This window comes from Equus asinus, chromosome X, assembly GCF_041296235.1.
Source record: "Equus asinus isolate D_3611 breed Donkey chromosome X, EquAss-T2T_v2, whole genome shotgun sequence".
Lineage (NCBI taxonomy): Eukaryota > Metazoa > Chordata > Mammalia > Perissodactyla > Equidae > Equus > Equus asinus.
Window position 1 is genome coordinate 8,313,226 of NC_091820.1, and position 1,153,433 is coordinate 9,466,658.

General features: G+C 40.7%; 6 protein-coding genes, 3 long non-coding RNA genes and 1 other non-coding gene across 33 annotated transcripts; 6 read left to right on the forward strand and 4 right to left on the reverse strand.

The window, feature by feature from the left end:
- Positions 1–624: 624 nt before the first annotated feature.
- Positions 625–65,281, reverse strand: LOC139042806 (uncharacterized). Of its 2 annotated transcripts, XR_011499945.1 has the most exons (4): positions 65,152–65,281; positions 62,045–62,105; positions 1,509–1,563; positions 625–894 (listed from the first exon to the last, which is right to left on the reverse strand). It is a non-coding gene; the product is annotated as an uncharacterized lncRNA (long non-coding RNA). The 2 variants fall into 2 exon arrangements; XR_011499944.1 differs by having other exon boundaries at positions 62,045–65,267.
- Positions 65,282–65,538: 257 nt separating this feature from the next.
- Positions 65,539–80,811, forward strand: MSL3 (MSL complex subunit 3). 3 transcript variants are annotated; one of them, XM_044764421.2, is made up of 13 exons: positions 65,539–65,810; positions 67,113–67,195; positions 67,584–67,679; positions 68,006–68,106; positions 68,675–68,760; positions 69,292–69,414; positions 70,002–70,162; positions 70,928–71,086; positions 72,922–73,184; positions 74,026–74,135; positions 77,444–77,543; positions 77,905–77,989; positions 80,009–80,811. In XM_044764421.2, the coding sequence occupies exons 1-13, from the start codon at positions 65,709–65,711 to the stop codon at positions 80,106–80,108; spliced, it is 1,569 nt and encodes a 522-aa protein (XP_044620356.1). In that variant the 5' UTR covers positions 65,539–65,708; the 3' UTR covers positions 80,109–80,811. The 3 variants fall into 3 exon arrangements, with proteins under 3 accessions (XP_044620356.1, XP_070359407.1, XP_070359408.1); XM_070503306.1 differs by having other exon boundaries at positions 65,700–65,874; XM_070503307.1 differs by lacking the exon at positions 65,539–65,810 and adding an exon at positions 65,994–66,196.
- Positions 80,812–352,905: 272,094 nt separating this feature from the next.
- LOC123282836 (U6 spliceosomal RNA) lies at positions 352,906–353,010 on the reverse strand. Its single transcript, XR_006523123.1, has one exon. It is a non-coding gene; the product is annotated as a U6 spliceosomal RNA (small nuclear RNA).
- A 27,163-nt stretch (positions 353,011–380,173) lies between these two features.
- On the forward strand, positions 380,174–887,293 carry FRMPD4 (FERM and PDZ domain containing 4). 6 transcript variants are annotated; one of them, XM_070502473.1, is made up of 17 exons: positions 380,174–380,340; positions 701,606–701,722; positions 797,137–797,297; positions 801,565–801,667; positions 843,608–843,653; positions 851,045–851,149; positions 853,769–853,876; positions 857,875–858,006; positions 861,931–862,050; positions 867,963–868,099; positions 870,933–871,059; positions 873,361–873,450; positions 874,014–874,196; positions 876,224–876,362; positions 881,098–882,162; positions 882,520–883,809; positions 885,429–887,293. In XM_070502473.1, exons 1-17 carry the CDS (start codon positions 380,309–380,311, stop codon positions 886,751–886,753), a joined length of 5,280 nt encoding a protein of 1,759 aa, XP_070358574.1. In that variant the 5' UTR covers positions 380,174–380,308; the 3' UTR covers positions 886,754–887,293. The 6 variants fall into 6 exon arrangements, with proteins under 6 accessions (XP_070358574.1, XP_044620323.2, XP_070358577.1 ...); XM_044764388.2 differs by lacking the exon at positions 380,174–380,340 and adding an exon at positions 381,396–381,565; XM_070502476.1 differs by lacking the exon at positions 380,174–380,340 and adding an exon at positions 381,397–381,565 and having other exon boundaries at positions 885,424–887,128.
- On the reverse strand, positions 741,088–752,481 carry LOC139042740 (uncharacterized). The gene is made up of 3 exons (XR_011499807.1): positions 752,204–752,481; positions 747,973–749,778; positions 741,088–745,016 (listed from the first exon to the last, which is right to left on the reverse strand). It is a non-coding gene; the product is annotated as an uncharacterized lncRNA (long non-coding RNA).
- A 67,112-nt stretch (positions 887,294–954,405) lies between the features above and the next one.
- PRPS2 (phosphoribosyl pyrophosphate synthetase 2) lies at positions 954,406–985,141 on the forward strand. The gene is made up of 7 exons (XM_044764430.2): positions 954,406–954,620; positions 960,901–961,084; positions 969,201–969,299; positions 969,998–970,122; positions 979,377–979,550; positions 980,707–980,866; positions 982,589–985,141. Exons 1-7 carry the CDS (start codon positions 954,499–954,501, stop codon positions 982,679–982,681), a joined length of 957 nt encoding a protein of 318 aa, XP_044620365.1. The 5' UTR covers positions 954,406–954,498; the 3' UTR covers positions 982,682–985,141.
- Positions 985,142–1,008,670: 23,529 nt separating this feature from the next.
- On the forward strand, positions 1,008,671–1,033,095 carry TLR7 (toll like receptor 7). 2 transcript variants are annotated; one of them, XM_014868719.3, is made up of 3 exons: positions 1,008,684–1,008,819; positions 1,009,150–1,009,250; positions 1,028,911–1,033,095. In XM_014868719.3, exons 2-3 carry the CDS (start codon positions 1,009,248–1,009,250, stop codon positions 1,032,058–1,032,060), a joined length of 3,153 nt encoding a protein of 1,050 aa, XP_014724205.1. In that variant the 5' UTR covers positions 1,008,684–1,008,819; positions 1,009,150–1,009,247; the 3' UTR covers positions 1,032,061–1,033,095. The 2 variants fall into 2 exon arrangements, with proteins under 2 accessions (XP_014724194.1, XP_014724205.1); XM_014868708.3 differs by lacking the exon at positions 1,009,150–1,009,250 and having other exon boundaries at positions 1,008,671–1,008,819.
- Positions 1,033,096–1,045,506: 12,411 nt separating this feature from the next.
- TLR8 (toll like receptor 8) lies at positions 1,045,507–1,076,081 on the forward strand. 14 transcript variants are annotated; one of them, XM_070503209.1, is made up of 6 exons: positions 1,055,129–1,055,254; positions 1,061,429–1,061,579; positions 1,062,174–1,062,240; positions 1,062,967–1,063,036; positions 1,067,894–1,067,948; positions 1,068,869–1,076,081. In XM_070503209.1, the coding sequence occupies exons 5-6, from the start codon at positions 1,067,946–1,067,948 to the stop codon at positions 1,071,989–1,071,991; spliced, it is 3,126 nt and encodes a 1,041-aa protein (XP_070359310.1). In that variant the 5' UTR covers positions 1,055,129–1,055,254; positions 1,061,429–1,061,579; positions 1,062,174–1,062,240; positions 1,062,967–1,063,036; positions 1,067,894–1,067,945; the 3' UTR covers positions 1,071,992–1,076,081. The 14 variants fall into 14 exon arrangements, with proteins under 14 accessions (XP_014724140.1, XP_044620388.1, XP_044620393.1 ...); XM_044764453.2 differs by lacking the exons at positions 1,055,129–1,055,254; positions 1,067,894–1,067,948 and adding an exon at positions 1,045,522–1,045,558 and having other exon boundaries at positions 1,062,967–1,063,023; XM_044764458.2 differs by lacking the exons at positions 1,055,129–1,055,254; positions 1,061,429–1,061,579 and adding an exon at positions 1,045,537–1,045,558.
- A 13,263-nt stretch (positions 1,076,082–1,089,344) lies between these two features.
- On the forward strand, positions 1,089,345–1,106,415 carry TMSB4X (thymosin beta 4 X-linked). 2 transcript variants are annotated; one of them, XM_070503215.1, is made up of 5 exons: positions 1,089,345–1,089,461; positions 1,096,210–1,096,330; positions 1,104,258–1,104,352; positions 1,105,421–1,105,534; positions 1,105,975–1,106,415. In XM_070503215.1, exons 2-5 carry the CDS (start codon positions 1,096,278–1,096,280, stop codon positions 1,106,007–1,106,009), a joined length of 297 nt encoding a protein of 98 aa, XP_070359316.1. In that variant the 5' UTR covers positions 1,089,345–1,089,461; positions 1,096,210–1,096,277; the 3' UTR covers positions 1,106,010–1,106,415. The 2 variants fall into 2 exon arrangements, with proteins under 2 accessions (XP_070359316.1, XP_044620387.2); XM_044764452.2 differs by lacking the exons at positions 1,089,345–1,089,461; positions 1,096,210–1,096,330 and adding an exon at positions 1,103,864–1,104,087.
- A 34,898-nt stretch (positions 1,106,416–1,141,313) lies between these two features.
- On the reverse strand, positions 1,141,314–1,149,379 carry LOC139042715 (uncharacterized). Its single transcript, XR_011499774.1, has 3 exons — positions 1,148,903–1,149,379; positions 1,143,107–1,143,264; positions 1,141,314–1,142,621 (listed from the first exon to the last, which is right to left on the reverse strand). It is a non-coding gene; the product is annotated as an uncharacterized lncRNA (long non-coding RNA).
- Between the last annotated feature and the right edge of the window lie 4,054 nt (positions 1,149,380–1,153,433).

The window sequence follows — 1,153,433 nt, forward strand, 5'->3', positions numbered from 1 at the left end:
TTCACCACCCCCGATGCTGCTCCAGTACTTTTAAGGTTTTCCGGCTGTATCTATGTAGTGGTGGACACCTGTTACTCCTCACCTGAACTCCTCATCCCCACCATCCTCAGTTACCTCTCCAGGCTTCTTGCTACCTTTGTCCTCAAACTACTTTGCCCTAGGTTGGGTGTACAGAGTCCCCCCTTCTTCATTGCCAAGATGCAACTCAAAGAAATGCTGTGTTATATAGCAAAGTCTACCAAAGATCGAAGAAAGTGGAGAGGAATTGCCACATAGGCCCAGAAATCACTTAAAATTGGACATCAACACTCTTCTGGATTTCCCCAGCTATAACTGTTATGGAGAAAGCTCTCTTTTTTTTTTTAAGATTCACACCTGAGCTAACATCGGTTGCCAATCTTCTTCCTTTTTTTTTCCTCTTCTCCCCAAAGCCCCCAGTACATAGTTGTAAATTCTACTTGTGAGTGCCTCTGGTTGTGCTATGTGGGATGTCGCCTCAGCATGGCTTGATGAGCAGTGCCATGTCCACATCCAGGATCCGAACTGGCGAAATCCTAGGCCACTGAAGCGGAGTGCACTAACTTAACCACTCGGCCACGGGGCCGGCCCCGAGAAACTTCTTATTGAGTCTCTTTCCACAGGCCTTAGCCTCGCTCCTCTGCCCCTAGTTCTAAGACCTCAAATCCGTTTCTCCCAAAGCACAAAGCAGGTAGCTCCATCTTCCTCAAACTCCTGATCTGTGACTAGGTCCAGGGACAGAACTTTGCAGAGCCCAAAGGCCCATTAAGTGTTCTCCTAAACCAAAGAGCAGTTATTTTCTCAAGTTCTATCCCCTAGCATACATACATGACTGCAGTTTTAAAACACAGCACCATTTTTTCCCAGGTCATGGCCCTGTTAAACAAAATGAAAATCAGACCAATCAAAATCATCAATCCAGAGGCCTTCTAGTCAACTTTCAGATCCATTTGTGGTTTGCAAATTAATTTTGCTCTGTGGATACCTCTCCAACCCATCCCCTTCTCTGCATCATCACTGCTATTGCCGTGGGCTAGAGGCCCTCACCATTTCACCCTTGACTCCTACCATCGCCTCCTAAACTTGTCTCCCTGACATCAGCCTCTTCCTCTCCCAGTTGCATTCACTTGGCCACCAAAGTTTTGTTTCAAAAATTCAAACTTTATCAGGACACTCTCCCAGTTAAGCACCACGATGACCACCACCAGCTCTCGGAAGCATGTGTTGTCTTAACCAGTCATAACCTACCCCTAACTTAGTCTTCCATCCTCACACCCTTCCATTTTCCTAAGGAGGTGGCCTGTCTGCTATTAAAACACAACTTCTCTTTTCACACCTTGGTATCTTAAAGAGGCCTTTCCCTCTTTGTGGAATGTGACCTATAACATCCTTAAAAATGTCTAGCACTTACACCTACTTTAAGAATCAAGGCCCAGCTTGAACATCACTCCCATGAAGTTCTCTTGGTTCTCATAACCTTCAGTACGTACCTTCATTATTGCATTTTCACATTATGTTGTTCATGGAAGTGTCTCCCCTATGAGGCTATAAAGCAAAAAGGAACATTGGCTTTAACTCATCTTGGTTTCCTAGTACTCAGTGTGATACTTAGCTCTGAGTAGTTGCTCGAGACAAATTCATTTAATTGAATTGAATAGACTTAGTTTTGGTGAGCCATATCAAGAAATAAAGCAAGATATTTAAGGTACTGTGTTAAGCATTTTAAATTAATTTCAACTTAAACCTCTTTAAAATAAGGAAAGAGAAAAAACCCTGATGTATTTCCTTCAAAACCAATGACAATAATGTTTCTTGGATAATGCTGGGAAAATTGGCTCTATTTATGAAGAAAAATAATTTGTATTGATATCTCAAACCATAGTGCAAAAGTGACCCCAAAATGAATTAAAAGCCCCAAAATGAAAGCCACCCAATGATCAGAAGTAATGAACTAAAAGTACCTTAAAATGAATAGATCTTAAAAACACAGAGTTAAGTAAAATCATGAGAAACAGAATTAGATCTAGAATACAACAGCATTTATATAAATAAAAATCATAAATATAAAAATACAAAACAATGAATATTTTCCCAGAATACATTCTTATCCAAAGACATATATTAACCATGTTAGGGTGCTTGCCTCAGGCAGGGTACAGAATGAAGAAGAAAATTGACAAAATAAAACAAGAAAGAAACAGTGCCTGGACTGATGATAATAGTGGGCCATGAAAGAGGATTTTTCAAGGGTATACTCATACATAGAGACATATATTGAACCTGTTTGGGTGGTGTAGTGTGAGAGGAAAATAAAATTTTTTAAATGGGCAACATAGGGGATAGTATATTATGCACTGTCAAATATAAGTTACTCAGTTGTGGATCTAAGGTCTAAATAATGAAATTAAAAGCTTAAACAAATGCAAGAGAATATTCAAAGTCTAGTCTCACAAAACGTTGAGTGTTTAGGGCAGCAGAGGGTCTGCCTTCATGATATGATGTTGCATTCTGATATCTGAAGATCAGCTGGTGGCACCTTTCTGAAGGCAGTGATGCAGAACAGGCTGGGAACGGAGAGGAGATTCAAGCTCCTGCTCTATCTGGGACTTGCTGGGTGATTCCAACAGGCCACTCCACTCCCCTGAGCCTGCTTCCTTATCAGAATGTCACAGATAACAATACCAATGTCTCACCACAGAGGGCTGTGAGAGAGCAAGCAGAAGGCACTGCACCTTATGAATGCTTTCTTTCCCTCCATATATTAAATACACTAAACAAGTAGAGGGAACTCCAGCTCCAGGTGGACAGTGGTGCCTGCCACCCATTGTCAGAAGCCTACAGTCACTGTATCGGAATCAGGGAGGGAGAGAGAGTCCTAAGGAAGAGAAACAGCCCATCCATTGAGCCCACCTAACTGTTGTCTCTTAGCTTTTCTCTTTGGATCTGTTGAAGCTCACTTAGCTGTCTGTGTGTCTTTGGGGAATTATCCAGATTCTGGGGATCTATGGTCAATATAATGCAGACCCTCTCAATTACTGGACTCCCTTGGCCCCCATTTCATCTCCAGAGAATGGAGTCAGATGGAGGTCATGTGATAACAGCCTGAGTCCTACATTTCAAGGGGCTAAGAAGACAGTCCTCATATGGAAGGGTCGCCCTCGAAACTTCCTTCCTGGTTTTTTAGTTTTTTCTGAATAAGGTTAGCCCTGAGCTAACATCTGTGCCAATCTTCCTCTACTTTATATGTGGGTCGCTGCCACAGCATGGGTGTGAAGTAGTGTAGGTCCACGCCCTGGATCTGAACCCGTGAACCCGGGCAGCCAAAGCCGAGAACCCTGAACTTAATCACCCTGAACTTAATCACTAGGCCACCGGGCCGGCCCCTCCTTCCTGTTTTGATGGAAGACAAATTGTTAACTGCTTTTGTGGGACTAAATGGAAGCTTCACCTGTTTTGCTCATCTGCCAACATAAATAAGGAAAATCCTCATTCTTTTATGTGGAACAGTGCATCTGGATTTATTAAATATTATTGCTATTTTGACATAATTTATAGTGTGCCCTACAATTTAGACTGAAGGCAAATATTTATAAAATGTGGGAAATTAGTTTTTAAATGAACTCCAAAATTAGTTGTATTCAGCCAAAAAGGACAATAACTTTTTTAACCATTAGCAGTTTGACCTGCTGTGCTAAAAACCTGAACTCTTCCAGAAGTACACTGAAGAAGACTTACACTGATAACGCCTTAACCATTAGCTTTCTCTCTGGGAACTTGGCACTGTTTTCATGCCATTTTGTACACAGCTGTATAACATGCCCTGGGAACAGGTGAGTGACCAATGGAAAAAGTCATGAAGGAAAGAGAACATTGACTGTTGAAATTCCTCATAAGATTTATATTCTAAGAGCTGGGCCTAGAACTCAAGCCTCTGACTTGATCTTGAAAACCTGGGTTGATCTTGTTGCTTTATGATACCAATTATTCTTTCTATGCAGGAACAAAAAAAGGCACATTTTTCTTGATGCAAAACTTCCTGACTTTGAGCTAAAAATGAAAAAGTAGTGCTCTCCATATTGGCAGATGGACGGACAGCTTGCAAAGGGCTCACTCATATTTTGTCCTTGAGTGTGAGTGTTGTGATGCAGTTCTACACTGTCCACACAGAGGTAAAGCAAGCAAGGAACAGGAGGCCAGCAAGAGAAGAGAACTTTATCTGTGACCTATTGAGCAGTTTTTTGAAACCTGAATTATCACTTTGGGGTTGGCGCATGGGAAAGGGCCAGGAAGTGACAAACAAAATAAATGATGGAATCCAAATGGAAAAGCACTGCTCTGTGAGCTACTGGCTGCATAAAGAGGAAGATGGATACAAATGTTTATCCTACCAATGTGCGTACAGTACTTGGACAAATCAACTTCTAGACTGAAGTACAGTCATGTGATGTTCTGTTCATTCGTTCTGTGCACGAGCCTCATGATGCCATAACCTTAAAGTGATTAATAAACCTGCTACTTTCCATTAAATTGACACAGTCACGTTCTGACAGCAGAAAAGATTTTTATACTGTAAAGCATCAGGAAAGAATAGCGGTGACATAAATTGAACTAGATAAATCTGGTGGCTCTAGTGCCACTGATGTTATTCCTTGCTTACAGCATAGGAAAACAAAACCCCTAGTTCCCAGCTAACTCAATTCAACTCATCAGCAAGATGTTACCCTAATCTTGGGAGACAAGCACAGAAATAAGCTTATAATAAAGAAGAGAGGGATCAATCATCTTATTGGATGTGAAGAATCTTCTATGACTATTACAGGTGTACACAATTTCTTTAAATATCACTCAGATACTAAAGCTTAAATAATAAACTAAAGATAATAGTGTACACCCCAGTCTAGTGCTGTTTTTGTTTAATGGATCATCGAGAAATAGACTCTATAGAGTAGGAACCATATGTTTTCTTTAACACATAATATATATTAAAGATATTAAACATTGATAAAATAACTGCCACTTATTGAGCACCTATGAAATATTAAGTGGGTTTATTAATCTGTTTCCTGAATCCAACAAACATCAAATGAGCAATTATCATGAGTGAGGTAACTCAATTTTCTTTTTAAAAATCTGTCAGCTGAGTGCGTTCTCCAATATAACCACCAATGGAGGTAATGGATATTATGTTGTTATTGCTTAAAATATGTGAAAACCCTTTATACAAAGGACCTCCAATGTCAGTTTAGAATCAAATAATGCTTGTTTCTTTACTTTAAAATTACATATTACTTTGGTTCAAAATATATGTTTTTCACCTTCACTCATCTTTCTTATCAGGGTTGATCCAAAGTGGCTTTTATCTGAGTCAAAAAATTAAATACGTTCTCATACACTCACCACTATTGTGCTAAGCATGATTTCAAAAGAGGGGTTGCCCGAATGCTCTGGGCGAAGGCGTCATCGCCGCTAAGTTTAATGCCTCCCAAGTCTTCGTCAAGGAGAATGCCTGTACTTCTTTTACAGGAGCAAATTCTGATGAGAATGCACAAAAAAGATCGGTCACAGTGGTTTGCAGGATAGTTAAGGAGCTGTAGTCTCTATCTGCCCTCTTCATTCTCTTCTGAGGTCCCTGTCTCTTATTTCACTGAGAAAATCAGACTTCCTCCTTTTTGTCTCAGCATTAAATCTAGGCCATGTACTCTTCCTTCCAAACTCTCCTGCGGAAGAGCTGCCCACGCTCTAATCCAGGGGTTCTCCTTAGCTTTTAAATCTCTGTGGCAACTATAATCAGCCCTCTTTATATTTCTAATAGTGGGATTTTTAAATTTGCCTTCTTTATTTTATGAATTTTGTCAGTTGCTTGTCACTACTGTTAGTCTTTTAAAACAAACAACTTGGCTTCTATTTTAATCTACTTTATTACATCTTTCTTTTAATTTATGTTATATTTATTATTCTAATTCTTCTACATTCCTTGATCCTATTCTGTGTTTCTTTTCTAACTCCTTAGTTTGGAGGTTTCATTTATTTTTAGTCTTTTTTTCTAATATAAACATCCCGGTCTATAAACTTCCCATTAAATATCACTTTCACTGCATCCCCCAAATTTTGTGTGTAGTATTTTTAATATCTTTAAATTATAAGTATTTTCAAATTTCCAATATGATTTCTTTTTTGAACTGTGTATATATTTTTAATGTTTCTTAATTTCTAAAAGTGTGGGGTATGTTTTTGTTTTGTTTGTTCTTGATTTCTAATGCAGTTGTGATCAGAAAAGATGAGATGTATGATAACGGTTTTTTGAAATTTGTTGGGATTATTTCATGTTCCAGTCTGCAGTTAGATTCTGTAAAGTTCCATGTGTGCTGGAAAAGAATATGTATTGTCCAGTCGTTTGTATAGTGTCTCTCTCTCTCTCTCTCTCTCTCTATATATATATATGACCAAGCTTGTTTATGATAGCTTCCATATCATTACAGTTTTCTTCATCTATGAATTACTAAGAAAGAAAGGTGAAAATGATCCCTATGATTGTAAGTTTCCTATTTTTCCTTAAAATTCCACCAAAATCTGTCTTACAGATTTTGAAGCTATGTTATTAGATAATATATTTTAAATTGTCAAAATTTCTGATGCATTACACCTTTTATTAATATTTAATGGCCCTCAGTAATAAATTTTGCTGTAAAGTCTATTTTGTCTGATATTACCATGGATATACCAACTTTCTTTTGATTAATATTTGTCTGATATAATCTTTCCAATCATCTTACTTTCAACATTTCTGTGCTCTTTTGTTTTAGATATGTTTCTTGTAAACAATATAACTTAGAAAAAGATTTTAAAAAATTCAGGCTACTAATCATTGCATTTTAAATCGAGGATTACTTACAATTATTGTGATTACAAACTATTTGGGCATTTTCCCATCTTATTGTTTGCTTTACCTTTACCCCAATTTTTCTCTTTCTCTTTTCTCTACTCCTGCTATCCTTTGGATTAAGCTTTCTCTCTATTTTATTTTTGCCCTCTCCTAGGGTCTGATGTCTGGTCCTGCTAGATTGCTGTGCACTGCCCTAGAGACCTGCACACTGGCCACTGCTTCTCTTTCCTTGAGTTTTCACCCAGTAAACAGAGCTCCAGCAGGCCTGGGGTACATCTGCTTGGACAGTTGCTCACGTTTGCATAACAGCAATTCCAGGTAGTTGGAGAAATATTTGACTTCATTTTCATTCATATGGATAAATAGACCCAATCTAATCTCTCTTTTGAGGATATTTCAACTGCCATGAATGGTATCAGCTAGAATATTCTCTAGACTTCTCAGCAGATGAAGCCTACTTGAGCTTAGTAGTTTACTAAGCTGATGAAGCAAAAGTATTTGCTAGTTATATTGCTTAGCAAATGTCAGTTGCTTTCTTGGGGTACAGAGTGTAAGTCCATACCCCCACTCTTGGCAAGTGGAAACTCCATTTGGGAAGAAGAACATTCCATGCTGAAAACAACAGCAAACAAGAGAAAGGTCTATGATTAAGGACTAAGCTGGGTGGTAGAAGGCTGTACTACTAGAAAGCAGGCATTCAGAAATAGGAATTGTGAGCTGGAGTGGGTGGGAATGGCTTCATGGAAGACGTAGCTGAGCCCAATGAGTAGCACTTGAATTGTACATTCATCTATTGCATAATGTACCATTCTTTATCAGATATTTACCTGTCTATCATTGCTTACTCTGAAGTGCTTCTCAGAATACGAATCACCTGGGAGTCTTGTTAAAGGGCAAATTCTGATTCACTAAGTCTGGGGTGGGACCTGAGATTCTGCATTTCTATAAGGTGATGGGAATGTTGACTCTGCTGGTCCAAAGATCACACTTTGAGTAGCAAGGTGATGGATTATTAGTTCTCTGAGGCAGAGACTATATTACATTCACCTTCACATTCCCAAAACCTAGCATACTGCCCAGCACGTACTAGGCTCGATAAATGTTGAATGAACTCATGAACGAATAAGGATTAAAAAGAAGGAGCATCATTCCAGTGAAGGATTATTCAGAAGGGCAATGGGAAAGGGCAATGTTGATACAAGGAAGACAAAGTGTTAGTTTAACAGGTGTAGACAACTGGGTCAGTTAGGAGTAAATTATGACACTACATGAAAACAAAGCCTAGAATTTTATCTTTGAAAAGTCTTAAAAGGTGGAATCAGTAAGGACTTTGGACACAGGACAAGGATGATGAGAGGATTTTAAAGGTGAATCTTTCATTAAAGCATAAAACTGAGAAATTTCTTCTACCAATAACTGCCATAATTGCACATCAAATACTAACATATTCATGTTACTCAGTTACAGGATTTCTGTAAGATGGGTGCTGACCAACTCATATCTTTTTATACACAACCAAGTCTTTACCACCAGGGCTGGACTAAATATGCTCTCTTACTTTTGGAGTCTCCATTCTACATTATATAAAACATATTAAAACAAACCCACATCCCACAGGAAGCATAATTTATTGCTGTAAAAAAAGTTAAGGATTTTATAATTATGCTTTATGATATTTGGCTACAAGTAACTTTTGATTTATGAATTGGCTATAATTTCTCAGCAGTGATCATGCATACACACCAACTCTCACAGAGTGAGAAAATGTAACTTACAGATGGTTTTCAATGTAATGAAGTGTTTATGGATACTAAATTTATTAATTATTGAAGTTGACACAACGTTAGGTTTTGTGGATGTTTAATCAAACATTTATTCATTTCTATTTTACAGTTCTCACTTTGTATTTTTGAGCCCATAAATTTGATTTCTTGTCTTGAATATTTTTAAATCCCTGGAAAGCCCCAAAGCCTTAATCATGTGCTCATAGGATATAATGAATAAATTGGCCCTACCTCTATCCCCTGCCAGCTTTAATCCTGCATCAAGAATATGATCAATCATTTTTATGACCTTAGAAACAATTGGCAATGCCAATCCCTGTATCATAAAAGAAGAAACCAGCCTATGTGATATTGCTATAATGGCGAATGGGCCAGTTTTTTTTTCTTTTTAAGATTGGCACCTGAGCTAACATCTGTTGCCAATCTTTCTTCTTCTCCTTCTCCTCCTTCTCCTCCTTCTCCTCCTTCTCCTTCTTCCTAAAGCCCCCCAGTACATACTTGTATATTCTAGTTGTAGGTCCTTCTGGTTCTGCTATGTGGGATGCCGCCTCAGCATGGCTTGATGAGCAGTGCTAGGTCTGCGCCCAGGATCCAAACTGGTGAAACCCTGGGCCACTGAAGCAGAGCACGTGAACTTAACCACTTGGCCACGGAGCTGGCCCCAGAATGTGCCAGTTTTACTTCAAAACATCAAGTAGGAAGTTACTTCTCATTTCTGCAGTGTTGGTACACCCACTTTCTTTAGACATGATCTTTGCTGCCCAAGTTCTCTCTGCTATAAGACTTCTTAAGTTCAGACATTAACTGACATGAATTTTTAAAAAGACGTTACTTAAAGTATGAAGCAAAAGAAGCTGTCCTTGAGCCTAATCTAGTCTATGGAATTCATCAGCTCTTAATTATGTACTGTATGGCAAAGTTTGCTAAAGGTTGAGACTTCCAAATGACGAAAGAGCAGAGAATTGTAAAATCATTTACATTTTCTTTTAGATGTTATTTTAGTCTTTATCTCAGATGTCCTAGGGACTTCCAATACTTTAAAATAATGGAATCATTGTAGTAGGATCTCATGGTCTTCCCTACTATGCTTCCCCCCAAAGCACCTTTCTGATATTCTAACAACAGAAAACCAAGCAACAGAAAGCAGAATGAGTGTTCTCTGAAAGGTACAGAGAAGGAAAGAAGAACGTTTTTGAGGGCCTACTGCATGCTTGTCACCTTACCTACATCCTCTCGTTTAACCCTGAGGACAATCCTATGTGGTCAACATTGGAAATAAGTGTGGAAATAGTCTGGGGTCAGCCAGCTGAAGAAGGTGGCAGATGCAGGTTTTAAACCCAAAGCTGGATCTAAAGCCAAAGCCATGTCTTTGCACATCATCTCTGGAAATGGACTTTTTTTGGGGGATTCATGCCACCCTAAGACACAGAGGTAATTATGTAGACTTAAACTTTTAGTTTCCAGCATCTACTAGACTATTTAATGATCCAATGTGTATTGACTGACTGATTCATTAAGTAAAGTTGGTGAAAATGTCAATATAGTCTTGAATAATTGAAATCTGATTTTATTGATATTTAATATTAAAATTAATTTAATATTGATGGGAATTTTGTTTCTGTCTCCCATTTCCAAAGAGTTTGTTCAACTTTCTTACAAAGTAAATCTGCTTGTCTTTTTCATGTTAAGAATTATTTTTTACGCAATTTTATTAGACATCCACTAATTTATTTGCCACTAGTTAAATATATTACTGTAACATGTATTATTTCTTAAAATAGGACCTGGAGTTATTTTGACTAAAATAATTCCTCCTTAGAAGTCCCATTTGCAGAGTCTATTTCAGACATGCCTTTTGAACTTAGTTTTGATCTGTGTTTACTGTGTATCACTAGTCTTCTATTTATAGCTAGGGGATTAACATTCCCATGTTCCCTTTGACCTATTATTCCCAACATCTAATTCCTTCACTGAGACCTAATTAAATGTAAATTAAAGTATTTGAGAGTCCAAATTACTTAAGTGAAGTGATGTGGTCTGTGTTCAGTAAGAATTTGAACATTTTCTTAAAGAACTGAAAGCTGATTTTATTTACCCACAATTATATTTTGTGTAATATTGAAGATCATATTAGTCTCGTTTGATATAAGAACTGTAAAAAACAATTGATCCATTGGAGCAGCTAAGTAAATCTTTAGTGTTACAGGCTTAGAGCTTTTAGGCTCCTGTTACAGAATACCCTAGCCTGGGTGGCTTACAAACAACAGAAATTTATTTCTCACAGTTCTGAAACCTGGGAAGTCCAAGATCAAGACACCAGCACACTCTGCGTCCGGTGAGGGCTTGCTTTCTGGTCCACAAATGGCCATCTTCTTGTCATGTCCTCACATAGAACATGTGCAAGGAACAAGCAAGCTCTCTGGGGTTTCTTTTATAGGGGCACTAATCTAATTCATAAGGGCTCCTCCCTCATGATCTAATCACCTCCCAAAGGCCCCACTTCCAAATACTATCACATTGGGGATTAGGTTTCAATTTACGAATTTTGGAGGGACACAAACATTCAGTCTATAGCAGTTCCTAAGTATCTTTTAAGTATATATTTAGAGGTTAGGTATCAGAGAAAAGCTATATAGAAGTTCTTTAACAAAAGTAGGATGAACCTAGATAGAACAGTTCCTGCTAGTTGCCTACTCAATACCCATTCTCTCCTTCTTCCCAGAAGACTCATTTTCCCAAACTGTCTTGGAGCAAGGGTTGGCCATGTGACACCAAGATGATATGTGTAACACAAGACAAAGCTTTCAGAGGGTTCTGAAAAAGCTTCTGCTCTTGTGATTAAAGAAAACAGCTGGCATGGGCCTTCTCTATTCTTACTGCCTTGAATGTGATTATGAAGTGTGAAATTGCAGCATTCATCTTGTGGTCATTCACCAACAAGCATGAGGGAAAAGCAAGAGAATCACAGCCATGCTGGACTTGATATCATGGAGCCACAAAACCAATGCTAGTAGCCATCTGCCACCTCTAGATTCCTTGATACGTGAGAATAAATCCTGATAAGACGCTTTCAGTTGTTGTGTTACGTGCAACTGAATGCATTCCTAACACTACACTTGTGAACTTTCCTTCTAAGACTTTGCCACTCAAAGCATGTAGTGCATGAACCAGCAGCCTCACCGTCACCTGGGAGCTTGTTAGAAATGCAGAATCTCAGGCTCACCTGAGACTCTCTGAATCAGAAACTGCATTTTAACAAGATTCCTCAAGTGATTTGTATGCACATTAAAGTTGGAAAATCACAGTTCTAGGACCTTATGGAAACAGGGAAAAAATATACTCTGTATACACACATAGAATAACAGTAATTTTTCCAAACAAGGAATAATAAAGAAAAAAAGGGGATCAGAAGGTTTAGTTTCAACTATTTGTCTGGGTATTTGTCTGTATATCACCTTTTATGTATCAGGCATTTTATATGTATATACATACATATACGCATACATATATATACACATACATACATACTACAGTTTATATTCATTATATTATATAAACCTCAGCTATAGTAAGCATTTAGTCATTGATTCATGTGGTATAGATGAGAAAATGAGGCTTAAAAAGTGAAATAATCTCCTGAGCCATCAAGACAGAGCTGTTTTTTGAACCTGGGTCTTCCTGACTTCAAAGTCCACCTCTTTCTGCTATACTACACTGACTTTCTGGCTACAGGTTGAAAAGAGGTGGAAAATGAATAAAAACTTTTGAAGGGAGGGAAGATGTGCTTTAATGGTGAGGGCCCAATAGAACAGACTGCTAGGGTCTGCATCTCTGGGCATAATTTGGGAGATTAGGGAGATCAAAGGCTCCTGGAGGAAAAGGGAACAAGATGGGGAAATATAGGGGAGAAAGGAGTTGACATTGTGAATGGCAAATTACAGGCACACACAATTCAGACAAACTAAAGCTGTTAAGAATAAAGAAGCAACCAACGTTATGAAATGGACTTGTTTCAGAAATCCTCAGCCAGAATTCTAAACTCACGCAGTTGTTTTCTGGCATGATGTCCAGGAGATCACTTCTTATCTGAAACACTCATTTTTGCTCATATTCATAGGCAATTCTGCTGACTATGCTGTTGGCTTAGCATTGCACATCTGGTCAGGGGGCCTCATATGGCAAATCTGAACTGCCTAAAATGGTGTCGATTCACATAACCTGTGAAAACACAGACTGAAATCAACAAGCATTAGGACATATTTATTTTTCCTTAAGAACCGTAATGTTCAGTGGAAATGACTATGAAGGAATGTGGACAGTCACTGACATTGTATGGATCAAGGGGAGGCCCATTTTCCAAAAAGTATTGGCTCCTTCAGCAACAATCATGAAGAAAAACCAAAAGAGAAACTTCCTGTTGACCAACACTGGGAGGGCGATAACTTGCCTTGACTTCTCACTTTTGTACTTGGATCAAAATCTCTATCATTAGAGATCCTCTTAATTAACTTAGAAAACAAAGGTGAAGAGTTGTCCCCAAAAAAGCTCCACTTAGTAAATGTTTTATAAAATGTTTTATAAAACTCAGAAGAGGAGAGGAGGCCAGGAGACTCCTCTTTCCCATTGGTGTCTGACTATTTATTAAGCCAAGATAAATGGAACTTCCTAAGACATTGTTTTGATAGCGTTATTTCTTTGCTTTAAAAAAATATGATTCAGAGGCCGGCCCAGGGGAACAGTGGCTAAGTTCATGTACTCTGCTTCAGCAGCCCAGGGTTCACAGGTTCAGATCCCAGGCGCAGACCTGCAGACTGCTCATCAAGCCGTGCTGAGGTGGCATCCCACATACAAAATACAGGAAGATTGGCAACAGATGTTAGCTCAGGGAGAATCTTCCTCAGCAAAAGTAAATAAATAAATAAATCCTCTTGCTTACACTAATGGAATACTATGCAACAGTAAATCCAAGGGTCAGAAAATTCTCTATGTTCTGATGTGGGAAGGTGCCCAGGTTACATTGTTGAGTGAAAAATGCAAGGCATACAACACTGTATATAGAACAATACCTTTTGCAAAGAAAAAGTGGGAAATAAGAATAAATATTTATAGGAGTAAAACTTCTCAAGAAATAGAGTTTCATGTATTTTGCCTTTTAAATCGAGTAAATCTATGAGCTATTCAAAAATAGCAATAAAATGAAATAAAACCTATTAAAAATCAAGTGAAACAGGTTTCTGATCTGGTTAACAAACCATAAAGTGACAATTAAACCGTGAGCTAAAACTACTATTCAAATATCTTTAAGTGTACAATTCAGTGGTTTTTAGTATATTTACAAATTGTGCGCCCATCATACTAATTCCAGAACACTTTCGTCGTTCCAAAAAGAAAGCTGGTGCATTAGCAGTCACTCCCCATTCCCCATTCCCCTAGTCCACTATTAAGTTTTTGAACTATAAAACACTTAAGCACAACATGAATTCCAAACAACACTCAAAGCTGGTTTTTAAATAGCACTCGTTACAGTAGCACTCGTGATCAATATCTACAACATGATTTCTAGCAGATTTAAGTGTACTATTGAGCTCAGTATCTCCATCATCATCTCCCCCTCCGCCTCCTCCTTCTTCTTATTACTATCTTGAGGCCAATTTGCGTCCTGTAGAAGCACAATGCTCACATTCACACAGTGTTGCCAGACCTACCCCCCCCCCCTTTAAGTCTTCATCACTAAATTCTCGTCATCTTGTCTTCTGCTATAGGCATACTTGGGAATTTACACATCATTATAATAAACACCTAAAACTTTTGCTGTCTATTTGGTTTGGGGTTTTACATTTTAATTAGAATGTCAAAGTGAATTTCCAAAAAAGGGAGAAAGAGGAAAGAAGAGGAAAATAAAAAGAATGCTTCCTATTCCTGACATATTATTTTCACGTGTTACAAATTGTCCATATCTACTATAGAAATTCAAATGTTATAAATAAAACCAAAGTTAAAAAACTTTTCTCTGTAAGATAGAGGTGTGAGAATGGCAACTGAAGAAGGTTAGCCTAATTAAGGAAGTCATTCAACAAATATTTATTGAGTACCTAACATGTGCAAGGCGTGGTAAGAAAGTGATAGGAAGAGTGTCACTGGCAGACAAGAGAGAAGGTGAAATTGCCCCCAACCCACTATGTCTATATTTCTCATTTTGTAAAGGATCTTTTATTCGGTTGTCATTTCTTACTTCTCCCCAGCTTCTGGGTGTTCACTAAGCTTTTTTATTATAATGCTGAACCTCTTGGCATCTCCTTTTCTTTGCCTCCACAGCCATCACATTGGTTCATGGTCTTACCTTCTCCCACCTGGATAAAGAGATGGCTCCTCACGTGGGTCTCGCACAGCCTCAAATGCCCTTCTCCTCCAATTCACCCTCTTCATGGCTACCAGAAGCATTTATCTAAAGCACAGACCTATTCATGTCAATTCCCTCATTAAAATCATCCAGTGGCTTCCCCTAGGCTGCAGGATAAATTCTACTCCTTAGCATGGCATATAAGGCCTCCAAACCTAGCCATAGCCCACGTCTCTAGCATGAGCAATCACATAGATTGCCCTCCCGACTCTGGGGCTGCTCACACAACTAATTCCCTTCATAGCATTCCCCAAGACAGGTCATACAGTTCCCCACATCCAAACATCTAGTCTCCTCTTTACGCTGTTCCCCATGTCAACGGTTCCTCCCCATCGCTGCCCACTTAGAACACTTCCTCTCACCCCCTAAGATCCAACTCAAGTGACACCTTGTCTCTGATGCCTTCTTTGGTGGAAACGTACCACCATCACAGACGCAATCCTTTTAGAAGGATTCAAGACTCTCACAGGATTTATTTAGTACCTCCTTCCAAATTCTTGATGTTCAGGAGCAGAGTTGGGTTATACTCTGAGGATAATGAGTTTTCATTTTGTGTCTGGTTGCTCTAGATAATAGGGAAGAGTGGTTGGGCACCCAGTGATGTAAGCTAAAATAATTATGGCAGCCCATCCTTTATGAACCTTAGGGAGTGTTTGATAAGTCTGAAGGGAACTGGAGAATGTCACCAAAAACAGTCCAATGGTTTGGACTGTCCAAAGGACAAGGTTTTCACGGGTGAAACAGAATGTAATTCCATATATTTGCCATTATTTTCAGTCAGCCTAAAGAAACCAGGTATAAAATAGCAGACTGTAAACAACAATACCTGTAGCTTCATCCGTTTTCTGGTAGTTTTTAAAAAAATAAAGTTTAAGCAGGGTTAAAAATTATGTTTTTCATACTTCTTCATATTTCAGATGAGGGTAAACATCTGTACTGTGGTAATCTTTCGTAAAAAGTTAACTTTTCAATCAGGGTCCAGTCAGGAAAAGGAAAATCACACCAGCTATTTTATCAGAAAGAATTTGACATAAGGAATTGGTTGAACAGGTATGGAAGTACTGAAGGGACATAAAGGGCCCACTGAGGTAAGATGTAGTAACTGCAAGAACCCTAGGGCTGAGGGAATGAAGGGAAGAGTTTGGGGTTATCAGAGCCTAGAAGATTAGAGGAGGAGCTGCATAGCACTGGGACCCAGGCCTTTGAAGAGGGGCACTGGTTGGCTGGTGCTGGTATCTCTGAGGCAGCGCAATGAGGCTGGTTCTGGGAATATGAAAAACAAACCTGGAAACTTAAAACAACTGCCACTGCCAGGTGAAGAGCCATTGCCAGGGTGGTACTGACAGGAACAAGAAGCAAATAGTAAAGAGCAAACCCCTCCAGCCTCATGATCTCCCTGCAGCCCCCAACTCTTTTGTCTAACCACAACAGGGAAGCAACTGGAAAAGAGAAATGAAGCTTGCAGACTCTCAGTCCCACCATCTGAGAGAAGAGTGTAGAAGACTGAGTTTGGGCTGAGAGACAATAGCTTAGTGATTGGTGCATTTCCTAATTTAGTAATGTTTAGGTCCATGTTTAAATATAAGAAAAATTCCCATGTAGGAGCAAATGTACGCAAATTTAAATTCTAAAAATCTATCAGCTTTATAATTATAAGTTAATTATAAGTTATGTGGGGGCCTGGAATTGGCCACCCCAAGATATGTCTCTTTGGCATGATTATTTGAGGCTGGTTACTTTGCAGACAGGAAAGCAACTTAAGAGTAGAATTTACTTACCCTTTGTAAGAGACATTTACATTGTAAAGGAACTCTCCATCTGTAAAGATATCTCCCTCTCTACCAGGAAGAAGGGGGGATGACCTTATCTCTAGAAACTCTTAATCAATGGGGAAGGCAAGGACTTAAATCTGCATTTGTTTATTGTGCTTGTCTGGTAACCTCCTGTAAGTGACTCCCCCCACCCCCAACATCCTCCTTTGTCTTTAGCTGGATATGATATTTAAGTGAGGACTTCAGCCATTTTGGTGAGTTGTTCAGCTTGCCTGAGCCTCTCCCATGTATACATGTTATAAAGCTTTGTTTAATTTTCTCCTGCTATTCTGTCTCACGTGAATTTAATTCATCCTCCGGCCAGATGAACCCACATTGTGTAGAGGAAATGTCTTCCTCCCCTACAGTTACATAGTTTGTGTGTTAATGTCTTGGATTCATGGTTTCAGGGCTCCCGTCAGCTCTCAGTAACAGATGCCTTAAAAGTTCTAAATCCGACTTGGAAATAGGATCAATGTCAATGAGATGTGTACCCAACTGAACACACATTTCAAGGTTAGCATCCCTGGCCGCTACCCACAAGATGCCAGTAGTGCCCTTACCCCTAAGTTGTGACAACCAAAAAACATCTCCAGGCATGGCCAAATGTCCCCTGGGGGCCAAAATCACCCTGATTGAGAACCACTGGTTTACCACCACATGAGTACAATGTTGGTTAAATGTTTTTGATAATCATAAAGAGAAATGAGAAATAATCTTCTTATTTTTACCATCCCTAACTGAAATAGCCTCTCTGCTAACTCAGTGTGAAATTTGTATCTGTTTTTCAAAATCCTGTCAGCTTTATTTTGGAAAAAATTATTTCTCATCTTTGGGGAGACCATTCCTATGTTTGGATCAGAGTCTTTTCATCAGTGCTTGTAACTGAACAGAGAAGATTCCTGAATCTGAGTGTGCTTTGTTGCATTCCCAAGGACAAAGCTCAAAATACTGAGTTATGTTTTTTAAATGCTGCATACTATTTATCCTAGGCTTTTGTGGTCGGAAGCCAGAGTTCTAAGATGTCTGAGTCGTGAAAACTCTCAAACTGGAATTTTTAAAAAAAGAGGTGAAAGCAGAAAATAATTTCTCTCAACAATCAGTTTTTAGATTCATTAGTCAAGGAACCATTAAATACAAATAATAAAAATGGAAGAAATTTGTCTCTGTTTAGCCAAATACCTAAGAATGTTTGAAATAATTGTCACTGATATTTGAAATGTTTGTTTCTCTTTTTCATATACTTTCAAGAGAAAACCCAACAGAAATAAATACAACACAAAGAAAATGTAGGCTTCCAAAGCACATTTGGTTAGGTGCACTAATAACTAATTTTGCTTAAATTTCCTTAAATATGGAAAGAGGGTCATTTATCCCACCAGAGCTATTCCATACAATTAATGAATATTCCATACAATTAATTAATTCCATACAATTAATGAAGCCAATATTAATAGTCATAAATAGTTCAATCAAAAGCATGTCTCTCTATTCACTGATGTTATTAAAATAGTTTCTGTCCAAGGAGATTTGGTCTCTCCCTTTTCTTTTTCTCCCCTTCCTCTTTGTAATGCATAATACACACTCAATGTGGAAATTTACAAAACACCAAAATAAAGAAGAAACTACTCTCAAAAACCAGACAATATTTTAGTGTATTTCATTCATCATAGCATTTTTTTCTCTCCACTAATTTTGTCGATGCATTCATTTATCAAAAAGGCATAGCTGTTAATTGGGATCATACTTTCTTTAAGTTTTATAGCTGAATTTTTTATTGAAAATTATATCATGAACATTCTCATAAGGCTAAATATTCTTCAAAAAGATAAAGTATTTTCAACTTGTTCATGTTGGAGTAACATACTTAATTGTGTTTAGTTTTTTCTAAAAGTATTAGAACTCATGGAATTAAGCTTCTTTGATGATTTATTCAGTGTCTCTATGACTTTTAAATCAAGTTCTAAATTTACTGTAAAAAAAATCTCTAATTTTCTGTTGCCTAGGTTCTCGTCTTTATTTTCTGCATCCAAAACAAAGCTGAGATTTGGGAATTTGTAAATCACTTCTTGCTATATATCACCGATGTAAATCACTCCTGCTTATGTACAGTAGTTATCACAGTGCTTGGCACATAGTCAGATTTCAATGAAAGTTAGTCAGTACTATTCTTAGAATTCTCATGATTATTCTACTTGAAACTTCAGCTTTGAGAATGAAGTAAACTCCATAAAAGGAGTACCTAAATACGAATTCACACATGTTAATCTAGGTCAGGGTTTCTCAGTCTCAGCATGACTGAAATTTAGAACTGGATAATACTTTGTTGGGGGATTGACCTGTACATTGTAGGCTATTTAGCCGTATCCCGGGTCTCTACCTACTAAATGCCAGTGGTACTCCCCCACACACAGTTGTCACAACCAAACATGTCCCCAGACATTGCCAACTCCCCCTTGGGAGGCAGAATTGCCCCAGGTGAAGAACCTCTGCTCTAGGTAAATCTGTCTGAAGCATGAAAATATCCCTTTATAAAGACCTTTTGCCATCTCCAAGCCTTTGGCATGAGTGTTTTATTCTAAAATCTCTATACAGGGTAAGGTTGCCTTTTTTCCTGAGACATCTCTTAAGCTTCCTCATGTTCTTCTTGAGATACCAAAATGTGGATGGTGCCAGAACTAGTCACCAGAGATGTCTGAGCCAATAGAATTGAACAAAGAGGCACACAATGAAGATATCTGGCTGAAGGTCTGTGCACTTGGAAACCAGAACATCCTTCCATTCTCCTCTAAAACCATACAGGACCGCATGATGTTGGAATGATGAATGAAAAGAAAATACCCATGAAGAACACACTGCCTCCTCCATATTCTTAATCTTCTCCTTATTTGTGCAGTATAAAGACTGCAAGTTACTTCACTGTTAATAGCAATGTAAAAGTAAGCAAAAAATTAGTTTTAAAACTTAAATTACTAATATAACTAACATATCTGGAATACATAAGGCATTTTTACTTTGGAGGAAATACAGTATATAGTATCTATCCCTATAGTTTGCCCAAAGTTGGGATAATATATATATTTTTGCTTTCTTTCCATCATTAGCTTAAAATCATATTGGAATTTAAAGGTTTATTTAGCAGAATATCAACTTCCATGAGAATATAAGGAAAGGAAAACCAATCATGACTTTTGAGCATATTAGAGTGATGCTAGCTGTTGTAACAATAAACCACTTAAATTTAATGGCTAAACTAAACAGGACAGAACTTTAGTTCTCACTCATAGTAGACCAATTTGGATATTTCCAGTCCCTGGGCAGGTAGTTTTCCTCCATGGAGATCTGCCATTCCCTAAGGCCTCAGGTCCTCTGTCTCAGGAAAAGAGAATACTAGAGGTACCAGTGTTTTTGAAGACCCAATCTGAACGGAGAAACTCAATTTGATGCACATTTCATTGGTGAGAGCTAGTGGCATGGTCATATCTGAATCAAGAGCAGCTGGAAAACAGCGCCAGGCTGGGCAGCTGCCTTGCAGTAGTCACACCTCATGATGAAAGGGGAACACAATTGTTGGTGGACAGTGAGCATCCTGCCATAATGAATAAACTTCTTTAACTCAAAGCAATTTGAAAAAAAAAGATTTAGTAATTGCTATGGGTTGAATTTTGTCCCCCCAAAAGATATGCTAAAGTTCTAACCCCCAGTACCTCAGAATGTAACCTTATTTGGAAATAGAGTCATTGCAGATATAATTAGTTAAGATGAGTTCATACTGGGGTAGAGTGGACCCTTAATTCAATATAACTGGTGTCCTTATGAAAAAAGGGAGAGACATACAGGAAGAAGATAGCTACATGATGACAGAGGCAGAGATTGGAGTCATATGTCTACCAGCCAAGGAATGCCAAGGATTTCTGGCAAGCACCAGAAGCTAGAAGAGGCATGGAAGGACACTCACCTAGAAGCTTCAGAGGGAGCATGGCCCTGATGATATCTTGATTTCAGACTTTTGGCCTCCAGAACTGTGAGAAAATTAATTTCTGTTGCCTCAAGCTATCCAGTTAGTGGAACTTTGTTACGGCCACGCTTGGAAAGTAATACAGCAATCAAACACCAACATGTAATATGAAACAGTCATGTGAACACTCCCTGGGCCTGCATATTCTGTCTACCTTTGACTTTTAAGTATCTCTACTTTATTTTTGCTGAAGGAAATCTGGCTGATGGCGGAAGAAAGTGGAGGGGAGCTCGTTGGAGAAACAGAGCTCTTTGGTTATGATTTTATTGGCCTCATCCATACTCCCTCAGAGAGGCAGTTACATCTCAGTACACATCTTTCTCCATTGCTGTTCCTTGAATTTCTTGAAAATGATCCTCTGTATTTTGCCTCTTGGGGTTCTAAGAGGGCCTCCTTTGGAAAAGGAGTTATTATAAGAGGCAATAAACAATATTGGGACAGGAGCTGTTCATCCGCGCAGATTCCCTTGGTGCTTTCAGAACGTGCTTCTGTCTCCTCATAACTCCTATGCCATCTCCCTCATGGCACCTCTGCTTCCTTCTGTCTGCTCTGTTTTTCTTCACGTCCTGCCCAGCCAATGCTCATTGTATTTTCCCATCCAGATTTCACCTGGAGCTAATCTCATTGGCTTAACTAGTTCCTACTGCCTTATTAGGCAAAGCCTTTACACCAGGTCATCTCAGGGGACTCCCCACCCTGTAGAGACTCCGCCCTTTGTTCTTGGGCCACCTTGGCTCCAACCAGATGGCCTCTCCTGTGCTAAGAACAGGCCATCACCAATTCCCCATTAGGATGATGTGTATGAGGTGTGGTCAGCTAGGAGGAGACTCTGCACTTTGCTGGTTAGTACATCTGACATGTCCAACACAGACCCAATATATGCTGCTAGTCTCTCCACTATCTTAATTGCTTATTCTTGATGCATGTCATTTTATCTTTTGAGGTGATGCAGTTACTCAACACAAGTAAAGGCACAAAAGCAGAGCCCAGGCTAGTTCAGAGGCTAAGCGATGGGAGCAATAATGGCTCCTACTAATAGCTAACTCTTATAGAGAACTTTCTAAGAAGCAAAGAAGCAGGAAGTCTCCTAAACCCTTCACATGTATTAACTCATTTAATGTTCACAAAAACCCTCCAATTGGGTACCATAGTACCCCCATTTTATAGGAAAGGAAACTGAGGTAAAGAGAGATCAAGTAACTTGCTCACACGTGTGCATTAATAAATAGCTAAGAAGGTATATATAAGGTAAAAAATGACAAAAGGCCTTGAAAAACCAAAGACATCTGAACTGAATTTGGTAAGACACAGACACTGAGGTTTTTGAAGCCAGAATGATCAACAAGGGTAGATGAAACAGAGACTTTTGAGGCTAGGGGCAGAGGGCTCAGTCAGGAAGCTCCTGCAGAAATCCAGCTTCTGGGCTGGCCCAGTGGCATAGTGGTTAAGTTTGTGTGCTCCACTCCAGTGGCACGGGGTTTGCAGGTTTGGATCCCGGGCCTGAACCTACACACCACTCATCAAGCCATGTTGTGGCAGTGTCCCACATACAAAATAGAGGAAGATTGACACAGATGTTAGCTCAGGGACAGTCTTCCTCACCAAAAAAAAGAAATAAAGAAAAAGAGAAATCAGGTTCAGGGGACAGGTTCTGAACTGAGCGATGGCAAGGCAGTTGAGATAAGAAGCAGGTAGTCAGAATCTCAGTCCTGTAGGACTCCCAGAGTAATGAGAGCAGCTGTTAACAGTCAGGAATCAATAAGAGAAAGGGAAGTGCTAGGAGAACAATATGAATTGAGTTGTATCCCCCCCCCCAAATTCATATGTTGAAGCCCTAATCCCCAAGGTGGTGATATTTGGAGACAGGCATTTGGGAGATAATTGGGTTCAGATGAGGTCACAAGGGTGGGGTTCTCATGATGAGGTTAGAGCCCTTATCAGAAGAGACTCCAGAGAGCATACTTGCCCTCTTTCTGCCCATGTCTCTCTCTGTCTTTCTCTATCATATGAACACACAGCCAGAGGTGGCTGTCTGCAAGCCAAGAAGAGGGTCCTCACTAGAACCTGACCATGCCAGCACCTTGACCTTGGACTTCCAGCCTCTAGAACCGTGAGAAATAAATTTCTATTGTTTAAGCCACTCACTCTATGGTATTCTGTTATGGCAGCCCAATATGACAAAGAGAGAGAGACAGAGAGTAAGGGATGACTTATGGAGGATAAGCCTCATGCAGTCGTGGGAGCTGCTGGAGCAGTCCACACAGACCAGCTATGGGGAAAGAAAACTCAATGCTGTTGGTGAAGCCAATACCCTTCACAAGAGAGCCAGGTGTCTGCACACTTTGGCCCAGGCTTTGAGGAAGCTGAGAGGAGCAGTGGCAGGAACTGAAGGAGCTATGGTCTGAGTGCTGCCCCCATGCCAGCAGATTGGTGACCACGTGTTTGGGTTGCCCCAGGGCCTGTATCCTTGCAGAAATCTTCAGAGTGAAGCAAGATATGACTCTTGCTTCAATTCCAATTTCCAAATTGCACACAAAACATCCTGCATGGCCAAGTCTACCCAGAAGCAAATGAGGAAGGGAATGCTGGGAAACCTGGTCCTATCTAAATTGACACAGTACGAAGCCAACATGGCACTGGATGACAAAGAGGGGAGAAGTGAAGCTTACTCCAAGTTTTTGTGTGTGATTGACTAGAAAAATGATGCTGATCCTAGGAGAATAGGATTTGGAGGAAGAAGATGGCGAGTTTAGTTTTGCTGACTTTAGTTCTTGGCATGTATGTGCAAACAGCCAGCAGGCAACTGGAGATTTAAAGAGAGGACAAGCCTGGAAATAAAGACATATGAATTATCAAGGAAGAAGTGAGCAGTGAAGTCATACACACTTCTCTATTCCCTACGGTCTTGAAGGAAATGATGTGAAAAGAAAGAGGATGGAGACAAGAAAAAAATGGGATTTTATTCCTTTTAAAATCAAACTTTAGAGCCAGCACTGATGGCCTAGTGGTTAAAGTTTGGCGTGCTCCACTTCGGTGATCCAGGTTCAGTTCCCAGGCTCAGAACCACACCACTCGTCTGTCAGTAGTCGTGCTGTGGTGGCAGCTCATGTAGAAGAACTAGAAGGACTTACAACTAGAATGTACAACTATGTTCTGGGGCTTTGGGAAGGGAAAAAAAAGAGAGGGAGAGAGAGGAAGATTGGCAGCAGATGTTAACTCAGGGTGAATCTTTCCCAGCAAAAAAAAAAAAAATCAAACTTTATTTTTTCTTTTAATGACCGTTTTTGAGCACCTGTATGAGTTCCTCATAGTGGTTCTAAGGTAGAAAATCTAGGGTCCTGCAAACAAAAATCATTTTAAAATGTCTCAGATCAGGTGGTTAAACGGTTTATCTATGTTTTGGAAGCTTCTTTGAAAATTACACTTGGAAAAGAAAGGAGAAGGCACTTTAGAGGATCGATATACATGAGATGTACAAATTTCTGCATTTATTCTTTATAACAAAATGTTACATAGTTTTTGGAATGGATGTATTGTTTTGAGTCAGTGAATTGAGAGAACAGACCCACTAGAATATCGCAAGAGAAAAATGCCTACCAGGAAGTTTCTTTCCTGCCTCTCACCACCCGAAGAGTTAAAGGAACTTTGACATTCAGGCTGTGGGCTCAGCCTGGCCCACTCCTACCTAGGCCAGTCCTAACTTAGTCTGGCATCATGTAGTTCAGGATGGCTCTTGATGCCCCTTCACACAGAGGTCATCAGTCCCTCTAGCTTCTCCCCAAGTTACGTCCCAGCCATACTTACCCCCTGGGAGCCCTGTCTAAGCACCACTCCATTTGGATGGGGACTTGGCAATCCTTTCAGTCCCTCTCTCTGGGCACTGAAACATGAGAGGACTCCTTCTCCACTCCTGCCCACTAAGTGGGCCCCAAGGTCCTTGCTCCCCATTGGACTTTGTAATTTTGACAATCATCCATCCTTCTAGCCAGGCCTTCTTAGAGATAAGACATCTGAAATCAATATCTTTAAATCTGTGGTCCTCAGACCACCTGCATCAGAATCAAATGTAGTGCTGGTAAAAAATACAGGGTCCTCAAATTGCTGAGGCAAACTCGCTAACAGCGTGGCTTGGGGGTAAAAATACCTTTTAGCAAGTATTCTAGGTGATTCTTTGTACGTTACAGTTTGTGACCACTGCCTTAGATCAAGCATAGATTACTTACTCCTGAGGCGCTCTCACCTCCCCGAAAGCTAAGATTTAGGCCTCAGCCTGTTTTGCCACAGAGGCTATTCTGAGTTTGACATGATTTACCTGATATCTAAATTCAGGCTGTTCACAAAGTGTTCTCTTTAAATAATGCATAAGGTATCTCTATAAGTAAATGTTGATGAATCTTTGAAGCATCATTGGAGTCGTCATCTGGTGGTCATAGTAAGGAATAGCATATTTTCCTGAGAGGAAGAGATAAGGGACTTTGTAAAACTGTGTGAGTTTTAAACATTTACTTGGTATCTTAAGGGGTTGGCAATCGCAGTCTTTGTTTTTTATCTTATGTGCTCTGAGTTTTTCTTTTTATTAGCAGAGAATTTTGACACAGAGCTGTGGAGTGTACTTTCACTTTCAAACAGGAATGATTTCAATTAGATGATCTAGCCCCGCAAACTTTTTCTGTAAAGAGCCAGACAATACATATTTTAGGTTTTGTGGGCCATATGGTCTCTGCTGCAATTACTCAACTCTGTCTTTGTAGGATGAAAGTAGCCACAGACAATATGTACACAAAGGGGTGTGGTGGGTTCCAATAAATCTTTGTTTATGGACACTGAAATTGAATTTCGTGTAATTTTCACATCATGAAGTGTTATTCGTATTTTGTTCACAGTTAATACCACAACCATTCTTAGCTCACAGGCCTTGCAAACACAGGCAGCAGGCAGGATTTGGCCCATGGGCCATAGTTTGCTGACTACCTGGTCTAGCCTACAAACTGCCCTATTGATTGCCTTACTTCAGGATTATTGTGAAGGATACCTACTGCACGTTTGCACTGGGGGGGTCTTTTGTTTGTGTCTCCACATATTAAAGAAATGTGGCCTGTGAGATTAATGTTCCATCTGCTCTAGAAACTTCGAACCCTGTAGAGCCCTGACAATGACAACCATGAAAAGCACATAATAGGCTAAGTAAAGGATCCCTATAGTTCATTTCTTCCAAAGATGAGCTCACAGAAAAATTTACAAAACATGTGAGGAAATCAAATGCCACAAGAAATAACAAGGATAGATAGGTAACAGACGAATCTGATTTCATCATTAAAATAAAGGATTCAGAAAATTAGTTGAAGAGTAGGGTAGACACGGGTGAATAGAGAACTGTGAATTAGAAGAGAGATCTAAAGAGAAGACCAAATCACAGTGCAGAGGGTTAAAAACATGAAAATTTCTAAATAGGTGCTAAGAAACGAGACAAATGAAATGGTGAGCTCCTCCATACAATTAATAAGAGTTACAGCTAGAAGGATGGCGAGAAGGGGAGAGAGGCAATAAATTGAAGGGATAGTGGCTGAGATATTTCCAGGAAGCATTCTTGCAGGCATGTATAAATTTTAGTATAGTGGGGGGTTTGAAAATGTGGACTTTGAAACCAAACAGATTTTGGGTTGATTGTGGCACCGTCATTTGCAATCTGAGCTCTTGTGCAAAACACTTAAGCCTTGATTTTCTCATCTATCAATCTACCTTCCATAGGAAGATTATGACAACTAACGTAGGGGAGACTTACCAGGGGCTGGCTCTTGTTAGCCATTACTATTATTGTAACTGGGAAGCACATGAAAGATCTCAGTTAAAGGGTGGAATTGATTTTGGAACTAAGGTGGCACCTTGGATTTCCTCACTTCAATTCTTGAAGTGTTCTTCTCTCCCACAATGTTCCTGCATAAATCATTTTTATTTGTCTTAATTTCTCTCTCTCTCTCTTGAGGGAGAGTATTTTGTTTTCTTTTTACCCTCCCTGTCGTCTCACTCTGAGTCCTCATCATGGCCAAATGTCCTGGTGAGAACTGTCACGGTATCATTATTGAGGTATTCCATTTGGATCCTCCAGTGCCACTTGGATATCTGGTGGTTCATTTGTACACAGAGTTCTTTTTATTTGTTATCCTCTTGTCTCCAAGTTAGAGCCTCCTGGGGCCTTTAAGAAATGAGAAGTCCATGTCACTTAGCCATCTCTGGGACAGCAATTAAAAATTAATAGATTTCTTGGAACACCAAGTGGTTTCTGATTCTTAAGTGACTTTCCAGTTTCATTTATTTTCTTTTTATGGATCTTGAGGTAATACTACTCTATCTTGTTCTCACAGATTGCAGCAGGAAAGGATGCTTGACTCACAGGGAGGAACTGGCTGCCCTCACTGTGCCATTGTCCCAGGATTAGCACCTCTACTTTGATTCTTTACATCCATCCCCACCCCACCCCCAATGTCTTCTATAAAACGAAGTTATTCTTTTGCAAAAAATAATCAACTAAAGTGTTGCAGAATAATTAGGAAAAAAAATCATGCCATAATACCCCAATTTTAGCTGATAATGGGGACATCAGTTTGGGTAAAATTGAAACTAGTAAAAACCTTTGTTCATTATTGAGAATCAAACTAACAATTAATGGCTTTGGTAAACTTGGGCCACAATTCTTGTCTTCACTTCTTTGGTACTTCACCTCATACAGAGTTAAGAGTGGAGAATACCTGAAAATCATACCATCCTTTGTTCTTGCTTTGAAAATCAAACAGTAGAAGCCCAGAGAGATAAACTGAGAAGCACCTCCCACCTCCTCCTCTCTGCACTTCTGCTGCTGTTCCTCTGCTCCTGTCTTCTCCAAAGGCAGCACATTCAATTTCATTAGTCAAGGGTATGATTTGGGATGACAAAATATTGATTTAATCTCACCTTCCCCCTTTGACAGCTGTGGATTTTGGGGTCCACTGAAATGAGGTAGATTATAATAGCAAGTGCATTTGCTTCCTATGGCTGGTGTAAAATATTACCAGAAACTCAGTGGCTTAAAACAACACAAGTTTATTATCCTACAATTGTGGAGGTCAGAAGTTCAAAATGGGTCAACAGGACTGCCTTCCTTCTGGCAGATCTAGGGCAGAATTTGTTTATTTGCCTCTTCCAGGTTCTAGAGGCCGCCTGAGTTCCTTGGTTCATGGCTCTGCCTTACTCTGATTGGCTCCCCTCCTCACATCTCCTTCTCTGCATCTGAACCTCCTGTCTCCATCTTAGAAAAACACTTGTGATACCATTGGGCCCACACAGGTAACCAAAATAATCTCTCCATCTCAAGAGCCTTAATTTAAGCACACCTGCCAAGTGTGATTTTCCATGCAGGGTACCATATTAACAGGTTCTGAGGACTAGGATGCAGACATCTTTGAGGGGGCATTATTCTACTTAGCACATAATTATTGGCTGTACTTGTCACTGATGACATGACTTCCATTAATGTTTTGGTGCATAAGTAAAACATTGCCATCTTTTTCAAGTGTATGTCTTCTTGCCACCATTATTAATGTAGTTTCCTTAAGGGTAGAGACTCTTCCTTAGGTGCCTTTTGTCTCCTCCAAGGTCAGAACTTCACACATGGCAGTTGCTTGGTAATACTGATGCATCCAATTTGATTTTGTCTAAGAGTACACCACATTAGAGGATTATCCAGATGTAGGTCCCTGATATTATCCTCCATAGAACATATGCATCAACTTCAAAAAAATTTATAAGGGTTAGTGGCAACAGCACATTTACAAAATGACTATTGTAGATAAAGAACAAGGCACAAAATAAGTATTTAATCTTCCTTATTAAGCTGCTTCAAATTTGTAATTCTTCATTCTTGTGTGTTTTCTCTACATTCATCTACATTTCCTTTGGCTGGTTGACTCTAAGTCATGAGTCAATCCCTCACATGTGAAAAGTTAATTATTGTCTTCACACACTGAAACTTAAGTGATGCTTTACGGAGATGGTGATGTATGACCAAAATGTAATATGACAGTCAACATATGCAAACTGAGCAGATTCTATTTGTGAAGTTTCCTCATTATCAATGCTACTCATTACCTCCTTAAACATTCTGAAGTAAATGGAAAAAATGGAGTCTTAGAGGTGATCAAAAATGGCTCCAAAGCTTGTACATATGAAAGTGGATTTCTAAACAGACCAGCAGTATTTGGAGAGTGAGTGAGGAACTGTCTCTATACGTAGGACATCCTAATATCTCACTTCTACCATTTTGATAAAATTACATTCAGCATTTTCAAGACAGACTAGCACCTAGATAGATTCCTGGCTGCTAAGTATCAGGGGCTGGTAGAAACTCACACTGACCATCTATCTCCTTTGAGAACCATTTTTTGTATATTAAATATATATAAGATGTCCTCCCCTCTGTGTACAGAGATGCTTTTACTGACCCCAGACACCAAGGGGTCAGTTGAGGATAAGCAGTGGTACTGATTCACCCTTGTCTTCTTGCTCCTTCCCATTTGTAAACAAAGACATGGAGTTTTCAATGATGAGCTGGGATCCACAGGTAAAGAATAAAGGGGAGTGTACCTGACCCTACCTGATGTCAAATATGGACCTTTAAATTCACTAACACCCTAAGAAACTGTAAAATAGAATATGAACAAAGGGATGAAAATAATGCTCATATTCATCTGTTAAGGTATATAATGTGTACGTGCATGTGTGTGTTCACACACCTCACAAACCAATTCAGAAATAAATTGATTAATTTACAGAGTTCTATCAATTAATGTTTATGAATAATCCAACCAAGAATGATGACGATGGTGCTGAAACTCAACACATACCATCTGTGTGAATATCTGTGCTTATAAATGGCCTTAGTTGTAGAGTTCTCTTCAAGTTGCTTCAAGGGTCCTCAGTTCTGGCATGACATTATTCAAAAATAATTCACCCCTTTCCTGATGATCCCTTTCATTTTAGGACACAAGACAAGGTTCCTGGGTTGTATGTTACAATCTCCTAAGTGGACTCAGTCAGAGGTCAATAAGCATCATTTTTGCTAGCTAAGAACTTATCACAGGTATGTTTTGCTTTCCACTGAATTGAATTAGAGGGAATTCTGAATAATTCAGGGTTCTGCCTTCTTACAAATAAGTCTTAATTTAGAGGAAAATGCAAATTAAGGCAGCTTTCCCTGCTCTTTATTCTCAGCCATATTTCTTTTCTCCCACTTCTCTTCAACTCCCTAGCTGTGTTCCATTCTGGTTCATCTTCTATGTTAACTAATAAATAGCGTTAGCTGAGTAAGTTGCTTAAGGAGGAATCTCAAATAGAATGTTTGTGTCACGGTAGGAGGCAAAATTTCTGAAGAAGATGGATATTATTATGAAATTACAAGAGGTAGGGTGGACAACAGGGTCTGGCGTCCTCTCCAGGACCCCTGAAACCATACCATGTGCACTTCATGGTAGCTGCCTTCTCCACTGGTCCTAGAATGCAGTTATTGAAAGCTGGACTGTTTTTATTTTTAAGGTACCTCTAGGAAAATCCAGTTAGAAGAATTACTTTCTTCTCTAATATATTTCACAAAGTAAAGGAAAATAAGCAATTTCATACATTTTTTAATGTTTTGGAATCTCTCTTTTTCCCAGCTATCTCCCTCATTCTCTCGTTGGACCTACTTTTTTCTCTAAAAGAAAATGATTGTAGGACTGACTAGCTGGCATATACAGACTAAAACATCTGGGTGCCAGACTGGAACAGATGCTTTTTATGGATCCTGTTCTGTAGCAAACTCCACAGCAATTCATTTGAAGTGAATTGAGCAGAAGACCTGCAAGAAAAGGGGGGTGAGGGGCACGAAAGTTCAAAGTAGAGGTTAAATGTCTTTGTCCTCTGTTCTTGCCTGTTCTCTCTTGCTCTTCAAAGTTCTGTTGTTCTGCCTCTCCTCCTTGCTCCTGTTTCTAGTTTTAGATCACTGCATTACAGCTTAGTAATAATGAATAATGTGTATACAAATGAGCTATTTTTTCAGAGAAATTCTTTGTATAGATCATTCTTATCCTATGAATTTTTCCCTCCTGTGCACTCTGAAGGTTTAGAACAGGTTTAGTACAAAGGTTTAGAACAGGTTTTCTCAACCTAGGCGCTGTTGACATTTGGGGCTGCAAAATTCTGTTAGGGGGCTGTCCTGTGCACTGTAGAATGTTTAACAGCATCCTTGGCCTCTTATTAGATGCCAGTTGCACCTCCCCCCAAGATGTGACAACCAAAAATGTCTCCAGATATCACCAAATCTCCCCTGGGGTGCAAAATTTCCCCTAGTTGAGAACCACCGATTTAAAGGGACATGTATTTCTTATTTCCCCCGGGTTACAATAAATACAATTAATTAAAAATATAAATTTTCTACTAAAAGTCTTGTGCTGCAGCTGGATATTATTATTCTTAAAAATCAGAAGTGGTTTTATATAATTCCAAGTGTCCTTAACAGTCTTTCTAGTCTAATACATAGCCCTTATAACGTCAATAGACTGTCAAATACAGTTCATGTTGCAAGTTTGACACTCCTGTGTGGTGAAGCCACAGTCCTAATTACCATTTCTCCTGTATGCTCACGCTTGCACACCAACCTATGTCTCAGTCACGGTGACAACATCTGGACTTCCTCCCCTGCCTTTTTAATGTAACTACATCTTCTATTTTCCATTCTGTCTCATTCTAAACTTTTTGTTTTGTTCTCTAGCCAGTTTCTCCTTTTTTCCCAGGGTTCCATCAAGAATTCCCGCTGTCTTGGGTTTAAGCAGCCCATTAGATGGAACAGTATCAAAGGCTTTCTGAAAATTGAGATTATCCATGTTGCATGCATTACTGTTTTCCAATGTGTCTGTAAGCTGCTCCAAAGTATACAAAAGAGCCAGTGAAGTTAGATAGATAAAATTTCTCTACATAAAACCTCCTCACTCTGTCTTCTTGAAGCCAAAACACCCATCTGAAAGGGAGAAAGATGCTTGTCTAATATCTTTTGAATGTAGTCCAAATATTTGGATGCTTGGCATCATGTTGACAGCCATCTGGAAGGCTGATAAAACTTTTCTTCTAGATACTTTGGTGGTACGTAGCCAGAGTTTCTGAGTCTTCTTGGAATACTAGTGCCTGTGGCTAGTTCAGAGTTAACTAACATTTATTGAGCCCTTACCAAATATCACACATCCAATAACTATTTGATCCTCATGAGCATTCTATAAGGTATGCGTTTTTGTTCCTATTTCACCAACTTGAGAAATGGGTCTCAAAGATCGAGGTTACAAAATAAGTGGCAGACTCAAATTTGAACTTGATTGTTCTGACTCCTACTCCAGTCTCTCTCCTCTACAACACAGAGGAAGAGCACAGAGTCCTGTGCCCAACAGATGAGTTTTAATTTTCATTAACTCTCCATTGCCACTACGCAAAATGTGATCCTTGGACCAACAATGTCAGCAACATCTATGAGCTTGTTAGAAATGCAGAATCAGGAGTCCACTGCAGATCTACCTACAGAACCAGAATCTGCATTTCAACAAGATCTCAAGCTAATTTCTATGTACATTAAATTTTGAGAAGTACTGCTCTTCAGCTCTAGGAATATGGAAAGATAATCACCTAGTTAGTCACTATGCTGTGTCCCTTTGCAATACCAGGTTGACCAGCTACTCAGACTCTTCCTGTTGCCCCTGCCTGCCTTCCTCCACTGTGGTACTCCTACATCCTCCTGGTCATGGCATTCTGTCTCACATTCTAGGCCAGAAAAGACCAAGAGGTTTCAACTCGTTTGCCAACACCAATGAATCTGCAGTGGTTTCCTAGAGCTTTGTGTTGAGAAGGATTCTGAGGCTCTATCTGGTTTAGGCTGGCAAGAGTCTGATGTTTACCAAGGGTGTGGGAAGTGGAAGAGGAGAGCATGCATACGTTAGATTTGCCATTCTTGTTCCAGACATTCCTTTCCTTCTTCTCACTATCAATACTTATGCATTTATTACCTCATTGCCTCAATACAATTCTAAGTAACTGCATAGAAAATCTGATGAGCCAATTCTAGATAAAAATTGATCAGTGATAATAAATTACTTATAATTCTCAAATAACTATGTGCATTTTGATAGGACCCTTTAATTTTTTATATAAAAGCATAATTATGGCAGAATTGGGACTCATTGGGCTTTTCATCATCTTTCAATTCAAAAAACTTAGGATCACAATATGCTGGGCACCTCAGCTTCCCCATAGTCTTATAAATGGGCAGCAGTAGTGAGGAAGGGTAGCTTGTGAGGGAATAAGGACCAGTTCACATCCATCAACACCACTAAGGAGAATGAAGCAGGACCTGCTTGACAGGAACAGAATGAAAGGTTGTGTGGGACAACTGATTCAGCTACAGAGACTGGCCCTACCAAGGGCAGTTCAGGAACTCAGGCCCAGCGATGAAGAACACTAGCAAGTCATACGAAGCTGAATGATGGTAATTACAGGTCACATCTTCATAGACTGCCACCATGTCCAAAATACTTTCTCATTTTCTCTGATTGATCTTCTGACTTTTTTGCTAAACCTTACTTTGTAATAAATATATTTTTTAGATTTTCTATAAATGTTTTACTAGGGCTAGAGTCAGGATAACTGAATGTGATTCTTTTAAGGTGTATTTTCATGAGAGAAACAAAAGGATTCACTGAGAACCCTGATTCTACCCTAGGAAGTGAATGAACAAATAGTATGCAAATAATAGACATACAGGGGCCACAATGACTATAAAACCTCAAGCAGTATTTATACATCCCTTCTGTGTTAGTCAGGGTTCTCCAGAGAAACAGAACCAATATGGGAGACATATTGTATATATTTATGTAATATATAAAATATATCTATATCTCATATACAATAAATCTCATTCTAGATAGATACATTTATATCTATACATAGAGAGAAAGAGAGAGATCTAGAATGAGACTTATTATAAGGCTGATGTGACAGTGGAGACTGAGAAGTCCCATGATCTGCCATCTGCAAGCTGGAGACCCAGGAAATCTAGGGTGTAAATTCCAGTCTGAGTCCAAAGGTCTGGGAAGCAGGAGTACCTATGGTGCAAGTCCTAGTCCAAGGGCAGGAGAAGACCAATGTCTCAGCTTAAGCAATCAGGTGGAGAAAGAAAATTCAACCTTCCTTCACCCTTTTGTTCTCTTCAGACCCTCAAGTGATTGTATGATGCACACCCATATTGAGGAGTGCAACCTGCTTTACTCAGCTCACCAATGGAAATACTAATCTCTTCCAGAAACCTCCTCAAAGACACACCTAGAAATAATGTTTTACCAGATATATGGGTATCCTGTGTCACAGTCAGGTTGTCACATAAAATTAACCATCACAAGCCCACTCCTTGTAAACTCGGTACTCATAAGCACTTCATTAAACCACATTTAATCTCAAAATATAATAACAAGGTCATAACTCCACCTAATGTGATACATCTGTCCTGTGGACAACCAAAAACGTACCAACCCCTTCCCCAAAAGAGGAGGTAAAGTCCTTGAGCGATGTTTACTCTTCTCCTTGATATCCAATAACTTAAATACTATGTTGTAAAACTAATAATATTTAAGTACAATGGTGTAGAGTCGATATATCATATGTTACATGAAAATGAAATGAGAGAAAATAAAACAAAGATATTTGCTCAATGTGGGTATGTGTGTGTGTGTGTGCGTGTGGGTGTGTGCCTGTGAGCATGCACCACTACAAGGAACAATGATAGAACCAGAGGAACAAAGATGAATAACAGAGTGTCTTCTCTCTGAAAATTCATGATCTACCCTGATTCTGCTCCAGATTCTTCTTTCCTCATCTTGCTATTTAATGTTTCTCTTTGCCTTGCTAATCCACATCCAGGCTGATCATGTAGGCCTTTGCTTGTAAAGGCATTCGCTTCCTTTTATGTGGGTTGATTTATGAATATTCCCAGTTCTCAGTGTTTTGGTCTTCAGTTCATCAACATTCAGCTTTTGAAGTATAGACACTTTCTTTGAAAATTTATCTTTAATTACATGATGGCTACATTCTCATTTATAAGATGGTCGACCATATGGCTCCATTCAAAGTCACCTTTGGTATTCCTGCCACCTGTGCCCAGAGTCTGAGACTCTTCCACAGAGGTGATGACTGTCCTCAGTCATTCCAGACTCTTCAACATCACTTTAGCAAGGTCCGTTCTTATTTGCATGTCACCAAACGCTAAAATACACCTGGCTTAGCTAATGTTGTCTGTCAATGCCTTCTACAAAAGGCTTTCCCTGACTGTGCTTAGAGAATGACAGAACTCTCTGCCTTGAAAGAGCAGGGGATTGGGGGTAAGGGGAGATATCTTCAAAACTAAGTGTTACCTGAAGTTTCCCCTTTCCTATAGCCTTTAAAGAGTTTTCATTTTCACCTCTGCAGATTCCCCTGAGCAGCTATAGGCTAGAGTTACAGCTGACCCTGGTTGCAGAGTTCTGCCTTGCTGGAGTCTGGCTGCCTGATCATATTGCCAAGGTAAGTATATCGTGTGTTTTCTTTCTTTTTTTACTTTATAAAACTTTATATAAATGTATCCCATTAAGATAGACTTGTATATTGTATTGTCTGGACCTGTGATACCAACGGTTATGACACCAGCAAATTTGTTAAATTCCCGGAGCTACGTTGTTGCTGCCTTCTCTATGGTATACTACGTATTAGTTTCCTATTGCTATTGTAACAAATTACCAAAAACTTAGTGGCTTAAAATAAAGCAAATGTATTTTCCTAGAGTTCTGGAGGTCAAACGTCCTAAATGAGTCTTAAGGGGCTAAAATCAAAACCTCTTTGGTGAGGCTGATTCCTTCTGGAGGCTCCAGGGGAGAATCTATTTCCTTGCCTTTTCCAGTTTCTAGAGGAAGTCTGTATTCCTCAGCTCCTGGCCCCTTCCTCCATCTTCAAAGTGCATCACTCCAACCTCTGCTTCTGTCATTCCATCTCCTTCTTCTTTCACCTCTTGCCTCTCTCTTATAAGGACCCTTATGATTACATTGGGCCCATTCACTTTGGTATTCCCAAGTCTGGAGGTCAAGAGAAGGATCCAACTGGACACTCGGGAGTAATAAAGATACAGAAAGCAATGGAAGCCATAATGGGTGATGGGACATTGCGTGGAACAATAGTCCTTAATCTTTTTGGAGAATCTAATGGATCCTACAGATCTTTACTTCAGAAAAATAAAAATTCATACCCAACTTCACATGCAATTTAGGGGGTTTAAGTGCTTTCTAGGCATTCATGAAAGCCAAGTTAAGAACTCTTGATCTATAGTCATCTAGGATAACTATTCAGTTTGGATTCTCACCTCACACTTCTCACCAAAATACATTATGATGGGTCAAAGATTTGATCATCACAAAAGAAAGCATGAGGGAGTTTTAAAAATAATCTCAAGGTGATAAAGGTCTTTGTAAACATAAGACAAAAATCTCCAACCCATGAAAGAAAACAGTAGCAAATTCAACCACATAGGAATACATGCATGTGTATTTGTGTGGAAATTAAACCATAAACAAAACCAAAAGGCAAATGACGAAATGGGGGAAATATTTGCAACTCATATCAAAGACAAAGGGCTAATTTTTGTAACATTAAATGCATTCTTCAGTTGATAAGAAAAAGACCCATAATTTAATAGATGTGAAAAGTTCACAGATATTAACATAAAATCATTTTATCTAACAGCTGAAAAGATGCTCACTTTAATTCATAATAAAAGAAATGCTGCTTTCAAATACTAATTTGAAAAATATCAAGAAGATTGAGCACAGTCTTGGTGAAGGCACAGGGAAAATATCAAACATATATTGCTCCTGGGAATGCAATATGTACAACCTCTAGCCCAGTGCTTATTAAACTGAAAAGTGCACACAAATCACTTGAAGATCTTGTGAAAATGCAGATTCTGATTCAGCGGGTTGGGGGTGAGGCCTGAGATTTTACATTTCTAACCAGCTCCCAGATGAGGCCAACACTGCTGGTCCACAGACCACATTCTGTGTTATAAACTCTAGCAATTAGGCAATGCTTAATAAAAGTTCAATGCACATATCTCTTAAACCAACAATACAATTTCTAGGAATTTATCCTACTTTTATTCTTGCATATTTGGAAAATAGTGTGTGCACAAAGATATTCCTCAGGAGATTGGGTGTAATAACAAAAGATAGTTAGCAACATAAATGTCCATCATCAAAAGGGTGCTAGCACAGAATTTTCTCACCCTCTTCTTTGTTCCTACTTTGTATCTACAGGGGTTTAGAAGACTAAAAACTATATTTACCAGACTCTTATGCAGCTAGGATTTGTGACATAATTTAGATTTCATCAATGTGTATGTGTATTAAATTTAAAATAAAAATGAGACGTCTTCCTGATGCTTTGGAGTCTGAAAAGGAAAGTGAGGCAGACATGAGCATTTGCAGCATCTGGACTCTACATTCCAGGGTCTGCTCACTAGCTCCATGCGTAAGAGGCTCAACTGTGGTGACAATAGTGACAGCAGCAGTAGCAGCTTCCCGAGTTTGTATTCACAGCGATTATAGTGTGAGCTTTGAAACTTTAGCCCCTGAATTCAGCTCCTGACTTGCTTCCAGTGAGTTTTCAAGCACTTAATTTTCTATAGTAAATCCCTTTCTACCTGAAATACCTAGAGTGATTTTGTTTTTTGTTTTCTGTATGTAACTCTGACTAAAACAGCATTTGGCACCAAGATGGAGAACTGGAATTAGATATCTAAACTGTTTTGTTTTCACGGCAGTGATAACTTCATCACCATACTGGCTTATATCATCCCACCATATAAGTAACCCTAACAAGCTGAAATATTATTCAAAGGCAAAAGGAACATGGAATGCTAAATGAAGAAAGAAATTTGTAAACACCAAGTACAACCTCATGAGTAGTTGTCAAATTGAGGAATATAATAGGTACATATTTTTTTCCTTGCCATTTTATGTATATACATTTATATATTAACCAAATTCCTTTTCTTCCTCCTCCTTTCTACTATTATTTTATGCCAAGATGTGTAAATAGGGGTTATTTGTATCATTTAGTCCTTGAGTTATAGGACATAAAAGTTCAATTGTGAATAATTTAAAAAGAGTGTTAAAATCACCCAGAGATGAATTCCACAACTGATAGAATTGGTTCTCTCTTTTATGGGGAAAGAGTGAATATATTTTCACTTACATAAGATATAATTACACTATATTAGGCATGATGACCATATTGCTGTTGCACTTTAAGGACAGGTGGAAGACTGGGTATTCACGCTGAATAGCCAAAGGGTTGGACAGTGTTGGGCAATCAGCCCTTAGTATTCATTTCAACTCCTCTTTCTATTTTATTTAAAGTCTGCCATGAGTTGCTCTAATACAACAAGAAAGTGAGTCCAAGCTGGAAAGTGTGCAAGCTGAAAGTGAGACAAGGGCCATCTCTCTGGCATTGCTCAGGCTGCAAACAGTTAGACAGGCACGTGTGTGTGGCTGCTGGCCTCCATCTTCCAGGGTCTATTCTCCAGCTTCACGGGTGTGAGACAGCAGTTGCACTTGTGTCTATGGCAACAGCAGCTTCTGGAACTCTGGATCATGGCTATGGCTGTGTAACTTTGAAATCATCAGTCCAGCGGCAACTCCATGACTTTCACTCTTTTGTCCCTTTTAATTACTTCATTGTCACCTAAATTCCTTCAATAAATCTTTTTATGCTAGAAATAGAGTGAATTTCTACTTCCTGCATTAAACTCTGACTGATACAAGAGGGCCAGTTAAATAAATTATGACACATCCATATGTAGGCATACTTTACATCCACCAAAAAAAAAAAAGATGCAGCTTTGTATGTTCATATATGAAACAAGCTACATGATACATTATTAAACAATTGCTTTAGTCCATTCAGGCTGTATAACAAAATACCATAAACTGGGTAACTTAAAAACAACAGAAATTTGTTTCTTATAGTTCTGGAGACTGGAAGTTGAGATCAGGACACCAGCATGGTCGGGTGAGGGCCCTCTTCTGAGTCAGAGACTTCTCATTGTAACCTCACATGGTAGAAGGGGAGAGGGATCTCTGTGGGATCTCTTTCAGAAAGGCATGCCTCCCATTCACGAGGGCTCTTATACCAAAAAAAAGTTTATGGAAGAAAGAAATGATAAAGAACTGCTGGTGCAGGGTGAGAAGAAAAGAAGGCCTAGAACAAAACTCTAAGGAATATCAACAGATAAGGGAAGAGAAGCAGACAAAGGAAACTGAGAAAGAGTGCCAGAAAGCTTGGAGAAAGAATGATGAAACAGAAGAAAGAGAGCAGGGCATCTCAGGAAGGCAAGAGGCATTAACTGGGTCAAAGGCTGTGAGAAGGCCAATAAGATCAAGACTTATAACTGAACCGTCCCTTGGTGTAGCAACAAGCTCATTGGAGGTCTTGGTGAAAGAAATTTTAATAGAACGCACACTCCATCACTCTGAGAAATAAAAAGAGGTTGTTCAACTGAAAGAAGAGATACCAGTGTACTTTTTGCCAAGGTTGTATTGCTGGTTTAAATGCTCAGAGTCAGTTCAAATGGACTCCAAAGATTCAAATCATTTTGGAGACTCTTCTATACTATTAATACATACATACTAATAAACTGCTGTGGTTGAAATCCCTATATATTGCTTGCTAAATGAAATTAAGTCACTTAGGCAGAGCAGTCATTGAGTGAAATTTAGAACTAAATTTATGCTAACTTCCTAGGAAATAGATTGGTTATCCAGTAGGATCTGGCCTTCCATCTCTAAATTATAATCCTAGCCCTTTACTACTGTCTATAAAGTCTTTATGAGGTTGGTGATTGCTAGTAATATCAACGTAATATGCATGGCTACCTTCAGTTTGTATAATGAGATTCAAAGGATTAAAGTGTTCTTAAGGCTAAAGAACAGGTCGTTAGGAGGAAACAGTGATGTCATGGGTTCTAGATTTATTTTATTTTGATTTCTTCTGCTAAATTCATATTAAAGCCTGCCATCTCCATTTGTCTTACAGAATAATTAGATAACTCAGAGTAATTTATCAGCTACAAATTTTGCCCCTTGGAACTTAAAATATAGTATAAACAACATTGTTATGTATATTCAGTGATGCAAACAGCATAAAGTTTAAATTCTATGTAAGTTGAAAAAGTATATATATAATGTATGTAATAATATACTTATATGTATATATTTCATTCCATAAGCTTTATCATCCTCACTCATGAAAGAACTTAAAAATCAGAACACTATACATTTTGCTGTTTTCATGCTCCTTTTGGAAGGTCTATTCGTCTCAAGTCTGTAAGAGACCTATCTGCAAAATAACCAGTCCTCATTTTTGAATCGCCTGGAAAATGTTATTAAGCTAATAAAAGTGAATTAGTATTTAGGTCTACTTGAAATGACACAGTTTAAACAACGAGTAAAGAATGCATGACTTGTCCCAAGTGCTATTTTATAACATCAGTTTATTATAATCCTAAAAACTGTTTTTTAAACATGGTTGGATGAAAATTTTAAAAGATTTCCAAAAAAGGGAAGTTTGATAGCACAAATCTATCTGGTCAGAGACACTGTCTTTATAGGGAATCTAGGCACTTTCTGTTTATAAAACGAATCCAGTATTATTTGTATTTTTTTCCTTTGGGATATAAACAAGGAAAACTATGATAGAAAAGATTCAATACAGTAAACTATAAAGTTACCACGTTTAATCTATCGATCTCAGTGAGAAGACCCAAAGATGTTTATAAGATAGGTGACTTACGTCAGCTACAGTCCAATGTAAGGATTTAGGAAACAGCAAGCTGACGTGACATTCTTGACCACATTTTTCCATTGCTAACTGTGGTCAAAAAGGCCAACCTGGGCATTAAGCAACTCCTGAAGCTCTTTCTGATGTCTAGACTTCAGGAAAAGCAGGCTTTGCTCACATCTTCTAAATTTTTGCACACACTTTTCCCGTTTAGCTCCACAACCAACGTTTCCTCTCCAATTCCTTCTTCTCTTTCAGCACAATTGTCTCCTCCAGAAAACCCTTCTGTGACCTCGGACTTGAAATTCCTTGCGCATCTATGTGCTCCTCTAGCACTCTGTACTTCCTTTATCCTTAACGTTTTTTTCTTCACTGGGTTTGTAGATTCATCTGTTTATCCAACTAGTCTCTAGTTTCATGAGGTCAGGAACATGCACTTGTGCTGTCGTCTACTCAGGCTGTCTTCTAGTATCTAGTGCCTACTAAATACTTTTTGGATGAATTAATGATCAACATGACCACACTGCATAACCCTCTCTTTCCTATTTTCATCGTCTCTCAGTCACTGTGTTTCTCCTCCTAGGACACATATCTCTTTCAAAATGCAGAATCTACATTACAGATTCATTGCAACACCACCTTTTCTCCTTGGTATAAAAGTACTGCTAGGTAGAAAAGGTGTGCAGTTGTCTTGAGCACTCTCAAGTTCTAAATTGTACCCACCATAAACTTTTATGTGTTCATTTCAGTATTAGATCAGGCAAGTTTACACGAGCCTTGTTTTACACAGTTTTTGTGTTTGCTTGCCCATACATTCCTGCAGAAAAGGAAAGTCTTGAAAATAGTGTTCATGTCTATTTGTAGGGCTTACATTTGACAAAGCTCATAAGGGATCTAAGGAGTAGAATAAAGTGATAGATGATGATGATGATGACACAGTGAACAATTACATGTGCCAGGCTCTGTACCAAGTACTTTACAGTATATCATCATTGAATCTTCCCAGCAATCCGATGAAGTAGATATGAATATCTTAATCAGCATATGAGGAAATTGAAGTATATGTACATGTACACAACTTACATGGAATATGGAATACAGACTCTACCACCTGCTGTTTGTGTGTGCCTCTTGGAACGGAACTTGGCATATCGGGGTTTTCCAGGTGCTGACAATGCTATGTTTCTGGTCCTCAGTTTCAATTACATAAGCATTCACTTCATGATAATTTGTTTAGCTATATGTTTAGGTTGTATGCAGTTTTTGTATGAATGTAGTATTTTACAATTAAAAAACTGTTGAAACAGAAAAAGAAGAGAGAGGGGGAGGGAGGAAAGAGAGGAGGAAGGGTAGGGAGAGGGAGAAAAAAAGAGCAATAGGGAGAGGGTGGGAAAGGAAGAGCCTGACATTAAGTAAGCATTATATAACTTTCAGCTATTATTGTCTGAAAACAATCCCCTGTGCTTTTGGATGCATTTCTGACTGTAAGAACGAGATATTGATCAGTAAGATATCTCAGGTGGAGTGTCATCGGCACAGACGTATAACTAGCTCTTTTTTTGAGGGAGGTTTACTTTTACTGCCAACAGCTCAGTGTTTCACCTCTTATTCCTGTTAACTCTTTGTTCTGAAATATTACAAACATACAGAAAGTTAGAAAGAATAATATAATAAATACCTGCATACTTACCACACAGCTTTATCAATTCTTTATATTGTCCTTTTTCAGTTATTTTTAAGTAAAAAATGATTAGTTATACAATTATGCAATTGGAAGCCCCCTCCCCAATATGTGCCCCTTCCCTTATCCTGTATGTCTCCTTTCTTGGAGGCAACTGTCATTATGAATTTATTGTTTATTGTTGCCATGCATTTTTATACAAATATCATATGTCATATACATTATTGTTTTGCTTGTTTTTAAAATTGTGTTTTCCTCGTTATTATGGTTTTGATACAATGGCTGTATGCTATTTATTTTATTTGCTGTACAGTATTCTATTGTACACACATATGATAAATATTTTATCCATTCTCCATTTATTTCTATTTAGATCATTTTCATAATAACAAACAATACTAGAAAGAACATTCCTGTACTTGTCTCCTGTTACATAAAGTTAAGAATTTTTCTAGATATCTCTCTAAAAATGGAATTGGTGAATCAAAGGATAGTGTGTCTTCAACTTTACCACCTATGGCCAAATTGTTTTCCAGAGTAGTTTTTCCCATTTGCACTCCCACTAGCAGCATATAAGAATTCTCATCTCTTAGTATCTTTACGAGAACTTTGTAATATCTAGGCTTTACATTTTTGCCATTTGAGAATGCAAATTTAATATTGTTGTTTGAAGATGTATTTCCCTAAACGCTAACAAGCTTATACATATTTTCAAATTCTTCTGCCATTATAATTTTCTCCCATGTTAATTGCCTATTTATTGCTTTGCCTATTTTTCTTTTAGGTCATTAATCTTTTACTTATTGATTCCTAAGCATTCTCTAAAAATTCTTCTCTGACATCTTATTTTTCCTTTCTGGTAAGCAAATTCTCTAGGTAAATTTTTTAACTGATATATAACATACAGACAGAAAAGTACAAAAATCATAAGTGTACAGCTCAGTACATTACCAGAATATCCTCTTTTGTCCGCTTCCCAAGGGTAAACACTATCCCAACTCCTAACACTATGAATTATTTTTCTGTTTTTGAACTTCATATAAATGGAATTACCCGCTACGTGCTGCCTAGTGTGTAGCTTCTTTCGTTCAATAATATTCTTGAGACATTCATCTATGTTGTTTGTTCTCTTAGATATATTGTATTCCATTGCACTAATATATTACAATTTATGTATCCAGTCTACAGCTGATGGATATTTAGATAGCTGACAGTCTAGGGGCTAGTACAAAGAGTACTACTATGAACATTCTTGTACATGTCTTTTGGTAAACTTATGTATGCATTTCTGCAGGAATACAATAGCTGGGTCATAGGGTATTATATGTTCAACTTTAGTAAAGCCTTCCAAACAATTTTCAAAAGTAGTTGTTTCAGGGGGCCAGTCCCAGTGGCCTTTACGTAAAGTTCAGCACAGTCTGCTCTGGCGGCCTGGGTTCGGTTCCCAGGTGCAGACCTACGCTGTTCTGTTAGCAGCCATGCTGTGCTGGTGGGCCACATACTAAAAAATAGAGGAAGATTGGAATGGATGTTAGCTCAGGGCAAATCTTCCTCAGCAAACAACAACAACAACAAAAAGACAGTATTTGTTTCAATTTATACTCCCACTTGCAAGATATGAGAGTTACACTTGCTCCACAGCCTAGCCCAAACTGGCATTATCTGTCTTTTCCATTTAAGGCATTCTGGTGGGCATGTAGCAATATCTTGGTAATATGCATCTCCCTGCTAACATTCATCACTTTTCAAATATCCTCTCCCATGCTGTGACTTGCTTTTTCACTATTTTTATGCTGCCCTTTGATGAACAGAATTTCTTAATTTTAATAAAGTATACTTTTATTCTTTTTAATTAGTGTTTTTCTGTTAGAAAATATTATTTTGCTACCTCCAAGGTCACGAAAACACCTCCTATGCTTTCTTCTAAATGTTTTATTGTGGGGCCAGCCCGGTGGCACAGCAGTTAAGTTCGAATGTTCCACTTTGGGGGCCCGGTGTTTGCTGGTTCAGATCCCAGGTGTGGATATGGCACTGCTTGTCAAGCCATCCTGTGGCAGGCATCCCACATATAAAGTAGAGGAGGGTGGGCACAGATGTTAGCTCAGGGCCAGTCTTCCTCAGCAAAAAGAGGAGGATTGGCAGCAAATGTTAGCTCAGGGCTGATCTTCCTCAAAAAAAGTGTTTTATTGTTTTTACCTTTTACATGTACATCTACAATCCATCTGAGATTGATTTTTGTGTATGGTTGAGTTAGGGGGTCAAGATCTCTTTTTCATACGGGCATGCAGTTGACTCAGCATCATTTATTACAAAGACCATTCTTGTCCCACTACACTGAAGCAACCCCTTTCTCATAATTCAAGTGACATGTGTGGGTCTATTTCTGGACTCTCTGTTCAATTTATCTGTTTATCTATCCTTATGTTAATACCACAGCATCTTAAATGTCACAGTATGTGATGACACCTTATAAGTTCTCTAGGTTTGTTCTTGTTCTTCAAATTATTCTTGACTATTTCTGGCCCTTTTCAGTTCCACACAAATTTTGGAATCTGCTTGTCAATTTTTTAAAAACTGCTAGGATTGCACTGTACTTATGAATCTATAAATCAAATTGGGGAGAACTGGCATCTTTACAATATTGAATCTCCCAATTCATAAACATGATACATCTCTCATATAGGTTTTTAAAATTTCCCTCAATAATGGTGTGTCTTCTGCATCTTTTATTAGATTTATTCCAGGTGTTTGATGTTTTTGATGCCATTATAAATGGTATTTTAAATTTCATTTTCTACTTGCTTATTGCTGGAATATAGAAATACAATTGACTTTGTATGCAGCAACCTTACTAAATGTATGTATTAATTTATTCTTATAGTTTATCTACAAATAGAACTTTTGGACTTTTTCTTTTTTGAGGGAGATTAGCCCTGCGCTAACATCTGCCACCAATCCTCCTCTTTTTGCTGAGGAAGACTGGTCCTGAGCTAATATCTGTGTCCATCCTACTCTACTTTATATGTGGGATGCCTGCCACAGCGTGGCTTGCCAAGCAGTGCGTAGATCTGCACCCAGGATCTGAACCAGCAAACCCCAGGCCGCTGAACATGTGAACTTAAACACCATGCCACTGGGCTGGCCTCTGGATTTTATTTTTTTTTACATAGACAATGGTGTCATTTGAGAATAATGATAGTTTTATTTTTTCCTTTTCGATCTTTTGCCTTTCACTTCTTTACTTGCCTTATTGCTTTGGCTAGGACCTCAATATTGACTAGGATTGTGGTATAATGGGCATTATTGTCTCATTCCTCATCTCAGAGGAAAAGCTTTCCATAATTCACTGCTGAGTGCAATGTCCTTCAACGACTTTTTTCTGCAATGATTTTTTATCCTTAGATCTGTAATATTCATTACATGAGTAGTTTGCTTCATTTAAGAATCTCTCTTTTATAAAAGGGACCATTGAACTTTTTTATAGAGAATATTCAGTACTTGATAAATTTCTGGCAGGTGATTTCCATTTCGAATATCAATGTAACTTTTACTAAAATCTGTTTTGTTAAGGGGTTTATCCCTATTTGTTGTTTGGATCTTGCCTTTTTATTGCATTTTGAGAAATAAAAGGAAAACAAAAATATATAGATTTAAGTTTATATCAAAGCTATTCAGGTCACTTATCCATATTTTTAATTCAAACTAAAATGAGATCAAGATGACTTTTGAAGGCTAAAGATCCCTTGATTCATTCTTTTCATTCAACAAGCAATTCTGGAGCAATTGCCATGTACCAAGAATGATTCTAGGCTCCGGGAACTTTGAAGGGTGAACATTCACTAATTAAGTAACTAATTCATATACTTAACAAGCATTTTTTGAGAAATTATGGTATGCCTGGAACTTTGCGAGGCCCTGGAGATACAGAGGCGTTCTCAAGGAGGTCCTATTGCACAAGGAGAGACTGAGACACAGATACTCATCCTGCAGCATGGGAAGCTCACTGACAGACATATGCACATGATGATACTCAGAGGGGCAGCTGGCATCTGTGAAGACTTTGCACAAAAGGGGATGAATGAATTGAAGCTTAAAAGATAAATATAAGTTAATTAGGCAAATGGGGAGTAGAGGTAGAAATATTACATCATGAGTAAAGGGTCAAAAGTAAGCAAACAAAACAGCATCATTAATTCATTCATCAAATACATATTGAGTGCTTCCTATGTCACAGACGTTGTATTAGGCACAAGGTACCTTATAAGTAAAAAGAGATATAGTCCCTGCTTTCCTGAGTAACTCTAACATGAAGGATAAGAGGCATTTATAAAATGATATATAAGACTTTTTGCCTAGGGGCCGGCCCAATAGCCGAGTGGTTAAGTTTGCACGCTCTGCTTGGGTGGCCCAGGATTTCTCTGGTTCGGATCCTGAGCGCGAACATGGCACTGCTCATCAGGCCACATTGAGGTGGCGTCCCACATGCCACAACTAGGAGGACCCACAACTAGAGTGTACAACTATGTACTGGGGAGAAAAGCAAAAAAAAAAAAGATTGGCAATAGTTGTTAGCTCAGGTGTCAGTCTTAAAAGAAAAAAAAAAAAAAGAAAAAGACTTTTTGCCTAAACATTCATTAACCTCCAAACACGTACTCATAATATTGTAAGTGGTGGTTAGGTTTATCCACCAGCCCTCAAAGCCTATTTAATGCATAATACACATGATGTAAAGTATTAATAGTCCTATTTCAAACATACTGAATCACCATTATGTCACGTGTATGGAAAAACATAAGGTCCTGGGAATACATTGTAAAAAAAGACATAGACCTGGGTCTTGTAGAAGTTACAATTTAGAAGAAGAGATAAATAACTTAACAACTACATAAGTGAATGTGTAATTACAATCTGAGATGAGTGCTCAGATAAAATGAAGGGACCAGTGGAGATATAACGAAGCACCTGACCCTACCCCTGAGGTCTGGGAAGACCAACCTGGCAACCAGGCTCGGTGTGGGTGGTATAGGAAAAGAGAGGAGGAGAGTAGCATGAGAAGGCCATGTCCAAACTACACAATGCCTTGTGAGCCATGTCATTTTTTTCCTAAGAGCAAAGGGAAGCCCCTGAGAGATTGAAAGCAATGGAATATCATGGCAGATTTACATATTAAACAACTCATCCTGTCTGCACTGTGGAGAAAAGATCGTACAAAGTCCAGATTGGATGCAAGGCATCCAGTTAGGAGGTTATTGTGATGATCCAGGAGAGAGATGACAGTGGCTTAGACCAGTGTGGCAGCAGCAGAGATGGAATAAAGTAAAAACAGATATAGTCCCTGCTCTCCTGAGTAACTCTGAGTAAAATGTGTCTAAAATAACAAGGCTCACTGGACAGCTATTTAGGTGCTGGGCTTTAGTGCAGGATTACTGAGAGGGTTAAGAGAAAGGGAGTGTCGAGAATGAGTCCAAATTTTAAGAGCTCCTTAGGAAGTAGAATCGATTGAATGCTAAGGGTGAGGAAGAAAAGCGAATGGGTGGTATCAAGATATATGGTTTGACTAATAGGGCGGATGGTGATTTAGCCACTAGATTCACTAAGCAGGAAGTTTAGGAAGAAAGGTGATGAGTTCCATTTTGGACATTTGAGATGCTTTGGGCATTCCATGGGTACAAGGCAAGCAGGCAGTTTAGAGACAGGAGTCTGATACTTGGGAATAGAGCATCTAGAGTAGAGACAAAAGTATAGGAGTCATGAGTTTGCAGGTTACAGTTGGCCCCATTGGTGGGGTTGAGATGGGACTCTGGGGAAGTACCACCATTAAGAACTAGGCTTGCAGGTCTGACCAACTCTTGCATTAACTAGAGTTCAACCTTTTTGCAGCCATATGTTTATATAGCCCCCAAATAATTCATATCTTGTCTGTGCCACCTCCCCAGATTTAATTACAGCCCTTCCTAGGTGGGCGCATAATGATTGAGAATCAGATTCACTAGTTATTACTTTCCTCCAATGGAAACCAAGTATTGAATAAAGAGGAAGAAAAGAATTATTTTCATATTTTAGCCTCTTTTGCAATCTTTCTCTTCCTATATGAGAACTGGTCTTCCACTATCTTTTCTAGTCTCCTACTGCAACATATCAACATTTATGGAATAATATGCACAAGCCAGGCTTGTGTGTACCACTCGCAGAAAACCATTTACAAACCCAGGATGGGAATAGAACACTCAATATAGCTAATACTTATTTTTCTTATTAAACTTTAATTGGATGTCAATAAAGTGGAAAAATTAAATTTGGTACAAGGCTTGTACAATAAACCCTTTATATTTCAAACCTCGTTAAAAATGTGTCTAAAATAACAAGGCTCACCTTCCTGCTTTTGCTATATACATAATAGTGGCCACATCAGCAGGTACTCAGTATTTGACTATTATATTCGTTAGGACTCTTGGTCACAAGCGACAAAAACCCATCTGAAAGCAACTTAAAGAAAAAAGAATTTATTGCTGTTGATAACTAGGCAGATCATTGAGTCTAAGAAAAAGCTGCAGAATCTGAGAATTCAGAGACCACCACCAACAGGACACTTTACCCACTGGGATTTCAGCTTGTTTCTGTTTCTTTTTATGAGTCAGTTTCATACCTTGTTATTACAGATCATCCTCTCCATGAGGTGGGGAAGATGTCAGCCCAATCCCAGTTTAGCTGCTTCCTTTCCTCTTGAGTAACTTTCTCCCCATGTCCAAGAAGCAAGAGCAGGGAATGATTCTGTTTGGCCCTGCACCCCACCAAGATGGCTGCCTTTTTGTTCAATCACCTTGGTGGGGAGATGAGATATTTCACTGGGTCAAGCCTGGGCCATGTGTCCATCCTGTGGCCAGAAGGAGAGATCTGCTACCAGAATAAGGAATATGGCAAATCTTGCAACTAAATACAATCACTACCATACACTCCGCACAACAGTGATGCCAAGAATCCAATCTTTCGGGTGGCAATGAAAAAAGATGTGGGGCCGGCCCCATTGCTGAGTGGTTAAGTTCGTGTGCTCCTCTTCTGCGGCCCAGGGTTTCACCAGTTCAGATCCTGGGCGCGGACATGGCACCACTCATTAGGCCATGCTGAGGCGGCATCCCACATGCCACAACTAGAAGGACGCATAACTAGAAAAATATACAACTATGTACTGAGGGGATTTGGGGAGAAAAAGTAGAAAAAAAAAAGAAAAAGAAAAAAGATGTGACAATACCTCAGAATCATCATTGTGAATGATAATTCTCATTGGGGAGTATTGTGTATGTAGACAGAATAACATTGGGGGCTGAATCCTATATGTCACTAAGTAGCCTTAGAAGTTTGAATGTTTTTTAAAATATCATATTTGTAGCAAACTATTAATCATTGAAAGAAAGAATATGAAAATCATTTTCAGTTATTTTTGAGCTCACATTTGCTATTTTTAGTCCAGATTTTACTACATGAAATACACATATAATAAAAGATAACCTGGGTCAATAACTTTTAACTTGGTGATTGAGCTAATTTTTTTTATGATCCATTAATCACATACTCATATGGTGTTCTCTTTATGAGATTCTGTTTTAAAAACAATGTCAACATGACATCTTATAAACATGAAGTATAGATTTGAGTAAAGAGGAAGCACACCTATAACCATGACTCCTGGGAGAGCTGAAAGCTAATAATAAATATTTACTGTAGCTCAATTATCTTTACCATTCCTTCTTCAAAAACTTAAAAAACAAATTAATTACAGGGACCAAAAAGCCACTTTTCAAACATGATAAAACCAAAGAACGCTGTTTGATTTCAAGATTCATTGACTGCAATGTGAACACTTAAATGATCAAGAAACTAATACATTTCAGAATATAGTTAACAGCAAAATTTACAGTTTATGTGAATTTTGTTCCTCAGTCAAGGTTCACCAATAATTCACAATATACAATTAACAGAAGTAGTTTTATTATTCACAATACAAAGTCATTTTTACGTGAAATTAGCTGAGGATATAATCATTTTACTCAGAAACACCATCTGAGTCTTAAGTAAAGCAAATTTGACACAAATAAGACAGTTGACGCTCCCTTTAAAATTCTTACACTCAAACTTGAATTAGGCTTTAACATTTCAGAGGCCTTGGCATTTGGAGACTCTCACTATTATTTAAGTTAAATTTTTAAAATATTGATTTGCTGTTTTGGACCTTCTATAAAACTATTTTGTGGAAATCTAGCTGTAAGGAGACTCTTCTAATCTGGCTATTGTAGCTGATATGACTTCATATCATGAAGACTGAAATGATTCTCTGACTGTAAACTCAGTGTCCTTTTGTCATGCAAATGATATTCTCTGTGCTAGCACTAATGTGATATGTCACAGGTGCAGAGAGCATAGCAGTATAAAGACGTAGACATTTGAAACCTCTTTAGACTTTCGCATGCCTTTTTCAAAGCTTGTAAAACTCGTTAGGATGTTAACAAGTAAACTGAGAAAGTAGCAGGACATGGGAATGGGAATCGGAGTGGAAGACACATTTATTGACGCACCACCTGGGGCAAGTCCCTTAACGTCCCTGAGCCTTCGTTTTCTTGTTTTTAAGCAGAGACAATACCTACCTTGTAGGATTTTTTATGGGACTAAATAAAATGACAAATGAAAAACTTGGCATGTCGCCACTTCATAAATAGCTGCTATTGTTATTTAGTTCTATTACATGGAGTAAGCCTCCACTTTGAACATTTAATCTTAACTAAGAAGGTTGAGAACCAAAAGTTATTTTTTGGAACTGTCACTAGGGACAAATCTAATGCCAATAGTGGCTTTACTCAAAGTTGCCAATGGATGTAAATAATCACTCGCACCGTCTTCAAAAGCACCAACTGACCCTCATTAAGTATAACGTCCAGAGAAAATGTCATATAGCCATGTCCCACAGCTCTGAATTCATCAGAACCCAACTGTATGCTCGGTGTTGGCCAGTAACATTCTTGATCATACAACAGGAAAGCCTGACAAGTACCCGCCTCAGTTTACCGCTCAAAACACTAGGCTCAGCCTGTATAATAAAAGTTCGAGTTCTTGGGTGCACAAATGCTGGAGGCTCACCGTCAATATTTTGTCTCAGTGCGTCTAAACAAAGCTTCTCAGGTGAGCAGAAATACAAATTCTCTTTTGTAATGCTTTTTGTCATTACTATTTAACAGTTTTTCACGTCAATAATTATTTTCTATAATATAATTTTTAATGGCTTCATAACATAGGTGTGCTGCTATAATTTGTTTCAGACTTGTGATTGTCTTCTAGTTCAAGCTAGACATCACCTATATTAATACCATTGCTATTTATAAAGCGACTTTGACTTGAGTCTTACAGCCCAAGCACAGCCTTATGGTTTTTTGAGAGGAGTGGTTAAGATCATCCCGGGATCTGGTGTCAGCCTGAACTCACATCCCAATCTTGAGTAAATCGGTTAGCAATTCAGGTCCCAGTTTCTACATCTGTTAAATAAGGATGATCACAATACCACCTCATAAGGCTGTGGGGATGACTCAATCCAAATAAGTAAAGTGCTTAGCACAGTGCCTATCACAGTGTAAACACTCAATAAACCTTAACTATTGAGAAAAAAAGAAGAAAAAAGCAGCCTCTAATATCCAGGAGCTGGCTTGGGCTTCACAGCTGGGCCTGGCTGTTCTCCTACTGACCATAAACAATGTCACCGAATATCAGACAAGATCACTTTAGTGACCATGGTCACTAGGTGACCCACTCTGTAATCATGCTTGAACACAGACAAAACACGAATACTGTCCAAACCTCAAAGCATGGAACAGTCTCTGCCCCAGAAAATGAGTGACAGCTGCTGCTTTGCCAATTACAGCTTCAGCCTGAGTCTACTCTCCTCCTAGGTAAGATGCACTCAAATACCCAATCATAGAATCCCCTCTTCCTGACACTGTGCAATCCAGAGCAAAACCCTTCTTTCTTAACCCCTCCCCAAATCACCTAACACAAGCCCAAGTTCTCTAATAAGTCCTTTCTGCCTCTATCACTGAGACTCCCCACAGCTCTCCATGGTACACCTTCTCCCTGGCTGCAGTGAGCAATAAACCCAACTTGTTCCCTTCAAGCTGAACAAGTGTGTTCCTGGTGGTCTTTGGCTGGAGGGCATTGACAATATTACTCTGAAACCCTTTCTTTGTAACGGAACCACAATGTAGAGAGCTTGGCTTCACCTTGGAACTACATTCCTGTATCATTTGAAAAACTAGGGGTGGAGACCAAGAAGGTCATCCCCACTTGACTTGAGAAGCACCAACACAGATTCAGGATTAAGAAGCATTGCAGGGGCCAGCCCCGTGGCCAAGTGATTAAGTGTACATGCTCCACTTCAGCAGCCCAGGATTTCACTGGTTTGGATCCTGGGTGCGGACCTAGCACTGCTCATCAAGCCATGCTGAGGTGGTACGCCACATAGCACAATTAGAAGGACCTACAACTAGAATATACATGTGGGGAGGAAGACATTTCCTCTACCCGCTCTGGGTCCTTCTGGCTGGACATCAAATTAAATTCACATGAGACAGAATAACAGGAGAAAATTAAACAAAGCTTTATAACATGTATACATGGGAGAGGCTCAGGCAAACTGAGCAAATCCCCAAAATGGTGGAAGTTCTCACCTTAAATACCACCCTCAGATAAAGACAAAGGAGGATGTTGGGCATGGGGGGAGTCGATCATGGGAGGTTAGCAAAAAAGCACAGTAAACAAGAGGAAGGTTATAATGCAGATTTAAGTCCTTGCCTTCTGCATTGATTAAGAGTTTCCAGGGGCCGGCCTCGTGGCTCAGCAGTTAAGTTTGCAAGTTCTGCTTCTGAGGCGTGGGGTTCACTGGTTCAGATCCTGGGCATGGACCTATGCACTGCTTGTCAAGCCATGCTGTGGCAGGCGTCCCACATATAAAAAAGTAGAGGAAGATGGGCAGGGATGTTAGCTCAGGGCCAGTCTTCCTCAGCAAAAAGAGGAGGATTGGCAGCAGATGTTAGCTCAGGGCTAATCTTCCCCAAAAAAAAAAAAAGTTTCTAGAGATCAGATCATCCCTCCTTCTTCCTGGTACAGAGAGGGAGACACCTTTACAGATGGAGATTTCCTTTACAAATGTAAATGTCTCTTAACAAAGGGTAAGTAAATTCTACTTTTCAGAGTTTCTTTCCTGTCTGCAGTTTTTTAAAAGTAACCAGCCCAAAATAATCCTCATGTCAAAGAGACATATCTTGGGGTGGCCAATTCCAGTCCCCCACATACAATTATGTACTGGGGGGCTTTGGGGAAAAAGGAAGAAAAAGATTAGCAACAGATGTTAGCTCAGGTGCCAATCTTTAAAAAAAAAAAGCATTGCAACTTTTGTAAAAAGATCACTACAAGTTTTTTTATCAGAATATTTGTTAACCACAAGACACATTCTTAGAATGTAGATCTGTATATTACCCAAGACCAAAATAAGACAAAAAAAGTATGTAGTTATAAGGTCAAATTTGTAAGGCCATAGGTTGTTCCAATTTATAAATGGATTGCTCTAGAAATTCATTTAAAGTTTGTTTCTAACATAAAATAGAGATTCCAATTGAAACTGTATTATAAACAGTTGTTAGATTTACCCTTTATCCCTAAAGCCTATTTAATCCTGAATATATGTGAAGTGCTGTTTCAAATGCACCATCACTTACATCTTGATATCCAGGTAAAAGTGCATTCTCACTGTGGGAGATCCATCTCACCAATATCACCAAGATTAGCAGCACAGATCATGCCAGATGCCAGTAACTTTCTACAACTGCAGAAGAAGGGTGATGAGAGCATAGTTTTGGCTGCACCAAGGTTTATTATACTGCATAGCAAGAAGCCTGGAGTTAGCCAACAGGGATGGTTAATTCAGTGAGTCAGAGCCACAACAGTGCTTCAAGGACCCAGGTGAGTGAGCCCACCCTAACTTTTTGCCCTCGTCCTCAGAGCAGCAGGGATGGCTGGCTCCATGCTGCCAAGATGGCTGCAGCACTTACCCACATTCCCACACAGGAAATTAGGCCCAGTGAAGAAGAGGAGAGTTTATACCATATTGATCTCTTTTTTGTGGAGAGAGGGGAATGTTCTTTTCCAGAAGTGCCCTCCTCACCACTTTCCCTTACTATGGAAACTTCTCTCATTGGCAAGGAGTATATCACATGGTCATGCCAAAACCAATCACTGCAAAAGCAATGGTTTGCAGGCCTACCCGCACACTGGAATCACCTGGCAGCTTTGGAAACAAAATTCTAATACTCCACACCAGTAGGTTTTAAAAGTTCCCCAGCTGTTCCAAATGTATACTCAGAAGCTGGCCCTACTGCATCAGCCTAATCAAGTTTTACCCCTGCCTGAGCTCTGGTGGGAGGTCTACTCTGAGAACTTGGGAGGGCAAACACCTGAGCAAAACTGGGGCTCTGTCAGCTCTGATGGCCAGGAACAGCCCAAGGCCAACCGTGAGCAATTAACTCCATCTGCCACATGGACTCACCTTGCTATAGCTAAGAGAAGGGATCATTGCAGGTCCATCACCCACTAGATGACGAATAATGAGGAATAAAAAAAGATTTCTTTTAGAAGAGATTTGATTTCTATTTTAATCCTCTAATTCCCCGTAAAAACTGGAAAATACCTTATAAACTTCAGCTCGAGTGCTAAATTAGTTAAACAAGGAGACCATTAGACTGAGGTGGCTCTAACGTCATGGTGGCCTATGTAAGCAAACCAAAATCTAAGCCTTTAAATGCCTCAAAGTTATGAAACCAAAACACTAAGAACCACCAATCACAAACAGCCAACTAGGCTTGGAGCTATCACCAATCAATAATTTCCTTACCTTGCTCTCACCTTTTCTCTCTAAAACATCTCCCTGAGCTTCTGTCCGCGGAGCATGCCTTACCACTTCTGGTTCGGCGTTGCCCGATTGCAATCAATTTTTGCTCAAATAAACTCTTAAAATGTTTAATATGCCTCAATTATATCTTTTAACAGTTCTCCTGTCAGAAGAGGGAACCAAAGGAGACCCCCGACAGCCCCAGGAACAACAGCAATGGAGCATAGGTACCTGTTGAGCCCTTTGAGCTCACTGCTGTTTTGCTGCCTCTGGAGGTGGTGGGCAAGTCCCTCTCAGGTCCTGGATCCCAGCCCCGCAGCTTTTGTGTTATGAGCTTCTAGACTTGACTTGAGCATTTCTTTTTCCAGACTGGGTCCAGAAACTGGCCTGAGTTGGACTGGTTCCAACTTAGAAACCAGACTGGGTCCAGGGTCAGATTGGGCCCACTTGGAAACCAGACTGGGTCTGGGCATGGGACTGAGTCTGACTTAGAAACTGGATGGGTCCGGAGACAGACTGAGTGCGACTTAAAAACCTTACTGGTTCCAGGACAGACTGGGTCTGACTTAGAAACCAGACTGGGTCCAGTGTGAGGCCTCAGGTGAATAATATTTCAAGACTGAACAAGTAGGTTAACCTTACCAAAGATAATCTTGAATTACCGCCTATCTTTACTTATGTGACAGTGGCCACAGTGGAGAAATTGTAACCATCTTTGATAAACTTATCTGTTTATGAGGTGTCCTAGAGAAAAAGGGATCTCAGCCAGGCACTTACTAGAAAGGGTAGAGGGAAAATTATTTTTCCTCCTCTACAGTTCTTTTAAAAATTTTTATTCAAGTTATTTAAACTAAAAAAAGCCCACTTTACTCATTTCTCCCACCCCCTACCCCTGCCTCTTGCAACCACCAATCTGTTCTCTGCATCTATGAGCTTGGTGGTGGTGTTCGTGTTTCTTAGATTCCACATATAAGAGGGACCATATGGTATTTTTCTTTCTCTGTCTGACTTATTCCACTTAGTATAATGCCCTCAAGGTCCATCCATGTTGTCGCAAATGGCATGATTTCATCTTTTTATGGCTTAATAACATCCCATTATATACCACAATTTCTTTATCCATTTGTCCATCGATGAACACTTAGGTTGCTTCCATATCTTCGCTATTGTAAATAATGCTGCAGTGAACATAGGGGTGTAAATATCTTTTCAAATTAGTCTTTATGTTTCCTTTGGATAAATACCCAGAAGTGGAATTAGTGGATCATATGATATTGCTGGATCTATTTTTAATTTTTTGAGGAAACTCCATACTGTTTTCCATAGTGGTTGCACCAATTTACATTCCCACCAACAGTGCATTAGGGTTCCCTTTTCTCCACATCCTTGCCAACACTTGTTATTCTTGGTTTTCTTTTTTGATTATAGCCATTCTAACAGGTGTGAGATGGTTTCTCATTGTGATTTTGGTTTGCATTTCCCTGATGATTAATGATGCTGAGCATCTTCTCATGAACCTGTTGGCCATCTGTATGTCTTCTTTGGAAAAAAGTTTATTCAGATCTTCTGCCCTTTTTCAATCAGATTGTTTTTTTTTTTTTTTTTTTTGCTATTGAGTTCGAGTTCTTTGTGTATTTTGGATATTAGCCCTTTATCAGATATGTGATTTGCAATTATTTTCTCCCATTCAGTAGGTTGCCTTTTCTTTCTTTTTTTTTTTTTTGAGGAAGATTAGCCCTGAGCTAACATCTGCTGCCAATCCTCCTCTTTTTGCTGAGGAAGACTGGCCCTGAGCTAACATCCATGCCCATCTTCCTCTACTTTTATATGTGGGATGCCTACCACAGCATGGCTTGCCAAGCGGTGCCATGTCCGTACCCGGGATCCAAACTACTGAACCCTGGGCCGCCGAAGCGGAATGTGTGCACTTAACCACTGTGCCACTGGGCTGGCCCCTGCCTTTTCATTTTGTTGATGGTTTCATTTGCTGTGCAGAAGAGTTTTAGTTTGATGTAGTCCCACTTGTTTACTTTTGCCTTCACTGTTTTTGCTTTTGGTGTTAGATTACAAAATCATTGCCAAGACCTATGTCAAAGAGCTTACTGCCTATGTTTTCTTCCAGGAGTTTTATAGTTTCAGGTCTTAAGTTCAAGTCTTTGATCCATTTTGAGTTAATTTTTGTGTATGGTGTAAGATAGTGGCCCAGTTTCATTCTTTTGCATGTGGCTGTCCAATTTTCCCAACACCATTTATTGAAGAGACTGTCCTTTCCCCATTGTATATTCTTGGCTCCTTTGACATTAATTAATTGACCATATATACATGGGTTTATTTCTGGCCTCTCTATTCTGTTTCAGTGATCTCTGTGTCTGCCTTTATGCCAATACCATGCTGTTTTAATTACTATAGCTTTGTAATATCGTTTGAAATCAGGGAGGACGATGCCTCCAGCTTTGTTCTCCTTCCTCAAGATTGCTTTGGCTGTTCGGGGTCTTTTGTGGTTTCATACAAAATTTAGGACTGTTTGTTCTATTTCTCTGAAAAATGTCGTTGGAACTTTGATAGAGATTGCATTGAATCTGTATAATTGCTTTGGGTAGTATGGACATTTTAACAATATTAATTCTTCCAATCCACGAGCATGGAATATCTTTCCATTTATTTGTGTCTTCTTCAATTTCTTTCATTAATTTCTTGTAATTTTTAATATACAGGTCTCTGACCTCCTTGGTTAAATTTATTCTTAGGCATTTTATTCTTTTTGATGCAATTGTAAATGGGATTTTCTTAATTTCTGTTTCAGATAGTTCATTATTAATGTAACACAAAAGATTTTTGTGTATTGATTTTGTATCCTGCAACTTCACTGAATTTGCTTATTAGTTCTAACATTTTTTAATGGAGTCTTTAGTGTTTTCTATATATAGTATCATGTCATTTGAAGATAGTGACAGTTTTACGTCTTCCTTTCCAGCTTGGATGCCTTTTATTTCTTTGTCTTGCCTAATTGCTCAGCTAGGACTTCCAATACTATGTTGAATAAAAGTGGCAAGGATGGACATCCTTGTCCTGTTCCTTATCTTAGAGGAAAAGCTTTCAGCTTTCCACCATTGAGTATGATGTTAGCTGTCCTTTGTTATATTGCGGTACATTCCCTCTATACCCACTTTATTGAAAGTTATCATAGGTGGATGTTTCTGGTGACCAGGATGAGACCTGCTGGGACACCCCACTCACTCCAGAGCCTGCAGACACCATCCTGGAAAAACTCGCAGAAGTCAGCAAAGGGTAAGAATTCTTACCAAAGCCAGTTCTCCCAGATCACTATCTGTGGTGCCTGGTCAAGACAGGAAGGTAAAATTTCATGTTGTCCTTTCCTTTCCAAATTAAATTGGCAGGAAAAAATATTAGTTGTTGATCCTTGCTCCCTCAAGTATAGCTATTGCCTTCTTGTTTGTCTCATTTCGTGTCCCAAGAACTTGGTTTGGCAATTGTCAGGTTGGGGGATGCCAAAATATAACCAGAGAGAAATATGGGTGGCATCTCATTTGTGGCCAGATATGGCTGGACAGAAATGTGGGTGCACTCCATTTGTGGCAGGGGTCCTACCGACTGTTGCCAGCTCTCAGGAGAATTGCCTAAGTCTTTCTTTTCGTTATCTTTGCCAGTGGCTCTGGATCTTGGGAGGGTAGTATCTTTTGCACCCTCTTTGAGGATGACCACTCTTGTATCCGTGGGATTGCTCAATACTGCCAGGAATATTTACTGTTTGTCCCGGCTGAAACCTGATAAGATATTCAAAAGGATAGGGCTTTTTTTCTTAAGTAGCTCTATGGTCAGAAGTTGGCCAGATTGGAAACTGATGTTCAAAGCGTGATAGAAGCTCTTCTTTTAAGTCTTCTCCCCTAAGCTAAAATGAAACTACGGGCCCAAAGGGAAAGAAAAACATTCTGAAGCCACTGTGGAAGGACTTACTAAAACATTCCAAAGAAACACAGCTATAAATCTAGAATATAGGAATCTTTTGATTTCCATCTTAGCTGAAGATCTTCTCCCTGATGTGAAGAAGCAAATTGAGGATAATGTAGTTGGATGGCTGGGTCAGTGTGTAGATATCATTCAGATTGCAACCCAATTCTCTGAGGAATTAAAAACAATTGGGGTCGGCCCTGTGGCCAAGTGGTTACGTTTGGGCACTCCGCTTCAGTGGCCTAGGGTTTTGCCGGTTTGGATCCTGGGTGCGGACATGGCACCACTCATCAGGCCATGCTGAGGTGGCATCCCCCCTGCCACAACTAGAAGGACCTACAACTAAAATATACAACTATGTACTGGGGGGACTTGGGGAGAAAAAGCAAAAAAAAACTGCTCTTGTCTTACAAATTGAGTCTTTACAAAAACAGAAATGCAGCTCTAGAAACAATTCAAAGCCCTTCTTTTTTTGACCAATCTGAAACCTCTGCTCTTCATCTCAAAAGGCTTGCAGATATTGTAAAAGATCTGGATTTAGAAAGCAAACGCCCTTCTTGAAGAAACTTGCATCCTTTTTCTCTGTGCGTTTGAGATGTAAATGTTCTACCTGATCTTCTTTAGGAACCCAGAGCCATCTCTTGAAATGCAAATTTCAGGGAGGTAATTCTTAGCAGAAAAAAAAGAAGCAGCAATTCGGAAATTGAGTGAATGAAAAATCTGAAAAGTTTTCCCACAAATATTAGTAAAATCTTTAGCCATCTGAGCAGGTAACCTTAACTTATCCTATCTGCCAGAAGCACAATTTGGATCCAACCATTCTTTTATAAACTAGTGAGTTTTGCATTGTCATACCTTTCTCATAGCTAAAATTTTAAAAGCTATAAGGTCTTTGTCTGTCTGTATGTTTATGTATAGCTATAGAAGTATGTTATAGATGTGTGTAGGGGGGACTGGTCTTGGCCACACCAAGATATGTCTCTTTGGCATGAGGATTATTTGAGGCTGGTTTCTTTGCAGACAGGAAAGCAACTTAAAAGTAGAATTTACTTAACCTTTGTAAGAGACATTTACATTGTAAAGGAACTCTCCATCTGTAAAGATATCTCCCTCTCTACCAGGAAGAAGGGGAGATGACCTTATCTCTAGAAACTCTTAATCAATGGGGAAGGCAAGGACTTAAATCTGCATTTGTTTATTGTGCTTGTCTGGTAACCTCCTGTAACTGACTCCCCCCACCCCCAGCGTCCTCCTTCGTCTTTAGCTGGATGTGATGGTTGGGGGGATGGTTTTGGCCATTTTGGCGGGTTGCTCGGCTTACCTGGGCCTCTCCCATGTGTGCATTGATGGGTAAAGATGGCAAGCAGTGAGATATATTGGAGTACATGAGGAAGCCATTTGGTGTAAACCTAATTCGGCCTGACCTTGTCTTTCCAAAAGGGCCTGACCGAGGAGGCCGTTGAGCGTGCATTGTATATCTACTTTAGATATTCCCTATGGCAAGAACAAAGGCCCTTGAGATTAAGGTGCAACTTCCCTCCCCCTCCCAACTTTGGCATTTCTTTAAGGATTAAGCATCTTTCCTTAGGCTAGGAACTGATTGCTGGGCTCACCTGTGACCACCCAGCTCGAGACAATAGACTTGCCTCCTGCTACACCCTCCAAGATAGCAGACCCACTACCTGCTGTGTCCATCAAGAGCTGTGCCGACAGGGCAATCTTGTGACTATTGTGGGAGGGACATTTCAATCACATGTGAAACATCCTGTTTGGGGGTATATAACCACTCTGTGCACCCCACTTCGGTGTCCTTTCTTCCTTTGGGAGGAAAGGCCCCGGGCCATGGTCCTTATAAAGCTTTGTTTAATTTTCTCCTGCTATTCTGTCTCCTGAATTTAATTCGTTCTCCAGCCAGACGAATCCAGAGAGGGTAGAGGAAATGTCTTCCTCCCCTACATGTGATATTTTTCTGCCTCCAGATGGTATTGCCAAAATGAATTTGTAAAGAGCTCTCTTTAATAGGCTTAAAGACAAACAAGCATTTATATAAATCAAGTATATGCTCAGAAATACAGAAAGTAACCCAAATGTTTTTCAAGTTCATGTGATCTAGGATAATCTTTGGTAAATAAAAGCTAGTTTAAGTTTGTTGGCTTAATTAAAACAGGCATGCCTTTAGAGTTGTCAGCATTAAATGTAATACTTCTATTCTACCTAGGTTTACTAAAAGTTGAATAAGCTCATGCTATCTCTGTTACAGAATTTGTCAGCAAGAAAGTTAACTTAAGATGATGGTTAGCCATTTAATGTCTCATGAAATTTTCATGGCTAACTCAACATAATTTTTAAGAACAAGTAAATTAAATAGATGTAAGTAAAAGTTTATATGAACTTTTCAACAATAATTATGCTTTATGATATGTCTACTTAAAAATAGTTTCCAAAATCTTTTTTGGTAACTTGAAGGCTTAAAGTTATACTGAGATAAGTTAAATGACAAAATATTGAAATATCAATTACTGAATATGAGTTTATCCACTTTTGGCTTTCATTTACAGAACTAAAGATATTTGGATCTATTAGTAAACATGTTTTGTGCCACATTGTAAAACTTACTGTGAGGAAGAACATAGGGCTAGAAGTTGTGAAACGTACTTACAAATTTGCCAATCCACAGAGTGCTGGTGCAACAGTCCACTTCACTTACTTCTTAGTTTTCACTGAAAATAAACGATTCTAAGGGTTAAGAATTTTAATTAATATATGTAATTAAATCTTCTTAGAAATAATAACCATGAAAGGAAACAACTGTGTATCTGTAAACTGAACTGGATCCTGAATTCTCCTGGTTTCCTCAAATATCTGTCTGCTAGTGTCCAAACCAATGTTTCCAATTTTCTCCCACTTTTCTGATGCAGAATCACTAAGGACGAAGACTGCTCTTGAACTTCCTTGGAAGGGACCACACAAGGTCCTCCTCACTACCCAGACGGCAGCCAACCTTCAGGGTCTTAAACCTTAGGTTCACATCCCTCAATTAAAAAGGGCTCCTCCAGACTCTTGGAAGCGCACACCAGCTGGAGACCTAAAATTAAAATTGACTAGAGAGGTTCCTCCCCAGAAGCAGACGGCGTCTTGAGGTGGACAGCTCTCCCAAGATCATGGATCAAGACCTTCATCTTCAATATGAAACCTTTATTCCTTTTGCCTTTCTGCTATTTGTTTTTTTCTCTTAACGCATGGGAAGACAGTGCTCCTTAACTCTGGCAACTATCACTGAATGTACTGCTAAAGGCCATAGTTACATAACAAAAGTCCCTCGACTTTCTTGCTAAGGTAGTTTTAGATAATAGAATTGCTTTAATTACTTCTAGCTGAACATGGAGTCTGTGCCATAGCAAATAGCTCCTGCTGTACCTGGATCAACGCCTCTAGTATTGTAGCAAATACAGGAAATTAACAAAAAAGCCACTTGGCTAAAACAGGTTGATGCCTCTTCAGGTACATTCTTTGATTTATTTGATACCAATTGGCTTGGTTCCTGGGGGCCCTAAGTCTGTTGGTATTATCCTCCTAATAGTTGTCATTGTAATCTCCCTTGTGCACTATGTTCTCTCAGAGATCTTAAATGCATGTTCACAGCCATCAGCAGTACATCAGGTGGGCTCATCGTGCCTGGACAAACAGAAACGAGATGAACGGCAAAAAACAATTCTTCCATGGCTCTGACATCATAACCTATGAGTTTCACAATGAGACAAGAGCAACTTAACTCTGATGGTGACTGAGATTGGCACTAACATCAAATTTTTGGTCAATCTCTCATGTATGAAATGATGACCAAAAGAGGGGAATTGTTAATTAAGCAAGGAGGCCATTAGACTGAGGTGGCTCTAATGCTGTGGTGGCCTATGTAAACAAACCAAAATCTAAGCCTCTAAATGCCTCGAGGTTACAAAATCAAAACTCTAAGGACCACCAATCACAAACAGCCAACCAGACTTGAAGCTATAGTCAATCAATAATTTCCTTACTTCTGCCTCTTCTCTATAAAAGTCTGCCTGAGCTCCTGACAGTGAAGCACTCCTAGCCACCTCGTTTGGCACTGCCAGATTCCAACAGATGTTTGCTCAAATAAACTCAAAAATTTTAATACACTTTAGTTTATTGTTTAACAAGTGACTTCCTCTCTGGAGCTTTTTACGACACTCTCCCTCCTCCTCGGGGGATGTAAGCACTTGTGTCTGCTCTCTTCTAAACCGGCTTTATCAGAGCACGTATGAGGCTTGCACTTGCTTGCATGCTCCTCTGCCCCTCCTGAAATGTGTCCTCTTTGAGGCCGGGGACAATATCTGTATTCTATTCTGTGTGTTTAGGATCTAGCACACAGGAGGCTCAATAAATATTTGTTGAATGAATGAATGGGGGAGGAGAAATGATCCAGAAATGCCTAATATTAATAACAAGCATTTACCCAGGACTAATTATACGGCAGGCATTACACAAAGGCATGTATGCTGAATGGACTGATTTATTCCTAAGACAGCCCTATGAAGTAGGAGCCACTATTATCTTCACTTTAAATTTAAGAAAAGTACATCACAGTGAGGCTAATCACTTGTCTAAGGTCACAAACTAGGAAGTGACAAGTGTGGCACTGGATCCCAGAGCCCATCATGTTCTTTGCCTTTACACAGAGAGGGAAAAGGATGCTCCACCCGCATTAGAGGTGGAGACCTCTCTAGAGGGCCCTAATCCAGGGGAGAGCTGCAAGGGGTGCTGCCATTGGTGGGATTTGTAGCTTTTAGGATCCTGAAGGCTTTTGCATTCTTGGACATTTTACGGGGACAGGGAAAAAAGCATTTCTCAAGGACTTAAGAAGGGATGGCAATGGAGAGAAACAAAAGATAGCATCTAAGGTTTTGCTCTAAAAGGTTAGAATCTGGAGAGAAAACCTCCATTCACTGGCAAGAAAAGTAAAAACACTAACGCTGGGGCTGGCCCCCTGGCCGAGTGGTTAAGTTTGTGCTCTCTGCTTCACGGCCCAGGGTTGTTGGTTCGGATCCTGGGTGCAGACCTGCACACCACTCCTGAAGCCATGCTGTGACAGCATCCCACACAGAAGAACTAGAACGACTTACAACTAGTATATGCAACTATGTACTGGGGCTTTGGGGAGAAAAGAAAAAAGAGGAAGATTGGCAACAGATGTTAGCTCAGGGCCAATCTTCCTCACCAAAAAAGCATTTTTAAAAAAACACCACTTAAAAACAGCAAAAAACCCCACTAATGCTTCAGTTATGGTTTAGCCATGACATGCAATACTTGCGCCCCAGAGTTCCTCCTAGGAACCCAGTGAAGAAGGAGGCAAGTGAAAATTTCTGGAGGCAAGAACAGAGAACAGTGTGTGGAGAACTGGCAGTTAGTTCACTATGACCTCAGAGCCTCAAAGCTGGTCTCCAGCCCCGTCTTAATCCAGTAACTACGCTACCCAAAGACTTTCCATTTCTCAAGGAAAAAAAAAAACGAGCACGTTTGCCCTTCAAGAAGTCTCCCAGCATTTGTCATTCGTTCGTCAAATATCTCCTGAGCACTCTCTCTGAGCAGGTACCTCCTGCCTTTAGGGAGTTTTCAATGCATTGGAGAAGAAAGACCTGGAGGGAGCAACTCTTGAGAGTACTGAGGCTGGGAAATGAGGCCGGAAGACGAGACTTAAGATGTTAACGGCCTGAGAAGGACCCAGCAGCCTCCCCGCCCACTGCTCACCCGCTGTCACCGGGGGAACTCCAAGCCTGCCACCTGCTTGTCCTTGCCCAGGGGTGCCCTGCTGCCTTATTCATGCCTCCGCCCAAGGCCACTGCCCATCTAGACCCGACTCCAGCCCGCGGTCCTCCCTGCGGAGCCACGCAGCACGGCCCCGGAGCTCCCCGCGAGCAGTCGCCCCAGCGCAGCCAGGCAGGCTCTCTGCTAAGCGCCTCCCACGTCCCGGCCGCACAGCGCACGCCCGGCGCGGAGCCCACGTCAGCCGCCTTTCCCACGAGGACGGGAGGCGCCGCTCTGCGGGAAGCCCGCCTTCCCCAAAACCTGGCGGGGACCCGCGGAGGCGCGCTCGAGCGGGAGTGCGCGCGCCCGGTGGCTCCCAGGTCCGGCAGCGGCGCGGGGCGGGCAGAGGCGGGACCGAGGGCGGGGCGGCCGCAGCCTCCGCCATTCCCCGCTCCCTCCCCCATCCCCGTCGCTGCGCGCCACCTACCCGCCCCCACCCCTCTGCCCCACCGCGCGCGCTCCGCCCGCCCCGGAGCCTCGCCCTCCGCCACGATGAGCAAATGAGCGCGAGCGAGGGCATGAAATTTAAATTCCACTCAGGGGAGAAAGTGCTGTGCTTCGAGCCTGACCCCACCAAGGCGCGAGTGCTGTACGATGCCAAGGTGCCGCCGCGGAGGGCCAGAGGGAGGCGCGGGCCGGGGGCCCCCGGGACGGAGGCGGATGCGGGTGCGCGGAGCTGGGGAAGCGGCGGGGCCCGGGCGCTCCCTGCCGGCGGCTCCTCGGCCTGCGCGGCGCCGCGCGCGCGGCAGGGGGCGCTCGCGGGGCAGTTGGGGCCAGGGCGCTTCCGCTTCCGCCCGGCGCGCGGGGCTATGCGTGCGGTGTCGCGAGGCTGGGGCCGCGGCGTCGGTTTGCGCGCGCGACGCCAGCGAGCGCCGCGCGTCGAGGAGGCTGCTCGCCGACGCCTCTGCCTTGGCGTTAAATCTCTCCTCATCCTGCGCGGTCCAGCGCCGTGTAGGCTCCCGTGCGACGCCCTGACCGACCGAGCCAGGTCCTAATCCATAGCGTCACAGCGCTGGCCGTCGATTCGCGATATCGTTGCCCTGGGGCCCTAGTCGTGTCTAGGGCCTACCCCTCCCGCAGGCCACGACTCCCCCTCCACCTCGAGGGCAAGGTTGACCCGGTGCCTCGTCCTTCGGGCCTTGCAGCATTTAGGTTTCCAATCCCCGAGTCGCGCCCCTTGCCTGTCCCCGTAAGTCTCGGGGGCGGCGGGGTCGCGGTATGAGTCACATCCGCAGCTCCTCAGGTCCGGATGGCGAGAGGGTGTGGGCATCGCGGTCCGGGGGTGGGGGCTGGCGCCGGTCCCCAGGGCCCCAGGTGCGTCTGGGCGGTGCTGCCCTTTGGGGGACTTCCCCAGGCCTCCGGGCTCTGCGGGTTCTACTCTCGGGCTCCGCCCCCGCAGCTCCTGTCTCTGTTTTCTGTCCCTCCTCCCTCCCTGCCTTTAGTCTCCCCAGGGGTGCCACGCCCCATCATTTGCCCCAGATGTTCCCTGAGGGGACACCGCTGGGAGGGATGGCGTAATCTCCTGCCAGCCTTCCCAGGCCCTGGACGCTGCGGAGCCGGGGAGACTACAACTCCCAGAGGTCTCAGGGCTGTGGCTCTCTTGTCTGGCATGGACTCTCTCGTTAGTGACAAATCGGCCGGCCAGTGGCTTCAGACGCTGCATCCTCTTCTCACGATCAGAGACCAATCAGGGGGTGGTTGGAGGGATGTTTCCTATTTTGAGGCATCCACTCAGGGGAAAAAAATGGAATTGAAAGGAAAAATGTTTCAACCCAGTTCTCGGTCTAAAAAAGGAGAGAATACTTTCTTTTCTTTTAGAAAAAGGTCTATGATCTAGTTTTTCCGATCTAGCTTCTAATATTCTGCATGTTCTGTCATTTGTGGGCAATATTTTCTGGTTTCAGATTGTCGATGTTATTGTTGGGAAAGACGAAAAGGGCAGAAAGATCCCAGAATATCTAATCCATTTTAATGGTTGGAACAGAAGGTGAGTGTATTTGTTAAACCAGACTGAAAATTGATAACCTCTGCAGCACAGGAACGTTGCAAACTTCTTTAAGTTTTACAGACACTTGTAGAAAAGCTTCATTTCCTGTTTTTGCTTTTTCATCAAACTTTGCTATTCTGAAGAATGATTACTTTTAAGTAGATTATATTTGGATTCTCTATGGGTAATTCTAGAAACGCCAGTTGCTTCTGTGTCTGAATGAGTTCCTTTTTCAGTTTATTTGCATCTTTTTTGTATGATTTAAAAATATTTAGTTTTCTAAAATGTAATTATGGGACACTTCTGTTCCTGTGAGGTGCTTTTAGCATTTGTTTCATATCAAACTGAAATACTGAATTTACATCCTTTTCCTTTTTTGTTTGATTAGCTGGGATAGATGGGCAGCTGAAGATCATGTCCTTCGTGACACCGATGAAAATCGGAGATTACAGCGTAAATTGGCAAGAAAAGCTGTAGCTCGCCTGTAAGAATACAAAAATCATGATATAAATGTTATTCAATGTGTTTTCTCTTAGTGTTTAGAATTTTTATGATTTAAAGGTAAAAATATGGCAAACATGGTTTATTAATTTTACATATTTAAAGTGTGTTAGTGTTTCTATTGTAGTCTAAATAACTGCTGTGTTTTCAGAGAGGTTATTGTATAATATTCTGAAATGAAGAGCGCCGTTTATGTTCTAAAGTTTAGTTTTTAGGTACTTAAGAATCATGTTGTTATATGTGGTTTTTCCCTCCAGACCCATATCAGTCAAGGTGAAAATTTATTTCAGCCTTGTTGACGTTTTTCAGGAGAAGCACAGGAAGAAAGAGGAAGCGACGCAGATTGCCTGGCGTTGACTCTGTCTTAAAAAGCCTCCCCGTTGAAGAAAAAGATGAAAATGATGAAAACTGTGAGTGGCTTCACTTCATGTTCTCTGGCTAAAAGAAGTGTTATCTAGTTCTTTTATATCACAGGATTGAGGAGGAGGATTCATTGAAATTTTAGACAGGGAAACATTTGAAGCTCATTACATGTAACATTTACCCTTTTGTTTTTGACAATTAAAGTAGCAGTCAATAAGTTCGTAATTTGACCTCATCAGTCATGCTCATGACCACTGCCTTCTTGGCCAGTGTGTTTATACTAGCCCCTTAGGGTCAGTTAGTAGAACCCCTTGTGTTTTCTCCTTAGCACCTCCCGGGCCTCGGCCGCACTTAATGAATGCAACAGAGAACCATAGGATCCTAGGTGACTAAACACTTTTAGATCATTAATGTTGTGGTTTTTGCAGCCACTGAAATTGGTGTTATACTTCTCAAATTTTTATTCTGAAAGGTACAGTATTTTCAGCATTTAAAACACATGCAGGACTGTAGTTTATTATTGCCAGCAGTAGGACACACACTCCACCTTAAAGAAGTGTAAGGGTCAAGGAAGTATATAATGCAGGTTTGCCTGATATTTTCTGTTTTACCTAGCAATAAGCAGTTCCTCTGGTGACAGTAGTGAAGAAAAGGATGAAGAAATAAGTGAAGAAAGTGATATTGAAGAAAAGACTGAAGTGGTATGAAGTTTTTGTTGTAAAAAAATCTTTGTCCCTGGTATTTTTGTAAAAATACTTTTTTTAACCAAATATTATAAAGCTATACTTGATGCTTCAGGGACCATACCCTTATTTATAGTCGCCATATGAACCTCTTCGTGGCTCATTATGCTCATAATGTGTTTTCATAAATCATAGTTACCTCTTTCCAATGAAATTGTGAACTTTACTTTTATAATGGTGATTAATTTTTAAATGTTGTGTATCAGAATTTGGCATCTTCTGCCTGCCTTTAGAGTTAATGTAAATCCCACTGGTAAACTTAAATGGGGAAGAAACAAAATAAGCATTTGCATTGTGGTTAGTGCCCTAAAACGAGTTAACTTTTGACCTTTAATGTACTTTTCATTAGAGCATGTGACATCATTACTGGTGTAAACATTGAGGATTAACTGAGTTTGTTTCATAGTAGGTTCTCATGTGTTAGTCTTTCTTTGGATATAAGCTCTCCTACTATTTTAAGTAGTTAAAAATGGAATTGTGATATTGCAGAAGGAGGAACCAGAGCTGCACAGAAAAAGGGAAATGGAAGAAAGAACAATAACTATAGAAATCCCTGAAGTTCTGAAGAAGAAGCTTGAGGACGATTGTTACTATATCAACAGGAGGAAACGGGTATACAGGGGGAACACACAAAACATGGATTTGTAATGGAGCTTTCATTTAGCCATATTTTGCAATCACAGACTCAAACAATTGAGAATCCTGGAGGAATGAAATTCATATTCTATGTTTTGTGTTGAGTTGGGTTTTAAAATTCTCTGTCTGTAGTGATCTCCTGCTAATTAAATTAAGGCGTGCACAGTCTTTCCCACCCCTGGCTGTCCTTTAGAATTCTCTAGGGAGCTTTGCAAAATCCTGATGCCTGGGCAATTAAGAGGTTAAGGTGTAATTGATCTGTGGTTGAGGCCGGCTGTGGACGTATTCTTAGAGGCTTTCCAGGTGGCTCTAATGGGTCACTAAGATAAGAACCACTGCTTATGTTTATTTTAAAAATTAATACTATAATCCACATGGGGATATGATAAGTAGAAGAAAAAAATCAAAGAGCTTCAAAGCATATTTGTTTAAAAGATTCTCTTCAAACAGCATTGGCTTTAATTTTGACTTAAAAAAGTGATATAGACAAGATCACTGTTTCTTGGAATATATGGTTTATATAACGAGATGCATACATCAGATGTCTATATTTTTTATGACAGTTAGTGAAACTTCCGTGCCAGACCAACATCATAACTATTTTGGAATCCTACGTGAAGCACTTTGCTATCAATGCAGCCTTTTCAGCCAATGAGAGACCCCGTCACCATCATGCTATGCCACATGCTAACATGAATGTGCATTATGTTCCAGCAGAAAAGAAGTGAGTTGGGGAGGGGAAATTGCTGTCTCATGGTTTTTTGTGGATTAGAGAAGTGACTTCCATTTAGAACAGGTAACACTGTCTCCGTTTTTATAATTTGGAGTTCATTTAATATATCACTTAATAATAATTCATTTAATATCAAAATATTGTCCCTTTTTCAGAATGTTCAATAACTTCAGGTATCTGGTCGGGATGCATTGGGTGTATGTTCTGCTTCAACACCCAGACCAGTTGTTTTTCAGTGATGTAATTTAGGGAGAGAACTTTTCCTCGAGAAGCACCAGAGTGGGTGATAAGAATTGTATTAAAGCTTGTTTACAAGCAAGTCTTTATTCCAGTCAGAGTAATCGTCCTCATTGTCTGCCTTGTGCATGTGACCCAGCTGGAGTAGAGTCAGAGGTAGATTGGTTGAGTTGAAACAAGTGTTAGGAGTAGTTCATCAGGTCCACCCCCTTCACCTCCCAGTGATTGGGGTCTGTCCGCCTGCAGGACAGGCTGCTTGGGCTCCCTTTTGTGGCACTGACCGTGTTCACTTGTGTTCAGTGTGGTTAGTTAACATTACTAGTGTACTTTCTGCACTTTATATTATAGATCTATTCTCACATTTAGTTCTTTATTGTTAGCATCTACAAATTCATTCTTTGGGTAGGTGTAACATATAGTGTTGTTTAAAACTCTGCCTTATTAAAAATGTGCAACTTCATTATGACACTTTGGAAAGTATTTATTGCATCTCTAATCTCTTCTTTTTAATCCTCCCAGCGTTGACCTTTGTAAGGAGATGGTGGATGGATTAAGAATAACCTTTGATTATACTCTCCCATTGGTTTTGCTCTATCCATATGAACAAGTTCAGTATAAAAAGGTGACATCATCCAAATTTTTTCTTCCAATTAAAGAAAGTGCCACAAATACTAATAGGTAAGTTAAACAGCCTGCAGGTTGACCATTAGATGTCAGCAGTCAAACAGTTGGATCTGTTTTTGAAGATTGCCATTTGATGCTGTGGGGCCAACATCTTTGGAGGAGAGAGAACATTGAAAACTACTTATACTGGTGGGTTTTATTCCTGGGTCAGCTAGGTCATCATTCGCTTTCACATGGCTCTGGAAGATTTTACCAAGTGAAGATTCCAGTGTGAGAACTTGGTTAGATTTGAGCAGCTTTCCCCATCTTTCCAAAGACAGTGGGGTGAAGAGGGCACAGGGTGAGAACGGTAGAAGATGTGGGTTTGAATTTAGCTTCCTCACTTATTGGTTGTATGACTTGGGGACGTACCTTCTGAGTCTCTTGCTTCTGCCTCTGTCCAGTGGAAAGAAAATCTGCCTCCTTGGGTAGTTATTATTAAATGAGAAAGTTTGTGAAGGGCTGGCCACCTTTGGCCTTCATGTAAAGGTTAGTTCCCTTCTCATTCTGCTGCATCACCACTTTATTCCCGCAGTGACCAAGCATGCCCAAATCTGTTCTTTGAGGGAAAAAAAAATCCCCTCACCTAACGTCTATACCTTTATCTGTATAAGCTACTTCCCTATCTCCCTCATGCCTCTCTTCCTGAGAGGGTGGTCTGTTTTTGTGAATTCCACTCATCCATCTCCTTTTTTTTTTTTTTGAGGAAGATTAACCCTGAGCTAACTACTGCTAATCCTCCTCTCTTTGCTAAGGAGGACTGGCCCTGAGCTAACATCCATGCCCATCTTCCTTTGCTTTATACGTGGGACGCCTGCCAGAGCATGGCTTTTGCCAAGTGGTGCTGTGTCCACACCCGGGATCCGAACCTGTGAACCCCGGGCTGCCGAGAAGCAGAACATGCGAACTTAACCGCTGCACCACCGGTCTGGCCCTGTCATCAATCCCCTCTTGCCTCCTTATCACCTGCCTGTGTCTACTACCACCCATTCTCACTCTGCTCCCTGAGGGAGAGCACTAACAACTTGCCACTTGCCATATACCATGCTCTGTATCGGACACTTTTCCCCTCTGTCCCCTTCTCCCTTCCCTTTGTGGCTCCTGTCTCCTGGTTCTGTCTGCCTCATGATCATCTCTTCTCAGCCTGCCTTTTTTTTCTACATTGGTTTCACCCCAGGTGAGAGGCCTGTGCGACTCACTGGGGACCTGTGTCAGTGTCCCCATGCCCTACTCCAGACTTCAAGCTTCCCAGGGTCCGAGGTGGACTGTGTCCCACAAAGCTCAGCTGATGCTTCTGGCTTTTCTAGTCCTGTGAATCGTTACATTGTGATGAGATAATGTGCTGTTCTTATTGTCTTGACCAGGGTTTCCTCAAGCTTGGCCCTCTTGACTTTTTGAATGGTATCAGTCTCTGTGGTGGTGCTGTCCTGTGCACTGTAGGGTGTTGAGAAGTGTCTCTGGCCTCTACCCACTAGATGCTGGTAGTACTTTCCTAGTTGTGACCACCGAAACTGTCTTCAGACAATGCCAGTGTCCGCTGGCGGGACAAAATCACTCCCAATTGAGAAGCACTGCTCTAAGACAAATATAAAAGGGCCATCATGATCTTTAATCCCAGCATGCCTCATGGAGTTAGTGAGAGGATTAAAATGATTTCATATGTCTAGTTACTCTTTAAGAAAACATTTGTTTTGGCACATTTGGAAGTGAAAGCTTATAACCCTCCTGGAGTGGAGTTGAGAGTGTGTTGTCTGTTCTTTCTGAAGGAGGACATTTGTGAACCACTCCAGGTTTTGCAGAGATTATCTGCAGGCCAAGCGTGTGTGATGCTCTCCCCTCTTTCTTCACAGGAACCAGGAGGAGCTCTCTCCGAGCCCACCTTTGTTGAATCCATCCACACCACAGTCCACGGAGAGTCAGCCAGCTACAGGTGAGCCAGCCACCCCCAAAAGGCGCAAAGCCGAGCCGGAAGCCTTGCAGTCTCTGAGGCGGTCCACACGCCACTCTACCAACTGTGACAGGCTGTCTGAGAGCAGCGCCTCACCTCAGCCCAAGCGCCGGCAGCAGGACACGTCCTCCAGCATGCCCAAGCTGTTCCTGCACCTGGAGAAGAGTAGGTCCATTCCTGGGTATGGGAAGGCCATTTCCTTTGTGTTTGGTCTGGGCTGGAAATTGAGCTCCTAAAAGAAGTCCAGCCGGCAGGTGGGCTGGGGAAAGAATGGAGGTGAGTGCACAGTCACACGCAGTTTTGTCCACTCGGCTGTGGGAATTCAAGTCAGGAGTTTACCCTCCACCGAGGCTCATGAGGCATTTTCCCTAGCCTGCAAGCTGGAGCAGCTGGCAGGAGAGAGGACCCACCACACCTTCAGCTCTGCAGTTGGATGCTTGGCGCCTGCTGGTTTAGCTCTTTTTTTTTTTTTTAAGATTTTAGTTTTCCTTTTTCTCCCCAAAGTCCCCCCCCCCGGTACATAGTTGTATATTTTTAGTTGTGGGTCCTTCTGGTTGTGGCATGTAGGACCCCGCCTCAGCATGGCTTGATGAGTGGTGCTATGTCTGCACCCAGGATCCAAACTGGCGAAACCCTGGGCCACTGAAGCAGAGCACGCGAACTTAACCACTCAGCCACGGGGCCGGCTCCTAGCTCTGCCTTAAGAGTCCCTTAGCAGTTGCTCCCCACTTCCCCTCCCAGCCCTAATCTACCATACTAGGCAACCACTAATTTCTTCCTGTCCCTATGGACTTGCCTTTTCTGGGCATGAATTTGTATCAAGGGAATCATACAATAAGTGGTCTTTTTTTTGCCAAATAATATTCCTGGTACTGTCTTTTATAATAGAGAACTGTTATTGTTGAAGATTAATAACTTCTCTGATTTTGTAACCGTCTTCCAGCAGTCTTTCATTCAGTACCTGTGTGATTTACAAGCAAACAGTTAACATCTTTTTCTTTTGAAGAGACACCTGTGCATAGCAGATCATCCTCACCTGTTCCTCTGACCCCTAGTAAGGAAGGGAGTACGGTGTTTGCCACCCTTGAAGGCAGAAGAACAAATGAAATAAATGAGGTAAAGCGTTAGTATTTGCTGTCATCCCCAGCGTGTCCTTCCTTCTGTGGTTGCTTAAGTCCTGTGGGAGGAAATTGGGTTTCCTTAGAAGCATTATGTTGCTCTTGCTGTGAATATTAACAAAATTGTTCATGTGATGATGTTTAACATTGTGTTTTTGATTTTTAAAATGAGAAAATTGTTAGCGTTCCAGCCCTACAATTAGTCATATTTTATCTTAAATAAGTGCAAGTATTGAAATATGAATATTTTCATTTTATAGAACAGGTGTCAGCACACTTTTCCGCAAAGGCCAGAGTGTAAATATTTTAGGCTTTATGGGCCACACAGTCTCTGTCAAGACTACGCAACTCCAAAAGCAGCTATAGACACTGTGTAAATGAATGGGCATGCTGTGTTCCAATAAAATTTTATGGACACTGAAATTTGAATATCAGATGGTTTTCGTATGTTATGAGATATTGTTCTTCTTTTGGTGTTTTTCCAACCATTTAAAAATATAAAATCCATCCTTAACACTAATTAATAGCCATCCCTTTGAGGGCGTGCCGTATGCCCAGCATTGTGCCAGGCATTTGACCTAAATTACCTCAAATTCCCAAGAACCACCTTGCCATCAAGTTTCCATTTTACAGACAAGGAAACTTCATTTAAAAACTCTATTTTTAAGGCCTGTTAACTGATGTTTAGGTAGTGAGTGTTTCAGGGGTTCAGGAGATGTCTTAGTCCCTGGGATATTTTGTTAATCTCACCTAGGAGGTGGGATTTCCTTGTTTCTGTGCACGTGGGAGATGGCTTTACTAGGCAGGGAGAACATTTGATGATGAAGGTTGGCAGACTTTCTGTAAAGGGTCAGATGGTAATTATTTTCAGGGCTGCGCACCATACAGCCTTCTTTCAAGACTACCCAACTCTGCTGTTACAGCATGAAAGTGGTGTGGACAGCTCATAAATGAATGGGGGTGGCTGTGTGCCCCCAGAATTCATTCGTGCACACTGGTAATTGAATTTCATATGATTTTCATGTCATGAAATATTATTCATTTGATTTTTTTAACCGTTTAAAAATATAACAACCATTTTTAGCACAAGGGGGTCAGACTGGATTTGGCCTAAGGGCTATAGCTGGCTGATCTCTGATAGAGAAACTAGAAAACCCAATTTGTTTTACAGTGATGTGTTGAGGGAAGGTTAGGACATTCCTAGTACTAGCAGTCCCTAATGTCCCGGGTTTTTTTTCTTCAGAGAAGGAAGCCCTGCGGGTGTTATTGTTTAAGGGGAATCTCCTTTCTTTTAAAAATCTGGATGTTCAGGCGGGGGCCGGGGGGGGGGGGGAGGGGGTGGCCATTCCCACTCTGGTCAGTGGTGCAAGCCCACCATCTAGTGGTTATAGGTACAGCTGCAAGCTCTGGTGAAAAAGCAGGGTTTCTGGTAAATGGTGGGGGAGTGCAGCCGGCTCTCGCGGTGATTCATGAGACCTTAGTGAATTCCCACCTTCGGAAGAATCTCTATAGCAGTGTGTTCTAACTGGGGCTGTGCACCCAAATCACCTGAGACTTTCTCCCAAGGCTGTTCGCTGACCCATGGCATCAGGGGAGGGTCTGGACGCACACATTTCTCCTTAAGATGCACAAGGGGTTTCTGTGCACACTCCAGTTGAAAATCCCTTCGGTGGAAACCTGTTGGTTTCCGCCACGAAATGTACCTTTGATAGATAGATGTTACACTACTTTGAAATGTAGAGTTGAGTGAGTGAGGTCAACTGGCTTGCTAACTGGCTAAATGACCTGCTTTTGCATGTGTGCTTCGTGCTTCCAATGATTGCAAATTCCCAAATGTTCACTTCGGGTATCACTGTCAAAATAGTTCCCGAGCTTCAGCTGTGTGCACCACGGGGTTAGGTGCTGGGGATGGCATAAAGATGCTGAAATCATATCCCTGCCGTCAGTCTACAGCACAGAAGGGTGGGGTCAGCAAGGCAAGAGCTGAAGCCAGGGCCTTCAGCATGGAGTCATCAGAACCATGGTGGTACTTGTTAGCTTCTACAATTTCATTTTGTTAAATTGACTACTTCAGCTTCCGGGGTGGTTTTGGCATTCTTCTGCTTTGTCTTGTAGAGGGTTTCCTTCGGCCCTACTATTTCCAGATTAAACTTGACAGATCCCGGAAGGTGAAGCAGCAACTCAATAGAATAGGTCTGTAATTTGCTGAAGTGTTTCTACAGAAGCTCAGCAGAGAGTTTTGAAATACAACTTACTTTAACAAAAGTCCGAAATCCACCTGTTCTGAAATTCAGAGTGAAGGAAAAGAAATCAGTTACGAGAGTTGAAGTCTGTTTTCACTTGATTCAACGTGTCAAATTAGTTTCCAAAGTGAATCTAACGTAGCAGGAAATTAGGGAATCTTGCAACAATGGTAATATTACTGAAAACATCTTTGGATTGTGTTTTACTGCTTCATTCTCTAATACAGCAAGATTTCCAATAAAGGAGGAGGGACAAAGTGACCAAATCAATTATAGCTAATTTATAGGTAGTAGCTGTTGAGAATTAGGAAATCAAATATTTCCTTAATCTAACTTTGAGTCTTCCCCCCTCATTTTTATTTGCTTTCATAGGCTTTTGCTTATTTTGATGTAGTGGCATTTTTTTCCTTTACATACAATTTATTGTCATAGTTTTTAGGTGATTAGAAGTGTCTCCATGTTATCAAGGAAGATGGATCCTCCTGTGATTGATTTAAAAGGCAAAACATGTTTTGAAAATACTATAGTAAAAAGGATGTAATATGCATGCTAACATGTAATCTATGTGGGAAAGACACACCTCTATCCCCCGTGCCCCATAAATCATAATTCCACCACTGAGAAATGAACACTTAACATCTTGGTATTTTTCCATGTATTTATATGATAATTATACACATTATAGTGTGTATTTACTTTTTTGCAAGTGTATTGAACTTAATTATTTTGTAGCTTCATCCTCTTCACCATAATACATTATACTCTCCTATATCCTGAGATCATACCCCGAACGAGCTTCATGGGAAGTTAGAGGGGCGGCTTTAGAAGTTCCACATCCGTTTATTGTCACCATTTACTCCCATTTTCTGGTCCAGCTTGGAAGCAACTCCTGAGGTGCCAGAGGGACAGGAAGCTTGGGGGTGAGAATGTGACGCTGACGTCTGTCTGTCTGCTGGCCTGATAATGTCAAAGTATGCGTAGTGCTGCCAGGATTCCAAATGTTAGTGTCTGTTGATAATGGAGTGTTAAGATAAATAAAGCGTTTAATTCATGCTTTTCCCAGGTCCTCTCTTGGAAACTGGTACCTGACAGTTACCCCCCAGGTGACCAGCCACCTCCACCCTCTTACATTTACGGGGCACAACACTTGCTGCGATTGTTTGGTAAGGAATCCTGGTCCCTGCTTTCTTCTCCCCCCCCCCTTTTTTGCTTTGGTTTTAACACTCTTGTTAGCTTATGTACATCTTTTGGTAATTTGGGGGTCTAAGAAAAATCATTGAAAGGTAACCTCTTCCAAAAAAAGGACACTGAATAAATCTTAAATTTCATTAAAAGTGTGTTTGTAATATTTGTACTACTACTCCACCTTTATCTTCAGTAATAGTTTTTGGTTTTGTTTGATAAGGTAGATGTTAATTTCAGGTCGAATAAGGATAAACAGGGACCCAGACAATCCCTGAGTGTGTCCTGCCCATTGCCAGATTCTGCCAATTATAAATGGTTTTGCTTTTATTTTTAATGCAGTGAAACTTCCAGAAATCCTTGGAAAGATGTCCTTTTCTGAGAAGAATCTGAAGGCTTTACTGAAGCACTTTGATCTCTTTCTGAGGTATTTTTATTCCTTTGTCAAAACTTAGCTCTGCCACCTTATATATGACTTCTCTGAACTCTTTAACAAATGTGAAAGCTAGCTCTGGTATTTTAAATAGTAGCAGTATTACCTAAGTATGGTTGGTTCTAACTGTAATTGTAACATAGGGGATTTTTTCCCTATTTCTTTTTTCCATAATTTATCTGGTTTCTGAGTCAAGGGTATTCATTGTACAGAGATAAAATTTTTTGTGTCACTAGAAGAATCTAGTTGGATAACCATGTGAATAGAAAATTAATTCTTTACAGTAGGAATGGTTGATAATTTAGTTTTAGATTTTTTATTCAGGAGTATCTTAAATGTTAGACTTTCCTTCATTGTACATATTATAAACTAACTTAAATATTAGCAATTACAGGTTGGATTTTGGTGTTTCCTTTAGAGTTAAGATAAATGACCATTAGTCTTTGCTGACAGTTTGTGAATTCAGAGAAAGGTATTGTTTTCTGTACCTGACAGAGCCTGTCATTTTATTATATCATAGGATCATTTGCCCCGAGTCTCTTCGCCACCCCCCCCCACTCGCCCCACCATGCTGTAGGCCCCAGCTTCATTTATGCCTGTGGCCCAGCTCTCTCCCACCCAGATATCTATTGACCAGTTCCTCTCCTTGGGTTTCAAGGCTGGTCATCACCCTGCCTCACCCAGCTCATCCTATCTTCCTGACCTTGTTTCTTCCTTCTCTTTAAAGGGGTCCCTTTTCCTTGTAGTCAGGCCCCAACCTAAAGCACTAATCAAGTAGGATTTACCACATAGTGGAGAGCATTCCAGTCAGAGAAATCGATCTTGGAGTTTTTTAAAGATGCTTTTATGTAGGCATTTTGAATCAAGTGTTTGTGAATGAAATTAGACTTTATAGCATTTTATTAGAAATAACTTTCAAAAATACCTTTTTCCCTTTTAGCCTCCCCCTCAAACAAACCCACAACTCTGTTTAGCATAAAAATTTTATAAGCTGAAATCAAATATTGCCAATAAAATGTGAAGAGATAGCTTCAAGTTAGCATAAGAAAGCCTGCTAATTTTGAGGTATGCCCAATACAAAATAGAAACTAGGGTTTTAGGAAGTAACTTAGAAAGATTCACAAGTAAATATAGTAATTGGTTTTGAAAATGTATCCAAAGGTATCAGCTAGAGAATCAGTGGACTCAGTAATTGCCATAAAAAGGGTACAATCAAAGAAGAAAAAGAGTTAGCTCTTGAATGAATTTTGACTCAGTTTTTACTAAAGAAGGTATTGTAGAGGTTTATCCTTACATTTTTAGGAATTTGGACAGATGGGAGGAGGCTGGGGAAACAAACATGAAGCTAATTAGGTTACTAGTTAATATGGCTCATGTGAGAATGTTTTAGCCCTCTATGGTGAAATCTTTCACACTTCAGAGTCAAGACGGTATCTGTGTATTGCAGACTCTTGAGTGACTGGCCATATTTTAACATTCAAATGTGTCATACGTCAGTCAGTCTCGTTTACAAGTTTTGGTACTGCTGGACCTGTAACACCTTTTGGCATGGCAAATTAGGACACAAAACGCTCTTTATTAGTTATACCATTCAATTGTGGTTTAACTTAGCCCATATAAGCATTGCAGATTTCTCAAGTGACCTTTGTTGAGTTTATAATTTATTTTTTATAGTTTGTTTTTGAAGCAGGAAAATGTAAAAATAGTCACTGAAGCCTTTTTTGCACAGAAGTGTTTATATAATCAAGACTGCCACCTAGCGGAATTTGGGTTCTATTCTATTTCTATTGTACACTTCATAGTGAAAGGATTCTGATGAAATAGTAATTAACATAGAAGCTGGATGTGTGCAATGAAAGTAATCAGTATATAGACATCAGGATTATATTCATTTTTTCTCTTCCCAATACCAAGTAAGAGTGAAAAGTTAGAGTGGTTGGAAGTTAAGATTTTGCATGCTGGTATTTAGTCCTTACTGTGATGATCATCAGGGCCATTTTTTTCTTTTTCCAGGTTTTTAGCAGAATACCATGATGACTTCTTCCCAGAGTCTGCCTATGTCGCTGCCTGTGAGGCACACTACAGCACCAAGAACCCCAGGGCTATTTATTAAGGTTTTTAATGGTTCTGGAAGAAGAGCTTCTCTGTCGAGCTTTGTGTTCTCGGTTCCCAGTGAAGAGCTAGGGAGATGGTGGGCCTTCAGACAGAGTACACGCAGTGCCCTCCCTGGGGAGCTCTGACAGGCAGGCCCATTAATTTGAGTTGCTTACCTACTGTAGTTATTTCTGTTAAGGATTACTTCTTAGGTACCTGAACGGCCTCCAACATCTGACCCTTGCCACTGTACACGTGATCTGTGATGGTGAGAAAAGAGCAGCTGTGTTCACAGTGAAACGTTGATGAAAGTGTGTCTAGGTTAGGCTGTTTCAGTAGACGTTGGAGTTATTTGTTGGCAATAACCACATTTTTTAGTTATTTGTTAGCATTAAGCGAAATTGTTTTCCAAACTGTTTTCATTCTATGATGAGGCCGAGCAACTCTGTCCAACAGATTTTAGTTTTGCTTGGAAACCGCAAGGTAGTCCCAGAATATTTTAGAGGAATTGATATTGATGGCAAAAGAAAATTTGCAGCTATACATTTGCTTGTTACAGTTCATTTTCTCTAAAACCTTATTTTTGGTGATCTAAATAAAGCATTTCCTGTCTTGTTTGAGATTTTACAGCTGTACTTTGTTGTGTAATGTTATGGTTCCCTTTCTGTAAAACCTTATTTTTGGTGATCTAAATAAAGAATTGCCCATCTCGTTGGAAAGAACCAGGAGAGAGTTTGCACTCTGGCTTTGTCTTCTTTCTTTGTTGCAGAGGAACAGTAAGGTGACCTTTTGACTCATAACTTTTTGTTTTGTTTTGCTTTTGTGCCTTTTTTGTTAAGGCTTTTTGTTTTCCTTTCCTTCTTTGATTTTGCCTCACTTGGCGGCTTGACTAGGAGGTGGTTACTAGAAGTTGGTGCAGCTCTTTGCTGTCTTGTTGCTGTACTCGTGGCTGGTCTGGGACCAACACATTTATCCTCCTCCATCGTTACCAGCTGTTGGTCTCCGAAGTCACCCTTCTACTCATCCTTGTTTCTTACATGCCTCCCCCAAGCTCGCTCTCCCGGGATGTTTTAGAAAGTTCTAACACAATTGAAGGGATACTAGTACCACACAAGCCTTGAATAGAGCCCCTGCCTTTTCTTATAGGTCAGTTCACTTGACCTTAACTTCCAAGATCACTGATCATGAATGACAAGGGCCACGGGAAGTTTTTTTTAAAGCTATAAATGGTTCCATCAGAGAGACTTATGCATGCACTGATCAGTGAGAATCATAACCTCTAAATCAGAGTAGACATCATCTCAGTGCACTTAGTTGCTAAGTAAGACTTGGGTTTTTGGTGTCTAATCTGGAGTAGCATTTGGATTCATCCTAGGTTTCATCTCCATTTGGTTTATGCAATGCATGTTTAAATCTGGTGCACCTGCAGCATGCTCTGAATTATTGAAAAAATTTAATCACTAATTATTCATGGCCCAGAAAAGAAGAAAAAAAAATTCCCTTACAAGAATCTACTTGTTAAATGTCCCCAATGAAATGAACACAGACTGTCTCTTGGAGCATTCATATAGTTATATACCTTGAGTTTACAGTTAATTCAATTTTTTTTTGGTGAGGCAGATTGGCCCTGAGCTAACATTTTTTTTTTACCCAAGGAAGATTGTTGCTGAGCTAACATTTGTGCCAGTCTTCCTCTATTTTTTGTGTGTGGAACACCACCACAGCATGGCTTGATGAGTGCTGTTGTAGGTCCACGCCCAGGATCCAAACCCGCAAACCCCAGGCCACACAAGCGGAGTGCATGAACTTAACCACTATGCTACCAGGCTGACCCCCTCGTTTTAATAATGAAAAATTTTCTTCCCTCAAAGACGTTTCTTTTCTTTTTTTTTTTTTTAAGATTTTATTTTTTCCTTTTTCTCCCCAAAGCCCCCTGGTACATAGTTGTGTATTCTTCGTTGTGGGTTCTTCTAGTTGTGGCATGTGGGACGCCGCCTCAGCGTGGTCCGATGAGCAGTGCCATGTCCGCGCCCAGGATTCGAACTAACGAAACACTGGGCCGCCTGCAGCGGAGTGTGCGAACTTAACCACTCGGCCACGGGGCCAGCCCCTCAAAGACGTTTCTTAATAACAACTTCCTTTAAGCTGATTATTTGCAGCTTAGGTTGATTTAAATAACTTCAAAATATTATGCCTTTATTGTATATTACTAATAAGTTTTCAAATAATTCATCATTAAAAATATGATTTAAATGTCTAGATTATCCTTATAAAAGTTATACATTATTCTCCTTTTGTCAATTTTTAAATTGCTACTTTCCTAAACTGCCAAACCTTGCAGTTCAGTTATCACATTTATGGTGTTAATGTTTTAAGTCATTTAAAGGTGTATTCAAAATAATATTTCAATAACTCGTGTATCAGATCCTTGTATTAGGACTTTGAAAAAAACGTGAGGGCAAAACACTTCTGAACAGAAGTAGATTATAAATCCATAGTACAGTGTACACAAAAAAAATTATGAGTTGACATTTGTCATTAGATTATGTTATCAACTCTAAACGTGAGGAAGTACAATTACCCTGTTTTGCCATTATTTTTTTAATAACTCAGTGGCCTCTGCCCTTTAATATTTAGTTTATCAATGGTAAGTTTATCTGAACATTTATTGACAACCACCTACTGTGGTGCCAAAAACTGCTAGGTATCGGAAAGATGAGGAGGAGTAAGGCATGGTCCTTGGTGAGAGAATACACTGAAGAGAATTTCTACAGCCGTTGACCATCATATTTTTTTTTAATCAGGTTCTATATTAAGGAAATGTGTTACTTTAACCAGTTCTGAATTTTAAAAGGTATAATGTAACCTTAAATGGCAACATTTTCCAAAATTAGTCTTCCCATTGTCCAAGAAAGAATGGATAATTCTACTATTTAACTGATGTGTGGATGTCAGTTTAGGTAGGTTTGATTATTAATTTTTCACCAGTTGTAAAATCTGGCAAGGTGGTGGTAAGGGATCTGATACCCATTGGGAAAGGAAGTTTCAACAGATTAAAATTAAAAGTAGTAACTTGGGGAAGTCATGTTTGCATCCCAGTGAGAGAAGATTCCTCAATAAACCAGTTAAATCCTTTTTTTTTTTTTAAGCAATGCAGTTGGAGAGACACCTTTTTATTCTAGCTTCTGCTTGTCTTATGCTTGAGCCAAATTCTTCCAGATGTTCACTTGGGACAAATCCTTAGATAGTGCATATTTAAGCTAACTGAATTGTATTTTCACCTACTTCCAATAAAAGGAGAATGCTATTCTCTGCCTCTCTCCTCCCTAGAATACATCTAAACTCAAAGTGAATTTGTAAATGGCCATTTCGTTGCTTCAGCTTTCTCTCTGATTGGTGTAAATAGTGGGACCAACGAGCAGAATGTTAAGTCCCCAGTGAATGTCTGCAAGGCCTGAGATGATGTGCTTAGCCAGCTTCGCTCTCAACTAGGAGGCCAGCCCAGATCATCTCATCAAGATTTTACACATTGCCAATGTATCGCACGCATTGAAAGCATATGTATTACATCTGTCCTCACACAGCAAGGAATACAATTACTATAAATGGGTGAATAAGCAAGTGTTCATGTGTTGTTGAAGTTGAGTTGTAAACTCAAGGGGATGGCACAGATTTCTGAGGACAAAAGGAAAAGAAAAGCAATGAAGGATCTGCTTCAGAAAAAGGATTGGGGGCATTTTTGCTGGGTGACTTGCAGTGTAAGCCTTCCCTTCTTCTAAGAGACCTCTGCCAAAATGTCAAGCATTCCCTTAATGCTTCAGGAGATGGATTTGTACATTTGACCTTTTGTTGGATGGGTTGCCAGGCTGGGACTGACCTCCAGGTAGGCAGGGAAAGAGCAAGGGCACCCCAACAGTTGGTAACATCAGGTTCATAAGTTCTTTCGCTCATCAGATGGGTTCTAGGGAAAGGGTTCCCTCCACGAAAGGCTGTGTATTGTATGATTCCATTTACGTGAACTGTCCAGAATAGGCAAATCCATAGGGACAGAAAGTAGATTAGTGGTTGTCACAGCATGGGGAGAGGAGGGGATTGGAACTGACTGCTAATGGGTCTGAGGTCTCTTTTTGGGGTGATGGAAATTTCTGGAATTAGACAGTAGTGTTTGTTATACCACTCTGAATTTACTAAAAACCACTGAATTGTACACTTTTAAAAGGTGAATTTTATGGTATGTGAATTATATCTCAGTTAAAACAGGGAGATGTAGGGATTGAGTTATGCTTAAACTCAAGAGAAATACACCATGAAAATCAGTTTTTGAGAACTGAAAGATTATTTGATCCAATACTCTAGCATGGCTTCTTTCATGCATCATTGCCTAGGGCAGACCAAGGTTCATTTTCTCACTCCACTGAGTTCACACTTCACCTGAAGGTCAGAAAACCTAGTGCTGTGCCTTCATAAAATTGCATTCGTAGGCAAATATGGAGCTGACAGATCTTCAAACTTCTTTGACTTCCAAATTCTTCTGCATGGCAGGGCACAAGGAATAAGTATGTACTGATATTATGATATAAGCAAAAAAGGTTAATAAACAGAGGTTAGTGACAGCAAAAATAACACGAATAAAGAATAATGCAAACCATAGCCAGTTCATCTTTACAAGTCTTCATGTTTTGGAATTCCTTTGCAACATCAATCTTCATCCTTCTAGAAGGTCATGAAAAATCATAGGTAGTAAAGTGCTCACCTGTGTTTTTCTATTGATTTGTGCTTTTCTCATTCAGATTTACAACCTTCGGTGGAATGATTTAATAAGTCATTGTGGAGATCTGCTTTGGCACAAGTAAATTACACCAGCCTGCAGGTTCTATTTACTACTCAATCTTCACTATTATAAAGGTGACTTTTGAGACAATTTCAAGTCATCATCCTCTATTGGTTGTCCATTATTATCCAGAAAATAATTTTGGGTGAGATGATTTGTGAGCTGTACAGAAACACACCTATTAGTGTCAGAGGATGAAGGCTGTTTCAATGTGTTTGGACAGTACAAAAAGTCTGAAAACCAAAAATGCTTTATTAGAGGGAAAACGTAGTAAGATCTTCTTTTGATATGTGATAGTTCATCTTTTTTTTTTTTTAAAGATTTTATTTTTTCCTTTTTCTCCCCAAAGCCCCCCGGTACATAGTTGTATATTCTTCGTTGTGAGTCCTTCTAGTTCTGGCATGTGGGACGCTGCCTCAGCGTGGTTTGATGAGCAGTGCCATGTCCGCGCCCAGGATTCAAACCAACGAAACACTGGGCCGCCTGCAGCGGAGCGCACAGACTTAACCACTCGGCCACGGGGCCAGCCCCAATAGTTCATCTTTTATATTCTGTAGCACATAAATCTTAACCAATCACAGCATTGAAACCCTTTGTTAATTTCGTGGTCCATAACAAGCTATGGTGTGGTAGACGGATTGAAAAATGTTTCTAAATCTTTACATACACACACACACCCACCCACACACACCCCATGTCCTTGTTCCTAACCTTTGAAATGTGAATTTGCAGTTTCTCTTATCAAGAGGTAGGATCTGTTTTCCTTCTGCTTGAATTTGGTCTGGCTTTTATTTTCTTGTGTTGAGGGCTGACTTCCAATAGATAGCAGCAAGGGAGCTACTCTGCTATGTACGAAACTTGGGCTAGTCTGGCTTTGGGACTTGTTTGAGGCAGGAAAATATGGAGAAGTGAGGCACTTCCCTTCTCTCCCTTCGAACTTTGCTGAGATGTGAACAAACCTAGGCTAACCTGCTGGATGATGAGAGACATGTTGCCTAGTTGTTCTCATCACTTAGCTAACAACCTGCCAACTGCCCAACATGAGTGAAACCATTTTAGACCAGCCAACCCCCAGCCTACCTACCAGCCCACCACAGATGCACAGACAAGCCAACCAAAATCTGCCGAGCCCAGCAGAACTACCCAGCTGACCCATATTTTGTTGATATATGCTTATTGTTTTAAGCCACTGGGTTTTGGGGTGGTTTGTTATGCAACAATAGCTAACATCGCAATGTGCTTTTGTGGTGTATGTGTTTTGTACCCTATCTATGAAACAGCTCAAACTTCATTGCCTTGGCTGAAATTCTGGCATGTTCAGAAGCCATCAGCTAACCAAAGGAACATGTACCTGCTCCCGCTACCACTCAAGTAACGGGAAAGAAAATGGAGACAGCAACACATCTTTGGGATCTTGTAGCTAGGACAATGTGGTTTTATTTTGTAAAACATTTAAAGTTTGCAGAAAACTAGAAAGGAGAATATAAAATACATTTTTGCCATAAAATTAACAACTATTATTATTTTTTAATATATGTTGCCAGCCACTGTTTTAAAAAGAAGTAAAACATTTTGGATTTGGCTAAAATTCCCTTTACCATTACCTGGATCTCAAGCCCCTGCCCTTCTCCCAGAGGCAATAATACCCTGAATTTGGTGTATTGTGGACTCACATTGTGCACATGGAACTTCTTCCTCATGTGCTCTTCATCATATTTTTGATATATATGTAGATGCATATTTACACATACATACATATACATGTATAAATACATATATGTATAATATATACATTAATGCTATGTATATAAACATAACTATCAATTTTTTACATATACACACAGTTTAATCTTTTAACTGCTGTCTAGGAGTCTAGCCCGTGGATATAATACCCTGCATGAATCTCTTTACCATTGTTGGACATTCAGATTGCTTCCTTGTATACGAATGCCAGTCTTTCTCCAGATCGTACACCCAGAATTGCTGGATGGCCACACACATGCTTTTTCACATTTTCTAGAGTCTAAAATTACCCCATTAGACAGGGATCTCGCTTTACAAGAGTTCCTGGGTGTTAAGTTTCAGGGCAGTTGTCTTGTGGGACAGATTTATAACACAGGGATCGAAAAGAAAAGAAAAACTGCATGAAAACTTGAAATCTCTTTGAAACATTCTCTATATTACCTCATCTCACATCACCTCCCCCCCCCGTGTTTTTATTCAGTATTGAGGATTGCTATTTGATCTCATAGAAATTAGGAATTAAAAAGTTAACTTTACAGTGGTAAAAAGTAGGGGAGCATGGTCTGCTACTTTGCTCGCTAATTGGTTTCCAGGGCAAGTGTTAATGACATTATGGAAAGGAGTTGATTGGTCACCCAAGGAATATTTCAAATATGGTGTTGAATGAGGCAAACACACTACACTAATTTCTCAGGGGCCTCGTGTTCATTATTCAGTGAGGCAAATTCCTTCTTTAGGTTTTCTCAACTGGGAGGTCAAGTTTAAAAACCTGCATTTTACTACGCCAAGACATGGCTTGGTAAACATGCCAGGGTATGATCAAGGTTAGGTCAAACAACATTCTCTCTGTCAACAGGAGAAAATCACTGTTGTTGCTGGAGCAGTAGGTAGCTAAGTGTTCTTGGATTTTATACATCCCCTATCAAAAGTGAATTAGTACACAAGAAGCCTGTCCTCATAATAAATGTTCTTCTCAACAAATTGTGTGTACCCTTTGGCCTTTGGGTTCTGTCCAGACCAGCTGGTCATGATAGGATGATGTCAACATCACCCTATTGCTTTCACGTGTAAGCATATCCGTGCGCTGCCGGAGGTTTGTCGATTTATGTCAGGTTACATTATAGATGCTCTGTAATGCAGCTGCTCTTAGTTTAAAATTCTTACAACTGGTGAGAAGAATTGCTGGTTTGTAGACGTAATACTCTATTATGCATTTTGTATAGAAAAGTGAGGAGAAATAAAACTATTGGAAAACTACGTCCTTGTCCTCAAAACTTCCAAGCCAGACTGATCACAAAACCATGATTAAAATGAGTAGTAAAATAATAATGTTAACGAAATAAACTCTTGCTTGCTCCCAGAAATCACTCTCAAAGGAACGTCTGATGCTAGTTTTTTAGTTCTATCCTTTAAGATTTTTGGAATCGAGGCTCTGTTTTGGAAATGTCCAGCGTATTTTGTACACCTGAGGGAAGTATTCTAAAGGGGTTTCAGGTGTTGCCAGTTTTTCAGTGATTATCTGGCCGCTCCAAATCCACTACTCTCTGCTGTGCTCCGTTTTTCTGAAAACGGGAGTCTGCAAACCACGTTTTCCTATGCCCGCTTGCTTCCTGTTTCTGCCAGCAGAGGGCACTGGAGAGGGAAGACAGGATGGGAGAAGGCTTCGTCCTGACCGGCCTAGCTTTTCCTGTCCCGGATGCAATGGCACCTCGCCCTGGCGGCGGCAGCTGGTTGCAGCCTACGCCTTCTATCAGCACTTCCAGAAGCAGCCTCCCGCGAGGCGCCCCTTTCCTCAAAGGCCACAGCCTTGGCTCTCAAAGCCCCTCCTCTAGAACCCTGGTCCTAGCAGCAGCCCGGTAGCAGCGCTCCCTCCTCCACAGGTACCAACTGTATAGACATTTTTAAAGTTCTTGATACATTTGCCAAGTTGCTTTCCGGACGAATTACTGTGATTTACACTCTCATGGGTTATGTGTGAAAATGCTTCTAGAAAGCCCTCTTCCGTACAATTGTTAGTTAATTCGTCCTTGGCTTTTAGTGGTTTTTACATTTAACTCTCAAATTCAGCGGTTCGCAAATGCTAGTGGAGACCGAGCGGTTGCGACAGAGACTGTGTGACCCACAAAGCCTAAAGCATGTATCATCCATCCTTTACGGATAAAGTTCCAAAACTGATCTTGATTTTGAAACATATAACTATTATGCTTGCCTATTTTTTACATTTTCAGAGGGATTTTTCAGTAGCTGTTGTTAAGGTCTATTTTAACACTCATGATTTATTTAGGAGCCGTTTTCCTCCTTTTTTATTGATTATATTTGTCAAAGGTGATCACATTTATCATTTTTCCCAAGAAATTTACTCTTGGATTTATAAATAATGCTGTATTTTTCTGTTTTCTAATATATTTATCTTTATGCTTTAACTATTTTCTTCAAACTACTTAAAAAATCATTTTCTAAAAATGTTAAGGTAATTATTATTAAGCCAACCAACCCCCATTTCTTTTAAAGTCACATAATACTAACATTTTCAGCCCCCCCAAAATAAAACCAAGTTAAAAACTAAAAGGCACAGATGCATCAAAGCTCAATTATAAAGAATGGAAAAAAATCGTCCCTCCTCCCACCGCCACAGCTAGTTGCCATAATCATTTTGGAGTTTTTTCTTTTAGTCTCCTCTCTGAGGCACGTGTGTCTCAATGGTTAGCTGAAGTCTCTCTGTTCTTTGAGGTTTAAATTAAATTTGCCTGAGCCCTCTGTTCCAGGTGCCATCGAAAGGCGAATCCCCTGCTCCACGTTTCTGCGACGCCAAGGGAACTTTTATTCTCATGTCTGTATCAAATTTTTCTTTCATTGCCTTCCTCTCCTTAAGCATTTTCTGTTTTTTTCTGGAAGTAGTTATCAACTCTGATCCTTTTATCACTAGTCAAATTGCAAGTTACCTCTCATCAGCAGATTTAAATTCAACTACTATGTTTTTGGTTTCCGTGAAGTCTTTTTTTCTTCTGACCTGTTTTCTGTTTAATAAGATAAGTTAGAATGGGAAAAAATGCTTTCTTCAAAGATGAGATTCGGAAACCCCTGACACTGAGACGGTGGATTTAAAAAAAATCTTTCTAGGGTTTAGAGTGTGCTTATATTTTGTGTCTTATTGCTGTTGCTAGATGATTTTGCTCTCTTAGTCTGATTCTCCACGTCTTGCCTGTAGTTTGAGAGGCATTTTTCATCCAACCTGCTCACACTGCCATCTGAACAGAATGATGTTTCTTGCTTTTAAGATATGAGAAGATGATGGAATTGGCTTGTTTTAGAACTACTTTTAAATATCTTAAGGAAAGTTTCGAAATACTAAATGAAATATCAAAAACCTTAAGTTGAGCTCATTTATTGCTATGTAATGACAAAGGTTGGTGGTTTAAAACAACAATGATTCCTTCTCACCGCCCTGTCAGTTGCCTAGACCGATCTAGGCACTTCACCACGTGGTGTTGGCTGTGGCCACTCCTGTGGCTGCCTTCAGCTGGGAGCTTAGCTGGGTCAGGGACGTCCAAGATGGCTTCACTCAAGACTGGCACCACAGCTGGAGTGCCTGCTATGTCTGGGGACTGGTGGGGCCTCTCTCTCCAGCAGAGGAGACAGACTTGCCACCTGGTGACTCTGGGTGCCAAGAGCAAAGCAGAAGCCACCAGGCATCTTCTGCCATATTCTGCTGTCAGAACAAGTCACACGGCCACCCCAGATTCAGGGGAGAGAAAACAAACTCCATGTCTTTATGGAGAGAGCAGAATGCAACACAGCGAGGGGAGGACTCTTCGGCAGCCACATTTGTAGAGACAATCTACCCAAACTTAATGTAAATCCCATTAATTACATTCAGAAAAATAACACACTAGATGTTAAAATTTTACATATCTGGTATTTATTGTGCTATAGGGACAGTGAGGATAAATAATTAAATGTCTAGTGCATCGTTGGTAAAGGACCAGATAATAATTTAGGCTTTGTGGGCCATTCGGTCTCTGTGCAACTACTCACCTTCTGCTATTATAGGGTGAAAGCAGCCACAGACAATATGTAAATGAATAGATGGGGTTTGGTTCCAATACAACTTTTTTTACAAAAATGATTTGGTGGGCAGGATATGTCCTGTGGGCTGTATTTAGCTGTCCTCTGGTCAAGAGAAATAGTGCTTTCCCTGCATTCTAAAGGGATTTACAATTATGTAGGAAGGAGATTTTAGATTCTAATAATACCCTCGTAGACTATCTGAAACTACACTTAGTATAATAAAGATCACATAGTGAGCTTCTACTTCCTATTTTTGAATCATTAACATCGCCCCATGCTAATAGCATCAAGCAACATGTGTGGAATCTGTTTATTACTTGAGAGTGATGCATGGCAGCACATCCTTTCTCTTTTCTTGCCTTTTAGAGTCTATAAAATCACTTAATGACCTCAGAGAAAGGATATTTGATAATGTGAAATCCTATTTGGTAAGCAAAAGGCAAACAGTGGGATAGCTGCTATTTTCAAAATACATTTACCAGCTTTTTGTTTGCATGATTCCAAATATTTAAGTTCTTGTGTTCTTAATAATGAAGCAAAAGCAAAGTTATGACTTCAAAACCCTCTTGACTACTTTTTGTAGTGACTGATTTTTTTTTTGACCTCTGCGCTTTTCTATAAAGCCTCAACATCTCATATTCCATCCGTGATACATTAGTGCTTTGTGAAGTCAGTTTGTTGGATTTTTTTCACATCCACACATGTCCATATGGTGTGGAAATTGTGGAGAGTTTTTCATCAGTATGCATACCATTTAAAAATACAAGAGATCCCAGGGAAAATAATTTCCATCCTCAGCACCAAAGATACTTCTTTTCATCTATTTATGTATGTGCCTCATATAAATCAAATATGCCATTCTTCTCATTGCTATAATATGGCTTATATTAAACCCAAAGAGAAGTATTTCTTTTTAAATTAAAATAGGCAAGCTAAACAATATGCAATCTATTAAAAAGTAAATATTTTAAATGTTTTTCAAAATTGTATTCATATTATTGCCCTTTACAACTCTCAGATATTACACTGCAGTTTCATTCTTAATTAACATCCTTTGTTTTCTACCTGCAAATGACACACCAGAATAGAAAAGCTCTTGCTGCCAGCTGGGCTTCCTTTTCTCAGGTACTAACTGACAGGTACTACCAGTCTAGAAGAGCTAATGTCAAAATGCTGTCTTTTGTTGTCCTGTTGTCACATTTTCCGGCTTGCCACTTGATTCAGGCTGTCACCCCATTTCTACCCCTCCCCCACCAGCTGCAGAGGGAGGGGCTTCAGGCATAGTTCCAGGTTGCTGTCCCCTGGGAAGTACAGCAGAGGTTTGGAGAGAGGTGTGTGCCTAATGTGTGCACGGAGGGGGTTGAGAGACCCAGGCATCTCTGGAGAGTTGCTTTTCCTAAGTGCCTGTTTTGTAAGTGTGAAGGGGTTTGTTTAGCTTCTCTTGTGTATCCTTGTCTGTGTAGCTCATGTTTGATTCAAATAGCATTGGGTATTCAGTGGCTTCACGCAGACAACGCGTGAAGTGCTTTAGATTGAAAATTTAGACATCACTAGAATAGCAGGTATTGCCTGAGCTCCTCCCACTCCTGCCACAGAAAGCGCCTCTTCTCAGCTTGTGTGCTCACCATAAGTCTCTCCAGGAACTGTCTCAAAAATAAAAATAAATGGAATCCATTTCTAACCTTTGTTTGGAAGTGGGTTTTGCCTTCCTCCTGAGAGCTTTCAAATTGATGTTTCCTTTGTATTATCTTTTCATTTCATGATTTTTCTCTTCAACTCTGAGTACTCAGCCTGACGTTTGGCTCCTCTCCTCCAACTGGACAGGATCAGTCTTCTAGAACCCTGCACAGAGCCAGGGTCTCTGAGAGGGACTATTTTTCTTTTATGCTTCCTTGAGGAAAATCAATCCACAGCGACGCACAGACCTTATTCTATTTCATTCACCAGCCAGCTGACTGGCACTTTTTTTATACATACGAAATTACCATGCATTGGGTTAGTTTCTCTAAGCTTCCTTTCAGAGCTATCTCCTTTGATTCTTGTCTTATTTCCTTTTCTGCCATCTGTTGAAATATCTTCTTTAGAGATACTGAAATTGAGTCGTTAAATATGCTTGTGAGACTGATGGCTGATGTGGGTGACTCAGGGCTTGAGAGAACAGTCAAGGATCCACTATGAAACAAAATACAGTAGTCCCCCCTTATCTGCAGTTTTGCTTTTCAGGGTTTCAGTTACCCACGGTCAATCACGATCCAAAAATATTAAATGGAAAATTCCAGAAGTAATTCCTGAGTTTTCAATTGTGCGCCGTTCTGAGTAGCGTGATGAAATCTCGGGGCCATCCTGCTCCGTCCTGCCTGAAACATAAACCATCCCTTTGTCCAGCAGATCCACACTGTACATACTACTCACCCCTTAGTCACTTAGTAGCCGTCTCAGATATCAGATCAACTGTTGCAGTATTGCCCGTGATTTTGTTCAAGTAACCCTTGTTTTAGTTAATAATGGCCCCAAAGCACAAGAGTAGTGATGCTGGCAGTTGGGATATGCCAAAGAGAAGCCGTAAAGTGCTTCCTTTAAGAGAAAAGGTGAAAGTTCTCCACTTAATGAGGAAAGAAAAAAAAATCTTATCTGAGGCTGCTAAGATCTATGGTGACTTTTATTACATTATATTGTTATAATTCTATTTTATTATTAGTTATCATTGTTAATCTCTTCCTGTGCCTAATTTATAAATTAAACTTTATCATAGATCTGTATGTATACAAAAAAACATAGTGTATGTAGAGTTCAGGACTATCTGAGGTTTCAGGCATCCACTGGGGTCTTGGAACTTTTCCCCCATGGCTAAGGGGAGACTACCTCTTTTCTTCTATTTTCTAGAAGGCACAGAGTAGTTTGAAAGTGCCAGTAATGAGTTTTTTGAAGACGTAGCAATGGTAATTATTTCATTTCGATTTCCTAGATGACTGTGTAAATTGCTACCTCATAAGGATCTGGGCCTTGGCAGGTGGAAAATGAATACTGTACAACATGCCATTCACTTTTCAGCCTAGTTTACTTCATAGAAACGTCTATATGCTTTCCGTGGACACTTCACAGTATATATTTTTGAGAAATTATTCTTCCAATAGACCGTTCAATACTTGTAAACTGATTGTTTTATCTTTAATGTCTCATTGTAAGCAATAATTTTAAGGATATTCTTTCCCCAAGGATACTTTCCTGTTTCCCTGATTTTCTATATTCAAGTGAACCAAATCTAATCTTTTCCTGTGAGGCACCACAAAATTACTGAAAGAGTTAAACACAGATTACCATATGACCCAGCAATTCCACTTCTAGGTATATTCCCAAGAGAATTAAAAATATGTGTCCATACAAAAACTTGGGCACAAATGTTCATAGCGTTATTCACAATAACCAAAAATTGGAAACAATGCAAATGTTCATCAATTGAAGAAGAGTGAACAAATGTGGTGTATCCATACAATGGACTATTACTCAGCCACAAAAAGGAATGAAGTACTGACATGTGCTACAACATGGATAAATCTTGAAAACATTATTCTATATGAAAGAAGCCAGACACTAAAGAACATATAGATTATATGATTTCACTTATGTGAAGTATCCAGAATAGGCAAATCCATAGAAACAGAAAATAGAAATAGAAAATAGGTTAATGGTTGCCTAGGGTGAGGAGAAGGCCATAGGTGGGGGAGTGGGGCGGGTTGGGCTCTGGGGAGGGAGTGCTAATGGGGACAGGATTTCTTTATGGGGGTGATGAAATTGTTCTACAATTAGATAGTGGTGATAGTTGCACAACTTTGTGCATATACTAAAAACTGCTGAATTGTACACTTTAAAGGGATGAATTTTATGATATGTGAATCATATCTCAGTCTAAAACATGCCATGGAAATAAGAATATCTAATCATACCAAAAGAAAGTAGATATATCTACTTTGCCACTAAAAGCTTGAAGAGTTAGGGCAGGCATGTTGATCATTAAGGTAAAATGGTGAAATGTTTTAAAAACATCTGTTATAAAATTAAGCAACGAGGGGCTGGCCCTGTGGCCGAGTGATTAAATTTGCGCACTCTGCTTCAGCAGCCCAGAGTTTTGCAGGTTCGGATCCTGGGCGCAGAAATGGCACCGCTCATCAGGTCACGCTGAGGCGGCGTCGCACATAGCACAACCAGAGGCACTCACAACTAGAATATACAACTATGTACTGGGAGGGCTTTGGGGAGAAGAAGAAGAAAAAAAAAGATTGGCCACAGTTGTTAGTTCAGGTGCCAATCTTTTTTAAAAAATATTAAGCAATGAGAAGAAGATATGAGAATTTATTTGCTATCTTCTGCCCAAGTCAAATTTAAGATTATCAGGCTGAATCATTTTTATACCAGTTTTCAAAGATGCAGCTTGCATTTTGCTGCCTTGAACACCGGGGATCAAGCATAAGATTACCTTTTCTATTTTGGTCCAGGATAATTACTGCATGCCTTGGTCATATTAGGTATCAATAAGCATTTGTTAACTGCATGGATAAATCAATGTTCTTACTATAATGTTTTCTTAAGACGCTGGATGTGTAGGATTATCCTCCCCCTTAAAATGAATGATTTAAGAATATTGTATTTGTCTACTTTAAAGTTTCTCCTTTATTTATATGTATATGCTTAAGTCTTCTTTTTTGCAATTTATCTTTTCAGATCAGGATTGAAATAATGTTCAAACATTGTAATTGTTGATTAGTCTCATTTTAATCTGTAGGTTTTCTCCCTCCCTCTCTTTTTTCACCCTCTTGCCATTTACTTTTTGAAGATATTAGTTCTTTGTCTTGTAACATTGCTCACAGTCTGGATTTTGCTAAAGGCATTTCCGTGGTATTGTGTAACATGTTCCTTTGTACCCTCTAGTTCCTGTACATTAGTAGATAGAACTGGAGGCTTAATCAGATTCAAGTTCAAATTTTTTGACAAGACTATTTCATAGCTGCCGTTGTTACTTTAGTGGTATTTCATGTCTGGTTGTCTCTGTTGTGATGTCAGCTGCTGTTGATGATTATAGAACAGATCTATTATTTCACTGGGGTTTGAAAAATGTTGTTCCTGGTAGCCAGTCTCTAAGATGGCCCCCAATGCTCCCTGCTGCCTCATATTCATGCCTTTGTGTGGTCCTTCTGCATTGTGTCTGGGTTGGTGTCCTGACCAATAGAATACGGGAGAAGTGATGGTATGTCACTTGAGAGTGTAGCTTCTGACTCTCTCTCTCAGGCCACTTGCTCTGAGCAAAGCCAGCAGCCATGTCATGAGGACCACTTGGAGAGGAACTAAGGTCATCGGCTAACAGTCCCATGAGTGAGCTTAGGAGTCAAGCCTTCAATGGCTGTAGCCCCAACTGGCATCTTGGTTGCACCTCCTGAAAGATCCTGAGCCCTAGCTCCACCACTCCTAAATTCTTGACCCGTAGAAACTGTTGTCTTAAGCCTCTATGTTCCAGGGTAATTTGTTACTCAGCAAAGATAACAAATTCAGTGTTATTCTTATCCTTTCATTCAACCTTCATTTATTAGCTGGAATATTTCTATAAAGAGAAACTTTCCTTCAACAACAATTTGATTACTCGGTGGTACTGTTGGTCTAGTTACTCTTTTAATTCTTTTAATTCTGAATTATAATCATACCATATATATGTTTTTGTATAGTTGTATACACATATTGTGTAGATGATGGGTGGATGGATAGATAAATAGATTGATAGATAAATTTAAAGAATTTAGAGCATTTTCTTATATTTATATAGGTTGTCCTGAACATCATATGTTACTGGTGGTATGACATTCCACTGAGTTTATTTAACCATTCCTTTTTGTTTGAAATTTGATTCGTTTCCAGTGTTACTGCTAAAAGCCTATCAGTTAGAAATATTTTTGCGTGAGGCTTTTTATGACTTTAAGATTATTTTATTAGATCAGACTCCTGAAGATATAATTGCTGAATCCAAAATTATGGGCCTTTTTCAGGCCTGATACATTTTTCTAAATTACTTGCCAAAAAGAAAATACAGTTTCTACTGGCACCAACAAAATCTGTGTGGCCATTTCACTGCATTCCTGTCAGGCATCTGTGTTATTTATCCATTCAATATTCATACAACAAACATTTGTAAAGTGCCTACTATGTGCTGTTCATAAAAAAACTCAATTTCTTTACTTGTCTGGTCCAATAGTATCTCACAGATTTTGTTTGAAATATTTTATATCTCCTTTTAAAATATCTCAGTACCTCTTCTTTTTTACCCTCTGAGTCAGGCAGGTATTTATTTGTGTCTGCTCACCGCCGCCAGCCTTGCAGTCTACTCCCCTGAACCTTTTCTCTCCATCTCTCTCCTACTTCATTTATTTTATTTCATACAGGCTGGGAAGCCAGGTCACCATCCTTGTAAGGACAATGAATTAAAATGAGGTGACTTTGACTCATCTACTGCCACTATTCATTCTTGTAAATGGAAGTGTAAATCCTTTGTTAGGCCATATTTTATTTAGCTTGATTTATTATTTTTCACAAGAATAGCTTTCCCTGAAAGTCCTGAAGAGAGAGTAACTTTGTAAAGATGCAACAAGACATTTTCTAAGAAAGAATCTTTTGTAACATAGACTGTCATCCCCTAAGCTAAAGAGACATGGACTAGTTTCTCTTTTAGCAACATTTCGGGTGATAAATTGAGAGCAAAGATTAGATTCCTTTAAAATCAGTATCTCATCGATTACATCTTTAAAGGAACCAGCAGTTAATTCAAGACCAAATCACCAAGTAGATTTGTTTCTTTTGAGGGGCTGCCATTTGGGTGGTTTCAAGTTCATTTTAGATAATAACTATCCCCTCCTCCATTCTAAGGGAAAGGTAGAAAATTCGTAAAGTCAGAAGAGTAGAAAGAGGAAAATAGCCATTGCCTACAGCCCCACCACCCAAACATAATCACCACCAATATTACAACTTACATCTGTCATGCAGGTGGTTTCTCCGGCTGCCTACGAGTCATGTAGCAAGATTTGGGATTAACCGTACGTTACACAGTATGGGATAAGGCATAGGTCCCATAGGGAAACGGTAGACTTATATAAGACCAGGGTTGGCAAGAGACAAGAGGCATGGGCACCCCATCCTCCCAATATTCCACAGAAAGGAGTGCAGAAGTCAGGGTTTTTTGCTGTATATGCACTGGAGATCCATGTCCTAGTGGAGTCACTCTGTCCCTCGTGAATTTTCATTCTCATAGGAGAACATGACAGTGACCATGTCAAGGGCTGAATAATCCAAAAGTTGGTGCTGGGAAGTCTAGATTTGGGTGAAGCATGTTTGCAGGGCTTGTCTGGAAATGCCAGCAACCCAGGACCCAAGGCCTTTGGAGTCCATGGGAACTTTTGGCCCCTTCTGTCTCAGCAAGGGAGCTGATGGGCCGATGGAAAGCTAAGTTCAGGTGAGGCCCCTCTCACTGGGAGAAGGGATGGAAGCATCTTTCTTTCATAAAGCATGATCCCAGCTGGGGGTGGGTGGTAGGCTCCTGGGTTACTCTTGTACCCTAATTTCCTTTTAACTGGTTGTGTGCGTTTGCCTATTTATCTGTCTCTCTATACACACACACAAATACACATACACACATATTCTGCACAGTTTCCAAAGTGAATTCTAGTTCACTTTCAGGCACAGAGTTCTTCAGACTACTTCCATAGTTGTAAGCATCCTATCAATTCTGCTTTTAGCATGCTCTTAACTTACAATAGTTTTTGCTAATGTTATAGTCTTATTTTTAAATTAAAATAGCAAATAATCATCTTTAAGTGTAAAAGTTTTTGTGTGTTTCTGAAAGGTAAGCACAATCCAATATATGAAAACTTGATTTATTCGTACCTTTCCAGGGACAGATCTTTTATGTCAATCAAGCCATACATTCTGTCAGTTTCTATTTCTATCATCAAATCTGGCTACTTCTCAGCTCTTGGGGATAAAATGAGAAGGAGTGAGGTCCAGGCTGTGGCTTCTTCTTTTACCTCAGTTTATTTCATTCAAAATTGGGATTTTTCCGTGGGGAAGCAGGAGGTAATTATAAGATCATTATATGATTTCTATTTAATCCCTCACACAGAGAGAACAAAGCATGGCTGAATTATCTGGCAGGAGATTTTAGAAATTTAGAGGCAAGGTCAAGGAGCAAACCTTGGCTAAGTGCCCCCTAAAATGTCTGCTCGTGCAATCTGGCTAGGGGCTTGTGCCAAGAGGAGGGGAAGAGGGGAGAACCACCATTAGTTTAGCACCTGCTGGGCCAGAGCTTCATACACGTGCTCATTTAAGCCCCCAACAGCTCCTGAAGGGGCCTGTGTCCCTGTTTGGCTGACAAAGAGACCAAGACACAGAAAGAACATGTAGCTAATAAGGGAAAAGCAGGAATCTGAACCCAGATCTGTCTCCCAAAGACCATGTATTTCCTACTCCCAGGGCCCGTGGTACCGAATCATGGGCTCCATCCTCCACAAAAAATTACTAAAAATTTTATTTCACTACTGTTTGGGCATAAAGACAAATATAATCCAGGCTGGAGTCGTTGTTATATATATGTTTTTATTTTATTCTTTTTTTCTTCTGATTTTAAAAGAAATTAAAATGAAAATACTTTTTGTGGGCCTTTAAACATCTTGCAGGCTGTGGGCCCTGGGCTTATTGTGCCTAATGGAGAAGTTGGCCCTATCCACGCTAACACAATTCTTCTTACCATTTCTTTGTTTTATAGGAGAAGGGAAAGTAAAGGGAAGCTAGAGCTTTGAGGTCAAAAGAAGTGGAATGAGTCATAGAAACAGAATATCTAGTACTAAGCAGAGTTTTAAAGGCATTGTGATCAGTCGTTTTTCAAAATCTTTCTTTAGTGTTGGCACCCTTTATTGTATAAAGATGAAACCTTTTTACAATGCTATGTCAGTATATAAAATTGGTCAAAGTGGGCAGATGCTAGAGCTCTCATTCCCAGCTGCCCTCCCATTCTGAGGGGCTCTTGAGGGACCTTCGCTGACCCTTAAGGTGCAGTGGAACATAATCTGAAACCTCACCTCTTTCCCAGGGAGTTCAGTGAGATCCAGAGAAGCTGAGCTGCTCGCAGTTGCTCAGCGGTTCAGTAATAACACTTGGACCCAGGCCTGGGTATCCGGACCCTGGGCCGGGGCTATTTCCACTAGCCGCCTCCTCCACTTACGCCTACCTGGGTCCAAAAGGTCACAGCCAAATCCAGTTGTGAATCCTCTAAACATGATTCAACTGAAAATATGTGAAAATAATGGTAAGTCGGCAACCTTCCCTTCATCTCCAGATGACTTTTGAAACTTTAGTTTCCTGTTCACTTAACATGTTGCTTTGGGACCAGGCAGCTGTGCTGAGTCAGGTGCAGGAATCGCAACCGCCCCTGTCCGCGCTGTGTGGAGGGTGTTCCGAGGGCTCCCTACTGCCCGAGCCCTGACCATCTGATGTGGAGAAGGTCTCCAACACACTCTTGTACAGTGGGGTCTCATAGACAGAAGCTAGTCCAACTCTGCTGCCAACCCTCCCCTCTGATCTTTAGGTGCCACGGCCACCTGGCAGGTTTCCCTGAGGATAATGTATGTGGTGGCTCAGAAAGCAGTCCAAGCAGGGCGCTCTCTGGTTGTGATGTGGGAGTCACAGATGGGGTCACAATCCCTTGAATGATAGGTTTTGCTTGACAAGTGTGCTACACATAGTAGCTGATTAATTAATATTGAAAATGAAGGAAAGAATGAAAGGTGAAGACATTCAAACACCAGGAGAGGTTTCGAGTTTTTTGGGAGGTCTCCTTTGGGCTTGAAGCTCAGGCCATCAGGTCTTCCTCATCCTCCCTGTGATGGTTCCAGCTGCCCCTGTAAGATTTGTTTCTGAAGATCTTGGGAATAACGAAAAGCTGGAGAGGAAGATACCTCATCTAGGGAAGGGCAGAAGATTCTAGAATGTGAGTACAGACTCACACAAGTTCCTCCGTGTTACCCTTCTGTCAGTGCCAGTTCTGCTCTGGGCTTCATTGTCTTCTGCATCTGGAGGCTTCTAAGGAGTTAATGAGGTGTGAGCTTCAGAAAGTATAGACATTCAAATCCAACTCTGCTGGGTGACCTTGGGCAATTTCTGTGATCCCTTGAAGCTTCAGTTTCCCCTTCTCTACTATGGAAAACAATGATGCCTATCTCACACATCATTGCTGTGAAGATCAGTTGTGATAATATCTAAAATAATACTGAGTAATCTTTCTCCTGGATATTTCTCAGGGAAATTCTCACACAGATACATAAGTTACATTTTTGAAGATGTTCATCATGACGTTTATAGTAGCGGAGTGTTGGAAACGCCACCACTGGTGGGAGTGGGGGAGGTTATTAGTAAACTGTGAAGAAAGCATACTCTGGGATATCTCTTACCAATTAGAAGGAGCATACTGGATTTGCACACTGCAACAGGGGTAGATCTTAAAAACGGTGCTGTGTGGGGAAAAAAGAAAGAGACTGATATGGGTTTAGAGCCCAATGCCATACATGTAACATAAAATACAGGTATCCAAACACACCCCTAAATGCTATACAATGTCATGTACAAATAAAAGGATACATATCAAATATATTAGAATGGTGGAGTAGGGGAATGAGGATGGAAAATAAATAAGTAAAACAAAATCAGATCTTGTAGAGTCTAATGATGAAAATGTACTGTAAACCAGGGAGTCTGATTGCTTCAACCCTCTGCATCTGAAACCCCAAAATAAAATTGCTTAGTAGTGAGCCAGTCACACAGTAGGCCTAGTTATATCTAACTAGTTATACCTGACTAGTTATGCCTAACTCTGGAGCAGGATTTCTCAATCTCAGCACGATTCACATTTTAGACTGGATCGTTCTTTGTCATGGGGAGCTAGCCTAGGCATTGTAGCAAATTTAGCAGCATCCCTAGTCTCCAACAACTAGATGCCAGCAGCATCCCTTCTCCAGTTGTGTCAATCCAAAATATCTCCAGACATTGCCAAATGTCCCTAGCAGGGCAGAGTCACTGCTGTTTGAGAACCACTGACTTAGAGAGTGGTGATAGAGAAACTGAAGATGGGGTACCAGAAAAAGTCTTACTGCTATGTGCTGGGTGAAGGTATAGCTCAAAAATCTGTATTTGTTATGAAAAAGGTATGTCCAGGCAGAGAAGCAAAGAAAGAAAGAAATAGGAAGAACAAAGTATCAAAAACAGTCAGACCTCCGTACCACTGACAAACCAGTTTTCTTTTGAGGGTATTCGCCATTGGAAGACAAGCATATTTCATTTGTAACAAAGTTAAGAAAAAGCACTTCCTCATTATTAAGGTGTGTGTACATACATGTGTATACACATACACATATGTGATTCCTCCTTCACTTAGTCATTCATAAGAAGATAGTATCCTGAACGTTCTTGTTTCTTCCCCTGTTGGTTCTGAGTATGGTGAAATATTATACGTTTCTTCTTGAGTCATCTTCTGAACAGATAGTCTGTAATTTGGTAGAGTGAAAGATGATTAATTCTTCAGGAGAAATTTAGGAACTTTCTATCCTATAGTGAGTGTTCAATAGATACCAACTAGACAACATCTGTGACTTTGTCTGCTCTGTGGTATATATTTTAATGCATTCTTGTGTACCTTGTAGTCTGTCAGTTGTAATTTATGTCCCTTTGGAAAGGTAAATCTTACATTTAAATATATTATTAGCGTCTCTTGAAAACATCTGTTTTGTAAATATCCCATCAAGTCTGTTTCCACAACATGTTTATGATCAAATTGGAAGATGTTAGAAGAGGTAAGGAAAAGGGGAATAAGGACGTTACAGGTTTCTAAAACTCTGGCTTGTGTTAATTGAAAATGAAGGTGCTTTGATTCCCCTTGTCATTTTGATGTATCTCTGAATTTTTGTGAGCGGATTTTCTTTTAAGCTTCAGAGATTACAAGCTATGCAATATTCCACCTCAGCTGCTGTAATTGAGTAGCCACATCTTCCATTTTAACAGTGCAGTGACTAGGGTGAAAAATAATAGATTGAACTTCAGTCTGTTGCATTTCAGCCTGAGACAAAAGAGTTTCCTTTGAGTGTCTATGTTTCTCTTTGACATCAGTGTTTTCAAGTGTGATGCATACTTAATTTTGCAGAAACTATTCTTTTTGTTTCAGTCTATGAAGACGTGCTACTTGGGTTTTGCTGTAAACTAAGGTTAGTTCCTCCACTCAGATAGATGGGTAGAAGACCAAAACAAGACCTCTTTATTTTTAGACAATAAGTTAGCTCAGGGTCAATAAATGTATCTGAAAGAAAATACTTTTCTCAGTTAACAGAAAAACATGTCATTTTCCTGATCCAGTCCTTTATTTACAAAAATCCATTATTATCCCATGAGTATGTCTGTAGAACTACAACATTTTAAAGAAAATTTCCCTTCAGATATATACCTAAAAAAACACCAAATTGAGGAAAAAAGATTTCAATGTATCAAAATTCCAGTGTGAGCTGCCTGCCTAAAGTGTTGTATAAGGTAGGGATTTTCCTAACTACATTTACAAAATATGAAGAATTGATTTACAAATTTGGGATAATGTAAACCTGCTAATCTTTGACTTCTTTAAACTTTTCTCAGATATTAAGCTTTCTCATCAACATATTCCTACTTGTTAAACATCATTTCTCAACCTTCATCAGGAGCACATCCAGAGTGATCAGTGATAGTGGAGTGATGGCCCCGTACCTGGATGAGTGATGGCCCCGTACCTGGATTGGGGTTTGTAATCTGCAGGATGGAATGTGGGATGCTCAGAGCCAGGTGGTCTATTAAGGTCCAAGCCAAGGTGGCAGCTGAGGTTCAAACTCCTTGACATTTCCTTCAAACAGCAGGGCCAAAGGGTTAGAGATGAACTAGGCAGAGGTCAAGACTTCACAGTTCAGAACCCAGTAAGGATAAGATTAGAGGTTTGGGAGAATGAAGAAACCACTGTAAGCATCCCTCCTTGCATGTTCTCGAGTTGTCCTCCAATCCCGGTTCATGGATATATGCCACAGTCTAGGGAGAGGGGACTGAAATCTGTCTTTTTTCAACTGATGGAGAGCCCCCATGCGCTGCTGAAAATCCGGGAGGCCTGTTAGGATTGTCTGAGGGGGTTACTGTAGAGGCCTAGGGGGCCACAGCCGCCTGGACACACAGCCCCATAGCAGACTACTAAGAGCTGCACGGTTGTCATGATAGAACGCAGGCATAAGCTGTCACGGTGTGTGAGGCCAGTGAAACTACATTGTTGAGTATAGGTGAGCTGCGAAGAATGCTGTTTGTTCTTTTTCACATGACCTCGTGCCTGCATGCTCTCCATGCTGTTATAGCCCACAGAAATGTGCAAAACATTAACTTATTTTCATTACATTCTGCCTCTTTTATAGAAGGCAAACATTAGTAAAACAGTGTTAGAACAGTTGCCATAATTTCTTAAGATGTTGCTCTATTTGGAGCCTTTGAAAGAAATCTAGCTTACATTCTAAAATCTAGACTGTCCTATAAAGATTCTGGAAAATTTCTTATGAATGGGGAAAACACAAACAATGTATGTTATCCATGAGGAAGAAATTTCTATTGAGGCATAATGTACAGGCAGTAAAATGCAAAGATCTTAAGTGCACAGTTGAGTGAATTTTGACGAAGGAAAATATCTGTGTGCTCATCATCTCAATATGGAACATTTCTATCATCCCAGAAAGTTCCTTCATGGCCCTTTCCAGTTAAATCTACCTCCAGTTTTTCCATCCCCAACCCCAGGCCACCTCTAGTTGATTTCTTCAATATAGAAGTTTTGTTTGTTCTAGAAATTGATATAAATAAAACCATACAATATGTACTCTTTCACATCTGGCTTCGTTCACTCAACATACAGATTTTGAGATTCATTCATGTTGTTGCATGTATCAGTAGTTTGTTCCTTTTTATTGCTGAGTAATATAACATTGTATGAATATACCACAATTTGATTATCCACTTGTTGGTGGAAATCTGTTTCCAGTTTTTAGCCACCATGAATAAAATTCCTATGAACATCTACATATAAGGAATACCTAAGAGTAAGAGTATGGAAACTTTATAAGGATGTGTCAAACTCTTCTCCAAATATGTTACATACCATTTTACACCTCCACCAACAATGACTGAGAATTCCTGTAGCTCCACACCCTAGCTACCACTTATTAATTCTAATCTTTTCATTTAAACCATCTTACTGGGTTTGTAGTAGTCTCTCCTTGTAATTTAATTTGCATTTCCTGATGACTAATAATGCTGAGTATCTTTGCATGTGCTCATTGGCCATCTATCATCTTCTCTTGTGAAGTGTGTTTTCGAGTCCCATTAAAAATATTAAGTTGTTTGTCTTTTTACTATTGATTTATAGTACTTCTTTTTATCACCTGGATTCATATACTTTGTCATGGATTATGTATTACAAATCTGATCATAGTCTGTGGCTTGCTTTTTCATTTTCTTAATGGTGTCTTTTGGTGAGCAGAAGTTTCTGATTTTGATGATGTGCAATTTATCACTTTTTATTTTATGGTTAATGCTTTTTGGGTCCTGTTCAAAGAAATCTGCTTACTACAAAGTCAGGAAGATATTTTCCTCAAAAAATTGTACATTTTTTGCTTTTACATTTAGGCCTATGGTCCTATGAAGGTATTTCTTATTTATATACAAATCTGTGTGGGACATGAAAAACAATTTATATGACAAAACAGCTCTTTGTGAAAATAATTGCATGCAAAACATATGTCCTAAAAATAAGTTATTCATAGTGGCCTATTAAATTGCAATCATGTATTAGTAAGCAAGTGATTTAGAAAATCAGCTGTCTTTCATTCTGCTGGGAGAGCTTGCTAATTAATGTAAAACTCGATTTGTAATAATATGGGAAAGATTATCTAGTTGAATTCGGTTTTGCTGACAAAAGAATGTGCAGGTTTCTACATGCATTTCTTTTACACAGATGCATTTCGCAATTTGAAATAATTTCTTATCAATGGCATATTGTCTCTAGAAATAGTTACGGTTTTGGAAAACCTCTTTCCTCAGCTTTCATGCAGAACTCATCAGCCCTTTTCTTCTATGAGAGGCGCGTGGTGAACCCTCCAAGAGGTGCTGAGGATGGTCTTTATCAGCAGCAAGGCCAGCTGTTATAGATGACCTCCGTCTCTATTTCCAAGCAGAAACTCCGGAAAACTTCAGTTTGCAGATTCCTCCCTCCCTTCCTCCTTGCATTTATCAAAGATTTATGAAGCACCTCTGATGTACCAGGGTTAGTAGACATAATTAGAGGAACACCAAGGATGCTTCTTGATCATTAAATGCAATTTTCTTCTTATTTTTTACCTATATGAAATATTTGAATAAATGTCAGTCAAGGTTCTCTAGAAAAATAGAACTAGTAGGATATATGTGTATGTACATGTTTATGTGTTTATGTGTATGTATGTCTCTGTGTGTGTGTGTATATATATATATATATATACATACATTAAAGAGATTTATTTTTAGGAGTTGGCCCACATGATTCTTGGGTTTGGCAAGTTTGAAACCTGTAGGGCAGCCTGGAAGGCTGGAAGCTCAGACAGAAGTTGATGTTGTAGTCTTAAGTTCTAAATGTGTAGGGTCGGTCAGCAGCAGGCTAGAAACTCAGGCAAGACTTCTCTGTTATAGTCTTAAGGCAGGATTTCTTCTTCTCTGGGAAACCTAAGTTTTTGCTCTTAAGGCTTTCAACTGATTAAATAAGGCCCACCTGCATTATGGAGCGTGCTCTCCTTTACTTGAAGACAACTGATGGTAGATGTTAATCACATCTACAGAATACCTTCACTAAACTAGTGTTTGACCAACCAACCAACCGTTACCTAGACACATTGACATAAAATTTAACCATCATAATAATATTTAGCAGATTCTTGAATATGAGGTTATTTGGAACCAAAATATTTTATAATAAAGTCCAGTTTTTCGAAAAGCAATACAATTCATCACAAATCTTGTGATAGAGGACTGCATACAGTCAAAGCTTTGTATAAGAAAAATATCTATTTCTACTTACTTGAAGGTAAACAATGTCTGCCATAGGCATAAAGTTGTGGCTTAATTTCTATAGAAATGATAAAGGGGGGGTAGGGTTCTTTCTCTTAGATCCAGGCAGCAAATATACCTACCCGTGGATAACCCAAGCCTTATCTTTTCTTCTGGAAGTAAAGCTGAAGTGTTGACCTGTCTGATGAAAAACAAGACTCCTGAATTCCGTCTTGGTGCTTGAGCTCATTCTCCCTCACCTCTCTCCCCTAGCCCCAGGGATCATCAAACTCCATCTTGTCTGTGAAACCAATGCTTCATCTTAGAAAATTTTTTTCTCCAGAGATAATGCCACCCCATGGGCTAGCTGGAGATCACCAGGGCTCCCTCCTGGGCTCCTTTCTCTACTCTTACTCCCTAGGGGACTTTATCCAATCTCATAGTTTCTGCTACTGATGATGATGTTGATGACTTGCAAATTTACAACTCTAGCCCAGACTTTTCTCCAGCCTCGCAGGCTCAAATTTGTAATGTGATACTGCCCTGTGATTGTCTAAAGAGCATCTAATGATTCTGGTACCCAATTCCAGTGTGTGTGTGGAGGGATTTTCCCCACACCACCAAGCAATTCTCTGACACCAGCTGGATGTCCTGTGATTCAACTCAATTCTGACACTACGTACCTGGAGATAGCATCAGACTCCACAGGTTAAGGGCTCAGTCCTACAAGACTGCCCCCTCCTCCCACTTCAGATGCCAGTCACAGTCCAAGTTGTCACCTGGGCTTCTGACCAACCCACTTGACTGACACACTATCGACCAGAGGTTTCAACCACCCCCTCCTCGGATTCAATTAATTTGTTTGAGTGGCTAACAGAACTCAGATAAACATTTTACTTACTAGAGCACTGGTTTATTATAAAAGGATGTGAGTCAGGAACAGCCAGATGAAAGAGATGCACAGGGCAAGGTATGTGGGAAGGGGCTCGGAACTTCCATGCGCTCTTCCTGCATGCCATTCTCCCCGAATTTCCAAGTGTTCACCAACTTGGAAGCTCTCCAAACCTTGTCCCTTTGGGTTTTTATGGAGGCTTCGTGGCTTAGATATGATTGATTAAGTCATTGGCCATTGGCGATTGATTCAATCTCCAGCCCCTCTCCCCTCCCTGGAAGTCAGAGGTGGAACTGAAAGTTCCAACCCTCTAATCACATGGTTGATTCTCCTGGCAACCAGCCCCCATCCTTAGCTGTAGTCCAAAAGTTACCTTATTAACATAACAAAAGACATCTTTATTACTCTCATCTCTTAGGAAATTTCAAGGGTTTTAGGAGCTCTGTGCCAGAAACAGGTATGAAGACCAAATATACATATTTCTTATTATAAATCACAGTATCACAGCATCTCAACCTTCACATATCTAAGAGAAAATTACGGAAGTTTTTCTTCAAATATCCTCCCACTCAAGTTTTCCTTAGCTTGGTAAACAGTAACAAACCACCTGGTTGCTCAGGCAAATATCCAGGCATTATCCCTGATTCCTTTCTTCCCTTCCAAGAGTTACAATCCATCACTAAGTCCTGCCAGTGTTACTTTTGGAATATATCCTGATCTGTCTAGGTTTGTCCATCTCCACTAATATCACCCTGGTCCTGGCCACTATCATGTCTCGCCTAGACCACCAAATACTTTCCTAACTCTTCGTCCTGCTTCTGTTTGTGCCCCGACTCCATTCTCCAGTTGCCTGTTATTTTAATAACTATGGTACTGTGATTTTACTAGATAGTAAGGATATGAAAAGACTACAGGGTTCACTCAAATCTTTAGAAGTAGAGGAGAAGGTATTCAGTGTCTTCATGAGCTGAATATATTGAAAACCTGATCATTTAGATTTGGGGAAGGGCTTTCAGTAGCAGACTCAAGAATCAGATTACATGGAGTCGAGCTGTGAGACCCCCCCCCTTGTAGAGAGCATTAACTTGTCAGCTATAAAGACAGTTCAGTGTGGCCCTTGAGGGTTGTGTGTGAGAATCTCATAGAGGCTGAGGGATGGGCCTCTTTTCAGGGAACTAGATAACAAGCCCAAACATCAGCTAGGGAGGTGACGCAGCATTCTCAGGGGATGCCACGCTGCTTGAATGAAAACATTAGGATGCTCAATGCTTAAGGAAACAGTTACGTGTCCTTAGTGGATAAACATCTTTTAATCCTAGGAAAAGTTCAAATTTAGAAAAAAATTTAAGAGACTCAAAACTATAGCATTATTGTGTTTAAGAATAACCTATACATATTTGGTATTTTAGCTGTTTTTAATGTTTAAGAGGATTTGCCTATTAAAATAACCAGTCAGCTTTGTGATACCAATTCAAAAATGCATATTTGAGTTATTGATTTTAACTTGTGATTTTAATTTGAAATCTTATGAAGTTTATAAGCAATATTAGAAAAGTCAGGAAAACTTAAGTTTATCAACATATTCACAAATTTAATCTGTTAGATTTATAAATATTACTTTAGTACTTGGGAAGGTTTGTTACACAATTGAAGCATGTAAAAAAGGAATAGAATATATTAGAATTTTAAATGCTGTTTAATATTACTAAAGGAAGTCTAATCAACTATATTGGTAGTGGGAACAAACATTAATTAAAGATCCCCCAAGAGTGATTATTAAAATTTGGTAGATTTATAAATACAATAATATGATTAGTAAATTGAACGTAAAAGCTGAGAAGAACTAGTTTTTGAGTCGGAAACTTTACTAAATTGATTACTTTTTAATCTCAAAGGTAATTTTAAATACTATTTTTTTTGTGTGTAAAAACTGAAATGAGAAAAAGCCAAAAATATTTATTGACATTTAATAATTAACCTTACTGCTTTCGAGTAGTCAGGAGCTATCCAAGGATTATGACTCAGCTCTTAACATATGTATGTGAACCAGAAGGCTCGCTAAAATGGCCCCTCCTTCCAACAGAGTCATTTGGAAGGACAAATACCTGCAGTAATTAAGGAAGCAGATTTCTAGAAGTTTGCTTACTGCTTCTAATCAGCAAATAGTCAGAAATGTTGAGGTTGAGTCTTGGAGTGTCTTGCCATACTATTAACAAGTGTTTTTTTTTTTTAATGATGAGAAAATAATAACTTGTTTAGCCCACCCAGTAATTTATAAAGTAAGCACTATTATTCTCCTCATTGTCCAAATGAGGATGGAGAGATGCATCCTCAAGTTTACGTGGCTTGCTAAAGTACACCGCAAAGAGTGGAACTGAGATTCACCCTCAGGGCTCCAGAGAATGAGATATTACCTGTCTGGCTTAAAATTTCTTATTGTATTGAGTACGAAGCAAAAATACAGAAGTAGCTGATTAATCATTGAACAACTGGAAACCCCACCTGTGCAGAGTTGTGGGGTCATTAAGTTCCAGTCCTCCTACTTCTCAGCTTAACCTTTCTGTGCCCTTTTTCCTAATTCTTTAGAATCTGTCATCCTTTCCTTGCATGAGAAGGTTAAGTCTGTGATCTGAGTCCCCCCACCTATTGGCTGGTAAACTTTTCCATTTTCGGATGTATCAGTGTTTATTTCCATTGTCATTTTCATTTGTTGTCTCTTATCTCCAGTTGGGACTTTCGCCTCAATATTAAAATAATTCCAGCCTTCAGGATGCAGGTGGATAGATATTGGTGAAGCAAAATTGTTCCTAAAATCTCAGATAATCCCTTGTTTCCTGCCAGAGGCTCTTCTAGCCGGTTCCAAAGGCCTGTTTCTGGACCTCTTGGCAGTTGTCAAAGGGTGGAAGGTCTGTGTTACTTGTCAGCTTCTTACAGGAAATGGAGTTTGTCTTAGGTCTACCAGCAAGCCTGCTCTGGTCTTTGCCTCTTCTCTCATGCTTTATGTGATGATTTAAAATATGTCCACAAATTCTTTGACACATTCTTCAAAAAGTAGAGCCTAATTTCTCTCCCCTTGAATGTGGCCTTGACTAAATGTCTTGCTTCTAATAAATAAGGTGGAAGTGATAATACATGACTTCTGAGACTGCATCATAGAAGGCATTGTGGCTTCCTCCTTGCTCACTCTTGGATCATTCACTCTGGAGAAAGCAAGCCATCCTGCTGTAAGGGCACTCAAGTAGCCCTATGAAGAGGTCAATGTGGCAAGGAACTGAGGCCTCCTGCCAGTAGCCACCATCAACTTGTTCACCATATGAGCTATTTTGGAAACAAATGCTTCAATCTCAGTCAAGCCTTCAGATGACTGTAGCCTAACCAGTCCCATGACTGCAATCTCATAAGAGAGCCTGAACCAGAACTACTCCCCTAAGTTGCTCCCAAGTTCTTACCCACAGAGACTGTAAGATAATAAATGTTTGTTGTTTTAAACCACTGATTTTTAAGGTAATTTGTTATGTAGCAATAGGTACCTAATATACTTTCCTTGGTTGGACCCCAATCCAGGCATCTCCACATACTCACTTACTCCTAAATTACTCTTCCTCACAGGGACTTACTCAATGCTCCTAAGAACATATCTGTTCTTTCCCATCACCTTTGAACATCTCATATTTAAGATAATATTTGTATCACAAACTCCCTTATGTTATTTCTTAGACTGATTCTTACATGATCAATGCTATATTTTCTTCTGGTATTAAAGCTTTAAACAATGTAGCATGTTGTTGGAAATCTTTCTCATTCTTCAGAGGGGAATTCCTATAATTTTTGGGTAGTTTTAATGTATTATGTCTATTCCATATTCTCCTTCTGCACGTTAAGAGTTGACGGACATGACTTCACTCTGATAAGGCCACTTGGACCTGAAGGAGACACATCCTCCTACTTTGTGGTCTGTGGTTAAGACAGATGAGTAGATACGTCATATGCTGTATGCTACAATTTTAGATCAGTAGTATTCAACCCTGGGTATACATTAGAATCACCTGGAGAGCTTCATAAAAATTTAAATCAGCACCTCTGTTGGAGTGGGGGCCAGGAATTTATATGTTTTAAAAGGCTTCCATATGCCTCTATTAGGCAGCCGAGGTTGGGGACCACTGGTTTGGGTCATACCCAGTGTAGATTTCAGTCCTTCAGTACTAGCTCTAAAGAAAGCACAGTGCTGGTGGTTCTGCTACTAGTTAACTATGCCATCCGAGGAAAGTCACTTTACCTCTCTGAACATCCATTTTCTGGAATAGAGTAGTGGTTCTAAACCTTCACTACAAAACAGGAGAGCTTTAAAAACACCGATTTCTTGAGTTCTACCCCCGGAGATTCTAATGCAACTGTTTTGGGGTGTGCTCTGGATATCAGAATTTTAAAAAGTTCCCCCTGGTGATTTCAAATGTGCAGTCAAGATTGAGAACTAATAAAGAGAGAATTGCTAAGATCCTTTCCAGGTCTGTTTTTATTCTCAATGCCTGTGATTTGGATTGACACAATCCATAATATTAAAATATTTTATACTCATGGTGAGAAGGAATTCTCAAGCTACATAGCTGACTCTTAACATATATGTAGCATTATTCATGAGCTATTTGAAGTTATTCAATAAACAGGTTGGAACTAGAGAGGGTTAATCTTGGCACACTTTCAGAGGAGTTGAGTTTTTAGCAAAATTGGGAAATCAGGGAGAACTATGGAACAACTAAGAGGACTAGCTCTTCTGACACCACGTTTCATGGATTGTGCATGAACACAGACAAAAGGCCAACTTACTCGATTTTTCTGAAATTAGACATTGACTATGATTTTTCCCTGGCTGTCCCCTTAACTACCTTATTGTCTTGATACTGCACCATGGCAACGAATAAAGTACACATCATCTTTTATTTTTTTCCTTAAATGGTATGACAAAGGAATCGTTGTTGTGCTTCCATTTCTAGAAGCAGGAATGGAAGCAGTTCTGTGGTCACTTCACAAAATTTCTAGTGCAAGCTGGCTTGAAATCAGTGATCTCAGTAAAATATGCTTGTGGTCTCTAAGATGGCCCCAAAGATCTCCACATCCTGGTATTCATGCTTTTGTGTAATCTCCTCTCCTTGAGGGTAGGCTTGGCCTAGTGATATGCTTCTAACCAACAGAATATATCAAGAGTGATTGGATGATGCTTTTGAGGTTAGGTTAGAAAAGACTGTTACTTAAAAAATATTTAGACTCTCTCTCTCTCTCTGACTCATCTCATGCATTGGCTGTGATGAAGCAAACTGGAGAGGCCAACATGGCAAGGAACTGAGGATGGCCTCTGGTCAACTCCAAGCAAGGACCTGAGGCTCTCAGTCCAACAACTCTTGAGGAAGTGAATCTTGCCAATAACCACCTGAGTGAGTTTGGAAGTGGATTCTTCCCCGTCAAGCCTTCCAATGAGTCTTATATCTTGATTGCAGCCCTGTGAAAGACTCTGAAACCGAGGACTCAGTTAAGCTGTGCCCAGATCCCTCACCAATGAATGTGTGGTGTTTCAAGTTGCTAAGTTTTAGGGTAATTTGTTAGGCAGCAACAGATAACTAATACAAGGAAATCTGAAAATGTTCAGAAGGAAAAGCAAAAACAGTAGCAATGCAATAGACCTCAATGTGCTAGCCCAGTATTTATTAGGCTGAAATTTAGCAAATCTTCCTCATATTTTGCCCCTATCAGCCACCACTCTTTTGCCTACAAAAGATTGTAGAAATAATATGCCAACATAAAAGGTTTGGAAAATAGAATAGAAAATATTCACCCATTATTCACCCCTCTAACATTTTACATTTTAATATATTTTCTCCATCTGTTGAAAACCGTATGTGATAGGAAGAATAATGACCCCTCAAAGATGTCCATGTCCTCATCCCCTGAACCTGGTAATTTGGTTACATGAAAAATTGGAAATTAAAGTTGCAGATGGAATGAAGATTGCTTATCTCTGACCTTAAATAGAGAGATTAACCTGGATTATCTGGATGGGCCCAATGTAATCACAGGGTCCTTAAACATGGAAGAGGAAGGCAGAAGACTCAGGGGGAAATGTGACTATGCAAGGAAGTCAGTGATGCCATGTGAAAAGGACTCAACTGGCTGGCCTTTGCTGTCTTTGAGGATGGAGGAAGGGGCCGAGAGCCAAAGAATGTGGGTGCCCTCTAGACGTTGCAAAAGGCCACAAGACAGATTCTCTCCTAGAACCTCCAGAAAGGAATGCAGCTCTGCTGACACCTTAAGACCTGTGTCGAACTTCTAACTTCCAGAATTGTAGGATCATACATGTGCGTTATTTTAAGCAGCTAAGCTTGTGGTAACCTGTTAAACAGCAATAGGAAAGTAATGCACCATATTTTTCATAGTTATATCATGCCTAAATATTTTTTTAATGTTGCTATGGTTTTTATAATTATTTGAATGGCCACACATTATTCCATGGAGCTGAAGGACTGTCATTTCCTTAACCATACTCTTTAATGGAACATTAGATGTGTGAATAGCTTTCTGCATTTTTCTTTTTTCATAAGCTTCATTATTTCCTAGGATATTCTACCAGAAATTAAATTTGAGCTTTTTCTGGGCTACTGATTCTCATCTATTAGTTGGCTTCTGTCTGTTCTTGAGCCAGGATTGCCCTGTTGGAATTCTTGTTGCTTTGTAAGACATGTACGTTCTTGTGAGGACAGCTCTTCTCTCTTATCACATTTTAGTTTAATTTTTTAATTGATTTTTTTAGATGAATCTTAATTTATTGTTTCTAGCTCCTAGAAAAGTCCCACTGAGAGTGTCTGATGTCCATTGCCTGGGCAAACACTTTCAAAGACCTTAGGCTTGTGGTCAAAGCCCTCAATGATGTGACTCCACTTTTCCTATTTCTGTTTTCGCAAACTGCACTTATGGTTAGGCCATTTCTTTCGTGTCTTCCCTGTTGATTGTTTTCCATTTTATGAGTCTGTGTGTATTCTAGTCCCAGTCCTGATTGTACGTCTCACCGTGAGATGATCTGTGATTTGTCTCACAAGCTCTTCCTCAGCAGCTCAGTATATGAGGAGTGTGAACATTGCAATCAGACAGCCCTGGATTTGAATCCCACCTCTGTTTCTTACTAGCTCTATGGCCTTGAATGAGTCACTCATCCTCCTTGAGCACTGGTTTCCTCTTTAAAATAAGGTCAGCATGTTTTCTTTGCAGAGTTGTCAACTGGATTATAGCTAATCATTACAAAGATTCTAGCAAGATCCTTGGTACTTAGCAGACAACCAGTGAGTATCACTGTTCATCTCATGACCTTATTATCCACCCTCATTAAACATAAATTCTTTAAAAGTAAGGACAGTTTATTATTCTTACATGTATACCCCATGGAGCCTAGGATATAATAGATGCTTAATAAATATTTACTATTTAAGTTTTCTCTCCCTTCTCCCTGTCTTATTAAAATCCCATCCATTTTCCAAGGCTACCACTGCAGCCCCATCTCCTTTATGACTCATCCTTGTCACCTTCACCACATTTGACCTAGTGGGTGAGTGCAGCTGAAGGATGCAAAATAGAGTATAAGGGAGAAAAATACAGATTCATGGAGAGGATCTATTAGATCTCTTCTAGCTTTAACTTTTATATAATTTTGGGATTTTATGGGGAAAGAGTTATTACTGAGCTCTTGTTAATATGCCCAAATGTTCCACATATGCTAGGGCTTCTCATCAAGCCACTTAAAACTCATCCCAGAATGAGAAGACAAGCCATACACTGGGAGAAATTATTTGCAAAAGACATATCTGATGAAGAACTGTTACCCAAAATTTACAAAGAACTCTTAAAACTCAATGGTAAGAAAATAAAAAACCCAATTAAAAAATAGGCCAAAGACTTTAACAGACACCTTATCAAAGAAGATATGCAATGGCAAATAAGCATATGAAAAGATGCTCCACATCATATATCATCAGAAAAATACAAATTAAAACAACAGTGAGATAACACTACATACCTCTTAGAATGGCCAAAATCTGGAACACTGATAACACCAAATGCTGGCAAGGATGTGGAGCAACAGGAATTCTCATTCATTGCTGGTGGGAATGCAAAATGATACAGCCCCTTTGGAAGGCAGTTTGGCAGTTTCTTAAAAAATGAAACATTCTCTTACCATATTATCCAATGACTGCATCCCTTGGCATTTATCCAAAGGAGTTGTAAACTTATATCCACACAAAAACTTCACATGATGTTTACAGCAGCTTTATTCATAATTACTAAAACTTGGATGCAATTAAGGTGTCCTTTGGTAGGTGAATGGATAAATAAACAGTGGTGCATCCGGACAATGTAATGTTATTCAGCACTAGAAAATGAACTATCAAGCCAAAGAAGCCATGGAGGAAGCTTAAATACATATTACTAAGTGATAGAAGCCAATCTGAAAAGGCTACATACTGTAGGATTCCAATGGTATGACATTCTGGAAAAGGCAAAGCTATGGAGACAGGAAAAAGGTCATCAGTTTCCAGGGATTAGGGAGGAGGGAGAGAGGAATAGGCAGAGCACAGGATTTTTAGGACAGTGAAAATGCTCTATATGATACTTTAATGGTGGGTATGTGTTATTATACATTTGTCAAAACCCATAGAACATACAACATCAAGAGTGAACCATAAGGTAAACTATGTACTGTGGATGATAATGATGTGTCAGTGTAGGTTCATCAGTTGTGACAAATGTCTCACTCTGGTAGGGGATATTGATAATGGGGGAGGCTATGCATGTGTCGGGGCAGAGGGTATATGGGAAATCTCTGTACTTTCCCCTTAGTTTTGCTGTCAACCTTAAACTGCTCTAAAAACATAAAGCCTTCAAAAAAAACTCAAACTCAGCCAAACCCTTACCATGTTATACTCATTTTTTAGAAAAGTAAGTGAAGAGACAGAGAAGTTAAGTAGCAGAGCCTGGACTTTTATCCCAACTTTTTTGCCTCCAAAGTCTATGATTTTTCTACTCTATCACACTGGAGAGACACTGGCAGTGCTCTGCCCATGGCCTCTCAGTTCTTACTCTTTGCTTCCAGGCCTATATCTTCCTACCAGGGACTCCTGTGCTTCTTCACCTTCTTGGACTGCAGAAATGTACTTGGCCCATGTGCCAGGCCAGAAGGACCAGAGTCAATGTCCTGCGGAGCAGCCCTTGATAACGATGGACAGGTATCAGTGGATAACTGTCCCAGCCTCCTCACCTGGTGAGGGGGACAAGAGGGCAGTGAACTGTGGTCCAACCTGTCTGTGGCTGAGATTAAGGGCCCGACCTGTCTGTGATCAATTAGGTGAAGAACTTCAGAGTAAGCATTTAGAAACTTTTATAGCAATTGAACACAGACATTGTGTGTCTTTTGATTCTAATAATTTTTAAAAAGACTTGCTTTTGTATGTCTTTTTTAAATTTCATTTTTCTAATGATTCATTTTTGTTGTATTTACAAAAGTCTTGTTTTGCAATGGGTTGGACATTTTTTTAAAATTGATTTTTCACCACAAGAGTTTGAGAAACCCTATTCTATAGCAGCAGACTGACAAACTATAGCCCTTATGCTGGCTGTCTGGTTTTGTAAATAATGTTTCATTGGAACACAGCTATACCTATTAATTTACGTTCTATCTATGGCTGCTTTTTCTCTGTGATGGCGAATTGAGTCATTGTAACAGACATCGTGTCCCCCAAAGCCTAAAGTATTCACCATCTGACCCTTTACAGGAAAAGTTGGCTGACCCCTGTTCTACTCTGTCTCCCCCATTCCCCAGCTGGATTGAGCTCTGAGGCCCACAGTGCTAACTTGCTTGCTAACATACCTTCTATTGCCTTCTTTCCCTTCCCTGTCTCATTTTCTCATTCTTCACCAGGGTTTCCTAGATCTCCTCTGAAATATTATTCTCCCCCACACCCTTTTTTGGGGTGAGGAAGATTGGCCCTGAGCCAACACCTGTTACCAATCTTCCTCTTTTTTTGTTTCCTTCCCAAAGCCCCAGCACATAGTTGTATATCCTAGTTGTAAGTCATTCTAGGTCTTCTGTGTGGGATGCCGCCACAGCATGACTTGATGAGCGGTGTGTAGGTCTGCACCCAGGATCTGAACTGGTGAACCCGGGTTGCTGAAGCAGAATGTGCGAACTTAACCACTTGGCCATGGGGCCGGCCCTCATACTCACATTCTTGACTCAAGGTTGACTTCTGGGGGAACTCAACCAGTGCACCCAACATGTCCTTGTTTGTCCTAATCCTAGGCCAAACTTGCTAGTGGAGTAGGGACAACTTACTAGCAGTGACAACCTCAGCACATCAATTAAGCTATCACACTGCCCCCACCTCCACCAGCCTGTCTCTTCTGAAGCACCATGTGAAAATTCAACTTTGTGGGCATGAATTTTTCTGATTCATTTACTCTATCTTATCAAGTGCCACCTCTGCACCAGGGATGGTGGAGGAGAGGGTAAAGAAGGGGAGGAGAAAAGAAAATCCCATCTTGCCCTACATAGGATGCTCCCTTTTTATAACAGCAGCCTGCTTAGAGCCGAGCCCAAGGTGTCCATGCACCTGAGTTGCAGCTAGTTGTTTTCAACCTCACAGGACATGGCCAAGTCATTACCCACCCCCACTTTATTGCTGCTGCTTTCATTTGTCTCTGTCTGCCCCTCCTAATTACTTAGGTCACTTCAGACTTTAATTCTGTCTTCTAAAGTGTAACACAGCCATAATTAGGCCATATGTTAATTAGCAAGATGACATCTTGTCACTCGTGAGAAATGTGGATCATCCCAGAATGTACCATAGAAAGGGGAGTTCAGTGAGAAGGGGAAGTCTAAGGAGGCTGGAAGTGACTCTCTGCTCAGCCAAAACTGCCTTAGAAAGCAGGAGAAAATGGCGGGATGCAAGAGGGGGAAAGGATGGGGTCACACAAAGAAAAAGAGCTAGAGTTGACCATTTCTCCACTCCAGGAATGAGATGTAAGCCAGGAGGCAAACCTGAGGCCACAAAGCCACCAGGGATGGCAGAATCTCCTGAAGGACTGGAGGTGGCCAGGGCTGAGGTCAAGGCCCCGATGGAGGCAAGGTGAGTGTCAGGCATGTCCTCATCTCTTATCCCTAGAAGCCTGTAGGGATGCCGTTCAAAAATCAAGGCCAATCTCTGTCTCTATGGCCACTCTAAGTGCCCTCCAGGAAATCTGAAAGAGTGGGGTTCTGGGAACTTGGGGACTATTTCTACATGCTATTTTACTAACATAATGTTAGTTCCCCCATTTTCTGTTAACTTATTTTCTGACATTCTTGGGATAAGAAAATGGAAAGAGGATTGGGCAGGTCATGATGATTTCCTGTTTCAGATAGTGTCACCTTTATCACTCAGGAAACAATTTTCCAGGAAACTAATTACTCAGGGAATTCATGATTAGGTTCGATGACGTGTGAATTATAAAGATGTTAACCTCCCTCCAGTTTGCTGTCAAAACATGACGTGATGGGAACTTGTTCTGTCATCACCCAACCTATAGGTGAAAGGGACTGGGACAGGATTCTAAGTTGTGTATTTGTCTGGATTTCAGAAAAAGGCATTTGACACAGGAACTCTCAAAGCATACCAAAGGGGAAATTTTGAGGGATAAAGCTTGTGCTAAAAATAATATTCATAAATATTATTATTGCTAATATTTGTTGAGTTCCTACTATATTCCAAACCTTTACAGATAAACTTCAAATACTCCTAACAATCCTTCAAGTAAAGTATTATTATCCCCATTTAATTAGAAGCTTACAGACATTGGATCTTACTCAAAGATCACACTGCCAGCTGAGACAAAGCTGAAATCCATGTTTTTTTAACTCTAAAATTTGAGCTCTTGTCAGTATACTGGAGTGAGCAAACTTTTTCTGTAAAGGGCCAGATAGTAAATATTTTCAGTTTTGCTGGCTGGACGGTATGTGTTGCAAATACTCGATTCTGTTGTTGTAGTACATAGGCAGCCATAGACAATACATAAATGAATGAGTGTGGCTATGTTCCAATAAATCTTTATTTGCAGACACAAACATTTATTTTTAATATAATTTTCACATCATGAATTATTGTTCTTTGGAATTTTTCCGAACTGTTCAAAAATGGTAAAGTCATTCTGCTCACGGGCCATACAAAAACAGGTGGTAGCCCAGGTTTGGCCCACAGACTGTAGTTTGCTGACCCCTGTGCTATACAGAGCTGCCTATCTAACAATGACTTATGAAAATAATGAAGTGACAGCAACTGGGCTACATATTTTACCCAAGGGAGGCAAGTCAACTACAGAAAAGCTTATTGGACCTGAAGCTGTAGGAAACAAAAGTTCTCATTCTGGCTCTTCCATCACATTAAATGTGTAGATTTAGATACATCTCAAAAACGTCTGGTTCTTGGCTCCTCATCTCCCAAATGAGACGGATCCCTAACAGCTCCACAGTTCTTTGATTTAATCACAGTATGCCTCCACCAAATGATTTCCATAAAATTGGAATTTGAATCTAAGATGGTTACTTGGATGGTGCCATCATTGAAGACTAGGGGAGAAGCAGGTTTGTGGATGACAGCAAAAGCGTGGTTGTGAACAAGTTACATTTGAGGCATCTAGTAGACATAAGCGGAGACAGCTGCATATAAGAACCTGGAGTTGAGGGAGAAGGCAGGACTAGAGACTGAAATTTTCATCAGCATGCAGACTGAATCTGGGTATATCATGGCATTGAATAAGGTCTTTTAGGGCAAGATTTCATAGCCTTGGCACTATTGATGTTTCGGGTGGGATAATTCTTTGTTGTGGGGGCTGTCCTGTCCTACAATGTACATTGCAGGGTGTTTAGTAGCATCCCTGGCCCTACCCACTAAATGCCATTAGAACACCTCCCCCGCCACCCCCGCTGTGACAACCAAAATTGTCTCCAGACATTGCCAAATGTCCCCAAGGGTAAAAATCACCCTTGGTAGAGAATCACTGTTTTATGAAAAAGACTGAGGATGGTCCCCAAGAACTCCAACTTTGGTGATCAGAAAGAGGAGGAGGAAATGGGAGAAGAGACTGAGAAGGAGTGCCCAGTGAAGTAAGAGAAAGTCTCATGTGTGAGGTCCCAACTGTTTAGTGTGAACTTGGTTTAATAGTTGGTGAAAGGCAGAGGTGGAGGAACAAGAAGTAATGGTCCATAGCTCAGGGCTGAGCCCTGGCGGGCTCCACCGTATTTCCTTTTTGAGACCCCCAGTGGTAGTAGAAGGGACAGAGGCACATGAAGCATTAAGGTCATTCATTTTCTAACTGCCTGGAGCCTGAAGATAGTGCAATGGATGGAGTGTTTTCTAGTAGGGAATTAAACTAAATAGGAGGTTAAGAGTAACATTTAGAAACCAAAGATAGAGACCTTTACATGTTTCTTCTTTCTCATTTTATTTTTAGAAATAATTCCCGAAGGATAAAAATGTTGTTGTCTGAGTGCAGGAGAAAAACAAGAGCAGAAATAGAGTTGCTATGGTTTTGAGGAAAAGCAAAAGGGACTTAAGACCTGGAAGTTTTGCCTTCCTGAGCTGCGGGATGGACCCTCTTTGTTTTGTGGCCTCTTCACTCACTTCATGCCTAATAGTAGTAAAAAAAAAAAAAAGTGAACAGATTGTGTGAACTTTCTCTTTATACGTTTGAAAATGGAACAGCTATGACTTAGTAAAGTCCCAATATAAAGATTTAAAAAAATCAGTCCCTCATATTGAAATTAATGTCATTAGACAAGTGTGCCTCTTAGCCGCAGGCTTGATATTAAAGGACCAAAAGAAGGAGAAATATCTGCTTTGTCATCTTTATGTAAGTCTTCTCACTCCAAAATGGACATAATAAATTTACCTCATAAGGTTATTATGTAAAAATGCCTAAAAGTGTGTAGTGCATAGTTGGGCTTCCATAAATGTTTAAAAGTAATGGCAGTGTGTGTCCTGGTTGTGGTGGTGATTACGCATGTCTAAACATGCAATGAAATTCCATAGAACGAGACACTGCACCTCTACCCCCCAAAAAGTGCAGCAAAAGAGTGAAACCCAAATAAGATTATTAGTTGAGTTAATAGTATTGCATCAGTGTCAATTTCCTGACTTTGGCCATGTGCTGTGGTTATGTAAGATGTTCTCATTTGGGCAAGCTGGGCGTAGGGGACAGAGAACTCTATAGTAGTTTACAACTTCTTGTGAGTCTTAAACTATTTTAAATAAAATTATTGAAAAGAAGCAAATAATTAGATGTTGAAATAGACTGAAAAGACCTTCTGTTTATGATTATTGTATTCCTCAGGATCATTGCGTTTTATGGTCAACTTTACCTTGTAGATTCATTTTTATTTTAAAGAGACTTGTATCATGAGTAAGCCAAATTATCAGGTTTTACTTATAAATGACAAAATAGAATGTGATCAATATATGTTCAGGCTAATGCAATAGGTTATAATCCAGAGCATGAACCTAAATTGATCTTAATAAACATGCAGTGACAAAGCCCAGTGATAGGTGAAAATCTGAAATTAAACAGGATTACCATTTAGTCTTTAGTTGTGGCATATTTTATTTTTGGATAGTCCAAGACTCATCTAAGTTTGCCAAAGATTGAAATTTTCACACTACACATCCTTAAATTCCTTGAGAAGTAGAAAGTAGAGGTGGCTTGCCTACTGTTTTAGGTGAGAATTTCTACTTCAGCAGACTTTGGAGAGGGCAAACCTCCTCTATCTTGCTGATATGCCCAAGATGTGATCTATTTATATTACAAACCATATGCAGAGCCTGGCAAGTCTTTCTGTAAATGAGCTCATCCGCTCTGCCCTAAAATAGAGGCTGGGAGAGGGGCGCCAAAGACATTAGGGACCTTTCATAACCATTACGCCTCTTGGTGCTGATTGAACAGGAAGCATGAACAAAATCTATGAGTTCTGATAGGAAGGATAAATAATAAATACCTGTCAAGGGGAACAAGATGTCCTTGGTCTTCTTTGCGGGTCGTCAAAGTCAAGTTCTTAAAGACTTGAGTACTTTTTAATGGGTTTTCTTTTTTTGTGTATTGTAAAAATTGCAAGTACAGATAATTTAAGATTTGTCTTACTGATGGGCCTCCATCAAAGTGGGATGAGTTTTATCTAAAGCTTCATTCAAACCAGCCAGTATTTATAGAACATTTATCCAGTGTTAAGTAATTAGATTTATCTGTAAGGAAATAGAGAAGAGCAGTTGCTGACCTCAAAAGGCTCCTAGACAAGTAGGAAAGGGATGAGAAAACAAAGTCTCTTACAAAATGACAGGCACAGCAAGAGAGGCACGTGCAAGTTTCAGAGAAAGGTGTAAGGGAGAAGTGATTAACTGTTTAGGACAACGTGGCTTAAACTGGGCCTGCAAAAGGATGTGTTCTTGGCGTATGTCGAGTTTGCTACAGTAATTTCAAAATTTTGTGTTTTCATTTAGATGGAAATTATATGTTTACATATATATATATATATACCTACAAACATTTTTCCAGTTATCTGGATGAGTCTGTAACTTTTTAAAAAATTTTTTATTGTATTAAGAACAGTTAACATGAGATCTACCCTCTTAACAAATTCTTGTGTCCAATACAGTATTGTTAGCTTATAGGCACAGTGTTGTACAGCAGATCTCTAGAACTTATTCATCTTGCATAATTGAAACTTTAAACCTGTTTTCCCCTCCACTCAGACCCTGACAGCCATTATTGTACCCTCTGCTTCTATGAGTTTGACTACTCTGAGTTCCTCATATAAGTGGAATCATAGTATTTGTCCTTCTGTGACTGGCTTATTTCACTTGGCATAATCCAGGTATATTCATGTTGTCAGATATTGCAGGATTTCCCTTTTTTTAAAGGCTGAATAATATTACATTGTATGTATATGCCAATTTTCTTTATCCATTCTTCCGTCTATGGACATTTAGGTTGTTTCCTCATCTTAGTTATTGTGAATTGGGTGAGCCTGTATCTTATTGAATACTCATGGCCACATGGTTTTAGTGTATTTGCATCTACGTACTCTTGAAATGAGTATTTTGCTTTAGTTTGAGTAGAGGGAAGTGGATAAGAAAACTGAGTCATTCTGCAGCATGTCGTAGTTGGGAATGTGGGTTTCAAAGAACCTGGACTAGAGCATCGGTGGCATATTCCAAGTTCAATGGATGGCTTACAGAGATGCCATCTTTATTTGTCCCAGCTAGCAAAACTTCCTTAAAAGGAAATGTAGTAGTACATATTCAATGAAGAATTTGTGTGCTCCTAATTATGACAACTAGTTAAGATATCTGTTTAGTGCCTGAATAATGCCCCACTGCTTACTCTGTCTTTAAGTGAACAAGAAAGCTGTGCCTGTGACAGACCCTTTCCCCCTTTCCCATATTCTTGTCATGAACAAGGCAGCAGCGGTTTTAATACTTTAGTGAAAAGACCAAGAGAGCTATAGATACATTGGCAATGTATCAATCAGAAGTTACATTCAGCTGCCAGTGATAAAAACTCAGGAAAGGGTGGCTTAAATTAAGGCTTCATTAAGTCCAGAGTGGGTAGTCCGAGGCTGTTATGGTAGCTACATGATATAACCAGTGACCCATGCTCCTTTTGACTTTGTGCTTTGTCATCCTAATCCTCCTGTTCTCAAAATGGATGTCAGAGCTCTAGCCATCATATTTTCATTTTGGGCATAAAGAAGAGGCAGAGTGAAGAGAGAAGAAGGCATATGCTGTGTTAAAATTCCCTTAAAATTGCCTTCCTGGAAGTCCCCTTCAGTGACTTTTACTTACATCATACTGACCAGGACTATCTCAAATACTCCTAGTTGTAAGGGAGACAGGAAATTTCATTTTTAGCTTGTCACATTGTCTCTTCAAATAATCTCAGGGTTCAAGTAATACAGAGAAAACAGATCTTTGGTAGACAGCTAGTAGCCTCTGCAACACTGGGATCTTATTATCATTGAGTTCTTGATCCAAATTCTGCAACTACCCAGTTATAGACATCTTGATATATGAGAGAAAGAAACCCCTGTTTGTTAAAGGTACTGTTATTTAGGTGTTTATTATTTGCAGCTAAACATATTCCTAACTGAAACAAATATAAACACTGTTGATGTTTAACTTTTAGAATTGACTCATTTATCTGGAATCACAAATTCAAATATATTCAGAACTAGATAGTGTGAGTGAGTGGCTTTCATACAGGATTGCCAGCCCACGGTTACAAGATAAAAATTTCAAGAGAACCAGAAAGCTGGATCTTTATGCATATTGCAAGGTCAGAAAATTTTTTTCATACCGCATTATAGATATGAAGAAAAGAACCTCATTTCTTTATTTAGCCTGTAATGGTGGCCTCTCCTAATCTCCCTTCTCCTGATTAGAGGAAAAACACAAGAAAACACCAACAGTGCCTAAAAGTCAATCTTGTTTAAGTGTTAGTCCACTCTGAAAATTTAGGAAATTTAAGATATAATTCAAATACCATAAAATTCGTCTTTGAAAGGTTTAAAATTCAGTAGTTTTTAGTATATTCACAATGTTGTGCAACAATTGCCACTATCTAATTCCAGAACATTGCATCACCCTAGAAAGAAAACTCATCCCCATTAGTAGTCAGTCCTCTCTCTGTCCATATGTGTTTGCCTACTCCAGACATTTCTTATAATTGGAATCATATACTATGAGGCTCTTTGTGACTAGCTTCTTTCACTTAGTATAATGTTTTCACGGTTTATCCATGTATAACATGTATCACTACTTCAGTCCTTTTTATATATGAATAATATTCCGTTGTATGGATAACCCACATTTTGTTTATCCGTTAGTTTGATGGATGTTTGAGTTATTTCCACTTTTTGGCTATTACGAATAATGCTGCTATGAACATTTGTGCACAAGTCTTTGTGTGGACGTATGTTTTCACTTCTCTTAGGCATATACCTAGGAGTGAAATTGCTGGGTCACATGGGAAGTTTGTGTTGAACTTTTTGAGGAACTACCAAACTGTTTTCCAAAGTGGCTGTACCAATTTACATTCCTATCAGCAGTGTATGAGGGTTCCAATTTCTCTGCTTCCCCGCCAACTTTTGTTACTGTTTGTCTTTTTGGTTATAGCCATCCTACCAGGTATGAAGTAGTATCTCATTGGGTTTCAATTTTTATTTCCTTAATGAGTAATAATGTTGAGCATCTCTTTATGTGTTTATTGGCCATTTGTATACCTACTTTGGAGAAATGTCTATTTAAATCCTTTGCCTATTCTGAATATTGGGTTATTTGTCTTTTTATTACTGCATTGTATGCTTTTTATATAGTTTGAAATATGTTATTGTCACATTTTCAGGTCACAAATGGTTGAAAATTGGCAACTAATATGGTTCAAACTAATAAAAATACCCAGTCTCCTCTGCTTTTCTCTCTAGAAGAGCACTGAGATGCGTGGGCTAGGGTATAGCTCTTGTAACCTCCTTATAAGAAGGCTCTTTGGATTGTCTTCGTGGCTCCTAAAGCAATGTTATTTGTCCACTTGGGTGCTGCTAGCTTGGCTGACATTTGTGGCTCACATCTTTGATGGGGGAACTGATAATCTGGCCACTCTTGGCTTTGTGAGGGTCTTGTGTTGTTCTGGCTGCTTTGGCCTCGGCTCTGCCTCTTTAATCATTTCAGACTCCCTCCCCCCCCCCCCCCAACCCCGAGTTCTGACCCTGACTTCCGTTTGATCCTGTCCTAGTCCATTCGGGCTCTTATAACAAAATATCACAGACTGGGTGACTTATAACAACAGAAATTTATTTCTCATAGTCCTTGATGCTGGAAGTCCAAAATCAGGGTGCCAGCATGGTCAGGTGAGGTCCCTCTTCTGGGTTACAGACTTCTTGTTGTACCTTCACATGGTGGAAGGGCCTGGGGAGCTCTGTGGGATCTCTTATAAGAGCACTAATCCCATTCATGAGGTCTCCACCTTCATGATATAATCAGCTCCCCAAGGCCCCCACCGACCAGTACCATCACCTTTGGGGGTTAGGATTTCAACATATGATTTTAGGGGGGAACACAAATATTCACACCATAGCAACCCTGACTCAAGTGGTCTTCCACAGAATCTTCAGTGGATGCCACCTTACCCCCACTGTGGCCATTCCATTTAGCAAACTCCACCTCTAGAAACTCAGCTACTTTCCATAGTGGAACCCAGGGCAACTTGAGCAAGCTGAATTTCAGGGTCTCCTTTTGCATGACTTGCTTGCCGGGCAAAGTGATATGATTGCACTGCAGAGTGGTATATGGAAGCTCCATCACCGAGTCCCAGATCCTCTATATTCTCCTCAATTTGTCCATTTTGTCTCTCCTTTGCCAAGCACAGGCTAAAAAGAAAAAATCGGGAGACCCAACTGCCCACTTTGCTCTCCTGCTTTTTTCCTTCTCCTTCTCACAATTCCTCAGATCAGAAGTTAGGAGGGTATATTAGTCAGGGTTCTTCAAAGAAACAGAACCAATAGGATGTGTGTGTGTGTATGTATAAAGATATTTACTATAAGGAATTGGCTCACACAATTATGGAGGCTGACAAATCCCAAGATCTGTAGGTGAGTTGGCAAGCTGGAGACCCAGGAGAACCAGTGGTTTAGTTTCAGTCTGAGTCCAAAGCCCTGAGAACCAGGAGAGCTGATGGTGTAGTTCCGTTCTGAAGGCCAGCAGGCTCAAAAACCAGGAAGAGCCTATGTTTCAGTTCAAATCCTAAGGCAGGAAAAAGCCAACGTACCAATTTGAAAACCATCAGGTTGGAGGAGCTCTCTCTTACTCGAGATAACATTTTTGTTCTACTCAGTCCTTCAACTGATTGGATGAGGCCCAACCACATTTGGGAAGACATTTACTTGGACTACCGATTTAAATGTTATTCTCGCCCCAGAACACCCTCACAGAAACATGGAGAATGTTTGACCAAATATCTGGGTACCCTGTGGGCTAGTCAAGTTGACACATAAAATTAACCATCACAGAGGGCTGTCCCTTAACTTCCTTTATAACTAGGATGGCCCATAAAATGTATCATCTTATCTGGAACACATTTGTGTGAAAGAAGACACAACTGGGTGGGGTGCATCAACAAGTGTAAACTGTGATTGTACAAGTCAAAGCAGCTTGTATAGTGACTCGACTTATAACATGTCCTCTTCACTGCCAAAGGATGTGTCCAGCTGGCACATATGGAAGATTGCCTATTATCTATGAGGCTGGGTCCTCCAAAATTGTCCCTAGGAAAACTTAAGAGGGACAGAAAGTAAGCTAGAAAAGCCTCTCTCAAGAAAAAAGCTAGTTTTGGAAGATTAGTGTCCTGCTTCATAAGCCTGTTTTTGAAGATCAGAAGATGAGCATTCCCTTGGACTTTCTCTTCAAATTTCCTCTGTAATGAATTCTGGTCTCTCTCCAGGCAGCTGAATGACTGAGCATTCTAGGGTGAAGGTCATGAAATTGATAAAGCAAAAGAGTAAAAAACAAAAGGAATATTAAGAAGATAGTACTTCGGTTACAGGTGAACTCTCTCAGTTTAAAATACTGGGAAACTAATTTAATTTATAAATTTCTATTTAAACCAAACAAAACATCTATGTCATTTTTTACTCAGGGGCCAACAGTTTGTGACCCTTGCTGGACAAATCACAGATGAATTTTGTTAAAGAATTAGGTTGGTGGGAATGGGAAAGGAGCAGCGGAGGGAAAGGAGAGAACATTACTGCTTCCCCTTCCAGAATTAATAGCCAAGAGACACTGCCTATGGTGGAGAGAACATGAAACAGAGAAGGAGAAGTGTACTTACTTACTAGCAGCATTGACCAATGGAGGTCTTGATCTGGAGATATAGCTAGAATATATGCCCAAATATAAGTCGACCCTGAATGTAAGTGAAACTGTCATTTCCCTAAATGAGAAACTTTAAAGCAACTTCTCTTTTATCAACTTGAATATACAATACTTAGGGACAGAGTTGAAATGGCCAGACGTCTATGTATATATTTTAAAACTCATGTTATATATTGTTAAACAAAATTGCTCTTTTTCACTCTCACATCTCATGATACAATTTTTTTAAAACTCTATACATGCACATTGACATTCATTTCTCCTTCATCTAGAGCCACTTGAAAATAGGGTCATATTCGCATCCACTAAGTTGTTGATTGCAGCACTTTTTGAATCTGAGCATATTGCTGCCATTAGGACTTTTATCATGATTCACATATGCCCATTAATTCATAGTGAGCTCCACATCATAAGCATTTAATGTATTGTAATAAACTGATTTTTTTAAAAAGGCTTGGACACAATGGCACCCAGAGCTACAGTTTGAAGTCATTTCTCCAGAAATGATGACTCAATCTGTGTTAAATTTATTTACCTTCCCCCATCATGTCAAGTGACCTCTATAAGCATCCAAACTGAGTTTGATTGAGGTCGTTTCAGGTTAATGTATCTTCCCCAAATAGTACTTTGTTGTTCAAAATTAAGTAATTGAGAGACTGCCTGTAATATGAAAGTCTTAATAAGGACTTTAGTTTTGATGGGATAATTTTGAGGAAAAATCTTACCTTCTAGTTGGGTATATACAGAATTTTGGGAAGAAGGGCTACTTGAAATTTGTGAGAGAGAGAAGAAGGTTAAATCTTCAGCTATAGTAGCAGAAAATTAATAGAAATTTGATTTTAATAAACCAAGAAATTGTGACATGAAGCATACTATCTACAGATCTTGATGCAAATACTAGATAATCAAACACCAATAATAGTTTCAGTTAGTGGCTTGTGGGGAGCTAGACTGGGACAAGGTAAGACCAAGTCAAGAAACTTGGCGTTCATTATAAAGGCACCTAAACTATAATATATTATAATGAAAAATGTAAAAGTGAAAGCAGAATATTACAATAGTCCAAATGAGAGATGACGACCCATGTCATTGATGATGAGGAGGGAAGAGGCAGATTTTAGAGTTGCTTGGAGGTAGAATTGATGGGACTTTATACCTGGATTATGGGAATACATGGAGAGGTAAGAATGCAAGGTGCTTCTGGTTTCCCAGCTTTGGAGACTGGGTAAATATGGTACCAAGTTGGAAATCCATGAACAAGGGAGTGAACGACAGTGGGATCCATTGTGAGCACACATACTCTTAGTATCTGTGGCCTGTTCAGTAGAGATGAGTCAGGAGTGCAGGACAGAAGCTCTTGGAGAGATACACATTTGGGATTCATCAACGTATGAGTGTAGATAGAGCTTCCAGAGTGGCTAGATTGCCCGGCAAATGTTTTGTGTAATATAACAAAGCTGGGGATGGGGCTTTGGAAAAACTATCACTATTAGAAGGCAGGGGAAAGAATCCAATGAAGGAAGCTGAGAGAAAATGGGCCAGAGATAGAGGTCAAGACAGAAAGGGGCAAGTGTCAATGAAAGAGTATTTAGTCGTGTTGGATTTCAAAGGAATATCAAATGAAATAAGGAATGAGAAGTATCTACTTGATTTGGAAAAATTCTTTTGTATTTTCTAAATAAGGAAGTGATCTCAGAAAATAGATCTTTCTGTCTGCAAACAGTTTAGAAGAACCTTTTGGGGAAGGTACGATTTAGGAATAGTTAGTTGTGAAATAAATTCAGTATTTGTCAAGAGGATGATGACACTGGTAAAAACAAATGAATGTGTCCTTTGCCCAAATTTGCCTGTGGCCTTGCACAGCAATAACCTCACAAACACCTAAACTGAGCCTCTGCCTTTGTCCTACAGGACCTCAAGGTCACTCTGAGTCTAGCTTGCTGTCTGTTTTGGTTCTGTCTGATTGCCCCAGATCCCTGCCTCACTTTCTTCCAATGTCTACTTCTATGGCAAGGGATTCACATTTGTTGGTGGAATTTCTGTTGAATAGATATCAGATTTGTCTCCAGATACCCACTACTGTCTTTCTGATTCCCATGGATATCTCTAAAGGGTGGAACGATGGGAGACAGATTGTCTCAATGCAAGGATGACTCTCAGACAAAGTGATTCAAGGAGGTATTGAAAGAGTTAATCAAAGAGGCACCAAATTTCCATTCTCTGAAGATCTTCCAGCACAGACTAGATGACCTTTCAGCAGTCATGCCGCAGAGAAAAGAATTCATCCATTGGATGACCTTTAAAATCCCTTCCTGTCCTAAGAATCAGTGTATCCCGACACCAAACAGAGCATAGAAATCAAGGAACCTCAGGGTTGGAAGGGACTTTAAGAGGTCATCTGATCCTTCTTACCAAATAAAAACATCCTTTCTACTGCCTTACTGAAGAGGAGCATTCCCAGCTTTTCTTTTAATTAATAAACTTTATTTTTTAGAGTCATTTTAGATTTACAGCAAGATCGAGCAGAAAGCACAGAGAATTCCCATATACCCCCGATCCCCACACAGGCACAGTTGATCTCCCCACTATCAACATCCTGCACTAGAGTGACAGTACATTTGTGACAATCATCAACCTATGTTGACACCTCTTTACCACCCAAAGTCCATAGTTTTCATTAAAGTTCACTCTTGGCCTTGCACACTCCACAGGTTTTGACAAATAATGACATGTGTCTACATTATAGTATTTACAGAACACTTTCACTGCCCTAAAAATCCTCTGTCTTCTTCCTATTCATCCCTTCCTCCCCCCAACCCCCGGAAACCATAATCTTTTTATTGCCTCCATAGTTTTGCCTTTTCCATAATGTCATATAGTTTGAATCATACAGTATGTAACCATATCAGATTGGTTTCTTTCACTTAGTGATAAGCACTTAAGGTTCCTCCATGGCTTTGCATGGCTTGATAGCTCATTTCTTTCAGTGCAAAATAATATTCCATTGTTTGGATGTACCACTGTTTATTTATCCATTTACCTACTGAGGGACATCTTGGTTACTTCCAAGTTTTGGCAATTATAAATAAAGCTGCTATAAACATCTGTGTGTAGGTTTTTGGGTACACGTTAAGTTTTCAGCTCATTTGGGTAAATAACAAGGAGCATAATTGCTGGTTCATGTGGTAAGAGTGTCTTTACTTTTGTAAGAAACTGTCAAACTGTCTTCCAAAATGGTTGTATCATTTTGCCTTCCCACCAGCAATGAATGAGAGTCCCTGTTGCTCCATATCCTTGTCAGCATTTGGTATTGCCAGTGTTTTGGATTTTGGCCATTCCTTGGCTTCTCTTTGAATGCTCATACAATGATAATTCACCATGTCAGAAATTCAGAATGTATTTAATGGCCAGGCAAGGAAGGCCTTATAGCAGAGTAAGCTGAGATAAAAAATGTTGTGGCACCTTCACCTGGACACAGAGTCCTATCTGGGCTTGGAGCAGCGCACCTTTCTGCAACAGAGAGCTCACCAAATGTCCATTTTCTCCCCTACATTTCCTAGCCTCCCTTGTAGTTAGGTTGGGGCATGTGACTGAGCTTTGGCCAATGGGAATGTCTGAAGAGGTGAAGCCTCACTGTAGGTCTGAGTCACTTAAAAGTCTCTGTGTTCCTGCCTTTTCCTGTTTCTTATATTCAGAGACCTTGGAGCCTCTGTGATCTAGATGAAGCAGCTGTAAGGCACCAGACCTCTGTGAGCCTGGGCCCTAGAATGACTGTGTGGAACAGAGCTCCCTACCTACCTGCCTTGGAAAATGTATTTTGAGCAATAAACTTTGTTGTATTAAGCCACAGAGATTCCAGGGTTAAGTTGTTACCTCCACATAGTCTGACCTAACCTGACTAGTATACCTCTCTTTGCTGACCCTTAAGGTCTCTCTTGAATCCCAGTCCCTTTCTCTCTATTCAGCTGGAATTCCGTTCTATGTCTGTGCTAAACTTTAACTTCAGACCTCTTTAGTTATATTTGGCAATGTGACCCACTTCAACAAAGCTTTTGGAATCTGTCCCATGTCAATAAGGTTTCCCAGACTCTCAATTCACTCCTGGTAGCCCATCTTTGTCTTTGGACTCTGTGGGAATCCCTCTGTTCACTCTTCCATCCAGTCATTTCATAGGCTCTCCACCGATTCCTCAGAGTCTCACTAATACGAGGTCTCCAGTCATGAGCTCCCTCAGTGACAATACCTCTCACTTGACAATTACCAAATAAGGCAGCCCATTCTATTTTTAGAATGGTCTAAGTGACATTAAGTTTTTCCTTTAGTGATTTTAATGTGCCTGATGAAAGTTGTCTTGTATTTGTTCAACCTGCATTGTCTGGAGTTGTGAAAATATCTTCCTCCTTCTTCTTTGTGTTAGACTTCCAGGTAACTGAAGATAGAAAGCTATCATGGTCCTCCTAATTTCTTCTCTCATCTAGGGTGTCTGTTTTTATCCAGGGGGATATATATGTATTTTTACAGAAGTGAAACCTTCCTGATAATAAGAAAAGGGAATGATAAAAGGATATATATTTCAGTACATAAATATAATAATAACTAATATTATACATTTAACACAAGAGAGATGAACTTGTTTAAAAAACCATAACACATGTGTAGGCTGTATGATTATACCTATAATCCATCTGCTTTTTATACATCTTTCAGTTTTCTTGTTAAGATTTCACTTGGGGTTGAGACTTGGCAAAGCCTCAGTCTGACAGCAATTTTTAAAATACAAAATGTGAGAAAAGGAGAAAAGGATCCGTCATATTTTTCAATTACAAAAGCACTAAGGCAAGGAATAGTTCCTTTATCTTCTTTTTCTTTTTATGAACTCAGAAGTCAAAAAAGGGAGAGTTAGAAGAATAAAATCCTAGAACCTTTCAACTTTTCAAAAAAAACTTGCTCTAGATATTTAAATGAGAGAAGTAACCAATGACCCATCAGAAGTCAAGGAGGCCACTGTAATTTAAAATTATACTCAGAAGAGCTCATTCTGCCATGACGTTTTCCCAGTGTTTCTTGTCTTCTAAAGCCAGAAGGACTACATCTTTCTTTCAAGGTTCAGAGGGATTCTGGAACCCTATTATTGCCATCTTGTTCTATTTAGCTCAAATGCCTTTTCCTATTTAATCTCATCTCATCATTATTGGGCTTTCTCACCCTCATCCTTCTCGCTCCTTATCAGAGCAGCCAGATTACACCAAGGCAGCAGGACTAAGGGAACAGATGTGTATATAAACAGAGGGGATGAAAAGTGGGCATGTACGATGTGGCATCATAGAAAGTGGAGTGTGAGGTAGGGTGTTGGGAAGAGCAGCACTGAGCAAGGGTTCTAGAGGGTCAGGTGGCAGATATCAGAGGCCAGGTGGGGTCAGCCAGGTGAACACTTTCTTTTCCTTTCTCTTATCTTCTTTCCTTGCTTTCCTCCCCTTATTTCATTTTCTCTCTTCCTTTCAACCATTTTGTCCTTTCTCCGATTTCCCCAATTCTTATTACTTTTCTTCCCTGTAACTTTTGCCCTCTTCTCCCAGTTTATCGCTTGCCATGTGTGCAGGGAAGAGTTAACATAGCAGGCCTGAGGCTGCTGTCTTTAAATGGCGTTCTTATGGCTGGCATCTGGGAACTGCACCTTTGAAACATTCTCTGAGTGATAGATCGTTTTGCCCATCTGGTGCACTGGACACCTGCTTCCTTCTGGGAATCTGGAAATTTGGCAGTTGTGGAAGATCATTATGCCTAAGTGAGAAACCCCCAATAAAAACCCTGGACTCTGAGTCTCAAGCAGGCCTCACCAGGCAGAACACTGCATACATGTTGCTGCATCTCCTTGCTAGAGGAAAAAACGTATTCCTTCCTGGTGCTAGGGAGAGAACAGAGGAAATCTGGGCACGGATTCCTCTAGACTCCTCCTGATGGGTCTTTTCCCCTTGGTGATTACTGTAATGTGCTATAACCATGAGTCCAACTGCTGCTGAATCCTGTGAGTCCTTCTAACAAGTCACTAAATGTATGAGAGGGCTTGGGACTCCTGAAACACATACCAAGACCTATGTTTTTCCTGGCCCATCTTTGTGACCTTCGAAGTGGCATTTAAAAGCCAGATAAACGACTGCTGATTTTTTTTACCTTGTGAAAATTATTACTGTTTGCAATTGGAAAGAGACTTATTTTAAAAGAAGAGATGAGAGTGAATGGAGACTACTGCATTCCAGGCACTGTGCTAAGTGGTTTATATACATTGTGTTATTTAATCAACCAATCTGTGAGGTAGTTATTATCACTCACTACTTTGAATGTAGAAAGCTGATTTATCAAAGATTACAAAGATGGGAGTTGGAGGAGGCAGAGCTTCAGTGGTTTAATTCAGTTTAATGAACATTTATTGAACAAATAATGTATATCAGGCAACGTACTATGCACAAGAGAAAAAATGATAAATAAGACCAAGAACCAACTATAGAGTTGCTCACTATTTAGAGAGGAGAAAGATTAGCCTAATCATTATGCTCTGGTGAAAGTTTAAGACAAATATGTGCCTGGGGTACTGTGAAATTTGAATCTAAATAATTTTGTTGGCAAAGTTTAGGCTTTTTCTTTTTAAATTCATTATTGCTAAAGCCCCTCCCCCTTTCTTTCAAGGGAAATGCATATGAGGAAGTGAAAAAGCTTTATTTTGTTCTTTGATAATTTTTATTAGGTTTTGAAATGTAAAGGAAGTAAATGTTCATGACAAAAATGTCTGACAGTTGAAAAAAGTAAAGTGAAACACATCCATTTTTCAATAATTTCCTCCAGTCCATTCCCTAAAGAGAATCACTTCTCCATTTTCCCGTGTTCCACTCACTCCTTAATACCAGGAAATATCAAATAAAAAGATATGAGCCCAACAATACCTAAATTTAATCCTTAAAATAATAAATCACTTTCCTCACAGCCTTTCTGGGTAGAGTTTAAGCATCCAGACTGCCCATGGCCGTGTTTGACTGAATTTGTGTTTCTGACTACAAATTATATTTCTGACTATAAATTATATTATGGACTATGAATTATACTTTAGTTTACATTTCAGTTCCTTTTTAAACTGACAAAAGAGATTTGTATTTCAATACATTTCCTTTTCATTTTTCAAAAAATCCTACTGGTCAATCTTTAATTTAGGAATCTTTAATATTTATGTTGATGTTGGATTTTGAGGAAATTATTTTGAAATGTTCCTGGATTCAGTTTTTCTAAAAGCTGAGATTTTGTTTCTTCTATCCTGGGTCTGAAAAAAATCTTACTTTCAGGATATGGTAAAAGTGTGACAAAGATAGATTCATGCTTAACTACTTCAGAAATAGATAATAGTGAGCAGAGATAAATAATAGGAATAATCAGGGGTCGTGGTTTATGTGAGAACTGGAGGGAATCTCAGAGCTCACCCAGCGTGTCCCCTCATCTTACATATAGGACTCTCCATACTGCTAATGATGAAAAACAGAAATAAATATTAATTCACAATGAGAGTACAGTTTGTGGTTTATTTTTTTGTTTTTAATCCTAGAGGCTATTTTCTGTTTGCCCTGGATGTGAGTATTCTGTCTATGTTTGGGGAATTTGCAGCAGTACAAGCTGAGTAATTAAGGAGTGGAAAAGCCACTATGTTAGATCCGATTCAGGAGAATGGCTCAGTCTCACCAAGCTTATTCCTATGAATTTAAATCAAGCAAGTTCAGTTCAAATTAACTTATCAAGAATCCAGCACAAATTCTTGCCCTATATTCTATGGTGCTCTTAATCCCATGGGAAATAGAATCTTCAACATGAAAAATTAGGAAGTAATATCAGAATTCAAATATGAAACACAGACAAAAGGTACTGGAAGGGTATTCAAGGATATTTTTATGGGCTGAAGTAGGCAATTTTCTTATTTGTAAAATAAAGATTTTACATTAAATTGACCCAAAGTTTTTTTTAATTTTTAGTTACAGAGTATGTGTAACCATCATCACAATCTTGTTTTAGAGTTTTCACTTGAGCCCATTTCTAATCCATTCCCAGACCTGTACCCCGACCCCCACCGGGCTCAGGCAAACACTGATCTTCTTCCTATATCTGTGGATTTGCCTTTCTGAAACTTCATATACATGAAATTTCATGGTCTTTTGCATCTGACTTTTTAAATTTAGCATAATTTTTTGAGGTTCATCCATGTTGTAACATGTATCAGTAGTTTGTTTCTTTTTATTGCTGAGCAGTATTCCATTCCATGGATATACCACATCGTGTTTATAGAGTTACCAGTTGATGGACATTTAGGTTATTTTCACTTTTGGACTATTATGAATAATGTTGCTGTGAACATTCACATACAAATCTTTGTGTGGACATATGTTCTCATTTCTCTTGGGTAGATTCCGGGAGTAGAATTGCTGGTTTGTATGATAAGTTTATATTATTTTTTATTTTTTATTTTTTTTTTACTGAGGAAGATTTGCCCTGAGCTAACATCCACAGCCAGTCTTCCTCTTTTGTTTGTATGTGAGCCGCCACCACAGCATGGCCACTGATGCACGAGTGGTATAGGTCCACACCCAGGGACCAAACCTGGGCTACCAAAGTGGAGTGTGCTGAACTTAACCACTAGGCCACTGAGGCTGGCCCAATAAGTTTAATTTTTAAAGAAACTGCCAAACTGTTTTGCAGAGTGGCAGTACCATTTTACATCCCTACCAACAGTATATAAGGGTTCCAGTTTCTCTGAACAATGATATACACATCCTTTCATATGCTTATTATTTATTTGTGTCTGTTTTTTGGTGAAATATCTATTTAAATCTTTTATTCATTTTTAAGGTATTGAGTTACAAGAGTTCTTTATGTATTCTGAATACAAAGAATTAAGAAATGAACTTTTAATTTTTTTTTTAAAGATTGGCACCTGAGCTAAACATCTGTTGCCAGTCTTTTTTTTTCTTCTCCCCAAAGCCCCCCAGTACATAGCTATATATGCTAGTTATAGGTTCTTCTAGTTGTGCCATATGGGATGCTACCTCAGCATAGCTTGATGAGTGGTGCTAGGTCCGTGCTTAGGATCCAAACTGGGGAAACCCTGGGCTGCTGAAGCTGGAGTGCATGAACTTAACCACTCAGCCATGGGGCTGGCACCTGAACTTTTAGTTTTTGAACTCATCTTATGGATTTTGTTAATAAAGGGTTTTAGGAAGTATTTGACTTTAGCTTTTGTATGATGACAATAGAAATTTTCAGAATGGCTAAACTCACACACTGGAATGTGAATTATATGCAGTTTACCTACAATGACTTAGGTATAAATATACAGGAAAAAAACCTCTAACAGATATACAGTGAGGTTCTGTTATCTTCTAGTTCTTTTTTTAAAATTTATTTTATTGAGGTCACATTAGTTTATAACATTATGTAAATTTCAGATGTACATCATTATATTTCAGCTTCTGTATAGACTGCATTGTGTTCACCACCAAAAGCTGTCACCATACATATGTGCCCTTTTACCTGTTCTGCCCTCCCCCACCCCCTCTGGTAACCACCAATCTGTTCTCCTTATCTCTGTGTTTATTTTCCATATATGAGTGAAATCATATGGTGTTTGTCTTTCTCTGTCTGGCTTATTTCACTTAGCATAATACCCTCAAGGTCCATCCATGTTGTCACAAATGACATGATTTCATCTTTTTTTATGGCTGAGTAGTATTCCATTGTATATATATATAGCACATCTTCTTTATCCACTCATCTGTTGATGGGGACTTAGGTAGCTTCCAAGTCTTGGCTATGGTGAATAATGCTGCAATGAACATAGGAGTGCATATGTTTTATTGAATTAGTGTTTTCCTGTTCATTGAATAAATACCCAGAAGTAGAATAGCTGGATCATATGATATTTCTATTTTTAATTTTTTGAGAAATCTCCATACTGTTTTCCATAGTGGTTACACCATTTTGCATTCCCACTAGCAGTGTGTGAGGGTTCCCTTCTCTCCACATCCACTCCATTTGTTATTTCTTGTCTTTTTATTAATAGCCATTCTGACAGGTGTGAGGTGATATCTCAGTGTAGTTTTGGTTTGCATTTACCTAATGATTAATGACGTTGAACATCTTTTCGTGTGCCTGTTGGCCATCTGTATGTCTTCTTTGGAAAAATATCTGTTTAGATCGTCTGCCCATTTTTTGATCATGTTGTTCATTTTTTTGTTGTTGAGTTGTATGAGTTCTTTATATATTTTGGATATTAACTCCTTATCAGATATATGATTTGCAAATATTTTCTCCTAGAAAACCTGGTGGATTGGCTTTTCATTTTGTTGATAGTTTCCTTTGCTGTGCATGTAGTCCATTTGTTTATTTTTTCTTTTGTTTTCCTTGCCTGAGGAGACATGATATTCAAAAAGATACTGCCAAGACTGATGTCAAAGAGTGCACTGTCTATATTTTCTTCTAGGAGTTGTATGGTTTCACCTCTTACATTCAAATCTTTAATCCATTTTGAGTTAATTTTTGTGTGTGGTATAAGATAATGATCTACTTTGATTCTTTTGCACGCTGCTGTCCAGTTTTCCCAGCACCGTTTATTGAAGAGACTTTCCTTTCTCCATTGTATGTTCTTGGCTCCCTTGTCAAATTAGCTGTCCATAGATGTGTGGGTTAATTTCTGGGCTCTCAATTCTGTTCCATTGATCTGTGTGTCTGTTTTTCTGCCAGTACCATGCTGTCTTGATTGCTATAGCTTTGTAGTATATTTTGAAGTCAGGGACTATGATACCTCCAGCTATGTCTTTTTCCTCAGGGGTGCTTTGGCTATTTGTGGTCTTGGTTGTTCCATATAAATTTTTAGGATTCTTTGTCCTACTTCTGTGAAAAATATCCTTGGGATTCTGATTGGGATTGCATTGAATCTGTAGATTGCTTTAGGTAGTATGGGCATTTTAGCTGTGTTTATTCTTCCAATCTGTGAGCATGGAATATCTTTCCATTTCTTTATGTCTTCTTCAATTTCTTTCAATAATGGTTTGTAGTTTTCAGCATATTGGTCTTTCACCTCCTTGCTTAAATTTATTCCTAGATATTTTATTCTTTTTGTTGTGATTGTAAATGGGATTGTATTCCTCATTTCTCTTTCTGCTAGTTTGTTGTTAGTCTATAGAAATGAAACTGATTTTTGTATGTTGACTTTGTACCCTACAATTTTACTGTAGGGTTTTCTGTATATGTAATCATGTCATCAGCAAATAGTCACAGTTTTGCTTCTTCCTTTCCAATTTGGATACATTTTACTTCTTTTTCCTGTCTAAATGCTCTAGCTAGGACTTCTAATACTGTTTTGAATAGGAGTGGTGAGAGTGGGCACCCTTGTCTTGTTCCTGTTCTCAGAGGGATGACTTGCAGTTTTTCTCTGTTGAGTATGGTGTTGGCTGTGGGTTTGTTATATATGGCCTTTATTATGTTGAGGTACTTTCCTTCTATTCTCATTTTATTGAGCGTTTTTATCATATCCCTGCATCCCTGGAATAAATCCCAATGATTGTGGTGTATGATCCTTTTCATGTATTCTTGTATTCAATTTGTTAATATTTTGTTGAAGTTTTTACATCCGTGTTCATCAGTATTATTGTCCCATAATTTTCCTTTTTTGAGTCGTCCTTGTCTTGTTTTAGTATCAGGTAATGTTGACCTTGTAGAACGGGTTGGGAAGTATCCTCTCCTCTTCAGTTTTTTGGAAAAGTTTAAGAAGGATAGGTATTAAATCTTTTTGAATGTCTGGTAGAATTCACCAGAGAAACTAGTCCTGGACTTTTGTTTTTGGGAGGTTTTTGATTACTGTTTCAATCTCTTTACTTGTGATTGGTCTATTCAGATTCTGTTTCTTCTTGATTCAGTTTTGGGAGGTTGTATGAGTCTAAGCATTTATCCATTTCTTATAAGTTATCCAATTTGTTGGCATATAGCTTCTCATAGTATTCTCTTATAATCCTTTTATTTCTGTGGTATCTGTTGTAATTTCTCTTCTTTCACTTCTCATTTTATTTATTTGAGCCTTCTTTCTTTTTTTCTTAGTGAATGTGGCTAAGGGTTTGTCAATTTTGTTTATCTTCTCAAAAAACCGGCTCTTAGTTTCATTGATCTTTTCTATTGTCTTATTAGTCTCTATTTCATTTATTTACACTCTGATTTTTATTATTTCCTTCATTCTACTGACTTTGGGCTTTGTTTGTTCTTTTTATAGTTCTTTTAGGTATTGTATTAGATAGTTTATTTGAGATTTTTCTTGTTTCTTAAGGTAGACCAGTATTACTATATACTTCCCTCTTAGTATTGTTTTTGCTGCATCCCATAAGTTTTGATACGTTGTGTTTCATTCCCATTTATCTCCAGGTATTTTTTGATTTCTCCATTGATTTCTTAATTGATCCAATAGTTGTTCAGTAGCATGTTGTTTAGTCTCCACGTATTTGTGACTTTTCCAGCTTTCTTCTTGTAGCTGATTTCTAGTTTCATACCTTTATGTTCAGAAAACATGTGTGATATGATTTCGATCTTCTTAAATTTATTAAGGGTTGTTTTGTTTCCCTACATATGGTCTATCTTTGCAAATGTTCCATGTGCACTTCAGAAGAATGTGTATTCTGCTGCTTTTGGATGGAATGTTCTATATGTATCTGTTAAGTCCATCTGGTCTGTTTTTTCATTTAGGGACAATATTTCATCATTAACTTTCTGTCTAGGTGTTCTATCTAGTGATGTAAGTGGTGTGGTAAGGTCCCTTACTATTATTGTGTTGCTGTCAATTTCTCCCTTTAGGTCTGTGAATAGTTGCTATGTATGCTTTGGTGCTCCTATGTTAAGTGTGTGTATATATTAATAAGTGTTATGTCTTCTTAGTGGAATGTCCCTCTTATCATTATATAATGTCCATCTTTGTCTCTTGTTATCTTTTTTGGCTTGAAGTCTATTTTGTCTGATATAAGTATGGTTACACCCACTTTTTTTTGGTTGCCATTTGCTCAGAGTATCATCTTCCATACCTTCACTCTGAGCCTGTGTTTATCTTCAGAGCTGGGATGGGTCTCCTGGAGGCAGCATATTGTTGGATCTTGTTTTTCAATCCATCCAGCCACTCTGAGTCTTTTTATTGGTAAATTCAATCCATTTACATTTAGAGTGATTATTGATATATGAGGGCTTAATACTGCCATTTTATCTTTTGTTTTCTGGTTGTTCTATCTTTCCATTGTTTCTTTTTCCTTGTATTTCTGTCTGCCATTTCAGTTTGCTGGTTTTTTGTGATAGTTTTCTCAGTTGCCTCTTTGTTTATGTTTTGTGACTCTGCTCTGATTCTTTGTTTAGTGGTTACCCTGAGGTTTGTATAAAAGATCGCATAGATGAGATAGTCCTTTTTCTGTTGCTAGCATCTTATCTTCATTATCCTATGCAGGTTCTGTCTTTTTCTTTTTCCCCTTTATGTTTTTGTTGTCACAAATTATCCTTTTTTGTGTTATGAGTTTGTTACCCAATTGAAGTTGTTGTAGTTATTTTTGATGCTTTCTTCCCTTTAGGCTTTACATTGTAATTGTTTACTAACCTGTTCTGATATACAGTTGCAATTTTCTGCTTCTGTCTATCACCTTGCTCAAAGCTTTGTAAATCTTTGCCCTTTTGTTTTGGGTATGAGGGCTCCTTTCAACATTTCTTGTAAGGCAGATCTAGTGGTGATGGACTCCCTCAGCTTTTGTTTGTCTAGGAAAGCTATTATTTCTCCTTCATATCAGAAGGATAACTTTGCCGGATAGGGTATTCATGGCTGGTAGTTGTTGTCTAACTTCTTAATTCTTTATCACCAGGAAGTTAATGAAATCCCTTCATCTAGTATGACTAACGTCCTTATTTTTATCCAGTGACAAAACTTCCCTCCTCATTGGATATTATCTGAAAATAAGAGTCCAGCCTATTGGGCTGAAAAGTGGATGATGGATGAGGAGGAGGTTGGGATATTCCCATTTAGCCATTTCATGCTATTTGAGCCACACAATCATTCCTTCTATTTAGGAATTACTTGTGTGTCAGTAGGAGGAAGCACCAGGCTTCATTAGTAAAGTGGGCCACACTCCACTTTCTCAGAGTCTATGGTGGGAACACACTTTATATGATTTCCACCTTTTCAAATTTATTGTGACTTGTTTTGTGGCCCAGTCTATACTCTATCCTGTAGGATGTTTCATCTGTACTTTAAAAGAATGCTTACTGTGAAAACTCTTATAGAAGAAAAGAAGTTGATTCTGACTATAAAGTATCCTGTGAAATGTACTTGGAATCAGTTTATGATACTCTTGTGTAAATGAGGCTTCCTCCTATTCTCCTAAGGTAAATTTACAGGAAGATACATATTTATGGTGCAAGTTATTAAGAAAGCAAATATTATACTTGCAGAAATCCTTTAAAATGTAGCTGTCAAAATAATTTATTTTTTTCCTATCCCTGGTTCTAATAAACAGTTGAAGGTGTGAAAATATTATTTCTTTCCTCACCATGCTCTTCAACACTTGTGTACATAATATTGGCTTATTAAGGCCATTCCTATACTTGAACTGAACTATTTGACATTTATTTAATTAAAAAATTATTCATTTGCTGCACATGGGAAGAACCTCGCTTTCAGACAAGGACAAAATTATCAAGGATATCAATTTTTATTCTCTGCAATATGAAGTTGATAATAGCTAAAAGCAGGAAGCACAAACCAGCAAAGCACAGCATTATGCAGTGTTTTGAGGTTTTGTCATGCAGTGTTAAAAAAGAATTTCAGGTTTTCACGTGATGAAATTTTGAAAAATATATTTACTTCTGTTCTTTCAAACTTGGAATTGATCATTTTGAGACAGATTCTTGAGATGAGGTGGACATTTTCTAAAGTAGTTAAAAAAAATAAAAACCATATTAGAACCGTAGATTTCCTCCATTTTGTGTAAAGTGAGGAAGGCCTCTTTCTAAGACTTTGAGTTTCTGCCTTTTCATGTTTTAGAAGCTAAGTAGTTAAGATTGTTTTGTTATTCAGTTTATCACTATTTTAGAAATAATTATGAGGTTCGAGGTCACAAGGGAATTACTGAAATTGCTTTTTCCATGTATTTTAAGAGTTTTGCTTTTGGGGTTATCTTTTCTACCACCCTGCCTCCGTCCCTTGTTACATTAAGTGGTTTCCCATAGAGTTTAGACGAGCTGCTGCTGCCACTTCAAATGAAAAGCTTTCTGTTTCCTGATGTTTTCACTTTGCCTATGTCCTTCTCCTTCTTTGGGGACATATTCATATTGTGAGGTGTGCTTTTCCTGGTCTTTATACTTAAGGATTTGGACTGTCACAACTTTGCTTAACTTCTGCCTTTGTGTTGCAAACTTCCAAGAATTATTGTTGACTTCAATGAGTCAAATTAGCAATTAAATGCAGCAAGGATATTCTCAGGACAATATAAAATTAAGAACACATTTGCCAGACCACTTGAAATCTACAATAGGCATATATTTTGGAAAGAATAGTTTCTCAATTTCTTTTCTCTTTAAGAATGGGTTGCTGTGTTTCTTGGCTGTCCATTTTATTCTAAGGAAACATTACATGTGGTTACTATCTCTCAAGTTGATCAACTTTCTGAGATTGAGGTGTAAGGAGAAGAACTTGGTTGAGGCTTTTCTGAAGGTCAGCTTCCAGTGTATATCTAGACTGTGTGGTTGAAGCCACCTCATGACTCAGGTGGCATTGACAATCCTGATTCTTCCATTACCAAGCGGTATATTTATGCCAGAAAATGTCTCCTGATTATCATCAAGGGTCCCTCTGCTCAGATACACTTGGTTTTTCCAGGAAAGGGAGTTGGCAACTTAGAGCCAGTTGGCACCTGACTAGCTATTAGTAATGTGTTCTTCTATCTCTGGGTGTCAGCTCCCCAAGGGTCTGCGCCAATCACACTTTAATGATATTTAAAAGAGATAAATTGTCTTGGAGAGAATGTTTCTGCCTTGGAAGCATCTTATGAGGTTCTTGAAACCTGATTTTAAATGAACCTATGAAAGAGATAAAAGTTTTATAAGTCAGTTGGATTTTTCCTAAACCAAGTTAGGAATAGATTATCGCTTTGTTGCTTCAGGTGAGGTGGGAGGAGCTTTAAAGGTTTTCTGTAAAGCTCAAATTCCTGGTTATCCTCAGAGATGAAGATTGATTAATCTTCATTTACTACTGATTGTTCTTTTATTGAAGAGTTTACAAGGTTCTCTGTTCACTAAGAGTAGAATCAACCTGGAGATTTTCTTTTTAGTCGAAGACTCTTGAATTCAATTGAAATTTTTCCCAAAGTATTTAATTTTTTTAGTAAAGAAGAAGTTAAATCTCTGCTGTGGAACTCTTAAGCAACTTCAAGGCATTTAATGATTTTATTTCTTTATATTAATTGTGAATATATTTGGTACAAAAGTGATCAAGAGCCAAAAGCTCCGATAGGAGGTTGACACTGAGATCTGAGACAAGTGATATCTGATGAAAAGGAGATAGATAGCTGAAGAGGTATTATTAGGATTGTTAAAAGATAAACTGAGGCATATTAAAATTTTTAAGAGTTTATTTGAGCAAAAGTTTATTTGAATCAGGCAGCGCCAAACCAGAAGTGGTTAGGAACACTCCACCAACAGGAGCTTGGGGAAATATTTTGGAGAGAAAAGGCAGAAGGATAGTGCTAAGCCTAGTTGGCTGTTTGTGATTGGTTGTCCTTCGTGTTTTGGTTTCATAACCTTGAGATATTTACAGGCTTAGATTTTGGTTTGCTTACTCATTAGAGCCGCCTCAGTCTAATAGCCTCCTTGTTTAACTTAATAGGATCTTATATTTAAATCTCTCACAAAATAGTCATTTATTGGGTTGATTTCTTATGTCAGCTAATTATACTGTGTGGATTTCTCCATGACTGAAGCAGTGATGATGTCCCGTCCCAGGCCTATGGGGGTTTTTGCCTTGAATGTTAGAATCAATATTACTTTGGGTTTGATAATTCCTGTTTATCTTATAAAATTTTTAAAAATCACATACATGAAAATAAGAAATAAAGGTCTTTTAGCTTTATTTTTAGTCTGGGGTCAGTAGCTATACACCAGACCAGAATTTATCTTTCATTAATTCATTCATTTATTCAATTTACTGTTTGCACAATATTATAGGAATAGAAACTTGAAATGTGTACAATCCTTCCTGGGGTTTGCTATGGAGATAAAACTTATAACAACTAAAATGAGTAGAAAGTGCTTAATACTCTCAATGCCCATCTCCAAGTTGGTGAAGTCCCGTGGAAGTTCTGAGGCAGGAGAGAACCTTCGTACTAGGGTAAGGGTTGGTCAGATAGGGTAGGGGAAGAGTTTTGAGGACAGTCTCAGTGTTGCATTGGCATTGCAGATGGACCTTACAGAGTAGGTAGGATCTTGAAAAGAGGGTTTTAGGTGAGGAAAGTATTAGAGGGAGGAAACAGCATGCGAGAAAGATTTTTGATCACCTGTGGGGCTCATAAGGGGACCAAGGGGGTACTTAGACTAGTGTAAAGGTGTCAAAAAAGGAAGTCCTAGCAATTAAGGTTTGCTTGTAGGTTAGGTGGACATCAGAGAAATTTTGGATGCCAGGTTCAAGATTTATTGTACAGCTGTAAACTTTTGAATTTCTATTTATGAGTAGTGTGTTGGACCTGAGAATGCACCTCTCAGACCTCCTACATAGGGAGCAGTTGTCCCAGGGCCCCAGCTTTTGTACTCTGGAATCCGTTGTGGATCTTGCCTCCCATGGGCTGCTCCCCAACAATGACTGGGTGGAATGGGGATACTAAGGCATACTGTTCCAGGAGACAGACACTTTGTGATTTGGGCTCAAGAACTCCCAGACAGCTTTGCTGAACCTTCCTTAGACAGTAAGGGGGTCTAGGATGCTTCCACCCAAATGAAGGTGGGTCTGTCAGCTCTCTTAACCTTGCCTGGCTCCATCCATATTTCCTTTCGCACAGGCATTTCTGCTAATAAAATCCTTGTACGTTTAATCTCATCTTGACTTCTGCATCTTAGAGGAAGGACCAGGAATAACTCACGGTGTTTAGAGGTAGTAACCTGGTTGGAGGTGTATGGCTACAGAAATTGTCATGAAGATGTGTTTGTATGGCAAGCACACTGCTTTTATTTAGGTTGTGTGGATATTTGAGGAGATTTTGGTGGAACTAGTGGATATTGTGAAGGTCTGTAGCACCCTCTAGACTACCCTGGGTGTCGGTAGTGGGGAGTCACTTAGTTTTTGACTTATTATAATAATGATGACACAGATTATTTCATAGTTCACTCATAAGCTATGACTGAAGTCATATATGTTGTGTATGACTAAAGAAAACATTATTTCAACTCTAGTTAATTCAATGTGAACTAAAAGTAATGAGTAATAATAATTTCTGCCTCTAGTTCAATGCTTCTGACTTAGAAAGAACTGATATCGTAAGTGTTTGACAAAGACAGCTTAGAAATTCTTTTCTCAGTTATTTTTTTCCTCTCAGTATCCTTTTAATACATTTTATCAGGAATTTGGCATGGCCATACAATTTCTTAATTTACAGTGCTCCTACTTTGTATAATTTGTGAAAGAACTCTTATGACAGCCAGAAATTACTTTGACTCAATTTAATACTAATAAAGACATATATTAAAGCATCTGCCTTGTTCGCCTGTTACTTAGCTTTGTGTTATGCTTTGTCTTGCATTGAAATAATTCTATGTTTAGGACCATTCTCTTGGTTGCCTTGGATATCATGGTACTGTCACAACTTTAGGCTGTGAGTTTGCTGCAGGTGCTAATGGGAGGAGACAATAGGCTGCCAGGCAGAGACAGAGGAAGGGAAAACTGGTTTCCTACACATGCTGTGGCCTTGGCAAGTCACGCATGTTGCATGACTATGTGAAAATAACTTCTACCAGGAATATGTGCCATAAATAAACAAAGACTGCTCAGAAAGTTAACAAGAGTGAAGGAATGAGGGAGGAAGCAGGAAGGAGCCTGGGTGCAGACTGAGGGCACTTGAAGGACATTGCGTTGGCAGTGCTGAAAGGGTGATCAGACACACCAGAGGGGAAAAAGATAGAGGAGGCCACCTAGGAGGTGCCAGAGCCCACGAGCGTGAGCCAAGACTTGGAGAAGGGTAAGTAGAAAAGATGAGGAAAATGGCCAGTAGTTTGGATTTGCATGCACAATTGGAGAATAGATTTTGGTATCCTTTGGGGAAAGGTGTACTTCCTCCTGAGTGACTGACGGGTTAGTTAGCAAACAAACGCAGTCAGGCCTCTTGTCTTTATATGCACAAATAAAACAGCCTCCTCTGTCATTCTTTTGTTGCTCTGGGAACATCCTAGAGAGCTGATGCCTCCTTTATCCATGAAGACTTCACCCATCTGCTAATCCCCTAAGAACAAAGATGCATTCCAGCATTGAAAGGAGTTTAGTGGACACTTTCCATTGACCTTATTGCTCTTTGATTTTATTGGCATTCTTGACTCCTGTTTATAGTAAAATGGGTTTCCCTCTATAGTAAAATGGGTTTTTCTCGAGTAAACGTTTTTTCTCGTGCAGAAAAATGTGAAAGAAGCCTTATAATTCATTGTTATCATAGTTTAATCATATTTAAATCATTTAATCATTATTTAAATTGAGGATGGTAGAGGTAGAAAAGTTAGAAGAACGTCCTTTTGTGACATTCCCAGGAGAAGAATTCTTGCAGTGAGCAAAACTGAGTGAATTATGCTGTTCTTTAAAAATGTATAACACATTTTGTACAAAGAAGATAGTCGAAACCAGATATCATTTACCTTATAGGTGGATGGAAGAGAGACCAAGAGAACAAATGAGTGACTTAATAACCTCACTTTACCCAGAGAATGGAAAATAAAATGCAAGATTCCAAACCCTGCCCTTTCATTTCATCTATGAAAAATACAGGTGAGTGCTTATGTTCATTTTGAAAGTTGACCTAGTGGCTATGGAAACAGAAAGTGGCCAAGACAGCCGTGCCGATCTAACTTGAGGATTGTTTTAGTTTTCTTGCAAATATAAATAGGATGGTATTGTTTTCTTATTCATGAATTTAAAAATGTGTGACTTGATTTTTTTTTCTCTTGACAACAAAGAAGAATGGCTGGGGTGTGAAGAGGTGGGCCCAGGCTGCCAGGCCAGTCTGGATTTTACCAACAATAAATGACTAATGCCTCCTGTATTTGAACACTTCTGGGAGTTTCTTCCCAGTCCTTGCACCTTCCCAGCCACCCACAGTGAACATCTGGCCATCTGAAGGTTGCCTAGACTGGACACTGTATTAAACCACCTTAGCAAGCTGTGATGTTCCCGCCCTCATGGTAAGTGGCATTGGGAACAAACTGCTGCATTATTCTGGAGGATGGGACACTGACAGTGTCCAAATTTGTGTGCTGGGGAGGGATGGGGCTACACCCCTAATCAGAGGTGACCAGTAAGCCCCTCTGGCTCTCTCTTACTACTCCACAAGCCTCTGGTAGAGAGTAGATGGGAGCTATGTATCCCAGCAATCGTCTCCTCTAACCTGCCACATCTTCCCTTTCTCCTCTAGGCTTCTAGGCTGCCACACTTGTCTGGTCTTCCTCCCACCCTGCTCCTCTACTCACTGCTCCTTCTCTACCTCATTGCTGCTTTTCCCTGTACCAGAGTGCCAGAGGCTGAACTCTCCCAGGTGTCTGGGCTGAGTCACTCACTCTCAGGACTCAGGATTTTGAATTTTATGTGTATATGTGTGTGTGTATATTAATATTCAAAGCCATGTATATATAAACATAAACACATACATGTATTATTTAAATTCATGCATGTATGTATACGAATGCATATATGTTTTTCCCTTTATAATTGTTTTCAATTTATTGCCCTGGGTCCATCCATATTATCATAAATAGCAAGATTTTTTCTTTTTATGGCTTAATAATATTCCATTGTATATGTATACCACATCCTCTTTATCCGTTCATCCATCAATGTATGCTTAGGTTGTTTCCATATCTTGGCTATTGTAAATAATGCTGTAATGACCATGGGGATGCAGATATCTTTTCAAGTTAGTGTTTCCATTTTCTTTGGATAAATACTCAGAAATGGAATTACTGGATCATATGGTAGTTCTATTTTTAGTTTTTTGAGGACCCTCCACACTGTTTTCCATAGTGGCTGCACCAGTTTACATTTCTACCAGCAATGTACAAGGGTTACCATTTCTCCGTATTATCTCCAACACTTGTAATTTCTTGTCTTTTTGATTATAGCCATTCTAACAGGTGTGAGGTGATACCTCTTTGTGGTTTTGATTTGCATTTCCCTGATGATTGATGATGTTGAGCATCTTTTCGTGTACCTATTCGCTATCTGTATGTTGTCTTTGGAAAAATGTCTATTCAGATCTTCTGCCTATGTTTTAATCAGATTGTTTGTTTTTTTGCTATTGAGTTATATGAGTTCTTTATATATTTTGGATATTAACCCCTTGTCAGATACATGATTTGCAATTATTTTCTCCCATTCAGTAGGTTGCCTTTTCATTTTGTTGGTGGTTTCCTTTGCTGTGTAGAAGTTTTTAGTTTGATGTAGTCCTGCTTTTTTATTTTTGTTTTTGGTCTTTGATTCAAAAAATCATCGCCGAGACCTATGTCAAGGAGATTACCACCTGTGTTTTCTTCTAGAAGTTTCATGGTTTCAGGTCTTACGTTCAAGTCTTTAATCCATTTTAAGTTAATTTTTGTGTATGGTGTAAGATAGTGGTTGAGTTTCCTTCTTTTGCATGTTGCTATCCAGTTTTCCCAACATAATTTATTGAAGACACACTGTATATTCTTGTCTCCTTTGTCATAAACTACTTGACCACATATGCATAGATTTATTTTTGGGCTCTCTGTTTTGTTCCATTGATCTCTGTGTCTGTTTTTATGCCAATGCCGTACTGTTTTGATTACTATAGCTTTGCAATATAGTTTGAAATCAGAAAGTATAGTGCCTCCAGCTTTGTTCTTCTTTCTCAAGACTGCTTTTGCTTTTTGGGGTCTTTTGTGGTTCCATACAAATTTTAGGATTTTTTTTTATTTCTGTGAAAAATGCCATTTGAATTTTGATAGAGATTTCATTGAATCTGTATATTGCTTTGAGTAGTATGGACATTTTAACAATATTAATTCTTCCAATCCATGAGCATGGACTATCTTTCCATTTATTTGTCTTCTTCAGTTTCTTTCATTAATATCTTGTAGTTTTCAATATACAAGTCTTTCACCTCCTTGGTTAAATTTATTCCTAAGTATTTTATTATTTTTGATACAATTATAAATGAGATCATTGTCTTAATTTCTCTTTCTGATATTTTGTTATTAGTTTATAGATCACAACAGATTTTTGTGTATTGTTTTTGTATTCTGCAACTTTACTGAATTTGTTTATCCTAACAGTTTTTTTAATGGAGTCTTTAGGCTTTTCTCTACAGATACCTCGTTTTGTCATGTTTTGCTTTGTTGCAGTTCACAGATACTGCATTTTTTTTTTTTTTTTACAAGATCCTCCACCAGCAAAATGATTACAACTTGCTGAAGGCTCAGATGATGGTTGGCACTTTTTTGGCAATAAAGTATTTTTTAATTAAGGTATGTGCATTGGTTTTTTTTAGACATAATGCTATTGCACATTTAATAGATTACAGTATAGTGTAAAAATAACTTCAAAAAAAATTTTTATGAGAGTATTTTTTTTAAAGATTGGCTCCTGAGCTAACATCTGTTGCCAATCTTCTCTTTCTTCTTCTTCTTCTTCTTCTTCTCCTCCTCTTCCTCCTCCCCCTCCCCCTCCTCCCTCTGCCCCTCCCCCTCACCCTAAAGCCCCCAAGTACATAGTTGTATATTCTAGTTGTGAGTGCCTCTGGTTGTGCTATGTGGGACTCTGCCTCAGCATGGCTTGATGAGTCATGCCATGTCCATGCCCAGGATCTAAACCACTGAGACCCTGGGCTGCCAAAGCAGAGCGCATGAACTTAACCACTCGGCCATGGGGCTGGCTGCTAAACATGACTTTTATATGCACTAGGAAACCAAAAAATTTGTGTGACTCACTTTATTGTGTTATTCACTTTATTGCTGTGGTCTGGAACTGAACCTGAAATATCTCCAGGGTATGCCTGTATATTATATCATGTCATCTGCAAATAGTGACAGTTTTACTTCTTCCTTTCCAATTCTTTTTCTTGCCTAATTGCTCTGGCTAGGACTTTCAGTACTATGTTGAATAAAAGTGGTGAGAGTACGCATCCTTTTCTTGTTCCTGATCTTAGAGGAAAAGCTTTCAACTTTTTACCATTGAATATGATTTTTTTTAAAGCACATCTATGTGAATTATATACAACATATGAAGATGTGCTACACAGAACTAAATCTCCACAGGAAAGACAGCTATGACAGCAGCCACAACTAATGGAGTACTCATTCTATGCTGAGAAGTGTGCTAAAGTGCATCCCCTAGATTTTCTAATTAATCCCTATAATAGGATTACATATAAGTATGTATTTTCAGCATTTTATGAATATGAAAACTGAGGTAAAGAGAGGCTAAGACATTGGCTGAGGTTCATGTATCTAATATGACTAGTCCAGGTTTGTTTATCTCTCTCTAAATCTCCAGTGCGGATTATCTAACTGGTAAACTGAGTAATGATTGAGACATACCAGATCCTTTCACATATTTGATTTTTCTAAAGAATAGCCAGATTGTGGAGTAAGTAGAATCAAAATGCACCGATTCGTACAAGGCTTGTGCATGGGAATAACTATGATGTGACCTGGTCTTATGATGTCTTATGTCCATCAATCATTTGCTTTGGGGAGAAGGACTTCACAAAGTAGGTACAGTTTCCAGGCTGGTCGTTCAGGTAATAAAGGACTGTGAACATTGAGTTTAGACAATAACAGGAGAAACAAGGTGGAAAAGCACAGTAGTCAGTTCTAGGGTCCTGGAAATCCACTGACGGATAATGAAGGTACAGGGTAGACAAATTCTGTGAGCTATAATTGTGGTCTCCAAACTTATTTGTTCATACATCACCTCAGCAAAGAAATGGTAAGACTGTCCATATATGCCTGTGCCTGTGTGTATATATATATATGTTTACAGATTATATACATATACTACTGAATTAATAAGAGATCTTAAAAGAAACTTTTAAATATGCATCAAGTTTAGTAAAATTTTGTAAAGTAGTGAATTTAGTGTTGTCTATTGGTTTTTAATATTACTGAAAAATATGGTAGTGGTTTGTTTTCGTGGTCTGGATACTTAGTTTTTTAAATATTTTGCAAATTGTGATGACTTCATGCTACCATTAGCCAATTTCTAAGGGGAAAAATATGCTCTTGTGGTGAGATTGATGGTTAACAGTAATGGATGTTAATCTATATTTAGGTAGTCTTCTTAATTTTAATTTTGTGTGGCTGATTTCTCCTTGGATCTGATTGTATAGGTATTTTTCAAACTGCATATCACAACTTACTGATGAATTATAATATTAATAATTAATATCATTTTTAATAGAAGAGAAAATGTCAGAGTACATTGTTAATAAACATTGTTTTGAAAGACTTATTTCAATTTTATATGTTTATATCTGTATATATTTACATGTATATGTATACATATCTAAATACTGAATCACGATGTGGAACACTTTTTTCAAACACTTTTGAAAGTATTGAATTAGATCATTATTGTTTTTACCCAGGTCGTGTTGCTGTTCAAGAGCTTATACTAGGGGAAGAAGAAACATAAACTCTACTGTTTTCTTTCTTTTCTCTTGTGCTTGCATTATTTGCATTACTTTCAATCCTTGATTTGTTTGCATAGAGCTTTTTGAGCCATTCATGTGTTGTGTGAGAGTTCATTTAGTTACAACTAGAGAACATAATCTGTAAATTCACTTAACAAGGCACATATCAACTGCAACAGAACAAAAGTATTGCAGATGCCCTACAGACCCTTTGGTAACTCTTTTCCCTCAGTAAATTTCCAGTAAGATACTTGGTTCATGACCTCCAGACATCCTAAGAGAGAGCACCAGTGGCAATCTTTATATAACCTATTAACACAGCTTAATTTTTCTATTGTTTTAGACAAAAAATACATTTAAATAAAAGTGCTGATATTTTTATCCTGCACCCCAATTGGTCATCTAGGGTCATACCCTGTGGAGCACATATCCTGCTTTGTAGATATTGACCCATAGGCACAATGGCCAGGGGTTGCAGCCACCTCTGCTTTCCATTTTGACCTCATCTCACACCATTATTTTGCTTACATACCTGCACTAGTCTAACCACACTGAACACACCAAACAAATTCCTGCCTCAGGACATTTGAACCTGTGGTTCTTATTATCATGATCCCTACAAGGCTGGCTCTTTGTCATCATGCAGGACTTATCCCAAAAGACACCCTCTTGAAGAGGCCTTCCCTGATCACTGTATTTTACATAACCCCCTTCTCTCTCTACACAGCCCCAGTCACTCTCTATTCCATTACTCTCTTTTATTTATTTATTTTCACAGAACTTATCACTAATGCCTCCCCCAACTCTACTTTTAGCCCCTCTATAATGGGATCTTGTCTCTAGACTTCACCCATATATCCCCAGAATGTTCTTGGGGCTGGTAAATATTTGTGGAAAGATTCAATAAATGACTCAATGTTTCTCCTGTCCCTCTGCTTCACTTGAGCTGGTCTCTTTGGATCTAGTCTTCCCATTGGTCTCTGAAACCAGCTCCTCCCATGATATCATGTGGCAGAGACACTATATTAGAAAGGATTAAGTGGTTGTCGGGTGAGCCAAATGCTGTGAGAACTCCGTGAAAAAAACGCTCATGACCCAGGGGTGGGGTAGGGATGCTGATCCTGGAAATCCTGATGACTCATTTCTGGTAATAAAATTATCAGGCCACCTATGCATTTGGGAACAGAGACCTACAACTGCAGATGTATAAAGGACCTCAAATTTGTGTGTCCCATAGACAATATCTATGATCAGAAATTTGATCTCCAATTAAAGATGTTTTCTTGAGGCATAACCAGTGGAGACTGCTAAATTTTATCCCTGTAGACAAAATATTACAGTCTGACCTTGGAGTTAATCAACTGTGCCAGAATGCCCTGCCATCCTGCCTCGTATCTGACACTCAGTAGACTCTTTTTTTTTTTTTTTCAAAGATTGGCGCCTGAGCTAACAACTGTTGCCAATCTTCTCTTTTGTTTTTTTTTCTGCTTTTTCTCCCCAAATTCCCCCAGTACATAGTTGTATATTTTTTAGTAGTGGGTCCTTCCAGTTGTGGCATGTGGGACGCCGCCTCAGCATGGCTTGATGAGCAGTGCCATGTCCACGCCCAGGATCCGAACCAGTGAAACCCTGGCCCGCCAAAGCAGAGCACTCGAACTGAACCACTCAGCCATGGGGCCGGCCCCCAAGTAGACTCTTAATAGGTATTAGTTACATGAATAAATAAATGAACATAGCCAGTCATGGAAGCTGGGTCTGGCCTGGCTATGACAATATTCAGCTGTGCAATCTAGATCAGGGTTTGGCAAACTACGGACCACAGGCCAAGTCCAGGCCACCACCAGTTTTTGTAAATAAAGTTTTACTGTAACACAGCCACTCTTATTTGTTGAAGTATTGCCTTTCACACTATAGTGGCAGAGCTGTGTAGTTGTGACAGAGACTGTAGGGCCCTCAAAGCCTAAAATATTTACTATCTGACCCTTTACAAGAAAAGTTTGCTGACCCCTAGCCTAGAGAAAAGCACTTATCTTCTTCGGGCATTGATGTTGTCATTTGTAAAATGAGTTGAATGGACTCAGTGGTGTCCAAGATCCTTTTCAAAGCTCATATCTGAATTGCCTGGACTCTAAGACACTATGTCAATAAAGAAACGCAAAGTGATATGGAGTTAAGGTTACATTCATTATCTTCCTATAAGACGTACGATTTCAAGAAGTTATGTTCTCACTAAATGACCTAAAGATTTTACCACATATATCTTGAAGACATATCGAATATTCCAGGTTGAGTTCATTTCTGTGGTTTAATGTTTAAGGGCTTGGAGCAATAGATTCATTATGCTGTTTAGAACTTATCCCCTGCTTTCCCCAAGGGCTTTACTAATTGTAAAGTAACTCTGATAAATGGGTTTGCTTACAATGTGTAATTCTTTAAGTGTGGGTCTGGCCTATTAAGAAGTGAAAAATAATGTTAAATATGACATTAAAATCCCAGTTGAATTTCTTTTCCTTATTGTGAGGTCATTTATGAGCCAGATAAGAAAAGTATTAGTTGCTACATATTGCAGAGAAAAAATTCTGATTTGGGAGGAAAAGTTTGGCTTTATTAAGTTAGAATCAATTTCATTTCTTGATTGGTTTTCTTGTTTTGGTTTAAATTATAAATGCTTAAGTAAGTAAAAGCCTCATGGATACCTTTCAAAGATCATTAGATCAGCAAAAAATTTTTTCACATCATAAAGTTTGCATTGGATATTTCTTTCCATACTTCCAATCCTCTTCCTTAGCCACTCCTATTACAATTGACTGCACCCTATATCAGAGGCCACAGAATGTGAAGAACATCACCATCAAATCGTGTGGTCAAGTGTTTCTAACAAACTGAGCAAAAAGAAGTAGAATACATTGATTTTCATGTGAGGATAAGCAATAAGTTGCAATTTACGGGCTCTGTTCCTCACTCGTTAAACATTATTGAGCATTTACTATGTGGTAGTTCTGTGCCAGGAGCTGGAATATCTTAGTTTTATTATATCTTTTTAAAAAAAAAATTATTGAGGTCATATTAGCTTATAACATTGTGTAAATTTCAGGTGTACATTATCATATATCAGTTTCTGTATAAATTGCACTGTGTTCACAGCCAATAGTCTAGTTCTTATCTGTCATTGTACATGAGTACCCCTTTAGCCTTCCCCTCACCCCCTTCTCCTCTGGTAATCAATAATCTGTTCTCCTTATCTGTGTGTTTATTTTCCACATATGAATGAAATCATATGGTGTTTGTCTTTCTCTGTCTGGCTTATTTCACTTAGCATAATACCCTCAAGGTCCATCTATGTTGTCACAAATGGCACAATTTTGTCTTTTTTGTGCCTGAGTAGTATTCCATTGTGTATATATATCTATATATACACCACATCTTTTTTATCCATTTATCCATTGATGAACACTTGGCTTGTTTCCATGTCTTGGTTATTGTGAATAATGCTGCAATGAACATAGGGGTGCATAAATCTCTTTGAATTGTTGATTTCATGTTCTTTGGATTTATACCCAGTAGTGGGATAGCTGGATTCTATGGTATTTCTATTTTTAATTTTTTGAGAAATCTCCGTACTGTTTTCCATAATGGCTATGTCAGTTTGCATTCCCACCAGTAGTGTATGAAGGTTCCCTTTTCTCCACATCCTTTCCAACATTTGTTATTTCTTGTCTTGTTAATTATAGCCATTCTGATGTGTGTAAGGTGAAATCTTATTGTAGTTTTGATTTGCATTTCCCTAATGATTAGTGATGTTGAACATCTTTTCCTGTGTGTGTTGCCCATGTGTATATCTTCTTTGGAAAAATATCTGTTCATATCCTCTGCCCATTTTTTGATCAGGTTGTTTGTATTTTTGTTGTTGAGTTGTATGAGTTTTTCATATATTTTGGATATTAACTCCTTATCAGATATATGATTTGCAAATACTTTCTCCCAGTTGGTGGGTTGTCTTTTCATTTGGTTCCTGGTTTCCTTTGCTGTGGAGAAGCTTTTTAGTCTGATGTAGTACCATTTGTTTATTTTTTCTTTTGTTTCCCTTGCCTGAGTAGACATGGTATTCAAAAAGATACTGCTAAGGCCAATGTCAAAAAGTGTACTGACTATCTTTTCTTCTAGGAGTTTCATGGTTTCAGCTCTTACATTCAACTCTTTAATCCATTTTGAGTTGATTTTTGTGCATGGTGTAAGATAATGGTCTACTTTCATTCTTTTGCATGTGGCTGTCCAGTTGTCCCAGCACGATTTATTGAAGAGACTTTCCTTTCTCCATTGTATGTTCTTGGCTCCTTTGTCAAAGATTAGCTGTCCATAGATGTGTGGGTTAATTTCTGGACTCTCAGTTCTGTTGCATTGCTCTGTGTGTCTGTTTTTCTGCTAGTGCCGTGCTGTTTTGATTCCTATAGCTTTGTAGTACATTTTGAAGTCAGGGATTGTGATGCTCCAGCTTTGTTCTTTTTTCTCAGGATTGCTTTGGCTATTCAGGGTCTTTTGTTGTTCCTTATGTTATCTTTTATAGATAGTAAGTTTATAGAAATTTAGAGGTTTCACACCATGATCCCACTTGATTTTCACCCAAAATTTGGGAGGGAATCAGAGCAAGAATTCTGTCCACCTCTAAGGTTTGTGTGAGACCCCTCTGGAGGAATACCAGAGTGATAGAGTGGAAAGGTGAGGCAAGGGCTGGCACTGTCTGGAGAAGCTCCATCCTCCCCTAGGCAAATTTCTTTATATGAAATCTAACCATAGACTGTGGAAGGCGGGCACCTTGATGACGTGAGGATGGGGAACAGAAAAAAGACAGAGACATGTCTCTGGGGCAGGGCGACCTCTGCATAGAAGAGGCCTGATTCCTAATTCACATCCTACTTTGCCTCCTTGACTCAAGCAGGAGGCCAAGTTTTCAGCTTATGGTGACAGGGGCCCTTCTGAGTCTGCATAATGCCCAGATAACTCTGGTTCTTGCCCAATACCCCACTCCTAACCAAACTCAAAGTGCTGCTTCTCCCTTGGGTGTGAAAATGTGAAAATTCTTTGCAAAGCATCCATCACTGTTTGATGGATGACCTGACAACAATAGAAACAGTATCTTGGACCTGCCAATAGGTAACTCTTTGCCTTTGGATAAGAAACTCTCTCTGAGACATAATGTCCTGATCTGTGAAATAAGGGAGTTGGATGAGATATCTTTGAGGTCTTTCCAAATTCTTACTTGCCATGATTTTTGGACTTACACTTGACTCCCAAATTAAGTCAGTTTATAGGGGCTCATGATGCAGAGAAATCATTGTAGCAGATGCTGTCACAGCAGTGCCTGTTCATATTTCCTCGGCACTCACCATTTCTGCTGGCTTTGCTGCAAGCACCTATCACTCTCTGCCAGAGGCTTTCCTCTGGCTGCTGAGACATGCTTGGCTGGAAATGCCAAAGACTTAAAATCCCCAGGAGTGATCCTCAACTGATGCCAAATGTGAATTGAAGGAAGATTTCGCAGCATTCTTGTCCCTTGGAGGAGACGTCTCTGAAGTGGGTTCTCACTTATCCACAGCAGTAACCTTTTGGTTAATGTACGCCGTATTGGCTTCCTTCCCTTCCCTTTTTTGTGTCACTTCCCAAATAAACCACTTGCACTCATATTCTTATCTCAGGGTCTGCTTCTGGGGGAATTCAACCTAAGACCAGCCCCAAACAAATTCTGCTGTGATTCGCCTAGTATTTGCCCTGACTAGGGTTACCAGATTTAGCAAATAAAAATGTAAGGTTCCAAGTTATATCTGAATTTCAAATAATATCAAATAATTATTTAATATAAGTACGTCCCATCCCAAATATTGTGTGGAATATACTTATACTAAAAATTTATTGTTTATTTGAAATTCAGATGTAATGGGAGTCCTGAGTTTTTTTTTTCCAAAGATTGGCACCTGAGTTAATAACTGTTGCCAATCTTCTTTTTTTCCCTGCTTTTTCTCCCCAAATCCCCCAAGTACATAGTTGTATATTTTAGTTGTGGGTCCTTCTAGTTGTGGCATGTGGGACGCCACCTCCGCGTGGCCTGGCGAGCAGTGCCATGTCCATGCCAGGATCCAAACCAGTGAAACCCTGGGCCACTGAAGCAGAGCGCAGGAACCCAACCACTGGGCCACAGGGCTGGCTGGGAGTCCTGTATTTTATCTGTCATCTTTAATCCCAACTCTCTTTGGGAGCATTGGTCATTGCAACTAGACCAAATTCCAGAGCTGAGGGATAGGGGTGGTGTGATTGGGACTGGTTTAGAAGATGTAGAGTGTGGAGGGAGTGAGACAGACCTGAATAGCAATGCCCAGGGATAAAGCCAGGTCAGGAACCAAATAGTAAATGGGTGTGGGTTGGTGGATAAGGAATTATTAATTCAAAGGGCTTGGACAGGGAGGCAAAGACTGGATACAACAAAAGTGCAACCACCAGTCTCAAACATTGTGGGGAGGGAGATGCTGAATTCGCTGAACTTGCACAGACATCATTCATTTCTCTAGCCCTACTGCCTAGCACAATGCCTGGGTCACTCTTGGTGCTCAGTAAACATTGAATGAATGGTAGGGAAGGAAGATTGATGGAAATGTGAAATTCTACCTTTGTGAGTTTTACGGAAAATGGTACCCACGGGAAAATGCACAGGGCCTTTTTGAGCAATGACTTGCATGTGATTATAGATGCATGGGAAATATGAATTGCTATGTGAATTCTAAGTAACGAGCTTTTCTAATCCTTTTCTCATTTTTCATTGCAGGTAAAATTCAACTTAAATCTTTCATGGCTAGACAGGTTTTTTAAGTGCCACTTGTATGTTCAAAGCTAATTTACTTAATAGCCAACTTATCTGAACCTTGAACACTATTACTGGAGCATTTAAATTGAGAGAAAGAGTTTGGGAGGAAAATTCCCCATTCCATTTCAAAAGACTGTAATCAATTTATGTTTTTAATGACATTTCCTTTTCTTTCTGCAGGAAGGGTAAAATCTCATTCTGTGTTTATTATTTCTTGCTATGAGTTCAAAGTTGAAAAAGATTGGTCTTATTCTCAGCAAGCCATGTGGTATTTTCCTTACTCTTTTACAGAGAAAACAAAGGAAAATAGAAAAATAAATGACAGCATGTAGATAACAGAAAAGTAGTGCCAACATTTCCTCAATTTTCATTAAAGTCAGCTTTTATTGTTAGTAGAGAAAAACATTTTTACAAAACACCAAGCAGGCTGCTCTCCAAGGAGTGATTTTAACTTAAAATAATTCATTCTGTAGCTGATGTGTTTTTTTGGAGTTAACATGTTCATTCTGTTAACGCTGTGTCAGCCATTTGAGAAGGGCAGAAATCTGTATATGGAGAAGTACTAAAAATGAACCTAGGAATTCAAAATAATATATATTTTGATGTAAATTTAAAGATGTACTTGTTCTGAGCATTCTCTCAAAAATAAAAGTTTCCCCGAATGCCGCAGAGTCACTGATACTACCTTGAGGCTTATTGTACCAACTCTGTGTGGTACTATCATGGAAATTTGTAAAAAAATAAATAAAAGGAAGTCCTGTTTCTAGGAGTGGCAGGGCTAGTTATTTAGATTAATTCTCCGGATAAAATATTTTTTAAGAAGCTTAAAATTACTGAAGAGCTGACAAAAGTACAAAAGTGAAGGAAAATGTTAAATAACTGTTGGCGAGGATATACAGAATTGGAACCCTTGTGCTCTGCTGGTGGGAATGAAAAATGGAGTAGCACTGTGGAAAATAGTTTGGCAGTTCCTCAAAAAGTTAAACATAGAAATACCATATGATCCAGCAATTCCACTCCTAGGTATATATTTGAAAGAATTGAAAGCAAGGACTCAAACAGTTGCTTGTACACCAATGTTCATAGCAGCATTAGTCACAATATCCAAAAGGCGGAAACAACCCAAGTGTCCATCAGCAGATGGATGGATAAACAAAATGTGGTATATCCATACAATGGGATACTATTCATCTGTAAAAAGGAATGAAATTCTCATACATGTTACAACATGGCTGAACTTTGAAAACATTGTGTTAAGTGAAATAAGCCAAACAGAAAAGAACGAATTATGTATGATTTCACTTATATGAGTACCTAGAATAGGCAAATTCATAGAGACAGAAAGTAGGATAGAGGTTTCCAGGGGCTGAGGGATAGGGTGATTGGGAGTTATTGTTTAATGGGTACAGAGTTTCTTTTTGGAATGATGAAAAAGTTCTGGAAATGGACAGTGGTGATGGTGGCACAACAACATTGTGAATGCACTTCATGCCACTGAATTGTATACTTAAAAATGGTTAAAATGGTAAATTTTGTTATGTATATTTTACCACAATAAAAAAAGAAAAAAAATGTGAAGGAAAAAATGAGAAACCTGACAGGAAAATGAGCACGGAAGCTGCTTTTGGCCCGAGGGAATGTACCATTTCTCAGAAAATTAGGGCCTTTTCTTTACAGCCTCCGCAGCAAGAGAGACAGAAATGAAAGCCCAGTGTCTTTTTGTTGGGTTTTTAACATTCATCTTCATTAATTTTATCCTGAATGTGTCCATGAGGTTTTCTGAATCAGAGACAGACTATCATTAGTGTTATTTACATAATAATCACTGCCTTGGCCCCCTTGCCCCAGACTTTACCCTTGGGGCATCACAAAGAAAGCCAGATGGGAAAATCTCTTGTGTGAGGGCCCAGATAATCCGTAGATGAGGAATGGAGAAAAATGGATTTTCTCTGCCTGTATACAGGAGAAAGAGACAGCTGCCTCCCCATCTTCTCTCAAAAAGAGGGAATAAAACTTGTGCTCCTTGGAGATGGGATGAAAGGATCCTGGCTTCTTACTCTAACCTTTTGGAATGTAATTAAATCTTTTTAAAGACTAGATAAGCCTGAATGTCTCTGACTCTCCATGGCCCTGAGCCTCATTTTCTTGTGAAATATAAACACATACCTCCAGAGTTAGATAAATCTCTCTGGAGTTCTCTCAGTATTTATACAGCTATACACTCTATACAGCATAGAGACAGTATCTGTACAGTTCTTCCCAGAGGTTGCTCTCAGCTCAGGATCCCAAGTTTTCAGCAAAATTTATTCAGAAATCCTCAACTCTGCAGAAATACAGAAATATTTTCTCTATATCACACACTGTTGAAGACTACACTTTTAGAATTTTGATCTGTATATGTTCAGTTTATCAACTCTTTGTACTACTTAAGAATGCTTTCCCCATAAGATCAGGAACGAGGCAAGGATTTCCATTCTTACCACTTCTGTTCAACATTGTACTGGAGGTTCTAACCAGTACACTAAGGCAAGGGATGGGGCGTGGGAGGAGAGAGATTGGAAAGAGAGGAAGTAAAACTTATTTCATTTGCAGATTACATGATCATCTATGTAGAAAATCCTAAAGTATCTATCAAAAGCCTACTAGAATGATAAGTGAGTTTAGCAAAACTGAACACAAGTACGTGCAATGTAAGGCAGAGTGTGATAACTGCTTTTACAGAGGTACCATGTCCTTTAGAAGTACTGAGGTGGGGAGATTAATTCTCTTGGAGAAAATGGAAGGCGTCATAGGAGGTAGGCTGTGAACCAGGTGTTCGAAGAAGGATTGATTTGGGCCAGGAAGAAGGGAATTTGTGTTCTAATGGGAAGGAAGAGAAAAAAACCCAAATGTTTGGTGGTAGAAAATCATGGGGGAGCTCATTGCGTTTTTTAATACACAGTCATCTCTCGGTATCCGCAAGAGATTGGTTCCAGGACACCCACAGATACCAAATCCATGGATGCTCAAGTCTGTTACGTAAAATGGCATAGTGTCCTATGCACATCCTCCCATATAGTTTAAATCATTTCTAGATTACTTATAATACCTAATACAAGGTAAATGCTATGTAAATAGTTGTTGTAGTATATTGTTTGGGGAATAATGATAAGAAAAAAGTCCATACATGTTCAGTACGGAAGCAACCATCATAGGCCTTTCCATCTGTGGTTGGTAGAATCTGCGGATGTAGAACCCGCAAATATGGAGGGCTGACTGTAATTGGCACTGGAAGTATGAGAGAAAGCAGAAGGAAAGGAGGGCCACAAAGGAAGGTTAGAAAGAGGTGGCAGAGGCCTCAAAAATCAGACCCCAAATTAAGTACTTTATCTGAACAACTTAATACTCAATACCTTCCGTAGAGGGGAATAAAATTATTTTCTCAACTATAAAAATAGTAGTCTTCTTTTTCTATTGGCTGGTCAAGAAAGATGATTATGTTCATAAGTAATTTTAAAGTCGCTCAATTAAACTGTACCTTTAGTTTTGTAAACTAGGCAAAACAATCCAGTTTTATGTGAAAATATAAAATGAAAACATGAAATGAAATCTTTCAAATCTGCCGCTCTTAGTTATCATCTCTCTATATAGTCCTAGACTATAAACTCTTGGAGGGTAGCAACCTGCGATCTAAGTCTTTCATATACGCCATTGTGCAGGCCATTTTGTAGGTGTTTAATAAATCCTTGGTATCCAGCTATGATGTAAAAATGCAGTAATCCCATTGGTAGTTCTTGACATTATTAAGAAATGAGTGTATCTAAGTTAAAAGGAAAGAAAAGAAATATCTACAGCATAGAGCCAAGGAATAAATGTGAGAAATAGGCTAGAAATAAAGAGATTTTATTTCTTGAAGACCCTGCCTCTGGGACCCAGCACTCAAGTGGAAGGTCCTTCCCCCATCCAGGCCACATTGAGCACCCTGGGCATTTCCCAAGCAGACAGCTCCCTCCTAGAATCCAGTCCATAGAAGGGATATAGTTTACTCCTCTCAGAACACCATTCTGCTTTATTAAAAACGCTTTTTCTCCTTACCCCAGAGGAAATGGGGCAGAGCCCCTCTCATTCCCTGCCCACTCAATACCCTTTCCCATAGGAACCTCGAAGCACAAACCTTAGCCCTTCAAAGGCTGACCCCGCCACAGTAATTTCCAAAACAAGTCTTACAGTAACAGACAGCCATACTGACACAATTTACCACGTGAGGAATTCGCCTTCTTTTGATCACATCCACTCGTACTCAAAAAGGAAATTCTGAGGCTTGGAAGGCTATTCCTTCCCCCAAGACAATTTCCCCTCTGCATGGTTTCTGCCTTAGGCACGCCATTCTTCGTAATGAAAAGATGTCCACTATCACCTGTGAACTTGCTGAACTGCGCTTTTGCTTTTGAAACCATCTGCCTAATTTTCTCAGTGTGGAATTTAAATAGACTGCTGTTATTGTATTTAATTGAATAATTTTTCACTAATTTAAGGCTCATAAGGAAACTTCCCAACTGGAGTTGTTAAAGGTTACATGACTAGGCAGGCAATCTATATCCCCATTATCTCTGCCTTGATTTGTTTTGCTGTCAAAGATCAGCTCAGAATAGTTTGCCAGAACAAACTCTACTTGCAATGGGGTGACAGAAACCAAGGTAAAATAAAAAAGATGTAACTAAGGAGAAATTAGCATATTCCGAACAGCAGGTTTCGGAGACTTGGAAACTATAGTAGTGTATTAATTAGGATTCTCCAGAGAAACAGAGCCAATAGAATATATATACACACATACACACATACATACAGAGATATATGTATGTATAAGTATAGAGAGAGAACAAGATTTCTTATAAAGAGTTGGCACACATTATTAATGGAGGTTGAGAAGTCCCATAATCTGCCTTCTGCAAGCTGGAGACCCAGGAGAGCCAGTGGTGTAGTTCCAGTCCTGAGAACCAGGAGAGCCAATGGGATAAGTCCCAGTCTGAGTGCAGAAGACACATGTCCCAGCTTGAAAATAGGCAGAGAGAGGGAATTCTCCCTTACACCACCTTTTGTTCTATTCAGACTTCCAATGGATTGGGTGAGACCCACCCAAATTGGAGAGGGCAATTTGCTTTATTCAGTCTGCTGATTCAAATGTTGGTCTCATCCAGAAGCACCCTCACAGACACACCCAGAATAATGGTTAACTAAATATCTGGGCACCCCGTGGCCCAGTCAAGTTGTCACATAAAATTAACCATCACAGGTAATGAGCAGTTTGGCACATGTTATTGGAGAGTTGGTATTCCCCACTTTAAATGTCTCCACTTTTACAAGTGGAATTGACCATTTGCGTATGAGTCCTATGGTTCACCCAAAGCCTTGACTACTTACCTACCACCTGTCTTTGGCATAAGCCTACCTCAGATGTAAATGACATTCCTCCTTTTTTGAAAAATTTCACTAAAGAAATGGATCTAGAGCGGTCATTTCAACCAAGTGTGATTCTGCCTCCCAGGAGAGATTTGGCAATGTCTGGAGAGATTTTTGGTGGTCAGAACTGGGGAGATGCTACTGGCATCTAGTGGGTAGAGGCCAGGGATGCTGTTCAACATCCCCCAGTGTACAGCCCAACGACGAAGAAATATCCAGCCCAAAATGTCAATAATGCTGAAGTTGAGGAATCCTGGTCTAGAGAAAAGGAGACATTCCATACCACTCAACACAGTGTGCCCCAAATGTCCCCTGTCTATGGCATAGGAAGCCAATGCTTTCTAAAAGCTTTCTGGATCAGCATTTTCCCACTGAGTTTAAATTACCGGGTAGGATCTAGCATTAAAACTGGCAACTTTGGAATAGCTTTAAGGGAGATGTGTTAAAACTCTAATTTAGATGAAACACAAGAAAGCCATGAGAGAAGTTAGCAGCACTCTGAAATCTAGGGGAGCTGTGAGAATCGCATGCAGGTGGCTTTATTCCAGCTCACAGCACCAAATATCCCATAATGAGTTCTCAGATGGGGAGGAGCAAATATTCATTTTTGTCAGAGGCAAATGCTGAAACTGCAGTAATGGCCTCTTCAGGCCTTCAGAAGGTGCCACTTCATTCCTGGTGTAATATCACTTCGATTCTAACTGTACTGGGTTGTCCTAATTCATAGGGGTCAGTGACGGAACATCAGAAATCTTGTTTCTTGACTTGTCAATTTATATGCTCCGTGACAAACCTGATTGCTTTTTTCTTAAATGAGTAACCTATGCATCTTTGCTTATGGTCAGGAAAAAAGTCCCTGTTAATAATTTACAAAAGACAGAGCTACTCCTCTTTTGCATCCTCAAATCTCTCAAAGCACGTGATTGTCTAAGCATATCTGGTTTCCAAGTAGCTGAGTGATGAAATATGATTGGCCCCTTAGCATCGATTCCTCCTCTCCTTCCTCTCTCACTCTTCTTGTCTGGCAGTTGTTTGTTATGTTGCAATCATTCTTATTATAAAAGAATAAAGAACAGAGTTCTTTCTTTCCATCCTTAGGAAAAGGTGGGCTGTTTTGGCTTCCTACCATGGATGAGGATCTTGAAGGAGAAACTTGGCAGACCTTCTCTATTCCCTGGGGCTTCAGCAAGGCGGTAGAGGATGAAGAAGAACATATATGCCAGTGAGTAACAGTCATTAAGTAAAAATAGCAGGGGTCTTCTCACTGCTTTCTGAGATTAGCTCATGTTTTTCGGTAGGATCAATCTGGACAAGGGTTGAAAGCCATGTCTCAGAATTATATAAGAATGATGACTTTGATAGGAAAGTGATGAGATCCTTCTGAGTTTTGTCCAGGTAATTCTAATATTTAAAAAGAATATTGGATGTGAGGGAAGAATATCCTGTAAAAGAAAAGTACAAAACCATACGCTACTTTGGTTGTTTATTTCCTTAAGACTAAATGTCCAGAGGTACTTTTGGGAAAAGAGAAAGTGATTCTAGCTGCTTGTCCTTATATATGGTATTAAAATAGGCTATCATTCACAGGAAACTTTTGACTGCACTTTTTGCAAGGGGAATTGGACTGTGCCGTGTCTATTTTCTTTGAAAAATGGTCTCTTCTCAGTGACAAATGTATCTTTCAGGATGAAAAGTTTTGATTTTTAAATAGAAAATGCTATGTTGGCTATGCAAGTTGGTTTGTGTTTAATTGCTTCTTTACGTTCAATGGTCTTGATAAATAAGTTTTTCTCCTTTGAGAAAAACCATAATTTTATAGAAAGCTCAGATTATTGCTGAGTGGCTTATGGTTTATATAAATATGTAATTCTTTCTTGTGGTTGTCTAAATTTCAAATATGAGAAATCTGTCAGTAATGCCTACATTTTGGTATGCTGATTGGGAAGTTTTCAGTCCTTCTGCTATTTAATGCTTTCTCATTAATCACTGACACTGTGTATTATAAGCCACTTACGAATTTATTTAAATGCTATTCTTTCAGTGGATTCTGATTATTGAATGTTTAGGCATTGCAATAAGAGCATTATGTGGAGGCCCAAGTATAAAGGAACTGCCACAGGTTAAGAGAAGCTCTTCAAATGGATAAAACTCATTACTCTTCACTTTGACTACTTGGGACTTTGAGCCAAATATTTTTTAGAGTTACCATAATTTTTCATAACAGTAATCACTTGGTAGCACTATTTGTTTGAAAAGTTTTGAGAGTTTGCATGAGTGCAAATGAAACCTCTTTCTGTTATGTAGTTCACTGTAAGGAAAATTTAGGAGTTAATGTTGTCATTCTATGAAACCAAAACACACAGAACAGTCTGACATTTTGGAACTAGCAGCTATGATCTCCCAAAACTACTGTTTGCTTGTGACGTAACTTCACTGGATAACTTTTCTTTTTAGTGCACACATTTTCCTCTTGATTTCATACCTGAAGGATGAAATGATTGAATATTAGGGCTAAGGAAAGTGACCGCTGAAGACATACGATCCTGGGATTTGTGTCTCTTGCTTGCCTAGTCAATAACATGAAAAGAAATAGATTCAACTTCAAGCTCATTGAAGCATATTGTTTATGGGTTTAGGAGAAAGTAGGTAATAAAAGACATAAGAAATATTTTAAATCAAAATACTAAAGGCAAACCACTGAATTCCAGTTCAATAGTTTGTTGGTCATAGTTTTAACTTCATAGATCCAGTGAAAAGTTTAGTGTGTCTTGTTTGACTTGAATTAGTGCTAGATATGTCTCTAAAGATTGAAGTTCTATCTTATCCCTGGATGTGCTTTGTCATTATATGATTTAGGTTAGTATATTAATTTTATTCTTTGTATATAAAATACTATTTTATTTTTATGACTCAACATAAAAAGTAACCATTATTGTAACTTCAGCTCATGTCTCCAGTGGAGGATGCTCTCAAGTATAGAACTCTGCAAATATGGTTCAAGATTCATTGGATGGGGATAATTTTCACAGAGCAACAAGTGATGCTGGTCCAGTTTGCTCAGCTGAGTCCCGCTCCTGCTGCTGGCTTCACAGCAACAAGATCTAAATTCCTTAGCCTGTCTTCCATTCAGGCAGTGCAGGCTCCCCAGACTGGGGGTCCCGCATCCCCCATACATATGCCTCATTGCTTATCTGAAGGAGCCATCATAAGACTGATGTGAAGAGGAGAATGGTTCCCTTTCCTGAAGTTTTATAACTCTTTGAAATTAAGGTGACTTGAGATTGTTTTGGTTATTTTTGTTTTTGATTGAAGAGCAGCTGGTTCCTTTGCCCGACAGAGCAGCCACATGGAATGGTTACAACTATGGTTTCCTGACCCGGCCTGACCTGGCTGTGCACCCTAGTGCCTTCACTAACTGGCTGTATGACTTTGGGCAAGTTTGTTAGCTTCATTATACCTCAGTACCCACATCTGTAAAATGAGGATAATACCCACCTCATGGGCTTTCAGGGGCTAAGTGAGTTACTATGGGAACGGCTCCTAGCTCATCCAATTATCTAATTACTGATGGTGATTCTTGTTGTTAGTACTAGTAGCAGTGATACTAGAGCCTTTCAAAAGCAATTTCGTTTGCAAGCCTTCAAGTTCAGTTTGAGTGAATATATATTATGTTGCCATATCAATCTTCTAGTAGGAAGAATGATTCATGTAGGACTTGAGAGAAGTGAGTACAGGAAGGTAGGAGGGAGTTTAATACTTCTATGCAGTTTCTTTGGTTTTTAAACACAAAGCTTGGTAGAAAGTATAATGAAAACATTAGTGAATTTTAAAACACGAATTAAAAAACAGGATTATTTTATTTCAGTTCAACAAATATTTATTGAGAACCTACCAATGTGCTAAGTGCTGGGGTACAAAGAGAAAAGTCAAGGCTACAATGAGATACTACACCACACCTACTAGAATGGTGAGAATGAAAGATGCTGGCAACGCCAACTGCCAGCAACTGGAACTTTCATACATTGCCAGTACCATGTACCAGCAAAATGGTATAGTTGCTTTGGAGACCATTTGGTAGTTTCTCATAAAGCTAAATATACATCTGCCATAAAACCCATATAATCCCATTCCTGGGTATTTACCCTAGAGAAATGAAAACTTGTGTTCACAGAAAAAGCCTTCACAAATGTTTATAGCAGCTGTACTCAAAATTGCCCCAAACTGGAAACAACCCAAATATCCTTTAATGGATGAATGGATAAACAAACTATGTTAAATCCTGACAATGAAATACTCCTCAGCAATAAAAAGGAACAAATTATTGATACACACAATTTGGATGAATGTCAAAGGCATTATACTGTGTGCAAGAAGCCGATTTTAAAAGGTTACGTGCTGTATGATTCCATTTATATGCCATTCTCAAAAAGACAAAGCTATAGTGACAGAGAACAGGTCAATGGGTGCCAGGGGTTGGGGTCGGGGGAGGGTGTGATAGCTCCTCATGTGATGGAACTATTCTGTATCCTGATTGCAATCATACTTACAGGGATCTATACATGTGATAGCATTTCTAAAACAATTCTAGAACAGTTTCTCACAATTCTAAAATTGACATAAAAAAAGTCAATTTTATTGTGTGATAATCTAAAACATGGAAAATAAGAATACAAGGTTCTTGCCCTTGGAGAGTTCACAGGTGCAATGAGGGACAAACACAAACACAAGTAATTATAATACACTGGGGTGAATATAGTGATTGTGACATGCTGAATGTAGTGACTGTGACATACTGGTATGCTATGACTGGGTTACAAGTGTACCCAGATGTTGTTGCACAAAGACTGTGGTGGCCTGAGACCCAGGCCACTTGCTTATGGCCATGCATAGCCTTGTCCATTTACCCTCAACCATTTTCTGTGTATACCATGGTGTGGAAGAGCTTGGGAAGTCCTGGCTTTGGATATTATGAAAGCGCAGAGGAAGGACACTTCGCCTGGTTGCCTGGGAGGTGGGGGTACCCGGAAAAGCATCCTAGGGGGTAACACCTGCAGTGGGGATTAAAGGAGAAGGATGAGATAGCTAGACAAAAGAGGGCTTCTCCAGGGGAGTGAGAGGCCGTTCCAAACAAGCCACCCCTCACTTAAGAAAGGCACCAGGAGAGAAAGAGTGAAGTGGGAGTTGGGAGCTCTAGGGTATTCCAGATTATAGGAATACGAAGTATGAGCCACAGCTGGAGAAGCGAAACTGTGAATAGATTTATAGATAGTCTTGTACAATAAAGAAACATTTTGTTTTGATAGTATATTTCGAGCAAATTTAGAGGCAGATGGGGATTAGGCAGCGGAGAGGGCGATTTGATAAAAGAGAGGAGACTGGAGAGATGAGATAATGGGAAAAGAAATAGGGTTCAATCTTAACTGTCACATGTTGGAGAACACTCTTGTAACGTGTAGCATCAATGGAAAACTCTCTCTCCTGATCTATGCATTTATTCATCATCAATTTATTCAACAAATCTTTATTGAATACCCACCTGCATGCTAAGCACTATTTTAGGTCTTGGGCATCCAACAGTGAACAAAACAAAGTCTGAGCTCTTAAGGAGCTGATATTTTAGGGGCTAAATGAGCTCAGCTTTGGACAATTTTGAAGTATGAAGGGTCTCTGAGGTAATAACACCTAGTAGATGGGAGCTGCAAAGAGTGGTCTGGACTGAAAATACAAATCGTGAGTCACTGGCACAAAGAAATTAGAGCCCTAGAAATTGGTTGAATAATCTATTTTTTTATACCTCTATAAAAACTAGGGGAAAAATCTAGTTTTTTCACCAAAATTCTCAATGATTTGCCATCAAGATTAGTCCTTCTGTGAGAAAAGGAGAGATGTATCTCGCTTATGCCATAATCTCAAGGGTGCTCATCCACCCATATTCCTTTTTTGTGACATCCTGATAAACCGTTCTCTAATCTTTTTGGAAGAGACGGTCTTAAAATTAACAAATTTCTCTGACATGCAGAGCATTATACTAAGCTTTGTGAGGGGGTGGGACAGGAAAGAAAGGATAGACATGGTCTCTATTGTGAAAACACTTAGAATCTACAAGGAGAGATAGTCTGTGTACTCTTTGTAAATGTTCCTGGTGCTTGAGAACAGCCATAAGCAAACAAGCAGAAATTCCAGGTTGCTAAGGGGACTGAATCTTCCAGTATGTACACACAAGCAGAGTTGTAAAGCAATCATAAGGACTCTTTCAAAAGGAGTAGGTGCTGAAGCCAATTATCAATGACCTGAATCTGCAGCAGCTTGGGATGACATAGGCCAAGTTCTTGGGCTTGACTTTGGATAATGTAGATGGGCACATGTGTTTTGAAGAGATTTATTATTATTATTATTATTATTATTATTATTATTATTATTTGGTGATGAAGATTGGCCCTAAGCTAACATCTGTTGTCAGTCTTCCTCTTTTTGCTTGAGGAAGATTGTTCCTGAGTTAAACATCTGTGCCAGTCTTCCTCTGTTTTGTATATGGGATGCCACCACAGTGTGGCTTGACAGCGTGCGTAGGTCCACGCTTGGGATCTGTACCCACAAGCCCCAGGCCACCAAAGTGGAGCACGTGAACTTAACCACCATGCCACCAGGCCAGCCCCGGAAGAGATTATTTTAATGAAACAATTTTGACCCAGCTGTGTTGTTAGAGCTATTGTGACTCAGGTACCTATTGATGCCACCATGTTGACATGGCCCCAAAACCAAATCATTAAAATTCCAGCTGTTCTGATAACCAGGAAATAAACAAATGGTCGTCCTTTCTCCCTCCTAGGGCCTCATCTCCCCTGTGGTGGCCTTAGGACAAGGTGGGAGTCGGAAGTGGGGAGTTGAAGGGGGAGGTTCAGACATCATCTGGCAGGCAAACTACCCATGACAGGGAGTCATGTGCTAACCATTGTCCTTGGCTCATAAAGGACTTTTCGTTATTCTAAGCTGAGTGACTGCTCATTCTTGGAACTCTCCTGGACATCTTGAATGGTCTACATCTCATGTTAATTCATTTCACCCTGGAAATTTCAATGGCTCTCCTTATTTATATTCAACAAAGAATTATACTTATTCAACTAAAAATTTAACTTATTTCATTTTCCATTTGATAATTCAGGGCATAGACACCTCTGGTATTTTGATGGCTTCTTGAGTACGTTCACTTTTATTGATCAGTTTTATTTGTTACTTCGATTCACTGAAATAACACTGTGCTAGGGCTGGCTTAGCGGTTAAGTTCAGCATGCTGTACTTCAGTGGCCTGGCTTCAGTTCCTGGGTGTGGACCTACACTGCTCTGTTAGTGGCCATGCTGTTCTGGCAGCCCACATACTAAAAGATAGAGGAAGATTTGCAGGGATGTTAACTCAGGAAGAATCTTCCTCAGCAAAAAAAAAGAAAAAACAAAACAAACACTGTACTAAAAGCATGTTGCTATAGCTTGTTAGAAAAATCTATATATAAGTTGTTTTTGAACACTTCACTACAAGCATTTCAGAGTGTGTATCCTTTCCATTGACCGAAATAACACTGGCGTTATGTTGGGCACTAAGGGGAAAGAGGAGGAGGTATTTATGTGTCCTTATTCTCAGCTCCATACTGCACAGAAGGTCTTCAAATTTCTAACAGATCTTCTAATATATATATTCATTTACCAACATTCATGTTATAAATTTCCTTTGAATCAATGGTCTTAAGAGCTAGTCGAGATACTCTTACATATTTAGTTCTAACAGACTTTAAAAGAGCTTTATTGCCTTTTTATTATAAAATTAATGCATACTTGTAAAAATTCAAAAAAGACTGAAATGAACAAAGTAGAAAGTGAAATTCACATAATTGAGGAAGGGTTAAGTATAGAATAAGGGTTAGGGAAGTCTGTCACATGCATGACTTGGTAATGATACACCAATTTCATATTTTGGAGAGGACCTTTTGACAAGGGACCTGACTCAGGATTGCTGAGTTGTAGTGTTCCTTGCATCCAAAGGGCCCATCAAAATGGCTGCATCAAAACCATTGTGTCATTCCACTTTTGTGTATGTATCTAAAAGAATTGAAAGCAAGAGCTTGAAGAGATATCTATACACTCATGTTTTTAGCAAAATTATTCACAATAGCCAAGAGGTGGAAGCAACCCAGTTGTCCATTGACAGATGAATGGATAAGCAAATGTGTTCTATCCATACAATGGAATATTATTCAGCCTTTAAAATGAAGGAAAATCTAATTAATGTTATGACATGGATGGATCTTTAGGATATCATGCTAAGTGAAATAAGCCAGACACAAAAAGACAAATACTGTGTGATTCCACTTATATGAGGTACCTAGAATAGTCAAATTCATAGAAACAGAAAGTAGAATGGTAGTTGCCAAGGAGTGGGGGCTGAGGGAAATGGAGAGTTGTTGTTTAATGGATATAGAGTTTCAATTTTGCAACATGAAAAGAGTTCTGGAGATTGGTTGCACATCAGTGTGAATAGACTTAACACGACTAAACTGTACACTAAGAAAACGGTTGAGGTGGCAAATTTTATGTTATTGTATTTTATCACAATTTAAAGAAATTTCTTTTTTGAGGAAGACTGGCCCTGAGCTAACATGTGTGCCCATCTTCCTCTACTTTCTATGTAGGACGCCTACCACAGCATGGCTTACCAAGCGGTGCCGTGTCCGCACCAGGGATCCGAACTGGCGAACCCTGGGCCCCCGAAGCAGAACGTGCAAATTTAACCAGTGCACCACCAGGCCGGCCCCCTAAAGAAATTTTTTTAATGTTTAGAAAAAGGCTGTATGCCAACACAGCCTGCTTGAGTGTACACTTCACCTATGAAATTAAAACTCTTCTAGTGCCGTGCAGATCTGAGATGTTACTATTGTCACGTTCTTTGTCTTCCAGTGTCTCTAAGGCAGGGGCTTTAACAGTAGACCCAGGGGATCCATGAACTCCTCCATGCTTAATGCAAATTCTTACCTATTTAAACATTTGTCTGGGGAATAGGGCCTATCACTTTCTTCAGTTTCTCGAAGAAGTGTATGTCTCCCTCCCCCTCAAAAAAAGGCTTAGAAGTGCTGCCCAATAAGTTGCTCTATTCAATAAAGTTTATTAAATTAACTTTGCACAAAAGCTATTATTTCAAAGCTTTATGTTGAATATATACTCAAAGAAAAATCTTATTAAGGCTCATTTAAGCGATTGATTATTCCATCTATGCTTTCAGTGGCTGGGCTGAATTTGTGGCCAAATACTTGTAAAACCAAGGTGCCCCTGTGAGATGCCCAGCTTAGAGAGTGCTTTATTCCGCAGGGATGCAGACGCTCTTGACGGATCGTATTTGTTATTTCTCAGCACTTCCCACACAAATCAAGGTGTATCCAGTAGTCATGCTTCAAACCCCACCAAATTGTCCTCCCCATTCATGATTTTCCTCTGATATGCACCCCTATTTTCTGAAGATTTTTAAGATGACAGGGAGTCTTTTACTGTCTCAATGAAGTGGATTTCTAGAAGGAAACATGTTGGAATTACAGAGAGAAGATTGACTTAGACAAACCATTTTTTTTCTGATAACAAAGCACAGACAAACTCAGTACTCTGAAAAGCAAACAGAGATGTCAGAAGGTCTTTCCCCAGGCAATTCAACGTGCACTTGAAGGACCCTTCTCGGACAAGGACTGTGCTTTGCCCTTTCAAAGCCAACTCGCAGGTAAAGATGGTTATCCTGTATTACAGATAATTGCTGACGGGATTGAACACAATCCTCCCAGGGGACTGTAGCTAATGGGTTGGAAGTTCTGTGTCTTTAATATATTTGCCAGGGGAATACCATCTTCCCTTCCCAATACAGAACTCACACCCCTAAAGCAGGGAATATGCACACACATTCACACAGAAGCCAGCTCCGGTAATCACATCTTTTATTTTTTGTTCTTTCTTTCTTTCTTTTGCTTATTCTGTTTCTCTATTTTTTAATAGTATTTTTGCTGTTATCTGATAACCATATCTCAATACCAACTCTCCTTTCTGACTCAGGATTTTTGTGCTAATTGTTCCCTTTCTCTGGAATGTTCTATCACTCATTTCTCTGCTCAAATATCTCCTCCTCGGAGAGACTTTTCCTGAATACTTTACCTAAAAATTGTTCCTGCTCACTCCTCTCCTCCTCTTGATGCAGTTTGAATTTTCTTCAGAGTACTTGCAGTCACCTAGCATTCTTATATGTTTAGTAGGTTGTTTATTGTCTGTTTTTCCCCACCAAAGTGCAGGTACTCAACAAATATCTCTTTACTCTGATTTTAAGTTACTGTAACTTTTTCAATACTGGCCTTTTAACTTCATCGTTAAATGGATAAGTGAAGGAATGTTCAAAGGAAGATTTAACTACAAGAGGTTGTCCAAAAAAGCCCTATACTTTCTTACTTTCTCTATCCAAGACTGTCCTTGAGAAAGCTTGCATGCATTGACATTTGTTCGTTTAACAACTCTATTTGACATTTAATGACTCTGTCAAGTGCTAACTATGTACCTGGCTCTGGTCTATATGTTAGTGGGAGGGTAGCATTATACCGTTACTAAGCCAGTATTTTATCTCTTTGTGAATACTTGAACACTCTACTAGGATGTGGGGTTGGAACTTTCCTCTAAACTGGGTACTATTCTGAAGTCTCACGTTACTAGTATATCAGGATTGTATTCTTTCCCCTTGGGTTTCCATGGTGAAAGAAGTAGAAAAATGATATCATAGATAAATGGAGTTTTGAAAAGGCACCTACAAGATTAATTTCCTTTTCTAAAAAAATGAATTGGTTTATTTTCCAGTACAGTTAAAACACGATTTATAAGTGCATAATTTCCTTACAGAAAATGCTCGTAAAGAATGTGATAAAAATAAGTATAATTTTATTTTTCTTACGTCTTATTCTTAAACACTGAACTCATTTTATTGGAAATCTTTAATTCTGAGGTTTCACATTACCAATAGCAAGCACTTGAAATAGAAAATATTTTCCAAAATGAAGCACATTGTAACTGGGATGTGGATGAGAGGGCTAAAGATGATCAATACATGCATTAAATCCTGTATATTTATTTCCCAATTCTATTTTGTGTACACTTTTCCCCTTCAAAGTTCTATGTCGTCACCTTTTGGCTTTCACACTAAACCTTCACAATTTTTACCTGCGTTACATCTCTGAAATTCTACTATTTCTATTTATGTAGCATATGTTCTATAATATTCTTGAATCCTCTCAATTTACTAATTCGGTGAAATTATGTGTACGATGTGCCATAGCAAATAATAATTTTAAAGGTCTATTTAAAGTTGTTGTTCCCTGTATAAAGGACTTTGAGAACTTTCTAGAATGTATTTGTCAATAGGTCTGACTTTTTAATTTTTGTATAGCAAATTTTAACACCATTACTCAATTGTTACACACTTCTTTTTACTCCTTCATTTATCCAGGTTTAAGTTACACATTTTCAAGTGAACTGTTCTCTGATAACTCCAGAATACACTGACTGAACTCCTTCTAGGTGTCCATAGAATTTTATTGTTGATGTTAAAATATTTTGATTCTCAAATATATGTTCAGTGCACTATTATTAATTAATGCATGCTTTCTAATTGTTTTCTTTGTAACATACAGGCATACCTTGTTTTATTGCACCTCGCTTTATTGTGCTTCACAGATAATTGCATTTTTTATGAGACCTCCCACCAGGAAAAAGATTATGACTTGCTGAAGTCTCAGAGGATGGTTAGCATCTTTTAGCAATAAACTATTTTTTTAAATTAAGGTGTGTGCATTGTTTTTAGACATAATGCTATTGCACACTTAATAGACTACCATATAGTAAAAACATAACTTTTACATGCATTGGGAAACCAAAGAATTCATGTGACTTGCTTTATTGTGATATTTGCTTTATTGTGGTGGTCTGAAACCAGACCCACAATATCTTTGAGCTCTGCCTGTACTAGTATTCCCAAATATATTGCAAGTTTCTTGGAATTATGTCTCCAACTTTTCTCACAGTAGCACTCAATACTTATTAAATTGAATTGAATACAGAAGAGAGATCCTCGTTAAGAACTCTCTAAGTGTAAAGGTCAGCTCTTGGCATATATTCTGCCCTCCGGTTGGTAGGCATGTTTCTTTATGGTTCTTCAAGCATTCTGGCCTTGGGAATTCCTATTATTTCTGTTATCTCCTATGTGAGTAGAACATGTGTATCAGCTATTAATTGCTACGTAATAAGCCACCCCAAGTCATAAGGGCTTAAAACAACAGAGATTTGTTATTTCTCATAATTCTGTGGATTGGGCTCAGCACAGCGGTTCATCTGCTGCATGAGATCTCAGCCGGGGTCACTTGTGTAGCTGCATAAAGCTAGGAGGTCACCTGGTGCTGGAATGTGTGGGACGGCTGTGCTCACGTGTCTGGCCCCTCGGCTGCTGTGCCTAGAGCTAGGCCTCCTTCTCATTCGGCAGTCTAGCCCGAGCCTCTTTACACGGCAGCTGGGTCCTAAGAAGGCAAAAAGGAAAGCTGCTAGGCTTCCTCAGGCCTAGACCTGGAAGTCACACAGCTTTACTTCTGCCACATTCTCCTGGTCCAAACAAGTCTCAGTACAAGGCAGATTCAGGAGAAGGTCTCCACCTCTCAACAGGAGGAACAGCAAAGTCATTGCAGAAGAGCAGGTGGGATGGGAGGGACTGTTGGCAGCCATTTTTGCAGATAATCTATCACAATGTGATAGCATGAAAGGAATGTGAAATTATCTAGATAAACTTAAAATTTTGCATCTGAGAAAGCCAAAGCCTAAAGAAGTGAGATGGCTTGCCCAAGGTACCACGGCTGTTTTCCCAGACCCTCGCTACACAAAGTGTGGTCCCTGGACCAGCGACATCAACATCACTGGGAATTCATCAGAAATGCAGACTCTCAGGCCCCACTCCAGACCTGCTGAACCAGAGTCTGTCTTTTCCCAAGATTCCCAGGGGCTCTGAATGCACATCAAAGTGTGGTGAGAAGCTCCGTTGCTCTTTTTACTTCCAAAACTGAGACGGAAGACCTACTACCTATGAAAGAAGAATGTTTTATAGTCAGAGACTTGACTCAGCATGGAAAAGCCTGTGTTTTACTTAATACCTGTTATTTTTTTTAAAGCACTGCCCTTAGCTCTTAACAATTATTATTAAATTTCATCCTCACAACAACCTTGAGGGGTAATTATTATAATTTCCGTTTTACAAAAAAGGAAACTGATACTCAGAGACCCATACTTATACGTGGACAAAAATTCAAACCTAGGATTTTCTGACTCCGAACTCCATGCTCTTAATTACGGGACTGTATACACTGGCAACTGCCATGTGGCAGCAGTGAAGGAGTCTAAATGTTTAGAAGAAGAGCTTGTTAGAAGGGAGCCACGGCATGTGGCTGGCTTGGTGAGCTGTTGTTTCTCTCCTGATGCCTCCCACTCCCACCTTGCCTGAAATGAAGAGGCTGGCATGGGCATGTGACAGATGGCTCAGCCCCGCTCTGCCGTATGTGTGCTGCTCCCCGTTCCAGGGCACACAGCTGCCTGACACAGGCCTTGCCAGTTGGGCAGCTGCCTCTTGAGGTATCTCCAAGGGCTGTTGCTCAGAGAGTGCAGTCCAGCATTTTCTCTGCTTTCCATTTTAGACATGTCTTCCCTCCGCTCCTCGGGTCTCCACCTGGAGCAGAGAGCACTATTTGGGCTCTGACTGGGAGCCATGCCAGACCTTGAACTGCACATAACAGGTGGCATGAGGATGAAGCTCGTCCAATAGTGGGCGAGCCAAGGCAAGGAGCAGGGAACAGCTTCTCCTGGATTCCTGCTTCTGGGACAGCTCAGTGCTTGCCAGAGCTTCTCTCCAACAGCTGTGCGTGGGATGGAAAGGCAATTTCCTCCTTGCTGTTCCCTTTCCAGGAATGAGAGAGGAAGGAATGAGGAATGAGGAGCAAGTGCAAGCAAGGGCACTCCTCTTCCTAGCCCTAGAAGCCATGGGGAGATGGAGCCAAGAAAGAAAGCTCCAGAATCCTTCCATATTAGAGTAGAGAGAGCAAGATTTATGTTTGCTTTGGTCCTATCAGCACTTTATGCCCCCCCCCCCCCCCGGATAGGGTAGTAGTTCATATCTAACACTGAATGTGCAGTATTAGCTAGCTCAGGTGCTGCGATTATCCTCTCTGGATTAAAATCCATGGGCTATCACTTTCCTTGGATAAGTTACTTGATCTTGATAAGCCTCAGGGTTCTCATCTGGAAACTGAGAGTAATAATTTTATTTCCTCATATGGTTGCTGTGAGGAATAAATGGGAAAATACATGTAAAGGGATTACATAGCCCAATAGCTGGCGTTTAATACGTATTTGATAAATGTTATTTAGCAATGTTAAAGTTTTTGTGAGGGTAAAATGTTTGTCTCGTCCACTGTTGTCTTCCCAGCTCTCAAAACAGTTCTGGCACATAGTAGATACTCATTATGTGATGAATGAATGGATGATTTGGTGAATGGGTTAATGAACAAATTCTATAATACTCTAACCGTTATTTTTGTGTTTGATCAGAGGACTCAATAGCTTTAGGTATAGAGAGTTGAGCACTTATGTGTGTGTGTGTGTAGGTATGTATGGGAGGCATACAAATGTACGTATATATGGGGATAGACAGAGATTTTTCAGATGCTGCTCAGTTGGTCAGAAATGACACTACCTTTTCTTTTCCTGGAACTAGCTAGCTTCCCTCCTTCCTTTCTGCCTGCCCTCTTTCTTTCTTTGTTTCTTTTCTTTCTTTATATCTTTCTTCCTTTTCCTCTTCCTCTTCCTTTTTCTCTATTGTTCTCAGTTTGGCTTTGGTGTTAAAATTCTGCCTCGGACCATATCTAAATGGATTGCTTTCATGCTCACAGTAGAGCAGAAAAGAGTAACTTGGATAGAAGCCCAAGGTCTTTGCCCAGTGAAATAGTACAGTCTTTCTGCTCTAAAGATAGTCTTTCAACAATGCACTTGCTTTTGTTGTAGTTCAAACCAAGTGCCGGGAGAGTCATCCCACAGTCCTCCTTGGGTGAGTGAGAGGTTGGCGAGTGTGGAACTCCTTTTAGCCTATTGGAGGCCAAGAGGCTCTGACAACCAACCACCTGCTCCTTCACTCCCACGTGTGCTGGAAGGAAGACAGGATGAACTAAAAGACATGTGCACTAGACTACAACCAGAGGCATAAGAATTAGTACATAAAAATCTGCTGCTCAGAGAATGGAATTACCCTGTTCAATAATTAAGTTCTGAGATGGTGAGACTGAGGGGACTTTTCACAGTTAAAGAAGGGGCATAGAATGAAAGAAGATTCATCTTGCATTTCCTAGGATTTTGCTGCTTTTGGTTGGAGATTGAGGGAAACCAACAAGGATCCTGGGCATAGGTTGCTCTCTCATCCCTCAGGCATCCTGTGTTTCCTGAAGGGATGATTTTATAACAAGAATTGGGAATAGAATATGTTATTTTAGAAATGAAGCTTGGGATGGGTCCCAATCCTGGGGTTTACTTCAGAATCAATGAGAACCTTCTCAATATGCACACATCTGGACCTCAGAAGTTTTTATTTATTTATTTATTTTTTGCTGAGGAAGATTCACCATGAGCTAACATCTGTTGCCAGTCTTCCTCTGTTTTATTTGTGGGTTACTGCCACAGCATGGCTGACGAGTGGTGTAGGTCCACACCCAGGATCCAAACCCACAAACCTGGGCCACTGAAGCAGAGTGTGCCAAACTTAAAAGCTGTACATTGGGGCCAGCCCCTGGACCTCAGAATTTTGGTCAAAATTCATGGAGGTTCATCCAGGTTTGTTTTTTTATTTTATTAAATAACCCTTTTTATTTTAGAATAATTTTAGATTTACAAAAAATTGCAGATAGCCCAGATAGTTCCCATGTAGCCCTCACCCAATTCCTCCCATTGTTAACAGCTTAGATTCCCATGGTACATTGGTGTATGTCTATTAATTAAACTCCAGACTTTATTTAGTGTTCACCAGTTTTTATACTACTCCTTTTTCTGTTCAAGGATCCCATCTAGGATACCGCATTGCATTTAGTTGTCATATCCCCCCAGTCTTCTCTGGTCTGTGACAGTTTCTCTGTCTTTCCTTGTTTCCCAGGACCTTGATAGCCTTGAGGAATCCTGGCCAGGAGTATGTTTACTTTTTAAAAGTTTCAACTTGATTCTGATTCTGAAGGGCACCTCTGTTAGGAATTCCTTCCTGTATAGGTGCTTGAGCTTGCATTTCATTTCTGTATATATTTTTTCCTGAATTCTTATAGATTTTATTAAGATTTCATACTGCCTGTCAAGTATCTATGACATTTTGGTGACAAATAACCTACTTTTGGTTAGGGGTGAAAATATATTTTGGCTATAATATAAGCCAACGTAGAGTTGAAATTGAGACTTGACTATTATATACATTATATGCACAAGCACTTTGGTATAAGAATCTGGCTAAATAAACTTTTACGTCTTTGATAAGGACAATAATCACTTACTGAGTGCTAACTATGAGTGAGGTACAGTCCTCAGTGAGTTAGGCATGGTAGGGCATTTAACTCGGTGATGGCTTGGATGTTTCAACTTGGCTAAGCTCAACTACATTCCAAGGGTTCCCTTCTAGGGAATTCCCTTTCTGGTTAGGGCAGGCTACAAGGGATATTCTCTAGAGAATCAGAGGAGGAAAGGGAGCCAGTAACTATTTTGTAACACACACACACACACACACACACACACACACACACACACACACGTATACGTACACGTATCTTATCCCAGTTATTCAATCAAACACTAATCTAGATGCTGCCATGAAGAGATTTTCCAGATGTGGTTGAGAACCATAATCAGTTGACTTTAAGTTAATCAAAAGGGCAATTATCCTGGGCGGGCCTGACCTAATCACCTGGAAGCCCTTTCAAAGAGAGCATAGGCCTCCCTGAGTTAAGAGACATTTATAGACAACAAGCTGAAACTTGTGCCTGTGGGGCTGCAGTCTGCTTGTGAGCTTCCCTTCTTGACTGCCTGCACTGTGGACATCAAACTTGATAAGCAGCCCCCCAATTACATAAGCCAATTCATTGTTATACACACATGTACACACACACACACACAAAATCTACTGGTTCTGCTTCTCTGATTGAACCCTGACTGATGGAAGCACTCATCATATGAGGTAGTTATTCCTGTTTACATCTGGAGAAGTTAAAGCACAGAGAGATTAAATACCTTTCCCAAGATCATATGATTAGTAAGCGACAGTTAGAATTCAAACCCAGGGAGTTTAGTCCCAAAACCAGGCTCTTCACTGCTATATTATACTGGCTCTTCTGTAGGCATTAGAATGTACAAATGAAAGAAGCCAGTTTCAACCATAACGAGAATGATTATCCAGAGTAGTGGTTCTCAACCTCAGCCACACATTGAAATCTCGTGGGAAGCTGTAGAAATCCCAAGGCCCAGGGTGAACCCCAGACCAATTCCATCAGGCCCTCTGGGGGTGAAGCCCAGGCATTGGTGTTTTCAAAGCTCTCCACGAGATTCCACTGCACAGCCAAATTCAAGAATCACTGCTCTAGACTAGAACAACATGTCTCAGACTTTGATGTGTATGAGACTTACCTGGGCATGGTGTTAAAATGTGGATTCTAACTCAGTAGGCCTGGGGTGGGGCAGAGATTCTGCATCTGTAAGGAGTTCCTCCAAGGCAATGCTGATGCTGTCAGTGTAGGGACCACACTTGGGTAACAAGCCTCTTGAGTGTGCTTCAAAGTGAAGGATATCTTAGAGGAGGGGAGAGACTGAAAACGAGGAAGGTATCCTTGGCTGTGAATAATAGGATATGGAGCAGTCTACATGCAGCCTGTGAGAGAAGGCATTGGGGACAGACCGAGCAAGTGGAGGCACCTACCTGATGGGTAGACCCAGGCTGGGTGCAGGAGCTGGGGGCTCAGGGAGAGTCATCGGTAAAAGGTCTTAGAGCCTGCTCTCAGAAAAGTGAACTCAAAGGACCAGAAAGATTCCCAAATGGTTGGTTTGTACAAGATGATTCTTGCTCTTGTACAACAGATTATAGTAGAACATGGTTTCCTAACAGCAGCACTAATTGAAATTTAGGGCCAAATGATTCTTTGCTGTGGAGCTGGCCTGTGTATTGTAGGATGTTGAGCAGCGTCGTTGGCCTCCTCTCACTACATGCCAACAGTACCCCCAAGTTGTAACAACCAAAAATGTCTCCAGACAGTGCCAAATATGCCCTGGAGGACAAAATCACGCCCAGTTGAGATCCACTGGAACAGACTGAAGGTTAGCACAGGGCTATTGCACTAGGTTCCAAGACAAATATTTAGAGCATTAATGAAAACTGTTAGCAAGAAAGAATGAATGACAGATCCAGTCACCACCCTGGGGGACAAGGAGCACCTGGTCCAGGGGGAGAAGGAAAGAAGGACAAAAGGCCTTGAGTTCATCTAGGCGATTTAAGGATACCAAAACAAGGGAGTAGCCTGCTGCTGCTGGTACCATTGCAGAGGCCAGTGGATGGGAAGATGAACTGTTGCAGTGTGTAGGTTCATTTTACTGTGTGTTAAGATAAGGAATGTCTTCTGCCTTTTAGTCTTCCGTTAATGCCTGTCCAGGAGCCCGTGTGCCTTGTTGTTCTAGAAACCTCTCAACCATGTAATGGGGAGAGCTCTACCTCACACAGGTTGTTTTCTTCCTGCAGCTGGGTCAATGTTTATGGTTCTGACAGAGCTGTGTAAGCAACCCTGAGATTTGATAGCCATTTTAAAAGTCACTATTTATATTTGCTCCTGGGTTCTTTTTCCAATATTTTTTTATCCCCTCTAATCAAGCTACACTTCTGCTTTAGATGATTATGTAAGAGCTCAAGTGTTCTTTTCTTTAAAGGAACTGTCCCTTATCGATGCTCTTCAATGTGATTTCTCAATTTCAGGCTTCCAGTCATTGAGTTCTGAATGATTTCCCCTGTGTAATTGCATACAAACCCTTCTTGAGCTCTTTAGGCTATCATAGTTTAGATAATACAATTAGCTTTCCCAAATCTCAGAGGCATATGTATTTTTAAGAAAGAAATTCAAACTTAACTACATGCATTGCTTTCTCCTGCAGTTTTCCTTTCTTTTCTTTCCGCCCCCTAGAGCCAAACTGGGGTTTGTAAAGAGGCTGAGGTGATACTAGGAGTCTTTGCTTAGTTCATGTCAAGTGACCAGCAGTAGAGAAATGTGCTCCAGCTGAGCCTTGACACAACAGTCAGCATGTGGCACGAGGCCTGGGCTACTGAGCTGCTCCTCAAAGAGTATTTAAACAGGTGCTTCTTGAACCAGAAGGTGCCCCCCATATCGCCTGGGCATCTTGTTAAAATGCAGATGCTGATTCAGTAGGTCTGGGACAGGGCCTAGGATTCTGCATTTCTATCAAGCTCCTAGAGGATGTTGATGCTGCTGGTGCCCAGAACAGACTACAGTTTGTGATTGGAGGTTTGGAAGCTGCTAAATTCAGTATCTAAGTTAACCTGGGTGTAAGTTACTTATTCATTTCACCTTGCTTTCCTCAAAAACCTTGATAATTACCATTCCAGTTTTCTACTTTTTTTTGTTTTTGCTGAGGAAGATTGGCCCTGAGCTAACATCTATGCCAGTCTTCCTCTACTTTTTCTATGTGGGATGCTGCCACAGCATGGCTTGATAAGCCATGTGTTGGTTCATCCCGAGATACGAACCCATGAACCCTGGGCCACTGAAGCAGAGCACACGGACTTAACCACTATGCCACTAGGCTGGCCCTCAGTTTTCTACTTTAAAATGTGGTATGAAACATGGATGAGTTTCAAAAGCATTATGCTGAGCAGAAGAAGCCAGACACAAAAGAGTACATACAGTATGATTCCATTTACGTGAAATTCAAGAACAGGCGGAACTAAAGTGAAAGAATTTAGATCAGCGGTTTCCTGGGACTTGGGCTGGTCATGATGGTGGAGTTGTCCAAATTTGTTAGGGGTGATAATGGTCCTTATATTTTAGAGCTAGTACTCATACATTTACAAATAAATGATACGATTCCTAGGAGTAGCTTCAAAATAATCTGCTGGGGGAAATGAGTGGAAGTATAGCTAAAACAAGAGTGGCCATGTGTTGATAGCTGTTGAAGCTGCGTGTTGGGTACATGGCCCTCATTGTACTATTTTCTACTTTTGTATATATATGAATATTACCAGGACACAAACTTAAAAAAGAAATGATTTTCTGTTGGGGTGTTACTTGTCATGATAAGCTTTTTATGAATGTATGACATGTTACCACCAAAGACTACGTACATTCATTTATCCAGCATACTTTCATTGTGCACCTTCTATGTACCATGCACTGTGCTAGGTAATGGGGATACATCAATGAATGAAGCTGAAAAAAAAAAAGTGCCTATTGTCACAGCATTTGCATTCTGGTGCAGAAGACAGTCAGTAACTGATTAACATAATAAATAAGTAAATAGACTGTAGAGTATGTAAGACATACATGCCATGGGAAAACTAGAACAAGATAAGAGGCTCAGAAGTGGTAGAAAGATGAGAGGGTGAGAGGGACAGGTGAGGGCTCATTGAGGAGTTGGGTGCTCAGGGTAGGCCTTCCTGAGATGACATTTGCTTCAAGTCCTAAAGGAAGTGAAGGATTTAGCCCGTGCAAATAATGGGACAGAACATTCTAGGCAAAAACAGCCAGTGAGAAGGCCTCAGGCAGGAGCAACCTGAGGCTCTAGCAAAAAAGAAGAGGCCCTTGTGACTGTGTGTGGGACGGGAGGGGGCAGTGAGAGAGGGGTATCAGGGAGGTGACAGGTCCAGATCAGTCATTATAATGACCAGTTTTTACTCTGAGTTGGAGGCCACCCGAGTTTTGAGCAGAGGGTGGCATGATCTGACTTCTCTGTTGAGAACAGACTCTAGGGGGCAAGAGTGGAAGTAAGGGGGGCAGGCAAGCAGGCAGGTGACTCCACTTGCTTGGACTGTCCGCAGTGCCTTCTCTCACATGCCGCATCCTATTATTCTGTATCCTAGACTTCTCTGTATCCTATTCTTCACAGCCTCTTTTCCAGTCGTTCCCTTCCTCTCAAATATCCTTCAAATTGAAACACCTTCTAGAGCCTTGCTTCCCATGTGTGGTCCCTGCACCGGCAGCAACAGCCTCACCTGGGGGGAGCCTCAGAGATGCCCCATCACTAATCCAGGTAAGAGACAATGGGAGAGTCAGACAAGATGGAAGCTCTGGAGGAATAAAAAGTTGGATTCTGGAAATAATTTGAAAGTAGACCCGGGATTTCCTGAACAATTGGATGTGGGCTGTGAGACTCCCCGTGAGTGAAGGATGTCTCCAAGGTTGGAGCCTGAGTAAATGGGAAGATGAAATTGCCTTTGAGACGGGAAGACTCCTTTGGGTGTCTACGTAAGGGTTTAAAGTTTGTTTGACTAAACCTTCCACTCTGCAGTGAACGTGACATCTAACTTCCTTAAAGACAGACTAATGTTTGTGCAATAGCTTCATAAAAACTACAAAATGGCTTTTCCATCAAAGCAAATTTGAGAGGTATTGAGGAATGCAGGAAGTGTGAACTATAAATTTGTTGGGCATTTTGTGTGATGTAGCAGCTAATGGCAATATGCTCTACATTCTTCTCTGTGGCATCCTAATTTTTCATGCCTGAAATGCACCTGGGTGATTGAGAATGTATTTGCTTCCTTTCAGGAAGTGGCTAGTGACTGTAGCAAGAGGAATGTTGCAGAATAATTTGTTAGTACAGAAAAAAATGGCTGAAGAATTCATCGTAGACTAAAACCTGACATCAATCCTAATGTTATTTTCACTTGCTGTGACTCAGGAGTGATGTTGACTTTTTTTGTAGCTGACACTTTGTGCTGCCAACCTCTCCTTTTATTTCTTTGTTTTTGCTTTTTATTGTCACCCCATTGACATCTTTCTCATTCTTCTCCTGAGAGCTAAGGATTAAGGTTTAAATGATAGATAATATAATATGTTAATGATTATTTCACCATGGTCACTGAATTACCCAATAATACTTCCATTTTTATAAGGAGTTTTGAACACAGGTACAGTTCACTTAAATGGAGTATTATGTGAAAGAATTTTTATGGGTCATTTTGTACCAACAATAGAGAGCACAATTCCAAATTGACAGTATTCCTACCTTTCCATCAATTTGTTATATGCTATCAGTAGAGCATAATACTTCCCTGAATCCTTTTTTGCTATTACAACTCCACAATAATACAAAAGCATTGGTTACCAAAGAATTATCCAAATACTTGGTCTTTGGAAAAATATTCTGTTAGTGATTTAGAGGTCCAGGCTTCTGAACAATTTTCTTTAGGTCAGTTTCTTTCAAGTCTGTCAGGAGACAAGTTCCTTGTTTCTCTTTTGCTTTTTCATACAATTGTAAGCAATCCTACATGAAAGATATAATAATTTGACAGGTTATTAAGTTGCCTTTCAGTGAGATTTCTTATATAAGTCTCATCTCAGAAAAATTGAATTACTGGGAAGCTGCTCTGTGGCTGCTCACACTTGGCATAGGAGACCATCTCCTAGAATGGAATGGAAATGGCGATGGCCGCTTACCTCCCTCTCACACCCACTGTCGGGTAGAATACCCAGAAGGAAAATGAATGGCTGGGCAGAGAGCAAAGGGGAGGGCCAGGAGACTGGTTGGGAGGTTATTGCCACAGTCCAGGGGAGTGATGAGGGAGGCTGGCCCCACTGGGCTGGCTGTGGAGCTTGTGGGAGAGAGGTAGATTCTGGATATGTTTTAAATATAGGGCTAACAGGATTTGCTGATGGGATAAATAGATGATATAGTTAAAGATGCCTCTCAGGCTTTGGGTCTGAGTAACTGGAAGAAGATAGGCAATAGGCAAGGTATTCTCTGAGGCGAAAAGAAGGGAAATCAAGGCAGGCAGGATTTGGAAGAATGAAGTGGCATTGAGCAGGAGACAGTTGCCATTTTTCATTTTGCTTACAGTCCTTAAGTGTGATTACTAGTCTAATTCACCACTGGACGTTTTCCAAAGCTTTCTAGTCAACGAAAAATGCTGGGAAAGATAAGAGAAATGGAATATATTGCCCTAGTTTTCTAAACTATATTTTCAATTTTAATATTTGTCATAATATAATAGTCCTATTGAAGAAAATTGAATCAAACTCTAGTTGAAGAGCGAATTAAATCAAATCACACTTAGATATAGTTTAAATTCTTTGAGCCAGAGCATCAAAACATTCAGTGTAGCTATCAAATAATGAGGCTGATTAATAAAACACACAGAAACCCATTTTTAATTCTTTATAGCCCTACTTCCTTTTTGCTTTAAACCCAAATCACAATTCCATTTTGTTCAAGTTCCACCTTTTAAATGCCATGCTTTCTTGTTTTGAGTCAAGACATTTTTAAATAGCAAATTTAAAAGTCATTAAATTATATCAGAAACCCAATACTTGAATCATAGTTGTAAATTTAGATTCTATGTTCTCCAGCGAAAATTCCATAGAAATTTCTCTTTGTAGCCCTCCTGCTTGTCTTTTTTTAATTATTCTTATTTTAAATCCTGTGCTGTTTGAGTTTTAATGTGTCCTGATGTTTTGAGTCTAATTTTGAGAATATTAAGTGAAACACCAGGATATTGCAGAAGCATTATCAATTTATTTTGAAATGGTCACATTTATCCCCTCTATCTTTCTCTTTCAAATAGGTAGGTACAAATAGTCATCATTTGGTTTAAAGCATTGTCATTTTTGTTTTTTACAGTGTCTATTTTAAGAAAAAACAGCCAGAACCCTCTATCATGAAAGGTAGACTTCATAAAGTGCTGCCTTACTCACTGAATTCAAATAATTAAGGTGAGACTTTGCCACTAAACTCCAGGCTAAGGAGGGTATTCATCTCTTTCATCAAATCCTGTTGATTATTGACCTTTTTAGTTGAAGGGCAAGGGACGCTGTTAAAATGTTGGCTTCAAGGAAGGCAAGAGCTTGATTTGGGTTTTAAATTTAGCATTCAATTTTGTCCTACCAACATTGAGTCAAGTGGTTTCACACAATTAGCTGAAACCAATATCAAATTTCCTGTCTTGGCCCTCACTTTCACCCTTCTCAGGAAGCAAGTCGGAATTGACTGTGCATCAGCCTTGACCTCAAAGACCCATGGGAAGTCAATACTCCTCAGCCACCTTTTAGGAATACCAACAATGACCCTACTAGGACAGTCATCATTGATCCTTTGATTGCTGTTCTCACTTAATGTTAGGACTCCGAGTCTTGACCTTGTCCACATAGTTCTTGAGCTTTTATAACATGATTATTTTTAAAGATACAATAGAATTATTGACATGTAAAGAATACATCTATTTTTGGTGATAATGGAAGTAGATCCTCAAATAGCAAGACTGTGTTTTTTCTATTACATTCTGTGGCAAACAAAGTTGGTTGTATCCCTGGTAACATTTCCCCTTTTCCTTGCCACCAGGAGCTCAATTTTGTTTAGGTGGCAGTGTATGCAAGGGGATGAATCCGAACCAGTAGCCTTAACTGGTGGTCTAAATAAGTGCATGGTAATTCCACTTCCCTTGGACAAATACTCCCTTTTCCAGCCCCTCTTGCAAACTAGGTGGCCATGTGGCTTTTGGCCACTGAGACACAAGGGTAAGATTGCTGAGGGATATCCACAAGAGATTTTACTGCCTGACAAAAGAGAGAGTTTGGAAGGACACCTCCTCTGCACTGCACTTTCCCACTTCTTCCTGCCTTGAATGTGGTTATAAGATTTGATGCCTGGATTTACAGCATCTATCTTGCAACCATGAGGTTACAAACTAAAGTAAAATGCTGAGTATGGTAAAGTGGAAAGATAAAAGTGATCCAGGGATCTTGGTGATTTCGTTGATCTAAGGCATCAAACCAAGAACTCCCTACCTTCTTTTATTTTGAGGTAATAAAATATATTGATTATTCACATTGTTAATAATTCTATTCCTTAGTAAGAAACACTCCTTATTTATTCAGCTTCTTTTGTATTCTTCAGGCGAATCATCCACATACTTCACTGTTTGGAAGCAAGCATAGTCTACTAGGAAGAGCTCTGAATTAACCCAGACTTGGACACTAGTCTTAGACCACTTATATTTGAATGCCTACTATTCATCAGATTCTGTGCTACATATTGGCGGTATTAAGACTGATAATATGTGCTCTTAACCCAAAGGATCTTAGAAAGAAGTGGAAGAGATTGGCTTTAAATAGGTAATTTTGATACAACAAGTCAAGCATAATAACAGATATGTTGACTAAAAGTTATGGAAGCAAAAACTGGGGTTATGGACGCATGTTGTGAGGCACAGAGAAAGCTTCTGAACAGAAGATAAGCTTTTTTTTAGATGAGGAAGATTGCCCCTGACTGACATCTGTTGCCAGTCTTCCTCTTTTTGCTTGAGGAAGATTATCCCTGAGCTAAAATCTCTGCCAATCTTCCTCCATTTTGTATGTGGGATGCCACCACAGCATGGCTTGATGTGTAGGTCCATGCCTGGGATCCAAACCCGTGGACCCAGGGCCACCAAAGCAGAGCACGGGAACTTAACCACTACACCACCAGGCCGGCCCCAATAATCTTTTTTTAATGTTTTATTGAGGTAAAATTTGTAAACAATAAAATTCACTAAATTTAAATTTAAATTTCATGTACAATTGTGAAACAGCCACCAAAATCAAGATATATTTACATCACTCCGGAAAGTTCCCTTTGCAGTTAGTCCTCTCTCCAAATCCCCTGATTCTGGCAAACGCTGACTTTCATTCTGTCCCTTTAGTCCTGCCTTTTCTAGATTGTGAAATCAATATCTTTAGTTCTCCCTCATTTTCAAGATTAGTTTTGCTGGATTCTTGGTTGACAGTTTTCTTTTTGCACTTTGAATATATCGTCTCACTGCCTTCTGGCCTTCATTATTTCTGATAAGAAGTCAGCTTTTTTTTTTTTTTTTTTGAGGAAGATTAGCCCTGAGCTAACATCTGCCGCCAATCCTCCTCTTTTTGATGAGGAAGGCTGGCCCTGAGCTAACATCTGTGCCCATCTTCCTCTACTTTTTGTGTGGGACGCCTGCCACAGCATGGCTTGCCAAGCGGTGCCATGTCCACACCAGGGATCCGAACTGGCAAACCCCAGGCTGCCAAAGCGGAACGTGCGAACTTAACTGCTGTACCACCTGGGTGGCCCCTAAGAAGTCAACTTTTTTTTTTTTTCCTTTTTCTCCCCAAAGCCCCCCAGTACATAGTTGTATATTCTTCGTTGTGGGTCCTTCTAGTTGTGGCATGTGGGATGCTGCCTCAGCGTGGCTTGATGAGCAGTGCCATGTCCGTGCCCAGGATTCGAACCAATGAAACACTGGGCCGCTTGCAGCGGAGCGCGCAAACTTAACCACTCGGCCACGGGGCCAGCCCCAGAAGTCAACTTTTTGTTATATATATTTTTATACTTTGTATAATGAGCTGTTTTTCTCTTGCTGCTTTCAAGATTTTTCTTTCTCTCTGACTTTTAACAGTTTGCCTATGCTGTGTCTAGGTACAGATCTCTTTGTGAGAATCCTACCTTGGGTTTGTTGGAGTCTGTAGATTAATGTGTATTATCAAATTTGGAAAGGTTGCAACAATTATTTCTTCAAATATTCTTTCTATTTCTCTCTTTCCTCTCCTTCTGGCACTCTAATTACATGTAGGTTGGTACACTTAATATTGTTCCACAAGTCTCCAAGTCTCTGCTAATTTTTCTTCCATTTTTTTCCCTTTCTATGGTCAGATTGGATAATTCTGTTGATCTATTTTCAAGTTCACTGACGCTTTCTTCTGCCATCTCCAGTCTGCTGCTAAGCCCATCTAGTGAATTTATCATTTCAATTATTGTACTTTTCAACTCCAGAAGTTTTATTTGGTTATTTTTAATATAGTTTCTATTGCTATATTGTTATTTTCAGTTTCTTGAGTCGTTGTCATGACATTTTTCTTTAATTCTTAAATAAACATGCTTTGAAGTCTTTGTCAGCTGAATCCAACATCCATATCCACTCAGAGTCCTTTTTTTTTTTTTTAACTCCTTCCATTTTCCTGTGTGTGAATTCCACTGTCCTATTTCTTGGTATGTCTCATTTTTGATGTTGTTGAAAATGGGGTTTGAAAGCTAGATGTTTTAGACAATACATTGTAGAAACTGTGAGTTCTACGTATTTTTCTCTTACGGTTATTGTTTTCGCTGATTTTTCTCTTTTGTTTTTTGTTTGTTTGCTTAGTAACTTGCTTTGCTTTGGTCTGTGGAATCTTTTCTACCCCTCCCTTACTCCCCATGTTTATGGCTGTGATGTCTCTGCTGTTTATTTTTTTTCTTCTTATTTAAAAAAATTTTTGACCTGGCTTCCTATGGGTCACTCTTTTGTCTGTATAGCTTAGTTTTCAGTCAGTGATTGAATAGAAGTTGTGCTTGAACATGTTATGCCAGTAAGGATTCTACTTTCTGCTGATGGATCTGTGTGTGTGTGTGTGTGTGTGTGTGTGTGTGTGTGTGTGTATGTGTGTATGTGTATGTATAAGCACATTCAGAGTTTAAGCAGTTTCAGTCTTCCTTAATTTTTTTTGCTGGGTCCTCTTATAGAGTGTTTCTAGCCCCTATGTGGCTCTCTAATTTTTGGAATCTCCCTGTTAAATTTCTGGGTTTCCAGGTGGTCTGCCACTCACCCCCAGTGGGACTACAACCACAGGCTAACAGAACTGTGGACTTTCCTTTTTTGTTCCTTACTGAATTTGCAATTTTTACTGACAGTACCACTGGTCATGGGTTTTTCACCCTCTGCTCCAAATCAAGGCAGCTCCATCTAGCAGCAAATGTTCTGTTTTACACTACCAGCCCCACCTGACACTACTACAAAGTATCACTACTTTGCTGGTTAATCTGCGTGAATGGATGGGGATGTTTGTGATCAATTCCAGGCAAGAATGCCACAGACTCACACTATTTTACTCAAAGTTCACTAGTTTTTCATGAATAAATACATCTCAATTTGTTGTCTGCCTTTGGTCTATTTTGAGAGCCTTGAAATGGTTGTTTTTGGCAATTATCCAGTTTTATAATTGTGTTTTGGGAAGAGATTTGCTGACTGCTTTACTCTGCTGTCACTAAAAGCCTTGCTTTCACATTGATTAGTTTTTTTAATGTTAGATCTTGTGTTCTTAGAACAAACCCTACTTGATCATGAAATATTATACTTTTTCTGTATGGCTATATTTGATTTACTAACATTTCATTAAGAATTTCCCTGTCTATGTTCATAAATGATATTTGTTTCTACTTTTGTCTGGTTTTGGTATCAAAGTAATGTTAGCTTTAAAAAATGAGTTGGAAATACTCCCCCATCTTCTAGTTTCTGGATAAGCTTGTGTATAATTGGCTTTATTTCTTCTTTAAATATTAGGTAGAATTCACCAATGAAGCCATCTGGGTCTGGAGTTTCTTTTGGGGGAAGGTTTTTAATTGCAAGTTCAATTACTTTAATAGATATGGGTTATTCTGTTTCTTCTTGAATGAGCTTTGGTAGTTTGTGTCTTTCAAGGAATTTGTCCATTTCACCTAAGTTTTGAAATTTATTGCCATAAATTAGTCATAATATTCCCTTAACACCCTTCAATGTCTGTAGGATCTATGGTGATGTCTCCTTTTTCGTTCCTGATATTGTTAATGTGTATATTCCCTTATTTTCTTGATCAGTCTGGCTAATTTTTTTCAACTTTATTTATGTTCTTCATAATGGTTTCATTGAATTTATTTATTGTCTTTCTATTGTCTGTTTCATTAACTTCTGCTCTTTATTCATTCTTTCCTTCTGCTTATTTTGGGCTTCATTGCTTTTCTTTTTCAGATTTCCTCGTGGAAAATTATAACACTGATTTGAGATCCTTCTCTTTTTTATAACATATTCATTCAATGCTATAATTCTCCCTCTAATCACTGCTTTAGCTTCATTCCACAAATTTTGACATGTTGTGTCTTCATTTTCAAAATTCTGTTTAAAATATTTTCTAATATCCCTTGTGATTTTTTCTTCAACCTATGATTTATTTAGAATTGTGTTACCTAATTTCTAAATATGTGAGATTTTCCCAGTATCTTTCTCTTATTGATTTCTGGTTTAGTTTTGTTATAGTCAGAGAACATACTTTTAATCAATCATCTGAAATGTATTGAGACTGATTTTATGTCCCAGAGTATGCTCTATCTTGGTGAATGTTCTATACATACTTTGAAAGTATGTGTATTCTTTTATTGTTGGATGGATTGTTCTGTTGAAGACAATGATATCAAGTTGGTTGATAATGTTTGTCAAGTCTTTTATATCTCTACTGATTTTCTGCTTACCTGTTCTATCAACTTCTGAGAAAGGAATTTTGAAAGTTCCAACTATAATTTTTGATTTTTCACTTTAAGAAATCTTAATATTAAAGATGTGAAGCTTTTCTACTCACTAGCCACATGATTGTAAGCAAACCTCTTAAGCTTCTTCCTGGTTAAAATGCTGATAGTCTCTCTTCTCACCTCAGATTGTTGTTGTGTTCACCAAAATAGATAAATCAGGAAGAGGCATTATATTGGGGCTGGCCCGGTGGTGCAGTGGTTAAGTGCGCATGTTCCACTTTGGCGGCCTGGGGTCCACGGGTTCGGATCCCAGGTGCAGACATGGCACTGCTCATCAAGCCATGCTGTGGTAGGCATCCCACATATAAAGTAGAGGAAGAGGGGCACGGATGTTAGCTCAGGGCTAGTCTTCCTCGGTAAAAAGAGTAGGATTGGCAGATGTTAGCTCAGGGCTGATCTTCCTCAAAAAAAAAAAAAAAAGAGGCATTATAAACCATATGCCACTATGTAAATATATTATCTCATTAATGCCAACATTATACAACAATGCATAAACATAGACACAATAATTTATAGAAGTATAGGACTAGAATGTATGACTTTACATTTGTAATGTGGCACTCCTACCAAAGTATCAAGTCTTCTTCATAGGTCTGTGACATGTCAACACAGGATGATGCCTGGTAGGACTTAAACATTTGTCTTTTGTGATTAATATTAAGCATCCGTAATAAACCTTCAGAATCATCTTTTTCATCATTATTTTTCAAGACATGTAGTTGTTTTTGCTGTTACAAAGAATTGAAAATGTAAGCCACAAATAAAATCTGCCAAGAATCACTATAGAGGTACTGTCTATTCTACTTAAGTGTTGTAACAGCATATTTTTTGGCTTGCTGTTGTTAGTCTAGCACAAGGGTCAGCAAACATTTTCTGTAAAGAGACAGATAGTAAATGTGTTAGGCTTTACAGTCTCTATCTCAACTAGTCAGATCTGCTGTTATAGTGCAAAAGCAACCATAGACAACATGTGAAGAACTAAGCATGGCTGTGTTCCAATAAAACTTTATTTATAAAAACAGATGGTAGGCCTGATTTAGCCTGTGGGCCGTAGTTTGCCAACCCCTGGCATAATAACCTCTGCTTTGCCCTCCCACAATTCAAATGCTGAATTTGTTTATCTCTATACATAGATTTGGTAACTGAGAGAGGTGTGAAGATATTCAGGGAGGGTGACAGGTAGAAAGGACAGAAGGATGAAAGAGGTTATAATGGCCATTTGGATTAGTTTTGAACTTCCTACAGTAACAGAATCATTCAAGAACTTTAGGAGACCCTGGGCACAATTACAGAAGCTTTGGGAGACTGACTGCCAAAGAGTGGCACTGTGTTATGGCAAATGGCTGTTCTGTCCTTCTGGATAGATTCCAAATCCATTCTGGCACCTTGAAGAGCAGCCACAGAGAGGCTCTTGGCATAATTTTTGTGGGGCCTGGCTGCAGGGAGGCTTCTCCTGGAGACTGAGTGGACAGGGAATTGAGACCAGGTCAGCGAGAGCAAGAAGGGAGAACAGGGTAGACATCTTGGGTGGACTGCACCTGGCAGGTATTTTTGAGGACACATGGGAAACATCCTCTTGAGAACTGAGAGATACTGTGCTGATAACGATAGGAGAGAGTGGGGGCTTCAGTCCAGTTGCTTCACAAGTGAATGATACTTATCCAGAAGATATTTAAGCAGCAAGAGGAAATAGCTGAGATGAGCCAAAGTGGTGCCGCAGCCAGATTTGGCCAGAGCATAGAAGATGGGCAGGCAAGACCCATACACCTTCTTTCCAGGTGCTTTGATGGTAGCATCCTGGCTCTGTTTGTGGGTTTAACTGACTGGCTGGTTATCAGGAAGAGATTATAAGTGCAGAGAAAGGGGAAGGCTTTCATGGGCTACTTCAACTGCAGAGGCTGGCTCCATCTGCTCAGAAGCCACCAAAGAAGAGGAAGAAAATGCCCCTTGGTTCTCTCAGTTGAAGCTGGCAGTTGAGGGGAAGAGTTTCTGTAAGCCACTCCCAGCCTTTTTTCTTACTCTTTGCCTCTTAGTTGGAAAGTTGTAGTATAACCAGGTTGGCCTCACATCATTATATTTAGCTCAGCCTTAGAATGTAACTCTTAGAAATGGAAACTCATGCTTAACACAGGAGAAATTGTATTTTCCTCTTCTCCAAGATCAAAAAGATCATTTAGCAGGAAGATGTTTTCCTCCCAGTCTTCCATCTAAATGATTGACACAATGAACAGACAGTTTTAATTTACTACTGCTCTTGTAGGTTAGATAGCAAATGGCTTGTTGGGATAATAACACATAAAAGAAATATAAAGGCTTCAATTCCTCCAAGGACAAAAATGCCACTTGACAGATGAGTCCGCTGGCCTGACAGGCTAGTGAACTCATCTTGACCTATGGAGAAAAAAATATCCGAGGTATACATGATGACAAAACAAGATTGTGGGACTCTGCCTGTGGATTTCCTTTTGGTCATAAAGACATCTTTAAAAAGCACCATCAGTTCTTGTAATTGTTTTTTTACATATGGAAGCGTTCTGTTGTCCAATCACAATTGTAGGGCATGACAACAAATTGCTTGTTTTCCAATATTGATAGCAGAATAAATGAGATTACAAAAAAGGAGACTGCTTCTAGACAATAGCAAAATGGGGGAGGGAATTTCTGGATCACCAGCTCTGCCCCAGCGTGGGACTGGGTGCCATAGTTTTATTACTTCATGTTATTTCATTTAATTCTGAGGTGGTTACCATTACCCTATTTTAGAGATAAAGAAACTAATGCTAAAAGAGCTTAAGAAACTGACCTTTAAATGGAGTCTGTAGCTTAAGTGGCCCAGTTGAGATTCCTACTCATATCTGCCTCCAAAGCCAATAGTCCTTGTAGTTTTCTGCTTTTGTCTATCCTGTGCTTCACAGTCTTTATTGGGCCTACATATTTCAGAGAGAGTTGGGAATATGCAGATTCCTGGCCCCTGGCCCCAGAGATCCTAATTCTGTTGCTTTTTTGTGAATGCAATCAGAAATTCCTATTTTTCCAGGCATGCCCTGTGATTGTGATGCTGACCGTCTGAAGACAATACTTGGAGGAATGCTAGTCTGGACCTGAGGTTCTCTATATTGTCTGCACGTTGAATCACCTAGAAGGTTTACAGAATAACAATGTTGCTGTCTCATCTTAGATTCTCTGGAGCGGGGCCCAGGCATCAATATGTAAAAGTAAAGTCCCATCCCCTCTGGGTCATGGTCATTCTGATGGACAGTGAAGGTTGTGAATCTCTGGTCCAGCTGGTTCTGGTTTCGCTTTCATCATTGAGTAACTGCATGATCACTGATAGTCCTTGCTCTTCCATAAGGTATTTGACTGTTATGGTTAATTTTGTGTGTCAACTTAACTGGGCTAAGGGATGCCCAGAAAGCTGGTAAAATTTTATTTCTGGGTGTGTCTGTGAGAGTGTTTATGGAAGAGATTAACATTTGAATCGGTAGACTGAATAGAGTGCCCTCACCAATGTGGGTGGGCATCACCCGGTCTAATTCTACTAGAATTCTGTGACTTGAAGAACACACAACTCTGTATTCCATAAATATTTATTGGATGAATTGATTCCTCCAGATTTATAGATGGTTCATAGATGCAGAAAGTGAATATGTCCTTTTTCTTTAAAGGATTAATACATCTAGCATGGTGAACTGATGGTGTGTTGCATCTGAACAGCGCATTTCACAGTGTCCTTCAATTATGATGTCATTTGACTAATAACTAAGTAGGGGTATGACTTTTTTGGAAAGCATGTAAGTGCTCTGAATAAGAAGCGGAGTACTGCCTGCCTAACCAGAGATTGCAAACTCAAATGCCTACAGGGGGCCAGGCAGGTGAACTAGGTAGGAGTACTGAGCAGATGTAAAACAAGAAGGGATGATGGGAACTATGGGAAGACTGAGCACGTAAGTCCTATCTGAAAGTGTTCAAATACACATTTCTTTTTTTTTTTTTTTTTTTTTTGTTTTTTTTTTGGAGGAAGATTAGCCCTCAGCTAACTACTGCCAGTCCTCCTCTTTTTGCAGAGGAAGCCTGGCTCTGAGCTAACATCCGTGCCCATCTTCCTCTAGTTTATACGTGGGACGCCTACCACAGCATGGCTGCCAAGCAGTGCCATGTCCGCACCCGGGATCCGAACCAGCGAACCCCGGGCCGCCGAGAAGCGGAACGTGCGAACTTAACCGCTGCGCCACCGGGCCGGCCCCTCAAATACACATTTCTAAAAAAAATGCATAGGTGGAATAAAAGACATCTAAAGGACACCACTTTGCAACGCCTGGTCCAAACAAAGCCAATTAATATCCTGTTGCAGGCTTGTATTGGATAGCTTTAAAGCCATAATCCTTTGAATTATTTTTAAATTCTTTGCAATTTTTGCCATGCCCCTTTGTTGCCAGGCTCTTTTCTCTCCCTTAGAAAGAAAACAAAACTCAAAACACACAAATAACCCTGTGTGTTCTTTAAACTGTAGCAGCTGGTGGCTAAACATGGTAAAATTATTTCTATGGCTATTATTATTTGTGCACTGTGCGGGGAGAAAAATTAACTTTTTTTCATGTATACGTTAAATAACATGGTGTAGACACAACATATGCTGCCTTTGTCACTTATATATTTTCACATTGAGTAGTGAATAATGTTCAGAAATTTAAATTAATGTAACTTCTTGATACAGATATCTGCCAAAGTTTCTAAGTATAAATATCCATCGGATGTATATTTTTTAGGGATAGAAGAAAAAAAGAGCTTTCTAGCAACACAAAACTAATAGCTTTCAAGATGTGCTTGTCTTTACTGTAGTTTACTTTTATTTCCTATTCCTTGGCACAATGTACTGACCTTATAAATGTTATTAGATGTTGATCCTGTAAATATAAATAAGAATCGTCAACAAGTGGAATTGTATTTCTGAACACAGGGGTCAGATTCTCCTCTAAGCTACGTAAGGTTGCTTCGTGAGCTTGTAGTATCAAAAAGTAATAAAACATGTTTTTGAGAAGCGTTTTCAATTAGAGTAGCTAACCAAATTTTCTAACAATAGAGATTATTCAGCATATGCTGCAAAATGGGAACTCAGCAAAATAGTCTTGTCCCTCAGTTGTAGGGGTAGAAAATCTGTCCTATATTTTTATGTCAGAGAAGGAAATAGGCCTATTTCAATCTAACAAACATCAAAGCTGGGTCCTGTGGTCATTTGGTAATGCACAAGCAATAGTCTGTGCTCTCACATGGAGAGGAATATGGTACAAAGCCATATTGTCCAATATGGTAGCCACTAGCCACATGTGGCTGTTTAAATTTTGCATTAAATTAATTAAAAGTAAGTTAAATTAAAAATCCAGGGGCCAGCCCCGTGGCCGAGCGGTTAAGTTTGCGTGCTCCACTGCAGGTGGCCCAGTGTTCCGTCGGTTCGAATCCTGGGCATGGACATGGCACCACTCATCGAGCCGCGCTGAGGTGGTATGCCACATGCCACAACTAGAAAGACCCACAACTAAGAGTATACAACTATGTACCAGGGGGCTTTGGGGAGAAAAAGGAAAGAAAAATCCAGTTCCTTAGTCACACTGGCCACATTACAAGTGTTCAGTAGCCACTTGTGATTAGTAGTTAGTGGCTACCATATTTGACAGCAGAGTTATAGAAGTGTCCATCATCACAGAAAGTTCCATTGGACAATGCTTGGTGTAGGGATCATGAACTCATTTCTGAAGTCCGATTGACTGAGTTTGAAACCAAGAAGCGTTCCTTGAGATCACTGTGTGCAGGTTTCCCCATCTGTAAAATGAGGATGATACTAATAAGAGGGCTGCAGTGAGGATTAAATGAGTTTATCACATGAAATACTTTTATAAGTACCTGGCCCATAGAAAGTGTACACTAGATACAGTGGAGGCATTTCTCAGTAGAGGTTCAGCAGAACTTTCTGGACATCCAGAAAAGGCCACAAATTAATTCTGACACAGATTGAGGAAGCATCATGGAAATGATGACATTTAAGTTGGACCTAGAATGATGAATTTTAACAAGTAAAGAAGGGAAGTGGATGGGGAGGAAGGGTACTCAGCCTATGCAAAGGCATGGAGCATGAAATTCTGTGGCACACAATTTGTGGAAAAGGGGAAAGGCGGAAGGTGAGGCTAGAAAGGCAGGTGAAGAAAGACTGTGCAGTGGCTTGCATGCCACACTAAGAAGGCCATATTTTCTTTTATAAAAAAATAAGGAGCCAAGAAGGGATTTTGACATGACTACATCTAAGTTTTGGAAAGGTAACTATGGTAATATTGTGGAAGTTGGATTGAAGTTGGGGTCCAGCAATCAGGAAGGGAAAAGGGGAAAGATGAGGTCTTGAACTAAGTTTGTGATCTTGAGCTAAGGCTGAGAAAGTATCGAGGTAGAAGAGAAGAGGAGTGTTGATGAGTCTTGGAGGTGAATCACATGTGGAGAGATGGACAAAGGGGATTCAAAGACAATTCCTTGGGCTTCTGACTTGGGTGGAGATGCTCTTACTGAAACAGGGATTTCAAGAGAAGGATCAAGCATCACATATCCCATGAAGACTTCCTTAACCTCTCCAGACAGTGCTGACAGCTCCTGTTTTGGGTCATGCGTTCTAGCTCTGGATGGCAGCAGCTACCAGCCACCAGCAGTGCCTAGTGCTAATTTTATTCTCCCTGCTATAGGCTGTGAGTTCCAGTGAGGAGAGGACCAGGCAGTGTTTACACCATGGGGAGAGGACCAGACGGTGTCTACACTGTCATGTGCCTTCTTGCGGAACCTCTCACATCCTCTTTCTTTCCAGCAGACACCCCCTTCCACTAAAATGCCTGATACCTGTGTTCCCAGCCTCCCTTGCAACTAAGGCACGGGCATGTGATTCAGTCCTGGCCAATGTGAACTGAGAGAACTATTGGGGCTGGGGCTAGGCAAAAACTTTCTTCCTTGAAAGAGAAGCAAGTTGAAATGGGAAGCTTCTCTCCTCTTCCTGCTTTAAGACATTGTTCTGTGAAAATGTAACAATTAGAGCTGTGGCTGCCATATTTTCATGATGAGGCAAAGGTGAATACATCATAGAAGCTGACTCTGAACCCTGATATTTTTGAGGCCCTGGACCAAACATGGAACTGCCCTTCTCCTCACACTTCCCCCAACTCTTTATATCCCCTTTAAATAGGTGTCCTCTTACTCATGTCCCCTGGAAGGCAACCTCACTCCTAGTTGAGAGCTACTGTTTAAGGCAAATGCTTCAGTTATATGTCAAAATCCAAAGAGCAAACAATAGGAACTATACAAATGTCTGTTATGATCGCTGGTGAGTCCATGAGGATCCATCGAACAGCCTACCAGATTGGATGGTGGGGAGGACAGGGTCCCTGGGGAATGGGAGGCTGTGCACAGGGGCCGGGGGGCCAGGTGAGACCATGGGTGCTGTGGAGGGAAGACTGGTCTGGCTGGAATGTTTCAGGGAACGCCTATGGAGTCAGAGTCAACAGCAGGCCCTAAGAAATGGAGCTTGGCAATTATCATTGGAGAGGTACAATGACATCTCCTCCCTACTTCGAATTGAAGTCAGAGATGAGAGTGGAAAATGCTGCCCAAATCAGGAGTTCCACCATGAAAACTAGTTTATGTTTCCAATTCAAGGCTATTAATTTTAGCAGGCTCATTATATTTAATTCTCTAGGTTTTAAAGCTTGAACAGAGTAGAGCATCTTTAAAAAAAAAAAAGAAGCCTCCCCTCCTTCTTGCTCTTCAGATATTGTCATTTTGTACATGGTACAGGGTTTAGCATCTGTGACAGCACTGCATGCTATCTGCTGGGTAACTATTAAGCTATTCTGGAATTAATACTGAATTGCTGAAGGACAATATGGCAGTGAAGGATATGGAAATGGATATTTATTAGTCAGTAAATCTCTTTTTAGTTCTGTAATTCCTGAATTAAAAACAACACAGCTGGCATCCTTTTATGAAACGTTACACAAGCGCCCCAAACTCTCCTCCCTCCCACCATCTAAATTCCTGATATGATTTCCAAAAAGCACCCCTCCTCGATTTTGTTTCTAATAAAAATAGAGAATTTTTCTTCTGGGCTTGATTGAGATTCTGCATTGCTAAGGCCAGAGGGAAAATAAGGGAGAAAAAGAAGCCAAGCCTGTTTTCAGCTTTTGCAGGAAGTGGGCTTTAATCACAATTGATGATGAATGCTACCATCTTTATTTAAATGGCAGCGTTGCTCTGACAAGTAAAGTCCAGTCAGCTGCACAGCGGCCTGTTAAACACATGCCTGAACCTCTCTTCTCGCCTGCAGCTTGGCTCCAACAGCCTCCATTCTTCCTTTCCCATCTCCACACTCTCCAGTCCCCAAACGATTAATCACCCTATCTTCTATACAGTAATTAGTCCTGTAAGATGAGCTCTGATTTGAAATAGTGATTTACGGAACAAAGGAAAATGTCTCTTTTGGTAAGACTGGTACGTGCTAAACTTTAAATTCCCCTCAGGATGAATTTCTTTAGTTCCTAAGAAGAATTTAGGAAGACAGCAAAATAACATTTGATGAAAACCCACTGTGTGCTAGGATTTTCTCTCATTTACTTCTCACAGCAACCCTGGGAAGCAGTTAGTGGTATTCTTATTTGACAGACAGACAAAGTAAAATTCAAAGAGTTAATGGAATTTGCCCAAGGCCACAGCACTAGTCAATGTTGAAATCAGGTTCCAGGGACAAAGTGCTATAGTTTTGACACTTGTCTCTTCCGCTGGGGCCAGCTGCTGCTCACTCTGTGAAGTCTAGGAGCAGAGTCAGCCCTGGACAAATGGAGAAGTAAAGGACGTTCTCTCTTTGGTGTCCCCCAAACTGCCTTTGTGCATGTGTCTGGCTAGGCCCTCCTGATGCGTCTGAAAAGTTAGGGTAATACTGGCCAATGACCAACTGCTTTAACAAACATCCCCCAACTTCAGTGGCATAATGTGGTAGATGGGTTAATAGTGGGACTGTTGTTTGGTGAATTGTTTAGTCTCCTACTATGTAAGAAGACTAGCATCCTCATCCATTGCTGTGTAACTTGAAATGCCTCTTTGTGGGAGTGGATTAGTCTGCTAGGGCAGCCATAGCAAAATACCGCAGACCGGGTGGCTTAAACAGCACAAATTTATTTTCTCACAGTTCTGGAGGCTCGAAGTCCAAAGGTGCTGTCACATTTGGTTTCTCCTGAGGCATCTCTCCTTGGTTCATAGAAGGCCACCTTTTCATTGTGTCCTCAATGGCCTCCTCTCCCTGTCTCTTCCTCTTCTTATAAGGACACCAGTCTTATTGGATTAGGTCCCTACCCTTATGACCTCATTTATCCTTAATTATCTCTTTAAAGGCCTTATCTCCAAATATAGTCACATTACTGGTTATGGCTTCAACCTATGAATTTTGGGGGGAGATAATTCAGTCCATAACAAGGGATAAGCAGAGTTTCCACCCTGCTAACTGAGGCTTGGCCATATGATAGGCTTTGGCCAATGGAATGAGCAAATGTGATAGATGCCACATCTGAGCAGAAGCTTTGAGAGCCTTGCATAGTGGCTCTGTTGTTGGTTCATTTTCCCCTGTGCCATGAAAACAGCATGTCCCAAATACCGGCTGATCCTCCAGCCTGGATGGAATAAAGAAAACATAAGGAGCATAACCACAACCAAACAGAGTTATCATGAAATATGGACCATAAATAAACCTTTGTTGTCATAAGCTATAGAGATTTTTGGAGTTGTTTGTTACCACAGCATAACCTAACAAAAACTGACTGATACATGTAACAACATAAAAATTTACTTCTTGCTCAGTTACAGTCTAATGCAGGTTGGATATCTCTCCTTTATGTTTCTCTTTCCAAACAGTGACTCAGGAACCTGAGCTCCTTGCATCATAGGGTTCTGTCATCTTGAAGTCCTCATTTCCATCCACACAAATGGAAACAAGAGAAAGCCAATGATCTCTTGGGAGATTTTAGTAAACAGACCTATAAATGGAGTATATCACTCTGCCTTCATTTCTTTGATGAGAATGAATCTCATGGTCTAAACTTAAATGCAAAGGAGGCTTAGAAATATAGTTTTCCAGAATGCCCACGAAAAGGAAATATTGGTGAGCATTTTGTCACCCTCTGCTTGAACACCTATCCTCAGTGTTTAATTTCTGAATGGAGTCTTCTCCTCTAGCTGCTAATAACACCCCAAGGGTGTTAACTGGCTATGGCATAAAGTGTTGGATACGCATCTCTTTTAACAAAGGGTGTTTAAAGGTTAGAAAGCCTCATGAACACCAAAGGAGTAAAATGCCAGTAATGTATCTGATAGAGGGGGTTAGAACCTATATGCATCCATTCCTAAGCCAAGCTGGACCCAGACTGTTCAGCGAGTATTTATTAAGCACTTAGCTGTGAGTGAGACGCTGGACAATGTGCTGTGGGAAGTGGGAAGTGACTAATTTTGCCTGTGAGGTATTAAGAAGGCTGTATGGAAGAGGGGACATTTGAACTGGCCCCAAAGACTTTATTCCACCAGAGAAGGTAGCAAATGGCATTCTAGTGAGAAGGGCACTGTCATGTGATCACCATCATATGGAAACATGAAAGAGCAAAGTGTATCATGGGAAATGCAAGTGCAAAGAGTATCCAGATCACAACATGCATTGGGCCAGGAACAAAGAGGAGAAAGAGATGACATGGAGAAGTTAGGTGTAAGGGGTTGAATGCTGGCTCCTAAAAGATATGTCCACCTGAAACCTGTGGATATGACCTTATTTGGAAAAGGGGTCTTTGCAGATACAAATAAATTAAGGATTTCCAAATGAGATTATCTTGGATTACCCAGGTGGTCCTAAATCCAATAACAAGTGTCCTTATAAGACGAAGGGAACATGCACACACAGAGAAGGCCATGTGGAGACAGAGGCAGGGATTGGAATGATGCAACCACAAGCCAAGGGATGCCTGGAACAACCAGAAACTGAAGGAAGCAAGGAAGGATTCTCCCCTAGAGGCTTCAGCAGGAGTGCCGCCCTGCAGACACCTTGATTTCAGACTTCTGGCCTCCAAAACTGAGAGAGAATAAATTTCTGTTGTTTTCAGCCATAAAATTTATGGTAATTTGTTATGACAACCACAGGAAACTAATACATGAGGCTATGAAGAATCTGTTCTATGTCTTACTGAGGAGTTTGGACATCATCCTGGGAGCAGGGTTTGGGCAGAGGTGGCGATATTGGTAATCTTTAAGTTGGAACTGATATGATCTGCTTTGTACATCAGAAAGGCAACCCTGGTTGGCTCTGAGAGGTATCGGACAATTATTATTAGTCTGCTTGTGCTTGGGGAGTGGGACCATGATAAGCTGTGGGTGAGCCCTCAAATACAGTGGAGCTGAAGCTGGGGCATCTGCCTCTGGAGACACTGGTTGTGCCTTGGCCGTGAGGTTCCATAGTCTCTTCCCAACCAGTGAATTAACCCAACACCCTTTCAGGGGATACTTAATGGGCTGCATTTACCTGGCTTCCAGAATAACCAGTTCATTACCAGAGGGAGGGGAATGATTCCCTTTCAGTGATTCCCTTCTGAAAAAGACAGAAATTTTGTAATCATCTGGCTATACATTGCCTCTTCTGGAATACGACCTCAGGAATATTCTGAACGCAACATATATGTGGGAGTACCCCACTAGTGAGCCCCCAAATTCCATTGAGGCTTGTTTATTTATTTATTACTGTATGACAAACCATCCCAAAATATAGTGGCTTAAAACAATAGCCCTTTTATTCTCTCTCATAGTTCTGTGGGTGACCCAGCCTCAGCTTTCTGCTGGCTTTCCTTGGGGCCTCTCATAGTTATAGTCAGATAATGGCTGGGTCTAGAGTCATCTAGAGGCCCACCTGGGACACGGGATGGCTGGGCCTCTCTCCCTCTCCACATATTCTCTCCAGAATGGAGTGGGACTTCTTACATGGTGGTTTGGGGTTCTAAATGTAAGAGTTCCCAGAGGGAGGAAATGGAAACTGTTAGTACTCTTAAAAGCAAGGTCTGAAATTGGGACAGCCTGACTTCTGCTGCGTGTTTTTGGTTAAAGCAGTCACAATAAAGCAGATTCAAGAAAGGAGAAATGACCTCCATTTCTTGATGGGAAAGACAAAGAATTGGCAGCCATCTTTAATCTATCTCAAGGCTATTTTCAAAAAGTTGCACTTTTGTCATTGTCTTTAAGCAGAACAAATGGGAGTGGAAGTGGCACAGTGTAGGTATTCAATGAGTATTTGATGAGTAGACCGAATGAATACGTGAATGCACACATGCAAACAGTCAGCTATGTTTTGGAATTTCTAAGTCACTTTAAAAAGAGGATTTGATAATAGCAAGGATGGTACTGAAATTACCCAGAGATATTGTATAAGCATTAGATTAGATAAAAGAGAAAATCTTATCTGGTTATGAGTATAATGTCAGCATGGAGTGGTATTAGTAATTAAATCATGTTGTTAATTGCAGGGTGGATATATATCTGCCACACTGCTGAGCCCAGAGAAGACACTGTGTTTGCCCCTTGCCATTTGGACAGGAGACTTGTTACAAAGAAATATTAATGAAATTTAGCTTCTTTTTTTAATAAATTCTGATCCAACGGATAAAACTGCTGCACGCATGAATTAAGAAAGCTATTCACTTAAAAACTTCATAAAATTAAAAAGGTTTAAAATCAATATATGCATTTCATCTTTACTGAATAATTCTACATTCATAAATCATATTATTTCCTTTACTTAACTTTTTCTAATCTTTACCTTTCTCTTTCCTGTAATAGGAATCTTGAAAGTCATAAATTTTCTAACTTAAGATACCACAATTGTTTTAATATCATAAATTAAATACTACCAGTTATATTAATGACTCAGGCAGCATATAAAAAGTATATCAAAATCCTGGGGGAAAATATCAATAACTATTTTGGAAAATGTTATTCAAATTAAGAGATTGGTTAACTGTCCAAATGGCCATGTCATTTTAAAGCAGGAATCTCCAGCTGAATAATGTGTGGTAAAATTCTTCAACATTTACCCTTTGAGTTGGGTGTCTCTAACCATGTACCAGGTATTAAATACCCAAAGAAAGTACTGTTCTCCTGTTTGAACAAAGGTAGGTCTTCAAGAGGACCAAAGAATAAAACAGGAAACATTAAAAAATGCCTTGAACTCAACAAACATATTCCTGGATGCCTTTGCCCAGCCTGCTCTTTTCCCATATCCTCTTCTGCCTGGAACTCACATCTTTGGCAGGACTTGCCCCTGATTCCATTCAGAGGCCTGCTCAAATTCCTCCTCACTCACCAGAGTTGCCTTTCCTGACCACCCTTTCTAAAATAGCATCCTCGTTATTCTGTTTCTTCATGGCACGTATATTGAGTGGTTGGTTTCCTGTTTGTAATTTGTCTCTCTCCATTGAGAGCAGGGGCATTGCTTTCTCACTGCCACCATACAGTGCCTGACACATAGCAGTTGCTCAGTAAATACTTGTGTATTATTCATAAGACTAAGTCCCAAAATGATGGCTTAATGTAATGCACAGGAGTCGAGGTCTCAGACACTCCAAACTCAGGTACACGTTTCCACAAAAGAGAAAGATAAACACCGCCAATATAAGTTCCAACCCTAAATTCCAATGTGGAGATACCTGCACCAGTTGTGGGAAAAGCTGCAGTTCCAGATTGGCCTCATTATTCGTGGATCATAAAAAAGAATTGTTTCTTCCTCTTGGAGGATGGCTCATCATCAGTATTTATCGTTTGGTACTAATCATGCCCTTGCAATGCTCTTCGTGAAGGTGGGCTTCCTACCTTTCATGGCACTCCCCCTCTCCCACCACTGGCTGTTCCTTTTTGTATTTAAGCTATGAGCTATCTCAGCATCCTCAAATGATTGGTTGGAAATATCCTTCATTTGGATCATTGAAAGTTTTCCAGATTTGTGGAGTTGCAGTAAACCAGGAAAAAGTCAGCAGAAAATCAAACATTTTATTTTATTGCTGCAAATGATTTTCAATTCTTCCGACACCCAAATCAGTGCCCAGAAATTCCAAAGGATCAAAAACTTCGTTGTTTCTCAGTGGCTCCACCATCAATTCTATTTCAGGAACCAATTGAACCCACCCACTCTCAACTGGGGAGAATAATTCTATGCATTTGTAGGATTGAAACTGAGTTTCCACAATATTTGGTGATGCTGTTGAGGTTAGCTTTGTTTCTTTAGGGACGATCAATATCTCACTAGAATAAATGTAGCATCAAATTGCATTATTTCAGTGGCAGAGCTTCTAATTATGATTCAGTTGATAAGTCTGGTGCTAAGCGTGCAATAACCTCGCCCCTTCGTTTATGTTTGCCTCTGTGCTAATTTTCTTTTTAAATTAAACTCTTCAGAAGAGAGCTTAAGGTGTAGAATGTTTATTTCAGTTAAATAGTCCTGCCTCATTCATAGCATATACCTAGCTCTCCTGGCCCATTGCTTGTCATACTTAAAGAGTGGTTGAGCTTATTGAGATGGTTTGATAATGCCAGGCAACTACTCTATTACCTGATAATTCTCAATTTCAAAGAATTCAAGCAAGAGGTGTGGATTTAGTCTACTGTGCTGGCTAGGTGGGAGGACCACTGCATGCTTACTGGGTCACTGCATTGGGTCCTAAGACTTGAAGTTGTTGGGCTTTTGTCTGTTTGCTTGCCTTACTTGTATCTCCATAACTTTTGAAATAGGAGCGTGTCCTTTAGTTCTCACATAAGCATGGTTCTGCCAGCCAGCATGGCAGTCAGTCTACATAGAAACAGGAAGTTGAGAGCTGGAAGGAACATCTTGACTCCCAATCTTGACTTGTGTTCCCCAAGCACAACACCCATACAAAGCTTATCAAGAAATGGAGTGCATCCCTCTAGCTGCTTGGGACAGTGGTTTCCAGGCTATAGCCACTCCCAGGAAAGTCCTCGTAGTAAAGGTGGTTTACTTAACGCATATGAGAGACTGGCCTTCATTATAGCAGTTAGGGGAACATTTACTGTTCCTCCATGAAGAAGTAATGTGTTCTTGCCAACTATAATTGGGTGGTGTTTAGTATTTTGAGAAGATAACTTGATAAAGGAAGCCTTTGTCTTTTCTAAAAACAATTACTTGTTTGTAATGACTTACATATCTGTATTTGTGCAAGATTGTAAACTCTTTGAAGTTATGAACAATGTCTATCTCTCTGACTGCTGTATCCCCAACCTAGAACAGGGTCTGATACATGGCAGAGTGTCAATAAATATTTATAGATTGAATGATGGAGGGATGAATGACATCTTTGAAGTTAATAACAATTTACTACCCAAGATCATTTTTGTTGTTGTTGTTTAAGTTAATTTGTAGAGGAAGACGAACCTGCACCATATTACATGAATGACAAAACATGGGCAAGACAAATTACATGTAATTGGTCTTCCTTGTGAATGTTGAAGATCATATATACCAGTTTGCCAATAAACTTTGGCCTTTTGTGACACTAGATTTCTAGTAGTACAATAAACTATTGGTGATTTTTTTTATAGTACTGCCAGGAGGTTTTAAGAGATGATTATTATGAGAAATGCCATATCTTTATCTGTAGGCCATTCTGGTATTTGCTGGTAACTGCATTCCGCACAGCCCCCAGCACTTAGTGAAATATAGAAGTATTCTTCCCTCCCACCCCCACAGTTAGCCATATGCCACTTCACATCCATAGGTAATTCTTACACATTACTCCCTCTTGGGAAAGAAAAATAGCTCCCATATATGAGGGCTCACTCCAAAATGAGAAGCATGTAGAGTGTTTAATTTGTTTAAGAAATACTTCAGCCTCAAGTATTTAACAGCTTAAAGGGAGCAGTACCTTTGTTGGAATAAATCCAGTGTTCAAAGTTTGAAGAAATCCAGTCGACTTCAAGCAAGCCTCTAGATTTATCCCCTAGTTGAAAAGACTTAGGCAAGGGAGACAGAAGGCATGGAAGTTATTTTTAGCACTATTGAAGTCGTGGAGGGACACCTTTATTGCTCTGCAAGTTGAGAAGGTTTTTCTGCTCTGCTGAAAACATCAGGTCTTCTTCCTCCTTCCTCAGGCAGTGCTGGCTTCTAAGCCAGTGTGCATGAGGCTAATAGGAGCCCTGTTAGTCATCAGTCCTCAGTTGTCAGTTGTGACCAGGGGCTTCCAGGAAGGTCTTGTGCAGTGGAGAGGTGAAGAAAACACACCGCCCAGAGGCATATGAATGCTAAAGCTTTGAAGATGGACAAAGGCTAAAGATCATTGTAAACTGGCTTCTGGTTTTGATGTGTATAAAATAGCAAGGTAAAGGCCTCTACTGATCCCTCCCAGTGTAAAACCTATCTTTGAAAGAATTGTACTTTGGTGGAAAGGTATGCTAGATTTTGCATTTTAGTAGTAACTTTACTTCAAACTCTTACCCTATGGAAATTTTCTGGGCAATTATGTTGATTATTATTATAATTGTAAGATGCATTTTTAAATTTATCATTTCTTAAATAAAAGCATTTAATTTAAAAAGTATTAAATAAAAATTAAGGCACAGAGGAAGCAGAAGTAGAATTCTGGCTGTAGTAGAATTAAGGGAAAAGTAGTAACCTCCTACCCCGTGAAATCAACTGGAAATGAGAAAGCGGAGGTTTCCCCAAATATAGTGGCATTTATTATCCATTTAGGACCAAATTTTGTGTCTGACAAAGTGGTGTTAAGGATTAGCTTGTCTTCCATAATACTGGTCTCTTATTTTTAGAATAAGTAAAAAGAAAGCACATGGGATCATTTTTTTTATTGTGGTAAAGTACACATAAAATTCCATTTTAACCATTTTAAAGTGTAAAATTCAGGGGCATTTAGTATATTTACCATGCTGTGCAACCATCAGAACTAGCTAGTTCTGGAACATTTTCATCACCCGCTAAGGAAACCCTGTACCCGTTAAACAGTCACCTCCTTTTCCCTCTCCTCGCAGCCCCTGCAGCCAAGTACCGGACTTAGACAACCAGTGAAATATCCTTTTTGTCTCTTTGGAGTTACCTGTTCTGAATGTATCATATAAATGGAATCAATTTGTTCAAAGGGGAAAATCCAAACCAGCAATAACCATCATTTGATAAGTGGAGTTGAAGCAAATGGTTGGATTTTGCAATCTGGTACCCTCCCTTCTGCCAGCTGGGTACACAAGAAGTAAAGGACAAGCTGGAGAATCTTTATAATTGAGCAGAAACCAATGCTGGAATACCTAGGTACTGTGTAGATGAAAGTCTAGAATTTCAGGTGAATTCCTACATCCTAAAACCGGAAAATTGGGCAAAATTCCATAGTGGAATCTCAAATCATTATATTGACCTAAGTCTGGAACTTGAAATTACCCATGCTGAGCTGTGAGAATTCGACTTTCTCCAACTCTCCTACCCTTTCTTCCTTCTTATCTGTTTTTATTTTTTTTCTTCTTCTCCCCAAAGCCCCCCAGTACATAGTCGTATATTCTAGTTGTAGGTCCCTCTAGTTCTGCTGTGTGGGACGCCGCCTCGGCATGGCGAAACGCTGGGCCGCCGAAGCAGAGGGCGTGAACTTAACCACTCAGCCACAGGGCCGGCTGCTCTTTTCTTTTTTTTAAACAAGCTTTATTGAGTACATAGTATGGTTAGCACTATGGAAACAGTGGTGTATAAAGCAGGCATTGTCTCTGCCCTCACTGAGTCCTACACTTGTGTGGAGACAGACAATAAAATAAGTAGCAACACTTGTGTTATAAGTGTGGCGAAGGGAGAGAGCACTGTACTATGAGTGAGAATAATTGAAGTGGGAAGCTCCTTTAGACGAAGTGTTCAGGAACAGCCTTTCTGAGGATGTCCTATTCAAGCTAGGATCTGAAGGATGTAAAGGAGGCAGCTGTGTGAAAAGTGGTGTATGAGAGTTCCTTCTGAGTAGAAGAAACACCGTGTGCGCTGGCACTGTGGCAAGAAGGAGCATAGCACATTTTACCAAGACAAGACCAGAAACCTAGTGAGTGAGATGAAGCTGGAGAAGTAGCCAAGGGCCCAGTCATGCAGGACTTTATAGTCCATGGTACAGAATTTATTATAAAAGCAATGGCCAGTCATTGGATGGTATCAAGTAGGAGATTGACTTGATCTGATTTTTTAAAATAAATTCACTTGCTGTCGTGAGGAGATAGGATTAATGAGGTAAGAGTAGACTCAGGGAGACCAGTTAGGAGGGTGATGAAAAGGTCCAGCTGAGAGATAATATATCTCACCTGATAGTGGTGGCCTGGACGAGTTGGAGATACATCTCTTCATACAATGGTCGTCTATGGAGTCCTACAGCTGTGTTAGGCAAAATGGAATAAGCATGGGTATTCGTATTATTGGGATATTTTGTCCATATAACATCCCTCTCGGGGACTTGGAAACAAAGAAAATACGAATCAGGAATCAAATTGGTAATCTGTTGCAGTTTAATAAACATTTATTGAACACCTCTCTGTGCCAAGCAGAAGATGGCACCATTTTCCTTCAGAATTCTGAAGGCATTGCTCCCATGTATGTCTTCTGGGTCCCAGTACTGCTGTTAAGAAGACCAACACTGTTCTGATTCTTGGTCCCTTGCATTGACTTAGTTTTTCTCTCCAGAAGCTGGAAGGATCTTCTCTGTTCTGCTCTTTCATGATGATGGGCCTTAGTTTAGGTCTCTGGTCATCCATTTTACTGGGCACTCACTGGGCCAATTCAGTTTCAACATTCATGCTTTTTAGTACCTGAAATTTTAAAAATTATTTCATCAATGATTTGCTGTCTGCCATTTTCTTTTTGCTTTCTGGATATCTTATTACATTCAGATATTAGACTACTAAACTGATCCTTTGTCTTTTTTTTTTTTCTACTTTTGGGACATTTACTCAATTTTATCGTCTAACTCATCTGTTGAGCTACTTATTTTTAATTTATACGAACCCCCTCCTTTTTTTAATTTAATCTCTGGATGTTCCTTTTGTACAGGATCTTGGAAACTGGAAATCTAATTGCTTCTTAAACATACTTTTAACCAACCCTGCGCCCCACCTCTGTTTTATAACTTCGCCTTCTCCCCAATTCCCTGAGGTACTGGATACTGCCAGTACCTGAGCCTTTGGAATAATCTGTGGCAGGGATCAGCAAACTTCTTCTCTAAAGAACCAAATATAGTAAATATTTTAGGCTTTGCAGACCATACAACTGCTTGTAACTGCTCAACTCCACTGGTGTATCACAAAAGCAGCCATAGACAATACCTAAATGAATGGGCATGGCTGTGTTCCAATCAAACTTCGTTTACTGACCGCTGGTCTGTGATGTAAACTGGACTGTGGTCTGGCTTTCCCAATTGCTATTTTAGGGTTCAGCTTCTTTTGATCTAACTTACCAGCTTCTTATCCATCTGCTTTCCAGCTTCCAAAATTTTGTTGCTGTCATTTGTCCCCTCTTCAATTCTTGTTATTTTGAGATTATATGTTTTTAATGCTTTTACAGTGATTTTACTGGAGTTTCAGGAGTGAAAGTAAATAAACATCTTGTCTCTTCCATCATCTTTACCTGGACACCCGTAGCTAGGCATTAATAAAAGGTAGCGTGAGGTGTTTCCGTTACTTATTTCTGTAATTTGACCCAGACACTATAGGTCATTTTAATGATTTTACTTGTTTCACCCTTTTGTAGAGTCCACGAATTCAGGTCTTTTAATCTTTGTCTTCCTTCCTTGTGACACAAATTTTACTCTCATTTCAGCCTTTATCTAGAAATCTGTTTCCAGCAATTGGTGAGATCTTAGCATTTGTAATTTCATGTAAAATTAATAGAACATAGATTTTTTTCGGCAGTGCAGTCAATGTATGAGACCAACTTACAAATGGCAGGTGAGAAAAACAGCTCTTCCAAGGAGATGCCAGCACTAGCCACATAGGCTCAGAGAATGTGGAGGCTGTTGCTTCCATGACCACCCACCAGAGGTCGAATTAAGGCCACCAAGAGCAGTTGCTAGTCCTTGCACTCTGAACCTTGAGCCCTGGTGGCAAATAAGACAGGAAGCCACTCTCTGAATCAACACCTCCCAATAAACTGGGAGTAGCAGCACATATGTCCTCAAACCATGATTACCCTCCAAAATTCCCTCCCTTCCTCTCCTAGAGTAAAACACAAAAGTTTTCAGTGTGCTATTGCTGAGGAAAGAGAGCTGAAAAATAAATTCACTGTTTTTCCAACTAGAGAATACTGGTTCAATGTTTCGGGAAATGCCATAGGAGCAGCGGCTTTCTAATATGACTGCACATTCGTATCACCTGGGGAACTTCGAAAACTCCTGATGCCCAGGCCCCACCCCAGATTATTTACATCAGACTCTCAGGGGGCAGGGCCCAAGTATTAGCATTTTAAAGCTCCCTGTGTGAGTTCCTTATATATTTTTTATATTAACCCTTTGTCAGATATAGGGTTTGCTAATATTTTCTCCCATTCTGTAGGCTGTCTTTTCATTTTGTTGATAATTTTCTTTGCTGTGCAGAAAGCTTTTTGTTTGATGCAGTCCCACGTGTCTACTTTGCTTTTGTTGCCTGAGCTTTTGGTGTAATATCCAAGAAATCATTACCAATGTCAAGAAGCTGTTCCCATAAGTTTTCTTCTAGAAGTTTTACAGTTTCAGGTCTTACATTTAAGTCTTTATTCAATTTTGAGTGGATTTTTGTGTATGGTACAAGATAAGGTCCACATTCTTTTGCATGTAGGTGTCCAGTTTTCCCACCACTATTCGTTGAAGAGACGATCCTTTCCCCGTTGTGTATTTTTGGCTCCTTTGTCAAAAATCAGTTGACTGTATATGCTTGGGTTTATTTCTAGACTCTCTATTCTGTTCCGTGAGCCTATGTGTCTGAGTTTACACCAGTACCATGCAGCCAGGCAAAGGATTTGAACGGATATTTCTCCAAAGGGGACATACAAATGGCCACCAAGAATGGTATATGAAAAGGTGTTCCACATCACTAATCATCAGGGAAATGCAAATCAAACTACAATGAGATATCACCTCACACTTGTTAGGGTGGCTATTATCAAAAAAATAAAAGATAAGTGTTGGAAAAGAGGTGGAGAAATTAGAACCCTTGTACACTGTTGGTGGGAATGTCAAATGGTGCAGCTACTGTGGAAAACAGTATGGAAGTTCCTCAAAAAATTAAAAATAGAACTACCGTATGATTCAGCAATCCCAGTTTGGTATATATCCAAAGGAAATGAAATCAGGATCCCAAAGAGATGCTTGCACTTCCATGTTAATTGCAGCATTATTCATAATAGCCAAGATACAGAAACAATCTATCCATCGATGGATGAATGTATAAAAAGCATATGAAATATACATACACAATGGAATCTTATTTAGCCCTTAAGAAAATCCTGCCATATGCAACAACATGGATGAACCTGGAGGACGCTAAGTGAAATCACGTAGTTACAGGACAGATACTGCATGATTCCGCTTATATGAGGAATCTAAAATAGTCAAACTCATGGAAGCAGAGAGTAGAATGGTTGTTGCTAGGGGTTGAGGGAAGGGGGAATAGGGAGACGTTCAATGGCTATAAAATTTCAGTTAGGCAAGACAAATAAGTTCTAGAGATCTGCTGTACAACATTGTGCCTATAGATAATAATGTATTGCACACTTAAAAATTTGTTAAGAAGGTAGATCTCATGTTAAATGTTCTTAGCACAATAAAACAAAAACAAAGAAATAACAAGTAAAAAAGAAGATTCCCCAGGGTGATTCCAGTGTACAGCCAGGTTGAAACCTTGTGTTTTAAAGCCCAACCTTATTTGGGAAGTCTTTCTGCTTGAGTTTGTCTCCCTATAAGGCTGCTGTTTTACCTGTAATCCCAAACATTCCTTTAGAGCAGTGGTTCTCAAAGTGTGACCACCTGGCCAGAAGCATCAATGTCACCTTGGAACATGTTAGGCAGAATCTTAGACCCCACCCAGACCTGCTGAATCAGAAACAGGTGGGGCCCAGATCTTTGAGTTTTAATAAGCCCTCCAGGTAATTTGGATACAAACTCAAGTTTGAGAACCACTGCACCCTATTTAAATGTGAAAATGTCATGGGGTATGGGTGGGGGGCATGGATTTGCTTATCAACTCACATTCCTCAGCAATAGTAAATTGACACTAGGATGTGACACAAAGCAAAAGGATGTTTTGACTTGGGAAAGGAAGTGAGGAAACTGTAGAGTATAATTTTGGATGATGTCTTTATGGAAAAGATTCAAATTAAAATAAATAGAAAACAGCAAAAATATAAATCTCTGAGCACAGCACATGTCCACAATCCTTTATTTTAATTATAAAATGCCCAAAGCTTAAAAAACAGTTTTATAAGTTTGGCCGCAACACTCATTTGTCTCCAAGACCTGAACCAATGTGAGGTCATGCATAACCTCTTTTTACTCCCATTAGTCTAAATATTCACATTTTTTGTGGCACAGTGACTGGGTTTTACTGCTCCTTGCTGTGGTAGACTCGGCTGGGGCTGTTACATAATATATGGCTGTGGGAATCCAAAGGGCTGTGTGCTAAATATTTCTAGCTCTCCACTCTCCTGGCACATTGTAGGGTTGTGCTTCCTTTCCCCTTTGAAGTTATGTATGACCATGTGACTTGATTTGGCCAATGAAACGTGAGCAGATGTGATATATGTCACTTCTGAACAGAAGATTTAGGAGGCAGTTTGTAATTAGCTTTAGCTGTCTTACCCTCTGGAACTCAGACAAGCAATGCTCCTGACAATGTTTGCTCCAACAACCTGAGACCTGGGAGTGATGGAGAGCAGGGACCCCAGGAACTTGGATTTTGGAGATATTTGTTACTGAAGCATAATCTAGCTATCCTGACAGATACAATGGTATAAGTACCACCTTACCTTCTCAGATCTGAAAGACTCTGAATTATGAAACAGATCTGGCACCAAGGGCTTCGGATAAGAGGTTATGGATCTTTACTTGAATATTTGAAATCAGGATATTTTCCCCAAGAAAATTTGAACTGTGCCATTGCTTTGAGCACTGCTATTTCCTGAAAAGAGTAAACTAGCATCTGAGCGATGTCCTCTGGACTGAGCTCTTGGAAATGAGGGATTGTCTCACTTATCCTGGTAGCCTCAATGCCTGATGTGGAGGGAACACTTGGTAAATAGGTGCTGAAAAAAATTGAGGACACAAAGATAATATGGAGCTTGAGGCTCCAGGGAAAAGAGCAAAAGAATATATAAGTGGTGACGGCAAAAGTTATCTATTTCATCTAGTTCACAATTTTGCCTTGGACGATATAGTGACTCTGAGTAAATGCTCATGGCTAGATGTCAAGATTAACAGAGGGTTCGTGTCTACTCAGGGATGCCGCCACCCCCCCGCCAAAAAAAAGATTAACTGAGGTAATTTGAATGAGTAAGGCTCTTAGCACAGAATTGATTTATAGTTAACTTGTAGTAATCTTAACTATTATTAATATTAATTTAAAAAATAGGTAGCAATTCTCATGAAACTCTGTATAAGAGAGGGGAATTTGGCTAACACTACGGTTTTCAAAATGTGTGTTACTGTGTTCTATGGATTCTGAAGCACCTCTTTAATACCCCGAGGATGGGAAATCTCAGAGCCCTGGGGAAGACAAGGGGCATCTGAGTGGATAGGACCTAAACCATCAATGCCTGCTCCAACCTCAACAGCTCTGCTTTGCAGCCATGGTGTATTAGCTTCCACATCAGATTTTCTTTGAAGAAAGTGTTCTGTGGGGGAAAAAAAATCTTGAAAGCCATTAAAATAATATATTTTAGAGAGACCTTTAGCAGCAAGTGTTGAAAACCAAGGTTCTTTTTGATAAATTTCATTTATAAATAAATGAATTAATAAGTTATTCATAGTGTCCTGGTATTCTGGCTAATTAAGGTTTTGATGAAGCATCTTGACATAACATTTTAAAAAATATTTAATGCTCTAGCAATCATGAGCACATGGATCCTTACAACATTTTCTCTGCCTCTTCAAAAACCAAATGGTAGATTTGGAAATTTGTAGGTTAATCACATGAGATCTTTGCTAAGCTAGAATTTGATGAGACGTTACTTAAAGCGACTAGAATCTCCCCCTACCTCATGAATTAGTGGCTTTGAAGGGCATACTATTAGTTTTCTGATTTAAGGTAAAATTAGAGACTTCAAGAAAAGGCCATTGCGTGGGTTCCATTTTTGAGGTCCCATTAATGTGATGAATGTGATGTCACTGAGTAATGCTAACTGAGTCTGGCTTTCGAATTGTGTGGGGTGTGGGGAGGGTGTGTGTACCAGATGGGGTCTCCTCATGAACTGACTGACCCATAAGGTCTCACAAGAAGATGCTTTTTCTACTCACCCTTCTTCTGCATTCATGCTTCAGGGATTCCTGTCCTGGGAACGCTTGTGGGGAAAACAAAAATGAGACTAAAAACCTTCAGAGTATTTGTTCAGAAGTGGAAGAGGAAGGGGAGGGCTGCTTAGCACGCCTACTCAAAGTTAGAGACTTTTAGGAGGTGGCAAGTTTCCCAAGACAAATCTGATGGTTTCAAAATTTTGTCTAGAGCAAACCCTGGAGGCGTATCTATGTATATGTTGGTGAGGGGTAGCTGGAGAGGGCGTGGAATCTTGCCTTTTTCTTCTTTTCTCCTATCCAGAATGCCTCTGATTTCCAGGATTCTCAAGTGTGACCAATATCATTAGAAGTCTGCTCCAGGTCAAGTACAGGCTCAGCAAGGGCTGTGGTTGTCCTAGGACCATGGTCACCATGAGCAGCGTTATCATAGGATGGGGAAAAGTGCAACCTGAGCCCAACCTGGCTTAAAATGGACTTTTGGAACAAGCACTGAGTTCCATGAAGGAAGGAATCAGTGACAGGAATTTTCACATCTCATCTTAGTCTCTTTGGTGGTAATTATTAATATTTCCATTTAATATGAAGTTGAAGAAACACATTTTGAGAGTCTAAATGACAAAACTTAAGTTTAAACTCAAAATGTCTGATGCCAAGTTCTGCCATTTTCCTCTCACTTATGGGAAAACCATTCCTATGTTTCAAACACAACTGAAAATATTCCCTATTCAATTGTATTAATTCTGTTGGTGATGCGTACAGTGCCTGATAACACCGAAATCACGAAGCCTCAGAGTGTAGATCTAGTAAAATCAAGCAGACTTTTCATAGGCTTGATTGGTTTTGGCACACCATTTTTGGCTACTACTTCTAGTGTGAGTTTTGTCTGCTATCCCACTTCAGTATTGACTGCTAAGAGAAGTGGGTTTTTAAGAGGCTTCCATCTGGTGCTCGTTTGAGAAGGAATAGGAACTAACTTTTAAGACATAAGTATAGCTACCAGTTAGGCTGTTTCTAAATGGCTGGAGACCGGTTGCTTGAAGAAGCATTCACACTCACACTGACCCAGAGGTCCGAGTGGGGCACGTGGGCTGTGGCTGGGCAGAATCTGCAGACTCTCCACTTGCCTATGAGTTTCTTGTTGGCTAAGACTGTGTCAGATTCAACCTTAAGACTTCCAGAAGGTGCTCGGTTGTTTTTGGTTTTGTTTTTTTAGATGAGTAACTATTATAGGCAATTCCATTTCTTTTTTCAAATTGAGATATAATTCACATACCATAAAATGTACCCCCTTTTTTTTTGAGGAAGATTAGCCCTGAGCTAACATCTGCCACCAATCCTCCTCTTTTTACTGAGGAAGACTGGCCCTGAGCTAACATCCATGCCCATCTTCCTCTACTTTATATGTGGGACGCTTACCACAGCATGGCGTGCCAAGCAGTGCCATGTCCGCACCCGGGGTCTGAACCAGCGAACCCCAGGCCGCAGAAGTGGAATGTGTGCACTTAACCGCTGCGCCACCGGGTCCGGCCCCCAAAATGTACCCTTTTAAAGTGTCCAATTCAGTGGTGCTTAGTATGTTCACAAGATTTTGCCCGAGGCACTAAGCCTCCTGTGCCTAGTGGGTGAGTCATCCTTCCTTTCATGAAGACTCTAGTCACTAGTCAGTGATATGGGTGGGCCCAGGGCCCATGGGAGCTTTATCTCTCTAAGGGGAGCTTTAAGGGAATAACAGGATGCAGGTCCCTTCCAAGTCCAGCTAAGCTTGGCACTTTCGTTTCTTGAAGGTCCAAAATCAACACTTCTTGGGACATCAGGATAGGAGTGTTAAATCACAGGGCAACCTCATCCTTAAGTTTATCTCACATGCTACAGTTTGCATCCCGGGGAAGCAAAACCTAATTTGCTTTCCCCAGAGCCCAGTTATAATCTTTGAAAGGCAGTGGGAACTGGCAGCTGTCCAGCCAGTGCCTCCCTTCTCTTTCCATCACAGGAGGTGAATGCTTCAGATTGAAGCAGTTACTCAAAACTCAAAAAGTGCATTTGAAGGGCCCTGATTTTTTGCATTTCCTCCTGTCCTAGAGACTAGGAGGGGAAAAGCTAGCCCTAGGGACATATTTGCAGCCATTACCCTACCCACATCCTATAGCATCCTACCCTGAGACCAGTACCTTCCTTGGGGATGACTGCCCTGGCCATGGGACTGGGGACTCCTTGTTCAAGGATGGCAGAATAATGAATAGACCAGTGCCACTCAAGGTGGGGACCATCAGCAGTGTCAGCATTGCCCTGAAGCTCGTTAGAAATGCAAAATTTCAAGCTCCACCAAAGTCAGAAACTGAGAGTGATGTCCAGCAAGCTGTGTTTTAACAAGCCCTCCAGGAGATTCTTTTGCACGTTAAAATTTGAAATGCACTGAGAAGACCTTTGATCAGGTGGGACTCAGAGTGCTAGACATAACGAGATGGCTCTGAAAGCTAGTGCAAAACCAACAAAAAGAAATCAGCTGACCAACTCCAAACTTCTGAAGCTTGTATATACATGGCCACAAATACCCACACGTTGTACCATTTTCACGTAGGCTAAAAATGGATGAGACTTCCCCTCTCCTATCTGTGTCTGTTGATTTATCATTTGGTCATATTCTTCTTCCTTCAAGAAGCTCTTTATTATTAACTTTATTGCAAATAGATTAAATTCAGAAAAGAAGGAAATATTGGGGAGGGACTGAAAAGAAGGGAAATTTTTTTTAAACCCTGGGATTTAGGAGTCTAAGATTCCTAACCATGGTACTATTTAAAATAGGGGGAGAGGACTTGGCAGTACGAACAGTCTGGCCATAAGAACTGCAGGCATCTCAAAGGCCAGGCAGAAAGGAATTTCCTTTCATAAAGAGGAGTAAACAAGGCTAGAAAGGACCAGCTATGGTAGAGTGGGATGAGCGGGTGGGATGATCCAACAGTTGAGCAGGAAATGTCTTTCCTTGGGCTCAGCTGATTCTCACGAGGGGCCAGTAAAGAGGGATTGGTTGCTTGGTATTCTGATGCTGTTAGCAGGTATTTTGTCCAGACTTCTCAGGGGGTACAACCAGTTCAACTAATCATTTGTGGCAATGAACGGGAATGTGGAGAGTCTGTGTCTGGCCTTGTCCTAGGTAAATTCAGAAGTCTTATCTAAGTCATATGGGGAAGGTGGTTCTCTGTAATAAGTAAACTATTTCCCCAGAACACAAAAGGGTGGAGGGATTTCTTAACCTTTGCTATTTTCCAGGCCCCCAGGGCTCAGGTAAAGTTTAACATCGTTACTGTACTGTATATCATTGAAACATTTTAAAACACAAACCTCTTAGCATTTGTCCAATAAAGCAAATTCTCTTTAATATAAAACACATTTGTTGACTTCATTTTGGTTAACTTACATTAACTCTTTAATTAAAATTTGCTTTATTGGATAAATGCTAACCTTCTCTTTTAGGAGAGGAACCAGTAACCAAACTTAGCATTAAACACATGCAAATACATAGCATAGATTTTTAAAAAGTACTTTGAAGATAGAATTGAGTGAATTATTTAAAGCTGCATTCAAGAGTTGCAACTGAGAAGGATACTACATATATTTTCCCCTGTCAGTAAATCTGGTATACACAATATGTGACTTTGGTGAACAAAGAAACGCCAAGAAGTCATTAATTACAGTAAAGACAGAACAATGAGACTGTGAGGGTTTTCACAGGTTGTCCCATTAGCAGCTCCTAAAAATAATCATCATGGCTGAAGTGCTTTTTTCATGTGGAAAACGTTAAAACAAAACAATTAAGAGCAGGGGAATCTTTAAGTAGAGGTGAGGGAGGAAAAAAGGTTAATTTTTTTAACATCACATTTTTTCAGTGTTGTGGCCCCCTATGACTATCAGCTGACTACAACTTCTATAAAATAATGTAATTTTTTTTCTAATATCATCCTGGAGTCTTGCCATAGTGTTCTATAGTTTTGGTCTGTTGTTCTCTATCGTTCTATCTTTCATTGTAGGATAATAAATTGATTGTAAGAACTGTTAATTCCTCACTGAGGATTTGTTCTTGACCTTGTTGGTGACCTTGAGGGCTTCTTAGCAGAATAGGAAAGTCTTATCACAAGGGACAAGTCTAAAACTCCTCCAAAACAATGATAATAACAACAATAACAAGAAAACCATGTATTAAGAATCAGCCAGACACTGTCTTAGGCAGTGATAAGTTAATTAATTTATTGGAACCCACAAAATGGAGGCCGTCCTGTGGCCCAGCCCTTGTCACTAATGTAAACCTAATTCAGCCCACACTTACAGGAAACACCTGTTAAGGAAACCTAATACTGATCACAGTCCTCCAACTCAGCTTTAACTAGCTCACCTGACCCTAGACAACAGGACCTGCTGGCCTCATAAGGAAATCCCCGACCTCCCAGCCAATTGTGTCCTGTTTCCACATTGCCTGTTCTAACGCTCAATAAAACTCACCCTTTCCCCAAATCCCTCAGGAAGAGGGCTCCACAATCTATGGATTGTGTTCCCTTGAATAAAGAACATCAAATTCTTTACTAACTTGTTTTAATTTTGTCACTTGACAGCATTTTTTATTTTATTTTATTTAAACCTCACAACTTGTTAAGTGAGTATTGTTTCACCTCAGGTATGGCAAAATTGAACTTCAAAAAGATTAGTCAGTCTTTATACTATAGGAAAGTTTTAAAATGCATGGCAAAGAAAGGGGTTCCACTTTGAGCCCAGATTTCTGAAGGACAAGTAAGGGGCCATGGAGGGAGTGGAGGTAAGACTGGTCTTTCCAGCTTCTTTCAGCTGTGGGCCTCAGTGGCTTCACATGTTAGGTTCATTTTTGCCAAGTTGCGGAATTAATTCTGACACAGGTAGGCAGTATGTTAATAGTTATGGGGTTCAGGATACACTACCCTGAAATATAGCACCTTGGCCTATTGAATATTTTAAGCTGAAGGAACTTGAGAAATGGCAGGTGCAGGAAAGACTCTCAGACCTTCCACTGAAGCAGGTCATAAGACCCTCGTGTGAGAGGTGCCCTCCCCATACCCAGAAGAAAGGAGTGTCCTTACCTCTGAGGATGGAGGGATGCCGAAAGGAATCTGAATGAACAGCCCTTGCTAAGTTTCTCCCAGTTTACTACCCTTAGCTCATACCCTTTTGTCCAGTCACATTTTCCCATGACTTTCCACTCTCAATCAAAACGAGTATAAAAACACTCAGGTATAATCACTTCTTCAGGTCTTCGTTTTCTTATGAAGGCTCCCGTGTCAAATAAAACTTGTAATAGATTTGGTTGCTTTTCTCTTGTTAATCTGTCTTGTTATAGGGGTCCCAGCTGAAAACCTGGAAGGGTAGAAGGAAAAGAGATTTTCCCTTCCTTACAAGGGCTCACACCCTTTGGAAGATGAGCTCTAGAGTTCTTACTGTCTGCTGTGTACTTGATCACTGGTGGCTCCAGCAAACCAAGAGCCTTCCCCAACTCTACCCAGCTCTCCATGGACGTAGAACTTATAGCCAAGTTCTGCTCATGTCATTTTCCCCACTGGGACTGGAGCTACCCTGACTCTAATCTATTTCTTGCATTCCAAAAAGTGGTATTATAACAAATTCAATTAAAGATGTATGTGAGGTTTGGAGAGAGGAGGACTGTTTTAGAGTACATTAGCTACTAAAATATAAGGTTAAGCCGTTACATTAGAAGACGGGGAATATAGTAACGAGGAGCTCACTTCACTGTTAGTATATAGTTATATTAACCCTTAGTGGAATTCAGGGATGCTGTGGTCCCATGATAAGTGTAGGCACTTTTTAAATTATCCTCTAGTGTAACGAAGCTCTTCCTTGCTTGTGGACAATTCCTCTTTTATCAATATGCTTTCTTTTGCGTAGAAAACTCTCTGAAACATTCTTCTGTACCAGTTTTAAATAGCATCTTTGTTCTTTCTCTTTTTCATCCTTGGCCTTTCAGAAAATAAACTTAGAACGTTTCAAGAGCTTTAGAATATTTTTTTCTGTGTTGAAGTTAGAGCACTGAGATAGAATTGTCACCAAAGGAGGCAGGCTGCTACTAACATATGTTCCAGGATCTGGTCCACAGGTTTGGAGTTTCAGAAAAGGGAATTGTGTGATGCTCAGAGTCCATCAGTCTTAAACATAGGCTAATCATACTCACAAGAACCTGGTTCATCATCGGACTCACAGTTTATGTGCTTACACTGGGAAAAACACTTGTTGTATCTGGGCATCACATTTTCTCCCTTATAGAAAATCTGTTGTTTTTGGTAAACCAGAGAAATAGAACAAGGAGCAGCCAGATGAATTCACTGGTTTGTGTCATCTCTCTCTAGATCCCTTGAATATTAACAACTTCCTGGGAAGAATGTGTTAAAGGATCATTTTTAACAAAAGGCAAAATCATGACTCTCATACAAATATAAAGTGAACACACAAAATATTTTGTTACTTATTAATTAAATGAGGGCCCCAGCAAGATGCTACAACCAATTTAAAGTAGAATTAATGAACCAATGATTCGTATGAAGTAAAGAAATGTTGAAATGAACTTACAAATGGACATAAAACTGGCTTTTTCCCCAGGGGTGTGGTTGAGGGAGTCAGTTGAATTGCCACCAGATAATTTATTTGCATGTCTATAAGCAAGAATTATTTTACATTTTTATTAGTTACCTATGACTTATAGAGTTGTAAAATAGCTCAAGGAAAATGAAAGGCTTGAATCAGATAGCCCAGAAGGTTGTGCTCTACACAATGCATAGTTTTCCCATTGGAGAAACCCAGTAATCTTTTTGCTTATTCCAAATTGTTATCAATTTGTCTGATCTCTTCTTTTGACTGACAGTCATTATCTTGAAGGTCAGTTGTAGAACTGATTTCTCCTGGCCTTAGGACACTTTTCTTGCCTCCCTTCTCATTCACTTGCCAACAACTAAGCTTCCTTAACAATATACCTTAAGGAAGTAGCTTATATATTTTAAAGGATCCCTCAATTGGTCCTTTGTGCACTTAAAATTAAGCACTTAATACACTGATTCCCAAACCTGGTTGATCAGAATTATCTAGCTAGGTTTTTAGAAATATAGACACCCGGGCCCATCTCTGGATTTTCTGATCCAGGCTCTTGAGGCTTGGAGCCTTGAGACATATATGTCTTTAACAAAAATTCATGTTAGGAGTCCGTGGGTATACTCTGGGTTAGAAACAAAGGGGCCTGAAAGGAGGAAATGTCAGTGTTGATGGAGAGGAGGGTTGGGCTAGAGGAATATATGAGGTGAAATTGGTGGGACCTAGTAACAAATTAAATAATGTAATGGATGGTGGGGGAGGAGGAGTTTTCATGAATTGAGGATAACCTCCCTTCATTGAGCAACTTGTTGGATTGTGGTAAGGCCCATTATCTTCTTTGTAATATTTGAGTCATTAAGACAGTCACATTAGTACAGCTTTTCCCTCCAGCACCAATCTGGAATTAATTTCAATGTTTACCATCACTTTAGAAAGATGCATTTTGTGATAGAATGTAATCCTCTATATTGCCCATACAGTAGTTCCCCCTTATCACTGGTTTTACTTTCCGTGATTTCAGTTACCCTCAGTCAACCACAGTCTGAAAGCAGATGATCCTCATTCTGACATATCTCTTCATCTGGCTGTTAGAGTCCTTGGATATCCTTTGGAATAAGCTGGTCATCTAATAAAACTGGTTTCCTGTTCTGTGAGAGCACTGCTCTAGCAAATTAATTGAATCCAAGGAAGGAGTTGTGGAAACCTCCAATAAGCCAGAAGCACAGGTAGCAACCTGGACTTCCTATTCGTGTCTGAAGTGAGTGAGTGAGTGTGTTTTGGGGGGTTGGAGGCAAGGAGGGAGCGGTGATCTTGCAGGACTGAGGCCCTAACCTATGGGATCTGATGCTACCTCAAGGAAGATAGTGTCAGAATTGAGTTAAATTATAGGACACCCAGCTGGTGCCATTGAATTATTGGATGTGTGGAAAATCCACACATCTGGTGTCAGAAGTGAAACAGTATTGTTGTAGAGTAGTGAGAGTAAAGGAGACACAGGAGTGTCAACACAAATAATAACCATTCTATAGATGAGAGATAAGGTGAATTTCACTTGAGCCAAGCTGAGGATTATAACCCAGGAGAGCCACCTTCAGAAAGGAAGAAAGTGCTCCAGGGAAGCATGGTTTTCAGTATAGTTTTATACCTTTTTAGGACAAAGAACATACATCAAACATGCCCAGGATACATATTCATCAAAGTTTCAAAGAGGTATTCAGTTGCAGACTAGCAGATCAACATGACCCTGATGTCTGGGGAAGGAAATTTATCTTCAAGGGAGTACTGACACTGGCATTGTACAAAAGAAAGTATGCATCCTTATCTTAAGATTGCATTCTTTTACTTTGAGATAATGTTTAATGCATTCTTTACTTTAATGGTTAAAGAAGATATACAATATAAATTTGATAGGCCATAAGTCAGGCTTCTTTAGGTCGAATCAGAATTGAACTTTGTTCAAGTGCTACCATCTCAAGAAATAAACCAGAATAGCTACCCCATAACCTCAATATGTAAACATTTCTTATTTTTCCCTTTTGATCAATAATCTTTTGATAGAAAGCATTGAAGATCAAAATAGCGTCCCTTGGAGACAGGGTGCTTGCTGCCTGCCCTGGGTCCATCATGTCTTCAGTGCTAGGCTTTTATTTCATTGATTTGCCCAGTTATCCACACTAGAGGGAAGTAGTCAGATAAAGTGGAAAAGCATAGAGGTATCTATTGACAGGGGAAGCATTTCATAGATTATGTAATTTGTCAATTATTTACATTGTCACAAAAACATTGTACATGTGCTTTTACCTGACTTCTTATGATTACATTATTTATAACAATTATAGAACAGATATAGTAATAATGGTAATAGATTTAATACTTGAAATGATTAGTTTAGAAGAATGAGTTTTAGGCATAGTGTTTATCAGGAAAAGAAATTTATCCAGAGATATAAGATCAATTGACCATCTTAAGTCATTGAGCAGTCATCACTCTAGCCTGCATGCCAGTCTTACAACAAAGGTTTTAAGTGAGGAGATATAACCTTGGAAAGACAGGCCTGGTCCAGAGTCTTGGGACAGCTGTCTACAACAGATGCCATCTCCTTCTCAACCTGGTTTGGAGGTATTTGTCTTGGTCAGTTGAAGTCAGGTGTCAGAAACAGGAGTTGAAATCCATTCAGGCAGAGGGGCCATTTTAAAATGAGAAATGTGAATCCATGAGTCTATGCCCTTTAATTTTGCAGCACATGGATTGGTTAAAAGTACCTGATATAGTCCTTTCCAATGGGGTTGCAAAGAGTCTTTAATTTGCTGTCTCTTCCAATAAACAAAAATCTCCAAGTTATAGTCTATGATCCTTCAGGTCTTCATCTCCTAGGAGTTCACTGTGAAAGGAATCAGCTACCAACCTTTCATTTCTTTTAAGTGCCTCAATGGGACCCTGACAATAATGTAATATATCTCCCTTGAGCAAAGTTGGTTCATACACTCCCTCCTCTAATTGCATAGGCTGTGCTGTTGTTATTTCAAAAGGAGACACTCGATGTTTACCAAAAGGTGTAAATCTAAGATTGAGAAGTACTAGCAGAGGACCTTTTGGACATGAGAGATTAAATGTGTCTGAAAGTTTTGCCAATTGAGTTTTGATAGTGCCACAGGTTCCTTCCAGTAATCCCAAGGACTGAGGATGACAAGCATGGTGAAAATGCTGCATTATTAGCCAAATGTCACAGATAGATTTAATTACGTGTCAAATGAAATGAGTTCCCTGGTCACTGTGTAACTTGGTAGGAATTCCCCAAACAGGAATTACCCTTTCCAAAAACAATTTACATACTGTTAAAGCCACTGCTTTTCTGCAAGGAAATGCCTCAACCCAATGTGAAAACATACAAATCATTAGTAAGATATATCTATTTCTTGAGATGGTAGCATTTGAACGAAGTCCAATTGCCATACCTCAAAGGGTCCCTTAGGAAGAGAAAGGTGACCTTGTGACCCATGAAGTGTTTCCCCGGGCTTATATTTAGGACATATAGTACAATGAGCATGTGCTTTATGAGCTACAGAGGGAGGAAGGTTCCAAAACTATTGTTTACCCCATAATCATCATTTCAGGTGCCCAGTGAGTTGAATGATGTGCATGCTGGAGTAATGGCAGTTGTGCTCCAACAGGTACTATAGGTTTTTTTTTTTTTAATCAGATCTAAACCACATTTGTGTGGCAGGGTCAAAAATTCCCCCCTTTTTGGATTTATGCACCCCTATGTCTATTGCAGCATTATTCACAATAGCCAAGATGTGGAGGCAACCCAAGTGCCCATCCACAGATGAATGGATAAAGAAGATGTGGTATATATATACAAGTGAATACTGCTCAGCCATAAAAAAAAGACAAAATCATGCCATTTGCAATAATGTGGATAGACCTTGAGCATATTATGCTTAGCAAAATAAGTGAGACAGAGAAAGACAGCAACTGTATGAATTCACTCATGTGTGGAAGATAAACAAATACAGAAATAAAGAGAACAGATTGGTGGTTACCAGAGGGGAAGGGAGCAGGGGGAGGGTGAAAGGGGTAAAGGGGCACATATGTATGGTGACAGATAAAAGCTAGAATATTGGTGGTGAACAAGATGCGGTCTATACAGAAATTGAAATGTAATAATGTACACCTGAAATTTATACAACGTCATAAGTCAATATGACCTCAATGAAATATTTTTTTAAAAAAATTCCCCCTTTTTGTTGCCATATTTGTTTCTCTTATTCCCTGGAAATTTATTAAGCCTGTAGGAGGAAATATTTCACTGGGTTAGCAGGGTTAACAGAGAGCAATGGGCATTCTTGAGGCTGGATGGGATAAGTATTTAAAGCTGCCTGCTTGGCAGCAAGTTGATCAGATTTGGAATGTCCTGGTATTTTAATAATTTCTAATGGTTTTGGTATTTGTATAGCATTTAACAATTCTGCAACCTGTTTTTAATTTTTTTATAACTTGTACTGAAGAGATTAAGAACACTCATTGTTTCCATAGCATTCCAAGTTGTGTGCAACTCCAGAGACATAACAATTATCAGTATAAACATTAAATATCTGATCCTTAGCTAGTTGACAAACTTGGGTTAAGGCAATTAGTTTGGCCTGCTGTGCTGATTTTATTCCTGGTAAATAAGAGCTTTTAATATGTCTACTGTGGATGTTATTACATATCTAGCCCAGTAATGTCCCTGCGCATCCTTTAAATAGGACCCATCTGTAAACCAAATTTACAGCATTAACAGCATTATCAATAGGAGTCTCTTATATGTCATTCCTAGGAGTAAGAAGATAATCTATTAATAAAATGCAGTTATGGTCATTTTCCTCCTGTGGTGCTGGAAGCCAGGTCTATTCAATTAAATCAGACTGATCAGACTTGAGTAACATATATAAAGGTTGAACAATGAGTGAAAAGTTAGGTACCCAATTCCTGCAGTATCCAGTCAGTTCTAGAAATCCCCTCAATTGTTCTTTTGTTAGCAGTTTTATGAAACTATCAGTTTATCTGTTAGAAACGGTTTCTCTTACCCAGTTCAGTTTTAGGATCTGAAAGTTCATCAGAAACCTGTATTCTGGAGTAAATGTCAGAGTCCTTGCCATGAATCTCTCTGAAGAGGAAACATATTTGTGAAAGCATCAGAGTAAAACAATAATTATCTGTAAATGACAAAAGACTTAACATCATGATGCAATTGACAAGGAAATTTGGTTATAACATTTTAAGATAATAACTAGAATTATACAAGGACATATCAGATTTTTAGGAATTTTATATAAGTTTTAGAACATTTTTATCAATAACATTTACCCACACAATATAACCTAAGAAGGTTTATCATCATTTATTTGACATTGCTTCCCATGCAATGTAGTATATCCAGTTAACCTAACTGACAAACAAACCAACCTAATTTGTTTAATATCTCCCTCTTTATAGGAAGAGAACAAATTCTTCAAGGACCCCCAGGGAACTGCTGGAAATTCTCAAAGTTACTTTCAGGTCAAAAGAAAGGCTTTATATAGGATTTGAATTTTGGGGAAGGTTGTCAAAAATATTAAAAGGTTTTAAAACACTTGGCCAAACAGGATCATGGGTCACTGTGAAACAATGCTTACTTATCCATTTAACCATGGTGACAAAGATTTTCAGGCAGATACAGAAATTTAAATAGCTGCAAGAAAAACCTTCGCTCCTGTGATTAAAGACCTGATTAAAAACAAGACAGGAAATTTATTTTGATAGAACATGAAATCCCTGCCCTTCTGGTAGACTACTCAAAGGTACAGAAAAAAAGCTTTCATAATCTCTTTATCAAGAGCAGATTAAAAGCCAAGGAAAGTTATCCTTTTAAGAGAAAGAAAACCAAATTCTAATTTTTCTACCAGCTTACTTTTGATATTAAAGCTTATTCACTTAATTAAATTCATTTTACTCCTAGCCACTGACCATGCACAAGACTCTTTCCTCAGGGTTCTTCTTCCACAGACCTTCTATAACTTTCTTTTTATATTCAGAATTTATCCCATGTCTTCCCTCCTTCCTAATACTTTAGGACGAATTTACCTTTCTTAACAAAACAAACAAAACATCTCCATTTCTTATACCTTCTTTACTAAAAACATACATTTCACTTTTCTTGCATACAGAGATGTTTCTCTTATTCTCTTACATTAGCATCCTGTGGTTTGGCAAACCCACAAATACGGTCTAGAAACATGCTTCCTCATAGAAAATTTCTCAGCATGGCACGAAACATTTAATACTGAATATTTTCCTAGATCACATATTCTGAAATTCATTTGGGTTAATTTCTTAAATTATATTTATAAATAATTTATGTAAGTGCTTACTTTAAGCTGATTGAATAGAGCTCTCTTATAAACTAGTCTTAATACCATCCAGAGGTAGAAAATATCACATTTATAATATATGTATATAAACACACAGACAGATGCAAAGATTTTAAAGCCTCCATTTTAAAAATTTTCCTTAGATTTTTGGGCAAGGGTGCTTCTGTAGCCATCTACACCTCCAAAAGCCTCTTTCTCCCTTCTTTTCTTCAGTCTTAGGAATCTGGGATGGTCTAGATAATAGCTCCTGGAGAGGTTACAAGTTTTTGAGATAAACAAGGGAAGTTAGTTCTTTACCAAAGGACTGACATGCCCATCCAATTACCTTATCTTTTATTTGCTTCTTTCCCTCTGGGTACCTAGTTTTATCATAACTTAGGGAAGAAGGCCTAAAAACATTCCTATTAGGCTTTGAATATCAGCTTCCAATTTGGCAAATTTTTGTATCATAAGTTGCTAAATCCTTTCAAATATTTTGTCAGGTTTCATCTGGGAAAAACAATAACTATTCCTGGCAGCATTGAACAACTCCATTAATTTTTTATTTTAGTTTCCCCTTGACTGTTTAAGGGAATAACATAGGAGTTTCCCAGAAAATCTCTGAGAGTCTCATTAACTCTGGGAGGGGCTCATATTGGGCCCTCTTTCAAAAGTAGATTATGGGGTGTCTGTAAAGCCATAGCTTAATAGACTTTTCTTTTAGGTACCTCTTATAGGAATTATTTTATTAGCTTTTTGCAACAAAACTTTCAATAAAGCTATTTTGGAATTTCAAAGCCTTTGCTTTTAAGTGTACTTCTTAAATGATCTTATCTAATTGGGACATTCCTTCTAATGGCCAATGTAACTCCCTTGAGGCTGGTGGCAGTTTGGTAGGACCCTAGACACAAATGGAGTGCAACCCACACTTCTGTCCAACCATATCTGACCAAATGGAGTTCAAATGAATTTTTGCCCAACCGTATTTTGGGGCCCCCAACTTGAATATTATCAAGCCAAGCTCTCAGGACATGAAACAAGCTTAGTAAGATTTTGCTGTTCTTTGTAAATCTTTATAGCTTCTGGAAACTTTAGTTTTGAGCAGTTGTGCAGGAAAGTGGCTCACTTGACTTTTTGGGGATTAAAGATTGCATTTACTCTGTCCCACAGATCTTAAATATAGTGTGCAAAAAGGCAAGTTTTGGAAATTCAAAGGAGCCCCAAAATAGCCACTGTAATTTTAAATTATCCCAGGTTATCTTGATCCAAAGATCCAGCCATTTACAGTTTTCCCCCATTTTGTTAAGCTCTTGCAAGTGTCAACTCCATACGTATTGTACATGAAGCCAGCCAGATTCTAGGGGAGGCTGCCCATTTGGGTCTGGTCAGCTTTAGAAACATGATTTCCCATTTTCTTTTAGTTTCATTTTACTGTAAAGTCTAAACAATTTCTAAGGACATTGTAGTGGGTCAGAAGTGTGCTGCTTGTGAGTGCCACTTCCTAAAAGGCTGTGAACACTCTTACATGGTTTGGTTTCTCCCACTGATAGTCTAAAACTACTATGGGGGCTCAGAGCACTGGACAACAAATCTTTATGTGTTCATCACCAGACAAGTTGTCAATTACTTCAAGTGAACGATCATGATACAATTCCCTATAGGACTGTTGCTCATCATGAGGATCAACCTCAAACACTCCCAACTAGGTTCTCAGTTGCCTGAGAATGCCTTACAGCCAGAAAGAGCTGGTGTCTCTTCTCTTCAGAGCTGAATGAGTTCAGTCTCTCATTTTATTTGTTTGTTTGTTTGTTTGTTTATTTATTTATTTTGAGGAAGATTAGCCCTGAGCTAACTGCTGCCAATCTTCCTCTTTTTGCTGAGGAAGGCTGGCCCTGAGCTCACATCCGTGCCCATCTTCCTCTACTTTATATGTGGGACACCTACCACAGCATGGCATGCCAAGTGGTGCCATGTCTGCACCCGGGATCCGAACTGGCGAACCCCGGGCCGCCGAAGCAGAACGTGCACACTTAACCACTGCACCACTGGGCCGGTCCCCAGTCTCTCATTTTACTATTGAACAATTTGTTCAGACTTTATAGACACAATTCTTTCCAATTTAAAGCCAAATTAAAAAGGCCAGTCTGCCTCATTCACTCCAAAGTTCCCCCTAGGCTCCCCTGGCCTAGGAAATTCCCCCTAGGCTCCCTTGGCCTAGGAAATTCTCCCTAGGCCCCCTGGCCTAGGATATGTACCAGTACCCCCTTAAAACACTTAGTCTTAAGACTTGAAGCAGCTCAGGGAAAAGTCAGGACCTAAAACTTAAATAAGGAGGTCCAGATTTCAGGAGAACTCACCAAGGTACCTGAAGAGTACAGTGAAGCTGGAGGGGATCAATGGGCCTGTGCTAATAAAAAGCACCAATTCAAAGTAGATTCCAGGTAGTCTCAGATGGGTTTCTCTGAAATCCTGCCAATCCTACACCAAGAAATGTCAATGCAAACAACCAATAATGATTCTATAGGTAAGAGAGAGAAGGTGAATTTTACTTGAGGATTAAGCTGAGGATTATAACCTGGGAGAACAGCCTTCACAAAAGAAGAAAGCTCTCTGGAGAAGCATGGTTCTCAGTATAGTTTTATACCTTTTTAGAAAAAAGAACATACAGCAAACACGCCCAGGATACATACTCATCAAAGTTTCAAAGAGGTATTCAGTTGCAGATTAGCAGGTCAACATGAACATGATGTCTGGGAAAAGAAACTTATCTTCAAGGGAATACTAATATTGGTATTACCATACTGGAAAGATACGTAGGAAAGAAAGTATGCGTCCTTATCTTAAGAGTGCATTCTTTTACTTTGAGATAATGTTTAATGCATTCTTTAACAGTTAAAGCAGATGTACAATGTATATTTGATAGGCCCTAAGTCAGGCTTCTTTAGTTTAGGTCGAGTCAGATTTAAACCAGAATAGCTACCCTATAAACCTCAATATGTGAAAATTTCTTATCAGGAGTGTTCCTCTTTAGAGTATTTTTTAAAACAGTTTCCATAAATAAAGCATACATGCCTTGTTCCCTACAACTATTTTCTGTGAAGGATATAAAAGCCCTTAATTGACATATGCTCTATCTCATAGGGGGAAAAAAATAACCTCATCAAACTGTAATCAATGATGCCAAAGACAGCTCTGTTGGACGTTCAAGTTTCTCAAATAATGGGGCATCACTAAACAAATTCAAGAAACCGTAGTCCATCAGTGTTGAAAAGGAACAGCATGCACAGAAAGAAGCAGGTGTGTTAGCCTTTCCAGCAGATGGGGTATGCATCCCAGAAAAAGTCCAGCATATTGCATCACTGATTATTACATTGTTAGGAAATAACATGTCAATACCAAGCAGCTTCCTTGTGGAGCATTTAGGACTTCCTGTGTTTCCCCTCCCCTCTCCTCCCTTCACCTTTCCTCTCCAGCTCACATGCATGTTGCCAGGGACCATTTGGATTTTAAAGGCTTAAAAGTAAGTCAAGTTCTTTCTCACTTGGGGTTGACCAGTTACCAGCAGCTGCTTCCTTCTTCTGGGTGTCAATGCATTCAGTCTGTCATTGGGAAGGCCACATGTTGTCATCAAAGAGTACCTGAGAAGCAGTCTGAAACTCAGACGCACTATCCACCTCAAGGGATTTTTTTAAAAAACAATTATCAGTTATGTTTTCTGGCACAATGTTTTAGGGATTCTTTTGGCTTTAAACATGGTTAAGAGTTTTGATGTCCACATAGATATTTGAAGATTTAAATTCCTATAATACAGAGATGGATGTTCCTTATATGATTTCAGTCTTATTTTGCCTTTATTCTCTAGTCTAATCCTGCAGTTTACTCTTTATAAAACTCTGTCTTGTGCGTGTCATCTACTCGGCAATGGATGTACATCTTGACGTAGCATTCATCACAGCGTATTGAGGCATATTGAATTTCTATACATATATACATCTGCTACCTCTGTATAAGACACTTCTATTTATTTTTATATCCTCACTATCCAGGACTATGCTCAATACATTTGAATCAAATTTAATTTATTCCCTATTGCCTTAAGGAATGAAGTCCAAACTCCTTAGCCTGGTAATCAAAGCCTTATTTAGCTTCTCTTCCTTATTGTCTTTGATTACCTGCTTATAACCAATATGTGGAACAAGAAAGACTTAGGGGATAGAATCGTAAGGCGACTTTAGTTTTGCTTCCTTTGTACCTTTAAATCTGCTCTGTGGAGTTTTTACTCTTGTCCTTGGAGTTGTCTAGCCACTCTTTGATGATACAAATTCCTATAGTCACTTTGGGTTGCACAATACAGTCTCAATCCAGTAATTCAAATGTCTGATGCCATCAGACTTCCTGCTAGAACTTAGGCCCACTGCAGGCAGGAAGTCTGTAGCTAGAGAATGTGCTTGATTAGCTTTTCCTCTTTCCTCCTCTGGCATTTCTCCTCCCTGCTAACGATGGTTTATGATTCCTCCAGAGTGGAAAGGGAAAAAGAAGAGGGGTAAGCAAGACACTTTTTGTGTGGCAGCAAGCTATTTATTAGGAGTGTAATACTGTCTACTTCCTTTTGTAAGACTTGAAAAAGATCAAAATGGGATAAATGTAAGGTTAATACTAAAGATGATTCAAATGCTTAGGCAGCATTTCCCTCTTAACTCTTTCACAGGTGTAAAAAAAGTCAAAATTGATGAATAGCATAAATTCAAAAGAAAGAATTTTTTTCTGCTGAAAAAGGAGGACATCCACCTCGCACAAATGATGGTCTGGTCTACAGCAAGGCATTCCTGGTCTTCGTCTAGACCTGGGGCAGATCATTAACTTCCCTAAATTACAACTGAGTTGCTATTTCTAGGTTTTTTGACACATCTTTAAGTGCCCCCACTAAGTCCTGTAATTGTTCCATGTTGCAACTAAAACTAATCTGAATGGGATTGGGAATCAGCGTTCTCTACATTTAAGGTCACCAAATACGCAGGTCTGTACCTCTTATGAAGTTGATTGGTCTTTATCTGATATTCTCAGTGCCAAGAAATATCAGTTATATGAGGGAGTGGTCTATCTATGCTGAAAGATATAATAATTTTGTACATAACATCTATAGAGAAACGTTCAGTATTTCATGAAAATTCTTACTTGACTGATACTTCCAGAGAGGTCTAGCCTTGGTATCCTCACTTGGTGGGGATATCAAGTTGATTTTTTTATATCTTGGGCATTTTCATCTGTCCTTGTCATTGATTTATTTCTCAGCCCCAATGAATCTGGAAATACCTCCAGCTTTTCTCTGCTGTCTATTTGCCCCTCACAGTTGTCCTCTTATATAGGATTAAACAGTGCCATGCCAGCTCTCCCTCGTACCATACTTGACATCTAGTCCCTGGCCAGCACTTCTGCGTTATCCTTCCTAACAGATGCCAAGAGTTCGGGTCCACCCCAGTGATCCCCTCCACTATGCAGTGGCTTCAGAGAAGTTAGCCAGCTCGCCTTTCACCCTTCAGATTTTTCAAGTGTGAGTCAAACGCTCCAGCTGTAGGGCATTCATCTTAATCCCCCTGAGTACTCCTTAGGTGATCTTTTCCCCAGGCATCCCTCCACATTCTACTCCTGATCAGCTTGGCCCAGTCAGGAGAAAGAAACCACACGAGCAATTTGAACAGAGTATTAATATGAAACATTTAACATAACTTTTTATCTACCTAACAATTTAACTACTGAAGAGATAAAAGGAGGACACGAGGAGGTGGCAGAGCTAGCCATTGCTAAAAGCTCCCACCATCTCTACAGCTGAGGGATAAAAGAGAAGAGGTTGGAATTATTAGAACTTAGAAACTAAGGGAAGGAACCTCATAAAGCTAGTGTCTCTGGGACTAATACTTCTGGGGAGGGGCACTGCTCAGCCACAGGAGCAAACTCCTGCTGCTGCAGTGATGAAACGCTACTGAGGTACCACTCACAGGAACTGCATGCCAACGGCTGGCCCTCAGGAGAGCAAACCTGTCTTCCTCCTCCAGGCTTCCGGTCTCCCTCTAGTGCCCCTATTGAAAAAGCCTATCAGGGAGAGGCTGTGAAAGCAGAAATATACACAGAGACCCTCATGACAGAGCAGAGTGTGGAAGGGTTGGTTTTCAGCTAAATGACAATAACTTCCCCGGCAGAGCAACTTTTGGGGCAGGGCTTGACTCACAGCCCGTCAACAGGATAATCTCTTCAACAATCCTTGAAGCCCCTCTCATGAGGCTTGTGGTCCCTCCACCATTCCCCCTTGATGAGCTGGGGCTCTCAGCAGAATTATAGTCAATGTGGGTGGGGGATTTAAGAGCCAGGTAAGGTCGAACACTGCCTTTTTAAATGTGATCTTTATTGTCTCGTTGCCCTGTTACGTACCTTAACTACCTCCAGCTACCTCGATTTCTTCATTATCTCCCTCCTAGTAGGCCCTTCTGCCTAATAAGGACCACTAATAAGCAAAGTTTGTGCCATTGCTCCTTTTGGCAATATCTTTCTTATTTTTTATTTATCTAGCTTCTGTCAATACCCATGCTGGGGTGGGCAAGTGAGATACCACAAAGGATAGAATTGTCAAGTCAGACATGAATCAGAGATCTTAATTTCCAAGATACAAATAATCGTGAGGCACAGGTGACACACGGAGAGGGCTGGAGCAACTCACTCATCACAGGTCTTCTTGTGCGGGATCCACTGTTAGAGACTCAATATGTGAGGCCCAAAATCATATATGCTGCCTCATTGATTGCACAGTAAGGAGCTGCTTTGGACACAGATCATTTCCATTTTATATTTAGTTACATGGCTTAGATGACATTTCCATGCCCTATAAATCAGTAGATTCCAGGCCTGTTTACCATAAGTAATCCTAGACAGATCAGATATAACTTGCTGAAAGATATATAGAGATATAAGATAAAGATATATATATAGATAAGGAATCTCACCAGCCACTAATTTGCCTGGAAATCTGTCATTAGCATGCTTTCAAAGGGATTTATCCAAGTAACCTTTGTTTTAAGAAAGACAATGGACTGCAGGCCTACTGGCTGACCATTTCTTTCTCAACAAGTGAGGTGGACCTGACAAGAATTAATGCTAAACATGTTGATTGAAGACAAGTGGAGCAGAAAGCGGAGAGCCTAGATACATGGGCAAGCTAATTTGTGCTGGATCTGACAGGTATTTTCTTTAAGAAGGTAGGGAGAGTCTAGGCCAAAATTGGTAAACCTCAGGCAAGGAATTGGAGCAAAGCCAGTGACTCTCAACAAGAGTAAACAGATAGGGGCCGGCCCGTGGCCGAGTGGTTAAGTTCGTGTGCTCCTCTTCAGTGGCCCAGGGTTTTGCCAGTTCGGATCCTGGGTGCAGACATGGCACCGCTCATCAGGCCATGTTGAGGTGGCATTGCACGTGCCACAACTAGAAGAACCCACAACTACAAAAATACAACTATGTACCAGGGGTCTTTAGGAGAAAAAGGAAAAAATAAAATCTTAAAAAAGAAAAAAAGCAGATAGATTGTAAGGGAGCTTTGGAGGTGGGGTGGGGGATGATAGGAGCCAGAGCCAAGTTCAAACTCGGACTGCAGAGATTAAAAAAGTGTCCAGAGATCATATAGGCCAAGCACTTCGTTTTAAAGATGAATAAACTACATTGATTTGCTCCTGAGTTGCTCCAAGTTGGTTACATGTGCCACAAAAGGTCTCCTAGATGTCTCCCGAACTTGGCTGGTCCTAAGATTCACCTGGGAGGTGGGGCAAACTTTTTAAAAACGCAAAATCCTGGCTCCCACCTCACACCTACTTGGGTCAGAATCTGGGGGTGGGGCTGGAAAATTTAGTGTTTTTAAGATACTCCCCAAGAGTATCTTCTACTAAGATCTTTGTGGCTTTGGCACCTCGTCCCTCTACCGCAGATCAAACGTGATAGGACTTCCCATGTTGTCCTGACTGGGAACTGCAACATCCGGTCTGTAGGACTCCAGGCCCTTTGGGAGAGTAAACCTTTCCCTCAGAGTGCTAATACCTTGTGAAACATGCAGTCTGTACCTTTTGGTGCTAGGGAATTACTACTGCAAATAGTTATTTTTCTATTTACGATTATATCTGTGTTAGTTTTCCGTTGTTGCTGTGATAAATTACCATAAACTTAGCAATTTGCACAATACAAATTTGTCATCTTACAGTTCTGGAGATCAGAAGTCCGAAATGGTTCTCACTAGGGTAAAATCAAGGTGTTTTAGGGCTTCATTCCGTTCTAGAGGCTCTAGGAGAGAATCTACTTCCTTGTCCTTTCCAGCTTCTAATGGTGTCAACACAAATAATCCATAATCAATCTATAAATCAAAATTGGGGGGACTTTATTATGAGCCAGGTTTGAGGACAATAGCCCAAGGCCTTCCTTCCCAAAGAAGGAAGGGCGCCAGAGAAGTGGGGTGTAGAAAAACAAGTCCAGGCCAAATTAGTTTTAAACCTAACGGCTTCCTCATATACTCCACTATATCCTATTGCTTTTCATTTATTTGTCAATGGGCAACCATATTCCTTGGCTTGGGGCTGCCTTCCTCCATCTTCAAAGCCAGCAACAGCAGACTGAGTCCTTCTCACACTACCATTTCTTCAGTTCTTCTCTGCCTCGCTCTTCCAATTTTAAGGACTATTGTGATTATATTGGGCCCACTTGGGTAACCCAGGATACTCTCCCTATTGTAAGGTAAACTAGGAAATTTAATCCATCTGCAACGTTAATTTCCTTTGCCAAGTAATGTAACATATTCACAGGTTCTGAGGATTAAGGCATGGACATCTTTGGGGGGCATTATTCTGCTTACTTCATGTCCTGTTTTCCAAATTAGATTCCCAAGAGGACAGGACCACGTGTTATTCTTTTAAATAGAAGGTTGTTTTGCCAAAGTAATCGTTTAGTAGTTAATTGTGGAATGGTTGGATGAATTTGAGCTAAATGCTGAATAAAAGTGCCTTCATTTTCGACTTTTATTCCTCTGAAAAGGATTTCTTCATGTTACTTAGTTCATACTCCAGAATAATTTTATTTATTAAGTACATTTAATCAGGAATAAGACTCATCAATTCTCTATAACTCATCTCTGTCCAAAAATTTATTATTTCTGCTTATTTAAATCAATACACATGCTACCAAAGCTGTTGTCATTTCTCCAGGACCATGCTCTTCTCATTGTCTGATTCTGTAAATGTTTCACTCCTTCACGAGTCCCTGGAATGTCTGGCAGGATAAGAGTCCAGCAAAATCATCTTCCTGTTTAATCGTTGTTGGGAAGAAAAATCAGTATTCTTTTGCCAGTAGTACATAGTTCCTGTCTGTTGCTTTCCACTCTCTCAGCACCTTAAATTAAAAAAAAATCAAACAACACATGAATACAAAAGAAAATGGTATTAGCTATTTTTTACCTCAGTATGTAACTTCAATAGTGTCTTGATTTGACTGTTATTTAGAAGCAACCTGCTTATATTCTGTAGTCTTGCAAGGCAAGAAGTTCTTTCCTCTCTAACAAGGCAGAGATAATAGTTTCCTTCTATTCTCTCTCTCATACTTCCTGAACTCCATATTGTAATATTTAGTGAATCAGTTCAGGAATACTTTTTAAGCACTGTGCTTGATAAAAGACATCTAAGACACACACCCCACCTAAAAGAGGCTTAAAATCTAGTATAAATATATACAAAGTTGGAAGGAAAGAAGCTTCTATACAAAGAGTAGAATTAATTAGACCTTTTCTATGCCATGGAAACATGTTTGCATGTAATAATCATAATAATGTTATTATTTTAGCCTTAATTTGCCTCAATTTGCCATGGCAATGGGTTGAAAAGATAGCATAGATATGTAAAAATCACCTATGATATTGAAATGTTTCAAGAAAGACAATTTTCTCACAAATCTGGTATTTTTCTAAAGCAAAATCAATAATTAAAACCAACTAAGTTGAATTTCACTTTCTCCCATTTAGCCTTTCAGTAATGTTTTCAAGTAACTATTCCTTTGATTCACACAGACTGTTGCTTCCATCCCAAATCCTCCTGAATGCTTCATTCTTTAAATCTCCAGTTTCATTTATTTTTAAGAGACTAACTTGTATGAAGGCAGTTGATTTTCTTCAAATGGGATAGATTAAATATTATAGGTGGCCACACTTATTTGGATTACACTGGAGGATTCTCTGCTAATCATGCTCATTTCAGCCCCCACTTCCCCTGCCATCAGCAGGTAAGTGTCTTGGGTGTGAGTTTTAATCACTTATCTGGGATGCTTTTCATGCTTTTCATGGTAAGAGGTAACAGCAATTTAAAAAAATGCTATTGCCATCCTGGAGTTTGAACTGTACAAAGACTTTAGATGTAAATATATCTTATCCATGTTCAGGCTTTTTCCCATTTCATTATGTAGGGGAGGAAGAAATTTTACTCTACCCTTCTAGGTTCTTCTGGCTGGTCTAAGAGTTAAATTGACAGGAGGCATTAACAGGAGAAAAATCAAACAAAATTTAATAACATGTATACATGGGAGGGACCCAGGAAAACTGAGTAACTCCCCAAAATGGCCGAAGCCCTTACCTTAAATACCATCTTAAATACCAGCTAAAGACAAAAGAGGATGTTGGGGATAGTGGTTTGGGACATCAAAGGGAAGGAAGGCAATTCAGATGGAGATGAAAAGCAAATGTTTGGTAATCAAAAATTTGTTGGGCCATCTAGAGACAATGGGACAAAGAGGACTTTGATCAAAGGGTCTTGCTAGCTTCCTCCCTTTCTACCACACTTAGTTCATATACTATGGTTATCTATGGTGATAGCTCCCTCCTGAAATAGACCTTCTATCTTAAATTCTTTTAGGCAGTTAAGGGGAGGGTCAAAGTTTCTTCCTGAGTCTTGTTTCTTAAAAATAATCAGCCCCAAATAATCCTCAAGCCAAAGAGACACATTTGGGGGCAAATTCTGCTCCCCTACAGTTGTCTTCGGAAATTGGAGACAACACCTTTCCTAACTGTAACTACTGAAAATGTATAAAGTAATGAACTATTTTTCCTGGATAGTGCTGTTATATGCTGGTGTGTTGTGAGCCCCTGACAGATGCATTTTTGTTGAGTTTAGCTTTAGAGTCACTATTTATGGATTCAATTTAGAACTGTGCCTCCCAAGTCCCTGAATGACTTTTATTTGCACAATACATTCATAGCAATAAGCTTTTGAATTTGTAAATTTCCAGTGCCTTGAGCTCTTACTGTAGGACCTGAGCATTTGCATTTTTACAATGAGTACCTGGTCTTGCCGTTCCTCAGCAAGGACCAGATCCTGGTCTTACAGACTCAGGAATGGACAGGAAGCTCACCAGCTTCCTTTAGCATAGACCTGGACTGACGGGAGGCTGGGATACACTGAGAAGTGAATGATTCCTCAGCAATTGCAGTTTTTTTTAAAGAAGCTGACCAGCAGCAGCTGGAGTAGGTTTGTTCATTGCAGATGCTACTGTCACTGTCCTCTTGGTTTTTTCTGAGAAGCAGAAGTGGAAGATTGGCAGGAATCTTCAGGGAGTGATGTGGCCAACATCTAAAATTCTGTGTCCCCTTTTTTGTCTATTTGACCACATAGCTCCACCAAGTTTTCCATTCCATCTTCTCTTGCATTTCCTTTTCCTGTGATCAGTTGGGGTCCCCTTCGCCTCTTCCCTCTCCCCCCATTGTTTTAGCCTTGGGTCTAGTTTATGATAAAATCTGCTATTTTATGCCAGGCACTGTGCTAATATTTGCAACAGCCCAATGAGGAGATGCTTTAAATACATGCAAACTGGCGCCAGCACCCATGTTCTAAGCCAACAAGCTAGATTGTCACTCACTTATGCTACTACATGCCACCTCTGCCCCATCCTTCCCAGTTATGTGGGACAATAAAGCTATTTATTTCTCCCACTTGAAACCTCATGAAGCTTGATAAATAGACCAACCAAAATCCCATTTGCTTTCATTTCAACCCCTTTCTTATTCTCTTGTCAGAAAAAATAAGGAACCAGTGGGGGATTTACCTTCAAATATTTAGGCTGAGTAAAGTTTCAGCCTTCTCTTTGGTCTATATAATATTCATTGCAATCGAGATAGTCTTTCAACTGATATATGCTACCTTCATAAGTATTACTATAAATGAGAGTTTCGTGGAGGTGCTATTAGCTATTGTTTAGTTGTTATAGGGAAATATTTTTTAAAGGTGACAGGTAGTCCTGAGGAAGACAAGACAACCATAAGTTTGTTGGAAGGGAGGAGAAGGATGCCTGTTGGGACATAGGAAGCTCATACATTGTTCCATGAAGAAATTTAGAATTGTTGAAATGAGTTTTCCCTGAAAATTTTGGTGATTACCTAAATCACCTGCTAGTTTTGAACTCACTGTGCTTTGGTCAAAGATGCCTATCATTTATCTCATACTACAACAATTGAAGCAGAGAAATATATCCCCAACCAAGAGTCCCCTAGAAGTTGGATCACATTTTGGGGCAATTCGTGGCCTTGGAGTTGTAAAGAAACTTAACAGGATGCTGGGGTGGGAAGACAGTGTATAAGACCACTTCAGGCAAGTTTATTGTCAAAACAAAGCTTACCACCAGGCAGGCCATCATTAGGTGTGAGAACAGTAAATGTTGTCTTGAACAGTCTGAATCATTGGATCTTATCTCCAGGTGTATTGTGTCAGTGGAGACTTGACTTAAAACAAGCTACTTCTCATCAACATTTCTTCTCTGCAACAAGACTTCTAAGAGGGAACCCTCTTAGATCTCTCGGTATGGCAAAGTGCCTTGAAAGTCTTCTTGAACCTCTAGCACAGTCCCTAATCCATTTACTGAAACCAGGCCGAGTTATGGAACTTTCTCATCAATATTGATGTATTCAGCTATGGAGAAACATGCCCCCAGAACCACCAGAAAACAAGTGATAAAATGGCAGCATTAAACCATCATATATCAATAATCACTCTAAGTATAAATGGATTGAATTCTCCAATCAAAATACACAGAGTGACTAGATGGATTAAAAAACAAGACCCAAAATACACTGCCTCCAGGAAACACATCTCAGCTCTAAAGACAAACACAGGCTCAGAGCGAAGGGATGGAAGACAATACTCCAAGCAAATGGCAAACAAAAAAAGCAGGTGTTGCCATACTTATATGAGACAAAGTAGACTTCAAGATAAAAAAGGCAATTAGAGACAAAGAGGGGCAGTGTATAATGATAAAAGGGACACTCCAAGAGGGCATAACACTTGTGAAAATATATGCATCCCACACAGGAGCACCAAATTACATAAGCAACTATTAACAGACCTAAAGGGAGGAATTAACAGCAACACAATAACAGTAGAGGACCTGAACACTCACTCACACCAGTGGGTAGATCATCCAGACAAAAATTCACCAATGAAATAGTGGAATTAAATGAAAAACAAGATCAGATGGACTTCATAAATATATATAGGACACTGCATCCAAAAACAGCAAAATACACGTTCTTCTCAAGTGCACTTGGAACATTCTCAAAGATAGACCATATGTTAGGAAGCAAGGCAAGCCTCAATAAATTTAAGATTGAAATCATATCAGGCATCTTTTCTGACCATAATGCTATGAAACCAGAAATCAACTACCAGAAAAAAGCTGGGAAAGTGAAAAATATGTGGAGACTAAACAACATGCTGCTGAACAACCAATGGATCAAAGAAGAAATTAAAGGAGAAATCAAAAAATATCTGAAGACAAATGAACATGAGACTACATCATACCAACTCATATGGGATGCAGCAAGAGAGATCCTTAGAGGGAAATTCATAGCAATACAGGCCCACCTTAACAAGCTAGAAAAATCTTAAATAAGTAATCTTTTTTTCTTTTAAAGATTTTATTTTTCCTTTTCCTCCCAAAGCCTTCCAGGTACATAGCTGTGTATTTTTAGTTGTGGGTCCTTCTAGTTGTGGCATGTGGGATGCCACCTCAGTGTGGCTTGATGAGTGGTGCCATATCTGTGCCCAGGATTCGAACTGGCAAAACCCTGGGCCACCAAAGCAGAGCACATGAACTTAACCACTAAGTAAGTAATCTTAAACTACTCCTAACAGAACTAGAAAAAGAACAAAAACTGCCCAGAGTCAGCAGATGGATGGAAATAATAAAAATTAGAGCAGAAATAAATGAAATAGACCAAAAAAAAAAAAACCAGTAGAAAGGATCAATAAAACTAAAAGCTGGTTCTTTAAGAAGATTAACAAAATTGACAAACCCTTAGCCAGACGCACTAAGAAAAAAAGAGAGAAGGCTCAAATAAATAAAATTAGAAATTAAAGAGGAGAAATTATGATGGATACCACAGAAACACAAAGGATTATAAGAGAATGCTATGAAAAACTATATGCCAACAAATTGGACAATATAGAAGAAGTGGATAAATTCCTAGACTCATACAACCTCCCAAGTAAAGAAGTTGAAATAGCAATCAAAAACCTCCACAAGAATAGAAGTCCAGGGCCAGATGGCTTCTCTGGAGAATTCTACCAAACATTCAAGGAAGATTTAATACCTGTCCTTCCCAAACTGCTTCAAAAAATTTTGGAAGATGGAACTTTCCTAACTCGTTCTATGAGGCCAACATTACCTTGATACCAAAACCAGACAAGGACAACACAAAGAAGGAAAATTACAGGCCAGTATCACTGGTGAACATGGATGCAAAAAACCTCAATAAAATATTGGCAAACTGAATACAGCAATATATTAAAAGGATCATATAACATGATCAAGTGGGATTTATACCAGGGATGTAGGGATGGTTCAACATCCACAAATCAATCAGTGTGATACACCACATTAACAAAATGAGGAATGAAAACCACATGATGATCTCAATAGATGCAGAGAAAGCATTTGACAAGATCTAACATCCATTTATGATTAAAAACTCCCAATAAAATGGGTATAGAAGGAAAGTACCTCAACGTAATAAAGGCCATATATGACAAACACACAGCCAACATCATACTCAATGGTGAAAAACTGAAAGCCATCCCTCTGAGAACAGGAACAAGACAAGGGGGCCCACTCTCACCACTCTTATTCTGCAGAGTACTGGAGGTTTTGGCCTGAACAATCAGGCAAGAAAAAGAAATAAGAGGAATCCAAGTTGGCAAGGAAGAAGTGAAACTCTTGCTGTTTTCAGATAACATAATTCTATATATAGAAAACTCTAAATAATCCACCAGAAAGCTTTAGAAATAACAACTACATCAAAGTTGCAGGGTACAAAATCAACTTACAAAAATCAGTTGCATTTCTATATGCTAATAATGAGCCAACAGAAAGAGAACTCAAGAATATAATCCCATTTACGATTGCAACAAAAAGATAAATATAAAAATATCTAGGAATAAATTTGACCAAGGAGGTGAGAGACCTCTACAATGAAAGCTATAAGACATTATTGAAAGAGATCGATGATGACATAAAGAAATGGAAAGATATTCCATGCACATGAATTGGAAAAATAAACATAGTTAAGATGTCCATACTACCTAAAGCAATCTGGAGATTCAATGCAATCCCAATCAGAATCCCAATGACTTTCTTCACAGAAATAGAACCAAGAATCCTAAAATTCATATGGGGCAACAAAAGACCCCATATAGCCAAAGCAATCCTGAGAAAAAAGAACAAAGTTGGAGGCATCACGATCCCTGACTTCAAAATATACTACAAAACTATAGTAATCAAAAGAGCATGGTACTGGTACAAAAATAGACACACAGATCAATGGAACAGAACTGAAAGCCCAGAAATAAAACCACACATCTACGTACAGCTACTCTTTGACAAAGGAGCCAAGAACATACAATGGAGAAAGGAAAGTCTCTTCCATAAAATGTGCTGGGAAAACTGGACAGCCACATGCAAAAGAATGGAAGAAGACCATCACCTTACACTGTACACAAAAATTCACTCAAAATGGATTAAAGATTTGAAGGTAAGACCTGAAACCATAAAACTCCTAGAAGAAACTATAGGCAGTACACTCATTGACATCGGTCTTAGAAGCATTTTTTCAAATACCATATCTTCTCAGGCAAGGGAAACAAAAGAAAAAATTAACAACTGGGACTTGATCAGACTAAAAGGTTTCTGCAAGGCAAAGGAAACTAGAAACAAAATGAAAAGACAACCCACCAACTGGGAGAAAATATTTGCAAATCATATATCTGACAAGAGGTTAATCTCCAAAATATGTGAAGAACTCATACAACTCAACAACAAAAAGAACCCAATCAAAAAACGGGCAGAGGATATGAACAGACATTTTTCCAGAGAAGACATACTGATGGCCAACAGGCACATGAAAAGATGTTCAACGTCACTAGTTACTAGGGAAATGCAAATCAAAACTACAATGAAATATCAACTTACACCTTGGAATGGCTATAATTATCAAGACAAAACATAATAAATGTTGGAGAGGATATGGAGAAAAGAGAACCCTCATACACTGCTGGTGAGAATGCAAATTTGTGCAGCCACTATGGAAAACAGTATGGAGATTTCTCAAAAAATTAAAAATAGAAATGCCATATGACCCAGCTATCCCACTACTGGATATTTATCCAAAGAACTTGAAATCAACAGTTCAAAGAGACTTATGCACCCCTATGTTCATTGCAGCATTATTTGCAATAGCCAGGACGTGGAAGCAACCCAAGTGCCCATCAGCTGATGAATGGATAAAGAAGATGTGGTATATATTTATATTTATACATATATATATATATAATGAAATACTACTCAGCCGTAAAAAAGACAAAATCATCCCATTTCAGCCAACATGGATGGACCTTGAGGGTATTATGCTAAGTGAAATATGTCAGACAAAGACAAACACCACATGATTTCACTCACATGTGGAAGATAAACAAACACATGGAGAAAGAGAACAGATTAGTGGTTACCAGAGAAGAAGGGGGTGGGGGAGTGGGCATAAGGGGTAAAGGGGCATGTGTGTAAAGCGACTGACAAATAATGATGCACAACTGAAATTTCACAATGTTACAAACTATTATGACCTCAATAACATTTTTTTAAAAAGTCAAAGTTCCCAGCCACCCCCAAAAATACCCAATTGTAGGGAGTTGTCCTGCAGCTTGGAAATTGGGTCCAAGTCTAATGTTGCCTTGATAAATGCTGGTGATTATCAGAATCAAACAGGAGCCCAAAGCCATCTTGATATAGACCTACTAATAAATTTAAGTGTGAAATGCTATGGTCTGTGAAAGGCTGGCTAAGTTTGGGATTAGGGAGATGCAGAAGATTGGAATCTATATGATGTAGTAAAGCATTATCTTTGTTATTTAAAAATAGGTAACAAACATGTCAATTCAGTCTTACTTATGTCTTTCAAAGTAATTAGTCTAATAGAATAAAAGGGTTACTTTACTTCCCTCCCAGTCCTGCCTCTCTCCCCTCCCACCAACCCTCATTGGAATATCCAAAATATAGGTTGTCTCATTATGGAGTTACAGTAATAAACTGTTACTAGTACATTCCTCCTCTATCGTCAGATCCAGTAGCTATGACACTTTGGAGGTTTCTAGGATACAGTAGCAAAATCAGAGACAGATATAGTTTAGTGTATTTTTGGAAACTTTACTAATTTTGCGATGCCTGATGGCACGAACAGAGTAGGGAATTTGGGTCTCCTGCCCAGACCAAAGAGATATAGTTTTCCTAAGGTCTCTATCATTACAGCTCTTCTTCATTTCCCTTTTATCTCAGTAACCTTCACCCCTCCTGTGAGCATAACAACCTTTATCCAGTAATAAGCAGTGGTTATCAAGAGAGGGTAAAGAGGAAAGCTTCTCCCGGTATCTTTTGCTTCTCTTCCTGGGGTCCATCTGGTGATCTGATCTTCTTGCAGGCCCTTTGCACTTTGTAATAGATGATTGCAGCCATTAAGCTTGCGTTCCCAGATGGAGTCTGATGCTGCCACATTGTGTGCAAGCTTTTCGATCACTCTTTTGTCTCTCCATTGTCCAGAGACAACATATTATGGTCAGGGTAAATGCTTAATCACACCGACTACCTAGAAAATGGGGGAGAAGGTCTTGGTCCCTTGGGACACTAACTATGTCCCAATCACAAAAATTAACTAATACTGTTCTAAGCAAATGAACTGCGGGATGTCACTGCTCTTCCTGGATCTGAGCTTTACAAAAACTACCAGGGGAACAGAAAGAGTAGATGTTCAAGCCATGTCAGGAGTAAAATTTCTGCTGACTGCAGATCTCTGCCACTTTAGCTGGGTGAAATGATTTTTCCTGGAAGGTTTCGGTGATTGCCTACAGCACTTGCTAGCTTTGCTAATGTGGTTGACCTCACTGGGGCTCTCATCACAAATGCCTGTCATTTATCTCATACTACACATAGCTGAGGCAGAGAACTTATTCCCAACCAAGAATCTCATAGAAATTGGATACTCACCCTTTGGTTCAACCCAATTTCTTTCGATTGTCCTCTGGTTTAAACCTGCCCTACACATAAATATCGTATTGATCTGGTGGCCAGTATGTGTAATTGGCAGGTGTTCTTCCCCTCTTCCAGATCATTTGTGTGTCTTGCATGGTTTACAATGGCTGAATTTGTCCAGGGTTTTTTCACTGGGCTTCCTAAATTTCTGCAGGTCATGATCTGCTCCCCAGGGTTTCTTTATTTCCTGCCTTTCTGGAATCGATGAGTCACTGAATGTGTCTTAGCCATACGCTGGTCTGCCATTCTTACTCCAAAATTGGAATCTGAGTTGCTGCTTTACATGCACCAGATTTTGTTAGGGCCAAGGAAGTATGTTTCCTTTCACTTGCAGCAAAGCTTTTTTAGTATAACATTCCACATAACACATTATCTATGGCCTTGCCATTTCCTGTATTTGATTATTATTTGGTAATTATTCATAGAACATAACAGGAATTATTACAATATTATAATTTTATTGCTTATGAAGAAATATATATATATGATTTAACAATGTAAATAAGTACTATAGAGTGTGAGCTGGTCAATGGCAGGGTCTATATCTCATTAATCATTTCTATCCCAGCACCTTGGAGAGTACCAGCTCATAGTTAGAATTCAGTAAATGCTTTCATTTTAATGAATAAATGAGTGAGTGAATAAAAGAATGAATGACTTTGCACTATTAGATTTTTCCCTATTGGTATGTGGCTAGTAACTTAAAGAACATTTCAATTGTCTTCCCAACATTCCTTCCACCCTCCCCCATGGGAAATAGCAGTAATGTATTTGGTGCAGGGATTGGGGACTCTCCAGTTCTACGGATAATTCCTGACTGGTCTGGGCCTAATGTCCCAGTGTTAGATACCAAAAAGGGTTTTTAGGTACCATTAAGGAAAAATGAGGGAAAACCCTCGCATAACTGTACATCAACTATAAGATGTATTTTATTTCAGAGATGTTACAATATGAAAAATATGCATCCTACAATGGACGAAATATGATGAGTTGGTTAAGAGTGAAGCTCAGGACTTTTGTTTGATAGTTTGGGGAAGAGATGCCCCTGTGCTCAAGTGCACAGGAGGAAGCAAGTAGCCCTGAAAGTCCCTGGCCATCAACATCCTATGACTCTGAAGGGGGCTGGCCCTAGATGTGGCCAAGAGTTTCTATGGCAATGTGGAATGCTGAAAAGAAAATGGATTCTTCACACTGTCCTGTCTCAGGAGTTCTTTAGTTATGTGGTTTAATACATGCCCTTTATCATTTAAGCCAGTTCCGGTTTTATTTTCTAAATTTAGAACCTAAAGCATCCTGAGTCAACTAGGATTTTTAATAAAGGATAGTGGGCTCAGAGAGAACAGGCCATACACTGAGCAGCAATTAGAACTGTAGGGAAAGAAATCTAAACAATAATTCAGTATAGAATGTGAATGAAAGAATGACATGTAAATGGAATAAAGTATCCCTTCTATGTTCTCACTTTAGCTGGATTCTCAGATCATGACTAGTTCCTGCTTTTGAATCCACTTGGAGGACTTTTCATTAGAATTCTGGAGGAATCTTCCAGAGAAGGTTTATAAGAAAATAAATTGGAATTGTCCAGTTTGGAAGAAAACAAAAGTAGTAATAGAGAGGCAGAATAGTCCAGCTTTAGGCTAGAGTCAGATGCCTGAGTTCACGTCCTGGCTCTGTTGCCCACTCCTAAGACCTCAGGCACCTTGCTTACTTCTTCCTTTCCTCTTTCCTCATCTGCCAAATGGGTCTAATGGCGTGCCTACCCTTTTCTTCATTAAGAGAATTAAATGAGATTGATTCATGTAAAGCACATAATGAATGCCTTACAAATTCTGGTCATTAATATTGGGAAAAATTTAGAAATCATTTTCCATTATGCTGTATCCAGAAGAGATAGTAATCAGGCACCTTAGCCTCATAAGTATGTAAGAATAAATTAGTTTATATTAAAGCTCAGAGATTTAGGTTGATAAAAACTGTAAAACTTTTCAGCCAGTAAAAGCTGCTAGACCTCAAGATAGATAATAGACAAGTAAGATTCTTATTCGTCTAGATTCAGTAAAGTCCTCTCTGGAGTTGGCACAGCACAACATTCTGCAGTAGAAGGCTTGACTTGCCTCCCTGTCCCATGGAGTCATGTCTTTTGGGCTCTTTCATTCTTTCAGCGGCAGAATTCAGTAACTTTAATTTTGCCTGGATGCCTAGTAACCTCTACTTCAATGCCTCTTTCTAATTCACACTTTCTCAGTCCTTTCTCCTCCTTTTGTTGAAATAAAAACCTTCTGTGTTTATTAATTCAGGCTCCCGTCCATAGCTATGAATAAAGATTTGATTTTGCTTAAATGTATTATAAAATGTGATGTTTCAAGGAAAAGGGCTATGGTTTGAACTGGAGAGCAGGGCTAGCTAATCTTGTATGTACTGCTTAAGAAAGTATAAATCCATCTCCTTGTATTGGTAGATCTAGGACTTTGCTGCTCAAAGTGTGGGCCTTGATGTAGCCAGGGCATCACGTGGGAGCCTGTTAGAAATGCACCCTTCTTCCCATCTACTCAACCACAGTCTGCACTTTAACAGGTACGTCAAATGACTGTGAAAGTTAGAGAAGCACTGCTCTTGGGAGCGTCTCTGTACAAAGGTGGGGAATTGGCTGTAAAGCTCATCTTCAGATTGGAAGAAGGCCTTTGTATGATTTAGTGCTGACAGGTGTTCATTCTGTTTTCTCTGTCTTTTGTATTATTCTCCTTTGTCATTAAGAGAAAAAGCTAACCATTTATTAAGAAAGAAACTAGAATGGTAGAGACACACTGGTGCTAAGGAACGCTATATAACATGAGGGAATAGGCAGTAAAACACGTCTTCTGCCAAAGAAAGCTCAAAGGCTATAAGGATGGCAGTTAATTTGTTCTACTCAAGTCTTGAGGAGAATCAGGATTCAATCCAGCAGTGATTGGCAATGATTGAAGGTTCCTGTGCACCCTGAGATGAAAGGGAATCAGGCCCTTGGCACAGCTCAAAGAAGTGGCCATTGTCATGTCCCAGGAGGGGCTGGAAGCCAGGAGTCAGACTTGAACTAGAGATCTGGAGTGAGTGGTTTGGAGTGGAACTCTGGACAGCACAGAGTTGAAGAATTTGCAGAGAGAAAATGTCAAAGTCAAGAGGCAGCGATATGCAAGTGGTGTAGGAAAGAGTAAAGAAAAAGGTTGAAAGTCCAAAGCAATAATCAGAAACCAGAAGATCCCTGGGAGTTGAAGAGGTAGGAAAAGTAAGGTAGGAGATCTGGGGCATCGGCACTCTGAAGAGCTTTGCTAATGAGAATCTCTCTCAGTCAGCAATATGCTGCTGGTGAGTGCAGGACATTGAGCCTTGCTTGTAGTTCACCAGGAATCTAAAGTTATTATTAAATGGGAGCTCCAGGCTAGAACAAGGAGAAAGGGTCACAAAGAGAGGCTGCTACTGACCGGGAACTGTTGACCCATGAAGACCTCTGTGGTGTGGGTGGCAGTGGGGCAAGGCTGGGGCAGAAAAGATGAAGTCCACGAGGTCAAAGAAGCTACAGTGAGAAAGGTTAATGGAGGAGCCCTGCTTTCCCCAGTGTGCCAGGCTGAGGAGCAAAGAGGGCCTGAAGGATTGTTGGGTGGCAGGAAAACAACAGAAGGAGGTCAGGTCAGGTCAAAAGGTGAGAGGAGTCAGGCAAATGAGGCTGTTGGACTGGGATGCTGAGATTTGACTGTTGGTTCTCTGTGCTCTTTCACAGAGTCTGATGGGCATAGATGACTCTGAGCACAAACCACACCACAAAGGAGGGCAGAGGCTTGCAGAGAAAGAAGAGCAAGATACCTCAAGTCAGTGAAGCCTGTACATCGGCTTAGTATTTTCAGTTAAGTCTTAATCCAAAGAAGATGATGCCATTTTGAATATAGGACAAAGCATGCTATCAAGAAAATTTGCAAGCATTGCAATCAGACATACTGGGGCTTTGGAAAATTATCTTTGAGCTTTAGTTTCTGTTTCCATAAAATTGAGAAAACACTACCTTCTTTGTAGGGTTGTTGGAAAGGTTTAAAGCATGTAGGACATCTATCTTAGTAACACCAGCACATAGTAGGGGCTCAATAAGATCCAACAAAATAATTATGAGGAGGAGAAAGCATTCATACTTGCTGCCTGACACTCCTACCTACTATTGTCTCATTATGGACCTTTCATTAGTCTTTTTGCATTTGGGGATACTAAATTTTTTTTTTTTCATTTACTGCATGAAGAAGATGATAATTCTATTTCTGGTGGGTAATGGATGAGGATAAATGTAATTCCTGGTTAAAAATATAATTGATAGAGGGAAAGTTGAATTCCGCCTAGAAGCTGCACACAGCACAGCCCTTGGAACAACTCTCATTTACTGCCCGCTTCCCTGTTGGTGGGCAGAGATCCTCAAGAAAAATAACAGCTTCTTAAGTGCTAGTCCTGAAAAATCCACGTCTATAAAATGAGGGCCAAATCTCAGCTTACATCAGTCAGAGAGCTGCTATTTATTTGGTGAATTATGTGTAAGGCCAGCTGCTATTGAAGTTAGTGAGTAGGTATAGGAAAGTACCCTACCCCTTCCAGACAAGATATTTGCATTTTAACAGGGATCTCCAGGGAAAAATGCCACCATGCAAAGTGCAGTGACTCCTAAACTGGGAATTTTTGATGCTGTGACAGATCCATGGGAGAGCAGTTTGGGGACGGGGAAACTTGATGATGTTCCTATCCTCAGCGCTCCTGAATGTTCCCTCTCTAGATGAGCCTCTCTTCTGCCAAGTTAATCCTAAACTTGCCTGATGTTGAGGAAGGGAATGGATTCTCCCCAGACTGTTTTTTGGCCTGAGATTTTAGGTTCTGCTGGAGAGGTATCTGAATAATCTGTAGCTTATCACACACAAAAATTTAAAGACAAATTCTCCATGAAAAAGTAAGGAACAAGGGGCTGGCCCCGTGGCCGAGTGGTTAAGTTCGCGCGCTCCGCTGCAGGCGGCCCAGTGTTTCGTTGGTTCGAATCCTGGGCGCGGACATGGCACTGCTCATCAGACCACGCTGAGGCAGCGTCCCACATGCCACAACTAGAAGGACCCACAACGAAGAATATACAACTATGTACGGGGGGCTTTGGGGAGAAAAAGGAAAAAATAAAATCTTTAAAAAAAAAAAAAAGAAAAAAGAAAAAGTAAGGAACAAAAGAAGATGGGCCTACTGGCCTTTTGATAGTGAATACCACAGAAGATAAAAGAATTTCATCTAAAAGCTATTTTTTCTTTAAAAGAAATCATGCAGCTTTGATGCTCTGGTGCTGTCTTCCTTTAAGAGCAAAAAAACCCTTAAAACACAACACTTTTGACTACACGTCCATTTTCAGGTAAGCTGTGGCCTTGACCAATAAATCGATTTTTATTTAAATGGGAAGGAAAACCTACTTTTCTAAGAAGGGCATCGATCTGATTGACCCACTGAATGTGTTAATTACAATTGTCAAAGGAATTGGAAGCCATAGCTTTAAATATTAGATCAATTGATCAATTATAATGTGATTCCTCAGATCACACACTTCTGTTTTGTACCAAACAAGCCCGATGCTATTCAAGTTGTTGCCTTATGAGAGTTCATGCCAGACAAATTACCAATGATTAGCCAATTTAAGAGATTAACCTTGCTCTAAAAGAGCCCTTGAATGACTGTGATTCAGCAGTCTTCATTAGACCCAGTTCTTTCCTCCTTATTTACTATGACTCAGCTTTGATGGGACCGGTTCTGATTATTTTCACTTTATTTTGTCCTTTCTTTTGAATTGCGTCAGATTTTTATTTTAATTTTCCATTGCAAAGGATCATATTTATTGCAGATGGGCTTTTTCTTGTAAACAAACAAACATCAGTATAAATTCTGGCTCGTGGAAACAGGGACAAATTGTACTTGACTGCTAAGCAAATAGTGTTTTTCTCGTGTATAATGAGTAAAAAAATGTAAAGACATTTAAGTTGATAAATTTTGCTGCTTCTTATTAAAAAGTAGCTGGAATAGTGGAAAAACAAACTGAGCCAATGGCTGCATTTGTGTAAATTTGCTTTTTACAATTTTTCCATTGTGGTCCTGGGTCTCAGAAATGGAATCTGTGTACAGAGTGGAATCAAGGGCATCTGTCAGCCCACGTGTTTTTATTCTCTGGTGCTCTGATGGATACTCAGGACAGTCTGGTGTCATTGGGGCTTCCCACTGGTTCTTCCTTCCGGAAAACCTCTGCAAGGCTGAGGTCTTTCCCTATGATTCAAAAGGGGGTGGCTACCTCTTTCAAAAGGGTAAAATATGTTAAATGGTGTTAAGTGGAGATATGAGTAGAGAGCTATATCCAAGAAGACTGCTGCATATCTACTTTAGCAAGATTGAGATATCCAGGGCATTTTGTCTATTTAAAAAAAATAAAAGCAAAATACATTTGGAATTGAAAACCGATCCAAAGCATATATGCTGTCCATCTTAGAGAGGAAGGAAAAGAATTCCTTCTGGTAATTACTTCAGGAGAAATCTAAACTGAATCACTGAAGTAATGAAATGGTTATTATGAGCACTATAAGTCACGACTGCCAGAAAAAATGGAGTCTTAATGAGTAGAGTGTGTTTGTAGAGAATAAGTCACACCCCACAAAGACAAACATTTATTCTGAAGCAATTAGAAAATTAAAGGACAAAAGAAAAGAACATCTAAGATTTTAAAATTATTATTCTTTACTTTTTCCCGCTGTATTGTGGTATAACTGACAAATAAAAATTGTATATATTTAAGGTGTACAACATGATGTTTTGATATACGTATACACTGTGAAAAGATTACCACAATCAAGCCAATTAATATATCCATTACCTCACACTACCTCACCATTTTGTGTGTGTGTCATGAGAACATTCAAGATTTACTCTCTTAGAAGGTTTCAAGTGTACAATACGGTGTTGTTAACTATAGTCAGCATGCTATATATTCGATCTCCAGAACTTACTCATCCTGCCTAACTGAAACTTTATACCCTTTGACCAACATCTTCCCGTTTCCCCCACCCCCCAGCCCCTGGTAATTACCGTTCTCCTCGCTGCTTTTATGAGTTCAGCTTTTTTAGATTACACATGTAACTGAGATCATGCAGTATTTGTCTTTCTGTGTCTGGCTTATTTCACTTAGCATAATTTCCTCCAGGTTCATCTATGTTGTCACAAATGGCAGGATTTCTTTCTTTTTTAAGGCTGAATAATATTCCATTGCACGTGTGTGTGTGTGTGTGTGTGTGTGTGTGTGTGTATCACATTTTCTTTATCCACTCATCCATTGACAAGTACTTAGATTGTTTCCATATCTTGGCATCTTAAAGGTTTTAATTCATGTTAGAGTCAGTGCTTTTTCTTGAAACTCAATGTATATAGAACTGTAATGTTTCCTGTCTTCTCCCCTCACCACACCAGCCCCCCCCAATAACTCACCCTAGAATAAGTCCCTCTTTATTCCCATAGTACCTTATTCTTTGCAGCGCAAAACACTTTTGTAGTTATTGCTATCTTTGAAAATTAATTATGGTGAAATATGTCAACACCAGGACTTGGCACTCACTGGGGGTCACCTTAGGCTCTATTTGCTACAGAGTCTAATCCTTATCAGCAGTCCAAAATGAGGTCCAATGTTTCAGGCATAAACACTTCCAAGTTATGACTCCATGAACTTATCATGCAAAACAAGGATCCAGCCTTTTATCCTTGCCTGTAAAGATCTCATACCTTTGAATCTATTTTATCTTTTTCTGGAAACACAGAAAAAAATGATAAGATGCCTCAATAAAAGACCATGTAGGATCACACTGTTGCAGGATGTCTCATTTGGTACCTCTCTTCCAACAACAGACAGGGATTTAAATTTAGACGCTAATTGTAGTTGAATAGACTTTTAAATTCAAGCTTAAGGATAGTGATTGCTTCTAAAAGTCCCACCCTTCTTACATCCTCTTAAATCTGAAGTATTTCTTCTGTGCTTTGAGCAATAGGAAAAATTATTTCCTTTAAATTTCAGTCATTTGCCTTCTAGTCACCTGAAAATATTTAGAAATTTGCTCCTCTAAATAGAATAGGAGACACTACCCTTGATGTTAATAAAGTATGTATTTCAGTTGAAATGCCTTATAAGAACTCAGAAGAGTTGAGTTGATTTTAGGTTTGCTTGCCCTAATTGCAAAGAGTGGCAATTGAAATCACATTGAAGTTTTATTGCAAGTGCACTCACATCCAGATCACAGGGAACCCTTGTATTTTTATATCTAGACTACTATCCAATGATTTGGAAGATAGATCTGCTCTATTTTTATTCAGTATGTTCTTTCTGAGTGCTATAATAGGCTTTTGTTTGTACGCAGGCACCTAATTAAAAGAGGGAAAAAAATTCCCTTGTTAAAATCAGCTGGGAATAATCAGAATGATCATTCTGTGGTTCATAAATATCACATGAGCAATATGGGTGCATCAGTGATATTTAACTATTTTCCAGTTCCACTTAAAACTTTTTGTTCTAAAAGTCTCCAAGCCCAGGAGAAGATTGGTGCTTCAAATTCTTAATCACAAAGAAGAGCTCGCAGGATTTCTATTTGGAGTGATTTGGCTCATTTATACACTTTCAAGGATTATTACAAAAGCCAACATGTTATTGCTGTGGCCACGTGTTTAGTCTCTCAGGGAATCTAGTGTGGCTTACTCAGGGTCCCAAGGGTAAGATGCTACATTTCCTGGGCTATTTCACCACCACCCGTGTTTTGTACCTTAATATTTTGACTTTTATTTTAATAAAATTTTATTTTTATCTTAAATAAAATACTTAACGTCTTGAACTTTTTTGTTATTTGAATTCCACTGAATTTAGAGAACTTGGAGTAATGGGATATGGTTACATAAATCTTCAAAAGAAAATTAAGTCAAATCAGAGCTCTCGTTCAAAAATGTTACCTGGAATTCCAGAAAAGAGATACAAAGAGAAAATAAATAGATGGTGAAAAGATTTACTTAAAGGGGGAGGAAGATTCAAGCCCCACTGGAGTTCTCTTCATTGCCCACTGTTTGCTGTCACCCTCTAGCATGGTGGCCTCTGTGCCCTCAGAAGGCCCTTCAGTATTATTGCCCCTCAGGTTGCTGCCTCCTGATGGAGGACAAGCTGGTAGAGGTAGCCATTGAGGGTGAGGAAAAGCGCCTCGAGCTCCCCCTGGAGGTTCCAATGCGTAACCAACAAATACTCGTGCAACATAATCAATGATTTATGACTTTCATGGTCCTTGTTTTTTGCAAAATGTTCTAATTCATTTAAAAGTAGGATTTTATTCTAACCCTACTTTAATGTTTTGGTTTACCAAGAATTTTTTAACCAAAAAGAATAAAGTTATTTCTTTGTCTTCTCCTTCCAAAGAATCAGATTTTTCAGGTAGCAGTTACATGGGGTACCTGCAGTGGATATAGCCCTATACTTAGCATCATGGTCATCAAACAAATGGAGAAGATGCGTGTACCATCCTTTTCCCATAGATTGTAACCAAATCAGGGGCTGTGAGTGGGAATTCTAATTATGTGTCCAGACAGGGATTTCTCGGCCTTGGCGCTATTGATTTTGGGGCCAGATAATTCTTTGTGGTGAGGGCTGTCCTGTGCATTGTAGGACGTTTAGCAACATATTAGTTGCATTCCTCCTCTCCCCCTCCCTCCAAGTTGTGACAACCAGAACTGTCTCCAAACATTGACAAATGCCCCCTGTTGGGGCAAAATTGACCCCAGTTGAGAACCACTGGTCTCAGGAAAGCACAGGGGATAGAGATGGGGAGTACAAAAAAAATAAGCAAAAATAAACATCCATTTTAAAATCAGTATGTTCTATAGATTGCTATATCTAACTTGAGCTAGAGACGTGCATTGTACAAGTCAGGGACCTAATATTAGCATTTTTGTAAAAACAAAGCTCTGACCCTTCAGGTGTTCTTAAAAGTTATTTTTCATTTGAACAGTTTTTGTGATGCAGTAAATTCAAAGGCTACAGTGAGTCCAGAGGAATATAGTCAGCTGTTTGCCCTTTAATGCATTTTCAAGTAGATATTTGTAAATAAGTCTGAGGGCAAAGAATGTGACAATGTATTGAGTCTTGGCTTAAAAATATTATTCATGTGTAAATTTTTCTTCAGTGAAGCAAGAACAAAAGCTCTTGACTGGAGTCCCATTCTGCTAATTATTTTGTGACGAACAGGTTTCCTGTTTTGTTTTGTTTTTTCCAAAGACTGATTTATGTACTAATAGCAACTGTATAAGAATAAAAAACAAAATCTGAGGCAATGAATTTCAGATTATTGGTGGGTGTTTGCAAGGAAGGCCCGTCTTCACATAGACCAGCAGTTCTCACTTGGGTGATTTTGCCCCCCAGGAGGCTTTTGGCAATGGCTGAGGGTTTTTGATTTTCACAACTCAGTAAAGCGATGCTATTGGCATCTAGTGAGTAGGGGCCAGGAATACTACTATACATCCTACAATACACAGAACAGTCCTCCATGGCAAAGAATTCTCCAGCCCCAAACTTCAGTAACACCTTGGTTGAGAAACCCTGGTATAGAGATAATGGGAAAGGAGGGCTTCATCACACACGTGACTTGAGGGTCAGAAGAAAGTTATGTCTTCCAAAAAATTCCTCCCCTGTTGGCCTATAGGGGTTCATTCCTTTGAGTCTAGCATAGACTTCTCTCTTGTTTTAAAAGGCAGATAGTCTTGGGGGAGGTAAGATATTGAGTTACTAAAATACAGTCAGAACCTTCCAGATGATTTGCTCTTATGGTAAGAATCTGGTAGGATAGGGCAAGTATAACAACTCTGTTTGCAGAGTGCATTGGGAGTGGCAGAAGTCTTTGAAATGAGGGAGAAGCTACTGAAAGGGGCTATGTAGTCTGTAAGGTTGAACTCCATTATTTGCTTCATTTCCTTATGGTTGGTTGTTTTCTGGAGCATCCTTAAATTCATGAACATACAAAATGGCAAACTGTGTTTGGAGGCATGTGTGTGTATAGGATTTGCATCTTAGATTAAATTTAAAAGATTATTCCTGTAAATGAACTTTCCATGCTTTCTAATAATGGGTGATAATGGAGCCTATTCATCCCAATAACTCGAGCACCCCAAAGTCTATGTTTAGCTCATAGACTTCTAGAAGACATCAATTCTGTTGGAAGCTCTATGCTTAGTCCTTCATTCCAGCTCTGCTTCTATGTTCTTTCTGTTCATTGTTGCATATTTAATGACATACGTCTGCTCTGAAGTAGGCCCAGAATAATTTGAAATACTGGTATCACTTTAAAAGAAAATCCTTTTTCCCCAGTCACTTTTCCACTTAAGACTCTAAAATACTTGCAACAGCTCTTTCCTTTTTCTCTTAGAACATCTTGAATATGTGGTCTTTGGACCTTTGCTTTTCCCCCAGATTATATATTTTTTCTGTGTAGTGAAATGTTTCTCCTTGCTAAATTGTAGTTCTTTACAATGAAAGTCGGGTTTGACTAAGAGTTTGGTAGGAACTTTCAAAAGTGATTTGAAGATCAAAGACAATCATCAAGAATGTCACACTACAGTGTGCTACTTTGAGGCACAGCTTCCCCTAAAATTTGGGTTTCCTGACATCTGTTTCTTACAGTGGCATACTGTAGCACTTTAATTTTTTTTCAGTCACAGATCAGCCTGGAAGAGATCTCAGAGAAATTTAATTTTGTCATCTCAATCTTTCCCACTCTTACTTGGGTCCTGCTATCTTTATTTTTTTTAGGTTTCCCATTTTAGTTGCCAGTGAGCTGTAAATAGAGTTGAATCCTCAACATTTCAGACTTCTTTCCCCCACCAACAGGTGCAAGGGAAAACTCTACTGTCCTTGGAAAACACTCCGTAAAATTGAAAGATTGAGAATTGAGGATACTGAATTTTTTGATGCTCTTTCACCAGTTAGACTTTTAAACATGCAGTTACTTAAAGTATTAAGAAAACTTATTTAGGGGCCAGCCCCTTGGCCGAATGGTTAAGTTCGCACGCTCCGCTGCAGCTGCCCAGGGTTTCACTGGTTCGGATCCTGGGCGCGGACATGGCACCGCTCATCAGGCCACGTTGAGGCAGCATCCCACATGCCACAACTAGAAGGACCTGCAACTAAGATATACACCTATGTACCAGGGGGGATTTCAGGAGATAAAGCAGAAAAAAAAAAAAAGAAAACATTTAAATTGTTAAAATCTCACTGTGCTTGTCACTGTAATTGTTAATGTTATCCTTCTTGGTCATTTGAAGGCTTTTACCCAATAGGGATATCAACTCCTCTTATTTGGCATACCTGAGGACCATGGTGGACTTGGACTAAAAGTGTGGGCAAAATTGTTCACTTACATAGTTAAACATCCATTCCCATAATTAGTATCAAATTGCATTTGAAATATACACCACACCAACTCTTATGTTCATTAATAGGTGGTTGCAATATTGGAGGCTGAAAGTGGTCTTCAATTAAATTTTACTTTTCATAAATGCATCAATGCTACTTTTCAGAATCTTTTGGCAATGTTACTTTAAAATTCTGTTATTGAGTTCTATTTCATAACCAACAATAGGACTTTAAATTTTCCCCAAAATGTACTGGTATGAAGATTCAGTTATTTAGATAGACTCTCCATTTATAAAGAGAAAAAAAAAGCAGTCTACCTAGAAAATGCAATTCCATTAGTTAGTGCATTGATTTTGTAACATAACACACTGCCTCTTTGATAAATTATGGAAGTTGCTACATTTCTGTCAGATGACAAGGGGAAAATTAAGAAAACACATTTAAATATTTGTTTCTGGTAAACTGGAAAACTGCAGTGTGCTTTAGCAGAAGATCTCCCCAGATGCCCGTTTGGCCCTCCCTCACTGCCTTTGTAAAGAAAATAAATAAAGATTGACAATCATGTTCCCAGAGTGGTGGCAATTAGGTTAAGAAAATTCTTTGGGTAAGACATGATTGTGAGTTCAGGAAATGCATCTGTTGTGCTCCTCTTCCATCTTTTTAGTCTGGCAATAGATATAAACATTCAAAATATATGCAGCAAATAGAATGAAATTCCTTCAGAGGAAAACAATAATGTTTCCTTTTGTATATTTATTTGTTATTGCTGTAAATTGTAAAGCTCTTGAGGCCATAGGCGATGGTTGATTTCTTATTTTTCAGCCATTAATATCACATAGTCTGGCACATAGTAGGTGCTTAATCGCTATGTATTGAACAAATGAAAGTTTATTTTAGAGTATCAAATATCCATTGTCTCTTGTGTCCAGCCATTCTGCAAAGAACTTTTGGAGGAAGGGGCAAGAGAATGTAGTAAAATTGGATGTAGTTTTAGCTTTCAAGGAGATTTCAAGGTAGTTGGGAAGATAAGATATATATATATATATACACACTCATACATATATACAAAGTCAGTGCTTAACTAGATGCTCCTGGGATGTAAACTAAAAATGTCATAGGAATGTACTTGCAGCTCTAAGAAGTACGGGATGGGTGATTACTACATGAAAGAAAGGTGGCTTAAAATGAAACTTTGTAGATGGGGTAAAAAGAAGAAGTGATATTCTAAATGGGGTTCAGGGGGAGAGGTTCTCCTGTCTGAACAAAGATATGCCATAAATAAGTAGTCTGAGATGCAAACAGTGCAGACATTAACTATTTGGTGGTGTTTGGAAATAAGGCAGAATTTGAATCTGAAATGCTATATAATGGGATTGTGAGATGAGATAGGACATATCTCATATATATTAGTCAGCTATTGCTGCAGTAATGCTGTGTAACAAATCATTCCAAAACTTAGTAATTTATAATAGTAAGCATTTACTTGTCTTGTTCATAAGTCTTTGAGCTGGCTAAAGTGGCTCTTTTTCAGGTTGCAACTTGGTAAGGCTTGGATCCAAGTTTTGGAATCCATGGACCAGGCTTTGAACTCCAGGCTTCACATCTACAGCATGGATCTCATTATGGGGCCCAGGCTGAAGGGACAGAGGCTCCCTAGAACGTGTTCTTCTCATAGTCATCGTAGGAGGGCAAAGTGTACATAATGCTTCTGTTAGAGTTATATTCCTTTGGTCAAAGTAAGTCACATGATAAAGCCCAGGTCAGTGAGGCAAGGATGTATATATTCCACCACAAGGAGAAAGAAGGTTAAGTGAATATTTTTTCGGCAGTAATCCAAACTTTCAAAACTGGTATAATTTTTTTTAAAATGCATCTAGACAAGTCATTCAAGTGGCTCCCTACTTGAGTAAAGGTCAGACTTAGTAAATAGAGTTCCTCGTGATCTGCTCACATTCCCATCCCTTTTCTGCTACATTCTCTCATCTATCTTTCACTCTGATTACACTGACCTATTTGCAATTCACCATGAAATTTTATGCCTTCTCTTCACACACTGTTCCTTTCTGCCTAGAATGCTCCTCCTCTCCTTTCAACCCTTCAAGTCTCAACCTAAGTGTTGTCTTCTCTTAAAGGATTTTCTGACCCCTTTGGGAGGCTGTGATTGATCCCACTTATCTTTATTCCCAGATATTTTATGCATAACTCTGTCACAACACCTACCACATTTTAATGCTATGCCCTGGAGGTTGTACATGTGGCTTGTCTATCTGTATCTTCCTTGCATGTATTGATTGAATGAGGCTAGGATAATAGTGGTACCTTTAGAAGGAATTAGGAACTTGGGAAGCAGAACCAAAGGTTTTCTTTGTTTTGTTTCTGTTGTTGCTGTTGTGTGAGTGGATCAGGGGTAGGAAAATTAAGAGCTTTCCCTTTGGGCCTTTTTAGGTTTGAGGTGAGGGCAAGACATCCAAGTGGCTCTCTATAGCTGAAAGTCTGGGACTTAAGCAAAGGTGAGAGGTCTGGGATAGAAAGCCCAGTTTGGCAACCATCTGCATTAAACCTCTACTGAAATCTTGATTGTGGTGATACAGTCTTTCCTGCCTAATTTTCACCTAAAATTCTGTTTTTGAAAGTTCTGCCATAAAAGAGGATTTTTTTAAAGACTTTATAGTCAATTCATAAATCATAGCTAAATCATAGGAAATGTGTGATTGCTCATACTCGGAGAAGAAACGATTGTTTTATCAACTTGACATAGCCTACCTCCAAAACTTTTATTTTTTAGTGTTGATGAAAAGTTATGGAAACTTCGAATGCTTCTTTAGGAAAGAACTTGTTCTTCCCAAACAGCTTGCATCAGAAACAGCTGTGCAGTCACTTAAACGAACTAGTTGACTAAGTGCTTTTCAGTTTGAATGGGAAGATGTTTTTCCTTTGCTTAATAAAAGAGAAAAAATCTGCTTTGGTTTTTTAAAGCGAGGATAGCTCAGGATCCCTATCTAAATGAGCTATTAGTCTTTGCATAATTTCGTATATCTAAGGGACACACAGTAAATAGCAGTTATCATCGGACTGCTGGTGTATAAGGATCTCATCTAGAAAGCCCTTCCACACGCTACTTCCTGGAGAGGGCTCCAGTGATAGATGGTCACCTGTGGAACTACCCCACCTACCACATCACTTTATCCTGGGTGCCAACATCCTGCCTCTACCCATGTCCACAGGGCTCCCTTGAGGTTTGCCATATTTGTCCATGACCTCCACTCAATCCAAACGCAATAAAGACCTTGCTACCTATACCAGACGAAAACTGAATAGTTCAGCTTGCTACTTCTCTATGATAAGAGTTCTAAAGAAACTCAAGGAAGAAAGAGATCTAGAAATGGCCCAACTCCATAAATTAACATAGAGTTTTAATAAGGAAACAATAAAATTAATAATTGAATCAGAAAACTTTCAAGTTGAATAAACGTTTTTTAGCAACTCTGACAAAAGAACATACATACTACAAATAACATTGGGCATGTTGCAGCTGTTCTCTCAAGATGTCATTAAGACATATTTGAAACTTGATGAGGGAAGTTATAGACGTTACCGACAAATTCACCACGGCAAGATGAGTTAGCACATGCGAAGTGACACGTACACCTGTAACAATCACCGGGGAACTGGGCCTGCATCTCCTGCTGCTGAGCACATCAGAGACTCTCAAAAGGCAGAAAGCAAGTGTGAATGGGAGATTACAGAGAAACAGGCAGAGGAAGCAATTAGCAAATGGAGCACAGCTCTCCCAACTAAAAACCTCTTCTTAAAATGATTATGAGCATCTGTGAATGCCATTGATGGCTATGTCTGTCTTTGGAGCCCATCAGTGATATTCAAAAAGTGGTAAAGATGAGTCTTTCCTTGTTAACACACTGAGCACATCCTGAGAAGATGTTCTATGCTTTGAATTCTCTTCCACTTTTTGAGGAAAACAACTCTACTTACTGACATTTAAAAGGCCCATGTTTGAGAATTAAGCTCGAAGTGATAAAATGATATGCCTTCTCAGATTTATTATTTTTGAATTATACCAAATCGCCTGTTCCAATGATAGTTTTAAAAACCCGCTTTACTGTATCTTACCTACTTGAGTTATTTTACCATCTCAGCTATACCCACTCTCTGCTCCTACCACATGAAATCTTTTCTGTGGGTTTTGATACAAGTTTGGATTATTTTTTCCCAATTAATTTGGCATAGAGTAGAGCTGTGAAATCTGTAAAGATTTTGAGTTACATGGAGGTGAGGTGGTATGTAAGCCAAAGATTTGCTTATTTGAGTTTCAATTCTTATTTTAAAGTATCCTCAGAACAGTGATTGGAATTATGCAGGAGAAACAAAGGTAAGGTCCGTTAAGGTGTAGTAAAAGGCTACTTTGACATAAATATGCAGCAATGTTTAACAGAAGAAGTGTAGTATCATAATAGAAAATAGGTGGTTTGCTTGTAGAGAAATTGTCGAACATGGTGCTGAGTTCAGCTTATTCTGAGCATCCTCTACTCAGTCCTTCCTGATCATAGTAGCTACCTTGGAACATATTTTCCTTGCCTAGAACATTCTTCCCTCTCTCTTCCCTTCTTCAGATTACATTCAGACTATTCAAGGCTGAGCTCAGGCATCGCTCTCCGCTGGAAAGTCTTCCCAAACATCCAAACTAGATTTGGCATCTTTTCTCTCTGCAACTTTACCACCCTCTGGCTAGCTCCTTTATCACACACTTTACGCATTTGTGAGCTCCTTCCCTATAAAACTGTGTCTTTCCTTTCTTGAACCCCTGGCACCATAAAAGTTTGTTGGAAGAATGGTTCTTTTATCTGTAAATCTTACTTTCCTACTTGAAACAATTTGTAACTCATTGGATGCATTTAAAAAACAGACGTGAATCTATTTATAGTCTTTATCTTGCCAAGTGTGAATATTGGTGCACTTATCTGCAGAAATATAAATGTGCTTAAGTATAACATGCTGTTCTGGACTCTACTGATGGCTTATGTGATAAATGGTATATGCACTGCTCACCTTTCTAAAATGAGAAGAAAAAGGATGAATTCAGGTATGCATATGACCTAAGAGTTTCAGATAGAGGCTGGTGGATCTCTCCACATACACACAGCTCCCTGGCACAGTACCTATACTTAGTGAGTGGGCATTTGCGTTAGTTGAGGTTAGTTGTGCTAGCTGCTGTAACAGAGACTGAGACAACCATATCCGTTATATGATGCCTCATATTCCTTTAAGGTGGACTACATGAAATTGAACTGAGCTGGAAGTGCAGGAGTTTCAGTTAGTTGCCTTTTCTGATGATTTACTTGACAATCACACAGAAGCGTAATTGAAAATGTAGGAAGGTGATAGGTGATAGATAGTTTACATTAAGAAAGAAGGCAACCTGGAGAAAGAAGGGACTATATAAATGACCGTATACTTCTCAGCTATTTTATGAGTGTGGACAAATATTGATTTAGGAAAACAATGTTGCTGAACCATCTCTTCCAACCCAGAGTGCCTGAATCACAAAGAAACCAACATTGTTAGAAAACAAACGAACACACAAAGCAATCAAGCTATTAAAGAGGAGGGGGGAAGTCATCCTATCTGGTACACTCAGAACACCAATTTTCAATTTTGAATTTTTCCTCTGAATTAGAGGCTTGCCGGAATGACTTGACTTGCAAAATTAATGCATTTTTATCTTTGTAATTAAACGAGACTTCTGGAATTCCTCCCTGTAAATGAATTCTTCAGAATGGCCATTGAATTAATCATCTGCCCATCGGCTTTTCCCAAAGATTATTGGTTTTGAATAAAGATTGACTTGCCATCATTAACAGACTAGACCCAATGCCTAGGCTTTCAGAAAATATGATCTAGAGTGGGCCATGAATGTAATGTCTGTGTGTAACCAGAATCTAGGAAGTAAATGATAATAATTGTGGCTCTCACTCTTCCCAGGGACCAGCAGAGCATCCATTGACACACAAAGCTCTGTGTTAAACACAGGATTAGGCGGATCCTTGGAGGCCCATTATCATAATGCTGGAGAGGAAGATGCAAAATGTGACCACAGAGCATTGGACTGACTTCTCCGTGTATTCTGCAGAGCATTTATTACCCAAATTCTGGACATGAAGGATGTGTTTTAATTAACTTTCTCTCTCTCCAGTGAGTTCTTGGACCCCTCACTCCCCTTTATATGGCTCAAATGATATACAGGAGCAATAGCCTGCCTGCTTCTGCTCATGTGGGTCTGAGAATCCGTTATTTTCCTAGGCTTGTTCATGGGCAGGCTTTGACTGTGTGTCAAGTCAGCAATTCCAAGAAACTCAATAGTATTACTCCTAGAATTGTATTTCTAATCGCAGGACAATGCCATGGACTGATTTAAAGCAAGTATGTAACAGAAAAGCCAAGTAAAATTAAGTAATGTTCGAAGTTAAAAGCTGTCATACTACATTCTTATTCCTCTCTACCTTATGCCCAATTTTTAGGCCCTTAATCTGAGTGCAATAGTGTTCACAACTGAGAGCCTTTGTTTGTGTGCATTGCTATATCCCCACTTCCTGGAATTGTGCATGGTACATAGTAGGCGCTCAATAAATGTTTGTTGAATGAATGAAAAAAATCTCTTGGAAACTGGAGAAGGAATCCCCTGAGGGGTCAGCTCTGTATTTATTCATTCATTCATTTGTTCATTCATTCAACAGACCATTATTAAGAAGTTATTATGTGTCTTATAGTGTTAGGCATTGGGGACGCAAGGCTGAATCCTGCATGTTTGAGTTTCTCAAGCCTAGAGAGGTAGGATTCAGAACACGTAGACATGTTGACATAACATATTTACTAAAGTTGCTGCAGTAAACATGCATTCCAGTAGTCCCACTTACAGAGGACGGAATGGGAGTTTCTCTCCCAAAGACCCAGGCCCTGAGACTCCTACTGAGTGGAGTTTTAGTAAAAGAAGCAAGGACTCAGTAGGTATCTACCAACTATTCTAGAAGCTGCTTTGGCATTAAGCTACTCTTATCAAGTCCCCACCCATTCCAGGAACTCAAACTCAAAAACTGCAACAACCCAGGAGCAGCAGCAGCAGCATTGAGCTGGGTTTCCCCTGGTGTTCCTACCTGTAGCAACCCGAGATAGTAGAAGAAGGTCAGAGATCCGAGAGGGTTGATTTGGAATGCTAGCTCTGCAAATTGCTTTACCTTATGTAAGACTTGATTTCTTAATCTGTAAAATAGGGATATAATAGGATTCACAGGGACGGTCACAGGACTGAGGAAAGAGATCTATAGTACCTTACTTAGAGCGTGGTACATATACACCCATCAGTTTCATTCAGTTCAACAGCTGTTAGTCACCTTCCCCATTTGTCACCTGATTCTGGTTCTTCTTACTGTGCCTTTTTTATCTGCCCACCATCACCCAAACACATCATTAATATTATGAAATACATATTTTTTTTCATTATACTTTATCTCAGATTGCAGACAACTGATTGAGTCTGGGTGTTTCAGGCACATGGGTTCCTAACTGGCACAATTGAGGTTCCAGTTACGAATCTGTCCCCTCTCTCCCTCCAACTACATTCCCTAAGGCGTGCTGGGCCAGGACTGGCTTTTACTCCCCTCCCTTCCCCTCCCCTTGGTTCTCAATGCTGGCTGCATAATAGAATGACTCGGTGAGCCTTCTAAAAATACTCCTGGGTCCCATCTTCAGCTACACAATTGAAATTTATCTGAGCCTGGACGTCATTATGTATTAAAAATTCCAGAGACTGAGAGCCACTGCTCTAAAGCAGAGCTCTATTTAGGTAAGATTAGAGGACATCTACCTGGGCCAAGGTCTGCCAGTCTGATTCAGGTGAATCCTGCTTCCAACCTAAAGCAGTAGAATTCTGATTCAACTGGCACTTGTCATTGCTCATCTGTCATTGTGGAACACTTGAATGGCAGTTTCCTTGCTTTGGACACACAAACAGTATACTTAACAATTTTGAACATGATCTCTGATTTACATTGCCTTGTTTAATTGCCACACAGCCCACATAGTACTTGTCTGGTTATATTCACCATCAGGCCTGGCCCACACCACACTATGAGCCAGCACTTATTAAAGTTAGGCCCCCAGCCCTTATATTGTTTATCACCTTGGTGTTGAGCCACTTAAAAATGGGAACAAATTGGAACAGGTTAGATTTTAAGCTTCTAATTGTGTGTTTCTGCTTGCTGTCCATGATCTTCGATTGTATCTATGTGAACTGTCTGGTCCTGCTGCCTCTCACTGCCAGGGGAACAGGTCTGTCCAACCCAACCCAGCGTCTTGGCCTCTGTACTAGGGCCAGGCGCTCCGCCATCCCAGGAGTAGGAACCATGCTCTGCTGGCCCTTCCCAGGAGTAGGAACCAGCACTCTGCCTGACTTCTTCCTCACATTGTTTAGATCCTTAGCACCCCATGCATAATCTTCGTCACCATTTCCTGATGTGTGGAGTACACCATCAGTAATTTGGGGACAAATGATTTTTGTAACTGATCTGTGAACTTGTCAAGTTTCATTGATTAGCATTTATTCAGCTCCTGTCAAACTTTAGGCAATTTCCTAAATACCTAAATGACGATGAATTACACCTCACTTTATTATGCATTCTTTAGAGTTAAGGCAGAGTAAACCAAATGTCTCTTTTATTATTTTTCCTCTATCCACAGTCTGAATTGGGCTCCTCACACTGTAGCATGATTAAGAATCATATGGAGGGCTGGTAAAACACAGATTGCTGGACTCCACCCACAGAGATTCTAATTCAGTAGGTCTGGGGTGTGGCCCAAGAATTTGCATTTCTAACATGCCAGGTGATGCTGATGCTGCTGGTGCGCGGACCACACTTTGAGTAGTACTTGCTTAAATCACAGCTATCCCATCCCAGGTTGACAGTTTATATTTGAACTTAAGCTTGACCATTATTGAGAATCCCCAGCATGAAGAACTTGTGGCAAGATAATCATTTGCTTGATTCTCTTAATTTTACTTCATTTTTATCATATTTTTTTCCAGTCTAGACAGAGTCTATTTTATTTCCGGTGTTTCCTTTAATCCCTAAGTACCTGGAGATACAGAACCATTCTATAGAAATTTATTGTCCTAGTTTTTACCTCGATGAATCATCCTTTAACAGATATGTGAGCCTTCACCAAATGCATTATGTCATCCTTCTGAGCTCTGCGGAGAGAACTGATATGCCTTTGGGTCTGATGTGAAATGATGGCTTCAGCGAGCCCATCATGATTTGGGAGGGTTCCCAAAGTATGACAGAAAACCCTGTGACTGGTGCCAAGTGGGGAAGGGGTGGCTTGTGACTCTGTTACTCAAGCATCCTAACTTCATGCTTATGTGAGCAGTTCTGTCTCCTCCCAGGCTGCCACATTCAAAAGTGGGTTTATTTTTAGAGAAGAAATCATTAGTCATTAGCCTCTGAAGCTTCTTTTTTTCCCTTTGGGCAAATTTTAAGAGCCTGATCTTTATAAGAAAATTTTCAGGCTGTTAGAAGAAATGGTAAAATGATTATAGCCTTGGTACAATGAACCCATTTGCCTCTCTTCCAGACAAAGGCAGACTTCCCACAGGAGTCACTGCTTTCGGTCCCTACATCTAAATCAGCTTTATCTTTCACGCATTATTAGAGAGTCCTCTGACTCTTTTGATTTTCTGGCCCACTCAAACCTACGATTTCAAAAACTAATTTTATCGCACACTGAACATTTGCTCTTTAAGCCCATTATAAAATCTCACAATGGAAGTTGATTGTTAGCAAAATAGCCCTCGGGCTTAGTTATGTACAAATTTTCACTTAAGAACAGAAGGATTTAATAGATATAATCTATACTGAAGCAGAAATAACTGAAAACAAGATTTCTCTGATATCTTTAAATTCAGGGTTGTGTTACAAGAATTTTTTACATGCCTCAATTGCCTTGGGCTAAATAAATGTAATGTTAATGGTTTTACTACCAGAAAAACCACCAAAATAGCCAATTTTTGTTTTTAGTTGAATTGTGTCTGTAAATGTGTAGTTGGAGAATGTCATCATTTTGAAGCATACCAAAAATTCATAATCACCTGGTGGCTGATAAAGTCCAGCCATCCCCTGGAAGAAAGAGACACAGCACATTTCTTTGCATCTCTCTCTCCCTCCCCACAGCTGTAACATTTTGGTTTTACAATTTAATCTTACTCAGAGAGACAGAGACCATCAATTTTAGGAAAGCAGGAGGTAGATTTTTCAAAGGGATACCAGAAACTCGAAGTGAAAGGATCCCAAAATATGACAACCTGAAGTCCAAAGGGTTTCTGTGGTCTTGAGGCTAGAGGAAGGGTTCCATCATTATGAGGTAGCCAATCGCAGCTCCCCTGCTTTGCTGAGGTGATGGAGAAGTAGGAGAGAGAGGTTATGAGTTCCAGTTAGTCTTCTCCTCTTCTACTTAAAACAATTGAGTGTGGCAAGTTAAGATGGCCACAAATTCTTTGGCATGCCTCTTGTTGGAAGAAGATTCTATGTCCCCTCTACTTGAATCTGAGTGGGCTTTGTGATGGCTTGAATAATAATACACAGTGGGATGTTGCTGTGCCAGTTTCTGGGCCTGGACCTTAAGAGACATGAAGTTTCTGTTTCCTGCCTCTTGGAACACCCATTCTTGGAACCTAGACTTCATGCTGTGAGGAAGCCTAAGAAGCTCTGTGGAACGGCCCACATGGAGAGAACTGAGGCCGGATTACAGCTAACACCAACTTGGTAGCCATATGAGTAAGCCATGTTGGAACTGGATCCTCCAGCGTCAATAGAACTGCCCCAGCTGCCACCATGTGGCACAGAGAGAAGCCTTCCTGCTAAGCCCTGCCCACCTTGCCGATTCAGGAGCAACATAAATTTTTGTTATTATTTTAAACTGCTGAGTTTTGAAGTCATTCTTTATATAGCAATAGATACCAGAACAGTTAGCATCCCCTTTTTCTACTCCTTCCCATGGCTGCCCCAAGAGGTACTGCCAAGATGAGGCAAATAGCTCTAATGCCAGAGCCTTTCAGACAGGGTTCTGCCGGAATTTCTAAAACCCAGGATGCCCTTGGATGTGTCCTCCAGGATCTTTTCCCTGGCAAATGCTGCAGTCCAAATGCATCCTGTACCTCCCCCTAGCTCCTCTAGCTGCATACTGTTGCCTTCTCTAATTCAGCGCCCACTGATTAACCAAGAAATGTGTGTGAGGTCAAGAGCAAGAAGTAGCCTGTGGGGGCCGGCCCCAGGGCCAAGCGGTTAAGTTTGCACGCTCAGCTTCGCTGGCCCAGGGTTTTGCCGGTTCGGATCCTGGGCGTGGACATGGCACCACTCATCAGGCCATGTTGAGGTGGCATCCCACATGCCACAATTAGAAGGACCCACAACTAAAAATGTACAACTATGTACCAGGGGGCTTTGGGGAGAAAAAAGGAAAACGAAATCTTAAAAAAAAAAAGAAAAAGAAAGTAGCCTGAAATTTCCAACCTGCTGCTAGTAATCATACCAACAGAAAGCTTTTATCAAGATTAAAAGCTTTTCAGTCTTCTGTATCTGTGTCACTTAGGTGACATAAATATGCTTTAAGGGTGTAGCTATAAAATGTATGATGTTAAATTCTGAGCAGGGATTGATGACAATCAGCTAAGAGTAAGGATTGGTCTGTTGGTAGCCACAGGATGGGACCTTCGCCCTGAAGAGTGCTAGGAGGGTAAGGACACTCACCATTAAGAGGAGGAAGGAGAGATACACTGAGAAGGAAACAGGAAATGGGGAGGGCATCAAAAACACACTTAGGTGGTTTACACTGACCAAGGGAGACTGTACTCCTGAGTCACTACTTGCCAGGCAGAAACATTACTATGATTAGTACTAATACCCCTTCTACTTGCTGATAGAGTGGGGCTTTCTTTGTGCCAGGTACCGTTCCAACACCTTGTGTGAATTAAGGTGGGTACATTTAATATCCCTGACTTATGCCTGAGGAAACTGAGGTGTTGAGAGGAGAGGACACTTGGCCAAGGTCACATGGCATGGTAGTGCATATTCAAATTCAGAACCAGGATTCGATCCCAGGGGATCTGGCTCTATCATCTGTCACCAGCTTTGCCTGACATCAGAACTCTAGGCACAGAGGCTGTGGGAGGACCAATTTGAGTTCACAATACACTTTTAGTCTTTGGCTCACATCACGCATCATGTCACAGTAATGTCATGTGGGCTAAGAGATGCTTCTTTTTTTTTAATTTTAAGCTCATTTTAATCTCAAACGTATTATATGTGCCTTTGCATTGTTTGAAGTCATTCTCAGAAGGCAGAGTATAAATAAATACACCAAGATAGATTACAAAAGCAAATGTAAAAGACAACAGGGTAGCCCCATGTAATAAGAATTAAGATTTTGGGGTCCAGCCCATGGCCCCACTAGCCCAAAGGCCTTTACTGTGATGAACCAGGAAACTAGGTCACATCTGCATTAAGCATATGTTCCTGAGTTTATAGACATTCTAATAACCCTTATCACAGTGGCTTTAAAAAATATTAATTTTTGCTTTAAAAAAATAGACATAGTTTTTTCGTCTATAAACATTTATTGGTTGCCCACAGAGAGTTGAATGCATACTTCATGATATGTATTTTGCCAGTAGGATCGCCTCTAGCTCAGAGAACCACCTGCTTATAGTGAAACCTTTCATTTGTATTAAGTTGCGTGCATAATTTAAACTGACTGTAACACCTCAAAGAGGCTCAAAAATGAATCCATTCTTTCTCACTAGAGAGAAATAAGTAGACTTTCCATAACTGTAAAGAATGTGACCCATTTCAGAGAAAGGGGCATTTAAAAAAATCCTATTTGTGTATCAAAACCAATGTAGTTATCTAATATAAATGCAAAGACATTACAAATATTGTTTAAAAATTCATGAGTCTACTGTTTAATATATTTAGAATAAAGTCAGAAGGTTTTTACAGGAAGAAATAAAACAAATGTCCTGTATTCTTACCACTCTGCTTTTTCCCCATTTTTCATATAAGCTGTGTAAACAATCGATACTGAAGGGTAAAGAATGGACTTGAATTAGATAAACTTGGCCTGGGCAGACTGAACATACCATTGTGGCGTATTATTCTTACTTATGGTTTAATCTGATAGCTACTAACTTGAAGTCAATAGCTTTAAGATGTTGAATGAAAGAGAGCACAGCTGCCTTTGTCAGGAGGACAAACGGGGCAGGGAGAATCAGTGTGACCAGCATGGGAAATGTACATTTTCTGTATTTTTTGAAGTTTTGAAAAAAAATTCCCTCCATTTTTGAGGGGAAACTTAGTTTTTGCAAAGCTTTTTACATCTTAAATTTTTTAATTTTATTTTAAAATTATTTTTTTAATCTAAAAATATTTTAAAATGACTAGTTCCCATAAAAATAGGTGCATTTCTATTAAAAATAAGCTTGGCTTATGTGGGCCATGATTATTAATTTACTAGCTAGATAAATATATACGTTTTTATTTTGGGTTTTGTCGGCATCTTAGTTCAATTTAAGGGAAAGCAGATAAGCACTGAGAGGCAGAATGAGGAAGGTCAGAACCAGAAATCAGAAGATCTGGATTTATGACCCAGTTTTCCAGCTCCTTACTAGCTCTGTGACCATAGGCAAGCCTCTCTTTGTGTCATAATTTCTCACGGTGTACAATACAGATAATGAGACCTACTTTCTCTGTGTCGGGAAGTTATCTTGAGTAAGTGGGAAATTGGTTGGGATAATGTTTGCAAATAGAAAATTGATATACATAAGCAGACATTACTATTAATTCCTTATAAACAAAAAATTCATTTAAAATATTTATGACTTTACTGCTATGTGTAGAGCAATACTCTAGATTTTGTGAAGATTAAAAAAATAAATCAGATATAATTCCAATAGCCCATTCCAGAAGCTTATAGTAATACAAGATCAGCAAACTTTCTGTGAAGAGCCAGATAAGAAATATACTAGGCTTTCAGGCCAGATTGTCTCTGTTGCAACTACTCAACTCTGCCAATGTAGGGCAAAAGCAGCTATAGACAATATGTAAAATAATATGTATGGCTGTGTTCCAATAAAACTTTATTTACAAAAACACGCAATGGGCAGATTTAGTTCATGAGTTGTAGTTTGCTTACCCTGGGTCTAATCAGAAATGTGATATGCACATAAAACTCTAATATGTGGTCAGAATACTAGATGTTACAAATGAGACTGATGAAGAAATGCCATCCAGCTTAGGCAAGAAAGCCTTCCCGGACATTGTAGATTGGAGTTAGGGCTTTAAAGATGTGGTCATGTTTGTATTTATGGAAATGGAGGAAGACATTCTCAGAAGAAAAGACGGCCCAAGACAAAGTATAAAGGTGGAAACATGAAGGAAGTACTTAAAAAAGAGCAAGCAATTTGCCAAATCTGTAGGGGTAGAGTTAGAAGCAAGAATTCACTGAAGTAGCTTAAGAGAGGAAAAATATATATAGTCACTTTGGCTGTATTATTTCTGACCTCACTCCTTAATAAATGCTAAGCTATAGCTGTTAGGAAAGCATTTTTTATATGTTTGGTTGGTTAGAACACTCTTACACGTTTCTATGTTGCAGAATCATAGGTATTTCTAAGGATGTACTGCAACTTGTGATCATTCTCATGGGTGGGTTGTCTGTCTGTATGCTACTACACACATTACTCATCAATCAATGAAGCATCGCACATAGGTTTTCCACTCTGAGGATAGAACACTGAGGAGGAATGTCTGATTCAGAGCAAGGACTAAGTCTCTAGAGCTACATTGTCCAACGTGTTGGCCACTAGCCTCATGTGGCTATTTAAATTTAATTTTAAATACAATTAAAAATTCAATTTTTCAGTTGTCCTAGCCAGATTTCAAGTATGCAGTAGCCATTCATGTCTAGTGGCCACTGTACTAAACAATGCAGATATAGAGCATTTTCACCATTGCAGGAACCTCTATTGGACCATGATGCTCTTAAGAGATAAGAAACCAAGCAACCATTAAGCACTGACTTAGAGTCCTAGGGCTGGAAATTTGGGTGATAGTTATAACATTTAGTAACTGGCTAACAAATACATCACTTTCTAAGTATTGATTTTGTCATCTGTGGTATGAGACAATAATAATACTTACCTTACAGATGGTTATGAAGATAAAATGATGCATAGCTCTTCGGAAGCTGTAAAACACTACATAAATATAAGACATTGCTGTTATTTCAGTGATATCATCTCTGTGCTTTGAGCAATTCCCATTATTTCCATGTTTGCTTCTATGTACAAAATCATGTCAATTACTAATAGAGATAGTTTTGCTTTTTCCTTTTCAATCTGGGTGCCTTTTATTTCATTTTCTTGCCTAGTTGCTGTGGCTAGAATCTCCAGCACAATGTTGAATAGAAGTGGTTAGAGCAGACATTCATGTCTTGTTCCTGATCTTAAGAGGAAAGTTTTCAATCTCACCATTAAGTATGATGCTATCTGTGGGTTATTTGTAAATGCCCTTTATCAGGTTGAGGAAATTCCCTTCTTTTCCAAATCTGTTGAGGTTTGGTTTGTTTTGTTTTATCATGAAGATGTGTTGGTCCTGGCTCCTTTCTGCTTGTTCAATTTGTGTATCACCTTTTCTTAGATCCTTCACTTATTCTTTTCCCTCTTAGCTCCTTCTGAAGCGAAAAGCAGCTATGTGACTGATTATATCTGCATCCCCTAGAGAATCTCCTTTCTTCTACAATCGGGAAGCCCAGATAAGAGTATATGGACAGACTAGACAAATCCATGGCATATATGTTAAGACTACTGCTAAAGAATCCATGCAGAATTCGTGTCCTACCACAGTGAGAAACATAATATCTTTTGGCAGAAGAACCATATACCATTAGTGTTTCTAATTTATTATTTTGACATGAAAAACAATGGAGTTTGCTTATTTATGTGGTGGCCTGCTATAGGGGAGAAGAGGGCAGAAGAAGAAGACAAAAGAAAATGAGATGAAGCGTGGGAAAGGAAGGGACTCCAAGTTAGCAAAACTGCATGAGCAAAGACATGGAAGTGGAAATGATCATGGAATATTCAAGAACTAGTGAGTGATGAGACTGAACTGATGTATATGGGTTCAGGTGTTTTTGCAGCATAAGTAGGTAGTGTGTGAGTCCTAGAGGTCCTCCCATAAAACTTCAATTTGTGGATAGATCTAATGAACCCAGATCTGGAATCCCATTGTTCACAGTGGCCTCGTGGTTGAGATGGAACCATTAAACAGTCTCTGCAATTCTAAGGAAATTGTCTCTCAATAGAACCAAAAGATAACTCTAGTTCTTGATAATCACCATTTGAGTAGTACATTCCAGTGTTTCAAAGCCTTCTCTTTCTCCAGGAAAGGTAAACAAGTTTTATTGTGCTTTCCTTCTTCCAATATATGACCAACCTTCCCTTATTTTCTGCATGTTAATCTGAGGAGTCATCAAGCCCTTTATATCCATGGTCAAGGACAGATTTTATAGTCTCCCAAAGATCTCACCATTGTGGAGTCATGGTAAGCATCATTTGCAGGGCCCTTATGTATTATATTCCTCTTTATCCAGCTCAGCGTCAAACTTACTTTGTTTTAGTGGCGGTGCCAATTTACTGACTCATATTTAATTTATTTCACTCCAGACTATTTTCTTAAGCTCTGGTGATGTCTTAACTGCTGTATCAGTGGAAGGCTAGAATCAGATTCTTCATTGCTCATCTTCCCTGTCTGAGATATTTACCATTTTTACAACTCCCCTGCCATCCTGTGTATCCAGCCTTGACCTGCCTTCCTCTTGATTCCAAGAAACCTTATATGTTTACACTAAGGTATGAAGAGCTTCATATGTTATCTGACCCCCAAGTGAAAACATTTTAAAACAGGATATCAAGGAGTTATGGTATGGTAGGCAGCTTTTGACACGGCCCCTGATGAACTTTGTTTCCTGGTATTCACTGACTTGTGTGATTCCCTCTTCTTGAGTATAGGATGGACTTAGTGACTTGCTTCTAATGAATAGAATTCAACAAAAGTGATAGGATGTCACTTCTTTGATTAGGTTACAAACGATTGTAACTTCTGTCTTGGTGGACACTCTCTCTATTGCCTTTTTGACTTGAATGCTTTGGTGAAGCAGGCTGCTGTGTTGGGGAGACCCACATGGCAAGGAACTGAGGGCAGCCTCTGAACAAGAGCCAGTGAGTAAGCCAGGATCTTAATTTAACAGCATGCAAGGAACTGAATCGCGCCAACAACCACATGAGCTTGGAAGTGGATCCTTCCCCAGTTGAACCTTCAGATGAATCCCCAGACCCTGAGCTGACACCTTGATTTCAGCCTCATTAGAGACCAGAAAGCAGAGAACTCAGCCAGATCACATCCAGATCCATGACTCACAGAAACTGTGAGATAATAAACGTGTGTTGTTTTAAGCCACTACATTTGGGAGTAATTTGTTATGTAGCAATAGATAATTAATACAAGCAGATAATACCTAATTGAAAGTAATGACTTCTAAATGGTGAACATCCAGGCATCTAGAAGCAACAAGGGCAATATTTTCAAGCAAAGGCTGTCCCTGGCTCTGCCCCATGGAGACTACTGCTCATTCTTTTTAAACATAAGGTCATCTTTACTGGTAGTAGCTAAGAACCTTACAATCCTTAATAATCAACTCTTCAGGATTTACTTCACTTAATTTATGATTACCGTTAGTATGTATACCTGACATAGGCTAATTTCTGAGGTTGTTCATTTTTCTTCCTTTATAATTTAACTCAGACATGTTGTCATTGACCTACACCAGGTTTGTACTCATACAATTCTCCAACTTGTGAGAATTATTTCAACTGCTTCTCTTCAGCTGTCAGCCACATTCTCTAACATGGCATTGTTAGGAAAATATTATGTAAGTGTATTCTTTAAGCTCCTTACCCAAATCACAAAGAAAGCAACTTTATGGAACCTACTTAATACAAATTATATGTTAGTACTTTGAAAGTGAGCCTCAAATCAAGTATATTCTTTAAATGCATATTCTTAGTTCTTCTGAAAAGCATGAAATGTGCTTATCGAAAGCCTCACTGGACCTAGGTCTCCTTTTCCTCTGACATGTCCAGCAAGTCAAGAATGAAAAGGTGTCTGCTCAGGTTTCCTCCACACCTTCATCCAGAGGACACCGTACTCAGCTTGGGTACTATGGCTGTCAACAATGCCTCAGTGTATCCCTGGTAGGAAACAGCTACAAGAAACAGGGGGCAGGAGCTTCTTAAGGTTTATCGCTCTGTCTCTGCTCAAACAAGAGAGAGGACAACTGCTGCCCATAAAGGACCAATCTGCTATCCCTCTAACTCATGGCATTCATCATTCTGTTACACAAGTGTATAGTAAATGACCTGTTTTTATGCTATTTAGCTTTTACAACGCCAAATGCGTGCCACCTGACTTAATAGTTATACGTTGTTATTTTTAAAGCTACATTCTTGTTTTGTGAGTCTGGAAGCTCACTTCTGAAAGCTTAAACATTTGACCAGGTTTGACTTGTTTGACTAGGTCTGACTTGCATGACAGGACATAGGCGTCCCTGTCAGCTTGGTGCCTGTTTTGCAGAGAATTAAGTGCGGTATTGTGGGAAGTAGGAAAAAAAGCAAAACACAGTATTCTTCCATCAGACTTTTCAGTGCTTCGAAGAGGAAAGAACAGAACCAAAAAAAAGTCTATGGATACAAAAAAATAGAAATATATACATACTTGATTGTGTGCATGTGTGGTGTGTGTGGGTGTGTGTGTGTATGTTTAAGGAATTCTAGAGAGAGAGCTGTGCCTGAATAGCTGCTGAAAATATGCAGCATCGAGTGCTCTGTGGTTTTATTGAGTGGAAGCTTCAGTAGAAGCAATAACTGTATAAGGACTGCAGGCTGTGACAGAAAAGTGAGATGGAAGGATCTAAAGGTGCAGTTATGATGATTAAATTGCATCTCTCCCTCCATTTCCCAACAGATAACAGTATAAAATAACATTCTAGATGGTAAAAGGACAAATAAGTCAGGTGGTTGGACCCAAAGATATATAAAGAAGAGCACGAGTGGGTGAGTTTTCTTTGCTGCATTTCTGTAACTGGCAACACTATGCTGGATTTTGAGAAAAGAAAAAAAATCTTGCATTTTTTTGTTCAATTCCAAGAGTGTGGTCAGACAAAGGGATTGATCTTCATGTAGATTAGCTTTGGTAAGATTGTGATCTCCAAGTTCAGAAAACTTAAAAATAGCACCCCTCACCATGTTGTAGTTCACTTCATAGTAAATTTTAAAAGCTTGAGTTCCCAACTGTGGCTGTTTGGCCATCTCCTCGGTTTGAAGATAGCAAGGAGAGAACACAATGCCCCCTCATCTAGTTAATTCCTATTTATTTCTCAGGTTTCACTTATCAGTAAGTTTTTTGTGATCATCTCATCTTCCCTATGTTAGATCACATTGTGTCATTATTTGGTCTCATATCAACCTGTACTTTTTCATTTTACCATTTATCAAGGCTTGTCATCCTATATTTTTGTAATTATTTCCTTTATACCTATCACCAGATAGTTGATATTTATTGTGCCCCCTTTTTATTGAGATATAATTGATATATAACATTGTATAAGTTCAAGGTGTACAACGTGTTGATTTGATACATTTATGTATTGCAGTATGATTGCCACCCTAACCTTAGCTAACACCTCCATCACATCAGTATCATCTATTTTTTGTGGTGAGAACATTTAAGGTCTAGTCTCTTAGCAACTTTGAAGTATATAAAATAGTATTGTTAACCAGAATCACAACGCTGTGCGTTAGATCCCCAGAACTTATTCATCTACTAATTGCAAGTTTACACCTTTCACCAAGATTTCCCCATTTCCCCTACCCCCCAGCCCCTGATAACCACCATTCTACTCCCTGTTTTTACAAGTTTAGTTTTTTTAGATTCCACATATAAGTGAGATCATACATATTTATCTTTCTCTGTCTGACTTACCTCGCTTAATATAATGCCCTCAAGGTCCACCATGTTGTCACAAATAGCAGGATTTCCTTCTTTCTCATGGCTCAACAATGTTCCACTGTGTGTGTGTGTGCATGTGTGTGTGTGTATCACACCTTCTTTATCCATTCATCCACTGATGGACACTTAGGTTGTTTCCATATCTTGTCTATTGTGAATAATGCTGCCATAAACGTGGGAGTGCAGATATCTTTTTGATATCCTATTTTCATTTCCTTTGGATATATACCCACAAGTGGGATAGCTAGATCATATGATAGTTCTAGTTTTAATTTTTTGAGGAACTGCCATACTGTTTTCCATAGTGGTTATACCAATTTACTTTCCCACCAAGTGGGAAGATTAAAAAAGATTAAAAAATGGGCAGAGGATCTGAATAGACGTTTTTCCAAACAAGACACACAGATAGCCACAGGTACAAAGATGCTCAACATCGCTAATCATCAGGGAAATGCGAATCAAAACCACAATGAGATAGCACAAGATTAGCAGACATTTGGTCCATAAGACAAAAGGTCCTTGACATTTGGTCCTGTCCAAAGTGTCCATTAGACATTTGGTCCGTGCCAAAATGTCCTTGATATTTTCTCCTGTCCATAACCATTTGGCATGGACCGAATATGCTCATGGATGTTTTGGACAGGATCAAATGTCCTGCAAGGGTGCACAAGGGTTCCCTTTTCTCCACATCCTTACCAACACTTTTTCTCTCTTGTCTTTTTGATGATAGCCATTCTAACAGGTGTGAGGTGGTATCTCATTGTGGTTTTGATTCGCATTTCCCTGATGATTAGTGATGTTGAGCATCTTTGTACCCTGTGGCTATCTGTATGTCTTCTTTGGAAAAATGTCTATTCAGATCCTCTGCCCATTTGTTAATCAGATTGTTTGTTTTTTTGTTATTGAGTTGTATGAGTTCTTTATGTATTTTGGATATTAACCCCTTATCAACTATACGGTTTGCAATTTTTTTCTCTCATTCCATAGATTGTCATTTCATGTTGTTGATTGTTTCTTTTTGCTGTGCAGAAGCTTTTTAGTTTGATGTAGTCCCACTTGTTCATTTTTGCTTTTGTTGGTTATGTTATTGCCCCTTTATCTAAAAATAACTCTATTTTGTTTAGAGTGGAAATTTTCCTATCTAAAATCTACATTTCCTAGGCTCTTATGCATATATAGCTGGCCTTGTTACACGATGCAGACCACTGAGATGTGGGTAAAATTATACAGTGAAGCGTCAAGGAATGCTCTTTAAAATGGCACAGACCCAGCTAATTTGGGTGGCTTTTGCCTATAACACTCCCTGTTTTCCTGCTTAGTGCACAGTCACAATACTGGAAGAGAAGCAGCCACATTGCAACCATGAGGCAACAAGCATTAGATGAAAGTCACACACTATGAGGCTGAGTAAAAAGATTAATGCAGAATGGATTCTCCAACGGTGTTGTAGAGCCACCATGCTCCTTGGGACTTTATTTTAATGCAAGAAAAATAACCACTTTGCTGATTCTCATTGCTATTTTTTTTTTTGCAGTTTCTTTTTCAGTAGTACAGGAGGATAAGCAAAGAAGCAATGATATTGACTATTTTGCCTAGAGAAGGTAGTTGAGTTTCATTAGACTGGGGAATAGTATGAGGGAAAGTTATATCCCCTTCCTAGGAACTCATGACTGAAGAAGTCACGAGAAGAGAAGAAAGTGGAGGCTGAGGCCAAGACAATACTAGAGAGAAATGGGAAAAGTACTCATTGAATGAGTTAAGTCAAAGGAAATAGAAAGGAAATTATGAGAGTCTGTGGGATATCTAATGTTTCTGTTATTAAGTGTGGTTGAGTTGGAGGAGAGAGGCTCAATGTTGTTAGTATACTTATAATGTGCATTAAGCAGACCAGAGTGCATTAAATGTGGAGTGAATTGGTTTTACACAACTATCCTCTGCTATCTTTTTAGAAAAATAATGACTAATGCAACCCTGCAAATGTGTTTCTCCGGAAAAGCTTTTGGGGAAGGGAGATTTATTTTACCTAATCCCTTTTATCTATGTTATAGATTACTTAGTATTTTTATTTGACCTTGAGAATTATACTTCTGGCCATTAGGCAAAGGAACGCTAGCCTAAGAAGAAAAATTATATTGAGCACTATCCTTACAAAGTCAGCTATTTAGGTCAATTTTTTTCCCATACGTAAATATGTAGAGTGCACTGCCAGTAAACAGAAAACTGCTTTTGGAAGGTAGGTTCTACAAGTCAAAGGCCATGTTAGGCAGCTCAGCACATGACTCTCTCTACTCCTCCCTGCCCCCCCATTCCTTCCTCCAGAGAGATTTTCCCAAATGACTCCTGCCATGGGCCTCAGACTGTCCGAAGTAGGGAAAGGCCCAGCCTTCCCACGAAGCAGGCCAAAGCCTCTCATTGGAGGCAGACTCTATTCTCACTTCTCCAGAGCTTGCATCTGACCTCCTGAGTTTTACACTGTTCCTCTATTTTCTCCATTCACTAGGCTATGGTTCGCCTTAGAATAGTGCTTGCCCCATATACCAGTACTATTTATATCCTCCTGCTTCTTGCTGATTGACCTAGCTTTGGAATCCTTACTTGCCCTGATCTTGGATAGTTGTGTGTGCCTCCTTACTGGCTTGCATTGTGTCTTCCGATCCATTTCCTGCTCTGACTTCCAGTGCTTGCTCAATCAGTAACATCCTGCCTCTGCTTCCTTGCTTCCTTGGCTTGGGCCTTGCAAATTGTTGAGTACTTTACAGGGTTAACTGCAGAGAAGCAGAAAGAGACAGACTGTTTGGTAGGAAATTTGTATGAACACATAACCTGCATATATCCCTGCCAGACTTCCTGCCTGTGGTTGTGTTTATAGCAGCCCTTTCTCAGCCAGCTAGGAACAAGTTAATTCCTAGAATCTGATTTTATGAGTAGGCTTAATTTCAGATGTCCACATTTCAAGCCCTTAGCAATCAATTCCTTTCCTTTTTTTTTTTTTTTTTAACACTTTTATCTCAAAGGACCATCAAACTCAGCCCTTCATACATGAATTTGTTCAGGCCAAATAAATGGTCAACAAAGGATCAAGAGTCTATTGTCCAAAAATAAGGGAGAGGTTTATGGCACAAAACTATTACTTTTCCTATATGTTCTTTTATTAAGACTTTATTTTTTCTAGAGCAATTTTAGTTTCACAGCAAAACTGAGGGGAAAGTACAGAGGTTTCCCATATACCCCAACCCCACACATGCAGAACCTCCCCCATTATCAACATCCTTCCCCAGAGTGGTACATTTGTTACAATTGATGAACCTACATTGACACATCATTATCACCCCAAATCAATAAATAGTTTACATTACAGTTCTCTCTTGGTGTTGTACATTCTATGGGTTTGGATAAATGTATAATGGCATGTGCTTTGGCTATTCATTCCTTTCCTCCTAACCCCTAGCAACCACTCTTCTTTTTTTCTGTCTCCATAGTTTTGCCTTTTCCAGAATGTCATATACAGTCATGTGTCACTTAACGACAGGGATACGTGCTGAGACATGCATTGTTAGGCAATTTCGTTGTTGTGAAAACATCATAGAGCGTACTTTACAAACCTAAATGGTATAGCCCACTACGCACCTGAGCTATATGGTACTAATCTTATGGGACCACCATCGTGTATGTGGTTAGTTGTTGACCAAAACGTTGTTATGTGCTGCATGGCTGTAGTTGGAATCATACAGTGTGTAGCCTTTTCAGATTGGCTTCTTTCACTTAGTAATATGCATTTAAAGTTCCTCCATGTCTTTCCATGGCTTCATAGTTCATTCCTTTTTAGTGCTGAATAACATTCCATTTTCTTGATGTACCACAATTTATTCATTCACCTGCTGAAGAACATCTTGGTGGATTTCACATTTTGGCACTTTATGACTAAAGCTGCTATAAACATCCATCTACAGTTTTTCTGTGAACATAAGTTTTTAACTCCTTTGGGTAAATACCAAGGAGTGTGATTATTGGATCATATGATAAGAGTATGTTTCATTTTATAAGAAACTGCCAAACTGTCTTCCAAAGTGGCTGTACTGTTTTACATTCTCACCAGCAATAAAGGAGAGTTCCTATCGCTCCACATCCTTGTCAGGATTTGGTGGTGTTACTGTCCTGGATTTTGGCCATTCTAATAGGTGTGTAGTGTCCTATACATTTTTTTGGTTTGTTTTGCAATTTATTTCCTGTTGACAATGCTTTTATTGTTTCTAGGGAATAGAAAGAGGATTATGTGGTTCTCTGTTTCTAGTTCAAATTCAAGTCTGTGGGTCCTAATCTTCTCTCAAGTGTTTCAATGAAAAAAATCAATGAATCAATACATGTGAAGCACTTTGGAAAGGGTCTGGTGTAATACAAGCACTGTGCCGTTTGTTGCTGTTATTTTAACTAAACATCCATCTGCATTCATGAGAACTGCTGGCAGCATGCACGCCATGAGCCCATTTGGTGGCACAGGAAAGTTGCTGAATTGAACCTTTGTTGGTAGGCAAACCTCACTCATTTCTTGCTGAAAGATACTCATCAAAGATTTTCAATACTGGGATTTCTCTCAGAAATGGACCTGAAGATGAAAGACTTCTAGATTTACTCAGCACCGTCTCTTCCCCCCTTACCAAGAGCAGCTCACTCATGGGTCATTTTATGTTACTGAATCAACATGGAGCTCGGCTGGGCCACAGTGCCCCGGGCCTTCTCAGTCATGGTCAAGACATCATCAGCATCATTATGTCTCTGAAAGCACAGGTCTGTATGTCTCCTTGGTAATCTCCCTTGAGACTCAGGCTCTCTCCTATGCTGATGCCTTTAATCACAGCATCCTTTATAGTTTTTCCCAACTCAACAAGAGTCAGGCACTAACAACATATTTCTTCTTCTATCAGTTCAGTCTTAGCTTTCAGTAGGTTATTCAGCTCAAACTCCTTATAAGAACAAATCAGAGTTGAGAAGGAGCCCTTGGGCTTTGTGTGCAGCTGGCTGGGTCACTCTGCTTCCCTCCCATTTTCCCTCCCTCCCCACCCACACTCACAGCCTTGATGCCATTATCGATGTGCCTTGACACCATCAGATCAAATCTCGTCTTGTCCTTTATCCCTGTTTGAACTGGGAGTCACAAGAAATTCAGATGCCCCAAGGCATCCCTCATCTCCTGGACTCTCATCTCCACACACGTCACACGTCACCTTATCAGTGAGTGTGTCCCTGCTCACTGGATTTTTAACTTCCAACCCTTCCCCCTAGTGCTCATCTGCTTTTTATTTTTCTAAATTACCACTGCTTATAGTGTCTTTCATTGTTACATGTCTCCTCCCACTGGAATATAACTTTCACGAAGGAATGGACTTTGTCTTGTTCGCCATGTCTCCCTAGTGCTAAGAACAGTGCCTTTCCACATGGTAGGAACTTGAAAGACAATTGTCGAGTGACTCTCTGCTGGTAATGGACACATGGCGCTTGGGAAAAGATTTGTAGGACTTTATGCTCCCTCATCCGCCTTCAAAAATTCTGCTCCATTCCTTCTTTTCAGGACCAACTCCCTTTAAAGGGAGGAATTTAAATTCCTCTTCAGGGTCTCTGAGCTTAGTTTCCTTTTCTCATCCTAGTCATAAGTATAATAAACGATCCTCTTTAGGCTCTGCCTCAGCCTATCTTTTCTTGGTTAAGCAGTTACTGAAGAGATGCCCATTCTTTTTGTTTCCTTTATGCTTTTTGGGGGGAGGGCAGTGGTGGAAAGAGTGGAGCTGGAAGACTACTCTCTTTTGAAAGTCACATAACTACAATCAAGACACAAAGTTTGGCCAGCTTCTGAAGATCTTTTTTCTTTTAGTTTCTCTGTACTAAAAAGGAGATCTGAACACTATTTGGCAGTTTTCCCTGCCATTTTCTTTCCTCTTTCATTTTCATCTCTTTTTTTATTTTTTTTTTTGTAATCTACATGCTAGCTAAGCTCTGAAAGATTGTCCTTTTTCAGCCCTCACTGTACAGGATGAATTATAGTTATTTATTTATTGCCTGCAATACATTCATCTATGCCTGTATATGTGTGTGATCATATTGCTGCCCAATATACTAATGATTTCTCAAGAAATTAATATTGAGGATCATTCTTGATCAGAGATGCTTCCCAACTCATCTGTTTGAGAATTTTCCAGCATGGTGCAGAAATTATTGGTTGATTAAGTTATGCATGTGTCATTATATTCCATCATCTGACTAATTATTCTCTTTTCTTCTTTAATTACACTCTTCATATGTGAATCTCTAGGGATGGGGCCTTAAATGCCAGAAACTCTGGCTCAGTATTCTTCCCCACTTCACCATCAAAGAGTTTTGGCAAATTGTCAAGATTGCATTATACTTAGCGGAAAAAGGCATAAAATTGTTCATGTAGTATATACTGAATGGTATATATATCATGTTATAAATCATGTCCCAATACAAGCATGTAATGATGTAGGATATCTCTTTAAATTATTACATCTATTTTTCTCTAGAATGATAAAAACTCTTAGAATCGAAATGGAGACTTTTACTGGTCACTGGGTTCATTCTCCCATGTAGTGTGGGGATTTGCCCTATAGCCTTCATAACCAGTGATCTTCCAACCTCTGCATAATCGTTTCTAGTAATTAGCAACTCGTACCACAGAAGGCAGCTCATTTAATTATTACAAAGATGAAATTGTTCTAACTTCTTATATTGATTAGAATTCTACTTCCTTTTGACTTATGTCTGTTGGGCCTGTTTACTTCTAGCAAAACCGATTAATTCTAACCTAAGGTCCATTGCTGCTCTGTAAATTCATATCAAAGGCTTAAACCCCTCATGACTAGGGATTTTTATTAGCACCACACTCTAACCAACAGAGCTAACTGGCCTTCTGAATAAAGCTTTTTAGGTAGCTTATTACTTTTATGTCCTCAACATTTACTCAATTTGTTCTCACATCAGTCCAATGGATTCTTCCTAGCAAGAGACAATCTTCAGATCTTAAATTGTGAGAAACTATAATTTCCTCAATCAGATAGATGTTTGATGCTATCATCTGATGTGAGCAAGCAATCCATGTGAGGACAACTAGAATCGGCCTGAAACAATTCCCTCCTGTTCCATGGAGTGTGACAGAGTGATCAGCAAAAACTGTTCATGGAAGTCAACACTCATTCCTCAGTCCTTGCTTTCTGAAAACACAGTTGCTGAGGTATAAATAAGACAAGCAGTAAATAAGTAAGAAAGAGAGTCGCAATGCCAAAAAAAGTCAAACAGAAACATCTCAGCCCTTGCTTCTTGTAAATTGGACTTTGTGATGCGTTTATAGGTATCTAATGTAATATTTTGAACTAAATTGTGCCTTCTTTTTCTAGTCAAATTAAATATTAGTAAAGCTAATATCTCGGATGTTACCTGTGCAGATAAAATTATTCCTGATAAATGGTCAGTGTAGTCTTAAATGTATAGGAACCATTTGCTTATAAACTATATAGTCTTTTTCTATTGTTGGTGTTTAAATATTACCCACTTCGTTGAGGTTCCTATAAGATGGAATAAGCAAGTTTATTAAATAGGTCACTGGTCTCCTTCTGTTGCCAACCATCGAATTTTTATATCAAAACATTAAGGATGCATTAGTTTTCAATTGCTGCATAATAAATTGCCACAAACTTAGTGGCTTAAAAAGCATACAGCTTATATGAGCCAGGAGTCCATGCATGGCTTAGCTGGGTTCTGTGCTCAATATCTCACAAGGTTGAAAGCATGATGTTGACTGGGCCGCATTCCTTTCTAGAGCTCAGGGTCCACTTCCAAGCTCATGTGTTTGTTGACAGAATTCAGTTCCTTGCAGTTGTATGACTGATAGCCCCACTTTCTTCTTGGCTGTGAGCCAAGGGCTGCTCTCAGCTCCAAAGCCCCTGTGGTTCCTTGCGACTTGACTTTCTCCTAACATGTCAGCTTACATCTTCAAAGTCACCAGAAAAATCTCTCTGATCTCTAGACCCTCTTTTAAAGGGATTACCTCTTTAGGTCAGGCCCACCCAGGACAATCTCTTTTTTGATTAATTTAACACCAACTGATTAGGGGCCTTAATTATATCTGCAAAATCGTTTTATCCTTGACATATAATGTAACCTAATCATGGGAGTGACTCTCCCATCATATTCACAGTCCACATCTAAGAGGAGGGGATTGCATAGGGCATGTACACCAGGGCAGTGGGAATCTTGGGGAACATTTTAGAATTTAGCCTACTGCATTCCATTTGCTCATTTCTGGTCCTAACATCTTTGAGCCTCACTTTTACCATCTGTCAAATGAAAATTGTTGCAGATCAAATGAGAATTGTTATAGATATTAGGACCCCACTCCCAGCAGCAACTCTTTCTCTTTATGCTATTATGATAAGGATAGAAATCAATCTGGCTTATAGAATCATAAGAAATTTTCCAGACTTCTTGAGGCATGCCGGCATCCTAGAAGGAGAATATTATGTCTTCTAGATCATCTCAAAGGACCAGCCTTTCCAGAAAACTTAGTATCTACATTGTAGCATCTTTCACAGTCCTCTTCTGGTTCAGTGCCACTGCCATTAACACAATACTCCACAATAAATAGAAGGGACACCCACAGACAGGATGATGGAGTAAGCCTCTAAATGAAACCTTCTCCCCCAGGTAAATCTGTTAGTGTTTGGGTTCCTTTCTAACTGTTTTGGGGTCTCTTGATTATGGCCATCAACATGGAAAGCCTCATCTTGAGCTATTCAGAGAGACCTTATTTCTTGGCAATTGAAATGTCTTCAAATCCAGCATCAATTGATAAGACAGATAATGAAAACAGCATATATTCTCTATGGTAAATCTGGGAATGGCAACAAACAACAGGCATCTAACCATTCCTTAGTTACAAAAGGAATCTGAACCACTGTAAGACAAATGGGCAGGAAAGTTGTTAGAGAAGGCACTATCCGTTAGCACTAGTAAGGAGAAAAAAGAAAATGAAACCAAAAATGAAGTTGGAGCTAGCCATTGACTTACTGTAGATAAGGAAAGACAGAATGTTAGTTGAAACAAAGCAAAAGGGCGAGAAATGAAGGCTATGTTTTGATAGTAGACAATTTTCTCTTAAGCTAAGTGCCTAGTATTACTCACCCCAAATCCAACTGAGCATCCCCTTTTCTAGGATACCCTAACAGATGCCAATCATGCCTCTATAAATGAGTTTGGGCAAGGAACACTGATAATGTTTGTAAAATGCCTACCATACTGCCTGGCAGATAATGAATGCACATTAAAAATGCTAATCTGTAGTAGTTGGAGATGAAATAATATGAGTGGTCTACAGTGCAACCTCCCTAGAGGGAAAAACTATAAAGTAACAACACCAATGTTCACAGTAATTTATGGGAGGACTGGGGAGAGGAGTGAATACAGAAAGCATGTTTCAACATACGTGGTCAATTTTCAGTATCAGGAGTGGTTGTGCTTTCCCCCAGAAGGTCAGTCTTCTGGTAGAAACTGTAGTGAATAGATGTCTGTATCATCTGTGCCCATATGAGGAAAGCCATTCAGAGCAAAGAATTATTTATAAAAATCTTCTGAAATTAAATCTGCAAAGGATATTTGTCAGCTTAAGAAGAAATATGGAGGGATAGAGGAATGTCAAGAACAAAAGCTTAAAATGTTGAAGGAGAAATGTCCACGGGCGTGAATTTCCCACAAGGCCAGTTGCAAGGTGGAAATGATCAGTGTAGATGATGACCTGGGAGGGTGAAAGCTGAGGAGACATTTGCTTTCAATTACTCTAGGTCACTGGTTCTCAGACAGGGGTGAATTTGCCCTTCAGGTGGCATTTAGCAGTGTTTGGAGATGTTTTCAGTTGTCACAACTTGGGGGAGGAAAGGCAGTACTACTGGTATCTAGTGGGTCAGGGATGCTGCTCAACATCCCACGATGCACAGGACAGCCCCTACAACAAAGAATTATCCAGCCCTAAAGGTCAATAGTGCCAAGGTGTGAACCCCTGCTCTAGGTATTTTAATTCTATTATTGGATCAAGTTGAACCAGCAAATGCTACATCCATGGACTGTGCTAGTTTGGCCCCCGTAGAATCACAGAGTTGCAGTTTGATGTTTTGCCTTTTACCTTTGGCAAAATCCACCACTACAAATAAACATACAAAATTTAACATGGCATTTTTAACTTTTAAAAAGAAGATATTGTTCATGCCCTACACGAAACATTTAACGTTAATTTCATTGCTGGTAAAAAAGAATACCCTTTGCTGAGGAATTTTCATGCATTTCCTGTTGAATAAGATCCATGTAATAGATCTTCTTTCCATTTTTGCCTTAGTAGCCAGGAAATTCAGGGTTAAACTTGAAGCTCAGTCATGATTTTTGAGCATTTGAACATGATAGCTAGAATAGTTTGCATCTTTCTTTTCTTCAGTTGTGATTTTTTTTCTTACATTTCCTTTGAATTAATATTCATAGAGATGAATGTTATATGAATATTCTATATTCATATATATGATTTTCTTATAATCAGACAGAACCTCCCCTTGCTTTATAGAGTTTCTAATCATTCTTAACATGAACTACCTGGATTATTTATACATAAGTTGTTATTGTGAGTCCCTTCTAAGCAGTGTACATTCAGCAATTTTATGCATTAAATACATTACTGGAACGTCAGACATAGCACTTACATCTGGCAATTGCTGTAGGAATTGGAAAAGAGGTATGATCAGAGAAATAGAAAGGATTACCAGTCAAAGGAGTTCTGAGGCCCAGTTAAGGCTGGTTACCTTCAAGGTGGTGCCAAAATCCATTCTGGTTTGGATTCCCTATAGCAGTTGTCAGCATCTTGGTGAAGCCGGTGTCAATGTAGAGAGTTGGGTTTATTAGGGCTAAGGTTTGCCAAGTGGATTGGAGAGAAGGGGAGTAAAGGAGAAGTATTGTGGAATAAATTTCCATAAAACTAAATGAAATGGGGAAGGAAGTGAAGACAGAATGGGGGATGATGGATAAGGAGAAAATAGTAGAATCATCAAGGAAATAGAGGATCCCTCCGGGTCAAAGAATAGCTAACTGAAAGAACTGGAGGCAGAGGAAGTTGTACAAGAAGAGCTATTCGAGTTTAAGATTTCAAACATGGAGGCATTCTAGGTGAAGACTATATAAAAATGTAGCCATAGGGGCCGGCCCGGTGGCGCAGCGGTGAAGTTCGCACGTTCCGCTTCTCGGCGGCCCGGGGTTCGCTGGTTCGGATCCCGGGTGCGGACATGGCACTGCTTGGCAGCCATGCTGTGGTAGGCGTCCCACGTATAAAGTAGAGGAAGATGGGCACGGATGTTAGCTCAGAGCCAGGCTTCCTCAGCAAAAAGAGGAGGACTGGCAGTAGTTAGCTGAGGGCTAATCTTCCTCCAAAAAAAAAAAAAAAAATGTAGCCATGGGTGAAGGCAGAACTGAAGCAAAGGTAGAGGTAAGTGCAATTGCAGGTGAGGAAGCCAAGGACTTGAGAGACAACGTTGTTGAATGCAATGTTCAAATGAACGTGAACTAGAGAAGTAGTCATTGTGGACTATTAAAGAAGAAATACCTTCATGGAATAAGGAGAGAGATTTAAATAGCAAGGAGGACAGGAGAGGAAGGTGGTGCTGGGTGTCAACCACAGAGGAGGTATTTTAAACCAAGGGTGCAGGATTGACGGTCTACAGAAGTGGCCTTGCAGAGTGAGGAGGTCATAGATCTATTTCTCAACCACACTATGAGATGTGGAGACTCCACAGATTTCACTTGTAAGACTTCAAGGGAACACATGGGAGAGAAGAAGAAAAAGTCAGCCATTATTTCACCGTCCTGAGCAATCACAGTTAACACATTTAATAAGATTGCACTAGAGACGGTGTAAGAATTGGTCAGAGTGGGGAGACGCAACTCGGACACAAAGACAATGAAGTCTTGTGTCTAGGGCTATGGTGGTGTGGCTAGAGATGGAAATGGATACAAGCAAGATCAGCATTCAGATGGTCAGTTAATTTTCCTACCTGCTAATACCAATTTCTGAACGTTATCTGTGTTCAGAAGGCCTGCAACTTCTTGCAGTATTCCTCTTCCTTATCCTTCATTCTGAGCCCCAGTCCGTGTAGCTCTTGCCACCTGCTGCTTCCTTCCCTTGGGAGTTGATTTAGCTGGAAACATTTTCATCTGGTACCTAATCCTGTTTTACCTGGAGCTTCAGGTGAAGCCGCTAGTTTTACCAATGCTTATTTTAGCACTTGCGAATAGAGCACCAATTGCAATACAGCCGAACCATTTGCCTCCACTCTTTCTGGTTCTTTCACTGGGAAGGTACACTCAGCCACCATCCTGGTAGTCTAACTCTTCAAGAATTGCATTAGATGAACTCAAAAAACAGCACGTAGGCATTACTTGAAGGGAGTTACGCTTTGGTTTGTTCTGATTTGTTCCTTTTTCCCAGAACTATTGTGTGTATGCGTACACATGCATTTGTGGACGTGCATACACACGACTGATAAAAGCAGCCAGTGTTTGAGTGTTTCTTATAGTCCTGTGTATAGGCAGCTCCAGCATTAGTGGACTGACAACCCAAGTTAGCAGCTGTTCCTCCTAAAACGGTACTTCGCTCCATGAAGTCAGCATGGAAAGCAGCCTGGTTCTTAGCATCATTAAAATTCTGTTCTATTCAGTTTCATTTGTACAATCAGGATGTTCCATTTTCAGACATTCAAAGCATTGAAAATTCTTTAATAAATAGATTTTTGTTTGGCATCCAATCCAAGTTGAATGATTTTTCATGTGGGAAATAACAATATAATTTTATTTTGGAGGGCATTTTCCTCTCTTTGGCTAACATTTCTAAGTGCCTTATGGCTGCCAAAGCTCTTTAATGCACGATATATTTTCTTGCTTATACAACCTCCCAGAGTTGGTACTGTGAGCTCCAATTTAAGGATGAGTAAATGAATTTTCAGAAAGGAAAAGTGAATTACAAAAGACTAGGTTTGAGTGATAGAGTTACAATAAAAACACTGGTTGTCTTAAATTCTAGGGTTCTTTCATTATTATAACACGCTAACTTTGAGCAAGTGGGGTTTCTAGTGTGTTACCGATATGTATTGTAATAAACTATGTTCAACTTGGTCTCAAACTGTATTTCAAGATTAACATTTTATGCGTGGAACTAAGTCATTAGAGCTTAGGCCAGGGGCTAGGAGTTTATCGATCCAGTCTGGCCTCTTGGGTTTCTGGATATTTGGTGAGACGGTGCATTTGTCAGTACATTGGAAAAGCATTTTGTTTCCTCCCGAATGAAGAGCACTGCTTTTGAATTTTAAACAGAAGAAATGACGATCCAACAGAGCTCATGAGCACAGAGCATAAACAACAAGCCTCTTGCTGGTACAGGAAGAAGATAGGCAATTTCTGTAGAGCCCTTCTATCAACATCTACTTAAATCTATGCCTTAAAAATAATAGGAATATATGATAGCCTCTGAAAATCTGCATAGTAAGTAGCTTTATTACCATAGCTTTATTACCAAAACTATATCTAATGAGGTTATTAGTGGTTAAATGTGTTTATTTTCAAAGATATACTTTACAATGTCATATTTTAATGTTAGAATATATGTAATGAAACTAAATTATGAACTGTCAAAGCATTTCTACATGGATTACTTATTATTACAAAGGGTAAAGGATCCCTTTACCATGGAGAAATCGGATGAACACCACCTGTACCAAATGATCCAAGATAACACCTCGAATACTAGGCAAATGAACATCCTGAACAGCATGAAGGACAAAACATCACGTCTGTGAGATACCTGCCTAAAATGCTTAACCACAAGCGAATCAATAGAAACATCAGACAAACGCAGATTGAGGGACATTTTACAACAAAACTGGGCCATACTCTTCACAATGGAAATGTCATGAGAGACAGAAGAGCTGTTACAGATGGAAGGAGTCTGAAGAGACATGACAACTAGATGCAGTGAGTTACATCTGAATCAGAAAAAAGTTCTGTAAAGGGTATTATTAGGAAAATTTGCAAAATAAAAAGTTGAGCAAGACAAAAGTGATATCTTTACAAATAATTGAGAACATTTTGACATTTCTTTAGAAATAACGTGAATTGATTTGAATGTTATTTTGAAAACAGTCTAGAGCTCAGGAATGAACAGCTTGCAAGAAGCCTTTGAGTTCACTTCATTATTTCAAAATGCAATAAACATAAGAAATTCTGCCTATTTCAAGTGAAACAAACTTATTACAGAACCTTATTTCAGCTCCAGCGTTACCTAACTTTCACAGATCAATTTTACTTGCATAGAATTTTAAGATTTGTGTAGAGTTTCTTTATTTTGATTTCTCTCTTTTAATCTTTAAGTGTGTCATTTGAAAGACATTTTGTTCTTTATACAAGGTCCCTTTTTAAAAGTGTTTGTTTACTGATGTGACAGTACGATTATGTACAAGGATTATAAAATGGCCATCCCTGCACCATTGACCCAGTAGTGTGAGGGATTAGGTTAATTTATAGACTCCTCTGTTTTCATATTTTACCATTTAATATTACACCTGGCAAAGTATCTGAGTTTGGCTAAGTATCTTTGTTAGAAACCTCCTCACACAGGCAATGCACTGACTTGTGGAACTTCTAGGTAGTTCTCCAATGTTCTCAGCTGGGTTATAGGTAAATAGGTAAAGTTTTTAGTGTGAGAGGATGAGGAGACCTACTTCTAAACCTGTTTTCTCATGAGGATTATATTTGTCAATAATCTTTTTTCTACTTTTGTACCTATTTATTTATTTAAGATGAATTTTGACAAATGTATACAGTCACGTAACTACCATCACAATCAAGATATAGAGCATTTCTATCATGCCAAAAAGTTCCCTGGCACTCCACACGTATCTTGTCTCCCTCTCACCCCTGGCCCCTGATCTGATTTCTGTCTTTAATATTTTGCATTTTCCAGTGTGTGATATAAGTGGAATCATATAGTGTGTGACTATTTGGGGCTGGCTTAATTTAGCAAAGGACTTTTGAGATTCATCCATGTTTTTGTATGCATCGGTAGTTTGTTCCTCTTTATTGCTGAATAGTATCTCATTGTATGAATGTACTACATTTTGTTGTCCATTTACCAATTTATCGTGTACTTGTGTTTCCAGTTTTTGACCAATTATGAATAAGTTTATTATAACCATTCATATGCCAGTCTTTTTTGACATATTTCATCTCTCTTGGGTAATTATCTAAGAGTGGGATTTCTGGGATGCATACTAAATGTATAAGTCTTTAATACATGCACCACCTGGCATCCCCACTAACAATGTGTGAGATTTCCAGTTGTTCCATATCCACACTAGCGTTTGATATTCTCAGTCCTTTTCATTTTAGCCATTCCAGGACATGTATAGAGGTGGAACATTGTGGTCTTAATTTCCCATCCAAATGTCCTTTTGTTGGCTCATTTATTTGAGTTGTAGTAGTTCTTTATGCATTCCAGATATAAACTCTTTAATAGCTATGTGTTTTGGAAATATTTTCTCCCAACTCTATGGAGTGCCTGTTCATTTTCTTAACAGTATCTTTTGTAGAGCAGATATTTGACAAAGTCCACTTTACCAGTTTTTTTTTTATAGTGTGTGCTTTTTATGTCTACATTTAATAAATCGTTGTGTAACTTCACAAAGATACCCTCCTATGTTTTCTTCTAGAAGATTTAGTTTCAGTTCTTACATTTAGGTCTATCATCAAAATGTCTCCTTAAGAATTTGTCTATTTCAGCTAATTTACATAATATGTTAGTATAAATTTGTTCTTAATATTTTCTTATAATCCATTTAACTTCCCTAGAGTTGGCAGTGATAGCCAATATTTCATTCCTGAATTTAGTTATTTGTTGCTTCTTTTTTTGGTCAGGCTGACTAGAAATTTATCAATTTTAATGATTTATTTTCTTTATTGTTTTTCTGTTTTCCATTTGATTGATTTCCCTTATGACCTTTATGATTTCTTTTCTGCTGGCTTTGGGTCTAATTTCTCCCTTTTTCTAATTTCTTTAAGTGGAAACAGATTATTGGTTTGAGACCTTTCTTTTTTTCTAATATAGGTCTCTAGAGCTATAAATTATCCCTAAGTACTACCTTAGCTATGTCTAATAAATTTTTAATGTATGTGATTTTGTCTTAATTTACTTCAAATACTTTCTAATTTTCTTTGTGATTTATTTACCTTTATAGTATTTAGAAAAGTATTGTTTAATTTCCAAAGATTTGGTGATTTCCTAAATTTGTTATTGTCGTTTTCTAACTTAATTCCATTGTGGTTGGAGAACATACTTTAAATCGTTCAATACTTTTAAATGTATTGAGACTTCTTTTGTGGACTAGGATATGGTCTAGTCTGAGGAATGTTTCATGTATACTTGAAGAAAAATGTGTATTATGCTGCTTTTGAGTGGAGTGTTCTATAAATGTTAATTAGGTGTGTGTGGTTGCTCCCCTCTCTGCTCATATTTTTTCCTAATTTTAATTTTTATCCTGGATATATAGATGCCACTGCTCTGTCTGCATAACTTAACACAGGCAGTGATTGGGCAGAGGTTGTACTCAGACACTTCAAGCTGTTTGCCTGCCACGGTCTGCCAAGGAATTTGTGCGTGAATCAGGAGCACATTCAAAGTTCAGGCAATTTTAAAGTCTGTCTCACCTTTTACTTTCCACTGGGCCCTCTCGGCTCTCCCTGCGCAAACACATAATTTTCCCAGTCAGTCAGAGGTGTGTGGAGAGCTTTGCTTGCACTTCTAAGGCCATCTCACTTCCAGGACTACCTCCTTGTTAAATTTCTGCCTGCTTCCTGTTTGCCCTGGAACCTGAGGCTGGCAGGGCTGTGGGTTTTCCCCTTTTGTTTCCTACTGAGTTTGCTACTGTTTCTGACAACACTGCTGGGAATGAGTTTTGGGCTCTGCCCCAGATCAAGTCAACCCTCTCCTGCAAAGCTATTGGTTTTCAGTCTGGACCCAAACAACTACCATTCTTCTCTACTGAACCAGGCAGTGGCAGTGGGAGCAGCCCCAGGCAAGCAAGTGCACACAACCGTGGTTGGTGCCTGGGAGCTTTTCATGACTCGGTGCTTCTCTATTTGTTGTTAGCCTTGGTCAAATTTTGGAGCTCTGAAATGGTTGTTTGTGACCATTTTGTACGGCTTTATATGTGTTTCTTGAGGAGAGGATTTGTCAAAATCTTCGCTGTTGTAGATGGAAGTTCTGCCAATTATAAGAGTTTTAAAAGAAAAATGTATGACTTTGTTTTGGTGAGAGAAATGATGTATGGCCAATTTCGTGAGCTAATGATGAAAGCCTGTAAATCAAATGAGATAATTGAAATTGATAAAGATGTAAATTAGAAAGTAAATTCAATATCAAGTTTAAGAAAAAAGTTAAAAGCCTCTGAAAGAATAGTCTTTGGTGATCTGTTATGAGGCTTGCTATAAAGGGAAGAGGCATTTAATATATAATGTTTCAGAGAAATAATTTAATTATGGTAAAAAATCAGAGTTGAAAGAGACCTTGGATCCTCTCTAATCCAGTAGACCCCAAACAGTGGGCTATGGATTATCAGGGCCTTTGGGACCTGTGGAATTTTTTTCTCCAATCTGTAGCACAATGTTAAAACTAGTAACAATTTAACATGCTTTTCATAAAGCTAAATCTATTTAATTTAAAGGACTACATTTAACCAGCATAACATTATTTTCCTACATTTCGATATTAAAATGTCCTTTCTCTTCTGTGAAATGATAGCAATAGAGGAATATACCTATCATGTTCTTATTTACAAAAATTAAAAATTTCCCACCGCCTGTTGTTCTGTAGCATTGTGAAAATTTACTGCATGTCCTGAGAAGTTGAATGCTTTTCTCAATTTCACTCAGTTTTTTTAAGAGGAGAAAATATCATCTTATGATATTAGAATATAGTTTGTTCTTTATAAGAAAGGCTTTTTATATAACTGACAGGAAAAATGAATTACTACCTTCCTTTCTGTGTAATTTAGCTATTTTAGTTAATTTTTACCAATTTTCCGAATGATGAAATCTTATTTGGGCCTAGGGAAAAAAATCACCCATAGTTCTTAAATCTCTCTTTTAAAAATCAATTTGGCATTGATTAGATGACTTTATAATAGGCAATCCAGAATCATAGTCATATAATTTTGTTATGCTCTCATCACAATACTTGTATTTTAAAGATCCTGAGCTTTGTATGAGTATGCAAGGGATTTCTATATCATATCATTCTTCTTGTATTGTATGATAAGCGACCAGTTCATTCTTATTCTGTCAGTTGCTCCTGTCTACTGGAAATACATGAGCTTGGGCTCTATGGAGGCCACATTCATTCATTTAATAATCTTTAAATGAGCCATTTCCAGATGTTGGCTTCATTGGTCTAGATATGAGAGATAGGAAGGTGAATAAGGAACACTCAAGTGAGAGAGAAAAGCAAAAATTTGCAGGGCACTGATAAGTGCTACAGGGAGTACATGCAAAGAATAAAGTGAGTTCAGATGACAGAAGCATTAATATTGGACAGTTCAGGGAAGGAGTCTGAGAGGAGGACCAATTTGAGCTGGACTTTGAATGATGAGTAAGGTTTTCTATGCCACTCTCCTAGTGTCAGACACTAATCAAGTCAAACATTTCGGGTCTCAATGATATAAGTTCTAGTTCTAAAGTTCTGCTTTCCCAGATCAGTGAGGACCTAATCCTCTTATTAGATCAGTAAATAGGAAGCTGTGATCTCACATACTCTGAGCTCTCTGACTTTGCCCTAAGTGGTATAGTAAGAAGCTTTCCTTGGCCAGTTTGTCTGCTGGGAAAATTGCTATGGAAACAAAAGTATGCTTTTTAAATTAGTGATTATTAATGCTGCTTAGTCTGTTGATAATAGCAAAAACAGACATTGCTTTCTACATATTAGAAAATATTCTAAACCAGAGGTTGGCAAACTTTTGCCTGTGGGCCCAGTCTGGCTCCCTGTTTTCAGCCTGAGAGCTAAGAATTTTTTGTTTTTACATTTTTAAATGTTGAGAAAGAAATAAGAATATTTATTGACATTTGGAAATTATACAAAATTCAGATCTCAGTGTCCAGTAATAAACTGTTATTGGAATGCAACCGTACTCATTCATTTATGAGTATGAGTCCATGATGCTTTCATGTTAAAATGGCAGAACTGAGTAGTTGCAATGGAGATCATATGACCTGCAAAGCCTAAATACTTAATACCTGATCCTTTATAGAAAAGTTTTGCCAGCCTCTATTCTAAACGTATAATAAGGAATCTTTTTGAGGCCTTAGCTGAAGATATTTCTCTCCAAATATATTTTGTGTTTATTCCCAGGATTACTATCCTTCAGAAACTATCTTTTAAAATTATTTCTTTCTTGGGTTGGGATTTCCAAGGATTTTTTTTCTTTACTTCTAGGGACATTATGAATAGGGAACCATTTTTAATTATTTATTCTTTCCCTCGCTTGGAGGGTCCTAGATCACATCAGTATTGAACATCTGAAGCCCAAACCCATGTGAGGGCTGGTCTGTGGTTTCAAATTCCAGAGGAAGACTTCTTTTTTTCCCTGCAGGAGCCCATGTTGAGATGGACACATTTCCCTGTTTCCATTGACCAGTGTGGGAATTATTTTCTAGTCTATCTTTTTGCTCAGGTCTATAGACTTTCAAGGATCCTTGGCAAGACGGAAATTAAACTCAAAATAGAGATCTAAGAAGGAAAAATGAGAGAAAAATATCACTAAACAGGTGGGTAAATCGAAAATATTATGACTATATGAGACAATGTTAATGTCCAGATTTTAGGGACAAAAAAAGCAAAGAGACAATAAATTAATGGGTTACAGTGACATATTAAATGGATGGGGGTATTTTTTTAAAGATTTTGTTTTTCCTTTTTCTCCCAAAGCCCCCTGGTACATAGTTGTGTATTTTTAGTTGTGGGTCCTTCTGGTTGTGCTGTGTGGGATGCTGCCTCAGCATGGCTTGATGAGTGGTGCCATGTCCACGTCCAGGATTCGAACTGGCAAAACCCTGGGCCACCAAAACAGATCACGCGAACTTAAACACTTGGCCACAGAGCCGCCCCCAGATGGGGATATTTTGAGAGTCAGATTGCTCTAAGGTTTCTGTACACTTGGGAAGAGAGAGACGTGTTGATTGATTTGTGGCAAAATATGCTTTAAGTCAAAAATCACTATTAGGGATAAACAGAGTCATGACACAATGGAAAAAGAGTACATGTCAACCTAAAGATATACACATTCTAAACTTTGATAAAGTAAGAACATAATCTTAAATATATAAAAAGCAACTATTTATAGAATTATAAGGAGAAACTAACATTCATAGTGGGAGGTTTTAATACACCATTCTCAGTAAGTGGAACATTTACAAAAATTGACCAAGAAATAAGCCTCAGCAAATTTCCAAATATTAGTGTCATGCAGACCTAATTTTTCAACAATGATGTAATAAAGTTAAAAATCAATAACAGAAATATAGCCAAAAAGTGCCTGTACACTTGGAAATTTAAAAGCACATTTTTAATTAACCCATGGATCAAAGAAGAAATCGTAATGGAATTAGAAAACATTTGTAATTAAACAATGATAAAATAATACTATATCCCAGAACTTGTGGGATGTAGCTAAAGTGGTTCTTAGAGGGGAAATTAATAAACCTAAATTCTTAGATCAATAAAAAGAAGAAACCTAAGAATTAAAGAGCTAAGCATTTCAGTTAAGATGTTAGAATAAACCCAAAGAAAGTAGAAAGAACTAATAAAGAGTTGAAATGCAATAGAAAACAGAAATAAAATAGAAAAAATCAACAAAGCCAAAATTTTTTTCTATGAAAAGGTTATATATATACACACGTGTATACATATGTGTGCGTGTGTGTATATACGTATATAAACACTCATGCAAGATTGTTCAAGAGAAAGCAAATATTATTTAGAATTAAATACTTTCTACAATGTGAAAAGCAAAAATTTTAAATTTTAAACTTCTATATTTTAAAGAAAATACAGGAGCCTAATTTGAGACTTTAGGGAAAGATTTCTTAAGACACAAAAAGCACAAACTATAAAGGAATAGATAGATACATTAGCTATATTAAATGTTAAAAGCCTCTATGCATCAAAATACATTGTAAAAAAGAGAAAAGATAAGCCACAAACTTGGAGAAGATGTTTATTATACAGGCAGACCTTGGAGATACTGCAGGTTCGGTTCCAGACCACCACAATAAAGCAAATCACATGAATTTTTTGGTTTCCTAGTGCATATAAAAGTTATGTTTACACTATATTGTAGTCTATTAAGTGTGCGATAGCATCATATCTAAAAAATATATATACATACCTTAAATAAAAAACATTGTATTGCTAAAAAATGCTAAGCATCATCGGAGCCTTCAGTGAGTCCTAATCTTTTTGCTGCTGGAGGGTCTCGTAAAAAATGCAGTATCTGTGAAGCACAATAAAGCGAAGCACAAATGAGGTATGCCTGTGTATAACACTGACAATAAATTATTTAGAATATATTAATATAAATAGGAGAAAAAGCCACAAATAACCCAAATCAATATAACCAAAGAGTATAAACAGGAAGTTCACAAAAGAAGCCTAAAAAGGCAGCAGACATGTTTATCCTTATTAGTAATCAGATAACTGCAAATTAAAATAAGATACCAGTACATACCATTGAGATTAGCAAAAATTAAAAGTTGATAATGTTAAGTCTTGGTGAAGATGTGAAATGATCAGAACTTTCACATCTTGCTGGTGGGCATACGAATTGGTACAGTCACTTTGGAGAGCAGTGTGGCGATACCTAGTAAAGTCAAAGACACTCATATCCTATGACCTGATAGTTCCAACCCTACTTGAAAATGATTCACACTTGTGCAAAGTACAAGAAGACTTGTATAAGATGTTCATATTAACATTGTTAGAGCCAAATATTGTAAACAAAATAAATATCCATCAAGAGGAGAATGGATAAATAAATTGTGGTATATTACTACAATGGAATACCACACAGCAGGAAATATGAATGAGCTAGAGCTGTATGTATTAACATGGATAAATCTCATGTTGACAGACAAAAAGCATGTTGCATAAAGATACACATGGTATAATACCATCTATATGAAGTTTAAAATCATGCAAAACAGTACTATCTATAGTTTCAGCATTCATGCCTATGTAGTAAAAAGTGTAAAACTGGGGATGAACAACAAATTCAGAATAATGCGAACTTTGGGAGATGTAGGGAGAAGTGTACATGTAACACTTTAAATATATTTGTAATATGTTATTCAGATGGGTGATGGGTACACAAGTAACTTTTATAATAGATGTCATACTTTTTTACGTAGACTGGGTAGCAAAGGAAACTTTACTATAGAAGGTGTGTGCTAATTTAGAAGGGAAGCTGTTGGATAAAACCTAACATGGTGTTGGTGGTGGTAGTGGTTAAATGTTATAGATATCACAACCATATAACCATCTATCCCTCCAGCCATGCATCCATCTGTCCATCATCCATCCATCTGTCTATGAATCCAATAAATGCCTAATATTGTCCCAATCACTGGGGTGGTTAAAGTGATGAAAATGAAATAAACCATGCTCCCTTTCCTCCAAGTCTAGCAGAAAGGAATGTAGGAAAGTAAATAGTTACATCATCATGTAAGTAGAGATATATTCCAAATGCTCCAGAAGCGCAAAAGAGGGACGTTATAACTTGGTCAGTGGAGGCAGTTTTCAGCTGTGTTGAGTATAGAGAATATAAAACAATTCTTTTCATTAAATGGAGCCAGCGATTTTGTTCATTAATCATTTAGACATATTTTATGGTGTACCTCAAAGATATTTTTGATTTTTTGAACAATATAAGATTTGTCGAATAAACACAGCAACAAGGTCTAATGGCATTCGGCCATTTTGATGTCTTGTGCTAAATAAGGACATCAAAATTTTACCAGGCTCCGTATTCTTGAGATTATTTCTGCTAGTCGGAGGTAGATTCAAATGAGTCCTTTGTAAATCACTGTATCAGATTTATAGAGAAGAGAAGCTTGTAAAAGTGTTTCTTGTGGTCATTAAGTGCCCTTTGTCTCCTGCCTGGAGCTTGCTATATTGATGGTCTAACCAAGACATCAAAGAAATTTATGGAGTTATAGCTTTGATCTCACTCAGTGAGAGAATCAGAAGGGAGTGGGGAGAAGAGGACGTCTGAGTACTCAAATAATGTCTTTACAATATTTCTACAAATACAATGCTTTGTGTGTCTTTGGGTGGGTAAAGGAATGTATACTTTGACTCCCATAGCAAAATGGGCATAGTAGAAAAGCCCTGAAATGAAAACCAAGGAACACGAATTCTCTCGTCTTGTTAGTTCTGTCACTCTGTGACTCTGGGCACATCAATCAGCCATTCCAAAGTAATCACTGAGTATCTAGGTCTCTTTATCTGCTTTATCCCACAACCGCTCAATTACCGTGGAGGCAGGATTTCCCCCAATATGTGGAGTTCTTTCCAAGTCTCTCACTTAGGCATTCTCTCAATTACTTTATTTTAAACAACCAACAACAAAAAGGCACCTATTATAAATTAACAATAATTTCCTAACATTAATATTAATACACCCTAAATCGCAGTATTTAGGGCCAAGAACCAAGATATCAAGGAATGTAGAGGAGTGTTTATGGGAAATGAAAAGTTTAGTCTAAGAGAGTAGTCAACATAAAGATATTTTTAAACTTGAACCATGTTTTCTCTGGCTAAATGTGTGACATATTGCAGGATTCCGGATTCTTGTAAAACACTCTGTTAAGAATTGAACTTAAGCTGAAGATTCAGGTGGGAAACAGTTTCATATGGGGGCAAGCTCAATCAAGGCCTACATGTCACATATGTAAAAGGTGAGAAGAGAATGTTTAGGTGAACAACCTAACTGTGGTCAGTCCTTAATTGTAAGCCTCTCTAAACTCTCTCTTGATGATGATGACATTTGTGAAACAGAGACTAATTGCCACTCCATTCTAGTTATGGGCTCCGAGTGAGGGACCTGACTGTCTGCTCTTGCAGAGCCACAGACAATGGTTTAAAGGACAAGCAGGTAGGAATGGGGGACAGGAAGACATTTCCCCTCCCACAGGCCAGTGTCCCCCCTCTGCAACTCGGACCTGTCCTCAGTATTATGGTTGGCCCTTGATTTGTTCTGGTTCCTCACAACTTTGTTTAGTTTCTTAAAAGTCTAATTGACACATGCACCCTTCCCCATTCTCATTACCCTGTTCTTCTCTTCCTATTCCCCCTCTGTACAATTTACTGATTTATTATGTCTGCTGCTTAAACGTTTGCCTTGTCTCCCTGGAGTATAATCTTCATGAGAGTACCCGTGTTCATCTGGTCACCATCTTCATTTTGGTCACCAACTGGTCGGGAAATATTTGTTGAATTAAGCTTAATTAACTCTGATCAGCTGAAAATGGAAAGGTTTTAACTGGAACAGATCTTACTCCCAAGAAGCAAATGGAAAAAAAAGTACAAGTCAAAAAAAAGTTAACCTAACTAAAACATGATTGATACTAAAAAAAAAGTATAGAAGTATTATGTGACAAATCATCATTGATTAATGTATAACTGTTTCCAGTCTCCCCGCCTGAGCTTATTCAAAGAAGAAAGGAATTTGCCTCCTTTGGCAGAGAGTTTCTTAGAGCTTTTTGGAGTGAACTGGAGAATGAGTAGAGAAGATGAGGCATAACGGCTTGAGGCATAGGGGCAGGGAAAGATGTAGAATAAACTACATCTGTCTCAGCCTGGTTGCCTTTAGTTCATAAAAGGCCACAGAGCAAGAAGGGTAGTGGACTAGGAGATGATGGGGAGGGGCGAATATGATTCATGTTTCTGGGGGTTCGGACTTGAATCTGATTTGACGTTTGCAAGATGTGTAATCAGACAGACTAGAAATGAGACGTTTTAAATAGTTATTATTCTGTTTGTATGGGCCTTGTAGGGTCAGAATACATAGGGGTTGTAGTGAATAAAAGAGAAATTTCCCAGGTTCCTCCTTCTCCTCATTCCTTATTTCCAAGTTTATCTTCTCTTAGCAGTTTGGTTTTTTGAATCTTTGCTGCTTTATTCTCACAAACCTTATATTTTAAACCTTTTCCTGTGCACAAAATATAAATATGTACATAGTATTTTTTAAATAAAAATGTCATCAAACTATATCGTATTGCAACTTTTTTCATTCAATAAAATATTATGGATATGTCCATGTCAATACATTCTGACAAGCTTATTCTTTTTAATGGCCACATAACATTCCATGATATGAATATACCCAAATTTATTTGACAGTCCCTGTATTGATGAGTATATGGGGTGTTTCTGTTTTATTATAACAAATAATGTTGTAATGATCATCTTTATTTATTTTAGCAATTATGCAATTATATCTATTCGAATGACTCCTACAAAGTATGGTTTAAAATAGTAAAAAGCTTATTTGAGAATAAATTATGTTTTCTTCCTCTTTTTTTTGCTACTATATGTTTAATTTTTTAAAAAAATATTTTGATACTATAAAATTCTTTGAAGCAAAGAATACAAACACCATGCAGTAGTTGTATGACAAATTTAATGTGTACGTAATGAAGATAGGCATTTATTTTAATTACCCAAATTTTGGCAGATGTCCCTTCTGCTTTCATTTGTCGGTTAGTTACATTACTTATAATGGTGTTTTTGAACAGTGCATAATTTAGTCTCATCAGGATCACTGAAAAGAGTCAAAATCAGAGTTACTATTTTTAGTTATTTCTCTTGTGTCATTTCTTATCTTTGTCATAAATGGAATATATTTAAATATTTAGATTTCGGTGTACTGCCCTATGTTATGTATTAATAATATATTGTAAGAGGTGGTAAAATACAGAAAACTGTCCCCTTCTCACCAAGCCTTGTTGGGGTCTGAGATATTAGAAGAAAATGAATTTCTAGATATAATAATTGAAGTTTCCTTTTTCAAGGGCTCAAAGAGTTTAACCATTTTAATGGAAGTTATCCTAAATCGATATTAGTCACCTCCTACCATATTAGTTTTCTATTGACACACTTATTATCTCATTAGTTTCTGTGGGTCAGGAGTCCAGGCGTGGCTTTGCTGCATCCTCTGCTCAGGGCCTCTCTGGGCTGCAGTGAAGAGGGTGGAGATCATGGAAGCCACTTTAGAATTCTGCTTTCTCAAACAGACCATATTGCATTTCATTTAATAATAGTATGAATATCCACTCCTGTACTTTGCTATTCCACAGATATTAGAGTTATGCAAGAGCATGATTCGATATTAGCTTTGAGTTAGGATGACAATCAGCTCTTCTGCCTCTGCCTTTGTATCTTTGCTTTAGGGTTTGTTTCCCAAGGCTTGAATTTACTGGACTATCACTAGATAAGTAAGAAATTCTTGTTCTGGGCTGGTAGGAAAGAATACCCACTTCTTCTCACAGTATTTCTATAAATCCTTTACGTTGTTTCCTCTCACCATTTCAAATTTTCCTAGCAATGGGTTCAGGACCAGTAAATTAAAATGACACAGGGAGCACAGAGGGTGTCACATATCATTCACAAGTAGAAATTACTTCAAGAAATATTGTCATAAAACAGAAGGATTTTATGTCATATAAGACTCTGTCATCTAATAAAATGACTTTAAGTTCGTTGAAGGGTAAGTAGGAAAAGCTAATAAGTAAAAATGGTACACCATGATGTGGTATATCATTTTTCATGCATTGGTTTCGTAAATAGTTTTAGTAAAGTAAAATACACGGGGTTGCTTAGTATTGGTAGTGTTAAAACACACTTGCCCTACAAATGAGTGTGTCTTTTGCTTCATCATTTCTGGGGAGTGGGTCACAGATTCATTTAAAAAATATTCATGAGGCTGGCCTGGTGGTGCAGTGGTAAAGTTCACATGCTCCTTTTCGGCAGCCCAAGGTACACAGGTTTGAATCCCAGGCATGGACCTAAACACCGCTCATCAAGCCATGCTGTGGTGGTGTCCTACATACAAAATAGAGGAAGACTGGCACAGATGTTAGCTCAGGGAGAATCTTCTTCAAGCAAAAAGAGGAAGACTGGCAACAGTGTTAACTCAGGGCCAATCTTCCTCCAAAAAAAAGAGAAAATGTTCATACCCTTTGATTGAATAATTCAACCTAGAAGTTCGTCCTAAGGAAATCATCAGTTTTCCAACCAAAGACTTTTGTACAAGTGTTTCTTATGTATCATGAAACAAATTAAAAGGTGATGAAACTAAAATGCCCTATTATATATAATGATTAAATTAAATTATTATATGTTGTACTATTTTAAAATCATTAAAAGATGCATTTGGAGAATTTCATGACAAAGGAGAATGTTCATCATTTTGCTAAGTCAGTGATTTTTCAAACTAGGGAGGCAATTTTGCACACACTCCCCCACGACCAGGAGGCATTTAGCAATGTCTGGAGACATTTTTGGTTCTCACAACTAGGGGACAGGGGTGATCCTGGCACCTAGTGTGTAGAGGCCAAGGACACTGCTAAACATCCTACAATGCGCAGGACAGCCCCCCACAACAAAGAGTTATCCAGCCCAATAGTCAATAGTGGCAGTCAGTAGTGCTGAGGTTGAGAAACTTTGCACTAGGTGAAAGTAGTCCACAAACCTATATTAAGTGTGAGTCCAATACAGTGAAAAAGGTCCTAACTATATATTTCCCAGGCTATCGCTATAATATATCTTTAAAGGATGCAACTGTTTCCCCCATATCTATAAGTTTAAGCAGAGAACATTGTTTTACATAGAAGTTGGTGCTGAATGGATCTCTGGCCTGGAATGAAAGAGTAAATCCAAGAAGCTTCTCCTTCCTCACCCCCTTCACCTGCTGTGTGACTCCTTCTTCCCCTCTCCTGTTCATCTAAAATCTGTTTAACAATAGTATATTTTGTAGTCATGACTCTCCTATGGAGTTATGATATGTGTTTTGTATTTACATGTAATGAGTCAAGATTATCTATGTAATTTAATGTGCTGTCTATCCAAATTGGCTCCTGCACATTTTTCTCTGACTCCTTGCTGTTTGGGAATAATAGGCATTTACATATTTTGGTGCAAAATTTTTACTGTGTGCCTCACTTAATCTTCCTGTGTGGTGGGGAAGATTATTATACCCATTTTAGAGATGAGGAAAGTAAGACATAGAGAGATGAAGTTCACCAATTAGGAAGTAATGGAAACTGGAATGGCCAAATGGGGTCCTAAAATTAGGAGAAGGGACACAAAGAAGCAAACAAATAAAAACATAAAAATATTAAATCATGTTTAGTTTATGTTCACCACATGCCAAAAGCAGGTGGCATTTTTTTTTGAAACTTGAAAATGAAGATTTCACATTTTTATAGTAACAATAAATGTGATGATAGGGATGTTTGCTTTGAAAATTCCATTTTAAAAAATAGTTTTCATCCACCTCTCTGTTCCATTGTATTGAGGAACATTTTTGTTCCCCCAAAAGCTCAAAGTCTAACATATATTTATTATAAGTCAAGGTGTGTTGATAGATTAGGGAGATTTCATTAAAATCTCTTTTGACCTAATTTGAGGACACTAATGTTCTTATACTCAGAAAGATGAGAAACACACAATTCGTATCTGAAAGCATTTAGAAGAAGCTAATAAACAATTCTTTATTAAGTCGTTAATATCCTTAAAGTTTTTAATTAGAAAAATAAAACTTGTTGTAAAAATACGAAGAGTGCGGTCATAGGAATGAAAGACACTTCTACTTCCCTGCCCTCATCCTAGCCCTTGTGTTCTCCATGATATTACTGTTTACATACGGCCTCTGGGTCTATGCACAAACACACACGCTCCAAGTTTTTTCTTTTTTTTTTTTGGCATTAATGGAATCATTCTGAGAAACTTACTTTGTTCCACTGGACAATGTATCATGGTTGTTTGTCTTTGTCAGTACTTATAAATCTACTTCACTTTTTATAGCTTTATAGTACTCTAAAATATGTACATAACCAACAACCATTAAGATAGATTATCTTGATGAGAAATAACTATTCTTTTCAATATTGAGTCTTCTCTTCCAGGAATATGGTCAGTGTCCCCTTTAATTACGATCTTTTTGGAAGCACTTCAATGATATTTTGTACTTTTATTCATATAGGTCTTCCACATTTCTTAAGTTTATTCTTAGTTTTCTAGTATTCATTTCTTCACATAAGTGGCTGGATGAGTGGATGGATAGATGTGCAGAACAGAGGTTGTTTGTGCTATTGTGAGAAAGTCCTGCCTATTTTTCTTAATTATGTTTCCTAGTTGGTTATTGGTGGTATATAGGAGCACTTTGGTTTTGTAAGGTTTTCTATCTCACTATGTTACTGATATTTATTGTTAGTTTTACTGGTTTTTCTATTGAGCCAGTAAAATTTTCTAGGTAGAAAATTGTGTCAGAGGATGATGACAAAAATATTCATAATAGCTTTTTCTGTAATTTCTCAATATTTATATTTCTTATATTCTTTATATATTGCATTAGATAGGACTTCCAGTCCAATGTTCATTAGTCCAGATGAAAAAGTTGATGAAAGATGAAAAGTACTGCCTTGCTCATAGCTTTATGAGAATGCTTCTGATATTTTACCACCGAGAATGAAGTTTACTGTAGTTTTTTGGTAGACATCTTTATTTAAATTACGAAGATTTCCCACCATTCCCATATTATTTAGTTTTTTTAAGAAAAGATATGGAAATTTATCAAATTATTTTTATTATCTATTGAAAAGATAGTATGCTTTTCTGCTTTAACAGAGTAATGTAGTGAAATTCATTCACACATTTCCTAATATTGATTGCATGGTATTGGGATAACCAAATCTACAGAATGAAATTGACTAATATTTTGCTTCATAACTTTGTATATGCAGTGACAAGTGACAGGGATCTGTAGTACTTCTTATTTTGTGCTGTCCATTTTCAGAGGTGTTTGGCCTGGTAAAAAGAGAAAAGAAATTTTCATTTTTGTTTATATTCTGTACTACTTTAAATAATAGAAATATATGATCTTTGCATATTTGTTAGAGTTTGTCTATAAAACTATCTATGCCTTTGTGGGGGTTGATTTTTACTGCATTTTCAAATTCTTCTGTGGTTATTAGGCAATTCCTGTTATCTGTATCTCCTTGACTTAATTTTAAAAATTTAGATTTTCATAGAAAACTATTCAATTCTTCTAGATTTTCACATTTATCAGTGATGTGTATAGTGAAAAGCTAAATGGATTTACTTTTGTTTTAATAAAGACATCTGAGGGGCCGACCCGGTGGTGCAGCGGTTAAGTGCACACGTTCTGCTTTGGTGGCCCGGGCTTTGCCGGTTCAGATCCCGGGTGTAGACATGGCACTGCTTGGCAAGCCATGCTGTGGCAGGTGTCCCACATATAAAGTGGAGGAAGATGGGTGCAGATGTTAGCTCAGGGCTAATCTTCCTCAAAATAAATAAATAAAGACATCTGAATTCCACCCAGACTGTTACCTATGGTGTTTTCGCTGTTGTTTTTGATGATGACTGTTTATATCATAGTGCTATTTTAGGAAGCACAACAAGCTATTGAGTCTCATATATTTAGGTAGGGGCTGACTGAAGATCAAGATGAATGATTAGTTTAGCTCTCCCCTTATGTTATACCCATCTGGCAGACCATATTGGTATGCAAACATTCATTTATTCCAAGCATTTTTCTAGATGCGTTATGTGTATAATCTCATTTAATCCTCTAAGCAACCTGATTAAGTAGATATTAACACTAACATTGTGCAGATGATTAAATGCAGACTTAAGAGAGTATTGTATTTATTCAACATTCCAGTGCTGTTTAATAAGGTTTGTTATGCAGATTTAAGTGGAGTCTTTTCCCTTGATAGAAGTTGTTAAGAGTCCTCTTCCTGGTAAGAGGGAGGGAAACATCTCTATAAATGGAAATTTCCTTTACAAAAAGAATACTTGTGCCCTGTTTTTGGAGCTTTGGCTGGTTCTCAGTGGCCTTTAGCTTGAAATAATCCATACATCAAAGAGGCATATTTTGAGGTAGCATAATCAGGTACCCCTCAGTACCATGTCCCCAGCACAGATTTGAATTCTGACTTTTCAGGGATCTAGATAAATCAGTATATTCCCAGAATATGTCTCCCTGGCCTATTTCAAGCCTGACAGACACCTGGCCAAGAAATGTGTCTGAAATGTGAATTACTGGTCAGGTATCTTTTTCTAGAGTTGAATCAAGGTATGTTTTAAGTCTATCACAGAAAATACTTGAATGTGGAAGTTTGGAATTGTTGATAATCAAAGTGAGGTGCAGAAGAATGAAAAGTGAGGAATACTGAGGTTAATCTATGTAGGAATAAGAAATCCATCATCCACTTTATTAGGTGATTTCTCCAGAGCTTTTTTTTTTCAATGTGTGTTTTATTTTATTTTCCCTTTTTCTCCTCAAATCCCCCCAGGACATAGTTGTATATTTTAGTCGTGAGTCCCTCTAGTTGTCGCATGTAGGATGCCACCTCAGCATGTCCTGATGAGCGGTGCCATGTCCATGCCCAGGATTCGAACCAGCGAAACCCTGGGCCGCCAATGTGGAGGGCGCAAACTTAACTACTCGGCCACGGGGCCGGCCCCTCTCCAGAGCTGTTTTAAAAAAATGGAAATATATCATAGGAATCCCTGACAATATGTTCTAAGAGAAAACTTATTCTAGGGCTTGATATAGTAATTAAATGAGCCCTAAGAAAATTGAGAAAATGTTCATTTCAGTGGATTAATGTAAGTATTTTTAATATAGATTACTAAAAATTTTCTGTCTGGATTAACAAAAATAAGCTAATTTGTGGAGGAAGTTACATGATTTGAACACTTCAAGCTAGTAATAAGCACACAGAATTCATATGGTTTTAAATGTCAGTATGCATAATTAATAATCTTCATTTACTAAATGAAGAGGAGGCAGTTAACATGGAAATAGAGTAATTAGATTTCCGTAGATTGTAAAAGGACGTAAAGATTCCTATTTGCAAATACTATTGAATTTTAAATCATTCTCAATTGGCAAACTGAGTAAGTGTTGTGACTTTTAAGAAGCTAGTGAATACTAGAAGGAAATAAATCATTAAACCTTTAAAAGGATTTCTGTATGAGCTCCAGGTATTCTGGTTTATCCCTTTCAAACAGAGCCGTTCCTGGCCAGGCTCAGGTATGAGCCACTGTGAGGAAGCCAGAAATGCATAGCGACTCATGGTGGCAGAAGGCAAGAAAAGGAAAGTGTGTCTTCAGCCAACGCCAAACAGTGGTGGCAATTTCCTATTGTCATCAAGGGAACCAAGGCTTATTCAAATGCATATTTCAGAACCTAGGACAGTTCCATTCAAAAGGAGCAGGCAGGCAGGCAGGCAGGCTGGCAGGCTGGCTAGGTGGATCAGGTGTGGCTGCCTGATGGCTATATGCCTCCTTCCTTCCTCTCTACTTCCATATCAACCCTTGAGGCTGCATATTGAATGTGAGTATCTCTTCTCGCTTTGTACACATATTGCTGCAGCAATCTACCTACTACGACTGCTCTCATTTCTGCTTTTGGCTTTGTGGTTCAAGGCTACCTTTTATGATTATTTTAAACAAAATATCCCCTGAATACTAATATTACTGCAGGAGATGGGGACATAGACACACCTTATCGTTTGCTCTTGGTTCTTATACCTTGAGAGATGGCTCTCTTTGTATCAAAGTAATTTTAATGTTTATAAGTTTAGTAATCCAAATTTGTACGTTGGGGCTATATGGGAGATTATTCTTTTTTTCAGTCTATATAAATCTTATTTATGCTGTATTTCTAGTCTTATTCATTGTTAAGTTTCAGAAATTAGCCACAATGTTCAAATATATAAATCTAACTGTATTCCTCTCATGGGAGCTATATTATGTCACAGCCATTGGCTTAAACTATGAGATATTTCATGTGTTTCAGAAATTTAAATCGTTTGGTTGGGGCCCAAGATTAACCTGCTAGATAACAATATCCTGCAGTGAATTAAGTTTCAGCAGGTTTCCTAATTTTGTTTCTTTCTCCTGCTATTTTTATTAACTTAAATAAATTAAATTTCCTTTCAGAGAATAACATCCACCCCAGATCCTTCTTTCAGGATGTCTGCTCAAGTCATTTTCTGTCCCTGAAATTTACACTGAAATTTATGTAGTTTCAGGATCTTCATCCATGTGTAGGAGCAAAATGATGAGGCACGGATACCAGATTTGAAGGAGTGTTACCTAGGAAACAAATCAAATTCTAAACTGTGTTTTCTATAATCGTCCATGATTGGAGATGAACCCTTGAAATTTAACTTCCCAGGAATGAGTCTTTTTGTGAGCATGGTGTGCACAGAAACAATTGAAAGGATCAATTAAGCAAATATGTTTGATGAGATATTCAGCATTTCTTTTCTGCTTTTTGCCCTTTAAACAACTTGAGTTCTGTTTGCCCTTTACCAAATATAACTACATTGGGCTTGTTCATAGGGAAAGAAAAATTTAATTACTGGACGTTTAGGGTTTTGAATATTTGGGATGCTTGAAGAGCAATAAAAGCTATGGGATTCATATATTATACACCATCTTAATTCATGAAATAATGTTTTATTATAATTTTTTTAAATTCTGGATAATTTTTTATAGAAACAGTATAAAGTAAGCATTATCTGAGGGGAAAGCACTATCGTAAAACTCAAACTCTAGTTCCTATATTTTATAACTCCAGCTACCTTAAAAACAGAGCAAAACAAAATGAAACACAAACATAGCATCAGCTCCAAGATTTTAAAGAAGCACTGAACTCCATGGCAAGTTTCTGGCACAGTGAACTTCTTTCTTATGAGAAGATGAGAAGATGGCCCCTCACCCCTGGCCTCCCCTCCTCCACTGGCTTGCAGACACTGTCCAGGTCTCAGAAATGCCCATGGCCAGTCAGAGCCACCAGTGCTCACCGTTTCTGACCTTGGTCACTCAAAACCAAGCACCAAGTGGAGTATTTTTTCATGTAAATAATTTGTATATTCTCAAGTTCTGCTGCAGTTCTGACAAGCCTAAATTACTGATCTGATGACTCAAAATAGTGTATCTTTTCCTCTCGTTCTCATAGTGAATGGCTATTGTAGGTAGCGTAATGCCATCCCCGCAAAGATGTCCATGTCCTAATCCTGAGTATGTTACCTCACATGCTGAAGGGACTCTGCAGATGTGATCAAGTTAAGGATCTGGATATAGGAAGATTATCCTGGATTATCTGGGTGGGCCCAGTGTAATCACAAGGGTCCTTACAAGAGGGAGGCCAGAAGATCAGAGTCAGAGGAAGAAATGTGATCACAGAAGCAAGAGAGAGAGAGAGGGATTTGAAGATGCTACTCTGCTGGCTTTGAAGATGGTAGAAGGGAGCATGAGCCAGGGGATGCAGGCAGCCTCTAGAAGCTGGAAGAGGTAAGGAAACAAAACCTCCCCTAGAGCTTCTAGAAGGAACACAACGCTGCTGACGTTTGATGGTAGCCCAGGGAGACCCATTTTGGACTCTGGCCTCCAGAACTGTAAGAGAATAAATTTGTGTTGCTTTAAGCCACTAAGTTTGTAGTACTTTGTTACACGAGCAAGAGGAAACTAATACAATGACAACTTTATGTGTTTCAAAATAGACAACTTTTTTTCTAATTATAATAACAAGCTCAGATTTTTCAAAAATATTTTCTCTTCAAAAAAGTATAAAGGGAGGAAGGAAACCATCACTTGGAGAACATAGCAGTCCTGGTGAAGAGGGATCTGTGAGCCTCAAGCCCCTCCTGCCACTTTCTTATATCTTGAAGTCTAATGAATACTATTTACATATGCCATAATATATATGCATTTTAGTTAAACCATGGAACTATACTGCTTATTTTTCTAACTTTCCCCTTGACTATGAGCTCTTGGAGCTCAGTTTCCTTTTGTTTCATTCCTGGCTTTTAGCAAAATTCCAAACACTCAGTAGGTCCACAACCAACAATTGCTGAGCTCATTGATTAGTTGATTAATTGATGGAATGCTATTAAAACATAGTACTCTATATTCATTAAGCATCAAAGGAAATATTTAATATTTGTTGATTATCTATTGTGTATCAGGCACAATCCTAGGCACTGTATAAAAAAGAAGCCCCTTCCCCTCAGGTGCTTACATCTGGAGGGGATGCACAGACAAGAAAGAACAGGTAAAACCAAAAGAATAACGTATTTCCAGCAGTGATCAGAGCTTTGAAGAAAAATAAATGGTATGTGGGATAGAGAGTGTTGGGTTGCTGCTATTTGTATAGGGAAGCAGGAAGGCCACTCCAATAAGGTGACATTTGAGTAGAACCTGAAGAAAATGAAGTGAGCAATGTCACCGTCTCAGCTAAGAGCAAGGGCCCTGAGCCAAGAGGATGCTTCGCATATTCAATGAGATACAAAGAGATGCCTGTGGATAGAGCCCAGTGAACAAGGGCAGAGTGGTGGCAGCGAGATCAGAGAGGTAAATGGGGCCGGTCATGAAGGCCATGGTTAGGACTTTGCCTTTTACCCTGAGTGTGATGGGAGGCTTCAGGAGACATCATGATCTGGCAGTCTAAAAGTATCACTCTGGCTGCCATATGGAGATTAGACTGCAGGTAGCAAGGCCGGAAGCAGAGAGAACAGGAATCTAGGCAAGAGGTAGTGGTGGTTTAGATCACAGTTGCTGTGGCAAAGGTGATGAGAAGTCTCCATATTGTGGATATATTTCCAAGGAAGCATCAATAGGATTTTCTCATGGATTGGATGTAGGATGTGGGATATGAATCTGGAGTTCTGAGAAGTCCAGACTGAAGACATAAATTTTGGGAAGTTCCGTGGATAGATGGTGTTTCAATCCAGGTGGCTTGATGAGTGCACCTAAGGAGTCAGCATGCAGCGTGAAGAGGTCTGGGCCCAGAGCATCTCAATGTTTAGAGGTAGAGGAAATGAGGAAACTGAGAGGGATTTGACAGTCAAGAAGGAAGAGAACCAAGAGTGGAGTCCAAATAGTTTTGAGGGGCAGGGAGGGATCTGCATGTCAAGTATGCAGATCAGATGACAGAGAGGGGAGGAAAGTGTTGATTGTGGGCACTGACCTCAGGGAATTTATTGATGACCTTGAATGAGCAGTCCAGGTATAGTAATGGAGACAAAAACTTGATTGCAGTGGGTCCAGAGAAAAGGGGTAGATAAGAAGTGGAGACAGTGAGTGTAGGCAAACCTTTCTAGGAATTTAGCTGCAAATGCAAACAAGGAATTTAGGCAGCAGTTGAAGGACAATGAGGGACCATGGAGAGGCTTTTTTATTTTTAATATTGGAGATATTACAGGCTGTTTGAGTACAGATAACAATGATCAAATAGAAAGGGGGGAAGTGAAGAGGCAAGAGAGATGGGAGATGATTGCTAAAGTGATACACTTGAGTGATCCAAAAGAAGGATGGAGTCCAAGGGTCCTGTGAAAAACTTGGCTTCAAAAGTGGTGAATGGACAGGTCACATATTTTCTGAACAATTGTTTGGGACATATAGTTTAACAAAGGATTTTTGTGCCACTTTTTACTGTGAGAGGCATTTCAAAATATGTGGTTTTGATGCAAAAAAGATAAAGATAGAAAATTCTGGAAATTTTCATGGTTTAGAGGGGCCAACAGGACAGAACATTTTTTTAAACCCTGGCTTTCACAGAAAACCCATATATACAGACAACTATCAGACTGAGTGGTAGTTATTATATCTGGTTTGTTTAACTCGTTCTGTTAGGACGTTAAGTCAAGGCCATGGTTCAGGACTCCTACCCAACGTAGTTCTGCCGGCTTTAAACAGATAAATAGTTGTTCTGTAGCTGTGGACTGCACCACTAAAGTGAGCCATATAAATAAAGGTTGGGGGGGCATGAGCACACAGGGCTGATTCATTGCAGGATCCTCCTCACTACTGGAAAAAACCAGCTCCAACGACAGCATGTCAGCATCATTATCTCATATAAAAGATGACCCGTTGGGCCAAAAAATAGATAACGTATTGTGGAACTGATACTGTCAATGTAATGGAACAGCCTTTTCAAAGATGAGGTACAACTGAATTAAATCATTTAAAGTGCAATCCTTAGAGCTTCTTGAACATTTGTGTTGCAAACCACTCTTTCCTCACAGCACTAGGCTGCTTTGGTCATTAAAACCTTCAGGGGAGTGTGTGCTCTGGATTTACTTTGGAGAGTCAACTTTTTGTCTTAGAAAATTACTTTGCAGTATTTTTGAGATACTGGTTAAATTATCTACACATTGCGCTGACAATAATAAGACAGTTGACTTACCTGCCCAGAGCCAATAAAGGGTCTCTGAGTATTGATGAGACCTACTCAAAATTTTCCTCTGGGGTGGTAGACAGGCTTCACTTTTCCGTTCCTCCTCCCTCCTTCCCTCCTATCTTACCTCTCTCCCTCCCCCTTTCTCTCCCTTCCTTCAACCTCCTCCCCTCTCCATCCTCTATCCTCCCGCCTCCATCCTCCCTCCTTATCCTCTCTCCTTCTTCCCTCCTGGCCTTTTTCTGCCTGCCTCCCTCTTTCCCCATTTTCCTCCGCTTTGTAAATCCCTGGAAGCATGGCATATACCGCACAGATCAGTGGAAATGGTCTCACTAACTTGCACATTACACGAATCAAAGCATCTGGTAGAACAGCTAATATCTTTACAGAGCTTAACTTTTTAAAAGCATTTTTGGCAGAAGTGTTCCTTTAAAACATTCCACAATCCTGTCAGATAGATATTTACCCTTAGTAGCTTACAATTTCATTCATTTGGCCTTGGAGAGGACAAAATGCTTACCCAGGATTGCACAAACAGCAAGTGACAATGCTGATAAGGAAATCCAGGTTGCATGGCTGCAAGACTCTTGCGCTGATGCTGCATAATCTCTGCTCCTCCTTGCCTCCTGGTTAGTGAAGGCAAACAGGCACAATTGGGAAGCTGAGATAGCTTGACAAAACACCATGTCTGCAGCTTTCCCTTTCTCCATAAATTTTTCCTTACAAGGTGGTGAAAACTTTCCCAGTGCTCCACCTCCACCCTTACCAGCAGAAGGAAGAACCCATCAGGCAGGGTTTGACCCAGCAACGAGTGATTATACAAGGACCCTAGTCTCCATGAACACTCTGGCCCCAGCGAAGAACCTCAAACTCCCCAGCGTTAAGATAGACAGTGTAAGTTTCCCACCTCATCTGACATCATTCTCATTAGTATTTAATCGTGCCTCATAGCAATATCCCTCTCGACTTATAGCCGGGAACAGCACATTTCTATTTCTTTTCCTGACACTGCTGTCGGAAACGAAGCTGTTTTTCATTCAGCGTGTCTGGGAAATGCACACTCTTTATTAACAGAGGGGTGATTGAGAGATGGCTCATTCCTCATGAAATATATTGCTACTGAATTCTTTTCTATCTCTGTTCCAATATTCATAAAGCATTTGTCTGGGGTTACAGCAATTATTTTGTCACCTATACCCTATAGAGTCATGGTAATTAGGTGGGTAGTCAAAGAACACGGCTTTATGGACTATGTAATTAATCATGCCAGCTGGTGTGCATTTCTTAGCACACAACAATGCAGGGCTGACACTAACCAAACCTCCTGCCTGACTTCCTTCCCCAAGTGTTATGTAATTCAAAGGGCATTTACAGAAGAGGTTGTGGTCAGCTGAAAATGTGGACAATAGAAATAACAGCGAATGGAGTAGTTTTGTAATTCAGAAATAATATTTTAAATTATGACAACATTTCATACATTTCAAAGATATAGAGAACATTGCAATAAACACACATTATACCCATAGTAAGCACATTGTTTCTTTTTTATTTGCTACTGATATTTCTTCTTAAAGCAATAAAGCATTATAGATGCAGATGAAAGGCTCCATCTCATTTCCCTCTCTCCTCCTCTGCAGAATTTTCCTATCCATATTTTTATACTTTTATTCTCTTTCTTAATGTATATCTCCATATACTTCATATTGTATCATTTAGGGTATTTTTTTTTAAAGATTTTATTTTTTCCTTTTTCTCCCCAAAGCCCCCCGGTACATAGTTGTGTATTCTTCGTTGTGGGTTCTTCTAGTTGTGGCATGTGGGACGCTGCCTCAGCGTGGTCTGATGAGCAGTGCCATGTCCGCGCCCAGGATTCGAACTAACGAAACACTGGGCCGCCTGCAGGGGAGCGCGCGAACTTAACCACTCGGCCACGGGGCCAGCCCCTCATTTAGGGTATTTTTTAGAAAGTATATAAGTGATTTTATACTGTATCCTTTGCAACATTTTTTTTTTCATTTAACATTCAGTATTTAAGGTTTATCCAAGTTAATACATGTTGGTCTACTTTTTAAAAACTATTAGAATTCATGGTGTAAATATACTAAGATTTATTTATGCAATCACTTCTTTTTTTTTTTTTTTTTGAGGAAGATTAGCCCTGAGTTAACTGCTGCCAATCCTCCTCTTTTTGCTGAGGAATACTGGCCCTGAGCTAATATCCATGCCTATCTTCCTCTACTTTATAAGTGGGACGCCTACCACAGTATGGCTTGCCAAGCGGTGCCATGTCTGCACCCGGGATCTGAACTGGCGAACCCCAGGCCGCCGAAGTGGAACGTGTGCGCTTAACTGCTGTGCTACCAAGCTGGCCCTCAATCACTTCCTAATGGGCGTTCATGTTGCTTCCAGTTTCTTTCTAATACAAACAACACTCCAGGGAACACTCTCACACATCCTCCTTGCACACATGTATGAGAGTTTCTCTAGGGCCAAGGTGTAAATTTTTTCTGTAAAGGACCAGATAGTAAATATTTTCAGCTTTGCAAGCCAGATGGCCTCTGTCACAACTACTGAACGGAAAGCAGCCATAGACAATACATAAACAAGCAGGCATGGCTGTGTGCCAATGAAACTGTATTTACAAACGCTGACGTGAATTTCACATCATTTCCACGTGTCATTATTATTCTTTTGATTTTTTTCCTCGACCATTTGTAAATGTTAAAACATATCTTGAGTTTGTGGGCCATACAAAAACAGACATTGGGCCTGATTTGACTGACATTATGATTTGCTGTCCCTTGCTCTAGGAACTATACCTAGAAGTGGCATTACTGTACCAAATGGTATGTGCAACCCCATCTTGACAAGATAGGGCCAGATTACTCCTCAAAATGGATGTATTAATTTATCTTTATATTCCTACCCACATTTTCCAATAGCCTCACCTACGCTTGGTATTATCAAACTTTTTATGTATTCCCAATCTGATGTTTCTGAAATGGCTTGCCATTTTTGTTTTAATAGGCATTTTTCTATGAACTGGCATTTTCATCTTTTCATTCATGCAGGATTAGTACGTAATATTTCATATGTTCATCAGCTGCTTGGTTTCTCTTTTTGATTGATTTGCCTGTCTCCTTTTCAAGTTTTCTATTGGATTTTTTGCCTTTTTTCTTACTAATTTTTAGGATTCTTTATATATTCTGAATACTAATCCTTTGACAGATATAGACACTACGTTGCAGATGTCTTAGGTTTGTGTCAAGTCTTTGTTGTACTAGAATAGTTAATGTAAAATTCATCAATATTTTATTGATGGGTAGTCTTTTTTGTAGAAGACATTTCCAGATTAATTTACTTGCTCTAAAATCATTGATAAATGTTAAAAAGACCACCACCACTACCACAGGTTCTATTCCAAAATTGAGAAGGAGCTGACGCTTGTCTTAGGTGAGCCCATTCTTCTGACTTTTCACCCGTGTCTTCCCTCCAGCTCCAGCTCCATCTCCCAGAACTGCTTGTTCCACTCATTCTTCTGTGCCCCTTCTCTGGTGTGTCCTATTAAATCCCGCTTCCAGGTCCCCATTTAGATACAAATTCCTGATACCTACTTAGAGATTTTTCCAGACAGAGAGATCAATGTCTTAATCTAAAGGGATAATTGACTGATGTAAAACTTTAAGCATCAGTCAATAAAAAAAAAGGATTTTCTTGACTCCCTGAAATCAAGCCAGTTAGACTGCAGTAGACCTGCCTTACCATTGCAAGATGAATTAGCTTATTCCTTTAACACAGCATATTATTGATTCAACATATGGTTCTTATATTCTATTAATGAAATTTGAGATAATAAGAATGTGAAAGTGTTCCAAAAATGTATTACATGTTTTGCTAGCTTTCCTCCAGTGATAAGAGATTGAAACTACATTTGCTCTGCATGGGTCTTGCACCATGTTGAGTGACATAATTAAGATAATCTCTATTATCCTATAATTCTTATAACAATGTTCAGAGATATTCTTCCCCAAATGCTTTAAATTATGGTCTTTCAAAGGAGAAGTGCAGTGTTTGTAAAGGAAAGAAGGATCTTGCAGCCTGTGTGGGAAGAGAGTTGTAACCAGTTATAAAGACACTGAAGAGTGATAAGCTTGCAGGTAGCAGAAGACAATTTACTTAGCTATATCATGTCAAACATTGGGGATTGAGTTTATCTGATGCCTCTGCAGTCTATGATTGGAATCCACCCTCCAGATCAGTGACAGAATGTCTGCAACCTGGAGGCAGTCCATGGCTTTGCCTGGGCATAGAACGAACCAGTTGATGCTTTTCTTTGCTCTGTCTTTCATATTTTAAATTGAAAATTATTATTTTTATATGCCTGTGTTCATTGAGCATGTGAGAGGTAGTCAAAGATCAAAACATAGGGAATTCTAGAGAGGAGGAACTTTGGGCCAACTCTACTGTCAATGCTATTGAAGTTTGGGAGGGCATGGGCTGCCCTCAGAAGGCAACTCTGAGCCAACTCAGTGCCAGCTCAGAGGCTGTGACCTGGAGGTTTCTAAAAAGAGAACAGGAATGGTGATGGTGAGATGTGGGAAGAAACCAAATGTACCTTGTAGAGAATCTGGAAATGACTTTCTTCCTGCCTACAAGGAAGGAACAATGGTACAACTCAGGACCACAGAGTGGAGAGAAGAAAGAACGGAAGTCTGAAAAAAACTGATCTAAACAGATTTCTCCTCTTCTTGTGGGTGAAGGATGTTCTGGATGCCATCAGGCAACCTCAGGGAATGAGTGCACCAAGACTCTCCAGCCTGAGTCCTAGAAGGAAAGGAGAGAAGCACAGTGGATGTTACAAGTCAGAGGGATGGAAGTGGAAGCTCTTAGCCTTCTCTAGATTTAATGTCTAATCAGTATCACAGTGGTGGTGGTGGTGATGATGGTGATGGTGATGGTAAATGATGATTCCCAAGGGAGGATGGGCAAGACCTTACTGCTATACAGAAAATATATACTAGCAGTACTGAAAGTTAAATAAAGGGCAGTTGTGCTTCGAAAGATACAACCTGTGTTAGTGGCCTGGGAATTTCATAAAAGGGATGGTCAGCACAAGTGTTATTATTAGATGTGATTTTGAAATGGAGACTTGACACTTCTTCACCAAATTTATGCTTTCTTTCCATTCAATCCATCGAAGTAGCCATTGTTAAGAAACTAGGAGAGAAAGACAGAAGACCTGCCCTCCCTGAGCTCACGGTCTAGAAGAGAAGATAGACGAGGAAACACATGACAGTGCAGTGGGACAGGTGCTGTGACAGGAGCTTTCTGTTCGGCTTTATTCCTAGAATTTGCCTTGCCACTCTCTTCAAACTCTCCCCATCCCCACCATACACACCCAAATATAAAGTGGCTCTTTCCTCATATACCCTGCCATTGGCCCAAATACCCAGGCTAGGAAGATATATTCAAAGCTCTGGCGATCTTCTTTTTAAAAACTCAATCTCATTGTCAATATAAGCCATTAAGTCTGTAAGGAAATAGCAATATTAAAATATAATAAAGTACTTATAACCTGCCAAACACTGTGTTGAGCACTGTACTTAAAGTATGTCATTTACTCCTAAAAATGTTTTAAAGCAGGTGGAATAGTACCTTGTACTGTCTCTAAGAGCTAAGCTGTCATCTAACTGCACTAAACTGCAACAGTGCCTGTCATGTGTTTTTGGGGTCTTAAAATAATTCTTTGGGCCTTGCGACTAGGTGTGGGTTGTTGTAGGGACCTCACAACCTAGTCTGCAGCACTACAATCAGCACGATGGTGCTGCCGCAGGTGCCTGGGTCTCCTGCTGCCAGCCCACCGGTATTGTGGGAAAGTTAGCTTTCTTGGCCAGAATTAAATGATAATTACACAGCAGCAAGTTACTTTCCAGACTATTTAAAATAGCAAATTAGCAGCGAAACGGTGAATGACCGCAGTGGTTGCTGAATTAGTTTGCCTGGACTGCACTAGCTTTGCATGGATCTTGATTGCAAAGAGCACTGGGAGAATGAATCTGGAATTGCAGAATAAGACATTTCTCATTTGGCAAGTCCTCTCCTTTCCCTACCCTGTTGTTAATAGTGCTTTAACTCAAAATTCTGGCCTCTCCTATAGTAAATATTTCAGAAAATGATTCTATGTATTCTTTTCGAAACTGTTGCTTGCCTTTTGCTTTTGTTTTTTGGGTTTTTTTTTTTTTTTGAAACATAGCTGTAAGGAATGATTTTCATTGCTTTCTTCCCTGTACTATATTAGGAATAGACATGGGGTAGAGAATTAAGAACATTTCTTGGTTCTATAGGAGGTTGGCTAAAGCATGTCAAATGCATGAATAAAGCATTTGATCCCTCATCCTTGACTCTTACCCTCTACAGAGTAGCACCAACTAGTGTTCCATTGGCACGTTAGCAGTCCTGAAATTGAATAAGACTGGGGAAATCATCAACTGCAGCTTCAACCCTTTCCTGAAAAAGAGAGAGAGAATCCTGACCTGTTGCCAGGGTTCATAAGACAGCTTACTGTCTTGAGACAGAAATCTTATCTAAAAGACTCTAAAACTTACCTTCAAATCAAAGTCCATTTGTCAGAAGCAAGTATATTTGGGAAAGAACTCCTCTTAGCAATCTAACAGTCCTATTTGAAAACTACAGATGATCAAATAGACACTTCCTATTCCCACTTTCATCTGGAAATTTCAGATTTCCCCTTGGCAGCCCATGGAGATCAAGAACCTTCGATGAACCACAATTGAAGGCTCTCTGATTGTCCTTCCTCTGAAGAGAGAAGGTTTACCCCCACTTTGTCTACTCATTGATGATCTTTCCTTAGCACTTGCCCTTGACTGCCCTTGCTTCGAGAAACTCCTTGTTCGAATTCCACAAATTGACTCTATGTCCATTCTCTCCCTGCTTCTTTGAATAGATTTTTTCTGCATCCTCTCTTCTCTCCTTTTCTTCTGCACTCATCCTTTTCTATCCCTACTGCCTCCAGTCTTAGATAAGTTTATATCACCTCAAGTTTCTGCTATCCCTGACTCAAGTTCTTTCTTTTAGTCACACAATGCGTCGTATTTCTTCTTAATTTGTTTCCTTACCGCTGCCAGCACTCTTTTCTTCTAATACTTTTTTTTGTTAATTCACTTTTCCTTATGATCTTACAGAGCCTATGTTTTCTTTCGTTTCCATCAGAGTTTGAGTCACTTATGTTCTTTTGTTTACTTGAATAAATCTTCCCCTGATTATTCACATCATCTGTCTCCTCCATCCAAGATTTCTTCTTTCCATTAAAAGCATTTTTTACTTAGATCCCACATTTCCTTTTTGTTTGTTTTGTGTGCTTTGAATTGGGACAGTTCTGCTTGCACGCCCCCCGCCCCCCCCCCCCCAACTTCGTTCCCCGGTAAGTAGCACCAACAGAGTTTCCTTGATTCATTTATATTTTTACGTGAATTCTACTTGACTCTTCCTCTGGGAACCCTTGATGGAGGACAGGGCACTGCTGTTTGTTCATCTGTGTTCAGTCCCTCAGTTTCCTAAGGGCATGAGGAGGGAGTGCGGGGCTTTGCAGCTGGAAATGAGAATTCCATCTCCTTGAAATTTCCCTCCCCGCCTGGTGAAACTCCTCTACCAGGCGGTTCCTAAGTCAGGAATTCTCTGGTCCTTTCTCATGGAAAAGCATCTCATGTTTCTACCCACTTAGGGATGATCTGGTCACTTTGGAGAGAAAATGGGTGAGGGTGAAATCTGGATGCTTTCCATGATTTTGTTTGGTGAAACAGTGTGGGATTTTCTGTATGTAGCTCCCTTTGATCCACTGATGCCAATTGGCCTCCAGATACCATTTTATAGTGATCCTAAAGCCAAGTATCACCCCCAGACCTTCTCTCTCTCTCAGTTAGGAAGTCAGATCAATGAAGAAGAGTAGCACATGGCTCCATACTTTTTCTTTAGCACCACAGATACTGCTCTTCCATCGTGAGTTCATCCTGTTGCTGCATAACAAATTACCACAATTTTAACAGCTTAAAACAACACACATTATTATCTCACAGTTTCCATGGGTCATGTTTGAGCACAGCTTAACTAGGTCCTCTGCTCAGGGCCTCACAAGCCTGCAATTCTGGAATCAGGCAGGGCTGCAGTGTCATCTGAAGCTTGACTGGAGAAAGATCATCTCCAAAGCTCCCTCAGGTTGTTGGCAGGTCACCTCCTTGAGGTTGTAGGACTGAGGTCCCTGGATTCTTACTGGCTGGTAGCTGGAGGCTGCCCTCAGGTCCTAGAAGCCTCCTACAGTTCCTAGATATGTGGCGCATGTCATAGACTATTCACAACACAGCAGCTTACTTCTTCAAGGCCAGCAGGAGAATTTCTCACTCCAATCTTCTAAGACAGAGTCTTATATCATGTAGCATAATCATGAGAATAACATCCCATCAACGTTTCCATATTCTATCAATTGGAAGCAAGTCACAGGTCCCAGCCACACTACAGAGGATGGGATTCTACAAGGGTGTGACTCATTGGAGGTCACCTTAGGGTATGAAGAATGAGAGGTTGGCCATTTCTTTTTAGTAGGGCCCCTAAGAATTTCCTCTCTCCCTTCCTGTGCCAGAAACACCTTCTAAAGATCTTGCAACCCTTTGAGTAGGGAACATCAAGTTCCAGATGCAGTACATTCCCACAATCAGGAAACTAATTGTAAAGGTATCTAATTTTACAGCCCATAGACATCAACATAAATTGGATTGGATGAGGAATTAAATGGTGGGTTCCATCCCAAGAAGTCACTTGGAAATATAGTGATAATGTCTAGGATGGGGTTTCTCAACTGCAACACCATTTGAGGCTGGATAATTCTGTGCATTGTAGGATGTTTAGCAGCATCCTTGGACTCTGCTCACTAGATACCAGTAGCAAACTCCCCCTCCCAGGATTGTATCAACTAAAAATGTCTCCAGACATTGCCAAATGTCCCATGTGTGGGAGAGCATAATCAACCCCAGTTGAGATCCGCTAAGCTAGGGTCTTTCCCCACGTTTCCATTAAGGAGACAGTGGGCATCTCCTGATTGCAATAAAACCCATGCAATGTAATTTCATGGAAACGTAATTAGGATGAAATTGGTATGAATACAGCTGTGAGTCTATCCAACAGCATTACAACTGATGATATAAGGCAGTGGGAAATTTAGAGTTGCGCCTCAGGCAGCCTAGTAGGGTCTAAAGGATTCCAGTCCTAGTCTAGACTGTAACTTCTCTGTGCTTATGTCACTTCATCTGTAAAATAAGGTGTATTTTACACACTTCTGTAAAATAAGGGTATTGTAATCACAGAAACAGTACTTTGATTTGAAAAGTGCTGCTGCATCCATTGAAACCCCTACCCCCCCCCCCCACCCCAACAATGTGCCTGCCAGTTGAACTATCTATATTTACCATTTAAAGTCTCAGGATGTTTCTTTTAACTGAAGGAAGAATGAAATTTCACAACTTATGTAATTAAACAATAATAAAAACTCTTGTGAAAGATACAGTTTGCTTATTGAAACTCTACACATGATCCATTTTCCAAACGTTTGTTTATGTCCCCATTTTTGCTCTTTAATTTGACTCCGATTTTCTAGCCCTTCAAATGATAATAAAATGTACACAAGTGGAAATGAAAGTCCTCACACACATGTTTGGTAATCCATTAGAAATTGCCATTTGTATAGATGACCCCATAAATCTAAGTTATTGGCACTCGTGAAAGATTATTTCCATTTATTTTGTTTTATTGTGCAATATTTTTCATTCAAGCTGAGGTAGTATTGAGTCCTGCCAGTTCTACTGTCAGAACCTGATGATTTCATTTGTTTTGTAAATACCTGCAGTCTTGGACCTACCTCTTCATGTCATTCTGCTATTGGCAGTGTTAATTGAAATATATTCTGCAACAGGGTCTTAAAATAGAGAAGGCCTGCTACAATATAAATTGGCTAGAAACGTGAATATCTCTTTCCATTCCAGAGTTCAAATGCAGAGTAAAATCAAAGATATATTAAACCTTAATGTGCCATTTGGATTATTAACATATTTGTGTAGAAATGAAATTCTTACATTTTAAAAATTGTTGCTGAAGCAATTACTTTTGGAGCCTCTTGGAGATCAGGCATCATATCCTTTCAATCAGTAATGTGCTTTTTTCTCTGAGTACAGACAGAATGAGGACATCCTCCCCAATGAGGAGAGGATGGTAATATTATTTACCAACTCGATGACTCTCTCTGCTCTCCGCTTCACAAGTGAGCGAATTCTGTTTCTTGGTTCACTTCAGTTACTAGGGACAAATTCACTATTTCTAACTTTAATACCTGGAATGCCCATTCATCCCTGCCTGCCCAGAACAGTCCTGGTTTACACCTGTTTTCCAAGTGTCATTATTTGCAAAACCACCACTTACTCTCAAAAGCCTTCTGGTTTGGATGATAACACATATGGTCCTCCTAACCATCGCTACTTGACGGAGTCCGGAGAAAAAGCAATCCATGTTTCTATTTAGGTGGTATCACCGTAGATGTCCACCAGGGAGTGCTCTTGTTTCTGGCTTACATCCCTCAGCTAGAGAAGGTTTTTTCTCCTGGCAGATTTTAAGAAAAAGGGAAGAGGAGCTAACCCGTGGATATCTGTGGGAAGACATTATTTGGGCAAAAAGCTCTCAGGAGAACTTCTGAAACTTGGAAACAGAAAATAAAAGCACAGTCTACACTGAAAATGCCAGAAAAGATCAGAGCCTGAAGAAAGAATAGAAGACAGTCGTTGCTAAGAAAAAAAAAACAACAAAATAAGAGGAAGCATCTAGAATTCTAGAAATTATTTATGGTGGGATTATTTGGGCATTATAATCCAAAGAGAATTTATGAGCTTGTCCCTTCCAGTAGTGATTACAGCTGCCTTTCTAGGTAACTGTGGAAGGTGAGTGCAATGTCGTAATAGATTTCCTGAGTAACTCAGCTAAACAATGCAAAGCCGAATTGTTTGTTTATAAGGGCATGAATATTGCATTTCATTACCTTCTGAAAATGTGTCAGATTCAACTCTTTTGAATTATTTACCTACTTGCTTGCCTTTCCTCTCATTCAAATGGCTGCTTATTTAAAGCTACCCATGGGAAACTTCATCATGGCAAATCTTTCCTGGCTTTCTCCCATTGGTTCTTTTCATGAACTAAGTCACCTTATACAGAGCAGACTTGCACATGACCAAAAGATGAAATTGTTCTGGTCTAGCATGGCATTCAGCCCAGCACAAGACCCTGGTCCCCTCACACGCTAAGACCCCAGAGAATGAGAATAAGCTTTCATTTGTTGCATTTATTTTTCTCTTGCTTGTAGATACAACCTGTGTGTTGTAATTCAGTTGAGGTTAATGCTGACGGCAGTTTCTTCCACTCTAGGCTAATGGTATCTTTCTTTTTCAATTAAGATTTTCCCAGAAGCTACATGGTAGGAGGACTGAAAATATATTTACTTACAATTTAATAGGAGCAGAGTCGTCTTCGTCAGGCAGTCTTCAGATCGTGGTTTTATGAGTGGTGAACTTGTCATTACAGTAGTTGTGATTTCTCTTTTCCCGGGCTTCTTTCTCTGCCATGAGTTTGACCATTGCCTTATATACTCTACATACTGAACAGAAAGGAAGGGAGCGTGCAGATCTAGTAACACGCTGAGAAAGAACAGCAAAGCTGCCCAAACCTTACTCATGCCTGAAGACACTTGGATTGCTGCTTTCTGAATACCAGTTTCTTCTATTTAATTCTTTCAGTATAATTTTAGATTCTAATGGGGAGGGAGAAATATATGACTTTGGACTCTTCTAGGAGTTGTGTTTTTCGTTTTTTATTACATTTGAAATCCCCTAATGTCACCAGAATTGACAGCTCCTACCTTCGAAAATTTCCTCAGTATTCTCTGCTATGGGATGGAACAAATTTCCTCGTTCCTATGAAATTTACAATGCTAGGAAGGAGCTACCATAAATATTCTTTCCTCTCGCTGTGACATTATTCAGAGAGTTGGTGAGTTACACTTTTGAAATTACCTGATAAAGCCCAACTCACAATATTTTTTAGTTTGTTTCTTCCAGGAATCGAGCACAAGTCATTTTCTATGGGAGACTAATTGTTAAAGCAAAATGAGATTTTAAGCAAGTGGGATGATAATATGAGATGCAGTGAATTCTTTATTATTTATCGTTTCTTTGAGAACATCTAATCATATTTATATGTGGTTTTGTGTCTGCATGTGCTTTCTGAAGCAAACTTCTTTTTGCAAAAGGCTTGTATTTCGCAATGAGTAAATGTATGAAATATTCAGACAGTTTTGGTGCTCTGAATGAGTGATGGGGAATTTCTGATGTTAATATTGAGTCTTATTTTTGATCATCAAAAGAAAGCTAAACATTTTGATGGTTTGTTATCTGAAACAATGATCAATTTCCAACATAGCATAAAAACAAGCAATGGGTTTTAAAATTTCTTGCCTTGCCTCTGTGAATGAAAGTAGAATGGTATAATAGGTACTTAGAAGAATCTTCTGGCATAGGAAACTGCAGAAGAGAAGCCACATTGGGTGGAAGCTTTGGAAAGACCAACGACTTCAGTGTGAAGTCCTCTTGTTGTCCTCGATGGCATGTTGCATAGGGCAATATGCAGATTGTCAACATAAAAGCCTTGAGACAAACTCACATATGACATCTTGAATTTTGATAGAGCCAGAAAAATGTTGATGTTTGGATATCATCAGGGGATCATAAATAGTGGAAGAATAGAAAATTTAAAATAGCAGTATATTTAAAACTCAGTGCTGAGGATAAAAGAAATCATGAGATACTAATCTCAGTTAAATAATTAACTCTGATAATGCTATTTGCTAATATCCCATAATAGCAGATATACCACCAGATGGCAAATTTTTCCCAGTAAATGTAGCTTCAAAGAGTTCAATTAAATGAAGTCTTCTTGTGGATGTACCATACGGCTATTATTGCACTAAACATGTATATTTCAATTTTTAAAAATTGAAACATAATTTAGATGTATGAGAAGGTTCATGTTTTATAGAAGCCTGTGGGCATCTTTTAAATACTGAAAAAAATTAGTGGATCTGATTGTATTATGAATAATCACCCCTTAATTTTTTTTTTCTGGGATTGGATGGTATTTGAAAAGAGAAGGCATCAGTTAGGTCACCAAGATGAAGACATCACAGCAGGACTGGCATCTTTATCTGTCCTTAGTCCTCATCTTCCCCTATCGCCATGCCTCCTCAACTATTACAACCAGTTTTTTTAATTGAGTTCATAATAGTTTACATCATTGTGAAATTTCAGGTGTACATTATTTCTTGTCTGTCACCACATAAGTGCTCCCCTTCACCCCCTGTGCCTATCCCCCACCCCCCTTCCCCTGGTGACCACTGAACTGTTTTCCACATATGAGTGAAATCATCTGGTGTTTGTCTTTCTCTGTCTGGCTTATTTCGCTTAGCATAAGTCCCTCCAGGTCCATCCATGTTGTTGCAAATGGGATGATTTTGTCTTTTTTGATGGTTGAGTAGTATTCCATTGTATATGTACCACATCTTCTTTATCCGTTTATCAGTTGATGGGCACTTGGATTATTTCCATGTCTTGGCTACTGTGAATAGTGCTGCAATAAACATAGGGGTGCATATGTTACTTTGGATTGTTGATTTCAAATTGTTTGGGTAGATAATCAGTAGTGGGATAGCTGGGTCGTATGGCTCATATGGTATTTCTAGTTTTAGTTTTTTTGAGGAATCTGCATACTGTTTTCCATGGTGGCTGCACCAGTTTGCATTCCCACCAGCAGTGTATGAGGGTTCCTTTTTCTCCACACCCTCTCCAACATTTGTTATTTTTAGTCTTAGTGATTATAGCTATTTTAACAGGTGTAAGGTGGTATCTTAGTTTAGTTTTGATTTGCAATTCCCTGATGATTAGTAATGTTGAACATCTTTTCATGTGTTTATTGGCCATCTGTATATCTTCTTTGGAAAAATGTCTGTTCATATCCTCTGCCCATTTTTTGATCAGATTGTTTTTTTGTTGTTCAGTTGTGTGAGTTCCTTATCTATTATTGATATTAACCCCTTATCAGATATATGATTTGCAAATATTTTCTCCCAATTGGTGGGTTGTCTTTTTGGTTTGATCCTAGTTTCTTTTGCCTTGCAGAAGCTCTTTAGTGTGATGAAGTCCCACTTGTTTATTTTTTCTTTTGTTTCCCTTGTCTGAGAAGACATGGTGTTCGAAAAGATCCTTTTATGTACCATGTCAAAGAGTGTACTACCTATATTATCTTCCAGGAGTTTTATGGTTTCAGGACTTATCTTCAAGTCTTTGATCCATTTTGAGTTTGTTTTTGTGTATGGAAAAAGATAATGGTCTACTTTCATTCTTTTGCATGTGGCTGTCCAGTTTTCCCAACACCATTTATTGAAGAGACTATCTTTTCTCCATTGTATGTTCTTGGCACCTTTGTTGAAGATTAGCTGTCTGTATATGTGCGGTTTTATTTCTGGGCTTTCAGTTCCGTTCCATTGATCTGTGTGTCTGTTTTTGTAGCAGTACCGTGCTGTTTTGGTCATTATGGCTTTGTAGTACATTTTGAAGTCAGGGATTGTGATGCCTCCAACTTTGTTCTTTTTTCTCAGGATTGCTTTAGCAATTCGGGGCCTTTTGTTGCCTCATATGAATTTTAGGATTCTTTGTTCTATTTCCATGAAGAATGTCATTGGGATTCTGATTGGGATTGCATTGAATCTGGAGATTGCTTTGGGTAGTATGGACATTTTAACTATGTTTATTCTTCCAATCCATGTGCAGGGAATCTCTTTCCATCTCTTTATGTCATTATCTATTTGTTTCAATAATGTCTTATAGTTTTCATTGTATAAGTCCTTCACCTCCTTGGTTAAGTTTATTCCTAGGTACTTTATTCTTTTTGTTGCAATTGTAAATAGAATTGTATTCTTGAGTTCTCTTTCTGTAAGTTCCTTATTAGAGTATAGATATGCAACTGAGTTTTGTAGGTTTATTTTATACCCCACAACTTTACTGTAGTTGTTAACTATTTCTAATAATTTTCCGATGGATTCTTTAGGGTTTTCTATGTATAAGATCATGTCATCTGCAAACAGCGAGAGTTTGACTTCTTAACTCCTTATTTGGATTCCTTTTATTTCTTTCTCTTGCCTAATTGCTCTGGCAATCACCCCTTAATTTTTTAAAAATAATTTCTGGGTTGGGATGGATACATGCTAGCTATTCTCCCTAATTTTTTTGAACTTTTAGAAGTTGTTTGAAAACAATAAACATTAGAGAAAACACCCTTAAACCCATTATATAATAACTACTGATATAACTGTCATTTATAGACATTCTACTTGAGTGTCTTCTAGTCATTTTCATATATGTACATATGTGTGTATGTGTGTGTGGGGGTGTCTGCTCTCTGGATTAATATCTTATGAGATTCTGCATGTACACAAAAGCATACACACTAAAAAAGGGAAGGATGGGGCCAACCCCATGGCCTGGTGCTTAAGTTCAGCATGCTCTGCTTCATTGGCCTGAGTTTGGTTCCTGGATGTGGAACTACACCACTCATTGGTGGCCATGCTGTGGTGGTGACCCACATACAAAATAGAGGAAGACCGGCACAAATGTGAGTTCAGGGTAAATCTTCCTCAAGCAAAAAGAGGAAGATTGGCAACAGATGTCAGCTCTTGGTGAATCTTCCTCTGCGAAAAAAAGGGGGAAGTGAGGAGGAAATGGCTCTGAAAGTAAATAAATTATAGAAATGCTGTGTGTTTATCTTCCTGTGTGGATGCACAGACTTCTTTAGGGTGCTAAAATCTCTAGAACTCTTGCAGTAAAGGAACTTGCTTAACTTTGCTTTACTTAGCATTTCCCAAACATATTTGACAACAGAACTGATTTTTTGTTTTGTTTTGTTTCTATAATTCAGGGAACACACCTGGAAAAATACTAAGGTTTTCTGTTAAAAAGTTTATATCCGGGGCTGGCCTGGTGGTGCAGTGGTTAAGTTCGCATGTTCCACTTCGGCAGCCCAGAGGTCGCCAGCTTGGATCCTGAGTGCAGACCTATGCACTGCTTGGCAAGCCATGCTGTGGTAGCATCCCACATATAAAGTAGAGGAAGATGGGCACGGGATGTTAGCTCAGGGCCAATCTTCCCCAGCAAAAAGAGGAGGACTGGCAGTAGTTAGCTCAGGGCTGATCTTCCTCAAAAAAAAAAAAGTTTATATCCCTGGAATGGATAAATGACCAGGTCATCTTCAATAATATGTCATGTCTTCTTCGATTTCTTTCAATTGTATCTTATAGTTTTCAGTGTATCAGTCTTTCACCTCCTAGGTTAAATTTATTCCTAGATATTTTATTCTTTTTGTTGTGATTATAAGTGAGATTGTATTCTTGGCTTCTCTTTCTGCTGGTTTGTTATTAGTATATAGAATGCAACTGATTTTTGTAAGTTGATTTTGTATCCTGCAATTTTGCTGTAATTGTTCATTATTTCTAATAGCTTTCTGGTGGATTCTTTAGGGTTTTATATATATACAATCATGTCATTTGCAAACAGAGTTTTACTTCCTTTCCAATTTGGATACCTTTCATTTCTTTTTCTTGCCTAATTGCTCAGGCCAAACCTCCAGTTCTATTTTGAATAGGAGTGTTGAGAGTGGGCACCATTGTCTTGTTCCTGTTCTCAGAGGAATGGCTTTCAGTTTTTCACCATATTGGCCTGTAATTTTCCTTCTTTGTGTTGTCCTTGTCTGGTTTTGGGATCAGGGTAGTGTTGGCCTGATAGAATGAGTTTGTAAGTATTCTGTCTTCTTCAGTTTTTTGGAATAGTTTGAGAAGGATAGGTATTAAATCTTTCTTAAATGTTTGGTAGAATTCTCCAGAGAAGCCATCTCATCCTGGACTTTTGGTTTTGGGAGGTTTTTGATTGATGTTTTGATCTCTTTCCTTGTCATTGATCTATTCAGATTCTCTATTTCTTCTTGAGAGTCTAAGAATTTATCCATTTCTTCTAGATTGTCCAATTGTTGGCATATAGTGTTTCATAGTATTCTCTTATAATCCTTTGTATTTCTGTGGTATCCGTTGTAATTTCTCCACTTTCATTTTTATTTGTTTGAGCCTTCTCTCTTTTTTCTTAGTTAGTCTGGCTAAGTATTTATCAATCTTGTTTATGTTCTCAAAGAATCAGCTCTTAGTTTCATTGATTCTTTCTGTTGTTTTTTTAGTCTCTATTTCATTTTTTTCTGTTCGAATTTTTATTATTTTTCTGACTTTGGACTTTGTCCCAGAACTTGTTAATCTTATAACTGAAAGTTTGTCCCCTTTGACCGGTATCTCCCCATGTCCCTCCCTGCCCCAACCCCTGGTAACCACCACTCTACTCTCTGTTTCTCTGAGTTTGGCTTTTTTAGATTTCACATATAAGTGCAATCATACTGTATTTGCCTTTCTCTGCCTGACTTATTTCATTTAGCATAATGCCCTCAAGTTTCATCCAAGTTGTTGCAAATGGCAGGATTTCCTTCTTTCTCACAGCTGAATAATATTCCATTGTATGTCTTCTTTATCTGTTCATCCATTGATGGACAGTTAGGTTGTTTCCATATCTTAGTGATTGTGAATAATGCTGAAGAACATGGGGGTGCAACTATCTTTTTGAGCTCCTGTTTTCATTTCCTTTGGATATATACCAGAAGTTGGATTGCTGGATCATATGGTAGTTCTATTTTTAACTTTTTGAGGAGCTTCCCTACTGTTTTCCGTAGTGGCTGCACCAATTTACATTCTCAGCAACAGTACACAAGGTTTCCCTTTCTCCACATCCTTTCTAACACTTGTTATCTCTTGTCTTTTTCATGATAGCCATTCTAACAGATGTGAGCTTATTGTGGTTTTGATTTGCATTTCCCTGATGGTTAGTGATGTCAAGTACCTTTTCATGTACCTGTTGGCTAGCTGTATATCTTCTTTGGAAAAATGTCTATTTAGATCCTTTGCCCAGTTTTTAGTTAGGTTGTTTGTTTTTTTGCTCTTCAGATGTATGAGTCCTTTTTATACAGTCATGTTTTGCTTAACAATGGGGAAACATTCTGAGAGATACATCATTAGGCAACTTCATTGTGTGAACATCAGAGAGTGCACTTACACAAACCTACATGGTATAGCCTACTACACACCTGGGCTATATGGTACTAATCTTATGAGACCACTGTTGTATACGTAGTCCATTGTTTACTGAAACACCATTATGTGAGCATGACTATATTTTGGATATTAACCTCTTATCAGATATATGATTTGTAAATATTTCTCCCATTCTGCAGGCTACCTTTTTATTTTGTTGATTGTTTCTTTTACGGTGCAGAAGCTTTTTAGTTTGATGTAGTCCCACTTATCCATTTTTGTTTTTGTTGCTGTGGTTTTGGTATCGTATCCAGGAAATCACTGCTAAGACCGATGTCAAGGAGATTTTTCCCTATGTTTTCTTCTAGGAGTTTTATAGTTTAAGGTCTTATGTTTAAGTCCTTAACCCATTTTGAGTTAATTTTTGTGAGTAGTGTAAGATAGGGATCCAGTTTCATTCTTCTGCATTTGGTTATCCAGTTTTTTCAACACCATTTATTGAAGAGACTATACTTTACCCACTGAGTATTCTTGGCTCCCTTGTTAAATATTAGTTAACCATATATGTGAGGGTTTATTTCTGGACCTTTGATTCTGTTCCATTGGTCTGTGTGTCTATTTTTAAGCCAGTACCACACTGTTTTTATTACTATAGCTTTGTAGTATAGTTTAAAATCAGGAAGTGTGATGCCTCCCGCTTTGTTCTTCTTTCTCAAAATTGCTTTGGCTGTTTGGGGTCTTTTGTGGCTCCATACAAATTTTAGGATTGTTATTTCTATTTCTGTGAAAAATGTACTTAGAATTTTGATAGTGATTGCATTGAATCTATAAACGGCTTTGAGTAGTGTGGATATTTTAACAACATTAATTCTTTCAATCTGTGAACACAGGCTATCTTTCCATTTGTTTGTGTCTCCTTCAATTCCTTTCACCAAAGTCTTGTAGTTTTCAGCATACAGATCTTTCACTTCCTTAAATTTATTTCTAAGTATTTATTGTTTTTGATGCTATTGCAATTGTTTTCTTTATTTCTTTTTCAGATGTTTTGTTGTTAGTTTATAAAAATGCAACTGTTTTCTGTATGTTGATTTTGTACCCTGCAACTTTACTGAGTTCGTTGATTAATTTTTGGTGGGGTCTTTAGGGTTTTCTGTATATAAGATCGTATCATCTGCAAACAAAGACTTTTACTTCTTCCTTTCCTATTTGGATGCCTTTTATTTTTTTTTCTTGCCTAATTGCTCTGGATAGGACTTCCAGTACTGTGTTGAAAACAAGTGGTGAGAGTGGGCTTCTTTGTCTTGTTCTGGATCTTAGAGGGAAAGATTTCAACCTTTCACCATTAAATATGATGTTATCTGTGGGCTTGTCATATATGGTCTTTATTATGTTGGGGTATGTGCCTTCTATACCCAATTTGTTGAGAGATTTTATCATGAAAGATATTGAATTTTATGAAATTCTTTTTCTGCTTCTATTGAGATGATTTTTATCCTTCATTCTATTAATGTGGTTTATCACATTTATTGATTTGTGTATGTTAAGCCATCCTTGCATCTCAGGGATAAATCTCACTTGATCATGGTGTGTGATCCTTTTAATGTGCTGTTGAATTCAGTTTGCTAATATTTTCTTGAGAACTTTTGTATCTGTATTCATCAGGGATATTGGTCTGTAATTTTCTGGTAGTCTTCTTATCTGTCTTTGGTCTCAGGATAAATGCTGACCTCATAAAATCAGTTTGGGAGTATTCTCTTCTCTTCAATTTTTTTGGAGGAGTTTCAGAAGGATTGACCTTAATTCTTCTTTAGGGGGACCGGCTCCGTGGCCGAGTGGTTAAGTTCGCACGCTCCGCTGCGGCGGCCCAGGGTTTGGATCCTGGGCGCGGACATGGCACCGCTCGTCAGGCCACGTTGAGGCAGCATCCCACATCCCACAACTAGAAGGACCTGCAACTAGGATATACAACTATGTACCGGGGTGGGGGGGGGGGGTTGGGAAATAAAGCAGAAAAAAAATTCTTCTTTAAGTGTTTGGTAGAATTCACCAGTGAAACCATCTGGTTCTGGGCTTTTCTATGTCGGGAAGTTTTTGATTACTGACTCATTTTCCTTACTCACTATTGGTCTATTCAGGTTTTCTATTTCTTCATGATTCAGTCTTGATAAGTTGTATGTTTCTAGGAATTTATCTGTTTCTTCTTGGTTATCCAGTTTGTTTGTGTAGAATTATTCATAGTAGTCTCTCATGATCCTTTGTATTTCTGTGGTATCACTTGCAATATCTCCTTTTTCATTTCTGATTTTGTTCATTTGAATCTTCTCTTTTTCTGATTTTGTCAGTTTTGTTTATCTTTGCAAAAAACAGCTCTTAGTTTTATTGATCTTTTCTATTGTTTTTCTGGTCTCTATTTCATTTATTTCTGCTCGAATTTTTATTTCATTCCTTCTTCTACCTTTGGGTTTTTCTTCTTTTTCTAGTTCCTTGGGGTGTAAACTTAATTTGAGATATTTTTCTTAATGTAGGCATTTACCACTATAAACTTTCCTCTTAGAACTGATTTTGCAGCATCCAAAAGATTTTAATAATTTGTGCTTCTGTTTTCATTTATTTCAAGATATTTCTTGATTTCCTTTTTGATTTATTCTTTGACCCATTTGTTGTTCAGGATCATCTTGTTTAATCTCCACATATTTGTGAATTTTCCAGCTTTCCTCCTGTTATTGTGTATTGTTTTCTGTTGCTGTGTAATAAGTTATTACAAGCTTAGCAGGGAAAACAACACACATTTAGTATCTTACAGTTTCTGCAGGTCAGGAGTCCAGGCATGCAATCTCACAAGGCTGAAATCAAGGTGTCAGTGGGGCTATGTTACTTTCCTGGGATCCTCTTTCAAACTTACCTGATTGTTGGCAGAATTGTTTGTTGGTACTGTAGAACTGTGATCCCAAAATTTCTTGCTGGCTGTCGGCTGGGACCCCTCTCACTCCTGGAGGCTACCTGCATTCCTTGCCATGAGGCTGTCTTACAACATGGCAGCTTACTCCTTTAAGGCCATCAAGGGAGAGTCTTTCATTCCAACCCACTAAGGTAGAGTCTTACATAACATCCCATCACCTTTGCCATGTGACATAACTTTATCAAAGGAGTAACATCCTACCATCTTTACCATATTTTATTGGTTGGAAGCAATTAATAAGTTCTACTTGCATTCAAGAGGGGGGAATTATATAAGGTGGTGACTCTTTGGAGGTCACCTTAGGGTGTGTCCACCAAAAACACCAAGCATCTAAGCATGGGAGGTGGGGATAAGAGGCTGGGGGGAAATCAAAGAGAGGAGAGAAGTTCAGAATGTGACAACAACAGGCTTTCAAGCCAATTTCCCTTCTTTCATAACTGGGCTCAGTTCCATCCTGCTCTACAGCCTGTATTTGATGGACAAGTTTATGCACTCAGTGCTTTCCTCTTAGAACTCCTTGCTCATTGTTGATATCACCCAGGGTCAGCATCGAGATTCAGGAAGCCTCCCAGGTAGACGGATTTGTTTACCCAGGCTGGGTTATGTAATACTTTGGCCTCTTTTGTAGCTTCATCTCTTCTTGGCATCAGTATGCACTAAGCAGAGAAGAGATACAAAAGCCTTGTTCAAGGAGAAACAAAACATACTTGCATGGTTAATTTAAACATGTTTTCCTTGAATACAAAATATAATTTTTTTGCTTTCAAAATGACAAGGCAAAGAATTGCTTGTAAGATTTTTCTCTTCCTCCTAAAGCATGTAACAACGCTACAACACAATGTACCGTATAATTACTAACCAAGTACTGGGTTATGATTCTGCTGTTCAGCTACAGAAATTAGCACATATATATAGTCTGAAAGAAAAGTTGGCCCAAAAGAAAATTAATAAATGTGTCCTCTCCTATTAGATTCCTGTAAAGTTTTCATAGAAAAGTATGTTGATGGAGAATTCTTGGTGCCTTTGCTGCAGGCAGGCATATTTTTTTGTGCTCCAAGGATGGTCAGCTGCCCCAGGAGGGTATAAACCATGGATCTGTCCCATGAAGCTTTGCTAATTCCTAGCAAACAGAAGAGGCAGGAGTGTAGCTGGAAGGCAGGGGTTCTGGGACCATGCTCCCACCTCAACTGTGAATTGACTGTGTGGTCTCAGACCAACAACTCGACTTTTAGAGTCTGTTTTGTTGCCTGTAAAACGAAGTCCTTTCAAATTCTCAAGTGCTGAGCTCTGCGTAAAGAATGACATGTTCCAGCGTGCTTAGCAAAAAACTGGAGGTGGTGAACTGGTGCTAGGGAATGGAAGGGTTTTGTGACAGTGTGATCAGAACAACTGTTCTTTCACTATGGGTTGCTCTGTCCAGGGAATGGTGACTTTGTTGCCTACATACTATATACAAAACAGAAAGCTCTACCTGGAAATAAAGGAGAATATTGCTAATTTACTCCTATTTAAGTCAACCAAAATAATTTTAACCTTGTATTGAAGAATAGTGTACATATAGAAGACTGTCCATATTTTAACTGTACAGCTTAAAGAATTTTCACAAATTGAACACACCCATATAACCAACACTCGGATCAAAAAAATAGAACATTAGCAGTATTCTCAAAAAAGATCACTCAAACTCTCCTCTGCAAGGATAACCATTTTCTTAACTTCTAACAGCATAGGTTTGTTTCACTAGATTTTGTACTATATATAAATTGGATCATACAGTATATACCCTTTTCTGTCTAGCTTCTTTCACTCAACATTATGTTTGTGAAATTCATCCATATTGATGAGAGTATTGTATCTTGTTCCTTTTCTTTGCTGTGTCATATTCCATTAGAAGAATATAAATGTTTCTTTCTTTATTCTACTACTAATCAGCATTTAGGTGGTTTCTAGCTTTTGGCTATTATGAATGGTGTTACTGTGAATACTATAGTATTTACTTTTTAATGAACATATGTATGCATTTCTCTGGAGAATAGACTGAGTAATGGAATTGCTAAGTCATGGGATCTGCTTATGTTGAGATTTGTAGATACTGCCGAACAGTTTTCCAAAATAGTTATATCAATTCGTGGTGCCATCAGTTGTGTGTGAGAGTTCCAGTTGCTCTACTCCTTCCTCCTGCATCTTATTATTTTAGACATTCTGGTGAGTGTATAATGATAGCAACACGAAGTTTTAATTCATGATAACTAACATAGTTGAGTATCTTTTCATATGTTTGTTGGCCATTTGGATAAGCTCCTTTGTGGAGTGTCTGTTCAAGTCTTTCACCTGTTTAACTATGATGTTGTTTGCTTTTTCATTGATTTGTAGGACTATATATATCTATATATCTGTATCTATATATCTGAGTCCTTTATTGAATATATGCATTGTGTCAACCAATATAATTTTTAATTAATTAATGTGTTTGGTTCCTACTAAGAGTTCCCCCTCTAAGCATAGTGCAACGGGAGATACACATGAGAAGCACAAGGTAAGATCTTTGCCACCAGTCATTTAAAATTTGGTTGGGAAACAAGGCAGCCACACGAGCAACAGTTGAGTAACAGCTGCAGTGAGTGTGGGATGAAGTGCTTTGTCGAGAGGTGAAGTTCTCTGAGTACTTCTAGAATTAAAGAAATAGTCTGGAGAGCATGCCAAGGGTCACGGGGCAAAAATAAGTATCTAAGCTGACACCTGGAGAACAAACAGGAACTGGAGAAGCAGAAACAACCCAAGCAAATGCTAGAGGACAGGCAAGAATTGAATTTGCTGGTATACAGTGAGGCTCCAGGTCTAGTCAGGGTGGGTGATTTGTGATGGGGATATATATGCATCCGGGCCCACATAAGTGCATATTATTAACTGAAAGCCCTTCCTTTATAGGAGTTTAAAAATAAGACAGGGGAGGAGAGAATGAAAAAAGAAAGCATAGCCTTTCTTAATCTGAAATGTCCAGAAAGTATGTAAAGCCCATATGAGTTTCACTACAAATTTGTGTTTCTCCTCTTGGGTTTTCCATCAGATACTTTAAACCCATGTTTTTCAAAGGCATTTGATTCTCCCCTTCTTTCTTTGAAATTAGCACATCAAATATTAGGGAGAGATGATTGAATGAGAGAGACTAACAAGTTTATTGGGCGTGAGAGATTTTATTCTTTTCTGGGCAGATTTTATAGATATAAATCAGTCCCTTAAAAGGTAAGATCACTGTGTTTTCTTTGTTTCCCTTTGAACTTGAAGAGTGTTATAATGGCAAACATGTATCGCGTGCCAACAACCTTCCCCAGACTGTTCTGAGCACATCACATGACTATTTATTTAATCCTCACAACAACCCTAAGAGTTTGGCACCATTATCATCAGCCCCATTGACAGATTAGGAAACTCACGCACCATGAGGTTCAAGGACTTTGCTGGAAAACATATTGGTGAGAAGCAGCTGAACTAGGATTTAAAAACAAGCAGCCTGCCTCCAGATTCTACCCATGCTATAAACCAAGGATCAACAACTTTGTCTGCAAAGGGCCAGAGAGTAAATGTTTTAGGCTTGGTGGGCCATACTGTCTCTGTTACAACTACTCAACTCTGCCTTTGTAGTGTGAAAGCTGCCATGGACAATATGTAAATAATGAGCATGTCTATGTTTCAATAACATTTTATTTACAAAAACAAGTGATGGGCAGAATTTGACCTGTGGACCATAGTTTGTCAACCTCTGCTGTAAACCATAAGGATAAACTGTCCCTTATGTATGCAAAAGTTTTAACTTAGATCTGTTTTTTCACTGCCTTCTGTTTCTGATTTCCTGGTCAGACATCAGTAGTTCTCAGCTTGAGGTGATTGTGCCTCCCAGGGGACATTTGGCAATGTCAAGAGACATTTTTGTTGGTCACAACTGGGGGTTGCTGCTGCATCTAGTGTATATAGGCCATGTATAATGTTAAACATCCTACAATGTACAGAATAGCCCCCCACAGCAAAGAATTTTGTGGCCCCAAATGTCAACAGTACCAAGTTTGAGAAACCTTCGCCTAGTTGAATCAGATTCATCTTTCAGCCTATAGAATGTCCCCTCTTCTCAATTTCTCTCAGCATGATGACACTCTTCTCTTTTACTGCCTTATAGGTAGATCAACCCTTCCAAGTAACAATGATGATGATGGTGATGGTAGTGGAGGTGGTGGTGGCTGAAATCTATTGAGCACCCATGATGGATTGGATAATTGTATATACAATATCCCACTCTTAAAATATCCTCTTTCATTCTAAAATAAATTAAGTAGTTATTATAATTTTGTTTCTCCATGTGAAGAAATACAAGTGCCTATATCCAAAGCCTGAATCTTTCCATTCCACCCTGCTGCTCTTTCTTATTATTGTAATGAATTATATCATAGGACATAAGGACTTCAAGGTTTGGACAGCCTCCATAAACACCAGCTATGCCTAGGAAACAGCATTAGATTTGTGTATTAAAGTTCTATTAGTAAGTTGCTTTTCATCATTAGTTCATAAATAGCTTTTGTGAGAGTCTGGGATTGAAAAATTGATGTTTGCCTCCTTTTTCCACATCAGGAAATAAGGTCAGTGGTCAAGCTCACACCTTCCCTGTTGATAATAGCTTTTGCCTTCCATTAGTACATGCAGGCATTTTCTCTTTCTGTTGCTTTGCTTCCTGCTTAATTTGCCTGGGATGGAGCTCCCACTGTCCTGTAAGGGAGTAACATGTAGACAGAGGTTGTAAAGGGAAAGAGAACTGGAAGATCAGAGCAAATGTGGACTCTGGAGAAGGCCATGAACATGAGATTAGAGCAACAGCCCAAACACCAACCAGGAAAAGCAGTGGGGCTTGAGGCTTCTGAGCCGAGCCTCACTCCCATCTCATTGTGCTGCCTTAGTTGTGCTCATTCATCCAATAAACATTCATTGAGCCCATGCCACGTGCCTGGCAGACTTCTAGGTGCTGGGACACAGCAGTGATCAAGACAGATGAAAGTTCCAACTCCGAGAGCCTATAAAGTACAAGTAACTTTTATAGTATAATGGAAGATAACAAGCACTATGGAGAAAAATAAATCAGCAAAGAGGATGGTGAGTGCTTGTCAATAAGATGGTTAGAATAGGCCTATGAAAGTGACTTTTGGCAAATTTGAAGGAGGTAAGAGAGAAAGCCGTCAGGATATCTAAGGGGAAAACTTACAGAAGGAGGGAAACATAGGATATAGATCTTGAGGATAGAAGGTACATAGTGAATTGGAGGAGTGGTAAAGAGACTTGTGTGGCTGGACTGGAGTGAGCCAGGGATAGAGGTCAGAGAGGTGAGTGGGGAAAAGGCCAACTCGTACAGTGTCTGTAGGTCATGGGGAAGATTGTGGTTTTTACTCTGGGTAAGATGGGAATCATCTGGAGGGTTATAAGCAGAGGAATGTTAAGAGCTCCATTGTTTGAAAATGGATCCCTCTGGAAACCGAGCTGAGAAGAGAATGTCCATTCTATAGGGAGAGAAGGATCTGGTCACATAAATTGCCTTCTCCTTTGAGACTCTCTCCCCCTTTTGCCCCCAGGCTATAGAATAACCACCTGTGTGAGAGTCTGCTTGGGAGTCAGAAGAGTGGTATTTATCCAAATCTCAAGGTCGGAAGAGACATTAATAACCATCTCATCCTGTTCTCTCGTTTTCCTGATGAGCAAACCAGGGACAGTTTATTACTTATTGTTGTTTGATGTTTATTGGGAGTCCACAATCTGCTCAGCTTTACAGTAGTGACAGGCAAGACCATGACAAAAACGTCTTGTCCTCAAGGATTGTCCAGTCTACCAGATGAGCAAATCAACAATTTCAAAAGGGCACTTGTAGACTAATAGAGGCGTGCTTGTTGCTGCTGAAGTACAGAGGAGAGACACCCAACTCAGCCTGGAAATCAGGGAAGGCCTCCTGGACGAGGGAATGAAAAATCAGCGTCTACTTAAATTCTTGGCCGAGGCCTCAGCCCAACGAGCAATCCTGCTCCATCTGTCCGGTCCTGTCCTTTCTGTAACATGGTACCTTCTAGGAGGCAGAAGACTACCTTCATGCAAAAAGAACTCCTAAATGCAGGGAGTTTATGCTCCAAGTACCTAGAAAAAAGGCAGCACAGAGGCAGAAAATGGTCCTGTCATTCCTGTGACAGAAGTGTCAGTTGACAGAAATAGGAAGGAGATTTCAAGATTGTAATTCTTGGGCTCTGCAAACCTTCTGTCGCAGTGACCATCTTCTCTTGGCATTTAGACTTGATTTTCTCAGGGTGATATGAATAGTTCTGAGAATAATTAATACATTGTTGTTTATTCATAAAGCCTCGCAAAGACCAGGAGAGTGACAATTTAATAAACGCAACAATAAATACAAATCAACAGCCCTGTTGTACTTGTTCTTGACTTTTTTGTTCCCATCTAAAGACCTCAAGCGGTTTATTGGCCTTAATTAATTTACTCAACACCCTTGGGTGAGACTGGTGAATATTAATATTATCCTTCAATTGACAGAAGAGAAATTGAAGCAGAGCTTTCCCCTAGGCCAAACTTTTGGATAGGCAGAGTTGATTTTCTTCACTTTTCTAGATCCTCTTTTTATTCTGTCTTGCTGCCTTTCCACATTCACCTGGTATCACTAGTTCCAGAGGCTCAATGCTGTGCCCACAACCATTTCCCAGAGTTGCCAGTCAGTGAGCTGCCAATCTTCACTCTAACTGTGGCCATGCCCAGCTCATCTGTTACACTGACCTCACGGCACGCAGAGGGTGTGGTGAAGTGTGGCCTGTGGGTCAGATTGAACTCTGCTCCCAGCACTGGCCCCCTCATGAGTGTGGGCCAGTCACCTAACAGTTCTGCGCCTCAGTTTTCTCACTGATAGCACAGGCACGACCAGAGTGCCCACCTTCTAGATTTGCTGCAGACATGAACCAAAAGAACACACAGAAAAATGATTCTGGGGCCAGGCTGCCTGGGTTCAAATCCCAGTTCGCTATGTTGTTGCTGTGAAACATTCTCTATCCTTCGGTCCCAATTAACATTACCTATAGTTTTAATTATTGGCAAAGGGGTAATGAGTTTAAAAGGACGTGCCGTGTCTTTCAGGTTTTACTCAAACTCAGAGTTGCAGAACTAGAAGCCAACTCCAACATCATCTAGTCCAGGGATTGACAAACTACAACCCATGGGCTAACTCCAGCCCATTGCCTGTATTTTTACAGTCCACAAGCTAAGAATTGTTGGGGAAAAATCAGAATAATATTACATGACATGTGAAGATTATATGAAGTACAAATTTCAGGGTCCATAAATGCAGTATTATTGGAACACAGCCCTGTTCATTTATTTACTTGTTATCTGTGGCTCTTTTCTTGATACAGTGGCAGACTCGAGTAGTTGCCACAGAGACTATATGGATCACAAAGCCTAAAATGTTTACTGTCTGCCCCTTACAGAAAATGTTTGCCGGCCCCTGATCTAGTCCAACAAAAAAGTCATCTGCTTGAATACTTTTTGTGTTGGCAAGCTCACTACTTTACCAAGCCATCTTCTCTGTTATCCGAGGAAGTTCTCCCAAATATCCACACAGAAAGTCGGCTCCCTTGTAATTTCTCCATATTGGTGCTAATTCTTTGGAACAGCAAGTATAAGGCTGATTCTGTATCCACATAAGTACACTTCAACCACACCCCATCAATTCTTTCTTGCCTAGATTATCCATCCATAGACTTCTCAGCTATGCCTTACTGTTTGCAGACCCCTCACTACCCAAGTTACCTGCCTATGAAAGGACGACAAGGCTACGTCTACCCTACCTGCCTCTCATGAGCTCTGCCCTCTCCCTCTATAAGACTTGCCATGCTGGTAATCATGACTCAAGACCTGCCTTCTCTGAGAGCTCATAAGCATCACAAGGACAAGGACCTTGTTTTTTTTGTTTTCCTATGTTCCCAGTACCAAGCATGGTCTGCCACAGATGGCTTAATTATTTGTTGAACATTGTTGAATGACTGATCTGTAATATACCTCTAAAAATGTTACATTCAGAAATAGGCATAATACTCCAAATGTCATCTGAGTTCTGTACTTCTGTTACTGCTGCCATGACCATATTCTTTTTTTTTTGTTTTAACTCAGGAACATTCGCCTTGAATTAAATCACTGCCAATCTTCCCCTTTTTTTTTTGCTTGAGGAAGATTGTCCCTGAGCTAATGTCTGTGCCAGTCTTCCTCTATTTTGTATGTGGGTCGCTGCCACAGCATGGCTGACAAGTGAAGTAGGTCCATGCCCAGGATCTGAACCCCAGCTACAGAAGCAGCGCGCACCAAACTTTAACCACTAGGCCACGGGGCTGGTCCCCATAATATTATTTTTACAAATAAATTATATATACAATTCATATGGAAATTGTTGGCATGTAAAATCCTCAGGCTTCTTTCAAATGAGTGGTTGTGAAACCTGGGTCTCCTTCATCTGTTCATGTGAGATGGATTTATTGAACTTTATTGAAAACTATTCTTATTTAATTTTATTTAGTTTGTTTCAGCACTTTGTTCCAGCTTGTGGAGATACTTTTTAATCTTCACTCTATTGTCTAATATATTTCCTGCCCCTCTTATCCTTCAATAACTAACAAATTGACTGAGGAGTCTATATCTTCAGCAGTGTTGATAACGACCATGGTCTTGTGGCAAGCCATGGGAATCTTCCCTCCAGCTTGATCAGAATCCATTAATCAAAGCACTTGTTTAGTATACATTTGACAGCAACTATTAGAATCAATGCCTAAGCCAAAAGAAGCAAAGGGAGTTGGGGACAGAACAGAAAGAACTCTGGGCGTGAGGACTTTAAGTGCTCCTGAATCCTCCAGAAAGTAGCTACCACTTACTCTACTAGAATGAAAGATTGCCTTCTAATTGATATACCCATATATGAATAAAGGAAATTGATCTGAGATTCCATTATATGTCACAGCAGCAATGGAATCAGCACCTGTAAAACTTAATATCATAGCTCAGTCTCATTAATTTTGAGGATACAGAGTTAGAATGGAAGGGGACATAGAGATATGGACAAATTTCTCATTGTTCAGACATGCATTTTCAGGCCTGATGAATGGAAAGACAATGAAAGCTTACTGATTGAGTTTCCAGCCTAGTAGGTGAACCTCAATTTTCATTCAGGTAGGGTTTTATCTAGACCTATGCAATATATATTAATTAATGTGATATAAATTATATATCATAAAATTCACCCAAATAAAGTGTACAATTCAATGGTTTTTAGTTTACTTACAGAATCGTGCAACCATCACCATGATCTAAGTTTAGAACATTTTTATCGCCCCCCAAAGAAACTCAATGTATGTTAGCGGTTATTCCCCACCCCTACCCCCCACATATACACCCAGCCCCAGCTAATCTACTTTCTGTCTCTATAGATTTGCCTATTCTGGACATTTCATATAAATGGAATAATGCAGTATGTGGTCTTTTTTTATTGAATATATTTGACATATAACATTGTGTAAATTTAAGGTATACAACATGTTATTTTGATGCATTTATATATTGTAATATGATTGCCATTGTGGCAAAAAAATATGGAAGCCTTCACAAATTTCTCCATCATCCTTGCCCAGGAGTCATGCTAATCTCTGTATCATTCCAATTTTTAGTATATGCGCTGCCGAAGTGAGCGCAGTATGTGGTCTTTTGTGGCTGGCTTCTTTCATACAGCATAAAGTTTTCGAAGTTTATCCATACTGAAGCATGTATCAGTACTTCATTCCTTTTTATTGCTGAATAGGATTCCATTGTATGACTATAACACATTTTGTTTATCCGTTCACCAGTTAATGAACGTTTGGGTTGTGTTCACTTTTTGGCTATTATGAATAATGCTGTTATTTGGGTACAAGTCTTTGTGTGGACATGTGTTTTCATTTTTCTTAGGCAGATACCTAAGAGTAGAATTGCTGGGTGTAATGATAAATTATGTTTAACTGTTTAAGAAACCGCCAACCTATTTTCCAAAGTAGCTATACCATTTTACCATCCCACCAGCCGTATATGACAGTTCCAATTTCTCTACATCTTGACTAACACTTGTTATTGTCTAGACCTAGGTAATATTTTAATTAACACTAGAATGACATTTATTTGAGGACTGGTTACTTTTCTATTGTGTTTTTCATGTAATTGAATTTTAGTTAGGGAAGGCAGAGGTGATAGAAGTTTTGAAATGTTGATATGGCAAATTCCAAGATCATTTAAAATATGTAACAAACAGAATGAAAAAGAAAAAGAAGGCAGAGAAAACAATGTTGATCCACAGAGCATTAATATTGACATAAAACCTATTACAGTGAATGACAAATGATACTTGGTACTATAAAAAATATGTCAAGAGAGCATGTTAGTGCATACTTAAAATTTCCAATGAGTTCAAAATAATGGCTACACTTCAATAAAAAGGTGGGGCTGATGGGCTCGTGGTCCTTAAATAGAGCAGAAGGAAAGTGCTCTGACTAGATCTCACACGGACTTATCTTCTTCATTCTTTTTTTTGGACTGGATGTTAAGAAAAACCCAGTATCAGATGGTTTATATTCTAACCCAGTGCTTTTCAATGAGGGCAGCTTTGCCCCAAGGGAACAGTTGGCAGTGTCTGGAGACATTTTTTATTGTCACGATTCGGGGCAGGATGTTACTGACATCTAGGCTGTCGAGGCTAGGGCTGCTGCTGCACATCCTACAATGCACAGGGTAGCTCCCACCGCAATGATTTACCCAGTTCAAAGTGTCAACAGTGCTGAAGAGGAGAATCCCTTCTTTAACCAGTACGTCTGAAAGTGGAGTAATTAGAATCCATTGAAGTATTTATTTCTCCTTATTTTGTTTCCTAAGAGCAGATGCCAAGTCATTCCCTGACCCTACTAAGGGAGTCTTGAATCTTGGGGTGGTAGGGGTGAAGGCTGGGCTGTATATTTGTAATGAAGATCTCCAGTCGATTCTGTTACACTTTTTCTATTCCTTCTCTTTGCAATCCAGTTGAAAACTATTTCGTAAATGCCTGTGGACCCATCTTTAGAGGAAATGAATGTTTGGCATAAATAATTGGAAGAATGGATATTTTCTTATTCCCATTTCTTGTTCTATAAAGTATCAATATTTCCTTTGTCTATGAGGATGCATTGGATGATTGGGGCAAATCTCTAGGTTGTTGAAGCTTGAATAAGAAAATGTTTACTAGCGTTTTCCAGGAAATTCAGGTTAAAATTACTTTTTGACATTCATGTAATAATTCTTCAGTTGATTTTGGCAAGACCAACTTCTCACTGAAATAATACTGGCAAACCCTTTTGAGACTATAAATTTTACAACGAGCATGGGCCCTGGAATCTTGATGTGTTCTACTTCAGTTATTTGGGCACCGTTTGTGTTACAGAGAAATCGTGCATTTAGTTGAGCAGAATTTCTCCCCTGAGCCGTAAATTTTGCTTTAAAATGGCTACAAAAGGTATGATGCCAATTAACACAACTCAGTGTGGAGGAAAGAACATGAGCTCTGGGATATATGGTCCTAGGTTCAAACCTCAGGCCTGCTACTTATGAGCTGAGTGACCCAGGGCAAGTTGCTTGAGCACTTTGAGCAATAGTTTCTTAATTTGTAATTTGGGAATACTATCTAGCTCAGAGGTCGACAAAGTACTGCCCACAAGCCAAATCTGGCCTGCTTTTGTAAATAAAATTTTATTGGGACACAGCCATGCCCATTCGTTTACATACCGTCTAGTGTTGCTTTTGCACCACTGAGGCAGAGCTGAGTAGTTTAGACAGAGACTATCGGTCTGCAAAGCCTAAAATATTTACTATTTGGCCCTTACAGAAAAAGTTTGTTAACTGCTCAAAGATTCAATGGACTTAAATAGGGTTAGTATATGAAAATGTCATTTCAGATAGGATCTCAAAATATTAGTACCTCTTCCTTTCTAGATTCAATAAGTTGTTTTTAACAACAATAACACTAAAGTTAGGATTCATTCAACAGCTATGAGTATGTACCTACAAATAAGAAGATACTTAATTCTTACAACAGCCTATGTAGGCATAATTCTCATTTTATATATGAAAAAGTAGAGTTTCATGGGGCTGGCCCCGTGGTCGAGTGGTTAAATTCGCGCGCTCTGCTGCAGGCGGCCCAGTGTTTCGTTGGTTTGAATCCTGGGCGTGGACATGGCACTGCTCATCAAACCACGCTGAGGCAGCGTCCCACATGCCACAGCTAGAAGGACCCACAACAAAGAATATACAACTATGTACCAGGGGGCTTTGGGGAGAAAAAAGAAAAATAAAAATCTTTATAAAAAAATAAATAAAAAAAAAAGTAGTGTTTCAGAGATGTTAAGTAACTTCCTCTAGGTCATACAGCTAATTAGGAAAATTGGTGATGAAAATAAAAATATCACAGCTGTTTTGGCGTTTCTTTTTCTTCCTATTTAAACAACCCACTTATACCATCGAAGACCTTTTACAGGACAGTTTTTGAAGCATCTAAAAAAAGTAGCTGACTATTTAAGCAGAGGAATAAACCTCAAAGACCAGAGTGTAAATTTATTTTGAATGTTGCCATCAGTTGTTTTCTAAAAGCTTTTATTTCTATTAATTGGCTGCAATCTTCCTTGTTTTCCCTGCTTTATCATCCCTGATGCTCCGTTTTCCTTAATCTTGTGTTTCCTTCCTTCTCCTTTGAACCTCTCCCCATTTTTTCTGAATTGAGAGCATTTTGTAAGGGAGGGTAATGAGGATCCTCTGCATCTGTGACGCCATAAAGCAGGTGGTTGAAAGGAGCAGCCGAACATTACCATGCAACTCTTCTGAAGCTAATTGTCATCAGTGCTGTTGATTTCAAGGCATTCTTCATATTCATGAAACACTGCCATCCCTAAAGACAGGCTATTGGCTTTGTGGCTTATTTTAGGACATATCTCACAGCTCTGAAGAGTATCTTTAAGGATGGAAAACTAACTTCATGGTCACTTCTTATGATGGATTCTTGGCAGGAAGGACATTCAGGATTGGGGTGTGTGTCTCTTTATATGTTCATTGGCATCTGGATATATATTTCCATGTATGGTCATTGGCATCTGAGAGTGTGTTTCCTTGTGTGGTCATCCAGCATCTGGGTGTGTCTCTATAGATGGTCCTCCAGCATGTAGAGGTGTGTTTCTATAGAAGGTCATCTGAAGGTGTGCCTCCACAGAGAGGGAGCCCTATCAAGGTTTTTAGCACACTTTCATCATGAGAATGTATTTCCTCCTCTACTGCTTGTCAGTGGACCTCCTTTTTCTCAGCTGTCTATTGATCCGAGTTCTTCTTGCTGAAGCTACCTGGAAAAAGGTCTCATCCCTCCTCTACATGGTTGCTCTTCTGAGTATTTGATGAGTCTTACCTCATCCTCCAAAACTTTCGGTTTTTTTCCGTGATAAAAATTGCGCAATCCTTCAAATGTTCCTCATAAGACAAGATTCTGACCCTTTGTTATCTGGGGATTGCTTATATTGATCCATTCTAGTACATCAATGCTTTTCTTTTCCAAGTATAACTTTTTTCTGATTTCAAAGATAATGAATATTCATTACAAAAAAACACGGACAATATATAACTCCAAAAGAAAGAAAGTAAAGGAAGAAAAGAAGGAAAGAAAGGAGAAAGGAAGAAAATCCCATTACCTTACTACCCAGATAAACACTTTAAAAATGATCATCCTTATTTTGCAGTCTTTGTGTGTATGTGAATGTGTGAAGGAATAGTGTGTGTTTACCATAATATTCATGAACATTGTTCTTAATGACTACATTTCATGCTATTATATGGATACATGAGAATCAGCTGTGCCTTTTTTGAAGCGTAACTGACAGAAGCCGCCACAATGTTCCAAGCTGAACTGACCATGGCAGAGGCACAGTGGGCTGGCCCCTGCCTTGTCCTGCTTAAACCTGTAAATGTGCATCTTGAAATTGACTTAATTTTCTTAGTTCTCAAGTCAAGCTCTTCCTTAGCATCTGAGCACATTTAACCTATAAATCTATAGTGGACAGGCCAATTTTCAAACGTGATGATGTATTTATATAGGCTATAAAACATACCAGAGACAGAGTAAAATAATTTAAAATGAATGCCGTCACTATGTTTGATTTAAGTTGTCCCATGGTGTGTATGTGTGTGTATGTGCATTGTGCCCTTGTACAAGTAATAAAAAGTAATTCAAATGGTCTTAACACCCCATTTTCAATCATTTTATGCTTTGTTCCTCCTTAGTACCTATTCCTTTCAAGGTGATAAAATACATTTAGATATTAGCGTTTTCTGTTTTGTGCACATAAGTGTGAGCATTTTAGAAAACTAACAGCACAGTTTGTCTGCTGCATTACAACACATTTCAGATTCCCAGTCATTCTGTGTGGTCAAAATAAGGAGGAAATACAGTTTGTGTGTGTGTTTTAATGCTCTAAAGCAAGAGTTCTTAACCTAGGGTTTGTGGATGCCTCAAGGTCAATGGATATTTTGAGGGGAGCTGTTTATGAACCCCTGGAAGTTGAATGCAAATTTTTCCCCTGGAAATAGGGTCCTTACCAGATTTTCTCTGGTGCATGATGGTTATCCTAAAGAGTAACTTAGTACAACCCTCCTGAAAGGCTTAGTTGGTATGCTCAGAGTGATGCTGTCATCGTGGTGAAACGATGGCGAAGATGAGGCTGTAATATGAGATTGTGTTACACTTTCAAGGTGATGGCTTTTTTCTTACATGACTTGTCTCATGGCATATCAGGTATCAATTTATATATGAGAATGTGCTTTCAGCATCCAGCAGTCTTTCCTCCCAATTATTTCTGAGATTTCCCCAGGAGGTGTGTTGAAACTGTTGAGATATCCCCTGCCCCCAACTCATGGCACCTGTCACCTTTTCCTCTCCTTTCTGTCTTTCCTTGATGCAGACAACTGAGGCCTTGACAAGGGAAGGCTGTGAGCCCCCCAAATACCTTCTGGTCCCCATGGCAAGTGACCTCTCAGTGTGGCTGTCACCGCCCTAAGTCCATAGAGCTGGAGCCTTGGAAGCTGCTTGGGTCCCTTCAGAAGTGTGTGGGATGCCTTCTCTCCCTTCCCTTTCTTTGTATCACTTTGACACCAAAGAATCCTCTTTATTCCCTGCTGTTGTATAGCATTTTCAGTAAAAACAGCTACTTTCCATTTGGCCAACAGGTCCTATTTCTATTTCCCTTTCCGTATCATCTTCTTTCTTTCTCTACTCTCTTCTTCTTCCTCCTCTTCCTCCTCCTCCTGCCTCTAGGTCTCCTTGCATCTCCCTCTTCTGCCTCCCGCTCTCTTTCTCCCCCTGGTTACCTCTTCCCCCCGCCTCCCCTCCTCTTCCCCCTGCCTCCTCCCCAGCTGCTTCCTCCTCTCCCACCCTTGCCATTCTTTCCCCTTCCTCCTCTCCCTTTCTTCCTGCCCCTCCTCCTCTCCCAGCTCTTCCCTCCTACCACCACCCCTCCCTCTCTGACCTCCTTCTTCCCCTCTCTGTTCTGTCCCTTTCTTCCCCTCCCTGCTTCCCCTACTCTCTTTTTCTCCTTCACTGGAGTCTGTGAGCTTGCCTAGAGGACCAAACTTTCAAACATTTGCTCTTCTCCCACCCATATCCCCTCCATGCCCCCTTTCATGTCCTGTCTCCAGGAATCAGAGAGTGACCTCTGCTTTGCTCAAGCCTGGAGCCCTGTCACAATAACAGCATACAACGCAAGTACTCATCAACTAGTCTCCCTCTGCCAAAGTCTTAGGGAAGTCTCGTTTGCCTTCCTGGGCCAAGTGGAGAGGTAAAGGTGAGCGGCAGCTGGATGTGATAGCACAGGGAAGAGTCATCTGTGCTAGGGTGGGGAGGAATTTAGTTTTTCTCAAGCACTATGTGGCCAAAAGAATAGCAATGGGAAGACATCCCAGGTGGGCCAGGAGTTGGTGACTTCCATCTTGAGGAAAACCAAGGCTTGACATATTTTTCAAGCAAAAAGTGCCACAACACAAAATCCTGCATTTTAGAAGACTACAGTGTCCTAGAGATCATGCAATGGGAAAACTTGTTCGACAGTCAGCTTCATGGTTAAGAGCACAGGTCTGGAGCTCAGATTTCCTGAGTTCTATTCCTGGCTCAAATCATATGAATGATGAGTTTCCTCGTCTATAACATAGCAATGATAATAAAATCTATGTTTTAGGGCTGTTATGAGGACTGAATTTAATATATGTAAGTTAATATGTGTGAAGCACTTAGACAAGTGCCTGGTGCACAGTCAATACTCAATAAAGATTAACTATATGTCTACAAATAAGGCAACTTAGGAGTTAAATGGCTTCCAAGCCATCACAGGTAGGGAGTGGCCCACTTGCAATAAGTTTTTCATAATAGGCAGGCCATGCTTGAGAATTTTCTTCAGATTGACTAACTCTGGGGTCAGCAAACTGTCTGTAAAGGGTCAAATAGTAAAGATTTTAGACTTTGTGAGCCATGACGTCTCTGTTGCTACATTCAACTCTGCCATTGTGATACCAAAGCAGTCGTGGATACTACGTAAACAAAGGGGTGTGGCTGTGCTCCAATAAAACTATTTACCAAAACGGAGGACAGTCAGATTGTACTTTGCAGTTCTCTGCCGCTTTCTCCCTCTTACATAAAATAAGAAGACACTACTTAAGTATCTTCTGTTTCTTAATGCAAAAGTAAATATATTTATATATTAGAAAGTTTATAAATTATCTATAAACAAAAAAGTTGAAAAATAAAAATCACCTATATTCTACCATCCAGAGATAACCGGAGTTTATATTTTTATGAATATTCAATGAATATTCTTCCAGTAGAAGGATGTTGTTCCTAATCTCTTCTCTTTGTAGGTCTCTGGGAGCTTGGTTTATTTGTGACTTAAGGTTGAATTATGGTAATTAGTGGGTGAGGCTACTGGCTGGGTCTAGCACCTATGACACTAAAGGCCAGGGAAGAGGTGGTGAGATAATATATTATAGATTTACTCTTTTCAGAGTCATCTTCTCTCTTCATTGACTAGCAAACTTCCTTATGTCACTTCAAAACTGTTCAATATCTATGGGGCCTGGACGTGTATCAGTATGTAATGTATGTGCTAAACCCCCTTTTAATCCATATCCCGTACGCTTTACATATGCACACATAACTAGCTAAATTTCTTAATGATTTTAAAAGTTAATGTGGGGGCACATGCATGCACTTATCTTTGTTTTTATCATACTTATATCTCTGAGAATCATTATTTATTGAGTACTTGCTATTTACTAGACATCATGCTAAATACATGTGTCATTTCACTGAATCCTTCCCAATACTTTATAATATAGACATACTGTTCTCATTTTACAACAAGTAAACTAAGGCTTCTAGAGGTTGAATTACTTGTCCAAGACAACACAGAGAGTAAGTGGCGGACCTGGGATTTGAACTCAAGTCTGTGGGCTACTCTTTAGTCTGCATACTTGATGTAGTGTTGCCTGGTGCTAATTATCTCCCTTCATTTTTGTTTCAGATTGTGGCCTTGTTTAGTAGGGGAAGTTAAAATCCCAGCCTCGAATTACCTTCATCACTTTGCAGGCAGGGACCACATAAGACGGAGTTCGGTTATTTGCATAGTTATCAGTATCCTAGCGAAGTCCTCTCTCACACTGTGATTCCTTCCATCACATTTGCCGTTTGCTTTTGCACCTGAGAAAAGCCATCTCTCTCTCCTGGAGGATGCTGAGCTTTTCTCTCTGCTTTTGTTGATTGAGACATCCCAGCCCTGCTTTCCTTGGTACTTGCTCCTCCAGCTATGGTGTTGGCACAAACTCTACCTGCAGCATCATGTTACGCTCCTGTGCTAAAAATAACCAAGATCCTGGATGAGACTTCGTATATAATTCATGGTTTTGACTTATTAATCTCTCCATTAAGCCAGAAAATGACATTTTTGTTGGATGCATTCCAATCTGCATTATCTTAGACATTTAGAATTTGCATTAACTTGAATACCCTGTGTGTGTGTGTGTGAGTGTGTGTTTATTTGTGGTTTTAGTAATATCAGAATCTCGCTGTGTGTAACTCCCTTAATCTTTCACTTAACCCCTGACTTCAGACCCATAACACGAATGTAATATCTGAAAGAAGCAAACATCAAATGCATGTTGATGATAATAAACATACATAACCAGAATGAAAAAGAATAGTTTTGCTTTTTTGTATAGCCTTAAAGTTAAATTTATGTTCAGCAAGTGAGGAAGGGCAACACTTTGAAACCAGTTTATTCATTATGTATTTATTGAGCGCCTCTTAAGTGCTAGGACATGTGGAGGATGATCAAGATGATTAGAGTGCTATAGATGATAGATCAACTTTCATGCTACCCTGTAAGTCTTTAAAGTAAATTAAAATCCTTTCCCACTCCCATACTTGTGTCAGTGTTGGTTCCATTCACCTGAGATTTTAAAAGCCACCTTAAAAAGAGTGAACACATTTGAATTGTTACAAGATACTTCTCTGAGAACTACACTCTGAGCGTCCCTTCAACTTCTTGGACTCCACCACCTTCCAGGAAACCTTCAGCACCACCACCATTTTTCCTTGGGCATAACCAGGGTCTTCAAAGCAGGAAGAGAGGACACTGTGATAACAGGTCAATAAATGTAGGAGGCGACCCACTCATCAGAGTCCTGATGATCTGCCATCAGACTCTACCAACCATTGACTCTTCGGAATTCTGACACTCTGGCGTCCCAAGCCCCCTTTGAACAGTGACCATGTCCTTGTAGGGGCAGCTTTGCCTTGGGTTGAAAACAATGCCACTTAGATATTGCATTTTGTAATTGCCTTACCTGTTATTCATGTAATAATCGTCCTTCTTACTGCTGTTACCGAATTCGCTTATTAATATAGATTAGGTGGGTTTTTTAGGAGCTGTATCCATAACGGGGATGGGGTGGATCAAGAGCATTTATGAAACCTAACGTGTCATCAAAATCTGGAGTATTGTTTTCATTTTATAACAATGTTTTAAAAATTATATAATCAATATTCAAAGGAAGTTGCAGTATCAATTTTGAAATTTTTGATCAAATATTGAATATGTACTTTTAAAATAGTATGTTGTGTTTTGTACCCAGTGATAGCTATGATTCTTCTTTACTTGATATCCTTTCTTTTTCCCTCTTCTAGTCACAGCACCCACCTTTCTTGTGGGAACTTAAGTCCATGTGGTTTCCATGGGGCTGACCCTTTCCTACCCTACCCCAACCATAAGGGTGGGAGGACCAAGACTTAGCCAATTAAAGTACTGCTTACCCCTAGCTAAACTTTGATTCAAGGAAAGGGTGTGGCCTGTGCCAAGCCAATCAGACTACCCCGTCAGCTTTTCTGGAGTTTGTGGGGTGAAAAAAGCTCTTGCTTTTCTTCTGAGGTTGCTAGCTTTAAGCAGGGCCACCACCCAGTGTAGTTCAACGGATCCCCATTCGTTAAGGACAAGGAAAACCTTGAACTGCCTGTGTTTATCTTTCTAGATGTGGGGAGGAACTGCCTAAAAATGAGACCAGTGCAGAGGAAAGTCTTGCTTAGAGATTACTGTAATAGGTCCACAACATCAGCTGAACTGTCGGATTAAAATGGGCCAGAAGTTAGTTATACTCCTTGAACTTCCTGGTTACATGAGTGTATTAGTTTCCTATTGCTGCTGTAACAAATCATCATGAATGTAGTGTCTTCAAACAGCACAAATTCATTATCTTGTAGTTTGCAGGTCAGAAGTCTAAAATGGGTCTGCAGGGCTATTTTCCTTCTGGAGGATCTAAGGGGAGAGTCCATTTTCTTGCCTTTTCCAGCTTCTAGGGGCCGCCTGGATTCCTTGGCTGGTGGCTCCTCATCACTCTAACCTCTGCTTCTGTCATGACATCTCTTTTTATGACTCTGGACTTTCTTGCCTGCTTCCCCCTTTTCCCTTTTGGGTCTCCTTGTGATTACATTGGGCCTACCCAGATAATCCAAGAGGATCGCTCCATCTCAAAACCCTTAACTTAATCACATCAGCAAGAGTCCCTTTTGCTGTGTAAGGAAGGATATTTTAAGAACCTAGAGATTAAGACATGGACATCTTTGGGGACTTAATGAGCAAATTCATTCCTTTTTGATTTAGGCTGGTTTGAGTTGGAATACTGTCGTTTGCAACCAAAAGTCTTGAAAAATACTATATTAAAGAAAATGAGATAGTGGGGCAATTTCAGGACATTTATATAGATATTTGGAGTTATAAGGCATTTTTTTTTCTTTTGGAAAGATGAAAGAATTGCGCAAAGAACATTAAATTATACATGTATCTTTAAATGGCTCCAATATTTTCCTGTCCTTTAATCTCTGTATCTTTTTTAAACACCTTTTCACTTCTGTCATGCTACCATCCGGGAATTTTCTTTCACATAGTCTTATTCTTACTCAAGTTCACCTTTAAAATATTTTGCTTCCCATAGCCTGTTGTGAGCTACAGAGCCTTTCTGCAATACTTTTCCTCTTATTATCCATTTTTCTTCTTTCCTCTCAACTGTCATCCTCCTCATTTTTCAGCATATTCATCTTTTCCTCTCTTAAATTTGAGCTGTTCTCCCCCGTTCATTGTTTCCGTGAATTTTTTTTTCTGTATGTCTTTGGGAGTGGGAAATAGGCTCAAAGCTTTTTAAAAAAATTTGTGTGCTTCTCTTATTCCAGAGAATGTTTTGTGATAATTCTCATGGCTGGTATCAAATAAACATGAATTCCCATTTCATACTAAATGACTAAATAAATCTCTTTCTTCCGGAGTTGTTCTTATCTGTGGCTGTTTCTATGTAAATAATATAGCCTTATATTGCTTTCCTGAAAAGCTTATAAAATCATATTTTTAGTCTTTGAGTACTCATGCATATTTCAATCTCATCTTTTTTTTAATTGAAATATAATTTTACCAGTCCAGTTTAACTTTCTGCTCATAAGAATACATTGTGCAAGCTCCTTATTTACTCAGTGGCTTTTAACTCTATTACTATATGGCAACTTAATCCAGTAAATGAAAATTCTTTTCCTTGTAATATCATGCCAGAAATAACTTTTATATTTTATTTTTATTCACTATTTAACCATCTTTAAAATAAACATATAAATAACTACGTAATTGAAAATAAAAATACAAAATAATATAAAATTTAATCTTATTTACCTGTAAGAGTCTATGACCTCTTTCCAATTCCTGTTCTAGTACATTCGGGGATTATTTTTTCTTTTTCCTTAATTCATGTCAGGTATCTTTTTGGGTTTTGTTCTGCTTTATTTGTTTATACGATGAGCACTACAGCTATAACCAGTCTTGAATACATTTTAAGTAACTCCTTGGGAGAGATTCCTAAAAGTAGTGGACCATGCCAAGCAATATGGTCATAACTATCACTAGTATACTTTTAGTGCTGTCAGAATAAATACCCTGGAGAGTAAATAAGATTTTGATGGAAGGAAGGTAACAGGAAGAAGCAAGGAGATGTGGTTATTCTATGTCATATGAACAAGATTAGAAGTGTTTGTTCTTTATTTAAATGAGACTAGGATCTGAGGGATTTAAGGGACAAAAAAATGAAATGTATCTCCTTGGGGTGGATGTTTCTGGTTGTTGTAACTACTTCCCCTTTCTTAAGTCAGGCTTGCATGTCACCCCCCACAACATTGCACCCTTGACATTCTCTTCTTGCTCTTCTGTCTCCTCTGTTGGCTCCTTTCCTCACTGCATCCCCTAACTTTGAGTATCCCCCACTGCTGGCCTCTTCCTTCTTTTTCTCACTTACTGCAGACTGTCTTTATGTCACATATAGCCCGATAATTCTATAGATCTGTGAGAGTAACTCATGACCCTTCCTTTAGCCTTATTATCATTCCTACAATGTCTTTTCCCCACTATTACTACCACCCCTTTTTGCAAAACCTTATCCTTTATCACCTGGATGATTTAAATTCATTCCTGGATGGTTTCCTTGCCTCCTGGTTTCAATCTTCACTCTTCCCTTGCAAACTGTGCCTGTCTACACTAGTCACTGAGACATTTCTGAATCTTGATTTATATACATAAATCATGTATGAACAGCCTGTTGCCCCTGCTGTATTTTATATATATAAAGAGTTTCCTTACTCTTCTAGGCTTTCCTTCTTATAACTCATCCCCCATCAATATTCCTATTGGGAAAAACAAGTCTGATCACGTCACTGTCAAACTTTACTAACTTCAGTGACTTTCCCCGGCCTAGAGGATAAAGTCTAAATTCTTAGTGAGGACATGTCAGGCCCTTCATGGCCTGTTCACATTTCCTACCTCATCTTCTGCCCTCAACCCCCAGTCTCACTATCCCCAGCCCCATCACCCTTCTCACCATTCCCAAACATGCCAAGCTATTTCAGTGTTCTGTCTTTGCACATGATGATCTCTTTTTTGCTGGACTTGCAAAAATCCCTGATTTTTTCAAGATCCATTTCAAAGCATCTCTTTTTAAAGCCTTCCCAGATACTTGTACCCTCCCCATGCTCCTGAGACTTTAAATCTTGAGCAAGTAAAGCAATAATTTTGGAACAAAGGCAGTGAGTAGTATGTGGCCAGGACCATCTTGTTGTGATGACTTCTGCTCAGCTCTCAGACAGCGTTTCTCAATTGGGGTACCTCATTTGAACTACAGAAACTAAAGATTATTTGAGTGACAATTTCCTCAATTCTGCCAAAGATGACGCATAACTAGTACCACGTTAGGTGCGAAGGAGAGGAGTTAAGTCCTTATATGTAATGTATGCTGTAGGGTGGTGGAGCTTAATTGTCTCATGGAGCTCAGGTTAGAAAGACTGCTCTTTTGGCTCTGTCATCTTTCTAGGTCTGATCCTTCAAGCTCTCACTGATGCTGTAAGCCCCTGATATTATGATAAATTTCCTTTGTGCCTAAAATAACTAGATTCAGTTTGGGTTGTTAACAAATAAGACCCTTCTCGGATATAACAACATCAGAGAATATATATTTGTTGCTGTATATGTTTGTTGAATAATTAATTGGTTGAATAACATTTGAAAATTTTCCTTTTTTTCTTTTCCCCATACCAAATCAGTCACCATACACATTAACCTTTATTTATAGTGTTGCTTAGACTCCATCCTTTCTTTTAATTTCTACTACCACCATCCTTGTCTAGGTTTTTATTATCTCAGCCCACATTCCTCCATTTACCTCATAATGTGGCCATTTACCTCTTTCACTCTCTCCCTTCAAAAATACTGAACCCAGATCAATATTTCCCCTAAATAAAAGGACATATCATCATTTCATTCCCAAATATACCAACTGGCTTTCAGATTAAGTTAAAACTCATGAGCCTGGCTCTCAAGGCCTCCCATGATTTAGCCCCGTATGCTCAGTCCAGCGTGCTTCCTTCACTCTACTCAGACAGGCATGTCATTCTTCTTTGAACACTCTTTTGCATATGCCGCACATGCCATCCCTTCCTCCCTGCAACCTATATTATAGACTTTAAAAAAAATTATTTATCAGATTTTGCCATATATTTCTCCCAATATCCACGTTCCAACCATTTTGTTTCCTGAGCATATTAAGCTGTATTCATTGCTTCTTCCTCTGCCTGATATGCTTTTTCCCCCCCCTATTTCTCATACTTCGTTTCATCTGGGTAATTCTTTTTTTTCATGTTTAAAATATTTTTAACATAGCACACATACAATGGTCAGGAAAAGTAAGCAAAGGGCGAATTACAGCGTTCAAATTCTTTTTTTAAATTATTACTGACTTCTAAAACCCCTTAGTACTACACCAAAATCTACCTCCTTTCAAAAGCCTACTTGACTCTCTTTGACCTAAACACTCACTCTTTCCTAATTTTACTTCTTACACTCCATTGTTGCCTTGTCTACATACTAGTAAGTGGAATTATCCACTGGAACTCTCTTCATTAAGAACCATTAATTAACCTAAGTATGCACTTAAGTGGACGGCAAAGAAGACAGACTTTTCTAAAAGTGTTTAGAAGTATTCTTATCCCAGTTTCTTTTCTTTTTTATACTGAACTGCTAAATACTTTTTCTAAAAAAAATGTGAAAGTCCACAGCAGGTTACTGCTGGCTATTAACAAACCTGGTAATGAGCAAAACCATTTCCATGTCACCATTAGGGCATTGGCATTGTCAATGGAAATAGAAAGGCCTCCTGTGTATGTCTGAGGGACTCACTGAGAACATCTTCTGCCAATGAGGAGTAGAGGTGGAGGCAGGGTTGTCTTGGATGTTCAGTGCTGTGTCAGACTTACAGCATCATGACTCTGGTGATGTCTGGTGGTGAAGTTGTTCTTAGCTGGGAATCATTTTGTTGCAAGAGTTAGAAATCTGCTCACGCTAGCTCATGGAAAGAAGGCAGTTGTAGTACATTTACACTATGTAATCACTTAGATTCAGGAATCAAAATGTGGCCAAGCTCCCCACGAATGGGAGAAGGGAAGACTCTGATGTGAAGCTCTCTCTTTGTCCCTCTTCAACTCTTTGTCTGTTAGCAACCACAGGACCTCTCTGATTTCTGCTTCACTTCGTCTTTACTCTCCAACAATGTTGACCGCTTGTAAAAGACTCAAAATGGCCCCAGTTACATGACCTTACAGCTCTATCACCCACCATTGACTGACTGCATTTTCTGTGACTCTGAGTTCAAATTCTCAAGTAAAAGGATTTAGCTAATCTTTGGTTTGACAGTCGTGGTTGACCTCAGGCCAGGTGGTCATTCTTGGTCCACAGCACTGTGTCTGAGATTGGGGCCACATATTATAAAAATAAACATTTGATCCTGTCCTTTCAAGGGGGCTTTGAGTGGAGTCACACATGGGTCCCAAAGCTTCCACTATAAAAAGTTCAGTGTGGTATATGTATTTGAGATTTATCATTGAGTAATATAAGAGAAGAATAATTTATTTAACACCCTAGGGCTGTTTATTTGCCTTCTTTCAACTTTAGTAGCTAGTTCAATATGATATACAAGAAGAATTGTCAATTTAATCTTAAAATTAACATGCTACTGATAACTAATGTCATCAATATGAAATGAGGAAAAATTATGAATTAATTCTTATAATCAGATATGCCATATGTTACATGGTTAAAAATCAACCTTATTAGAGGCTGGGTGCAATTTGGGCCTGCAAATTTAAAGGAGCATATGGAAGAATTGAAGGGGGTCTATGGAGAGCTAAGGAAATGATAAAAGGGAAAGAAAATAAAATGTGAGTTTCAAATTAAAGAAGATGACAGGCTTATTTAGCCTGGAGAACACTAAGTAATGATGTGAGAATTTCCCCAAACATATGAAAGTGAAACAGGGATATATTGAGCGCATCTCTATTGCCTTGATGTAATATGCAACAGAATGTAGATTTTAATGACAGCATAAACTCAACCTTTCAGACTGCAATGCTAAGTGTGGAGAAATTCATGGACTCTTCCTTATATATAAAATGTATAAGTGTATCTGCAGGAGCAGAATGTAGTATCATAGTCACAGGAGTATAAATTAGAGGACTTCGTTGAGATTGCCTCAAGCTCTATGAGACTGGGTAGAAATGAAAGCCACTCTTCCCAGCTGTGACAACCAAGAAAGTTTCCAGACGTTGCCAGATGTCTTCTGAGGGGCACAATTGCCCACAGTTCAGAACCACTGGAGGCAAGTAGTGGCCCAGAGGATAGTTACTATCTCCTAAATTGGTTGGGTTAAAGCACTCGTCTAATGGGCTGCTGTGCTTGTGCTTCTTGGGGTCAGTAGTGGAGTCTGTTCTTGGTTTGTACCTTTCTTCATTCTCTACTCCCCAACCCTGGCCACCCACCCTGGGAATCTCAGGAGTCGATATGTCACTGGTGTTCTTCAAACAAATTCCTATGACTTCCATCACTCTTTAGAGGCCAGTATCACTCCAGTGGCCTGTGGGTCCTCTACCTCCTCTCTGACCTTACCAACTACCACTCTCCTCCATCTCATTTGTAGTCCAATCCTTTGTACAGCCCATGATCCTTCTCTCCTTTGGGACTTTGCACATGCTGATCTCTCTTTCTGGAATGTTCTTCCTGACTTCATTCCTCTTTAATTTTCACTTATCCTTCAATGCTCAGAGCTTATCACTTCAGGAAAACTTGTCCTAACACCCTCCTCCTCCCAAGACAAGGTTAGATCCCGAGTTCAATCCTAGTAGAACATCTTATACATTCCACCCTAGCTCTTATCATAATTTAAAATGTATACACTATTGGATAATTCAGTAATTATGTTCTCTCCCACATTAGAAGGTAAGTTCCACAACAGGAGGGCCCATTGGGGTTGCTGAATCTCTTACATGTCAGACCAAATACCAAGGGCTTTCAAGATTTTCAAGGTAGGTTTCATAATTTGAACCTGAGGGGGAAAAAAGGATATTGGCCTCCAATGTATGAAAATAATCTGCAAAATTAAAAATAATACATGAATAATTAAATGTCTACAAAAATTAATGATATGATATAGCAACCAGTTGGCTGAAACCTAATTCTTATATAGTATATGCAAACAGAATTTAAATCACAAGAACAAACTGAATTTTTTATTCTGAACAAAATTCAAAATTATATAGCAAGCCCTGATGACCTAGTGGTTAAAATTTGGGGAGCTCCGCTTCGGCAGCCGGGGTTTAGTTCCCAGGCACAGAACAGCACCACTACTCTGTCAGTGGCCATGCTGTGGCCGTGGCTCATATAGAGGAACTTGCAGCTATACACAGCTATGTACTGGGAGTTTTGGGGGCAGAAAAAGGGAGGAAGATTGGCAACAGATGTTAGCAAAGGGCGAATCTTCCCAAAATAAAAGAAGTTCAAAATTATAAATATTTTGAAATTTTTTTGAAAAATTGTATAGCAACATCTATTTAATGTGTGACAAGTGTGCATTGTAACATGCTTGATATAATGTGGGGTGGTGGTGGTGGTGGAGCTCCAATGTGGAACACCCCCTGGAGTGTAATAGTACTAGAAGCTGCATCTGTTGGGCTCACAGTTGTAGCCACAACACCTTGTACAATGCCTTCCATGTAGTAAATGCTCAATAAATATTTCTTGAATGAAAGAATGAGTGAATCAATGAATCAATGAATGTTCTCTACTGCCAAGTCCCACTGCTCAGTTTCTGCTTTGCAAAGTATGTTTTCCAGCCTGCAAATCAGCTGGGAATCTTTTCACTCTCATTCCCCTTGAGACATAGTGACCTGCAGGGGCAGCCCTGCAACCTGGCTGGGTTCTTAAATCATTGTGCAAATAATGTGTTGGTGATCCTGAGAGCATACTTGGGGCCCCAGAGGCTTTATAAAAGCTATGTCAGCTCTTCCAATAAGTCCATATTGAGGGTCCAAAGCTCTCCTCCACTGTGTCAATACCTTCTGATATGGCCATAGCTTATATTTGTAACCAGTGTAGGTCGTGTTAGTTTTCTGGAAGATTCTCCTGGAGCCTGGTCATCTTGAGATATCAGTCATCTAGAGTTAGAAGGATATCCCTTAGATCTTACAACACTAGAAGGAAGGCTCGCCAGGGATGTTACCAGAAAGAAAGTAATCTTATTATTGGCTCATCTCAAATATACAGGAAGCCCAGAGGATGGTGCCCAACATTATTTTTCTCATTGAGAAATCTTTCCATCTTGACAGTCAGCCTCTGATGAGCAACTGGGAGGTTTTTAAAATTTTTTCTTCTTAATTTTAGTTCTCTATTAATTAATTTTCTCTTAATTCTCTTAATTTTTCTACCCCCGGTCCTTTCTGGAGCCTTCCTGGCAAGCACATTGGGCTGAGGTGGGTGGAGGCTGTCTTTCCCAGCTCTGTTCTGTAAGGGATCCCATGCATCCCTCCAGACAGGCGGAAGTCCTCTATAGGAATAGAGTCATTCATGTCTTTCAACCTCTTCAGAGTGGAACGATCACAAGACTAACTTTCCACTTGCGGACACTGATATCCCCTCATAACAAGAATTCACATGTTATTAAGCTTAAGCAAACAAACACAAAACGCCTCCAGGGTGAAGTGAGCAAGGATTGAATAGGGTGGGGGCAGAGAAAACTGCCTTGTCATGCTGAACAGCTCTGAGGAATCCAGCTTAATGGCCCTTCTCCATTCCCCATGCTTCTGTCCCCTCAGCTCCCCCCTCTTACCTAGTGTTTTACTTTGGCCCACTCAGCAGGATCCTGTCAGCTGACCCCTCCCCCGAGTCCAAGGGCATTCCCAAGACCAAGGATGCATGGGAGAATTTACGTCTTTCCATATACCAATCCCCTAACAATTGTGATGACATTTTGCTAGGTTACTTCTGGGTGATGGCAGACAGGGCCTCAGTAATAATACCTTGGGAGTGTAACATGTCTGTAATTAGACTGTCCTGTAATTAGGGAGCTGACAACTTAGCCACAGCTTGTCACTAGCCAGTGACACAGCAGGACATAGGAAGAACCATAGAGAAGGACATCTGTCTGCCAATTGATGGCGAGGATCCTGAGGAAAGCCAGAATGAATAACATCATAATAATAATAACAAAAAGCCATAGAGAAGAGAAGATCACATTTCTTGATCAGAGACAAAGCTAGTGCCTCAGGAAGAAAGGGTTCATGGATCTCCCTCCATCCTGCTGCTTGGAAGGCTAATGTGTAAGAGGTAGATTTTAGCATCTCACACAGCCAGGCCCACAGCTAAAGATGGATCTGAAATTTTGGGGGTGACTACAGGAAGGGTTATTGGTCCCACGTCACATGCAAACTGGACCAGTCGCTCAAAAACAAGCCCTCTGAGTGGTTCTCAGAGGAAAGTTTGATTTGATTAAATTAAAAGTTTCTTCCTAGGGTGATAAGGAGCAAGTGGACTATCATGTCTGTTATTGAAAGAGATTTGGTTAGTTTCTGTCTAGTCAGGGGCTAAGATGCCAGAGTGCTGTGTTAGAAAGACAGCGTAAAAGGGAATCCAGGTCTGAGAGGTTTAAAATGAGCCTGAAATATTAAAATATGTCTTCGATAGATATGAGCCTTTATGGTTTTCTTTTTATACAATATTGTTACAGGGCATATCACAGTAAGAATTCATATTCTGAAAATTATACACCAGCAGAATCTTTTAAATGACCTCCTCCCCCTTTTCCTTCCCTTCCTCATCAGACAAAGGGAGATTCAGTGGGAAAGCAGTAATTATAATCCTTCCTACACTGACAGACTTGTGGTATATGCCTGAGCAAAATGGGTGAGAGAGGGTTGGGATAAAGATATAAGGGAAATTAAGTGACTGAATATGGCCTAGTGGAAGGTACACACAGCAAATGTGGTTCTTAACCTTGAACCGAAGTTCAGCTTATAAGAGGATGAGCTAATAAATTTCTATTTTATAGTTATATGATTGACTGGTAAAAGTCTCTGATCTTGAATTTGTTCCTATAGAACCTAGCCTTCTTTTTTTAAAATGTTTTTAAAATTTTTATTTTTTTTAAATGAGATATAATTGATATATAACATTGCATTAGTTTTAGGTGTACAAATAATGATTTGATATATGTATATATTGTGAAATGATTACTATAATAAGCCTAGTTAACGTGCATCACCACACATAGTTACAAATTGTGTGTGTGTTTGATGAGGACTTTTAAGATCTACTCTCTTAGCAACTTTCAAATACGCAATACAGTATTGTTACCTCTTGTCACTGTGTTGTACTTTACGTCCCCAGGACTTATTTATCTTATAACTGGCAGTTTGTACCTTTTGACCACCTTCATCTATTTCACCCACCCCCTAACCCCCCCTTTGGCAACCACCAGTCTGTTCTTTGTATCTGAGTTTGTTTTATATATGTTTTTAGATATCATACAGTTGTCTTTCTCTGTTTAACATATTTTACTTAACATAATACCCTCAAGGTCCATGCATGTCACAAATGGCAGGGTTTCTTTCTTTTTTATGACTGAATAATATTCCATTGGATATATATACACCATATCTTCTTTATCCATTCATCTGTCAGTGAACATTTAGGTTGTTTCCATGTCTCAACTATTGTAAATAATGCTGCAATGAATATGGGGGTACAGATATCTTTTCTTGATTATAGAATTACCAAGGTAGATGGGATCTCAAAATATCATACATCTCTTGGCCTTTAGGAAGATTCACTTGTGTATCTGCGTTGCATGGGGGCGAAGGGAATGGGAACATACAAACTTAGAGATGGGGAAGCCAAAAACTAAGAAAGCTAAGGAATGCCTCAAGGATCATTTCTATTTACAGATTTTGGAATGGAACCGAGAGATCTTAGTGACTTGTCTGTTGCTCTTTCTGATGCCCCATATGGCATCTTTAATTTTTGAGTCTCCTTTAAAATAATCAAATATGGGAGAAAAAAATTGAATTATATTGATAGAACTTGAGAGATTTTTCCCCCCCAATCTTTATTTAAAATTCCCCTTGTCTGGACCAGCCCGGTAGTGTAGTGGTTAAGTTCGTGCACTCAGCTTCGGTGGCCCAGGGTTCGCAGGTTTGGATCCCAGGCTCAGACCTACACACCATTCATCAAGCCATGTTGTGGTGGTGTCCCATATGCAGAATAGAGAAGATTGGCACAGATGTTAGCTCAGGGCCACTCTTCCTCAAGCAAAAAGAGGGAGATTGGCACAGATGTTCACTCAGGGCCAATCTTCCTCACCAAAGAAAAAAAAGTTCCCCTTCTGATGCTAGACTTATCCCCAGGAACCAATGCTTCTCATAATATAATAATCCTCACATTTTGTAGTAATTATTATTATCATTTAGCTTTTCCTATCTCACCTTTGTCATCACCAAAATGCGATAATAACTTTATTGTCTAACTTTCAGGGCTATTTCAATGACTAGTGGAACAAAAGCATTTAGAAAAATGAAAATTTACAAATGTCCAGCATGATTCACCTGCTTATTTAATACTAATAAAAATAATAATCTTTAAAATCAGCTTGTCTTGCCTTCTAACCTCTAGTCCCACCCCCTATTCCTGTAGAATACTAAGACATACATGCAAGGTAAAGAGTAAAAAATGAAAGGAAAGAAGGAAGGTAGGAAGGAAGGAAGGGAGGGAGGGAGGGAGGGAGGGAGGCTGGAAGGAAGGAAGGAAATAAAAATAAATAATCGTTCCTTTATTACTCTTATTAGTTTTTTTACCTCATTTCTCAAGAATCCCATTGTCCTTAGATGCCTAGTCCATTCATTCATTTATTCATTCAACAATATTTATTGATCCCCTTCCTCCTTTATGGAGCTTACATTCTAGTAGGAGAAATAGGAAATTGAAAATGATTTAAAATTATCCTATGGTATGAAGTGCTATGGGGAAAAATAAAACAACGAAAGAGGAGTAGGGAATGCTAGAGAGTGGGGTATTCCTGTTTGAAATGGAGTATTATAAAAGAAAGGCCTCTCTGATACCTGGGAGAAGAACCTTCCTGGCAGAGAAAAGTGCAAAGGCCCCACAGCCAATTAGTGGAGTAACCAAATGGTCTGTATGAGCAGGGAAGAGAGGGGCAGGAGATGAAGTCAGGAAGGAGCAAGGAACCTTGTGAGTGAGAGGGGAAACTGTTGGAGGCTGCAAGCAAAGACATGGCATGATCTGCCTGCTGTGTTAAAAGGAGCCTGCTAGTTATTGAGCGTAGGGGCAATGGGAGAGACAGGAGACCAGTTAGTTAACCATTGCAGTTATCCAGGAGAGAGATGGTGGCTTGACCATAGGTGGTCGTGGTGGCATTAGTGAGCTGTGTAAATAGTGTGGATCTATTTTGAAGGCAGAACTGACAGTTTTGATGACTGGCTTGAGGTGAGGTTTAAGAGAAAAAAAGTCAAAAGTGATACCTAGGTTTTGGTGCTAAGTAACTAGAAGGATGGAACTGACATTAATTCAGATGGAAACGGCTGTAGGGAGGAGTCTTCTCTATGGGAATTAGTTTTAGGATATGTTAGGTTCAAGGTACCTATTAGACATCAGATAGAGATGTTAAGCAGGTGGTCTGGAGTTGAGGAATCCAGTCCAGATATAAATGTGGGCGTTGTCAGCATACGGATAGGGTTAAACATAAAACTCAATGAGGTCACCTAGGATGTAAGCATAGGCACTCCAAGAGAAGAAGGTATAGGACTGAATCCTGGGACATTTTAGTGTTTAGCATTTGGCAAGATGAGGTAGTGACAGAAGAATAACAAAGAAGATATGGAGAAGCAGCAAGGAAGGAAGAAAACCAGGGGAGAGTGATGTCCCCAAAGCCAAGTGAAGAAAATGTTTCGAGGAGGAGGGAATCGTCAGCTGAGTCAAGTACGATAAAGACTGAGTCATTGGCCACTGGATTTAGCTACGCAGAGTCCCTGGTTACATTGACAAGAATAGTTTCAATGGAGTAGTGATTGTAAGTATGGTGAGAAACCGTGGATGGAGTGGATTCAAGACACAGTGAGAAATAGCAAATAGAGACCACTTTTTGGAGAAGTTTTGCTATAAAGACAAACAGAAGAATGGGACTTAGCTGAAGGGAGATGGGGGTAGGGGTTAAGAGATTTTTTTTAAAGGTGGGATAAAGAGCAGCATGTTTGAATGCACATAGGAATGATTCAGTAGTTCAGGAAAAAACACTGATGTAGGAGAAAGAGACCGTAAGTGCTCGAGTGAGCGTCTAGAGCATGCAAGAGAGGTGAGGATCACACATCAGCAGGTGGGCCTCCAGAGCATGAGAGTTCATTGAGAGGAACAGAATGCATGAGCGCAGAGGCAGGGAAAACCCTTCTGGTTTTTATATGTCCAATACCTGATGAAGGGAATCAGGGCATTTTTTTAAATAACATGAATTAGTGAGTCGTCCTTGACTCCTCTCTTTCCTTACCTCCCACATCCGATCCATCAACAGATCCTGTTCAAAATGTATCCGGGGCGTGGCTACTTTTCACCACATCCTTGTCATGTTCCTTTCTGAGCCACTGGCAACAGGCTCCTGAATTGTCTCCCTGCCCCCATGCTCACTTCCCTCAAGAACAGTCATTCAAAATATAAATCCAATTTTGCCACATGCATGCTAAAAACCTTCCTATGGATTCCCATCCCACGATAAAAAGCAGGTGGCTTACTGTGGCCTACTGTGCCCCGCTAGATCGTGCCCCTGCCTACCCCTGTAAATTCGCCCACTCCCACTCCATTTAACACAATACCCCTCACACAGTGGCCGCCTTCTGATTCTTCAAACATACAATAGCTGTTCCTGACTCAAGGACTGCATTCTTATTTGTCCTTGCTGGTCCTTCTGTGTGGAATGCTCTTCCACATGAATGTTGAGTGGCAGCCTCCATTTAAATGTCATCTCCTTAGAAAGGTCTTCCTTGACCACTGGTTCCTACATAGACACCTAGTCACTCCCTTTCAATCAGAGTGATCTTGATTCTCTGCACATGACCAACTGCTATTTTTCTTATGTTATTTTCTTATTTTGTTGTTTATCATCTATCTTCCTTATTAAAATGTAAAGTCTATGACAGCAGAAACTTGTCTTGTTGCCTGATGTATTCCCCAGTGCCTAGAACAGTGCCTGGTTCATAGGAGACATTTCTTAAATATTTGTTGAAGTAATGGGTACCTTACTTTTATTTACTCCCTTCTGTTTTCAAGACCGTGACCAGATGGTCAAGATGCTACAGTCCAACTGAGAAATGCATGGAGCTCTCTCTACTATAATTTGTAGCAAAAGAACCCTCAGCTGCCATTCTGTATGAAACATCTGGCCCAACAGCAGATCCCCGACACCAGCTTGAGATAAGGCCTTAACAGTGATGGGGAAATGCCTCCCTCTTTCCCCTGAGAAGCCCCCAGAGCATAGAAGATACTACTGCTCAGGGCTTTGGTGACTGACCAGGCAACGATGAGATTGATTTTTAGGCAAAACACTCATCTCTGATCAATCAAAGCAAATGTTTTCACCTTCAAAGTAGTGATCATGGAAGCTGAAACTTTTCCTAAGAGTACTGCCCAAAGCTCAAGATAGTTGTGGAAATCCTTTTGGAGTTAATATCCATGTGCCTCAATCCGCGTGTACACCGCTCTGAATTGGTGTCCAACTTCAAGGGCTCGTTCTAGGTAAGGGAGGGATGTATTATCATTTCCATTTTACAGGTGGGGAAAGTGAGTCTCAGAGAAGTTAAATGACTTGCTCTGGATCTTATTTTTTTGAGTCTCTTATTCATGAATACATTCAATAGTGTTTGAAAGTGTGTTTGATTTTCAGAAATGACTAAACGTCACTTGGATCCAAGTAAAGCAAATGAAATATATTCTTAAGGCTGGGTAATACAGTTTCCAATGAGGAAATCTCTACAAGATCTAGAAGGGGCCTTAGAGATTAGCCAGGTTGAAGACAAAACTTCAGAAAATCACATATGTACTCAAATGCCACTCATTGGTTTTTGCTTGTTTTAGGCAGATCTGTTTCATGCTAGACAAACCGATCCCAACCTCTGCCGCACACACCTGGCACAGAGAGGGAACAGAGTGAGAGACCAGCTACTCAAATCTTTTCCTCTGCCAAGAGGGCTTAAAAGGCTAAACTGGCTGTGTTAGCATGTTTCAAGGGAGCAGATTCTTCCATTTTTGCCTTAATGAAAAACAAAGGAGGAGGGGGAGAATCTCTTGGCTTTAGAAAAAGACATCAACATTAGAGAACATACTGGATAATCAATATATCAGAGGAGTATAAAGACCTAGAGAAGTGAGTTGTTTCCCTTGGTGTCTGGTAGGCTGTGGAGTGTGGGCATCTGCACCATTCATAACTGGAGTGCACAGATTGGCACAGATTGAAGCCCAACAGCAAGCTGTTCCAGGTAGACCAGGTGTCTTGAAGGGAGACTGTCTCTCTACAAGTAAACATAGTGCCTATTTCCTGTCACTTTCACTGTTGAGTAACTAGCTATTTGCTATCTGGAATAATTCTTGATTAATAGGGTTATCTTTTTAAGGGCATCCTGACTATTCTGTTCTCCGAAGCAAGCACTTTTTCAAAACACATTCTCCAAAGGCATTGCTTTATTTCCCTTTCCCAATCAAGAGCTGCTCTTGCGCTGCTAGATGTTGACTCAGAGATGAGGGAAAGTGTTGGTGGCCACTCTCTTCGGGAAAGGTAGAAAGGGCGAAGGGGGAAATAACTGGAGAATATGAGAGGGCCTTCATTGCCATCATTAGCAATCCAAAGGAGGATGAAGGATGCTGGGGATGGAGGAGTGGTGGGGAGGTAGAAACACATCAGCAATGAGGTCAGAGAGGGAGCAGTACCCACTGGGGATGCTTGGCCAGTGTTGGTTTGGCTGTGAATCTAATGAGCATAAAATTTATTCATTCAACAAATATTTATTAAGGTCCTCCTACATCCAGGGAACTGTTCTAGGCATTTGGGACCCATCAGTGAAAAACACCCGAAAAACAAACAATAAAGACCCCTGCCCTTGTGGAGCTTTTATTCTAGCAGGAGAATCAGATAAGAAACAACAAATAATAGACATAAAAACAAATTATGTAATGTACTAGTGGGTGATAAGCACTATGGAAACAAGGGGAAAAAAAACAGTTCATGGGGCCTCGGAGTCCAGGGTGTGGGGGCCTTGCAATTTTAAATAGGCTTTTCAGAAGTAGCTTTTTGGAAGTGATATTTGTGCAAAGACTGGATGGGGTGAAGGAGCTGGCCATGCAAATATCTGAGGGAAGAGCATTCCAGGCTGAAGGAACAGCCATTGCAAAGAGCCCAAAGTGGGAGGCTATCTTCAGAGTTTGAAGAAAAGCAAGGAGGCCAGTGTTGCTGGGGCCCCTTACGTGTAGGGGTGGTGGCCAGGGGGAGGGAGAGGGAGGTGGAGAGTAAGAGATGAGGTCAGAGAGATCAAAGGCAAACATCTAGGGCTTTGTTGGTCATTGTAGGAGTACAACTTTAGCTTGAAGGCGAATGGAGAGCTTTTGCACAGTTTTGGTCAGACAAGTAAACTTATCTGATCTACGTTTACAACGCATCTCTTTATCTAGTACGTTGAGAATACATTGTGGCATAAAAAAGAAAAGATTTCTCTTTTTAAAACATGTTGACTTACTTATATGACAGGGTTGCTATGAGACTCAAATGCAAATGTGCTTTAAAAATCATCCAGCACAGTGCAGACCCGGGCTCTAAGTATTTTACACAAACAATGGGAGGGAGGTTCAACAGCCAAGGTCCCTCTTGCCTTCTCTGATCCAGGAGTAGTAACCCTGTTCATGAAATTAAACTCGTCTGTCTGTAAGAAGCTCAAGGAAAATTGATTCTATTTATGTTTTAAATAATGTAATTTTGTGCCTGTTTCAAATCATTTACATTTTTCAGATTGCTACTGATTTTATGTTTAATTTTTGAAAGAAATGCCTTTAAAAAAAAGTGGAAGTACTAGGCTTGAATACTGAAGACTTTAAATACAGCAACAGACCAGGATAGGAGCAGAAGTCTGGGAACTTTAAACCTATTTCCTTTTCCCTAATCCCCTTGGAGAGCTGGAAGCGCGCTGGTCAGATCCTCCAACATTTCGGGGGTGGCATCTTTTCTTTGCGGTGGCCCTGCCTTCAGGTGAATGCTTCTGGGTGGGAGAACACACACTTTGTGCAGCCAGCTGACCTTCACAGAGCCTGGGGAGAAAATTTAAAGGATTTTGGAGAAGAGGCCTTGAGACTCCAAGAGAAAGAACAAGAAAAAGGGACCCGAAGAAGCCTGAGCCTCCGGGGAGATAGAATTGAGTTAATGAAGAGGGGTGATTATCCCAGATAATTATGTAAAAGAGAAGCCTAAGAGTTCTAAATGGCTGCAACTTGGAGTTTACTCTGCCTAAGGTGAGTGTTTATGTTTTCGTCGTTTTGTTTTTGAGTAAGGTTTCTTGTTTTTCGTTTTTTGTTTCCTTCCCTTCTCGCTCTGCCTGCCAGACCCTCCTTCTCCTCCCTTCTCTTCCTTTAGATTCTGAACCCCATTCAAATTAGTCTCCGCGCCACTGGCTCCTGGACCCTCATCTCTATGCCCCTCTAGTAAGAAGCAGCTGTGTCCCCTCCCTCCCCCCCCAAGCCTCCTGTTCTTATTTTCTTATTTCTCTGAGGCTCCCCTGGTGCTGCTGTCCAAAGACACACCTTCCCAGCTAACCCGGCTGTCTAGTCTCTCTCCAGCGGTTCAGGGGAAGCAGAGGGAACCCTGCACTCTCCAAATCCAGCCAGCTGCATTGGGCATCTCCCTCCCCTTCCCCTTGACAAACGATCCAGCCTCGATCATCCTTGCTCCTTCCCGGTTGCTAGTTTTGTTTATGGAACAAACCAAGGCTTTGGGCAACCTGCGGTTGCACAGCTCTCCTTAGGTTTGCGGAGGGAGGGGGTAGTGTTCACGGTCCCCGTGTGCCCAAGACTGTTAGATCAGATCTTTTAGATCTGGAGGAACAGGCAGCGGGTGACACGAGAGCCCCCCCACCCTCGCGGGTGGGGGTGGGGAGAGGAGAAAGGACTGGGCTTGGGGAAGGAGGCAGAGAGGCAGCTGCAGTGCCGGGAGGGGTGCGTGCGAGTGTGCCAGGCTCGCCCGCCGCCTCCCGGCTCAGTCTGCGCTCCTCGGCACACGGGGCAGCCGGGCCGGCTGGCCGGGGAGCAGGAGCAGAGCAGCGCCCCTCGCCCGGGCCTCACTGCCCAGGGCGCCCGGCATTCCCCCGGGCGGGTGCACGGGGCGGAGCGAACAACCGGGGCTTCGCTCCCCGCCCCCGCCCCTGCACCCTGCCCGGCCCCCTCTCCATTGAGTTTTCCCCACACCAGCGCCCATCAATGGTCCTGCTCGGGGATGCACACGCAGCTCACGGCCGGAGGGGGGTAGCAGTCACCGCCGCCAGGTGCGGGCTCTCCCGAGCCGCCGCCGCCACTCGCCGCCGCCGCCACTCAAGCCCTGGGGTGCGCTGAGGTCCTGGCCGGCCATGGGGCTGTCTAGGCTGCAGTTGCTGGCTTGAGAAGGGGCAACGGAGCCACCGCGCTCGGGGTCCCCAGCTGCCTGCATGGATGTCTTCAGCTTTGTGAAGATTGCAAAGCTCTCGAGGTAGGGGCTGCGCCGGTTCATTTGCATCCAGGGCCACCGCCGTGGGCAACTTGGTGCTTTATTTTTCGGGAGGCTGGGGGAGAAGTAAAAGCTAGAGAGAGCAGCGGGGCTTAAGATAGGACTGCAACGAGGCGGCCAGGGGCTGCTGCATTCAACTTATTTCTCACTGGCTGGTGGAGCTTCTGTATCCACGGGTGTAGACCACACACACACAGATACACACGCCCTCACGCACACGCCAATGTTCACGACAGTTTGTTTTCCCTTAGGAAAAGCCCCAGTGGTACTTGGGGTCACATGTATAATTCAGGACTAAGAGAAGATGGTTGTAATTGTTACTGCTAGGCAAAGGCAGAAGTGCTTAGAGCTTGGCTACCTGCTTTCCAAGTAGTAGTGAGCAAAAGTGTCGGTTCCCCGCTACCCCGCGTCCCCTTGCATTAGACCTCCACACCCTGGAAAACTTAGCTTGTAGGTTGACCCAGGTAACCGGTCAGGTGTTCCCAGCAGTGACCTAGATGCTGAAGTCATGGAGACAGAACAGAAAGACCTTTAGCCTTTCTTTGGGTAACTATGTAGTCCTAAGCCTTGAAAGATTTAGAAATTTGCTTCCAAGTGGCCATGTTGTTGAAGCAGAAGAAAAGTCACCAATTCAGGCAGCTTTCTGGAGCAGTGCTGAGAGAGGAAGAACATTTCCACTTTTTGGCCACCTAGGTATTACCTGGACAGAGCATTCGTCCTATATCTTCTGCCCTGCTTCCCTTTCCATAGTCTTCATCGAACCCAGAAAGTAGGTCTGTGCTTCTTGCAGTGTGGCATTACTGGGAAGAGCCTGGTATAAGAAGTCTTAGGAAATCTTGCCCCATCTTCTCTGCCCAAATCTCTGGAAGGACTGGCCTTCTGCCCCGGGAGCTCTTTACAGCACTTACCACCAGGACCTTGGGAGGTAGACAGTAGGTGTTTCCCAGGACACAGTGTGGACTTGCTTTCCAGACTGAGAGAATAATTCTAGGTTTTCCTTCATTCCTTAGTGTCACAGTGGGGCATGATTGCATCAGGCAAGAATGAGCAGCCTCAGATAGCCCGAGTCAGGAATGTATATTGACTTTGTTTTGCTGAATTACATTTGAGACATTTCAGAAGCAGTCACTTTGGATGTGGCCATTCAGATGTGCCTCTTTGCAACATCCACAGGTCTTTATTTGTTCTTCTTGCCTGTCTCCACCTTCCCTCTCTACTTACGTGGGTCGGTCTTAATGTCACAAGCGGATTGCCCAGGGAAAGGGCTCCAGTGTAACTTAGTTGGGGTAGACATGAGGTATACAGTTGAGGGATAAATATGTCTGTCACGGAGAAGAGGTGTTACCTGGCACATCAGAAGACATATGTCAAGCAGTGGATGATTATAGTGTGGCAAATTGTTTGGTTTCACGCCGATATCACAGAGGGCCATGGCTTCACACCTCTATTCTCTTGACTTCCTACATGCTTCTGCCTGTGGCTGGTTTATCAGCAGCTGTCAAATCGTGGCCCGTGGATGGGAAATGACTGTGAGCAACAGTTTAGCGATTGCCTGATGCCATATGTGTGATGGACAGTGAGATGGCCAAAGGGAAAGAAGTTCAACCAGTAGTGTAGTTTAAAATAACCAAGATAGATTTCAGTGGCCTCGAATGCTAAACAATAAGATTAATGAAACATCTAGAGCCTAGATTTAGTTCTTAAACTTTGGAGCTTGGGAGAGGACAGTGCTGTGTGTCAGTGAAAAGATGTTTTATACTCGTTTTACTAAATTCTAGAGTGTCTTCATGATATTCACAAATCTGAGTTTTTGCAAAACCCAAGCCAGGCTGTGGGGGATTAGTATCTTATTTTAAAAAGAGGTTAAAATTTAGTAAATGAGTGTGAATTTCACTTTCTATCCTTAACGTGATCCAAATAGAGTGTTTATTCTAAAGAGAGAAGCTGCACATGTTCTGAGCTTATGTGCCGATTAAGAAAGCTTCCATCCATAGGCAATCTACTCGTTTCTCAGTGTGAGCTCAGTGATGGTCCCCAAGCTGAAATAGAAGTACCTGTAGAGGGTCATCAGCATGCAGAAACATGTGTTTGCAGCTGCTTGTTTCTGCCCTTGAAGGAATAAAGTCCTGTGTGTGTGTTTTAAACACTGTTACAGAAATCAAGTTCTTTTCTCAAAGGTGAAATATAAAAGTGCTTACACTGCAGGATTTTCCTGATTTCAGAGTGGATAATCTTCCTAAAGGATTTAGCTTTGATCAACGTGGTTTCTTGAGTGCTTAAAATTCTCTTGGTTTAGAGATGAACACACATAGTTACCCCCGGCCTTAGGCTTGTCTTTGGTTCCCAAGAACTTGAGTTTCTCAATGTTAATTCAGAAAGCATTTGCTGTAGAAAGCATACCTGATATTTTCTAAATGTCCTATCTGTGAGTAGAGAGAGTGGTAATTACAGAGAATTACAAGAGAATACTAATCCACACTGGAATTAATAAACAGCACATTTTGACTTTTCAGAGTACCTACATTTAACTACTTGTTGCTGGAATCCATGCCCTTTTAATCATGTGAAGAATAAGAATTCAGATTGCCCCTCAAGAACCCAGTGCTGTCTTATGCTCATCACTGAAAAAAAAATACTGCCAAGCATTGGCATAGCTGGCAAGTTTTGACCCTTTACATCTTCTTTTTTGAATTGTGACCCTTGGTTGCGTCCATCATGGGTGGCACAATGTGTCATGTTTCTATCTGGAGATTTTTTTCTTGCTCTTCTAATTTTCTGGTTATTAAACTGCTTGATAGTTTACATGCAATTTTATTTCACTGTTTCCTTGGTAACAGTTATATATCACTTTCCATCCTTGTAGATGAGAGCATTACAGATGATTGCCTTATAAACCAGGAATAGTATAAAAATAGGCGTATATTTTTATTGTTACTGTTCTTTGTATCGACTGTTTCATTTGTAAAGCAGATGCACTCTTTGAAGTGTTTATAGAAAAATGCAGTTCAGTAGGAAAACATATGATTATGCCCCCTTCACCCGAGGGAAGTGATTTGAAACCCAAAACTCATAGGGGTGTTATTAAACTGAGCGATGTGTTCGTGGATTGAATAGACTGACTTCACTTCTATTCTTTAAGCAAAATAGCACACTTTGAAATAATGATTGGGTCCCAGTTATTAATATGAAGAGTATTTCTCATACTGGGAGGTAAATTTGGGGGCTGCTTTATTTTACATTGTCTCATAGTTTCATGGGTTATTTTGTGGCACATAGCAGTGATTAATATTTGTAATAATAAAGTGCGGTAATTTTGTTACAAATGTCATGCATTTGAGGAAGAATCAAAAAATCTGTATTTGTAGTTTCCTCAGGTTTTTATGCAAAACCTATTTAGAGGTTACTAAACTTCTATTTTTTACCTTTACCTTTTTCGGAATTAAACATTTCCTGGAGAAAAAGGCAAGTTAAAGAAGCAATGCAAGAGGTCAGATTTTTCCCATCTCTTTGTTGACCTGAGTAATTGCATGAATGTTGCTGATAATAGTGAGCTGTGGAGGCCAGCAGTGAAAAACTCCCAAAGACTCTGGATTTGAATTTTATTAAAAATGCTACTTGCTCATCGTCTGAGTCCTTTCTGAGTTCTGCTGATTTTCGTGGCTGTCAGGAGGTGAAATGATGAACAGTTTCATAACAGAACTAGATTCCTGTTTTAGGAATATTTAACTCTAGTTTCCCAGGGGTTGCTAGTTTGCAGCTGTGAAAGTCTAGTCGATAGCGGTTCTGTAGGCAGATGTCTACTTCAGGCGAGGCACCGGTTCAGGCATCTCTTTCTCTCTCTCTCTCTTTGGGGCAAGTGAATTTCACCTTCTTGCTATCAGAATTTGATATAGATTGTCAGCTTCAGTGAAACTTACTTGTAATTTAAAAGCATGCCCTGGAAATTCTCACTTTCTGCTTATGGACCTGTTCATTCTCTCTGTCCATACACACACACACACACTGTTCATTATTCATTTGGAGTTTGCCATGGAAGTTTAGTTGTGAGAGAATATACATTATTGGTGAACTAGAAATTTATCTTTAAGGAGTGGACTTAACGTCACTGATTTCATACTTGGCTCAATGAGAAAAATTGAGAGCATTTTTTGAGTTTGCTTTCCATCAAATGATCTTGAACTTTGAAACCTTATCATAGTAAGGAAAGAAAATTATGATTAGGGTAAACCAGGGATTGGTAAACTATGGCCTATGGGCCAAGTCTGGCTGGCTGACTGTTTTGGTATAGCCTATGAGCTAAGAAAGATTTTATTTTATTTTTTAACTTTTAAATGGTTCAAAAAAATCAAAAGAAGAATAATATGGAATTAAAATGTCAGTGTCCATAAATGAAGTTTTATTGGAACACAGCTATGCTCATGCATTTGAGTATTGTCTATGGCTGCATTTGCTCTACAACAGCACAGCTGAGGAGATGCTACAGAGACCTTAGAAGGCCTGCAAAGGCTGAAATATTAACTATCTGGCCCTTTACAGAAACAGTTTACTGACCCCTGGGTTAAACAATGCCTTTTCCTGTTTTCTCTTCTTTACTTTATCAGCACGTGTGCGTACAAGTATAACCAAATACACACTGTCAAAGATCAACAAAGCCAGACACTAGTTAAAGTGGTCATGACAGATTTTAATCAGTAATATACTACTGTAATAGGAAAAAGAGGCCAGTGTGAACTCACCACAACGTCCATTTATATGGAGGTGCCTGGGAATTTTAAAGGGAGAATGAGGGAATGGGAGTAGGGAGGCTTGGCTGAGTAGAGGCAGGGAAGTGAAAAATTACAAAAATGCGAGAAGGGGGTGTTGCTCCCTGTGACGCCCATCTGGGTTTGCTAACTGGTGCTTATCCAAGTTAAGCTCCTCCTCTCCCACAGAGGCTGGGAGACAGGGGCCCTATCTTCAGGTGTTGGCTAGAAGGAACAGTAAATTCTTCTGGCAGCCTTGAATTTTCTCAGGCAGGCATGTTAGAGGGACTAGAGTCATCCTAGGGATGTGGCCTTGAGCTGTTAGGAGCTAAGTCAGTGTTTGTTCAGGTCTTTATAGGCCAAGGTTGAGGCCTAGTGGAGAAAGAGCTCAGAGGAGCCTGGCTAGAGTTTGGTTAAGGAGAGAAACTTTGTCAACACATGTCAAATTTAGCACATTAAGTACATGAATTCACCAGTGTGCATTCCCAATTAATGTAGACCTTATTTTTATTTAAACTTATGATCTCTTATCTATTTAACTGTTGGAACACTGACCATTAGGAGTGAATATAACTGCCTTCTTGCTATCTGTTGCACTGGGGATAATTTTTGCATGCTTATTCTTTGGTCACTAAGTTAGCCTGCTTTCTCTGGGCTGGAGAGTTACCTGTTAGAGTGATGCTTGCCTTCCACAGGCTCTTACGCTTCTAGTTTAACATGGATGGAAAGAGAATGAACAATAATACTTGTATAGTCTCAACCGACATGTGCCGAAGAACTGATAAACAAGTCCACAGGAGAATGCCTGGTATTTCCTTACAGTACACTTGAGCCATCTGGTCCTAATGGCTGATGACCTTCATTAATCTTTTTCCAAATGGAAAGAAAACTAGATAAGTGGATTTCATTGTAGGCAGAGGACTGTATTAATTTGGGGTTGAGTATAACCCAACTTTCTTATGATTTGATTGAGAGCATTGTAATGAAAACTTCTAAACTACCTGTAGTTCTTCTTAGCAAAAACATATCAAAAGTACGCTGCCTTGCTCCTGAGCAATTTGGATCATTATGTACTTATGCCGTGAAAATTATCTTGAAGAAATCTAAGCCTTACTTTTAGATAACAAAGTTAACTTTCCGATTTTTTCCTGGCAAAAAGATGACAAGGATTTCCTGCCTGAACTGTTCTTTTAGAAATATATTTTCAGGAATGGTTTATAGAATTTGGCATACGATAAATACTCTATACTAAATAATTAGTAAAGTCATATACAACCCATTCTAATACTTCCTTCAAATAAATTACCATAATTTGTTCAGCCAAACAGTTATCATGATCAGTACCTAAGTTACAAATAAATGGCCTGCCCTTGGACTAGGTCTCTGAGAATAAACTTTTATTTCTGTTTTGACATTTGAAGCATTTTTTTTCTGTGATTGATGGTTAAAAATTCATCAACTTGGACTTCTAAGAAATCTGTGTTTTACTGCTATAAGCTCAACAAGCAAAATTATGATTATGCTAAAATGGGTTTTTATAGATGTCAGTAAGTTTTTATTTTAGGAAGTCCTTTTTGAATGATAGGAAAACACTATCATTTTTATGAAAGAAATGTTTCTCAAGTTTGAAAAGGAAAAGCAATTTCCCTACAATTACAATTTACTATAGGGTTTTAATTTTTATTTTGGTTGTTTTTCATATGTTCCATAAATTGTGGGAGATTTGCTTAATTGAAAATAAGAACATGATAATTATCTCACAAAGATGAGCTTTAAAGTAAACAATGAGCCAAAGTTCATAAAATTAATGTTAAAATTCGTTCAATGAATGTAGGAAGGAGCTTATTTATATATTTAATTGGAATGCTTATTGAACTGGTGGAAGACTGCTGTGGTGGAGAACATGAAGCCATCTGGCTGATTTGAGGCTGTTCAGCATTGGATCCTACGTCCAACCATGGTGACTTCACAGTGGCCTCTCCAACTGGGGTCCAGGGTGCTTGTCTCTTATGAAATTCACATTCCTGGTCACCAGTCTGGACCCTGGGGCAGGGGAAGTTAGCAATCCAGGTACACAGTGGGTGAAGTCTGGGATTAGTTTTGTCACATTGTGGCTCAGGGCAATGCCCCCCTCTCTGGCCTAGGGCACAGGTTAGCGCACTATAGCCACCTGATTTGTTTACTTTTATTTTTATTTACTTATAATAGCTGTCTACCAGTTTTATAAATAAAGTTTTATTGGAACACAGCCGTGCTCGTTTATTTATGTATTGTCTGTGGCTGCTTTTGGCAGAGTTGAATAGTTGTGACAGAGGCCACATGGCTTGCAAGGCCTAAAGTGTTTACTCTCTGCCCTTGACAGGAGAATTTTACTGTTCTTCCTTGATCTCACTGCCCAGTACTCAAATTCCCCTCTGGGGCTTGAGCTGCGCCCTGGGTGTCTGCCTGTTTTTCTGGGAGGGGGAAGGGTAGATGTGGTTGAGGGGCACTTGTACCCTACCAGGCCCCTCTGGGGCATTTACCTGTTAGGACTTACTATACCACTTGGAGGTTAATTTAGAAGCTTTCTAAAGTGAAAATCTGATCCTCTCTATCTTCTCTGTCTCCTTGCTCCTTAATGCCCATAGGGAAAAAATCCTCATTCTTTATCTCCACCCTTTTAGAGTTGGCCCCTGTTTCCTTTGGGTATCTTATTTGTGGACACTTGTTATTTCGCCGTCGCAGCCTTAACTTCCTATTCAACGCCCGAACACACACAAACACACACACACACACCCCCCTACCTCTAACTATGTTGAACCTTTTACAAGTCCTAAATGGTGTCACACCTCTGAGCCTTTACATAGACTCTTCATTTCATCTGGAACAATCTTTATCTCGCCCCCTTTTCACCTAGAAAACTACTCTTTGTCTTTTATGTTTCAGTTTGTAATCTAAGATTGTTCTGTGCAGCCTTCTCCAACTCCCCTGTCCTGGGTGAAGTGGCTTGACCAGCATCTTTTGTTAGTTAAGATCATCTAACTGCTTTAGCAGATTAACCCCTCAATTTGTAGTGGCTTGTTTCTTGCTCGCCTGGAGCCCCACACAGGTGTTCCTGAAGGAGTGAGGGAGCTCTGCTACACATGCTCAGTCAGAGAACTTGAAAGACAGAGGCTCTCTCTTCTTTGATATGAGATTCAAGGTTGCCCTGCCCTCTAAGGTTCAGCTGACAGATGAGGGGAGAGACATGGGGGAAGACTGGGTGGGAGGTTTTGGAGGGCCATGGCTGGAATTAAAGTACATCATTCTACCCACGCTCCATTAACCAGAACCATGGCCGTATATAACTGCGAGGGCAGCTGGGAAAGTTAGTCCAGCTGTGTGCCCTGTCTCTGCTGGGCATCTCGTGCTCTATCTTTATCATAGCATTTCTTCGTTATGTGGGAGATTGCACTTTTTTTGCCAATTTTTAAACCTTCCCTGAATTCAAGCCTTTACTATGTGACATTACAGTTCCTCTTGCTAGAGGTGGAGTGTCCTTCCCTGCCCCGTGGCTCTTGGGCTTGTGACATGCTTTGGCCAATAGAACACGGGCAGGAGTCAGTATCAGTTTTGATAGAAGGCCTTACAAGGCAGTGTGCATTTCTTTTTTGCTTCTAACATTGCTAATGGAGAACTGCCTGGGTTACCCTGTTGGTCCAGAAGCTAGATTCATGTGGCACAGCACCATCCTGCAAAGCTGTGAGCATGAAAACATGCTTATTGTTGGGTGACCCTGAGTTTTGGGGAAGTTTGTTATGCAGCATTATTGCAGCAATAGTTGACTGCTACGTATTGTGTTATAATCGAGTCCAGTTTGGGATTGTGTCTCATTTATGAGCTCTTTAGGGCAAACCCCCTTTATGTGAAACCTCTTTGGTCCAGAGTAGATGTTAAGTATTTGGTGCATTAGGAATCAATCAGAGTGAAACCACACTGCATTCCGCATGAAGTCATGTTAGCACAATGTGCCTGCTTCTGTACTTCATTCAGCAGATCGGAGTGCCCTGACTTTTAGGATGTGCTGCCAGTGCTCATGTATTGTGCCTGTTGGACACTCAGCAGTGAACTCCTGCTCATCCCTGGAGCTTGGGACCCAAGCCTGTATCTGGGCCCAGATCCTCTCACATTCGTTTTCTTTCCCTTCCTTCTAGTCCTGAAAATCCTGGTCTTCTCCAATTATACACATTATTTTTCTACTGCCAGGAGAGAATTGATGTTTGTAACATACTTAAAGATTCGATCATGAGAGTTTTGTGTAATTAAATGTGATATTAAAGACCCCATGATCAGGGTTTCTTTCCTACAGTATATTGGGAAAAGGAAATAAAGAAATAGGAAGTGAAATACTCACTATACTTAGTGAAAGGTATTGTCTTGCCAAAGTGCACATATTTAACCTAGAGCTAGTTTTTATATTGCTGTTTTGAAATATCATACCAAATGAGTAAATTTTAAGAAATGGGTCCATGAGAACTTTGCTTAAAAATTAATATGAAATGCAGTGCAGCTGTGGGGAAAAAAGAACAAGGAAATGCTCTATGCAGTGATCTAGAAAGATCTTTGGATATATTTATTGTTATGTGAAAATAGTAAGGTACAAAACTAAAAAGGACGGGGGATTGAATATATATATTTTTTGTGTTTGCATAAAATGATCCGAAGGATGCACAATAAACTAATAATAGTATTTAACTCTGTAAATCAGTCATACAAGAGATTATTTCTGAGAGGGCTGGATAGATAGGGGACATGGGTGGGTCCCCCACACTTTATATTTTTATTTTATTTTGATTTTTGAACCCTAGGAATATATTAACTTTTAAAAAGTATATATGAATTTCAAAAAAGCGATAGGATACCCACATAAATCCAGAGGTCCAAATAATAATATCAACAAGTTTTTAACATGTTTTTTCTGATTGTAAAGGTAGATAAATTTATTGTAAAAAGTTTTGAAAATATAGAATATATAAAGGAAAATATATAAATATTTGAAATTCCACCAGCCAGATATAATCACTATCAATTTTCTTTAACCTTTCCATCTATTTTACATAATTAATATATATACACAATTCTGTACTTAAATTTTTAAAAAATATTATGTGTCCATATCATTAAAAATTCTTCATATACCATAGTTTACTGAATGGCTTCCTATTTAATTAACATTTAGATCATTTCCAGTGTTTTGCTTTGGATAATAATGTAATGAATATCTTTGCAACGAAGCCTTTGGATTTCATGGGCATATCTTTTATGACATTAACAATAGCATACTGAGTATTTCAAAACTCATAAAAGTCAGAAGGTTGTTTGAGATGCCATTAAAATGATATTCAAATTTTATGCTAAAATTATGGGCATTCTAGTTTCTCAAAGGTATTGAAGTTGACAAGCAGCATTTGTCATGGAAGTTAACCTAATGACAAGACTTGAAGCAGTTGGTGATGGGAAAGTTTGAATAATGGTGGTTAGAGCATCAGCTGGATTTTTAGCAAGTCAAACTTTTGTTTTCTTGCGTTTTTAAAATGGAAAATTATGCGATATTCCCTCTAAGTTTAATTCTGTTTCTAAACTTCCATCGTTTTACCATAGAATAAGCAAATTCTAAGAAATGCATCTGTGGGAACTTAGATTAAAATAGCATGAAACACTATGCTGCTGTCGAACAGAAAGAACAAGGGAACATTCGGTGCAGTGATAAAGAGTGATCTTCAGGATATATTTATGAAGTGAACATAGTAAATTATGCAACAGTAAGTATGCTTGTATTTACATTAAAAATGCTGAAAAGATACATAAGAAACTAAAAAAAGGTGTTATTAGAATGGGGAGAGGTAGGAGGAGAAGAAAGTTTACTTAGACAAAAGAGAGAAAATTGGGTAAATATGATCCCCCAAAATGTGATAAAATGTTGAAAAATAAGTCCTAGATGAAAATATAAATTGCTAACTTAGTTCTAACCTATAATTTCTTAGTTTTTGCTATTTAGAATGAATAAAACATAGAGTTAGTTTATTATGTTAAGGATATATATCAAAAAAGTGTAATAGAAATTTCAGATCTATAAAATTTTAATGGTAGTTTTTATTAGCAAATTAAGATAAAGCCGGAAGATCATATATTCTAAAAATGGTCTCATTTTGTATAGAATTGAGTACTCTGAAGCAAAATTCCTTCAGTTTTGATATCTAGATCAGGCTTTCTCTGATATGAATATAAGCAGAAAAAATACTTTTCTTTTGTTGCTCACCCCCCAACAAGGAATGTGTATGTGTTTTAAACTTAAGTTTTATTAATTTTTGACAACAATCCTAAAGATCTTATCCTCTGATAATATTTCATTCACCAACAGGGACCATTTGGTGTTTTTTGGAGAACCAATTTCTGGGGATATACTGATGGATGTTTCCTTTCGGACTGTAATTTGATTTGCTGCCATTAGTTCATAATTTGGCTTTCTGGTTGGGATCATGTTGACAAGCTGAAGAATAGAGTGCTATTTAGCTAAGTTGATGAAACACACATAGGAGGCAGTAAAGTGCCTAATCCTTCTCTACTGGTTAATCCTTTAGTTTATCTCACTTTAATACTTATGTGGTTGTGTATAACTCCATAAGCTTTTGTTATCTAGAATATAGTGATGTGTTTAATCAAATAATCCAGCGATTGTAGGTATATGTGTTAACATTTGTAAAAGATCATCTGGATGCAAGAAGATACGTGCATAAAACTATACTGGACTTCATTCATAGTTTTAATGCTAACCTAGAAGTCATTTCAAATTTTTTCCTGTGTCCTAGGTGAGGGATCAGGGTTTGGTAAAAACCTGTGTTTGTATAAAGCTGATTTGTATAAAGAATGGTTTTTACATTTTTAAACGGTTCCCAAAAATCAAAAGAAGATTTCATGACATGTGAAAATTATATGAAATTCAAATTTGTGTCCATAAATAAAAGTTTATAGGCACACAGCCATGTCCGTCATGTATTGTCTATGGCTGCTTTCTCCATACAGTGGGAGAGCTGAGTGGTGCTACAGAGACCAGATGACCCATGAAGCCCAAAATATCTGCCCCTCTGCAGAAAGTTTGCTAACCCTGCCCTACGTCATCAAATATCAAGTGGTTCTTGATGGGAAGAGAATTACAAATGAGTATGTAGATACAGATTTAGATATATAAATATATTTATCTTTCTTGTTTTTTTTTGAAAGTCTGCATAAATGGGAGGTTAGACAATATCACTTTGCACTTACAGGTGATTCTCTGTATAATTGTTCCTACTGTGAACAATCCTTCCTCTTCCCAAATAGATTTTAAACAACTTGAATAGGAATTGTGTTGTAAATGTTTATATTCTCCTGCCGGGCAGCAAGCCATGCTTGCTTTCTTTCCCACGAAGAGGAAAGACATAAAAACACAAGGAATCACCCACACATGCTATGTAGTAAAGGAGTCAAAGCGAAAGGCTGATCAGCTGTTTCTCGTTTGTCCACTGGTTGCTTTGCTGTGACAGGTGGATGCTTTGCGGGAAAGTGTGGCAACCACACTGGAAAAGTAGGTTTGCTTAAGAGGATGGAAGAAACAGAAGAGGATGTGGACCCTGGGCCACCCCTACTAGGTTATCCTACTATGTCTGCTTCCTAGGAAGTAGACTACAGTGTGGGTAGTTTATTTAGGAACACCTGTACTTAGTAGTTCATGTATAACCTAAACGGCTTCTATGTTTTCAGGTTAAAAATGCCATCCTTATTTTGCTTTCTTATTACGAGTTTCTTATATGAGTTTATCAGTTAGGATATTTTAGCTGCAAGTCAAGGAATGCTTGACTAACTGTGGCTTAAACAGTATATTCTAGAGGTAGGTGGTTCCTGGATTGGGCTTCATTGAGTCATGCTCTTTCCTTCTCTCTGTTCCACCAGCTTCGTGCTTGTTATCTCATGGGTGTAAAGTGGTTGCCATAGCTCCAGGCATCATATGACTGGGTTCGGGGTGGCTGTTAGTATTTTCCTTGTGTGGCTCTTTTTTTTTAATCATGGAGGAACATCTTTTGCAGAAGCTGAGACAAAGGGCAATGAGATGTTCATTTCTGGATTTCTGGCTCATACTTATTTTCTGGTAGAAATATATGACCCTTACTGGTTTATGATGAAATTGAAAGTGTATTCATTAGGATGCTGTCAGCAGCAAGTAATAGAATACACAACTACAAATAGCTTAAAGAGGAGGACAGTTGATTCTGTCACATGAGAAATCCAGAGGTAGGGTCATTTTAGGGTTGGTTAACTGGATTCAAGGGCTCAATTTTGTCATCTTTTTCATATGCCATCTCAGCATGTAGACTGCACTTCTTGTGGTCACAAAGTGACTACAGTAGCTCCAGCTATCATATCTTCACACAAAGAAGACAAACGTGAGGAGAAAGGAGCAGGGCATGTTCTTTCCATGCCTCCCTTTTTGAGAGTGTGGAAAACTTTCCCAGAAAGCTTATAGCAGAGTCCCTTGATCTTGCGTTGTTCACAATTATCACGGTGTCCCATGTCTTTCTTAACTCTGCCTGGTGAGGGGAATCACCATGGCTGGTTTAAGCTTGCGGACACTGGCAAACTATGCTCTCTGGACTGAATATAGCCCACAACCTGTTTTTGTAAATAAAGTTTTATTAGAACATAGCCATGACCATTCATTTACATATAATTTACAGCTGTTTTTGCACTACAATGGCTGAGTTGAGTAGTTGCAACAGAGATCATATGGCCCACAAAGCTTAAAATATTTACTGTCTTGCCCTTTATGGAGAAAGTTTGCCAACCCCTGGTTTAGAGAAACAGTGGTTCTCAATGGGAGATGGGAAGCGTGTGTTGGGCAATGCTGCCCCTGAGTGTTCTAGTTGTTTATAATGTTGGCGGCAGGGGTCTTAGGGGCACATAGTGGGAAGAGACAAGGGATACCAAGCATCCTAACATGAGCAAAACAGTTCTGTATAATGAAGAGTTCTCCTACTCAAAATAGCAGTGGTACCCCGACACTGACAAACACTGGCTTGTATTAATTCAGAGTCTGTTTCTAGTGTGGGAGAGGGCCTCAGCTCTCGCTACTCCCATCTCACCCCCAGCCCAGCATATGGCTATCTGATACCTCTGCAAAATTGAGACTCTGGGAGGAGAGAAGGAGAGGAAATGACTTTGGTTAGGCAACCAAATCACAAGCTCTGGAGAGCAGAGAGGATTTGCTAAATTGATCTCCAGAAAGGGATGGTTACATGGGTACCTGATAATTAGGGACTGACTCATCGGCTGATGACAGTGGTTGCCCTGATGAGGAACAGCTCATGGTGCCGGAGTTTTACATGAGTGGGAAATGTACTTCCCTGCATTCCATATACTTCAGGATTTGAGTTTACGTGAACTGAAAAGGTCTTTTCTTTCATGCTGTTCTGTAATGAAGAAATTATTTCCAACAAGAATGTATTAATTGTGTGATTGAAAGTAAGTTTTTAAAGATAATTATAAACAAATTAAGTAATTTAAAATAATTTTCTTGGTGTTTCTAATAAGACCAATTTATTAGGCACTTTTGTTTGGGTGTTATTGAAAAGAAATTTACAAGTCTGCATTTCTTATTCCTAACCATTTTCTCATTGATTGAATAAGGTGTGATAGTTCATAATAAAAATGTCTCAGCTATACTTTTTTGTATGTCTGTAGCCTTAATCACATTAAATGAAGGCATGAGGATAGGTATGAAATATATACTAAGCATTCCTATGGATAGGTAGGTATAGATGCTTATATGTTAAACAAATCTGGTGTTTGATGATTGCCTAGAGTATTGTAGCACTCTGATATTTTTTAAACCAAAACTCACAGTAAGAAATTTGTTTTCCATTGTTACTCAGTACACACGTATACTGCGCACGCACACACACACACACACACTCTGACATGTAATTAAAACAGAAGTTTCACAAAATGGTATTGAGTTAGGTACAATCTGATTCTGTTCTGTTTTATCCTTTTTCATTTTTTTAATTTTGCTGAGTGCAGCCCACTGAAGTAGTTTCACGATCTTTTCCCCTCTAATAAGTTGTAGTCCGTGTTTGAAAAACACTAGGGTCGTGGATGTGTGATTTTTCCCCTCCTGGGAAGTCTTCCCTCCTCTTGGAAAACCACTCCTCTTCCTTTGGGCACTTTTTCTTCCCCATGCCAACCATAGCATATGGGAGTGGCTGTTGAGCATCAGCCCTTGTGACTCAAACTGAGCCAATGAGAGCTCTTGCCCAGAGTTTTTTGAACTTGAGCTTGCAAGGAAGGGCTTTGTTCCTCTATAGTGACAACTTGAAGAATGTAAGCCCAGAGTTCCCTGTAGCCATAGGTGCCCTCCCAGGGGACCTCTGCCCAAGAGCCTGAGTCAGCATCTAGTGAGAGGCTGGGAGAAAGGACTCTGGTGGCATCTGAGCTCTGGATCCAGCTGTGTCAGAGGCTACTACACCTTGGTAGGTTTACTTGTACAAACCAATATTTTGTTTTTTCTTAATCTAGTCTAAGATGGTTTCTGTCCTGAAAGGGTTCTAAGTAACACACATCAACCAGTACAGAAATGGTGAGCCCTGGAGATGGCCATGTATTGATTTCATGACAGGACCTGAGCGGCAAAGAATCTTCTCTTGCATCTGAAGTGGCCTAAGCCTTTTGAACCATACAGCCATTGCTTGCCTCAGTGAGTCAAGAGGTATGACTGTATTAGATTTTTGTAGAAGATAAACCTACTGTATATGTATGTGTGTGCATGTGCTTCTGTGTGTAGATAGAGAGTGAGAGGGCAAAAATGAAGAGGGGGAAAGGAAAAAGGAGGGAGGGTAGACAGGGAGAGTTATTGAAAAAAATTGATGTTATCATTAGCAGAGAAATCCATTTTCCCCGTAATTCTGCTTGTACTCTTTGTAGTATCTGGGTAGATGTGCCTCCTGAGGACTCAGAACCTAAGGCTTGAGGGTGTACTTAGGTTGTAAATAAAGAATTTGTTGTTTGAATTGAAGGTTATCAGACTGAGCTACAAGATGAGGAAGTAGGTAGAAGGTCGCCGTAATTGTAAACGTCCCACCAGAAAAAAATCTTTGCCTCTCACTTGCCTAAATCAGTGCAGTTGACACTGTGGACACATTGAATCTTTGAGTTTCTAATATACCTTCTTCAAACTGCTGTCCTAACGAAAGTAACACTTGTTATTTTTTAACAAACTGTGTATTGAAGGACAATAGTCATTTACAGTTAAATCATAAGTGAGTAGACTCAATAAATTTTCACAAACTGAGTATACCATGGGACAACCACCCAGTCCAAGAACTGGAACATAACTTGAACTCCAGTGGCCCTCCTTGGAAACCTTCCTGAAGTTAACCTCTATCATGACTTCTATCACCATCCGTTTGGCCTGTCTTTGAACGTAATACAAATGGAATCACATGAATGTGTCTGGCTTCTTTCGCTCAATTAATGTTTACCAGACTCATGTATGTTTGTGTGCAGTTGTAGTTCATTTCTTCTCATTGTTGTATAGTATTCCATTGTATGTAGATCCCCAATTTATTTTTGGCAGAGTTTCCAGTTTTTACATTGAACAGAGATGTCCTAATGATTCTTGGGCCTTCTTTTGATGATCATATGTATGTATTTCTGTTGTACATATTCCTAAGAGTAGAATTGCTGGCTCTGTAACTGTCTTTTGTAGTCACTCATGTCTTTGTTTCCCCTGCTAGACTAAATTCGTTGAAAGGAGCGACTGTCTTATTCACCATTATCTAACCCCTACACTTAGCAGAGAAGCTGTTGCATAGAAAGTGCACAGACTTCTTGAATACTCCTGAAAATGCTCCTGCATTACCTTTAACATTTAAGCTAGAACAGGATACAAGTGCTCAGGCAGCCTCTGTTGGCCAGCCCATCTGGATTTAATAAGTTAAGGTAAAGCTGCTGAAACAAAACAACTCAGAAATGTGTAATGTCTCCAGTACCAAAATCGTTCACGTCTTGCTCTTGTAAGATTTCCCCCAAGTGGTGATATAGGGACCTAAATTCCTTCTGTCTTGTGGATCTGTCACCTTCAGTATGCAGCCTCTAAGTCATCATGCTTGTCTGCATAAAGCAGGCGGAGTTTGAAAGGAGGAGAGAGCAGAGAAGGCACAAGTTTCACCTCTGCTCTCATCCGTTAGTGAGAACTTGTTCTGAGGCTGATCTAACGACATGAAATGCTGGGAATCGTAGTCTCGTGGGTATCGTGTGTAAGGGGAACTGGTCTAGTGACCAGAGTCCTTTCGGGAGTTCCAAGAGCTTTCTCATTGTTGTTGCCTCTTCATACTCCTGTAAGAGCTCGCTGCCCTCTCAGTGCCCTGTTCTCTGAGGGGTGAGAAAGTCTCCATCTCAGGGACTGTTGCAGGTCCCCTCGACAGTTGCACTAGGACACCAAAGTCTGTGTCCATGCTCTATGTTCCTCCTTTAGAGAAGTTCGGCAGTAACATCTCTCCCTTATACTGGGGAAGATTTGGAAGACACATACAGTCAGTTCTGCTATAATGCAACACATGCGTTCTTGAAATTATAGCACAACTGCAAAGGTGTGTAACAAAAACCACCAGGCTTATGGGGAAAATGGGTGAAGGGCATGGCATTTAAAATATTAAAAAATGTTGTCAGTGGCACAATAAAAAAAAGATAAGAACCTGATAAAAGTGATAGCACAGTTTTACACAAGTTAAATGATTAAGAAATACACAAATACTACAATGCATTTTGTTACTTTCCCTCCAAGATCCCTGAAGTTGGCTTGTGGAAGGGGGTGGAGGCAGGGTTGCTGCTTGTGTGGCACTGTGAAGGGCTGAAATCAGAGGGGAGGTTGTAACAGCAAGTGTAGATGGACGTGGCTCCTAACACATGCTGTGAACAGAGGGAGCTGTGGATGTTGGGGGTTGTGTATGCACACGTGTTGTGTATTCCTGTGCAGCTCTGTTCAGCTGGGTGCAGTTTTCTGAGTTCATAGTGCTTCTCCCAGAGGAAGCTGTGTATCAGCAAACAGGAAATTTGCGTTTACTCAAATTGTTCCCTGATGTATCAATCCCATTGAAACAAATTCACATTTATAAAGCAAATGCGGTCTGGGAACTTACCACACCAGGACAGTGCAGGTGGTTACCAGTAACACAAAGCGGACTCCGTTCCTTGTAGTAAAGTTCCGATAGCACATGTGGATGTTTTTGCAGAGTGTTTTGACCAGCATCATTCTCAAACCAGATAGCTTGTTTCTAGGTAATCAAGAATTGACTGTAGTTTAGCAACTATTGTTGCTAGAGTAACATGCTCTTTTTTTTTTCTGTTTCAGGTGTGTTCCTTTATTCTTTTCACAGTAACGTTTTCTCCTCATTGGTAATCTACACAATTCATAAATAACCCTTACTTTAATGGTTCCTCTGTGGATTTCATTCTCTTTTACCTGCATGAAGATTGCTCTCTTTTTTCCTAATGCTCTCCAAGATGCGATTTTCGTCTTTGAAAGGAAGGCAGATGGGTATCACACTCTTTAGAATACTCCTGTGGCTGAAAGAAATGATAATTTCCAGTACAAAATAGTTTAGTTTTCTATTGCATTATTTTTATTGACTGTGCAATGATTTTCAGGGCCTCGAATATTAGTATAATTATGGCTACTGGTAATAGTAATGCTCTTTGTATTGCTAATCACCAATGATATTATTAGAAATAGTATTAGTATTAATAAGAATATTAGTAATATCGTTGCTAATATTAATATTGTTGCTTAGTTCTGTAATTTTATTACTAATACTACTTCTTACTATTTATATTAGTAATTATTTTACCTCTTTCAACACCTTTTGGTGATATTACTCCTAACTGCTACCTCCTCCCCCTCGTCCTCCTCCTGCTGCAATTGCTGCGTCTAACTACCATGATTACCTAAAATGTATTGAGGGCTTACTGTGTCCCCAGGCACTTTGATAGGCATTTTATCAACAATAGCACCGGTATTTATCTTCACAACAACCTAGAGAGAGAGGTTCTATTGTTATTCCTACTTGCAGAGGGAGACACTGAGCATCAGAGAGGATGAGTACTAACCTATCCAAGGCAGATGCAGGCTCGGGATGTGACCATTGCTCCAGAGTCCCTACTTGTAACCACTATGTGTACTGCAGAAATTAATACACTTTGAGGTGCTGTAGTCATTTGCCTCTTATGATCACATGGAGCTGCCTTTTTAAATAATAATACTATCTTATAGCAAAGAGAATATTTATATTCTTTGTTGTATTTTATATATTTCCAGGGTTATAGAATCAAACACTGGTGACCTCATTTCCGATAATGTGGATATTAAAGAAAGGGCTTTCTCCCTATCTTTTACAGCGGAATTATTTTTGTTATCACCACCAAAGGAAATAGAGCAATTAGGCATTCCAAAAACCCTGAGTAACCTTCTTTCTAGATAACCGTCCTGTTACATATCCCCTTCATTCCTTTGAACTATACTGCCTTTGTACATTTTGTTTCTGAATTAAATGAATGCAGTCTACTCAAAAGAACAATAGCTGTCATGAGATGTCAGAGAATATCAAAAAGTCTGCATTGTGGAGGTAATCTGAAATTGCAGGTAAAACTAGTTATTTTCCTCCTGGAATAACTGGTAGAGGGTCTCATTAAGAATTCTCAGTGGCATGTATAATTACCTGTAGGGTGGGAAGAGGTTTCTCACATTTAACAATGTTTATCCAGTTGGGAACAATGTAGAACTCAGCATTGATTAGGTGGAATTGTCTGGTCCTTTTGGGCAACACCATATAAAGCCCAAGAAAGTTGCTGATGGTTTCCTAGAACAACATCAAGAGCCTTGTAGGAACAGAGGCTTGGAGATTCCTGCAGCGCCTTCTCCTTGGAACAGATGCGGTTGTGTGAGGACTGTTTGTTGGAAGACCAGATTCCCCACTCAGGGTGCAGTAGTAAATCGAATCCAGACTGCTCTATAAGTAGATGCTTTTTTTTTTTTTTTTGGTGACTTGCTTCCTGTTTATCGTTTTCAGTGACATTTACAATTAGTGCCCTTGAAACTGAGGACCACGAGTGCCAAGGAAAGTTAGTCTGTGCAGCAGTGAGTCACTAGTGGTGATAACATATGCTTTGGGATTCACTGCCCACCACAGACACCCTGACGGCAGCATCTGGGATCTAGTCCCAGGCAACCCTGGGAAGACTCCTCCACTTCCACCCCTAGCGGGTGGCATGTCCCCCTCCCTGTCGTGAACATGGCATTTTCAGGTCAGGGAGATTCCTTCTTGACCCAACACATGATCTGCTTATGTTGCAAAACAGTGAAATTTGGTAGATTTCTTTACCCTCTAGTTTCAAATGTTATGATGAGCCATAGACCTTATCCAGCTACAGTCTTCACCTTTGTGAATTTCTCCGGTGCTGAAATGTCCAGATTCATTGTGTTAAGTAAGAATTTCCTTCATCTTCGTGTGCATATCTCACTAGTAACATCTTTTTTTTCCCTTTTTTTTTGAGGAAGATTAGCCTTGAGCTAACATCTGCTACCAATCCTCCTCTTTTTGCTGAGGAAGACTGGCCCTGAGCTAACACCTGTGCCCATCTTCCTCTACTTTATATGTGGGACGCCTGCCACAGCATGGCTTGCCAAGCGGTGCCATGTCCGCACCCGGGATCTGAACCAGCGAACCCTGGGCCACCGAAGTGGAATGTTAGAACTTAACCGCCGTGCCACCGGGCCGGCCCCACTAGTAACATCTTTTGATGCCTCCTCCTTAGGTCATATTGTGAAAGGAGGAGGAAGGAAGGAAGGAAGAGAGGACACATTTTTTGTGCTCAGGTGAAAATGAAATAGATGGTTGTTAGAAGATGATTTCCAAATGATAAATGGAGCCATTAGCTTCCAATTAGGGACTCTAACCTCCCCAGTGTGTGGGTGGCCTGCAACAGAGATATCCGGGATCTAATGATATTTGTTGGTGAGATTTCCCCAGGACTTTGAGCAAAATAAACTATTCCAATTATTCCTTCTCCTTCTCTGGAGTGGTGTTTCTCCCCATGTTTCCCACTCTTCCAGCCTAACATTATTATTGTTGATGTTTTTGCTTATATGCCCATCATTATTTGATCATTCTTGGTTGTCATAATTTTTCACAATTGGCTTTATTGGTTCCAGTGACCTTGTTGAAGAAGAAAGTGGTGCTTAAGACCTTGTGGTTTCAAAGTTTAATTGTGACAGCAGCCTTCATTTGAAGTCCCCTGACGCAGGTGAATTGGAGCTACTAGGGTTTAGTGCAGTGCGGGGCAGTGTTTACACTTGCCAGTGTGCTATTCCTTTGCCTCTAAGATAGTACTCTCCAAAAAATGACTTCATTGGCTCCAGAATGTGCCGTTTGTAGGAAAAACATTATTGGTTGTAAATGTACTACTCTTTCCTAAGCAACCACTAAATGTTGATGGGACCGTACAGAAGACACAGGCCTGCCTTTGATTGCTTTTCAGCAGCTTTACATCAGCGAGAATGAGAGGTAGTACTGTTTTAAAGGAATTAAGATCATATAAGTAATTATCAGGGGTTCCAATGTTTGGCTTATAAGAGCCATTTTTACAATCTCATGGGATTTGGTCTCACTTGCAGAAGTGGTTTTATGCATAGATTATTGCCTTCCATTGGAGAGGAGTTGAGAGGATAGTGGATTTTTAAAGGGAGAGGGTGTAAATATCAAGTGGTACCTACTGAGGTCTGGAAAAACTCCCAAGGGAACCCATTTTACTCAGGCTTTTAAAGAATTCTTATGCAATTCATGGATGGAAGTTGTTCCTATGGCCAATGAAATGGTTCTGAAATACTTATGAAATAATTCAAAGCAAGGCGACAGGGCACTTGTTAAATGAGATGATTAATGGACTTTCCAGCTGAAGAAACTTGATTTAATAATAAAAGAAACTTTTAAAGTAAATAAATTAGTCTCCCAGGAATAAATAGAACACATAATCTCTGATGAGTGATAATAATGTTTTAAAATAAGTCAGTGGTTCTCAATGTGGGGAGGAAAGACTTTTGTGCCCCCAGGGGACATCTGGCAGTATCTGGAGATATCATTTTTGTTTGTCACAATGTGGGGAGGGCGGTGTTTGCTACTGGTATCTAGTGGATAGAGGCCAGGCATGTTGCTAAATATCCTACAATGCTGGGGACAGCTCCCTACAACAAAGAGTGATCTGGCCCCAAAAGTCAGCACTGCCAATATTGAGAAATCCTGGTTTAAAGGTTTAGAGGAGGCAGAGCCCGCAGAAGGAAGGTGCCTGGGACTCTGAACAACTGTGTAGAGCAAAAAACAACCACTCACCTCCCCCACCCCTCTATAATTTCACTGGACTGGAAAAACTAACTTTGACAAAGTTAAGCCACTGATACTTTGGGATTGTTTTGTTATGACAAATAGGCTCTCCTGCTAATAGAGATTCAAAGCTAGATTGAAAAACAATTCTCTCTAACCGGCAGTGTGATCAGAATGCCACATGGATATAACTTAAATGAATGGTACACGACCTTGTTGTGATGCTATCAAAGAAAAAACAGTCAGAATATATAACATTTTGAAAACTTCTTTTTCTTTTTTTAAAGATTGGCACCTGAGCTAACAACTGTTGCCAAAATTTTTTTCCCCCTGATTTATCTCCCCAAATCCCCCTGGTACATAGTTGTATATCTTAGTTGCAGGTCCTTCTAGTTGTGGCATGTGGGACGCCGCCTCAACATGGCCTGACAAGTGGTGCCATGTCCGTGCCCAGGATCTGAACTGGCGAAACCCTGGGCCACCGCAGCGGAGCTCGCGAACTTAACACGGGGCTGGCCCCTGAAAACTTTTTAAAGATTTTGTTTTTTTCCTTTTTCTCCTCAAAGCCCCCAGTACATAGTTGTATATTCTTCGTTGTGGGTCCTTCTAGTTGTGGCATGTGGGATGCCGCCTCAGCATGGCCTGACGAGCGGTGCCATGTCCGCGCCCAGGATTCAAACCAACGAAACACTGGGCTGCCGCAGCAGAGCGCACAAACTTAACCACTCGGCCACCGGGCTGGCCCCTGAAAACTTTTTAAATGCTCATGTTGAAGCAGGGGAAACAGATTTTTATTAGAGAATAAGGAAATGTAACTTTCTGAAAGTTATTTCGCACCCTTTTGAAAATTTTGGAAGGTAAAGACAAGGATTCTTTATTACCTTATTTCACTTAAAAGTCTTTCTTTCATCTTTGACAAAGCACATCCCTAATACAACTATTAAACTTATTATTCATGATGAGGCATTTGACTCATGTGGAGGTAGCTTTCTAACACCAATAGACAAGAATATTAGAAGAGAGAGTAATAAAGAAAGAGGCTAGGAATATGGATATGTGAGAAGGAGATTGCTAAAGTAAGTAGTGATTAGTGAAATCAAGAAGAAAGGGGAAACACTTTATATATATGATCTCCCTCAATAGGAAGGAAAGAGGTGGTGGGAAACAAAAGATGTTGGGTTTTTTCTTTGACTGGGCAACAATTGGTGTCATTGGCATATATATCAAATTTCATGGAATCTAAGAGCTCACCAATTGCTAGACATCTTTTTCTGTGTACCACTAGGAAATTAAGACATAGTATTTTATCACTTTGATCATAGGTTGGCAAATTGGCCTGTAGGCCAAATTTGGCCTACGGCCTGTTTTTATAAATAAAGCTTTATGGGCACACAGCCACATCCATTCATTTACATATTGTCTATGGCTGCTTTTCTGCTACAGTGACAGAGTCGAGCAGTTGCAAAAGAGATTGTATGGCCTACAAAGCCTAAACCATTTACTATACAGTCCTTTACTGAAAAAGTTTGGCAAGCCTTTCTACTTTTATATTTCTTGAGCTAACTTTTAGGCTTAGGCATAGATTTTAATCATGTAATACTTTTGTGCATACAAAAAAAGTGAGATATAAGCAAACAACTTAAGGTATTCCTCCAACTTTTGTACATAGAACATACAGAGCTTGACTTTTGTGAATCACTTTTCAATGTAGTAAGTGATGTCCATGATTTTCCACAAAATATTTTCCTTGGTGCCATGGCAAGCCTTGGTGATGCAGCATTTCTTGAATGAGTACTCCATCATTGGCTCTAAGATTTTCTTCCAAGTTGCTGAAGCCCATTCTGCATGCTTTGAGGCAGGCACTTTCTTGATCTTACCCGAAGTTTGCAACAGAAATTTTTTTTCAGGGACAACCTGGTCTCCTATTCCTTCCTCAAGTGGTCATTAGATAGTTTGTTGGCTGAAATGGGGAGGAATTGTGGTTGTCCAGTCACGACTTCACGAATAAATAAACAATTTTCCTTGCTCCAGGAAGGCAGGGATTCAAAAATTCATTATAAGTTGAACCTGGAGACTTTAAAATCTGAAAGGCACGTGCTTCTTAGACTCGTGAAATATGTTAGCTTGTTTGTTTGCCAGCAGGTAGGGAATGGTTTGCTTTCTGGTTAATTGAGGGGAGGGAAGGAAAAATGAATGGATCTAGTCACATGTTTCTGCAGGTCTTTGTAAGCCAGGCACTACTTGTATACTTGAAATGTTCTGTTCATTCTTTGCTTTACTTTATCAAGCTAAATAGACTTCCTACCAAGGCTCAAAGTGAAATCTCATGGAAACGTTCTTCATGAGTCTCTGAATTTTAAGCTGCCCCACTCTTCCGGGGGCCGTGATAATTCGGATTGATTACAGCGGGGCGTGGTGCTGACAGGGGAGCTCGACTCCCCCGGCTCAGGCAGCGTGGCCCTGGAGCCTAAATCAGGCTTCTGCCTCAGCAGCCACAGCATCTGATGTGAACTTTACAGCTTGACTAATCCCTCTCCTCTTTCCTGTGTGTAACATCAATGTCCTATGAAAGTCTAGAAGCCCCTTGTTGGGTTAACAGGATGAGATCATTCTCTGAGTGGCTTTCCATTCACTGGTGTGGTTTAGAAGAGTTGTGCCTAATGAGCAGGTGTTTCCACTCATTCTCGGATTTCTAGCTGCTGGTGCTGCACTGCAGAGAAGTTTCCCACAGTGAATGATTGTTAGCGTGTGAGGGTCTGTTAAATAAAGCTGTTCTCCTCCGTCTCAAGGCCCCCCAACATTTGGGGTTTAGAAACCCCTTTTTAATTTCCCTGGCAGTTGGAGTTATAATACGACGTAACCACAAGTACAGTGGAGGAAGGGCTGCTAATTTCCAGAACTCTCCTTGTGGATGAGACCCTGCAAACTGAAAAGGCAAATGATTCAAGCCAATAGGGGGCCTGGCCAGATCAGTCAGCTTTGGAATGTGCCATGTAAGGACCAGGGGCCCATGTTAGGGCCTTTCTACTGATTGTACATCCCAGTTTGGGCTGCAATTTCTGTTTTGTTTTTTTTTCTTTATACCAGATATGGTTATATAAGCAGCTTTCAAAATGAGAAATAGAGCTTTTGATTTTCCTGTGCTTTGCTTTTGTGGGATCCTGGAGGCCTTTTAAAGAACCGAGGCTATTTCCCACAGCAAAAACAGAAGAGAGAAATCGTTTGCACTTTAGACTGAGCTTGGTGTGGGTGCTTCTAACTTGTTCAAGTTGAAGAGCTACCTTACAACTTGGCAAGATACCAGAGATGAAAGGCAGGGTTGCAGGATTGCAGTGGTTACAGATTTGATTTTTCAGAGCCCAACAAAACCCAGCAAAAGCCATCGTAGACTCGGAAGCCAAAACCTGGTTGAGCTGTTCTCCATGTAAGCCGATGAGCGTGAGACTTCATACTACCCAGTCACCACAACTTAAGGGTAACCCAGAGACTTCTTGGGTCCGTTAACTTGTGGAAACAAAGAAGGTCATACCAGCAGTTACCAGAGATGTAGGGATGAAAGAAGGGACTAACAATAGCGAAACCCAACCTGGCTATTCTCAGATCTCAAGAGGCTGGCCTCAGAGGTTCCCTTTCTGCTTGGCTCCTGGTCGTACCACTAATCCCAATTGCCATGGGGGTAGCCCTCCAACACCCCAAACACAGACGTACACTGGCTATGCCCTTTGGTGCAGCTCTCTTCCCTTGAATTCCTGGTGGCATACAGAGCTGCCGTGTCAAGTCATCATTGCCTGATGTGGGTACCTGGTTGATGCTTGGGGTTAGTCATGTCTTAACAAATGCACAGGCTGTCTGTAGAGTAGTCTAGATTGGTGCTGAACCAGCAGGCTCTAGTTCCTCTGTTAAGGTCTTTTCTCTAGCGTAAAGTGACGTTTAGATCTCAAGTCTTTCCCCAAATACCTTGACCCCTGCTCTGTCCTTGGACACTGCTTCAACAAGACCTTCTCCTGTGTACCAAAGTCACCTTGAAAGGCTTGTTAAAATGCGGACTGCTAGGCTCACCCTCAGGGTTTCTGATTCAGTAGGTGTGGAGTGGGGCCTGGGAATTTGTCATCTCAAATGAGTTCCAGAAAATGCAATGCTGCTGTTCGAAGGACCACACTTTCAGAATCAAAAACAGGAAGAGAACAAGAACAGAAGAACAAGGAGGAGTTGGAAAGAGAAGAGTCAGAAATCTGAGGGTGAGAGAGACCCATCATGGCTGGTTGTGAAAGAACGGGCTGTGAGCTAGGGAATACAGACGGCCTCTAGAAGCTGAATCCAGAAGCTATGGGCAAAGGGGAGCTAAGTCCATCAGCGATAGGCAACCTTTCTTTAAGGCAAATATTGTCTATCTGCAAGGATTCGACTGTGCCTACAACCACTTTCTCTTTTGCCACTATTGCAGTTTTAGCATTTCAGACCTCTCCTTTACTAATTATAGTCTCCACTTTACATTTGCATAACTAAATGGCCCATTCAAGCAGCTTTTGCCAAATGATGTAATCCTCTGTCCAAAGTGTGTGTGCACTTTCTACCCAGAAGATCCCAAACTGCTGCAGCTCTTGATTCCAGAGATATAAAATCCAAACTTTGGACTGAGTCCAAGCTCAAGGTCTCTATGACTTTTTCTCTGACCAGAAGTTTCTGGAAATGGGAAGGTTTTCTATGGTGAGGAAGCCTTAAGTGACTTCTGCTTAAAATAGCTGTGGTTGTATGAGGCAGGTAATTGGAAGATATTAACAGATCCTGCACCCAGAGTGTAGTAGTAAATTAAATCTGGGCTGTTCTCCAGCAGATATATTTGGAGCAAGGCATCGCCTCCTTGCAACCAACCTCAGTGGGGTGCAGTGCTGAGACGGAGGCCACAGGTGTGCTTATCCATCTTGCTCCAGGGATCACCAGCTTTTCCATCTAGCTGTATGTCACTGAGGCCAGAAAGAAAAATGGCTTTAATATTCAAATTCAAGGAGAGCCAACCAAAGAGAAGGTCATCTGAAGTATGAGCAGAGTGTTGGGAAGCCAAGGTCTACCAGGAAATGCCAGATTTCTCTCCTTTCCTAAATCAAATTCAACCTGGCTTAGCCACCGCCTGCCTGACTGGAGGAGTGTGCGGGGCACAGGGTCCCTGCTCCTACACTTAGGCTCATTTAGGAATTCTAGGGATTAAGCAGGCCAGGACCGTTATCTGGTCTTCGTTTCATTGTGACTGCTACTGTGATGCTTAGGGCCCAAGATGGCATCTGCAGGTAGATGCCTTTGCTGATGGCCTGTTCTCCCTCCTGAGAAGCTTAGCCTCTCTACCTTCCTTGCAGCACACAAGGCTACATATCTTGGGGGCCTTTTTCTGAGCCATTGCCCAGATGGTTCTAGAAGACACCTGCTACCTCCGGGGCACAGGCTAGGGCTGAGACCAGGTCTCTGGGTCACCAGCTCTCCATTGTACATAGAAGCCAACAGTTGGCTGGCCCAGGCTGGGGTATCTCTAACTTCTCCTGGGCCTGGGTCACTCCTTTCTCCCTCGCCCTTTAGAGTCTTCTCCAGCTCTAGGCCTTCACAGGCTTAGCCTTTAGAATAGGGGTCAGCAAACCTTTCTGTAAAGGGTCAGCTCTGCTGCCATGTAAGTCTCTGATGCAACTACTCAACTCTGCCTTTGTCGCAGGAAAGCAGCCACAGACAATTCGTAAATGAATGTGTTCAGCTGCGTTCCAGTAAAACTTTTTTATGGACACTGAAATTTGAATTTCCTATAACTTTCACGTGTCACAAAATATTATTATTTTATTTTTTTCAACCATTTAAAAATGTAAAAGCCATTCTTACCTTGTGCACGGTACAAAAGCAGGTCGTGGGCCTGATTTGGCCACTGGACTGCAGTTTGCAGACCCCTGCTTTAGAAAACCAAGGCTTTTTGACTCTCCTGAGGAACAGTGGACATCCAGATGGTCAGGAGAAGATATAAACAATTCCTCGGTTGTTTTTTTTTTTAAACTTAATTTCAAATCATTCTTTGTGGGCTGGCCCCAGTCTTCTTTCAAATCCAGCTCCTCCTTCCCTCAGGGGCCCTTGGTGCTACCCTAGCACACCACATCTGGTCATGATTCTCTGAGTGAGTGGTCCTCCAAGCTTGGTGTAGACCAGAACCACCTGGAGAGCCAACAAAGAACACAGAGGCCCCCAGAGAGGGCCTGCGCATTTGTATTTTTACCAAGTTCCCCAAGTGACTCTGATGCCCACCTGATTCTGAGACTCACTGGCATCAGTGTGTTGCTTTGTGCCATCCTGCCCTTAAACCAGCTATTTGCTTTGCCTGAAGTGGTTTGTCTCCTTCCTTCCTCTGGTCTACTTAACTTGGCTCTTAATTATCTTGTAAAGACACAAGTCAACTGATAGTGCTTTTGGGCAGACTCCCTGATTCCTATCTTATTTTGAACTCTTGAAGCAAGCTGCATATACCTTTATGATGGCACAATTACCAGACCTTACTTTGATTGAATGTTTAGTTGCTTGACTTACCAACTAGGATGTAAGCTTCTAGACTGGACCTTGTCTCCTTTGATCTTTTATTTCTAACCTCATATCATACCAGACATATAATATAGACTCAAGGAAAAAGAGTGGTAGGAATGAATGAATGAATACACCCAGGGAAGGGAGGACAGTGATTAGGAAATGTCAGGAGATGAAAAGTGTGAACAAATAGAGATGTCTAGTATTTAAGTTTTGTTACTCAGCTTTTATTGTGAGCAGTCATCTATTTGGGTTTATTTTGCTTCATCTCAATGTCTAGGACCAAGCGGTCCACTTAGTTCACACTCATTAAATGACCTGGACCAGTGATTTTCAAAATGTGGTTCCTGGACCAGTTTCACCAGCCTCACCTGTTAGAAATGCAGCTTCTGATGCTCCATCTCTGATCCACTGAGTTAGAAACTCAGTCAGTGTTTTAACCAGTCCTCCAAGTGATTCTGATGGCCTGCGAGTTTAAGGACCACCACATCGAGATCACTGGTTCTCAGACGTGGCTGCACACTGAAATCATTTGAGGAGCTTTAAAAAATACTGATGCCTGTGTCCCTGCCTCTGCTCTAGTGATGTGCAGGTAAATGTTTAACAGTTGACCCCCTGGAAGATACAGAGCCCTGATTTATAGTGTCTGCCCATTTCTGTGGTGTAAATACTCCCGCCATTGCCAACTTCACGTTACTAACATTAATGTCACTGAACATGGAGTTGGGAAGACATGTGTGCTGTTGGCTCTTGAGAACTATTGGGAGCCAAGCTGGCTTCAGCACACATTGCTGCCACCCCCAGAGATCCAGATTAAAAGGTCCAGATTGTGACCCGGGCACGAGGAGGTTTTAAAAATGCTCCAGGTGATTTCAATGTGGAGCAAAATTGAGAGCCACAGCAGTAGAGTACTTGTGAAATATATTTGTTAGTAAATATAATTCCTCTCGCTCAGCAATGAGCAAAATACTTACTGCTCCTTTGATTTCATTCCTTCTATATGACAAAGCAGCTTCTATAAGGAAGTCGCTGATTTTCAAACCAAGAAAAAAAGTTGTGTAAGAATTTTATGCATTTCCTCAAATTTTCTTCTCAAAAAAAGTTTGTGTAAATATAAGACTAAATGTGATGTAAAAAATCTGTATAATTAAAATCAAATTTAGTTTACATTCAATAATTTAAATCAAAGTTTTAGATCATAAAATATATTTTAGACAAGATAATTTTTTCCTCATTATCCAAGTGTATTTCAAGATAACGATTGATGTTATGTCTGTTTTAAAATTGGTTTTAAATAATTAAACATTTAATTAATGTGATATCTAAACTTCAGCAAAACAACAATATTTTGTATTCTAAACATTAGAATAAACTACAATTGTGATTTATAGTTTGACTAAAAGGCACAAAAAATATAGACATGTGGCATTTTGAAAAATCTAGCACTACTGAAAAAGATAAACCATAAGGTGATTTTCTTTTATGTGCTTGCCATAGTCATGTTTGAAAAATGTGATTCCTCAGAGCCTTGGGAAGAAAAATGGCTTAATAAGAGCAACAAATAAAAAATTGATTAAAACAAAAATGAATCATTTATTCTAGTGTGACATTTGATTTTCTGTGGGTGAGTAAAAACAAAAAGCCATTACGAGTGATTCTTCATATACTTAGATAAAATCATCCCTAATAAAAGGATGCTATTAATTAGTTTCCATTAAGTGCAAATAAATCTGGAAAATTTGCATTATAGGTGATAGTGATTAACTGGATCTTAAACCAATTATTCATTCCAAAATTTTCATATAGTGTGGGAGGAGGGAAAGTAGACGTGGTTTTCCTGAAACAAGATTGAACAAGAGTGGATAATTATTGAAGCAGAGTGATAGTCACATAGAAATCCATTAAATTATTCTCTACTTCTATATATGTTTGAAATTTTCCATAATAAAAGGTTTAAAATATTCATTACAATTTTATTGTTTATACCTGGTGTGCTAGGCAGAGTGTAAAACATAGGAAAATGCAAGAGACAGTTCTAGCTCTCAAGATGCGAGGAAAAATAAAGACACGTTCCAGCTTACTCATCTGGCAGTCCATGTTCATACATTTTTTAGATGAATGAAGATTAAGATGTATGTGTCCAAACTTTGAAAAATAATTTTAGTGGATTTTTCCCCAAAATGTTACCTCCTGCCTTGTGTTCTTAAACTTAGTATACTGAGTGTATTTTAACCTTTATGGATAACTCAGATCCATTCTCACTTTCATCATCGGTCTTTTCTGTGCCATCTGTGGTAATTGCCTTGAAGGTTGTTAACTCAATCAGCAAACGTTTACTGAGCGCTGAGGGTGGGCTAGAAACTGGGGCTGTAGAAGTAAACAAGGGAGACAGCAATCCCAGCTTTTGTGGCGCTTATATTCTGCTGGCTGTTGAGATGTTTAGGGTGGCTTAGGTGAGGACTTTGAGTGAAAAGAAACTCAGCGTCCTGTACTTTTTCTGCTCTCTTGTCAGTTCTTTGTAGTTAATTTCATTCATCTCCTTTCTCTTTCTGAGTTGTCATTTTTGTTACCTCTCAGTTTGTCTACTGTGAGGGATTTGTTTTTTTAGAAGTGTTGATTTAGGGGGCTGGCCCCGTGGCCGAGTGGTTGGGTTCGTGCGCTCCGCTGCAGGCGGCCCAGTGTTTCGTCTGTTCGAATCCTGGGCGCGGACATGGCACTGCTCATCAAACCACGCTGAGGCAGCGTCCCACGTGCCACAACTAGAAGGACCCACAACTAAGAATATGCAACTATGTACCTGGGGGCTTTGGGGAGAAAAAGGAAAAAAATAAAATCTTAAAAAAAAAAAAGTGTTGATTTAGGCTTTCTTGCTCAGCATTCAGATCATTGCTACTGTAATCTGCATGATATGATCACTAGATTTGTTATGAATGTGTATAAAATAAGATACACTAGGCTTTGAGTAAATTCCAGAGTTGTGGTTGGGTGGCTCTTGCCTTGCCGTCTTCTGTATCCTCCCCCCCCATTATTTTTGTGTTTCTGTGTTTCTAGATAGCTGAGGTCTCTAGATGCGTGATTCATTCATTTGGCATTTAACAAATAGTCACTAAGCGCCTACTATGTGCCAAATACTATTCTAGGAGCTGAGGATACAGAGTATGAAACATAAATACAGTGTATGCCCTGAGAGCCAGGAAAAGGTACAAGAGTTTGTAATACCCTGTGCTAGACAGAGAAGCGTTTTCAAGGGGCCTCACAAGGCTGGGGCATCAAGGAAGGATGTGGAATCTGGAAAGGGATGGGGATGCGTTTAATTGTGATCTTGTAAAGTGTGATGAGCCTCTGAGACATGCAAGTGGAGACATCCTGGAGACAGTTGGAATTTCTGTTATCTATTGTTGCATCACAAACCACCCTAAAACTTAATGGCTTAAAATAACAACAATTTATTATTTCTCACAATTCAGTGGGTTTTCTGGACCGTTCCACTGCTGGTTTTGCTTGAGCTCACTCATATGGCTGCATTCATCCAGGACGGCAGCTAGGCTAGAAGGTCCAAGAGAGCCTCACACGGTTGTTTGGCAGTGGCTCTCAGCTGTTGGCTGGGGCACCTCGGCTTTTCTCCATGTGGTCTCTGATCCTGCACGACACTAGATTGGCTTCCTTCTTTTCATGGTCTCTGGGCAGCATTCCAAGGCTGTGGAAGCAGAAGCGGCAAGGCCTCTTTAGGCCCAGCTTTGGAAGACACGTAATGTCATTTCAGCTACAATCTTTTGACCGAACAATTCCCAAAACCAGCCCAGATTGAGATTGGGAAATAGACTCTTTCTCTTAAAGGGAGGAGCAACAAAGCACACAGGATGGGAAGAATCCATGGCCACGTTTTGTAATCTACCACACTTGCATAGATGCTTCTGAATTTCAAGAGAGTAATTTGGATGGAAAATAACAGGGGCGGTTTTCCATATGTTCCACATGCAATAATGGCGATTCTTATGCAAGAAAGATATGCCCCAAAATTTTGGGCTGAAGAACTCAGGGCTTCATAGAGAAATGAGACTTACTAGAAACTAAGGAGTGAAGAATCCAACTTTACTTCCTGCAGTGATTCCATGAAAACTAGGTCAAGAAATTGGCTTTCATCCCTAGTCCTAACCATGAAGTTCAGTGCCCACACAGGGATTTATTGTGTTCAATAAAGAATTTGTAATAAAATTAAAACTTAATGAATTTCCTAAATAGCTTCTGTAGTGTTCTAGTTTGCACGCTGTCTTGCTAACCTAGCCTTTTTTACTGGTATATTTGTTTCTTTGCTAGAATCCTTTCAAACATGAGTTGGATTCAAAGCCCTCATTTGCCGTTAACTCCCATGGACAAGATGGACTTGAGCCTGCCAGTCATCTGTTGGTGTTGGATACCAGAGAAATGAGGGAATTCTCCCAAGGCAGTTATAGCAGAGCCCCAGAAGAGCCTTGAACAGGAAAATGTTCCTTAGGGAGCACAGAACTTTACGATTTCTTAGTGTTCTTAACTTTCTAATGCTGTCCTTTCTAATACAGTAGCCACTAGCCACATGTGCATATTTATATTAATTTTAAGTCCTTTGAGTTACATAAAATTAAAAGTGGAGTTCTCAGTTGAACTAGTCATATTTCAAGTGCTCAAGAGCTACATGTGGCCAGTGGCTACCATCTTGGACAGTGCAGATGTGGAATATTTCCATCAGTGTGGGAAGTTCTGTCAGACAGCACTGCTCTGACATTTCTTGTCCAGTTAAGAATAAAACTGGTAATGCCAATGTTGGACCCCCATGTCATGGATTAAAATTAAGGGTGAAGCGTAGTTAGAACTTTCTGTCTCGGTCAGTCCTGCCATGGAACCAGCACTTTGTTTAATAGGCTCTGCTCAAAACTTGACATTTTTAGTGAGATCATGGGTCCAATGCCTGGAAAGGCAGAGAGAACCAGGTAGCAATAGGACCATGTAGAGTTGTAGTTGTAATGGAGTCACCCCCTATGCAAATCAGTTCAGCCAAGATACTCATTCTAATCCAGTGGTATGTGACCTTATTTTTCCTGTCACATTTGACATCTTTGGGGATCTGAATTAACTAACAATTTTATCCCAGTCGGTTTATCAGGGGAGGCAGGGGACGATTGATTATAGTCTGCCCCTGCCATAGTTCCATGCCGCTCATGGAGAACCTTCTCTGAAGTTGGCTGTACCGAGGCAGAAGTTAAACACAAAGTATCTGGAGCCAGACTTCTGGGATTTGACGCCTGGTCCTGCCATTCAAGAGCTGTGTTTCCTTGGGCCAGTTTACCTCTCTGAGCTTCCTTTTGCTCATCTGTGGAAATGTCATTGTTGCTATCTATGTATAAGCCCACACCATGAAAACAATAGAAAGTGCTTGCTTCCCCAGCTCTACCACACCTGCTGAGATTCACAGGGTACGTTTTTCTGGGTCATTCGACTAGGATGCTACTATAGCAAATGAGATGAGAATGCCTTGACCTCCTCTTACTATAAATAGGCATACATTTACACTGGTTGACTTCCACCCCAAATCTGTCCTTAACCAGCATGGCTCATCCCCCCCAGATCCACAAGGCATACATATACATTGGTTGACTTCTGTCCAAAACCTGTCCTTAACTAGCATGGCTCGTCCCACACAAATCCACGAGGCATAAATTTACATTTATCGAAAGCCCAAGATGGTAATCATTTTGCCTCATTTCCCCTCTCTCAAACAAAGGTCCTCACTAGAATAAACAAGTCCTAAAGCTTTTGGAAAAAGAAGAACTATTTCAAGGAAGACTCTTAGTTTTCTAATGTTTCACCTAGAGTTTGAAACCTGGTCTAATAAGTACATCAAAGAATTTTTCCCCCACAGTATCTGGATTTTTCCAGTTTACATGTTTGGGCTTAGCGTTGCTTGGCCTTGAAGATTTTGAGTATAAATTACAGACTATAAGGGCTTGATCCCCTCCTGCTATCCTCCACGGAGGTGACTTGAACATGTCTTCCCGCTGAGAGGCAGTGACAGTCCATGGCTTTTTAAGACATGCACACCAGTCTAGTGTTCTTCAGAATATAAATAGAAGCATTGAAAATAGTCTTGGAGCTTTCTAAATTGACTTCCCTGAACGAAGTTAGAAATTAAAGTTGGGCCGAGGTGCTTGTTTTTGGCTCATTAAGTCTTGCAACATTTTCTCTTGAAATGGCAGGTCTCATCGGAGAAATCAAGGAAATTTCTCTCTAAATTCCCTGAAAATCATAAGGGCACAATTTTCCAATAATTTTTAATTATTCTTTACTAGGACTGCGTATTGAAAATGGAACATATCTGAGTAGATAAAGAAACTAGATGAAAGAAAAAAAGGGAAGAAAACATATTTATATTTGTGTTAACTAGTAAGGTAGTCTGCAGCGCAGTTGGATTTTTTAAAAGTCCCAAGCTACTTTCTCGTCTTTGCTAACAGAACTACCCTGATTTAAAACATACCGCAGCGTTAGGGAGCAGGAATAAAAATCCTGAACATCAAACAAATACACATTTGGAGGAAGCCTTTTGAGAAATATTTGCCTGCCTAGATATAGAGAGATGGCACTGAGCTTCCTGTAAATTACTAGACATAACCTACAATGCATGGTTTGATTTCAAAGTTCAAGTCATTGTCTCTGGTGGCCACTCACATGCTGAAAGGGATAAATATCCCTACTATGTACTCAGCCTTGAAACAAATTGTAGTAAAAGCCATCACCCAGAGATAAAAAGTTACAATAAGAATTCTACCAGTACGCTTTCCTTCCATGAGCCAGAGAGTGCACCAACGTTGCACGTTTACCCCACTAAGTGCTCATTTCAAACTAAGGTCCGCGTTATATAAGAATATTTCATGGCCAAACCAATGAATGAGGCAACACACAACTCTTTAGCTCCTACTTAAAAGGATTCATTCATTTCTTAGATAAAGCGTGTGCATATTCAGCAGAGAAGTGGTTATTGACCACAGGTGAGCAAAGAAGTCACATGTGGAGACTTTAGAGAGTACAAGTGTCCAGGCCCCATCCCACCCCCACTAAATCAGAATTCTAGGATTGGTGTTCTGGCATGGATACAGAGTTAACGCCCCCAAGTGAATCACCTTAAGAGTTACTGGAGCAAGATGAAACCAAGAACCTTCTCTTCCACCATTAGACCTTAGGCCAGGGCTAACTCTTCCAATAGTCCTTCTACACCCATCTTTTTTTTCCCCTTGGCTTACTCACTGTCACGATTCCTGGAATGGAAAACACCTCAAAGTGGGGAACTGTTCACCAAGTCATTTTTAAAATGTCTTTGCAAATGTAAGCAGTTCTGGCCTCACATAAGTAACAATGGGAAAAAATGGAGTGCTAATGGTAGAGAGAGTTTAAGGAACTCAGTTTATTCCCAGGGGCTCCATTCATCAAATATCACTATAACTTTATTGCATATTCACCAGAAATCATTACATTTTGGTAGTTTTTGAATTCCATTACCTGGGGTCATAAAATCCCCTCTAATAAGAAATCACGGCTGTCAAGTCCAGTCTGAATAAAGAGAATGACAGATGATCTGCAGCCTTAGAGGTGGTGTTTTTGGCTGCCCATTACTTCACATGTGAAAGATGATTAAGTGATTATAAAAGGAAATCCATAGGTACAATTACAGGGTCCCACCTCATAAATAATTTTAAAGGCAAGTAATCTGCGTTTTTTCATGTCTTTTATTGTTTGCATACAGTTCCTTGAATTGCCTCTACCCCAAAGCCTTTCAACTCTCTACTTCATGTAAAATACCTTTTAAAAATCTCATGAACCATACACAATACCTTAACCATAAAACTTATGAGTTAGATTCCTCCCTGCTAATAAGCTAGAATGCCTGTGTGTCATGAAGCATAGCATACTTACCAAACAAGAAACCAGTGACAGTTCACTCTTCCTTCCCACTGTCTTACATTCATAGTTCCTGAGAGTGAGTGGGGTCATTTGGTTTAAAAAATGGCTCCATGTAATTAGTTTTTAAATGGAATCTCTCAAAGTGCTTTTTGGTGCTGTTTTCTATTTTACTTATTATATGTCATGTAATAATACAATAGTATCCCAAAGAAAGGACTTAAATAATTTTTGATGATGATAGCATTAAGATATTTTGATACCTTGGCTGTTCAAAATTGCTAATGGTGATTTCTTAATACGAAAATATTAAAGCTAAGGCTCAAATGTGTCTTTGGCATGTGACATGACGATAAAAAGAGAATCTCATTAAGAAGAAAATAACGCTTTTGTTCATAGAGTGAGCACTGGGGTTGTGAATTCTGGAAAGGAAATAAAATGATGTTATGACTGTCTTTTTATGTGGTTTCCCCTCTCTCTCCACTTGCACCATTGTACAATATTTTTTTTCTCCAACTTTTGAGAGAAAAGTGTATCCACAGATGTGTCAATACTTCTTCATATTTTCCCTGTAACCTTTCCTTTATATCTCAGCAAAGGCCATCCACAGTGGGGGTGTAGGGAGCTAAATTGATTATTTTGGGGGCATCTGGAAAACCTGAATTTATCTTCCCTGTATATGGAAATACAACATTATTTTCTCTCCTCTGATTGTTGAAAGAAAATATCAAGTGGAAAAGGAGGCAATGTGTAAGTAAATAGGATTTTTCGAGGGACTGTTTTAGAAGACACTGACCAGCAGATAATAAACAAGAAGTATACCCACATCCTTATGCCATGAATGCGCTTGCCCATCTGCCCCCATTCCTATAGATCCTTCTCAACTGGATTCCAGTGTCACTTTGTTTCTGATGTGGCTTTCCCTAACTGCTCCTTACTCCCATGTATTTTCCACTAGCCCTTCATAAATGTTTTGTCTTATCAACCACGTTGTAATATATTTTAGTTGTTTCCAAGTCAGTCCTCTCTAAACAAATATGTGTTTCGTTCAGGCAGAACTGGATTAAATTTACTTTTGCTTTCACAACAAAACCAAAATCTGGTTCCTTGAAAAAAAATCAATAAAATCAATATGCCTCTCGCTAGGCTAACTAAGAAAAAAAGAGAGAAGGCACAAGTTACTAATATCAGAAATGAAAGAGGGCACATCACTACAGATCCCATGGACGGTAAAAGGATAGTAAAGAAATATTATGAAAAACTCTGTGCTCACAAATTTGATAACCTGGATGAAATGGATCAATTCCTTGAAGGACACAATCTGCCAAATCTCACACAAGAAGAAATAGACAATCTGAAGAGGTCTATAACTATTAAAGACATTGAATCAATAATTAACAACCTTCCCAAACAGAAAGCACCAGGTCCAGATAGGTTCACTGGTGAATTCTACCAAACGTGTAAGGAAGAAATTATACCAATTCTCTGCAATCTCTTCCAGAAGATAGAAGCAAAGGGGATACTTCTAACTCATTTTAGAGGCCAGCATTATCCTCGTACAAAACCAGACAAAGACATTACAAGAAAAGAAAACTACAGACTTATATCTCTCATGAACATAGATGCAAAAATCCTCCACAAAAATGTTAGCAAATCGAATCCAAAATGTATAAAAAGAATTATACACCACGACCAAGCGGGATTTATCCTGCGTAAGCAAGGCTGGTTCAACATTTGAAAATCAATTAATGTAATCAATCACGTCCACAGGCTAACAAAGAAAAATAACATGATCATATCAAAGAAAAAGCGTTTAACAAAAACATTGCCCATTCATATGGGAACTCTGTGTACTTTCTGTCCAATTTCGCTGTGAACTGAAAACTGCTCTAAAAAAGTCTATTAAAAATTAATTAAACCAAAAAACGCTTAACTCTTTCCTTACTAGGGAAGTTTCCCCTCATGGCATTAGTCTGCTTTGGGTTTGGCTTGAATGAGCTGTCTCTTCTTTGCTGTTTGAATCAACTTTATCATATTTTGAAACACAACCAAAATTTCTGGGCACATTTCTCAAACTGGGGCACAGAGCATTGTAGTGGCACTGCTGTGACATGGAAACCCGTGACAATTTAATTAACTTGCCTTTCTAGTTTTTGTAGTGGTATTGAGGAGAGGTGGTATTCTTTAGTCACCAACAGGTGTTTTGAAACTTTGCCTATAGCAAGCTGTGGAGATGGTGGCTGATAACTGGAGAGCATGTGCGAAGATGGCAGCTGCATTGACACTGGAATGAGGTCTGTTGCACTGGTGGGAAGGATTTTGTGAACTTTGCATGATCCCTTCTCCTTCACCTTGCCATTCAAGCATGACAGAAGGATGAACCTCCTTGCCATCTGCTTTCCCTCCCTCTAAAGACGACAACTTGGGTACATCTATAGTCAGTGTTTCCAAGTTTAACTAAGTGTGTGCCAAATGTTGAACAGTGATTCCCAACTTTAGTGTACATCAGAATCAACTAGAGGGCTTGTTATAATCAGATGGCTGGATCCCACCCCCAGAGCTTCTGATTCGTTAGGTCTTGGGTTGGGCCTGAGAACTGCATTTTTCGTTATCATGTGGTGCTAATGCTGCCGGTCTAGGGACTACGCTTTAAGAAGCTCTGCTCTAGAAGAAGGCCCACTGAGACAACAGAGGAAGAACTTAGTGGAAGGTGTTAAGACGCCAGAAAGTAGCACATGTGTTTATCTGACTTTGTTTTTCTAATGGATAGATAGCTCAGAACATTTTGTCTTGAAAGAAAATATAATGAGTGTTCCAGATTTAAAAAAATAGTGTGCAGCTTCCGTTTAAGGCATTGGCAAAAATGCTATGAAATGAGAACAAAGAGCTGGCAGGAGGTGGAGAGCATTGTCAGATATGAAAAATAGGACCTTTTGCTGCCTGATTCCAAAGCAGTTCCTGGGTTTTTACACCTATTTGTCCATCTCAGGATTGCTAGGTGGTTTTCCCGATTATTCTACCTGCCTAGTTTATATGCAACACGTAATAAGCTTCTAAAATAAATCTATTGACTTTGATAGCTTTGTCATTTTTTGCATATGACTTGATGGCCCTCTCAAATCGTTGGTAACTAACTCCTCTCTTTCCTCAAAAATATTATCAAACATTCCTTTAATGTCAAAAATATCCAGGTGCCGTGCATTCGGTTATTAAAACAGGCATATATGCCTTTTGGACAAAATAGGGCCCCAGGTCTGTGTGAAATAACGGATGAAAGAATAATGGTAAGGGGGTTTATGCTAATTGGATAATTTAAAAATTGTCTATTTGTCTGATAAAAGTCTGACAAATAGAGGTAGGGGAGATCTATATCTCTTTTTTCCATGACCTTGGTAGTAGGTGGTATGTTACAATGTTATAATGAAAGCAAGTCTCAGATCAGAGTTTGTCTAGATATTAGCTAGTGAGCTGGCAAAAAGAAAGAAAGAAAATGACAAAAAAGAACAGATTTACTACAGATACTTTAGTGAAGTCCCTGCCTGAAGAGTTGTCTTGGAAACAGACGTGGTGTCAGATGTTTAGCTGGACCAGACACAGAGTCCTCTGTCAAGTGGGTGGTGGGTGAGGGTGAGGGCTTGGACACAAGACCAGATGGCATGGCAGAATTCAGAGTATTTCTCTTGGGCGTTCAGCTCCTGGTTTTGCCCAATTCTTACTCTTTTCTCAAGTAAGGACAATGGGGCCTGTGTAGTCTTCCAGGCTACTACATTTCTGGAACACCACCCATTTCTTCAATTAAAAATGACTTCTGACACCGCTTATGCTGCTTAACAAACCCTGTGGTGCAGATTTAGGTAACACCTTTGAAGTGCTTGCGTTGGCTGCCTTTGAAGTGTGGATTCCTGATTAGGGGCCTTCAAATGTGACCTAATTGTTCTTAGGTTATGGGTTAAAATAACTTATGTACCCACATACACATCACTGTTTTATGCCAGTTATAAAAAGAAGCTAGCAGAGGTGAGGTGTAAAGTTCTACAGGTTAATCACTGAGGGGCTTAAAAAATTGGGAAGTGCTGCCCCATTATCAAGTGAACATGTTACAGGTATTGGGAATAAAGAAAGAAATTTGGGGGCTGTTAATGTTTACTGAAGTATCATTATATAAAATTTGGACTTTTTGTATGATTTAAGTTAGTATTTAAGAAACGTTATAAAAATGATTGTAGCATCTTCTAATTCCATCTCAAAGACCCAGGATTTTAGATTCTCTAAAGCAGAAAAGCTAACAAGAGCAAAGGCATGCTGAAAAAGCCGGATGGCTCTTTCTCAGAGGGAATACTGTTTCTTTTCACGCTTTTCTATTCCTAGCACAACACTTGGGTAATGCTGATAGCAAGCCCTGTATTTAATTATTGAAAACAATGCCGACGTGAAATGGAAGTTCCCAATGCCGGCTTTCCCCTTTTATCCAAGATCATTCAATTTGCCAAATAACTTGAATGAAAGATTGAGGCTTAAAGGTTAATAGAAGCCATGTTGCCCTTGGCTTAAGTCCGTCTTTTCTCTTTACGTCATTTGATGTTCAACTCAAACTTTTAAATTCAAAGACTTGACAACATATATGTGTATGTGTGTGCATACATATGTGTGTGTTAAATATTGTATAGATTTTCTGTTTTTAAAAGCACTGGCTATACAAGCAGATGAGTCAAAGTTAAAATGAACTTGGCAAAGTAATTTATTTCACCTGCTTTTAAATTTTATTTTACCCCCCAAACTCTCAAATTCACTGACTAGTTGTATGGAAGGGCACTAATGTATAAATACCAATCCAAATAGTAGACTCTTCACACAATGGGATCGTTTTGGTGTCTGAAAGACCACCCACACATTTGGTGATTTTCTAGAAGAACTCTTGGGGCCTCGGCATATAGTCCTGCTTATGGTTTTATTTATTTATTTATTACAGCTACGCAACAAGGATATACGTTCAGATAGTGAGGGAAAAAGGCACAGGCAGGGTCTGGAGGAAGCCATGTGCAGGCGCCCGATGCTGCCCCTGAATGAAGCCCCACAGAGCCCTCTCTGCCCCAGCAGGAAAGCGCACTGAGTTCAGTGTTTCCTGAACTTCTTCGGGAAGCCCGTCTGAGACTCCGTGCCCAGCGTTCGTGTTGGTGTTTGGTCACATCATCACAACGACCAGCCACGACTACTGAAATTCAGAACTCCCCTGAAGAAAGCAGCCGTTTTGTGCCCCCGGTGGGCAAAACGACCTGCTGGTTTAGGGAAGTTCTCAGAAGCTGAGTTCCCAGAAGCCAGCCAAGGGCCAGCCCTGCAAGCTGACCTTTCTCACGATAATAGCTCAGGTCTGCTAGGTTAACCCTTTCCTGCAGAGGTGTATACTTTTTTAGTGCTGTTGCAGTATCTTGCATGCAATAGTCTATAGGTGTATGTTTGAATAAATATATCAGACTGTCAGCTCCTTGACGGCAGAAGTCACAGCCTGTTTATCTGTGTTTCTGTGGCACCTGGGATGACAGGTGGACCCCAGGGGAAACCCAAAGAATATTTCTGGAAACATTCTAGAAATGTTCTGAAAACATGAATGAACGCATCAATATAAAGTGGGATTTTAGTCTTGTGTGTAAATTAAAAGTTGGATATTTCTCAGATTATAATTTAACTGTGGGTATACTTTATAGAGGATAAAATTCTCATTTTCTGAACAGAATTCTGGCAGCCTGGCCACAATAATCTTAAAATGACCTCACTTCTGGACTCTCCAAGCTAACTACTAAATACCTACTGTATTGTAAAATTTCCAACTTCTAAGTCAGTTGTAAAACAATGATCAGAAACATCTCCAAGGATGAGAATGGTTGTGGTGGTTCAGCAGTTCACACGGAGCTGCCTCGCGTCGCCCCAGTCCCCACTGCCATTGCGTTCATCTTCCGGCTTAGGGTGGAGCAAATGACTATCACCAGGAAGAGCTTATATTTAGGGCAGAATATCACAGTAATTACTTCGGGGGTGAAAAAGGCAAATAAAAGAAGAGGATATGGCTGTTTACCCACCAAATCTAGGCCAGCTGAAGTTCTGGACTGTTTGCAGAAACCTGAATCAGATTTATTTATTTTTTATTTATTTATGTTTCTTTTTTTTCCTGCTTTTTCTTCCCAAATCTCCCCAGTACATAGTTGTATATTTTAGTTGTGGGTCCTTCTAGTTTTGGCGTGTGGGATGCCGCCTCAGCATGGCTTGATGAGCAGTGCCATGTCCGCACCCAGGATTCGAAGCGGGCAAACCCTGGGCCGCCAAAGCGGAGCACATGAACTTAACCACTCGGCCACAGGGCCGGGCCCTGAATCAGATTTAGTACAGACTTCCCATCCAGAATGTTTGTTATTTATATTTTTTTTTTTTTTTGAGGAAGATTAGCCCTGAGCTAACATCTGCCACCAATCCTCCTCTTTTTGCTGAAGAAGACTGGCCCTGAGCTAACATCTGTGCCCATCTTCCTCTACTTTATATGTGGGACGCCTACCACAGCATGGCTTTTGCCAAGCGGTGCCATGTCCGCACCCTGGATCCGAACCGGCCAACCCCGGGCCGCTGAATCGGAATGTGCGCACTTAACCTCTGCGCCACCAGTCCGACCTCCAGAATGTTTGTTATTGTGAAAAGAAATTGTGTGTGTGTGTACACGTACGTACATATTAAGAGGAGCATGAAACTGTGTATGGCCATGTAAGTATGGAGTAATTGTTTACGAAACAGAGCCTCTGAACAGAAAATCAGCAGACATTTTAATGTGTTTCTTTCACTTTTTAAATTTAATTACCTAGAATGCTAATAAAAACACACAGTTGAATTGAATTATTATGAAAATTAGGAGCCTCTTTAACTTTCTAGAAACTATCTTTACAAATGTGTAGGAAACTGTGTTATCCCCTTCACAAAATGGAATGTTCTAGTGTTAAAAAGTAAACTGAAGCATATCAAAAATTGTAAGAGTTTATTTGAGCAAAAATCAGTTCAAATTGGGCAGTGCCAAGCTAGAAGTGGTTAGGAGTGCTCCACCAACAAGAGCCAGGGAAAAGAATTATATAGAGAAACTGTGGAAGCAAAGAAAGGAGGTGACTGATTGGTGATAGCTTCAAGCCTAGTTGCCTATTTGTGATTGGTGGTCCTTAGGTATAGGTTTCGTAACCTAGAGGCATTTACAGGCTTAGAGTTTGGTTCGCTTTCATGGGAAACCATGGCAGTAGAGCCATCTCGGCATAATGGCCTCTTTGTTTCATTAATGTAACACTAGTTTATAACATATTACGGTTTAACAAAAGTTAGCATGTATGTGTCATTTGTATCATTTGTCAAATACATATATTTAATTGTATATTTTTTAATTAAAAATCACTATTATGGTTTTCTCTGAATGTGGGGAGAATATCCGTACTACTTTGCCCAGATGGGTCTTGGGAAACAGCAAAGTGACTGCGTAGGGACTCTGGAAGTCCGGGCTGACCCCAACATGAGCTTAGTCATGATGCTTTAAACCTTCATTTCCTCATCCATGAAATAGGGCTGTACAGACCCAATGACACAGAGACTCATTTACCAACTGCAAAATACTAATATAATGTAAGAGGTTATTGCTATTGTCAGAGCAGCAGCAATTAGACATTTGAAACCCTCAGGAGTATGCTTGCTTTTGGTCTTTTGCTCAGTTTCCTTTGATTGCTTGCTGAATAGAACCAGGAAATTTGGGAGAAGGAGGAAAAGAGAAGTGGGCGCATGGGTGGACTGGGAGCTGAAATAAGGCACCAACAAGGGTACACTTGATGGTGGCGCTTTAAGTTCTCTCAAAAACCTTGCTGTGCTCTCTGGCTATAAATGTGATTTTCTTGTGTATATTTTGAGGGTAACTTTTGTACACAGAAAAGATTATTTAAGGACAAGTTTTTGGACTAACTTAATATCCAGTATATTCAAGTTTCATATTCAAAATCCTGTTTCTTCCTTATTTTTCTTTAATTTTTAAATCTAGCAAAATTTCACAGTCACTTTTAGGAGGACTTATAATTAAATTCCCTTCAATGTTTAAAATGTAATTTCTATATTTCTTTTAAAGGCCTTCAATTATCTAACAAACCCTTCCAAGTATTTAACTTACTCTTATAAAGCTAATGTTTTAAGCTTGTAGACAGAAGTGGTTCGTTCTCTTAGATGTTCCAGCCCCATTTACAAACTGTCTTTTAATATATAGGCCCAAATCTAAACCAGTTACTCAAGTACACATTTTACATTAGAATTCCAAGGCTAAATTAGATATTCTCTATGTCAAATTCTCTTAAATAGTATAAGGTACTTGTAATATCAAATATATACAGATTAACTCTAAACGTAAGACAAAAATATTAATACTGTGGGATTGATTTATTCAATCATTTCTATACTTGATTCTAAACCTTTCTCGGGTTAAAAGATATCCAACAAGGAAAAAAATCGTTCTTACCAAGGCAAGCTGGGGTTCCTATCTCAATTCACTCAGTTTTTAATTCAGCCAGGGAGGCACAGGCCTGGTCTTTATTCTTACTTGTGACACTGATGAGAAATCCGCATCACTGTTGATAGCCCTGTCCCTATTTCTCGAGGAGTGCTTCTCGGTCTTTAATGTGTGCTCAGACCCCCTGAGGGTCTTGTTGAAATGAAGGTTTTGATTCGGTAGGTCTGGGTGGGGCCTGTGACTCTGCATTTCTCACAAGCTCCCAGGTGATGCCTAAACTGCTGGTGCAGAGACCATACTGAGTAGTGAGGTCTTAGATTCAAGGGGCATCTTACATAATTCTCCCTTCTGTTCGCAGATGACTTCCTCCCCCATTGAGTTATCTAACTTCCTTCACAGTTTGATTGGTTTTGCATTTCTTTGACCCTCAAGACATTCAAATGTCATCCCCATTAGACTCTGCAGACTTCTCCAGGCTTTGTGTCGCTGTGGTCATAAAATTAAAAGAACCCTTGAAGATTAAAATTACTCTGAATTATTTAAAGAGAACAAAATGATTGTTTTGAAATAAATGCATAGAAATATTTCACCGGAAAAAACAATTAGGAAGAACAGAGATAAGGTTGCCAGAGTGATAACTATCTCTCTTGAGTTTTATTAATATAAGGTACAGCATTTTAAAACAGTTGGTTCCTGTATCTAAATGGTCTTTTAGATTGTTTCTAGATGCTTTGTATTGATTGAAGATACTAATTCAGATGCAAGTGTTTTGGGTTTGGTTTTGTTTTAACATAATGGCTGCGCCTCCTCCTTTCCCTTCCCGGGGAGTCCTTACTTGGTCGTCAGGGAATAAGTTTGCTGCTGCACGACCTTTTCTCCCAATTATCTGAGAAGCAAGGAATCTCATAGACTGAGCTTTTTAGTTAAACTAGCTAAAGCCAGACCAAATTTCTCACTAACATTTCTTTACTCAATAAAGTAGACAATTTAAATTTTAGGAAAACGTGTGTGTGCGCATGTATGTATTTTTTCTTCTTTGAATGCCTTTGGTGTTGAGCGCTTGGGAGCAGGCAGTGAGCACTCTTCAGGTCCTGACATACATCATTGCTCTGTGGTCTTGCAGAAGGCCTGAGTAACACATCTCTGTTACCTGCCTGGCCTCGTAGGCAGTTCAGTTTGCTACCCTACTAGAAATGAGTCCTTTCATAGAGTGTTCATCGGTGTGAACTTGTGTACAGCCTACCAACAATAGGTTTCTGTATTTAGATTTGCAGGTGTTTTGACCCAGCAATTCCACTTCTAGAAATCTGCCCAAAGAATTAATTGGACAGGTGTGCAATTTTGTTCAAGGATGTTCACTGTGGTATTGTTCACCATAACAAAATATTAGAAACCACCTAAATACTCATCAGTATGGAACATTCACGCAGTTGCAGTAGTATGCATTCGTTACAAATCTATATTAATCATCATGGAAAAGAGGCTATGATGTATTGTTAAAAGAATAAAGCAGGCAACAAAGAAGTACTTGTAGTGGGATCACATTATTGTAAAAAAATAAATAAGGTGTGTTAAAGTATAATTTTCAAAACAAAGTAATCATGACTCTCATACAGATATAAAATGAACACGTTAAATATTTTATTTATCTTGTTATTAGTGAGGGAACTGGTGAGATGTTAGATCAGTTCAAAGGAGAATCCAACGAACCGACCTATTTATGGATCAGGAATATTGAAATGAATTTGCAAATGGTTGCGGAAGTGGCTTCCTCAGCATTGGGAGAGGGAGGCAATTGCACCTCCATTTTGCAGACTTTCTTTACTTGTCTATAGAAAAGTGTCATTTTGCATTGCTGTCAGTCATCTACAACTTACAGAGTTGCAAAAAAGAGTTCAAAGGCAATGAAAGGTGCAGAGCCTCCAGACAGTCAGAATCAGATAACTTGGAAAGGTGTGTTCTAAAGTTTAGAGCCTAAACAATGCATAATTTTCCATTAAAACACAAATTTTGCCTGCATGTGTGTATATATCAAAGTCTGGAAGGAGAACAGAAAAATGATTAGTTGTTATCTATGGCTGGTATGATTTTGTTATTTTTGTATTTTTTCTATTTTTCTGTATTTTCACAGTATTTCTGAAAGAGTGCATAATATTTTTTACAGTCAGAAGAAAAGCCTACTTCTATATTGAAAAATAATTACAAATCATGCTTTCTTGTCTTCAGTGAATCCTTCAACAACAGCAACAAAGCAATGAGTATGCTACGCATCTGCTGCCTGTAGGGCACTGTGGTTAAGGTTAAGATGGTAGGTGAGAGTGGGGCCAGGGAATGTGGGGTGGTCCACAAACCTGCTTGCTAACCTGCTATTTCTGGTTGGTCTGCCAATTGATTGCTTTGTGTTCAGGCCTAAAATATTCCCACTTACAAGAGCTGGTTATGAAACCAAGGTGCACTGGCGTGTAAGAGGTGCTTTTGGCTTTAACACTCAACAAATGAAGTGCCAAGAAGTTACTAATGTTTTCTGTGCCTTTGTAAGTTAAGGCAGGAAAAACCCTGTTTACTATTGAGCAACTTCCGGGTGGAGGAGGGGAGAAGGACAATGGCTCAGCATGATGTGTCCCAAGGGAAGATGCTTCCCATAACTGTGTGCAATAATAGTTATTAATGAATAAATTGTTCTGAGTTCATGCAACCCTCCTCGGGTTAATGTGCTTATTTATAGAACTGATTTGAAAATTAAACAGAGCTGTTTCTTTCCCCAATTTTACACTTGTAAAGAGAAAATAAACATGCTGACGGCTTGTATTATTCCATAAGTATTTGCCTGGGTATTGATTATTGCCTAGAGATTTGTTGTCTTTCACTGCTCCGGGTGTTTTTTCTTTTTTTTTTTTTTTTTCTCCTCTCATGCCATTGTGTTTCTGGCTATAATCCTCATTTCCTTACAGCCTGCCAAACTGCAGCTCTTTTTGGGTGCCAGGTTTTTCTTATAATCCTCATCCTGACTGATGAGAGATTTGCAGAGAAGTTGGCCCACACATAGAATACAGTGTGTATCTTATTGACAGTGCACATGGAACATTTGGGATAACGGTAGAAGGTTATATTCATCGCCCGTTGTATGAAAATGATTAAGATTACCTCAATAATTAAACAACAGTCTCTTGCTCGTCTTTGGTTTATCTCGGAGTTGTGTGCATGTTGGTGCCAGAATGTTTTTATTAAATGAGTGAACTGAACAATGTTTCTTTACATCAAGCTATGTATCACCTTTCTGGAGTAGCAGTGTGTGTGGCTATGTAAGCATCCTGCCCTCAGAAGGAATAACTTCACTATAAGAAACATTTGGGGGGACAGTGCTCATATTTCATTTGGAGGTTTAGTTCTAAGGACACTACATCTCCTGCAATGCTGGGCATACTTCCCGTGATGCTCAGGGCACCAGCCTTTAGGGCAAGTCTAGCCTTGGGAGAGAGGAAACAAGAAATTTAGCCTTTGATGCCTGTACTGAGTGGAATAATGTCCCTCTAAACTTCATGGCCTGGTACCCATGAATGTCACCTTATTTGGAAATAGCGTCTTTGCAGGTGTAATAAAGTTAAGATGAGGTCATACGGACAGGTGAAGACACATGCACACAGACACAGAGGGAAGAATGCCATCTAACAATGGAGACAGAGATTGAAGTAATGCAGCTACAAGCCAAGGAATGCCAAAGATTGCCGGCAACTACCAGAAGATAGGAGAGGGCAAGGAAGGATGATTAATCTAGGATTCTTCCCTAGTGCCTTCAGAGGGAACATGGCCCTGCTGACACCTTGATTTCAGACTTCTAGTTTCCAGACTGTAAGAGAACCAATTTCTGTTGTTTTAGGCCACCCAGTTTTTGGTCATTTGTTATGACACCTTAGGAAACTAATACAATGTCCCCTACTTCATGGGGGTGTTCCCCTTTCTTTCTTAGTGTCTGCTACTCCCCTGGTATCCTGTGCCCTGATCTTGTAGCTTTATCCATGTATTAGTCAAGGTTGAGCAAGGTAAGCAGAAACTGTTCTAGGTATATTGAGCAGGAAGGGATTGAATATAAAGAGTTACCTGCTGACATACTGTTGGAGGAATTAGGTAGTGAAGGTCAGGGAAACCTTGCTAGTATAAAGAGCTTAGGAAGTGCAGGGAAGGCAAGAAACCACTACCCAATATCTTAGCAGCTTTCAGCACTTAACGGGGTGATTTTCAGGAAGCTGCTTGGAAGATCCCAAAAAAACTCTGCACATGTCATCTGTTGATGTCCACACATCTACTCCTGCTGCTGCCAGTGAATAATATCTTCTCTCTCTTCCCTTACCAGGTCTCTGTGAATGCCTTTCATTGACAGAATGTAAATTGAGCCTTACTGCTAAGGGATGCTGGGAAATGTAGTTTCCAGGCTTTCAGCCCCAGTGACACTGGAGAGAGTGTTGAAGGGTGGCGGCAGAACTAAATAAAGGAGATGATATCTTGCTCACTTATCTTAATTCCTTTCTCTCAAAACAAGAACAAAAGTACTTGCTTCTCTGAAAGATTCTGGTAATCTATTCATTTACAACAAGGTATTAAGGGCCAATAATACCTTAGCATGTTTTTTCTCCCAGGACTACTAGCACTTTTACAAGATCAAGCATTTAATTCAAAGAAGTGAATCCATTTATTTGATACATAGTTGGAAGAGGACTGACTTACAATGGTGTAAGGGGTAGGGGTCCTCAGAAGTACAAAGAAATTTTAGGTGGAAATCTTTGCTCTTGAGGATTTTAATCCAATTTGGCTTTTTCTTTGTGCATGCGATGAAATTTGGTTTTGTTGATCTTTTGTTTTTATACAAATATGTAAATGAGACAGGTTCATTCTGGTTAAATGCTTCTTAATAGTCTCTTACTAGTGGTTTTTGATAGGGCACTGGGGCAATTTTACCCTCCCCGCCGTACCCTCAATGGGTTGAGGCCAGGGATGCTGCTAAACATCCAACAGTGCACAGGACAGCCCCCACGATAAAGAATGATCCAGCCCCAAATGTCACTAGGTCTATTCTCTTCTCTTCCCTTTAATGCTCTCCCCATCACCCCTGTCCTTTGCCAAATGGTCTGTGACTTGACATTTTAAACGTTCTCATCTTCTCTACATCAGCTGGAGAAAAGCTGATGCCATGGAAATCTGCTCTTCTCCCCAAATCCCACCCCGCTCATTTCCATCCACTTGCTCCCTATGCCCACAAGTACTTATCCTGAATTTGCACAGGTTGTAAATTGCCACATTTGTGAATTGGGCTAATTGTATTTATTTGTTCATTTGCTTAATTCTGGAAGAGTCACTTCCTTGGAGTACTAAAGACTGTAAATTCTTAGAGGGCAAAAACAAGGTCCCTTTAGTGCTCTTCGACCAACCTGGACACAAAATCAGGGTGAATTAGATTAAACTAAAGCAAGGCTTTTTGATGATAAAGATGTTGATAACCCATGCTGGAAAGGACTTTGGAAACCCACTAACCTTGTTCCTGGTGCACCTCAGCAGACAAAATCATCCGAGATAGATGAGGATCTAACCAATTTTCAACGATTTCCAGAGAGGAGAATTTCCCAACCTGTTCCATCTTAACTACCCAGTTATGAAATACTTTCCTTTATCTAACCTAAATCTTCTGCCTCTTAAGGAATTAACATTGTGTAAAAATATATAGTAATAAATTTTGAAATAGTTAAGATGTTCTTTATATATAATAAATTTATATAGTACAATTTCCCTTCAAGTTAAGAGGATTTTTATTTTTATCTGAAAAAATTGCTAAGGTAGGGCTTTTGGCAAGGGGATGGGAATTCAGAATGAATGAGTAGCTTGAAAAGACCATAGATTGTATGAGGTAAGAAAAATAGTTTAGTTCTTTTTCTATACTCTCAGGGTATGACTGCACAGCTGACTTAGAATGCCTAAAGCTCTTTTAAGATGACTCATATATTGGGGTGTTTATTTCTTTAAAGGCATCATCTCTCCTGTATTAAAGTGGTTCATTGTATTGTTTCTTTCGTAACTTCCTACAGGGCAGCTGTTAAATTATGCAACTTCACAGGGCAGTTCTGTCTCCCTCAGCATTCCCCCTTTCATTGCAGAAATGAATTTTCAAGGTTTGTGCAATTTATTCAGCAAACAAGGATTGAGCTTCTCTTGTGTGCTCAGGCACCATGCGGGCTAATTATAGATTTAGAGAAGAAGACGCTGTCTTGACCTGCAAGGGGCTTTAGAGTCAAGCAGGGAATTTAGACATGTAAATAAGGAAGTTCGGGAAAGGGCTATGAGCTCTGTGAGAGCAGTATATGTAAAGTACAACGGGAAACATTTGGTGCAGAACGTTCTAATAAGTATGCTTTCCGTGGTCTTCAAGAACATCTGACTTTGAACCAAGATAAACCTGGTGACCAATCTGGTCTTTATCACTGTGTGATCTTTCTGAACCTCAGAATCTACCCTTGCAAATGGAGAGAAATCATATCTGCCTTAAAAATCACTGTGGTGATTAAATCAAAGCAAATTAAGTTAAATGAGATAATGTGCTTTAAAAATGCTAAGCAAAGGACCTAATACTGGGTAGGTATTTAATAAATGTTGTTTTTGTTTTCTCTCTTTGATGATTCAAGGATATTTTAAAGGACTTTTATTCTTTTCTTTAGGGGGGGCTAACCTCCTAGTAACAAAATTACCTTCCTGCCTTTGGGGACTCTCCTAAGTCATGAGGTAGAGCCAATCCTACCACGGTGTCTGAAGATGCCACAGACCCCTCTTTCCATCCTTCCTTGCAGCTAGCAATGGGGCATATGGCCATTCAGACACCCCAACACCTGTCCTTGAATTAGTAGCTCATGTTTGGAGAAGCAGGATCCACACAGAACACAGTCTGATGAGTTGCGTTGGCAGTAGCCACTGTACCTGGTTTTTTCAGATCTCAGTTGCTGCAGTTATAGCAGAGGCAGCTCAAGTCCACATTGGTGGTATCCACGGTGGCAGCAGTGGTGTCCTGATCTGTGATATGACTTTTAATGTTGGCCCTGGGGGCGTTGCCTCTAACCCTGGTTCTCATGACCTTCATGAACAGTCTTCATGAACAACCACATTTCCTTTTATTAATCCCTTTTGAACTCGTGTATCCACATTCTGTTTCTCTTGCTCACAACTCGAACTTTTCACTGATAAAAATATTGTTATAAATATCATGAGTTTGATTATACAGTGATGTCTTACGTGCTATCAAAGAAAGAAAGACTGTTCCCTTCTGCATTAAATAGACCCTTATTTTGATCTCTTTTCAATTAGTTTGCATTTTTTGTTTTTAAACCTTTCTACATCTTCCTTTGCTGTCACATGTCATTTCTTATTAGAAAAATAACAGTGTCCCAAAGTTTCCGTTCTTGTGATGCTACATCTACATGACAGGGAGATATACCTTGTAGAACTGCCAGAACCTATAATGCCATACGCAGAGAGTAAACAACTCCAACTTTCTGTTTTTGGCATGAGAAAAAATGCCTCACGATTCTTCATTAATATTCTATTTTAAAACTTGGCTATTAAGCCTCAGACCTCTTTATCAGAGATAGAAACTTCATAATATTTTAAGCAAGGCTATGTTAGAAAAAAGGGTACTTCTTTAATTAAAGAACAACAAACAACAAACAGTTAATCAAAAAGAAATCACTGAGGTTGTCATTCCAATATTGGCAGTGTAGTTTATGTTATACTAATCATCACTGGACTAACCATTTTACTGATAATAGTTATAAGTTTAGAATTAGAAACTGTAAAAACAATTGTTTGAAAGTCGTTTGGAGAACAACAAAAGCAAGCAGAAACTGCAGGAGTTATGATCCTTGAAAGAGGAGGATCACGTTAGGTGAGATCCAGTCTTAACTGGCTTTTCTGCAGAGGGTGCTTCCCAGGTCAAGTGGCATGCAGAAATAGCAGTGTAGCTGAAAGTAACAATCTAATTAAGTGGAGGAGTCAGAGGTTAGAGTTCAAGGCTGCTGAAACACCTGGAAATTGAGAGGGAATCTCGGAAATGGGGAACCTCCAAAGCTACGTACGAATCCTTGGTTGACTCCTACACTGTGCATGTGCAGGTGGGACTCCAAGGAACACAACAGAAAGCAGTAGTTGAGAAGTTAAAGACCTGAGCAGAGATTTTACCAGCTGCCTAGTGCTGGGAAAACAGAGATTGGAGTGCAAATTCTGCCAGATAATTGGGGCTTGGTAAATACTTCAGGGTTTTCATTGGAGCCCCAAAGTAGCCACACTTTAGGAGTAGAGACTGTGTCTCATGAATGAGGACTATGCCCTTGAAATAAGGACAAAACTGAAATAGAGCCATGCTAAGAAGACCTAAAAACGAAGCCTCCACAGAGTTAAAGTTATCCTCTGGTAATATAATTGCCTGCTACAACAAAAATCAACACTCTTCAGAGGAAGATAACAGAATCCATACTATATACAATATATTATCAATGATGTCAGTATATAATTACAGATTATTAGACATGTAAGAGGTAGGAAAATGTAGCCCATAATCAAGAAAGAAAATAATCAATAGCTGAAGATCCACACGTCACTCAGATGTTGGAATTAGCAAAGACTTTAAAGTAATTATTATAATGTGTTTAAAAATTTGGGTAAAAAGATGAGGAATTTCAGGAGAGTGAAGGAAACTCTAAAAAAAGAACCAAATAAAAACCCTAGAACAGAAAAATCAAAATTATATCTTCATTATTCTTTCTGATGCCTTTATGCCAAATAGAATTGTTTTTGCATAGCTGATTATTAATTACATTTAAAAGATAAATTTTTTAAATCCATAAATTTGGATTTCCTCCTTTAACTCATATAAGAATCTACAGATAATACCTTACTATACTATAATAAAAGTTTATGGTAAATTAAAGTAATAATATGTCTGAGTAATTTTTGAGTACAGTTGAACAAATTATTTCAATTAAGCCACTCGACCAAATTAAATACAATCATCTATTGCATTTACTACCTGTATCTAAAATGTAAAGAGTAAAATTATGGAAAAATTCTATTTAGGAAATCTTTGGCAAAATTATGAAATAATTGGAAGAAACTACAGCAGTGATCATGAATCCTTCTGGTAGGGTTGTTTTGCCTATTTAGAATCAGCTAACTGAAGTAAGCTGGCTTTCAATAAAATGTTTAATTTGCCAATTTTAATTACTGAACTTAAAAACCATTTGTGAGATTAAGCGTCACAAAACCCAACACAATTAAATTCTAATGGACTTTTGACTTTTTAAATTGGTGGAGTTGCTAAAGTATCTTTTTTTCAGCCCTGTTATGAATCAGTCCAGTATATCTTGAATCAATATATAAATTAAGTATTTACAATCATAAAATATTTCTTTAAATATCTATAATGTAGTACGGAAGTTTTTTCTTTTTCTGCTTTATCTCCCCAGATACCCCCGTACATAGTTGTATATCTTAGTTGCAGGTCTTTCCAGTTGTGGCATGTGGGACGCCGTCTCAACGTGGCCTGACAAGCGGTGCCATGTCCGCGCCCAGGGGAAACCCGCGAACCGGGGAAACCCTGGGCAGCCGCAGTGGAGCGCGTGAACTTAACCACTCAGCCACGGGGGCTGGCCCCCGTACAGGGAGTTTTAATCTGGAGTTCATAAAGCTGAGAACAGACATCCCCATTTTTTTTTATTTTACAAAATAATATATTAAAAAGTATGTTTTTTGAGATCAACTCTAATTTTATTTTATCAATTTTATGTTGGATATTTGAAAGAGCAAATCAAAAACCAATATCAGGGGCCGACCCCGTGGCCGAGTGGTTAAGTTCGCACGCTCGCTGCAGGCAGCCCAGTGTTTCCTAGGTTTGAATCCTGGGCGCGGACATGGCACTGCTCACTGAGCCATGCTGAGGTGGCATCCCACATGCCACAACTAGAAGGACCCACAACTAAGAATATACAGCTATGTACCGGGGGGCTTTGGGGAGAAAAAGGAAAAAAATAAAAATCTTAAAAAAACCCCCACCAATATCATGTACTGTCTTCACGTTGTAAGAAAAATAACTGTACAGAACCAAAAATTAATTTAGGAAACCATAATGCTAAGAGAGACTGAAATCCTCTGTAAGCAAGGACCGTAGATATTTTGTAGCCACATCTATTTATATATAGAACACGTAAACCTCATTTTTCTTTTTCCGCTGCAAAATATTGGACACGTTCTCGCTCAACACAAACCTACAGATTACCATTTGCAAACCCCTGCTGTAGTGTCATGGGCTTCAGTGTTGCAGATAGGTGTGGTGGGTGGGGGTGGGTGGGAGCAGGTGGGTCCGTGAGTCCCTTGAAAGTGTTTGCAAAATTTATCTTTCGGTGCACACTGGTCCTTTCCTGGGAAGAGGGTTTGTAACTTTCAAATGATTATCACTTGTGTTCTTGATTACAAAAAGGACAGAATCTCTACTAATAGTCTTTTCCAGTTATTGATAGAGGTGAATCTCTTCCATTTCCTCATTGCTTCTAACTTTTAATAATTGACAAGAGAACTCAGTTTAAAGGGATATTCATTTGGTCATTTCTTAGAATCATTTCACTTATAACAAATGAGATGAATCTTTTCAGGATCAGACGTAGCTATTACAAAATATGAAAGCCTCTGCCATGTTTTCATGGGTTCCACTTAAGTGACAGTTGCTTGGTTTTCTTTGTATGGCAATGTCTTTATGAATAATTGTTGGCCTTGTGACTTTGAGCATATCAATGTATTTATGCCCCACCTTATTCAAGAAAAGACTTAAAACTGTTCCTAACAACGTTCACAAAACAATAAGACAAAACGTAAAGTAGGGGGCCAGTCCGGTGGCGCAGCACTTAAGTTCGCACATTCTGCTTCGGCAGCCCAGGGTTTGCCCGTTCAGATCCCAGGTGCGGACCTACATGCTGCTTGTCAAGCCATGCTGTGGCGTCCCACATATGAAGTAGAGGAAGATGGGCACAGATGTTAGCTCAGGGCCAGTCTTCCTCAGCACAAAAGAGGAGGATTGGTGGCAGATGTGAGCTCAGGGCTAATCTTCCTCAAAAAAAAAAAAAAAAACAATCTTTAAAAAAAGTAAAGTAAGTCATAAAAGCAAGTGAACAAGAAACTCAGATCAAAAGAAAAGATGATATGAAGCCAAGTGTTTGTACATAAAACATGTGCCTTAAGCAGCTTCACTTTTGCTAGACACGCGCTTCAAAATTGGACCAATCTTCCTAGTGGTCAGTACAAGGGGGAAAATTTGTTGAGTGGGAAAGAATGCAGGTCAGCAAAACTAACTCAAACCAGCAGAAGCCAGTGTGGGCTAGCACAAGCCAGTATGAACTAGTTAGAAATGGCATGAGTTACGCATCCTTCCCCCAGCGGTAGAGTGCTTCTGGCTTCTGTTCTCATGGAGAGCTCCTGGGACAGAGAGCAAGGGAGCGCGGAAACCTGCTCCTTCTGAAGCCCCAGGAGTCTGTTGCACGGCTCTCCTGCCACTTCACTCCACCATCTCATCAATGGCTGTCTCCCTCCCTCCTTTCCATTCTTCCTTCTGTAAATATTTCCTGAACCTCTTTTTGGTGCCAGGTTCTCCGCTGGATACTGGGGATATAGCATCATGGCATCGTGAGAAAGCTCCTGAGGAAGCTGACCGTCTTCTTGAGAAGTCAGCAGTAACGTGCAGCAGTGAAAAGTGATCTAAGGAAAGCAAAGGGTACTGTGGGAACCTGCCTTCACACTGTTGTGTGTTTCTCTGTAAATGATTGGAATATTTGGCAAAGGGAAATCCACATATTTGAGGGACTTTAGGTTTGCACCGACTGGTACTACTGGAGCCTGAAATAACCCCAAGTTTAAATATGCGCCAAGAATCTGATTGGGAGTGTGGGGTATAGACTTGCGAAGAAGGCTTTCTGAAGGGGCTAGCCAGGCAGAAAGGGTAGACCAGGGTGTCCTCATCTTTCCTAAAAGACAAGGAGGTGTAGATTCTTAACAAACGTTTACAAAGAGCTTGGCCATATTCCCAGTGAGCACAGTCTGATGTTCTGGAGACTCTGCAGGCAGTCGTTGTGTGTCAGTGCTGGAACTCTCACCTCATACACACACGGTCAAAGTAGGGGGAAATGAAACCAGACAACCCGCAGCTTGAATTTAGATGTATGAGAGAAAGTGACAGCCTTAACAGTCACCAAATTTAAAGAGACAGCATTCAATGGTTGTATTTCAAATTCAAGTTGTATTTTAAAATATCAAACACTGAAATCTTAGACTTTCAGAAATATGAAGGTTTTCAAATGTCAAAACTAGGCATTAAACTTCTGCAGATATAATTTCAAAATGACAAAATGAGATAGAATCTCTCTCTCAAAGGTACTTTTGTAAAAATAAAAGTGTTTGCTTTCAATGGGTGATTGTTTCATTGCTCTGGTGTTTATTTTACATTCTCAGCAAGGACCTGGGAGAGAACAGCTTCATGTCCTATGATAGAGTGGGATTGACTGGCGTTTTTATAGTTCTCATTAACAGGATTGAATCCTCTGAGACACAAAGGGCTGGTTGCTTGAGCCTCTGGCGATACCCAAATTTTCTTTGAGAAGCCACTCTGTGAGGAGCTCTGGCAAGAAATGGTGGGACGTAGGACCGGGCAGAGCAGCGCTCATCTTCTCTAGACCTGGAGTATGTCTCCTGCTTTCTCTTGCTCCACTTGCCAGATCCTCCCCTCCCTGTGCTCCACTTGGCTTATAGGTCTGTTTAGCAGTCCGTGAGCTCTTTGATGTCTCAGGGAAACCTCTGCATATGGAAAGGATTATTTACAGTAACTTTGCTTTTAACTTCAGATTGAGTTTATTACAGTTACGCTTGCGAAAATCCTAGTTTTTCTTGTGTTTTGAAGTTCAGTGAATAAATCTTATTATTCTGTTTTTAAATCTAGTAAAATAAGGTCAATCACCTTCACGTTTTCTTTGCCTAATATTTAATTAATTCATGTCAAACAAATGATATTTATAATCAGACCCGCTTTCAAAGGTAATTAAATTTTCTTAAATATTTTACACTGCAATTATACATTTAATATGTTATATTTTCCTTTGAAATGTTTCCAGTGACTGACAGGACAACGTGATGTGCAATCAATCAAAAGAGTACTCTTATAAATATAATAAGTTAAACTTACAAAGCAAACAAGCTCTATGAAATGTTCTAATTCTGTTTAAAAATATGATCAATTTTCTTATTCTTTTCAGCTTAAAATAGAAAGCCTCATACATTAGAATTTCTTAAATCACTTATATAACACATAGATTGTTCATAAAATTTACTAAAAAGTACTAATTCTATGAGCTTGTGTGATTTCACTTGTTTACTTAATTCTAAATATTCCCAATATCGGAAAGACATTTACCACTGCAGCAGAAACTTCCGGTATCTCCCCTATATCCATTCTTCTCTTCCTCTATAATAAGCGTTGGCAAACTTTTTCTGTAAAAGGCCAGATAATAAATATTCTAGATTTTGCAGACCATATAGGGTCTCCATCACATCTTTGTCTGTCTTTTTAACCATCATTTAAAAACGTAAAAACGATTCTTAATTCTCTGGCTATAAAAAAGCAGTCAGTGGGCTGATTTTGGTCTGTAAGCTGTAGTTTGTTGACTGTCGTTCTATAACTTAAAATTCTTGTGTTGTTCTATAATTTAAAGTTCTCGTACTTTTTTTAGTGGAGCACGCTTCCCAGACTCCCTGTAGCTGGGTGGCCATGAGACTCATTGCTTTCCTCTTTCTCTTGGGAAGGAATGCAGACCTAGTGGTGCACCATCCCGGACCTGTGGCCAAGGACAGCACCGTGGGGATGGCAGAGCATAAGACAGAAGGAGGCTGGGCTACACGGCCCTGTGGGATGCCGTAACACTCCGACAACTTCGGGAAGCAATGTTGACATACCAGCCTAGACTTTTATGAGAGAGAAAAATAAATTTCTATCTTGTTTCAGTCACTGTAACCTGAAGCCAAATCTGTTTCTTAAATAACCCACTTTCTAAGGGGACAGATTTCATAACTCAGGGGATCTCAGGTTAGTGAGTCAAAAATTCGTAACCACCTTATAGTTGTCATTAAAATTAACTAATTCTTTAGTAATTGCTAGTTGCTTTCATCTTTTCCTCATTTTCGTGATAAAATCGTGCACGCTTCACCCACATGTATAGAAATTTTAATGCTATTCCATTGGATTTTTAAATTCACTTCATAGTTTGTTAGAAAGCCCAGTGACATTGTTTTGGTGCCTTGTGTGTTGGGTTGGTTGGCTGGTTTGTCCTAAGAAGGCAGGGCTACTTGTGTGTGAGGACATGAGGACCCTGGATGCCTCTGTTGTAAATTGTGACCTGAGGCACGGAGGACGTTGGGACTCTACTCCTAAGCCTCCCTTGCTGCCTTCTTCTGAGACCCAGTGCCTGACTAATAAGGCCATGGCAGTAGCTGCATTTTTTTCCTGGTTCCTGTGTTTCTGAGCCTCAGTTGTGATAACGTGTTCTGACTTCTCAGCTTCTAGAGCTCTGGCTTATGTTTGCTGGTCTCCTTCCAGAATGGAGTTTATTCTATCCCCAAGTCTTTGTTCTGTGGTATGGTTCTCTTTAGAACGAAGTCCCTGGCTTATAGCAGAGACAATAAAAGTTAGTTCTCTTATCCCTAATGCTTTTGAAAACTAGAATAAAGGCCTAACTTTTGGTGCCACTTCTCATTGCTGGCTTTAAAAATAAAATTATACAATATAAAAGCATTTTGCCAGAATTAATTAGTCTCTTCACACGTAAAAGTTGAAGGATGCGTAGAAAGCATCTAGAATTTGTGGAAAATATTTTGTCATAAAGAAGCTGGGACATATTTCCTCAAAAGACGCATTGACCTCCTGAGAGTGCTTTACCTGAGTGGCTCAATTTTCGCTATGAGTTCTAAATGACGGACAGGAATTTAATCATTTTGTCTGATAGATGTTTTTCAGTTGAGGTTCTTGTTGGATGAGTATTGACCTACAGAATTCCTTGAAAAATGGCTTGCATCTCAATTTTAAGAGTGTGGACTTTACATGTTTAGAGAAGCCTTCATGTATTGCTTTTTACCTGCAATCTTAGGATGCTTTACTTTCACTGCGTAAAATGAGAAAGGGTAAAAATGTATGGCTTAACCAAATTCTGCTAAGGTGACTTCTTGAATTATTATGGCTTAGGTGTTGGTCCTCAGTTATTTATTTCATCTATTATCCTTAAAACCTCTCTGTTACTCAGGTATATATATCAAAGTGCATTTCTCTTAGTACATTTACTGACTTACCTTTGGACCACATCTTTTTAAAATTTAGTCAAAAGTGGAGTTAGAAATATTTATTGAGAATCTGTAGCTATTTTATTTTGGAATATTGAAATTTAAGGGAATATTAAAAGACGTGTTTAAATTTTCCTGTGTTGCCATATAATAGTAGCTTAATAATAATGGTTTATTAAGTTCTTTATCATCAAGTTAGAAGTAACTTGATGATATATATATATATAAAATCAAAGCTCTTTAGCAGTATGAATGGTTGAAGTTTTTCTCTGTATATTTTTTTCTTGGCAGCTTGCATCTTGTGTGTGTGTGTGTGTGTGTGTGTGTGTGTGTGTGTGTATGTGTGAGGAAGGTTGGCCTTGAGCTAACGTCTGTTGGCAATCTTCCTCTTCTTGCTTGAGGAAGATTCTCCCTGAGCTAACATCTGTGCCAATCTCCCTCTATTTTATATGTGGGATGCTGCCACAGCATGGCTCCGTGAGCATTTCATAGGTCCACATCCAGGATCTGAACCTGCAAACCCTGGGCTGCTGAAGTGGAGCACGTGAACCCAACCACTATACCACTGGGCTGGCCCTGTAACTGGCATTTTTGAAATAGCTCACACCTGATTATTGGCATTTATTTATTTATTTATTTTGCTGAGGAAGATTTGCCCTGTGCTAACATCCAGTGTAAATCTTTCTCTTGTTTTTGTATGTGAGCCACCACCACAGCATGGCCACTGACAGACAAGTGGTCTAGGTCCACATCTGGGAAACAAACCCAGGCTGCCAAAGCGGAGCATGCCAAACTTAATCACTAGGCCACCGGGGCTGGCCCTGATTATTGACTTTAAAAAATACCAGATAAACTTGCTGAAGAAGTGCAAGGTTAATGCAGTAAGAGATTCTCTTGCCATTGAGTAAACACAATATTGTTTTGTTTTGTTTTGTTTTGTTTTTTGAGGAAGATTAGCCCTGAGCTAACATCTACACCCATGCTCCTCTTTTTGCTGATGAAGACTGGCCCTGAGCTAACATCTGTGTCCATCTTCCTCTACTTTATATGTGGGACGCCTGCCACAGCATGGCTTGACAAGTAGTGCATAGGTCCACACCCAGGATCTGAACCGGCAAACCCTGGGCCGCTGAAGTGGAACCTGCGAACTTAACTGCTCCGCCACCGGGCAGGCCCCAATATTTTCTTTTTAAAATCTTGTGTCGCTTAGCTTTACCAGATCCCAAGTTCCAGACTGGGGGAAAGTTAGAACTTAGTTTGTACTCAAACTCGACTTATGCATGTTTTTTTATCTGTTATGATTTATACCCTGTTGTAGATCAACTTACTACTGACCAATGAATCACAGATAGAGACAGAATATAAAATTTATTGTTTATGAGAAATCAAAGTAAAGAGTCAAAAGAGACCTCAGGGCAAAGAGTAATTTTGGAAAAATAGGGCTCTATAAAACAAATGTCACAGAATTTTTTTTGCCACCTTTTAAATAGAGCATCAAGTTGTCCCCAGTTCCTGAAATCCCTGCAGAGCCGTAAAGGTAAAATGGGTGTCGTGTTATTCATAGCAAGCCCTTTCCACCACAACTGTGTTTATGTTAATGAGGTGACTTTTGGAAAGCACCTAAGGATGGGGGCCACTTGCCAGGGAAACCAAACTTGATTAGAGGTTGGAACTTTCAGTTCCACCCCCTGATTTCCAGGGAGAGGAGAGGGACCGGAGGTTGAATCATTCACCAGTGGCCAATGATTTAATCAAGCATGTCTATGTAATGAAGTCTCCATAAAAACCCAAAAGGATGGGTTTTGGAGAGCTTCCGGGTTGGTGAACATGTGGAGATGTGGGGAAAGTGGGGCACCTGGAGAGGACAAGGAAGCTCCGTGCCCTTTTTCCACATACCCTGCCCTCTACGTCTCTTCCGTCTGGCTGTTCCTGAACTACATCCTTTTATAATAAACCGGCAATCTAGTAAGTAAAATCTTTCTCTGAGTTCTGTAAGCTGCTCTAGCAAATTAATTGAACCCAAGGAGAGGGTTGTCGGAATCTCTGATTTATAGCTGGTTAGTCAGAAGCACAGGTGACAATCTGGGCTTGCAACTGGTGTCTGAAGTGGCTGGGGCGAGTGAGGAGAGGGGAGCTGCAGCATTCTTAGGGGACTGAGCCCTTCACCTATGGGATCCAATGCTATTTCCAGGTGGATAGTGTCAGAATTGAGTTGAATTGTAGGACACCCAGTTGGTGTCCAAGAATTGCTTGTTGGTGTTGGGAAACTTCTCCTCTCCGCATGTTGAAATTGGGTCCCAGAACCCAAAGAGCATCAAATTCTTCATGCAAGCCCTGAGGATTACTCCCAGCCTCTAACTATGCTCCTTTTGTGTGTGTTGTAATAAATGTATGTGTTTGTTTGTTTTTCTGAGACCCAATCAAACCTTAAAATCTGCAAGTGGCTGCCTTTCCTCCCAGAGCCTAAGCAAGGCCTCTGCTCTGCCATAGGTTTAAAATCTTCATTATTCCTTTCTGAGGCCTGCAGAAATTCTATGTAAAAGGGATGCAGGTGGCAGTCTTGGATGACATGAAATGTATGTATGATAGGAGGAGACCAGGGGACTTGTCTTAAATCTGAGTTTATTGCAATACTTCACACACAACTAAAAAATGCCTATGGACGTTATTTTAAAAATTGTAATTGGTGGGATTGGTGTCTTTATGCCATCCTTTGGCTCTGCCACTGACTTCCTCATTTTTGGACTAACCTCTTTGTCAGGTGCAATTTTTCATTGTCATGGAAAGTAAGCTTTTGCAGGGTTCCTTTGAGATTTACCAAAAAAAAAAAGGGAAGAGTAAAAGAAAGTTAGAAAAGTTGATCATAAACACCTCCTGTTGGTCTGCAAACTAAACCTGTCAGTAATAGTGGGGAGTAGAAAAAGAAACTTTCCTTTAATATTTTAATGAATTCATTTCTTTACAGAAAAGTATAAGAGCAGGAAATACATTTTTGATGTTCTACCACATAGGTTCTTGGGATAATAAGCTTGATATTCTTAATTGGCAAACTGGATATTCATTCTAGTTCATCTCAGGAAATAACATTTTTGTTATTTATGTGTTTTCCTCCCTTATAAAATTTTCCATCCACGTCAGGGGCCTGCAGGCCAAATCCAGGCCTCCACCTGTTTTTGTGAATAAAGTTTTTTGGGCCTCAGCCATGCCCATTCATTTCCGTGTCAGCTCTGGCTTTTCACACTGCAGTGACAGATTGACTAGTTGGGAGAAAGATCATATGGTCTGCAAAACGAAATATTTGCTTTGGACTTTTACAGAAAAAGTTTGCTGGCCCAAAGCATATGTTGCTACTTAAACTAATTTTTAGATTTCTTTTTCCATTTAGAGGTCAGATAATACAGTGAATCAATCACATGGCAAATTTTAGTAGGCATATATTTAACTCTCCACTGAATAATGTAATTAGTCAATACAAGGTGTCAGGAGAAACCAAGATACCTCTTCATTTTGGTACTTATCTGATTGGACCTGAGAGATAAACTCTCTAAAAAAGGATTTTAGTCATAAGTTTTCATTAACATCCTTAATTTTTTAAACATCTCAAAAGAATTGATGAGAAAAAATAAGAGGTCAAGACAAGAATTTATGAATCTATGAGGTGAACTCTTTAGAAGAAGCAATTAAGATTCATATCATCCTATTAATGTACAATGATATTTGATTAAAAGAAGTGTGTGAAAAGATTCCCAATGACTTTCAAAAATGGTTGCAATAGTGAAACTCCTTGACTCTAATAGCAGCATATTAAGTAGTGTAGAGATCTGCAGACTGTGATGATAGGAGTCCCGTGTAGGCCCAAGGTGGTGGGAAGGAGGGGCCGTCACCTGTGAGCGGCTGTACTCAGAGAAGGATAGAAATCCATCTAGTCAAAGAATACAAAATTGTCTGAGGACTTAGATATGGTGGTTTATAAAATCCATAATCAGAGTTAATAGATTTTTATTGAATTTGTTTTTCTCTGCTTCTAGCATAACCCACCCTTTTCCCCAAATGGGAGTAGAGGAAATAAATGAGCTCTAAAAATGGCAAAATGGTAGAGTTGACATTAATTAGAGGATTTTGAGGATGATAATCGGGACTGTCAAAATTTCAAGAGATGAGCTAGACCAGGGTTTTTGGACTCTGCTCCGGGTTCCTTGGTTCTGTGTGTTCTGTGGGGCACCCTCGGGGGCTGTTGGAGCAGAGTGTATCAGTGTATGCTCCCTCTCTTCTCCAACCTGAACAGCTATGCTTTTGTTTTCTATGTACTGCCTTACACGTAAGATATGCTTTATGATGAGTGCTTAGTAAAATGTTTTGAAACCACAGATCCTAGGCCAACTCTTCAAATTTTGCAGATGAGGAAACTGAAGCTACAATAATTTGGGTGACCTGGCTTGGGTTATACATTGAATTACAGGAGAACTACAGTTAGAATCTAGCCTTCCTGTGCTCAGTCAAGAGTTTTTTTCTATGACTCTGTAATAAGGAGAAGCAGACTCCCATGCTTTAATCCACTGAGACAAAGGCTAAACCTTTGAATGTATTTTTAATACCCTTAGGTAAGGGTATTACCTTTAATACCTAAGGGTATTAAAACAAGAGTTTAGTATTTGTCAGCTATTGTGACTTTTGTTATCACACTATAATAATAGTTCTCAAATTTTAATATGCAAAAGAATCACCTGGAGAATTCATTTAAAAAAAATTTGGGTTCCCGTTTATCTTCCTAGAAATTCTGGTGTGGAATATCTGTATTTTAATCAAACATCCCAGGTGCTTCTGATACAATGGTCCATGCACCATAGTTTAAAAAATACTGTCTTAAAGCTTTATAGTTGGATCTTGAAGGCTACTAGTACAAACATTATTAGTTGTTCCTTGGTACTGTGCCTTCTATTTAGGTGAACTATTACAAAGGAGATGATATTAGCCTATTGGGCTATGCCGCAGTAACAAATCAACCCCATGATTGGCTTTCTACAGAGACTGCTTCTATCTCACAACTCTCATCAGAAATGTGTGGTGTTCTAAGTGACCATAGAAGGGGAAGAGGCTTGTAAAATCATTCTTGATACACTTGTGATTGAAGTATAACAGGCATACAGAGATATGCACAGTCATAGTGAGCAGCTCAATGAGTTTTTACAACTGAGCACACTCTCATAACCAGCATCCAGATCAAGAAACCGAACATGTAAAGAAACCTTTTGTGTCCCTTCACAGTCTTTACCCATCCCCATCCCCAGTAAGTGTAACTAACATGCAGGACGTTTTTGAGTTCAGGTTTAGAAGTGCCTTATATCTCTTCCCACCACATTCCATTGGCCAAAACACTGACAAATGGACCCCAACCTGACTGAAAGGGGCACTGAGAAATGTTTTCTTCCTTTGTTCCCAGGAAGTGAGTCAATGTGGCTAACATATAGTATTTTCTCCATTACAGTTAAGATTGTAACCTAGAATAATCTTATGATCTAAATAATGATACCTTCTATGCTTCGTTATGGGTGTGGCAGATTAAATAAAAATTTGTATGCTTTGTAGCTTAATTATTCTTTTTCTTTATAAACTAACTTCATTTCCAAATAGCTACATATTTATATTAATAATTTCTTGAATGCTATTATATGGAGTTGTGAATGGCTAGTAATTTGGAGCAAGATGGAAAGAATGTGAACTTCTAGGGAAAATTTGCATTTCAAACATACCCTGAACACTGTATCAATTTCATGGGAATGAGCATTTATCCCTGGGCTTCTGAAGAATGTCCAGGTATGCACTGGGTGTGTCTTTCTTTAGATCACAAGATTAATTTCTCTGCTTTACTTTCTTCTTAACCATAGCTCTGACATTTGAGAGTGGTAGTTGTCTACTTTTTGTGAAACACTTAAGCTTATTCATTAAACACTTGATGTTCAGCTATGTTGTTTCACATATAAGTAGTTTTGTTCCTTTTTATTGTGTAGTAGTATTCCATTGTAGGTATATACTACATTTTATTTATCCGTTCACCAGATATTGGGCATTTGGATTGTTTCCAGTGATTAGCTATTATGAATAAAGTTGCTAATATACGATATTTAGCACCATCCCTGGCTTCTATCTTGTAGATACCAGTAGCACACCCTCTGTCATGACAACCAAAAATGTCTCTAGATATTGCCAAGTGTTACCTGTGGGACACAATTGCCCCTAGTTGAGAACTAATGGTTAGGAAATTGATATGGAGTCAAAGGAAGTAAAGATCAAAGGTATGTCATAAATGTGGAACTGAACTTAGGTATTTTAATCTAAAAGAATTTGGAAAGGTAGAAAGAAGAGGGAGAATTTTGGTGAGATATTTCCTTTTTTTATAACAAACTTTTCTGCTAAAGCAGTTTTGCGATGTTAGAGATTTAAGAGGGGAATTACATCCTCCCATCCTGACAGCAGTGTAGTTTCCTTCTGATCTTTATCTAGAAGTCTCTCTTGGTAAGCAGGGGACTGCACATGCCTTTTGGGAGACATTTAGTTTGGCTCTGATTTTGTGCTCTTATGTCCAGTCTTTCAGTGTTGCTCCTCTGTTCAGATAGTTTTTATTTTCTTTGCTTGGAATTATTTTCCTGGAATGAATATCTGTGAATACTATTCCTGGGATAAAGGACGTAACTTTTTTTTATGGATTTTATTATGTACCGCCTCTTTGTTTTCTAAATTTGTACCTGTTAAGAAATGTCCATTTCCAATTTGTGTAGGCCCTGTTGTACCAAAGATAGTCTCTGAATAAGCCATTCTTTCTCTATGTCTTGAGAAGCAGCTGTGCCAGTTTCTAAGCGTCTAACACTAATAGTCTAACACTTCTCCTTTCTTAAAGATCCTATGCATGAAATAAACAATATGCTAAGTCAAGATTTGTGCACTAAATAAAATCCCCATGACAGACGAAGATTTGGAGTATGGGAAAATAGGAAATAAGTTTAAAAAGATAAATCTACTTGTGTGCCAAGTAAGAATAGTACTTTATGCAATAAAACCTCCTTAAGTAAACATTTGATGGAAGGAATAAAATCTCACCTGCACATAAATCTTTTTTATTAACAGTAGGGATGTGTGAATAGATGAGTGCTAATGTACCCAAGGGAAGAGGAAATAGAAGGAGCGATTATAGCAAATAAGATGAGGGCAGAACTGTTTCTCCGTTCGTCATAAATTGGTCCAAAGTTGTTTAACCAAAACTAAGGGAAGATAGATGGTCACCCTGATGGCACTTTACATAACAGAGTGAAGCTAATACTTAGTCAGTTACAACTTTCTCTAAGGGCTATGAGTGCTCTAAAAACCTAATGTAATCCAGGCACAAATGGAAAGTCCTTCTTGCCCTTCTCATTTTCGATGTCCCTATCTTAACTGAAAATGGAACGATAGCAAAAAATACACACCTCACGTGAGTATTGTGATTGCAGCTCTGCTTCTTTTATACAGAGCTAGCAACCTTTCAGTGGGTGGAATTTTCTGGAGTAGTATGACCTGAAGGCACTTGGACAAGGAAGAGCCTCACTCTCCCTTGGAATGAGTTTTCTAGCAATTCATGGCATTTCTCAAACAAGTTCCGTTTTAGAGGTGTGAACAATGAGGGATAGTATAATTAAGTAAGTGAGAGAAATGAAAAAAAATGAAGATTAAAACTTCTTGGGCCTTAGTGGTGTGCCCTCCTGGGTTTCAGTCCGTATCAGCCTGCCCGTGTTGGAATGATGGTAACTACCTCCTCGGGTTGTAAGCATTAAATAAAAAAATTGGTGCCTGGCACAGGAACTCAGGAAGTTTCAGCCATTTGTTGTTGTTGTGTTTACTATTTTTTTAGTCGTAGGAAACTTAGAACATCCAGGGGATTGGGGGAAGATTCATCCTAATGACAAACTTGACTCACTGTCAAAGTCTCAGTCCTCCTGAGGGACACTTAAGAGTAAAATGATGAATATCACTTGGAGTTTCTTCTAGTTTAGTTCCATAATCTGCACTGAGATCTTAATTTCAGACAACAGCTCCCTAAATGTAAATGTCAGGGTCTGTGAAGGGTCTGAGATCTTTTTTTCCCTCAATTGCAAGCTAACAAGGTAGCCTGCCACAGTTTCATGGATGCTGACAGGAGATATGATACCTGTGTCAGAGACAAAAGACAGTTTATTACTCACAGCAAAGCAGTACCCACAGTATCAGCGTTTGTGTCAATTCCCTGAGCCCCAGTTTCCACAGGGCAACGTGAAGAGGACCAGATGGATGCCAGGCATGCAGTGATTTCCATTACAGGAAAGGAACCCTGAGCCTAGAGAACCCAAATCTCTTCTAATGGGCAGTAATCACATATACTGTTTACTTCAAAGGGTGGCACTATCTCTATCTTCCCAGGCTGCAAGCAAATCTGCCCTCTGCTTGGGAGGGAGGGAGATACTATATCTTACAAATCTACTCCCTATACAAACATCTTTGAAAAATTAGTCCAGAGCAAAGACAATCAGGGCCTCTGCTGGAAGGATACATAGAAATGGGAGAAATCCATGGAGAGTTGACTTCTGATAGTAAAATCTGAAAGCTATGTTTATATTGAAAGATAGGGAAGGATGCAAAGAAACATTGCTTTGATGTCCTGTGTGACAAAATGTAACATAAAGGGAAAGAGAGTGGTCATGACACATTGAAGACCCCCAAGTACACATGGCATCTCAAGGACAGCATGTACAGGTATTTGATGGCACTGGTCTCATGGTGATTCTGGAGGTGGCGGTACCTGGTGGTGGCATCAGGGGTGCCTGGTGGTTCATCATTGGAACTCCGTGGGAAGCAGCTCCTTCATGACCCCTGGAGGCACTGAGGAGGGACCTCCATACAGATGTGCAGGCAAGAGAGGGATACATGGTGGATACTGCGTAGAGGCTAACAGGATTTATTGAAGGCGCTTGCTGAGGGCTACTAGAAGTAATTGAAGTCCGCTCTCTAAGGAACTATGGGCTCTCCAATAGTTGGAGGAGAGTGAGATCCAACAGAACATGGGTTAGATTTGAGAATGGCTCCTGCTACTCCTGATTTAAAATACTATTTCTACTGTGTGTAGGTGTAGGAATGGAAATTTGGTAAGAAAAAATAAACAATGATGAAGTAGTGAGACACAATCAAATTGATTTACCACTGTTCACTAATTTTCTGTTTCTGATCCAGATTTTATCACTGATATGTAGTATCAATTGCACATTTCAATGTGCCCAAAGTATGTTTTGGGAACCCCAGGATGCCCCTTCAGATACCCTGCAAAAGAGAAAACCTTTGGCCAAATACATTTAGAAAATGCTGAATATCATAACCCCCCTTTAGGGAGTCATACTTCATGATAACATATTGAAGACTCTTAGTTGTCCTGCCTTATAGAATGTTCTTGAACTTTGTTTAAACCAATCTTTGATCAACTCACATGATCACAGCATCCTATTTTTACATAATATTCATGAAATTCTCATGGAACTAATGTTTGGGAGAGCACGTTGTGGAAAATGTTTTGTGGTGATATTATGACATCACTGTCACAATTCAAGTACTAATAAATCATAAGGGAAGATTTCAGATTCTTTAAGAGCTTTTCAGTGATACCTGCTGTTTCACTTGTGCTTGTATTTCAGGTCGGTTACAGACTCAGAATCTTTCAATCCTGGTGCTTCATTGTATTCATCCCTAATAAGAAGGTCTCTTTCACTAGACATGGTCTGGAGTTTCTGATATGGACGTTAGTAGTTAATCCAAGCTTTTAATAAGCCACAGTTACCATATTGAATTGATATGACTCTGGTGAAAGGCATACATGCTTGGCATTTCATTGAGCTTGAGAAACCTTATTAAGGATAGATTCCCAATTTTCAACAAGTTTATGGAATATTAAAACCTGCTTACAAATAGCCGTTTGTGAATTTCTTGATGGTATGGGACACAAGGTTGATGACTGTTGGATAAGAATGTCTTTTTTTGGGATCCATGGGGGTTTTTAAAACTTTGTCTTTTTTGCCAGGTAAAATATTAAGAATGAAGTTGAGAATTGGAGAGCAGCCTTGGTTTTCATCTTTAGAAGGCTGAGTCAATTGGAGGATTTATTCAGTGTTTTTCATTATGTGAAGTGGAAGATAAGTTAGTTTTTTATCTCTGGTTTGCATAAATCATATATCAAATTTTATACATGACAGCTCCTTTTGTAGTTATCTCTTTTAAAAAAACAAGAAGTGAGATAAGACCAAGTTGGTGGAATTGGTAGGAGGTATTCTGGCAGGAATTATCACATAGTCACAGTGAATATTGTGATAAATTTCACAGTGGCTGAAATTGTGATGTGGACAATTTTTTCCCCCAGTAACACCTTTCCTTTTTCTGTTTCATCATGCATTCAAGTCAGGGAGACTAGGAAGGTGTGTCTTGCAATCCTGGATCCATCATGGAAATTTACTTGATGTTTGTGAGCCTCAGTTTTCTCTTTTGCAAAGAGCAATATACTTATGTCATAGGATGTTAGGTGCATTAAATAAAATGTCAACAATGAAGGACCCAGTATAGTTCCTGGCATATAATGTATGGTCTTGATGTGCTCATTAATTGCCCTTCATCCCTTCCCTTCTCCACATTTCAAATCCTTCCCATGCTACCTCTTGGCTGAGCTCCATGTGGGTCTCCCCACATCCTCTATCCCTACACATTTCTTTTTTCTCTCATCCTTATTTGAATGGTTTTTATCTTCCTTTGCATTGCCCTGTTCCTCAGCTTTATCTTTATTCTCTCTCTCTCCGTTGGCCTTTCTCCCAGTTTTCAATCATACATTGATCTCACGCCTCTTAAAAAGGTCTTGGTTCTGCTTTGTTCCTCCCTCGAGCTACACATATTCTCTCCTTCACTTCTTTACTGAAACCCCGCGAGGCCAGCTGTTTCCATTTCTCTACTGTTTATTCCTTCATAATTCTTAGCATTTGCCCTATATCCTGCTATTTTTCCATAGCATCTCTCTTGAAGGTCACAAGAAACCATTTTGCAAAAGTCAGTAACATCCTTCTTCCCTCACCTTTCTGCTGCATTTGTTTCTCTTGACTCCCCTTAAATGTGTCCTTTCCCTTCCACTGAAAATTTAGCGTCCAAATCCTTTTTCTCCCTTTCTAACTACTGTTGTTTTGTGGGCTTTCCGTGCCTTCTTCCTCCTGCTGCTGCCTGTTTACCCAGAGGTTATCCCTGGCCTGTTGGCTCTGCCCCATATACTGCAATTCAATAGGATTAAATTGTGTCTGCAGATGAGTATGAACAGCTGTTTTCCTCTCTTGTTCATGTTGTTATCACTTGAGAAGTGGCCCATGGGGAAGCGATCCTTTCCAGCCCGACTGGCTGTGAGTAAAATTTTGGTGTTGCCATTACCTTCCTGGCATTCAAGTCTCCAAAAATGACTATGCCATCATGCCCATAAAATGTATAAGGGGCTGAACCCTGGCAAACTGAGACCAAAATTATTCAGACTACCTTTGGGCATATAAGCAGGAGGCATATCACTGTTGTCACAGGATCTCCATCTTGTTTTTGAGCTAAATCAACAGTAAGCTTTGGAAGTCGGATCTAGCCCTTCCCCCACCCATCCATTGTATTCTACATAGTAAATTGAACCTTTTTGAATCAAGATACGGAGAGCAACAAAGTCTTTATAAGGAAGACTAACAAGTTGGTGAGACTGGCTGGTAGGAAGGTATGGTTTCAAATGGGCTGCTCTGCCCCAGAGAAAGGCTTGCATGATGAATAGATAAATTCAAGACTTAAACCAAGACATAAACAAATCTTTCCTGTTTGCACCCTGTTGTTTACCTACAATTTCTAGTTTCTTCTATTCTGCATAGAACTACTGACTCAATGAGTTTTCTCAACACTTCACCCTTACCTCTGTTTCTGTTTTTTATTTTTTTTTCTAGGCCTAACTACAAAGCACTGTTAAAAATGTTTCTAATTGAAATAAATATTTTGTGCATAGAGAGTATAGTAGATATATTCAAGCTCTGGAGTTAGCTCGAATCTAGATCTGAGTGCCTCTGTTGGATATCTAACTTCGAGCAAGTTAATTAATTTAGTATCAGCCTCCTCATTGTAAAAGGATTCAGTGACGCAGTGCTTGTACAGCAGCTAGCACGTGGCTTGGCTGGTCCCCCAATAGTGTGTTTCCTCTTAGCTTAATAGTTCTTTTCTTCCTGTGCTCCAAAGAAGCACTGGTGAGCAACCCGCTGGGTTCAGGGTTACACAAAAGACTCCTGTGTAGCTCAGCTTCTAAACCTCTAGCCCCTTACAGCCAGAGCTTAGGCGATTAGATGAGATTAGTAGTTGCCAGCTACTCACTTGCACACAAGGCTCAGTTGGGTGAAGTTTAAAAAAATGCAGATTTCGGGGCCAGCCCGGTGGCACAGCGGTTAAGTTCACACGTTCTGCTTCTCGGCGGCCCGGGGTTCACAGGTTTGGATCCCGGGTGCGGACATGGCACTGCTTGGCATGCCATGCTGTGGTAGGTGTCCCACATATAAAGTAGAGGAAGATGGGCACGATGTTAGCTCAGGGCCAGGCTTCCTCAGCAAAAGGAGGAGGACTGGCAGTAGTTAGCTCAGGGCTAATCTTGCTCAAAAAAAAAAAAAAAGAAAGAAAAAATTTTTTAAAAAATACAGATTTCTTAGCCCTACCCAGATTTGCTAGATAAGAACCTCCTATGGAGGGGAAATACTGTTGATTCTGTGTGTTTTTGAAACCTCTTGGAGCCTAGGTGAGTCTGATGTGCAGTTAGCCTTTTTCCCATGATTGGCAACCGACTGATGAGATTAAAAATCCACCACTTTCCACCTTATGAGTCTATTTTTCTAGTTTCTCATTCTTGAGTAGAGCAGAGGAGAAGCCTTGATTAGCTGGGGTATCTTTATCATGAATATTCTGAGGACAAATGTTTGTGTACTCTATTTGGGTACTTCCATACTACCTCCCTATTTAAAATGAGTTCTAGAGTGTTCTGAGTAGGTAGCATGACCATCAAAGCAGGGTGTTCTGAGAGTGAAAGGGGGGACTATTAAAAATTATTCTGGGACAACAGACTTAAGCCAGAACTGTCCCAAGCAAACAGATGTATGGTTACCCATAAGAACCTGGCCTAGGGGCCGGCCCCATGGCCGAGTGGTTGAGTCCATGTGCTCTGCTTCAGTGGCCCAGGGTTTTGCCTGTTCGGATCCTGGGCATGGACCTAGCAACTCTCATCAAGCCATGCTGAGGTGGCATCCCACATGCCACAGCTAGAAGGACCCACAACTAAAATATACAACTATGTACTGGGGGGCTTTGGGGAGAAGAAGGAAAAATAAAATGTTAGAAAAAAAAGAACCTGGCCTGAGTCAAAGAAGGAGAGAGAAAAGTGAGAGGAGAACCCATCGGGAAAGGTCACACAGGAGTAGATCTGCCATGTTTTGTCTTCTCTCTGCTTCTCTTTTATTCTTCTCCCTGATGCTTTATTTGATACCTAGTGTAACATACTGGGCTTGCCTAGAGAGGTTAGATTGGCAAACGCCAGTGTTAGGTATGGTTGGGTCAGTGAGGGAACAATGTTGGAATATCTATGAACTAGGTTATGCTGAGCTGTGCAGCCTTTCAGTTAAATCCAGACATACCAACTCAGTCGACCACAAGAGGGAGCAAATATTTATGCTTATCTACCATATAATCAGGGATGAGCTGGGCTCTGGGAAATAAGGATAAATGAGAGATTCCTTGCCTTTAGGGAGCTAACGTAGTAGGAAGTATAAGCAAGTGCCATTCAAATGCCTTGTGAGGTTAAGTACAAGCTTCCTTCAGAAAGAAGTAATGCAGTAACTCATGCTGCAGTCAATGTAAACCCAGAAATCATGTTCAACAGGACCCCAGCCACTACCAGGAGCGCCGTCAAAATTCCCCCTTGTTTCCTGGCCTCTCCTATTTCTTTTCTTTACTTTTGGTGGCCCATTTTTACTTTCTGAATGTGTTTTATAATCTTAAATTCTATGTAGCCTTACCCAATGCTAAAGATATAAATGCTTCAAGCTCTAACTTCTCCCACTCTACGTTCTTGTTCCCTGTTTGCAAATACAGTTTTCTGAGGCCATTAATGCTGGGTGAGGACTGTTTAGAATAATTGACATGAGGATGTGACCCTCCTAGGGACTATTTTTAATTAAAAAGTGAGATACCTTAACCCAAAGGAATCTCAAAATGGTTTATTTATTTGTAGGGTTGCCAGATTTAACAAATAGAAATACAGGATGTCCAGTTAAATTTGAATTTCAAGTAAACAATGAATAATTTTTTTTAGTAGAAATATGTCCCGTGCAGTATTTGGAGCATACTTCTACTAAAAAAATTCATTGTTTATCTGAAATTCAAATTTAACTGGGTGCCCTGTATTTTATCTGGCGACTCTACATATTTGGGGAGCGGAGTTTGAAGCAAGAACTTTCTGGAACTCCTTTTTGGTCTTCTTTTTTATAACCTCAGCCGTAACTGTGCCTCACCATGAAATTATTTTCTTTCGTTCTTTCAAAACCGTTAATTAAACCTACTGTGATTCAGGACTCAGAGATACAGAGGTCACTGTGATGAGTCGGAGGGAACAGGGAAATTGCCGAATGGGAAGTGCAGGTGCCACGTGTGTGCAGTTGGTGACATGCAGCGTGAGCGGTTACTGAAGCTTCCGTGGAAGGCAGGCAGTGGTTGGAGCTGGATGGAGATGACCAGAATGAGTGGTAGATTTGTAAATGGAGCCAGACAACCATGGGCCGTGTAAACAAGGCAGAGATACTTCTTGAAGGCAGAACTTGTGCTTTATTCGTTTTGTATTGCCACATGGCTTAAACAGTCTTTGTACATAGCAACTGTTCAAATATTTGGTGAATTAAATTTCCTCTTCCAAGGGGGTACCTTCTGTCTTTTCTTTCTGTATAATCCACTGGGAAAAATACTAATTTCTTTCTTTCTTTCTTAAAGATTGGCACCTGAGCTAACAACTGTTGCCGATCTTTTCTTTTTCCTGCTTTTTCTCCCCAAATCCCCCCAGTACATAGTTGTATATTTCAGTTGTGGGTCCTTCTAGTTGTGGCATGTGGGATGCCACCTCAGCATGACTTGATGAGCGGTGCCATCTCCGCACCCAGGATCTGAACCAGCGAAACCCTGGGCCGCCGAAGTAGCGTGTGTGGACTTAGCCACTCGGCCACGGGGCCGGCCCCTACTAATTTATTTCTTAGCTGGCTGCTGCATGGGATGTACTTCCCTTCTTTAAGTTTGTAAATGGCCCCATGGGGTTCAGCAAAAGAATTAGCATGCATAAGAATGGATTGATAGACTATGTGGCCAGCCAAGCTAGGCAGAGGGCTTCCTTTTAACGCAGGGCCGAGTATGAGGGGGTGTGTGTGAGTGTGTGTGTGAGTGTTGAAAGTGATAGAGAGTGTGTGAGAGCTGTGCTAAGGATAGATAGCTATGTTGACATTTTACAATATAAAACTTTCATTAGAACCTCTGAAGTACAGATTAATTACAAGATGAGCTAAAGTCACTCCTGAAGGCGAGAAATGACCTGGCGTTAAAGACGAGTTATGCAGCAGGTCGCTGAGCATTTGCTCTGGCTTGAGCAGAGAGGCACATAAATACCACCGAGAGATGATTCTACAGAGCAGCACTCCACGTCGTCTCCTACTCCACTTTCTGGCAGCTCTGATTTGCAGCCTCCTGGAACATTGTCACCCAGGTCCAGGGGTGTTAGGAAATAGCGACAACAAAGTTAAAAGAAAATAAATCCACTTTCATTTAAAATGCAATTATATCTATATCACTTTTAGGAGCAGTGGGATTGGGTGTTGGAAAACCAGACAAAGCAATGGGCAGCAATGTTATGAATTGCAAAGCTGGAAAAAAAGAAAACATGCTAACAGCTTGTTAAGGGATTAAACGCTGCTGGGGGGGAGATGGAAACCGAGATTAGAACCAGCCTCTACATTTAGTTTTCATCAAACTCCTGGGAATTCACCTCTGTTCTTGAACTGTCATCTGCAAAATGACTTGCCTACTACTATTTGATTTTTGATCACTTGTTTGTTTGTGATTCATTGATTCATTCATTCCTCATTTGTGTGCTAAGTCTGTGCTAAACATCAGGCTTAATAACACATAGGATGGTTTTAGAAGGGTTCTTTTAACACCCCCATATTGCCATCCCATCTACAGATGCTGTCCTGGCCTGCACTGGGAGCTGGGGAGAGGGTGCAGCATCAGAGGGTGGAATTCAGTGAGCTCGTCAGTGGTACCCACTGAGGGCCTGAGTGTGCAGGGGCGCTGCACATCTCTCCTGGGGAAGATATGGGTGCTAATGGCTTTGAGCATGAAATGTATATGTGCTGACCTCAAGGACAAGTTAGGGTAAAGCAAGGAGAAGGGAGAGGATGAAATGTTCTCTCCTTTTACAAACCTAAATTTAACTGTAGCTAATAGCAGTTGGCTTTCCATGTGCCCTTCTGTGGGGAGAGACGCCAGAGGGGTTGAAGATTTGGGGTAATTTGATTTTCAACTGACCATCAGATAACTAACATGTTTTTTAGATATCAAATCATGCTTTCTCAAAGTCAGAAAAAATTAGTTTTTTGGGCATACATATACATAACTAATGAGGTATATACATACTAATGAGGTAATTAGTACCATTAAGCTTCTTTAGAAGATTAACCATCAGTAATTATGAAAGTAAGTGTAAATTAAAGGGCAATGCTTAGATTTCAGTATAGTATTTTATATCTAGTACTCAGGAATGTACTTTTTATCCAGTATTGTGTTTTATGTAGAACAATTTCTCATTATATGTGTTTGAAAGTCAGAGTAGAATCATAGAAAGAACATGGCTTTTTACCAGAAAAAAGACAAACAAGGAGACAAAATTTGGCGTAGAAAAGCACTGAGTAAGAGTAGATGTGTACATACTTTTCAAAAGTTATTTTATTTAGGGGCTGGCCTGGTGGCTGAGTGGTTAAGTTTGTGCACTCCGCTTTGGAGGCCCAGGGTTTCACCGGTTCGGATCCTGGGCACGGACATGGCACCGCTCATCAGGCCATGCTGAGGCGGCGTCCCACATGCCACAACTAGAAGGATCCACAACTAAAAATACACAACCATGTACCGGGGGCCTTTGGGGAGAAAAAGGAAAAATAAAATCTTTAAAAATTATTTCATTTAAATATTCAGTAAAGATATTTTAAAAATATGGTTAAAGTCTAAAGAATGATACAACACACAGCCATGTATTCACAATCCAAATGTCTATATACTTTTATAGTCCTGATACAAAAGTATCATTGTGAAGTCAAGAAAAAAACTTTTTTTTCTTTTGCTATGGAAGATTTGCCCTGATCTAACATCTGTGCTAATCTTGCTCTATTTTTTTGTAAGTGGGACACCTCCACAGTGTGGTTGGTGAGTGGAGTAGGTCTGCACCTGGGATCCGAACCTGTGGACTCGGGCTGCCAAAGTGGAGCGTGCAGAACTTTAATCACTCAGCCATGGGGCTGGGCCCAAAGCTAAGTTTTTTAAAAAAAGAAATCAGAGGCAAGTAGAAATGAAAGAGGAGAGGTAATATGAAAATAATTTCTACATTTGGAAATTAGTCAAAAACCCTCATAAATTATTTCATTGGAAAAGTAGAAGTAAGTGGTTTCTATTTAAATCGTGAATCCTGGGCAAATATTTTTCAAGAAATGAAAAAAAAAGGAAAAGAAAAGGAGCAGTTTTAGTCACCTTCTTGGGCAGTTTATGAAGATTTTTTTTTTCCTGAGATGCATTAGAGATGCTCTGCCCCTGTCTTGCTGTCATGTGTTTCTCTGTAAATGATTAGAATATTTGGCAAAGAGAAGGCCACATATTTGAGGGACTTTTGGTTTTCACTGAATGGTACTGCTGGAGCCTGAAATAACCCCCACATTAAATATGCACCAAGAATCTGATCAGAAAGAATGCTTAACAACATGCTTAGGTATAAATTAGAAATCTAAAGACTAATATCTCGTCATATTCAGGACTTACGAGATAACATTGGTTTCTGTAAGCCTGCAGGTCTTAGCATATTGCAGTGTTGATGGATATTAATTTCCCTTGGATATTAGAACATGAAATGATCTACACCAGTCATTCTCAACTGTGGGTGATTTTGCCCCCGGGGGACACTTGGCTGTTTCTGGAGACATTTTTGGGTTGTCACAACTGGCAGCAAGGGTGTTGCTACTGGCAGCTAGAGAAAGTAAGGACCAGGGATGTTGTTAAACATCCTATAATACACAGGACAGCCCCCACAACAAAGAATTATCTGGCCTTAAATGTCAATAATGCTGAGGACTTTGACGTACACAAGAGAAGAACAAAGGTTTAAATTTATTTCCTAAAATTGGTATATATGAGGATGTTTCTTTTTTTTTTTTTGAAGATTTTATTTTTTTCCTTTTTCTCCCCAAAGCCCCCCGGTACATAGTTGTATATTCTTCATTGTGGGTCCTTCTAGTTGTGGCATGTGGGACGCTGCCTCAGCGTGGTCTGATGAGCAGTGCCATGTCCGCGCCCAGGATTCGAACCAACGAAACACTGGGCCGCCTGCCGCGGAGCGCGTGAACTTAACCACTTGGCCACAGGGCCAGCCCCATGAGGACGTTTCTTATGCATAGTTTTTCTTCTGGTACTAATAGACTGTGTTTGATAGAATAAAAATTATTTTTGCAGGTTTGTCTTTACCTCTAAGAAATATATTTTTGCATCATTGTTACAATGTATACATCTAAGTTTTATTGCAAGTGTTCTTTTTTTCATATTTCTTTTGTGCTGTATCAGAAAATAGATGATTTACTATGTTCAGATATGCTCTGTTCATCCTGATCATGAATGAAATGTCTGCCAGAAAAGGGTTATTTCATCTCATATTTCATGTTGGCAATCAGGCGTGGTCTCTTTTAGTACTGTTCTTAACATTTGCACAAATATCTTTCATATTCATGAGGAGGACGATTTATTAAAACATTGCCAATTAAATTCGATTTTGACAACATATTTTATTTACTTTTGTATTATAAGACTTTCATAATTGACCATAAATTTAGAAAGGGAGGCTATATTTAGTTATTAACCCTGAGAACTTCTGGAAAATTCTTCATCAAAATATTTCCTATTACCCCTTTCTCCTTGCTGTTTGCTCCAAAGGTTTTTATTTACCCAGATCTAGTTAATTCTCAACAATCCTCATGTTTTTTTTTTAAATTGCACTTAAATATTAACGATTACTTAATATCAACTATGCATTTAGTGTGCAAATCTCCAATTGTCTCAAAGTTTTTTTTGTAATTTATTTTTATTAGAATCCAAATAAGGTCTTCACATTACAGGTGGTTGATGGGGCTCTTAAGTTTCTTTTAATCTATAGGTTCCCCCTTATCTCTCTCTCTCTTTTTCTTATAATGTGTTTTTTTCAAGAAACCAGGTCATTTATCCTGTAGAATTTCTACTCAGTCTGGATTTTGCTGATTTCTTTTCCATGGTAGGGCTTAACAGCTTTCTTTGTTCTTTGTATTTTCTGTAAATCGATAGTTGAATCGACATCATTTAATCTTAAAATCGAGAAAGAAAAACCATTCTCATGTTTTTTAAAAATCTTTTTAAAAGTCTATTTTTGGACAGGGGTAAGGACTTGACACAAAAGTTCTAGAAACTGATAAGGAGATTAAAGTATATCATTATATATTTTCTAAAAATTATAGTCCTTAGAATTTTATTCCTAAATACCAGTGGTTTAAGAGGTGATGCTATTGCTTTTTTAATATACTCTTTTAGGTTGCCACTGGGAAGCAGTTCAACAGGAGTTGACAAATATACAGCCAGGGCAGGGACCTGCTTTGTCAATAAAGTTTTATTGGATCACAGCCACAGGCGCACTGATTTCCACATTGCCTGGGGCTGCTTTTGCACTACCACAGCAGAGGTGAATAGTGGCCACAGAGGCAGAATGGCCCACAAAGCCAAAAATATTCACTGTCTGGCCCTTTACAAAAAGAAAAACAGCTTTCTATCCCTGGCAGTACAAGATTAGATCTTTGGAAAAGTGATCTATAGTCTCTTATAAACTGTTGATAAAATTTTTCTGCAAAAGCTTGTGTCACTATTATCTGTTATAATATACAATTAAAAAGTGTAATCATTATTCAGTCATGACAAATTTGTACTTTATCATCCTAAAGTTAGTTTCATATCTCTTTACATCTCAAATGTAACATGTGTACATATTTAAAACTTCAATAAAGTAAAAACTCATTAAAATTTCTCAGAAAGGAATTCTTCTTGAAAAACTATGTATGCTGTGAGGTAATATGGTCTGATAACCTTCAAACTGACTATAAATATTTTTATTAATTAGTCTCTTCTGTACACTCCTACTGTCCTTAAATACTCCCTTTAAAATTAGCAATACAGATATAAAATCTGTAAAATAAGGAATGTTGAGGGCTTAATTACAGTGTCTGTTTGGAGTATTCTTTAGATAGTGGAATAATAATGCCTTAGGAACAGTATTTTCTGAATTACATGAAATGGTAATTTTGTCGTTCCATCTGAAGATAAGAAAATGACTTCTTTGTGTATGTCATTGTCTATGAATTATTATGTGCTATCAATTCATCACATTAAGTTGAAATCAACAGCATTGCCAAGAATGAAATTCTGTCTTCTTTCTTTAAGACAAATACCGCTTGTGTTCTCAGGTATCCATTTGGAAATTGGTCTCTGGCGGGATCTGTCTCAAAAACACTTGAGGAGTTAGCCCCTCAGATTATCTTTGACAAATGTTCAAAAGGGTGAGAGGAGGAGGCAGAGTAAGAGAAAAAGAAACTCCTGCTTAAAAATTATAAGTAAGTCTTCAACTTCGGGGCAATCTGGATGCTAAAGCTTGTCACAGGACCCAGATGGGAGCATGAGTGTTTCTCGAAGGAAACCCTTTATTCATTTCTGAGATGGTTTGTATGATATCTGTTCTTTTCAGCATGGTCAAGATTCTGCCATTACTTATGTATTAGTCAGGGTATTCCAACTGGTGTAACAAACTGAGACTTAACACAATAAAACTTATTTCTTACTCATGTCATTGTCCGGGGAGGGGCGGGGATGGGGGAAGAGGTTCTTCTCCACACAGTCATACAGGGACCCAGGATCTTTCGGTCTAGTGGGGACAAACTATGGCCTGTGGGCTAAGCATGGCATTTACATTGATCCAATGTTTAAATGGTTTAAAAATAAAAAGAATAATATTTTGTGACACGTGAAAATTGTATGCAATTCACGTTTCTGTGTCTACTGTGGGTTGATTGGCACACAGCCATGCTCATTTGTTTACTTATGATCTATGTCTGCTTTCGTGCTACAAGGGCAGGGCTGAGTGGTTGTGACAGAGACCGAGTGGCCTGCAGAGTCTAAATATTTTCTGTCTGCCCTTTACAGAAAAAGTTTGCCAACCCCTGATCTAGGGGCTTGACCACCTTCTAGAGTGTCACAGTAGCCCACAGTTCCCACTGGAGAGGGAAGAGAGTCAACCTGGTATTTCACACAAGAGCTTTGAGGAGAAGGCTAATATGTGACTCTGCCTACACAGTTGGCCAGAACGCAAACCTGTGTCCCTAATACCTGCAAGGGAGGTGGTAAATGCAGTTTAGCAATGTGCTGTGGATGAGAGAGCACAGATGCTCGTGGACAATAGTCAATGTCTGCCGTTTTATATGAGAAATTTATTTTTGTGGACTCACCCTTGAGGCCTGGCCTCAACTCTGACTTCAAGTGATTTTAAGTTCTATAAATGCATGAGCTCTTTTATTCCCCTCTCCATCCTGTCATTATTTCAGCTCATCACACTTTATTTCCTCAGTGTACATAGTCACACAGTGAAAGACAGGTTGTTTGCTTTTTGTTTTTAGATTTTGTTTTTTTTAGATCAAGATGAGCAATTTGATGAAAACTGCAGGGGTGTCCAATAATTGAGTTGGGTTTGACAGGCTCATTTGTGTATTTACTGAACTAGTCATGCAATAGGTGTTTGAAATATCGATCAAAGCAATGTTTTATTTTTCTGGATCCTGTCATCTTTCTTTTTGGTCTGATTGCACCTGCTGATGTTTGTGAGTTATTGTCAAATGGGCACCTTCCCAAAGGGTAATGTTTCATTGGAGTATAAATTTCATGTGAGAGATAGAAGCTCCGATAAATTCCAAGATTGCGATCAGCCAGATTTTTCTTTCAGGACAGAAGAAAACATGAATACAGCAGTCAGAGATTTTTATATTTCTAAAGGGAGGACTTTCATAATAAAACCCAGTGGAATTCTTGGTTTTCTTTGGGTTCCTGGGAATTTTCTGACAATTCCAGCAACAAGAGGAGTTATAAACATTTATCAGTACACCAAAGGCAGTGTATAGAATTGGTGTTTGACTCAATACATTCGGGAGATTTACCTGTTTTGGACTCAAATTGGAACAGGACTGACTCAGCCCTTGTCCAAGTGGGTCACTTTTGTGCCATCAACACTGGGTCTATGAGAGTGCTTGGAGGGCCTTGGAAAAGTCACAATTGCAGGGAAAGTGGGAGGTGGAGGTGCGTTTCGACTAGCAACTCAATCTTGCCTAGAGAGAGGCCTTTGCACGTGTCATGTTACTTCTTCAACCTTCAGTTCCTTTGTGTAATTTGTATTGTTTCAGGCCATTCCAGCCTGGACTGCCTTTGCTCCACATGTGCTACTGCAAGTCTTTCAGCCTCTGGCAAACGCCTCGACCAAATTCCCCAACAGGGCCCAAGTCTGCAGAGCGCTCCATGCATACTCATAAAAAAGTCCTGACAGCTACAGGCAGGGCCTCCCTTTTCTGATTCCTGCTTCTGAGGCTTCTGGGGGCTGAAACTAAGGGATCCTATGCTGTATGTACCTTCCATCTAGTTCAAAGGTTCTCACCTAGGGGTAATTTTGTCCCTGGAGACATTTGGAGTATCATGACCGGGGGCTGGAGGGTTGGGGGAGGTTGAAGCTACTGGCATCTAGGGATGCTACTAAACATCCTACAGTGCACAGGACACCTTCCCACCACAAAGAATGATCTGGCCTAAAATTGTAGTCTAGCGCCCAGGTTGAGAATCCCTGAGTTAGGCAATTCCTCTAGGCCGAGTGACTCCAGACCACGCTCAATTCTCCAGTTATGAGCAAAGCTTATGCCCCCTAAGTAGCCGAACCTAGTGACTGAGTTCCTGGCTCCTTCCCTTTGGGCAGACTGTGTCCTGTCAAGGAGTCGGGCTGTGCATTGAAAGGTTGTCATGATATTCATGATTGATTGCCTCTTCTTCCTTGAATAGTATCCCCACAGTGCTGCACGTTGGAATCACCTGGGGAGCTTTAAAATAATTCCAGTGCCCAGGCTGCACCCCAGACCAATTATACTGGACTCTCTGAGGATGGGCCCCAGCTGGGGTATTTTTTTTTAAAGGTCCCCAGATGAATCCAGTGCACAAGCCAGGGTTGAGAGCCACTGCTCAAGCCCGGCCCTCCCACTGCCCAGCAGAGTTCTGTCATCCTTATTTCTGGAATGACTGTGGACCCCTAAAAGCACCAGGTGCCAGGGCAGCCTCTGTCCTACACAGAAGCAGCAAATGTACCTTGTTTGTCATTTATAGCTTTGTAAGTTAAAGCATATCAAAGTGATGCTGCCAAACCCCAATATGTGAGATTTTGCCGTGAAAGCACACTTCCAACTTTTGAGTAGAGCTCTCTCTATACTGTCATCATAGGGAATCTGACCCCTGATGGGGGCTGCTACTCTACTGAGTGTAAGACATCTTGAGGTGGACTCAGAATTGCTCCTCAGGGGCCCGCAGGTAGAGGGAAAGAAGAAAAGGAAATTTCCTGGACTCTTCTGGCGCTCGAAGGCCTCCTCTCACAGACTTCATTGCCTCTAACCTTTTGGTAGGTACTCCATCCATTTTAAGGCTGTTACCTGACACAGACATTGTGACTGAAGATCAATGTGAACATATCTATATTTTAAAGCAATTACTATTTTCCAGCTTGTAATTAAGAAGATTTAATGTATCGGACCACATGGCTAACCCACTATTCTCCAAATAACTATACATTTCTAATAAAATAAATGATCATCTCATTTCTAATGAAATTAATGGCTATCTCTGCTCACCAAAGCTGTTATCTTATTGATTTCATCCCTTTCAAACTGACCTGTTCTGAAAAATGTGTTGGCTGGTGGGTTTATATACAGGAAGTCTGTCTTATTTTATTTTAAAAAGGAAAAATAATAATGTATTCCCAACTCATCCAAAAACTCTGAATGATTTTCCCCAAATATCACTAAAATATTCTGTAACATTCCACAATGGATTTCTGCATATCACAAAGCATATACAACAAAAATTACCAAATTATTTAACATTTGACCAATGCATTAGTGAGTATATGTGCATATATATGCAAATTAATTATGGCAGCTTTTCGGCTAGGTGAATTGGAGTACTTGCAAGTTTATAGCAGATATTTCGGAGGAAGAATCAGAGACACTTCTAGAAGGCTGTTTTTATTCACAAAATGGGAGATTTTCTTTTCACTGGATAGCGTACTAAAGCTTCTGCAGATGGAGGAAATATATATAGGTTGTTTTGTTGAGGGACACTTTTCTCTAAGACTGAGTGGGAAGATGAGGCAAGACAATCGTTTATTCCAGTAGCTGTGTGGCCATCTTGGACCCACATTCCCAATACCGGAGCGAGCAGCAGGCAGAAACAGTTGTCCATTTCTTCAGGGACTTTTTCCTTTTTTTTTTTGCATTGTACATTTATTCTTCCAAAGAAAGGAAATGTACCCTGAAGCTGCTTGTGGTTGGGCCGGCTGGCTGTCAGTCAGAATCTGGCCCGGCCTGGAGGATTCTACTGTCTAGTTGGGTAAGTATCCCTTGCTTAATCCCTGTGGCTGAGGGAGGGGTGGTTCCACCTCCCTTCAGGGCCCCAAGGGATAAGCATATGCTCCTTCAGACCAGGTCACTCCACCATTTAGTGGATGTGAGTAGGGTTTGCTTTTTTCCAGTTGAGGTCTCTCTTCTCTTTAGACAGTGAAAGAAATTTTCATTTTGCCAGTTAAGGAAGGAATCCACTGTGGACAGCTAAGTTAACTGGTGCCCCAATTCTGATTTGTTGGAGCCCCTGTGTATTGTTACACGTTTTGTTGTCAGATGAGGGCAGAGCAGGGAGTGTAAGAGTGGGGCTGAAATCCAGTCTAGCTGCGCCTTCTTGCTCTGGACACGGCAGCAGTGTAGTCTTTAGACCAGCAAGAAAGCAGGGGCCCCACACCCTGGAACAGCACTGTCCAGTAGAAATATATTGCCATCCACCAGTGTGAGCCACATATGTAAGTTGAAGTTTTTCTGTAGCCACATTGAAAAAGTAAAAAGAATAGATGGAATTAATTTTTTCTGTCTTTTTGTTTTTGAAGATTGTCTCCTGAGCTAACAACTGTTGCCAATCTTCTTTTTTTTCGCCTGCTTTTTCTCCCCAAATCCCCCCAGTACATTGTTGTATATTTTAGTTGTGGAGGAATTAATAACATTTTATTTTACTCAGTGTATTCCAAATATCATTTCATTATGTAATCAATACAAAATTATTGAGATATTTTGCATTTTTTTTGTACTAAGTCTTTGAAATCTTGTGAGTATTTTGTGCATACCGCAATCTCCATTTGGACCAGCTGCCACATTTCAAGTGCTCACTTGCCACATATGGCTGGTGGCACCCATATTGGACAGTTCTAGGGGCCCCACTTGGGTTTTCCTCCAGGCATGCCTCTTCCAATGGTTCAGGGAATTTGCTGGACCAAGGGGATGTGTCTTCCTGAGCCCACACCCTCCCACGTTCTAGAGCTAGCACCAGCAAACAATGGCCTATTTATTGTAAATAAAGGGTTCTTTGGAACACAGCCACACTCATTCATTTATACATTATCTATGACTGTTTCCCTGCAATAATGGCAGAGTCGAGTAGCTGTGGCAGAGATAGTATAGCCTGTAAAGCCTAAAATCTTTACTCAGAAATTTGGCTCTTTACAGGAAAAATTTATAAGCTCTTGTTCTAGACCGTGTGCTGGGTGCCTGGGACCCTGGAATTCCTTGTCCCAATGTTCCTAAGTCTGCCCTCAGGCTCCTAAGGGTGGGACCCATCAAAGATGGCCAAGGGGGGCTGTTTGCAAAGGGAAGGCAGACAGAGCTGGGGTGCATGGGCTGTAGCGTGGACCTGAGCATGAGTGGAGAAGAGGGGTGGGCTGTGGCGCCCCTGGGCTCTGTGTCCTCAATGCCGCATGGTGAGGTGGAACTCTGATGCAGACTGTGCCCAAAGGGAAGGAGAGAAATTCTCGCCCGGGAGGGGTTTTGCTCCTGTCCCCCAGGGCACATTTGAAAGTGCCTTGCATGTTGTTATGAGAGTATATTTGTCAAGTTAGGAGGAGAAGACATATTTAACAGATTATTAGCTCGATTTGCAACTTTTACATATTTAGACGTATAGTATGTGAGCCTCCATTCATGTTCTTGCCCAGGCCCATAAATGTTGAGGGAGGGCCTGCCTGGAAGAGGTATAAAGGCACTTGTGTGCAGAGGGAGGTAGTTCCTGGCTGAACCGCCCTTTCATCTGGCCCTGTCTTCCTTTTAAAGCACCCCTGCCCAAGAGATGCTAAGGAAGGCAGGGAAGCAGTGGATTGGCATTCTTTGCTCACAAACCAACTGTCTGTGGCCTGCCCTGGGTTCATTCAGCCCAGAAACTTCTCATCAAGAGGAAGAAAACCAAAGGGTTGAGAAGTACCAGCAAGTCCTTTGTCAACCCCCAAATATTTACCATATTCTCCCCCAGAGCAGTAATGGTAATTGATGTAACCCCCTCAGTCTTTTTTCTCAATCTCTTCTTCTCGCTCACGTACTCCTTTTTCCTTTCCCCGGGGCCTTGGCTCAGTCTCATAGAGGATGTCCAAATGCAATCACCATGGATGGATTGCCATGGAGTTGCCTGCGCTGAAATTCGGTTTCTGTACCTTCTAATCCAGCCAGACATGCCAGTAGTGTCCTGCCCCCCTTGGGCTTTGCAAACAGATGTTTTGACAGCTCACCACTGCTTCTGGTGATTCATTTCCTCGGAATTACTGAACCCCGGACCCGATGGGGGTTCTGAAAAGAAGGCTTCACAGTCTGATTGCTGCTCTGTTAAAAGCCGAAGAAGTCTTGGTTCACATTGCATCAGAATGAGATGATCTCTCCTCCTGTTTCTAAAAGCTGACTGTGCCTTCACTTGACTGAAATGAAGAGTTTCAATTTCCCACCATCTTCTCCTATGTAAAGGTCTTAGCAGACATTTCTGTGCTCTTAGCAGACAAAACGCTAAAATGGTAAAAAAAAAATACAGGATTATTCAGCCCTCAGCATCATTTCTTCATTGATGGTCCAGGGTACAGTGACCTGCTCTGTGAATTCAGGGTGAGTCTGTTAATTTCCCTGGGCTTTTTGGTGTTCAATTCCTTGAAATTTGAATGAGACTAACGGTGAGGTTATTTTTAAGGATGTAGTTGTCACGTTCTCTGATAATGCTGTTAAACCGCCTAGAGTCATAGGAAAAAAGCCATATTTTTTCTTTGCATAATTCTTATGGTAATTTTTTTTTTTTACTGAGGAGAAATAGTGCAGACAAAAGGAGATACATATTGCATGAGATTCCTGAACCAGTTTAGCATTTTTTTTAGCACGTTTTAGTATAATCTTTCCTGGACTCCTTAAAGTTAAGGTCTCACTTTCCATTAATGTGATGGCCATAGATGGGGTTCTTGTAATTTAAAAAGGAGGGGATGGAAAATTCAGAAACAAGATTTCTATCAACCTAAGTATATGATTTCAAACTAGAAGCGTTGGCAACTAATAAGCCTAGGAGAAGAGTTTTTGGTCTAATGGACCAGCACTTCGTGCCAACTGCACTCTGAAGGGGGTTCACAGAGTAGGTGAGATTTGTCCTGGATTTTCTCACCTCACTCTTCCCCCCCCCCCCCCCCCCCCCCCCGCTTTCTGATCTCTGGATCAGGGAGTCTCAACCTCAGCGCTATTGACATTTAGGGCAAGAGAGCTCTTTGTGGTGGGGCTCTCTTGTGCATTGGAGGGTATTTGGCAGCACCCCTGGCTTCTGCCTACTAGATGTCAGTAGCATCCTCTCCCCGGTTATGACAACTAGAAATGTCTCCAGACATTGTCAGATGTCCCCTGGGGGAGAGAAGCAAAATGCCTCCCAGTTGAGAACTTCTGCTCTAGCGGCTTCCAGTCGCTGGGTACTCCATGCTACTTTCTGGAGTTCTGAACTTGTCACGCAGGTAACCCGTCCCCAAGTGCCCTCCTCTGTGGCACCCTTGCTCCAAAATCATTGTTCTCTCCCCCTAAGGTGTGACCCCCATTGAGGAAGGGTGTGATTTCTCACCTGTTTAAAGAGGTTCACACTGCAAGAATGTCTCATGAGCTGAACTCAGACACATCTGCCTTTTAAAAGAGGAGTTTGTTAAACTAAATGTCTAATACATAAGAAACCATCTATAGCTTTCCTATTTGTCACTTGGTCTTTTTTGAGACTGACAGCAATTTTAGCTTACCTTCTAGTAAGGTTATGGAAGAGGGAATTGAGAGTCAGGGCATTTATATAATTTGAACAGGGCCAGACAGCTTGGTGTAACAAACAGGAATGCCATTCAAGTCTCTTGGATCTTAGCCTAGTGTTCAAGGTATTTTGAAATGTCAGGAAAGTCCTAGGTGCTCCCCAGTTGACCCAAGCGATCACCAATACTCTTCCTTCTCTGCCTCCCACCTGGCATAGAAAACCATCTTCTTTTATACCAAATATTGTTCCTTGTAAGTCACAAAAAGAGTGTATGAGAGGTGAAAGAAATTCCAAGAAACTGATACATACCGTTTTGAGCTTTATTGTAGTTTGAGGGAGAGGGTTATACAAAGAAGAATAATTCCAGCTGCTGACACTCAGTAATTTGCTATATAGGCATCTCTTTCCAGTTTCAAGCCTCACTTACTGCAAACACAAGCAAGAACAAGCTCTTCTTCTTACTCCTCTTTTGGAGATGATGACATACTTGTTCTCAGATATGCTCTTGCCTAAGCCATTTTCATGAGAGGTGCTCTGATAGTCCTTACAGAGTCCACTTGACTATCCTGGTAATTGATTTCTTGGTATCCGAGGAAGACGTTAAGGGATTCTGTAACATGTTAGCAAACTTCCAAATCCTGGGAAAAGCTGTTAAGAGTCACGTGTGTTAAGAGAAAAGGGAAAAATCATTAAAAGTCATGTTAACCGTGATGAAATTATTTTTAAAGATTTACTTTTTATAATTGTATTGTAGCAAATTTGGAAACAATGTAAAACAGCAAATTACCCATAATTCCACTGCTCAGTCATAGCCACTGGTGACATTTCAGTATCTGTCCTTTTAGTCTTTTATTTTCTGGTCATATATATGTATTAAGAAAACAAACACATTGGAATCATAGTAGTCATAGTATTTTTATGCATGCAAGATTGCAGGCATGTTGTAGAATCATCATGTATTGGATTTTGATGACTGCATGCACTCTGTTTTATGTCATATCATATGATGCTGTCTGTATTTGAATATATTCTTCTGTTCAAATCTTGAACATAATAAGCATGAAAGGCATAAATGGCATTTGGGGGGCGTACTGTAGACCCTACGTGGCATTAAGTTTTGTTGGGGAAATATAGAGAAGGTAGAGGAAAGCATGGATGCATGGACTTGGGTTTTTGTGGAAGTCACAGGTCTGACGAGGAACCATAGAGGAAAGGTGGTGTTAATTTCAGCAGTCATATTTAGTAGGGCAGCATAGATTGACTGGAGAAGTTTGGGTAGGGCTAGCTGATGGTGAAGAGAAGGAAGGATAGCCCAAGAGGATGAGCTCCTGTTTCCTGGGGCCATTGCAGGGCGTTGGTGTGTTGGCACAGTCGGATGGAGGGGAAAAGGGAGAGAGGCTACTTCCTATATAATCATGCTTTCTGGGGCAAGAAACACCACCATCATCATTCCCAACATACAAAATATTGACTGTTTTCTCTGTTCAGTGGTCCTCTACAGAAAGTGGTATGCATTTGAAAGTGTCTGCTTAGTAACCAGAAATAGATGCAGAGAGAAAGAAGACCATTTGGGCACTTTTTACAGAGACTTGAGCCATCCAAATCATTCCCTCAAAAACTTTTATGAATTATCAGAAGACAAAAAAAGTTATTTAATGAGTTGTTTAATGTTGGTTAAAATGGATATGTTAGTTTTAGGACAAAAAACACCAACCTTGGCAGGTTGCGTTTTGCAGTGATGGGTGTAATGGGTAATGATAGCCAGAGCCCCTTGTGCAATCATTCTGCTCCTTTTGTAGGACTTAGTTTAGAATATAATTTTTATTGAATGGAGTATACATATTTGAACTTATTTTGTGTTGGTTTTAATGATTCATTATTATATGTATGACTAGATCCTTCTCAAAAATTTGAATGTAGTACACACAAAAGGCATAAAAGGATTTTTTTCAGTGTGCTGAAGGTCCTTTGTGATATTATTCTGCGAGGGAGGTTTGCTTAGTGACTTAATTTCCAGGAACACACTGTGATACCAACTGGAAACTGCTTGTCCGTGGAGTGAGTTCTAACGGGGCATTTAACCATGTTCTCTGCCATCCCTAAATGAAGTTCAAGAGTTGTTTTTCTTAACAGTTTCATTTGGCAATGATGATTTTCCACGCAAAGTAGACTAATGCAGTCACCAAACATGTCTAAACTTCTATTGCGTAGGTTGTAACATCTTATGAATTTTTAAGGTACTTTTCTTCAGAGTATCATATTTAACTATTTCACTATAAAATCATAATTTCCAGGTTTGACCAGATATTTCTTTGGGAAAATTCACTGCTGATGCACCCTGGAAAGGTAAAAGAGCTTTGGGGAGATTGGTGCATATTATAGAATTAATTTCTTAGGATAAAACATAACATAGAAATCTCTTAAATGGATAGTTTCTGTATCTCAGTCAAATTGACTACCCTAGGGAAAGAAAATAAAGATTTCACTAAAGTACAATGAAAATTAAAATCATTTAAATTAATTTAGTGACTTTACGTTGTCAAATCTTTAATTTAGCTTAGAACTGCTATTAAAATGAGAAATCAATTGAGGCCGGCCTGGTGGTGCAGTGGTTAAGTTCGCACGTTCGGCTTTGGCAGCCCAGGGTTCGCCGGTTCAGATCCCGGGTGCAGACGTGGCACCGCTTAGCAAGCCATGCTGTAGTAGGCGTCCCACATATAAAGTAGAGGAAGATGGGCATGGGTGTTAGCTCAGGGCCAATCTTCCTCAGCAAAAGGACGAGGATTGGCGGCAAATGTTAGCTCAGGGCTAATCTTCCTCCAAAAAGATAGATAAATAAATAAATTAAAAAATGAGAAATCAATCCTAAAAAAATACAAGCATCTGTTCGCCTAATCCTCAACCAAATGGTCATAAATGCCAGGTTGGATGCGAGCAGCACCCCTTGTGTGGGGGTTGTAGAATTGCAAATGGAGAACCCAGAAAGTGCCTGCTGTATTTAGTTGATGGCTGAGGTCAGATACCTTGTTAGAAAAGCCCCTTGACCTCCACCCTTCTGTTCCCTTGCTCCTGTTGGCCCCTGCTGGAGGGGAGACCTTTCCTCCTGGAAAGTCCAGCCAGGCTCAGGGCCTACCCTCCCATTATCCTCTGGCCAGGACACCAAAGCACACAGCTGGAGTTCTGTTGTTCGCCTGTGTGAAACTAGCCTCACTGTGAGCACTGTTCTGCCATGGAAAGAATAACAATTTCAAACATTGCAAATAGAATTTAAGATTGACTAACATTTCCTGATGTTCAGAAGTGCCCATTAATGAGTCGCAGTCTCAGCCAGTTCCCTTGAAGACTTAGGAGACCCAGTTGATCAAAGAGCAAGGAGCAGGTGTCACCCACAGGGAAGCTGGGCAAATGGTCTGCGGTTCCCACGTAGGGCAGATGATGTCAGGGTCTGGCCTGGATCCCTTCATATCATTTTTCCTGTTTTTGTGCCCTCTTTTAACCCTTTCTTGTTGATTCCCCTTGACTACTAGAACCCACTTTGAACCCACTTTGCTTGATTGAATAGAAAGCTGGAAGTCCCTGGGAGTTTATGCCCCTGCCCTTGCCCCCTACACACCAACACATAGCTCTTGACCAATGATTGGCTGGTGCTGGAACTCAAAAGCCCAAGTCCTTTGGTTCAGGTCAACACAACTCTGAGGTAGAACTCACACTCCAGAGCCCCCTGTGGGAATCAGGCTGAAGTTATCCTGTAGGAGACATTTCCTGGGAGTCCTGCCTCCTCGCCTCCTCCGATCCAGATGCTGCTTCCTCTCCCCCCTCACTAAGTATTCCCAGCGGGTGCTGCCTTTGTGGTCACTTGCCTGCAAACCCTCATTTCAGTGTTTGCTTCTGGAGAACCTGGACTAAGACAACAGGTCAGCACATATATTTGGGGAAGGAAGGAGAGCTTTTGAGCGTTGACATTAACACTGCCAAGTTGCATACGGCCATTCAGGCTAATGGTTAAGAGCAGAAGCTCTAGACTCAGAAACCTTGGTTCCACTCCCTGCTCTTCCTTTGGTAGCTTTGGAATATTAGGCAAAATGGCTGACCTGTGAAGCTTAAAAGAAAGAATGGTCAAAAACATCTGTCCTTGGCACATAATAAAACCTCAATAAATGTTAGCTTTATAGAAAATTCTGCTCCTAAGATTCAAAGGCATCCATATGTCTAGGTAATTCTCTATATCACAACTCAGAGAAGCTTTATGAGATAGAGCAACAATACGTGCCTCCATTTTGTAGGGAAGGAGATGGGCTCAGAAAAGTTAAGCGACTGTGTATTAATTTGTGCAGTTTGCTGTGGTCTGTGACCAGGACCCAGGGCTCTGGACTGGTAGGGCACTGCTTTATCCAGGGCACACAAAGCCTCTAGGCATCTAGTGGTCAGACATTTTGGGAATTTGTTTGCTTGAACCAGTAAGCACGTTGAATTCCAAGTGTAAAAATGGCCATGAGATTTTTAAAGATCAGAAGTAATCTATGATTAAGGAAAGAGGCGTAAGATAAAGGAAGAAGGAAGAAGACAGTAAGAGTGTGTCCTCCCACCATTCTTTGAATGCCATAAACAATAATATTTATTAAATGAGATTCCTTCTTCATTTTAAATTATTCCAATCTCTGGTATTGATTCTTCTGTCTTATCTAGAATAAATGAAAGAGATTTTTTACGATGGTGTTCTCAGAAGCTCTTGAATCTGTGAATTTGAAAATGTCACATGAAAAATGTGAAGGTCATGTGCATAAATCTACATATGATTGTATTTATATATGTGTTAATTACTTCCAAAGAAATTCGGATCAAACATATGGAAAACCATATGTACCGGGAGGAAAAAAACTCAGGTGTGTTTAATATATCAAAGCACAGAAAGTTCACCTGGTCAGACTGATGTTGGAGGACCTGTGTGAGTCAAGTCTTTAATGTATAACAGAGTGAAAGTGACTGCATTTCACTAGTTTAGGTGGGAAGGTCAAAGGTAGGAAATCTGTTTAGAAGTAGGACTTTGAATAATATATAAAGGGCTTCAAATTATATTTGAGGTTCCTGAAGAGTGTGGTTTGCCGTGTCTGAGAGACTTCAGCTATCTGTGAGAACATCCAGAGGACAGCACAGTAGCGGGGGGGGGGGGGGGTGGGGGGGGGTGGGGGGGGGTGGGGGTGGTCACAAAATAATGTCATGTAAGTAAGGAGTCTTTACTTTTTGTTTGTTGGTTTGAGGCAAGGTGCAAATACAAGCAAGAAATACAGGAATGTGGGAATATTCTTCAAGTACTGGGAGGGTTGTGATCCCTGGGAGGGTTGAAATCTGGTTGAAGGTGTAGGATTCTTGCTGGGGCTTCTGAAAGGTAGAACGAAAATTGGAGGAGGAAAGCTTCAGTGAGTTAACCGTAGGATGCACTTTCCTACAGCTCAGCTGGCAACAGTGGTGAGTTGCCCATCTCTACAGGTGTTTTCCACTTATCAACGATGTTCTAGAAAGCTTCGGATAAGATCTGACTCTCTCCAACTTCTATGAATATTTTATTTTAATTTTCATAATCATTTATAGTACTTATAGTTGAAACATAATCAATGTTCTTAATAAGATATTTTTTAAGTGTCATGAATTTTATACCCTTGTGATTTCTGTGAGTCTAGTTAAGAAGCTGTCTCTTGAAGTCAAATATACCATGCATAATGTCATTACCCTCTACTAAAAGCAATGGATATTAATTACTGATGCTACTTCTCATATAAAAATAAAGATTATATTTTCTTCAAATGGACAATATTATTCCAAGCATATTTCTGGGTAAAGTAATTAGAATATGTGTGTGTATAGTGTAATAATATCTTCGAAGTGCTGAGAGAGAGAGAGAAGGAGGGGAGGGAATGAAGGGGGGCCTCCACACCAATAATTATGTATCCAGAAAAACGATTTCTCAAGGATGGGTTGAAAGAAAAGATATTTCCCAATAAACAAAACATGAGATTTTCTACTTAGAGATGACAACTAAGGAACATGCTCCAGGAACCAAGGAATATTATCAGGAGAGCCTGTAAATAAGTTTTATTTTTTTTCTTTTTCCTTTCTCCAGAAAGGGAGGGTAACCATGAAGGAATTAGTCCAGATTCCCCATCAGTTCCGTGGTGTGGAGCCCAGAGTCAGAATATAATTTGTTTTCCTAGAAAATATGGTGGTGCAGTATTTCTTGGTAAAAATTAGATTGGACAGAGGCAAGAGTGGCTACAGAGAGCCAGTTTGTAGGCTACTGCAGTGATTTGGGCGTTGGAGGACAAAAGTAGAGAAAGTAGAGGAAGAAAGTGTTAGACTCGACAGGACTTGGTGACGAACAAGGTGTGCGTGGTAAAAGGCTAGCCTGGAGGTCAGGACGAGGGCCTAGGTAGATGTTGGTGCCTTTAAGCAAGATAGGAAATGGACCAACTTGGGGACAAGACCATTAGTTTAGTTCTCAGACTGATTACAAGATATTTGTGAGACAGCAAGTAAAGATATCAAATGGGCAGATGAATACATTGGTATAACCTGGAAGGCAGCTGAGGCAACTTGCTTTGGAATTCAAATGAAATTGTGTGGAACCCTAATCAACACAGGGTGGAAGGCCCACAGGCTTCCCAGGCTCTGGGCTTCTTGATGGCAGGACTGGCGGTAGGGAGGCAGGCGTGCAAATTCTTTTCTGCTCATCTCAGTCTGAATTTCTGCTTCCGCTCAATTTGTTCAATAGATTGATTGTCTCCTTGTTCTCATGTACTGTCTTTCTCTTCTTTTACGTTGTCCCAAGTATGGAACACAGCCCCGTTTTATTGATAGCATCAACAACGGTCATTTACACAAGGCATTTATTTAGCAAACTTGAAGTTCTGGGGAATTGGAGGGTTGACATTAGATCAATTGTCATCGAACTTCCTTGTTTTTCTGCCTGTCCACCAGACTGTTCAGCCATCTTCTTTCTTCTTCAAGACCTTTTCTTTCACCATTTTATGGATCCCTCTTGCAGGCTCTTCTGGGAAAGTCTCTTCTCACTCCCCACAGCACAGGACTTCATCTCCTCATAGTTCTCACTCTTACCTTTCCCAGGTCTCATTAGTATTTTTTCCTACACTGAGATCCAGGCCCTGCCCTTGTATAGCCCAGAACTGCCCGAGTCATTGAGATTCAGCCTTTTCCCTCTGGGATGGGAGCAGAAAAGCACTTAATTTCTCCCTTAAATAAAATATGGCAGAAGTAGCAAAAATTTTGATCTTAAGTAACTTTTATTCCATGTACCATTGAGTCTTGAGCTCAGAAAAGAAATCAGGACTAGGAATACAATTTTGGATTATCAGCACACAGATTGCAAAAAGGGGAGGGTCTGGGATGGGTGATGACACTCCTAGCACAAGGTAGCAGGACGAAGGAGAATTGTCAGAATTTTCTGCTCAACTTGCAAAAGGGAAAAGATTGAGCTTTTCTGGGCCCAAGCCATATTTTCCAAGAGAACCCTGTGTGGTGGTGGTACAAGAAAGGGTAGAAGGCAATTTCATGGTCAGAATCTTGAGGAATAAATGTTGTCAAATTACAGCCCTTGATTGATCAACTGCTGTATTATCTCTGTCATTAGAGTGGGAAAAATATTTTATGAAGCCCTGTGCTTCTGGAATATCAATTCAGTTCAATTGAGTTTCTGTTATATGCAGGCCTTTCTTTAAAGAATCCAAATATTCAACAAATACACAATTATTCCAGCTCTGCTTATTTTTAAGTACTTTGTAAGTTTAAAAAAAATCCAATATTTAGGTATTCAACATGAACTATTATTCTCTAGTGTAGTTAAAGGGAAAATTTGACCATGTAATTCAGTGCTTGTTCATCAAGGTAACAGGTTTGGAGATGGAGGAAAGAAGCACCTCTCTTTCTTTGGTGTCTGTCAAAGTGGCCATGCTGCAAATGGGTGTCGTACTGTTAACTTTATTTTGTGAAGATGCAGAGAGCTGGAAACAGCAAAGTCAGGCATAGTGGTACTGGTCTGGGCATTTCTTGTGTTTTGGGTACTTGATTCCTGAAGTTGAAAGCCAAGTTCTATCTTCCGTGGCTAGATCAGCAACCTGACCTCGCCAGGTGCACAGGCTAGATCAAGAGATTGGATACCAACATCAAGGGCAGGTAGCCAGTTACAATCACTTGTGCTTGACCATTCCTCTGTTGGGAGACCCTCATAGGGTGGAATGTAGGCATGCAATGAAAGTGAGATTTCTTAGGTGGTTGGCCTTTATGGATTTCTAACCCAAATCTCTGGGGTGCTCTTGACAGACTCCCTGGGGATGTTGGCAACATAAATCTCAGACACTTTCATGTTTCATCCAGTGATGTCCCTTCCCCAGCCAGTCCCCTTTCCCACAAACAGGAGAAGAGAGTAGAACATAAGATGATAGACTGGAGCTACATGTCACCAAGTAGACCCCGCTAGAGCCTATGCCTCAGGAAGCTAGCTAGGACTTCCTTAAACTAGTTTGGTCCATGAGCAGATAACTAAGACCTGTGCTAACCATCCCCTAGGGGGCGAGGCCAAGGTTTGAACCTAGTCAAGTGTGACTGAATGACTATAATCCTTGGGCCCTCATGGCAGAGCGTTCTTGATTAACCTTGTAGATGGGACGATCTCAAAGGCCTATGATCAGGAAACAGTCATAAGCAGACCCTATAAAAGTGGCCTATTCATAAAGTCTATTCATGATGGCAACAGCTCTATTTGTGTGTATGTCAGTGCTTGTCAGCCTTTTCATATCACGACAAATGTGGAATCCAGTAAATGGGTGAGGTTATTTGTGGCAGAAGGTACAGACCCAGAGGCTGCCCTAGGCTCCTTCCTCTGGTTAAATATCTCTGCACACTTATGACCCATTCATAGCGCACCAGTATACTTAGGCATTGTACGTTATTCCACAATTCTTCCTCATCCTCTAAATGTTTGTTCCACCACCGTTGATGAAATCAAATTGTTATCTGTGTTCTCATTTATTTGATGACCGGGGTGTGGTAACTCTTTAAAAGTATTTCCCAGGAAAGATGTTCACTGCCATGTGTTAATAATGCCATCAGCTTCTTCTTTAAATTTTAATTACCGTACTAGTTGAAATTTCTTCAGAGTTGATGTTTCTTACTTGGTTTTACTGGTGTAGTGTCTCTTGCCAACATTTTCACTTTCTTTATGCTATAATTGTTTGGTACTTACAAGTCATTCTATTTCACCAATATTTGGCTTTATAACCTTTACTTGCAAACTCTCAAGGCCCTCATGCCTGGATGAGGACAATCTCTTGATTGAAAATGTTATCTTAGGTTTTATTACACTTGTGGTCCCTTGGTTTTTTGTTCCTTTCTCACCGTCTAACAAATTCTAGGTATGTGATTTACTTGTTCCTCTGCCTTCTAACACCAAAAAAAAAAAAAAAAGTCATGCTTTGATTCTTGACTCATTTTCCATGTAATGATGCCTGGGGCTGAAGACTTTTTTTGTTATTTTATTATCTTGCCATTTCCAGCTTCATGGAAGTCAGAATAAATCTTCCATTTGCTTTCACTTCTTCCTGTTCTTATTTTGCCTGTTGGACCATGAGAAGTGTTGTGGTAAACAAGATTAAATGAGAGACCTCTCTAATCTGCCAGATGTATTGAAAAGAACATGGTTTTGTTTTGTTTTGTTGGTTAAATGTGCCTGGATTCCGGTCTTGACTCTATTATTTATTAAGTGTATGACGTTGGAAAAGAACTTATGCTCTGAGTCATTTCATCACCTGAAAAAGAGAAAATCCTAATGCTTGCTTTATGTACCTTGAAGAACTATTTTAAGGAATATGTGAGAAAACAATTATCTCGCATTGTGCCGGGGACATAGTAGATGTCAATAATTATTGCTTATATTCTTGTGACATTTTCTACTTACAAAGACCTCCATACATGCTTCCCTCCAGTTTCAGAGGATAATGTGTCTCTTCATTTTTTGAAGTTACCCCTCCATCTGTATTCCTGATCCCATCCCCTCTCACCTTCTCCAGGGTCTTAACGTTGATGAGGAAGTGAAAGATGGTGGCTACCAGGTACCAAATACCTGCTACTTGCCAGGCACTAGGCAAGGTGCTTGATGCTTATTATCTCAAACTTTCCCAACAACCCTGCAAAGTAAGGATTATTATCTCTTCTCAGATGACACTCTCCTTGCAACTCAATTCATTTTATTTCCATGACCCCACCTAACTCTCTTGGGTTTCTGTGAAATAGTAGAAAATATATATATTGGTCTCTTCCCTGAGTTCCTGACACCAAGCTCCTAAATCCCTTGGAATTTCGTAGGTGATAGGAATTTCTTTTTGTTCTACCGAAGTGACTCTTGGTGGGCTCCTGAATGGGGGCTGGTCACCAGAAAGACTATGCCGTGATGAGAAGATTAGAACTTTCAGCCCCACCCCTTGTTCTCCAGAGAGGGGCCGGAAATTGAGTTAATGATAGATCATGCCTACATGACGAAGCTTCCGTAAAAATCTCAAAAGTAAGAGGCGTGGGGAGCTTCGGAGTTGGTGAACATGTGGAGGTGCAGGGAGAGTGGTGATCCTGGAGAGCGTGTGGAAGCTCCACACCCCTTCCCACGTACCTTGCCCTGTGCATCTCTTCTATCTGGCTGTTCCTGAGTTGTATCCTTTTATAAAAAACTGGTAGTCCAGTAAGTAAACTGTTATGCTGAATTCTGTGAGCCACTCTAGCAAATTAATTGAACCCAAGGAGGGAGTTACGGGAACCTCCAATTTATAGCCAGTCAGTCAGAAGCACAGGTGACAATTTTGGGTTTGGATTGGTGTTCGAAGTGGGAGGAGCTTGTGGGACTGAGGCCTTAACCTGTGGAAATGATGCTATCCTCAGATAGATAGTGTCAGAATTGAGTTAAGTTGTAGGACACCCAGCTGATGTTGCAGAGAACTGGTTGGTGGGGCAAAAACCTCCACACATCTGGTGTCAGAAGTGTTGTGCGTGTGGTAGTAGTATGAGAGTAAAGAAGGAATACACAGGAGAAGTGAGTTTTTCCTATTCAGTTTCCATCTCTTTGAGTATTGCTTCATTGTCACTCTTGTGGTCTCTTCTCATATCAGCATCTTGGACTTGGCTGTTCCCTGGTTGTGATCTTGGCCTTATGTTCTTCTTAGTCAACATGCATTCCCTCTGTGACCTCATCCTTTAGTGGTTTTATCTGCACCTGTATGGTGATGACTCCAAAATCTATATCTACATGTCTTTTACCTGAACTTCAGAATGATATGTCCAAACACCTACTGCGAATATCCCGAATACTTAAACCTCAACCTCTCCCAAAAGGTACTTCTCCAATTTCATCCTAAGAATTTTCTTCCTTCTATATTCTCACAGTGCATGACACTACCCAGTCACCCAAAACAAAAAACTAGTGATAACCATCAATTCTTCTGACTCTTTACCCATGTTACTTCCTCTGTAAAGCTTTGAACTAGCTCCCTCAGCTTCAAACTATCCACTGCCTAGTTCTGTCTTATTATTCCTCGCTGGATTTTATTTCAGTAGCTCTTGGTGGTCTCACTTATTAATCTTGCCTCCTTCAAATCTATTATCCACAGTACTTTTCTGGTACCAGAATGTTCTATCTGAAATGCTAACTGTATACAATTGTTCCCTGTTCACTCATCACTGATTCCCTTTAATATACCAGTCCAAGCTCCTTAGCCTGGCTGTGAATGACCTCTCTCTTCTTGACTCTTCTTCAGCCTCATGTTTTATCCTCTTCACTGTATTTTATGCTCTCGTAATAAAAAATGTTCTAGTTCTTCCAATATGCCATGCTGTTTCATGCTCATCTATGCTTTTGCTGAAAGCAGTGCCTCTCCCTAGATGCCCTTTTTTTCTGCATGTAGCAAACTCTTCTTATCCTTCAAGGTGACTCAAGTATCTCTTCTTAAGATGCCTTTAGGTTGGCCCAAATCGTCTTCCTCTGGGCTCTACTCACACCCCGTGGTTTTCTCTATCTTTGCACTTACAATGGTAAACAGAATCTCTATGTGTCTCCTCCCAAGAGCGGGTTCCCTGAGGGCTAGGAAGCATGTCCATAGTACCCGAAAGAGTAGTTCCTAGATTATAGTAGATACTGAATAAACATTTGCTGAACAGATCTGAGCTTCCTGCAGAGGACAGGATCACCTGGTTAGATTTTCAGCCTGGATGTGACCACAGATGATTGCTCATCACTCTCACACCCCCAAAGGAGAAAAAAGATGCCTTACTTAAAAATGCATTTCAGAATCATTAAAGCTGACATGAATAGAATGCAAAATAAAAAGCTCTCAGTTCTGTCTGATTCTCTGGGTTTTATTGATTTATGAAAAAATAAAAAGGCAACCATGTTTTGATGCTTCCTAGAACCTCTGACTTCAAAAGCTGGTGATTTGCATTTATCCTCTTAAAATGCCATCAGTGCATCTTTCCTGCCCAAAGCACATACCACCAGGACTTGACATTTAGGGAAGAGGCTATTGGATGCCAAAGGGCTGGCAGACATTATTTTGGAGATAAAAAAACTACAAACAGCTTAGCCCAGCAAGAAGTCAGGAGGAAAACAGAGCTAGAGCCCTCCAAGGAACTTAGGGTACCATGCACATTGTAGTCAACAATAAGTAAGGCTTTCATGTTTTTAACTCTTTGTTTTGAAAAATTTGAACATACATAAAGTAAGCAGGATAGTGAAGCAGCTCCTCATGTCATCCAGCTTCAACAGTATCAACATCCTGCCATTTCTGGGTTGTCTCTACACCGAGACAATCCACATTCCAAGTTCTTTTTTCTTTTGTGGTAAAATTGAGACTTTCATTATATGTATTTAAAAGCACAAGAGCAATATACCTATGTTAAAAATATTTCCATTATGAAATTAATAACATTATAAATATGAAACGTTAAATATTTATTGCTTTCAATTATAGGAGTATAACTTATTTTTTAGTTTACTTGATAAAATATATGGCAAAAAAACCTCACAATAATAATCAGTCACTGCTCATATGAATGACATCATTTGCACTTCTAAATTGTTTCTGGAAGCATTTGAGTATAGTGAGTTACAGTAGGAGCCAGTATACTCCAACCCACTGGCCAAATCCAGCCCCTGCCTGTTTTTGAAAATGAAGTTTTATTGGAACACAGCCATGCCCATTCATTTGTGTAATGTCTATGAGCTCTTGGGCTCATTTGTATAATGTCCATTGTAGCTCTTGGGCTACAATGGCAGAGTTGGCTATCTGTGACGGACTGTGGGGTCCACAAAGCCTAAACCATTTTCTCTCTGGCTCTTTACAAAGTTTGCCAACCCCTGGTTAAGAGTATGAGCTTCCTCTTACCATCTGTGTGGCCTTAGACAAGTCACTTCACCTCTTTGAGATTGTTTAATCATCTGGAAATAGGAGTGAAAGTCAAATCAAACTCATAGGATTGTTTCGAGGATCAACAGAGTTAATAGATGTGAACACTTAGAAGGGTGTTTGGCACATGAACAATAAATGTTAGCTTTATCACCATTATTATCATTATCAATATTATTGGTGATGGTAATGGTAGTATTGGAGTCAGATAAACCATTGGGCTTCAAATTGCAACTATGACATTTAGGGTTTGAGGAAGTAAGTTATTCTGACCGAGCTTATTTCTGTATCTGTAAAAGGGAGATAATAGCCCCTCCCTGTGAGACCATAGTAAGGAATGAAGATGACAATGCCTTGGGACATGGCGAAGGTTTGTGAAATGGGGCTGTGGTTATTAGTGTGTTTCTGTAGGTATTCTCCATTTGGACAGAGGTTAGGGCATGTGGATCCTTGTAGAGATCTGTCTGACAAGGACTCAAGAGACCTCATGGGATAATACTCTAAAACTTGGTTAAATTGCTATAGTCTGGACTCTAGGCCTCAGCTTTGAAAGTCTAGGAACCTTATTTTGTTATTTCTTTAAGAGCAAATTTCTCTCTCTTGAACATACTTTACATCATGAGACTGATATATTAACCTATAAAGTCTGGTTATACATTTCATTTAAAAACTACAGCTGCTAAAATGTTTGGGCGCTTGCATCCCCAGACCACATATTATCATCCATCCAATGCATATTCCTCCATGGAAGGTTTCCAGTAGATCCGGAACAAGGGCCATTTCTTAAATCATTTGCTTCTTTAGTGGATACTGCCTAACAGAACTTCGTCTGCACCTCCCACCAGGGGCTGTGCCTTTGCATGGGCTCAGACAGGGCTGGGATGGGAAGTGCTAACCTTCAATTGTTTGAGCCTCCACTTCAAGCACAATGGGGAGTTGACTGGTACTCTTTCTCTCGCTATGTGTATACAGTGAGTCAGGTTATGGTTCGCTCTGCAGAACTGTGGGCAAGTCCAGGGAGCCCCGAGGTAGGGGAACTGGTTGGCCCTGGGTAGAAAGTAGTCATGCACTGATGTGGAAGGAGTTTGATATTTTACACTGGGATTTGGTGTACTGGTTGACGAGCAGCTTATGCCCTGAATTTTATAAGCCTCAAACTCTGGATGGCAAAATATATCCAGAAAGTGAAATCAAAGCCAATATTCATAAGAGGGGGAAAAAAGAAAGCTGTTAGGAATTTTACCATTTATCTTCATGAAATAAACATTGGCCTCTTAAAATGAGATATTTATTTGGGAGGAAAACAAAGAGTCCTCCAGCATATCCTTGCAATAATATAAATTTGTTTATGAAACCCGTTGTGGGTGAAATGAGGTGGTTGTGGTTTCTGATGTGCATTGTACCTGATATACTGCCGGTCTTTAATGACAAGAAAATGTATTAAACATCTTCCCCCCGCTCAGATGAGTTGTTCATGTCATTAGGATGTTGTTGGTGGGTGCATTATAATAATTAACTTATATTGTGCTTGGAAAAAAATCTCAATGTGCTTTTCAGAATTGTAAATGGATTTTAATGCATATGAATTTAAGGACAAATAGCAAAATGCATTTTATGTCACGCTAACTGCCCATTTTCGGTCCATCTTTCCTAGGTAGACTTTGGCTCAAATTTCAAGTTTCTTTTCTCTCACAATCACTAAATTTTGTATGTGCCATGGATTTTTCTAATCTTATTGATTATAGTTCCTAAGATCATTAAGGAATAGCATCAATCTCGTATTGTCATCTTGAAAGAACATTGTCATCTTTGAATCATAAATATTCCCTGGAACATTATTATATAATATAAATAATTATTTCATTTAGCAAATATTTACTGAGCATCTACTGTGTGCCAGACACTGTTCTAGATTCTGGGAATATAGCAGTAAATAAAAGAGCTCTCATGGGCTTACCTTCTAGTGGAGGAAATAGGAAATGAAACCAAATAAATAACTAGCTATAGAGCATGTTAGATGGTGATAGGGCTCAGAGAAAAAGAAGGCAATAAGATGGGATAGGGACAGATGGGAGGGGAAAGGAGTCAATTTTAAATGTAGGTATTGAGCTAAGACCCAATGTAAGGGAAGAAGAATGCCAGTGAAGGTGCCGATGAAGGTATCTGGGAGCAGGAGAGGGAGGGTGACCAACATGTCTTGGTTTGCTCAGCACTTACTGGTGTTTAGCACCGAAGGTCCCGCATCCTAGAAAACTTCTCAGTCCCTGGTAAGCCAGGATGGTTGGTGACCTTAGGAGAGCTGAGAGTGTGTCTGGCATGGATTAACAAGCAGACAAATGTGGCTGGAGTAGAGTGAGTGTTGGGGGAAATGACAGACAATGAGATCAAGGTGCGGTGGGGCATCAGATGTATAGACCTTGTCAGGCATTTTAAGGACTAGCTTTGACTTTGAAGGGAATGCAAAGCCAATGGAAAGTTGTCATTGGAGTGACATGGGTTGATGTCTCTTGCTGAAGGTCCAGGTCCATGGTGGCTTTGGTTTTGAAAATAGAGAAGGCAGCAAGGGCAGCAGCAGGGGGACAAATTGGGAAGCTCCCACACTACCTAGGCTCAAGATGATAGCGACTCAAGATGATGGTGCCTCGGGCCAAAGCTCGAAGTAGCTGAGAGGAGCTACCATAGTGACCCAGGAGCAAAATAGTGTTGCCTCAGGCCAAAACCAGGTAGCCATGGAAGTGAGAAGTGATGTGATTCCAGGTGTACGTTGAGGGTGGGACCAACAATTCCCTGGCAGTTTGGATGTGGAGGGAAAGAATGACAGGAGTGAGGAGTGACTCTGGAGCTTTTGTCCTGAGTCACTGAAAGGAGAAAATTGCCATTTCTTGAGACTGAGAAGAACAGCTTTTTAAAGGGGAAGATCAGGAGTTAAGTTTGAGATACCTGTTAAGTATGCAAGTGGGAGTGTTACATAGGCAGTTGGATTTAGAAACCTGAGGTTTAGAGAAGAGCAGAGGGTTGAGTGTTGTCATGGAGGCTCAAGACATTCTCCATGCCCTCAGTTCATGATGGGGGCTGGTATTTCACACTGCAGCTGCTTTCCACAAATGTTACAATTCTGCCCCACATTAATACATCTAAAAATACAATGATATAATAAACCCATCTCTCCACAGCAAGTGTTGATTGGAATTAAGTGAGATGTAAGTGTAGGCTAGTGTATGTTTGTTTTCCCACAAGGCTTTAATGAGTTCCTCTGTTAGTTTAACATAAATTTTTGAATACCAAGGAGACATTTGATCCTGCCATAGTATGTTCTTGAAGAATGCCTAAAGCTTTTGTTTGGTTGATTTAAAAGCGTTCTACTAATTTTCAAGAGACACAATTATTTTGAATTATTCTGAATTGGGGAAATTAAGATGGGAAAATATGGAGCTGGGTTGTGTTAAGCCTAGTATCTGCTGTGAAATCTATTAGTGAAATCTACTAGTGGGGTCAGCTCTTCTCCTCCTTTCATCTCCTAAATAGGCCCAGGGTGAAGTGCTGTGTGCAAAGTAAGGCAGTTTTCAGTAGAGGAGAATTGAGGCCTAATGCTGTACATCACCATGCTAATATATTGCAGTAGAAGAAAAAGTTGCCTTGTTGACTTTGCATTAATAGAAAAGCAAGGGTCAGCTGTGTTTTGGTTTCAGCCTGTAGAAGTAATCAAAGACAGAATAGTTCTCAACCTTGGTTGCGCTTTGCAATCACCTGAGGAGCTTTGAAAATACCTAGATCCCACTCCCGAAGATTCTGATGTAATTGATCTGGAGTGTGACCTGGGCATCAGAATTTTTTAAATCTCCTCAGATGATTTTTAATGTGCAGCCAAATATGAGAACCTCTGGTATAGAACAGACTGTGATACTGTGATTTACTAGTTCATTCGACAGTGAAGATTTTTATAGTAAATTGATCAACTTCTAAGAAGGAAAAAGGAAGAAGCCCAGCAAGTGTAATGAGTCTTCTGTGTTTGTATGGATTCTAATTCCGTAGAAGTCTTCCGTGGGTGTATGTAAAACTTTGCAATAAGGTGGGTATGGTCCATGCATGTTTTTGTGTTTTTATCCATTCCTCAGAAAATAATGTAGGAGATACATCTCCTATGATTGTATGTTCAGAATGGCCTACAGCAGATTTGGGAGACTGAATTAGATGTCCATATAATCAACCTTGCCCTCTTTCTTTTTGTAGATCTATCCATTTAGATGAAAAAATATGTATTTTAAGTATGACTTTAAAAATGTCTCCAAATTTTTTCTAGAATACTAAGTACTGGAAATTTTACTAAGCTTGGTTATAATGACAGCCCATTTTCCCCCTTTTGTAATGTAAAAAAAATTATGTAGTGCTCCAAATAGCTACTTCTTTTTTCTAAGACAGATGGGATGCTGGGAAGTGAAATCTTAAAGCATGGTTATTAGTGTAACTCTTGGTAAATTCAGTAACAAATTATTGGTTCACTTTTGGGTTACTGGCTGTTGGCAGAGTGATGATAAGCTGTTATTTGTCTTGTTGGTTTACACATATTCTGTACGGAAAATGTTTGGGAGGAGGGGTTCACTGGGATAGTATGGGGTCTCCCATAGTTATGTGAAGAGAAGCTAGTGTTCCTTTTTTCAAAGGCAGCTCTCACTAGGAGTGTTGCTGAAGAGCAGGCTAGTGGGAAAGTCGCTGGGAAGTGAAATTCTTTAGCAGAGGTGGAGAGAGCTTTACAACAATGCATACCAGCCTGCTGGGCTTCCCCACACAGGTGGACGCTCTACTTGGGACTCTGCGGAGAACGTCTGTAGCTCCATTCTATAGGCCGAGCCCCTAGAAGTTCCCTGACAATTTGCTCCACATTCCTCTCCCCAAATGTGTTGCTGTCCTAGTTGCTTTTGACAAAAGCAGTGGTAGTAGTTAAGGTAATTATACCCCAAATCTCAGTGGTTTAATATGATAAAGGTTTATTTCTTGCTCACATCCCTGGCCAATGCAGTTTGGATCAGAATGGCCCAGCTCAACATGGTCATTCAGGAATCCAGGCTTCTTCTATCTGGTGGATCAACCTTTCTCTAGATTTGTAGCGTCATCTCCATTGAGCTAGCAGGTTGGGGAAAAGAGTGAACACCTCAAGTGGGAGATTTTCACTTGATCAGGCTTAGAAATAGCTCATTCACTTCTTCTCACATTGCATTGGCCAGAGTTAATCACATAACCATGGCCAATATAAGGGGAGGCTAAAAAACCCTAGCCTTCCTCTTTGCCTAGGAGGAGGAGGAGAATGGGAATACTCATGAGTGGTAGCAGGCTCTGCCATAGCAACGGACAGGAAAATTTCGGGAGTACAAGTATTGCAAACACCCAAAGGGCAGGAGCCACCTGCTCTACCTCTCGAGGCAGCCGAGGCATAGAGCAAAGAGCAGTGAACTTTGCAGCAGGGAATCTGGGCTCCAGTCTCTGCTCTGCACTCACGAATGGTTGGAGGTTCATCCCTCATTTCTTCACTTATAAAAATGAGGGTCTTAACCTCTTAGGATGATCTTGAGGGTCAGAAAATTACTTTGGAAGTATCATCTTTCTGTTGTAGTTTACCGTCTCTTGCACAGTGCTAGGCATAGCCTATAATTGCCTTTCTGTGACTCTTTTTTTCCAAATAGAAGTTTTCCATTTCATTGACAAGTGCAGCACATCATTAGTTCCTTAGAGTGCACAGCCTTCTGCAAGGAGTTATGTTTCTAATTTGAGGGGCCCTAACTGCAATACTGAGGGAGTTTTGATATAAATGTCACTTTGAGTTTTACCTTCTTACTGAGAATAGTCCTAAAGATTCCTCCCTTTTCTTTAAAAAAAATATCTGTAGTTCTTTCCGTCCACTGGCAATTTGACCATAACCTGCCCTAGGGTGAAATATGACTGTTCTTTTTGGTTCTCTTGCCATTTCCATTTTTTTTTTTCTCCTATTGCTCACCGGTGTGGAAGACTGGGGCTGTGGCCTTATATCACTTAACTAGGTAACCTATCAGTAAAGTGATAACCTATTGAATTACGTGAATAAGAGTTTAGGAGAAGCCAGGGAGGCCACCCGGGGTAACTGGACTAGAAACCACACAGCTTGGCTCCTTGGGTGATTGTGGAAAAGTGCTTACCTCTTCAGAGGACCTCAGTTTCTTCATTAATCAAATTAAAAGGAGTCTTCTCTGAAGCTCTTTTAAACCTTCCAGCTGTAGGCTCTATTCTATTGGTAGACTGACAAGGTGGGGAAACAGTTTTTTAAAGCTGGAATGGAAAACGTATGACATATTTGGGGTCCACTCACATCATTTATAGATACTGTTTCTAATCACTTCACACTATTTCTAGTTTATTGTTAAAAGGACTGAGTTTTTGTTTGAAAGTCCGTCTAAGCAATATCACTATAACAGTGGTGGTTTTCTCCTCTCCCCTCAGCAAACATTTGCAATGTCTGGAGACATTTTTGGTTGTCACAACTGAGGGGGATGTTACTGGCATCTGGTGGGTGGAGGCCAGGGAGGCTGCTAAGCACCCTGCATTGCACAGGATAGCCCCACCCTTACCTCCGGCAAAGAGTTATCAGACTCCAAATGTCACTACTGCTAAGGCTGAGAAACTCTGAATTAGAGACAGAATGTGGACGCTCAGGTTCTCCGGCTTTGTGCTGTTGGGATGGGGGATACATTTTCATGAGGAAATGGGTATTTGAACTATGTGTAAACTAAGTTTGGCATAGATAGGTAAGGGGAGTAAGAAATATAGAGAATACAGAGAAGATGGCCTTAAATCACGTACTTGGATTTGGTAAGAGTTAATTCTCAACCTTGTAACAGACTAGTAGAAAGTTCTCTCTGGTGAAATTACTGATTCCTGGATCCTTCAGAAAGAACTTCTGGATGCAAAAATACCCGTGTGCTTCCTATACCTAATATCAGCTACCGGCTGTGGCCCACATGTAGAATTTTTTCTTTACATTAGTTTTATCAGTTGATGATTTTTCCAGAGCAATTCTTTATTATGTCATTCTGATGAGGAATATTACTTAGCATGCCAAATGCCGTTGTCTTTTTCCAAAAAATGCTGTTAAAAATACCTTCTTTGGTTTGTCTTGGATGAACTGCTTAATTGAGCCATGTGTCAAATAATTTTCTATTCTCTTAAAACTTTATGACCATCTGGTTGAGTCATAACTCCTGAAAACTGAAAACAGTTTATTAATTTCACTTAAGGAATTGCAAGAGGGGAGAAGATACAGAGCAGTTCCGATATTGCAGTTAGGGTGCTGGTAAGACTAAAGGATTATGGTCAGGTTATGTGACAATGTTGTGAATAGGGAAAGTTAATTTGCAAGTTTACCTAATGATTATTTTACTCTTCAACTTCAGATAAACATATAGAGATATAGATATGTACACATATATATGCGTGTGTACCTATATACAGATTTATATGTATATGTGTATATATAGATTTATATGTATATGCCTATATATCCACATATGTTTATGTATAATATAGAGAGAGTAATGTCTAACAGTCAAAAACTAAACAATACATTCTTTTAAAGATTTTTATTTTTCCTTTTTACTCCCCAAAGCCCTCTGGTACATAGTTGTGTATTTTTAGTTGTGGGTCCTTCTAGTTGTAGCGTGTGGGATGCTGCCTGAGCATGACCTGATGAGCAGTGCCATGTCCGCACTCAGGATCCGAACTGGTGAAACCCTGGGCCGCCGAAGCGGAGCACGCGAACTTAACCACTTGGCCATGGGGCCAGCCCCAGCAATACGTTCTTATTGCATTTGCTTATACATAGTTTCTTTTGTTAGTCTATGAAGAGGGCCACAAAGTATGATATTGGCAGCTAGGACAGAATATTCTTGCTGTTGAAATCTCGGTAGAGTCTATAGTCTAGTTAATAGTATTGTGCCGATGTTAATTTCCTGGTTTTGACAATATACTATGGTTATGGAAGATCGAGTTTGGATCTTGGAGCATTTGGAGAAGCTGGGTGAAGGGTACATGGGAACTCTGTATTATTTTTGCAATTTCTTGTGAGTCTAAAATAAAGTTTTTTAAAAATCAAAACAACTAAAGTGGTCTTCCTGCTTCCAACAATAAATGTTAAATAATTTTCTTAAAAAGAGAGCATCTCCTGGGGCTGGCCCCGTGGCTGAGTGGTTGAGTTCGCGCGCTCCGCTGCAGGCGGCCCAGTGTTTCCTTGGTTCGGATCCTGGGCGCCGACATGGCACTGCTGCTCATCAAACCACGCTGAGGCAGCGTCCCACATGCCACAACTAGAGGGACCCACAACGAAGAATGTACAACTAACTATGTACTGGGGGGATTTGGGGAGAAAAAGGAAAAAAAAAATAAAAATAAATAAAATAAAAAAAAATAAAGAGAGCATCTCCTGCTTTTTTGTTAGAAAATGTAATAATGCTCCCATATGTACTATGTCATTTGTACCACTCAGTTATAAAAATTATGTTGTGTATCTGTTAGTGACACTATTTTATAGAAATAGTAATTTTTTAATGTAAACTTTTATCCAAATATAACATGCATGCAGAAGTCCCAAGTCTACAGCTAGTGAATTTTCACAAATTGAACACACTTATGTAACTAGCACCCAGATCAGGAACTGGAATATAACCAACCCCCAGAGCTGCCACCACCATCACCACTCCTTCACCGGTGCCCCTTCCAATCCCTAACTGGGCCCCACCCCTGCCAAGGGTAACAATATCCCGACATCTGGTACCGTACGATAGTTTTGACTGTTTCTAACTTTGGCCTAGTGGAATTTCAAGTACCTCACATTTTCTGCCTAGAGAAAGGCGGGCGAAACTAAAGCAGGGCTGGGAACCCCAGACTTCCTTTAATTTTGTAACTTAAATTTTAGACTTCAGCTTGTCATTTCAAGATAAAAGTAGGAGCTTGTATTCAGATGAAAGTGAGAGCTTTTGCCTGGTGATCAAAAAGTCAGTAGTGTATCTTTTGTCATTAATAAGTTACTTAGACAAGTGCATATCCAACTTTGTGAGCATCAGACTCCCTTGGGGATCTCTTTAAAATTCAGATTCTCACACAGTAGGTCTCCAGTTGATTCAAGGATTCTGCATTTCTTTCTTTTTTTTTTTTTTTTGGAGGAAAATTAGCCCTGAGCTAACATCTGCTGCCAATCCTCCTCTCTTTTTGCTGAGGAAGACTGACCCTGAGCTAACATCTGTGCCCATCTTCCTCTACTTTTTTGTATGTGGGACGCCTGCCACAGCATGGCTTGAGAAGAGGTGCCTAGGTCCATGCCCAGGATCTGAACCAGCGAACCCTGGGCTGCCAAAGCAGAACGTGTGAACTTAACTGCTGCACCACTGGGCCAGCCCCAAGGATTCTGCATTTCTACCAAGCTCCCCCTGATACTGGCACTGTGGGTACAAGGACCACAGTGATGTAGACGTTTTCTTATAACCAGGGGCAGCACTGTGCAGTGGTTGACAACAGGGACCCTGGGGCCAGATTGCCCAGATTTTCATTCTTGTTCTGCCATATACCTTTGGACTTTGAATAAGTTTCCTAATCTTTCTCTGCCTCAGTTTATACGTCTGTGAAGTGGGGAAAATAATAACAGGGTTTTGTGAGGATTAAATGATATCATACACGTAAAGTGCTTCGAGCAGGGCCTGGCACATAGTAAGCACTCAGTGAATGTCATCATTACTATTCAGTGATTGGGTATCTGGGAATATTCTCTGTTAATCGCTGACATTGAACTTGCAGCCACTTGGCCTTCTAGGTAGGTGTGTATTTATTTTGGGGAGAAGTGTTGAGGATAGAGTTCAGTCTTGGCATTTGGATTCAGATGGGCATCATGAAGGCATTGACAGTGCTGCAGAACCTGGAGTCAAATAAATGACAGGGGAATGACTGGAATCATTTAAGCAGTGAGAGTACAGGCTCTTGATACCTGAGCATTACCTGATGAAATAAGAGATTATGGAGGGGGGGTCTAGGATGACTTGTAGAAGGGGCAGTTTGTAGGACTTTTTATTAATTCATCTTCTCTGTAGATCATCTCATCTCAAAGTTTAAAGGTTGAACCTTGACCTACTTGAAATCTGTAACAATTCTTAGCTAGTAATGATTAGCTAGCTTGTGGGGAAATAAGTCAAGGTGGAAAATAAATATCACATCCAAGATATTTTTAAAAGACAAAGCAATTCTTGTGTGAAGCCCCAGCTTCACAAAAGAAGAATGACTGTCATGTTAGTCGCCAGTGCTACTGACATACCCACTTGGTCTTTTAAGGAAATTCAGCTCCTGCCCTCTACCAATTGTGTTCTTGTTCTTCTAGATAAAGATGACTTTATGGAAGAGTAGGTACTTTTTGTTTGTTTTTGTTTTACAAAATGAACTTGGTTAAAAAGCATTCAGAAAGTGCCAATGAACGTGGAATTTTGAAAGTATTAACAAGTGTATATCTAAAATTCTTAAAAAAGAAGGTTGCTGTCCATTTTACTCATTTTGTTTGTATTTTCTGCCAAAGTATAGTATGACTTTTTTTTTTTAGCACTTATGGTAATTTGGCTTTCAAATCAGACACATTCAGAGACACTAGAAATTTTACAGCATAAAAGTTGACACAGATTTATTTACCAAATACAGATTGTTCCGGGGATAAAAAAATTGAAAATGATATAAATAATATTTTATATGAATGCAGTGTTTAATCATATGATATGCTAAGATGATAGCACCCTCTTGGTTTATAGAAGCTTCTGGTTCCTTGCCGTGCCAGTCTCATTAGTGGGGTGGCATTTTAGTAGAAATACGCTAGAGTACATAATGCCAGTTATTAAGCGTATTTTTCATGTTTTGCTCTTTAAGTGTGTGCCCTGCTGAGAGCATGAATGTCTGTATGTAGCTCTTTTATGCTTCATGTACATGGAATTTGGGGAGGCTTTCCTGTTTGTACTTCATTTGCATTTCTGGGTATCAAAAATATGTGTGATTTAATTTGTCTCCTTGACCGAAATGTTTCTTTACTGGGTTGTCACTGTCACTTTGCTTTCTTCCACAGAGGTGACAGTATTTCCATGCTACTACGTCATTTTTGTAAAAGCACCTATTTCCTCTTTATAGAATAGTACGACATCATGAAATTTCATTTATATATTCATTTATTTAGTCATTTATTGGTTGATTCATTCAATAAGTGTTATGGGTCTTCCATGTGTGGAAGGGGGGACCTACTAAGAGTGCAGAATGTGCAGTCCACATATACATACCCATGGGTTTGGAGGCCCCTAAATGGCCTCTAGGATGCATTTTTTTTAAGAATGGGAAAAATAGTCTTAGGTGTCTGCTCTTTCCAATTAAAAATTAAAAGAGAACTAAAATTAGGCAAAGATCCAGGTTTTGTTGAGCCAGAAGCTGTTACATTATGAGGAAGAATAATACAAAATTATGAATACAAATTGCCGGAACCCCACCCAGAGCCTCCAAAAGAGCCTTGAGATTAGGGCCCTTAAAACAGAGACGTCATTACCCTCACAGGGCATTCGCTTGGGAATAAAAGACCACTTCACTCTGAACAAATGCATGTTGATTCTTAACTTACAAAAAGATAGTGCTGATAGAACAATAAAGCAAAGAAACAATATGATTGAGTTTCATAGCTTATGTCAGCAACCAAGTCATCCATTGGATGAGGCCCTCTTTTGTTGCATCTGTTGCTTCTGTAGGATTTGTTTCTGGGCAGATGTTAGAAGGAGGAAGCAAGGCTGGGCCCAGTCTGTGGCGTTCCTGCCTTCAGTGTGGAGCACTGTGCTAGTTCCACGTGGGATACAAAGATGGGCCCTGCTTTTCAGGAGTGAGTTCCAGAGATGAGACATACACAGAAGTAACCATTGCCCAAGATAGGATGCATTCCTTTTTATAAGGCAGCGAGACATGGTGTTAAAGAAACCCAGAGGAACTAAAATTACTGCCAGCTGAGGAAATTCGAGCTCTCACAGGAAAGGTAACATTTCAGCGTGACTTTGATTGATGGGTGACATTTGAAGGTGCAAAGATGCAACAAAACGGGATTTCAAGACTTGATGCAAACCACGGAAGAGGGAAAGACAGGAGATGAGCTCCTTGTGACAGAAATGCAGGGAACGGAGGGCAGAAATGGGAAAAGAGGCCCCACCGTGGAGGGCCGGGAGGGCTAGGTGGAATTTTCCTTTTTGTTGAGTGGGTAATGGGAAGCCCGTGAAGAATTTTGAGTTGGGAGTGACAAGGACCTTTGGGGAAGATTAATTGATAGTATTAGGTGATTTGGAGCTAGTTTAGCTCAACCTCTCTCTTTATAGATGAATAAACTCAGGCCCAGAAGGGGCAGCAACTTGTCAAGATCACAGTGTGAGTTAGAGAGTCAACTTAGGTTTCCAGATGGACAATTTTCCCTTCTTCCCACCAAGACGTTATGGGTAGGGTCAATCTCCAGCCCTATAACTTGGTTCACAAAAGCCTTGTCCCTTCCTGTATCAAGGGAGTGGAAAGGGGCAAGATAAAACTGTTTGATGGTTAGCTAAAATATCAGATATTTATTTGACCATAAATGTTAATTTTCAAGTCCTTTTTTTTGTTTGTTTTTATTGAGGTAACAGTTTATAACATTCTATAAATTTCTAGTGTGCATCATTATATTTCGATTTCTGTGTAGATTACATTGTTCACCACCCAAAGACTGATTACCATCCGTCACCATACACATGTGCCTAATCGCCCCTTTTGCCCTCCTCCCTCCGCACGTCCCCTCTGCTAACCACCAATCCAATCTCTGTCTCTGTGTGTGTTTGTCGTTTGTATCTTTTATTTATGAGTGAGATCGTATGGTATTTGACTTTCTCCCTCTGTCGTCCTTTTTTTATATAAAACAGCACTGTCTGGTAGAAATGAGACATAAGAAATTTAAAAACTTTTGGTAGCCATATCAAAAAAGTTATAAAATAGTAAAGTTAATTTTTTTTTAAAGATCGGCACCTGAGCTAACAACTGTTGCCAGTCTTTTTTTTCTTTTCCTGCTTTTTCTCTCCAAATCCCCCCAGCGCATAGTTGTGTATTTTTTTTAGTTGTGGGTCCTTTTAGTTGTAGTATGTGGGACGCCGCCTCAAAGTGGCCTGATGAGCGGTGCCATGTCCGCGCCCAGGATCCAAACCAGCAAAACCCTGGGCCACCGAAGCAGAGTGCTCAAACTTAACCACTTGGCCACAGAGCCGGCCCCTAAAATAGTAAAATTAATTTTGATAACATATTTTACTTAACCCAATCGATCCAAAGCATAACCATTTAAACACATAATCAAAATTTAAAAAGTCATTAAAACATTTTACTTTTTTTTTTAAAGCAGTCTTTGTAATTTTACACTCATGGCACCTCATTACTCGAACTCACCACGTTGTATGAGTTCAGTAGCCACATGGGGCTGATGCTACCATATTGAACAACACTGGTATAAAGCTTTAGACTAAGCCTTACAGGAGGGCGATTTCTGAATTTCTAGTAAGGCATTTCATATTCCAATTGGTCTCACTTATGTCTGATCTTGCTAGTCTTAGGAATTGCAAGCAATAACTGAATAAATGTCCCCAAAGTCAGACCTCTGCATGAAACATGGAATCTCACTTTTTACTCTCTAATTAGAAATCTGGGTGAGGGCCCTGCATAGATCTCAAGTCTATGGCCAGTCTTTCCCTTGGCTCACTGGTCTCAAAAGGGTCCATTCTTGCAGGAAGGTGTTGAGTACCTTTTCTTAATAAATTTTTTTTCCAACCTAAAATTCAGGGTTCAATATTAACAAAAACTCCAAAGAAGTACCAAGCCTGTTTTTTGACAGGAAACACCAGGGGAATGATTGTTTTTTTCCAGCCTCTATTTGATTTTCGGCCATTTCAGCTGCTTCTTCTGGTCACAGATGCTCCCAGCCACCTGTTCTCTGAATATATTCTTTCCCCAACTGGCTTCCCCATTTGTTTTGATATTGGGCAAAGCAGATTCCAGCCGTCACTCGTTTATTAAGCCCATTCAATCTGAAAAGCTTTGTCCACATGCAGCCAGGAAGACAAAGTCACAGGCATCATTTCCAAATCTAATTCTAAACCTTCAAAAAAACTCATCAGTGGGATGTAGCCAGCAACTTAACTCCTAATGGGAAAATAAGGAGGAAGGAAAGGTGTTTGTCTCTGACTGGAGCAGAGGTATAGAGGCAAGGCTATGAAGGGCTTTACAATGCCTTAATTTTTATGTCACCCATGACTTGGTGTAGTAAATGCTTTCAGGCCCTGCACAGAAACTCTGGACACTCACTGTAGCTGGACATGCCGAGGGTTACTGGTTGCAAGCACCTGGGATTCACTGTGTGAGAGCTTTCTTTGTTCTGCTCTTCCATGGGGCGGGCCGAAAGTGCTGGGAAGTTGATGTTCCTGGCAACTGCCCTCAGCTAATGACAGAAGGGAGTTGGAGGGTAAATACCCCAGCTCCCTCCCTCCTCAGGTGGAACAACTCTGAGGCTTGTTCTACAGAGTCTCGCAGGAGTCCCCAAGCAAGGCTGTGCTCCAGTTGCCCGCAGCAGTCATTTGATTATCAACACGCCTTTTGCTGCCTTCCCTTCCCTGTCCCATTTCCCCACTCTCTCTATTAGAGTTTCCTGGAATCATCTCCCAAATAAAGTGTTTCCACCCAAATGTTTGTCTCAGAGTCTGCTTCTGAGGAACCCAGCCTAAGACATCTGCCCTTGCCAGCATTGCTCTGTAGTCACTTGTGTTTGTTGCTGATGCAAACGCATCGGTCTTGGACTCTTGAGTGCCCCCAGTGTAACATTGAGAATCCCAAGTCTTTTCTCTCAAAATTCCTTCTCTTCCCAGCTGTACCCAGGGATGGGTCCAGCATTCTTCTTGGTGGACTCAACCTTCTCTTCTGCCGTTACTTGTGCACCCTCCACTCTGCAGCCATGTCTGCCACCTCGCATTCATGGCAGTGCAACATTTGCTGCCTTCCCATTGACCTGGGCACTCTTGCACTGCCTGTGCTTCCTCTTTCAAGCATAGAAGGCTGGCTGCTTTCAGGTATTACAGTGAATTTTAAGCTTTCGAAGAGGGTGACCTTGGTCTCTGTTTCTTAAAGACCACCTTGTATGGGCTCGTCTTAGCCACTCCTGACAGGTTCCTTTCAAACCAGTTGAGGTAGGTTCCCTGGGGATGAAACAAGGCACACCTTGCCTTGCATCTCCTCTGACAAATGTGTTTCATTTCTTGGCACTCTTTTCTTCCATGGGAGGTCCCAGCTCACCCCTGGCCTGGTCCAACATACCAGGGGATTTCATTGCTCCACATCTCAGTGTCCTAGGGAGTCAAACATTCTTACTCCCCTTTGCTCCAAGAGGTTCCCAGTGCAGAGATGGCCTGCTTCTCTGTGCAAGCTGGAAGAAGGGTACGATGACCGAGAGCACAGACTCTGAACAGAACCAGACCCCCTGGGCTCAAATCCCGATATCGTCTCTTCTCTTCCTAGCACGTGACCTGGGACCTCTCTATGCCTCAGTCTCCTCATTTATGAAATGAGTATAATAACGTGCCTTACCCCATAGAGTTGTTGAGAAGATTAACAGAGTTTACAAATGTAAAGTATGCAGAACACAGGGCACAGTGTTGGCTTGTCATTTAGCATGCATGCACATGCGTACACATCTACCCTCGAATCTCAGACACACTAGCACACGGCCTTGCAGTAAAAACTAGTCTTAATTGGTTAAGTTTCTAGGAAGCTTTTGCTACCAGTGCTTCCACTTAGTAAAGCTGCTTTGAAAACAGATAATAAAACCAAGTTTATGAGAGAAAAGCAAAGCTGTCTAAGGGAACACATCTCTAGTATAAATGTTGACTCAGAGGTGGCTCCGATCTGGAGACCCAGGTTATCTTTTGACAGGAGTGGTCAGGGAAGGGGGGAGTTGGGGTCCAGTTCCTTGGTCTTGAATCTCCTCCTAGAACCTGAAAGAACCTCTATGCCATTCCCGAGCAGCCAGGCCTCTGGCCTCTTTATTAGAGTGTGAATCCACAGAAAAAGTCGACTTACTTCATTGTAGCCATAATAGGCATGAGGGTGGTGTTCACATACCTTGAAGCCCCCAATATCTTAGGGGAAACAGTACCGCCAGGCCACTGAGAGGGGAAATCTTCCCATGCTGTCGTGTAGGGGTTTTGGCGCCCTCATCTAGGGTCTTCTCTTCCCCAGGCCCTAGCTTTCCCACTTACTACCCATCACTGCAGACAAGCTACACATCTCTCAATGTTTCAGCCTGGCCGCCTGCAAATGGAGGTACAGATATCAAACGTACAGAGCTGCTGACACCATCATCACCAGAGTCACTGGCCACATTGCCATCCTCTCATTCTCGTTGGCCTGCTCCTTCCCTGATGGTGAGTCCATCTGCTTTCCGGCCTCTGGCTCCTTTCTGTAGTCACATAAGACCCTGATACTGCTCCCCGAGGGTCTTCTCTCTCAGCTTGTGCCAATATTTTCCTAGACTTCTGTCTTCCATTACTTGGGAGCAACAACAACAACAAAGAAGCCCCAAGCATTATTAGGAAAAAAGTAAACAAAACGAAGCAAATCAAAAAGCCAGCAGCTGCCTCTCCTTTGTTTTTAGTTGTGAGTGCTGATTCCCCATCCCAGGGGGCAGGGAAGTTTGGGTGATGGGAGGCCGACTTCCCATTCTCTATAGAAAGTTCCACATAAAGTTAGGGTGAAACGCAGCTTTCTTTCTTCTTGAATTTCATTTCCCAAACCAAGGCACTATACAAAAGGATAGGGAATCTGCCGTGATCATCATGAATTACATTTTCAAAGCTAAGAGTTCCAAGCCAGTTGAATCTTTACTTAAAAAAAAAGTCCCTTCCAGACCAGTGACCTTTTGTCATTTTTGTTAATTTTAATATTAGTAATGAGATTTATTGTGTGAAAGGCATTGTGCTTCACAGACATTATCTTATTTAATTGGGGTCACAATCTGGTGAGTTAGATATTATTGTATTTCAGTGAGTTATTTGAAAATTGGGGTTCAAAGGTGTTACGTAACGTTTCTAAGGTCACAGAGTTAGCAGTAGACCCAGGATTGGAATCCTAGTTAATGAGATTCTAAAACCCAGGTTCTTGACCTGAGTTTCTCTCTATACCCACCCTGTATGTAGCCACAAATTCTGTGGTTTGATTAATATACATCATGTTACCTGGGAAGCAGGGAATAATGGACTATCGCCACAGATAAGATCATAAATTAAGAAGCTTGAGGGATCTCTCTAGCTATCATTTAATTGTTATTCTAAGTATTTTTAAAACAGATGAACTCAGAAGTTGCCAATTTGAAATTTCTGCCTGGGCTGAATGTATCCGTTTCCCTCATTGGGAAGCCCTCACCCCTCTCTGACCCACAGACCTTCCATGCTGCCTGCCAAAGGGCCCACAGGAAGTCACAGATCTTAGAAAACTGGCTGAGGGACTGCAGTACCTTTATTTCTTTTAAGCAGTGAAGAAAAACTAAACCTTGAGGTCAAATAAAGTGTTTTAATATAAAACACTAATATATTTGATGTCTTCTACCAAATGCAGTTATAAAATATAATTCTTAGTATTTTTTTTATGAATGAAGGATGCACAGAGGCAAAAGTGCCTTGGGGCCCATAAAAAGTGTCATGTGGCACATGGCAACTCAAACCAAAGCCTGAAGCAAAAACTAGCTTCAGGAAAATCCACTTGTATCATTTTCAATGCGTATAGGCATTTGAGGTGTCCTGTGGCTGGGCTTGGAGAAGCTCAGGAGAGCACCCATGTAGTGATAGAATAACAGCAGCAACTTGCCATCTGCAAAACCAAAGGAAATTAGCATCACCTATTATGAAGGGAGAGAGTAAATTGTGTTAGAACTACCTCTAGGGCCCGCATCAGCTTGCTCTGGGCTTGACCAGTTGGCCACACAAACTCTATGCTTCAGTACTACAAACAAATGGGTGCCCATCATCAGGACAAGTCTACAATGGGGAGGCCCAGAAATCAACAAATAGGTCAATGTGTGTACCTGCACTGTCATATACATGACCATTAGCCACAAATGGCCACTGAAATTTAAATTTAACTAATTAAACTGAATAAAATTAAAAACTCAGTTCCTCAGCTACACTAGCCACATTTCAATAGCCACGTGTGGCCAGGGGCTACCCCATTGGACAGTGCAGATATAGAACATTTCCATCACTGCAGAAAGTTCCATTGGACGGTGCTGGTCTATACTGTATTGAAAACTTGTTTAGGATCATTGGCTTTGTGGTTTCGCAAGAGCAAAACCTTACGTTACAGACTTCGCAGAGAAGAATCCTCAGGCTACCAAGTCTTGTTTCTGCTTGTGTCAGTGCTGCTCCTTCAAAGTTCCATCTGTTGCCATGAAGATGCAGTGGTGTTTAGGGAGAAAGCCAAGTGGAGAACCAAGTGGGTGCGCCTGCTTTAGTGAAAAGATTAGAATGATTTGCAGTCAATTCCGTCATTATTTCTAAGTGAGTGTTTTTCAAGTCCTTGAGATCAGTTTGTTCTCGTGGGCAAATTAAGCATGTCTTAGAAATCTCGTTTGTGCCGTTAAATTGATGAACACACTCTTCATATTGAAGAGATAAATTTCAGCTTTGACAGGGTCAACCGATGACACGCTAAATTGGTGGGTTCTTAATTAATGAGGTTTTAGTAGAACTATCATTTTCTCTAGTAAACATTTCATTTCAGTCGCGTTTTCAGAGTTTGAGTTGCCTAGGTGACTAACATATAAGAGACATTGGATTCCTCTGTAACTATGTGAATGATTTTCTTTTTTTCCTTTGCTAACATTTGTTCATTTACTAGACTGGCACAAAAAAATGATGAATAACACCCTAGGAAGGCCCATATTAATATTAATACGTATAATATGTGTGTTTTTAGGACTCTTGTTCTTGGTATTCTCTTAATATAAACTTAAGAAGTTCTGAAAAATCTATTTGAATGGAAACAAATTATTAATAGCTTTTATCATCTAGATGCCTTAGGAACTCTCTCTTATAGTTCATTATACCACCACAGATTTTCCCAAACTATGTTTTGAGCTACCCTACAGTTCCATAAACTGTGATAATAGGTTTTCAGAAAAAATAAAAAAGCCCATGGACAATTAGTATGGTAAACAATGCACATGAATCTAACAAAGTTTCTGATAAATACTTCAGTAAATAAGTCTATTGAAGATGTTCTCATTCAGCATTTCGTACATTTATTTGGTTTCAGATCACTCCATGTGAAAGTCATTGAGCAGTATGTTAATGTTATTTCTTGAAACTTAGGAAATATAATATGGGCCTCGATACAAAGTAATGAACTCTCCCCTCCTTCTGTTTACTAGCTCCCTCTGAAGTAGGAGCCTCGAATTTGGAATCTTTGTTTTATACAGAACATTCCTTCTGCAAGGTACTCTGCATGCCAGACAGATTAACCTTATTGCCCCTTCACCACACTCCTTCTGTCCCCTCAAAGTCCCTGTGTTCCCCGAGTAGTGACCAGTTCAGTTGCCCTTTGGGATAAGAGGAGTTCTTTCTGTAAATCGACCAGAGCAGGGGAAAATGTGTTTGCAGCAGTTAAGACCTGGATTGCAGACAAGAATATGCTCTCCTGAAGTGTTTTAGGCAGGGGTTAGGAAAGCTGAAATAGCCACATATTCCATTACATAGAATGGTGAAACTTGCCAGGTGGGGCCCAAATTTACAGCAGTATTACCCTGTCAGTTCACGTTCACCTTAGAGTCCATCTGAGTGCCTAAGTATGTTCAACATGCATGGCAGTCAAAACACGTATCCTATCTCCCTCCCCACTAAATGCATATAAAGATGTATTCCTGCACTTGCCTGCAGAACACTGCATCTGTCGATGTTACATTTTGTCTTGCTAGATTTGGCCTATCCTTCCCAGCTGTCAAAATCCTTGAAGGCAGTTTAGGGAAGAGGTTAAAAACACAGACCTCTCTAGACAGCTTGTTTTCTAATTCTGGCTGTGCTCCTCAGGAGCTGCATGAACTTGGCAAAGTTTAACATTTCTGTAGGCCTTAGTTTTCTTATCTGTAAGATGGAGAAAATAAAATGACCTATATCGTAGGATTGTTGGGAGAACTGTGTAAAGCGTCTAGAAGTATAGCTGGCATAGGAGAAGTGATCAGTCAAGTCACCAGCTATTAGCATTTCAAGCCTGACCTTTCACGAATGTATTACTCAACTCTCCTACCTTTTCACCCTCTGTAAACTTGATCAAGTTTCTATCTCCATCCACATCCAAATCATCAATAGAAACATTGATTGGGGAGAAGTATTTGGCGTGCCACCTGAGAGTGCTTCCCAGGTGGTACAGATCTAATCATTGTTCAGCCCCTTTTGAGCGTGGCCATTCATTCAGTTGGAAATCATCTTACAGCACTTCTTCACACACACATGGCTTCATCTTGTTCCCAAGAACAAAGAAGATTTCGTCAAATGTAACATTTGTTAACAAAGATCAATATTAACTCAAGTAATTTTAGATCAGTGGTTGTTCTGGTGGGCCAAGGATAGGGATCAGAATCATCTGGGGAGGTCTTGGGACTGTTATTTTATTTTACCATTTTATGTTTTGAGACATAGTGGAGGAGTTTTTAAGAGCAGAAAGAATGAGATGAGCAAACACATAGTAATGTGCATGATATGTTGAGAAAACTCAGGCAGGTGACTTGATGTGTGTCGTTGTGTGTGCAGCTTAGGTGTCTCATATAGGAAAGGAGAGGAGAGAAGGGGTGGGCAAATTGGAGAGTGTAGAATGAGATAAGCCTGGACATAAAGGGCAGGTCTGGAGGAGAGATTAAGTAGGTTCTTTAGGCTGTCGGTGACCCAAATATTTTAAGCAAGGAATCCTCTAATCAAATTCCGGAGAAAGATTATGGAAAAGCATTTGAATACTGACTTGCTTTTTATTTCTCTTCTCAGAAGAATTTTCATCTGATATCTTTCTTATAGGAGCCCAGCATTCAGTGGCTGAAATGCCAGGTGTATCTGAGGACTAAATGTGCACGGATTACACTCCTCAAATGATAATCCTCATGCAAAGCATCACATGTACTTGCATTTAGGACAATTCTGTGGACAAACAAGTCTGATGTAGGAAATTTCCGGGTTTGGCCTTTAGACCCAATAGTGGTGTAAATGGATAAGCACACATGAAATTTCCCTCTTAGCCAAGTATTTTGTGACACATCCCGCTTTTGCTAACCCCAGCACCAGGAGAGAACAATAGCCTACTCATCGTTGGTGGTTCTTTTCATTTAAATGATCAAAGTACATTTTATATACATGTAAGTGCCTACTAAAGAAGACAAAGTAGGTAAAGGTAAAATTTTGCTATATTCCTTCCACCTGTATTCAGACATATAACTGTACTTGACAGATGAATTTTGGGGTGATTATTTGCATTCTAGAAGGATTTTGATTTCTGTGAAAAAATCTTGCTATCATTTTCCTCTTAATCATGGACTCTCCCGTATACATAACAATATACATTGTAAATGCAGCCCAATTTTGTCATCATAGTGTTATAGCTTTGATAAAAATGGGTCACAGACTGGACAGAGAATTCTATCTTGTGATAGACTTTAGAGGCCTCATTTGTCACTGTGTAGACAACAGTGAGTTGATCAGAAAGCTAAAGAATGTGGGGATTTAAGAAAGTCAAGTGCATGACATTTTGATATCCTTTAAGGATTAAACAAAATGGTCCATTGATTTTTTTTTTCATTATAGCAAATGCAGAAATGAAGGAGATAGGGTCATTTGGCACATTTCACAGCTGGAGTATAGCTGGCCTTCAGGTCCTTGGAGCCTGCATGGCAGAACACCCTCTCTGGAGGTATCAGTCCTGACTTGGCCTAAGTCAAGAACACCTGGGAGAATGGGTCAGTTCCATATGGCATCTTTATTGATTTACAGTTGAGGCAGGATGTGAAAGAAGGTCCATCTGTTCATGTATTTATTCAACATTGTTCATATATTGAATGTCTAATGTGTTCTTAGTGCTATCTAGGTGCTGGAGATACAGTGATAAATAAAACAAGGCCAAAAGTTTGTCCTTGGGGAGATGATTGCATTGGGCACTGAAAGATTGGGGGAAGACAAGTAAATAGGCAATTATAAAGTTAAAGGAAGAACTGTGTGAAGTGGGAGGCCTTTAGAGGGGCAGCTAGATGAGGTCCTGGTGAGTTGGGAAGGTTTGCATCCTAGTGGAACTAGTGAGAAAGGTGAGTTCCAAGCCCAAGAAGCAGTTATGTGCAATGAGGGCTGCGGGGGTGGGGTGAGCCTTCCAGGTGAAGATTGTATGCCAGGAATTGGCAACAAAGGTGACCACTGCACATTTGGGAGCCTTGTCAGAATGCAGAGATTGACTGCAGCAATGGGCGTGGCTGGAAGCCATCAAGGGCCGGCTCACAGAGGATTTTATAAGCATGTCACGGAGTTTGGGTATTACCTGGTTGGCAGTGGAGAATCACAGGGAAGCTCTAAGACAGAAAATTCCATTATTGGATTAGGAATCAAGGCTTGGAAGCAGTGGACCAAGTACTGAGCTTGTTGAGTTGTTGCAGTCATCTAGGACAGATGTGTTAGTGACCTTAGTTTTGTTGGAGATCATATAGAAAGATAGATTCAGGAACTGAATTGGATTTGGGTGAAGACTTAAAAATAATATTTTACTGCTAAATAGTAAGTATTGCATCATTTAGGATAGTTTGGCTGCTAGTGAAGAGTACCCAATTAACAGTGGCTAAATGTTCCAGGCCTTTACAATTCACATATTAAGAAATTTGGATGTTGATAGTGGAGTTTCTCAGTGACATCAGGGCTCTGGCTTCCCCAAAGTCCATTTGGCTTCTGTCTCAGAAGTGCAAGGTAGCTGCCACCCATCCAAAGAGCATGCATGCCCCCTTGTGACAACATCCAAAGGCAAGCAGATGGAGTGGGTTTCTCCTCACTCATCTCTCTCTTCTCATGGAATATGATCTCCCCCTCAATTCTGTTAGGACTTCTAGCATCTCATCAGCTACCATGAAGTCACGTAATCATGGCAGGAAGGACAGGATTACTGTGACTGCCTTAGACCAATTATGATACGTGCCTTGAGTATAATGCCATCCAAATCATAAACAAAATCCAAGTCTTATTAACAGGGAAGAAGGGGAACCTGGCTATGGCTAGGAAATCCAACAGAATATTCGAAAACTATTAACAACTCGCAACCAGAGAAGTGGAGTGGATTAAAATGGAGTTGCCACTAAAAACCAAGAGAGAAAATCTCCCCAATTCCTCTCTAAAGCAACAAATATCTCCATTCAAATTGTTTTTTAGTATAACACTAGTGCTTAGGCATCATGACCAGCGGTTTGGTGCATCTATCTTAGGTGACTGTGATATCATAAAGATGTATGTTTTAAGTTCCCAGTGATACCTAAAGGAAGAAATGAGAAAGCTCCACTGCCCTGGAAAAATTATACTTCCTACTTTCCAAATTCATCCTGTCACTTCAATTTTGTAATTTTGCGCTGAATTTTCCTGCCTTATCCTTTTAGAATTTTTCTCTGCTGAGACATAACATCTCCAGTTCATTCCAGACCTGCCGTCTCTTGTTGATAAATGAGCTATAACCCTAGGTTGAATATGTTATACTTTATCGTTTGACCTGGAAAAGTAAAAGTGTTAGTCTCTAACAGAATTGAGTAGTAAACACTATTTGTTCCTCCTTTTAGAAAGAGGGCTTTGATGATTTGTTTTATTATTTATTAAAAATTTTTATTCACACATATTCAAATTTTGCTTTGAATCTTTGGGAAGGCATGCGCACATGGATGTTGACCAGTATGGCACACGGTTTTCAACTTCGATGTCAAGAAAACAGTCTCTCTGGCTGTGTGTAAAATGGAGCTAATATTAGGAGAGGAGTTGACACAGCACAGTGCTAGGATGAGCTCAAAAAATGATGAATATTTTTATATTCTTACCCGTTTGCTTCCCTAGTTTTCTGAGTAAATTTGACAGAAGAGAATTAGTGCTTTATACCTCATTGTCTTTCTTCTTCCTTTTCTTCTGAGACTTGCTTCCTCTCCGGGCCTCACAGCCATGGAATTTCTCTTCCTTGGATTTGTCTTCCCACCTCACTTCCTCTCTTTCTTCCTCTTATTTAGTCTGGGTTTGAAATGCCAGCTGCATTAGAAAGGGTTTAAAATGTTAGTGTTGTTATTTTCCCTCTGACTTTTTTCAGAGTTTTTAAAGTTTTCTGACTTTCTTTCTCATTTGCTTTGCATTTCTTCTCCTATATATCACTGGAATTGAGCTTTCTTATGGTTACATTGTATTCTAATTTCTAGATCTATCTAGTCCAATACAATAGTTACCAGCCCACGTGTAGTTATTGAAATATTTTAATTAATAACACAGAATAAGTAAAAGAAAAAATTGAGTTTTCCTGTTGCACTAGCCACATCTCAGTGTTTAAGATCCACAGGTAGCTAGTGGCCATCATGCTGGACAATACAGTTAGAACATTTCTATCCTCTCTGAAATTTCTATTGGAATGTGCTTCTCTCTAGATGCTTGCCAGCCATCCCTGGTGATCTAGTGGATAAGATTCAGTGCTTTCACTGCTGCGACCCGGTTTCATTTCCCAGTCAGGGAACCACACCACCTGTCTGTTGGTTGTCATACTGTGGTGGCTGCGTGTTGCTGTGATGCTGAAAGCTATGCCTCTGGGATTTGAAATACCGGCAGGGTCACTCATGGTCAGCGGAGCTTCCAGTCTAAGACAGACTAGGAAGAAGGATCTCGCTCCCCACTTTCAAAAAATTGGTCATGAAAACCCTATGAAAAGCAGCAGAGCATTGTCTGATAGTGCACCGGAAGGTGAGGGGATGGCATAAAAAGACCCGGCGAGGTTCTGCTCTGCTGTGCACAGGGTCGCTAGGAATTGGAATCCACTTGACAGCACTAACAACAATAATACTCTTTTACTGAGACACTCCGTGGTTCTCCATGATGTACATTCTCCTCGTTGCAATGAGCAATAAAGCTAACTTGTTCAACTCCAGGTGTGTTCCTAGTGGTCACTGTCTGGAAAGCATCTTTTTGCCATGCACAGATCTATGAATTTTTATTCCCTAGGCAACAGAGAGCAAAAAGAGGTTTTCAAGCAAAGAAGTGAGATAACAAGTGTTGTTTGGGAAAGTAGCTCTTTTTTTAAAAAAAATTTGAATTTTTCCTTCTTCTCCCCAAAGCCCCCTAGTACATAGTTGTATATTTTAGTTGTGGGTCATTCTAGTTGTGGGTCATTCTAGTTGCGGCATGTGGGACGCCGCCTCAGCATGGCTTGATGAGCGGAGCGCGGTCCGCACCCAGGATCCGAACCAGCAAAACCCTGGGCCGCCGAAGCAGAGCACACAAACTTAACCTCTCAGGTACGGGGCCGGCCCCTGGAAAGTAACTCTTAAGTAATGTGACAATGAACTGAACTGGGAAGAAGCTGGTGGTATTAAGACAGAGTAGGAAGCAACAACCCTTAGTAGAGAGGATGAGGCTAAGACTAAGGCAGTCAGTGCCATTAGGAGGAAAGAAGACTAGACTTGAGACACATGTCCAAGGTAGAACTAAGAAGGGACTGGTGACTGAGATAGAGATGGAGAGACCCGGCAATGAGAATGACTGTGATGTCTGTTGAGGAAACTTATGAGTGAATTTTGCTACCACTGACTGAGTTCAGCAATGCAAGAAGCAGAAGCAATTTGAGAGAATAGGTCAATAATAAAGTTTGGCAGTTATAAAGTTGATATTGCTGTAGGATATCCATGTAGAAAACATCTTGTATTTGGAAGTACAGATCTGGAGACTGGGAGAGAATCCAATGCCAAAGATTCAAGAGTAATTAGCATACAAATGACATTTGAAGCCATGAGGATGGATAAGATCATCCTTGGATAGAATGTACTATGAGGCCCTAAAGGGAGCCAAGAACAATCCTTGGGGTATCATAATATTTGATGGAAATGAAACAGCCAGCAAAGAATGATAAGAGTCAAAGAAGTATAAGGAAAATTAAGATAAAGCAAAGAACTTGAAATCAAAGAGAGAGAAAGGTTCAAGAAGTAAAAATGATACTGATAAGTGTTACAAAGTGGTTCAAGGAAAATGAAGATCAAAAACCAGCCTTTGGGCTTGAAATGAAGGCTCCTAGGGGAACCATTTGGAAGAGAGACAAGGGTAGCAAGGGAGATAGGGGAGTAAAAGACACTTTCATTCGTTTTTTTTAACCCAAATGGAATTTGACCATGCTAATTGATCTTGGTGGTACAGCTAGGGAGCTGGAAAGATTGAATATTTTGGAAGAGAAGTGATAACTAAAGTCATAAGGTAGACAGGAGGGAATCCAGGGCTTTGGAAGGGATAGCATTGTAATAAAGAAGGTCCCTTTTCTCCCAAGACAAGCCATGACAAAGTAAGGAGTCCATCCTGATGTGTTGAGGGAACATTTTGCCTATTACTTCTATTTCTCTGTGAGATATAAGGTCATCTATTTGTATGTATATGTGTAAGAGGTGGTAGAAATTGGAATGGGGAGTATCAAGAAAGATTACGTTAAACAAAGCAATGTATGGGTACATATACATCTTTCTGCTTGTACCATGTAAATATGTTTTCAAATAAGTTTGATCAATAAAAATAACTAATAGACATATAGTATGTGGGAACTACCGAACCTTGAGGAAAATATTATGCTGTGCATCTCATTCTTGCCTTTTCCAAAAATGCCAAATATGTGTGAAATGTTTTACTGCTTCTAAAATGGAAACTCTTCAATATGTGGAAGTGGCTTTCCTGTTAATTTGAAAAGCAATGACAAAATAATATACTACCAGCACTGTACTAAGTGATTTACATATTTAGCCAAGTTTAAAAGAGTTTTAAGTTTCATTTCCAAGTTATAGAGGAGGAAACTGAGGCTCAGTGAGTTTAATCAATGGTAATACTGGTGAAGGGGCAGAGCCAGAAAATGGACGTATGGGTTTTGATTTCAAAACCTCGTCTTTTTCTTCTACCTTTGGGCGCCATAAACAAAATTAGGTCAAGCTACCACAAGACTCCTTTTTGGAGTGAGAATCGGAATAAGTTAGTGAGTAAATTCTTCATCATCTCTGCTCCCATACAGCATGAAGCAAGTATTTGATAGCTTTGACTTGCTGATGCTAACGCAGAAATCCACTTGATTTCTCTGAGGGAGGAACTACTGTTTGCAGGCTTCAATAGGCAGCCTCTGTGACTGGGCATTTCCCAGGCTGGTATGGGGGAGTGGAACCCTGAACTTGCAGGGCCACAGTTACAAAAGATGGGTGGCTCTGGGTAAAATTCCTTCTCTCTTTAAAAACAGAATGGCTCCAAAACATATCCCAGTGTTTACTCTGTCCTCCCACTCTACACTACGCCAACCAATGGCAGGGCTTCTTTACCAAGATCCTGGTGTGCAGATTGCTTTGAGACCCCTCTCAGGAAATACTGTATTTGTCTGGATGTAATGGCTGGGTCTTGGCCTAAGGCTCCCACGCCTGCAAGAAGGCATTGGGCTTGCTCAGTATCCACTTGTGCCTTCTCGTGTGCTGAAGAGTTTCTTCTCTTCTGCGTCTGCACCAACGTTCAATCCTGTGAACTGTGGGCTTGGACACTGTTGAGAGCCAGGTCAGAAACAGCCCCTCGCTCCTGTAAGTCCTCACCTAGAGACTCATCTCACTGCCTGAACCCTGTACAGCCCACACATTCCGAAAGAATTAAAAAGGCAAGACTGGCAGGCATCTTTGTTGTTGTTGTTAGTGCCATTGAGTTGATTCTGACTCCTAGAGACCCCGTGGACAGCAGAACAGAGCCCTGCCTGGTCTTTTTGTGCCATCCTTTCCCCTTCTGGCACTGTATCATACAATGCTCCACTGCTATTCATAGGGTCTTCATGGCCAATTTTTTCAGAAATGGGTGGCCAGGTCCTTCTTCCTAGTCTATCTTAGTTTGGCAGCTCTGCTGAAACCTGTCCACCATGGGTGACCCTGCTAGTATTTGAAATCCCCGTGGGATAGCTTTCAGTGTCACAGCAACACACAGCCACCACAGTATGACAGCCAACAGACAGGTGGTGTGGTTCCCTGACTGGGAAATGAACCTGGGCTGCAGCTGTGAGAGCACGGAATCCTGATTCTTTTGCCAGCCCTGGTGGTCTAGTGATATTAGAAAGGACTTATGATAGGATTTGAGCTCGTGTTAGGTGATTTAGGGGAGTGCTCAAAGAGGCAGGACTTTGCCCTGCATTGGATGCCTCGGAAGTAGCGGCAATTAACAAATTGGATCTATGAATCGTGTCTATAAGGAGGAAGAATGAATTGAGGCTAAAGTTAATTAGTAAAGAAGCAGCAGGCACTCACATTAGTCAAGCTAGAGTGATGTTTGGCCGATTTTATGGTTTGGACAGTGTTCTTGTTTTGTCTGTATGTAGACATCATTACAGAGTCGTCTTTTTGTCTTGATCTGCTGTGGTCACAGAGTGGCTTTGTCTCATTCGGGTGTTCTGTGAAATTGTTCCTGTTCAGCCACAGAGCACCCAGGCCCAGCTGTGAGTATCCACCAGCCCTCAGGTGTCAGGGCTACTTTCCTCTTTTCATGTCTAGTCCATTGCTTCCTGTGGCTCCCTCTAGCCTTCTGCTCCATCCTTGGCCCACAATCCCACTTGCTTCTACTGGTTTTCCTGCTTTGCATCCTATATTTTTGCCACACTGAAGGTCTCAGTTTTCTTAACCATGCTGTGACATTTTTTGCCTTTCTGCCTTTGGCTCTTTCTGAAAACTGACCCTCATAATCACTCCTATATTTCTGGCTGGAAAATGCAAAGTAATCAAGTGTCTCCTTCTCAGCAGAGGTACATTATGGTACTTTCTACCTTGCATTGTAGGATATTTGTTTCACTCACTGTATTATTTACCTTTCCCAGTGAATAACTTGCCAGCTGTACAACGTTGAGCCAGTTACTTAACCTTTAACTTCGTCAGTTTGCTTATTTGTAAAATGGGAATAATAGTAGTAACCAACCCAGAAGTGTTGTTGTGGGGTTAATATGTACTAAGTGCTTAGAACATTGCCTGGGTCATAGTAAACAACAAATAAGTATCTATTATTATTCATGGCATTGAGGGCTTAGGGCAGTGCTGTGTTTTTTTTTTTTTTTATCATTGCTTTGACAGTCTTGCAACAGGGAATTCAGTGCCTAACCCACAAAATAGTGGTAGAATAAATGTTTTGTATTTATATATTTCTTTTTTTTTTTTTTTTTTTTGAGGAAGATCAGCCCTGAGCTAACATCTGCTACCAATCCTCCTCTTTTTGCTGAGGAGGACTGGCCCTGAGCTAACATCCATGCCCATCTTCCTCTACTTTATATGTGGGACGCCTAACACAGCATGGCTTGCCAAGCGGTGCCATGTCTGCACCCGGAATCCGAACCGGTGAACCCCGGGGCCACCAAAGCGGAACATGCACACTTAACCGCTTCGCCACTGGGCTGGCCCCTATATATTTCTTTTCAATGTAAAGTACTTGTGTGTGCATTATTTGACTTAGATTTAGGACAACAATGTAAGGGAATTCTTTTCATCCCCAGTTAGTAGTTGAGGAAACAAGTGTGGAGTTGTTAACTGGCCTGCTCATGATCAGCCTCAAAAAATCGAGGTGTGAGGCTTGAGCCGGAGTCTTCTCGTACCTGATTCAGTGTTTTTCAAACTGAATATGCCAGTTTAAATGACAACTTTTCCGTGTGCATCATTGTATTCAAACTCTACTTCCCGGGTTATGAAGTCTCTTGACATACATTAGGGAAGTATTGAATGGTCTCAGTCATTTTAGTGTATTGGAGTGTAATTGAGAAAACTAAGACAAATGTTGCATCTCTCCGATGAACCCAGTCCAAGTATAAAGGAGTTTGGTGTATGGGTACATACACACAGGCACACGTACACATTTCAATATTCTGCTATGGAATAGAGAATATGGATTTTTGGAATGAAAGTTGGATACTGTGACTGCATTTTTGTTCTTCCCATCACCTAGGAGGTGGTTAATGCTAAGTGACTGGTGTGTTGTTATGAAAATTTCAACTGTATTTTTGGCTGACTCAAATATGTACTTCCAGAACTTTGCAGCTAGAGAACTAAGCTAGCAACTTACAATAATAAGAATATAGGGGTGTGGAAAGCAGGGCTGGGGAAAAGAATACTAAGAATTAGGTAGCAGAAATGGATCAGATCTGGCAAATAGATTTATTTCAAGGGAGTCCATTTGCAACATTGCAATTGGTATGCAATGTAAATTATTGCCTGGAGAAGGGGAACAATTCGAAATCTAACGGTAGAGAATAAATATGCAAATTGCTTCATTCTTTGAAGTATCAAGAAAGAATTATACCTTAATTCACTTGTGGTGTCACTGTCCATTTTAATAGTCACAGAAACACTGGATTCTTTCTACATTAAATTTGTTCATTGTCTTTCCTGAAATTATTCTTGTTGTAGTGGATGGCCACTGCCGTACAGCAAGAAAGACTAATAAATTAAGAATGACAGCCTTGTATTGCATAAGCCAAGGCCACTGACTTTAGAATTAATATTAGATAATTTTGCTTGAATTTAGTGCAAGTGAACTCTTGTGATTTTTAAGTATTTTCAGTTTTAGAATTCATGTGGCATTTTTTTTTAAATTTTGTGTAATGTTTTAGTATTAATTGTGCTATGAATTAAATATTTCTACTTTTGTCTTTCAGTTGCATGCTATTGTATTATATATTACTAAGCATAGGAATTGTTTTAGAAACCTAGTTTTTTCTGCATACATAAAGTTGATTAAATGTTTTCTGTTTTTGCCAATAAATTTCTTTTTCATTAAATGTCTCTTTGACTAAGAATAGTAGAGAAGCCTTTAGAGCAATGCATTATGCTTGTAGAAAGACTAGACTACGCAGTCAGGAAGTGTTTATTGGGTACTCCTTGGTCTATGGTGGTGATTAGGTGCTGAAACAGAGCATAAGAAATAGTCCTTTGACTCTTGAAGTTAACACTCTGCATTAGTGTTTTGTAAATCCCTTTCCTTTCTTTCTTCTTTCCTTCAGGCTCCAGAATATGTTGTTCGAACAAATTATTACCAAATTGCTTTGTTGCCAGAAGGCATGATGGTGGGGTTGAGGATGGCGCATGGCTTGCCCAGGTAGCCCTGAAGGGTGCCCGCAGAACTCTGAGGTCCCTTACAATAAGGTGTGAAGACTGTTGTCCACATGATGAAATAAGATGCCTTTTGAAAAGCTAATGACAGTTCATGGCAGCAAAAGATGTACACCAATGAGGGTCGTAGATATGAAGCCCAACAGGTGGTAGAAAATGAACCCTGAGACCTAAGTAATTAAATTTGTTAATCAAAAGAAGTAATTGAAACATTGTATGAATACTAAACACTTTAGAAAAACATGATCATAAACCCCCAGCTATAAACACACACATACACATAGCTTTGTAATGGGTTTTTCTTATGCTTGGTATGTAACAGTTAGATAAAATGTATTTGACCATGATGTTACCCTACATGTGATGTGTATATATCACAGGGATTTCACTAGATGGTGTATAATCTTTCTAGAGATGTCTTTTTTTTTTTTTAATGATTTTTTTTTTTCAAGATTTTATTTTTTCCCTTTTTCTCCCCAAAGCCCCCCGTTACATAGTTGTATATTCTTCGTTGTGGGTCCTTCCAGTTGTGGCATGTGGGACGCCGCCTCAGCGTGGCCTATGAGCAGTGCCATGTCCGCGCCCAGGATTCGAACCAACAAAACACTGGGCCGCCTGCAGCGGAGCGCGCAAACTTAACCACTCGGCCACGGGGCCAGCCCCTCTAGAGATGTCTTTAATCTAATTTCCAAAAGGTTAGTGATAATATTGAGGCTTCCCCCACTAGAGAGGGTACCTCCATCAGAGCAGGGGCCATGTCACCTAGTTATGCCTGTATTCTCACTCCTCACTGCTGTCCCTGGTAAATATCTGTTGAATGAAGACATGAATTCAGAAGGCCAGGTGATAGCCGTGATCAGGAACTGGTCTTCAAATGCATAGTCTGGGAATCAGGTTTTGTTTTCATACTGAGCATAAATTGGCCTGTCAAGGATGGAATCCTGTTAATCAAATTCATAGAACTGAAGTATAAATTTATTTTATTTATGTAAACATAGAGACTATATAGAGAGAGGTTTCTATTGAAATGTCAATGTATGAATCTACTATGAGAAAGAAATACTGTTCTCAAACAGACTAGAATATTAACTTTCTCATATCAATACCTTCTTTCCCTGTAGGCAAGCTATGTAATAAGTTAACTTATAATCAGACTTTCAGTTTATAGAAATGTATTGAGAACTCTTGAGTCAACTGGAGGTTCATGTCAGCTTAACCTGCTCACTGTTGCCTTGCAGAGAATCTGCAGCAGAAACCAAATTATCAAAAAGCTACTTTGCTGAGACTGAAATCAGAAGAAGCGTTGTGAGTGATATCAGTGGACTGTGTAATTGCAGCAGGTTTTTATAGTTCTGGACATACCTATCAGGAAAGGTGTATTTTGTTTGTCTGAGGGAAGCCTGTCCCTTTTAGCCAGTGCGTGCGTGGTCTCTGCTGTAGTCTGCCTTTGAGAAAGAGCTGTTTCTTATACTAGTAACAACCTCATAGAATTTTTGTGAGCATCACATGACACAGCCTTTGTAAGGTACTTACTGGGAATTTAATAAGTATTTATTATTTAAATCATGTGGATTTGTTATTCCTTCTCTGTACCTTCCTCGTTTTGCCCCTTTCCTTGTTCGTCACCCTTCTTCTGAAGTCTGTCCTCTTTCTCTGCAGGTGTTGATCTCTTCTCACTCTTCCCTTCAGTCTAGGAGACTTTTTCCACTTTAAGGAGTGTTTGCACATCTCTGATCTAATTTGGTGTCTCCATGTTTTCAAGTTTAATTCTCAAATGTCAACATTACTCATTTCTAAGTTTTTAAGGATTGTGAGTAACTCCACTTTAGCATCTGCATGAAAAGAAATTTCTGTCATTTAGTGGGGAGGGCTGGCAGTGTCCAATGCCTGATGTGCTGCCTGGCAGGTAGTAGAAATTAAATAAACATAGATTGAATTAGTTGTGGCCTTTAAAAACCCTTTCCTTTAGAGCAGGCCCTAGTGACATTTGGGGTAGAATTTGGAACTGGATAATTTTTTGTTGTGGGGGCTGTCCTGTGCATTGTAGGATGTTGAGCAGCAATCCTGGCCTCTACCCACTAGATGCCAGTAATATGTCCCCCTCCCTCCAGTGTGACAACCAGAAATATTTCCAGACATTGCCAAAAGTCCCCTGTGGGTCACGATCATCTCTGGTTGAGAATTAATGCTTTAGAGCAAAGATTGCCCATTAGTGGTTTTCACATCTTTATTATCTCCTCATATTTCTCAAATTCTCCCAGCAAAAAGACGTGAGAGGAAAGGGTACTTACACTAGTATTGATGAGTTGCCACTAACCTTAAGGGCAATAGCATTTAATGCTGAATGCCACTAAGAATCACAGCCCCCAACAATATTTCTAATTTTGAGGTACAGTGTGATGAGCTGCTGGTCTGAGATAGGAAACCAAAACAGTATTCTTTGAGCCAGAAACTTTTGCTATGAAAAATATGTCATCTAGGGGCTGGCCCCGTGGCCAAGTTGTTAAGTTCATGCGCTCCACTTGGGCGGCCCAAGGTTTCGCCGGTTCGGATCCCGGGCACGGACATGGCACTGCTCGTCAGGCCATGCTGAGGAAGCATCCCACATGCCACAACTAGAAGGACCCACAACTAAAAATATACAACTATGTACCAGAGGGCTTTGAGGAGAAAAAGGAAAAAGAAAATCTTTAAAAGAAAAAAGTCATCTCAAACACTGTGCTTACTGATATAGTAGTTTTACATTCTAGTGTAAGCTTCTTATCTCATCGGACCTGTGTCACTGCCCACTGTCACTTAGTTCCTGATGTATAAATGGATAGTCACTGAATCCGTCAATAAGCAGGCATTGAGAAAATAAAGAAATCAATGAATTATCCAAGAGTGAGCAGTGAGGTTTGCAAATCCAGGAAAATGCTCGGGTCAGTGCGACCACGAGGTAGAGCACAGTCTGTGAACTGAGCACTGCTGTTAGGACATATTTTGATTAACACTGATATATAGGATAAATGCTTAATAAGTATTTTAAACTTCAGAAAACTCATAGACAAGAGAAATACACACTTAAAGACATAATTTTGAGGGGAAATGGCAAACCGAGGGAGAGAATAGAATTGTGGGAGAGAGGTAATTGTGGGAGAGACAAGGAGTTGTGGGCAAGAATCGACAATTGTGGGAGATGGAAGATTTGAGGAAAGATGGGGAATTGAGGAGAGACAGGGAATTTTGGGAGAGAATGGACAATTGTGGGACAGTGCATAGAAGTGGATAACAAGGAATTGTGGTAAAGAACTGAGGATTGTGGAAGAGATGAGGAATTGTGGGAGAGAACGGAGAATTGTAGGACTGTAGGGGAAATTGTGGGAGACACAAGGAATTGTTGGAGAGAAATGGAATTGTGGGAGAGAATGGAGAGCTGTGGGACAGTAGAGGGGATTGTGGGAGCGAGATGGAATTATGGGGAGAGAATGGAGAATTGTGGGACAGTATGGGGAATTGTGGCTGACACAGTGGATTGTGGGAGAGAGGTAGAATTATGGTAGAGAATGGAGAATTGTGGGACAGTACAGGGAATTATGGGAGGGAAATGGAATTGTGGGAGAGAATGGAGAATTGTGGGGCAGTTTGGGGAATTATAGGAGACAAGGGATTGTGGGAGACACAAGGAATTGTGTGAAAGAAATGGGATTGTGGGAGAGACAAGGAATTGGGGAGAATGGAATTAGGTGAGAGAATGGAGAATTGTAGAACAGTATGGGGAATTGTGGCTGACACAAGGGATTGTGGGAGAGAAATGGAATTATGAGAGAGAATGGAGAATTGTGGGAAAGTACGAGAAATTGTGGGGGGAAAATGGAATTGTGGGAGAGAATGGAGAATTGCAGGACAGTACAGGGAATTGTAGGAGGGAAATGGAATTATAGGAGAGAATGAAGAATTGTGGGACAGTATGGGGAATTATGGGAGACACAGGATTGTGGGAGAGAAATGGAATTATGGGAGAGAATGGAGAATTGTGGGACAGTATGAAGAATTGTGGGAGAGAATGGAGAATTGTGGGAAAGAACAGGAAATTTGGAGAGAAAATAGGTAATTTTGTGAATATAAGGGTAATTGTGGGAGTGAAGGGAGAGTGATGGAAGAGACAGGAATTGTGGGAGAGAATAGAGGAGTGTTGGATAGAGCAGGAATTGTGGGAGAGAATGGAGGAGTGTTGGATAGAGCAGGAATTGTGGAAGAAATGAAGGACTCTGGGAGAGAACAGAGAATTGTGTGAAAGAATTGTGGGACAATACCAGGAATTTTGGGATACACAAAGCATTGTGGGGTAGAACTGAGAATTGTGGGAGACAATAGAGGATTGTAAGAGAGAAATGGAATTGTGGGAAAGAATGGAGAATTGTGGGACAGTTCAGGGAATTGTGGGAGACGTGGGGGATTGTGGGAAAGAACTGAGAATTGTGGGAGAAATGGGGAGTTCTGGGAGAGAACAGAATTATGGGAAAGAATGGAAATTTGTGGAAGAAAATGGAGATTGTGGGAGACATGGAGTAGTGGGAAAGAACTGAGAATTGTGGGAGAGAAAGGAGAATTGTAGGGTAGATTGGAAGATCTTGAGATGGAACAGAGAATACTGGGAAGGAACTGAGGATTGTGGTAGAGAAGAGTGGGTTAAAGGAAAGAACAGGGACTTTTGGGATACAATGGAGCATTGTGGGAAAAAGCAGAGTATTGTGGGTCAAAAGAAAGCATGGTGGGAGAGATGAGATACTGTGGAAGAGTAAAAGAATTGGCCCTCTGGGCTCGATCCTTTCTGCAGGGCTTCGCCCCTCAGTTCTAGCCTTGCCACCTGTGCTCAGTCCTAACCACTCCCCTCCTGCTTCCCCTACCCAGGTTCTCCCACCAGGGCCACTCCTCTCCTACTCCCCACATGCCTACATGGCCACGCCCCTGTGCGCGGCTAGGCCTTGTTCATGATAGATTTGGAAAGTTGTTTTTCTCTAGCTAGGAATGACAAAAAATGTAATGTACCTCAAGGCGCTTCTCTATCGCAACACTCTCAACCTTCTTAGTGCTCCAATTTATGATTAAGATTAATCATTTCAGTTTGATTCAACAATCATATGTTGATGGGCCATGAGATATGCAAAAATGAACAAAATATAGTCCTTGCCCTCCAGGAAGTTTCAATTTTGTAGGACACAAAAGTAAATCGTGTTGGCAGTAGATACATGTAAGAATGTGAATTAAAATGCCATGAGAACATAGACCAAGGCAAAATCAAAAGTAAGTGGATTCGACAAGTCAATTATAAAACTCTGCAACAAAGGCAAAAGAAAGGAAAAGTTTCTCAAAGGTGGTCGTTGAGATAGACTTGGAACAATAGCAGAGATGTTTAAATATTAAAAATGAATGCTCACGGTATTGAAGTTAAGGAAATAGGGTGAAAACACACACAGAGGACAGGTAGCACGTGGCCCACTGCAGGAATAGCTGATAAAATGGCTCAGTGGAGGATGGGGAGGGCACATCCATGTAGATGCATATGAAAAGCCAAGTTGGGTTCAGATCTTAGAGGCCAAAGAGTTTGGATTCTCTGACATAGGTCCTGGGGTTCTGATGAAGATTTCACTGTGACTGACTTCAATGGAAATGACAAGGAGGAGGACAATGGAAGGTAGGAACCGCATTTCTGTGACGGAGAGTTTTCAATGTGCTTGTTGGACTGGCAGCCCATAGTGCTCGGGCATCCAGGGGAGTGCTGGTGAGACTCTGCAGGCAGGGCGGCGAGGGGACAAGGATTTTAGAAGGAAGAGTGAAGGGGGATACAGGAGAAGGGGAGTTTGGCAATAATAGGCAACAGGGATTTATGCCACTCTTTCTGGATCTCAACTATGGTTTACACTTATAAAGTGACACTCAAGACTAAAGGATATATTAGATTTCGTTCAGGTTTACTAATTCTACACTGTTCCGTAGCATTTCAAATTATGAACAGATGTGAGACAAGAGCAAGGAGGGCTGAGGTGGGTGCTGGGTAATCTGAAGAACAGATCCTGAACTAACAGAGTTGGGAGAGAAAATAAAACCTCAAGAGTGAGGTGACCGAAAAAGCACTGAGAAGGAAAACTTTCTTCGGATGGTGGTGGGGAGGGGGTAGTGGAACTGGTAGAAGATCAGATCCACAGAGTCTTAATCCAGGCGAGTCTGGACCTGGCTTGGAACTGACTTGGAACAGATGGATGGATTTCAGGGCCACAAGGAAGAGGTGAGCATTTCAGCTGCCTCCATCCACCTCACTATCCTGGGGGTCTCTCAACCTTAACGTGTCTCCAACTGGCATCATTGCATTCCTTTCGCTCCTGCCCCTTCTTCTGTATTCCATGAACAGGGTGGTAGTGTTTCCATCCGCTCAGTTTTCCCAGGCTAGTGATCTCTGTGGTACTTGACTGCTTTCTCTTCCTCACTCTCCATAATCAATGGCTAGGAAGCCCTGTAGATTCTGCCTTCTAAAGGTCTCTTGACTCTGTCCTCACTTCTCCACGCCAACTGCCACTGTCATCACTGATGCACCACCATCTCCTCCCTGGCTCATTACAACTGGCTTATGGCTGCTGGCATCTTGGCACCAGTCTCTCCCACACCCGTGCACTGTGCCGGTCCTACGGGCAGATCTGGGCGTGTCTCTACTAACTTAAAACATTAACTGGCCTTTCGCTGGCCACCAGATGAAGTCCAGACTCCTTGGCAGAGTCTGTAGAAGCACTTATTGCCTGGTCCTAACCTGCCTTTCCCGTTCCTCATGACCCCTCGCCACCATCCCATGCTGCACCCATCCCCAGACCATATACGGACATTCTGCTCTGTGTCTCGACACAGGGTCTTTGGGTTGTCTTTCTTCTCCTTCTCCCACAATGGTCTATCCTGCAAGACTCAGCCTGAACATCACCTCCTCCAGAAACTCTCACCGATGCTCTCCCAAAGCAATATAATAGCTGCAATTTCTTTGTTCTTTTAACATTTCACAGACTTTTTAAAAATAGAAAATAGTATTGTACTTACTTATTTGTTAGTTTCATACGTTATACTTGTCAAGGACACTTGCCTCTCTGGCTAAAATGGTGCTTACCATGTAGTGGATGCTCAATGAATATTTATTTAAGATCAGTTTCAGCTACCTTGTGAGCTATCCCTAGTAAGTGCCAGACCTCATGTCAGTTAATAATGGAAGCTCAATGTGAGCCTTTTGGCTTTGGCAGGAAACCTAGTTGTAGACACTTAAGGATATGATAAACAAGTCAAGCTTCATAATGGCAGTTTAAATATGGAGAAGCCTATCTGTGTTACTGTAGGTAGTTTGTATCTCCGGGCTTTCCCCCAACATATTGCAAAGTATTTCTTGCATTATAGATAAACTCCCTGCCTTTACAGAAAAGACCAAAATTGGAGCAGCTGAAAAGAAGGAAAAAGGAGATAGACCAAGACTAACCCATGTCTCAGTCCCAAGATGACCACTTTAGGAGAGAAGGCTGCCCGTTCCTTTGGATTCTGGCAGCAGCACACTGCCTGTAGTAAAATAACAGGAGTTGGCTGGGTGGGATCAGTGCCCTGGGCTGATTTGCTTACCTGTATCCGGATCTCTAGCCCAGCTTGCTCTGCCTTGATATTTTAGATGCAGATTGGAAAACTTCACTCTGCTGTTTTGCTTGTGAATTCTACTCGCCAACATTGTTTCATTTTCTTTCTCGAAGCAGATGATTTATTAGAGAAATGTTAGACATTAGATAGCATTATTATTGTTAGTATTTATTGACTGCCTACTATGTGTCAGGCAGTCACTATTTAAGCACGTAATGTACTGTATTTCACTTAATACTCACGAAATCTTATGAGAAATTATTGTCATTAGCGCCCTGTTAGAAGTAAAGAAATACTAAGTAGGGGCCGGCCCCCTGGCCTAGTGGTTGAGCTTGGCGCACTCAGCTTCGGTGGCCTGGTTCACAAGTTCAGATCCCAGGCATGGGCCTACACCACTTGTCAACCATGCTGTGACAGTGACCCACATATGAAACAGAGGAAGATTGGCACAGATGTTAGCTCAAGGCTAATCTTTCTCAGTTAAAAAAAAAAAAGAAAAGAAATACTAAGAAAGATTTGTAAGAAGGGCTAGTCCTTCGCTTGTTTGAATGAGTCTGAGATGAACAGGCCTGGGCCCAGATGCCACTAACCCTTTTTTGACTTTATCATGACAGCTCTTGCATAGAAAATCTATTCCTCATACTTAGATCCTATGGTACCTAGCTTCTGATAAGCTTAATAAATATTGCTACTACTCAAAGAGTTTACTCATAAAATTTTAGTTAAAATAAAAAGTATTTCAGAAGACCCTAACTCTCATATTGTTAAGAAATTTTTTAAAACTTAGAATCAATTATTCTTATTTTCCAGCTATGCCTTTTGGAGCCATGCAGTACATCCAAAGCTACACAAAATCAAATTTCCCATCAGGAATTGTAACTTAATAATATTATTACATACAGCTGTTGGACATTCATCATGTGCGAGGGCCAAGCATTAGGTACTAGTGCAAGATGGTGAATGGAATGCTCAGTGATACTGGCAGTGTTTGTGCATTTTGGTTAAAGCTTTCAAATAGCCCCAGTGTAATAAACTGGTGGATGTTAGGGAAAAGGAGGGTCTGTAGGCCCCAGTGGGGACACAGGAGGGGAGAGGCACCCTTCTCCCCAGAGGGCATTTGTCAGAATCAACTCACTGTTCCCAAGAAGAAGGTGCTGCCAACATGGAGACTCTTTTTCTAAAAAATTTCAATTTTGTTACTCAATGTTAACAGTAAAATGTTCATTCAAGGAGAACCTTTCAAGGAGATAAAATCTGAATACATAATTTATCTTAAAAATTAAAGCAAGATCTTTTCCCACAAGCCTTAAGTAAAGAAAGAAAATGAAATTTTTATTTCAGGCAGGTCAGATAAAGCAGATGACGGAGAGTAGAATTAATCGGTTCTGAAAACAATGACATTAATTGAGATTTAATTGAAAATAGAGATCATAGGTTTGTTTTATTCTTTCTCATTAACCATGTTAATTAGAAGATAAATGAACTTATTGTAATAGTAAATTCAAAGTATAGAACAAATGGTAGATTATAAGCTTAGAGCATGTTTGATGACTATGAATATATATACATATATATACTTAGATATACGTAAGATTGATTTCTCATTTTAACCAGTATCCCATAGGTGTATTAAATTACAACCTTTAGAGAAGTATTTCGGCCTTTAACTGATATTTTCTCCCTCTTGGTTAGTTGGATTAATGGAAATAACCGAAATAAGAAGAAAAGGAGTTTAAAAAGGGGAACAGAGAGGAATTTATAAATTGATAAGTTAAGCTGATGGTGACAATATTGGGGGGAACTCTCATAAAAATAGAGCTTTGAACAGCCAAAATGCTATGGCCACCATAGAGGAAGATAGATTTTAGAAAGACAGAAACTCGAGTCAAAGCAAAACCTCATTGGCACCAGCAGTGTAAAAGGTTAAAAGCAAACTACATTCTTTTCAGTATAAGGCTGACGTGTCCAAGTTGAGAACTCTTCAAGGTAGACTGTACATTCCCAAGAAAAAGCTTCTTTGCAGTGGTCAAGACCAAACCCGATCATTGGTACCTAAGCAGGTATTGAGAAAACTCGCTACTCCTACAGCTAGGAGGTTTTCCTCAGAATGTGACATATGGCTTGTTTATTTATATGTGTGAACAATAAAAGTAATGATGCCAATTTACAAGGTCTCAGTGCCAAATACCATCTCCTATATACTAGGTCCTAAGTTGCTAATTCTGATAATGGGAAACTAAGAAGGACTTTGGGGTCCATTACCCCAAAGCCTTGCACTATGAAAGTGGTAACCTTAGGTTAAAATAGGATCTCTCAGCCTTTGCCCTCTTGACATTTGAGGCCTGATAACTCCTTGCTGTGGGGGCTTTGTTGTTTGTCCTGTACACTGTAGCATGTTCAGCAGCATCGCCGACCTCTGCCCACTAGATGCCAGTACCCTCACCTCCACCACACTGTGACAACCAGTAACGTCTCCAGACGTTGCCTAATGTCTCTCAGGGAGCAAAATCACCCGTGGTCGAGAACCACTGCTTTATAATAAGCCTGTAATAATACAACCTATATTTTCCTTTTTGTCCCAAGATATTATAAGTAAGAAAATAAGTCAGTGATGGGGCCATGGAGGTGTAGATTCCTGTCACTGTTCATTATCAACGGAGACAGGGCAGACCCATTGTCTGCCTTTGCCCAGTGGCGCTGTTTTAAGGCAGCCCCTCCCATTACTCATTCACTCCCTTGAGGAAGAAGCCACCCTGGGAAAATTTTTGTTTTACAATCACATATAAAATATAGATGGCCAGTACATGATTTTGAATTTTGACTTGATATGTGTCATATGAAATGAATTATTCATGATGAAGATATCACACAATCTATTGTAGAACGATATACTGCAGAGAACCTTCTTAATTGGGTGACTGTCAATAAAATATGAACATTGTAGGTCAGCTCTTACTCTGCCATTTTACCGATAGTTACAGCCCACTGTAAAATTATGGGTGGAGATGATTAGAAACTAGAGATTAGGAAGCATGATTGATGGGAAAAAATTCTTTGTGCACCCTGACTTAAATATGACTCTTCAATAGGAAAATAGTTGTTTTAAGGATTTCCCCCTGACTTTATGCACTGAAAGTAGCATCATCTGCACACTTAACTCCCTCAAATTCAGCTCTATTTAGTGAGGGGCCTGGTAGGTGGAGGAGGGGAGGATAGGTGATGACTCACCTGGTCCCACGGTTCCCTCTGCCCGGCTTTCCATTAACGAACCTTGCCCACAGGCGGGGAGGGAGGGGAACTCGAAACGTTCCCGCAAGTTGGCAAAGTCTCTGGAAAGAATATTTGCAGGACATTCGAGATTCTTCCACCATTGACAGAGAGGTGAGGCGTGGTCTCAGGTGACAGGCAAGTGGCCCCAGAGACACGCTGGCCAGGGAAGAGTTAGAGGGAATCTTAAAATTGTCCCCAGAGGACAACGGTGATGACAGCCAACGGTCAGATGTGGGATCTTCGTAAATGTGCTGAAGTGTTCTAGGCAGCAAAATACTTAAGTGATTTAATGATTGAAATCTCTCCATAGTTCTTTTTAGATTAATGTATGCAAATTCCTGCACAGCGTTATGCTATAAACTGGTCATGATTGTATCTTATGGGCAATTTTAAGAGGTCCCAAAAGTGACCAGATGCAAACTTAAGACCCTAATGGCCACCTCAGCTGGGTCTCCACTTTGTACTTGTGCATGAGATTTTGGTCGTTAATTTTACAAACCTTCCCTGTGCTTCAAAAAATCCCCCAGAGACTGACCTCATAGAAGTTAGCTAATAGTGTGTCACCGTGGGTTCTAAATGGACCACAGCTCTTTTTACAGAAATTCTTTTCAGAACCGGAAATACTGATTGCATTTCTTGTTTTTTTTTCAAAAAGTGTTCCTTATGTGCTTTCTTCTTCCTCCAAGCTTTTCTCAAACCAGTAATTCCAGTGCTTGTTCTGTTCTTATCTTTTTATTTTCTCCAATGGACTGTGAGATCCTCGAGGGCAGAGTTTACAGTCTCTGGTCCCTACCCCTAAAAGCCCCCAGCACAGCTCCTTGCGGTGATCAATGTTTAGGAAAAGAGCAAGGAATGAATATTTATTATGAGAATGCAGGCTGGATATAACCAGCCATCCTTGCCTGTTAATTCTTCTCTTTCTTTTATTGTGTCCACAGATATCAATGTCTTTTAAAGCCCCATTTTATTAAAATTAACCAAGAACTGAACATCATCAGCTAATTTATTTCTTCTTGATTTGCCAAACACTCCCACTGCTTAAGTGATTAAATGATTAAGTGAACGTTTGCTTGCCGAATGGAATTGCAGTAACCCAAAAAAAGGATGTCCTTAGGAACCTGGTGTAAGTAGCATCAGAAATTTGATTGAGAATAGCAGACAACCCTTTGTTCCATCCAGTTCTCCAGGTAATTATTGTGAAGAAGTCACCCTGGTCAGTACTACCATGCCACAGGAAGTAGTTGCAGAATCTGTAAATGTCATGGGCATCTAAGATGGGAAATAGGATGTTTTCTCATGACTTTCTGGAGGAGCTTGCATTTTTATATGAGCCTAGAAGGTTGTGGACATTTTCCATGGGCATAAATGAATGTAGTATGGAGGTGGCATCCAGGGCCCAAGCCACTGCAAAAACAAAGGCCTTTGAGTGGGAAAGTGAGTGGGATGTGCTTGAGCAGTGATGAGAGATTGAATTTGGCTGAAGGAATGCAAACATGGATGGCAGAGATGAGCCATAAAGGCTGGACCATGAATCGAAATCAGTAGCAGAAACTTCTGAATGTTAGAACAAGGAGACTAGTTTCATTTAGAAAGCCAGCAAGAAGCCATTGGTGCTGTATGTCCTGTGGAGTCATATAATGGGAGCTTTGCTGTGATGATATCAATTTGGCAGCTTGCATAAGAAGCGATGGGGTAGAGATTGGAAGTCAGAGACCAATAGAAGGCCACTGCAGGCTTTCTCCATCATAGCCCTGAACTGCAAACAATTTAAACGTCCATCAACAGTAAAATAAATACATTGTCATATAGTAGTCTGCTGTATGCATATACCACAATGAAAAAAGAATGCATCATCGCTACATGCAACAACGTAGATGAGTCTCACAGACCAATGTTGAGCAAAAGTCCAACATGAATTGTATGAAGTTCAAAAACAGGCAAAAGTACTCTACAGTGTTAGTCATCAGAATACAGTCATGCACCACGTAACGTCTTTTAGGCCAACAGCAGATCAAATATTCGACAATGGGCCCATAAAATTAGTATTATATAGCCTAGGTATGTAGTAGGCTTTACCATCTAGGCTTGTGTGAGTACACCCTATGATGTTTGTACAACGATGAAATTGCCTAACGATGTATTTTTCAGAACATGACCCCATCGTTAAGCAACACGTGCTGTAGTATTTACCTTTGGGAGGAGTATTGACTGAGAAGGGGCATGAGGCGTCTTCTAAGGTACTGGAAGTAGTCTGTAGACATGAGTGTATCCATATGTAAAAATTCATCGAACTGCGTACTTAAGATCGGGGCACTTCCCTGCATGTATGTTGTATTGCAAGAAAAAAGCCTAGGAGTGAAAAAAATAAAGCTAAAAAAAGCTAGTATAATAGTTTTGTGGAAGGGAAGAGGGCCTGAACTAGAGGCCAATGAGAATAAGCAAGAGCTCAACGTGACGGCATTTGTGAGATAGACTGAGCCAGGGGCTTGGCAAGTGACTGCATGAGGACTCAGAGGAGAGGAGTTAAAGAGGGCTCCATGGTTTTCAAGCACAAGTAAGTGTAAGGCTGTATGTGTGTGTGTGTGTGTTGCTATCATAACTAAAGGGGAGATGATCACACTGTGTTGGGTAGTATATAGTTAGGATGACGTGATTTTCAGCGATATCACAAGGCTTGCAGAATTTACCTGGCTCTGAGGTCCTAGCGTCTTCTGGCGCGCTCCTGCTTCCTTTGTTCACACATGTGGAAATCCAAGGACTCCCTGGCGGTACTTCACACTCCGTGCTCCTCTATATCTCATTAACATCCACCTTGTATTCTATAAAGATCCACTCTTCACTCTGAGAAAGTTAAATAAATACAGTTTCACCAAGGGCATTGCAGAGCTTACACAGAAACCACTCTGTATCCAGAAGATTCTGCAGTCTGCAGTTATAGGAAGCTTTGTCTTTTCAGGGTCATTATGACCAAAAATTTTGATTCTTGGTAGCTAATTTTCAAAGGATGCTTGGATTCTGTTAACGGCGACCGCAGAAGGAGAGCGTGAATATGTGCTGCCCGTTCCTGTCTCCATTTCCGTGTGTACTGCTGTGCCCTGGAGAAACGGGTTTGGGGCTTCACACATGGCTTATTTGCCATGTTTGGGGCCTATGCATTTGAGTTGAACAGTAAGTTCTTGAAGGAGTGACTGCCCTGGCAGTAGTTTGGGGCTTCCTGATGAACCAGCTGAGAGTGCCATGACAGACACCATAGGGGGGTGGATGACAAAGGGACCAGGTTTTCGCAGGAAGGCAGCAAACTCTCCAAGAAGTCGTTGGGAACAACCTGTGCTCTTCAGAGCAGTGCCCTGATCCCGGCTCACCAAAGCAGTGAAGGTGGCCCAGCAGCCGCGTTGGCATTTGATAAGGGAGAAAGGTGGGGATGGTTTAATTATATGAAGATAAATGTTTTGTTTTAATAAAAGTCTTTATCACATAACTACCTAGCCAACTCCAGGGAGCCAGCTTCACCTGCACCAGCTGCTGAAAGGGCCTTTTTCCCCAAAGCTATTCAACATTTGCCCCTGCGTGGAGGCTAAAACCGTTTTACATATGGCTGAGAAACTGCCTCCCTGGATTCCCTCTAGAGCAGCTTTTCCTGTAAACCACCACATAGTAAGTGTGTTTGGCTTTGTGGGCCGTATGATCCCTTTTGCAGATACTCAACGCTGTCGTTCTAGCATGAATAAATATTGTCATTAAATGAAATCAATAGTTTTTCTTGAGGTATATCCAGCATAAAATAGCATTTATCTCGAGCAAAGAAGGAGTCACTGTTTATAAAGCTATATTATCCCTAAGCCAATGCAGCTAGGTTGACTTAATTTGAGAAGTTGATCATAATGGGTAACTGTTTTCAACTTGAGTAGCTGCATCCCCCAATATAACCAGAAATCTTTATCTGCCCAGCAGGGAAGATCAATAATTAGTTTAAGTTTTCTACTCTATTTCTGCTGGTAGATAGATGTTCCTCTTTAAATTTCCTTGTTTTATTTATCTTTTAACGTTTTTCTATAGGCTTAAATTTGATGTCTCTTATAAGCAGCATAAAGTTGAAGTTTTAAAATATTTAATCTAATTTTGTCTTTTCACCCTCATTTAAATCTACCGTCTTATTCTGTGCTTATATTTCTCTCAATGACCATGTCCCTTGTCTATCTTTTGTTGCCTGTTTTATGTTTGATGGAGGATAATCCGGGCCTATGAAGACAGGGGTCTTTGTGCCCCCCATCTATCTGTGCGTCTACTGCCTTGATGGCTGGGTATGGGTGTGATGCTCCAGTGCCATCCTTTGTCACAGCTTGTTGATTTGGCAGGTTTCTATCCTTTTAGTAGTTACCATAGAAAACAAAACATGAATTGTTAGCTATTGAAGTCTAAAGTTAATTAATGCTTTCGTTCTCCTCCAGCGGAATAAAAATAATATTTAAACTCCATTTGCTTTCTCCCTCATTTATACAGACATACCTCATTTTATTCTGCTTCACTTTATTGTGCTTTGCAGATATTACCTTTTTACAAGACCCTACACCACTAAAAAGATTATGACTTGCTGAAGGTTCAGATGATGGTTAGCGTGTTTTAGCAATAAAGTATTTTTTAACTAAGGTATGTACATTGTTTGTTCAGACGTGATGCTATTGCACGCTTAATAGACTACAGTATAGTGTAAACATAACTTTTGTATGTGCTAGGAAATCAACAAATTCTGTGCCTTGCTTTATTGCAATATTTGCTTTATCACAGTGGTCTGGAACCGAAGTCACAACATCTCTGAGATATGCCTGTGCACTTATATGCTGATGTTATTATTGTACATTCTAGCTTATCCCACAATATCACATGAATTTTGCTTTATTACTTGACAGTCATTGTTTGTTTAGTTATCCAAATATTTACCACTTTCTTTGTTCTTTTTTTCTTCCTGCATCTTGGAAATTTCTTCTGGCATCTTCTCCCCATTTTTTTTACCTAATTCATGCACATGCTTTAGAACTTCATTTAGAGTGACGCTGTTGGTGGTGAACTTTTTTCATTTGTCTAAAAATGTATTTATTTTGCTTTTGTTCTTGAAAGGTATTCTTTTTGATTATATTATTCTAGGTTGATGATTATTTTCTCTCAGCTCATTCTGTGTTATTCTATTGTTTTGAACTTTCATTGTTGAAAAGTCAGCTTTCAGTCTAATGTAATTCTTTTGAAAACAATCTCTCTTTAAGTCTGGTTACTTTTAAGAATATATGTATTCCTAGGTATGCATTTATTTTATTCTCTTTGATGATTTTTTGGGACTTCTTGAAAGTGTGGAATATTGTCTTTTATCAGAGTAAATATTCTCAGATATTATCTCTTCAAATACTGCTTCTGCTCAGTACTCTTTAGTAAACATAGGTTAGGTCTTTTAACTGGATCCTGTATATCTTTTACTCTCTCTTCTTTATTTACCAACATGTTGTGTCTCTGTACTATATTCTGGATAATTTCTTCTAATTTATCTTCCAGTTCACTAAGTCTTTCTTCAGCTCTGTCTGATCTTCTGTTAAACTTGTCCATTGAGGTTTTAAACTTAGTTTTTATATTTTTATTTATATATTTTCTATCCATTTCTTTTTCAAATCTGCTCCATCAATTCTTATAATTTTTCCTTGTAGATTTAAGTTGATGTTTTTGTTTGTTTTCACTTTTTCAGTTGTTTTCATCCAGAAGACTGACACAATAATTAGATTTCTCATTATTAGAAACTAGATGCCCTTGTTTTAAGCATTCTTTCCCCTTTTTTGGAAAACAGCATCCTGGGATCCTTGATTTCGTCATCCTAATCACAGATGCCCTGAAATTATAAATTACCTCTTTTGAGACACCAAGTATATTCTTAAGGTGGGCTTCCCCTGCAAACTGACATAATTTCTGCCCCGACTACAGAGTAGAATAGCAGGCCAAGAAACCATCAGTGATAATTCAGGATGTACCCACTGTGCAATGGGAGCACAAAAAGAAGAACCCCAGAGCCTTGGCAAGAGGTGTCAGAGAAGACTCTCTGGGAGAGTGATGGTTAGAGAAAGGATGAAATCAACCAGTAGAACATGTCCCAGAAGAAGAGAGAGAGACTAAGTCTGGAAAACCCTTATATCTCATGGGTGAGGTGGAGAAAGAGGGGCCAGAAAGGAGGATGAGAAGTAATATTTAAAAATCAGATGGACAGTGGAACTTGGCATTCTGGAAAGTTTGAAACTTGAAGACTGGAACAGGTAATATGACCAGGCTGTTTGGTGGTCATTGAAGATCTCTGAGAGAATTTCGGAAGTGGTAGGCACAAGTCAGGACTCCTGGGGTCAGTGGTAGTAACATAAAGGAGGGTTTATAGATAAGGGATGAAGCAGTGAGATAGTGCCTTCAGGAGATTACATCAGAAGTTGGCAAACTATGGCCTGAAGGCTAAATCTAGCCCACTGCCTGTTTTGTAAATAAAGTTTTATTGGAATGTAGTTGTAGGGGAGGAGGACATTTCCTCTCCCCAAATGGGGGTTCGTCTGGCTGGAGAACAAATTAAATTCACACGAGACAGAATAGCAAGAGAAAATTAAACAAAGCTTTAATGAGGAACCATGGCCCGGGGCCTTTCTTCCTGAAGGAAGAAAGGGCACCGAAGAAGTGGGGTGCACATAGTGGTTATATAGCCCCCAAACGGGGTGTTTCACATGTGATTGAAAAGTCCCTTTTACAATAGTCACGAGGCTGCTCTGTCAGCACAGCGCTTGATGGAAATGGCAGATAGGTCTGCTGTCTCAGTGAGCGCCGCAGGGTGGCAGGTGTGTTGCCTCGGGCTGGGGGGTGTCACAGATGAGCGCCGCAATCGGTTCCCAGCCTAAAGAAAGATGCTTAATCTTTAAGGAGATGCCAACGTTGGGAGGGTGAGGGAAGTCAGTTACAGGAGGTTACCAGACTAGCACAATAAAATGCAGATTTTAAGTCCTTGCCTTTGGTATTGATTAAGAGTTTTTGGAGAGTCGGTCATCTCCTTTCTTCTTCCTGGTACAGAGAGGGAGGCAGCTTTTACAGATAGAGATTTACCTTACAAATGTAAATGTGTCCTAAGGAAGGGCAAGTTCCATTCCTCAGAGCCTCCTTCCCTGTCCCAGTTTATCAAAAGCAATCAGCCTCAAATAATCCTGATGCCAAAGAGACATATCTTGGGGTGGCCAATTCCAGGTCCCCACATAGTCATGCCAATTTTTTTAACCTAGTGTCTGCACAAAAGTTGAGTAGTTGGCACACAGACTGTATGACACATAAAGCTGAAAATACTTACTATCTGGCCCTTCACAGAAAATGTTTGCTGACCTCTGAACTACACAGATAAGTAATTTTGCCTGTTTCTTTTCAATAGGACAGAGGAGCGTGTTTTAGGCCAATTCGAAGGGAAAAGTAGAAGGGAAAGGATGAAGGTTGTAGTTGGAGAGTGGTTAATTGACGGGGACGGTTCTCAAGGAAATGCGATCCAAAGGCTGGCGGGAAGATCAGCTTTCAAGGAGTTGGGATTTGCTCTGAGTCACTATACAGGTGAGAGAGAAGAGAGAATGACTGTATCTACTAGAACTTTGAATTGAGAAGAAGGAATTTTGAGAGAGCTCATGACCAAAGTTTCAAAGATCTCTTTCTCTTTTTTTTTTACCGAGGTATAATTGACATATAACATTATATTAGTTTCAAGTGTACAACATAATGACTTGACATTTGTATATATTGTGAAATGATCACCACAATAAGTCTAGTTACCATCAGTCACCTCGCATAGTTAAAAAAATTTTTTTTCTTGTGATGAGAACTTTTAAGATTTACTCTCTTAGCAACTCTCAAATATGCATTTTTCTCTTTGTAATGTAAGATATCCAGGAAGTTGAAAAACCCCAACCTTTGAAAGGGTAATGCTTCCTAAGTTCTTTTCCTCATTTCTTTCATCTTCATCACCTACTCCTTTTAATTTCGTGATTGGTGGATAGTTTCATTTTTATTGTGTAAATCTGGTTCCTGACTTGCACCTTCCACTATTTTTAATTTCTGTTTTTTCCCCTCAATGGAGCTGACTCCCTCATCCTCCATGAATTTTTCAATATTTCTCAACCTTGGAGAGTTAAAATGGAGCTTCTCCAAAATCTAATATAATATCTGTAGTGTAATGTAATGTACATAATTTAAATATATTAAACTACAAAATGGAAATCAGGCCCAAGGAATGAAGGGTGGCTATAAATATTGTATCTGTAAGTGATGCTAAAGCTGCTTTAAGGTTCAAATTTGGCAAATATTTCTGGAATTCAGGGTAAAACCCAACACATTAAAACTTAACTCTCAGTATCAGAAATCTCAAAGCGTTTATTCAATCAACTGATTACTGATTACCTTCTATCAATTAGGCATGGAGAAATGTGTAAACCTAAGACACCCTCTTTAAGTAGTTTAGAGTGAAGAGCGAGGAAATAAGTGAATCAGTTCCACTACAGACAGTAAGGGCAGTGATATAAGAGAACTCAGGGTACCTTGGAAGTACAAAAGATGCGCATTTAAGCTAGCTTTGAGTTAACAAGCAGGCTTCCTTGAGAAGGTGGGCCTAATTTATCTTAAAGCTGTGGTTTGCAAACTTTAGGGCACCTGAGAATCACCTGGAGATCTTGACAAAAGTGCTCGTTTCCAGACTTCTCCTCCCCGAGCTTCTAAACCAGTCTAGGAGTGAGGCTGAGGGTTCTGCGAGGTGGCCCAGTGGTCTGTGGACCCTACAGTGAGCAACTGGGCTGTAAAGCATGCACAGAAGTTATCCAGTGTTGCTCTACATACCATCCCACTGAGATGCTCAGAACATAAAAATCTCAATTTCAAATGAGATTATAGCTGCTTTGGGAAAATCTGAGGTTATGAACATTGAGTGCTTATGGTTTATGTATGTTTTATGACTTTTTTTTTTTTACTTGGTAATAGACTTGTGAGGCCTGTGTGTCTCTCTCCCTCCTGAATGTGGCGGTGGTCCACTTAAGAGACAAGTGACTCTAGGACAGCGTGATTGGAGAAGGAGTCTAATTAGTGACACAACTAACACCGCGAAAGCAGAGGCATCTGCTATAGTTGCTAAATATAATTGCTAGAGAAAAGTTTATAAATATTCATTTAAGTGTATTTCTCAAAGGCTCATGTTTGGAGCCACAGCTGCTGAGTTGCCTAAAGAAACACAAATGCACCACAATTAGTGTGTTCTTAAAGGAAGAAAAAAAGCTTTATCTTTAATGTGCAGGCATTTGAGTAAATACCATGGATCAGCGATTTCTATATCTGACATTTTCATGTCATATTTATTAGACGGTGTTACTACTTATACTTTAGATATTCAGTAGTTTCTCTGATTATGGCTTTCTCAATTTAACAGTTATAAATTTAACTTGTGCCGAGTGACTAATATACTATTTAATGTCTTGTGTGATTAAGTTTTGAGTTTGCTTGCCAGAAAGTTTGGCTAAAGACTGTTAAAATGAATTTCATTTTCTTTTAAAACAGAAATCTACGAAACTCATTTCATTTTAAAACTCCAAACAAATGGGGTTTTTTTGGTAAATAGTTTTTGATGGTAATCTTCCATTTTGTTGTCTTTAGATGAGTGTAGTAATGATTATTTATTGACCACTTATGCCTCAGTGTGTCTCCAAATATGAATTAAATGACAGCATTCCCGTGACAGTGTCATATTGTAGGGGAGGGAAAAATGCTTTTTTCTACTATTCTCCTGGGTTCTCTTGCTGGGACCCTGTAAATGGGACTGACAAAAGACAAAGTAATAAGAGAAAAGCATACAAATTTGTTTAATAGAAGTTTTACATGACATGAAAGCCTTTGTAAGGAAATAAAGACCCAAAGACACAGTTAAACCTGGGCATTTTCATGCTAGGTTTGACGAAAAGTGGAAAGTCCTGTAAAAACGGCATAGGACAAAAGGGTGTGAGCTAAGGGGAGTAAAGTGGAGGAAACTTAGCAAGGCTTATTTGTCCTGAGTCCTCTCCTAGTTCCCCATCTGCGGCGATAACCATGCTCCTTTCCTCCAGTAGGGGGAGGGCACCTCTCACTTGAGGGTCTCATGACTTGCCCCTGAGTAGAAGGGGGAGGTCGGAGAGTCCTTCCGGCACCTACCATTTCTCAAATTTCTTCTGCTTAAAATATTCAATATGCCAAGGCACCAGAGTTTGGGTAGCATGTTCTGAACCCTATCAATATCATGTCATATATTGAATTTGGTAGATTTCTGGGAGGGAACATAGTAAAGAGCACGAGGCAGTGACAAGCCTGGGAAAGCCAGCTGGTGATAGTTAGGGGCTATATGGGTGCCTGAGAATAAGATGGAAAGGCATGGATTAAAAAAATGCAGATTCTCAAAGGTAAAGTAGGCAAGACACATCAATGGCATCCTTACCTGAGGCCAGAGCAAGGCAAAAGGCAGAATTCATGATGGCCAGATGAGAATGAGAACTAGGCACCAACAAACAAAATGTTGTCATGTGAGCTTGATACTGATGCAAGATTTGGCCAAAGAAGATTTGTGCCTGTGGAGGCTGTCAAGCTAAAGTAGTAGTTCTCAACTGGGATACTTTTGTCTTTTGGGGAAGATTTGACAATGTCTGGAGACATTTTTGGTTGTCACTAATTCGGGAGAGGTGGAGGTGCAGCTGGCATCTAGTGCGAGAGACCAGCGATGCTGCTAATAAACAGCCTACACTGCACAGAACGGCCCCCCCCCCCACAAAGAATTATCTGACCCAAAATATCAATTGTTCTGAGGGTTAAAAATCATTCTCCTTAGCCAAGGGGCTGACATGAGACAAAGCTGGGATTGAAGGTAAACACAAACCTCAAATGACATGTTAGGTTTACTAAACTGGATAAATTGTTACAATATGTGTTCATTTCCAGATTTCTTAAAGAACAACATCTTAGGTGGTAATTGCATGATCTGCATTCTGGAGAGAAAGATCAAGTTAAAAATATTCTCAATCATTATGTGTTTGAAGAGGATGTAACCATAACAGCTCTTATTAAACTCAACTGAAAACTTGATTATATTACTTGTTTTTTATCAAGCATAATGAGTTTTGTTGATGCCTTTCACGTTTCCCTTTTCTTCCCATCATTTTAGATCCACTTCTGAAATGTATTCCTTCCCAAAGGTATGCAGGTAAAATCCACCCTGTGGTGTGCTTGCTTTCAGCATTACAAAGAGTACCGTAAAAATCCTCAAGGGTTCTATGGCATTCTCTTTTACATTACAAAGGTTAGTTTAAATTCAGACATATAGCTGCTAGGATGCACTGATCATACTGTCTGGTTTGGAAGTAAAAATCTTTTATAGTTACGAGGATCATCATGGAAAATGGCATGCACAGTTTAGCATTTTTTAATGTTACTAAAATGGATAAAATTTATATTCAACGAAGAATGTTTAGTTCTGATTTAATGAACTTCCTATTGCCATTTTAAGATCTGAATATAGAAGCCATTTGAATTTTAAGGTCTTTGACGACTGCATAAATTCGATTTCAAGTAAATGGCGAAGACTTATATGCTGTCTTGTCACTAATAAGAAACATATTTCTTTTATTCTGTTTTGTTCTTATAAGAACATAGGGGAAAGTGTCAAAATGTTTAGGTGAAATGACAGACAACTTGAAAATTGTAATTTTGGGGGTCTCATTTGACTTTCTTTTCTGGCAAAGTCTGAGTTGTTTTGGATGAGAATGTGATGACTCTGTTTTAGCTTACCAGGTATTGAGGTAAGTTTCCCCAAAGCATGAACTGTGCCTAGTTAGAGCAGAGGCGAAATGAGAAATGGATTTCATCTCAGTGCCCTGACTGACTAATTGGTAGTAGGTGCCTTAGAGTCCTAGAGGCTGAGAAGCATTCTGATTGATTTGCAGTGTCTGCCACTGGCACAGAAAGGGGGTGTCAGTGCCTGTTCCATGTATTGACCATCCTTACTAAGCCCTTGAACTTCTCCTTCTAGATCAGTGGGCTCCAAAGCTGAGGATGCAACCGGTTGATTCAGTGTGGGGCTTTATGTTTGCTTTCTATCTTAAAAACTTTAAGTAACATATAACATACAAATTGATGTGGAAATGCTCATTTTGGCCTGTGTCATGTGTGATCATGTATCCGCAGGGATATGTGAAAGTTTTATAACATGGAGGGGTTGTCAACCGTATTGGCACTCCCTTTTTTTTTTTATTTGGCATTCAGTGTTTTTGCAACATGTTGAAATTGACACCCTGTAGGATATCAATACTGTGCCTCGTTTAATTAAAATATACTTTAAGTAGTAGAATCCTTATTGAACTTTGTAATGAGATGGGACATGGCCATGAAAATCTTTTGATTTATGCTGAGGCTTGCTCCTTATCTCATGGCAAAGTATTTCTTTAAAGTGTTGTCAAAATTAAAAATGTTACTTTTTAGTTTACAAAAATTATTTTCAGATATAACAAGAGGGTGTTAATACTATACTAATAGATCTTTTTGAGACATAAACATATTTTCTTTGTTATTTCAAGATAAAATTTTAAACAGTGAACAAGCAGTTAGCTCCTTTTCAAGAGAAACGAGTTTTAAAATTCTGAACAATTTTGCAAATGGATATTTGTCAATGTTTCTATTGTTATATATTCTGGAATAAATATATTGTTGCTGAAAATGATGAGTGTTACCTATCAACATTCTCATAGCTGCATTCTTAAAATCCTTGGAAACAGAATTTTCTAACCTGTTTAAAAAGCTTCCAGATTTAAGGTTTCAGTGGGTTCAGAACTCGTGTATTAAAAATTTGAAAATTAATACATTCCAATTAGTTTCCAGGACAACTGATTGTTGCCAGGGACGATGGACTTTTGCTGTCAGAGGTTCAACAAAAATGATTGCCTGGTTGGTGGGCATGGGTTAACAGCTGAGATTCGTGAGTTAGAAAATTCAGCCAGTCAACATTTGGGTCAACATATCTCTGTCAAATTTTCCTTACAGTCTGAGAGCCACTGATCCAGGTTTTACAATGAACTTCATGCCAAACATTCAGATTGCCGTATCATAGACTATGAAACCAAGATTTTCAAAACTAATTAAGCATATTAAAACAAATTGCTCTCCCTAAAAAATATTAATAGGAATGGTTCCGTCGGAGCACATTCTGTGCTATTAATAGTAAAACACACAGGCATGCATTTATTTTGTCTATTTAAAATTTCCATTTGTGTGTGTACGTAATATACAGACACATAATATAATGCACATAACACATTAATACAGTGAGACTTGGAAATAGTTTAGCATAGTCTAGGTCAGGGGTTAGCAAAGTAGGATTCCAGGCCAAATCTGGCCCCACTGCCCCTTCATTTACATATTGCCTCTGGCTGCTTTTGTGTTGTAAATGAAGGCTTGAGTAGTTGCTAAGGAGATTGTATGGCCTGCAAAGTGGAAAGTATTTACTGTCTGGCCTTTTACAGACAAAGTTTGCTGACCCTTGGTCTAGGTTAATAAGGCCACAATGGAAAAGCGATGTCCCGCCCTTTCTTTCATTCAGGTAATATTTTTCAGAATGCTTTATAGTACTGGTTCTCATATGTGGCTGCGCATTGCAATAGTCTTGACAGGTTTAAAAAATATTGATGCCTGGACCCACCCTTAGGGATTCTGTGGCCTGGACACTAGGATGTTGAAAAGCTCCCCAGGGGAATCTCATGTGCAGCCAGGTTTGAGAACCCCTGCTGCCTTGTGCTGCTGGATACTCCTGATGGGAGGTGAGTTTCTCTCTGCAGGCTCGAGCTGCCCCCGAGTAGCATTACAGGAACCATTCTTGCTGCATGTTCTGGCTAAGTAATGCCTGAGGCGAGCTGTCCCCACATTAGTGGAAAGAGGACAGGCTTGGGATTAGCAGCTCATTGTCAACCGTCAACTTCTCAGGGCTATGGCAGGAAGAAATGAGATGGGCAATGCAAAAATACAGTGATTCTCCAGACTTTGGTGAAATGTAAAACCCAAGGGCTTCTATTGTCTGTTTTCAGTGCTTTCTTTGGTTCTCTGGTGCCTATTTTTATCACTGAACAAAGAAAATCTATTGGCAGAGCTCCTGGTAGTTATCTTCCATTCAAATGTCAATGGAAGATGATCTGAAGTTCTAGAAGTTTGGCCATGGTGCGTTTCTTTTCCTGCATGGTTTACGAACTAAGGATTATTTCAGTAATGATCCTATTTCTGAAGGCCTGCCACATAATGTTATTTTCCAGCTCTGTTCATGGCTGTGGTTGTAAACACTGTTTATAGAACCTTTATCAGCATTTGCCTCTAGAATTTATAAAGCACTTAGCATAATTTGCTGTGAAACCACTGGTGTTTTTTTTAGCTTAATAGAGTCGCACATATGGAGTATTCAGAAGATAGCAGTTTACATCCTATAAAATGGCTTGCGAATCTAAAGCACTTTTATCTTAGCCATTTAAAATGATTGATTAGTTAATTCACACAGCCAGGTACTGTTCTAATTTTACAAATGAGGGAAATGAGGCAAAAAGAGGACAGGGGACTTCTTCAAGGCCACGCAGCAAGGCAGGGGCAGTTGAGAACTGGAACTCAAGGTTCTAGCTCCTCAGGCTGAACTTTCCCATCCACTGCTTTCCTCCACCATAAGGCAGTGATGATGCTCCATTGGCCTACATCCTCTCTGAACACAAAGTGCCCCCAGCAGATGCTTGTGGTTAAAACACAGGACCAAATCACAGCTCCTGCCTTGAGGAAAACTACTTCAAACTTTATTATTATATTTTGCTTGGAATGGCATAAATGCAAATGGATCCATTGAGAAACAGACGTTTTGCTTTTTAAAATTAAACCAGGACTCCAGGGAGGTAGCATCATCCACACAGCAGTTAGGAATTAATTCCATCAATGTTCTATAGGGAAAGGTGATAACCAGCGGTGTGTTTCTTAAGTGGTATGGTTTAGCGTGTGGTTATGCTGTTTATTTCATTTAGAAGGCTTTTAAAAGAGGTACTGTGAAACCTTGATTAGCCAGAAGATAAGGAAAAAAGAAATGTACCCAGCTTAACGGTACCTGGAAAGAATAAAACCATTGAAAAAAAATCCTGTTAGGAGTTTATTAAAAATTTTAATTTCCAGACTAAGTACTCTTTCTGTACAAGGTAATCATGTTGAATATTCATGGCAATGACCCTGAGGGGAAGCAAGACACTCAATTATCAAACAAGATTCACTTCTCTTTGTACGCTTTCTAAGGCAGCAGGATAAATTTTTTAAATTGTGGAAATATTCCATCACCATGGCTAAGCCATGCTTATTCACGAAGAACTCCAGTTAATTGAGTTTATTGTTTTGATGCTTCAACTATAAGCATCTTTTAACTGTAAGCATTTATTGTCTCAAGCAAAGCCTTGAGACAATAAATTTGTCATGCAACATATTTTCTGGAGAACACATTTTTGTAAAATACGACTTTTTTGCACACCCTATAAAATGGCTAAGGGTTTCCATAGCAGGGTGTAGGGGCCTGGAATTGGCCACCCCAAGATATGTCTCTTTGGCGTGATGATTATTTGGGGCTGGTTACTTTGCAGACAGGAAAGCAACTGAAAAATAGAACTTGCTTGCCCTTTGTTAGGAGACATTTACATTGTAAAGGAAATCTCCATCTGTAAAGGTGCCTCCCTCTCTGTACCAGGAAGAAGAGGGGGATGACCTTATCTCTAGAAACTCTTAATCAATGCCAAAGGCAAGGACTTAAATCTGCATTTGTTTACTGTACTTGTGTGGTAATCTCCCATGATTGACTCCCCCTCCCCCCCCCCAACATCCTGCTTTGTCGTTAGCTGAAGATGACATTTAAGGCGGGGGGGGGGGGGGGGGGGGGTGTGCTTCAGCCATTTTGGCGAGTTGCTCAGCTTGCCTGAACCTCTCCCATGTATACATGTTATAAAGCTTTGTTTAATTTTCTCCTGCTCTTCTGTCTCATGTGAATTTAATTCGTTCTCTGGCCAGAAGAACCCACATTGGGTAGAGGGAATATCTTTCTCCCCTACAAGGGGCATATCTGGATAAAGAAGAGAAGCGCAATTTGTAAATTACAAACCTAGTGGATAGAAGTATACATTTATATTAGTTACGATTGTATTATTACCTGCTCTCTGTCCTTATGAGGCTTACAGTCTAGTTGAGGGAGACTGGCAGTAAGCAGAGAATCAGGAAGTCCAGATGGGGTTAATGTTATGAACGAGCATCAGGCAGCCCCTAAGCAGCAGGGTAGCTGTTGCTGACTTTCCACACTTGCATAAATTCAATCGTAGGGAAACAATGAACCCAAATAGATTTTGACAGTTATTACTTGTGGCACAGCATGTTTGCCTTGGTTCCCTTGCCCCCTAAGTTGCACAGGGTGATGTAGAGGGGGCCCGGGTAGATGCTGGGAACACAGTGGGATTGTGTCACCGCTTGGAAACACCCAGTTTAGGAACCTCCCAATTCTATAAGGGAACACTGGCTGACCTGCCCATCCTCCTTCCAAGAGAGAGTCTCTTTGTCAGCCTGGAGTGAATGTAAGCAGATCTCTGGGGAGAGAGGGAGACTTTCCAATCCTTTAATGTCTCAGAGTGCAGGGAAGATGGGGAGGGAGCTCTACCTTTACCCTCCTGGTCAGGAAACAAATCTGTGACTCAGGGCTACACCATCTCTAGCTTCCAAGGGTGGTTGCTGTTCAAATATCCTTGGACAAGGCTCTCAGTGCCCTTGACCCAGAAGATGTGCAGAAACACATGAATTGTCTCCTAAAATTGAAACGAGGCTGATAACATTTAAGGTGACTGAAGAGAATTGAGAATGGGGGCCAAACTTAGAGCTGATACATGACAAGAGAGAAAATTAGGGCATAACTCAGGAAGGGTATTTCAAGAGAGGACAGCATGAGATGGGCAAGATGCTTGGTGTGTTCAGGAGACTTCAAGAAGAAGAGCATGACAGGAACCTTGTGGGCAAGAAAGAAGATAGTGAGGCAGGTTTGGGAGGTGCAGGACAGAGGTCATTCAGGGCCTTCTAGGCTGTGATGTGAGTTGGGAGTCCATCAAAAGTGTGGTGGGAAGCCAGCCTGCCTATAGGCATTTAAGGGACCTTCTGTATTTTCAAATTACAGTTTCAAACCATGCAGTGGGCAAATAAATAAATCAATTTATCTCATCACGGGTAGAATTTTTAAATAAAGAAATAGAACAGGACAGAGAATATCAAAGTGCCTTATATGTAGTGGAGTATTGTTTCATGAAACTTTTGTTTTCATATTCTTTAATATTAGGTTGCACATTTTTCCTATTCTGACATATCTTCCAAAATCAAGGTGGTCTCACAAATCAATGGAATCTAAGATTTGTTGAAATATGGTATAAATGTTTTACATATACATGTGTGAAATTGGTATGCAATATTTATTTCTGACTGTTTTCACAGTCCATATATATTACTTCCAGAGCCCTAGTTAATGGTAGCAAGTTTGGGGCAGCCTAGGGGAGGTAGAATACCATGTAGAATTGGATACCACCATTCTGAGTGGGATGATTCAGAGGAGATAGAAGTTGCCTTGGGCTCTGGAAGCAGATACAGTTGTTACTCAGGCCAACTATATCAGACAAGTGTGATCAAGCCAACAAACTCAGGCATTGACAACCGAATGTAACAGGATGGGGAGGCTGCCCAGTGCACAGAGGGAGTCTGGAAGCTCACAAAGCTTGGGGCTCCTCATAGCACTGCACCCTGGTTGGGAAACCAGCAGGAGTAAAGTCTCAGCCTTTAGTGGCTCATAGGTACAAGGATGGTTACTAAAACAAGGTCTGTGATGGAAAGAACCAGGCCCCAGCCCCCTTATAAAGCATCAGACAGTCAGGCTGTGACACTGGGGAGCCAGCCTCAGGAGAAGGAGGCTGCTCTTTACTGGGGTCACCTCTTAGACCACTTCTCAACCAGATCCAACATTTGACTTTCTCACTCTTCCTCTTTACATTGTAGTCTTAATTGTCTCTACAGAGGGATTACTTATGGGAAATATGTTTGGAGAGACCCCACCTGACTCTGCTTTGGGAGTCTAAGGTTTGGGGACTGGGCATCTGGGACTAAATGGAAGCTAGGCCAAGTTCCTTCTAGCTACGAGGGCAACTGGAGACCCATGGTATTATGTAAATCTTATCTGTATACATCAGAGTTCATTTCCTTTAAGAGCAAGGTTGACCCTCTGGGGGAGATCAGTTGGTTTAAGGAAAAAGAGGAATGACTTGGCTGGAATTCTAGTGTGGTTTCCATCCTCTCGTGTCTTGATGAGTGATGGGTGTGCTGATGACTACAGGTGGGTTGAACCAACAACTATAAGGAAGACATAAGACTCTGCATGTCATGACTTCCCAGTAAAGCCCTATACTTCTTTTCCTGTCCAAGTTCTCTCTGCAAAACCCTATCTTCATTTCTCCAAGGTAAACAGGAAGACGGAACAAAGAACTATCTTTTCAGTATTGAGGCTGGGTGGCAGCCCCACTTTCGCTAACTGCCTCTTTGCAGCCTAATAATGTGTAGTTCAAATTGTGTAACCTTTCCCAATGAACTAAATTTAGTCATCACATATCATTCTCCAACTTGTACTCCAAAATATGCCCTTTATTAATTGTCAGCAGATTATGTCTAAAATTAATCAAACCGCTGAAGGCTGTCCAGGAGCAGTAAATTAGCATGTGATAATTTCTTCTTCACCTAATTCTTCATTCAGACCATGGCTTCTGCCTTATGTGTGGGCTGTGCAACATCCAAAGGCCTTTCTTGAGCTTGACAAAGTGACACATTTTGCTTGTGTTTATTAATTGTCCTCAAGGATAACTGTTGGAATTTTTTAACATAGTCTTAATGTATTATGACGAGAAGGCCATTTTAATGCATTATGAAACACAAACTGCCGATTAACTGAAAAGCAGTTTGAAAATAAACATGTTACAGGGAAATTTTCCTAATTTTCTTGTTATTTTGGCTTATCTATAACAGATTGAGTGCTTTTATGTTCTCAAATATTAAGTTCCCAGACTATTTCACTTCTCTTTTTACTGACATGAGACTATATTCATAAATAGATATGTTGATGACTGCAGATTAATTACCTTCTTCTTAGTCAATATATTTAGAAAGCAATTGCTATTACTAATAAGTTTTCTAATTAAGTAAGATAATGGATGTGGATTTTTTTCTGTAATAGCCTTTTGCCAAGCACAAGATGGCGTTTCACAGTCAGTTAATATTTGAATGACAAGAAAAGTTATACAGATTCAATAAATTCTGTGAGGAGAGAAAACAGTTTTGTTTGATGCTTTGTCAAAGCTGTAAGCTCTTTAATGAAATCTCCATTGGGTTTGTTTTTATTTCTATGATGCTTCCCTCACCCAAAGCACAAATTCAAATATGTCAGAAGAGGAAAGTATTTTAAATGTATCTAATGTTTTCCTTTTTCTATTCTGGAAAAATATTTGTTGTGAAATATTATGTAAAAGTTTCATATACTATTGTATCTTTTTTGTATTGGGCTGATGTGTAATATACCTTTTTAAAAAATGTTCAATGAATACTGAAGAGGTATACAGTTGTCCCTCCTTATCTGAGGTTTCAGTTACCCGAGGTCAACTGCAGTCCAAAAATATTAAATGGGTGAGAGAGAGAGAGACCACATTCACATAAATTTTATTATAGTATATTGTTATAATTGTTCTATTTTATTATTAGTTATTGTTACTCTCATACTGTGCCTAATTTACAAATTAAACTTTATCATGGATATGTATGTATAGGAAAAAAAAACCAGTGTATACCGCGTAGGGTTCGGTACTATGGGTGGTGTCAGGCATCCACCTGAGGTCTTAGAACATATCCCCCATGGATAAGGGGGAGCTACGGTAGTCTAAATTTTCTAATTCTTGAGCATTGGGACCTATCTAAGCTGATTAACTCGGTTTCACTTAGAGGCAGTTTTACCTTTGAAGGGAATGGTAGCAGAGACCATGAGGCATGGAAAGCCAAAAATATTTGCTATCGAGCCTTTCACAGAAATTGTAATCCAGAGGCATTGTTAGAATTCTTTCAGTATTTAATTGGATTCATGGAAAGTAGTCCTTAATATTGAAAGTTTAGCATTACTGCTCTGGAATTGTAACACTTAGAATGACCATGCTTGCGGGCCACATGGTCTCTGTTGCAGCCACTAAACTCTGCCTTGTATCACAAAAGCAGCCATAGATAACATGTCAACAAATGGATGTAGCTCTGTTCCAATAAAACTGTTTTCAAAAACAGGCTTCAGGCGGGGTTTGGCCCACCAGTTGTTTGCCAACATCTTCAAATGCTTGTTATTCAAAGAAAAACCCCCACACTGGGAACATCAGCCTTCGCTGGGGCTCCTTAGAAAGAATAGCAGGCTCCACCTCAGACCTACTGAATCAGAATCTATGTTGTAACAAGATCCTCAGGAGATTCCTTAACCTTGGAGGAGCACTGGCCTAAGCTGCTCTTCAAAGAAAAGTAACAAGTAGCTACTAAAGAAGCTCTGCAATGTGTAGATATTTTGACTGACTTAACTTTGGGCTGAGTGGGTAGGGCACAAGCTGTTTCACTGTGGACTTCTAAATGCTAGAATATGGAGACCTTGATGTGGGAAACCAATAACCCCCACTTTCTGACCTGGATCTTCTCAGATGGTTTATTCCATTTCTTTAGGGAAGAATCTCCCAATTTCTTGCCCTGGAAAATATTGGCTGTGGGCACTTCTGCATGAGGGAATGGATGGGGTGAATTATTTCATACAAAGATGTTTAACTCTTCCTTCCATTTTCTGTCCAGGGCTTGTGCCACCCAATTCTGTACCTGGCATTTGTGAGTCCCAACCTTTTTGTTGTTTTTCCAGTCGGATTAATTTTTCCCCCCATTGTAGGTCCCTCTGACTATATCCTAGCCTCTGTGCTGAGACTCAGTGATGGGCTTCAGAGGGAGTACTATGGGATTTCTCAGCCTCGGCATTATTAGCATTTGGGGCAAGATCATTCTTTTTTGTGGGGGCTGTCCTGTGGATTGTAAGGTGTTTAGTGGCATCCGTGGCTCTCATCATTCAATGCCAAGAGGCCCCCCCTTGCCCCCCTGCAGTTGTGATGGCCAAAAATGTCTCCAGACATTGCTAAATGTGTTTTGGGGGACAAAATTTCCCCAGACTGAGAGCCACTGAGTCACAGAGATGCTGAGAAGTCAATGCCTTTCCGGGCGATCTCAGGGCAGCTAGAGGCCCAGGACATTGGCCTTCAGCCTCAAGCATTCTCTCTGTTCATCCGGTGAGGCATAATAATGTGATTTTCCATGTGAGTCATGAGATTGAAAGTTTGGGAAGCACAGTAAAAGCCACAGCATCCGCACTCTGCTTTTTCAGGCCCTGCCCCTCCATGAGCTCTTCATCCTCCCAACCCTTGTTGCCCTCTCTCAGCTGCTGATCCATCCTCTTTGCTGTTCTCTCTCGGTATCAGTTCTTATTCCTTGTTCTTCTTTAAATTCACTTTAAATAATCTCACGTGGATGAAGAGATAAATATGTATTAGCTGTCTGGCATTTTGAACTGAAATCTCCATCATAGTGTCCTCTAAAGTAATTTACTGGAGACTGGGAAACACATTAACTTTGATAGTTAGAATTTTGCTATTGCTTAGTTTTCATTATGTGGTCCATGGTATATTTTTAAAAAATCATCACCAAATGACTTAATTTCTGTGGCTGATTCCTCTGTCTGGCTCATCACAGTCAGGCTGGTAATATGCCTGTCCTCTGTGAGGAAGCAAGCTGGCATTTTTTCAGTTTTGTGGTTGTAACGATGGCCCTCAGAAATCTTCCCAATCTGATCAAACCTAATTCATTTACTCTTATAAAAAAATCACTTTATCTTATACAGTGATTAAAATATTAAGTTTTCAAATATTGAACTTCTTTCCCATTTGGTTATTTCCTGAACTTGTGGTATGCAAATTTGCAGTTGATTCAATTGGCTGTAATAAGGGTTGCCAGAGGGAGTAAGTCTGGGTGAGCCAGAGACCCAACTCTAATCTACCTCCTGAGATGAAAGTACTGCATAGCAGATCTAATTTACAGTTTCATTTGGGTATTTCATCATTTTCCAAAGAGAAAAACAAGATTGCCTCTAAACCAGTGCTCATGCTACGACATACCATGCCTTTGTGAATATCGTAGATTGATTACAAAATTGGTTCCATTTCTCTATCTTTGCCTTTGTCCACATTGGTTGCACTGTGACTTTTCAGCTCCTTCCATCAATAGTTGGAGTCTGTTCCTCCTCCCTTTGAATTTGGGTTGGCCTTGTGTCTTGCTTTGGCCAATGGAATGCAGGTGCAATGATGGTGTGCCTGTTCTGAGCCTAGTCTTTAAGAGGTCCTGTTCACTTCTGCTCTCTTTATCTTGGAACACTGCCCAGCTCTCATGAGAACAAGCCAGGGCCAGACTGCTGGAAGATGGTAGACCACATGGGATAGACAAGAGCCATCTCAACTGAAGCGACATTAAACCACCAGTCCTAGCCAACCCGATATTTGACTGCAGATGTTTGAATGAGCCCAGCTGAGACTAGAAGAACTGCCCAGCTGAGCCAGTCCAATTGCCAATCTGCAGCGTTGTGAGCTAAGTAAGGAGATGTAATACATAGTTGTTGTTTTAAGCCACTAAATTTTGGGATGGTATGTTATTACAGCAAAGCTAACTAAAATGGTGAGAATTGGAAGATTTGGGTGGATGAGTTAGATAATGAATGGCACCCTTAATCTGGCACAGGACTTTCCAGAGTGCACACTTTTAGCCCCTCCCTCTGGTTTCTTTATACAAGACCACAGCATTCACAATTGGAAGAGGTAGCCATGAAATTGAGAGTCAGGTTGCTGCATTCCACCCTAGGCACAGCCATATAGAAGCTATGTGATCTCGAGGAGGGGACCTCATCTCCATAAGCCTCTGTACTGCTTTTGCAAGTTTGGGTGTCTGAAAGTACTCAAGGACTACCCAGAATGCACTCACCTGAGGCTTTTGTTTAAAGGCAAAGGCTATGGTACAGCAAGAGAAAGCAAATGTGGGTAAGCATCAGAGTCTGAGAGATGTTCCAACAACCCACACTCTCCAGGGTCTTTTCCTTTGAGCACGCAGGGCAGCACTGTCACTGGCTTGAATGCCAAGATCTGCGTGAGGGATGTTGGCCAGGGGAGAGTTCAGAGTCACTCTCAGTGCAGGGTACTCCTAAATCCTCTTGGTCTTAATACAGCAAGGGCTGTCAAGCCATTTAGGGCAGTTGCAAACCATCAGTAAAGAAACTGGCCATAAAAAAAAAAATCAGAAATCCTATTGCCCTTATCTTGGCCAAGAGTCAAACAGCAGACGTTCAGCATCCATAGAGATAAAGACAGAACTTTTTCCCATCCAGCTGTAAATCAGTTCCATCTGCACAGCCTCAGTTTCCTTTTTTGTAAAATGGAGTTAATTATAAACCTTTTCATAGGATTACGTGACTTAATTCATGCAGAATAGGTACTTACTACAAGTGCCTGAAACTTAATAAACACTAAAAAATACTGTTACTCTTATTAATTAAATGAAGAACACTCAACTAGGAGTTAGGAACTGAATTCGAGCTGTGTGAGCTGAGAGACAGCACCGCAGCTCTGCAGGCCTGTTTCCTCATGTGAAATGAGGGGAGTAGCGATCAGGTTGGTCCTGTCCTGTGACTATGTCATGAACACTTCCAATTGCACTGATGTTCCAAAACCCAGGTAAGAGAGCGCTTTGATTATCAAAAGTTCATGTGGGTTAGCATCTAGTAGGTGGAAAAACTAGAGAAATGACTTATTTTTTCCTAATTCTAAGGGGTGGTGCATAATTATGTGGTTAATCTAGTAAGCAAACTTCAGAGAGCAGGTGAAGTGAAGAAGGCTTGCAGATTAGAAAAAGCTGTTGAGAAGAGGGTTGAGAAACTTCTGACAGTGAAAGTCTGGGTATCACAGAAAATACAGTAGTCCCCCCTTATCCTCGGGGGACAAGTTCCAAGACCTCCAGTGGATGCCTGAAACCGTGCATAGTACTGAACCGTGTATAGACTCTGTTTTTTCCTATAGATACAGACCTATGATAAAGTTTAATTTAAAAATTGGGCACAGTAAGAGATTAACAATAATAACTAATAATAAAATAGAACAATTATAACAATATACTGTAATGAGTTACCGTAGATCTCAGCAACCTCAGCATCCGATTTTTTTCCTTTCCTTATTAAGTCGAGAACTTTCACCTTTTCAGTTAAAGGAGGCACTTTACAGCCTCTCTTTGGCATATCTGAATTGCCAGCATCACTACTCTTGCCCTTTGGGGAGCCACTGTTAAGTAAAATAAGTGTGACTTGAACACAAGTACCGCTATACCGTGACAGTCGCTCTGATAACCAAGATGGCTACTAAGTGACTCACGGACGGATGGTGTCTACAACGTGGATCCCCTGGATAAAGGGATGACTCACGTCTCAGACTGGACACTGAGAGATTTCATCACACTACTCAGAATGGCGTGTAATTTACAACTTATGAATTAGTTTATTTCTGGAATTTTCCATTTAATATTTTTGGACCATGGTTGACTGCGGCTAACTAAAAGCATGGAAAGTGAAACCCTGGGTAAAGGGAGACTGTTGTGATCTTTTTAGGGTCACTTTGGTGGTGGGGCGCCATTGTGGTCCATGAACCATTGGTGATCAGTGAGTTTTCACCAGCGGTCAGTGGACTGATGGAGACCTTAAGTTGGGATGTCACTTTCTAAACCCCCATGAGTACCTGAAAGGAGAATAAAGCCATAAGGAAAAGCTTGCTTCACCACAGGGCCCTTCTTAACTAACACTTGATTTCACCTCTGAAACAATGTCATATATCTGTATACATTTTATATATATATTCTGCTTTAATATACATTTTATATATATTTCATTTTAATATTATATATATTTTTTAAAAGCCCTAAAAGACCTTGAAAGGTTGGCATTTTGGTATGTAACATAAAACTTTTATTGGGGAAAACGATTAAATGCTTTATGCTAAAATTTGTTTTCCTGGTTTTGAAAGCATCAAATATATTGAATCAGTAGCCTCACTGAATCTAAAGAAATAAGTGAGTTGATCAAGCATGCTCCTTGGGTACACAATAAATAGATGAAATGCAAATACTTTCTGAAAAATATGATTAAATGCATGATGTTTTCCAGGTCACTTTAATATTTATATTGGAATTAATTTTCTTTTAGGAAATGGATGGATAAATTGTAATTTACTTATTTTCACCCTGCCTTGGATTGAAACTAATACTAAAACTTAGGATCTTGGGTTCATAGGTTAATTGAGAACTCGGGAAATAGTTTTTCTTTTTTTCTGGCACTTTTTAAAAATAGAATTTTTAAATTGCTTAGCATAATTTAACATTATAATTTAACATTTATAAAGTAAAAATGAAATCCGCTAGTAAGCCGACTATATTGTTTATTCTTTCTTCTTGAAAAGTTCACCCTTAAAATACCGCATCCGTAAGCAAGGTGCCCTTGTAGTGTGAAAGCAACATATGGGTAGAGTGAATATAAACTTGATTAAGCTCCCTATTTTATATAGAATGGCAATATAGCCAGACATTTTAAATACCTGCAACTTGTCAACCCCTAATTTGTGGTTTCCCACAGGACTAAGGCAGTATGGTATACTTTTCCTAGCTACAGATGTTTGCCATTTTTAACCATAATACATGTACCCAAAGTTTTTAAAGCATTATATTTTTCTACCCCATTTAAAGATAAACATCTGTTTGCTTTAAAATTGGAATAAAGTCTATGAATCATAGAAAAAGTGACACATTTTATGGGCCATATGCACAAACTCTCGAAATGGGCTAATTTTCAAAAATTATTATGGACAGGCAATTATGTGCTCAAAATTTTGCAAGCACGTATGATTCATTACCTAAGCCACGTTGAGTGCTTTTTGCATTTAGAATGTTTTGGTAAGAAGGCAGCCACTAGAGGACATTTCTTTTTTGGACTCATATTTACAGAGGCAGGGCCAAAGGTAACTGAAATTAGCCTGTGTTTATGAAAAAGGAGTTACGATCTTCAGCAAAGGTAGCTTTAGACGTAATAGTGCCAACAAAATGAATCCTTATGATGCGGGGTCGGTGAGCCGAGGAGTCGAAAGAAAGATTTCTTAGACTCTTAAGATCTGGAAGTAGTGCTCTTTTATTTAGAGAATACAATAGCATGGGGACAGGACCCATGGGCAATCAGAGCTTCTGCTGCTGCCGGCATGGGGACAGGACCCATGGGCAGTCAGGCTGCTGCGTGGAGACAGGGCCCACAGGCAGTCAGAGATGCTGCTGGCATGGGGAGCTGCTGCTGCCGCCACTGGCATGGGGACAGGACCCATGGGCAGGCAGGACTGCTGCCAGCACGTTGCTGTTGCTGCTGCCGCTGCTGCTGCCGCTTCTGCTGCCAAGTTGGGTGGAGAGTTAGGCTAAATTTAAGGCATAGGTATGTGAGTTATCTCTTTACAAGACAAAGGGATATGCAAAAAAGTTAAAACGGTATCAGTGCCCATAGGGTCCGGCCGTTTGGCAGTCCCACAACTTTTAGATAAGAATCAAACCCGATTGAGTAAATGGCAGAAGTCACTGCTTGAATATTATCCTCAGCTAAAGACAAAGGAGGATTTGGGGGGGTTGGTCAGTTACATGAGGTTGCCAGACAGTAAACAACTTAAGTTCTGGCCTCTGGCATTGATTAAGAGTTTCTAGAGATAAGGCCATCCCCCTTCTTCCTGGCACAGAGAGGGAGGCATCTTCACAGATAGAGGTTTCCCTTAGAAATGTAAATCTTTCCCAACAAAGGGGCAAGCAAAGTCCACTCCTCAGAGCCTGCCTCTCATCTGTAGTTTTAAAATTAACCAGCCTAAAAATCCTCATCATAAACCATTTTAAAATTAACCAGCCTAAAAATCCTCATCACTTATTCCTCAGGTTAACTAGAAAAAGAGATGTGTAAGAGGATACTGTGTAACCTGAGTTGTATTTTCACTCGTGAAAATTAAATTCAAGGCTACAAATGGGTCCAGTTATACTTTATAATTTATGCAAAATTTGGATTTACCTTTCACGACCCTGTGTGGCCTATGATGGCAAGCAGAATAAACTTGTGAACATAACTTTTTCAATGAAAAATTAGAATCCTGATCCTCCCTTTCTATACTTGAACAAGCCACCTGACTGCAGTGTGTTTGGGGGTGAGATTTAATTAAAATTTGGGGGTCTTTCTGGCCTTCCACATAACTGATGTAGAAGGCACGGATGCGCCTGACTGGAAGAAATATATTTGAGTCTGTCACTTTTTATTGTTGTAGTCATCTCCAAATTGTTTTAGTTTGGGGCAGAAAACCATAGTAATGTCCACTTTCCAAACATATGCACGTTAGGTATAGATGATGAAGAGGCTTCCCTTGGTCCTTAGATACTGGGTAGACTTTTCTGATGTGTGTAAGGGACAAGCCAAATCTACAGTTCTTCATTATCCTCTTCCTTTAAAAGATCCCTTTTGTCTACCGTGCCATCATAGACTTTTCTCAGGGAATCGTGGGAAGAGCATTTACTTCTCTTGCCCTTTAAATTGCAAAATGTTACTGAAGTATCATTAGTATCTGCCTTACACCGGAAAGTAAACTTGCCAGTAGGCTTTATCCTGCACTTTGGTCTTACTTCGGGGAGAGAACAAGTCCTGCATTAAAGTGGTTTAAATGTATGAGTTAACTACTGGAGTATCAACTTGGTTACTCAATTTGAATGCAAATTGAATTGCCTCCAGTCCTTCCTCCCGTCCTAGCTTCCTCCCTCCCTCCCTCCCTCCCTTCCTCCTTTCTTTCTCTTCTCTTCCCTTTTCTTTTTCTTTCTCAGATTTATCTCAGGGCCGAGGTGCTGGAAATCATCTCCCCCTCACGGGTCTGCCTCAGTGGCTGTGTAGTGTTTCCTGCACAGACAAGTCAGTGAGTCTAACAGGTCAGGGGCAAGAGCAAGACTTGAATGCTATGCAAACTCATTCTGAATGTGTACTTTGTATAAAGGCATACATTCTTGGGAAATGAGACAAGTTTCTGCATCGTCTAAGTTATTAGGCCTCTTTGCACTCCTCTGTGTATATAGGTATGGTATTTGCAAAACACAATACATTGGTAAATAAGCCAATTTATATTTAGGTAGGTTGCTAGAAGAGGTATTTTGGCCATTGTGGTTATTAACTCACAGTTCTAATTCCTTAAGTTCAATTCAACAAACATTCATTGAGCACTGGTATGTGCCAGCTGTACTGTGAGGATGGATGATACATAGCACCTACGCCCAAGGAGCTCACAGGTTCAAGGGGGAAGAGACACAAAGGCAGCTCTAGTACATTTTGTACAGTTACTATTACTTAATTTGCTAAAATGATTGTTTTAATAAATGCTAGAGATTGTTTTGAGCCCTTGACATACATTATCTCATTTAATCCTCCAAATAATACTATAACGATTATTATCCCATTTTACAGATGATACAACTGAGGTTAAATAACTTTTTGAAAGTCGCTCACTCCCATGCCTGCTTCACCTGTAACTCACTCTGAGGAGTTGTTGGTTCTGCATTTTCGTGCAGAAGGCCCTACATTTGGATTCTTTGCTCTGTGTTAGTTTGTGCACCCTCCTTAACTTCTTGACATTTTTATAAAGCTTTTTTGATTTTAACTAATAATTTATTTGAAAATAATACATCTCCTCTCCTCCAACACAAGGACTTTATTATGGGCCTCTTTCCCCTCAGACTCTGAGTCTAGCCTACTCTCATTTTCTGGGGCCATCCCTCTTCCCACTGAGATGCTTTCACCATCAAATCTCTTCTCCAAATTCCTGGACGCCCAAACTTCAGTTTCTATCGGGAGGATGAGCGTACTTGTTACCTGCTCCAGCAGAACACATTTTGCCACCTGTTTCTCTCAGCCTCTCATAGCATTAGCCTTGAAGCTAAGCTTTGCATAATCTCAAATTCCATTAAGGTGTTTTCCCAAACTAAGGAGTGGCTCTCTCCCAGGGAAGAACTTGGCTATCCTCTTGGAGTATTTAGCTTCCAATGCAGTCAGCTTTGACAATGTCATATTTTTTTCCTCAGTCACCTCACTTGTAACTCTAATTTGCACAAAGGCATTGGCTGCATCTTTTCAAAAGAAACAATGGACTCATTTTAATGTTCATTCTTGGTAACTGAGTCTGCCTTGTTGGGGTTCTAAATGCAAAGGCTTTTATCTCAGCTTATAATGTTTTTTTTCCTATGAGTGATCTAGTTTAAGGAAATTAATTTCCTCATCGCCAAGATTGTTTTCGTTGTTGTCATAAAAGAGAAAAATATGGCGGAGACCAAGATGAGTGGCCCATTTTAATCTCAGTCAGAGTTGAGAGATTGTCTCCAAATTCGAAGATTGATATAATAAGGACTCCCTTTGTTTGTATGTCGTTTTGCTCCTTCTAAGGTGACGATGACGAAGTTTAAAGTTTAGAAGTCACTTGCTAAGATGTGTGTAAACTGTTTCACTGTCTGATATCAACTGGACAATTATTAGAGCTTTGTAAATTCTTTGTGTCCAGCGGTTGGCATAACTGTATATGGAGACCTGAATGTCAGCATTAGCAATGGCCTTGCCAAAGCTCAACCTGAGAGCCCTGGGCCTGGGAGGATTATTTCTCTGTGGGTCACTCCTCCAGGCATAATAAGGGATAGGATTTGGAGGTTGAATGTTGTCTTTGCTGTCCTAGGCACCTCGTCTCAAGAAGAGGAGGTGTTTTCTGAGTAGGGCGAGACAAATACATCTTTTCTTAAATAGGGGCCTAGAGGGGTGCCTGGCACATGGCTGATTCATGTGTGGAGCCACATCAGTGAACATCACGGATGCCGTGTGGGGAACTGGAACATTGCACACAGGAAACCTTAGCTTGGGAGAAATGCCAAAAGAATCTTTCGCCATATCATCTCTTATGGACTTTCTAAAACTATGTTTTGGATTCAGTTGAACAAACTCATCCCATGCTGAGCCTGAAAGGTCACACAGCTGGTCCAGGAAAAAGGTCCAACTGCAAAATCAAGCTTTCTCTCATGCTGCGAGGATAGGAAAACAGGATCCAAGAAGGTGAGCCGCGTGCTTGACAGCCCAGAGCTTTTGATGGGGAATAGCAGTGGAATGAAGCGAGAAGATAAATAATCTGGTCGAGGAGCAGGTCTGGGCTGTGGGGTAGTGGGAAGTGTGCTGGCAGGGCTTGAGTGAAACTAAATGCTGAAAAGTGGTGCATGGTGTGTGTGTTAGGAGGGGGCAGATGGCTAATGCAGAGAAAGTCGAGCTTTAAGAGGTCAGGATGTGCAGAACAGATTGAAGGGGTGAAAATCTGGAGACACTTTGACTAATAAGGAAGGAATTATAACAATTCACAAACAAACAACCAAAAATTATCGTTAAATCCATGCAGTATACATTCTGTGGCTTATGATTAATCCTAAAATAAAAGGTGATCTTTCTGGAGGCAAGTATTCATTAAGAGAATTTTCTGTTAGGTTTTTTTATTAGCTCAATATCTTTTTAATTGCAAAAGTGAGATAAAAAATTATCATTACTGCCATTGTTCAAGGACATGGGACTATTTAGAATTGTTAATTGGGCAGCCAGACAGAAATTGTATGTACCTGACTAGAAAAATACAGTTAGGATTTACAAGGAATGCACACATATTCTAGCAGTATGCTGGGTAATATTTTTAAGTGTCCAGTTTATGATACTTGTTTCGAATTTGGATTTGAGATAATGAAGTACACTGTTATGATTATGTAAGGTAAGGAAACTGTCAAGGGCTGTTGTTTTCCGTAATAGGTGATCTGATAACCGACGCCCCCTTTAAGCCTAATGAGAGCGTAGATGCTTTGCAATAGTGATTTATACTCTCTAGTCAGAGTAGGTGATGAGGTCAACAGTGGCTTTGCAGAATGACCTTGAGGAAGATTGACAATTAGAATAAAGGTAATTGGTGAAAATATTTCTTTATTTGCTTATGTTGCTTTACTGATAATTTCTGCTATTGGGTCCTACCTTCATGATAATAAAGTCCTTATAAAGAACAATATTATTTCATTCTGCATTTGGTTTGGTTTGACTTAGAAACATAAAGAAAAGGAGATATGTGTGCCCATGGGCAGAAGTGGGTCTAGTCATAGATGTGTGTTCTGGATGGCGCATAGTCCTATGGGAAAGGAAGATGAAAAGCAGCTTCGAAGGGGGATTAAAAATCCTTCTACAGGGGCCAACCCGGTTGCATAGCAGTTAAGTTCGTGTGCTCAGCTTTGGTGGCCCGGGGTTCACCAGTTCGGATCCCTAACGCGGACCTATGCACCGCTTATCAAGCCTTGCTGTGGCAGGTGTCCCACATATAAAATAGAGAAAGACAAGCACAGATGTTAGCTCAGGACTAATCTTCCTCAAAAAGAAAGAAAAAGAAAAAATCCACCTACATTATTCATTCTGCCATCCGTTCAGTAAACATTTATTGAGCACCCATTGTAGGCATTGATTGAACACCTACTACATACCACTCAGTGTGTTTGGTGTAATGCAAATACAAGGATGGATAAAGCTGTCTCTTGTCTGGAAGAATTCACACACTATTGGGGGATACAGGCATGATTTTAAAAGCTACAAGTTAAGTTAGGTATTAGAAATGTATTTAAGATATTTTAGAAAATCAAGAATGGTTTCTTAATGTTCCCCAAGGAAATGAAGCCATTAGAGGGGAAGACACAGATGTGGAATGTATACTGCCTGGCTGACCTTTGCCAGGCGCTCGGTGGAGTATTTAAGTTTCACAAGGACGATAAGGTAGCATTTTTGTGCCTTTTTACAAATAAAGAAAGAGAGACTTCCAGAGGTGAAGCAGCCTGCACCAGGGCAAAGGCCTAACCAGGACTAGAGCCAACATTTCAACTCAGTCCACTTCATTCTGGAGCCCGTCTTGCCAGTGCTCCCTGTTGATCTTGAAGGATAAGTAGGAGTTCAGCAATTAGTGAGTAGAGAAAAGGAAATTTTGACTTGCAAACAGAGCCTGTGGAAAGGTCTTTAAATGTCAAAAAGTTGTAGAAGCCTTTTGGGGGAAGGGCAGCAGGAAGGAAGGAACTGGGGACGGGAGAGGGGGGATTACAGGATTATCAGAATTAGGGGTTACGGGTTACAGTCCAGGAGGGAGAAGGAAGAGAAGGGCAGGGAGAAGGCTGAGCATCCCTCTGTGACCAGAGAATTGTTCATTTATTTTAGGCTCTCTCCTATGGATTTTAAAAGAATTTAGCATGATTTCAACTTAGATAAAAATTATTTTATTGAACCCTAAATCTTGGGTTTTTGGAAGTTCCAAGGCACTTTTCTCATATTTGACCATGATGCATATAAACGCCAGACTTCTATTTATGGACCATAGCTTGCATGAAATTTGGTTTTGTCTGTTTCTTTCTTTGTTCTTGCCTTTATGCCTCATTGTTTGATGTCACTGTGTCATCTTTGCTTTTTACGCCTTTAGCTCCACCGATGACATTCTCACTAGGCCTGCTAACTTGTGTCTGTGGGCATGTCCACAATTTGCTCAGTAATTTCTGGCATATTTCACTCTCAGCATTTCTAGGAACATATGAAGTGGGAGATCAGGCGTAGCCTGACCAACTTCTTGCTGACGTAGCACAGTAGTGCTGGAAGAAGTTTAGTTATATTACTTAACAAACAAATTTGAGTAGCAGTCAAGTCACTCAATGGCAAATGGGATTTCCCTCCACCTGCTCTAAGACTTAGTCCCAACTTTCCTTCGAGTTGTTCTTCCCGATGGACTACAGTTTTACAGCACTTCCTGTGCTACAGTAGGCTTCCTATTAGTGGCACTCAAGGACTGGGTTCTCAGATTGCCAAATATTTCTTAGGTTGATTACAACCATCTTACCCCAATCCAGTGTTGATTATACAATAAAAGTTGTTAACTATCCCGTAAATGTCCTTTTTTCCAATGAAAGTGAGTACATTTCAATACTGCACACTTTTCAGACACACTTAAGTATTTGCATGCACATTTAGTTATGAGGAAAATGGTCTATAGAGGGTTGTCGAAGAATAAAGGCGGTAAAGACTGGATTTCTCTGAGAGAGGAGAGAGGGGAAAAAATCAGTCTAGGAACAGTGAATGTCGGTTGAAGTTTTTGCAGGAAAATGATAAGCTGGCTGACAAAGAGGTCAAAGTGAACATTTTGTCCTTTAGTAGGCCAGCTAGGGTTTTTAAAGAAAATCATCTCGATTCTTACAGATGCTACAGAAAACCTTGAGATTTTAGCTGAGAAGGACACATAGCTAGTTGTCTCTGTGTTAAGGCATGTGTAGTTTGTGGGCCTTGATTTTAGCTTAGCTTATGCGTGTAAGGGATATGATTTTGACATCGACAGTGGGCTCCAAACCTTCCTTGCCGGTGTCAGTTGCTCTGCCTTTTAAAGATGTGCGTCTGTGTAACCAGGGGTCTGCCTAAATGACCTGCTTCTCGGAGGTGACTTTTCGATCCTTTACTTTCCCATTACTGCACTGAAAGGTAAATGACATTCACATCATATGAGGTGAGCTGACCGGCGTTTTCTGCTGTCAGCGTGCTGGCTTGAGAATTGGAATCTCTTAACTTACTCTTTACATCAGGAAAATTGCAAACTTCATTTTATTTATAAACTTCACGCCTCCAGCCCTCAGCTTAGTTTAGTTTTGTGGGGGTTTTTGTGTTTGTTTGGTTTTTGTTTTCAAGTCAGTTTCTTTATTTGTAAAATGTCGAGGCTTGAGGCTATGATATTTCAAGTTCTCTCGGTCTTAAATTCTGTGGCTAGGACTATCCTTCATGAAGACTTGCCTCCCAAAGCGTCCCCCTTTATCTTCAAGGCATTTGAAATAATCTCTCAGAATTGCATTCTTTTAGGAAATGAATCTAAAACATTGATCAGAAAGTAGTGATGCATAGAAGGGAAGCGTGCTGAACTATCACCCGATTCTGAACCGCTTGTATTTTTTCTTTATGGCTAAGTTACTGATTCTACGAGAACCCAAGCTGTGATGGCTCTCTAATTCATAGGGATTTTTGTATCTCAATTACTGACTCAAAAGGAAAGACACAGTTTGCTTTCCCAAGTTATTATGATTGTGTCATTGTTATTGTTATTAACACACATTGTTTACTGTTTGTTACTTTTCAGGCCCTCTGCTGTTTTAGAAGACAGGCATTAGTGTCTTTGCTTGCAGTTAAGGAAACTGAGGCACAGAGCAGTTCAGTCTCATGAGCTCACACAGCTGGCAAGTGGCAAATTTTAAAACTCCAGGAACACCATAATTTACCAGAACTTACCGGAACCAATTCATATAGAATTGCTTTCTGCCCTAGTCATATATGGACTATTTAAGAAGGCTAATTGAAAGAAGATAATTCATTAACAAAATACTGATTTTTGCCTCTGAATTTTGCTGAATCTCCTATATCTTTAAGAATTGATGTTCAGTAGAATAGAATGGAATTCAGATTTGTGTACCTGAGCCACACGTTTGCTTTGTTCCAACTATTGACGCAGGTGAGTTGACTGATATTCATTCAACAAACACTTGGTTTTTGGTAGTGCCTTCTTCAAGCCAGATACAGTACAAGACAGTGTAAAAGGAATAAAATAGCATTTGTCTCCAGGGTTCCACAATCTAAAAAGGGAGACATATCTGAAAGCAAGCAAGTATATTTCTATATGCAATTGCTAGTATAGTCATGTGCTGCATAATGACGTTTCAGTCAACGATGGACCGCTTATACGACGGTGGTCCCATAAGATTAGTACCCTATAGTCTAGATGTGTAGTATGCTGTACCATCTAGGTTTGTGTAAATCCACTCTGTGATCACCTAACAATGCATTTCTCAGACCATATCCCTGTCACTAAGCAACATATGACTGTACTTACTAAGTGTTTCTCTAAGCCAGGTACTGTTCTATGCTCTGTACATACACAACAAGTCTCACTTGGTGGACAAGCCCTTTAAAGAAGGTGCTATTTTAATCCCCATTCTATATTTGAGGAAGAAATTGAGGTATGGGGAAGTTAAGTGACTTGCCCAGGGTTGTAGAGCTATTGGTGAAAGAGCAGGAAATTCAAATCTAGACAGCATGACCCGGAACCAGTGCCCTCAATGGGGTCGTCGGTGGACGTGGTCAACTCTAGCTGACATACCTTATGGAGGAGAGGAGATTGGAGTTTGGTTATGACTGACAAATTCACACTTGCCATCTAGACCCCAGAAATGGGGCTGAGAAGGCCACTCCAAGCTGAGGAAATATTTGGAAAAATAACAGAGGTGGAAAAGTATGAAGAAAAGATTCTGGGGCAGCGAAGCGTCAATGTGGTAGGAGTGGGTTGTGTGTGAAGTGAGGTGGCTAAAAGGTGGGTGATGGTCAGCTTTTAGAGGGCCACGCAGACCAAACTGGGCAAACTACCTCACAACCTCTTTAGCAGACCTTTACAGTGCACTAACCTTGTGTCCACTTTACGTGTGTTAATTCATTTCTGCCTCATAATGAGGTTATGTGTCATTATCGCCATTCCTGTTTCACAGATTGAGAAACTAAGGATACTGAGAGATTAACTTGCCCAACATCACATATCTAGTACGAGGTCGAGCTGGGATTCCAGCTGCAGAATTGTGGTTTCAGAGGCCATGATTTTAACGACTGTGTTGTTGTAGATATTATTTGGAAGAGGAGAGATGTAATCAGTGCTCAGGACCTATGAGTGAGAACCTCTGAATAGGAAAGGAAGAAGAAAGACAAGTGACAGGAGAAGGAGAGGCCAGCTGAGGTTACTGTCGCACTCCGAAGGAGCGTGAGATGAGGGAGATTAATGAGATAGAGTTGGGACTTGGAAGTAGGAGCCCTGGGTTCGAATTTTGGCCCTGTCCTTCAGTGGTTGCTGTGTGACCTTGGGCCAATGGATGAACCTCTGGGCTTTGATTTCCTTATTCACAAAGCAGGGAAATATGGCAGAGCCAGGGGGAATTAATTCTATTTTGGCCCTGCTGATTTCGAGGTACCAGCAGGCCATCCATCTGGCCATGCCCAGCAGGTCAGTTAGAAATCTGGGTCTGGAGCTCAGGAAAGAGGTCAGGGCTATAAATGGACTTAGGAGTCACCTCCAGGGACGTGAGAGTTGAACTTGTTAAGACGGGAAGCCTAGCAGCGAAGAGAGGCAAAGAGAGGAGGGAGAGCTGATGGAAAACTCCTGAGAACTGGTCAGCGCTGATAATGAGATTACTGGGAGCATATTACATTTTTCTAGCTCCATTGTTCTGCAGTTAATATCTTTTTCGGTATGTGAAGCTGTCGCTGAGCTATTTCCTCACGTCAGCGTTTTTCACCCGTGCACCATTCATCATGAGATTGAGGTTGTGAGTGCTAATGACACCTCTTTATTGGTCTCCACATTTGCTGTTTCTTTGGATAAAATCACTTCAGCAGCATGACCTCAACATAACCTCATAGTTACTAAATCCATACAGAAAACCTGAAAGCAGGTTTTCCAGTCACTTGTCATGTCCCAAGGTCATTTTCTTCTTTATGGGGCATCATATGTTGCCGGTGCAGTGACGATGGTGTGATATGGGGTTTTATTAATGCATTCACTCCCTTAATTTAATTTGGAATTCGAAATATAGCATGCGATGAAAGTTGTTTGGCGGAGCGATTGCCCAAAAGAGCACATTTCAGCAGTGGACTTTGAATTGTCTCTGTTAGTGCCTTTTTGGTTTTTCCTCCAAAGGCCCTTATTCCACATCACCCATGTCTATATCGGCTGCCTACTCTGGCCTTAAGGCTCACCTCAACAGGCTGTAGCACTCAAAAGAAACATAAACAAGACCTCAAGAAGCCTTGCAAAACAGTGGAGGTCCTTGTTGAAGGTCTTGAGGACATGTGTGTGGGCGGGATGTGGGGGACATCACATCTCACTGCAAAACTGCCCCCAAATCCTCATTAAACTCCTTCTCTTTCCTCAAATCCCACTCCTGTCAGAACCTGATCAAATGTCCCCTTTTCTTCTCCCTTCTCCCTTCTTTCTGTCCCCCAGCCAGCACGGCCTCCCCCACTTTTTAAATCTTGGGATATTACACCTTACTTCTTCTGTCTCCTCACTTGCATCCCCGCTTGCCATCCTTGTCAAAACCAACACATTTTCCTTATTATTCATCAAAATTAGTAGGTGGCAGGAGGAAGAATTGTAATGCTTTGTCCCTGTCACACAAATATTAATTTCATCATGCTAATTGTTGAAATAGAACTGAGCCACATGCAGTAAATCATGTACTGTGGATTCATAGCCAAAGAGCATTTGCAATTTCACTGCTCTTTGCAGGCTGGTGGTGCTGACTTCCTTTGGAGTCTGTTTCTGCCTTTTAATTTGTTTTGCAGGCTTCAGTAGATGGCCAGTGCCAAATGTACCCAAGTGTTTGTAGACCTCCCCAGACCCACCACATTGTGGAGGGGGGGTAAATCTAACTCTGAAATTCTCCTTTGCCCCCTCCTCTGATCCCCCTCCTCAGCACACACAAAGCAGGAAAAAATAATCATAGAAATGCCTTCAAAGTTTTTTGTTTGTTTAAAGATAAAGTTAAACCCACTTAGAAATGAATACAAGAAATTCCAGGTATCATCCCAGTGGGCATTTTGTGGGCAGGTGGATTACAAATGGATGGGGGGAATGGACCTGTGGATGGGGGGATGGATGGATGGATGGATAGATGATGGATGGATGGATGGATGGATAGGTGGATGGACTGTGTGAAAGGAGGTGATCCTCCTCCCTGTTTAATGTGCAATGGTGAGAGATGGGTTGGTGCTTATGGCCTGGTTATGAATGTATGTGAGCTTGCACCTCAGATCTGTTTAGCATCAATTCAAGAAGACACTTTCTTTTCTTCTAGCTGTTGCACTTCTGAGCCCTTTTCCCACAAAATTTAGGAAGGTTAAGTAGATTTCCCAGTGACCCAGGCCCAGTTAGTGGTGGACCTGGGCTTCCTATCCAGAGAATCATGAGCTATTACCCAGGGCTAATGAATACTTGGAGAATTCCAGAACCTTTGTAATTCCTCATGTTGCTGATTTTTCTTGCTCGCTGCCAGTTTCCCAGTGGATAAGCCTACATTTTGTGGTTTGGATGCATGATTTGTGGCATATTGGGAGGCTGGGAGGCATGGTGGCAAAATCTAATCTGTCACTAATTTAGCCAATTTAGTTCAATCCTGTTAATTTTGTACTTTATTGAACACTAAATCTGCTCACATCTTATAAAACATTATTAATCTCTCCAGCTCTCTAAAATACAATATATGATGTGCTTAAGGCATAGAAACTTGACAAAGAGCCCAAGCATTTTTTTTCTCTGAAATTATAAAAACCATTAGTTAAGCTACTTTATGAACAAGAAATCTATAAGGAAAAAGGAAAGGAAGCATCTTCACTATTTCTCTTAAGCTTCAGAATATAATTTTGCCTTTGAAATACATTTTGCATGAGAATCTTTTAAATATCTAAATTTTTAAAAATGTATACTGTAAAGGAAAATACTTAATAAAGATAGTGGATTGACTTGGACTACTCAAAATTATGAAGCCAATGTAGAAAAATCAGTAAGCAATGTTGTTGGGATGGCAAATTGATGGTTAATTGAAAGTTATCATTTATAAAATAGCATTATGATTCACCACGGAATAAGTGGAGGGTGTTTCTTGGGGAGATAAAGTTTTATAAGAAAAAAATTAGGTTGCATTGGGATTATGTAAATAAAGGACAGAAAGGCAGAGCTCAGTCTGAAATGTCATATTTGAGGGCTGCTGAATAGACAGGGCTTGAGTATGATGGCCTTAGAGAGAGCCCCGGGTCTGAATTCACTATCTTCCACTCACTCTTGCTGAAACCTTGGCAAAATTATACAATTTCTTCCCTTAGATTGACATATCTGTAAAATTGGCAAAATAATACCTTCTCTCCTTCAGAGAATTGCTGTGTGGATTATTAATTCTATAACAATTCCTTCCAGCTTAACTCTTGAACATACTCAGCTGCTTTTAGTACCCCCTACAAATAATTTGGAGTCTGCCTCTTAGTTTTGGCAAAAATGTAGTATGCATTTTTTATTCTCCATTCACCTTCTTGTTTTGTCCCTTTATTTGTTGAGAGAGGATACTAATTCCTTGATATTTTCTTTCTTTTCTTTAGATTAAAAAAATAATAATTTTAGTGATTTCGATGAATGCTTTCATTATCTTCCTGAATAACAGAATAATGATACCCCTTTCCCTTAAAAAAGGGATCATTTTATCAACTTAAATCTTAAAAGACTTTTTCATTAATTCATACTAGTAGAATTGGCATTTACAACTTAGATATGAAATGTGGGATCTATTATCTAATATTCTGAGACAAGTAGTTAACATAAGTAATATTTTTCACTGTCACAAAAGTGGTTGTATAATTTTCTTTTCATGTAGTTAATTGGGAGTCATTGTGATAATATAGTGATTCAGCCTAGTTAGGAATATTCTGTTTAATGATACAATTTGATTGAAGAAAAGCTACTTTCTCTGGATTTGGGCATAGGAATGCAGGCTGGATCAATTTGACATTCCTTCTGGAACATACTTCCGCTCTTGAAAATATATCTTTAATATTTTATATATTTAACCTTTTCCATGACCATCTGTTATAAAACTTCTGGCAGTATTTATCTTTTTTTAAAATGTAGGATTAAAAAACAATCTTATGAAATTAATACAAAATTTTCACCCATGATTAGTTTAATTATATCTATGAAAATATAGATGATTATTTTTTAAAAGAAATATAAATAAATAGTAGATAATAGTAAGTTAAATTCTTACTCTTCCTAATTATTTTATAGGTTTCAAAATATTCAATTTGACTTTGTAATCTAAGGTGGTATCAATTTATTTAAATTATTATTATTTAAATAGTTCATCAAAGTAGAGATAGTTATTTTAGAATATTATACTGAAATGTGACTAGTATTACTTTTGGATTTTCCATGTAATTTAAATTAATACCGCCAATTTTCCTTTCTTGAGGAAATGTATGCACATTTGACTCTTTTCTTTCCTGCTGGGGTAATCTGTGAACAGTTGTTTAGAGGGAACATTCTTAAAGTATTAAATGGAGTTTTCACTAGATTAAATTCATGAGAGCTGGTAACATAAACTATTCCTTTGTAGTCACTTAAAAGTATTTACAAACTCTTACATTGCATGGGCTGCAACTTATTTTAACAAGGAACCAAGGTTCAAAATGAAATTGTAGATTTTATATTGATGAAGTGTTCCTTTTAATCAGCTGATGACACTCTTTAGACGGTCAACACTCGCCACTAAGTTGACCTCTGACATTTCTTAGGCCATAAGTAAGTAAAGGAAAATATAAGAGCTGTGTCCATTATCTGTCATATTTCCGTGAGTGAGAGAGAAGCAGAGAATGAGGATGCTTCATGATTCTGTTTCTCAAGTTGGGAGGCATAGATGAAATCGGAGCTCCCCAGGAATTCCAGACCATACCCAAAGGGAGAGTGGAGAGGAGGAACCAGGTGGTTTCATTACTTCCTAGAGTGAGAACTGAAGACACTTGCCCTGGGTCTCCCCTTTAAAATGAGCAAATGCTGAAGGCAATTCTTCCAGGAAAAACAGTGGACCTTGAATGAGTGTTTGCCCAGAAGCCCTCCAAAAAAGCATGTCAAAAACAAGCTTTGATCGTAAATGAAACTAAAGAATCAGTGCTCCCTAGGCTGAGCCTGGGTACCGCTTTACTGAATCCAACACTTTTCTAAGTGGAATAGCGGAGAAATTTGCTTAAAGATGTCAGAGTTAGGGTGTTCTGACCCCATTCTCCTCTCATAAACTAATGGAAAAAACACCAAAAAGAATTCTAAACTGAGAAGAAAACTCTGTCTATGATGAAACCAAGGAATCGAGCTGTGAAAGTTTGTTAAACAAACAAATCCCAAACTACCAACCACGACATGGAATTGCCACAGCGCAAATTAGCCTAAACTGAGGGGGCCCTGGAGGGATGACAAACATCTCAAGGAAAGGAGCTCTCCTTAAATGCGGTCACAGGTGTGAAAGGGCCAGTGCGTGTCCCCAAGAGAGCAGGACCCAAGTGTGGCTGTCTCTTGTCTCTGCCAGAGAGCAAAGAGCGAGGTGGGCTTGAAGGAGAAGTCACTCAGGCGTGCCATATTTACAGAAGGCCAGGCCAGCTGGCAGAATGGCCTGGCGGAGGAGAGACAGTGGGTGGCAGTCAGCTATGCAGCAGCTAATCTCAGCCAAAGATAAATAAATAATTTAAAAGACATGAAATCACCACAAATACATGCAAACCTTGTGACATACAAGGCTTCCCCACAAGCCATATGCAGACCTTCTGTTTGCACCGAAAATGGTAAGGAGGATAAAGATTCCTGTAAGCCCTCTGCAATCAGAAGCGAGTCACCTAGGAGGAGGTTGGTATCAGGGTCAAGCAGTAAGGCTGCTTCCAGAATTCTCCATAGCTAAGCTCAGTCCTGAAGTAGCCTACTATCTGCAGCACCATGGGAAGAGAGAGCGAAAGCCAAGACTCTTGTGTTGAGCCAAGTTGTCATTCAGGTATAAAGGCAAAAGAGACATTTTTGAACGTGTGAGTGTGACATCTGTGAGCTCTTCTTGGAAGCAAAGACTTGATTTTGAGATTTATTTAATCAAGAATTTATAGAGAAGCTGAAATGAGTACTACGTCCATTTCAGTATAAAAATCTAGACATTTGTGGGAATTAAAGTTACAGAAGAGTATGCAAATATTTTATGTCTTCCTAATGGATCATTAATCATATAATTTATATAATGTGAGAATGTGGGAGAAGTTTAGGAGTGTATATTTCCACATATTTCATAGCCAAGAGTAAAAAGATAATGCCTGAAATGAATACATTAAGCAATAGAGACTTAAATTATAAGTGTATTGTTTAAAAGTACAAAGATAACCAGTAGAAGAACCTAAAACATACTGTAATAAGTCAAAATTTTCAAGTGGAGCAAGGAGGGAACTTAGGAGGAAGCATATGTGCATTTATTTCTTAGAGTTGGTAGTTAATAGACTTTGTCTGAAGTTACTAATGCATGAAACAGATGTTTGGATATATAGGACACTTAGAAAGGTAACCACTAGAACATCTAAAAATTGACTATAATATGTCCAAATTGTCCGGAGCAGAACTCAAAGAAAACAGACCATATTGTAAGATAGTGTTGACGCTGTATGAATGAGGTCTGGGGTGGGAGGGAGGGACAGTATTTTTTCTTTTGTTCTTGATCCCCTTTGTTCTGGAGGATCTGATTTTTCGTTCTGCTTTTTAATTTCATGGGCCTGTTTTGTTTTCATAATTTGAAGACATGAGTAGAGAATATTTTTTCCAATCTTGGAATTCCAGATTTGCTTTAATGGTTGTATTGTTCTTTAAGTGCAAAGCTTCTGACATGTCCTCTGCCAGATTTCAGAAGATGAGTCACCAGATTCCTATGTGAGAATTGTTTATAGAGCCCAGCATCTGCCTTGGTCTTTGTGACCTCATCTTTATTGAAAAGGAAAGTTGTTTTGGAACTACAATAGTGGGCAGAGATAAACTGTCTCATATTTAATTAAATTTTCAAACTGCTTTTCATTAAAACTACCCTGATAAGAACTGTACATTGAAACAGGTGAGACATCTCAGATTAACTTTGTAATAAGTTAAAAACAGGACAAGAAACAGGAAATGAAAACTGAAGGTGAGCAAGGAAAATCTCAGAGTAGCAAACGGTTCCTGGAAAGTTCGTCCAGAATGAGTGTTCTTAAAGCTCTTGATTAAACCTTTGAGAGAGGGTACACCATGACAGAGCAAGAGGTGCCCAAAGTAGAAGATGGCAGGAAATGAGAAAGAACATTTGGATTAAAGGTGTTTGCCTATAATGTGTGAATTTGCTACAGTTCTTTCCAGAGAGCACTGTATATGGAGACTTCTCAGAAATTTGTAGATGCTACTATTTCTAAAGTCTGCCATTTCTGGTGACTTATTTCATAGCTCCACTGGTATAGGTCTCTCCTAAAAATAGAGGACAGCAGCCTGGGGTTCACCGGTTCGGATCCTAGGTGCAGACATGGCACTGCTTGGCAAACACCATGCTGTGGTAGGCGTCCCACGTATAAAGTAGAGGAAGATGGGCATGGATGCTAGCTCAGGGCCAGTCTTCCTCAGCAAAAAGAGGAGGATTGGCAGTAGTTAGCTCAGGGCTAATCTTCCTCAAAAATAAAATAAAATAAAATTAGAGGAACATGTAACTTAGTGCTTTATGCTTGAGTTTCTCAGCAGCCTGTAAATAAGCAGTTCCCAGATGGGGATTTCGCAGTCTTAGACATTTTCTTTTAATTGGGGGACTACCATAGTGACAATCTCCATCATTTCAAAAAAGAAGGAACATTTTAAAGAAAACTTTTTGTTAAAGTGTAATGTACAGACAGAAAAATGTACAAGTCACGAATGGACAACTCAAACAATTTTGACAGAGTGAGCACACATGTGCAGCCAGCACCCAGAACAAGAAAGAGAACTGTGCTAGCCACCTGAAGCCCCTCGTGCCTCCTTGGAGCCACTCCCCAGCCCAGGTGTAACTTCTATCCTGACTTCAAACACCACACATTAGTGTGGTGCCTGTTTTTAACTTTATGTTAATAGAATTATACAGCGTGTGTTCTTTTGTATCTAGTTTCTTTCACTCAACATTATGTTTGTGAATTTCCTTCATGTGGTGGTGTGTAGTTGTAGTTCATTCGTTCTCAATGTTATTGAATTCCATTGAATGAATATACCACAAATGACTTAGCCATTCAATGGTTGATGGATATTCAAGTAGTTTCCAGTTATGAGCGATTACAGATAGCATTGATAGGTACATTCTACCATGTGTCATTTGGTGAATGTATCTGTCTATTTATGTTGAGTTCATATCTAGGAGTGTAATTGTTGGCCCACAAGGTATTTTTTATATGCTCAGCTTTAATGCTGACTTCCAATTTTCCAAAGTGTTTGCACTAATTTATACTCCCACCAGTAGTATATGAGAGTTCCAGTTGCTTTCCACCTCTGCCCAACACTTCTCATTGTGTATCTTTTTCACTGTAGCCATTCTGATGGGTGCGTAGTGGTATCCCATTGTGGGTTTCAGTTGCGTTTCCAAAGAAAGTACATTTTAACAGCAAAATTAGAGAGTATAAATCCAGAAAAAGATAAAATCCTTTCCCAAAGAGAACAGTTGGCAATTTTTGTTGACCTGTGAATTTTCAAACATACATACTGAAAATATGAATGCTGAAAAATGACAACATAAAATTTCCATTTTACCATTTGACATGGATCTTGGTTGTTTTCTTGACATGACTGTGTTAAATTGGAGATTTTTATTAGCTAGTTCAGTATAAACCCAGGTAGTGGAAGCTGGGTATTCAATTTGTTCTGGTGTTTCCATTGTTATTACATTCATAATTGAAAATGGAAAGAATATCTATATACTGGCTCTCTTAATCTAGAATATTCCTGACCAGACCGCGAGAAGCTGTGGAATAACAGCCTATATGCCTGAGGTTCTCTGCAGGGCCAAGAAGAAAGTGTGGGTTGGCTGGCTAGTCAAGAGAAAGGGACCTCTACTATGCACGTTCCTCCTTGTGTGGGCTTAAAGAGTAGATGCTGGTCTGACCTGGACCCATCCAGCTTAGACAGAAATGTGTCTCTGTCTGGATGCTGCCACCAGGAAAGGGCTTGCCATTGACCAGCACAAGCCCACAGACTGGCTTTTAGAAACAATGGCCCTAGCTGATTCTAGAGGCTGCTTTTCATCACACAAGCGCTTTTCTTTCTCTGCGTGGGGTTGCTCCCTTTTAGCTCATCACTTAACAACTGGTTTGGTGTCCTATTTTTATCTATCCACTAGACATTCTTCCCAGCAGAGTGACTTCTGGAAACCAATCGTGCTGGACTCAGCAGCTGAAGCTCAAAATATTTGGGTTGCTCATCAGAAAGTTGTGTAGAGACAAATTTGCCATGAAGTTAAAGACCCTTAAGCTTTAGAGCTTTTCACTTGCACAGGCCCCTTATAAGACCCTGTATATAATTTTGTGTTCATAATTTTGTATTCTTGCTCTTGAAGCAGTCCTACTCCAAACCATATGAACTTTAGGTCCCAGAAAACCTGAATAAGTGCCTGACTTCAGATGTCTAGCGTCTGGTTTGATTTTTTTGGTTAATGAGAAGAGTGGCCACAATTCACTGAGTGGTTATTTTGTGCTAAGTACTGGTCTCAACAGGATTTCATTTAATGCTCACGACGCTCATAGGACAAAGACACTATTATTATCCTCACTTTTGAAAGGAGGGAACTGAACCTCTGAGAGGTTAAAGTAACTTGCCAAAGTCATGTTTCTAGAAAGTGGTATTGCCAGAGCACTTTGCTTTTACTAATAAACTACTAATATTGTTTTCACTTGCCTAACAGGTATGTCCTCTGTTGGGAAACAGCTGTGTCTTATCCAGGCCGTGTTCTCTGATGAGTCCTCCAAAAAAGGCAGTATGTTCCTATGTGGACGCCAGCCATTTTCCTGTGGAGGACAAAACTTAAGAACAGCTAAGCTGGAATACCTACCTGCCACAGTTTCAGAGGGGATAGGCATGGCTACCCCCTGAGGAGCGGGAGATTGACTCGTGGCTTGATGCAGTGTCAATTGCGTACTCTGCCTCCAACTCAGCTGAGCTCAGGGCAACCTACAAATCTTAACAAGCATGGAGAAAATGACTACACAAAAGCCTGAACCAAGCTGAAGTCATTTCCATGGTCTCAATTGTCTTTCCCACTTTGTTCAATTCTCCCAAGATTTTACATCATCGGACACTATAGAGTTAATCTTGAGCTTTGGGTTTGGGCCAAGATCTTATTTGTTTGCTACCTAATGAAAAGGTTTCCTGGCTCTTTAGACCCAAATCAGACACTGCTCCTGATAGTTTAGGCCTTTAGAAAATTTAATACACTGTGATTTTTTTTCAGGTGGCTGTATGATCACTATTATAAATCTTTCTGCTGAAGATCACATCAAGTGGTGCAAAAGAATTCTGACCAAAACTATAAAATCTATCCGCGGATGTCGAGTGACAGATTCGGATGTCATTGCCTTTTTTCTTCTTAGTGAAGGAACAGGGATTAAAATGCAGTGAGATTAAAGATGATTGGGGAGAATATTACCAAATCTCACTTTATTGTGTGCAATTTCTACGTATTATGGACTCCTAAGCTTTGCTTTTCCTTGATATAATACACCTGGATTTAATGTACATGAACAAAAAAGCCATTTGGAAAACTTATAGTATGGCTAGTATGGTATTTTTCCTCTAAAGAAGAGGTAATGGAATAATTTTTCCTTCTTGAAAATTGATTATCGACTTAGCACATTATGGATACATTTTCTGCACTGAGGTTTGCGTCTGCAATGTTCTAACACTAGTGAGACACTACTTTAAATATACCTACACATACTTCCATACATGTTTAAAGCATATTTTACAGCTCTCAAAGTAGCTGCAAAATTTTAATGAAAGTGTGATAAACGGCACGCTTTATCATATTAGGAACATGAGGAAAGTGGTATAAATGAATGAATGATTTTCCTCCAGAATGGAAGACATTTTCAAGATGAATGTGGGTAGGTGAACTATTTGATGCTTCCTGTAAAGTTTTCTTTTGGAATAGGACTATAGTTTCCCTCAGGAAGGAAGGAATTGGTAACTTTCATATTATTCTGTGCTTTCAGTGTATTAGGCAGCTAAATCAATGCCAGTATTAAAAAAAGTGGCTTAGGGGAAAGATTCTGGGCTCAGGAGTCATCACATTTAAGTATGAGCTACATGTGTGTTGTGTGACACTGAATAAGTCACTCGTTCCTTTTGCACATCCTCAAGCAAAATGAAGTTAGGAATATCTGCCTTATATGAAAACCGTTAGACCTTAATAAACTCTTAATTGCTATACAAATAAAAGGTGGTATTACTTATTTTTATGACGAGTAATTTTCTTTTAATTTCAAAGGAAAAAATAATTCAATTTTCTTAACCTAAAAAAAAGATTGACAGGCAACAAAAGGAAAAACATATAAGTTGAAATAAAATCAAAATAAATATAAAAATTAAAAACATTTGTTGCATCAAAAGACACTATCAACAGAGTGAACAGCAACCCTTGGCATGGAATAAAATATTTGTGTATCATATCTGATGAGAGATTGAAATCCAGAATATATAAAGAACTCCTATAACTCACCAAAAACCCAAACAACCTGATTAAAACATGAGCAAAGGACTTGAGTAGCTATTTCCCCATGAAGATATACAAATGGCCAATAAGCGCATGAAAAGATGTTCACCATCACTAGCCTTGGGGAAGTGCAAATCGAAAGCACAGTGAAATGCCACTTCAACCCGTTAGGATAGGTATTATTAAAAATAAATAAATAACAACTATTGGTGAGGATGCGGAGAAATTGGAGCCCTTGTGTATTGCTGGTGGGAATGTAAAATGATGCAGCTGCTATGGAAAATAGTATGGCGATTCCTCAAAAAATTAAAAGTCGGATTGCCATATGATCCAGTAATTCCACTTCTGGGTATATACCTGAAAGAAATGAGAGCAGGGGCTTGCACGTATTTTTGTACGCTGATGTTCATAACAGCGTTATTCACAATAACCAAATAGCAGGAGCTATCCAACTGTTCATTGACAGATAAATGGATAAAGAAAATGTGGTATATACATATATATACACACACACAATGGAATATTAGTCAGGCTTAAAAGGAAGGAAAGTCTGACACATGATACAACATGGATGCTCCTTGAAGACATTATGCTACGTGAAATAAGCCAATCACAGATGAACAAATATTGTATGGTTCTACTAATATGAAGTACCCAGTGTAGTCAAATTTTTAGAGACAGAAAATAGAATGGGGGTTGCCAGGGGCTGGGGGCAGGGGGAAGGGGGCGTTAGTGTTTAATGGGTACAGAGTTTCAGTTTGGGAAGATGAGAATGGTGATGATTGTTGCACAACAATGTGAACATGCTTAATGCCACAGAACTGTACATTTAAAAATAGTTAAAATGGTAAATTTTATTTTGTATACATTTTACAACAATATAAGAAAAGAGAGATTGATATGTTCAGCTTAATATTCATTCCTAACTACTTTTGCCTTGAGAGGTTTCAGAGAAATACCACCAAGATTTTAACTCACTTTCCTTGAAGAGCCCAACAGTCAGGGGAGTTCAGGAGCAGCTCTGTCTTTAATGCTTGGCTTAGGTGTCTCTGTGCTCCTGGGGCCTCCTGGGCACCTCAGAGCAAATATGATGAAAAAGTTCAGATTCTGAAGAAACAGCGAAGCATATGGGGAGGTTGTGTACCATGGGAGTGGGACTCCGTGTACCAGTGATCAAGAGAGATTTTGAAGCCACTCTTGATGCGTAAGAACTACACTGTCCAAGGCAGTAGCCACTAGGTACATGGGCTATTTAAATTTAAATTAGTTAAAATGAAACAAAATTTTAAAATCCAGTTATTCAGTTGTACTAGGCATGTTTCAAGTGATCATTAGCCATACATTTCATCAGCTGACTAATGGATTAAAAAAAATTTTTGGTCTATTCAAACAATGGAATATTATTCAGCCATAAAAACGAATGGAGTATTGATACATGAATGACTGGATGAATCTTGAAAACATTATACTAAGTGAAAGAAGCCAGCCGCAAAATGCCACATATTATATGATTCCATTTATATGAAATGCCCATTATAGGCAAGTCCTAGAGATAGTAAGTAGATTTGTAATTTCCTGGGGCTGGAGGGGAGGAGAGAATGGGGAGTGACTGTTAGTGCATATGGGGTTTCTTTGGGGGTGATGAAAATGTTCTGGAATTAGTGGTGATTGTTTCACGACCTTATGAATATAATAAACACCACTGAATTATACACTTTAAAAAGGTGAGTTTTATAGTATGTGAATTGTATCTCAATAAAACCATTATTTAAAAAGTACGTATAGGGGCCGGCCTGGTGGTGCAGCAGTTAAGTTCACGTGTTCCAGCCTGGGGTTCGCTGGGTCAGATCCCGGGTGCAGACATGGCACCGCTTGGCAAGCCATGCTGTGGTAGGCACCCCGCATATAAAGTAGAGGAAGATGGGCAAGGATGTTAGCTCAGGGCCGGTCTTCCTCAGCAAAAAGAGGAGGATTGGCAGTAGTTAGCTCAGGGCTAATCTTCCTCAAAAAAAAAAAAATAAAAAAAACTCAAAAAAAAGTATGTATAGCTTTGTAAAAATATGCAATTATTTTGTGTGCAAATGTCCTTTTAATTTAAATAAATACCATTCCGCTGTTTATAAAAAAAAGAAACATAGCCCCAAGTGGCTAGTGGCTAGTGTATTAGACAGCTCAGATAGGACCATTTCCATCATCTCAGTAGGTTCTATCAGGCTGCACTTCTCAAGAGAGAAAATGCTCTGCTTTACAGATAGTAGGTTCTCAGAATATTACCCCCTCTTCTCTCTACAGTTCATTCTTGACCTCACTGCCAAGTACACACATTTGTTGAAATGGCTGATTTGAAATCATCTATAAGGCTTGTTTCAGCTCTAATAAAATTCTACCAGAAATCTTTAGGGGATGGATATTTCTTTGTCCCACGATCCATTTCTCCAACTCTATTCTTATTTTTAAAACTTCCCTTGGCAACATTCGATATTTCATGCTTGGGGTATTGATGTTGTAGGCAACTAATTTCATCCCAGTAGGTGACACAGGCACCGTATTTAAATTTGACGAGTGAACATTCTAATGATTTGAATGCTGCCTCTTGTGCAAACGTAGGTTTATGTGGCTGCTTCTGAGGCTTTGGCCGTATTCTGGTTCTTTCAAGCCATGGCTGGACAGGCAGTCACTTACGTTAAAATGAAGTCCTGATGGTCTGCAGCCAGCTCTGGCAGGATAAAGAGAACACTGAGTTACTGCTCATTAGCTCTCAGTACTTCACTGAATTAAAAATATCTCTGAGTTAATATTGATTCCTTCATTGTGATTTATTCATTTTTGAAGATACACAATGTTTTACTATCTTTAAGGACTAATTTTATAAATAACCCTATTACAACATAATTAAACTACATAATTAAACAAGAAACATAATTAAAATACTTTTAAAAACTCACTCTTAGCTACAAAAAGACATGGAGGAACCTTGAATGCATTTTGCTGAGCAAAAGACACCAGCCTGAAAGGCTACATACTGTATGATTCCAGCTTCATTACATTCTGGAAAAGACAAAACTATGGAGAGAGTAAAAAGGTCAATGGTTGCCAGTGGAATGGGGGAGGGAGAGATGACTAGGTGGAGCGCAGGGGATTTTTCGGGCAGTGAAACTGTTCTGTATGATACTGTAATGGTGGATATATGCCAATATACATTTGTCAAAACCCACAGAATGTGCAACACCAAGAGTGAGCGCTACTGTTAATTGGAACGTTGTTTGATCATGATGTGTCAATGTTGGTTCATCGATTCTAACAAATATACCACTCTGGTCCAGGATGTTGATGATAGGGGCGGCTGTTCGTGATGGGAGGAGAGGGTATGTGGGAACTCTATTTTTCATTCAGTTTTGCTGTGAACTTAAAACTGCCTTAAAAAATAAAGTCTATCAATTTAAAAAGCTCATTCATATAATTAAAAAGTTCTGGGGCTGGCCAGGTGGCGCAGCAGTTAGGTTCACACGTTCCGCTTCGGTGGCCTGGGGTTCGCCGGTTCGGATCCCGGGTTCGGATGTGGCACCGCTTGGCAAGCCATGCTGTGGTAGGCATCCACGTATAAAGTAGAGGAAGATGAGCATGGATGATAGCTCAGGGCCAGCCTTCCTCAGCAAAAAGAGGAGGATTGGCAGCAGTTAGCTCAGGGCTAATCTTCCTCAAAAACAAACAAAAAATACCCAAAAAACCCAGAAAAAATTAAGTTCTAATGCATCGTAACTGAATATGCAATTATTTGTTCCTATTCAATTTGGTAGCATACCAGGTGCTGTACAGTGAATTTTATTTTCCTACTCTTTCTCTAATTTTTTTCACATTGAATAATACTAAGAAATTCCAGTGTTATCAAAGAAATCAGTAGATACCTTTTCTAGTAATACATTTTGTAAAACTGCATGTTATGTCATTGGCAAAAATCGTGAGTGTTTTCATTGGAAAATTAGCTCTAAAATATTTAAAATTCCTTAACTATATTCAAAGGGCAAGAAAAGCAGCAAGTAACATATTTTGAATGTGGTCTATGTGCCAGGCCTTGCTAAGAACTCTATATGTAGTAACTCATTTAATCCTCGCAACTCTGTGAGGTAGATACTATTATCCTTATCTTAAGTGGAGCATAATCTTTAGCATCTGTGGTCTGAATTCCAACTGTGTTCAAATCAGCTGTCGATCTAGGTAACCCACATCCAGGACAACAGGACCTGGCATTGAATGGCGTCCATCCTTAGCCACAGGAAATGAAACCTAATGAAAGTGTAGATGATGCAGCTTCCTGTGTGGTCACATGTCCTCGCAATTTACTCATGTCTTTAAACCATCTCTCAGAATTGGGAGCATAGAATGAAGTCAAATGTGCTTCAGCACCAGATGTGAGCAACCTGAACCCAAAAGCCCATCTCTGTGGGAGACGACCTACAGAGGCACACTTAGCCTGTCTTATGCCTTTGGGGACTTGCTCCTTTATTTATTTTTAGAACGACTTTATTGAGGTATAATTTACATTCCATACAATTCACCCATGTTAAGTGTGTAAGTCAGTGATTTTTAGTAAGTTATTGAGTTATGCAAGCATCACCATAATCCACATTAAGATCCCTTGTGCTCATGTCCAGTTCATCCCCGTTTGCACTTTTAGCCCCCAGCAATCACTACTCTACTTTCTGTCTATACATTTGCCTTTTCTGAACATTTCATGTAAATGGAACCATATGAGATGTGGTCTTTTGTGACTGCCTTCTTTCACTTAGCGTGTATCAGTACTTGGTTCCTTTTTGTTGCTGAATGTGTTCCGTTGAATGGATAGACCACATTTTGTGGATCCATTCTCTTGTTTATGAATGTATGTGTTGTTTATACTTTTTTGGCTATTAGTAATGCTGCTATGATGATTTTTTTAACTTAACTAATGTTTTCCCAGATTATGCAATCTACACACAACCTATTTCTCTCACAAGCCTCTCCCTGTCCCCACATCTTCTATGTATAGACAAGGAATAAGTTGAGACCCCAAGGCCAGCAGAAATATCTCCTGCCTGGAGAAAATGACTAGCAAGTCTAGTCCAGGGCTCTTGGATGCTAAGGTCAAAGGGTTTGTGCGTTTGGAACAGTGACTATCTTATGCTGTATATTGTTCTATGTGTTTGGGGACAGAGACAATATGGTGGGTCCCACGTTGGTGGCTGTATGTCTCCATTTTACAGAATTGCACAGTAAAGGCGCTCACATTGTGAGCCCTTGAGACTCGTCATTTACTTGGACTTTATAATTCTGCCTGAAGACCCCAAAATCTTAGTTCTTAAGGTGATTTTACTCATCTTTCCTAAATCCCTTCCCTTGATAATTAATTTTAGAGTACAGTTACTGGGAGCCTCTGAGAGAAGTCTTTACTTACCATAATTTAAATTTAAGGAGACATAGTTGTGAAATATAGAGAAAGAAAATTCAGCTATAGTTCTCAAAGCAGAAAAGGGATGGCTTCAAAAATTCACTGCTGGATGTCCATAAGAACAAGTGGAGAAAACGTCTACTGAAAATCTTCAGAATGTAGGTATCCCTTGCTTTCTCTGTTTTTTATAATTTGATTTTTGCCTCCCTCAATGTGTCATTCCTAATGACTTTTAACTGAATTTCCAGATAAACATTACTTCTCTAACTTCACCAAAATTGTAAAATATGCTGCAAAGCCTGACCTGAAGGGAACCATTGCCTTTTGGTTTTTTTAAACAAGGGTACAAAATGCTGGAAGCTATCATCAATGCTAGATGGAGAGAATGTGATGTCTGTTTCCATGATGCTGCAAATGTGATTGTTGGTAGATCTATTAATAGCCCAGACTTGATTTTTGACCTTGGATTTGTTAAATTAAAGAGGCTATAGAAATAGAGATGAATAAAATGAACTGAAGCGGAAGCCCAGGGCATATTCCCCACTTAACAATTTTTTCTTAAGAATATTTAGCATATTGTGTGTGAGTGGGTAGCCATATATATATATATATAATTAGTGTTTTCTTTGTACACCATTTCAGAATGTAAATATTCCTTTCAAGTTAATCTGATTGAAAATAAGACCTTGTAGATCTCATTCCTCTCATCTTTCCACTATTATGTTTGTTTGTTCACAGAGAACCATTGCTGTGTTTTCATCAAAGGGCCACCATCCTGTGGGAGGGTGGGAAGTGGAGGGGGGCAGTTTCCTTCTTTCCCGTCTCATGCTAATGCAATTGGTTATGGTTCATCTGTTGGGGGGCAAGGCTGGAGACTTCAGTGTCTCTTTTTTGACATCCAAGTCTCCACTTCATCTGGTGATGACCACAATAGCTATTTTGAGCCAGAGCCTTAATGAAGCCTGTTGAAGCTGCCCCTTCTGAGATTTAAGTTTAGACTTCATTCTACTTTTCTGTATTTCAATAATGTACTTGGATTTTTTAAGGTTTGCTTTTGCTTTTATTTTTGTTTTTCTGGCGGGCTTATCAAATCAAATATTGTAAAAATAGCAGTCCAATTACGTACCATTCCACTAGCTCTTGATCTTTAAAGGAATTGGATATTTTAGATATGTACCCAATTATATTGCTATCAGCCCTTTAGTCCTCAAGTGGGAATAAGTTCATGTATGTCTATTCTGAATCTGATTGAGATTAAGGGAGATTGAGACCAAATTCCTGTAATTGCAGAATTTTGCAAAAGATTGGCCTACTCAGTGAGTTACACTGAAAAAAATAATGTTTGTTTGTGTGTGTGTGTGTGTGTGTGTGTGTAGTTCATTGGGACCTATGAGGATCGTTTAATGGGAAATTGTCCTTGTATGTACATTGGCAAGCCTGATATTTTTACCTTCATTTTCTGTATCAAAACTAAACATGTAGGAAAAAAATGAAGAAAGAAAAGGTTCCTGTGTCATTTCCTATTTACACAAATTCCAATTCTGAACAAGTCTGAGTCACTATTGGTCAACAATATTCTGAGTTGTTAAGAGTAATCACATTTGTTGATTATATCTTAGTAAAGCTGGGGGTAGGGTACAGTAGTTATGCAGGCCAACTGATGAAAGTTCCTTTCACTCCTCCCCAAAACTAAACAGGTCCTATCTTCTCATAATGCTCTGGTTAATTCCTGACATTTTCTTACTAGTTAAAAACTGGTTGGTTACCAAACAGTTTATGTTGCCCCATAAAGAGGGTGACCACATCTTTGGAAAACTATTTCAAGAGATAAGTGTATTTAAGAATGAGTTTATGCTCAGACAATATAGTGGTTTTTTCCTGATAGTTCTACTTTGTATGTTCATTTGTCTTCTAACTATTTGGAGGAAACAGAGATGTCTGTGGCTTTTTTGTGTTTTGTGGCTGCTTTGCTAAAGTCTCCAGTCATGTAAAGGAGGAACCAGTAAGCATTTTGAACTCTGCAGGCCTGAATGGAGCTCTGAGGCTTTGGGGAATGATCACAGAAGTCCCTCAAAATTGCTCTTGTTTTGTCAGCTCAGGGTGATTAAAGGAAGATGGAGTTTCTCTGACAAAAGTAAGAGTCAATGTAATGGAATAGTTGAGTTTAATGGCCTTGTCTTACAAAATAATGCAAATCAGCTCTTTCTTGAACTCTGTCAGACTGTGCAATCCTGATGTTGCATTTTTCTGAATCTAACGCATAAGGTACGTTTTGAAGAATATTTATGTATTGGGTAAGAGATGGCTTTTACAAATAGCCGGAGCAGTGAAAGTTCAGTTGGAATATTAAGGAACTCTTCTCTGTAGAATGCATAAGCAATAAAATATAATTATCAAGGGGAGTATTGGGTTTTCCAGCTCTGGAAAGGGTCCAGGCTGATCTGACGTCCCCTCTCTGTGATAATTTAGGAACCACAGGAGCAGGCAGAGGAGCAGGCAGATGAAGCCCCCAGCTTTGCTCGGAACACTGATCCTGTCCTTCTATTTGATGTCACTTAAGATTTGATCATTTAGCGTTTTTGCTTGCAGGGGAAAGAGCTAGATGCAATAGTGCACAGTGATTTTTCAAATATCTTCAGACAAGGACACATTTTTGCATCATTATTTGTGCCCTTTGGACTTTGAATGTACATATGACTGCATGGTAGTTTCCTACGGTTGCTGTAACAAACTGGGCAGCTTATAACAACAGAAAGGTATTCTCTCACAGTTGTGGAGGTTGGAAGTCCAAAATCAAGGCGTTGGCAGGACCACACTCCTGAAGGCTCTAGGGGTGAATCTTTCCATGGCTCGTCCAACTTCTGGTGGCTCCGGGCATTTTTTTGCTTAGGGCAGCGTGACCCCAATCTCTGCCTCTGTCTTCCCATGGCCTTCTCCTGTGGGCTTTTTCCTGTCTGTGTCCACTCCTCTTTATGTAAGAACACTAGTCATTGAATTTAGGGCCCAGACAGTTAATCCAGCATGATCTCATCTTGAGATCCTTAATTTAATTATGTCTGCGAATACTGCTCTTCCAAATAGGACTTGGACACATCTTGTTGGGGATCACAATTCAACTCACTACAGACGGTAAAGGAGCCTCAGTTAAGTTAGTATTTAGTATAAATCTGTCCATTTATTTTCTTCCAGCTCATGTCGGCAATCTTAATCTTCTCTGTGTCTCTGAAAATATTAGGAGGGAAAGCCCATTATCCAGAAACTTTCTTTACCCTATCCCATAGTAACTTACAATTCTAAATGACGTTCCTATTAGTAGAATATTTTATTCCTTCAAAATACTTGCCTTGTTGGAATGATACAGTTCCACAGGCAGTGTGTCAAGTATTCGCTAAATGTTTGTATTTTCCTTTGAGTCCTGGGACTCGTAGGGCTCCGAGGGCATAGAAATCAGTAGTGACTACACCTCAGACAGTGTAAGGCCCAATAGCTCAGGCACTGGGCTCAGCTCCTTAGGTAGGTAGCGTTCCACCAGCTGGAGTGCCAACCAAATGTAATTGTGGGCATCTGTCATTGCTGTCATTTGGCACATGAAACAACTTTGACACCTGAAGTTTGAGTCACTGTACAGCGGATCATTCCATTGTTGTGGCATGTATGTTTTTTGAGGAAGAATTTGACAGCCTCTTTGGGAGTGCAGTGACAAGTTGTCAGCGTGACGGCCCAGAAAGTGGCATCCTGCAAATGGAGAGGAAGGTGATGCCCCTGGCATTAGATCCTCTTGGTTAGAAGCAGGAGAGCACATTAGGTGACAGCACTCTGGAATGAGGTCGGAAGACTCCTAAATCCCATTCAGACATCTCTGCAAGTTCTTTACAAGCCAGAGGAACTTTCACTTGTTTATGTTTGGAATCTATTAGGCATTGGGAGCTTGTAGTTTCCATATCAAGAGAAAAATGAAACTTCCATTTTCTCTGAAGATAACTGGAGTATCAGATCCTCAACCCACACCCACACCTCTGCCACCACACACACACATACACACACACAGAGCTCTAAAATATAGTGCATTAATAGAAAATTTGAGATATGGCAAGGCTAACAGGTCAGGAGATGATTGGTCTTGAAAAGATGCTTTATTACAGGTCCTAAGAAGAGGGGGCATATCATGCCATTGGGGGCTACATGGGGGAGCACCAGGGTCGGTCAGGAGGCAGAAGGAGCAGGCGAGCTATAGCAAGAGCCCTTATTCTTGTTGTCATGGGAAGGAACAGGTGAGGCGGAGCATGCAGGCTTAGGATTGGCTGATTTGATTAATTTCCGCAGGCTCTGTGTGTAGGGTTGTCTCTAGTTGTCTGGTATTTGGCCCTGGGGTGATTAGGGCAGGGGAATAGTGGCCTGGACATGACAGCCCAATAAAGGAGGTGGCTAGGGGTATGGACCCTGGGTTGGTTGGTTTGTATTTGAAAAGTGTGCTCCCCGGAAGAGGACTACCTCTTAGGAGGGATGTGAAAGATGAGGGAGGCAGGAGGCCAAGGCAGGGTGGCTCAGGCAAATCATTATGTTGTCCAGACAAGGAGTGTCTGGCGTGTGTACGTAGGGCACTTGTTAAATAAAGCACCAAGTTTACAGAAGCTAGAAACATGGTTAATAAACACATACACAAACACGCACTTGTGCTGTTATTAGAAGGGCTTTTCCAAAAGCAAGAAGCCAGTTTGGAATCTTGCTGCCGTGGTCACAAAGCCGCAGAGACTGGCTTAGTGAGTTCATATAGCTTTCCTTGGTTGAAGACTACTTGAAATAGTGGGAATACCCATTGATTGGCTGATTCTTTTCTTTCTTTATTCACCAAAGTATATCAAACTACACACCAGGTGGGGAAGCTGTACGTGGTGGCAGGTTTTCAGCTCCTGCCCTCACCTCTGCATGTCCTGGACTAGAGGTCTGGTGCATCCAGCTGGTGTTCTTCTGAGATATGGCCTTTATTGTGATTCCATGTCTTTGTAAACAGCCCAAGTGAGAACAGATCTGGGGCTTGCTTCCCTGAGACCCAGATCAAGAGGGTAGATAGGAAAGAGAAAGCTGAAGATACTGGTAAACTTGAATCTCCTTCTCAGTGTGAAGGGTCCTCTGCCTTTCTCTGCAGCTTCTTGATGCTGAGACATTTTGTGGGAGTTAAGGGGGTGAAAAGAAGCCTGACATTTGAGACAGAAGACCTAGATTCAAATCAGAGTCCTGTGATTCCCTTCTATGGGGTCTTGGGCAAGACACGCCTCTCGGCCTTGGTCTCACAGCTCTGAAATATGGGTAACAGTGACTCCTGTTGGAGGGGTTGATGAGATGGCTTGGGAAATGGCTTTGCAAACAAGACAGAGCTCTATCCATGTCTTTCTTGGTTGTGGCTCTTGGTCCCGTGGTTGTAGGGACAGGTAGTTGGCAAGTAGCTAGTTTGTCTTTAGTACACCTGGCTTCCATCTTGCTGTTCCTCTTCCCCGTCCCATAGCTCTGTTTACCTGGTTCTAGAGCCTTCCTGCTGTCCTCCAGTCATCTGGGCCTGTCTCTTTGGGGACAGATCTCGTTCTTTACTCCCATAATTTCATGGCCTATATGTGTCCTCTTCTCCTCCATCCCTCATAATTGACCTGGCTTGGCCCCATTCCATGAAGCCATTCCAGACAGCAGGATAGCTGCCCCTACCACCCAGGGGAAGGGGCAGGTAGCAATGAGAGCTGGTGGAATCAAGGGAGGAAGTGCTAGGAGTTCTTGTTTTTGCGTCTTTTCTTAAGCTTTCCACCTTATTCCTCTTGCCCTCTCCCCTTATTTTCTGCCACATTTTCTCCTCCTTATAAGTCATTCCTAGGTTCTTTCATTTGTTCATTCATTCATTCATTCAATAACTTTGTGCGTCAGGCTCTGTGCCCAGCACTGGAGATAGACAGATAAATATGGACCGTAGTGTCCTCAAAAGCTCAGATTTGCAACAAACAACTAAATAAGTAATGGTCTTCCAATGCGTTTTGCCTTATGGTAGGGGTTGCGATAGAGAGTTGTAGAAATTTAGGGCAGGAAGCTACTAACTCAGATTCAGGGTTCAGGGAAACATCAATATGAGTAACTTTTGACCTGGGTCTGCTCAGCACGAAGGGGTTTGCCAGGCCTGGAAGGGGCGAAGACTTTTTAATCCAGACAAAGAGTGCAGCCAGCCTTATAAGGAATGAAGCAGAAGTTTAGCGTAGGTGGACTTTGGGTGGGACCGAGAGGCCATGTGAATTTTAGCAAGGTGAAGCTGGATGATGAAGAATTTCATACGCCATAATCAGGGACGTGAAATGTATCCTGTGGGTCATGGGCATCCGGTGGGATTGAGCAAGGGAGTGAGAAGACTGGACAGGATGACATTAGCAAAACCCAACCCCGCTGGCCATGCACAGGGTGGACTCGAGTGCTCAGAGACTAGTTTCAGAGTCCAGGTAGGAGGTTGTGCAGTTGTCCAGAATAGGGATGAAAATGACATAAATTAACCACAGCATTAGCAATCTTCATGCATTTTTTTCATTTATAGGAAGTGATGTAGGCACTAGATAGGAATACACTCACCCAGTGTCCCCATGGGCCAGACTCTATGTCAGCTCAAAGAATATAACACCAAGCAAAAGTGACATGGTCCCAGCTCTGATGGACACACAATCTTGTAGGAGAGGGGCATTGGATCCAATGGGCACATGGCTAAGTGGAGTATACCAGTGGCCTTGACTGCATTGAAGGAAACCTGCAAGGGCAATGGGGACACATCCCAGGGCACTGGACCGAGACTGGCATTCAGGGATGGCTTTAAGCCAGTGCCACTTGGTCTGAGAGCTAAAGAGGACTGAGTGTGCGTTAGCCAGGTGAGAGGAGAGCCGTGCATCCAGGCTCAGGGAAGCCCTGCTGCAGAAGCCCCTCGGTGGCCACAGTGCCAAACACCAGGGGAGAGGGGTGCCAACCCAGGTGGAAAAGGCAGCGGGAGCTACCTAATGCTGGCCTTTAGCCGGTGGGGGTGGTCCCTCTTCTGCTCTTTCTCCCTCTCTGTAGGCTGCCATCTAGGGGGATGACAAGGGTGGGAGCATAATTAAAGACCAGGCATCTGGACTCTGCCCACCAGCCAGCTCCCTGGGGCATCAGGAAACAGTGTTTGCTTTTCCTAGTCCATGGCTTGTCCTTGTGCAGGAGCAGGTGAAACAATACGGAAATACATGAGCTTGCTTTTTGATTCACTTACCTACCCAGAGTCAGTGGGAGAAGAACAGAAAGTCTAGAAGTTCTCAAATGCTTTCTACAAACTCCTAAATTCCCACTGCCCTTTTTTTGTTTTGCCCTCTTTCAATGCAGATAACGTTTCTAGCTCGTTGTCCCACCTCTGGGCAGGTGGTGCTGCCCACTCTGCTGTCCCAGTTCGGCTTGCACATCCAGCACGCAGCTTTGCATTTCTCCAGGAGTACCTCCACATTTTATTCTAATGAATGGTGCCTCCGCGAGCATGACATGGATGCGTTGCACATAGTGCCCCCTGGAGTTGTGTAGTGAATCACGGGCAGCAACTGCCCTGAGGCGGGTTTTCCACTTTGACAAGGTCTTGGTGGCTGCAGGGTGGAGAATAGGGATTGGAGGGCTCGGGGGGAGGAGAGGCACAGGGGGCAGGGGGTGGTGAAAGGAGTCCAGCTGTGGGGAGGGTTGATGGTACTTGGGGCAGCAGTAATATCAGATGCTGTTGATAGCAATGGGGAAAGGGGACAATTAAAGATACTTTCAGGAGGTAAAATTGACAGACTTAGTCAGGGATTGCATGTGGAAGGTGAAGAAGATGGTGTCAAGGACCAACCTTAAGCCAGGTGATATAACGGGCTGGTGAGAGTTTTGTAGAAGGGATTTATTATGTTAATTAAGAAGGAACTAAAACGGAATAAGTAGGATGACTGTTCCTCCATCTTCATTAAAAAGAAGCAAAACAAAAAAAATTCCTCCCAGGAGGTTCAGACCCCTGACTATACCTGCTTACCCTTCTCATCACTGATGCCCCCAGATCTTCAGACAACTCCCCAGGCTAGGGTCCCGGCTCTCATTCTTTCTCACCCATCCTGCTGGCTGACTGCGGCATCCACACAGACGCTGCTGCATCTAATGCAGTACCTTAAATTACCATCCATGCCAGAAAGCTTCTCCTTGGTCAGCCCAGAGCTTGGCCTTTCACCTGGGAGACAGAGAGTGGTAGTTAGGAGCTGGCCCCTGGGGCAGACTGCCTGGCTAGAGCAAGCAGCTCCATCTCTGTGCCTCAGTTTCCTCCCCACAACCCTGGGGAGAAGAGATCTCGTAACCCAGTGCTCTGGCCTTTCCCGTTTTGGGTAGCTGGAGATGAGAATGTATACAAGAAGTGACATTACGAGGGAGAAAGAAAGAGGCTGAATACAAGGTACCACTGAAGTGAGCAAAATCAGCTAGTATAAATTATTCACACCATATTCTTTTCAATAAAGTGAAGGCCAGCGCTAAACTGAGAAAGGAATAAAAACATAAAAGAATGGTTTGTACATTGCTACCCAGCAAGGGAACATGTTTTACATTTTCCGCTATTTGCTATTTTTTTGCAAGTCAATAGATTAAAACATTTAACAGAACCTGTTATCTAAAAACATTGTATGTAATAAAAGCTATAAATTAACACCAAATTTACAAAAAAGTATATGATAGATTCTGGCCTAATTTAAATGCTTTCTGCCTCTCTTTCTCTTTGTCTCCATCTCTGTCTCTCTTTAGAAAGTAGCTCCAGAACATAGAACTTAGTGGCATTGTCTCGAGTTTTCATTCTCTGATTTTGCAACACCTCCCCGTGTCAAGGAGCATTCTGGTCTATGTAAGGGCATTTTTAAATTAAACTCAAATTTATTTTCATTTTGAGACTTCTTCAATAATTTATGAAACCGTGCAAGTATTTGCAATCACACTGGTCCATCTCCAAACCAGAATTAAGAAATACTATTTTTTAGCATGGGCTCTATCATGTAATTAACTCAGGCCTCCTTTTTGTCTGAATTGATTTCTAATTCAATTCAATACATATTTACTTGGGCTAGATATTGTCTCAAGACTGGAGACACAAAGACAAAGCAGAATGGGAATTGTGTAGTCTAGAATGGGAAACAGATTCAAATGCATAACTCCCCAATGTGAGAAGTGGCATAGGTCTGTATGAAATGCCATGGTGGCTAATTGCCATGCCTAGGCCTTTCTAGGGAGGCCTCATGGAGGAGGTGGTGTTTAATCTGGGTCTTGAAAGATACGTAGGAGTTCAATAGTTGGAGAGAAATGGTGACAGTCTCATAGTCAGTGGAAACTGCTGTTATAAAGAAGGACCCTGAAGTATAATAGGCACGATGGGTTCAAGGAACTTAATTTGATATCGTACAACTAGAGAACAGTGAGGGAGGGTGAGGCCACATTCCAACAGGCCTTGTCCCTATGCTATCGAGTTTGGACTTAGTTATAGTTGGTAAACTAAATCATCAATTCAGAGTACTGATTCCTGTGCTCTATTTTATATATGTACAGTCATGGGTCGCTTAACGACAGGGACGTGTTCTGAGAAATGTGTCGTTAGGTGATTTCAGCATTGTGCGAACATCATGGAGTGCACTTACACAAACCTAGATGGTGTAACCTACTACACACCTAGGCTGTATGGGACCAATCTTATGGGACCACCGTCGTACATGCAGTCTGTCATTGACTGAAATGTTGTTTTGAGGAGCATGACTGTATGTATTTTATATGTGACTGAATTTCCTCTTCCGTTATATATAAATATGTATAATATATGTTTCATCTATGTGTGTGTATATTATATATGTAATTTTTGCCTTCTCTGTAGGATTTAGTGGCTCTATGTTTATTGGCCTGAATTTTTGTAGTGTGAAAAAGTTTTCTAGCATTGAGCAAATGCTCTTTCACTCCTTGTAATGTTCCTTTTTTTTTAAAAGAAAATCTATGCTGTTCAATAACTAACATAATTCACAAAGAGAATGTCCACAGGGAATTTGCTTCAAATTGATCGCTTCATTCAAAGGTTTCAAACTGGGAAAGCAGCAGCAGAAAAGTAACAAAAAGCAAAAGCCAAATGGGTTGGGAGTTCCTCTAGCTATTTCTCCCAGGAGGCTCACATCAAAACTCTGAGGGAAGACAGCGACCCTCTGTCCTTGGGCTCGGCCATCTGGTGCCAGGAACCCTTGTGGAGCAGGAGAACCTTCTGCTGGAAAGGCGATGGAGTGAGAGCCGCGTCAGCCCCAGGGCAGCCTCCCTCCAGGAGCCATCCGGCGTGCTATGAAAATCTAGTCATGCCAGAAGGCAAGGATTTGGGAAGGTGCTTGCAAAACGTTACAAGTGTGCTAAAGAAAAATGTATTAGGTGAGAATAAGGAAAAGCTCTGGTGAACCATGGACTGTAATTATAATTTTTCATTTCAATCAGCCAGACCCCTGGTCTTTTCCAAAATCACTAGAACCTTCTTCCTTAAACAGGTTTTTAATATTTTTTCTTGATTGCTTTGTGTTCAGGAATTTTATCCTTAAGAATACTTGGGGGGCCAGCCCCGTGGCTGAGCAGTTAAGTTCATGTGCTCCGCTTCAGCGGCCCAGGGTTTCGCTGGTTCGGATCCTGGGTGCAGACATACCACTGCTCGTCAGGCCACGTTGAGGTGGCATCCCACATGCCACAATTAGAAGGACCCACGACTAAAATACACAACTGTGTACTGGGGAGATTTGGGGAGAAAAAGCAGGGAAATAAAAAAGAATACTTGGAATTCAGGATGCTTCTGTATCTTTAGTAAAATATAAATATAGACTCAGTCTACTAGTATGTCATCTGGGGAGCCAGGCGATATATTAATCTTCTTGCCAGGGGGAAATTTCTCTCTCCTGATAAAGTGTGTTTCCTGTTATTAGACAGGGAACCAAGTAATAGACTGTGTTTCCTTTTTAATAGATTGTGTTTCCCTTTTTGCCTCGACTGCTGGGAAACACGTAGTTATGTTTTACATTAAATTGCCATAGCTATCTTCAGTCCAGGTTTTCTTACAAAACTATCCCATCCCCTATGCTACTTGAATTTTGTACTTTTATACCTGTTTTAGTGGTTTTGTAGTATCTGTGTTTCTTAGTATGTCATCCAAATAACATGTAGATTTCTCCCCAAAATTACACAATAAGGAATTAGCTACCCATATTTTATACTCTAATGACTATCTCCTGCCCCCACCATGTCACAGCCAGATCATCTGGTCACAATCACATCTGAGAATTATGGTGGGCCACGATGTTTGAGAGGCCCACCATAGTGTGACAAGAAAAGGGAAAAAAATGCATGAAAGTTGAGGGAGAAACGTCCCGAATTAAATGTTATTTTCTAAACTAATTTACTTTTAACTTAAAGAACTGAGGCTGGAATTCCTGTATGAAGGGTTTCTTTTGGTTTTATTTTCATATGAGTATTTCAGAGACCCACCGAAATCAACCTGTTAGAAAGTCATGGCAGTAATGATCGCCACCATTTTAGGAGTCTATCACATGCCAGGCACCGGGCTTCGTGCTCTGTAGACTCTTAATTAATTCTCATTACATCCCCTAAGAAGCCTCCTATTGCCTAGAGAGGAAATGAGGCCAAGAAAGACTAAATTATTTGCTGCAAGGCCCACTGAAAATGGTTGGGTTGGCATGCATACCTAGGTCAGCACCCCGACATTTACCCACACTTACTCAACAGGAGGCAGGAGAGCTATTGGTCTCTCAGGAAAAGAGCTCTTCAAGGCTCAGTCTTCACATCTGCACAGTGGTAGTTTCTTTGAAGATTAAATGTGCTATAGTATGCTAAATGCTGAGCCCAGTGGCTGGTACATGAGATCAATAAATATGCCTGTGATAACAATGAAGACTAAATATGAGTAGTGTGCCCAGATGTAGCAAATAAAAACACAGGATGCATAGTTGAATTGCAGATAAAGAACAAATAGTTTTAGTATAAGTATAGCCCATGCAATATTTGGGATATACTTATTCTAAAAATTATGATCCCTTACAATATTTGAGATATATCTATACTAAAAAATTATTTATTGTTTATCTGAAATTCATGTTTAGGTGGGTATTCTGTGTTTTAGCATGCAACCTCAAATAAGAATAGATGTGGAATGATGGCCTATGATAAATACTGGGCTACTTCCAGAAACCAGCCTTCCTCCACTGTGGGGAAGACTGTCCCACTTGGCATCTCGGCTGCTGACCCAGGACAAGCCCAGGCTCCATCACAGTTTCTTAGCTTGATTTGGATTTACTGTCTCTACAGTCAGATTAACTTCAGTCTTGTGCAGCCTCCCAGTGTTTGACATGTGCTAACTTCTGGAAGCTGCCGGAAACCTGTCAGCCTTACTTTGGTGCTTCCCAGCCTTGGCTGAATGTTAGCACCTCCTGAAGATCTTTTAAAAGTCCTGATGCCCAGGTCACAGCCTAGACCAATTACGTTAGAATTTCTGGGGTGGGACCAGCCGTGAGTATTTTTAATGCTTCCCACCTGATTCCAATGCACCGCCTCAACTCACAGGCCCTCTGAAGCCTTGGCTGAAGCACAGCGAGGTCAGCCCCTCCTAGCCCCTGATGGAGTGTTTTTTCTCTCATTCTAGCCTGCCTATGGCCATCAGCATCTCCTCTCCAACATGGTCGAGTTGGATCAAGCTGCAAAGACCAGAAGTGTTGGGTTGCCACAGCAGTTTGTCTAGGCTAAGCCATTGCCTTTTGCTTTAGGTCTGTAACTTGGGCCTGGAAATGGTTAATTAAATTCTAAAAGACTGCTAGGAAGGTGACGTGGCCTTTTTTGTCATATGCTGACAGAGCTGGTCTCCCTTTCAAGAGGGTTTGAGGCACTTCCTCAGAGAAGGAGAGTGAACTCTGAGTTATGGAAGTGTCTGTATCTGATTAAATAAAGACATCAGTCCTGAAGCGCCACAGGGCCTGACACCATCTGGGACGGTCCCCAGGAGAGGCTGAGGAGTCAAAGGACTGAGCCCTGGCCTCATGGTGCCATGCAGTAGCGAGAAGTCCTCCGAACTTTGGGAAGCAGCCCTGCTGCTCCAGTTCTCTTTTTCTGCTGCCTCACCAGGTGCCTCTACACCTAGACAGTTCGATGACATTTTGGTGTTTGTCAGGTACGAAACTTTAGAAACCTTGCATATCTTACCCTGGATTGGTAAGGTCAAGTGCGTAATCGCACATGCAGGATTTAATATTTTCCCAGGGCAGTTTGCCTCACGCACTTTGCTTTGTGTATTCTGTTGGATTACATATTGGAGTTCTAGCTGATTGCTTCATGGAAAGGAAATAATTCATTTTGCAGAGAGAATATTACATTCCCCATGCTTTAACCTGGGTGTTTAAAAATTCAAATTCTCATATGACATTGTGTTGCCTTTTTTGTATTTTAATTATTATGGAGCCTTTAAAAGAGTTCCATCATTAAGTACAAATCAGATGCTGATTGCTTAAACTCCACAATGTGTTTGCCTTTAAAAACCTCAATCTCAGATAATAAATGGTGGGAGTTTATCAAAGCAAGTGGCATATACTTTTCCTCTCTATTTTGATTCAGATGTGTAACAATTTCTACCTGCTGCTTTAAATTGGCCCTGAGAACACCTTTTGTGTTGAGCCCACTCACAGCTAGAAGGAACCAGCATCAACCTGACAATAGAATAATATTATCTCCCAACTAAACAAAGCCAAAAAGCCAATGGGGACAAATTGTTCTGCCAATAATCCAAAGCTCAAACTATGTGGTCTCCTGCTGTTTTTAGAACTTGAGGGGAAAAGAATCCTCCTAATGTAAAAGTGATCCAATGGAATATGAAGTCTGCTATTGGCAAGCTCAGCGTTTCCTTTGAGCACCGTTTTGGGAACCAGTGTTCCTTTCTTGGAGCAGAAATGAAGCCCACGAAGGTGGCAGTCCTCGAAGGAAGAGCAGAGGGTCCTGTGTTCATTGGGTAGCCTGCACCACACAGGTCATTCGGTGGGTCTGCCGAGCTGCATCACCACCTTCAGGAAACTGCAGAAGTCATTTGACCTCATTATCCCGAGAAGACAGAAACACTTCTAACTCGGACTTAGCTCTCCCTGAATTTTGCCCAAATCTTCATTTCAGTTCGCCTTTATAGATGTGTTGATGTCCAGAATGGGAACTCTGTAGATTTTCTGAACTGAAATTATTCTAGTTGAGCAGTAGAGTAGATTAATACTTTGAACAGATTTAAAGAAAATAAAGCTGAGCATTTATAAATCTTTATGCAACTTAGGAACCGTTGATAACTTTTGGAGTCAGGCTGCCCTTTCATAAAGATGCAGCCTTATCTATAGAATCTTAGACTCTGAATTTTAAGACTAGAAAGAAGTGAGAGAGATTTTTGTCTTGTGCCCGAATTAGAAAGCAGAAGTTAAAATGGCAAACAGTTTTGCTGATGATCCGTGCTGAGCTTGGACTAACTCCTGCCCTTCCTGGCCCCCACTGCCTGGTCCCCTCTGCGCCGTCTTCACCATCATAAGGCACGTGAGGCACTCCCCTGGGGAGCAAAGTTTAAGAGGATGCCAAAACATGCTGTAATCAAGGTAAATAATATTTTAACGCAATATTTAAAAAAAATCAAAATGACAGCAAAAAAAAATCCAAGATGAACAAAATATCAACATCTTAAATAAAGACAGAATACAACATGGATGAGACTAGGGTGAGGTGAGCGAGGCAGGGTTATGCAAGTGCAGGATGGGAGCCGGTCTTTATATGAAACATTGATATTTTGGTAATTAATAGTTTTTCTTGGGGCATGGTACACACACAGCTGGCAGCTTGGGAATTCACACCACCTGTGGCTCCAACGGCCCCCTGTGCCTCCAAATGGAAAGAATGGCTTTATCCTCTGCTCCTGGCTTCTTGCTTAGCTCTGCGTTGCCTTCTAGTTAGTTGCCCTGTCTCCTCCATTCTATTATAACGCCCTTGAAGACAAGGATCTTCCTTTACTTGCCTCTAAATCCCCAGAACGCTGCACAGTGTCTGGGAGGTATTTGTAATATGCTTCCCCCTCTGCCCCATCAGTCTTGGAATCATCTTCCCAACCTCCGGGTGTTGGTATCCTGACCTAGTGTGTTTTGGGCTTGGCTTGTCCATTCGGTGACATCTGTGGCACTGGTAGGGGTTACCCTCCCCATGGGTGAGCCAAATGAATGGAGACAGTTTGCAAAGCAGGATGATTAGTTTGTAGAAGATCACCTACCTTGGCGATAGGCATAGCTGGCTTATTAGTTATCTGTTGCTCTGTAACAAATTACCACTAACTTAGTGATTTAAACAACCCCTATTTATTATCTCACAGTTTTTTCGAGTCAGAAGTCCAGCACGGCATGGCTGGATTCTCTGCTTAGGGTCTTACCAGGTATCAGCCAGGGCTGTGGCTCTCAGCTTCTAGAGCCTGGGTGATCCTCCAAGCTCGCTGTTTATTGGCAGATTTCAGTTCCTTGCAGTTGTAGGACTGAGGTCTCCATTTTCCTGACACGTGCCCCCTTCATCTCCAAGCCAGCAAGGCTTTGAGGCTCTCTGACTTCATCTTCCACCTTCCTCTTCCACCTTTAAGTGCTCAGGTCATTCCATTGACCCACTCACGTAATCCAGGATAATCTCATTTTAAGGTCTGCTGATTAATAACCCTTGTTACATCTGCAAAGTCTCTTTTGCCATCTAACAAAACCACAGGCTGACACTAGAAGGTGAAGGTCATGGAGACAGCCAATCATCTGCAGTTCCTCCTGGTACTTCAGGGGCCAACTGTCCTTGGTGTCTTCTCAGCTTCTCTCCCCCAAGGTATTTGGGAAAATTAGGTTCAGCTGTTTAGAACTGTAGCCCTATTACTGATGGGTCTGAAATGCCTCTTGTGGAATCCTATATTGTCATATTCTAGGACTTTGGCCAAAGTATTTCTTTGAGAAATGAGGAAAGGCATCCCGAGGCCTAAGACCATGAACCCTATCTGGTCAGGAGGCCTGATCTGTTGTTCATTTCTGTGTCCTCCGATGGGCAGCCTGGAGCATGGCCCATGGGAGGCACTCCAGAAATGCTCATTTGAAGAAATGTATGGATAAATTAATTGATCCATCCTGAGCATCTTTTATTAGGAGTTTTTGAACTGATATTTATAGTCAACACTTCCAACCAGCTCTTTCCATAGTCCCCCAAATGCTGGAAGGCATCCTCTAATTGTCCAGGCTATCTGTGAGCAATCATAATCATAAATACCTTCTGAGAGGACAGGATGGAATGTTGGTCTAAAAGTTTTCTTTCCAAATCATTGATGCTAACATACACATCTGTTTCTCCTTCCCATCACTGCTCATGCTTCCCAGTCTTACACTAATGGCTTCAAATGTCTGTGCTAGGATTAGAAATTGAATTTGTGTACGTAGGTTTGTTGTTGAGTCAAAGAATGTATTATGTTTTATTTTAACTTATTGATTTATCAACTCTTTGTAAAGCATCTTAATATTCTTTATTTCCCATTGACTCCTAGGGTGAGATTTATGTAACTTCATATTTATTCTCGTGCTATCAATGCATACACATACACACACTCACTCTCAGCTCACCTGCACACACAGTTTCTGGGTCCATGGAGAACAAATTGGCTACAGTTTCAAAGAGAAGCTCATAGAAGGTAATGTAGCCCAACGATATTATGCTTGGTTTTGTACTAGATTTATTTTTTCTTTCTGTTTTTTAAATGTCCTTCTGTGCACCTGAAATCCAAAATGAGAGTAATAGGAAGCGACCCCCTGAGTGCCTGAATCCGGGGGAAGAGGTGGAGCGTGTGTCAAGCTCTCTTGGTGGATTTGAAAATTCTGGTCATTTGAAAGACATTTCCTTTATCAAATGTTATTTATTGTGTGAGTTATAATTTACAAATTATAATTTGGTTTATACATCATTCTCTTATGAGTGTGGTGAGCGTGACTTTCCAGAGATCTGCATAAGCCCTGCTGCAGTGACCAGAGTTGCTTGACCTGCAGATTAAATCAGAATTCCTTGCACCCCAGTGACAACACTCTGCATTTCCCAAAGAAATACTGCCAGCGTTCCAGGGTACTCCCTCCCAATGGCATGCTCGCTGCCCACGTGGAGTCTCTGACAACCTCAGTCATCACACTCCTCGTAACAAAAGTCTCGGAAAAATCTCTCTGCTACATCCAGATGCATGTTACCAAACCCACGGGTGGTAAAAGAAGGATAAGAAAAGTCCCTGCCAGGCCACACCAAGGTTCTGTCCTCAATGCCTGGACACAAAAGCACATGGTGAAACACAGCCATGTAAATTTAATTCGTAAACCATGCTAGACAGTTGAAGCAGTTTTAAGGAAGAAAAATAAGCACTGTAACAACCTTGTCTTTGCAACTCAATCAGCTATGAACTGCATGCGAGGGGGAAATGTAAAATTAAATGTAGCAAAAGACGTGCTTTCACTCACTGCTGGTAGCAGGTCATTTTAATCAGATGACATATTGGCAGTGGCGGTAGCCACATGTTATGTTACGTAACATCACCCACTTTTTTAACAGAGTTTTTATTGAGCTTGTATTCAATGTTATATATCAAGATGAATTAAAGCTATGGTGGCCCGTTCTCATGAATCCATTTCTAATAAAGGCCCCCAGAGCAGTTACTTCTCAGCAGAAAGCTGACACACCGCAATACATCTGGTGCTCATTTTCCCCGGTCTTGCAAGTTGCTGATTGAAAGAGAACAGAGAAGCGTGGCAGAGTCAGCGCACTCACCATCACTGTCGCCCGGCGTATCCCTGGGTGCAAGATGGGAGTTTGCAAAAGGTGCTTCTCTTTGCACAAACATCACAGTGTTTCATGTGTGTGTGAATGTGTGGATGGGATGTTGGCTTGAAGTCACAGTGCTCGCAGAAGTGCAGCGGGTGCTGGCAGTGGTTCAGGCAGTGAAATGTAAGCTAGCCCTGTAATAAAATCTCCTGGGAATGCAGAGGATGCCTTGGCATTAAGCATTCTCCTCGTGTTTCACATAAATGCATCCTGTTCTCAGGAGCGGACGAGCAGTGCGTTTGCACTGGCTCATTCAAATTGAATGTTGGTAAAAGGAGAGTCCTGAGCAAACAGAACACGCTGGCATCTCCGAAGGGAAGAGCAAGGTTAAGCTGTCGGCTGCGTTCTCTGTTGTTTATTGGATGTTTATTTGCTGGCCTCATGCACACCCAGGGCATGTTGCAAAGAGGCGTCACTGGGGTGACCGATGCCTGCATGGCACAGGCACCCATGCAATTTTTCCCAGGCTCTGCTGGGCAGTAAAGTTCAAGGCTTCATACGTGGCTTCACCTGTTGTCCCCAAGCCTGCTGTGGATAATGTTTTGCGGGAAGAGAAAGCTCCTCTGGAGAGGCAGTCTATATTGTATGTTTCTTTTGTTCTTTATCAGTGCTGCAGCTTTTCCTTTGTCACAGCAAGGGTGAGAGCGAGCCTGTAGAGAGCTTTTTGCAACATGCTTTCTCCATTAGTTTTAACAGGAGAGGAGCATCCCCAGCAGCAGTGCTCGCTTGCTCTCTAGTCATGTGCTATGAGGAATAAAGACACTGTAGGGCAGTGAACCTGAACTTGGCCCGTTCATCCATACTGCATTGAGTGATTGCATGGAGTGGAGTCAAATGCCACTTGGGGGTGAAGAGCAAGCATCATCTTGCATTCCTGCTGGATATAGTAGGAAGGACACTTGACAGAATCCAGTAATTAAAAGGTAAACCTTGAAGTGCATGCTGTGCATAGGAACATGTGGGCCGAGGGGCGATTGTTCTGAGAAAGGGGGAGTTACATTTCATTTTATTTGGAATGATACATTCCTTAGATTTTCCTGGCCAATGGATGAGAAGAAGGGAAGAGATTTCCACTTGCTACTAACTTATATAGTATAGTCCAGAATTCACTGTTACACATCACGATAACTTGTCTTGTCCCCAAGTACTCGGAACTGTATTGGACTTCTATCCCAGAAGCAGTAGTGTTCTCAGTGGAAATCCTGATGAAAAGAAAAGTTTTGACCACAGAACTGAATGAGCATACTCTTTGTCTGTATTCTCTTGGGTGAAATTTCCTCTTGAGAATTCATTTGGTTTTGTTAGTTTGTTTTTCCAAAATCTAATAAGAAATGGCTTTTAGTGACACAAAAAGACTGGGAAGTGTGCCATTTCCCTTAGGTTCCTTTCTAAAGGCATATATACTTACCATCACGCCTTTAGGGAGAATCTTGACGAGAGGGTGAAGTTCTAAGTTAAAACATGTCATCTGCTTAATGAAGTTTAGTACTGTCTTTTGTAAATCGTTGTTGCGTGTGTTGACTTTCTCTTAAGAATTTCTGAAGTAAGCAATGTCTCTTGGCAATGTGTGTTCTATGCAAGTTATTGATGAATTTTGCAAGTGTAAACTTAGGTTGTGCCTAGTAAATCTCCTGACTAGCTCTTTTACAAGCTGCATTAAAAAGAGAAAGATAGATTTTTAATTAAATTAGGTAATGTATTTGCCCTCAGGGAGATAAAATGCTGTTATGTGGGCATGTGGACAATGTGAGTCTGTTGTTTCTAACAGACTGTTCATATAGGTTGCAATTTTAAAATAAATCTGCTGCTCTTTAGATCTGTGGGGTATTTTCTTTTATTACCCTATACAACTGAATATCTTTTTCAATTAATACTCAAATTGAATAAACACATAATGATAATTTCTGATATATATGTATACCCATTATATATCCATTATATATCTGTATTATTTATTGATATACTCATATATGTGTGTGTATATATATATATACATATATTTGTACACACATATGTATACATATCTTCCAGAAGATTTTGTTTACAAGGTTAGGTTGAGAGCAGTGCAATTTGTCAGCAGCAGAGTTAACAAGACTTAGAGTAAAGCATTCTTGGCATATAAATGTGGATTCTCAAAAAGGAGAGAGATGCTCGAGTATGCATCATCCAGTGGTATTTCACTCGAGAAGCAATGCTGGTGATTCCCCAGGAATTCATCATGGCATGACATGTAGATCGTTATTTCTGTGCCAGAAACTGTGCATCTGATCTGAGGATGACAGGACGGGAATGGGGACAGAGATTTAGAGGAGGGGGTGCAAAGTCTTTAGGGAAAATTGGTATCGGAAGTAGTAGCTTCCAGTGGAGTCCATGCCGGCACAGGGATCAACTCTATGGCAACTTGACAGGAAAGACGATTTTGATTGATGGCAGAATCTTCATCATTTCTAGCTTATAGAAGTATGTTTACCACTCTTTTTGGTTTATCTGTTTAACTTCTTATTTAAGGTACCAGTTAGCTTTTTCTAAGGAATTCCTTTTTAGTGAGTTTTTAAAGGTATAAACATACAGTTTTATGGAATATTTCATAGTAAAATGTTAAAGTAAAAAGCAAATATGTTATAAAAGATAAGTTACTAAATTTTCAAAAATCGACTTCTGAGTAATGAGTACTGTGTTTATAAAAGGGCAGCTGTAAGGGCAGACTATAAGAGGATTCAAACTAGTTATCCTTAATTTTCAATTGAAATTTAAATTTTATCATCTTAATACCTTTAATTAGAGTCTATATAGCTGTGTAAAGTTGAAAGTAAGGAAAATAAGCTGGCCCTATATTCCAGAATGTTTCAGTTAATTTGGATGAGCAATTGAGTTTTTGTTGTGTGGACTATTTTGCTTGAACTAAAGCAAGTGTCTGGTGCCTTGAGGAAAGGTGTCCCAAATTCCCCTGGCATGGAAGGTTGCTGCAGTAATCATTTCTTTTAGGGTCCAGCCTGGCCTGGCTCGTTAAAGCAGACAAGGAGAGTTCCGTGACGCTGGAAGTCAAGAATGTCTGTGCTTGATTTATTTCCTAGACTGATTTATCAAAGCAATTGTGATATCTTGTCTTTACAGAGCAGCCTTTTGTGAAGAGGTCAGAGTGTTTTTTGGACATTGTGTAATTATCAGAAAGCCACAGGGAAATAGAGAGCTCATGCTCTCTCCACTCTACAGTTGAGATGACAGAGGGGGAGATCTGTAAAGCCATTAATCCAAGATGATTCAGAAAAACACTGACTCATAGCTAGGAAATGAGGCAAGGTGAGCTCTGTGGATGAGTCTGGGGGCTTTTTGCCTCTAAGACCACCTTACCTTACCAGCCAGCTCTCACTGTGCCCCTTGGGGTCCTCAGCCCAAGAGGAACTTTTTCTAACTGAACTTCGTGGACCCCATCCCCACAATTTGCGGTTATAGGATTCCGGTGACCAGCCCAACATCTGCAATGACCAACTGGAGTGAAAGCAATGAAGGACATGTCTGGGGGCTGCAAAACTGGGGTCGCAGAATTAGCAAATGTCACTAGAGGTCTTTACAACCAATGCGAGAAGCAACAGTCTTCCATTGTGTTTAGACTTGAAAGACATTTGAACCCTCTCTAGAATCCCATCAACTGTCAAGTAAAGACATGGGATGCCTTCTCTCTCTTGGTATAGGAGTCAGGAAACTGATCATTGTGATACACACTTCCTTTACTATTCCAGTTTTTAGGCAGCAAGACAGACTAAGCTTGCTCAGAGTTGAATTAAAATTATTGAGGAATTATAAAAAAGCTTTCTCATATACTCATGAGGACTTATTCTCTTTATTCTATTAAATGGTTATTTTGGAAGAAATTTTGTCCCAGTTACAAGATAAGAAAATGATTTCACACTCATAGAAGTTATGTATATCCTATGTTTTTTTGTACAATTTCAACTTTGAAATAGACACCAAAGAATATTATTTAGATTCACAACAGTTGGATGACAAGGTAAGACTGAGGCTGTTCTGGCTATGGCCAGATTGAAAATGCACTACTAGTAGAGATAGATAAGAAGTAGAATCCAGAGGTAGATAGAGTCTGGGCAGATGGATCCTTGGAGGAAGGTCTGCAAAATGGAGTAACTATACCAGGGGATTAGATAAAATAATCCATAAGAAGGTCTTACCCCATAACCTGGAACCCAGTGGTGCTCTCACATGCTAGATCTGAATCTGGATGGGTGGGGGAACCAAGCTGAGAGGGAGGTGGCTTGGAAACAGCCACTGGGGAGAGTGAACAAGTCCTGGAGACTTTTAGAGAAGGAGGAGAGACCAAAGACCTGGAGACAAACAAGATCTGGTGGAAATTGAACGAGCCCAAAGCATCCAGAGAGATATGTGTGCTCATATATAGGGAGAGAAGCACGAAGGCTGGCAGGGAGGGGTCTCTTTGCACTCTCAGTGAAAAACCTTGGTCTGTTGCAAGAGGATTTCTGAAAGCAGAACATAAAGGCCCCTAACAAGGTGGTTTTAAAGGCTGCAAGCAAAACTACAAGAGGCACATGGGGAAAATGGGAGAGAGAGAAAGGACTCGTCTCCTGTGATTGTGGGTACTGAGTAAAGCAGCTTAGACCTAAACAGGGGTAAGGAAGATGAGGTGACCCAGAAGTAGAGGACAGAGATCCAAAGGACCAGCCCAGCAGAGACATGTGAAGCTGTGAGCGTTGAGAAGTGGGGAAGGCTCGGAGGGGCCTGTTGAAGGCTTAAGTCTTGAGCACCAGCGTGGATTAGGCACTTGGGGAAGCTGTGACCCAGGGAAGCTGGGGCTTTTCTCCCCTGCACTTGGTGACTCACCTCGCATAGGGTAGCATGCAGTAATTGTTTGCTGAACGAAAGCCAGACTTTGTGCTTGGTGCGGCTTACTTATGATGGCCGCTGGTCCTCAGGAAGACCGTGCTCAGGCTTACTGGGGCACGTGGGGAATGACTTGCGCCTCGTCCCTGATTATAAAATTGTGTCCAGCGCCCAGCCCCAGCACTCCCTAGCCCTCCCTCTTGCTTTCTCTTAATCAGGGGCACTCTCCACCATCTGACGTTCTGTACGTTTTTGCTATTTGTTAAACGTTAGAATGGAGGCTCCTCCTGGTGGCAGTGATCTGTCTTGTTTACTGCCTTCTCCCCAGAGCCCAGAATGGTGCCGTTCGTTCGCATAATAGGAAATGTTTGTTGAATGAATGACTTGCTCCTAACTCATTTGTTTATAGCCCTCTTCTGGAACTTGTATTCTGTGCTCCACCCCTTCCAAAAAGATTGTAAGCCTCAGAGGGCAGTGAATTATGTCATACTAATTTTTTTAAACCCTCAGAGAATAGTATAGCACCTTAAACTTGTGCAGGTAACTTAATAAATATTTACAAAATTGAAATTATACCAAAAAATAGGACATAATTGCTATCTTTAAAATTTTATAGTCGGATTTATTTAGGGCATAGCACATAGAAAATTCTCTAAAAATAAAAGAATATATTTAAATCATTGGTCCTCAAACAAGGGTCATTTTTACCACCCCATCTCGGGAAGATACTTGGAAATGTCTGGGGACATGTTTTTTCCCCATCCCGTGGGGTGGAGGTGCTACTGGCATCTAGCGAGTAGAGGCCAGGGATGTTGGTGAACATCCTACAATGCCCAGGACAGCCCCCCATCAGAATCATCCAGCCCCCAATGTCAGTAGTGCTGAGGTTGCAAAACCCTGATTCAAAATAAAACCTTTATCACATTGGTTTAGAATGATTTTTATTATTTGTCTATATTTTCCATTACACTCGGCTTCTGCGTGGCAGTGGTTTGTCTTACTCACGTTCATGTTCCCCAGGTTCAGCATAACACCAGGCATGTTTTAGCCTTTTAATAAATGACGGCTGCATTGATGAATGGATGAATATTAATGATGCCCAAAAAGGTGCTCCAGTATCCTCTTTGAAACGACATTATAATTAGAAACTGCATTTCTAATCAAGGCCTTCACATGAAATGATCAATAAAGTCAATGTCAGGTTGTAAAAGCAGAGACACAGCAGCCACCCATTCTTGTCTTTATTTAAGGCCCCACGTCATAGAATATTAGCTCTGAAGGGGACCCGACAAGTCATTCACTTAAATTACACGTGAAGCAATTGAAACCTCAGAAGGTTAAATGACTCGCTTAAGGTCTCACAGGTAAGTGGCAGAATCAGCAGTAGAACTATTTCTACCTCTTGATCTTGGCGTGTTTTCATCATGCTCAGCCATCACCATTATATCAGCCCAACGAAAGTGGGCTCAACAGGTTGCTCGTAATGATTACATGAGGCACCACCCTCAACGTAGTACTGTACGTAACGCATAAAAACGATATCTTTACAGTCTTCCAGAATTTGACCTTAAACTAATATGCTAGGCATTGCTATCATTAATAGAGCCTAAAATAATGGAATGTTAGGCTGGAAGAAATCTTGGTAACCAGCTGCTCACCCCCTGGATTCTGGAAAGGAGTAAAGCAAGGGGTGCAGAGGAGAGCTTTATGTAGACTCATAGAAAGGGGGCGCCGCAACTCTCTGCTCTGTGCTCTTCTTTGCTACCGGAGTGTTTTCTAAAATGGAATATTGGTTGTAAAGGATATTAGAGGAAAACAGTTATACAGATAAATTCAGCAAATGCGAGGGTAAACCAAAATCAGCAGGTGTGTTTGCGAGGGGCCATCTTAGAGTTTTTCATAGGTGGTGTACCTCTCCCGGAGGGAGCTCTAATACATGGTTCCTCTAAAACTTAGTACCTAGGCGATCACTTGTATTACCCACCAGTGTTCCTCAGAATATAGTTTGAAAAATGCTGTACACTTCTTCCAGTCTATTTAATTGATAGGAAAGTGCCAGGTCTGCTTAGGTTTCAGAGGGACTTTTAGGTAGACTTTTGGGTGGCCGTGTTTTTGCCCCCACACACCACCCCCGTGTCTTTTTGAAAAAGCTGTCAAAATTTCTCACAGTAAGTTTCTCCATTGCAAGCCAAGGTTTCAGAGAGAATTGTTCCTGTGACCAGTCTTGCAGAAAAGGTATTGAAGCATCGTAAAGCAGAAAGACACTGGGCTCAAAATCAGAGGACGTTGCCTTCACAGTCAGCTAACATCTATTGGTTATCAATGAAATCAGACATGAACGGTCTTACATACAGAATTTCAATGTGATCAAGGCAGACAATAGGGCTAGTTAGTTTAAAGAATGTACTAAGAAATTCCGTGTTTTCCATCCTGTCTGCACGATGAAACTTGTCTGTACAATGAGCCCCTTGGTATAGAGAGCCCAAGTTTACTTTGTGACCTGCTGCCTGATGATTCCACGTTGCTAAGATTACAGACCTTGTTCTATAATACCAAGGACCTCGGTGAGTCCTCAGTTACTTTCTGTAAATGTCACGAGGTCAATATTTAAATTGACTTGAATTTCTCATAAAACTATTCCCTTCTGGGAAAGCACACGAACAAAACACTGCCCTTTATGCATCAAATCTTAGGGAACTGGATTATGCCAAAAAGTGCAGGGCCAGCCCTGGTGGCCTAGTGGTTAAGTTCTGAGTGCTCTACTTTGGTGGCCTGGGTTCAGTTCCCCAGTGCAGACCTACATCACTCATCTGTCAGTAGCCATGCTGTGGTGGCAGCTCACATACAATAAAAGAGGAAGATTGGCAACAGCTGTTAGCTCAGGGCGACTCCTTCTCAGCAAAAAAACAAAAAAAGTGCATATTTCACATGCATGTTTACCACAAGAGCCTTTGGTGAATTTTAAGGAAAGTATATTAACATGTAACGAACAACAGTGAAAAAGAAGGAGAATCTAAGAGCTTCTAATAATAATCCCGATTGGCATTAAGCCAAGTGATAGGTAAAAATCTGCACCTTAATCTATAAGAAAAGCAGTCCAGAGAGAAAGAGGAAGTATTGTTTGAAAAAGCTGTCCCAATGGTGCCTTGTTTTTCTCTTGGTACATTTCCTCTTAATTATAACCCAAGCCTTTAAAATCATTTGATTGACAATTCTTTCAGAAATTTGGAAAGTATACAGACACAGATACGAAGGACTTTGCTCTCAGGTGAGCTTTGAGTGGACTCACCTCTTGCTTCTCTTTACTGAACTTGCTGACTTTCAAGTTCACCAGGATCAAAACCTTACTTAGGAAATCACGTGAAGAACACGAGTGTCTCCTCATGATTGGAAACAAATCCCAGTCCTTCAGAGTGAAAGCAGATTTTCGATGTTGAATTTCATCACATCTGGAAGGAGCTCAGTGCAGCTTAAATTGCCACCAAATGAAATAACCCTCTCAAATGATGAAGTATGAAGCAACAACCCATTTCTGTGGAAGATTACATGAGGGAGAAAAGCTTGGGAGAGTTGGTACCCAAATATAGACTAAGTGGTTTATGCAGTGAGCCAACAGAGGAAAATTTATGGACAGCCAAGGACGAAAGTGTGCGGATGGATTGATCAGGAGGGGCTTTTTCTAATTCTTGTGGCTCAGCCTTGAGCTTGATAGATGGGCTCCTCAAAGCATTGTGGGTTCTACCTAACCTTCTCAGAGCTTTGTGCATCATGGCTGATTGCTTGTTCAATAGGTACACCCTTTACCTCTTCAGTTTGCTTCGAGGAAATAAAAAGAACCTGAGTGAATTATCTGCTCTCTGCTTGTTTTACTGTAGCCAACTCATCATCATCTTTGCATGGAAATGCCTCAGCAGTTCTTGTCTGTTTACCTAATATGTCACAGGCTACAAAGGGGCTGAGAGCGTAGAAGCGAAGAAAGAGGTGTAGCTCAAAGGACAAAGGCTTTTCATCATGAATAGTAAATGGAGATAGTGATAAATAAATGAAAAGACAAGAAATTTGTCATTAAAAAAGGAAGTTGAAATAAAGAGATAAGCTATTCTCGTGGAGGGGGTGCAGTTCACCCTAAAGAATCATTGTGGCCAATTTGTTTTTTTGTGCTAATTATCTGTATCAGGAGAAAAATACTTAGCTAACATTTAGCAGTTATACTAGAAAGGAATCAAAACATGCAATTATTGGCAAACAAGACATAAAGCAAAGCTTTTTAAATTTTATTGAAGGCTATTTTTCTGTACTGAATTTAGTTTTAACTATGTGTTCATGGGGTTGTGCTATTCTTTTAATTACCGAGTTAAGAACATCATAAAACAATAGAGAAGTCATCCTTTCTTTGTCTCCATGTGCGACAAATGTCTAACGATATCAGCAAGCATTTTTGTAACAAAATTTGCAAACGAAACCTTGATAAATATTTTTCACTGTTTTGGATCCCACAAACATCCATGGGGGCTCAGGTACATTACACTTAGGTTAACACCATTTCGGGCAAACCTGGTAATTAAAGGCTGTTCATTTCCCTCTTATGGCATTAAATCTAAGCCTCTAGGAAATTCTAAGACGGAGTAAATCATGTGAAAGCAGCCGGCTGAAAGATGCACAAAGGAACACGAGGCTTATTGATTATAAAGTGAAGCGAATCTCTGTCACAGGCAGGACGATTGCGGAAGGAAAGTAATGTCTACGAAGAAACCTTTTTAATAAGCTGTCAGGATTCAAGAGAGAAGTTTAAATCAGGTAAATAAGAAAAACATAATTAAAACAAATTAATCATGCATCAACATCTTGCTGGAAATCCCTCTTGTTTATGAGATTCAACAAAAATTATATTAATAATGTTACTGTTCCTAATTTGATGTACTTTTATCATTTCAGGAACTTCTGTTTTTTCTTATAATATACATGTCTCTGGGAACTAGATGAGCAGTATGGTATGATATAAAACAAATTCTGAGATCATCCGGTATTTTCCACCCTTCTCTCCCCTTCTCTTCTTCCTCATGCGTATGATAGGTTTGTCTTGGTTGTGGTCTTAGTTCATCTGGTAGCCAGTGTCTGTGTCCATCAGTGGTATAGCCGTCTATTGACCACCTCCACTGCCATTGCGACAACTCTTCCTTTGCTAGCTTTACATTACCTGTGGAGTATGGGAATCCTCCCCCCTCACACACACACACACACACACGCACACACACACACACAAAGTAGTATAGTCATACAATGAAACACTATACCACAATGCAAAGAATGATCTACTGTTGTACAGGCATAATGTTTGAGTGAAAGCAGCCAGATAAAAATGTGTATAGTGCATGATTCCATTTACATGAAGATTAAGAACAGGCACACCTAATCTACATGATAGAAGTCAGAATAATGATGACTTCTCGGGGCCAGTTGGATATTGCTCGGGGGAAGGTGTATGAGGGAGCCTTCTGGGTGCTGGATATAGTCTATATCTTGGCATGGGTGTTAGGTACATGGTGTATACATATGTAAAAACTCACTGAGCTGTACACTTAAGATTTATATACTCTATTGTATATATGAAACTTCAATAAAAAAAGTAAAAAACTATTCACACGTTTAGACACAAGATACGTTGTAGTGAATGTATAGAAGAGTGTACTTTTTAAGCAAGAAAGGATCTCTGAATTGTGAATATACTATTATTTCGTTCAGTCCTGTATTGCTTAATGATGGGGATGCATTCTGAGAAACGCGTCATTAGGCAATTTCATCGTTATGTGAGCATCATTGGGTGCACTTCCACAAACCTAGGTGGTATAGCCTACTACGCACCTAGGCGATATGGTACTAATCTTACAGGACCACTGTCTTGGGTGCAGTCCTTCATTGACCAAAACATCATTATGCGGTACGTGACTATATAATTAATAATGGTAGCAGAGACCCTTGCTAAACACTTAGCATATATCTCCGCATTTCTCCTGAAGCCTTGCAGGATAAGCAGTCTCATTCCCATTTTATGGATTGCCACCAAGAGCAGTTCATCGCTTGCTGTCCTGCAGCTACTAAGCGTGACTGTGCCCAGATTTAACCCCAGATTCCTCTGACTCCAAGTCCATTGGAGGAGTTAATGAAATTGTGACTGTAGTAAAAGTCAAATTGCCAATTGAGTCTGATAAATTACTAGCTTTGATTGGTAGTTTCTAGTCTTTCGAGAGTATTTCTAATGCAGCTAACATAAGTAGCAGGCTACAATATGAAACTTCAGCTTTCTGAAGGTCATGCAGGAATCAGAGGTAGGTTATCAAAACTCAGGGCCATCATGGTTTTATTTTTTTGGTCTAAGGATAGAACCTGTCAATGGCATGAAAGAGAGAGTGTGAATAAAAAAATAAAAAGAAAGAAAAACCCCATGAAATATAAATTAAATTGTAAATATTCAAGAGATGAAGTTTTTCTCTTTACTTGGTTATGACCCCTTGTTAGCTTATGTGGGTTTCTCAAAAGCTCCGGTTTATACCAAATCTTCATTTGTGAGATGATTACTTTTGCTTTCAATTCTTTGGCCTTTAACAAAACTGTAGATTTCTGCTCAGTGTTTAATCTGTATTACTTGTGCTCTCTAGAATGTTTGATATACCTAGACAATGCAACGGAATGTGTCAACTTCACTTCAGGAGTCGTTTTGTCCATCACCCTAGAATGGCAGAAGAGTGGAATGGGACTGGGTCCTTAGCGATCACATTTGGGACCACCTCATTTCAGAGAAGAATGGAAATTGGTGTCCCCAAAGGCACAGTACGTTGTTTACATCTGTATTGCTCAGGCTTGATGAAGGCAGGTCTGAAATGAATTCCTTAGGATGTTTATCACTTTTTTCTGGATCTGCGATGAGTTGCTCCAACTTATGGTAAATTTCTAGAGGCCAGTAACTAAGTCTTATGTATCTTTCAGAAATCCTTTCCTATTTGCTTTCTTCTCACATATTTCTGATTTCAGCGTAATGGCTCAAGAGGTACTTTAAAATGTAATCAAGAAAGTGTTGATGGAAATCATCCAGCAAATTCATTCCCTCTTATGTCTCAAAGACTTCACTGTGATTCAGTAATCACTGAGGTTTCCAGATCAGCATGGGAAGAACTATCAGTACCTCATGGAGTCAGTCCTTTAGAACAGAAGGCCTATAAGAGATGCTTAATGCAAACCCCTTATCTTACAGTGAGACTCTTTGAGACATATAATCATAAACTTCTCACAGACTACTTCTTAAGGGAACACTCTTGAATTCTGTTAATAAGGAAAATTCTCGAAAGAGAATGATATCCTTACTGTAGAGTCATTGCTTCCCATCTACCCCTACCTCCTTGTTCACGTGATTGAAATGGGGAAGGGGAGAGGAGAATAACACAAATCAGACTCCTGACGTTTAAAGTCTCTGTCGAAAAAGAGAAATAGCTTCTCCAGGGGCAACGTCCTGGATGGGAGTTATTGCTACCCACAGACATCTATGAGTAATGAGTCCACGGCATGATGCACTGCCCTTTCAGAACTCATCGGGTGTCCATGATGATGGGAAGTTAATTAGGAAAGGAGCACTTCTGGTTATTCTCTGGATTTGCTTATGCTCCCTGGGACTCTAGTCCCTCAGTGCTGCTCACCCATACAATCATAGCGTTTGAGAGCCAGAGGAGCCTTTGGAAATCATCCAGTATCTCGTCCTTATTTTAGAAATGAGGAAACTGAGGTACAAAGAGGTGAAGTAACTTGCTAACTGGTGGAGAGCTTACCAGGAGGCCAGGTTCTCTGACTCCTGCACCAGGGCTCTGTCCTTGATATCACCTTGCCACATGCTAAACCTCTCTAGCTGGAGCCACCTAGATGAAGTCCTCAGGGATAAGGAGCTTCTGGAGAGAGAAGGGGTACAGGGGCCCCACCTACTACAGAACTGCAAAAACAACAATTCTGACTAAGAGGAATATTACCTTGAGGCTCCGCGAGTCCTGAGCACTGCCTTTTATGCCACTGTCCCAGCTACACGGAATGGCACGGCTCTGTGCCAGGTAGAGTTTTAGTAGACTCTAGGCCAACCCTGTCCAGTGAAACTCTGCAATGGCGAAAATCTGTGCTAATAGCCACGTGTGTCCACTGAGTGCTTAAAATCAGTAGAGCTGTGCAACTGAGGAACTAAACTTTTAATTTTATTTGATTCTAATCAATCTAAATTTAAGAAGCCACATGTGACGAACAGGTGCCTTCTTGGACACGGTCTCTTTCTTCCTTCCTCTGTCTGTTTCAACTCAGATCTAAGTGTCTGCTTTATTTTCCCTCTGCTTCCCATATTCTGAAGATAAGAGCAGTCCAGTTAATCTAAACTAAGTCTAAATACAGTGGAAAGATTTTAAATAATTACTTTTGGTTCCACTTCAGTGTACACTTACATCATTTTTGAAGGTAAGAAACTTAAAAGTTCATAGATAAGATGTGAACAGGTTTGCGTCAGTGGTCTAGAGAACAAAGAATGCAAATGCAATTTGGAAGCTTTGGAACTGTCTTCTCTGTGTCTTCTGTGTCTATCAGTCTGTGCCTTGATTTCCCCAGTTCTTAAGGAGAAACAAAGGACCACTAGTAGAATGGCCAGATTTAGCAAATAAAAGTCCAGGATGGCTTGCATGTTTATCTGAAGTTCGAATTTAACTAGATGTTATGTATTTTATCTTGCAACCCTATTGATCTCTGTTTTTAAAACATCTGTTCTCTCTTTCTTTCTTTCTGTTGCTTCAAAGAGAAAGAAAGAAAAACTGGAAAAAATTCTTAGACAAATTTTTATCATTTTTTCATTCATATTTCCTTAATAGGATTATCTTGACCAAACAGGTAATTTTTTAAAAGACACATGATTAATCTAAATTAAGATAGGCTTGGCCTATCTTGCCCTCTGGGCTGGAAAACAATTATTGAGCTGAAGTGTAAAGAACTGTGAATTTCTAAAGAGTCATTATATTCCATTAATGTCCATTCTAAATTGCTCATGTGTACAGAGGCCCCATTTTTAAATAACTAAACCATTGATCTATTTTTCTTTTTAAAGCAAAAGCATTTCTTTTGTTGTTGCTGATTTTAAAACAAATATACCTGGCTTTTCAGTAAAATTATAGAAGATGACATTGCCTTTTGACTAATGTCTGTCTCCAAGAAGATTAAGAATTTGCACATACTTTATCGCAAATAATCCTTTTGTCAAGAGAGCATTTTCATCCCTGAGGGAGTACAGGGCAGTAAAATATTTCCCTATGGATCTACCAGATGCATTTTTAAAAACCAGAGCTTTTAAAGAAAATCTTAGATACTTGACTACTTAGGAAAAATAGGAACTATAGCCCTTCGGTAAAACTTTAAGAGAAATCACTGTATGTGCGTGATAATAAGAATGGGCAATATTGTTGACATCAATATGGAAATGTCATGACTTGTTCATTTTGCCATCATTGAGTGAGAGCTGTCACAACTAGAAGTAACAACCATTTAAAGAGGACAGAATCACAGTGCAACCCTAGAATTTCAAGGTGAGAAAGTTGCTGAAGCTGAGAGATGGTGAAATGAGAGAATTTTAAATAAGTATTTAGGACGATGAAACAGAGTGGTGGCACCATTTTAAGGCCAAATGACAAATGAAATTTGTTTAGGCCTTCACCCAGTAACCCTTTTTCCCCTCTCATGAACTTTTCCCTTCTTATTGAGGTATTCTCTTAATTGCATTTCAAAACAAAATTAAAAAATATAGTTCCTAACAAATGTTTTTGAAAAGTTGGTAGTGGTTGTTCCTTGACCTTTTTAAAGGAATGATTTAGCTTTCTTGTTGACCTACTTACAATTGAAGAATTACACTGTGGACAAACTCTGGATGTCAGCAGTATTCTTTTCTCTCTCTCTCTCTCTCTCTCTCTCCCTCCCTCCCTCCCTCCCTCCCTCCCTCCCTCCTTTCTCTGGCATGGCAGTCAAAGAGTCATTTGTTTTATTCATCAAGTATAACATGGAACAGCCTGGAAAGAGTTGCAGTGCATTTGTTGTTTTCATCCCCACGTTTGGATTTATTTGTGTTCTGACTCAGAATACTTATCTGTGGCAGATATACAGTGCAGAATACCCCTATATAAAGATTCTGGGGGGTAATGTTGCACACTGGGTTTGCATTTGTTTCACAACTGCTGAGGTAGAGATGACTGAGATGCCCAGGCACCTCGTATGCTTCCGGCATATTGTAGGTTGGCACTTCCAGGATTCAGAGGAGCCTGGATCCAGCTTGCCACATCTGAAGCATGAAATTCTACTTATCTGGCTGTGTTGACAAATTTAACTAACAGACATTTGTTGGTGTAGGTGTTGGGCACTGACCAATAACAATTATAGCCTCCAACTGCTAGTGTGTGGCCTAATGTAGAATTAGTTAAGCTCTATCGACAAGCGTACATTAGATTAATTAGTCCCTGGAGGCTTCTCTGGGAAACTGAGGGATTGTGGACTGTAAGGCAGGTAGGCCTCCAACCTAATCTTTTCATAGGGCTGGCTTGACTTGGAGAATGAGCAGAAGTTCTTTTGAAGATATAAGAGCCAGTAAATTTGCCCCTTACGTGTTTGAGTTTTTTTCCTGCAAAGATGATGATATGAACTATGTTGTAATTACAAAGTTTTCACAAAATTAATGGGCAAATTTATTTCCAGTTACTCTTCCAAACAAGGATGAATTTGATCAATTTGAAAATGATTATATGGATGTCATTAATAGGCATTTCATTTGTATTACCTGGAAAATAACATATTTTCATCTATCTTCTCTTCTTTGACATAATTTCCCTTGAGAGTTTATTTGAGGATCTAGAGCCCTTTCTTTGCCTCAGCTGTAATTGTGGCTGCATATTTTACTAAATGTCTACGTACAACTTAATATTGGTTTAAACCGGAAGCAGTGATGACTATGCTTTTGTAAGAATACAAAACTGCAGAGATTAGACAAAGGTGGAGAATTTGACAGCTGCCTAAAATTAAGCAATGTTTTCAATTTTCGTCTATTTCATGTATGTTAGGATGTTCACATGTTAGAATAGTATTCAATTCAATATTCATAGTATAATGTCCTACTATATAAACAGCAGAATTAAATGGCAGCTTTTTGTATGGATTACTGGGATATTATTTAGGATAATGTCAGTGGCTGTGACAAATATACTCCAAAATCTTAGTGGCTTAAAACAATATAAGTCTGTGTCTCACAAACATAATGTCCAACCAGTGGCAGGTAAGTCTTTGCTCCATTCAGTCATTGAAGCCCCAAGGCTGATGGAGGCCCTGCTGTCTTCAAATTGTGTGGGTTCTGGGGTTGCCCTGGGCATTGATATTCAGCAGACGGAGGGAGAAAGAGAAAGCATGGAGACCTGCGTGGTTTTTGGGCCAGGCCTGGAAGTGGCAGACGTTTTGCCCATATTCCATTGCCCAGAATTCAGTCACGTGCCTTCCCTAGATACAGGGGAAGCTGGGAAATGTAGCCCCTGGCTGTACAGCTATGTTCCAACAACTCTGCAGTATGGAAGGGGGGCATGAGTTTTTGGTAGACAGCTTGCCGTCTTTGATACAAATGGTTAAAGAAAACCTGTTTATGCTAGTAGAAGCTGGCATATGATTGCCATTATGTTCTGGCTAATGACTTCCTAATGACTATGTTTTCTTGTTGAGTAGTGTGGTCTGTACTATTTACAGGTCTTCTTAGGAATCTGCTCTAAGATTGCTCTTGACAGCATGGTCTGGCCAATGGTCTGAAGAATCTTCAAAAAATAAATGTTTACGATTAATCTTGAAAATAATTTGTGCTCATCAAAGATGTTAGAAAAACATAGAAAAGTAGAGAGCAGGAGTGAAGGGAACATTAATGCACAAGTCCCATCATCCAAGCGTAATCACTGTTATTAATGGTTGGTAGGTTTCTTGCCTTTCTTATTCTACATAGGTTTGTAGATTTTTCCAGAAAAAATTACCCTCAAACCATAAATGCAATTTTGTTTTTTGCTTTTTTAACCTTTTATTATAAGCATTTTCATGTTACTGTATTCTTTTTAAAAGCACATTTTGATGTGATTGTTGCTTATTCCATTAATGAATGCTCTATATTTTGTTTAATCATGAACCTATAATTAGATGTTTAGATTGACTCTAATTTTTCACTGTTATTTAAAATACTTCAATGAGCTATATCTGTGTGTACAATTAAATGTTTTGGAGGATGAGAGATAAATTCCTTGAAATGGCTCTAGATCAAAAAGCTATAAACATTTTTAGGATATTCATACATATATATGTGTGCGTACATAGACACATACACATAATATGTATATCTGTGCATGTATATATACACACGTACACAGGCTATGTGTATGGGTGTGCCTGTGTCTTCAAGTTACTTTGTAAAGAGTTTCCATACTTTCTCTCCTCAAATTGATTTGTAAGAGTTTTTTACCACCATCTTGCCAATTTTGGATTTTTTCTCTCTTTACTAATTTAAAAAGAAAATCATCTCATTACCATCCATATTTCTTTCACTACCAATATAAGCACAGTCCTTACATTTGCTGATTTACCTTCTTTCTTACATAGCCCTCAGTGGGACTTGTGATGACGTTCGTAAGTTTACCAAGAGTTATTCCCCAGAGTCTGAGGAGGCCAGCACAACGCTGGCTCTACAGAGTTCACAGGCATATATGGCTGAAATGGCTCTAGTAGGAGAGCCCTACTAAGCATTCCCCTGACGCGCCTTGATTCTGAGGGATGGATTGTCCTTGGTCCTTCACCCTCACACAACGAAACTTTTCATCCTGAAGAAGGGGCAGGACCTGAAGAGTGTGCAGGACCCCCAGGCTTGTGTAACACCTCTCCAAACCTGTAACACAAAGAGTGAAGGATGAGCGGTATTTTTCAGAACTTTTTTATTAAAAAACCCACAAATTTATAAACAAATTTACGTCCCTCAGAACTAGCATTTTGTGGAACATGTTTTGGGAAACAGCCTCTGTGTTACAACAATCAACTCAGGCATGAGTGGTGCTAGAGCAGTGTGAGCAAAGAAAGAAAATAAAACGCAGATCTCAGGTGATGAGCATGCCAAATTGATTTCAAATTACAACACAAGAGTAATTGTTGTTTAAATTACACAATTTTGGAAAATGGATACAGAGGTCATGTTTGTATTGTAACAAGGATATTAAAAAAACTTGTCTTGGTAAGATGGATGATTTTATTGATTTCTTTGAATGTCTTAAATACCTAAGTATTCTAGTCATGTGTTGTCAGGCTATGACTTCGGTGGCCATAGGCAAATAGGAAAGACATTAGGGACCTCAGCCTCTCTCCTCTCTCCTCTTCTCTGCCCCTGGTTGGCTCCATGGTATTCTGCAGTGAGGACTGGAGTAATGCGAATGCTTCTAGGAAAGTGCCAAGCTGTATATAAATGTCTGGAAGCACAGTTGCTTTGCACAATAATTACATAATGTAATAAGAAATGTAAACTACAAAAGGGCAAGGGATTTTTGTCTCTTATCTACTGTAACCCCAGCAACTAAAGCAACACCAAGCTTGATAGCTATTTGGTAAATGAATTAACATACTGCGTGCATGCATTGGTCTGCAGAACTGGTTACCCCATAAAAGAAGACAGCAGTAGGAATCCGTAGCCTGTGGAGGCATCATTTGTTGACAATTCTCCAGTCTTTGGGGTTCCTTTCTCCCTACCAGTTAGGTAACTCTGGGTACCACGCCCTTGGTTTGACTATTTTTGAAAACTGTTTTATTTTTAATTAACACACCAAATCGGTACAATTTGGTACATCAGTTCTAACTGAACTTTCTCAAAATTAAAATCTGAGAGAAGCTACTCAGTCATGGTTTAGTAACCAAGAAGATGGAGTGAATGTGAGATTTTTCTGATTACTTTGTGCGGCAAAATTAGAATTTAAAACATATTCTTGAAATATTGGCAGTTCCTACAGAGAGGCTTAGCTATATCTAGTGTATAAAATGTGAGCTTAGAAGAATTCCATGTGAACTAAGAAAGTCATGCCTTCCCCTCCCTTCAATTCCAGGGGAGTAGGGTAATGGGGGTGTGTGGGCGTAGGTATGCTGCAATGATAATAATTGACTTCTATGGTGTGTATGGTTCTAGGCTCTGGGTTAGGAGTTTCACGTACTAAGATTATTATCTTTGTCCTTCCTGGACTTAGAGGTTAGTCAGAAAGATGTGGTGAGTGTTAAAATTCCAGTGCCATGTGGTCGCCGCTTTAGAGTTCTAGGTATTTTTGCTGAAAACATCTTTGCTGCAAGCATTTTCGCCATAACTAATTGGCCACTAAGCAATTTTGCCATAAAAGACCAGATTCTGTTGGCACAAATACCAAATACCAAAATTCTATCTACATCATGTTCTCCACTAAAATAGAAAAAATTTTCACCATTTTCAAGAAAATTAAACACATCAGGAATCATGAAAACATTTCTTTTTGGGGGGGATAGGAGGAGCTTGACTCTTCATTTTGCCTGCAACTTCTAATATTGAATGATAAATTTGGTAAAGACAGCATTAGAAAACAAGCTGTTGTATCTAAATTAGCTAAAGAATGAATAGTTATGCTCTCAAAGACTGTTGTGAATAACTAGTGGCTTCTTTTATATTTGCCGTAGCTTGGTAAACTTTTGGTCTTGATGGGTGCAAAGGATGACTGCACGGAAGGGTCTGCACATTGATACATTATCATTTTCTAGTATAGTGTGCAGTCTAGCTTTACACTCTCTCATTTCACACTTACAGTAATTTTATCACCGTATCTTCTATCAAGTTGATATATGTAGTTATCATCCATTTTAAGAGTGCCAGTCTACTCGTGCCTGTATAGACCATTATGAGGGCTAAGATTTATATAGTATAAAAATGAGAATACTGTCAATGGAGAAATGAAACCAAACTGTCAAACCAAACTATCAACCAGTTATTTTTTATCTTTTACGGCAAAATTGCCTTATAGCCAAAATGCTTGCAGCGAAAGTACCAGACACGATTTGGAACAACTACTTTGCGAGAAAATCTGCAGGTATGTTTTAGGCTGTAATTATCTTACACGGGATAATGATGACATGCTTTTCATGTTTCATGATGTGAATGTTCTGTGTGTTCCAGTCCTTTCTTTAAGAGGCTGACAGTCAGCTCAAACATATATGTGGACCTGCCTCAAAGTTGTATTGTAAATGGCTCATGCTTCCTGTTCCATATGCAGGGCAGTAAAATGAGCACTGAACCAGCAGTCCTGTGGGGACCGAGGCCCAGCCTCCCCAGGCCATCCCATTTCTTCTAGCTCCCTTCACCTGGCTAGCTGCTTTTCAGCCTCCGTATCTCAGTACAGACAGCATCCCTGCCTGGACCATGTCTTTCCTTAGCCCCCAAGCCTGACTTAGCTGTTCCTCGGATGTGAGCCTCCAGCGTCCTGTCCATGCCTCCATCTGAGTGCATAGGTACTCTGTTCTGGTTGTATATCACCCTCTGGGCAGTAAGTGCTGGGAAGAAAGAAACGTTCGCGTCCACCTGGTTCACTGGTGTATGATTAGTGCTTAAGACTGTTCCCAGCACTTAGTAGGTTCTATGTAGATGTAGATATACATGTAAAGGAAGGTGTGGGTGGGGAGAAAGAGATAGAGATGTGGATATAGTTGTAGATAGTCAATATTTAGATTGTTTGAAAAGCATCTTCTACATTCCTCAAGGCCACAAAATGTGACAACAGTGTGGACATTGAAGCTCTATCCCAAATATTTATGCTGCAGCATCCCACTTGAATGGAAAGAGGTGATGTTTGGTCAGAGGGCATTAGCTTTTCCTTTGTGCTTGACCACATGCTTTCCTGGGTATTCCTTAGTTGTAACAATGTTTTCCCACATCAGTTTCTCAAGTCTTCATCTGAAAGGTATTCTTTGGAAAAATAGCCTTAGAGGGAACTCAATGCAAATATTTGCACTTGCTTGTCATTCCTCAGATGGGGAAGGTGATGCCCATACTTCATTGGTTAATAAACCCATTTTCTTGAGAGGGCTGCATAGCAGTGCCCTGCCCCCCATATTGAGGTGACGTGAAGTCCATGTAAAAGAATTAGTGACATTAACCTTCAATGAGACTTTTACGAAGTAAGTTGAACCATCTGCTTCTTCATATTTGTCATATTTAATTTTCCAGGATGGCTTTTTGATTAGAAAATGGGCAATCACTGTATCCTTTTGGGAAATCTGCCTAAAGCAGAGAGACAACGCCAACTGGCAGAGTGCAAAGTCTAAAATTATTGGAGGAGTTATTAATTCTAATGGGTCCCCCCTTGGATGTCACTACATGTTTGAATGTCGCAAGCACTGTGACATTGGTGAATCAAGTTCATTTGGTTTAAAGGAAAGTGACATTAACAACAGTCATCTCACAACTATAACGTGTGCTTTTGAGAGCATTACTTCCTTGCATTCTCTACCCTTACTCTTGAGATTATTAGTGCCCTTTTTGACCTAGGATGGATGCCAAACGGCCACTTTAATTTATATGACTTTTATGCCCTTTCAAGTTGTTTTGCAGTTTGGCTTTCAATCAAGTTCAAGCCAAATACCAAGATCATGAAAGTCTCATTTTGTTTAATTAGAGTTTGTTTTATTCCTGTTTCTGTTTTAATAGTTTAAGGTCATTAAAGATTTTGTGATGACACTGATTTGAAGAGAACTTGGAACTGATGTTATGACCAACAATTAAAAAACACACACAGAATCCTGAAATTAAAAATCTCATAATTCCATTTTTAGCAAGCCTCATAGAAAGGGCTAATTCTCATATTTTGTTGAAGGAATAGAAGAAGAAAAATATAATTAAATTTCATGTCCCTTAGCTTAAGCCAGATCTTAGCTGAAGAAAATCTGTCACTAGAAGAAAATCTAATGTTCAAGTTATGTGTTCATTTAATTTTTTTCTAGAGAAAATGGACAACTTAAATATAGTTGAAATCAATTCATCGGTTGATCTTATGTGTTTCAATCTTGATGAGACTTGAAAAGTGAGTTAATCTCAATCTGTCTCTCTCTCTTTCTCCCTCTCTGGAGAATATAATTTTCCATCTATGCAAATAAAAATGTTCATGAGGATACTGGCTTATTTCAGCAGCTCATGGCAGGTTGAGTGAGGACAGTTGCTTCTAAGAGTTCTTGGCTTATGTTGCTCCCCATTTCTGGTCTTCATCATGTTCCAGCTTTTCCTGGTTATTCTTATCCCCCAGCACTCTCCCTGTCTTTGGGAGGACCAAATGTGCCAGAGATAAATTTAGAAACAAGAAAAGAGGAGTAAATATCTAACATAAGCTGGATATGTCGGTTAATTTTGGACAGACTATGATTAAAGCATATTGGTTTTATACAGACAGTCAATTAGCCTTTAGATATGTTATCATATGGCTATTTCTTAGATGTGAGAATGATTTATGTGATATTATGGTAAATCTGAGGGCTGATGGCTCCAGTATTTACAGATTTATCCATTCCTCAAGGAGTCCATTTGCAAAGTACTGCAAAGTGGTGTTTGTTTAGTTATTTATAAAGTAGTGTACTAGATACTGTGGGAGATAAAAGTGAGTAAATCAGTGACTCCCAAGGTGGCCAAAAGGAAGAAGAGGAAGAAAAGGAAGAGGAAGAAGAGGAGGAGGAGGAGACTGGCTGGGCTAAGGACAATCAGCATTTTTCCCAATTCCATACCCACCCTTGGCAAGAAGGGCCCCAATGCTACCTCTCAAGTCTGCAGTGGAGCAATTTTCTGAGATGAGATCCCCTTGATCTTACAAGCAGGGTGTTTCGTTTCTGCAACACACGAAACTTTTTCCTGCCTCAGAGACCTTGGACTTCTATTCCCTCTTTCTGGAATATGTCTTCCCTCATCTCATTAGTCAGGTCTATTCTGAAATGCTACTTTCAGAGAGAATTTTGTCCTGACAACTCTGTCTGCTTTCTTGGGCTGGAGCAGCGGCGGAGAGTGGGGAGTAATACCTGGCTTTGTTAGAGACAGCCAGGATCACAAAGGACCACCACCAGCAGTGAATGAGAGTTCCTGTCGCTTCCTTGGTGTTTTTAAAAGCTCTCCAAGTGATTCTGATGCGCAGCTACAGTTGAGAAGCACTGGTTTAAAGGGAGTTACCTTACCAGAGACAAGGAGTTGCAAGGTGAAGTAGATGGGCACGTGAACAACTCAAGCTAATAAAAGACAGAGTGAAATAATTGTCGTGAGAGAACAAGAGGGAGCCCGTAGAAAGAAGGATAGGGAGCATCAGAAATGTTTCCTTAGAGAGTGACAATGGAGCCATCTTTGACTTCCGAACAGATTTTGATTGGTGCAAAGGCGCTATCCATCTCTGGTCAAATTTCTGCAAAGTCCTGTCTCCCTAATTAATGTGAAATCAGGAATATAACGAAGAATTAAAACCTGTACCCAGGAGCCCTTGTTTATTTGCACGTTGTCATTATCTTATTCTTCTGGAATTAGTATATCAGTGACTAATGGCAAATGAATAATTAAATTATATTTGTTTCGGTTTTTTTTAAGGAACTGAAAAAAATCTGAGATCTAAGGACCAATGCAGAGACAGCGGGGTGCGTTCGACATGCTTGCCCAGAATCCATTCTCTCAGTATTATTTCCCAATGCCACTGCTTGTTACGTTTATTTATTTTTGATGGGAGGGGTATTCTGGGGAGTGATGAGGGGAATAGAAATACATAACAACGTGATGGAAGTAAACTAAAAAAATAAGATTTGTTTTCGATTATGCTGGTGGTTCTCAACCAGGGGAAATTTTGCCCCTCAGGGGATATTTTTGTTTGTCACAGCTAGGGCAGAGGGTCATACTGTCATGTAGTGGGTAGGGGTCAGAGATGTTCCTAAGTATCATACAATACACTGGACAGCCTCCACAACAAAGAATTATTTGCTCCCAAATGTCAATAGTGCCAAGATTGAGAAACTCTGGATTATGCTAATGTATTCAGACACACACAGCTTTTCAGGAAAATTTCTGCCTGGTATTTCAAAGAGTACTTATATAATTATCCTTGTAGGTCAAATTTTTAATGATCTCTAAAGTCACAATAATATCTTTTAACAAAGTAGAGGGCAACGATAATAACATCTGGAAATCTAAAAGTTAGATTTTGGATGCTAGAGGGAAAAAATCAGATTGGAGGAAGGTCTGCTATTACTAAAAAAAAAAAAAATCCTCATTACACTCTCTTGCCCTTGGGGGCAATACGGTATGCGTGAGCTGGCACTTGCTCATGCTCACTCGCTCTCTCCCTCCCTCTCTTTCTCTCTCTCTCACCAATATGCTGAACCTAGTGCAGTCAATATGGGCAATCAATCTCAGAATTCCTCCTCGCTAGTTTCCAGGTAGTTACTTAGACCAGAGGCTATTTCTCAATGCAAACCCCACCTAACTGTGCCTTCCCATGCTGTGTAAAGCTTCACCCATTAGCTTGAATTAGAATAAATCCCTCTGTTGCTGCCATTTTGTGTGTACTAAAGTATGGCTCAAGTAAGTAAAATATGGCCTGTGTATGAGTTTCCTCTGGCTGCTGTAACAAATTACCACAAACTGATTGGTTTAAAACAACACAAACTTATTATCTTACATTTCTGGAGTTCCGAAGTCCAAAGTGGATTTTACTGGGCTAAAATCAAGGTGTTGGCAGGGCTGGTTCCTTCTGTATTCTCTAGAGGAGAATCCATTTTCTTGACTTTTCCAGATCCTACAGGCTGCCCACATTCCTTGCATTGTGGCTCCAAATCACTCCGACCTCTGCTTTCATCATCACATCTCTTTCTCTGGCTCTGTCTCCCGCCTTCCTCTTTCACTTATCAGGATCTTCTGATTACATTGGGCCCACCTGGATGACTTAGGATTATTTCCCCATCTGAAGATCCTTAACATAATTACATCTGCAAAGTTCCTTTTGCCATGTAAGGTAACATATTTACAAGCTTAGCGATTAGGACTTGGACATCTTTGGGGGCTATTATTCTGCCTACCATAGCTTGAAAGTGATCAAATATGGTGTCAATTGGTCACAAATTTTAATTCTATTTCACAGAAAAGCATGCAGCTTGCCACAGAGCTTGCGCTCCGGAGGCAAGGATCTGAATTCCCGTACTGGCTCCACCAACAATGAGCTATGTGGATATGGGAATGTTACTTCACCTTGCCTCAGTTTCCCTGTCTCTAAAATGGACATTCCAATAATACCTTCCTGGTAGGGTGATTGTTGAGGGCAGTCAATGAAATAATATACTTAAGGCAGTAAACATAACACCTGGCACTTAATAATTGCTTGATGTGCATTAACTATTAATATTGTCACTCATGAGGCTGTTGGGAGAATTAAACAAGATAATTCAGGGGTCAGTAGACTTTCTATAAAGGGCTACATGGTAAATATTTTTGGCTTTGTAGACCATATAGTCTCTGTTACAACTACTCAACTTGTGCAATAGGACAAAAGTATCTATAGACAATATGTAGATGAATGCATGTAGCTGCATTCCAAAAAAACTTTCCTTTTCAATGCAGGCAGCAGAGGGGATTTTGCATGCACAGGTCCTAGTTGGCCAGTCTCTACTCAAGAATGGTGGTACTCAACCCTGGCAACATATTGGTATCCGCTACAGAGCTTTTCAAAAATGGTAATGGTATCACATCTAATTTTCAGTTGTCTTTTAATTAACAAGATGATTCCTCTTATTTTTCCACTTCTGATTTCAGATTAAGTGCCCAAGAACACTGTCTTTTATATATTAAGTGTTCAATAGCAGTTTGTTGAAAAAAATTATGATGATACGCAGGCCCCAACTCAGCCCAATTGAATCCAAATCTTTGGGGGTGGGACCTAGGTATTTGTTTTTTGAAAAAGCTCTCCAGGTGATGCTCATGGCAGCCTGAATGAAAAATGTGTGCTCCACAACCTTGATTCTGTTTCCTATAACAAGAAGAAGAGTATGTTTCCCATACTGGGCACCAGATAAGTATCTACTGAATGTGAGTGAGGAGACACATGATATGCCATCAGCACAGAGCCCAGTCCATACTCAAACCCAGTCAGTGAGAGTTGATCATCTGTGGTCCTTTGATTGCAAACAACAAAAACCCATGCTGACCAATTTAGCCAAAAGAGGACATTATTGAAAAGATATGGAGGCTCTCAAAGAATTCAAAGAAGATAAGTATCAGAAAGGACAAGAAGGAGGGCAGCTTGCAAGGTCTGAGAAGCAGCAATCAGGAGGGCTTTTCAAGGATTCTTTAGGAGGATGAGTACCTCTCTTTCTTCTTTCTTTCTTTTGCTCAGGCAAAGAGAGATTATCTACCCCTTGGCTAGGAGAGCATGAGACACCTTGACTCTGAAGCCTCACCCTCATTCTGACCGATGGGAGTTTGTCTCCCAGGCAAAAAATTAGGAGGCTTTTACTAGAGGAAAGCGTAGGAGGCAATGCAGTAAGCTACTGACAGCTGATTGTTGCTGTTAGTGTTTGTATTATTCTTCTTATTAAACACCTTCGTAATGAGATAGCATCAAAAGTACTCCCCATGGTACCAGGCACACAGTGGATGTTCAGGTCGTTTATCATCAGTGAACTTTTACTGAACACTGGTAAAACCAGTGAGTCACGGTCCTTGCTCTCCAGTGGATTTCAGTGTATCTCTTTCATTTCTATTCGGCAGTGGTTCTCAGCAGGGGGATATTGCCCTCTCCCCTGAAGGCATTGTGGGGGCCGATTGTTACTGGCATCTAAAGGATCCAGGCCAAGGATGCTGCTAAACATCCAACAATGCACATGACAGCCCCATCAACAAAGTATCATCCAGCCGAAAATGTCCACAGGGCCAAGGTTGAGAAACTCTGATGTATAGTAAAGTAGATGTGTATTTGTTGTGTTGATGCAGTTTCACTTTTTCCAAGTAAAAGGAATGTGCTTTTTTCCAGTTGATAAACTATTTCTCTTTGTGTGCCCCACACCCTTACTTTAGAGATTGAGTTTGATGGAAATGAGGAGTATTTGAATCTATCCATTTATTGAAGACAACAGAACTCTGAAGGAGTTCTGAAGTTGAAATTAGAACAGTCGTGCAGGGAAATAGGAAATGTACGACAGGTTTCCAAAATTTACCTCATGAGGTTACCCCAGAATCTAACTTGCTGAAAATTAATTAGCAGAAGAAATGAAATTTGAGTAAGTATATGTTAATGAAATGCAGAAGAATATTTTAGTGGTCAAATAGAAAAGATTTAAAAATAAATTCAATTAGGGGCTGGTCCCGTGGCCGAGTGGTTAAGTTCGCGCGCTCCGCTGCAGGCGGCCCAGTGTTTCGTTGGTTCGAATCCTGGGCGCGGACATGGCACTGCTCATCAAACCACGCTGAGGCAGCGTCCCACATGCCACAACTAGAAGGACCCACAACGAAGAATATACAACTATGTACCGGGGGGCTTTGGGGAGAAAAAGGAAAAAATAAAATCTTAAAAAAAAATTTAAAAAAATAAATAAATTCAATTAAAACTAATCGGTGTTATGTTTTTCAGTCTTACTGAAGGAATTGTTTCATGAAATGAAAACCATATTTAGCAAAATTCACACAATATAATGATATTTCAGTTACTGTTTTGGGGTGGGGAGGTGCTGAGCAGTATCCCCTTTGAATAGCAGTGAATTTTCATTAATCCTAAAAGGTGCTTTTTAAGTTCATTGGTCTTCGCTAAACATTTGACCTCCTTTTTTTTATATATGTAATAGTTCTACAATGTGAATAGCACCTCTTTTTTTCTCTCCTGAATTTTACAAAAACAGGGCTTCAAAATATCCTATTGAGGCTTTATGTCAGTGCCAATTTGAACTTCCAATTTAAGCTGAAACTTTTTTCATGGGTGGACATCAGGTTGAGTAAATTGTTTTATCACTTCCTGACACATTCTCATCACTGATAATTAGACTTTTTCCTGTGGTTGGATGAATAACTCATTCATTTCCTTTTATCCCTTATGCCACTCCCATTTACATATTCGGGTGATTATTCTGCTAAGTTTAGTGTGGATCTTTTTGTATGCATTTGTTTTTGCAAATGAGTCTTATTGTTTTACATACATTCATTTCAGATTGCACAACTTTTATTGAGTGATATGTATCATTGTGTGCTTTTTCTGAGCCCTGGGATTTTAAGAACCATCCATGTTGCTGTGAGTACTTCTAAGCTGTATTTTTCTAACTGCTACATCATGCTCCTTGGTGTGCAGCAAACTTGGTTTTCGAGATATAAGCTCTTTACACAGTACCTTGCAGTTCTGCCTTTGCCCCTTTCTGATGGAGTCATAAAAGTGTAATGAAAGAAAAAGCTGCTGGCTGTGAATAGCAGCTAAAATGTCAATTTCAGGTCCTGCAAAACTGATCCTGCACACAATCCCCTAAAATGCTTACTTTTAATCCCAGTGAAAGAAAAATCTCTTAACTCTCAACTTCCTCTAAAGGCTATTTAGTTTATAATTTTGCCAAGGCAGTTACCTCTACCAAATACCACTTAAATATAGAGGTTTAAGGAGTTCCCTTTCCTTCCTTATCACCTTTATCAGGCCCTTTTCATCTTTTTACTGACTTACAGAAAGGGTCTCTGAATTGTCCTCTCTGTCTCCTTGTCTCCGTTAGAGTTTTTATCATGTATCACTGTCAAACACATATAAAAAGGAACATATACACAAAATAAATTGGTTAAGATATTCCTACAACTTCTTCACATTCAAAGCCCCTTCTGAATGCCTTTGTGACTCAGAATCACTAATTTCCACACTTGTTCATACAGTATTGCCTTTTCTGCCATCAGTGGTGTTGGTGATGTGGCATTTCTTAGGAATCTTCACTATTGTCTGAGATTTTCTTCCAAACTCCTGACACCCACTCTGAAAATTTTGATGCTTGGGTCTTTCTTGCTTGGCCTAGGATAGACAATCCTTTTGTAAATATCTTAGTAGCACACTATAACACAGTTTCATCTACTTGTGTGAATATTTTCCTGGCTTATATCCTGAAAGCATTTGCCACTTTAGTAGAAAATGTGAAAATGTGTTCGCTTCTTCAACAATGAAGATTTGCTTTCCTTATATCAAATGCATGGCCTGCTGCTCCATTTCCGTGCCTTTCTATGTACCAGTAAATTTCCATTTCAGTATTGAATCATAGTGTAATCTTTTGGAAGACATTTTATTTTTTTAAATTTTTTTTCTTCAGGGAAGGATTCACCTTGAGCTAACATCTATTGCCAATCTTCCTCTTTTTTTTTCCTCCCAAAGCCCCCCAGTGCATGGTTGCATATCTACTTAAAAGTCCTTCTAGTTCTTCTATGTGAGCCGCCAAAACAGCATGGCAGCTGACAGGTGAGTGGTGTGGTTCCTCAACCGGGAAATGAACCAGGGTCACTGAAGTAGTTGAGAGTGCTGAACTTTAACCACTAGACCATCAGGGAAGACATTTTAAATGGGATTTAAGCTTAACATGTGTGGTATCAACAGTAGACATAATTCAATTGAAGACCATGTAAATAGCAATGAGTACGTTGTTCACACATGTGCTGGGCAAACAACTGTTGCTTGGTGGAGAGTAATTTAAAACACCATCAATTGTAAGACTCATCCAAATTTTAAAGATGTTTAAGTGTGGAAAAGGTGCATTTTGTATAAGACAAGTCCAGAGGTTGGTACTCAAGATTCAATATGTTGGCTCCATAGTCCATCAGAAGCCTGAGCTCCTTCTCCCCTCTGCTGTTGCGTCCTTAGCACATGGCTTCCATTGTCCAGGTCACTGCAGGGTCCAAATGACCTAGTAAGCTCCAGACATCATGTCCAGCCAGAAAGGGAGGAAGTCGAAAAGGACAAAAAGCTGAAGGATCTACAACTCATTGGACACCTCTAACTTGAAGGGAGGCTGCCTGGGAACTATAGCCTTCTACTTGGGCAGGTTTGTCCCCTGGGAAAAAATTGGGGTGTTGATATTAGGGAAGAAGGAGCGCATGGATGCTGAGTAATCAGCTAGGAGGCTTTTCACCATATTCTTTTGAAAGGCTCAATTCCCATGCAGCATGACTCAGCCCACTTCAGCTTCGTTTCAATCATATGACAATTCAATGTGTAATGCTTTGTGACAAATCTTCACCTTTTGTTCTTATCATTATATGTGATTCAGAAGTAAGCACAAGTCTGTAATAATTGGTATATAACGTGACTAAGCCACTTTTTCCTGAATCTACAGATTCCTTGAGGCAGATCTGTCTGGTACATCTCAGTCACTTCACCCATCCCATTGCCCACTGTCTGAATTAGTTTACACACAATAAATGCTCCACACATAGAGTTGAGATCATCTGGCTTCTGTGACCTCCATATGTGATGATTGCTGCTTCCATCTGATTTGATGTCAGAAGTTCCCTCTTCGAGTCCTTGAGGAATTTCTTAAGTTCAGCAGCTTGAGAAGAGGGAATTTTTGAGAGTTTGCTTATCTCCCTTGGGAAATTTTTAATTCATGTTCTGGTTGGCATCAGGATTCTTCTCAGGGGATGTCTGATACTTCTTAGCTGACTTGCTAAGATTGTTACTTCTGGATGAGGCATTTCTATGGCATTCAGATTAAATAAACTCAGCTGCAAACTGTTGTGAGATCCTCAGGGTCATGCCTGATAATGGCAGGAAAGTGGGCGGCAGTGGATTTTATGGGAGTCAAGATTCAGTGGTTCCTCGAGGAGGAATTTGTCTTTGGGGTTGGTGGTGGTTTGCACTTCATCTCACAGGCACACAGCATACAAAGGCAAATAATCCCAGATTTCTCAGTCTGAGCGTTTCTGGTTGAATCTGAATCATCATAATGATGATCATCAAATGTTATGGATGCTGGGAGCATCAACAAAGGTCCTGGTAGCAGGACATAGGCATAAATACCTGGTAGCATTGGTCATTGCCTCCATGGGTAGTGATAGTAATAATACTGATAGTAAAAGTAAATAACATTTATGAAACTCTTTCCATGCGCGGCTCTATGCACTTTATGTACGTTAATTCATTCAGCCCCACTCACATCCCTTGGATCATACCACGTCATTGTGTACTAGAAGGTTTCCAGCGGCCAGTCTCTGCATCTCTGTGGCTGAGAGATTTTTCTGAAATTGTTGGTGCTGCTGTACTTTTGTCTGGGAGCACTTTAAAAATGACTGACAAGAGTTGGTGTATAAATGCGCCAGCTCCCTTGCTCCTCAGATGGGATATTTCAGAGATATGAGTTTTATCCCATTCCCAGAGTTTCCTGGCAGAATTAATCTCCACTCACTCACTGTGGTAGCTGGCTGGATAATACATTCTTTATTGACTGCTTTCTCTTCCCAGTGCAGTTTCCCCACACTTGTGCTAGAATCCTTGTCTTGGGGTCTGCTTCGGGGGAAACCCAAATTGAGACAAATAGTAATATGAACCCTGTGAATTACATCTTATTATTACATTTGTTTTACAGACAAGTAAATTGAAACAAAGAAAGGTAAAGGAAGGGGCAGAGGTGGGGTTCAAACCAACATAGGACATCTGGTTTCTGAGCCCATGTTCTAGCTGTACTGCATAAACGCTACATGAGCTAAGCAGAGAAGTGTAGAGAATTTTCGTTTCAAGTGGAGACTGATCTGGGAGAGCAAAGGTTGCCTGATGGTCTGTAGATTCAGTTACTTTTCCAAAACAAAAATGTCTGGTCAAGTGTGGAGGGTGTGTTATGCAGACTATTGCATTTATGACTTGGTTCCTGGAACATTTCATGCCAGCCTTTAAATGGGCAAACTCTTATTTTGAGGACATGGCGTGCCCACCAATTAAACCACTTGGAGGGTTGTTATAAAATCTGGCACTATTTTGGGGATGTTCAGCTCTCCCAGCCAACAACCCTTCATCGTCAGTAATCTATAAGGTGATATTTTTGTCATCTACTTCCTTCAACTTAATTTAGTGTCTGGATGATAAATGTCTTTTAATTAAAGCCTATAGGGCTATGGATTTACTGTTTGTGAGATGGTGGCCTTTGCTGTTAAACCAGCATTGGTCTGTGTGACTATAAATAAGGGTTTCAGTAGTTTTATATGAGTATATCTTGGCTAAGTGAAAAGGAATTAAAAACTTAGTGCTACAAAGACTTCTTTCAAAAACACTTAGTGATAATTTAATATCCATTACTTCTACCTTCCACCTTAGTATCCCTATGTGGTAAATCAAATGGGTCCTTACCAATCCTATGCATACAACACATCATGATTCGTTAACAGATTCCTATCAATGTAACTTTTATCTTCCCATTTTCAATTTTTGGGCTGTCTACGTTTTGGCAGATCATAGTTCGAAAGGTCCATCATTGATTCAGCATGAAATTTGATTTTGAGACAAAGATTTATTTGAATTACTTAAAAAAAATTTTATGAAGTGAAAACGTTGTTGTTTCTTAGCCTCAGTTGATTCATTTTGCTGTTATTTGATCCCTCTCAATTTAATAATGATATCATCCTGAAAATACTTGTGTCAGCATGGAGATCTGTGGGATATATATTTATGCTTTCCTGTTACAGAAAGGTCTAGGGAATTCTGAAACCCAGGGTTGTGCTTATCTCAGGGATTGGAGAGCCACCAGTATTTGGAGGCCCTGAAAGCTTTCATTGCAGGGTGGGATTTTAGAGAAGGAGAGCCCAAAAATAATGAAAGAGAAACTCCAATACAGAGAGAAGACCCAACATTTATTGAGAGCTCATTCTGTTCTGAGCCTTGCCATGTTGCTTTACATATCACTACATCTTCCCCCAAACCGCAAAGAGATTAAGGTGTTTTCCCAAGTTCGTGACAACTCTAGAGAGATTTTCGAGTTCATCAAACACAGGTCTGCCTGACTCCATATTGTTCTGTTTCCATTCGTGAGTACCAGGTTATATTGAAAGCCTCAATGCTAAATGGTAAAGCTTTTCTTTATTAGAAGGATGGGAGTGTATAGTTTTTCTGCTGGTCCCTGAAATGACATCATGAAGGAATTTGTCTAAATTTCACGATGCTGCTAGACACTTTAGGTGGTGAGCACTACAAAGGTATGGAGGATGTCAAAGGCCTGGGAAAAGCATTCTGAATGCATTGGTGGTCCTATTTTCTATAAGCCCTTCTAAATGACACATTTGACCCTGGGTTTACCCATGTTCTATTTTAGCAGCAGACTGATGCTCAGGTGGAATGTCTCCCATTGGAACTATTGGGGACAGACACAAATCCTGAGATAAGAGGGTCTTCATTATAAGTACAGCCCTATTGAACATCTCTGGGCATGGCCAAAGTTGCACTGGATAAATAATATTGCTGGACAATATATGTTGGTTTCGTAGAGATAGTCCTGATCCCTGAAACTGTCACCTTCTCCTTCCAGTCTCTCCTCCCCAACTGAATATTCTCATTCCTTTAGTTCTTAGTGTGAACAAAAATATCTGATTAAAGTAATATATTTGGAGAAAATCTTACTAAAGGATTTTGTACCAGAATCCCTCTCCCAACACCTTTTTGACCCCTACCAGCTCCATTTTCTATTTAACCTGACTTACATTTTTATATGATATTTTCAGGTGATATTTTTGACAAGAGGCTTTTTCTCTTAATCATCCCCACTCAGCACACACTGTCAACACTGGGAGTTGGACACAAGAGGGGTATGTATGGTGCCCTCAGAGGGATAATTGGCTACCAGACAACAGTGGCTAAAGAGTTTCCCCTTGGGAGCTGAATAAAATCAAATTAGCTGGGCTATTCAAGAGCAAAATTATTATAAAGCACGTGAAATGTGACTTTAGACCTTTCTATTTCCTTTCCCGTTTTAAGTTTTGACGACAGTTATAAGGGAGATGAGATTGATTACTAAGGCTCCTACCATTGCTACAATTTTATGACTAGCACCTGATTGCCATTTACATATTATGATTATAAATAGTATAATATATTTGAGACGAGCTCCTTCTTACTTTGTGTTTGATTATAACGCCTGGGGTTGTATATGGCTGTGTCCAAAGTCTTCCTGGTTTATCGCTCGTGTAGCCAAGCCTGCTGTTTACAATGGTCAGGATTTAGAGGAATGTTGGCCATTATCTCTGGGCAATATTTTTGTCTTTGACTTTGAAGTATGTTGTCTAACATACATGCTGTTTACCCGTGATTCTGATCATTTCAAGGTCATGGTACATTAGGATTGTTCACAATTGTCCGCAGAAGCTGAGCTTTCAGGAATATTTGATGATTGTTTAGAATTCTTCACAAAAAATGAGAAAATTTATAGAGCTTTGGGCAGCTTATGTAATTGTAAAGGGAAAGAACTAGTCCATCTTCTGCAACATGTTAAAGTACCAGGAGCAGGCTCTTAGAAAAGGAAAATATTTACTGAGAATCTATTCTATTCAGAATGTTTTCCTCCCTCTCTCCTTCTCTTCTCTTCTCCTCACTCTCCTTTTCTGTCTCCTTTCTATCTCTTCCTCTCTCCCTTTCTCTTTCTGCCTCTCCCTCTTTCCTCCTTCTTTTCCCCTATCTCTGTCGCTCCTTTCTTTCTTTTCTGGATATAAATGGTGATTGAGTGAGGACAGCAAAACAACTCTCCTCCTTCACTCCTTGGGAGACAATTCTGTTCTTGGAGGGGGTGATGGTGCATTCTTCAACGTGTATATCTTTGCCTGGTCTCCCTTCCGGGCCATCGATTTCCGCTTCCAGTCCAGTTGTGGGAAGGCATCGCTGCCACGTCCCTGAACAGCTTGTGTGACATAGCCTTTGGAGGTAGGGAGCTACTTCTTGAACTCAGCCTTATGAGTCTGTAATTTGCAGCATTGGTAATCAGTACCTTGTAGATTTACATAAGATTTCTTTACCTTAATGATCTTGACATTCTCTCAAGGTAAATTTTCATTGGACTCAATCCTATGTTCTGATTTTCAAAAAAAAAAGGATTCACGTGCATGGAGGATATTTTAATTGGTGTCTTATGGCTCTCCTTTTTGCCCTTTTTGCCTCTTAGGAGATGGGACATATGATAAAAGTTATTTTGTCTCCCTTGTGGGCAAAGAAAAAATAAAGTTATCTGGCTTGTTATAAATGAAAGATATTTGTTCTATGTTCTTGTTATGTTAGACTTTCCTTTAGCCACTTTACAAAGGAAGTGGCTAACACCATAAATTTTACCTATCTTTCTTTAAAAACCTTTGTTTGAAGAACACCAGAAAATGGTTTTTTGGAAGATTTTCTCTCATTTGTGTACAATCTCTTTCCTTTGTTATCCAGAGACTGTCGCTACTCAGTTGAAAAAAATTTGCTAATTTAAAGAGAAGGATAACATCTTCTAGACTTGACGGCTCAGCTCAGATAACATCTCCTCCAGGAAGCTGTTTCTATGCTAAGAGAGCCTCCTCCGTACCCCGTAGCATGAATCCATACTCTTCAGTCTGTTCAATTTCTCTCTTTATAGCTCTGCCTTCCCATTAGGCTGTAAACTACTTTTTATATTGCCAGCAGTCACCACCATACTGGACATATGTAACACTAGTAGGACTTCAAAATAGTGCTAGGTCTTTCTATTTAATGTGTGAACTATGAAGCAGGCATATTTTTATAAGTTTGGTTTTTAAAATATGTTGGCAACTATATTGTAGTGTAGTTGGTTTCCTTTGTACTTTTGTGTATTTTATTTTATGCATTTAAAATATTGTTCTGAGGAGTCCATAGGCTTCAGCAGACTGCCAAAGGGGCTCATGGCATGGAAAAGGCTAAGAGCCTCTAGTGGAATAACATGTTCCGCAATTCAGAGACACTTGAAAGAGGTTTGAGAGGATGGTTTCACAGCCCCTTGCCACTGCTGCCCTCTTAGTCATTGACTAATTCCTGTGTCGTCACCATGGAGAAAGTTTGTGGACTTTTGGCTGATGCATGGAAGAGCAGAGATTGGGTAACTGTGGGCCATTCCAGGTTCAGCTGATGACTCATGGATTGGCACATCCATCAGTACTTCTATTTTTAAACAATATTTTATTTCTATGTGACAGAGTTGAGATATGCAGAGAAAAAAACTGCTGCTGAGCCAGACATAATCATGTTACTCTCGGCTGCCTCCTATGATAATACCGTTATTGGTAGTTTACAAATAGCTGAAAATAGCCACCACTTCTTTGAGTTTTCTCTAGAAAGGCCAATGATGTTGCATTTCTTTTGTTGTTTCTTTTAAAACCTTTCAGCATGAGATTCAGATTCCCAGAAGGCCTCACAATCTCGCTAACACCACAGATACCTTTCTTGATATTTCATATTTATTTATCGGAGGAGACTTCATGCCGTGGATTTCTTAATAAGAAAGGGTAGTTGATTATTTTGGCTCAAATATTCCCCATGCTTTTTAAATTTCTGACTCCTCCCTCCTCCTGCCGTGTGATCCTATTTTGCAAGGAAAGTAGAACCTACTGAATGAAAAGTCCCTCAACCTCCTGCCTCCAAACCTATTCATTTTATCACCTTCACTCCCAGCATCACCTCCTTACTCTTGTTACAATGGAAGTGAAGTTCCCTTTCCTATCTCAGCTGAAGGCAGACTAGCTACATTGCATCCTGTCGCGTGTAATATTGCCACAGATTGCATCCAGGAGCAGAGAGGAGAGACCCACTGTCATCTGTTAAGCTCTATGTTAAAGAGATCTATCTGCAAACTTGTAAAAAGATGCTATTCTTCTCACCAAATGCTTTTGTTTTGGAATATATAGTTATGTTTATAAAAATATCCTATTTGTATAATGGAGTTATTGTTGTTTTTAAATGAATTAATAAATATTTGGATAATTTCTCAGTTTTAATTTCCAGCACATTAGATATCAATAGATATAACCAACATAGACCAGAGTTTCTGGGGTCCTCAATAATGTTTGAGAGTATAAAGGAGTCCTAAAGCCAAAAAGTTTGAGAAGTCCTGGTCTACACTTACTGAATCCTCTTCTTCACCTCCTTTCTACTCTTTGATCCAATCAAATTTGGCTTCTGCCCTCCTCAATATACTGAACCTGGTTGTGCCAAAGTCACCAAAGTCAATGGGCAAGTCCTTCCTAGACCTCTGGAAATCATTCATACTGCTCTTGACCATCCTGGAAATGCTCCTCTGTCGACTTCAGGATGTCTAGGGAAGAGCGCCATGCACGCTCCTGGGGTTCCTCCTCCCTCACTGCTTCTTCCTCCTCCATCTCCTTCAGGGGCTTTCTTCCTCTGCCCACCCTTGAAGGCTAGTGACCCTTGGGGACCTCGCCTCCTCCCACCCTCCCTAAGCCATCTTGCTGCTCCGTTGTTTGCATTTACCATCTCTAGGCTGATGAAAGCTGTGTCTTCGGCCCAGATCTTCCCCCTAAGCTTTGAACCTGAATATCGAGCAGCTTCCTGGGACACCTCCACTTCGATATTCCATCAGCACCTACAATTTAACAGGTCCTGAACTGAACTTACCATGTCACCACCACACCTGCTCCTTCATCTGTATTCTCTTGGCCCATCTTCTATCTAGTCGCTCAAACCAGAAGTTTGGAAATGATTCCTGATTCTTTCCTTTTTCTTAGCCCTTACCATCCCTCTCAATATCCAAGCAATCTCCAAGCCCTGTATCACTCATCTCCTAAATCTTCAAAATAATCCATTCTTCTCTAACTTCTAACACTGCCCTACCTGAGTCCCCATTGTCTCTTCTGTGAGTGACTGCAGCCGTCTCCTAATGCCCTAATCTAGTCTCCACAATGCCACCAGAGTCACCCTTCCAAGCTGCAAATCTCATCATTTTATTATTTCTTCAAGGTCCTCCATCACCTGGCCCCCACTCACCTCACCCACTGCATCTCTCATCCCTCCTGTCACTCGTGTGCCTGCCATAAGAGCTTCCATGCTCTCTCTGCTCATCCCTCACATGTGCTGACCTTTCATCCTGGGCCGCCATCCCTGCCCCTCCCCGTGAGCATCTCCCACCTCAAACACAGGCTGTGCTGGCTAACTCACGCGACTTGTTTGTATTCCAGATTAGACTTCGCTTCCCCAGGGAAGTCTTTTCTAACCACCTGCTCCCACCTCACCCACCTCCTGCCCCATTTTGTGCTTCTGTAGCACCCCACGTGTGCTCTGTGATGGCATTTGTCAATCCACACGTGTAATTGCTTCTTTGACGTGACCTTCAGGAGGACAGCAGCCTCATCTTTCTTATTTGTCTTGGAATCCTTGCAGCATCTGCTAGTTCTGTCACTCATCAGAATCTCTCAGTACCTATTTGTTGAATGAGGAAGTTCGTATTTTTTAATTTATCTTTTAACTTAAAGGGGAAGAGATTTCACTGATTTTCCTTTGTCAGGCAGTCATAGAGTGGCTTGAGCACAGAAAAGCAGTGGTTTCAGTATTTACAAAATAAAGCATTTATGGTATAGTATCCTAAGACTTGGGTATAATTTCACTTACTACCCACAAGAAAGACCTAAGAAAGAACACCTGTGTGTGGGGGTGGCAGTGGGAGCTGATGACATGTTGACCAGGTTAAAAACTTCTGTCTGAATAGAAGGAGGGTGGGGTGTGAGGAATGGAGATCTGATAAAAACATTATCCTAAGATGAGTGTGTCGCCAAAAATAATTCCATCGTTTTTTCTTTCTGAAAGTGGCCTTTGATTATAGAAACCCTAACTATGCTAATAATCCTTTTATTTAGTTGTTTTGTCACAGAAGTGAAAAACTAAAACTACAGAATTTATCATGGGACATGAGTTCCAACCGAATATTATCTGGTAGATTAGGCAATATGAGGCACAAAGGCTTCCATGCTAACTTCGGATTTCTCAAAAAGTAAAAGATTTGCGATTGAGGTAAAAGGGTTTTTTTTCTTTCTCTTTTTCATACAAGGGTGGAAGTTCAAGTCCATCACGTAAGGAGAGACTCCTGGGATGTAAACACAGACTGTGTACCAAGGGATTTGGGTTCCTGCTTTGCACAGCTCCGCGCCATCTGTTCCTGCTCCCTTTGCATTCTTCTCTGTTTCCAGTCTCCCTGCCCCTACTCGGGGCGCCTCACCAGATCTTCGTTTCCTTAAAATCATAAACACTTAGGAAGTTCAGGTCTGACGTTTTTGAATCCTTGAAATCAGGGTGTGTATGTAAAGCCTTTCCTTCCCAGTATTGTCTTTTAAGGTGGTTAGTCATGGAATTTATGGTGATTATGGCTTTGGGGTTTGCTTCTTTTGACAAGAAACGGGCACGTGACCACTAGCTCCTGTGTGTCTTGTCTGGGGCATTTCCCTCAAAGGACATGGCTCGTTAACTGGCCAAAGAAGACCTTGGTCTACAAGTCAGTTCAACAAATATTTATTGGCCATCTTCTAGAAAGAGACATTGTGTACGATGCTAGGGGTAGACTACAGGCTTTGACATTTGGGGTATAAAACCTGAAGAGGGAGCCTTTTCTTCTACTTACCTTCACTTCCCTCAACCCCAGTTTCTTCATCTGAAAAGTAGGAAAAATAATACTTGCTTTTCAGAACTGTTTTAAGAATTAAATGAGATGATGCAAATAAAAGGGCTCCCTCAGTGCCTGTTGCTCAGGAGAAACTCAGTAAGTAATGGCTGCAAGAACTAAAGAGCAAGATTACAAAAGATGGGGAAAGATTCCCCAGGATTCCAAAGTGAGCTAGAAAGAGGTCTTGCGTTTTTGTAAGAAGTGAAATAGAAGGATAACTGAGAAACAAATGAGGAGCTACATTTTTTTATTAAGATTATGATAGTTAACAACCTTGTGAAATTCCAGTTGTGCATTATTATTAGTCATGTTGTGGGTGCACCACTTCACCCCTAGTGCCCTCCCCCCACCCCCCTTTCCCCTGGTAACCACCGATCAGTTCTCTTTGTCCATATGTTTACTACCACCTATGAGTGGAGTCATACAGAGTTCGTCTTTCTCTGTCTGGCTTATTTCACTCACCATAATACCCGAGGAGGTACATTTTTATAAACATGGGGAAAAGTTACGCCAGTCTCGCTCTAAAAGCATTCTTGCTATCCCGTTTGCTGTATTATGGATGAAGGTGGCCAAACGCCCAAAGACTTGACCATCAACTTTGACGGAGTTTTTTTGTTGTTTCTTTGGCTCTTCATGCTTGCACCTCTTAAAAGGCAGAATAGGTCCAGAAATGGGAAAGATGTGACTTTTTTGTTGGAGCTGATGTTTACTGGAGGGAGGGAAGGGCAACAGACCTATGTGTATTGTGTTTGTTCAAATGGAGCTGAGCTTTTGAGGGAGAAAGGTTTTCTTGACAGCTGGGTGTTTCGTATCCTGCCTGTGGAAACCCAGTAGGTTTACAAAAGCAAAGTCTAGAGGCAATAACCTTGCGTTCCTGGCATTCTTGTGTGAAAGGATTATTTTCTGGCTTTAGGAGAGCGAAACACCTCTTCAAAAATTCCTCCTCCTGAAATCTGTTGGTACATGATTCCATTCTGAATAAGGTCATGGGGTCCAGTTGCCAGTAATCTAACATTGTTCAAAAGTTGACCCCAAATTGTCGTTCCTCCCCGAGGTCTTGAAAAAAATATGAGATTAGGGTTTGAAGGGAAGGGAAACTTAAATGAGTGTTTTTCCTTAATTATGTTTTTGGCTGCTGCCACAGGGATTATGGGCTTTAAGTTTCTAATCTTCCACTTTTTTGATATATTTCCTGTTACTGTATTACTGTTGCCTGAGTAGAGGGGAAAAAAGGACTGCAGAGGAAAAACACCATCAATGTAACTGAAATATCTTTCTCTGCAATTCAGTGACTGGCTTTATTTTTATTATATACTTATTTAAAGATTTTTACAATTGTGTTTTAATTACGTGATGTTTTTCATTTATAGAGCTAGTTGCCTGCTAATTATTGATGCTCTTTAACTTTGTGCATTGAACTTTGACTCATCATTTTAAAATTAGAGAAATCTCAACCGATGGTGTTGGTGTCTAGGGACTGCTGACAAGGCCCGACAAAGCTTCATGTCCCAATTGTCTCAAATCACAAACTATGGGACCATGTGGGCTCCTCAGCAGATTCTCACAAATACCACCATGTTGTCTTAAACTCTCAAGCAGAAAAGAAAGAAAGAAAGAAGGAAGGGAGGAGGGAGAGAGGGAGTGAGGAGAGAGAAAGAAAAAGAAACTTTCAAAATGAAAAGCGTCATGCCCTTTTGGTTGAAGGAGCCATCTTAGGGTTTTAATTACTTGTTAATTACTTGTTTAATTACCTGTTAATGCTAACCTAGCATTTTGTATGTTTGTGTGGAATAACTGAAACAGGTCACCATGAAGAAATGATGGGCAGTACCTACCTTGGGTACAGTAATTGATCAGAGAGCAGTTTTACTTTGAGCTTGTGCTATGGCCCTTGTCATTTGTTTTCGGGTTGATTTCTCCTGCCCCGTGTTAAATGTCTGACCATAAATACCTTCCTTTGAAGAACATCTACAGTAAAGGCTTAACTTAGTCATTGTTATACTAGTTCTATTTATTTCGTTTTGTGTTGTCACTTTTTGTATGTAATATGCTATTCCTGAAATATCAGAGGTTGATTTTTAAAGATATTCTTTCATGTTTTCCAAGAAGCATGGAAAAGAATATTTTCAAAAGCTGTTTCTCATAAAATCTTTAAAAAAAAAACTGGGGGCGGGGGGGGGGGGCTGGCCCCGTGGCCGCGTGGTTAAGTTTGCGTGCTCCGCTGCAGGTGGCCCAGTGTTTCGCTGGTTTGGATCCCGGGCGCGGACATGGCACTGCTCATCAAACCATGCTGAGGCGGCATCCCACATACCACAACTAGAAGAACCCACAACGAAGAATATACAACTATGTACCGGGGGGCTTTGGGGAGGAAAAGGAAAAAATAAAATCTTTCAAAAAAAAAAAAAAGGGAGGGGGCGGCCCCGTGGCCGAGTGGTTAAGTTCGCGCAGTCTGCTTCGGCGTCCCAGGATTTCACTGGTTCGAGTCCTGGGCACAGAAATGGCACTGCTTGTCAAGCCATGCTGAGGCAGCATCCCACATGCCACAACTGGAAGGACCCACAACTAAAACAATACACAACTATGTACCGGGGGGCTTTGGGAGAAAAAGGAAAAATAAAATCTCTTTTTAAAAAAATATTTCTCTTGGTTACAACAAAAGATTCTATACAATATAGTCTTAAATGATAAAATTGGACTCTCCAGAGCAGTACTTCTCAAACTTCAATGAGCATAATTATTACCTGAGGCTCTTGTTAAAATGCACATTCTGATTCAATGGGTCTGGGGCCCGGCCTGAGCTTCTATATTTCTCTTGGGCTCCCAGGTGGTGTGGATGCTGCCCATCCACAGTCCACCTCTGAGTAGGAGGGTTCAAGGCCTGTGCTGAGGTGCGGACTCCAAGTCAGACTTAACTGCATATAGAAGAGCTCACTGTGCATCCTCCCGGTGGCCCAGCCTCTCCATCTGCGAAATAATTATGGTCTTTGTCACATCATGAAGGAAAACATATGAAAGCTCCCAACAGGTTTTTATTTACCTGAAAGGTTTCTGAGCATCTCTGATTACAAATGCTGCATGATTACAAATAACGATTAGAACTTGAGATGTTTCTGTACTGGGGTGGAGGCAGTGCGACTTCTCTAATGCTTTTGTTTTCTCAAAGACAAGCCCTGCTCTAAAAGCAAATCCCTCAGTAACTCGGTGTTTAATCTTTCCCAAATGTTATGGACTGAGTGTTTTGGAGTGGCCCTGCAAAATTCGTATGTTGAAGCCCTAAACCCCGATGTGATGGTATTTGGGGGTGGGACTTTGGGGAGGTAATTGGGATTAGATGAGATATGAAAGTGGAGTCTCCATAATGAGTTCAGTGTCCTTATAAGAAGAGTAAGAGAGAGCAGGAGGTCTCTCTCCCCTGCCGTGTAAGGACACCATGAGAAGGTGGCTGTCTGAAAGCCAGCAAGACACTTCTCACCAGGAATCGAATCTGCCGACATCTTGTTCGTTGATTTCCAGCCTCCAGAACTGCAAGAAAGAAATGTCTGTTGTTTAAGCCCCCCAGTCTGTGGTATTTCGTTATGGCAGCCCGAGCTGACTGACACCAAAGGATGTTTTTTATAGGTTGAATATGTGAAGTGTCTCTTTTTTAAAAAGTTCCTGAGCAGCTTTAATGAGGTCCTCCCTTTGTAGCTAATTAATCACTTGTTCTGCCGTGATTCAGGAAGACAAAATAAATAAGAACCAACTAGAGCCTTACTTTCTTTGCTAGACAGACATATCTACTGAGCTAGTATTTATGCTTAGGTTTTTTTTCCTATGCCTTTATTTGGTTGGACAGACCACATTCCTCAAAGAAATGCCACCTTCCTCCTGTGTAGTCTGTTTGCTTTGTGTTTGCTGATCGTCTCTCTACTTGTCAGAGCAATTCTGAAAGGAATAAGAAATTGCCAGCCGACCAGAGTTGTATTTCCTGTTTCTTCTCTTCATCGTCAGTGGAAACGAAACAATAAAAATTACATGTAAAAAGGTACTCTTTCTGAGGTTTTCTCAGACCCCTGGGCCCCCTAAACCCTGTTCCCTGTTCACTACTGAGTGAGTCTGTGATCCTTACATTATAGATACAAAATAAATTTGTTCTATAAAAATTTCTTGGAATTTATGAATTTCCTGATAAGATAACAGCTGATATATTCTTTATGTCTCCTCTTCTCAATGACGGGTGATTTTGCCTCCAAGGGGCACTTGGCCGTGCCTGAAGACCTTTTGACTGTCATGACTGAGGGAGGGTGGGGGCTACTGGCATCCTGTGGCTCAAGGTCAGAGATGTTGCTAAACATTCTACAATGCATAGCAAAGCTCCCCACAAGGCTGCAGTCAAGGTATTGACCAGGACCACAAACATCTCAAGGTTAAATTGGAGCAGGTTCTGCCTGTAGTTCTTTGCTACATCAGCCTCTCTGCAGGGTAGCCTAAAATATGGCAGCTGGCTTCATTAAAGTGAATAAACAAGATACTGTGAGAGACTGCCCGCAAGATGGAAGCCACAGTCTTGTATAAACCTAATCTCAGAAGTGAAATCTCATCACTTTTGTTGAATTCTATCGTTAGAAGCAGTTCACTAAGTCCAGCCCACATTCAGGGGTCGTGGATTACACAAGGACAAGAGTCGTTATCCTGTTGGAGGGGAAGATCATTGGGAGCCATTTTTGAAGGCTGCCTAGTAAACGCCATATATTTATTAGTTTACTTTCCATCTTTTCCTCCACAAACTGAAATATGAACTCAAGGAAAGCTGGGATTTTGCCTGTTTTGTTCACTGCTGAATCTTCATGGTGCCTCAAATGTAGTAAATATCCAATAGATATTTGTTGAATATTCATATTTCATAAGACAAAGGAGCTTTTGAAATAAACATTAATATAATTTTTCTTGGTGTCCACACTAGAAAATTGCATCCCTCTTTCTTCACATATGGATACTAATTAGTAACCTCTTAGACCTCTTTTTTTCCTCATAATATCCTCTTTTGCATTCCAGGCTTTAGTCATTTGGAACTTAATTCACTTCCTCCATCATGCCACCATTTCATTCCTGAGCCTTCACACATGCAAGTCCCACTTCCAAAATTCTCTTCTTTCCACTTAGTTAGAGGCCCATCCTTGATTCTTCTATTGCTTATCTTTGAAGCTTTAAATAATATGCTTAGTCTTTTGTTTCCTGTTTCACAAATGAGTATCTCTTGATGCTCAACTTGATAATACAAGAATATTAACTCAACTAGCCTTTCCTGGATACTGTCTTACTGGAGTCTTCCTTTCTCTTGTTTCCATCTAATATCTCTTGTTCCCTTATTTTATCATAAGTAGTAGCATAATTGCTTGAGGTGACTTTTTAAAATATATTAATTGTTTTCAATTGTCTGTTATGAATATCAATTATTAAAAGTCTTTACCTTATCTTTGGTCATTCTTTCATAACAGGTTCTTTGAAATGACACTTGAGTGAAAAGCTTTGCATATTTTTAAAGTTCTTAAGATCTATTGGCAAACTGCTATGCAGAAAAATTATATCTAATTGATCTCCTGCCACCTATCTTATTTATGATTCCCTAGCCAGCATTAAGGAATATCATCTTTATAAGAGTTTTCCATTTTGATCAATGAAAAACAGTATCACGCTTATAGCTATTTGATTCCTAGTAAGGTTGACTGGTTTTAATATGTTTATCAGCTATTTGTATTGCCTTGTTTTGTGAATCAACTTTTCATTCCATCATCATTCTTTTTAGTTTGTGGTGTTCATTTTTCTCATATCGATTTGTAAGCACTCTTTGTATATTATGGAATCAATTCAATATTGTCAACATTTGTCACAAATAGGTTATCCCAGTTTGTCATATGTCTTTCAATGTTTTTTTATTATGTTAAGATACAGTGACTACTTTCAACTTCCATCAGACAAATGTATCAATCTTTCCATTTTGATATCTTCTCCTGCTTATATACTTAGCTCTTGACCTTGAATATATATTGAAACGTAAGTGCTTTACATTAGGTGCGATTTTCTTTAGTCTTAGGTGCCAAATAAGGTTTCTCAACCTTGGCACTACTGACGTTTAGACTGGGTAAGTCTTCATTGTGTGTGTGACGGGATCGGGGGTCCTATCCTGTTCATTGTAGAATGTTTAGCAGCATTCCTGGCCTCTACCAAATATATGCCAGTTAGCAGACCCTTCTTCCCATCATGACAATCAAAAATGTCTCCAGAGATTGACACATGTTCCTGAGTGGGGCAAAATATCCCCCAGCTGAGAACCACTGTGCTGGAGCAGTGGATTGTGTAAATAGGGGCCAATTGAGGGAAGGATGGGATGGGATGGATGTAGAAAGGAATTCTCTTTAGTATCAATGAAGGGAGACAGAACTAATTTTAAATCTGTTTCTAATGGATATTCTGTCTCTAAACAAGAGCTCTTTCCTTTTTGAAATATAAGGCCTCGTGTTCATTACTTTTGCTCCCTTTAATAGAAAGGTTGTGAAGCTGACAAAAATATAGCCCAATACCTACTTACTCAGTAAAGCACATTTTAATATGTGATAGAGAAATTTTGTGAATGAAGCTTTAAAATAATCTTTTAAATCATTTAATCACACCTTGAATTTCTTGGTTGTTGATGAGCACATTGTGATTAAGCAGGATTTTTTAAATCTATCTTTTAGTCTTTTTAAGCTCTGGTTTTAGTTAACTCCTAACTACTGGTAACTACAGTTTTATATGGAGAAAATGAACTGCATTTTTCTGCTATGTAATATGAGAAGTACCCACAGAGGGCAGTGAAAACAATATTTCCAAAAGTGAGATTTCAAGGTAAGCAGCTGAGTTATTAATATACTTTGGTATCCTAAACAGTCTCTTCAAGTTTGATGGGTTAACTTTTGAGCTATGACAGTTGTCTGTATTAAAGCCAGTGCTGAGCAGCTAGCTAAGGTTTCAGGAGCAAGGAAGGGGTTTATTATCTTGGAGCTTGTTTTTGTAAACGAAGTCATGGGCAGAACAGAACAGTGCAGAGCAAAAAGCAATCTGTTTCTGCTGACATGGAAAGGAGATAAATAGGATTAAACTATAAATACAGCCTGGAGATTGGCATCTCCTCTCCTCCATGGACACAACAGTGCCCCGGGGTACAAATGATTTCCTAAGATCTAAAAACGTGGAGATTGAATTGGCCTCTTGCTGCTGGGGAGATATTACTCTCCAGAGACTGGCCAAATTCACAGTTCCATCTTCTGAATTAACTGATCAAAGGGGAGTGAGCAGATTATACAATTTGGAGACAAGTTAAAGTTAGCCAGGGTGAAATTGGGGCTGAAGATATTAATGGCAAGAAAAATCTGCTCAGAATGCAGATGGTTCAAACCTTTGCTCCTTGTGGATCATGATCCCAGAAATCCAATTCAATCAACAATATGTTCTGAGAGCTTACTGTGTTCAAAGTATGAGGGACCATAAAGGTATAACTTACTTCCTGTCCTCTAATAGCTTCCAGTCTATTTGGAACGAAGACAAATATTTGAAAAGTTAAGCAACCATGAAAGGTCTCAGTAACAGGAGAAGGGAGATCACCTGGCAATATGTCTTCAATTGCCAGCTTTGTGATGTCAGCCTTAAAGAGCAGTTCAGGGGAAGCAAAGAGATGGGTAGCCTGGAGAAAGGAGGGAAATATTTGTAAACAAGGCAAAATTTCATCTGGGTTTTCAAAATGAGGATGACTTTATGGGTGGAGAGAAGGAGGGGTGGGGGCCCTCCTTTTCAGTAGAATAGTATAGATTTGTTAAAAAGCTTGGAGGTGAGAAAATGCAGTGTGTTCAGGAGCAGAGAAGCTTCAGATGTTATCCAGCCCTTCTCTATACCACTATTACTTCTTCTACACGTGGCTGTGTTCCTTCAACACATGAACTTTAATTTATATGAACTGAAGGGTGTTTCAAAGGTCCCATGAGAAGTTACTGTTTAGGGAAACACTGTGGTAAATACTTAACTCTCATTGTATCCATCAAGACAATTTTGTCAAATTACAAATTTCAGAAATTCTTATAAAGTCATAGGGTTGGCTTAACCCAATGGTTGCGAAACTGTTTCCTTGTGATGGTCTCAGTCCTCTCAGTGTAAGCTTTATCCTCACTCTGATATCAAGATGGTGGCCCAGTTCTGTCCACATGTCTGTTCCAGAAAATATCAAAAGAAGAGAAAGTAGCTCTGCCTGTAACTCTCCAGCTACTGAGATCTTTTTGGATGCACCCAGGAAACTTCCCCTCCAGTCTGCATCATATACCCTCTCCTGAGCTTGCCTCTGTAGACTTGGGAATGCCGTACTCTGATTGGCTGAGGCCTGGTTTCTGAAACCACATACCTGAAGGAGTGATGGGACTTGACTGATCTAGACCAATCAGGCCACTCCTGGTGCTAGGATGAATCCCCAAAGCACATGGGAGCTACAGTGGAAGAAGGACTGAATGGATGTTGGGGAAGACCACAAGGTCCAGGCATTCATGCTTTAATGTGGGACAAGTATGGAATTTTACATACAGAGTTTGCTTTCAAGAAACTGCAACTGCTAATTCTTGCACATTTACTCACCCATGTTAATTTTAAGGTCTTTTAGCCAGGTGCCAGCAAAAATCTTTTTTGGATTTTGAATGGAATTTTAGTGAAAATAACAGAATTGACTCCTTTACAGAGCCGATCCTTCTCATTCTTGAACATAGTATGTTGCTAGTTGTTCAGGCCTTTTATTTCTGTTAGCATTTTATGCTCTTCTTCATACATGATTCTTCATCAATGTTTTCTTCATAACACACTTTTATTATTAGATTCATCCCAAGGTATTTTTAGTTTTTCTAATTATTTAAAATGGGGTCTATTTTCTATTAGGTATTCTAACTGGTTAAAATGTGGCATTTGGGGTCCTATTGATTGTTAGATGTTAAGCTTGTCACTAGCCATGTGGTGAATTCTCATATAAATACTAATTATGCATTGATTACCCTGACTAGTATGTTGTCCCTTCATTTATCATCCTAAAATCTTTTGTTAATTTGTAAAATCACTCTGTTAGCTGGAATCTCTAGTACAATGTTGCATATCTGTTGAATATATGCAGATATTTTTCATTATTTCTGATTTTCTACTGGAATATATCTTTTTAAAAAAAATTTTTTATTATGGCGTAAATGGTTTATAACATTGTGAAATTTCAGTTTTATGTTAATATTCGTCAAACACTGTATAAATGTACCCCTGCACCTCTTGTGCCCACCCTCCCCCTGAAATCATATGGTGTTTGTCTTTCTCTGTCTGGCTTATTTCACTTAACATGATGCCCTCAAGGTCCATCCATGTGGCTCCGAATGGGACGATTATGTCTTTTTTATGGCTGAGTAGTGTCCCATTGTATATATATATATATACCACATTTTCTTTATCCATTCATCAGTTGATGGGCACTTGGGTTGCTTCCACATCTTGGCTATTGTGAAAAATGCTGCAGTGAACATAGGGGTGCATAAGTCTCTTTGTATTGTTGATTTCAAGTTCTTTGGATAAATACCCAGTAGTGAGAAAGCTGGGTCATATGGTATTTCTATTTTTAATTTTTTGAGAAATCTCCATACTGTTTTCCAAAGTAGCTGCACCAGTTTGCATTCCCACCAGCAGTGGATGAGGGTTCCCTTTTCTCTACATCCTCTCCAACATTTGTTATGGAATGTATCTTAAATTTAATTACTATATAGCTTATTTTCTGTACATTTTTAGTAGGCACCCCTCTATTGACTTAAGAATTTCCCTTTTTCCTTAGTATGCTATAAATTTTTATTATGAATAAGTGTTAAATTGTAGTAAATGCTTTCTCTGCCTTGATTAGAATTATTTTTATATCTGAATTCATAAATAAGTTTGGTCCTTTTTTTAATGTTATTTTTCTTTGGTTTTGGTTTTCAGGTTATGCTAGCCTCTTGAAACAAGTTGGCGTGCTCGACATCTTTTGACAGCATATAAAAGTTATTGTATGATAGGTATCATTTTAGTACAAATTTAGTTAAAGTCTCCAGTAAAATCACTAGACCTAGTGGGGGTTTCTGTAAGAACTTGGACTAGTGGTTCAATTGGTATTATGGTCATTGGTCTATTAAAGCTTCCAGTTATTCATTTCTTTGTAGAAATTTGTTTCATAGGTTTTACATTTATTGGCTTAAAATTATGTACAATGTTCTCTTATGATATCTGAAATCGCTATAGCATCTATAGTTATGCTCTTCATTTTTAGTATTCTTTTTTTTGCTTTCGCTCTCTTTTTTTCCTCTTTCTAGAGGTTTATTAATTTCATTAGACTTTGATAGAACCAACATTAACTTTATTTAGCAACCCTTGGGGGGATTTGTTTGGTTGTTTTTTTCCATTTTAACTTCTTTTGTCTTTCATTTTCTTCCTCTTGCTTTTTGGTATTTTCGAGCTTTGATCACTTAATTTATTTTTAGTTCCTTTTTCTTTTTTAATAGAAATATTTAAGTACTACTTTAGTTCATCCGACTAATTTTGATATGGACTGACTTTTGTTATAATTCAGTTCTAAATATTGTATAATAATTTTTCTTTCTTCTTATCCGTGAATTATTTAGAATATATTTTAGTTTTTAGGTATTTGGGACTTGAAGTCTTTTTGTTTATTTCTGTTTGAATTGTGTTGTGATGATTGATTATAATGGGTAAGAAATCAGATCTTTAAAATTGAGAGAATTATTTTGTCCTAATATATAGATGAATTTACAAAATGTGAATATCTGTCTTTTAGTAGGTGAGTTTAACTGATTCATGTTTATTAGTACTATTGAAACATTTGGACTTATTTTTTGTATCTTCTTTCTCTATAATTTTTATGTTTTTTATTTTCTGATTTCTGTTGGGTTCATTGAATTTTATTTGTTCCTTTTTTACTACTTGGAAGTTACACATTTCATTTTCATTATTTTGTGCTTATCCTTTTTATAATTAACAAGCGCACTTTAATATTTTTCTAGCAAATCTAAAATTAATCAGTATTTTCCCTCCCCAACAAGACACTTTAGCTTCCCTACACGTTGCCAACCTGGAACCTACCCCCACCTCCCAAGATGGTATTACTTGGAATCTGGAATTTTAATTCCTACTTATTATTACACACACCAGTGCTTATTTAGATTTAATAATTTGCTTTCTCTTATTGTTTCTTCTCCCTGTACCTCTCAGCCACTTCTTTGCTTCTTTTGTTCATTTCAGTTATGCTGGGATCAGTCCTAACTCCCCACCCCCGACTTGTGGTCTATCAGTGGCAAACCTTCTGAGTTCTAATGTGTCCGAAAATGTCTTTATTTCATTCTTACTTTTGAATGATGGTTTTAGGTTCTAGGTCTTTTCCCCTCAGAACTTTCTCAGTTTTACTCAACCCTTCAAAGGTCATATTCCGTTGCCTTCTGGAAGTTACTGCTGTGCTGAGAAGTCTGGTACTGGTCTCTCTCCGTCTGGGTCTCACAGGTAACCTGCCTTTGCCTCTTGTCCTTTCATGATGCTCCCATTACACTTGATGTGATGAAGTTTTCTGTGAAGTATCTGAGACTCAGGTGAATCTCTCCTGCGAGTTTACAAACTTCAGTCTTCTCTGCGGGTTCGCTGAGAAACCTGTCATGTTACACATTCAAAGTCCTTTGTTTACTTAGAATTTCAAAATAGAATCAAATTTTGTTTTGTGAGTTCTGTTCAGGATCAAAGATCAAAGTTTCTTCATGAAAAGCAATGTGGGGATACTTGCATCCATCTTTTACCTAAACCTAGAAAATATGAGAGGGATATTAAATCAACGCTACCTCTGGCCTTTAGAGATATATTATTTTGTGATTTACCAGCCCTACAAAGAATTAAGAGCTCTTTGCATTATATCCAACTATATTATTTAACAACTGAGAGTATCAGTAAACCGATCCACAAAAGATTTTCGGATGACCTTATGAGGGAAACTATTCCTACTGTTTTAATAAAATTATGAAAAGTCAGTTGGGGCACACACAGCACACAAAGACTTAGTGGAATTAGAAATCTAAGAGCAGGATATCAAGGAAGTGACCTTACTTTCTCCATCATCCTTTGTGCGCTTGGGATTGGATATGAAATTGTTCTCCCTCCTTGGTCATTAAAGTATGCTGGTCCCTTAATAACATTTGGGCAGCACTAGATTCATAGGGCTGTATGCCAGGCTCTTGCTGAATAGACAGTGTTGGTGAAAAATTAAATGTATATATCACTTTATAATTTTAAAAGTAGTTTCTCATTTGTCATTTCATCAGTCCTAATAACAATATGGAGAAAGTATAGCTTTCTTATTTAGAGAGAAGAAAGCCTCAAGGAGACTCAGGATGTATCTCAAGTAAGAGACGTTAGATTAAGCCAGACAGTATGGGCTTGACCCAGCACATTGCACAGAGCCTTGTAGGTGGTAGGTGTTCAATACATATTTGCTTAATGAGTAGGTGACAAAACCTGCAATTCTGAGGCCCCACCCAAGGCTCTTTCTACTTCCACAGCTGCATTTAGTCATATGGAATTATACAACTTTTGTGGAGGAGGCAAGAAACAGAACTGGTCAGCATAAAGGAAATTTTCTAAACAGAAGGTAAAGAGGAACTCTGTGGGGTAGAAACTCTTTTTCCTATTTTATAGATGCGGAAACCAAGATTTATGGTTGGGAGACAATTCTCCGTGGGTCTCATCTTTCCGCATTGTCTTTCGAGCAAAGGCACTGACTGCCTTTCTACTGAACTGTCTTTACAAGGATTTTTGTCTAGTGAACAAACTTGCATGCCAGAGATAGGGACTCCATCCAGAGAAAAGGCAGGTTTGTTTATTGTCTAGTATAGTAAAGATGATGGCTCCCTCTAGAACATGGTCAGGCAGGCTTTATTGTCCTTTATGAAAGATTCAGATTCCCTAAGTTCTGGATCTCGGACCTGTAACCGAGTTTGTGTGCATGTATCACCTGACCCTCTTTGTGTCCCCCAGTGGGAATCAGGGCTCTGGAACTGGCACAAATGCTGATACTCTGGCTATTGTTGTTGCTCTAAGTAGCAAATTCTTTTTTCTCTGACCTAGGAGTCTCTTGTCTTCTGCAAGCAAACATGACCCTGTAGCAGACTAATGTGTTAGCTCGCAAATAGAGTAAAATCTCAGATTGTTCACAGTTCTTGAAATTTAGCAAAGCTCAAAACTGTCTAGCTAAGAAGTAGTGGGGTCTGAACCCAGGTGTGATGGACCTCAGAGCCAGAGCTCTCAATCTCCACTCTACTGTTTCCCATGGAAACAGGCATGAAGAATCTCAGCACGAGCCCATGGTGTAACCAGAACTGTTTTATTATTACGTTCTGAAATGCTGAAGTGCAGAGCTCATTTCATTTTCTTATCTATTATAACCCTTGAAATTCTATCCGACCTAATTCAGAGGCAAAGGAAATGGGTCACTTGTACTGTATGAAGGTCACCCGTCCGCAGATGAGATGTTTCCACTGTGAACAATTCGCATTTTCCTGTTAAGGCATGGTTTGTTAAAATGCCATGTTCTGAGTTGGTTCAGCACACCAAATGGTCATTGGAACCTTAGTTTGAATGAGTTTGGTAACTTTAGTTTTCCAACAGGGAGGAGGTTGGAAAATACAGAATTTGAAGAAAATGAGCCAAAAAGAGAAACAAAGCAGTAAAAAGGTCCCATGTATGAGTCAGAAAACTGCCAACTCCTGTATGACCTTTGAAAAGTCACTAGATTTCTCCAAACTGCTATTTTAACCTGTAAAATGGGAATAAATCTCAGTGGGTTGCTGTGAGTGTCCAATTGATGAGGTTGGCAGATTTAGAAAATAAAAATATAGGATTCCCAGTTATATTTGAATTTAAGATAATTGTTTAGTATAAATATGTCCCAAATATTGCCTGTGACATATGAAATAATTTGTTGTATATCTGAAATTCACATTTAACTGGATATCTTATATTTTATATGCAACCATCTACAGAGCTAATATATATGAAAGTGACCCTGACTTAAAGATTGCTGTTCAAGTCATTTATTAAGGAATTGCTCCTAGGGTTGACTGTGGCTGTTAGGGGAGTAGGGAGAGCAGAAGAGGAGAGGGGAGGAGAAGCTAGGCATATGTGTCGTTGCAGGTCAAGTTCTGCAGAGACCTCCAGCCTGATCCTGCAGGAGGCTCGAGAATATGAGGAACACCACAGTTCTGTCTCAACCAGTGGTAGGGAAGCTGGACTTTGAGATGCCCTGTACCTTTCAGTTATTGGTTGAGGGTAATTCTGGCTCTCTGCGCTAATGGGCAAACCAGGTCCAAGGGCCCGAGGGCAGCCTTCCAGAGATCTGTAGCTTCAGATTACTGCAAAGGAAAGCACATAGTGGGAGGAAGAAGTCAACAGAATCCACAAGTGAGGGATCTAGGACATCTGGGAAGAGTGCCAACAACAGTGGCCACTACACTGCTCTATAAACTATAGAATATTATGAATGGTTGATAACAACAGATTGAGGGGTACTGGGAGACAAGACTCTCAGTTAGGAAACTGTCTTGGTTTATTCAGGCCGCTATAACAGAATACTATAGACTGGGCGGCTTATAAATAATAGAAATTTACTTCTCACCGTTCTGGAGTCAGGGAAGTCCAAGATCAAGGCGCCAGCAGTTGGTAACTGGTGAGGGCCCACTGCCTGGTTCATACATGGCCATCTTTTCATTGTGTACTCACATGGAGGAAGGGCTAGATAGTTCTCTGGGATCTCTTTTATAAAGACACTAATCCCATTCATGAGGGCTCCACTCTCATGGCTTAAATCACCTCCCAAAGGCTCCACCTCTTAATACCATCACATTAGGGGTTATGAATTGGGAGGTGGCGGGTACGAACATTCAGTGTACAGCAAAAACCAAAGAGACAGAGGACCCTACTCCCTCAAGAGATAAGTGTCATAATTCTCTTAAGAGTTCTTGACTAGATCCCACCACTCATTTAGGACATTGGGTATTACTTCCTCTCCATTTTATTTGCATGTATCTGTGAAAAAATTAAGCTTTCCAAAAATCCAGAGAGAAAACAGCCCCTACAGAACAGCCTCCTGCTTACTGTGCTGTTGGAAGCCCAGCTGGAGCCAACCATAAACATACACTCGCCAATCCTTGAAGGGCATCTCAGAGGGAACTACAGGGCATAATTTGGAAATCCATGAAGTGCTACGTCTCTTTGTCTAAAACATCGTGGAGAGAATTAGAATGGCCTTAAACTGATGCCAAAATTGCATATTAAAAAACCTGTAATTTAGAGAAAGTCTCCCCAGGAGGCTGTATGCTCTGCTTGGCCTATAAAACTCTAAATATTAAAATTAAAAATAGCTAAATACACAACTGGAAAAGAACGTGTCTATTGAAATCATCATTTATTTTGGGTTTGTTTTTTTTTTGCTTTTTACCCCTTCTCCTCCTTGAGATAATACCTCCACAACAAAAGGATCCTCTAGTATCGTACTCACTCACCCTCACTTGTGCAAGAGACTCCCAGGATGCGAAACGATAGGCTGACAGGACAGGGCATTTTGCCACTCCTTGTGCATTATTTAGAGGCAAAAAGGAGCAAACTGAGAAGCTAGGAGAAGGGGAAAAGAGTCTTTCACAAGACACAAGGGAAGATTTATTTTTGAGAACTGAGTGTTTGGGAAAAAATGAACCCTTTATGGATAAACTATAGGACAAGGTCTCTCAACTCAATGGAGAACGACTTCTGTCAGCTGTCAGCCGCTAAGGCTGTCCCAGTGATGATGACATGCCTTTAACTGTTGATTATTGAGACTCTTCTTCCAAGAAGTTCCATCTAAGAAGATGATAATTTTAATGAAACCACGGATTTTGAGACTGACTAACAGGTATCATTTCTTATCAGAATTGTGTGGGAACACATAGCCCCTTCATGCCTTTGGCGGTAACAATTTGGACAGTACACGTTTCCAAGCACGGTGCAATGAGCTCCTTCCAGAGAGGCACTGCTTTCTAGAGCAGAGCTTCCCAACCAGTGTGCCATAGGTGAGATATAGGCAGGGAGAGCATATGTCGCAGTTTGCTGGGACACTCCTGGTTTATGCCTATAGTCCCAGCATAATTACTAATATTTGCCTATTTGTCATAGGACCTCTGCTCCTGGGGCGCAGCATGATTATGAACACTGTGGAGACAAGTGGGTCTTTAGGTGGGAGGGGAAGCCGGGGGAGAGAAAATTAACATTAAGGTTGCAAATAGTAAATCCACATTGGCCCTGCAGATTTGACAAATTGAAGTATTTGTTGCTCCTCTGTAAAGACCATCTAACCCAGAACTGTCCAATAAAAATAGAATGCAGTGAAAACCACAATAAGCTACTATGTCATATCCCTTAGGATTCATAGCATGAAAAAGTCAGACAATAACAAGCATTGGTGATGATATAGAGAAATTGGAACCCTCATACACTGCTGGTGGAAATATAAAATGGTGCAGCCAATTTGAAAAACAATTTGGCAGTCCCTTGAAATGTTAAACATAGGGTTACCACATGACCCAGTAATTCCACTCCTAGGTATGTACCCAAGTGAAATTAAAACATACGTCCACACAAAAGCTTGTACATTAATGTTCATGGCAACATTTTTATAAGTGCCAAAAAGTGGAAACAATGCAGATGTTCATCAGCTGATGAATAGATAAACAAAGTGTGGTCTATCCATATAATGGAATATTATTCAGCCATAACAAAGAATGAAGTACTGGTACATGCTACAACATGGATGAACCTAAAAAACATTATGAGTAAAAGAAGCCAGTTGCAAAAGACCACAAATTGTATGATTTTATCAGAAATTTCCAGACTAGGCAAATCCATAGAGACAGAAAGTAGATTAGTGGTGTCCATGGACTGCAGAGAGGGGAGAATGGAGAATGACTGTTCTTGGGTACAGGGTTATTTTTGGGGGTGATGAAAATGTTCTAAAAATAGAAAGTGGTGATTGCATGACTCTTTTAATATACTAAAAACCCCTAAGTGGTACACTTTAAAAGGGGAATTGTATGGTATGTAAATGATATCTCAACAGTCTGTAATAAAAAATATATATATATAATGTAAGCCGCATATAATTATAAATTTTCTAGTAGACGCATTAAGAAAGGCAAAAAGAAACAAGTGTAAATAATTTTAATTAAACATTTTATTTAACCTAATATATCCAAAATGTCATCTTAACCCCTATCAACATTCTTTAAATTATTGAGATATTTTACATTTTTTTATTGAACTAAGGTCTTTAAAACCCAGCATGTATTTTACACTCACAACACATCTCAATTCAGACTGGCCACATTTCAAAGACTCAAATGCCGCATGGGACTAGTAGCTACCATAGTAGACAGCGTGTGTCTAATGGTTATTAACAGCTGTTAGCTTCTGGGTTTTGTGTGTTTAATATAATAAGATTACATCAGAAGCCTAAAAAAGCCTAAGCTTTTGAGTGAGCTTAGTTGAAGTGGAAGTGAATGAAAGCATGATTTAATTGGATTTTGCTAATTCTTAGGGCTAGATTTTTGTACCTTTCAGCACTATTAGTTGTGCCTCCAAAGTAAATGTGGGACGCAGATGTTTTTGCTTTTTGAGGAAAAGAGCAAACCCATAGCTACTAACTGAACCCATTCACCATTCGTATTTTGGTCTCCCAGATATATGTGTCCCAGCCATATGGTGAGTTAGCTTTCTTTGAAGAACTTCAACTTAAATATCATTTGTACCATTTCTTCATTTTCTTAAAAATTGGCCTGTTGCTCATCTTGGCACTTCTAACTTAACTTGAAAACCCCTGATTTTTCAAATTGTGATTTCCTGTCCACCTGGTGGGTTTGGTGCCCTCACATCTCAACAGCATGGTGTAGAATACACCCGAACTCCCTCTGCATTATTCTGCCCATCCCCTAATTTCAGAGAGACACAGGATTTTCATTATCTTGTGGGTGGACTTGGGGCTTATTCATGAAGCAGAGAATGGGAAAATAATAACCTCTGGGTAATATGCTCATCTTTTTCCTAAAGCTGAGGCTTTCTAAGGACAGGGAAAATAAGAAGCTTCTGAAAGGAAATTTCCTGCCCCACCAAAAGCAGAGTTATGTCACTTATTAATTTTGGTGAGTCTGTGTTCATTGACAACTGGGAATGAAGGGGGTGGCAAGCTCTGTGTAGCGAGGCTCATAAACAATGGCTGTGAGGACATTTTCTTATGAGTTTGAGAAGAGACCGACCTTTGCTACTAACTCCAAAAATGGAGACACAATGTTTGTTTGTTTTTGTTTTCCTGCTAGACAATGACGTTCTTGGGACTTGAGGAAAGGGGTTGAATCTTATTCCTCTCTTTCTCCAGTACATTTTTCACTCCTTCCAGGGACAACTGTCCTGACCTGAGTTTGACTCGGGTGAGTTATGATCATAGGGTTCCTGTTTTCTATCCTTCAGGAGCTTCTGTTTATCCGTCTTAGACCCTGGGTCAGCTGGTTCCAATGCTTTCATGGTGGATGAGGTGTGGTTGGCTAGTTCCTCTTGCAATGGCCGCTGTACGAGTTCTAACAAAAGTCCGTGTAGAGGGGCTGGCCCCGTGGCCGAGTGGTTAAGTTTGCGCGCTCCGCTGCAGGCGGCCCAGTGTTTCGTTGGTTCAAATCCTGGGCGCGGACATGGCACTGCTCATCAAGCCACGCTGAGGCAGCGTCCCACATGCCACAACTAGAAGGACCCACAACGAAGAATATACAACTATGTACTGGGGGGCTTTGGAGAGAAAAAGGAAAAAAATTAAAAAAAAAAAAAAAGTCCGTGTACAGCAGTGGTTCTCAAACACTGACAGGCATCAGCAGCATCACCTGGGAATGTAGTAGAAATGAAAATATTGGGGCCCCTCTCCAGATCTATAGGAAAATGTGTTTTAACAAGCCCTCCATGTGATTATAATGCATGCTAGAGTTTGTGAATGCTGATGTAGAGCATTTGATACTATGGAGGTATTATCTCCTGCTCCACTTGAGGGACTTTAAAAATAAATAGGAATGGAAAAACTCCAGTTGAAAAACGTTCCAATAGCAGAAGTAGAGAAAAGCCATGCAAACATAGATTTGGGAATAATAAATCATTTGTTGAATGCCTATGATGTACAAGACACTCTTCTAGCACCTTTGACATACATTCTCTCTAGTCTTAACATTGAATCTGAAAGATTGGTTGGATATATCCATTTATATCCCTATTTCATAGCTGATGGAATTCTTGTTCAAAGAGGTTAAGTAATGTGCCCAGCATCAACAGCTGATAATGGGAGTTGAGTCCAGGTCTGTTTGCTTAGAGAGCCTAGAGAGGTATAGAGTTGTGAATGTTCGCTGCTGGTGAGAGTGGGGTGATAGTGTTGTTGTTATCTATTCTTTTCTATTGTAAAAAGTGTTTGGTGGCTGTCATATCATTTCCTGCTCTCTTTTCCAATAGTATACACAGGGTTTCCCTAAAGGATTTTCAAATTGTAGCACAGAGAGCAAGCGTATACAGAACACATGCGTTCTTGTGTTTGATGGCATCTGTTGTTTGAAAAATGAAAATGAGAAATGCTGTATTACAAGAATTCTTCAATGAAATGGGCTTCTTATTGCCAATGTCACTTGGGTCTGTGAGGTCAAGGATGAGAGTGTGAGAGAAAGCGAGGTAAATCAAAAGCTCTGTTACTCTCAGGGACTGGGTAGAGAACAGAGATGTCTGTCTAGACCAGTGGCTTTAATCTTTTTTGATCAAAACCCACAATTAAAAGTACATTGTACAATACGTTTCAGGACATACGTAAATGTATGTACATCTTTATAAAAACGGTCAAAATTGAACAAAACAATATTTATAGTTAGTATGTGTCATAAACTCTATTTGCAATTTTATTTATTTTTTTAATGCTAGCCACCACCCACTATAGTGATTTTGCATTCCACTAATCAGTAGCAATTTGCAATGCTGAAAATATTGAAATGTTGAAAAACATTGTCTAGTGCACATGTTTTGGGGGAATCTGAGGTGCTTTGAGTGCCTGGAATAGGGAATAAATGTTCCTCGATTGGGCAGAAGATAATCAACAAGGCTGAAACTGAACGAGTGGGTTTCGGCTTCCAAAACCCTTAGTTTGGGCTTCTGAACCTCACAATGGTAGGTAGTAAGGAGATGTCTGGGTGGTTCGTCACCGGGGTTGGTTCTGCCCCATTTGGGGTCATTTGGAAGAGCCTGTGGACATCGTGTGGCTGCCACCATGACAGGGAACACTACTGGCATTTGGTGGTTGGAGGGCAGGAATACTAACTGTGGGGAGGGGCATGGGGCACTCTTGCGCTGCAAAGTTTTTCCTGCCCAAGATGCCCATAGCACTCGAACAGAGAAATGTGATGGGTAGCTCTTTGCCACCAAGCCAGCCTGGTCCTTGGGGAATGGAACACTGGGAAAGCAGCCAAAAACTATATCTGAGAGAAGGCTAAGCTAGGCTCCTGTGGTGCAAAATGACTAAATTAATACCCTAGTCCTAAATCAGTGATGAAAGGGAAACTAAGAGGGGAGCAGCATGGGCGACTGAGGCAGGATTTCTCAGCCTTGGCGCCATTGACATCTAGGGCCAGATAATTCTTTGTTCTCAGGAGCTGCCCTGTATGTTGTAGGAGGTTTAGCAGCATCCCTGGCCTTGAATCTAGATATCATTAGCACTGCCCTCCACTCAGTTGTGACAACCAAAAATGTTTCCGGGTATTACCAAGTGTCATATAAGGGGGAGAGTCACCCCCGTTGAGAATCACTGGTCTAAGGTAATGAAGAGAGCCCCAGACAACTTTAAAAATCAATTTTAGGTAATAATAGGAAGTTCACAGGCAGCATGCCCAGGACAAGCCTGTCCCTTCCTGCAACTTTTCGGAGTCACTCACGGTACCATGATAAGATGCAAACTGTGGAAAATGTTTTTTTCTCCTTCACCAAGAATCACATTTCCTATACCTTCTGTGGTGAACTGCTTTAGTCAACAAAATTTGAAATGATATGTAAAAGGGAAAGAAAGTCAAATCTATCTCTTCTGTATGGGGAAATCAAGTTCAGATGGAACCAATGCATCAGGGTTTTATGGTCTTTTATAGTGTGATGGGGTAATGCTTCTTAGACTTCTCATATTTCTCTGGGTCTCGAGTGATTAGTTCGTCATTTTACAGCCTAACTCCATCATGGATCCAGGACTCTGTTCTGTTTACTTACATGTGGAATAAATATGTAAATTGTGGTCTGCACAGTTTCCTGGTAAAATCCTATTTGGAGGAACAAAGACAGTGCATGACATGTGAGGCTATTGCATATTTGCAGTTATTATCAAAACAACATACTTATAAAAACAAGCATCATCCCTCTGCTAAGTTCCCTTAATTTTCACTGTTTCCTTCCTATTTTATCTAACTAAATGTAGTATTGCCTTCAAATGTCTCCTTTCACAATATACAGATGTTGATTCTTAGCCGAAATACCACTTTTAACTTTCTAGGAAGCTTGATTTGGATTTAGGTGTCATGGGTGGTAACTGTCTGTTTCGTAAAGGCCGTATTTATAGAATGGTAATTAATTGCATGCGGCAAATATTGCTTAACTCTCTATAGGATCTGTTGACTGTGCCCATCTAGGGAATGATAAAGTGTTTGTGTACTCAGTTAATCACAGTGGAAGTGTCTTGTTGTTTCCAAATTACACAAGCTTCTCTTAAAATTTATTAATTGAGAGTTACTGCTCCTGAAAAATGAAATGATCTACGCGTTTATGAGAACTTTGTTCTCTCTTTTAAGAATAGCTACATTTAGAGCTGAGAAGACTAGAAATGTATTCTTTAGAATTCATACTGTTGGCCAATGAGAAGATCACAGGATTTGTATGAAAAAAAAAAAACTGCCTAATTCTTGGCCCAGAGAAACACTTCAATAAATAAAATGAGCTCCTTTCCTTTAAATAAACATTGCTAAAATGTGCCATGTGAATTAGGCAAATTTAACCAATAAGTTCAGTTTTGGTCCTTGTGAATTTTATTATTTCTGCCATTGATTGAGTTAAGAAATCTTTGTCTGGAAAGAAAATAATATTCTTGGCATATGCCTAGAAAATATTAAATTACCCAATCAAATGGGTTTGCTTGTTATTCGTGCAAGAATGACTAATAGGAATTATTGCTGTCTTTGTGGAAATACAGGGATCAAATGAAGGTGCTTCCATTTTGTGCACTCGACATTTATATATTTGATTTCAAGTTAAGTGATATGTCGAAGATTAAACATCTGATAAAATGAGTGTGGGAAGACCGATGTGATCTCACGCCAATCTTTTCCCATTGAGTAGTGCCGCTGGCCCAATATACACCCCACCGATCTCTCCATGTTGAGCAAGTTTAGAATTAGTGTCTCCTCTGGGTGCCTAAGACCCTGATTGAACATCCCACCTCTGCTCAGAAAACTGTCTCTCTGATGGCCAGGCACCCTGACTACAAGACTTACAGGAATGAATTCTCTATTTCATAGCTGGCTGATCTATTCATACGTGCGGAGATCCATGCGTGGACCATGCCATTTGAAATTCTGAGTTAAGGGATTTTCACAATACCTCTTTTAGGCAAACTGATTGTGGTCATCCATCTGCTCTCTGAGAAACTGTTTAGAGAGAAAAACCATGGGATAAAACAAATACTGGATTTAATGATCAGAAGAATCACATCCAAAACTTCCCTCCTTACTTCCCAGCCAAGTAACTTTGGACAAGTTGCTCAAACTTTTTGATCCTCACTGATCTCAAGTGTTAAGTGAGAGTAACCATTTAAACTGTTCTATGTTTCAATATTGTTGTATTTGAGACAGTAATATACCTCAAATTGCTTTAAAAGCCGTTGAAGTGCTTTCAAAATAAAATATAATATTGTCATTTTTTATTAATTTAAATTGTATTATGAGAATGGCCAGACCCAGAGAATGAACATAAATACTTTTCTTAAAATAATGCAACAATATATAATACTGATACAAATCATGCAATTACTACTAAAAATGCTTTTCATTTATTTAGAGGGCTTCATACCTGTTATTTGCTCTGATTCTCATAGTTCTGTGAAAATATTAGGAGATTTTATTTGATCTATTTTGACAAATGAGATAAAAGAAGTGTAGATGACATAAATTGGGGCTATAAAGTTGAAATGTCAAATGAACACTTATTAAGCACCTACTGTGTGTCATGCCTGAACTAAAGATTTGTCATTTTTATTATATCAAACTTAGTCCTTGCCACATTAATATGAGATACTTATTATTATTCTCTATAGTTCTAAAATTTGATCCCATTTGCATATGTTCCAAGAGGAGGGAAAATGAACAGAACTTTACATTGAGTAATTCTCCCTTAACTTGGCGAAATACGTAGTGTATTTGTCCCATGGGAGTTTCTGATTCTGCTTAGTGCATTAATTTGAGCCAGCCATTTTTTATTGAGTTTGTAATAGTTTACATCAATGTGAAATTTCAGTTGTACATTATTTCTTGACTGTCACCACATAAGTGCTCTCCTTCACTCCCTGTGCACCCCCACCCCTTCCCCTGGTAACCAGTGAACTGTTTTCTTTGTCCCAGTACTTGTTTATTCCACATATGACTGAAATCATCTGGTGTTTGTCTTTCTCAGACTGAGCCAGCCATTTTTATAGCCATCCTGCAGGCATCCTGTGTACAGGATAAAGATTACCACTCTCTGTCTGTGATCAGTTCAGCTAATTAGTCTCTAGTCTTTGTCTTGGATTCTACTTCCATGGTCAACTACTCGAGGTATCTTTAATTATAGGCAGTGCTGTTTGTTTGAACTGGTTTGCTTTTTCCCTGTGAAGAGATTTTCTAAATTTGTGGTGCTTATTTTAGGGGAGTGGGATGTATTATTTAAAAGTCAAAGCAATGATTTTTGTTAATGTAAAAGAAAAGCTAAAGGAGGAAAAGATATGAGACTGAAACATCCTAACTCTCTCTGTTAGGATTAGGTTCCATTACATATAATAGAAAATAATATGATAATAGTAAAATAGTAGGGTGAAAAGATAGAAGTTTATTCCAATCTCAAATTCACTTTGTGTTCTGAGATGGCCTGTGAACCCACAACATGGACCTCTACTTTTCAGAGAGTAGGAAAAGAAGGATGGAGAGAGGAGTAAGGAAGTGCAAAAGAGATGCATTTCTCAGTTTTAAGCAAATTTCCTAGAAGTCCCACTCAACACTTTCTCCGCAGTCTGGCCAGAACTTAATCTGCAAATGTCATCTTCTAAAGCTATACATGCTAACCCTGCATGAAAGAGGGATTGTTTTACTAAGGATGAAGGGAAGGTGCCTCTTGGGGAGCAGCTAGCAGAATCTGCCACTTTCCCACATTTGGGAACACTCTATGAAGTAACACTCTATGAAATTGAGAGAGAAATTCGGGGAGAGCTTTCCTTGCCCTGCATAATTAGCACCAAATCAATGAAAATATCTATCTTTAGTTTGGGCTCAATGCTGTGAAATTTATCCAAGTAAAGGAGAAATGTAAAGTCAAGAGAGTACCTTAAGCCCATGGCTCTCCACCTCACTGAGTTAAAGCCAAAGTCCTTGCGATGAATAATCAACAGAGCAGTCCAGAAACGGGCCTGTCACGTCACCTCCTCCTCATCCTAGTTCAGACACACTAACCTTGGACTTGTCAAGCAGGCCTCTCTCTGCCTTAGTATCTATGCACTGGCTGCTCCGCTGGGCCTGAACTGTTTCCCCTGATATCTGCACGGCTCATTCCTTCTCCTCCTGCACCTCCTTCAGATCTTTGCTCAAATTTATTCCTTTCAGTGAAACCTACTGTGATATTGTGATTTATAATAAGAAGTACATATTTGGCCTTCATCTCCATTTCAGGCACAGAGCTCCTAAAACTGATGATGAGAGCCTTAGAGGTGTCTCTTGTTATGTTAATGAGGTGACTTTTGGAAAGCCCCCAAGAGTGGGGGCTACTTGCCAGTGGAGCCAACCATGTGATTAGAGGGTTGGAACTTTCAGGCCCCCCTCCCCCCCCCAACCACCACCAGGGAAGGGAGAGGGACTGGAGATTGAATCAATTACCATAGCCAATGAGTTAATCAATCATGTCTACGTAATGAAGTCTCCATAAAATCCCAAAAGGACGGGCTTTGGAGAGCTTCCAGGTTGGTGAACACGTGGAGATGTGGGAGTGTGGCAAACCTGGAGAGAGCATGGACGCTCCATGCCCTTTCCCCGTGCCTTGCCCTGTGCATCTCTTCCATCTGGCTGTTCCTGAGTTATATGTTTTTATAATAAACTGGTAATCTAGTAAGTAAAATATTTCTCTGAGTTCTGCGAGCCGCTCTAGCAAATTAATCAAACCCAAGGAAGGGGTCATTGTGACCTCTGATCTATAGCCAGTGGTCAGAAACACAGGTGACAACCTGGACTTGAGACTGGCATCTGAAATAGGGGTGTGGTGGGACAGTCTTATAGGACTGAGCCCTTAATCTGTGGGATCGGATGCTATCTCTGGGTAAATAGTGTCAGAATTGAGTTGAATTGTAGGACACCCAGCTGGTGTCAGAGAATTGCTTGCTGGAGGGGACCCCTCCCTTATGTTGGAACTAGGTCTCGAATCCTTGATCTACCCTGATCCAGAGAGACCAGAAACTTTGCCTTCTTTTCTTCATAATGTTTAGAATTGTAGAACCCTGACCCCTCAAAAAATAAACAAATAAATAATGGCACTTTACTTTTTTTCAGCTTATGTTTGTAAAATGGGTGAAGACCCTCTTTTGGTTTTTCATGAGTTCTCTAATTTTCTCTTTCCACAAGATACTTTTTCCACCTGTTTATTTGCAAAGGGAGGAGAAGGGGATTTTCACAGAGGGTGTGGCCTTGAAGGAAAAGGACAAAGATGGCTTACATATCATAAATTTTGGCTGATATCTATTTCTACTTATGTAAAAGTACACTCAAAGGACTAAAACAAGGAAAACGTCTATTTCAACGTGCAATATCTTTATTTGTTTCAGACTGTTCTCACAGTCAGTTCTTAGTTTACGTTGTAAAAATCTTTCTTTCAGATTCTGTATTTCTTGTAGTTTTCTACTATTGACACCTTCAGCGATCTGTGTATGTGTGTGTCTGTGTGTGTGAATTTTCTTTACTTTCCTCTTTTCCAGTCTTATCTGTGTAACAAGCCTTGACATGTTGAATACATTCTCCCTCTTTTTCTCAGTGTTTAGGCTCACTAGTTACTTTCTTATTTTTTTCTGGATCTGTTTTGCATATTCTCCTTGAACTTTTTGTCACTGGCAGCTCTGTTCTTTCTCTTTTGTCTTCTTTTCCCACTAGCCTTTTATCATCCTCCAACAATTATACCATGAGACACTACAGATTCTATCAGAACTGATGTCATATAATTCTCTCCATAGAATATTCTTTCCTCTGCTGAGTCCTTTTGCCTTGTGTACAGGGATAATTATGTCAACCAAAACCAGCACCCAAATTTCAAAACCCAGACCAGCAAGGGCTGCTGTATCAGAAAAGAGGCCCCGAACCGGACGAGGTCTTTATCTTTACGGAACAAACACAAATAGCTTAGTTAAACCTCTCATTTAAATTGTTATTCCTCAATAAGTGGGAATTTTAACAGTTTTTCGAAAATAATTCCATATAATATAATCAAAATGTGATGTTCAGATGGAGTTAGATATATATCTACTTTGTCATGCATTGCATTACAATTTATGAAATAACTTTTCTTGAATATCTGCAATATACTCATGGCCATAAGTACTATCTTGACATCTGTTTTTTTAAACAACTGGATGAGGAGAGCAAGGACAAGGGGTTATGAAACTTTGCCGTAATCAGCAGAAAAGAACTGTTATGACTCGAAAATGCCAGTTTCCCAACCTGGCAGTGGTCTTCATTGTCAGTGCCTTGAACCATATCTCCCTCTGTTCTATGTCAGCCATTCTCTTCTCTCTCCCTCAGGGCCTGCAGTTTAAGGAAGTATGAAAAAAAATACCCCAAACATTTCAGAAATGGAATATCAGTTAAAAGCCAAGCCTATTTTTAATATTAATATTCATTTTGCACTGTGAAATTGTCATAACTTTTTATGTCCGCTCATAAATGTTGAAGCAGGCCTATGATTCAGCACCATTAAATCACTTGTAAATTACCACTGATGAGACTAAAATTGCAAGTTCTAAAAACGGACTGCTGTGAGGGCTTCCTGTAGTTAGGTGAATTACCACCTCAGAACTGCCCTACAAGTTGTCCCGACTGTCTGGTCAGACATGATGAATGCTTGATGGCCAGTGTCCTGGAGCTCTCAGTGGCAAGGCCAGGCTTCCAGCCCAGCATGGTGGTAATTGTGGCTCCTTCTGATTTTGACTGCAGAAGGTAGAGTAGAATGTTCAAAAAGTATATTTGTATAATGTGACTCTCATTATTCAAAAGAACCCCAAACACATGCTGTTGCTTAGAGTCGTGTAGTAGCAAAACAGGTCAATGGTTATGTTGAGTTTTGTTGCCCATTGTAAGATCTCGTGTTTATCTCCTGTGCTTTTTCAAAACTCCCTACAGTGGATAGAACAAGTTGAGCAAATAAAGGAGAGAATTAGCATTGGCAACCATCCAAACAGTAACTGTGTTCTACTTCTTGAAAAGTAGATATACTTGTAAAACAAAGTAGTTACAGAAGGTCTGTGTTCATACTAGAATGGCAAGGTTGCTTTTTTGTTTGGGTTTTGGATTTGTTGTTTTTATTTACTTTTGAAGTTAGTAATTTACTTAAAGTATTTAATGAAAAAAAATTGCCCTTTTTGATGTCTTCTTCAAAGCAGCAAAATCTTACCTAGTAATTCTGAGGAAATATTCCTTGATTTTGTTAGTGGGAGCAAAAAGGTGAAATAGGGCCATGACTTCTTTGCTTAGAGAGTCATCCTTCAGAATCAGTTCTGAGTGGATTTGATATCAAGGACCATGGGGCAGTTGTAGGAAGTCTGGGTTTCCCGCTTGGCAAAGTTCAGCACCATATCCTATCATTCATTCATTCATTTAAAACCACATTCTTCGGACCTTTATGTGACAGAATAAAGTAAAAATAGAAAATTACTTTTGAAGCTTGGGATAAGAGCATCTGAAAGTTCAACAGATTTTGATTTCTGGTATAGAAGGAGCTCTTTAATGATCTACGTGGGTTACGATTTGATTGTACAACAGTGAAGCTCTGACTTTGACTTTAATGTCGCACAGCTCCTCAAGCTAACGTATTAACATACTACCCCAACAGACTGCTATTCAAATTTTATTCCTCTGTATTACCGTGAAGGACTAATTGTTATTTATGTATGTTCTACTTTGAAAATACAGATGAAATACATACGGCATAGGAATGCTTTGGTTATGAACAGATTTGCTACTTGTTCAGAGAAGTTTCTTTTAAAAAGCAGATGAAAGGAATCTTTCTTATGTCTTAGAATATTTGAAATATACACTAGTATTGGCTTAGCTAAAAAGTCAGTCTTTAGATGCATAAGTTTCTATGTGAATATCAACATTCTAAAGAAGTTGTGCTTCCAAATATGACTCACGTCAACACCTTCTCTTTTCTCTAAAATTTCAGTGATGGAGCTGTAAGCTTTGATTTCTCAGAATATAGTGATGCTTTAAGGATTTGAGAAGATAAAATATTTTTAAAAGGAGGTACTTAGGAAACATCTGCACAACCAATTCCTATTTTCTAAGCTAAGAAGACTTTTCTTGCTCTCTAGTCTCTTCTAAAAGCCATGTGTGGATTGAAAACAATGAGATTTCTGGAATAATTCCACAGTACTGTGATTCCACAATGCAATTAAGAAAGATCACATGATCATGGACTGCAGAGAATATTAAATGTCAAAGAATGGCTGGAGGGAGATTTTGCAAAGGAAAATGACCTTTTGATGATCAAGACCAGTTCTGCCAACATAGGTTTGCAACAAAAAGGGAGAAGCAAGCCCATGTGAGGAGTTGTTTTCTAGACATATCAGCGATGGGCTCTAAAAGAACTGAGATGTTGAGCTTTGCTGTACATTATTGGGGATATATTCTTATTTATCACTCTGAGTCGATCCATCCAGTTCAATGGGAAACCTCTTTTTTTCAGAGACAGTGAGGTTCAATGGCATGAAAGAAAGCAAAACATTTGGAGTTAAGAAGCCACAGCTTCCTCATGTTTTCAGGGAAGTATCACTAACCTAGAATCTCACAGAGTTGATGTGAGACCAGAGGAGAAGTTTATGAAGTGAACACTATTTACAAACTCTATGACGTTATACACCATGTCTTATTATTTGATTAACAATTACTACAAGGTCATTAGTGAAAATAAGTGGTAAAATTTATCTCTTGGAAGTATACAAGGCCATCAGTGTAATGGTGGGTTCCCTTAAATAGCATTGAATTATTCATAATTTGGATGGAGCACTTCCTCTATGCAGACTATTGTGTTGTGTACCGTACATATGGTGATATTATCTCAGCTATTCCTCCCACCAACCCAGCAAGTTAAAAACTATATTTGTAAGGCTGAGAGAGGTTAAATAACTTGTGTAAGTTAGCCCAAATTAAATGAGAGAGGGAATTTCCAAACCGGGCTTTCTGACTCCAAAACTTGTGCCCTTAACCACTACTCAGACTATCAACTCACACCACATACAGGAGATCTTGTTATTGTATAACTTATACTAAAGCTTTTTGCATGCAAGATTCATGTCTGTTTCATTTTCAAACCTCTGTAACTGTCGTCTTTGGCAAAATTATGCCATGGTAACAAATAACCCTCAGAATCTCACTGACTTACAGTAAGAAAGGTTGTTTCTCACTCTCATCAAGGCCATTGTGGATCATCTATGGCTTTCTACCATGCTATTTTCACTTTTGGACTCAGCTAAAAGAAAACAGAAGGAAGGTAGAACCATTTGATGATGCTAACAAATCTTTACTATGAAGTTTTTTGTCACTTCTGCTCATAGATCGTTGACCAAAGCAAATCATTTGTCCAAGCTTGGCTCCAATGGGGTGAAGAGATTAATCTGCCCATAGAGAGAGATAATGAAGACGGTGTTCCAACCCTCCCCCCCCCAATGTTTTGTAGATAATAGATATTCTATTTATTTTGTGAATGAATGAATAGAATGCAAGGAAAAAACATGAGAAGAAGTAGAAGAAAATACAAAACAGTATAACCCCATCAGTCATTAAATTTGAACCAAGTGATTGTTTTCATAGGAAAAAAAACAGAATAGATATCAAGTATTTATTTTATTGTTTCATGTGGAAACTTAAATACTGAACCTTTTGGGAATTTATATACTCTGCTCTCATTGAGATCCTTATATTTGACCATAGGATTAGTAGCTCATCATTACCAACTTTATACGGTTACAGAACCTTTAATGCCCTCAGGGAAAATAGTCAAATATTTGCCTACCTTCCATATTCCCATCATTCAATAAACTTGAATAGATGAAGGCACTCGTTTAAAATGGAGTTTGCCCAGTTCACTGTCATATTTAGGCTTCTATGAGTGAAACATTTTATTTGAGTATACATCTATTAGAAAGTGAAATTGCTGTTAAGATCACATCTAACAGTTAGCATAGGAAGAAGAGTTTTCTGTTGCTAATTTTGTAAACTAAGAGAGGCTGGGGAGGGCCAAACCCCAAAGCATCCTCCATCCATGAAGAACAGACAAGAAAAGGAATTCTCTCTAAGAATTTGATGAACTGAGAGAAAGATTAGAGAAGCCATTAAGAGGCCTCCGCTGAGACTGCCATCTCATGGTTCCCTTGTTTTGAGCAAGGATGTCCCCTATTGTCACTGTTCACTAAATCCTGAAAGTGTATGTATAGACTTGTTCTTAGGGGATCTTCTAGAAGGACTGCTTGAAAAGCACATGGCTTGCAAACAGCTCAGGGACCATTTCACCAACACTGATGTGCCTGCCAGCACTCTACTTCCTAGTCTGTATCCCTTCATCAGCCAAATATGATCCTTTGAAATACTTTTTTCACTTAAATAAATGATAATTATGAGACACAGAATATAAAGGTGATGCAATTTATTCTAATTTATTCTAGAATAAACCCAGGTCTTGAAGTTGCTGCTGTATCTTTAGTATCATCTTCTAGTAAGCATCCATTTCGACCAGGGCACCAAAGCCACTGTACAATCACCACATTTTTTCACGTGTGCTTCCTTCATTCCTTCTGTCAACAGACACTGAGTGGGTGTCTGTGCCTGCTACATGAGTTAAGAATGTGAGTAGCCTATTTGGGAGGTGATTCTAGGAAGCAGAAGGGAGGAAGTGGGACAAATGAGAGAGAGAAGGAAGAAAAGCAAAACAAAAAAAGAATATATAGATCAGCAGAATGGACATTTGGGGCTTAAGCCCACTGCAGGATTTCTAAGAAATCATGTAGAACTGAGGCCAACAAACTATATCCTGAGGGCAAAACCTGGCCTGTTCTTTGTAAATAAAGTTTTATTGACACACAGCCCATTTGTTTACATATTGACTATGGCTGCTTTTGTGCTACAATGGCAGATTTATGTAGTTGTGACAGAGACTATATGGCCTAAAATATCTAAAAGTGCCTAAAAATATCTGGCTCACTGCTGAAAAAGTTTGCCCACCCATAGTGTAGGACTTACCTTAGACTTGTCCTTCTGAAGGATGAGAGCTGGAGTATTTATTCACTGACCCCTTCCCATTGGTCAAGTGTTTTCCCCAGGGCACCTGGACTGCATCTAAGCAACTTAAAGGAAAACTCTGAGACAGAAAAGTGGGGATACCACTCAACTAAGACCCTCGAGGCGAAACTACCAGTGGACACAGAACTGTCCACCCTATCTACACAACAGGCACAGATCAGCCAACGAGGAGGCATCAAAAGCAGCTTCTATAGTACTGTTACCCTGCAAGGGTTAGCTGCTTCTCACCCACCAACGTTTGTTTTCCTTTGATCAACAAGAAAGCTTTACTGTTGTCCCTTTACCATCATCCAGAAAGTTCTGGTTATTCCCAAAATCCCAGTTTCAAAAGTTTGTGGGGTTTGTGTGTGCACTTGTGTGCCCCAGGAGGTTTTCTTTGAAGTTAATTTTGCAAAATAAGCTTGACAGACAATTTGACCAAGTAAGAGCTTCTATTTCGTAGCCCCAGACAAGGGACAGAGCTGATGGGGGCCCCACTCCAACCAATGTCTTCTAAATAACATATGTGCCTGCCAGCAAAGGCAAGCTCTGTGGAGCTGAATGTCTCCTGGAGGAACAACTTGCCTTTTTTTTTTTTTTTTTTTGAGGAAGACTAGCCCTGAGCTAACATCGGCCAATCCTCTTCTTTTTGCTGAGGAAGACTGGCCCTGAGCTAACATCTGTGCCCATCTTCCTGACTGGCCCTGAGCTAACATCTGTGCCCATCTTCCTCTACTTTATATGTGGGACGCCTACCACAGCATGGCTTGCCAAGCAGTGCCGTGTCCGCACCCAGGATTCGAACCAGTGAACCCCCAGCTGCTGAAGTGGAACATGCACACTTAACTGCTGCGCCACCGGGCTGGCCCCACAACTTGCCATTTGATGTTGCTTTAAATGCTCATTATTCAGCAATTATGTGCAAAATTGTAACTATTTCCATAATCCAATTTAGAGATCATTTGGAATTGGATAATGTAAAAAGGACAGGTGGGGTAGGTACTACAATGCTGCATTGGGACTAAAAATAGAGGTGGTCCTTTCGAGTGGGCAAAGCAGTCGAGCCAAAATGAAAAGAGAAGATGAAGTTCAGGACATGGAGCTCTCCCCTTTAACATTACCCCAGGTGAGAGTTAATGGCCAATCTGTTCACCACATCCTCTGCTGTAGGTAATAACCACTTATTTCATTAAGTGTACCATGTATTTCCCAGTAGTTAGAAAGTATTTGGGGCTTATATGGACAACATTTCTTTTAATCAATTGCCTCTGAAAGATAGAAGATGGAACCTGAGGAATCTAGGGTTATAAGGACTCTGTCACATACTCTAACTTTTCTTCTAAGGCAGGAAGCCTGTCTACACAAGCTCTGATGGATGAGCGTGGCCCAGGAGGGTTAAGGTGCTTATTTCTTTGTCAGTGTCCCCATGATCTACTGCACAGGAGTAACACAATGTCATTGATTTGGAAAAATTACATAATACCAAGCCAGGAATCAATGATTGAAGGGAAGGATATGGTAAGATGGTCCCTGGTTGTGTTTTGCTTGATGGGTTAGTGTCCCGATGGCCACGTGGCTCCTAGCTCAGCAGTACCAAGGCTGAATGTCTTGGTGACACACAACATAAGTAAGACTGGATTTCATTATAAAACAGTCTAGAAACTAAGAAGCCTTCCTAAATCGTAAAATGAGTGTCCCATTCCATTGCTTGGGAAACACCCAGCTTTGCACTGTCCTCTGTGCCTCAAGACAAATGCTTTGTTGGATTTCAGTTAGGTTTTATAAATTCGATTGAATCGTCTTTGATGCTGTGCTTTTGAAATTTGAAGACCTAGGTTTTAATAGGAATTTGGTTGGGAGAGTTGTGTGCTTTTAAGATTAGATGAAGGGATAGATTGAGGGATAAGTGCAGCGCCTAGAATGCATGATTATTGCAGGTTGTTATCATTATTGAGAACATGCCAAAATAAGGAAAGTAATGTTTAATGTAAAGAATAACTTCTGACAACGAAATCGTTCTTGCCCCGCCTGTTTGGAAATACAGACAGGATGCAGAGTATGGATACCTTTTGCTGTTAGACTGGAACCCTGGGCTCCATGCCTGCGTTCAGCCATCGACTTCCCTGCCCCATGCCCTCATTCTTTCTCTGGAGAAAGACCAATATACAGTAGTGTTTTCTTCCTAAAAGGTTTTCGGTGTCTATAAAACAGTTTCAAATTAGATTCTACATGGGACTTCTTGACTTCTCATTCCTGAAAGAGATGGTGGCCCCAGTTGGAAGAGGTGGGAAGTGAGGGAAGCAAGAATGGTGAAAGCATATTTCCAGTCTGAATATTTTTGGATTTATCAATATAAATCTCATTAATACAAATGGAACATTAGGAATGAGACTATAACCCTTTTACTGAGAATAAGCCTTTTTGGTTTGTGTTCTCAGAAATGCCTGTGAGACTAAACAGGCAAACAAAATGCTTTGTCAGGAAAAAAGAGAGCTAATATATTTCCCAGTGTTGCTTTTGTTCCCCTTAAAAGTGCCTGCAATGAAAAGCAAAAAGTGGTAAGGATCATACTTTCATACCATGTGATCAAGAGACTCTTTCGTCTCCCCAAATGCAGCTGTGGTCTTCACTCAGCAGGCCTAACTGAGATCTTCCTGTTTTTCTTTTTGATTTCCATCTCTCCCAGAAGTTTTTTTCCTATGGTCTGTTCTTACTCTTTTCTGTGATCTCAGAAAACACATTGGTTTCTTTAGAACTTAACAAGTCAAAAGAACTTCTAGTTTCAAATGCCTTCAGTCTTCAAATCACAGAAGAAGAAAGCAAGAAAAGAGAGCAAGAACCCCTGTTAGTGAGGGACCCAGAAAATAGTCCTCTGCAACCGCCTGAACATGATGCTTAAGGAAACATACACTGAACGCTAAATCAATGTGCAGAGCAGTTTCCTTCTTCCTAAAGGAATAGCCAGGCAAGGAATAGCGAGAGTTGAACAAGAGGTAACTCAGTTGGCGTGTTGGGAAAGGTAGAATCCACTTAAGGAGCATCAAACTGTTTTTTTGTAAGTGTTGATATATTTGAACCAACTCATTTTTGGAGAGTTCCAGTTAGCTCCACCTCCTTTCTGTTCCTGCGCTTACAATTGTATTTGTCTCCAAAAATGGGGAGAATTATGTGCGTGCATATATGTGTGTTGCTATAGAAACTTTTATGTGTGCCTGCTGCATGGGTGCATGCTTGATTGCTTGCTCAGAGATACTAATTATGCACCTCTAAGGCAGTTGTTGGAAATATCAGTGAGCAGACTCCTAGGCTCCCCATCGGTATGTTCTTTAAAAAAAGCAGTGTGCATGCACAGAGCTTGGCCAGTTTAAGTAACTACAGGAGAGCTTTACCTCCAATGCATGGTCCATTGCACCAGGCCAACTTGTGCTGTGCAATCTAGCTTGTTAATCAAATTTCCAACATGGTTTCCCTTTACAGCTGAAGACTGCATTTCACCTCAGGCTAAAAGGCTCAAAGAATGAAACTCACGGTCCTTTGATAAAGTACAGCATTATGTGCTGTCTACTAAAAAAGTGTTCGTTTCCTGACAATTGTTCCTTCACATTTTAGTAGCAGAAGAGCCCTCTGACCGACATTTTAACTGCTTTTCCCTATTGGACTAGCTTCAGTGTTGGGAAATTGTCAGAATGTTATGGCTTCATTCTCACATGATGAGTAGCTGGTCCACAGCACAAACGTGCCTGGTCCAACATATCAAAATAGATTAAGGTAAAATTCTAGTTTATGAGCCATCAGGAAAAATTATCTGTTTTACTCTTAAGAAATGGAAAGTGCTTGTTGAGTTTCAGCCAAATGATATAGCACTGCTGACTTTTAATTAAGATGACACTTCTTTTCGTGCAACATGAAGTTAATCTGTTCCAATTTAATGCAAACAAGAGGGAAGGAAAACTTGCATGCTATTCTACATAAGATCCTTTCCATGGGTGTGTCTCACAGAGGGATTTGATTTTACGGTGAGTGAAGGGTTGCATTGACACTAAATCAGAACTACCGAAAAAACGAGATAAAAGTGGGGCAGATAAGTCCTTTCTTTTCATCACAGTCGCATGATGCCAATTTCTCATTTACTTTTGTTCTAATGTAGTAAAAAGTGCTAATATGCTTTTCCCATTTCTTCATGAAAAGGTCCATTTTGTGCAGAGCACAGAGCGACAAATGACAATCAAATCTTAAAATTGAATGGTCAAAATAAAATGAGTGGAGATGTGAATCAGTGAATTTGTAAGAATTAGTGAATTTTGGTGAATTAGTCCGAAATCCATTTATTAGAGTCACCTTCACATGTCATATTTGCCTTTGGGGGATGTGTATGAATTTTATCTCAGTGTATTGAGTGAATTCAAGAAGCATCTGCCTCACTTTATTTTCCTCAAACTTGTGTAAATTTTTTGTCAGAATAAATAAGTGGTTTGGATCCAGCTGTATCTACTTGAGATGATATCAAAGCGCTAGAACAAATTATACTTTTAAAAAAGAAGTATTTTTGAACAGAACACAAAAGAGATATCATTCACAGGCAGCAGAAACTAACAGCAAGATTGCATAAAGTGGAGATTTAACAAAGGAACGTGTAGGGAGGTGTCATATTCCAAGTTGATGTTCCCATCAGTGTGACTGCACTAAAGGGAGGATCAAGTCACCTGACACTCAAAGCTTATCGTGTGTCTGTAGTCAGACCCCACGTAGAATCAGGGTGATGAGAGTTCTTGTAGAGAGGAAATTCTTCATTTAGGTGAAGTTATTTAACTTTCAGGAACACCTTGTCCGTTGTAGTGCATGCATGACTTGAGGTTCACAAGTAACAGATGTACCCAAAATGAGACCAAAGTGAAGAGAATATTCTAGCCACATTATCACTCTCTTACCATGGGCTCTCAAGCATGAGTCACCTTGATACCCTGCACCAGGCAGATATCTACTCTTTTATTCCCCTGACAGTCATACAGAAGTTTCTGGAGAGAAGTTCATAAAGAATGAAATGTCCTAAAAGCACTCGTTGACCTTACGAGGAAAGGCACAGTATGAATATGTCTTTTACTCTGCCAGTTTCACACTGTCTCTATGGAACACATTGGACATGAGCATATCAAATATAAATCCTCTAATATTTGGTACATCCTGATGAAAAACTGCAACCAAAATTGGGGGACAGAAACAGAGTGCTTTGATTCCTTCAGAAAATGTCAATTTTGAAAGTGATTTTTTAAAAGTACGGTTCTTTTCCACATTAAAATTAAATTGAGTCATGTCATTTGCTTAGAATGACCTGGACATTGGATACAGTGTTCCAGACCTAAAATTTTGATGATCTCTGGGGAATTAGAAAGTAGAGCTTAATAGTTTCGATATTGGGGACTAAGATTTATTTTTCCTTCCTTCCTTCCTTTTTTTTTCTTTTTTCTTAATTATCTTGGCGAACTGTATCTCTCTAGGAAGAAAGTCTTATTTCCAGAAGGTCTTGGTTTTTCAGGTTGAGGTAGACTAGCTTTTATAATTGCCTTGTTGAAGCTCAGCACTGGCAAATACTCAAGATGAATTAAGGTGGTGAGTATTTCAAAGGCAATCTTAAAATAGGGCTAATGAGAAGAAGAAGAAAATCTTTGAAGTTATTTCAAATAAATTATCCATAGTTGGCTTATAATTGGGTACCCTATGTAGAGAAATTTGAAATCATTTATTAGGTAAAAATATCCAAAATGTCCCAACTATTATTGAGTGTCTGTTCTCTTGGAAAGTTGACATGGAATAATGGGAACACTTCTGCACTGAGAGGCATAAACTAACAGCCATTTAACCTGGGACGAGTCAGTTCATCATCTCTGAATGGAAAATAGTAATTTACCCTCCTTGGTCTGATGGTTAGGATCAGATGAAATGACAAGTGACAAACTTTTCAAATAGAAAGCTGCGATCCAAGATACCAATATTACAAGTATCTGTACTATACTTATACTGTGTACAAAGATACCATTATTGTGAAATCAAACAAGGAGCCAATCAGAATGGAGCCACAATTAAAATCACTGTGTAAGTGAGAAGAAAGCCCTCCCTTCAGAGTCGCTTAATGACTAGTAAAAATCATTATCTCTGCCAAGGTGAGATTCTTAGGCTGTCTTTCTGTTTAAACACAATTGGAAATTGTGGTAACATCTATATATTCTTTATTTGTTTTCCTCTCATATGATAACCATCTAACTAACGATCAAAACTTTTTTCATAATGAATAAATGCAGTTATAGTCATTGACGGGCCCAGGTTCAGGAGTACTTTAAGACCCAATTCTTACCACTGTGTTACCCCATCCATTAAATCGCACTTGCATAGGGAAAAAAATGAATTGTTCATTAACATTGTTGATTGAGTACAATAACTGTGATGTTTTCTTCCAGAAAAATGGGTAGAATGGCCTGAAGTCTTTGTGGGTAGGCTGACACATACTAAACATGAATTATATGTGTGAATAAACATAAACATGTCTTATTTTAATTCTAGTATTGTTATAATAGTTTGTGTTTATTTCAAATATAATAAAAACCAACAAGATAGAAAATTGTTTCCAAAATTCCTTTGTGAAAGTATAATTATATTTTCCTGTGACCCAGTACAAGATCAAGCTGATTAATAGGGTCTCCCATAGAGATATGCCTCCCCGAAGCTGTTAAATATGTCTTCTGCATTACATAGGTATTCCTTGTCAAAATCTTTCAGTAGCCCCCTGTTACTACTGAAAACATATTCAGAAGCCTACCTTTAGGCTTCTATGCCCTTCCCTGGTTACCCCTCTCATATGTGTGTTCATCCATCCATTAAAGCAACAAATGTTTATTGTGCATCTAACGTCTTCTGCTAGATACTTCCAACGATGCTGGTTCAAGGCCTCCTTCTCCTGTTGATATTGTCTTCATGGAAACTTTTCTCCTGTGCTCCCCATTAAAGACTCTGCCATTCTCCCAAATTTATAGCACTCAAATCAGCACATGGACCTTCATAAACATTCTCCTCAACTTACCTTTCCATGTTTCTGTGGGTGGCCAGATATTTCAAGTGGGAGAAGCTAACCTTCCTGACTAAGGGACGAGGAGCTCGGCAAAAGCAGCCTTGTCAGTGCCTGAGTAGGAGCCACACTCTGTAACAAACCACATTCCACCCTAAGGGAAGATGCTCAAGAAGTGAGGAACACAAAGCCTGTTTTTAAGGCACTTAGAATTAATGGAGCAAGAATAAATACTGTGAAAAACTCGTAAAATACACCCATAGAAGACTTCTGAAGTGAAACTAATACAGCTTTAAAGAACTTTAATAAAGCACACAGGATGAGTTCTATCATGAAGTTAGGTGACTGGATATACAGGACTAATCAGAAAAGACTTAGCAGAGGAGGGGTGATGCAAGCAGGGTTTGGCATGGGAAGGGAAAGGGCCGATTTGATCTGGCAGTTCCTAAAGGACAGATGAGAATTTAGGCAAAGTCAGAAGCTCAGATGAGCAGCAGATTTGCTTGGCTAGTATTCAGGCCAGGGAATTAAGAGATCTGAGCATGGTGAGTTTGTGGTGCTTGCTGTTGTACATTCATTGAGGAGAACAGCATTCATCCTTTATTTGTCAGAACGTTGGGAGACCGTAGATGGCAATGCTCGTAGTTGGGGACTCACTGCTGTGGTTTCATTGACTACCAAGGCTGTTTGCCCTGTAGGTGAGTGGAAGGACACTGATCTCTGTACTTGGCATTCATTATCTTATTGAATTCACCTGCAACCAAAGGAGAAGGTATTTTTCATTTTGGAAAAAGAAACTGAAGCTTAATTACATGCCAAAGGCAGAGCCCAGACTCAACCGCAGGTCTTTCTGACTCCCAACTTTTCTCTGTCCACTTTTTCATGCCCTCTCTCAAGAGCAGGATTTCTCAGTCTTGGCACTCTTGGCGTTAGTGACTAGATCATTCTTTGGTGGGGGGCTGTCCTGTGCACTGTAGGACGTTGAGCAGCATCTCTGGCCTCTACCCACTAGATGCCAGTCGCAGCGCCCCCCTGCCCTTTGTGACAACCAAAAATGTCTCCAGAAATTGCCAAATGTCCCCCAGGGAAGGCTGAGGATAGGAACAAGAAAACCATCCCTAGTTAAAAACAACTGCTCTCGACTATTATGAGTTCTGAAAATTTTTATGTAAACTTTTATTTTCTTCCAGTTTTAGCCCCACTCAAAAGTGCAAAAGAGAACCTGGAAACCAGTGTGAAACCCACGTTTACACAATTCAAAATTTTTAAGACAATCACCCACTTTTTTTCCGCAGACCTAAAGATTATAACTTGGAAGTGCTCTTAAAAGAAGACTTGTTGCAGTTCAGATATTGTTTTGAGATCAGTATAGAGCCTGAGAACTCAAGTCATGAAGCAAAGCCATCCACAGGCTTATCCTGGGGTCTTCCTTCATAGAATTTAAGAAGCTGCAGCTTGAGCCATAAATTATATTCGAAAGCTTCTTCATGCTGGGAGTGTGAGAAGAACTGCTGGGCAGACATCAGTCTTTTTAGCTGGGTTGTTTCCAGCTGCCTCATTGAATACAGAGGTGAATTATGACTATTGAAAGCTCCTTGAGATTAGGGGCCATGTGTTAGACACAGTGGAGTTATTTAGAAGCATAACTCATAATTAGCAATAAATGAGTTGGTATTGCTGCCATTTGTTGACAAATAATTATTCAGTGCTTGGTATATACAAGTATAATATTACAATGGCTGTATATACCTATTCAACATTATGATTACTTGATTAGTTATCCACAAAACATTTTGATCTTGCTTTCGTGGTAAGAGAGAAAAAAGCTTATAAAGTATTTTAAGTGTAAAACAAATTAACTAGGAAATTAGTTGCCCCAACTCTAGAACATTGCACCAATCAAATCCAACCCAACTCCCACTACATGAAATTTGTCACATGTGATGACAAAAGTGGCCAGAAATCTAAGAGTCTGGCACAGTCGTTCTGATCACACTTGAAACGTGCACACCATAAGAGAGTCATGTATTTCAACCCTTGGTAATGGATACAATCTGTGGCTGGAACCATGAACTTTATAAGCTGTTAGAAGCAAGTTTTTAATATGGAACTACCTCATTAAACTTGTCCCTTAAATGTGTTTCCACACATTAGCAAGGGGTAGTTAGAAAGTGATGGTTTTGCTGCTGTAGAACATGGACCGCAAAAACATAACTTATATCTCTTAGGTTTGAGTCTACTTTTGGTCATATCTGAGAGTGCCCGTTTTCAAACTAGAAAATAATACTAGTTGTGTGTTAGGATTAGTTTCATCCACTTAGCTACAAAGTTCACTAAAGTATTGGGCTCGGGCTCCCTTTGGCAATGTCATAAACACACAGACTTAGCATGGTGGCAGAGGACATGTGGTTAAAAGGACTTCATTTTATGCAGGTCTCTCTTCCAGATAACCTGTCTCTATCTAATTATTGAGCTATTACATCTTTCAGGGAATATTGCCCTTGCAGATAATTCCAGGGGAGGCTGGATGACAAGATAATTACATCAGTAGGGAAGCAAAATTTCTTCTTTCTTCTTCTCTCTTAAAAATTATATAAAATCTTTACATATTTACATGTTTCCCTTTTGACTGCTTTGCTAATAATTATTGCCCATCGCTTCTTTAGAGCAGCACAATGTATAATCTTTATACCAATTAACGTGTGTGCATACAGGAGCATTTGTTTATCCATTAAAAGGGCCAAAAAGGATCTTGAGGGACTTATATTTGTTTTGTTTTGATTTTCCTATCTCCAAGCAGAAATGTAAAGAACTACACATTTGCATTCCCAGTAGAATGCTGAAATAGTTTCAAAGTTCCTGCCCTAGGGAACCCCCTGAAAGATTGAAACGCTCAACAGCCTGTGGCAAAGTAGGGACAGGTGGCACGGGAAAGTGTCCCTAGGCTTTTGGCTTCCCCTTGCCCTTGGCAACACTTGGCCCAGAGAGAACGTGCTAGCAACACTGTCATGCCTCTTGGGGACATGCATTTCAAGTTTAAAACAAAATGATGTGCATGGTGTGTCCCTTGGCGGGCATTTCCTACTCACAGGAAGAAGGAAGTCTCCAGTAGGGCAAGCTGTTGGTTCCCATGGAGGGAGCGTTCTGAGGTCAGGTGCTCGCAAGGGAGGACAGACTAAGATACACAGGTGAAGGGGGGCGGGGAATCCTTTTCTTTAGTATGTCAAGACAGAAGCCGTTCAAAAAGTAAAGTGCAGACCAATGATTTGATTTAGACAACCCTGGGTTGAAATAGTGGCTCCATCAACTGAGTAGCTAGATTACTTTGGGGAAGCGGTCTAGCAGTCTCCTCATCTGTAAAATGGGGATAGGAATAATGACTTGACAGGGTGGTTTAGATCATTAAATGTGAAAATTGTTAGGAAGTGCTTTTGAAAAAAATGAAAGTTCAGACTGAGACGTCTGAAGACCGAGCTTATAAATCTACTTTGGACACTCATCTAGCTTGGTCGTGTCTTTAAATTTTTCAACATCTCTTGCCCCATCTGTCGCCGTGGGGTGGGCGTGGAGATGTTATGAAGTTATCAAATGCCTTCAACGAAATCTAAGTAAAACAATAACGTAGGAGTGGAAAATGTGAACCAGTTGTGGAGCTCCCCAAGGAACCCAAGAAAGCATGTGAAACAGAGAGTAAAATTGAAAAGAAAGCATAAACTAAATTTATGTTTCTTCTCCTTTGTGCCTCTACAACATGGGGCAGCAGCAGATTTTACACTATATATGTAAGAAGGAATTAGTCTCAAGAGAGGAGTCACCCTTTTGTGTTGGGTAAAAATTTAGGATGAGGCTCAGAAGGAAAGAATGGGAGAAGGAAAATCTAAGAGGCTGGACCTAATGTGAGGCAAATGAGCGACTGTGTGTTCCTGCTTCTTTAAGGCTCAGAATGCAGCTGTCTTTACCCTCTCCCTTCTCTTCTGGCAAATGGGTCCCTCATTTGCAGAGTTTAGGGGAGATTGATGAGATAATGTCTGCAGAGTAGCTTAGTCTCCTTGGGTGAGGCCTCCTTTGCAAGTGCACATTTTGATCATCATGACTGTTTGTCCCTCTGTGAAATACTGCCAAAGAGAGCAAGGGGAGCTGGCCAGAAAGAGAGAGAAATTTCCTAGGGCAAGAGATGAAAAAGAAATGTAACAAAGGGTGAGATTTAAAATTAACAAAAAGAAAAGGGAAAAAAAAGTAATTGCAAGAAAGAAATTAGAACAATTATATAAACAGAGATTGGCTTCAAGGACACATGACCAAAATCCCAGAATCAGAGGACCGCAGGCAGTTGGGAAGAAGAAAAACACAACACAAACCTTTGAGAGTTAGAATGTCGAATCCTCCAGGGGTGATCAGAGAGGTTCCAGAATAGAAGCTTCAGGCAGGCTACTTTAAAAAAGGAAAAAGAAATGAAAAAGGAAAAGCAAAATTTCTAGTAAGTCTTTGCATCTTTGACTCCTCTATCTCCCAGAAAAAAAATTTCCAGTCATAAGATATTGAATATCACTGGGAGAAATACACATGGAATATAAATAGTAATTATGGATTTTGCCACCTACTAAAAAAGTTTATTATATCTTCCATATGCAGTGCCTCTTCCTTTTCAACTCATTCCCCTGTGCTCTAGACAAAGCTACTTTCAACTCGCTCCTTCTTTTCAATAAAATGAGATTGGCCTGGATCAGGTTGTCTTGTGTGTCACGATTGATGGCCGGCATCCTTTCTGGCAATAAAGGAAATGATCTTAATGACTTCAAGAGTCTACATCGGAAACGTTTATCATAGCAGTGGAGCTAACATAGACTGCGAGCCTGCAAATGATGACGAATTGGACAACCAGTTTCCAGTTAAGTTAAAAAAAAGTCTAAGAACAAACATATGTTTTGGTGTGGATGTTTTCCTCAAATAAACTTAGCAGTTGATCACTTGTGCACTTGCTTGTTGTAGGTGTAAAGTAAGATTGTGTTTTTCTATAGGAAGCATCTTGAGATGCACAGAAGAGATGATTTGGGGTCATGAGACACCATTATGGAGCTAGATGGTCAGCTTAGGGAGTAATACCCAATACTTTGGGGGCAGCCCTTCCTACTTGCTCCTTACTGTCTGAAAAAGGAAAGAGAAGAGTGGATGTGTCCCTGGAAACAGACATTCTTGGATAGTGGCTTCTTTGGGAGCTTCTCAGTGGTGTGGCATGTGGGGAATTTACCCAACTGCCTTAGGGAGCTTGCCAGCCCTGCTGCAGCCAGCTCTTCTACTTCCTCCCACTCTCCACCTGTGCCCTTAGCCTCTCCCCTCCGAGGAAAGAGGCTCCACATTTGTACCTGATTTAAGAAGAGTCCGAGTAAATCAAGTGCTTACTGTCTCACGTCAGGCCCACTCTGTAAAACTTGTAAGCAAGTATTTTTAGTTGACTACTTGGTGAATCGATAATTACTTTAAAAGTATTTGATAGCATTTACTGAGTCCTGCAGAAGATCACAAGGAAAATATAAGACTTTTTTCAAAAGAACTGAAAGTCTGATAAGGAAGAAGAGACTCACTTAAACATCCATGTTAGATATTTGCAGTCAGTGAAACTAGAAGGGCTGGTGGAGACAACCTAGTTTAAGTCTCACATTAAGCATGGCCCAGGGAGGTAAGGTGACTGCAGCTCCTGTCTCTTGATTCTTACTATAGTTCTCGTTTTCATTCAGCAAACGTGTTGTGAGTGCCTTCTATGCATCAGTTATGGGCACAATCCTGAATAAGACCACAGGATCCCTACTTTAAGCAGCTAACAGAGCCTAGAACTGATAGACAAGTCACCAGACAAATTAGCAGAAAGCATGAGGGATGTAAAGAAATCTATGGGAGGAGCACCTGACCCTGTCCCAAGGGTCTAGAACAGCGCAGTCCAAAAGGGTTACAATGTGAGCTATGTATGTTAATTCTCCTAGTGGCCACATTTTAAAAATAAAAAGAAACTGGTGAGATTAACTTCAATATTAGGTTTGGCTTAACCAAGTATATCCAAAATAATATACTTTCAGTATGTAATCAGTTTATAAAAATTAATGCTGTAACATTTTATATTCTTTTTTTCCTATTAAGTCTTTGAAATCTGGCATGTATTTTACACGTATAGCACATCTCTGTTCAGACTTGCTACATTTCCAGTGCTCAAAAGCTACGTGTGGTGAGTAGCTACCATATTGGACAGAGCAGGTGGATAGCAGGTTTCCTGGAAGATGAACCATTAAACCAGAAGGAGAAGAAGCCAGTTGGGAGGATGAGTGGGGATTGGGAAGGCTAGAGAAGGCTTCCAGGCTTGAGGGACCTGCAAGCGTAAACACTCAAAGGCGAGAGAAGGCAAATATCTTCTAGGAACGGCACAGAATTCATCGTAGCCTCTCTTGGAGAACAAGGGTTGCCATTCGTAGGGATGGGGGAGTTAAGCAGAGGAGTAGATTTGAGGGAATGAACATGAGTTCAGTTTTGGATGTGTTCAATTTGAGTTGCCTGTGGATGACCAAGGAGAAGTGTGAGATCGTAAGAACTGCAGAAATTCAGAGACCTCAGTGTGGACCGGACCAGAGTGCAGAAGCTTCAGGAAGGAGGGGAGAAGTTAACTAGTATTTTAAAGGATGGGTATAGTCAATGCCATTTAGCCTGCAGGAAGTATGGCTTGTATTGGGTTGGAGTTCTCGGTTTTTGCCATTCCATCAGAGGAACAGAGACAGCAAATTACTGGAACCATCAAAAGTTTATGTATACCAATTTAGCTTGTATGTATCCTTCATACCTCATTATCTTCTATAAACAAAGTGGGGTTTCTTGTTATGCTAGAATGACGTTTGGATGTAGGATGCCAGACTTTTTATTGGAATATTTATATTCTAATCCTTCATGAAATTAAGGCTCATTTTGTGTGCTTTAGGGGAATTTTATGAATTTTAGGTTGTTATTAGGAAAGATCGTTCATTGAAATGCGTAATTTTTACTGTGTAATTTTGTGGTCCATGCCTAAGTCGAGTAAATTAAAGTATCACACTTATTAGTCTTTCTTAATTCAAATTGTTTCTAAGTTTTTAAAAAAAAATCCTCTAAATTTATACATAAACTTTAGATATAGAATTTGGGTAGGGACAAGATTAAAAATTTTAGATTTTTTAGTGGGGAAAAGCAAATTAAATAGCATGCTATCTCCATAAACATTAACTTTAATTAAATTTATTTTAATAGACCAAAAGTTCACCAGCGTCTTGGGAACACCTTTCTTTTATGATCCTACGGTCCTATGATACCAGTAGACTTGTATGGGCTTCCAGGACTCACAATCGCAAAAGGATGGAATTTGTTGGACTGGTGGAATGATAGTAAATGAATGAAAAGCTGAACATTAGAACATAGAAGGGAAGAATACGATGATTCGGAGAGGATTTGACTTAGTTTGCTTTCCAGAGGCAATGACAGAAAGTGTATATTTTTATTCCATTCTTAAAAATTGATGAACATAAAAAGAAAGAAAAAAGTTAATTGCTTACAAAATGCAATTATTGCCTCTTCTTCCTGCTGGGTCCTTGGAGCCCAGCTAAGACTATAAAATACCAGATGAATGGGGCTGCTGGAGCAGAAGGAGAAAGACATAGCCCATAAACCAGCTTAGCAATGGCTGTGTCTCTGGGTTGTTTGCATTGGAAAGAGCAGGAACTGTGCTCTTTATCTCTGCTAAGGCTTGAAAGTAAAGATTCACCAAGGATACCCTAGTGCTAATATCAAGTATTTTATGGCTGCAATTCATTATGGAGCCTCGTGTAAAATCCCTGTCAAATAAAATGGCTGTAAGAGCCACTTTCGTTTTGCTGCCAAAAGGACCATTTGGTTTCTGCTAATTTAGTTAAAGGTACAATCAGATGTTTGCTTATTGCTCTCGGTAATTTCACCGTCCTAAATATCACGGCTTTGATTGTGCCCTAGAAAAACTCCAGAGTTCAGTTTCATTCAGCTGTATTCATTGAACTTTAAGTTTAGGCAAATCCATACGCTAGTGGGCCACAACTTGGATATGAGGAGCTTTGAAACCTGTAAGAGAACCGTATCCCTGTGGGATTCAAGGCCACTTATAAAGTGAATGATGGCACCTGGACTTGTGCAACTGGGTGACCCTGGAGATCTTTCTCGCTCCCTGTCTAGAGTGGACTGTAATACAAGATGGAAGAGAAGAGATGTCAGGCAGGTACTCATTACTCTAGAGCAGGGCTTGGCAAACTTATTCTGTGAAGATCTAGACAGTAAATAGTTTAGGCTTTGCAGGCTATATAGTCTCTGTCACACTGCTCAACTCTGCCATTTTCTTGCAAAAGCAGCCATAGAAACAGTTAAATCAGTGGGTATGGCCATATTCCAATAAAATTTTATTTACAATGACAGACAGTGGGCCAAGCCCGTGGGCTGTACTTTGCTGACCACTGATGGGGGGAAGAGAGGGAGGAGACACCATTGCTAGATGTGGGAGTCAAGCCTTTGTGAAGGAGGTAGCACGAGAAATGGTTCTAACAAGATGCGTCATATTTCTGTAGGGATCCCTGTCTTCAATCTAGTTCGTTCTTGGTTGCTCTCAAATTATTTTACGTATAATAGTTTCCCGTCTTCAGCTTTTGTACGTGTTCCTTGAGAACTGAGGCCAGGTGGTCATTTTGTGTTCTTACAGAGCTTAGACAGTTCTAAGATACAATATGTGCTCAATAACTCCTTTTGTCAAGGAGTAGGGTAGGGGCTTCAAGGAAAGCTTCCAAGAACGTTTAAACTCTGCTCTGCTAAAGAACCAAAGCCACAGCCAAAAATTAGGGCCAAGTTGTGTCTTGGGTACCTTGTCTGGAGTTGTGGATGTGGATAGGGCTTCTGAGAGAGACACCTCAGGATCCTGCCCAGGGAAGGGAGCCCTTTGGTTCCAGACCATAAGGGAGGCTCTCTGCTAATGTTGAAAGGAAATGAGTTAGAGCTCCATTTAATGGGCGGTCACTCTGCTTATATATTAGAAATCTGAGAGGCCCATGAATGTGAAGTACCACTGTTGTTCAGGAGACATACTTTGTTTAGTTTTGTTTTCCTTGTTCACACCAGTTCTCATGGACTCTTTTGCCTTTACCTGGGTCTCCCAAGGTCAGTGTCAGGTAAGGAGTGTGTGCTGATTTCTTTCCTGGCACATCCCTGCCAGGCCGACCTCAATAGCCTTGCAGACACCTGTTGACTGCCATCCTTCTGGGAACCCCAAGTTGAAACCTTCAGCAGCAGTTTACTTCCTGTTTCAGAAACATGTTTATGCTTGCTACTCAAAGTAGTCTCCTTGGACTAACAGCATCAACACCACCTGGGACCTTATTAAAAACAAGGAATTTGGGCCCCACCCCGGGCCTCCTGCATCAGAACCAGAATTTTAACAAAGTGATCAGCTAATTCGTAGGCATATTAAAGTTGGAGAAGCCACGCTGTAATGGGCACTTTTCATTATGAAAGGCTTTTCAGCACTATTCTAATAAATGCATCATTTAGTTGCTAAAATCTCTTTCCTGGAAATATTCACATTTATAGTATATATTATCATTGTCGGTTAGAGGAGCAGATTTTTAAAACTTGTTTAATAAAAACTTAGCATGTCATACATGGTCACAATATAGCTCTTTGCCACAATTTCTAAGTCTGCACACTTTGTAAATAAATGTCTTCCTTACTGTGGAAACAATTGCTCCTTGATGTAGAAATATTGAGAGCTCATTGTCTCTCCGGTGTTTTCAGCTCATTTCTTCTCCATGACACATCTTGGGGAAATACATGATAGTTTTTGTCCAGATGAATAAATTGATCATGTTTAGACATAAAAAGATAGCTGAGCTTACTTGTGGCCTTTATTTGAGCTAGGACGAGGAGTTTCTGGATCTTTCTCTGTGTTCAGTGGATAACATGCCTATCTTTGGAGCAGATGCAGTGAAAAATATGAATGAACTCCAAATGGAAGCTGAGGAAAATGGACAAAAACTAAGCAACCCTAATATTGTTACTAATGGCACTCTTTATCTTGCTATAGTTTTTATTATAATCGTCATGATAAATATAATTATCAAAATTGTTATGGAAATGTGAGAGCAGAATGGGAAACGATGAAAATTATCAAAGAACGTGGGCCTTCTCGTTCACCTGCCGAGTTTGGGGTGGACTCCAGCTCTTAGAGATTTTCTAAAGACATAAACCGTGAGTCTGTTTTCCTGATGTGGACTAACGAGGCCCAGTGCTCGGGTTTTCACCCCACCCTCAGCATCTCCTCCTCCCCTCTCTTTTTCTTCTTAGATTGTTCATTCTTTGAGGACAGGGGCTTGTCGTCTTTGTCTGTCACAGTTCTCCCCATAAAATGGTGCCTAATAAAAGGGCTTTTGAATGAACAAAAATAAATAAATAAGAGAAGGGTAATATTGGGTGGGGAGCATCTGCAAATTACCTTCCATTACTACTAGAAAGTTCCCACATTAACTTTAGAATATGTTTTCTCTTTATATTCTTCACAGTTATTTAAAGAACAGCAACAACAACAAAAGAACAGAAAGGTCCTGAATGACATATCTATTTTCAATTGTATATGTTTCTGTCTTCTATGAGCCTTTTTGTACTCTCTATTCTTATACATTTTTGATGACCTTGGGGATGTGCAGATAGTGAGAAATCTAGTGAAATAATATATTCCCATTTGATATCCAGGCAGAGAGTATTAAAAAAATTTTTAATTTCTGCACTTAGCATCATGTACACATTTGTTGCTTCTATTTTAATAGTTGAGGAAAATGAGAGAAGCCGTGGATCTGTATGATGAATTCAGGGTTGTGATGGGGAGAGGTGACAATCATGTAAATGCAGGAACAAAGCCATGAATCTCTGTATTGAACAACTCAAAATGAAAAGCCACCAGAAATCTTCCTATAATTAGATAAAAATCAAGTACACTAGGTTAATATGTTCTGTTTATATTATAAATAACCCTTTAAAAGTATCACAAATGCAGTCTAACTCTGGGGAAGGAAGCCAGACAGCATATTTTCGCATGCCAGTGTGTTTAGGTATACCTGAGTGTGCTATGACTCTGACTTACCTTGTTAAGGATGTCAGCAGGTGTACTGTAAATACCTGTTCTTTAAGGATTATAATTCAGCAAAGACATGAAGTCTCCAGCAGACACTGAGATAACAAACCAAACTCAAGCATGTTTTCGATTGAAAATAGACACATTTCAGCTTGGAAAATTAATGATCTTTGGTAGTTTAAAAAGTGAATAAGGCTAAAACAGTAGTGGATGTTATTAGACATCATGCTTGATATTAAAAGCATTTTATAACATCACATTTGAAAACTCTAAAAAATCAGCTTGTAATACTATTTCTACGTGCCGAAAAGAATCTTGAGTTGAACTTTGGAAAGTAGCAATTAGAGTGAGTTTTTCCATTATGGTTTTGGACTGCGTACATACTGCATATTTGAAACACCATTCATACAGATAGTGGCCCTATTTACAAGACAGGATCAATGATTTGGAGATTTAAAATTCCCCATAAATATTCAGGTATGTGATAGGTTGAGCTATAATGTTCTATCTTTGGGTCAAATGCTGTGGAAAATAGGAATCTTCTTCACTTTCCTTGAGTGGTAAACTGTTAACTCAGCGGGAAAACGGTTTTTGTGGAATCTGTGTATCTGGGTCTTCCAAGCCTGTTAAAGATTGTGGTCTTTGAGAAAGAGACCTGTTTGGTTGATGGAGGTGAACGTTTTGGAGCTTGAAGGGCCCTCAGAAATCAGATAGTCTAGCACCTTCATTCTATGAATAAGAAATTCGAGGGACAGAAATATAAATGACTTTTCCAAGGTGCCACTATAAATCAGGGGTCAGCAAACTATGGTCCATGAGCCAAATACAGACTTTTTTTGTAAATAAAGTTTGACCGGGACACAGCCATGCCCATTAGTTTACATACTGTATATGGGTGCTTTAGATACAACGGTAGAGTTGATTAGATGCAACAGAGATGATGTGACCCTCAAAATTGAAAATATTTATTATCTGGCTCTCTATGGGAAAAGTTTTCTGACCCCTGCTGTAAATGGCAGACTTAGAACTTAAGTCTCCTACCTTCCAGGCCAGTGTTCTTCCATCCATATCCATATTTAGTCCACAAAAGGGGCATATATATATATAGTCATATCAGTTCCTTTCTCTCTCTCTCTCTACTTTCTTCTTTTTAATAATATCTTCCCTTTTATTCCTGCTAGTGCCTAATTGAGGATAATTTTTAAGTAATATTTTATTATCTTAGAAATTATTTTTAAAACTAACGAAATGGGAGATATCTATTAGGTATACTTTTGACACAGGATTCTAAAAGTCATTAAGCAAGGCTAAGAAAGCTAAGAAAACTACAGTTCAGACAAGCAAATACTTTATATATTAATTCCTAAAAATTCAAAAATGATCAAAATATATGTGCATGTCCCCAACAGTGAAAATATAATTTTCACAATGGATAGCTAACTCAGAAAATGTTTGAATTTATCATATGCAGTTTATGAAGATGTTCAATGGGAAGCCAATTGGATTTGGCTAAGCTTGGTGAATAGCAATATTAGCTTATGAGTCATCTATAAATAAGTCAAATGTGAACATGAACGCTGCCTCTCAAAATGATGAGTGTTTGCAAAAGTGTTTTAACAACACACTTGAAAATTGGATTTGGCCATTTGGCAGATTCAGCCAAGGCTGGGTTTCATTAATCCTATAATCACTGTCAAGTTCTATGACATGATGCATTTGGTGGGTCCTGAGAGCATCTTCAGGTTCCATATTACAGCGAAGAGCAAAAGACTGGGCCCTAGATGAAGTAGAAAAAAGCATTTAATGGTTAGTATGGGTGAAGTAGTCCATGTGGGCTAATTGGAAGGGGGTAAGGAAGAGGTCCCTGTCTCCTGATGCCTGATTTTTGCAGCATGGGACTCCTACCTGAGGAGTTTCAGTGAAAGCTCAGGGTCCAGGTAACGACCGAGACCCAGGACATTGTTCAGGTAGGCTGAGCCATGATGCCTGCCTTCCTCAACAATGTTATCAATTCCAAGAGGGCAAGCACCCTATCTGTTTGTCACAGCTCTAGTCCCGCACAATGACTAGCACAAAAGTCCTCAATAACATGTTTTGAATGAATGAATGTAGTGTCATGAGGGCACTAGGTGCTTGGAAGAGAGAAAACAGGTTCTCAGACTACATTAGAGCCCAGAGAGTAGGAAGTGTGTATTATAGAGTTGCTGTATCATACACAGGGCCAACCACAGAAGCTTGCAAAGAGGAGTCAATGCTAAATAAATGCTTGTTGATTGACCAGAAAGGCCTCTCTGTGTAGAGACTTGGCTCATATAATGCCTTGTGTGTCCGCTAGGAATCTTCCCTTAATCCAGATTGGCCAATCTTCCCTCCGGTCATCAGCTAAACCAAACTATACTGTCTTTTCAAGAGGTTCATTTGCCACCCCAGATCCTTTCTGGGAAGAAGACGGACAAAGGAAATAGATAGGGGTCCCCCAGCAAACGTGAGCAACCTAGTCTGGCTGTGCCCTGGGCTCCTGACACTTCAACACATCTGTGAGGGGCTTTCCAGCTGGAGTAGAATGTTCTTTGATGTCAAAACCCTTGTTCTGGTGCCTGTTGTATGCCATTGCTACTCTCTTGTCTGTCCTGCTACCTTGCCCTAACAACCGGCATGTGGGGGCCTCTGATTCCTGACTGGCCTGTTTCCTCATCAAAAATTCTAGAGCCCTTTTTGTTCTGTCTTCTGATTGCTGAGAAGTTATTAATTTATGTTCCCTTCTTGAACTTTACCCTTTGAAAAATCCTAGGAGTCTTTGGGGCCCTTTTCTGCCATGTCCCAACTGCCCACAATTGTGGTCCTCACATAAAAGATTCCAACAACTTGTCTGTCAGCCCAGTTAACAAACAGTATCTGTTGCACAGTTACCATTGCCGGGCACTGTGTGAACTCCAGGAGTCGAGCTGGAGTAGACTCTCTGGTGTGATTTACAAACATTGGTCATTATTGCTGAGTTTTGAAGGAAAAGGTTGCATCATCTTTTCTCAAGTCCTGTTTTTTTGGTCAATATATAATGGGGTTTTTATTGAGGTATAATTGACATACAATATCCTATTAGTTTCATGTGTACATCATAGTGATTCAGTATTTATATACATTATGAAATGATCACCATGATAAGTCTAGTTACCCTGTCACCATACAAAGTTATTACAATATTATTGACTATGTTCCCTATGCTGTACGTGACATCCCCATGATATTAATTTTATAACTAGGAGTTTGTACCTCTTAATCCCCTTCACCTATTTGGCCCACTCCCCCGAACCCCTCCTCCCTCTGGTAACCATCAGTTTGTTTCCTGTATCTATGAGTCTATTTCTGTTTTGTTTTGTTTTATTTTTTAGATTCCACATATAAATGAAATGACACAGTATTTGTCACTCTCTGTCTGACTTATTTCTCTTAGCATAATACCCTCTAGGTCTCTCCACATTGTCTCAAATGACAAGATTTCATCCAAGTCTTAAATTTAGGATATTTTGCATCCTTAAAACGTGATTGAATAAAGAGACAGGATAACTAAATGCAAAGCATAAAGCTTGATTTGATACTGAATCAAACAAAAAAAAACTATAAAAGGACATTATTAGGATAATTGGGAAAATTTGAATATGGACTGTATATTAGATAATACTGTGTCAATATTCACTTTGGTTGCAATATGGTATTGTGGTTTTAAAGCAGAATGTCCTTTTTTTTAAAGAGATGGATGCTGCAAAATTTTGGGGTGAAGTGTCCTGATATCTGTTACTATCAAATGGTTCAAGTAAACATTTTACAGCATAAACAGAGGGAGAGAGGATAAAAGAGCAAAGGGAAAGAGGATATAACAAATGTTGCAAGATATTAATAATTGATAAACCTAGGTCAGTGTTTCTCAACCTCCACACTATTGACATTTGGGACGTAATCATTCTTTGTTGTGGGGCTGTCCTGTGCACTGTAGGAAGTTGAGCAGCATCCCTGGCCTCTACCCACTAGATGCCAGTAGCACTCCACCACCCCCAGTTTGTGACAACCAAAAATGTCTCCAGACATTGCCAAATGTCCACTGGGGGGCAAAATCGCCCCTGGTTGAGAACCACTGCTCTAGGTGAAGAGTACAAGGATGGTGGTTGTACTCTTTTTTCAACTTTTCTCTATGATTGAAATTTCACGAAATGAGAAGTCAGAGAATCAAGCAATCGTGGTTGGAACTGTGAGCTCGCCGTCGGTGAAGAGCCATTTCCTGCTAAGGGGACCTTCAACTGGAAAAATAAAAATGACCTTATGTCAAGGAAACTAATCAAGGCTTAAAAATTTTGCTTCAGTAAGGTTTAGGTCTAAACCCTTTGATTTTGACCTGGGGCCTCTCAATTGCAATTTCGTCGTCAAAAACAGGAAGCTTTCAGGAAGGCCGATGCAGCAAGTTCCTGTCGATTGCAGTCTTGCCTTATGGGCCGTAGTGTCTGTTGTTGAAATCCTGGACCTGCCTGGTCACTGTCATATTGCTCCTCTTGGAGGATGCTCTGAAGTTGACTGCTACTTATTCATTCATTCGTTCGTTTGTTCAAACAAATACTATTATAAAACAGTTTCCACAAGCCAAATCCTGCATTCTATGCTGATGTAAAAAGTGGCTGTGGTTTGGGATCCAGTTGTGCAGAGCATGGGCTTGTTGGCCATTGCTGAACTCAAAGGTGAGGGTTCGAGGCGTGGGAGTCCCATGTCTGTACATTTTCATCGTGCAGAGACATAGATCCACCCAGCCATTCAACAACAGAAGGTAATATTAAGAGGTTATGTTATTGCTTCTATGTATTTAGGTTCCCCCTCCAAAAGCAATAGTAAAATTCCTATTCATGTACAATTTTGTAGCCCATAATGAACCAAATGTAACAGGACAACTTATGTGTCAGCTCAGTTAACAAATGGTATGTGATGTAGACCTACCAATGCCAAGACTTGTGTGAATTCCAAGAATCTAAAGATGAAGGAGACTCACCCCGTCCTTAAGGAAATCACAATTGGCTGGGGGATATAACAGACAAATAAGAGCTAATGCCAATTCACGGTGGGAATGCTAATGAGAAGAGTTCAAGTTGCAATGACTATATTAACAAGAAAGTTTTTACTGAGCATCAACTAAGTGCAGCATGTAGATTATTTTCCTAATGTTATTAACTCTCAGGAGCTTATAAACTAGGAAGACATGCATTCACACAGTTATTGGTAGCTAAACAAGGTAGATGCTACCTCAGTTGTGCAAACAATAGCTTCCCACGAGTGTAGGAAAGCAAGGTAATCATTTTAGGGCGAGGCTATTCAGGGACTGCTTTCTGCGGGTGGTAGCATTTGACGTGAGTTTTGGAGGATGGATCGATTTTGGCCAGGTACGGAGAAGGGATAGCATGAAGGAATTCGTGGAGATAGGAATGTGGAAAACACGTGTTCAGGGAATGATGAGTGAGTTAGTTTAGAAGTAGCAGAATATTCTTAAACAAAATTAGTGGTATGCTAGGCTAGCAAAGAAGATCTGGGCCAGATGATTGGGGGTGTTGATTTTCTGTGTCGATGAGCCTGGTTTTCATTGTCTATTTTGTTCACTGAGGTATTCCAAGCCCCTAGACCCGCATGTGGTACATACTAGGTACTCAGTATTTGCTCTGGCCACCCGTGTGTGCAATGTTTGAGGACTCTAGATATGTGCCTCAGACTCTTAGGATGTCTTCAGTCTGTCCAAGGATTGTTTCCAGAGTAAAGCTCGAGTTTTACGTGCAAATTTTTGGGAGAACCAGTTAGCCTGATTTAATTCCCCTGATAATTCTCCCAGGTACCCAATTAGGAAGCAAGTAATTCAACAGGCTGGTGAGAGGTTTGTATTGCAACTCATCGATATATAATCACACAATTAGTTTTCTTGTGTGGGTTGGTAAGTCATGCAAGGAAGCAGATGAAAATAATCAGAAAAATGGTCACATTTGGTTATTAAAATATACATACAAATGTTTTTTACCATAAACTCTTGATTAATAATACATTTCTGCTTGACTAAAGTGATTTTGTAATGAATATATTTTTGAGTTTCTGCTTTTATGAGGCTTGGCATTAATATTTAAAGTAGTTTTTAACTGCTTCTTTTCCCCCTTATTGTATTTTCCCGTCCTCCTTGTCATAACAGAAGTGAAATCTTAAAAATAGTTGGTAGGATGATTCTTGCTTCTGTCTGCATGGCTTTGATGTTGTTATCACCCTATCAACGAAGCTTTCTTCACTGCACTAGAAGCTGCTAATAAGAGGCAGTAGGATGGAAAGCTGTTACCTCTTGTATGAGATTGAAATACTGTGACTATTGTTCTAAAGGCTGATTGAATGAGGAGAGTTACGTTCTGAGATAGAAGAAAACGCAGCCTAATTTAGAACGCGTCTGTGTGTCAATAGCATGATTAACTGGAACCAAAAGACTTAGTGAGTTGCTCACTGACCCATGTGGACAAGAAACTTTGCAGGACAGGACCTCCTCCAGTCCCAATGGGGCATCCCAAGTTGGTCACAAAAGGAACAAGGCTGCCACCAAACTTGGAGCTTTTTAAATTCATCTAGAACCATCTTTTGTTCATTTTTCTCACTCCCTCTCTGCTTCCTTCACCTTAACCCACATTGCATATCAATCTAGAAGGTCCTTTGAATATCACCTGCTTGCAAATTATGTGAAGATAGGAGTTCTGTAGGTTTTCGGGTACTGTAACCCAACAAGCACTTAAAGAAAATAAATGAAAAAGTGCTGTATATTTTGTAACACCATCTGTAGCACTATATAACCTTGGGTTATTCTGAAAATCTTTGTGAGTTCAAAGAGATAAGGGTGATCAAATGCTGGGTCACATTTTATTTCGGTGGATTTGTATAGAGTCATTCCATGTCAAGGATGAGTAACTGAGTAGATGTGGCTTAGGTTTTCCCGTATCTGAAATAGACATGATAATTAATTTCTCAACACCAAGATCAAAGGATGCAGCTTAATCCTGGCTACGGGTCCTAAATATTACCTGGTATATAAGGAAGCCCGTAAGTGGAAGTCACACTTAATCATGGCACGGTGTAAGTAATATGGCATTTGGAGTAGGAAGCCTCGGGGTTCAGTCCTGGACACTCTTCTAACTAGTTGTATGGTGCCAGAAGGAGCTTAACATAAGGTGCGTTTGGGTGGCTCTACCCTCCTCCCGCACATTTCCATTCCTAGTACAATCTACGTAAAGGACGGTGCTTGCCACACATGCGGTGTTCCTTCCAACTAGATCGCTGTGCCGCTTTCTGTGCACTGAAGAACATCTGATGCCTCCACTGGACATTGGACAAGTTATACATTCTCTCTGAGCCTCAGTTTCTTCATCTTTAAAATAGAAATATTAATGCTTTAGCAGGTCTTCTGTTGCCTGCTGAGGCAGGCTTGTGAGTATCAGAGGAATGATGTCCGTAGAAGTGCTGTTTAAACGATGAGGTCAAATACAGAAGTTGCTCTCTTTACTGTTACAACGACTTATGACATGACAGCACCGTTTCATGAGACTATTCTAAATGAGTCAACCACTATAGGACTTTACGTTTCTCATTTATCTGCATAATATCGCTGTGAGCTAGATGTTATTATTTCCATTTTATACATAAAGCTAAAATCCACAAAGGCCAAGTAATTCACCCAAAGCCATGAAGCTATCAAGTGGCAAATCTAGGATTTGCACTCCTCTCTGATGTAAAGGTACATTCTACGTATCACAATTAGACTTTAAGTGGAAACATTGAGAAGGTTGGTTTTTTTTCAACTAAAGTGTATTGGGCACCAACTATATGTCAAGTGTGCTAAGAATTGTACATTCATTATTTTGTTTACTTTTCACAACAACTCTAAGAGCTAAGCAGGGGCACTGTTGTCATTTTGGCTGGATCATTCTTTGTGGTGGGGGCTGTCGTGTACATTGTAGGATGTTTATCAGCATCCAGGACTTCTACCCGTTAGATGCCAGAAGGACCCCCTCCCCAGTTGTGACCACCAAAAATGTCTCCAGATGTTGCCAAGTGTCTCCTGGGGGCAAAACCGCCCCCTGGTGAGAACCATTGAGTGAGACTAATTTTATTTTACAGAGAAAAATAAGGTACAGAGAAGGTACAGAGAGACAATGAGGCACAGAGAGTTTATAGAACAGGGTCACAAAGCTAGTAAGTCGGAGAATTTGAATCTGTCTGACTTGGGACTTTGGAACCAGACCTCACATTCCTTCGCCCCTACAGCATCCCCTCTTCTGATACTGAGGTTTGTTTCTAAGGAAACTCAGGTCACCGAGGCAGCCTGCATGTGGTCTCTATGTGCCTGCCTTCTAGGGTAGATTCGCTGTCAAGGTTTGGTCTAGGGCTTGAGGCGTGCACACAGAAAGAGACCACGGGTTGCTTCCACCAATGGTCTAAACGCAAATAGTTCTGCAACTTTGCCTGTACCCTTCATAGCTGCTCTCACTTCACATAAAGCGTGAAGATCTTTTTTTGTCCAGGACAGTTTCAGTCTGTTGCAAACAATAGATGGGTGAAGCACAAAGTTGCAAACCAGTTTAGCCTGTCGGGAGTCTCTGGAAGGACTTAAATAGGCCTGCCAATGTAGGTCGCTATTTTTAAGGCTGAGCTAAGTGTTTGAAAGTGGTTCACACAGCCAGGATCTCAGGTTGAAGTCACAGAACCTCGGAGTTGCAAGCGATCTCAAGGCCTGGCCTGAGACAAGTGGAAATTGACCCTCCGTACCAAGGATCACAAGCACAGCTGGGCTTCCTGGTTCCTGGTAAAAACTTCCTGATATTTCCTTCTCCTTTGAGAAGGGCTGAACTCATCAACTTCTGACCTGATAGGAAAAGTATAACTGGCTTGCTTCCGCCCCTTGTTGCCCTGCTCTTGCCAGACTGGAAAACAATAGATGACTGAGCTTTTCACCCTTTTCCTATTTTGAGAATGGATAAAGACGTTTATACTTGCATAACCACCCAAAGCCCTATATTCTCTCGCGGAGTAGGTAGAGATTTATTTGGTAGAGACTTTATAGCACGTACCATACTGCATGCCAGGCAGCATACTAGACATTTTACGAAACTCATTTAATATTTTCCCAAACACGAGGTCCTATTACCGCCGTTTTACAGAGGAGTAGCTGGGACTGAGGGAGTTAGAGAGGCTGAGTAACGCTCAAGATTATGGAAAATCCGTGGCAGAGCCTGGATTGAAGAGAGTCTGATTCTAATCCAGTGCTTCTCAAACTTGAGTGGTACCAGCATTGCCTGGAGGCGTGTTAAACACAGATTGCTGGGTCAGCCCCATCACCTCAGAGTTTGGGATTCAATAAGTCTCGGGTGGTGCTCAAGTATTTACATTTCTGACAAATTCCCAGATGCTGCTGCTGCTGCTGCTGCTGGACCTAAAACCATACTTGGCGAACCCACTGCTCCAGTGCACACATTCTTGACCGCCTTGCCCTGCTACCCCTATCTAGTCAACTAAAAAAAAGGGCAGAGTTACTTTGAGCAGTGGGCAGCCATCTTGGGGTGTAAAATACTGATGCCTGGGCCTCATCCCCAGATAGTCTGACTCAAATGGCTTGGCCTTGCTCCCAGGCGTGTGTCATTTACAAGTTCCCCCATGTGGTTCCAATGTACAGTGAGGCTTCGCATTGGAAACCACTGGTTTGGGCAGCGTGTAGCAAACTTTAATGGGTATATGAATCAACTAGTGATCTTGATAAAATGCAGATTCGCATTTCGCACAAACACCCAGGAGATACCCAGGCTGCTGGACTTCGGCCCAAACTTTGAGTAGCGAGGACTAGGATTTTCCAAACGCTAGGGTTGCCAGATAAAATACAGTTCAATTTGAATTTTTGATAAACTATTTTTTTAGTATGAGTATGCCCCCAAATATTGCTTGGGACATACTTATACTACAAATTATTCATTGCTTATTTGAAATTCACTTGAAGTGGACATTCTTGTTTTGGTTTTTGCTAAATCTAGCAACCCTACCTGAAGATAAGAATCATCTCAATTGCTTGTTTCAACACACACACATAGTCACACACACACTCATGGATTCCTGGTCCTAATCCAGTCCTGCTGAATCATAATTTCTAGGGCCTGGTAATCTCCATAGTTAACAAGCACTGCCAGGTAATCCTTATCAGCTCGGTTTGGGAAATACATAAAACCCTGGATTATGACTGCTTGTAATCCTCACCTCACTCCCACGGACACATTAGGAGTTTGTAGTTTGTCCTGAGTCTCGCCAGCAAGTCGAGGGTGCTTCTTTTCACATTTTACACTCAGTGGTAGTAGTATTCAGTCCTGCTACTAAGATGAAGGCAAATCTTGAAGTTTCTGGGCTATGATGTTTTAGCCCCAGGGAGAAGCTGTTCTCTTTGATACTCTCAGCGAATCTGGGTGTTCATTTATTTGAGGGACTGGAATAGGGTTTGCAGAAAAAATACAGGATGCCCAGCTAAATTTGAATTTCAGATAAATGATGCATAAAATTTTTAGTATAAGTATTCACCAAATGTTATTTGTGATATACTTATGCTTAAAAAAATGTTGTTTATGTGAAATTCACATTTAACTGGGTGTCCTGTGTTTGTAGTTGCTAAATCTGGCCATCCTAGGCTGGAGGATGTCCTTCCACATGATCTCAGCGGGCCCACCTGCATACCGTCCTCGGCCATGCTGGCCCCTGAGCAGAACTGCAGGGCTCCTCCTTCTAGGGGAGTCTTTGGGCTCCACACAAGTGGTCAAGAGGAGCTTTGAGGCTAATGGGTCCTTGGACAAGAAAAGTAAGACCTCATTCAAAGAGGCGGAATTTAAAAAGCCCTCAGTCCCTGGGAAGGGTGCCCAGGAACTCAGAGTAGACTCTTTCTGAATTGGGGGAAAATAAAGGGCGTGCCTCTCACCCTGGGACACAAGATCAGCATTACTGCCAAAGCTGAGGAGTTCTGCACAGAACTGTGTCCTCGTAACAGCACCTGGTCTGTCCTGAGGAGCCGGGTATAGTTTCTGCGTCAGACAGGGCTCTGAAGCGCAGCAGCCAGAGAACTCTCCTTTTATCTGCACAGCCCTGCTGCTGCTCCACAAGGGGCCGTCTCTTTGCACCAAGGGTAGAAGAAACTGTGTCTTTCAGCTGTGATGGGGTGAGGGGCCTTTGGGAGTCGTGGAGAGTTTGGTGCAGCCACAGAAATGGGAGCCAGGAAAGGAGGTCCCTGCGGCATCTTCCCAGTACACAGAGAGTAAACCAGCTTCCGAGGCTGGATATTGTCGGGGCTGGTCTTCTAGTCATCACACTGTGTAGAAGGGGGAGGCAAATCCCTCCAGAATTATGACTTTCATCCTTGATTTTCCTCAAGATGGTTATGGTTAGATATTTACAAAGGCTATTATTTTTTTTTCTACTTGCACTTTTAATTTCCAAGTTCTACTGATGCCTTTGTGACCCATGTATTTTATGTCAACACATTAACAGACAGACATATAGTCATGTCTGATTTTAATTACTCAATTATTTGTTTTATTTCAGCTGGTGTCCCTTGACCTGAATTAACGCATTTGGTGTTTGTGGATTTTTCCCATATTAGCTGTTCATTTGGTGTTTTATGACAAAAGGCTTTGCTTGAAAACATCTTGCTGAACTGATGTTTGCTGCTTCCTGAACATACTGTACAGGACTGAATGTCCTTTATAATAAAATTGAAGCTTCCTCCAGCTCACTATTATAATATAGTATTTTACATATAAGTTATATTAGGAAGCCTCTGTCTTTCTTTGAGTGATTTAGACTTCTGGGGGGGGGGGAGAAGGAAAGAAAAGAGAAGAGAAAAGAAAGACGGTTTATTTGTTTTTAATAAATGAGCACCTCTGGGAAAGGTTAACATTCTGATACAGGATAAAATTTAGCAATCCAGATTAAATTGTTGCCTTCTGTACATGGACTCCCTTTCACTTACAAGAATATTCTTTGTGGCACCTCTTACTGTACTGTTGCTTTTGCAAAACTTTTTCACAGCAGGGCATACTGTCTTCGTACCTCCAAGGGCCTGTGTTCCTGCGCGCACCTTAGAAAGCATTTCAAATGCCTTCTCTGCGAGTGGAGAGAAATGGCCCGTCTTTCTGTAATACCTCAGGGTGGCAAATTCATGTGTTTTCGCACTGCAGGGAAGCAGCACATTTTTAAAAAACCGCCACAGGAAATTGCCACTGCTGACTTTTGCACGAAGAAGAGGAACAAAAACTGGTGCATGTCTTTTCTTTTAATAGTCGCCGGGCAAGAAATAATCCTGCGGCGGCATTCTAAATTTGCAAGACCTGTGTTAAGTTTGTGAACTCTTTTGCTCTCCACACTTTATGAAGGATGTGGGAAAACTGAAAGGAAGTTAAAGAAAAGTAACGGAGGTGGTTAAAATTATGCAAAATCGTTCCTCTCCAGAAAATTTGCAGGAAATGGGCTTATTTCACTGGGTTATGGTTAGATGTATGAGTTGGGTGAGGGGTGAGTTACCCAGCGTCCTGCGGAATTAAAAGTCTCTCCTCTTCCAGAAAGGTCTACACCCCTGATTTGGATGTTTTCTGCGGGAGGGCAACAGTTCTGCGTGAGAGCTGCCACATATGGTTGTGCGAGTTGGGCATGTTATGCTTGGTGCAAGGAGTTGGGGGGCGGGGGGGGGGGGTGGGCTTCTTTCTAATTATAAAGGGCTCCCAGGTACACTATTGAGAAACTGATTGTGAGGCCCTGGAAGTGTCACCACTGCTTTTCCCACGCACTTTGGTACCAGTCTGCAATTTGGAACCACTGAGAGGATCTTACAGATTATCCAGATTGAGTAACCTCACCTGGAGTAAAAGGACCAAATGACAAGGGATATTGGTTGGTCCTAAAACGGTATTGCTTATCACCTTTCCTTTCATGGTTAAGCTGTGAAAGAGTCTGCAGCATTCATGAGAGATCGGTGGGATTTCTGTGGGTCCTGAGAGGAGTAGCCAGGACTCAGTGATGCTCCAGAGAGTGGGCTCAGGCCTCTGGTTAGGGATTGTGACTGTGCAGTGCTGCCCATCGCAACTGCTTGTCACATGGACTCACTTCCTCTTTCCTCTTGCTCTCAGAAGGGCACGCTTCTAGAAGAGTCTCCTTCACCTATCCTTGCATTTTGCTGATAAGTGGACTTTAAGGTGTGGACTGGAAATTGTAAAAGTTAATGTGTGGATTTTCACTGCAAATTAAATTGAGAGTTTGTCTAAGGTCTTATGACTCATCTTGACTGGAGTATGGTTAATATGAGTGGAAACTTTGTGTTTTGATCAAAAGGAGTCCAGGAAACTGAGGCTTGGGGTTATTTGTTTAAGAGCCATAAAAACTATTAATTTATTTTCACATGTATTTATATTGTGGTGTGATATCTATGTACGTGCAAAACTATCCTAATGTCTGATCTCAAGAATACCTAGTGTAATCGAAAGTATACAAAACTTTTGTTCAAAATTGGCTTGTGTGTCCTCAGGAAAGTTACTTAGTCTTTCTGGGCCATTCGTTGTTTCTCATCTGTAAGATAGAATAAGTACACTTACCTCATAGGGCGTCTGTGGAAATGTAAGCAAGATACTATAAAGAAATGCCTAGCATGATACTTGACACAAAAATATTCTTTCGAGGGGCCGGCCTGGTGGCGTAGTGGTTAAATTTGGTGCTCTGCTTCAGCAGCCCAGGGTTTGCAGGTTCGGATCCCAGGCATGGATCTACACACTTCATCAAGGCGCATTTTGGCAGCATCCCACATAAAGTAGAGGAAGATTGGCACAGATGTTAGCTCAGTGACAATCTTACTCAAGCAAAAAGAGGAAGATTGGCAATGTATGTTAGCTCAGGACTAATCTTCCTCATACAAAAAAATCCAAAAAACAACCAAAAAAACCAGAATTCTTTCCAATTGTTCATTTGATCAGCTGAGGATACAACTCACAATTGAGAGGAGCAAGTCCCATGACCCCCTGGAGTTTGTCTCTGAAGAAACGTCCAGGTATCAGGTGTGATGATGCTTTTCTCTTGTTTTTTTCCAGCCACAGGACAAAGTCTTCAGGCTGGCCGCCTCCCTCGGGAACCTGGGGCTTGAACCAGGTGCCGCCCTATGGATGGGAGATGACTGCAAACCGGGATGGCCGAGATTGCTTCATCAAGTAGGTTGAACAGACGGCATGAACAGTGAAAGCTTTGGTTTTTTGGGCATCTCTGTTTTGACCCTTGACTCGGGAGAATTAACATACTTAAATTAGGAAGTCAGAGGCATTTAGAGGCCATATCTCAAGCAGCTTGATCTCATGTGCTTTCTATATCTTGTGACATGAGGGTGCTTTGTTCTTGGGCACGTGCCATTTTAGAGTGACGCTTCACTACGTAGCATGATAATCCCAGCCCAGAGCAAAAGTTTTCATTATTAAGTCCAAGGCCAGTTGTACTCATTGCCTGAGGCTAGTAACTAAAGTTTGACATGGAGGAGTATCATTTAGAAAACTTTCTAGAAGTGGTTAAGACAGGAATGTTCCTGGCTCATCTCTTACTAGAAAAATCAGCTAAAAGGATTATGCATTATGGGTCGTATCATAAATTTCTCCCACTGACATTGGCTAAGGTTTTGGATTTTTGTGGTGCTCTCTTCTTTTGCTAAATTGTAGTAAAATATATATTATATCATGGTTATGTTAAATACGTTCTATACATATAATGGTTATGTTATTGATAACATAATGGTAAATTTTACTTACCATTTTAACCATCTTTAGGTATATGATTTGGTGACATTAAGTACATTCAAAATCACACTATCCATTTCTAGAACTTTTTCATCATCCCAAATTGAAACTCTGTACTCATTAAACAATAACTCCCCATTCCCTCTTCCCCAACCCCTAGAAACCTCTATTCTACTTTCTCTATGAATCTGCCTATTCTAGATACCGCACATAAGTGAAATTATATAGTATTTGTCCTTTTCTATCTGGCTTATTTCACTTAGCATAATGTCCTCAAGGTTCATCCATGTTGCAGCATATCTGAGAATTTCATTCCTTTTAAGGCTGGATAATATTCCATTGTTCGACTAGACCACATTTGTTTATCTGTTCATCTGTCAATGGACGTTTGGCTTGTTTCCAGCTTATGGCTCTTGTAAATAATGCTGCCGTGAGCATTGGTGCACAAATATCTGTTTGAGTTCCTACTTGCAATTCATTTGGGTATATACCTAGGAGTGGAATTGCTGGATCACGTGGTAATTCTGTGTTTACCTTCTTCACGGAGGCTGCAGTGCTCTGGTTTTTGCAGTTGTATGAGAAAAGTCTCTACATTGCACTTCTCAAAACAGCAAAGATCCACCCTGCTTTCTTCTTCAACCTAAGTGAAATATTCTTAATTATGAGAAATTAGTGAAATAGATCTGAGATCAGGAGGCATGGTTGGCCCTAGCCTAATACAATTGAGCAGAGATTGAAGACCAAGAGGAAGAAATCTTTCATACCACAGGCTGCATTCTTTGTTCCAGCCAAGCTGACTGTGGAGTGGTTAGCAAGTATAGGATCACCACGAGGTGGCGGATCATTTTTACAAAAACAAAAATATCTGCCAAGATTGGATTTGAGGGATTTGGTCTTTGGACAGCCCGGCACCTCCAAGTTAAGATTATTGGGAAGTAGCCAGGGGAAAACTCACATGAGTGTTGTGGTCAGTTTTGCAGTCCCTGCAGCCCAAATCTTTCACCTTCCTAGAATTATTGCCGAGGGGAGGGGCCCCTCTTCAGAGTACAGCTTGTTGCTGAGGAGCTTGCCTCCTGGGTCCATCTTGGGAGGATTCAAGTTGCTCTTGAACATGACCCAGTCCGGGGAGCCTGTGGGCAGTGGCCTTCTGGCTCATAAAGGCTTTCCTGAGGATGTGCTCACAGAGAAACTAGTAGAAATGGCAGTGGGAGCAGAATCTCCGGAAAGCTCAAAGACTGGAAGAAAGGTCAACAGTTTTGCTTATACTCTAGATTCTGAACCTTTAATTTCATGCAGTTTGCTCATCTCTTATACTGCTAGAAAGATGATATTTTTTGATATCGTGCCATCTATTTTCTAACGCGGTTATGACTTTATGTAATTGGCTCAGTTGAGGTGGCCTAGATGCTTTGACTCAAAACAATAAACCTTTCTGCCAAAGAAATGTAATTTTTAAAAGACATGGATTGTGAATTTATGAAGGTCTATCTCAGACTTCTTTGATTAAAATGGATTTTTCTTTTTCCCTGGTTAGATTTGCGTTCCTATACCTTCCAGGTCATTTGATCAATAGATACAATCCCAAACCGAGGCCTATTGGTTGGAGATTCTGGGAACCCCAGCTAGCTGTACCTACATGCATTCCCATTGGTGTCATTGACATTTTTGAGGGCCAGCCCAGGTGTCAATTTAACATTTACATTGGCCTAATGCCAGCTGTTAAAACATGTAAGAGCCAATCAGCAACTTAATAGAGAAACCTGGACTGACTGCTAAATAGCAAGTTTTAAAACCAAAGTCTCCGGTGTTACTTTTTCCAAATCTACGGGGATTTTTTACTTGAAAAATAAGTTTCCACAGTCCTCTCAGAGACACTGTTTTAAGATGTCAAGAACTGTACTTTGAAAAGTGTTTGTTCTTCCTTTGTCACTAATGAGTTTTATACGTAATGAGAATCATTGTGATTTTTTTTTTCTTTCCTGCTGAGTAATGTCCATTACAAAGCGATACTCTAATTACCAGAGTTTCCCGGAGCCCGTGTTTGCAGTATGGAGTATAACTGTACTCATTACTTTTAGAAGTTAAAAGAACAATTTGAAAATTAATGTGTAGTTAGTAATTAGCACCTTTGCATTTAATTTTTTACTCTTTGACATATTCTCTTTGAAACAGATTAGATATCTTCTTTTTTTAAATCTTGTCTTAGGATCTAAAGGATAACCCACATCAGGCAATTGTGGTGAAAGTGCAACTACTTCCGAGCGAGGGACAAACTATGGGAGGAACCAGGCTTCACATATTCAAAGTTAGAGTCTAATAGCTAAATGATGAGATAACTCTATCATTATGAGTCTTTCAGAACACGGCCCAGGGTAATTCAAAATGTGTTCAAATTTCATCTTCCCTCTCCCATCCCCAATTATTTAGGGTGGGGCTGGATAACCTGTTTTCTATAAAGAGTTACTAATCCTTAGGGTTAAAAAAAATTGAAAATGCCATTACACACATGTTAGTGTACATTTGTATAATATCGTATACTCTGCAGACTAATGGTTCTCAACTTTGGCTGTGCATTGGAATAGTCTGAAGAGCAGTAAAAAATCCTGATGCCTGGGTGTCGTAGTCTGTTTGGGCTGCTATAATAAAATACCATAAACTGGGTGGCTTAAACATAGAAAATTATTTCTCATTGTTCTAGAGGCTGAGAATTCCAAGATCAAGGTGCTAGTATAGCCAGGTTCTTGGTGAGGACCTTCTTCCTGACTTGCAGACAGCTGCCTTCTTGCTGTGTCCTCACATGACACAGACAGAGAGATCATCTCTCTCTGTCTCTTCTTATAAGGGCACTAATCTCATCATGGGGGCTCCACCGTCATGACCTGATTACCTCCCAAAGGCCCCACCCTCCAAATACGGCCACCTTGGGGCTAGGGCTTCAACATATGAATTTTGGAGGAACACAGACATTCAGACCCTAGCATTGGATCTGGGGTAGAGCCTACGAGGTGGGAGTTTCAAAGCTCCTCTGGTGATTCTGATGAACAGCTATGGCTGCTGCTCTAAAGCACTGTTCTACACATGACCTCTTTTAATAAGGAATAATCATCCCATTTTCCAGATGATAAATAAAACTGAGACTCAGACTAATCAAATGGCTTTCCCAGAGTTTACACAGACGTACCAAGTCACAAGCCATTGCTTGCTCAAATGTACCAGATTCCCCATTAAGAAAGGACAACTTTTGTTGGTATTCTTAGAAAAATATGAAATACATTTTTTTGAGGAACAGAAAACATTGTTTAAGAAACATAACAGATGCAAAATTAAAATTTCTCAGTTCCTTATTGTTACCAGTTAAGAGAGAGAGTAGAGTAGGGGAAGTAAGAGAGAAATATGGGAAGAGAGAAACTATGAGGAATGGAAAGACTCTTAGGAGAGAGAGTGTTTGGTGAGAAATGGATAAGAGAGGACAAGATGGATGGAAAGGGAAAAGAAGAGAAAGTGAGGTACTCTGAGATGATTGTTATAATAACAGAGTCAATAACTAATAGGTGTAGGTGTGGGTACAGGTGGATATTGATATAGTTGGAGATATGAATATATGTATGTGTAGATGTAGCTGTAGATAGATACAGGTACACAGACATCATTGTAGATACAGATATAAATGCATATAGGATATAGAAATAGATATGGACAGAGATGAGTGACCATATCATAATTCTGACATAATTACTGATAGTACCTCCTCTTGCTCTCAAAGTGTTGTAATTTGGTAATAGAAGATAGCTCTGTTTATGTATCACACTACCAAAGTTTAGAAAATTCTTGCAAGAAATAAGATTATATTTAATCTTAACAAGTGTCCTCTGACATAGTTCAGGCACATAGAAGAACCTCCTTTTTACAGAACAAGCTGAATATTCCAGGGATTGGTATCTCCACATCCTATGGCTAGTCATACCAGTGTTTGTATCGCATCTTCAGACTCTAAGGCCTCGGCTCCTTGGGCTCTGTCATGGAGTTTAATCCACACTAAGCCCGTCATATTCTATAGCTTTGTCCCCTACCCCTAGGATTACCTAGCCTTATCAAGGTATGCTCAGCTCAGCTCACCTCCATCTGTTCTTGCCATACCCTCCCCACTCAGCATGCTTAGATCTGGGCCTGATCAACCTGGGTATCTAGGTCCTTCCTTCAGAACCTCTCCTTGGCCACACTCAAGATCCATCCACCCAACATTTATTGAGCACCACTAAATGCTGAAAATACCAAGATGAATAAGACAAGTTCTTACCTTCAAGGATCTTAGAATGTGCTGGAAATGATAAATAAAATAATGGAATATGTTTTAGATACAGTGGAGGCCCCCAAGGAGGAATTAATCTAATCTGCTGGAAGTAGGGGTGAGGGCTGGACAAGGAGGCAGGCCGTTGCCATGGGCCTCATGCTACAGAGAGGCCAGCCATCACTCTCAACCGAGCAATGTCTCGTTTAGTCTCTTTAGAGACATATAATAATTTTAATAGTCAGAGAGTAGGGAGTACCATGTATTGCTTAGTTTCTGTTTTTGACTAAATGGAGTAAGAACATGCTTATTTGACTCTAGGGGTGGGAGAGTTAATGCAAAAATAATGTGCTTTCATAAATCTGGAATTTTGGTTTTTGTAGCTTGAAGGAAAAATTAAAACATGAGCAAAATAAATATTAAAACACTAGCTGGCAAGATATATGATTATAATGAGCCAAGTTGGAGTCTGGGGAGAGTGATGGGGGGTGGAGAAAGAGACCGGAGGGTCATTTCTAAACCACGTGCCCTGAGTTTTCAAGTTCCAAATTTAAGAGGCTCTTGTTTTTCTTTTTTGGTCTGCTGGCTTTCTGGCCACCTTCATCCTGAGTCCACAAAAAGTAGCCCTGCATGCGTATTGGACAAGACACGCTGTTCTCTTATTCTACCAGCAATTCCCATGGTAGGCAATTAAACCGAGTCACTATCTTCTTAATGCAGAATTCAGTTCTGAAAGCTGAATAGTGGAGATTAGTAATGAGATATGGAAACTTCCACTTAGTTCTCCACTATGGACTTGGCCCAACTTGAGAGAAGTTTAGCCATTCTTATCTGCCAGTCATTTCAGTGGTCAATGTGAAATGTCAATGTGAAATTTTTGGCTCATCTATCTCCAAGAAAGAATAATCTAGAGAGACAAGCAATTTGCATACACCACTCCCCTTTTTTTTATCAATCACAACAGAAGACAGTCAAGTCAATGTGATAGGATTCTGTCTTCGTGGAAATTAGAAGTGGCAAAATCTTACCTCATCCTTATGTGTGAGCCCCCAGGTATTTCCTCTAGACTTTACTTCATCTAATTCAAATGTCCCAAAGAGGGAAGAAGCAATTGATTGTCTTCAAGCATGTTTGGAAGTTCTAGGGCTATTCTTCAAGTATTTTTTTCTTGATTTTTACCCCAAGATTTCATAAGAAAGTTTGACTGTTATTGTGTGGATGAATCCCTTAATCTGTTACTCTGTGATGCGTGCCCTTGAACTTTTCCTTCTCTAAAAATTTTTAAACGTCAAGAAGAGTCAAGTTGTAAAGTTGGACGTGGATACTGTGGTTGCACTCACCGTCCCCTGTAACATTTTCATCTTTGAAGCAGACGTCAATTTCCTACTTTAACAAGCCTACATTTTTCATGCACGACCAAAAAGGAGAAATAGGGCTGGGAGATTACCCACGTTGTTACCCTGTGTTTCTGGTAATAAAATGCAGAAGGTCTTTGTGGAAATTAACAGTCGTGCCCATAAAGGAGATAAGAAAGAGCTATTTGAAGTGTTTGCTCTGTTATTTTGTGAGGTTTTAAACATCCAAAGAGTTAAGAACTGGCATTATGTTAGAGAAGAGGCAGTTTCCATCATCTTTTGTGTTTTTTGATGAAGAATTCGTAAATAAAATATATCACTTCTAAGTGCACACAGTGAATTCTGTGTAAAATGCAAATAATTGCCTCATGACAAGAGCAAATGCCATTTCATTAACCAAGTTCCTTAGGATCCCGAGCATCTAGTCAAGGGGAGGGAGATATGTTGTAATTTTGGAATTGGAAAAACAAAGTAAAAGTGATAGTATCATTACATGAAATGAAAGGTAATTATGTCGTGTCAATGCAAGAGCTTCCCAGGCTGAACATTAGGGGCTGTTTATTCCCTTCATTGGAGCAGCTTTGTTTTCTTTCGAATCTGACAAAGCACCTATCTGCTAAGTTAATAATGACAGCTCCCAGCTGGAAGGTGAGTTTGCAGAGTTGATGGAAATGCTTTTAACAGGAAGGCTCTGAAACAGCACTATCATTCCAGATCTAACCTGGCATATGGCGCAAAGAGCTGTGCTAGGCAGACTCCTCCTGTATCATTTTCCCTGTACGTTTGTTTTTGAAACTTTGCTGGGTTACTCAATCTGGCCATCATTCTAGGACAGGTCCCTGAACTATTTGGCTTATTTGTCCAGCAGGCCAAAGTATCTGACGGGATTGTAATTATCTGAACTTCCTTGGGCCACTTGACTACAACAGAGTTGGGACATGCGCATTCGGGCGGAGCTGTAGACAGCAGGTTAGTTGGTGCACGGTGCACGGGGTGAGTTCTTTCATCTGAGCTTTTATGTAGCCCCTAGGGATGTACATGAGGTGGGTCACCAAGTCCATTTGGAATCACAGGGACAGCCAGCCTGTAAAGAGGAGAAGCACCTGGATGGCCAGGTTTCCATCACAGCCTGTAATTGAAATACTAGCTTGGGGCTGCCTACCACCTCTTGATTCTTTTGAGGCGCCTTTGGATCTCTTCTTTCTGGATTGAGCCAACCTTTGCAGAGTAATTTTGATGTCATCGCCTAAGGCTGGGGCACAGGCAGGAGATGGTGGCCTGTGCCAAATGCCAAGTGGGGGGTATGGATGTTGCTGCCAAGTAAATTGGCTGAACTTAAGAGGACATGGAATCACCTTTGTGGCAGGTGTCTTTTCATTATTGTCTGCACTCATGCGTAAGAGGAGAAGAGGAGGGCTGGTGACAGAGTGCCTTACTGTGGTCCACCAGTGGGTAGGAAACAGCAGTTCCCTACCAAGCCCTTGTCCTGTAGCTCCTCTCAAAGCTTGATGAAAACTTTGTTATCAATGGTCAATTTCTGGGGCAGAGCATCTTCAATTGCATTATAATGAGAGATGGTAGTACTTTTTGTGCCAGTGGACACTATGATCAATCTGAGTGAAGAGGAACTGTGTCACATAGTTGTTGCATGGAATGTGCCACACTGCTGTTCAAGAGCACAGGTTTGGCAGCAGATGTCCAGATTTATAAGGCCGGGAGAGACTCTCAAAGAAGACTAGTTGATCTTAAAGGATGCTGCTGAGTATGCAGGACTGGCTACATAATTTTGGGGGCCCATTGCAAAGTGAAAATGCAGTCCCCTTTTTCAAAAAGCTGGATAAAAGTGCTGTTAAAGGTACTAAAATGTAAAGGTTTTCTCCTTTTTTGTGGTCTCTGTGTCAACATACTTTCTTATTTACTATTTAATACCATTCTAAGTAAAGAAATTAAAATTTTAAATTATTAGCATGAATTTTGCCACTCACCATTATATTGTGCAATGCAAGCTTTAGATGCAAGTATAGGAGCATTTAACTTGTATGCAGAATCACTGAAATTACACAATTTGTGTTTCATAGCTCTTACATGTGTATGTATTTCATTCTAATCAGAAAAGTAGAAATGCTTTGCAAAACCAACTAATAGTTTTTATTTTATTTCTTGATATGAACACACTCTACCAACGCCCCAACCTTTGGCTTGCTGATGGGTAAAGAGCTAAAAGGAAAGGAACTATGCATTGCCCTGTCTTTCCCTTTTCTTCTGGGTCATCACTTTCAGTGTGAGTGGATGGCCAATACAGGAAAGTAACACAAGTAAGAAAGAATATGACAGGATTCCTTGGTCATTCATGTTTTTCAGAAGGCCACATCTGTTAAAAACTAATTAGCCCTCAGCCCTTACCTCCCAACTTCACCTCTTGAGTCTTTTTTTATCATTTCTTATGTGGCTTTCTCAATAAAGGCCTAGAAAGAGGGAAGATTGCCTCTAACTATGGACTCCCTCAGAAAGCAATTTCCATGCCTTGCCAAAGATGGGTTTTCTCACCAAAACATAAATGCCTTTTTCCCCTTGCCTCCAGCCCTGAATTCTCTAGGCCAAGTCCGCAAAACCTTTCTGCAAAAGTTCACATAGTAAAAGTTTTAGGCTACGGAGGCAATGTGGTCTCTGTTGTGACTCAACACAATGCAACTCTGCCATTGTAATTTGAAAGCAGCCATAGGAAATATGTAAACAAATGGACATGGTTGTGTTCCAATAAAACTTTATTCACAAAAACAAACTGAGGCTGGATTTGGCCCATGGGCTATAATAATTTGCCAAACCTTGCTCTAGAGCATCATGCATTTGACCCCATTCTCATATTTTTAATTCACTAATTGATAAATTTTCAAAACCCTCCCATGAAATGGGGAGCTGCCATTTATTTTATATATGAAAGAAACTAGGGCAGTCATTGGTATAGTGACTTTTCTGAGATTGCACTCTGAGTCATGCAGGAAGCTAAAAATGGACCCCAGAGCCCCATTTTTTTTCCTACTTGTTGCCAGAAAGCTCTATAATGTGTCTGGTGTCAGCACACAGTTCTTGCACAGCTCTGACATTCATGACCTACCTCTAAAGGGTGTTCTAGGAATAACGTTGTCAGAATCACCAGAGAAGTAGACCTTTTAATATGAGAGTGTCATGACTCCCTTCCTTGTGGTGGGTGCTGAGAGAGAGGAGGCCTGCCGATCACAGGGTTTGCAGCCTCTCCCTACCTCCAACCAGTATCTTCGTAGGAGGGAGATGAAGGGACAGGAAATGGTAGCAACTCGAAGCCCAGTCACAATGGAATGCCAAATGCAAGTGCAAATAATTATTAGGGAAGTGAAAATTACATAGCAACTTGTTCTTACTAATGGTCTATAGAGAAACAGCTCCATTGTGCTTTCAAAAAGTTAATTGTCCATAGCGTTTTGAAGAAATTCTGCTCATTATCCTTGTGGAATTTTATAAAGCTCCCACATAAAGGTCCCCAATTCATTTTTCGTGATGTTCTGTTTTAGGCTGTTGTCTTGGCTTCCATGACACCATCCCTCTTTTTTTTGCTCCAAACTCACTAGAGGTTCTTTCTCATGTCTCCTCAACTGGTTCTTCTTTTTTAGCTCAACATTTAAACTTTAGTTTCCTACATTATCAAGCCTTCATTTTTACTTAAAATCTATAAGAAAGAAAAAGGCTTCATGAATTTAAATATGTTGATGCCATTTGGTGTTGGTCCAAAAATTGCTGGAGATTCATGACTGTTCCACTACAGAAGATAAAAGAGATCAAGGGGAGTTGGTTTGCACTGCCCAGAATATTGTCTAGGCAATAACAAGTGGTCAATAAATGTTTGTTGAATAAATATTTAGATGTATGAGTAGATAGATGGATGGATGAATAGACCTTTTTCTGAAGCATTGTATTAAGTAGCTTGTTGGAAAAGATGCTGATACATAAGTCTGTGAGTGGAAATTATCTCTCCTTAAGTTACTGATGTAGAAATTTCACTATCAGAATTTGGGCACATAGATAAAGCCTATATTTCCTAATTAGACCTTGAAAGGTCATCAAGGCCTTGTCACTCATTCATATCATAGTGTGGCTGTTTATAAGATCTTCAAAATTCAGGATGTAATGAAAGTGTCTTTCTGGGGTAGTGTGAATGCAGTGTATCCCAGCAACAAGTGGCCTAGAATCATAAATCACAGAAATTAGAGAGTATAAACACTTGGACTAGGATTCCAGCTCTTCTCAGTACTAGATGTGTGATGGTGGGTAATCATTTGGACATGGTAGGCCCCACTTTTCTTACTATAAAATAATGTGTTCAGACTAAAAAACTGTGTCAGTTGGGAAACTTGCAAGTGACAAGCAACAGAAAATTCTTAACCAATTTGGCTTAAACAATAAAAAGAATTTCTTGGTTTATTTACCTAAAAAGTAAGTAGTAAAACTGTCGTAGACAAGAGGAGCCTAAGAAGACGTGACAGCTAAATATGAGGGATATCCTGGGTGGCATTCTGGAACAGACAAAGGACATTAGGTAAAACCTAAGAAAATCTGGGTAACGTGTAGACTTCAGTTACTAATAATGTATCAATATTGGTTCATTAATTATTGAAAGTATACTACATTAACATAAGATATTAACAATAAGGGAATCTGGGTGCCAGATATACAGGAACTCTCTGTTCTCTTTATAATTTTCTGTAACTTTAAAAGTGTTCTAAAGTAAGTTTATGTATCAAAAAAATATACAAAGCGGGGTGACATCAGCAAGATAGTGGTCTAGGAAGCTTCAAACCCTCTTCCACAGAGAAACTGAGTTAATATATTGACCAATATACCTTTGTGAGAATTCTGGAGACCAACTGAGAAGTTATAACACCCAAACCAATGTAAAACCAAAAAGGAATTCCAGAAAAAAGGGTAGGAAAATTTGTGGTGTTTTACATATCTGTCTGTGCTCCTCCAATTATCTGATCTAGTATGGCACAACCAGGAGAAAATCTCCCACACCAGGAATTCTTCCTCAGGACAGAAGCAAAAGAGTGGATTGTGCATCCAATGTTCTGGCTAGTCTAGGGGCTGCCTGAGGAACTGGTATCTGTCTCACCTGAGACAGGGATGACATGATTGATGGCTTTGATGGGAAGCTGCTGAAAACAGATGAGATCATCATGGCATGTTAGAGCTGCAATTCCACAGACAGATGCTAGGGTGAGCAAGAGATTGTGGGCTTCTGAAAAGAAGTAGGATCAAGTCATTTAGTGAATTTAAAATGAGTAAAAGGACTCACACACAAGCCCAGGGAAGATGGATCCTTATAAAAGGTTTAGTGGTCCTAGAATCTTTACCTGAGCTGATCAATGAAAGTTTTCCCTCAACAAAGCCAATCTATAAAGACTTGGAAGAGATTTTTTCTTTGTTCAAATGCCCAAGTCTCAACAACAACAAAATCACATGGCATACAAAGAAACATGGAAACATGGCCCAATCAAAAGAACAAACTAAAACTCCAGAAACTGACTCTAAAGAAATACAGATCTATAAGCATGCCTTTATATTTCACATGTCAAAATAACAATCATAAAGATGCTCAATGAGCTAATAGAAAACACAGATAGACAACTAAACAAAATCAGGAAAGCAATGCATGAACAAAATGAGAATATCAATAAACAGATGGAAACTATAAAAAAGAACCAAACAGAAATTCTGGAGCTGAAAAACTTAATAAGTTAACTGAAATATTTACTAGAGGAGTTCAACAACAGACTTGATGAGGGAGAAGAAAGAATCAGCAAACTTGAAGACAGGTAGTTTGAAATCATGGAGTCAAAGAGCAAAAAGAAAAAAAGAAGAAAGAAAAATTGAGAGAGCCTAAGGGATCATGGGATGCTAATAAGTGATAATATATGCATTATAGGAGTCCTAGAAGGAGAAGAGGAAGAGAAAGGGGCAGAGAGTTTATTTGAAAAAAATAATGGGTGAAAAATTCCCAAATTTGAGGAAAGAAATGGACGTAATAATTCGAGAAGCTCAAATAACTCCAACCAGGATATATCCAAAAAGCCCCACACTGAGACACATTATAATAAAACTATCAAATTCAAAGTCAAAGAGAAAATCTTGAAATCGGCAAGAGAAAAACAACTAATCACCTACACAGGAGCTTCCATAAGATCATGAGCACATTTCTCAGCAAAAACATTGTAAGCTAGAAGAATGGGATGACATATTAAAAGTGCTAAATGAAAAAGAAAAATCTGCCAACCAAGAATACTGTATACAACAAAACTGCCCTTCCAACATGAAGGTGAAATTAAGACGTTCTAAGATAAACAAAAGTTGAGGGAATTCATTACCACTAGACCTGCTCTGCAAGAAATACTAAAAGAAGTCCTTCAAGGTGAAAGGAAAGGATGCTAGAGTGTCACAAAGCCAACTGAAATTATAAAGTTCTCCAGTAGAGGTAAATACATGCAATAGCAGCCTGTATTAATATAATTTTGGTGCATAAATTCACTTTTAATTTCTGTATAGAATTTAAATGATAAAAACATAAAAAATAACTATAAGTCTATGTTAATGGGTATACAATATATAAAGATGTAATTTGTGACATCAATAACATAAGGTGAGGGGGCTGAGCTGCATAAGAGTAATTTTGTATGCAGTTGTAATTAAGTTGTCAGTTTAAAATAGAATATGATAATTTTAAGATATTTTATGTAATTGCAATGGTAACCACAAAAAAAATCTATAAGATATAAACAAAAGGAAATGAGAAGAGAACCAAGGGATGTCACTACAAAAATCAATGAAATACGAAGGAAGGCAGTAAGAGAGGAAAGGAGGGACAAAAAAGCTACAATTTAAATAGCAATACTATGTCCTTCCATATCAGTAATTACTTCAAGTGCAAAGAGATTAAACTCCTCAATCAAAAGACATAGATAGCCTAAATTAACTTAAAAAAAACACAGAATCCAACTATGTGCTATTTACAAGAAGCTCACTTTCATTCCAAGGACAAACAGGCTGCAAATGAATGGATAGGAAAAAATTCAAAGTAAATGGTAACCAAAATAGAGAAGAGGTGGCTATACAGTTGGCCCTTTGTATGTACAGATTCCATATCCATAGATTTAACCAACTATGGATCAAAAGGCCTATGATGGTTGCATCTGTACCAAACACTGTACACAAAAAACAGGTGGGTTTTTTGGATCATTATTCCCTCAACAATACAGTATAACAACTATTTACATAGCACTTACACTGTATTAGGTATTATAAGCTATCTAGAGATGATTTAAAGTATATAGGAGGATGTGTGTAGTTTATATGCAAATACTATGCCATTTTATATGAAGGACTTGAGCATCCATGGATTTTTGGTATCTGCAAGGGATCCTGGAATCAATCCCCCACGAATACTGAGGGAGATCTGTACTAATATCAGACAAAACAGTTTTTAAGTCAAAAACTGTTACAAGAGACAAAGAAGACATTGTGTAAGGTTAAAAGGGACGATTCACCAAGAAGACATAATAATTATAAATATTTATACTCCAAACATAAAAGCTCCTAAATATATGAAGCAAACATTGACAGAATTGAAGGGAGAAATAGCAACACAATAATAGTAGGAGACTTCAATAGCTCATTTCACTGATGGAGAAAACAATTGTAAAGAAGATAAATAAGGAAATAGAGGATGTGAACAACACTACAGACCAATTGGACCCAGCAGACATATGCAGAATTCTCCACACAACAACAGCACAATATGCATTCTTCTCAAGTGCGTGTGGAACATTCTCCAAGATAGACAACATGTTAGGCCATAAGACAAGTCACAACAAATTTTAAAAGATTGAAATTATACAAAATATCTTTTCTGGTTACAGTGGAATAAAACTAGAAATCAATAACAGAAGAAAAACTGGCAGATGCATAAATATGCAGAAATTAAACAATGCACTCTTAAACAACCAATACATCAAAGAAAATGTCACAGGGGAAACTAGCAAATACCTTGAGAAAAATGAAAACCCAACATACCAAAACTTATGAGATGCAATGAAAGCAGAGCTAAGAAGGAAGTTTATAGCTATAAACATGTACATTAAAAAAAAAAAGAATGATCTCAAATTAACAACCTAATTTTACACTTCAAAGAACTCCAAAACAAGAACAAACTAAACCTAAGGCTAGCAGAAGGAAGGAAATAATAAAGGTTAGAGCAAAGATTATTGAAATAGAGAATAGAAAGATAATAGAAAAAATTCAACAAAGCTAATGTTTGGTTTTTTTGTTTTTGTTTTTGTTTTTAAAGATTTTATTTTTTCCTTTTTCTCCCCAAAGCCCCCCGGTACATAGTTGTATATTCTTCGTTGTGGGTCCTTCTAGTTGTGGCATGTGGGACGCTGCCTCAGCGTGGTTTGATGAGCAGTGTCATGTCCGCGCCCAGGATTCGAACCAACGAAACACTGGGCCGCCTACAGCAGAGCGTGCGAACTTAACCGCTCGGCCACGGGGCCAGCCTCGCTAATGTTTGGTTTTTCGAGCTCAACAAAATTGGAAAACCCTTATCTAGATTCACTAAAAAAAAAGAGGAAAGATCCAAATAACTAAAATCAGAAATGAAAGAAGGGACATTACAATCAATGCCACAGAAATTAAAGATTATAAGAGAATACTTTGAACAAACGTATGTCAACAAATTGGATAACCTGGAAGAAATGGATAAATTCTTCAAAACACACAGCCTTACCAAGACTGAATCATGAAGAAGTAGAAAATCTGAACAGACCAATAATTAGTAAGGAAATTGAATCTGTAATTGAAAACCTCCCAACAATGAAGAGCCCAGCAATAGATGGCTTCACTGGAGAGGGCTACCAACCATTGAAAGAAGAATTAACACCAATCCTCCTCAAACTCTTCCAAAAAATTGAAGAGAAGGTAACACTTCCAAACTCATTTTATGAGGCTAGCATTTCCCTGATACCAAAGCCAGACAAAGACATCACAAGAAAACTACAGAGAAATATCCCTGATGAATACTGATGCAAAAATCCTCAACAAAATCCTAGCAAACTAAATTTGACAGCATATTAAAAGTGTTATACACCATGACCAAGTGGGATTTATTCCTGGAATGCAAGAATGGTTCAACATACAGAAATCAATAAATGTAATACACCACATTAAGAGAATAAAGGGCAAAAACCACATGATCATCTCAATTAATGCAGAAAAAGCATTTGACACCATTCAGTAACCTCTCATGAAAAAAATACTGAACAAACTTGGAATAGAAGGAAACTACTTCAACATAATAAAGGCCACATATAAAAAACCCACAACTAACATCATACTCAGTGGTGAAAGACTGAAAGCCTTTCCTCTAAGATCAGGAACAAGACAAGGATGCCTGCTCTCACCACTTCTATTCAACATAGTATTGGAAATCCTAGCAAGAGCAATTAGGTGAGGAAAAGACATAAAAGGCATTCACATTGGAAAGGAAGAAATGAAATTATCTCTGTTCACAGATGACAGGATTTCATATGGAGAAAACACTAAAGATTCCACACCAAAAAAATCTATTAGAACTAATAAACAAATTCAGCAAAGTTGCATGATACTAAATCAACATAGAAAAGTCAGTTGTGTTTTTATAAACTAGCAATGAACAATTGAAAAAGGAAGTTAAAACAACTCCATTTACAGTAGCATCAAAAAGAATAAAATATTTAGGAATGAATCTAACTAGGAAGCTGAACAACTTTTACACTGAAAACTGCAAAACATTGCTGAAAGAAATTAAAGAAGACACAAATAAATGCAAAGATATTTTGTGTTCATGGATTGGAAGATATTAATATTAAGATTGGAAGATATTAATATTAAGTAATTTTCCTTGGATGTCAATACTACCCAAAGTGACCTACAGATTCACTGCAATTACTATTAAAATCACTATGGCATTTTTTTGCAAAAAGAGAGAAAACCACCCTAAAATTAATATGGAATCTCAAGAGACCCTGAATGACCAAAACAATTTTGAGAAAGAACAAAGTTGTAGGACTCATACTTCCTGATTTCAAAACATATTATAAAGCTACTGTAATCAAAACAATATGGTACTGGCATAAAGACAGACATATAAACCAATGGAATAGAGTAGAGTCCAGAAATAAACCCTTGTGTTTATGGTCAAATGATCTCTGACAAGGATGCCAAGAGCACTCAGTGGGGAAAGGACAGACTGCAATAAATGGTGCTGGGAAAACTGGATATCCATATGCATAAGAATGAACTTGGACCCTTATCTTACATCATATATAAAAATTAACTCAAAATCGATTAAAGACCCAAAGGTATAAAACTCCTCGAATAAAACATAGAGGGAAAGCTTAATAACATTGGATTTGGCAATGGTTTCTTGGCTATGAGATCAAAAGCACAGGTCACAAAAGCAAGAATAGACAAATGGGACTATGTAAAACTTAAAAACTTCTGTCCATCAAAAAAATCAAACAACCCGATCAAAAAATGGGCAGGAGACATGAACAGACATTTCTCCAAAGAAGATATACAGATGGCCAATAGGCGCATGAAAAGATGTTCATCATCACTGATCATCAGGGAAATGCTAATCAAAACTACACTAAGATATCACCTTACACCCATGAGAATGACAAAAATATCTAAAACTAATAGTAACAAATGTTGGAGAGGTTGTGGAGAAAAAGGAACCCTCGTACACTGCTGGTGGGAATGCAAACTGATGCAGCCACTATGGAAAACAGTATGGAGATTCCTCAAAAAGTTAAAAATAGAAATACCATACGACCCAGCTATCCCACTACTTGGTATCTATCCAAAGAGCTTGAAGTCAGCAATTCCAAAAGTCCTATGCACTCCACTGTTTATTGCAGCATTATTTACAATAGCCAAGATGTCGAAGCAGCCTAAGTGCCCATCAACAGATGATTGGATAAAGAAGATGTGGTATATATATACAATGGAATACTACTCAGCCATAAAAAAGAATAAAATCGTCCCATTTGCAATAACATGGATGGACCTTGAGGGAATTATGTTACGTGAAATAAGCCAGATAGAGAAGGACAATCTCTGTATGACTCCACTCATATGAGGAATTTAAAAATGTAGACAAAGAGAACAGATTAGTGGCTACCAGGGGAAAGGTGGGGTGGGGGTTGGGCACAAAGGGTGAAGGGGTGCACCTACAACACGACTGACAAACAATAATGTACAACTGAAATTTCACAAGATTGTAACCTATCATTAACTCAATAAAATTTTTTAAAAAAATTTCTGTGCATCAAAAGACACAATCAACAGTGTGAAATGGCAACATAAGGAATGGTAGAAAATATTTGTAAATCATTTTTTTGATAAGGGGTTAATATCCAGAATATGTAAAGAATTACTACAACTCAACAACAAAAAAATCAAATAACTCAGTTAAAAAATGGGTAAAGGACTTACAGTTCTCACCGATGATATACAAATGGTCAACAAGCATATGAAAAGATGCTCAACATCACTAATTATCAGGGAAATGCAAATCAAAACCACAATGAGATATGACACTCATTAGGAGGGCTGCTCTCAAAAAAGTAAGAAATAACAAGCGTTGGTGAGGATGAGGAGAAAAGGGAACCCTTGTGTATTGTTGGCATATTGTAAAATGGTGCAACCACTACAGTAAACAGTTTGATGATTCCTCAAAAAATTAAAAATAGAACTACCATATAATCCAGCAATCCCAATTTCTGGGTATATATCCAAAGTAATTGAAAGCAGAGTCTCAAAGAGATATTTGCATACCCATATTCATAGCAGCAGTATTCACAATAGCCAAGAGATGGAAACATCCCAAATGTCCTTTGACCAATGGATAGATAAACAAAATATGGGAAATACATACAGTGGAATACTATGCAGCCTTAAAAAGGAAGGAAATCCTGTGACATGCTACAACTCAGATGAACCTTGAGGAAATTATGCTATGTGAAATGAACCAGTCACAAAAGCACAGATACTGTATGATTTCGTTTATATGATTTATCTAAAGTAGTCAAATTCATAGATGTAGAAAGTAGAATAGTGCTCTGAGGGGAGGGGACAGAGGGGAGTTGTTTAATGAGTACAGTTTTAGTTCTACAAGTTAAAAAAGTTCTGGAGATCTGTTTCACAACAATGTAAGTATATGTAACACTAGTAAACCGTACACTTTAAAATGGGTAAGATGGTAAATTTTATGATATGTGTTTTTTGCCACAATAAGAAAAATACTCAAATTAAATACCAAGGCCAGCTTCAGAAGAGGTTTGAAGGGCATTCCAGAGTCATCAGAGCTCTGCTCCACCTCTCTGGGCTCTCTCTGTTCTGCCTGCCTCCTCAAGTTTCATTCCTTATGGCTTGCAGCCCTTCCCATCCTCGCATTGGCCGTCCATGCTGGAGAGGAGCTGTGTCCCAGCATTCTCAGAATCAGCCCCAGGGTTCTCACTGATGGGACTGGTGGATGCCACACACGCACACCTGAACCAGTCACAGTGCCGGGGCGGGGCGGGGCGGGGAGAGGGGAGGTGCTAATTGGCTTACACCAAACAGAGCCTACCCCTAGAGTGGGAGTGGAATCAATCCTACCTAAACCACTTGGGAGAGAGGTGGTTTCCCAATGGGACCAGGGGTCAGCAAACTTCCTATAAAAGGCCATATGGTAAATATTTTAGGCTTTGGTTTCCATTGCAACTATTGTAGCATGAAATCAGCTATCAACCTTAAACGAATGAGCATGGCTGTGTTCCAATAAAACTTTACAGACACTGAAACTTGGATTTCATATAATGTTCATGTATCATGAAATATTAGACATATTTTTGTTTTTTTAGCCATTTAAAAATGTGAAACCCTCTGAGCTCAGAGATGGCTGGTGGGATTTGGCCCATAGGCTGTAGTTTGCAGATCCCTGTTCAAGATAATCTCTCCAAATGCCTTTTAGCTAAGTGATTATTTTTCTTCATAATTTTACCTGGCTACCTTCATTCCTCCTTTCTGTAATACCTGTAATGAGATGACCCTCAGCTCAAAATCCTCAACCTGTCTTACATCAAGGCATTTGGAAGAACATGTGATCTCTTTTGCTCTTCCCTTGTGCATTGAATTGTCGTAATACCTTAGTTGCCATAGAACACTTGGGAAATACAGGACAAAATACTGTTAAATGTTAAATATAATGACTCTTCCTCTCTACCGTTGCTGGAAATTAAAGATGTGCCTTCAAATCTGCAGGTACCATTTATAGTTTGGTTAAAACTCTGTCTTGTTGCTAAGCAATTGTTCTCCTATTTTTGTTCACCTTTAGCAGTACCCTTTTTTTCTAGCTTAAATGTTTAATAGACTAGAACTGTCTTCAGAATGATATATTTCTTAACGGTTTTATTTTCCAGTCATTGATCAGAGTGCCGTTATGTAAATGATCAAAGTAAGTGTTCAAAATGTGGGTTTAAAGATCTTTAGGGTCAGAGGGTGACCCTGGGGAGAGGGGGATGGGAGATAGAGCTGAACAAAGGAGCAGAGGAGGGATAAAGTCAAGGAAGCTTGTAAATTCCCACAAGGAGAGGGTTTGGCTGGATCTCTGGAGGAAGATGAAAAGAAAACAGGCTTGGGAGAAAGTCAAATTCATTGGAATAGCACAGGGCTTTAGGAGGGCGATGATCTGTTTTAAAACTAAAGTGGGCAACTGTGGAATGATTTGGTCAAATGTATTTTGGCAGCCTTTGAATTGTAGTCCAAATACCTTTAGCACATATAATGACCTTTTTTATTTGCTCACTGTTTGTTTATGACCCACCTACTTCTAAAAGAAACCATCTGAGCCTCAACTAGCCTGTGGAGCTCTTATGTGAATTACAAAGGACACCACCTTTGGGCTATTGTGTCCCAGCTGGTAGCATCTTTGTGCTGCATTTCAAGGCTTTCAGGGCTCTCTGAGAGGGCTAGATTTCAACCCCTATTTGGCTCTTCAGCCAGGCCCCCTGCACAGCCATTTGCAGTGGCCTGAGCCTGAGGTGGTTCATGATAAAAGACATCTGATTGGGTGGCAGTGCATTTGAATAGTTGTTCCCCAGGTGAAATTTCCAGACAGAGTCAAAGGACCATGTAGGGGACAGGAAGGACCAGGTGGAATTCACCTACACTGACACCAATACGGGTATCAAATAGTGGATTCACTTGTCTAGCTCTTCACAAAATTAAATTGTCCTAATACTGACAGATTGAAATTATAAACTCCAGAATTTTATTATAGCCATTGCTTTAATGGCAAGATTTCCGAATGCCTAGTGTACAGTTCCTCCTTTTATGCTCTCTTGAGCCACCATTATGAAGCACAGTCAAGGTTAAGCAGGAAGGGTTAGGAAGGTCCTCCTGAGTGTTTCCGTGATGCTTTTGCTGTTTATCTGTTGTCTCTAGGAACTTTGTTGTTGTTTTTGTTTTCTTTTCCTTTCTTTTGTGGACCGGGTAGACTTGACAGACATATGCAGAGTGCTCTGTCCAGTAGTATCAGAGTACATGTTCTTCTCGGGCACACATGGAGCATTCTCTGGGATGGATCATACGTTGGACTTGGAACAGGTCTTGACAAATTTGGGAAGATTAAAATCATATCAAGTGTCTTTTCCAACCACAATGGTATGAAATCAATAGCAGTAGGAAAATAGGAAAATTCACAAATGTGTGTAAATTGGATGGCGTGCTCCTGGACAGCCAGTGAGTAGGCGAGGAAATCAAGAGAGAGATTGGGGAATATCTTGACACTGGTGGAAATGGAGACACAACATGCCAGAATTTGTGAGATGCAGCAAGGGTAGTTCTAAGGTATGTTTATAGTGATAAATGCCTATATTAAGAAAAAAGAAAGGTCTCAAATAGACAACCTAACTTTGCACCGCAAGAAAGTAGAAGAAGAACAGGTTGGGCCCAGAGTTGGCAGAGGAAGGGAAATAATAAAGATTAGAGCAAAAAAAAATTGAAATAGAGACTAGGGAGACAATAGGAGGATCGGCGAAGCCGGGAGTTGGTTTTGTGAAAGGATGGACAGAATTGACAAACCTATAGCTGGACTAACCAGAGAAAAAAAAGACTCAAATGAGTAAAATTATAAATGGAAGAGGGGACACTACAGCTGATGCCATAGAGGTGCAGAGGATTATAAGAAACTACTGTGAACATTTGTATGCCAATGAATTGGATGACCTAGAAGATATAGATGATTTCCTGGAAACATAGAACCTGCCAAGACAATCAAGAAATGGAATATCTGAACAGACCGATAATGAGTAAGGAGATTAGTAAACAAAAGCCCAGGACCAGAGGGCTTCATGGGAGAATTCTACCATACATTTAAAGGATTGATGCCAGTCCTTCTCAAACTCTTCCAAAAAATTGAAGAGAAGGTAACACTTTGAGACTCGTTTTATGAAGCTAGCATTACTCTCATACCAGGCACTTTCACATCAGTATTTAAACATGGATAAGTGGTTACTACATTACAAAATAAAAAAATATAAAATACAACCCTCGCCCTTACACCCCGCTTTGTACCTGTAACTTTACTTTCTTCTTCTCTATGAATGCAAAATTATTGGAATCATGGCCTTCCTTAGCTGTCTCCTCCTCCGCACTGCCCTTCACTGCTAAACTCTAGATCCTGGCCTGCCGCACCTCCCCCGATGAACTGCCTTCACCAAGGTGTGAAATATAATGGACACTTTTAAATCAATTAATTAATTTTTACTGGAAAAGTAAGCCATGATATAGAAATGGTGATAACAGTGGATTCAATCCAGCAGTGACAGAGGGTATGCTAGAGGGTGTTCAACATTTCAACATTTATATCTCAGAAATATGTTGAATGGAAAAAGAGGTTACTAAAGAATGTCTATGATATGATGTCATCTTATAAAGTTTAAAAACATGCAAAATATATAATGAGCATGGATATACACACCTACGATAGATGTCTTTATTTTACTTTATTGAGGTAGAACTTACATTCCATAAAATTCACTTGTTTTGACTGTGCAATTCAATGCCTTTTAGTAAATTTACAGCTGTGCAACTGTCACCACAATGTAATTTTAGAAACTTTTTATCACTCCCAATATAATTTTATGCCTATTTGCTGTCGCTTCCTGTTCTCACTCCCAACCCTGGGCACCCACTAATCTGCTTTCTGTCTCTGTGGATTTGCTTATTCTAGACATTTCATGTTCATGAAATCATATATGTGGTCTTCTGTGACTGGCTTCTTTTACTAGGCATAATGTTTTCAAGTTTCATCCATATTGTAGCATGAATCACTACTTCATTCCTTTTTCTGAATATAAAGGTAGGTTTTTTGTTTCTTTTTTAAAGATTTTTTTTTTCCTTTTTCTCCCCAAAGCCCTCCAGTACGTAGCTGTGTATTTTTACTTGTGAGTCCTTCTAGTTGTGGCATGTGGGATGCCACCTCAGCGTGGCTTGATGAGCGGTGCCATGTCAGCACCCAGGATTCGAACCAGCAAAACCCTGGGCCGCCGAAGTGGAGTGCGAGAACTTAACCACTCGGCCATGGGGCCCGCACCAACTTCATTCCTTTTGGTGGCTTAATACCATTGCATTGTATGGATATATCACATTTTGTATATCTGTTCATCACATGATGGACATTTGGGTTGTTTCCACTACTTGCACATTTATGTACTAGTCTTTGTGTGTGAACATGATTTTATTTCTCTTGGGTGGATACCTAGGGATGGGATTGCTAAATTATATGATAACTCTTTGTTTAACTTTTAAAGAAACTGCCATCTGTTTTCTGTTTTACATTCCCACCAGCAATTTCTGAGTGTTCATTTCTCCACATCCTCCCCAATACTTGTGATTATCTGTCTTTTTGCTTATAGCCATCCTTGTGAGTGTGAAGTGCTATCTCATTGTGGTTTTGATTTGCATTTCCCTGATAGCTGCTGATAATCAGGGTCTTTCCACATGCTTATTGGCCATTTGTATGTCTTCTCTGGAGAAATATCTATTCAAATCTTTTGCCCATTTTTAAATAGGGTCATTTATCTTCTTATTAATAAGTTGTAAGAGTTCTTTATATATTCTGGATAAAACATCTCTTTTATTTCCTGAAACATTTTGTGAGAAATTTTTTCACAGTCTGAGAGTGCCACAGAGGAGGTAATTTAAAGTTTGAGGACCTTCAAAATGCCTCCTCACCAGAGCTGCACTGATTAGCAATTCCCACAGGCACATAGCCCTCTGCAAGCTCCCTTGGTGGGTTAGTTCCCTTGCTGTGACCAATTCATCAAAGTGCGGTTTGTCTGTGTCAGTCTCCCAACAGCAAGAGCTGGGTGCACAGCAGGAGCTGGGTCTGACGTTAGCCATCATCTGCCCTGAATTTTAATTTTAAGCACCCTCAGTCCTGATGTTTGCTCCTCAATTCTAGAGCAGCCAGAATGAGTGACAGGATCCTGTAATGAGATCCTTTCTTGGCGTATTATTCTTAATACGTGCACAAGTTTGCCTCTTGGTTCACAAAGAGCCCCTTGGGGCAGGAAGCGTTGTTAGCAGTTGAGTTGAGGAGTGCAGAAACTGCTGACTTGAGTGAAGTCCATTTCTAAAGGCCTTGAGAGTAATCCTGATGTTAGTTCCACTCATCACACGTCTTTCTCTGGATCCTTTTCCCTTTGCCCTCCAGCACCAACTTTCCTTACACATTCTCTAAATCTTCCTCTTTTGTGAGCGGCAGCTATCTGGTGCTCAGGTGAGCATTGAAAGTGCCTTTGACAGCGTTGCAGAAATTGTAACTCAAGAAGCACCTTGTGTTTCCAAGCAAGATGATTGATGGATGACAACAGAAAGGTTTTAAATTTTCGGAAGAAGCTATGACATGAGAAAGTGTCTGATTTTCCACTGAGCCAAAAAGATTCTTATGCTTTAAAATAATATTGTTGTCTTGTACATCAGAGTACGTACCATCAAGAGGAATTACTCACAGGTGGCGCTTGTTAAATTCTTCATCTTTCACAACACATTTGATTGTAAATGCTGCTCCTGAGATTCCCAGGAGTGTCAGTCCTAGAATTAGAAATCAAAAAATAAGGAAGAATGTGTTTTCTTACCTACAGTCTCTCTTCATCTGCTGCATCCAGTCAGCTTCACGGGTTATCCTATAACCAAGATCAAATTTTGGAAAGCTGGAAAAAAATGGTCAAGCAATCCCTGAAGAAAATAATGGCCTTAGATGATCATTTTGTCTTTTAAATTGTAAGCTCATAATCGGTACATCTCTTGAGGCGTAAATATTGGTTGAGTAGCTACAATGGTCCCACATACCTCATGATGCTTAATTAAAGCTGCTACTGATTTTTAATTTGTTGGAAAATGACATACTAGTGGCATTTTTCTGGCTGAGTCCTCGCCTAGAGAACTCACTACAGGTGTTTCCACTTATGTCGCCTGGTATTTAGCCTCATTTCTTCCTCTGTTAATTTACATTTCTGTTTATTTTATTGGCACTGTTTCTGTTACTGTAAGTGATCCTTGTTAATCCTTTGGGCTTAGGGCTTGCAATATTAATTGACCTTACCCAACATCAGACATCTGAGTGAGTCAGTTTTCTGTCTTCCTTCTTTGTGAAGCCATCAAGTCACCATGTTCTTTGAATCTTTTTTTTTGTTGGTTGGTTGGTTGGTTGATTTTGCTTTGCATTTCTGAGAACTCCTCTACTTAAGAAAAATATCCTGCTCTCATTTTCACCATCTTCTATATGGCAATCAGATGTAGACAAAATCTAATTTGCGTTGGATCAATGTACCTGAAATACCTATGCAAAGTTAGTTTCTGAATATCTGGAACTCAACCACCACAATGTATGTGCTATGTTCGTTTGTTCTATTAGTAAAACTTCCTTACAGAGCTGAGATGTCACAGTTGGAATTTTTCCTAAGGTGTTAGATGAGGCTTCTCAAATTTTTATTCCAACGAAATTTTAAAGTGTAAAAAATCTCTTTGGCTTAGTGGGGAAATTGAAATGTTTTCTCAGGTTATAACTTCTGGCATTTTAAAGCCTTTGTGTTGTTACCCATCAGCCTATCAATCAACAGGAATTTATGGGCAATTACCATATGCCACATGATGTGTTAGGTACCTTGAGAAATAGGAAAAAATACAAAATGTGGCCCTTGTTTCAAGGAACCTATCTATTCACTTATTCATTCATTTAACTAAAGTTTACTAAACATCCAATGTGTACAAGACACAATCTATATGAGGCAAAATGAGCATAATAAGTATGTCTAAGAGCTGTGTGGTAGGAGATCAGAGATAAGACAAAGGCTCCAGGAGGAAGTAGCTGGCAGAGCTGACATATCTCGTCTCCCTCACTGTAGTCAATCTTCTGGTGGCTTCTTTCACTTCTGATGTGATTGCAAAGCCTCCATGACTGACCCAGCCTGCACTGGGCTCCTCTCATTAGAAACACTTGCCAGGGTGGGAAGAAAGAGAGCAGCATTGCTAAGTGGAAGACTCCTCTTTGAAGTATCTTAGCTTTTGTTTCAGGGAGTATTCTTTACAGCATAGATCCACTGTGTGTAAAAATCCAGCATCAGGAGTCCTTAAATAAATCTCACCTTAAAAAGACTCTTTTTTATACTCACGTTTAACCCACAGTCCAGGATCATCCATAACTATCCTTGAGTCATTATTGTTTATCAAGCCACTGAAATTGGTTCTTTCATTGTATTAGTTATCTATTACTGCAGTAACAAATTACCCCAAAATTTAGTGGCTTAACACAACACACATTTATTCTCTCCGTTTCTGTGGGTCAGGAATTCAGACATGACTAAGGTGGGTGCTCTGCCCCAGAGTCTCTCACAAGACTGCAATCCAAGGATTGGCTGAGGCTGAGGGGTCTAATTTGACAGTGAGACTGGGAAAGGATGCACTTCCAAGCTTACTCGGTGGCTATTGGCAGGATTCAGTTCCCCCAGGTTTGATAGACTGAGGGTCTCAGTTCCTCATTGGCTGTTGGCCTGAGGGTGCCCTCAGCTCCTTGCCATGTGGGCCTCCTTAGCAGAGCTGCTCACTTCATCAAAACGTGCAATCCAAGAAGGTCACAGAGACAGTCTGCCAGCAAGATGGAAATCATAATTTTTGCAAGCCAATCACAAAAGTGATATGTCCTCAGTGTTGCCATATTCTATTAGTTAGAAGTAAGTTGCTCAAAGGGAGATAACACAAAGTAGTGAATTCCAGGAGGTGCAAGGATCATTGTGGGCCATCTTAGAAGCTGGATGCATAATTATTTTATTCGGCAAACTTTTATCAATCATCCACATGTTGTCACTAGAGTGCAACTGTGATAATAAGTGACCCTTGTCCTCAAGGTATTCACAGTGGGCTTGGGAACATGAGCACATCAACCTCTAACTCTAATTCAGCATGAAAAATCTTAGAGTCGGATTCAAAATCCAATGAGAATATGGAGAAGAGGGATGTCTTTGTTCATGATGGATCCCGCAACAAGAAAGCCATTTTCTCTCAGTTAAAAGTAAACATAATGTCACTTCTGTGGAACCTTCTCTGATACTCCTCTTTTTCCCCAACTAAATTCCCAGAAAAGGTGACATTGAGATGGTTCTTAAGAAATGGGCTAAGTAGGAATGGCTTTCCAAGTATAAAACACAGCATAATGAAAGGCATAGAGATATGATGCAGTGTGATACATTCCAGGAGCAATGGAACTACAATATGGCTAGAACGTTGGGGTTGGGGTCAGGGATGGGGAATTGTTATGGCAGGAAACAAGTCTAGAAAGATGCATTGGGTTCATATTAGGAAAATGAATTTGAATGCTATACCGTGGTGCTTGGACTTTACCGTATAGGAAGTAGAGGGCCACTGAAGGTCTCTAATTAGTAGATTAATGTGGTGAAATGCATGCCTTAGAAAGGAACTGTGGAAGCAGGTTAAAGAATTTGTGGAGATACTAGATAAGAGGCAAAGATAATATTCCAAAGAGAGTTGACAATAATATGAAATACGATATAGAAAAAAGAAGCCATGGGAGCCGGCCCCATGGTCGAGTGGTTAAGTTCATGCTCCACCTTGGCGGCCCAGGGCTTCGGCGGTTTGGATCCTGGGCGTGGACAGGGCACCACTCATCAGGCCATGCTGAGACAGCATCCCACATAGCAGAACTAGAAGGACCTGCAACTAGTATATATAACTATGTACTGGAGGGCTTTGGGGAGAAGAAGAAGAGGAAAAAAAAAAAAAAGAAGCCTTGGAGATGGAAAGTTCAAAATCAGGAGTTGTTTTAGGTCTAGAATTGACAGGATTATCAGATCCAGGCAAGAGTTATAAGAAATGAGAGAGGGATATAGAAGAGCCAAGTCTTTCTCTGGAATTTCTGTCTCAAGAGAGTAAAAGCCTCCCAAAAGAGGGATTATGTCTTATTTGACTTCAGAATCTCAATATTTAAATGATGCCTGGTACTTGATGATTGGCACTCAAGTTGACAGGTGAGTGGATAGATGGGTGGATGGATGGGGGGGTGGGTGGATGGGTGGATGGATGGATGGATGGGTGGTATTAAACATTCAAGGGAATACAGGAGGGAAATCAGTTTGGGGAACAGAAGAGAGAATGGGTAGAAGGAAGTAGTAAGGCCCTCAGATGGCTAAGGTGACAGAGAGTAAGTGGAAAATTAACCCAGGTTTCTTCTTTATGGTAATCCATGACTTTGATAGTTTTCATTGACAATTTGTTATTCCATCTGCTTCAACAAGTTTTAAGAAAGAGTAGTTTCTTTAGAGAACAAAACTCTGTGCAAATCATATCAACATTTTGGAAACCTATTAGATTTCTCAATACTTTATCCTAAAACGTTATACAAAGCAACTACCAGTCTGGCCACTGAAGCCGTTTAGCATCCCTTCAATTTTAGTAAGAGACAAGAGAATATTGAAAAAATGTTCCCAGAAACAAATCAAAAAGTTCCTTCCTTTCATATTCTGCGCTAATCTTACCTTTAACTTTCTATCAGTGGTGCAACCATACTTCTTGGCAATTTTCAGGTTTCTAGGACATCAGATTTTCTGAAGCAGTGCTTCTCAAACTTCAAAGTGCACCATTTGTAGATCTGGCTAAAACGTGGATTCTGATTTTGAGGTCTAGGGTGGGGCTTGAGCGTCCTTATTTCTCAGAAGCTTCCAGGCAATTCTGATGCTGCTGATCCATGGACCACACTTTGAATGGCAAGGATTTTAAGGTATCATTCAACATTGGTGACTTGGCTGACATCTCTATTGTTGTTGACACAGTCAGCTTGTCAGCTGCCTTTCTGAAAAATTTCATTTACCTCCTGCCCTTGTTCATAGCCTCCCTGGGTGATTTTTTATTATCTATCCCTTCCCTGATGCTTCCAGCTCCTCCAACTTAATAATATGCGAGGATAGCTCCGGCATGCTGTCTTTCCCCTCCTCCAGATCCCTAATGAGGCTGTCAAAACTGACCTTCTAACCACTCCCTTCTACTTTCCCTCAGCATTTCTTAGCTTAATGCTTCGTTCACATCCTTAGACTTAGTCTTTAGTCCCTTGTCCCTTAAAGTCTTCAAACATCCACAATCAATTAAGGTTCAGTGGTCAGGGATCAAGTCCATCTTCTGAGGAAGAATTTGGGATCTGATAACTTGCAGCACTGGGGAGGTCAGCAATGTGTGTAACAAAAACAATTGAGAAAGTAGCCAACATGGGTCACTGGGGAATGGGGAATGATGGCTTAGCTGGAAACAAGGCAGCCCAAGTCTCAACTCTTCTGCTAAACAATTGCATGACCTTAAGGAACTCGCTTACCCTACCTCAGCCAGTGTCTTGTCAGCTGTAAAATAGTACATTAAATTTCAATGATCTCTATGGTCTGTTAAAATTAATTATATAGAGACTGACTTTGCCTCAGATCTTTATTATATGTCTAAACTAGAAGAGAGGTTCCTAACATGAGGTTCATGGCTCTCCAAGAACTGTGGATAGAACTCAGAGAATACATGAGCCGTGATTGGGTGGTGGGGTGTGGAATTACTTTTTTATGCTCACTGACCTCTAACTGTCAGTGAGTGTTTTCTTCAATCAGGAATATAAACAACAGACTAGAGTAGTATTTGCAATGCCTGTGACTTGGTCACCAATAGAAACCACAAATCTATTTTATGTCACATTACTGCTTTTGTAGATATGAAAATATAATGTTCACCACTACTTCAAAGTTTTGGTGATTCTTAGACCCTCCACTACATCTCCTCATGGAACATGCTGATGAAGAAGTACATCTATTATAATGGGCCAGTGGTTGTCAATAGGAATAGGTTTTTCCCCACAGGGCACATTTGATAATGTATGGAGACGTCTTTGGTTGTTACAACTGGAGAAAGGAGTGTTGTTGGTATCTGATTAGTAGAGACCAGAGATGCTGCTACAGTGCACAGGATACTCCCTGCCCCCACCAAGAAAGAATTATCCAGTCCAAAATTTCAATAGAGCTGAGATTGAGAAGCCTGCTATAGCCTCTTTAAAAATATTATTTTGATAACCATATTTTAGTAGAATCAATTTCCTTTGTCATCCTGTATATTTTATTTTATGCATTTACAAACTTTGTTCTTAGAAGAGGTCCCATGGCCTTGCTGGGCTGTCAAAGGGGCTCATGGCACAAAACCCCTGTACGAGAGGGAAGTAGTAAAGCCCATCTGAATTCAAATCTTTTGGTTTGTAGACCAGGAAACTAAAGCTCAACTACCTGACTTCTCAAGGCAGCATGATACAATGGGATCGGACCAGGTTCAAATGCCAACTCCACCCTTACTGCTTATAGGACTTTGGCCAAATCATTTGCCTTTTCTTTGTCTTAGTCCATTTGGGCTGCTATAACAAAGTACCATAGACTGGGTGGCTTGAACAACAGGAATTTATTTCTTACAGTTCCGGAGACTGGGAAGTCCAAGATCAAGGTACTGGCAGATTCAATGTCTGGTGAGGTCCTGTTTTCTGGTTCTTAGATGGCACCTTCTCGCTATATCCTCACATGGCAGAAGGAAGGAGTCAGCCCTCTGGGATCTCCTTTATGAGGGCACTAATCCCAATCATAAGGATTCTACCCTCATGACTTAATCACCTCTCAAAGACCCCCACCTCCTAATACCATCGTCTTGGGGGTCATTATTTCAACATATGAAATGTGGAGGGACACATTCAGCCCATAGCATCTTGGAATCAGTTTTCTCATTTACAAGATGGGTAAAGTTATCCTTCCCATAGAGCAGGAGTTAGCAAACTACAACTACGGCCCAAGGGCCAAATCCAGGCTGTAGCCTGTTTTTGTCAATAAAGTATTATTGCAACACAGCCACACCCGTTTGCTTACATATTGTCCATGTCTGCTTTTGCGCTGTACTGGCAGACTTTGCTTACGACATAGAGCACACAGCCCACAATGCCCCGAACATTTACTATCTGGCCTTTCACAGAAAAAGTTTTCTGACCCCTGACTTCGAGTATAGCTGTGAGGATAATGGGACACAAAGTGTGTAAAGATTTAGCTCACTGCCTGGTCCAGGCTGAACCATTTAATAGATTGTTGTCACCTTCCGCTTGTTGATATAAGGTCTTTGTGCGTCTAAGGACAGCTTTTATTCACAGAAAAGACTCTTCAGGAGATTGTTTTGTTTAAGTAATTATCATTCAATGCTTTGAAGTTTAAACTCCAAACTAATTCCTCTCTGGCTTTTAAGTTCAGTTTCTAAGTTAAGTACAGCCTATTTTAGCAATCAGTGTTAAGCGCCTTTAAACAGTATTGATCCAGTTTATACGCTTCATTATTTAAATACCTTCAAAAATTTAAAGAAATTTAATTACATGTATATTCAATTTACTCTTTACGTCCATCCACTGTCTGAATTAATTAACAAAACCTTCCCAGGTTCTAAATAAATCTTACAAAGCTAATAAACCAAAACTATAAATACAGTGAAACAAAGGGTTTTTTTTAATTTCTAATATGCACATACATTTATTTAGATTTCAACTTAAAATGAAAAGACTAAATCAATTGCTCAGTTATATACTTTATCTGGGAGTCACAACTATCATCTTAATAAGCCAAATTCTCTTAGCTATTGCAAGACCATGCAACACCAGATTTGTGCAGATGCCTTAACCAAGAAATGTGAATATAGTGATTTTGAGTCTCTTGGTTATTTCTGTTCTCAGTTCTAAAGCTTCCAAGGGTTGAAGGATACTCAGGCACTCAGGAAGTCAAATACAGTCTCAGTTACTGAGATGACTTCTGACCAAAGATTTCAACTGGGTGTTGAAATTTGGAGTAGATATCCAAGGTGATTACACCAACTAACTGTCATTTTATGCCATGAAGTCTGGGGGCTGCCTCCTCAGCATGGTGGAGATTTTAAACAACCAGCGATTTCATCCAGGAACTCACCAGGGTCTTCTCAGGAACTTTTAATGTGTTGTGCTAACCCTATTCCTAACTGCTGTTGGTAAGCCCACAGTTTTACAGGGGCTGCACGTGCAGCCCAGCTCCCTGGAGTTGAATCTCTTGTATACAATGCCTAATCCTTTCTTCTCCTAAAAGACTGAAAACCCCACCCAGATTAATCACTTGATTGGATTTTGCATAGTTTTAGCTCTGTATAAGTGTAAATGCCCTTTCTGTGTAATATTAAGATTTCTGAACTTGGTAAAATGTTGTTTCTTTCATATTCTCAGGACCCACCCTGTTCTTGGATATTTAAATCTGATCATGTTGAATTCTCTACCTGGCTGTCTAGCCTGTCACCACAACTCATAAGGCTCTTTTATTAGAGCATCGAATCACAGAATTTTGTTGATTCTAGTGATGTTCTCCACAGCTCCTTCAAACTCAGCCATTCCCCTGGATCACCTGTAGAATAAGCGCTTTTCTCATTTATGTCTTCCTGTCATCAGGACCAAAGTGTAAGATACATCAAAGTCTCCCTGGATGGTGTGTGCCCTAGGGCAGTGGCAGTGAATGACATACAAAAAGGATAAACCCCCGAGGTTTCTAAAATTAATTCAAATGGGCATAACTCCCTTGGAAAGTAGCACACATTGCCAGGCGGGGGGCTGGGCTCTGTGTGCTATTTTAATGAGCCCACAGGGCTGGTCTAAGCTATAGCCTCTCATAATGCAGCTTAGTTTGGAAAGAGTGAGATAATGATGTTCAATTGTGAACTGCAAGGAGACAGGCAGGGAGGAGAGGAAGACAGCATGGAGTAATCTTTCTGCACTTCAGCGCATGGGCCAGCCCTTTATTAAAGTATTCTTTCCAGTTTAAGGCTCTGCAGCTTCAGGGAAATTTGAAAAACTAAACACGAGTCCCAGCCAGCGGTACATCTTGAAAGCAAGAGCAAAAGCTCCCTAATTATCAGTTAGCCACTTGACTTATCTTTATTGTGCAACAGTTAGCTCTTCTGCTTGAAACTACTCCTAGTAACAGCTGGAGAAAGGTACCCTTTAAATTCATTATTTTGAGCTGCATTTTCAATATGTTGATGAAAGAGTTGTCCAAATTTTGGCGTATCATTTACTAATGAATTTTAGTTTTACGGTAGCCATCATTTAGTGAAATATATTGTTTCCCAAATTGTGAGAGTTTTATTTTTTGCCAACTGCCCCTATTCCTGTTCTCTCAGTAGCCCAGAAGCAGCTTTATTACAGTCTGTCCTTGTGACCAGAATGTTTTCCAATTATTGGTTTGTAAGCCAGAAATTGAAACCTAGAATGTACTTTTCCGTAGAAATAATGTTCAAAGTAGTAGCAAAATTCCAGACTAGCTCACAAAAGGTACTTGGTTAACTTATAATTTAGCTGTAGTTGGGAATATGGAGTTTTTTTCCCCAGAATTTTCCGGTGCAACAATATATTATGATCCATTAATTTCAACTCTGCTACCCCAGTAGCAGAAGTGGCAGATGAGTCCACCCAACAAACGCCGTGGAGCTGGTCCAGCTGAGTCTTTACCCGCCACTGACCATGTCCTCCACTAAAACACTCGTACCTGACTTGTATGATCGTGGTGGCGTTTCCATGCAAATATGACAACAAGACCAATAATAAAAACAGTTAATATTTATTAAATGTTTATTATATGTCCTTCGCTGATCAGGTCACCCTCACAGCAAGCCTACAGAGTGGTGCTACCTCCCCTTTCACAGGTGAGGAACTGAGGCACGGAGATGTCAAGTAACTTGCCCAAGGTCATGTAGCCTGAAATGACAGAACCATTTCAAACCCAAGTGGTCTGGCTCCAGAAGCCATGCTCTTGGTCACTATAGCAAAGGGGTCAGTGAACTACAGCCCAACTCCTATTACTGTATGGGGTGCAAGCTAAGAATAGTTTGACCATTTTTAAACAGTTGGGAGGGGGTCAAGAAGAATATTTTGTGACTTGTGAAAATGATATGAAATTTAAATTCCAGTTCCCATAAATAAAGTCTTATTGGAACACAGTCACACCTATTGGTGTGCGTATTATCTGTGGCTGCTTTGGGGCCGGAATGGCAGAACTGAATAATTGTGACCCTATATCCTGCAAAGCCTAAAATACTTACCATCCGGCCCTTTTCAGGAAGTTTACCCATCTCTGCTATCGTGCATGAAAAGCTGTCAGGCCCAATGTCTATCTTATTGTAAATCTTCAGTAAATGTTGGCATTGGGAAGAACGAATTTGTCTCCCTCTCAGTGCTGGGGCTGGTGCTTTAACTCTTTGCAGAGTTCCTGCTGCAAAGTCAAGGTTCTCCCATTCCAAAGATGCCAGACAGCCCAGTCCCCAATTTCAGGACCCCTGTGACAGCACCTGCTTGCAAGCCCCCACTGGCTAGTAAGGTCAGGACTCTATCAAAGGCTTTGTCCTGGAGACATTACTTGTACATGTGGAGGCCAGAGTGGCAGCAATTCCCAAGGCATTCACTCATGGCACATCAGGAATGAGGGCTCCAGGTAGACCAGCAGCATCTTCTAAGGGACTGGAGGGACTCTAAATCCAGCCACCGTGGAGGGGCTGAAGGTATTGACAGCAAGGGACACTTGGGACCCATTCCTAACCAGAGTCTTCCTCCTCAGCTTTTGGGGATCAGGTCTCTAGAACTGGGGAACTTAACATCTAGCAGAAGTACGTACGAGTGAGAAGCTCTTGCACATGTGTCCTAAGAGATTGCACAGAAATATTCAGAGCAGCATTTCCATATCAAAAAACCTGGCACAGCCCAAATGTTGATGGGCAAGAGAATAAATAAATAAATGTGGCTCACTCCAGTCTTCAAATCTTTACTCAACTGATACATTATCAAAGAGACCTACCCTGACACATGCATGTGCTCTCTCTCTCACACACACACACACACAGAGGGAAAGGAGCCAGCAAATGGTGCATTATCAGATATATGCCTCCTGTGGGCTCAGTTCCTCTGGGGCCCTCTGGAGCCAGTGTAGCACAAGCCTCACAGTTATCCCAACTGAGGGACAGGCAGGCAGTGTTTTTATCATTGATCAGAGGATGACTCCTTGGAAGCATTAACACTTGACACCTTTTTGTGCTGCTCTCAGGCTGAGGTGCCACTGTTGCCAGAATAAATGCCCTCATGCAGAAAGTCTTAGGCATATAGAATGAATGCCCAGGTACTGTGGGTGGATCGTCAACAGCAATTGCTACCTTTCAGCTGGAGGTCACGTTGACATTTCCCTTCACCTCAGCTCAGCTGTGATGGAGAGCGTGCCAAAAAGTCCGCTGAGACACTGCTCTAACACACAGATGAATGGATTCTCTAAGCCCCAAGCCTCTATATGCTGGCATGCTTACTAAAATTTAGCACAATAAGATTTCATGTCAGATCTAACTTGACTCCTGCCTCAATCAAAAATATATCAATGAAATAACAGTAAATGCCTAGAGCTCTGTGTGTTCCCACACTCTGGCATGCCCCCCCGCTGATAAACTTTTTTAAAAATGCAAATCAAAGTAAATGAATGAATGAACTTATATAATTATTATTTATAAGCCAATTATCAAGAGTTTTGAAAAACTTGTGGCCTAAAATTACTCCTTTAATACTATATGAATAAAATATATAAAATGCTACAACTAAAAAAAAAAGTAATTCATCCCCTTTGGTCCAGCAGTAATACTTCAAGGAATATATCCTTTGGATATAATCATGAATGTAAAGATGATTTATGTATAAAAATAATTATTGTGTTGGGGCCGGCCCGGTGGTGCAGCAGTTAAGTGCGCACGTTCCACTTCGGCGGCCCAGGGTTCACCGGTTCGAACCACGGGTGCGGACATGGCACTGCTTGGCAAGCCATGCTGTGGCAGGTGTCCCACATATAAAGTAGAGGAAGATGGGCATGGATGTGAGCTCAGGGCCAGTCTTACTCAGCAAAAAGAGGAGGATTGGCAGCAGATGTTAGCTCAAGGCTAATCTTCCTCAAAAAAGAAAAATTAAAAAAAAATTATTGTGGTAGTTTTGATAATAGAAACAGTTGAAAGCAATTTTGACACTCAACTTTATAATAAACATTAAATAAATTGTGTAATAGACATTACAAGCTGTTTTTCAACCATTGAATTATTCATATAAAGAATTTTAAATATGACAAAATGTGACATATTGGTGAGGGGATAAAAAAGTATATAAGAAGTATGATTCCACTAATTTATACAAAATGTTTAAACAGAGAAAATACTGGAAAAAGTACTCTAAAAAGTTCACAGTAGGCTGTAGGAAAATGAGTGATTTAAAAAAAAAAATCTGTACTTTCTACCTTCTCTGCAATCATCAAGTGTGACTTTTGCAATAACAAAGTCAACTTTAAAAATTAAGTAAGTTGGCACAGGATAAGTTAACTTGTCAAAAAATAAAAAGGATTCTAAATGTCAAAAAATAGACCTTTAATGAAAGACTATAGGATCAGAGGTTCTAACTGCGCCATGTCCATTTTAATGACCTCTGGATTTAAATCACTGTTGAGTACTTAAAAATTGTCAAAGGTACATTACAAGAAATTCAAAAGGCATACTCATAAGTATGATCGCATGTTTCTAAGCATCTTTATTTTCCATATACGTCCTTATTAATTCTAAAATAGAGGGAAATGTTGACCTTAAGATTCTGTTTGTCGCATCATTAATTAGTTTCTTAATGTGGATATCCTGAAAGAAAATTTTGCCCCATGGGTTATACTGCCCTACCATGTTATTATTATCGCAATGAAAGATGTCTGAAAAGTATGGCTTCACTAAAGTGTTACCTAAAGAAGAAGGGATCTCATTGATATCTGGGCATTGTAGGATGGGAAAAAATGTGAGTTTAAATGAAAAGGATTTTATAACTCTTAAAAGGGTTATAGAGAGGGCCTTCTTTTACTAGTGTACAAATTCACCTCTCTACATTATGGTTTCACACCTTATGCCATTCAGTCCTTATAAGATGGTAGTTTAATGCTTTCTGAAATCTGAGGCTCAGAAAAGTTTACTTGCCCAAAGTCACATAGCTACTCCATGCTGGAGTCTGGCATCATATCTAGTTCTAGGGAAAATGTGTTGCTCAACTGTTTGGCAACCTACCAACATGATGCTATCCAGTGTAACTCCAACAGGCCAGACAGAATTCTACCCTCTACTATCCCTTGGTTCTCATTAAAGGGTGTTATTAAGTCATGGCATACCTTTCAGATTTTTTTTAACCTCTCTGTAGGCTGCATGAATGAGAAGTAATCTACTGGGAACTAGTAGGGAACTGAGCAGCTAGTCTAGAGCATGGCAGACAGTGAACAGTTGAAGGGACAGTAGACAAGCTTAGGTTTTGTCTGGTCAGGCCAGGCGGAAGATGTAGGTTTTAATCATGTCAGGCCAGGCATGGGTTGGAGAAGTGGCTAGCTCTCACTAAGCCTGTATTGGGAGGCAAAAATAAGGCTGACAAAGAAAGCAAATAAGGCCTAGACAGCTAGGGGGCTTGACCCTTCATCATGATTTTCTCACAGAGGCCACTCAGAACCATGGACAGTTCCCAGGAGAGCAATGCTTTTGAAGGAGACTTTGTTCTCTCAGAGTCCCAGGTCGACTTTTTTTTGCACAACTTGTACTTCTTTGAAAAACTTCCTGTTCTCTCCTATGTCCTCAGGGATCTCATGAGCAGCATTGGGAGAATGGAGCTGCAACTAGCAAAATAAGCTTTCTCCTGAAGGTGTCCACACAGATAAGATTTCCCAGATTATTAGATAGAAAAGCTATCACTTCTAGGCAGCATAACTCCGTATTCCATGAAATTGGTTTATGTATGTGTATGGGAGTAGTTATGGTACCCCTCAGAGCTTTCCTCTCCTGGGTCAGCTCAGAGGTTCTAACAACCAGCCTCTTCTTTGTAAGTTTTTGAAAGGAAAAAATGTCATTTATTTCACAAATTTCATTCCTACAATGTGCACATTCCAAAACTCTCTATTTATTATATCAATATTGACTGTTCTTTATATCCCATAAAATTAGATTACTCAAATTGTAGATCCTTTTGATTTATCTTCTCTAGCTGAAATTAAATGTACCTTTCTTGATTAATTCTTAAAATGAGTTCATATTTTGTATAAGGTCTCTTTAATACAAAAGACCAGAATCTATCTTTATAGATGGACTTAATTTTTTTCTCTAAATATTCCAGCCTCTGCATCTGGTTCAGAAAATGGAAGCTCTGAATCAGAGCTACAAAAAGATTTAATGGGCTCCATGCTGTTGGGTCTAATTACCTGTTGTTGGCAGTATTCAGGCGCCAATGTACCAGCATTTCCCAAACTGTTTTACTGATCAGTAGTCCAACAAAAAACTCTGTGAAAGGAAATGGTTCCATTGAAGAGAAGTTTGGAAAACTCTGCCTTTTTTGGAAAATCACAACGCTCATTAGCATCACATGTTCTGAGTAAGTAAAGAAAGGATTTTCAGGCTCTTCGGCCTGGCATTTTCCAAATCCTGTGAACCACAGAACTCTTTTCTTTATTAGTAGTACCCATTAATGTCTCCCTAATCTACTAGTCACTAAAAATACTTCTAGGTGCAGTCAATTTATAGGGACACCACTGAGAAGACTAATGCATCATAAAGTTAGTGAAATTTATATCTCCTAACCTAAGAATCTATGATTTGTTGTTATCCTAGCTTAAATATTTACATTTATGACAGGGTCAATTTTAATTAGAGTCAAAAGAAATTGCATTTATGTCTTTCTTAAATAGAGCACTTTGGAACTTGGAGAAATACTTTTCTAACGGGAAAGTAATTAGGTGTAACTACACATTGGAAAGTGGCGGATGTGTAGTAGAGGCTTCAGACACATGGGTTTTTCAAACGATAATTAAAATCTATAAAATTGATAGACAGTAAGTTCTATTAATATTCTAGAGCAGAGTTCTATGTTAGGTGTGGAAAATAACCAAGTCAAAATGATAAAAAACATTTCTGGACTGAACTGACACATAATGACCTTAAAGAGGTTAGCATCTTCTTTGAAAAATAAAACTCTTACAAATATTAAAAAATAAACAAGAGCATTATATCCGATATTTTCCACAGGAAAGAGTGGAATGATTTATTCTGGATTCACTGAAGTGTACTATTGAATATTTCAGAATAGCTTGCCAAGTGCAAGAACCATAGTACTGTGTTTGCAGCTTCAACTTTGAAAGCAGTTTCCAACCCATTTATTAAAGAGTATTCATTTTCTGAGCCAAATGATGTAGGAAAGAAAATTGTTCTCTGCATATACACAGCTTTTTTTTTCTTTTGGGTCTTGGATGTGGAAGATTGATTTAATATTACTCCTCAATTAGTAGAAACTTATTTTTGATCCGCATAAGGTCCCCTCCTGATACGCATGCACATATATACTTCTATGTGTATATATTCTTTCTTTTAGAGTGTATATAAGTATATATGGAATAGATATATTCCAATATATTCTTATATATTAATATATTCCCTTTTCCATTATATATAAATATACATGAATATATATAGTACATGTGTGTATATATCATATACATATATATTTATGTGAATATATGTATATATATATTTCATTTTACTCTCTCCTAGGGAAACATTAGAGATGTTTAGTCAAATTTCTGTGCTTTAAATTTACTTGAAATGGTTCCTTTCTTTACACTTATGTCACCAACTCAATTCACAGTTAAGTTCTTTTGTTTCACTTTGCTTTTATTTATAAAAGTTCCTTTTACAATTTAATCTTGTTCTATAACTGTTTAAAATATTTATCTAGTTTCAAAGTGACATCTACAAAATGAGATGTATTCAGAGAAGATGAAATTTTATCCCTGTCCTCTCTACCTTGTTCAGTCTCTTCCTCTTAGGTAATGTTTTATTTTATTTTTTCTACTTTTTATTCTATCTTCTGTTAAAAGATGAACTGAGGCGTATTACAAATTTTGAGAGTTTTTTTGGGCAGAATTCAATTCGAATTGGGCAGCACCCAACTGGAAGTATTTAGGAATGCTCCACCGACAAGTGCCAGGGGAGAGAACTATATAGCAAAAAGGTGGAAGCAATGTAAGGAAATCACTGATTGACTAGAGTTTCAAGCCTAGTTGACTATTTGTGATCAGTGGGCCTTAGCATTTTGATTTTCTAACCTACAGGCATTTACAGGCTTAGATTTTGGTTTGCTTATATAGGCCACCACAGCATTAGAGGCACCTCAGTGTAATGGTCTCCTTGTTTAATTAATTTAACACCTCCCGTTATTTTTAAACATAAGCATGTGTACGTAGTTTATGTGTATATGTCTGTATATATGTCCTGTTTTGAAAATAAACAGTAAGGTACAAAATACGCTTTTCTCCACCATGTCTTTCACTTCACAATATATGCTGGAGCTCACTCCCCAGAGATATATAGGCGCAGTCCTCACTCCGTGGTGCAGCTGTAGAAAATAGTGGTGAATATCTGGGTAGTTTCTAGTCTTGTATTACTACAAATGGTAACGTGCAGCATTAACTTTGTGAGATCCGTCCATATTCCAAAAGATACATCTAGTCCACTACTTTTAATTGCAGCAACCTATTCCGTGTGGTGTAGCCCCCACATTTTGCATCTCCTCCAGTACTCCCCCAACACCATAGCCTTCAAATCCCTGCCACTTGCCCAGGGCCCCAGGTCTTCAGCCAACCCTCCAAAGCTGTGGCTTGCATTGTCCCTACAGACCCAATTCCTGCTAGATTGCATAAAAGACCAGGTCCAAGAAAGCTGAAGACTTAGTTGTGTCCCTTATCTTGCTCAGCCTACTCATGAAGAAGCATTTCAGGAGAAACTTCTATGTGATTTCACTATTGAAAATAGTTGTGCTTCTCCTAAATGGCCTGAGTTTATCTTATAGACAACATGAGTTGTGTGCACGGCTAGATTTCCCTCTGTATTTGCTTCAAGAAAGTTTGGGACTTAATTTATACCCCACTCATAGCAAGTATATAAAACTACATGGTTGTATTTTTCCTTCTTTTCTTAAACTAATTCTTTTTAAAAAATCAACATTATGGTGGACATGGTTTTTTAAAAGATCTGATCACTCTAGTTCTACAAAGCTCACGTCTTGCTGGAACACACCCATTTTGTGTCCAGGCTATGTCAGAATTCTAGAAAGACATAGGCAAACATACCCTGTTATTCCATTTAAGAGGATGTTTATAAACATCAGTGCCCTTGAAAACTATTTCTGACTGCAGCCTTCCAACAGTCTGTAAAGCACATTTCTCTATAGTGATGACATTTTAAGGGGATTCCAGAAAGAAATAGTGACCTGACCCAAGAAGCTGTGGGGTCAGGGGTTTGATATAGGAAAACATGCGTCATGGAACACAGAGCCCTGCTTCATAATTTCACATCTCAGCCCAAAAAAACCCAGAAATGGTTATCTTTGGGTTTTTTTCTTTATTGTGAGTGTGTGCTTGTTTTTGCACATTTATAAATCAAAAGACATATTAAGAGACATATAAACAGATTTCATAATTTGGCAAGTAGTCGACTCTGCTTTAAAGAATGTATTGCCTGTAAGAGAGAAACTTATTTATATGTACATGTATGTATGTTTATATTTAATATTATGCTTTAGTTTGTGTTTCTTTTCATATCAAAATACAATCTAGGAAAATCTATGTGTAATGTAGTGTTTCATACAAACTTTTGGCATACACAAACATCATTTCATTATCCAGCATCATTGCCAAATTAGGTATGCTATGGAAGGGAGTTTTTGGGGTACCTGGAGGAGTTAATCCCCAATGCAGGGCCCACCAATACATTCAGGAGCTACTGAAATGCAGACAATGGTGGATCATATGCAAGGAGGAGATTTCCAAAGCTGTCTGTGTCACCATTTTTCAAATGGTAGCCATGACCTGTTAGTGACTCATAAAGTCAGTAAGTCACAACCAGCATTTTAAAATACGACCTAGGCGAAGATAGAGAATAGAGTGCATTGTGCTGACTGTAAATATTGTTTTGGAAAACTTTTGTTTTACTATAAATAAATATCTATGTATATTTGCATACTAGCTCAGAAACGAAAATATATTTCCTCTTGTGTTCTTGTGGGTTGGTACTCAAGAAAGTCGGAAAGCCCCTGCTCTGGGTGGCTTGGGTCACAACCCACCCCACTCTCTGACACCGGCCCTCTCTTCAGCTCCCTGTGGGCTACCTTCTCTCCTGTCATCGCTGGAGCTACAGCCAAAATAGCCACCATCCTCTTTCCTCTTCTTCTCATTACTTTTCCTCTTTCTTTAAAAAACCGTGTCTCGTGATTCTTCTTGATTTTAGAGAAAATAGGATAGAATTTTATCCTATTCTCATCCTGTCAATGAGCCTCCACCTCTACTTTCAGCTCCCATGTAACTGATGAATCGTAACGTCAGGCTGGATTTTAGGCCCTTTGTGTCCTTTTCCACTTTGTCAGTCCACACAACTTAAAAGCTCTTTTTTGTTTAAATTGGGTTTTATGCTATTATGGATGTCAGAAGACTTCATTATAATTCTATATATATTTTGAGATTGAATATATAAATTCAACAAATTATATATCACTCCTTCTTTTACTAATCTTAAAAATCAAATTGAAATATATTGGGAAAATATATTGTGTATGGCTTAAGATAATCTGATGGATTCAGAAGCGTTCCTCTAGGACGGGAGGAAAAATAATTTTCCTCCACCCTCCTTAGTGCTTGGCTGATACCCCCCCCCCCCCATAATCCAAGACAGATCAACAGGAGGAAAACAAACAGAAGATTAATTAATAACGTGATACCTCCTGTACACATGGGAGAGACCCAGGAAAACTGAGTGACTCCCCAAAGTGGCCCAAGCCACCACCTTAAATACCATTTTCAGCTGAAGACAAAAGTAAGATGCTGGGGAGAGTCAGTTATGGGAGGTGACCAGGAAAAGCACAGTAAACAAGGGTAAGGGTGTTGTGCATATTTAAGCCCTGCCTTCTCTATTGATGAGAGTTTCTAGAGATTTAGAGTCACTCTCCACTTCGTGGTGGAACAGGAGACACCCTTACAGATGTATATTTCCCTTATAAATGTAAATTTCCCTTATAAAAGGGTCGCTTCTGCTGTGTTTTCAGAGCTTCTCTGGTGTCTGCTTTTTCTCAAAAATAATCGGCTCAAAATAATCCCTTTGCCAAAGAGGCATATTTGGGAGTGGCACACTCTGCTCCTCTTTGTTAAAAGATAAACTGAAGCATATTAAACATTTCTAGAGTTTATTTGAACAAAAATGGATTTGAATCAGGCAGCGCCAAGCTGGAAATGGTTATGAGCACTCTGCTGACCGGGAGCCGGGGGCAAGACTCCTATAGAGAAAGTGTGGAAGCAAAGAAAGGGAATTATTTGATTGGCTACAGCTTAAAGCCTACTTGACTGTTTGTGATTGGTGGTCCTTAGTGTTTTGATTTTTGTAACCTAGAGACATTTATAGACTTAGATTTTGTTTTGCTTACTTCGGCCACCAGGGCATTAGAGCCACATCAGGTTAATGGCTTCTTGTTTAATTAATTTAACACCTTCAATTTCATGAACCAGGGATTTTACTTGTTCAGAAGGAGGCTAGTCTTAGAAGGAGAAGACAATAAATAGTATTGTAAGCCTTCCATGGATCCAGTTCTGTAATATGCAGTGAACTCATTTAATTTTAACAGCACCTTCTGGGTTAGGCATCCTTTGCTCCTTCTTTAGGAATGAGTTAATAGACTCAGAGATGAAGTCACTGAAGTCATGTAGTTACTATATGGTAAAAGCAAGATTTGAGGGGCCAGCCCCATGGCCTAGTGGTTAAGTTTGCACACTCTGCTTTGGGGCCAAGGGCTTCACCGGTTCGAATCCTGGGTGCGGACCTAGCACTGCTCATCAGGCCACGCTGAGGCAGCGTCCCACATAGCACAACTAGAAGGACCTACAACTAGAATATACAAATATGTACTGCGGAATTTAGGGGAAAAGAAAAAGAAAAAAAAAGATTAGCAACAGATGTTAGCTCAGGTGCCAATCTTGGGAAAAAAAATAAATAAAAGCAGGATTTGATGCGAAGCCTGAAGGAGTCCAAAAAGCCAATTTCTTCCTACCACATCATGTGCAATTAGAGATGAACAACATCACAGCATCTCAGGCTTTCACATTCTTCCCTAAGGTCACCAAATAAACCATTCGTGTGTGATAATAATGGCTGCCATTTGGACATCCCTTCATGGGCTGCAATGCCTGTATGTATTTCATTAGATCCTCACAAGTTTGATTGCTCGTGCAAAACTCACATGCTTTCCCTTTCAAAAAAAAGTTGAAGGTACATTATCTGGAAAACGACTAGGGTCATGCCTAACAAGTCATTGATAAAAGGAAAGAGAAAAGAAAATGGCCTACAGACACTTAGATGACAAAGTTGTCATTTTGTAAACAAAACAATAGCAATGCATATGATCTGTCTGTGCAACTGCAAGGTTACAGTGAAAACCAGACATTTTGTGTTTTTCATTCAAGACATAGCCTCAGGAAGTGATCTGCCTTTGAAATATAAACTGTATTTGCTAAATGATGTCTGTTATAGCATGATAGATGTCAACATTTTTCAAAAGTCATCTTGTTTTAAATGGGAGATAGCAGAGAAAAAGCACAGAAATTTTTTTCCTTACATATAAGAAGGCTAAGCAAAAGCAATGTCTTTCAGGAAACAGCAGCCATAGTTACTAAATGTATTTATTCAAACAAGGAAAGCATTAAAATAACTAAGAATGAAAAGGGCAAGTTCAGGGCATGGTATTATTTCATAGGTGTTATGCTTACATTTTATACTGGCATCCAGATTTGAACCAGAAAGAATCAGTTAAATGTCAGAATTTTCCATTTTGAAACTGCCAAATTTGCCTATCCATTACCCAAGAAAATTCTTAAGCACAAAAAATTATTTGGGCTGCTCATCCTATATCCTGCCAGATTTAGGTCGAGAAATGTTTTATTGGTTCATTGATTCAGTAATAAACATAGCTCCTAGCAAATCAGTATTGCATTTGACAAAGGAAAAGTAAAAAAGAGTATTGGAGGAGTGGAAAGAATTACTTATAGAAAAGATTGAGTAAAATGGAAATAGTTAACAAGAATATGGGAGCTTTGGAAAAGTGGCAAAAGAACTTTCTAGCTAGGGCCTGACTGTACACTATGTTAAGTCTTCATTTAACTCTTATTTGAGAAAAAAATCTACCTTCCTCAAATAAACATTTAGTTATAGGAACTTGTGTAGTGTGGGGGACTTGTGACTTGCTTGGTTGAGCAATTATTTTAAATTCTAAATTTAGGGAAGAGAAAGTTGATGTCTTCAAAGTAGATTTTGTTCTCTGAAGAATAAAAATGTCTGCTCTGTTTTCAGTATGTCCTCCCTATTTTCAGTCTAGGAAACGCAAAAATTTGTTCAGAGAGAAAATAAGAGCTTTCGTTTACAAATTCTTTGCAATTACTGAGTGCATTCAATTATGTGGCTTATTGAGTTTAGGAAGTGACAGAATTTATTTAGTAATAATTCATGATACTTTTTTCAAAATCCACTGAAGAAAATATTGATTTAACTCTCACAGTAAAATATCAGGCAGTCTACATCTAGTTGGGAACTGTTCCCCTTTAAATATAAAGGTCTGTGATTGCATAATTAATATTTGGCTCCCTTGTCAAAACCTATATTCAAATACTATATGCTTCTGTTTTCTTATCTGAAGTTCATCTATCTTAGAATTGCCAAAACCACATTCAACAGAGTTAAGAACCCAGGGATATGCAAAGATGAACTGCCTGGATTGATGGAAAAAAAGAGAATCAGCAAGAGAGAATTTAGTAGGCACCCAAAAAACCCAGAGTCACCTGAGGGATCTCAAAGGAGGGGTATTAACTAGACTTTATGGTAATTTGACTTCATAAAAACTCAATTTTAAGAAAAAATGTAAATAGTGCATGCTTTCTTTGAAAAAGCAACAGTGTACCTTTTGGAAAATACTACTAGCAAAACAGGAAAATAAAATTTTGGAGCTAAAATATTGTTTCATTAGCTGCAAATGTTTATGATGTCCAATAATTCTCAATAAATTATTGCTACATCTTTATAAATCTGGCATGACATGTGTCTGGACAATAATTGGTGTGTATATATTTTTTGCCACTTCGCAGCATCTGAGAGTAGGAGTTCTCCCCACTGCTTGCATCTTCACTCATCTTTTTTGACAGCTCCAATGTTAATTTCTCTGTCAAATGGAAATTGTGAATATTACTCACCTACTTTTACTTTTCACAGGCCTTGAGGAAATCAGTAAGTCCAAATGTCTAAAAATCTCTTCAGATGTTTCTACTTTTTCGATCGAAGACGTTACCAAACCTCTTAATCTCAAATTCATGTGTCCGTTGCATGGTAAGCCAAACACTGAGACATCAGTGCTTGGAGATGGAGAGATGTTTATTCAAATTGGCCATGATGAGAAGGCAGGAGTGTGGGTTCTCTCAAATCTGCCTTAACAAGAGAAGTACATGGGGTTTTATGGGGCTAAGGGGTGTGGCAGGAGGAGTTTCAGAGAAACAGAGGGGTAATGTGTTTCTTTCACTCCTGGTAAGCCCCTGGGCAATCTGACTTCTGGGCGTCAATGGCAGCTGTGGGCAGGTTATCTGGTGATCCTTGAAGGCATTCTCTTTATTCTGTAAAACAAGCTCATAAATCCTTGTGACCCTTGAGTTACTCCTCAGGTTAAACAGGATAACAGCAAATTACAAGGTTAACTTCTTTTCATAACAAGGTGGAAAGGTAGGTAATCTTATTGAATATTTACAGTAACCTTTAGATACCCGGCTTCCAAGACTGAAAAAATTCAATATATCATTCACATTTAAAACAATTTTTTAAAATTGTACAAATAGGTTAAAACATCTTTTCTCTGTTCCCCTTGGATGTATATTCCATAGGAATTCCATGTTCCCCTTGGATGTATATTCCATAGAAAAGTTCTTTAGCTACAAGTCATAATAAATTACAAACTTCAAAAATCTTGCTTTTCACCTCAGAGAATTTTCTGCCTCTGTCAAGTGATATTTTATACTGTAAGCACACTTATCTATATTTAATTTTCCTGCAGGGTGCTATATGAGCAATCAATTCACATGGTACTTTTAACGCAATCATATTGACATATTTATGAATATATGTATCCTATGCAAGGCACTATTGTAGGTCCTATAGAATATTTTTTTAAAAAACTTTTGTCCTCAACAAGCTTAAAATCTAGTTGTTATAAACATAAACTAACAATATAATGTAGTATATGATTCATACTAAGTATAGAAGATTGGCAAAGTGTTGTAGGAGTTTGAAGAAAGGATCATTATAATAGTTACTATTTATTTGTTCCAGGCACCATGTTAATTCCATCCTCCCAACAACCCTGAAACGTAGTTTTGTTAGTCAAGACTCTTCTGATTGCAAGTGACAGAAACTCCAACTCCAACTGGTCTAGGAACAAAGAGGGCTTTGTTGCCTCATATCCATGGGTAGAGCTGGGTCCAGGGGCTCCAACAGTGTTATCAGGACTCAGTAACTTCTGTTATTTCTCATAGCCGTGTTTTGCTCTAGGCTGGCTTCATTTTCAGGCAGATCAGTCTCAGGCTCCCATCTTGCAACTTTGGGACTGGGAGCAAGAGTGCTTCTCTTTCCCAATAGTCCCTCCCACTCAAAGTATAAGTCTAACATTCATCTGGATTGCTTATGTGTCCATTCCCAAGCCATTCACTGAGGCTGGAACTATAGGCTGCAGGGCCAGCTTCATGGGTGTGCAATCTCTGCAGTCACACAGGAATCTGCACTTAGAAGAGTCTCATGCTTGTTTTAATCCTCTGCTGTCACCATGTTGAAATTCTTAATAATTTTTGAACAAAGCGTTCTGCACTGTCATTTTGTACAGCATCCCACAAATTATGTAGCCAGTCCTGATGGGATGTGATCATTGGCCAGACCTAAGTCATATGTTTACCATAGAAACCCAGTTATTGGGGTCACCACGGGGTGGGAGGCGAGTCGAGTGATTCCTGAAAAGAAAACTAAGAAGGAGGAATGTGCTTAGCAAAATCAATAGATGTCTACTGCATAAGCATTATTGTTATCACCATTACTCAAAATCGGATCTTTAATAATGGTGGGGTCAAGACAAACTTAACCATCGACTCCAAGGCATGAACTTTGAAAAGTTATGCTATGCTACTACTATGTATTTGCCTGAACCATGTCATGGAAGCAAAGGAGAGTTCCTTGAAGAAAAGACAACCAAGCCAAAGCTGCTGACGATATGAACAAGTTGCTGAGATAGAAATGCCTTAAGATATTTTGAGCAACAGCGAGTAAAAGAGTCTAATATGATCTCCATAGAGTTGCTGGACCAGCAGAAGATATGTTTGCAGGTGAATTTGAGGCCAGAATGTTGGGTGATTGTCCCTGAGACATTGCCAGCTTGGTGAGGGTTAGAGCTGGAGTGAGCGGAAGCTGCAGGCGGTGAACCAGGCAGAGGAATTTGGTTGTGCCCCAGTAGACCATGCATTCTCAGTGGAGGCTGATACTACCCCCAAGTGGGCAAAAATTTCTTCTTAGAGGACAAAATTTTTTACTCTTTTTATGTATAAAGCACAGGTATAAATATATTACATAAACAGATATAGAGTAAAGATATAGAGTATAGATATAGAGTGGGAGACGGTCTATTAGGAAAAAATGTTTAACAGGGATCCTTTAATAATAAATAAAGGGACAATAATAAAATAAAGGTTCAAAAATTCTGCTTTAGAGCAAGAGTTATTAATTTTGGTCCCGGGCCCTTTTGGAGAAGCTGGTTCCACTGATGACTATGCATACACAGAATTTTGTGTATTATCTTGCAGGTTCATACACTGCACCAGGTTGGCTTCAGGCTAAGAATGGTGAACCTGAAAATCTTTGATCAGGAGAGTGACTCTTTCATGACTCTCAGAACATTCTTTTGCAACACGTTTGTGAGCCAGAGGAAGTGGAGTTTGAAAGATTAACATTGGGGTGGTAGACAGTAAAGATCAGAAGTAAGGGGAAACTGGACGAACTTGCTAAATGGCACATTATTTTTGGAAAAAAGAAAAATCCATGAAGAAAGCCATGGATCTGTGAATATCTCTTTCACTCAAAGCTCTCACTGACTCAATGACAATTAGATGTTAAGCAGCCAATTAAGATGAAGAGTGAGTCGACATCCCTAATTGTAGTAGGGATGTGGAAACTGGCGAGATATGTTTTTTCTCTGATAACGTCAGCCACTCCAAGTCTGCAGATGCCCAGCCTGCATTCACTTATCAGATGCTGCCTATGACCAGTTCAGTCTCTTTAAGTCAGCAAAACAAATTTGTTCAAGGGATTCTGCTTCCTTTTCTGTTCGTTTAATATACATGATTAGGCGTACAAACCTACCTCCTCCTTGGATGAACCTGGGAGGGGAGAGCAGGGGCTGTTTTCTTTCTCAGGGAGGTTTGAAAATAAATTATAATCTTTCTGTAACTTGAAAACATTGTTTTCTTAAGGTGCTGTTTTCTTATAGAGATTTCCTCTTACTGTTTTACAAAGAAGGGTAGTGCATAACTCAAATGATACAGTTAACCCTTTCGAATATTCTCCACTGTGATATCCAGGAAATGGACACATGTTGCTGCTTTCTGGTACTGGCCATATGCAGACATATCTCTGGCCCCATTTCTCTTATCCGGACAATTCTGAAACTATGCAGTCTACCTACCTCAGAGACTTCTTGCTCAATTTCTGAGGAACTCAGTGTCAAGTCATTTTAGCTCCCTGGGAGGAAACAATGTGCAAAAGAAGTACAAAGTGTTATGATTAATTCCTTCATTCTTTTCAGATGGTGTTAGTAGAAAGAGGAAACAAAATGAAATGCAGGAAACTGAGTTGACAATCCACATAAACACTCACTCTGTGAACTGCCCTCGCCTGCTGAGACCCAGAGTGAATCACCATGGAAAGAACAGATTTGGCTAAAATTTGTCACGAGGCTTGTCAGGGCAGAAGTCAATCTTGGTTTGTTTTCTTTTTGCCTTCAATAAGGTAAAGACTTTTTTCCCAGATGAAATCTTAGAGCTTAGTATGTTTGGTGCTTCTCATCAGGGGTGATATTCAAAATATTTTAACAACATTTATAGTATGGGCACAGACAAATCGAGGAGATGGCTGACAAAAACAACAGGTGTCACCAAGCCTATGGGAACACAGCCCTGGTTTCCTTGGGGTGTTGGGGCTCAGTGTTGAGTCTGAAACTATGAAGGGTTGGAAATGTTACTCTCAAGCTAACAAATCAGCCTGTCACAATTATACGTATGTAACGTGTTTGCACACACACACACCCCAGACCTCTAGATCAGAGACAGACTGCTCACAGAGAAGCTTTTCCCAAAGCCCCAATTCCTTCCAGGGCAGTTCAGTGAAAGCCAGATGTCCTACCTGTGTAGAGAGGCTGTGCACCACAGGAGGGGAACTCCAGAATTATGAAATGCAGAGCTTATCTAGGAAGTGCTGACACGTTTTTCCGTCCTCCCCTCTGCAGAAAGCGAGGATTTCAGTGCTACGAAACAAATCCTCTCTGGGGAGCAGAGAGGAAGATCTCTACCTCACCACTCTGGAATGTAGACACAGGGCTCCAGGAAGGCGTAAGACTCTGTATCACTACCAAGGGTTCAGGCTTTCGGGTTGCTAGTCAGTCATCCTTTAACCCAGGTGCCAGTGCTGTTTTCTTAGGAAGGCCTGACCATGCAGAACCATGAAAATAGTCATGGAGCATTATTTCTTGACACACAACTTCAGTTGCCCAATGGAAATCCTGGGGAAGTTCGCTTCCCCCTAAATGCCGATTGGTCTGGAATGCTTCCCAAGTAATTCTGACCCCATCATGGTCTGGCAATGCGGTTGAGAACCACAGTTGTAAACAATATTTTTTTAAGTATTAGGTATGGTTAGGAACTGAGTTGTAATAATGGCATATCTTCAAGATGATTGTCGGACAACACTCTGTTATCTGAGCATCGCCCTTGTTCTACGTGGGATTTACTTTCCAGATTGGACGAAGGGTGCTTCTTTAAACATTTGCATAACAAGAGATTAATTGGATGATAGTTTTTTGAAATCTAAATGGCTCAGATTTCTATTTTATGGTAAAATAATGACAAATCTTGGAACATGGACTTGTAGAATTCCATGTGGCAAAAAGGAATTCTTTCAGCCATGTGTTACTGCATGAAGACACTATTTAGTTCCAAGTATTGATGCTATATAGGGGCAACATATTCCCCCAATGACTCTTATCTCAGAACCTACAGTTTCACAATTTAATATTTCATTTCACTAAGCAGGTACTTACGGAGTATAAGTGAGTTTTGTACTCAATAAGTCATTGTACTTGGAGTCAATAAGTAGGATCAACGTTCAGGTTAAGGCACATGATTCCTATTAAGGCCCCTATTACATTGAAAGAGTTATATCATTCTCCAATAAAAGGAAGCAGGGTTCCTTGGAGAAATGGCTGATTTGGGGACCTGAACAGGGAAAATGCAAGATGAACATTTTGTAGTACTAGAAAGTAAGGAAATGTTTAAAAAAAACCATGAGGACACATCAGAGGGGCACAGAAGAGACACCAACTTGGAAAGAGCACCCCATGGCCAAACCTGGAAAATCTGAGCAACAAAATAATACTGAGGGGTTGCATTACAACACATTGTAAACATTAAATATACATGAGTCCATATGATATAAATGAACGATTTAATAAATTAATGGAAGAGACAAGATAAACCTTCCTTACAGAAGAACTCCAAATAATTTATGCAAATACTTCTCCTTTCCAGAAAGTGGAACTTAGTCTGCCCCCCCCCCACACACACACACGTCCTTGAGTGTAAGCTGCAGTTTGTGACTTGCTTCCAAAGAGTAGAGTATGTAAAGGGGTAAAAAGAGTAATAATAATAACTTCATAATGGAGAAAGTTGGCCAGCACTACCTCGGCCAGGTGACCAAGGATAATATTACCAGTGATAAGTCATGTTGAGAGCGTGTACCGCTGACATATGTAATAAGAAAGGCACATCACCTCAGTGATATTCTTTCCAAAAATCCATAACCTAGTCTAATCATGAAGAAAATGTCAGAGCAACCCAATTTGAGAGACATTCTATCAAATACCCGACCAGTATTCCTCAAAACTGTCAAGGTCATGAAAAATAAGGAAAGACTGAGAAACTGTCACAGACCAGAGGAGACTAAAGAAACATGACAACTGAATGCGATATGACACCCTGAAATGCATCCTGGAGCAGGAAAAGGACATTAATGGAAAAACTGATGAAACCCAAATAAAGTCTGGAGTTTAGCGATAGTAATGTACCAGTGTTGGTTTCTTAGTTGTGACAATGGGGGAAACAGCGTGAGGGGTAAATGGGAACTCTCTGTGCTATCTTTCTAACTTTTCTACAAATCTAAAATTTTTCCAAAATAAAAATGTATTAAAATGACGAAGTGAAGCTTTAACCCACTAATTCTGAAACACAATTTCCTTCTTTATGTTGGTCATCCCAGAGGCAAGGCACTGAGTAATTGGAGGCATTGATGATGTATGAATTGGGGGATCTAGAGAACAGCTCTGAATGTAGCGGACCTCAGAGAGTAAGAGCTCCTAGACACCTGGAAGGCCAGGACTGAAAACTGTGTCTCCTGTGGTACAACCCAGTGTCTTACAAAGAAGGTGGGCGCCTAGACAATCAAATTATAATTGAAGAATAATGTGAATACAATGGGCCCTTGAAAACTGAAGGAAATGGAATGTAGCAAAAGCAGAAAAAGGTTTGCAGCCAGGTTCACCTCCTCCATGATATTGTTCAGGTGTGAGTCTGTGCTTGCCCCAGAACACCCCCAACCTCCAGCAAACCCTGGGGATGACTCAGGTCTTCTAAACAATTTTTAAATTCGTGATGCCATCCTTTTTGTTTTCTGTATATGATTTCTGATCTTGCCACCATGACTGCCCCCTGAATATTCAATATTAACATGCTTACCTTGTTCTTACAAAAAGACTTTGCAATATCACAAGTAACACACTATCATATTATAAATATATGGATTTTCTAGTGTGTGATTATTTTCATCAAGCTGACAGAAATGAAATGAAGGAAAAATAAATACCTTCCCCATGGAATTTAAAGGAAAAAAAAGGAGCATTAAAATGAACTGTCTTAAATTTCTATAACTTGAAGGAGATTAAAGTGGATAAGAATTATTTACCAAAAGTCTTTATTTCACCTTTCTCTTGAGGTGGGAGTGTAGGATTTTTCACATAGCATATTGGAGTACTAACTCCCCACTGTTCTTTGGGTTTAGGAACTGTGACTCGTTGGGGAATGCTTTTGTTTGAGGAGCATTTGGGGATCATTTAGAAAGTAGCAGAAAATATTGTTTCCCCAAGATCACACACCAAATTTGCTCTCACGGATCTGCTCTTAGTGATGAGAAGGCCATCTTTCTTTTTTCACTTGCAGTGTATGCATACTTTATTCTTATCTTGGTTATAACCCAAAGTTCAGTGGTAGAAAATAGGAATTGATGCTAACTTCCTTCATTCCATTTCAATATAATCTTCCCACTAAGATAGGTAAGCCATTATACATTTTCTTCATTGTCCTACTTTTAAGAAGAAACACATTTCTTGTCTCCACTAACTTCTCCCTCAGCTAGTAGTTTCTGTCATGCCCAGCCACATCCTGAACTGCTGGTGATTTCCATTGTCAGAGTTCTTAGAGTAAGTAACAACTGTATTCTTACTGTTCTGGGATTCTGAGGAAGGTGCACTTCCTCGACCTCAGGCTTCCGGGGTAACAGATTTGCATAATACTCCTTTTCCAGGAGCCCTCTACTCTTAGTTGTCCTAGAGCCATTTGGATTTAAGATAAAGGTTTTATTTGAAGTGAAATATCTATGTCCATTTGTGATGTTTCTGTAACATAGAATTGATTTTTCTAAGAAAATAAAACCTAAAAATCCTGACCCTCTCTAACCATTCATTCATTCATGCATGCATGAACTCATCTCTTTCTTAAACACTTAGGGGCTACTGTGTGCTAGGTGGTAGGATAAAAAAATGAATAAACCAGTGGGCCCTACCTTGAAGAGGTTACTACCTTATGGAGGGAACCAATATATAAGAAGATAACCGCAATACAATGTGGCCAGTGCTGAACTAGAGAAATGAGCGGGAATGGAGAAGGTTGAGTAGATGGGGTGATGCTCACATTGTTACCTAAGGGACCAATGACCCACAAGTGGCTCCTTTTGCCTGGAGCCATTCGCACCCATCAGAATAGCAGAGCAGAAACATTATTCATTGATGGATGAATGGAGGAGGCAGGGCTTGTGCTCTAAAACACCTTCTCCCTGATGGGAAGGTGAGCAGGGTTCTTCTGGCATGTGAAGGGGGAGGAGTCTCTGTGTCATTTGTCAGCTGGGGGCCTGTGGGACATGCACAGATCTTCCCTTTTTGCACACGGCACCCCATAGCCATCTTAGACCTTTCTGGTTTGGACTGGTTCTCCCACTTGGCCATCTGGCAATGTTCTGCCTTGGTTGCTATAAGCAAACACAGCTTAAAAACAAAGCATCAGACATGGAAAATGTTTTAGGGACTTCACCAGGTGACAAAATGTTCACTCTCTGTAGATACAGCAAGGACGGTCAGGCCTCTGATAGGACTTACGTGTCCCCTGTGCTGGGGTAAGTGGCCCTGGATCATAGCAAGGGGCCCTGCGAGATGATCGTGGAGAGGATAGTTTGGGGCACATTCTGAAGAGCCTCGTTTGCCCGTAGTAGACCCTGGACTATTTCCTCCATGGCTTATAAACCAACAGAGGTTTTTAACCAGGAATGTTACATAGATAGTCTTGGTTTATAATAATGTCTGCATTATTATTGACCCTTGACTATTTCAAGAATGATCCAATTATTTGTATTTAAGGAGTTATCAACATTTCTAGAAAGGCTACTTGTCTATAAAAGAACTCTAATGAGGACAGCCGCAAAATGGAGATGCCTCTCTGCTGCCCTCCAGAGGCTGCCCGGACTCAGTGCTTGAAAAACAATATCTGCCTTGAATCTTTGCAGGAACTTCATTTTGTTTAGCAAGAAAATAGGAGGAGGAGGAGGAAATGTATAGCAAGTAGGATGAAAGATCCATACAGCAAGGTACTATGTGCTATTGGTAATTCCTTGCATTTCAAAGTCTTAACTTTTAGTTTTATAGTTCAAATAGTTTTCTAGCATGCTTTATTTATCTAAGAGACTCGTCATGCTTTATAAACCTTTAAACTGGCGAGAATTATTGCCATTAATGATAATTATTTCAAAATTTAAATAGATTAAGGCACGAATACCAAAATGAATTTAAAGGCCAACTGGGAAAATATTTGTAATACATGTAACTATTAAAAGGCTAAATTTCTTGCTTTATTCAGTTAATAAATCTTGAAGGGTTTTCCATATCCTTCTCTCATTCTTTTTAAATGCTACATAGAATTCCATTGTATGTGATTTTTAAATGATTTTAGAATGATAGATAAATATGAACTTTGTAGATCATTAAAATATTTCTTTAAGGATATACTAGAAACGCTTAACACTGATATCTTCTGGACAATGGGCCAGGATTTGGGGAACTGGGGCAAGATCCTTATTTTTCCATTTGATCGTCTTCTGTACTATTTGAATTTTTTTCCTAAGGCATGTCTTACTTCCATTATTTTAGAAAGCTGGCCTGGGATTGTGAATTAGCAATGTAAAGTCTAAAATTACTTGATTTCTAGTCTGTGACTCAGACTATTCAGTATGGTTCATCTACAAGGAAGATGGACATTTCAGAGTTACATAGTCTACAAAATCACATCTCAATTTCAAATACCAAAGAAGTTAGCAGAAAGTGAAATTTTGGAATATTTCAAGTGAAAATTTAGGTAAACTAAATTATGGTAAAGAAAACTACTTATGCTGGTGCAAGGTTGTATTAAAACGCTTTTAAGCTGGAAGTCAGGAGACACAGTTTAAAATTTTTCTCTTGATTCTGGGCATTAAGATATTCTCTTTATGGCTCAGTTGATCAGTCAGCAAAATGGGAATGATTCTGTTCACTTATATCACCGGGAGAGCAATATTTTTTACCCACTATTTGAAGTCTGTAAGAAATTTAGCTAAAAAGTTGAAAAAAGATTTAAAAAAACACATCCCTAATTTTCTGTTTGCTACTGTTAGCTTTTGCTCAGAGTTTGTGTTTGTAGAATAACATATCATTTCATTCAGATATTTTTTTCTCTTGGTCTGGTGACATAGGAATTTAGTTTAAAAACTAAAGGGTATTAATGGAAAGAATTGAGCACTAGTAAATGAGCTTAAACCAGAGAAATTTTAGAAATTACTTTGGCTGGCTCACTCTAGAGGTGAATGCCTTAAGTTCAGGAACTAACGTAACATAGTCGTGTATCTACAGCACTACCAGGTACAGCACTAGGCACATAGTAGGTACTTAATAAATACCTGTTAAAAGATAACTTTCCAAACAAGGTAAAATCATGACTCCCCCACAGATATTAAAATGAACCTGTGTCCAAGATTTTATTTAACTCATTAATGAGGAAACTGCTACGATGTTATGACCAGTCCAAAGGAGAATCCAAAGAATAGGCGCAAGTATAGATCGGGAATATTGAAGGAATGTACAAATGGAGGCAAAATTAGCTTCAGCCATAGTGGGGGAGGAAAATCAATAGAACCTCCGCTGGACTGGACAGGATAGAATTTGCTCATCTGTCTATCAACAAGACAGGTTTTGCATTGCTGTCGGTTATCCACAGTTTACGACATTATAAAATAGCTCGCATAGAACCAGAATCACATAACTAGGAAGGGTGTGTTCTGGACAATGCATGGTATTCCACTGAAGCAGTTTCTCACTGGGAGTGATCCAGAATTTATGAATGTACTCCAGTGCTGCTGCATCCTTGCTGTCTCCTAAAGAACACTGCATTTTCCTGTTGAGAGGAGTAGGACCGAGAAAGACCAGTGACTTGTCCATAGTCACTCTGCCCAATGGCAGAGTGTGGGAGAACCTATGTGTCATCTCTGGGCCCTGTGTCCAGCCCTCACTGCTGGGATTCGTTTATTGCCTTTGGTTGACTGAGGATCAGAGGGCAGTTAATGTGACGACTACATGTGATACTATCCCAATAAATGGGGGAGGTAAATGCCATTTCCCGAATGCCTGCTCTGCCCCAAGCACCTGCTTGGCATTTTATAGCCCTAGACTCATTCACACCTCCCCGTGATGCTCAGCTGAGAAATCAAAGACATGAGCAAAGTCAAGTAAGTACCCAAGTCCACAACAAGGGGGCATCCGGAGCGCAGTGGGAATCTGCCTGCCTGACCCCAAACCCCCGCTCTTTCTCCTTATAGGAACAATATTCCAATCATTGTGTCTCTGAGAGACTTTGGGAAAGGAGAAATGAAAGTAATTCAATTTTTAATGCCTTGGAAGGGGAGAATATTTCAGGAGGGAAAAAAATTAAGTAAAATTTGTCGTGTTATCGCACTACCAGTACTGCCTAAACTCAACTCCCTGCCATTTATTGAGCACCTACTGTGGGTTAGGGCCTGTCCAAGGAGCTTCCCATTAACTTGCGTGAGTTGACTATTCATTACAGCCCCATGAGGTAGGTATTATCTCCATTATATGGGTGAGAAACCGAGGTGCCCAAATGTTAAGGAACCTCATAGCCAGTTGGTGGGATTGCAATCCAGGTTGGGCTGATTTCAAAGTTGATTGCTTTTCCCTGCAGGAGTCTCCTTCCTAGCCCATCTCTAGGTACTGTCCTGATCCTCAAATGGCTGCAAGTGTTCTCCAGCTCTTGTAATGTGGCATTTCCAGTTCCTCCAACCTTGTCTCTCTCCGGGCCTTGTTTTCTCTCCTGGCCTTGGCCTTGACAGCCTCCATCCTTGCACAGGCCTCCCTCTCTGTCTGCAGGGCCCTTCAGAAGCGCTTTCGCTCTTGCTTCACTGGCCCACCCTGTGAGAGACCCTGGGCCTCCTGGGACCTCTTCTTGCCCTCCCTGGGACTCCTCTTTGCAACTGATTAACTCTCTTCCCTGTCTCCGGTGGAAAAGACAGTGAAGGAGTGCACAGAAGTTCCTGTCCCTCTGCTGGGGAGGGCAGCTGACTCAGTCTTAGAGACACCTCCACTCCCGCCAGCCCCACCCCCCTGAAGGAGAGGGAAGGTGTTCTCACACTACCTCCAGTGTTTGCATGCAAAAGAATTCCTCCTACCCGGTGGCCTAAAATAAGCTCTCTCCCTTCCCCACACCCTTGCCTTTCCTGTTCAAAATCCAGCAACTCCTGTGTAGTTCTGTGGGTCTGCTCCCCACTCCGAGCTGCCTTAGGGTAAAATCAGTTGTCTTTAAAGAAGAGCTCACATGTGGACCACAATAGGCACTAAATAAATTTAAATTGCTTCAGGTACCCTCTGGTTATGTGTTTGCCTTATATTGTTGGGGGTTTTTTTAAGTATGCTTTTTGGTGAGGAAGATTGGCCCTGAGCTAACATCTGTTGCCAATCTTCCTTTTTTTTTTTCCTCCCCAAAGCCCCAGTACATAGCTGTGTATCCTAGTTGTACGTCATTCTAGTTCTTCTATGTGGGATGCTGCCACAGCATGGCCTGAGGAGCAGTGTGTACGTTCGGGCCGAGGATTCGAACCAGTGGACTCCAGGCTACTGAAGCAGAGCACAAACTTAACCACTTGGGCACGGGGCTGGCCCCTGCTTTATATTCTTAATTTATGCTCATATCCTGTGTAACTTTTATAAATCAAATAGCACTTTGCAGTTGGCCAAGCACTTTTACATTGTTATCTTGTTCAGGTACATGTAAATTTCCCAAGAGTTGCCCGGAAGTGAAGCCGCTTGCCCTAGGCAAAGCTAGGATTTTAGCCCAGGGCATCTTCTGGTAAGTCCACTGCCCTTTCCACCAGGGCCTTAGGGCAGCGCCTGGTTTGTAATCTCCTTGAAAAGGCAGAACTTCACTCTCTCTGAGCTTTCCGTACTAAACAGGTGTCTATCTTCGGCTCTTTTCCCCCAGTACCACGGTATAAAACACAGAAGTACTCTTATCTCAATAAATAAAAATAAATACTATTTTTGTTTTAAATGTCTCCAAGTAGTCTGCATCCAAACCTCAACTTTGAGGCCAAGATTCTCTACCAATCGTTAAGACTGACCTTAATTTATTCAACTATTGAGCTCTCTTCTCCCACAGTGAATAATTCACTCTTCAGTCAGGCATGCCTGTGAAATATTAAATTAAAACTACACAAAAGATCACAAGAAGAAAATCCTTATTAGCTTGCTCTTAAAACATATTTATGTTATTTGCAGATAGATGTTGCTATGGCAGCAATTTTTTTTTTTTAATTTTTAAACACAACACACTAAGTGACGTATGGGCTGCGTGTATTTTTTTTTTTTTTTTTTTTGAGGAAGATTAGCCCTGAGCTAACATCTGCTGCCAATCCTCCTCTTTTTTTGCTGAGGAAGCCTGGCCCTGAGCTAACATCCATGTCCATCTTCCTCTACTTTATATGTGGGACACCTGCCACAGCATGGCTTGATAAGCAGTGCATAGGTCTGCACCTGGGATCCGAACCGGTGAACCCCAGGCCGCCCAAGTGGAGTGTGCAAACTTAGCCACTGCGCCACTGGGCCAGCCCTGTATGTAATTTTTTTAAGTGTGCATTTGCATGATGTTCAACATGACAGTGGCTCCGTGGGACTAAGCAAGGGTGGGTTTTCCCCTCTCCTTTCCTGCCCGTTTCTCCTTCCTCGTACGAGCCGTCTCGGGCTTCTGTCTTGATGAACCGTGCCTTCGTGATTGGAGATTACAGCTCAGAACACGAATTCTGTCCCATAATTGTAGGTGATCAGTTTTATTTCCACTCTTTAATTGCCAATAATCAAGCCATGTTCTGGCTTTTCTGGAATGCTCCATCAGAGGCCCCCGACCTTCTTTCTTGCCCTTCCAGCGAAGCATCTATTCCTGACTTGTCGCCATCTGAGCAATTGTGTCTATAGTTACATGATATGATACACATTCTTAGATTTGGAGGACTTTGAAAAGGGCTTGCCTAATTACTCTTGTTCACTTGATTGAAAATTCCCCAGCTCCAAAGCTATGGTCTGTTAATCGTGAGGTCACTGAAGCTTTAATTTGCTTCAGAAAGGGTTATTTTGTGTGGTCGGTGGTGAACGTTGGTATAAAATAATATTAATAATATTTCTATTTCTTTTAAACAAAGGGAATATTTTCTAAATTGAAGAAAATAGCAAGAAAAATTTAAGAGATTCATTGGGTTTTCACTTCACATGTATGGAATTCTGAAACGATTTGCCTTGTCTTAAAAAGACAGAGTTTCTCCCCGTGTGTTCCTCAGAGACTCTTGCCCAAAGGCTCCCTCCAGAAAGGAGTCCCTGTTCCCAAAATGCCATGTGTTATATACCATTTTCAGAGGTTTGCAGTGTATTCTAGACTTTTAAAACCTCTGATGATTCCTGCAACAACAACAAAAACTCCTGTTTGGTTTACTTTTACTTTTTTGAAGCTTAGATTAATCCATCGTCTCCCAGATGTTAAACTGAGCTTACAATTCACTCAACCATTTTTAAATCTTACTATAAGCATATTAAGGTAATCATGTTAGGGTTCTAAAAACTCCTTAAAAGACGTGATTGAAGAGAAGTGATTACGGTCAGTTTCAGAAAGCAGAATGGATGCTGCCGTTAGAAAAAGGACACACCTGGGGCCGGCAGGATGGCGCAGCGGTTAAGCTCGCACGTTCCCCTTCTCGGCGGCCCAGGGTTAGCCAGTTTGGATCCCCGGTGCAGACATGGTGCCGCTTGTCAAGCCATGATGTGGCAGGCGTCCCATGTATAAAGTAGAGGAAGATGGGCACGGATGTTAGCTCAGGGCCAGTCTTCCTCAAAAACAAAAAAGAAAAAGCAAAAGGACACGCCTATGTTCTAAAATGAAAGCTAAAGTCATTCTTGAGAGCAGGGCTTCTCAACAGTGCCACTGTTGACATCTGAGGCCAGAAGCTTCTCTGTCGTGGGCACTGTCCTGCCCACTGTAGGATGTTGAGCAGCATCCCTGGTCTCCACCCACTAGATGCCAGGAGCAACCCCGATCCCCAGTTGTGACAACCAGCAATGTCACCAGACTCTGCCAAAAGTACCCCAGGAGGCAAAATTGCCCCCCTTTGAGAGCCACTGCTTTGGAGCTTCCTAACAGTGAGGAGCTAACAATTCATTTTCTGCATGAAATAGCGAAAGTCGTTCAAAATTTGACTCACTCCAAGCACTATCTAAAATTTAAGGTGGAAGCAAATAAAATATTTGAAGTTCGTTGCTTAATATAATTGAGAGGCACAGCCAGGACCTTTTCAAAGAGAACCCTCGTCAAGTGCTTTTGCTTTTGTGCCGTTAAAGCGTAAGAATGCCCTACCTGTTTTATGCTTTCAAAGGGACTTTAAAGGAAATTTGATTTTATTCCTAGGTCACTGGTTAATCACGGCTTAAAAACTCTTCTAGTTTGAAAACTCTCAGAACAAACCGAAGGATCAAAAGTAGACGAGACCCACGTGGAAGGCATCTTAGAGAAAAGAGGGTGGAAGAGGCCCAGACTGCCTGGGAGACCAGACCCCCCCAAACTCTTCCTGCTCCTCACAGCTTTCAAGCCTAAATTCACTTACAGTCGGAAGATGGAAGCATAGAAGAAAACTGCGCTTTTTAAGACACTTTGTCTCTGACTTCAGCCCATCACATACTCTCTGGAGTCAATAAGTTTGTCCTTTATCCTGGGACCATCATAGCGCGAACTGCGGGATGAAAACACATTAGAACAGCGGTTCTCAGAATGTGATCTAGGCACCCTGGGGAATACAGGAGACCCATGGGGGACCATCACGTCAAAACTATTTGCATAATAATGCTGAGATGTTAGTTGCCCTTTTCACTCTCATTGAATGCCACTCTTCTCACTAATTTTGCTTATTTGGAAAAATAGTTTTATTTTATAAATATGTTGCTTATGTTACCACGTAATGGGTTTATTATTATTTTAATGAATTAATAAGTATTTAAAATGTTTTCTCAGTTTTTATGTCCAACCTGGTAAATATCAATAGATATAACCCATAGAAACAAAAGCTCTTGGAGATCCCCAACAATTCTTAAGCGTGTAAAGGGGTTCTGAGAGCAAGAGTTTAAGAGGTGCTGTGCTAGAGAATGCGAATATTCTGTTGGGTGTGTGTGGACAGGGAAAGATCAGACTAAACTCAATGGAGCCTGTAGCTGGAAGAGCATTTTAAATACACATTGAAAGGTAAATAGAAGTCTCAGAGCTGAGATTCATTAACATCTTTAACCCAATAAAATGCCATATTTAAAATTAGGCTTCTCTTCTGACACTCTCCTATCTCCTGAGGGTTCTCATTAAACAGGAAAATCTGTGAAGACCACTCTCCCTGCCTGACAGCTTTTGTGTCAGTCTTCAGCTTCATAAAGAGCAGCTCTGATCTCACGAGAGGGACCACGGGTCCCTCATCTAGCTGGCTGTCCTCCCCACCAGATCCATCGTTCCCTGCTGAAAATGACAGATCAAGGAGGTCCCCCAGGTGATGCTGTTCATAACTAATTAATGTGCATGATTCTTTGAATGCTAAAAGAAATGGAAAGCGTGCTTTAGCCAGGACCATCAGAATTTACTATCAGTCTTCCCATGAGACTGGCAGGTCAACTAACTTCTCATTTTCCTCATTTGTTGAGTAGCTTGTAAAAACCATCAAAAAATTTTCTTTCTTAATGGGCTAAAGGAAAAGCAGTAAATTCATTTTTACGAGTAAAGACCTATTTTTTCAGGACCATATCTCATCTCTCTTATGACCCTCTCTATTACTCAGTCCTGATACAGTTGAGGCCCAGGTGGATGAACTTAAATCCTTTGCCCTGGAGCACATAGCGGGTCGATAACATTTGTAGAATCACGCTGTGTTAGAGCTTCAAGAAATCTTTTAGCATCAAATCCAGTGGTTCTTAAATTCCCCTTTGGGAACCTGTGGACAGCTAATAACATCTTCCCCAAGCAAGATGAGTTTGATAAACAGAATAATGGCCCTCCAAAGATGTCCATGCGCTAATCCCCTGGAACCTATAAATATGTTATATAAAATGGCAAAGGGGAATTCAGGTTGCACATGGAACTGAGGTTGCTAATCAGCTGACCTCAAGATAGGGAGATTAGTCTGGATCATCTAGGTGGTTCCAATGTAATCAAAAGACCTTTTAAATTTGCAAGAGGGAAGCAGAAGGGTCAGTGTCAGAGTGATGCAATGTTTAGACATCTTCACTGTCTGTTGGCTGGCAGTGAAGTTGGAATGAGGCCACAAGCCAAGGAATGCAGGTAGCCTCTAGAAGTTGGAAAAGACAAGGAAACAGATTCTCCTCTGGAACCTCCAGAAACGAACCAGCTCTGCACACACTTTGATGTTAGCCCAGTGAAACACATTTCAGACTTCTGACCTCCAGAACTATAAAATAATGAATGTGTTTTGTTTTAAGCCACTAAATCTGTGGCAATTTGTCACAACAGCGGTAGGAAACTAAATAGCGCACATTCATGGAGACGTAGCCAACTTTGTGTACAATTCCAGGGGGGACTGACCCCAGAAGAAGGACTCCATGATATGTTCCCAAATCGCATTTCGTGGATGGCAGTAGAACCCAAACCCCGGACTTATGGTCACCAATGCGCTTTGTTTCTAAAAGTAAAACATTTACTTTCGCACTCACAGCCAAGTTCAGAGTGAAAATGGGCTACGGTTATATTCTCTTCTCATAAAAATAAGGCTTTGACTTCAAGTTGGATGGATTTTTTAAAAAATGAAACCAAAATAAGAAAAAGAGGTTCAATCTAGACTTCTAATTAATCATGCTGAAGTTGGCGAGGAAAAATAAGAAAGATTCTTGCTCCGAACAGAGCCCACATTAATGCAGATACTTGACATATGTCTGGGTCTGTGAGGACACAGGAGGCAGTCCGTCTGTCTAGAGAAATTTCTGTTTATACCATACCACATCCTCAGCTGCTTAAGGCCTGCAGGCTAAATTTGTCAAACTAGAGACCTGTCAGTCCCTTCCCTTACAACAGCACCTCAGGCACTCTTTTGTGGAATTCAAGCAAGAAGAACAAATCTGTTGTCAGGGTTGCAGGAGGCAGGCTAAGAGACACAGCAAGAGGAAGTGAATAGAGGGCGCCTTCTAGATGGTATCCTGGGGTGCTGCCGCCCAGCTCTTTGCATACTGCCTGGCAACCCACTGCTATAGGTGTTGTGTCTAGAAGCTTCAAAATCGTCTTTAGCACATTGTTTAGAAACTGAAAAAGGAACTAAGATCATTTAATTTGGCGGATCCATCACTTTTTAGCGACTTTCTATCTGTAGTAAGAAAATGTATAGGAGTGGGCATTCACTCTGAGGCTGGTTTAATGAGCTGTGCCTGTCACCTGGGCTGGCCAGAGGTCTTTGAGGGACCTGAGACTCCTGAATTTCTTGAGAGCTGTCACTTTAAGCCTGCGATTCCTGTTAAATTGTCAAGCCATGGACCTGACTTGACACCCACTAAATTCTAAGCCCCTTGTGGAAAGGAATCACATCTTACTCATCATCCTTGTATTCCCACAGAAGCCAACGCCTCATACATAGTGTGTGCTCAGTAGATGTTTCTTAGTTATTGGGGAGAGAGATTATTAGTTATTTAGGGAGTTTTAATCCACAGCTGTTTATTCATTCCAAGCATTGTGTTAGTTGCTCTGGATTTCTAAAAGAAATCACCAAAAAACAGCCTTCTTTCCTGGAGAGGGTTACACTTCAGTAGAAGAGAGAAGACCCGTATGCAGACAGATGTCACATGAGCAAACTATGACAAGTGCAGTGTGGGAAGCAGAAACAAAGTGAGGGGCTTGCAGAGCGGGCAGCTGTGATTTCTAGAGTGCGGCTCAGGGAGGCCTTGGAGAAGAGGCTCTGCTGGTATTGGTGTTGGTGGTCTGTAGGATGTTTTTCAGATGAAGATGGTAGAAGAGACATTCCACGACAAGAGGGCTGTGTGGGCAAAGAGATGAGAGAGTGTGGGGAGCCTGAAGCCATCATGTTTGGCCAAAGCTGAAGTGCTCGAATGGGCGAGAAAGAGGGAGTTGTTAGTCATTTAAACTGAGTACAACATAGGAGAGCTGCTTGGATGGGAACGGGGCCTGCCTACGCTCTGGCATTGCTGGTGAGATGCGACTGCCTTGAGATCTGCCCAGGAGGTGCCTTAGTGACTAGTCTTGTGTGGTTTTGATCCACTGTGTGAAGTGGGTGATTATCAGATCTAGGTTGGGGCGTAGCTTTTTGAGGTGATCATCCTATTGAACCGACAGACTCACACAAAACCCCAAACTGATATATAGTTATAGATATAAAATATCTATCTATGGTATAATTGTAAATATGTCTATGCCTATTGTGTATTCTGAGATATATATACACACATATATGGTGTGTGGGTTTATATCAGTGTTTTGCAATCTTTTTTCTCATTATTCTCCCGCAACAAAAAAGAGCCTTTTTAGACATTTTTTTCCTAATTGCCTTTCCATGAAATTTTAAAACCACAGATACTTATACTGTATATAAGTTTATGGGGGCCAGCTCCGTGGCCGAGTGGTTAAGTTCGCGTGCTCCGCTGCGGCGGCCCAGGGTTCGGATCCTGGGCGCAGACATGGCACCGCTCCACAGGCCACGTAGAGGCAGCGTCCCACATCCCACAACTAGAAGGACCTGCAACTAAGATACACAACTGTGTACAGGGAGGAGGGGGTTGGGGAGATAAAGCAGGAAAAAAAAAAAACGATTGGCAACAGTTGTTAGCCCAGGTGCCAATGCTTAAAAAAAAAAGGGAAGATTGGCAACAGTTGTTAGCCCAGGTGCCAATCTTTAAAATACATAAATAAATAAATAAATAAATATTTATGTACTATATGTATATCTGTGATTCATATATAAAAAGAGTAAGATTTTTGCCCCCCAAAAACCAATTTTCACCCTCTTGGAGGCAATATCACCCTCACTGAGAATGCATGAGATATATATATCTGTGTGTGTGTGTGTGTGTGTGTGTGTGTGTCTATGTAGGCGTGTGTGTATCACCTGACTGCACAAAAGTATAAAGATGCCAAATCAGATGTTATTTATTCATTCACAATAGAAAGTGTAACTTTCCAAAGGAATGACTATTCCTGTCTTCCATCCAGGTACCAGGGAAAATTGAAGTCGTAGACAAGAAAAAAAGAATCTGCTTAAAGAGCATTGAGTCAAAAGAAAATAAATTGGATAGTCATAGAAGTATTTCATTCAAGGTATAGAAATGCCTGATGAACTATCCCTCACCCTAACACATAAAACCTTATTTTATTGAAAAAATATATCTAACTCTATGAGAGAGAAAATATTGCCTTCTCTTTGACAATGCTGAATGAAGTCTCAAAATCTGTTCTTTCCATCCTGCTTTTTCTAGACACCCTTCAGACCACCCTTCCAATTTTGATAACACAACAGTTGTCTCGTACTTGTTACAATGCAGTTGAGTAGTTGATCGCCCTTGAGAATCATCTCAGTTTTCTTAATTGGATTAGACTGCAGACTCTGGTCTCATCAGGGACACATTTCAAAGCCATCTACTGAGGAGAGTTACTTCAGCTGATCCATTAGGTATTGTTGTGAGTCATTTCAGCTTCAGGGGCCACCTCTTTCTGACCTTGTCTCCAAATCCTTGTGATCTCCCAGTGGACCGCACTTGCAGTGATCATGAGTCGGGAACCAGCCTGGGCATGCTCTGTTCAACCTGGCAGCTGCTGTTAGTGCTGCATCTTCATCATTATATACTCCTGCTTTTGATATTTTATTTTTAAAAATCTATGGAGGGGCTTGCCCCGTGGCCGAGTGGTTAAGTTCACGCGCTCCGCTGCAGGCGGCCCAGTGTTTCGTTGGTTCGAATCCTGGGCGCAGACATGGCGCTGCTCATCAAACCACACTGAGGCAGCGTCCCACATACCACAACTAGAAGAACCCACAATGAAGAATATACAACTATGTACTGGGGGCTTTGGGGAGAAAAAGGAAAAAATAAAATCTTTAAAAAAAAAATCTATGGATATTGCAGACAAAAATCAGTTTTTAATCCACCAGGAGCTGACTGTTGAGTTAGTGTCTTCTCTAAATTCTTATTGGACAGAGAAGTTGTATCTAGTTTCCTTCATGAATGCTTCATTACAGTTCAAAAATATCCACATTAAACAAAAGAAAAGAAAACTCAAAACGCTTTCTTGTTATAGCTTCAGAAAAAGATGAGGTTCAAAAAAAAGAAGATGTTGAAACTAGGAGAGAAAATGTCTTTGGAAAATAAACTGAAACTTTATTCCATTAGAAGGAAAGCTACTGGAATAGGTAAAAAGTTCAGACTATAGATTTGTTTAAAAATACAAATGGGTTTCCATTTCCCGTATGGCCAAAGAAACTCATACCACACTGATCCTCTTCTATATAATAACTATAAACTCTAGACAAAATTAAAAATTTTTAAACACCAACACAAGGCATTGGAAAATGAAAAAAAGCAGGCAGATTGTTGACTGGAAGAAAGGAATGGCAAGGGATAAGTTGACCAGTTTTTTATGGCTTTTAATCTAAAGGTATGTCACAGTTGGTCCCATGTCAAGTGGCTAAAACTCAAATAGAAAACCTATAGTCTTTCTGACCTGAAGAACAAGAGAGCAGAGTTAGGGGCAACCAGTGCTGCTGGAAAGTAAAGGGAGGAATCTCAGAAAAGAGAAAGCGAAAGAAGGTATGTCCTTGATTTTCTGTATAAACTCTTCCCAGATATCTGGCTGACTCCTGAATCACACATGTGCAAGCAAACTATATGCAGTCCAGCTAAGGATAAGAGAACCAAACTGAAATTTTAGCTGATGCCTAACAGCCAGAGCATGCAGTCTGAGTCCAGTGAAGTTAATTGATTGAAATAAACACTTTTTAGAGAGACATAACAGAATGCAGAGTCTCTGCAATATAATATCAGAATGTCCAGGATATAATCCAAATTTCTTGACATATGAAGAAACAGGAAAATGTGAACCATTCTTAAGAGAAAAAACAATCAATAGAGACCAATATTGATGACACAGATGAGCAAAACCATGCTGAATGACCTAAAAGAAAATATGCATGTAATAAATGAGAAGATAGGAAATCTCAGCAGAAAATGAAAAATTATTAAAAATCAAAATTCTGAAACAAAAAAATGTGATATCTGAAAATCAGTATAGCATGATTGCTTTAAGATTTATATATCACTATACACTAGTGCCTGATAAATTGTCAAGAACTCTCACTTTAAGTAGTAGCCAAAAATCTTTTCTAATCTTTTTAGTAATTGTAGGTAAATGAATTCTACCAATGTAGTGTCTAAAGTTTTAAGAAAGGGTGAAAGGATCCCATGCAATCTTTTTTTGTTTATTAAGTTGTTTTTCAAATAGAGAGTACAGTGATAAGTTAGGTCTAGCCTATGTCCAGGTTATTACAATTTCTAAGTAGGACAAAAACTGGTTAATGTAAGTGTATCTATGAATTCTTATTGTCCCACAATGGATTATTTTCTCCCTGTCTTCCATTAGCATGGAAAATAAGACTTGATATAATAATGACTCTTTTTTTTTTTAAGCCAATTACTTCATGGCATTGACTAAAGAGCAATATAGTAATTCTCCTTTGCCTCTAGAGATGGGATACATGAAGGATGTTTGCTTATTGACTCTGGATACCTGGCTCTAGTTTGGGAAGAGACTATGTTTCCCCGTTTCTGTTGCCAGGAGAGATACTGATTAGCCCAGCTCATCTTTTGGTGCTAAGCCGTATCACAGGTCCAGTGGTCAGCCTATGAATTGGGTTTCCTCGCATCAGGTGTCCACCCTGGTCCAATTAGATATGGCACAGAGGTAAGGTAGGAGTAACATGTTTCAGGGAATTTAGGCACAGTGGTTTATCTTAGAAAGAGCTGTACATGGGATAGATGCTAAGACCAACATTTCCAGGTCTGAATCCCTATCCTGACCTAGACTTAAAGTAAATTCCTATTTCCCATAAGGCAGTGATCTAGCAAATTGTCATGGACTTACTTGCAAGATTAAGATTTGGGTGCAAAACCCAAAATGAGAAGAGCAGGTGGTAACAATTCCTTTTAAATCTGAGTTTGTCAAATAAGTGGGCATAGAAAATGCTCTCTTGGCATTTATTCATTTATTCCAGAAATATTTATTGAGCACCTACTATGTGTTAGGAACTGTAACACATCCTATAGCTTCTGAAATCAAACCTATAGCCCCTGCCCTCATGTATCTCAAAGTCTTGTGGGGGACAATGCCTATAGACTAAGCAGGTCAATGCAGTGTCATACAAACTTCATAGGAAGTAAACTCAGGATGTAACAGGAGCTCAAAAGGATGGTGGTTGCCTAATTCAGCCTGGGAGATAGAAAGTCAAAGAAGATTTCTTAACAAAAGTTATAACTGAACTGAGAGCTGAAAGAGAAGGAAGAGTTAGCCAAGTGGATGAGGCTGGAAAGGCCTTCCAGAGCAAGGTAGGGAAGCATGAAAAAGCAGTGTGCATGCAGGCACTGGAGCTCCTGGGCATGTAAGGGTGCCCCCAGTGCTGAGCATGATGCCTGGCACCTAGTAGGTACTTGGTGAATGTTTGAAGAAACGAAATGCCTTACCAGGCCCTGTGTCATCTGCCTGTTGCCCCTCTCTCTGACTATCTCCCAGTACTCTCCCCAAGTTCATCCCCTTCCAGCCCGTTGCCTGCTTGTGATCCTTTGAACATGCCAGGCACCCTCCTCAATCAAGCTTTTCCTGGGTCCCAGAACCCCAGGGCACCCTCGTTTCTCTGAACCTCATTATGTCCTTGGCCCTGGGATCTGTCCTCACCTCTATCACTAATTTTCTGTTTGTCTTTGGACAAGTCACTGTGATCATATACTCATCTGACAAGGGTTTGCAATCTGACCACTCAAATCCCTTCTAGGGCAAGAGTTCTCTAATTCCATGACTTACAATTTTCCAGTGGATTAAAATGAATATATTTATCAGCCTTCACCAGACTGTACACTTCTAAGGATAAGAATAATATTTTGTTCTCTGAACTACAGCTGTATCTTCTATAAATTGGGAATAACAACATCTCTAAACCGAGGTCAGGAGATTAGGAATGATATATGTTTAGTGCCTGGTACATAGAAGACTCTTGAAATAGATGATCAATATTTTGGCATATGATTGTACTTCAGAAAGAGCCTATTACAGTGCCTTGTACATTAGAGCTGTTCAAGAAATATTTGCTGCATTATGGAAGGAGAAACTAAAGGCCAGACGCTAGTTAGTGGCAAAGTCAGTCCCTCACACTGCATGCTGTGACCTTCCTATTCTTCCATATTGCCAGAGCCAAGAGTTGATTAAATACCGGAGACCTGGCTTTGGCCATATATTAAAAGAGCTAAAAACCCACATGGCAGCTATGTCCAATTACTTAGAACTCTGCCAACCAGCTGGTTCCAGGACAGTCAACTTTTAGTCTCAACCACTTTTAAAGCTTGTTCTTTGCTATTGTTAAACACAGGAAGTAGGCACCCAATGCCAAGGAGATCATATCCTGTTGTTCCTCAAAAAAGTGACATCTTTAGTATCTGATGTTTGCATCCTGGTCTGTCTTAGCATGCTGTTATTATTTATTGCAGAGTTTAACATTCCTCAGCTCTGGTTGCTAACTGCAAGGTTTGATCTGGATCAGTGGTCCCTCTTTTTAAATTTAGCTATTGAAGTTATTAACCAGACCTTACAGACATAAAGCTTTAGCTGTCATTTGTGCACTCATTGATACACAGAAGTATGAGGACCAAAAGCTAATTTCAGAGCAATGAGTCTCCTGCTCAGAATCACAAACACAATTTATCAAACCAAGAGCTCACCCGAACATTATGCCAAAAGCTTCCACTGCCCGGTAGGATGCATTGTATCTTCCTTTGTTTCAGATTCTTCTGTCATGGATCTCCCTTCTCTCCCTTCTTCTCCCCACTCTCTTCCTTGGAAAAGATCATGTGAATAATGGTTCAGGAAATTTAATTCTTGGACTTTGCAAGGGGGCTTGCCTTTCTTTTTAATATTATCCTTACTCCCAGGCAGTGCCCCATAGGAGCATAGGAGGCGATGAGGGAGATTCAGGGAGGAAATTAGCCCCTCAAAAGAAAATATTTTAATGCATTTTTTTATTGTGGTAAAATACACATAACCTAAAATTTACCATTAGTGACATTTAGTGCATTCATAATGTTTACAACTATGATTCTGTACCTAGTTCCACGGTGTGGGAGTTTTTCCCCAAGCCACCAAGCAATTCTCTGACACCAGCTGGGTGTCCTACAGTTCAACTGAATTCTGACACTATCTATCTGGAGATAGCATCAGATCCCACAGGTTAAGGGCTCAGTCCTATGAGGTGCCCTGCTCCCGGGGCCCCCACCCCCTGTACTTCAGACACCAATCACATGTCCGGGTTGTTATCTGTGCTATAGATGGGAGGTTCCAATGACCCTTCCTTGGGTTTGATTAATTTGCTAAAGCGACTCACAGAACTCAGAGAAACATCTTATTTACTAGATCACCAGTTTATTATGAAAGGATGTAACTTAGGAACAGCAAGACAGAAGAGATGCAGAGGGCAAGGTATGGGGAAAGGACGTGGAGCTTCCATGCTTTCTCCAAGAGCGCCACTCTCCCCACATCTCCACATGTTCACCAACCCGGAAGCTCTGTGAACCTGGAAGCTCTCTGAACCCAGTCCTTTTGCGGTTTTATAGAGGCTCTGTTACATAGGCATGATAAACCATTGGCTATTGGTGATTGATTCAACCTACCTCCAGCCCCTCTCCCCTCTCTGGAGGTTGGAGGGTGGGACTGAAAATTCCAACCCTCTAATCACATGGTTGGGTGCCCGACAACCAGCCCTCATCCTTCATCACCCCAAAAGGAAACTCTGTCATCGTTACGCAGTCACTCCCCAGCCCCCTCTCCCTGCCTCTGGCAGCCACAAATCTACTTTCTGTCCTTGTGGATTTGTCTTTTCTGGATGTTTCATATAAATGGAATCACACAATATGTGACCTTTTGTGTCTGTCTTCTTTCATTTAGCATAATGTTTTCGAGGTTCATCCGTGTTGTAGCATCTATCAGTACTTCATTTTTATGGCTGAATAATATTCCATTATATATATGCATGTGTGCATATGTGTATGTGTATGTGTGTCTCTCTGTGTGTATATATATAGCAGCACTATTCATGATAGCCTAAAAGTGGAACCAACCCAAATGTCCATTAATGGATGAATGGATTTATCATGAATAGTGCTGCTATAAACATTGGTATACAATTTTTCATTTGAACACCTATTTTCAATTCTTTTTGGTATATACCTAGGATGAGTCGTGTGGTAACTCTATGTTTAACTTACTGAGGAACCACCAAACTTAATGCTTTTTTTTTTTTTTGAGGAAGATTAGCCCTGAGCTAACTACTGCCAGTCCTCCTCTTTTTGCTGAGTAAGACTGGCCCTGAGCTAACATCGTGCCCATCTTCCTCTACTTTATATGTGGGACACCTACCACAGCATGGCGTGCCAAGCGGTGCCATTTTCTCACCCCGGATCCGAACTGGCGAACCCCAGGCCGCCGAGAAGCGGAACATGCAAACTTAACCGCTGCGCCACCAGGCCAGCCCCTTAATGCATTTTTAAAACCATGCTGGCCTGGTCTGTAGAATTCTTATGTCTTTAATTTGATTTCAGTGATAGATAAAAGACAGTGATTAAGAGAATTGTTAACTGAAATGAAGGAATCTTCATGAAGTGCAAAATGCCAGGGCCCAGGATTTCCTCCCTCTGGGTATAAAGTAAGCATCTAGCAAGTGCCACATAACAACCCCACTCCATTGTTAATGATCAGAATGGGTGGTCCATGTCTGTGGGTATCTGAATTGAAAATCAGAGTATCTCTATGTTCACCGCATAAATCGGTAAAGGTGACACCACTGGCAAGGAACTGGAGAACAGGATATATAAAAGATTTTAGAGTATTTTGTAACCATACCATAAGTTTGAGCTTAGCAACAGAGATCATGAGCTTTCTCAGCTATATTTTACATTTCAATTTGCTTTGTCTCCCGCCTAAAAATAATCCAATAATTTCCAATTCAATATACCCATTTTGTAAAGAAATCCCCCACCCCACAACTAATGTCAATTTGCTCAGAATATTCAGTTGCTTACCAATGTGTTTTAAATGCATCATAGCTTAAAATATTTTTCTGCCTGTTTCAAATGTATGTATACATATTATATATAGATATATATTTTATGGAGAATCATCAACACTTTTAAAACACTCTGGCCTCAATTCTCTTATGAATTCTCTAAGGATTTTTGGGAATCATTATTTATCTTCAGCTTTTATAGGATAAAAGCTTTTCCTAAGTCAATATTATCCAAATATTTGGTTGAAGACATGTTGAAACTAGAAATTAGATTATTTTCTGAGTGTTGTCAGATTATTTTCATAATGTAGACATGGGCATTTTAGGGTCACTAGTATTTGATAGATTTGAGTCTTAGAATCTTTGGGAAAATGTCATCCACTTTGTTTGAAATCAAGCTTGTACCTAATGTGATTTTTTTCCTTTTGGCCAAAACCAAGTGTTTCATTTGAAACTTTTATTTTCTAATGATAATATTCATTAAAGCGGTAATGAAGTTACCTTTCCAGAGGATCAAGCCACTGTTCATTCAGCCACTCCTTAACAAATTCTCAGAACTCATGGCAAACACTGTGGAGAGAGAACCCCAGGCTCACAGGTGTGAACAATCTCCAATTTTAATATATCTGAAACTGGATGCAGAAAGTGTTACATTCTGCTTTGTAATAATAGTCACATATGGAAAATGTTTATCTTTTCATGTAGCATAGGTAAGATAAGAAGTACTAGCAATTATTTTATTATTATCTATAAAACCCTAAATTTGGTATAAGTAAAGAACAAGTGCTTAAACTCTTTGTCTCCTCAACCTCCATTCTCGTACACCGTGAACATGTCAGCCACTTCTGAGGCACGCCTGTGACAAGGAAATTGTGGCCTTTCCATGCTTAATTTGCTTCTTAATTGTGCATGATTTTATAATGCCCATAAAATAATACTATAGGCATAACATTTCAAAGGCAGCACTTTTCAGAAAAGGAAAGTTAGATTTATTTCCAGATGTTTCTACCCAACATTTTCTTTTTTCTTTCCCTCACCCTCCACTCGGATTTCATGGTTATGATTAACAGCACAAAGCTCCATAGCAAAACTTCATCAGCTGATTCCTCCCACCTACTGAATCCACAGTTTTCAGGGCTCAATTTGAGACATAATGAAAGTCTACTTTACATAATTATCATGTGAGACTATCTATAATTAAATGATGAAATGTGGTTATGCTCCAGTGTGTAGACAAGGCTTTATGTGAACTGAAACCACAAAGGTTTATTTCCTTGCCTTAACTTTTGTCCAGTGTTTGTTGCAGGGGGGAATACAAACAAGCAATTCATTTCCAACAGAGTTTAAATTCCCATGGGAATCCGTTTTTTTTTTTTAAACTTTCAGAAGAGAAGGCAATTTCTTGAATTGAAGAATAACTAGAAACTTTAATATGATCGCCTCTTCAATGTTAGTAGTTATTGTTCACAAACTTTAAAAAGTGCTAATTATCAACATTACATTTTGAATTCTGTCTTAAAAATATTTTAAAAAGCTTTTATGATGGCTTTTCAAATAGCTGTACAAAAAGACCTGTTATCATCTTGCAATTCTAAAGCCTGAAATAAGCCTTGCAAAAGTTTCTAACCTTGATTCATAATCTTGATTCATAATCTTTATCTATAAATCAAGATAAAGCAAAGTTGACTATACCAAGTATAAAACTAAAACAATGCTTCTAAAATTTCAAGTGGGGAAGAACATCTCTTGGATTCTTTATGAAACCCTATGAAATATTGTTAAATTAAACTTAAAATAACTGACTAGGTAAGTTTGGCTAAATTATATCTGTATTTTCCGAGTGTTCTTTACACACCAACTCTATACCATACATTGTGGCAGAGAATGAAAATAAAGAGATATTACACAACCTTCAAGGAGTTCAGAATCTGGTAGTAGTCCATTCTAAAATTGCCAAGGGCATGCAGTGATTTACCAGGACAAATATTAGAGGAAAGCTCAAGTTTAAGTACATTTTATCCATTGACCTTTCCTGTCCTGAATATCAGGAAAAGCCCACCATCGTTTAATCTTAGTGGAGCATTTGTGCTCTTGACATAACTTTGACAGTCAAGAGAGAGGAAATTTAAGTTTTCATCTTTAATGTCTCCCTAATGATAATTTGAAAAATCATGCTCTATGGTTATTGTAAATGTGATGATTTTCCATATATTTCTAGATCTGGGCTCAGCAAACTATGGCCCATAGGCCAAATCTGGCCCTCTGCCTGTTATTGTAAATAAAGTTTTATTGGAACACAGTCATAGTCATTCTTTATACATTTGTTTATGGCTGCTTTTGTGCTACAACAGTAGTGTTGAATAGTTGTGATAGAGACCATATGACCTGCAAAGTCTAGAATATTTACTGTCTGGCCCTTTACAGAAAATTCTGCCAGCTCTTGATCTAAATAATATGCTTAAACTGGTATTTCTAGGATTACCAACTTTAGACCTCATCTCCATTGCTTACTCTGCCAGATAAGGGCTAGTCTGACTGCATCATTGCCCATGACCTTCTCGCCCTCCTCTTCCCAGTGTAGTACTGTAACTATAGAACGATCGAGTCACTTTGTGATTTTAAATGATAGATTATACTTTTATTTCTTCTTCCTTCTACTGTAAACAGCATGTCCTGATACCAGTAATTTCCACTTAGTAAGATGAATTCAGGCACCCTTCTGGCTTTCTGCTCCTTACCCTCTCCTTTCTCACCTTTGGTCTTCCATATTTTGTCTTGAATAATACAAAGGTTGAAAATATTTACAATTGTCCTGTAACCATTACTGAGTCTTTTGGGCCTTATCTATAGGTTGATTCTAAATTTTAAAACTCACTGAAGAGTTTTTATTTTTGTTCCTAAGAAAATATTACTCATTGTGTAGCTCATTAGTGCTGGCTATACTGCCACTATTTTAAAGTTTTTTTGTTACCCTAGCAGTCTCTGACTGTTTTTCATTTCCCCCCTTGCTTGTCCTGTCTTAAACACTTTGTCCTTCTCAAGAGTAGTGTCAAATCTCCGGAAACACTTTCTTTCCCAGGCACCCTCCTCCTCAACTCCTCCTCCTAGTCTAATCTGGACTGATGATTTCCTAGGTCACTATGACAATGTGTTCCGATGACTTTGCTTCCTTCTCCTCTCTTGGAGCCATGGTTTTCTTGATCCCTTGCCTTTTGCTCTCCTGATTTTGTTGGAACACATCCTCACATAACTTGCTTAGAAAAGATGTGTGGGAAGTAAACTTTCTCAATCTTTGCATGTCTGGACATGTCTTTATTCTGCCTCTCACGTGACGTAGAAATCTAGGTTGAAAATTATTTCCCCACAGAAGTTTGAAGTCATGCTACATTGCCTTCAGGCCTCTAGTCCTGCAGTCAGCTAATGGTCTGAGTCTCATTCCTTTATCCTCAATGTATCTTTTCTCTCTATAGCTTTAAAGATAATTTCTTTATCCTTGCTGTATTAAAACTTCATTGTGAATCATTGGGGTATGAAGGTGCTTTTATTGTCAAGCTAAAGGCTCTCAGGCCAGTTTCTCAGGTCATTCAGCTCAGGGATGATTCAGACTCATTTATTTGGTAATTCCTTTCTCCCTGTTCTTTTCTCTTTCATATTTTAGAAATTTTTATCAATCGTATATTGGATCTTCTGAATTGATCTTGTGTAATTTTTTTCTTCTATTTTCAATGTTTTGACTTTTTATTCAATTTTGTGGAAGATTTTTAAAAAATTTAACCTTCAAGCTTTCTGTTGAACTGAATATGAAATTATATATTTAATTTCCAAGATTACTCCCTCATTCTCATTTTTCTTTCTGTTTTTTTTTCCAGTAAAGTGCTGCAGTGCACGTCCTTGGGCATATAGCTCTGCCCAGTTATCTTCTAGGACACAGGCCTAGAAATGCAATTGCTGGGATATGTAATATTTGCATTTAAATTTTCAAAGCTTATGATGGCCCTTCAGAAACTGGTTGTGTTACCAGACAAGAAGGCCCAGATGCCTGATACACATAAAAAGCCAATAGTTATTACACTGGCTTTTGAGAAAAGAAAAGGCTTTATTGCAAGTTCGACCTACAAGGAGACAGGAGGCAAGGCTCTTAAATCTGTCTTGCCCATCTAAGGTTTGGAGTAAAGTTTAAGGGAGTAGGGAGGGCCGGCTGATATGCAGAAGCACTGGCACGATGAGTTTCCATTGGCAAGTTGAAATTTTCTCTTCTGCACATGCCCTGGCTACGTGACTTGCAAGTTTTGGCTCCTTGCTCTTGAAAAACAGCTTTAGCATTCTGTTATGATGGAGTCAATTACCAGGAAAGGCACAGTAAACAACAGTAAAGTTGTTATGCAGATTTAAGTCCTGCCTTCTCCATTGATGAGTTTCTAGAGATTTAGAATCATCATTCTCTTCCTGGCACAGAGAGGGAGAAACTCTTACAAATGGAGATTTCTTTTATAAATGTAAATTGCCTTTACAAAAGGATAATTTCTACTCAATTTTCAGAGCTTTTCCTGTGTCTGCTGTTTCTTAATAATCCTCAGTTCAAAATAATCCTGCCAAAGAGGCATATTTTGGGGTGGCAAATTCTGTTCCTGGTCCTGTGGTTACAGTTGCACTGCCTTACTCTTCTACTTAATGGAAACAAAGTGGTATATCAGTATTTTAGTTTGCATTTATTAAGGAGAATGAGTGTCTTTCAGAACTTTAATGGCCACTTATATTATTTTCCTCTATGTGCCTGATCATATACTTCACCATTCTTTTTATTGGGTTACCTTTTCTTTTTGAATTGTACAAGCTCTTTATCTATTATGTATATCATTTATTTGTCTGTTATGTATGTTGCAAATGTGTTCTTCCAGTGTGTTGTCTTATCACTTTTGCTTTGCTCTTATCACTTTGCTTATGCTTTTGCCCTTTGAAATTACTATGGAGTTGAACCTGTTTTTCTTTTCCTTTGTAGCTTCTGGATTGCACATTATATTTAGAAATGCCCTTTCTACCTCAAGATACTAAATGTGATCTTTAGTATTTTCTTCTAGTACTTTCATACCTTAAATATTACTGCTCTGTTCCTCAGTGCCCTCAACTATAAGTGATAGGAATACTACCCACTGAGTAGGTTTGTTGTGAAGATAAATGTGGTAACACATATATACAAAATCGAGAACAGTGCTTGGGAAGCTGAGCACATGTAGTAGCACCTGCTGCTGTTATGTAATGGTTCTTTACTTCAAGGCCTCGCACAGTGCCTGATTAAAAAAATAGGATTTAAGGGTTACATAAATGAAGGCAAATCATTGAAGAAAATTGAAACTACTTGTGAGGAACAAAGAACAACATGCGGTTTTAATGTCCTTTTTTTTTCCTTTTTTTTGAGGAAGATTAGCCCTGAGCTAACATCTGCCACTAATCCTCCTCTTTTTGCTGAGGAAGACTGGCCCTGAGCTAATGTCTGTGCCTGTCTTCCTCTATTTTATATGTGGGACGCCTGCCACAGCATGGCTTGACAAGCAGTTCATAGGTCTACACCCAGGATCCTCACCAGCAAACCCCTGGCCACCAAAGCAGAAAGTGTGAAATTAACCGCTGTGCCACCAGGCTGGCCTCTTAATGCCCTTTTTTAAAACTGGAGAGGGATTGGGGCAAAATTTTCAAGAGTTTTATCCTGAGTTTTTTATTTGTTTCCCCCATGGCTTGTGTGGCCCAGAGGATAATTGTCCAACTAATAAACTTGAAAGTAGTTTTAAGCCCTTGAATTGAATTAAATGAATACTATTGTGACAAGTTAATTAGACATCCATAAAATTGCTAAATATATGTCATTGAAAATGCCTATGTTCCATATTTTGTTAAACATCAATTATGATCATAAGAAATCTGCATCTAGTAAAATGGATACTGCTGACACATGTTAATTATTCTGGAAAATAATTGAACTCTTTAAAAATTTCAATATGCTGTTAAGCATGCATGGCCTCTGAAAGCTTGAGCTATTTTGAGCTTATCCAAATGAATCTAACAATATAAAATGAAGTAAAATTTTCCCTGTAGTTCTCTTAGTAAGACAAAAGGCAAACACAAATTGCTATAACGAAGGGTCTATACAATAAATTTGGTTTGGACTCCAGATGTTCTGGTGGGGGTGTTCTTAAGTCTCAGCAGCTCCAGTCTGTGTTGGAGCAGCCACAGGAAAATAAAACAATGAAGAGCTATTTCCTTTGTCCACCAGACGATGGGATGTCAGTTCTCAACAGTGCAACCTAAGTGTTTTGAAATGCATGCCTCTATTCTATATGTTTTCCAATCCTTGACAGTGGTCTGAATTCATGCAAACGTAATGACACACGTTAATTCTAGCCATCAAATTGTTGATCTTCAAGAATTGCTATTGCTTCCCATAAATGCTTCTCCACCTGGGAACTCAGATTCTCAAGAAAGTCACAGGGAATTAAGAGGATGTAACAGAGGCCAGCACTCCTGCCAGCTGTGTAGTGAGGTGGCTGCCAAGTACAAGATGTATGGAGGTTGGCTGGCTGTTTTATCTCTTGAGCTTGTTCCTTAGATGTTTCCCACTAAGCCAGCTTTTCAAAGTGTGGTCCCGAACCCTGCATCATAATCACCTGGAAGGCCTTTTAAGAACACAGATTCCTGGGTAATCCTGGATGAACTGATGGGGAGAACTGCAGTATTATTTAGGTTACCAATTAAGTTGGATCTGGAAAATGAATTATTTCTAAGCAAATAGCATCAAAGAAGATAACATGGAAAATATCAGAACACTGTTGTGCTTTCTTTCATTATTTTAAGTTTAATATTTTTATTTTGAAATGGAGACAGGTGGTGGTGAATTCATAGTCTTGGAAGATACTGACCATTCTACTCTCAGTGACTATTCTCTTCTCCCTATTGAACTAGAAGGCTTCCCTGCTTGACTGGGATCTGAACACCAAATCCTCTGGTTTCCTCCTAGCCCACTTTCCTCTGAGGTTGACCTTGCTCACCAGCACCTCTAGCTTTTAGTTGGAGTGCACCCTCGAAACCACAGGACTGCCCACCAAGTGTAACAGAAGGACCATTAACATGATCTGAAGACCCCTGCTCCTGAGTCAGAGGTCAGGGTTGAGAACACAAGCTTAGGCTTACTGCTAAATCGTTTTCTAATGTAGTTATACTAATGTATTGTCCAGGAATAGATTTCCCTAGTGGTATTTGAAGTGTTCTATAGCCTCCTCTCCATTTCAATTCACATCAACTTACGCTTACCCAGATATCACACTGTTTATACTGATGATTGCCAAACAGAGCATATGATTCCGAGCGTTTATTATGTGGCTACCTGCCTATATGACCTGTCTTTTTAATTTTTAAGCACCAATAAATCTCAACTAATATTGAGTGTTTCTTGGGAGTAACGCATATCTGGGATTGGTAGTGTGAATTGAGGTTGAGAGCTACCAGCTCTGTCAGCATCTCAATCAATCCAAGGATGTGACTTGATTATTATTGCCTGTGACACATTAGAGTGTCTTTAACATAAAAGTCATCTCTTAAACACATTGAACTGAACTCATTTAATATAATTGATTACCAGCTTAGCTGTAGGGATTTTGTAGCTTTAGGGAAACTGACAAATATTTTGCCCTTTTAGATCCTACAATTAGATTCACAAGGCACAGTCAATAAGCATTTCACAGGCGCTAAATTCATCGTCTTTAACAATGACAAAATTCTCTCTGGGTAGATGAACTGACTGTTGATAAAAGACTAATTGTTGAAATGCTTTTCAGTAGTGATATTGACAAATAGAACTGAATCTTTAAAGGATAAATTTGATCATGAATTAGTGGAGCCTATTTTGAACGTTAGTTTATACAAGCCCTAATAGATCCTTGATTTATTGCATCTCATTTGCTAAAGTTGAAAGCATGACTGGAAAAATATATCAGTCTGGGTTCTGTTTAAAACCTATGGTCCTTTGAACTGTAACCCTCAAAATAAATAATGCCATGATTCATAAATAAAATTAATAACATGTGCATTCAACTTTATTTAAGAGCTATGTTAATCTTATTTTCTAAGATATTCCACTTTTGTCTCCTAGAATGTGGAGAGAGAATTTCAGGATTTTTTATTTCCTCAACCCGTTGCACACCAGATCCTAATCAAGTGATAGATTTTGGAGCCTCTGACCTTTCCAGGGAGGATGTGCTCTTGCTTACATAAAGGGCATATGGCTGATATTGGACAGCATTCTAACATGACTTGTAGTTTTCCTCTCCAACCTCACTTCTCCACCATACTGCTGCCTCTCCTAAACACTGCCCCACTACCCAACAAGCAATACTTATAGCTGTCCTGAACACCAGTTTCTTTTATGTCTCTGCTTGCTATTCCCTTGGATTGGAATGTCCTTCCTTCCTTATCTGCATGATAGTTACTGCCTCACATCTCCAGACTCATCTCATGGGCCTCTTCTCTGTGAAGTCTTTCCTTGTCCCCATTCACTGCCCTTAGTTTAGATTGACCACCCCCATGGGTTTGATCCTTCATCCTATGGGGTATATACTTTCATCACACTTGCCTCTAGCAAGCTATCATCGTCATATGTTTATATCTCTGCCTCCCACTACTGAATTGGAATTTCCTTGAGGAAACAGAACCAAGGAGAGCTTCACAGTAAATGGACACTTACTGAAACTTTCTTGAATAAAGTAATGAATGCATGAGTAAAACAATGGCCTGGAGACTGTTTTCTCAAGGCCGTTATACATTTGTTCCCTCTACCTGGGATATTTTTCCCATGGATATCCTCCTAGCACAATCTCTCCATTCAGGTCTCAAAGGTAACCTCTTTAGAAAGACCTCTACTCCACTCCTCTACCTCTTTCTTTCACTCTCTACCCTGCTATATTTTTCTTCATAAAAACCATCACCCCCTACAGGATGTGGTATAGTTTGTGTTTATTCGATTTTTGTTGTCTTATTCCTTCCAGTAGAAGAGAGGTTGGTAAACTTTTTTCTGTAAAGGACCAGATCATAAATATTTTGGGCTTTGTGGGACAGACAGTCTCTGTCACAACTGCTGAACTCTGTCATTGTAACATGAAAGCGGCTACAATGCATAAATAAATGGGCTTGGCTGTGTTGCAATAAAAGTTTATCTGCAAAAGCAGATGGAGGTCAGATTTGGCCCGTGGGCTATAGTTTGCTGATTCCTGTACTAGAATATAAGCTTGTTGGTCTGAATCACAGCCATTTCCGGGGCACCAGACACATAGAAATCTTCTATTAAATAGCTGTTGAATAAATGGTAGATAAATTTGATTCACCATAAATAACAAAAAAGGCTGATTGTGATTGAATCTGAAAAGTCAATTTCTGCCAACTTGAAAGAAAATGGTAGACAAAAATCTTCAAATGAGCATGTCAACTCTTCTAAGACATGAAAGCATTAGCCACAGTCTTATCTAGCTCTCCACTTCAGTGATGTTCTCTCTCTTGTAAATTTTACTGTGTGTCTGTTTCATTTGCTCTGTGGGTAATTTTGACTGAAGATAAAAGTTTACTGAGAATTCTTTGGCAGAGACAAACAAAGAGAAAATGCCTCAGTTAAGATAAAAAGAGATCGCATTTCATTTAAAGTAGGCAAATAGAAATGGATTCCACAGTGGTCAACATACGAACCCAAAGTCTTCATTGTATTTAATGGTTTATATGTGAAAAATGTGTTTCATTTAGAAGGAAATGTTTATTTAATAGGTGTTTATTTTGGGGTTTTTTGTTTGTTTTTTGAGAACCATTGGTATATATAAGTATAGTTGATATATTATAAATAAATATTAGAAAATTGATCTCAGGCCAAAATGTTCGTTGCTCTTGGCGAAGAGTCAGAAAAAAGCTAGAATTACATTTTTCACTGGAAGCCAGAATGAGGAGACTCCCCTTCAGTGTTATCCAAGGGGCAGGGTGTGTTTCATGGGACTTAACAAAGTTGTTCCCTGCAAGAGAGGCGTGGTGCAGGATTCAGAGTCCTGGTGGGAAATGGGTGGATGTGGGCATAGATTAGGAAATCACTGAGTCCCACTCACGAACCCAGGAACTAGCAACAGCTGGGACCCAATAGCACCACTGGGCCTCAAGAGGCCTAGTATGAAGCACGGTGAGCCTTGAAGCCAAGAAGAAGTGCTGACAAGAGCAGTAATCAGAGTGGGTAAAGGCACCTCAGAACGGCATCAAAGCAAGGAGGGGGCAGGAGAAATAAATACCCTACCAGCAACTTCTGTTGGTTGAAGGCAAGAGGGCAAGGGGTCCACATGATGCTGCCCATAGAATCGAAGCTCCCAGGGCACTGTGCAGGCAGAAAGGGGGCCAGGCACAGACCTGGGGGCTGGGGGTAGTGAGGTTCAGTTCACGTGTACAGGGCTTAGAACAGGAAAAATACAAGAAAACAAAGAAAACCCCAAACAGAAAAGATGTGGAACCTTGGGCAGTAATGGAGTTTTATGACTAAGGAAACTGAATTCTCTACGTAGGAACAAACAATAATTTTTTTTAAAAGGTTTTATTTTTCCTTTTCCTCCCCAAAGTGCCCCCCAGTACATAGTTGTATATTTTTAGTTGTGGGTCCTTCTAGTTGTGGCACGTGGGATGCCACCTCAGCATGGCTTGATGAGTGGTCCCATGTTCGCGCCCAGGATCCAAACCGGCAAAACCCTGGGCTGCCGAAGTGGATGGTGTGAACTTAACCACTCAGCCACAGGGCCGGCCCCAAGAATAATTATTTTAATACAGAAAAGGTTAAGAGATCGCAAGTTCTTGATTACAACAAAACTGTTAGCTCAAAACTTTGATTCTGTGATTTCCTTACTAGCCCCTTTTAACTTCAATCAGAAGTTTTTAGTCATCAAAGTGAGCCCTCACCACTTAATCACTTTTTGAAATCTGCATGTAAATATTATAAAATTATGAAATTTACAAAGTGTGGCTAATCGTCTGTCCAAGAATATCTCTCTTATAAAAATCATGTTTTTCAATATTGTCTTAGATCAGGGTTTCTGTAACATACACTCTTATAGTTTGAATTTACTAAAACCATGGATTGTTTTCACTTTCCAAGTATAAAAGTATAATATAAATTTTCAAAGAGTATGTGTAGATCACAGGGATATACAACAGAGTCTCTGGATGGGGAGGGGACCTCTTATGTCTTCAAACCAGCCCCCACCCCCTGCCAAGTACCCAAGTACTGCCCTAAAATCTGGATAGAATACAATTTGATGGAGATGCAGGGGAAGAAGAACTCTTCCTCTACCCTCTGGGTTCTGGCTGGTCTAAGAATTCAATTGACATGAGACAGAATAACAGGAGAAAATCAAAGTTTAATAATGTGTATACATGGGAGGAACCCAGGAAAACTGAGTAACTTGCCAAAATGGCTGAAGCCACCACCTTAAATACCATCTTTTGTTAAAGACAAAGGAGGATGTTGGGGGTAGTGGTTTGGAAACTTCAAAGGGGAGGGAGGTAATTTACATGGAGGTGGAAAGGCAGATGTTTGGGAAACAAATGTTTGCTGAGCCATCTAACTAAGGCCTTGCCAGGTACCTTTCTGTCTGCCACGCCTAGAGTTATCTATGGTGATAGTTCCTTCCTGGGACAGCCCTTCTATCTCAAATTCTTTTAGGCAGTTAGGGGAAAAGTCACACTTTCTTTCTGAGTGTTTTGTCCTTAAAAATAATCAAGCCAAAGACACACATTTTGGGGTGACTATTTCTGATCTACCACAGAGACAGACTCTCAGACCTAAAGTTATGATTTTAACATGTTTGAGAAAGTCTCATTGTTATGAAGTCTTTTGTTCAAAAATATTTTTTCCTGCAGGTACAAAAAAAAGGGTAATCCATCAAGAAGAAAGTCTGCCCAGCCATGCAACACTTCATGCTCTGTAAGCAACAGATGTCATTGATAGCTTAGAAAGATTTGGGGTAGTTGGATTTCCATCCCCTAAAGGGTTCAATCTATTGGAGCCCAAAGCAAGAGCACATGTCAGAACCATCAATTTGTCTGTCCTATAGTCACTCAAACCTGGGGCCACTCTGTTTCACCTCACTTGCTGGGGTAGGATTAGACAAGCAGGATGGAAATGCACCATTTCCCATCAGCACTCTAACTGCATTTTTAGGTTTCTAAAAATGCCACTGAATATTTCTGAATGTGAGAGCTGAACTTTTCAAGAGCTATGGTGAGCTTTGTAATATAAATAAGATATTAAAATAAGATGAAATGGGGGCCAGCCCTGTGGCTGAGTGGTTAAGTTCGTGTGATCTGCTTCGGTGGTGTCCTAGGGTTTCGCTGGTTGGTATCCTGGGCGCGGACATGGCACTGCTCATTAGGCAATGTTGAGGTGGTGTCCCACGTACCACAACTAGAAGGACTCACAACTAAAATATACAATTATGTACTGGGGGGATTTGGGGAGAAAAAGCAGAGAAAGAGATTAAATGAAGGTGAAATATACCTTTTAATCAGTTGCAAACATTTTATCACTGCTGCATTAAAAATTATTTAACATTTTAAATGACAGCAATGTGATTGAGGATGCTTATTTATTTTTGAGCATATTGGTTTCCCACTTCATTGAATAAAACTTTGAAGGTCTGATTGCAAGTTCAGCTTATTCCTTTACTTGGTTTTAATCGTTGTCATTGGAGAAAAAAAGGAACCACAGAAACATATGAAGAGGCACATGGACAGTGTTTCACCAGCTTGCTCACTAGATCATGAAATACTATTTTTCCATCCTATCTATGCAAGGGATTTTGTTGAAGTTGAGCTGGAAAGTTTCCATATTCCTTAATGTCCCTCAATTGTTCCCACAAACCAAATGGAAGATGTTGCATTTTATTATATTTAACAAATGAGTTCACAAGCCACTGAAATGCTTCATTTTGGAGGATTTTTAAACAGGTTAGAAAAATTCATTTCCAAGTTTTCAAAGGCTGCTGTTTTTATAGATACATATTTGCATAATTTTCAATAAAACAAGCATGTAACAGTAGAATCATTTCCAAACATCTGCTTCCCTCATTCTTACCACAATCCAAGTTTCTTTTAAAAAATAAATTGCTCTCTCACTCATTATTATACTATCTCCTTTACTCTGAAGAGCCAACTCATTTAGGTCATTGTAATCAGGTAGCCAACAACCCCTGCGCAGACAAACGATTTTCATCGCCACTCTATTGTACTTTAACAGTTTTGTTTCAAAGCAACCACGTTGTTGACATGCTAAAGCACTTCGGTTTCTTTGGTGCCATAGTTTGCATGGAATTCTTTCAAGAGGGCAGCCATCTCTAGATTTACCCTGGGACCCTCGTTTTGTTCTAGTCAAAGCTGCTACGCCATCGTTTTATACTTTTCTATATTTGTGCCAGCATCACAGCATCCTAAGAATCGCCATTTTAGAATGGGTTCTGGTATCTTGTAGGGCTAAACTACCAGAGTAGTTTTTTTGTTCATTGTGTTCTTTTAGATTATTACATAAAATTTAGAATTCTGTTTGTTGAATTCTTTAAAAAGGACCATTGAGATGTCTTTATTGGATGGCATTAAATCTGTAAATTAATTTGAAAAGAACTGAAATTTTGATATTTAGTCTGCCTATTAAGGAGAAGCCCCATTTATTTCAAACCTTCCTAAAATGCCCCCATCAAGATTCCTTCAAACATTTTGTGATTTCTAAGTTTAAGCATTCTGGATTCTCTCAGCTTTTCAAGTACTATGTAAGTCTCCAAGCTTGACTAAACAGTTCTAAATCCATAAATGCTCCTGACGTGTTATGGGAATTGACTGACAGTGGCCTGTGGAATTGATTAGTGAAGGTTGAGTTCTTCTGATCCCACAATATCCATATTCATGAAGGCAAAAAGCGTGAGACTGTTATGTGAGCTGGAAACACATTATGTGCAGTTATTTATGTTTATATTAAATTTAACACGTCTCCAGTGGTGGGATTTGGCTAGGCTCTTTTGATCCTATAGGACAGAGGCTTGCCCAGATATGCTGAAAAAAATGCGAGCTGAATATACAAATACGTATATCATAAGAGAGATGGAATCGCAGGGACATGTGAGAATGGAACTGTAGCATGGCTGAGCCTCCTAGCCTCATGGGAAGTAGAACTAGAAGATAGTTCCAGATAACAGGGAAGCTTTAGAATCCTTATTAACAGGAGTTTCTGGATCTCCTAGCATGATGTCACGCCACAGTGTGGTTTCTCTCCAATTTAGTCACTTCCTTTCCAACTCTCCTTTCCCTCCAAAATTCTGTTTACTCATAGTTTCTGTTTTCTCACATAGCACATATAAATCTTACCCCTAAACTTGTGTGTGAGTATTGTCATATTACATTCCTGCTGGATGGCAATTCAAATATAACTGTGTTGAATATTCAGAAGTCCTGGGAATCATGTGCAGAGTATAGTCTTCACTCCATATTACGTGCTCCTAAAATACCCCAGTCCCAGCCTGTGTGGTCCCCTGAAGTTCACTGACTGCCATTTCTTTAGGCTCAGTCTGTGGATCTTGGTGCCTTGCGAGACATACCACCAAGCTCTCGCTCCTGAAATTTCTGCCACCTCACGGAAGTCTTCTACTGTTTGCCTCCTAAGCCAAGTTGCTCTGAATTTCAGGAAACAAAAGTCAAGAGAGAGGGTTATCTGCAGTCAGCTTTTGCTCGGGGCCCTGGTAAACGCAGCTCCCCAAAGCAAGGGACTCCAAAAGACCTATCTCCCTTATTCGACCTGAGAGAGGGAAAAACTCAGTGAGAACAAGGCAACATTTTTTTCAATATGTTGCTTTGCCGCCCACATCATCATAATTTTGACTTGCTGGAAACCTACCATTTAGTCGAATCTGCCTCATGACCTCTGTCAGTTGTAACTTATCAACTTTAACAATCTATACCGTATGCTGTCTCCTTTTTCCTGCCCACTTACGTTCTTGTTCTGGGGAACTCTCCTTTGCCTAGCTTAGCACTTTTGCTCAGGGCTGTTCTTATTAGGCCCCCTCACAGGGCACAGTAGGGATTATGAATTGTTGACCTTGCTTTGGAAGTAACCACCACCCCAGTCCAGTCAGAGATGTGAGCAAGCCGTGAAGGATAGACCGTGGGTTTCTTGTGGTTGCCATGTCAACAGGGATAATGAGAGGAGAAGTTTCCTTTGGAAGTGTCTTTGGTATTTGTCCAATATAACATATTTAGTCATAAATGGTGTTGGGAATAAGGTTGCTGGAGAGAATCCTTTTGGGACATGAAATTTAAGGGTTTTTAAATAATACTGAAAGCACTATTTACAGATCGTATGAGTGAGCTTTTGGTGCATAACAAACATCCCCAAAATTCAGTGTCGTAAAACAATCATTCCTCATTATCCCTCATTCAGCTGGCTGACCCAGGCTGGGGGCGTGGGCAGCTCTGCTACACTTGGCTCCTCACTGAGGTGCTGGCTCTGGTCTGTTCCACATGTGTCCATTCTGGAGCCCAAGCTGAAGGGGCAGCAGCTACTTGAGAATGTCTTCTCATGGTGATGATAGAGAAGAAAGAGCACATGCTCAGCTACACAAGTGTTTTTTCCTTGTCACATCTGGGCTCAGGTGTGTGACATGCTTTGGGCAATGAGTGAGATGTTAGCAGAGTCAAGGGGTGGAGAAACATGTACTGTGTACAGTGGGAAGGCACTGAAAAGCAATGTGGCATCCAGTGGTGAATCATGTCCAGGGAAACAAATGAAGAATAATTCAGTCTACCACACAGACTAGTGCTACAAGAGAAGAATATAATCTATTGATCCTTGATGCTCTCATGTAATCACAGCTGGCCATCCCTGAAAGGTAGCACCACCAATGACCTTCTCCAGCAGGACTCAGACGCTCCAGAGTATATGTTCATTTATACTCCTCTTCATTCTGGTCTTAACTACCTAGGTGTCCCACCTGCCACCATCTTCCTAGATTCTTTAACTCCACACCGAAGGTAATGGGTTCTAAATTTGATTCTCCCTTCCAGAATCTTTCCACTCAGCACATATTCCAAAAAAGGATCTCGCTGGCTGTAATGAGTGCAGGGAAAACTGGAATTACTTTAGGTTTTCTTACAGGGCGCTTTCGACTAGTCCAGGTAATTCTTTGTGATACGTTGGATGTATCAGTCTTTTATTTTTGCCGAGGAAGAAAGGCTCCAAGAGTTCAAGGAAAGTTCTTTCCTTTTGTTATGGGGAGTTAGGCAGCAGGATTACCATCTTTCCTTTTGAAATGAATCTGTCAGAAACAAGAAGATTGCTCATTCAATCCTGATGGACACATTTTCCGTCTCAATTAATATACCCTGGATTTTCAGGTCATAGATTCCTGGCCTATCTGTGTGTCTCTGTTGGAGAAGGTTGGGGGCAGGGGTCGGTGGTTTGTGTAGCTCATCAGTTGTATTCTTCTAGTCTCAGCATCAGAATTCACTGAAGCATGTTCAGCAGGTAAAAAGATGTTGCTTTTTCAGCTCATTATAAAAGGACTCAAGCATCCTTTTAAGAAATAATGCAAGGAGAGAGCCAAAAAGTGCTTGCCTTAATACAAAGAACAAAATGATGTTTCACAGGGGAACATTTTAGTGTGGAGCCATTCTTACTGGAAAAGAGACAGAGGGTGATTATTTTTAGATAATTTATTCTGAAAATACAACCTATTGAGCAAGAAAGTGATGATGCCAATGAAGTGATATGGACCAACGTCAGCTTCTCCGTTGACCAGGATGGCGGCATCTGAGATGGAAGAGCCTGCTCCTCTCTCCACCCCTTAGAACTTAATTAGTGCTTCTCGTTTTCCCCATGACTCAGGCTCACTCCCCAGCCCTGGACTCAGCGGTCACTTAGGGGGTCTCGAAACTCAACTGAGGAAAACTTGCTGACAGTGACTGAGTCGCTAGAGAGCCTGGATTTTATTCTTCCTTCTTTTGTTCTTCGGTATTCTGGTACAGTATTGCCTCGTGTATATCAATCTCTATTTGTGTTTACTGTGTGATTGCATTTGATACGATTTTTTGAATTGAAGGCCTCTGAGCTTACCTGGGATTTGTGAGGCATTTCACTGAGAGTTGGGCCATAGATGTTTGAAATGTTATTGAGTTTGTTTTCATATTTTAAGATTGAATGAGTTCATAATGTCTGAAACCTATTCCTTCCTGTTCATTGAGCTCAACAGATGAAAATAACAGGTAATGCTTTTTGAGTGCTTACTACGTGCCAGACATTCTGCCAAGTGCTTCCATGTATTCATTCATTTAATTTTCACAATTATCTTGTGAGATTGTTATGATTATTACCACCATTTTTCAGATGAGGAAACTGAGGCACAGAGTGATGAAGTAATATGTACAGGTCACACTGCTAGGAAGTGGTGGGGCCAGAACTGGAATCCAGACATTCTGGCTCCAAAGTCTCACCCCAGACTACCATATCAGTCCTCATGTTCACCCTCTATCCGGGCATTTGTCTGTTTCTTGGGCAAACCGGAAAGTGTTAGTTCCTTGAAGAGAACATGTCTCCTGTGGTTTGGATGCATGAGGACACAGGACTTGCATTAGACAACAAGCTCATAGGTTCGTCCTCACTGGGAACAGCGGGTGTGTGCAGGAAGAAGGTTCCAGAGTAGAAGTCCCACCCCTGCTCTGTGGGGTGGCCTCCAAATATGTTTTAAAAAAACAAAAAAACCAGCAATTTCTTGCCATCTCTGCCACCCTCACCCTGGTCCAAGCCACCGTGATATTTTTGTCAGAGTTGATGTAATGGGCCCTGAATGGCTTTTCTTGCTCCCCCCAGGGCCCCCTCCTTCTGTTCTCTGTACTGCTGCTGTCACATGACTTGTCCACTCAGAACCTTCCAATGGCTTCCTGTTTCACGCAGAACAAAACACAAAGCCCTTCCGAGAGCCTATGTGGTCTATGACCCCCCCATCACTTCTTTTCCACTCCCTTCACTGCCTCCGTCTTCCTCGCCCCCCTGCCTCCAGGCTGCCCCTTAGGCACACTCTCAGCAGGCATGTCATACCTCAGGATCTTTGCACTTGCTGGTCCCTGTGCTCGAAATGCTCCTCTCCAGACGTTTCCTCAAGCCTGATATTGCACTGCAGCACCTCACCCAGCAGCACTCTATCTTTCCTCCCTGCATTATTTTCCCCTTAGTGCTTATAATAACCTGATATGCCATAAATTTTACTAATTTATTAGTTTGTCTCTGAACACTAGAGTGAACATTTTATTTTTTTATTCTGCTTTTGTTCCTATTGTATCCCCAGAACTGAGACACCAGTGGGTGTTCAATAAATATTTGTTGACTAAATTAATAAATGAATGCATTATGGAGTTATTTTGGAGAATTAAATGAACTAACATATGGAAAGCATTTCGAAAAATGCTTTGCATGAAATTAGTGTTTAATAAATGTCAAGTATTAATCAAACAATAATAGAATAGTCATTGAATGAATGATGAATTAAAAATTGGAGACTATCATGTAGTGGAAAGAGGATAATCAAGTACAGATACTTTCAATATTTTAAGTTACATTTGCAATGGATGCTAGAGGAGGTAGTCAGGGACATCATTCGTGTCCCCTTTTCCTATCGTCTCAAAGGCATACTAGAACCCACCCTTCTCTGGGCAGGTAAGGGTCCCCAAACGTTGCTGCACTTTGGAATCACCTGGGGAATCTTGTTAAAAATTGATCCTGGCTTGCACCCCCAGATATTCTGATGTGCTTGGTCTGGGGTGAAACCTGGGCATCAGGACTGTGCAATCTCCCCAGGTGATTCTAATGTGCAGCGAAGTTTGGGACCTACTGCCGGAAGCTTTTCTCAGAACCGGCGGCAGCAGGGGGAAAAGTCTTTCGCAGACCCTCTCTACGCTTGGAACTGAGAGTTATGCCAACCCCAGGTCCATTCCCTGTTCTGCAACCCGTGTGACTATTAGCAAGTCACTTCATTTCTACAGCCTTCCTCATTTAGAATATGTCTTCTCTGGATTAGGGTGCAAACTCAGAGCTCAGGGGCAGGTGCTAAAAAGGTGGATTTCCCCTCCCTTTTTCCTTTGTTCCATCTGGGGATAAAAGGAGAGGCTCATCTCCAAAGGCAGCTCGAGAACAGCATGCTCTGAGATGGAGCTCTCTTATGGAGGAGGCAAGAGAACAGAACAGTGTCCATCACGCCCAGGTGGCCCCATTCCCCCCTCGGGTACACGCAGCCATGCCTGTTTCAGGCCTGTGAGGGATCAGTATTAGAGGGTCAAGATCTTGCCTAGTGGGGCCCGCTGTAGGAGCATCAGAGGTCCTCCTGGTGTCCTGGTTCCCAGCCCTGACTTCCCTGCCTGTTCCCTGTGTCACAGTCCCTCCCAGCCCAGGGCCCTGTCTGAGGCTTCTGCCCTGGACACTGGGGCTCACCCTGCATCGGTTTTCCTGGTGTAACCAGGGTCTTGAATTTTGTCCTTTGGACTGACTGCCAGGCCTCTGTTTGTGACCTTCTGCCCACCTGAGGTTGGCCCACCTCCCTTCATCCCAAGTGTGTGTCCCACCATGATAGCCACGTCTAATCTCTGGGTCCAGACACACACCGGCACTTTCACATAAGACAGCCCTTCCCCTTTGAGCCTATAACAGCACCAGTCAGAGCCTGGACATTTCTAGAATGGTGGTGGGACGTTGGGGATAGCACGCTACCAGGGCCCGCTTTATGGCGTGTGACCCATGTAGTGACACAGGGCCCTGGGCTGGGTTTCATGTTCTGCTGTCTTGAAGTTCTTAATCGTGTTTGAACCACGGGGCCCCGCATTTTCATTTTGCACTCTCCTTGCAAATTGTGTAGCTGGTCGAGCACATGACACTTCGAATCAGAAGACCCAGTGTGACTAGCACCTGGCTTACACCTGAGAGGAGTGTGACCTTGGCCCAGTTCTTCTTCCTGTCTCGGCATTTGCAAAGAGGAGGTGGTGGGTCAAACTGCCTCCATCATAGGGGGTTCTGAAGATGACAGATGAGTGTCAGCACGGAGCGCACAACATGTTAGTTCTCAACTGACACTTCTTTGGTGTTCCAGATCACAAGCCGCTAAATCGAAAAGACATTTCCTTTCTGTTTCAAAGGGATTTTAAACTTTTATTTTCCTAGTCCGTGATATATGCGTAAAGGACAGATCCTGAGAGTTTTCATTGATTTTTCTTAACTCCTATTAATTACACAGAAGGACAACAGGATTCCTCCTTCTCTCCGTCTTTCTTTATTACATTTGAACAATATGTTGTCCAGATGGCATCTAGAGTAGCATCTTTCAAGGTATTTAAAAATGATCTATTTTTACTTATTGAAGAAGATTAGAGAGACAAAAAATTGAATTAAGCCCGTGTCATTGAAATAATCTTGCTTATATTACTTTAAGGAGATTCTTAGTGTTCAAACTAATAACTCTTCCCCATTATCTTGGATAATGGGCATGTGAAGGCTTCACTAAGCGTCATGGGAGTTGGTGTCCTACCCAACGCTCTGGCGTACCAGCCGTGGGCCACGAGCAACAATAAGCTGCTGTTTTGATCTCAGTTTCCTCATTGGGAAAAAGCAGACAGTAATATCTGCTCTTCTCCCACATTCTCAAGGTTGTTTTGTGGATCAAATATATGTGGAAGCATTTTGAAAATTTCTGAATGCTGTACACATTTCAAGTTTGGATTATTGATAAGACTTCTGAAGTTTAGGTGTTAGCAAAAAGATCCATTTAAATCATTTGAAAATCATTCCAGAAAATAAATGCCAAGAGTTAATTTCTCAACTTCTTTGGAAAGGGGGAATGTATTTGACACCAGGATAACCTATTGCCGCCAAAATGATCCCCATCACTTCAATTTCACTGGGGCCAGAAGCCGTAGACATTCCTTACTAAATGCCCATAACCCTCTGAGGCTCTTTCTCAGCATATCAGTTATAATTGGATCGTTTTCCACAAAGAAATATCTTTGTCTTTACCTATTAATTCAGTGATTTATTGAGAATCCACTATGTGCCAGGCACTGTTCTAGGTATCTGGGCTAAATCAGTGGATGAAACGACGTTCCTTGCCCTCTTGGAGCTTACATTCGAGTGTGGAAAGCAAAACAAATAGAATAGGTATACTCCACAGCATGTTAGCAAGTGATCAGTGGTATGGGGAAAAAAAGAGAAATAAGAGAGGATAAAGTGATCTGGGTATGGGGGATCAGGGTTGCAATGTTAAAGTGTGTGGTCTGGGTAGGCCTCTTTAAGAAGGTCACATTGGGCTAGCCCCAGTGGCCTAATGGTTAAGTTTGGTGCGCTCCACTTTGGCAGCCCGGGTTTGGTTCCTGGGCACGGACCTATACTACTTGTCAGTGGCCATGCTATGGTGACAGCTCACATACAAAAAGAGGAAGGTTGGCAACAGATGTTAGCTCAGAGCAAATCTTCCTCAGCTAAAAAAAAAAAAAAAAAAAAAAGCAGGTCATGTTTGAACAAAGACTTGAGAGGGTGAGCCATATGCACATCTGCAGGACAAGCATTCTAGGTTGGGGGAACAGCTAATGCAAAGGCCTAAACCAGAAATGGGCCTAGAGTTTTCAAGGAACAAGGAGGCCAAGCTAGAAGCAGGACTGTGGTCTCCTCACATCTTTTCCACTCCACCAAACACAAAATAGAAGGTTTTGAAACTTGGGAGAATGCAATTGTGGGGCCATTGCCGAACACCTGCACTGATGCCTCGTTTCTCTTCTGTGTGCTTTTCCCACAGTCACATGACACAGGCAATCCCATTTGACGACCCTCGGTTGGAGAGCTGCCAAATCATCCCTCCGGCCCCTCGGAAGGTGGAAATGAGGAGGGACCCCGTGCTGGGATTTGGTTTCGTGGCAGGGAGTGAAAAGCCAGTGGTCGTTCGCTCAGTAACACCAGGTAAGCACCCAAGCCCACTCCTCGGTCTCCCGGGACCATCCGACATACCCTGCCAGAAGGACGACTTTTCAGTTTCATGAGTTTTATACGGTTCTGTTTCAGGCTGTGAAGGCTAGTTGAGTTTTTCCAACACCTGGATAGAGTCAGACCACCAGAGGGACAGAAATGGCTCTGTAAAATAGGTTTTAAACTGGCAAATCCACCGTATCTCTTGACTTGGAAAAACACTGATCCATCATTTGTAACCATGGAAATGAGCCCCTTCTTAATGTATGAATGCAAATAAGGAGAGGCGGGCACTGTACTGTATTTCCCTAAGCTCAGGACGAACTCCTTAGTGACAAAAAGCAGAAAGTGGCGTTGAAGTTACTGTAGGATTTAGTCATTTGGGTGGTTGGATTCTTCTACAAAGATGCACTCCCCTCCCTTCCCACTAGAGGCAGAATATGTTTCCCTATCCCATTGCTGTTGGGCTGGACCAGGTCACCAACTTGGCCAATGGCATATTAGCAACGATGACATAAGCAAAGGCTTCAAATACACTTGTGCAATGAGCTTGTTTCTTGGGTTTCTGCCATGGCCATAAGAAGAATTTCCCTCAAGTGGCTGCTACCCCTTCTGCCTGAGCTGTAAAATGAACACATGGGGCAGGCAGCCTGCAGCCTAGAGCTAAGTACGGCCTGTCTACAGTGTGAAGCAGAACTTCCCAGCTGAGCCTGGCCTACATCAACCACTCTATGGCCGTCCTAAAGACCCATAAGCAGGAGAAGAAATGATTCTTGGACTCCCCACCGGGTTTTGGGGTGGTTTGTCATACAGTAAGCGCTGGCTGACAACAGTGCACGGCAAAGCTCTTAAATTCTACAATATGATCAGATAATTAATGTACTTTGCCTCAGGCATTCTCGCTAAAGTATACAGATGTTCCCCCATCAATGCGGCTGAATATAATGGACCATGATGCAACTGTCTGAAGTGGGCTGCCTTTGCCTTTCCAGAAACATTGTTCTTTCTCTTATTTAGGTATTTATGTGCTTATTTTAATGGACTTGTGTTGGCTTTATCTTCAGACAAAAGCATCTTCTCTTCTATGCCGTTTCTCTCCAGGATTTTGCAAACCAGTGACAGAGTTCAGTAGTAATGTGCTGCCCCCAGGAGCACAGCCTCTGGCATCAGCCCACCAGGGTTTGATCCCGCTTCTGCCCCTCAGTAGATGCGTTTGCTTCTGTGTTAACTCGCCTGCATCTCAGCTTGATGTAACTTCTCTACATCACCTGGATAAGGAGGACCATAGTAGTATCTACTTTCTAGGGCTGGGGAGAGAAGGAAACACTCTAGAAGAGTGCCAGCTAGATACTTATTCCATAGATGTTTATTATTATCAATATTATTATTAAACTGTAAAATATTTGGCCATTAGAGTCTATCACTTAAGGGAAATGAAAGCCAACTAGTGAGCTAGTATAGATTTTTTAAGTTGATTTCATTTTTCATTATTTTGACATAATATGCCCCAGGCCTAGCAACGCAAAGACAGTCAGCCACTTTAGACTTGTGGAGAGAAGAATAAGTTTCCTTTTCCCTCCCGCCGTTGCCTCCCCACACAACTTCTTACTCTGTCTGCCGAGCTTTTTGTTTCATTAGCTATCAATCATATTTTGGTTCTGTGTGTGGGATTGTTGAGCTTGATGCAATTGCGAATTTTATCCTCAAAATAAAAGAGGTTTGTTGCTTTTTATGATAATAAAATAATACATATGCTTTGTAAAAAAAAAAAATACAGTGTAAATAGTGTAGAGGAGAAGGTTAAAAAAACAAATCAGCTGAGCTCCTGCTACCGAGAGCTAGCTTAAGCATTGTTAATGTACCCATAGAGAGCGTGTGGATAGGAGACAAGTCTGTGCGTACATACGCATATGTCATGTGTCACCTATATAACGTATTATATGTTGTTTCCTAAATGGGATCACATTTGGCATGCTGGTTTGTAATGCTGGGACATTTTAACATCTCTGGTTATGAGATTCTCCAGTGTGTGTCCTCCCTGGAGCTGGCTGGAGATCCAAGTCTCCTTCTGCAGTTTCTTGTTTGCCTCCCTGTTCCTTCACCTGCTTCCTTCCTTGCCCTCAACTCTCCTTAGCTTCAGACTCTAACACCCACCATTAGACAATTTTGAGAAGAGTAGAAAAATCCGAAAACAGAGGTCAAAAGTACTGTTTCCAGTCATTTGTATGAGTGAAAATGCTGGTCAAATACACCGTCCATCATAAAATGACTCTACTGAAGTCCCAAGTGATTCCAGTGGTGTGAGCATATCTTCTGTCCTAGACAACCCAGCCTTCAGAGTGAAGGGCACGTAACAATTCTCTAAAGTGTGCCACCGCTTCATATTTGGGAGGAATGCTGTGTTGCTTCCTCCAGAATTCTTGATTAAACAAGAATATTTCCATTTGATCAAAAGGCATAGGTCAAATGTAAGGGTGTGTCCTGTGAATGTGCGAGTGGTTTTCTCGTCAAAGTAGGTAACATCCATCATCTAAACAGTTATTTTGAAAATTTGTCTGTATTTGACCAGCATTTGATTTCCAACCATTTGTTCAAATTTGAGTGATTGCGTTATTATCCAATAGTTACCAAGAGTCTCTCAAGTGATTTTTCAGAATTCCTCATGTGTGCAAACACTGAATTTCAGTTCCCACATCTTGAAATGAAGATTATCACCAAGAGATGGGGACATGCTAAGGTTTCCCCACTCTCTTGCTCTCCAGAAAGGATACAAGTTTATGCTCCAGCTTGAGTGACACACATGCCAAGTGTCTGGGGGGGTGAAGAACAACTGAATTACTTTGATTTCCATTTTCTGGGTGTGAAGTGTTCATTTCAATTACGAAATAAAAGCGGTAATATTTGAAAGATAATTATCCAGATAATTTAAGTATTTGTTTATAGGTTTTATTTAACACAGATGTGTGCTTCACACAGTGTGGCTCTATGTGTCAAGAGACCAGGCAGTGACCAGTTTTTTAATTTTGGGAGCAAGTTTAAAAGAGATGTTGGCCTCTCTGAACTTGGAGGAGCCCACAGACCTAAGCTGAGATCTAGTCCTGGCCTTGCAGCCAGTTCTTTACCCTGTGTGAGCCTCAGTTGTCTCGTTCTGTGGAAGGGATTACAGTATTCACTGAGGTTACTAGACAAAGCATTTAGCCCATTGCCTGGTGCATATTAGATGCTCGACAAATATTAGCTCCCTACCTCCTCCTTGGAAGAACAGCTGAAAGAGAGAAAAGCAGCCCCTGACATCCTGGAGCTGGCAGACACTCACCGCTGGGTCTGGTGCTCTCCTGTTGACCATGAACAATCTCACCGAACATCCATATCAGACAAGGCCAGTCTGTGACCGTGATGGATCAGGACAAAGACAAGAGTCCTCTGTAATCATATGCGAGCACAGACACAAACATCCAAGCACGGTCCAAACCACAAAATTGACCGAACACCCTCCTCTCTCAGGTGATAGGAGTTTATCAATCCCAACTTTAGTCCCAGGTCCAGCTTTAGCCCTGCTTCTTTCCCCCACCTTTAGACAAGAATTACTAAGATGCTCACAAGAGAATTACCCCCGCTTCCTGAGCGCAATCCCCCGCTTCCTTGAACCCTCCCCCAAAGCACATAACACAAGGCCAAATCCCATAATTACTTCCTAAGACCCTCTTATTGACCTGCCATAAGATTCCCCAGAGGGTGCCATCTCCCTGGTTGTAACAAGAAAATACATGCAACTTTGTTCATGTCCAGGAGTGCCCAGGTTGTTGCAGCTTTGGCTGCAGGGCATCGACACAACTGATTGGCCACCTGTGGGGGAAATACCTTCTTCTAGGGGCCTCCATACTCAAAGTGTGGTCAGATGACCAGCAGCATCAGCAGCCCCTGGGAGCTTGTGAGAAATGCCTCAGCGCTGTGGAGCTGCTGAGACTCAACCTTGCCTGGGGAGTTTTAGAGAAATGTTGATTCCTGAGTCCTACCTCCGAAGATTCTGATTTAATTGGCCAGGGTGTAGCCTGGGCCTGAGGCTGGTCCAAAGCTCCCCAGTTCTCTCTACTGTACAGCCAAGGTTGAGAAGCTCTGATGTAGAGAACATGCAGGTGTGGTTGGGTTTTGTTTTTGCTGGTAGCACGCGTTGCTCCTAGTGAATCATGATGGGGAGAGGAGGCTACCAATGGATTAGCAATGGTCTTCTCACCTGCACTTCACTCTTGTTTCTCTCCAGGTGGACCCTCAGAAGGCAAGCTGATCCCAGGGGATCAGATTGTAATGATTAATGATGAGCCGGTCAGCGCTGCACCGAGGGAGCGGGTCATAGACCTGGTCAGGTGGGTGACTCACTCTTCTGTGCCCCCTCCTGCGGAGAAGGCTGCTGCACAGCTCTGAGACCTCCTCTGGCAGAGGAAGAGCTTCCTGTGGGCCAGTTGATGGCAGAAACACAAGCCCATACATTCACCTTGAAGATGCTGGTGACGCTGACCTCTAATATAAAAACACATGCTCCATAATCACAAAACAACTGCCCACTCCATGTTGACATTCAGGGTGCATATGTTTCTGCCTGAAAATTTTCTGACTCCTGTTTCTATTGCTATATCCAAAGGTTGCATTTTTTTCCTTCCCAAATTACTAACAAATTGATATTCCATAATCAAGGAGATCAAAATGCAATACCTGAATTCAGTTTAAGTAATGAGTAATTTTAGATACATAATCCCATGGATACACAAACATACAGTTCACTGATTTTTTCATACTTGACTGAGTGACTCATTACTGAAATTTGAAATCATCTACCGAGGCAAAATGTTAATTAGGTCGAAGCTAGGACAGTTTAAAAATGTGCTTGGTTGATTGGTTTAGTTTTATCATAGATGTAAATAATTTGTTATGTTATATTCTTAATGGGACACCGGAAAATATCTTTTATGAGATGTTAAAATATTGGTCAAGAATTCCTTAGAAGTGCACGGGAGTTATACTCCCATAGTGCATTTAGGGCAAAAGGGGTCTTTAGAAGTTTTCCAGACAAAGTTGTGCCTGTTACATGAATGGACCCACTCATGCTGTGAGGGTGTTGAGGGATAATGGATGTGCAATGTTTGTCTTTTTTAAACCCATCTTTTCCAGCAAGGTTGAAGCAGAAGCTAACACTCTCAGAACCCTTTACACTGAGAAGGGGATCTTCTCACATTTATGCTCTCTCGTAACAAAAGGTACATCTGTACCTTGGGAAGGGCATGAAGTGGAGTATTTCTGAGGTTTTCCACACAAAGTTTCTTTCCCAAGCCTAGTGCAGCTTCTGCTTCACAGAGAAGCACTGGATGGTCATGCATCCTTGGAAGAACTGGGAGAAGGGGAAGACGACAGGGAAATAGAAATAGAGGGGGTTCATTTTTAGGGTGACCGACTGTCCCAATTTTAGCAGGGAAAGGCCTCTGTCCTGGGAAACAGTGCCAGAACAGTTGGTCACTCTGCTCTAGTCTAGGCCTAATGTATGGAGCCTCTGCAGCTGGATGGCAAAGTCGTGCCTGTCCTCATGGGCCGTCCAAGTCTCGAAGGAGCAGGCGCTAAGGCTCGTGTTAGATTTACCCTGCATCAGGAGCAAGACCTGGGAACACCTCCGATCTTCCTGTTCACCAGGAATGCAAGAATCAGGAGTGACTCTGTGTTTTACAGTCCTGGGGAGGGGACTGCAACGTTACCATTTGGAAGCACTTCTCTCTTGAGATTCATGTGGATATCAGCAGGAACATGCTTCATCCAGGCCGGCTCTGAGCCTTATATAGGCTTGCATCCTGGAGTGCCATGTTTGGGCTGATGCTAGGTCACACGATCATTTTGTTTTCCCTAAGCACACACTTCTGTGATCAGTAGTATTGATTTCTGTGCCTGGGTGATGATAGAAGAAATAAAATATCTGTGTTTGGGTTCGCTGGGACTGAATTACCTCCTGCAGGACAGAGATGGAGAAAAAGCTATCTAAAAGTGTGCTCAATTCCTAGCAATCCTTCCGGGGGCATTTAGAATGATTTTTTTCCCAAAAAGATATTTTCCTTCTGGTTTAATGAGTTATGGAAGAAAATGGCATCTCTGTATACAAAAGCCTCTATAGGATTTTGTATGTAATGGAGCTCAATGAACCAGTTAAAAGAGGGCATAGCAAACGACAGCTCGCGGTCCACATCCAGCCTGCCACCTGTTTGTGGACAGCCCATGAGTTGAGGATGATTTTTACCATTTTTAAAGGGTTGGAAAAAATAAAAGAAGAATATTTTGTGACACATGAAAATCATATTCAATTCAAATTTCAGAGTCCATAAATAAAGTTTTATTGGAAAATAGCCACACCTAGTCATTTACATACTGTACGATCTAAGAATGCTTTCTCTCTAAATAGCAGAGTTGAGTACTTGCAACAAAGACCTGTGGCCCACAAAGACTATTTACTATCTGGGCCTTCATAGAAAGTCTGCCAGTGTCTGCTTTAAGAGAGATTAAGGTAACCAATCACATTTTCCTTGCTTAAGTCAAATTTAGATTAAAACCCCAAATAATATGCACAGAGGATTTCTCTCAAAATGAGTTTGTGATTACTGCAAGATTCCCACATACTTGATAAAGAAATTTTGGTGTTTGCACTGGGTTAAAATGGTAGACACACATGCTTTTTAAACATCCTGAAACACTCCAGGTCTGTAATACTCTTGCCCTCCTCAAGGCCCGGCCCCTCTGGTGTGGAGGTCGGGAGTGGGCAGAAGAGAGAGAGCTGCGATCTCATTGTGTCCTCTCTTGGGGAACTGGGGCTGCTCCTCTAACTAGCATTGGCTGCCCATTCCCTTCCTGTCCATGATCCCTACATGCTGGCTCTCCTTTGAAGTTCATGTGCAAGTTCTTTGGTGGCAGGGAAAGAGGCAGCACAGAGGAGCCACCCCATGGCTCAGTACCGTACATGGGAGGTCCGGCTCTGGCTCTTTCACCCCTCTTGCCGCTAGTTTTCCTGCCAAGAACTCTTGGACAAGGCAGCAGCAAGACCAGCTACTCTTCAAGATGTCCGTGTGACCTCATCACAGAGAGGAGGAGGTACACTCTCACCAGATCGCAGTCCTTCTGACAACTACACGCTTCTCTCTCCCACCCTGTGCAGTCTTCTTCCGTAGACTGGGGAAGGAGAGGAAGAGGAGGAAGTGCTGGCTGGCAGTAGCAGATCACATTGTGCCTCCTCTTAGAAAGTTCTCGGGGATCCCACTTGTTTGCAGCTCGCTTTACAAGGTGATCTGAGTGTCCCTTTGCCGATGTCTCACCGATATGTGACAAAGACACAGTTTGAAACAGGAGTGTAGCTTGATGCTATAGAATCAGGTGATCTGGATCCTAAGTTCCACGAGAAAAGAGACCTTGTCTGTGTTGCCCCCTGCCACGTCCTCATGACCTAGCACACTGCCTGACTCCTAGGAGGTGCTCAATGGCAATGCGTTAGTGAGTGAGTGGGCTCTGAAGAGCACGCTTTGAAAACTAGCTATGTAGATGGTTTCCTCCCAGCCCTCCTTCAGCTCTAAGCTCTGTAAGTTTGAATGCCAGCTAATGAATCCAAGCCTCAGAAAACATTCATTTTATTCACTTATTTATCAAACATGTTCAGGCACCTACTGTATGCAGGACATGGAGCTAGGCACCCGATACCCCGGATGAGGCAAAGCCCAGCCTTCAGGGTGCTTACTGCCTAGGCTACTATGAATAGTGACATCTATTCGAGTTGGACCTCTTCCAGACAGAGGGGCCCCCACGTTGAACACTTGGGGGCATTGTCAGATTTGAAGGAATTTTGCTAGTGACAAAAACACATAGGCCCTGGGTACTACTGAGATGGTGAACAAGAAATCCTAAAACTTACTCCTTTTAATCTCAGGGCAATAAATATATCTTTATCAAAGTAACAAGGGACGTCATTTTATCCAAATAAATCTAAGTTCAATGACACGGTGGAATTCACAGAGATGAAAGGCAGCGGGCGTTGGGCTTCTTAGTGCAGCCGATACCTTCAAACTCATTAAACCGGAATTTGAAATAATGTATTTCTCACTAATGAAAAAGTTCACGCATTGGAAAATTTTCCTGTGCCTTCCCATCAGTTTAGTCATCTGGCTGCCGCATATGTACTAACCTAAAACTTTAGGTCTTGTAAAATAATCTCTTTTTTATTGGGCTTCTCAGCCGATATGTGTTTTAATGTCTATATCTTACACAAGACGAATTCCCTTTCCATTTAATAAAATATCTCATTTTCTTAGCCACGAAGGAAAGTCGGAAAAACACTCATCATTTTAATAACACTGTAAAAGTCTCTCTTTAAAAATTGGCACCCATTTCCTTGCCTAAGTGGTTAGTCTTGTTTTGTTCTTTTCTCTCCCATTGAGGCATTTGCTAATAGATCAGTTTTTGTTTCCAGATTCATTTGTGTTTCTTTGTGGATTATTTTTCTCATCATTTGGTTGCTCTATTATAGAATTTTTTTCCTTGAGAAAATGAAAGAGTTTCTTGGAGACCAATTTACTGCTATAGTAACCACATTTGGGTTTTTCGTGTATCCACAAAAAGAGCTATAATTGCTGCACTGAAATTAGACCAGTTCCGTTCATTTCATAGTTTTCTAAGTTGTTAACTCTAACTCGTACTTCATAGTGGCTGAGGAACAAAATCTTTGAAGAATTCATGCCTTGCAAATTACCGCATCTTTCTTCTTTAGGAGTATCCAAGGATAATTGCCCTTGGCTTTTCACAATTAGACAAATTAACTCAAAACAATCTCCAAAATTTTATTTTTAAAAACTATGGACGTTATGAATCCTGCCCTACCCTCCAAGGCTAGCCGACCCAATTAAATTCATTTGACTTCAACAAACAATTATTGAGCATTAACTAGGTATCAAATGTCATGTAAGGCGCTGGGGATGTATAAATACCTGAAACACGATTCCTGCCCTCGAGGAGGAGACTTGTAATTAATTGCACTATATTTGTGACGATGCGAGGCTGAGGGGGGCGGTGGTGTTTGGTAGGAATGTTTGGTGGGGATGGATGAGGATGTGAGGGGACGTAGTGATGGTGGTAAAGGGTAACTGTTGATCCTGAGAAGAAGGACGGGTTTATGCATAGAGAGAGGGCTGTAAAATACATCTTCCCTTTGGCCCTGGAAACCCCAAACCCTCCTCACTTTCCAACCTGCAGATATAGGACTATCCATCGCCCAGGTGGCTCTCCTGAACCGCAACCTCAAAAGTTGCTTCTGCCCTCCCTCAATTGAGCGAGGCAGTAACAGGAATCTCCTGTCTCATGTTAGACTAGAAGCGCCAGTCTTTTGGGGATTAGAGATCCATTTGAGAATCTGATAGATACCAAGGACTTATCCCTCCACCCAGAAAAATCCACATGTATACACAGTTTTGCATATAATATCAGGACGTTCCTTGACCCCCTGGTGCCAATCCCAATTTTAGAACTCTGTCAGCAGACTCTGAGAATGCTGGCTCCCTTCCTCTCCATCAGAAGGTGACATTGAAGAGCCAAGTGTGTGAGCAACTCAGTCTTATCCCTTCCCATCATAGCCGTGGAAGCCGAGTGCTGCCCACCCCATAATAAAAAGGCCCACGGGCCGAAGTGAACCTACTCCTCCTTCTCCCGTCCTCTCCCAGAGGGCAGCTAATGATCTCTCCATCTTTCTTCTCTCGCTACATAAATTGGTTACTCCTTCTGATCTAATTAACAAGCAGCGCTATAGCTATGGCCACATCTAAAGAAGGTTGCCCATATCTGTCACTCCTTCTATGCTGATATCCTGGGATTAGAGAGCTCTTCTGGGGAGCAGTAGGATTCTTCCAATAAGAAACTAACTGCAATAAGAAATAAGAAAGCATGATAAATTACTAATCATTACTTTAATTCATAAAGGACAAAAACACTAATGTCTAGTGACAGTCCTTTTACCTAAGTAACTAATAGATATAAATGCATGCCGAGCAATGTACAAATTTCATCGTAAGACCAGGAAGATTGTTCTAACCATTCTAACAAGAATGCTCCAAAGGGGGACTCATATCTTCCTGGAATGCATACATCCCTGCAAAAGAAATGAGCCAACTCGCTCCCACAGGGAAGGGCAAAGCTTTGTGTATAACTTTGAAGGGTAACTTTTTTACACACTTAAGCAAAAAAAAAAAAAAGAAGAATATTATTGATAGCATATAATGATGACAATAGTTACCATGTATTAAGCCTTTATCATATGCTAAACACTTTCATTCCTTAATACTAAGACCAGCTAATACTTATATGATACTAAGCCCTGTCCTGAGTACTTTTTGTATATTAACTCATTCGAATCCTCACAACGATGAATGGGTCCAATGGTTACCTCTGATTTACAGATGGGAAATTGAGGTACCAAAAGTTTAAGGGATGTGCCCAAGATGCCATAGCTAGCTAGTAAGTGGTGGAGTGAAACCCAGTCTGGCTCCCGAGTGAATGCTCTTAACCTGCTCGTCATGTATATTCTTCACAACAGCTCTGTGGGCAAGTACGGTTTCTTGCACCTACATTACAGAGTAGAAACTGAGGCTTAGAGAGGTTGAAGCGCTTGCTCTGGGCAAGGAGGGAAGCGTGCATTGGGAGTGGAAGAAAGCCAGTACAAATTACTGGGACCTGGTGGTCCAAAAGGGACCAAGCCTGGCTATCTAGCATATCAAGTCTTTTCTTGGTGGGCCCAGCAAACTACAGGCCTCTACTCGGGCTCTAGCACCTGGCTCTCAGCGCCTACACCCCGTAAACACCTCTGCTTTTGGATTATACACAAAGAGCTTATCTCCTATCCCAAATTTGCCAAGCCATTGCCTTGATATTTTAGTGGGAAGTGCTCAGGAGTTCCTGCTTGTTGTAGTCAGTAGAAGATTGGCAAGCAAAATAAACCGTTTAGAAGAGACCCATCTAAAAATTAGATCTCAGCACGTCTGTCATTTTATCAGTCCCTCCTCATTAGAATGATAATGGAAAGTCAATTCAGATCATGTTCCAGGGGCGCTGTGTCTGCACAAGAATATATTAGGAAAGTCACCTTCCTGTCTAATTTCAGCTGGGCTTAGATGCATCACGGTGCTGCTTAGTCAAATAACAAAGCTAAGAACAACTACTGAGCATCCGGCACATAAAATATGCATGATGAGGTATGATATAATAAGGCCTTATTAGAGTAAGAGCAGCAAGCAGTTTTAGTGAAAACACAAAAGAACGGCCCCTTGGTATGCTGACACTACAAATCATGGTCTCACCTAATACACTCTTGCAGTGTGCACGTTTTCTGACAATTGTAAATTACAGAGCCTGGGGAGAAAGAGGTCAGTGATTCTAGAAAATAGGACATGTGGGAAAACATTCTAATAAGGATAAAGTAGAAAAAGAGATTTGAGTCCATAGTTCATAAAGGTTATGATGACATATAACGGTGAAAATTAACAAGAAAAATGGCTTCACCCAGATTATTTTAATGTCCCTTAGATTTTGTTAATGACTATCTCCCACTCTCTCATTAAATCTCTCCTTTACTGCAGATGCTTTTATGCAACTCATGTATGGAAAATGAATGTTGAAGATTGAAGAACCAGAAAAAATTTTAAACTAGGACGTGTTTTCAATGATCTCATATTGTTGACACCACTAAGTATCTTAACATCTTACTTGTATTTTAACAAAAGAAGTGAAGAAGATAATTATTGGTCCTATGCCATGTTCTGCTAATCCTTTAAAACTACAAATTTATAAATCATTCCATGCCTTTTCTATAAGTAGCTGAAAAGACCAAAAAAAAAGTCCTCTTGGTGAGCCTGTGGTCAGAACATGCCCAGGACTAAAGTATAAGCCCCATTCCCTGGAGATTTTAGTAGAAGGGTCTTAGGAGCTCAAAGTCAGAGCCTATTTTTACAGGCAACGCGGGGGGTGCATGTGGTGAGCAAGAATCTAAGGCCACACACTCAGATGTGCAAGAAGTGTATCGTTATTAGTCTATTATTGTGATAATTCAAGTTTTGTTTCAAATCCCTATCCTAGTTTGTAGTCAGTTCATCCCATTTTCCACAGTGCTATCTCCCTTTAGCGGGGTTGGTTTAATGGGAGGAGGTGCTGGGAGACATGAAGTGTATCCACTCTTTGGCTGCATCATCTGTCTTGCTGAATTCACTGAGATCTGTGTGTCCATCAAGTCTGCTTTTGGCCACTCAGGCAGAGAGGTGCTGTGTCATCCCTCATTCACCACTGTCAACCCTTCCTTAGCCACTGCTCTGTCATCTTGGGTGCACTTGCCCCTTTTGATCATACCGGGACATAGCTAAATGTCTAAAGCTAATTCCCTCCGGAAACTTGTCACCTTCCCAGAGCTCTGACTAGGAAAGAAGGGACAGGTTGCTGTACTTTTTAAATCCATGAGGCTATCTGGGGGTTCCCAATTGATTCTTCCTGGAGGATCAGTTCTGAAAAGAGGGGGAGCATGCTTGCTCTTCCACAGGCACCCATTAGTCGGTACTCTTCTACTTGCCCTAAGATTCACTCCATCTCCCCCATCCTCTGACTAGTCCCCATTCTGGAAAGGAGAAAGCTTTACTCTGATTTATTGAGTATCCTTCCTAGCTTATCATGTTTACCCTTAGTTTCTGGAACCTAGATATTTCTCTGCTTCTTTAACAACCCTGTCCTGGGGCAATGAGTTTTGTCTGGTGAGTCTGGCTGACCAAATGGCCAAAGGAATAGAGCTGATCAAGCAGAACAACAAGATGGGGGCATGGGGATGGGAGGAGAACATTGGTGAATAGTTCAAAATATTATCCTGCTACCCAATGAAAAGACATGTGGCATAGAAATCAGAACAATCTGAATTCAAATCCTACCTCTGCATTGGATTAGTTTGTGTGACCTTGAGCGGGAACTTAATTTATATAATCCTCAGTTTCTTGACCTACAAAATGAAGACCTACCTTATAGAGTTGTCTTAAGAATTAGATAAACCATAGTGAATAACACTCTTAGCAGAGTTAGAGCACATGATAAGGTCATAATAATTTTGAGTTATTGTCTTCATCAAGATTTTCACTAGCAGCATCACCATAGCTGAATGGTTGTGAACAAATTGCTTAAGTCACAGGGTCCTGGTCTCCTAGTCTGTAAATGTAGCTAAGAATTTGTACATCTAAGCCTTTGTCTAAGGATTGAATGAGATAATGTAGGTGAGAGCACTTCGTGATTTGTCATCAGTTAGGTCTTTGTGTTAGATGCTGTCATTACTGCTCTTGAAATTGCAGAGTAGGGGATTGGAGCGCAGACCTGGGTATTCAATCAAAACCAGAGAGGAACCTGGGCAGAAATCTAGTCTTTTAGGATGAAGATCACTTGGGGAACAATTAAGAAGCCTTGAAACTCAGGGTTTGCAAAGACAGCCAGGACTCACCCTTGCGGTGCTAGAACCCAGCATTGAACTTGACTTGAGGGACCACACAGGTGTGCAGCAGTGTGATGAGGCTGAAACAAGAGTGATTTCAGCGTTGGGTCATATGGGTGAAGTGGGTTTGGAAAGATCCAGGGGGTCAGCACACTTTTTCTGCAAAGGACCGGATAGTAAATATTTTAGGTTTTGCAGGCCATATGGTCTCTGTCACAACAACTCAATTCTGCTATTGTAGCATATAAGCAGCCATAAATAACGTGTAAACAAGTAGGTATGGCTGTATTCCAATAAAACTTTATGTACAGAAACAGAGGGTGGACCGGATTTAGCCCACAGGCTATTGTGTGCTGACCCTTGACCTAAACCAGTGAAACTTAAAGAGACCTGATCTGGAGATAAGAGAACATAGAGGCAGAGAAATGAAGCAGAGTGCTGGGCCTTGTTTTGCTAGCAAGAATAATAAAGATAAAACAAATATTATGAACTCTCTGGCCACCTAAAATCCTTTTTGGAAAGTGGAGAGATGAAAAAAAAGTAAGAAAGCAAACAAATAGGTAAAAAACACAGACTTTTGTGATGTTTTCCTTGATCCTCCCTAATCACCCCGAAAGTTAGTTACTCCCATATCTCGATCCACTGAAATATACATATATCTTTATTATAATCTATACCACACAATGTTATCATTATTTGAGAATTTGTCTTTCTTTGTCACAAGTCTGTGTGTTTCTTTTTTTTTTTTTTTCTGATTTATCTCCCCAAATCCCCCTGGTACATAGTTGTATATCTTAGTTGCAGGTCCTTCTAGTTGTTGTGTGTTTCTTAATGACAGGGACCAGGATTAGGATAATACTCGCTGCTCTGACAAACCCAAAACTATACAAAGGTTCGGTCACAATAGGAGTTTGTCAATCATATAAGGTTCATAAGGGTGCTCCTGATTGGTGGATGGCTCCTTCGGGGGGTAATCCATGGATCCATCCCAAAGCTTCGCTATTTTGTGGCTCTGCCATCTTCAACACACAGCTTCCAGTTTGTCCCTGTCAAACTGCAGAAGGGGAAGAGGGTGGAAGGGCACATGGAAGTTTCTCAGGGCCAGGCCCCAAAGGGATGTACAGCACTTCCACTCCCCTTCCTTTGGCAAGAAGCCAGCCACGTGGGTCAGTCTGCCTGCATAGGAAGCTAAGCATAGTCCAGCTGTGTGCCCAGGCAGTGGAGGGAGCAGGTTTGCAGAGCACGTAGCCAGTCTCTGTGCAGATCCTGTTTTATTCATTATGCTAGCCTTTGTGCCTAGTGCGGTGCTGAGCATGAAATTGAAAAGAAATAAATGCTTGCAGAAATAACCCTAAAAGTGAGTTTAATACTACCCACCTTTCAAAAGACTACCTAGAATTCATTTTATTATTCTTTTAATTAAATCTAAGTGAGTTGATAACCTTTTCAGCCATTGTGCCAGAAGCTGGTCCGTTGCTTCGCTCAAGCTTTGCATCAGTGTTGATTTTAGCCTTGACACATCATATGTTCCAAGCATCTCCATCACTCCGTCGGTATCATTCACTGTGTTATCTCTACCTGCCTCACTCTTACTGACTTCACTGTTTTCAATCTCTTTACGCTACCAAAGACTCCATTCATAGATTTGAAATGAGGTATTTGGTAAGTGGTTTAAATTACTCTCTGGAATTCACCTGCTCCGATGCCTTAATGCTGTGTCAGATTGTATACTCAGCATAACCAGCATCACATTTATGCCCCCACTTAAGATGACCTCTAGTTTTACGTTCAACTTAATAACTTGTCTTTGCTCTGGGAAAATGCAGTGTTTACTGCCCTTTTGTGTGGGGTTTTAAGGGCTATATTTATTGCCTTATGTGCATCATTTACATGTGAACTTGCAGATAAACATCCTTCTCCTCTCCTAACTGACTCAGTGTCCAAGCTATATAATCTCCCTGTGCTCCCTCTTTGTCGTTAAGAGGGAGAGCATGTGGTAGTGTGAAATAGACCTACTTCTGGGAGAGAGAAGATCATGGTTCTACACCAAGCATCTCCAAACCAGCTCTGTCAATTTGGGCATGGAACAGCTTTAGTGTCCTCATCCCCTGAGAGGTTGAGTTGGAGGACCATAGGCATTCTGTGTGAGACCAATCTTCATTGCACAGGTCTGTCCTCTCTGTACAGGATGTTGAATGGAAGGGTGTTTAGCATCTGTGACCCCATCCATTAAGTCCTGGTGGTGCTCCCCAGTCATTGGGGATGCCCTCACCCCATTGAGGACCACTGGAGATGATTGCTATGAAATCTTTCCAGCTTAAGTGTTTGATCAGTAGTAGATGAATCTCATCTTTTTCTCAAGAGGGTGCAGTTTTCAAATTCATACAGATGAATGGTTCCCCAGGGGGTGGGAATGTTCCAAGATGGGTGAATATCCATGACATGGTTGAGAAGAGAGGAGGGAGGTAATGAGGCAAGTCCTGTCCTGGTTCCCAAGCAACAGAGCAAGGAGCAGGGAGGTAGCAATTATCAAGATCCACCCTCTCCCTGCTGGGAGCCCAGATGGTGTGGTAGCAGAGACCCCCATGTTCATAAACTGATCATAAACTAAATGGTAAGACAGTGGATTTTAGTTATGAATAGAATCTATAAAAATGAATTGGTTTATAAATCTGTAGGATGAGGCAGAAGAGGATTCTTTGAACAAGTAAGATGCAAAGAGGGGTTTTGTACTCCCTTGCCACTCTTTTGCTACCTTGTTTTTTCATGGAAACAGAAGCTGCTGGAAGAGGCACTTGAACCAAATGAAAAAAAAAAAAGGAAAAGGGAAGCAACCACCACTTATAAGTCTTCCTTTGGGCCACGTACACCAAATCCTAGCACATCTCTGTGATTGGGGGTAATAATTGGACTCATTTACAATTAAGGACACAGGATTAGACAAGTGCTAACTGTATGTAAGTCTCTATACTATGCTGGTAAGTTCCATAATTTGTTCAAGGTCAGTTATGCGATACTTGATGAAGCCAGGAAGTCAACCCAATGTCCATCTGTGATATGCACTTTCTCTTACTGCATGCTGCCACTTGGTGCCTAAGGGACCTTTAGACATTGAGCGGGCCTCTCTGCAGTGGCTGGTGTGAATTAGCCACCAGAGGCCCCTTCCTGAATGGTGGGAGCTGAGTAACATCCCAAAGATCCTTGCATGACGTAGGCAAGAAGGGAACTCTCCCAAGACAAAGCTGAGAATGTGTTTCCCACCAGCCAACAGAGCAGGAGTTCAGAGAAGAGATATGTTTTTTAGGAATATAAAGAAATGGGATATTCCTTACAAATAGTGTTATGGAGTAAAAATTTTGTACATACTACATAGTCTTTTTTTTAATGTTCACAAAACACAGAAGCAAGGAAAGTGGGGATTTTCTTTAGTGCCATTTGTCCACTCTGAAACACTTTTTGATTCCACATATAAACATATCAGTCAAATCAGTCTCATTCCAAATAAGATTTCACTTTTATTTCAACATCTCTGCTTATTAGTATTTGGATATCTTAAATCAGTCTTTATTAAGTGTACCAAGTTGTATATCACCATGTAGTAGACATTAAAAAGCAATTAACAAGCCATTTGATAACAACTTAAAAGATAAAATGTAGACTCATTTCCTCCACGTGGTGCACATGTTTGGACAGAAAAGTACAAAAAAATTGTAGATCTTGCCATTTAGACAGAAGCGATTGTAATATATTATTATTCCAAATAAGATTTCACTTTTATTTGGGCATCTTCGCTTTTTTGTGTTCTAAGTATTTCCAACTTAAACAACTGAGGCAAAAGTCATTACCGATACTAGGTCAAATAATAATGGGCCCAGAAAACAAAAGATTTGTTGCTCTTCCCCCATGTGAGAACTGATCACTGTTAAACATCCATCTTTCCCCTTTAGCTCCTCACTGCTGTTCTATTTATATCTTTATGCACAAAATAGTCTACATCTCTGTGTCTAATAAATGGGATTGCTCTGTGGGCTGAGCATTCTTCGATTTTTACAAGAAGCATGTCACAGCTGAATTTTCCCCACACGCTCTGAAACTCTACCCCAGGGTGTTTTCATTTATATTTAATGTTAAATGAAGAATATTAGAGGTGGAACAGACTGTTCTTCATTGAACTCAATCAACAGGATCAGCTCACTTTGAGTTCTGGAAATAACATTTGGAACATTCTTTCTGAAAGAGCACTTCAGGGTATCCGGGTAACTTGGAGCTTGGTCATTTCAAAACTGAATAGCCAAACACAGTAACAAAGGAAACCTCTCTCGAGATTTATAATAAAAAATATCCAGTTTGGAGAAAGCTTCTAAAAGTGCAAAGATCTAAAAACACACACACACACACATATTTCTCACCCTTTAATTTCCTGCATGTATTTTTTTTTCTTAAGCACAGTGAAGTACTGGTTTCCATTATTTGATAAAGTAATACAATATGTGGGAGGCCCTTAAAGGTAACCTTCCCCTGTAATTTGTTTTCTTTTCTCCATGAAGCCCTCTCCTTGGGCCCTCAAATACACAGTATATCTTAAAAGTGGCATAGCTGCGATTACTAAGAGCCTTTCAGGCAGAAATGAAACGTAATTCAAACTGGTTTAAGCAAAAAGAGAATCTTCTGGTTTGTGGAACTCAAAAGGGTGTGCGGTGGAGCTGGTCAGGCACAAGGAGAGTCGAGTGTTGAGATCTGTTGGCATCAGGAATCCTTCATCCTCCGTCTCTTGGCTTGGACCACTTTCCCATGTTGGCTTCTTTCTCAGGAGAGCTCTCTCCAAGTAATGGTAAGACTAAACTAGAACTCTAGGCTTACCTGCCACGAGCTTAACAACCCAAGGGGTGAAAGACCACTATTTCCCACTAAATACAGCCAGACTTCCCAGACAGGGCTTTCACTGGCCTAGTATCATGATGCTCCACCCCTAAACAAATCACTGCCACCCAGAGGGTAGACTGTGCTGGGGAGCCAGGTCTGGGTCATGTGGTGGAGATGAGATCAGCCCCTCCTGGATTAGAGGTAAGAGTAGAGGAGGTTGGTTCTGCAAAGGAAATCTGGTGGCCACTACTAAGAATGGTCAAGCAGAGGAAGCCACTGCCACTACAACTGGTCACTCATGGCTGCAGGTTGTTTGGAAATATGTTATTATGGAAAATTTTGAACAGGATCATAAGTATAGAGAATAGCATAGTCAACCCATATCCCAATCACCCAGCTTCAAGAGTCATCAACTCATGGTCAGTCATCCATACCCCGAGATGCTTCCCCACCCTTCGAAGCAAACCCCAGACGTTGCATCATTTCATCTATAATAATACAGTATGTATCTCTAAGGGATAAATATTCTTTATAAAAAATAAAAACCCACAATAGCATTATCACACCTTACAAATTAACAGTATTTCTGAACATTATCAAATTTCCATCAGTATTCAAATCTCTTCCATGGTATCATAAAATATTTTCTTGTTGCGGTATATTTGAATCAGGATCCATAGAAAGTCTGTATATGTGGTTTGTTGATATGTCTCTTAAGATTCTTTTAATTTGTAGTTTCTCCTTCCATCTCTTTTTTTATTGTCTTTCAAAACAATGTATTTATAGTTTAAAAAACAAGTTGTTTGTCCTGTAGAGATTCCCAGAGCCTCAATTTTGCTGGCTGCATGCCTAGGTATCTTGTCAATGGTCTTCTGTCCTCCTGTAGTTCCTGTAAGAGTCTGATCTGCTCTGTAATGGAGGATGCTGGGTACGTTCATCCTCCAGGGGTGCGTGATATCTGGTGGTCTCTCTTTTTGCGATGTAAGCAGCTATTGATAATCTTTGCTATGATCTATCAATTCATTAGTGATTGCAAAGAGGAGATACTCTAATTCCGTCGTTTCTTCTTCAATTATTAGCTGAATAACTCTATCAAGAGAAACTATTTGGTTACCCTGAGGATCAGTTCCTATGAAAGGCAGGACAAATATTTCATTCTGTCCCTTTATTTACCACTTTTAAAACAATGAGTTCTTTCACTGGCATTCCCCCCAAAATGTTTTTTGTTTGTTTGTTTTGTTTTATTGAGTTCATACTAGTTTATAACATTGTGAAATTTCAGTTCTACATTATTACTTGTCAGTCACCATATAACTGTGCCCCTTCACCCCTTGTGCCCACCCCTCAACCCTCTCCCCCTCTGGTAACCACTAAACTGTTCTCTTTCTGCATGTGTTAGTTTATCTTCCACATATGAGTGAAATCATATGGGGTTTGTCTTTCTCTGTCTGGCTTATTTCGCTTAACATAGTACCCTCAACGTCCATCCATATTGTTGCAAATGGGACAATTTTGTCTTTTTATGGCTGAGTAGTATTCCATTGTATATACGTATATACCACATCTTCTTTATCCATTCTTCACTCGATGGGCACTTGGGTTGCTTCCACATCTTGGCTATTGTGAACAGTGCTGCAATGAACCTAGGGGTACGTAAGTCTCTTTTAATTGTTGATTTCAAGTTCTTTGGATAGATACCCAGTAGTGGGATAGCTGGGTCATATGGTATTTCTATTTTTAATTTTTTGAGGAATCTCCGTAGTATTTTCCATAGTGGCTGCATCCGTTTGCATTCCCACCAGCAGTGTAGGAGGGTTCCCTTTTTTCCACACCCTCTCCAACACTTGTTAGTTTTTGTCTTGGTGATTATAGCCATTCTAACAGGTGTAAGGTGGTATCTTAGTGTAGTTTTTATTTGTGTTTCCCTGAGGATTAGTGATGTTGAACATCTTTTCGTGTGCCTGTTGGCCATCTGTATATCTTCTTTGGAATAATGTCTGTTCATATCCTCTGCCCGTTTTTTGATCAGGTTGTTTGTTTTTTTTGTTGTTGAATTGTGTGAGGTGGTTTTTCTTAAGTATCATCATGGACTCATGGATTTAAGTATAGTTGATGAATTTAAATTTATTGATGGTATAATTCCTGTTGAAGCTCAACTTGTCTCCTTTTGGTAAGTGGGAGCCTCCTCCAGTGGGCTCTTGAGTTCTTTCAACATGACCCTACAGTCTCTGTTAGTGTCTTGACTTTCCGATGAGACAAGATACCCAAGGTTCGGCTTGGATCTGGATCTGGAATCAATCATTTCTCCAAGGAGCCGTGATTCCTTCTAGTGAGAAATGGTATTTAGTAATCTGAATGCTAGTGTGCTCATTGGTAAAGACAGGACTAAGACACTTATATACTTTTTTAAAGATAAAATACATGGTGAGCTCATAGTAACATGTCTGATTCAAAGCCAGGACAAAAAGTTGTCATATAAGCTCACCTATCTTAAATCTTTATCTCCTTTTTCTGTAAATCCCAGTTCTCAGTAACCCCATCGTAATTTCTCGACTTCATCCCATGCTACATACATGCCAGCCTCAGAAAAACAACATTACCACAAAGAACCTGATTACTGAACACATTGTAAGATATTTTTATTGCAGTTCTGTTTGTCTTTATGGCATATCCCACCAGGATGTGCAAAATAGTGTTTCAAAATCACTTGGGATAGTGCTCTCTGTGTCACTCTGCCTCTAACTGGATTCACTGGTGCAATTATTTTATTTTACTTACAATTGTTAGGCATGGCTCTTTTGTTTAGTTTTCTTTTAAAATTATGTATAACTATAACCATGGCTCTAACTGGATACACAGGTTATTTATTTCATTTACATGCCATTTTTAGGGATTTTATTTAACTGTGTGTTATAATTACATATATTTACATGATTCCCAAGTCAGATCTACAAAGTGGATATTCAAAGAAGTATAAATTCTGTCCCTTTCCTCCCTATTTTCCTCTAATATATGTAGCATTTATTTTATGGTTCATTCTTCCATTGTTTAATATGAGCACATACTCCAACCCCTCTCCATTCGTAAGAATAGTAAACTAAACACACTTTTATTTGCTTCACTTTTCTCACTTAACTGTATATCCTGTTGACCACTATGTCATATCATCATGTTTTTACACACACACGTGTGTGTGTGTGACTTTTAGTAATTAGAAAGATGTATGTTTTTGTTGTAGTCCCCTCTGTGCCTGCCCAACTTTTAAAAATTTCAGTCCATTGTCTATTGGTTTCCTACTATGACATTGAAATTAGCTAAGTAACCTCTTCTCTGACTTTTTTGCTCTCTTCTTGAACAATTGACTTGAACTAATGTCTTTATACCCTCAATTCTTATTACTAACTATAAGGCAAGCAGACCTACCTCTGCTCTCTGAAAACTTTCCTCTTTCTCCCGCCATTTTTGGACAGATGTGCTATGTCCAGCTTGTCAGAATAGAGCCAATAAGGATGCCACCTGTCACCCTTATAGCATCAGAGAGGTAGTTATACAAGGAAATACTTGCTTGAGTGTCACCTCTCTGCTTATTATGGGTGTCTGCAGCTTGTTCTCCCTGCATGGGAATCTCCCACCTTTTGTGAGGACCTGTAGGCCATTCCTGGGTTTTTCTGGGCTCTGACTCATCAGAGGCCCCTTTCCCTTCCCTCCGTTTCCTCGCACCCAGATGCTGCTGGCAGTTTCTCTCCACCAGCTCTGATTTGGGTGTTCATGGGGAGATCTCACCTCTTGGTTTCGCTGGGGATGTTGTCTGTGGGTTTTGGCTTTACTGTCCTAGTTGCTTTCTCTCTTTTTATGAGAGAACTCAAGGAGAGTCAGAAACTGTTTCACCAACTTCACATAATCCTCCAATGGCTGCAGATTTTATCAAAAAGTTTTAAATTGAAGAACTATTCATAAATATTCAGTATCTCTTAGGGTCATGTAGCACTTTAATTTGGGTAATTCTCTAGCAGTCCTGGCAGACAAATATAGACAAATGGTAGTTTTCACAGGCTCAGGTAGAAATTTGCTTTTTTAGTAAAGAAATAATCATACATTATGGAAAAATAAAACTTAGTTGTTCTGTTGAAAACAAAATGTTTCTTTTTTTCCTTGGAAGTGAATAGCAGACCACTTTTCATGATGCACATGTAATTTGCTATATGAAGTTTAAATGTTGAGAATTTGATACTTGTGGACATCAAAGCCTAGATTTAAAAAATTGACTTCCTGCAATGTGAAATATCTATTTATAAAGTAGCATGGGAAATCTTTGATCTCCTGAAGGCATTGCCTCTACCGCTATGATTCTCATGCTCTATGTTCTTCCATGTTTAAATAGGTGAGTAAAAGGTACTGTTCACCTTCACAAAAGAGTAGACTGACAGAAAAAGTTTTCTTTATTCTGTAAATGAGGATGTAAAGGCTCAAAGAAGTGTAATATTTTCCCAGAGTTATGCAGACAGCAAATAGCAGAGCCCAGAGTCAAATGCGAGTGCCAAGTGGAACAACGATCGAGAAGCATTGTGCCAGACCACGCAGCACCATTTTCAATACAAGAAGGGATTCTAACCATTACCATTGAGGAAGAAAACTTAGACTTTTAATTTGCTTAAAGGATAGTGAAAAGAGGAGGGGGGAGGAGAAGATAGTTGAAAGTCTTAAATAGTCTAAACATTGCAATTCAATAGATCTAATTTTTTTTACTTCTAAGTTTTATAAGCTATAATTCAGAGAGGCACCAAGGTGGGATCTGCCCACCTCTGGATTGAAAAAGAAACACAGAATCATGGCTATTTTAGGTATCTGTCAGGCTGTAATTACCTCTTTGCTCAGAGAAATCTTTATGTAAGATTAATGTAGATTGGCATTTCTTTGGTTTAAAGGAACATTTTCAGTCATCCTTTTAAAAGAATGATACTTACTAGTGATGGTTATTTCAATGTTTTGATAGAGGGAAAATGTTCCCAGCATGGCCTTGACATGGGCGATTTGACTTTTAATTTGCTCTGTTTCTTATTAACTTGCAAGCTCCCAATACCTCGAGTTTTCTTCTCCCACTCCTTCTTGTTTAGAACTTGTAGAATGACATTTATTTAAACTTTGCAAGTTTGTATACCTTTCACAAAAAGTTTACCCAAATTATGACCACTAAGACGTGGGATTGAACTGACAATTTATAGAGAGAATACCAGTTTTTCATCATTAAGCACTTGTTCGCCATCTTAGGTTGGGCTCCCAGAAGGTGACCCTGAGATGGGGATCCATGTGCAAGTGACTTAATGGGAAGAGCTCCCAGGAAAAATGACTAGGCGAGTGAGGAAGTGGGACCTGGAAGAAAAGGAGACCAAACAAAGATGCCCTATCAGGCAAAATCCCAGGTGGATAACTTTGGCTCAATACCCAGAAGAGTTCTGGATATCTTCTAGATCACACCTGATAGTCGTCCCATCAAAGTCAGGGAGATGGAGCATTTGCAGTCCTCCTCCACTGCCGGACAGTCACTGGAGAATGTAAATTCCCTGGCACTTCTACCTCACCGTGTCCCCTCCATGTTCTCAGGCAATGGCCGACTCAGTAGCCTAAGGGTATTTCTTGGACAAAGAGTCAAGTTCAGGTGCTAGATGATGGGAGTGAAAGCCCTTGAGATCAGCCTCTCTGCTGTGTACCGATGACCTCTGGTGCTTTCACTCTGCTCCTGACACTTGCTTTATTCCTGCTGCTTCCATCAACACATCCTGGAGTCCCCAAGGACATCCTAAGTAGATAAAAATGCATATGAAGTGCAAGTTTTGTTGTGTTTTCTAGAAACACATCAAATCATGTATTGGAGACCACTTGTACCTAATCCACCATGTGTTTCTAGCCCAACATTCCACATTCACTGACAATTATCTTAGAAAGAGGACTTGAGATGAATTAATTTAACTAGAAAAAAAATCTCCTATAAAAAGAAAGCCATGCTTTTCTGATCTTTACCTCAGATCATAAATATGCAACCCAAATAGCCTGAGTGTTATGACTAAGGTGATAGATCACCAACCACTTGAATGCCATTTGAAAGAATGAGTGTTTTTTTAAAGAAATGATCCTTTCCCTTAAGACTATATCTATGCAGAAGAGAGCCAAATGCAAGGAAGATGTCTGAGTCCAGGCACTTTCCTGGGTGCTTGACATATTTAATCAGCATAGCATTTCTCTGAGGCGAGCATTGTTACTGCCATTTTAGAGGTGAGGAAACCAAGATTCAGAGAAATTAAATGTATTCATTCAGTAAATACTAGGCACCCAAGGTGTGCTAGGCATGGTGGTAGGTGCTGGTTATGGAGTGGCAAACAACATGGACCTGGTCCCTTCCCTCCTTGAGCGTATGGTCTAGTGAGGAAGATGGACAGCGAGAGGTGAAACAAGCAAATACATAGATAGTTACAAATTATGGTAAGTGCCATGAAGGAAAAGACCAGGCTCTGTAAGGGAGAATGATAGCGTAGGAGTAGGAGACACAGGGAAATCCTCAGTGAGGAGGTGACATTTAAGTTGTGACTGAGAGGATGGGAAAAGTCAACCAGGCAAAGGGTAAAGTGAGAGAAAGAGCTTAGAGTGTTTGGGGAAGAGAAATAGGGGAAGTGTGGGAATGTCCTTGGCCGGCAAAGGGGATAGTGGTGTGAAAAGACCAGAGAGAGACAAGAACTGGGTGATGGAGGGTCTTCTAGAATAGCAGTTGGCACATTGTGGGCCACGGGCCAAATCTGGCCCATTGCCTGTTTTTGTAAATCAAGTTTTACTGGAACACAGCCATGCTCATGCATTTACATATTGTCTGTGGCTACTTTTGTATCACAACTGCAGAGCCGAGTAGTAGCAAGAGACCACCTGACCCACAAAGCCTAGAATATTTACTGTCTGGCCCTTTACAGAAAAAATACGCTGACCCCTGGGCATGAAAAGAAGTCTGGATTTCATTCTAGGAAAGAGAGGGAACCGTTGGCGGGTGTTAAGCAGTTGAATAAAATAATTCACCTTGGATTTTAAAAACATCACCCTGGCTGCATTGCATGGAAAATGGAATACGGGAGACAAGTGGAAACGGAAGCCATTAGAAGTTCTTAAAAGAGTCCAGGTAAGAAACAGCAGCTAGAGGACTGGACCGGAGTAGTCCTGGGGATAGAGAAAAGTGTGTCATGGAGAATCGGTAGGACTTGGTGGTGTATTTGATATGGAGATTGAGAGACAGTGAGGAATGGAGGGTAACTCCCACATTTCTAGCTTGAGCTCTGGATGGATGATGATGCCAGTCAATGACGTGAGCCAACTGGCCCTGGCAGAAATAACTTAGGTGAGTGAATAAGTTGGAGTCGCTCAGAGTTCTTTGTTATGAAGTCATGGAGCCTGTGTTGGAGGCCAGTCGTCATGCTTTCCCAATACACGATGTGGCCTCCCATAGGAATCAGCACATGGGGTTAACTCTCAATTGAATTAGGGCCTTTGACACAAAACCACCAACAAGAGGTTTTTTCACTGCCAATGTTTGGGGCAGTTGTATAATCAAGCCACAAAGAAATGGTCAAAGTGATCTGTTTTAGGCAGATATGCCTGTAATTGTGTAGCCTTCTCTTTACATTTGACAAGGTTTGTATATAATTGATATTATGCGTAAGCATGAGCTAATTTTGAACTTCATCTTTTTAAAAAAACCATTTCAGACAATTGATTAAAAGTTTTCAAATGTGAATTAAATAAATATCCACATACATTATGCAAAGAGCATCTTTGGGGACATACAGGATAGGGTTCAAAATAGTTGTGGAGCTCTTCCTGTCACTATAACATATATTTTGTCTCTGGCAGCTGTGGGGGACCCACTCACCAACATTTCTCGAGTCCTGATTTGAAATCAGGAGATTCTAGGACTGTGCTTAGCCGTAGACTGGATGCGAGTGGCTCTGAGGGCACAAGCCTGAACAAGACCTCCCACATCTGGTTCCTCTTCCCATCTCGGTAGCTGAGAGGGCAGCAAGGGGCTTCTCCTGGCGGCCTCACTACTCAGGCAAAATGGAATCTCAAGCCCCAGACACCCCAACCCAAGTCTTCTTAGGGAGAAGACCTGGCCCAGGGTGGAATCTGGTACAACATGGAAGCAGGAGGACGAGCCAGCTAGCCACTCCAAATCCAAGCTCAGAGTACTACTTGCATTTAATCATTTTCTGGGGATCTGTATGGAGGGCTTTTATTTCCCCTTCTTTAAATGAATAGCAATTCATCTACATGGAGAAACTGCACTGAATAAGAGCAAAGCACGTGAAGAGTGAGTTATTAACTATGCAAATTGACTGCTTCACCTGTTCTGTTCGGACTTCCCCTAACAGTTTTATCGGGCGTTTGTTTAAAGACATATTTATATAATACATTACATGAGTTTCAGTGGAGCCATTAATATCTCATTTGGGCAAAGAAAATGCATTTTTTAAATGAACCCCCAATGTGTGTTTGTATAATTGTGTCTCATGGTAATTTTAATGTTGCGCCTTTGCATCAAATATGAAAAATAAGACTTTACAATATTATTAAAATCATATTCACACAGTAATAGTCTCCTACCATATTCGTATATTTCCTGCTAATCCCTTACCATTGTTTCCAACATATTATGATCCTTTCAGACCTTGTTCTGTTTTATTTCATACTGTTTTGCTATGCATAGTATTTTGTATTATGCATCAGGTGATTTTGAAAACTCTCACTCTTTAACTCAGTTTTTGTATTTGCCTTTTCTTATCCCCTCACCACCCTACAGGACTTTTTTTCTGTTTTACCTAGATGAATATTCGTCCTTCTTAGACATTAATGAAACTCAAGGAAACAAATACTCAGTGTAAGAGACAAAAATGCGTTCGCATTTTGAAAAGATTTTTGCATATATTTTTATTTGCATCCTTTTTAATTCACTCCGGTTCTGGACGTGAGGTTAAGCTTCCGTTTGGTGGCAGGAGTGAAAAATATAGGGTGATTAAAAATGGAAATCACCAACCTCCACCCTCTCTGTTCTTCATAGCCTTGAAAGTAGAAAGAATAAAAGGCAATGATAGTACGAAAACAATATCCTGTTATTATTTTAGGGGGTGTACAGAGAAACGATCTAGGCTACGCTCTTGGGCTCTGTAGGAAGGAAGCTATTCCACAACTTCTATCTGTTTGCTTGTTTTTAACCCCAAAGGATATCTGCTTTTGAAAAGTAATCTTTATATGATTCTTCATGTCATAACTCAATAGCTTTTGTGACTGAGACGCTTTCTTTTTTCATCTAGTCAGCCCAATTTCAGACTATGAACCCTATTTCCGCAAAGCAGAAGGGTCTCGGAATTCAGTTGCAGTTAGTGTGGTCCGAGTTCATCTTGAAAGCAGTATTTCCCAATATACAGGAAAAGAGAATGTCTCTCCGCCTTGCCATGGATAAATTATAGCCATTGATTAATTTATAAATGGTTTTCTGAGGTTGAGGCTAAATTCAAACATGGAAGGCACACTTCAAAAATTTAGTATAAATCCTACATCCTCTTTCCTTCAATGAAAATATTATCATGGTTGACTGAAAACCTGTCAACTCTCAGAGAGGATTAGGGCATTGCTAGGTTTTCTGAGATTTGGACGTTGTTTCAGGGTAGCTGTGTTTGAGCTATGTGCCTATTCTTCCTTACCCTGCTTTTTCCTCTTGGTAGGAAGTACGTTCTGTCCTGGAGCTGTTTACACGCAGTCTCTGTATGTGCCGTCTTTGAATTACAGCTTCTTCAACAGCATCATTTTTTTCCTTGCCAACATTAAAAATGGTATTTCTCTATTTTACGCTTGCCCCCTTCCCCCTAATATATATATGAAAGTTGTCAACTGGAATGAGAGTTCAGAGACTTTACCATTGCCTTACTGTAAATGTTCAATTACAAGTTCAATCCCAGTAGAGCTACGCATAGTTCCAGTTTGGATATACGTTAATTGGGAGGCATGGTTAACCCCCAGGAACACCAGGGAGCCCCAGCTACTTCTGGCACCAGAACAACATTGTATGTAGGTTCCGTTTCGCTAATTCCATCTGTGCCTTTTACCTTTTCATTCTTGGACACCATTCGTAATGTGAGGCCTCTGGACACAAGTTTCCTCTAAATCATTCTTATATCTCCCTTCCTCTTCATCACCATTTCTACATCTTTAGTTTAAGCCATCATTCCATCTCACCTAGGATATGGCAATAGCTTTGTCACTGAGTCACCTTCTGTCCACACCCCTGACGCTTGCCTGTACTGTTGGCTGGATGAAGTTTTTAAATAAAACTAATTGTATCAGTCCCCAGCTTAAAGAAGCCGCCTCAGGGTCACTGTCATCTGAGACAATAGGCACATTCCTTACATAGATTCCAGACCCTCTGTGATCAGGCCCACACTCCTGGTCAGCCTTATACCCTGCCTGTCCTCTGATATGGCATTGCCAAATGACCAGCAGCCCCCAAGTGTGCCATGTTCTCTCCTACCTTGTTATTCCCACTGCTTGAAATTTCCTTCATTTCCTTGCCCACCTGGTAAACTCTTCCTCTATCCCTCAAGACTAGTTGAAGCATCTCCTACTTGGCAAATGCTTCCCTGAGTGTAACTTTCCTCACATATACCCTAGGAAGAGATGGCTCCTTCATGCCACCGTGTACCTATATATGCTTCTCCATGGCACCTTCATTGTGATTATGTTTATCTGTAGGCCTAGACTGTGGGCTTCTTGAGGACAGGAAACCTGTTATGTTCTTCATATCCCTGTAGCCTAGCATGGTCCCAGGTACCTAATGTTTATTGAATGAAAAGAAAAAGTGAATGAATGAATGAGATCCAAACTAGGCTGGGTGGTTTTGAACATATTTATTCTTGTGTTTGACTTCATTCTTAAAAAATTAATGGGTTTCTTTATAAATTCTAATAGTGACAACAGGCATTCTAGAGCTTTCCTTGCTCTATGACACCCACTAAAAACACAAATTCCACTCCTACGTTTAAATTTTCACCTGTAACTCCACTGGATTTCCCATGCACGGGATAATTCCTGCCAGGGACTACCCATTGACAGCATCCTCTCCCTCTGTAGTAACTCCATTACTGAAGAGTGGTTCTCACCAGGATTCTCTGCATCAGCAAGGTCTCCGTCAGCTCTCCCCAGTCTTCCTTTCCAGCCTTCTCTCTCTCAAGAGCCACCCACCCATCTTGTGTCCTAGTTATGCTTGGAAATGCACCGTTCCCTAACAGAACCCAAAGCATTGCTGCCTGTAGAACTGTTTTCACCTTACTGCTCCTGGAAACCACTTGTCTTGTCAAGCTCTTACCCATCCATCAAGATGCAACCCAAAAGGTGCCTTCTCTGTGGTTCTCCACCAATTGCCCTCCTATGTCCCACAAGTCGAAGATGCTCTTTTTCCATTCTGTGTTTCCAAGACATCTGCAGTAGCTCTGCTTTACAGCTGTCAAATCCTGTCCTGCCAGGTGAGGCGGACAAACTGCTTAGCCTCTCTGCGCCACAGTTTAGTGAACTGCCAAATGGAGCAAGTGATGCTTACCTGTCAGGGGCATTAGGGAGATTAAAAGAAAGAAGATGGGACCATGCTTTGGAGCTTGTAAAGACAAACACACAACCGAGGCCTAGTGCAGTCAGTGATGAATAATAAATGCAAGCTGACATAGCTCTGATGACTTGAACTTGAATGGTTTCTGATGCTCCCTTATCATCTCCCACATGGACCATACTGGTTGGGACACACACCCCGGACAAGAGACTGTGTCATGTGGTTTGACAAGGTCTGAGAGAGAGTGATTGTCAGACCCGTGAGACTGAATTCCAGCCTGGAAAGCTGCCGACCTGGATAAGTGTCAAGATGCTGCTTTAGAAACCTGCTTTGCAAACTGGCGCCCTCCCAGGCTTCTCCCAGTCACAGCTGAGAGCAATCTAGAGCGTTGTATCAGCTCCGGCAGGAGTTATTCTCAGGCCCTCGGGGATGGTGAGCTCAGACAATAGCTCTGAGAACTTGCAGCATGCATGATGGGGGCAGAGAAATTCTTCATGTGTCAGTGAAATGAGCCAACACCATCATCACTGGGCTAGACTCTCCTCCATATCTTCTGGAATATTCTCCCTCAGGGCTCTGGGGACAGGAATTAATAATAAGAAAAACAGTTTAACAGCAACAGCAGGCACCACCATTTATGAAGCTGTATGGGTCAGGGCAGTGTGCGATGCATCTCTCATACCTCATACCTTATCCTACTTAATCCTGCCACTCGTGACCCAGATTCCGCCCCAGAGTTGAGCCTGCGACTGGGTCTGTAGCAGGAGTGGATGCTTTGGTAAATGAAGATTTTTTTTTTTTTTTTTTACTTCTGGCGCCTGGGCTCAAAGTATTTTAATTCCTACAGCCTCTGTATCTTTATCTCTAAGTGGGAATAATAACAACTAATTCCTAACACACTTGAAGGAGTACATGAGAGATATTGGATGTGAAGTGCTTTACACAGTCCCTAGCATACAGTGGGTGTAATATAAATGGTCACTTATACGGGTAGTTTCTCTGAGAATGTCGCTGGTTGGCCCCACGTAGATCCTGACCATCCTTTACTCCTATCTGGGTTGAAACCTTGTGCAGAGTAGCCTTCTGATAAAAAATGGTCCAGGCCATGTGACTCCAAGCGACCTGTTTCTCTCTTTTCCCAATTTGTTCCCTCTTTTCTTTAAGGAGAGGGAGTCTTTCCTCCCACCTGCCCCTGCAGAGCTGTCCCTGGATGTTGCAAGGTTGCCATGGACTCCAGTAGGCCTTCAGGTGATGGAGTCATCTGGGAAGACTTCAGAGGCCTGATTCCTGGGGAGTGTTCTGAAGAAAGAGGGTGGGGTATCATTTGTTGTCGAAGAAAAGGTCGCAGGAAGCTTTAGGTGAAGGACATTGAACAGAACAGTTTGATTAATGTAGGGGACCCATCAACTGAAAGGGTGAGCAGCTTTGGGTCTCTAGAAGAAACCAGTGTACTTTGAGGTGCAGTCCAGTTTCTCCATGTTCTGGATGGAAGACAGACAGCCAGCAGTGTAAGGGGCTCACCCAGGTCCACTGCCAGCCAGCTGGGGCATCCTCTGCTCAAATGCCCAAGTCCCAGGTGATCCCATGGAATAGCAACCCCAGATGGGCAGGGATTCTTTTCTGCTTTGTTCACTGGTGTATCCATATAGCCTAGAATAGTCTTTGCCACATAGTAGGGGCTTGTCAAACACACGTTGAATGAATTCCAGTGGTCTTTAAAGTTGAAATGTAAGTGAGGTTAAGTGGAGAGCTACTAGGGGTATGTCCTACGGGGGGAAAAAGATTAGGACTCTTGAATCTGAGATGCAGTTGGAAATCATCATAGTATTTTGAGAAGGGAAGTGGTGTGTTCAACCTAATACCTCAGTAAGATGGTTCAGATTGCTTCCAAATAGACCCGAGAGAAAGGAGACAAGAGGTATTCCACTTCTTGATAAAGTTATTTTCCCCAAATATGGTTATTGAATGCATTAATTTGAAAAACGGTTCATGTATTGGTTGTCGCGAAAGCCACAGCTTCTCATCATCATCTCACCTGACAAAGTCAAACATATCCACGGAGCGCAAGATAGGACTTTAACTTCTCTCACCGTAAACTGCAGCAAGCTGATGTTCAGCCCTGCCTTCGGAAATGTCCAGTTTAAAACAAGAGCTGCAAGCACTGGCCTTTGCACACTAACTCTCCTAGAGCGCGTAGTATCACTGTCTGCCCCTGGGACCAGGCATTTACAGTTGCCTGGGGAGAATATTCTCAGCGGGTGTTAAAAACACAGAGCACACTGATGGAAGTGAAGGCAGTAGCCATGTCAACAAGATGGAGAGGATGCTTTTAGCAAAATGGATGTAAAATCTAGAAATTTCCTGGACAAGAGCAAGAGGGGGGAAAACATCTGGCAGTCACTCTACCTCCTACAGAGCTGTGTGGCTAGGTAGATGAAGTTCATTAAACACCATGGCCAAGAAGTACTTCTCTGTAACGCTTGCTTCTTTGAATTATTTTCTCTCCCTTCCCTCCCTCAGTCCCTGCTCTCATCCACCCACTGGGATTTTTTTTTTTTTTTTTTGGCAGTCTTCAAGGAAAAATAATGAAAAGAAAAAGAACTAGAATTTACATAATACCTTTCTTGCAAGATACTAAAAGCAGTTCACCCATCTATAATTTGTCCTCTCACAATCCTCTGAACAGGCCTGTTATTATTATTATTATCATCATCATCATTATTTCCATTTTGCAGTTATATCGCTTGCTGCTGGGACTTTTAGCTAACACCTCATTTCTTGAACAATTTTAGCCCCTCAGCGTGTGTGTAAAAAAGGCTTCAACTGCCACCTCCCATTTGTGATTGTGCCACATAGTCCGTTGCAGTCTCTGGGCTCCTGTTTCATTTTATCGTTTAAAAGTATATTAAATCCCTGTTTAAATTGTGAGAGCACTGCAGGACTGGTGAAAGGAAGGTGAACTATGTGCTGAAAGGGAGCAGAATCAAACATAAATACCTTCTGAACTAAGAGGGAAATGGAAAGCAACTGTCAAGGCAAATTGATTTGAATTGCATAAGAATGTGATTTTTTTTTTAAAGAATTGACTCGGGATATGAACTATTCTTTCCAACAGCTTTAATTTGGCAGATGACACTGCCTGTCTCTTTCTAATCTCTTCCAGTCTTTCAGTCTCCAAATTTGTATTGGCTTCAAATTTTTTAATGTTTCAAAAATGTTTCCAGCTCACTGAATTCCTCTAGTCATCTCACATATGCCATGGCAGCAGTGTGTCCATGGGAATGACCCTGAAATGGCATAAGCCACTGGAAAATGGTCTCTTCTAATTGCCCCAACAATCAATTTCTTCCTTGGCCCACTACCTAATTTATGTTCGACTTGGAGAAATTTCGTTCATTAGACCAGATGTTGAATCTGACATTTTCCCCCTCGTTCTTCTCTTACTCATATCCAGTGTTAAACCAAATTCTCATTCTTCTCTCTGTATGCTACCTGCCCTACTATTAGATAAGAGCTGTATCAGTCAGCTATTGCTTCATAACAAATAACCACAAGATCTCAGTGGCTTATAACAACAAGCATTTTTTTTATTATTGTGGTAAAATGTATTTAACATAAAATTTGCCATTTTGACCACTTTTAAGTGTACTATTCAGAGGTGTTAATTACACTCACAATGTTGTGCAACCATCACCACCCCTGTTTCCAAACCTTTTTCATCACCCCCAACAGAAACTCTGTCCCTACTGAGCAAAAACTCTCCATTCGCCCCCTCCCAGCTCCTGGTAACCTCTAATCTACTTTCTGTCTCTATGAATCTGCCTATTCCAGATATTTCGTATAAGTGGAATCATACAATATTTGTCCTTTTGTGTCTGGGAACAAGTGTTTCTTCCTCATGCATCTGAAAACTGGTTGAGGTGGCTCTGCTGATCTTAGTTGGGCTTGCCTGGAAGCTGCAGGTGAGGTACAGGTCTCTCATCTTCTTTGGACAAGGGGGCTAGCTAGGATATGATATGCACATGGTGATACAAAGCATGAAAGGGCAAGCAGGAGCATACAGGGCCTCTGAAAGAGTAGGCTCTGATCTGGCACACTGTCACTTCTGTACCTCTTCCATTGACCAAAGCAAGTCATTGGCCAAGCCCAAAGTCTAGGGTCAGGTAAGTGAACACCACCACTTTCTAACCATACGACGTTATTAAAAGTGCTGTCACCTTTCTGAGCCTCATTTCCTTCTGAGCCTTGTCTCCTAAGTGGAGACAGTAATATTACCTGCCTCCTAGGGTGTTGTGATCATTACTGAAATGCTCTACATTTACAGTATAAACTAGCAAGCAATATTATTGTCATTCTTAAAATGTAAAGACTAGAAAAGCAACGAAATCCATTAAAACTTTATCTTTGCTTTTCACTGAGGAAAGGAAGTTTAAGTTAGAAGAGGATGCTGGACACCTTCGTGGAAATTCAGAATGGGATTTAGAATTGCAGACTAAGGCCTCTTGGAATTTGATGGACTGGTAGCAGTCATTTTGTCCGTTGGTGTTTCCATTTGCTTTTAGCAATAGAACCCTTTCTTCAACAGAAACCTGAGCCATGATCCCAGTGCATAAAGCAGTGGAGGGTTTCTGGTTGGAAAGACACCGGGGTATCCAGGGCTCTTCCCACTGGCAAGTGTCCCTATCTCAGATGGGTTGCGTGGAGCACAGTTTGAAAACCACTAATTTAGTCCAAGCTCCCTCCTCTTCCAGATGAAAAAAGCGAAACCCAGTGGGGTGATGTGATTTGTCCCAAATCTATATGAGAAACAGAAGCCCCTTTTAAGTACTAATAGTGCTCCTCACACTTAGAAGTGTTACCAGGGCAGCCAGAATGCCACTCTGGTGCCTTCTGAGTTCTGTGCTTCTAGACTCATATCTGAGTTTCTAGAGAACAACTTAGCAATTAGGGACACAGCCTTTGGAGTCAGAAAGCACAGATCCATGCTCTGGTTCTGCCAGTTGCTGAACGAACGAACTGGGACCATTTAATTGATCTCTCTGGACCTCAGTTTCCTCGCCTCCAAAATGGGCATGACAATACCTTCTTTACAGAATTATTGCGAGGCTTGAATTAGGCAACACAAGTAATGTATGTAGTACAATGTTTGGCACGTGGTAATCGCTCAGACCATATTAGCCATTAATCTAGTTCACATTTTGTGATTGTTACTGTTGTTCAAAGTTTTTTCCAGTTTTGTATGTACTCAGGCCCTGGGGAATCCATTTGGGGAAATATTGGAAACAGCATTACATAAAATCTTTAGAAATCATCATATTATTTTAGAAAACTATAGTATGTCTTAATTTTAGGGATAAACTATTAAAAAAATTTTTCAAGAGAATGGGCTGCTCCAAAGTTTATATAGTGTAATTTCTTGTCCCTGAACACCATTTCTGTCTCTCTGTGCCTTCCAACAATCAGATCCAGCTGGCCAAACTGCCCACCTCCTTTTGAATAAGATAGAGATCACGCTGAAATTTTAGAGGAGGATCATCTTCGTGTTCCTTGGGAAAATGTCTCTAGATGAGCATCTAGAACAGCATTGTCCAACAGATCATTCTTTGATGATGGACTATGGCAGCCTGTACTTACTTGTGGCTGTTGAGCACTTAAAATGTAGCTAGTGCAACATAGGAACAGGATTTTAGTTTTATTTTATTTAGTGAATTTAAATTTAAATAGCCCCAGGTCTAGAAACTTCTTTGGATATTCTGAGCCAACAAGAATGCTCTTGGAAATTTTGACATTTGACCCTTTCAAATAACACATCCTTGACAACATAGACAGGCAAAAAGAGGACGGAAAGAATGCTTTCCTACTGGAAGTAGATCAAAGCAGCTGGAAATGAATGAGATGATGTGAATTAATCCTCTCCTTTCCCAACTCATCATGATGAGCTTGGACTGTGACCAACTGCTCACCAGGACGATGGGGCTCCCAATAATTTTGATACAGTTTTGTACTATTTAGTTTGGGCGAGTTGAATGTTACCTGCTCATACCTTCTTGCACCCCTCACTCAGCTGACAAAGCTTTAAGTACTTAAGTAACTTTAAAACATTCTTCTCTAACCCCTCCTTTGTGAGACATAAATTGATTGCTTATTCAACATAAAGTCTTTCAGTCATAATAGCACTTGTCTCCATATGTACTCAAGAAAATGTGTTTAGATGACAGCATGTATTGAGGGACTGCAAGTTGTTCCAATAGCCAGCAGAACAGAAGGAGCTCAGTCAGACACTAAGGGGAGTAAAAGAATAAAGTAAAGGAAGGCTATTGGAGTTCATAGAATTAAAGAGATACACACATCACAAGATTGGGATGGAGGGATAGAGCCCATTCAAACAGTCTTCACCTGAACACATGCGTACCCTATGACCTAGCAGTTCCACTCCTAAGTATACACCAAACAGAAATGAATACATATATTCACCAGAAGACATATACAAAACTATTAGTAGCAATACTATTCTTTACAGCCCCAAATTGAAAACCGCCCAAATGGCCATCAATGGTACATGGATAATGAACGTACCACCCACCGTTGGGTGGTACCTTCACACAAGGGCACATGATAATTTGGATGAATCTCAAACACAATGCTGAGTTAAAGAAGAAAGAAAAGTAAATAGTTCATGCTATGTCATTATATTGATATAATGTTCCAAATGGGCTCAAACTATTCTGTGGTGTTAGATGTCAGGATAATGGTTTTCCTTGAGGGGGCATATCTGACATAGCCCAGGGTTTCTCACTCTTGGCACTACTGACATGTTGAGCTGAAAATTCTTTGTTTTAGGGGGCTGTACTATGCATTGTAGGATGTTTAGCAGCATCCCTCTCTTCTACCCTCTAGGTGCTAGTAGCATCTCCCTCGTTGTGACATCCATAAATATCTCCAGACATTGCCAAATGCCCCCTGCAGGGCAAAATCATTCCCCATTGAGAATCACTGATGTATCCCAAATGCCTGACATCTGCTGACACTCAGTAAACACCTACTGAAGGAAGGAATGAGGCGAGAGCTATTTAGTATCATACGTGTATATAGAATAATTTAATTTTTATCTTGAGAGACCCTGCTGCCCTTTATAAATCTTAAATATAAGTACCAGTTTCATCCATCAGTTAAAGGTAAGTAGTTCAAAGACCAAAGACAACATTCATTCAGCAAAAAGTGAATCAAATGGACAAAAATTTAGGTCAAACCAAAACCAAATATCATACAAATAAAACTCTCTTAGCAGCAGTTTCCAAATTCAGAGTGCCTGACTTGAAATTTTACTGCAGAAGTTAAAAAAATACAGTAAGATAAAGGGCTTGAAATCAGACAATTTCATTAAAATGTTAATTTTGATAATCACTGCATCATTTATATGGACTTTAAGCTAGTAACCCAGTATTCTTCACAAAGAAAAGCACAGCCTAAGCCTTAAATACATTCAGTAAAATGTGAATTAGACTTTGTAAAGAATTCTAGCTTGTCCATAGGTTTATGTTCAAATCATTGGTTGTATGTAAGCTATTTAATTCTAAACCTAAAATTACAGTGTACTTTAATCCTTTCTCTGCAAAGTTCAAATATATACCCCACAATGGACTGCCAATTGTGCCCTCGAAATTCTTTGTAGCAAAGTATTTTTAGTCCTAGACTCTGATTGGGTCTTTTCTGCTCCCCTAAATTTATTAGTTCTTTTTCCCTTCCACCTCATCTCCAAAAGTCCCTACTTTGTGTTACAGTTGTGCTAACCTCACTTCCAGCAATTAGAGCACCCTTTTTCATGCTTTCACATGTGTTTGTATGGCACATTTTTTTTAAGCATGGTCCCCATTACAGTATTCTGGGGAGCCATTAGATCGGACACTTTCCCTTCCTTGATAAGGGAGACATGTTCAATATCAAAACCATTTGGCCCCTTTGATTGCCTGTTTTTTAAAAACAGTTTTCAAACCCTTCATGGACAGATGATGTTCCAGTTTTCTGTTGCCGCCCAAAAACTATAATGGCTTAATAAAATAATTTCTCATCTCTCATGATTCTGTGGGTTGACTGGGCTCATCCAGATGGTTCTCACTGGTATCTCTCATGTGGCTACAGTTAAATGACAGCTGGAGCTAGAACCTTATAAAGGCTTGTTTGGGCTGGGCGTCCAAGGTGGCTTCTTTACTCATGTGTTGTTGCCTGGACTTGCACAGCTGACACAGCTGTGGCTGGCCAGGCAAGTCTCCCTCTCTCCACACTGCTTCTCCGCATGGCAAGCTTCCTCACAACCTGGTGGTCACAAGGTTGTTGGACTTCTTACAGGGTAACTGGCTTCTCTCAGAGTGAACCCTCCAAGATACCCATGTAGACCTTGCAAGGCTTCTCAGATTCTTCTAACCAAGGTCTGGAAGTCATGAAATGTCACTTCCACAATATTCTATTTGTCAAAAGTAAGTCACAGAACTAGTTCAGACTCGAGGGAAGGAGACTACACAAAAGTATGAACAACAAAATGTGGTTCATTGAGGGCCATCTTTGGAGCCTCCATAGCACAGATGGAAAAAGATGAACAATGCAATCATCCAGTTTTTTAGGGTGAAATCTTTAACATATTGCTTAATAAGGATCTTTCCTTAAATTCTCTTCATTTTCCCTTTGGCTACCAAACTGGTGGTCTTTTTTTTTTTTTTTTTTTTGCTCAGCAGTGTAACCGCTCACTAAAGGGTAAAATGGTAGTGGAGTGGCAAAGACGTTGTAGACTTGGTAGAAGCTAAGCCAATGCTACTGGACAGCTCTTTGATCCATCTCCTCTCTGGCTTTGTTGCCCTGATGAGTATAGTGGCTTCATTATGCCCATTTTCTTCCTCAGCATCCTCTGAACATAACTGAGAAATGACAAGTAATGCCATTCCTCTTCTTTGTAGTTATCAAAGTTAAAGGCGAGGTTCAACAAAAATGGGTAGAGTTTTAATGTTTCATAAAGTCCATGACAGTTCACACAGCCTAAATGTGTTGACCTTGTTTGAACGCTTGCTCGTTTGCTGTCCGTTTCTATTCTCTCTAGCTGATGACTTCAGTACCTGTTAGGAATTGACACAGTGGATAATTACAATCTGTATTCAGAGTGTTGGAAAGGTCAACTATATAAAGCATTAAACCTCCATTCCAAGTAGTCCTGTGGCGACTTTCCAAAAAATGAAAAGCAACGTTATTTCCTCCAGCGTTGCCAGCAATTGACTAGGCTGACTCTGTGTTATGACTGGTTATCAGATCACAAAAATCTTAGTGTTCTTTTCACATCTCCAGGTTCAGGTAAGAAGAGAAAATAGAAGGCCTGCCAGTGGCTTCATAATACCCTAGGATTGCAGAAAGACTCTTCTGAGCAGAGTCGTTGGAGAAATGCTGTTAATCGGTTCTTATTTCCATCACAGTGGCTGTCCACCAGCAGAGAGTTTAAGGGCTGAGATGCACTAGCTTGCAGAAAAGGATTTTTTCTAATCTCTTTGAAGAACTCTGAAGTGCAAGAAGAAGAAAGAATCTTATGTGTGCATGTATTTACCTTAGAAGTGAGAGTTCAAATGCCCTTTCCCTGTGCCTTACCATTTTTCTTTCCAAATAAAAATGCTGTACATCCATCTTTTGAGTTATGTTAGAATGTCATTTTACAGTTTACAAAATCCTTTCATATATAGCTCTAGATTACCTCTTTATTTTGCCTTTTAAAAGCCTGACCTTTCAGCCTTCGTAGATTGATTCCTTACGTCCACTTTTGAAGTTTAAAATCTTATAGTTAACTTATTTGGACTTTTTTTTTAAACAAGACTCTTAAATTTTGACGTAAAATATCTTCCTATATATTTTACTTATTTTGTTTTGTTTTGTTTTGTTTTGTTTTGTTTTCCCAATATCTGAGGAAATCTCAATGCTGTTTGCAACTCTGTTAGATTCCTATCAATCTCTGAGTCGATCAAGGGTTCTATTTAGTTGGTCTAGAAGGGAAATATATGATAGTGCATGCCAATATGATTATATATTGCAATATTAAAATCGTGCAAATATAAAGTGGGAAAGTCAGTTAAAGAAAGGTGCCTGCTCTAGGAAAAAGAGAACACCAGCTTTAGTTTTATTATTGAAAGAGATTTTAATATCAAAAGCCTCATTCGAATCTGAGCTTCTTCCTGGCATCGCTTTGCTTGCTGCAACAGGGTCACATCCAGTGAAATTAAAAATGGGATGTGATGCCACAGTGTGACCTGCAACCACTGATGCTAGTTGTCCCCAACATGTTTCAAGAGACTCTCCATCGAAAAAGGCTAAGAGAAGACTTTTGTTAAAGAATTGAAGAGAGAGGACTTGAAGACAAATTAGATAGCAGTGGTTTAGGGTGGGTTAGACTCTATTTTCCTCTGCAGGTCGGCACTGTGATTCAGAGATTCAAATGATGTTTTTAACAAACTCAACCACTTAGAAAATATCGGCACTGCAATTTGAAATTATTCTTCAAAAGTAGAAAATTCACTTGGAATTTATTGTGAAATAATACTTCCCTAAATGTGCTTCTAACTGGATTTTTAAACGTGTGTAGCTGTTTTAGGCCTTCCTAAAAGAAGTCATCTGATTACTTGAATGTGGCATCTTCCATTCTCAGTTCTGATCTTCCTGTTGAGGCTATTTTAAAATGGCTTAGGTTTTTTTTCCCTCCTAGGACCTTAGGTTTAGAACTCTTATGGATGTAAAACATTATGATGTTACTTCGTTTTGTCTGGCAGATTATAATTAAATAATTATAGATGAGAGAAAACAGAAGGAAAGCATATGCCCAGTCCAGATGATCAATAACATATTGGAATATTTTATTTCAATTCAAATAACTTCATTTATTCATTAAATGGTAAAATCAAAATCAATCTAGGTTATGTTTCAGGCAATTTATAGAGAATTACGATAAACACAAAGACTTTAAATGCCATAAATATAATAGACATATTTTGAAAAATGGTTCCCATTTTCAAATTAACAATGTGTACTGAGCAATGCTTCTTCCTGATGTTCTTGACAAAAAAAAATATTCTGTGTGGAGTGAATTCATGGGTGGAAACTACTTTTGAAACACTTACAGTTTACTTGGTTACAAATCTTTCTTTGTTAGTGTGGCAGACAGAATCTGAGATGGCCCCAAATACTCCTTGCCTCCTAATATTCTTAGCTTTGTGTATTCCCCTCTCTTTTAGTATGAGTGGGACCTATGACTTTCCTCTAACCAATGGAATATGCCAAAGGTAATTGGATGTCACTTCCATGATTGTGTTACATACGATTGTAATATCCATCTTGCCAGCAGATTCGCTCCTTTGCTGGTTTTGGTGAAGCAAGTTGCCATGTTGGGGAGGCCCATGTGGCAAGGAACTAAGGGTGGCCTCTAGCCAACTTCCAGCAAGGAACTGAGGCCCTTGGTCCAACAGCCTAAAAAGGAATTTAATGCTGCCAAAAACCATGAAAGTGTGCTTGGAAGTGGATCCTTCCCAATCGAGCTTTTAGATGAGACCTCAGCCCTAGGCAACACTTTGCAGTCTCATGAGAGAACTCGAAAAAGATAACCAAGTTAAGCCATACTTATATTTCTGACTTGTAGAAACTATGAGATAACAAATGTATGTTGTTTTAAGCCACTAAGTTTGTGGTAATTTTTTATGCAACGCCAGATAACTAATAAAGCTAGCATCTGTGGTAGGGCAGAATAATGATCCCCCAAAGATGTCCACATCCTAATCCCCGGAGCTTGTGACTTTGCAGATGTGATTCAGTTAAGGATGGGGCAATTATCCTGGATTATCCAAGCGGACCCAGTGTAGTCACAAGGGTCCTTATAAGTGAAAGAGGAAGGCTGGAGAGCCAGGGAGAGATTTGAAGATGCTACATTGCTGGTCTTGAAGATGGAGGAAGGGGCCATGAACAGGAAGCCTCTAGAAGCTGGAACAGGTTCCAGAATGAACATAGCCCTGATGACACCTTGATTTTAGCCTAGTGAGGCCAATTGCAGACTTTTGACCTCCAGACTTGTAGGATAATAAGTATGTGCTGTTTTAAGCTGCTCAGTTTGCGGTAATTCATTACAGCAGCAACAGGAAGCCAATACAGTGTCTGTGTTTATTTCCTTAGCATCTAAGATGAATAGCAAGAGTCCTTCTCCAGGGGCTAGTCTGCTTCTAACAGACTGCACTGGAGCTGTGAATATCTGCTTCCCTTTCCAGAAATGAACAAATAAATATGGTGCTGTTGAGCATTGCTCAAGAGAAAATTAGCATTTTTCCCACAGTCTTGTGTGCCTATCCATTCTCCTGTCCACCCCACCCCCCACCTCATATCCTTCATTCTTGTGTTTACCTTTTTATTGTTTCTGCTTAGTGTCCTTTTTAAGCACTCACTGTCTTAGTCTAGGATTGTCTGGACACAAAGAATATGATTTATTCAAGTCAGTTTAAGTAAAGAGAAATTGGGGATAAGTGCAGCAAGTCACAGAGGGTAGACTCATAAAGCAACGGTGTTCTTTTCCCCCATTGCCCATTCATAACAGCCTTCCAAGGCCGGTTCTTCCTTAGCCCTCAGCAAAATCTCAGGCAGCCCCATAAATGTATTGAGCAGGTTCAGAAAAATTCTCTAGTCACTTGTATGCTTGTAAGTAGACAATTTGTAATCTGTGATTAAAACGTTCAATTGTCATGTAATAGTCAAAACTCCCAACTCCACAAAACTTCTCCCTTGCCCCATTGCTGGCCTGAGAAGCCTGCAGTGGGTTAAGGGGCATTCCCTGACATTCTTCTCTAGCTTTGGCTCCTTCCACATTGAAATGGGACCAGGACAGTGAGGTAAAAGGCAGGAAAGTTCTCACTTGATTGGCACCAATGTAATCCGGCGTGGAAGATATGAAGGTTGACTCTTTCCCTTGTGGGCACCTTTGTGGATTCCTGGAAGATTTCTCTGTTGGGTTGCTCCAACTGCAGCTCCCTTGAGTCAGACAGAACTCCATGGCTGGCTGTGTCCAACGCTTCTGAGCTTCTACATCTTTCTACTAAGGCCCTCTCGCCCCTGGAAGAAGCTCAGTTGAGCAAGATGCCTGCATTAAATGACCCAGGCCACCATTTGTATTGCATCTTCTATATATCGTCCGCAGGAATTGCACGCTGTGAGCCTGTGTCAGTGGAAGGACAGTCACTTTGTAAATATAGCCTCTGCTCTTTGGGCATGTGCCACTCCACCAGCCTCTCCCTGTTGCCTTTTTTTTTTTTTTTTTTAATTAAGTCATGAGTCAGGCCCTGAGTTGAATGAGGGGTTTTCAGCACCTCCTTTGAAAGTCCCGCAGCACCCTGCTTTGGCATGTAAGGGTGATTGGCAGCTGTTGGCATGAGGCCTCAGCTGAATCTGCCTCAATCGTCTAGCGTCCTTTAACAGATGAACACGTATGCCTCCGATCTTTTTTTCCTCCTAGGACTGAGTTAGGAATCCTAAGGGACTCAAAGCACTATGGAGTTAATTCTTCTTGTCTGGCAGGTGATAATTAAGTACTTACAGATGAAAGAAAACAGAAATAAAAGCCCATTCCCAGAACTGATGACAGATATCATGAGATTTTTTTGCATAAATTATTTTATTTCTAACAGAATGGTGAACAACTAGCCCTCAAGAATGGTGGGAACCAGGACTACTCAGGGGGCCTCTGGCGTCTGTAACTTTTACTCTTAGCCGTGAATGTGATTCGGCTTCCAACTCTCACCATCTGTGTCTTTTAGTTCTGATTCTGGAGAGAGGAAATCTGATTGGTTCACTCCAACATTCAGGTCCTATCAGCTGTGCCCAGACGATGAGGTCTGGGGTGCACTGCCTACAAAGGAGGGCTCTGGGAGCACATTTGGGCAGAACAGGCCAGGCAGGACAAACAGGCTCACTCCCAGGGCTGCCACACTCACAAATTCTTCAGTCAACGGGGCCATATCCCGTTTCTCATCTGCTGAATGTTTCTTGTTTCCTATAAACTAGGGGCACTTGAGTGCGAGCTAAGAAGCAGCCCTTTCCTTCTGTTTGTGTTGCTTTCTTTGTATTTGTTCCTCTTATGAAGAGACCTGCATGGGAAACAGTGGGAGCCTAGGGGTTGCGTTAAATCCACCAGGAGAGGGGTGGTTTGGTGCAGAGGGACGGGCCCCCAGAGATGGGAGGCTGGTTCTCCATTGTGTTGGTGAGCAAATTAGGGATTACTTTAGAAGTCTCCAAGAGCCACCTCCCCTTACATAGTTTATGAGTTTGCTGACATATGACTACCCCAAATTTCTTCATCCTCCTTCAAATTGTTTTTATATCACAGGTGCAGTGAGTTGAATTAATCAAATTCATAAATTTATGGTATAAATGATAATCATCAGAGACTCATGCAAGGCTCCTCTCTGACTTTATTTATTTATCCTCACACTCCCATCTCCTCCAAGAGAAACCCCTTCTAATATGTTTAGTGTGTATCCTGTCATGCATTCTTCCAAATGTGTGTTGCGGTTTTGTGCACATGTATTTTGAGCTTTTGTAAATGGTATCATGTTATATATCTCATCCTGTTTCTTACACTATGTTTTTAAGGTTCATCCAAGTAGTTAGTATGCACATCTAAACCTCTGCTTCTTCCTGCTGCATCATTCCATGATGCGTGTCCACACATTCACTTATCTACTCTCCTAGAGATGGACGCCCAACTTGCCTCCAATGCTTCACCTCCACACATTCCACTGTAGGGAACATCCTCATCCACGTTCCCTTAAAGGCTAGTGGCAGAATTTCTTTGTGATATAAACCACAATGGCTGGGTCATAGTGCTTGTGACACTGAAGTTTGTCTAGTGATACCAGATTGCACCCCTGAACTGCTCCACGTGTCTACACGCCCACCAGCAATGCACGATCCTTCATCTTACCCACTGAATTCTCGTTAGATTACACTGTTTCTCTGTGACTCCATCTAATGAGAATATTGGCTGTCTACTCCCGTTATTGGGGCCCTCTGCCAACCCTTGGCAACTGGGAACTTGTGGAAGCAGACAGGCCACTGTCAACAGTGTGCTGCCCTCCCCACCATCACCATCATTCTAAATGTTCTGATTCTTCCTTAAGTTCCTTGAGTTCTGGTCCTCCCTTCCCTCCTCCCTAGATTTCTCTTCTCCGCCTCCCCACTCCCTCCCTCAGGGCCCACACCCACCACTTGCTGTAGCAAGTCCGTAGAACATGGTCCAGCCCAGCCAGACATGAGTGATCCAAGCCGCAGGGCAGCTAGTGCTAGGAATGCTATTTGCAGTGGCTTCTCCAAAGGAACAGCCCTGCAACAGATCCCCTTCGCTTTATTCACTCGGACAATAAATCACAAAAACAGGTAACTAGTTACCACCTAAAGTAGAAAAAGTCAGTTCCTCCTCCACAAAGTGGCAACTGACCTTTCTCCTAGTCATGATGAAAAAGGAACAAAGGAAGGAAGGGAGAAAAACTATTACAACCCATAATATGATTTTTCCCCCAGGGGTGGAGTTATTTGAAAGGTTTGGGTTACGTGGAGGAAATTAAATAAACTGTTCTATCACATTTTTCCGCTTTTAGTTACAAAGTGTTCCCTATTGTGAACAATATTACAATGAGTGCCTGTCTGAAATATTTATTGGCCCAAGGTCCTAGGCATTGTTACTACAGACTTAGTAAGCCACACAGTATGGGAAATGATGTCTGCTGGGATGCTGTTTTTACATAAGAAAGCTACAGTGACATTTTTCTTTCGTGAGGCTGACCCTGGGAAGATAATGGTGTCCAATGAATTGATAGAATTTTTTCAAATGTATTGCCCTTACAGAAAATCACACAGAAATTTTTAAGCCGCTGAAGGAAAATCAGAAGGGGAGAATGAATTTTGAGAGCAGCAAAAAAGTGTAAAGAGAGTGAGTTGATGCTTCTAAAACCAATCTTCCCTTGACAGGTTTTATTGTAGGGCCCCGCTGTTCGGCATCGCAGATAATATTGCCCGGCATAAACCGCATAGGAAGCTTTCCATCAGGCTTTGTTACGCTGGGCAAACACTTGATTCTATTTTTCTCTGTGGTCTGAAAGCCCACGTCTGAGCTTTTTTGATTCTCTGCCCTGGAAGCCCAGGCAACATCCGCCAATGCATCACACATTTCGTTTCAAAAGAACACTGTCACTGTTAGAGTCCGGGCTCTGTGCATTTCATAAATGTGTTTGTTTTTCTCTCTTACAGAAGCTGCAAAGAATCGATACTCCTCACTGTCATCCAGCCTTACCCTGTAAGTGTCCTGCGAGGAAACATGCCACTGTATGACCTCAGGTTTCTAGTCTCCTCCCACTGCAGTAAAACCGGGATGATGAATACAGCAGAGAAAAAATAGCATGCATTCACGATACAAGTTCAAAAATCTTGATTATTTGTATTTTGTTCTCCATGATAGCAAACCCGTTCATTGGAGAGAAAAGAAAGTTAACTATCTTGAAAATCACCTATTCAGTCCTATGTGACTCTCACATCTGGAAATGACGCAAAACTCAAGGCTTTCTTGTAGTTTCCAGTTTAAGAATCACAAGTGTAATGAGAGTATTTAGTTGTAGGAGGTTGAAGCATGATTGTTTTTCTTATCCCCATCTAAACAGTTTGGTAGACAACTGGATATTTCAGCGAGACCTGCTTTAAAGGCGGGTATTAGAGGAAATACGGTTGTCAAAATTTGATTCCGCAGCCTTGGTCAGAAGGGTGGAGAGTGATTAAAATTGTACTGCCTTCAGTTTCTATGCTTTTTACAAATTATTATTATTTTATTTTTATTTTTTTTCTTTTTCTCCCCAAAGTCCCCTGGTACATAGTTGTATATTTTTAGTTGTGGGTCCTTCTAGTTGTGGCATGTGGGATGCCGCCTCAGCATGGCTTGATGAGCAGTGCCATGTCCGTACCCAGGAAACCCTGGGCCACTGAAGTGGAGTGTGCGAACTTAACCACTCGGCCACAGGGCTGGCCCCTCTACGCTTTTTTTTTAAACAACTTTATCATGGTGTAATTTGCATATTATAAAATTCACCCTTTTGTGTGTGTGTGTGAGGAAGATTGGCCCTGAGCTAACATCTATTGCAAATCCTCCTCTTTTTGCTTGAGGAAGATTGTCCCTGAGCTAACATCTGTGCCAATCTTCCTCTATTTTATGTGGGATGCCGCCACAGTGTGGCTTGACTAGAGGTGCTAGGTCTGCGCCTGGGATCCGACCCTGCGAACCTGAGGCTGCTGAAGCGGAGCACACGAACTTAACCACTATGCCACTGGGCCAGCCCCATTTTAAAATTCACCCATTTTAAGTGTACAATTCAATGATCTTTATAAAATTTACTGAGATACACAGCCATCACCGCAGTCCAGTTCGACAACACTTCCATCACCCCAATCAGATCCCTTGTTCCTATTTCCGATGAATCCTCCCTTGCCACCTCAATCCTGGGCAACCACTAATTTACTTTCTGTTTCTGCAGATTTGCTGTTCCTTGTGAATTTCATACATTGTCAGTTGACCTAAAAATTACCAATGCAAATCCCTTCAGATCTTTCCCAAAATGTTTACTGTCAGTATCCTGTGTGGCTTTTGTATGGAGTGGCAGGGATTCCAACCTGCTTACACTTCTGTTTTCTTCCCCATAGCGTTGGAGTGTTTCTGTATCAGTTAAAAGGCTCTGGTATCGGCCAATCTGCATCTTCTGACCAAACTCTTCGTCTGCCCCATCCCAGAATTTTCCTCCTAAGCGCTATGGGGTAGGCATTCTAGGCAGGAAAAAAAATACGTATTCAAGATCCTGATAAGATCACAAATGGAATTATTCAAGACAACAAATTATGCCATGCAGGACATAGCTATGTATATTAGAAGCTCAATTTAATATTGACTGTTACTTTTAGTCCCACCTCTTTGACACAAATACACACACACACGTTTGGATTTGAAAACTAAGGAGACAGCAGGATGTAAGAGAACCAAGATCTGAGACCTAGTTCCCAACAGAATAATGGGTGACTCCCACACCTGCTCAGAACCCTGGTTTCCTCATCTGCATGAGTAGAAGATCAGATCACATGCCATCCAAGGGCCTCCCTGCCCCACCATCTCCTGATTCCATGATTCCTTCCATATAAAGTACAACTGGTCTGTTTTTAGATTGTTTCAGTTAAGCAAATTGTCACTCACACTTACTTCAAATCTATCTACACTTCTTCATTTCTTTGCAGTGGACAAATACATTTTGGTAAAGCCAGTATAAATGTCTATAATAAGCAAGTGATTGGCTTACTATAAATTCCTGGTGGAACTTCAAGTTTACATTGCCTTCCTGAATTCTTTCTCCCCACTTTATAACCTATTAGCAATGCGAGATCAGAACCATTTTACTCCAAACCAGGTTTTCTTGCAATGTGCAGTAGTGTTTTACCCGATGCAGTAAACAGAGAAAGAGAGAGGAGTTTTACATTTAAGTTAAGGATTGTATGTTGTGGCTTTGCTTGCTGTTTTTGCCGTTTGAATCTGTGTGACTTGTTATTCATATGAATACTCGTTATTATTGGTGAATCATGGAACTTCCTTTTAATAGGCAATCTGGAATTTTCTAGGAATTCACGTGGCTCTTGCTGTTGTGCTATATTGAAGGTTAACATTTAGCCACAACATTTAGGAGCAATGTTGCATGTTCTTATGGCCAACAGCTGCACCTCTGCTCCTCAGACTTACTCTCCCCCGGCCAGTCATTGTAGATGAATTCTCATCTTTGACTTGCCTTTGACCAGCCCTCCTTCCTCAAATGCCCACCACATACTCCACTACCACCTTCTCGGCCCAGCCAAATCCTTCTCATCTTTCAAGTCTCAGCGCAAAGTCTCAATGCTACCTCAGAGTTTCTCAACAGTGGCACTCTTGACATTTGGGCTGGACAATTCTCTGTGTGTGGTGCCATCCTGTGCACTGTAGGATGTTGAACAGCATCCCTGGCCTCTACCCACTAGATGCCAGGAGCATCTCCCCAAGTGGTGACAATGAAAAATGTCTCCAGACACTGCCAGTTGTTCCCTGGGGAGCAAAATCATCCCTACTTGGGAACCACTATCCCACCTAGGGTCTTCCCTTACTGATCTAACTCAAAGTGGCTTTTTCCTCCTCTGAACTGTAGGAGTTGAAATAAAGGAGTTGAAACCCCAAAGTTACTTGAATAGATACATTAACTGTAGAGAGGAGAGCAGATGGGAGAAGAGACTGCAAAGTTTTACTTATATTTTTGTTTGGATTTTCCTACAAGCAAATTGCTTTAAAAAAATTATTGGGCTTCATTTATTTGCTAGACATTCTCTTGGCTACCAGGATTGACATATAGAAAAAGATGACCCACCAGACCAAAAGAAAGTCCCTAAATTCTACTTTATTATAGACAATAAAAATTAGCATTTTAATTTCTTAGCAACTTACTGGCCAGCATTTTTTATGTTGCAGTTCTCTTGGATAATAAGATCCAGTCGAGACAGAGAGCCAGTGCGTACCCCTTGCCACACTCCACATGTGCCCAGGACACCCCAACATGACCCAGCCACAGAAATCAACCTCCAGTGAGGCCCAGGGCAAGGGGGCCTGGGAGAAGAGTCTTAGGTCAGGATCCCTGAAATGCTTTGATAAGAAGTGATTCATGGGACCCACCCGGTGGCGCAGCGGTTAAGTGCGCACATTGTGCTTCGGCGGCCTGGGGTTCGCAGATTCGGATCCCAGGTGCGGACATGGCACAACTTGGCAAGCCATGCTGTGGTAGGCGTGCCACATACAAAGTAGAGGAAGATGGGCACAGATGTTAGCTCAGGGCTAATCTTCCTCAAAAAAAAGTGATTCTTAACAGGTTCTTGCCTTATTTTGTAAATATTATGCAGGGCTCTCTCTCCACCATTTTTACTGCATTTCTCAGAGAAAAGTTGTGGAAATACAGAAGTAGAAAAATGTGTGTCGGCAAACCTTTTCCTCAGAGACAACCAGTTTAAACATTTTGGCCCATTTCCTTCCAGTCTTCTGTTCCATGCCTCATCAGTAGTTGAGATCATATTGTATGTACAATTTTATTCTGCTTTTTTCACTTAGTATATCAAGCATTTTTCCATGTCATCAAGAATTCTGTATAAGCATCATATACATGGCTGTAAAACGTTGCATTGAACCAAGATGTACTTAACCAACCCCCTGTTGCATTTAGATTCTCTTAGAATCTTCATACTATCTTTAATGTTTTTCTATTATAAATAATTCTGCAAGGAACATCTTTGTGTATAAATCTTTATCCATATTTAGTAGTATCTCCTCAGGATGGAATTTGAGAAGAGAAATTTCAGGGTCACCTGTGGATTTTATTTGTTTTGTTCTGACATACCATTTTCTTTCCTTGTACTGTTACCATTTTTTATTACATATCTTTCTTGGCCAGCTCCTTCCTTCTTTCCTTTGACTCTGCCTTCTACAGTTCCCAAGTCTAGAACTTCCAGAACTTTCCCAGTTCACTCTTTCCTGAGACAGAGAGTATTTAGAGAGTCTCTATAACCTCCCCTCACACAACGCCAACTCACTGAGACTTGGGCTGAGTCAGTCTCAGTTCTGGTGCCCCTGAAATACCCTTACCCATGTTCCCTCAGGTTTCTTCTAGACCGAAGGGCAAAGGGACCTGCTGGCCTGCCTCTCACTTGCTGCCTGCCTTCCACTGTGTTCCACACACCTGAGGGAGGCTACACACCTCCTCTTGGAAGCCCCAGTGTAGCAGATGCTATCAGCACCTGGACCGTATCCCCTTGGCATGTGTCGTGCGGAGCATGCCAGCCCAATTTCCAACTGACAGCACCAGTGATTCTTTGCTTGTGGGCTTTTTATGGCCACAAGAGCAGGCCAGAAGTGCTGAGGAACTATCACTCCTGGAAGAACAGCCCCTCCATCACTGACTGATGGGAGCTGGTGAATAAATACCCCAGCTCTTCCTCTCCTCAGACAGTGTAACTCTGAGGCCTGTGGTCTGCCTTGTTTCTCAGAGGTTCCTAGCAGAGTTAAGTTCCAGTTGCTTACAGTAGTGCCTGACTTAACAAGGAACGTTTCATCGGCTTACTCCCTCTCCCTCCTTCCGTTCCCCTGCTCACCTATCCGTGCTTCCTGGGAGCCCCTCCCAAATCAGCTACTTGCTTGTGAATCCTTGTCTTCGGGTCTGCTTTGGGGGGACTCCAAGCTAAGTCACCCAGTGATAGCTGTGGGCTAGTTCGTCCTCACCAAGTGTTTACTCGCTGCCTACTCTCTAAGTAGTCCTCTGGAGCTACAGGGATTGTAAGTTCAAGACTTTTCTCTTCTGTTTCAGAAATTAATCTAATTATGTAATTGTTTTCAAACTATGTTCTAGTGACTTCTAAGAGAATCTAAAAGCATCAGGAGCATGCCACATGTCTATCGTGGCCACCTTACCAACAGTAAATTTGAAAAGAGGTGCAAGGGTTGATTGGAGGCCTTCTAATCTTAAAATTAATCCACAGCAGGAGAATCTGATTATTCTAAATGGTAATTACTTCTCATTTCCACCACAGGATACGGAGTGCTTGTGATCAGCACCTGCAGGTCTGCAGGTTGCTAAGAATTAATTCATCACGTTTTTGAGTTGTATATTTGTCGAGCCACAAAGAAAGATCTAAGTTAAAACTGCAGTCCTGGCTCGTTGACCTACTCCATGTACCACAAGTAATTCCAGCCAGTGGAAGAAACCATTCCTTTGTTGATTCTAATTCAGTAACCTTCAGACTTGAAGAGCTTATGTTTTTATTAACAAAACATTATTGTTAAAATGTATGTCGATTATATGAAATATCCACAAATCCAGAACAAGAAAAATGCACTTGTATGGAGTCTTAGTTAGACTTTTATCCCCAGTCTGTTGACTTCAAAATATGTATAAAATAATATTTACTTAACTATCTTGGCTATCTGGTTTTCTTCCGGGTTTTCCTGGATTAGCAGGTTTGTCATTAGGACGTAGTAAATAAATATGGGAATGAGGCTGTAAGAGGCGGGCATGCCGTAGCTACAGAGAGAAGAGAGAAGCATCCTCAGCTTGACGAGTTCTGCTCTATGGGGCCACTGACTTTAGGGGCAAATAACCCTATATGCTTCATGGGAACATCACTGCGTTCTAAGATTATGCATCAAATGATAAGCATAAAAGACTAAGGTCTGTTAAATAGACTTTTTTATTGAGGCAAGGGATTATGTAGAACATTTTAGAAAAATATGGTAAAATATTACATTGAAAAATTCAGATGCATAGAGGCATCAACCTCAGTATCTGGTAATTGAACACATGTGAAATACTTCATTCGCAAACAATGCTGGAGAAGTGGGGTGTTGCTGCATTCAAACATCTCGTCTAATTAGCAGTGTCTGTTCTGGGGAGCTTTATTACAGCCACTTCACTTGTGCTAAACTCATTGTGCCCATGTAAATATCACCTGCTTAAAATCATTAAAGGAGAATAATGTTTTCCTTTCAGCTAAAAAATGACATATCAAAAGCAAATGAACTCTACTGGATGATTTGTTCGTTAATTATTACTAGACTTGGCCTATAATTACCAAGATGCCAATGAGAACACTGCTGTCACACCACTTCAGCTCTGCAGTAGGACTTTTAAAAGTCACGTTGAGTGTGTTCAAAGCTGTTCTTTTTTGAGGAGCAGCCATTCAGAGTTTTTTTGGTGTTTGTGTTTTTTTAAGAGGACAGTCATTCTCCTAAAACATCTTGCATAAATGGAGGAATTGAAGCTCTAGAGGTCAAATCATCCATCTGTCCAGTCCTCTAAGACACTGCTTAGAGCAAAGGGTAGGATGGGTGTGGAGAGGAACTTTAGAAATAACAGGAGAGGGCTGGCCCAGTGACGTGGTGGTGAAGTTTGCACGCTCTGCTTTGGCAGCCCAGGGTTCACCAGTTCAGGTCCTGGGCATGGACCTACACACTGCTCATCAAGCCATGCTGTGGTGGAACCCCCCGTACATAGTTGTAGATTCTAGTTGTGAGTGCTCTGGTTGTGGCATGTGGGACGCCACCTCAGCGTGGCCTGATGAGCAGTGCCATGTCGGTTCCCAGGATCCGAACCGGTGAAACCTCGGGTCACTGAAGCAGAGTGTGCAAACTTAACCACTCGGCTATGGGGCCGGCCCCTCGCGGTCATTTTAGATCTATCAGTGGCTCTCCTCTACCTCATTAAAAATAGATCACTAATGGTCCACTTGTCATAAACCCAACATTACATCTGGCCACCACCTTGCCTTCCACATTATTCTCAAAGTTCTATATTAAAAGCAGGGTTTGTGTACTTTCGCAGCCATCTTTTAAAAAGATCCTTGGAAATGTGCTCAATAAGAACATGGAACATGCTGTTTGCAGTTCTTTTCTGGTGACTAAATCAAACTTATTACTTTATGAGCATGACAGGGTTTCCAGTGCATCCATAATTTGTATTTCATCCTTGGATTGGGCATGCACTGAACAGTTGACTTTTTAGCAAAAATATTGTATATCTGGGAGGATAAAGATAGAAAACAACTGTTATAAGGTTTGTATAATGTCACCAATAATCAGATAAAATGTTTTCTTTTTTTTAGTCTCCCAAATCAGCATTTATTAGTGCTGCAAAAAAGGCCAGATTAAAGTCCAATCCAGTCAAAGTGCGATTCTCCGAGGAGGTCATCATCAATGGCCAAGTGTCGGTGAGTTGCCAGTCACCTGCTTGTGATTCAGAGATAGTCATTGAGGTAGGGGCTTTGCATTAAGCGAAGCCAGTAGTTCCACTGGAATGAGCAATTTAGAACTGGTTGTTGCATTTCACAACAGGGTCAAGTCTCAGGATTGTAACGTCTTTGAGAGATCACCAGGCTGTGCCTGATGTGTTCCCTCTAACATGGCCAGAATATGTAGGAGTCTAGTATTTCGTTGAACGCTTCCAGTGTTGGGAGACCTCACTACCTTTGCAAAGGAGTTCGTTTGATTTGAACTCACTGACATTGCCTCGTATTGAGTAATATAGGCCTCTTTGAAACGTCCACCTATTTCTTCCCATTCTGCCCACTAAGCATTCTTCCATGTGATAGCCCTGTATATATTTTGAGAAAAGTTTCCCTTAGTTTTTCCTTATCCAAAATGAAACATCTCTATTCTTTCAACTAATCAAAATGGAAAGAAGTTAAAATACTGGAAAAGTTTTAATATGCAACCAGAGTGAAGAAATGCTGCCCAGCTCTCCATCACTAGGTCTTGGTGGAATTCATGACTGCTCAGGCACGTGGTTGATCTTCACAACGAATAATGCACACATCGATAGGATGCTTTATTTTCACTTTTTCCTTAAAAAAAAATATACAGCACAGTGTTTTTGGTGTTTAGATTGCTGTCATCTAGAGCACTCGTATTTTTTGGACCTTTGAAATGCCAGCTTTTGTTGTTGAGGTTTTGTTGTTGCTGTTGGTGTTGTTTAAATAAACTCAAAGGATAAAATCTCCTTCATGACAAGCTCGTTATGGGTGACAAACTCCTCCCTGAGGGTGGTCCTGGATCAGATTTGAGATGTAGGCCTGCATATCCTGGGCGAAGAACTAACGGTCGCAGCGTCTTCTAGCCCAAACTTGCTGATCTGTGTTTGCCCCACTTGGAGTCCAGGGGGTTAGCTGGCCAATCTGTCTAACAATTGTGATGCTTGTGGGAGGGGACCTAATGCTGTCACTGTGCTGCCCTGTGAGCATTTTAGCTGTGGCCTTATCCTCCCACTTACCATCTTCCACCGCATCCCCTCTGCCCCTTTCACACCACAGTCTGCTCTGCTCACCTCAATGGATCCCCCACCACTCTGGATGCTGAGTTACCGTACATCACCATTTCACAAGACTGTCCCTGTTTAAGGCTGGAAGGTTCCAGTCACAGAGGAATCACTGTATCACAGATGGTCATCTGAAACTTACCTCATCTTTTCTCAAGCTCTGAGCATGAGATTGGGCAATCAGGCAGTTTATGCATCTTTAGAGGGGATATGATTCTAGAAGCTGCTGTGGCAGTTTCACTTTGTCCCTGGCTATAACAGGGCTCGGTTGAGGCAGCTGGTGTGTGAGAGCAGCCCTAGGGGTCGATCATCTCCTGCAGCCTCCTCCGCCTCACCACAGGCCTGGGAATGGCAGGGACATTCAGTCACGTGTCTGCTCCTCAGCCTGTGTGACCATCTTCATTTCCAGTCTACTCTTGCTCTTCTGAGTCATTGTGTGTCATTTCCTCTAGACTTGGAGCCAAACTTACTCAGTGAATTGGGTAGCAGGAAAGTCACATGTGAGGTCCACAGAAATAGAAAGGAGGGGGAGGCAATTCAGAGAAAGAAATAGGAAGTGAAAGGCATGGAGCCTGTTGTGGAAATCCTTAGGGATTGAATTCTCATGGACTAACTGTAGGACATCAGCAAATCTCTGGACAGCTCGTCTTCAGTTTCCTCATCTGTAAAACAAGGAACATATGCTTTCATGATTGCTGAGTTCCCCCCAACTCCGGTGACTTCATGACCAACTACATGTGAGTAACGCAGTTCACTCCAAGAATTCACGGGACTCATCCAACATGCCTTCTTTCTCCCCATTCCATCTCTCCCTACTTCCAGTTAAAGAGAAAATTCGAAGGAAAACGTTTCTATTGTTTACTTTTGGTTGTGTTTCAAGCATCTCTTTTTGAGTTATTGCTAGATTATGATCTGTTTGTTATAGACATAGTGTTTTACTCTTTTAACACACTAACCCATTCCTTGTATGTCCCCTTTGAGTTTGAGGAACATTCCTAAATGGGTTAAAAATCATTTCACAAAATAACTTTACACTTGAAGCTTGTTAATGCTTGTGACTCACTGCCATGACCTCTGCCAGGGGCCAACAGGCATCACATCAAACATCATCATTGCTGGTCCTCGTTCTGCTCAAGACATGCTGTTCTGCTAAAGTCTGGGCTTGCAGTCCCCAACATTGTAGCTTAATTACAAAGGAATTATTTCTGTAATTGTGTTTTCCAATGGGAAACCCTGATTTAAAAAAAAAAAAAAAAAACCTCATCTGATTGATTTTCTGATGGGAAAAGATCTTTTATTTGAATCAACCGAGTTTTTTGTAGCTAGAAAAGAATTTTGCTCTGAACAACTGAACTCAGGTATCACCAAAGGGACACCTTGGTTGACCTTATAGAGTTCGATTGTTTTTTACATTGTGATCAGAATAAATTGTACATGTGCCGCTGCTGTTGCTGCGAAAAGCAGAATTGTAATTCGACTGACTTACACCCCCCCTTCTTTTTTTTTTGCTAAACAGGAAACTGTTAAGGATAATTCACTTCTTTTTATGCCAAATGTTTTGAAAGTCTATCTGGAAAATGGGCAGACCAAATCATTTCGCTTTGACTGCAGCACCTCCATAAAGGTAAGAGGACCCACCTAAGCCCTGTAGCTGGACACGGCAGGTTTGGCGTGAAATTCGCCCTGCGAGTCTTGTGTGGCAGCGCCTTCTGTCAGAACTATCCGTTTATTTCTAAGACTTTGCTGGTTGCGTCAAAAGGTATTGTGTGAATACTTAAAAACAAGCCAAAACACAAAGCTTAGACTAAGAAGGTTCTGCTCTGTGTATGTGTGTGTGTGTGTGTTGCAAAACAGTGTAATATGCTCTCCACGCAGAACCACTAGGGCTAGTCATTTCAATGCAACCGCAGATTAATTAAAATAGCGTGACTGTCACCAAGAAGGCCTGGCGCCCTGCCCAAAGCCAGCATGATTCCTCAGCAATGTCAGCCGCCAAGAAGATTAAGATGTTAACTGTTAATTGAACACTGCTACTTTGGTGTCCAGCAGAAACAAGGGGTAGAATAATGTAAAGCTAACATTTACTTTTAATTGCTCTAACCAATTTCATGGAAATGCTGCATGAAAAGGCAGAAACGAGGCCGACTTCTTAGGAGAAGGGGCGGAAGGGAAGAGTCATAGAGCAGTCCTGTGATTTCAGAGGCACACGTGAGTTCTACGCAATGGGTATTATAACAAAGCATATGGGCTCTTTCCCCCATGCTTCCTTCCTGGGGGAAAAAAGTGCATATTCTCTTTTTTATTGGACAAAAATGTGTTCAGAAATTGATTGCTCCCTAATGTTCCATCAGCCTAAAATAGGCTTTCTTCAAATGGCACAGTAAAAAAGACTTTATTGAGGTAAAAAAAAAAGTACCTAGTGATGATCTGTACAATAACGTATCAAGAGACTATCAACTCTGTGTTAAAAATGTCCATCAACAGTCAACCCCTAATTCTTGGTTTTTAAAAATTAATCAGCACAGACCTTATGAGTGGAAGTATTTCTGCAAAGGCCCACTCACTGTGCATTCTTATTGCCGTGATACCAGCAAGCAGCTTGTTTTGAATTGCCTTAAATAGGTAATAATTTAGCAGGTAATAGAGCAGACAATATTAGTAGATTGATGATGGAGCATTTAAATCATTCTTAAATCATTCCAGATGAGATATTAACTTCCTTCATACAAGACTGCTAATTCTAAATGGTGGTGACTGAAAAAGTCCTTTTCCTTTTTTCCTACTCAAAACCAATTTATGGTGAGATATTACTCTAATTATTGATCAGCTAACCTAGGGGTCAGCAAACTTTTTCTGGAAAGGGCTTGAGAGTAACTATTTTAGGCTTTGTAGGCCATTTGATCGCTGTGGCAACTACTCAACTCTGTTGTTGTATCATGAAAGCAGCCATACAGGTGGGCTCGGGAGGTCCTTAAGACCACCCGCAGGGTCAGTAATTCACCTGAAGGACTCACAGAACTCAGCAAGTTGTTACACTCACAGTCACGGTTTATTACAGCGAAAGGATACAAATTAAAATCAACAACAGGAAAAGGCGCATAGGGCAGCAGAGACCAGGCATGGAGCTTCCCCTTGGCCTCTCCCAGTGGAGCCGTGCAGACAGGGCTTATTTCTCCCAGCAATGATGTGTGACAATGTGCATGGAGTATTGCCAACCAGGGAAGCTCCCCCAAGCCTTGGTATTCAGAGCTGTTACTGGAGGTTGGCCACATAGACGCAGCTGACCACCTGCATGGCTGCCCTTAGTATCCTGCCCCTCCAGAGGCCAAGCTGATACCACATAGCCTAACACCCCACCACAAACAGCATTGTTAGCATAGACGATGAGGTGTGGCCCAAGGCCCCCAGGTAAACAAAGACACTCCTCCTATCAGGCAGGACATCCCAAGGGCCTAGCAGTGACCTCCCAGGAGCCGGGAGCAAAGAGGCAAACCTTTCTGTAGGCGAGACTAATCTGTTACTACACAGACAATCTGTCAATGAATGGGCGTGGCCGGATTTGACCCCTGGTCCAGGCAGCAGTTTGAAGACCCCTGACCTAACCCAGAGGGCTACATTATTCCAACTCCGTCTGATACGGGGGCTTGTTCTGTGATACCAGCTGGCCAGAAAAACTCCTTGTTATCGGACTCCCTACCTCACCTGAAGATATAGGTAAAGACTTAAATGCATTTCTTAACAGAAATAAATCTAAATTTAAGAGAGCCCTGTAGTTAACTCTCTCTGGCCTCCTGATTCTAGGAACCCACCGTAGACTGTTTGATCTCCCTGAAGATGGCAGGTGGCAATGGGAAAACAGGGAGCAATGCAGAGTTCATATCCAATTTCAATCATCTTACCTCTTACCTAAGAGCCTTATTATCACAACAGACCCAGGCTGCTAGGCAGACAATAGAAATAGTATAGTTATGAAAGAGATATGACACTGTTTAATAAAAATCGCCCAAATTCTCGCTACAGGGTCGCAGTAGGGAAAAACTATTGTTATCGATTTTCTAGTGTCCTCCCAGGTGAATCAGGAGAATGTTTTATAAAGTACGTGTTGCCACACAAGGGCTGGTTTTGTTTTCCCTTTTCTGGGCCTTGAGCAAATATTATGAAACAGAGAATCTTTTTATGAAATTCAACGTAGTCGAGGCATTTCTGTTGAATGAGTTTTTTGGTAGTGGGTGGGTGTGCAGATCTTTGTTTTGAAGGGGCCTGAAGAAATTGAAAAAGGTCCACAGAGAAGAATCAAAATCTCAGAAAGAGCAGTAAAAAAAATTGTCTGGCAGGCTTTCGTATCTTGGCATTGTTGATACGTTGGACTAGATCATTCTTTGCTGTGGGGGCAGTCCTGTGCATCGGACGATGCTTAGCAGCTCCCCTCCATGCCAATAGCATCCCCAACCCCATTGTGACAACCAAAAATATCTCCAGTAATTGCCAAATGTCGCTGTGGGGCGAAATTGCCCCAGGTTGAAAACCATTGCTCTGTGGGATTTTCAGCATCTGAGTATAAATTAACTTGAAGAGAGATCATTGACGAGTTTTCAAATACATGAAAAAAGTGGTTAAAGACATTAGTTTGGCGTTGCAACAAACGTGTGCTTGGGTATGGAACACCTTTCCGATCATAAATGTTTAATCCTGTAAAGGATTGCTGACTCACTCTACCTTCCCCAGAGATTTCAAATAAAAGCTCCTCTCTGTACATTGTTAGAGCGCCCTATCTCGGTGCCTGGCAGTGCTGTCATAAGTGCTTTCTCTCTGTGAGCTCGTTTAGTCCTTATATCTGTTCTGAGGCAGGGATTGCATCCGCAGTTTACAGATAAGGACGCTAAGATACTTAGAGGCTGAATAACTTGCCCTAAGGTGCACAGCTAATATGAAGTAGAGACGGGAGTACAAACCAGACTGTTTCTAGAGCCCACATTCCTTTCCACTACCACATGCTCTTACAGAAAGGTAGGCGAGGGGTCGGCAACCTTTTTTCTGTCAAGAGCCGGAGAGCAAAGACTTTAGGTTTCACAGGCCCCGCAGTCTCTGTTGCAACTGCTCAAGTCGGCCAATGCAGAGCGTGAGAGCAGCCACAGACAATACCTAAAGAGATGAGCGTGACTGTGTCCCAATAAAACTTTAGTTCCCAAAACAGGCGGTGGCTGGGTTTGGCATGCAGGCGGTACTTTGCTAATCCCTGGGGGAGAGCACTTTCAGAGGCGGTTTAAGTCCCACCCATTTAGGAGAAAGGGGAACTGAACTGATTACACCACACAATCTATCAAAAAGCTTTCTAAGACCCTCCGGGATAGGTAAGCGCCTCCTCCAGCTGTTCGCCTTGTTGCCTGTCTGTTTCTGAACGCCATAAAGATTTGGGTGGTGGGGAGGCCAGGAAAAGGCTAAGAGAAGGAAGGCCTCATTTCTGTATCTTTTAGGATCTTCGAGCATCAAGCTTCAGAATCAACCAAGATATAAAATTTAAAGATCTGAAGCCTATGTGTGCAATATTTTGTGGTCACGGTAAACTCCATGAGGAGGGCTACCTCAATTTTGATTGCATCTTGTCCGTATTTCCTCTCTAAGGATGTCATCTTAACTCTTCAAGAGAAGCTCTCCATCAAAGGCATCGAACACTTCTCCCTCATGCTGGAGCAGAGGACGGAAGGGGCGGGAACCAAGCTGCTCTTGCTTCATGAACAGGAGACTCTAACTCAGGTGTGTGAAATTACCCCTCAGGTATGCTGCTCTGGGAGCAGAGGCTGCCCAGCCCCAGAATTCCCCCGTCTTCGAATTCTTTAAATGTATTAACTGCAGCCCTGGGTATCCCCACTAGAGGAAACGCTGGCATTCATAATGGATTTTACACCTCAAGGTGATGCTTCCCTTTTGTCAATTTTTCATAGACTGCCAGTTGGTCCCACAAACAGATTTGTCATCCAAAGACTCGGCAGCTACTCCCTGGGAATATGGCTCTGTAGAATTATACTTTATGTTATAGGAATGACTTGTGCACCTGTTTTAGTCATTGATCTCTGGAAACTATGAAAAAGAAGTGGTTTCTGAGATTATATAAATTAAGCTGAAACCATAGTTAGTGGTTTTAAGTTCCGGGTGCACGCTTGAATCTATTTTTGGAAACCTGAAATCCCTGCCCCAGTGCTGCCCACTGTAAGTCTGTGATCCAGCACTGTGTCCCAGTTCCTGCTTACCAAGATGCCACCCCCATCTGTTCTCTGGGGAGACGTGCAGGCTGCTTGGCTGCTGAATTCAATGAGGCTCCCTGACTTTTCCTGTGATTCCGCACAAGCAGAGTCTTTGTTGGATGTATAAGAGATTTCAACAAATTCCTCTTATTTAGGAGAGTTCGATGATGAGGGAACTTGAGGGAGGGTGGCATGAGGGGAGACTAGGTGGAGAAGCAGGGAGTCGAAACATCCCCAGAATGATGAAGTAGCAGAAAGTGATGTCACGCTAATGTGCTTCTTGGTTGTTGCATAATTAAAAGCTGGTGTCCCACCGTCTCTGTCCCACAGAGAGCCCTGATTCTCTAGATTCAGTAAAACTCGATGAATGAATTAGTTACAAAGTTATCATTTGTGTTCATTTATATTCCTCTATCTAAACTTGACCTATTATTTTTATCAGGTTTAAAGCTACCTATAGATATTTTAAATCACTTCTAATGTTTGTTATTTTAACCTGTGCCAAAACACTCTTGGAAACAGATGACTTTATTTCATGCTTCGTTATAGGGGAACAACCTGTGATATACAGAATCCCACATGTGAAAAGTTAGTGTTTGGCTCTGAGTTCCTCCAGAAGCTGAACTTAAGACAACGATTTGGATGCAAGTGGTTTATTTTGGAGAAGGTATCAGGAAATACTGGGAGAGGAATGGGAGGAAGATGGGAAAAATTGGAATGCTGGTAAAGAGTGTGTTAGCAAAGCCAGTTTCCACTGTGGGCAGGTAGAGCTCAATCATACTGGGGAACACTGGGAGCCAGTGAAGGACACACCTCAGAACTCTCCCACCCGAAGGGGGAGGGGGCTCTGGCATTTGTCCGCTAACATGCTGCCCGTTATTGGTGACGGGCTACTCCCAAGAACAGTTGCTCCCTGGCTATGCAGGTCCGCCTTGTGCTGGTGATGGTCACGGGTATTTGCAGTAAATAGCCTTCAGCTTTATCAGTAAATGCCAAGGGGATATGGCGCACAGCCAGTTACTGTGAGTCTAAGGAAACCTCCCACGATTTATTGAGATTTCTAGTTACACTTCCCCTCTGAACTTCTCTCTACCGCAGAGCCTTTCTGGGAAAGCTTCATGCTGATTTCGCTGGACAAAGATTCTTGCAAAGTCTCTTCTGGTGCCGGCTAACCATAACTTCCCATTCCAGATTGATTTCCAATTTTTAAATTCCTTTTAAAATGTTGCAAGGAAACAAAAAGGCTCTAAAAATGATTCTACCCTTATCTTTCTAGAAGAGGCTTTGTTTTGTTTTTAATCAGAATGAAAAGCAAAGTGCTAAAACTCAAGTATTATCTCTAGAAAAGAAAATTGATTGATTGAAGTATCTTGAAACAAACCAGCTATATGCCTTTGAAATCAATGCATATGAAAAACTCTTTTTTTTTCCTTCTCCCCAAAGCCCCCCAGTACATAGTTATATATTCTAGTTGTTGGTTCTTCTGGCTCTGCTGTGTCAGACGCTGCCTCAGCATGGCCTGATGAAAGGCCTATGTCCACGCCCAGGATACGAACCAGCGAAACCCTGTGCAGCTGAAGCAGAGCGCGTGAACCTAACCACTCGGCCACGGAGCCAGCCCCTTCTTGTTTGTTTTAGAGACTGTTATTTTTATAGACTGTCATTTATAATGAGTCTAAAGCACTGTTTTGCATTTCATTAATTTATTTCCCAAAACTAGTGTAAACTACTGATGATAAAAATAGACCCAAGGTCGCTTATAGGAAATTCAGGGAAGATAGATTCCAAACCAGTAATTAAAGGAGCTGGAGATATGATGATACCTGACTTTCTAACATCAGCACAGATCTTCCAACAAAATCCTCTGTGATGTCACGGTGAGACATGGCAGCCGTGACCAGCACCACAGGTCTCCTAGGTTCCCGTGTTTCCTTCTTCCTGGTTCACTTTACCATCAGCCAGTGATTGGCAGCCCATAGCCCATGGCCTCATGAGTCCACTCAGGTTTGCCATCCTGCCCACAGCCAGAAAGCTGGTTCAGCGTTCCTACTTGGGCATTCCAGGATGTCCAGTATACCTTTAAAAGTCGGCTGTGTTTTCCCATTGAAATTCTTCTGCTCAAGAAAGTTAGCAATGTAAACTGTAAGAATACGTATATAAATACATACACATACATGCCATAGGACTCAAAAAGCTATTGCTATTTTTATTTTGAATTTGTAAATCGTAGTTCATGAACCTTTTTATTTTTCCAGGTTTGTCCCCTGCGTAAAAGTAGTTACAGGTACATGAAACTACATACAAGTGCATAAAAAAATACATCCAAGTGCACAAAACTACAAGTAGAACAGCTGTGTTGGCTCAGGCTGTGTGGTTTTCATTTCCTCTTTAAGGGAAATTGTGCTGACCTCTTTAAGGGAAATTGAAGAGCTTTTACCTTCTTTCTTGGAGTCCAGTGTCTTCCCATGCATTCAGCTGTGTATTAAGCGCCTACTATTCGTTGATTGATTCCCTTTGGTTGCCAAAGGAATTAAAAAATTAACACCTAGTAGTTGGCACATACTTTGCTGGAAGAGGGGAAAACAAATCAAAATGATCCATGGTCCTTGACTCTAAAGAACCTGTGGTATATTCTAAGCTCCTTTGAACAATTTCAACAATATCATGATATCAGAAGTTTGGGGTAGTTTGGAAACTTGTGGACTCCAGATTTAGTGCATGGGCCAAAACATCTGCCTTCCCACTTTCCAATGCGATGTCATCCTAGGTTGACCCAGTTATGCTTTCACTGTTACAGTCAGTCTGGAGTCTAGTTTAGAAAGAACCCACAGCAGTATTATGCAGTAATAAACTGTAGTGAACAATCTCTGTGCTCTCCCTCTGGATCCCCTTCTGTACCCTCCCACCCTTGCACCCCCGCCCTAGATTTGGAGTGCTATCACTTACAACAGCCAGCACCTGCAGGTCTTCAGAGACCTGCCCTCAGACTACTGGCGCCCATTCCACACCTGGAAATTCACATCCCCCTGGGACAGCCCGGAATCAATGAGTTCTCAGTGCTCTTTGGCCCAGGTCCCAGCGGCTCTGTGGTGTAAGTTACCCTACAGAGTCCCCCACAGGTCAGGCAGAAGCTATGCCCTGCTGGATACTGGGCCCTCCTAGGCTTCCTCTCCTACCTGACCTGCTTTCCTCACTCCCTTACTGGCCTCTCCCGGGAGCACTAACTTGGTAAGTCCCTCATCATAGGGTCTGCTTCTGGGGAACCCGACCTAAGTCACAGGTATGTACAGTTTTCAGGGAATGAGTATCTATGACAAATACTAAAAGAATTTCAGCCATTTCCTTCCTCGGTGTCCAAACTTGCCTGTGCTTCTGTGTCCCTCAGCCATTCCTCAGTCAGCACTGAAGGATTCTTGTGATTGGTCTGCTCTTCTAGGTGACACAGCGGCCCAGCTCCCATAAGATGAGGTGTCTTTTCCGAATTAGCTTTGTCCCAAAGGATCCAATTGACCTTTTAAGGAGAGATCCAGTTGCTTTCGAGTATCTCTATGTTCAGGTATGTGAGAATTTGGGCATGTTTTATATTAACATTGGGGGGTAAATTAACTGTGGGGTTTTTCCCTAACTTCTGAAAGAAGTTTGGGATTTTATTTCTTTTTGTCCCCCACCCCAAGCTCAATGCATTATAAAATGATTCCATGGTGCTTTCTTAATTTTTACTTTGGATTTTGAAATAATTTCATACTTAGGAAAAAGTTTTGAGTAGTAAAAGAACTCTTTGGTATCCTTCATCAAGATTCACCAATTATTAACATTTTACCACATTTACTTTATCTTTGGCGTGCACATGATCCCCCGTTCCCCCCACACAATTTTTTTTCTAACTTTATGATTATCAGTTACCAAAATCACGCTCATTTACTACTTAGTACTTCAGTGCGTATTTTCTAGTACCAATGACATTTTCTTATATAATCATTGTGTAGTTAACAAAATCAAGAAATTTAACAGTGATACATTTCTATGATCTGATCTACAGTACATATCCAGATTTTGCCTATTGTCACAAATATGTCCTTTATATCATTTTTTTCCCCCTAGAAAACAAGATCCACTCCAGGATCCCATTTTGCAAGTAGTTGTCATGTCACTTTAGTTTCCTTGAAACTGGAACATGCTTCAGACTTTCTTTGACTTTCAAGGACTTGACAAGTTTGAGGAGTACTGATCAGTTATCTTGTAAAATTCTCTCAAATTGGGTTTCTCTGATGTTTTCTCATGATTACATTGAAGGTGTGCATTTTGGGCAGAACACCAACATGAGTGATTTTGTGTCCTCCTTAGTGCGTCATATCAGGAGGCCCATGATGTCAGTTTGTCCGCTCAATGGCAAGTTTGACTTTGACTCTTGCTTAAGTCAATATTCTCCAAATGTATCCATCCAGAAGTTACCACTTTTCCTTTTGTAATTAAGAAGTAATTTGTGGAGAGTCATTTTGCAACTCTCTTATTATCCTTCTACCCACTAGTTTTAGTATTTATTGATGATTCTTGCCTGAATCTATTATTGCACTGGTTAAAAATGGTGATTTTTCTAATGCCATTATTTCTTCTTCATTTATTGGCATTCTACTGTAAGATAGAGTTTCCCTTCTCCTTTATTCACTTATTAACTCATTCATTTATTTGGTGCTTAGATTGTTCTGAAATATCATGATATACTTTATACTGGAATTATTGATTTTAAGGCAATAAAACTTTAAGAAGGTAGTATTCTTTGCAGTATCCTTTGATTCTGGGATACAATTGTCAGAAAAAAAAAAAGGCTTCAAGAAATGAGAATCTTTGCTAGTTTGTCCCAAAGGGAATTTCCCCATTTGATATTTAGGAGATGTTCCTATATTTCTCTATCACTGCTTCCTATTCTTCTCACTTAAATGCCTAATATAATCACATTAAACAGTAAGAACCCACTTACCTCATGCTTAAGCATCCAGCATTAAGCTACTCGAAGAGGTTGTAAACCTAATGTAACCTTCCTCCACAAAAAAGGAAGAAAAGACGAGAAAAACAACCGACATGCTCTCTTTGGCTGGGGATACCTGTATAGGGCAAAGATTGCTGGAGCCCTACATAAGAAATAAAAAGCAACGAAGCCGCAAAAAGAAAATAAAAGAAATATTTGTTAACTGTGGGTAGTTGGTACACTGGTATTTGTTTTACTATTCTCAGTATTTTCTTGTATATTTAAAGCTTTTGTAATCTTTAAAAAGTTGATTGGGAAAAGAAAGTAAGTAGAAGATGGCAGAGAGACATAGACAAGATAAATGGCAGAGGTTAGGAATAGTGACATAAATTAAAATGGTAATAAGCCCTGGAGAACAGAAATGAAGTCAGGGGCCGGCCCTGTGGCAGAGTAGTTAAGTTCTCGTGCTCTGCTTTGTCGGCCCAGGGTTTCACCAGTTCAAATCGTGGGAGCAGACATGGCATGGCTCCTCAAGCCATGCTGAGGCAGCGTCCCACATGCCACAACTAGAAGGACCCACAACTAAAAATACACAACTATGTACCGGGGGGCTTTGGGGAGAAAAAGGAAAAATAAAATCTTAAAAAAAAAAAAAAGAAATGAAGTCAGAGAAGAAAGAATCAGAATGTACTAGAACATTCCAGCAGATGGAGGCACTCAGGGAAAGGCTGGTTAAACATTCCCCATCAGTGGTCTTTGGAAGAGACTGTGGTATTTACAGCTCAGTAGGATGATTAATGTTCTTGAGGATAACCCTGAGTCATCAGGAAAAGGCAAGTCCTGTTCGGTATACCCTGTTTGTCGTGTAAAGAAATGTGCCGTGCACTTTACACATTTTCTACCCAGAACAGTGAAATTGTCATGACTTGGGTTTTTTAAATGTTAAACTTTGGTCACCTGGACCCCCTCAACAAATGCCCCTGTTCTACAAAAGGCCAGGCAACCCAGATGTGACTGCATGAAACAAACAGCCTGATTCTCAGCTGATCTGTTACTGCATCTTCCCCGTATTCCTGCTGAGCACTGACCCACGGCTTTGCCGCTGCAGCTCAGATCACGTGCTATGATTTTTAGCTTGTTAGTTGCAAATAAATAGTTACAGGTGCCAGTCAGTGTGTGGCTGTAGACAGTGAGATGCATTCAGTTGTCCTTCTCTATAATTATATACTCACCCCATTAACAAGATGATGCTTTAAAACCATTTACTCTGCTTCTCTTTTAAACATCACAAGCTCATTGCATTTTTATAAGAGAAGAGCGTGGTGGCGTTTGTCTTGGGGAGGGGAGACCTCTTAAGTAGACCAGGAGTACTGCTAAGCACAGTTCTGCATAAGGTGTGTTTGCTCAAATCTAAGGCAGTGTGTGGAGCTCTTTCTTATTCACAAGACACAGCGTTTATACCTGTGGCACTGGCCTGAGAACAGGAAAACCTCTCCTGGGATCTTGCCCGGGGCCCAGCAGAAGACTGACGCCATTCCTGCTTTTCCATCTTGGGTGTCGCATGAGTGGTGGATTAGCCACCCCTTCAGGGAGTAGTCAGGGGGGGAGGCGGAAAGCCATGGATGGTGAGTGATAGAGACCAAAATAAAGCTACCATCATCTTGTAGATCTTCCACTGAGGATAGGAAATGAGAATTTCTTGGCCTCAGACCCTCTGCTTCAAAATGCCTTGTATCACAGAATGTGTGGTACATCTAAAATAACGTATCTGTCTAACATAAGTCAGTGTATCTGCTAATGGTGCTGCGTGCCCATGTTGATTTTAAGGTACTAAAAAGATGCAATAAAATTAGCCTAGAGAACAAAAGAGTAAGCAGAAGCAACATATATGACATTACAAAGACAAAAATCAATTCAACTCAGTGGACTCCTAAGGAGGACAGTAGCTATTGACTAGATGAACCATAGGGATGAAAACAGAGGTTTCAATAATGATAATATCGATTAATCTCCTGGTCATTAATGGACCATGAGGTATTTTACAGATTTTACCATCTATAATACCAGTAAACTTTAATAATCCAGACTGTTCTAATTCATAATTATAATGAGCTATGCTGAAATTTACCTGTCCACTATCTATTAAGAAAAAGCTCATTACACCAATTGGCAAGTACTTAAGAGGCTACAAAATGTTTTCAAACACTTTAGCAGTATCGATTTCCTTTTTAATATCTAATATGTTCTTTATAAATAAACTTTTTTAGGCTTGGAGTCTGTCGGGACCTCTATTTAGCAACACAATAACCACCATTTGCTTGTGTAACTGTACTTTAAGTAATGTACTCTCCTGTAATAAAAGCATGATTAGTACCAAAAATATGTATATACGTAAGTCAGACGTCACACTAATTCTCCAGGACCAGTCTGAACTAATTATGTAATGTAATTAAGTGACTAATGACCTTGACAAAAAATTCACCCGGAAGTCTGGTTAAATACTGGCTATGACAGGCATGGGAGAAACAGTCCCAGTCCCAACTCTGGGCAGTTGTACTGATGACTCACCTTTATAAAGCACATTCCATTTTATCAAACCTCCTCAGTTATGCTAACAACCTTGAGAGTTGGCTGTTGTTAACCCATTTTTCAGATAAGAAAACGGAGACTCGAGAGATGAAATGCCATGTCCAAGGTCATTCAATTAGCAGTTGACAGAGCCGAGGATCAAACCTGGAGCTTTTGTCTCTAAATTCTATGCTAAAATCCTGTTTCAAATCTGTGATACAATAGCAGTCAGAGAAGAAAGCAGTTTATCAAAACGATTTGTCAAAAAACTAATTCTTCAAGTGCCTGTTATGGACTGGCACTGTGCCAAGTGGCTTCCTCACCCTCATCTTTCATGAGGCTCTATAAAATAACCCTGTCTAGGCTGTCAACCTCATTATGGACAACCCTGGGCTCTTGGAAATAACTGGGAATCCCAAGACTAGCAAGACAAAATGGCAGCCGGGAATTGCTCTCAGAGGCTGCCTTCACTCACATCACCCTATCTCCCGCCTCAAGTCAGACTCACTTCCAACAAGGCGTGCTGTGCAGTCCCGAGAGGTGTCACTGAAGGAGAAGCAAAGGTGCCAGACCACATTAAGGATGGAGGGGGAGAGACTGTGACTTCACTCTGAGCAGTGAAGGGATGAACTGGGACGTGCACGCGGCTCGTGCGGCGTGTGCATGGCAGGGTGCCAGAACGGCGTGGCTAAGTATCCGAAGAGTAGACATTGTGTGCAGAAACCAGACTGAGGTGCATGTTCCCATTGAGCAGAAGCGATATATGAAGTGATCATCAATGTGCTCCTCTTGGAAGGGAGGCAAACAAATCTTGATACCATTTTCCATTTGAAGGCTTCTTGGGACAAGATGAAGAATAAAGGGGAAAAAGAGGCTAAATATCATATTTTCTAGCCCAAGAGCCTAATTTCCCAGAACAAAAGTAGGTAAACACGCACGCAGAAGATGCGTAAGCAATGCTGTGCTTCTCATCAACGTCTAGCTCAGTGCTTTGCTCCTAATGAGTGAAAATTCTCCCCTGAACCCCTTGCTTGGGGGCATATGGGATTTACATGTCCCAGCACACTCTCCGCCACTCTTCAACTTGAGGCTCACCTCAAACCCATGAGATAGGTGTCTCCCTTTTACGGATGAACAAATCCCCATTTCACAGATGAGTAAACTGAGGCTGCAAGAGTGAAAGTAAACTGGTCGAAGGTTATGTACATGGGTAGCCATCGGCAAAGCCAGGACTCCAAAGCAGGTGGGTATAAGTCCAGAGCTGCTGATACCCGTCGCCTTGCTAATTCTCCCTCCCTGAAGCTGCTCTGGATGATAATGAAGAGGAAGATAATGACGTTGATGATGACAGTTGTTAACATGTATGAGCACTTAAATTTACCAGGTAGAGTTCTAAGGGCTTTACATGGTTAACTCATTTAATCCTCACCAAAACCCTGTGGATAGGGAGCAGTATTATCCCCAATTCACAGAAGAGGAAACTGAGGCACAAAACAATTAAGGAAGTTGCTTGTCACACCCTTATGAAGTGGAAGAACAGGATTCCAACCCCGGCAGCCCAGCTACAGAAGCCGCATCAAGCTATCAGTGTTTCACATGTTCAGTTTTGGCACCTGTGTTTGGAAATTTCATACCTAAATTCCTAATTATTTTTACAAAAAGCTAAATATTTAAGTAGCAGCTCACTTGTCGATGAATGGTAAATGTTTTGTGTGGTCTGTGTTTGTGCGTGCAGTTAAATACTGATGCCGTTCCAAGCAGCGTGGTGGGAATGTTTCCACATTTAGCCTCCTTGCCTGGGAAGTGAGGGTGGAACGCTGGGGAAATGCGTGTCACCTGTTCCTCTAAGGCAAACCCCCCCCCTCCCCCCACCCCGCCCCGCCCCTTGCAGCCCATTCTTTAACAAGCTGCGCCCTCTGTTGGTCTCTTCGCAGAGTTGTAACGATGTCGTTCAGGAGCGATTTGGGCCGGAGCTGAAATACGACATAGCCCTGCGGCTGGCGGCGCTGCAAATGTACATCGCAACAGTGACCACCAAGCAAACGCAGAAAATCTCCCTCAAATACATCGAGTAAGTGTTGGCTCCCAGAGCCATTTCACAGACAAAGATACTGCCTCCTTAATGCCCGAGTGTATTTTTGATGTGTCTCTATTTCCAAAATGGATCTTGTTTGTGGCAGAGCGTTTGTTAACCAGAGGCAAAATAGATGAGTTTCATGTTCACTTTTGGTGGAAGAGATCCATTTCTTACATAATCCACCGTTGGAGAGTTGTGGTTAAAATGAGAGTCATATTTAAAATGAAGCATACATTTTTAAATTCCTAAATGAACTTGGTTCCAAGCCAAGCTTTGGTCTCAGTGCTTTTCAGACATTAATCTGTTTAATTCTCACACATCCCTATGAGATCAGTAGAATTTTAGCTCCTTTTTACAGATGAGCAAATCAAGGCACAGAACGATGAGGTCACTTGCCCAAGTCACACTGGCTGTTAACTGCAGGGGGCAGGATTTGAACCCAGGCAGCGGGGCTGGGCACTGCGCTGTAGTTTGTCTGACCAGTTGAAGCATCGTGTTTAGAAAGCGGTCTGTATTACTCCAGATTACTTTAGATGATCAAAATGCAGTATGAAAAGTAATGTTCTTAGTCACAATCAGCAAGGATGGTATTCGTAGTAGAGGACGGTGACAGAGTGGGAAAGGATGCCACACAATCAAACTTTGCTTCATGACTTGAATGTTGTTTGGAAAGTGTGAATACCTTCTCTGGCTGAGTACGGCGTTTACGGCATCACTATACTACCTCTCTGGCCGGAGAAGACCCCTCTTCTTAGAAAAAAGTTCGTGTGGCCTTCAGCTGATGAGTCTATTTAAGGGTTATCCTTTCAAAGAGAACCTTCTGTCACCTAGTCTGTATGCTTCCCATTGGCAGGTGATTCAGTAGCCTAAAGCAGCCACCACTTTCTTAACCCTGGCAGCTCTAATGCTAAGAGAAAGGAACACTCCTGTTTCAAAGTTCATGGCAGGGCTGAAGCCACATCTCACATAACTCTAAAAGCCTTGGAGTCCTCTCCCCCCACACCTCCACGAGATGTACAACCTAACGGCAATCCCACCGTCCAGAGAAGCTTCCCATGGGCTGCCTCTAGAGCCCTTCTGATTCCACAGTACCAGCTTTGCCCACCAGGGGGCAAAATGGCTTTTTCTCAGCAGGTTCGTGAGCCTGTGCTGGCTCCTGAGGATTAGCACTCCAACGTGCCGACTCCAATGCCACTATTCTCCTAACTCTCAGTTCTCCTGTGGGTGCCTAAGGACAAAGACTTGTGTGCAGCTTGAGAACCTCAGGCCTTCCAGGCTGGGCCCACTCCTTCTTGCAGGTGTATTGTCTCTCTCTCTCTTGCCGCACATGCAGTGACTGGAGCCTGAGACAGATTCCGCTCACAGAGAGGCCTGGCATTCAGGTGGATACATTCACACCCGCATCTGCTCCCCTTTCGGAAGTTCTTGGAGACGGATGCAACTGGCTCCCATTTGAAACGGTGGAAACGTGGCCTGCACAACTTGAGATGGTTTTCAGACAATTGAAATGCATTTTTGTTCCTACTCTCTGCCCACATTTACCAGGTTGAACTTGGTATAGTCAAAAACCTCCAGAGATAACTAGCTTGAATAAGAATCTTGCAGAGTTAACAATAATGTTCTCATTAATTCGTTCATTCACCCAACAAATGTTCATTGAGCCTTTTATATGGTATTGACACTAGGACAGTAGAAAGTACTACTAAGTATAAAGTATAATCTTAACCATCGAAGAACCTGTGATCTGATTATAAAGGCAAGACAAAAAGATATGAAAAATAATGATTTAAAATAATGATACAAGTAGAATTACACAGTAGCTCATAAGGAGTGCCAAATGATGGGTAAAGATAATAAGTACAAGTTGAGGAAGAAAACAGTGATCGTGAAAAACCCTATCCTAACTAACTGGTGATGAAGAGCTTGAATGGTCAAGTGGGGGAAGGCTGTCTTCTTACCCTTGTTTGGATCTGGAGCAGAAGAAATAACCAGAACCTTCTCAAAGGTCTTCACATAATTTAGAAGACACTGATTGGGCACATGACCAATCAGGATAGAATTCCTTGAATTCCAGATGTGGTACCTTCTTAGGGTAGGGTTGTAGTCATTGCTGGGGAAGTGCGCTCTTGCCGAAATATGTTAACCCAGTCCCATTTGTTTGTTTGTTTTCTTGTATATCCACACCTATGAGTGGTGTTTGCACCTCCCTGTCCGTATGGACATACTTAAGTTTCATGAACCCCACCCTGACTCCTTATTAGCAGCACTCCCCACTCCCCTAGCAAGAAATGTTGACGGAGGGAGTTAGATCGATGTGATCTGGCTGGGAGAAAAGAGAACTATGTGTTTCTAGAGAAATAACCATTGATGAGGGAGATGGGAGAGAAGAATGGTTTGAGGGCGTGAAGGAGTTGCATCAAGAGAAGAAAGGGTGTGGGCAGACGAGAAGAAGTGACAGTGGAAATAACCAAAGGGATGGGGAGAAATGGATGTTGGAAATACACACTCAGATATGTGAATGAATTCTACAAGATCAGAGGTGGGTTGAGTTAAGTGTGTCCTCCGTTTCCACTGGCCCCCAATGTCTTGTTCGCATTCTCTCTGGAGGGTGAGGAATATGTTTCTTTTAAAATGCAAACATATGTATTAATGATCAAATAGTATGTTTCCTGAGTGTAAATTAAAAGTTGCTGCCCTAATTGGGGACTTGTCTCCATTCCCTGCCTTTCCAAGAGCTCATTTGTTCCAGCAAACATCAGAGCGCCATTTTGTCTTAGAGAACTAATCATCACAAGAATGTGAAATAAAGATATGCTCTTTATTGCAGAAAAGAATGGGGATTAGAGACTTTTCTTCCCTCTGCTGTGCTGCAAAGCATGAAAGAGAAGAACATAAAGAAAGCACTTTCACACCTTGTCAAAGCAAATCAAAACTTGGTACCACCGGGTAAAAAGGTATCACATTTGCATCTTAATAGAAAATGGATTTTAAAGAGAGAGACTTGCATGCGTTTTTCAAAATGTTTAAAATTAGCCCATGAATAAAATACTTAGCACCATATTTTCAGAAGCAGTAACACTGTATAACCTTTGTGTTTTTTTTAACGATTAACATGTTTCTAAGACTATTGAGAAATAACTATTCTTATGGAAACCTACTTATTTCTTGCAAGCTATAGACTCCATGTAGAGAGTATATGTGTGTTCACATGTGCATGCAGGAGAACCTTGCATGGCTCTGGAGACCTTGTAATTAGAGGATAGAATTGCAAGATAATTTCACATCTCCATCATACTCTTGCTTATCACTCACACCAGCTTAAATGCACAGCAGTCAGCAAGGGTGCCTGCAGACAGGATGCTACATCAATTAAACCGGGGGTTCTCTCCCTCAGCATATTGACATCTGGGACCAGATCATGCTTTGTTCTGGGAGGGGCCTGTCCCGTGCATTGTGTGATGTTTAGCAGCATCCCTGGTCTCTGCCCACGAGATACTGGTAGCACCCCACCCCCCTCAATCGTCACAAACAAAAATGTCTCCAGACATTGCCACATGTGCCCAGGGGAACAAAGTCACCCTGAGCTGACAACCATTGAATTAAATCTTACTTTGGGAAGAAAGATAAAATTGTCATTCATCATCATTGGTGTTAAAATCTTTTTTTTTTTAAGTAGAAGAAACACAAAGGACATTTTAAAATATACTGTTGGTCAGAATAGAGAGTTATGTTTATAGGTAGTAAAAATAAAGGGTTTCAGGAACCAGAAAAAAGGGAGCCTTAAAATACTGGACCTATAAAATTGGAAGCAGTCTAACAACCCAAGAACACTTTGCAATTGATGTTGGCCGTAGAAACTTGTGTGACTCCAATACAAATCACTGTTTACCTGGGTAATTCTTTGGTCTTAGTATCAGATTTTAAGTCCTTTTTACTGGCTAAGACATGCTTATTTCTATTCTCTCCTCACCTCATGGCTCTTTTAAAATGTATAATCAAGTTCACCACACGATCAGCCACCCTTGACTTACTTCTCAGTTTCTGTAAGCGTTCAGCTCACAGAAATACAGCAGGACGTCATGGATCAAGATTTTTAAAATTTCAGTCCTGATTTGCCCAAAGCTAATTTCTTTTAATAGACTTGATATGACTTTTTTCAAGCCTGGCTCACTAGTTTTGTAATGATTTGGATAACTGCTCCAAGATGTGTCCATCAATCACTGTCCTATAAAGGTCAGTTTTTCTAGCAAGGGTCTTTCCTAGCAAACAGTTTTTTCTAGCCAAGAGTGAGTGGTTTGCTCTCAAATGAATTTGCAAAGTGCTTTGGGTTTTTGGAACCAGTAGGATGGACGAATAGTGCAAAATAATTACCTAAAGGGCAGTGCATTTAGGTATAGTTAACAAATGAGTTGGCAAGTCATCTGCAGTTGAAAACAGAATTTTACAGTCATTGCAACTTGGTGGTCTACACCTTGATGGAAAATTTCGCCCCCAACAAACATTCCTGGCACATTCAGTATGAAACCTGGACTTTTTTTTTTAATCAAGTACTTTTTTTATGATGTGAGAATCTACATTTTTAAGTCTTTATAAAGGTAAATTTTATCTGGATAAAATTTCATTTGTAAATCATCATGAAACTCAGTAGATTCTTGGAGTTGAATCAATAAAACAGGGACTTAAGTTCAAACATTTCCACAATGACTGGAGGTCAGACAGTTCACTTCCCCTAAAAACTTGCAGAGACTGGAAGAAACTTGAGAAGGGAGCGTAGAGCCTGTTTAAAAGGCTTTATATAAATTGCAGGTGTGTGTTCAAAACAGCCCGCCCCAACTCTGCAGACAGGTGAGTCTCCTGTGCTCTGGGAGAATTCGTATGCAACCCACCTTTGTCCCTAATTGGAAAGCACCACTCGCCTCTTGCAGTCTCCCCATGTGCGGAGGTTTCAGTGAAGTATTTCCTGATCTTGTTCTCACTTGTCGAGTGCCCTGGCCCAGCATATCTGTACTGATCAGCCCCCCATACATTTCCTCCCAAATAAAAAGATTTTAATCTTGATATCTCGTTGCAGCCCTTTATCAGGAAACCAAATAGAGAGCAATTGACTTCCATTCCTCACGAAGAGTCCTTGTCACACCCCATCTGTCAGCAGGAAAAGCATCCTTCTAGTTTGCCCTTGTTTTCAGCTGGTCTCCAGCAGAAACAGAATCACACCCAATGGAGTTAACACCTGAGGTTTCTTTTTCTCTCCTCAGCTTTCTGCACTGCAAGCCAAGGTCCATTATCTCAAGTTCCTCAGTGACCTTCGACTGTATGGGGGTCGTGTGTTCAAGGCGACCTTAGTGGTAATTTCTTTTTCTTGCTTTTTCTTGGAAGCCACAGAGGCCTGCAAAATGTCACTGCATAGGCTGTCTGGAATGAGCTGCTTCTGATGACAAAAGCAAGTCAGCTGTGAATCTTTTCCAGCCTCATTTCTAATCGACTGCACCCTAGCCTGAAAATATCAAAAGCAATGTTAAGCTGGATAACGTCACTGCAGAATGCCCTAGAAAAAGAAAAGTGAAGAAGCCAGAGAATTGATGCATTCTAACAATGGCCTTCTTTTAAATCATTGGGCCAGAAGTTGCTTTCACATTAAAAAAGGAAAAATAATCCTCATTTCTAAAAGCCTCTCATGATTCTGAATATCTGTGCTATGATAACATTTACTGTCTACATTATTCATGATTTATCAGCGCCTCGAGGCGGTCATATATCTGGTTCTTCTAATTGGATGATTTAGTACAATATAACCCAGAAATACTTTCTAAAGAAAATGTAGTCCTATAAAAACAAACTCTCAGGTTCAACTTTGTGTGGCTTTTCAGAGGTCTAGTATTTTTATATTTTGTCAACGTCTCTTTCTCAGCAGGCAGAAAAGCGCTCAGAGGTGACTCTCCTGGTTGGGCCCCGGTATGGCATAAGCCACGTCATAAACACCAAAACCAATCTGGTGGCTCTTTTAGCTGACTTCAGCCATGTCAACAGGATTGAGATGTTTACTGAAGAGGAAAGCTTGGTGAGGGTGGAGCTCCACGTGCTAGATGTGACGGTAAGTCTCTCAGATGTTGACACGTGGCCTTGATTTGAACAGCTCGTTTCTGATAACGCTGCTGCTTTACAAAGCAGGCAAAATTTCAGTGTGTGCAGAGCATCAAAGGCGAGGTGTGGTGCAGAAAAAACCTACCCAACTCAGGCCTGAGGTCCTCCCTAAATAGTTGTGTGATTTGGGGACAAGTTGCTTACTTCTCTGGACTCAATTCCTTCATCTATACGTGAGAAAGCAAGCTAATTAATCTCTAAGGTCCCTTCTGGCTCCAGAATACGTGAACCATAGATAGAGAGTGGGGAGGTTTTCCCTGCTAACTTTTTAGAATACATGACTCTTGTATAGACAGGCAGGGAGAGTTTTCCCAACTTTGTTTAGAACTCCTGTTCTCTTGTTAAATTGGGTCTGTATGTGCTTGTTCTTTTGGAAAAGCTGAGTGTTATAGTCAGTCTGTCTTTTTGTACTATAGCAGTTCGTACTGAGAAAATCTGGCCCCTAAGAACATCGTGGCCATTCCATTTCAAACAACAATCTGAGACTGTCCTCAAAGGGCAAAACTTTACTCTCAAAACAGAAGTTGACAGGAAATAATCCAGGTCCCCTGTCCCCACCTTCTTGTCCCAGGAATAGATGAGTCATTGGATTTGGATGGTGTTAATGTAGCTGATGTTTCCTTAGAGAAAAGGCACTGGACCTGAAGCGAGAGAGGAGTCCAAAAAGAAAACAGTGTCAACCAGGGGGGTGCTCCGAGAACAGGCAAGGAGGCCCCCCTTCCACTCCCACTAGCGTCATGTGGGAGAAGTAGATTAAGAGTAAGTGAGGATGTGGGAAAAAAGGTTTCTACAGAGCAAATCAGAACCTGTCAGTGTGCTCTGCAGCCGGAAGAGATGACCATGAAAGGGAGAAGGTGGAGCTCGGACATGTTGGCCGTAGCAATGAAACGTGCAAGGATAGGCTTGGAATGCCTGGCCCCCAGTCCATAACCAAAGATTCTGAGGACAACAGCCCATCATGAAAAAGGGGCAGAAGAAAGGGTGAATTGGATGCAGTCATCAGCCTGATAACAGGGGTAATCTGTCCCAAACAGAACTGGGGGGCAAGACCCTATTGATGGTTTCCTGCCTATATCACAGAACTCTGGGGTGTGTTAAGAGGAGACTTCCATTGAAAAGGGAGGAAAAGGCAGTTCATCAAGTAGTCCAGGGGCTTTGGATGGCAAGTTAGGGCCCACGAGCAGGGCCATCCATCCTGGCCAGTGTCCTACGCCTGGGAGTGAAAGCGACAGGCCTGTCATCTCTCTATTTCTGTGCCTCTCCGGCTGTCCGCTTTTTTTGTTGCTCCCTTACTTCTCTCTCACTTTCTCTGTCTTTCAACAAGAACACACCACGCAGTCCGCCCTTCCTACCTCAATGAGAACAATTGCGTCAATTGAACACATCCTTCCCCATGTGCCCAGATCCACGTCCAATGGTATGAGAACCTGATTGTTTCCGGAAAGTTTTAGCAAGGCCTTTTCTTGACTCCCATCTCTGTTTTGCCCTCCTGTGAATTTACGATTTCCTTTAGAAGCATCCTTTTCCTGCATCTCTTTGACACTTTGCATTCAGTCTTAGCAGTAATTTCCACTTGATTTTTACTTCTCTTCAACACTAATTTTCACCATGAACCCAAACTTAACCTTCCTGTCATTTTTCAGATTGTGGGTTCACATCTGGTAACAGACTCCTTAACTATCACTTTTTAAAATGTTAACTATTTGGGAACAAAACCGATGTTATTTTGTTTTCCTTCCAATATGACCTGGAAAAGATTCAAAATATCTAGGCTTTCAAAATGTCGTCACCTAAATGTTTTGCAGTAAGGCTGTTTGGGTTATGCCTGACTTTTCCCCCCCGTTTGTGCTTCTCTAGTGAAATGGTTGGTCAGTAGCTTCTTTTGTTTACATTTCATAAGCACAAATGTAGCTGTTGTCACCTAAGGGAGGTTATTAAGAAGGGATGGCTTTAACCAAAACATTCTCTTTTGTGTAGCCCATCACACTCCTAATGGAATCGTCAGATGCCATGAACCTGGCCTGCTTAACAGCTGGATACTACAGGCTGCTTGTGGATTCCAGGAGGTCGATATTTAACATGGCCAACAAGAAAAATGCAGGCACCCAGGAAACAGGTATTCTCTTCCTGATCTCATGAAGCACTAACCCACCCCCATCCCCCACCTCACCTGACAACAATAATAAAGATGTTTTTTGAAAAGTTAAAATTGTACCCATAAAAAAATCTAATGTCCAAATTTAACACAAAAGCTTTCAAATGCTTCTGATATGGTCTAATGTTTTTAATGAAAATGTTGATTTTTCCATCACATTTTCCACGTCGCTTGGAAATGCCGGGGTGCGTGCTTCAAAGGCAGTGATGTAATTATTGCGAAGGGAGTGAGCATCAGTCTTTGTGGCGTGGCTTCTACTGCCTCACTCTCACAGAGGTCAGGATGCAGAGAACTAAAAGTAGAATGTCCAAGAGGAGTTGGGAGCCCCCAGCTTTAGGGCTGGCCTCTCCTTAAGCCCTAGGCCCGGACACCTGGACACGTCCTCCTGCATCAGGCTTACCTCCAGGATTCTGGGAGCCTACCAACAGGAGGACTTGGGGCTCTAGAAGGGACCCCAGGAGCCATCTTAGCTCTGTAGTGGGACCATCAAGATGGTAAAGACATGGAATAAGTCAATTCAGCCATTTGCCAGGATGACTAGCCCCCACTCGAGGACAGGGGACTGTGGAAGTGATAGTTTCTTTAAGGGTGGGTGTTTTGATTTATTTTAGAACTTTTTTCTTCCATGTTTGAACATTTTCCTCCATCTTCAGTGGACACTCTGTAGCTGTGGCTGATGGACAGACACTAGCGTTCAAACCAGCGCTACTGACCCATGCAAAAAGGATAGCCAGGGTAACATAATCAGGGTTTCTTTAAAAAGAAAGGGAAATTCTTAAGAACAAATTCCATTGTCACTGTTTCTGAGAGAAGAGGGGGGAAGGGAAAAGAAGGGAAGGAAAATTCTCTCACTTTAACTTAGCAGAAAACAGAAATGATTATTCCATAAGTATATTGTAATATGTAGATAGACACACACACAGACAGACTCACGCACACTTTATCATGATGGCTGGTTACATGGAGGCAATTGCAGTCATAGGAAAAAGGGAAAGCAGAGAGAAAGAGCGAGAGAGGGACCAGGCATGCCAGAAGGCAACTTTGACTTGTGACTAGATTTAATCCAACCCCACCTTGAAGTGTCCAGGTTTTTAAAAAATTTCTCTAAGTTTGGGATTTTTCATTTGGCAAAGTTGGGATTAAAATCCTAGCTTGCAAGGTAAAGATTAGAGAAAAATCTATGTACAACTCCTAAAACAATGCCCAGTACTTCTATTAATAATCAGCAGGGAAGAAACCGGGAGTGAAAATATCGAGAATGAAAGGGACAGAAACACAGAGAGGAAAGGAAGACAGACAGACCCTGAGAGGCACAAATGATTAAAAAGGAAACAGGGAAGGAACAATGAGGAGGTAGTGAGTGTGTGCTGGCTTTGGGGGTGAACATTTTTATGACCACACGTAGTCATTGAGCTAGGGGATTTAGAGCAATGTAACGCTGACCTTTGAAATTCCGAAGTGCAGTTCAGCAATTTAACACAATCCTTTCACATTGGAAAACCACATTTTGGCTTTTTGTTTTCAAATCTTAAAGTTTATCTTGAAAATAAAACCTTTTCCCTGTAGACTGTTAAGATTGTACAGGTGCATGAAGAAAACCAAACCTACCATTTGAAAAGTGGTTACAGGAATAAGGGCTCTGTCCAATTTATAGTGACTCACAAATGTAATGTTTAATCAGATTTATAGAGACAAAAACTTAGTTCCAAAAACTATTCTTACCTTGGGGAAAGAATGGAACTTCAAACTTTCAGTAATTTCTCCCAGTTCTACAGTGAGAATGAGGGTGAGGGCACGTGTTGCAAATGTCGCTCTCCACTCTCAGAGAGAGAGAGTGTGTGTAAGAAGCGGGGACGAGGGAGAGAGATGGCATGCTCCAAAAAGCAGCAGGTTGACCCACACTGAGCAGCAGCCCAGGGCTTAGCATCCTCTAAGAGTTGAAAGTTCTTCTCTTCTCTTCAGAAACTCCCAAAAGATCTCCTGAGACTCAAGAAATGTAGAGTGAAGTTCGTTTCAGCCAGTTCATCCCTAGTCCATTCTCTCCTCCCATTCTGTGGGACACTGGGCCACAGCATAGATCCCAATTCCCAATCCACATCCTTCTGTGTCTTGAAAATCATTCTAGAAACCAAATCAGTACGCCCTTCTGGAAGGAAGCCAAGATTGAGTGTATATTTTCTTCTTCTCTCAAAGTGATCAAAGACCTTAGTCAACATCTCTGATAAGGAACAGTAAGCCCCCATTTCTTCTCTATCTTGAAAACTAACCTTTAATTACTTTCAAAATCCCTGAACCCACATATTTATGCATCTCTGGGCCTTACAAGAGTCTGAATAAGTGTCTGTTAACTTGCTTTTAGCCTGCTGACCTATTCAGTTTTCTTATTGATCTAAACCAGGAATTGGCAAACTATGGCCCATGAATCAAATCTTGTTCTTACAAACAAAGTTTTATTGGAAGCCAGTCATGCACATTCTATTAGTTTCCTAGGGCTGCCGTAACAAATTATCACAAACCCTGCAGCTTAACATAACAGAAACTTAGTGTCTCACAGTTTTGGAGGCTAGAGGTCTAGGCACTGGCAGGGCCCTACTCCCTAATCTTTTCTTGCCTCTTGCCGCTTCTAGTGGCTGTCAGCATCCCTTGTGGCTACATAACTCCAATCTCTCTGCTTCCATCTTCCCCTCTTCTCTGGGTGACCCAAATCTCTCTCTCCTTTTCTCTCATGAGGACTCTTGCCATTGGATTTAGGGCCCACATGGATAATTCAGGATGCTCTCATCTTGAGATCCTTAACTTAATTATGTGCGTAAAGACTCTTTTTCCAAATAAGGTCATATTCACAGAGTGGACATATTTTGGGGGAGGTCGACATTCAACCCACTACATCCGTTTATTTGTGTATGGTCTATGCCTACTTTTATGTTAACAACAACTGAGTTGAGTAGCTGCTCAACGGAGCAGTTGGCCCTCAAAACCTAAAATATTTACTATCTGGCCCTCTCTTTACAGAAAAAGTTCGCCAAGCCCTGGTTTAAACCCAGAGCTCCATCACGACTTTGCTCAACTGCTCTCCCTCCCCCAGTGATGCACACTCCTGACGTGCATGTGCACGCAGCCAGTCAGAATTGAAATTGTTGTTGTTAGTAAAATAATGCTGAACCCCCACAGGTATATTTATTATAAGGTAACATGCAAATATGGCTGGTGTGTAACTCAATGTCTTCAAAATTATATCTTTACTTGCTATTCTTGAAAATATATGTAAAATGACTTGGAACATTGTTCAGCACTCAGTCCATTGTATAATTGGTGGGGAGCAAACACCTCTTCAGTAAAACTGGTTTTTTTCCCCAAGTATTTTGTACACCTGATATCAGTGTTATCCAAACTAGGGCCAGGGGGCACTTTGAGGGGACAAATGGGAGAATATGTGGCCCTAACATTTCCTCAAAATATTGCCTCTGGAATCTACAAATCGACATTGACAGAATGACACGCTGCACTGTTTTGTTAAATATCAGAGTAAAATCTCCGCATCAAAATTTCCTTTTGAGGGACCAGCCCCGTGGCCAAGTAGTTAAGTTCGCGCACTCTGCTTTGGCAGAGCACTGCTCATCAGGCCATGCTGAGGCGGCATCCCACATGCCACAACTAGGACCCACAACTAAAATATACAACTATGTACTGGGGGGATTTGGGGAGAAAAAGCAGAAAAAAAAAAAGAAGCAGATTGGCAACAGATGTTAGCTCAGGTGCCAATCTTTAAAAAAAAAAATTTCCTTTTGAAAGACCTTTGAACAAAGAAAACAACATATTTTAAATTAGGGTTTTGCAATTCTAATTCATGAGGAGCATCAAACAAATCTTCAGGAGTTCTCATGATACAAAGAAAAATTGAAATTTGTCAAAGTATTAACTGTGCTTAGAAACAGCAGAGAGAATTATATTGCCTGTGACTGCTCTACCTTATGCACCATACATATGTGTGCGTGTGTGTGTGTGTGCATACAGGCATGCATACTGACATTTATACATGAATATATTAACACCCACAAGGGTATAAAATGGCTGAAGATAGAGGTTTTTGTGCTATCATTACAATATTTATTATTACATTATATTTTTATTTATATATTATACATACTTATTATTACATTCTTACATTATCATTACAGTATTTCCTAAAATATGTGGTAGGAGTATGAGGATCCTTGACCTTCTCTTAACTTAATGAAGAAAAAGTCCAACATCTTCCTCTACAAAGTGAGGAATGTTAGATCTCGCTTTATAAAGAAAAGGGCGATCTATTTTCCAGAATAACAGCCTGTTGGACTATCACCTGTAAGGATTTTTAAAGGCATGTTGTACACCCACATTCATAGATGTAAATGAGGTCTTTTAATAATAGAACGAAGGGCCAGATGGAATTAAGCTGGAGTTCCCTACTCTCAAATGGTGTTATGTTTTATCAAATAGCAATTATATTTTATGCAGTATCTGTTTTGTTAAGGTCAATTCTCCTAACCAAGAAAGCCTTACACCTGAAGCCTAAGTCAACCAGTACCATATTTAGAAAGCTGAATAACCGTAGTTACAAAAGTGATGCTACAAGCCATTAAATTAAGGACAGAGACGAGGCCCTCCAGAAACCAGACAGCACAGTAATATTCTTTGCATAATTCTTTCTCTTTAGGAACTGAAAATAAAGGAAAGCATAACCTCCTTGGCCCAGAATGGAACTGTATACCCCAAATGACCACCTTTATTGGCGAAGGGGAACAAGAAGCCCAGATAACATACATAGATTCAAAACAGAAGCCAGTTGAGATTACAGATGGCACCTTGTGTCCAAAGGACCACCGGCACTTATATATAGACAACACCTATAATTCAGATGAACTCAACCAGCAGCTGACCCAGCTGGAAGATGCTCCATGTGAGGCAGACTACAGAAGTCTAGCTCAGCGGTCCCTGTTGACCCTCTCAGGACCAGAAACTCTAAAGAAAGCACAGGAGTCTCCAAGAGGAGCTAAAGTGTCCTTTATTTTTGGAGATCTCGCCTTGGATGATGGTATTAATCCCCCGACTCTTGGTTATGAAAGACTATTGGATGAGAGTCCAGAACTGCTGGAGAAGCAGAGGAATCTCTACATCAGCAGTGCCAATGACATGAAGAGCCTGGATCTCACTCCAGACACAGAGAGCATCCAGTATGTGGCAAACTCTGTTTATGCAAACATAGGTGATGTGAAGAACTTCGAGGCCGCTGAGGGGATAGAGGAGCCCCTCTTGCACGACATCTGTTACGCAGAAAACACTGATGACGCAGAGGACGAGGATGAGGTGAGCTGTGAGGAGGACCTCATGGTGGGAGAGATGAACCAACCACCCATCCTCAACCTTTCTGGGTCAAGCGATGACATCATCGACCTCACATCCCTGCCCCCTCCGGAAGGGGATGACAATGAGGATGACTTTCTGTTGCGTTCCTTGAACATGGCTATCGCCGCACCCCCACCTGGCTTTAGAGATAGTTCAGATGAGGAGGACTCTCAGAGCCAGGCAGCTTCCTTCCTCGAGGACAAGGAACCAGGCAGTAGCCTGCAAAATGATGAGATCCCCGTGTCCCTCATTGACGCTGTGCCCACCAGCGCCGAGGGGAAGTGTGAGAAGGGACTGGATAACACCGTTGTTTCCACGCTGGAAGCTCTAGAAGCTCTGTCCGTGTCAGAAGAACAGCAGACCAGTGACAATTCAGGTTCTTTCACGATTGTTACATTTATTCACTGATAACCATATCATTTCATCCTTTCAAGCCATTTGCCCTTGGAGTCCTGTTATGTGGTGTTCTCCATTTCACGCATGTCCCATTTCATAAATGTGCTGAAACTACCATCATGGGTTTTTGTGTATGTGTTTTCCTTTGTTGTTATTTTTTTAAATATGTAGCACGTTTTTTCCCCCATTTCTGGAACAACTGTGCAATAAACTCAGAGTCCTTACTGAAAAGGGAAAAACTTGGTATTTTTTTTTAATAATAATGAGTCCCATTTTCTTACATGTCTCCTAGTGCCTCTGCATCCATTAATCGGTTCTTGTTTTTTACGGCATGCAGGTGTAGCCATCTTGCGGGCTTATAGTCCCGAGTCTTCGTCAGACTCGGGCAATGAAACTAACTCTTCTGAAATGACTGAGAGTTCTGAACTGGCCACAGCACAGAAGCAGTCAGAAAACCTCTCCCGCATGTTCTTGGCCACTCATGAAGGCTACCACCCCCTTGCAGAAGAGCAGACAGAGTTCCCCACCTCCAAAACTCCTGCTGGGGGCTTGCCTCCGAAGTCTTCCCATGCCCTGGCTGCCCGTCCGGTGACTGACGTCCCACCCAAAGTTGTGCCTTCCAAGCAGATACTTCACTCAGACCACATGGAGATGGAGCCTGAAACCATGGAGACCAAGTCAGTCACTGACTATTTTAGCAAACTGCACATGGGGTCGGTGGCGTATTCCTGCACCAGCAAAAGGAAAAGCAAGCTGGCTGATGGGGAAGGGAAAGTACCCCCTAATGGGAACATGCCAGGGAAAAAGCAGCAGGGGTCCAAAACAGCTGAGGTGGAGGAGGACACCAAAGGTAAATTTGGTACTGTGTCTTCAAGGGACAGTCAACACCTAAGCACTTTTAATCTGGAAAGAACTGCTTTTCGCAAGGACAGTCAAAGATGGTATGTGGCCACTGATGGGGGGGTGGCTGAAAAGAGTGGGTTGGAAGCAGCAACAGGGATAACCTTTCCAAGAGCTTCCGGTCTGGGGACAAGGGAGGCTGAAGGGAAGGATGAAGGGGCTCCCGATGGAGAAGCCAGTGAGGTTTCAGGACTTGGCCAACAGGACCACTTCTTAACTGACGTCACCTGTGTAGCTTCAGCCAAAGACTTAGATAACCCAGAGGATGTTGACCCGTCTACCTGTGAACATCCTTCCAAGCTTCCTGAGGCAGAAGAGAGTGTGGCCCACCTTTGTGACTACCACTTGGCCAAGCGGATGTCATCGTTACAAAGCGAGGGCCATTTTTCTCTACAGAGCTCTCAAGGCTCTTCAGTGGATGCAGGCTGTGGCACAGGCAGCAGCAGCAGCACCTGTGCCACACCTGTGGAGTCCCCACTCTGCCCCTCCATGGGGAAGCACCTGATTCCTGAGACTTCGGGGAAAGGCATGAGTTATGTTTCTTCAGAGGAGAGAGCCACTGGGCTTCCCAACCACGGAGCCACCTTTAAGGAATTACACCCACAGACAGAAGGGATGTGTCCGCGGATGACAGTGCCTGCTCTGCACACAGCCATTAATGCTGAACCCCTGTTTGGCACTTTGAGAGACGGATGTCATCGACTCCCCAAGATTAAGGAAACCACAGGTACAGCAATGATGGATTTAGCACTTTGTATTACATGCCAGGAGCATGTAAACCAAGCTTACAACAAACCTGAAAATATAAAGTCTGGAATTAAAGTAAAAGTTAGAATTTTTAAAAAGGCTGCAAAACTGTGGCCAGGTTAAGTATCAATCGTTCATCCCCCAGTGTTTAATACTGAGGTTTCTAGAACTGGAACCGTAGTTAAATGGCACTTGCTGTTTAGAATCTTGCTCTGTTCCTGCTGTTAGAATTTGATGGAGCAATATTTTTTTCTAAATTCTAGATGTAGACTTGGTAGTGCCCAGTGTGACTTTTAGTTACAAGATAGTTTTGCTTAGAGTCACAAGAGTTTGATTTCCTTCTCAAGACATCAAATTTCGAATCTTGCCATTTCATGATTGAGAGCAAGGAAGGATAATAGAGCAGGCTATCAGGCAGATCAGTGGGATTTGGGAAGATCATTTGCCTTCCAGCAATACGTACAGATTCCTCCCTCCTCTGTAAGACTCTCCTAGAGGAATATTCTGAAATGTCTGGCATACCTGGGTGTCAGGAAGGTTTTGGGGGTATGCATGATGAGCTGCTATATTTTCCCCAAAATAATAAAATATAGACACAGGTAGCAACAACAGCACAGCTACTTTCTGTGCCTGCCTCCACCGTTCTACCACCCAGTGGGCACATATCCCTCTCACCGATCCACTTGGACAGCAATCATGTGGCAAAAGCAGATGCTCTTTCATACTTTCAAATTTCAAATTGTATCATCAATAGTGTCTTTTTCATATAGGTCAATAGATGTTGGTGAGATCTTATAGTGGTTAATTTCCATTCCTGCCCTTTGTCTACTTTCTCAAAACCCACCGCTGGCTTCACCTGCCTTGGGAAACCCGTCGGGTGAATGTTACTTGACTCATCACCCAAATAGCATCTTTACCTCTAAACTAATTAAAGCATGTTGTTTAATCGTTTGCAGTTTACAAAGAGCTTTCACCTAATTTACCTCTTGCTTCTCACAAAAATTCTGTGAGATGGAGGTTAGTTTCTTCACATGACAACTTTTCTGAGTAAAGTTGAACAACTTGCCCAGTGTCTCAACTTCAAACCCTGCACCAGGCAAACCTCATGGGGCCCTCTTAAAAAGGTTAGCTTATTTAATTTGCATTAATTAAATTAGGCCACTTCTTTAAAAAAAAAGGTAACCAATGCCAGGATTAACCTAACTCCCATGAAATGAAACTTAAATATCATAAATATGCTTGAATACCCTGTATGTAGGATGTGTGTTTTCTAATTGTGTGTCTAAGCTTTGATAGATAAATATTGGGAGCAAGGCAAGTCATGAAATTCCATTGTCTCCCTGAAAATGTTTGTGATTTCTAGACAATTCCAAATGAATCAGTAGTTTAAGAAATAATAGATTCTATTATTTCTTGAAATGGAAATCTCTTACGAGATCGCGGGAAGCAGTCTTTGGAAAGCAGGATGACCCTGACAAATGGCAGTCCTTCCAGAATACATCCTCGGGAAATGACAGGCATCACGTAGAAATTTAGTGAAAATAACCACCCATGAGATGCTTAATGATTCTCTCTGTTTTTCTACTACCCCTAGTGTAGCTTTGACAGAGCCTGGGAAGGAGAGACGAGGAGGCATGCCTTCAGCTTGGTCTCAACATCCTGAAGCTGATCCCATCCTGCTACCATCAAACATTCACTCAGAATCAAAGGTGCCAATTCCAAATCAAGACCCTAATGATTTCTCCCAAGCAAACCAGGCATACAGAGAGGCTGTGAGCTGGCGGCCACTGGATCTGAACGGGGGAAGCCTCAGGACACCCCCCAGCCAGAGAGCTCTGAGACGTAGCAGCAGTATCCTCTCCGGATCTGTAGGTTTGGAGATCTTCCGAGAGAGAACCAAGGGTGCAGTCAGCTTAAAGTGTCAAGGTATCACAGAAGCACAGGAGGCCAGTTCAGAAAGGCAAGCAGAACTCCCCCTGGGGAAGAAGCTCACCAAAAGTTTTTCCCAAAGCTCAATGCACTTTAGCTCTGAAGGGAGGGTTCACAAAAGGTCCCCAGTGGCTCACAAAGACTCAAAGCTGTATAGGACATTACCCTTGCGGAAGCTAGAAGGCAGCAATTGGAGATGCCGGGGCCCTTTCAGCTACTGCTTCCTGAGCCGAGGGCAGGATGAAGACGGTGATGACGATGAAGAGGGGGGAGAGGCCACCCGCCGGGTCCCTTGCCTCTATCGACCACAGATGACTCAAGCCATGCCAGAACCACCCAGCCCAATCCTGGCTGTTGGGATTCAGAAGCAAGGAGGGGAGCTGTCCAGAGGTTTAGTGCTGAAGGTCTGGGCAGAAGATCTGAGTGGCCCGGATGACATAGACTTCAGCAACCTGGCTTTTGATGCCCGGATTGCAAGAATAAATGCCCTAAAGGAGAGCACATATGCAATGCCCGATGGGTTCCTCGCAGCCCAAAATGATGCCAATGAGCTGCTCTGCCTTGTCAGGGCAACCAAGGAGAAGAGAGAGGAGTCACGCCCGGAAGCGTATGACCTTACACTTTCTCAGTACAAGCAACTGTTATCCATTGAGTCCAGACAGTTGGGAAGTGCCTGTAGGAAAATGGCGATGGCGGAGAAAAGCCCAGAGGAGATGCTCCTAGCTATGACTTCCAGCTTTCAAGTGCTCTGTTGCCTAACAGAAGCTTGCATGCGATTAGTTAAAGTCGTGAACTCAGAAACACAGCGGCAGGAAATTGTAGCAAAGATTGATGAAGTGGTCATAAACTATATTTGTCTCCTGAAAGCTGCAGAGGCAGCCACTGGAAAGACCACTGGGGATCCTAATGTTGGACTCTCGACGCGACATTCAACCACCATGGCCGCTCTCGTAAGCACACTAACCCGTTCTCTCAAGATGCTTTTAAATAAATAAAGTATGAAAGTCACATCATAGTCTACCTTTGCAAAGCCATACATGAACTTTTATTTACTTTATGTGTACGATGAACAGATGTCTCCTTTCTTCTCTCTGTATATTTTGTTATTTTATATAAAATAGGAGATAAAAGTCACACTGATGAAATGTTGAAATGTACTTATTGGATGTATTCTGTTTATATTATACATATATATACATGTAAAAGAAATATACAAGAAAGTGATGACATTTGGCTATTTTTCTTATAGTTAAAACTCCAGGTATATGATGTGAAATTTTAAATTCTACCATGTTAGAACAAAACAATGAAACCTATCCCCTTTCCCTCCAAGCAGATACTTGGAGACCATGTCATTCGTATTTAGAAGTAAAAAAAAGAAAGAAAGAAAGAAAGAAGGAAATCACAATGTATATAAAACAGTACCTATGTTTTAAAATTATGATTTTTAAGCATTGGAAATAGCAAAACATTTAAAATTCAAGAAGCTACTATGAATTATTAGAGAATATATATATATAATAAATTAATTTTTTGCTCATAGTCTTTGGTTATCTGATGCTTTCTTCCAAGAATCCTACATATTTAATTTTGGCTTATGCCATTTGGGCTAGAAATGTGGTGGGGGCGGATTCTATTGTGTCAGCACAAATGCTCTTCACAATGTTTCTAGAATTAAAATACTTCCCAAATAGAAAAACAGAGGGAATGATGGGCAGGTTCCCGGGTAATACCTAGAGTTATAGATTATCTAATTATATAAAATGAAAAGAATTAATATCAAATTTAAATTATTTGATGAAAAGAGAGATCCGCTTTGACTAAACGTCAAAATATATAAACCAAAGACATCATCTTGCCCCCCACCCAGCCCAACCATGAAACTTAGAATGCCCTTAAGAGTGACAGAACATTTAGTGAAGTATTTGCAAAATTACAAAAAGGAGCATGCAATGATCATCAAAAGTAAGCGCAGATCCAGTAACATAAAGCAAACCACACACCAGCCTGTGAGTCATCTCACATCACAGCTCTCAGCATAGAGCCCCAGGCATCATCTTTTCTACAGGAGCCAAGGCTTCCAACCAAATTTGGAATTACAGCCTAACACTGGGACAAACTTTCAAATCTGGAATGTTCCAGAAAATCAAGGAGAGACAACTACTTTAATATAGAAGCTGTGATTAAATAAATAATAAAGTATTTATTAAGTGTTCTAATCTGGATTGGCTGATAGAAATATGAATGCTGGAAAAAAGAGACAGAAGTGGTAAATTTGACCACTTTAGGTGAAACTGATGGAATGCAAATAAGTTGTCAGGACTCTCTAAAAATCTATCTTTAGGTCAAAGCAAAAGGATGCAAACTCTCCAGTTGTAAAATAAAGTTGATATGTACATATGTCCTTCATGGGTCATTTAGTGCTCAAGCTACACACACTCCTATTTATGTAGGTGGCTCCTTAAAGTATGACAGGAGTATGCCAGGTGCAAATATTTACATTTTTGTAGCCTGCTGGGCAGGATGCATAACAAAGTCATAGTTGCGCTCTCTCTCTTGTCCCTTGTTCCATAGAGACTCAATAACAAAAGCCACACATATTTATAGATGGTAGCAAACAAAAGAAGTTTAGATGTGTGTTATTATAAATAGTGTTTAAATAATAAAACATTTTATTATAAATATTGGTGTTTGATATTGAGAAATATTAATGGTGTTTACTGTGGACATTTTTGGTAAATATTCTGTGTACTGAAATTCTAACATTAATAGGATGTGTGTTCTATGTCAGACAATGTGCTAACATATCACATATATTATCTCATTTAATCATCACAACAATCTTATTGTTTGGACACTCTCGTTAATTCCCTATGGAGGCAATATGGTTTAGTAGTTAAAGACATGGGGTTTGGGTTCAGAAACTTCTTGATTTAAATTTGGACTCTGCCATTTTCTAGCTCTTTCATCTTGGGAAAGATGATCAGTTTTTTCTAAGTCTCAATTTCCTCATAGTAAAATGAAGTTTAACAATAAGATCTATTTCCACAGGGTTGTCGTGAGTTTTAAGTAAAATTATGTATGTAAAGTTCTTACCACAATACCTGGCAGAATAAATACTCAATGTTAGATATTATTATCATCATAATCATTACATTAAATATATTGTCCAAGATAATATGTGGGGGATGTTTGTTTTATACGCATATTGATCCTGACTCTGTGCAGAATACATTATGTGTATTGCATATGTATAAAAGAAGTATACAAGGAAGTGATGATCCTGGTTCACATCACATATCCAGTTAAAACAACTTCCCAGTCCGATTCCTTGAGAGGCCTCAGTGAAACAGCTCTGGGTCTTTCTAATCAATCTCCCGTTACCTATGGGTGCTCCAATAAGTTTTTGTTTCTTATAAACAAACTCTTTACTACTTAGAAAACCTGAAGGGCCCCCATTCAGTAAACATGGGGCTCCTAAGTGGGGCCCAGGTCCACTAGAGTGTAGGAAGAATATATTAGAATGATACATGTGTTTATTTTTATCTAGCCTTTTTTATGTTTGTGTATGTTTTATAATGGCATAATAGTACAGTGGTATATGTACATTATTTTAAATAAATCAATCAATTAATAAGCATATGCCTGGTGCATGTATGCAAAGATATTGTCACAGGTAGGGTTGCATTTACTAAAGTTTGGAGACCACTGAACTAGAAAATAAATAAAACTTCCTTGCATTTGAGGTCCTTTATATTTAGTTCTCAGCCTATTTCTCCAAGTGTATCACCTATCATTTTTATTAATCTTTTATTATAAAACTTTCAAACATTATACAAAAGTAGATACAATCATATAATGAATCAATGTCCTTGTCACACAAACTCATGTCCAATCTTACTTTCTCTATTTCTACGCATCTCCTTCCACACTGTATGTAGAAGCAAATCTCAGACATCATAGCATTTAATCCATGAATATTTCAGTAAGAACTTCCTATAGATAAAATCTTTTAAACATAATCACAATGCCATTTTCACACTTAAAAAAATAATATCCTAATATTATCATGTAAATGTTACAGAAATAAATGACAAAGAAAGTGAAAATTCCTATAAACTCAACTCCCAAAAACAGTCATTGTCAACAATTTAGGGCATCTTCTTTCAACCTTTTCTATATATATATACTAATGTTGTTATTATTGTGTTTATGAGTTGAACTTTTGACTCAGAGATTTGGTCTGACCACATTTGCCCTTCTGCCTGAGTCTCAGTTCCACCGTATTTCATGTAAGTGGATTGGCCAGAAGAGAGATGATTGATGTGGAAAGAAAGTGCTCAGATGAACAACCACCACAGCATTAGGCTTATAGTAAAATCCAACAATTGATGCAATTGTGTCGGACATTAAAATTAATACAGACCCCTAGGCTCAGCTGGAATGAGTCTAATCACAAAAGAAATTATTTTCCAGAAAAGAAAGACTGACAATAAATATTGAAATGACCAGCTGCAGCAACGCTACAATGGATCAATTCCTTCTGCTATGAATTTTCCTCCTTCATTATGACTTGTCTTAGGAAAGACAATCTTCATTGGTTTATGTTCCTCTTTCATACATTTCTAAATGCCAGTTATTAATTCTCTGACTGATACTTCCAAGCCACTCAGGATGTCACTCTAATTTATTCCTCCTGGATCACTCTTGATTTGGCAGTGGGAGAAGTTTGCTCTCTGATTATCACCATTCATAATTGTCTTAACTGCTTTTGAAATTGAAAGAAAAACCAAATCAGCTAAGTTTGGGTGATTATCTCTTCCAAACATTTAGAAATCTTCATATAGGGATCACAAGGCATGGATATTACATTCTCTATAACCTGATTTTGTCTCTGCATTGAAAGTGGTGGATTTGGGGTGGCAGGGGGGTGTGTTTAGGTGTATAAAGGTTTGGGTGTATAGAGATGTGGTGGGGGGGATATTTGATTAGATAGGCCTGTGTGTCTGTGTGTAAGACCAGTTTTCAGTTTGGCTCTATGGATTTCAGTGCTAGTTTCCCTTGGGGCAGTCCAAAAACTATAATAAAACTTTCACTATGTAACATCCCAAATCTTCCTTTAAAGTCAGATTGCAGAAATGGCTTCTCAGCTTTGAAAGATCAAAGAGTTGGAATCTTACCTCTTGAACTGAATTTTTATTCATAACAAGTTGAACATCACTAAGTTGGATACTTTTTAGTTATTCTGCCTATTCCCTGGCCTACCCCTCTCACTTTTTAATTTCAAAGGTTATACACAGGAAATCCATGGAAGAACAATCTAGGTCTTTATCAAATGTTTCTGCTGCACAAAATAACAGAATGAATTAAATCCTGCATTGCTGAAAGAAGTAGATAACCAATTATCCCAAGTGGCTTATTTTACCATTCAACTTGAAATTAACCTGCTGCCTTCAGCTAAACTTTCACTAATCCTTCCTCCATATTTATGATTGCATCTCAATTTTCTGTTACACATTAATTTCAAAGCATTGAGGGTTTTTTCATTCTACCTGTTAATTTTCGTTTTCCGCTCTACAGTCCAGACCAAAATTCTGTGCCATTTGTGGCATCATCATTCATAGCTTTAGGCAGAATTAGTGTTGGCAGTGGATGTTTCTGAAATTCGGGAGCTGAACCTGCTTGGTAGCCTCCAACCAAGTAATATTTCTTTTGTTTTCATTTTGATTGATTCTCTTCGTACATCTTGTCCTTTCACTAAATGATCCATGGCTCCTTTCTGTCACCCACTCACAGAGGCAGGATGAGCCCATTCATTCCTTCAAATAGCTATTAACAACTTCCTAATCTGGGCACACATTGTGCTAGATGCTGAAGGTGGGCTACAATGGTCAAGACGATTGACATGGTCCCTGCCAAAAGTGGAGTGTGCCTTCTAGAATGGGTAATCTGTTGTCATCCCCCAAGAAAGGAGGGGCTCAGAGTGAGTCAGCGTAACAGGCCATCTTCACTTTACAAGGTCGTGCAGGACTGTAAAGATGACCATGCAAGCCAAAAATGGTCTTAATAACCAATGAGAAAAAATTCCAATTGTTCCATGACCTATGAAGATTTTGTCAAAATGTTACTCTTACTGTCAGTTATAAATGTATAGGGACATGAAAAAATACAGTAAAACTGATATTTATTTAACACACAGTAATTTAAAACATCAGAAACTTTGAGAATTAAGTGGGCCTTTTTTGTAAAACCTTATAAAGAGAAGCTTGAACAGTGCTCACCTTCTTTTGTTCATCATACAACATGCAATATGGAGTAAGCATCTTTTCTATGCTTTGGCAAATTGTCATACTCCTTTCTAAATTTGGATCAGCTTCTAACATTTTATCATTGGTGTGTTCAATGTTTTGAAATGTCTCCAAGACTTCCTTTAATGTGAGTGGGTTTTTTTCCAGTGTCACTTCCTCTGGGACAGCTTCATCCTTTTCATCACAACCACTTTTCTTATTGATGTCAATAAGTTCACCTTCACTGCATTCCTCTGGCTGCATATCTACAGTCTCAGATGAGGGCAGTGTCAACATTCCCACAGTCAGCTACTTCTTCTATTACGCCATCTAAATTTGATTTTAATTTCACTTCCAGTGTTATCACTTTTTGTTTCTTTGCTGCACTTTCATCTTTGTGGACCAGTTCCCTCTTCCAATCATCCATTTTTCTAAAATGTTATGTAGCTTTGTCACTTAGAAAAAAAGGAGGCAGCACAACTATGTGCTTTGCTGTCTGTGCATGAACTGAATAGCAGATGCTCAGTGACCAATTGCCAGCAGACTTTGAAAGAAGTGCTGTGACTGGTCACTGATCATCATGCACATCTTTTATTTACGTAGCGATTTTTGGGTTGAAGAGCTAGTAGCAAAGTTTGTACTTTATGCAATTAATTCATGGTTAACATACCACGGTAACTGAGGTTTAAACCATGTTTTTTGGGGGACTGGTGTTTAGCTAAACCCTGGTAACTGGAATTCATGCATATCAGACCCATGCAGAATGAGGACTACCTGTATGCAGACGGTTAAAAGGTTTGAAGCTAGTGGTGAAAATGGCTGAATGGGTAGCATTCAGCACTGTCCGATAGAATTTTCTGCAATAATGGAAGTTTTCTAAATCTGTGATGCACAATATGGGAGCAAATAGCCATAGATGGCAATTAAGTACTTTTAATGTGGCGACTGAATTTTTAACTTTTTATAATTTAATTAATTTAAATTTAAACACCCACCTGTGTCTAGTAGCTACTATATTGCATAGTGCAGATCTAGTAGACAAACAGACAAAGAGTCAAAAGTAAACAGAATAATGACAGATTGCAGTAAATTCTAAGAGGGAAATTGGCAGGCTGCTGAGGAAGAGACTATAGAGAAGTCAGGGCTTTGTCTAGATTTGAGAGGAAGGAGCTAATCTGATCAGTTAGTCCCCAGGACACCCATTTCACACAGGCCCAGCTCGAGACATTTAACTGGTATATGCAATGGAGACAGTGGCAGAGACTCTTCCTCATTAGACCATGAGTTCTGACTTATCCAAATTCTGTCCTCGGCCCTCGGTAAGTCTGAGGTCAAAAGACAACTGGGTACCCCCCGAACAATGCAAACACACACACACAGACTCAAACACGTTCACTTGTTCTTAGACTTCGGATGCCTTAGACCATGTGTGATTTGCATGGATAACTATTTCTTCCCAAAGACCTGAAAATCTGCTGTAGAATTTTGACTACACCTTAGTTTGTGAATGACTGACAAATGCCCTGGGGTATGGGAAGTGTTGTGGCAAATACTGACCTAACAGCCAGTATAAGCAATATGCTCCCTAAAATATGTCCTTCCCAACACAGTCTGATCCCACACCAGCCCTCAACCCAGAGCTGGAACTTTCGTCTGCTTTTCCCCACCTTTCCACCAGTTCTTGGGCCCAACATTCTTCTTGGTTAGGTTCCCAGCTGGCTCCCAGGTCCACTCAGATGTGACCCAATACGTTCTGCCTTCTAAAATATAGAGAGAGCAAAAGAAATAAAGGAAGATGTGAGCTGAGTTTGATGAAAGCCAATTTAAATTTAATCTCCACTATCCACTATTTCCTCCCTTTTTCTTCTTTCCACTCCTTATATCCCCTGACACTCCTCCACCCTTCTATGTTAGTTTTCTATTGCTGTGTAACAAATTAACACAAACTTAGTGGCTTGCAACAACACACGTTTATTATCTCCCAGTTTCTGGAGGTCAGCCCTCTCTAGGCACAGCCTAACTGGCCCTCTGCTCAGGGTCTCAAAAGGTTGCAATCAAGGTTTCAGCTGGGCTGTATTCTCATCTGAAGGCCTGGCTGGGGATGAATCTGCTTCCAAGTTCATTCAGATTGTTAGAATAATTCATTTTCTTGCAGCTATATGACTGGCTGTTAGTCCTGTTGTTTTGCTGGCTGGAGACCAGAGGCTGCCATCAGGTCATAGGGGCCTCCCACAGTCCCTTGCTGCAGGGGCATCTTCAAAGTAGTTGTTCACTTTATCAAGCCCACAAGGAGAATCTATGACTTCAGGGAGGACCCAGTCCCTCTTTTATGGGACCCTGTTTTATCACCTGATTACGTCAGGCCCACCCAGGATAATCTCCCTTTTGAGTCACTCAAAATTAATTGATTTGGGACCTTAAGTACATCTCCAAAGTTATTTCACTGTTGCCATGTGCTATTGGTTAGAAGCATGTCACAGGTCCTCCCCATGGTCAAGGAGAGAGGGCTGTAAGGGACATGAACAGCAGGGACAGGACTCATGGTGACCACCTTAGGGTCTGGCTGCCATGCCCTCTAAGGCTCTTCCCTCAGCTACAAACTCGACAGATCACATCTTCCTCTAGACAGAAGAAATAATATGGACACTTAAAATACAAACTTGAAAGGCTTTCAGGACCCGCTGTCCTGACACGAGTCATCAAAGGCCACATGGATGGCCTTCAGCCTTCTCTGCCCTGGCCCAGGCCCATTCTCTGGATATATTTCTGTGTTAATATGCCAAGTTGCTCTGGGGCTGGAAACTCCAATAATTATGATGTACTGACCTGTGCAGGTCAGGATTTTATTAATGCTAAGTCCATAGGTAAGCTTTCTGTGGCGAGATGACTTTTTTCATTGCACACATTTTAGAGTCAAGTTATGACTTCGACATCAGGTGAGATCGAATAATTCAACTGGCCGGTGAATTATTAAAGATGCTAAACTTTAACCAGGGTAACCGTGCCTTTCTCAAGTATTTATGGGAAGGGGGATGAGCTGGCTCAGGTTGCCTGCTCCTAAGTTATTCACCTGGAAGTGGAGCCCACACATTCAAGTTCAGCTGCCCACTGTGCCAACTTGGAACTCCCGGCCAGAGGACCCTGAAGGAACGATGCTTCCTCCACGTGGGCTCCAGCAGAGATAAATATGGAACAGGGTTCATTTCTTTCTAGATTGTGTGACCCTTTATTCTCTCCCCTTATTTTCCAAAGCTATATTATTGAATCAGAATTTACTGGAGCACTCCTTCACTACTCCCTGGATTTCTGAGAAAGGTGCAACAAAGCCAACACACACACACACATACACGAGCATGTGATGCAAATAAATGTAGTGTCACATCACCCAGAAATATATGCATGGACCAGATTTGGCTTTCCTGCCTCCAGTCCACCTCTGCCCCCCACTACCATGAATTCAGTCTTCAATCTGTTGCCAGTATGATTATAATGACATTAATAATAATAGTACCTAATATTTATTCAGGCAAATATGCCAGGCACTGTGCCAAATGAACTTCATGCATCATTATCCCATTTATTTCCCGGAACAACCTATGAGAAATTATCATCCCTTTTTGAAGAAAGGAAATTCAGGTTAGAGACTCTAAATTACTTGCCCGAAATCCTGGATGCCAGTCAGAATCCAGATTTGAACTGAGGAATTGTAATTTTGTTCATCCGTCTTTGGCCAAGTAGATAGCTTGATTGTGTTTAATCAAAGAAATGCCAGCATATATTTCTTAAAAACTTAAATTCCACCAAAGAATTTACAACAAAATGCAACCATCTCCCATCCCATAACTCCCCACCCTCAGTCCCAGTTCCAAGTGACCACTCATTTCGCCAACTTCTGTTTTTAGTTTTTTAGTGGTTTTATTCTTAATTCTAAATAATATAATTTCTTGATTTACCGCCTTTGGATGCTTTCTACTGACTACGTCTTGAAAAACAAGGAATTCACTTATATGTTACCCCTCACCTTTCCTTCTCCCCTAACCAACGTCTGATAGGGATGTTATTATTACGTTCTATTCTTCGATACCTATTTACCTTTAAATATCATAATTGCATCTCTGCTTCTTGTTTAATCATCTTTAGACACCCTCTCTTGACTCCTCATCTATGTGGACTAAAGCGATTTGTTCCCCGAGCTCGTCTTGCCCTCCACCTCACCACTTCTTCACTTCTTCCTCCTGACTTAGGCCATCAAAACCTTCACATTTACATTATTTACATTGTTATTAAAAGCAATGTTCTCGACACTGTTTAGGGATCAAACTTTTGTAAACCACTGCAGCCTGGAAAACCAGCGTAGTCAACTGCTTTCTCAAAATCCGTTGAGTCATCCAGAGCTCTTCTGGAGGGTGAGACACAAAGAATCCTACATGTGGAAAGAAAGACGAAAGAGAAAACCGAGTTTTCTGTGAATTCATTGTTTCTTAAATTGGTAGTTCTCAAGGTGTGGCCCCTGAACCAGCAGCATCAGCATCACCTGGGAGCTTGTTAGAAATGCAAATTCCTGTGCCCGGGTCTCAGACCGGCTGAATCAGACACTCTGAGGATGGGGCCCAGCAACCTGTGATTTAACAAGCCCTCTAGATGATTCTAATGCATGCATGCTCAAGTCTGAGAATTACTGTGTTAAATGATTAACAACAGATATAATTTAAGGAGCCTGACTCTTTCCTGCACTAAACATTGTCTTGTGACTGAAATTAGTTAAAATGTGTTTAAATATTGAAATACAGAAAGGCTATGATTAATATTTCCAAAGGAGATGACTACAGGCTGCATACAAATTGAAGTGAGGTTTTACCCGATTGGACTTTCAACCTCGTGAAACATCAAGGGAAGAAGTCTCATAAGACAAAAGAAAGTAAATGGAACACAACTTGTATTGCATTAACCAGAAGTTCTGTAGTAGACAGAATATTCATAAATATGCCAGAGCAAGGCAACTTTATGCCCTACGTTAGCCTGACAAAAGTTCAATGTGATTGCTTTATAGGGTCCCTTTAACCAAAGCTGAGCCCTCATTCTTAAAGGGCAAGTTCATCTTACTGTCTTTTCCTTGTCAAGGTTGGTAACATTTTCATTTCTCTAACTGAAATGAAGCCATTCTTGCTTTGACTTAGATTGGACTTACAATTTGCAAGCCAATAATCAGCATTTACATTATGATTATTATTGTGCTGAGATGATTCCTTTTCTACACACCCAATATCATTGTTACCGAACAAACGCTCACTACCCAATGCGCGTAGAAGCCATTACCGTGGCACATCAGTCTTTGAGAGAGGAGGCAGTTTATTGCCAGGTCAACTGGCTAGGAGACAGAAGAAGAGGCCTTCAACTCTGTCTCCCCAATCCAGGGTGTGGGGCTAGGTTTAAGGACTCAGGGAGGGCAGGCTGGTATGCTGAAGCACTGGCAGGACGAGTTTCGACTGGCAGATCAAAGTTTTCTCTTCTGCGCATGCTCCTGACTGGCTCACTGCCCCTGTTAACATCCCGTTGTTAAGATGAGGTCAGTGATGGGAGGTGACCAGGAAAAGTACAGTACACAAAGGTCAAGTTGTTATGCAGATTGAAGTCATCTGCCTTCTCCATTGATAAGTTTCTAGAGATTTAGAGTCATCTTCCTCTTTCTGGCGCAGAAAAAGGGGCACCCTTACAAATGGAGATTTCTCTTATACATGTAAATGTCCCTTACAAATGGGTAACTTCTACCAGGTTTCCTGAGCTTTTCCTATGTCTGCTGTTTTTTTAATAGTCATCAGCTCAAAATAGCCCTTATGCCAAAGAGGCATATTTTGGGGTGGCAAATTCTGTTCCTGGTCCTGTGGTTACAGCATGGCTCCCAAGTCATTTGAAAGAATCAAAATAAAATAGATTCTCTTTCCTTAAATAGCATCAATTTCTCCAAAGCATGCCGCATTTAGATTCCTTTGTATTTACTTACCAGGTTTTTGGTTTTTAAAAATGTTCCTGGGGTTTCTAAAGGATTACGTTTTTTCCTACTGATGAAATGAAATGTGCTCTTCTGAATATCTATTGCTGCATTAAAAACCACCCCAAAATGTAGGCGCTTAGAGAACCATTTATTATTATCTCTCTGGGGTCTGGGAATTGGCTCAGCTGCGTGGTTCTCAGTTGCGGTCTCTCAGGCAGCTGCAATCAGGTGGTGATGAGGCCAGCGTCATCTGAGGCTTGACAGGTGCAATATTGTGATTTGTAAGAAATGTACATATTTGGCCATTCAGATGACCAAAATATATTTCTCAGATACATTTCGTCTTCATCCAAAGTTCCTGGCTCACAGCTCCCAAGACCTTTGGAATTTCCTAAGTGATAAGAGCAATGGGAGCATCTTTTGTTACAATATTTGGTCTCCTGTCCTCAGTTCCTGAAATCCCTGCAGAGCCATAAAGGTGAAATGGGTGTTTTGTTATTCATAACAAGCCCTTTCCACCACAGCTGGGTTTATGTTAATGAGTGACTTTTGCAAAGCGCCTAAAGATGGCGGCTGGTTGCCTGGGGAACCAATCATGATTAGAGGCGTGGACTTCCAGGGAGGGGAGAGGGGCTGGAGGTTGAATCAATCACCAGTGGCCAATGATTTAATCAATCATGGCTACATAATGAAGCCTCCATAAAAACCCAAAAAGGAGGGGGTTCGGAGAGCTTCCATGCTGGGGAACCAGAAAGCTTCCACATGTCACCGTGCTGGGCCCCAAGCTCCACAAGGACAGAAGCTCCTTTATTCGGGACCTTGGTTCGTATCCTTTAATATCCTTTATAATATATTGGTCATCTAGTGAGTGGGTTTTCCTGAGTTGTGTGAACCGTTCTAGCAAATTAGTCGAACCCAAGGAGGGAGTCATGGAAACCTCTGACTTACAGCTGGTCAGTCAGAAGTACAGGTAACACTCTAGACTTGCAATTGGATTCCTGAGTTGGGGGCGTCGTTGGAACCTCCAATTTGTAGCCACTTGGTAAGAAGCACAGGTAACAACCTAGGCTTGTGATTGGCGTCTGAAGTGGAGTGCCGTCTCGTGGAACTGAGACCTTTACCTGCGGAATCTGATGCTATCTCTGGGTGGATAGCGTCAGAATTGAGTCGAGTTCTCGGACACCCTACTGGTGCCTGAGAACTGCTTAGTGGTGTGAGGAAGCCTCCACACATACATATGTTGCAGTTGGGTCCAGGAATCCTTTTAACAGGGCTTTGAGATGACTCCTCGTTGGCTAGCAGTTAGCCTCAGCTGGGAACTCAGCTGAGGCTGTCAAGCAGAGTCTTACAAATGAGTTCTCTCTGAGGCTTGGGCTTCTTATAGCATAGCATTCTCAAGATAACGGCACTTCTTACAAGGTGGCTGGCTTCCAAGATGGAACATCTCAAGTGCAAGCATCCCAAGAAAGCCAGGCAGAAGCTGCAATTCTTATGGGCTAGTCTAGAAAGTTACTCAGCAATTTTCTATTGGTCAACTGAGCCACCAGAACAGACCAAATTCGAGAAGAGAACTAGGCTTCACCTCTCAGTTGGAGGAATGACAAAGAATCTATAACCGTCTTTAATCTGTCGCATGTGCTTCTCCCAAACACGGTCTGGCATCTCAATCGTATTATCTGTTCCACGGAATCGGAATTTCCTGGAGACATCCCTCCCTGCCAGAGCCTTTTGACTTCCTTTTCCAGTAGAAATCTGTTATTATCTGAGTAAATATCATCTTAGCACTTCCCTTCCCAGTTTTCTTAGAATGGACCGCACAGTTTCCTGTATCCAATATCGCCTAGAGGAATTTTCCCATAAGGCTGATGTGGAATGTAACCTTTTTGAATCTTGTATGTCTGAAAATACCTTTACTTTGCTCTTATGCTTAACTGATTATCTGGCTACATGTGAGATTCTAGGTTCAAAATTACATTCCTTGAGAACATGGATGTTATTGCCCCACCTTCTTTTTGTATCAGTTTGCTAACTGCCAGTCTTGTTGCTTTAGAGGGTGCCCACCACACACACCTAGAAGATCTATTTCTTCTGTTTACTTGCAGTCTGAATTTCACAAGGTTGTGTCTAGGTCTGGAATTTTCTTTCATTCATTCTGCCTAGAATTTAGTGCATCTTTTCCATCTGGCAGCGCATGCCTTTCTTCAATTCTAGATTGTTTTCCTTCTGTTTGTTTTTTCCTCTCAGTTTTCTCTATGGCCATTATCTAGTGTTCACTGAAGAGAGCAAACCACTCACATATTTGTTCAGAGATATGAGCTATGTTGTTTTCATAAAACTCTTTTTGATGCACTACAGAGCCCTGCTTTGCCGTTTTTATGGTTTGGGTTATAAGGTGGGTAATGGAGTATGTGGAGGTCGAGGGTGACGAGTACAACCCCTGCCCTGGCCATGATCTAGGTGAGCACAACTAGATGTATGGGTGACTTTGTTTATATTGCTACTTACCACCTATGGATTTGCATTCTGATTTTTGTATGACACACTTAAAGCGAACATTATTCTCTGTAATTTTCTGCAGTCAATTCCTGTGTATCTATCACCCAGATCTGTCATATCCTGGCAACTTGCATGTTGCTTTGGATCCTTCTCTTAAAGAACGAAACATCAGACAGTTGGAAAACTTTGAGGAAACTCCCCTGGTCCCACATTTCTCTCTTCCTCCTCAGATAACAGGCCTGACAGCTTTTGTATCAGCCTCATGCAGTTCTTGGTATATTTACCACATAGTTACGTGTCCTTTACAATGTGTAATATCATTTGGCATGTTTTTAAACTTTATGTAAATGATGGTGTACTGTACATATCCTTCTACACTTTGTTATTCAACATTAGTTTTGCAAGATCTGTAGCTTTTCATAGATACAGCTTTCATTTATCTTCATTGCTTTGCAGTGGTCTATTGCATATTAGAATTTACATTCAGCTGTTAATAGACATTTAGGTTATTCACATTTTTTTGCTATTAAAAACACTGCTGCCATGAACATTCTTGTACCTGTTTCTTTGTGCATACGTGCTGTGATTTTTCTCTAGGATATATGCCCAGGTGTGGAATTTGAGAAATATCTTGATATTCTTCAACTGTACTAGATATTGATTCCTCTCCACTAGGCAGGCCCAATGATCCATGGTGATTGCAAGAACAAGGAAAGCAATTCAAGCAACAGGCTAGGTTGCTCTGAATATTCTTTCTCCAGTGGTTGGTTCCTGAGTATCTGAGGTTTCCTTCCATGTAGGCTGGCTGATTTTATAGGGAGAGAGAGATCAATTGCTCTCTCTGCAATAAATCATATATTCCCCAACACTGACCCAAACCCAAGGACCCAGCAGTATTCTCAAGTATCTAAGCTCATGTTAAGCCCTTGTAGAATAAGTTGTTTTTGTTTCTCCTCATGGCATGACTACAGTGTAGAAAAATGTTGGTAGTGGGTTTATACTGACACTTATGGACAAAACCTGGATAAATTAAACAAAGAGATGAAAGAGGAAAGGGGAGGAGAGAAGTAGGGGAAAGGAAAGAGAAGGGAAGAAATCAAATGATGAGTTCGGAAGGCTCACCATCTGGATAACTCATCTCCTGGAGAGTTCGAAGAAAAATGTAGTGTTATTTTGTTTGCATGTATCATGACTTAATATAATTGGTACTGTACTATAGATGCCATTTTAACTATTATATTTATCCTAATTTTCATGTTGTTATTATTGAAAGATCTGTCCCATGCTGCTATGTGTACTCTTTTGTTAGCTCCTGGTTTCTAATTGGTGTATAATATTCCAGAGTGTACATCAACCACCTTTACTTAGCTATTTCCCTAGTGATGGACACCTAGATAACCTTCAACTTCCTTCTACAAACCAAGCTGAGATAAATACCCTCATATGTCACGCTATGTAACAACAATGCACACATACATGCTGGGTGACAGGTATATGTATACTTAACGTGACCAGACCAAGATGGCAGCACCTGCCTACACACCCCTAGGGCATTGATTCATGCATCCCACCAACAATGCACACTATCCAGCTTATGTCTTTTGCCCAATTTTCAATTGAGTTTTCTATTTTTCAATATTGATGTGTAGATGTTTCTTATGTATTTAGATATAAGGCCCTCATTAATTTGGGACATTGCAAATATCTTATAGTCCATCATTTGTGATCTTTTCCCGTAATTTCCTTTATAAAACACAAAGCCTTAGCATGGAAATGATAAAGTCCATCCATCTTTAATCTTATGATGTCTTACCTGAGGGTTTTGCTTAAAAGTCCTTCCTCAATTCTTTTTTTTTTTTTTTTTTTTGCTGGGAAAGATTCACCCTGAGCTAACATCTGTAGCCAATCTTCTTTTTATTTTCCCTCCCCAAAGCCCTAGTACATAGTTGTATATTCTAGTTTACATCCTTCCAGTTCTTCTATGTGAGCCACCACCACAGGACAGCTACTGACAGACTAATGGTGTGGTTCCTTGCCTGGGAACCAAACTGGGCCACTGAAGCAGAGCATGCCAAACTTTAACGGCTAGGCCATCAGGGCTGGCTCTCTCAATTCTTTATGAGAAATGTGTTCTTCTACCTTCTCTGTATAGTTTTGATTCGGGATTGGCGAGCCAAGGAGTTGAAAGAAAGATTTCTTGGACTCTCAAGGTGTGGTAGTAGTGCTCCTTTATTCAGAGAATAGCATGGGGACAGGACCCACGAGCAGTGAAGAGCTACAGTGTGCAGAGGGTAGGGCTAAATTTATAAGGCATAGGTATGTGGGTTATTTTTTTACCAGACAAAGGAAAGATCATGTAAAAAAGTTGTTAAAATGGTATCAGTGCAGGTGGAGTCTGGTTACCATGTGGTTGTATAGCCTTAGATATGAATCAGGTCAGGACATCCTATGCTTCCCAGAGGATGATATAGATCAGCATGTAGGCCAGGATGCCTTGGGCTTCTCTCCCTGGGGCAGCCTTGATCCACGTCATAAAATCCCCCCCTCAACCCATTTGGCCTCGAAATCCTTTGGGGATATGATGATGGTCAATCTTTAACTACTTCCAGCCATACAAGGAAGTAGAGCTGTCCTTAAATGGTGACACAGAGGTACAGGCAGGAAGTTCAGTGGACTGGAAGGTTGTGCTCATGGACTCCAAGGCTGACCAGGTATACAGATCCTCTGGAGACGAGAGAGTCATTTGATGAAAAGTGGTCCACGAGGCGAAACTTTGTTGACATGTGGAAGACAAACAATGAAATATACAACAAATTATAATAAGTACAAGCAATATGATTAACCCAATGAATAAAGCTTTGATAGTAGTCCAGAGACCTGGACCTGACCAGGAGTCCAACCAATTTAGGGATAGGGTAGGGTCAGACAAGGATTTAATTTGGTGACTCATATCAGAGAGGTGGCCAGAGATATTTTGATGATAGTCAGGAATATTGACACAACATTTGGTTTTTATAATGGCACAAGTGCCCCCCTGTGCTGCCGTGAAGACATCCAGTGCCATTTGGTTTTGGAGGACTGCCTTACACATTTGGGATACTTCTAAATTGAGCAGCAAAAGGCTATGTTGTGTATCGTGTAATGCCTTCATGGTAAATTTGTTTAGGGCTTCCATGTGCCAGATGACACTTTCAATTCCTAATTGGGGAAGGAAAAATTGAGGCAAGGTGATCATACCAGTGGAAGACGGAACAGGTCCAGCGTTGTTGTAGGTTGGGTAGGTTAGCAGGAGGAGATATATTAAATGTAGTTCTACCTTGCATCCAGACGAAGCCTAGGGTGCATCTTCCAATCCATCCAGGTGGCAGCCAAGGCCATAAGTTGCAGCCACATAACCACTGATTGTCATTAGGGGCTAACCAACGTATGCTGGGCCATCTATCCCAGTCAGTCCCAAACCAATCAGTATTTTTAAGGCTATGATATGAGAACACATAAACAGGGAATTTGTCCCATAGGTCAGGTGCTATTAGGCCACATATCACAAGTGTGATTGGTTTGTTCCCAACATAGAGTGGCCTTTTGACTGAGTTGACCACTAGTAGGAGTGAGGCAAATATATTCGTCCCAAATTTGATATAGTCCATCCTGTGTGTATTAATAGGCTGGGAACTTTATCTTAGGAACTCGTTGTTTGTAATCCACCTGTGACAAGGCGAATCTAGTTAGTATTTGGGCAATAGTGTTGAAGGAAAAGGTTTAATTGTGGCCAGGGAGCTCCCAGGTATCAGAGATGGATGGCCACAAGGAGACATTATGATTCGTAATAGATGAATCTTGAAGAGAAGAGCTAGAATCTAATATCCATGAATGTGTACTATAACTTCTACTGAAAAATAATTTTTCTAAAATCACCCTCATTTTTTACAAAAGATAGCCAAATTAAGATTAACTGGTTTGTAAAATAAGTGTAGTTTTGATAACACTTGGTCCAAGCATTTTCATAACTGCAGCAAGAATAGCAATTGATCATATAGGCTCTTTTAAACCTGCTTTGCTGGAATTTTTATGAGGAATCTCAGATTGAACTTTAAAGGCCTCTTGAGGCCAGAAAAGCCAAGCTGAGGACTTGCCATCAGATTTTGCCTGCAATACCTACACATTTGGGTGGATTACTCTCTTCTCGAGGTCCCCCAAAATATTTCAAGGTTCCAGGCACCTGCCAGATAAGTGACCTTCCTTATTTACCAGGTAAGATAGCTGGAATCTCTGTAGACAAGGTACCAGGCCAATATATCCAAGTGGCTTTATTCCAGGAAGTCAACCTTTACTCCTCAAAAGATGTCTTGTCATATCTGAGTCTGTTTGTTTCTTTCGAATATGACATTCCACTCAAAGCCTCAGTAATGTAACCAATGTTTCCAAATGTTTTCTGTTATAAGGAGAACAGATTCTTATTGAACTTATGCAAATAACTATACTCCCATGAAAACAATACTCACAAAGAGTTTCCAAATTCTGGAGGGATCAGGTAGAGAGAAAAGATAAATGTTTCATTTCTGCTCACAAAGGTATAATTTCACCAAATAGCATAAGAGAAAAAGATTTCCTTAAATCTGAGAAAACAAAACAGACCATAAAGAGTCAACAATATTTCAAACAAAAGTCATAAAAAATTATAATCATCCTCATCAGTTCATACAGTCCTGTATAATTGGTTCTTGATCTTAATCTTCTGTTAGCAGTTTTATGAGGTCAGTTTCTCTGTTAGAATTCTGTAATTTCTTACCCAGTTCAGTTTTACCATCTGAAAGTTTATCAGAAACCTGTATCCTAGAATCCTGTGTCAGAATCCTTTCCATGAATTTCTCTGAAGATGAAACATATTTGCAAAAGCAAAAAGCATCAGAATAAAACAGCAGCTATCTGCAAATGACAAAAGACTCAAAAGGGCAATTGAGAAAGAAACTTGGCTACTTCTGTGACATACAACACTTCAAGATAATAAATAGAATTATGGCAGACAACTAGGACAGATCAGAATTTTAGGAATGTTATATAATTTTAAAACATTTAGGGGCCAGCCCCATGGCCGAGTGGTTAAGTTTGCGTGCTCCACTTCGGTGGCCCATGGTTTTGCCGGTTCGGATTCTGGGCACGGACATGGCACCTTTCATCAGGCCATGCTGAGGCGGCATCCCACATGCCACAACTAGAAGGACCCAGAACTAAAAATACACAACTATGTACTGGGGGACGTTGGGGAGAAAAAGGGGAAAAAAAGTAAAATCTTAAAAAAAAAAAAATTTATATCAATAGCATTCACCCACATAATACCACCTAAGAAAGTTTATCATCACTTATTTGACAATGCTTCCCATGTAATTTAATAGACCAAATAAGCCTAATTGGTTTAGTATGTTCCTCCTTATAGGAAGAGAGAACAAATTTCTTTGAGAAGTCTTAGGGGCCCTCTGAAAATCCTCAGAAATTTTCTTCCTTCTACCAGGTCAAAAGAAAGCCTTCATTCAGGATTTGAATATTCTTTTGAGGGAGAAAACCAAATTTTAATTTTTTGCACCAGCTTATTTTTGACGTTAAAACTCATTTACTTAATTGGATTTACTTTAATCATAGCTAACTTGACCAGGCATAAAACTCCCTTCAGAATTTCTCCTTCACAACCTTCTACAACTTTCTTTTTACATTCAGAATTTGTCCCATGTTTTCATTGTTCCCTTCTAGTACATTAGGACGAATTTATCTTTCTTAACCCAACAAACAAAAATACTTCCATTCTTTATACCTTCTTTACTGAAAACATACACTTTACATACCTTGAGTACAGAGCTGTTTTCCTTACTAATTTTTAGTAGCTTTAATTGCATGTATTAATTAGAATTTTTAACCCTTATCAGACCCTAGTAAAAACTAAAAAGGTAAGCAATTATGAACTGTCTATTATATCAGCATTCTAAACACTTTTCAAAATTTCCAGAAACATGTTACTTGATAGTAATAAAACACAAAGCTTGTTTACTAATAGACCCAAACATCCTTTAGCCTCTCTGCAATAAGAAGCCAAAAGTAAATAACTCAGACATTTTCAACAAAAATGTTTCAGTGTCCCATCCTATCCAAAAATGACTCAGATACTCAACAGATTTTTATCATTTACTCAACTTGGCAAAACCCTCAAGTTTTAAGTTACCAATTAGGAAGCTGTTCTTTTTTCAAGCATACAGACCATAAAACAATTATTGTACCCACAAACTCTCACCCATTTTCATCTATTGAAATCATTTGTTTCCAACAATTATGTTCAGATTACCCATGAAAACCTCATGAGACATTAGACAAAATTAGCTATCATTTAAAGCTATTATTTTTCTGACAAGTTTGTAACAGACAACATGAGCTTATTTGACTATTAAACCCAGGCTGCATGCCTGCATCATATTCAAATACTGACAACTCTAAGGACATGTCTATTTCAATCAAACCAACAAACTTAAGCTTTCATTTACCGAAGATTAATCTATATCATGTTAACTTTAAAAGACATTGGGTTAATTTCTATTACATTTAGAATTTATGTAAGTGCTTACTTTAAACCAATTAAACAGAGCTCTTAATTTTGGCTATACCATCCAGAGGTAAAATATCATGCATATGTAACGTACATATAGACACACATACACAGAGTCTCCACAGCTATTGTTTTAAAATTACTGCCATGAATCAGGTACAGTAATAGAAAGCTCACCAGTTATGAATCCAAATTTTGTTTTGAGCCTCTTTGCTAATATTTGTGGAGAAGACACTCAAGATGCTAGGTTTTTGGTGAGGGTACTCTTGTGGCCGTTTTTTGGCCTTTCCCCCTTTTTTCCCTTCAGTCTTAGGAATTAGTGATGGGCTAGACAGTCCCCACAGGATTTTCAAGCTCTTTGAGGTATGGGAAATGGGTTGAATCTGAACTGCCTCTAGAGCTGCATTTCTAGTCTTACAAGGATTTTCCAAGGACAGTTGCTCTTGATTTCTTAGAAATTGGGTTGTAACTCAAATGACATTATAGGTTGATCTACCTGTCCAACTACATCATAAAGGCAGAGAGAAACCCCTCAATTTTTCTCCAAGATGGAGTTTCTGGGGCATAACCCATCCAATTGAAAGTGTTTCCAATTAGAATGCACCCAAGGGGTGGGGTCTCCGGGGATGCTTGAAGTATTGCCCATGGTGGTAAAGCTGATGTCCAACTGACAGCAGCTGGAGAAAGGTGCAGAGCCCGACTACAGGCATCAATGTAGTTATAAGATTTGGTCAAGTCTCACTCAGCCCAGGCACTTAATCCCTGAGCCAGCACAAGGGGAGCCAGGGAAGCAAGAGGCAAAGGCATGGAACTGGCTGGAGGCTGGGGCTCCCAATTCTGGTGTTGAGAGTTAGGTCCCTGGCAGAAAGTTTCCAAGTTTTCGATTTTACAGAAGGTCCAGGTTCTGCTCAGGTCAAGCCTGAACTTAACCTCAACTTGGTGACAACAGAGGAGGTGACAAATAAGACAGACAAAGAACGGAAAAGAGTAAATCAGGCCTTGTGCTCAGGCCTCTTCCCAAGCATTATCAGGATAAAGGTCACACAACAGGTCCCGTACCAGGCACACAACCCCAACAGGACAGTTCACAGAATAAATCACAGGTCTCCTATCCTCATAACCATTTCAGTAGGCACCTAAAGCACTCAACAGGTTAACCTCCAAGAGAGGGCACGCCACTTGGGGTTGCTGGGGTGATCAGACCTGGAAACCAGTGTGGGGGCCCCCAGGGGTGGAGCCTTTAAAGGGGTGACTCTTCTTTAAAGATTTCTCTGTTTCTCGATTGCAAAGCTCAAAAGGAGCCCAAAATGGCCATTGTAACTTTAAGAGAGATGAAAGAAAAGGGTCTATTACCTTGAAACTTCCCCCTGAACCTAGGGCATAATCCTACCCGTTGTTCTGCCTTTGGGGTTCCTATAGCAAGGGGTGATGGGGGTGCCACCTGGCATTGCATCTCTTGTATATCTTCCCTATTATGCCTGGCAGTAATAGGTGCCTGGTGAATGGTCCCAGAGATAAAAGAGAAAAACAGTGAAGAATTTTCCGCCGGTCTCAGGGACGTTCTACCCAATTGTGTCCTGGAGCCATTCTCCCAAGAAGGGGTTCCCATACCCAACCAATGGTTAGAGTTTGGTACTTTCCTTGAACTGGAGTCCCGATTGGGCCTTTCTCGCAGTTCAGAGTGTGGTCAGGAGCCATAGGAAGGGATCCCAATCCAGCCTTAAGAAGAGAAACCTGCCATGGGAGTCTTAGTGATTGGTGACTCTCCTAATGACTTAAGGGGTCGACCCGTGCCCATGTAAAATTTATATATTAGAGACAGGATTAGGAAGGAGTGGATTAATTCATGCTTCGTCACCCTCAGGCTTAAGGTACTGATTCTCTTCGGGCTGAATGCCATGGTTTGCCCCATAGAGTAGCCATGGGCAGCAAATGTGGATTCATACAGCTGTCTGAGAAGGTTCCCGATGGAGAAGTGAATTTAGATCCATCCTTGAGAAAGAAGAAGGCACAAGGAAGAAAAGGGCACTTACCAGAACTTCAGCTCACAAGCTGGTGAAGCAAGATCCCCATATGGGCCACCAGAAGAAATGACGTGGGCTTGGCAGTTGAAAGAAAGATTTCTTGGATTCTCAAGGTTTGGTAGTAATGCTCTTTTATTCAGAGAATAGCATGAGGACAGGACCCATGGGCAGTGAAAAGCTGTAAGCATGAGGACAGGACCCATGGGCAGTGAAGAGCTGCAAGCAGGGAGATAGGACCCATGGGCAGTGAAGAGCTGCAGTGTGTTGAAGGTAGAGCTAAATTTATAATATAAATTTATATTATAAGTATGTGAGTTATTTTTTACTAGACAAAAGAAAGATCATGTAAAAAAGTTGTTAAAATGGTATGAGTGCAGGTGGGGTCTGGTTACCATGTGGTTGTATAGCTTTAGATATGAATCAGGTCAGGATGTCCTATGCTTCCTGGAGGGTGATATAGATCAGCATGCAGGCCAGAACACCTTGGGCTTCTCTCCCTGGGGCAGCCTTGATCCACATCAGTTTCAACATTGAATCCATCTGCAATCCACTTTTTTATATGAAGGCAAGTAGGAACCCACTTTTTTCTTTCTCCATAGATGTAGACAATTTCCTCAACAGCAAATCTCTGATCAGATGCTGTGGGACAAGCAGCATATGTTGAGGCTTAGATGGCAAAGGGTGGACAGATTGGGAATGGTGATTTGCATCATTTCTAAGTCTGCCTCTGGTTCACTTGGGACTCCAGAGCGAACACCCCTGGCTATGACACAGATTCCGTTGTGGTGATGTGGCATGGGGAAAGGCCGGGAGCAGATCCCAGCAAGGATGAACTGAGGCTGAAGATCATGGCAGACGTCACATGTTCTGGGCAGAACTGTTGGTGGACGCATGTGAGATGCCATCAAGAACTCCCAGGAAAAACTGGGTGAGACATTAACAGGAAAGAAAAGTCCTGCATTACTAAGTGGGTACAAGAGCAGACGAGCCATGCTTAATTTCTATTAAGTTGATCCCTTCTGTAACCACACAGCTGATGGCGTCAGGGGAAGTAGAACAGTATATGTAAATTGCATTCTCTACTGTGTGATGGGGTGAAAATACCATTTCATTTTCAGGTTCATTAAATAAGAATTACATTCCTGGGAGTAAATTGCAGTTTGAAAAGAAAGAAATTTATTCTTGAAACCAAGCCTGTATATGTCACCCATTCCTGTTGTTATGAGTGAAGAATTACTCTATATTTCAGAATTATTTTTCTATTACACAATATTCATACTGTTAAAGGCGAATGGCTATGAAAAGACATTATAATTACAACATTTAATCATAAAAATATCACTAAATCACACCTGAATGCATCTTAAATAAAATAGCATAATGGAAAGAATGACTAAGTCCAGGAAGACGTTTTTGTCTGTCTTGGAGAATATAGAGTAGAAGCTGGAGTGGAGGTCGCAAGCGCCTGAGGCAGCACAAGAATAGGTACAGATTCAAAGCATAATAATGATTGATTTCTGATAAAAACTTCTTGATTTGTAGTTACAATTTTAAGTGACCTTTTTCAAGGAAAACAGCTCCCCCTCTTGAAGTCCTTCCTCTGCTTTGTCCAACTAATGAAGTCCTAGTTGTTTTTCAAATCACACCTCAGAGGTCACCTCCCCAGGCAGCCCTCCATGATTGCTCCTCAAACCCTACTCAAGAGTAATCTCTTCTGAGCTCCCTGTGTCTTAACGCTTCTATTACTGCATTCCTCACACAGTATTAGTTTTTGGGGTTTTTTAAATCTGTTCTGCTTAGGGACATACCTGCATCGTATTCACATTTGTATTCTGGTGCTTAGAACAATACCTGGCACACAGCAACACCAAATAAATATCTTTTTAAAAAATTGAACTGAGAAATATTTTATTGGAGAGAGTTACTAAGATGGCGGCGAGAGTAGTCTTCTTTGTCTCTCCCCCTTCGAATCTACAACTAATTGGACATTCATCGCTTAACAAAGGATATCCATATAGCATCTCAGGACACCTGAGAGACCCACGCTGCTATACATCGGAAGGCGGACGGACTTCCCTCCAGGAGGAGGTGGAGATAGGTGAAAACTCTTCTACCCTGACCCACGAACAGCCTAGTACCTGCAAGTGGCTTTCTTCCAGCGGATGCCCCCAGAACATCGCCACACACCAAGGGCAGGAGGGAGCGCACACCAGAGGAGCGACGGTGGAAACAGGTGACCAGAGCCCTACCTAAGCCCCCCGCAATTACACCTAAGCCCAGAGGGAAGCTCCAGAGTTACACACCTGAGGTGGCGGGGAAAACCCCTACCGCCATTAGAGGAGAGGTCCCGCCTAGCATCCACAACACCGGGAGGGTCCTGCAGAGAATCCCAAATGGTGCGACGGCCTGCCAGCTGCCGCCAGCAGCTCCACTGACCGGGCTTTCACCCAGGAGGGCCTCGGGACTACCGGAGATCTCCTGGGAGAGGACTGGGGCTGGGTGGAGCTCCAGTGGCCGGCTTCGCAGCCCGGGGGGGGGGGAAACTCTAGAGTTCCATCCAGGCAGCAGGCAAAGTCTCTACCTGCCATTAGAGGAGAGGCCCCTCCCAGCATCCACAACGCTGGGAAGCTCCCGGAGAGAATCCCAAACACCGCGGTGGCCCGCCGGCTGCCACCGACCGCTCCACTGACCAGGCTTTCGCCCGGGAGGGGCTCGGGACTACCGGAGATCTCCTGGGAGAGGACTGGGGCTGGGTGGAGCTCCAGCGGCTGGCTCCGCGGCCCGGCGGAGAAACTCCAGTGTTCCGTCCAGGCAGCAGGCAAAGTCTCTACCTGCCATTAGCGGAGAGGCCCCACCCAGCATCCACAATGCTGGGAGGGTCCTGAAGAGGAGAATCCCAGGCAGGGCAGCAGCCAGCCAGCTGCCACTGAACTCAAGGTCTCCAGCTATCCCCCAGACAGAGCAAGGGGCTCCCCGAGATCCTAGGCGAGAGGACTGGGGCTGGGTGGAGTTCCAGCGACCTGGCTCTGTGGCCCAGGGGGAAACTGTACAGTCTCACAGCACCCTCAGCGATAGCCTCTGCACAGCACTAGTAGAGAGCACCAACCCGGCAACCACAAGGCTGGAAGACCCTGGGACAAAAGTAGCATAGCTAGGTGAGCTAACCACAGACTGCAGAAGATGCCCATAGCTCTGCTGTGACCCATAGTGGACAAGTGAGATTTTGTGGGCGCTGACAGTGACAGAGCTGCAAATATAAGTGATGCTGCCCCTGGCCACTGGGAAAGCCCATAACACTGCTGCAGACCCTAAGGAGGGAGCACATCACGGTGGTCTGCAACAGTAGGCACCAGCAGCATTAAGCCCCCTTGTGATGGCCCCCACAGCTGAAGAGGGAACCCACAGGATCACTGTGACTGCGAGGAGGGGCCCAGGCCCAGTTAGCAACAGCTGATAGGGTTCGTGGTTGGTGCAGTATAAACAGCTGTCCCCCCACCACACCAGTAGAAACAAGTGGAAGCACTAACTAAACTCTATCTCTATGCAGAGGCACAAATCTACACCATCAAACAATATGAAAAAACATATTAAATCTCCAGAACAGAAGGAAAATGACAAACACACAGAAAATAACCCCAAAGACAATGAAATATATAACCTAAATGATGATGACTTCAAAACAGCCATCATTAAAAAACTCAATGAGTTAAAAGAGAATTCAGATAGACAACTCAACGAGTTCAGGAGCTATGTCCCAAAAGAGTTCAATACTATAAAGAACCAAACAGAAATACTGGAAATGAAGAACACAATAGAGGAGATTAAGAAAAATCTATACACACTGAACAGTAGGGCCAATAATATGGAGGAAAGAATTAGCAATTTGGAAGATAGGAATATAGAAATGCTGCAGGCAGAGGAGGAGAGAGAACCAAGACTAAAAAAAAATGAAGAAACTCTCTGAGAATTATCTGACACAATTAGGAGATGCAACCTAACGATTATAGGTATACCAGAGGGAGAAGAGAGGGAGAAGGGGGCAGAAAGCCTATTCAAAGAAATAAGGGCTGAGAACTTCCCAAACCTTGGGAGAGAGATGGAACTTCATGTGACAGAAGCCAATAGATCTCCAAACTTTATCAATGCAAGTAGACCAACCCCAAGGCATATAGTAGTGAAGCTAGCAAAAGTCAACGACAAGGAGAGAATACTAAGGGCAGCCAGGCAGAAGAAATTAACCTACAAAGGAACCCCCATCAGGCTATCAGCAGATTTCTCAGCAGAAACTTTACAGGCTAGAAGAGAGTGGAATGATATATTCAAAAATCTGAAGGACAAAAACCTGCAGCCGAGAATTCTCTACCCAGCGAAAATATCCTTCAAATACAATGGAGAAATAAAAACTTTCCCAGATAAACAAAAATTAAGGGAGTTCATTGCCACAAAAGCTCCTCTTCAAGAAATGCTCAGGAAAACCCTCATTCCTGAAAAATCAAAAAAAAGGAAAGGGGCTATGAAACCAAGAGCAAAGGAAATAAGTAGAAGGACAACAACAGAGAGTAGCAGCTCTCCATCAGAACAGACTAAACCATGGGACTAGAAACAAAGGAAATTGAAGAGAACTGGAAAACAAGATATAAAATGGCAGCGGTAGGCCCCCACATTTCAATAATCATTCTAAATGTAAATGGATTGAACTCCCCAATCAAAAGACACAGAGTGGCAGGATGGATCAAAGAACAAGACCTAACAATATGCTGCCTCCAGGAAACACACTTCAGCCCCAAAGACAAAACAGACTCAGAGTGAAGGGATGGAAGAGAATACTCCAAGCTAATAATGAACAAAAGAAAGCAGGTGTCGCTATACTAATATCAAACAAAGTGGACTTCAAAGCAAAACAGATAAAGAAAAAGAGGGACACTATATCATGATAAAAGGGACTCTCCACCAAGAAGACATAACACTTATAAATATATATGCACCCAACACAGGAGCACCAAAATTTGTAAAGCAACTCTTAACAGAACTAAAAGAAGACATCAACAACAATACAATAATAGTAGGGGACCTCAACACCCCATTAACACCAATGGATAGAACATCCAGACAGAAAATCAACAAGGAAATTATAGAATTAAATGAAAAATTAGACCAGATGGACTTAATAGATATATATAGAACACTTCATCCAAAAACAGCAGGCTACACATTCTTCTCAAGTGCGCATGGAACATTCTCAAGAATAGACCATATTTTGGGAAACAAAGCAAGCATCAATAAATACAAGAGAGTTAAAATAATATGAAGCATCTTTTCTGATCATAATGCTATGAAATTAGAAATCAACTACAAGAATAAACCAGAGAAAGGTGCAAAAATGTGGAGACTAAACCACACGCTACTGAACAAACAATGGATTATTGAAGAAATTAAAGAAGAAATCAAATATTATCTGGAGACAAATGAAAATGAGAACACGTCATACCAAATCATTTGGGATACAGCAAAAGCAGTCCTAAGAGGGAAATTCATTGCAATACAGGCTCACCTCACTAAACAAGAAAAAGCTCACATAAGCAACCTCAAACGACACCTAACAGAATTAGAAAAAGAAGAACAAACAAAGCCCAGAGTCAGTAGAAGGAGAGAAATAATAAAAATAAGAGCAGAAATAAACGATATTGAAACAAAAAAGACAGTAGAAAGGATCAATGAAACACAGAGTTGGTTCTTCGAAAAAATTAACAAAATCGACAAACCCTTAGCCAGACTCACTAAGAAAAGAAGAGAGAAATCTCAGATAAATAAAATTAGGAATGAGAGAGGAGAAATCACAACAGATACCAATGAAATACAAGGGATCATAAGAGAATACTATGAAAAACTATATGCCAACAAATTGAACAACCTAGAAGAAATGGACAAATTCCTGGACTCTTACAACCTCCCCAAACTGAACCAGGAAGAAATGGAGAATCTGAATAGGCCAATCACAAGTAAAGAAATAGAAACAGTAATCAAAAACCTCCCCAAAAATAAGAGTCCAGGACCAGATGGCTTCTCTGGAGAATTCTACCAAACATTCAAAGAAGATTTAATACCTATCCTTCCCAAACTATTCCAGAAAATTGAGGAAGATGGCGTACTCCCTAACACATTCTATGAAGCCAACATCACTCTGATCCCCAAACCTGACAAGGACAACACAAAGAAGGAGAACTACAGGCCGATATCACTGATGAACATAGATGCAAAAATCCTCAACAAAATTCTGGCAAACCGAATACAGCAATACATCAAAAAGATTATACACCATGATCAAGTGGGATTCACACCAGGGACACAGGGATGGTTCAACATCCGCAAGTCAATCAACGTGATACACTACATTAACAAAATGAGAAACAAAAACCACATGATGATCTCAATAGATGCAGAGAAAGCATTCGACAAGATCCAACACCCATTTATGATAAAAACCCTCAATAAAATGGGTATAGAAGGAAAGTACCTCAACATAATAAAGGCCATATATGACAAACCCACAGCCAACATCATACTCAACGGACAAAAACTGAAAGCCATCCCTCTGAGGACAGGAACAAGACAAGGGTGCCCACTTTCACCACTCCTATTCAACATAGTACTGGAGGTGTTGGCCAGAGCAATTCGGCAGGAAAAAGAAATAAAAGGAATCCAAATAGGCAATGAAGAAGTAAAACTCTCGCTGTTTGCAGATGACATGATCTTATATATAGAAAACCCCAAAGAATCCATAGGAAAACTATTAGAAACAATCAACGGCTACAGCAATTTGCAGGGTATAAAATCAACATACATCAATCAGTAGCATTTCTATACACTAACAATGAACCAACAGAAAAAGAACTCAAGAACTCAATCCCATTCACAATTGCAACGAAAAGAATAAAATACCTTGGGATAAATTTAACCGAGAAAGTGAAAGATTTATACAATGAAAACTACAAGACTTTGTTGAAAGAAATTGATGACGACATAAAGAGATGGAAAGACATTCCATGCACGTGGATTGGAAGAATAAACATAGTTAAAATGTCCATACTACCTAAAGCAATCTACAGATTCAACGCTATCCCAATCAGAATCCCAAGGACATTCTTTACAGAAATTGAACAAAGAATCCTAAAATTCATATGAGGCAGCAAAAGACCACGAATTGCTAAAGCAATCCTGAGAAAAAAGAACAAAGCCGGAGGCATCACAATCCCCGACTTCAAAACATACTACAAAGCTACAGTGATCAAAACAGCATGGTACTGGTACAAAAACAGGTGCACAGATCAATGGAACGGAATTGAAAGCCCAGAGATAAAACCACACATCTATGGACAGTTAATCTTTGACAAAGGAGCTGAGGGCCTACAATGGAGAAAAGAAAGTCTCTTCAACAAATGGTGCTGGGAAAACTGGACAGCCACATGTAAAAAGAATGAAAATTGACCATTCTTTTTCACCATTCACAAAAATAAACTCAAAATGGATCAAAGACCTAAAGATTAGGCCTGAAACAATAAGTCTTCTAGAAGAGAATATAGGCAGTACACTCTTTGACATCAGTTTCAAAAGAATCTTTTTGGACACTATAACTCCTCAGATGAGGGAAACAATAGAAAGAATAAACAAATGGGACTTCATCAGACTAAAGAGTTTCTTCAAGGCAAGGGAAAACAGGATTGAAACAAAAAAACAGCCCACTAACTGGGAAAAAATATTTACAAGCTACGTATCTGACAAAGGATTAATCTCCATAATATAGAAAGAACTCACACAGCTTAACAACAAAGAAACAAACAATCCGATCAAAAAATGGGCAGGGGACATGAACAGACATTTCTCCAAAGAAGATATAAGTATGGCCAATAGACACATGAAAAGAAGTTCATCATCACTAATCATCAGGGAAATGCAAATCAAAACTACACTAAGATATCACCTTACACCTGTTAGATTGGCAAAAATATCCAAAACCAAGAATGACAAATGTTGGAGAGGTTGTGGAGAAAAAGGAACCCTCATACACTGTTGGTGGGAATGCAAACTAGTGCAGCCACTATGGAAAACAGTATGGAGATTTCTCAAAAAGTTAAAAATAGAAATGCCCTATGACCCAGCCATCCCACTACTGGGTATCTATCCTAAGAACCTGAAATCAGCAATCCCAAGAGTCCCATGCACCCCTATGTTCATGACAGCATTATTTACAATAGCCAAGACGTGGAACCAACCTAAATGCCCAGAAACTGATGACTGGATAAAGAAGATATGGTATATATACACAATGGAATACTACTCAGCCATAAAAAAGGACCAAATTGTTCCATTTGCATCAACTTGGATGGACCTTGAGGGTATTATGTTAAGTGAAATAAGCCAGACAGAGAAAGACGAACTCTGTATGACTCCACTTATAGGTGGAAGTTAACATATAGACAAGGAGAACCAATCGGTGGTTACCAGGGAAAAGGGTGGGTGGGGGGAGGGCACAAAGGGTGAAGTGGTGTACTCACAACATTGCTAACAATAATGTACAACTGAAATCTCACAAGGTTGTAATCTATCATAATCTCAATAAAAAAAAAATTGAACTGAAATGCCAAGAGCTTTATGTATTGACATTGTGATGAAAAAATTGCAGGGGGTGGGTGAGTTGTATTTTTTAAAACTTTAATACGATCTGATCTTTGGTCACAGAAACTCATAGACTTATACAGCCTGAACTTTGGAATTGGATGTTATCTAACTTGGCACCTCTCCAACTTTAAGGTGCATATAAATCACCTGGGCATTTGTTAAAATACAGATTCTGCTGTAGGCGTTCTGGGGCAAGCCTGAGATTCTGCATCTAACAAGCTCCCAGGTGATGCGGTGTTTCTGATCCACCAACCACACATGAAGTAGCATGACCGTAGTCCCCCCCCAATCAGATGTGTGAATTCTATCTACAACATTTGGACAACTCGTCAACAAGTAAACAAATGTGAAAGTAAGCTTTTCCAGACTTCTCTAAGACCTCGGTTCTCAAACTTGAGCTCCATCAGTATTGCCTGGAGGGCTTGTTAAAGCACAGATGCCTGGGCCCAATACCCAGTGTTCCTGATTTAGTAGGTCTGGAGTGGGGTAGGGAATCTGCTTTTCTAACAAGTTCCCAAGTGAGAGTGAGGCTGATGCTGATGGTCCAGGGACCACACTTTGGGAACCATTACTCTAAGAGTCACCTTGAAACCATTATAGTCAATGACCAATTCATCCATAATTGTCAGAATCTGAACAGATGCTTTCAGAGGAACAAATTGGAGCACCTCGGAACCATCTGCCACATGACAGTGAGTCAGTGGCCCATGATATTAGAGATTCGTCCCCACATTGGTAAGGAGGAAAGAGCACTGGATCAGGATGAAGACCCGGCTTGCAATTCTGGGTCTCAAACCTGTGATTTACATCCCCTTGGGAAATTCCTGAACCTCACCAAGCCTCAACCTCTCTATATTTCAAGACTCGGCTCTGCCAACCCACCAGAGCTCCCCAGGAAATTCTGACCTCCCACCTCCACCTTTGCCCTTTAGTCTTGAACAACACGATGGTGTGTATTTATCTCTCGCTTGGCAAAAAGACTCCTAGTTCCTTGAGGACAGACATGAGTTTTATTTATATTCTCAAACAACTAGAGATACCCCTGGTAAAGAGCAGGTGCTCATTAAATGTTTACTGTTGAATGAATAAAAGTAATAAACCCTGGGCTCCAAATAGCCCTTTAGGACCTGGCTGTATGCTAATTCTCTAATTTTAGCTGCTTTGGAGTAGCACTGGAATCGAACACCCCACCAAGTAGTGCTGGGAATGAGAGAGATGTAATTCAATGCTTAACACGACTCTCCAGGGATGAGCCCACGGCTAGGCCGCTGAGCTACAAATGATTTTTTTTAATTTTCACATTTAGTGATACATAGAATTATTTTTGCAGGTAAGAACTTCTACTGCTGTTCTTTATCACAAGCTTTATTAAGGAAAGTTTTCCTATAGGCCCTTGTTTTTATAAATAAGTCAGCTCCTTTATCACTGTGAAAGTTTTTATCAATAAAAGAACTCTTTTTGCACTTAGGTATTTGTTTTTTAGATTGTATTTTTTAGTTGGAAACACTTTTCTGGTTAATAGAATAATCCACATTTCTATTTTTCCCAGCTTTGCCATGTCCCAGCTGTGACTTTGGGTGAGGCACCTATGATGGTCGTGTGCCTCAGTTTCCCTATCTGTAAGATAGGGATAAAACAGCTCCTACCATAAAGTTTTTTGTAAGAAATATGTGAGCTAATAGATGTCTTTAGAAGGGTGTCTGACATATAATAAGCCCTAATAAATGTTAGCTCTTATTATCTTAAGACTGAGTAAAATGAACACATTGGCAAGAAGGTGCAGGCTTTCCAACCATAGCCAGAGGCGACGTTTGCCCCCACCCAGATCATGAGCCAGGAGGAGGTCTCGTTTGGGTGTTCTCAGGAGCACAGACAAGGACAGCCCATCAGTGGGTAGAGTCTCCGTTGTGTTCATGGCTTCAGAGGACTGAGTGCTGCTCCAGGCTGCTTTCTTTGTCCTAACTCTACATCTCACTGAGTCATAGATCCGCGCCCTCACGTTCACTGCAGCCTTGTTCACAAGAGCCGAGACAGGAGAAGAACTAAATGCCTGTTAATGGATAAAGACAATGTGGTATGTGTATATACAGTGGAATGTTATTCAGCCCTAAAAAAGAAGGAAATCCTCCCATTTGCAACATGGATGAACCTAGAGGACGTTATACTAAGTGAAATAAGCCAGTCACCGGAGGATAAATATTGCTTGATTCTACTTTTTGAGACATCAAAAATAGTCAAAACTCATGGAAGCAGAGAGTAGAATGGTGGTTGCCAGGGGCTAGGGGGAGGGGGAAATGGGGAGTTCAAAAATATGAAGTTGCAGTTATGCAAGATGAATAAGTTATAGAGATCTGTACGAGATTGTGCCTATAGTTAACAATACTGTACAGTTAAAGACTTGTTAGGAGTGTGGATTTTGTGTGAAGCGCTCTTACCACAGTTTAGGCTTACACAGTGCTTTTATTACAAAGGATGTTCTCAATTGTCCTCCTCGAATCCCCCAAACAATTCTGTCGTCCCCGTTTCCCACCAAGGAAATGATCTCTAAAGAGTCAGAGAGGTTGGAGGACTGGCTCAGGGGCCTAGGAAGAGGGCGATAGGGGAGGCAGGAACATAGTTCCGATCTTTGAGTCGGAGTCCCGAGCTTGCATCCTGAAACCACCGCATCTTATATTGCAAGTCATAACATATGGACACATGAAGGATGTAAATTCATCTGTTTTCCAACATAAAAATTCAAGTATTCACTAATATCCCTCATTTGAATCCACCAAAAATTCCTCTGCTATTCTCTTAGCTCAGTGCATAGCAGAGGCCGCCAGCCACGGGAACTGTCTCGGGAGTAGGGAAAGTGCAGAGAGGGGGAGGAAGGTCATGAGGCCAGGCTGGGCGGAATGGAATTAAGGACTAAAGGGGGTGGCTTCACTTACCCTAATGGTCTGACCCCACAAATTAAGGGGAAGTAGGTCACCTTCATAGCCTGCAGGTTGGGGCTTTGGCTACACATTTATGCTTGGGGTGGGAGGAGTTAGCTTCTGTCGTTATGAACACTGCCTTCTGTGGTTGCATGGCTTAAATCCTGGAGCAGTTACCAAAAAGTAAACAGGCAGACAAAGGAAGGAAAACCAGCTGGAAGCATAGATTGCCTGAAAATGCTATATCCAGCAGCCAGATCTGTTTTCCAGATTCAAGGGTTGCCATAGTGGGTAACTGAGGCAATGAGGAAGAAATGAAGCTGATGGAAAAATAGGGACAATAGAGAAGGCTGGCCCACAGGCTAAACAGTGAGGACATGGGAAATCTCAGACAAGCCTGCTAGGTGAGGAGAGACATGGGGCCCAGTTGCCCCAAACACGCCAGCTGACAGCCAGGCAGCCTCCAGAAACAGAATGGCCCACTGCCCTATCACTGACTAGCTAAGTGAGAGAACCCAACTGAAGCCACAACCGCCCAGCCCAGCCCAGCCCAGCTCAGCCTATAGAGCCAGCCTAACAAATCACAAGCTAGGAAATTGGCTGGTGTATTAAGGCACTAAGTTTTGGGTATTTGTTACACAGCAATCAATAACTGATACATGGAGCAATTATGGTAATTCAAATATGGACTAGATATTAGGACATCATTAATTTTATTAAGTGTGTTAATGCTATTGTGATTACATAAAAATATGTCCTTATTTCAAGGAGATAAAGGAATGGTATAATATCTGCAACTTTCAAGAGATTCAGCAAAAATAGGTAGCCTGATAAATAAAGCAAATATGGCAAAATGTCAATTGTTGAATCTAAGTGGTGTGTATATGGTGATCATTGCACTATTTTTTTCAACTTGCCTATATATTTGAAAATTTTCATAGTAAAATGTTGGAAAATTTTTAAAAATTACCCATGTCTCACACTAAATATATGTATTTAAACTCGCTTTTGAAATTATTTCGTTATGAATAATCATTTATTAGCCTTTGGCTATAATTTCTTAGTTCTTCTCATGAACATGCAAGAATTTCATGAAGAATAAAATCCAATTTATAACTTGTTTTTAAATATACAGAAATTTTTATAAAACTCAAACTTTTTGAAATTTTGAGCACCAAATTCATGTTTACCCAATTTAACAATATGTAAAGTTGGCATACAAATCTCACAGCCATTTAATAGAACACAATTAATTTTGACTTGGCAGTTTTCTTTTTCCATTTAGGAGCCAGTGATTTCCCCTCAGTCCTCAAATGCTTTCATAGGCTGTGGGTGAACAGCGGCTAAAGGCTAAATTAAGCAGTTCTACTCCTTAATCAACTGTGAGAAGAAACCAAAGACTTCAGTTAACAGAGCCCGTAGAGGGAGGCATTCCTTGTCAGGGACCAATGAACCCTGGTATTGCAGTCATGGGAGCCAGAGAGCCCTGGGTTCAAATCCCAGTTATGCCATTTTTCAAGAAGCCATTTAGCCACTCTGAGATTTAAAATGGAGGTAATAATGACTATGTGACTAGATTGTCATGATGGCAAAAAGAGGGAATCACGTGTAAGATGCCTGGGGCCGCTGTTACTAGGCCTCATGGTTTTATTTCCTTGAAATCAGATGACGGCAGAGAAGAAAGGCATCTGGTGCGGTTTTTCAGCTCGGCCCTTTGTGAGTCTCCGTCTCTTGCTACAGAGCCCTGCGGGAGGATGTGCAGCTTTGCCTTCCAGACCACTACAAGCCCAACCCACGGGGTGGCCCCACGGGAGAGGCGCAATAAATGGTGGTCAAATAAATGAATGGGACTTGTCACTACACTTTACACTCCTTAGAGGGAATATTGTGTTTGGGGGATGTTCCAGAGGCAAGAACCAGGAAGTTGATAGAAGTAGGTAGAGAAAAACCCACTTAATTAACCTACTCACCACTGGGACTACAATTAGTCCATGTGACATCTTTGTGCAAATTAGAAAGAGGTACCCCTACCTAGGGTTGGGAAATTGCTGAAATATATTAAATTTTTTCTTGGGCCGAGACAATTTATTGTCTGCTGGGAAATTGTCATAAATATACAAATTTGTTGTATCTCCCTTGTGAATTATAGCTAGAAATGTTGCTTACGTTTTTGTGGCAATGCCTGGATATTCAAAGTTGGAACACATGCTGCCATGCTCAAGAGTGAAAATGACATTGAATTCATGTTCAGCTCTTCCCTGAGCAGCTGGGAAAGTATAAAAAGCTCAGTCTCAGGAAAACTCCAGAGATTTGTAGTGCTAAACCCAGAAGAAAGAAAAAGCAAACTCAATGTAAAAAAGAAATATCCTGTATATGTCATGAAATGATTTCTTCTCGGACCTTTTTGGGGCGCAGACCACCATTTATTCCTGGTTTTATTTTTAAACTTCCTGAAAAAATACCTTTTAGTTTTCATTTCTATTAAGCTGTGGTCATTCACATAAGACAGCAGAAAGCAGCCCAGTGCAGTAGTTTTCCAAACCGGCTAAACATCAGAATCACCTGGAAAACTATAGAAAAACCACAATGACACCAAAGAAAGAAAGACACAGGCCCAAGCTGCTCACCTCAGCTAGGTTTGGGACCCATTGGTCTAATCAAATAACAGAATAGGAAGAGATGAGATGGTGAGGTCAACTGGAGACACTGCATTCCTTCTCTCCAACTCCCATTCACCGTCCTCTCTAGAGCCAGCTGGTGTGCTGACATCCTGGGGGGTAGGGGGGAGTGGATCCCAAGCCTCACACTTGGCAGGGATCTCTAAGTTAGTGGTCTGCAAGTGGGGTGCAAACCCCCAGGAGTCATGCAAGACAATTCACTGGAGTGAAAGAAGAAAACTGGATAGTTTTTCATCTCTGTATAGTGTGTAATGCATTTACTATATTAATGAATTGGTCCCTTTATAAGTAAATGTATGTAATATATTAATGGAGCAGTACACGTATATAATTTATAGCTAAATTTATTTATTTATGGTGATGCTCAAACTTTTTTTACAAAGGGAGGTAATATCTACTGTCCTAAGGAAATAATAGGCACAGGACTTTGTTCTCCAGGGATCCAAGAGACAAAACATGGAGCTACCTGGCCAAAGATCAGAACTCCAGGTCTCCAGAGAGGGAGTATATTAGGGTTCTCCAGAGAAACTGAATCAATAGAATGCACATACACAGAGAGATGATTTATAAGAAATTGGCTCACAGGATTATAGAAGCTGGCAAGTCCACAATCTGCAAGGGCCAATTGGTAAGAGGCAATGTCCCAGTTCAAATCCAAAGGCCAGCAGGCTGCTATAGAACCAGGAAGAGCCAAGTCCCAGCTCAAAGGCCAGGAGGCAGGAAGAGCCCACGTTCTCATCTGAAGACCGTCAGGCAGGAGAATTCTCTTACTCTGAGACAGTCAGCCTTTCATTCTATTCAGACCTTCAACTGATGTGTATGAGGCCCACCCACATTAGGGAGGGCAGTCTGCTCTACTCAGCCTACCCAAAACACCCTTGCAGAAACGCCCAGAATAATATTTGACCAAATGTCTGGGCACCTGATGGCACAGTCAAGTTGACACGTAAAATGAACCATCATAGGATGCTGCAGGTATCTATCAACACCTTCTAGTGAAGTCACTTCCAGTTATGCCACTTCCGTTCCCAGGCACACAATTGAAACTTTTGTGCTAGCCATTCTTAACTGTTGCTCCTGCCATTGTTAGTTCTCCTCCGTTCTCCACCCAACAAGTGGCCACAGTTCAAGGCCTGCCCTCTCACTGAAAAGTGAGACTAGAGAGAAGTTATCCATAAACAATGAGTTAAATTTTCAAATCACCAAAAGTTCTCGGCTTTGGAGCAAGCTTTGTGAACATTTCACACAACTTTATCAGGAACAGAATACACGCAGTATGTTCTAACAAAGAATGTAGAAGTAGTAAAAGGAACTAAATCTTCTGAAGTTGCTGATGCGCGAATCCCCCCCAGCAAGTGTGTTATCTGCCTCTGTGTGGATTAGCCTAGGAGGGCCAGCTGGCTCTTTCCTCTCCCAAAGGAGTAGTGAGTGCTCGCTGCATAGGTGGGCCTGCTTATTCCATCCCTGAGATGAGGAAAACAAACAGACTTTAAGAGCTAGAAAGAGCAGGGAGCAGAAAGGCTTTCTCTCCCAATCATTTACCTGAGGGCCAACCTTACCCCGTAGCAGTGGACACTGAGTCTTGCCATTCCTGGAGGGACGCCAACAACATCACCTAAAGGTGAACTCTTAGCAAATGGAGCCCAGTTACCCAAGAGAGGGAAACCAAAGAGACGCCCTAGAACAGGTAGCTTCTAGTGAACAATAATAGAAGGAAGAGACATATCACCTCTAACTGGAAAAGAAAATGAAAGAGAAGACAAATTCAATTTCAGCATTAGAAAAAGACTTTCTGGAACTAAAATGAAACAAATGATTTCCAACTTTTAAAAAGGAACATGGATTTTGGTCAATGCTCTCTGTCCCTGTTCATTACATGTTTACACAAATATTCAATAAATAAAATTCAATAGATAAAATAGACGAGGCAATGGGAACCCATGAGAATAGAATTAGTGGCCTCAAAGTGGACTAAAGATGCCAAAAAATTAAGGAAATGAAAATCAAAACCACAATGAGATACTACTTCACACCCATTAGGATGATGGCTATTATTATTTTTTTTTTGGTAAGGAAGATTCTCTCTGAGCTAGCATCTGTTGCCAATCTTCTTTTTTTTGGCTTGGGGAAGATTAGCCCTGAGCTAACATCTTTGCCAATCTTCCTCTATTTTGTGTGTGGGTCATCGTCACAACATGGCTTGACAAGTGGTGTAGGTCCACAGCCAAGATCCAACCCCATGAACCTGGGCTGCCAAAGCGGAGCATGCCAGACTTAACCACTATGCCACAGGCCAGCCCCAGATGATGGCTATTATAAAAAAGAGAGAGAGAGAAAATAACAAGTGTTGGTGAGAATGTGAACAAATTGGAATCCTTCTGAATTGCTGGTGGGAATGTAAAATGGTGCAGCCGCTGTGGAAAACAGTATGGTGGTTACTTGAAAAACTAAACAGAATTACCACATGACCCAGCAATTCCACTTCTGGGTATATACCCAAAACAAATGAAGGCAGGGACTTGAGCAGATATATGTATACCAATGTTCATAGCAGTATTATTCACGATAGCCTAGAGGTAGAAACAACCCAAATGTCAGTCAACACATGAATGGATAACCAAAGTGTGGTCTATCCATATAATGGAACATTATTCAGCCTAAAAACAGGAAGGAAATGTGATATATGCTACAACCTGGATGAACCTTGAGTATATTATGCTAAGTGAAATAAGCTAGTCACAAAAGGACAAATACAGTATGATTTTACTTAATAGGAAGTATCTAGAGTAGTCAGATTCATAGAGACAGAATGGGGCTGGGGATAGAGGGGAATTGTTTAATGGGCACAGTGTTTCTGTTTGGGAAGATGAAAAAGTTCTGGAGAAAAGATACCAAAGCAGAATTCATGAGGAACACAATAAGATACATGAAGACAAGAGATTGGGGAAACCTAATATGTAAGTAACAGGAGTTCTAGAAAAAGAAAAAGAACAAACGAGAGAGGAATAATTAAAGAGATAACAGAAGGCTGATTTTCCTGGTCTGAAGAAGGAAGTCTGCAGATTGAAAGGGCCCACTGAGGTCCAGAAGGAGTAATGAAAATCAATGGCCCTTGACTAGCAACATCCTGATAATATTCCAGAGAATTCCAGAGGTACCGAGAAAATCTTATAAGCATTGTTCAGACTGAAATAATACATTACTTACAAAGGCAGAAGAATCAGACAAGCATCAGACTTCTCATAAATAACACTAAAAATTAGAAGGAAGTAAAATAATATCTATAAACGCTAAGAGATAAGAACTACAGTTGAAGAATCCAATAGTCAACTGAGATGGCACTGACCTTTCAGGGTGAAATATACATAGCAAGCATACTGATCACTTCCTGTTTCCCAGGTAGTCTTCCAACAGCAGTCTAGATAATACTCGTTGCAGCCTCAGAAGAATCCTATGAGGTAAATACTTTTATTATGATCCCAGTATTACAGACACAGAAGAATGAAGTAAGTTGCCAGAGATCACACAGCCCAGAAGCAGCAGAGCCGAAATTCAAATTCTGGCATTCACACATTTACATCATTCTCCCATTCCTAAAATGAATTGTCTTTATGATAGGAAGGGAAAGGGCAGGAGAAGGAAGGTTTGCAGAGTGGGGCCTGGGGGCAGAAGACCTGCAGATGGAAGACAAGGCATAGTGTAATGTGCATAGTACATATCGAACATAGAAAGCTGTAAAAGATTTTATTGCAAATATATAGAAGTTGAATGTACATGTTGAGAAGAACCAGAAGGTGGTAGGACATACGGAAACATGGATTTGATCTTAACCAGTCTGTGAGTCATTTTATTCTTGGATTTCTATTATTTCAATATAGCATCTGTAATTGAGAGTTCAAAAAGAACAGAGTTCTGACTTGGGAGACAGACTCCCTGGGTTCCAGTTCTCATTCTAGTTACTTAGTAGCTGTGTGATCTTCCGGGAGCTCTGGGTGCAAATTTCACCTTGGGAGTTTGTTCCGCTATGAGGGAAAGGAGCTGGCCTCTCCGACTCCTGCCTGCATCAGTCATCAGCTCCGGCTGCCCAAGAAGGATGTATGTTGTGACTTCTTTCCTTGTCAAGCTGCTGTGGTTCTATTAGCCAGTTGGCAGACTACAAAAAAACAGTCACACATGTCAACAGTTAGAAGCAACATGCACCAAAAGTGAAGAAGTAGCCCTTAGAACGAGAAAAGTGTGCACAAGGGAATTTGCGCAGAACACAGAGGTGTCCATATGTGGTTTCCTTTTCTCCCATAATAACAGAGGGAAGCAGGTGGAAGAGTGAGATCATGGGGGTGATGATGCTATCAAGAAACAAAGCGCTTTTACCTTACAGCTCCTCCATCCTTAGCATGGTGGCTTTTTGCTTTAGGGGTTTAGATGCCATTCAACCTCTAGACATAACATGCATGTTTCAAGCAGGAAGAAGTGGAAACGAATGACAGCCAAAAGGTGTGCCCTGCCAAGGCTTTTACATTTTTGTAATTTCTGTATATGGGATGGGAAACTCCCAAGCAAACTTCCCCTTTCAGCTCATTAGCCAGAACTGGAAGAAATGCTCACCCCTGAACCAATCAATGGCCAAAGGGAATGAGATCTCCGTGTTGATTTAGACTAATCTTGGTTCATCCCCTGGTGCTAGGGTAGGAGCCCACCTTGAGATCCAAGGTTGCCACCAGAGACCTGAACCTGTCCCTGTTCCATCAGCACTGATGGCTGTGAGTTGGCTCTCAGCAGTCCCTGCCAGCACCCTGTACCCTAATCGAGATTTTGGTAGTAATGGGAATTATGTAAGCAAAGGAAAGGGCAAAGAAGGAAAAGAGAAGAGGATGGGAGCTTGAGGAAGCAAGGTATCTGAGGACTGGCAGAGGAAGAAGAGCCCATGAAGGAATCTGGAAGAGAAGCTACAGAGCAGGAGGAAAACCTGGAGAGTGCTATATCACAGAAGCCAAGGGACAAAAAATGTCCAGCTCATGTTGCAGTTAGCTATTGCTGCAACTATTAGCTATTGGGGTGACAAACCACCCCAAACTTTGTGCCGTCAGTCAGTACTCATTTATTACCATCTCTCTGGCTGGGGGGAGTGACTAGGCTTGGCTGGGTGGTTCCGGCTCAGGGTTTCTCATGTGACTGCAGTCAGCTGGTGGCTGCAGCTGGAGTGTCTCAAAGACTTCCTCATTCCCAAGTCTGGTGCTTGGGCTAGGAAGAGGCAAACAGCTGGAGCCTGGGGCAGCTGAGCATCCGCAAGCATCCCTCTCCATCTCGTTGTGCTCTTTCTATAATATCTCTTCCCTGTGACTGCTTCAGAATAACTTGACCTCTTATACCTTCTAAAGGTGTGTGAGCCAAAGAAAGAGCCAGATGGAAGTCATGTCACCTTTTGTGACCTAGCCTCAGAAGTCATGAAGCACCGCCTCCTGCTGTATTCTCTTCAGAAGTGAATGATGAAGGCCCACTCATATTCAGTGGCTCTTGATGGGAGTCAAGGCAAAGAATTCCCAGGCATATTTTAAAACCACCACAGGACAAGGATACGATTGCTGGCAAGATCTCAGGGCAAGGATACAAGTTCCTTCAACGTAACTACAGGATAGAAAGGATCCATGCATGATCTGTCCACAGAAGGAGTCCAGCAGCACCCCCAACAGAAGGGACAAGCTTCACTAAGCTTTGCTGTCCAAGTTTCCCAGCTCATCAAAGAGAGGGGCTCCTCACGGCCTTCCAGAAGTTCATGTTTGCCATTGCCTCAGGGTTTTTCATACCTTCTGGCTTGCATCCCCATCTCACCAAATGTTCTGGAGTCCTGCCCAGGCTGACCTGCTCTCAGGTGCAAGCTACTGATACCTCCCACCTCCCATGCCGCCCGCTCTCCATCCCCACACCGCCCGCCCCCCCCCCCCCCCAGTATTGCATTTTCCTCAGGGTTTACTGCAAGCCGGAGGGATCAAAGGTCGCTTTTCCAGCCTAGCTTCTGCTGGCTGGCCTTGGCCTCAGGGCTGCCTCCCACCCTTCAGGCATCTTCTTATCTAACATCTATACCCTGCCTATTTCCAAAGGCTTTGAGGCTACTCCAGGATCACACAAAAGGCACAATGGGGTAATTAGAGAGAAAAGAGAGCCAGGTGAAGAGGACAAAGGGGCCAGAGAATTGTTGAGCAGCTCTAAGTTTTCTGACCACAAAGCCAAAAAGGCAAATCTTGGGTTGCGGATTTTTTTTATTCCTCCTCAGAGACAAACTTTTTCCTAAAGCAAGCTCATTTATCACAACAGAGTATTGAATAAAGGACACTTGGTCACAAAGTTGACACAACACCTTTAACTACAGTTATGCCAGAGTCATTGCTGTCTGCATGATGGATTTTTCTATTGCTCCTTTATAAAGATTATAGATATACTACAGCCGTTAGGCTGTCTCTTCCAATATTATGTAGCTTGAAAGAGTCTTTCTTAGGTTCCTTCTCTGAAAAATTTATTGAGTATCTTCAGTATGTCAGACACTGTGCCCAGTGGTAAAATAGCAATCAACTACTCCTGGTGTCCTCTGAGATGGTGCTTCTTAAACGGAGTGTGCAGCAATCCCCTGGGGAGCTTGTTAAAAATCTGGGCCGCAGCCCCAGGGTTTGTGATTCACTAGGCCTGGGTGGGGCCCAAGAATGTGCATCTCTGACACGTTCCTGGGTTATGCCGCTGGGCCAGGGCCCACACTTTGAGAACCACCACTCTAAGAGTCACCTGTGAAGTTAGGTATTCCAAAATATGTTTTTCAGTTTGTTACCTGCTTTGGATGTGAGGTTTGAGAGAGAAGGAGTGGTAGCATACAAGTGCATCTGAGAAAGATTGAGAGTCAGCTTTTATTTCCAGATATGTAGACTATCAATTCACTTCATGAACAGTATGGGAAAGGGGGAGGCCTGTAATAGGAGGAGCGGTAATTTTTCTCAGCCAAGAACTTGGGATCTTTTTGGAAAATATATAAGGCCCTAAAGTTACTGCCAAACAGCATGGAAGAGAAGATATTTGGGCTCAAAATCATTTGAAACATCTGTTTCCTTTTCATAGCTTAGTCTATACAAGAACCCTAGTGTTGCCTCTAAGGATATTCTAGGTTTATGAAGAACATCATCTTGATGGACTTGTGAGAATGAATTAAATGCAAAATGCACTTCTGTGGGTTAAATGAATTTGTCATTTAAATGGAGGTTTCTTGCCACATGTTCTCCAGATAATTATCACAAATCCATCATTTGCTATGTAGACCTCAAAGAACTACATTCAAATACAGAGATTTGGTGCTAATTCAAAAATCTTCTAGTATAGTTATTAAAATGCTTAAAATGGAATACTATAGCTGATCTGACTTATTTTTAAAGGACTCTATAAGTTTTGAAAAATAAGATTTTTAAATTTTCAATTTCCTTTGGTCCCTGCTGAAACACACTACTATCAATTTAATGACCAGGATGTCCAGTTACAGATGGCCCATTAAAATTAAGCACTTATCTCTGTTCTATTCCAAAGCCCCCTTAAGCAAAGAATAGGGATTTTTTTTTCAGTTTTATTGAGATATAATTGGCATATAACATTGTATTAGTTTGAGGTGTACAACATAATGATTTATGTTGCCAGCGTTCTTTGGCTCATGGCCCCACATCACCTCCACCTCTGCTTCCATCGTCACATCTCCTTCTCTGACTCCACTCTCCTACCTCCCTCTTTCGCCTATAAGGACCCTTGTGAATGAATTGGGCCCACCTGGGTAACTCAGGATCGTCTCCCCATCTCAAGACCCTTAATTTAATCACATGGGCAAAGTCCTCCTTTGCCATATAAAGTAACATATTCTCAGGTTCCAGAGATTAGGGTGAGGACACCTTTGGGGGCCATCATCCTGCCTACCACAGGTGGTTCCATCACTCTGAATGAGACCTGTGGTTGACAAGCCCCACTCACTGGCACAGAGCTTCTGTTCCTCTCTTTGGTGCCAGGTCTTAAACATTAGCAGACAGTTTAGACATCCGAGCGTGAGTTTCCTCATCTCTAACAGCCCCTACTGCTTAGGACTATTGTTAAGCTTAAGTGAGTTAATATGCATAAAGCACTTAAAAGAGTTTCTGTCAGACAGTCAATGCTATGAAAACGTCTGCTTTTATTATGTGCTGTTATTATCGAAGGAAAACATCTAATGTGAAAATTAGAAAACAAAATGATTAGGCAGAAAGAAGTAGCTGGAAAGAAAGACTACACAGGGAGATGAAAACACCCACACAAAATCTACCATTCAGGTATCCTCAGAGAGCTAAGAGAAGATACCGCATCCAGGAAATGAGAGCTGGACACTAGCAAAATCAAGGGAAACAATCAGAAAACAAGGTCCTGTTTTGGAAATTAAAAATATTGGTCTGAAACATATGAAGCTGCCCCTTTTGTAAGATTGCAAGTCATCAAATATTGGCATTTCATATGGTTCCATCTAATATGAACACAGAAATGGAAAATCAGTAGAAGAAAACATTGAGGAAATCTCTCAGATTGTAGAGCAAAAAGGTAAAGAAATGGAAAGAGAAAAGACATGAAAAGTATCTCTCCAGAAAGTCCAACAACTAAATCAGAGAAACTCCAGAAAGAGAGAACGGAAAAAATCAAGGGAAGGAAATCATCATTGAAGTAATTCAAGAAACTACCCAGAATGGAAGGACATGAAAGTGTCCACTGAGAAACTGATAAGATGGTGGAAAATAGAATCACACTAAGACCCATGGTAGGGTCAAAGAGAATCTCATAGAAGCTTCTAGAGAGGGAAAGCAGGGAAGAAGCAACTGCACACAAAAGATCAGGAATTGAAATGCTTTGAAGTTCTCAATAGAAACAATGGAAGCTAGAAGTATGTAGAACAAAGCCTTTAAAATGTTGAGAGAAAACGATTTCTAATCAAGAATTCTGCAGCCAGCCAAGTTTGAAGTTAAGTGTGAATGTCTGCTAAAGACATTTTTCAGACTTGCAGAACTGCAAAAATGTATTTCCTGTGTCCCAATTCTCAGGAAGCTACTGGAAGACAGACTCCCCCTAAATGAGACAGTGAGTCCAAAAGAAAAAGATATGGTTCCAAGAAAATTCTGGAACTGGTGATAAAGGTAGGGCTAGTAACAGGAGGACTGAGCTTAAGAGAAAAGCAAGCATATTTCTAAACAGTATTTTACATATATTTAAGATAACATAGAGAAAATCCTCTGGAGCTGGTTGGGGGGGGGGGGTGTCTCCAATTATAATGTGAATCATCTGGAGGGCTTGTGAACCAGTGCAAGCTTCCTCAGCAGAAAATGTTCTGGATACATATTATTGCGAGAGATGGAGGTTAATTAGGGGGAAAAAAAGGAAGAGTTGAAAGTGGTTGTATCCAGGGAAGAAAAGCTGGACCTGCAGGAGGCGGAGGTTGGGGGTGAAGGGGGTGTGTGGTGCAGGAAACTGTGAAGAATAACTATTGGAGGCCCTAGCAGAAAAATATTTGGCCCTTTAATTGGATCAGCAATTATGGCCAGCGAGCCAGCTACCTATTCTTGTAAATAAAGTTTTATTGGCATGTATTGCTCTAGCCACTTTCCCACAACAAAGGCAGAGTTAAGTAATTGGGCCAGAGTCCCTGTGGCCTGCAAAGCCTAAAATATATCCTATCTGGCTCTTTATACAAAGTTTGCCAACCCCTGCTTTAAACCATCAGTATTTGAGAAAAAAGCTAAATTGAAAAAAAAGCAAAACCAAAAAATTAATGAGTAGACAATCATTAAATGTTAGCACTGGGAGAGATCACCTATACCTGCATTGTTTTACAAATACGACTTAGGTTCAGGAAGGTGAACTAGCCTGTTCGAGGCCCATGGCTAGTGGCAGTCTGGGAGTATTCTCCAGGCCACTGATTCCCACAGCCACACTGCTATCCTCCCCCGAATCCATTGCTGTATTTAAATGACTTTCCATCCGGGTGAGTCATAAAAAGTTACTAAAGTAAAGTATTCATGAATTAAAATTCACATGTGACTAGGGTTCACTGAGAGTTCTAATTCAGCATTGTACAACCATAAAGCTCACGTGGAGCTGAAATTCCCCAGCTTTTCAAGAAGAACACTCATTTGAGTGCACAAGGGTGCCTCAGTGTGATTTTCAATTGCTTTTTATTGTAAAGTGGGACTCTAGCTTGTTGTCAGTTATTTCATTGACCTATGCATGTATTTGCCCATTGGGGACCTATAATTTTCCCACAGCAAGATTTAAGGTGCCTAAGATTGAGAGTTCCAATATGTGTCATCCACACGCTTTGTTACAAGCTAAACTGCTGGAACAAGGAGATCCAAAAATGTCATGGCTCACATTCAGAGAAGTTTCTGATTCACACAATGCTTTGAAGGGGTAGGAGTTGAGGGGGGGCGCAGTGTAGAGGGTTAATGAGGAGAGGGGAGGGGGGGACTCTGCTCCACACAGTCATTCAGGGACCCAGGCTGATGGCAGCACCGCCGTCCTCAACACTGGGCTTCAGGTACACTCTATCATCATCATTCCAGCCCACAGGAAGCAAGGAAGGCCGTGGAGGAGCATGTGAGGTGTAATGTCACTTCTGCTCAAGTTCCACTGGCTAGAACCCAGCCACATGCCCAGACCTACCTGCAAAGGCTGCTGGGAAATTGACGAGTATCTTAAGAATCAGGAAACATATGATGAACTTCTTTTAAAACAGTATTTTATACACATTTTCAAATAACGTGCTCAAACTGTTTTTTCGAACTTCAAACACTTTTTCACATGTGTGGCCATGGGCTCAGGAAAGAGTAGGTAGGTTTTGGTGGCCGTCACCATTCCTATTGCTAAAGAGGAGAATTATAGCCAGAAATGCTTAAAAGCATTGTTATCACTTAATCTTTTCCCCATTGGAATGTGAGAGTGAGTCAGGCAGGTGTCCTACAGGCATCTTTTGTCCCACTTAACTATCAAAAATGCTTTGAGTTCATTGCTATAAAGAGCAGTTTCAATATATAACTTGGTGGCTAAAAGTTAGGGGGTGGGGATTTTAGTTGAGGCATAAAAAGGACATCGTCTCCCCAAAGACTCAGGCTTAGCGAGAGGGCCTGCCTCGCCTGAGGCTAAAAAAACTGAAGCAGAAACGCCATGTTCACTTGCAAGCACTGACAGGTAATAGTTCAGGATGGCTTGAAATACCTTGACCTTACATAGCTGCCATAGTGTAAATCTGGAGACAGTCCTAATCCCAGCTAAAGCAGCGTGTCCCCCAAGCCAGCGCACCTAATTGACGAGGGTCCCACAGGCCTGTGGCTTCCTCCACTGAGAGGGTCAGCATGGGTCCTAAATCCTGCAGCAGCATACCCACGTTTCCTTCCTCATTCTACAGCTGCATTGTTGCCTGGAAGAAACTATGAAGTGGGAAAACGTAAAAACTCACTGTTCCAGGTCTTGCAGAAATTTGCCTGGAATTGGCGTAATCCACATGATCTGCCATTTAGTTGGCTCTTCCAGCCCTTCCTGATCACCAGGGGAGATGGAGCTCCCAGCAAGAGGAGCGGAACAGGGAGGCCCGCACCAAGGTGGCGTCAGGCCGTACCTGACAGGAGGAGAGCCGCCCAGATGTATGGAGGAAAAAGAACACTAGAGGCGTCGGAGATAAACTGTGCTTCCCTTAAAATCCAACTGCAGCCTGTCCCATCCTCACCTAGGGGCCATTTCTTTGTTTTCGTACTAAGAATGCTTTGGTTTATTATGAGCTCTGGGTTTATGTTCATTTTAATTTACAAATTCTTGCCATCTAGTGGCCAAATTAATAATACATCTTCTCTTTTGAGCAAACCAATATTTGCCCAAGACTCAACATTCTGATCCTTGAAATGTGAGTTTTTTAAAGTGCCTCATGCAGAGCAGATGTTCAAAAACATTTGATGCAAAAGTGAAATAGAGTTCAATCAAAAGTTTCAAGATATGGTCTATGACACACACAAGGAAATGAAAGAAGACAGTCATCAGACAAAATTGACAGCTAAGCTCTTTTGTCAGCATGTTATAATCCAGTGAGGGTCTCTCCTAAGAGATCCGTGGGAGGGCAAGTCTCGTGGATTATTCTATGCACCTTCATCGTTGTCATCATCATCATCTGTGCAAAAGGGACCAATGACACAACAGGTTTGCCTCGAGAAAAGGGGTGACATGGACTACGGTAGTGGCTTTGACAATTGTCTGCACCATTTGTTAGCATCATCTGGGAATCTTTTAAAAATTCCAAAGCCCAGGCCACATACCAGACGAATGCAATCTCCCTCTCTGGGAGGGGCCCAGGCATCAGAATGTGCGAAGCCCCCAGGGTGTTCTAATGTGCAGGCACATGTGGGACCACCAGCCTATGGGTATTTAGCACTTACCTCCATGCAATAGTGTCTTACATGAGCATGGCACCTCACAGTTTGGAAGAGCATTTGGCATAGATGATCTCATGTAATCTGTGCACAAGAACTACAAACCTTGTGCAATAAGCGCAATCATTTCCTTGGCTGCTCTTAAGTTTCTGCATAGAAGGGCAGAGCCATGGCAAGGCAGATGGTGGGGACCTTGGGGCATGTCAGGAAGCTAAGTTTGAGGGGCAAGCCTGCTGCTTTTCCCTATATTACATGGCTATGCAGAGTGGCTGGGGCTGGAGAAGCCGATGGAGGCCGTGGGGGCCTAGGGCCGCCTCCCCCACTCCCTGCCCCACTGAGTAATCACCTCTACTTTCTCCAGTAAACCGAAGCTTTTGTTTCCTTAAAGCAGCACAAGCTGCTGCAGAGGTGGCTCTGCGATGGAGAGCACAAGGGTCTGAGTGGGATCCTGTGAGTGGAAAGAGCACAAGGTACCACATGCACTTTCCACTCAGGGCTGGATCCACAGATTTCAATGTCCTTCATTTTAAGCAGATTAAATGCAGGAAAATCTGAATTTTTCTAATTATATGAGATGGTTATCTACTTTGTGAAAGGCTTTCTCTCTTTATGAAAAAAGTTGCCACAGAATTTCTTAAGATAACAGACTCCTTTTCTCTATTTTAAATTATTCCATTTAAAGACAATTCTATATTCACTTTTTTTGGCAATCGGTTTTGGGTTAAAGCTAAGCACACTGAAATACTGTCCAAGTCATTGGCTCTTTATTTTTATATTTGTCCATCCAGCAGGCAATAAAGAGAAACAGAAACTTTCCAAAGCCCAGAGAGATTCCCCTCTTTCAGGATCGCTATGCATGGGTGCACAGGTTGTGCGCTGCACAACTCCAGGAGGCACATGCCACGTGGACAGTGATGTGAATCACAGCCCCTCCTGGTTTATGCATCAGGGTCGGGCTGCTCTGATGCCAGGTATTGCAGAAGCAATAGAGATGCCTGCTTTGACTTGTGTTTCTAACACAAGAGCTGGTGACCCACCAGCTCCGTCTTGGAAGACCCATAGCCAAACCTAATGGTTGTCACTTCAAAGCCCAGTGCTCTTTCTCCTGGGATGGCTTCGTGCTGCCTCTAGGTCATTTCTCCAGGCATATGAGGAACATCTCCTTTTTTTTCTTTTTAAAAATACTTTCTCTGAGAGCATTTTTTAAAAGGCTTGTTCCAGCTCATCCATGTTCAAGAGAACTTCATGCTTTGTACTCTAAATGTGAAAAACTCAGCTAATAGAAGGCTCTTGTTTACTCCCCTGAACATATACCGCGACCTTTTATCCACCTTCGGTGTCATTCTTGCCTTTATTCTTCTGAGCAAATAAGGATTCCCCTTGTAGTCAAATACCAGTTTGACCTCTTCTCAAATATATTATCAGTTTTGTGTTTCAAATGGCCTTTGAAGTATGTTTACTGTGAGTGTCAGCCTCCCTCGGCTGGGAGTCACAAAGCAGTTCCTGGGAGGGAAGAGCGTGAACCTTGCTTGCTGGCTTGGATTGCCTGACCTCGTGGGTAATAGAGAACTCCTAAAATCGATGTGTTAAGAATAGAGGTGCTCCAGCTTCCGGCCAGTGTTCCCGGTGTTTCTTCCCGCACCAGATCTTCAGGAAACGTCAAAAGCCGTCTTTCAAAGTTCTGAGTCAGGGGCTCTCCCGTTGCCCCTACCACCGTGCCTCCTGGGCTCATACACGCTGCTTTGCCTTCTCTGCCTCCCTTGCATTTCTGGAAGCTCAGAGCTGTTTGGGGTTTCAAATGTTCTCTTTTAACTTGCCTTTCCACTGTAATTCTTCCAAATCCACTTTATCTTTTTAATCTTGTGTTAGTATGTTCGGTTTTATTATTTCTGTGCTTTTTCTCTTCAAGCCGCCCCAAATCCCTTTAGAAAGGGAACTAGAATAAACAAACACATGATTTGGAAATACGCATTTCCAACGCCGAGCCTTTGAGATCTGGTCAGGAGGCCCCTGAACCCCGCTTCCTGCTCGTGCATATGGCATGGGTGGCTGGGGACAGAAATAAACTTCTGCTCTCCTTTTTCTAAACACATAGGAATCGGGAGACATAGAGGCACAGTAACAAGCAGGGACAGTGACAGGCTCAGGAGATCAGACCCATTTGAGTTCAAATCCCAGCTCTGCCAGTTGTCCATCAAGTGACTTATTCCCTCTGCCCTTCAGTTTATTCATCTTTATAATGGGAATAGTAATTCACACCTCTTCAGCTTTTATGAGGATTAATTGAAATAATAAATGCAAACACTTAGCACAGTGCTTGGAGAATGCATAACATGGGCTTAATATATATTATAGCCCAAAATGGTAAGTATAGTTTTCTAATTTTCTTTCCTGTAGAAGGCTGGATAACAACATGTGACTGGCTACTTTATTATTCATCCTTCTAAATAACAGGCACAATTCAAATTGTCCTCCTTTATGTAAGGTGTAGGGGCTGTGGAAGAAACAATTTCTAGATAAAAACCCTTATTTCTCTCATCAGAAGTTTACCGTCTTTTTTTTGAATTTTTGTATCTTTGTGATGTAACTCTTCCCAAACATTAGTTTATTAAGACAGTTAAAGGTTTGATTTACATGCAGTAATCTTTAATTCAAGACAACAAAACACTGTTCCTTTGGAGTTTTATCCCAAATGTATGTATTAGAAATATATGATCTCAGCACACATTCAATAAAATAACCAAGAAGTGAAATATTCTTAAATTTCCTTCACTTTTAGAAAAACAAAAGCAAAGTGGAAGCTGCTCTATTTCAGGAAGGTAAATAGTAAGTTCTAGCTCCTTCCTTTCTACGTGCTTCGCCATGAGACCTCTATACTTTCCATATTTTAATTCTTCCAAGTTGTACAGAAAAGGCACAGCAAAAAATTTAGAGTATTACCAAAACGATGATGATACAATAAAAGCCTTTGCCTGGAAGAAAAGTAAAATGTAAACATATTTCTAAAATAAGGACTCTTTGGGGAGTTAAGCTAAACCTGCACATCTCAAGCTACATACGCACACAATTCAAATGGAAAGGAAAATCGCCAACCGACAGTATCTGAAGCAAAAATCTAAATTTAGCCAATTCCACTGTTACCTGTTTTCTTAGGGCTGCATTATTCATTTTAAAATTGAGTTTTTGTTTAATTCTCTAGGAGTTGAAGGCAGGGGCAGGTCCTTTGCCATGAGGAGCACAGATCCTCTGACAGTCCAGGTCTCTAGTCCCCTGGCCCCGCTGTCAGTGGCAAGGCTCCCTTGAGACTAGCACAGAATCACCTGCTCACGAATAGCCTTCGTATTAACATTTATATACCCCTATTCGATATGCTCTTTGTTTTATTTCTTCACCAGTAAAAGCACACTCCCTCTCCAGGAGGATAATTAAATTTCTCCAGATGCATGCACGTCCTGAGCTGCAGGCCCAGGATAATTGGAGCCAGGCAGCTATTTGCCCTCTAATTTAAATGGCTTAGACGTAGACAAGCAAAATCAGTGCCTGTGAGAGCCAAGACAGCACTGGAAATGTGTGACTAGGGCCTGGCATCGCACAACCAGAAGCACGATCGTGATGAAAAATGACAGTCGACGTTTGGCCTCCATGGGGATAAAATAGAGACCACTGGGGCAGATGGCCGAGGGGAGATTGCTGCCCCCAAAAAGGGGACAGCCGTGACATAGGAGACAAACAGTTGTGGCTCGCCGTGAAAGCAAGACCGGTGCTGCTAGAACCTCCAATTTTTCAAGAGAAGTCAAAGATCTGGCTTTTATATGAAATTTTCTATATTTTGAAAGTTAGCAGCTTGTTTGACTTAAAGACAACAGCACAGCAGCATCACTACACAGACCAAAGGAAACAGACCTGCAAGACGCTCGTTTCCTAATTGTGGCCTTGAGTATGAAGTTGTGTCCAGGATTGCATTTCTCCTTGAAATATAAATTGAGACAAATGTCATTCTTTCAAAAGTTCTTCTCTAAAAGAAATATGACTAAAAACCCTGACGATATACTAAACGCAAGGTGGTGTCCTGGATTGGATCCTGGAACAGAAAAAAACCCAAAAACATAATGGAAAATTACTGAAGTCAGATAGTCTGGAGTTGCGTTAATGACACTGAACCAGTGTTAATTTCTTAGCTTTGACAAATGGGCCGTGGTGGTTCTGGAAAGACCTCAACGCACCGAGTAATGGATGGAAGGGTATATGGGAACTCTCTATACTAACTCTGCAACTTTTCTGTATATCTAAAATTATTCCACAATATAGAGTTTATTTAAAAATAAACTATATAAAATAACAATATGTGTGAAATGTGTCCAATCAATTAAATCATAAAACATATTGAACAAGCAACTTGGCCATGAACATCACTGTAGCAACGTAGCAGATAAGTAGGAGGTAAAGATGAATACTCAACTGGGTTCAGGTATGGGGGTGGGGAAGGCAAAAGTAAAAAAGCTGGAAAGAACAAGATATCTTAAGACAATTGGGTAAATCAACATGGGTGGGTTCAGAGGGTCTGTTGGGGGGGAGGGGTTTAAGGTGAAAAGCCCAAAAGAAAATGAGAGCAAACTGTTAGAGACCTGAATTCCATGTAGACACAGTAGACAACAGCATTACTCATTTAGTTTCGCTTTCCTTAAATATTGTTTTATAATCACAGTAAGGCTGCTTTATTTATCTGTGATCTACCAATTTCCTAGCTTCTGATTTTCAATTGTTTTTCTTCACCGAGTTAACGAAATATAAGGTGTTTACAAGCGAAGATTAAACACATTTAAGGGGCCAGAAGAAAATGAAGGATATATAGATCTAAGTCACAACAACAGGGGCAGGCCCTGTGGCTGAGTGGTTAAGTTCATGCACTCCGCTTCGGCAGTCCAGGGTTTTGCTGATTCAGATTCTGGGTGCAGACATGGCACTGCTCATCAGGCCGTGCTGAGGCGGCGTCCCACATGCCACAACTAGAAGGACCCACAACTAAAAATATACAACTATGTACCTGGGGGCTTTGGGGAGAAAAAGGAAAAATAAAATCTTTAAGTCACGACAACAGATACACATACATGGCCATCTAGTCTGTAAACTCGCCTATAGCAGGGTTTCTCGGCCTTGGTACTATTGACATTTTGGGCTGGATCATTCTTTGTGGTGGGGCTGTCCTGTGCATTGTAGGATGTTTAGTAACCTCCCTGGTCTCTTCTCACTAGATGCCAGTAACAGCCCCCAAGTTGTGACAAGCAGAAATGTCTCTAGACGTTGTCACATGTCCCCTGAGGGGCAAAATTGCCCCTGATTGAGAACCACTGGCCAAGAGAAAGCCTATTTATCTAAATCAGGGAGTATATTCAATAGGTATACCCCAGTACTGGCATTCAAATTGCTAGAATTATCAAGGTGGAACCATACGAAATAGCTGTTTTTGTACATCAAAAATGGTTGAATATCAGTAATTTCATAAGTTTCAACCTGAAATTGATATACTTCTATACTAATTGGTAAATAGCAAAATAGCAACTACTATTAGTGGTAAAAGTAATTAATAATTTTCATTCTAATACTAACTTGTTAGTGCAAGGTCATTGCCATGTCATTGAATGTCATGATAACCAATCATCAATGTGACTATGAGATTCAGTAGACTATAGAGATATTAAATATATTAACACCCCAGCTAGAAAAAGTGGCTGGAAAATGTTTTTATTAATTTGCTGTTAGTTCATCAGAAGCTGAAAATGAATTCAGCGTCAAGAATAATATTGTTGCTGATAACATATATTCTCTGCTGATTAGATAAGAAGTCACCAGACAAAATGGCCTTCTAGCAGCTTCGAAGGCAGGCAACGGGAGGTGGGGCAGTGCCAGCGTAGGTGCTCAGCAGGCTGGAGCAGGAGGCTTTGGTGTCCCCATGGGCTTCAGAGCTATAGTTCTCATGGTCCACGCCATGTGGAAAGCTCTAGTCTCCAAAGGCTCAGCCAGCTGAGATCTGGGGCACCCAGCCTGGTGGGGCCCCTGGGCTGCAACAAATCTAAGAGCTGGCATTGGGGCCCTAATGACATCCGTTTACGGGGAACATTATTGGATGAGTTGGATGTCAAATCATGGCTCACATAGGGGTATCATTTAGCTGGACAGAGCTGCGTCAAACAAAAGAGCTCATGAACAGTTTCTAAAAATCAAGAAATAATTTGGAAATAACTAGAATATTCAATGAACAATATGCTACCACTTAGATTACTTAGTCAAATGGTTTTGGATTGATAGAACTTAGTTTATTTAGATAATGAAATGGAGTACGTTGATAGTTTTCTATATGTATTGATTTTTGTATTATTTCCAATGCTGTTGTGAAATATATTTATTTCAGTGGTGGATTATCATCAGATATCTAGAAGCCCACTGGCTCCCAAAGGACAGCTCAGCCCATCCAGTACTGAAGAGTGAGCCATTATCTTCTGTGGTTCAACATAAAAATATCAAATGTATAAATAGAAAACAAAAAGTTCCAATCCTTGCTCACCACTCCCCTTGGACCCCTTCCTAACTCTCTCAGAGCCTCGGTTTTCTCATCTGTGCTAGTGGAGCCACAGCCAACGGGATTGCTGTGAGAATTGAACACGACTCTGTGAGAAAGGGTGGGACCCATAACAGGGAGCCCTGTTCGCTCCCGGGGTTCCCATTAATGAACGAATGTATGAGCAACCATTTTCAAAATTAGACTGATGTGATTTGTACTTAATACTTCGAATTTCACACAAGATGGGTGTTTATTAAATGTGTTTTATTGACTTAATTTAAAGTACCTGGAATGTAAGGGTCTGAATATTCCAGAGGAGTGGGTTTGAGCCAACATTCCTGGTCGTGGCAGTACTCCTCTTACTGTGTAAGCGTAACCTTGAGGGAATGCCAGTGGAGTTAATAATTCACTAAGAGTAGCTTTTTCCCCAAAGACTCTTGAGCTGAGGCTTTTTCAAGCCTGAATAAGGTCACATTATTCTTCTTTTAAAAGATCAAGAAAATCACATCATGCTTTGGAGAACTGATATGTAGATAGTTGTTATCATAAGTGGGCATTCAGGGAAATGAACATGTTTTGTTAAAAAGCTGTGCTTGTAAATCAGATTTTTATATACGATAAACTTTCAGAAAGAACAGGCTGAGCTCTTTTACCTCCTTTAGAGTTCTATTTTGGAGAAAAAAGTTTTCAACAATTATTCATTTTATCTTTTTGAAAAATAAACACTATTTTTTAAAATAGGTTTTTTAAAAATAAACACTAAGAGAACATTGATTTCAACATTTCCCTACTACCTTTGCTAAATTAATTGAGTGGGATAAACAGTTTGCATCTTTTTAACTGATACCACTGAGCCCAAGGAACAGAAGATCTTTAACGTGGGAGAATAAAGAGAAATCACGTTACTGTCACAGCCCTAATGACTTGAAGGATAGTGGGAGAAGAGGACAGTGGTCCAAAGAACTAAGTCAAGAATCAAACGAGCCAGCCCCGATGGCCTAGTGGTTAAAGTTTGGCGCTCTCACCAATTTGGCGGCCCAGGTTAGTTTCCCAGTGGCAGAACCACACCACCTGTCTGTCAGTAGCCATGCTGTGGTGGCATGCCACATAGAAGCACTAGAAGGACTTACAGCTAGGATTTACAACCACACACTAGGGCTTTGGGAAGAAAAAAAAAGTGGAAGATTGGCAACAGACGTTAGCTCAGGGCGAATCCTTCCCTGCCAAAAAAAAAAGAATCAAACGATCACAGGTAAAAGCACACGCGTTGCTAAACTGGGTGCTATTCTCTGGCTCACTACCAGTTCCTCCAAGGAAAAATGCTCCTCCAAGGAAAAGTGTCATTTTGGAAGAGAAGAGAAGAATGAGACAACTCAGAATCCAGAGGGACAAAAGCCAATGATAGAAGTGGGAAGATCGGGGCGGGGGGTGGGGGGGCCGGTGTGTGCATTCACGTGTGGGTCAGTGGTCCTTATTACACAATGATCAGAACGACATGTTTTGTTGGAATTAATACTTATTGCTCTAAGAAGTTTCTGGGGGGTCACTAGATACTAATTTCTATTTTATTGCTGGAGTATTTATGAGAATGGCTGTGTCTGTACAGCATAAAGAGAAGTGGATCTTTAGGAAGATGCCAAATGATGAAGGGACTTTTGGTTGCTGTCTACATTGACCACATCAATTGCAAAAGAATCACACTTTCATTTAACCATGTGTTGTGCCCTCTCTGCGTACAAATTTAAGGAGCATTGGTTGGGGCACATTTCTCATTTTTAAGTTCTTCTCTGCATATTTTCTTTATTTCCAAAAGAAAAAAAAAGAAAGAAAAGAAAAAAACCTGAGAATCTGCCAAGAAATGCACTAGAAGAGGAATTGGCAAACTACTCATGGCTTATGGGCCGAATCTCATCCCTCCCGCCCCGCCCCCCCCCACTGCCCTGTTTCTGTACAGCCTTCAAGCTAAGAATAGTATTTACATTTATAAATGGTTGGGGAGAAAAAAACAAAAGAATGATGTTTCATGACACATGAAAATTAATTTGCACTGTCCATACATAAAGTTTTGTTGAAACACATTCATTTACATGTAAGGCTGCTTTTGTGCTACAACTGCGGGCTTGAGTAGCTGTAACAGAGAGCCTATAGCCCACAAAGCTGAAAATACTTACTATCTGGCCAACCCCTCTGCTAGACCCTGAGAATAAAGCTGTGGTCAAGACTGCCCCAATTCCCGACTTTACGTTACCTATAGTCTAGTCAGTAACGGGAAAGAGAGGCGATATGCAAATAAAAGCAATAAGATGATAATTCCAGATTAAGATAAATGCTATGAAGGCAGTCAACTCAGGGAGCAATGAAATAAAGAGAAACTGGAGTGGGAGTGGGGGGGGAAGAAAGAGAATTGTGGTTTGTGAGGACGTAAAGAAGTGACATTTAAAAACTGAGACCACGAGATCAAAGGAGCCAAGCCTGTGATGGAGGAGCCAGTGGCAAGAACTTCCTGAGAGAGGAAGGCACATGTGCAAAGGTGCTGTGGCCAGAAGTGTTTTATGTGTTTTAGAAAGGAGGCTAGAGAAGCTGAAGGTCAGTGAGGGCAGGGCACCTGAAGTTGGAGGGTTAAGCAGGACCAAATTCTAAGTACAATGGAAGCCACTGACAGGTTTTAAGCGAGAGGGTGACGTGATGCAATTAGCTTTGATTTTTAAAAATCATTCTGATTTGTGTGGAAAGGGACTAGAGCAGGCAAAGATCTTAGGAGGAATACTGTGGAGGAGGCCAGTGCTGTGGCTGGCTGGTGGCCATGGAGATGGAGAGAAGTGAACAGACCTGAGATGGACACTTCGCAAACATAGCCAACAGCCTCAGCATATGAAAAACAATGGAAAGGTCAGAATCAAGGATGACTCACATATTTTTGACTCGAGCAACGGGATAATTGGTGGCACTGTGTATAGAAGAAAGAACGGGTTGTTGGGAGGAGAAGCATTGACACTTCCGTCAAGGGATGAATGGAAACAGAAGGTGTGTGTATATATATATATACATATACAATATATACAATATATACAATAGAATATTATTCAGCCACGAGAAAGAAGGAAATCCTACCATTTGCGACAACTTGGATGGAACTTGAGTGCATTATGCTAAGCGAAATAAGGCAGACAGAGAAAGACAAATACTGTACAATCTCACTTATATGTGGTATCTAAAAAAGCCGAACTCAGAGAAACAGAGAGCAGAATGGTGATTGCCAGGGCCTGAGGGGTGGGGGAACTAGGGAGATGTTGGTCCAAGGGTACCAACTTTCAGTTACATGATGAATAAGTTCTGGGGATCTAATGTACAGCGTGGTGACTATGGCTAATAATACTGTGTTATACACTTGAAAGTTGCTAAGAGAGTAGATGTTAAATGTTCTCACCACAAAAAAGAAATGGTAATTATGTGACAGGATGGAGGTCTTAGCTAAAGCTATGATGGTAATCATTTTGTAATCTGTAAGTATCAAATCAGTGCGTTGTACACCTTAAACTTACGCAGTGTTATATGGCAGTTATATCTCAGTAAACTGGGGAGGGGGGAAGACTTCTCATTGGAGAGGCCCAGCTTTTTCTGTAAAGGACCAAATAGTACATTTTTAGGCTTTGAAGGATTTCTGCCACAACGCCTCAACTCTGTCCTTGTGGCACAGAGCAGCCATGACAATATGTAAATGAATGAGTGTGTCAATGTGTAAAACGTTATTTACAAAACCGGCTGGGAACAGGGTTTGGCCTGTTTGCCAACTCCTGTTGTAGAGTTGGATGTTCAAGTCTAGTCCTCCGGTGAGAGGTCTGCGCTGGAGATATAAACATGTAAATCACCAGGATTTGGTCCCAGGCTTGGATGACGCCAAGGAGAGCTTGTAAAAAAGAACAAAGAAGACAAGAAAGCCCAGGATCATGCTCGGATTCTAACAACATTCCAAGAAATGTTGGGCAGGCAGGGATAATCTTTATCAAAATTCTGTTACTGGGAATCTTTAGAAGAAGGAAACATTATTGAAAGAAAGGAGAAGTACTCTTTTTATACACCACATTGATCTAAAATGGAAAGCCTTCTTCAACTGCTCCCTCTTACATGGTGGAGGGAAGTAAGAGGCAGTAGGCGCAGTAGTGAAAGCTGCCTGTCTCCACTACATAGCTGTGTGACTTTGGGCAAGTTACCTAACCTCTCTTTTCTTCATTTCTCTACCTGTGAAATGGGGATGAGATTAATAAGACTGATCTCATAGGGCTGTTGTGAAGGCCTGCCATGTAGTAAGTGCTCTATCCGTGCACAATATTATTGTTCCTTCTCTTGATTGCTACCTCATTCTAGAAGGGATTTGTGACAACTTGGTCCTTTCTTGATTTAGACCCTCCACTTCTCTGTCAGTTTGGCTCACACTAAAGTGAAGCTCAGTTTGACCTAAATGACTTTATGATGCTCCTCTCATCAGAACATTACCCCACCTCCTCACGGCGATGCAAATCCTTTAGCCCCCTTAAGAACCTTCTAGCTCCAGGGTTCTAAGACTTCCTCAGGCTCCCATCTATCTCCTGGTGGTGAATTCCTCTGCCGCTTATCTTGCTTTGACTCCTGCTGTTTGAATTATGTATGCTGTATCCAGCTCTCTTAAACTCACTGAGGGCACCAGAGTCTGTATCTCTGATCTAATTTCCAGAAGTGACTGATCCGACCCACATGAAAAGGACATTCCCCTGGGCAGCATCAGATTACACATGATTACCCAAGAAATCGGTTAATTCCACCTTCCCCTTGCCTCTCAAAAAAGCTTACTCTTTAATGACCAATTTCCATGGAAAGGAGTTAGCTTAATATTCGTCCTCATTGAGTTCAAGTGAGGTTTACTTTTGTTCCTATTTTGTTCTGGTTTTCATTTTATTGAGTATCATTATGAACTCACTGATTTTTACATATTTGGTACGTTTTAGGCAACTGACATTCCACGAATTTTTGCTGTTCACACTGTCCTTCCTTTAATCAATAGTGACCGCCTTAAGCCGGCTCCTTTATCCTTGGGACATACTCCTCCTTGTCTTTGATAATAGCCGAGGCAAGATGTCCTGACTCACATGGTCCATTCCCTGTCCCAGACCTTGGAGCTGCCAACTCCCCAAGGATCCCTGGTTCCTTTCAGTGGGAGGCAGCATTTAGACACCAAACTCCCAACTCTGAAAACCGGTAATTAAAGGGAAGAAAATGAAACTTTTGTCTTGCTTTTCCAGTACAATATGGGTAACCAAGCAGCCCCAGAAGATGAAGGGAAGCTCTTCTTTACTGAAGAATTCCAGCTAAGATTTGTAGACAGGAAGAGATGCTAGAACTAGAATATTAGCATTTTGCAAGAGTAGAAAGCCTTATAATGGAGGAATCGGTCTGTCACCACCTTACACTAGTGATTATCTCAACACTGCTAATAGCAGGACAACCTGACACGTTAACATGCTGGATGTGATCGTGGTATTGGAATCATAAAGAAAAATGTCCTTATCTTTTTTAACAGCTCTTAAGCTCTTATTGAGATATAATTCACACACCACTCAATTCACCCATTTAAAGTGTAAAATTAAATGGCTCTTAGTATATTCACAGAGTTGGATATCCATCTCCACAATCAATCTTAGAAAATTTTTGTTACCCCCAAAAGAAACTCCACACCCCTTAGTGATCCACTCCCTAGTCCTTCCACCCCCGCCCCAGCCCTACGCAACACCTAATTAACTTTCTGTCTGTAGATTTGCCTATTCTGAACATGGAATCATGCAATATGTGGTCCTTTGTGACTGGCTTCTTTGACCTAGCATACTGTTTTCAAGGTTTATTCATGTCATAGCAGGTATCAGAACTTCGTTCCTTTTTATGGCTGAATAATATTCCAGTGTGTGGATAGACCACATTTTGCTTATCCATTCACCAGTTGATAGACATCTAGGTCATTTTTATCTTTTGGCTGTTGTGAATAGTGATGCTGTGAACATTCATGTAAACTATTTATTTCAGTACTGTTTTCAAATCTTTCAGCTGTACACCTAGGGGTGGAATTGCTGGATGATATGGTAATTCTATGTTTAACTGTTTCGGGAACTGCCAGACTATTTCCAAAGCAGCTGCATCATTTTAAATTCCCACCTGCAGTGTATGAGGTTTCCAATTTCTCCACATTCTCGCCAGCATTTGTCATTATCTGTCTTTTTGATTCCAGCCATCCTAGAGAGTGTGAAGTGGTGTCTTATGGTGGTTTTCATTTGCCTTTCCCTGACGGCTAACAATGCTGATCATCTTTTCCTGTGTTTATTTGCCATTTGTATATCTTCTTTGGAGAAATATCTATTCAGATCCTTCGGCTATGTTTTTCCTTTTTTAATGGACTCTATTTTTTTAGAGGAGTTTTGAGTTCACAGCAAAATCAAGTGGAAAATACAGAGCATTCCCGTATACCCCCGCCTTGGCCCACGCACAGCCGCTCCACGATCAACATCCTGTACCGCAGTGGTACGTTTGTTACAACTGACGAACCAACATGGACGCATCATTATCAACCACAGTCCATAGTTTACATCAAAGTCCACTCTTTGTGTTGTCCATTCTATGGGTTTGGACAAATGTATAATGACACATATCCACCATTATAGTATCAAACAGAACAGTTTCACTGCCCTAAAAATCCTCTGGGCTCCACCCCGTCATTCCTCCCTCCCCACTAACTTCTGGCAACCACTGAGCTTTTTGCTGTCTCCGTAGTGTCGCCTTTTCCAGAATATCACAGAGTTGGAATCACACACTATGTAGCCTTTTCACATTGACTTCTTTCACTTAGTAACATGCATTTGAGGTTCCTGTGTCTTTTCGTGGCTTGATAGCGTGTTTCTTTTCAGCACCAAATAATAGTCCATTGTCTGGATGTAACAGTTTGTTTATCCATTCACCTACTGAAGGACATCTTGGTTGCTTCCAAGTTTGGGCAATAAAGCTGCTATTCATGTGCAGGTTCCTTTGCCTATTTTTAAATTGAGTTATTTGTCTTTTTTTATTGAGCTGTGGTTGTTTTTCATACATTCTAGATGCAAGTCCCTAGTCGGATATATGAGTTGCAAACATTTTCTCCCTTGCTTTGGGTTGTCTTTTCACTTTCTTTCTTTTGTTTTTAAAGATTTTATTTTTCCTTTTTCTGCCCAAAGCCCCCTGGTACATAGTTGTGTATTTTCAGTTGTGGGTGCTTCTAGTTGTGGCACGTCGGACGCCGCCTCAGCATGGCCTGATGAGCGGTGCCATGTCTGTGCCCAGGATTCGAACTGGCGAAACCCTGGGCCGCCGAAGCAGAGCACACGAACTTAACTACTCAGCCATGGGGGCGGCCCCTCTTTTCACTTTCTTGATGGTATCCTTGGAAGCACAAAAGTTTTTAATTTTGATGTCCAATTTATCTATTTTTGTTGTTGCTGTTGCTTGTGCTTTTGATGTTATATTAAAGAAATCATTGCCTAATCCGAGGTCGTGAAGACTTGTACCCATGTTTTCTTCTGAGAATTGTATAGTTTTAGCTCTTGCATTTAGCTCTTTGACCCATTTTGAGTTAATTTTTGTATATGGTGTGATATCTTTTTATAGATGCGGACTAAAGAATTTAGAGATGAATATATGGTGACTGTAATTTAAAATACTTCAGAAGACATAAATGAAGCAAATCTGGCAAAATTTTGACAGCTGCTAAATCTAGGTGGTAGGTTTATGGGTGTTCATTATACTCTCCTCTCGATTTAAAAACTTTTTTTCTCTAAATACTAGAAAGTAAAAGGAAAAGACATAGAAATAAAAATCAGAAAAAAATACTTGATTATGAATGAAAATGTCACTAATAGAGGAATAAACTTGCATTCATTTTAATTTATGTTTTAAAGTAAATTATTTACAAACTTTAGCATTTTATAATTAGTTGTAAATTATTTGCCATACTCCTAATAAAAACGCACAATAAAATGGATGCCTCAGGGTGTCTTGGCATTGCTCTTAGAATCAGTGTTCTAGAGCTTCTTGCTCTAATAAGGCAAGGACTAGCCACGTACAGCTGTTGAGCACTGGAAATATGGCGAGCCCAAATTGAGATGTGCTGTAGGTGTGAAATATACGTCAGATTTCTAAGACTTGGTTTGAAAAAAAAGAATGCGAAATATCTCATTAATAGTTATTTTTATATTGATCACATGTAGGAGTGATAATATTTTGGGATATATTGGTTTAAATAAAGTGTACTATTGAAATAATTTCACTGGTTTCTTTTTACTCTTTTTAAATATGACTACTAAAAAGTGTAAATTACATATGTGGCTTACACTGTATTGCTTTTGGACAGCACTGTTCCAGAGAGAAAAGGACTGAACTAGAAGGCCTGAATTCTAGTTTCCTTGCTGCCTTTTACTAGCCATGTGACTTCGGGCAATCTCTTCTATTTCTCAGACCAAGAATAGTTGGGAATGAATTCATTCAGCAAATATTTAGAGCTCTTACAATACACAAAGAACTCGGCTTAATGATGTGGGGAATACAGGATGTGAAACTGTTTACAAACTCAAATCAGTGTTTTCTCATCTCAGGCCTATCCACGAGTCAATGAAGATAGAACGATCTCATCATTTTTATCGTCCCCACTGACATTTTTCTTAAAATCATGAATATTTTACAATATGTCCAAGCTCAGAGATCACATCTACACATAGTGGATGTACTTTTCACCCTCTGAGTCTTGAGTCTATGAAGGTGTATTCCACTTTCCTGGAGGCACCCTCAACTCCACATTGTGTGCAGCAGTAAGCGCATTGCGGTAGACTGTCGGGGGACTGGAGGACTTAGTGTTCACATCCTTATAGTGCCCATACCACAAGAAGGCTGTTCTTGGCCATGTGACTTGCTTTGGCCAAACGCACATTAGCAAACGTGATAAGAGCAGAGGCTTGATAAACACTTGCTCATTGAGGCTTATCTTCTTGGAACCCTGAAGCCATGTTGTGAAGAAGCCTGAGCAGCCCCGAGGAAAGGCCCACAGGGAGGAGGAAAGGGACAGGGCTTCATTCAGACAAGTAGCTCTCAACTTGGGGTGATTTTACTCCTCAGGGGACATTTGGCAATGTCTGGAGACAGTTTTGGTTGTCACAACTGGTGGGGAGGTGCTACTGGCATCTAGCAGGTAGAGGCCAGGAATGCTGCTAAGCATCCTGGACAGGAGAGCGCCACAAGAGGACAGGACAGCCCCCCACATGAACAGGACAGCCCCACAACAAAGAATTACCCAGCCCAAATGTCAGTAGTGCCAAGGTTGAGAAACCCTGTTCTAGGCCAAGGTTTCCCCACAAGCTGGGTCCTATGGGTTCATGATAAAGGGGCTTGGGGGGCCGGCCCAGTGGTGCAGCGGTTAAGCGTGCACGTTCTGCGTCATAGCCCCGGGTTCGCCGGTTGGGATCCCAGATGCGGACATGGCACCGCTTGGCAAGCCATGCTGTGGTAGGCATCCCACATATAAAGTAGAGGAAGATGGATGTTAGCTCAGGGCCAGTCTTCCTCAGCACAAAGAGGAGGATTGGCAGCAGTTAGCTCAGGGCTGATCTTCCTCAAAAAAAAAGGATAAAGGGGCTTGGGAGAGAAGGTATTCAGACTTAAAGAAAATCACCTATAGCTGTTTTTTTAAGCTGATAGATTTACCAGTGACAGCTGTCTGGGCAGTCTGCTACTCATGATGATTTTAGAGGCCTCTCATCCCTCCCAATGGTACATTTCCCCTTGTTACTCTCAGCATTTCAGCATAGTAACTCACCAAAGTGTTGAGTCAACAACCATTTTATTAGTTGCCCAAATATTGCTTCTCCCTGTAGTATCGAATTCACGGTTTGTGACAATTCAATTCTAGCTTCCAAATCCCCGACAATTAATTAGCTACTTGGAGGTCCAGCAGGGGCTTTAACTTCTGCTCTTTTATAGAAGAGTCCGTTAGTTTTGTTTTCAAAGAACTGCGGCCCCACCATGCCAGCAAGAAGTCACTTTCCCCCTGAGAAGATCACGTATATATGTTGTGTGTGAGAAAAAATTTTAAGGACATAAAAATTACAGTAATATTGTTGGTAGTAAATTTTATTAGGAGAGTTTAAAAATAATAACATTAGCAGACTCAACAACAATTTTAGACATATGTTTGAGTATGAGTATAAATCTCATTGCTATGGTAATTAAAATACATAGAGAATAAATCATTGCAAGTAGGGTTTTGTTTTGATTTTTAATAATAGAGCACACACACATCTCCTGGCAGAATGAAAAAAGGGGCAGAAACGCTGCGAGAATTGGTGTTTTGGACAACTTTTTGGTAAGTAGGCAGATACTGGAGTTTAAAAGAAACACTGTGTGCTAGGTAGTCTAATTTGCAAAATACACAAACACAGATGCAAAAGTCCAGTGGTATGAATACTCCCAGTAATCTCTCAAATCCGAATAATATGAAGTCAGGTGAGAGCAGGCTTACAACCCACCTGCAAGTGGCCTTCTCTGTTGACGGAGAGCCAATTCTTGGCAGTGTTAGGTCGAACCCAACCATTTATCCAGCCCCTGGAATCCGTCTCCAGTGAGGAGCGTTAAACCGTGGTGACCAACATCGCCACCACCGGGGCCCCATGTAACACAGTGTCTTCCTCTACATTTGCTTTGTGCTCAGAGGTTGGCCCTGGGGCTGCGTTTGCTTCTTGAGAAAACCTTTTTGCTCGTGTCTGCAGGGAGGGAGGGCTCCGACTCCATGGGTGTGGAGGGCTGGGCTGGGGGCCGCCTGGGGCAGTTTGTGTTCCTGGGGTCAGGCCTTTGAGAAAGCGACAGACAGGAGGTTGTGAAGCTGGCCCAGGACCACCACCACCACATCTATCTAAAAATGAGGAATCTGGAGGGGCCTTGGTTTGATCCAACTTACTCTGCCCCCCTACTTGTGGTCAGGGCTCAGATAGTCACTGGCATTGTAGCTTTTTCAAGGACACTGGGCAATCCTGTAGTTAAGTCATCAGCAAATTTTGACTAAGGACTGGATGGTAAATAATTGAGGCTTTGTGTGCCAAGAGGCAAAATGGAGAGGATATTATGTAGGTACTTACATAATGAGAGAAAACAAATTTTCCCTATGTATTTATTGACGAGATCCAAAATATAATAACAATCAAGTACAAGTTTGCAGGACACACCTATTAATGAGAGGAAAGTTCTTTTGGAGGGGGATATTTCCCTTAATTGGGGTTCAAAGGTAGTGTAGCTATTATCGCGTAGATTGCAAACGTTCACTTATAAAAACAACGCTTAGCTCTCTGGTACAAACAGCTGCGCTATGGATCTGGCCCGCGGGCCCCAGTTTGCAGACCTTTGTAGTTGGACACTAGTCATCTGCAATGGGTTTAGGGGTATTCAGGGTTGCGGGTGAGGGTCGCTCCCGTTTGCGAGGCACCTCCATCGCCCCTTCCTTCCCCCTCCCTCGGTGTCCAGTTAACTTGGTTCATTGGCCCTCCCCCGCCAGGCAGGATAGAAAAGTCAAGATTGGGACCTACAAATGGCCCTCGGAGCAAGGGCAACTCTGTACTTCAGGACCACCCAGGGCCTTTCATCGGACCGCGGTCGGTGTGTGGACAGGCCCTCCAGCTCTCCTCCACTCCTGCGCCCCCTCCCTCTCTCGCTCCTCCAGCTTCTCCTCCCCCATCCCCAGCCTCTCCAATGCCTCTTCTCCTCCCCCCACCCCCGCGCCTCCTGCTCCTCCCTCCCCCACTAGCTCCTCCCTCCTCCACTAGCTCCTCCTCTGGGTCCCGCCGGGACGCTTTCCCGCTCCTCCACGCCACAGCTCCGCCCCCGAGCTCCGCCCCCTACAGCCCGCCTCCACGGCCCCGCCCCCAACCCCGCCTCCCAGGCTCCGCCCCCTGCAGCTCCTCCGGCTCCGCTCCTCCCTCAGTCCGGCCGCCGCGCTTTCCCGCTCCCGCCGCCGCTGCTCGTGCCGCCGCCGCCTCGCGCCCAGCCATGCCCAACATCGTGCTGTTCAGCGGCAGCTCGCACCAGGACCTGTCCCAGCGCGTGGCCGAACGGCTGGGCCTGGAGCTGGGCAAGGTGGTCACCAAGAAGTTCAGCAACCAGGAGACCAGGTGGGCGTCGCGCCGCCGGCCGGCCGGGCCGGGAAGGGCGCAGGGCGCGCGGCGGCGGGGCCGGGGTCGCCGCCCGCCCCCCCGGGACCCCCTCCGCGGCGCCCGCTCCCCCTTCCGGGGCGGGACGGCCACGGCGCGGCCTCCGCGCCACCGCCGCGGCGCCCGGGAGAAGCCCAGGAGGGCGGCCCCGGCCCGGAAGGGCGACCTCGGCGCGGTCACGGGGCGTCGGGGAGAGGTGGGCGCCGTGGGCGGGAGCCGCATCGGTGCCGGGCATGAGGGCAGGGATGTTTCCGCGTCGCTGCCGGCTGCTCCCGGACCCGGAGTGTGCGAGGGAAGGTTCCGCCCACGGCCCCGGCCGGGGCTGCGCACTAGATTCACCTGGGGCCATTTAAAACGCCGCTCCCCGCCCCGCCGCAGGCGTGCGGATCCAGCGGGCTGGGCATCAGCGTGGTAGAAGCTCCCGGGTGACGTTCTTGAGCAGCCAGGCTGAAGACCGCTGGGTTAACCAGAGCGCATGGTTGGGCAGAGGGTTTAAAGAGCTTGAAAACTCCAGGGCGCACGTGCTGGGTTCCCTTGTGCTGCCTCCGGTTTTTCTGCCTCCAGCATGATGGAGTTGTAGCTTCTTCGTAGTTCTGGGATTCTGCTGTGTCCAGCAGCAAGGCTGTGGCTTGAGTGTAACTGCCACCCATGTCTCAGGTCCACGAGAAGTGGTTGCCTCTGCCAGTGAGGTCAAGCGGGTGGCCCCGTCAAGCTGGGTCGGAGGCTCCTTTTTCCACCTACCTGAGTCCGCAAAGCTCTTTGACTAATTTCAAGTTGGTCTCGTTTTTCCCCCTACCTTAAATGTTTGGCACTGTACACGGTTACTGATCATTTTATATCTTTGGCAAAGGTCCAATTCAACCGACGTTTTCAACAAGTGGTGCTGGAACAATTGGTGCGAGCTGCCAAGAAAATGAACCTCCATCCATACTCCCACCATTTCAAGAATTAACTTGAAATGGATCGTAGACCTAAAGTAAAACGTAGAACTGAAAATTTCTGGAAGGAAACATGGGAGAAACTCTTGGTGACCTTGAGTTAGGCAAAAATTTCTTAGATAACCAAGGAATAATAATAATACATATGGAAAAGATGGAATTTGTTGTTGAGTCAGCTTTTTAGGATATGTGGATCCCTTCTTCCAGGTGGGCAATCACCATTACACGGCCCTGATAATAACCAAAGTGAGGAAACGTTTGTGGATGAGTGCTAGATGGTATAAATGCCGGGAGTCCTTCAGCCAAAGAATTCTGCTTTTCAGTTTAATACAGAAGTCTAGGAGAATGGGCAAGGGCTTTGGAGAAGGAGAGTATAGCTAGATGTGAATGCTGTGATATTTTGCCAGTCCTGTTCAAGTTTCGGTAGCTTAAAGAGGAATGGGATAAGCACAACCAGAGGCGCTGGCAACTAGAATATACAACTATGTGGGCGGGGGGGGGGGGGGGGGGGGGGGGGGGGCGGGGGGGGGGGGGGGCAGGCGGTTTGGGGAGAAGAAGAAAAAAAGATTGGCAACAGATGTTAGCTCAGGTGCCAATCTTTAAAAAAGAAGAATAGGATAATAGTTTTTGTTCAGGAGGTGATGTCATGTAAGTAAAGGACCAATTTCTGGATGAAGTGGGTTTTGAAAGCAAATATGTTGCCCTTCCGTGTTATCTTAGCACAGCCCAATCCTTTGCTGTTAAAGAGCATGGTTAATCTAGACCAGAAGTCCATTGCGGAGTCGCTGTTGGATTTCTGCTCAAAATGATTATACTGTTGGGTGAAACTCAGACATTGAAGTATGATTGTTTATATGCTTGTTTGAAATGTAAAGCAGACCCCATTTTATTTGATTTTGAACGTTTTATAACCATCAACTGATAATTAGAAATCACGAGGTCTCGAAAACCGCTCAAGATGAAGTCTGGGAATTGCTCCTGTAGTTACATTTTATGTTTTTGATATCTCGAGTGTAAAAGGTTAACTTCCTGACTTTTCTCTTTCCCATGAGCCATCTAGGTCCGGAGTTGAGTTTTACAAACAGTCCTCTCCATACTAGTACGCTGCTAGTGATCCGGTTTTTAATGTGTGGTCTTAGAGATGAGAAACAAAAGGAAGAGAAAATTGATTGAACTCATGTCAGGGGCCCCTTCCTGAATCTGTTGCTGAGCCAGGACCAGAAGTCTGGTGTGCTGTCCCCTGGTCATCACTCCTTCCATTCCCCATTTTTAAAACACTACCTAATCAGACACAGAGCCTCCTGGTTTTCCCTTCTCATCTCTAAATCATTTCAGATATGCAGGGAGGTGTCTGCCCAGCTTTACTATAGGCTGCTGAAATCCCACGATGTCTCCTAGGACAGCACTGATGGTGGTGTCTAAGATTAGTCTGTTGTAGCATTTTATCCTGGTCAGTTGACCTGCCCCCAGAGTCCTTAGCTGTATTGAAAGACCCAAAGTTCTGGTTATCAATGTTGTGTAACAAATCATCCCAGAACTTAACTGCTTAAAACAGCAATTGGTTATTTGACTTACAGACCCGCAATTGGGGCAGGGCTCAGCAGGGAAGGCTTGTTTCTGCCCCAAGTGGTGGCATTTAGGACAGTTAAGTGGGGCTAGAGGAGTCACTCCTAAGATGGCTCACTCATATGGCTAGTAAGCTGGTACTAGCTTTTGCCTGGGAGCTTGATTAACAACCTCAGTACCTCTCCACAGGGCTGCTTGGGCTTCCTTATGGCATGGAAGACAGGAAGTGGAAGCTACCAGTCTGTTAAGGCCTGGACCCTGAAGTTGGTGCATCATCACTTCTGTGACATTCTATTGTCAAGCACAGAGTCCTCCCAAATCCAAGGGTAGGGGACACAGACCTCACTTCTTCATGGGAAAAGTGTTAAAGTGTCTGTGGCCATCTTTTAATTATCACACCCATTCATTGTTGAGTCAGATAAACTCATCTGCCTTCCTATTTCAGAATCAGTAAAGATCCTGTGTCTGAACGGCGAATGGATGCTACCTTCTGGCCATAGTTTTTAAAAGACCTAGAATAAAGATCAGTCGTGATCATCTTTATGAGTAGAAGCAGGAATAGCTTTGGAAAAAATGTTGCCATGGTGATGGTATTTTCCGTCTTCCTCTGGACTGCTAGTCATATGGGGATTGAGGTTCCTTAGGAATAATAGGCCAGTGAGGCTGATCTTTTGGGATAAACAGTCATAACACCAGGAGTTGGCAAACGTGTTCTGTAATGGGCAAGATAGTAAATATTTTAGGCCTTGCGAGCCCATGTTGTCTCTGTTGCTGCTGATTCTTACAGTTGTGTAGGTTAGGAGTCCATCATGGGTCACTGTGTTCCTTTCTGGAGGTTCCGGGGGAATCGCTTCCCTGGTGTTTCCCAGGTTTTAGAGGCTGCCTGCATTCCTTGGCTCTTGGCCCCTTCCGTCTTCAAAGCCAGCAGTATAGCACCTTTCTGACCCTGTTTCAGTCCTCATATCTTTTTCTGATTCTGACCTCTTCTGTCTCCCTCTTCCATTTTTAAGGACCCTTGTGATTACATTGGGCCTGCTCGAATAATCCAGGATAATCTCCATATTTTAAGATCAGCTGATTAGTAATTTTAATTCCATCTGCCAACATGTTTCCCCTTTGCCATGTAAACTAACATAGTCCAAGGTTCCAGGAATTAGGACATAGACATCTTTGAGGGGCCCTTATTCTGCCCACCACGCCATTCTGAGCTCGTGGACTGTAGATTGTCGACCCCTGAGCTATGTAAGAAAGTGATTTCCAAATTGACGTCATCTCACAGTTGATAACAATATTCACAAAGGAATTACATTTAGCTCCTTAGGACTCAAAATAGGAGGGCGAACATAGAATTGTGTCTGTCCCTGTCGTCCTGAGGTTGGCATTGTACTATTCCCACCCATAGCAGAGAACTTGCAAGAATGACCCACTGCTACCAAAACTCATTTTCAGATCATGTCAACTTGAGAAACTTCATTTTTCTCTTCTGATTATGCTATTTGAAGTTGGGTAGAAGCTTCTGTTGATTCAGATAGACTACTACCTGGTATCCCAAATGTCAACTTATTTTTAAATTTTGTTTGGGAATAATTGACTCTTTTAATAAAATAATATCATTGGGTATAATTGGCTTCTGATAGGAGGAGAGATAAGAGTATTTACATGCCTTACTTACTGTATTTTTTTAATTTATTTTTTTGTGAGGAAGATTGGCCCTGAGCTAACGTCTGTTGCCAATCCTCGTCTTGTTTTTTGCTTAAGGAAGATTGTCGCTGAGCCAACATCTGTGCCAGTCTTCCTCCATTTTATGTGGGATGCTGCCACAGCATGGCCGATGAACAGTGCTCTGTCTGTGCCTGGGATCTGAACCTGCAAACCCTGGGCCACCGAGGCGGAGTGTGCGAACTTAACCACTAAGCCACCAGGCCTACCCTCTCTCACTTATAATTTAAAAATAAGATTCATTAAATTTCTTTTCTGGGTGAGCCTTCAATTTACAGTCAGTTCTGCTGTAATGTGACATATGCGTTCCTAAAAATCACCATGCTATGCAAAATCATACAATAAAAACCATAAGGTTTTTGGGAAAAATGGGGTTGATATGCAACAGTCAAAACTTCCTCAGTGTCATATTAAAAAAAGATGGGAACATACAAAAAATGGTAAAACACTGTTCCATATATTACATGTTTGAAAAATACATAAATGCGACAATAAATATGGCACTTGGCATTGAAAAACACCTGCAGCTTGCTTGTTGAAGCGTGTGTGTGTGTAGTTTTTCTAAGTGGCTCCATTCAGCTGGATGCAGTGCAGTCTTCTGCATTCCCATCTTAGGATGTGAGGTCGTGCGTAGGCCAACGCAAAATTCATGTTATGCTCAAATTGTTCCTAGGATATCAATTGTTGGAACAAATTTCCCTTTTGAAAACAAGCGTTGTAGCAGAGCTGACGGTCTCTTTGGTTCTTAGGAAGTGTTCTGTGAAGGGCCTGCCTGAGCACAGGGCACGATTTTGCTTTTCTTCCCATGGAAGGCACATGCCAGTGAGGGGTGGCTCGCTCTCATGTTGAATGCTCAGAATTCTATGCCTGAAATACAGAAATTTTCCAATAGGCAATTTTCAAAGACTTTCAAAGCTCCCATCCACACTTTCTCAAGAAGCTACTGGAGGATGCCAACCAGAAAAACAAGGAAGTACATCAAGAAAGAGGATACAGAAAGTGGGAAATCGAGTGTGAGAGAGGGGTGGGGGGACTCCCCAGGGGGCAGCTGTGCACAGGGAGAAAGAGAACCCAGGCCAGCCAGCTCTGGGAGAAACCTGGGTAGGACAATGGAACGGAGATCGCACTGGAGGCCTCTGACATCACGGGATTTGGATCGTTAGCCAAGTGTTGAACATGGAATTTATATTCAGTACTTAGAAAACTTGGATGAAAAGGTAGGATAATTTCCTCCAGGGTAAAACAAACCAAAAACAATGTGCATAAAAGGGCAGTATTGCTTCCAGTGTACTCTGTGGCTCACCTCTGAAGAGCATGTCCACGGTGAAAATGCAGACCTCATATTTGGTTAGGATATTGGTCTGTGTTGGGATGATGGAGCGATGAGACAGGAAGGCTGCACAGCATGCAGGGGATGGGACGGGGAGGAAAGAGGGTTGAGTCCTCATCTTCATAGTGAGAAGTCAACCCATGATGCCTGAAATGAAAAAGCAAGATGAAACAATACAACCCTATTAGCTCGAGACTTGAAGATAGATATCTAAAACCACATCAAGAGTTGAAATTGGTTGCCTCTGGGCTATTTATTTGTTATGAGCCTTACAGGATGATTTGAATTTTTTAAGCAGTGTGTATCTGTAACTTGAATAACAGTAAAAAACAAACTAATCATAATATTTAGCAGAAAAGAGTTAACAGAATCAAGACGAATTTCTAAAGAGCGTATAAGATCCCCTTTGCACGTGTTGTCACAGCATGTTGTTGGGGGCGGTGAGGTCAACCCGTGTGACTCCACCAGGGGAGGACCCTGGAGGCTTGCGCCTGGTTTCCCCGGGACTTCATCCTGTGCGTCTTCCCTTTGCTGATTTTGCCCTGTGTCCTTCCACTGTGATGAATCATAGTTGTGAATACAACTGTATGCTGGGTCCTGGCGACTCATCACACCCTGGGGGGGTCTTGGGGACTCCCAAGACAGAAGTATACTTTAATATTAACAGATGGCGTTGTCCTTTTCCTAGCGTGGAGATTGGTGAAAGCGTGAGAGGGGAAGATGTCTACATCATCCAGAGTGGCTGTGGCGAAATCAACGACAACCTGATGGAGCTCCTCATCATGATCAACGCTTGCAAGATCGCCTCCTCGTCCAGGGTGACCGCGGTGATCCCGTGTTTTCCATACGCCCGACAAGATAAAAAGGACAAGGTATGGGGGTTGTGTCCTCTTGGAGGAGCCTGCTCTGGGTCAACGTCTGTGTTTTATTCCTCACATGTTATCTCAGAATCTGCAAAACGTTTGCTTTCTGTTTTAATGGTCGAGTAAATATGCCTTCTCATCTTGGCTTTTTCAAAGGTTGCTCTCTGAACCAGCCCTCATGTTAACGTTTATAGATACAGAAACAGATAAAGCATATTTTTGCGGGTATTAAAATACCATTATAGACCTTGTGATGAAATTGTTGTGTATCTTCGGTAGTGGATAGAACGAAATAGACACACACGCCCAGTGAGTGCAGAAAACTGGGGCAATCGGAATCAGAATCAGATCAGTGGATTGTATCCATGTCGGTATCCTGGTTGGGATATTGTACGGTGAAGTTTAATTTTAAAACTATACCGTTGCCTCTTTTTAGCCTTTCAAGAAGAATGAAGTTAATGTTGTTTATTCTTTTAGCAACACTAGCACTATCGGAGGTCTGAGTTTCTAGAAGAAATTGAAGAGGATATGGTCTCTGCCTTCAAGGAAAATCAGAGAAGTCGGAGTTTGAGGGGAACGATAAAGGGGGTTGTGTGAGTTTCCCAGGGCTGCTGTAATGGAGTACTACAGACTGGGTGGCTCAGAACAACAGAAATGTATTCTCTCAGAGTTCTGGGGGCCAGACGTCAGAAAGCAGGCTGTCAGCAGGACTGGACTCCCTCTGAAGACTCTAGCGGGCAAGGCTTCTTTGCCCCTTCCGGTTTCTGGTGCCTCCTGGCATGCCTTGGCTTCTGGTGGCATCACTCCTATCTCTACCTGTGTCTTCACATGGCCTTCTTCCCTGTGTCTCTGGTATCTTTTCCTCTTTTATAAAAGGACAGTCATTGGCTTTAGGGCCCATCCTAACCCAGAATGACCTCATCTTGACCTTTACCTTAGTTATATTTGCAAAGACCCTCTTTCCAAATGAGGTCCTATTCTAAGGTTCTGGGTGGATGAGTTTTTGGGGATCCCATTCAGCCCCCTGCGGGGATCAACTCTTGAGCCGTTTTCTGCTCTGTATCTTAGGAAGAGATGTTCAGTCGGGTTCTGCGTGCATCCTTCCCAGTTTACAAGGCACACTGCTGTTCTGTGATGTGGTAACTCATTAGGAGACAGGTTTCCCCCAATACACCTCCGTTTACCTCCATAGTTCATTTTCTGAAACAGCGTAAATTTCCAAACAGCACACACAATCCCCTCATATATGAGAAAATTTCTTTATAAATTTGAATTCGTATACCAAGGTTCCCCTAAATTTTAATGCCAAACTCTTCAGGCGTGGTTTCCAGACCTCTTGCTGAACACAGCTTAGTTAATGTTTCACTAAAAATTTGATCTCCAGAACTCCATTCCACACTGGAGATGTGATTTACCATATATGTTAGAAGGTGTCAGCAACCTTTTTCCATAAAGGCTGTATGGCCTCTGTGGTAATTACTGAGCTCTGGTTGTCCCTCAAAGACAGACAGACAATACATAAATGAATGGCAGTATGATAAAACTTATTTGTGGACACTGAAATGTGAATCTCATATCATTGTTGCCTGCCAGGAAATGCTCTTTTGATTTTTTTCCAACTAGTTAGTCACGTGAAAACCATTATTGGATCACAAGCAGTGCAGAAACAAGTGGCTGGTTGGACTTGACCCGCGGGCCACAGTTTGCTGAGCCCTGGAGTAGAGCATTGATTGGTTGATGTGTGTGTGTGTGGCTGTCACTTTGTGACTCAGCTTTAGCTTATGAGCTGCTGAAACCTCAGGTCACACGTGCTGCTGCGAAGCATTGGCCCTCTCACTTGTTATTTATGGAGCTTCTTTCTAAACTTGATTTGAAAGTTTTATGTGCATTTTTAGGTGCTAAATTTCAGTTTATTCATTTTGTCCCATCGAAATGGTCTTTTGTCTTAGTTATCCCTCCTATCTGTGTGTTCCCATGGGATTCTTGAGCATCTTCATCTTTGTCCATGCCATAAAGGGCTAATATTCTGCCACTGTTTCTCTTCCACTTGACAGGAGGTTTAGTAAATTCTATATTCTCTAATTCGGAATCAGGTTCTCCTTTGTTTCTAGTAGCTTTTGCATTTGGTGCTAAGATACTTGATACATTTTTATCTTCAGTAAATGATTTCTTTTATCATTACATGGCCCTTTCCCACCCTGTGGTGAGTTGTAATCCTAACTCCTTTGATACAAATATTGAGCCGCCTGCATTTTTTGTTTGCAAATATCTGATTTGCAGTTACTTCTGTAAGATTGTATTTTCAAACTTTGTTTCTTATGTTTATTCATAATGAAGTCTTTGTTGTAAAGAGAAACTAGCACTATCTGGGAAGGGCCGTCTCCTGCCTTACAGGGGAGGGGCCGGCCGTCCTGGCCTCTGGCCTCTGGCCTCTGGCCTCTGCTTGCCAGCAGTGCCTCCTACTGCTGTGCTGACAAAAAGAGCCCTCAGAATTCTCACACTTGCATGGGTTTAACTGTCCTGTGGAACTGCATTGCCTTCCGACCAGCTCTTTATCCGTTTTCCTATTGTGGGGCATGTAGATGAGTTTTCCATTTGGGGCCATTTCAGGCGTGTTTCTTTCCTTCCTTTTGCTCTTTCTTAATCACTTTGCTGTAAGTGTGTTTCTTAAAAACGACATGGGAGCTGCTTTTCGTTTTTAACCCAATCAGACAATTCCATGACTTTCCGAACTTAACTGCCGATGGAAGAGAGAAGACGCTCCCCATCAACGCCACAAGCAAGGATGTGATAACAATTGAGAAACGGCATGAATGGCGACCGAGGGAATCCTGAGTTCAGAAATTGTGAGGCTTGTTGTTAGAGAAACTGATAGAAAAGAAGGAATCAGAGAAGGCTATATTAGTTTCCTAGGGCTGCTGTAAGAAATGACTGTAAACTGAGTGACCTAAAACAACAGAAATGCCTTCTCTCACGGTTCTGGAGGCCACAAGGCACAAAGCCAGGTGCGGCAGAGCCACGCCCCTTCCCAAGGCTCTGGGGGGAGGGTCCTTCCTGGTCTCTTCCAACTTCTGGTAGCTGCCGCATTCCTTGGCTTGAGGCTGGGTTACTCCAACCTCTGCTTCCACCTTCACGTGGCCTTCTCTTGTCTCTGTCAAACCTCCCTGTTTAAGAATACATGCGATAGCATCTAGGGCCCTCCAGGATAGTCTCCTGCTCTCACATTCCTTGATTTAATCACATCTGCCAAGACCCTTTTTCCAAATAAGGTGACTGTTACACAGGTTCCCGGGATTGGGACCTGGTGTCTTTGGGGCCACCATTCGGCCCACTCCACGGGACCTTGAAGGAAGTCACTGATGGGTTAATAAGTGGGTATTTTCAGGACAGTTCAAGCTGTGAGGCAGTCAGTTATCATCTAAGCCAGAATACCTGAGAGCTTGAAAGGGGACTCTATGAATAATTATGCCCAGAAACAAGTGTCCATCCCAAATGTCCCGGGCTAGTGTGACACATGGCCACCCTTTGTGTAGGCCTGTAGCTTTGGGCCTGACCTCGGAGGTGGCCAAGACGTGTAGATTATCCGGGCCCTCTCGTTTCTCACACGTCTCTGTAGTGAGTGTGACTTGCAAGGAGAGAGTTTCATTTTTTCACCAAACTGGTCGAAAGGGAAATTCTTAATTTTGTCTATCATTTGAGGTATGCCTTTGTATTTTTAAAATTGCTGCTAATAATTTTTCTACCCATTTCTTTCCTTCGGGCAAATGGATTGGCTTTGTATCGGGGAAACTGTGTTGAAGTGAGGGTAATGAGGGGTTTGGTAAGCGCTTAAGAGAAATGGCCTGAGCCCATGAGCATCCTTCATTTACCAGGCAGGGTGAGCCATGAGGGGGCAGGGTGATGGGCAAAGATGCTTCCTTCCCCTTTTGCTTCCCTCAGGTAGGCTAAAGGCCACGTAGTGTTTGAATGGGATGAGAGGTCATAGCCACACTTGCTCTCTGGGCTCGGAAAGAAGATTCTCCTCCTTGGCCACAGGAGGAGCCCTGGGCACCCCCCTCCTCCCAACTTTCTCTTGTCCTTTTCCTTCCCATGGGACTATATTGCCTGTGACATCTAAGACACAGTGAAATTCCATGTCATTGATCTGCTTAGAGTTATCTGCAAAGAACCCCCAAAAAAGCTACAGCCTTTTAACTGTATTTAAAGCTTCTGTCATTATTTTTAATTTCACTGCTTTTTTTTTTTTTAAATTCTCCCCAAAGCCCCAGCATAGATGTATATCCTCGTTGTAAGTCCCTCTAGTTCTTCTATGTGGGATGCTGCCACCACATGGCTTGATGAGCAGTGTGTAGGTCCACATCCAGGATCTGAACTAATGAACCCCGGGCTGCCAAAGCAGAGCACGTGAACTTGACCGCTACACCACCAGGCCAGCCTCTCACTGCTTCTTTTTGAGCAAGGCCTGTACATCTGTAAAATTTAATTTTTGGTTTTATTTGTATGTGTAGGAAACCAGAGGATAAGTTCTGACAGCGAAGGAATGGTTTCATAATTTAAGACACATTAGCACAGTATAATACTAACATGGAAAAATGAGGATGATAGAGTATTCATTGTAAAAGGCATGGTGCAGAGTGGTCTGAGCTCCGGGGTTACAACTGTCGAATCAAGTGGATTCAGGTTTGAATTTCAGTGCCATTATTTACGCAGTTTATCCTTTGTAAAAATAGCCTAAACTCTGCACGTTCTTTAGTTTCCTCATCTGTAAATTAAGGATAGTATTTGCTACCATTTATAAAGTGCTTAGCATAGAATACACAAGTGGGCAGACTTTCCAAAAAGAGCCAAGTGTCAAATCTTTTAGGCTTTCTGGCCCACCGGGGTCCATCTTGCACTAGCTCAACTCCACCATTTTGGCATGAGAGCAGCCATATATAGCATGTAAATGAAGGCTGTGTTCTAATAAAAACGTATTTATGGACATTCAAATGTGAATTTCGCATACTTTTCAAATGTCACAAAATATTGTTCTTTTGATTGTTTTCAACTACTTAAAAATGTAAAAACCATGTCAGCTCACAGGTTGTACGAAAACAGACCACAGGCTGGGTTTGGCCCATGGGCTGCAGTCTGCTGACACCTACTATAATGGACACACAGTGATTGCTGGTTTCCTTCCCTGGTGAAAACAGTATGACGTGGGCAAGGCTGGAAATAATTACTTTGGAGGGGATAGAGGACTTGTAGCTTTTTTCAAAATCGTTTTCAAAGTTATGTTCTCTTTTTAGTGATAAAATTGTTACTTTTTGTTTCTTAACCAGAAAAATGGAGGACACTTGTCCTGACACAAATTTCTACAATCTTGTAAATGTTTAAAGCTTATCATATTTACGCTTTTAGCAGGGCGGCATCTGATGCATTGAATAAGATCTGGAATGATCGGAGAGTCTTTGTCATCATTGGAGTGGTGCACGAAATATTGGACCTTTCTCCGTTTCTCATTCATGGAGTCAAATGTTTTATTTTGGGTTACCGTATCTTGACTCCACCTTCGTTGAAATGCCATACTAATTTTTCTCTTAATTGGCTGTAAAGTCAGTTAACTGGTAAATCCTTTTTCCTGAAAGATGGAATTGGGTATTGATCCACATCATGAAACCGGTACAATAACCAAATTTGTAAACAAGAACTGAGAAAGGAAATCAGAAAATAAGAATTTAGAAGTTAGCCCTGTGGTTTGGATCTCAGAAGTAGGAAATGCTCGATGCCGCTGGGAGAGAAGAACGGAGGAATCTTTTTGCCGGTTATAAAATTATAGGAAGAGCCCCAAATTGATTAGTGTTGCGAGTCAGATTCTATTACAAAGAAGTCCCAGTGATCACTTTGTTCCCTTTAATTATCCTGGAACTGTCGTAGACTAAATAGTTCTCAAAATCAGTGAGGCTAATGACTAAGCCTTGGAAACTGGTGTTATAGAGATTCTGTTATTAAATATGTATTGAACTGTCATATGCAGGGTACAGAGCTGTGTGCTGTAGCTGATGTGAAACTCTCCAAAGCTGATTCTTGCCCTTGAGGGACGCATAGTCTAGCTGTGCACTATGACATCCGTACATATGATATCTTCTAATGTCAGTCTTTCAGCAGGCAGCATAAGGTGGTCCCAAATGGTGGGACCAAGCGCTTCCCCGATGCTGTGCCCCTTTAGAAGGGACAGATCATTTCTCTCTGGAGTTCTCGGAGTGCCTTAAAGTTTGGAGATTTGAACCAGATCTCGAGGATCAAATGCATTGACTCAGCAGAGATGGGGGTGGACTGGGGACAAGGCAGGTGTGTGGGTGTAGCTGGGGTAAGGCTTGAAGTGTTCTCCAGAGAAGGGAGAGCGGGCCTACAGACCCGAGGGAGGACCCTTGGAGCTGGGGCCTGGAGGAGGACCAGCTCTCGGTAGCTGGAGCCAGACTGGCCGGGGGGCTTTTTACCCCCAAGGCAACGTGGAACAGAACTGGGGAGTTAAAGGATGGATACATGAGTTAGAATATGTAGTTAGCTGAGAAGGTTGAAAATTTTTTTAAAAATTAGAAAAACATTTTCCCCTAATCTCACTTTCTAGAAACATCTACCATTAACATTTTGGTGTGTTTACTCTCATTCTTTGTGTGTTGAAAGAAATGTGTGTGTGTCTAAATATGTGCGTATGTATATTATTATAAAGTAATAGATTTCTTTTTTTAAAAAAGAATGGTGTATTAGAGAAAATACAAATAATTTGTTAATATTGTGATGTAATTCCTTCCTGTGTGTGTTTTTACATGAGTGTACTCTGTGTGTGTGTGTGTGTGTATTTAACAGGGATCATTTATTACTATTTTTTTTCCAAAGATTTTATTTTTTCCTTTTTCTCCCCAAAGCCCCCCAGTACATAGTTGTATATTCTTCGTTGTGGGTCCTTCTAGTTGTGGCATGTGGGACGCTGCCTCAGCGTGGTTTGATGAGCAGTGCCATGTCTGCGCCCAGGATTCAAACCAACGAAACACTGGGCTGGCTGCAGCGGAGCGCGCGAACTTAACCACTCGGCCACGGGGCCAGCCCCCATTTGTTAGTATTTTGAATGAAATCTTCTTTTAAGCTTGTATTTTCTTTTTTGTGGCTGGTGTATGGGAATACTGTTGTTTACAGCACAGTGTTGAACTCTTTTCCTAGGTCTAGTCATATGTCTGTATAGTCCCTTGGATTGTTTTGATGTGGACAGTTATTGTCCATAATTTCTGATGTGGAAGCTAAGGCTGTGGAGAACTTAGGTAACTTTAAAGGGAATACAGTATCAGTGTCACGATGCCTCCTTCTCTAAATATTAAATCGTCCGTCACCTTAAGCTGTTCTTCCTTTGATCTGGTTTTTGTTTAATTTGTGACAGCATTAGCTTCCAGCCGTAGCATGTAAACTCTTCTTTAAGAGCTGGCCTTGGCCTTCAGGGCTCGCAGGACGTGGCCCCGCCTCCCCTTCCCGCATTCCCTTCCTCTCTCCCCTGGACCACTGCCTGTAGCCGTGCTGGACTTTATTCAGTCCCTGCAGGTAACCTGTCAGCCTCAGTGATGTCACACATGCCACTCTTTCTGGAACACTGGTCTCCCTGCTTCTGCCAGCCTTGCCTTGAAAGCAGTTTCCTCCGAGGGGCCTCTGACAGCCGGCCTCTTTGAACTTGATACCCGTCGTGCTGTCGTTTCTCTCAGGACCTCTTATTCTACACACTTGTCACGATTTGAATTACACCAATTGTGATGTTACATGTCTATGTGTTTAATTGTTTCCTGGTTTGATATTTATTCTCTATGCCCAGTGTCAAGTATTTGCCTCACAACAGTATATGTAAATAGTAAATATTTGGTGAATAAAATGGAATGAATATCTTTTGTTGTTATAACGTGTAATTTTCTTCATTATTATGAATAATTAAACAAGTATTAACTAGTTTAATAATTTTAAATTATTGATGTTAATTTTATTAATGTGTAATAAATCATCTGTGGTTTATCTTTCTCCTGTAAGTCTTAGTGGGAGGCATCTAAATGTATGCATCTCGTCCCTTCCCTTTTCCTGTTGTAAGACCCGTGTCTGTCTCTTTTAGAGTCGTGCTCCGATTTCTGCGAAGCTTGTGGCCAACATGCTGTCGGTGGCTGGGGCGGATCACATCATCACCATGGACCTGCATGCCTCTCAGATCCAGGTTCCGGCATTTTCTTTCTCGCCCTTCGTTGTGATCAGGGGCTTCATGCGAGTGGTTAAATCCTAAGTCTCTGTTAAGTTAAATAATTCTCTTAGGAGGTCATGGTACTCGTGTTTGAGTGTGCGAAGGCGACTCTCAGATTTCTGTCTTTGCTGAACTTGGCAATAGAATTTAATGTTGAGATCGCCTGTCTCCACCACCACCTTACTTCCGGTCAGTTTTGGAGGAGTGAGAATGGCTTCTTGGTGGTAAACCCTATAATTTCATCTCACCTTCTGGAAAATAATTAGAATGGCAGGGGTTGTAATGTATGTTTTTTAACCTCTTCATAAGCTAGTTCCTTCATCTGTAAACCAGGCCAAGTTATACTGTCCTACTCTGTGCTATAGTGAAGGTGAGGTGTTTGGCTTATAAGAAGGTGCCTAAGAAACAACAGACTTCTTACCACTGCCCTGCAGAGCCATTCTCCTGTGCCTTAGAACATAGGGTCGTAAGACAGTAGAACGTGTCCCCAAAGATAACAGATTAGACTGAGCTGTGCTCCTGGAACGTATCTGGCTTTTGGTTTAATTCTGTTTAAATTCAGAAAACGGAGTCTGTTGAAGAGCTGACTTTTGAATAAAAAATTCAAATTTTACTTAATGAAAGAGAGTATCTTTTCAAAAACCCTGCAGTGTGACACTCACTTCTCCCCATAGGGATTCTTTGACATTCCCGTGGATAATTTGTACGCGGAGCCCGCAGTCCTGCAGTGGATCCGGGAGAACATCGCCCAGTGGAAGAACTGTATCATTGTTTCACCTGACGCAGGTGGAGCCAAAAGGTACTGCACAGGCCACGCAACGCCGATTTCTGCATTTGCCACTAGGTTTTTCGCCCTTCCTATGTACTAGATAAGGAAGCGTGTTTTAAATTGCTTAACACTTTATTTTGCAAATGACCAAGTACGTAGCCTACCAGCTTCACCTCCAGAGCAGAGAGCTGTCATCTTGTTAATATTTCATCATTTGTGAAAGAGAACACACACACACACACACACACACACACACACACATTTGTCTTCAGCAAAGAATGTGTTTTATTTGAGGTTTTTTTAAGTTATCTTTTTCTGATTATAAAAGTAATGAGCCTAATTGGAAAATTAGGCTTTTAATTAGCAACGCAGTTGACTAAGCTAGCCCTTCTTACTGTAAACACTTGGAAATAGTAGCCAAAATAGAACAGAATTTTTAAAAAGAAATCTGTGTCTGCAGAGCACCAAGAAAGAAAGGAAGCTTTCTAGGGCCAAGAAATAAAGAAGGGCTGAAAGGGGTGCTTGGGTGGCCTGGGGGCCAGGTGTCAGATCCAGGCAGGTGGGACTTGGGTGTTAACACCCACATAGGAGCCTCAAGAGAGAAGGGAGATGAAAGTTAGATCTCTCGCCTGCGGCCCAGGAGGAAAGCTAGTCTTTGCCTGGGCATTTGAATGGAGGAGAAAATAGCCACCCATGAGAAATCAAACTGAAAGTCTGCGCCACAGGCAGATGTGCAGTGTGATATGCACTGCCCCCGTGGTGTAGGAATCTCTACACTAAGGAAATTCACATTGAAATTGGTCCCAGGGGGCTGACCCCGTGGTGTAGTGGTTAAATTCACATGCTCCGCTTCGGCGGCCCAGGGTTCGCCGGTTTGGATCCTGGGTGCAGATACACACTACTTATCAAGCCATGCTGAGGCGGTGTCCCACATATAAAATAGAGGATGATGGGCACGGGATGTTAGCTCAGGGCCAATATTCCTCAGCAAGGAGAGGAGGATTGGTGGTGGCTGTTAGCTCAAGGCTAATCTTCCTCAAGAAAAAAATTGGTCCCAGGCTGTAAAGCCACTGCAGAGGGAGAATTTCACTGGCCTAGCTGCTCAGTAAGCACTCCCCACTGAAGACGACCTCGTGCCTGATGATCCAAGTTAGAGAACTGAGGGGGCCCAGCCCACCTGGAGCCAGCGCCTGTAGATAACAGGGCGGCGGGCAGCCAACACCATGGCGGGGTAGAAAATTGCTAGACTATAAAATGAGTAAGTTGGACAGAGACTGACATGGCACTAGAAGCATCAGAGTGCCGGCCCACTGACTGGTGTAAGAAAATGGTGCTGAGCAGCCGATCTGGAGGGCTCTGCAGAGACTCAGGGCGTGGAGGAGCAGTCAGTCCAGGGAGCTCAGGGTCGGGGGTGCCGGTGGTAGAATGCTGAGGTGACGCAGAGTGCTACACTGTGGCCTGAGATGTGATGGCTGAAAGTGACCTGGGAGAACCGTGCAGCTGCTAGCTGGGAAGGGAAAAGGATGGAATGGAGTGGCAATGCTCAGCTAGGGGCCTCCATCAGGAAGGGAGAGATAAAGGAGACCTCTGTCCACCAGTCCAGTGAGAAAGCAAGGAAGGAAGCTGGTAAATGTGCGCTAGTAAGTGTGCAGCGAGAGTGAGCAGTGAGCAGCAGGCTTTGGAATAGCTTTAAAATGCAAGTGTCCATCCCTCATTTGCCTCCCTCATCTACCAGTGGCCCAGCTAAGACCTAGAATCGAGCTTAAAAGTTTGGGAGTAGCCCAGAAAACGAAGATCCTGATTCTTAGAAGAGCTCTGTCATGTGCTAAACTGCTGTTGCGACAGCTTTGGTTCCCAGCACAGAAGAGGAGGAAGAACGGGGACAGCTGCAGATGGGCCTCTGACAGCAGCAGGTAGTGGCCGTTGATAGGAAGGAGACACGACGTATAAAAGACAGAAGCAGAAAGTTAACTTGCAAAGACCCCAGGCAGGCGGCCGACATGGTGGGGCACAGGGTGGGGAGCAGCCGTGTGTCCTAGCCCTCAGCCAGGCCTCCAGGGCGGAGCACACTCAGTGTGGTCTGCTTGAGAAGTCAGGGGAATGTGAGCAACATTTCGGAGTAATTTCTACTGGAAATGCTTGCAGTTTGCTTGGAAACTTAAGTCACAGAGTGGAATCTGCATTCAAATGTGGCAAACCACTGGCCTGCTCGAAGGTTAGAGGTGAACAAGGGGGACGCAAGCGTCAGATGTAACTTGTTTTTAGTAACAGCTTTATTGAGATATAATTCACATATCTACAGTTCACTCATTCAAAGTGCCCAGGTCAGTGGTTTTTAGTATATTCACAGATTTGTGCATCTATCACCACTGTCTAATTCCAGAACATTTCGTCAGTCCAGAAAGAAACCGCTACCCACTAGCAGGCACCCCCTGTTCCCTCTTCCTCCAGCCCCTGACCACCACTTAGCTACTTGCTGTCTATGGATTTGCCCCTCTGGGTGTTTTACATGTGGATGGATCATACGATATGTGGCTTTTGTGTCCGGCGTATTTCTTTTTTTAACCAGAAAAAATTACTTTGGTTAATAAGCCAAAAGAATAATAGATGCCACAAACTTGTGTGGCCTTTTCTTTTCCTATGCCGACCCTATTTTTTATATATAGTCCAAAAATATACATGCACTTAGCAAACTTCAAACGGGAATGTCCCCATTTCACACAAATAAAAGGCTGTACACACTTCATCATTGTGTGTTTTAAAAACTTGCAGGGTCTTAGCAGTGATTGCACAGCTCTGCAGGAGGTCTGCTCTCTTCTTTCTTCCAGCTGGGTCACACTCCATTGTTTGCATGTCAGGATGCCTTTAAGGGGTCCCCGTCCATCCCTTGTAGGCACTGTTGTTTGCACTGTTGACACAGTCCTGCAGCACACACTGGCTTTCCCATTTTGTGTACCTGTGGAAGTAGGATTTGTTCTAGAACTGCAGTCACCGAGTCAAAGGGCACAGGCCATTTTGGTTTTGATGGACAATGCCAAAATTTGGTCTTTCACAGAAGAGGGACCAGTTGATATCCCCAAGTATGGATGCCAGTGAGTTTCCACAAAGGCCCGCTCACACAGCGGATTACCAGGCTTTTTTCACTTCACAGATCAGATGAGTGATATACGCCATCTCTTCCTGTGGAGGCCGCTTGCTGTGGATAAGGTCAAGTGGCCCTTCTGTGTGTTTATTTTCTGTGAGGGTCTGTTGAGACCTCTTGCCTATTGTTCTATTGGCCCGAGGCCTTTTCCTCTGGATTGTTAGGAATGCTGCGCTGTGGGCAGGAGGTCACACCTCTGTTTCTTGTGTGTGTGTGTGTGTGTGTGTGTGTGTTGCAAATATTTCCCCAAGTTTTTCGTTTCTTCCCTTTTTGTATTTTTATTCTCTGCAGGACTTTTAAAACATACTTATGTAGTCATATTTATCTCTTTTTCACATTATGGCCTCTGGGTTTATGAAGGATTCACCCTTCTTGTAACATTTTTCTTCTCCTATGATTTCATATAGTTTAAGGATTGCCTTTTTTCATTTTAGTGTTCCAATTTTTCTTCCATGTGAAATTCATTTTAGAATAAAGAGTAAAATAAGAATCCAACTCTTTTTTTCCCTCCCAGCTATCTAGTTGTTCCAGGACTATTTTTTGAGCAATCCATCTTTTCCTATTGATTTGAAGCCCCAACTTTCATTGTATACCCCATCTACTTGCCAACCCCTGCTTAAAAAAAATGCACAATCAACTCACCAGAGTAAATGGCCGGGTTGAGATGCTGTTTTGTTCCGAGGCCCTTCAAAGCAGTCCCACTCCGCAATCCCCGCTCCCTCTGCCAGGAAAGTCAGGCTTTTTGGGGGTATACATTTCGGATTTTTTGCCACCTCCTTTCCTCTTTCCCAAAGTTTCTGCTACATGTCATTGTCATCCTCATATTCTACAGTAAGCTGTTTCCCAACTGACAGAACAGCCCAGCAAGTAACACATGATATGTGCAGTTGACATTATCTGTGGTTTCTTTGCTTGATGCAACGAGTCATATTTCACCAAAGAAAACAGATACCTATCTGACAAATTGGAACTGCTAGCCTTAGAAAAAGCTTTGAGGCTTGACTCGTTCTGGGTAAAACTTAATATCACCACAAGAGGTCGCTCTTGGGTAGTCTGAAGCTTGATTGGGTTGACAGCAAAGGAAAAATAAACCTTAGAAGAAAATACACCTAGCACTGTTGAGATAATCAATATTAACATAAAACTAGTATGAGAAGTTGGTGAAACTAAATAATTCAGATTTAACTTTTATTGTTTTCCTTTTGGAAAGAAAGTAAATGTGTCTAAGAAATGGAAATCGCAGTATACATTATTTTTGTTCTAGCCTTTTCTACCTAAGATTTCTATGTGATACTTTGTCTCAACATCATTTGTTACGAATATATATTAAATCTCATTTATATACCTGGAAAATAAGAGTTGTAGCCTATTGAGGAATAGGAATGTTCTGGCAACCTAGGGGGCTTTTTGCACGGATATTTTCCTTTATTTCCTGCTTCTGACATGACCATTTGGTACCTGAAGTGGCTGGGGCTCCCCATTCATGTCCCATGCCTGGCTCCCCCAAAACCACATAGCTCAGCTTCTTGCCCTCACAGGCCTCCGCCGCCCGCGCTGGGCTGTCTGTACCGGATCACCTGGCGGAAGCGTGAACACAGGTTATGCCTAAGCTTCAGAGGCAAGGAACTTCAGCCACAAATGGTGGTGTTTCCCAGCGTGGGGCTGCGGACTGGGTCCCTGCTGTGCTGAGATCTTCCTGGTCCTTACAAATAAACACAAAATTTAATGTGTATGCACATTGTATGCAAGCTATTCAAAGGATCTTTTCTTGGGAAAACCTGTCTGTGTTCTGAGAAACTGGCTTTCCTTAGTTGGAGTTTAAATGGCTTATCTTTTATGAAATTGGCCTATGGATAGTAGTATAGGCTTTGAGGTGATGATGGGGCAAAATTTTTGTCAGCATTCAAATTAACTTTTTTTCTCAATTAAATCCTAGAGTTAGGAAACCAGTGGTAAATGAAGAGCTTTAGAAACAAAGGGTATTGACTAGAGCAACGTGGGTTGGGTTCCAGGCAGAAGGATGATTTTTCTAAGGGTAGGAAGAACATGAGCCTCGTCATAGTAATGCTTCCCTTTGCTTCCAGGGACTTCGGAGATCAGAATTGACGTCTTACTGTCTTATGTAATCCAACAGTCTTTGTCTTTAACTGGGAAGTTTGACCCCTCTTCCGTTATGATTACTGACGTATTTGGATTCATGACCACCATCTTTTGTGCTTTAAAGCTGTTGTCCAGTGTAGTTTTTTCTTCTCTAAAAATTAGATACTGTTATTATTATTATTATACAATCAAGATAGTTTTAGATTTGTCCACATATTGACCAGTATTTTTGCTCCACACCCCCGCACTCCCCCGCCAGTTAGATCTCAGTGTTTCTCTTATCATTTCCCTTTTGCTTCCATTGCCCTCTTTAGAATTTTCCCTAACTGGTTGTATGTTGGAAGTGAATTCTCAGGTTGTATAATTTAGTGGAAAATATCTTTATTTTGCCCTTGTTCTTGAAAGACGGCTTTGCTGGATAGAGACTCCTAGGCTGACAGTTATTTCCTCTCGTCACGTGGAAGATACTGCTTCCCCAACTTCTGGTTCCGTGGTTGGCTTTGAGAGTTTGGCCATCGGTTTGATTGCTGCTCCTTTCTAGGTGACCTGTCTTCGTCCTTTGCCTCTTTTAAGGTTTCCGCATCGTCTCTGGTTTTGTTACAGCTTGGGGATTCATTTGCTGGGCTCATTGGGTCAGAGGATTGGTGTCTTCCAATAGTCCTGGAAAATTCTCAGTCATTGTTCTTTAAATGTTGCCTCTTTCTTGTTCTTTTATCTCTTGCTAAACCTCCAGTTTTTCCTGTCACCTTCTCACTCTGTTCTTCCTGTCCCTTAGCTGCTTTTTCATATTTTCTCTCTTTTGTCTCTTGGGCTGCTTTCTAGACAGTGTCTTCATCTCTGCTAATTTACTCATCCTCTCTTCAGGTGTATTTAAGCTCTTTACTTACCAAGTTTTTAATTTCAGATATAATATTTTTTCATTTCTGGAAATTGTCTTCTTTCTCAAGTCATGATTGCTCATTCTTTGTATAGTCCTTTCATCCTTATCCAAGCTTCTATTTTCTTTCTCTCAAACATAGAAAGCAATCATTTCTTGTTCTTTCTTGGCTAATTCCAGTGTCTGATGTTTTGCTGTTGTGACTGTCCCCAGTTGTTTCTGGTGGCCCTCACTGTGCGGGCCTTGCTTCCTTGGATGTTTTGTGACTCTCCTGTGAATCCTTCATCTTCCTTGGAATTTTATCATCATAATCCTTCAGAGAGGATTTGCACTTGTTGCCAAACCCCTGGGGTACTACCCCAAAGTGTCACTTAGGATTGAATTCTCCACTTGGGAGTTTTTGTCATACATGTCATAGGAGTTTGGACGAACAACCCTCAGGAGAGCTGACTTGTGGTTTGGAACTCTCTCGAGAGAGAGAACTCACCCCCTCCGCTTAGCGTGGAGTGTGAGACAGACAAGTGTCCTCGCTGTCCCCACCTGGGCAGCAGGTTTATTTTTCCCTCATTATTCTGAAGGGATAAACTTTGGCCGGTGTCCCCTTGGTACGCAGGGTCTCCTGTTAGACTCCAGCTCAGCTGAGCCCTAGGCACCCCCTCCCCCCATGGCTTCGCCATCGAAACAGAAGCTCAGGATCATTCAGGGTTCCTTAGTGCCCTCAGGGCAGGAACTTAGCTGCGTGCTAGCTCTTTGGGATAACCTACCTTTATATTCTCTGCCTCCGAAGATTCCTGCTACCATTCCAGCTCAGTGATGCCCTTAGAAAGAGCCTTCCCTTTGTAATCTAGCCTCGTAGTTGTTTCCCTCGGGAAGGGTAACCAGGGGGCCTAGGCAGCCACACTGCCAAAATGCAACTCTAAAACGTCATCTGGGAATGGCAGTATTTCTACGTGGAATGAAGGCAGCCTTGCTTTAGGTCTCATTTTCACTTATGTCCCTTGCTTGAGGTACCGAATGTCCCTGCTAACTTCAATGTAGAAAAAACATTAACGTGTGAAAAAAGTGGTTGTATTCTTTGATCAGATTGAAGAGGGTAGTTGGAAGCTGGGAAAATACTGGTCAAATAAGTAACACACAGTTACCATATGACCTGGGAGCTCTAGCAATTCTGCCTGTGGCTGTATACCCAAAGGACTTGAAAGCAGGGCCTCAAACAGACACTTGTGTGCCAGTGTTCATAGCAGCACTAATCAAAATAGCCAAGAGGTGGAAATAACCCAAGTGTCCGTCAGTGGATGAATGGATAAACAAAATGTGCTATATCCTTAACTGTGGAATATTATTCATCCATAAAAAGGAATAGAATACTGATAGATGCTACAACATGGATGAACCATGTAAACATCATGCCAATTGAAAAATACCAGATACAAAAGGCCACATATTGTATGATTCCATTTATATGAAAAGTCCAGAATAGGTAAATCCATAGAGACAAAGTGAGTGGATTCATGGTTGCTGGGGCCTGGGGATTGGGGGAAATGGTGAGTGACTGTTTAATGGGTACAAGGCTTCCTTTTGGGGTGATGGAAATTAGAGGTGGTGCTTGCACAATGTGATGAATACTTAATACCACTGAATGGTACACTTACAGTGGTTAAAATGATATATGCTATTATATATCTATTTTATCACAATTGAAAAAAAAACAACTGGTCCTTGAACATTCTCAGAAACAGGCAAGGGTGACCGTGACCTGGGGTACTTAGTCCCTTCACGCTGCCCTCTTGGCCCAGAAAGTATGTTCCTCCTAGAGACTTGCCTGCTCTCTCCTTGACCAGAACTCCCATGGAGCCCCATTCCTGGTCGCCATCTAAGGATGGTGCAGTGAATGGGACCAGGACTTTAAAAGCGTATGGAGGGGGCCAGCCCCGTAGCCAAGTGGTTGAGTTCGTGCGCTCTGCTTTGGTGCACCAAGATTTTGCTGGTTCGGATCCTGGGCGTGGACATGGCACCGCTCATCAAGCCATGCTGAGGCGGCCTCCCACATGCCACAACTAGAAGGACCACAACTGAAATATACAACTATGTACTGGGGGGCTTTGGGGAGAAGAAGGAGGGAACAAAAAAGCGTATGGAGGTTGTACCTTCCACTGGGGTGTGAGTGTGTGTGTATCAGTTCCTCAATAAATATTTTTTTAGCTGAATTGCATAACAACTGACTGTTGTTTTAGAAACTGAAATAGGAAAATCTTGCTTCATGTCACATTATGTCCATGGTGTTATCTTGTGGTAAGTTTCATCATTTAAGTCCATTCTTCATGGGAAGAGTCCAAAATGCCCCCGACTTAGCGACAAGCCTGGCCTGCCATCTTCTCGTCCTGTTACCAGCTCAGCCCTTTCTGAGCACGTGCCACAGATGAGCAGAGGCCTGGAGTTGGGAGCAGTCTCCTGAGGGCTCGAGTGCAGTAAAGTCCATTTTCATAAGCCCACAGATTACATAGATGCGTTAACCAGGACTTTTGTCCCCACTGGCGGCTCCACAGACTGAGCAAATGGCAGTTTCTAAATAACTTGCTTTAAGTTGCATCCATGATTTTTAAAAAGTGCCCGTAAACTCTAATGAATATCAGTTTCTTTTTTTTTTTTAAAGATTGGCACCTGAGCTAACATCTGTTGCCAGTCTTTTTTTTTTGTTCTTCTCCCAAAGCCCCCCAGTACATAGTTGTATATTCTAGTTGTGAGTGCCTCTGGTTGTGCTGTGTGGGACACCGCCTCAGCATGGCCTGATGAGTGGTGCCATGTCTGCACCTAGGATCTGAACTGGCGAAATCCTGGGCCAACGAAGCGGAGTGCGCGAACTTAACTACTCAGCCATGGGGCCGGCCCCCTGAATATCAGTTTCTTATCCAGTTTTTTCATCCAGTGGTCAAGGTGCCCCGACATGTTTCACCAGCTGCCACGGGGCAAGGCTACATCAGTGGCACATTTCTCCCCGTGGGTTGCTGAATGCATATCCCAGAGCAGGCCTGGCTTTACAAGTGAGACCTGATTCTCTCATTATCTTGAGTGTGGTTGGTTAGCACGTTCCTAAAATACAACTTGAAAGAACACGATTTTCTTGTATTGACCATATTCAACATGTCCGTTTGTGTCTTTGTTCAGGGTCACATCAATTGCGGACAGGTTGAATGTGGACTTTGCCTTGATTCACAAAGAGAGAAAGAAGGCGAATGAAGTGGACCGGATGGTTCTGGTGGGCGATGTGAAGGACCGCGTGGCTATCCTTGTGGACGACATGGCCGACACATGTGGCACGATCTGCCACGCTGCAGACAAGTATGAGGGATGGTTTGGGAAAGTGTTAGGACATCTGATTAAGAAAGGAAAAATGTCAGCTTTTAAAAACTGTGCCTGTTTTTCCTAATTATTACTGGTTGCTAGGCAGTGGCATCACACCAAAGGGAATTCTGAGCCCATTTGTTTTTTTGGTAGAAAAAAACCCACAGGCCTTTATGGCCTGGTTTTCATTTTCAGGGTTGAGCTTTCAGTATGTTTTAAAAAGGGTCAGAGGGGCCAGCCTGGTGGTGTAGTGGTTAAATTCGCGTGCACCACTTCGGCGGCCCAGGATACACAGGTTCAGATCCCGGGTGCGGACCTAGCACCACTTGACAAGCCATGTGGTGGTGGCACCCACATAAAATACAGGAAGATAGGCATAGATGTTAGCTCAGCAACAGTCTTCCTCAAGGAAAAAGAGGAAGATTGGCAACAGATGTCAGCTCAGGGCCAGTCTTCCTCACCAAGTAAAAGAGTCAGAGAATGTGCTTCCCCTAAAACCAAGCAGAAGGAAAGAGACAGTCTCACGGGCTCTTGCTTCCTTCTGTTTGACCTTCACTCCAGCCTTTGGCTTCTGGAGGATTTAGAGCTGGGCTGTCTAGAGTGGGAGCCACCACCCAGCCACGCATGGCTGTGGAGCATTCCGAATGTGGTCAGTCTGACTTAAGATGCACTGAGAGTGTCGAGTACACACCAAGTTTCAAAGACAGTACGAAACGAAGACTATCTCATTAATGATACTTTATATTGATTATATGTCAAAATGGTGCTATCTGGCTTTATTGGTTTAAATCAGCCGTTCTCACCCAAGGGCAATCTTGTTCCCTGGAGGACATTCGACCGTGTCCGGAGACGATTTGGGTTGTCACAACTGAGGGGAGGTGGGTGTTGTTAGTGGGTAGAGACCAAGGATGCTGCACAGCAAAGCATTATCCAGGCCCAACGCCACGGTCGATAATCCCAGATTTAAGGGGTCACAAAGTGTTTTGCCAGCATGTACCTTATAAGATCCTGTTTGGGGCTAATAAATGTAAGTGAGATTGGTTTCATGTTTTCCTTTATGGAACACACTCTTTGCTTTTAAATTCACGCTAAGGGGAGAATGTTTCAAGAATATTTGTATGTACACTTAAGTTTTTTGTCTTCTATTTTACAGGCTACTGTCAGCTGGAGCCACCAAAGTTTATGCTATCCTTACCCATGGAATCTTCTCCGGGCCTGCCATTTCCAGAATAAATAATGCTGCCTTTGAGGCTGTTGTTGTCACCAACACGATTCCTCAGGAGGACAAGATGAGACACTGCTCCAAGATTCAGGTACTGTCTACGCTGCAGGCAGAACCAGGCAGCGAGGCCTCTGCCTCAGATCCTGGAAAATAGCATTGCGTCTTCTGCCTGTGACTGCTTGCTAAGCAGATGTTGGCAGAGGTTGCAGCTTCTCGTAACAGTGAGGGTGTGGTTCACGTCAGATCTCCGAGAAAGGCGGGGGCTGGCAGAGGTCAAAGTTAGAAATAGTAAGTGAATGAAACCACAAGAGAAAAACAGTAAGAAACAGGCTCTGCTAAAGCTAAACAGAATTACCATGTGACCCAGCAAGTCCACTTGAGGTATAGGCCAGAATTTGAAAACAGATGTTCAAACAAAAGCTTGTGCGCGAATGTTCATAGCAGCCATAGTCATTGTAGCGGAAAGGTAGAAACAACCCAGTGTCCCTGAGCAGATGAATGAAGAAGTAAAGCATGGTGTGTTCATAGGACAGAACAGTATCCGCCGTTCAAAGGAAGGAAAGTCTGACTCATGACAACGTGGGTGAACCTTGAAAACTACACTAAAGGAAAGAAGACAGACGCGAAGGGACAAATACTGCCTGGTTCCTCTTATCTGAGGGACCTGGAGTAATCAAATTCATAGAGCCAGAAAGTAGACTAGCGGGGACCGGGGCTGGGGAGTTAGTGTTGAATGGGGACAGTTTCTGTTTGGTATGATTAAAAAGTTTTCAAAACAGATAGTAGTGATGGTTACACAACATTGGGAACGTAATTAATGCCACTGAATTGTATACTTAAAAATCGTTAAAATGGCAAATTTTGTTACATATATTTTATCACAATTTAAAAATATGAGGGAGAAAAAAGCAGCAGGCTGTGTGGAGGATCTTCAGAGCTTTACTCCATCCTGCCCCTCCTGACTTGGGAGGCCACCAGAGCGTGGGGATGATTACTTTACACCAGCCTGCCTGAAATAAGTTGAAAGGGTTCGAATACCCGTTTTGCCTCTGTGTCACAGTGAACCTTGGCAAGTTACTTCATCGCTAGAAGCCTCCATTCCCATCATTAGAACGTGCAGATGGGTCAGAGTGATCCACTTCACGGTTTCTAATCCATCAGAGAGCACCGCAGTTCATTTGGCAGAAGGAGATAGCATTTGAACTTGGTCAAAATAGCTCTACCTTAGATTTTCGTGCATGATTAGCAGTAGTTGAGCCTCAGCCAATCCGGCCCACCATCTTTTTTTGTAAATAAAGTTTTATTGGAATACAGCCGTGCCCATTCATTCATGTATTGTCTATGGCTGTTCTCATGCTATGACTGAGTTGAGTCTGGCCTACAAAGCTGAAAATATTTACTATCGGGCCCTTTAAAGAAAAAGTAGTTTGCTGGCCCCTGAGTTAGATGATCACAGCTGTGCCCTTAAACGACACAGTCACTGCATTTTCGGAAAAGCAAGAGAGAGAGAAACCTCCCATATGATGATTGAGTAAAATTAATTTTAAAGTAGCAAATGCCCCAAGGAAAGGATGTCTGTGGTTGACGGCAGCCCTGAAAAGCTTTTGAGTATCTGCACTGAAAATCTTGCTTCCAGGGTCCATATGAGTTCATAATTTGAACTGTCTGTCCTCGCCAAAGAAATGGGCAGGGAGGTTTCGATAGTAGCGCATCTCATGTGCTGGCAAAATCGTTTCTAGACTTTCTGGCCTTTATGTTTTCAATTAAACATGACTGAGATGTCCCACTTCCCTGTTTTTCTGTTGGCATTTAGGTGATTGACATTTCGATGATCTTGGCCGAGGCGATCCGAAGGACACACAATGGTGAATCTGTGTCTTACCTGTTCAGCCACGTCCCGCTGTAAATGCAGGCGTGAAGTGTGCATCAAGCCTGCGCTGGCTTCTGTTTCTCTGATTTGTTAGCTTTAGGGCTCAGCAATTATAGGGTAATGCAAAAGCATCAGATCTTTGTATACTCCAAGATCTCTTGTTCCCCCTTCTAAAGCTCAAGACCATTTATTTCCAGTTTTGGGGGGAGAGAGGTGGTTATTTGATCTTTAAGTGAACTGTCTTAAATGAGAACTGTTTTTGTCATCTTGACGTGTTCTGATAGGTGACCTTTTTCTTTGTTTTGTCAGTACTTTGAGGCCACAACTTTCAAGTGTGTAATTCCATTGTGGAAGTTCGTATTTTATATTTTTCCAGTTGCCAAAAGTGACTTTAGATTAAAGCCTTCTGTGTAAATATATAATGATAATGCCTATGGACATTTGGGTAAAACCCTGTATAGAATTAGCCTTTCACTTCTGAGTGAACCTTAGAAAATTTATAATACCCCGAATTTTGAATATTTTTTTTTCTAGTAACCAGGTTTCAAATAAACCGTTTTGATTATTGTGCTTAATTTGACCAAATTTTATGTAGCTTAAGATAGCCACTGACATTTATTTTTTGGTAAATATTAGACATCTCAGAGGCAATGTAGTTCAGTATTTTTTTATTTTTGGGCCACTTCTGAAAAACATGTTAACTCTCACTTACCTGAAATGTCATATCCTAAAATTCCAAAATTATGTTCAACAGATCTGATCTAGAAACTCACCGTCACATCCCTGTTCCCCTCTGCCCATCCAGGAGGCACAGTTCTTTGAGCCTCACGTCCTGCCATCCTGTTCTTTTACACCCTGTTTTTAGCTCTAGATTTTACTTGGCCTTTCTCCCGATAATTTCATGTTGTGGATTTCCACCAAAACAAAGACCCCCCCCCCCCACAAGTCCCCTCAAATTTACTGGTCTAGTTATTATTTTGCTTTTGACGCAATAAAAAGGTAAGTTTTTTTGAGTGCTGCCAAGTGCAAATTTAAACATTATTTCTGTAGTTTTGATTTCACGTTCTTTTGCCTTTTGTTATTAGAAGTAGTAAGTCTCCTGGGCAACTGATTATTTTAACTAAAGCTGTTACATGAAAACGGGGTAAGAAAGGCCCACAACAAAAGTCCAGATAAGCAAACGTCAGTTGCTCCATTGGGATAGTGCTCAAATGGTGGCCCAAGAGTGGTCGTGGAGGGTGATTGCTTTATCCCTAAGATGGCCTTGACGACATCCTCCTAAGTGAGGCAGAAGGCAAGGACTGACTTGGTGAATTTTATTATATGCACCTTGGTGGGTAACCAACTGAATTCTTAGCCCCAGAAGAAGAGAATTTACCTACATAGGCAAAGCCTAGGAATAATAAACAACCACCTCCCTTCTGCTAGATCTTAAAACTTGAAGAGAATGCAGTCTCTGATCTAAATTCTGCGGGTGGAAAAATCCAATCTATTTAATCCATTAACAAACTTGAACAGCAATCTTTAAAGTTTCAAACTTCATTACAGCAGAGGTTGAATCGAAGTTAGAAAGTATCATTTTAGCCATTGTAGAAACTAGCATTTTGTTGTACCTTAAAATGGTTTTTGAGAAAAAATGATACTGTAGCCTGGTAAAGTCAGCTATGCAATACAGATTGACTATGTCTAGAGTTGGCTTGATATATGTAAAGAACCTATTTAGATGCTATATAATTTTTAGTTTTGATAAATGAGTGATATCTATATTTCTTGGAATTTCTATGCATAGAGAAATGAAACTGTAGTTATGAACATGCATAGGTTGACCGCTTGGCATACAAGTGTAGACATGTTGATAGGACTAAAACCATTTGATTTCAAGGTAGTCATTTCATTTGAGATTTAGAGTCTAAGATATAGAGGTAGTTTTAAAATAATGATCTTCAGATAAACATCTGTATTGTCCTTCTCTGAGTTAAGAACTGATTGTTTCTATCATTATTTAGCCCCACTTTTGTTTTTTAAAGTACTTCTAATACTTTTATCAACTGATTAGACTTAGCCGTACAAGTAGCAGTGTCGACCTTAACTCTTCGAAGGTTTCAGTTCAACAAAGATGATGAAGATGGGCTTGAACGCAGTTGAATCCTAGAACCTATGTATCCCTCCCTGCTTGTCTGGAAACAAATTTAAGTGAAACCACCAAATATATTGGTCTTGTCCAACTCTGCTGAATGAGGGTACTCGGTGTCTATCTAGCCAAAAGCGAGAGCCAGAGAAATATGAATATACCAAAGTTGCTCAGCCTCCAACTTAAATTATATTAACTAACTTATAGATATTCATATTATAACTTTCCTTTGTTAGACATGATGTCAGCTAGATTCAAGAATGTAACATTTGCAGTGCTTGTATTGGTTTAGAATATAGGATTTTAAGATCTTGGAACACTGTACTAAAACTATTTCAATAAAATCGTGCTACTTACTTCTTTCATAGTTTGTATCATCATTTGTGGAATAATATGCTTGGATGGAATGATGTATTTTGCTGGGGGACCTGAAAATATTTGCTACTTCACAATTACAGCCCAACATATGAAATTACAGAGAAGCCAGAAGTTAATTGAAGTCAGCTCTTCTCCATTTTGAAGGTGTTTCTATTTGAAGGACTGATTAGCAGTCTCCTTGCCCCAGAGTGTAAGAGCTGTGCCACATAAGCCATCTAAGTTGATGATTGTAGATGTTTTCTGTAAAGGTGAAGATTGTCCCATGTGTTTACACGTCCAAGTAGTAATATTCTATGTCCCTAGATTGGAGCAGGCCCAACTAAAATGTCAGCCCCGCGCAAGTTGTTTATGTGCTTCCATTTCACAGGCACCGAGAAGAGTTTCCTGCTCCCATGAAACAACTCCCTATTCAGTGATGCTCTCCGTTGCTCTCGTGGGGACAAAGCAAATTTATAATTCTCCCAGTAAAGCTCAGCTTTGAAGTGGATAACGCAGGCAACGTTTTGTCTTAAAAATCCCTGTGAACTAAAACCAAGTCTGCTGGAGAAGATCACAGTTTAAGACAGAACACGATAGAACGTACTAGAAGGGAGGAAGAAAATGGAGAGTTGGGAACACCAAAAACATTTCACCGACTTTACAATTCCACCTCATAATGCTGTCACGCCTCTTTGGAAGTGTTCCATTTCATGTGGCAGGTCCTACCAAATCCACCAGCTGAGCTGTGGGGTGGACAGGCTACGTGTCAAGGGAAAGATCCACCGGGGTTCAGAGGCTTTTATCAGGCTGGGGAGATCAGAAAGGGCTTTGTGAAGGGGCTGCCGGTACAGATGATACTTTGTGGCAGAATTTTCCAGAACCGGCTGCTTCTATTCCAGCATGGAGTGAAGCAGGGCAGCATAGGGTGTTTGGTACGTAATAAGTTTGCACGAGGATATCCAATGAAGGTGGAAGTTAGGGGCTGAGACACACTATGTGTCCTGCATGTACATTGCATGGAGAGGTCAACAGTCCCTCCTTTTTGCTACAGATCTGTGCCCGATTGGTCTCCCTGGACCCCAGCAACACGTCCTCTGCTTTGCCCTGCCTTTGCTTTCAAAGACCACGTTCTGCTTTGGTGTGTTTCACTGTGGTCCCCGAAATCTGTCTTCTCTTCTGAAAGACCATCATGCTCAGGAACACAGACTGACCACTTTTACTAGAGTTAAAAAACAACAAAACCTCTTTGGCCTAGTTGCTTAACCCCTGTGTGCCTCAGTTTCCTTATATGTGAAATGGGATAGTAGTACCTCCCTCAGGGGTATGATGAGGATTAAGTGAGGTGGTATCTGTAAAGTGCTTAGATTTGATTGTTTTGTACATTATCTTCAATTTTTAGAGCGGCACCTTAAATCTTCCCTTTGAAAGAATCTAAATAAGAATGAAGAAGCAAGATTTTCATGCATTTTTAGATGTTAAGCCATGTGCCTGTGAGCAAGTCACAAACATCCCCTCACCCATGGGTACCTTGTCCTGGCATGTGATCATCTCTGTCAAGGGTAGCATTCAGTGGTAACAAATAGTTGCATGTTGGAAATACTCCCAGTGGGCCGTAGAAATGACAGGGAGGAATGAATGCCGTGCAGTAATAGAGATGGTGATCAACTGAGGCCATTTACAACAACCCGATTTGATTCACCATTCCAACATCAGTACCACCGAAAGTGGTGCCCAACATAGTAAGAGCAGTTTTCACTATTCTGGCGGCCGAGTCCGGTGGTCAAAAGAAAAACCAGCTGAACTCATTTTACACTTCGAAAGAGCAATAAAAAGAGAACGGGAAAGCAAAATGAAATGCAGTGGAAAGTGCCCTAAGTTGGGAGGGTGGCCATCTATAGTTTGGTTCCTGATATGCTACTAGCAAGCTGTGTGACCTTGGGAAAATGTCTACACCACTCTGAGTCCGCATGTCTCTGCAAAATGAGAGGGTAGATGATTGCTGACATCCCAAGCAGTTTTAATTGGCTATGACATCTAGATTTAGTTGGAATATTTCCACTAACTAAAGATGTTCCAATGAGGCCAAGATGATTACTTCCCCATCAGGTGAACAACTTGTTTTGGCTTGCAGGAGACTCAATTTTAGCACTGCAAGTCCTGCATCCCAGGAAACCCCTCAGTCCTGGGCCAAACGGGTTGCTTGATCACCCTAGTTCCCTCTCTCCTGAGGTGGATGGTTCTGGATCTCCAGTGCTGCCTTGGCTAAGGAACCCCATGAGCATGGCGCTGATGTGCCAGATGCAACAAACAGCAGGCTGTATGACAAGCCCAGCAATGTGCCAAGGGCCTGTGCCGTTATAGTTCTTTTTAAAGCTGTTGTCAATTAACTGTAGAAGCTGAAGAGCTATAGTCACACATAAAAGACGAAAAAGGGAGACTCTTTTAGAAAATGCAGTCAAGACCTGGCTTGATGGCCAGTACTCTGGCCCAGCTGCCATTATTGCCATAAGTGGTCTCGGAGAACCCAGGGGACAGTCCCGGCAGAGGCAGAGTGCCCCGAACGTTCACTGATGGACATTGCCCTTCTCTGCATCGAGGGATTCTCACATCTGTGAGCTCCTGGCCGTCTGTGTCTGAGGATGTTTAATTCTCTCATTTTCCCTAGACAGGAAGTGTTAAATTTGGTGTCTTCTTGCCTCGAAGCCAAGACTGACCATGAATCACAGAAAAATTGTGAGGACTAAAACTGAATTTGTGTCACTCTTTGAAATCATCAGAGTGATTCTTTAGGGGCACGTTTTGATGTATATTTGCTACAGAAGGAACTCAGGAAGTGCCACTGCCATGTTCTCATCAGAGGAACTGAGGAAGGACCCTAATTTCATGAAGGCTCAGAATGCCCCTATTTGGGACCAGGGCTATGGAGCAGTCTCCTAAGGTATTGAAAGAGGGACAGACTCCTCTCCGCAGCAATGGTGCCAGTAGTAGTGTCCTCGTTGTGTGTCTTGTGTCCCCCCCCCACACACACATTTGTGACAACCAAAAAATGTCTCCAGACATTGCCAGATATCCCCTGGGGGCAAAATTGTCCCTGACTGATAACCGCTGAATTATTTTATTTTTGGTGGGGAAATTTCTCTTTTTTATTAATATTATTTTATTGAGGTCATAATGGTTTATAACATTATGTAAATTTCAGGTGTACATTATTATATATCAGTTTCTGTATAGACTGCATCGTGCTCACCACCAATAGTTTAATTTTTATCTGTCACCATATATACGTGCCCCTTTAGCCCTTTTGCCACTGAATTATTTTAACCAGGACCACCTTCTTTAATCCTCTCTCCTGATATTCAGGTCAGAATTCCAGAGGAGATCCATCCTGACCCCTGGACCAATCTCAAGTAGAAAAGCATTTTAGTACAAAGTGGGTAAGACAATGGCAATCAGAAGTCACTTAAAAAATATAAACGCCAGCCTCCTGGTGCGACATGAAATTTATACCCAAATAATCGCATTATCCTTTTGCTACTGGGCTACAAACACCCATCCCTACATCTGCCACGAAATGGGGTGAGATCTGAGTAAGTGACTAAGTTATTTGTTCCCTCAGTTTCCTCTAAGAACGGTTCCAGCCTTAGAATGGGTCATGAGGTGCGTTTTTTTGTTTTGCTTTTAATCAAGAAGCTCATCAAAATAGAGCTTGCTTCCAAGAGGTGACTGAATTTCAGTCTGACTTTGACAGTGACCTCCAGAGAGTGGAGTTTTCCATGCACCCTGCAGGTCGCGGATTTCCTGGTCCCTCAGTGGGTTTTCATCCTGCGGTGAGAGGTCAGAATGGAGACGAATCGTGATGCCAAAGGTAACTGAACTGTGACGTGCTAAAATGGCCAGCGTCTTCCGTGATCAAATTTAGAGCCCATCACCTCTCCTGTCAAATGTCAAGGAGTTGATAAGAGTTTGGAGTGTGACGGAACATTCGAGACTGAATAATTCCCATCTCATTTTACAGATGAGGAAACTAAGGTTCCAAGAGGTGAAGTGACTGGCATAGGAAGGTCCCACTTTTTAGAAGAAACGCTGCGGTTAGTAAACGAGGCCTCTTGCTTCTTCACCCGGGGGATATTTGCTGTAACCTCGGCAACCTCTGATGATTCTAATCGCTAGCTCTCACTAGCTCTGGAAGGTGAAGTAGTTTATCGTGAAGCCTCAGGGCAGTGAGGCAAAGCACAAAATAGAACTTCCAGCAACCTGGAATGCTTGCTTCTGCAGATTTGGTTGTTCCATTTCCTTCTGCCAAAAAAGTCTTAATTGCACTCACTGCATTTGCCTAGTCCTTTATCAGAGAGCCATGCTAACGTGGGGAGATTCAAAATGACCAGACGGGTCGTGGACGCTGTAACGATAATGGTCATTCTGTAAGACAGTGGTTCTCAAAGTGTGGTTCTGGACTGGTGGCATCTGTATTCAGCTGAAAAGTCATGCCTACTTTTGGGGACATCTGGAGAGAAATAGCAGCTTTCAATTTATCTGAAGATTCAAATGTACGTAGAGCAGAAGTTTCTGATCCTCGGTTCACTTGCCCAACAAGTCTATGGCCAGGCACTTAGTTACTTGGGATAGTTGAGTTGTTTCTAATGCTCTGGTTTTATGCAAAGAAGATGACAGTACTGGTTTTCTAGAAACACAAAGTATAAGGTAATGCTCCTGTATTATTCCATTGGTGAAAACAGTTATTACCAAAAAATATTGTTAAAATTAATAGTACTTAATCATTTTTAATAAGGGGTTCAACACACAGTCCTTAATATCTAAGTAATTTCCAATGATTTTATTAATATGAGAATCTCCTTTTAAAAGTAGCATCTTGGGGCCTGCCTTGTGGCGTAGTGGTTATGTTTGGTGCACTCTGCTTCAATGGCCCGGGTTCACAGGTTTGGATCCTGGGCACGGTCCTACACCACTTGTCAGCCATGTTGTGGCAGCAACCCACGTATAAAGTAGATTGCTCAGATGTTAGCTCAGGGTTAATCCTCCTCAAGCAAAACAAGAGGAAGACTGGCAACAGATGGTGGCTCAGGGCTAATCTTCCTCAGCAAAAAATAATAATAAAAAAAAAGATTCAGCACTCTCACCACTGCAGCCTGGGTTTCCTTCCTAGTCAGGGAACCACACCACCCTTCTCTCAGTCGTCATACTGTGGTAGCTGTGTGTTGCTGTGATGCTGAAAGCTATGCCACCAATATTTCAAATACCAGCAGGGTCACCCATGGTGGACAAGTTTCAGCAGAGCTCTCAGATTAAGCCACCCACTTCCGAAAAAATTGGCCACAAGACCCCTGTGAATAGCACTGTCTGATAGGGTGCCAGAAGGGGAGAGGATGGCGCGAACTGACCGGGCAGGTTCCGCTCTGCTGTGCACGGAGGCGCTAGGAGTCGAAATCAACTCGAGGGCACTAATAACACCACCCACGTTATCAAGGGCAATCTCTTTTACTTAAAGTCAACTGATTGTAAAGGTTAATCCTATCTATAAAATACCTTCGCAGCTACCTCGGGATTAGTGTTTGACCAAACAACTGAGCACTGTAGCCTAGCCAAGTTGACATAACATTAACCATCACAATAGCCTTTTTCTTTTTTAAGCAGTTTCCTTTGGCTGTCTTTCCAAAACATTCAACTCTGTTTCTTTTTATACTCATATTTAATTGAGCTACAATATTACAATTAAAAAACATATAACTGGCATAAAAAAGTTTAGAAACAAATATAACTGAATCTGGGAAATCAGCTCAACAGGTGGATGCAAAAACGACATAAACGTACTAGTAGCCTACCAATTTGAGATGTTAAATCGATCCTGGAGATCCAGCAACACGTTTTTTTTTTTACAGAAGGCAAGGAGAGTGCAGGTTAACCAATCCGATTTTAAATAGAGGTGAGTCAAGAGACCTTCTGCTACGGCTGTTGGTCTCAAGCTCCTCTGTCAATTGGAATCAATTGGGCAGTGTTGAAAGCTCACAGTACCCAAGCCTCACCCCAGAGTAGTTAAGTCAGAATCTTCGGGTGTCAGGCATCAGTAACTTTGTAATGATCCCTTTCCAATGTGCAGCCAAGACTGAGAACCTCTAGTTTAAGGTCATGGCCACGAAGCTCTCAAGGTCTGTTGCCTCCTCCTAACATGTAAGTGTATTAACTTTGGGACACGACATTTAGAAAGTGTAAAAAGCAGAGGAAAGTATAGGCAAGGGCAAAATGCCACCATTAATTCCACAAATCAGTACAAGTCAGCTCCTACATTTTGGAGAATTTAAAAAGGTTTTCTTCTTAGTTAGAATTCCTATAAGTGGAATTGCTCCGGCAAAGCATGGCCTGGTTTAAGTTCTGATGTATTTCAGTTGCTCACCAGAAAGGTCCTATCAGTTTGCATTCCCACCCAAAGTCCCTCAGTCCTGGCCAACACTGTGACTTGATCATCTTTTTCCTTTTTTCCAATCTGATAATTTAAAAATAGTGAGTTGTTTCATTTGCATTTCTGTAAGAATCTTATTGACTGCAAGTATTTTACTTTATAGGATCTATAAAGTAATACAGTAATAATAAATATGATATGGATATACTCAAACCTTGTTAATCTATCACCTATTACTACAATAGTGTCTTTACCTTTTTCTTCAGTTATAAAAGCCCTTTTGGGGCCGGCCTGGTGGCGCAGCAATTACGTGCACACGTTCCACTTTGGCGGCCCTTGGTTCGCCAGTTCGGATCCCGGATGTGGACATGGCACCACTTGGCAAGCCATGCTGTGGTAGGTGTCCCACATATAAAGCAGAGGAAGATGGGCACGGATGTGCACTCAGGGCCAGTCTTCCTCAGCAAAAAAAGAGGAGGATTGGCAGCAGATGTTAGCTCAGGGCTAATCTTCCTCAAAAAAAAAAAAGCCCTTTATTACTGATTATAAAACAATACATATATCAATTGAAGAAATTTTGTTAAATGGACAAGAAATGAAAAAAAATTGTTCGTAATTACTTGGCAATGACAATGGCTAAAAGTGTAGCATATAGCCAAACAAGGATTTGTTTTAAGATTTTTTTTTATTGAGGTCATATTGGTTTGTAACATTGTGAAATTTCAGGTGTACATTATTATTCATCAGTTTCTGTACAGATGGCATTGTGCTCACCACCAGTAGTCTAATTTTTATCTGTCACCGTATATATATGTCCCTTTACCCCTTTTGCCCATCCCACGACCCCCTTCCCCTCTGGTAACCACTAATCTGTTCTTTTTGTCCCTGTCTTTGTTTATCTTCCACATATGAATGAAATCATGCGGTGTTTGTCTTTCTCTGTCTGCCTTATTTTGCTTAACATAATACCCTCGAGGTCCATCCATGTTGTTGCAAATGGGACGATTTTGTCTTTTTTATGGCTGAGTCGTATTCCATTGTAAATGTATACCACATCTTCTTTATCCATTTGTCAGTTGATGGGCACTTGGGTTGCTTCCACATGTTGGCTATTGTGAATAATGCTGCAATGAACATAGGGTGCATAAGTCTCTTTGAATTGTTGATTTCAAGTTCTTTGGATAAATACCCAGTAGTGGGATAGCTGGATCATATGGTATTTCTATTTTTAATTTTTTGAGAAGTCTCCATACTGTTCTCCATAGTGGCTGTACCAGTTTGCATTCCCACCAGCAGTGTGTGAGGGTTCCCTTTTCTCCACATCTTGTGCAACATTCGTTATTGTTTGTCTTGATAATTATAGTCATTCCAAGGTGTAAGGTGATATCTCATTGTAGTTTTGATTTGCATTTCCCTAATAATTAGTGACGTTGAACATCTTTTCATGTGCCTGTTGGCCATCTGTATATCTTTGGAAAAATGTCTGTTCATATCCTCTACTCATTTTTTGATTGGGTTTTTTGTTTTTTTGTTGTTGAATTGTATGAGTTCTTTATATTTTTGGAGATTAACGCCTTGTTGGATATATGATTTGTAAATATTTTCTCCCAGTTGGTGGGTGGTCTTTTCATTTTGTTCCTGGTTTCCTTTGCCTTGCAGAACCTCTTTAGTCTGATGCAGTCCCATTTGTTTATTTTTTCTTTTGTTTCCCATGCTTGTAGACATGGTATTTGAAAAGATGCTGGTAAGACCATGTCAAAGGGTGTACTGCCTATATTTTCTTCTAGGAGTTTTATGGTTTCACATCTTACCTTCAAGTCTTTAATCCATTTTGAGTTAGTTTTTGTGTAGGGCGAAAGATAATGGTCTACTTTCATTCTTTTGCATCTGGCTGTCCAGTTTTCCCAGCACCATTTTATTGAAGAGACTTTCCTTTCTCCACTGTATGCTCTTGGCTCCTTTGTTGAAGATTAGCTGTCCATAGATGTGTAGTTTTATTCCTAAGCTTCAGTTCTGTTCCATTGATCTGTGTGTCTGTTTTTGTGCCAGTACCATGCTGTTTTGATCACTATGACTTTGTAGTACATTTTGAAGTCAGGGATGGTGATGCTTCCAGCTTTGTTCTTTTTTTCTCAGAATTGCTTTAGCAATTCAGGGTCTTTTGTTGCCCCATATGAATTTTAGGATTCTTTGTTCTATTTCCATGAAGAATGTCATTGGGATTCTGATTGGGATTGCATTGAACCTGTAGATTGCTTCAGGTAGTATGGACATTTTAACTATGTTTATTCTTCCAATCCATATGCATGGAATATCTTTCCATTTCTTTATGTCATCTTCGATTTCTTTCAATAATGTCTTATAGTTTTCAGTGTATAGGTCTTTCATCTCCTTGGTTAAATTTATTCCTAGGTATTTTACTCTTTTTGTTGCGATTGTAAATGGGATTGTATTCTTGAGTTCTCTTTCGGTTAGTTTGTTATTAGGGTATAGAAATGTAGCTGATTTTTTAAGTTAATTTTGTACCCTGCAACTTTGCTGTAGTTGTTGATTATTTCTTATAGTTTTCTGATGAATTCTTTAGGGTTTTCTATATATAGAAATATGTCATCAGCAAATGGTGAGAGTTTCACTTCTTCCTTGCCAATTTGGACTCCTTTTATTTCTTTTTCTTGCCTAACTGCTCTGGCCAAACCTCCAGTACTATGTTGAATAAGAGTGGTGAGAGTAGGCACCCTTGTCTTGTTCCCGTTCTCAGAGGGATGGCTTTCAGTTTTTTCCCATTGAGTATGATTTTGGCTGTGGGTTTGTCATATGTGGCCTTTATTATATTGAGGTACTTTCCTTCTATCCCCATTTTATTTAGAGTTTTTATCATAAATGGATGTTGTATCCTGTCAAATGCTTTCTCTGCATCTGTTGAGATGATCATGTGATTTCATTCATTTTGTTAATGTGGTGTAGCACATCAATTGATTTGCAGGTATTGAACCATCCCTGCGTCCTTGGTATGAATCCCACTTGATCATGGTATATGATCCTTTTAATGTATTGCTGTATTCGGTTTGCCAATATTTTGTTGAGGATTTTTGCATCTATGTTCATCAGCAATATTGTCCTATAATTTTCCTTCTTTGTGTTGTCCTTGTCTGGCTTTGAGATCAGGGTGATTTTGGCCTCATAGAATGAGTTAGGAAGTGTTCCATCTTCTTCAACTTTTTGGAATAGTTTGAAAAGGATAGATATTAAGTCTTCTGTGAATGTTTGATAGAATTCTCCAGAGAAGCCATCTGATCCTGGACTTTTATTTTTTGAGAGGTTTTTGATTACTGTTTCAATCTCTTTACTTGTGATTGGTCTATTCAGATTCTCTATTTCTTCTTGATTCACCTTTGGGAGGTTGTATGAATCTAAGAATTTATTCATTTCTTCTAGGTTGTCAAATTTGTTGGCATATATTTTTTCATAGTATTTTGATAATCCTTTGTATTTTTGTGGTATTTGTTGTAATTTCTCCTCTTTCATTTCTAATTTTATTTATTTGAGCCTTCTCTTTTTTTCTTATGGAGTCTGGGTTTGTTGATTTTGTTTATCTTCTCAGTGAACCAGCTCTTAGTTTCACTGATCCCTTTCACTGTTTTTTTGGTTTCTATTTCATTTATTTATGCTCTAATTTTTACTATTTCCCTCCTTCTGCTGACCTTAGGATTTGTTCTTCTTTTTCTAGTTCTGTTAGGTGTGGTTTAAGATTTCTTATTTGAGATTTTTCTTGTTTGTTGAGGTGGGCCTGTATTGCTATGACTATCCCTCTTAGGGCCACTTTTGCTGCATCCCATAAGAGTTGGTATGATGTATTTACATTTTCATTTGTCTCCAGATATTTTTTTATTTCTCCTTTAATTTCTTCATTGATCCATTGGTTGTTCAGTAGCATGTTGTTTAGTCTCCACATATTTTTTTTTTAAAGATTGGCACCTGAGCTAACATCTGTTGCCAATCTTTTTTCTTTCTTTCTTCTTCTCCTCCCCAAAGTCCCCCAGTGCAAAGTTGTGTATACTAATTGCAGGTTCTTCTAGTTGTGCTATGTGGGATGCCACCTCAGCATGGCCTGATGAGCAGTGCTAGGTCCACGCCCAGGATCCAAACTGGCAAAACCCTGGGCCGCTGAAGTGGAATGTGCAAGCTTAACCACTTGGCCACAGGGCCAGCCCCCAACATATTTTTTACTTTACTAGTTTTTTTCTTGTAGTTGATTTCTAGTTTCATAGCTTTATGGTCAGAAAAGATGCTTGATAGGATTTAAGTCTTCTTGAATTTATTGAGGCTTGCCTTGTTTCCCAACATGTGGTCTATCTTTGACAATGTTTCATGTACACTTGAGAAGAATGTGTATTCTACTGTTTTTGGATGGAGTGTTCTATATATATCTATTAAGTCCATCTGGTTTAGTTTTTCATTTAATTCCACTGTTTCCTTGTTGACTTTCTGTCTGGATGATCTATCCAGTGATGTAAGTGGGGTGTTGAGGTCCCCTACTATTATTGTGTTGCTGTTAATTTCTCCCTTTAGATCTTTTAATAGTTGCTTTTTGTACTTGGGTGTTCCTGTGTCAGGTGCATATATATATATATATATTACTGTTATGTCCTTTTGGTGGAATGCCCCATTTATCATTATATACTGCCCCTCTTTGTCTCTCATTGCCTATTTTATCTTGAAGTCTACTTTGTCTGATATAAGTATGGCAACACCTGCTTTCTTTTGTTTGCCATTAGCTTGGGATATTGTCTTCCATCCCTTCACTCTGAGTCTGTGTTTGTCTTTGGGGCTGAGATGTGTTTCCTAGAGGCAGCATATTGTTGGTCTTGTTTTTTAATCCATCCAGCCACTCTGTGTCTTTTGATTGGAGAATTCAATCAATTTACATTTAGAGTGATTATTGTTATATGAGGGCTTAATACTGCCATTTTATCTCTTGTTTTCCAGTTGTTCTGTATTTCCTTTGTTTCTTGTCCTGTATATTTCTGACAGCCATTTCAGTTTGGTGATTTTCTATGATGCTTTTCTCAGTTTTCTCTTCATCATTTGTGTCTCTGTTCTGATTTTTTGTTTAGTTGTTACAATGATGTTTGTATAAAAGATCTCATAGATGAAATAGTCCATTTTCTGATAGCTTCTTATCTCCTTACCCGAAGCAGATTTCATTCCTTTACACTTCCCCATCTAAGTTGTTGTTACAACTTCCTCTGTTTTCTATTGTGAACTTGTGATTAAAATGAAGTGTTTATGGTTATTTTTTATGCTTTCCTTCCCTTTATCTTTAATATTATAATTAAGTGTTTGCTAACCTGTTCTGATAGAGAGCTGCAATTTTCTGATTTTGTCTGCCTATTTATCTCCTTTCTCAAGACTGTGTAAACATTTTCCTTTTTGTTTCAGGTATGAGGGCCTTCTTGATCATTTCTTGTAGGAGATATTTTATGGCGATGAACTCCCTCAGCTTTTGTTTATCTGGGAAAGTTTTTATTTCTCCATTGCATCTGAAGGATATTTTCACTTCAGAAGATAGAGTATTCTTGGCTGGAAGTTTTTGTCTTTCAGTATTTCAAATGTATCATTCCACTCTCTCCTAGCCTGTAAGGTTTCTGCTGAGAAATCTGCTGAAAGCCTGAGAGAGGTTCCTTTGTAGGTTGTTTTCTTCTGCCTTGCTGCCCTTAATATTTTTTCGCTGTCATTGACTTTTGCCAGTTTTATTAATATATGCCTTGGGGAAGGTCTTTTTGCATTGGTGTAATTAGGAGTTGTATTGGCTTCATTTACTTCTAATTCCAGTTCTTTCCCCAGGTTTGGGAAGTTCTCAGCTATTATTTCTTTGAACAAGCTCTCTGCTCCTTTCTCCCTCCCTTCTCCCTCTTGAATACCTATAATCCTTATGTTGCACTTCCTAATTGAGTCAGATATTTCTCAGGGAATTTCTTCATTTCTTTTGAGTCTTAGTTCTCTCTCCTCCTCCACCTGAAACATTTCTATATTTCTGCCCTCTAAATTACTAATTCTCTCCTCCATAATGTCAGCTCTGATTTTGTTGTTTGTTTTTTTGGCTGAGGAGGATTCACCCTGAGCTAACATCTGTTGCCAATCCTCCTCTATTTTGTATGTGAGCTGCCACCACAGCATGGCCACTGACGAATGGTGTAGGGAACCTGGGGACCAAACCCAGGCTGCCAAAGCAGAGCATGCTGAACTTAACCACTAGGCCACTGGGGCTGGCCCTTAGCTCTGGTTTTTATGGATTCTAGATTGTTTTTATCTCATTCATTGTGTTCTTCATCTCCAGCATTTCTGTTTGGATTTCTTTTTGAGTTTCAATCTCTTTTGTGAAGAATTCCTTATACTCATTAATTTTATTCCTGAGTTCACTGAACTGTCTTTCTGAATTTTCTTGAAACTCATTGAGTTTCTTTATGATAACTATTTTGAATTCTCTATCATTTAGATTGTAAATTTCTGTGACTTCAGGATTGGTTTCTTGAGGCTCATCATTTGCTTCCTGCTATGGAGTGTTGATGTATTTCTTCACAGTGTTTGATGGAGTGGACCTTTGCCGGCACATAGTGGTAGTATCTGGTTGCAGATTCCACCTGCCACCCCCAGGGGCAGGGGTAGGAGCTGTGTTTTCTGAACCCACTGCATCCACAGGAAGTTGTGCCTGTCCACTTAAAGTTGTGCTGATATGGCTGTCTGCATTTGCCCTCTGGCTGCTGCTGCTTCACACATGCAGGTGCAGGTGCTCTGGCAGGGAGCCCCTGCCCTGGCTGACTGGCCGAGCTAGTGCACCAGGTGGGGCAGAGGGGCACTTTGTTTTCCTCACATGATTCCATGTGATCTCGCTCTGCAGTCACTGGCAGCCTTCCTGGGCTGCTTGGCTTGGTGGGGTGCCCATGTGGTGTCTGAGCCACCTCGGTGTGGGGCATTCCTGTGGGCTGGGAAGCAACTCCAAGAGTGAAAGCATTCCTGTGGAGGGCTGCCTGTTCCCCTGTCTCCTCTCAGAGTTGTGCAATGACCACTGTGTGAGGTCTCATGCCCTAGATTGCTTCCACAGAGGAGGGGGAGGATGTCCCCTTACCTCCTTCCACTGCTTCCTGGGGATCGAGCATCCCCACCTTCAGATGTATGGCTGCATTGATCTCTCAGATGTCCTGTTGTGCTGTGTGGATGTCCTTTGTTGGTTAATGAATGTCCTTTTTGTTGTATCTTAGCAGGGAGAGACTAAGGGAACAGCTCACTCTACCACGATGTTGACATCCAATCTGTTTTAAGACATTTTTTTTGCTGAGGAAGATTTGCTGTGAGCTAACATCTGTGCCAGTCTTCCTCTATTTTTCAGTATGTGGGCCACTAACACAGCATGAGTGCTAACAGAGTGGTGTAGGTCCACACCCGGGAACCGAACCTGGGCTGCCAAAATGGAGCATGCTGAACTTAACCACTAGGCTACCGGGGCTGGCTCCAGACTTTTTGTTTGCACTTAGCATGTTATCTTTTTCCACGTCATTCAGTAATATAATATGTGAATTAGATGCTGCATAGTATTCTAAAGTAATGTGTTTTATATCCAATATCCTTCAAAGAATCTGAAACAACAGATCTTGGCTTAAATACGAATCCCTTTACCTTTATCTTGTATATATCACAAGTGGTATACTGTTAATTTGGTGGTTCCCAATGAACTATGGCTCCTAATATTCATACTCTTGTGGAGTGCCCTCCCTTATTGACTCTGGACTTGGCCAATAAATGGGACATTAGCAAGGATGATGCAAGCATGGACTTATTAGTGCTCTCACATTGGGGCTTATTTCTATTAAAATGCTCACTCTTAGAGTCTAACCACCATGAAAAGAAACCCAAGTAAGCTATGTGGAAAGGAAAAGAGCAAAAGGTCACAGCCTCCCAACCTTCCCCACTGGGGCACCAGACATGTGAAAAAAGCCATCTGATTGCAACCTCAGGGGAGACCCCAATTGAAACCGACAGAAGAACAGCCCAGCAGAGCCCCAGCCAACCCACAACAAGATGAGCAAATAAAATGGTTGCTGTTTTAAGCCAACAAGTTGTGGAGTGGTTTATTACATAGCAATAGATAATTTAAACATGATTGCATCTAATATGAATAGTTGCATCAAATATGGAAAATAAATCTTAAGAATCACAAGCTCAAAAAAGACTTTTTGTTACTATCTAGTTAAATTACTGAGGTCCTAGCTGATTAGATGAGTTGCAGAAATAACATGAGTGGTGGAGTCAAAAAAACATGAATTGTAACTCAGTTTTGCGTATTACTAGCTATATAACTTCTTGGAATATCAGCTTTCTTGTGGGCAAATGAGATTTTAATAATAGCTACCAAGGCTGGCCCAGTGGCACAGCAGTTACGTTTGCATGTTCCACTTCTCAGCGGCCTGGGGTTCACTGGTTCAGATCCCAGGTGTGGACATGGCACCACTTGGCATGCCATGCTGTGGCAGGCATTCCACATATAAAGTAGAGGAAGATGGGCACGGATGTTATCTCAGGGCCAGGGTTCCTCAGCAAAAAGAGGAGGATTGGCAGTAGTTAGCTCAGGGCTAATCTTCCTCAAAAAAAAAATAATAATAATAATAGCTACCTCGCAGGAGTTTTATTCTAAGATTTGTGAGTGATGGTCCTTCTAACTCAATGGAATCAGAAACAGGAAGAAGGAATGTGTGAGTGTGAGTTAACATTTTTATTAGAAAGCCATGTCTCTGAATCCCAAGTGAGTGTTCTTTCCACTATACCTCACTACTAATGAATCCACTTATGGGTCTATGAAAACCAGATGGTAAGTTAGATATCTGCAATGTCTACCTGGCAAAACTGCTTCTGATTTTCCAAAGCAGCAGGCAGAACTGCATTTATTTACATCCATAAATAGCCTTTCTTCTTTTTAAACAATTCTTCTACTCCATTATTTGCATCAGTGACCTTTTTTTTCAAAGCATCTGACCTTTTGGACTCATCTGGTGAACTCTAATACTTCCACGGGACCAACCCTTACCACGAAAGGTTTTTATTATATGAATTTGCATATCCTGTCAAGAACATTTTCATTTCAAGGTAAAATGAAACTTACAGGACTAAGCAGAGAGGTGATTCACATCTCAGTTTAAAGAGGGGATGAGAAACAAAAGACAAGGTTAATTATGACACTGGGGCTTCACAATGCTAAAAATATACTATTGGCAAGGGAACTACATAGGCTCTGTTCTATTTCCACGTTTCATTTACAAAGAGCAGGCTCATGGTATCTGAAAATTTCTAGTAAAGAATATTATTTGAAAAACATTTATGGTTGTATCTAACTGAAAGGGTTAAAACTTCAGACTTGGTATAAAAATACCATGATGCTTGTCATTAAAGTCCTCTCTCCTTTTTATCAAGCAGATCCTGACTTTCAGCATCCAAGAGTGGTAGAAGCCAGCAGAAATTAGGGAAGGAGTGGAGTTAATATCTACCTCTCACGCACATGCTCATCCAAATCAAGCAATTTGCATGGAGAAAGTATAGCATTACGATGTTATACTTCCCCATGCTGGGAACACAGCATTAGGTGGACTAGTTTAAGGGGTTTATTTAAGGGACTTACTTAGGTTCCCATCAGCTTTGGGAGAGTACATATGATGCTAAGTGTCTATTGAACTACTTTGATGTCTATGGTGGAGTCAAATGGCAGAGCTGGGACTCAAACCTGGGGCTTCTGTCCTCCACTGTTTCCTTGTTCAACCACCACTCTGGATGCTGGCTCAAGTCTGGCCTTCCTTTTAATTTCAGAAACTTAATCCCAGGAGACCTTTAATGTTTACATCTCCAGATTAAAATATGACACTAAACTAGGGCTGCCAGATAAAATACAGAATACCCAATTAAATTTGAATTCCAGATAAACAACACATAATTTTTTAGTATAAGCATATCTCAGTTTGCTTTGGATATTTATAAATTTAGCAACCCTACACTAAACCTTAACTAGCTAACAAGGGCTGTTCAAATCCTCTTTATTTCCAGCTAAAAGGAAAAAAGAAACACAATGAGACTTAGAAAACTAAGTATGTGGCATCCCCACGAATGAGAGGCCTGTTCTCACAAGCTAAATAGAAGAACTCTATCCTCTTTATCCAATAATTTCTCTTGGGCTAACTAACCTGCAGGGGACTGGGTGGACAACATGGCCATCTTCTAGGTCATCTCTCAGACTCGGATAGTTCACTGGGGCCGCAACTATCTCTTCAGCGGAAGGTCTTTCATAGGTTCAAGCCTAGTCATCGCACTACTGCATGTTATAACAAAGATCTCAAACAACACAGATGCCCACCAATAGAGATGGCTAAGGAAATGGTGGAATATCCAGACAGTGGAATGCTTTCTAGCTGTGAGAAAAAAAGAATGAGGATGCTTCCTGTATGAAGGTGTAGAAGGAACTCCAAATGAAAAAGGCAAGTGAGGAACAAAGTGTATGCTAACAAAGTATACTTGTGGGTAAAAAAGGAGAGAGATAAGAGTATAAAGAAACTCTGGAAAGATAAATAAGGAAATAATAACAATGGTTTCTTGTGCGGATGGGGATGGGGGTGGAATCTGGTGGGTGGTGCATAAGGAGAGAGGATGGTTTTTTTACTCTGGCTCCATCTGTGTATGCATGTATGTATCTGTGCAGAAAAGAGATGACATGGCAGGCTTGAGACTGCTATTATTAGAAAGGCCTGCTTCCAAGGCTGGCCTTCGGCGTCGGGAACTGGGATTTCTAGTGGGTTCCCACCATTCCCAGAAGTGGTAAGAGTGGCTCACTGTGCCTAAACTGTTTTTGTAAGCAGTATGATTTATGCTGAACACCTGCTTTCCTTCTGGCAGTCTGGAATTTTGGTACGTGCTGGGCAGAGGGTGCCTATGTGACCAGCCCCAAATAAAACCCCTGGGTGCTGAGTCTCTAATAAGCTTTCCTGGTAGACAACATTTTGCATGTGTTTTCTCAACTGGTTGCTGAGGGAGCTAAGTGCCTCCTGTGGGAGTCCACTGGGGGAGGATTCTGGAAGCTTGTGCCTGGTTTCCCGTGGTCATGGCCCCGTGTATCTTTTCCCTTTGGTGATTTTGTCCTGTATCTTTTCATTGTAATGAATCAAAGCTGTGATATGCTGAGGCCTGTGAGTCACTAAACCTGGGGGTGCTCTTGGGGGCCCTTGACACAGTGTCTCTTTCTCTCTATATATACATATATATCATCATGTGCCACTTAACGATGGGGAGACGGTCTGAGAAATGTCTCATTAGGTGATTTTGTGGTTATGTGAACATCATACGTGTACTTACACAAACCCAGGTGGTACAGCCTACTACACGCCTAGGCTGTATAGTACTAATCTTATGGGACCACCATTGTGTATGCAGTCATTGATCGGGACGTCGTTATGCAGAGCAATCATGTAGAGCAATCATGCAGAGCATGATTGTATGTTTAAAAGTTCTGTACCACATGAATATAAATTATCTATTAGAGTAAAAGAAAAATGAAAGTCCTTTACTTTATATTTGCCTAACTAAAAGTCTTATTCAGTCTATCTCCCTTCCCTTCTTTTTCTATTTACTATACATAAGAGTTCTTACCGCCTATGTATTTTCTATTAAAATTAAAGAAAAAGTAAAAAGTGATTGCCTTGCCTTAGATTTGCCTAACTAAAAGCCCCATTCAAAATGTTTTCAGAGAGACAAAGAGAAACAGAAAGAAGAAAAACGAAAGGAACAAAGAATACAACAAATTTCACTGCCTTGATCTCTAAGGGGACAGAAAATTCTTGTAACTTTTAAATGGCAGTTACCTTTTTGTGTGTTTTTTTGTTTTTAAACGTTTTTCAGCTTTTATACATTAATGTTTCAAAATCTTAGGGCTTTGTTCTAGAAGAATATGTCCCTCTTTGAACATATAAAACAGTCTAGCCATTTAGGAGAACGTTTTTGTCACAGAGTTTAAAGTCACTTTTGAGGGTAATGTCATACATTAAAAAAGTTTTATACAAAGAAAGATTGTAAAGAGATTACTGAGACATAACCAAATTTACTGTGTGAATACTGAATGGCTCCTGAATCCAAACAAAAAAGCTACAAAGGATGGTTTGGGGACAAATTGGGGAAATTTGAATATAAAATTGATATAAGATGATATTATGGGATTATTGTTAATTCTATGTTTCATTTTAGGAGATATAGGCTTAAGTGTTTGGGGTCACGTTGTCTGCAACTTTCAAATGATTAGGAAAAAAATATATATCTATATCCACATACAAAGAGGTGAAACCAATATGGCTCACTATTAACAACTGTCGCACTTAGGTGGCGGGTCTAACAGGTTGCATTGTACAATTCTTTCAACTTTTCCATATATCTGAAATTTTTCAAAATAAAAATGTTGGATATTAACCCCTTTATCTGATATATGGTTTGCAAATATCTTCTCCTAATTGTTAGGTTGTCTTTTCGTTTTGTTGATGGTTTCCTTTGCTGTGGAGAAGCTTTTTAGTTTGATGTAGTCCCATTTGTTCATTTTTTCTTTTGTTTCCCTTGCCCGGTCAGACACGGGACTTGAAAATTTGCTGCTAAGACCGATGTCAAAGAGCGTTCTGCCTGTTTTCTTCTAGAAGTTTCATGGTTTCGGGTCTTACATTCACGTCTTTAATCCATTTTGAGTTGATTTTTGTGCATAGTGTAAGGGAATGGTCTACTTTCATTCTTTTGCATGTGGCTGTCCAGTTTTTCCCAACACCATTTATTGAAGAGACTCTCCTTTCTCCATCATATGCTCTTGGCTCCCTTGTTGAATATTAGCTGTCCATAAATGTGTGGGTTTATTTCTTGGCTCTCAATTCTGTTCCATTGATCTGTGTGTCTCTTTTTGTGCCAGTACCATGCTGTTTTGGTTACTATGGCTTTGTAGTATATTTTGAAATCAGGGAGCGTGATACCTCCAGCTTTGTTCTTTTTTCTCAGGAATCCTTTGGCTATTCGGGGTCTTTTGTTGTTCCACATAAATTTTAGGATTCTTTGTTCTATTTCTGTGAAAAATGTTGTTGGAACTTTGATAGGGATTGTGTTGAATCTATAGATTGCTTTAGGAAGTGTGGACATTTTAACGATGTTTATTCTTCCAATCTAAGAGCACGGAATATCTTTCCATTTCTTTGTGTCTTCTTTGATTTCTTTCAGCAGTGTTTTCTAGTTTTCAGTGTGCAGATCTTTCACCTCTTTAGTTAAGTTTATTCCTAAGTATTTTATTCTTTTTGTTACAATTGTAAATGGGATTGTATTCTTAATTTCTCTTTCTGCTACTTCATTGTTAGTGTATAGAAACACAACCGATTTTTGTATGTTGATTTTGTATCCTGTGACTTGCCTGTATTCATTTATTGTTTCTAAAAGTTTTTTAGTGGATTCTTTAGGGTTTTCTATATATAGAATCATGTCATCTGCAAAGAGTGACAGTTTCACTTCTTCTTTTCCAATATGGATCCCTTTTATTTCTTTTTCTTGCCTGATTGCTCTGGCTAGGACTTCCAATACTATGTTAAATAAGAGTGGTGATAGTGGGCATCCTTGTCTGGTTCCTCTTCTTAGAGGGATAGCTTTCAGTTTTTCTCTGTTGAGAATGATGTTTGCTGTGGGTTTGTCATATATGGCCTTTATTATTACATCTCAACAACCCAATTAAAAAATGGGCAAAAGATATGAACAGAGATTTCTCCAAAGAAGATATATGGATGGCCAACAGGCATATGAAAAGATGCTCAACATCATTAGCTATCAGGGAAATGCAAATCAAAACTACAATGAGGTATCACCTCACTCCATTCAGAATGGCTATAATTAACAAGACAGGAAACAGAAAATGTTGGAGAGGATGTGGAGAGAAGGGAACCCTTGTACACTGCTGATGGGAGCCACTATGGAAAGCAGTATGGACTATACTCGGAAAATTAAGAATAGATCTACCATATGATCCAGCTATCCCACTGCTGGGTATTTATCCAAAGAACTTGAAAACGCAAAGGCATAAAGATACGTGCACCCCTATGTTCACTGCAGCATTATACCCAATAGCCAAGACTTGGAAGCAACCTAGGTGCCCATCAAGGGATGAATGGATAAAGAAGATGTGGTATTTATACGCAATGGAATACTACTCAGCCATAAGAAATGATGAAATCCGGCCATTTGTGGAAACATGGATGGTCCTTGAGGGTATTATGCTGAGTGAAATTAGTCAGAGGGAGAAAGTCAAATACCATATGATCTCACTCATAAGTAGAAGATAAAAACGATGACAAACAAACACATAGCAATGGAGATTGGATTGGTGGTTACCATAGTGGAAAGGGTGGGGGAGAGGGCAAAAGGGGTTATTAGGCTCACATGTGAGGGGATGCACTATAATCAGTTTTTGGGTGGTGAACATGATGTAATCTACACAGAATTTGAAATATATTATGATGTACATCTGAAAGCTATATAATGTTATAATCCAATGTTACCGCAATTAAATGAATAAATAAATAAAATAAAAAAGATTAAAATGTTGGGAAGAAAAGATAAAACAAACAGGCTGTTAATATAATTGAAGTTAAAGTAGAATGATATAATATCAGTGATCAGAAAATCAGTAACCACTCTGCTATTGAATTCAGCACATGGATTGAAGAAGGACTTAGTATCTTTTGCATAGGAAAACACAGGCTGTATTTATGCTCAACTGCTGGGTAAGTTGCACTTGACTAAATTCCTGGTTAATTCAAATAGCTTGTGGAACTAATCAGGTGACTGGTCACTTCAATTGATTAATCTGTTTAAGGATATTCCTCTCAAAATTGATTTAATTGAATTGTTCTTATTTTCATGATCACTTTCATCATCATAAAGAACAATTTCTTAAGTATCTACTATGGACAAGCTGTTGGGGACAATGCATTCTTAACTCAAGGGGTCTGTAATATCATTGGGGAGCTAGGAGATATGAATCAACGATAAATAACAACACAAGAAAGCATAATCAATAAGTTAGATGCATAGTATCATAATCTCTCAGGATCCTACCATATAAAATGTGGATGTGTCTTTAGTGACCATACAGCCTCATCTTTCACTTTACAGATGAGTAAGCAGATTTATTTTTATGCAGTCAAATTTTTTAATGCTTTCTTTCAGACTCCAGGGTTGTTGCTGTTGGTTTTTTGTTTATTGTTGTCATCATACTTAGAACAACTTTCCCACTTCAAGATTATAAAAATATTTATCTATGGTTTCTTCTAGTACTTTTAATGTTCAATGTCTTACATTTAAATTTTTGAACCATCTGAAATTAATTTTGATATAAGAAATGAGGTAACATTTTACCTTTGCATCATTTTCTCTTCATTCACTCTTTGCATCCTTAAGGGTCCTGGCAGGAAACAGGTAGCAAATTCAAAGTAAGGAATTGATGAATGTAGCAAAGTGACTATTAATGACAATTTGGACAGGATTTACAGAAATCAGAAAGGATGGTGCGGCACTTCCAGGGGAGGTCTAAAATGTCAAGGAGGAGGAACAATTACTGGAATTCAGGAAGAATGGCCATGAGGAGAGCATCACCTGACAAGAGCTTCATTAGAGGGGTGCAAGCTCTTAGTATTAACTAGTACAATTGACTTCTAATCACAGCCAACCCACAGCCTTGCAAAGGGAGGGAGCCAGGGGGATAAATACCCTGACCTCTCTCTCCATTGGCCAAGCCCAACAAGAAGCCTGCCAGCTGTTGATGAAATTAATACAGCTCAGCCTCCTAGACACAGAGCTGGGGGGGGGGGGGGGGGGGGGGTTGGAGTGTGGATGGTTGGTCTGGAGGGGCAAAGAGAAAGCCTGCAGCCTGCTAGGTAAAGCATTGTAGTCCTGCCCTCCTACCACCTCCTTCATTCCTAGTGTTTCCTGTCAACTTTCTTCCCAAGCATTTCATATTTTTGTTACTATTTTGAATGGGATCTCTCCTTCCATTGCCAGTCTGGATCAGTTATTGTTTATATGTGAGGAAGCTGTTGATTTTAATCTGTTTGCACAGCAGAGTGGTTTGATAAGAAGGCATTTGATTTTTACTGCCTCTGTGAATATCACGTACATGGTATGTGACCTGGGGAAAGTCCAATATCTTTTCTGCATTAATTCCATGATTTGTTTAAAAAAAAGGATAATAAGATATTTACCTCATTTTTTTTAGCATTTAATGAGATAATACCTATAAAGCAGTTAAAACAGTATCTGGCTCATAACAAACCCTCAGGAAAGATCACCTATCATTATTGTACCTAATAGTTTTTCAGCTGATCTGGGGCACCATTGATTTGTCAATCCACTATATTAACCTTGATCATTATCAGCTGATTTCCCCATGCCAAACTGTGTTTTGCAAATTCTCTCCAGGTCAACTAGGTGGACGAAAGGACTTTAAACATGAAATACTGATATTTTGACTCTACCTACAAAAGACCCCAATAACCAGTTAAGATGGGAACAGTTCTCTTGGGGACCCCACTTTGAGGTGACGCTAGTCTGCAAAAGCAGCTGACGTTTTTTAACCGAGCAAGTGAACCAACCGGAAGCTTTGCCACTGCTTAAAAACCAGAGTCCCTTTCAGCTGGGCCTAAGACAGAAGAGGGGAAATTTAGACATGTCTCTAAGATGTCTGTAGAACAGTGGTTCTCAACCTGGGGCGCTTTTGCCCCCAGGGAGCATGTTGCAATGTCTGGAGACATCTGTGATTGTCATAATTGGACATAATTGGAAGGGATAGTACTACTAGCATCTAGTGGGTAGAGGCCAGGGATGCTGCTCAACATCTGACAATGCAACAAAGAATTATCTCAGCAAAAATATCAGTGGTGCTGAGATTGAGAAACTCGCCTAAAAAAGAGGAAGACCCATCTCCAAGGTTGTTTGCATTTAGACAACACATTGCCCCAATTATGGTGGTAAAAATAAGAGGAACCTGGTGCTTCTGCAAACCTCATGTCTGAGGTGGCCTAAATAGTCATGCTCCTCCCCCTACCCACCAATCTTGTCTTTGCACTTGTGAACTCCAGGGCTGGCAGCCTGGAGGTTCTGTGACTCCGTGCTTCCTGCAGCCCATATCTTTATCTCAGCAGACTCCAGACATAGAATCGCTCCATGCAACCAAGAAAGGTATTTTACACCTTGGGACAAATTTGGATAATTTAAGTAACTAGATGTATGAGCTGTTCTTAGGGAGCAGGGAGGGGAGGAGAGAGAACTGAAATCCTATGCATAAAAATCTTAGAATCTAAAGAAGAATTTTGGTAGTCTAAAATGTCAGTTCTTCGAAGAAAAAGTCAGACTTTTAACAATATTAGAAATGGTTTTCTGGAGTATGTCTCTAGCCTGTATAACTTGGAGGAAGTAAATACTATTAATAGGTGTTTTCAACAGCACATGTTCGAGCAATGTTCTCAGCCAGTTTTGAAGCTGAAGTTCGATGTTTTCTCTTTATCTTAGTTGATGCTATTGGGCCCATCTCAGGCTGATCTTGACGCCTCTCATGCTCTGTTCTCTTCAACTAGACCTCTATATTTCATTTTGGAAGAAGAATAAAAATGGTAAGAACAGCTAAAAGATCCCTAAAAAGTATTATCTGTAATCTTTGTGGGAAGAACCAAAACCAGCTGGCAAGAGAGATGTTTAAGAATCTGTACTTTGGTTATTTGCTGGGGAAAACTTCTTTGTGATATTTCATAATCAAGATTAATCACGGTATTTTGTAATTTCAGATTAATTAGCACTTTCTCTGTCCAGCTTCCTATAAGAGTTAATGTGTGCTGTAGTGAGGAGGAACAGAGATTGAATTGGGAAAATAGCTTCTATGGGTCTAACTTTTTCATCCTACATTTTTGGCTTTAAAGCCATACAAATCACTGAAGTTACTTTGTGCTTTTTCCAGCATATGGTGTCCTCTGAACGAGTATGTATATGGGGAACACATAGTTGTAGGACTGCAGGGAACCTGGGCTCGCATGCTGTCAAAGAAAACCAGAGCTGGACAGTGGTTAAAGCTATAAAAGCAGATTTTGTTCAGGAACTATTGCAATAGGGGAAAAGAGACCTCGGTGTAGCACTCGGTTCAGTTCCAAATACAGCAGGGACAAGTGGAGATTCATAGCCAAGGAGCAGAGTGGGGTCAGTGGATGGAAAATTACTAAGAGGAAACATCAGCGCTGTGGCGGGGGGGATTCTAGATAAACCGACTTGACAGGATTCTTGCTACAAACAGGCCAGGGAGATCGGACATCACCTGGGCGAGGCGGGGGAGGATTTGATCAGATAGCAAGGGCAAGGGATTCCTGCTAAAACTGGGCAGATGAACACAGAAGCCCAAAGATCAAGGCCTAGTGGCTTAGAGGAGCCTGACTAAAGTTTAGTCAAGGAGAGAGTCTTTGTCAGTGCTGGCTCGCTTAGTCACTAGCTGGGGGACCTTGGGACCATCACCCAAGCTCTCTTAAATTCAATTTCTCTAACTAGAAAATGAGCATTATAATACCTCTCCGGTTGCCTTGCAGGGCCCTCGTGAGGCTCAACTAACAGAATATATGTTCAAGTCCTTTGCAAGTGGTGTAATTAGGTGTGCCAAAAATTAATCAGAAAAAGACACCCGTAGCCTTTTTCTGAAGTATTTTGTCACCCAAATTAGACATGATGGAGCTCATTCACCAGGAACCCACTCTGCCTTCTAGACCTGAATGCGGGTGCCAGGGCTCATTTTGTGTCTAAGGTCTAATGAAGAGTTAACCATGGGGTACTCTCTTACAAAGGAAACAACTGCTTATAGTTTCATTTCCTAGAAACTCAGAGGTCTATTTTTACGCAAACCAGTGCCCACATCTGTCTTTGCCCCTGAGGATGGCATGATAGGATTGATACAAATAAAGAAAGCTCGCATTTACTGACCACTTACTCTAAGTCAAGCATCATGCTAAGGACTTGATGTCTAGGGATTCTGTTTCTGCCTGAAAGCAGCCCTGTGAGGCACAGAGGAGGGAGCTGGGGCTTCGAGAGGTTAAGGAGCTTGAGTAGTCTTGGCTAGGCCGTCTGACTCCAGAAGCTGTGCTGAAGATCCTCTGCTCTACAGAGACCAAGCCCAGCACACACCGTTCCCCAGGAGACTCAGCAAATGTGGGCTTTGATTATGATATCTTACTACTTAAGAAAAGAAGGAGAAATTGATATATCTTCTATAAGAGGAGACCTGAAAACAATTTTCAGAAGAAATACAAAAGGCCAAAAAGCACCAGGAAACTATTCACCCTTATTAATAGTTATATGTCAGATCCTTTGTTATGGAAACTCCACTTCTAGAAACTCTTCTTTAAGAAATGATTAAGGATGTGGCAAACTAGTTTCAAAGATGGTCTATGCAGCATGGCAAAGAGAATATCTCATGTGCACTGCTGGGGGAGGGTTAATCAACTGTGGAACACCCATTAAACAGAAGAGTATGTCACCATCAAATCATGGTTTCTAAAAGAATACTGAATGACATAAGAAAATACTCATGATGTAATGGTAAGTTAGAACAGCAAGCTAGAAATTGTAAGTATTGTGTATTCCTGATGTTCTCAATGCACATGCTAGATGCTTACTAAATGTTGGTTAATCTATGATAATGGTTTACATGAGTAAACGCATTACCTATTTTTCTTAATAGTTCCACAAAAGAGCCCCATATTCTAACCATTTTAGAGCTGAGAAATCAGAGGCTCATGAGCTTAAGTGATTCACCAAGAATTTACGATCGAATCTTCCCGCTGACAAAGCCCCAGCTAGTACTACAAGGCTCCTCGCTGCGCGAAACCGATGCAGGGAAGCGGAGATTAGTGTTAGAAGGAAACGTGTCCAAATGTAACAGTAGTTTAAATTACTTATAATTTAAAAAATAAAAACATTATTCTGCTCTTAACTATAACAAATTTCTTCACGGCTAAAGAGAGGGATAATACGAATCCACTTATTGAATTAATCGCATCTGATTCTTTAAAAATTTGGAAGATCATGCTGTAGTTAAAAATGATCATTACACATTGACCAACCAGTGTCTTTGGACGCCAAGAATCTCTGCTGTCTCAGAAGCGCACCAACGTATAAGGCTGGGGTGGCAAATTATGGCTGTGAGCCAAATCCAGCGTGCCACCTGGTCGTGTATGGCCCACAAGCTAAGAATGTTTTTTGTCTTTAGATTATTGAAAAAGTCAAAGGAAGAATGCTCTTTCTTGACACGTAAAAGTTATATTAAAATCAAATTTTAGTGTCCACGAGTAGTTTTATTGCTTGTGTTTTTGTTTACGCATTGTCTATAACTGCCTTTGTGCTACAGAGGCAAACTACTCAAAGGGTTGAGTAGTTGTGACAGATTGGCCTCCAAAATTTAAAATATTTACAGGAAAAGTGTGCCGATCGTGATTTATGGAAAATGAGGATAGGCTGTAAGGTCAAATAAGATTTAATAGCTATGGTCCTTGGTGCCTGTTGTGATGCATAGTAGCTGTTGAGTTCCTAATTTATATAAGACTACTTTATATCATCTTATTCATTTATTTTGAAAACTGAGTCTGTTGGGCTAAGATGGTAGAAAGTAAATGATAAAGTCTCTCTCTCTTTTCTTAAAGTAAGTAAGTTATGTCTGTGTACTTAAATTTTTTTCTGTTATATAATGAGACTTTGACATTGGTGGTAATTACATTTTGCAGAGATTAACCTATAATTAGAAATATTTCAAAATTTGCAAAAAGGGGATGTTTGGTTGTAAATCTATTAGAGAAATTCCCAGTGGAGGCTCAGCCTATAAAACAAACAGCACTTAAGTAACTTCCCTTATTATTCACAATGCTTGGTTAGCCCCGAGAGTGATGAACACAATACGCATCTCGTCATTAAACATTCAGTGCCATATCACCTTGGCAAAAGATTAGTGAATTCAAATTCAAGGTTTGCCTATAATTGCTCCCCCACTCCTTGCCTCTTCTCTGTTCCCTTCTCATTGTTCTCTAGCCAGCCATCACCTCTGGTTCAACCCAGCCCATTTGCAGCCTCCCACAGCTTGACTCAACAACTCCCTCCACCAGAAATGCATAGTCCAACACTTCCCTTTCGACTTAGGCAACTTGGCTTTTTTCTACTTTGTGATCTTGAAAATAAATCAGAGGAGCAGCTGAGTGCATGGAGAAGTTGTCCTCGAAGCCTGGCACGTGGTAGCCCACAGGGAGTGCCCAGTATGTTTGCCTTCTGACTGGTTGGTTGGGTAAACGAGTGGAGGAAGGAGAGGAGCAAGTTCTCTCTTAACTGAGGATAACAAGAAGTGTTCCCAGGCCTCAAATGTTCTCATCTCAACATGAATTTCCTTTTCTGAAGAATTTTGCTGAAAGTAGTTTAATCTAACCAGATAATAGCTATTCAAAGAATATATGATAAACACAGGAAGGGGAATGCAAATTAAACACAGAAAGGTGAGGGGGTTTTTTTTGGGGGGGGGGTTCCTTCTTGCCATCAGGTGATCACACTCGACTTCCTCATCCAGGTGCTCTCTGACCGTCCTAGAGGACTCTCTCCCCCTTCTTCTCTCTGAATCCCCAGCATCTCCTGCTGTCTCCTCACTCTTAGCTGATAGCCTTGCTTCCTACTTCACTGGGAACATTACAGCAATTGGAAGAGAGCTTCCACATGCTCCCCTCTCCTTATGTACATACCTAGAGCTTCTACACCCATATGTCCTGGCTGACCTCCTATCCAGTTACCTATCGCTGTGTAACAGATCACCTCAGAATGCATTGGCTTGAAACAACAATCATATACTGTTATGTGTTGTGGGTCCGGGGGTTGACTGGGCTTAGTTAGGTGGCTCTGGAGCTGGGTCTCTCAGTCAGTTGCCTGGGGATGGACTCACTTGAAGACTTACTCTCGCAGGTCTGCTGCCTGGGCTGGGAGACTCGAGAGCTGCAGGCTGTCAGGTGTCTCTGTCTCCATGTGGTCTCTCCAATATGGCGGCTGTGGTATAGCCAGACTTCTTACAAGGTTGGGGGCTCAGGAATCCGAAACAAATAGAGAGAGAGACAGAGAGAGATTGAGAGAGAAGGAGTGCTAGGTGAGGTGGAAACTCTATCACCTTTTTTATCCTACCCTTGGAAGTCCTGCAGCATTGCTTCTGCTGCTGCTGCTCTCCATCAAAATACTTGCAGAAGCCTGCCTGGGTTCAAAGGAGGATGGGTGACGGGTCAACAAATTTGTGGACTCATAGTAAGGATGAAATGTTTCTACTCGTAGCTAGCGCCAATTTCTCCACTAGTGTACGAGGTCTCCTTCCTGATCACGTACTCAGGGTCAGTGCTCTAGCATCTCCCCTTTCTCTCCTACGTTATCATCATCATCATTATTAATGTTTTTGGGGGAGGTTTTTGCTCTCATGACCTGAAGTGTGTCATTCTCACCAGCATTATAACATGCTGCTGTTTTTCTCATCCTAAAATAAATTCCCTTGACCCTCCTGGCCCTGTGAACTGCTGCCAGTGTCTTTGTTCCCCTTTGCAGGAAACTTCCCAGAAATGTTTGCTGTCTCCAATCCCTTTCTTTACATTCTTGCAAGAACTTTGAAGTCATATTTTATTTGGCTTCACCTTCAAAATATATCCAGTATCTGGCAAGTTCTCACTCCCTCCAGCCCTGCCAGCGGGCTCTTTGCCTGACTTACTGTAAAAGTGTCTTGACTGGTCTCTGTGCTTCCTCTTGCCTCTTGTTGTCTCTTCTCAACACAGCAACCAGCATGATCTCCTAAAATTTAAGTCAGAGCATGTCACTCTTCAGCTCAAAGACTTGCAGTGGATCCATATGCCACTCAGAGTAAAAACCACCATTCTTGGAATGGCCAACAAGGCCCTACATGCTGGTGGGGGACTGGGGGTGTCCCTCTTTGACTTCATCTCTGATTATTCTTCTCTTCCCCCTGCTCCAGGCATACCGGCCTTGTTGCCATTTTTGTGAATATTCCAGCATGTTTTCACCTTGGGACCTTTGCATTAGGCTCTTCCTTCTTCCTGGCCAACTCCCTCCTTTCCTTGAGATCTTTGCTCAGATGTCAACTTCTCAATGATGCCCACCCAAACCACCCTATTTGTAGTCATAACCCCATCTCCCATTCCTGGTTCCCTTCACCCTGCCCTACGTTTTCATTTTCTATAACATTTTATCACCTAACATCAGACATAATTATTACAGTTATATATTTTTGATTTTATGACTTAGAGAACGTGAGCTCCAGAAGAGCAGGAATCTTTTCTGTTCAGTCCACTGATGTGACCCAACTTCTAGAAGCAGGTACCTGGCACATAGAAGGTATCAATAAATACTTGGTGAATTGCTTATTTTTCACAGTTTCCTTCCACGTGGTTATGATGAAGTTTTATTACTTCCTCTGTAATTTTTTAATGTTTTAGTAAAAGCAATACATATTCTTCGTAAAACACTTAGAGCAGAGGAGGATCTAACATGGAATTAGAAGTCCTTCTTTCCTACCCAGCAAAGGCCTCCTTCTTACCACTGCCCAGAAGAAATCACTGTTAGAAGTTTCTAATGTGTTCTTCCCTACTTTTCTCTGCAAATACACATCAGATATATGTGTATATATTCATCATAAAGGGATCATATGCTATGATATTTTGATGCTAAAGATTCATTTTATTTTTTATAACTTAACAGGATGTCTTGCACAGTTTTTCCTGTCAATACCCATTGCTCTACCACATTCTTTTTAAAGGGACAATTGGTATTCCGCTATTGAGGGTTTTCGGTTTTTAACCATTCCCCCAAATTGATGGGTTGTCATCCAGTTCTTCCTATTCTTACTATTTCAGAGAGCTGAAAAAAACTAATGAAATGGTTTCATCTGAGGACATATAAAGTTTCTTATAAAAAGATGTACTAGTTGGTTTTTGTTTCCCCTCTCTGCAGAATCCTTAGAAGGTTCCTGGTGGTTGGAAGCTTTGCTTAGACCATTTTGAAACAATAGCAGCTGCAGGTTCTCGGGGACGAGGAAGACTCCTAGCTGAGGTCAGGCCCTGGTGGATAAGTTTCAGAGGGCTCCGGGCCAAGCCTCAGAATCATAGAATAACCACAATAGAAAAGGAGCATTGAGGTTAGTTAGCTCGACTCCCACAGTTCGTAGACGAGAAAGTCAAGGTTTAGGGAATTCAGTCAGCAGCCCTGCATCAGACAGAGTGGCTGGCTCCTGATCTGACTTTCAGTTCACAGGATGCTAACCCCTGAATGAATAAGCATGAGAAGTCAGACTAATCCTGGTCTTCCTCTAACTTGTTGCAAGACGCAAACCACTTAACCTCCCTTCCTCACTCTTGCCATCTGTCCTGCCAACTCCTCAGATTTCATCCGTATGTCTATCATAAGCTTGCAAAGTCTTGAAGGTAAAAACACTGTCTGCAAAGCACAAAGTTTGAAACATCTCGGTAAATGTGTTTTCCTATTAATCATAGCTCTACAACCATAGAACCATTCTGGTGGGAATCTGAAATGGATGTAAAATCAGGAGAATTCAGCTAAATATGGGCTTAAGTCCTGCCACAAAAATGATGCATCCAGGGATACGATTTGCCACTTCAAAGGGTTGTGTATTCAAGTTTTTGTTAGAAGGGTGGACAGGCAGCATTACCTTTAGGCCTGACTAGCTCTTGTCTCACAACCTCTTTTTTCTTCCCGCCATGGATTTCCCCGACAGCAAAAAGTTCTGTGCTCAGGAGATATGCACAGCTTCTGAGAGATAGCAGTAGAGGAATTTGGTTCCTAATTGGATAAGAATGGTGTCTGACATGGTGCCTTACATAGAGTCGAGTCCCAATAATGTTTGTTTAATGACTGCATAAGCATATAATTCTTTATTATGAAGGTAAAGCTCCGCATGCCTTTAAATTGATAAATTCATAAACTACCCTAATATAGCATTGCTGGACGTCAGGTGCAATTCATAAGAAATGTACTATCTGAAAAGTCTCTTTCTTTTTTTTCCCTCAAGCTGGTCCCACTAAAAAGGTAAATATCTTTTTTAGTGTTTGGAAATTTTTCTTGTGAAAATTCTAAATAGCACAATATTGAAACAATACAATGCCAAGAAGGCTTTAAGTGAAAAGGAAATTAAACAAGATGCAGACACACTTTATACCAAGTGCATTTGCTGTGACTGTATGAGAGAACTCGAAGATGATTGGTCAAAGTGAAGTTTGAATCTTGGTTTGCAATTGCCTCTCTGATCTCTGCTTTTTCCTCATGAAATGGGAATATTTATATGTCCTTTCGGCTTCGTTGTCAGGGCGCGGTGATGTAATGTGAACAGTGTGTCCACCTCAGCATCTGGCACATCAGTACGTGATAAAAGGCAGCTCGTATAAAAAACAAACCCACAAATGGTTGTCTGATGACTGTTCAACACGAGTTCTACAGTTTTCATTTTAACAAAAAGAGGTGATTTACTGACAGAATAGAATACCTGTGCATACAAAATCAAACGTTCTCATTTTTTACCATAATTAACTCGCTAATTGAACATCCAAATTTACCCAGTGTATTTGTGTGTGTAATTAGCTATGATTCATTACCAAAGCTGGGCCTATTTCATGGTATATTATGCTATTTTACGAATCGAATTAGTGAAAGACGCATCTTTAGGCAATCATTGCCAAAAAAGTAAGCGAAACAAAATAACACAGATTCTTTGTGTCAAATGGAGAAAGAGACCGGGCTCAACGTTGAATGAACTTACATTTAAAAATAATATTAGTTGAAGCTAAGACCTCAGGTTTAGTCTGAAGCAGGTAGTTGCCAATGGTTTGAAAGGGGAAATTTCCACACTTAAGGAAATTTCCATTGGAATAAAGGAATATTTCACATTTTTAAATCATCTTCTCAAGAATATCTTCTAAGTTTGGAAGCCTCAAAGGTATTATTTCTCTTTAAATAACAAACTTAGAAAGGCTTAGTTCATTGAGTCATCTTTTTTCCTCACCTGCTTGATCAGAGCCCAGTTTCTCATTGCAGTTCATCTTCCCTCTGGCATGGATCTTGGAACACAAACTTGCTGGTATCTCTGAGTTCCAGGCTTCTGCCGCAGCTGGCATGGAGAGCCAAGAGAAGTCTTGTGTGGCACATAGCATTCCAAGAGCCAGTTGGGCTGGAGCTCAATCCTTGAGCATAGGACAGGGACAGTCTCATCCTGGCTGTGCCTCTTCCCAGGAGAGACAAATGAGCTTTGTGTTCTCACTGGGGTTTCAGATTCAAGGGGGCAGAACTTCTGAGAAAACAGATTGTGTAGGAGTCTTTCTGCAGCTCCACTCCCATGGCCTTTCTCTGACACCATTCCCTTCCTTCTGGTACACTTTTCCCACTTCAACCCTTTATTTTAGAGGCCCCAAGTCCTCCTGGTCTCCCCTCGTCCCCTTGTCAAAAATCTGATCTTTGGAAAAACTACTATTTATAATCTTTTATTATTTTCTTATTATTTTTCTTGGTGAGGAAGATTGGCTCTGAGCTAACATCTGTTGCCAATCTTCCTCTTTTTGCTTGAGGAAGAGTTTCCCTGAGCTAACATCTGTATCCATCTTCCTCTATTTTGTATGTGGGACGCCATCACAGCATGGCTTGATGAGCGGTGTGTAGGTCCATGCCCGGGATCCGAACCCACAAACCCCAGGCTGCTGAAGTGGAGTGCACAAACTTAACCACTACTCCCCCGGGCTGGCCTCAATTTATAATTTTTTTTTTTTTGAGGAAGATTAGCCCTGAGCTAACTACTGCCAGTCCTCCTCTTTTTGCTGAGGAAGCCTGGCCCTGAGCTAACATCGTGCCCATCCTCCTCTACTTTATATGTGGGACGCCTACCACAGCATGGTGTGCCAAACGGTGCCATGTCCGCACCCGGGATCTGAACTGGCAAACCCTGGGTCGCTGAGAAATGGAACATGCGCACTTAACTGCTGCGCCACTGGGCTGGCCCCAATTTATAATCTTTTAATGTGAGTCTTCAATGGGATTTTAAGAAAGTTCAGAGCCTTGATTTATTCAGCAAATATTTATCTCACACTCACTATGTGGCAGGCATCATAACGATGTAGTAAATGTAAAGATGAACAAGGCTCTGGATGTGTTCACCACCTAGAGGGAGAGATGGGTGAGTTGACGTGGAGACTTCTGGAAAGGCAGTATAGCAGTCCAGCTAAGAGAGCAAGCTCTGTACTTAGAATTGGGATGAGGATGAAGTGAGTTGCTAAATGTCATTGGTTGAAATTAGCAGCATGTGTATGGACTTACAGGCTTTGCTTACAGGTAATATATCACTTACAGGTAATATAATTTCTTCTAATATTTGGTAGTCTTGGGACTGAATTTGCTTAGAGTTCATTTCATGCATGAATTTAACATAGCCTAAGATTTTGCCTAGACCAGAGGTTTGCAAACTACAGCCCATGGGCCAAATCTGTCTGGCCACCTGTTTTTGTAAGGCTTGTGAGCTAAGAATGGGTCTTATAACTTTAATTCGTTACATTCTGAATGGTTATTTAAGTACTCACATAATATCCTCAATTTTGCCTAAAATATTTACTATCTGGCCCTTTACAGAAAAAGTTTGCCAACCCCTGGTTCTAGCCCAATACTGTCTAATAGAACTTTCTACAATGATGAAAAATGTTCCATATCTTCCTGCTCAAAAACAGTAGCCATGAGTCTGATGCAACTTTCGAACACTTGAAATATGGTTAGTGTGACTGAGAAACTGAATTTTAAATTGCATTTAGTTTTAATTAATTTAAATTGAAATATCCATATGTGACCGGTGGCCATCATATCAGACAGAGCAGCTCTAGACAATTTTAAGTCTAAAGATCCTGTATTCTGTCAGTGTTGCTCTCTCTCAATTTAATCAACTCCCCAGAGGCTGTCTGAGTCATGGGGAAGCGGCACTCCTAATCAGATTCTTTGCCCTGGACTGGCTTTCATTGTCTGCTAGAATATGCTTAATGGAAAGTGCTTGAAAAATACATGTGAGCATACGCTTCTGTCCTCTTAAGGCTGCTACTTTGACTCTATCCGTTGTATCTGCTTTAATTTGGGGTAAAGCAGTTGACTTTTTCAACTCTGCAAGGCCCCAAATTAAGGAAGTCTTAATCACATTCAGGCTGCAGGCGGAGAAAACCTCACTTAGTGACAGTATATTTCCTCCCATCCCTGCTTGCAGACTGGCTAACTTAAGCTCTCATTCATTTCTCTCATAAGACTGCTAAAAACAGTGAGAAGCCATCAACAAACATCATCATTCTGATATTGCCAAACCATTTCCCCTAAGAGTCAAGTCACAGTTGGCATTCTGGGGTTCTAACGCACAGTGTGGTGACTGTAATTAACAATACTGTATTGTATATTTGAAAATTGCTAAGAGAGTAAATCTTAAAAGTTCTCATAACAACAAAAACAATTGTAGCTATGTGAGGTGATGGATATTAACTAGACTTATTGTAATCATTTCACAATATATACATATATCAAATCATTATGTTGTACACCTTAAATTAATACAATGTTACATGTCAGCTATATCTCATTAAAACTAGAAAAACAAAAGTCACAGCTGGCAGGCGTTCTGCCTTTCAGGATGGCACAGGTGATAGTTGTATCAAGTGTTTTGTGATGGCATTACATGTCACCAGCTTTCCAGCCTCCAGTATCTGAGTCTTTCTTGCCCGTAGCCTGATGACATCAACGTCACATATTTTAGGTTCTCTCATGGGCAGCAATTTATTTCCAAGTTCTAAGTTCGACACTGGCTAAAATTAGGTTTGCATTTGTGCAGTAGAAAATCGAATTAACACTGACTTAGCATAACAATTTTATGATTTCTCATAAATTCCTGGAAGTCAGCAGTCCAGAGCCATTATTTATGCTCTGTTCTATGAGGTCATGCAAGGATCTGGATAGCCTGCATCATCTACCTTGTTGCTCCACCATGCCTAGCATGTTTTCCTCATTTGCATCATCCAAGATGGCTTGCTACAATATTCATATTAAAATAAGCCAGATGGAAGTAGACAGGAGGAAGAGGAACAGCACCACCATTCAAGGACATGTCCCAGAAATTACACATCTCACTTCCTCTTACATCACATTGGTTTTAACTTGGTCACATGGCCATGCTTAGCTGCAAGGGAGTCTGGGAAATAGAATCTGTTTTTAGACTGGCATATGCCCACCTATAAATGGAGATTCTATCACTATGAGAGGAGAGAAAGGGGAAAAAGATGTTGGGAAATATGTAACAATCTCTGGACTCTGTGAGGAATTAGTTGGGAGTATCAGAAAATACCCTATGGAATAAGAACAACATATAGTTAAGCTACACATATACAAGTGTCAGCATCTTGTCTGGAAAGAACGAATGGTCTTTCCACATTGTGTCTTAAATCTGTATATATTTTTTCTCCTCCACTATGTTTTGAGCTCTTTAAGGGCAGAGACTGTGTGTCTGCTGCCCCTAGTAGATATTCAATAAATATTTGTCATGTGAAAGAATGGAATTCTGATATTTTTTCTAAATTCTTCCTCACCAGATACTTGGTACAAATCCTATCTAAGGAATCATTGGGGAATTTTCTGGTCCAGTCCGATTGTCTTGGTTCAGAAGGGTTGTCTGTGTCCTTGGTGATTGTTGTTTCCATGTCTGTCATCCTCTTGTAGAGGGGTCTTTTCCTAAGCACAGCACCTGCCTCAGAAGAGTACACAGCTAGTGAACTACTATGCCAGGACTAGGACCCAATTCTTCCAACCCTCAATCTAGAATTCTTTCCACAACCTCATGTGTAACCAGTGCTATAGGAGATGAGAGGAGGGAGTGATACTTCTATCTGGATTGATCCCAGAAGCTTCTTGAAGAGGATGAGTTTGAACTGGGCACTATAAAAGCAGAGCTTCTTAAACTCTCCCCACCCCCAAGGAATCCTCGGGCAAATAGAAGAGACGGAATGTGACCCCTGGGGAGTCTAGGGGTATAGCCTGAAGGAACCTACTCTAAGAAGAAATTTTTTAAGTATTTTGCTTTATCTCATTCATTCCATTCTTTCATTGAAGTATTTAGCAAACATAATGAAACACTAATTAATTGCCAGGCATTGTTTTACATGAGGACACACAAAGCCCTGCTATCTTGAAGCTTACATTCTCATGCAGAATAGATAGTAAACAAATAAACACATAAATCATAAGCACATAAATTATCAGCAAAATAATTTCTGCTTGTGCTAAGGACTATGAAAGAAATAAAGCAGGTAGTCTAATACAGAGTACATATACCTTTCTGTGCCTCAGTTGACTCATCTGTAAAATGGAGATAATAGTAGAGGTCTGCAATTCCAAAATCCCAAAACTGAAAGCTATGTTCTAACTCAGTTGATGGCAAGCATGACACGATCTTGTTTGTTAAGGTGAGCCTGTATTGTTATGACTTTCCCTCTTAGGACTGCTTTTGCCGCCTCCCATATGAGTTGGTATGGTGGATTTTCACTTTCATTTGTCTCCAGACACTTTTTGATTTCTCCTTTAATTTATTCAATGATCCATTGATTGTTCAGTAGCATGTTGTTTAGTCTCCACATATTTGTCACTTTCCCAGCTTTTTTCTTGTAGTTGATTTCTAGTTTCATTCCATTATGGTCAGAAAAGATGCCTGTTATGATTTCAATCTTCTTGAATTTATTGAGGCTTGCCTTGTTTCCCAATATATGGTCTTTGAGAATGTTCCACATACACTTGAGAAGAATGTGTATTCTGCTGCTTTTGGATGGAGTGTTCTTTATAAATGTATTAAGTCCGTCTGGTTTAGTTTTTCATTTAATTCCACTATTTCCTTGTTGACTTTCTGTCTGGATGATCTATCCATTGATGTAAGTGGGGTGTTGAGGTCCCCTACTATTATTATGCTGCTGTTAATATCTCCTTTTAAGTCAAATAATAGTTGCTTTATGTACTTTGGTGTTCCTATGTCAGGTGCATATATATTTTTAAGTGTTATGTCCTCTTGGTGGAATGTCCTATTTATCATTATACACTGCCCCTCTTTGTCTCTCATTGCCTGTTTTATCTTGAAGTCTACGTTGTCTGATATAAGTATGGCAACACCTGCTTTCTTTTGTTTGCCAGTAGCTTGGAGTATCATCTTCCATCCCTTCACTCTGAGTCTATGTTTGTCTTTACTGCTGAGATATGTTTCCTAGAGGCAGTATATTGTTGGGTCTTGTTTTTCAGCCCACCCTGCCACTCTGTGTCTTTTTAATGGAGAATTCAATCCATTTACATTTAGAGTGATTATTGATATATGAGGACTCAATGCTGCCGTTTTATCGCTCTTTTTCTGGTTGTTCTGTATTTCCCTTGTTTCTTGTCCTATGTATTTCAGACTACCAATTCAGTTTGGTACTTCTCTATGATGGTTTTCTCATTATTGTCATGTGTGTCTCTGTTCTGATTATTTGTTTAGTGGTTACTGTGAGATTTGTATTAAAAATCTCATTGATGAGATAGTCCATTTTCTGATAGCCTCTTATTTCCTTAGTCTAAGCCAATTCCATCCCTTTTTTCTTCCCCTTCTAAGTTATTGTTGTCACAACTTATTCCATCTTGTGTTGTGAATTTGTGGTTAAAATGATGAGATTATATTTATTTTTGATGTTTTCCTTCCCTTGATCTTTAATATTATAATTGTTTGCTAACCTGTTCTGATAGAGAGCTGCAATTTTCCGATTTTGTCTGCCTATTTATCTCCTTGCTCAAGTCTTTGTAAATGCTTTCTTTTTTTCAGGTATGAGGGCCTTCTTGATCATTTCCTGTGGGAGAGGTCTTGTGGTGATCAACTCCCTCAGCTTTTGTTTATCTGGGAAAGTTTTTATTTCTCCATCATTATCTCCATCATTATCTGAAGGATATTATCTGGATAGATATTCTTGGCTGAAAGTTTTTGTCTTTCAGAATTTTGAAGCTACCATTATTCCCCTCTCCTAGCCTGTAAGGTTTCTGCTGAGAAATCTGCTGAAAGACTTGGAGGAGTTCCTTTGTAAGTTATTTTCTTCTGCCTTGCTGCCCTTAGTATGTTTTCTTTGTCATTGACTTACACCAGTTTTACTACTATATGCCTTGGAGAAGGTCTTTTTACTTTGATATAATTAGGAATCCTATTAGCTTCTTTTACTTGTATTTCCAGCTTCTTCCCCAGGTTTGGAAAGTTCTCAGCTATTATTTCTTTGAACAAGCTTTCTGCTCCATTCTCCCTATCTTCTCCCTCTGTATTATCTATAATCCTTATGTTGCATTTCCTAATTGAGTCAGTATTTCTCAGGGAATGTCTGCATTTCTCTTTAGTCTTAGTTCTCTCTCCTCTTCCATCTGAAGCGTTTCTATATTTCTGTCCCCCAGACTGCTAATTCTGTCCTCCGTAATATCAGCTCTGTTATTTAGGGAGTCCAGATTTTTCTTTATCTTACCCATTGTGTTTTCATTTCCAGCATTTCTGATTGGTTTTTCTTTATAGTTTCAATATCTTTTGTGAAGAATTCCTTCTGTTCATTAATTTTGTTCCTGATTGCATTAAGCTGCCTATTTGTATTTTCTTGTAAGTCATTGAGGTTTTGTATGATGGCTATTTTGAATTCTCTGTCATTTAGATTGTAAATTTCTGTGCCTGCAGGATTGACTTCTGAGTGCTTGTCATTTTCCTTCTGGTCTGGAGTATTAGTATATTTCTTCATCCCATTTGATGGCATGGATTTGTGCCTTCACATGGTGATGGTATCTGTTTGAAGATTCCACCTGCCAGCACCAGGGGGGAGGGCTTCAAGAGCTGTGTATTCTGAGCCCACCACGATCCCTGGTGTCTTTGCCTATCCTTAGAATCTATGCTGACAGGACCTGTCTGGGATTTCTGGCTTGCTGACTCACAGCTGCTGCTTTTCTTATGTATGCAGGGGTGCTCTGGCCAACAAGCAGAGCTGGAGCACTGGGTGGGGGGAGGGGCACTTTCTTCCATGCATGATCCCAGGGGCATTCTTGCACTGCCCTCACTATCTGCTTTCCTGGGGTGCTGGCTTGATGAAGACACCCCTGCAGTAGCTTAGCCACCTCTGTGTGGGGCTTTCCCATCGGCTGTGAGGGAACTTGGAAAGTAAAGGTGTTCCCATGGAGAGCCACCCCGTCCCCCTCTTTTTTTCAGAGCCACTCATGGTCTCGTGCCCTGGGTTGCTGCTGGGGAGGGAGAGGAGCTCCCCTTACCTCCTTCCACTTCCTCCCGGGGGGTTCAGCACCTCTGCCTTCAGACATATGGCTGCAGACATATGCCTTCAGACATATGACTCAGAGGTCTTTTGTGTTGTGTGAATGTCCTCTGTCAGTTTATGAGTGTCCTTTTCACTGTATCTTAGGGGGGAGAGTCTAAGGAAAGAGTTCATTCTGCCATTACGCTGACATGACCTTCAAGCATGACATGATCTGAACTCATTTGGAGGCAAATCTTGACCTGAACTGAGTGAGCCAGTTCCTCCTTTATTTTTTTAATCCCACTTAGAGTGGACAACCCTGTGCTTCACTGCACAAATATTTGTAAGGTTGATTATGGGATGCTTCCCCAGGCCCCAGTAGGAGTATTACATAATATGGGTACATGCATCATATTACCTTCTGAAATTTGAAAAATTCTGAATTACAAAACACATCTAGCCCCAAAGATTTTGGACAAGGGATTGAGGATCTGTAGTACCCTGCTCATGTGGTCGTTATGAGGATTAAATGAGTCAATATGCATGAAAAGCAAAAGCACTGAAAATGATCCCTCGCATATGGTAAGTGCTACCTAAGTTAACTACTGTGACTGTCATTATCACTATGGTTACATGGGAAGGTATTTAGATAAGTTGGTCAGAGAAGGCCTTTCGGAGGATGTGTCACTTAAGCAGACAGCTAAAGGATGGGAATGACCTGGCTGTGGGAAGAAGAAGAAAAATAATTTCAGGGAGAGGGAACAGCAAGTGCCAAGACTGGCTCAAATGGAGAACAGAAAACAGACTAGATGTTTGGTGTGTGGTCAAAGAAGGGGAAAGATGGTTCAAGGTCAGAGAGGTAGGCTGGAGTCAAAACATGCATGATACAGCAATGGTAAAGACTTGATTTCATTCAAAATGTAATAGGAAGTCCTTGTAATTGATCTGATTCGTATTTATAAAGAATGCTCTGATGCTGTTTGATGAATGAATTGTAGAGGGGAAGGGCATCAGGGAGACCAGTTTGGAGTCTATTGCAGTCTTCCAAATGAGACCTAATAGCTATTGGAGAAGGGAGGTGGTAGTAGACAAGAGAAAATTGGACAGGTGCAAGAAAAAGTTTAGAAATAAGGGAGAAGGAAGGCTTTCTGATTAACTTTTAATTCTAATTTATAATATGTCCATGTGCAGAGGCTGAAAATTTTGCAGTCATTGTCTCAGGTGTGTTAAGGTCTGTGGTTTTCTGGACCCAGCCATACAGGCTTGCTAGAGCAATTCTGCACATCTCTCCCCAACTCTGCATTCAGTGACATCACACTGGCAGCTCAAAATCGGCCATGGCAAACCAATTTACACCATGGGAATTGGCAAATCAAGATTTAAATCAGAGATTTGTGGGGGCAGGAGAGACTCAATTGTTAAACATTTACCAGCACGTCACTGTTATTTTTTGTCTATAACTAAACTTCCTTCATCTTAGAGCCTCCGTTTCCTCTGATCACAAAAATACTTGAACCAGGCATATCCTGGAAAACTCAGTGTGATGATTGCTGTCTCAACCACTTCATGTTTTTAACTCAGTTAATTTAGGAATCCTCTCACCTCTTCCCAGGTCTCATCTAGGTTCATGGGGATGGGCTCGGAAGAGGGCCCTTGGTTAATGATTTGTCCTTTATCCATTTTGGCCCCCTCTGGAATGTAACTCCCCTCTCTGATCCACTAAAAATATCACTCTTGGCAGCCCTACTTATTGCCTTTTGATAGTGGCATTCATGAACGCTTTATGTCTTCTGGTAGCAGCATAGCTGGGAACGGGGTCCAGGATCTAGGATCCTATTATCAGGGACCATACAAAGAGCTCACTCTACTTCTCTCCTTTCCCTCTTCTAAAGCCCTTCCCCCCATCTTGACTTAACCTCTCCTCCCTAAGTGGTGAACATTTTTCCTAAATCTTTGAGTAAGACTGATGCTCAAGGAAGATATACCATATTTATCTAAGGGCTTCCCATACTCCTTGGCCTATTGCCATATCTTCCCAGGGATCTGAGTGCTCCAGACTGAGAAGGGTAGCCTGAGAGGGCAATTCGAATTCTGGTGGGTGGAAATGGTAGGGAAGAGTACTCCAGTGGGGGGACTTGCAGGTCAGGAAACTGCATGCTGGGCTTGGGTTTAGTGATTAGAGACGCCAGTAGGGGGTTTGTATGGGAAAGCCTAGACAAGTAGATGGGGGACCAATTATGGAAGACTTTGGATGCCATGATAAAAAGTTAGGGCTCCTTCCAGAAAAAAGAGAAAGAAAACCATTTTAAAGATTTAAGAGCAATATAATCTGATTAATGTTTTGGGAAGCTTGATGGATAGGGTGGATTGGAAAAGCGAAAGCCTGGGACAAGTATGAAGCCTTGGAGCGGACCAAGTGTGGAATAATCTTGACTGAGACTGTGTCAGCTAAAACAGTAAAGCAAGGAGGATATCATGAGGGACAATGAGGGAGGTCAGCTGGGCTCAGTGAATGGTTTTAATGATGGGGAAGAGGAGACAGGGTGGTGAAGAGAAAAAAAAAGACAGTCTTATACCTCTAACTCTAACAAATTTAGGTAAAGATGTGTGACAAAGCTCTCTGAGATCCTTCTGAATCATCTTGCATCAGAGAAAAAGAAAGCTGATGGAAAACTTGCTTATTTACCTCCTATTGAAGGAATTAAGAGAAATAGGTATTTGGTTTATTACATTATCAGTGTTATTGGTTTTTTCAGTCAATTGGGAGGACAAAAGCATTGGTTGAGCTAGAAGCCTGTTGTCGAGACACAGGCTGGATCATTCCATGGATAAGCACCAGTGAAACTAAAACCAGTGTTCTGGAGTAAAATATTAATAGAAATCCTGAAACTTGAGTGCAAGTCCATGGTTAAACTACCCTCTAAGGCAGGGCAAGTTCAAGTTAATATGGTGATTAATAAAGCTCTTCAGTAGTTCCCATATTCCCTTTTAAGGTCTTCCTCCCCAAGGTCCAGGTGTCTCTCATGCTAAACCTGGATGCTCAAGAATCAGCATTCAAGGGGAGGTTCCCATATGTCCCACGTTGCTTTAGAGAGTCTTGGGTTATGCCTATAGTCTAGGCATAATTATTATAAATTATATTATAAATTATAAATATATCCCCTCTTCTTTCACTCCCATAAGTATCCTGTTTGATCGGTGCGAGATCACCTTGGCAGTGCCCTGACTCTCTACTCTCTCCTTTCCACATTTATGTAATGTAAGCACAATATGTAGGGAAAATGTTTACCCCCAAATCATCTTGGAGATGATTTTCAAAACCAATCCAAGAGGAAAGCCAGCTTATAGAATGGCAGTGCCAAAATGGCAGGAGTTGGGTGACCTCGGGCAAATCAGCTAATATTGCTGAGCTATGTCTTAATCTGTAAAATGGGGATAATGGATCTCCTTTGTTTTTCTACATAGAATATTAAGAGGTTCAAATGTTGTGAAAGACTTTTGTAATGTGTGCCAGAGCAGACTTAGCAGGCAAACATTAATTGCACTAAAGTCTTAACGTGTTTTCTTCCCAGATGTATTTGCATACACATTCATCCCCCAAAATTTCAGGCCTTGGCAACTAATTGATGGCTCTTCCATTGTGGCATTCTAAATAATGGTGAATAAGACAATGCTGCTCCTACAACCTTAAAGCCAAGTGCCTGAAAAGCTAAGATGCTAAAAGCTAAATATGTAACTAAATAATTATGAACCTTGGTAACTAACAGATACAGTCATGGGGTGGGGGTTGCTGTTTAGACAGTTGAGAATAAGACTTGAATTGTTTATTTTAAAATGTAGCAAAACAGAGGCAGTAAATGGAATTTTCAATTCTGATTCTTGGGTATATTTTAGATTGATGATTTGTTCTTATATTTATTTTTAGATGTTTCCTATGTGGACATTGAAGAGAGAATTTCTTATCCTTTTTAACATGATCCTAATTTCCAAACTCCTTGGAGCTAGATGGTTTCCTAAAACTCTGCCCTGTGATGTCTTTTTGGATGCCCCAAAGGCCCAGGTGATTGTGGACTGCACAGACAAGCATTTGACGGACATTCCTGGAGGTATTCCCACCAACGCTACCAACCTCACCCTCACCATTAACCACATACCAGGCATCTCTCCAGCCTCCTTCCACCAGCTAGAAAATCTGGTAGAGATTGATTTCAGATGCAACTGTGTACCTGTTCGGCTGGGGCCAAAGGACAATGTATGTAAGAATAGGCTGCAGATTAAACCCAGAAGCTTTAGTAGACTCACTAATTTAAAATCCCTTTACCTGGATGGAAACCAGCTTCTAGAAATACCTCAGGATCTTCCTCCCAGCTTACAGCTGCTGAGCCTTGAGGCCAACAATATCTTTTTGATCATGAAAAAGAATCTAACAGAATTGGCCAACATAGAAATGCTCTACTTGGGCCAAAACTGTTATTATCGCAATCCTTGTAATGTTTCATTTTTCATTGAAAAAGATGCTTTCCTAAATCTGAAAAATTTAAAATTGCTCTCCCTAAAAGATAACAATATCACAGCTGTCCCCACTATTTTGCCATCTTCTTTAACAGAACTCTATCTTTACAACAACATCATTGCAAAAATCCAAGAAGATGATTTTAAGATGCTCAATCAGCTGCAAATTCTTGACCTAAGTGGAAATTGTCCTCGTTGTTATAATGTGCCATATCCTTGTACACCCTGTGAAAATAATTCTCCCCTACAGATCCATGCAAATGCTTTTGATGCCTTGACGGAGTTACAAGTTTTACGTCTGCATAGTAACTCTCTTCAGTATGTGCCCCAAAGATGGTTTAAAAACATTAACAAACTTAAAGAACTAGATCTCTCCCAAAACTTCTTGGCCAAAGAAATTGGGGATGCCAAATTTTTGCATCTTCTTCACAACCTTGTCCAATTGGATCTGTCTTTCAATTACGAACTTCAGGTCTATCATGCGTCTATGAATCTGTCAGAGGCATTTTCTTCATTGAAAAACCTCAGAGTTTTGCGGATCAAAGGATACGTCTTTAAGGAGCTGAAAGACCTTAATCTCTCCCCATTACGTAATCTTTCCAATCTTGAAGTCCTTGATCTTGGCACTAACTTTATAAAAATTGCTGACCTCAGCATATTCAAACAATTTAAAACATTGAAAGTCATAGACCTTTCAATGAATAAAATATCACCTTCAGGAGAGTCAAGTGAAGTTGGCTTCTGCTCTAACACCAGAACTTCTGTAGCAGGTCACGGGCCCCAGGTCCTTGAAACATTACATTATTTCAGGTATGATGAGTATGCAAGGAGTTGCAGGTTCAAAAACAGAGAGACTTCTTCTTTCTTGCCTTTTAATGAAGGTTGTTACATGTATGGGCAGACCTTGGACCTAAGTAAGAATAATATATTTTTTATCAAATCCTCTGATTTTCGGCATCTTTCTTTCCTCAAATGCCTAAATTTGTCAGGAAATAGCATTAGCCAAACTCTTAATGGCAGTGAATTTCAGCCTTTAGTGGAGTTGAAATACTTGGATTTCTCTAACAACCGGCTTGATTTACTCTACTCGACGGCTTTTGAGGAGCTACGCAACCTAGAAGTTCTAGATATAAGTAGTAACAGCCATTATTTTCAATCAGAGGGAATTACTCACATGCTAAACTTTACCAAGAACCTGAAGGTTCTGAGGAAACTGATGATGAACAACAATGACATCTCTACCTCCACCAGCAGGACAATGGAGAGCGAATCTCTTACAATTCTAGAATTCAGAGGAAATCATTTGGATGTTTTATGGAAAGATGGTGATAACAGATACTTAAAATTCTTCAAGAATCTGCTAAACCTAAAGGAATTAGACATCTCTGAAAATTCCCTGAGTTTCTTGCCTCCTGGAGTTTTTGAAAGTATGCCTCCAAATCTAAAGACTCTCTACTTGGTCAACAATAAGTTTAAGTCTTTCAATTGGGGAAAACTCCAGCTTCTGAAGAATCTAGAAACTTTGGACCTCAGCTACAACCAGCTGAGGACTGTCCCTGAAAGATTATCCAACTGTTCCAGGAGCCTCAAGAAACTAATCCTTAAGAATAATCAAATCAGGCGTCTGACAAAGTATTTTCTACAAGATGCTTTCCAGTTACGATATCTGGACCTCAGCTCAAATAAAATCCAGATTATCCAAAAGTCTAGCTTTCCAGAAAATGTCCTCAACAATCTGGACATGTTGCTTTTGCATCGTAATAGGTTTCTGTGCACCTGCGATGCTGTGTGGTTTGTCTGGTGGGTTAACCATACAGAGGTGACTATTCCTTACTTGGCCACAGATGTGACTTGTACGGGGCCAGGAGCACACAAGGGCCAGAGTGTGGTCTCTCTGGATCTGTATACCTGTGAGTTAGATCTGACTAACTTGATTCTGTTCTCACTTTCCATGTCGATGGCTCTCTTTCTGATGGTGGTTACCACAGCGAATCACCTCTATTTCTGGGATGTGTGGTATAGTTACCATTTCTGTAAGGCCAAAATAAAGGGCTATCAACGTCTGACACCAACAGATTCTTGCTATGATGCTTTTATTGTGTATGATACTAAAGACCCAGCGGTTACAGAGTGGGTTTTGGATGAGCTGGTGGCCAAATTGGAAGATCCAAGAGAGAAACATTTTAATTTATGCCTTGAGGAAAGGGACTGGTTACCAGGGCAGCCGGTTCTGGAAAACCTTTCCCAGAGCATACAGCTTAGCAAAAAGACGGTGTTTGTGATGACAGACAAGTATGCAAAGACTGAGAATTTTAAGATAGCATTTTACTTGTCCCATCAGAGGCTCATAGATGAAAAAGTGGACGTAATTATCTTGATATTCCTTGAGAAACCACTTCAGAAGTCCAAATTCCTCCAGCTCCGGAAGAGGCTCTGTGGGAGTTCTGTCCTTGAGTGGCCAAGAAACCCACAGGCTCACCCATACTTCTGGCAGTGTCTGAAAAATGCCCTGGCCACAGACAATCACGTGACCTATAGTCAGGTGTTCAAAGAGACGGTCTAGCCCTTCTTTGCAAAACGTGACTGCCTTACTTAGCAAGGAGAAGCTTGGCTGCCTAGATTTTCTCATAAATGTCTCATCAAAAGAGTGTTTTTAAATTCTCCAAGAGAGGAATTTCCCATATCAGAAAGGAGTCACCGTTGTATGACAAAGGAATTGGAAAAATGGGATTTATATAATGCATTGAGTTGTCTTTCTTATCTCTCTGTCTCCAGTTGCACTTCCGTCTCTCCCTTCTGCTCCTTATAAAATGCTATTGGGAGAAGGGTAGCAAGTAGAGGACACAGGGCTCTCATACTCCTGTAATTGTGATTATTAAATATATACACAATTACAAAATTGAGAGGAACTGCATTTCTACCCAGGTGCTGGTATGTATAGAAATAGGGGAAAAAATGCTCAAGGTCTGTCAATATGACATCAAAATGACCAGAGTTAATTAGTGAAATAAAAACGCAGTTAATTCCTCAACTAATTGCTTCTGTGTCATCTCGCACCCACTTCTGTGCAGACCGAGTGTTAGCACCCAACAGGTGCTTGCTGTTTAGGTGCTGCTTACTCTTTTCCCTTGGGTCTGTTGCTGGGTTCCATGCGGAAGCAGTGAGAAACATCTTTACCATCGATGGACATAGTCTACTTACAAATGGGAAAAAATTAAAGTGATCTGCCTTTATATAAAATGATGTTCTTTACTTTTCATGATAATTTACCTGCTTAAATATTGTTATGGACTAAGTGTTTCTTTCCCCAAAGTTCATATGTTGAAATTCTAACCCCCAATGTAATGGTATTAGGAGGTGGGGCCTTTGGGAGGTGATCAGGTCATGGAGGTGGAGCTTTCACGAATGTGATTAGTGCCCTTGTAAGAAGAGGCCAGAGAGCTAGCTCGCTCTCTTCCCACCATGTGAGGATGCAAAGAGAAGTCAACAATCTGCAACCCAGAAGAGGGTTCTCACCAGAACCCGACCGTACCAGCTCTCTGATCTCGGACTTCCAGCCCCCAGAACTGTGAGAAATAAATGTTTGTTGTTTAAGCCACCCAGTTTATGGTTTTTTATTATAGCAGCCTGAGCTGACTAAGACAAATATTTTTATCTGCATTGCAAAATACTGTATCCCAAGTAAAATTGCCTCATCCAATGATCTTTCAGACTGCTTTGTTAATTTATACTGTATATTTGTAATTATCTGCAGCCTTGATCCACCAATATTAGATAGTTTTGGTAGTAAATGCTAAAGGAGGACCCCAAGAGCATGTATTTATTTATGGTTATGAGGCAGGGATGACAATTATATGGATTCCTTTAAATTTTGAGGGGCTGAGGGAGAAACATATTTATAGACCTTAACACTGAGAAAGGTTCAGTCTTGAACTTCTGCTTTACTACTCAAAAAAAGCAACAAAGGGGCTGGCCCCGTGGCCAAGCAGTTAAGTTCTCACGCTCCACTGCAGGTGGCCAGGTGTTTCGTTGGTTCAAATCCTGGGTGTGGACATGGCACTGCTCATCGGGCCATGCTGAGGCAGTGTCCCACATGCCACAACTAGAAGGACCCACAGCGAAGAACATACAACTATGTACCCGGGGGCTTTGGGGAGAAAAAGGAAAAAAATAAAATCTTAAAAAAAAAAAAAGTAACAGAAAGGACCAAGACATTCTGAAAACACACATACGGGGGCTGGCCGGGTGGCGTAGTGGTTAAGTTCACATGTTCCACTTCTCGGCGGCCGGGGGGTTCACTGGTTCAGATCCCGGGTGTGGACATGGCACCGCTTGGCAAAAGCCATGCTGTGGTAGGCGTCCCATGTATAAAGTAGAGGAAGATGGGCACGGATGTTAGCTCAGGGCCAGGCTTCCTCAGCAAAAAGAGGAGGATTGGCAGTAGATGTGAGCTCAGGGCTAATCTTTCTCAAAAATAACCCCCCCAAAAAAACAAAAAAACACACATACGTTCAACTGAGTATAAATTCACATGAGTTGAAAGTTTGAAACCTGACCAATTTACTTTATTTCGTGAAAGAAATTATCTACAGAGATATCTGTGCCTCTGGAAAATAGTGTGCACGGGTTCAAATCACAGAGCGTTAGCTGTGAGATACTGTATTTTTCTCATATGGAAATGCCAAAGGTTTTACTTTAAATATAGTTTTTGTATTTAAATATATGTATTTAAATTTAAATATAAATACATAGTATATGCATTATTTCCAAAGGAGCCTGTAATCAATGACTAAAGGTCACAAATTCCTAAATTAACCTCTGGAATGAACAGAGAGATAACTAAGTTGTTATAGCCAATAATAGATGCTTTTCTTCTTCAGTGAAAACAAAAATAATGTCATAGAAAATCGGCTTTCGGCCATCATAAATTTTATATTAAACACATAAATACATAAAACTTAAGTTATTTTGGTGATTTGTAAACCATAAAGCTCTTGAAGACCACTTAAACATCTTATGAAATGGATCAAGAGGAAGGGAAACTGAAAATAACACAGCTCAGAAACACAGTGTATCTCAACATGAGGTTACATGCGGTGGTTTGTCGTAGGAAACAACCAGAAAGCACACCAACAGATGGTTTTAGTTTTAATTCCTTTGTAATCTTGACAAGTCACTCTTTCAGCCTTCTGCAGGCCCTCTGTAGAGTTCTGTACGACTGAAGCCATTCACAGATGGGTCAGATCAGAAGCCACCAACTCAGGCTACCAGGCGAGCATGACCACCAGGTCCCCTGCGAAGCTCTGAATGCCCTGCTTCTCTGCTGACTCCCTTCTGGTTGGTTCTGCTCTGAAAGAAACTCCCAATTCTCCATAAATCCCACTCCACCATCAAGGGTTGGCCCCCAGCCCCTTTCAACCCTGAACCTGGTGAGGGTGTGTCCTTCCTCCTCAGATAGATACTGTACCTCAGCAAGACTTGGTTGGGCATTTGTAGGATCCAAGCCAAGGGAGGCATTCGGTGGGGCAAATGTTAAGGCTGAGAAGAAGGCAAAGCAAGTGTCTGCTGTCTGTAGAGGGGAGAGAGGATGAGACTGATCATAGCCCCGTTCCTGAATCAGGTTTTCTCGGCTCCATCTGTCTGAACACTCTAAAGTCCAGATGGTCTCTTAAATGTAGTCAGGGAATATAGAGTACTTGAGGGAGGGTAGTGACTTGACAACCTGGGCATCTTGTTCCCCAATCTCTGAGGAAACTGTAATGGGGATAGCAAGGAACGCTCTCTTGTTTTTTAGAAGGCTGTCCCCCCACCGCATAAAATATGCTTTTTATTTACTTCTTCCTTCTCATCCTAACCGCGGAGAGCCAGGTTGCATATCCTGCGAGGTATTTATAGTGCAATTTTAAAACAGGGGTGGGGAGAAGTTTTGATATTTGCTCCGCCTCTTCCACACGTATTAAAGTGAGCAGAGAACACTGGTTATGGGACAGATTTACTAGACAGGTGGTGGGAGTGCATCTCTCCTTGGAGCTTTAGGGTGCCAGGCCCCAGGCGCAGTTAGTAATGGGACATGCTGCCAGTCGTATCTGCTGAAAGATTGAGCCCTTGACCCTAAGGAACACTGGGGGCTGTTTGTGTCTTCTAAAGTACAAATAGCAATGTAGGAGGGAAACAACCAGAGAACATGATAAAGAGGGACTCAAAAGATGTGCTTTGGAGAACACCAGGACAGAAGATAATCCATTTCACTGAGTTACCCTAATGAAGGAGAGCATGAGACCAGCCAACCAACCGTAGTGAAGGGGAAAGATTGAAAAGAGAGAGAAGTCTCAAACTCATGATGAAACTGTGTGGGAAAGGGCCTGATGACACAGGGGCCATCCATGCTGGTGACAATGAAATTACAATAGGACAGTTTCACACTGTTTTACGTTTTATATCTTTCCCATCTTTCTTCTTTTGCCTCCTCTCTCTCTGTTTCCTTTTTGTCTTTACACACCCATGGCGAGCCTCATGTGATGCAGAGAATGAGGAGAAAGCAGCCACAGTTGCAGGTGGATTCTTCTGTTTGGAAGGGGTGGTTTTGTGTGTACTTTTGATTTAAAACTGATCTCTTTCCCTCACACAGATAGTAAATCCCCGCCTGCCTCAGTGAGCATGACCTTCTATAATCAGCTCAGTGAAACCCTCCCTGGGTGACACTGGCTGGACTCTCTGCCACATTCAAATTCATATTCTTTCTACTTCCCTCAACTTTTAAGCATGTGAGTTAGGAAACTGGATAAGACCTGGTGTTCTGCCTTTAAGATTACCCTAATCTCCGTTGTAATTAATTTCTAGTGTATTTGTCATGACATTTCAGTGGTTGTGTTTCTTTATGTGTACATATATATATCTCCCGTCTCCCTCTTGGTGATTTATACTAATTAAATGTTTTGCAAGAGCCCAGATTTAAACTGACTGGGAAGGTTTGAGTCCCAGTGTCTTACAAGGTCACCCTCCAGATTCTAGTGGATTCTAGTGCAATCTGGAGGGAGAGAGGAAATCCTGGCGGCCTCATGGCAGTTTTCAGACATCCCTAGAGCCCACTAGGGTGCAGGGTGAGGAGGTGAGTCGCTTCCACAAGCAGGAAATGGCTCTCAGTGTTCTTCTGGCCAGTGGCAACTCCTGAGGCTAAGGCCAGACAGACACAGCCAACTAGGACGCCACGTTTGTCTTGCGTGATACCCATGACCGCTTCACTTCCCACTGGCCGAGGCGATGCAGTGGGTCATAGATTCCAGGGGCTTTCGTAAGAGGGAATGGCATGAGTTGACATCTTGAGCAAGATCGTGGTAACATCTCTGTGAACCCATATCTGAGCCCCACTGTCCAGGGCGACCACACTTCTAAGAAGAGTACCTGGGCTGTTTTGAGAGTTAGAACTAGTCTGCTGTCCTGCAGTCCCCCCCGGAACTGTAGGGAACACTCCCAGGCAGGTCCACATGGAGGCCCAGCAAGCAGGACTTGGTTATCAGATGATGTGCATTAAATAAAATGGTTTATAGCACCCATCTCGTCTCCTAGGTCTGCATTTCCCACCGTTCAGTTGCCTTTCCACTGAAGCATCGTAACTAAATACCCAGCTAATTTAGACCCTGCCAGGGATTATTTTAACACATTACTCTTGTCCATTAAAACATCATGATGGATTAATTTGTGAGATGATCAACTCTCCAGAAAAGCCCACCTAACTAAACAGAGCGCAGAAGCATGTTCTAAACGGGGAGGATGAATTTGAAAATAATCACAAGTTTGGCTCCTATTCATGAGGGCAAGCCCGCAAAGGGAATGACAGGGCAAGGAGAGAGTGAGGAGGATCTTAGGAAGAAGGATGTAAGGTGAAGTCACTGGTACCCGGACAATGTTATCGAGTGGGGTGTGGAGGATGAGGAGGAGGGAAGGAAGTTACATTCGTTAAGCAGCAAATGCAGATCAAATGCTTCATTTATTCCATTAAATCCTCACATCCCATCTATGAGGCTGGTATTAGGAGCTCCATCTTAAAGATGATGGGTTAAGTCCACTGCCCAAGGTCACAGACGAAGTGGCCCTGCTCAAAACTGACCCAGCTCTGTCCAACCAGTCCAATTGGTTCTCCAGCTTTACTGGGGACTGGAATCAACTAAGGATCCCGGAAACCGTGTAGATTCCCTTCCCTCACCCCAGAGATCCTGATCTCTGCATTTCTGAAACTAGCCGAGGTGCCCCTGAAGCAGCTGGTCTTCAGAGCCCAGTTTGGGGAGCGCCATGTCTTCCTTTGGGATATTGAGGACTGTTGATACAGGGGTTACTGCACCAAGGAAAGCCTGAGCCCCCCAGGTATGCTCGATTTCTCTTTCTCTTTCTGTATATAACCCTTGGTGCTCTTCACCCACTGCTGTGGAGTGGAGCTGCGCTTAAACTCAAATTGCTTCCCGCTAAGCACTTGTTTTGGAGGGCTGTAATTTAATCATATAGGATTGGCAGCTCTGTTCAGAGCTAAAATGTGAAGATGATTTGGACAAGTGCAGTGGATGGATTTAGGTACAGACAGGGGCAGGTGGCTAACTTATTCGCAGTCCCGTAAGTCCTGACAAATAGAGCTGCTGCAGATATTCACAATCGAAAGGGCGTCTTTACTGTACTTTTCCCAGTATCTGACCGAATTTGCCGCAGTGGGTCTACGTATATGGTGCAGAGTGCCACCTAGTGGAACCTCGTGGGTATTGATGTTCAGCTACAGACACCCTTGGCTTGGTTTCCAACGTGAGGTGTGGGAAGAAAATATATGAGTAGATATAATCGTCTTTTTAAAAATGTGTTTGTCAAAACACTGAGGAACAGAGTTGTTAAATTATTTGCCAAGTACTGTTCTTAGTGTTTTATTTAATGTGGAACAAACAGTGTTATGCGTCAACTAAACCATTTTTCTCTTCCCGGGCCCTCTGGACTACTCATTTCCCAGCATCCTTTGAAGTCGCTTTGCGTGCCATTCACTGAACAATCTCCATGGGACAGTGATGCCCATAGGAAATAAACATTTGCTTTCTTAAAAAAAAAAGTGTGTTTGTGGCTATGTTATCCTATACCCAGTGTATTAATACAGAAATATGCAGGGCTGGATGCTAAATGTTGTTTATTGATGCAAGGGCAATACAAAGAAATGGTGAAGACCACAGACTATCAAATGTTTGTTTCAACCACTTATTGCCATTGCTTTTGCTTGATGTCCCAAGATGGGGCTGGCCATGGATTTCCCTTTGCGCCTGCAGCTGTAGACGACAACCCCGAGTTCACTAGGTGGGCAGCCATCTTTTCCCTTTGACGCATTTGCTCTTTTCATAGAACATGGCCCCCAATACGTAGCAATGGAATCCCTTAGTATCTCTCTCGTGCTCTCTCTGTCACTCTCTCACTCAGCTCTCTCTCATATTTCAGAATAATCTAACCACTAACCATTCTCTCCCGCTGCCAACTCCCCAACCTGTAAATGGCATCTTTTTTTTTTTTTCAGTGAGGAAGATTGGCAACAGATGTTAGCTAAGATTGTCCCTGAGCTAATGTCTATGCCAATCTTCCTCTTTTGTATGTGGGACACCACCACAGTGTGGCTTAAAGAGTGCTGTGTAGGTCTGTTTTCAGCATCTGAACCTGTGAACCCTGGGCCACAGAAGTGGAGCGCACGAACTTAACCACTATGCCACTGGGCCAGCCCCTTAAACGTCATCTTTGAAGCCTTCTGTAACTTGATAGTTAGAGGGTTAGCCATCTTTTTCATCCTACTTAACTGTGAGTTCATGAAAACTGTTGCTGGGTGGATATGATGCGTGAGTGTTTTATACCTGCTTCCTACAGACAAAGTTAACCAAGTCAAAGATGATGGAATGCTCACTTGCTTATGTGTGTGTGTGTGTGTGCATGCATATGTATATGTGTTTATGTATGCATACGTATATATGCATGAGTGTATGTATTTGTGTTTACGTGTATGTCTGTGCGTGTACTAGAATTGCTGATGCCTACGTAGATTAGTTGTAAAACTAAGTGATATAATCTACGGAAAGTACTCTGCATGAGGCCTGACATCTACCAAGTGCTCCATAAATATTAGCTTATATTATTTTATTTTATCACTTTAGATATAGAATCAATTTTATCACCTCAAGAGACTAATTCTATATTCCTCATACAGTGAATATTTTTAATCCTTTTAGCACACAGTATCTGGGAATTTTCTTCTACTAACCATTTCTGCTGTGTATAAAGTTTATACTCAACATTTCATGTACTATATTCATATAGTATTTTAAAGATTTTTTTATGTAAAGAGTGACACAATTTCTTAGCTCTTCCATTTGTAACACATTCTCAATCACTGCTTGGTCTACTCTTGCTTTCTTTGGATTTAAGTCCATCAAACTTTCCAGAAATGTCTCAGATACCCAGAGCTTGTTTCTGGAGTCTTTTTTTAAAATATAATTTTTCATTTTCCATACTCTTCTTTCTAACCATGAGAACGCTGACCACTTCCTGCTTAAAACTTATCAGAGGAAAGTCCCTTTTTGTTCATCCAAGTTCCTATATTTCCTCTGTTCTGCTTTTTCCCATGATCCCACGAGAAGAAGAAGAAAATCCAAAAGTATGAAGTCGTGCCAATGTTGATTTGCATAAGACCCTGTGATGGTTCTTTACCCCTAAGAATCAGAAGTGCATTCTTCCTGTTCTTGCCCCTCCCCCTTCTCCTGATATGTCCCCTCACTCCAGGTATGATTGGTCTTCTCTGTTGTCACATGTGAGTTTAAATTTTTCCTGATATAGCCTGTTTTCATAAAACCTCATTTAAAAAGTCTTGCTGGGAGAGTACACCAAGATTTATACACAAAAGTATAGAGTGCTTTCATGTGCGGCTGGGATGGGCAGGGTGCATCGCTCCCTAAGAGGCACTGGACGCTAAAGTTGTTGCGCCAAACCCAGCCTTGGTGAGGCTCACCTGGGAATTTAGAATTCCACTTAGAAAATCTGAAGCTTTCAGATTTTTTGGGGTCTGAGGGAGCCGGTTACTTACATCTCTCTCCAGCTGAGCAACACACCCTGGCGTCACGTGGGGTTAACATCTAGCATTTGCCAAATTTGATACCCATAGCTTGGACTTGTCATCTTGCAACTCTACAATTCCCCTACTCAGTTGAGTTGACCCGCCCAGTCACAGGTAGAAAAGAAGAAGAAATGCAAGCCTGCAATGCTGAGCGAGGGCTCCCTGTCACACAGGGCTTACCGTGGGGCAGCAGAAGCAAAGAGAGGATGCACTCAGCTTATGGGCAGGCTGTCCCAAGAGAACAAGAGCCAGGAGATTGGAGCAAACAGGAGCAGTGACCTTTCCTCCACTGCCGCCGATCTGCCAAGTCACCCTGTCTCCTGTGAGAAGCATAGGAAGGGGTTAAGGGAAAAAAGGACAAGTCCTCAACCTTCCCCATTTCAGGTGTTGATGTCAAAATGTAAGGAGAAGAGAAAATTCCCTCCATAGTACCATTCTGATTCAACAATAAATGAATAAAATCTCAATTAAATGATCTATACTAATATATTAGCATGTAAAACATCATGCCACCCTTGGATTCAAGAAATGAGGAAGGCTCTTTGATTTAGAGCCGAAGACCAAAACCTATAGGTTTGTATTTATATGTATCTATTTTACAGAAGATAGAGTCCTTACCTTCAGGGGCGCTAAAGATATCATTTCTAAGACTCACTATGATTGATTGGGTTCCATAACTTCCTTCAAGCATTTATGAGATAGTGTAGAATGTAGTTATGAAATTTGTATTCTGCATTATGTAGATGTATTTAAAGGTTGTCAATTGTATTCATTCATTCATTCACTCACTCACTCGTTCTATTCAGTCGGTCGATAAATATTTATTGTGTGCCCACCATGGTCCAGGCATGGTGCTAGAGGCTGGAAAGATACTGATGAACAAAAATAGAAATATACCCTGTCTCCTAGAGCTTATTCAGAAACCCATTAGTCAGATAATCACAATGAGGGAGATTGAAGTGCTTTGAAGGAAAGGAAGAGTGTTCATTAAGATTATATGATTCTCATGTTGCGACTCAGAGAACTGAGTCACATTGGGGAGCGGAGGGGCAGGTCTCCTAAGGAAGGCCACCCAAGCTGAGATGTGAAAAATGAGTGAAGTAAGCAAGACAACAGTGAAAGAGGACCATATCTGGGGGTGAGAGATCATGAGTGTGGCTTAGTCATGTTGAATTTGGGAGGCTTCCAATACCCAAATTGGAGACGCTGAGTCAGTAGTTGGCCATAGTCTTTGGAGCTCAAGGAAGAGAGCTAAACTAGAGATATGTAGTTGAAGTGTCCTGTGGCAATGGCAGTAATGGACACCTTGGGCAGGGATGTGGTAGTCTAGAGCCTTGCTACTCAAACTGTGATCCCTGGACCAACAACATCGGCATCTCCTGGGTGTTCATTAGAAACGCGGAATCTCCAGCCCCACTTCATACCTGCTAAATTAGAATCTGAATTTTAACAAGAGACCTAGGTTGTTCCTAGGCATGTTACAGTTTGAGAAGCACTGCCCTAGGGTACAATTTCTCAACCTCAGCACTATTGCTTGTTGGGAGCAGAAAATTCTTTGTTGGGATGGGGGGGGTGGGATTTTGGGGGAGAGTTATCCTGTGCATTGCAGGATGTTTAGTAGCATCCCTAGCCTCTACCCACTAGGTGCCATGAGTACCCTCTCCCCAAGGTGTGACAACCAAAATACATTGCCAAATGTCCCTTGGGAGACATTTGATATTTAACATTCCCAGTTGCAAACCATTGACCTAGGGGCAGTGTATGGAGAAAAAGGGAAAGAGGAGGGGAATTGATCTTTAAATGATTCTAATCTTTCGCAGCTGGTAGAAGAAGAACCTGAAAAGGAAAATGAAAAGGGGAAGATAGAAGAAAAATAAGGAGACTAGTGTCTAAGAAATCAAGGAAGAAAGGATGATGAGGGCAGTGTCACATGCCACTGAGATGAAGATGAAGATGAGGATTGCAAAGCGCTCATTTAGTTTAGAGAAGTGGAAGTGACTGGTGACCTGAGAATGAGCTCTGTCGGCAGAGGGGAAAGGCCAAATTCAGAATGGAGAAGGTTGGGAGGCGTGGAAACCAAGACAGCGTGTAGAGTTCTTGTTACTCAGTGTGGCCCCCAGACCGGCAAAATCAACCCCCTCTGGGAGCTTGTCAAAAATGCAGAATCTCAGGTCCCACCCCAGGCCCCGTGAATCAGAAGCTATATTTGAATAAGAGCCCCAGGTTCCCAGGTGATTCCTACACACATTAACGTTTGAGAAACGCTGCTAATAGGCAATTCTTTAAACGAGTTTGGTAGTGAAGGCCAGGAAGGAAACAGACATTGTGTTACTGTATATACAACTGTAGCTACGTGTGAGCGCCTTCAGTGGACTTGCCTTCTATAAATAGATTTAAAAGAACCACATAAAGGTGAACACTGTAGATATTTAAAAAGGAAAATGTGTAATTTACAAACTCATAAATCAGAACTCTGGTTGCTCTCCTATTTTGAAGATACTGGCTGGATTGAAAATTTCATGGTTGTATTAAAGACTCAAGTATACTTGTTTCTTTATACTTTTATCCATGCTGTTAGTGCCCATGAACAAGTGACAATGTGTTTGCAACTAATTGGATTTCATGAAAGAAGAATATCTAGTAGTTTAAACAATCTTAATTAGTGTTTTTATTAATTGCAGTGGACATGTATTACTCTAGACTAGTAGTTTTCATTTTTTCTTTTTTCCCCAGCTTTATTGAGATACAATTGATAAATAAAAATTATATATATTTAAGGTGTACAACATAATAGTTTTATACACATAGACATTGTGAAATTACCACAATTAATCAATGTACTAATTAATACATCCATCACCTGACATAGTTACCATCGTGTGTGTATGTGTGTGTGTGTGTGTGTGTGTGTGAGTGTGGTGAGAACACTTAAGAAACACTGAGATCTACTCTCAACAAATTTCAAGTATACAGTACTGTATTATTAACTATATCACCAAGTGGTACATCAGATCCTCTGAACTTATTCATCTTATAACTTTCAGTTTGTGCCTTTTGACCCACATCTCCCCATTTTCCTCAGTGCCTCCCCACCCCAACATGCAGGCCCTAGTAACCAGTGTTCTAGTCTCTGGTTCTATGAGTTTAACTTTTTTAGATTCCACGTGTAAAGTGAGCTCATGCAGTATTTGTCTTTCTCTGTCTGCCTCATTTCACTTAGCATAATGTCCTCCAGGTCCATCCATGTTGTCACTAATGTCAGGATTCCTTCTTTTTTATGGCTGAATAATATTCTATTATATATATCTTCCATTTTCTTTATGCATTCATCCGTCAATGGACACTTAGGTTGTTTCCATATCTTGGCTGTTGTGAATAATGTTTCAATGAACCTGGAAGTGTATATATCACTACAAGATCCTGATTTCATTTCCTTCAGGTATATACCCAGAAGCACGAGTGCTGGATCACATGGTAGCTCTATTTTTTATTTTTTGAGGAACCTCCCAACAGTTTTTCATAGCAGCTGCACCAATTTACATTCCCACCAACAGTGCACAAGGATTCCGTTTTCTCCACAACCTCCACAACACTTATTTCTTATCTTTTTGATAATAGCCATTCTAACAGGTGTGGGGGGACAGCTCATTTTGGTTTTGATTTGCATTTCTCTGATCACCAGTGATGTTGAGCACCTTTTCTTATATTTGTTGGCTGTCTGCATGTCTTCTTTGGAAAAATGTCTGTACAGTTCCTCTGCCTCTTTTTTAATTGGTTTTTTGTTGTTGTTTTGGGGTTTTTTTTTTTTCTTTTTGCTATTGAGCTGTACGAGTTCTTTATATATTTTGGATATTAACCCCTAATCAGATATATGGTTTGCAAACGTTTTCTCAGTAGGTTGCCTTTTCGTTTTGTTGATGGCTTCCTTTGTTGTGCAGAAGCTTTTTAGTTTGGCGTAGTCCCACTGGTTGATTCTTGCTTTTGTTGCCTGTGCTTTTGGTATCTTATCCAAAAAAGTCATTCCCAAGACCAGTGTCAAGGAGCTTTTTCCCTATGTTTTCTTCAAGGAGTTTTATAGTTTCATGTCCTACAATTAAGTTTTTAATCCTTGCAAACACAAAGGTGGAAGATGACCCTGCCCATCAATGACAAGGGTTGCAACCACAGAGATGCTCAGGCTGTGGGTAACACCAGGACATCCCAGCAGGGGCTATGTAGTTATGTGAGACAGTACCACGGATTCAGATATCAACTCCCCCACCTGTTACAGTGGTTCTTAACCTTGGTTGCACCTTCAAATTACCTGGGGAGCTTTACAAATCCCCATGCCTGGGTCTCACCCATGCAGATTCTGATTTAACTGGTCTGGGGTATAGCCTGGGCTTTAGGAGTTTAAAGCTCACAGGTGATTCCAACATGCAGGCAAAGTTGAGAACCACTGCTTTGCAATAATTGCCCTGTTGCAACTGCTTCTCAGACTTGAGTATGTATTCCCCTTGTTAAAGCTCAGATTGCTGGATCCCAAATCAGTTTTGACGCAGTAGGTCTGGAGTTGGAGCCGGAGAATTTGCATCCCTAACCAGCTGGGCCCAGGGGATGCTGAAGCTGCTGGCCCAGGAAGCACACTTTGAGAACCTGTGCTCTACTGAGCGGTTCTCAAACTTCGTTGGTTTCATTGGCCCAGCCCTGGAGCTCCTGGGTCAATATGTTTGAGTCCTGACATCTGCATTTTAAATAAGAGCCAGATGATCCCCAAGCAAGTGATCTAAATACAAACCTTTGCAAACCCTGCCCTAGACACGATTTATATTTATAATGTTAGGTGCTGAGCTAACACTGGGAGGCGGAGTCATCTTTGAGAATGTCATCTCTTCTCTTTCCCTTTTCCTTTCCTTCATTGCTGACCTTAAGCTCCATGCACATTGCCTCGAGGGACATGTGTGGGGTAAGTCATTTGGATTTTGTCTTCTAAAGGCTTAACGGTCTTTGGGGATCATAAGGGGGTTTGCGGAGGCAAAGCTGCTCAAGGACATCTGGGTCTCCAGGAAGGGCAAAGAGAAAAGCGAAGAGGGAAGAGAGGGAGGGTAATAGGAGGGTTGGGGAGGTCTGTTGGCTCTGAAAACAGAGGTAACCTGCCAACTTTATGTGGAAAATGCTTAAGAAATGGATTGTGCGTGCACGTGCACACACGCACACTACCCTCGTGTGTCACTACATCAGACCCAGAAACTGCACACAACCCCTGGGAGGCAAGGATCCCCCAGTCCCCTGAAGGTCTGAGAAGCTTCCCGAGAGTCAGATAGGATGAAAGCTCAGAGACGGAAACTGAGTCATCGAAAACAAAGCCGACTTTCTGCACATTGCAGTCGGTAGACTGAGAGTCACACCGGATACAAGTTGGACTATTTGAACATTTTTCCACCTGGATAGATTTCTCATATAACCTGGTTTGGTTTTGTTTTCTCAAAACCTTACTCAGTAAATGGATTTAGAATATGCATTGGGAAGTCTGAGCTTTATTTCATGTCATTCATAACTTATGAAGTCGACCCTTCTCTAGCTCATGACTCAGCCAAAACTCTCTATTCCCAAATAGGGGAGCAAAAGCTTATTGTTTCACGGTGTTTGCTTTTCTTAAATCTGAAACACCTTGAGACCCACAGGGCAAATTATGAATAAAAATTGTTTTTATTTGGCAACCTGGGTTGCCTTAAGTGAAGCTGCCCCCAAACCAGGAATAAAGCTTTTATACACGTGTAGATCTTATTAAATGCTACAGCAATTTAAAATTTTATACTCATTTTATCCTATACCTGATCACACAATGGCCCTTCTGCTGTTTCAGGAAGTCCGAAATATTGGGCGGGGAGTGCCACCTGGTGGTAGGATGGTTATTAACTCCTTGCCCATTGGCTGGCTCTCCCAGAAGTAATTTCTGACTCTGAAGGTGTTTCTGAAGTCCCTTGGGGTGCAGATGCAGAAAGAAAGAAACAAAAATGGTTTGTTCCGACCCTAAAAGCACCCCTCTGAGAGAGGCGGAGGTTGGAAAAAGAGAATTAGAAGGGAAGAGGACAGAAACATGTTGGAGGGGGAGGGGCTGTGAGGTCCTCGTGTTATCAGAGTGCCCTCGTGTATTTGAATTGAGTGGCTCTCCCCCAAGTCTTCCCACACGGTTTCGGCCTCTAGTATTGACCCCCGACCAAACACTCTCCCCGAGCACACAACCTCACCTCCTACATCGCAAATTAATCGGAGGCTCGCCAACGCGCCCTTCCTCCAATCCCCTCCCTCGACGTCAAACTATGTTTTATGTCAATCTCCTCTACACCATCTCATGAAAACAAGATTCTTCCCCCAAAGAGCCTGTCCACGAAAGAGCCTCTCCTATTCTACAGGGGGAGGTGGCCCTCCCTTAGCTGTCCCTTCCGCCCCCGCCCCTGGTTCACTGCCCTTTGCCTACTTGGGAAACTTCCCTCATCGGATATACTCCACCTGTTGCATAATCACTCGCTTCCATTCTGCTGGCTTTTCTCCACATCTGAACATGGTTCTTTTAAAATTATTTTCCCTCCAAAGATGCTTGTGGCAGCATTGTTTGTAATTTACAAAAATTAGGACAAACCCAAATGTCAATCAATAGGAGATTCATTAAACGAAGTGTTACATCCATACCATGTGTACAGCACAGCCATTGACAACAACAAAAAAGAGAATAAGACAGATCTACATACCCAAAATAGAGCGCTAGGTGGAAAAAAACGGTGCAGAGCAGTACATATCGTATGATCCCATTTTTGTAAAAGAATTCTGTTTGTAACGATAAGTCAGAATATACATAGGAAAAATCTTGATGAACATACAACAAACTGTTAATAATGGTTATCTCCGAGGAGTGAAATTTGGAGAGCTTTCATCTTATGTGTTACACATTCTTGAATTTGAATGTTTAGAACTATGTAATAATATTATAATCAGAAAAGATTTATATAAAAAACTTCCCTTAATTATACCACTATAGTCCTCTGAGTCTCCCTTTCCGTTTTCACCAACATTTATCAACTGATAAGTGTACAGAGCTGAGCTGGATGAATAAAACTTGGACTCAAAAGGTTTACAGTCTGGTAGAGAATGTAAGATGAACCCGCCAAAATATAACCCAGGGCAGAATGTGACAAGGGCAGCAGAGTTTTTGGTTCATTTGGGCAAATTACTGAACCTTTGCAAGCCTGCTTCCTCCTCTAAAAATAAAGATTATAATAACCAAGGCTCCATGTGAAATGTAACTGGGTAGAACCTTAGATGGGGGCCTGGCCAAGAGGAGATGGAAAGCCACGAGAGGCATGCTGGGGCCTGAGGGCTGAGAACATGGCGAGCACATGTCTGCTGGGTGGCTGGGCAAAGTGGGTGCCTGTTGAGATGGGCAGGACGCCAGACACTGCCAGCTGTGTCCCCAAGACTCATGGCCGAAAGGCACCCACAAGGGCACAGAATGCAAGCTCCCGTGATTGCCAAAGGTGGGGTGAAGTGGGGGCCAGCAGAGACCTCTCAGCAAGCATGAAGCGGGCCGCAGCATCTGGAAAGGCTTAGGGCATTCTCTAGGAGCAAGGGCAACCACGTCAACTGAAGAGCAGGACTGAGATCTGAGAACGTGGAGAGGAAACGTTGGGAAAAGATTGGATTCCGCTTGCAGACAAACTTGCACGCCGGCTCACGGGGCCATGCTTATGGCGGCGATTTGAGCCCAGAGAACGGTCACTGGCGCCCTCCTTCAGGAGAGTTAATCCAGGGGACTGGCGTGTGTGCTGAGCGGGAGCGATGGTGTCTGGTCTCATCCCTCCCCACCCAACTGTTTAACCCCTTAGAACCTGACTTTTGATTCTACCACACTCAAAACTGCTTTCTTGAATGGCACCAGTGATCTTTTTTTGCCAAATTTGGTGAGTTTTTATAGATCCCTGTGATCCTTTCCATTGTTGGAATATTGGATAGTGGTCAAGAGCACAGTTCTGGGGCCAGGGTAACCTGACTTTTTTAACCTCTTTGTGCTTCAGTTTTCTCCTATGAAAAATGAGACTAACCATGGTCCCTCCATCATAGGGTTCCTGGGAGAGGAAATAAGTTAATAAAGGAACATGCTGGGCACATAGTAAGCTCTACTTAAGGGTCAACTACAACTATGAAACACTGCTTTTCTTCTCCTCCCACTCTCCTCCCTTCTCTCCCCATCCCTCCCTCCCTTTATTCCAAAAGCAATTACTGAGCTTCTGCCATGCCCCAGTCACTGGGCTGTGTGCGCGGGGATAAAATGATAAAAAGTGCCTGCCCTCAGGGAGCCCTCAGTCCAGAGTGGGGCACACACTAGTCAAATAATAAATGATAAGAGTTTTGAAAGAGGGAAGGAGAAGATGGCTTAACCCTTTGAGAGTGTAGAGCAGGAGGCCCAACCCATTCCTTGTTGAATGAAGGTGATGGAAGTAAGCGTGGCTGGTTCAGACATGTCATCTCAGAGTTGAAGTCCAAACTGAGTCCCACAGAAATCACGGAAGGTAGCCAAATTTTGGTGGAGGGGTCAGATGGGGACAATGTGAGCATGTGTCCAGAGGTGTGCATGAGTGGGACTTGGAAGGGGAAATGCAAGCGACTCTTAAAGACTGGAGAGCTGGGTCAGAAGGGGAGCTTGGCTCTTGAAGAGCTGGGAAGGCAGACAGAGCTCATCAGAAAGGGTCTTGCTTGTGATCCTAACAAAGTTAGACTTTATCCAGAAGGCAATGTGAAATTCTCTGAAGAACTTTTGTAAACAGATGTGTGGGGGGGCGGCATGGAGGGGGGCGTTGAGAGCTGCATTCTAGAAAAACCAGCCTCTTCCCCCTTATCTTCGCTGTACTGCTCAGTCCTGGCTTGCCCCTTCCTTAGGTTACTCTTCGTCTGGCTCCTTTGACAGCTCTACTTCCATCACCTTCATTCAACAAGGAATTTTGGGGGAGTCCTTCCTGTAGGCCATGCCCTGTCCACCAGACTAGGACTGTGATGATGACCAAGATGGCCCTCCCGATTGTGTTCACTGCTCTCAGAACGCATCGTGAGTGTCACACTGCATTTGCTCCTCTTGGGACAAAGCTTTGTTTGTTCCCCTCTGTTTTTGTTTTAAGCAAGAACACTCATATTTTATTTTACATATATTTGCATATATATACATATATAAAGAATCTTGACCTTCCTAAGTTTACAGTCATTTATTTTAATATTTAAATAAACTTTTTATTTTAGAATAGTCTTAGATTTACAGAAAAGTTGCAAAGATAGTACAGAATTCCTGTATACCCCACACCCAGTTTCCCCTATTGTTAGCATCTTATGTTACTATGGGACGTTTGTCACAATTAATGAACCAATATTGATACATTATTATGAATTAAATCCCATACTTTATTCTGTTTTCATTAGTTTCCCCTAATGTTCAGAATATCACATTACATTTAGTCATCCTGTCTCCTTAGGCCCCTATGAGCTGTGACAGTTTTGATGACCTTGACAATTCTGAGGAGTACTGGTCAGGTATTTTGTAGAGCGCCCCTCAATTCGGGTTTTTCTGATGTTTTCTCATGATTAGACTGGGGTTATGGGTTTTGAGGAGGAAGACCACAGATGTGAAGTACCACTCTTGACCCATCATATCAGGGGGACCTGTTATCAACAAAATTATTTTCCTATTTATCCATCAGTTTCTATATTAAGCTAAATATGGATGCATGTGGTTCATTCTAGCATTCCCTTTCGTACAAGCTCTATTTTTGGCCAAGCCTTGTTGTATCTTAACTTTATAAAGACTTTCTCTTCCACCCTGGTCTTTACCTACATAAGGATGGCTAATGTTTAAAGCTTTACAAGCCATGAAAACATTTCCATCTGACCGCAGGCCCAATGGAACATTCACACAGGATGGTCTGGCTTCATCAAGCAACTCACTCAGCTGTGGCCCATTAGCCCACACTGCCATCCACTGGTCCCCTCAGCCTGACCTTGAAACCCTCCCCGTCTCTCAGCCAGCTTTCGCCCTCTTCTCGGCAGCATTTCTGTCCACGGGACTCTGGGGGTTTGAGAAAACTGGGGCATTGTCTCAGGCGCTCTTTGCCTCAATGTTCCACACTGCTCGTGTGCGTATGGTAGTGAGGAAAATTCCAGATACTGCCTCTTTCTGTGATTCCAGATGGGGTCTGAGGGAGGTTCTCTCTACTCCTGATTCTCGAAACTTCTCTGGGGCTTCTAAGCGTCCTGTGCCCCTGAGTTGACCACAGTCCAACCACTGAGACCCAACTAGCATCTTTCTCTGTCACTCTCCTCTCTGCCCGTCTCATCCTGTCCAGGCTGGACACATTTCATCTTATCCAGGGAAAGGAGATGCTGTTTTCTGCGTTGCTTCGTATCTTTCATACATTTAGGATGGGGCCACAGCTTTTGAACCTGCTCCCTTTTCTCCAGGGCTGCGGAGCCAACCCTTCTCTAAAGCGGTGACCGTGTCAGAGCCTGCATGCCAGGGGGCAGGGAGCAGCACGCGTGCATCTCGAGTTGGGGGGCGCCCGTTGGTAAAGGCCTTACGATACTTTTCTGCTTCACTGATCCCTTTGGGTCTGGGAACACCTGTCACCTAAATTTGCTTTGGTGACCTGGAGCGGCAGGAATTAACGTCAGCATATACGCAGTCCATCAGGGAAGAGAGAAACTGGATGGTTACGATGGGATTTTAACAAAACAGGTGGGGAGTAAGCACGAAGTGTTGACGGGAGCCAGAAAACCCAGGTTCTGCCCAAACCGTGGCTTGAGGGCTCCATCCTGTTTGGCTCTTCTCAGAGGGCGCTCGAGAAGGGAGAAGTTGAAGACACCAGAGCAGAAGTGCAGCGGTGAGAGTTCCAGACTCCTCTCCACCACTGCCGCACTCTTGACCTTTGCCTTCACTTTCCTCCTCCCTCAAATAAGGGGGCCCTTCTAGCTCTAAAGCGGTAGTTTTCTTGCAGTGTCTTGGCCTATTATTTGGGAGACATTGACTTCAGGAAACACAGGAATGGGTTGCAGCTGATGGAAAGACCCAGGTTTTCAGATAACTGCTCTGCAAACTGGGACCGACTCAAGAAGGGAATTTGCAGAGGACAGTGGGGACCTTGCCTTGCCCCTGTACCTGTGCAGTCAGACACGTCATTGGAAAGAGACAGTCATCATGAAGAAGTGAGCTTCAGTTTGGTTAGCTGGATCACCAGGTACAGTTGTACAGGTTGTCTGCTGCTCAAGGGTAGTTGGCCATATGGCCAAGTGAGGCTGAAATCCAGCCCTCCCTCCTCTTACCTAGCCCTGTGCCCTGATTTGGGGCTACATCAGCCCATGAGTAGAGGGCCTTTAGCTCACTTTTTCATCCAGAGGGTTGCCATTTTCTAATGGGCACCATGGCAGCGTATAGACTGGCACTTTAAGCTTTTGTTTGAAATGAGAAATAATAGTACGAATGGAGAAGAGCTGCTGTGGTTAGGAATGAGCACAATGGGGTAGGTGCAAGTCAGGGCAGGGGGATGCTAAGACTGGGAGGGCTCTGAAAGAGTGGGTTAGGGCACCCAGGAGTTAGGGGGAAGGGGAAGGAGGGAGGGGCAGTGGAACTGTGGGACCTGGTGCAGGAGGACATGAGCTCAACAATACCTGCTACCTGTGGCTGAGTCCTGTGGCCAATCTCACCTTGTCTGCGCTGTCCCTCAGGAGCCCTGCACCTCAATTTCAGCCCAGGATGGGCTCTCCTCAGATGTGGCCTTGTATAGAGGAATCCTCTTGTGCATTTCTTTTTCCAAATTCTTTGCTTAGAAAGTGTTTCTTTTACATGACTCCTTCCACTTTAGTCTTTTCCATATTTTGTATTGATTTTTTTTTTTTTTTTGGTGAGGAAGACTGGCCCTGAGCTAACATCTGTGCCAATCTTCCTCTGTTTTGTATGTGGGACACCACCACAGCATGCCTTGATGAGCAGTGTGTAGGTCCATGCCCAGGATCTGAATCCATGAACCCCAGGCTGCCAAAGCAGAGCATGTGAACTTAACCACTATGCCACTGGGCTGGCCCCACATGTCTATTTTTTTTTTTTTTTGGACAAACAACTGATTCCAGGCACCTGGCATTGTGCTAGGTGGTGCCTTCTCCAGGGCTCCGCAATATTTCCACATGTGGCACCTCGCCACAGCCTTGATGCAGAGAAGACACCTGATGCCCTATGAGCGCTCTGGGGCTCATCAACTCCAGAGGACACGGGTGTGGCCAGTGCCCTGAGAGTGGTCCTCCTGGCCTACAGTGGGCACAGCTCAGAGATGAGCGAAGTCCACGACAGCAAGAGGAGTGATAATAAGACTAGCTCTGCTCGATGAGTGCTTAATCCGTGCCGGGTACTGTGCTAAGGGTTCCACAAGCATGATTTAATCCTCGAAGCTGCCATATGAGGAAGATACTGTTCCTCTTATCCTTGTTTGAGAGATGAGAACACTGAGGCTCAGAGGGGCTTGTTGGGGACGTGCATGTTGCCTGGTGGGCTCGCCTGACCAGAGTGCTGGTCTCCACTTCAAAATAAAGATCTGTGTCAGCACAGATGGCAAGGGAGAGAACGAGGAAGGAGATGCCCAGGAGCTTTGTGCTCTCCCAGGGCGGGGCAGGGGGAGCAGACATGGCCACTGAGGGCCAGCTTCTGGGCTCAGGCAGAGGGCCAGATCCTCTGGCCACCTTCCACGTGGGACTAAATTCTGGTTGCCAGTGAGTGTCCTGCCCTGGTGTCAATTCCATTTTCATTTTCATCTTTTATGGTTACTGGTTGTGTGGAAAATCCTGTGAAGGCTCATGTGATTGGAACGAGTAGCTCATTTTTGTGAGTTTGCCCAGCATGAGCCCTAGACTGTATGCAAGTATAAGCTAGTGTGCTCCACGCTTTATAAGACCTCAATCGACTGGTCTCTAATCGGCCAACACTTTGTCACCTGGAAGCCAGGGCATGTGCGTCTGGCTTTTCTAGAAAGGCTGACCAACTCTCCAGCCCAAAGGAGCCTTTCTCAGTCCACTACTGGCAGTCCTTCTTACTTACTTTTTTAAACTCTATTTCTGAGCAAATGTTTTCAAAGGAAACCAAGAGCCTGTGTGGCAAAAGATGAGGTCCTTGAGCTTCAGGTCATGAAGGGTTTTGGTGAGACCATGAAGCCATGGGCTGTGTTCTCTGATGTCACAGGAACCCCTTCTCAAACTGTGCACCAGGCCTTGAATCGCCTGAGGGAACCAGCCATTAGGTCACTTTAGGAATGGCCACCCAAGCCTCTGCGTGTGTGTGTGAAAATGTCACCCCCTCCCCACCCGTCCCCAATGTAGTTTCCTCCAATTCAAGGGGTGGAAGGCAAGATGAAGTACGTCATATCTCATTCTAAACTATTCCTTTGGCCAGGGGTCAGCAGATGTTCCCTACAAAGTAAATATTTTAGGCTTTGCGAGCCAAGAGGTAAATTGAGGACATAATGTAGATACTTACACAATAAGAGAAAAACAAAGTACACAATTATTTAATTGACAAAATTGTAAATATAATAATGAGTGCAGTTTTTTGTAATATTGTTCTAATAATGGGAAGAATGGAGTTCTTTGGGGGGGATGATGACATTTTGCCTAACTGGAGTTTAAAGTTGGTATTCTTTATCATCAGATCGATTGTAAACGTTCATCTGGGAAAGTTATTCTTCAGCCCCCAGGCTGGGCTGGGCCCACACGCTGTGGTTTGCCAAGTCCTGCTCTTGATTACCCCCTTCTGGGGCCCTTTATCCAAGAGTTTAAAATCTGATTCACTTATCAGACCAGACAGTAAATTAAATTTTCCTGCCTCATGAATGCTCATCCATTCACTCACTCATTCATTCAACAAACATTTATTGAGCTTATTCTATGCACCAGGTGCTCACTGAGGCAGGACACCCAAGAGCAAGAGGCCCTCTCTGCAGCCACAGCCTGGTGGGGGCCCACACCCACCTTGCTATGTGCTATCTTGGATATGTGTGGAACCAAGATGGAGCGATGCGAATGTTATTTAACCCCGTCTGTGAATTACATATCAAAAGATGGGTTTGGGCAGTCTTAAATTGGGTACAAATTTGTGGTCAAATTTAAAAAACAAACACTAAAGTTTTCTAAGGAAAAGGAAAAATCTCCCCATTTCTCTCTCATTTTCCCCAATCCTGCTCTTCAGAACTAACTGCTGTTGACATTTCCATGAGGATCCCTACAGTCACCCCCCAACCCACCCACGCATACACGCAAATACACAGAAAATCACAAAAATACGCCATATATGTCTGGCTTGGGTTATATTTAAATCATTCCATAAATGACTTTCCTCTGTCCAATTTCAGTTTTGAAATTTTAAAGCACAGTCAATAAATGATTTGGCAATGGTTAAGAAATCACAAGTTCCCGTCTTCCCACATAAACTTCTGCAAACAGTACGCTAGGTTCTGCTGATGATAAAGCAACCATTTCAGGAAGTTAGTCAGTTTCTTTTTCCGTGTGCACCTGCTGCACAGGGTACCACGGCACAGCGCTGCAGGTCATGGCATGAGAAATAAGCAGAGGCGACAACAGAAAAGCGGTAAGCTGCTTCTATCCTTTTAACAAAGCTTTCCCACCAAATCGGTGATTTCTGACTCCAGAATACAGTTTGGAGGCAAATGGTGTGAACAAAGAAAGTGACAAACGGCCAAGTAAGTATGGAAGGTTAAGTATTGAGACAGCTTTAACGGTAGGCAGAGTGGTCTGGTAGGCAGTAAATTTTGAAAATCAAAGACAGTGGTCGTATTAATTTGAACAGGAAAACAAGAAAATTCCAAGTTAGGACTTGAACTGGAATATTACTTTCTGGTCCTGCCAGAAGCAGTATTCTCTTCTCGAACCAAAGGGTGGGAGGTGAAGCGGATGGGGAAGTGTTTTTACTTTGCTCCTTCTAAAGAAAAGGACAAACTCTGCCCTCACGTCCATAGGTCACTCACTAGTGGGTAGGCAAAGCCTGCTACTTTTCTTGTTCAGAGTTTTTAAGAAAACATGTTACTATTTCTGCGATGATATTCTACAGCGTTTAGACATAGAAGATGGTCAGTCTTTCCAAGAACTGTCAGATTGAAAAACAAACTTTATAACTATTATAAATGATATATTTTCTAGAAAATTCAATGAGCTCTAAGAACAACTGAAAAGCCTGATTTCACGAGAATCTCATCCAAAATTTACCTTATGTTTTTTCCACACTCATTTAGTTCTTATTAAAGTTCTTGTAATCATTTTTTTGCAACCATTTAATGTATATGTAAGTTTTTAAGTTAATTTTTACATCAATTTATTGCCTGTTATACATCTTGAAAGTAAAGTAATTCTGCACTGAAACTATGATGCTTTATAAAACGGCTACGATGACTCATAAGGAATTGACTCAACAGGGCCAATGACGTATATGGAATTGCAATTGAAGTTATCCAACTTCTACTTGATGTTTGTTAACTGCTGTGATAGCCAATATAATTATATTGCAAGAAGGTAAAAAGTGGAATAATAATAAAATCAAACCAAACTGGGAAAAATGCCCCACCTCCCTCTCATTGGTGGTGGGTGGAGGTCAAGGACCTAGCTGACGCGTGGCCTCAGAGCAGAGGTTCCTAGCCTTGACTATGTATTAGAATCTCAGGGGAGCTTTAAAAAGTCCTACTGCCCAGGCTGAACCCCAGAGCAATGAAATCAGAATCCCTAGGGGCGGGCCTGGGCATTTGCAACTTTTCAGCTTCCCAGGCATCTCCACGTGCAGCCAAGAGTGAGAACCACCGCCCTAGAGGCACACCGGAACAGCTCCTTTGGTCCTTTCACTAAAGAGCACAGTCCTTTTTTAGGGGGTGACAAGGCTCCGGGAAGACCTGAAACGTATTCATTAGCCCCTTGGTTTGATTTCAGAAAACAAAAGAAAAGTTTCCAGTATGGCTTATCTGAAAAGCCGAGGCTGTGGATGACAGTGAGGGCAGTCAATGAAGTTCATTCTCCTCCTTTGACCATTGCTCCTCATCCCTTCATGGAACAATCCTGAAAATGGCACGGGGGTTTAGGAGAGAGAAGGCAGTCTCATGGAAACCCCAGACTTATGGGGTATCAGGGCGTGTCTGGTAGGGGACGATGTCCTTACCCAGGGTCAGTCTTTGAAACTCAGTTGGATATTATTTGTAAGTGCGTCTTAGTGTCCCCTCCAGGGTCTGTTGAAGGGAATGTCATTCCAATGGAATGTCTTTTGAGTTCAGCTGAATTATTAATCATAGTTGAGGGACTTGTTATTTTTTAAACTATTATCTCCAATTTATGACTATTCAGGGCTATAAAGACACAGTAAATTTAAGCGCATAACCCATGGTTCTGGTTTGGCATTACCAAGTACAGGCTGTGTCGACTTTTCAGGTGGTTACAAAGAGCTGCTAGTTGGTGCATATGTCTAAAATCCGTGGATTTCCACTTGTTCTATGGAATGACAGAGAATCTGGAAGTGCTCTGTGGTAGACTGGTCAGTGCAGAAAGGTAAAGTGGATAATCCACCCCCGGCATTTGAATCCCGAAGGTCCCAGGTATGGCTATGGTGTCTCTGCCGATAATCAAAACCAGATTATTGCTGACCAGCCCCTTGGTTCCAGCCCTACCAATTTGTTAACTACTCAGGTACACGTAGGCTCAGTTTCAGCTCTACCACCTACCATCTGGGTGACCGTGAGTAAATTAGCCTCTCTGAGCCTCAGGTTGCACATCTATAAAATGGGGGCTTATGACAGCACCCACCTCACTGATTTTTATGAGGATTAAACGAGAAAACGCATGACTTGCACTCACCCCAATGTTGCCTCATGCTGAAGCACTCAACAGATGCTCCCTGCTATATTTCCCAGAATTCAAATAGCATAATTTTTCATATTTTTGTGTATACGAAATCAGGATCCATCTCTTTGTTGACAGGTGCGTTTAATGTGGTAGTGGATTCTTTTTTTTTTTTCTTTTTTTTTTAAGATTTTTAATTTTTTTCTTTTTCTCCCCAGAGCCCCCCGGTACATAGTTGTATATTCTTCGTTGTGGGTCCTTCTAGTTGTGGCATGTGGGACGCTGCCTCAGCGTGGTCTGATGAGCAGTGCGTGTCCGCGCCCAGGATTCGAACCAACGAAACACTGGGCCGCCTGCAGCGGAGCGCGCAAACTTAACCACTCGGCCACAGGGCCAGCCCCGGTAGTGGATTCTTTTGTTTTCTAAAGCGGTTAGTGAATCCATCGAATTTGGAATGCATAAAATAAAGTATCTATTATTGATCGTAAATTTCACCTAAGGTGACAAATCCTATCCGCACCACCATTTCTTTATTAATTTACTTTTGTAACTTATCAGTGGTCAACACAGTCAACTGCAAAAGAATTAGAAACCATTAAAAATCATAAATCTTTCCAGTTTGGCAAAAACTTCAGTTCTAGTTGAACCCCACATCATGTCCAAACTGCTCTGTATTCAACTGGGGGGATTAATGCCATCCTATATCAATAGGTTCTCTTGCCACTTTCTGGTGAGGGGCACCAGCAGCACTCGCTCGGAGAAAGGGGCAGGCTAGGGCGACGGTCTGAGGCAAATCCCGCGTCAGTGAAAGAAGGCTTTGAAGAGGAGAAGGAAGGAGGCATCATTGCAAAAATCACTCTTTGCAGCCTAGGAGAGGGCTGTGAAAAGATCCAAAGCTGTTGATTCCAGGAAGGCAGCTTTAGGCGCCTCGCAGACCACCTTCACCCTAGATTGTGTGGGGAAACCTGCGCCATTTATTTGAGCATCGCCTGGCGCCCGTCCAGTCGCTGTCCTGCCTGCAGCCCTCACCCTGCGGCTCGGTTCTGGGAGGCTCACTCTGACTCCCAGTGTTCCTCAGCTAAGGCAGGCTTTTCTGAGCTGTTCTTCCAACTGCACTGGGCTTTTAAAATTGTGTTTTTGGGGTCCACTGGGGTCCAGGTTGAGAAGGAAGCTTTGGGCAAGGACTGAGATAGGTTGTTTTCATTGTGTTGTTTGGTTCCTTCAGAACCCAAAGGAGAGAAGTGGCTTATCGTGGACCCAACCAAAGAAGTGATTATGCCTGGAAAATAGGAAAACAGTTGTGAAATCACTTCCCCAGTAGCTAGCGACGGTTGTATTTGTCAGGGAGACGCAAGTTAAACAGACTTCTTTTGTGTGTGTGATTCATATGCTTTCTTTAAAATGGGTCCTGATTTTTTTTTTCTGAGTCTTACAAGGCAACACCCAGTGACAGATCCAGACCACACAGACCCTGTCATCCCCATCAGCGCGTTCTATGCCGTGAGCTCACTGGCATGTCCAGACAAAGGGAATTTTCTGGCAGCTGGAATTTGTCTCAGCAGTGGGGTCCACCGAACAACTCTTAATCTTCCTGCTCTCTGCCCTTACTCTCTCTATTCGTTTCCCGTGGCTGCCATAACAGAGTACCACAAACTCGATGGCTCGAAACAACAGAAATTCATCCTCTCACAGTTCTGGAGGCCAGAAGTCCAAAGTCAAGTTGTTATCAACAGGGCTGGCTCCTTCTTGGAGGCTCAGAGGGAAAATCTGTCCCATGCTTCTCTCCTAGCTTCTGATAGTGGCTGGCAATCGTTGGCTTGTCTGCGTCACTCCAATCTCTGCCTCCATCTTCACATGGTCTTCTTTCCTGTGTGTATCTGTCTCCAAACTTCCCACTTCTTAGAAGGTTATCAGTCATTGGATCAGGACCCACCCTAATCCAGTATGACCTCGTCTTAACTTGATTCCATTTGCAAAGACCGTATTTCCGAATAAGGTCAAATTCACATGTACAAAGGTTAGAACTTCAACACCTGTTTTGGGGGACACAGTTCAAACTGTGACACTCTCCTTTAGTGATCCTCTTTTCTACCACTTCCACTCAATCCTAGTCCTTCACTTCATTAGCTCCCAATCTAATACTTATCTTACTTCCAGTAGGTATCTCCTACTTACCTTAACTAGTCTCCGAGGGCCTGCTCTGAGCCCCAATATACCATCACTGACAACCAGGGCCACTTCCTTTAGGACCAGAAGGTACAGGGCCTAGGGCCCATGATACTTTAAGCAAATGTTTTATTTTCTTTAAAATCAGGAAAATAATGAATATAATCCAGCCTGGATTATATTTGTTTTTATGCCAATGCAGTCATAAAATATAATTTTTACTATTTTTTTAATGGAGGAAGGGGCCCACCAAAGCCAAGGTGCCTGGGGCCCATGAAAGTCCTTGCTTGGCCCTGTTGACAGCCACATTCTATTTTCTGATTTAGCAGATATGCCAAGGAAAATTCTGGAATTGCTAATGTGTCCCCAAGGAAAGAGATTTAAGTATTGATCCACAGTCCTTCATCTGAAACCTGTGGGCCAGAATTGTGTCAAAGTTAAGAATTCAAATTTCATAAGAAAGTACGGCAAGACAATATCACATATGTGATATATTATAAAACACTTCTGGTGGGTCTGGGGTAGCGCCTGTTATCAAGCACATGGCTGTTTCTGATGAGGATTTTTAGGCTGCTTAATTTTAAAACGGTTTATGATGAGGATTTTTAGGCTGGTTAATTTTAAAACTACAGATGAGAAGCAGGCTCCGAGGAGTGGAATTTGCTTGCCCCTTTGTTGGGAAACATTTACATTTCTAAGGGAAACCTCTATCTGTAAAGATGCCTCCCTCTCTGTGCCAGGAAGAAGGGGGATGGCCTTATCTCTAGAAACTCTTAATGCCAGAGGCAAGAACTTAAGTTGGTTGCTGTCTGGCAATCTCAGGTAACTGATTTAGGGTGGTGGCTTCTGACCTTTACTTAATCCGATTTGATTCTTGTCTAAAAGTCATGGGATCACCCAATGACCAGACCCCACCTGCACTGAAACCATTTTAACTTTTTTCATGTTCTTTCCTTTGTCTTGTAAAGAGATGACTCACATACCTATGCCTTAAATTTAGCTCTAACCCTCAACTTGGGGCAGTAGCAGCGGCTCCTCCTGGCCGTGGGCCCTGTCCCCATGCAGCAGCCTGACTGCCCATGGGCCCTGTCCCCATGCTATTCCACACTATTCTCTAAATAAAAGAGCACTACTGCCAGATCTTGAGAGTCCAAGAAATCTTTCTTTCGACTCCTCGGCTTACCGACCCCGCATCATTTCCGCCGTGAAACAAGACTGCTCACGCTAAATGGATAAATGAGGATTATCACAGCCTTAGGGTGGTTCAGATCAGGTTTTGCTGCCACATAAATTACAAAAGACAAAACGAAATCTTCTGGTGTTCAAATCTTTTAGGATTTCAGAATTGCAGAGAGGGGATTGAGAATCTGTGCGAGACAGGAGCTGTATCAAGAAAAGAAACTATTGGGGGCCGGCCCTGTTGCCAAGTGGTTAAGTTCGCGCGCTCCACTTCGGTGGCCCAGGGTTTTGCCGGTTCGGATCCTGGGCGCGGACATGGCACCACTCATCAGGCCATGCTGAGGCGGCATCCCACATGCCACAACTAGAAGGACCCACAACTAATAATATACAACTATGTACTGGGGGTATTTGGGGAGAAAGAGCAGAAAAAAAAAAAGATTGGCAACAGTTGTTAGCTCAGGCGCCAATCTTTAAAAACAAAACAAAACAAAAAACCATAAACCACTGTCCTGGGTGCCAGAAGGCCTGATTCTACCAATTGCTGTGTCTCTGATTTTGTTTTTTTCTTTTGTTTGTGTAGATCTCTCCTTCACGCCGAGTGAATTCCCAGGTGACTGGTGCTGGCTGTTAATTCATACTCGAGAGTGGGCCAGCAAAGAGCTGAATAGAATTAATCCAATTGCAAGGACAGGGCTTCCCAACGAATGAGTCTCAGCCCAGGAGGAGTGGGTGTGAGTGGCTTTTGGGTAGGGTGGGCCACTGTAATCGTAGATTTTTTCTATGGTTCAGGACCAAGGCTAGGGTGAGGAATGTGAAGCACTCGCTTTAGGTGCAAAATTTAAGGGAGGGAGGGTACCGAAAAGTTCAGTAATCAAGAGAAATAATACTTTAATGTTATATTTTAAAAAATCAAATTGGCGAACTCCGTCCTGCAGGCTGGTTGTCTGTTTCAGTAAACCAAGTTTTATCGGAACCCACAGAGGCGGGATGAGGGCCAAGCAGGTAAAGCAGGGCCTCGCAAGTGCAGGGCCAGATTCTGCCTTCATTGAAAATGTTGATATTTTAAAATCAAAGATTTTAATTTCTTTTAAATAGTATTCATCTCGATGACTACGTTTTTGGGTGTCCCCTTAAATTTTGTACTCGTGGCCTTGCTACCGTGCCTGTTTTCCCAGCGAAGCCCTCCAACCTCCTGCCTGGGGCGCTGGAGTGGGATGTCCACAAGCCAGCAGCTGTCAGCATCCCCAGAGCTGGGGGAGAGAAGAGCCTTGGGCTCCCTGCTCCGGATCCAGACTTCTGTAACCCTCATGTTTTCTCTTTGGCAGTTCGCCCTGCCTTCACGTGTGCCTGGAGGCCGGAAGCCAAGGCTCTCGGATTCAACCTTTCGAGATTGTAAGTCTCAGGGAGGGGATCAGGAGGGGTCTAACTTCTCACGCAGACTCTCAACCAACCCACCGTGCAGCCCTGCCCGGCAAGCCCTGTGCCACGACTGCTGCCTGCAGGTCCTGCGTCTTTCCGGGCTACTGTGATGGGCATTGACTTCGCCCGGGCAGGCCCTTAGGCTTCAGCCTCTGCGCTCTGCTCTGCCACTTACTGTGTATCCACCTGCTCGCCATCTTCCTCAACTTCCTACACATTCCTTGTCTGCAGTGGTCTCTTCTTATCCCTTCTCTGACCTTGTGGGGTCCCAGTCCTTTACTATCACTTTAATGGGGGCCTTCAATTGTCAAGCTCAAAGAGAAGTGTCCTTTGCTCTCTCTCACTCTCACTCTCTCAGGTTCTCTGTTTTATTTGCATAGTTGCACTTTCTGTCTTATTTGCATGACTGCCCTTTTTTTCCTCTATTTTATTTGCAAAGTTGCCATTTCTCTCTCTCTATTTTTTGGGCATGGTTGCCATTTCTTGTCTGCCAGGCTGGATGGTTTTCGTCTATTGGTTAGCCCTTAAGGAGGGTGAATTCTCCCTGGTGCCCCTCTCACTTGTCTTGGATCTGGGTCTCATTGATATCCTCTTGGGGGACACCTTTTGGGAGCCAGAGGCACGGGTGCAGCCTAGAGGAAGAAGTCGGCAGGGAGCTGCAGCTGTTGCTGGCCCTTAGGCTCTGTTCTCTCTCCTCAGATCCAGCTGGACCCGTGAGCAAGGAGTCACTCGATGAATGACGAGCCTTCACATTCGGTGAGGCCCTGAGGTGGGTACAGAGGCTTGAACAGGGTTTCTCCTCAACTTCTTTGCTAGCTGCCTGCTCACCACACCCACTCTTCCCGCCTGTGTACTTGTCTTCTAATTGAGGCTTTTTGGAACCTGTCAACTCCTGTTCTTACCTCAGGACTCTTTTGGAGAGTGGAGTTAGGAACCTCAGGCTCCTCACTCACAAACCCTCTCCAGAATATTCTGATTATTTCCATGGCCCAACGTTTACTTTAAGTTGTCTCAGACTCTGGGAGGCCATTTTATCCTGTAAAAATGGAGGATTTCAAAAGCTTCCTCTCCTGGTCTCTAGCTCCCCCTAGAGGCTTTCTCCTCAATTGGCCAGCCTTGTAGGAGAGAGACTTGCATCTGAAACTAGGCGTTGAGGCCTTAACTTGAGGCTGGTGAGGCCACACAGGACAGTCTGGCCTTCTGGACCCGCCCAAGTAACCACCTGAAAATGTCTCACTGACCAACAGTGCTCTGTTTACTGCTCAAAGGGAAGAGCCTGCAATCTGGCCTCGCCCTGCCATCCGTTCCCCATGGGTCCTTTCAAAATTAATTTTTTATTAATCTATAATTAAAAATTATAATAGGAAGCTGACAAGTGCTACCTTAGCCAGGTGATCAAGGTCCAATCAACAGTGAAAGTCACATTGCTAGTATGTGCCCTTGGTGTGATGTGACTAGAATGGCACTTTTCCACTTTAGAATGGCCTTTCTCCCCCAAACCATTACCCCAGTCTGATCACGACATCAGACAATCCCAACAGAGGGACAGTCTGCATAACCACCTCTTTCCCGTCTTTCTTTTTCTCCAGAGTACTTTCCACCATCTAACGTACGACCTTGTAATATAAGCTCCAAATGGGCAGATATTTTAATCTATTTTGTTCATTATTATATCTCTAGCTTGAAAACAGTCCCTGAAATAAAGTATATGCTTAATAAATATTTTTTCAATGAATGAATAAATGAATATAGAGCTGCCACCTCCTTTTTAATTGCTGCATAGTATTCCATTATATGAATATGACACAATTTATTTAACCAGACCACTGCTCATAGGCTTTAGCTTTTTTCCAGTCTTTTGCTTTTGCTAACAGCCCTTCATTGAACATCCTTGCCTATAGTCATTTACATGCATAAGGGTCAATTGTTAGGATCTACTAGAATTGAAATTGCTGAGTCTAAGTTTATGCTTCCAATTTTGATAGATATTAAAAATTGCTGTCTTAGAGGTGGCACTAATTTAGACGCCTCCCAGCAAAATATGAGAGCATCTGTTTTGCTACATCCTCACCTACACAATAGAATCAGTGAAAAATGATATCTCAGTGTAATTGTTTGAGTAAAGTTGAGTATCTTCCCATGTTTGAGAACTATTTGTGTTTCTTTTTTCTGTGAACTGTCTGTTAATATATTTTTGTCTATTTTTCTATTGGGTTATTTATCTTCTCACTTATGCTTACAAAGCCTTTACATATCAAATATATTACTCCCTTATCTGTGATACGAACTATAAGCATCTTCTCTTAATTTATCATTTCACTTTTGGCATTGTTTACCATATTTTTTGTGAGGCAGAATTTTTATTTGTGTGTAGTTTAATTGGTCAGTCTTTGCCTTTTTTGACCTCTGCTCTATTATTTTTCCATTGTTCTAGAGTAACTAGACAATGTAATTAGACAATAAAAAGAAATTTGACTGCATAAAGGGTAATAGGAAGATCATCATTATTTGTAGATGGCTTAACTGCTTACCCAAGAAAGTCACATGGAAAAACAACTATTCTAAATAATCAGAGAATTTAGTATATTGGTTTGGTATAAAATGAATATATAGAAATCGTAGTCTTTGTGTGCACCAGCAAGGAAGTGTACACCAGAAGGTAAGATAGAAGTGACCCATTCACAAAAAAAGAATAATGATCAGAACTTACCTTATCAGATACTAACATACCTGAAAGCTGTACTTGTTAAAACTTGTGGTAGCAGCACATGAATGATGAACAGATTGGTGAAGCAGAATAGAGAGCCTAGAAATACATCCAAACAGGAAAGTTAGTATATGATAAAGGAAGCATATCAAATTGGTGAGAAAAGGAATATTCAAATAAATGGTGTTGGGGCAACTGGGTCTCCATTTAGAAAAAAATTATGTGGGTCTACACCTCACATTTTATGCCAAAACAATTTCAGTGGGATAAGATCTTTTAATGTAAGAAAATGAAATCATAAAATTACTAGAAAAAAAGATGTGAAAATTGTTGTTGATAGAACTGAGTGTGGAAGATCCTTTATGGCTTACACTGCCCCAGATGATCTCATTCACACCCATGGCTGTACTAGCCCTGACTCTCAAATTCATCCCTCTATCAGAAATCTCCTCCGAGCCTAAGATGCACACATGTAACTGCTTACTGGACATCTCCACTGGAAGATGACAAACTCAACTCAAGTGCAACATGTCAAATTTAATTAATAATATTCTCTTCCTCCTCCTCCTCTGGCCCCAAATGATCTTCTTCCTCAGTGAATGGCACTCTCATCCATCCAGTTGCACAGACCGGGAACCTGGAAGTCACCTTGAATTTTTCCCTCTCTCTCACAATCCCCTCCATTATACTTCTATTGCTGTGTCTCCCAATTTTACCTCCTTAGTATCTCTTGAATTCATTTCTTTCTATCTCCATTGCCACCAACTTAGTTCAAGCTACCGTTATCTTGCTCCTGAAGTTCTGTGCCCTCTTGCCAGTGACTACTATGGAATCAGTGAGTGTGGTACCACTCTGCTTAAAACTTTCAAAGGCTTGCATTGCTCCTCAGATAGAGATCAAAATCCACTCTCGTCTTTTCTCTGGCTTTCCTTTAGTTCCTTACATTTACATGCTCATTAAGATGAGGACTGAAAAATGCCCATTGAATGCGGTGCCGTGGAGATACTGAGGACCTCAGCAACATTTCTGTTCTTCATCTCGTATGTGCCATTCCATTCCTCTTGGCCCTGCCTCCTATTCTGGGTCCTACCATTGCAAGCAGTTCTCTGCAGGTTTCAACCAGCTTTGAGGTCTTGAAACCTGATGTGCTTTGTCTCAGGCCCACACTATGCCCTTCTTGATTCCTATCCAGGGCTCCTCTGAAAGCACAGCATGGGAAATTAGAAGGAATACACTTAAGACCATTGCATATGCTGGAACATTCTTTTGACCTCTTTGTGCCTTATAGATGCCCACTCAACCTTAGCTCAATCACAGCTCAAATTTCACTTCTTTAGGGAAATCTTTCCCAGCCTCCATGAATAGGTTAAGTCCCCCTATTTTTGGCTCTTATAATTCACATGCTTCTTTGTGTCACAGTGGAAATTTTTATCATGTTGTTGTGTTTAACTCACCAGACTGTGCACCAACTAATAAGCTGTGCGCATAGTCAGATCGACTCCTCAGTCCACCCACTGGCTAGGAAAGGGCAGGGAAGATTCAGGAAGTGACTTCTAGATCTAACAATGTTCACACTTGGGAATTACACAGGTTTCGATCTGCTTAGGTGCTGAGCAAATATAACATTGTCTGGGTCATCTCCCAAAGTTCCTTGTGTCCCCAAGCTTCATTAACCCCTTGGTGCACCTGTATCTCCCAGCGGAGATGGTGAGCCTGGAGACCTGCGGTGGCCTCTGCAAGAGCTGCATGTTTTCAGGCCATGAAGCATCTTTTCACACACATTTTCTAGACATATTAGTTTTCTACTGCTGCATAACAAATAACCCCCAATGTTAGAGGCTTCAAACAATACGCATTTATTGGCTTAAATTTCTGTAGCTTAGCATCTGGATGGGCTTGCCCGGATTCTCTGCTCTAGGTCTCATAAGGCTGAAATCAATGTGTTGGCCAAGCTGGACTCTTACATCAAGTTTCTGGCTAAGGACCCATTTCCAAGTTCCTTCAGATTGTGAGTTAATTTTAGTTCTCTGTGGCTGTAGGATCAGTGCCTCCATTTCCTTGCTAGCTGTCAGCAGGGAGCCACTCTCAGCTTCTAAAGGCTGCCTGCATTCCTCGTCAGAGGCCCCCTCCATATTCGTCTGCAATAGTGCATCAAATTCTTGTCCTGCTTCCAATCTCTCTGACTCTCCCTTCTGCAACAGCCAGAGAAAACTCTCTGCTTTTTAAGGCACATATGTTAGATTAGGCCCATCTAGATAATCTCCCTTTTGCCACATAATGTAACATAATTGCAGGAGTAATACCAGGGGGCAATGGTCATAAGGGCCATCTTAAATTTCTGCCTACCACACCAGGTAAAGCAGGGCTTTCTTTCAGCAAAAGTCAAACATTAAGCAGCAGCTCCTAGATAGTGTTGTATTTCAAAAGAACTAAAAGTAACTGAAAATGCCTAGGAGTTCTGCTCCGTTTTAATTTTCATCTCAGAAGGATCTGGCTTTTCCTTGGCTTTTGTAAATGGACAATAATTATTGATCCTCAGAATAATCAACATCTATATAAAAATATTTTCTAATATAGTAAGGGTATGAGAGTGACGGTTAGTTCATTAACCCTAAATTTTAGGAGAATGTAAGAAGGCACTTAACCTGGTTCAACTCACAATAAGGACATGAGTTGGGCTTTAGTGAAAAATCTAGTTTAGTAAAGGCTGGTCTGCATACCCAGCGAAATAAGATTTTGAGAGCTCTTTTGACCACAACCCTTGATCAAACCAATGACATTAATCTGTTTATTTCATTGTATAATTATGAAAAGCAATATATTCAGCCTTCTATTAAGAAAGAGTCAAAGAAAGTGAGGCACTCTGCTAAGTGTTACAGAGAATGCATAGAAATATAAAACATCATGTCTTCCCTACAGAAGTTGACAGGACGAGCCAGTCTTTGGAATAGCTGTTACTGCCAATGTTTGGATGGTAAGAGGCATATGAATAGTAGCCATTCCATACAAAAACTTTTGAGTGCCGTCCACTTTTGAGGCACTGTTCAGGCATGAAGATTTCAAATGAGAGTGTGCAGCATGATGGATAGTGGTTAAAAACGTGGTATTGGAATCAGATTGACTCAAGTCCCAGCTCTACAACATATCATTCTTCTGAAAGTTACTTAAGTCTCTGAGTTTGTTTCTTTACTTACAAAATATGGATAATAATGAGAACCTATCTCATTGTGCTGCTGTGAGCATTAACAGGGGTGAGAAAATATTTATATTTGGCACAATGCCCGACACTTTGTTTGTTATGATTACCAACAGAAGATGTCCATTTTCCTGTCATGCAAGGAGATAAGAGAACTTGATACATACTACCATAGAGGTATAGAAAAATTGTGGTAAATGCCAATAAGAGATATGGTTATGTAGATGAGGTAGAGATGACTCTGGCTTGGAGATCTTGGATGATACCACAATAGAAGCTGGGTCTGAACTCTCCTTGGGACTGGCCAAAGTTTCATCAAGAGTTATGCTAATAAGTTGAAGCTACAGATGTACAGCTTGCGGTGCTATAGATCTAGTGTGAACCACAGCCATGATCCAGTATCACACCCATTATGGGGTGGGGCATCTTGATTAATGCCTCTGCAAAAGCTTCCCAGGTTTTCTCATCATCATGATCTCAGACAGCTTCATCTTCAACTTCTTTTAGCACTGTGAAGCTGAACACAGTGAAAAACTAAAATTGTTCTGAACCTAATTTAATGCAATCTATTTAATTGTGAAGAGAATTAACACTTCAAAACTCATAAAAAGTATGGTGAAGCACTGTTAATTTCATCATGAAATGCCTGGCAAATATTGTTACTCTAATACTGTGCCTCCACTTTTGATTTTCCTTAGGAAAACATGATCCTTCAGCCTTTGCTTCTGACCTGCCTTTTCCTGATAATCTCTGATTCCTGTGAGTTCTTCACTGAAACAAATTATTCTAGAAGCTATCCTTGTGATGAGAAAAGGGAAAATGTTTCTGTCATTGCAGAGTGCAACGATCGCCGACTGGAAGAAGTTCCCCAAACAGTGGGCAAGTACGTGACAGAACTAGACCTATCTGATAATTTCATCATCCACATAACAAATGAATCATTTCAAGGGCTGCAAAATCTTACTAAAATAAATCTAAACCACAATGGCAAGGCACGGTCCCAGAATGAAAATCCTGACGTAAATAAAAATGGCATGAATATTACAGATGGGGCATTCCTCAACCTACAAAACCTAAGAGAGTTACTGCTTGAAGACAACCAGTTAGACAAAATACCCACTGGTTTGCCAGGGTCTTTAAGAGAACTTAGTCTAATTCAAAACAGAATAACTTCTGTAACTAAAAAGAATACTTCTGGACTTATGAATTTGGAATATCTCTATTTGGGCTGGAACTGCTATTTTGGCAACATTTGCAATAAAACTTTTGACATAGAAGACGGAACATTTGAAAGGCTTACAAACTTGAAGGTGCTATCATTATCTTTTAACAACCTTTCTCATGTGCCACCCAAACTGCCAAACTCCTTGAGAGAGCTTTATCTTAGCAACACCAAGATCAAAAACATCACTCAAGAAGACTTCAAGGAATTGAGAAATTTGACAGTACTGGATCTAAGCGGGAACTGTCCAAGGTGCTTCAATGCACCATTTCCCTGTACACCTTGTGAAAGAGACTCTTCGATTCAGATACATCCTCTTGCTTTTCAAGACCTGACCGAACTTCGCTACCTAAACCTCTCTAGCACTTCCCTCAGGAAGGTTCCTGCAATCTGGTTTGACAATATGCACCATCTGAAGGTGCTGCATCTTGAATTCAATTATTTAGTGCAGGAAATAGCGTCTGGGGAATTTTTAACAAAACTGCCCTCCTTAGAAATACTTGACTTATCTTTTAACTATATAGTGACGAAATATCCAAAATATATTGAAATTTCCCCGAACTTCTCTAATCTTACGTCTCTCCAGATATTGCACTTAAGAGGTTATGTGTTTCAGGAAGTTAGAAAAGAACATTTCCGGCCCTTGATGAGTCTCTCAAATTTAAAGACTATCAACTTGGGCGTTAACTTTATTAAGCAAATTGATTTTACCTTTTTCCAACATTTCCCCAATCTGACAGTCATTTACTTGTCAGAAAACAGAATATCACCCTTGGTAAATGATAGCCTGCAAAATTATACAAATGGCTCCGCTTTCCAAAGTCATATCCTTAAGCGACGTTCAGCAGATTTTGAGTTTAACCCACATTCAAATTTTTATCATAACACCAATCCTTTAATAAAGCCACAGTGTACAGCTTATGGCAAAGCCTTAGATTTAAGCTTGAATAGTATTTTCTTTATTGGGCAAAAGCAGTTTAAAGCTTTTCATGACATTGCCTGCTTAAATCTGTCTTCCAATGGCATTGGTCAACCGTTGCATGGAACTGAATTTTCAGCTGTACCGCATATCAAATATTTGGATTTGACAAACAATAGAATAGACTTTGATGATGATAATGCTCTCAGAGAATTGCCTGAGTTAGAAGTTCTAGATTTCAGCTACAATGCACACTATTTCCGAATAGCAGGGGTAACGCATCGTCTAGGATTTATTCAAAATTTAACACAGCTAAGAGTTTTGAATTTGAGCCACAACAGCATTTACACTTTAACAGAGTACAATATGAATAGTATGTCTCTGGAAGAATTAGTTTTCAGTGGAAACCGCCTTGACCTTTTGTGGAATGCTGAAGACAGAAGGTACAGGAAAATTTTTAAGTGTCTCAGGAATCTGACACGGCTTGATTTATCCTTTAATAACCTCCAGCACATCCCAGATGAAGCATTCCTTAACTTGCCCCAGAATCTTACCGAACTGTATATAAATGACAATAGATTACATTTCTTTAACTGGACATTACTCCAACATTTTCCTCATCTCCACTTGCTTGACCTAAGTAGAAACAAACTCTCCTCTTTAACTAATAACCTATCTAAATTCTCACCTTCTCTTCGGACACTGCTACTGAGTCAAAACAAGATTTCCCACCTGCCTTCTGGCTTCTTCTCCGAAGCTAGCGGTCTGATACACCTCGATTTACGTTTCAACAGGCTAAAGATGATCAACAAAACCACGCTTCAAACTAAGACCACCATCAATTTAGCCGTTTTGGAACTTGGTGGAAACCCTTTTGACTGTACCTGTGACATTGGAGATTTTCGGAGATGGATGGATGAAAATCTGAATATCGCAATTCCTAGATTGGCAGATGTCATCTGTGCCAGTCCTGGGGATCAAAGGGGGAAGAGTATTGTGAGTTTAGAGCTAACGACGTGTGTTTCAGATGCCATTGCCGCAATATTATGCTTCTTCACGTTCTTCATCACTGTCACAGTTATGTTGGCTGCCCTAGCTCACCATTGGTTTTACTGGGATGTTTGGTTTATCTATCACATGTGTTTAGCTAAGATAAAAGGCTACAGGTCTCTTTCCACATCCCAAACTTTCTATGATGCTTACGTTTCTTATGACACCAAAGACGCCTCTGTTACGGACTGGGTGATAAATGAGCTGCGCTTCCACCTAGAAGAGAGTGAAGAAAAAAACGTGCTCCTCTGTTTAGAGGAGAGGGATTGGGACCCGGGATTAGCCATCATCGATAACCTCATGCAGAGCATAAACCAAAGCAAGAAGACAATATTTGTTTTAACCAAAAAATATGCAAAAAACTGGAACTTTAAAACAGCATTCTACTTGGCCTTGCAGAGGCTAATGGATGAGAATATGGACGTGATTGTATTTATTCTGCTGGAGCCAGTGTTACAGCATTCCCAGTATTTGCGGCTGCGGCAGAGGATCTGCAAGAGCTCCATCCTCCAGTGGCCTGACAACCCCAAGGCAGAAGGCTTGTTTTGGCAAAGTCTGAAAAATGTGGTCTTAACTGAAAATAATTCACGGTATAACAATTTGTATGTTGATTCCATTAAGCAATACTAACTGATGTTAAGTCATGGTTCACCAACATAAAAATGCAAAGCAATTAAATTACCCTTCTGTCTTAGTTATCTATTGCTGTGTAACAAGTTACCCCAAAACTTAGCTGCTTAAAACAACACAATTTGTGATCTCACAGTCTCTGTGAGTCAGGAGTCCAGGCATGGCTGAGCTGGGTCCTCTGCTCAGGGTCTCTGAAAGGCTGTGATCAAGGTGCCAGCCACAGGCATCTCCTGGGGTTAGGATCTATTTCCCAGCTCACACTCATGTGGTTGTTTTCAGGAGTCTGTTCCTCCTGGGCTGTTGGCCAAAGGCTGCCCTCAGTTCCCAGCCACATGGATCTCTCCCACATGGCAGCTTGCTTCGTCAAAGCCAGCAAGAGAAAGAGGTTGCTAGCAAGACGGAAGTCATCATCTTTTGTAATCTAATCAGGGAAGTGATATCCCATCGCTTTGGCCATATTCTATTTATTAGAAGTAAATCACAGGTTCCTATAGCTCCATGGGAGTGACCACCTTAGTCCAGGGAAACTAGTCTATGACGAGTTGGGTAGTTGTGATGGCCTCAGTTGGCTTGCCATCTCTGTCACAGATTGTGAATACCAGGAGGCAGGGATCGTTGGGGACCATCTTAGCACTTGGCCTACTACACCTTCTTTTCAATCTCTAAGAACTTTTGCAACTGTAAGTGATAGCTCTGATGTTGAGTTCTGTTTAGGCTTGCCATGTAACCGTGGCTACATGGTTATAATAGGCTGTGGTTGCATTAATCTTTCTTTTACAATTACTTTTATACATATGGGCTGTAACATTTGACTTCTACAGTTTAGATGCCATTTAAAGGCTAAGATGGATAGTTTTTTTAAGATTTTTTTTTTACTTCTTAACCATTCTTTAAAAGTATGCAGCTAAATTAGGAGCACTTGGAGTATCTGTCAATTACCATTGCTGTAAATCTTGAAAATGCTTCATTTCACATGACGAACATACGATACATATACAGTAGGGAAATAGATCTATAATATAAAAGAAATTGCCATCTACACTGGGTTTTTTGAGAATACTTTAAAAAAAAACCTTTGGTAGAAACCAAAGGGGAAACAGTTTTCATGAGGTTTGTACATTAAGATAATTATTAATAGAGAAATTAATTCTATCTTTACTACCTACTCAGAAGACATAAAGTCAGAATGCCTACCTGCTGGTACCCTTTATGCGATTCTCCCAGATGAAACAGCTCTGGGACTCCCTACCACATCTATCATCCCCTTGGTTCCTCTGCATCAGTCCGTAGCATCCTTTCTCCAGTATAGGTATGACTCTTGAAGAGGTGCCTTATGAAATTAACCTAGAATAACGGGAAATAATCCAAGCCTAAGAAAGTAAAGTCCCTTCAGAATGAAAGGAAGAAAACTCTCCAATGCACCATCCTTCCTTAAGTACAGCTTCTTTGGTAATCTTGCAGGATGAGTTATCCTTAAACACGTGTTTCTAAGGAACTGAACAAAATGGTGTGTCATTGTGTTATTTGATATGGACAAAGTGGAAGCAGCACAAGTGTGCTAAGGAGAATTGTGGCTTTGTCGCATTGAACCTTGTTTTGTGACCATGACTTTTAGAGGAAGATGCTTGTGTTCAGTGAGGCATAGGGACAGATATCTAAAAGCAGGATCATTCCAGGAAGGGAGACCCTGGAAAGGACGGTGTGGGGCAGTTACGGCTTAGCCCTGTTGATGCCACATCAATTTGTTGTCTAGTAGAAGTTCATTCCTACGTTCCTTGACTTAATAAAATAAAGCTGTTACAATTTTCAGTAGCATTAGTAATTACAGATCTATGTTAAGCTCGCACACTTTGGCAGTTCTGTTGACAGAATCAAAAGTCACAGTTTCACCCTCTCATTAGCAAATATCTTCATAAAGTAAAGATAGTGAAAGTAGTTGTTAATAAAAACATTTGCTTCTGAAACTCCCTTGTTCTTCATTTGAGATATTGGTATGGGAAAATCAGACCTATAATTTGTTAAAGAGGAAGTCAGTATTGTTCTGTTTTCTACTATTTTTAAATGAATATATGCTAATACTTGCATATAGGTTTTTAAAAACTCAATTACAGAAGGATGTACAGTGAGATTTAAATCTCCCTCCCAACACAACTTCGCTTGCTAGGGACAATCACTATTAAAGGTTCTTGTGTGTTCTTTTGTATTGTAAGTGTAAAGTCTCAGCTGCTGTAACAAAGAGACCCAGCAATACAGAAGTTTATTCCTCCATCCCATAGGCCATGGCCTGAATGTTTGTGTCCTCTCAAATTCATGTGTTGAAACCTAACCCCCAAGGTGATGGTGTCAGGAGGTGGGGACTTTGGGAGGTGACTGTGTCATAAGATCAAAGCCCTCATGAACAGGATTAGTGCCCTTATAAAAGTAGCCCAAGGGGCCAGCCCCATGGCCGAGTGGTTAAGTTCACACACTCCGCTTTGGCGGCCTAGGGTTTCGCCGGTTCAGATCCTGGGTGCGGACATGCCACTGCTCGTCAGGCCATGCTGAGGTGGCATCCCACATGCCACAACTAGAAGGACCAACAACTAAAAATACACAACTATGTACTGGGGGGCTTTGGGGAGAAAAAGGAAAAATAAAATCAAAAAAAAAAGGTAGCCCAAGAAAGCTCCCCTGCCCCTTCCATCATGTGACATTACAGCAAAAAGATGGCTGTCTAGGGAGCCAGCCCTGATGGCCTAGTGGTTAAAGTTCAGCACACTCCGCTTCGGCAGCCCGGGTTCAGTTCCCAGGCGTGGAACCACACTGCTTGTCTGTGAGTAGCCATGCTGTGGCACTGGCAGCTCACATAGAACAACCAGAAGAACTTACAACTATATACAACCGCCTACTGGGGTTTTGGGGGGCGAAGAAGAAAAAAGGAGGAAGATTGGCAACAGATGTTAGCTTAGGGTGAATCTTCCCCTGGGGGGAAAGAAAAATTAACATCAGGAAATTTGGATCATCTTTAAAAAAAAAAGATGGCTCTTTAGGAAGCAGACTTTCACCAGACACCAAATCTACCAGCGCCATGTTGAACTTCCCAGCCTCTAGAATTGTGAGAAATAAATATTTGTTGGTTATAAGCTACCCAGTCCCTGGTATTCTGTGATAGCAGCCTGAACGGACTAAGACATCCATAACAGTTCCAATGGGAATAGTTTGGTTTGGCAGAGCAGCTCTACCCTACATGGCCATTCAAGATCCCATGTTCCTCTCTCTTGTTGCTCTGCTGTCCCCTGGGGAATTGGTATCACCTGCATGGTCCAGGCTGGGTCACCCCTACACCTGGGTTCCCACTGGAGGTAAGAGGACAAATAACAAGGAAGAGCACTCAAACCAGTGTCTTAAGGCCTCCACTCAGTGCTGGCCCTTCCAGTTCTGCTCACCTTCCATTGGTGAGGACCTATTTGACTGCAAATAACCGCAAAGTATGCTGGGGAATATGCCCAGTGAAAAATCTATAACTGGAAGACAAGGAGAAGAGGTTTGGTGGACAGTTAGCACTGTCTGCCACAACTTTTAGAAGTTTTCAGTGTGTACATCTAAGCCTTTAATTGCTCTTTTTTTTCTTTTTTTTTTTTTCCGAGGAAGAGTAGCCCTGAGCTAACATCTGCTGCCAATCCTGCTCTTTTTGCTGGGGAAGACTGGCCCTGAGCTAACATCCATGCCCATCTTCCTGTAGTTACATGTGAGATGCCTGCCACAGCATGGCTTGCCAAGCGGTGCGTATGTCCACACCTGGGATCCAAACTGGCGAACCCCAGGCCACCAAAGTGGAATGTGCACACTTAACCGCTGCGCCACTGGGCTGGCCCCAGCCTTTAATTGCTCTTATACTCTAAAGGAGAAAACTTTAGAATACTGCTCTACATTTTGCTCTTTTCAGTTAATATTCCTCAGAGTATATTTTTCTTTCTAATGGCTGCGTAGTAGCGCCTTGTATGCTTGTACCATAATGTATCCCCCAGCCCGCTATTGCTGAACATTTACATTACTTCCAATCTTTTGGTATTACAAATAATTCTATAATACTTATGTCTTTGTGCTCAGATATACATATCTTTATAGAATAAAATGTTTAGTACAGTGATGCTCAAAGTGGTCTGTAGACTGATGCTGATCTGGACATTACTGGTTTGTGATAAGATAAATACAGAATTTGAGAGTTTTCAATTTGACATGGCCCTGACATCCACTATCAGTGATTTATGACAGGTTGGAAATTTTAAAAATCTGATCTTTCACCACAGATGGTTCGAGAGGTACTGGTCTGGAAGTGGAATTACTGGGTCAAAGGGCTAATGTATTTTACGTGTTTATAGATGCGTCCCAATTGTCCTGAAAAATGGTTGCTCAAATGTACACTCCCACCAAGAGCCCTGGCAGAAAGATTTGAAGAACTACAGAATCAAAGGAGAGTTGATGGTTGTCCTTTCCCAAAATAAAAGAGACCGTGCTCAGAGTCCATCTTGAGGAATTAGAAGTGATCGATTTGGCATGGATTTGGCCCACCAATCAAAACATGCTCTAAGCGTGGTGCGATGTAAAAGTCCCTAACCCTCCTGGCAGTGTGGGGGCTGTTGGGAGGGAGGAGAGAGGATTAGGAAAGCATATTTAGCATATATAGCGCTTTTATAATCCAAACTACACAATGCAAAATTTCATACAGTGTTCTTGACTGATGGTCATCCATGGAAGGATGAGTGAGAAACCCCACGGGGAGGCACTGGTTGACAATCACCGAGATAAGCTTTACTCAGCTTGATGTGATGAATCCACTGAGTAATGACAGGGAAGAGAGTGTTACATGCTGGCAGGAGCGGAGAAGCCTGGAACAACAAAGATCTGATGTGTGGCCCTTGACAGATATTCATTTCATTGCTTCTTCACATATTTGCTTTTTTACCTTATCTCTGGCCTGGAAAAAGAATGGATGCAGGACCTGGTTCCACAGAGCTTGAGAAGTATGCCTCCCTAATGCTGTTAGAAATCTATCTAATGTCTTCTTGGGGAAATGCTAGGATTCCTTTGCCCTGAAATCTACCTCGATATTAGAACTAACAGCTGAAGAACCTTGAAAACATTCTGCTCAGTGAAAGAAGCCAGAAACAAGAGACCACATGTTATATGATTCCCTTTATATGAAATGAACAGAACAGGAAAATCCACAGACAGAAAGTAGATAAGTGGTTGCCTAGGGCTGGGGGTTTAGGAGAAAATGGGAAGTGACTGCTAATGGGCATAGAATTTCTTGGAGTGAGGCAAATCATCTCAAGTTGATTGTAGTGATGGTTGCACAACCCTGTGAATCTACTGGCAGCCTTATTTCTCTCCTTTGCCCTTTTTTGGTGGCTTTTCAAGCATGGTCCCACCATGTCTGAAGCTCCTGGCATTTCCACCCTATACTCTTGAAGTCCTGTCTATCAGCTCACTTTGGTCCTCTGCTTTTTTCTCGGAGGTGGTCAAGATTTCCCAAATTTCTGTTTGGCACTGATCTCTGATTGTTGGCTTCTGTAAAGAACCCTAAACGACAGAAATTGGGATGCCCAGTTCTGGTCATAGCAAAGGAACTGGGTGACTCTGGGCATATCACTCCACCTTTCTGAGCATGACTTCTCGTTTGTAGAATAAACTAAATGGTCTCCAAGCTATTTTCACATATTATAACCATATTAGTTTCTTAGCACCACCACAAAAAAGTACCACAAACTCGGTGGCTTAAAATAATAGAAGTTTACTTTCTCCCAGTTCTGGAGGCCAGAAGTCTGAACTCAAAGACTGAAATCTGCAGGGCCTCGCTGCCTCTGAAACCTGTAGGGGAGGGTCCTTCTTTGCCTCTTCTAGCTTCCGGTGTTTGATGGCAATCCTTGGTGTTCCTTGGCTTGTAGCTGCCTCACTCCAATCTCTGCCTCTATTGTCACATGGCCTTCTTCCCTCTACATCTCTCTCCTCTTCTTATAAGGACACCAGTCGCATTGGATTAAGAGTCCACTCCTCCTCCAAGATGGCTTCATCTTAACTAATTACATCTGCAACAACCCTAGTTCCAAATGAGGTCACATTCTGAGGTACTGGGGGTCAGGACTTCAACATTAAATTTTGGGGAGACACATTTCAACCCACTACAACAACCATGGCTTTTCCTCTTTAGAAATTACTCAGAACTCCATGAAAGTTGAAAATACCCTTGTGAATGGGAAAGCCATTTATGATAGTTGGAAGAATAAAAGCAATTTTCCTCTCAGCTATTAATAAAGGTATTACAGTGAGGTGGCCAGGTTTCCACTGTCATTATCCTTGACCTTAAAGCCATAGTAGTAGCCTTTAGTTCCAATGAGTAACAAAAGGAGGTCGCACAATTGTCTTCTCTTCCTGTCCGCCCTTGAGTGCTTTGAGGGAGTGGGGAATTGGTGAAGCCCGTGTCTTGCTCAGCAATCATGTTGTAGTCTTGGAGGAACGAGGCAAGGGATCACTGTGTTTTGAACCTGAAGGGCGTATCTCCGGACTTCCTACGCCAATGACCCAAAATGGAAAATGGTCTTTACAAATGTCCCTCCAGTATGCAAAGGGAAGAGACTAGATTTAACATTCATACGCTATTAACAGAAAAACAAAAACAAATGAAAACCCCACTTATGATGCAGAATATTGCCACTGGGGAGCTGTTTATTATCAGAGCCTTTTTATTTCTTTTCTAGTGAGAAATGCATTTCTAGGAGTGGAGAGAAAAGACCCCTCTATCTTATCGCCCAAGTCTTCCTCTCCGTTGATGTTATGCCTGGACTATTTTAGGGATAACTCCCTCGTTACCTCAGTAATGATGACACCAGAAGCTCAGAGATGATCAAGAGTAATGTGTGGGTTTACAAGAAAAGCTCCAAACGCAGTTGCCCAAGCCAGAAGCCTGAGGCTCATTGCTGACTCTTCCATCTCACTCCCACACCCAACCATTTATCAAGCACTCTTAATTTGACCTCCTAAATTTCTCTCCCATCTATCCTCCATCTCCACCTCCATCATCAACACCCCTTGTCCAAGCTACCAGCATCTCTCATTGGCTTCCTGGTATTCACTCTGGTCCCTCCAATTCAGTTCCAGCAGCCAGAGTGATTCTCGTAAAAAATGTGACTTTTGAATTAAGTTTAAAGTCTTAACTCCTGAACAAGACACACAAAGCCTGTGATCTCCCGTTTGCCTGCCCCTCCAGCCTCCACTCCAAGCACCCACATCACTAGCCTTTGGTTCACACTGGGAACACATCAAACTCCTGCCTCAGCACCTACACACGTTACTGCCCTGAGGCACCTCTTCCTCCAGACTTCGCTTAGCTAAGGCCTGCTCATCCTACTGTGAGAGGTTAAATGTCCCTTAGAGAGGCTTTCCCCTAACCCCCAAATCTCCCTTAGGTGCCCCCTTATACTATCATCTTAGCATTTATCACAAGCTTTGTTGAGTAGATGATAAAGAAATGGATAGAATGGTATTAACACATGGGTCTTCCATTAGACTCAAGGTTCCAGAGATGAGGGAAGGTGCCTTTCTGTCCATCACTGTCCCCAATATGCATTACCATGCCTGATACACAATAAAGAGTCTCAATAAATACTTCTCAAGTGAACGAACGAATGAATGAATGAATGAAGGATCAGATAGACTTGTCCAGTTGCATGCTAGGACAGATGTGTATGAGCAGGAGGTCCCCCTGTCAAATGTCCACTGCAGCACCTATGCACAGGGGCAGGGCTTCTTTACCATCCATTTGCCCCTTTCCCACTCCCAGTAGCCAGCATGCTGGTTGTCTCTTGGCTGCGACACCGAGCCAACACTCTCGGATGCTGTGATGCTGATTCCGTGAGGCTCTGAGCCTGGGCAAGAATCATTTGCATTCTTATCTGAACATTGGGCTGTGGTTCAGAGCGAGTGTAGCACAGCCAAAGAAGAAGGCAAGGGAAGATGTCATGAAGTAGAAGAAGTGAGGACGTTGAGTGCAAATGTGTAGAGATCATGTGATGGTCCACGAACAAATACATAGTCACAGTGAGTCTGAATCCAGGCTCACGGGAGGCGCTCCCTGGCGGTGTCAGCTTGGGGTGGTTTGCAGCTTCTACAGCACCATTCAATGCAAAATTTCCCCGGGTTAATTCCATACCGTGTTAGTAAGAACTCCATCAAAAATGCTCCTTACATCAAACAGGTTTGGGAACTGCTTGGTTATTACAGTGTTTCTAATATGCACTGTGATCCCCAAGAGGGAGCTATAGTACATGTCTCAAACTTATTTGGCCACAAATTCCGTTTTTTTGCAAGACATCTCCTGGAACTAATGTTCTCTCTTTGGAAATGCTGATTTGAAGGCCTGATAGAGATTCACCCGGCCTGGTGAGCCCCTGGAAATGTTCCCAGGTGTATGGTGACAGTCACTATTCTGACATGGATTGTTCTGTTTTAAAAGCAGAAACAATAATAATCCAGGCCATGTGACTTGAGGCCTTCATAGCTAGCCTGATTGGCTCCTTGAACTGGCCCTGCTAGGTCTCCAGAGGGGACATTATTGCTTCTAAATAGAGAAATGACAACAAAGCGGACTGTAATTCAAAAGCAGGAAATAACAAAATTGTAAAAATGAGAAATCCTTCTTCGGAATAGGATCAAGAGGTTAATATTGATTTCTAAAGCATCATTAGCCATAAAAAGGATAATTTTAGTACTTGACATAAACTGAAAACGGACATGATACTTCCACTGATTGGGCCAAACTTTCCTGGGCTGAATGAGCTCTGTAGTGACTGATTAAGGAATATTGTGCTTTCAAAGATGTTAAATCCAGTGGGAATGACTAAAGCAGCTAGTCTCTAATCTTGAAAGGATTTCCCTCCTTTGAATCAGCAAACCAGATTCAGCCAAGGTCGGATACTCTAGCGATATTGCTTACATTGGAAACCTATATGAAATGTGCCCATGTATGTATAATGTACACATATAGATACAAGTGGAGAAGGATCTCTAGAAAGATAAAGATGGACATTTTTGTGTGCGTGGGTGAGGAAGATTCACCCTGAGCTAACATCCATTGCCAATCCTCCTCTCTTTTCTTCTCTTTTTTTTTTTTTGTTGCTTGAGGAAGATTTGCCCTGAGCTAATATCTGTGCCAATCTTCCTCTACTTTGTACGTGGGATGCCTCCACAGCATGGCTGATGAGTGGAGTAAGTCACACCCAGGATCCGATCCCATGAGCCTGGACCACTGAAGTGGTGCGTGTGGAAGTTTAATCACTCAGCCACGGGGCCAGCTCCAAAGATGGTCATTATTGACTGATTAGTAGATATTAAGAAATTAAGTGAATAAAATTTCAAGTAAAGAGATTATGAGGAAAATGAAAGCATGTCACAGAAACTCCTCTATTTCTGTTTAAATGTTTTTCTACCTTCCATTTTGTAATGGCAGAGTCACCAAGAAGCATCACCTCATCAAAAAAACACAAAATCCTGAAGATTCCCTCAGAGGTATTTCTTCTCCTGATTCAGCACATAGGCTAAAAAGTGGCTAAAGGTGAGCTGGTATTAGCTGCGTGAGGTGGTGGGAAAGAGAAGAGAAGAAAGAACTGAAAGGATGTGGATGAGTGTGCAGATGAGAGAAGTAACGAGGCTGAGGTAGTGGGAGAAGCCCCAGTTCGGAGGCAGTTGAGGGAAGAAAGAGAAAAGAAACTGTGCTTCACAGGCTGTGATAAGCCACCAATGACCTATGATCTCAGGGGGACTTACTGTTTGACAAAAGTAACATAAGCGAATTAAGAGCTAAAAAGTACACAACAGGGGGCCAGCTCGGTGGTGCAGCGGTTAAGTTCGCACGTTCTACTTTGGCAGCCCAGGGTTCACAGGTTCAGACCCCAGGTGTGGACCTATGCACCCCTTGGCAAGCCATGCTGTGGCAGGCGTCCCACATATAAAGTAGAGGAAGATGGGCACAGATGTTAGCTCAGGGCCAGTCTTCCTCAGCAAATAAAAAAGAGGAGGATTGGCAGCAGATGTTAGCTAAGGGCTAATCTTCGTCAAAAAAAAGAAAAAAGTACAAAGCAAAGATGACTGAGTAGGACTTCCAAAAGAAAGTTTAAAGTTGATGTCAGCATATTGATCCTTCCTTTATGAAGCATATTTAATTAGAATAAAATTTGTCATCGTAACACATACATTAAAAGATCCATTTAAATTTTGTGTATACATTTTTGTTGAATTGTTAGAAATTTGTGTTTTCCTTGAACCAGAAATCTTTCTCCCTATCTATTCCTATATATTTCTCCTTAAATATTTCACCTTCTGGGCACTGCACTGGACACAGAGGACTCGAAGAGGAAGATGCAGGATTCCTGAGCTCCAGGAGTACAAATCCAGCAGAGAGGATCCTGGACAAAGTCTAATGGAGAGTAATACTTGACTAGACTGGTGGGAATGGGAAGACACGAGTCAGAAACATGTCACAGGGCAAAACACACACCACGGAGACTGAACGTCTTCATGGAGCAAAGGTCAGCAAGGTTTCAAGGGAGCACTAAAGGCTTGAGCCAGACAGAGTCGGGAGGACAATGAGGAATCAAGTAGAAACAGTCAAACTTGGGGAGAGCCTGTTTTGAGTTTTGACACGTTGACTCTGGGGTCATGGTGAGATCATTTAGGGCAGCCTTGGCACCACTGGCATTTTGGAGGACATTCTTCTTCATTGGTGGCGGAGGCTGTCCTGTGCCCTGTAGGACATTTGACAGCATCCCTGGCCTCAACCTGCTACACGCCAGTAGCACCCCCTCCCACAGTTTATATGCTACATATATATAGACAAAACATACTAAATTCTTAGAGTTCAAATCTCTATCCAATGGCGACAGGTTATAAAAAGGCGCCCACTTTTGTCCTTAAACTTGGGAAAAACAGGAGAGGGTTTGTGTATATCTGTTCCCCCAAAAGGGGCTCGTTTGACTGGGGGAGAAGGTGAGATGTTCATGGGTGTTTTAAGTGCAACTCAGCCTCATCGACATTTCTCAATATTCAATTACTCCTGTTCCAGCTCTGCCTCCACAGCCGCCTTTTTCCACACTGAACCAGTAGAGCCCTCTGTAATGCCACATATGGTAAACCCAGAAATGCTGACAAATCTATCAACAGCGAGAAGGCCTCTGTGGAGGCCTCATCCGTGGCGAAAACTATGGGGTAAGGAAACCAGCCCAGGGCCAGTCCTCGTGGCCTAGTGGTTAAGTTTGGCGCACTCCACTTCAGTGGCCCAGGTTCAGTTCCCAGGCGTGCACCTACACCACTCATCTGTCAGGGGCCATGCTGTGGCAGCAGACCACATACAAAAAGAGGACGGTTGGCAACGGATGTTAGGAAACCAGCCCGGGACTGAGAGTCAGGAACCCGAGCGGCAGCATCACATCCGCAGACAAACTTGAGTTTTCTCACGGGCAATAGGGGTTTATACAAATAATATACAGAAATAACGGCCATTTTGTGAGCAACAACTCTCTGAATTAGATGTATTATATCTAATCCTTACCAAAAAGCCCCACAGTGAATATTACTATTTCTATTTACAGGTGAGAAGGCAGGTTCCGAAAGGCTGAAGGACTGGCCCCAGCTGACACAGCTTTGTGTCAGTGAGGATGTGTTCCCAATTCTTATTTGCTTCCAAACCTAAACTTTTCCTGCTTCCTCCTCTGTCTCAGGTCCTGTTATTGTAAAGGTCAAATCAGATAATAGGGTATAAATGACAATACAAATGTAAGGGATGAGTAGGATAAAAGCCCTCCCATCATCCCTTCATTATGAAAGTCCGGTGTGCCTTTTGAGGCCTCTTTCTATCCCACGTCATCTTCTCTCTGAGGCAGTGGTCCTCAAACTTTGGTGTGCCTCACCCGGAGGGCTTGTTAAAGCACAATCTGGGGCAAGCCTGAGCATCTGCATCTCGAACAAGTGCCCAGGTGATGCTGATGCTGCCAGGTGGGGACCACACTTTGAGAACCACTGGTCTAAGCATCACCCAAGTACCACGCTCAAAATCAACGATTTGTACCTCCAGACTTGACAGCACTTTGCTCCCATATCGTGGCACTTCTTTGTTCTGTCTTGGTCACAGTTAGTAACTTCATCTCCTCTCCAACACGATGGTAAATTCCTTGAAGGCAGGGACTACAATTGACTCAGATCTGTATCCCTCGGAGCGCTCAGCTCAGTGCGTCTTAGTTAGCAGTTGTTTAATAAATATGCAATAAAATTCTGGTAAGTGAGCTGATAAATATGCTTATTATATAAAGGATGCACACATTAACCTTTCCAGAGATTTCCATGGTTCGTTTACTCGTGGCAGTATCTTGAAACCAAATAAACGCGTTTCTAATGATGTCTGCTTGAGCAATGTTGAGGGGCTGTAGTTTGAGCAAACACCTGTTGGATGACCCTTAAGCAGCCACAGGTTGGGTTCTTCTGGTCTTCCTGCTCCTCCAAGTCCTCAGGACGGCTTTGCACGCCTTCCCAGCCTTCAGTGGCCGGAAGTTTTAAGTTTGATTATCTGAACACATGATCAAAATTTTCTGGTCACAGAATATGAAACATTACAAAAGGCAGGCTCATTTAAGAGTCACATGAACATGGTCCAGAGATGATGTAAACTGCTAGATGAGTGCATCTCCCTCTTCTCGTTACCCCATCTGATATACTGAAGGGGAAAGTCCTTCAGGCCTACAGCATTGCTGCTGGAGCATGGAGCAACAGCATGAGGAGGGTCCAGCTGGGATTGGCCACCACCAGGGGGCTCGCGACTCTTTCTTACGAGTCAACACCAATCACTGCCGGTAGGGGGCAGCAACAGTCTGCCCAAAGCTTTGTTTTTAGCTTCACCAGGCGTTAAGGGTGTGGAATCCTCATTGTTTACTCTGAGACCTTCCTTCTCACCTGCCTGTGGACTCAAATCTTCCTCCTCCCAATACTACAACATCCCCGGAACAAATGTGTTGAAACTAAGAGAGCTGACCAAAGGCCGGATCAAGTGCGACTTCAGAATGGGCGTGTTCTTATAAAAAGAGCAGTTGTTTGGGGACCTAACCGTACAGGGTTTGTCCAGCCATTTCTAGGTTTAATCAATTTAGACACTAACCAGTAAACTCAAATGGAAGTTTTTATTGGCCCCCGGTGATGCCACACGAGGCTGAGAGAACTGGTTTTCTAGGTGTGGGGCTTCTTTATTCCCTGAAACATTTTCTAGAAAACACTCTGAGGCCTTTCACCTCCTCCTGAGCCAGGGCCTCAAGCTGTAACTGGATACTAAGCTTTTCCCAAACAGATTCTTTATAAACAACAGAAAATCCAAGAAATAGAAACGTAAGGTGGGAGTAAGGAAAATAAACCCTGCAGTGATGGGTCTCACCTTGGCTGTGGTGGTGAGGGGGTGTTTTGAGAGCTCCCCAGCTGATTCCATGCGCAGCCAAGACTGGAAACCACGGTTGGACGCGCAACCTTGGCTCCTCGTTCATTAAATTCTCACACCACTGACTAGTTTAGATTCCTTATGCCTTGAGCACAACTCAAATAAAACCCAAAACTCAGTAAGGAAAATTTAGCGCAGGATCGGAGGAATAGGAACCTGATTAAAATGGAGCATAAAGCAAAGTCGGGTTTTTTTCTCTCTCCATTTGGCACCATTAACTGCTCCCAAAGAACACCAGCCTACTATTTACTTTATCCGTTTCTGAATCAAGTGCTTGTATTTGCTGACCTTCAAATACTTCCAGGTTGTCTAAAAGGAAGCCACGTGGCGCTTTGACTTTAGAGTAACCTGGCAATTTGCTCGCATCAAATCCCTTTAAACCTCTGCAGCTGACCATGAGGATTTCCCTGCTTTCACGTGCTGCCTCGACTCCGGAGTGAAAGGCTTCAAACGCAGCTTAGGTCAAGTGTGTTTAAAGGTCACACACAGGGACCACCACTGTAGGCAATGACCTGGGTGAGCCCCATGAAATCTCATTTCCACAGCCAGAAAATGACCATCTACCACCTTAGAATGATGGTTACATCTCCGAACATGCTGTAAAGTCCCATAATTCTCTTGGACAGTTAGACTAACCGTACTCTCAAGGGGAGGCAGAGTCGGAGGGTGTGGCCTGGCTGGGAGGGTGAGGTGGAAGGGCAGAGCCTTGGAGCATCCGACAAGCTGGCCTCGCCAGTCTCCCTAGCAGTGTGACCTTCTGCAGGTCTATCACTGTCCCTGAGCTTTACTTTGCTCATCTCTACTATAAAGGAATAACCCCCATTTCAGGTGTTTTTTCTTAGATAAATGTGATAAACCTATGATGTGCTGGTAAATGTTTAACAACTGGTTCTTGGGGCAGGGGTAGGGGGGCAGGGTCTTGAGGGAAGCACCGTGATTTGTAGTGTTTGCCAATTTCCATGGTGTAAATACTCCCACTGTGGCTGATTTCAAGATACCAATGTGACGTCACTGAATGTGGAATTGAGAAGAGACGTGCGCCATCTGGGATAAGCCATTCCAACAGACGATTACATCCCCTTCGTGCCTTTCCCCTAAAAGGAACGTTTACATGGATGTAGGACATTATCATTTTTAAAGCATTTTTACATACACTATCGCATAATATTCTCAGGGCAACATAGTGAGATGGGCAGGGTGAGTGTTATTTCTGTGTTTTACAGAGGAGAAGCTTCAGGCTCAGAGAGACTAGAACAAATTGCTCAAGGCACGTAGTAAGTAATCTATAAAATGGGTGTAGGAGGCAGAATAATGGCCCCCCAAAGATGTCCGTATCCGAACTCTGGAACCTGTGAATGTGTAAGTTACACAGACAAAGGGAATTTAGGTTGTTGCTGGAATTAAGGTTGCTAGTCAACTGACCTTAAAATAGGGACAGGCCTGTATTATCCAGGCGGGGCCAATGTAATCACAAGGGTCCTCACTAGCGGAAGAGAGAGGCAGAACAGGAGAACCAGAGGGAAAGGAAACTACAGGGGAAGGGTCTAAGACATGCAACAGCGCTGGCTTTGAAAGCGGAGGAAGGAGCTACAAGTCAAGGAACGGGGACAGCCTCCAGAAGCGGCAAAAGGCAAGAAGGCAGATTGTCCTCTAGAGCCTCCAGGAAGGGACACAGCTCTCCAGTGCCTTGATTTTGGCCCCGTGAGTCCTGTGTGGGGACTTCTGACCTCCAGAACTGTGAGATAATATATTTGTGTTGCTTAAGCTGCTAAATGTGTGGTAATTGTTACAGCAGCAATAGAAAGTAATGCAATGGAATGGGAAGTTAGGCCTCCTCAGCCCTCCACTCTCAGCTCAGATTCCACCTCCTGGGGGAGCCCTTTTTTTCTTGCCTTTTCTAGGCCTTTGCCTTCTCCCCTGAGGTGCCCGTGATACTTGGCTTTTAGCACTCACCATGTGGCTGTCATTCTTGGCATACCGGTCAGTCTTCTCCCTAACCCCTGAGGGCAAGTTGGTGTTCTCATCACTCTGCATCACTTTCCACCAGTGTAATTCCTTCCCCAAGCACAGAGCATGATAACGAGACTCGGAACGTGTGGATGTGTGAATAAACAAATGAATGCTCCACTCGTACGTTAGCAATAGTACCGCACCGCATCACCACCGTCACCACCAGAACTCACGGTGCTGAGCTGTCAGTGCTACAGGATAATTAAAAGCATCCCTTGGTAGTGTCTGGAGCTCCCTTCCTCCCTTCGGCAGTGCAATATCGGAGCTGCAGGAAAGCTCGAGATTGCTTGTCCTCCCATAGCCCCCAGAAGTAGCTTTCCCCTGAGGCCAGCAAGTACGTGTTAGGCTCTTTTGCAGAGGAAGGAGGGTGCTGGCTCAAGACTGAAGAGAAACAGGCATGATGAATGGGTTCCAGGAGCCCCAGACTGACGCTGCCATCTTTGTCTCAGCAAAGCTCGTAATTGGATTTGGCCCTTTAGGCCAGTCACTTATTTACTCTGTCCTCATTTATCAAATGTGAGAAGCACCAGCTCTCTGCTCTGCTTACTTTCAAAGCTTATGAAAAAGGAATAAAGGAGATATGGACAGGCCTTGAATACTGTCACTTAGTTAAAAGACTGAGAGCAGACGTGACCACGTGTTAGGAAGAGCCAGGGCTACGTAGGAAAGTTCACATTCACATGGGAAGTGAAAGTGAACCGTGTCATTTTATGTCACGTGACAGCTGTGGGGCGTGATCAACTCACTGAGCCTCTGTTTCCTCCTGTGTGAGAGAGGAAATGATAGGTCCCGCTGATGGATTCTTCCAACGCGTCCCACCCCGTTCTAAGCCCTTCTCCATTCTCCTTATTTTACAGTTGTCAGTGCCAGAATCGGGACCAGCTGCATAATTTGCGAGCGCAGTGCCCTCCTTGAAAAATGACCAGGAATTTCAAGATGGGAGCAGCAGAATATTAAACCAAACACAAGGCCCTCCTAAGCATGGGCCACTATGCAACTACACGGGTTGCACACCCAAGAAGATGGCCTTGGGCAGTCTGACTCCAGAGTCTTCTATCTTAACATCTGTGCTCTGATGGCTGTCTCCTAAGGTTGTTGTGAGGTTGGAAGTGAGACATGCATTCTTAGCAGAGGGAACAGCACGAATAATGGTCTGGAAGAGGAGGCATGGAGAGGAATATGTGTAAGGAATGATAAACCCTTGTGGCTACAGCTTTGGTTACTGACAGGAAGCAGAAGTGTGCTGGTAGATAGTCCTGGTCCCAAACTGTGGCTCTCTGGAGGCCAACCAGAGGTCCTTGCACTTGACGCTGCTGGCGGCGTGGAGTGCCGGTAGGTTTAGAAGCAGGAGGTGATGTGGACACAAGTCAGGCAACCAACCCTAGGGGGTGGTGTGGAGCAGGGCAGACTCGGACAAGAGCACCCCATTGAGGAGGCTGTTTCAACACCCCAGGAGCACAATGATGAGGGGCACTTGGTGTAGACGCAGGGGACATGGGGGGAGGGGGACAACTTCCAGGTAAGTCGAAACGGTGAGTTTTGTTTACAATCTGGATATAGGGGATGGGGCAAAAGGAAAAGCTTCTGACGCCTGATGGTCTGGCCTTTTGCCCGGGGGACATCAGGCCTGTCTTGGGGTGTCATCACATATATAAACGTTGCCTTTGAGCACACAGCAACCAGGGTACATTTCTTCAGGAAGTAGAAACACTCTGAGAAGAAAAAATCCATTTAACTTCCTAAAAAGAAAAGCTGTTGCTGGCTATAAACTCAGTCATTTCTCAATTCGGGTTTGCCCCCTAAATATTCCCGTCCAATTTTCAGCCGCAGCGGAGAGGGGAAGCGGACCCAAATCTGTAGCTGTCTTGGAAGAAGAGCTCTCAGGATTAGCAACCGTCTCCTTGCTTTCCAGGATCCAGGGTTGGAATCCTGCTGCCCCAGTATAGTTCTTGGGTAAGCATTCAGCAAGCATTATTGCCATTCATTCCGTTGCTATGTGCTGGAGCTACACAGAGAAGTAAAACCTAGGCCTACCATTGAGGAGACCCAGCCTGAAGGGGGGAGAAGGCAGGGAACAAACAAATGGCAACAATGGGGACAAACAGAACAAGAGAAGACTTTCTGAAGCAAGTGGGGATGAGGACTGCGTTCTGCCTCAGGAAGTCAAAGAAATTTTCACACGGTAGGCTGCCGTTTAAGCACAACCTCTACAATGGCTGAGAGACAAGGAACTTTCTGGGGTGATGGAAATGTGCTGTATCTCAATAGGGATGGTGGTTACAGTGGTGTACGTGGCGGTTAACTTAAAATGAAGGCATTTTACTTTATGTAAATTAAACATTCATCAAGTTGATTGTAAAAGAGTCTGCAAGAGCAGGCGCCATGTTGTCATGTCAGCACACTGCCTGGCACTCTGTGGACTCAGTAATTCTCTGCTGAATGACACCATGAAGGGGACAGAGGAGTGAGAGTGCTAAAGTTTCTGTGTCCCCAGGAGCTGGCTCTCCCATGGCTCCTGGTTGGGAACTCTGCCTTTCTGTGGCCACAAGAAGCTTCTGCTGAAGCCAGCCTCTGTGGGGGAGGGGCCTCTGCTGACCAGGAGGTCGCCAGGCCTAGCCAGGCCTTCGGGAGTTCTGGGACGTCTTCGTTTTGCTCATTTGTCCTGACACAGTTCTCCGGGTCTGAACACAGGCTTGATTGGCAGACCAGTTCCCAGCCTCGCAGGCCTGTTGATCACGTTGGTAGCTGCCACCTGCTCTTGGAGTTCCTTGTCTACAGTCTCTGCCGGGCTGAGCTCCCAGCCCCTTCCCCTGATACTGCTCCCTTCTGAACCTCTCTCTCCTTGCCCCTCCCTCCTCCTCCCCTCCCCTCTTCCTCTCCCTTCTCTCCACACTCCCCACCTAACCACAGGCCAGAGGACCCCACTGGGACAGGGCTGGCAGGAGCCCTAAGGCCTGTGTGTGTGTGTGTCTGTCTGTGTTGCATGGATCTGGATGGACAGACAGATGAAGTAGTGATCAATCTGTGAAAGGGTCTAAGTTTCCTCCCTCAAGACAGGATTGCCAGATAAAACACAGGATGAAATTGCAGATAAATAACGAATAATTTTTTAACATAAGTATGGCTTAAATATTGCATGGGATAACTTCGACTTGAAAGCTATTTGTTATTTATCTGAAATTCCAATTTAACTGGGCATTCCGCACTTTTGTTGGCTAAGTCTAGCCACCCCACTGGGGTGTGACCAGAATGGCAGAAGAGGAGAGAAGCCCACACAGAGTACTCTCGGGAGATGCTGTGGCCAGGCCGCACGATTCTTCAGCAGGGGTGTAGGAGTCAACAGCAACAATGGCAGGAACACTGGGGACTGTAGGGTAGGCGTGTGGGGCTTCTCTGCTCTGCTTCCATGGAGGTGAGTATCCAATAGTTCACATGGGAAGCCGGCAGTTGGCAGACAGGAGAAGGGAACAGGGCTGTGAATATGCTCCATTCCCTCTCCCGTCTCTTCTGTGAGACTCCTTGTCATGTCCCATGCTGTGAAGCCGCACAAGGTAGCCATGTGGGCGTAACTGGGGACCATGGGCGTGGATGAAGGCCGAGAGGGGAGCAAGATGCCACTCCTGCCCCCTCCAGCCTTATGCATTTTTCCAGGCTTACCCCATCCACCACCCACGTGGATCCCGCCCTTGTCAGAATCCCCACTTCAGTGCTCCATTGGCACTCCACTCTCAAGATAGGCATAGGAGAAGTCAGTAGAAAATTACTTCCACATAAACGGACAGACGGATGATGAAACTCCAGGAAACCACAGCTCCTCCCCTGCTGGGGCACCAGGCCAGAGCCAACCTGCTAAGCTTGAGATCCACCTCTGGCCTCACTACATGCCCAGAGACCTCAGGCAAGCCACTTACCACGTGTCTCATCTCTTCACTTTTAGATGGGATGCCAGCTGCCTATCACACCCTTACAGGGCTGTCAGGAGGCAAGAATGAGCTAGCAGATGCAAAATGATGGCACCATTTTAAAATGAAGCATCTGTACAAATGGACACTTTTTAGTGGTCAACCTGGCCATGGGCACTTCTACTTAAAGAAACCCAATATATTAATATTCAGACACACACACATCGTTCTATGATTCCAGGAGCAGCTTCCCTACCTCACTGAAAATATAATTCAATTCACCAAAATGTAATGTCGTGCTCACATTTTACACGAAAATTTCCAAGGCACAGCTGCTCTGATTAAAGATGATTCTTAACTGGCCTGCGGTGGGCTGCCTGACTAAACTCAGTGGGCTTCGGTTGCATTCTAGAACAAAGGCCTGCTGTGGACCTGTCTACAGACAACTTGATTTAGGATTATAAGAGCCACACGTAGTCTTGACAATAACTGTCCTCCTGCCCCTTTAAGAAGAGAAGTTCCTTCAATTGCAAAGAAGCAGGAAGCACCCCCACTCTGCCTCGCCTGTGTTTCACTTCCTTTCAGAGGTGTTTTCTTACTAAAGCAACTCCAAGTCCAAGGTCACAATTCCTTTCTTTCAAAGGCATACTCAACTGCCCTTGTGTTGGTTTTATGAAGTTTCTTGGGCAGGAAAATATACTAAAATTCCCTTCTGTAAATTGTCTCTATACACCTTACTTTTTTATTGCACAGAGATGATATAATATTTATGAGGTTCTCTTTTTTCCACTTAAGAGTATACTTCGGACATCCTGCCGCGGCATCATGAATAAATCTGCCTCAATCTTTTTCTAACGGCTGCATAATTTTCCATTGTTTGGGTTCCTGTCATGTTTTTAACTCATCTCCTAGTTAATATGCACTTAGATTGATTCTAGCTTTCCCCCTTGGCTACAACGTTATGGGGGAAAAGATATATATGTACGTGTGTGTATATGTAGATACACATCTTTCTGTCAGTGTCCAAATAGGGCCATAGAAAACAATTCTAGCAGTGGAACCGCTGGATCAAAGCGGAAATGCTGCTCTTATTGTGAGAACCACTGGTACCTGATGCGGGGTCGGTGAGGCGAGGAGTCGAAAGAAAGATTTCTTAGACTCCTAAGATCTGGCAGTAGTGCTTTTTTATTTAGAGAATAGAATAGCATGGGGACAGGACCCATGGGCAGTCAGAGCTTCTGCTGCCCCAAGTTGAGGGTTAGAGCTAAATTTAAGGCATAGGTATGTGAGTTATCTCTTTGCAAGACAAAGAATATGTAAAAAGGTTAAAACGGTATCAGTGCCGGTAGGGTCCGGCCATTTGGCGGTCCCACAAATTTTAGATAAGAATCAAACCGGATTGAGTAAATGGCAGAAATCACCGCTTGAATATTATCATCAGCTAAAGACAAAGGAGGATTGGGGGGGGGGGGTCAGTTACATGAGGTTGCCAGACAGTAACCAATTTAAGTTCTTGCCTCTGGCATTAAGAGTTTCTAGAAATAAGGCCATCCCCCTTCTTCCTGGCACAGAGAGGGAGGCATCTTCACAGACAGAGGTTTCCCTTAGAAATGTAAATCTTTCCCAACAAAGGGACAAGCAAATTCCACTCCTTGGAGCCTGCTTCTCATCTGTAGTTTTAAAAGTAACCAGCCTAAAAATCCTCATCATAAACTGTTTTAAAATTAAGCAGCCTAAAAATCCTCATCAGTACCTCTGCAAAGTCTACACTAATTCACACTTAGAAGGGCGCATGAGAGCCGCCTTCACTCTTCCTTCCCCGAATTCTAACCAACCTCGGGCCGTTACTCAACCTTTTGATTTTGGTCAGTCTGACAAGGGCAGAGAGGGCCTCCTTGTTTGATTTGCGTTTGAAAGCTTGCTATTCGGGAGCATCTTCCTGTGTAAATCCTGGCTCAGTGAGGAGGGGCTTAGAGGTCAGACTTTGAAACCAGATAGAGCTGGATACAATCCCAGATCAGCCACTTGCCAACTGTGAGATCCGGAGCCTCAATTTAGCCATCTGTAAAATGAGCATCCTAACATCAAATTCCTAGGGTTATTGAGAGGATCCAACAAAGGGATATCAAGTGGCTAGTAATACAAATGTTAGTGTGGTTCTCATCAAAGCAAAAGAAAGAAACAAACAAAAAACTGCTTTCAGCCAACCTCGTCAAAGGCTGATTAACAGTTTCTGCAGTGTCTGAGATTTCACCTCCTTGGTTGCCGCTCCTGCTTGTGGGAGGAAAATGCAAATAAAATGCGGAAAAATAAAACTTACACTGTCACATTAAATGGTCGGTCTCACTAGCTGAGCGACCTTGGGCATGTTACATCTCTTAGCCTATCTCTTCCTCTGCAAGATGGGGTGTTCGCTATACCTCCCCAACCAGGTCTTCGGGGTAATTAAGAAGCCCACAGGACAGTACCTGGCTCTGGCAAGCACCACATAGGTGGTCCTTGTTGTATTACTCTTAGCCACGGAGCCCCCCAACCGCTCAGAATATGTCCCCCAGCAGGATAGCTGGAGAGTAGAGTCTCCTCAACTACAGATGATTCTCAAACCCCTACTGGGTGCCCGGCTAGTTGAATTCCCTTTGGGACTATAAACCCTGCGGTAGGGTGCTCGTGAAAGGGCATCCTCCTACTTTCTGGTCTGCCCTTTGACATAGAATTATATCCTGTGGTGCTGAGCAAGCAGACTGAACGAATAGCCCCCATTACTCCATTCTCTGACATTGAATAAGAAAAGGCCCTCATAGGTCTACTTTGTGAAAACATATTTGCCATGTTTTATCTTTTTAAATTTTCTCCTTTGGAAACGAGATGCACTCTGAATCCCGGGGTGTTGCTCAAGTGACAGCTAAGTTACTCGTAAGTGGGGATGGCACTGATATGGTTTCTCTGCGTCCTTCAGTGCCACACAGAATCTCACTTGGGTCTGTGCATGGTGGGGAGATTAATCCACCTAAATTGAGGTGACAAATAATCCCACCAGTGCTGAGGACTGTGGTCTGAACGTTTGTATCTCCCCAAAATTCATATGTTGAAATCCTAACCCCCATGGTGATGATATTAGGAGGTGAAGCCTTTGGGAGGTGATTAGGTTGTGAGAGTGGAACCTTCATGAAAGAGATTAGGGTCCTTGTAAAAGAGACCCCACAGAGCTCCCTAGCCCTTCTGCCATGTGAGGATCCAATGAGAAATCTGTGACTCAGAAAAGGGCCCCTCCCCGACCATGCTGGTACTCAGATCTCAGCCTTCCAGCCTCCAGAAGTGTGAGAAATAAATTTCCATTGCTTACAAGCCACCCAATCTGCGGTATCACTGAGCTGGGAGCTCTTTGTGAAGACAGCTGAAATAGCCACATCACATAGGGAATAGAGATACGTTAAGGAGCACCTCTCAGAAATTAATAGCTTCACAGTGGAGAAACCTGGCAGATAACACCTTAATCAAGTGATCAAAGCTAACACCCCCAAAAGTGGAACAAACTAACATCATGTGCCTCCTGATGTGGGATGCCGAGAAGGTCACAGCATCCCCTGTGTAGTATTCCTGCCAAAAGGCAAGGCCCAAATCTAATCATGAGGAAACATCAGTCAAACCTAAATTGAGGGAAATTCCACAAACCAACTGGCCTGTCATCTTTAAAAATCTTAGTGTCATGGAGACCAAGAGAGGCTGAGAAAGTTCTCCATTAAAAGACACTAATGGGACATAAGAACCAAATGTGATGATGAGTGCTTCTGGATTGGAACTTAGACCAGAAAAAATTGTTATAAGGACATTATCAGGCTAATAGGCAACATTTGAATAAGGTCTGTAGATTAGATAACAGTAGTGTAGCACTGTGAAATTTCCTGGTACTGATAATTGGACTGTGGCTGTGCTGGAGAATGTCCTTGTTCTCAGTAAATGCACACTGAGTATTTGGCGGTGAAGAGGTGTCATATTCTCAACTAATTCTCAAAGGGTATGGAAGAGAGATGGTGAGAGAGTGAGAGAATGATAAAGCAAATGTGGCAAAATATTAACAATTGATGCATCTGGGCAAACGGTCCACGGGCAATCTTCATCGTATTTCTGCAGCTTTGCTGTGAGCCACCTGGTTATCCTAACAGTCAGGCATGGCGCAAGGGGCCCACCAGGAATAACAAAGACACTCCAGCCACTCGGGAAATTCCAAGGGTTTGGAGGCCACCTCCCAGGGACCGGGGACCAAGGCCAGCCACATCCTTTATTACGCAAAACCAGATCCAGTATTCTAGCTATAAAAGTAAGGCATGCATACAAACATAGCCATAGAGTCCAAAATATACAATTCAGACATTAAAATACCTTCCCCTGGCCCAAACTGAAATTATGTCCCTGTATGAATGTAGATAGAAAAATAGAAAGATTTAAGTTCAAATGTATGGTCACTCTTTATGCCAAGGACTATAAGTAGTAAATAAATAAATAAATAAAGCAGGGAGGGAACATGTCAGGGAAGCCTTTTCCATGCATGAGTAATTGTAGGTTTCTGAAAGCCAAGCATGCACGTTCAGATCTGAGAAATGAATTCTTGAACGACAAAAACTAACAAAACGCACCGCCATGGCTGCTGCTGCTATGAGCACAACAAACCAAGTGTGCTATTGTTTGCTGAGAGTTGGGAACAATTCCAGTACCAGTAAATCATCCTATAGCTAGTTATAATACTGCCCGCAGATGACTGAGTTTCATAAATGACTGGATTTGGTTCCTTCTCATCCTAGATACACAATCTTCCTCCCGAAGTGTGGATCATCAGAGCTCTAGTGCCTAAAACCATGCTGAAAGGATTATGGGAGTTTTGGTTTGTGGTCTTGGCTCTACCAATCAGCTGAATACCCTTAGGTAAGTCACTTAATCTCTCTGTGCTGAGTTTCATCCTCTGCAAAACATTGATACCAATACTTAGCCCCTTTATCTGCATAAGGGTACTTTAAGGATAAAATGACACAAAGATGAAAAAATGCATTGGCAAAGTTCACAAACACCATCTAAATACAAGTTGTATTACGTAAGGAATTACTACAGCCCAAAATGTAAGGTGACACCTATAAGCTGTTTTTGTTTTTTTCCTCAACCGTTGTCCAATTTACCGGTTCCTCTGAGCTGCTGCCTAAACCCTTTTAGGTAAGCTGCTGGTATAGACTGTGGAACTTAGGCCATGCAGAGAACATGCGGAAATGGTAAATTAAATTTCAAGAGCAGAGATATCTGTGGTTTATCCAGTTCTTGAGAGCCAGGCCATCGCTTCCATTCTTTCTCAGAAACCCTGTTGGTGACTTTCTCTAGTTCAAGATATCCCTCCCTTAGATGGACTGGGCTGCACAGACAACCAAGAGATCTTTGGAGAAAATGCAGGGAGTCCATGAACTTAGAACGGGGAAAAAAATCACATCTTTATTTTCATTCGCCTCTAACTGGGCTGGGCGTTAGCACTTCCTCCAAGTTTGCATGTAGGCAAGTCTCTTAGCTCGGCTTGCTGTAACAAAATACCATAGACTGGGCGCCTTAAACAGCAGACATTTATTTCTCACACTTCTGGAGGCTGGAAAGTCCAAGATCAAGGTGCAATTCAGTTCCTGGCGAGGCCCGGCTTCCTGGCTTATAGACAGCTGCCTTCATTCAGACAAGCGTTCAGTCCATAAAGAATGTTGGGACTCTGTACGGTTAGCAGTTCCTGTGATTGTATCAACAACAGAAATCACAGAGATTTTTATGTCTGTTCCTGTTTTGCAGCTATCTACACACTGATCACCATTTTGAATTTATGCTGGATATGAGACCTACTGCTTGCTTGTGTTATTTAATGCATAAAGATGCACATATAGGACTATCTCACAATGTCTAAAACTCTTTCGGTAACTGTATGAAGTATAATTGCTTTAATTCATAATCCAGGCTTTTTATTTTCTGCATTCACATAATTCTAAGAAAGGATCTGTAGGCTTCATCAAATTGCCATGGCAGAAAAGAGTTAAAAACCCAGAAACTCACTCCACTCCTGACTCCTCTCCTGTCTCCTCATAACAAGACACTAGGGTGAGGAAATGGGACTATGATTTACTTTTCTTTCTTTTTTCCTTTTTTGCATTTTTTTATTGTGGTAAAATTCACGTAACATAAAATTAACCATTTGAAAGTGACCAATTCAGGGCATCTAGTACATTTACAATGTTGTGCACCCACCACCTCTATCCACTTCCCAAACATTTTCATCACCCTAAAATGAAACCTTGTACCTATTAGGTAATCACTCCCCTTTCCTCCCTCCCCTCAGCCCCTGGCAACCCCTAATCTCCTTTCTCTCTCCATGGATTTGCCTATTCTGGATGTTTCACGTAAATAGAATCATACAACATGTGGTCTTTTGTGTCTGGCTTCTTTCACACAGCATGTTTTCAAGGTTCCCCCATGTAGAAGCATGCATCAGGACTTCCGTCTTTTTTATGGCTGAATAATGTTCCATCACGTGGCTAGACCACATTTTGTTTATCCAGTCATCTATTGATGGACACAGGCTATTGAAATAGTACTGCTATGACCAAGAGTACAAGTATTTGTTTGAATACATGCTTTTGATTCTTTTGGATATATACCTAGGAGTGGAATTGCTGGGTCATATGGTAATTCAATGCTTAACTTTTTGAAGAATATGATTAACTTTGAAATCTTTAGTTGAATCTATTCGTTAAAGTGAGATTTGGAAATTGTAGCATTGATGGATCTCAACTGTCTATTTCATCTTTACCAACTCAGACAATTGAGTCCTGGCTGCACAGTGTAAACTTGGAACGCAAGTGTCCTTTTGCTGGTGCTTTCATTTGCCCTGTGTTTGGCCTTTGTGTGAGAGGCTGACATCCTCCTTTTCTTGCTTTGATGGAAATTATGTCTCTGGCATTCTTCCTCTGAGAAGGTCCCAGTGAGTGCAGGCATCAGAGAGAACTGGGGAAGTGGGCGGAGATGCTGGAAGGGCTTGCTCCTTCATTGGCTTTGATACATGCCAGTCAATTCTGATGATCGCTGACCGCTGCAGGCAGCCCTCAGGCAGGAAAAAATAACCTGGCAGAAAGGAAGGGATGAGAACTGGTATGTGCGCCTGGCACCAGCCCTAGGAAAAGGTGGTGACCACCCCAGGTCCAAGGGCAACCAGGCTCAGACTGAAGCTTAGCAGAGGGCAAAGAAGCTGAACCATCCTTGCATACACTCAGAGACCTTTCCACGCTTGGGCAACGTAGGTGGGAATGATCAGAGAGGCATTACAGGCAGAAGAAGGGGCACATTCCTGAGTGGATGGGCCATTCCTGGGTCCTAGGAAAACCTAGAGGCATTGGGGGCACAGAGGGAATGAGAATGAGAGGGCCAAGGCTGGCTTCATAACTTGGGGGCACAGTGTGAAATGAATATGTGGGGCCCTTTGTTCAAAATTATTAAGAATTTCAAGATGGCGGCAGCAGAGCAATAAGCCAAGTACAGGGCCTTTGTGAGTGTGGGGCCTTGTGCAACCACACAGGTTGTACACCCATGAAACCAGCCTCGGAGAGGGGAAATCGTCAGGGTCAGTTGAGTAGGTTGATTTGGGCCTATGTGAGGTATCCCCTCGAATTTGGGCCAGTTGTCTACTGCCCACCTGCTCTTCATTTTCCTCAGTTTAAAGCCATTAGCCACCTTCTGCTGATGATCTGGGAACTATACAGTAGTCCCCCTTATCCACAGTCAACTGGAGTCTGAAAATATTAGATGGAAAATGCCAGAAATAAAAATTCATAAGTTTTAAGTTGTGTACCATTCTGAGTAGTGTGACGAAATCTTGCACCATCCGGCTCTGTCCTGCCCAGGACACGAATCATCCCTTTGTCCACCGGATCCACGCTGTAAATGCCACCCACTCTTAGCCCATTAGTTACGGAAAAAACATAGTCTATACAGGGTTAGGCACCATCCGAGGTTTTGGGCATCCACGGGGGGTCTTGGAACGTATCCCCCATGGATAAGGGGGGACTACTGTATTCTATGAAAAAGCTTTGATGTCTCCAGAAGAAGCATATTAAAATATATAAACAATTACTTGCTAATGGTAATTCTGCTTCACAATGGAGTAAAAAATTTATCATTTTAACACAGAAGGTTGTTAGAAGTATGTAATGCCTTCCTTTTCAATTTGTTATTCGACCTACGAATTTTTTCAAACTGTTCTAATACAACTGACTGCTGGGAAAAATATTAAAGCAGTGAAAAGCTGTGTGAAACTACCGGTGTTCAAAAAGAGCAGGGTGAGTTTCTGTAATGAAATAATTTGAAAATTGGAGGAGGCAAATTTTTGATGTATATGACATATGAGTACGATATCTACATTTAAAAGTTTTAATGATGGAAAAGTTGATGGTTTATCGAGATGGAATAAATTTTACCTTATCTGGCCTATAGAACAAAGTCTAAAGGCCTTAGCTTAGGATTCTAGAAAAGTGTAGTGTTGCAAGGAGGCAGCTTCTGGGCCAGCTGGTCTGAGTTCAAACCCTGCGTCTGGCTTTCGCTGTGTGGTTTTAGGTGAGTTATTTAATCTCTCCAGGCTCCCTCGTCTGCCTCTGTCATAGGCTGAGCAAGGACCTAGGGAGATTCTGCATGGAAAACTCCCCTGTAAGTGGTAAGCGTTCAAAAATTGTTTGCTACTATTACGGTCATGATTGGTGCTGCTGCTGCTGTTATTATAATACAACCTGGGCCCGGCCTGCCTCTCACCATTATTTCCTGTCACTTTCTCTCACTCTGTGCGAGCCCCAGCCAAACTGAGCTACTCACTGTCCCCTGCGTATACTGGAAGATTCTCTGCCTCCTTATTGTTGCCCTTGCTGTGTGTGGGCTGAGTAACCACTTGGAGGAGATGTTGTAGAGGCGAATTCAAGCCACAGAAGGGAACTGGGTTGAATGAGATCCCCTTTAAAGTTCCTTTTGGCTCTATGATTCCGTCAGATCAACAGAGTGGCAGGGAAAATTAGCAGCACAACGTTCAGCATTCTCGAGAGTGCTCTTTGACTCTTCTCTGCTTCCTTGGTATCCTCATTTTGAGCACACTAGCTGAGGGAGCCTTCTGTTCCATCACACGGAGCACAACGTGGAGCCACCATAGGTGGGACTCCTGGAGAAAGACTCCAGCAAGGTAGAGATAGATGAGCCTCAGTGGAAGGACGTGGACTTGCTAGATAGACCTGGGTGTTTGATCTCGAGAAAGCTGCTTAAATTCTCTGAGCCTCAGTTTCTTCAACAGTAAAATGGAGGTATGGTATACCAACCACACAGGGAGAGAACTGAATCAGATATTGTATACAAAGAGCTTTAAGAGAGGTCCAACATACGGGTAGCCCACTAACCATCCTCTCCCTGTGATTAAGGGGGGACTCGGGCTGTGCCTTTAAGGGGATTGAGATGAAGAGATGGAGATTGCAGGGGCTCAGAGGCAAGTGGGTTGCAGGCAGGTGAGGGCAGAGGGTAGGAGGCCCTGAAACCCAGACAAAGGGGCCTGGGCTTGAGAAAACGAAGAGCTGGGAGCCTTGCTGTCGTCACTGTCCCTCTGTTCCTCCTCTTCTTCCTTCTCTTCTTTTTCTCAGTGCTCTGCACACAATTTAATGGGTATAAAATAATAGGACTACTGTTCATGCGCTCAGACTTCAATGGCTATTTCCCCAGCTTTGGAAACAGCTACAACCCTCTCTCAGGCTCACCCTGGAAAGCAAAATAAAACACAGTGTGCCCTGACACCTCTTCCTGCTTCCACTGGGCGCGGGCTTGGAGGGGCCACCCTCCAGTGCAGGCTCTCCTGGCCCATTTTTCCCGGGGCGCTGTAGCCCACGAGAGGAGGACGGCAGGGGGGGCTCGTGGCTCCTCTTTCCTGCAGAGCCCTGAACTCAGACTGCACCCTGCAGTTCCTCTGCCCCTCGAAGCTTCCGTCTTTTCAGTTGGGATGGAAAACTCCCATCTCCACGCTTGTGGTGCCCAGCACATGCTAACCACGATAAATGGTAGCTTCCATGAGGCAGGAAGGATGGCTGACATCTGAAACGTTGACTGAAAGGATTTAATTATCTGGAGAAGAAAGCACGGGGGCTAGAGTCACAAGTTCAGAGTGGGGCAGAGCCAAGTGGCAGGCTGCTCCTCACTGAAGCACAGCCCTTCAATGCAACGCCATAACTGTTTAGCGAGCAACTACTCTCCACCAGGCATTGTGGGAAACAAAGCAGCCGGCCTCCCACTCTTCCTGGTGCTTCTCAGGCCCAGACTGGGGCCACAGGGTGAAGACTTTCAGGTGCCCCTTGCATAATAATAGAGAGTGGCTACTGGCTGAGTTATCACAAAGAGAGAGCTCTAAGCCTCAGTTTCCCCAACTGCAAACCTCCCTCAAGGGACAGGCAGTGGGCATGAAAGGTGAAAATAAACGTAAAGCACCTATTGCAATGCCTGACTCTCAGAAGGCGTCGACGAATGGGAGTTATTTTTTATTTGCTGAAAGACGACCAAAAGATCTCATTTTTACTGATAGTTTAGAAGAGAAATAACGAATAGAAAAACACCCAAAATTTTAAATTAATTCCAAACACAAAAAGTTATTTTTTTCTCAACCTTCCATCCTAAATAACAGTAACAGCCCTTACTAATTGTCATGCACTGCCGGAAGCATTTAGGCCTCCTGACAACCCAGTGAGGTAGGCACTGCAATGATCCCATTTTACAGATGAGAAAACTCTGGCACAGAAAAATTAATGAACATGGCCAGGGCCACACGCTCTTGGGAATATTCCTTCCGTGTGCATTTCCTCACATTTGCCTCACTCTCCCCTCTCCATTCTCTCTCGGTCCCGGATAAGTTGGCAAGTCCAGCCCAATATGGTGGCTCTCCTCCTTTCAGCCAGCTGCTTCCTTCTCTTTCTCTTCCTCTCTTTCTGTTAATAGCTAAACATAGTGGAAGGCTGCTTATCACCAAACTAGAAAAATTCTCTAGGTTTACAAATTTCTGCTCCTCCATCTCCTTTGCAGACATTGCTCTGCAAGGCCCAGCACTTTCGAAAGAAAAGGCCTCGGGGAGAAGTGGCAACTGAGCTGGTAGTGGGTCCTCCGTAATCAGCAGACGCTGGGGAGGAAAGGAGTGATGTTTGACAGCAGCTGGGTGAGGGGAAATGGAATCACAGAACCCACAGAAGTGGTGTTGAGACAACGTACCTGCCCGCTGAAGACGGCCCCGAATTCACCCTGTGCCATCCTTCCTGAGTTTCCACAACGAAGTGGACTCTCAGGCCAGTCAACTAGGGTGGGGTCAGGGGGACGTGTAACCAGAGAGGTGACAGCCTGTGCCTGCACGAAAAGGTCCAGTGCCCCCACTGGGAGAGCAGAATGGCAGCCACCCACCAGAGCATGAACCGGGGAACCAGTCATCTGCCCCTGGCCAGCTCCCCCTCCCCCCCAGGAAGAAGGAAGTCAAGTGGATGAAGAAATGGGGAAGTCCAAGCTGCTCCTGCAGTGGCTTCTAAGGGTCTATGTGACACTTGACTCTAATCCCCAGGGAGACAAAAGCCTCTGCCATAAACACGATTAGCAAGGGGTTTCTGGAAACATTTCCTCAGGATGCAGAAAGGATAAGGAGAATTGGGCATACCCCTTCGCGTCTCAAAATAATCTCAAGTAGGCCTTTTGCAAGCTGTGGGCCTTTTTCCCTTCACCTGCCATTTGCAGGCGCAGGCTTGCTATTTGTACTCTTTTCAGCAACAGGGGGGTAATTTGTAACGAATTTCAGCTGCAGGGGAGCGGTGCGCACAGAGTCAGATGCCATTTGGAAAACTGCTACTCTCCACGTAAATCTCCCCGGTTTCCGGACGTGCATTGAGAAGCGCGCTTCGAAAATGGCTTGCGCTGGAAAGGCTCCCTTCAAAATAGGGAGTTCGATTTTTAAATTTAATCTTAAGATTTTAGAGATAATGGGATTGCAGTCTTGGGCATTCAACACTGGCCTCCTTAGCAATCACTTTTGTAATTTAGGAAAATAAGGAACAGAAAAGTAAAAGAACTTCCTCATTGTCAGGCAGCAAGTCAACAGTAGAGCTTGAACTTGACTTTTCTTCTAAGGGGAAGGCGTTGTACTCTATAAACTCCGGATAAATTACCCTCCACCCAGCAAATATTACGGTTGTTCTATTTGGGTGCTCACAAAAATTAGAGCGATGAAAAAAATATGGATGTTACAGTGATGAAACATTTTTGTTTTTAATGACTTAAAGGTGCTTTACCTTCCCCCCAAGTCTGGGAGAACGCAAGCGAGGAGACAAAGAGGCCTGGGGTGGGGCGAAGGCCCTCCACTGGCCTGAAAGCTGAGTCACAGGAATCTACCCCTGCAGAGGGGAGGCCCTCCAGCGAGAGACAGCGCACCCTTGCTTGGGGATGCCTGCATCAGACAAAGCCAGCTTCGCAGTAAAGGAATGCCTGTCCCCTTAGGTCCTGCCCAGGCCCTTAGTCGTCATGCTCCGGTCCCCAAGAGCAGCTTTGTGCGGCTGTTGCAAAAATCCATTATGATAATATAGACATAAAAGGGGGAGAATGCATTATGGAGGAAGGCTTGGAAGGTGGGCTTTTGCTCGTCTTATTTTTTCCGCCATCGCTGCGGTGAGGGTGCATTGGTGGACGTTGGGGGTAGGGGGGCGCCAAACGCCAGGCAGGCCCCCGGACGCGGTTCCGGAGCCGCGGCGCGAAGGAGTTAAGCGAGCCCGCGGGTGACATCACCTCATTTACATAGGAGCGGCCATATAGCGGCGCCCGCCGCGCCCTGCTCGGCATTCGGCGGCGGCTACTTCGCGGATCCGTCTCCACTCTCTCGCGCACCTCGCTCCGGTGAGCCCCAGGGCCCCTGCCTCTTGCCCTCCGGTCCCCTTCCCGCCCGGCGCCCGCATCCCCCTTAAGGCATCCCTAAAGCTGAGCCTCAGTGGTCCTGCCCGGAAAGGCTGCCTTGGGATGCTAAACCCTTCCAGATGTTGGGTAACGGGGTCGAGAATTTGGTGATTTAAAAGACAATACTGGGGCGGTTTGCTACGCAGCCTCGAGGGAACATATTTTCTTTTTGCCCCCGAAAGGCATTCTGCATTGCCTCTTAGGCGGTGATTAATGAGGAACAGAAAGATCCTTTGTTCCAACTCACACCCACCCAAGCCCAGAGCTGCAAAAATTCATTTTTTCCTCTAGCTTCTGATGGCCTCGTGGGCTATTAGCTGTCCAGGTTTAAGGCGGCTGAGCTATACTGGGAAGTTAAGAAAAAAACCCTTCTTGCAGGAGAAGCTGTGCAGAGGCTGCCGAATTGCGCCTAAATGCAGATCAAGATTGATTTATGGGGTGTGGGGGCAGCTTTATGTGCGGCTGGCTGCATTGTTGAGCGCGAAGGAGGAAGCGGATAGGGCGGTGGTCGGAGGCGCCCGGCAGCAGCTGCCGCCTTTGTGAAAAGAGAAGAAAGCCAGAGGGGCCCGCGTTTTGGGGGGAGAGATCACGTATAAAAAACGGAGACGCTGTGTGCAACCTTGGCTTCATTTTAAGAATTTTTACTTGATTCCCCCCTTAAACTTGAAAGGGCTTCATTATTTATTCTCTACTCCTTCTAGCCAAATTTTACTGTTTAAACGCTGTGATTAACCCACAGTGGTCAATTTCATTTTTTCCAAAAGATTCGGCCTGCTAACGTGAGAGCGATCTTCCATTTGGGTCCTCCGCGTTTTGAAATCTTAAAGCGGGGGTGTTTTGGTTTTTTTTTCTTTCTGTAGAAGGAGGAAGAGCTTTAGCCCTGAAGGAAAGCGGAAGGAGGCAGAGCGGGGTTTCAGGCAGGAGATGCGAGGGGAGAGGCTCGCTTCTGAGCCCGGAGAGACGAGAGTGGGTGGCTCGCTCTCACCCTCGCTCTCGGCTTTGTACTTACAGCTTCCTCTGCAACCATGTCTGACAAACCCGATATGGCTGAGATTGAGAAATTCGATAAGTCCAAATTGAAGAAGACGGAAACGCAAGAGAAAAATCCACTGCCTTCAAAAGAAAGTAAGTCTCCCCCCCTTCGCCCCGCCACTTCTTGAGAAAAGGCTGGGCGGGAGTGGCGGGGTGGGTAGGAGAGGATGGGAGGGGCTGGGAGAAGAATTCGGAGCGGGGGGGGGGCGAGGGAGTGCGGGGGAGGAGCCGACGGTTTTATGATGAATGTGGTCTGGAAAGGTTAGTTAAAAATTGTTTCGCAGTCAGCATAGGGCTTTAATAATTTAATAATAGCTGAATAATATACCATTAATATGCGAATGCTTTTTATCTGTTAAACTGTTCTATTGTAAATACTTCATAATGGAATGCCTATTGATACTTGTAGAATTTTTACGATATGGAAAGATCTTTTAAACGGAAGTACCATAATCCTATACTAGGCTATACTGAATCTGCATAATCGGCCTCCTCCATCTTTTTTCTTTTTGTCTTTTTCTTTCCGGTCACAGCGATTGAACAGGAGAAGCAAGCAGGCGAATCGTAATGAGGCGTGCGCCGCCAATATGCACTGTACATTCCACAAGCATTGCCTTCTTATTTTACTTCTTTTAGCTGTTTAACTTTGTAAGATGCAGAGAGGTTGGATCGAGTTTAAATGACTGTGCTGCCCCTTTTCACATCGAAGAATTGAGAACTACTGACAACGAAGGCGCGCCTGCCTCTCCATCTGCCTGTCTGGCTGGCAGGGAAGGAAAAGAACTTGCATGTTGGTGAAGGAAGAAGCTGGGTGGGTGTCGACAGTGAAATCTAGAGTAAAAACCAAGCTGGTCCAAGGTGTCCTGCAGGCTGTAAAATGCAGTTTAATCAGAGTGCCATTTTTTTGTTCAAATGATTTTAATTATTGGAATGCACAATTTTTTTAATATGCAAATAAAATGTTTTAAAACCTGGCTGGTGTGACTGTTTGGTGTTTGGAAGGAGCGGCTTATTGGAAGATGAAACCTTTGCAAAGGGGCCTGCCTCTTGGTCTCACTGGGGAGCAAGAGATGACAAACATCTGGTAATTTAAGTCAATTCTTGAACGACATAGACATGGGTTTCATCCAGGTATGTGTCGTAGCTCGTCTGTTATAGGTGATTTCGAGATCATTTTCTTAAGCTGATTGAATTCCTAGTATGAGTTGTATGAAAACTGATAACATGTTTGCAGTTCTTAACTTTTATAGCGTTTGCTAAGCCAACACTGAATTTATTGCATCCAATCGAGAGATGAAGGTGGTGATAAGTCAGCACAGTATTTGTTTCAGGTGTCAAACCAAACTCGGGTTATTTAGCCAGTGACCAGCACTGACAAACAATTTAAGCAGTCTTGTCAAATAAGGAAAAACTTAGATTTTTAGCAGCTATTTTATAAAAAAAATCGAGATGTCGTCTTCCTCCTCTAATGGTTGGTTCCAATTAGAATTAAAGATTTAAAATTGCTTTTATAAAGTAAGTGCGTGTGCGATTAATGATAAGTCATTGAAAATGATTGAATCCTCTTGATTTGAATAATGAAAAAATCCTTGGATTTAAAGGACACCAGCAGGACAAGGATAAAAGTTGCTCACTTTAAATCCTGGAGGAAGTAATTGGCTCAGGTCCAGAGCTTGCCTGTCGAGTCCTTACTACCTTCTCCATCATTTGAAGCACCTATTTTAACTGGCGGGTAGAGGCCAAGCTTTTGTTTTGAGGTGTTTAATGTGCAGGAAGGAAAAGAAGGTAGCAGTTTTTTAAAGTATAAGAGATGTCCTTAACAAAAGTCCTTAATGGAGTCCTCCTTTCTGTAAGAAAGGGTACAAGTATTTTTTCAAAAATAAGAGCAGTTGGATTTAGTGAAAAAATTTAAGAACACTGGTGCACCCGCTATCTCAGCAAAGCTAAGATTTACAATGCAAATGTCCAAAAAGTTAAACTTTTTTCCCCAAAACTGACTTGTGAAAATATGCTTTTTAAAGGAGAGGGAGTGGAGGGCACATTGTTCATCACTATTAAACCGGTTGATTTCATTTCCTTTGCTCAACGCTTATTTTGAGAAATGCACAGGAAACCCTTCACCTGTGGTTTACACAATCAACCAGCCCATCAGCTAGAAGCCTGTATCTGCATCATAAGGCAAGGGATGTGGACTGGCGGCTGCAAAACCTGAAGTGCCACCTGCTCGAGATGAGAGCGGTGAGCACAAAGGTGTCTGGGAGCCTTCTCAAGATGGAGCCTCCAGCCCTGCATTTTCTTTTCCTGCTTACAAGGAAAGGTGTGGGCAAAATGAAAATGCCCAAGGCCCAAGATCAACCAAGCCCCCAGGAGGTTTAGGTTTTTGCCGTGTGCATTTTTCAAACAACTCAAAGATGAAATCAGATTTTAAGAAATGAACACAACTCCAGTGTCCCTCCATTTAAAAATAAAAATGAGCATTAAGGGGGAAGGGATGATTCATGAAATCAAGTGATGGCAGGGAAGACCTTTTTCTCTTGGGAAGACAAAGCTAAAACATAGCAAAAAGGATAAGTAAGATACAAAATTGGGTAATGATTGAATTTTGGGCTGCTCAGTGTGTGGGATGGGGAAATTCAGAAGGTTCTGCACAGATCACAGTGTGCGCTTAATTGCTGCGCAGGGGGATGGGGTGGTGGGAAAGGCTGCTTTTTGTTTTTTGATGGGGAAAGAGAATTCTTTTTTTCTTCCCAGGAGAATCTTCCCAGAAGGGCTGGGGGTATAGATGATTCAGTATGGGAACTTTCACTCCTATTTAGGAGCTTAGAGTGGACAGGCGTTTTCACAGACGCGAAGGGGACCTGTGGTTACCATTAGAATGAGGGATCGTTCCAACTGAAGGCGACCCTAGCCATTGCATCTACTGCACCTCTGACCACCCCCCACCCCGCCAGGAGGAAACAGGCCAAGGGAGCTTACATAAGAGCCAAAGGTCACACAGTCCTGTCTGAGACTTCTGCAAATTTTGAATTGATCAGGACGAATAAAGCAAAAGTAGAGGAAGTAAAAAGAGGCCCACCAAAGGACTCTCAAGACAGAGTCTTAGTCATTTCTAAATCTCACAAACTCCTCTACCTGCGAGGATTGAGTGTGTGTGTGTATGTGGAGTGGGGCGGGGGAGGCGTGCAAAGTCTTAGCGAACCTGCAGCCTGTCCCCTGTACAGGCCTCTTCCGTCCCTCATGATCATCGCGTCCTCCCCACACCCTTGTGACTTAGATACTGTCTTTTTTAAAGGCACCAGAAAGATCTATTTATTTCCCTAAAGAAGCATCTAACGCCTCAAGACACAGAAATAAAATAATTTTCTATTCTTTCTAAACATATGGGGCCAATTTTGTGCTTACTAGAAAGAACAGTGCATTTTGGAAACAACATTATGGCCAAAAAATAAAAGTAAAAAATCTTGAGCCTTTCTTAGTTCAAGAATGTAAATTGAAAACATTGTTTCCTAACATTGAAAGCACTTAACACTTGATTTCCCTGGTGGCCTTTGCTGGCCCCAGCACCCCCTCCGCAACTCTCTCTCTTTTAAGAGTGGTTTACTCTGCAATCTAAGAGAATTAAACACACCAATTTGAAGTTCAACTCTATTTTATTTGCATGAAATGAGAAGGGGCTAAATTACAAATTTAGGACACAGACGTCAATGAAGTAAGCTCGGAAGAAAATCTGTTTCTAAGACCTATATTTCCAGCTTGTTTTTTCCTTGCACACTTGTGTAGACTTTTGTCTCTCTGGTCACATTGTCGTGTTAGCATCATCGCTACTTGGCTTCTGAGACCTTTGTGGGCAGGTCCAAGCACCCTACGTTTGTACTGGTCTATTCTTCCTTCCGTGTCCAGTCATGCCTGCCAGAGTAATGGGCTTCTACATACACTTTTCCCCTGTTAATTGATGGAGACTTCATTTAACATGCTTGTTTTGGCATATCTTTGAATACGTGAATGTGATGTTAGCATGATTTTAAGTATATTTTTACAAATATATTTAAAGAGCCATGAACACTACTTTGCCACTGTCCTTGATTGTGTTTTGAACCAATGCTTATAGCCAATTACATATTATTAAGCTAGGGCGCTGGGTCGTTAGTTCACCCCACCAATGTTGATTGACTGCCCGGTCCTGCCCGGTATTTTCTTTGCCACAGACATACAGTCATAAATAAGAACATGTAGTCCCTGTCCTCATGTGTCTTTCCTCGGTTACGGGTGCCTTTTTCATCTAAATCTGAGTGGAAAATGCTAAGAAATTATTCTTTTCCATTTTTAGGGTGAATGCTGAACCTAAGGGCTTTGAATTTTTAAATGAGTGTTAAGATCTATTCTTTGCGATAGTGTGGACATTTTTCCAAATGCATCTATAATGATTGCATTCCAATTCCTCCAATAGCTCGATGGAGAATGAAATTTGATGGAAACCAACTGATTCTTTGCATCACAATCAAATATTTTATCAGCATAGAAAGATTGGGCATAATAACTCTTGCCTGTTATCTTTTGATAATCCTTTATGAGGAATGTGCAAGATTTAGGAAGGCACTGAATGGATATTATTTTAAAAATCTATCTTTTTCTAGGATTTTATGATTTAGATGCTGAATTTCCAGAGAAATACCTCTTATTGCTAAATCCTCACTCTTCTGTCAGCCTTCTTTCTCCAATTCGACTGTAAGATTGTTGGGTGCAGAAAGGGTCACTCACATTTTAAAATCCTTCTGCGAACGTAGGAAGATGCTGACCACATGATGATATCCGTAGGTATAGTGCCTGGCTGAGTGACAGCCGGGTCACACTTGTCTAGTAGGATTCCACGGCTTCGAGCGCCAACAGAGAGGGATAAGTTATGTTCATGATCTAGTCAAAGCAGATGGAGCTATTCCTGTCTCATTCTTGTCAAACCAGAGGAAATCATGCCCTTTCTCATTACCACACTGAGCTCTGTAAGTGGCTGATACCATTCAGTTACACGGAGACTTTGTGAGAGTGTTTGCCCAATCTAGAAACAAAAATATTTCATCAGATTGTATATATATATGTATAGACCTCTAGTGCCACTTAGTTATTTCAACCTAAAGTAATGGCCTGTGAGGAGGGTGGAAAGAATCATTCTTTATTTACTCAGCAAACATTTATTGAGTGCCTTCTGTGTGCCCAGCTCTTTCCTGGTTGCTGGGAATAGGAAGATGAATTGGACCCGGGCCTGACAGGAGAGGCAGGCCCAGGAGGGTGAATCGCCATATACAGCGTGAACCACAGATCTGTTCACTTACCCACCAACTAGTCCCTGAGCTGCCGTTTTTGCCAGGTCATAGCTTGAGCTGGGAGATAAACTGGAAGCAGATTGTGCAGGGGCCCTAGGCCGGGCTAAGGAGTTTGAAAACGGCCTTTAGGCAATTAGGAGCTATCAGAAGCAAAATCGTTTCGCCCACATGAGCCAGCTTGTAGACTATTTCTGTTCAGAATGTAGCTAATATGAGGGGTAGGGCAAAGAAGCTGTCCATACTTGTCGTTGAAAAAGCACATGATCAGTGTGACATTAACCTAGTATGAGAAGGAAATAAATCATACTTTTATTGGTATTTCTTAGTCTGCATTTCAGCAAGACAGGCTGTAACACTCCCATGTTGTAAACACTTTCGTGTCCATTTGCTACCAATTTTTATACTGGTGTGGACAGAGAGTTCATCTATTTGAAATGGTTAAGATTACATTTTTTTGTGGACTCTGAGGTTTATAGTGCCTTATACTAGGATTTGCACATTAAAAGCTGGTCTTCAATCATCTATTAGTTTCCTGAGGCTGCTGTAACAAATTACCACAAACTCAGTGGCTTAAAACAGCAGGAATTCATTCTCTCACGGTTCCAGAGGCCAGAAGTCCAGCATCAAGGTGTCGGCAGGCCACGCTCCCTCTGAAAGGCCATAGGGGAGAATCTTTCCTTGCCTCCAGCTTCTGGTGGCTACAGGTGTTCCTTGGAGGGTGGTTGCATCAATCCAATGTCTGCCTTCATCTTCACGTGGATTTTCTCTGTCTCTCTGTCTGTCACCTTCTGTCTAAGGACACTTTTTTTTTTTTTTCAGGAAGATTAGCCCTGAGCTAACTGCTGCCAATCCCCCTCTTTTTGCTGAGGAAGCCTGGCCCTGAGCTAACATCCATCTTCCTCTACTTTATATGTGGGATGCCTACCACAGCATGGCTTGCCAAGTGGTGCCATGTCCGCACCTGGGATCCGAACTGGTGAACCACGGGCCGCCAAAGCAGAACGTGCGAACTTAACTGCTACACCACTGGGCTGGCCCTAAGGACACTTGTTATTGGATGTAGGGCCCACCTGAGTAGTCCAGGATGCTCTCATCTCAAGATCCTTAACTACATCTGCAAACACTTCTCTTCCAAATAAGTTAACACTCATGAGCTTCAGGGGTTTCACGTGGCTAGAGCTTTTGGGGGCCACCATTCAACCCACTAGGAATTGTGACCAGTAAATCTTCTAGAAGAGGCGTGGTACTTCAATGGTTGAAATGGTAAACTGTGGGCAAGGACATCGTACTGAGCAAGTGGGTTTGTGAGAAGAGAGCGTAATTGCAGTTTTTTGTATTAATCAGAAAGTTACTCCATGATATAAGGATTAATATGGAAAAACTTATAGGAGCCATTGAGCGAGTGTAGCCAAAGGGACATGGAATGGAAGGAACATCAAAGGTTTGGGCTGGGTTATATGTTTACTGTGATTACAGAGATGAATAACATGGGTGGTCATAGAAGAAAACAGTTGGGCTGGGACAGTAATTTGAAATGTCCTCAAGGCATGTGAAAAATGCCATCTGGGAAAATAAGTATATACACTATTATAAGTAGTTGGAGAGGCCAGTCCCGAAAATTAAAAAGAAAATAATAAGTAAGAAGAATATAAACTGGATTATTTGAAGAAAGGATTGTACTATATAACCCTGAACTTGTTGTTTCAAAAATTGTTGTTAACTGGAGCTAGGAAGATGAGAGCACCATGAGTTCATATATCCAAACACAAATTCTCCAAGCCGTATAGATACGCCTAAGGTATTCCTTTAAGATTCCACTGACCTCCTCTTTAAAAGCTCCGTGTCATGGCAGAGATACATGAATATACGCACACGCACCAAGAACAAACATATTAGCAACTAATGTCTTGAACCCTCATTCAATCAGGGCTGCTTTTCTGAAATAGGTCATGAAGTTTCCCCATAGAAGGGATGAATACCAAAAAATAAATCTATTTAGTTCTCACTCCAAGTTTCAAAGAATGAATTCTTCAGATTAGAAAGAGGTGAGGTCAATGGATTCTAACTCGGACCTTAAAAACCATCTGCCCCAAGGAAGGCTACTCCACACTGTGGACTCGAGTCCTTTGAAACAGCTTTGATTTATTTTCTCTCTCCTTCTCTCCTGGAAGCTGATGCCTATGTGTGTTGATGTCTACATGTGTTCAGAATTTTTTAGGCATTGGGCTTGACCAAGGCCACCTGTCACTTGGCCCCTTGTCACCACTCTGTACCACAGATATTTCCACTTAGGTCCTCAGTAGGGTGTGAGGGTAGTTAGGGCTTTAGGTCACAGGACCAGGTGAACAAAACAGTGAGGGACCCAGGCTTAGTTAAGGAAAGGAGGCGGAGGGAGATGCCTCCAAACCACACAACCCCCTGCTATTCTCACCACTGGGCACCACCCCGGCCTGCTGCACTGGGGCCACACCCTGCAGTGGGGTTTTTCAAACCATAGGCCGGGAGACTTACAGTTTCAGGACATCAATTTAGTTGATTCTTGTCAGCATTAAAAACGAAAAAAAAATACTGGACAAGCCAAAACAGATCACTAAAGAGAAACCAAACAGGGCTGACCAGACTCTCCCGCATGGTCAGGGTGGGTACTGTTTAATCGCACTTCTGGGTCAGTTATCTATGTGGGAGATTGTGTGTTTACTGGCCTGTGATGTCAAATGTTTTTCTTAGTGTGAGTCAGTCACACTTATCAAGACATCCATTCCCCGACCTCCTGCCTCCTCATGGCCTCATTTCCTTTCTCTTCTCCATCTAGCTTCCACTCCTAATCTATCACTTCACATCGATTTTAAACTCCATCCTCCTTATGCCCTGCTGAAGTCACCCTGCACACCCCAGTCCTGAATCTGCTCCAAGGGCCTATGTTTTCCATTTTCATCCCCTGGAGCATGTCATCCAGGCTCCCAAGTGCTAACAGACAAAATGATACACGTTTCCATGCTGTCACCACTAAACTTGTCACTTATTCCTGGTCAGCTCCCTGTTAGCTGTGCAACCTTGCATATGCTTTATAACTTCTCTGAGCTTTGCTTTTCTCATCTGCGAAGCGGGGGAGGGATGGTCCTGAAGCATGGGCTTGCTGTGAGGGTTGAAGGAAATCTGTGCACCCCGTACATGATAGGTGCTCAACAGATGGTCGTTTTTATAATAAGGACATTCTCTTACATAACCGCGGGCGCATGATCGAATTCAGGAAATTTAACATCAATACAATGCGATCATTGTCTAATAGAAAGTCCATATTTAAATCTTGCCAGTTGTTCCATTAATGTCTTCTACAGCAGTTTTCTTCCGGCATGTCGCTGTCATGTTTCTTGAATCTGAAACAATCCTTCAGCTGTTCTTTGTCTTTCAAGACATTCACATTTCTGAAGAATACAGACCAGCTGGTTTGTAGAATTTCTGTCAATATGGGTTTGCCTGACGTTTTTTCATGATTAGACTCAGATACTTTTCGGTAGGAATACCCTAGGAGGGATGTTGGGTCCCTCTCGGTGCCCCACATAGGAAGCCCCACATCGTCAATTCATTGACGATGACTTGGATCACTTGCCTACGTGGTTGCCACCGGTTTCTGTGCTGTAAAACGACCATTTTCCCCTTTGTAATTAATCAGTAACCTGTGGAGAGACTCTCTGAGGCTCAAGTCTCCCCTTCCTCATGAAATTTTCACCACATAGTTTTGGCATTTATTGATGATTCTTGCCTGAATCAATTGTTTCTATGATGTCAGCAAAAAGGTGACTTTCTAACTCTATCATTCCTTCAAATATGACCTATCACTGTTGTGCAGCCCACCTTATACATAGAAACCAATGAATGCAGTTTCAAAATGTATATACTAACGATATGAAAAATAACAGCAGCTTATATATGTAGGCCTGGGGGCTTGTTCTGCTTGGCTAGACTCACATTATAGAGGTGGCTTGTTATAAGGAATATTTTCCAAGGCCCTTTCAAGATAGGGCTGATAACGGGCCTGTGCCGTCACCATTGCATCTTTAAGAGTCAGCTTAGGGCTCGTCTGCAACCGACATTGTCACACGTGATTGTGATTGTGTGATTATGGCTGTGATTTTGAAGAATACAGATGCAGATGGGTAACTCACATTCACATTCAGTTCGAACTAGATCTTTAACGCTGATTTTGATCAACCACAAATATTATTCAGTTCCCGAGATCTGGCAGAGAAATTTCTCGTCTTTAGTTGTGCAAGGCTATAGCAAAGGCTTGAAGTGCTGAGGGACGGTGGGGGCAGATCCTTTTCGGGTTCCCGATAGACCATGGATGTTTGCATTATGAAGGAACACCGACCCCTCGGGAAATAACAGAGTGCGCCTTCAGCACCCTCGCTTTGCACTGGCACCGCACGCAGAAGGCATCTGCTCTTTCTCTGACAGCCCAGAAGTGGCTTCAGAATTGCGAGCTTGACTTCGATCAGGTGCCTGCGTTTCAGCAAGCCTTAAACAAACATCCCCTGTTCTACTGGTCAAACACATCTCCCCAGCACTAGCCTGAGAGGACCGAAAGGTAGAGCTCCAAGGTCCTCTGGCCCTCTTCCATTTTCTACCTGGGAAAAAATGTCTTCACCAAATACTGCTGTTTGCTTCTGACCAGAACTGGCCCCATCCTATCTGAGGCTGGAGGCCAGTGCTAATGCAGCTTCATGCCCGAGCAGTGGCTCACTCCCAGAGTCCTTTTAAAGATAACCTGACCACGTATTTGTTAGGGAAATCAAGACAGTCTGATTTGAATGGGGGCATAACCTCAATAGAGGCAGAGTCTCCAACACCTATTTATAAATAATAAAATTTTTCTCCTGTTTTTTGGGGGCGGTTGGGGGATAGCAGTTAACTTTCTAAAAGTATTTTTAATTCCCTTGCTTTAATTAATTCCCTTGCTCCCTTTGGGTGACGCTTTTTATTAGTTTCTTGTTTAGCTTCACTATATATGCAAGAGCAAATATGTATTTTTATCTGCCCTCTCCTTCCACGATTGGTGTTTAAATCATCTTTCTAATATAGTATGCTTAAACTTTTAAAATTATTATAAGAATAATATATATCTGTTTTTTAAATAAATCAAACAATATAGAATGGACTGAATGAAAAAGGGAAAGTTCCCCTAGCCTCCAACTCATTTTCCAGAGGTAGCCACCGTTAACAGTTTTATGTGAACCATTCCAGATGTTTCCTTAACAGTAGTATTAGTGGCCCTAGCCGTTTGTTAAATTTTCCAGAAAATGAAAGCTGATTGTTAAACACGGCCACTTTTAAAAATTAGATTTCATAAACATACAATGAAATAAATTATATTGTAAGTAAAGGTAAAAGTACTCATAGCTCATCACTGCCTGAGTATTTTACTATGATCTATGCTCTTGGGGATAATTATGTCTATTGTATGTATCTGATGCTGGAAATGCTACAAAATGGTGGCTACTGGTCATCTCTTCTCAAGGCCTCTTGAGGACTTTACACCTCTATTGACATAGAAGGTAAAAGATATTCCATCAAAATGAATCAAAAATATAAATTAGGAAATGTAAAGATGCAATGAAAATGTCAATGCAATTATTTTTAAATTTAAAGAAAATTGGATTACAACGAATGACATTGCTTAGTTAGGAAAGAAAATCGGCTAACTCTCACGGATGTACAAATATCCTTTCCCTTTTTTTATCCAAATGCCCAAGTAGATAAGGTCTGTACTCCCTCTCCTGGAAAGTCTCCTCTCTCATCCACCGGTCACTTTTTTGGTTGTCATTCCAGTGTCTCCCCTTGTCCTGAAATTTCCTGCTCCCCTTCATTCTCAGCTTTTTCTCTGGCTCTGCTTCTTCTACTTGTCCCTTAAATACTGCTTTCTCCAGGGCACTAACCTTGACCTTATACTTTCGTAGTTAGTTAGTTTCTCTAACCTGGTGACTTTACGACTCGCTTGGACTCCATCTGACTCTCTCCTAGGCTCCATCTGGCCGGACATCTCCACACGATTGTTGCTTAGTTCTTGTGTCTACCAAACTTATCCTCCCAACTTGGTCAATGGCATCATTGTTCAAGTCACACGACAATTCAACTGTATCCTGTTGGTCATCACTCACATCCATTACTCACCAGCACCAGGAATCTAATCCAAACGCTCTGCTCTTCGAACCTCCAGCTCCGTCCCTGGGTTCAGGTTTCTCGTTCTTTCTGTCTAGCTCTCTCTCCCTACATGCCCCATCCTCATCCCAATCACCTTCCAAGGCCCAAGTCATTTCGCATCCTCCAAGAAGTCTCCCTAGATCCTCACTCAGATTAATTTTGCCCTGCCCATGCCTCTACTGCATTCTGCTGGTACTTTCTCTGAAGACCTAGAGTGCATGCCTCATTGGAGTAGCATAAGTAACGGACCCTCTATTTCCCTCACCAGGTTGGAGGCTCCTGGGCTGGAGGGACAGAACAGATGCTAGCTCTGTGGAGCATGTGCTTAAGAAATATCAGTTGAATTGTTTTTGATAGAATACGTGCTACATATAGGAAACTTGCCAATGAAAGGTGTAGGAAAGAGCGAGTTTTCTCCGCCTCTGGCGTCACAAATACATGTCTCTACAGGTGCCCAGCAGGTCACATAAATAACTGGACAGCCCAAGCTCTATCAAGAGGGGATGCAGCCCCTTCTCACTGCAGCCAATTACTGTAAGGAAACCTGGACCTGGCGTTGCCAAATTTTCTGATTTTTCAAGAGAAGGCAGGATTTTTAAATGTGCAATCTCCCAAGTTTTATTACTTGTTACTAATTAAAAATATTTTAACCCTATTATTGTAAAATGAAAAAGAAGTAAACTACAAAAAATGTATAGTTTAATGTGTTATTATAAGGTGAACATCCAACTCTTCTAACCATAACCCAGGCCAAGAAATAAAACTTTGCCACCTGCCCCAGGAGCCTACGTGGGCTCCGTTCCAGTCTCAACACCCCCAAATTAACCACTGCCCTACTTTTAAACTAAGAATTTGCTTTTCTTTCCTTATGTTTTTATCATCTGGGTGTGCACCCCTAAGTGCTATATTCTTACTAAACACAAGTTTAGTCTTACTCATTTTTTTAAACTTGTGTCTTTTCATCTGCAACTTCCCTCTCCAACCCTTCCCTTTCCTTACAGCTTTTCTGCTGAAGTACCTGGGGTGTTTGACTTGTAAAGTTTCCCACCGTGTGGCTTTTGCTGATGATTATTGGACGGTGTGGCTCAACACGAGGTCTGCGTTTCCTACTTTTTGGCGACTAGATCCGGAACTCATGTTGCTTAATTAAAACGTTGTTTTAAATTGTGACTACGGTGGCCGGCTCCATGGCCGAGGGGTTAAGTTCAAGCGCTCTGCTATGGTGGCCCAGGGTTTCACTGGTTCGGATCCTGGGTACAGACCTAGCACTGCACGTCAGGCCACCCTGAGGCAGCGTCCCACATAGCACAACCAGAAGGACCCACAACTTAAAATATACAACTATGTACTGGGGGGCTTTGGGGAGAATAATAAATAAATAAATAAATAAATAAATAAATAAATAAATAAATTCTGACTATCATTAGTTGGCAGCTCATCTCCACATCCTCTATCTACTTTGTTTCTCTATCTACTTTACACTTACTATGAATAATAAATCAACTTCTTTCCCACTTTCCATGTTTACAGCATGAAGCTGTATTCTGATCTAACAGAATCAGAGTAATCATAATTATCACATTGTTGACCATGAACCTTAAGTGTAGTGGCTCTGTTGATCCTATAACATGGGCCACATGGGGATGCTTTAAAGGGAGAAACCAAGGCCCATCCCCAGATGATTTGTTTTCTTTCAGCCAGATGGTTCTTCAGGTGGGATTCGGCCAAGATACCAGTCTTTCCTTCACCGGATGACAAGGTTTCCTCCAAGCATGGGCCATATTGGTTTAAAAGAGAACTCTAGAACCACTTCCCACACATGGGGGTAACTCTTCTGCAGGTGCCAAAAGTCAGAAAGTTCTAAAGGCAGGAGGTGGGAGGGGTGGAGGTGAGTGAGAATGCAACAGAAGGGAAATGGAGCATTTCAAGTAGGCCCAATCATCCCTAGGGACCTATGTCTTCTACGGGGGTAAAAGGAAACAGGATTTGCAAAGAGAGCCTCAGGATAGCAAAGCTCTAGTGAAAATTCTATCAAGAAATCTATAATATCCCCTGAAAGAACACATAAGAAATAGAGAGGAAAGCAACATCAACAAAATGAGGAAAAAAAGGAATCCAGACAATAGAACCAAGACACTGACCTAACTGTTGGAGATGAGAAAACATTTTCCCCATTCACGAAAGGCCTGGTGAACAAAGCTAACATCGTGCATCCGTGGTATGTTTGTGATTGTCATTATTTGAACCACTGAATTGTTTCAGGTAAAGCTTATCCATAGTGTTAGATTGCTGCCCCAAAGTCTTCTTCTTACAAGTCAGAGATGAAGAACTCAAATGCATAAAACATAATGACCGTTGATTAGTAGACTAATAACCAGGTGACAACCTGTCTCCGGGGAAGTGGCCCTGTGCAGCTACTGCCCTGGGGGGAGTTCTCTCCCGTTGAGTGGACATCCTGTCTCCAGGCAGGTGATGACCAATTATTCCAGCAGATAGGCACCTCCCTTTTTCTTCTCCTTTCCACCATCTTCACTTCTTTTTGCCTTGACTCCTGCATTTCTTATCCTATCTCAAGTTCACTGTTCATCAGACATGGCTAGGTGAAGTTTTCCTAAAAGAACATGGAGTTCAGTGTCTGGAAATAATTGACTTTCATTAAAATGGCTCTGATAGACCACTGACTTTCAAAAGAAGTTTCCTCTGGGTGAAAATCTGCCGGGTCACCATGCTTTGGTCATAACAAAATCTCACCCTGAGGGGGAAGAGATGCGTCTTCCTTACAGAAGAACTCCAAATGATGTGTGTGGCTCCTCCTCCCTCTAGGAGGGGAGGCTAATCCCGCTCACATGTACTTGAGGGTGGGCTAGATTGAGTGACTTCCTTCCAAAGAATAAGGTATGCACAGGGAGGGAAAAGCAGTAACGTTATAGTGGAGAAACCTGGCAGGCAGCCCCTTAACTAAGAGACGAAGGGTCACAGAGCCAGTGATGTCATGTAGATATCAGGTCCCCTCCCATATGTTGTGACCAGAAGGGCACTTCACCTCTTTCCAAAAAAAGCATAACCTCAGTCTCATGAGAAAAACCTCAGGCAAACCCAAATTGAGGGACATTCTACAAAATCCCTGACCAGTACTACTGAAAAGTGTCAAGGTCATAAAAAAATATGGAAAAACGAAGAAACTGTCACAGCCCAGAGGAGACTGAAGAGACATGATGACTAGATGCAATGTGGTCTCCTGGATTGAATCTGGAACGTAAAGGGGCATTTAATGGAAAAATCGGTGAAATTGGAATAAAGTCTCAAGTTTAGTTAAAAGTAATGTACTATTGTTGATTTCTTAGTTGTGACAAATGTACTGTGCTGATATAAGATGTTAACCACAGGGAAATTGAGTGAGGGATAAACGGGACCTTTGTCCTATTTTTGAAACTTTTCTGGAAATATAAAATTATTCCAATATAAAGTTTTTTTAAAGAAATTAAACAAAAACAACAAAAGATATCTTTTTTTTTTATTTTTTAGCAAGATTAGCCCTGAGCTAACATCTGCTGCCAATCCTCCTCTTTTTGCTGAGGATGACCGGCCCTGAGCTAACATCTGTACCCATCCTCCTCTACTTTATATGTGGGATGCCTACCACGGCATGGCTTGCCAAGCGGTGCCATGTCCGCGCCCGGGATTCGAATCAGCGAACCCCGGGCCGCCAAGAAGTGAAACGTGCGAACATAACCACTGCGCCACTGGGCCGGCCCCAAAAGATATCTTTTAATTGCCCATGAAGTATTCAACATAGATATTTTAGTAATTCCATACTCCTCATATCCTGCTATTGCACAGACCAACTGTTAACACAGTAAAGACCTGGCTCCCATTTGCAATAACTCATGGCAAGCTGTTCAGTGTAAAAAGCAGCTGAAGTCAAGACTATAGATTTGACACCGGCTTATTAATTCTGTGTGATTCCATAGCAGTAGTCTCAGTCCTAGCTTTGTCTAGAGAGATCTTGTGCAAATGTACACTGAGTCAGAGTGGGCAAATACTCGCTGTGGTTCCCGCTGCCCCCCAGAAAAATAAGTGAAACCACATCTTCTCTTAAAGTTGAGCCAGCAGTGCTGTCTTGCCATGTGAAGACCGGCTTGATTATAATTAAAACTTTCATTTGACTATTAAAATTAAGGAACAGCTATAAATTAAGGTAACAATATTAAAACCTCTGGAGGTAAGTCTAAAAAATCCTCTCTGTAATTAGAGATCTACAAACTTAAGGAACACTAATTCTTTTTGGCGTCAAGCTCTCATTTTATAAGGAAGCCGGTATTTTGAAAATCACAGCTCTTCCAGGGCTGAGGACAAATTTTGGTTCTTGCCTAGGGTTCTTGCCTGAAATATTTTGCCCTTTTTGAACTAGAAGACTGATTTCTTATCCTGATTGGACATGTGAGAATCCGGGTGGTCTTGGTCTTGTCGTGACCTTTCTAGATTTGACTTTCCATAGCTCTTTAGTTAGATGTTAGGTTATCAACCTTATTTGACTCTTCTAGCTCAAAAAAGTTGGAGTTTTTATTGCAATAATGAAAATAATACCCCCTAACACTAGCTCTCCTTAAAAACAGAAGCCATTAGTTATAGGTAGTAGATTTGGTTATTAATTGTTTGTATATTCTTCTTTGCACTTGTCTATATTTTCCAAATGTGTGTGTGTGTGTGTGTGTGTCTGTGTCTCTATATATAGTCATGTAAATAGAAAGCTGTATCTGGAAGCACAATAAGGACATATGCCAATAGCTTTTTCATTGACTTGCTGAGTTAAACTAAGGCATGTGCTCAGGTGGGGCTTCATCTTTCACTTTAATGAGAATTTTGCCAGGACAATCTGAAAGTTGAACTTGGCCTACAGTCCATCTTCCAACTGTATTTTTCCACTTGCCAATCTTAATATTTGTACTTTCTCTTTATAGATCTTATTCCTCAGCTTTTATCTCTCTTTTTTCCATTGGTTTAAAACAAACAATGAGCTTTAAAAAGAACATTCCTCGTGGTAGATATCTCCAGAGAGCTCATATTTACTTTAAACTGAATTCTTGCCAGACCACCCAAGTGGAAACTCCTGATTTTGCATTATCCATCAACATATTACACTGTAGTGGATACAATGGCATAAAACAGTGTAGTCGAGCAGAGCTCTGATGGCCCAACGGGAAAACATAAAACCATGAGAACCTTTTTCTATCTAGTTCTAGAAAAATAATTCATATTTTTCCTTCCTTCCTTCCTTTCCCCTTCCTGTTGAGGTTTGTAAAAGGCAAAAATCATATAGTAATTTGGTGCCTAAGAGTTTGGACTCTGGAAAATGGGATTCCCACTTGCCGTGTTACCCATTGGCTAAGGAGATACCTTTCCTTAGAATATGCAAATGCTGTAATCCAGTCTTATGTCTTTTAAAGTTATACTTGTTTGTTTTATAACATAATGCCAGCACGACGCTACAGTCAGCTGTATCTGAGACTGAAGCTGTATATTTTGTATTCAAAGAGATGAATGAGGACATGGAAAAATTGGGCATTTGAGTTTGCCCACGATTATGTTTTTTTTTAAGATTTTATTTTTCCTTTTTCTCCCCAAAGCCCCCCCGGTACATAGTTGTATATGTTTTTTTAGTTGTGGGTCCTTCTGGTTGTGCTATGTGGGATGCCACCTCAGCATGGCTTGATGAGCGGTGCCATGTCCACACCCAGGATCCAAACCAGTGAAACCCTGGGTTGCAGAAGCGGAGTGCATGAACTTAACCACTCGGCCATGGCGCCGGCCCCTGCCCATGATTATCTTAAGTTGACAGAGATCTGGATATGGCTAAGTCACTTCTCGTTTGATTATCTTGGCTGATTGCCACCAATCACATTTAAGGATTCTGCCATCACAATGCCCATTTTTCATACATACTGACATGTGCATGTCAAATAGTATGAAGGACTCTATGGTAATTTTAACCTACGACCTAAGTCTTCAGTTATAAGAACCACAAAGTGCAACCCAGTTTGGTGAGTTTCTTATTTGGAATGAAATGCACATATGGAACAGGTTCCATTAGCAAAAGTAAAATCAGGCTCCTCTTTGGAAATCCGGCATGATTTGTGAACCTGACCACCATAAGGACAACTTTGCTAATTTAATACATATCTATCTACTTACTGCTACTTTTTCATCTTTCAAATTTTCATTCCAAAAAGAAAAAAATCTTTTACAATGATAATATCTCTCTATATACTGGGAGTTAGCAAACTCTGACCCGAGGGCCAAATACGGCCAACTACTATTTTTTCTACAGGCTGAGAGCTAAGGATGATATTTACATTTGTAAATAACCAGAAAACAAATCAAAAGAAGAATACTATTTCTTGGCATGTAAAAATTATATGAAATTAAAATTTCAGTGTGCATAATGAAAAGTTGATTGGCACGCTTATTCATTTGTGGCTTGTCTATGGCTGCTTGCGTGGTCAATGGCAGAGTTGGGTAGGTGTGACAGAGACTATATGGGCTGTGAAACAGAAAATATTTACTATGTGGCCCATTCCAGAAAAAATTGGCTGTCCCATGGTATAGACAAAGCTATTTTCAGAAAGAGAACTGAGGCACAGCACGAAATGTGTAGACACATAAAAATGACCACAATGAACTGGCGCAGAATATAAACTGAACTTCTCATGTGACATAATTTCTAACGAAGCATCTTACATAAGCAGGGAAAGTAAAAATCTGGAGATTAAAGTAAAAACCAAAAATCAGGGGCCGGCCCAGTAGTGCAGCGGTTAAGTTCGCACGTTCCGATTCTCAGCGGCCCGGGGTTCACTGGTTCAGATCCCGGGTGCGGACATGGCACCGCTTGGCAAAAAGCCATGCTGTGGTAGGCGTCCCACGTATAAAGTAGAGGAAGATGGGCATGGATGTTAGCTCAGGGCCAGTTTTCCTCAGCAAAAAGAGGAGGACTGGCAGCAGTTAGCTCAGGGCTGATCATCCTCAAAAAAAAAAAAAAATCAAAAACCCGAACTTTGCATAGTGGGAAAGTATGGAGAATAGAGCACAAATCTTGAAGGCATTTTTATCGATCGCCCAAATGTGCCCTTTCTGCTCCCTTCCTGCAAGCAGGGCTGTGCAGCCCTAGGCAATGACTGACCCTTGCTGATTGACTGCTGGTTGAGGGACAGCCAGCTTTGACTGTGGTCGAGTATGCAGGGATAAAGGTGACCTTTGACTGTCTGGGTCTCAAAGCAAACATGCTTTGGAGGGTCCTATGAAAAGGCTAAGTATATGTCCTTCCATTAACACCCCCAGAAGTGCTACGGTCAGGTGCACAAAAAGCTTGCCTATTCCTTTTATTTTGGACATAGTTTAGTCTATTTGGGTGGCATAACTTGAATTAGAGCTTCAACACTTGTTCTAACTTCTACAGCAGAGAAGAGAATTGTCAGCGGTAGAGAGGGATGTGGCTGAGAACATTGGTTATCCTTCGTCATTTCCAGTTTGTGTGTGTATGCATGTGTCTAACGTTTTATTTTGAGATCATCTCTTGGCATAGTAGCTCATGTATATAATTTACAAATCGGTAATACATTTTTTTTTTTAAAGATTTTATTTTATTTTTTTTTCCTTTTGCTCCCCAAAGCCCCCGGGTACATAGTTGTATATTCTTCATTGTGGGTCCTTCTAGTTGTGGCATGTGGGACGCTGCCTCAGCGTGGTTTGATGAGCAGTGCCATGTCCACACCCAGGATTCGAACCAACGAAACACTGGGCCGCCTGCAGCGGAGCGCACGAACTTAACCACTCGGCCACAGGGCCAGCCCCCATAATACATTTTTTGTATATTTGTGTGCTCTAACTTTTTATTGATAGTTTTATTCATGCTATCAGTTTGTACACTTGTTGGCTTAATTTTCTTAATTTCTTAATTGCTGCACTTAACAAATTACCACAAAGTTAGTGGCTTAAAGCAGCATGTTTATTATCTCACAGTTTTCATCCATGAGGAGTCTGGGAATGGCTTAACTAGACCCTTGGCTCAAGGTCTCACAGGCTGCCACCAAGGCGTCGGCCTGGGCTGTGTTCTCATCTGGAAGCTCAGGCCCCCTTCCAAGCTCAGGTGGTTGTTGGCAGAATTCTTTTCCTTGAAGCTGTAAAACACATGGCAACTTGCTTCTTCAAGGTCATCAGATCAGGAGAGAGTCTCTGACTCAGAGAAGACCTAAGCCTCTTTGAAAGGATGCCCAGCTGATTAGGTCAGGCCCACTCCAGATAATCTCCCTTTTGATTACTTAAAGTCAACTGATTTGGGACCTTAATTACATTTGCAAAATCCTTCTTACCTTGCCATATGATGTAACACAGTCAAGGGAGTGACACCCATCATCTTTGTCAAATAACATAACTTCATCATGGCATAACACCAAGGGGCTGAGATCATCAGTGCCATCTTAGAATTTTGGCTATCACACTGGGCAAGAAAAATATGGCTCCAAGAGTCAGAGGGAGTCAACCTGGAGTCCTAGCTCTCCCACTTCTTACCTGTGTGACTGCACAAGTCATCTCACTTCTCCATGCCTCAGTGCTTTCCACTGTAAACTGGAGATCATTCTAGAACATTTTAGCATTCTAGCACCTGCCACTTTGGGTTATATATAAGGTTATACTTATAAATGGTCTAGCACAGTGACTGGCAAATAGCAAGTGGTGAATAAATGTCTGATATTTCCATCAGATATTCATTTTCATACCTACAGACATTTTACTCATACCACGGGAAAATAATATTGGATGCCACCAGAATATGTATCACTGGATCTCCAAGAAAGTAAGATGAGAGGAGGGAAATTGGGAATGCAAATTGATCATGGTTTTATAATAGAAAGGGCTTACTCTGGTGGTGATTAAAAACAAGCTGGTCCAGTAAATGGTACCTTAACACAAAATGAGGTACCATATGTGAAAGTGCCTGCACCCAATAAATATTAGTTGCATTTAAATCTGGACAAAAGAACATGCTTAATAATTGTTAGTGGATCAATTGATGCGATTATTATTTTTTTAAGTCAAATCACTTGCTTACCCTAATTCTTTCTTTCCCTTTACTGTTACCCACAGAACTATCTGAACATGACATTTAATGTGCCCAGGCGGCCCGTCTCTTCTTCCCCGATCTAAGGTGAGGTCTGTTAATATGAAACCAATAGAGGAAGTCAAAGTATAAGAGCATTTGCCAAAGATCTTAATAAAGTCTTGTGCAGCAAGTGGAGAAATACAGATCTCACACCCAGGACCCGAAGCTTCTGTACTGAAAAGTTCTCGTCCACCTCCTAGTCTCAAGTTAAAAGCCTGCACTGAGATCTTCCTCTATGAAGGGGAGGAGGAAAAAACAAAAATGAAACCCCCAAAACAAGCCCCCCAAAACACACCACTCTCCCTTTGCTCCGGTCCTTGGAAAGAAAAAGAAACAGTTTCCCCTGATCACAGACTTCCTGGCATGCAGAGAATGCACAACCCCACATTGCCTCCTGCTCACAATGGGCAGATAGAAATGCACACAGTGCTCGCTTTTGTCCTCTCACTATATTGGCATCTGATTCCCCAGAATGGCTTCTGGCCTGGAACTGGGGAGAGGGCCTGCTTGCTGAGGAACCCTCTTCAGAGTGACTGGTGTGGCTGTGGGCGGTGTCTTGGGCGACTCAGAAAGGAAAATTCCTGGGAGTAGGGGCTGTGCCATAGCTCAGTAACTCAGCCACCCTGGAATTTCTGACAAGACTGGTGCTTTGGGCTCCTGAATTTCCTATCAGAGTGAAGCAAAGAGCTAACTCTTCTAAAGTTTTATTGGAAAAGAGTGGGGAGAGAGAGAAAGAGAATATGACATCAACATACAGCGACATTCTGAGTCTTATTGTCAAACCATCCTGAGTGGCAGATCCAGATCTTGCTAGATTTCTCATAAAACAGGAATTTTTTTAGAGGGCAGGAGGAACAAAAGGACTATAGGGTTGGTAGATCATTTCTTGCCTTCCTTCAGAATCTCTGTATACAATCTATTTTTATCATTAAATAATTGGAGGAGAACAGAATAATGGACACAATCATCCAGAAGTTTCCAAACATCCAGGTGTTTGACAGTGTGGAAATATATATAGACACAAATTGTCTGGGCGTTCCACGGACTCATTATCTCTCTTTTTTATTTATTTGTTTATTTATATGTATTTATTTGGAGGAGAGAGGATGAGTGGGCCATGAGCAGACTTCGTTCATTCAACACACACTTATGAAGCATCTGCTGGGTGTAAGACACTGGGAAAGACACACAATGATACACAGAGGGGCTTTGGCCTCAAAAGATTTGCAGTCCTACCCCAGAGACTATAAATCTTCTAACAAGCATTGTTCAGAGCTGTGCTGATATCCACACACCTCACTTACGTTCCAGACAAGTTGGTCAAAAACATTCAATGGGTTGCCCAACTCTAGAAGAGAATAATAGTGCCATTGAATTGACCGGTAATTCAGCAAACCTGGTTAACTCAAACTCCAGTTTACCAACAGCCAAACCAAAGGCTTCTAAAAGGAGTCAGTCAGCTCGCTGACCTATGTCGATCCTTTCCGTGTCTACTAGAGGAAAAAACAACCAGTCCCGCTGCCACCAGGAATGCAAAATTGCAACCAGCCAGTCAGATGCAGCTTTCACCTCTGACCCAAGTGTTTGGTTTCATCTGCACTCTTCCTCCAGGGTACTCTGCTCATTTGACGGTCCACCGTGGTGCTGTTCCTCATTCAACTCATCTCACTTTCTTTTTAGTCATCAGTGGCAAAACAGGATAAAATATCTTTATTAATATCCGAGGCTCAGCATTATGCCTAAGATTTATCTTTTGAAAAACTAGGAAGCCATTGCATTTATCAAAAGGAGAGCAGTGGTGGATATAGCAAGGAGTTCATATTGCCAACGGGTATTGCAAATTACGATAAGAAAATCTGACAGCGAATATCTTGTGTTATCAGCCTCTCAAATTTGATTACTACTCCTTTATGAGCACCTTTTTCTCCTTCCAAATATTTGTGGCGTTTTTCTTAAAGTAACAACCAACCTAATATATATATGACTTGCTCCACCTGCAGCATTATTGCTAAGAATAATCCACGTGGGTGCTGATGCCATTTTAGTCTTGTATTTCTGAACTGTTGGAGCCATTTAAGCAGCTGGGCCATGAGTGGGCTCCTGAGAATGAGCACCTTTGAATGCCTCACAGAAAGGTACATTTTGACCAAGGCTGCATGGTCTTTTTGGCTAGGAGAGTCCCTGGAATGTTGTGGAAAGGATGATCAAACAAAACTCCACTTTATTTACATGTTTGTTTCCATGAAAGGAATAATAAACTGTGCCTGCCTTTCTGTACTATTTGGAGAGGTATCACGCGGCAAAGGCAGCCAGGAAGTGACTCTGCTCCCAAAGACAGCATTTTCAAACTGCCCTTTTCTGCACAATAAAGGTTAAAAAGGAAGCAAAACCTTTCGTACTCTTCAGCACTGCTGTTTATCCAGACAGAGCAGAAATGGCCTGCCCGTACATTCTTCTAAGGACTTGCTAAGAAAGGGTTGAGAGTAGCGGGCAAGCAGTGTGTTTGTTTTGCTGCCTGTTCTTTGGCTATGAAATGAAAACAAAAAAATGACATTGAATTTGGCGTTTGAAACTGTGGTGCCGTTGTTGCCTTGACAGGCCCACAATATTCTAGAAGCTTGAGCCCGTCCGAGGAGCCAACTCAGCTATTTCTCGAGAATGAAAGGACCGGGCCATGTGGTCGTGTTTCCTCTTCCTGACCTTTACAGCAGCCAGCTGGGCAGAAACCCATGCAAATAAAAAGCAAGACGCCCAGACAGTAACCAAAGCATTTCCAGACAGACTGATAATGAACTTCAAGCCTTCAGCTCAAACATCACCGATTTAAATCCATTTGTTCTAGCTCTTTAATAGAATGTGAGGTTAAATACACAAACTTACATGATTAGAATTCTCTCTGTCCTAATACCCGCATGTGATTTTTCCTTTTAAGACAACATAAAGTAGAGTGATTTAAAAAATCTAGCATTTATAAAACTCAAAGCTGGGAAAAAACTCTAGCATAGAATGAGAAATCATAGAATGTTTTTGGATTTCCTTTCCCTGATCTGGTATGGTTTTTGAAATTCCTTTTCCTTTATCACGCTACCTTAGAGATTTTAAAATTTAAGCCAGGTGTGAGCTCTGAGGGAGAAGGAAGCTGCGTTTTATTTACTTTTGTGTCCCAGACAACCAGAAATGGTGGCGGTAGCGTTTGTAGAATTCGAGAATCTTCGGCCGGCCCACTTATTCTTAGGTTCCTCTCATCTGTCTAATCTACGCTTCTAATTCTTCTATTTAGGAGAATGTTTGATTTCAATCAGGAGCTCCTGGGTCAGTAGGACTGCTCGGCCTGCTGGGATTGTATTCAGGGGTTGGGAAGGCCTTACATCTCTAGAGTCTGCCTCTTCCTTTTTCCCATGTGCCAGGAGATTTATTGAGAAACTCCGCCCTCGGCTACGGCGGTGACTTGGCATCCTAGTTCTGTCTTACTTCCTGTTAATCATTTGCATTTCTATGGCCTATTATAGCTAAACATTTCAAAGAACCTCGTAAAAAGTGAGGATTAATTTAATTGAACTGTACTTCTCTGTCTCTGGGATGAATACGACAATGTTTTGCTCATTTCAGAACTGGAAAATTAAGGCCTAAAAGTTGCACAAATATTTCTCTTTCCTAATTCTGTGTATATATGCAGTATATGAAGAAATCATTCAGTACAGTAAAAAAAAAAAAATCAGATTTTTTTTTCCTTCGGGTTGGAAACAAAAACTCTTTTCAGAGATTTTAATGGCTCTTCTTCCAAACCTTAGCTTTATTCACACGTTCTGCTAACTAAACCCCCCGTTATAAAACCTATAGAGCCATCTGGGGAGGCCATGAAGAATTAGCTGAAGAATTACAATCCTCCTTTTCAAGGACTTTCATATCTTTCTCCTCTGCGAAAATCCCTTGATCTCTCCTGGTCTGAATTTTCCATTTATATTGCTATATCAATGACTCTGAACTTGTAAAAACAGCGACCCCTTTTTTACACCCTACATTTTTTGTGGCCTCCCACAAGATATTATAATTATTTTTAGAATTTTGAAATTTATTAGAAAGAGAAGAATCTTCTAGCCAAGGGACTGCATTCACTTGATTGGGAAAAGACGAGTTCAGCGTTGAACGTCTTGGTGCCGGGGATAACTCAGAGCCCGCAGGAGGCCGAGGCCCACAGTGAAGTATCTCTGTTTGTCTTCACGCAGCCATTCGGGTGCTTCCTTGCCCGTTTTCTAATTGCTTCTCAGTGTTTAGTTTTAGAGGCTGGGATTCAGGCCGCCATTCTCTGTCTCATGGGGCTGGCCACAGAGCCCTGCTTCAGACGCTAGCTGTTCCTTGCCTGGTCCGCCCTCTAGATTCTCTTTCGCCGAGGAAGAGACACTGCACTAACCTTTAAAACAAAACTTTGGTTGGTGCAGTTCTTTTCATATTTTAGTATAAAGCGAAGGGCCTCTGACCTCCATCTAGTAAGAACCTGACCAAATATTCGTGGATTAACTGTTTCCGTTTCTGCAGACTTTGTCCTTTGAAGCTCCTTGTGCTCTTTTTTCTCACTATTGCAGGGTCTTTCAGTTTTCTGATGAGCATAGAGCTTCCAAAGACCTATTCCCTCCAGAAAGGAACACTGGGGCCGCTTGGCTGGATGGATAAAGTGTCCAGGCCTGACCCATTGGCTGCTGGAAGAGCCAAGTGAAAAAAAAAATGGCCCCATTAACCACTTTTTCTATCTGTACTTTAGTCTTGCTTGCGAATGGTTTGTTTCTAATGTCTTTTCATCATGATCTTTACAACCATCTTGTCAACAAGTTCTCCTAAAAATTGTTGAAAAGGTTTCATTAATTCTCAGCACAGAAGCTATCCTTTGGATTCCTTTGTGATTATTACGGCTGGAATGAACTTGTTTTGAAAATCCTGGCACTGGGGCACATCTTCACCCAGTAAAGTCACTGACACTTTCCTCGTGGGCTGGGGTTTTTTTTTTGGTGAGGAAGATTAGTCCTGAGCCAATCTTCCCGTTTTGTATATGGGATGCTGCCACAGCGTGGCTTGACAAGTGGTGTGTAGGTTGGCGCCCAGGATCCGAATCCAGGAACCAGGGGCCACCAAAGCAGAGCATGCAAACTTAACCTCTATGTCACCCATGGGCTGGTTTTAAGGGGCTTCTTCATCTAACTGACAACGACCTTAGAACCTTACCTCCACCATGAACATTCCCCAGTTAACTCAGCTTCCACACCTCATCATCACTTCAGTTCTCTCGGTTGCTGGATGTTGATCATAAATCATCTTCTCTGTGGTTGCATAGAACTGGTTGGGAATCACATGAGTCTCTCCATAAAAGGACAACTAAGAAGTCTCATTGGGTCTGGATGCTGGCTTATGTTGCCTTCTCCAAAAATAAGTGGAGATGCTTTTTCACTTTAAATAATGTGCAGCGACTTGCCATTAGCCCCAGGTTTTTTTAATTGTGTGGTTCTCTGACGTTGTTGGAGCAGTAGACCAAAGAGATCCAAATTCGGGCATATAATGGTAACTGCACCCAATTGCAGCCAAGATGTATGAGTCGGCTCTTGGCTTCTAATTAGCTATGTGACTTTGGGCAGGTCACTCTCTCTGGCTTTGATTTTCTCATTTGGAGAATGATGTAATTGGATCAGGTTCTTTCCAGGCCTCTTTCTGGTCCTTTCCATCTCTAAAGGTCTATGATAAATAAGCGAGCCACGTCATCACGGGTTCTAGCACAACGCCTTAGAGTCTTGCTCCCCATTCCTGGCACGCACACACATCTCCATATAGGGCTTGTTGGTTTTTAAAGAAGGGCAAATGGAAAAGGAGACCTGAAACTCACAGAGTTTCAGTTCTGACTTAGTGAGCTTTGAATTTAAATGCTTTCGCATATGAAACAGTGAGTGGGCAGAAGAATCCTACAAAAAGAGAGCCCCAAGGTTGGATGAGCAATGCATGATCCCTTTCTATTAGTGATTCTATTTTGGAACAAAACACACTGCTGCTCAAAGCCAAAACATAAAAAATAAGAGGGGCCGGCCCCATGGCCGAGTGGTTAAGTTCGTGTGCTCCACTTTGGCGGCCCAGGGTTTCACCATTTCGGATTCTGGGTGCCGACCAACACCACTCATCAAGCCATGCTGAGGTGACATCCCACACAGCAGAACCAGAAGGACCTACAACTAGAATATACAACTGTGTCCTGAGAGGCTTTGGGGAGAAGAAGAAGAAGAAAAAAGAAAAAAGAAGACTGGCAACAGATGTTAGCTCAGATGCCAATCTAAAAGATAAAAAAATAAATAAGAATAAGCAGAAGAAAAAAGAGAATCCACCATCCAATGTGAGAGGCATTGTTGAACAAAGAGAAATAAGACATGGCAGTATGTGTATCCACGTAGGCCCTTGGCCAACTCACCTGCTCCTAGTGCTGCCACACCTGCATGCATTAGGACAATTTCTGGGATAGAGCTTTTTACTGAGCCTTTGAAGGCAGAGGAGTTTGCTCCCAGTCTCAAGACTTCCCAAACAAACAAAACAGCGCTAAGAGGGAAAACTGTCGGGACTGATGCTACACGCAGCAGCATCTTCCGAGTAGCTCTGTGGGATGAGTAACACTTGAGCTGGGATGTGTGACAATGCTGGGACCAAGAATGGTGGACGCTGGTGCATCACCCTTGCTGCCTACGGCCTCCTGCCGGGCAGAGATCCCTGTTATTAAGGGGTCTGAGCGCACTGCCTGCAAATAATCTGTTTGCGACTTTGAAAGTCGTTCGAGTCCTGGTTGACAAATATATTCCAGGCAAATGATGATCTGCACGATGTCTCATAGGCTTTTATCATACCGGACCTTAAATGAAACACAAAAACCAATCAGGGAGTGAGGGAAGTGTGCAGTGTTGCTTGGGAGAGTACAGAGAAGATGGAGAGAAATGCTGAGGATTTAAATGGGAAGAGCTAATGAGGAAAAGCATATGATACTATTACACTGGAATTTTTCCTTTTTTGGCCATTCCTGAATTTCCATAGTTGTAGCATTCTGTCTTGAGCTATTCTTCTGTTATTTTTATATCTTATAAAAGAGAAGAGTCTATAAAAGACAGCATCTTGTAGGCCTGGAGCATTTGTAACCGGCTTTGTTTTTTTTAAAGATTGGCACCTGAGCTAACATTTGTTGCCAGTCTTGGTTTGGTTTTTTTCCCTTCTTCTCCTTCTCCCCAAAGCCCCCCAGTACATAGTGGTATATTCTGGTTGTGAGTGCCCCTGGTTGTGCTATGTGGGACGCCGCCTCAGCATGGCCTGACAAGTGGTGCCATGTCCATGCCCAGGATCTGAACCGGCGAAACCCTGGGCCGCCCAAGCAAAGCACGAGAACTTAACCACTCAGCCACAGGGCCGGCCCCTGTAACTGGTTTTTTGAAAGATGTTGCTATTTATCTGCACATGAGTGCCTTTGCAAGCTTTCCTCGGATTTTTGGTGGGGAGGGAAAATTAGTTTTCCTATTTAAATACTGGACCCCCTGGAGAACATCTGTTTCTCAGATTGATAAATAAGGAAAGAGGATATGGTGCATACAACAAATTTAAAAAACATCATCAGCTGTGCGAAGATACCTAAAGAAAACACAACAGACAGATTTGTGGGGAAGGATTCAAGGGAAGTCAGACCTCATGGAGAAAGTCGCATAATGTGACAGTGTGTAGAGATGACTAAAGAGATGCAGCTAGAGAATCATAAAATAAATAAGAATTAAAAGTAGTGTTGATTTTTTTCTTGGGCTTAGAAAATTTTGAGAGCCATTTAAAAATAAATATTCAATGCTTCTCCCATGGAGTGTTAGAGATGGGAAAAATTGATTCCTACATGACAGGTGCTGTATGCCTGGGACCATTCTAAATCTGGGAGATACACAGTGACTAAAATACAGAATTCCAGCCCCCAAGCAGCTTGCATTCTAGGGAGGGGACACTGACCAAAAAAACAAAGGCATATATAACATGCCAGGCATATTGATAACGCTTTGGAAAAAAAGTAAAATAGGATAAAAAGCTAGAGAGAGCATGGGGGGGTGGGGATCGCTATTTTATATAGGTTATGATCGTAAAGATCACTAAGTCTAGTCACCGTTCTCCCTCTGCACAGATAAAGAAACTGAGGGACCCAGAGATAGCCCAAGGTCCCCCAGCTGCTTAGTGGCCCATTGGGAATAAAACCCAGTTCTTGCGACCCAAGACCAATGCTCTTGCCTCCACCGTAGACTAGCCCACAGTTGGAAATGAATTTCTGTCGTCAGATTTTGAAGTCCATCCTTTCTTCCCTTCGTAATCAATTTATATTGATTCTCTAATGAGTATAAAATAAATTGTCCAATCTACTCCCATACTAACTTATGGCAGCAGTAACAGTACCTTAGATTTAGAAAGGGTTAATTTAGAAAGGGAGTTGCCTAGAGTTGACCAGACCAACTGTGCGGTCACTAAGTGTTCATGAGCATACTCAGCACTCTTCACGGTGATGTGACACAGTCAGGAATAGAGCACTGCGTCTCCAGCTTTAATGTGCACAGGAGTCAGCTGGGAATCCGGTGAAAATGCAGATTCTGATTCAAGAAGTCTAGGTGGGGCCTGAGGTTCAGCATTTCCAACAAGCTCCCAGCTGATGCTGATGTTGCTGCTCCACAGACCCCACTTTGAATAGCAAGGGTCCAGGCACCTCTGCTCCAGTTTGCGCAACACAACTGAAAAAACCCCTGCGAGAGAAGCTTGCATTTTTCTTCACTTCCCCATTGCCCTATTCCCCTCCCTTGGAAGAATCCAGCTTAAAAAAAGAAAACATTATGAAACACCAGTGCCAAGCCTGAATTACAATGTGAGGCACGTAATTATCTGGGCAAAAAACAGATGTCTCAGACTGGGGCTTAGCTCAGCCGGCTGCCGCTGCCGGGGCCACATGATACAGTTGCTTGATTGAAGAGATGGCTGAGGCCACATGGCATATGCAAGAGAAAATGTGCCTGAAACTCGGGGAGGTGAGAAGTGAGCAAGGGTTACCATTGCATAAATAATGTTGGGAGCTCCTCATTCCCCACCAGATTGCAAGCGGAGACTCCTGCATGCCAGTCTTGGCTGCAAGGGTGACTCAGTCTGTGTCTGCAAATGAAAGCTTTCATCCTTGGCTGTGAAATAAAAATAGCAAAGAGTGTGTGCCATGCGAGGGCTTTTCCTCTACAAGGGGCTGCCACTGTCCACTGTCAAGAGCCTCTGCCTGAGCCATCCTGAAGGAAAGAGTGAGCGTGAACGATGACCTAGTTTGGGACAGATGGCAAAACCAGTCTGTAGAGAGCAGGCTTCGTGCAAAACCTGCCTTCTGTTGCTCTCTACATTTGAGCATATTTGCTAGCTTGCTGCAACATCTCTTGCTGTCAGCAATCTTGACTGACCCTGCATATGTGAATGCATGTCCTGGGGCCACAGAGGGCAACTCAGGAAAGAAAAGCCAGGCTCCCTCACGATGAGCTGGCTGAGCTTGGGAGAACTGGGCTCCCCAAGTCTTTTTGCAAGCTCAGTTTCTTCTCAGAGGAAAATGGTAACAATGATAATAAGAAAACATTCTGCTGAAATCTCTAAGTGGGCAAAGGTGGAACAGTTCCCGTTATCCTCATGGAGGCAAATCTAGTTCTGGCCAGTCTAGGCTTTCACAGCTGGGAGGGACTTCATTTCAGTTTGAGACTTTGGACCATTTGGTCTGTATTCAGTAGACCTGGTGGGTGATGGGAGGATGGGGTGGTGAGTAGGTGGTACATATCTGACTTTGGATTTCTAGGCATTTGTCAAAATCTTTTAGGCTGCCTTACTCCTTCTACAGTCAAGACTTGTCACCGTTGGGAAAAATGGTCATTCATCTTGGAACAGCTGGAATCTCCCTCAACGCTTTCAGTAAAGACAAACAGAACACCCTGGACCACCAACCAATGGCCTGGAAGGTTGGACTTCACTCTGGGAATTTTTGCTGGTCTCTTTTGTTCAAAGTTGAACTAGAGAGGTGGACCTCTCTTATCAGTTACTAGAATGTTTTTTCATGACCCAGATAAGCCATCCAGGGAAACAAAGACTAGTTCCCTGGCCAATATCAGCTTCCCACACATGGGGGAGGGAATAGTGAAGGCAAACCCTCTTCTCCTTTACCAAATCTCAATCTATTGCAGAGTCTCAAGGATGAGGCTCTGGGGCAACTCAGCTCTCGCAGGCCTGGAGTTTCTGTGTGAGACTGCGTTCTCTGCTTGGCCAACACCAACTGTCGCCAGAGGGAGATTCTGAGGAAACAAAAAAATAATAACTCTTTTCATTCAAGTGGCCCTTCTCACTGTCACTTAAGTGACTTAATCATTTGTACTTTTAATGTCCACACTTCCAGATGTGATGTGTATAAGTGGGCACCCACTGATAGGACCCCGGTATAGCTCTATGGAGTAAGCCAGGCTCCAGGGTGGAGGTGGAACAGAGAGAGGGAGAGAAAAGTGCAATCCATTTTCTTATTGTACCACTAATCTTAAAAGGTTGCAATTTGCAGAAAAGTTGCAAAGATAGTACAGAGAGTCGCCATATGCTCCTCATCCAGCTTCCCCTAATGCTAACATCTTACATTTCCACCTTTCGTTTGTCACAACTAAGAAACTGACATGGGAGCAGTACTGTTAACTGAACTGCAGACTTTATTTGGGTTTCATCAGTTTTTCCATTAATGTTCTGTTTCTATTCCAGGAGCCAATCCAGGGTACCATATTGCATTTAGTAGCATGCTCTTTTCTAGCAAACCTCCAATTGAGCGAATCTAGCTGATCTTTTCACCAGCCTTACTGAACACCTGTTCTGCGCAGGGCCCTGGCTAGACCAACTCTGACAGACAAAGACGAATGAGTCCTCAAGCAGTTCCCTGTCTAGTTGTTGAGGATGATGCACAAATGCCACCATGGGATGTGCACAATCAGAGTGGTTTGCAAACAGTGCCTCCACACTGCAAAGCATGGGTATAGCTGTGCCCCAGGCCTCAGTGAGGATACATTTGCTATGAGCCCAGGAAAATCAGAAATTGTTCCTAGGTAGAGAGTGGGCTGGGGAGGGAAGTCTGGGAAGGATAAACAGGGCTCTACCCAATTTGACTTCAATAGGAAAGGGAAAATGCTGCATGGTGCTGAGCAGAACACTCGAGATGCAGGTGCTTAGAGCTGGGCAATGTCCTGCTCTCCAAAAACGATGGAGGGAAGTACCCTAATTCTGGGAAAAGTGTGCCTGTGTGTGTGTGTGTGTGTGTGTGTGTGATTTTTCAGTCGGGGCTCATTAGGAAGAAACTCCACCAATCTTTCTTTTCTTTTACTACATGGTAGCTGGTTGAACTATTTGATTTTACAGCAAAGAACTCACAAATAGAGTGCCTTTGTTCCCAGACTGAAAGCACGAGAAAACACCAAAAAACCTGTCCCATGCCGGTGCCCATATGGAACATCATTTAATTTATTGGCGGCGATCATCTCTGCTCTTTCCTCACTCTAGTAGTGCTGACTGTCATCAGAGCGGAGGCCCGAGCAGTGGAGCGAGTACCCACTTCCCCCACTGAAACTGAATGGCTGCAGGGACATGGGCCGTCTTACTAACACACAGCCTCAGCTCCATCCCCAGAGAAGATCACGAGGTGTTCCAGGCAGAGACTAAACAGAGAGTTGAAAGCGGTGCTCTCCAAAAGCAGGGTGTCCAGTGATGTCAGAAAAAATTGTAATGTTGACCTATGGGATTGCAGAGAGGGTTCAACCAAAGTGGTCCCAAGTTCTGCTTTCCACATTCAAAGCTTAACTTCTGTTCTCCCATGAGAATTTGCTCTCTTGATGCAAAGAAGGCCAAGATGTAGCCTTGATGCTCTTCTAGTCTGGTCTTCCACAAAATTCTCAACGTGCACACGTTCACTGGCAAACCCATACTTTGGTAGTGGAGGTAGGCGTGAGGGTGGGGTGCTGCTGAGCCAGATCCGGGAGGGCTGTCATGATTCCAGCTTTTTAGCTCAAGGACTCACCAGGCAGGTGGGTTTAACTTAAAGGCAAGAGAAGAGGGCAGACTGTGGGGGGCAGCCCTCCACGGGTGAGGGCCTGCAGGTTAATAAGGCAAGAAAAAGTGTGTCTTTCATGGCTGAATGGAAGCCGGTGTGACTTCAATGGCTGAGTGGGCCTTCATCTTTCTGAAACTCAGATTTTTTTCATTTGTAAATGAGAATATTATCATCTGTACTGTCTATTTTGCATGGCTCTTGAAAGAATTCAAAAAACAAATGAATGTAGAGTACATTGCCTGGTATAAGAGTACTCAGTAAAGGCTGGCTATTGTTCATATTGCTTCAAGTATCATAAAAGAGTACTTTCTTGCATTTGAATTCCTAGTAAATATGAGAGTCTCGTTGCAGTAAAAAGAGAACAAACCTTATGCTACTAAAATATATATATATAGGTGTTTGCCTGTTGTGGTGGAAAGAATACGGCTTTGTAAAGATGTCTGTGTCCTAACCCTCGGAATCTGTCAACATGTTATGTCACAAGGAAAAGGAGAATTTAGGTTGCTAATGGAATTAAGGTTGCTAATCAGATGAACTTAAAATAGGGTGGCTGTGCTGGAGTATTTGGATGGGCCCAATGTAATCTCAAGTGTCCTTAAAAGTGAACAAGAAAGAAGTGACTAAGGAAGAGAGAAGCAGAGGGATGGCAGCATGAAAGACTTGGCTTGGCATTGTCAGCTTTGAAGACGGAGGAAGGGAGCCATGAGCCCAGGAGTGCAGAAGGGAGCCATGAGCCCAGGAGTGCAGGCAGCTTCTAGAAGCTGGAAGAGGCAAAGGAATGGATTCCCCTCAAGAGCCACCAGAAGGAAGGCAGCTCTGCCACCACCTTGACCTCAGCCCGGCGAGATCCATGTCTGACTTCTGATCCATAGAACTGTGAGATAAAAAATTTGTGTTGTTTTCAGCCACAGAGTTTGTGGTAATTTGTTACAGCAGCAATAGAAAACAAATACGCCTGTCAATGGGAATTCTGGAGTAACGGCACATTCTTCAATTTAGGAATGAAATGTTTATTAGCTGCACAGTTTTTCAGGTACCTCCTTCATTCTTCTTCTCGTGTACCATCACAGATGAGTTAGTATTTTTTCCCCATTTGCCTGGCACGAATTGTAGTTGCTGCACTTGAGCAGCTATTTACAGAGCTCTTTTTACACTTTCTATTATATTTGCAAAGATTTATATGCAAAATGCTCTTGCCTGATTCAGTCAGGCTCCCTGGGCTGGTTTTGAACAGGGCGTGCCGGGGAAATTAAAAGGGAAATTCCAGCTCAAGGACAAAGTGATGTTGATAAGTTCCAACTCAAAATATTTACAGGAGAAAGACGGGTATGGTCAAGTGGGCCTTTTCCCTGTGGTTTCAAGGTTTCCCTGGGAACAGTGCAGATAACACCGCTTTCCCCTTTGTTGATCTTTAACATAAAATGAGAGGTAAATGACAGAAGCCCGATTCACACTGTTTGACCCCCTAGAGGGGCTCAGAGAGAAAGAGGAAAATCCAAACTCCTAAGTAAACATCTGTAGAAGGATTTGGAACTAAGGAGAAGGAACTTCAGAGGCTGCTAAAAGGGAAGGAAGGGCTTTTGTTACTGGCCATGGATTGTACTTCCTGTTGTGAAGCCGGCCGCTGTTTCATAACAGCCGGGAGCCGCAGTGTCTTGTGCTATAATGAGGAAGCAGCACTCTTGGTTCCTCCATCTTACTCAAGTCAGTGACCTCCACCACACAGTGAAACAGACGGGGGGAGAAGAATGGGACGCTCGCCCTTGCTCTCAGACACGATAAAGCCTGTTTTTTAAATTGCAGAAATATCTTTTCATATGCATTGAATATGCAGCATATCCTTTATTCTTGTCTATGCTCTTTGCTCGTCCGGAGATTAAAATAGCTGAAAGGGATAAAGACCCAGCAGGGCGGCCCCATAGCATGTATTAGTTGTCATTGCACAGCCGGGAGCTACAAAAGCCAGCATGGTCCGTGAAAAAAGGAACTAGATTTATGTCTTTCTTATCATATAGCTTTGCCACAAATGCCATGAAAATTGTTTTTGTGGCCAATTTGCCTGAAAGTTCAGCCAAGGAATTGGGAAACATTTTAAGCTTGATGGGAGGCATTAGAAGCGGCCTGTATCCTTCTGAGGCTGAGCGCTACTGTGCTTAGGTTTACACATGTAAAAGAGTGAAAAACTACGGAGACTTCCTGCATAGCTCATTGGATGAATACTCAAAGATCTAGATTTTTCAGCAAAAGGATCTTTCAGGTTAGAGGACGGAGATGGGTCTCCATCATCACACTGTGCAGGTTCAAATTTACTAACCGTGTGACCTTGGCTAAGTTAGTTAACATCTATATGCCTCAGTTTCCTTATCTTTAATGGGAAGAGTAATAAAACTTATGCCATATGGTTATTGTGAAACTTAAGGAAGGCAATATATGAAGCCCACAGAACAGTGCCCAATGCTATAAAATGCTTGATCAGTGTTAGCAATTTTGATTGGACAGAATGAATGTATATTCACCATAGAGGAATAAAAGGTGCAGAAATAGGCGAGTCGCTACAGGGAGGAAAAGTTTGCAAGCCCAGGAAATGCTGCCTCCCAACACGTGGTATCATGGTATCCCACATTCAGGGCTCTCTGCCGTCTCCACTCAGCTGCTTTTCCAGCCTGTTTCCCAAGATAATCCTTCAGGCAGCTTCTGCACCAGCCCCATGGGTCTCCAGGACTTTCCCATCTCCTTCCTGGTCTCCACTGTTTCCCCTCACGTCCTCACCTCTGCCCATCCATTCTCCTGAGAGCTCCTCTCTCTTTGAAATCTTCTTCCTTGGAGCTCACAACTAAAAATCACAAGGCTTTAAAAAAAAAATTATTTGAAGGGACTTTAGATATCTTGCCTATAGTATAAATTTAAAAATCTAGACCAGAAAAGTTGCATGGTTTGACAACCTTGTTCAACTCCGCACTCAGAGGTTTTCTTCTCCCTTCCCCCCGGGCCATAGTAAATATTGGGGAGAGTGCTCTTCTGGCAATGCTTCTCCCCGCTGTGACACTGGGGGGGGGGGGGATTGAGTGGGGGGGGTTACTCATGTCTCCATTAGATTCTAAGTGCTCCAGGGCAGGAATCAGCTGTAAGCTTCGCATTCCCAAGGATAGCTCTCAAATCTGAATGGCAGATTCTCCACAACGGTGGAGAATCTTCATTGTAAGTATTTATTGACTTTTGTATCGATTCAATGATTAGGTGGATTATTCTCCTTTGATGCAAACGTCTCTAAAGGCAGGTTGTTTCCCCCACTGCAGGCTCTGTGAATAGGTGCACCATCTCAAGAGAAGCCCCTGACTATCATGAATTCTGACCGTTTTCATCATAGCAGGTGGCCTTCTGGATTCTTCCCCCAGACTCTGGTTCCACCTCAAAGCCCTGTCCTTAGCATTCTGCCCACTCACCACGCTGGAAGTGAAACCATAGGCTGGGTTTTCATGCTGGGTCGCAGTGTACAAGGAAGTAAAAAAAAAAAGGCAAAAAGAGAACAGACCTGCTTTGTTCCCTGTAATCTCAGGTTTGTGGGTTGCAGAATTGGGGACAAGCTTTGGAGGCCGGCAAATTACACCATATTGCCTCCTTTGTCGTCTCCATGGAACGTGGCCACCGAGTTCCTTTTGCAGGAGAATGTAAGACAGTTTCAAATGTTCTCCTGTGAGCATCTTGCCTGGGAAATGTAAGGAAGGCAGGATCCTCACCTGTTATGACGGGGTGAGGGCCGGGGCAAGGACAATGCTGGCATTTGCAGGGCAACTAGCACAGTATCTTCCTGCATCTTCATTTCTTCCGGACGAAGTTCCTGCTGAAGACTCAGGAGATCCATTTGTTGAGAGGAAGGTCCCTCTAGTGCCTCAATTAGTTGCATATTATCCTGGCCTTTCAGCCTGGAATGTAGACCTTTGGGGCCTTTTCTCTGACACAACCTCATGGTCGAATTCAATATCACTCTTGTCGGTTGATTCATATCGACTGGTCTTTGACATATTCCAGATACCTTGGAACTATTGATTTGTAGTTTTCAGCTTTTCCAAGAGGAAAAACACAGCCAGGCCTTCTTGGAATGCCTCTTCCTGCCACTCACAGCCTTTCACCGACTAAGTCAGGTCCCGCTTTCCATCTCAGCCCAGAAATATTATTTCTTCCCATAACCTTAGAGAGCGAAGGTTGGAACAAATGGCAAACACCTAGCAGTTCCAATGTCCTTCGCGTCTCCTCGCTGTTGGTATGGTCCAGGGAAAAGAAAGTCAGATTTGGTGTCAGATTTGGGTTCCAACGGCAGCAATCCCGCTTCCTGGTGTGTGGCATTAAGTGAGTTCTTTTCTCCAAGGCTCAGTTCCCTCATCCCTAAAGTGAGAAGGATAATGCCAGTCTCAAAGCGTTGTTGGGAGGGCATTAATGAGGCCACGCATGCAAAGCGTCTAGTGTAATGCCTGGTACACAGAGAACACTGAATGCATTTGGCTATTATTATTATTATGACTGCGATAATAGCATTAGTATCTTTCATGGAATTAAAAATAAAAAGAACTGGTCAGGTGAATCCTTACAATGATATGTTAAAATACTAGGAAATAGTAAATGCCATTCTCTATCATCAATCCTCTAGTCTTTCTCCTTCCATTTTTGGGGCCCAAATCATATCCTGTTGTTATTTTTTGGTTTGGTTTCCACCATACTTCACTTTATCCTGTATTCCACAGAATCTGACACAGTGCTATATGCATCAAGGTGTATTATAAAACATATAACATATTGAATTGATCATTTTTTACTTAACCAGCCAGTCTACTATGCCAAATAATCATGATGACAATTTCCATCGTCCTGACCGGTTGTCAGAGTGATCTGAGACACCAGCGATGGACTGCGACTGGCCACGGTCTCACGCTGCGCGCCGCCCCCAGGTTTTCCACTGACAACGCTGAGGAGAGCTTTCAGGTCTACACGCACAGGAGCAAAGCCAGTCAGGGGCTGCCGGGCGCTGCACCTGGAGGAGGCACAGAGATTGAGCAGAAATGAGCTGGTTCCTCTTACTGAGCAGCTACCACAGAGCTGACACTGGCCACAAACTGTTTCTCATAATCCTTCCAGCCATCCTTAAGGCAAGAATTTTTGTCTTCCATTTTAATGAGGAAACTGAGACCCAGAAAGATTAAGTAACTGTCTCAGGGAGTCGAGCCGGGCCATCTGAGCTGGCAGCCACGTGCTTTTCTGTCAGGCCGCCTGGACTTCTCAGCAAGGCGGGGGGGGGGGGGCCCGGGGGGGCACTGCCTCCCTTGCCCAGACTCAGAAAGAGTGCCTCATTTACTGAATAACTCAGTTCTCTCTGAGACGTCTCAGACCCCTGGATGACAATTTTCACACACATTTTCATCTCTCTCTAGCCTCCTTGGGTGTGTCAGGAAGTCATTCATTGCAATTTTTCCAAAATGATAAGGCTTGAGGTAGAGTTTCAAACTCTGAGACTCATTTGAACAGAATTAAAATATTCCACTCAATGCCTTACACAGTGCTTTCAATCCATCTCCAATAAATATCTTTCCGATGCAATCTATTTTTAAGAAATGTGCTTTTGCTTAACTCCCATTCAGTAAACCCACGCCCTCCCAGCTATTTTGCTGCTTGGAGAACATTGGTCTGAGAAATCAGAGGCTCCTCCTTGTAGCAAATACACTCGGAATTCCCCCACAAATCAGACTCCCATGACAACCAACCAAAAAGAGAAAAGGAGAACTCACTATCTTAACGCCACCAGCTGTAATTACTTTCTGCTAAGAACAGTAGTACAATATAGATTCTGTTTAAAATGTTATTTTTATGACTGACATAAAGAATGACCCTGAGTTTAAAAGTCCTTCCAACTACTCTATTGTACTTCAAAACCGGTAAGAAGATATTAGTATAAGACATCTATCCAATGAATGAATTGAATTGACTTGATAAATTTCACTTAACTAGCTAGGCTGTATTGTTGATAATCATTCTGACTGTTTCCACACGTTTTGGTCTTCCAATATTCTGCATCCCTTTCTCCCAATGAGACTCTCCAGGCTGACATATCTCTCTATGGCACAGTGAGGGAGCGGTTGATACAGTGTAGGCCAAAATGATCCATCTATTTCTGTTTCCCCCTAAAAGTAATTCACACTTTAACATCACTGATTACAACAGACGATTTCGTTCTAAAATGAATTGTACATTTATCTTGCTACACACGGTTCAGTTCCCAGCAACACCATTACCAAGGTCTACTTATGAATTCCACTTTGAGGAACACGAACCTGTTCAAAACACTGTGGTAAAAAGAGAGGCCTAGGGCCAGCCTGGTGGTGTAGTGGTTAAGTTCGCGTGGTCCTCTTTGGTGGCATGGGGTTTGTGGGTTCAGATCCCAGGCACAAACATACTCGCTACTCATCAAATTGTGCTGTGGTGGCATCCCACATACCAAAAAAGAAAAAATAGAGGAAGATTGGCACAGGTGTTAGCTCAGGGACAATCTTCCTCACCAAAAAACAAACAAAAAAAGAGGTATAATTTTATTTGTCATCCTCACTTCCATTCTTCTGGTTAGAATCTTTAAGTTGGGATGTTGTGTGACAAATACCACAAGCAGATCTCTCTCCCTCCCTCCCCAATTACGTTTCCTTTTTCTGAGCCCTGGACAAAGAACATATGAGGTTTCCTGCACAGTAAATCCTCCGTATGTGCTTATCCCTGAAGTAGTTTAAAAATCAGAGCTAGAGGGCACATTTTTCTCTCATAAATCACCACCGCAGAATCAGCCTCTGACGGGTCAGCAGCTAGAAGGGCTCCCAGCCAATCCTGGGAGGACTCCTTTCTTCCTGAGGCTTGGCTTTCAAGGCCCCAGGGCTACCCTCTGCGTTATCAGAGGACACAGAGCAGCGTGCAGCGGGTTTTAATTAACTCAGTAACTGTGCCCTCTCTTTAATTCTCTCTATGATTTTGTGTGTGTTTTAGCATGAGATAGACAACTCCTCACTGTTTTTCTCTCTCCAGAAAGGCTATCCTACATGAAGATTCCACACAAGAATTTTCATAATAGCCGACTGTAGTAAGAGAAAGTTTGAAATAACCTGAATACCCAAGGACCTTAGTCAGATAAATTATAGTATAAGAAAATGGGATATATAAGCATCTATTTGAAATGAGGTTCCTGAAGGGTATTTTGGTTTTATGGAAAGTTTATAATGCTACAGTGAATATCCTTGTATTGGATCATGTGCACTTATGCAAGAAATTCTGTAGGATCTATTTCCAGGAGTGGAATTACTCATTGAGAAAGTTTAATCATTTTTCATTTGATAGATATTGATAGGGGAAAGGAAACTTCAAAAAGACTGTCAAACTTATAATTACAAAGCACTGATCAATTGGATGAGATTTTTCCATTTTTAATCCATTCATTTTGGTCTAAAAACAAGCTGGAATGCTCTCCAAGAAACTCTAAAACACCAACTTGTCCTTTCACTTAAATATGCATTGTTGTACTGGAAAGATGTGTAGAGGAGCTGCATATAAAAAGTTGTATACATAAAGTGTATCTTTGATCTTACTAAATTAATCAGTAGCAAGGGCATGTATTATAAAAATGTATAGTTTAAAACAAGTTTTTTGGTTTTTTATTTTTTTTTCTTTTTTTGTCAAGGAAGATTGTCCTTGAGCTAACATCTCTGCCAGTCTTCCTCTATTTTGTATGTGGGTTGCCAGCACAGCATGGCTGATGAGCGGTGTAGGTCTGTACCCAGGATCCGAACCTGCGAACCCTGGGCCACTGAAGTGGAGCACACTGAACCTAATCACTATGTCACAGGGCTGGCCCTGAAAACATGTTTTTTAAACATCCTAAAAGCTTCTGTATGTGTGAAGACAATCCAGCTTTGTGTGTAAGTGCTGTGTGCCATGAACGTGTTCTGGCCCCAGTTTCCTTTTAAAATGAAGGGTTGGAATCTAAAGTCCATGGAGCTCCAACAACTTTATGATTTCATAATTCTTCTTGTCAACTGCTTGTAGTGAGAAGGCGACCTTCCTCTCTCATAAGAATGACATCCTGTACTATAGGTTGTGTTTATTTCTCATAAAAGTCCTCTGAGGTTTAAGTATCATTATGCCCATTTTACAGAGAGGAAACTGAGGCACAGAAAGATCAAGTAACTTGTCTGAGGCCATAGAGCCATGGGTGGCAGTTCCAGGTTCTTTCTCTTTCCCTCCCTTCCTTGCCCAGAGTCAACAGGTAGAAGCGTATGTCAAAGTGAGCCCCAAGGAGGTTTAACACTGCATGCCCGGCATAGTAAACAATGTTTACTTCCGTGTTCCAAGGGAGGAGATTCTCAAATTACACCAAATTGAATGTATAATCCAAACTTGGCTTAGCTTCTTCATGCCTATGCTTTAAGATTAAGAGACTTCTTATGTTTTTTAGTTTTTATGTTTTATAATTTTTAGAGGCTACTGAAACAAAGGCAGAAAAGAATTGTGGGGAAAATCTCTTTCAGGTCAAATGGAACCACTTTCTCTGGCAGATCAAGGTGACATGCTCTCATGGGGCAGGTTGCGCGGCCCACGCAGAGATCCAAACTGGTTCCCTGTTCTTGTTAAGGAAAGAGCACCCCTGACGGAAGGCAGGGTCATGTGGAGACTCAGGGGAGACTAGCTAGGCGTGCAGTGTAGGCTCTCCCCTGGACCCCCAGCGCCCCTCGAGACTTCCAGCACAGACAGCTCAGGACATTTTGTGCGTCAGACAGCATTTTGTGCCAGGCAAGAGCCCAAAACTCTCTCCAAATCTACATCATGTTGGAATTTCTTTTTCTTTCCAATCACTTGAATGTTCCACATCTCCAAATACCAAAGGAAAAACACTTCGTCTTTGGTTTTAAACTTTCTTGCTTGCTGATCCTAAGTGTTCTTAGGAAAGCACTTTGCTGATCATCTTTGATTCCTCAACCTTTTCCCGTTGTCGAGCACCTCCTTCTTTCTAGATTATTCCTTGAGTCTTTTTGTGTAGGCTCTGGAGTGGACACGTCGGCCCTACCACTTGCAGCAAGTTACTCAACCCCAGACTCAATTTCTTCCTCTGGAAGAAGGAAATAACTATAATATCTGCCTCAAGGCATTTTAGGGCTAAACAAGGAGGCAATACATGTCAAGGTCATAGCCAGGTAGGTGCCAAGTCCAACCCACTGTCTATTTTTGTAGATAAAGTTTTGTTGGCACACAGCCCCACCCATTCATTTACATATTGCCTGTGGCTGCTTTCCTGCTACAACGGCAAAGTTGAATAGTTGCAACAAAGATTGTTTGGCCTGCAAACCCTAAGATGGTCACTATCTAGTCCTTCACAGAAAGAGTTTGTTGATTCCCAGTAAAACCCTATATAAAAATAGGCCATCAGCTATGCTAATAAAGCCCTTTCACTAATTCATTAGTTTATTTATACATTCGACAAGTATTTATTGAGCATGTGGGCCAAGCATATGCTCAGGAGTCCCATATGAACAAGACACTCAAAGGATGCTCATGGAATTTGGGAGAGAGACTACCATTCTATGTGTTCAGCGTGGATCTAGATATATCCAGGACTCCTAAATAGCGGGAGGGTGGGGTAGGTGAGGTGGTGAGAGAGGAGTGTGTGAGGGATGGGAGGAGGAAGTTTCCAGAAATTGAAGACCTCTAAGCTGAATTCTAGGTAGGGAGGCAGTGGGAGACAGCTACCCTGGGTATGTTGACATTTATTCATTCAATAAATTTAGCTTGAAACAGTCAGGCAAGATCTCTGCCCTCAGCAGGATAGATTCTAAGCTAGACAATCAGCGAGTTAACCGAGGAATGAAGACAATAATAGCCGAGTGTGAAAATACCGTGAAGAATGAAAACCAAGGTGACGTGCTTCAGAGCCTGGAAGGGCTGATGGGGGATGGACAGTTATCTCGAGTGGTCTGGGGAAGCCTCGCTGCAGAGAAGGAGAGCTAGTGCTGGATAAGAATGACAAGAGACAGCCAGCCATGAGAAAAATTGAGGGACAACGCATCCCAGGCTGAGGGGCAGCGGGTGGGAGGGGGAGGAGGGCCAGAGACTGTTCACTGTGCTGCAGAGAAGAAGAGAAGACCTTTGTTGACTGCTAGGTCGTCACAGGGCGTGAGCGATGGAGAAGCCCATAGGCCTTGTATTGCTGCAATCTGATTCGCATGCCATGGGCAGCCGATGGAAGGTCTGAAGCAGGGGAGTGAAGCGACCTGATGAGTCATAATAAATAAAAATGTTCTAGTATGACTATTATGATCATCTTTGAGATATCATCCTTCTAATACGATTGGGAGAGGCCTTGAGCTAGGGGTATGGATTAGGAGGCTCACTCCAGGAACAGGTGCACATGATGGACTAGCAAGGGAGGGTGGGAGTTGAGAAGCTGGAAGCGCTGACTGCCGGCATTGGCATCGGCTGCACTGTGGAAACACATTCTGATCTCATGCTCTTGTGATCTCTGTGCTTTGAGGTCACCACTGCTCTGCCCTTTGGCCAAGATCAAAGAGATAAGAGTAACTTGAAAGGAAACACGCCCCCCCACCCCACCCAACACACACATATACACAGAACAACAGCTTGTTTACCTGAAATGGAAAATTCCTTGGACCAGGGCTTGCCAGCTCCCAGGGATTCCAAAGTTGTGACGTCAGTCTGTGTTTTAGCCTGGATAAGACCAGGATTAACTAAACTGAGGCTTGGGCACTAGCCTGAAGTCAAAAACGTCTCTTTTCAGTGCTGATTCTTTCCAGTTTCACTTTCAACCTTCTATAAACTGTTGCAACTCTCCCTCTTGTCTCATGATTCCGTAATGCTTTGGGCACCCAGTTTCCATGACTTGACTCCCTACACAAGTTCTGCTATGAAGCTGTTTCTACAACTAGGCCACAATGGGTAGATCCTGTCAAATAACTGCTCAATCGAAGGGAAGGGAGGCCAGGTAAGCAGGAATTTGGCATCAGGTAAACATGTAATAGGCTTTTAATTGAACACATCTTTCCTTCGTTAGCCAGTTTTGTCAGGTAGCATTTCCCTCTTTCCCCAACAATCCCTTTCTCTTCTCCTGCCTGGTACTCTGTGGGCTCCTTCATGCTGTTTTCCCTGGCTACGTGCCACAACCTGTCTGAAACGTTGGAACTGCAGAAAATCAGAGGAAAGGGGAGTCTGGAGTGCTTCTGTCAAACAGCTTCCTCACTCCATCACTGATAAAGAATGGGCCTGTGGGTGCCCTACGAAAGGAAAGTGTGAACATTGTGGCATGACAGGAAGTGATTTACAATGATTCACTGAACAGTGCTGGGCAACTAGACAAAAGCAAACATCAAATCTACGCAATTCAGAGGGATCAGCCAGCTGTTTACCAAGCCAGCAGCTCCCCTGCTTCACGCTCACTTGGGACATTATCTTCAGGGGTGCATCGGGCCCCTGCCAGTGCACTGTAAGAGTCCTTCCTTTTTTATTTCATCCCAATTGTTCTCTTTTCCTCCCCTCCAGGGGAGAATAGGAGGATACCCCGTGCCTGTTTCCAGTCTTACAATGAGCATGACCATTTGGTGCTGACACATGAAAAGGAACGCACCTCCTGGGCCTGCACATCTGGGGGAAATGCCTGTTTTCCTTTGAATTCAATAGGCAGCTAATGAGTTTTCCATCCCTGCGGATCTCTCTGAGCTCTGCTGTCATGTCCACTGGGGGGTGTTTGCAAATATAAAGTGGTCAGGTATACTTCCTTCCGTTGCAAAAGAAGATTTTCAGAACTCGTGAATGGATGGTCACTTATGAAGGTTTGATTGGATTTTGAAAATAATTTAGAACTCTGTGTGTGTGTGTGTGTGTAAAAAGCAAACTTTACTGACAGGAAACCATAGTGCTGGGAGTGGGTCTGGTAACCAGGAAAAAGGGTAGCCTCTCTGTCCCTTGACGGGCCCCATTTAGGGGAGAGCCTGGATTGGCAGGAAAGGGAGTTGATTCCACCCTCTCACTTTAGTCTCTTCGAGAATTTTCTTTTTATACAATGAAAACATGCACAGATCATAGTACAGCAGATCATAAGAGTCACCCTTGCCGTCTTCTGCAGCTCACGAATGTAGGTCATTTTATAAAAATGAGAGAGAGAGAGAAAGAAAGATTTTGATGTAAGAATAAATACGGAAAAACATTTTCCAAAGCAATTCGATCTGGATCACAGCCAGAAAGTACTAGTTAAGGACTAGTAAGTGATTAGAGGCAAAAGCTAACTTGAATGCAAGAACTTCAATCACTCCGACACAAGTTTGTTTCCCTGTAAGAAAGCTGCAGAAAATCCGTGACCTAAATCTCTGAACTTGGGTATTTCCAAGGAAACCACCCAACTTCCCTATTGTCTTAGATTAAACACAATTAATGAAATGACTGACAGGTCCCAGAGGTCGTTGTGTAATTAGATCAATAGCAGTAAAAGTTATCAGCATCTGAGGTTTATATCTCTCTCCAATCAAGCCCCCTTAGGATTAGTAACATATCCAAGTGGACAGAAGGTTGTCCCTTCTGAAGAAAAGAACTTCAAGAAAACAAACGAAACTACTGATGCAATTGAGAACCTAGGATTTGCAGAAAGCAAACAGCTGAACTCACACTGCCAGCGAGACTTAAAGGGATCCGTTACTCAGCCTTGACTTGGCATTGGGCACAATTCATTCTTGATGTTTTAATAAAACATGGGTTGGTAGCAATAAAATCCTTATGTTTTAATAAAATGTAGATAAAGATACAGTCTCGTTTTACAGATAAAGAAAAGGGGCTCTGAAAGTCATCAGCCATCCTGAAGTCTAGAAGATTTCCAGGCCAGGACTCAAACCCAGGACCCGGGACTCTGGAGTCTAGCACCTATGTTGTCTCCTTAACAGTCACACCTTAACTAGTCTCACTGGGGCAAGATGATTTCACACATAATTGTTAAAAAGTGAGGACGTGCGGGGTGGGAGGGGGGGATGAAAATGTGACCCAAGAGTATCTAAAAGGGAAGACAGCTCATTGGCACGCCAGGTCATGAAATGATCAGGGGGTGAACATGAACTAGTAAACCACAATGCAAATGGGAATGGCTCAGACACAGCTGACTGCACCGTCTGGAAAAATGGTGAAGCCTACTAAGAAAGAATGCCAAGCAGAAAAATGATAAGGGTTTATGTCCAGCAAATCAATATCTTATGTTTCTTTTCATTTAAGCAGTTATTTTCTACTTGTGACATGTCCCTTCACCCTAAGCTGACTTGAGTTTATTAGTTGAGTGCAAAACAAGAGGAAAGTCAGTTGGGAATTGACATTCTTTTTAGATTGAGCCTCTTCCGGTGAGACCCCAACTTTGGGCAAACCTCCAGGATTTGACTGACAGAGATTGCTTTCCTAGTAAACAACCTTGGAAATTCTTCCTCATCTGCTTTCACAGTCCTGGCGTTCTTCATCATTTTTTCGATGATTTGTGGTTTGGAAGAGAAAACCCTGCTCACTAGATTTTAAGATAAGTTTATGGAGAGAAAGATGGGGAGTTGGAAGGTGGGGACCTAGCAGCTTGAAAGACAGGATCGGAGTTCAAAAGAGATCAGAGGCAATTGAAAAAACAAACATAGCATATACATAAACATAAACAGCACATAAACAAACAGGCATAAACAAAACAGTATGACAAATACTGGTTGAATGAATGATAAAAAGTCAAGGCAGTTCTTCCAGGGAAGATGGAGAAGCAGGTTATAAAGCAAAGGGCTGTGGATCATAGTTATGACTCCTTTGCTTCTGAAATGGAAACCTGAGCTATATCATGACAAGCGTAAAGGTACTTCATAACACCAGTTCATTGAGGGCCTATTTGATTCTGTTGAGATTCTGATGAGGTAGAGAAAAGGAAAATGAGAATCAAAATGATCATCTCAACTGCCTGTTGGACACTCAGAGGGCAGCTCTTGATTGGTGCATTAAAATGTACTCTTTTTACATTTTTCAGCTTTGTTGAGGAGTAATTGACATATAATAAGCTGCATGTATTTAAAATGTGCAGTATGATGAGTTCTGATTTATACACACTCCTGTGAAACCATCTCCACAATCAAGATGATGAACATATCCATCATCCTTAAAACTTTCCTCCTGCTTCTTTCTAATCCCTCCCTCTCCACTCTGAGTACCCAGGCAAGCACTGACCTGTCGTCTGTTACTATCGATTGTATTTTATAGACTAATTTTATATAAATGAAATCATACGTTAGATACTCTTTTTAGTCTAGCCTCTTTGTCTCAGCATGATTATTTTGAGAGCCATGATGTTTCAATTGTCAGTATTTCATTTCTTTTTATTCTTGAGTAGTATTCCATATAGTTTATTTTTTATTTATTTATTTATTTTTTTAAGATTTTATTGTTTTCCTTTTTCTCCCCAAAACCCCCCGGTACATAGTTGTATATTCTTCGTTGTGGGTCCTTCTAGTTGTGGCATGTGGGACGCTGCCTCAGCGTGGTTTGATGAGCAGTGTCATGTCCGCGCCCAGGATTCGAACGGACGAAACACTGGGCCGCCTGCAGCGGAGCGCGCGAACTTAACCACTCGGCCACGGGGCCAGCCCCCCATATAGTTTATTTTTTGAAGATTAGTTATTACTTCCCTGAATAGATTAGTCAGTTGACACATTCTTACTCTCTTTCTTTATTCTATTTTTTTGTTGTTTGACTCACATCTTAGACTCCATAACTACTTATATTGATTTATTTAAGGATTTGGTTAAAAAAAATCTCTTGGAGAGGATTCTATGAGAGATCATTCATTCATTCATTTATTCAACCATTCAGGAAAGGTCGATTGAGCCTTTACTAGTGTTAAAAGACAAACTGAGACATATTAAAAATTTTAAGAGTTTCTTTGAGCAAAATTCAATTCGAATTGGGCAGTGCCAAACTGGAAGCGTTTAGGAATGTTCCACCGACGAGAGCCAGGGGAGAGAATTATATGGAGAAAAGGCAGAAGCAAAGTAAGGAAATCATTGGTTGGCTAGAGCTTTAAGCCTAGTTGGCTGTTTGTGATTGGTGGTCCTTAGTGTTTTGATTTTGTAACCTAGAGGCATTCACAGGCTCAGATTTTGATTTGCT

Coding starts and splice junctions, on each gene's coding strand:
- MSL3 (XM_044764421.2), top strand. CDS start 65,709: ATGAGCGCGAGCGAGGGCATGAAATTTAAATTCCACTCAGGGGAGAAA. Junction 65,811..67,112: donor GAGTGCTGTACGATGCCAAG/GTGCCGCCGCGG, acceptor TTCTGGTTTCAG/ATTGTCGATGTTATTGTTGG. Junction 67,680..68,005: donor AGAAAAGCTGTAGCTCGCCT/GTAAGAATACAA, acceptor GACGTTTTTCAG/GAGAAGCACAGGAAGAAAGA.
- PRPS2 (XM_044764430.2), top strand. CDS start 954,499: ATGCCCAACATCGTGCTGTTCAGCGGCAGCTCGCACCAGGACCTGTCC. Junction 970,123..979,376: donor GACGCAGGTGGAGCCAAAAG/GTACTGCACAGG, acceptor GTCTTTGTTCAG/GGTCACATCAATTGCGGACA. Junction 980,867..982,588: donor GACACTGCTCCAAGATTCAG/GTACTGTCTACG, acceptor GTTGGCATTTAG/GTGATTGACATTTCGATGAT.
- TLR8 (XM_014868654.3), top strand. CDS start 1,063,000: ATGAATGACGAGCCTTCACATTCG. Junction 1,063,024..1,068,868: donor ATGACGAGCCTTCACATTCG/GTGAGGCCCTGA, acceptor GATTTTCCTTAG/GAAAACATGATCCTTCAGCC.
- FRMPD4 (XM_044764388.2), top strand. CDS start 381,525: ATGGATGTCTTCAGCTTTGTGAAGATTGCAAAGCTCTCGAG. Junction 853,877..857,874: donor ACTGCAGCACCTCCATAAAG/GTAAGAGGACCC, acceptor TTCCTCTCTAAG/GATGTCATCTTAACTCTTCA. Junction 883,810..885,428: donor CAAGATTAAGGAAACCACAG/GTACAGCAATGA, acceptor CCCCTAGTGTAG/CTTTGACAGAGCCTGGGAAG.
- TMSB4X (XM_070503215.1), top strand. CDS start 1,096,278: ATGGGAGTTTTGGTTTGTGGTCTTGGCTCTACCAATCAGCTGAATACC. Junction 1,096,331..1,104,257: donor AATCAGCTGAATACCCTTAG/GTAAGTCACTTA, acceptor TCATTTACATAG/GAGCGGCCATATAGCGGCGC. Junction 1,104,353..1,105,420: donor CTCTCGCGCACCTCGCTCCG/GTGAGCCCCAGG, acceptor TTGTACTTACAG/CTTCCTCTGCAACCATGTCT.